Source organism: Dermochelys coriacea, chromosome 11 (genome assembly GCF_009764565.3).
Source record: "Dermochelys coriacea isolate rDerCor1 chromosome 11, rDerCor1.pri.v4, whole genome shotgun sequence".
NCBI classification, from domain to species: Eukaryota; Metazoa; Chordata; order Testudines; family Dermochelyidae; genus Dermochelys; species Dermochelys coriacea.
The window spans coordinates 17169181-18177236 of NC_050078.2; the positions used below are offsets into that span (position 1 = coordinate 17169181).

General features: G+C 41.2%; 3 protein-coding genes and 5 long non-coding RNA genes across 13 annotated transcripts; 4 read left to right on the top strand and 4 right to left on the bottom strand.

Moving 5' to 3' along the window:
* Positions 1-2507: 2507 nt before the first annotated feature.
* Positions 2508-28110, bottom strand: LOC122458066. The gene is made up of 3 exons (XR_006277896.1): positions 27332-28110; positions 25972-26059; positions 2508-2861 (listed from the first exon to the last, which is right to left on the bottom strand). It is a non-coding gene; the product is annotated as an uncharacterized LOC122458066 (long non-coding RNA).
* Positions 28111-30161: 2051 nt separating this feature from the next.
* Positions 30162-45088, top strand: LOC122458067. Its single transcript, XR_006277897.1, has 3 exons — positions 30162-30172; positions 31891-31893; positions 44864-45088. It is a non-coding gene; the product is annotated as an uncharacterized LOC122458067 (long non-coding RNA).
* Positions 32910-43448, top strand: LOC122458068. The gene is made up of 3 exons (XR_006277898.1): positions 32910-32983; positions 39565-39648; positions 43401-43448. It is a non-coding gene; the product is annotated as an uncharacterized LOC122458068 (long non-coding RNA).
* A 3662-nt stretch (positions 45089-48750) lies between the features above and the next one.
* GPR39 (G protein-coupled receptor 39) lies at positions 48751-183293 on the top strand. 2 transcript variants are annotated; one of them, XM_038422625.2, is made up of 3 exons: positions 48788-49442; positions 49624-50364; positions 182538-183293. In XM_038422625.2, the coding sequence occupies exons 2-3, from the start codon at positions 49707-49709 to the stop codon at positions 183053-183055; spliced, it is 1176 nt and encodes a 391-aa protein (XP_038278553.1). In that variant the 5' UTR covers positions 48788-49442; positions 49624-49706; the 3' UTR covers positions 183056-183293. The 2 variants fall into 2 exon arrangements, with proteins under 2 accessions (XP_038278552.1, XP_038278553.1); XM_038422624.2 differs by having other exon boundaries at positions 48751-50364.
* LOC122458069 lies at positions 141823-142254 on the bottom strand. Its single transcript, XR_006277899.1, has 2 exons — positions 142155-142254; positions 141823-141876 (listed from the first exon to the last, which is right to left on the bottom strand). It is a non-coding gene; the product is annotated as an uncharacterized LOC122458069 (long non-coding RNA).
* Positions 181044-209849, bottom strand: LYPD1 (LY6/PLAUR domain containing 1). The gene is made up of 3 exons (XM_038422628.2): positions 209099-209849; positions 207645-207782; positions 181044-183665 (listed from the first exon to the last, which is right to left on the bottom strand). The coding sequence occupies exons 1-3, from the start codon at positions 209148-209150 to the stop codon at positions 183427-183429; spliced, it is 429 nt and encodes a 142-aa protein (XP_038278556.1). The 5' UTR covers positions 209151-209849; the 3' UTR covers positions 181044-183426.
* Positions 209850-212253: 2404 nt separating this feature from the next.
* Positions 212254-856334, bottom strand: NCKAP5 (NCK associated protein 5). Of its 5 annotated transcripts, XM_043505027.1 has the most exons (20): positions 856194-856334; positions 779844-779972; positions 602498-602571; positions 538846-538909; positions 502118-502251; positions 413356-413446; positions 386904-387053; positions 347626-347694; positions 340521-340559; positions 333582-333701; positions 299957-300061; positions 296569-296760; positions 288232-292079; positions 287164-287284; positions 282113-282191; positions 254637-254951; positions 251086-251225; positions 248935-249064; positions 245771-245958; positions 212254-213907 (listed from the first exon to the last, which is right to left on the bottom strand). In XM_043505027.1, the coding sequence occupies exons 2-20, from the start codon at positions 779910-779912 to the stop codon at positions 213626-213628; spliced, it is 6210 nt and encodes a 2069-aa protein (XP_043360962.1). In that variant the 5' UTR covers positions 779913-779972; positions 856194-856334; the 3' UTR covers positions 212254-213625. The 5 variants fall into 5 exon arrangements, with proteins under 5 accessions (XP_043360962.1, XP_043360963.1, XP_043360959.1 ...); XM_043505028.1 differs by lacking the exons at positions 779844-779972; positions 856194-856334 and adding an exon at positions 769425-769509 and having other exon boundaries at positions 287164-287341; XM_043505024.1 differs by lacking the exons at positions 779844-779972; positions 856194-856334 and adding an exon at positions 707206-707321 and having other exon boundaries at positions 287164-287341.
* Positions 578193-613436, top strand: LOC122458070. The gene is made up of 3 exons (XR_006277900.1): positions 578193-578230; positions 587529-587607; positions 613402-613436. It is a non-coding gene; the product is annotated as an uncharacterized LOC122458070 (long non-coding RNA).
* Positions 856335-1008056: the final 151722 nt, after the last annotated feature.

Here is a 1008056-nt window from a genome sequence, read left to right on the forward strand (position 1 = left end):
AAGTAAGTTACCAAGCAAAATAAAACAAAATATGCAAGTCTAAGCCTAATACATCAAGAAACTGATTACAGAAATCTCGCCCTCAGAGATGTTCCAAATAAGCTTCTTTCACAGACTAGACTCCTTCCTAGTCTGGGCCCAATCCTTTCCCCTGGTACAGTTCTTGTTTGTTCCAGCTCAGGTGGTAAGTAGGGGATTTCTCACGACTGGCAGCCTCCTTTGTTCTGCTCCACCCCCTTTATAGCTCTGGCACAAGGTAGGAATCTTTTCTCTCTGGGTCCCCCCTAAATGGAAAAGCACCAGGTTTAAGATGGATTCCAGTTCAGGTGACATGATCACATGTCACTTTAAGAGCTTCATTACCTAGTAGCTGGAAGACATGTACCCAGGAAAGCTTGGTTTCAGAGTAGCAGCCATGTTAATCTGTATTCGCAAAAAAAAAATGTGGCTGGGAGCTGGGGAACTATTAAAATAAGAGAATAATAGTCAAATACCATAGACAAATCAATTGTGGTGAGAAAGCTGCTATCTTATGTCAAAACTGTCTTGTAACACCATACAATACTTTAAAGAGGTATGAGACCGCTTAAATTGTCACCTTTCCACAACAAGTTAAATCTGTTGCCAAAGAGGTGAAACTAGAGTCCTCAGGTGATGCCCCTATGGATACTCTGCTCTAGGTGTGCTTGCCCTTTCTGTGTCTTTGTTCTGAGATTTCTCACAGCAATGTCTGTTCAGCCTGTGCATGTGTGTTATCAGTCTCGTGCTCTGTGCTGTTGTGATATAGCACTGTGTAGGTGAATTGCCCTCAGTTCCTTCTCAACCACCTCAGCCCAAGACAGAGCCTTGGCAGTTGTCATTACCGAGTTTTATCTTAGCTATGTCCCCTTAGCTCTTTTATTGCATAATTATAGTTATTCTAAGTACTAGTTTCAGCTGTAGTAGCTTAAAAAAATCAGTACGAGCAAGTGCAAGCTTTCTTAATACCTTTTAGATTGTTTCTCCTGTTCTGGGAATTTTACTCTACTATGAGGGCATGCCCAGTTCTTCTGGGTTTCAAACATAGCCAGCAGGCAAACCCATTGAGTGATGAACACTCCTGTGCATCCATTGCCTCGGGGAATCTAATATTTCCCAAAAGTGCAACTTCTGTCCGTAATTAAAGTCTAGAGCCAGAAAAAACAGGGAAATCAAACTGATTTCTTATGAAGGAGAGCTTTTTTGCCTAGCCTCTGACCTTGGGTAGGGGACCTCTCCCACCATATACCCAATAAGTCTGCTGCCGCCATTGTCTCCAAATGTCACTCTTCAAGGGCAGCTTAGAGAAAGACCCAAGATTCCTCTCATAAGACTCCCAAAGAGTTCTCCAGGTGAAGAAATCAACCACAAAGTAGTCCCAGTCTCTGATGACTCCGACCACTTCGGCACCCACTGCTCTCTGACCTTGTACCCATGAGGCTACTGGTTCCTCAGGTATTGAGGGCACTGTCAAACCTAAAGACTGTAAAGTCTCAGGTTCTGAGAGGTCATCAGTACCATCAATGGAGTGAGGCAGCAAGAAGATCACTACTTCTGACTCAGTACTGAAGAAACCCCTTCTGGCTCCATCTAGACTCCCCTTGGAGTGGTTGAGATTCTGTTAACTCCCTCAGCAACTATGCAGGTCATGGAAACGGTACCGACAACACACTTGGCACTGCAGGAGTTTTGCTTTCCCCGAGACCTTGCTGTGTCCAAGACACCCAACTCACCATTGCTCACCCACGGCAAATTTGTGGCCCTACCCAACATATTCAACACAATCCAGATCAGCCCTCAAACCCCAATCAAGAACTGTCTTCAGCTGTTGAGGCATATGGCAGCTTGGTCTTTCTTATAGACCAAGCAAGACTGCAAATACATTACCTTCTAGAGTGGCTCAGGACTGTTCTGTTCATCTAACCGACACAGTCTAACTACTATTTTCCATGCCCATCTTCGTAAAGGAATCTCTCAGGTGGCAGAAATACTCTCACAAGGTTTGTGCAAGAGTCTCTTTTGCCTGCCTTCTCCCAATGTCATAATGACAGCTGCATTCCTGTAGGAGTGGGGAGCACATCTAGACACCCACATAGCCCAGGACAGGTGGACGCCTCAAGAAACCATTCTGTACATCAACTTCCTGGAACTCAGGGCAGTCAGATACACCTGTCTCTCATTTCTAACACTAATTGGGAGCAAATACATAAAGGTTCTGATGGACATGTCATGCTTGTTCTATATCAACCAGCAAGGAGGGGCAAGATTCCCCTCCCTCTGCACTGAAACTGTCAAGCTTTGGAATTGGTGCATACTTGATCAAATTGTCATTACAGCTGCATACTTCCAGGAGTTCAGAATGTGACCATGGACATATTCAGGAGGCACTTCTTTCAAGACCACAAGTGGGAGATAGATTCCATCATATTTTACCACATATTCCAACAATGGGGCACCCCTCGAATGGACCTGTTTGTCACGGTGATAAAAAAGAAATGCACCCAGTTCTGCTCCAGAGGTGGTCAGGGTCTCACTGATCTGTGGAAGATGCCTTTCACTTTCAGTGGTTGTCAGATATACTGTGCGCTTTCCCCCAGACTTCTCTAATATATCCAAAGTTCTACTCAAAATATAAAGGGACAAAGCCAGAGTTCTTCTAATAGTTCTCACCTGGCCCGGACAAACATGGTTTCCTTACCTGATACAGCTGGCCATTTACTCACCAGTCACTCTTCAGACTGCTCCTCATCTCTCTTTGGAAGGTGGGAAGATCCTTCACCCAAATCTCAAAGTTCTTCCCATCAAAGCATGGCTGGTTGATGGTTCACAGGATTAGAAATGACCTGTTCAGAGGAAGTAAAAACAGTGCCATTACACATCAGAAAAAGTCTAGACTCTATAATTACTTACAAAAATGGACAAGATTTGCCTGCTGATGTGACCTAAAACACATTCCACCAACCTCATTGCTATCAGATATGCTGGACTGCATTTTAAAACTAAAAAAAATTCTGGGCTGTCGCTGAGCTCCATTAGAATCCACCTGGCAGTTATCACACCTTTCCTTGCTCCAGTAAAAGGTTATTTCATATTCAACCATCCATTGACAATGAGATTCCTCAAGCAGCTCAGAAATCTTTCTACCACTCAAATGTCCTACTCTCGTTTTGGAACCTCACTCTAGTTCTTAAATACCTTAGCCATTGGTGCAAATGGAGATGTTGTATCTGCTCACTCCTCCATTTATTGATGAACACAGCATTTCTGGTAGCCATCACGTTGGCTCAAGTAGTTGGGGAAATAGTGGCCCTTATGGCATATCTCCTCTTCACAATGTTTTTTTCAAATGTTTTTCAAAAACAAGGTCATACTACAACCACTCCCCAAGTTTTTACCAAAGATATTTTTCACTATTTCCATTGTCCTCTTGTGAAATCACTTGTAGTTGTCCGCACCCTAGGGTTTACCATAGTAAACATATATGTTTAAAGAGACAAGGTGGGTGAGGTAACAGCTTTTATTGAGCCAACTTATGCTGGTGAAAGAGACAGACTTTCAAGCTACATGTTTAGACACATTTTAAAAGTTTATCTCCAGCTTGTTGATTCTTACAAGATGTGTATAAAAACTAGCAACTGGTTACCCAGACCTGCGTCTCTTTCTCTGAGGCACCTTCTATCTCCCTGTTGGAATGAGGAGGGTGTTCTCATCTTTTCACTTATCCTCTACCTCTGTGAACCATATTTCATCCCTGACACTACTTCATTTGCAAGAGCCAAATGGCCTTTGTTCATAGGTGAAGTTTTCTCAGAAACTTTAAAACCTTTAAAAAAAAAATATATATATATATATAATATTTATTTATTTATATAGGGGTTCTGGAAGAGAAAATATGTATAGAAAACATTCTTGTCAATTTTTAGCTATATTTATAACCCAATAATATCACATTATATTGATTAAAAAACTTGGCAACTCTTAACATTTCTGAAATAACTGGTTTATTTATTAGAAGCTTCTACTTAAAGTAAAAATCTAGAGCTCTGTTTAAAATTAATTTAGAATTTCTTTTTTGTAATTTTATCTAGTACACTATAATTTTGCTGACATGAAGATGGTTATACCATAAACATTAGTTAATTACTTAAATTGGCTATACTTTGTGGGAAATGTGATGCATCATTTGCTGGGATTATTTGGCTTAATTACTAGAATTATACTGTTAATGGTGATGAGTAAACTCCATTATTAAACTGTGCAACTGTAATGTGTTTGTTTACACAAATGCAAGGGGAGCATTGTTTACTTCATAATATGCTAAAAAGTACTCTTCCTCCCTGTAACGTTCAGCTTTCCGACCCAGAAGGCCTCCAGAACTCAGGTATAAGTCTACGAGTAGAGTTCTTTTGTTTAATGTATCTTTCAAACAAAGACCTTCACTCTGATCTGCTGGAGCTGTGTGTGGAGCTAGCTTGTGTGACTGTGATGGGGATTCAAGTGTGTGTGTGTGTGTGTGTGTGTGTGTGTGTGTGTGAGAGAGAGAGAGAGACTCACACAATGTAGGTCCTGATCTCTTACTCACTTGAGTAAAAGCTGCAGGATCAACTCCTGTAGAGTGTGGACTGATGTGGAAGGGAGGAGGAGGAAGTGATTTATCAAGGGAAATCAGTAAATGGATCCTCTTGTGGTATACCCTAGCCTCTCAACAGGCTCTCCTGGCCTCATGTACACTTCCCTACCCTCAATTAACCCATCCAAAAGGAATGTACAGTAAAGCATCCACACCCCTCTATTCTCCATCTACAGCATTGGAGCGGGGGAGGGACCCTTAGGGCTTTTGCCCTGTGGTGGGGCTAGGGTCTTCTGCCAGAGATGACTGGTGCCTGGTGAGAGTGGAGAGGCACAATTTAAAGATTTACGCCCCCCCCCCCCAACAGCTTGAGGCACGCTCCCCCCTTATCCTCAGCAGTCCCTCTTTGCAGCTTCCAGCTGTTTGCTGCTGCCTCTCCTGCAGCTCCCAGCTTGCTGGCTACAGCAGCTGCCGCGCAGGGAGGGGGCCTGGCGGTACCAAGCAGAGCCAGCAAACCCTGACAAAAAACACTTCTCGTGCCCCTCCACATGTCTTGTGTGGCTTCTTCCCAGCGGTGAGGTAAGTCTCGGGGTTTCAGCCCCACAGGCACACCTGCCAGGGCTCGGAGCTTTAGCAGGAGCAGGGCTGAAGCCCCACCCCCCTTTCTGCTGCAGGGCTGAAGCCCCGAGCCCCAGCAGGCGCTTCCCACAGGGCTAAAGCCCCAAGACCCCCCTCCCTGCAGAGCAGAAGCTCCTAGACCCACCACCTTGCCACAGGGCTCAAGCCCTGAGTTCCGGCAGGCATCTCCCACAGAGCTGAAGCCCTGAGATCCCCCTCCTGGCAGGGCTGAAGCCTCAAGTGCTGGCAGGAGCGCCCCAGCTCTCAAACTGCTGAAGATTTTCCTATGTGCCTGGCAGGGTCAGTATGTTAGGCCATCCCGGCCTATGGGGAACATGCAAATATGTCATTCCAAGAAATGAGAAATTCCTGCCCTCTGCAGGAACCAGCCTGTTAGTGAGACTTAGATTGTTCCTATTAGTAGGGGACACAAAGGAAATGATGCACAACCATTAAGATCCATTCATTCATTTGTCATGCTGGAAAGTGTGAAATGAAATGTCTCCAACTACAGAAAGGTCTGAATGGCCAAGCTTAAAGCAATTGCTAGAGAGAGAGTGGAAAGAGACATTGTCCACTATACGAGTTTTTTCATGAAGTTGATAGATTTCCACTCCGTACGGCTAAATTCAGTGCCCTGCATAATGACAGGTTTCAGAGTAGCAGCCGTGTTAGTCTGTATTCGCAAAAAAGAACAGGAGGACTTGTGGTATCTTAGAGACTAACGCATTTATTTGAGCATAAGCTTTCGTGAGCTACAGCTCACTTCATCGGCTGTAGCTCCACTATAGCTGCACTATAGTCACCTTTTCTAAGGGAAAGGGTCTGAGAGGAACACTTACTTCGTTTTGGCTGGGAAAATATGATGAAGTGACTGAGGTCGGACACACACCAAAGATAGGATAAGGTGGATGAATCCCTCAGGTAGCTTGCCCAAGCTGCTATCACCCTGTCTAGAGTAAGGGAGGAATAGCTCTTCAAAAACATAAGAGAGAGAAAACCAGTTTTCAGAAGCCAAAGCATGACAGGGAACCTGAGCTGTTTGGGGAAGAGGCAGCCCAGGCTCAAGATGGATCCAGCGTTGCCGCCTGTCATGATATTTGGTGATTGTCTTGAAGCCCCAGCTCCTGGGCTGAGATGGTTCTGAGAGAATCTTCACTTCCATTTAAAAAAAAAAAATCTAATCCTCATAGTTGCAGAGCAAAATGTGGAAATGTGACTCTTAAAGGCTCAAATGCCAGAAGGCAAATAAAAAGAACCTCGGTCATTGGTTTTAAAAAAATTATTTTTACACCTAGATCAAGATTTGGGGGGAGGGGAGGGGCTGGCTCATTATTTTGAATGTTTTGGGTTAGTGATCCTGAGATTCTTTCTGCATGAAGCAGTGTCAGCAGTGGCAGTCTCTCTGCCAGGTTAACTCCTAGAGATGGTCACTTGATGCCTTCAGTATTTCCTTCTTCATATCTTGCAGGTGCTTTATAAAAATGTCTCATCTCCTTTTATAAACTTTTTTATTTTTGTTTTTCTGCTCAGTGTAGATGATATTGTTTCAGTTCTGATTATGTGCTAATGCTAAGCACCGTACAAGTTCACAGATACAGCTAGCCCGTTCTCCAAAGAGCTTACAATCTGAAATACAAAAAGAAAAGGAGGACTTGTGGCACCTTTGAGACTAACAAATTTATTTGAGCATAAGCTTTCGGAAGTCAGTCTCAAAGGTGTTTAGTCTCAAAGGTGCCACAAGTCCTCCTTTTCTTTTTGTGGATACAGACAAACACGGCTGCTACTCTGAAACCAATCTGAAATACAGACACACATAAGACAAACACTGGGAGACCTCGAGAAAGGGATTCATTTTGAATATTTCTCTCATCCCTGCATGCAGTTTTGGGGTAGGGGGGCAGTTAACTTATTTGGGTTGGTGTTTGGGCTTTCAGAAGTGAATCTTTAAGAAAGCTTTTAAAAAGGAGACAGATCCCTCTTGTTTTCATGATCTGGCTGAAACTGTGCTGCTCTATATAAAACTGGAGACCCAAAGTACTAGTCTTGCCTAGCTCTAGTTCCAGAGTTGGAAAATAAGGGCTGCTATGTGGCTGCTTGGAAGAGAAAAAGGACTCTGGGGCCAAAATAGTCTTAGAGCAAATATTCTGGTGTTGCCAGTGAAAAGGACACAGACCAAAGGCCAGATACTGAAACATTTTCATACTGACGTTGCTGATGCCCCTTACCTGCACAGTGTCAATGGGCAAGTCACTTCCACCTTTGTGTGCCTCGGTTTCTCTAGCTGTACAATGAGGATAATGATCACGTTCCTTTGTAAAGTGCATTCAGCTCTGAAGAGGAAAAATACTATAGAAAAACTAATTACTATGACTTGCTAGTAGAAGGACCACTGTATATGAAGCATTTGGGACAGTTTTCAGCCCACAATGCCATAACCCATGCTGATCTCTTGTTGTCTTGTTTCCTGGATTTCTCTCCTGCATCCTGCTATTCCTCTTCTCCAATCCCACCTGCATTTCTTGGGCAATCAGCCCAGTTCCGAAAGTTCTTAATGAGTCCTGACTGGAGATGCCAACAGTAATACATCTCTGCTGTAGCTGCTCTGACTGCTCAGCCAGGCCCTTTAATATTAATGTCTCTCTGGTGGCAGCAATGAAGATTAACTACCATTTGTTACTTTTAAAAAGTAAGCTTTCTAGCTATGTTGAGGCAGAGTGGCATTGTTCCAAATAGCTAAATGACTTGTTTTTTTTAATATAACAAAGGGGCAGTTTATCTTCATTGGTGCCACCACAGTACCATGTCAGTATCAAAGGGCCTGGCCCAGCAGCAGAGAGGTGTTTAGGGCTAGGCCTCAAAGTGCTTGGGGAATTGGGCTGTTTGCCCAAAAAATACACATGGAAGAGACCAGAACGAGAAGAGGATAGAGCAATAGCAAAGGCAGAGAGAGTATAGTGCTGAGCAGGAGGTGGTCAGGGCTGACCGTGGACACAATTAAAAAGTTGAGGCCGGCCCCACCCACCCTCCACCCTGGTCTTGCTTCTCAGGGAAAGGCAGTAGTGGCACAGCAGTCCTGGAATTTAAGAAAAGATGAACAAATGTCTACTTGCTTTAAACGTACAGCTGTTCAATTTAAAATACAGCAGCACCTAGCCGAATCTACCAGCTGAGGACCACTTTGCCGCTCGTGGTCTGTGTACAAAGATGGTCCTTAAGCAAGTCACTGCCCATTTGGGGAGAGGGGGTGTTTGACCATGCTCTAATATACAGCACTTGCCTATTGCCCTAAGAAGCCAATCAAGCACCTGGGGATGTTAACTTGCAAAGAAATATTAATCTCAGACCTTTTTCTCCAGTCATGTCCCAAATGCCAGTGACCTAGAACCTGTAAGGGCAGTTCCCCGACAGTGAGACTGCATGGTGATCCCTTAAATGTCTGGATCTGCCAACCTCTGAGTAGCAGTGCAAAGCTGTCCTAGCATACAATAGAACTGGACCCAGCCCTCACACAAAATGCTTGCATCATCCATTCCTTCTAAAAAATTAACCATTTCTTTTAAAAATTCAATTTTTTTAAAACTTCAATGGCACCCTCATCTGCTGCATTCAGCACACTCAATTTTGTCGATGTGTTTTTCTGACTTATAAATGCATCCACCTTAAATCCTTGGTGCACATACTGTAAAACCTAGATAGGTACAAACCAACCCCTAACAATTACAACATTCCATCACCCTCCCAATCTACCAAGGCCAGCAATTTCTCCTCCCACTTAGCCACCTGTACCTTCCTAAACACATCCATGTGCTTCTCAGAAAACCTTGTAGCACTGGCCTAGCAGTTATCAAACTCAGGGATTGGTCCAACAGAGTCTCTATCAGTAAATGTCACCCACTTCTGTATTATTTAAATCACATGGTGCCTGTTACAATTTCTTTCCATTCCTCCTCCTCCCCCGCCCCACACACATACCCTCCCCTCTCCCTTAGAGAGAGATCCATGGGGCTTTCTCTTTCTGGTCCTCAAGAGTTGAGAGTCTGCTGGGATGCATGTCTCCTGAGAAGAGATAATTACTTCCTTGTAATTGCTGTTCTCTGAAGATAGGCATCTCAAGGGATTATCTCTTGCCCACCCCCTCACCTCCCTACCGAGCTGAGATTTTTGTAAATCGTGTGTGTGTGTGTGTTAATGGTTTTATTCTTTTAATTTGAGGTGATATAGGGAGGATTTTCATCTTCCACTACAAAAGGAATGGATGCTTGGAGAGTAGAGGACAGCTGAAATCTCTCAGCAGCTGTGGCATTAAATGACTCCTGCTATGAACAATGGCATACAACTTTGAGATGAGAGAGGTCCCACTGAAACTGTTTGCAGGTGCACAAATCCCTACTCCTTCCAAGAATGGTACAGACCAGATTGTCATCTGATATAAACAGTCATAGTTCCGTTTGCTGTAATGGAGCTATAACAATTTTCATCAGTTGAGAATCTGGCCCTATGGGTAATCTTCAGTTAAACACAATTACAGGTAAGTAATTTCCTCTAGTATTGCCTTTTTTATTTCCTATCAATTTCATCTCAACAATTTATTGGGTTTTTGCTCAGCACATAGGAAGGTGTTTGGGCATTCTGATCAGTCCAAAAGTTAAGTAAATCAGCAAGGAGCATGTGGACTGTGGTTTTTGGTGCATCAACAATTTTTACATCCAGTTTAGCTTCTTTATCCATGAAAAAGACACTCATATTGAAAATTATACCTTTTAAATCTCTGTATATTTTAATTAGTATCTCAACTCTGTTGTGTTTTGTATTTGGAATCTTCTCTTTCAATACTTATGTAAGAAAACTGTTTGTTTGTCAACAATTTTCTTTAAATGTAGTAACTAAATTATACTGTTCCTTGTTCTTAGGAATACTGTAGTCTATATAAAAAGAAAAGGAGTACTTGTGGCACCTTAGAGACTAACACATTTATTTGAGCATAAGCTTTCATGAGCTACAGCTCACAAAAGCTTATGCTCATATAAATGTGTTAGTCTCTAAGGTGCCACAAGTACTCCTTTTCTTTTTGCGAATACGGACTAACACGGCTGCTACTCTGAAACCTGTAGTCTATATACTTGTTATAAATTTCAAGATGCAGCTTAGTAAAATATACCAGGAGAGCAAAAGGGCAGATTACACTTCACCTCTATTAGTATCATTCAGTTTTCCCTGTAGGGGCTTATACTTAAAAGCCATCCTCTTTATCCCTTTGTAAAATAAGTGGACATGTGCTGCTATTTTTGACTTTCCTATCAGCACAACTTTCTTTGAGGAAAATTTACTCAGAATCAGAAAATTCTATTTGAAACAGTGTTTACTCGTAATTAAATGTGCTAACTTAGTCAGGGCTATTACTAATAATCCCTTTCTTGATAGTCTACTCTTTAAATTCAAATCCAAGGTTGGCTGGATTTCTTTGCCTGTGGTTATTTGAGACAAAGGTATATAATTAATTGGTCCCCATGGCTGTAGTCAGTGACCTATAAATTTTCTATCTTACTCAAACACAGCAGTATAGGATTTTCTGCTGCTAATAGCCTTGTCCAATACTTAGATTCTATTTTTATTCAATCGACTCATTTACTGGTTTCAGAGTAGCAGCCGTGTTAGTCTGTATTCTCAAAAAGAAAAGGAGTACTTGTGGCACCTTAAAGACTAACAAATTTATTTGAGCATAAGCTTTCGTAAGCTTTCGTGAATGCATCCGATGAAGTGAGCTGTAGCTCACGAAAGTTTATGCTCAAATAAATTTTAGTCTCTAAGGTGCCACAAGTACTTCTTCTTTTTTTTTAATTCATTTACCGTTTGTCTTTAAATGCAGGAAAGGTGAAGGCATCACCTTGTAAGAAATTATGCCACAAGATTAAGAATGCTGATGTATTGGGTATTAAATTACAGTTAATTTGACTCTTTCACAGTCTGACATTTCAGGTTTAGTGTATAGATTTCATCCAGAGATTATATGATCAAGCATATAATGATCAAGCATACACTATTTGGGCCCGATATATTTAAACAGTAATTAGTATGTGCAGTATGCACTAATATTAAAATGTTTGATAACCACACAAAAGCTCCATTGTCCTTCTGGACTTTTTACAATAGAGAGTATGATCCTCTCTTAACACAGAGAGAAGTTGCATACATTATGTTAACCTAATTTGTCATACTGAAGTACAGTTGATAAATAAACTGTTTATAGAGATTCATGTAATGGTATATTGGCAGAATAAATATTTTCCTAATGGCATATGATATCGGTCAGTGCTGTAGGATTAAATGGTTTAAGGTATAACTAGGGCTCTGTGATTTCTACAGTGACCAGTATGGCTGACCCGAGGGCTCCCAAGCAGCTGGCTATGGGGCCAGCTGCTCAGGTGGCCGCTGGGACAGCCACACTAGCCGCTGCTGGAGCAGCTCTGCAGCCAGACGCTCGGGTGGCCCCACAGCTAGCTGCACCAGCCAGGGGACCACCCGAGCAGCGGCCAGTGTAGCTGGACCTGGGGACCGCTAGGAAGGGTCCCAGGGGCAGCCAGAGCAGCAGTCCCGGGGCAGCCAGTGCAGCCACTGCTCAGAGGCCGCCAGCAGCGGTCCTCTGGAGCAGCTGTTGCTCAATGGCCCCCAACAGCTGAAGCCACTGCCCCACCCCAGCAGCGGCCCCCCTCCTCCACCCCCAAGACTTAGTCAGGGAGTATTTATAGTATAAATCCATGGACAGGTCACAAGCCATGAATTTTTGTTCGTTGTCTGTGACCTGTCCATGACTTTTACTAAAAATATCTGTGACTAAATTGTAGCCTTAGGTATAACACGTGATTGTGCTGTGTTAAATGTGCTATGGCAAGTTCAAAAATATCTTTCCTATTGTTAGGGTATGTAAACATCTTCCCTCCAGAAACACACTCCTATTATATTCCTTTCAACAGCCATGTTGTCCTATGACCCTGCAATCACAGATGTGTATCCGCAACATGCTTTGCCATATTTGCCTATCACCTTGACATCCTAAAATGGTTCCCAATGACTTGCCAAGACATCAGTTTCCTTTGACCTTGCAATCATAATCTTATTAACATAAGTGCATAATGATACCGTTTCATTTTGATCCACTATGTGGTCTCCACAGACCTGCTTTGACATTGAATTGCCCTCATTTGGACATTGTAATATAGGCTCTTAATGAAATTATTTTACCATTAACTTGAGTGTAGTGCCAGCAATGTACAACAGGCACCATAAAATCATTTTTGATAATCCATAGTCCCATGCAAACAAATGGGAACCAGCCTGGCTGGAGAAGTATTATAAAATGATTTGTTCCATTTACTGTGCATCTCTTTTTATAGGTAAGGAGCTATACTCCATCCACACACTTGGCAGTGAATGGTTTTGATCAGTGGGGAATGTGTCGACTGTCCATGCCTTGCCAAGAACTCTCATGACCTAACTGTAAGTGGGATCTTTAGCATCTATTCCCAGTGTGTCTCTGGCACATCACTTCTTGACCATTGTGCAATTTGTTTAATTATTTAAATGTTATTAGGCTAGGAGCTGCTGAAGGAGATCAGTCTGGCATTGTGCTCCAAAGGTTTTTAAGCCTCAGCCTGATCAGAGGGAGCATTCAGCCACTGAGAATGCCTCATCCTCAAGCCCCACGAGTCTGAATCTGGACTTGGTTGGTCAAAGCATAGCTATTAAATTAAGCTTCTATTGTGGCATAGGAAAAGGCAGTCCCTGAGGTAAGTAGCTGAGGTAAGCACAACTGCAATTGGATTATTAGGGTGTCCTCTGTTTACCCTGCCTAGTAGTTAGGTGGCTACTTGATGAGTCATTTGTAGTTGCCAGATGACTGCATTAAAAAAATAGGATGGGCGGGACGTTGTTTATTTACTTATTTTTACAAATTTTTGTTGGAATGTCAAAAGCTGAAAATTTTACTTTGCAAGTTGGAGGGAAAACAGAAGGAAACATAATTGAAAAGGCAAAACCTTCAGCCAGCTCTACTTCTGGGTCACTTAGTATGTCGCAGCAGTCTAGCCCTGAGGTGAGCAAAGCAGGTGGTCAGTCAACGTCAGAGAGAGAGAGAGAGAGGCTAAGGGTAAAATCCCAGATCCACTCAAGTCAAAGGCAAAACTCCCATTTACAAAAATGGGCCAGGAGTTCACATCAGGTTTCCTGACAAGGTGGAGATGAAAGAAGGAATTGCTGAGCATCCATGAGTAGAAATGAGTCCATAAGTCTCTGTGGTTGTTCATCTCCTTGACAACTGAGAAACCCCTGCAATGGAACGTGAACACAATTTTTGCTAGTTCCTTGGAGGACTTCCCCTTTGCAACTTACATTAAAGTGCCTGTTACGTGATTTTGGAATGGAATTAATCATCATACTCTTTAGAAATTCTGTACTGTTTTGTAAAGGGACCCATGTTTAGCTGACCTTTTAAAACTATATATTATACGATTAGCCCAGCCTAATGTGTAGGTTAGTCTTTTTTACACCAGTTGTTCTGGCGGTGACTAACCACCTTACACTTAACAGTTGCTGTGGTTTTCATACAAAGCAATGAGCATGCACATTTCATTATCATACAGCATGAGCACAGCTTTCCTTATTTACAAGACCTTTACTAAGTGCCATAATTGTTTTTGTAATTATTCAGTCCTTCACTATGTACCATTTAAACAAAAGAACCACAGAAGGGTGGAATCAGAAGCACATTTGCTAAACACTGAGCATGGAAATGTGCTCCTAAGCTGTTTTAATGTCAATTTTGATCCCCTTCTTTAGTGCTTAGGCTTTAAACATCACAACCAAGAAAAGAAAGAAGGAACACAATTAGAAAATGTACAGGAACCATGGAGATGAAATTGTGAATTGGCATTTAATCATGGAAAGGGATTCTGTAACAGGGCCTTTTTGTTTTTTTTTAAATTGGTGTGAGTCAATGAGCTTTTATGGTAGCAAAATTGCACAGTAGGCTTTAATTGTGCATAATTATTGCACTGCATGCTGCACAGTGATATATTCAACTGTATTCCATTAAGTATTTGATTGAACTCCAGAAAGACATGTACCTGACAGTGTTTGGAATACACTTGTTTAATCTGCAGGTCCTTCCTTGTCTTAGAAAAAAGAAAATAAATTTATAAAAAAGGGTGGTTTTTTTTCCATTTCTCCAATCTCTATATGATAAATAGTCTCCATGGGCTGCCACTTTATCCTCCTGAAATTAATTTGAGTTTTGCTTCTGACATCAACCAGAGCACAAGCAGATACTACACAAATTATAATATAACTCTTACATGGCTAGGAGCTGGTTTAGGTGTGTAACTTTTAAGTTCCCAGGTTTGAAAATTTGACAAATGGCTCATCCAAGGTCACACAATGGGTCAATTGCAGAAATGGGACTAGACTTCCAGTCACCCAAATACTAGTAAGTAGGCCAGAGACCTAAACAATGTTTACAATTATTTGAATATATAATAAAGATGTTCTTCTATACATTTCAGCTTAAAATGGTGGAGTGCATCTCTGAAGCTTGGTGACATAATGCTCTTTAGGGGTCTTCCACAACCTTCTCACTTGATTGAATAACAGCCCTTTCCAACTTGTGCTGCATGATTAATTCCTGCTGATTCAATCACTTTATCTTGTAGTCAATACTGTAGAAACACCCAGCTTCTGATCCAAGACTAAGAGAACTTGACTTCTTCCGCTGTAATTATGTAAAGAATGTACATCATTGTAGCCTTAGCATTTGAAGCACCCCAGTGTTCTGTTGTTTGTTTGGTGTGTTCAGTTCTTTCTTTCTTCCTTCCTTTCTTTCTTCAGACAAAGCCTACTGCTATGCTTTCAAGTCTTCAAGAATGATCTGATTGTTTCCCATCTTTTCACCAGTAAAGGAGCTAATGCCTATTGATCTCCTGTTCAGTATCCCAGCTCTCATTCATCATGAAGCCCAATTATGATGATTGTGGGATGTGACATTTCCATAGAAAAACAGCTTTGGGTGTGGGGTATTTTTTGTGTGGGGGGGGGTGTGAATTAATTGAGGCTGAAATTATTGTAATTACTTTTCCACAGCATTCTGTAGCCCTTTCACTCTCCCAGAGATGAAAGTACAGTGTAACAAACAATAGCTCTAGCAAAGCTTTTTCCTGTTTGTTCTGATGACCTTGCCATCATTATAATGTAGACAGCAAACCTTACATTCATCCTCTTTTTCTCAGCATTTTCCAACATGTAAGCATCTGTATGTAACCTCAAAGCACACACTAAAGGAAGAATGAGTTTTGATTACTCCAGAGCAAGGGGTTTTTTGGTGTGTTGTTGTAACCATACAGCAGCAGGAAGAATAAGCAGAGAGAGAGTCTGTGTTGTTCCAAGATGCTCAGAAAATGGTAGCTGAAGTTAGGCCAGGCAGGATATTTTTATCTCTTCACCCAGTACAGAACCAGCAATACTTTTATTCACAGGGAGCAGACAATAATTCTGTCATTACTTTGCAGTTTTTCCCACGGACATTTGAACCATTGTATTCTGCCACTAAGAAAACCAGTCTCTTTAGGTATGGTGATTTTTGCTCTGCTACTTATAGCTATGGGAAGTAACTGTAGAGACACAGTCCTATCTAAAGCCTCACTTTCTTGAGATTTCAGAGGATAATGCAGACAGAATAGGAGAATCCTTATAAGGGAAATAACTACATTATAAACTTAAAAACAGGAATTGTGACGGGGAAAAAATTAAACACAATATAGATGCTCTTGTTGACTGGCATTTGACTGAACAATTTGGGGCTGATTCTGACTTACAGTAAGGCCCCTTTACACAGGGTTGTGAAGAAGCTTTACTACAGGCACTTTCTTGCACTTCTAGCGTGGTGTGAAGGGGCCTTACTGTAAGTGAGAATCAGGCCATTTCACTGTATGCTACAAAATTAAATCAACTGTGAATCTTTTGAGTATAAAAATGTGAAAAATAAATTACATGTTTCTTCTTGTTTTAGGTTTTTAATAGATCACTGCTACCAGCACAATCAGAAGAAAAAAACCCACACACAAAACCCCCCTCCATTGAGTGCCTCACTTTTTTAGAATCTGGATATGTTCCCAGATTATACATCTGCCCCTCAATTTCTGTCTGAAATAATGTAAATACCAAATCGGACAAAATACCAAAGCTGTGTGCCAGATAGTTACAGTGGCATGCCCGTGTGCTACTTCTGCTGGTGCATTTGCAGAAACCAGCATGAGCTTGCTCCTCTACTACTTAGCTTGGCAAGGGATGCCCATTCGCAAGAACAGGCTCCAAGCATAATTAAGGAAGCATGTGCTTTTTCCTTTCTTGAGATTTTTAACTCCTCTAGTTCCTGGCTTTATTTTTTCTCATTCACATTGTAGCAGCAGTGGTGAAAAGGCTATGTCACAACCAGTCAAGTTATAATTTGGTGCTATGTGGGTAGCAGGTAATTAATACTGGCAAATATCCATTCCAGACCCCTCTTCTTAACCATTTATTTTTCTCCCTTTTAGTGTTTCTTTTAAGATAGTGGTAAGAAGCTAAGTTGATTTGAATAGAGGTAATGCAGAAATGCTCTCAGGTGTGACATTTCTTTCATAAAGCTTTGGGTCTCTGGCCAAGTAGATCCTTAATAGGACGTGACATCTTTCACCTTGAGAGGTATGTCTACACTGCAGGGTAGCCCAGGGTTAGTGGGACTTGAGTCAGCAGACCCTGGGATAGAGGACCCAGGGCTTGAGCTTCTATACTGATTATAAACCCTAGGCTGGGAATTTTCTAATCCAGGCTTGAACCCCGGGGCTCCGGTGTCCACGCTACAGCATGTAGACCTGAGTCCAACCAACTCGATCTCAGACTTTCTAGTGCCCTTCAAAATGTGGTTGCTCTAACCCTTTGACTGTGGTGCAGTGTGGGAAATCTTGACTTTTCCACCCTGCATGTTACAGGCAGTTTGAACAGCCCACCAACACAGCCTGCCAAGCACACATTTTGGTCTGTGTGTTCCTAGCAACCAGACCTAGCAACACAGAGGAGGTGCTTTTTGAAGAACTTCTCTTGCTTGTGCTTTCATACCTGTAACAGGAAATTGGCAAAGCTTCTGTGAGACGCTGGTGGTGTTTTCTGACCTACCGAAGGCACCTGACAGAGCTAATGGCCAGGACCAGGAGGAGGAGGACGACACAGACATGGCCAACTTGAACTGGTTGCTCATGACACTTTGTATAGCTGTTGATACCCCCTACATAGAGTGGCACTTCAGGAGCAGGGCCAAAAGCACAGACTGATGGGATCATGCAGGCCTGGGATGACCGGCAGTGGGTCCAGAACTTCTGCATGAAGAAAGCTACATTTCTGGAGCTTTGTGAGCAGCTTGCCCCCAAACTCCGGTGCAAAGACACATGCATGAAGGTGGCTGGTACAGAAGCAGTTGCTATAGTCATCTGGAAGCTGGCTACCCTTGACTGCTACAGGTCCACTGCCAACCAGTATTGGAAAGTTGACTGTGGCTAAAGTGGAGGTGGAGTTTGCTGAGGCAGCCAGGCATGTGGTTTACCTCAAGGTGGCAGACATAAAAGATATTCCTGAAGTAAATGCTGGCTTTGAGAGAATGGAGTTGCCAAACTGTGCCGGGGTCATTGATGGAACTCATATGTCCATAGTTTTCCCTCCTCAGGGAGCATATAGGTACTGCAAAGGGTAGTGCCCCGTTGTTATGCAGGTCCTTGTGAACCACAAAGGCCAATCTATGAATGTCAGTGAGGGTGCCCTGGACAGGTTCATGACTCCAGGGTTTTTCACCAATCAGAAGTCTACATTCATGGACAGGCTTGGACACTATTCCCACCAAATGCCATTGTTATAAATGGAGTTACTGTCCCCACTGTTATTCTGGGAGGGCGCAGGTATCCCCTTTTATGTTGGTTTATGAAACCATACTCTGATTTCAGAAGCCCTGGCAAAAGTCAGTCCTCAGCAGGTGTAGGACAGTGGTTAAATATGCTTTTGTCAGATTGAAATCCTGTTGGAAAGTTTACAGATCCATTTGAATTCCTGTGTTATCAATGGCTATTAGCCAGGATGGGCAGAGATGGTGTCCCTAGCCTCTGTTTGCCAGAAGCTGGGAATGGACGACGGGATGGATCAATTGATGATTACCTGTTCTGTTCATTCCCTCTGGGGCAGGGCACCTGGCATTGGCCACTGTCGGAAGACAGGATACTGGGCTAGATGGACCTTTTGTCTGATTCAGTACGGCCGTTCTTATGTTATCAAGGCTGTCTGCACTATTGTGACTTGTTGTGCTCTTCACAATCTTTGTGAAGCCAGAAGTACATCATTTCCCCCTGAATGGACCTATGACAGCGAGGGGCCACTGAATTGGTACATTCAATCTGCCTACCACTGATGGAGCTTGATACATCTGGGCAACATAAGTCAGGGATTCTGTGTGCTCCCACACTATGGACTTGCATGGCCCAATGTAAGAGGGAGGAATAATACCTTTCTGAATGCGCTTGTGGGTGGGTGGGTAGAGCTGATAATTTGTGGGGAATTTGTCGGAGGGATGCAGGGGTTGATTGCGATGCAGTATACTTAAGAATGACCTGACCGCTTATCAGACTGGGGAGAGGAGTTGATTCACAATATGGATTGATGTAAGGAAGTGATTGATGTAGTTAACTGTAATGAGGAATAGTGTTTGCATACAAATTCCCCATTGTCCCTGATCATGTGTTTACCTTTAGTATTTGAAATACACATTGTGTGATAGGAATCAGTGATTATAAATAAACTTTCTTTTATCCAGAAAGTTGATTGCTGACACTTATTAGAAAACTACAACATTAACCCATTTCCAGACAGGCCAGCAGCCATTACCATAAGAAAACCTTAAAAAAAAAAAAAAAAAAAAACCCCAAAGGGCATGAAGAAGTGCCAATAGTGAAACTATGTACAAGACAGATACTCCCTATCGTTGCATGTCCCTAGGCTCCCCATTCTCCTTTCCCTTTTTTCCATGTTTGCTGAGCATTTGGTACTGGGGCACGGGGACGGAGGCATCCGTGTGGGAAACTGTCAATATGGAAGACTGCATGGGGCAAAGTTGCCTTACCCAGCTGCTCATGTGCCTGATTGCATGGGCCACCCAGCCATGGAGTTAGGCTGTGAAGTGGGTTCATCAAGAGTCGGTACTCTTGTGGCGAGTAGAGGTAGCAGCTGCTCAAACAGTTCTTTCTGCTGAGCTCTGTGCTCCTGCCTTAGCTGCTGTTCCTGTTCAGGAACTGCGAAGCAAGTGCCTGCTCCAACGCTGAAACTTTGTCCTCATGCTGTGCAGCCAGTTGGAGCCTTTCCTCTTTCTTTCCTCTAGCCATAAGTCCATCTGTCTTTGGTACTGGACCTGCTGGTTGGCTCTGTCCAGAACTTCAACCATAAGTTCATCACAGAAATGTTTCCTCTTGGAATGGTCTGTTTGCCCAGGATTCTACCACAGTGTGGGTGAGCTGTGAAGGTACTGCAACCCTTAGAGCACAAGGGGCCTGGAACAGGACAAGACACAGGGTTAGTCTCTCAAATAGCTCAGTGCAAAGTACAAAAAAAAATCTTTGTGGAATTTGAAGGACATCAAATTTTACTTTTCCAAACTGAACTTGTATTGAAAGCAATGTTTCAGACTCCAGAAGCTCCCTGGACATAGCAGGATTAACTGCAGTAAAAGAAGTGCAGAGACAATGGTAAGTTTAAAAAAAAAAAAAAACAAAACCACAGCTACTTTTCCCCCCTCCCACTAAAATTTGCAGAAGTTCGGTTTGGAGGGGCAGTAGATAGCTGTGCTACAAAAGGTTTCTCTGTCATTTCAGGCCTTTCACATCTTGGACATAACCATTCCTGGGGTGACTGATTGGCAAGGGGAAATGTTATTCCAAGCTGTTCATGGGAAACCTGCAGTGTATGCAACTGAAGTATTCAAACATATAGTGACTGAACAGCACATCTGTGAATGGAGTGAGCTGGTCAGCTATCATGGTGGCCTTGGAAAATATGCCCATCCTTGAAATGTGACTCCTATCTGGAATTCCTGCTACAGGGAAAATTTGAAGCTATCAGGTTGGGTCAGAATTCATGAGGGAAGTAACAGGATGCTGCTCTAGTATCCCATAGTTTAGCCTGTTATGACTGTCTGCAAACACCCAAAACACCACCGCTATTCTCTTTACATGGACTCCAGCACATTGCTGGACAAAATTTCAAACCCCAGTTATATTTTATTACCTATGGGCTATGAGTAAGTCTGCCTGTCTGTCACGTAAGTCATGGATTCCATGACTTTCCGTGACTTCTGCAATGGCTAGCAGCAGCAGTTTGGTGTGTGTGTGGGGGGGGGGGGGCTCAGGGCTAGGGCAGGGGTTGGGGTGTGGGATGGGGTGGCACTTACCTTGGGGTGGGGGATTCCCTGGCTCCCACCGGCATGTCCCTGCAGGTCCTAGGAGGAAGGCCCAGGGGGTTCCACTCGCTGCCCATGCCTGCAGGCCCCACCCCTGCAGCTCCCATTAGCTGCAGTTCCCAGCCAATGGGAGCTGCAGAGCTGGCGCTTGTGGCCCCCCCAGCTGCCCCTCCCCCTAGGAGCTGCAGGGATATGTGGAACTGGGTAGGGAGCCTGCCAGCCCTGCCAACTCTTCCACCCCCCAGCATCAGCAGGTGTCCCGGGCCATGTGCCACCTGCCTCCCCTGCAACACCAGCGGGGTTCCAGGTCATCCCCACAGCACCTGCATTGTCCCTGGACCACCCTCCCACCAAGAGCATCTGCAGCCCTCTGCCCAAGTTTTAGTTAGGGGTATATAGTAAAAGTCATGCAGTGAATTTTTGTTTACTGCCCCGACCTGTCCATGACATTTTTTTTTTTTACTAAAAATATCTGTGACTAAAACATAGCCTTAACTACAAGTGACTGAAATGGACTAGATGTGTAAATGGAGCGTATTTTCACCTGCTCACTCACTCCCTAGTTCAATGTTTCCAGATGGCTTATTACACTGCTGCGTGGTGAAAACAGCAGAGTACTTACAGCGATGGCAATGGAAGGTTATTATTTTTAAGTAGCAGGAATGTCCTAAAAAAATCGGCACCTTTCCCATAAATATTTGCTTTTCAAGGAGCTTTTTTACTGTCTGCATTTCCTGGTTGCCATTTTGAACTTCACTCCACATGCATGGGAGGGTGGAGGGATGGGAAGGGGAGGAGCAGGATGTCAAGGTGCTGGCATACAATCTGCCATTAGTGAATGCATACTGCTAGCCAGGGCCTCTAATAACTTTGGCATTGATTCATAGAATGGAAATCCCCCCCATTCCTATATTAATGAACATTAAAATGGATCCAGAAACTTACCAGTCTCTAGGGCACTTCTGTGCTTTCCGTTTCTGCTGCCAGTTCCATGGTGGGCTGTTCGGGGGCGGGAGGGGGACATCAAAAAGCTCCTTCAAGTATGCCCCACGATGTGCTTCTGCTGCTCCGGCTCCAAAACCGCCTCTGGGACTAGTGTCTTCTGTCAGATCTCAACTGGACTCTGGGGCCAGCAGGTTCCATTTCAGCTGACCAGATCATCATGCACCATCGTTGGCCACATGCTCAGTGCAGTACCCAGCACCCGGTCAAACTCCTCATAAAATGGGCATGATACTGGCTAGTTGCTTGAGGTGAGGTTCAGGTCCCTGGTTTTCCTGTACTCGGTCTTGAGCTGCTTAAGCCACTCCCTACACTGGTCACCAGTCTGGTAAATTTCCAGGGCTGCCATCTTCTTCCCTATTTGCTGGAATGCATGGTCATTCCTGATCCTCTTACTAAAATCCACAGTTTTGCTGGCATTGCACCAGACATTAACCAAAATCTGGCTGTGCTTCTGTGTCCATGAAGCAATGCTCTTTGTAAAGGACTTCTTCTGGTACGTCTCCACTAGAAATGCAGAAGGTTCTCCAAAGATGAATTTGCAGCTCACCGGTCAGAAAACAATGGAAGGGTTAAACTCTCATTCGCTGCATTGCTGGGCTACAAGGGCAGTTAATTCCATTCTCCTGGAGTCGATTAGTGATTCACGGGATAGAGAGGACAAAAGAAGTTGACCCATGGGATAGTTTTGGTGGAATCCCAGGACCCAAGTCTGGGTGGGGCTGCGTCTACACTGCAAAATAATAGGGCTTGAACCCTGGGTCCCAGCTTGACCTGGGCTCGAGCAATGGGAAGTAACCACACAAACACAAGGTCCTACTTAAAGCCTTACTTCCTGTGGTACAGTTGTCAAAATTCAGTGGCTGTTTCGTGATCTTTAGAAAATTATTTGGTGGTCTCAAGCCCATTGTTATGGGATGAGTACATATCACCACAATTAGCAGATAGGAGGCCTGAACTACTATGGTCATTGAACTGCTATGGCGGTTTTCACTGCAAAGATAACTCATGGTATAGCTCAGTTGATCCTGTTGACATGACCCGGGAACATAAATCATCAGCTGCTAACCTGACCACATTGTAGGTTGGACAAAGACTAGTAACGTTCAAGTACCGCTAGGTCTCCAATGCCATCCACAATTCCCCCTAGGCTGTCTCATCTTGTCATCTACCAGTTTCCTGCTTGCTGGACTGGAAGTCCTCTAGCAATTCATATAGGCCAGTTTGGCATTTGAACCTAATGTTTACACTCAACTTCTGAGACCAGCAACAACATTCTCCAACTCTGCCACAGAGCTCTGTTTGAGAAGAGAGACCAGGAAAAGACATCTCAGCATACTGTCACCTGGCCCAAGGCTGACACCAAAGTTCTGACAGGTCTCTGGTGTGTGGCCATCAGGGACCATGATTTTGGGACCAAGTCCTGCAATGCCAACTTTTATGCTGATCACTCCAGAGCAGGGTTGAGTCACGTAGGTGAGGTATGAAATAGAGAAGCTTGCACTGTCACTGCCTATTCCGTCTTCACTTTTCCAGAATTGGCAGGCTAGCTTCTCTACTACTTTTAATAAGCACTGAATTCACTGAAGGAAGAGAGAAAATATTGTTAGTTCCGTTAAAGAGAAGTGAAGCTCCCGAGCAATTAGTGTGAGTTGACAGGATTGAGAGAATGTTTGTTACCATTTTAATTATATATAGATTTTACTAACTTTTCTGACTACAGAAAAATTCCAGAGGGGAAAAGCCATTTATATTCAACAGATCATTCAACAAATAATCTCTGTTATAATGGAGCGAGAACACTGTGGAAGACATTCAATAGGTTCATCCTTTTCCAAAACAGTTCATTTATAGGTTGCCAGGTAACCAGAAGTCTTTGACTTTAAATAATTACTTTCATTGGGATACAAAAAACAGATTTCTCAGGAGTGGAAATGGCAGGAGCTATCTAAAATGAACAGCAGTCTTGCCAAATGCCCCCTGAGTTGATCGTCAGTATACTCCCCACAAAAGTGAAAGAAGGGATTTGATAAAATCTTCATTGGCCATATGAACCCAATTTCAGATACATATAGGAAGTATTTTGCTAGCAGATTATTACATTGAATCTGCATATTCTCACACAAGTCACCCTGTCACTCAACAAGTAAATCATATTCCTGAGCTGCTTCAGGAAAAACAAGTGTACAGGGGAAGCGCTACAAAGGAAAACTGTAAATAGAAACTATTATCTGCTACTGAATCTTCTCTTTCTGGTTAATAATTAACTCTGCTGCATGAATTGTCCTTTTAATATTCAAAGGTGGGAAAAAGAAAAGGAGTACTTGTGGCACCTTAGAGACTAACAAATTTATTAGAGCATAAGCTTTTGTGAGCTACAGCTCACTTCATCGGATGCATTTGGTGGAAAATCCACCAAATTGGTGGAAAATCGGTGCATCCGATGAAGTGAGCTGTAGCTCACGAAAGCTTATTCTCTAATAAATGTTAGTCTCTAAGGTGCCACAAGTACTCCTTTTCTTTTTGCGAATACAGACTAACATGGCTGCTACTCTGAAAGGTGGGAAAGTGTCATTGGGCCATGGTATTTCCCTAAGTAGTGCAACTCTTGCGGGCTGGAGATGCTCTGTTTTACAGTACCTGATTCTCTTCTCACTTTTACATAAGTATATCCCCATGGGCTTCACTGAAGTTACTGCTGAACAGACTGTTTAAATGCAACCAGTCTTGGATCCAGAGGACTAGATTCATAAGGGGATTTAGCTGGCTCACTGTTAGGCACTTAACTCCAACATTCAGATGCCACTGGCAGACTGTTGACCTGCTTGACACATAACTCATGTTTAAACTCCAGGAGGATTCACAAAATAGGCGTGCTCAGATTATGCCAACTCTCTGTGGAAGACAATTGAGGAGGAACTGATAATGATGGCGATGCCCTTCTTAAACACAAATAGCTCAGTGGTTTGCACACTTACTTAGGTGTAGTAAGTTCTCTGATCACAGGACAGGGATAGCATGGGCAGGGTCAGGGCAAACTTCTAGGTCGGCTGGTGTGCCTTTAATCTTGACTCTCGGGGACCAATCTAAGGGAGTGATAGTAGCTCAGTCGTCTTGTCCATTCAATTCTTGTCCCCTCCTGCCATTTACCAACTAGGGTATCCATTGCAAAGCAGAGCCCTGTCAACTAGGGACTGGGCTGAGATCCTCCACAGCAGTCCTCAGTGGGAGCAACTTTCAATCACTACTGGACTAGGTTTGTGTTTTTATTGCAGACCTGTCCTACCACAGTCATAGTTTTAAATGTTCTCTTCATTTGAACAATATTTTTGCTGCCATGACTTTTCCAGCATCACTATCTGCCTTTTCTAGCCAAAATGCTCAAACACAATCAGCTTTGTTTCCAGAATTTTGTCACATCACCTTAGCACTGTGTTATACTCAATAACACTTTAATAAAAAAGTCAATACCAATGTCCAAAGTTCACAGTAATCTGACAGTTTGCAACAGTGTCTATCGGAAAAGTCCTATCTACAACTCTGCACTGAAAGATGATCATAGTAAAAAGTATACTGTTTGGAATTCTGCTACACAATTTGAAATCCCATTTTGTTATTGTTTTGGAATTTGCATTAACAACTTCATTAGCATCAATATGAGAGACTCTTGTTTGTCATACTACGGGCATTACAGTTCCAGTGGTTCAAGATCAATATTGATACGGAATACACAAGGTCTTGCCTACTACCAAGACAACATTAATGATTATAGTAAAATGATAGGATGGCAAATGGAAGTGATTCAGTTCTTGGAGGTACCAGCTCCCTACTTGGAATTACCTGCAAAAATATGGATCAGATGTCTGCTTATTGGAGTGATTTATTGTCTTTAATTAATCACTTTAGAAGAGTGGTGAAAGTAGGGAGGGTAGGAGCATCTGAAAAAGCTCCTCAGGATAATCTGTAATTCAATGGGGGGGTCAGATCCAAAGCCCAGTGAAGACTATGGAAAGATTCTCATTGACTTCAATGACTGTTGATGAAACTCATACTATACACAATTTCTACAGCGATGGAGAAAAAGGAACATAGAAATCTAACACTGATCTATTTGATAGCAATTAATTTTCCAGTTGAAGCATGAACTAAAGCTTACAGATCTTTTTCAAGCATTAGGTCCATTACTAGGGAGATGGTAAAATTCTTAATAATAATGCAGAAAAGTCAGAAGTGTTTGATGCATACTTACATTTTGTATTTGGAAAGAATCAGGATGCTGTACTCTTTTCACAGGAAGATGGTGAAGTACTTTCCAGTCCCACTAGCACCTGAGGAAACTGTTAGACAATATCTATTAGGGATAAATATTTTTAAATCAGTAGATCTACCATTCCATAGGAAATGACCCTTGAGGTTTTTTTTAAGTGATTTTTTTTTAAGTGGGAAAACGTTAGATAACAAAAAAATTCCAAAAAGTGCTGAGGAGCTCCCTGGTCTGTTAATGTTGTGCCAATATTCAAAAAAGGCACGTGTATTCCTCCAGGTAACTACTGGCTGTTTAACCTGACATCAGTCCCAGGCAAAATAATGGAAAAGCTGATATGGAATTCAGCTGACACAGACAGGGATGTAATTGATACTAGTCAACATGGTTTTATGGGAAATAGGTCTTGTCAGACACACCTGATTTCATTCTTTGATGAGATTAGAAGTGTGGCTGATAAAGGTAACTGCATACATGTAACATGCTTAACTTTTATGAAACATTGGATTTAGTATCACAATATTTTAATTTAAAAACCTAGCACTATACAATATCAAAAGATTTTTGAGTCAAAGTGGACAAGCAACTGAACTTCCAGGGTGATGCTGTGTCAAAAAGGGCCACTGTGATTCCTGATTATATAAAGAAAGGAGTATGAGTAAGGAGCAGATTTTACCTCTGTGTACGGCACTGGTGAGATACCAATACTAGAATGCTGCACCTATTTCTGGGGTCAACATTTTAAAAAAGGCTGTTGAAAAATTGGGAGAATTCATGAAGAGCTACAAAAAATGACTGGAGGACATGCCTTACAGTGAGAGGCTTAAAGAGCTCAATTTGTTTATTTTATTGAAAAGAAGAATGGGAGGTTAGTTGATTACAATGTATAAATACCTTCAGGGTGGGGAAAGGTATAACTAGAATCAAATGTTGAAAACTGAAGGCAAACAAATTAAAAGCGTACACCTAAATTTTAATGTGAACAATGAGGGTGATTAACTATTAGAACAAACTACTAAGGGAAGCTGTGGATTCTTCCTTTCTTAATGTTTTCAAATCAAGACTGTTTTAGATGTAACGGTCCCTTCTAGCCTTAAATCCTATGAATGAAAATGTAAAACACCCTTTGAAAACAGTTTAGGTACAACTTGAGTGAGATCTGCAGTATTTGGCCCTGTGTATGTAACAGGATATATATTGTTCTTGCTTTCTGATACAAATCCTGCCCTCAGGTGTTGCTGTGTACATGCATCATATAATTCGCAAGTTATTTAATCTTTATTAGTGCAGTATTTCACATTATCAAACCACAATATGGAAGAAAAAGAGAGAGAATTAGACAAACCTTTATGAGAAGAATCTTATGGAATCTAATAGGCAATTACATTCATACTATAGAACGTCAATACAACATGTGGAATTCTGTGGCAGGTGTATATGTCTCTGTTAAATTCCATCGGTTTAAAATTTTACAAAAGGATTTCAATCTCTATTTTCTGCAATAAGGTTTTAGAGTAATTTCCATGGAAATGCATGTCATTTCTAATCCTGGAGTATTGGTTTCATCCATTTATGTTCCACAGGGACAATTTTTGAGAATCATTGAGCTATTCAGCACTCACTGTATGCGGGAAAGAATTTCTTCTCTCCTCACCAGAGTGTCACCTGCAACATTAAATCTTTATTAGAGTATAAAATAGTAAACACTGAAGATAGATCTGGTGCTCCAAAAGCTTTTGATTTAATCAAGAGAAGGGCAATTTTGTGAAAAGAATCCCATTTGTAGAAGTGAGCAGTAATTTCCAACGATTGAATTTTTTCCACAGGAAATGACCCTCGATTTTTTTTTTTTAAAGAGGGACAATGTTAGCTAACAAAAAGCACTAGCACATGGGGCCCTTCTTGTACAGGGACTCCTTTGAGGTGCAATCCTGCTCTTATGGAAGTCCTTAGCAAAGCTCCTATTGCCTTCAATTGGGGCAGGAGTATGCTACCTAAAGCAGACACAGGGAAGGTGACTGCTTGTTAGTTCCAGCTTGGGCACTCTGGTTTTACAGCTTAGAACAGAGGTGGGCAAACTATGGCCCGCAGGCCACATCCGGCCCGCGGGACCCTCCTATCCAGCTCCTGGCCTGGGATGCTAGCCCCCAGCCCCTCCCCTCCCCTGCTGTTCCTAGCGGGGGGCAGTCAGGAATAAGAGGAGGGATTAGATGGGGCTACGGGCGGGGGCAGTCAGGGGACGGGAGGGGTGGATGGGGCAGGGGTCCTGGGGGGGCCGTCAGGGGGGTGAGAAGTAGGGTGGGGTCAGGCCACGCCTGGCTGTTTGGGGAGGCACAGCCTCCCCTAACCGCCCTCCATACAATTTCGGAAACCCGATGTGGCACTCAGGCCGAAAGTTTGCATGCCCCTGGCTTAGAACAAAGGCTCAATGTTGTAGAGGACAGCAAGCTCATGAGCACTGCAGCAATCAAAAGACAAATGAAACAATGCTGCTTTGCACGTTGTGGTAATGGAGAAGGGTAGAGTCACAACACTGTATTCTGAAGAGTTTCCATGTGGGAGGCATGTTACCTCAGTCACAGCAAAGTGAGCAAGTGAAACCTTCATAATTTCACTTTGCAAGAGGAATTGGCTGCTCTGATCACATTCAATCACTGTTCACAATCCTCCACTGGCTTTTTACTGTGGTGTTTTTCTCCATAAGGCATGAAGAGCTTATGTTTAACACTTAAAATTTATTTTTACTTAAACGTTGCATAATGCTGACACGGCAACCACAGCTTGATGTTAATTGCAGCCTGTAGCTCCCTGCTGTCTTGAGTCCCCCCCCCTGCCAAATTGGAGGATGACTGTTGGTCTTTGCAGCCATATCCAAGGATCTACCCAATCTCATTCCTACCTCTTCTTACATTCCACTTCCCCTTCTACCTATTTTGCTTTGCCCAAGCTGCATGAGTCACTGCCCCCATGCTAGTGTACTTCTCCATTGTACCACGTATGTGTTACAGCCTTGCTGACATCCAACCTGGAAATACTCTGGTTCCCCTTAGTTGCAGCCAGCTCATAGTTCTAGGGTGCTTTCATTTGAATGGAAGCCCATCCAGGTTAATCACACTTAATTGTTCCCATTGTTAGTCCCTTGCTATGTGCAAGGATTCCTCCTAATACCTCTTGGGTGTTACAGCTCAAAATGGAGGCTACAGTGCCAGCGAGAAGGCACAGTACACTTGTACAGTCAAAATGGTGTTCACAAAACACCTTGGAATATGTAGACTGCTATCCATATATAGGCATACATTACTCTATCACATGCACCTTTTCCCAGATACCTATGATTCCTCCCTAGCTTTTTAACTTGTCAGTGGAAATGACAAGATGTCAGAGACCACTTTCCAAGCAATAAAACATGTTACAAACAAAACGTGGTGCTTATGAGACATGGTCAAATGAACAGCTCTTCAGCTCATCCTCTCTGTGTTTTTAGCTCATGCATATTTAGATGATGTTGACTTTCAATAGAATTATTATTATTATTAGTGTTGTCACTTCTCACGATTTTCTTGTAACTGAATTTTGGCTGGGCTAGAGCCAGTCTTATGATGATGCAAGAAGCTCTCCCCGCATAGGAATCTGAGCCCTGTTAGGGGCAGAACTCCCTCTGTTTGGCTGCTTGTCCCACAAGCCTACCATCCAGGGCTGAGCAACCCATCCGAGCTGCTGTCTGAAGAGCTCTCGCCCTCTTCCTCTCCCCTCAGCAACCTGAAGCCACTCTTACAGGACGGGAGGGGAGAGGAGAGGAGGGAGCAGCATAGGTGGCAGGTATAATAGGCCAGGGGAGACTAAGCCTCCCCTGGAGCAGCTGCCACCGACAGACACCTGGGCCGTGGTGGCCCTGTCTGCACTCTGCCTCTTCCTGTCCCTGGTCTTCTCCTTCCCGAAACCTCCACCGCCTGCCGCTGCCTGGCTGAGTCCCTCCTCTCCTCCACTCCACCCCCCTCCCATTTTTGGAGGTCCTCGCTGCTCACCGCTTACCTCCTCTCCTCCACCCCCTGCCCCAGGAGGCCCCTCCCACCCACTGCTCACTCTGTCCCTGTGGGCAGTGGGGGTGTCATGGGTGGAGCGGGGGAGGAGAGTGCAGAAGCGGCGGGTGCCTTGGGGGAAGGGGTGTGTGGTGGAGAGGAGGGACGTGGGGAGTGGCGGGCAGTGGGGGCATTGCAGGGGAAGGGAAGAGTAGAGGAGGGATGCGGGGTGTGGCAGCGGCAGGGGGGGCGAGCAGGGAGGGGGCCAAACGGGAGTAGGGGTGGGACCTGGGGTGGAGCAAGGGTGAAGTATGGGCAGGGCCGTGGGCAGAAGAGGCAGGACAGGGTGCTAGCATCCCCTAGGAGAATTTTCACCTGCCACCCCTGGCAGGAAGAACCCAGCAGCTCCGGGAGGCTCCATTTCCCCTGCCCTCCCATCCTATGAGCAATGGGGACAGCTCCTCTACTCCTCTCCCTCCCTTCCTGCAGCACTTAATTTGGGAAGTGGGAGAGGGGGCTCAGCCCCCCTGCAGGCTTGGGTGTGGTGAAGAACACAAGGAGAAGCAGAGGTGAGGCTGGAGGGGCTGGGGCTGAGCCTGAACTGGTAGGGGGTCAAATTGATGTGGGAACTGAAGGGACAGGATAGATTTGGAGAGTTGGGGGTGGAATTCATTGCTGGAGAGGGGATGGGCAGATGTGGAGGTGAGAACTCCTTCAACAGGGGCCAAAATCACCTGATCCAATACATTCGGGAGACTGGACAACACGAATTCTCTCTCTCTTGCGTGCGCACACATACACGCAATGGGCAGGGGGAGGTCAAACATTAAAAAGACAGGCAATGCCCTCCCTCTATAGTGTTTTTAAAACATCTCATGATTTTTAGGATCTGACTCATGATTTTTTATCTCTTATTATATATATTGCTATTGTTGTAGCACCTAGAAGCCCCAGTCATGAACCAGGACCCCTTTGTGCTAGGCGCTGTACAAACACAGAATAAAAAGACAGTTCCTGCCCCAAAGCCTTAACCTACTTAAGTGCTTGTGGAAATCCCATTCGGCACTTATCTGCATCTTTAAGCACGTAAATGCCTTTGTAAATCTCACCATAAATTCCTGGGAGCAGTGACCTTGTCCTTATAGCTGTCTAAAGCATATAGTATACTGTTGGATTGTCACTATACAAACAATAAATAACAAAGACAGAAACAATTGAGAGAAAGCAAGAGGCGCAGAGAGCAGAAAGTGAGAACAGAGATAACATAGAGCATTTCCACATGAACCCTGTGCAATTTATCCTACAGAAGTTATACAGTCCTAATGGTTTTGCTACAGCTGGTGACAGTTTCTGTATCATTCCTACATATGGTAAAAGAGCTCCACTTCCATGGTACGTGAAGTTACTACACCCTGCCAATCCCAGCTCCAACAGCAAGAGAGTGCAATTTTTATTACAATAACCCTAGAACTACCAGGCCTGGAAATGGTATCAAATATAAGTATGTATAAAAGCAATGTAGGATTACATACCCAGTCACTGTTTGTGTGGGGCTTCAGCTTATTCAAGGGTCAGTTTAGTAGGTTAGTACAGTAACCAGCTTACTGAATCAACATTTAAGGGGAGATTTGCAAAGGCATAAATGCCTGTTAGCCACCTAAGGTCTCTGCAGGCAGAGAAAGTGTGATTAACCACCAGTCAGAAGCAGAGGCTTTCCAGGGATATATGACATAACTACACCAAATATCTTAAGTGCCAGCTCCTACATAATGAAGGCACTCAGTGCTCTGAGTATAGACTGGCTTACTTACATGTCTGCCTGCTATTAATTTACCTGTACTGACTTGACTCCAATTACCAGTGTAACTGGTAATTAGGAGTCAAGCCTGTCACTTTCCATTAATAACATTTGCTTCTACAACTACATGTATAGTCCATGTTAATGTTTGCATCATTTACCTGAATAACCTTAAATATTGGCTATGTACTCAACTGCATTCTTAATTGTGGACCTTCCTACAACTATAGTATAACTATAATTTTACAACACACATAAATAGTGGGATTTTTTTTTAAAAAGCTGCTTATGATGGGGCCAAGGACCATTCCCCTTTTTGTACTATGATTCTCACAAGCTATTCAGGCTTCTCTGAGAAGAGTAAATGGAACACTTCAGTGTTGCAAGGAAGGAAAGGGCACTACTCTTGTTACGCCAGAACTGAACCAATGTCCCAGTATGGCATCTTCAATGCAGAGTTGAGTCAGGTTCTTACTCAGGTGTTACCCCTTACTCCCCTCCCATCCACACATAAAAAATCTGTCACCCAAGTTTAGTGATGCTTTCAGACCAGGGTATCTGGCTTGTCTGGAACGGTGTGTCTAATAGGCAGCAGGTTTAAAACAAAAGGAAGTATTTTTTTCACACAACACACAGTCAACCTGTGGAACTCCTTGCCTGAGGATGTTGTGAAGCCCAAGACAATAACTGGGTTCAGAAAAGAACTAGATAAGTTCATGGAGGATAGATCCATCAATGGCTTTTAGCCAGGATGGGCAGGGATGGTGTCCCTAGCCTCTGTTTGCTAGAAGTTGGGAATGAGCAACAGGGGATGGATCACTTGACAATTACCTGTTCTGTTCATTCCCTCTGGGGCATTGGCTATTGTCAGAAGACAGGATACTGGGCTAGATGGACCTTTGGTCTGACACAGTATGGCCTTTCTTATGTTATAGACTAGAGCTTGGGTACAGCTTTCATTCAGGCTGGGCACCCTCCTTGCCCCACTTTGCATAGAGGACACAGCCTAAACCATTTGAGCACTGATAGTCCTCCAGTGTCTTCCCACAATTCCCCGTGTTCTCAAAAGGACAGACAAGTTCCCCCACAATTCACTGGGAAAGAATCATAGTGTGGCTCAACTTATAGCAGCACAATGAGCCATGGGTTATGTTTTCAGAAGTTCTAGCAACATATGTGGGTGAGTATAGCATCAGTAAGGATACAGTAAGTAGGGCGAGGGTTTCCAATATGGTTGTTAACACCCAGGCTAAGCTAACCTGAGTGCTCAGACCTGTGTGATGAGCACCAGGATTAAGTCTACAGTGAAGATTTTGTTTTTGGACTAAGACATCATTGTGCTTTTTACAAGAAGGGTTGAACCTTCTTTGTTCTGGCCAAATTTCAACTCAGATATTTACATTCTCCTACTTAGATTTCCCCAACAGTTCGGTTGGATATAGTATCCTCTACATGTGTAGAATTGCTGAGTTAAACAGCTGCTGTACTATACCCCAAAAGTGGCTGCATTATTTCTGTAGCAGGTGAAGCAGTCCTTATATATCCCTTACTTATTTCATGGGAGAATTTAATGTTTGAGTTAGTTAATGGTTGTTAAACCTCTTGAAAGGAAAGATGCTATAAAACTGTAAAGTATTTCATTTAAATGACTGGCAGAATATTTTGAGTGTAGAGATCTGATATTTATTGTAAATGTTTTGAGTGTAGAGATCTGACATTTATTTGTAAATGAGAAACAGGTAAGAGGAAATGTCCCTGTTAAAGTGACACAGCTGACATGGTTTGCTTTCAAGTGGACTAAAGAGCATCCTTCAGAATAAACCTTATCAGCTGAGTATTGAAATGTATGCAAAATGGCTGTATAACTACTCAGCTGGGCACATGAATTCAAGTACTGAAGATGACAAGAGGACAAATATGAGATGGGCATTAGCAAGGATTTCATTGCTTCCTGTGGCAGGAAGCCAACTTAACACTGCAGTAATTATTTTCCCCCAAAAAAGCAGAGATCAAAGTGGACAATTTCCAGAAGTTGCACAGTCATTTAAAAAAAACAGAACCAATGGCTTGTATGAATTGGAACATTTTGGCAACATGGCTGGGATGCTTGTATCCATGGATCTTCCAAGGAATTGGAACATTAATCCTGCAGTTTCATAAATGCAAGCCGTGGAGATGCTACGTCCTGCAATGATGCATTTTCGCAATGGTTCTATTATGTCTTGTAAACTGAAGCCAGTCAGAGGAAAAAAATTCTGAAGTCCTGCATAGAGCTATAGTGCTATATACAAAAGGATGAAACTCTGTTATAAACACTGGCCCAAACCAGTATTTTAATGCAAGACCTGCCGCATGCTCAGATAGGGGATGTTATGGGCACAGCTAACTGGGATGGGTTAAAAAACTGACAAAAAGCCATGGCTTGAGTAGGTGGTTTGACGTGTATTTGAAAGCCATTAACTATTCGTCTTGACAGACAGTTCAGAAAACAGGCAGGTGATAAATGTGTCCTGCATGGGTGTGCCTAAGCTTGTGTTCCAAGGCTAAAGGTGGTAATTTTCCAAACTCTTATGACACTTGGGATTCCATACAGATGATTTCAGAACAAACACTCTCTGTGCGGCCAGCTCACAGTTATATGAGACTAGTGGGCATATTGTTTTTAAGTTATAAATATTTCCTTTATCTAGAGGAAGGATATAAACAAACATGGTCCCTTGATTTTAGGGGATAAAAAGTCCTCTCTAGTCCAATAGAGACTGCTTCTTGCCTGTCTCAACCACCAAACCCAACCCATCTTGTTTCAGGTTTTCTCTTTAATAAGTCATAGCTGAATGCCCTTCCTTCCATACATAGCAACTACTGCAATCTCTGCGAGTCTCTTTCCTTGCTCCAGTGAAGGAGCTTAACCCATTTACACACCGATGAGGGGAAGGCACACAACCTGTCACAATGATGCCAACTCACTCCTCTTGTCAGAGATAAATACATTGGGTGTGCCCCGGGCAACACTGACTATGAAAAAGAAGGCTGTGTATAGAACAAGAATATTTAATGTTATCACATGTGGTCAGAGAACAGGATTTGCTTTTTTAAAAACATAATTCCAGACAGATATAAGCCAGAGTAAAATTTAGCCAGAGTAAAATATGAATGTGTTTTGCAGCCATAATTGTATTTCAACTATTATTAATTAATAAAAATATAACAGTCAAGGCAACTTCTGTGGAGGGGTGAGCTTGTTGTTCTTGAGTTTGTAAAGCTACAGGTTATTCTGTTGCTTTCAGGTTTCAGAGTAGCAGCCGTGTTAGTCTGTATTCGCAAAAAGAAAAGGAGTACTTGTGGCACCTTAGAGACTAACAAATTTATTAGAGCATAAGCTTTCGTGAGCTACAGCTCACTTCATCGGATGCATTTGGTGGAAAAAACAGAGGAGAGATTTATATACACACACACAGAGAACATGAAACAATGGGTTTATCATACACACTGTAAGGAGAGTGATCACTTAAGATAAGCCATCACCAACAGCAGGGGGGGGAAGGAGGAAAACCTTTCATGGTGACAAGCAGGTAGGCTAATTCCAGCAGTTAACAAGAATATCAGAGGAACAGTGGGGGGTGGGGTGGGAGGGAGAAATACCATGGGGAAATAGTTTTACTTTGTGTAATGACTCATCCATTCCCAGTCTCTATTCAAGCCTAAGTTAATTGTATCCAGTTTGCAAATTAATTCCAATTCAGCAGTCTCTCGTTGGAGTCTGTTTTTGAAGCTTTTGTTGAAGTATAGCCACTCTTAGGTCTGTGATCGAGTGACCAGAGAGATTGAAGTGTTCTCCAACTGGTTTTTGAATGTTATAATTCTTGACGTCTGATTTGTGTCCATTCATTCTTTTACGTAGAGACTGTCCAGTTTGGCCAATGTACATGGCAGAGGGGCATTGCTGGCACATGATGGCATATATCACATTGGTAGATGCACAGGTGAACGAGCCTTGATGGTGTGGCTGATGTGATTAGGCCCTATGATGGTATCCCCTGAATAGATATGTGGACAGAGTTGGCAACGGGCTTTGTTGCAAGGATAGGTTCATGGGTTAGTGGTTCTGTTGTGTGGTGTGTGGTTGCTGGTGAGTATTTGCTTCAGATTGGGGGGCTGTCTGTAAGCAAGGACTGGTCTGTCTCCCAAGATCTGAGAGAGCGATGGCTCGTCCTTCAGGATAGGTTGTAGATCCTTGATGATGCGTTGGAGGGGTTTTAGTTGGGGGCTGAAGGTGATGGCTAGTGGCGTTCTGTTGTTTTCTTTGTTGGGCCTGTCCTGTAGTAGGTGACTGGGTACTCTTCTGGCTCTGTCAATCTGTTTCTTCACTTCAGCAGGTGGGTACTGTAGTTGTAGGAATGCATGATAGAGATCTTGTAGGTGTTTGTCTCTGTCTGAGGGGTTGGAGCAAATGCGGTTATATCGTAGCGCTTGCTGAAGTGAAGAAACAGATTGACAGAGCCAGAAGAGTACCCAGAAGTCACCTACTACAGGACAGGCCCAACAAAGAAAACAACAGAACGCCACTAGCCATCACCTTCAGCCCCAACTAAAACCCCTCCAACGCATCATCAAGGATCTACAACCTATCCTGAAGGACGAGCCATCGCTCTCTCAGATCTTGGGAGACAGACCAGTCCTTGCTTACAGACAGCCCCCCAATCTGAAGCAAATACTCACCAGCAACCACACCACACAACAGAACCACTAACCCAGGAACCTATCCTTGCAACAAAGCCCGTTGCCAACTCTGTCCACATATCTATTCAGGGGATACCATCATAGGGCCTAATCACATCAGCCACACCATCAGAGGCTCGTTCACCTGTGCATCTACCAATGTGATATATGCCATCATGTGCCAGCAATGCCCCTTGCCATGTACATTGGCCAAACTGGACAGTCTCTACGTAAAAGAATGAATGGACACAAATCAGACGTCAAGAATTATAACATTCAAAAACCAGTTGGAGAACACTTCAATCTCTCTGGTCACTCGATCACAGACCTAAGAGTGGCTATACTTCAACAAAAAGCTTCAAAAACAGACTCCAACGAGAGACTGCTGAATTGGAATTAATTTGCAAACTGGATACAATTAACTTAGGCTTGAATAGAGACTGGGAATGGATGAGTCATTACACAAAGTAAAACTATTTCCCCATGGTATTTCCCTCCCACCCCACCCCCCACTGTTCCTCTGATATTCTTGTTAACTGCTGGAATTAGCCTACCTGCTTGTCACCATGAAAGGTTTTCCTCCTTCCCCCCCTGCTGTTGGTGATGGCTTATCTTAAGTGATCACTCCTTACAGTGTGTATGATAAACCCATTGTTTCATGTTCTCGTGTGTGTGTATATAAATCTCTCCTCTGTTTTTTCCACCAAATGCATCCGATGAAGTGAGCTGTAGCTCACGAAAGCTTATGCTCTAATAAATTTGTTAGTCTCTAAGGTGCCACAAGTACTCCTTTCTGTTGCTAATGTGAGAGTAGGAGAAAAAATAATCTTATAGGACAGGAAGCTGGCTGGAACTCAGAAGATCTGTGTTCAGTTCTCAGGTCTTCCATAGATTTCCTATGTGACCTTGTGTAAATCTATTACTGCCCTATCTATAAAACAGTTTGGAAGAAAAGAAGTATCGTTATTCCCTTGTCTGTCTTGTCTATTTAGACTAAGTAATTTGGGGCAGCTGCTGTCTTTTATTATGCAACATACAATCTTGAATGGGGTTTCCTGATAAGAAAAAAATAAAATAATAATTATAATAAGGCATTCACAAGATTGATATTATTGCATGTGATACTCTGACCTGATGACACCACCCCAGAAAACGCTGAGTAAATTGGTTATATTATGCTTCCCAGGTCTAGCCTATTTCCAGAAAGGAAATCATCTAGTAGTCAATGGCAGAGCAGTTGTAATATATTATTGAAGACCTAGCCAAAAGGGTATTTAAAAAGCAAACATACAGTTTTAATTTTTTGGGGTGAGGGGAGGAATCTTTTTGATTTATTAAATATCTATTTTCTATTATTTACTATAACTTTTTTTTTATTGACACAATAACATTAAGGAGGACTAAATAAACTGAGGTCAAAACCAGTAAGGAATGAGATTGTTAGATCTGAGAAAACTGGAAGCCCCCTCCAGTTACTGAGTAAAATTTTTATTAGATATTTGAATTGTTAATGAAAAATAACTACAAAAGCCAACATGAATTGTTGAAATCAATTTGATTTTTAAAAATGTTTAAAAGCCTTTTGGTCTTTCCCCCATTTTCTTTGCCATTATTTCTTTATTCCCCCTGAACCCACTGTGGTTTTCCGTGATCACTCAGTGCTTTATATTCTTGCAAAAGCTCTGCTTTATACTATGTCTGATTCCAGCTGGCTGTGCAGAACATCAAGAGCTTCACAGCGCTCCATTATTTTGCTCCAGGGGAGCAATTTTTCCTGTGCCACCAACAGGGCTCTTTCACTTGTTTTGGCCTGTATGTTTCTCATTTGCAACAAGCATTAATAGCTTCTTCAGTGTCACTGTTCATTTTATACCAGTGTAAAATACTGCTGGTCCATCTCTTAGATTTTTCAACCCCTAAACATCTTCCTGTATTCTTTGTTACATATTTTTGTGTAGCGGCTTAGGAAACATCATCTTGGTGCCTTTCATCTAGGACTTGAGAACTCCCTCTTCTATTGATTGTACTGTAAACGGGGAATATGCCATCCGAGCGGCACTGTGCTAACAGTCTTAATTATTTTCTGCAGGGTCTCCTCTTGGGCAGTAACTCTCAGAATCACTGTCCAAATTTTCTCTGAGACCAGAGAGGTCTCCGTTTTTTTGTTTTTTAAATCAGACTGATATGTACAACATCTAATTCTGGACTTTGCTCCACTACACTTTGGTCAAACGCTCTAGACTGTGTATCTACGACCACTAACATAGGTGCTGAAACTAGGGATGCTGGAGGGCGTTGCTGCACCCCCTTGGCTTGAAGTGGTTTCCATCATATACAGGGTTTACAGTTTGGTTCAATAGCTCTCAGCATCCCCACTGTAAAAATTGTTCCAGCATCCCAGACCACCAAATCTCTCCCAGGTTGTGTTCAATTTTCAGGTAATACATATCCTCTGTATTGTTAGGGGGCAGGTGAGTGAGGGGAGCTTTCTTATGACAATGACAATAAGTGGCTTATGGTCAGTGGCAGTTAACACACAAATCTCATAAATGAAGACATGACACTTTTGACATCCCTAGATTAAGACCAAAGCCTCTTTCTCAGTGTATTGGCACTCGGTTTTTGTTAGCTGCTGGTCTCCAGTTTTGACCATATTGCTTTAAGAGGACTGCGCCAATACCCTCCTGGGTGCATTGTGAACAACTTAGTTTTGCACTTATTGCCATAGTACTTGGGCTCTTTCATTAACTACTTCAGTTTCTCAAGCTCCTGATTAAGATTTCCATCCCATGACCATTAGGCATCTTTGCACAGTAGCACTCTCACCTTGCTGGTTTGGGAAGCTAGACAGGGTGGAAATTTCCTTACGTAATTCACCATGCCAAGGAATCTTTGTACCCATTCCTTGTCTGCTGGGGCAGGAATGTTGCCAGTGGCCTCAATCTTACTGTGCTCTACCTGTACGCATTGCAGTGTTAAGTTCTCTCCCAAGTATGTTATTTCCATTACACAGCATTTACATTTGTGTTTGTTTTGCTTTAGCCCAGCAGCTCTGCTTCTTTCCAAAGCTGCAGGGAGCCTCTGGTCGTGTTCTTCTACTGTTTTTCCACTAAATCAAAACATTATGTATGTAAAACCTTAGTGCTCCCTGTGCCATCAAAAAATGTTGTATTTTGAATATACACAGATGTGTGCTCTATTTTCCTAAGGGCACCTGTCAGAACTCCAATGATGTATCAGCCATTTCCCCCAAAATTGCTCCCTTTGTAGATCATGGGAAATGTTCCCTTTTTACATATGTGTATACAAAAAAGGAATTAAATAAGCAAAGAGTTCTATTCTCCCCTGGTCCTGTACAATGACCAACAAGGATACCCCCTCTGTTGGTCTTTCAACTTGCCCTATGATTCCCTGAGCAGCAGGCCTATCCAGCTCAATCTTTTAACCTCTGCCTTAGGGCACAGAGGAACTTTCCTAGAGGCATGAATAGGGGTGTGGTTTGTCTCTTTCACCTCTATTCTGTACTCTGAGAGTTTCTCTATTCCCTGGAAGACACCCTGAAATTCTTCCTTGACTGATTTGATTCCCCATTCCCTCCAATGAATGCACCACCTTGATAAAATCAAGGGCTTGACACACTTTTAACTCAATAATGGTTGTTTTTTCCCCTGGTACGATTACAAATTGTATCTTTTCCAATTTATTACCTATACATTCTGTTCACATACTCTTTTAGTGAGGATACACTCACCTCTATAAGCCCTGAGTTTTATCCATTTACCTTCTTTTACCCATGGCATTTCTTTTAGTGTTACTAACAGCGTTTCTGGCAGCACATTGACTTGTGCACTGGTGTACAATCTAAAATCAATAAATGTCCCATTTGCTTTCAGATTAATAGTCCAATCATCCTCTATTGCCATGTTGTCCACTGCTCCTAAGAAGAATTATTCTGGGGTAGTGGTGCTGTAGTGGTCCTCTTTGTCCATGCTGTGCACACTCCGCTGGTATGTGCAAACTCTTGCGGAGTGATGTAATCTATTGCACTTTCTTTAGGGCTGTTGATTAATCACAGTTAATTCACGCGGTTAACTCAAAAAATTAATTGCCATTAAAAAAATTAATCGCAGTTTTAATCGCACTGTTAAACAATAAAATACCAATTTAAAATTATGAAATATTTGGGATGTTTTTCTACATTTTCATATATATTGTATTCAAATTGTAATGGAAATCAAAGTACATATTATTTTTTATTATAAATATTTGCACTATAAAAATGATAAACAAAAGAAATAGTATTTTTCAATTCACCTCATACGTACTGTAGTGCAATCTCTTTGTCATGAAAGTGCAACTTACAAAGATAGATTTTTTTTTATTACATAACTGCAATCAAAAACAAAACAATGTAAAACTTCAGAGCCTACAAGTCCACTCAGTCCTACTTCTTGTTCAGCCAATCCCTAAGACAAACAAGTTTGTTTACTTTATGGGAGATAAGGCTGTCCACTTCTTATTTACAATGTTACCATGAAAGTGAGAACAGGCATTGCATGGCACTTTTGTAGCCGCACTGCAAAGTATTTACATGCCAAATATAATCAACATTCGTACGCCCCTTCGTGCTTCGACCACCATTCCTCCAGGTTGATGATGCTCGTTAACAAAATAACGTGTTAATTAAATTTGTGACTAAACTCCTGAGAGAGATTGTACGTCCCCTGCTCTGTTGTACCCGCATTGACATATATTTCATGTTATAGCCGTCTCAGATGAGACCCAGGAGATTTGTTCATTTTAAGAACACTTTCACGCAGATTCACAAAACACAAAAAGGTACCAATGGGAGATTTCTAAAGACAGCTACAGCACTCGACCCAGGGTTTAGAATCTAAAGTGCCTCCAAAATCTGAGAGGGACGAGTGTTGGAGCATGCTATCAGAACTCTTAAGAAACAAACGCTTTGATGTGGAAACTACAGAATCCAAACCACCAAAAAGAAAATCAACCTTCTGCTGGTGGCATCTGATTCAGATAATGAAAATGAACATGCATCATCTGCACTTCTTTGGAATTGTTATCTAGCCAGAAACCCATCATCAGCGCATGAATGCATGTCCTCTGGATGGTTTTGAAGCATAAAAGGACATATGAATCTTTAGCGCATCTAGACATACAGTGCTATGCGAACTCCTGCTTCTCCCTTTCAGGTGCCATTATAAACAAGAAGCGGGCAGCTTTCGTTGCAAATGTAAACAAACTTGTTTGTCTGGGATTAGCTGAACAAGAAAGTACTGAGTGGACTTGCAGCGCTAAAATTTACATTGTTTTATTTTAATGCAGATTTTTGTACATATTCTACATTGTAAGTTCAACTTTCATGATAAAGAGATGCACTACAGCACTGTATTAGGTGAAAAATACTATTTCTTTGTTTTTTACAGTGCAATCAAAAATAAATATAAAACGATCACTGTAACTTTGTATTCATTGCTGTAATGAAATCAATATATTGAAAATGTAGAAAACATCCACAAATATTGAAATAAATGGTATTCTATTATTGTTTAAAAGCATGATCATTTTTTTAATCAAGTGATTAATCACGACATCATTTTTTAATCGCTGACAGCCCTACTTTTCTTGCAGTTTTTCTCATGTGCTGGGAAGAACTTTGGGCTTGTATGGGTTGCCACAGTGGCGCAGGTCCTGTACTGTTTTGCTGGACTCTGAGGTTTAAGCTCTGCATACCTTTCTGCCTCACATCTCTTCTGTAGTATTTTGGATTCTCAATCATGGGCTCCCGTGTCAGAGCACTGTCCACCGTTCAGAGTTTATTTTAGGACTGGATGGCTTTTGTTGGCAAATTATAAATGCTTTGCTAAGGTTAATTCTGTGTCTTCTCGTAGTCTCCCTCTAAATTTGCTTTTTGTTCTAGAATCTGGTCATGAGCTAGTCTTTATCAGGACTGAGTTACACCCTGCCTCCCCCCATTGCAAGATGTTTTTTCACCCCCAGATCAGTCACATGCTGGCTATAGTTTCACTTCCTGTGGTACCCTGAGATTAAAATTATATGTCTCATTTTTCAATACACCTCACATTTCTGGTACTAACAGGTCCATCCCCGCCTGAATTAACTGATAACTATTTAAACACAATAAATGCTTCAGAACCAGTCACTGTCAATAATAACTCCCTTCTGAATGTTCCTTTTTCTAGCACCTGTGGTTTGCAGATACAGAGTGAAGTGCGGTTGAACTTTCTCCAATTGTCTTCCCACATGTCCTGAGAGTTTCAGCTCTGTGGGAGCTTTAAACTGCCAATTTTTCCACTCGAGTATGCTCTTAATTCTTTACTCCTGGTACCATGGAGGCAGTAATTACTCAGCGCTTAAGTTATTGCAGAGATGATTTAGATTCTGTGTCTGGCTCCAACGGCTGTGCATGACAACAAGAGCTTATAGCACCCATCCAGACTCTTTCTGGGAACCTTAGCGTTAAAGGCAAAGTCCCTAAAAACCACACCCCCATTTCCTGCCTAGACAAGCCACTAAGACCTGGTCTACCTTAAAACTTAGGTCAACATAGCTAGTGCTCATGGGTATAAAAAATCCACGCACTTGAGAGTTAGTTAGCTGTAGTTAAGGAAAGCCAGTCTAACCCCCCAGTGTAGATGCAGCTAGGTCAATGGAAGAATGTTTCTGTCAACCTAGCTATCATTGTTCAGGGAGGTGCTGTTCCTACAGTGACAGAAAAACTCCTTCCTTCAGTGTAGGCTGCATCTACACTATGCTATAGTCCTCTTAATGTAGACATGGCCTTTGACTTGCCTTCAGATTAACTCTAGTATCAGTTTGTTTACCTTCTGTTTCAGAGGTGAACTGGGGAAGGCTGAGATTCTGCCTCTGCAAACAAACGAGAGACAAATGCATGACTATTATACTGGAGGACAAGAGGCCTGCTGTGATGTGGAGAGAAAACATGTGGTGGGAGAGGGACATGAGTCAGAAATATTTCTAACTTAAATAAACAAAAAGCCTTTTACATCCTCGTTTTCTTTGCTTTTGAGCTTTCATTCAAGTTTTGGAGTTTTTCAGCCAGACAAAGTGAGAAGATGAGGTGTTTCTGTCAAGCACCTTGAACATGGGAACCAATCATAGCAGAGTTATTAGAGTCAATTAGGGCAGATTTGCATATTCACAACATGGCTATTGAGAAAAATTCTACAGAGAGATTGCAAATCTAATAATGGCTGTCAGCCATTCAGAACACAGTGATTAGCATAGTGTATGGTAATTGAGAAATAACCATATAATTCATATGCAAATTGGGCACCTATAACCAATCAGTGTGCCTGGAATTGCACAGCTGGGAAAAAATGTACTTATGAGTCAGTAACTATATGGTATCCCTGCACACTGAAAGAGGTTAATCTACAAATAATTTACATAAAATGTGATGGCATCTGTCAGATGAGTTTGTTGTTCCTAGATCAGTTCCCATTTACAATTTTTACCAACTACCACACTCAGAGGTCTGATCCTGTGAACACTTTGTAGTACTGGCCCATTAACAAGAGAGCAGATTGGCCAAGAACTGAATGGCAAGGAAACTGCTCTGTCATTTCACCTCTTAGATGCGTTGCCAAGGCAGCATGTGGGAAAGGTTGCACTGCAACTACCTGTGCAATACCTGTTATGTGGGAGAGAAGACTTTGCTTACCGAACTATCAATCAAGCAACTTTCTCCAGAACTACGCCCTGCTCTACACGACAGTTAGGCTGATGTCAAGCAGTTTATGTTGATATAACTCATTAAATGTCTACACTCGAATGTAGCTCCCATTGATGTAACTCACCCACTGTGACACCGCATCCCATATTCTTCATAGAGATATGATTGATATGCATAACTATGATGTATTTTATACAAGATAGGTCATGTGAGATATCATTAAAAAGATTATGATCTACTGAATATGATTATCATCTTTGTTTGCATGTAGCATTTTGGTATCTGAAGTTAGGAATATTGTCTGTGCATCTATTACAGATGTGCTTACACTTGAGGAATGCCCTCTAGGTAGAATTCAATCAGTCTAGATGGCTGGCTGGTAGGGACCATTAGAGAAAACAATAGGCCTTCAAAGAAGTTTATCTGCCACTGGGGAGCCTTCCTGAGGATGCTACAAACAGCCTCCGAGTCATGGCTGCTATAATACTACAGGGGCATGTGACCAGATCACCTGGTACTGGACTCCATCTTGGAACACAAGTGTTTTTCCACTAAAAGGTGTGGGAACCCTTGGAGACAAAGGGTTCCCGCCATATGCAATAGCTATTTAAGGCAGGGGAGTGACATCATTGAGGTTCTTCACTGACTCCCCACCCAAAGGAGACTCTTGGAAACACACGAGGAACAAGGAGTGAACTGGGGGGAAGTGCTAGACCCAGGGTAGAGGGGTTTCTAGCCTGTGAGAGGAATACCTGGGGTTTTTAAGCTGCAAGCAAGGGCAGTTGGCCCCTTTAGAATCTCTGCAACCTGCTTAAATCATCATTTAGGGTGAGAAGATGCTACTCATATCCAATCTCTTTAGTATATTAAGCTTAGATTGTATTTTGTTTATTTGCTAGGTAATCTGTTTTGATCTGGTTGCTATTCCTTATAATCACTTAAAATCTATCTTTTGTAATTAATAAATGTGTTTTTACTTTATTACAACTGAGTGTGTGGGAGTTATAACTTGGGGCAGAAAGCTGTTGTATATTCCTCTTCACATTGAGGGAGGGGGCGAATTTCATGAGCTTATGCTGTTCAGTTTCCTGTGCAGCGCAAGGGGGTATAATTTTGGGTTTACACTCCCGAGGGGGGTGAGTGTCTAAGTGGCTGGGAAGTTCCTTAGCTGAAGCCTTTCCATGCAGAGCTGATCACAGCGTATGTATGTTTCTGCAGCTGGATGTGTCCCTACCTGTATGTGTGCTGATGAAGGTGCAGACTGGAGCCTGGGAGAGGGCGTGGCAGGCTGGTCATAGCAGTACAGTGTAAAGGGAGCCCAGGCTGGTGGGTCAGGCGGGCACAGTGGTACCCCAGTTCCAGCTAGCACCCTGGGGGGAACCCATCACACCAACTTGATAATTACACCTCTGCAAGAGGTGTAGCCTTGATGTAGTTAGGTCGATGCAGTGTCAGCGTGGACATTGTGTTGCTTACATTGACTGTTGCTGCCTTTTAGAAGCTATCCCACAATGCCCCACACTGACTGTTAAATTAGTGCAAGCGCTCCTGGTGAAGAGTGCACCACCAATGCAAGGAGCATAGTGTGGATTTGCAAAAAGATGTAATTATTGGGGTGGTGGTACATTGATGTAACCTAGGTTGACTTAATTTTGTAGTGTAGACTTGCCCTAAAGTCACACAGAAATTAAAGCAGAAATCTAACCATAGAAGAACTATTTACATAAGCATTACTCCAGCCACAATAATCTGTATTACCTATCTATGTATTTGTATGCCCCCTCCCCTGCCCATTACTCATAGTATCTTATAAAAAAAATGCATAATAGATGACTTGTGCCTCCCCATAGTTGGGGGAGGCACAATCTAAAGGGGAGAACATGTGATCACCCCATGTGTCTTCCCTGCCCAGTGACACCCCCTCCTCCGCTCCCAGCCTGGGGCTACCACTCTGTCCCTGCCCCACATTGCCTGGGGGTGGGGGAAGCAGGACTCTGTCCTTCTTTCCCTACAGCTCCCCCAAGTGTCTCCTCTGAACACTGCAGGAGTTAATGTTATCTGGCCAATGGAGAGAGCAGGCTGCAGGTAGAATGTCAGATCTGCATCTACCTTGCCTGCACTTAATCATTTTTTTTTTTTTTTAGCTTCCTGCATTACCATCATTGTCTGGTTGATAAAGTGCTGACTGCAGCCTGCCAGCACTGCTGTGTGCTAACAGTGGAAAGAAATGCTATCTTACATATGTGGGCTTCTCCACAACACTGATGACTGGCCACCAGTATTATCAAACTCAAGATATCATAAATCATGAGTAAGACCCTCAAAAATAATCAGATTAGCCCAAAAAATCATGACTTAAAAAAATCAAATATTTGTAGTCTGTCTTTTGACTTTGTAACTCCCCTCTATTCATTTGCCAAAGCATGCATTATAATTTCAGATTGAAAAGTCAACCTTATTGAAAACAGTGGGAGGTGGCAGACAATTTCTTTATTAAGGGCAGCCTCACTTCTCCTTGCAGATAGACTGTAAGGAAATGGTGACCATCTTGCTGGCTTCAGTCCCCTTGATAGTAATAGGAGATTGTGGCCATTTTGGGTAAGGGAAGATTCATGAGTTGCAGCCTTTCATCATGTTTTCATTAGACAGGTTAAAAAAAACAACCCAACTCCCCTACCCCAAAAGCATAAGAGTTGTAATAAAATTGCAAGAGTTGGTGAACTCCTGGTGACCAACCCAATGAGCAGTACATAGATCAACTGGGTGCTGTAAAGAACCATTTCTTCTTATACAAGAACAAGGGTCCATCCATGGAAATTAATTTAAAAATAATAGAAAATTTGGAATACAATAAAAAATTGACTGGTGGAACTCATTGCCACAAGATATTTGTAAGGCAAAGAGCTTAATAAGATCCTCCAAAAGATTAGACATTCATGTGAATAATAATATATAATCTAGTGCTACACTAATTAGGATAAAAATATATGAGAGCCTTCATACTGCAGTCAACCATTAACTATCTGTGGTTAGGAAGAATCTTCCCATATAGGTATATTATTGCATAATTACCCACGATAGATATTTCAGACTTTCCTGAGAGGATCCTGGACTAGATGGACAATTGTTCTGATCTGATATGGCAGTTCCTATGTACCTTCTTTTTTATGGTCTCAGTTTATGGGCACTGAAATATTCTCTTTCCACTCTTATTCCCTCTGTGGTACTAAACTCTAATAAAGGGAGTTAATAAACATTGTGTATATTCGAAAGATAATATTGAAAACTGCAAAATTGCATATGCATTTTATAATTGGTGTGGAAAAAGGGGGGAGATCTAATCCTATTGGACCCCCCCTCTTTCTTCCCTTTGATGGCAAGCAGCAAATTTTAATTAGCTTCATTTCCATGATTCAGTCATGCATATGTAATCTTTGTTCACACTTTTATAAAGTAAAATTAAGTGAAAGAAATTGGGTAGTAATAGAAAGCTTGTCTGAGCAGAACAAATTTGAATTATCAAACATAAGGAAAGATGACTGGGGCTACAGGGCTTGAAGTTCTGCGAGGTTTGAGGTGGTTTCTCTGAAACAGGACTGCATAAATAATCCATTGAAATAGGTGCTGATTATCCAGTTGTGGCATCCTTTGTTCATTATGTACTTGGGCTGCCTAGGTGTAGAGATAACCACTGAATATGAGGAGGCTGCTTAATAATATTTTTCTAATGCTCCTCTTATCTTGAGATAAAATGTGACCTGAACTTGTCTAGTTAATAAAAATTACTGTTTGAACTCACTTTTCTTGGATTTAGTATTAGAACAGCTCATCATACAGGACCTGGCATGATTACAGCTGCTAAAGTTATTCTGCTATTTGGGGAAAAAAAAACTTGCATTGTACTGTGAAGTTCTCCTAACCCATACAACCCCCCTAAATCAATGGGCCCAGGAATTACTTCAGGAGCCTTTAGTGTCCTGGTGTGAAACTAAAACTAAAGAGTGTATTAAATTCAGTCCCTCGGGGATGAGGCAGGGAAGAGGGAAACACAGTCTAATCCCTGCCAGTCATGATTATTGGAAGGAATGAGCGTGATTAGGATTGCTATCTGCATTATTTTTATCTAGCAGGGGAAAAAAAGGGAAATGTAAAGAGATACTCTTAATCTGTTTATGCTCAGAGTTTGATTTACTTTAAAACTTGTTAGAACGACCTTTACATTCTAAATATGTATTTTATATATCCATCAGCTCATCACCAATAATTTATTTATTTACATTAAGAAACCTATTTGTCTATATAGGGCTGCAACCAAAATATTGGACTGGCTCCTCAGCTAGCGTAAATCAAGCCAACCCCCTTGAAGTCAATCAAATTATATCTGAAGCAAGGCTTAGGCCCACTTTATTTTGCTCTGCTGCATCACAACCATGCCTGAGGAATGTGCTGATTAAAGGGAGTATAAAAACAGAGCAACAAAGGAGGTTAAAGTCAGCATAGAGCAAAAGCCTGAATCCTGGAGCTCAAAGGGAAGCTCCTGAATGAATCATCTCTCTTCAGTATCTACCTCCCACACCAACCCCACCTTTGTTTGTCTCCTGGCTGTCAGGTTCAGGGTAAAGACCTCTTACTGCAGCAGGTATCTGATTACAGGAAGTGGAGGCTGTTTGTTTAGAAAGGCTGTTGCATTTTTTTTCCCTGCCCACCTGACTGCTGGTCAGTGACCACGTCCTGTCTCTGCCTCAGCCAATTAATATTTAACGAGAGCAGCTGCACAAACTCTTGTCTCATCCCCAAGTTTGCGGAAGTGAAAGCTGGGGTGTAAGGTGTGCTCTACAAAGCTGTAGATAGCAGCAGTAAATGAAAGAGGTACTGCTCTGCAGTTAATTGCCTGGAGTGTTTGAGAAAACAGAACTGATTTCAGCAGAGAAGAAACAAGAAAAGAAATTTGTTTCATCTATCATAAGAAAAGGGGAACGTATGCTGAGAACTACCCTATCTTCTTCCTACCATGCCTGTGCTGAATTATGGACATGCTTTCTGAGCAACAAACCAGCTTTGATTCAGATCAAGTGAGGCTTGTAGAGTCCCTTTCACTGCAGCCTGCTTGTATGAGCTTGTGAATGTGAAGGGAGGAAGAGGGATCTATTTACTGCTTTACTTAGAATATTGGAGGTAGTTGGTAAGCAGAGTCATCTTTTTTTTTTCCCTCCCTTGTTTTTCCATGGACTTGGTCATGGCTCAGCAAAGTGGCCAGGCAAATTGCTCTCATGTGATTGATCACAGTCATGTCCCAGAGTTCGAGGTTGCGCTGTGGATCAAGATCACTCTTGCCTTCGTCTACATCTTTATCTTTGTTGCAGGGATCCTGGGCAACAGTATCACCATCCAGACCACCAAAGTGCTGCAGAGGAAGGGCTATCTGCAGAAGGAGGTCACTGACCATATGGTGAGCTTGGCCTGTTCCGACCTGCTGGTCATCCTGCTGGGGATGCCTGTGGAGTTCTACAGCATTATCTGGAACCCCTTCTCCACCCCAAATGGCAACATGGCCTGCAAGCTGTACTGCTTTGTCTTCGAAGCCTCCAGCTATGCCACCATACTGCACGTGGCCACCCTCAGCTTCGAGAGGTACATTGCCATCTGCCACCCTTTCAAGTTCAAGGCTGCCTCTGGACCCCATAAGGCCAAGATACTCATTGCCTTCGTCTGGGTCATCTCCATCCTGGTGGCCCTGCCCCTGCTCTTTGCAATGGGCACTGAATACCCCCTAGAAGTTGTCCAGGGTCACCAAGGAGTGACCCCCTGCATCATGCCTACCTCCAGACACCACTGGCCTAACCTGATGAGCAATGTCACTATATGTACAAATCTTTCTTCCAAGTGGATTGTCTTCCAGTCCAGCATCTTCAGCGCCTTCATAGTGTACATTGTGGTGCTGACATCAGTGGCCTTCATGTGCCGCAGCATGATGAAAACTCTGATGATCCTCAAGAAAGGGACTGTGATGGTTCCGGGGGTACAAAGTCACCAGGAGCAGTATCTAAGGAAAAATCAGAACATGGAGGGCAAGAACTCCAGGAAACAGACCATCATCTTCCTAGGTAAGGGAATGTTTTATTTGTAGGGGGTCGGGAAGAAACTTAGAGGTATCTCTCTCACCCTGCCCAGGCCCATGTATTGCAGTATGGGATGCAGGTCCAAAATGAGGGAGGCCCTGGAATTTAAGAAAATTATTCATACAGCTAAATAAATCACTCTTTCCTCACTTTTGTGGTTCTTCATTCTTGATGACAATAACTTTTTAACAAAGTGATGGGACCCCAAGCTGGTGTGGAATATGGGACTGAAAATGAATAGCGTCTCTCAAATGGCACAGCTGAGGGCCACGCCCAGAGGAACTGTTCTTATACCATCTGCATCCTTTGGCTTTCTACACAAAGGCCAAGGCTGGGTTGTTTGTTTGTTTTTTGTTTTTCATTCCAGTTTCATTCCAGTCCCCTCCCCCCCCATTTTTTAAAAGGACCTTTTTCAATTTTAAAAAATATATTTTAAAAAACCTGATTCCCTGAGCTGTGTCTTATTAACATTCTACCATGTTAAAGCAATGGGGAAGGAGGTCACTAAGTAAAATCCAGTTTACTTTGTTGTTTTATGCTGCCTGGTTACACTCTGTGTTTCTTTCCCTGTAGACAAATGAAGCTGGCCTCACTGTGGCATACAGTGTTGGTCTGGTAGGCAGGGCAGAGAGATAGTGACTTGGTGTCAAACTGTTCCTGCTGGCATTTTTTCCCTTAAATTCCTGAATATGTGGCAGTTGCAAAAATTTGTCTCAGAAGATCTAAATCTCAGCCAGTTCTGATGCATGTCCTATTCAGAATGTTACCTAGCAAGTGTCCTGTGCTGAACTTTGTCAGTTGTTGCTATATTTAAGTCGAATGATTGATTGAAACTGGGCTGGAGAGTTCATTTGGTCTCACAGGTTGCTGTTGCCCATGTTTGTTTGTTTTTTCCTCTGGTCTTATTTGAAGGCCCATAACCTTGGAATTATGTCTGATTCTGATCTCTATCGCCACATTTGTCAAACTAAAACTAATCAAGTTGTCATTTCACCAACTCGGAATCTTTCCAGGCTGTGATCCATGTAGCCTCCACCTCCAGTTGAGGGTCTTAGAGGTGCTCTTAATCATGTCTTGCTTGAATTACAGCAAATCCTTGTTTTGCTGGCTTGCTTAATACAATAGTGGCTACGATAAATGAACAAGCTAGTGGATGAATGCATAGACAAAGTAGGATTTCAGTGCATCTTTTTGGCACTCTGATACCTCAGGGAAGGGATTGACACAAATAGGCTCTTCCATTTAGAAAACCTTGCAGAGATTAACACTGACTGTCCCATATTCTCCTAACTAGTCATATTCTTACTATTATCGGCAACCCACCAAACCTTTTCTAGAGGCCTATGGAATAGGGGGAAAGAAATGGATTCCTGAACCAGGAATTCTAGCTATAGTGAAAAGAGACCCGATCTCTCTCTGGCCCCTTCTTCATTATGTCTGGGTCAGAATTGCGGACCCAGCTAAAAGATACCATGTGGACAAGATCTAACCTTACTCCTGTAATTATGTCTCAGTAACCGGATTAAAAGTGTTGGATAACAGATGTGGCCAAATACATGCATAAAGAGTTCTGCAGGATTCAAAGGTGAGAGCTGAAGGTTCAGGCCATATGCTTTACTCTGTCAAAATACTTGTCTGGTCCTTGTGTCTAAAGTGCATTTTTTGAGAAGAAACACTCTGGTTACTGTGGTTCTCTAATGATACTGCAAACCATTTTGAGATCATTTGGAATGAAAGGCACTGTATAAATATGATAAACAATTTACATTTCAGTGGTACTGTATCTGAATTGCCTTCTCGGATGGAAGGCAATGACTACTGCACACTGCACAGAGCAAGGGAGAGAGACGGTTTTGCTGTTTAAGGTCTTTGCTACAGTGGGATCTTTCAGATATCTGTGTAACTTGCTCCCCTCACAAATTGTTCACATCTACATTCAAATCCAGTTTAAGGCCCCAATCATGCAATGCACTCTACGTGGGTGCAGAGGGAAAACTACATTACTGTGGCTTTTCTTCCCATTTATCCCATCACTCTGGCTGGAGTGGCTTACAACTTTGAGTGCCAACCTCAGGGCAGACTGTCAAGAATGCAGGGTAGACACCCCCAAATGGGTGGTATGTTCTATTATTGGATTTCACCAACTCAGTAACAAGTATGTCCTCTTAAAGCGCCATAACAGCCTTACTATGGAGTCAGACAGTCCCATTGGACACTCCAGTCTATCTTGCCATCCAGGCAAGCTGGACTTAGCAGTGGTTCGTTGGTGTACGCCAAAGGTCACACAATATTCAGGTTGCTGTCAGTCCCAAGAGATGAGTCACTCACCCCTATGTCAAATTGTACCTCTGATCTCACACCAAAGACAACACATGGAGCCAATCCTATAGTAAACTAGCTAAGGATTAAGAAAAGAAATGAGAACTTTATTCCAGGTTAAAGTAGGCAAACATATATACACAAAATGAATTAGTCTATAGTGCCAAAAGATGACTGAGTTGTAGTAATCTGTCAGCACGGAATGTCTTTTCAGGCTAACCGAGGTCGACTCTGGGGGTTTCTGTTTCATAGCTCTAGCCCTCTGAGAGTCTCAACAGCAAAAGAGAGATGATAAATTTCCTTGTCAGCTATTTTTATTTCCTTCTTTCAGAATTCAAACTGCTGGGATGAGCTCTTTTGTATATAGCCTCTTTGTGGTTGTGAAGGGGCAATTAACAAAGTCTTTGTATTGTAATATCCCAAAATGGCCCATTTAGTTTTGGTAGCCTTGATGAACAGGAGACAATCTCTCCTGACAGGGTTCACGGTTTCATAGCAAATACTTGTTTTACAGTTATGAAGCAAAAACTTAAATATTGCCTTTATAGCAGGTGATACAGCTATTAGTGAGATTAATGCATGCAGCAATTTACAAGCATTTCATAAAGTCTAAACACTAAACCCATGGTTATAAGTTCAATGCCCATCTTAATCATGCTGATAGACAACTGAAACAAACAGTATTCCAGCAATGAATTTGTCAGTGCTTGGCCAAGGCCTAAAGCCTTGGTAAGAGCTAGCACCTCTTTTGCCAGCCTCACAGTCCATATCTCCCACTTCTTAATTTTTCCTTTGACTGCCCAATTGGAAGTGGGTCAGGACCAATGCTAAAAGCTAAATGAAAGCAATTGTCTGGTGCTTAATATTAAAGGAATTTTCCACTGATATCTAACATTTTCTGTGTGCGACCAGCTTGCTGACAGTGTTGGAAAATGCTTTCATGAATTTCCTGAAACGATTTTTACAATGTATTTCAAATGGCTCTTAAAAATATGAGTCTCACTAATTAACTTGGGTTAGGAAATAAATTAATGAACTGAAGAGGAAAAAATCATGGCCTGCATCCATGAGAATACTACAATGAAATTTAATATGCGGATTTTATAAGAATTATGCTTGAAGGCAATTTTAACCAAGAAGAAACAAACATATAAATTGTTTACAAATTGCTTAATTTAAATATGTTGATTTAGCAGCCCTCTTTGTATTTCATTTAACAGATGGGTCAAATTAAAACAAATATTTGCTTATTTCCAACATATTTCACATTAAATGTGAAATGTAAATGACGGCGTATAGCAAGATGTCTTTGAGCATCTAACAGCAATAAAACAATCTAGCATTTTCTTCCTCTAGTTGTTAACAGAAATTCATAAATCTACCAAAGATGAGAAGAACATACGTAGAAAAACACAGAAGTAGAAATGGATGTTTTTTGTTTAGTGCCTTTATTATTGTGCCATGTTTGGGAATAATGAAAACAAATTGGGAAAGCTGACAGGTGAGAAGATATTTCCTGTATCACTTCAGAATCTAGTAGATAGTTTGCGGGAAGTAATCAAGATGCAGATGGGAATGGACAATCATAGCCTAAAGAGAGCATGTGTTTGAGGGAGAATACAAAGGTAGATACTACTGAAATGTGTACAGAACCAAATTCTTCTGTTAACATAACTGAGAGCAGAAATTTGGTTCATATTGTCAGGATGCTCGTCTGATTTCCAGTCTGATAGTCTATAATATACTAATGTAAGGGACCAGATTCTGGACTGTGACTGAGGAACACTTGATGCAGCTCTTGGGGGGGTGGTGGTGTGGTGTGGGGGGATAGATGGTATAAAGGTGGATTTAAACCACTTCTGCCTTCCCCAGTTCTTATGGTCCTGGTCTAGCCACTAGCTGGGCTAGTCTGAACCCCAGGCCTTCAGACAGCTTTAATTTACTCTAAGATCCAAAGGGGCTGCTCAGGCATTTGGAAATTGAAATTGCTCAGGCATTTGGAAATCTGGCCACACTGTTCTTCCTCCAGACCCAAGAACTATGCTGGAAGCCTGGAGGGGAGAGGTGTGGGAACTACAACAGCAATTCTGGACCCATAGTGCTGGTGGAATCCTTCAATATCTGGGCAATCCGGATTTACGGTAGCTCTACACCAGTGGAGCTGTGCAAAGTTGCCCCAGTGTATTGGGAGATTGACTTGTAACTGCCAAGTATAATGCCCTTCTAAGTAGCACAGTGCTGTTCCTTTCGTATGTTACGGTGGATATAAGCGCTGTTGTACCTCATTGCTTACACAGCTCAAATGAAGTGTCTTGCACTTCTGATAGACACGCTTTGGGGGTTTTGCAAGCAACTTTTCTTGTCCTTGCCTCTGTGTGTGTTTATCACTTGGAAACTGAACCTGCTCTCCTTAGTCATATGGGAAACTGCATTCCCTACAATGGGACTACTTGTGTGAGTAAAGCAAATAGAATTTGGTTTGATATGGTGTGGCATTTGCTTAAAAGACTCATAATTGACTGTGCTGTGCTGAACATAATTGATTGTTCATTGCAAACATCATTCTATGGGGGGGGGAGGGATAGCTCAGTGGTTTGAGCATTGGCCCCCTCAAGGATTGAACTCACAACCCTGGGGTTAGCAGGCCATTTAGGGATCTGGGGAAAAAATTAGGGATTGGTCACGCTTTGAGTGGGAGGTTAGACTAGATGACCTCCTGAGATTCCTTCCAACCCTGATATTCTGTGATAAAATGTATATTGGGGCTGTTATCTCAGGCTGGTGTTATGAGCAGTAAGGCAAATCTAGCTATTGCCTGTCAGTGTCATTTTGTATGATTCACGCTTGTGCAGTGTTTTATGTTTAAACTTCTTGCTTCATCTACAGCAGCAGAAGTTAGTGAAGTGTTACATTTTCAGACCTGTGCCCAGGAAAAGTGCTGGACTGGTAGAACTTAAATAAATGGAGGACAAACTTGGGCAACAGCAGTGCAAGCTTCCCCACAATACTCGGTCCTTCTGTGATCAGATGGGATTGACCCTGAAGGTGGGGATGTAGCTTGTTCAGCTCCTGGCCTTTCTGCCAAAAGCTAAAAGGGTGATAAAAGACCCAGCTAGATGCCAAGGGTGGTTTTGCACTGTGTGGATTTGTGGGCATTTATTGTACACTTGTCAGTGTACGATGAAGTGAGCTGTAGCTCATGAAAGCTTATGCTCAAATAAAATTTAGTCTCTAAGGTGCCACAAGTACTCCTTTTCTTTTTGTAAGTATATACTCTCTTTCTTTGTCCTGAAAATGTTGAGATCTGTGGTCATCCTAACCTCTTATCTGCTGTGGAAAGGAGTATTGAAGTGATGGGCCAGCTGCTGATTTGAAGCATGAATCAGCTATGTAGCTTCTCAGAGTATGTCTACACTGCAGTTAGTTGGCATGGGCCAGCAGCAGGTGTCTGACTCAGGCATGCCAGGTTCGGGCTAAGGGGCTGTTTGTTTACAGTGTAGATATTCGCAAAAAGAAAAGGAGTACTTGTGGCACCTTAGCTACTAATAAATTTATTAGAGCATAAGCTTTCGTGAGCTACAGCTCACTTCATCGGATGCATTGGTGGAAAATACAGAGGGGAGATTGATATACACACACACACAGAGAACATGAAACAATGGGTTTTATCATACACACTGTAAGGAGAGTGATCACTTCAGATAAGCCAGCAGCGGGGGGGAGAAAGGAGGAAAACCTTTCATGGTGACAAGCAAGGTAGGCTATTTCCAGCAGTTAACAAGAATATCTGAGGAACAGTGGGGGGTGGGGTGGGGGGGGGGAGAGAAATAACATGGGGAAATAGTTTTACTTTGTGTAATGACTCATCTATTCCCAGTCTCTATTCAAGCCTAAGTTAATTGTATCCAGTTTGCAAATTAATTTCAATTCAGCAGTCTCTCGTTGGAGTCTGTTTTTGAAGCTTTTTTTGTTGAAGGATAGCCACCCTCAGGTCTGTAATCGAGTGACCAGAGAGATTGAAGTGTTCTCCAACTGGTTTTTGAATGTTATAATTCTTGACGTCTGATTTGTGTCCGTTCATTCTTTTACGTAGAGACTGTCCAGTTTGACCAATGTACATGGCAGAGGGGCATTGCTGGCACATGATGGCATATATCACATTGGTAGATGCACACGTGAACGAGCCTCTGATAGTGTGGCTGATGTGATTAGGCCCTATGATGGTGTCCCCTGAATAGATATGTGGACAGAGTTGGCAACTGGCTTTGTTGCAAGGATAGGTTCCTGGGTTAGTGGTTCTGTTGTGTGGTGTGTGGTTGCTGGTGAGTATTTGCTTCAGATTGGGGGGCTGTCTGTAAGCAAGGACTGGCCTGTCTCCCAAGATCTGTGAGAGTGATGGGTCGTCCTTCAGGATAGGTTGTAGATCCTTGATGATGCGTTGGAGAGGTTTTAGTTGGGGGCTGAAGGTGATGGCTAGTGGCGTTCTGTTATTTTCTTTGTTGGGCCTGTCCTGTAGTAGGTGACTTCTGGTACTCTTCTGGCTCTGCCAATCTGTTTCTTCACTTCAGCAGGTGGGTCTTGTAGTTGTAGGAATGCATGATAGAGATCTTGTAGGTGTTTGTCTCTGAGGGGTTGGAGCAAATGCGGTTATACCATAGAGCTTGGCTGTAGACAATGGATCGTGTGGTATGATCTGGATGAAAGCTAGAGGCATGTAGGTAGGAATGGCGGTCAGTAGGTTTCCGATATAGGGTGGTGTTTATGTGACCATCGCTTATTAGCACCGTAGTGTCCAGGAAGTGGATCTCTTGTGTGGACTGGTCCAGGCTGAGGTTGATGGTGGGATGGAAATTGTTGAAATCATGGTGGAATTCCTCAAGAGCTTCTTTTCCTGGGTCCAGATGATGAAGATGTCATCAATGTAGCGCAAGTAGAGTAGGGGCATTAGGGGACGAGAGCTGAGGAAGCGTTGTTCTAAGTCAGCCATAAAAATGTTCGCAAAAAGAAAAGGAGTACTTGTGGCACCTTAGAGACTAACAAATTTATTAGAGCATAAGCTTTCATGAGCTACAGCTCACTTCATCGGATGCATTTGGTGGAAAAAACAGAGGAGAGATTTATATACAAATAAATTTGTTAGTCTCTAAGGTGCCACAAGTACTCCTTTTCTTTTTGCGAATACAGACTAACACAGCTGCTACTCTGAAACCATAAAAATGTTGGCATACTGTGGGGCCATGCGGGTACCCATCGCAGTGCTGCTGATTTGAAGGTATACATTGTCCCCAAATGTGAAATAGTTATGGGTGAGGACAAAGTCACAAAGTTCAGCCACCAGATTAGCCAGGACATTATCGGGGATAGTGTTCCTGACGGCTTGTAGTCCATCTTTATGTGGAATGTTGGTGTAGAGGGCTTCTACATCCATAGTGGCTAGGATGGTGTTTTTAGGAAGATCACCAATGGACTGTAGTTTCCTCAGGAAGTCAGTGATGTCTTGAAGATAGCTGGGAGTGCTGGTAACGTAGGGCCTGAGGAGGGAGTCCACATAGCCAGACAATCCTGCTGTCAGGGTGCCAATGCCTGAGATGATGGGGCATCCAGGATTTCCAGGTTTATGGATCTTGGGTAGCAGATAGAATACCCCAGGTCGGGGTTCTAGGTGTGTGTCTGTGTGGATTTGTTCTTGTGCTTTTTCAGGGAGTTTCTTGAGCAAATGCTGTAGTTTCTTTTGGTAACTCTCAGTGGATCAGAGGGTAATGGCTTGTAGAAAGTGGTGTTGGAGAACTGCCTAGTAGCCTCTTGTTCATACTCTGACCTATTCATGATGACGACAGCACCTCCTTTGTCAGCCTTTTTGATTATGATGTCAGAGTTGTTTCTGAGGCTGTGGATGGCACTGTGTTCTGCATGGCTGAGGTTATGGGGCAAGCGATGCTGCTTTTCCACAATTTCAGCTCGTGCACGTTGGCGGAAGCACTCTATATAGAAGTCCAGGCTGCTGTTTCGACCTTCAGGAGGAGTCCACCCAGAATCCTTCTTTTTGTAGTATTGGTAGGAAGGTCTCTGTGGGTTAATATGTTGGTCAGAGTTCAGGTTCCACCTGGAGCCTGAGCTCTAGGATCCTGTCAGATAGGAGGGTCACAGAGCCCCAGCTTCAACCCATGCCTGGATATCTACACTGCATTTTAACAGTCCTGCAGACTGAACCCTGTGAGCCCAAGTCAGCTGGCATAGCCGATCACCAGGTGTCTAACTGCAGTGTAGACATACCCTCGGTAGCTGCTGCTCCCAGTTGTTTGGCAGGAGTAGGAGCAGCTCTCCCTCCTTGACTGTAAAAGGATCTGTGTAAACACAGATCTACTGCCCCTGCCCCTCTCCCAACCCAACAGAGCCAGGTCTGCTGTATGCACAGGATACAGTGCCCCTGGCATGCTGACACCTCGGCTGTCTCCCGCTTTGGCAGAAGAACCATAGTGTCAAATAAGCAGGAATAGGAACTTTTCATACAAGCTTTGTGTAGCTTCTCCATTAGAAGCAGTTACAAATTTGGTGGTGGTTTTTAGAGTTAATTTGGCATAGTGCTTACATTAAGTGCATTAGACAAATATGGAGAGGTCTCTCTACTAAGGACTTTACAATGTACCAGATTTAGTGTTCTGCCACAAGATAGAGTTCACTTTGATCTTATTTGTATTCCAGTAGCACCAAGATTGTGCTGTATAGGAAGAGACAGTCCCTTCCCCAAAGAGCTCACAGTCCATATACAGAAGACAGGGGTAGGGGTGGGAGAAGAAACAGGCACTGAGAGCAGAGGCAACTTCCCAAACGTCACCCAAATCAGTGGCAGAGCCAAGAATTAATTGAACACAAGTCTCTTGTGGCACCTTAGAGACTAACAAATTTATTAGAGCATAAGCTTTCGTGAGCTACCGCTCACTTTCACAAAAGCTTATGCTCTAATAAATTTGTTGGTCTCTAAGGTGCCACAAGTACTCCTTTTCTTTTTGCGAATACAGACTAACATGGCTGCTACTCTGAAACAAGTCTCTTGAATATCACAGCACTGTCTTATCCCCTGGAAAACACTGCCTCTTTGATACCTATTGTGTCCGCACTTAGTATTGAGTTTTACAATAGATGCCTAGCCCCACTATGCTAATTGAAATAATCACAAAACATACTGCTGCCCATGTTCATTACTCATTAGATTGGCAGTTGTTAATCTTTTAATTCACCAGTTTTAAACAAACAGGCGTGTGAGCTGATCTAAACAGCCAATTAAAGCTAAATATAACTAATGACCAATGCTAGCACTTCTTTTTAAATCAGAAATTAAAAAATGCCCCAAAAAACTGGAGAAGGGCACCTGATTCCCTTCCCCCCATTCTGAAACATCTAGTGTTGGCAGATTAATGTGTAGCTCAAAATAAAGATATTGTGTATAGAAATAGCCTTTCATAAGATCACCAAGGAAATATATTTTGTAAGGCACTTGGCAAATGGATTTTCAGGAGAACAGATTACTTCAAGTACTCTGCTAAAAATATGTGGTTGTCATCTAGAGATGACTCGGGTGCTGCAAAACTTGACAATGGTAGGACTTCTGTTACAAGACAATTAGACATTTCCTCATAGGCTGGAAATTCTGTCTGCTTCTTTTCCTTACAGAAAAAGGTACAGCTTGGAGACTGAACAAAAATTGAAAAACAACTTGGTTGATTAGGTTATAGTCCCCATAGACTTTATTTCAGAGTAGCAGCCGTGTTAGTCTGCATTCGCAAAAAGAAAAGGAGTACTTGTGGCACCTTAGAGACTAACAAATTTATTAGAGCATAAGCTTTCGTGAGCTACAGCTCACTTCATCGGATGCATTTGGTGGAAAAAACAGAGGAGAGATTGATATATACTCACACAGAGAACATGAAACAATAACCCACTGTTTCATGTTCTCTGTGTGCGTATATAAATCTCCCCTCTGTTTTTTCCACCAAATGCATCCGATGAAGTGAGCTGTAGCTCACGAAAGCTTATGCTCTAATAAATTTGTTAGTCTCTAAGGTGCCACAAGTACTCCTTTTCTATAGACTTTATTGGACATATATGCCTAAAGATGAATATGTTGTAGATTGGTTATTTTCATCTATGCATGTTATATAGTTCCCCTTAACCATATATTTCCTGATGGGGCCTTCTTTGGAGAGGGACTCTGATTACACTAGTCAATAAACTATATGTATCAATATCACCTGGGGCTTAAATATTGTCAGATCTCATAAATTTAGCAGGGGCAGCTGGATGAGTGTTTGGCTGGAGAATTTAAGGGAACAGCTGGATAATCCAGGAAATTGTGCTGGTGGCATCCATGTTGAGTCAGTATTGAATCAATGCCACAGCACTGTATTGGTGCTGTCTTTTGAATAAGACATAAAAGCAAACGTTTTGCCTGCTTGTTGTCCCTAAAAATGCCTTCTTTATTCATTCCACAAGAGTAGGGGGTGTTAACCTGGTGTCCTGCCCAAATCTGGGTAATTGCGTTCTGATTATTGAAAACTCCCCCATGTGTTCAGATGAATATGGTTCCTTCACTTCTGTCCTAAATGGTTCTGTAGCATTGCCATGTTCTGTCACACAGATATTGGATTTCCCCCAGAGGTAGCTGCATCTCATTGGAGGCTGATTGACTCCTAAACAGTTCCTGAGACACTGTGGTCATTTTAGGTGAAAGTCTTTAGATAAAATATTAAAGGAACAATCAATCACCCTCCACTGAAATACAGCTACCTCTTGGTTGGAATGTGTCATCCTTTCTGTATCATCAGAGCTCCACATTAATGATGGGAAGTGATTTAACATCTCCAAACAAAACTACAGCATGAACTCTTGCTGAATAGAATGTATTTTCCCAGGGTTGAATTTGGGTTTGCAGGGGGTGGGAGAATCAGGGTTAAAATATTCACAGTGCTGCTAAATATACGGACCTGGATGTGTTTACTGGCCATGAGTAGTCAAAGCCTTTTAAAAAATAAAACCTCAACAACAACAAAACAAAGGAGCATTTCCAGCAGTGCAGTGCTGCGCACAACACTAGCCAAAAGGGATGATTACACCTTTTTATATGAGCCTTCTATTGTTACGGTGCTAGATGTAATAATTTTACTGCACAAACCTCAACAAATGGGAATTTAATAATATAGTGTTTAGGAGAGAGAAAGTTAGATCTGTGGTGATAACACACAAATGGGAACAAACTTTGGAATCTTAACCATACAGGGGGAAACTATAGCCACCCACAGCAACACATTGGAAATCAGGAATGCAAATACCTCTTAATATTGATCAGGACCCCAAATGGGTCGCAAGTTTGTTTTAACGGTTGCCAAGACTGGCATTAGAGCAGACCCCTGCCCATTTCCTTGTCCCCCGGACTCCCTACCCAGGACAGATGGAGGGTCAGTGACTCCCCACAGCTGCCTGCGTGGCTCTTATCATGGCTTGGCTGTGGCTTTGAGGGCCCTCCTCTCTTCCTCCCCCCCACCCCGCAACTAGAGCCAGGTTGGGGACAGAGCTGGCATGGAGTCGTGGACCCTCGAACTCCACCTGCCCTGGGCTGGGTGGGGATATAGGCTGGGCACTGCTCTCAGCCCCCACACACTGCAGGCAGATGGAGAGTCCGTGCGGCTCCCCGACCGGGCTCCTGGCTGGAGGATGGGGCCTTGATTGGGAGCAGGGGGAGAGGAGGGGAAGGAAGTGGGGTCCAGCCTGGCAAAAAGTGGACGGGCCTGTCCCATCCACTTTCAAAAAGTGGGAGGACCATGGCTCCCCCAACCCCCCCCCCCCCCAGTTCTAGCACCATTGTACTGGGGCTCAGGGCAGTAAACTGAAGCCCGAGCCCTGCCATGAGGGGCTGAAGCTGAAGCCCAAGGATTTCATCCCCACGGGGCTTGGGCTTTCTGCCATTGGCCACAGTGAGTCTAATGCCAGCCTTGCCGAAGCCTGAGCCCCACCATGTGGGGCTGAAGCCCAAGGTCAAGCAACTCACCTTCTTGGGGACCCCTGTGGTGTGAGGTCATGTAGTAATTTTTGTTGTGAGAAGGGGGTCGCAGTGCAATGACAGTTTTCAGTTGGAGATTAGAGTGGGGCTGGTGACTGAAAGATCTGTGCAGAAACTGCCTCTTAAAACTCTAGAAAAGGTAGAATAAAGTGTCCTAGGACAGCAGCAGATGGGAATTTTATTCCCAACATGGGCCAAGCAGATGTGCCTGGGAGATAATTGTTGGGATGTTCAGAAATGCATCTTGTCTGAGATGTATCAGCGTTCATGTGGCAGCCTGTAAACTCTTTCATGCTACTACAGCTTGGTTTTGGGATATGATTAATTTTTCTTAATCTATAATATATATTCTGAGTAATCTTTCCTTTTATAACCAACAAGTGCACATTTTGTGTGGGAGAGAGAATACTGTGTATATATGAAATCCTGAATAAGTACTATATAATAATAATTAATAAAAAAAAAAATTAACTCACCTCCTTTAAAAATTCATGCGGACAACGTGAATGAGAACGGCTTTAATAATAAAAAAGGGGTGAGGGAAAAATGTCAAACATGGGGCCAGAGAGAGCATTCTAAAACCCAACTTTGGGGGGAGCGAAAAAGTTGGCCCATAGATTTCACGTTCAGAAATAATGCTAAATCTATTCTTTTTCTCAGTTCCTCCTTCCTTTGTAAATAGTTTCTTACTTGTATAAATAACCATCAGCAGGCAGGTTTAGTCTAATAGTCAGTTGACCTTGATGATATGTTACTCTTGCGTCTGATTTAAAGGATCAGAAAGATTATCTCTTTCCCTCTTGGTAACCATTCAAATGAAGTCTAGCAGTGTAAATTACTTGGGTTACCCTTGAGGAAAGTCTGAAGGGACATGTTAGAACTGTTTTTGCCTAGAAGGACATGGCTGTGGCACAGTTACGTATTGAAATCTTAACTGGTGATCTGCAGTGGAGAATATTTTTTTGAAATTTCTCCTGACTAGTTCTGCAATGGTATTAGCTACCCAGTAAAACTGCAAGTCTAGGAATCCACTTGTCATAATGGAAGAAGAAGAAAATAAGCTTTAGCCTGCTGGTTGTTGCTGTGCAGTTAGTGCTGAGATTCTAATAGCTGCCTTTAGGAAGTCAAAGAGTTTTATGTACGATCAAATTGAAAGCTCCAAATGACTAATAAATTCTCCGATATTAGAGATCTTTCATTAAAATTCACAGACTAGCAATTATTGTTTAAAGATAACGGTCTTGACATCAGCTAGAAAACAAAAGATTTAATTTTGTGAAATGTGGTATAATCGGAATTCAAAACAATAGAAGAATAGATAATGCATTTAATTTTCACAGGTGAAGACTTTAATAAATCATCTGTGAACTTGCCACAAATGAGTCTTAACTATTGAAACTGGGAGAGGTATGTGAGCAATCTATACATGACTTGGAGTTGGCTCAGGGGGTGACAGTGAGAAAACATTGCCAGAAGGGAATACTAACGCCTGGGATCCTTGTATTTTGTCCAGAGAAAGAGAATGGTATTCCAAAATTCTAGAGGTTGTCTTACTTAATCTGAGTGCACCAGGTTATTACTGGAGGCACTCTGTTTTATTATTAACCCTCCAACTCCACACACACACCCACGCACACCCACACCCATATTAACCCTAAGTTACCAGCTCGTTGGAAGAAGTCCTGAGGCCTTTTTCCCCTGCTCTCAGGAGCTATCCTTGGAGAGAATGACACAAGATTGGAAGATTTCTGACTACCCACAACACTTGAGCAGGGGTAAGCTTCAGAGATGGATGTTGGGTGGGCTCTTTCTCTCCTCCTCTCAGTTAAAGAACATACTGAGGGAAAAGTTCTGGGTACCAGCAGGCACACTGACCTCTCAGCTAAAGGGAGATGGAGAGGAGGGTAATGAGACAGCCTTGTTGCTATTTTTTTTTTCTCCTATGTAAGAGTGGGGAATAAGAGGCTGAGGTTTTCAGGCCAGTGCTAAGAGTATTCTTAATGCTACTGGCATTCTGAGGGGCTTTGGATTGGGAGAGAGCCAGAGTACTAAAGAAATCTCTGTAGTGCAACTGAGGGCTTCCTCGTGATGTTAGTGCTAGAGCATGGAGGGGAAGAGGTGGGCATATCCTAGAGCTGTTTTTCTGGGTGGGAGAAAGGGTCAGGCTGATACAGGTGTCCTCAACATGTACTCTTTCTTCTGGTGTAACTGCAGTTTTCTTTTGTGTATCAATTGAAGGGCAATTGTGTCTGGAGTCTCCCTAAACAGAGGACAGGTGCAATGAACAGAGGATAAAGTGTTCTTTAGAAATTCACAGATTCCAAGGCCAGAAGGGACCATTGTGATTATCTAGTCTTATCTCCTGTGTAATGCAGGTCAGAGAATTGCCCCACAATAATTCCTAGATCATACTGTTTTAGAACATCCAAATTCTTATGAGCCCTATTAGTGTATGTACATAAAGACAAAAATAGTTTCACAATCATCACATTTTGAGCTGACGCCACTTCATTGGGATGGCAGAAGATGTAAATTAGTGATGACTCTAGCTTTCTGGCTAAATATTTTTGGGGTTACATTACTTTTAATACCCTGAACTTTTCATTTGAAACAACTTTAAGCACTCTATTGCAGTGTAATTACATTTTGCTTGTTTTAATGAAAAAGTAATAATCCCTTTAACACTTTGGTGACCTTTGGTTTCCTTTAGACTCTAATCTAACATTCCTGTTTTCTGGGTTCCACTTTTCCATTCCCAGTGTAGGAAAAGCCAGCCTAATTATGCTAAAAGTAAAACCTTCCATCACTTGAGGCCAATTAAAAGTGACAGTATCTGCAACAGTTGGTAAACTGCTTGTTGTACAACAGGGAAAAAATTACACTGGATTCTGCTTATTTCAGCTTTAAATTATAATGTGGAAAGCCTAAAAACCCCATAACAATGTAAACCATCTAATCTCTAGCAAGTACTCGTGTGTGTGTGTGTGTGTGTGTGTGTGTGTGTGTGTGTGTGTGTGTGTAAATATATATATATATATATATATATATATTCAACAAGAGTCCAACTAACTTTTTCTGAGGGTTTTAAATGATCATCCATAAAAGGTAAATAATTGCATCATATTTTGCATCCTCAATACATAGCCTTTCCTCTCACCTCTATTAAATGGTGGATATAATTCCTATGTTGTTAGCATTGTGGTGTTGGTCAAATTCTAAACCGTAGCTCAGCCAAAGACATTGGATGGTATACAAACATGGGTAAGCATTTTCAGAAGTGAAAAGCTGGTTGGCACTTTTCAGTTATTATTTATTTTTAATTTGAAATAGTGGTGTGTGGTTTTTTTTTTGTTTTAAAGGCATGTTTTTGTCAAAATGGAATTTTCCATGGGTAATGTGATTTTTCTCAATTAATTCTAGATTTTTGTCCCTCTCACTCCTCCCACCAAAAACTGAAACCAGAAAAATTTGGGCCAAAATAAAATAAAATAAAAACCTTTTGGGGGGGAAAAAATAGAGAAAACAAAATTCACTGTCATCAAATATTTTTGCTATGAATTTTATTATTTCATCAAAAATCTTAATCTGAGATAATTTAAAATAGTGAGAATGTTTATAAAATTCTTCCTTTGCCCCATTCTGTGAATGGGTCCAAACCACATAATGCTAGCTTAGTACTAGGCTACGTTGTTCATATATCAGAGCAGGTTGACTGTGGCTTCTACTATGCCAAATAGGAACCAAATCCTTGGTGGTTTGTCAAGGATAAATATAAGTCAAGAGCAAGTGCAGTTGCCCAGCCAAATTGATTAGATTAGGCTTTAGACTCTGAAATAGCATCAAAAGGTCTTGAGACTTTTTTACAACACAGCTTTTTTTTTTTTTTTTTTTTTTTTTGGTCCAACGAGACCTCTAAAATAGTTTTAGGGCAGATTTTTCAGAAACACAAAGGGTATTTAGGTACCCATATTCTATTGAAAGACTGGGAGTTGGTGCTTAGCTCCTATTTGTGTAGCTAATAGAATTCTTATTTGGTCATAATTACTGTGGGTTAGATTATGAGTCACTTTTACTTGCATTGGTGAGCAGTTAAACAAAGGAGTTCTCACGGTGCCAGATTTTCAAAGGTATTTAGGTACCTAAAAATGCAGATGGTGTCTAGTAGAATTTTCAGAATTTTCTGCCTGCATCTTTAGATGCCTAAATACCCTTTTTTAAAAAAATCTGTGTAATGGCTCACCAGTGTGAATAACCCAGCCCTATGCAATTGAGTTGTTTATATTGAAAACCCAAGCTACTTGTTCAGGTTTCTTAAACTACACCATTTCTATCTGACAATAGATGTTTCACAAAGCAACAGAAGCTCAGGGCTTAAAGGCACTCGGATACCATTATGATGAGTATGGTATGAAAACTTAGAAGCTGCCTCAAGAAGGATTGGAGTTTATTGCTCTTTGATTATGGGATTTTGTAAGTTTTTTATGGCTGACCCAGCAATGAGGTTGTTTCCTCTGACTGGGGAGGGTGTGTGCAGTGTGGGTGTTTTTTATACTAGCAGAAACAGTTGACTATTAAGGTGAACTGGCTTGTATATGTCATTTTATGAGCATTATGAGATTGCATGAGCCCCTGCAGCGGGAGAGTGCTGGAGCCAGTGAAGGTGCAGCAAACTCTCTCAAGTGATACTACCTGGCAGGCAAATAGCTCAAGTTTTTCAGAAGTCAGGATAGGAAACCCATGAGATCTATTTCCAGCTGAAATACTCGCACAAATGGTTCTCTGCCTATGAGCTGCTTCCCATACAAGTAGCCTAGAGATAGAAAACCTATCTCTTAGGTAAGTAATTATAACTTCCTTTAACTGTTTTCTCAATGTTGCAACCCCTGGGTGGGGGGAAGAGAGTTACTGGGCCAGATTCTCAAGCCTGGCTACAACCTCTCTGTACAACACAAGTAGTGTAAAGGGGCAATTTCCACTCTCAACTCTAGTACAAAAATTCCACAGAGTAGGGGTCCTCCATGTTGGTGCATCCATGCCATTGCCCTTCGGGTGTAGGGATGTGTCAGGACATGGCAAAGCTTCACCATACTAGTCTTCCACTGGTCCATTGAGGTTCCCTCTCAGAAAGGCAAGTTAGAGGTATCTGGTGATAGCTCTAAGTGGTGGTGTGGCTGGACTTCAGAATCAGGAACCACAGCCAAGTGCCTGGTCTTCTCCTCATTCCCTGCACTAAGCAGAGCTCTGGTGCTGGAGTGAATGCTCTCCACTTTCTCCCCATTGTCGGACAAATCCTCATGTGTGCGTGCGAGCGAATGTGTGGTGGTGTTTTTTGTTTTATATCCAAACGTGCCATCTCTGTATCAAAGCTTTGGATTTCATTCTCTCCCCTTCAAATATGTTTTCATTTCCATTTTCTTATATTGGGGTAACCTGACCTCTTACCCGTTTCTGCTTCTCAGAAACACTCCCCTGAGCTTCATCAAAACCAGAGCGCACTCTACATTCTAATGGAGAGCTGATCCTCTATTTTTTAATATCTATATCTTTTGCTAGAGCTGAGTCAAAACACTTATTTCACTTTTCTGCCGTTCTAGAACACAAAGCATTCATGGTGAGGGTTTCTTTCTTCAGGTCACTAATGAATTTAAGAAGTGCTCTCTGCCTCTATTTCCTGCCAGCTTCCCTGCCAAAAGAAAGTCACAACTTTTTTTTGAAGAGAACTCTCGAGTTGGGAATGTTGGGGTTTGACCTCTGGAAATGAAGGTGTCTATTATTGATTGTATAAAGTGGCTTTTTTTTAAATAAAAAAAGCATAAATTTCTTGGCATTTCCCCTGCAAGACATTATGCTTTCCTTACTGTCCCCATTTCAATATCCGTTGTTGGCTACCTTTTACTAACCTGCTCAAAGAAGGCTTCCAGTTCAGCAATATGGCTCTCAATTGCTGTCAATGAAGCAGCTCTAAGAAACAACTTGCTCACTTAAGGTTAAATCCTGTATTTCCCCTTCTCGCTCTTGAGTCTTCTATTCCCTGTAGATATGGAAGTATCTAATTGGAAGGTCTCAGACCAGGCTCTGAAGGCACTATAAAGGAAGATTTTTATACCTCTGCTTGCTGTGAGCTTTTCAATGGCAGTGGAAAAAGATGGTTGTGAGTGTGGGAACATTATCCACAGAGGCAGAGACACTGATCCTAATGCCCATTTATGGACAGGAGGTCACACGGTAGCTGCTTGGTACTCTGTGCCTTGATGGAGGATTCTATCTCCTTGCAATAAGAAAAGGAGTACTTGTGGCACCTTGGAGACTAACAAATTTATTTGAGCATAAGCTTTCGTGAGCTACAGCTCACTTCATTGGATGCATCCGATGAAGTGAGCTGTAGCTCACAAAAGCTTATGCTCAAATAAATTTGTTAGTCTCCAAGGTGCCACAAGTACTCCTTTTCTTTTTGCGAATACAGACTAACACGGCTGCTATTCTGAAACCATCTCCTTGCAGAGATCATCTGGGTAGGGATGCAGAATTTGACCTATAGATATGCATAAGCTACATCATAGACATATTTGAATGAATTATGATACCCTTTGCTACCTTGAAAAATTTGTGTAGTCAACTTAGACTTACAATAAATGCCAAGAAGACAAAGTAGTTGCATCTTGAAAAGGGACAATGGATAAAGTATTGAAATGAAGCAGTGGGGAAGTCCAAGAACAAGTAAAATCTTGGGTGTTACCGAGGAAGTTTGACTGTGCCAATGGGTCCGTCAAGAATAAGATTAAAAGAAGACGTGCTTTAGCTATATGTGCTGCATAGAAGATGGTGACAATATGGATAGATTAAAAACATTGTTTGGTACCAAAGTGAAAATTTGTCTAACCAGTGTACTAACAGAATTACAATCTGGTCTGGAAGAAGCTGCCTTAAATGAAACAGACATCCGAAGGCTGGAGGAATTAGAGATAAGAGTTCCTTGGAAGATGACAAGTGAGAAGTGGAATGATTTAAAGACAAATGGTGTTAGGAGAATAGAATGTGAAATCAGGGTACAGGATTGGCTGCAGTTAAAAAAGATTATGATGATGTGGACACTGTAGAAGACAAACAGCTGATAGGATGCCAAAGATGAGAATGTAAATGCAGCCAAGATCAGTCAGACCCTAGAAGCCAACCACTGACAAGATGGTGGGACATCAGACACAGGGAGGTGACTAGGCTGGGCTTCATGGAGGAGCAAGTCATGGATAGGAATGAATGGCAATACTATGCTCCCCATGTCTGTTAAGATGCTTTGGGATGCAGAGAAGGTGTGTGTGTGTGTGTGTGGTAAATTAATCTGGGGGCAAATCTTCTATCATTCTAACTGGTGTCCTGAGCATTGTTCCACAGACTGCAATACAGAAAAGCATGTTAAGAGACACTTTCCTGAATTGGGGCCATTCTTCCTCCTTCTCCTTCTTTCTCTTCTTATGTATCGACTCCACCATCCTCAAATCAAAAGAGGAAGAGATGAAATTCCCTTAATGGTACTGGTTAGTTAGCAGTAACCGCTTTGCTGAGTAATGTAACTACTCCTAACTCATCTGTGGGAGGGTGAGCACTTTATGCTGCACTCCAATTCCTGTTGCTTTAGGAACTGAGAGTCTGGTCACATGGCAGCTCAGAGCCCTATAAGAAGGCAACGTGTTGCATTTTGCCTCATGAGTACCAGTTCATTTATCCAAAAGTGTCACAGTTCAGGGCAACGGCACCTATATTTTCCCCCTTTATAGTCCAGCAAGGGCACCTGCTCTAGATTTCTGGTTCCCCAGCCATCACCTTTCTTGGGTGGAGAGACATGTGTCTCTCCCTCCTGACTGGGTATTTACAGGATGCCCAGCTCCCTGCCTAACACTCTGAAGTCCCCAGCAAAATCAGAGTGCCTAAACGGGACTGCTCTGCTTTTCAACTGAAAGGCTATAAAGAGCGTAACTGCCCACAGTTATAAAGAGCTGCGTGGTAACTCATAAGCAAGCACAGTTAATTTTAAGGGCAAAGCGCTACAAAGAAAAAATGAATTTTGAACAAGGAAAGAATGAATGCCTAATAATAAGCTTATCAGAGATCAACCCTCCCCTCTACTCTGTAAAGCCTCTGTTTGGTGTCAGTCCTTCTAATTCTTCCCTAAGGATTGGGGCTCTCCCTTTGGAAGAATGTCTTGGCTCTTGCGGGATCAGAACAAAGACCCTGAGTCAGTTTTAATTCAAGCTATTTAACAAAAAGTTTGTTTGTTGGCCGTTGAGAATCCAGTTTGAATCAGTATGTGTGAGTGGTACTCTCCAGAACTATTACAGCCTGAGTGAATTAGCCTAACTGCCCCCGCCCCCCGTCCCTCCCACACACTGTTTAGGTCCAGGAAGGCTGTTGTCCCCCTTCTCCCACAGAATTGCATAAATATAATTCAATAAAGTTTGTCCAGGAATTTGCCCTGTTACAAGGAGACCACCATGTCTTCATGTTCCTGGAAATATGTGTTTGCTGAACCTGCTTGAGGATTCAAAGGTGACTCAGCTCTGACCCTCTAGCAATGGCAGCTTCATTCAATGAAGGTACCAAGAATGAAACAGGTCCGGAGAGTGAATCAAGGTGCAAAGGTGGCACTTATAGTGGATAACTTATTATAATGCCCACTAGGAAGTGGAATTAGTTCTTCAGCGTGTTTGAACAGCAATTAAATCATAATGACTCTCAAGCCATCCGGGGTCAGAAATAATTGAAATAGGCTCCATGTCCTTTTATCTATCCCTGAGAAATCCAGTCTCCCGGAGCTGCAAATGCTCTTTACTAACTACTTGGCTTGGTTTTCTTATTTTTAATAAAGTACTTTCCGATCACTTTTGTCCAATCTATTTTTTATGAAAATTAAGAAGAGCCAGGAGGAAAAAGTCTTTTGTTTTCAAATGAAAGTTGATGGGTTTTGATCTGAGGGCTGATGTTCTACAGGAATAGTTGAAACAATAATCTCACAATAACCCCTATGGTAGCTTAAAATAGAAAAGCTCCCTAGTTAATGAATATAAATGAATTTACATTCACTTCCATTTTTATGAGGTTACTAAAGCTGATTAACGTTAGGTACCACAAATTTATTTAAAGAAGTTGAATAATTGTTCTCATTCCTATCCTGAGAACATGCAATTTATTTATTATTCTGATTTTTTTGAATGTCCTTGAAATCAGTGAGTCCGTGGGTTTGTCTTTGTCAGAGTTTTACAAGAAGTAGTTTTATCACAGAAGGATAGAGGCAAACATGAGTAACATTATACAAATTAAGAAATTGTGGTGAATTTTTTGGCTTCGAGGTAAGAATTAGAACTGCTCTTGAGTGAATTCGGGTATCTACAATCTTGCTTATCATAAATGGAATTCTATATCCAGGACACATTAAATTAGACAAACTGGTATAGTTTCATCACAACAGAACAATAACTCTTCCATTAGAATATTTAAAATAAGTTAACTTGCTCCATTTTTATTGTGATTCTTTCTGGTTTAGGGCCAGATTGACTTCAGTGAGACTACCTGTGGTTTAAGATACTTGCTATAAGAGGATTGCCCTTAATTTTTAAATGTTGAGGGTCAAGACTAATTTTTTTTTGTCTCAAATTTTTTAGTAATTAAGTGAGGTGGTTTGTGTGTGTGTGTGTGTGTGTGTGTGTGTGTGTGTATTAAGGCTCCAAACTTGATGCTCTATAAACAGTTTATAACTTGCTTAAAGGAATTCCCTGGATTTGAAATATCTAACTTTCTACCCAGTGATGTAGCCATGTTTTAACTGGTGAATGAAAATTGGCCTCTCGGGAGGCCATCAGAAGCTTTTTGTCTCCCACCACAATTGTGCTCCTATCGGAGTTCTGCTGCTCTTCTTAAATTTATGCTTTGTGTATCAGGAGATGTTTAGCAGACGTTGATCTGAATTGCCCTCTATGGCACCATGAATGGTTTTCCCCCCTCCACCAGCCTACAAAATTTGCCTTTTAAACTTATCTACAATTTTACCCATAGATCTTCATGATTTAAGATATCCTTATTAGTGGTTGGCGTATTGCAGCATTACCCACTGGAGTCTGTTTATGTATTTGGAATGCTTTAATTCCCTTTGCCTATTGTTTCCATGTGAAACTGTATATGATGTCAGAATTGTAGTAATACTAAAAATTCTTAAACACTTAACATAATTTAGATGTAAAGAGACAGTTTTAACGCCCAATTGCATATGAAAATATTTAAGGACAAAATGGTAAGTGATACGCCTCTCTAGCCAGTATAAATGAAACTATCAGCATGATTTCAAGTAGACCAGAGAGTTTCTGTATTAGGACTGTCCTTCCATTGGAGCATATATATAACATTCATTAATATTTTGAGTTCTCTGTGCACGGTAATGGGCGAACATATGCTATTTAAAAACAAGTTGGGGAAAATCAAAAAGCTCTTGCATTTGAAATTTCCCCCTTCAAGCAATTTAACTTATTATGGGCCAGAAAAAAGTTATGCATCTGATGAACTTTATGGCAAAGTTACTTTTCACAATCAGTGCAGCTATAAAAAGACACTTTAAAAAATCCCTTGCACTCTGAAAGTCCTGCGACAATTCATGACACTCACAGAATCAAATTCTGAAACTTATTTTATGGCTGTATTAATAGAAAAATATCCAACATGTATGCATACTGCTCAGTTAGGATTACGAACTTCTACTGAGGGTCTCACAATTGAAAAGACCATTGGGTGGTTGGACATACCAGATGCTGGACTGTGAATTCACAGGCCAAAATATTACTGTATTTCAGTAGAGCCTTGGATCCTGAAATCAGGACCTTGTTGTGTTATGCACTGTATATACACATGAGTTGTTTACACCAACATTTGGTTTACAGTAAGTTGGGGTGTGAATCTAACTCTCACTAGCCTCCCCTGTTCTAACTGTCCGTCTTAACCCTGCTGACACAGATTAATATTCATTAGTGCGCTTTGATCTAGTCCTGTTTCAAAGAGGATAAGAGACAGTCCCTGCCCTAAAGAACTTACCATCTAAATCAACAAGACAAGCAAAGAAAGGGAAGAATGAAGTATTATCATTTTCCAGATGGGGAAACTGATCTTCTCTTAGTTTTAATAAGACAGCTATTGCGTATTAAAATAACTGTCTATGTAAGAAATGTCCTCGTTTATTGAAGTATAGTGGGTTAACTTCATCTGAGAAGTATATAACGTTTTACCTAACAGATTATGAAATATTGTGTATTTTTTTTAAATGCATATTTCAAAATTTTCTTTTAAATGACTGACTTTTCTTTGGGAGTTCATCTATCCCTGTTTCCTAGCAAGAGCTCCTTAACTGTGGTTCCCCCCCCCCCCCATTTTCAGTGCAGATTAGTAGTGGAAAATGAAGTGCGTTCAATTGGTGGCTCCCCTCCCCCCCTTTCTCATCTAAGTAGAAATATTGCTTGCCGACTCGAATTGTGAGACGCACATTCAGTTAATAATAGAAACTGAAGTGGATATTTAAATGTGTTAGTAGCTGCTCAGAGGGAAATGTACCTCTTCCTACTTGTAAAATAAACTAGGATCAGGCTGTGGAAAGCTGTTTAACTTAGACTGCTTTTCAGTATTTATTTTCCCCTTGACAGCATTTAAATATCGTAACTCCCTGGTCTATCTTTTGAAACCTTGTTGAATTCTTTTTATATTTAGTTCTGTCAGTTGCTCTTTGGTTAAGATTCTATGCTGCTTTTCATTCTCTCTCCGTCTCAACCTTCTTCCCTTTCCACAGCTTCATTTAAACACATTTTTCATCTTGGGAGACTGTTGCTGCTGCTAGTCTAACCGGTTTGCTTTGATGCAATGTTTTCTTTTATCATTCATGTGTAGCTGTATCTCCAAATAGACTGAATAAAACTTCCCTATGGGGAAGAAGGATGTATGAGTTTTTTGCTTGTTGTTTGATTTATTTTAGTGCATTGGAACAAAAGCCTGTAGTGGTTTCTTTGTAGCCCTGAGCATTCAGACACAGCTGGTGCATCAGTGCCTGCACTTCATGCATTCAGGATGGCAGGTTTCCGGTGATATGTATGCCGAAGGTTTATAATTTCTAATGAATCTGCAATATCCTGGGCAAAAGAATTATATGGAGTATGGAAAGAGAGAGCAATGAAGCTGTACAATTTAATTCAGGCACAGCTCAGTCCACAAGAATAATCATCCATCTGAGTGACAGAAGTGTCATTTTTAATGCCTACTGAACACACAAACAAGCAAACATTTGGGACATTTTCAAAGACCAATAGCTAATGCTGATAATGGGACACAATTTTGCAGACTTTTCTGAAGTCACTGATATCAAGATAGATTTTCATTACTTGCATCAGGGAGGAAATTGTAAGAATGAGGAAGTGGAAGTTGTGCTTTTTTAAAAAAGCACATAAATTACTCAGCCCTTTCAGTCTGTGCAGCCTGAAGTCCTCTGATATGTGTCTGGCTTGAGAGAGCATGCTGCAAAGTTCAATCCAGATCCAAATTTCAGGGCTGCTCCAATCTGGGGCTCTGGTTTGGATCCATCTGATAAATAAGGCCAAAATTTCCAAAAGTCTTGCTATGTGTGGGTGTTAATTTCAAAGGGCAGGCAGAGGATAAAATATATGTAGGGTTTTTAACATGGGTTTCTTTTTCCCTTGCATGTCCTCAAGACTTTACTTAGTCCAGAGGGAATTGTGAGTATCCTCATTGTTTTACCCTCTTAAGACCATAACAGTTATAGTGCTCTTTCGTAACTTATTTACATCGATAAGCCTGAAGTGCTTGTTTGTCTGATGTTCACACAATCTGCATCACTTCCTTGTACCCTAGCCATAATGGGCTCAGTTAGGGAGGATAATTTCCTCGTAGGCCAGCAGCAAATTTATCGCCAGGAGGCACTTGAATAGCGTAATTAAGGACCAACTCATGTTATCTACTGTTTTACTTAGGAGATTAGCCTAGTGCAGTGGTTCCAAACTTTAACAGCCCGCAAACCCCTTTCACTAAATTGTGAAATCTCATGAACCCCCTCCTAAAATTGAATATTTCCAAGGATTTAAGTTTAAATTTTCTCCACACTCCGTGGGGCTCCTGCTGCTGGACCCCATTGACTGCTCTGGTCAACTGAGCTCCACTGACCTCAGGCTGCCGGGTCCTGCTGACCGCTGGAGCTCGGGCTGTCTGCCCCCCCCCCCCAATCACGGGGGCGGGGCTCGGGCTGTCTGCCCTGCAACCAGGTCCCACCTATTGCCTCCTATGCCCGGGGTCCTCTGGCCGCCATGAGTGAAATTTTTCTGGCAAATCCCCTGTAATTTTCTGCACACCCCCAGAGGTTCACAAACCCTAGTTTGGGAACCACTGGCCTAGTGAGAGAACTTTAAGCTCCCCGGCTCCAGGAGGAGCTGGCAGCATCAGAAAGATGCATTACTTGAATAATGTTGTGTATGAACATGAGCTGCAAAATAACTACTGATGCCAAAAAGACATTAGGGTGGTGTGGAGGAACTATGTAGAAAGTTGCCTTTTCAGAATTAGTTCATGATTAGTGGTGGGATCTTTTTTTCTTTTTTGGTAGCTGTCTTGTATTTACTAGCTATGACACCCCTGAATTTTATAATGTGATTTTAAACTCTGCTTAACTTTCTGTCTAGCTGTTCATCCAAGTTTCTTTTGTGGTCAGTCAGTTCTGCTTTCAGTTGTGTAAATTCTTTTCCTCGCTTTAGATTAAACGCACACAGATTAAGATTTTCAAAAAGTAGCCTGCAGCTAGGTTCCTAAATAAATGAACCAGTGGGTGGGCTTGGGTGTTTTAAAAAGTACTGAGCAACCAGTTCAGTTGCAATAGCTCAACGTTTTGTGAAAACCAGCCACCTGCTTTTTTTGAAAAATTTGGCTTCAGTTTGCCTGCAGTTCAATGGCATAATTATAGTGACTTTGTGTAACAAGATTGATTCCTTAAAAAGAAAAGGAGTACTTGTGGCACCTTAGAGACTAACAAATTTATTTGAGCATAAGCTTTTGTGAGCTACAGCTCACTTCATCGGATGCATTTGGTGGAATGCATCCGATGAAGTGAGCTGTAGCTCACGAAAGCTTATGCTCAAATAAATTTGTTAGTCTCTAAGGTGCCACAAGTACTCCTTTTCTTTTTGCGAATACAGACTAACACGGCTGCTACTCTGAAGATTGATTCCTTGTATCTCTTGAAATGTTTGCTTGTCGTGGCAAAGCTGCAACCTGCTTTGTGAGTAGCTGAAAGAATTTTTCCTCTGTTGATACAGTAAAAAATACACAGACTTCAGGCTGGAGGGGAAAAGCAATTGCAGGAGGCAGCAGTGACAGCCCTTAACACAATAGGCCCTACTCCATGACCAGGGCTCCTACGTGCTATCAAAATATAAATTAATAATATGTTCATTTGTAAGTTTAAAAAATAAATTACAAGTTCTACTGATATTGTCGGCAGATGAAATTTAATGTTGATAAATGCAAAGAAATGCACATTGGAAGGCATAATCCCAACTATATGTATAAAATGATGGGGTCTAAATTAGCTGTTACCACTCAGAGATCTTGGTGTCATTGTGGATAGTTCTCTGAAAACATCCACTCAATGTGCAGTGGCAGTCAAAAAAGCGAACAGAATATTGGGAATCATTAAGAATGGGTTAGGCAACAGGATATTTTCTGTCCTATTATCTTTCTATAAATCCATGGTACACCCACAACTTGAATTCTGTGTGTAGATGTGGTTTCCCCATCTCAAAAAAGATATATTGGAAAAGGGCAACAAAAGTGACTAGGGGTATGGAACGGCTTCCATATGAGGAGAGATTAATGAGACACTGACTTTTCATCTTGGAAAAGAGACGACCAAGGGGAGATATGATTTGAGGTCTATAAACTCATGACTGGTGTAGAGAAAGTAGATAAGGAAATGTTACTTACTCCTCATAACACAAGAACTAGGGGTCACCAAATAAAATTAGTAGGCAGAAGGTTTAAAACAAATAAAAGTATTTCATCACATAATGCACAGTCAACCTGTGGAATTCCTTGCCAGAGGATGTTGTGAAGACCAAGACCATAACAGGATTCAAAAAGGAACTAGATAAATTCATGGAGGATAGCTCCATCAATGGCTTTTAGCCAAGATAGACAGGAATGGTGTTCCTAGCCTCTGTTTACCAGAAGCTGGGAATGGGCGACAGGGGATGGATTACTTGATTACGTGTTCTGTTCATTCCCTCTGGGGCACCTGGCACTGGCCACTGGGCTAGATGGACCTTTGATCTGACCCAGTAGGGCCATTCTTATTTTCTTTTGATGATGTGCAGGAAGCTTCTTTCAGAAGCATTAGTTTTTCAAAGCAGCAACAGTACAGATGCCATTAAAACAATAAATACTTTAAGATGTACATTTCAAAATTACTATAAAATGTTTTTTGACTTCTTTTATAATAGGTTTTAAGAGACAAATTTGTGTGAGCAGGCCTATCTATCCGTGCTGCTGCACAGATAGATTGATTTATATGCTTGAGTAATAGAAATCTATAGGTAAATGCATTAAAAAGCAATGACACTTCTGTAAAGCAACATTTCTCATGGAAAATATTCTTCGTTAATGATCGCTATCAAGTCGACTATCTTTAATAGATTAGGTCTGAGTTCATTTTATTGCTCCATTGAAAGAGGACATGTTATTTAAGAGGTTCTTTCATTTTGGAGCAAACTTGGAAAGACAGCACTTAAACCTAAAGCAATTTACTGGGCTAGTCACTTTCTATATTCCCTTTGCTAATAAGGCATGGAAAAGACCTACTGAATCATGCAGGGCATCTCCCTTCCGATGCAAGGTTATTCTCTGACATGTTGTCTAGTCTGGTTTTATGAGCCTCATCCTGGAATGAAGTCAATGGGAAATGAGGATATTTGGCATTCATAAGCACAAAAATGAGGGGATGCTCGGCTCTAGAGCTTGTTTGAAAAATAACTTTTTTTTTTTTTTGGGTGGGGAAGAAAAATCAAAATCTTTCTTTTTTTAATTAAAAAAACCAAAATCTTGAATATTTCCCCCTTTTCATTTCTTTTTTCCATTTTGGGCCATAAGGAGAGATGGGAGGGGTGGACAAATAAACTGAAAAAGCAATTTTTTTTCATTTGTGGTTTTAAAACTGAAACACTTTCCATTTTTCCTCAAAAATCAGAAAGTCCAAAAATGAACTATGCTCCCAAAAAATCACTTTTCATTGAAAGCATTTGGGAATGAAAAGTGACCACCTCTACTCTGCACTTTGCAAGATCAAGCCTTAAATGTCTCAGGATGATGGGACTTCTGCTCCCATCTGTCGATTTCACAACCTGCGAGATCTCACCCAGGGAGAGATCCTGACTTCTTTACTCACTCTGAATGGTATTCTGGCTCAGAAGTAATTCCATTGGTTAAGGTTAATCAGTAGGATTGGCTAGAAAACAAGAATTCAGTTTTGTAAATAATTTCAAGGTCTTGAAATTTTAGGTTTTGTTCCACATCAGAACTTTTTAGGGGAGAGACATCCAGCCAGCCCAGAATAGCTGGTCAATGCAGAGACCCAGTTTGAAGTCCCTGCTCTGCCTGGTTCTTGTCTCCCACATCCCAGCTGAGTGCACGCTCATGAAAACTAATGGGGTGTTACATGCATTGTTTTCATTTACCTGTATTCCATTATAACATAGTAGCAAACATTTACATTGTACATACCACTACAACTAAATAACCCTAATCAAATGAGAAAGAAGCCTTGTGTAATGCAAATGACTCCTGGCAGAGTTCTGCACCAAATTAATTAAAAATTATGTGCAAAATATTTTTAAAATCTGCAAAATTCTGCATAATCACACCAATTCCAATTATTTAGTGCTTTTATTTCAAAATACCTGTCAGCAGGTATGTCTGGAGCAATACGGACAACAGAAAGAGTCAGGAAATGTTTTTTGATACATAGATTCCTCACTAGGCATATTAAGAGAGTGCAAGAAGGGAGAGCTCCTGCCTCATACTGAGAAAGCGGGACAATCAGCGAGTTATCTTAAGTGTCTATACACAAATGCAAGAAGCCTGGGAAACAAGCAGGGAGAACTGGAAGTCCTGGCATAGTCAAGGAATGATGATGTGACTGGAATAACAGAGACTTGGTGGGATTACTTGCATGACTGGACTACTGTCATGGATGGATATAAACTGTTCAGGAAGGACAGGCAGGGCAGAAAAGGTGGGGGAGTTGCATTGTATGTAAGAGAGCAGTATGACTGCTCAGAGCTCCGGTATGAAACTGCAGAGAAACCTGAGTGTCTCTGGATTAAGTTTAGAAGTGTGAGCAACAAGGGTGATGTCATGGTGGGAATCTGCTATAGAGCACCGGATCAGGGGGTGAAGTGGACGAGGCTTTCTTCCGGCAACTAACGGAAGTTACTAGATCGCAGGCCCTGGTTCTCGTGGGAGACTTCAATCACCCTGATATCTTCTGGGAGAGCAATACAGCAGTGCACAGACAATTCAAGAAGTTTTTGGAAAGTATAGGGGACAATTTCCTGGTGCAAGTACTGGAGGAACTACCTAGGGGCAGAGCTCCTCTTGACCTGCTGCTCACAAACTGGGAAGAATTAGTAGGGGAAACAAAAGTGGATGGGAACCTGGAGGGCAGTGACCATGAGATGGTCAAGTTCAGGATTCTGATACAAGGAAGAAAAGAGAGCAGCAAAATACAGACCCTGGACTTCAGAAGGGCAGACTTTGACTCCTTCAGGGAACTGATGGGCAGGATCTCCTGGGAGAATAACATGATGGGAAAAGGAGTCCAGGAGAGCTGGCTGTATTTTAAAGAATCCTTATTGAGATTACAGGAACAAACCATCCCGATGTGTAGGAAGAATAGTAAATATGGCAGGCGACCAGCTTGGCTTACAGGGAAATCCTTGCTGATCTTAAATGCAAAAAAGAAGCTTACAAGAAGTGGAAGATTGGACAAATGACCAGGGAGGAGTATAAAAATATTGTTCAGGCATGCAGGAGAGAAATCAGAAAGGCCAAATCACACCTGGAGTTGCAGCTATCAAGAGATGTTAAGAGTAACAAGAATGGTTTATTCAGGTATGTTAGCAACAAGAAGAAAGTCAAGGAAAGTGTGGACTCCTTACTGAATGAGGGAGGCAACCTAGTGACAGAGGATGTGGAAAAAGCTAATGTACTCAATGCTTTTTTTGCCTCTCTCTTCACGAACAAGGTCAGCTCCCAGACTACTGCACTGGGCAACATTAGCATGGGAGGAGGTGACTGGTCCTCTGTGGAGAAAGAAGTGGTTCGGGACTATTTAGAAAAGCTGGACGAGCACAACTCCCTGGGGCCAGAGGCACTGCACCCGAGGGTGCTAAAGGAGTTGGCGGATGTGATTGCAGAGCCATTGGTCATTATCTTCGAAAACTCATGGCGATCGAGGGAGTTCCCGGATGACTGGCAAAAGCCTAATGTAGAACCCATCTTTAAAAAAGGGAAAGAGGAGGATCTGGGGAACTACAGGCCGGTCAGCCTCACCTCACCTCTGGAAAAATCATGGAGCAGGTCCTCAAGGAATCAATTCTGAAGCACTTAGAGGAGAGGAAAGTGATCAGGAACAGTCAGCATGGATTCACCAAGGCAAGTCATGCCTGACTAATCTAATTGCCTTCTATGACGAGATAACTGACTCTGTGGAAGAGGGGAAAGCAGTGGATGTATTGTTCCTTGACTTTAGCAAAGCTTTTGATTTGGTCTCCCACAATATTCTTGCCAGCAAGTTAAAGTAGTATGGGCTGGATGAATGGACTATAAGGTGGATAGAAAGCTGGCTAGATCGTTGGGCTCAACGGGTAGTGATCAATGGCTCCATGTCTAGTTGGCAGTCGGTATCAAGCGGAGTGCCCCAAGGGTCAGTCCTGGGGCCGGTTTTGTTCAATACCTTCATTAATGATCTGGAGGATAGCGTGGATTGCACCCTCAGCAAGTTTGCAGATGACACTAAACTGAGAGGAGCGGTGGATAGGGCACAGAGGGACCTAGACAAATGTAGAGGATTGGGCCAAAAGAAATCTGATGAGGTTCAACAAAGACAAGTGCAGAGTCCTGCACTTAGGACGGAAGAATCCCATGCACCGCTACAGACTAGGGACTGAATGGCTAGGCAGCAGTTCTGCAGAAAAGGACCTGGGGGTTACAGTGGATGAGAAGCTGGATATGAGTCAACAGTGTGTCCTTGTCGCCAAGAAGGCGAACGGCATTTTGGGCTATGTAAGTCGGGGCATTGCCAGTAAATCGAGGGATGTGATCATTCCCCTCTCTTCGACATTGGTGAGGCCTCATCTGGAGTTCTGTGTCCAGTTTTGGGCCCCACACTACAAGAAGGATGTGGAAAAATTGGAAAGCGTCCAGCAGAAGCAACAAAAATGATTAGGGGACTGGAACACATGACTTATGAGGAGAGGCTGAGGGAACTGGGATTGTTTAGTCTGCAGAAGAAAAAAATGAGGGGGGATTTGATAGCTGCTTTCAACTACCTGAAAGGGGGTTCCAAAGAGGATGGATCTAGATGGTACTCAGTGGTATCAGATGACAGAACAAGGAGTAATGGTCTCAAGTTGCAGTGGGGGAGGTTTAGGTTGGATATTAGGAAAAACTTTTTCACTAGGAGGGTGGTGAAGAACTGGAATGTGTTACCTAGGGAGGTTGTTGAATCTCCTTCCTTAGAAGTTTTTAAGGTCAGGTTTGACAAAGCCCTGACTGGGATGATTTAGTTGGAGATTGGTCCTGCTTTGAGCAGGGGGTTGGACTAGATGACCTCCTGAGGTCCTTTCCAACCTTGATAGTCTATGAATACAGAACTTTGAGTAATAATTCATTCAAATTACAATACAGATGCATATTTCCTGCATCCTCCAGAAGCAATGCAAAGGCTTTTGGGGGGGGGGGAGTCGGGTAATGGAGGAGCTGAGGGAGAGGGAACTAATTGCTGGGATGGATACTGGGAGTAAATTTGGTTTTTTTGGGGTGAGGGTGGGAGAAGTATGGAATAAGGGTTTGTTTTTTTTTCTGGGGTGGGGGGAGGGATTGTTAGGGAGCCTCCCACATGCAGATCCTGGCTGACCCCTAGCTTCCCTTTCTTTCAGTCAGGGAGCTCTTCCCCTGTTCCCATGTGTCCCTATACCATCCCCATGTGGCCATGCACTCCCACTGAGTCATCCTGCTAACCCAAAGCGTCCCTGCACCCCCACTGCCATTCAGCCCCCACTCCAGTCTGTCCCCCCCACTAGCCCATCTGAACCCTAGTCGTAGAAGAAGCCTCATGTGCCTCACGCTGTTCCCCACTCCCTCCCCATATCCTGTGCCTCCTGACCTCGTCCCACAGGCAGGGCACTGTGAGGAATGCCGCCTGCTTTTCCCTATCCGCAGCTGGGGCTGTTCTGGCACCATAGTGACCTTTCGTGGGTGAAAGAGGTAACTGCAGCACTTCTTGACAATGTATTTTCTGTTGAGGAAAAAAAATGTGCATGGCATATGAATTCTGCATGTGTGCAGTGGTGCAGAATTCACCCAGAAGTTTAGCAGGAAAGTGCTAATTCATGTGGATTGGAAGGCAAGTGGGCATTGTGTGAGATTATCAGAGATCCAAGACTCTAAATGCTCTCCTTTCTATCCACCAGTCACAAAAAGAGCCCACGTGGGTGATGCCCCATCAGCTTGTTTTCTGTGAGAAGCTCTAAGTATGGACTCATGGAAAGCTGCTGTATCTCTGGACTGTTTGGATTTTTACAGACCAGCGTGACATATCCGATTGGCTCTTCAGGGCTGCGTGTCCCCCTCTCTTTCTCTAAAAAGCCACTCCCAGCTCTGGAGCCACCTTGCTTTGGCCCAGATAGCCTATCAAGACACTAATTCCTTTTCTAATGAGCACCTCCCAGTCCCATCCCTGGAGACTGTTTAGAGCAGTGGAGGGTGAGCAGGGCACCATTGGGTGCACTCCTCTATCTGTCCAGCTCAGCTGAAGTCTACCAGGTTCTTGTCCTGCTGGTCAGGCTGGGCCTGCTTTATAACTGTAAAAAATGCTTGCTCTGAACTTGTGAACCCAGGCAGCAGGAGTAGTTCCCCTGCCCATCAAGAAGGACGAGCAAAATGAAGTGGGCCATTGTGAAACATCACGATACAAAGACTGAGTTAATGGCCGTTGCACACCCATGAAGATGCTACATGCAAGGAAGCTCTTTCCTTCAACTTGAATTCTGGAAGAAGGTAATAAAGATAGCTGACATGAAAATTCTTCATTCCTTTGCTGTTTGGACTCTCGCAGGGCTGGAGCTATGAAACAAAAGCAGAGATCCTCAGGATAAACTGGGTTTGCACTAAAAGACAGTCAGTGCTGACAGATTACCACATCAGTCACCATTTGGAACCATAGACTGTAACTCATTTGTGCACACGGGCTGCCTGCTTTAACCTGTAAATAGGTGTCTCATTTTTTTTCCCCCTAGTTAATAAATCCTTTGTTAGTTTTATTATACGATTATCTACAAGTGTTGCCTTCAATGTGAGATCTGAGGTACACATTTGACAAGGGTGAGTGACTGACTAGTCTTTTGGGACTGGAAGCAACCTGAATTTTTTTGTGATCTTTGGTGTAAGTGACCGTTTATCACAAAGTCCAGATTGCCTGAGTGGCAAGATAGTCTGTGACTTCCCTGGTATGACTGTTACATTGCTTCAGAAGTTTGCATTTGTTACTGGGTTGGTAAAATCTGCTGGTATGTTCCTGTTAGTTTGGGGGGTCTGCCCTGCTTTTTGACAGTCTGCCTTGAGGTTGACACTCACAGTTGAACCGCTCCAGACAGGTCTGACCCCGATGGGGTTGCCATGCTATTTCTCTATTTATTAACACAGCTGAAAGCCCATGTGGGTGGGAAGCAGCAAATGACATGTTTAATGATGAGATCTGTTAAGACAGCTAGGGAACCATATAACAAAGTATTGTTTACACTCCCTCTCTTTCAATCTTCCTCATCCTCCCCTTCTTCCCCCAATTCCTTCCTGGGCCTAAAATATATTTCCATGAAAGCGTCTGGTTGCGATGAATCCATATTATCCAATGGCAAAAACACTCTGGGATTTCTACACAGCACAGAAAAACCCACGGCTAGCCTGTACCAACTGACTCGGGCTAACGGGGCTTGAGCTGAGGGGTGGTTTCATTGCTGTGTAGACTTCTAGACTCAGGCTGGAGCCTGAGCTCTAGGATGCTGTGAGGTGGGAGGGTCCTAGAGCCCAGGCTCCAGCCTGAGTCTAGAAGTCTACACAGTAATGAAACAGCCCCGCAGCCCAAGTTGGCTGGCACGGCCCAGTTGCAGGTTTTTCTTTGCTGTGTAGATGTACTCTCTCTGAATAATTCCTGACCAGCTGTATTATTTAGTACTAGACCTATCTGACATGTAAACTGAATTGCAAGAGGCTAAATGGCTTGCCCATGGTCTTACCTAAATTGTTTTTAGCCACCATTGTATCCACCTTATTTCAGACACAATTTTTCCACAAGTGCTGCAAATCCTGTACTGTGCCGGTTACCTTCATTTCCAGACAGACAGAGTGGAACAAAGGTAATCTGATTTCTCCTCTTGCCCCTTAATTACACACCATCAAAATCCTCTTTCTATGAGGACCATCACAATAGCATCTTAGTGCTTTGCTCTATGAAGACTTTTTAATTATGGATGTTAAGTGACGTACTTAAGCTTGGACTACACGTAAGTTTTACAGGCCATTGTTATGGCAGCAAGTGTGAATCTTTTTTTTTTTTTTTTTTTTACCAACACAGCTAGGTTGGTTCCCGTATAAGCACTCTGACACTGATATAACTGTGTCTACGCTGGGCTTTTTGCCACTTGAACTATGAAACTTTAACTGTAGATAAGACCATAATTTTTTCTGCCTTTGCCAGCTTATTATCCTGAGGTAGTGTGGCCCAGTGGATAGGGCATTAGACTGGGATTGAGGAGACCTGGTTTCTGTCCCTAGTTCTGCCACTGGTCTGCTGTGAGACCTTGGGTAAGTCACTTTGCCTCACTGTGTGCCTCTACTTCCACACCTGCAGAGAGGGGATTTCTGTCTCCTTTGTAAAGCGCTAAGCATTTATTTGATACAATGGAGTGACTTATTGCGAACTGCAAGTGTGGCAATACAGCAGGGCGCACTTGAGTGCACACACGGGCGTTAGCATGGATTTCCTTGCTTCTCTTTGAAGTCGTGCCCTTAGGAGTAAATTTTTCAAAGTGGTGTGTGAGATTTTTAGCTGCAAAATGCCTATGGAAAATCAGCCCCTTGACAGTTTGATGAAAAATATCCTGCTTAAACTGAGATTAGTGTCGGGGGGTTTTTGTCCTTCATTTCCATGGGATTCTAATGGCAGTCTGAAAAAGAAAGAGACTCTCTCCCCTGAGAATGTGTAGCATTTTGGGTTTCGCATCAGTGTAATCCAATTACCCAAGCGTAGGCCATGCAGAACTATTTTGTCTGAGGTATACATCAATCCAGTACTAGTACAATATACTGAAGAGAGGGAGAAGCCAGATCTGGCATGCTTCTTAACAGCATAACCCAATGCATTTGCCAAAGGAAAGGCATATGTTTCTCTTCTGTATTAAATAGTGTTTGATCTGAGTAATTTGGAGAGAGGGGTACAAAGCCCTTGCATGGGGGTTCAGAGGTATCCTCCTGAGGGAACAGTTTTATAAGACACATGCCGACTGCTGCATTCAAATGCAAAAAAGGTTTGCTCTTCAGAAGTTGGATCTAGGGATAGAAGTCCATCCCTGCCAGAGTTGGCTTAATGGTATCCAGATGGGAAGGATGATGATTTTCATCCTAGGCAGTGAAATTCACCCCCGCGCTTAGCCTCCAATTGAAACATCAAATAGACTGATCTGACTGTAGTTGGTAGCTTCTTTAATGAAAGTTTTTCTGAAGTCCTCTCATGTTGAGCAGCATGCTTTGAGCTGTTTCATTACTGTTCTTTCTGGTTTGCTTCCAGGCATCTCCATTTTACAGAACGGTCAGAAGAGGGGTAAACAGTAAGTGGTGGTTACTGTCTCCTAAGCAAGGCCCACTAGGGAGACCAAAATTCAGATCATCATCATCATCATCATATGACTGTCGTCTTTTTCTTGCATGCTTTGATCATCAGTTAAATGCCTACTGATGGCATTAAAATTGTGGTTAGGTTTCAGAGCTGACACCCCTCAATATGAATTGGTGCAGATCACACTGAGCTATTAGTTCAGACTCTTTACAGACTCAGGTGTTTAATTCGCATTCTGAAGGTTATCTTTGCAATTGAAAGGGCTCGAAACAAAGGCAACATTTTTTATTAAGGGTACACCTATAATTAGCTTATAAAGGACTTTTATAAATGGTTAAGCTTTAATCTAACAAGTCAGCAGGCTGCTTCCAACCATCTGTAATACCACCCATTGGTGTGCTTACGTGGCAGTCACCATATTGGCCAACACCAGGGATCTCCACACCTAAATGCACAAAGTGTATAGCTTGAGCTACAGAGACAGAATTGGAGGCTAGAGAGGTTTAACACACTCTTATCTTCTGTGGATTGGTAACACATAACACACACACACTAGTAGGTTACACTTTTATAGCAATTTGTAACTGTATCCTACTACTCGCATCTGATGGCTCGCTGAAATCAGTTTTGAAAGTGGAGATCTTGGCTTGATTCACACTGGGGATTAGCCCTGTCTTCCTGTAGAAGTTTTGCTCTATCCAGGCATAGCAAGATCATATAGCACACACTCCCTCTTCTTACTGTGTGTTTATGGAAATTCCTCTCCATTGGTTGGTGGTTGTTGTTAGGATTCACAAAGTGCGTCGTCTTTTAATTAGTCATTTTGTCTTTAGTTTTTCAATTTACACCTCTGCTTGACATAGATGGGACATATGAACAGCTGGAGATGACTGAAGGCAGTAAAGCTGCCTTTGAAATACAGCTTTTCTGGTGTAAGAGGGAACAGGCTAATTTTAACTTACTCAGAATGTACATTGTGCAGACTTTTTTCTTGTTCTAGCAAAAACACAATGGTTAAAACAGGGACCTGCTAAGTCTCATCTTCCTGCATGCAGTGTGTCTGTAAAAGCACCTGTTACAACAAATCTATATGTGAAAACTATTTATACTATTACTATTGTGTCTCCATGTTTATGGATAGGCATAGCATGGCACAGAATGAAATGTGGATGCCCGAAAGACTTTAGAATGCCAGGCATTTAATGCATGGCCTGGTGGAGCTGTGACATGCTATGTTCATAACCCTGCAAGTTTACAACATCCAGAATGAAGCTACCAGGCATCTCCATGATACTCTTCTGTAACTCGCTAAATGTTTGAGTCCTATATCCAGATCACCCCCTCTTGAGGTGCCACTTCAATTCCATGCGCCTTTATTGGCTGCTTATCAGCCTGACTTCTATTCATTTTTGTTTTCTTGGGGTGAAATTCTCTCTCCACTGAAGTCAATGGGAGTTTTGCCATTAACTTCAATGGGGCAAGAATTTCGTCTTTGGTGAGCATGTCCCACCTACTTCACAGTCCCTCTTGCTCTGAGCTCCCAGTCTTGCCTGTCACTGTTCCTCCCTTTGATCATAGCTCTTTTAGCCTTTTCCCCAATCTAACTTGAATTCTTTCTCTTCCTCTTTCCTGATGTATCATTTTCTCACCTGAAAAGTCCTCCTGGCTTCTCACTGATGATGGAATTTCTCTAAATATTTTTTTGTTGATGGTTTGTATTGAGAGAAGATATAAATCTGTATTGTATTTCTTGATCTCCTTACTGTAATAATTATCAGACATCAGTCCTACTCTGGAGGAAGGATTAAGATTGAATAATCCAGTTGCGAGGAACTGGAGTTGCGAGAAGGGGAGAGTAAATAATGAACCCTCTACATCCTTCTTCATAGATGGCTATTATAAATAATCCACTACAAACTAAAATAAAAGGCTTCAGATTCATTATGCTTGCCTGCCTGTTCCCCTGCCACTTAGTCTCTCTCTTCTCCTGTTTTGTTTTTCCTTTTGTTTATGGAGAGCTCCAGAGATATATAAAGCATGGAGCATGTGCATCGATGCTTAAGTGAATGTAATTTGTATGTTAAAGTTAAAATTCCTTTTGTGCTCTCCCATTCATCTTCATGTCCACTGAACATCGATCTTGGTGTTTGGGACAAATATAGCAGAAGATTTTTTTTTTAGTGTGTGTGAATGTAAATTAGGCCAAAGAACCATGGTTGCGACCTGATTTTAGACATTGTATGTGTTAGGTAGACTGAAACTGTATGGAAAATAAACTATGAATTGGGATTGCTCTTCGTCTACTTACTTTCTTCAAGCTCCTTTCTACCCACTCTTGTAATAAATGCAACTCAAAAGTTCTCCGGCCCAGCAGAAAAGGATTCCAGGTGGAGGCCAGCACATATTACAAAATGAGTTGTACTGAATATTTCAGTTGTGCCACAAAAATGTTTTGCCATTAAGGCAAAATGCCAGAGTATCATCAGCTGCCATAAACCCCCTATATATAATAATACAGGATTGGTTAGAGCAGTTAACGGTAATTAGTCACATTGAACAAGGAACGTGTGTTTTGCTGTCATCTTGAATAAGGAGGCTGGAGAGATTCTTGCTCTGTACAACCTGGCTGATAGATGGTGAGATGGCAAAGGGGAGAAGTGGCAATGGAAACTGTTGCTCAGAAGAAACGTACTGAACTGTCTGCATTAAAAGCCAGGGTACTAACGCTATATGATTTAGCGCTGAGAAACAACCTGTAGTGATTTCCCAGTCTAACAGAGCCAGGTTTGCACATGGGCCTGTGATTCACCAGTATCATGACACTCCAATCTGCTTTCCATCATCCTGCAAATAGCACTACCAGAAGTCATTGACCTGTTGCTGGCAATGACTGGAAAACGAGTGCTGCCTGGTGCTTTGACCTAGATTCCAGTCTGTGATGATCCTGGGTTTCTTTCTCGTTCCTCCCTCTCTCCTTGGAACCAAATATTTGAGACAGCCCAGACACTTCAAATGTGCTGTAATTGAATTGAAGCTTTTAGTTTGTTCTGCTTAAATCTGTGGTTCAAGTGTGCTGCAGTTAAATATTGCTCTATGCTCAGTTTTGGTTCTGCACATGTAAACTCTGCTGGAGCTTATTCAGCTATAAGTAAATCTAACACGTACGGATCATAAGAGGAAGTACTGAGACATTTACTTGTAGGATGGGTATAGATTAACCGTGGATGGACCAGTGCACTTTTACCACATGTCATCAATTGAAAGAAGGAAGGATTTCTGGGGTGGAGGGAAGGTGGTATTAAAAAGGCTAAAAACCGGGCAATAGAGAAATTCTTGGGAGGTGGGTTTCTGATCCTGTGTGGAAATCTCCTCAGTGAGAAAAGGAGTACTTGTGGCACCTTAAAGACTAACATTTATTTGATCATAAGCTTTCGTGAGCTACAGCTCACTTAATCGGAGCGGTAGCTCACGAAAGCTTATGCTCAAATAAATTTTAGTCTTTAAGGTGCCACAAGTACTCCTTTTCTTTCTGCAAATACAGACTAACACGACTGCTACTCTGAAACATGTCCTCAATGGAAATTCATGTTTCTGTCTTGCTTAAACCTGGCTCCTAACTTTTTTATTGAAAGTTTGTGAAGTACAGAATGCAGAAGAAAAGGCGGGGGTTGGCTTGGTGTGCCAGTCTGTAGTGTTTAGTGGGAGGAGGACCATGTCCTAGTTCCCCAAGTAATTGCATCTCTCACCCATGTATGGCCTCCTTCAGAGCACCCGACTTAGCTAGAGGCCTGAGACCGATCATCTTTCTTATGGTGTTCTGCAACTCTCCTTCTAAACTGGGGATTTAGGTTGCAATTCTGACTGCAGTTCACTGTGGTTAGTCCAGCAGGTCTAAGATTTTTAGTTCGGCACCTGAGATGATGTTGCCTCAGAGGCAATGATGACAGGATTAGCCAGTGCCTAGCGAGCCTTCGTAAAGCATTGTAATGTCATCCTTTATTAAGAACAAAAACATTACAGAGAAAACATTTCTTGAAAACAATACACAGTTTACATGCAGGTCTTAGCTTATCAGGTAGTCATTGATCTTCTACATGGAGACCCTGAGACAGGGAGAGAAGTCCTTCAACTCCTTCCCACCAGGTCTATCCCTCTTGATCTCGGTGTCATGACAGTTCTTGGATCATGTGAGAGTGACCTCCTATCCTTTGTCAGCCTGGCCACTTCATTCAGTGCTGTGTTTAGTAGCCTTTTTTCACCAGGTCAAACAAATATATGCAAGCTTCTCCAGGCTAGTTACCAACCTAGGGATTTGCATTAATCATCTTCCCCACTGATGATAGTTCCTGCGGGCAACTTGGGTAATGCTCCCCCATAGAGCCAGAATACAATCCCTTGCCCATTCAGACCCATGTAGCATTTATAAAATGGATTCAATAGTTTGGATATTCCAGCGGTCCATATTATCTGTAAAAGACTTCCTTAGGAATCAACCTATCACTTCTCTGACCATTGAGGGCATCAGTTGTTTTCCAGCCAGCCCTAAGCATAAGATTTTCAGATTTTGTGTTTTAAAAAACAAAAAGAATTGGACATCAGAACAAAAATGAGACTTTTTCAAATTTTTTTTGCAGGATTCGGAGCAGGGCCTTGAAACTTGGTTTCTTATATCCCAGGCAAGTGCCCTAACCAAGAGGCTATTGGCTATTTTGGTGGGTGGGGGAAGGTCGGGGGTCTCTCTCGTTTTGCACAGAGATACCATCTTGTATCTAAGACACTTGCCCAACAAAAGTTTAACGGAAACTGATACAGTTCAGTGAAAAGTTTTTGGTTTTGTTGAAAAATTCTCATCACTCCCAGTTGTACTACAGTGATTAATGCAGCCTTGGTTCTAGGCAGGGGAGAGCAGTGAGATCTGCATGCTACGGAAGTGCCTCCCACTGGTCAGTCTATGGAGACTGCTTTGAAGGCAGTTTTTTGTCCCTTCTCCTGTTAGGAAGGATGGAGTGGATTCATGGCAATTTGCAGTACCCTTAATCACTGCTTCCAGGAAAAGCAGTAAATTTGCCTCTGAAACTTCATCTGCACCCAGATCAAGGACTTGTTCAAATGAAGTGTTGAACACTCTGAGTTCCAATATGCCAGGAGGGAATGCTACAAAGCAGAAGTAATTCCAAGAGTGAGAATGTACCTTTTTCCCCCCCAATAGACTGCCAGTATTTCAGCAATAATTTCTACTTCACACATCAATGTAAATTATCTTGCTGCATCTGTCAACAGGCACCTAAAGCAAAAATAAAGGCAGAATAGTGCCTCATAAATATCCAATATCCTAATTATCAGAGCTTGACTTAACCAATGGCAGTGTAATAAAATAAGATTTAAAAAAATCTTTTGCCATGAAAAATGCATGCTTCATTCGTTGAAGGCTGACTGCAGTGTCACAACTTTTGTGGCAAACAGTGCATGAAGCATATGGTTAGGGAATATGAAGCCACTAAATATTTTATCTTGCTGGCAAGGTACTTGGAGAAAAAGTATAAACCTTAAATCTATCAGATTCCTCCTCCCAAACTGTTTCTATAATATAGAAATCTGAGTTCTCGAGAGAAATGCAACACATCCATTTTCCAATGTGCTTAGATGTAGTGAATCGCATAAATTACGGAGTTTAAAATGTCATTGCTCTCTATTTCTAAGAATTGTTTGGCAATCTTGCTTTGCAGACTTTCATTTCTTTTAACAACAAATCATTCTAGCCAAGATAGGTCAGAACCTGGGATCAAAACCAATTTGAATTAGTGGGGTGTTACAATTTGAATCCTCGCCCTCTAATCTTGAGCCTAGTGTTCTGGTTCTGGATTGAATTCAAACCTGGGGAGGGAACCTTGGAATATTTCAATGTCTTCTAATATGAGCCAAAGCATTAAATCTAATGTGGATGTGAACAGCACTTCATTGGCTCATTTCTGTATTAAACAACACATATTTTCAGTTCATTATAATATTCCTTAAAAAGTGAAAATTACACTGAGGTTATGCACACAAAGCTCCAGTTTTGTTTTTGTTTTTTTGTTGTTTTTGTGGGGGGGGGGCAAGATTTTATGTGTATTATGGTAGGCGGCTCAGTCGGTAGTGGGAACTCGCTGAGCTAGGTACTGTAGAAACTTGTATTAAGAGTCAGTCCGTGCAATCGAACTAGAAAAATGAGAGGAAATACTTTTACAGATGGTGGAATTGAAGCACAGGGTGGATCAAGGGAGTTCCCCAATGTGAAACAAGAAGTTTGGGGCAGGGCTGGGAATTGAACCCACATTTGCTGTATCCAACTCCATTGCCTCAACCAATGGTGCAATGAGTGTGAATGGCTCATTAAAGAAAAGATAGAGTGAGTCTGCAGCATGAGATCAGCTGGCTGTTTTGGCGAGTGACGCATATAATGGATGGTGGTTTTGTACAAATCTTTTTTTTAGGTATGGTCCTGTTTAATTGTAGACTGAGATTTGTGCAAGTAATTCAGGAGAGGGGCCATAAAATGGAATTCTGCCCCATCTCCTAGGGCTCTATTTCTCCACAGCTGCTGCTCCAACCCCTGGGTAAGAAGAATGGCATGGGGGGCAGCAGGTGACAGCAGCTGCTTTTATTGGATGGTGACTCTTCTCATCTGCATGAAGTCTGCACAGATTTTTTTTCTCTCTGGCACACGGGGGTGGCGGGGACTGGAGATCCAACCCCATGTGGTGACTTCCTTAGTCTCCTCCCTTGCTACTTAAGTTCAACATTTTTAAATCAGCAGGCCTGGATAAATTGCATCCAAGAGTTTTTAAAGAGCTGGCTGAGGAGCTTGCTAGACTGTTAAAGTTGATTTTCAATAAGTTTCAGAATACCAGGCAAGTTTAGGATGACTGGAAGAAAATGTTGTGCCAATAGTTAAAGGGTAAATGGGATGACCTGAAAAATTCTAGGCCTGTCAGTTTGACATTGATCCTGGGCAAGATTACGGAGTGGCTGATACAGGACTCAATTATTAAAGAATTAATGGAGGGTAACTAATGCCAATCAATGTGGGTTTATGGAAAACAGACCCTGTCAAACCAACTTGATAGTTTTCATGAGATTACAAATTTGGTTGATAATGGTAATAGTTTTGATAAAATATACTTGGACTTCTGTAAGGCATTTGATTTAGTATTGCATTACACTTTGATTAAAAAACCAGAATGATATATTATTAACATGGCACATATTAAATGATCTCAAAAAGTAATTGTAAATGGGGAATCATCAAGCAGGTGTGTTTTTAGTGGGTTCCCACAGGAATCTCTTCTTGGCCCTGGTGCTATTTAACAATTTTTATTAATGACCTGGAAGAAAACCATAAAATCCTCACTGATGAAGTTTGCTAGTGACACAAACTGTGGGGGTGGTAAATAATGAAGAGGACAAGTTGTAGATACAGAGCTGTCTGGATTGCTTGGTAAACTGAGCTGAAGCAAACAATATGCATTTGAATATGGTTAAATCCAATGTATACATTTATGAACAAAGAATGTAGGTCATACTTTCAAGCTACGGAACTCTATCCTGGAAAGCAGGGATGCTGAAAAAGATTTGGGGGGTCATGATGGATAATCAGCTGAACAAGATTTCCCAGTACAATGCTGTGACAAAAAGGCTAATGCAATTCCTGGGTGCGTAAACGGAGTAGGCAAAGAGAAGTTAATTTACCATTGTATTTGTTACTGGTATGACCACTTTGGAAATACTGTGTCCAGTTCCAGTGTCAACAATTGAAGAAGGATTCTGATAAATTGGAGAGGGCTAAAAAGAGCCATGAGAATGATTAAAGGATCAGAAAATATGCCTTATCATGATTGAGATCCTTGGGTCTATCTAGTTTAACCTAGGGTTGCCAGGTTTTCGACCGGATCGCCCAGTTGAAAAGGGACCGTAGGGGCTCCGGTCAGCACCGCCGACTGAGATGTAAAAAGTCCGGTCGGTGGTGCTGCAAGGCTAAGGCAGGCTAGTTCCTACCTGTCCTGGTGCTGAGCTGCACCCCGGAAGCGGACAGAGGTCTGTCTCCTAGGCGTGGGAAGCCACGGGCTATCCTTACTCCGATCATCAGCTCTGTACTCCCATTGGTCAGGAACTGCGGCCAATGGGAGTTGGGGGGGTGAGCGTGGCGTCTGTGGGCAAAAGCAGCATGTGGAGCCTCCTGGCCCCCGTGCCTAGGAGCCGGACCTGCTGGCCACTTCTAGGGCACAGCGTGGAGCCAGGACATGCAGGGAGCTTGCCTTAGCCCTGGTGCACTGCTGACCAGGAGCTACCTGAGGTAAGCCCATGCCCTAACCCGTAGCCCATCTGACACCCCAAACCCCTCATCCCCCACACCAGATCCCTGTCCCCCGCCACACCCTAACCCACTTCCTCAACACGCAGCCTACTCCTGCACTCCAAATCCCTCCTGCACTCCCCACCCCAGAGCCCACACCCCCAGCCGGAGCCGTCACCCCCTTCTGCACCCCAACTCCCAGCCTCAGCCCATCCAATGGGAGTTGTAGTCAGCTTCTGGGCGGGACAGTGCGCAGAGACACCCTTGCCCCCACTCAAGGGCCACAGGGACGTGCGGTCCGTTTCCAGGAGCAGCACAGAGACAGGGCAGGCAGGAAGCCTGCCTTAACCCTGCTGCACTTCCAGAGGGGGAGGAGTTGATCAGAGGGGCCCATGGACCCCCCAGAGTACCCTTGGGGACCCCTGGGGCCAGCAGATCCCAGTTTGTGAAACGCTCCTCTTGGAATAATTTGGGGAAAATTCTATGGTCTGTTCTATACAGGTCAGACTAGATGATCACAATGGTCCCTCCAGTCCTTCGAATCTATGAATCTGGGTTTTTGGCTTCATGCTTGCCTTTGTGCTTGTATCCACAAGACACTTGCAGGCAGCAATTGGTATTCTGCTCCATAACTCTTACATACGGTAAGCCTAAATAAGGCTACCACTGTTTATTTTGCACACTAGATTATGGAAATCAGAAGCTTATGGGATCTATAGTTCCACTAGGGTAGAAAGAATCACCTGCTAGTTAGGGCACTAGATTGGGACTTCAGAGACCTGGGTTCAAGTCATAACTCAGCTACAGATCTCCTATGTGACTTTAGGCAGGCTACTTAAGCTCCTTTGTGCTTCCATTACTGATCAGTAAAATGGACATATTAGTACTTCTCTGCTTCACAAGGGTGTCCTTATCCTAGATAAAATCTACTCATGAGTGAGGCGCTCGGATATATGGCCCTCATCACTGGAATAAGTATTTGGATAGACCTTTGCTCTTTCCCTATATATGCCAACATGTGAATACACTGACCACAACGAATGTTCCTCATTAGGTGCTGTGTGAGTTGAGGGGAGGGTTGAATTGGGGTAGGTAGGAGGGCATGAAACACTATAAGTAGACTGAGTGGACTTTTGGTTGGCTGTCTCTGCTAGTGTCCTCCATCTTTATGAAGGTCTCTACAACAAAAACACTCCCTCTGTCACTCTCTGTGACCAACATCATAACAATCAAAAGTTCTCAAGGGAAGAGGCAATCAGTAGGGAGAAATGGTAAAGGTACCCCTCTCCCTTGAGGTCTGCATTTTTCTATGTGCTGAATGAAGTACAGTCCCTTCATTCCAAGTACAGCTGTAGCAAACAAGAAGCCTGGGGCTGAATCCTCTTTCATGCCAAGGCAGTACTTTGGAAGTGTAAACAAGTGACTTGAAAAGAAAAGGAGTACTTTTGGCACCTTAAGCTCAAATAAATGTTAGTTTCTAAGCTTTTGTTAGCTACAGCTCACTTCATAGGATCCATGCAGTGGAAAATAAAAATAACATGGCTGCTACTCTGAAAAGTGACTATTAGAGGCTTCCAATGTAGACAAAGGAGTGATAACTCACTAACTGATGTATGGAAGCTGGTAGAAAACTGTTAATTTATTATTTTTCAAAATAAATAGTAGGAACTGAAAGCTAGTGGAGAGAGAGAGAGAGAGCTCTCTGTGCACTGGTATGATGGAACAATTGAACACGGCTCAGTGAGATGGTGGAAAGACAGTGTTAAAAAACAGGAAATTTCTGAAGGTTGCTGTGGACAACTGGTAGGATAAACTAAGACAGCAAATGATTTAAAACACAGTTATCTGCTAATCCTTCAGTGCTGTGGTTTTTGGAGACCAGGGGGCCACATTTAAATTTATTAAAATATTTGAGCTGAATAGTATAATCATGATACTATTTTATGCTTTTGTGGCAAAGCTCTTGAGGAACTTTACAAATTGCTAAGCCTTGACTCACTCCATGAAGGAGGTAAGTACTATTATTCCTGTTCTAACAGATCAGGAAAGTGAGGCACAAAGTTGACATAATAGAATTGTCTTCTACAATGGGGATCTGCATAATGTTGGGGAAGGAAGAGGGATACGTATATGCAGAAGGAAAACATTCAGAGGCTCATTCATACAGCTATGTATTTTATACTCTTTTTGTCCCAGAGATTGGATTTTCATATCCTCAATGCAGGAAACATGATTTCGGGGGAGAAATCAATTACAGGAGTTTTTAAATCTTTTTCTCTGTTTCCTTGAAGGTGCCAGTTTCAAAGGTTTTATATCTTAGCTTTGGATAAACTAGTAGCATTTATCAGCGAGAAGTCTAAGCAGATATAATTGGACTGTTGACTTGCTTTCCACATAGACTGAAATAGAGTAATTTTTAGTCCTATTCAGATCACAGTCAAGGTGGAAATTTTTGAGAACATTTCAAGTGCCAGAGTCTTAGGCTAGATGGACTTCTCTGAGAGACCTGGAAGTACACAGGCTTTACATGTGTGTGGTGTTGGCTAACTTATCTTTTGATGTAGGATCCTTGATTAATCTATCCTATGGTGATAGCATAGAAATATTATCTCCATTAATTTCCATGCTGTTTTGAATAAACAAGGACTGAACATGTAGTAAATATTTGGCTGTGTAGTGCTTTCTGGGGCAGTTCATAGCAGGGAGGCACTGCTGTCTTTTTTGATGATAAAAAGCTTACAGATTGATGTGAAAAATTGGTCTATGGTTATGCACAACTCACAAATTTCTAAAACTTCTTTTGGTAACGTTATTGAAGTGTTGAATGTGTGTGAGTTTCTCTATTCAAAAGGATATAAATGTGCAACCCCCAGCATGTGAAGCTGAGTTTACATCCTTTTAGAAAGGGTAGTCTGTCATCTTGTTTCCTGCTTTGTACTCCCTGTTGAACAAAATCTGCCAACATGACACTGGATACTGATTAGCAATTTGTATGGTTATAAAAATATTGGCAGAATTCCATTGTTTTGCTATTTAATTCTTAATTTACATTTTTAATGTCCTGTGTCCTCATTCACATTTATTGGTTTTACTCCTCTGTGTACATGTATAATAGAATGGAATTTTTTTCCTAAAAAATTATGAATACTAAAAAGTGTGTGTGTTTTTTAAATCAAGGAATGTCTCAACCTATTCTCTCTTAGGATAGGTTTCCTGCTATTATGTATTTACCAAAAGGATTTTTTAAAACAACCTGTTTAAAAATTAACACCCCAAGTGTTTTGGTTACCACAAGAAAATCTGTTCATTTTCCATTATTATATGTTTTTTGCCATTGTATAACTAAATGATAGAAACCTGAGAACCAGCCTTCCTGAAATGTCTCAATTGTTTTTTAAACCATGAAAAATGTGTGTGTCACTGCTAAGTAAATAGAAGATTAACAATGCTGTGACCAAGCAGCATTTTTAAATGATTGTGCCCAGTCAGACTTTTTTATAACCAGATCTCTGGCTCCATCAGCACTAGAGAAAGGAACAGGTGGGACTTCACTGGGATAGACCCCAACAGTGCAGTTTATCTGCAGCAGCTATCCTATGTTGAATATATTTCCATTCTGCATCGGCACATGGCACCCTCATACTCAGGCAAACAGAGAGCATAGTTCAATTATAACGCTTAGACTATCTCACAAACCTTCATAACCACTCCTTGAATAAGTGGCCTGTGGGAGATTTGGAAAGGACTTCTTGGATCTTGAAGGGAGACAAACTCCGGGGAAGCTCCGCTATTTCTTAGACATACTTGCAAAACTGAGACTAGAAGTATTGTTGGGAGTTTACCCTTTGCTCAAACACTTTCTACTGGAGTTCCTGAAAACTAATCATCAAGCCTCTCAGAGGTGTTGAAGGAGGTACCAGCAATATCTGTGCAGAGCTAGAGAAAGAGACCTGCAGGTTGTGGAAATCATGCTTCAAGGCTTGGGTTCTCCCCTCCACCACCTTCTCAATTCCTGAAGTAGCCAGCTACTTCAAATGGAAATTCATCACATGAAGTGCTGCTTTTGAATCAGCCTACAGCTGCAGGCTGCTGGGAGGAGGCGGGGAAGGTTTCCAAAGGAAGAAGCATATGTGACCTGCAATAGGCAGCATTAAATTGTAGCATGCTCTTCCATTAAAAATATTTGTTGTTTTTCTAGGGTGACATTCAGCTCCGTAGCAGTGAAATGGCAATTGTACTGATAGTAAATTAATTACGCTTTGTGGATTAATAACAGAGAAATGTGGTAAATTAACTTTAATAAGTACACAAACTTGTAAGCCAGATGCTACAAGTAACCAGTACAAAATATGGAAAAATAAGTCTCTCTTCCCCTCCCTCCCCACCGTGGTAACTGGGTATTGCTGTTTGTTCTACACGGTTCTGTACAAAATAGCATTTACATCTGTATACAAGTCTTTATACAGAATAAACCACCTGAAGAGAACAGTGTCTTTCAGCAGGAGCCATCCTGGCCTCCTCCATGAAGGCGTGAAAAGAGAATGAAACTGTTAAGTTCCTGGAGAGCCTGAGTGCAGGCCGACCACATCAGCGGCCAGTCTCCAGGGACCCTCAGCCACAGAAGGATACTGAAGGCGCAGTAACCCCTCCAGGTGGGAATGAGCTTATACATCGGCTAGAAACTGCTCTGAGCATGTAAGGCAGGGGTTCACACTTAGGTGTGGGAGGTATCTGACTGGATCCCCAGTTTAAAGTTTAAAGCTGCCATGCATCTTGCAATGCAGAGTACTAGTGAGCATCATACTTCCTGAGTTGTAGACAGAGACAATGGAATACAGCTAGGTCAGACTGCAGCAGCAACAGTACTGGGTTTGGCTAGACCCTTCCTCAGTAATCACTGAAATTATGCAGTACTATAAGGTTGTGAAGGAAGGATGGGTGGAGCCTGTCCTACATGGGACTCTCACTGAAAAGAGCATGCATTAATACTGTAGGAGACTTGGGGCACCCAGTAAGAGGTGCTAGTGTTGTGGACCATGTTACTGAAAGCAGAATGCAAAATTAGCTGGGAAATATGAGTGTGTGCACGTACATGTTTTCATCAGGTCAAGTTAAACTGTGTTGGGGATAAATGGAAAGCATATTTTTTGTTCAAAGCAAGAAATGCAATGCTGAATTGATTTTGGACATGCAATGGCCATTTCAGAAGATTGTCGTGATCTCCTTGAGAGTGCTGCTGGGTAAACCCTCTCATGGGTGAGACTGGAGAGGTAGATCAAAGTACCCTGGAAAATATATCTGAGGGCACTCTGGGGAAGTGGGAGGAGAGCTACCCAAGAAACTAGAGACTGTGTCTCTAATGCAGTGGTGGGCAACCTGCATCCCGTTAGGGTAATCCGCTGGTGGGCCACGAGACAGTTTGTTTACATTGACCGTCTGCAACTCCCAGTGGCCGCACCGGGAATGGTGAACTGCGGCTGCTGGGAGCTGCGGGCAGCCGTGCTTGTGGATGGTCAGTGTAAACAAACTGTCTCATAGCCTGCCAGTGGATTACCCTGATGGGCTGCGTGTGGGCCGCAGGTTGCCCACCACTGCTCTAATGTGTTGCCAAAGGGGCAGAGAGACTAAAGGGACAAGCTGGGGGAAACAGAAAGTGCTCTCTAGAGTGGAATACCTTTTTTGTTTCTTTACTGCACCTACTCCAAATTTTATGTACCTGTCTGAGCTCTTGCAGAGTTTCAGGCTATATTTTTATCCTTCCTTTTTTGTCTTGATTTTGATTTACTTTCTCTTCTTCTTCTTTTTTTTTTTTTTTTTTTTTTTTTAAATGTCATCTGAGTGTTTAAGCAGTTTGAGAATTTTGTGCAGACTGTCTGGAGACGGAATAAGCTTCAGCCTCTAAGATAAAGTCCCAAATGAAGGGCATCGGGAGCATGCCCCTAGTGAGTCTGTCAAGAGTGTGCAGTAAGGAGTCCTCTCCCACAAGGGTGTTGGGCTTGTGTAAGCCAGGCCTGCTTGGAGTGGCACTCTGTCCCCGTCTTGTGGCGGCTAGACTAGCTAGCGATTGATGAACCTACTACTGCCTTGGCTAAGAGACGCATGCATTTTCGCTCATGCAGTAGAGGCTCATGCGTTAAGCTCCAGAGGTCCCAGGTTTGATCTCAGCTTCTGCTGACTGGAGTTTGTTGGCATTACGCTTGCTGGGCCTTGATCCACTGCATGCATGGAAAATGCATAATCACCGATGAGAACTGATTTTAAGACGCTTATGGTGACAGTATGACTTGGGTGAAAGTGTATTAGGAAGAGACCGCAAACACTGAAAAGCTGACCTGGGATACGAACCAACCCCAACCCCTTGCAGGATTGAATCTGATTTTTTTATAAAGTCAGAACAGGAAGTCCTGAATGCCAGACTGATGGGAAGGGAAGTTGGAAGGTAACTAGAGGTGTATACAGGTAGGTGAGTAAGAGAGAAGGAATGTACACTTGACTCAAAACTGGCAATTCTTCTTGTTACTACTGGTATGGTGCATTCGGGGAAGATCATCCACTTTTATTTGAAGTGTTATAATGACTAATGTTGAGTCAGTCAGGCTCCTGTAATGCAAACTTAAAATAGCATGACTAACTTTGCAGACCTCTGATAACTTTGTACTGTCACTGAACTCCAAACATCTAGTCAAACCTGGCTTAGGACAGAGTGGAATTGTAAGGCAGTGTCCTCACCATGCGTAGCACCTCCTCAGGTTAGGGTGAGGTGCTGCCTGGGGGTCCTCCTCTCCAGCACCTCCTGTTGGCCCTCTGCCACTCACTGGGTTTTCCGTGCCTTGGTCCTCCTGGCCAAGTCAAAGTTCAGTCCCCTTTTATAATAATAATGTCCCAACTCAAAGGAACAAAACTTATCCTTCTCAGAACCAATCCTCCGCATGTTGTTTGCCCCACTCCCAGGCTCTCCCAGGTCAGTTCCTTCTCACTCTATCATGGAGGGCCTGGCTGCCTTGTGCCGCGGACCTTCAGGGCTTCTTCTCTGGAGCCTCTGTTCTCCCGGGCTTGCTTTAGGAGTCTTTCTCCCCAGTCACCCTCTCCCTTCAGGGATAGTCTCAGGGAAGTCCTCATCCAGCCCTGCCCTTCTCTGAGCCCACTGCCCATGGACGTTCCATTCCCTGCAGCAGCCCCAGCCTTCTCCTAGTCAGAGTAAACCATGGGATTCTGGCCATTCTCCCTCTCCCCTCTGCCCTGGGTTTCCTCCTCACCACTTCTCTAGTCCCAGAGTATGACCGCAGACTGTCTTCTTGCCAGCCCCTTTTTTCTCCTTCATATGCTTTATGGTGCAGCAGACTCAACCACAGAGTCTGTAACCATCACTTACTATGTTCCTCGTACATTCATGCCACTCCTCTCTCTCTCACCCTGCTCTGCATCCTAAATAGTAGAGGGTTTTTTTTAATGTTACCCTGGTTTCCTGATGCCCACTAACCCTCTCACTGTGTACCTGAAAGTGTCTAAATTCTTCATAAAAATCTGTTTTTCCAAAGAGCACTCCCTGTATCCCTGTATCAGGTGATCAACTGTCTCTTTAGCCTCACGTATGTTACATAACCCAGCTTTGGCTAGTCACTAAATACAAATTATTATTTTCAAACCACAGAGGCCAGTTAACAATCTAAATATGATCCACTTCACTGATCCTTCCATAAATTTGGGCTAGCACCTTGTCCTCTATTTTGGCAGCCCCTTTCTGCTACAGACTTTATACTAACTAACCAGCTTAGGTCCAACGGGGCTAGCCTGGCTCTTCCTCCAGGTGCAGCCTGGTATGTTAATTGTCCTCTCATGCCCACATTAACTGATTCAGAGCCAGTGGCCAGGGTACATACCCCATCACAGGAATGCACGGTTGAACAGTTAAAACGAGATTTAAAAAAAGCACCATGGAAACCTTACCATTACATACGTTAGGACTAGTTTTTGTAGTCAACATAATGCACCTGCACATTTTACTACCCACTGTGCATTAAGCCATCATCAAAGTTTTACTGTGATGTCAAGGTAGAAAAATTTCTGTCAGCTCACACCATGTTTAAATGCAATTTTCCATGCCCGTCTAATAACACATGTTGTAAGGGAGGGTAGTGTATAGACTTCTGTTTTATTAGACTTCCCCAAAACATGCTACATTTTAGAGAATGTTGCTGTAAAAGCAAACCACTTTTTGATTAAGTGGCAATGTTATTAAATATTGAGTGTGTGTGTGTGTGTGTGTGTGTGTGTGTGTGTGTGAATTGTAATGGAGAGTGCTTTAAAATGGTGTAGATAGGGGGGAAAAAACCCCTGACTTTTGTCACCTAAGATGATAAAGAGCAGCCTAAAGATCATTTATTGCACAGGTTCCTATGCAAATTACTCCTGGCAAAACATATAATAATGGAAGAATAAAATGGTGTGTGTGTGTGTGTGTGTGTGTGTGTATGTATATGTGTATATATATATATATATATATTAAAAAATTCATTCAACCGTATACTTGTGTGGGGACGTACTGCACATATGAAACAGGAACCAGTGGCTGGAAGTTGAAGCTATGCAAATTTTAGACTAGAAATAAGACAAACATTTTTGAACACTGAGGTTAATTAACCATTGGAACAATTTACCAAGGGTTGTGGTAATTCTCCACCACTGGAAACTTTAAAATTGGCTGTTTTTCTGAAAGATATGCCCTAGCTCAAATACAGTTATTAACTTGAAGCAGGGATCAATACAGGGAAACCTTATGGTCTGTATTTCTGCAGGATATCAAAGTAGATGATCACACTGGTCCCTTCTGGCCTTTAAAATCTATTGAGTATAGTACATCCATTCCTAATGGCATACCTCTGGTTCCAGTAGTGTTGCCACAAGACTGTACAAGACACAAGAACTAAAAATCCTATTTAAAGGAACTAAAAGATGATTCCTAAGTAGAGCTATACAAAACTCAATGGCTTCATTACATTGATTTTGGTTGGTGTGTTTGTGCCACTTCACCCCCAAATTCCTGTATTTTTTGGGTCTTTGGTTAGAACAAATTCTAAAATTAATAGAAATCACTCATCTGGATTCCTATTGGAAACCACTAAGGCCAGATCTTTGCCATCTGGCATAGTTCTGGCTCCTCAGAGTACTCCCATTGACTCTCTTGTACCAAGCACTAGGTATGGTGCTAGGCATTTTGTAGCATGAAGACCTTATTTGCAAGCTCTTTGAAACAGGGATGTGCCATCTGTTGATGTGCTCCGTTTACTTAAGGGGATTGTAAAAACTTAATGAAGCTACTCTGAGTTTTTGAGTTGGTGACACAATCTGAAACCAGGAGAACTGTGCCTGTTTCTACAGGGCTTTGTTGGACTTGCATAGCGTGGGTCCTAAACACTGATTTAAAATACCTGTAACCAACCACTTGATGTTTTACTTCCCTTCCTATTTTCAGTGTTGTCACTTGTTTGTTTGTGACTCTGTTTGCTGTCTGTCACTTTATTTGCTGTTTTTTGTGTATGAAGTATTAATCAAATTAAGAGTTGCCATCCCATAGAAATTGTAGAAGCCTGAGTGAATGCCGTTTTTTAACTCTCCTTTTCAGTATCAGAAAATACTGTATTAATATTTGCAACAAGAGCATGACTATTTCTAGTTGACTCATAGATTTGTTTAGCATCTTTAAAGCTGAGCTGTGTGTGCAGGTAATATGCATGCAAGAGAAATAGTTTTGTGAACTACAAAAGTCCGTAGCGTGCTAGTGTTTTGGCAGATGCTTCATTTTTCGAGAGCAGCTTTCCCTGAAGATTTAGCGGTCTATGGTAGGAGTAGGTTATTAAATTGGGCCTCTGGTGCATATTTTTATGCTTTCACTTAATGGCCATGACTTTGTTTTATTTCTATAGCTGTTTTCAGTATGAACGCACCAAAATGTGGCGCTAGCTTGAGAGTTGTTAGAAAGGATGATAAAATACATGTACTCCAAGGGATACTTAGTCGGCTCCTCTTGTAAGATAGCATGAACTATAACTGTGGCGGGGTGGGATATAATTTAGAATGAGAGGGACTGAAGTTTATTTCTAGAATCTTTTGAAGGTTAGAAATCCCTTCAAACAGAAGGGGGCAGCAATGTACAAAAGTAGCACGGTTCTTGCAAAACATACATTTAGAGAAGGCAAAGAAATATCCAGGGTAGGCTAGGAAGATTTTATAATCTTTACCTGGGACTTCTCAAAGGAAATGTATTGGAAATGCCACTTACTGTTCCCTGCATGCATACTTTCTTCAGCATCCTAAATGCTACCACGGATATAATAAATTATTGCTGTTGAGGTATACTGAGTTCTTTAATCTCTCTATTGCTTTGTGTAACTTGTAAATTACACAGCCCTGCAGAAAATTACATATAAACCAGGATTATGATCCTCATTATGAAAACTGGCTTTTGACGGCAGACTATTTTTAATTGTCTTTTGGTTAGTTTTCCTTTCACTTAAGTTTTTTAATAAAATTAGTTGGGCTTTTTATTACTTAAATCTAGGCAGATATTGTAACATCTTGCACATTGTGAATTCATTTGCAAGTTCATCTGCAAAACAAAATACCAAGGAATACATGTATAGACATAACCATATTAATCAGAGATCATGAAAACCCTACTAGGTCATCTGTTGTTTGTATTGCAATTGGGGCTGGGCCATCTAGACTCTCTCTGCTAGACACTATACGTGCACACATCCTTGCTCCACAAATTATGATTTCTGTATAAGGTGACAGGTTTCAGAGTAGCAGCCGTGTTAGTCTGTATTTGCAAAAAGAAAAGGAGTACTTGTGGCACCTTAGAGACTAACAAATTTATTAGAGCATAAGCTTTCGTGAGCTACAGCTCACTTCCGATGAAGTGAGCTGTAGCTCACGAAAGCTTATGCTCTAATAAATTTGTTAGTCTCTAAGGTGCCACAAGTACTCCTTTTCTTTTTGTATAAGGTGAGACGCTACAGGTGGATAGGACAAACGGCAGTAGGAGTGCCAGATTATTAAAATAAAACGATTGTAAGAGTCATAAACAATGGTCACAAGACCATCAGCCTACCCATTGTCATGTGACTTCAAAGCACTGGGGAGAGATTTTAAGGCAAGATAAGGTTAGGAGGAGGGTAATGGACTGGTCTTACAGACTCTCATGGAGAGCTCCTCCAGTAAGTAGGAGTTGGGAAAAGAGAGAGTGTGTTGATGCTGTCAAGTTTTCCATTCACTGCCCAGGGGTCAACTGCTTTATACCATCTAAGCTTATTTGGGTCCTTTCCAAAGTTCCTTGTAATCTATTTTCATCATTTTGTTCAGCCCAGACTTAAATAAATAAATTTTTAAAAAAGTGGGGGGAACGTTCTGCTTTAACTTCCTGCTTAAAACCCTTTCCAGTTGCTTTTTCTGTGCCTCATCTTTGTTGGTTAAACTTTCCTCGTAGCCATTTCCTGGTTGCTAGGAGAGTAGAAGGCTGAGGGCTGAGTGCTAAGTGAGTAGGAAGGGAATTGGGGATGGGGGGAGAGAAGGAAGGAGGGAGGAATTTATGAAGATGAAGGTCTAGAGCAGATGTGGGAAAACTACAGCCCGCGGACCACATCCGGCCCACGGGACTATCCTGCCCGGCTCCTGAGATCCTGGCCCAGGAGGCTAGCCCCCGGCCCCTCCCCCACTGTTCCCTCTCCCCTGCTGCCGTGCACTCTGGACGGCGGGGCTGCAGAGCCCGGTCTGACCCGGTGCTCTGTGCTGCGTGGTGTGGCTGCCTGTCCTCTAAGGGGAGCGGTTGGATAGAGGGCAGGGGAGTTTGGGGTGGTGGTCAGGGGATGGGGGAGTGGATAGCAGTTGGGGCAGTCAGAGGGCAGGGAATGGGGGTTGAATGGGGGCAGGGGTCCAGGGGGGTCAGGAAGAAAAGAAGGGGTTGGATGGGGTAGCGGGGGGCAGTTAGGGGCGGGAGATCGGGGGGCGGTCAGGGGACCGAGAGCAGGGGGGATGAATGGGGTCATCAGGGAAAAGGAGAGGTTGGATTGGGCAGGAGTCGAGGGGGGCTGTCAGTGGGTGAGAAGAGGGGGGGTCAGGCCATGCCTGGCTGTTTGGGGAGGCACAGCCTCCCCTAACCGGCCCTCCATACAATTTCAGGTTTCAGAGTAGCAATTTCAGAAACCCGATGCGGCCATCAGGCCAAAAAGTTTGCCTGCCCCTGGTCTAGAGGGAAAGGGAAGCAAGATTGGAAGAACATAGGTGAAGTAGGAGGAGAGCATAAAGGAGAAAAAGAAATAGAATGAGGAAGTATTCCCATTTCCTCTCCCATTTCCAACTAACTAATTGTTACAGAACGTACCCCATCATTCTAAGATAGGGCAGAATGTGCCCCTTCAACTCCCATTGGAGTCATCAGAAACTTTTACATTGACTTTGAGTCTTGGATTAATTCCTAAATAAAGACCATGTTAAAATAGTGTATATGGATAATATCCACTGGTAGTGGAGGCTCTGGTTAAGGCTGAGAGAGGGTTTCCATTCTAATTTTTTCCTAGTTGCTCATGTATTTCTCATTCATTGTGGGCTGTAGTTCCCCATGCCTGGTTGGTCAGTCAGTCGGGGTCTCTCTTTAATCTTAAACAAAATTGGTTTGACTGTTTTTGACTTATGCAAGCATGAGGAAAATACAATTCTCCCATATCTTCAGAGTCAAAATTTGAACACACATAACTCAAAGCTGGCTGAAGCTAGCTATGTCAAATTAGCTTGTTTATAGTCCTCACTGGGGAGTTCCAAGTTTGGGAAAAAAAATAGATTCAGTGTGTTAAGTTCTGAATGTTTAGAAAGTCAATATTTTCATGCATGCATACTAGAATTATTTTTCCAGTTTTTAACCTAGATCAGCTTAGAGGATTTAAGGATGCATTGACTGAGAAGCCTTTCTTTCAGTTGAGGTTGCTCTGCTAAAGTACTTTGATCATACATAGATGAATCTTAAGTACGAAACAGCATTTTTTCCCTTTATTTCTTTTAAACAAACACATGATAATATACAGCAAATACAAAATACAGCAGGGAATCTTAAATAATGCAAGACTAGTATGTAATGCAATGTTAAGATTGGGAAATCAAATACTTAATTTTTAGAATTATGGCTCTTAGATTCCTAACACAACATTAGGACAATTCAGCTGCATGTCATGATATGTATATATACTATTTTTTACTCCAGTATCCTTATATAATACCAGCCTTTATAATGGATGAAGGCTTCCTTTACCAAGTATCAGAAAATACAGAATAGCTGCAGCATGGCCAGGTTGCTCCAGAAACCTTAATTTCTGGGTTTCTTTTGTTTGTTGGTTGTTTCTTTTGAACTTGAATTGTGCAATTTTATCATTCTGTCAGTATGATTTTGTACTCAATTTACCTAGTGTTGCCAATGCTCAGTATTTTAACCAGACTCTCATGATTCTTAAAGACCAGCTCCTGGATGTATGTGATTAAGTGAGAATCTCTGCTTTCATTTTTTTTTAAAGTATGTTTCTAGCACTCATGAGTGCAGTAGAAAGCTTACAACCTGACATAAGTGCACCCTAATGACTCAGAAGGCAAAGAACCCAAATTCATTTTTAATCTAATGGATTTTTTTTAACCCAATCATGATGATATGGGCCTAAGTCATGATTTTTCAATGCTTGGGCGTACCAAAACTGCTTATTAGTTTTTTATTTTTAGAGCTAGGGCAGGGAAAATAAGGAGAGTGAGGGGAAGAAAGCAAATAAACCCCTCCAACACACATGGCACTTCTTGGAGGACCAAGTTTAATTTTTATGTATGTTGTGTGCATGCCTTTGTTTGACTACTATGCATGCAAAGTCCATACATTCCTGCTTTAGTATCAATTGGATATAGAATTCTTCACTTGTCATCCCTAAGCTTCTGTGCACTGTGAAACAGTTGCACTGTTCGGCCCTGCAGGTTGCTGCATTTGAGTGGTTAGTGACATGGTCTCTCTAAATTTTGCCTTTTACACTAGATTGTGTTTATATCAATATAGCATGTAAGACCAATAGCTTTAGAACTCTTTTAAGTTGCACAGTTTTATTAATGCAGGGTATATTAGTCCTTTAGCATACCCTTCTTCTATGCAAATGTATCCAAAGTCCCATTCCATGGTACATTAATCATCATTAACTAAATTACTTACACTTAATCATCTTAACCTTGATTTTCCCCTAGATAACAGACCCATGATATATCTGTAAAGGAATAACTAAACAATTGATACAGTTGAAAAGATAGGAATAGTTTGTTTTTCTCAGATTTACAATTAGCATGCCACAGCATGAAGCTCTCTGTATATGCTGTGTTGTAGGTTGCTTATGTTCCATAATACAAATAATTAAGCCCCTACCCCCATCACATTCACATATGAGCACTAGGCATTATTTTAAATAAAAGTTAATGATACGTGCTTCCAGGTGGGTGCCCTGAATGCCTCCTGGCAGATTCCAGGGGTTGTTTCTTGATCGTTAAGCTTGAAGGGTTCCAAAAATTTTGTTTCAATACTAAATATATGTTTTCTGTTGAACAATTAAAAAAGGGAGCTGAACAGCAGCAGCTGCTTGGTTTCTTGTCCCTGTTGTGATGCCTCATAGAAGAGCAGAATGTCCTGGGAGTTTGCGCTCATGAGTTATCTTGTGAAGATGTTTAGCTGTGATTATTACATAGAGTATGGAAGTATATGAGTTATGTAGAATGAGAAACAAAAATGGTCTGATGGCTCTTTGAGACAAGGAGGGGTGAGATAATATCTTTCACTAGACCAGCTTCTGTTGGTGAGAGAGACAGAGTTGTGTGTAAGCTTGAAAGCTTGTCTCTCTCATCAACAGAAGCTGGTCCAGTGAAAGATATTAACTCGCCCACCTTGTCTCGCTAATATCCTGGGACTGACATGGCTACAAGGTAGATTTATTTTTTTGGAATGCCAGATACCTACTCAACCTAGACCCTGAAGAATCTTATTAAGAATTGTACATGCTTCCTTCCTTTTCAAAAGCTACAGCAAAGTCTCTCTTATCTGGCCAGTAGAACAGTGTACTACAATCTAAAGAATATGTAGACACAGGGATGAAAGCTCTGCTCTTTGTACTATTGTGCTGGGTATTCTTAAGGCTAAGCAAGCTTCAGAAAGAAAATTTTGGCCTGTTAAAATTAATTTCAAATCTGCCAGCCAATGACCATCAATCTTGACCTGGACAAATTAAGCTACTTTGGGATAGGCATATGCAGTACATTCTTGTGCTGCGGAAAAGACTGGATAGCTGAGAAAGAAAAGGGTGAAGAGTTAGAGTTTAATGGTAGTTTGACATGTGAAACTGTTGCCAAAGTATAAACGTGACAAATACTTCAACTCTTTGTCAGAGGTAGGGACAGTCTACCCAGGATGGGGTTTTAGCGTGTGTGAAGTTTTACCCAATATGCCCGTATGTCATTGTCTTCCATTCCTGAGCTAATTGCTGGCTACTAAATAGTATGATCCCATATCTGACCTTTCTCATAGGATTAGGCACAGTTTTTCCTCTTTCTCCTTCTCTCTTAAACCATTTAAAAAAAAAGTGTGTTCTCATTCCTGATATTTGGGAAAATATTTCTTGGCCTTTCATGGATTTTTGGACATTTTTGGAGTAGGAAGTGCATGTCTATCTCCATCTTGCCTTCTCTTCTAGATCATGTTGGTTACATGGTCACTTCTCTCTGGATTAGACCTTGCTTTTTACCTTCCACATTCCACTTTTACTCTATGATCATTGACTCTGTCTCTTTGGTGAGAGTCTCACTTAATCTTGCACGCTTCACTACTGTGAACTAGATGGGTGAATCTATCCTAGTGGCTTTATATGGTATAGAAGATTCTTAGCTTTTTCTTGTAGTGTTTTAATAGCTGTCCTGAAGCTCCCAGATTGTCATCTTGTGAACCCAAGGATGGTTGTGTGCTCAGTTTCCATGTTACCATACTACAGTGTTAATCTGTGTTGGGTTTTGCCTTTGAGATACCATTTTTAATTTGGCTCTAGGCTAATCTTTACAGCACTAGATTTCTAGCAGGTATCAGTGGTTTGAGCATTGGCCTGCTAAACCCAGGGTTGTGAATTCAATCCTTGAAGGGGCCATTTGGGATCTGGGGCAAAAATTGGGGATTGGTCCTGCTTTGAGCAGGGGGTTAGACTAGATGACCTCCTGAGGTCCCTTCCAACCCTGGTATTCTACGATAAGACGAATTGTCTTATGCCCAGACCATCAGCGTATGTGTAGGTATCTTGTCTGAGTTGTTCACTGGTAATCTGGGATCCTAGCATCAGTCTGAGGTGACACCCCTCTTGTACTCTTTTTCCTTGCTGAAAGGATGCTTTCCAGGTGTTGAGTTTTGGTCCTATATTTGAATGATTGGCACAAACATGTAGTAATGTCCTCTTTTCTATGCTTCTTACCAATTTCACCTGTTGCAACTTAAGTTTGATTCTAGGGTGGCAATTGAGTCAAATTCTGTAATATGAGCCAGGCAAATATTTCTTATTTATCCTCCTTCCCCCCCGACAACATGCTTCTTTCCAGGATAAAATGTGATTAATTCCATGTAGTTGGATTATATTACAGTCAGTCAGTTATTGCAGTACTTTTATTGAGGACATAATAGACTAGTTTGCTGATATTGCTGCTGACACTGCTATCTCCACAGTTGATAGGGGTGAGCCTTTTGCATACGGAGATAATTGGGTCATCTGATGATATCTTAAGGAAGTGCCTGTGTAATTTTAAGTATTTTTGGCTGAAGCCAATGAAATAAGAAAAAGAAAAGGGGACAGTTGGGGAGGGAAGATCTTTTGATCTAAAACATGCTGCACTGCTTGTACTCTGCTCAATGGTGAGACATTGGTAGCTTTCTAAATTCCCTAGGGAACAGAGACTCGGGTATAAGGTTTGAAATAGTGAGTGGAATCTGGATCCATTGGAGTACATGCCATTAGTTTCAATGAAGCCAGTGTTTTTGATTTCCCTAGATATTAATGAGAAGTAATTCTTCCACTCTGATTAGGCCTCACTAGAGTATTGTGTTCAGTTCTGGTCACCACATTTCAGGAAGGAGGTAGGCAAATTGGAGAGAGTCCAGAGAAGAGCAACACAAATAATTAAAGGTCTAGAAAACATGACCTATGAGGGAAGACTGAAAAAATTGAGTTTGTTTAGTCTAGAAAAGAGAGGACTGAGAGGGGACATAACAGTTTTCAAGAATGTAAAATGTTGTTATAAGGAGGAGGAAGAAAAATTGTTTTTCATAACCTCTGAGGATAGGACAAGAAGCAATGGGCTTAAATTGCAGGAAGGGTGGTTTAGGTTGGACATTAGGAAAAACTTCCTAACTGTCAAGGTGGTTAAGCATTGGAATAAATTGTCTAGGGAGGTTGTGGAATCTCCATCATTGGAGATTTTTAAGAGCAGGTAAGACAAACGCCTGTCAGGAATGGTCTAGATAATTAGTCCTGCCACGAGTGCAGGGGACTGGATTTGATGACCTCTCGAGGTCCCTTCCAGTTCTATGATGTATGGAAAGCTACTTGCCTGGTGTCTGGGGGGGATGGATAATCCAGTCTCTCTTCCTCCTCCTTGTCCTTCTTCCATGAAGACCACCTGAGTGTATGTTTTTAGGGAAAGAATGGCTGTTTTTTGTTTGGTTTTTTTCCAATTGTGGATGTTGTATTGTTGTTTTCCAATGACCTGTTAGATACAGAGTCTATTTAGACAAGTCAAGAGGTTTCTCAAAGCCTTTATCAGGCATTGAGCAGCTTCTTAAAGCTTGTTCTTTTGGACTGGAAAGTATAACACGTGGGGAAACAAACAAAAATCCTATCCACCTGTCTCACTTGTACAAGGATTTGGGTTTATCACACAAATGAACAACAAAATTTGGCTCAAATCTTTTCTTCTGGCTTGGATGCTCCTAGGGTTCCTCCCTCAAGACTCTAGATTATTTTGTGTAAGCCGCTCCCACGTGTGTCATACATGGGTGGGATAATAAGCCACCTTCCTCACTGGTGAGGCGAATGCACTTGATCCTTTCTCAGCTGAAACACCACCTGCTAACAGGGTGGGGTATTTTAGGTAAGGGGCACCTTATATTATGGAACATGTAAAGGAACCTATTTTGGTGTGAAACTTGAAACAGAAATGCATCATTCCCACTGGATGAAGGGAACAGCCCCTCCTCCCAATAGCAGTTCATAAATGAGCAGGAAATATAAACTCAGGATTTACACTGCTAACAGTAACTTGAAATGGAGTTCATTATCATGTTGATCCTTGAAATAAAGAAGGGGTAGAGAAATTGCCACAGGCACTGACCCATACATTTATTATAATTGAGTCCATTAGCCTTAATTTTATAATTTGTAAATTAACTTTTCACATTTACAAATGGCTTTAATTGCTTGATGGAGGGAATTAGGATTTAAAAATGGGGGGAAAAAACCAAACAAAAAAAACCAAACCCCAAATCTGGCCATTTATATCAATGGGTTCATTTGTACAACAGTGCTGACAATTTAGATCTAGCAAGAGTTGCAATTGTTTTTGTTGAGCCATCAAAGGCATTTTAGGCCAATTAGGGGTATTTAAAAAAAAAAGTGCTTGCACATTAGCACTTCTGTATGTGACGAACGCTTTGTGTGTGTGTGTGTGTGTGTGTGTGTGTGTGTGCGCACGTGCACGCTGGAGGGGATGAGAGCTCCGGTTAGGGGTGTGGGCTCTGATGTGGAGCTGGGGATGAGTGATTTGGGGTGCAGGAGGGGACTAAGCTGGGGCAGGGGTTGGGGTGTGGGGATGTGTGAGGGCTCTGGCTGGGGGTGCAGACTCTGGGGTGGGGCTGGGGGGTTTGGAGTGCAGGAGGGTGCTCTGGACTGGTACTGAGGGGTTTGGAGTGTCGGACAGGGTGTGGAGCGTGGGTTGGGGTGCAGGCTCCAGGTGGCACTACCTCAAGCAGTTCCCAGAAGCAGCAGCATGTCCCCGCTCCGGCTCCTATGCGGAGCTGCAGCCAGGGGGCTCTGCACACAGCCCAGTCTGCAGGCACCACCCCTGCAGCTCCCATTGGCTGTGGTTCCTGGCCAATGGAAGCTGCAGAGCTGGTGCTTAGGGCAGGGGCAGCATGCAGAGTCCCCTGGCTGCCCCTACGTGTAGGAGCCAGAGAGGGGACATGCCACTGCTTCTGGGAGGTGTGCGAAGCCACGGCAGGCAGGGAGCCTGCCTTAGCTCCGCTGCGACGCCAACTGGATTTTTAATGGCCCAGTCAGCAGTGCTGACCGGAGCTGCCAGGGTCCCTTTTCGACTGGGTATTCCAGTAGAAAACCGGACACCTGGCAACCCTAGGTCAGGGTGTGAAATACTTTCTGTTCTGGTTTCAGAACCTAGTTGGGGGGTGGAATCTGGGCATGAGTTGCTGAAACTGTAGACATATATCGAAGAACTTAGTAGACAAAGCTTTGAAGAGAATGGACCACAAAGTAATCACGTATCTTGTTTGTGCTGGGGTAGCAAAGCTAGGGACAGTGCAAGGTTCCTCACCCTTGCTCCAATCTCCCAAACCACATAAGCATGTACAATTAAGCATGTGAGTAGTTCCATTATTCCAATGTCCAATACTAGGTATATAATTTAAGTGCTTTGCTGATCAAGGCCTCTGTGAGGACTTGATTGAGCCACCTTTAGGGGAAGACCAGTGATAATGTAAGAGAAGGAGCCAGCTTTCAACTTTTTTTTTAATCTGTGTCTAGTATTAAAATCTACATGTGGAATTGCAGCTAATGTGGATTCTTCAACAGCTTTAAACTCTTCAGAAGAGCATTTCACTTATTGTATGATACGGCCAACATTCTGATTTAAGTTCAGACCCAGTTTAACAACTTTTGCTGTTGTGAAAATGGATGGCTTGTTGGCTTTTATTTGGAGATGTTTAGAACAGTCTCCTAAATACCTAGAAATAACACTGATTAATAAAAATATTTCTCTCTGTCTTAATGACCACAATATGGACATGTCTAAGGGTTTGCCCCCAAAACTTGCACCAGCTGCAGTTCTGGTGCTTAACTCGCCTCCCTTGCATTGCAAAGTGCAAGCTGACTGACTGGAGAATCTGCATAGCATGGAGGAAGGGGGCACATAAAATTAATGCTGGAATTGAGCCTCTGTAACAAAATATGTTAAAAGTGACATTTGTTGCCCATCAAACAAAAATATTCTAAAAATCAGGGTAAGAATTAGATGCTAAGGTTCTTTGCAAATGATACAAGAGATTTCAGTGACGTGGAGAGCAAAACAGAATGCAAGGGCAGTGCATTACTTTATTCAAAAGCAAAGAGAATGCTATGGTTGGGTTATTAGTATTCAGAGGCAACAGCTAACCTCAGGAAGAGAGAGAGATGATCATTCCAAGTAGAAGACCTCTGCAGACGGGTCTAGCTTGCTGTGTGGCAGCATGATATATCTGATGTCAATAAAACCATAGTGAGTGATATCTGATTAGCACAGACAAGACCTGCTTACACATGCTTTATTTTAAATCCACCAAATGTTCTTGTAGCTTAGAAAACGAAAGATCTAAAGAGCATAAATGTATGCAATGCTGAGGAGAATCTTCATTACAAGACAGCGTTGGCTGGGAGACCAAGTCACAATGTTGGATTCTCTTGTGCTCTGATCCCATTGAGACGCCCTGAGTCGTGTCTCAAAGTGGACAAAAGGACTCTGCCACCAACCGTTGTGTTGCTTTTTTTAGCAATCAGATCAGTGCTGTGTTCGCCCAATTACAAATCTCTGAAATACCACTGGGTGTTTTTTTTTAAAGGAACAAGTGTATGACGAATCGACTATTTTAGAAATATATACAAAGTATAATGGAATATGTTGCAGGCTAACAGCAGCAGGTGACTTCCATGCAGCCTTTTATCCTCTCACCTTCTGAGCTTCTCCCCTGCTTCCTGTTTCTCCCAGTTGTCTCATTAGCCCAGCAATTGCCACCTGTGTCAGTAATCCTCAGCAGAGGCTGATAAATTGACTTCAGGTTTCAGAGTAGCAGCCATGTTAGTCTGGAGCGGCAAAAAGAAAGAGTACTTGTGGCACCTTAGAGACTAACAAATTTATTAGAGCATAAGCTTTCGTGAGCTACAGCTCACTTCATCAGATGTATGCTGTGGAAAATACAGTGGGGAGATTTATATACACAGAGAACATGAAACAATGGGTATTACCATACACACTGTAACAAGAGTGATCAGGTAAGGTGAGCTATTACAGCAGGAAAGCAGGGGTGGGGGAAGACTTTTATAGTGATGATCAAGGTGGTGGTGATCATTTCCAGCAGTTGACAAGAACATGTGAGGAACAGTAGCGGGGGGGGGGAGGGAATAAACATGGGGAAATAGTTTACTTTGGGATTGGATGGGTCATTACACAGTCTTTATTCACGCCTAAGTTAATTGTATCCAGTTTGCAAATTAATTCCAATTTAACAGTCTCTTGTTGGAGTCTGTTTTTGAAGTTTTTTTTTTTTGTTGAAGAATTGCCACTTCTAAGTCTGTAATCGAGTGACCAAAGAGATTGAAGTGTTCTCTGACTGGTTTTTGAATGGTTTCAGAATAGCAGCCATGTTAGTCTGTATTCGCAAAACGAAAAGGAGTACTTGTGGCACCTTAGAGACTAACAAATTTATTTGAGCATAAGCTTTCGTGAGCTACAGCTCACTTCATCGGATGCATTCAGTGGAAAATACAGTGGGGAGATTTATAATGTTATAATTCTTGACGTCTGATTTGTGTCCATTTATTCTTTTACGTAGAGACTGTCCAGTTTGGCCAATGTACATGGCAGAGGGGCATTGCCCCATGAGCCCAAGTCAACTGGCATGGGCCAGACGTGGCTGTCTAGGGTTGCCAGGTGTCTGGTTTTCAACCGGAACGCCAGGTCGAAAAGTGACCCTGAGGGCTCCGGTCAGCTCTGCTGACCAGGCTGCTAAAAGTCTGGTTGGCAGTGCAGTGGGGCTAAGGCAGGCTCCCTGCCTGCCCTGGTTCCATGTGGCTCCCAGAAGCAGCTGGTATGTCTGGTTCCTATGCACAGGGGCTCTTTGTGCTGCCCTGCTCCGAGCACCGGCTCCACAGCTCCCATTGGCTGCAGCTGCGGGGGCAGCACCTACAGGCATGGGCAGTGTGCAGAGCCACCTGGCCACTCCTGCGTCTAGGAGTCGGACATGCCGGCTGCTTCCGAGAGCCGCGTGAGGTAAGCGCCACCCAACTGGAGCACATACCCCAAGCCGCCTCCCGCACCCCAGACCTGAGCCCCCTCTTGTACCCCAAGCCGCCTCCCGCACCCCAGACCTGAGCCCCCTCTTGTACCCCAAGCCCTCTCCCGCACCCCAGACCTGAGCCCGCACCCCAGCCAAAGCCTGCACCCAAACCCATTGGCCGCAGCCCGGAACCCACTCTTGCACCCCAAATCCCTCATACCCAGCCCCAACCGGAGCCCTCACCTCCTCCCACAGCCCAACCTCCTGCCTCAGCCCAGAGCCCCCTCCGCACCCTGAACCACTCATTTCTGGCCCCATCCTGGAGCCTGCACCTCCAGCCAGAGCCCTCACTCTGTCCCACACACCAATACCCTGCCCCAGCTTGGAGCCCCCTCTTGCACCCTGAATTTCTGCCCCTGCCCCAGCCCGTTGAAATTGAGTGAGGGTGGGGGAGAACAAGCGACAGAGGGAGAGGTGATGGAATGAGCGGGGGGGAGGGCAAGTGCGTTCAGTATTGTGCAATTAGAAAGTTGGCCACCCTACTGTCTAATTGCAGTGTAGATGGCCTCAGTGATGGGGGGTGTTGCTAATAGTGCCCTGTCATGGGGTGATTTAAATTTTCCTGACAGATAAAGGGAGGAGAAGCTTAAATGCAGGAAAGATGAAGAAAAGGAAACATAGTCTGCAGAGCTGGGCAAAATAGGACTCCTTGTCCAGGCACTTTTCATGGAGCTGTATAACTAATAATATAAGTAACCAGCAGAAGTGAGAAAGAGAGTTGAGGGTATTAAGGAATTTTTTATGCCAGCAGGTGGCTCTGCTATCGAGGTATAGAGTTGTATAGATGACCCTTGGTCAGCAATACATGCTATGGTCAGTCCAAGTAGAGTATAGCCAAGATTTCCCAGTGTGCAAAGTTGACTTCTTGAACCCATAAAGCCATTCAGTCAGTCTCTTTTATTACAGTATCTGGTAGCGAGACTGTAGTCAGGGTTTTTGTTAAGTCTAGTGCCAGGCTCCTAAACTATCACTATCTGGAGGAGGAGAAGAGTGATTCTAAACTGTGTATTATCCTTCTGTCTTGATTGGTCTTATTTGACCGAGGCCTTGCTCTGCTGTTTCTGAATATAAAGGTTAAGGGGTTAGAAAAGTAGGAAACTGACAAGATGCTAAAGGTTTTGTAGATCTGTGCAGTATAGAGAGTCAGTTTTCTTCCTATATTATCTCTGCTTTGAAGCAATTGGGCAATAAAAGTACAAAGTTAAATTTCTCAAAAGTTTTTTTGTCCTCATCCTTTTGTATCAGGACATGTGAGAGTTATGCTTTTTGGACTTTCTGAATAAGAACTAGGAAAAAGGAGAGAACCCTTTTAGATTTCACTGATATTTTTGTTTTTTTTTGTTTTGTTTTGTTTTTTTTTGTCAGGAAGCCTGCAATCTGTTCCATTTGGGATATTTAGCTTGGTTTTCAATGTGTTCTGTTTATCACTGATTAACACTTTGAATGCCTTGAAGTACTATGAGGAGAGAGAGAGATACCAATTTTTAAGTCATATTTCAAACAGCATGTCCGATCTTAGGCAGACTTCAATGAGGCCAGTTTAGTGCTAGTCACCCTCTTATTTTAACATACTTTAACTCATTTAGCCCTAAGATTTTTTTTTTGTCTCCAAGATGACTTGTACTAACACATCACTTAGTCCCCCACCCCCACTTTAATCTTTTGTTTCTAGACACAATTTGAAATGTTAGGGGGTGTTGGAATATTCAAGACAGCTGTATGATTAAAGACAGCACATTATACATAGTGGGTATGCTGGCTAGCATACCCTTACCCACAAAGTGACAAGAAGCTAATCATTGCTGGTTCCCACTTCCCATAGTGGTAGACACTTGAAGCAGTAGAGAAAGCAATTTCTTACCTATAAATTGTTTTTCTCTTTTCCTTTGAACATCTAGACCCGTCAGTCTAAGGTCCTTCCTTTCTTATTGATTGATTGACAGTTTCAATGGAAAAAGCAGTTGACTGCTAAAGAAACACTCCAGTTTTATACCTGAGAATGTGAGCTTTGTAAAAGAAATTCTGTGAGACTAATTGAAAACGATTGGCATCTGCCACCGATACAGTGAAAAGAGGAAAAGACCGACATTCTGAACTGGTGGATATCAGATGCTTAGAGAAAACCAATATCTGGTAAAAAGCTACTTCTTTCTCCTTCATTCATCATCTTTTAGAGTGCACAGCAATAGTCAGATAATGGCAAACAAGGTCTGATTCTCTTGGCCATTTGAAAATCTAAAAAGCACATAAGGAATGCATTCTTTCAAAGTTGAGAGCGCTCAGGAAATTTAAATCAGTTATAAACCTAATGAAACCTAGACTTCCTAGTGGTCACTATAGGTTTGTCTACACTGCAATTAAACCCCCCACTGCTGGCACATGCCAGCTGATTCTCTCACTCATGGGCTCAGGCTAAGGAGCTGTTTAACTGTGATGTGGGAGTTTGGGTTCGGGATGCAGCCTGAGCTCTGTGATGCTCCCACCGTACAGGGTCCCAGAGCCTGGGCTAAAGTCCCAGCCTGACCATCTACACCACAATTAAACAGCCTTAGCCCGAGCCCTGCAAGCCTGAGTCAGCTGGCACGGGCCAGCAGTGGGTGAATAATTGCAGTGTAGCCATACACTATGCAAATTCTGAGACGTATTCTTCCTTCATTCAATTTAAATAAAGCAACAGCAGTAAATGAAGTTGCATGAATGTAAAAGAGGACAGAATCTGATCTGTGCCTGCTTGGCCTCAATACTATTTTATTTTATTTTATTTTATTTCCAAGGTGTTTTAATCAAGAGGGCACATTTAAATGAAAAAGCATATTGAGTGGAGTGGAGGGAGGAGAGGGAAATGTTTGAATAAATAAATAAAACAGAACTTTGAAAGTGTCTGCAGAAATGAAATGTGTGTTAACATGGAGCAGGTTCATATTAATGGTGTTTCGCAAGACTGAATGTGATGAGTTTTTCTATATCTTGAGCACTAGATTCTGTATTTTGAATTATTCAAATTAGCATACAGGAAAGAAGCTGAGTCTAGTGGCTAAAGGAGGGGGCTGGGAGCCAGGATATCTTTGTGGTATTCTTGACTCCTCACCCTTAACTCAGGTGACATTGGGCAAGCCACTTAACCTTTATTTGTTTCCACATCTGAAATGAAGATAACACATTAATCATGTGGTTAAGTCTGTAGAGGTTTAATTCATCAGTGTTTCTACAGTACTTTGCACTTGTGTAAACTGCCTTCCATCTGATGATCTCCAAGTACTTTTTGCTATCTACTGTTTGTGGTTTCATATTTTTTTTTATCCATAGTCAGGAGGACTAGGGAAGAGTATTTCTAGTTCTCCTGGCTGTGGAGAAAAAATGGAATTCTGATCCCAGTGTACCTGAAAAGCTCCAAATCCAGAAGGCAAATAAACCCTCAAAATGCATATTTCTCTTAAATCCCAGGATTTTTAAGCCAATCTCATGATTTTTTTTGGAGCCCAACTCATGATTTTTGATTTGGGTTGGCAATGCTGGTAATGGACTCTCAAATTCTTTAATATCTACTTTGTGCTCTGTGAAGCCTCACAGTCACCGCTTGATGATAGTAAGCTGGCATTGTAAAAGGATCCTGCAGAGGAATTCTGATGCAAGAGAATGCTCCAAGGTGGATGATGATCTCCAAAAAAATTATCTTTTACATTGTATTGGATTTTCCCTTCCCCACAATCTGGATTGTAGATAAGTGCAATTAGAGAGAGAGAGAGAGAGAGAGAGAGAGAGAGACGGGGGATTTGACAGTGTTCTGGCATGTGGTGCAGCTGGCGTAGTCAGCTCTAGGGAAAAATGGTACTGGTGGGGGTGGCTTTGACTGCAGGAAAAGTGTGTTGTGGTCTTACCTTGTTAATATTGCCACCCAAGTGCTCAAAAACCATGAATCAGGACCCCCAAAATCATGAGATTTAAAAAAATAATAATTTGGGGGTTTTATTGGCCTCCTGGTTTCTGCCACTTTACTGTTCACTCAGTTCATGGTCTCAAGATTTTCCACACAACCACAAGGGCTAGAAACTTTCTCCCTTTAGGGAAGGGAAGCTGAGATTCTCACCTAGTCACATGCTTCCAGAAGCTAGGGCTTTAACAAAAGCACCAAATATCCTGAGGTTTATGGGAATTGGGAGAGTGCCTTGTTCATTCAGATAATCTTGTTGCTATAGTATTAACTAATTTAACGTTGACCTTCCAGAAAGCAGCATAAATATGCTTCATATCTGGTTGGTCCCAGCCAGGATAAGATGATCACTTATTTGTTTTTTAGGGTATGTCTACACTCTGATAAAAGACCTGTCGTATGGCCGGGGCTGGCCCAAGTCAGCTGCTGTGGGCTCTGGCTGCAGGGTTATATAATTGCAGTGTCGGGTTCAGGGTGGAGCCCTGGTTCTAAAGTCTATACTGCAATTTTATACCCTCAGCCCCCAGCCAAAGTCCTCTGAGCCTCAGTCAGCTGACCTAGGCTCTGAGACTTGGTGCCATGGGTTTTTTTTTTTGGTTTTTTTTTTTTTTACCGCATAGTATTCATATCCTTGGTAGCCCCAGAAGGCCAAATCAGGATACACTGATGCCATGTTGGCCTGTCTACACAAATAAAATTGGGAAGGAACTTTTTTATTATGATAAGAGGCAGACAAATGGGAAGAGGACAAGGTAGCTATGCAGCATTCATGTTTTGTGTAATATTCAGCTGCTACAATTCTGTGTAAATTCAACAGGCAAATATCTAAGAGGCCTAATCTGTTCAATGGGTGGAACAAAAGTACGTAAACCAACATGTTCTCAAGTCTGTGCCTTCATGTTGACTGGATACTGATCGTGGGTGTTTGTTTTTTTTTAATTCTGTCTCTCTGAGAACCCTTCTTACAGTGAGAGTCACAATGCTCCAATTCATATGATGGAAGGAATTCGAAGAAATATTCACTGCCCTGTTGGTGTGCAGAAATTCCGCAAGCAATGGGACTGACTGGTGGCTGGGTTTCCCTGGCGAGAGAGGATTTCATTTTGTTCGCATGAAGTTTCCCCAAGGCCAATAACAGCCTGCATTGTGCAAACTCCATTTACTTCATGCCTTTTTTTTTCTTTTATACAGTTGTGATAAATTACTCAAAAATGATTAAACCAGCTTAATGCAGATGGCCTCCTGGCCAGAAGGCAGTTGGGTGCTTTCCTTTGCAGAATGCATGCATCTGGCAGCAGCCTTGATGGTGGTGTTCCCTGAGCCAGTGGTGATAAAGTAACAGGTGTATTATGGATGTGACAATCCTGAAATCTTAAGGGCATAATGGATGCTGGTTAAATCACTCTCTTCTTTTGGTCTTTCTGCAGCAAGGAGAGCTGCTTTAGGGCTTAAATGTTGGTGCAGACCCCAAACCATTTATGATCATGGGGGGACAGGGGGAGAGGGTGGAGAATAATGGAGTTGAATGGATATAAGATATTATCCTTTGTCTTTCACTGAGATTGAATGGTGGCACTTCCTGCTACAGACTAAATGTGGAGTACTGGAGACTGAGAAAAGTAAGTGGAGGCTGAGGATGAATTCCTAGACCAAGCTCTTGGACCGCCACACAGTTCAGAAGTGATAGGTGCTCTCTCCAATAGTTGCTTTTCCTGCCAGAGACTGCGGGTGGGATCCACAAAGCAAGTTACCCTCCTAAGTCCCTATGCGTGGCACCACTGCAATCCCTGAAATGCCATTTGGCTGCTTCCTAACCTTGCATGTGCCTAAACTCACTTGGCCCCAAGTTTCCTCTGTAAGTGTCTCCTGGGCACCTAAATTTTAGACCCTAGGGTATGTGCACTCCTGCCTCCCGCTAGGCATCCAGATGCCTATCCCCTGCTTCAGCCCCAGGGCAATTCACGAACTGGTGAAAGAGGGTGTGCATCAGCCAATGTTGCATGCAAGGGTCAGGTGGCCTGTGAGCTGGCCTACTGGACTGGACCCTATTCAAATCCATTGCTACAGAATCACACTCTCTCTCCACCTCCCTGCCCCCACCCCATCCCCTCCAACCATATGACTATTTAGGTATTTACCCACTGTGGAACAATTATTGGGCCAGAGGAAGTGTAAGGATGTATCCTGGTGTTCAGGGCACCTGCCAGAGAGGTGGGAGAGCAGTCGTCCAATCCCCTTGCTCCAGTCACTCTTTCGTTATGTATCCACAGCAGCACAGCTCAACAGGAGAGACTGAGGGAGCCCCCCACCAGAATCTCCCATAGCTTAGTGGTTAGAGCCCTCTCCTAAGAGGTGGCAGACCCCTGTTCAGATCCTTTCTCTTGTGAAGCAGGTGGGGAGATGAACCTGGGTGTCCCATATCTTAGGCAAATGTTCTAACCACTGGACTAAAAGTTATGACCAGCAACTTTGTGTAGAATGAGGCAGGCACTTAATTTATCCCTTTTAAGAAACTAGTTGGGTGCCAAACCCACCTGACTCCAGGAGATAGGTTTCCATTCATGGATTGCTAGCACAGATAGGGGCATATGTCTGGGCTGCAGGGAGTGTCCAATGTACAAGAGAGAGGGCTGGGGATTACCAGATACTCCTCTCATGGGCATCTCCCATTGACTAGTGTAGGCAGCTCTTTGACTAGCATGCTGGCTTTTGTGAATTACATTCATAGGCGCCTATCTCTCCCCATTCATTGTATAAGAAGCTTAGGTGTCTAACTTGGCTTCGTGGATCACGGTGGTGTTCTTGTGTTTTGGTTTTGGTTTTTTTTTTGGTGGCGGTGTTTAAAAGTTAGCGCTGCAATGCCTAAGTCCTTTTATGCATCCCACTCAGAGGGAAAGTCAGTCCTACAAAATTGAATCGACCTAAATTATGTCAATTTGCAGCCACTACCGTAATTAACTTGTTTTTGCACGTCCACACTACGCTTCTTGTGTCAGCAGTGCGTGTCCTCACCAGGCTCACTTGCACGGATTTAACTGTCAGCGTGGGGCATTGTAAAGCGGCTTTTGAAAGGCAGCAACAGTCAATGTAAGCAATGCAGTGCCTATGTTTTATGCTGTGTTGACCCAACTGTATCAACCTAAGCACTACGCCCTCACAGAAGTGGAGTTAAGTCAGGGTAGTGGGTGAGTTACTTTGGTGGGAGCTACACTTCAGCATAGATGCTTACAGAGTTAGGTCGACATAAGGTAGCTTACGTCAACCTAAATCTCTCTCTAATGTAGACCCAGGCTAAATGTCTCGGCCTCATGTAAGTTCCTCTTTAAAGCAACAGATCTCCCTGGTACTTCAACTCTAAGCAGATCATCTGTTACAAGCTGAGATATATAGAATCATAGGACTGGAAGGGACATTGAGAGGCCATCTAGTCCAGTCCCCTGCACTCATGGCAGGACTAAGTATTATCTAGACCATCCGTGACAGGTGTTTGTCCAACCTGCTCTTAAAAATCCCCAATGATGGAGATTCCACCACCTCCCTAGGCAATTTATTCCAGTGCTTAATCACCCTGACAGTTAGTTAGGAAGTTTTTCCTAATGTCCAACCTAAATTGCCCTTGCTGCAATTTAAGCCCATTGCTGCTGCTTCTATCCTCAGAGGTTAAGAACAACAATTTTTCTCCCTTTTCCTTGTAACAACCTTTTCAGAGCTATTTCTTAGAAGCGAACCAGGCCTAGAAACCCAGATGTCTACATGCAAACCATCCTGCCAGAGAAAAACAGGAAATAAAATATTGATTAAGGTTCTCCCTCTGCCCCTATTCTTTTATTCTAACATGCTCATTTGGATTGACTGCAAGGCGCTGGTCCCTCCAGAGGTCGGTCTCCCTTGCTGCTGCCACAGTTTCATCCCGTATATGAACCCATGTAATCAGGCTGAAGTGCAGTACTGACTAAGTGCTGCCAAACTAACTCTACACCATTTGGTTTCCCAGGGAGAGACGGGAGAAATAACTGTGAAAAGCAATGACTTCTCTGTTGGACGACACTGCATCGAGGAATGGGGGGAAACCTGTGTTTATTAACCTGAGGGCTGCAATGCTGAAAGCCTGCAGGGTTTTTCTATTAGTGGGCTTCTATAGTGATGCTAGCTATCCTATTTATTTGATATTTTGATTGATTTTTTTTTTTGGAGTGTGTATGTGTGATACCACTTATTACATATGTTTTCAAAACACAAATGAAGCTATAACTAGGTTGGTTTCCAAGACTCCATGTGGGTTCATATTTCGAGTTTGTGTTTGAGTTCTGTGGAAAAAAATGCCTGCTGCAACCAGAGGTATTTTTTTAAATGACTTTCCCTCTTCATCCCCAGTCAGTTTGCTTTATATATACATCTATATATATTCTCCCCTGCACCAAAAGAGACAGCATTTGATTTATGAAATTTAGTTTAATTAAATTGCAGAAACAGAATCTTGTCTCTGGTACTAACAGAGAGAGACTACATTATTAAAGTAATAAAAGGGGAAGAAACAATTTATTGAGGACAAACTCAGGAAAGCAAGAGCAGACAGTTAATGAAAGGCGAGCAAGGGCTTGACAGCACTTTACAGGGCAGAGTGGAGCTGGCAAAAGTCCAGCTGGAATATGTTTCCTAATTAACTCTAATTCTCTGCTTTTGGATTCAGACTAGACAGCTGTGTTATTTCTCCGTCCTGGGCATTCCTCTTGCTGAATCCTCCTTCTGAGTAGGAATTTACGCTGAGCAGTGAGCGAGTAAATAAATAAATAAATAAAAATCAACAGCTATGAACCATTTTAGTTTTCAAGGGTAGAGGAATATGCTTTTAATGCCGGTCTCCAAGCTACATATTCCGCTGCAGGAACTTCATTAACACACTCATTAGTGTTATCTGATTCACTGATGTAGCCTCTCCTTGGGAGTTTGGAACAGCAGCTGGAAGAGCAAATCAGCTTGAGCTAATGCATATGTTAATAATGCTAATGTTGTAGCATTTGGTGTTGCTAACAGAGAAACAGTAAAATATCTATGCTGTCCCCTACACTTAAAAAGAAAAAAAGACCAGTGCAGTATAAAATAAAGCTATCCGCTAGGAACATTTATAGTCCGCATTTATAGATTAGTGCAGTATGTTAGATATTCCGACAGTAAAATACCCACACAAAGACCCATGCAATGAATTATTCAGCAAGATCTATTGTAAACTGGTCTACTGACAAGGAAAACAAATGTTTCAGTAAGTTGAAATGAGTCTGCCACCTATGACCCTCCACCTTGCATAGTCGATAGACCTCTGCCAGCATAAACTTAGTACTCCATCTGCTTTATGTTCATCGTTTTTATTGGCACACAGAATGCTCCACTGTCTCAAGTTACACTGTGGGGTTTTAGTGGAAGTCTTGAGTATGATTAAACAAATTAGCAACTTCACTTGGTTGCTTCAAGTGTAGAGATTAGTCAGTTCACTCTACACAAGGTGTAGTTGAATTAGGTAAAATGAGCAACCTGGTCCATATTTCAGCAGCACTGCAGTACTCCTCCAGCTACTAATTAGACATTTCAAGATATCTAATTTGTGCCTTTTTAGGTCCTGTGTGCCATGAACTTCATATTTCTAACATGAGTGATGCTGAAAGGGTCAAAGTGAAAGCAAAAGCAAAGGTGACTGTGTTCTCTGATTAGCATTCATGTGCCATGCCTTTTGATTTGCATCCCTTGTCTATGCTCTTGAAAATGTCATAGAAGAGTCTACATCTTTGGTGTCAGGGACTGCTGCTGGTATCTTCATTTTTGGCTTTCTCTTAGTAAAACATTAGCTATAAGTTAGCTATAAGACGTCGATACTATGTTAAAGTACTATGTATGCAATTGTATAGTATTAAAGAGGACTGTCAATAGTGATACAGACGCTGATAGGGACTTCTTATGAAAGGTACTGGATCAACAGGGATGGAAAAGTAGATTCAGTCCAGGCATCTACCACACACTGTCCTACTAATGTACCTTAGTCCTGATGTGGAAGATCATCTCTAGTGAGATAGGCGGGCCTCAGTGTGTGATCTCTGCAAAATCCACCACAGCTGGAACCTTATTAATGTGAAACTTCCCAAAGAGGAGCTGAGACGACAAAATAATTCCTCATGGGCTACTTAAAGCCAAAGTAAAGGTTTTTCACTACTCCTAGCCTGTTTCAAATGCCAAGTGTTGCCATAATCTAGTCTGGTCCCCCCACCTCTGCCATCTGTTTCCCCTTCTGATCCTGGTGACACCCAGGAGCCCAATTCTCTCCTCCTTATTCACACTGAGTAATACCTTCCTAGGTAAGTAGTCTCATTGAGTCAATTTCCATTTGATGTGAATAAGGATGGCAAATCGTGTCCTTAGTGTATCGTTGGATTTGTGAGATTGTCACATTTTATATCTGAATTTTGTTTTCCTGTACTTAATAACTGCTAAGTGGTGATGCAATTTCAATTACTTTTTTTAAAATCTTATACAGGTTGCAGCTAATCACTTAAGCTAATAAGCAATTTTCCTTCCCTCTAAACTGTATTTCAAAACTTTTATCTGGAGTCCACAGCTTCATTGGGCACTCTACATTCTGCACATCAATAGAAGTTCTATACATTGAACTAGTGCAGAACATGCTATTGCAACTCATATTTGCAAATTTCAAAAAATAAAAACTGGTGGCTCTAAGCCCAACGGCAGCCCCGGTGGGGGAGGGATGAGACAGCAAAGGATAACAAGTCTCAAGATGAGGGAGAGTCACAGTTCCGTGCAGAGACCCCGTACCTTACCTTCATCCTAGTTATTACAGCAACTTGACTCTATTGATTTATACATTTTAAAAAAAAAAAGCTCTCTTGTAAAGTCTGTTCTGAGGTTACTCCAAATACTTAAACACTATTCAAACTTGAGCCTTTGATAACTTTTAACATTCATTTATTCTGCCTCCAAAGGAGAGAGGCAGGCGGAGTGTTAGAGTAACATTTTCGTAGTATAACTGATATTCTTCATTATTGGAAAAAGTAGAAAAGACAATTCTGTTTAGTGTCAACATTTTACATACTAAGATATTTGGAGTTACTACTTCAAATAATATTAACCTTTTCAGTAGGATTTTGCATATATCACAAGAGGAAAGGCTATAAAGGAGATCATTGTCTGCAGACAGTAATATACAAGTAAAAGCCATAATGAGAACCAACAAAAGGAGCAAACCTTGGCTGTAATGGGGGGAAAATAATTGTTTTGAGGTTCCCCCCACCACTTTCCTGCCACAGGATAACAAGTGGAAAGATGATAAACCCATTCTGTATGCTGTAAATATTTTACAGTACGAATATGTTCTGGTTTTAATCTTTATGGAGAAAGTGTCGTCTTCTCCAATTAAGTCAATGGGAAAGCGCCCATTGTTTTGAATGTTATGGAATCTGGTGATAATGGGTTACTCCTAGTTGATAAACAATTTCCATTCAGTGGTAACGTGGATAATTAATAACTAGAACCTGAAGTAGTATAAATCAAGCAATTCTAAATGTCTGTATCAACATGTTAGACTACTGGGTACAACTTTCAAAAGTGACTATGACCCCCAAGTCCCAAATGAAGCCCCACTGGGACTCTCTGGGTCATTGAGTCCAGTCCCCTGTTATTGCAGGCACTGCTGTGATATAATCCCTTGGGTGCTTTAGAAAATGCTACCCAGTATCTCTAAGTGGCATTCTTCCTCCTCAGACTTATTCTGACATCTTCCCACTGTGCCTTAATTGGAAGCTTGGTAACAGTATTTACATGCCAGTTCTGCCTTTTTTTATAAATGTTCACATTTGGCTGGATAGAAAATCACTGCATTGGTACTTTCTCTTAAAATCGTTGATTTTGTTTCCTTTCTCTGGCTCTAAGTCAAGAATAGATAACCAGCTAAAAGATGATTCAGGCCCATCCACACTCTGCATGATAGATTAACAATATTGGAGACACCAGCATTGTAAACACATTCATGACATTGTGGTTTGTACAGTGTACATTGGCCCTTGTGTTTAGGGGTTCTGGACCTGTACATCATGTCAAAACTACAAAAACTGGGAACAATAGTTCCGGTTCCTGTTAGAATCTTAACATTATACAGTACCCACTACTAAGTATTATAGATGCCAAATGCATTAATTTTTTTTCTGAATCAGGTTCTTAATGTGTATACTCTTGGTTGAATTGTTAATAAAATCAACAGCAATTGTACAAATATTATGAATTGCCTAGCGTTGGTTTGAAGTCAAAGCTATTTTTGACTTTTACGGAGTTATTACATGGAAAATATCAGTGCAGAGTGAAAATTTACAGTTGAGTCAAACCCCTTAGAAACCAGTTTCTAATGAAAATTATAATGAAACTTTTAATTATAACCGTGCTAGTCGAGTCCCTAAGTATACATGTCCCATTAGATCTTTTCCACCGAGATAGTGACATCTTTTACTCCCTCTTCCAGGAGTAAAAAATCAAAACAAAATGCAACCTGGGTTTCACATGTGACCAAAACTGTTACAATAGCTTCTATTTTATAGGTTCATCAAAACCGCATTAGCACTAATTGGAGATGTGGCCAGAGAAGAATAAATAGGCCTTCAATTTATAAAGAGGAAAGAAGGATTTGGACAAAACAAGAGCACTTTTGCTTTTTTCCATATAAGAGGGGACAGGTTTGTTTAATGTAAAATGTTGTATCCACTTTCAAGTTGCCACACTATGTTAGAGCTTTTATAAACCACTAGTCAGATAATACACAGTGTATTGAATGAGCTCTGCTCTTGTGCTATACATGGAGTTCTCTGATTCCTGGGGCAACAACTGCAGTGCTCTTTCCTCCCTCCCCCTTTGTTTGCGTAGTCTCTTAGTCCCTGATCCTGCAACTGCTTACTCGCATGCTTATTTTTAAGCAAATGAGTTATTACATTAGGCCTGGTCTGCACTAACATTGTAAGTCGATCGAAGTTATGCTAGTTCAGTTACATAACAGTTGACAAAAAGAAAAGGAGTACTTGTGGCACCTTAGAGACTAACAAATTTATTAGAGCATAAGCTTTCGTGAGCTACAGCTCACTTCATCGGATGCATTTGGCACAATGCATCCGATGAAGTGAGCTGTAGCTCACGAAAGCTTATGCTCTAATAAATTTGTTAGTCTCTAAGGTGCCACAAGTACTCCTTTTCTTTTTGCGAATACAGACTAACACGGCTGCTACTCTGATAACAGTTGACGTAACTTAGGTTGACTTACAGGGGTATCTACACCGCGGTATGTCAACAGGAGACGGTCTCCCATCAGCATAGCTTCTGCCTCTCGGGGAGGTGGAATACAGATGTCGATGGAAGAGCGCTGTCCCATCGACTTAGCGTATCTTCACCCAACTGCTAAACTGAGACCACTGCATTAATCGCAGCAGTGCCAGTTTATCCAGTGGTGTAGACATGGCCTTAGCTTCCATTACAGTACCTCTAGGTGAGGCTATGCCTTAAGTCAATCCAGAAATGTAAGATGGTACAGAATGTGTCAGCCTGCTTATCGATCAGTTCTTTTTTTATGGTAGCCCTCCACATCTGTTCGCCATGCTTGAGACTGGCTGCTGATTGGTTTCTGGATTAAATCTAAGGTGTTGGCTTTTGACATCATGCCCTCAGTAGGAAGGTCCCAAGTAACTTGAGACCTATGCCCTCTTCATGCCGTAGTGCCACACTGTGGTCAGCAGAGGCACTCAAGTTGCGTATCTCTCAATGTAAAAGAGGCAGCTGGCAAAATAGTGTTTTTTCTGTGTGAGCGAGAGGGGGAGGGCTCAGTTCTGGAACTAATTCCCCACACTGGAATTCTGAAAGACGTTTATTTGCACAGGGTGCTGCAGCGGTGCAGGTGAGGAGGAGGAGGGGTGTGTGTGTGTGTGTGTGTGTATAGCTTTGTAGAGGGTCCAGTGCTGTTGATGTGAAAGCTGTTGGTTTTAGTTTTTATCTGTGTAACTGGTGCTGGGGACGCTTAAGAACTTTTGGACAGGTGCCCCTTTTTATTACTGTAGAAATCCAAATAAACCATTCAGAGGCTTCGATGTTATATAAATGAGAACAATTCTGTTCAGAAAAGCACTCTCTTGAATGCCATGCTTTAGAATTGAAGTCTGTGTTCCTCAATATGTAACTTCGGTAAAATTTGAAAGGCAGCCCAAACTTCCTGAGACTGCTGGCTAATGGGGAGGTGAGAGGCCTCCCCATTACTGTAGCACCAAAAAGTTGGTAGACATTTTTCACAATTGACTTTAAAAGATAGCTCCTGTGTAGGAGGCCTAACAAAGGCCCATGTTCTTACTTTAAAATAGCCCCAAAAAGCAATTACTGTTCTTGAAAGTGGAAAGTATAGGATTCCTGGGTACTACTTAAGCCTGTCCTGCAGGTACAACATGCCTTTAAATTTAACCTGAACTCAGACACCTCCTGGGAGCTTGGTTTTTCTCTCCTTAGCTTTATTGGTGTAAGTCCAGTTTCTCTGGACATACAACACCAGGCTGCAGTAAAGAAAAGTCAACTTTACAAATTGGACTAAGGCCTCATTCCCCTTTGTGACATAAAGGGCGTGTTTGTAAGAGGCAAGGAACTCTTCCAGTGATACTCCAGAGTCAAAAGATAATCTAAGGACTTCCAAGAACTTGGAATTCCAGTGATATAAACTCAAACTATGAGGGCTGAGGCGAAAACCCTTTTCACTTCTGGAATTCCAGTAACAAGATGGTGAAAGGCATTGGAGTGCTATGCTCCTTTTGACATGATCAGCATAAATTTGGCTGTCCAACAGCTCATAGCTTCTTTGATTCCCAGAATATCTTGGAAGAAAATTTGGCTGTTACTTTGACCGTGGTTTTTTTAGGGGACTGGGACAGGGGGCGGAGTGGGAGGGCAAGAGAGGGAAATGTGGTTAATGCATTCTGAATACCTTGCTGTGAAATAAGCATAGTGTAAGCTAGAAACTTTAAGCAGCACACAGATTCTTTATTCTCAACTACCCAACTAATAAGATTTTCAGTTGAGCACCATGACAGAGTTGGGGTGTGAGTTTGGATGGACTACACAAAGTACAGGGCAATGGAGACTTGAGCCCAAGGAAAGGAAGCTGGGTCACAAATGCAGGCAGTAGGCGGAAATAAGACAGAGCTTTTCTGACTGCAAAAATGGCCACTTATCTCAAACCAGCACTGATAGCAGTGAATGGATGAAATGTGACTCCGAGATTTGAGAACATATTTCTATAACTGATGGCCACGCTAAATTCCGAACAAAGAATCATAGAATCATAGAATATCAGGGTTGGAAGGGACCCCAGAAGGTCATCTAGTCCAACCCCCTGCTCAAAGCAGGACCAAGTCCCAGTTAAATCATCCCAGCCAGGGCTTTGTCAAGCCTGACGTTAAAAACCTCTAAGGAAGGAGATTCTACCACCTCCCTAGGTAACGCATTCCAGTGTTTCACCACCCTCTTAGTGAAAAAGTTTTTCCTAATATCCAATCTAAACCTCCCCCATTGCAACTTGAGACCATTACTCCTCGTTCTGTCATCTGCTACCATTGAGAACAGTCTAGAGCCATCCTCTTTGAAACCCCCTTTCAGGTAGTTGAAAGCAGCTATCAAATCCCCCCTCATTCTTCTCTTCTGCAGACTAAACAATCCCAGCTCCCTCAGCTTCTCCTCATAAGTCATGTGCTCTAGACCCCTAATCATTTTTGTTGCCCTTCGCTGTACTCTTTCCAATTTATCCACATCCTTCCTGTAGTGTGGGGCCCAAAACTGGACACAGTACTCCAGATGAGGCCTCACCAGTGTCGAATAGAGGGGAACGATCACGTCCCTCGATCTGCTCGCTATGCCCCTACTTATACATCCCAAAATGCCATTGGCCTTCTTGGCAACAAGGGCACACTGCTGACTCATATCCAGCTTCTCGTCCACTGTCACCCCTAGGTCCTTTTCCGCAGAACTGCTGCCGAGCCATTCGGTCCCTAGTCTGTAGCGGTGCATTGGATTCTTCCATCCTAAGTGCAGGACCCTGCATTTATCCTTATTGAACCTCATTAGATTTCTTTTGGCCCAATCCTCCAATTTGTCTAGGTCCTTCTGTATCCTATCCCTCCCCTCCAGCGTATCTACCACTCCTCCCAGTTTAGTATCATCCGCAAATTTGCTGAGAGTGCAATCCACACCATCCTCCAGGTCATTTATGAAGATATTGAACAAAACGGGCCCCAGGACCGACCCCTGGGGCACTCCACTTGACACCGGCTGCCAACTAGACATGGAGCCATTGATCACTACCCGTTGAGCCCGACAATCTAGCCAGCTTTCTACCCACCTTATAGTGCATTCATCCAGCCCATACTTCCTTAACTTGCTGACAAGAATGCTGTGGGAGACCGTGTCAAAAGCTTTGCTAAAGTCAAGAAACAATACATCCACTGCTTTCCCTTCATCCACAGAACCAGTAATCTCATCATAAAAGGCGATTAGATTAGTCAGGCATGACCTTCCCTTGGTGAATCCATGCTGACTGTTCCTGATCACTTTCCTCTCCTCTAAGTGCTTCAGGATTGATTCTTTGAGGACCTGCTCCATGATTTTTCCAGGGACTGAGGTGAGGCTGACCGGCCTGTAGTTCCCAGGATCCTCCTTCTTCCCTTTTTTAAAGATGGGCACTACATTAGCCTTTTTCCAGTCATCCGGGACTTCCCCCGTTCGCCACGAGTTTTCAAAGATAATGGCCAAGGGCTCTGCAATCACAGCCGCCAATTCCTTCAGCACTCTCGGATGCAATTCGTCCGGCCCCATGGACTTGTGCACGTCCAGCTTTTCTAAATAGTCCCTAACCACCTCTATCTCTACAGAGGGCTGGCCATCTCTTCCCCATTTTGTGTTGCCCAGCACAGCAGTCTGGGAGCTGACCTTGTTAGTGAAAACAGAGGCAAAAAAAGCATTGAGTACATTAGCTTTTTCCACATCCTCTGTCACTAGCTTGCCTCCCTCATTCAGTAAGGGGCCCACACCTTCCTTGGCTTTCTTCTTGTTGCCAACATACCTGAAGAAACCCTTCTTGTTACTCTTGACATCTCTTGCTAGCTGCAGCTCCAGGTGCGATTTGGCCCTCCTGATATCTTTCCTACATGCCCGAGCAATATTTTTATACTCTTCCCTGGTCATATGTCCAACCTTCCACTTATTGTAAGCTTCTTTTTTATGTTTAAGATCCGCTAGGATTTCACCATTAAGCCAAGCTGGTCGCCTGCCATATTTACTATTCTTTCGACTCATCGGGATGGTTTGTCCCTGTAACCTCAACAGGGATTCCTTGAAATACAGCCAGCTCTCCTGGACTCCCTTCCCTTTCATGTTAGTCCCCCAGGGGATCCTGGCCATCTGTTCCCTGAGGGAGTCAAAGTCTGCTTTCCTGAAGTCCAGGGTCCGTATCCTGCTGCTTACCTTTCTTCCCTGCGTCAGGATCCTGAACTCAACCAACTCATGGTCACTGCCTCCCAGATTCCCATCCACTTTTGCTTCCCCCACTAATTCTACCCGGTTTGTGAGCAGCAGGTCAAGAAAAGCGCTCCCCCTAGTTGGCTCCCCTAGCACTTGCACCAGGAAATTGTCCCCTACGCTTTCCAAAAACTTCCTGGATTGTCTATGCACCGCTGTATTGCTCTCCCAGCAGATATCAGGAAAATTAAAGTCACCCATGAGAATCAGGGCATGCGATCTAGTAGCTTCCGTGAGTTGCCGGAAGAAAGCCTCATCCACCTCATCCCCCTGGTCCGGTGGTCTATAGCAGACTCCCACCATGACATCACTCTTGTTGCACACACTTCTAAACTTAATCCAGAGACACTCAGGTTTTTCCACAGTTTCGTACCGGAGCTCTGAGCAGTCATACTGCTCCCTTACATACAGTGCTACTCCCCCACCTTTTCTGCCCTGCCTGTCCTTCCTGAACAGTTTATAACCATCCATGACTGTACTCCAGTCATGTGAGTTATCCCACCAAGTCTCTGTTATTCCAATCACGTCATAATTCCTTGACATCACCAGGACCTCCAGTTCTCCCTGCTTGTTTCCAAGGCTTTGTGCATTTGTATATAAGCACTTGAGATAACCTGTTGATCGCCCCTCATTCCCAGTATGAGGCAGGAGCCCTCCCCTCACAGACCTTCCTGCCTGTGCTTCCTCCTGGTATCCCGCTTTCCCACTTACCTCAGGGCTTTGGTCTCCTTCCCCCGGTGAACCTAGTTTAAAGCCCTCCTCACTAGGTTAGCCAGCCTGCTGGCAAAGATGTTCTTCCCTCTCTTCGTAAGATGGAGCCCGTCTCTGCCCAGCACTCCTCCTTCATGGAACACCATCCCATGGTCAAAGAATCCAAAGCCTTCTCTCCGACACCACCTGCGTAGCCATTCGTTGACCTCCACGATTCGACGGTCCCTACCCAGGCCTTTTCCTTCCACGGGGAGGATGGACGAGAACACCACTTGCGCCTCCAACTCCTTTATCCTTCTTCCCAGAGCCACGTAGTCCGCATTGATCCGCTCAAGGTCATTCTTGGCAGTATCATTGGTGCCCACGTGGAGAAGCAGGAAGGGGTAGCGATCCGAGGGCTTGATGAGTCTCGGCAGTCTCTCCGTCACATCACGAATCTTAGCCCCTGGCAAGCAGCAGACTTCTCGGTTTTCCCGGTCAGGGCGGCAGATAGATGACTCAGTCCCCCGGAGGAGAGAGTCCCCGACCACCACCACCCGCCTTCTCCTCTTGAGAGTGGTGGTCGTGGAATCCCCAACCTCAGGACATCGCATCTCATGCCTCCCAACCAGCGGAGTCTCCTTCCGCTTTCTCCCCCCAGACATATCATCTGGTCCACTCTCCGCAATGGTACCTGTGGAGAGAACATGAAAGCGGTTAGTTACCTGTGTCTGTGTTACTGGAACCCGGACATTCCGCTTACCTCTTCTGGAGGTCACATGTTGCCAAGCTTCTTCACTGGCCTCTTGGCTCCTCTGTGCAACCTGCTCTACATCTTTAGAGCTTTGTGCCCCTAGAAGGCTATCCTGAGTTTGGTCCAGAAAATCCTCAGTGTCTCGTATACAACGCAGGGTCGTTACCTGTTGCTCCAGACCTTCAATCTTCTCTTCCAATATGGAGACCAGCTTGCACTTTGTACAGACAAAGTCGCTTCTGTCCTGTGGAAGAAAGACAAACATGGCACATCCAGTGCAGGTCACAACAGCTGAATCCCCCCCTTCCATATCACCTACCTACTACGGAGCTTCCTCAGAGACGTTGGCAAGATGTAAGCCTCACTGGGCTCACTCCAGGCGAACTCCCAGGCAAACTCCTGCTGTGAGCTGCTCTGCTGTCCCCGCTGCTCAGCTGGTTCGCGAGGCTCCGGCTATTTTTAAACAGCCAGGCTTCCCTGACGCAAACACACAGACACCCTAATGCCCGCCCCCTGCAGGCTAGCAGCCAATCAGACACTCACTCAGGCTCCCTCCCAGCAAACACACGCTCGGATACTTCCTCAGCAAGCAAACACACACACTCGGATACTTACCAGTCCCAGGCAAACTCCTGCTGTGAGCTGCTCTGCTGTCCCCGCTGCTCCGCTGGTTCGCTGCCGCTCAGAAGAAGGGTGCTGTGTATAACCCAGGCTGAAGAGGACAAGGGGAACCCTTTTTTGTGGCGGTTCCTAGAGCCCTGTGAATGGCAAAATCCTGTTTGTAAATCTTTCTAAATAAAGAACTGACTGGCTCCCCCCCCCCCACCACAGCTCACATCTGCTCCGCCTGCTTCCCTGAACACGCCACTGCTTCGCTTCGCTTCCCCCCCCCCCCAGGATAGGGAGAGGCAGCGCGTTCAGGGGAGCAGGTGGAGCGGAGGCGAGTGGGGGTGGGGAGCAGCGCACAGGAAGTAACGGGGGGGGTAGAGGAACAGCTCCCCACCCCAGCTCCACCAACGCCTCCCCCGAGCGCGCCACCACTTGGCTTCTCCCTCCCCCCCCCCCCAGCTGTTTCGTGTGTGTGTCAAGCCTGGTAGGGAGGGGGGAGAAGTGGAGCGGCGGCGCGGGCTTAGGGGAGTGGGCGGAGGTGGAGCGGAGGCGAGCTGGGGCGGCGGGGGGCACATTTCTAGGGGTGGCATGGCCAGTGCCGGAATGCCGCCCCTAGAAATGTGCCGCTCCAAGCGCCTGCTTGTTTTGCTTGTGCCTAGTGCTGGCTCGGAGGGCATCCACACATGCCAACTTCCCCTCTTTCCCCGGGGTGCTCGACCTCCCCCGGCCCCACCCCTTCCATGGGGCCCTGCCCCCATTTCAACCCCTTCCCCAAAGTTCCCACCCCAACTCTGCCCTTATTTCAACTCCTTCCCCAAATACCTGCCACGTTCCCGCTCCTCCCCATCCTCCCAGAGCATGCTTGAGGGGAGCTTGGCTGCCTGTGGGGGCAGAGCACCCACTAATTTTTTCCCATGGGTGCTCCAGCCCCGGAGCACCCCCGGAGTCAGCACCTATGAGGGCACCCTTAAAACGTGATTAAAGGGGAAAAATGGGGGACTAAACTAATTTTAAACATGATCTGCAAAGGGAAATAGTTTTGTAGCTCACCTTTATAAACACAAGAGATTTGTGTTGTGTAACTATAGTTCTTTCTCTAAACTGTTTTTGACCAACTGGATTACAGCATTTCTTTAACCTCATAGTGGGAAGATTTGAAGCACTGCGATCTAGTCCCTTTCCCCACACCAGTGGACATTTGATCACAGCCTACAACAGTCATCCCTTTTGGGGGAGACTTCACCGTGGGTGGAGGCAGCAGGTCAGGATCGACTGCAAAGACTCTAACCTGTGTTGTCAGGACCTCACTCTCTTACACAAGAACTGACCATACTAAAACTTCATCCAGTTTCCAAAATTAAACCATAAAAGAACAGAATAAAGAAGGCTGTGCATTGGGAGGTTAGGGGGTAAAGGAGAAAGCTGAGGCTCTGGATGTGCATTATAGAATGGAACAGGTTAATGGATCAGAAAAACCCTTGGCTAGAAGGATCGTGACAGTCTATAAAAGCAAAATGCAAGATGCATGGGAGTCTTCATGCCAATTAGTGAGCGGCTGGCTGGAAGAGATGGTTTTGGCTTCCTAGTTGTAGGGCAAGTGTACCTCTTTGGGTAGAGCAGGTAAAGCTGTAATATTGGAAGGGATATAGGAATAAATGAGAAGGCATTGGGGGGGGGCAAAGGGGGGTAGGATTAAATGGAATGAAAATGCATTTATAAAATCTCCTGCTTGAACTGGTAACTCTTCCTCTCTTTGCTGCATCCTCGAGTGGGTGGGATGAGAGAATCTACAGCAAGCTGACCAGGGGCTCTCACCTGCTGGAAAGAAGCAGAGAGATTAAAGGGGGAAGGACACGGAGGCATGGAGTGTAAATCCTACTCTCAGCTGGCTTTTGTGTTTCAAAGGAAAGCATTTCAAATGCTGAGAGAGATGGTGCTGTTAGCTGGTGATGCAATTACATGGCTGTGAGCTATAGAAACTTTTTCTATGTGGCACATATTAAACCTTTGAGAGGTAGCGCTTTGATTTTTAATGTTATGCTTTTGGCAGGCAATCAGGGTCTTTAATAGTATGGGGGCCAGAGGGAAAATGTTTCAAAACAGTGAGGATCTTATCATAGAGTGCAATTAATGAATAATTATTAAAAAACAGAAGTAACTGGAAGAGCAGGCATGAGCTGGCAATGCAATTCTCTGGTTTCATGCCCATAATGAAATCTCAAGAGAAGAGAAATGTGATGTGCAGTTTCATGCAATTGAATCTGGGTTTCCCCCCCTTCTCCCAGTTGAAAGATAATAGATCTTGGAGGTGGGGGGGAACTGTCACTTCGTTTTATTTTAAGTCACTTGTGAGCTGTAGCTCATGAAAGCTTATGCTCTAAAAAATTTGTTAGCCTCTAAGGTGCCACAAGTACTCCTTTTTCTTTTTAATTGTTGTTATGGGGCTTATTCCTTCACCCACTTACTTCCCTGGTCCTTCTCGCATGAACAGAAAGCAACAATACCCGAAGTCCAAAGGTCCAAACAATTCGATGTTTATTGGGGTGAACTGCCAGCAAGGATGATTCCAGTTTCCTTTCGTAGTGTCCCCCTTCCCAGCTCTGACAACACAGAGGCTTACCTGTGTCCCTGTTCCCATTCCCCCCTTTAGCAAAACACGATTCCAGTTTCCCCACCCCCATTCCCTGTTCCCATACCCCCCCCCCCACTATCCATTTCCTGATTGACTGCAGACTATATAGTAAAACTTGAGTTCTGCTTCGCTATACTTTAACCAATCATTTTCCTGAAATTTAACTAACCAATCCTAACATATTGTAACTTGATTATGTAACCAATTATATCCCACCACCTTAATTAGTTTACACCCAGCAAAATTAATTATACGGCAGACAGAAACAATCACAGAACCAGACAGAGACCATGCAAATAAACAATAGCAAAGTGGAAACTATAATGACAAAACAATACAGAAGTGAGGATTTCACATCCCAGCTATTGATAAGTGAGTTCTTGCCGGACAGGATGCTATCAAACTAAGTTTCCTTTTAGAGTAGCTGCCGTAGTAGTCTGTATTCGCAAAAAGAAAAGGAGTACTTGTGGCACCTTAGAGACTAACGCATTTATTTGAGCATAAGCTTTCGTGAGCTTTTACATCTTCTAGGCACTTCCCTTTCTCTGGAGGTGATAGGCACTATCAGGACAGGATTGTATTCCTAACAGCCCAATAGCACCTTATTTCAATGTGACTAGTTTGGAATGTGAGGATCTGACCATTCGCTTCCCAGCTTATGGCTGCCCTGCTGCTAAGCCAAACATCTTAGCCTAAGCACCGGGCCTCTGACTGTCATAGTAAGAGAAGGCCCTTACACCGGCATACAGTGATTTTGATTCTTTCTTTTATACCTCTATAACTAGCTAAGTGATGAGATTACACCTAAATTCTTAGAGTCTAGGCCTTTACAGACAGGCCTGAATATCTATATCCTAACAATTGTCATGGTGAAGCATTTAGCCTCTTTAACTAGCAAAGTGATATTCTTCAATATTTTGAAACAGTATTTTGAATTGTTGAACTACTTTTAAAAATATTGGTGTGAATTTAGGTAAGAGTGTCTGAAAGCCTTGGAGACTGTAAGTCACCACCTTCTTCATGTGGTTGCAAATGTGTTTTCCACATAGGTGCGCAGGTGCTCAGCACACCAAAGCCACAGAGCTTTGGCTAGCAGTATACGTAGGTGTGTCAGCTTCTTAGCCCTCTGGCCCCTCCCCTGGCTGTTTAAGGGCAGTGCTGCCCTGACCCCCCTCAGTTCCTCCTGGCCTCCTGTAGCAAGAGTCAGAGCTCTGTGTGGTATTTTTACCTTATAGTTCTCTCTTTTTTCTGGGATTTTACTATATAATGAAGTTTAGTATTACCCAGAGGTTTAGTTTATAGTAGTTAGTTAAGATATGTAGTTATCCGGGGTTTAAACCTCGGAGGTGGAGGGAGGGGCTATCCCCAGCATTGACCCCCACGCACAGTGGCAAATTATTCAGGAAAAGAACTCAGGTGGCAAGGGACTTGCGTTTTGAAGCAGCCGCTTCTGGGGCAGACCATGAGGCTAACTTGTTTAGGAAGAAAATTTATTCTACCTCATCCTAACAAATGCACATTGCCAGTGAGCAGGTGCTTTTACCAACGTATGACTTTCTAAATTGGGAAACAATAGTAATATTTACGGATCGGTTGTCCACATCCTCCAGAGTAGAGTTTGACTTTCATTGTGGAAGGCGATCTAGTGCAGGGGCGCTCTCAACAATTTTTTTGGTGGCTTCAGAGTGCGGCCACCAACTCTTGCTGGTGGCTGCTCTAACAGTTTTTCCTAAAATACTTAACTTTAGGAAAAACAAACCAAAAAAAATGCACATATATAGGTCCAAATCATTGTAATTTATTAATTAGGGTTTTTTTTTTTTTCAGACTCAATTAAAAAAAACAAACAGTTGTCTCTATTCTTTACTGGACCTAAATAGAATACAAACACACAGAAGGCGCTTTGCATGTTTTTGTCTTTTTTGTTGTTTTTGTGTTTTGGATGCTTTTTTTAGACTTGCTAGCTAGTAAGTCTCCTGCTGTGAAAAGTGATACTTGTTTAAGTTTCAGAGTAGCAGCCATGTTAATCTGTATTCGCAAAAAGAAAAGGAGTACTTGTGGCACCTTAGCGACTAATAAATTTATTTGAGCATAAGCTTTCGTAAGCTACAGCTCACATCCAATGAAGTGAGCTGTAGCTCACGAAAGTTTATGCTCAAATAAATTTTAGTCTCTAAGGTGCCACAAGTACTCCTTTTCTTTTTGTTTGTTAAGATCACTTATCATTGCCTCCAGACTAGCTACTAAGTTTACTGTGAAAAGTGACGTGAACAAACATACAAATATCACTTTTCACAGCAGACTTACTCAGCCCCTGCAAGCCTGGGGACAAATTCAGCCCTTGATGGGGAAGTGGGTAGGAAGGCAGTGGGAACCAGGGGAGATGGGAGAATTGATAGGGGGCCAAGGGAGGCAGCGGGGGCTAGGGGCGATGGGAGCTGGATCCTGGGGCAGGAGCCCGGGGAATGAAGCCCAGGGCTGGAGGAGGTAGCAGGGGTCAGGAGTAATGAGGAGAGGGGGTGAGCCTGCGGACAGAGCCACCACCATGCAGCGGAGGGGACGGAGCACAAAGTCCCACAACTGGCATCTACCACCCCAGAAGTGAAACCTGACCCTACCGCCCTTGGGAAGGTAAGGAATTCACTGGTTGCCTGCTCCTCCAGCATTTGTGTCTCCAGAGGGGGACAGGGCCCAACCCCTGCTGGCAGCCCTGGGGAGGGGCCACTGCTTTGCTCTCTTCCTCCTCCCACCCCCCCAAAAATACCACTCAGGAGGCTGTGGCCTCAAGAAAAGGTGATGGCCACATGCAGTCATGGTGGCCGCATTTGAGAGAGACAGGCCTAGTAGCAAAAAGTCACTGCAGTGAACTTAGGACATGGCTGACACTTCCTCTAGAGTTATGTCTGCTGCTGTAACAATGAAAAGGGGTTCATGGGTGCAGAACTCTGGTCTAGCTCCTGAGAACCAACAGACAATTGAGGCCCTATCCTTTGACAGTCAGTTTGTGTTTTCAGAGAAAACCTGCAAAATCTTACATTCCTTTAAAGACTCATACTATATTGCATTTGGAGATTTTTACCCTGGTGATAAAGGGGCAGGGGGATGACGAGCAGCAATATTGCCCTCAGCACTGGTTTCATTTGAATTATCCCGCTAGACAGCAGAACTTCTCTAGAAAGGGGTACAAGTCTCAGAAGTCTTCTGGTCCCAGTTTCAACCTGTCAGCCAATCCTTCATCAGCTTTGGGCAAGCATCCAATTTGATTCTCTCTGAGTTTGGCATTCATGTCATCTCACTTCAAGCCATTTCTCCTCCATTCTGGGACAGGCTATTCCACTTCTACAGGTCTTGGGAGTCAACAACGATAGACAAGTGGGTCCTAAGCACTATGGGACAGGGTTATGCCATCAATTACTGTCCATTTTCCCCCTTCCCAACCTCCTACTCTGTTCCTTTCCAGGGACCCCTCTGTTGGGTCTATGCTACTTCAGCAGGTGCAGACTCTCTGGGCTTCTGTGATAGAGAGGTTCCTATTCAGAATTGGGGAAAGGGATTCCATTCATGGTACTTCCTGATTCTCAAGACCAAGGAAAAGATGAAACCTATCCTTAATCTCTACATTCTCAACAAGTTCATCAAATACATGAGATTCCACATGGTTACACTAGTGACTATTCTGCCTGCTTTGAATCACAATGACTGGTTTGCTCTCCTCAGTCTTCAGGATGCTTGCTTTCATGTGGTGATTTCTCCCAGGAAGTCTCTGAAATTTGTAGTGGCAGGTCAGCATTATCAGTACACTGTGCTTCCCTTTGGCCTGCCCTGCGCTCTGTGGGTATTTACCAAACATAACTAATAGCAGCATATTTCAGAAAAAGAGGAATTAATGTCTTCCAATATCTGGACATTTGGTTAGCAAGAAGCAAGTCCTCTGTTATGTCCAATTCACATTACGTCTCTTCAATCATCTAGGCCTGATTTTGAAAAAAAAAGTTGACATTAATACCAAGTAAAAAAACAGTGTTCAAGGATGTTTCTGCTGAACAAATTATTTCATGCAATTAATCACCTCTGTCTGGCATTACAATCTCAACTTTCAGCTATGGTCCTTGTATGCATGAAGTTATTAGGCCATATGGCTGCATGCACTTTTTGTAGTCCAGCATGTGAGATTGTGCCTTCATTATCTTAAAGCATGGGGTTGAAGTTGGTCAATCACCCAAGTTGTCAATCATTAGGCAGGTTTGTCTGAGTGTCTCTAGCGATCCTGGACTCCCTATAGTGACGGGCAGTTCAGATAAATATATTCCCGGGTTTTCCCTTTGCTCATCCTTCTCTGATCACAACTATAGTCACCGATGCTGACTCAATAGGTTGGGGAACACTGAAAATTTAGGGCTTGTTGTCAGAACAAGTGGCTTCTTTTCATATCAGTGTTCTGGAACTTTGAGCCACTTTCAAAGCCTGACAAGCCTTTTGGGATCACGAGTGGTGCAGTAGTTCGTATACTTACTGACAATACCATCTCCATGTATTGTGAATAAGCAGGGAGGTGCCCACTCCAACCAGCTTTGTCAAGAGGCAACACAATTTTGGCAGTTCTCCATTAAGGACAGCATGGTTCCCACAGCTGCTCATTTACCTGGGGTCCAAAATCACTTGACCAATCATCTCTTCGGACCATGAGTGGTCTTTCAAGACCCAAGTCCTAAGGTCCATCTTACAGAATGGGGCATCCTGACAACAGACATTGTTTTGTAATGAGAGATGACAAGAAGTTCCATCGGTTTTGCTCTCAAGTAGGTCTCAGTCAGGCTCTTGAACCAACACCTTCCATCTGAATTGGAGATTGGTGATCCAGCTTCCCTCTGATCCTGATCAACCCACAGGCCATCCTCACATTGAAGTTGGATCATGCCAAACTGATTCTTGTCACTCAGTGTGGCCAACACAATGTTTGTTCTCTGACCTACTCAGGCTATCAGTTCGAACACCCATATCTCTTCCTCTCTATCTTGATGTACTGACTCGGCACGATGTTGAATTTTGCATCCAGTGCTCAGCACTCTGGCATGGATGCTGCATGGCTAGCCGAGGAGAAGGAGGAGGAAAGCTATTTGGAAGCTGTTAGGCAAATACCACTCAATAACTAACAGCTACCTATTCAGCCAAGTGGAAGCAGCTTTTGATTTGGTCACTAGTCTGGTGACTTCAACCCAGGCTAGCCTGCATTCAAAAAACTTTGGAGTACTTGCTACAGTTTCAATCCTTTTGTCTGTCTCTCAGCTCGTTCAGGGTCCACTTAGTGGTGATGATGGAGTTTCATCCTCTAATCCAAAGAAAGTAAATTTTTCTCAAACTCTATTATAGCAAGATTTCTAAGAGGATTACTCATCTTCACTCACCTGTGAAAGAGCTGGTTCCCTTGTGTGACCTTAATACTGTTAGCTTCCCTTATGGGGCCTGTGTCCGAGCCCCTGGCAACCTGTTCTCTCTCTCTCTCTCTCTCTCTCTCTCTCTCTCCTGGGTCAGAAGACACAGTTGCAGACTTCCTTGTTTCTATAACATCTGCAAGGAGAGCAAGTGCTGTAGGCCTTAATGGCCGAGCCCCAGTATATTCACTTTTTTCCAAAGACAAAGTGGTTTACAACCTCATTCAAAACTCTTGTCGAAATTGATTTCCCAATGTCGCCTGAACCAAGTAATATACTTATCAGTGTTCTTTCATAAACTGCAGTCAAATGCAGATGAATGGCCACTTCACTCATTTGGATGTGAGATGCTGCTCGGTGTTTTACTTGGGGAGGACTAAGCCTTTCTGTTCATCGCTTCGCCTTTGTTTCCTGTGCAAATTGAATGATGGGTCAGGCAGTCTCTGCACGCATGATTTCCAGGTGGATAACTTCCTGCATTATGACAGCATATGAAGAAGCTCAGCCCTCGCCTCTGCAGAGATTACAGGCTCATTTGACAAGGGCCCAAACGATGCTGATGTTTTGATGTTGGACATTTGCAGGGCTGCTATCTGGTTTTCTATACATACTTTTACCAAGCACTATGCTGCTACCACGATGCTGCATCTAGGTCAGATGTAAACTTTAGGAAGGCAGTTCTGTAGCCTGTTAAGTAGGCTATGAGTCCCACCTCCTTTGAGGACTGCTTCAGAGCCACCTGAGAGGAATACTCATCTGCAACCACTCGAAGAAAAAATGGTTACATACCTATACTGTAACTGTTGTTCTTTGAGAGGTGCATCCAGATGTGTATTCCATGATCCACCCTCTGTTCCCTCTGCATCCGTCTCTACTCTTAACATCTGGTGCAAAGGAACTGAGGGTGCTGCCCTTAAATAGCCAGGAGAGAGGCTAAGGGCCAGAGGGTGCGAGTGCTTCCCCACAGGTACTGCTAGGAAAAGTTCTCCAGCTTTGATGCTCTGGGAGTGCACACAGGGAGTGGCATACACGCTGGCACCCACATTTCAAAGAACAACAATTACAGTACAGGTAGGTAAGTTTTTTAACTACAGAGCAGGCACAGCTTGGGCAATGATAGCCCAGTCTTCCCCACACCAACCCGCCAACGTGCTTGAACTCTGAGCTGAAGGACAACTTCTAGGTGGGGGAAAAGGGTAACTGAGGAGACCTGGATATAATTCTCTGCTCTGCCACACACTTTGTTTGACTTTGGACAAGTCACTTTAGTATAGCTAGTGCTTCAGTTCCCTATCTGTAAATGGAGACCATAATGCTCCCCTTTTCTGTCTTTTTTAATTACAGGGTAAGCGCTTCAGGCTATGTGTGTGTGCACGCACACGTGTTGTCTGATCTCAGTTGATGTACTTAGGCATAATATAACTAATGATAATTTCCCCTTGGTGCCTCTGCCAAAGGTTCTAATTGTGGCAGTGGTTTTTGTAATGTGGGACTGGGCAGAGACAACCAAACTCATTTTGCACAGGGCGTATAAACAGTTATCTATTTGGTGCCACTTCCAAAGACTAACAACAGGGACTGGGTTTGAACTAGCAACCGAGAACTGGAGAAACGGAACAATACCCAAGGCCTCTACCTTGAAATAATTGAATTACATTTTTAACCAACTTTGTACAATAAACCACATTAGCCCTGGCATAACTCACATTCCTTTATGGATCTAGGACCAGTTTATGCTAAAACAGAATTGCATACCTCATCATATAGTGTTTAAATGTGTCAGGAGTGGCAGTGACTTTTCTATTTCAGGCTATGTAACAGTTTTCATTCTAAATCCCAGTTAGTCAAACCTTCCATGCTGATTCCCACCCCGCTTTGAGGCTTCTTTTCCAATGTAAAGAAAATGTTTTTTTGTTTAGTTTTGGCAATTCAACATACCATTCAATTACACAACTTCACATTGTTCTGTTTCAAATCTAAGTGAGTTCAGGCTTATTTAAAAAAATGTAAAAAGGTGTATACTTCTCTGAACGTTGCTAAATGGAGAAAATAGTCTTGTGTCTTGGAAAGCTTTCTAGCTGGAAAAGACCTTTTAATCTATTTATTTTTTAGACATTTTGATTTCTACGGAGCACTGCAGCTCAGAAGGACTTCAGAAGCTGGAAAGCCTTTAAAAAAACAATTGGATTTCCCAGTCACATTACTTTGAAAAACAATGGCACATAGTGAAAACACTTGGCCAAATTGACTTGGGGAGGGGGGGCAAGGAGATTAAATTGACATATGCTAGATGTGGCATTTTCCTGGAATCATTACTAGAAGACAGAGCTCAATCTTTGCTACTTTGACTACTTACCCTGTGGTGGCTTTCAAATTTTAACAATCTTCCACAGCCTCTGGCTCTGATTCCCTTCTGCTCCACAGAGCAGGGGAAAGGGTTTAAAGCAATTTCATGCTTAAGGAAGAGAGTAGCAGACCCATACAATCACCTTTCCATTCTTGCATCTGCAACCCCCTGCCCCCCATACCCATGAACACCATACAGTGTAGGATTAGCTTCAGATGGGGAGCAGCTCTTCTGAATAGCATGTTCTCCTGTGAAACAGGTGGTATTTCTGCTGGGCTTTTAGGCAGAAGCTAATAATGCCACAAGCAGCACTAACTTCAAGTGCAAGGTTGGAGAGCCATCATGCTAGGGAAGAGAAGGAGATGGTGACAGGGAGTGTATTAATCAATTTGGAGATCTTACCTCCTCCATTAGGAGACAAGCTCCCTTCTCCCCTTTCCCTCCCGCCCTGCATCCCTCCGTCCCAGAGGACATGCAACAGAAAATGTACAACGTTCACCTGAAGTATCTGCAGTCCTCTCCCTCTCTTCCCCACCCCCGCCAATGGCTCTTACCACAGGAATGTCCAGCATGATATTTTGGTGACTTACATGAATTGTATTTGAAGCAGCTTTAAATGCCTTTTTTATTCAAAAAGATGCTTGGAACTTGGAGCTTTGTTTTAGAACCTGTATGGAAGCTGAAATGTGCGATGCCAAGTCTGATGATATGCACCCACCATGCTGGCAAACCTGTCTTGTACTCTTTGACAAAAGTGAGAGGGGCAATAAGCTGCAGGGGAAGAATGCAGAGTCTTTTCCTAACACTTGCTTCCTCACCTTACTTCCAGGAGGACGTGGTTCAGGCCTGGGGCTATCCATGTCAAAACAGTGCCTCAAAAGCAATAAAAAGGAGAAACGTTGCATGCAGACTTGTGCTTTGTCAGTTCTGTATTCAGAGTGGTCTATTCTGTGCTTGTCTCTAATTGCTGAGGATGATCTGTGTCCAGTTCTGGGCACCACACTTCAGAAAAGATTTGGACAAATTGGAGTATGTCTAGTCAAGAGCAACAAAAATTAATTAGAGGTCTAGAAAACATGACTTTCAAGGACAGATTTGGTTTGTTAGTCTGGGGAAGAGAAGACTGAGGGGGACATAACAGTTCTCAAGTACATAAAAGGCTGCTATAAAGAGGAGGGTGATAAATTATTCTCCTTCACCACTGAGGACTGGATAAGAAGTAGTATGGGCTTAAATTGCAGCAAGGAAAAACTTTCTAACCATCAGGGTAGTTAAGCACTGGAACAAATTACCTAGGGAAGTTGTAGAATCTCAGTCACTGGAGATTTTTAAGAGCGGGTTAGACAAACCGCTGCCAGGGGAGGTCTAGATAATACTCAGTCCTGCCTCAGTGCTAGGGACTGGAGTAGATGACCTATCAAGGCGCCTTCCAGTCCTACATTTCTAAGATCTCTGTGGTTCCTCAGCTTTATGTCTTGCCTTTAAAATGCACTAAAGTGAATGATTGACTGTGGATCTAAATTGTCTTTTTCAGTTTTTTGACAGCTGTCCTTTCCATTGCATGTCCTTAGAAGAAGTCTTCTCTCTGGTGATTGGAGGCATACAAAGCTCAAATCTTCTCAGCTGGCTTCAGTGTCAAGAACAATGTGTTATGTTCATTTTGCAGTCTTAGTTAAGCTGTTAAGAGCAAGGTTGTTGTCCCATTGTGAATTCTTTTGTCATTTAGCACAGCCATGTGGCTCTCCATCTCTAAAGAGGCTTCTCTTTATGCAAGATGTGCTCAGTGCCCCAGTAAAACTTGATGCCACCGTTAAGCCGTTACAGTGTTACCAACTAAACCCATTGTTTTTTTTTTCTTCTTTAAAAGTTTATGGTCTCGGTGCTTAGGCCAACAAAATTTGGCAAAATGTCTTGCCCAGCTTTCGTCACTGTCATTAATTCATAATCTTGCCTGATCTGCTATAATTTAGTGCCAGCTTAGCAAGCTGAAATTAATTCTTTTGTGTAATCACTTGATCCCTTAATTTCTCTTATTTCTATGTGTGGAACTAAATGTAAACTGTCATTGTAAATCACTAATTCAAGTAATAGGAGAAGAGTGCACAATTTATATATTTCAATACCACTCAATTAAAAAAAATTCCCATGTAAATATACTATGCCAAATCCTTCTCCTGAATGCTTCAGACCTTATGGGTAAAATGTCCTTTTGGTCCCATGTGTCTTGTGCTACTATTATTCTGGCCTTTAAATTAATAAAATATTTAGTTTAAGATTTCTGGCCTTGGAAGCAAAATTAAGTCCTCTCGGATCCCAGACTAACTTGTTCCTCATAGAAGTCTGTCTGTATATCTGCCTATTGCCCCCGTCCATCAGAACATACAGTTGCAAAAATGCATTTTTAATTTGACCCTGCCCTGCTAATATTTCTATTGCAATCGCTTAGCATGTCTACTACTGCAGTTATCTCTTCTCTGTTCAATCACAGTAGCTGAGGTGGCAGTCTGGGTATGCTTCTGCTCCAACTAGTACCCAATTAGTTGTCTGCCCCTGAACTTTCTTCAAGTCTAGGATTGCTTTCATGTGCCCAGTTTTCCTACCTCCAGCTCTCTACTTAACCCCCCTCCAATCCGATATCTACCCTCTCCAGTCCACTGAAACTGTCTGGACCAACTTCACTAATGGCCTTCTCCTAGTTAAATGGAAAAGAATTCAGGTTGAAGCATCTGTTACCTTGAACACTGCCGTTCATTCTTACTCTTCCACTTTTGCTCCTGGTTCTCCTAATCTAGCTGACTGCACCTTCATCATTTTGCATTAATGGCTGCTCCTCTGGTACCCTTTGGAACCCTATTTCCTGTCTCCGTCTCAGTCTCCCTCTCCCTCATGGTGACCTAAAGTTCTCCCATAGTTTCATAATTTTGAACTGAAATCTTTTTGCTACATTAGCATATCAAGGTAACTAAACTTGCTCCAGAGCAATAATACAGGCAACATCCACTCAAGTTCTGGCCCTCCAGCATCTTTGGAGCACATAATGCTTCCTATGTTGCTACTTATGCCAAGGTGTGAAATGGAAGTGTTCAGTAGAAAATGAATGGTAATGAATTCTTTTTAAAGGAATATTATTTATTTATTTATTTATTATTTATTTACTTTAAATTCTGCATTTTTATCAGTTGCTCTTCCATAGATTCCAGGACCAGAAGGGACCATTGTGATCATCTAGTCTAACCTCCTGTGTAACACAGGCCAGAAACTCCCCCAAAATAATTACTAGATCATATCTCTTAAAAACACATTCAATCTTGGTTTAAAAATTGTCATTTTTTGTTTAAATCAAAACCCAAAATCTGTATATGTATTTAGTATAATGAAAATGAAGTTTTCTGCCTTAAAAGGACAAACACAATTAAGTCTACCTTTTTGTTTTATTGTTGAGTTGTTTTTATTGAATTGATCTGTTACAAGGTTCTCCACTGTGGCTAAAATATTACATGGTACATAACGTTTTCCTGTTTTAGCTCAACTTGCTCAATTTTCATTTAGTTTCAAGGTGGTTCATTCTGTTGAAGCCCTGTTTTGTTCAGACTAGCAGCTCAAGAGGCTTCCTGTAGCTGAGATTGTTTTTGAATTGATACATTATTCAGTTATGAATTTCTTCTTTACTGTAGGAGTGAGTGTGTGTCTTATCACAAATATGAGTTTGAGTTCAAAACTACTGCTATTTTGACCAAATATAAAAAATGTAAAATTAACTGTGACATTCAATAATATGTTGTGTGATGCCCCTGTGTACTGCATGGATTTAAAAGAGAAAGTCCTTTGGGAAAGAACCTCCTATGGTGTGTAGTAATAGGATTTACTGCATTTAGAATAATACACAATATGTTGCAGAAATACAGGTATTAGTGAGGAATGAAACTATATTTCATACCATCAAGAAATGTAATCAGAAACATGTTTGGTCTTGTTGATCAGCCACTAATTAAGTAAATCTTTTTAATAGCATTCAAAATCTGACTCTGGTATAATGTTCTAAATTAATTTATTATGAGATTATTATATTAACTAAGGGAAACAGAAAGCAGCAATTTTAATATTACACTAAACAGCATTTTTGAAAATAGTTCCTTCAATTTGTTACTGCCTGTTGTACAGTACAAGATGTTTTCCACTTTAGGTGGATTACTGCCTTATATGTTCCACTTAAAAGTTTTCTGTCATATAAAGTTAACTTGTATAAATGTAAGACAGTAGGGGGGAAAATAGTCTAAGCTTTCCATATACACTGTCTCTGAACTTGTAAGATATTCTGAAGAGAAAAAAACAAACAAACCCTGGGGACCATTGCAAACCCTGGGGACCATTGTGACAAAGGGGAGGAAGATACTTGCCTAGTACATAACCAGTGGCAGGTTAATGATTTTGCCACCCCTAGGCCCTGAAATAATTGCCGCCTCCCCACCCTGTATGAACTTGTTTTAGTTTTTTTACAAATTCATTTGAACTAAAATGAATCCAAATATCATTAAAATAATTGAACATTTACAAGTTTTATTATAAATAAAATTACAAGTACAGCGGGGCCTCGCTTGAACACGCGTCTGTATAGCACGATTTCGCTTACAGTGCGGGACCACGCATGGATCCAAAATCCCACGTTCAAGCGGGGGGTCTGGTGTATATCAAATATTTTATGTAGATACAATAAAAGAAATAAAAGTATGTGAGTAGTAAGTAATTGCATTTGTTTACACCTACATCTTTGAGCAGCAAACTTATTTATTAATTCTGTATAATCCAGAGAAGTTGTTAGATTCTTTTCAATTATCAGGAGAGAAAGGGAGTTTACTTTTTCTTCACTAAGATTAGCCCTCAAATAATTTTTCACCCTTTTTAATACCAAAAATGATGGTTCCGCTGAACAGTTTGTAGCAGGTGTGCAAACGAACATTCAGAAGGCAATATCAATATTTGGATATACTGAATGAATGTTTCGATTTCGAAGAAGGCTGCAATATCTTAAAATTGACTTTTTTTCATTTTCAGGTATTTCGACACCTTCCAAATACGATTGAAAATGTAGACACTCATTCACAAATGATTCTTCTAAATCTCCTTGGTAGCATAACTGTAATTTTTTAGCGTGAACTGTTATATCTGTTGTTGAAGTATTGGTAATGTTAGAGAGAAACTGAAATCTGCCATAAATTTCTTGATACGCATTACTTCTGCATTTTAATTCGGAGCATACAAGGTCTAGTATTGTTAAAAAGGTATCTACTTTAAATTTATCTCTACCACACGGTTCCACTTCAACTTCGCGTGTCTCATCAGATTGACGTTTACGCTTTCTTTTTCACCTTGTGTCAAATTTGTAGTCTTCAATTTCAGATTTTTCTTTGGCTGTCTCTTCGTACATATCAAACAAGTCCCGTGTAGAGTTAATGTATCCTATTAGTGAGTTGTAGAGTTCTACAACTGTCTGCATATCAATATAAACATTTTGCAGTTTTTGGCTAGTTATATGAAATCTTTCCAAGAGTGAGCTCCAAAATACAGCCATAAAAGCTGCCTCAAGTCAATAAAGTTTTCGCTGCAGGCCTGCAGCTTCATTATGTGCAACAGGTTTCTCAGTAGCCTCCTCCTTTATTGCATTTAAGGCTTTAATTATAGTATTCCAGTTTTCACTCAAATTATGATAAGCTTCCACACGAGATGACCATCGAGTCTCAGAAAGTCTTTTTATTACTTTACTGCCTGGCTTCAAATTAGATATTAAAATCTCCCACCGGTGAGTAGAGGCAGAAAAAAATGAATAAAGATGTTGGACAGTTGAGAAAAATGAACATGCTTCTTGACAACTTTCTGCTGCACATACTCCAACCAGATTTAAAGAATGTGCAGAGCAAGGCACATACACAGCATAAGGATTTATATTCTTGCTTGCAACCCGCTATGTACACCAGACATGTTAGTGGCATTGTCGTAAGACTGGCTATGGCAGTTTGCGATATCTAATCTGTAACAATTCAAAGTTGAAAGTACAGCATCAGCTAACTGTTCTGATTTGTGGCCAGTATTTGGTTAAAAAAAAAAAACAAAACAAAACAAAGAAACCTCTCTACTGGTATGCCGTCATCATTTACATTTCTCAGTATAAAAGCCAATTGATCAACATGAGATATGTTGGGAGTTGAGCCAATGCTTATCGAGAAATATTTGGCTTCTTTTACTTTAATAATTTGAGATCACATTTGAAGTAATCAATTTTATAAATTCATTACCTATATAGGATGAAAGATAAGATACATTATCTTGACCTTCATTTCCATAATGTACAATGTAATTTGCTAAAACTGGATCGAATTTTGCGACAAGCTCAAGGGCCATCATGTAATTGCCGTTATAAGGTGCTCCAAATTTTTCCACTTTGCCTCTAAGTGCAAGTCCTCTGCTTGAAAGTTTCTTTACCACTGCTACAATCCTCTTCAACACATTTCTCCAATAAATGTCATCTTCCATTTAAAATTTTAAATTCGTATCAATTCTTCCGGATATCTCTCCCCTCTTCACCATTGTCAGTATACATGTTTTATGTTCACTCGAATTTTCATGTTCACGTAGTTGAGCTGATATGTTTTTTCTTCATGGTATCCACTCGTCGCCAGACTAGGGAACCCTCTGAATAATTGACATGGGGCACAATACACGGCTCCTTTGCTCTCCAAATATACAAGATATTGCCATGGCTTTACTTCACCATTTAAAAGATGTCATTCAAACACATTTTTGTTAGAACATGCATTTTATCAGTATATTTTCTTTTTGAGTTAGTAAAATCACTATCAATATTTTGTTTAATACCATGCATTGTTAAATACTCAATTGTAGTATCATTCAATATCCATTGGGCCGGGTCGTCACTTATGGTAGATATTTCACTGTCTGATTGAATTTCTATTGACATGATTCCCAAATCTCTGCAGTATTGTCAAAGATATCCAGATCAACGTGATTCCCGGTAGTCTCTGATATGCTAGTATTTGGAGCATTTTCTTCAACATTAACTGCAACTGGAATTTCTTCATTAGTTTCAATATGTACTTTTATTTACATCAATATTTTCAATACCAACACCAGCCTTTTCACTTTTACTTCACTACTACTTTCAACTATTTTTTTCTGTCTCACTGTTGGCACTAATTGATGCAACAAAGGAATCAATTTTGCGCATTTTTGCTATTGTTTCATTTTCCCTTTCTTTTGTATAGCATTTTTTTAAAACTGAGAACTGCTTAATTTCTTTCTTCCGGTCATATTATTAATGCTTAGGATTGTCGCATGTTCTTTACCAAATGGTGTCACGCCGTCATGGGTGGTTTCAATACGTGCTATGATTTGTAGAATCGCAGCATGCGTCACTGATGCCGCAATTACAAAAATGCTGCTATTATAAATTTACCGCCCCTGCAAATTTGTCGGCCTAGGTGATAATACATCGCTGTACATAACATAGCCAAATTATGGACCCCTGGCTTCCATTTGCTTTCCTAATGTAAGATTTGTAACATGTTAAGAAGGGATCACTTTCCTTCTTGGGTTGGAGCAGTGCTGCAATCACTGAAGTGGAGGCTCCACTGACTCTCACAATACACCACCTTTGGAGGCTAGATTTAATTATGAACTAAGAGGTCTCTTGCAGCCCACATACCAAAAGCAAAACAATTCTGCATGCTGATAAAAGGCTGGCTTAATATTGCTATTGTGTTATCCTTCTGAAGAAATGTCTGCCGTATAACTTTCGGTGTCCAGAGATTGGCTATGGTAGATTTCCAGGGGCATGTGCAGGAATTTAAATTTGACCCCTTTTTTGGGGGGCACAGAAGCTCACTCTTCCCCCTTCCCATCCCCAGTCCCATGAGTAGCTCGCTGCTTCCCCTCCCCACCCCAGGAAGGAGCTTGCTGCACCCCCTCCCTCTCCCCTGCAGCTCCCGGGGTGAGAGGACTCCCACAGTTCCGGGGCTGGAGCTCTCTCCCCGCCGTAGCCCTAGGGCTGGGGGAGTACTGTGTCATGGGGGGGGGGACCCATGCCCCTGCTTGCCCTCCTTGCACATGCCCCTGTAGACCATGAGCCATTTCACCCTGTTCAATAGATGGGAGTGTGTGTGGGATTAGAGACTGTAGAAACTCTGACAAGGCATATGGAGGCATGGGAAGGCTAAAGTGAAAAATTGGTGCAAAGGTCCTTGCTTTTTATTATTTTCTTTATTGGCGGGAGTAACTGGCTGATGCAAGAAAAGGACCCTAGTCTTTTAAAATGAAAGATCTGCCTTTTTAATTTTGAAAATAGGAATGATTGTTCTTCCTTGGAAAATTGAGCATTGTCTTTATTCCTGCCTAATCTACATGTGGCACAATTGTGAGGGTGGAAGGGAATTTAAAAAATCAGCAGGCAGAAGCAGGAAAGTGCTCAGGAAAAGGGACCAGGAGTGAAATTCTAGTGTGGATAGCTACCTGTTGATTAGAAGAGAGAGAGAGAATCTTGAGCAAAAGAGCAGATAATTACATAAATAATATATTAATTTACCATCTATAATTGCATTATTTCTGTTGCGGTAGTGCCCAAATCATACAAGGGCCCCATTGTGCTAGGTGCTGTACAAACACAATGGAGGCACAGTTCCTGCCTAAGAAACTTGATGATTAAAGAGAGAAAAGGAATAAGCAAAAAGGTGAGTTTTGAAAAAAGGGTGCAGCGTTCTTCAGATGTCTCTAATTTGTAAAAGCTTTTTATTAAGGCAAAATTACAATTAAATGTGAGCATACTGCTTTATTACATTACTATTCAGGATCAGCTTAATGTTCAAAGAACCTGGCTAAAGATTCTGGCTTGTTGACTAGTGAACTCTCCTCCTCTGAGTATGCTAGATACGGTGACCAAATTTTTAAATACCTATCCTTGAGCCAATAAAAATAGTATCTCACTCACCTTGTCTCTTTTTAAAAAAAAAAAAAAAAAAAATTCTGTTGGTGAGAGAGACAAGCTTTTGAGCTTACACAGAGCTCTTCTTCATATCTGAGAAATGTACTCTGTGCCACCTCTACATTCAAGGTGGAACAGATTGTTTAGCATAAGGAGCTACCATGGAAGAGACCATTCAAGGTGAAGAGGGTCTCCCATTGAGTATTGGTTGTAACTGTTTAATGATATCCCATATGGTTTCTAGTGCAACGTGGTAGGTGACAAAGAGGGGTATGTGGTCAGACATGTGGTTTGTTCGGGTTTTTTTCCTGTATTGATGCAGGTTCTCCTGGGGTATTTGGTTCCATGATACGACCTACTTCTCTGGTAGAGTGTCCTTGGTTGGTGGCGGCAGCTTTAAGTGTGCTTAAGGTGGTGTGTATCCCAGATTTTTTTCTTGCAGCACAGTCTGTGGTACCTGAGTGCCTGGCTGTAGATAACGGATTTATCGGGATGTTTGGTGTGGTTACTGGATCTGTGAAGGCATGTGTGTGGTGATACAGGGGTTGTCTGTAGAGTTTGATTGCTGAAGCTGATTGTGGTGTCCAGGAAGCTCATCTGGTGTGGGAGCATTCTAGAGAGAGTTCCCTGGATGGATGGTGGTTTAACTGGTGGTGCAAATCTACGACTGAGTTTAGGTCATCTGTCCAGAGCAGGGGCAGGCAAACTTTTTGGCCTGAGGCCCACATCGGGTTTGCTCGGGCATGTAGGAAAGATATCAGGAGGGCCAAATCGCACCTGGAGCTGCAGCTAGCAAGAGATGTCAAGAGTAACAAGAAGGGTTTCTTCAGGTATGTTGGCAACAAGAAGAAAGCCAAGGAAAGTGTGGGCCCCTTACTGAATGAGGGAGGCAAGCTAGTGACAGAGGATGTGGAAAAAGCTAATGTACTCAATGCTTTTTTTGCCTCTGTTTTCACTAACCAGGTCAGCTCCCAGACTGCTGTGCTGGGCATCACAAAATGGGGAAGAGATGGCCAGCCCTCTGTAGAGATAGAGGTGGTTAGGGACTATTTAGAAAAGCTGGACGTGCACAAGTCCATGGGGCCGGACGAATTGCATCCGAGAGTGCTGAGGGAATTGGCGGCTGTGATTGCAGAGCCCTTGGCCATTATCTTTGAAAACTCGTGGCGAACGGGGGAAGTCCCGGATGACTGGAAAAAGGCTAATGTAGTGCCCATCTTTAAAAAAAGGGAAGAAGGAGGATCCTGGGAACTACAGGCCGGTCAGCCTCACCTCAGTCCCTGGAAAAATCATGGAGCAGGTCCTCAAAGAATCAATCCTGAAGCACTTAGAGGAGAGGAAAGTGATCAGGAACAGTCAGCATGGATTCACCAAGGGAAGGTCATGCCTGACTAATCTAATCGCCTTTTATGATGAGATTACTGGTTCTGTGGATGAAGGGAAAGCAGTGGATGTATTGTTTCTTGACTTTAGCAAAGCTTTTGACACGGTCTCCCACAGCATTCTTGTCAGCAAGTTAAGGAAGTATGGGCTGGATGAATGCACTATAAGGTGGGTAGAAAGCTGGCTAGATTGTCGGGCTCAACGGGTAGTGATCAATGGCTCCATGTCTAGTTGGCAGCCGGTGTCAAGTGGAGTGCCCCAGGGGTCGGTCCTGGGGCCCGTTTTGTTCAATATCTTCATAAATGATCTGGAGGATGGTGTGGATTGCACTCTCAGCAAATTTGCGGATGATACTAAACTGGGAGGAGTGGTAGATACGCTGGAGGGGAGGGATAGGATACAGAAGGACCTAGACAAATTGGAGGATTGGGCCAAAAGAAATCTAATGAGGTTCAATAAGGATAAGTGCAGGGTCCTGCACTTAGGATGGAAGAATCCAATGCACCGCTACAGACTAGGGACCGAATGGCTCGGCAGCAGTTCTGCGGAAAAGGACCTAGGGGTGACAGTGGACGAGAAGCTGGATATGAGTCAGCAGTGTGCCCTTGTTGCCAAGAAGGCCAATGGCATTTTGGGATGTATAAGTAGGGGCATAGCGAGCAGATCGAGGGACGTGATCGTTCCCCTCTATTCGACACTGGTGAGGCCTCATCTGGAGTACTGTGTCCAGTTTTGGGCCCCACACTACAAGAAGGATGTGGATAAATTGGAAAGAGTACAGCGAAGGGCAACAAAAATGATTAGGGGTCTAGAGCACATGACTTACGAGGAGAGGCTGAGGGAGCTGGGATTGTTTAGTCTGCAGAAGAGAAGAATGAGGGGGGATTTGATAGCTGCTTTCAACTACCTGAAAGGGGGTTTCAAAGAGGATGGCTCTAGACTGTTCTCAATGGTAGCAGATGACAGAACGAGGAGTAATGGTCTCAAGTTGCAATGGGGGAGGTTTAGATTGGATATTAGGAAAAACTTTTTCACTAAGAGGGTGGTGAAACACTGGAATGCGTTACCTAGGGAGGTGGTAGAATCTCCTTCCTTAGAGGTTTTTAAGGTCAGGCTTGACAAAGCCCTGGCTAGGATGATTTAACTGGGACTTGGTCCTGCTTTGAGCAGGGGGTTGGACTAGATGACCTTCTGGGGTCCCTTCCAACCCTGATATTCTATGATTCTATGATTCAGAAACTGTATGGAGAGCTGGTTAGGGGAGGCTGTGCCTCTGACCCCTATCCGCGCGCCCCCCGGATCCCTCCCCCATTCAGCCCCCCTCCCGTTCCCTGTCCCTTGACTGTCCCCCACCACCCCATCCAACCACCCCTCCTTCCTGACTGCCCCCCGGGACCCCTGCCCCCATTAACCTCCCCTGCTCCCTGCCCCCTTACCACGCAGCACAGAGTACCGGTGGCTGGCAGAACTACAGCCGCGCCGCCCAGAGCATTGCCCAGCCGCCCAGAGCGTTGCGCTGGTGTAGTGTAGTAAATTGCTCTCCGTAACTGCTACCAGTAGCACATTCCTACGCAGAGCAGTTTAATACATTACACCAGCAGCATGGCATGCTGAGGATGTGGGGGAGGGGGGGCTAGCAGGGGAGGGGTTGGGGGTGAGCCTTCCAGGCCAGGAGCTCAGGGGCTGGGCAGGAGGGTCCTGTGGGCCGGATGTGGCCTGCGGGCCGTAGTTTGCCCACCTCTGGTCCAGAGGATGAAAATATCAGTGATGTATCACAGGTGTAAAATATTGATTTCATAGTGCATCCTTCTTGTGGAGCTTCTCTTGTGTACGTAGTTGCTGTGAAAGCTTTTCCATTACAAGAACAGTCCATATTTTATTATATCACAATTCCATAGGCGTCGTCATCACATTTTCCCAATAGTATGTAATACAGACTCTAGCTGCTAACAATAAAAAAATAATAATTGGTTTTTCTGTTTAAAATGCAGATCCTTTACTGAAGTGATAAAGAAGTCAGAGATTCTCTAGGAAGCCAGAGTTTTGTCATAAGATGAATCCCTTTAATAATTTCCTCCCAAAGCCACCAGATGTGGAAGTATAATTTCCTCCTGGACAAAACCACCCCATGTGGAAGTATCTTCCCCTTTCCCTGCAATCCCTCCAACAGAATGCCTATATAGTAGCAAAAACATGATGGATCTTAACTGGAGTCAAATGCAATAATTGATTCAAAAAATGTATTTGAGCTACGCAAATTGCAGATGTGTATATACTCTTTCCCATATGGAGACCCACTCATCCAGGTCAATTTCTTTGTCCAGTTTCCTCTCCCATCTTTTTATCTGTCTAATTTTAAGTTGCTGGTTATGCGTGTTGTAGATTTAGAACATAGATCCATAACCAAAAAATTCAACAAGCCATCCTATTAGGTTATGCATAAAGTGTGTTTCTTATGCTTGGCTATGATTACTATTATGATGGTGATTTGGGGGAGAAGATGTGGTGGTGGTCTTCACCCTCCCTAATCTGTAGTATCTTGTGCACCAAGTTTGGGCCGGGGGCTGCACCCACCTATGAGAGAAGACATGTTTAGGAAAGTAGCATCATTTACAGTGATTCAGAATGAAGAGAATCTGGAGAAGGTAGGTGATCTTGTTTAGATGTCAGACGTCATGCGTGACCTCCCTGTGCTCCCCACTCCCCCCCCTCAAAAAAAAATCCTGCCAGACACTGGATTCCTGATTTTCCACTTAAGAATTGTAATATGTTAGCATAATTAGATCAGATGCACTATCATATAATTAGAATCATTCCTGATCTTCTCTTGCTCATTAATATAATTTTTGTTCTGAACATCGCTGTCTGGTTCCTGTCTTTCTTAGCCTGGAATTAGTTACACTGAGTGGAGAAATGTAGCAGATAGTGGGGGCTCTGGTTTAATTACTTTTCTCAAGTTTCCATTATCATCTCATTGCACCTAAATTCATCAGAAAGGTGCTACAAAAGATAGAGAAAACTGCATGGTCCAGCTCCACCTGGAATACTGTAGTTAGTTTTGGTCTCTACTCAAGGGTATAACTGAGAATCAGAAGGCTAACAAATGTTTGAACCTGGTGAGATTGCATAGAAAGGAATGAAATTGTTTCAATTTGTTTAATCTGTGAAACAGTAAAATGGATTTGATTGACTCTTTTAAAAACAAATTATGAAGGAAATTGTCAAACTGATCAGACTCTTCCCTTTAGAGCCTAATCTGATGGTATAAGGTTGATACTTGATGGCAAGAGAAAATGCTCATTTATGAGATGTATATTCAATCTGTAGATATTGCTGCACACTGGGTAGCTGAGATTTATAAGGGACCTAATATCTTGTTATCTCATTGCTGAAAGTATGTAATATGGAGAAGCAAAAGACTTTAGAGCAAATGGTATTTACTCTCTCTCTTCTCTCTTGAATTAGAAGGGAGAGTGCATCCATAATAAAGTCTCTTTAGGGTACTGTTTTTCCAAAGCACTCTGTATTGGCCTAATGGTCACACTTTTGTCTATTATCAGACTCCTATTAACATCAATGGGAGCAGAGTTAGACCAGTGCCCAGGGCTTTTGAAAATCCTATCCTTATTTGCAGGACTCCTTAGGAAAGGCTTGAAAAAAGAGGCATTTCTGTGGCAAGTCCATCTCTGAAACATTGATTAAGAAGGATACAGGATGTTAAGAGAGGATGGGTTCTGTTGGAGTTCAGATGTCACCACTTTCTCAGTGACCTTGCCCAGGAAAGGGAGGCTGGAAACTGGGGAGTGATTAGCTAGATGGTTCTTGTTTAAATATGCATATGGTAGCTTGACTGCTTTGAAGAAGACTTTTTTTCATCTGAGTTGTGTCAGGGGTCAGCACATCTTTAGTGGAATACATCAGGCGTGAAGGGCAGGGGACGTTGTTACAGGTGGTGGGCAGTCAATCTTCAGTCAGGATGGTGTCCGTTCCTGATTCTGGGGTAGCTCCTATGTATAGGTGTCGACTTCCCCTCTTTCCCGTGGGTGCTCGACTCCCCACTCTTCCCCTGGCCCTGCCCCCGCTCCATCCCTTCCATGAGGCCCCGCCCCTACCCTGCCTTGTCCTATCCCTGCCCTGCCCCCATTCCAATCCCTTCCCCAAAGTCCCCACCCTGGCCCCGCCTCCTCCCCTGAGTGTGCCATGTTCCCGCTCCTCCCCCTCCCTCCCGGAACATGCTAATGCTGCCAAACAGCTGTTTAGTGGCAGGTGGGCAGGGGGCGGAGGAGTGGGGATGTGGAACGCTCGGGGGAGGAGGAGGCAGTGGGGCAGTGGGAGGAGGGGGGACCTTGGCTGCTGGTGGGTGCAGAGTACCCACTAACTTTTCCCCATAGGTGCTCCAGCCACAGAGCACCCACGGAGTCTGCACCTATGGCTCTGTGTCTCAGCAAACCCCACTCTGATTTTGTTGAATTCCTCGTCAAATAACAAAGACGCATCTGCCTCTGTATAAGTGGAAACTGTTAGTGATTGCCAATAAAGTCTACAGCTGCTGTGTGCAAGCAGATAATGTTACCACACTATTCCTGGTTAAATATACATTAAGGATTATGGGATTAAATTTTCAAAAACACCGAAGTCCCACTTTCAAAAATGATTTAGGCATTTTGGAGCCTAAATGATTTTGAAAATTTTACCCACTGAATATTGTGGTAACATTAATTAGGTAAAACTGTAATTGAAGTGAAAATTAAAGGTATGGCAAAAGGGTATTCAAACCTCATGCTTCAGTAAATCACTTGCAGTGGTTGCACAGGAAATTTAATTCCATGTATACATGTATGGCATGCATATATCTCGTAAACTAGCTAGGTGTGTTAAAGGATCTCTTCACCTTCTTCTAAAGCACTTGGTATTAGCCCCTGCCAGAAGAAGAAAATTGGATCAATGGTCTGTTTTTAATGAGGCAGTTTGGGTATTCTGTATCTCTTCTACCTTCCCCTACACAAACACACTTTAAAGTAATCCTTTTCAAGGAGGTTTTAGAGTGGATTTGAGTCTGTATTCTCATGTAATTTTCTGGGTTCATTACTTTAACAAACTCTATTAGAGGTCACTGAAATGAAGATTCTACCCTTCTTTGTGGAAGGAGGCAGCTGCAATGTGAAATATTTCACTTTCTTTATCTTGACCGATTATGATTGGTTATGGTATTTCCAAGCAAGCACTCTTTCTTCTGAAAACTCCCAGACGGGTTATAAACTTTTGGATCTTAAATTAGTCCTGGAGGAAAAATCTGAAACATCTGGCTTTATAATTTTTTTTCACACTTTTTTGGCCACATTATTTCCCTTCCCCTCATAGTGACTAATCTAACAGAAGAATATCCACTCTCTTCAGGCCAAAGTGCTAAGGAAGCTGGCTCAGTATCAGGCTAACGTTTCCAGGAGAACTTAGATACATTGTGGAATCCATAATACGCAAACCCCTCTCTTCTATGCAGCTCTAAAACTCCTTCTGTCAGAGGTGGAAAATTCTTGCTACTGTATATTCTCTGGACAAGTACACTTTCCATATGGGGCTGCACATCTGGTGAGTTATTGTAGCTCTCCGGCTGCAAGAAGTCACAGGAACTTTTCCACCTGACCCATGTGGGAGCATTTCTAGACTGTACAGAGGAGAAGAACTCAATGGAGATGAGTTGAATTTAGCCATCTCTATTGAATCTTTCCTTCCCTTCCCTACAGGTTCTCAGTGGGTGAAAAATGATGTTTGGGCTGCATGGACTGTCTTTCAAAACTTTTCTGTAGTTGACTGACTTGGTTAACCAAATGGGGAGGAGCCCATTCCTGCATTAAGGTGTTGAGAAGGATGAGTCCCTTCTGCATGAGCCTAACTGCGAAGGTATATTGGACTTCATCTCCTATCAAGAGAATAGGAGATGCCCTGGTTCCTTTCTCACTAGAGGGGTTATTAATTCTTCTGTCTCGTTTTACGCACATTATCACTCTAATTGTGGACACCACACAATGAGAGCAGGAGCAGCCACGTGATTTTTGTGTTTGCAGTATTAATTTATGAAAACAAGACAGTTCATTTCTCCCTTAACTTGCTGCTATAGTATTGCATTTCTTCTCATAAACTTTGCAATAAGGGGAGATCTCAGCAACTGAGTGTGACTTATTTCTTCCTTGAGCTAAATAGTTTTGAATTTTGCACTTGGTATTTAATCTCATTTTCGTTTAGTCTCCAAGCACTTCACACATTACTGAATTAAACCTCATAGTATTCCTTGTTGATATTGTGAATGACTTTCCTAAAGTCACAGTGGGTCAGTGATGGAGCTGGGACTAGAACTAAAGTCAGACTTCTAGTTCTACACATAAGCAACCAAATTGTCCACTTTTTTCCACCAAATTTGTGAATGGCATATTGAATTTCTGTTCTTTTCTCCTCTTTGTTTGGACATTGTTACATCTGTGCACTTGGATGCAAGACTTAAATGGCTGCACACCACTTTTTTAATGGAGCTTGCTCTGGTTTCTCTTCTCACAGAGTCTGTTGCACATAAACTCTACTTGCCTCTGAAAATCAGCTGGCACTCATGTTTTTTGCTATAATTTAATTTTCAACTTGTTAGCTACAGAGCAGTAGGTTTTCTTCGCTGATGGTTTTGAATGCAAAAGCCATCTTAGGAGCCTGATCATATCTTTCCAGTTTGGGAGAGCTTTGCTGATTCCCACTATGACAATTGGTTCTGTATAAAATATAGTTCAGGCTTCTCTTTCTGGCAGAGCTCTTCAGTATCTCTCATATCTGCTGATCTAATATTTTGCCTCCCTGGATTTATATTCAGCTGTTAACTGTTCAATGAATTCAGCAGCTGGCTTGTGCTAGATGAGACTCCTGGTATAGGTGTCTAAAGTTGCAATGGTTAATTCTGTAATTTTTTGAAAAATCTAAATTCCAAATTGCGTTTGCTGGTTGCAGCGTTGAATTTAAATGAGAGTTATATGGAAACTGCATTTTTCAGCGGCTCTCTAACACATAAAGAAAACAAGTCTTCATTCTTTGTAAAAGGAAATCAAAGGGAACCATTCCAGAGAAATTGTTCTGAAAGGGAGAAATATTAATAAAAGATTAGATTTTTTTTCTTTTACTACCCTTCCTCCCAAGTTTGTTTACACTCCAGCGTTTAAACTACTTTTTAAATGAAGACTTTTTTTGTGTGATATGTACATTATAAAATATTATATTATTTGACAGCTGTTTTATTTTATAATTTTATTTTATAATAAAATAAATCTGAAATGAGACTACTGTGGAAAATCTAATTAATAAATTTTAGACCATTCCTCTTTCATATTAGCTGAATATAGAAGTGCAGTGGGTTTTTTTTTTGTTTTTTTTTAAAGTAGTCTTGAATTACAATTTGATTAGTATATATTATCAGCACTTTTTGTACTGATTGGGAGTGGACAACTCTGAAAACTGATGATCAATTATAGAATATTAGGGTTGGAAGAGACCTTAGGAGGTCATCTAGTCCAATCCAATTTATAGCATTTCATCTCTAGGCTAAATACAGTAGTATGTGAACCTAAAAAAACCTGTCAATCCCTGGTTCAAATGAGATTCATGTCCGTACTATATGTCATTACTATCTAATAATGATCTCACTACATAGTAAGTGGTGTGGGGATCATTGTCTGGCTTGTAGGAAAAGGTGTGTGGCTCTTTTAAGGCCTAGAGAGCCAGAGTGACTTGCTGTGACAGGTTCAGATCAAGTGAGAATGGAGATGCCATAGGGAAGGGATACAGTGATCAGATAAAATTGATTGGGAAAGCATTTAAAGGAAGTATTTTTTTTAAAGGAGCAGAAATGGGAGGGTTGGAGCTTCTATGACTTGTAGGCCTGGAAGCCAACTCCCCATTTTTTTACAGCTCCCCCTTAACTCTCATTGGAAAGTGCGGGAGAGGGGACGGTGAATCCCAGCAGCAGGTTGTCTGGGAACTAGGCTAAGTAAAGGGGCAGGGCTGACAGCAGCTCCCCCCAGCCCTGCCCTGGTGTATGTAAATGATTAGGGAATTACTTGCACTGTAAACTTTTATCTGCCTATTACTCCGACACCTAGGAATGAAGCTGTAGCCTAATTAAACCACATCCAGTGTCTCCTGTCCTTCATCCAGCATAGCCAGACAATGACTGTTTACTAGCTTATATGAAATGAGACGGGTGTAGGTCCAGTATCAGACTGGACAAGCATACACTTCAAATGCCCCATTAATTCTCACCCTTCCTACCAATTTTCCTGAGACTGCCAAGGGTGGAATGGTCATGGAGAATGAACTACAGTCTCATCCAGAGAGGCGTGATCCCTTCCAGAGAGGTGTTGAGGCAAGTTGGCATAGCATTGTGGGAAGGCTGAACTGCTGCATGTTTTGTGGAAAACAAGATATCAGTCTAGTGCTACTAACCTGATTCTAGATTGCCACAACTACATAATTCTCTTTCACACTCTGTATCTCAAAGCAGCACTCTGGAACCCCCATATTCACCCCGTCATAGAATTGATATATTTCATACAAAGCATGCCCTGTAAGATATCATATGAAAGGTCATGATCTGCTGAAACCCATTATTCTTTCCAAATATGTATATCATTAGTGTGTGTGAAGTTGAGATTTTGCTGTATGGTTGTTATTGAAATATGTTGTAAGTTTGAGAATCTCTGCTAATTCCCCAGTGACAACAAAGGTGGAGATCCACTCCCAGGAGGGTGTCAAGAACCATTAATCAGCAAGGGAGTTGTGAACAAGGGATTCTGTACAATCCTGTAAGAGGGCTGCATAAGCGTGTCACAGTGGGGAATTGCTAAACTCTGTGACTCTGCAAAGCCCACCAGGATGTGTCTAGGCTAGTATTTTCCAAGCACGTGGACTGAGGGCATAAAATACGGGACACTGATATCATGCCTTTGCCTTTCTCCTCCACAACCTATACTGGAAGTTATAGGAATGCTGGGAAGACAAAGACTTGAACTGAGGAGACTGGTCCCAGGCTTAAAGGAGAAGCCTGTGTATAATTAACTATAACCTACCTGCAACATCCAGTGGGGTGAGAAACTGCTTGATCCAAATACTGCCTAATGTAAGAGAGTTTAGGATTTGGACTGTGGATTTACCGTGGGTGGTGGGCTTTTTTTTTTTTTTTTGGTAATTATCTCTGACCCTTTATGCCTACCACTTATAATCACTTAAAATCTAACTTTCTGTAGTTTAATAATCTGTTTTTGTATTTTATATTTTATCTAAAATGGTGCGTTTTGGTTGAAGTGTGTCTCAGCTCAGGTTGTAAAGGCTAGTGTGTGTCCTTTCCAAATCATAGGAGGGGTGAATGGGTGATGAACTTACACTGGTCAGCCTTCTGACCAGGGCAAGACAGTATAGTCTGGGGGTGCAAAGCTAGGGGCTTGGGAGATTTGCTGGTGCCTTTCTCTGTGTGATTCATGAGTGGCTCAGGGATCATTCATGCAACCTAGCTGGGTATGGGGCTCCACAGGCTGTTGTACTGAGCGATAACAGCACCTGGAAGGAGTTGCTACTTGTCACTAGCAAAGCATTGTGAGAGACAGCCCAAGCTGGAGAGTTAAGGGGCACAGCCGTACCCTAGTTCCAGGTTGCAACCTCAGAATCCCATCACCGGAGTAAAAATAAAACCTCAAGGATTAAGCAGTCATTTCTTTCCTCCTCTAGGCCCTGTAGTTATGGCCTGGTTCACAAAGTATTCATGCATCCTTCATATGGAAAAAAAATTGATATGTGCACAGTTAAAATTAATATGGTTGAATGATGAGAATCATGAATAAGTTTGCAGACAGTGGCAGTGAATCTAAGACATTAAAGTAGAATCACTTGTACTAGATAGATAAGTAACGTTCTATGTGTATCTGAATTGGAAAAAGTGAAGAGTAATTTCTTTTTTAAACTTTTAGAATGAATTATATAGGAGAAATTTTGGGAAGATTTTCAAAGACCAAATGGGAGTTAAGTGCCAACTTGTGCCTTTTGAAAATATTCCTCAGAGTTGTTTCTAAAAGTGAGACATTTAAAAAATGTTAGATTATAAGCACTTCTCTCCACTGGTGAGATATGAATGGGATTTGTTATACAATATGTAGTTTTTCATTTAGAAGCTGACCACCACTTGTTTGTTGAAAAAAGGTTGCTCTTGTTGAATAACTATACTTTTACTGTGCATCTTTCTTGTATAAGCCACAGGTAGAAGAAATTGCAATATATAGTATCCAAGGGATTCTAAACAAAGTTTTATGCAATGCTTGTATGGCAAATTAATGGAATTTTGTAGCAGCACTTTCATGCCAGTAAGGGAGATGCACCGCATGCAATACAGCAGACACGGGAAAGCAGCAGAACCATCAATCTTTTCAATAAGGGAGGAGGGAACTGGACTCACCTGCACTCTGTTACCTTGCATCATTGGTTTAATCCAAACTTGTCAAACCCCTGATCACCATATCGCTACAAATGACCACCTGGGAGCAAAAAAGAAGAGAAGGTGGCCTTGTGTGTGTGGGGCCAGTCATTCAAACTCTTCCAATCCTTCTGTGGTCAGAACTAGAAGTGCATTGGCAGCGAGATATGTAGAATCTTGTACATAGGCCTGGTGCTCACTGATGCCATTTATCTCTCTCACTGCCATTGAAATCACCCACGATCCTTTTTTAAAGGGGTAAACATAAATCCAAGTTTGCCAGTAATTCCAACTAGACGTACTTCAGCTTTGAGAGAGAAACTGCTGGAAGCACTAAATGTGTAATTTGTAAGCAGACTGCACTAACTCCATTAACATCTGTGATTTACTTAAGACAGTAATAGCTTCTCTGATGGAGAAAAAGGCAAATTGTTCTAGAACAGTGTATTCGGGTATTTAGTTATTAAAACTTTGTAGTTGTCTCCCATTTCCTGTGCTCAGTGACAGAACAGTTAGGCGTACCTGACAGCTTTATAATACACAACATCTCTTGCTTTCTGTACACCTGACCGTGAAGAAGGTTTTGATTCACCTATAAACTGTTAGAGCTCTTCAGATTGACATCACAGGTGAATTTAGTGATTGCCTAAAATGCTTGATAACACTTCAGTTGCATAGTAAGGCACACAGCTGTGTGTGTGTGTGTGTGTGTGTGTGTGTGTGTGTTTGTAATTCATCTCATAAGCATGCGCAATGCGCACACGCGCACACACACCCTATTTAGCTGTTAAATATAACAGTAAGCTCTCTGGAGCAAGAACCCTGCTTAAAGCTTTCCTTGTAACTAGCCCACTGGGTCCATGATCCTGACTCAGCTGCTGCTATGCAATATCATTACTGCACTCCTTGTCCGGAACTGTGATCCCTTTGCTGAGGCCATATTTATTTTGCTTTGAACATCAAACAGTGAAATGTCAAATGGCTACATTCTACCACTACATACATGAGAGAAATCCTAATTCATGATTAGCCCAAGACAGTCATATGGGACACTAGCCTATGAAGTGCTAAATGTACCTAATTCCCAGTGACAGCTTTGGGAGTTAACGGTGCTCAGTACTTCACAAGAGGCTGCCTCACATGTGCCTGATCCCACCAACAATAGTAAAAAAGAAAAGGAGTACTTGTGGCACCTTAGAGACTAACAAATGTATTTGAGCATAAGCTTTCGTGAGCTACAGCTCATCCGATGAAATGAGCTGTAGCTCACAAAAGCTTATGCTCAAATACATTTGTTAGTCTCTAAGGTGCCACAAGTACTCCTTTTCTTTTTTGCAAATACAGACTAACACGGCTGCTACTCTGAAACCAACAACAGTTATTGTTTACCCAACATTAACCATGTGGCCTGAAAAAATGTTAACCAATTAGACTGCATATGAAAATAACTGATTGACTTAAGTTTTGCTCTGAACTGCTGTGTAAAAAAGGACAGTTTCTTGTTCAGCAGGGCAGCTCCCTGTGTGTATTCAGACTTGTCTGCCTGCATTAGTACTAAAAATATGCTTTTGCTACCTTTTTATTCCTATTAGCCCCGCAGAGCCAGCACAGCTAAGAGAGGGAGCTGGATTCTATTCGCCCTTGCCTGTGATCAGCAGACTTGTTTGTTCCATTCCAATTATAATGTTACATGTGTGCAAACCCACTGATGGCAATGGTGACAAATAACTGGGCTGCGCAGATGGGGAGGATCTGGCTCGCGGAATCTGTTTACTGGAGATGGTGCACAGTTAGCAGCCAGCCTAATCTGATTTTCCGTTCCCATGTTGAGTTTGCACAACTGGTTGGTGTGAATGGAGCACATTTTGATATGGAAATCATTAGCACCGTCACCCCACCCCAACTACGTCACTTTACAAGTCAGTGCCAAGATTACATGATTCAGAATGGTAGCCGTGTTAGTCTGTATCAGCCAAAACAAAACAAGGAGTCCTTGTGGCATCTTAGAGACTAACAAATTTATTCTAGAACATGAGAGTTATTTTGTGGCTGCTGCTGTTTTAAGGGGAAAGAGTGCTTCTGAACCTTGAGGCTTGGAAGAGATTTGCCTAAAAACTGGATGAGCTCATTCAAACTGTATGTATAGACTTTATAGAGCCCTGCCCAGATACAAAATGTATATCTACGGATGCGAATATCCATGGATATAAAGTGGATATCTGCGGATTTGTAGGGCTCTAGCAACAATGAGCGAGACCAGCAGGGCCACAGCCAGCAACCACACTAGGAACGGCAGTGGCAAAAGCAGCAGTATGTCTGTCCACCGCTTGCAAGAGCCAGTGGTCAGCCTCGGCACCTCCTCCAGTGTAGCTGTACCACCTCCAGCCCTGCCCACTAGGGTGGACAGCAGGCTCACTAGCAGCTGTCCCTGGTCACACTAGTATGTGCAAGCGGCTCATGTGCTCCCGGACAGGAGATGAACACCGCTGCCTGGTCACTGGCCAGGGCCCTGATGGTCTCGCTCTTTGTCGCTAGAGCCTGCAAATCCACGGGAAATCCATTTTATGTTCTCAGATATAAATGTTGTTTCCATGCAGGGGTCTATATATGTAGCAATGCATATATTTACATGTTTCAGTGAACATCAAAATGTATTGTCCTCTGAACTAAATATTGACACAGCCAAGGCAGAGATCAATATATTATCTTTTGGATTAACAAGCTTTTATTTTCACCTCAACAGACGTCAATATCTGCTTATTATTATCTATTATGGTGTTTGTCCTTCTGATAAAAAAGCTTACATGTGGGGGAGGGAATGGGAGAGATGATTTCTGTGCTCCCCATGCTTTGATTTCACTCGATACTTTGTTGTACCTGGAGCATAATCGTACAGTCCTTATTCAACAAAACTCTTATTGATGTCTATGATACTTTCTGTACTAAGTAATTCAGGGTTGGGCAATTGATTATTGGGAAATATAAAGTTAATTACCACTAGCAAAAAGGGCCATAGTATCCATCTTTTCCATTGTGCAGACTACAGTTGCCTTCTGATTTATGGTAAAAGGTGTTTGTTTGACAGTATACTGAAGCTTAGACACAGAGCTGACTACAGAATGCAAATTCAGAGAGGACTTTGATTCTCCGATCAGGCTGTGACTCACGATCATGGAATGCAAAAAGAACGAGGAGGACTTGTGGCACCTTAGAGACTAACAAATTTATTTGAGCATAAGCTTTCGTGGGCTAAAACCATTTCATCGGATGCATGCAGTGGAAAATACAGTAGGAAGATAGAGATAGAGATATATAATCTATCACACAGAGGACATGAAAAAATGGGTGTTGCCATACCCACTATAACAAGAGTGATCAGTTAAGGTGAGCTATTATCAGTGGGAGGGGAAAAAACCCCAACCTTTTGTAGTGATAATCAGGATGGCCCATTTCCAACAGTTGACAAGAAGGTATGAGTAACAGTAGGGGAAAAACAAACATGGGGAAATAGTTTTACTTTTTGTAATGACCCATCCACTCCCAGTCTTTATTCAAGCCTAACTTAATGGTGTCCAGTTTGCAAATTAATTCCAATTCAGCAGTTTCTCGTTGGAGCCCCTAATGGCGTGGCTGATGTGATTAGGTCCTATGATGGTGTCACTTGAATAAATATGTGGACAGAGTTGGCATCGGGCTTTGTTGCAAGGATAGGTTCCTGGGTTAGCGTTTTTGTTGTGTGATGTGTGGTTGCTGGAGAGTATTTGCTTCAAGTTGGGGGGCTGTCTGTAAGTGAGGACTGGTCTGTCTCCCAAGATCTGTGAGAGTGAGGGATCATTTTTCTATGAGGATAGATTGTAGATCTTTGATGATACGCTGGAGAGGTTTTAGTTGGGAGCTGAAGGTGACAGTTAGTGGTGTTCTGTTATTTTCTTTGTTGGGCCTGTCCTGTAGTAGGTGACTTCTGGGTACTCTTCTGGCTCTGTCAATCTGTTTTTTCACTTCAGCAGGTGGGTATTGTAGTTTTAAGAATGCTTGATAGAGAACTTGTAGGTGTTTGTCTCTGTCTGAGGGGTTGGAGCAAATGTGGTTGTATCTTAGAGCTTGGCTGTAGACAATGAATCATGTGGTGTGTCCTGGATGGAAATTGGAGGCATATAGGCGAATATAGTGGTCAGTAGGTTTCTGGTATAGGGTGGTGTTTATGTGCTTATTAGCACAATAGTGTCCAGGAAATGGACCGCTTGTGTGGATTGGTCCAGGCTGAGGTTGATGGTGGGATGGTTGTATCTTGCATTTGCTCCAACCCCTCAGACAGAGACAAACACCTACAAGATCTCTATCAAGCATTCTTACAATACAGTACCCACTTGCTGAAGTGAAGAAACAAATTGACAGAGCCAGAAGAATACCTACTACAGGACAGGCCCAACAAAAAAAGTAACAGAACGCCACTAGCAGTCACCTTCAGCCCCCAACTAAAACTTCTCCAGCGCATCATCAAGGATCTACAACCTATCCTGAAGGACGATCCCTCACTCTCACGGATCTTGGGAGACAGGCCAGTTCTCGCTTACAGACAGGCCCCCAACCTGAAGCAAATACTCACCAGCAACCACACAACAAAAACACTAACCCAGGAATCTATCCTTGCAACAAAGCCCATTGCCAACTCTGCCCACATATCTATTCAGGGGACACCATCATAGGACCTAATCACATTAGCCATGCCATCAGGGGCTCGTTCACCTGCACATCTACCAATGTGATATATACCATCATATGCCAGCAAGGACCTTCTGCCATGTACATTGGTCAAACTGGACAGTCTCTATGTAAAAGAATAAATGGACACATCAGATGTCAAGAATTATAACATTCAAAAACCAGTCGGAGAGCACTTCAGTCTCCTTGGTCACTTGATTACAGATCTAAACGTCGTAATACTACAACAAAAAACCTTCAAAAACAGACTCCAATGAGAAACTGCTGAATTGGAATTAATTTGCAAACTGGACACCATTAAATTAGGCTTGAATAGAGATTGGGAGTGGATGGGTCATTACACAAGTAGAACTATTTCTCAATGTTTGTTTTTTCCCCTACTGTTACTCACACCTTCTTATCAACTGTTGGAAATGGGCCATCCTGATTATCACTACAAAAGGTTGGCTTTTTTTTTTCCTCCTGTTAACAGTTCACCTTAACTGATCACTCTTGTTATAGTGGGCATGGCAACACCCATTTTTTCATGTTCCCTGGCTGTCTTCCTACTGTATTTTCCACTGCATGCATCCAATGAAGTGGGGTTTAGCCCACGAAAACTTATGCTCAAATAAATTTGTTAGTCTCTAAGGTGCCACCAATACTCCTCGTTCTTTTTGCTGATACAGACTAACACGGCTACCACTCTGAAACCTGTGATCATGGAATGGTTACTCTTGACATCCAACAGAGTCATGTTTGCCCACTTGTCAGAACCCTGATGTTGTTGCCTCATGCGTAAGTCTCTTTTACTCCAGTTGCGCATCTGCTCTCGCATGCTCTCCCTCTCTCATATTCTGATGCCTGTCATTGCCTGGAATTAGTGTTTCTATGGCAATGGTCCTAAACTCTGCAGCTCACTATTGTGATAAGAGTAGAGGATCCTTCTTCTTTTTCCTTAGGCAGAATCTGGCAGCTCCTACACCATTTCTGTTTGCTCAGTGTTTTCCATGTTGTCTCACAAAGTGGTGGACATTCCACTACTTAAAGAGGAGCATTAATCAGCCATGAACATGATGCACTGATTTGAGACATTTAGTCTGTCTCTAAGGACAAAAGACTGCAATTCTTCCCTCTCCCTCCCGCCCTGAAGGATGGGGAAAGAATATGCAAAAGTAGCAGGTAGTTCTGCATAGAGCTAGATAATTACCTTTAATCACTGCCCCAACCTGTGCCTCAGGGAAAGAGATGTTCTTACCATTCACTATTTAACTTGCATGGAAGCAAAGTTTTGCTGTGGAACATCTTAGTATTGTTTTTTGCTGTATCTAGACTTTACCATGAAGCCTCATCATCATGCATGTTCGTCACCCCTTATTTCCACACACACCATTTTTAGCTACATTCCTCTTAGAGAAAAAGCTAATTGGGAGGGGAACATTGCCACTTGGTGAACTAGTGAGCAAAGGACCATTCTTTAGGATACCCAGATGATGATCCTTTCCCTAAAGCATGACTGGAGCAAGGCAACTCTGGTTCTCTGCTCAGTGGAGCATGGTGGGCTGGATCTAAAGATATATTGGCATAGCTGGCCAGCTAGGTTTGTCACAACTAATAGCTATGTTTGTGGTAGACTCCTAGTAGCTTTTAAAGAAAAGCCTGCAACTTTTGACTTTTTGCTTAAACCAAGGTCTTGGAAAATGTATTAGACACTTGCTAGCCAGAAGACTAAACCTCTACATCTACTGTCCAGAAGGAGATATGAAAGATTAGGGGCCAGAGAAAGGGAGTAACAGGGGCAATGCAACCATCCATTCTCCCATGGCTGCTGACAAAGGAAGAGTGACAAAATTTTGACTAGCGTGATGTCTTTGGACTCTTCTTGTCGCTGTCTCTTTTTGTATGAGTCTCTGGTTAGTTAGGTATTGTCTGTAGTTGAAGTGCCACTCCCTATAGCTACTGGAACAGAGGAACTTTCTGCTTCTTCTCCGAAGTCTCCTGGGTCCCACAAGGGGAAAAAAAGGGTCTCCCTCAACCTTATAACACTGTCCCTCCCTTAGTTTCCTGCCTTCCGCAAGGGGACTGTGCTACTCTACCCTTCTTCCAGCCTCCTTTGGGAGGAGGTGGTCTCCTTCTCATAAATAGCTCCATTGTCTGCCTATTCTGATGCTTGTAGCTTTTCCAAGCAGATACATTCTTGTTAATTTCACTTCTCCTCACAAGACTCTGAATAACAGCAGTGAAAATGACCATAGTCTAATTATTTTTACTCTGTTGGTTGCTATCAAAGTAATGGGCAGCAGAGGAGACACAGGAGCTGCCTGCAGATTCTGGGAGACAGCACTGCATTAACCTTCCAAACATTGGTCATCGTGGCAATCGTAAGGGTGAGAAAGCAATATTTTGTTTTCTTAATAAAACCTTAAACTCTGCAAACTGGTGGCTTAGATTCCCAGAAAACAAGTAGGTTTTCAAGACCATATTAAAACAATTTAAAAACAAAAACTGAAGGTGGCATTGTATGAAGTTACTGCTACGTATGTGGTTTTGAAAATGTGAGATTTTTTTTCGCAAGGGTTAATTGTGAAAGGTTTTACAACCAGTTAGCATTAACTTGGGCAGTTAACTTGACTCCTCTACCAAAAAAGTAGGATTAGTGGGGACAAAAGTGGCAAAGATATATATTAATATATATTTTTTTTAACCAAGGCAAAGTATGATCTGCAAGACTATGGGCCCATGGCAGTGAATTTAGCATTTGTAAGATACAGGTTTTACTGAATATTTTCCTCTTCTAAGATCTGATGTAGCTAGCTTTACAAAAAGGTGATTTAAATCTGGTGGGTTGTGGGGAAGGTCTGCATCTCGGTACAAAGTAGGGCACTAATGTCACATTATACCCTGAATTGGAGTATAAAACCAGGTCTAGTGTGAAAATATAAAATATAGAAAGCTAAGAATGTCCAAGTGCATTTCTGTCTGCACTTGACTCATAACTCACCTAACCATATGTTTATAGTCTACTGACAATTGCCATTTAAATGTCAGTTTACAAGCAGATGTTGAGAACCCTCTTTTGTACTATTAATTTAATCACAGAAAAATAAAGTTTAGGTTTTAACCCCGCTGCTGCCAACTGTGAGTAAGCCTTGGAGCAGATTCCTGTACACTATTAATCATCAGGGCAAACAGTATAATTGCAATGGACAAGGAGAATGTACTTGATGTGACAATGACCACGGAAGTGGTTAAGAGAATATGGCATCAAAATAAAAATATGCATTGGAGCATCCTACTGACTGTGGTTTATAATTTCATTAGATAACTCCAGGTTCTGTGGATTGGGCTGGCAGAGCCTAGTTGTAGAGTGGAAATAACATACTTTGACAACAAAGAAAAGGGGGAAGAAGCCATCAGGCACATTCTGGTCTGTTCAACATTGGAACAAGCAAAACCTGTAGAAAATCCCTGTGTGCTCCCCCAGACTTTTGATCCTGCTAGCTGGAATGTATTTAAAATCACCCAGTAAAGATGGTAATGAATTTAATTTAGCATTCTATAGCTCAGGGGAATGTTTTGAGTCATAAAAAGTATAGTTAAGAGAAATGACTGCCAAACTCATTATATTCTGTGCCAATGATGCATATTTATGTCATTAGCTCTTAGGCATTAGGTTTGCTTTATTACAAAGACCATCCTTTATCACTTATGAAGATTAGATATTGTAGCTTCCTGAAAGAAGCTTTATAATAATTCTTTTAATTTAAACTAGCAACCATTTATCAAGATTCGTATAATGAAATGCACAATTTTTAAAAAGGAGGGTTACATTTTAAAACTAAATATCTAGCAGAATGGGCCACTTTTGGTTGGGGCAAAGTGTTGCGTAGTTTGCTTAATGTTTAAATTTGTTTGCCTTTCATCCAAGGATCTCAAAGTACTTGTTACATGAGTTTTGTTAAGTTTGCTGAAATAACTGAGTCTAATGTTAAATGAATTGCAAGTGCACACAGTTACTCTTACTTAAAAGCTGGCATGTATTCACTAGTATGCATTCATCCGGCTAGTGCTAAGCCTCCAAACCTCTGATTGCATGGTTTAATGCATTTTTTTGAATATTAAATCATGCATAATGATTCTAATGTTGTTGGAAATTTCAAGCATCAAGTGCTACAGTTTGTTGGACATCTGCTTTACTTTGTTTTTAAACAATACTGAGAGGATAAATCTGTATCCTGTATGCTTTTGTCATTTTAGTACAGTAATCAAGAGGAAAAAATGACTTTTGGGGGGGTTGCAGATCAGGTGAAATATGTAAGGTTATAATAGACAGCAGGTGACTGATCTGTGTGCGTAGAAGTCACAGGGAAAAGATGCATCAGTTCTGGTATAAAATACAATTTGTTTTACATGTGAGTTAATTTCACTGATCTTCATTTAAAGTTGATACACAAATGTATGTGCATTCTGCACATTACATATCAAATACTATCCCCTCCTTCACTCCGAGCTTGTATACAAGTTCAGATCTTGTATACAAGATGCAGTAGTAACTCAGTCAACATATTTAACACATTATATTAAGGCCTGAATGAGAATGTAAAGCTTTTTCTTGGAGGTATGAAGTAACTCTAAGTGTATCTGAACAAAATGCGAACAGCTAGAATAAAACACGATTTTTTGTCAGCATATTTATTCGCATGGTGCTTCTCTGCTAGAACAATGACCGTTTTTTTAAGTGTAAAAATGAATAATTACTTGTCCTTCTAAAATTGACACAGTTTACAGAGAAATTACTCCCCTCCCCCTAAAAAGACTAACCTACGTGGCACTGCAGAAGGGCACAAACAGCTCATTTTTCACTTGCTGTACACATGCCCAAATAGTCAATTCCCCCAGAACAGACATGACTGAAGAATATAGGGAGGAATCTTACACACTTAGCAGTTTAGACTCAAAATAAAGGTCAATGTCAAAGGATGCAAGATAAAAATGTGAACACTCGGGGCATTATGTTAGAGCTTTAAAAATGGAACTAAAACACTGGTTTTAAAAGATTAGATCTTCACAGTAGAATTTCCGTCCTTGGTCTTTATATAATCTGGCAAGATAAAATAAATTGTAATTTAAAAAAATCAAACACAAATTGATTTACTCTATAGTGTGATAAGAATTTGGATGCAGATACTGTGTGTAAGGGGACTGTTGCCCCCTTACTAACATTCAGTGGGGGTGTTTTAGTTGCTAACTCCCAGTACTAAAAGGGGGAAGGGTCGATGGGGAAATCGGGACCCTGAGACTGACAGTCCCTAGGAACAATGGGGAGAGGCCAATACTCCAGGTCAGCCTGAATGACAGGGTGGGCAGGCTAATCAGGGAGTCAGGTGGCCAAGGAGGTCCCCTCCTCCGTGTGAGCTGGAATTGCCTGGGTCAGACAGAGTGGGACCAAGTTAAGGAGAAAGCAGGGGCCCAAGCTGAGCTGGGGAGCAGAGCTGTGCCACATCCAGAGGGACCAGAAAAGCAGCCCAGAGAGAGCAGACCCTGTCCTGGGAGCAGAGCTGCAGCCCCAAAACTAGAGGCACAGCCGAGAGAGCAGACTTGCCCTGGGAGCAGAGCTGCAGCAACCAGAGCCAGAGGGGCCAGAAAAGCAGCCCAGGAAGCAGGTCAATGCTGGGAGCAGAGTCACAGAAGCAGCCTGCAGAGCAGACCTGTCCTGGGAGCGGAGCTGGAGCAACCAGAGCCAGAGAGGCCAGAGAAGCAGCCCAGGGAGCTGGAGGCAGAGCAGCAGCCATGCTGTGGCAGAGTGGAGCTGGAGTTGGAGCTGGGGCTGGAGCAGTCTGGAGGCAGGTGTCATGAGCAGCTGGGGAGAGCGAGGGGGGACCCTGGGCAACGGGCCCAGCACAGGGAGATGCCTCAGCCAGGAGGTTCTGCAGGCCAGAGTCGGAGGGGGATTGATAACCCTGACAGGGCAGGGGCGAGACTGGGAAGAAGGGTCCTGCCACTAAGAGCCTGAGAGCGTGTGGGCACCACCAGAGCGAGTGTCCAACACACAGCATCCCTGCAGCCAGAGCCCGAGAAGGCGGCCTGGGACTTACAAGGAACAGACTGAACTGCCCTGACGTTCAGAGACACTATTTGTGATGTTCCCTGCCACAGAGCGGGGTGATGAGTTTCCTTTAACCTTTCCCATTTTTCCTTATTCTTTTTAAAATTAATTGTTGATTTAAATAACTTTAATTTGTATGTAATGGTCAGTGGGTCAGAGAAGTGCCCAGTGCAGAGAGAGTACCCCGGAGTGGGGACATCCTAGCCCTTGTCCTAGGTGACCACAGCAGGGTTGGGGGTTGAGCCCCCCAGGAATCCTGGGTCCAGCCTTGTTGGAGTTACGAGCAGTGATGAGCTGCCAAAATCTTAACAACCGGTTCCCTCCTCATCCCACGAGGGGGTCGTGGCCCGACCCCGTGCCCCAGGACTCCTGCCCCATCCAACCCCCCACGTTCTTTGATGCCCCCTCTTCCCCATCCACCCCCCTCCCCTGACTGCCCCTGGAACTGGTCAGGAGGGTCTCGTGGGCCATCGTAGTGGGTGCCCACCCCTAAGAGCCAGAGGGACCTGCCGGGGAGTGAGGTGGGGAGTCCCGGCGGTGCTTACCTGGGGTGGCTCCCGGGAAGCATCTGGCAGGTCGCTCTGGCTCCTAGAGTAGTGGAGTAGTGTAGCTGGGGGGGAGCGGCCGCTCCCCCCACTGATCACATCAAAAGTGCGCCTGAGGCACTGACTCTGTGGGTGCTCCGGGGCTGGAGCACACCCACGGGGAGAATTTGGTGGGTGCAGAGCACGCACCAGCAGCTCCGCACCCCGCGCCCAGCCCCAGGTCACCTCTGCTCCGCCTCCTCCCCTGAACGAGCCATCCCACTGTGCTTCTCCGCCCCCACCACTCACCCCCCCCCCCCCGGCTTCCTGTGAATCAGCTGTTCGCGCAGGAAGCCTGGGAGGGCTGAGAAGCAGGCGGCGGCTTCCTGCTCAGGCCGAGGGTGGCGGAGGTGAGCTGGGGCAGGGAGCGGTTCCCCTCCGTGCCCCCTGGGTTACCTGCTGCGGCGCGGGTGGTCCTCCTCACGCTCCCCCCGCCCCAGCTCACCTCCACTCCGCCTCCCTAGGCCTGAGCGCGAAGCTGCCACTTGATTCTCATCCCTCCCAGGCTTCCCATGTGAACAGCTGATTCGTGGGAAGCCAGGGGGATGGAGAAGCAGAACAGGGCGGAGCGTAACTCGGGGTCCAAGGTGGAGCCGAGGTGAGCTGGGGCTGGGGCTGGGGCCGGGGAAAGAAAACCATTAAAGTCTGGAGCTCTGCACAAAGCTCATGTCATGGCACAGAAATGCAACACAAATAGTGAAACTCCCTAAAAATGTGAGGTGAGGGACATGCAGTACAAAAATGTTGAAGGACATCTACAGGGAGACTGGTGGTGGAGGGGCGAGGTATTGAGATAGCAGAGAACAGAATGAAAGGTGATGTGCAGAGAAACAAAAGATGAGGCCCACTGTCTCCTCTGGTCACTTATCTGATCAAGCAAGTTCCTACTTCTCCTTTTCCCAGCCTCTATAAATACAGTAATGTTGATATCTGAGATACCAACCCCTCCCTCCCCCCCGCCCGCCCGCCATCCTTCAGGGCAGCAGTATCCTCGAAATTTAAATTTCATTAAAATGTTCTGGGGGGAAAAATTCTCAGAAAAGAGGGTATTTCAATTGATCTGTATGGGTCAATGAGAGAAGAAATTTGTACAGTCCTTGTATAACAGAAGGGAAACTGGTCTCCCATTAAGAAAATGAATCTCTTTATTAAAGAATCTGGAAAAAATAAAATTAAAATGTGAAAACTATGGTTCTTAGAACATGGAATAGACACACTGCTTGTTTTTGAGTCCTGGCACTTCCAAAGTGGTGAAAACCTCGTATCTTTTTCTTTACATTCATAATTTTGACTCCAGTAAAATACTGGTTTTCAAGCCAACAAATGTTATCTAATGCACTGTTTTAGAATTCCATGTCTCCCTAAAGTGATCTCATCCTTTCCATTCAGTTATTCTCTTGTGCTTTCTATGTTTTAGAATTTACAAGATGTGGGGTGTAGTTATGAATCCAAATTTACTGAAAGGCAGCAGCAGAATTCTTGTTTCTGTTGAGAAGCAGGTTGGATTTCAGAACTATAAAATCAAAGGTAGAAAAAATCTGGTAAAATGTGCTGCCTTGCACTACAGAGACTATTCTAACTGTAGGGGAGGCAGACTGCTGCTACCATTGTGTTTTAATTCAAGGCACCTTTGATGAAAAGGGAAAAATGTAGTGGAAACTGTAAAGTTTTCAATTTTTAGTACATTTTCTTGGAGTATTTATATTTGTTTCATCATCAAATGAGAAGTTAGGATTTCCAGCATTTGTTTCCCTATTAGCTAGAGGTTGGTTAGTTTCAAAACTCAGACTGCATTCCCTTCCTTGCCTCCATATCCTTGTGCTACCACTGTGTGAAAAGTACTCTGATGTGTTCTAATGCTACTGTCACAAGAGAGACTCCATTATTGCTGTTTCTCTATTGAAAGCTTCTCCATAAAGACAGAATCCTCAGATGTCTATTTAGATAATGTTTCCTTTTAAAAAAATGTTGATAAGGTAGAGTGATGCAGCGACACAGTATATGTAAATATAGAATGATCAGATACCACATGTTGGAACACATTTTGTATTATCTCAAACTGCTTACGTTTGTCTTTCCTGTGCCATTTACATTCATGAATTTAATTCCCAACATATATCTTTTTAATTACCCTAAAAAGATCCATACATACTTTACTTAAAAAATATCTTCTGTAAGAGGAAAGTTACCAAAAATAATGCCTAATATATTATTATGCATTCTTTTTTTTTTTTTTGTAAAATACAAACAGTCTGATCTCTCTTCTGGGCATTGCCTGCACTAATATGGCTATACTTTTTTTAAAAAGGAAGAAAAGGGAAAACACAAATGTAGGGACAAAAAAATCCCATTCTTTCTAAAGATACAAATATCAATGAGAGAACATCTGAAAATTAACAAGTGCCAACTGGTAGAAATAAATACAATCTTACACAATCTTTATCCAATCATATACAGCAATGACTTTGAACCTGTTAAAATATTTGCTACTGGCAGAAAAAGCTGTCGAGCAAAACACTGAAAAATCAGTATAATTTCCTACCCAGTAAGTGCAAAACTGAGAGACTAAATATTGTATGATTTGTTTCACATGTTTTCTCTTTCTCCCCCTTTGCTCACAGGACTGATTGTTGCCACTCTGGCAATATGTTGGGTGCCAAATCAGATTCGACGGATCATGGCTGCTGCTAAACCTAAGCAGGACTGGACTGTGCCCTACTTCAGAGCGTATATGATCCTTCTTCCCATTGCAGACACCTTCTTTTACTTCAGTTCTGTGGTAAACCCACTCCTGTACACCATCTCTTCTCAGCAGTTCCGAACTGTATTTCGACAGGTCCTCCGTTGCCATCTGACGATAGAACATGCCAATAAACAGAAGCTTCTGCGAGCCAATTTGAATTCTCGAACCAGCAGTGGCCATTTTATGCGTCCATTGATCTTCCTTTCATCTAAGCGCAATTCTTCTAGAAAGAGCCCTGTTTTTTTAAGTACTTTTCAGAATGAGACCAAACCTGACTACAGTCCACAGAAATTGAATCTAGAATCACCGGAGACCAACTTGGAAATAATGCCACTGGAGACTAATTTAGAGTCCAGTCCAGCTGCACAGAATGGCCTTCATGAACATGAAATGTGACTCTGTGTAAGGCAAAGTTAGATGATTAGCAATAAACATAACATGGAAATTTAAAATAACTGAGGATCTAGAGACTGAACAATCAACTATGTCTTCTTTAAGTGCTGTTTCTGATAGACTTGTTTCCAATTACACAAATGGAGCATGAGTTTTTGTGTGCCATTCGTTTTTTAAAGTGCACGCTAGAAATTCAATCAGACAACTGAATTTATTCCTTGCTGAACAAAAGAAATAAAAACAGGGAGAGGAAGATAGTTCTTGGACCAAACTCTTCTTTAGCAGGGTGGCAGCAAAAGAACAGCCGTGTCTTTTGAAGAAACTGGGATATGGAACAAATAATGCCAGGACCAAAAAAAAAAATGCTTTTAAGTTTAGCAATGCACTGATGATAAAAGAGCCAATTTTAAGAGCAAAATAGTAGTTAATGTGCCTGCCTTGGGCACTGTGCCAGAATTCCCCCTCTTCTTGGGCCGGGGTCCATTGCAGAGTGGAGTATTGCAGCAGCTGATACAGACAGAGTTCATTTTCCCTGGGGAGCAGAAAGACTGGTATCCAGCAGAGGCTATGAGACAGGCTGCCGAGGATGCGCAGGACTTGCGATAGAGGGTTCCTGTGACATAGAACAAAAGTTACTTAGCTTAATACGAACATGCTTTTGCTGTACGTTAGAATCCTGGTTTGAAGATTCGGGCAGACAGTTGGGAATACTGGTTAAAATTTTCAAACCAATATTGGGGATTTAGTCTCATCACTTCCATAGGTTAGAATAACAGATGTGACTCAAATCCCTGCATTGCTGTGAAAATCTCAGCCATTGTTTTAGGTTTGTTTTAATGTTGTAAAATATACAATGTGCATTTTAAAGCCATACATTTTACAACCAAAAATGTACTCTGATGGAGTGCCTGTTAAAAGGTTTGAAACGGAAATCTAGTCAATTTCAAAAGGCACTCGAGTTTTTTTTTTTTCTAATGTTTTAAAAATGTTGCTTTTGCTTGTTGCTTTGTGGGGGGGAAAAAGGTACAAAGATGGGTAAGTGATTGACTTTGGGAGGGGAAAATGACTAACCACAAAGCACTGTTCAATGCACAAGGAAAACCAACAAACAGATTGCTCTAATTTTGTTCAGTTCAAGTTGTTATATTAGGAGAGGGTAAAAACAATTTGAAGAGAGATTCTTTTTTGAAAGTTGAAGGTGTTCCTTTAAAAGCTAATATCTCGAACTGTTTTTAACTGAATAAAACACAGTACACTCTGCATTCTAATGCACACAATCCTGTATTTTAAAAATTTTATAGGATGTAAAATAAACAGCTATTGCCACTCAGTACTTCAAGGGTCTTTCCTTTGTGATATGACAGAAATTTGGATAGGGTACATAGTACAGCTGTGAATCCTTGGGTTTTTTTTTTTTTTGGCCCAATTTATCTGGGGGAAGGTTAGGGAGAGGAAGGGGTGGAAGTATAGTAAATGTTATATGCATTCAAGATTAATGAAAACCTCATTCCTCTATAGATACACAAGTAGGATTTTAAAAAGTGCTCATGTTAGTAGGAACAAAGTGAGGCCACTGATGAGTGCTTTTTAAAATCCCACCCATAACCTTTTGATTTTTATGTTCAAGCTAATAGGCAAAGACTGCCTGTCTGAGAAGAAAGGGGATGCCCTAGCCAAAGAAGAAAATGCCCCGAACGCGCATTCAACCGCTTACCTCTTAGTTTCTTTACTCTGAAATAACATGCCCACCAGTATAGTGTGTTGGCTTCTAAGTAGGGCTGTTGATTGATAACAGTTAACTTATGTGATTAACTCAAAAAAATTAATTGCAATTAATCGCAGTTTTAATTGCACTGTTAAACAATAAAATACCAACTGAAATTTATTAAATATTTTGGATGTTTTTCAACATTTTCATATATATTATATTCTGTGTTGTAATTGAAATCAAGGTAAATATTATTTTTTATTACAAATATTGCACTGTAAAAATAAGATAGTATTTTTCCTCATACAAGTACTGTAGTGCAATCTCTTTGTCGTGCAAGTGCAACTTACAAATATAGATTTTTTTTTTGTTACATAGCTGCACTCAAAAACAAAACAATGTAAAACTTCAGAGCCTACAAGTCCACTCAGTCCTGCTTCTTGTTCAGCCAATCGCTAAGACAAACAAGTTTGTTTCCATTTACAGGAGATAATGCTGCCCACTTCTTATTTACAGTGTCACCAGAAAGTGAGAAAAGACATTTGCATTACACTTCGTAGCTGGCATTGCAAGGTCTTTCTGTGCCAGATATGTTAAACATCCATATGCCCCTTCATGCTGCGGCCACCATTCCAGAGGACATGCTTCCATACTGATGACACTCATAAAAAAAAAATGCATTAAATAAATTTGTAACTGAACTCCTTGGGGGAGAATTGTATGTCCCCAGCTCGGTTTTACCCACATTCTGCCATATATTTCATGTTATAATAGTCTCTGATGATGACCCAGTACATGTTGTTCATTTTAAGAACACGTTCACTGCAGATTTGACAAAATGCAAAGAAGGTACCAATGTGAGATTTCTAAAGATAGCTACAGCACTGGACCCAAGGTTTAAGCATCTGAAGTGCCTTCCAAAATCTGAGAGGGACAAGGTGTGGAGCATGCTTTCAGAAGTCTTAAAAGACCAATACTTCAATGCAGAAACTACAGAACCCGAATCACCAAAAAAGAAAATCAACCTTTTGCTGGTGGCATCTGACTCAGATAATGAAAACGAACTTGCGTTGGTCTGCACTGCTTTGGATTGTTATCGAGCAGAACCCATCATCAGCATGTACGCATGTCCCCTGGAATGGGGGTTGAAGCATGAAGGGACGTATGAGTCTTTAGCGCATCTGGCATGTAAATATCTTGCGATGCCAGCTACAACAGTGCCATGCAAATGCCTGTTCTCCCTTTCAGGTGACATAAATAAGAAGTGGGCAGCATTATCTCCTGCAAATGTAAACAAACTTGTTTGTCTTAGGATACGTCTTCACTACTGACCGGATCGGTGGGTAGTGATCGATCTATCAGGGATCGATTTAGCGTGTCTTGTCTAGAGGCGATAAATCGACCCCCAAATCGATGCCTGTACTCCACATCCACAGGAGGAGTAAGCGGAGTCGACTGGAGAGCCGCCGCCATTGACTCGCCGCTGTGAGTACAGCCAGGTAAGTTGAACTAAAGATACTTCAACTTCAACTATGTGAATAATGTAGCTAAACTTGCATATCTTTGTTCAAACCCAGTGTAGCCCAGGCCTTAGCAATTGGCTGAACAAGAAGTAGGACTGATTGGACTTGCAGGCTCTAAAATTTTACTTTGTTTTGTTTTTGAATGCAGTCTTTTTGTACATAATTCTATATTTGTAGGTTCAACTTTCATGACAAAGATTGCAATACAGTACTTGTATTAGGTGAATTGAAAAATACTATTTTTTTTTTACAGTGCAAATACTTGTAATCAAAAATAAATATAAAGTGAGCACTGTACAATTTATATTCTGTGTTGTAATTCAATATATTTGAAAATGTAGAAAACATTCAAAAATTTATATAAATGGTATTCTATTGTTTAACAGTGCGATTAATCGCAATTAATTTTTTTAATCACTTGACCTCCCTACTTCTAAGAGGTTTTTTTTTAAATATTATGCATTAATCAGTAAAACTCAAAGCACTTTATAAAGGCAAGTATGTATCAGCATCCCCACTTTCCAGACGATGCATAGAAAGGTGAAGTGACCTGCTAAGGTTCACAGAGCAGGTCAGTGACAGTCGAGGTTAAAATTCAGGTCTCCTATGGAGTTGATCATGCTGCTTCCCAGCACAGAAACTGAAGATGTCAAAGCTGTGTCTCTGGGTTGTTGCTTAGCCTTGCCTACCCAAGGCCCCCTCAGTAATACTATAATAGAATGCTCAATATTAAGCATTTGTGCTAACCATAATGTACAGTTCTGAAGCATAAACGTTTATGTATAACCAAATTAACTGACAGGAAAGCACTTAAGTGATACTTAAAGTTAAGTACATACTTAACTTCCACTGACTTGAAAGGAATTAAGCATAGTTTTAAAATGACATGCCTACATCTTTAACCCTCTCTAAATCCCGGCCCCTGTGGGTGGGTCACTAATAGTTGTGGGTAAGTTCCTTTTTAGGTGAGCTGAGTTAAGGATATGAGGATTCACTGGAAGAACTGTGTGTCCACGTACACCATGAATCACAGCCCAATAAGGGCTCCTTGAGGCCGAGCACTAGGAGAGCAGAAGCTTGGGGAGGAGGCCAAAGAGGTGGGAGTGTGGCTTGTGGATAGCCAGCTATGATATGTAGGTCCACTGGCTAAATCCCATTTGAACGGGGGGGAGAAGGGAGAGAGCAGTGCACTAGTTCTACAGTCTAGTAGAGACTTTAAGCAGTAATAGCTACTGCAGAACAAAGCCATCTTCCCCCCACTTGCTGTGAACCTCCCCCCAGTGCACAGTCGATTTGGTTTGTGCCCCGGGGGAAATTATTTTCTACGCTCAGCAATATTGCTTAGAGAGGAAAAGCAGCTATTGGTCTTATTTTAATCAATTCCCTGCATGTTGCCCCAAAACTGGTACTGTTCTAGTGTAATGGAACTTTCAGAATCGATGCCAATATAAAGTTATCTACAGAAAATTCTTATCTTCTTCTTCTGATCTTAATTAAATCAATGACCTGCTTGGAGCCAAGATTTCACCCACTATGTTGGTTTCATCTTTGACTATTGATGCTGCCATGGAATCTTGCCTTAAGGACAGACTTTATTTTGGGTAAACTTTGTTTACAAGGGCTTTTTTTCCTTTCACAAACTCATGTCAAGGTTTGCATGCGGGTGACCCAGGAAATAGATTATTCCTCTCCAGGAGCTCTAAGAGTGTTATCCCATGTAGGTTTGTTATGCTGGCACCCCAATCTTTTTAAAAAAAAATAAAAATGTCTGAGTTGCTTTGTCCAAATTTATTCTCCAGCATTTGAAGGGCAAAAGCCCGGTCCCAGCCTTGCTACTTGCATGGCCATTGCTAGAGCTAATTTTCTCTAGTTCTTGAGAAATCACTGCTTTTGTATCAGTGTTAAATGAGAACAACCATGCTGAGTGTTTCCCATTTCTATTCCAGAAGATCAGACCTTGGTGATGAGTCCTCTTCCTCCTCGGCAGGCTTCTGGCTCATCCAATCATCTATATTTAGAACATGCCAAGAACATTGAAGCTGGATTTTTCCCTGCCTAACTATTAAGCTTCTAGAATGTTAGTAACAGAGGTGCATGATTTGGTTCTGTTTATATATAGTTTTTCTTCTGCTGCTGAGCATTTTTCTTTGACTGAGATGGTTCTCTCCATTTCACATGACTTGCATCCACAAGTGATTTATGGTTTAGGTATCTGATGTGATGGAGCCTCCAAGTCGTGTTGCTTTGACTGAAGGACTAGGTTCATTACTGTGAACAGTTTGTTCATGGCCTCAAATGGAAGCATCCTAATTTTCACCAGGGAACTCTGAAGACCTCAATCATGAAGATCATATACACCTACAGCCTTAATTTCAACTGCCATCAATGGCTTTCTTATCTCCAGCATGAATTCAGTTGAACAATAGAGTTCCTGTAAAAACAAACCCTAAATTCCTGCAGGGCAGGTGGAATTTTAAACTCTAGTACTGTAGTTTCATGCACAGATGGAACACATTCATGCTTAAGTAGAACGAATAATCTGACTGGCCATAAAGCCTCATTGTAACATTCATCTCTTGTAGCGTCTTCATGATTGTTTCTTCCAATAGAGAATTCCATTCCCCAATGAGTGTTTGTTTATTCCCACTTCCAGCTGCAGTAGCAGTAATCTGAATTAGACTCAGATTCTTCTTTAGATAATTAAAACTGTGCAGCATTGTTATAGTTGTGTTTGTGGCAGTTCTTTGGCTTTTTTAGATCTCTCCACATCCCAGGTATCTTTTTATAAACAAAAAAGTACAGATGGATCTGTGTTCAAAGGAGCTGTTACATAGAAATTATCTGCATTTTCAAGATGACTCTAGGAGTTGTCAGGTAGCAACTCAACTTGTATGGAAAAAGGTTTTTTCTGTGCTTGGCATACCGTAATCCTTCTTCACAAGATACAATAAAGATAAGCAAGTAGGCTGAAAAATAGGAAAAATTGCTGCCAATCGAGGCGATTTACTTTCTTCTTGCTCAACTTCTAATTAAATACGACTCTTATTTCCCCATACCTTTTTGGTTCAAGTTGGGGCAAAAGCTATGAAGCCCTGAATCACAGAAATCTTAGAGATGGTTATTATAGAAGACTAGCTCATACCTCTTTGGTCCTGGTTTCTTGAGGTAGTAGAATGAATATGAATATAGAATGAATATATGAATTTTTCTATATTCTATATCCAAACTTTGATTCAAGGAAAAATAATAACCCTCCTCCAGAAAGGTTAGTTGGCTAGCTGATCTCTGTTTCTAAAAAGTAACTGTTATGCATTAGAGGCTAGATAACTGTAATCCTTTTTGGATTTTCCACCTCTAGAAGCCTTATTGCTTGTATACCTCAAAGCAGTCTTTCCTCTGACTTCACTTTTTAGGTGGTGAAGATGGAAATCCTCTTTTGTCCTCCTTCACCCCTTCTGAAATGACTGTTGGAAATATCTTTCCTGAACAATTTCCCCCCCCCCCACCCGCTAATGGAGCTGAAGACAATACTGTCTTCTACCATCACAGATTTCACTGCTCAGTAATGGATACCATTGGTTCAGCTACAAATACATCATCAATTTAATGCACCACCTTTAAAGGGAGTTGCCACATCTGTGTGGGGCTTATTCTTTAAAATTACTACAGTGGGTAAGCAGACTGCTGCCCCATGATTTTTTTCCCCCCCTTGCAAAGGAGATATGTTAGCAGCTTGAGTTTAGAGGTCCCGGACAATTCTGGTGGTCAACTAATATTTTTACAATGTAAACAATGTTTCGATAGAAATTTAGACCATGCCAGGTGGTCTAAAACAATACCCACCCCACCACTCACTGAGAAGAGATATACCTTCCCCACCCTCCCCTGCTCCTTCCTCTAAGGCTCTGTTATATATTATACAAAAATGACATTAAAAGAACTTTATGAAGGTTGCAAAGTCAAGCACTCAAACTGGGCCATGACAAATTTAAGGCTGCCTTAATTCATTCTCCTTGTGCCTATGCGGTATGATATAGTCTCTAATACCATGATCATATATTATTTTTTCCCCCACAGGATCCCTGCCTCTTTTGGTGCACAGAACAAACAAGGTTCACTTAATGAGCTCAGTTCCAGTATCCACATCTGAGTATCAATAACATATATACAAAGTCAATCCTATCTCTCACATGGCTTATCACGTCTGGATTTGCTTTGAGTTTTTACCAAAAATAAAGGAATGTAAACTCTGCCCTCTGATTTACAAAACCATACAGCTCCTGATAGGCTTTTTAATAAACAAAGCTTAGAGTAGCAGGTCCAGGCTGACAAGTGTACTGCATTGGTGTACATTAGGTTGACCAACCGGGCTTGGAAGAGTGGAGTACTTAGTGCTATACATCTTGTATCCTATGAAATATATCAAACCTAGACTGGAAGGAATGCAGCATTATTGAAGTTTAATAATGTGTATAAAAGTGATTTCCTAAGATCCTAATCAATAGTCCATGTGTAACAAGCCCAGCCACATTTATAAGAAGTCGGAATAAATTCCGAATAAATTTTCAATAAGTACCCTCACTCTTGCCCTAAAAAACCCCCCACTTTTGAACACTCATCTGCTTTCTGAAAAGGTAGATGTGGAAGGCACCCCTGCCTCTTTGTACATTCTTGTATATTACCCATCTTTTAGGCCTAAAGCCACATAGGGTTTTAGCCATTGCAACACTTAGCATTTGAAAATCACATGATCCACAAAGCCTGTGTTAGGTGCCTAGATGCCCAATACAGTACATAGGGAGAGACAGGCACCTGAAAATGGGATCCGCAGAAGCCAGCATACTAGGTGGAAAGCTGCTTAAGGTAGCCACTATAAATACAAATGAGAGTGTGTGGCCTAAGCTGCCATCTTCTCACAGTGCTAGACATCTCCCAGACTTGCACGCTTGCTTATATGCTCTGCTTGCAAGCCAAAGCTGGGATTCCTACAGGGTTCGGTGGCAGTTGAATAGGGAGAGCACAGTGGTACCTAAAAATGGGAATGAGAGTCAAGGGCCTTTCATGGCGCTGGCCCTCAGGGTCTGTCTTTATGTCTAAAACAGTGTCAGGGGACCTGGGTTCAAAACTGTTTAGGGATGGTAGTATTGCATGTCTCTGGCTTTACTTTAGGATTATACTTGGGCCCTTAAACTATAAGCTCTTTGAGACAGGAAATCTTATTTGTTCTACTCTATACAGTACTGCATACAGCTAAGGGCTGGTCTATACTAGGAACTTGCATTGGTATGGCAACCTAACCAGCGGTGTACGCAGTGCTAGGTTCATGGACGAACTCTTCTGTCAGCCCAGCTACCACCTCTCAGGGAGGTGGATTACCTACACCAACAGGAGCATCCCTCTCATCAGCATAGGTAGCATCTACACTCAAGCACTACAGTGATACAGCTGCAGCAGTTGTAGTGTAGACATACTTGGCCAGTAGACAAGTCATTTAGCGTTTTCCAGGTCCAACAACACAATAAAATGTAGAGGGGAAAACCCATTCAAACAAACCTTTGCATACATCAGTGTTGCATGTACCATTCATAGACTGTGAACTAGTTGGAGGTTTTGGCAATCATGGAGCGCCATATGTGGTAATGCAATCTTCTTCTGGTCTCTAAAGCATGGTGTTCCTGTCGTCCTTCCATACAGCAATGGGAATTTCCACAGGGAGGCTATTTCATGCCCTATACACATCTTAGCCTGTACAACTATATTGCATAAATTGGACTTGTGGCACCTTAGAGACTAACAAATTTATTTGAGTGCCACAAGTACTCCTTTTCTTTTTGCGAATACAGACTAACATGGCTGCTACTCTGAAACCTGTCCATAAATTGGACTGTCTCCCCTATCACTGAAATAAATGAATGCCTATTGTACCAAGTAGCTGCACAATCACATTTTATGACTATGAGTAAAGATGCTACTATTCTTGCCACAAAATAAGGTAAACAACGCATTTCTACCCTATGGACTTCATATGCTGCATATGAAGCACACAGTGAGCAACATAGAGCAAAAAATGCAGTATATTCCAGCTCTGTGGAGGCGTTTTTTTAGTACCTCTATTATATTAAAAATAAACTATCAAAAACAAGCCAGCATAACAAAAAGTACTTTGCATCTGCAGGAGCACAGAAGGAAGCTTTCTATGTCTTGTTCTTTGCTGTATCACTAGTTTCTGTGGGCCTTTAATGTACCTTTCTTATATTTACTTGTCTGGCACTGCCCAGAATATGCTAGTGCTTTTGATTCATAATAGAAGGTAAGGCCACTGCCTAAAGAGCCTATGGCAGAACAGCTCAGCCACAGCATAAAGAAAAGCTCATACACAATAACAGAAAGTAGCAACAGGACAACCAAAAATTGGGAACCATTCAAGTATAGAAAAGACCAGTTATAACATTGAATTTAAAACAATCCAGTATTCTACCAACACACACCATTCTGAGAGCACTATTGGGCACAAACGTGTGTTCATATTAGCCTACTGAATAGCAATGATTGAGAACGGTTTCAAGAAACAAAGTGTTAGATTCACAAAGGGGATTAAGCAACGCAATTCCTAACTTTCAGATGTGCTGATACCAGTATAATTCACAAACCCTGAGTTAGGGGCCCACGTGCCCTCTACACGGTGTGGGGAGAATTAGACACCTCTAAATGGGATCCACAAAACACAGTATGCTGAGCTAGGAGTTGCCTAAACTAGCCAATAGAGTGATAGAGCCCAGTAGCAAATGCCAAGGAGAGGGGTGTGTCATGAGCCCTGCCCCTCAAAGGGAATTAGATGCCTAAATCTGGGCTGGAAGTTCATTAGCCAAGTGATTAGGACACTCATATGAGATAAGATGTTAAGAGTAACAAGAAGGGTTTCTTCAGGTATGTTAGCAACAAGAAGAAAGTCAAGGAAGGTGTGGGCCCCTTACTGAATGAGGGAGGCAACCTAGTGACAGAGGATGTGGAAAAAGCTAATGTATTCAATGCTTTTTTTGCCTCTTCCTTCACGAACAAGGTCAGCTCTCAGACTACTGCACTGGTCAGCACAGCATGGGGAGGAAGTGACCAGTCCTCTGTGGAGAAAGAAGTGGTTCGGGACTATTTAGAAAAGCTGGACGAGCACAAGTCCATGGGACCGGATGCACTGCATTCAAGAGTGCTAAAAGAGTTGGCAGATGTGATTGCAGCGCCATTGGCCATTATCTTTGAAAACTCATGGAGATTGGGGGAAGTCCTGGATGACTGGGAAAAGGCTAATGTAGTGCCCATCTTTAAAAAAGGGAAGGAGGAGGATCCTGGGAACTACAGGCCAGTCAGCCTCACCTCAGTCCCTGGAAAAATCATGGAGCAGATCCTCAAGGAATCAATTCTGAAGCACTTAGAGGAAAGTGATCAGGAACAGTCAGCATGGATTCACTAAGGGCAAGTCATGCCTGACTAATCTAATTGCCTTCTATGACAAGATAACTGGCTCTGTGGATGAGGGGAAAGCAGTGGACGTGTTGTTTCTTGACTTTAGCAAAGCTTTTGACACGGTCTCCGACAATATTAAAGAAGTACGGGCTGGATGAATGGACTATAAGGTGGATAGAAAGTTGGCTAGATTGTCGGGCTCAACGGGTAGTGATCAATGGCTCCATGTCTAGTTGGCAACCACTATCAAGTGGAGTGCCCCAAGGGTCGGTCCTGGGGCCGGTTTTGTTCAATATCTTCATAAATGATCTGGAGGATGGTGTGGATTGCACCCTCAGCAAGTTTGCAGATGACACTAAACTGGGAGGAGAGGTAGATACGCTGGAGGGTAGGGATAGGACACAGAGGGACCTAGACAAATTAGAGGATTGGGCCAAAAGAAATCTGATGAGGTTCAACAAGGACAAGTGCAGAGTCCTGCACTTAGGACAGGAGAATCCCATGCACCGCTACAGACTAGGGACCGAATGGCTAGGCAGCAGTTCTGCAGAAAGGGACCTAGGGGTTACAGTGGACGAGAAGCTGGATATGAGTCAACAGTGTGCCCTTGTTGCCAAGAAGGCCAATGGCATTTTGGGATGTATAAGTAGGGGAATTGCCAGCAGATCGAGGGCAATCGAGGTGATCGTTCCCCTCTGTTCGATATTGGTGAGGCCTCATCCAGGGTACTGTGTCCAGTTTTGGGCCCCACACTACAAGAAGGATGTGGAAAAATTGGAAAATGTCCAGCGGAGGGCAACAACAATGATTAGGGGACTGGAAAACATGACTTATGAGGAGAGGTTGAGGGAACTGGGATTGTTTAGTCTGCAGAAGAGAAGAATGAGGGGGGATTTGATAGCTGCTTTCAACTACCTGAAAGGGGGTTCCAAAGAGGATGGATCAAGACTGTTCTCGGTGGTAGCAGATGACAGAACAAGGAGTAATGGTCTCAAGTTGCAGTGGGGGAGGTTTAGGTTGGATATTAGGAAAAACTTTTTCACTAGGAGGGTGGTGAAACACTGGCATGCGTTACCTAGGGAGGTGGTGGAATCTCCTTCCTTAGAAGTTGTTAAGGTCAGGCTTCACAAAGCTCTGGCTGGGATGATTTAGTTAGGGATTGGTCCTGCTTTGAGCAGGGGGTTGGACTAGATGACCTCCTGAGATCCCTTCCAATCCTGATATTCTATGATTCTATGTAAGAGACCCTGATTCAATTTCTCTTTCTGCCTGATGAGAAGGGGCATCCATCAGGTGAGTGCCCTAACCATTGGACTAATCTGATGTGGAGCTGTCATTGGGCCAGAGAGGGGAAGTGTGAAATAACTATAGTCCAGTGGTTAGAGCACCCATGTTTAAATCCCGGCTCATTAGACAGAAGAAAGACTTAAACTGGGGTTTCCCAGATGAATGCTGTAACCACTGGGCTGATGGGTATCAGGAGCTGCTCTTCCCCTCCTTCCCCAGCAAGAAGGCTGTTCTATGCAGAGTTAGGCAGGCACTGAGCACACCTACCTGATCAGGTGCTACATGGTAATGCCTAATTTGAGAATCCTGCAGGGGCTTAGGCAATAGTTAGATATGCAGGCACCTGCTTAAGATGCAGTGTGCATGGCCAGTGGCTGGAATCTAGGCACCTAAGGCACTTTTACAGGAAACATTTTTGGTATTTAGAGAATTTTTGCAGAAACTGATACATCCAGACTTAGATGGCAGCTGAGTGAGGGGTTTGTAAATGCCAGTGGTGACTAAACACTGGTCTTAAGCACCTGAAGTGGGAGTTTGTGGCCTTAAATGCCTTTGGGAATCTGGCCTAAAAACAAAATTAAATAAAGATGAAATGGCCCTAGATTAAATTAAATATGTCCTAAAATAGACATTTCTGTAATTCCAATTCATGTTTTGCATTATAATGTTTCTAATTGCTGGGCTATCAAATAGTATAGTATAAGAACTTCTCCATGGTCCTAGATAACTATTCCTCCGATAGGGTTTTGTAAAGAAGAGGAGACACAAGGAAGCAACACATGGAAAGTTTCTGCCATATTCTTGCATTTGGTGCTTACCAAAAAGGTTGCAAATTATTTATTGCTTCAGTCAAGCTCATCTGAATCTGCTGCACGTGCACACACTGTGTGAAACAGGTAATAATAATTAGCCTCACTTTAATGATACACGTTCATGATTAATTAAGTCTGTCTTAGATGTTATTGCATTTGTTCATAAAGACAAGATTTAACACAGTGTATATAAGCTGATAAAGCATTTTTATGTCACCTTTGTTATACCAGTCTCCTAAATGGCCTCACCTCTTGTACCTCTGAATTTTTTAATTTTGGGGGTCTTGGGAAATCTGTACGGTCATGCTTTTTTGAAGCACTCAGACTTGATGTCTTGTCTTTCTACCTACACTTTCTCTGCAGTTTCAACTGTATATATGGTATTCTTTAGTTCTTGCCCTAAATTGTGTGAGTCCTGCATTTCAGCCCAGTGTCTGCTGCATTTCTGAGTATACAATACTTGAGTAATTATTGCCTTAAATATTGGTTTTCCGTAGCCTAGCTAAGTATCCTAACCGCTGGGCTATGGAGTCTCTGTCCCACTCTGACCTAATGACCATTTAAGTAATGTATGTAAAGTGAAACAACTTCCACAGGCAAGACCCTGCCCACACTAGCCATAGCACTCACTAGGAGCCTGTCTTCAGGTCCCTGCTCTGCTCAGGTAGAATGCAGATTTGCACTAGGTATTAGGGGAGCCCATCACCATATCCTACCTGCAGGCCTAATGGGTGCTTGGAGTGGTTCTTGAAAAAGGGCTGACCTGGCTTAGGCCCTGAATGCCAGGAGACAGTTCAGGACTGTGACTTTCGAGTGGGGGGAGTTAGGCATCCAAGTTCCTTTGAGGGCTGGGTTTTGGCAGCTCCCTGCTCAGTGTGCTGACTTCTGTGAATCTCTTTTTTTTACACACCTAACTCTCCCCATGCATTGTATAGGGACCCTGGGCACCTAAGTCAGGGTTGTGAATTCCACTCGATGGCAGGGAACCTAAAAGATAGGCATAGCAACACTCAGCCTATGCACCCCTTCCTTGTGAATCCCACCCTTCTTGTAATGCCAGAATTAAATAAATATCATCTTTGATGTATATCATTTAATTAAATATGATTTTTGATTTATTTGAAATATAGGACTTGAGTTCAGATTTTTTGATACATCCACAGATGGTCAAAAACAGACTGCAAAGGCACAAAAGGATTAGGGTATAGGATTATCCTGTTCTAGCGGAGGATCTGGTACAGATTAACTAGGACAGCCTTTGTAACAGACTAAGTGGCTTTGATATGCGCCTTTTCCTCCACTCACTAGTTTGTAAAGCTAAGTGTAACACTGACAAACCCTGGTCTTCAGCGGAAGCGATAGAACCTGGGATCTCTGAAGCTTAGTGCATGAGTCTCTGCTGCATGAGCTAAAAGCCACATGCCACTTAGTCAAGGTTGTAGCAGACTCATTACTCTCTAGGTGGTTTAAGTGCCACTGGAAGAGGACAGAACACCCCACGCAGCAGGCATCGGTCACATAAGCATCCCTGTTTATCTAGTATTTGTTCACAGGATTCATTATACAGTGATTTGATGCCACACGTCTGTTTAGGATTTTGCTCTCCAATTTATAGAAAAAGTCTTTATGAATATTTGATCCAATAAGGTTCTACACGTATTAGAATGTGACACATCTTACAGGTGGAAAAGGAATGTTTCCTTGCATTATGCTTTGAAAAGAAATCATGTATTCAAAACTTGCTTATGTGCAACTAGACTAATATTCAAGAAGCTGAAGTTGTTACAATAACTTCATATAAAAGACTCAAACCTGTGCTCTTGCTTTGTTTCTAAGAAAGAATAACTTGCTTGGAAGAGATGAAAACTGGGCAGGCTTTTAATTTTACACACAGGCTCTTTAAATTGTGCTGTTTCATTTTAGACTAATTTTGCTGTCCCTACTCTCTCAAAACTCACACTGAAGTTAATTAGGTTTTAATAACAATTGTACTTATGTACTACCTTCCATGAGAGAATCTCAAAGTGATTTAATAAACATCTAATTAATCTTCACTATATTTAATTGTGATCCTCAATTTATAAGGAGGCACCTGAGGCATGAGGTTAAATGATCTGAAGTCTGCAGCACCACCAGAGACAGAACTCAGCTCTTCTATCTCCAAGACCTATGCTTTAGAACCAAGGCCCTGCATACCCCCTTCCATTACACTAGTAAGGATTCCAGAATTGGACCCTATAAATGTATTAAGGAGCAAGTATATCCACAATTAGATTCTGAGATAGCGTAGTATAGTTATGAAAACTACATCCATTATCTTAGTGTTTTCTTCCTAAGGGCTTGCATGACTTGAGTGTTAATTTGGATTAAGGCAGGGTCTGAATTTAAAGTGCAATAGCTATTTCTGAATAACTCCAAGTGTGGACACTCATTCCAGACTTATTCTTGACTGTGTCCTGAATAACTCCTGGTGTAGACAAGTAGTAAATAGTTCTTCATATACAATTTCAATTTATGCTTAGAATGATTGCAGCAAGTATTTTAAAAATTTTGTTTTATTCACGGCGTTGTTTTTTTAAATCCTTTGTGCAAATACAGTAATAGGTGGTTTTGAACAACACATGTCTTTTTTAAAAAAGATGCTTGATTACATGCTTTCTGACCTCTCTGCCATGACCATGTCATGTAGAACTGAAAATGTTCTTAGATGAAAACAGGATAATTGCTGGCTACAGTGAACAAGGGACTGGATTACTGTGATTTATTTTACAATATTGAAGAGAACATGGCATCAAATCATACCTTCCAATTATGGCACTGGAAGTCTAAAGCAAAACAGGCTTGTTAATATTGTTTTAAATAATGACCCAGGGAAATCCATCCTATTGCTTGCAGCTTCACAAAGCACAAGTGAGTCATTAAACTACTAAAATATGCATTGATTAGCAAAGTCTAAGAGCAGCACCTGGTTTTTCTGTATTACCAGACAGATTTTTTTTTTAAGTAAATGCCAAGTATGGATTAAAAACAATTGCATTCCAGTCAAACCTCAGCTTTCATTTTCCAATCTTAACCTTTTATTTTCTGCTGTTGTATCTGTTTCATCTTTACAATTTAGTGTGCACTAGCAGTAAAGTAGTAAATTGTACAACTTTTCAAGTACAGTTGGCTTGTGCAGTCGTCAGCTGTCTTTTCTTTCTACATGGTAGGGAAGTGTCATAGATATTGAGATCAAAATGTATTCCAGTTTCCAGTATTGGAAATTTACTCAGGCTTCTGACCTTTCAGGATCAGAGTTTAGTATTTTACTTGAACGTATTGATTATAGTAGTAATTCCCTGAAATGAATTAAAATAGCATAAGGACTATGGCTCCCTGAATGTTAAATGGCCCCAATCCTGCAAACATTTACACACATAAATAACTTTAAGCATGTGAATAGTCCATATATTTTTCGAGAGCCTTATTGAGTTCAGTGTATCTATTTGCATGCGTACAGTTATTTGCCAGTATACATATTTGCAGGACTGGGGCTGACGTTGTCAGCTCTTGAAGTTTAACACAGAAACCTACATTCAGGTCTTGATGGATTAAAGAAGGACCTAATTTATGAGTATATTGTTGTTTAAAGTATGTATTTATGGTTTAAATCTAAATATATATTCTGCTATTGATTTTGGATATTTAACATTTTAGGATCCAATCCTGCTGTCCTTGACTTCAATGTTAGCAGGATGAGGCCATTGGTTTGGGGGTTTTAAAATGATTTTTAGTTCAAATTGAAAGTGTCACTGGTAATACCATCATTAGAACGCCACGTACTATGGATGCAGCATTTGTGATTACTCTGTTTTGCCAATGGATGTCCCTGCTATAAAATGAAAATAACTACATTGTTGTCATTAAATATACCTGCTTGTGTTTAGCTCCCTGGGAGTTAGAGAAAAATCTGGGCAGGTCACTGGAAATTGTTTTTGAAATTCAGATTCATTTATATGTGAAATGTGAGGCACGATATGGTACTCTGAAGGGACAGAGTTCAGAGATACCAGCCTATGGGCACCATATCCTATCCTTGTACATATTTTTCAGACAAGCTCAGAAATAGAAAAACATAAAAAGCTATTGTCCATGTCCTATGAGAAATGAAATTTATTGGACCAGATATCACAACTTCCTTAAAATAATACAACACTTCATCACTTTTGCAATTGGATCCTTTTCATGGTTTTCAAGTCAAACTACTTGAAGTCCACAATTAGCTCCATCATTACTTTACTGTATTTAAAACACACACACACACACACACCCACACACACACACACAACTCTCTATGGTTTCACCTTATCTAATATACTTAATTCAGTTTATCTCCTGCTTATTTTGTAGTGTTATAGGCAACCGAAAGATAGAAAGCAATTTATTAATAAGAGAACATGCCCTTCAGCTTTGGCATCTGAAAAGAGTTTCTGAATGGTAATATATCCACGATATATACACAATATATCTCGAAGTTTACAGCATATAGTGAAAGTTAATGACATACACTATAATTCTTTTATTCATATGCAAGCTTTTATTCACACCCCAACAAAAAGAATCTAGGTGTTGTGGATATTGGTTACTATGCTTTGATTCTGTTCAGCATCTAACTGTGCAGAACAAGATGCTATTTGCTAACCATGTCATGCACTAAGTTGCTTTATACATTTGAAAAATACTAATAAAATATATTGTCTTAAGTGTTATATTAGTTTTGAAAATCAAAATAGATATGTGCATCTCTTCATTCCCCTCCTTATTCCCAACTCCATTGAGTTATTAAAACAAAAAGACTTATCACTTTTTAATCTCCCCTCTGTATTTTCCACCAAATGAAGTGAGCTGTAGCTCACGAAAGCTTATGCTCAAATAAATTTGTTAGTCTCTAAGGTGCCACAAGTACTCCTTTTCTTTTTGCGAATACTAACACGGCTGCTACTCTGAAACTTAATCACTTTTGACATTGTTCTAAAAAAAAAAAAAAACCCCAAAAAAACACCCCCCCCAAAAAAAAAAAAACCACTGCAGGAATTGGTACATATTCCTTTCTGTAAATTTTTAAGTGATAAAGATGAAGTTAAAGAAGATTTATAGCCATTACCTATAAAACCGTAATGTCTAGAGAGATTCTGAAGGTGTTTAAACTTTGTTGGCTATAGTAATCTTTTGTCAATAAATGTACGCAGGACACACTCTCCCCTTTGATAACAATGTGTAACTGCTGCTTGAGTCAATGGGAGTTATGCGGTAACAGAAATCTGTCAGTCTGCCTGAGGCGTCAGGTGATCAGGCTGAGGCCACAGGATCATTAAGGGAGGAGATGACGTAACACACCAAGTGTCTAAATTTTAAAGCTTTATTGATAAAATAATAAAACAACAGCGGAGAGTGATGGGTGCTTCCCATGTTACTCAGAGGAAGGAAGAAAGTGTTAGTGCCTCAAGCCCTAACCCACTTTCATACTCACACACGCTCTACCAAGGCTGGCCAAGCCTGGGTGTAACGTAAGCAGAAGAGGAGGAAGGGTGGACGGGAGTTATGTCCTGGGCCCAGGTTGTCCCGGGGTCTGCTGTGATCTCCAAATTACTCCAGCTCTCAGGAGGGTTTTAAGACCTGGGTTCCTTTGCGGGTGTTCCATTCCGTGACCTCTGTTTCTGGTGCTCTTTGCGCCAGTACAAACTGGCTTTCTGTGGTCTTCTTCGCTTTACTAAAACACAACAGCTCCAGGGACGCGAAGCTCTGCTCCCCCTGTCATTGTCTCACCTGTATTTTCCATCTCTGCAGCCCTGGTCCAGTGTACTTTTTCTTTTCTCATGGCTGGCAGTGGCTGGGTGAGATAATATTTCATCTAGCACCATGACCTTGGACTGGGGCCAGCTCTTATCATCCGACTGAGTTTGCTAGCTGCAATGTTGAGTTAACCCGTTCTCTGCTTTCTTTCTCCTTCCCCCTTTGGCCTCTTGCAGCCTGAAAAAGAATCTTTTACTCCCCACGCACACTTTTGACCCTCCCCAAAATGCTTTGCGATGCTAGCAACAGTGTTAGCAACATGCAGTGCTGATCTGCCTTCCCCAGGGGAACCCCTGAGGTCGTGACAGTTATGCATGTGCAGGAGAGGAGTATATACTTGATTATCCCTTAAGAACCACATATGGTGCAACTTGAATTTGGCAGCAAAGAAACCAGAGGTGAAGGTGTTAACGTAGGACTAGTTGTGGTAGAACTTTATCAGCTTCCCTCTACTTGATGAAAGGAGGGACTTGGAAATCAGTATCATGAAGATCCTTAGAAACAGCAATTAAAATTCACCAGTGAAATGATTTATCATGTTCCTAGGCACTACTTTAAGTGTACAATTACAGTAATTGCTTTAATTATACTGCAGTGTTCTATACAAGTGCATGCATGGGAAATGCCAATGTAAATTAAAGAAAAAGAAAAAGAAAAAAGAGAACCTTTTTTTGCAGGTGTATTGAATTGATGAGGTGACTTCATTTACAGGGAAACTTTATAAATAACCTAAATTTCTCTAGATAGCAAGATGGGTTTTTAGAAACTTATTTTGTAATGCCTATTGCAAAACTCTTTTTGCCTTTTTCCAAGCGGCATTTCTAATGCAGATAATAGGTGAATGGTGTAACAGAGACAGTGAAAAAAAGATCTACATAACAGATGTAGCAAGAGCATGAAGCCTTGTTTTAAAAATTCAGTAGCCTGTTATAGCTACTGAGCATTGAGATGGTCTAAGGATTTTACATTTTCCAATTCTCTCCTTTGATTTTTCTCCCCTCACACTTTGTTTCCTTCTACTCCGTTCATTTTCTGGGTTTATTCTATTTTTAAAAACACCATTATTTATAGTGATAGGAAATTGCCTTGTACCACATTTTGATGATGGTTGTACTGTTTTCTCCATTTGGAGACAGATTGGGTTCTGTATTTGCTGCATTTCTGCATCTTTTTGCATACTACGGGCCTGATCCAAAGCCCATCAAAGTCAGTGGAAAGACCAACTCCCCTTGCCTTCAGTGGGTTTTGCATTAAGTCCCAAGTGGTCAGGTCGCTCGTCACCAGTAGAAGAAAAGTTGTATTTCTTAGAATTTGTTTTATTTAAATATAATAAACACACGAATAGCCGAAACATTTCATTCTGTCCAAAAAAGAGAAGTGTGCATTTAGGTTTCTTTGTTCTTGTATTCACCTTCACTTTGAAAAGCAGCAGCTTTGTAGATTCAGTGCTCAAAATCAGTAAAAAAAAAAATAAATAAATAAAACAAATCAGTTACCAATGTTTTCCTGAAATAGTTGCAAATTGAATTAATATAATGAAGAACGCTTCTCATTCATCAAACATTTCATCTATGTAATCTGCTTGCAAACATCAGCTGCTTCTTCAACTAGAAGGCTAACCTTAAAAACCTATCCCTGATGTTAGTTTCTGTGGCATCAAAAGTATTTGATATGGGCTTCAGCGCCTCCTCCAGAGCTCACAGTTCTTCCCTATAAAGAAGAGAAGTATTGATGCTTTTTAAAGACTAGGTTAAGTAATTAGTCGGCAAAGTGCATTCCCTGTAGTAAAATATGGCTCTTTTGCATCTCCCATTGGAAGACATCTTCCATTACTACCTAAAACTTAGTCTTGCAAAATGCATAAATAATGGTACTGAAACTTGGAACATTTTTGTCATTTACTTCATGAGGTCTCCAATTCTGTACATTTTGAATGGGTTATCTAGGTTCTATTAACAAATTTATTTGAGCATAAGCTTTCGTGAGCTACAGCTCACTTCATCGGATGCATAAGCTTTCGTAAGCTGTAGCTCACGCAAGCTTATGCTCAAATAAATTTGTTAGTCTCTAAGGTGCCACGGGTACTCCTTTTCTTTTTGCGAATACAGACTAACACGGCTGCTACTCTGAAACCTAGGTTCTATTGCAATACAAACTGATATAGTAAGAGACCGTGTGTGTTGGGGGAGGGTGGGAGAAGAGGGTATATTCGCTCAGTATAGTCACCCATCTAGGTACATGCTTAACTGCTTTCCCCACCCAAATACTTCCCACTTTTATTATTGTTTTAATTAGGAAATAGACCTAATTTGTGACATTAATGGAAACATCTGATTGGTACTGCTTAAGTTGATCTGATTTAAATATGAATGATTTCAATATCTGGATTCATCACTATTTTGAAAATCCAAGATATTCAAAAGCGTGCTTTTTTAACTTGGATTTTTGTAACATTTCATATTTTACATAGGATTGTTAGAATGTCTTGTGTAGGGATGAAATACATTTCATAAAACTGGTTCTAGACCCAAATTCTGAGAATGCTTTGACTGAGTAGAGTAAGGTTTTAAACATAGCTTAAGCCTCACTTTACCTTAACTAAACAGGAGTGGTTTGTCTTGACTAAAGTAAGGCTTAAGAAGTATTTACAATATAAATGAATACAATACAAAGCTTAGAATTGCAGTTCTCCTTTGTATTATTGAGGAGAGAGCTTAGTATAGAAATTAAGTTTAATAACAACAATTCAGTGGTTCAATTTTATGACCACTAACAAATATGTAAGAAAATAGCCATTGCCTACAAGCTCATAAGTATAATGTATACAAGCATGTAAATCAGTGACCCCCTTGACTGCAAAATAGACAACTAGATTAATGTATGTTGCAAAGGATGGGCGATGAGGTTCATTAGGTTACTGATTCAGACCATGAACTTTATCTCAATATACTGCATTTAACTTTTAAATAAGGTTTAGGAGAACATGCAACATTTTGCTTACTGACAGAGCTATATTTTAATAGAGGCAGAATTTGGCTAGTCTATAAAAATTAAATTATACTCCTTTTACTGTATCTAGTCAAGAGGAAAAAACTAATTACAAGATCACACTGACAAGTAAATGCAAATGCATATTCTTTATATACCGGGTTAAAAATTCAAACTCAAATATTATTAAAAATATTTCAAATATTGATTTTCATTTTATCAGTTTTCAATGATAAGCACATAAAACAGTTTTAAAATAGCCTGATAAAATAAATGTTGAATTATTAAATGACATTTTTGAGAATGAGACATTTTATTTTACACACATTTAAACAGCAAGAAAAAACCCAATAAGAGATGATTAACTGAATCCTCCTTGCTTTACTACCAATCTTTTCTAGAACTGACTGAGGAGATAGGAAAGAAGCTTAACCTGTACAGCAAATCTCACTCAATTTGGAGTAGTTAAGTTAAAAATAAAATCTACTTCTTTACAGGAACTTGTAACTCTCTAACTTAAAACTAATAAGAACTGCATTTACAGAACAAAGCCAAATAAGAATGAACTGTAGTCTGCTATTCACTACACGACAGGTATCTATGGGAAAATTCAAACGTCAGTCCAGAGACTTTCATTATAGGCAATGTAATATTGCCCAGGTAAAAGAATAGAAAGCACATTTCATTAAAAATGTTTCTCTACCTTTATTTAGTCTATTGCAAACCAGTTTCTTTGTAGTGGTGAAGACAAGTTTATGCAGCCATATATTTTTAATACCTAATCGCAATCATTCATATTTTCAATATAACATAATCACAAAAGCTTAATCAGCCAGTTTGCAAACTCAGTTGTTAATCTGATTTTTTTAATCTGAACAAATCAGTTGTACATGCATGCTATGTGAGTAGCTTCCACTTAAATCTTTTGGATACCTATACACTTAAGTAAACCATTCCTTGTGTAAGGAGGTCTGACTGCAAACACTTCTTTGTCTAACATTCACCTGAAGACAAGATTACAGATGTTTCTTTGAAGGCTGTTATCATTTGAAATTGCAGATTGGAATAAAAATATTGTGGAAAGGGAAGGAGATAAAAGTGGAAAGAAAGTGTTTTACTGGGAGGGATCTGATTTGACTATATAGGATTTTTATAGTACTTCAAACTCCTCCACATCATTCATTCAAACCTATTTAAAAGCTTATAGAATATTTGGGGTGCATGTGGCAAAGCCTTCAAACTGCATTTCAAATATTTGTCTAAAATTATGCATAGGTTCAAAGCACCTCACAACCCATAACTGTCTCAAACCTCCACCACCTTCTCTGAGTAAATACTCCTTTCTTGAAAGAAGATACTATGTTTGAAGTAAAGAGAAAAACGTGTGTTTATCCAAAATATGTTCACATTTTAAAGTTGAGTTCTCTTACTGAATGGCGACTAATCTTCCCTTAACTATATATCTTTTTCTTTCTGTTCAGAACAAATCCCCAATACTTTACAAAGTAGCTATAAGTGCAGTACTGTGTTATGGTGTTATCTGTATTGAGGACAAATGACAACAATGCATTCTCTATTTACTAAAGAGGCAATTTTACCACTTTCTCATGATTTGCAGGGCATTAATCTATGGCTAGCTGCAAGATCAGGGTTGCTGATAAATACCTTGGTAAATATCATTTAGGTCTGTAGAAGATTTTAATATTATTAATCACCTTTGTTTATGTGGAAACTATTTTATATTTCAAGTCCTGTAGCTATACCTATATTGTTGGAAGGAGACAGGCTGTGGCTTTATTTATATAAACACCAAAACAGTCCCATATACCATCCTTGGTCAACATGTATAAATTGTTGCCCTCAACTGTGAGCCACTATATCCATCCAAGATCCTTTCCCTCCAAGGCAATGGTACTACATACTCCCATCTATGTACATCTTCTGGATTCCTGCCCTTTGTAGATGAGTTTTTCAATTGGAACCACCACTCATGAGTGTGCAGATGATATCTAATTTGAGGAACTCCTGAGAGCCAGTACTATCCTAGCTCCTTCTGCCCCTGCAAATCTCACAGGTGGAGGCTATGATACAAGCAGGAGGCTATGTGAAATAGCAAACAGCCAAACACGTTTCCTCTATCACAGAGCCCAACCCAAAAGTCTCGGATAAAGCTGGAACGTTTTATCCAGTTAGATGACGATGATGGGTCCTGAAGTTTACCATACAAAACACCTGCCCCCACAATCTCTAAAAATATCTCGAAGTATTTGATGTAATGGATTGATTTACAGCCCAGCCCAGAGATGATTTAGGGAGAGAAGAACAAACATGGCTGGCTTTCTCTTGACAATATTAGTGATCTTTGAATAAAAAAACTAAAAGCAGTGCACTGTATTCTAAAATTAATTAGAGAAGTGACAGAGCCCCTAAAGAATTTTCAGAGATAACATCCATATACCCAATACATTCTTTCAGCCATGCCCACTTGAATTCCAATATGTCCTAATCTATTGTTGGCTTATCTTTCCCTGCTCACTGTCTTCTGGATGAAATCCCATAGCTCAGCTTCCTATCCCATGCGATCAACCTTTACTCTATGTGAATTGCTGGAGTAAATAAAGAAAAGAAGGAATTACTAATTTAATGCACTTTTCCTCCATCTCTTGGGAGAGGCCCATGTAATTAACTATAATGAGATGAAACTAATTTATTAATTTTCCAATGCTGTGAAGCTAAATTTGACCATAAGACCATATTTTGACATCTTTATTAACATTTGTCTAGTAAGTTTCAATATTTTCCATTTTAAAGGAAATTAACCTAAAATATCTGAGAAATACAATAAATTTGAGATAAAGTCCCTTTAGTAATAACATAATATGCCTTATGCTAAAAATTCATACTAGAGAAAAATGAACAAATGCAGCTAAGAGCACCAAACAATACCAGATAAACCTGGAAGAGTGTAATTATTAAATTCTTACCAGAACTTTTTTCCATTACTTCTTTCTGGCACATGTCTTGAACATTCACTGTGCAGTTCACAATGAACTCTGGAGCAGAGCAGTCGTTATTTAGCTGGAATTCTTCACACTGGTAACACTGTATTTGCAGACCAATTCCTGGAATAGACGGAGTTTTGCTCAGAGTAGATCTGCATATGCCAAAAATGCTATTTATTTTTTCTTCACTCTGCTGTTCCTATCTATTTAGCAGCAAAGCAAAAATATGGGTTTTGTCAAAAGATTTGTCTACAACTCTGGCCCATTTAGCTGAAGCTATTCCTCATAATACCCAGATTCTTATAATCAGCTAACTATGTACAAACGGGGAGTCTACATGAGCGAAGCAATCCCTAGCCATCCACTCAACTTTTTTGAATGATCCGAACTCCCTGGGGACCAAGAGCAAACGCTGCAGCCAGCAGGGGGCAGAGTACAAAGAACAGGATTGAAACAAAATTGATACCAATTACCCACCGACCCGGCACTCTCAGCTCCCACTCTACCCGCTGGAGTCCCCTTAAAGCAGGGGGATAAGAACTATCCGTGCTTGGGGGACAGTAACCGGGCTAACAGACGCGCTTCAGCTCTTATCTGTGCCGTCGGGTTTACTTAACTACCAATTAATTACAAATGATTTAATTACTATTTTGCCATGCACAATTACAGATGCAAAGCAGTCTTCGCTTCCCTCTTTTATCAATCATGTAAATTAGGTCCTTCTCCAACACGAAGTGCAGGAAACCATGCTGGGGAGGGACTGCTCGAGGTGAGCCGCTTCTCCACTAGGTCGTCACCCAGAGGAGCTCTCCCCGGGCATGTCAGGGAACTGGGCGCGGCACGAAGAGAGCCCGGCAGTTCCCTGTGCATCTCGCTAGGGACCCCTGGCAGAGCCGGTCCCTTGTGCATCTCACAGGGAGCAGCAAAATGCCAGAGGGGACCCCGAGCCTGGCTGACGACGCCGATTCAGTTCACACCGGCGCTGCGCCCAGGACGGAGGCTGGTAGAAGGGACCCCGAACTGAGCTGTTCCCAGCGGAGCGATGCTGTTCTCCAGGCAATCGCCCGCAGAAGCTGGCCTCAGCCAGTGCTAGGACCGCGGGGACAGGGAGGCGAGCGCTGCGCAGGGAGCTGGCTCAGGGCTGGAGACTGCGATCAGCGAGCGATGACCCACAGCGGAGCTGATCCTCGCGCCCCCGCCGGCGAGAGGAGCCGGGCTGGTGCATGGGCCGGGGGAGGGCGGCCAGCGGGGCACGGGCTGGGCAGAGGCTCCCCTCGGGAGCGCTGGGCGCAGGGCCGGGGGAAGGGGCCGCCCTGCCGGCAGCGGTTGAACTTTGCAGAGTGGCGGGGAGCGGGCGGCCGGGAGAGCGGCGCGGGAAGCGGCAGGTGCGAGAGCCGGGCGCGGCCCGCAGGGGCGCGCTGCCCCGCGTCTCCTACCTGGAGCCAGGACCAATCCCCAGAAAGTTGCCGCGCCGAAGAGGAGCCACATCCTCGTGGAGCCGGGGCCCCGGGCTGCGCGGCGCCTCAGAAGCAGCCGGGCAGCCGAGGCGCGGTGCCGCCGAGCCTCTTCCCCGCACCGCTGCGGAGAGCAGCTCCGGGAGCCCGCATCGCCCGCCCGGCTCCGCGCTGCCTCCAGGAGTTGGGAGCGGAGACTGGCCGGCGCTGGGGGAGAGTCGGCGAGAGAAAAGTCTCCCTCTGCCCCCCCCTCCCCCGCACCATGTGACGGGGAGGGGAGAGGGACCCCTCGCGGCACACTCGGGGAGGGGGAAGGGAGAAAGTTCGTGGGGGTGGGGGAGGGAGAAGATCCCCCCCCCCCCGGCCAGGCAGTAACGCTGGGCGGGCTCCCCAAGTTAACCCACCCGCCCCTCTCCTGGGGCTCCCTCTCCTGCTGCGGGGGGGGGGGGCTAGTTATCCGAGCCCCTCCCCACGGCGCTGGGGGCTCAGGCGCTGAGCTACTGCTACACAGTGGCCGCTGAGTCGGGCTCTGCCCCTAACCCCATCCCCGGCGGCGGGGCTTTGTCCGTGCGCGGCAGCCCCACGCGGTCCGGGAAGGGAAGGGAAGGGAGAGCCCGCCCCCGCGGTGTGTGTCTGCAGGCTGGGCCCTGTCCTTAACCGGCACACACCGCCCGGGCCGGCAGCGGCCGAAGGGCCCCCACCCAGCAGGGACCCGTGGGGACAGACGGGCGGGCCCTGAGCCCCGACCCTGCCCGGGCGGAGCGGTCACGAACCTTCAGCTTCTCGCCCGCAACTCCTCCCCCAGCACGGGGGAGGTTACCTGTGTGTGGGGGGGTCTCGGTCCCTAATTTACCTAGGGGTGTGTGTGTGTGTATGGGCCGGGGGGGGTCTGACTGTAACCCCCCAGTGTATGTGTGTGTGTGTGTGTGTGTGGGGGGGGCTCTGACCTTATCCACCCACCTGTGTGTCTTGGGTGGGGTCTGATCCTCCCCCCCTCCCCCGAGTATATGTGCATGGGGGGGGGTCTCTGACCTTAACCACCTGTGTGTGTTGGGGGGGTCTGACCCTAACCCCCCCCCGAGTATATGTGCATGGGGGGGTCTCTGACCTGAACCACCTGTGTGTGTTGGGGGGGGGTCTGACCCTAACCCCCCCCGAGTATATGTGCATGGGGGGGGTCTCTGACCTTAACCACCTGTGTGTGTTGGGGGGGTCTGACCCTAACCCCCCCCGAGTATATGTGCATGGGGGGTCTCTGACCTTAACCACCTGTGTGTGTTGGGGGGGTCTGACCCTAACCCCCCCCCCAGTATATGTGCATGGGGGGGGTCTCTGACCTGAACCACCTGTGTGTGTTGGGGGGGGGTCTGACCCTAACCCCCCCCGAGTATATGTGCATGGGGGGGTCTCTGACCTTAACCACCTGTGTGTGTTGGGGGGGTCTGACCCTAACCCCCCCCCCCAGTATATGTGCATGGGGGGGGTCTCTGACCTGAACCACCTGTGTGTGTTGGGGGGGGGTCTGACCCTAACCCCCCCCGAGTATATGTGCATGGGGGGGTCTCTGACCTTAACCACCTGTGTGTGTTGGGGGGGTCTGACCCTAACCCCCCCCCGAGTATATGTGCATGGGGGGGTCTCTGACCTTAACCACCTGTGTGTGTTGGGGGGGTCTGACCCTAACCCCCCCCCGGGTATATGTGCATGGGGGGTCTCTGACCTTAACCACCTGTGTGTGTTGGGGGGGTCTGACCCTAACCCCCCCCCCGAGTATATGTGCATGGGGGGGGTCTCTGACCTTAACCACCTGTGTGTGTTGGGGGGGGGGTCTGACCCTAAGCCCCTCCCGAGTATATGTGCATGGGGGGGGCCTCTGACCTTAACCACCTGTGTGGGGGGGGGGTCTGACCCTAACCCCCCCCCCCGAGTATATGTATGTGCATGGGGGGGGTCTCTGACCTTAACCACCTGTGTGTGTTGGGGGGGGTCTGACCCTAACCCCCCCCCCGAGCATATGTATGTGCATGGGGGGGTCTCTGACCTTAACCACCTGTGTGTGTTGGGGGGGCTGACCCTAACCCCCCAGTGTGTGTGTGGGGGGGTAACTCTAACCTCCCCTGGTGTATATTGGGGGAAGGGGCAGTAGAAGGCGCTGCCCTTATCCCCCCCCCTGTGTTTTAGCGGAGGGGGCGGGGCGCTGCCCTTAACCCATCCACGTGTGTGCGCGTTGGCGGGGCGGGGCGCTGACCCTGACCCATCCAGCGGCCGCTGAGCTGTTCGCAGGGACACGCGCCCCCCAAAGGGCTTTGCTCCGGGTCACTCCCGCCCTCGCCAATGGCCGGGGGGTGGCAGGCCCCGGGCGAGGCGGGGGCGCGCTCACTGGCGGCTGGCGGAGCTGTGACCCAGCGCGCGGCTCGCTCTCCGCCCGGCGCGGTGCCCCCCTGCAGCGGTTCCCGATGGGCGCGTGTCGACTCCCTGGGAGGCGCAGCCGGGGGCAGGGCCCCTTCCCTGCAGCACCCCCCAAAGGCGCCGCCACACGGGCCGCAGCGCGGAGCGTTTCTGTGGCTGTCCCCTCCCTGCGCGGCCTGGCTCTCGGCTGGCAGAGCGTGGAAGCGAGTGGAGGCTCCCGGGGCCACCCCACGTCGCGGTGCTTTTCATTCCTACACTGCGCTGCGGCCTTCGTTCGTGAGATGAAGAACTAGCTGAAGGAAAATGATGGTTTTCATTGTACTGCCCCTTCCAGCTCCTTCCCCAGCCTCCTCTTTCGGCAAGCCGCAGGCTTCCCTTTGATCAGTCACAATCTCGTCTGCCAGCGGAGGGGTTTGAATTAAGCTTAAATTACTTTTTAGTTGCCATGTCGAGAATTCATTTGCATGACTGAATTCCATCTGCACATTTATTATTTCTGGGGCACCGAGGGCTAGTTGATTGGAGAAGGGAAATGGTTTGCACAATGGTTTGCATGCATCTGGTAGCATAGAGGTGGTTCTTTAAAATAGTTTGACGTCATTTGATTTGCTTCCCATCTCTTCTTTGATATTTTCCTGGACAATTAATTCGTAAATCCATCTCATTAAACCCATTAACTCCAACAGGGATGACTTGTCCTTAGGAAAATATATATCTTTAACCATTCCTATAAATGTGATATGAACTTTATTTAGAAATAAGTTTCAAAAAGACAATGCAAGTTTAAATCTGACATCATTACTTAAAATAACAACATTAAAATGCAACAAATTGCACAAAGTATTAACAAAATAACACTGATCATACAATATCATAAAGATTAACAGGTATTTGCTAAAGAAACAGTAGACCCTAGAAATATCCCAAATATACCTAGTTTACAGATAGATTGCTGTACAAAAGCAGTTATAAATACTTCACAACTAGAAAAAATACACATAACCTTTGAAATAACTTCCCCTTACATATAGTCTTTATAAGAAAAAGATATGTTGAATTAAGAGTTAGCACCAAAACCATTTTTTAGTTTAAAAAAAGTTTATCACAAATATGAATTTTATTTCAGTTTTCCAGGATTCCTAGATGGAGTTAAAACTAAGGTGGTCTGAAGGGGAAAAATCAACATACCACATTCAGAAATTCATATTAAATGGTTACAGAGGAAGGAGAAGTAGGTAAACTATAAAAGTAAATACTGCAGCGAGCAATAAAGGCCAGATCCTGCAATTCTTGACTCAGGCAAAACTCCCATTGAAGTCAAATGGCAAATCACTTTGACCCTGATCTTCCAAACACTTATGCACATGCTTTATGCTTCATGCTTTATGAACTCAGTGGGGCTGCTCAGATGCACAAGTAGTAGTAGGATCTGGGTATTTGATTCCAACCATTCTCATACTGGCTCAAACATCAAAATCCTCTGTGAAGTATCAACAGATACATGTTAAGGAATTACACCAACTAAAATGCACATATCCCTAGAGAATCGTAAGTGAAATTGCACTAAAATTAAAAAAAAATTACAAAGTGTACGTTGTAAAATGTGGTCCAAGAAGGTTTATTACAGACAATTTGGCAGGCTCAAGTTTATGTTAAAGCAGTGTTTCTACATACAGTTTTAAGACTAGTACAATTATAAATCTTTCTTTAAAAAAATCTACTAACTCTGCTTGTTAATATTAACATCAACTTTTAAAAGTTAGTAATCTGTCATTTCAGGAGCATGGCACCATTTAATATTTATTGCTTTTTTTTTTCTACAAATATATTTTTTCAAAATTTTTTACAACTTCTGTACAAGTATTCATAAAAGTGCAAAATTAAGACATTTTGTATAACAGCTTTTGTGTTCAATTTTCAGTCTCATGCATCACAATAAATGCAGTCTTGTCTTTCCTTATTGCTGTGTCATGAAAATAAGTCAGGAAATACCCTGCTGTGAATCCAACAATTTAGGATGAAGTTTTTCAACAGTTGTTCCTTTCTTTTTTTCCCCTCAGTTCGTTAAGTGCTCCATTCACAACCCACTGGAAAGTCTCTTTATACATCATTAGAGCCTTGGCTGGCACAGGATGAGAAGCTATCATATAAAGAATCACTCAAGGATTCTAAATTGTCTACAACATGACTATCAGAGCTATTTAAAGAAGCTTCTTCATTCTTTCCATTTTCTTCCTTTTGTCCTTCAACCTTGTTCAGACAATTCTTCTCTTTCTCTAATAAAATGACATTATTGCTGTTAAATTTATTGAGTGACTCCAGGGAAATTTTAGATAATCTATTCTCAGAATCTTCCCTTGTTTTTTCAGCTTGTTTCAATTTCTGTAATAAGTAAGGAAAATATTAGAAACATATTTCTTACAAAAATAAAGCTATCCTACGTACATAGTCAATTATTTGTTTGTCCAATATTCACAGTGTTAAAGGAATAAATTGTTAGAGGCTTGTACCTAAATCCTCCAGTATAATTAAATGGAATAATAAAGCCCATTTTTGGGTTAAATCATAGCTTTAATGATTCTGCTGAGACAAATAGGATTCAATTTGCAAAACAGTTAAGTCCCATTTACATTTTAAGTGGCAGATTCTGGAATTTGTATGTGTAAAATATCTTCAGCCTCTTCATAGTAATTTAAATTTTCCCTCCTCACTATTTATTTATTTTATTTACTTATTGTAAGGGTAAATGAATATTTGTCTATGAGTTGACTTTGGAGTCTGCCAAATAACTAACATGCAGTGCACATATTCTGAGGGGAAAAACATATTTTCTGTATGATACAGGCACAAATGAAACTTACTAAAAAATAACCTAACATTTTGCATGTGTAAGGTTATCGATTTCCAGGAACCAAAAGCCTCCCTAATAGTAATGAAAGCAACAAGAGAGGAAATTACACTGAACTGATCCAATCCCCACAGACCAGAATCAATCAGATATTGGCTAGATCTACTTTGGGGAAGTGTTGTAATTCTTTTGAAACTGCACCAAATGAAACACTGGACAATGTATTAGCACATTATATTAGAAAAAATCACAGTAGTATTATACAAGTGTAATTGCATCCCTTTGTTGGCTACAGGTATTTTCAAAGATCTTTTCAAGACCGGTTTATCAGCTATTTAGGGAGAAGTTCAATAAAAATGACCTGTCTTTCACATACAGTCTTTTTTAAATCATGTTACCAACTCATGTTACAGATAATATTATCAAAAAAATAACATTCCACATTTGATGGGCATGGAGACCTAGGGAGCCAAGTTTTTTAAATACATATTGTTAAATGAGGTGTGCTATCCCAGTTAGGGTCATTCCTTATTTTTAGTAATAGTATTAAGCAGCAATGACTGGATCAATATACTATTGACAATCCAAGAACAAACTGTGTTATTTGGTTTAGATGGATAGTTTAGGCCCACCCAAGAGTACAGCTCAACCAGAACCAGGAGCTCCTGAGTGATTAAACACACAATTTTAACTAGTCATCAGGGTTTGTGGAAAATATTAAGGTTAAAAATATATCAGGCTTTCTTTCTGCCATGTTTATTTAACCCTAGAGATCTTGGGCAATGGGAAGACAGATTAGATAAAGGAGGGTGCTTATTTTTTAAGGCTAAATATGTAAAAAAGGGGGGTCATGAAGCTGTGCCACCTTAGATTGTGAACTTGTTAGATCTTACAGGCTTAATGTGGCTGCCCAGGTTAGAACTTGGATGAGACCTTTCAAAAAACTTTAAATGACACTAGAAGTAATGTTGGTGACATAGTAGGTGGGACTCTTCTCTTTGGTCCAATAGTGAACCCACACCCCGACATATTTCAAGGGGGAATTGTATTATTGCAAGTGCCATTTTTCTGGATGAGACAAAACTGGTCCTTATCACTGATCTCAGTACTTTCTGAAAGAGGAGGGATTTAATCCCCAGTATTCCAGACAAATTCAAATTTTGGAAGCTACAGTTGACAGTCCACCCACTTAAAATTCCCTGTAATTTCAGTTTTCAAAGTTCTTCCCTTCCCTTAAACAATGCTGTATAGTGTATACTGACACAGAACAGGAGTTTGTGGCACCTTAGAGACTAACAAATGTATTTGGAGCATAAGCTTTCATGAGCTACTTCCGATTAAGTGAGTTGTAGCTCACGAAAGCTTATGCTCCAAATACATTTGTTAGTCTCTAAGGTGCCACAAGTCCTCCTTTTCTTTTTGCGAATACAGACTAACACAGCTGCTACTCTGAAACCTGACACAGAACAGATGCAATATTTCAGTGTAGGCTGAATGAAATGATCCGTATGCGTAACATCTTTAAAACGCTTACATAGTGCCTTTTATCCTACAGACTAGCAAAATCTTAAATATTTTATTAAATGAACTATTGATTTTTAATTTGAGTCACATGGCTTTTCTTTGGGTTTTTTTTTCTTCCAACTTTCATCTTTGCTTTGGATAAATTAAATGGAGATGTTTGGGCATAGACATGGAAGGATAAACATGGGTTTTGGGTGAAATCCTGGATCTGTTATGTAAATGGCAAAACTTCCATTGGTTTTAATGGGGGATTTCATCCTTTATTTCCTGGCAAGAGCTAGAATGTATGTATGGACTGACTGCACAGGGCTATTTCTGATAGTGTACTCCTTTTCTTTTAATCATAAGTCAGACTCCAAAAATCATGAGACTGGCTTAAAAAAAGCCCCCCCCCCCTCCCCATTTTAAACAATAATACATTTTGTGTTATTTTAATTTGTCACTGGATTTTGTGCTATTAGGGTTCATGTTTACAAGCCTCACTCTGGTAAACATGAGGGCTAGAAACATTTTTAGAAAAGAAAGAGTAGAGATTCTCATGTCATACCATTGCTCCAGGAGCTGGAGCTTTAAAGAAAAACACCAGGTATCCCCAGTCTCCTAAGACAATCTTCAGATAACAGCAAGTATATAAAGGAAATGTAAATTAGGAGGTTTAGGAGTGGGAGTAGGAACAATTAAGGGAATCATACTAATATATTAGACAAATTCATTAAGAACTTCCCCCCACAGTTTAATTTGCAAGAGAATTGTGTTTGCATATCATATTATTACATTATGCTGACCTTGGAATAAGAAGTCATGTAATATAATTCTTAATACATGTGGGCAAAAAGTTACAGTATGATATTTCCTTAATTATAATTCTGAAGTAAATTCAATTACATCCAAAACTCCTCCACACAGAAAAGGTTTAAGCACAGTAATTTCTGTGAGGATCTCTATAGACAATGCACTGTTCCTGTCTCATGATAATGAAATAACTTACATATCCACTTTGTAAAGGCTAACATGCATTATTTTATTATCAAGAAAGAATCCCCTTTGTTCTTTAACAACCTATTCAGTAGTTACGGAAGGTGAATACCAGTAGGATACAAAATATAGACTATTTGGATACAGAATACATTATATTTCTTGGTTTTCATGGCAGTTTACAAAAGCTGCTGTATGAAACAAAAGGAAATCACAAAATAATAAATATTAGGATATGTTGATAAATTATAGACATAGTTGGTCAAATTCTGTTCTCAGTTACATGCATTTAGATCTATTACTGACTTCAGTGGAGTAGCACAGGTGTAACAAGGAACAGACTTTGCCTCAAAGATGTTAGCTTTACTCATGTTTAAGTCATTAATTTACTAACGCACTTTTAGTGTCAATTCTCACATGAAAGAATCAGTATCTTCTCCTGATGATAAGGGCCCTTCAGTGGGATATATATACAGTATATTGGGAAATTGGATGGCTCAGGGATTTGGTAATGGTATATTAGTTCATTAGTTCAAATCAAATCTGATCCAGGTCAGTAGGGACTGAAAGTCATTACTATCAGAAACATGTCAACCTAACTGTGTCAGCCTGTCAGGGAACAAGCATTCCTATCACCACAGTTGGCAATAAGAGCAGAGGAATGGAAATGGAAACTGAACTGCATTCTCCCTTAAAACATGGTTCCTTGTTGAGGGCCAAGGCACAAGGCAGGTTCAGTGGGGAGAACTGCTGCTGACCATGCCATACCTATTCTGAGGTAGACGGACTGGTCTATCCTTCAAGGTGGTCAACTCAGCACCTTTTCACAAGCATTAAATTCACCCAGATGAAAATACAATAGATACAGGCACAGACTGTGTCCTGAGCCAAGATACAGTCAATACAGAAGGTGTCATCAGAGAGCAATTTAAGCCTTCTTGATTCTTATGGTACCTTTGCAGCATCAAGGCTCAAGGCTCCTCTAATTAATGCCAACTGGCTATGAACTCAATGGGACCATATTACAATTGTGAATTGGTGTTGTGCAGGCATGCTGTGCTCCACTACCGGAACACCCCATATTAGTGTGTGTATGTGTGTAGGGGGGCAATTGCCACAGGAGCTGGCTTTTCCACTTTACATTAGCTGAGCGCTCCCCTAGTCCATAGGAATCCTCAGCCAGCCACCACCTGAGAGTGGTGTACAGTTGCCAGAGGAGGAGGAGGAGAGAATCTAGTCCAGATACTACACACGTTAATTAGGAATCAATTTACATTGATTGCAATTTACATTGATCCTCTGCAGCATGGAGCATGGGTCACTTGTGGGTTTTAAGTAGCGTAAATGGTGGATTCTCTGTAACTAGAAGTCTTTAAATCATGATTGAGGACTTCAGTAACTCAGCCAGAGGCTAGGGGTCTATTACAGGAGTGAGTGGGTGGGTGAGGTTCTGTGGCCTGAGAGGTCTGATTAGATGACCATGATGCTCCCTTCTGACCTTAAAGTCTATGAGTCTACATAGAGATATACTGCAGTCATAAATCAGAATACTTTTTCATTTTGGCAACATTCTAATGAGTTTAGTTAAGACCAGAACTAATGTAATAAAATACCATAGTACAACACATTCAGAAAACAAAGCTAACCTATATGCACATTTAAGAATTGGACATACACATTGAATATTTCTACTTTACTAACAAAGAATTTATGATTCACTTTCTAATTAAAAAGTCATAGGGCCAGATTATGGGTGGGCAATGGTGCAAGGAGCCTCTTCTCCTTGTGCCCGAGATGCTCAGGGACAAGCCACAATTGCAGTCCTAGTGCTAACCTGAACAGCACCAGGACTAGGGCTAGCAAACAGGGACCGGGAAAGGTGGGATGACAGCAGAGCTATGGCTGCTGAGGAGAACTCATGCTGAACCCCCTTAAGGAATGTAGCCGCATGTCCACTCCTACCATATACTGGTGGAGCTACCATTGTGTAATGTAGCGAGACACTGCCTACTAGCCAGACTGAGCCTGTAAGGTACACCTGAGCCCCAAATTAGCAAAGAAAATACTGTAGTGTAAATGCATTTTGCATTCTTCTACGTTTAGTTAAACAGTAGTTTAAGGGGCTCAGAGTCAATTACACACTAGAATAAAATAAACCTTACTTTTGTCTCGCATGCACTGAGCAATTTAGTGTTTAGATTATCACAAAAGTAAAAGGAACATTGCTCCAAGTGAAGTATAGCTGCAAAACACTCCTGTGTAAAAACAACTAAATTGCTATGAGAATTAAATATAGATCAACAAAATCAATACTTAATTGTATAACTCAAGGTCTTTCATTTCAGATCTAATCCCTAATAGGAGATATCAAGTATGCTTGCTTTTGATTTTTTTTAAATTATTATTTAAAACTACACCACAAGGCAAAACAATTTTCTAGCTTTTTACATTTTTTTAATTCCATAAGTTACTTCGCCTGTGTGTATCCAAGGTCATATTGATCTCTCAGTCTGTAACTGTTTTATCATTTTAAATTCAGCGTTTTATCAATCTAGATGTCCCATAGTTGTTACAATAACTGCTTTGCATTTATTACACACTAGGATTAAGCAGTAAAACACACAGATGCACTACTGTATTTGTTACAAACTACCATATTGCATGCTCAGTAGGACGCTTTAATATATATGCAGCGTCCTCTTATAAAAAAGGTGTTTTGCAGACACAGGGCTGGATTCTGATCAAAGTTACACTGATGTAAATCAGAAGTAACTCCACTGACGTCGATGGGGTCACACTACTGTAACACCATGGTAAGTGAAGTTCAGGGCCATAGCATTTTGTGTTGCATAGCCAAGTGTGGTATGAAAAGGTTCAGTATAGCTTTGAGCTGAGGTACAGTAGTTTTCCATTAGACAGACAGAAAGGGACAGAATGCAGTGGTAGTTTCTCAATAGAAAGTGAACAGTCTCCAGATCTCATTTAGCCAAATGGATGAGAACATTAGGTGGACAGGTAAAGCTCTACGGTGAAAATAGTGGTACAATCACATCCAGGAAACTACAAAGGTGAAAGTTGTAACTGCATGACCTCTGTTATATTACAGCAGAGCTAAAAATGTAATGTTTGAACTTTTTTCTCTTTAAAGCGTAACCTTAAATAATAAGTTAAGCCTTGTTCTCCCTTATATACTGTCAGAGGCTTTCATCTATTTTCTAGACTGATGGTAAAATAATTTTTGAAATAATGAATCATTTTTCTTTTTCCTGCTTGAACAGAAATCCCATGATTATTTTGCTGTAGCAGACAATGACCTTCTCAAAGGAACCCCATCAGACTTTCAAGATAAATAATAAAGAAGCCCTCTATTTCCTGCCTCCAGGAAAAATTGCTTTGACATGGAGTATTTGTGAAATTATTGATCTGTTCATCATTTTATGAGAAAACTATATACACTTAGGTGAAAGTAATCTACATATGGTATTATGTGTAGCTTGATGATACTGTCAACAGAACCAGAAACTTGCATGCCATTTCTAGGACAGGGGAGTAATGTTCTACAAAAATATTCAATTTTTTGTGACAAGGAGAATATTTTTAGCCCTTCTAAATTGTAAATAAATTACCTAAGGGGAAATAAAGCTCATTAGCATGAGCTCTGCATGGCTCGCATCTGCAGACCTGGACAAAATGGCTATTGATGAATAAATAGCTTGCTGTGGAGCTGAGAGCTGTATTATCGGTGGTTTGAATTCTTGTATGATGTGGAAAGTAAAAGACTGCCTAGTGAATAGAGCTTTATGTGTCTAAAATCACAATTTTCCTAATATGTCTGGATATATATCTGCTTGTAAGAAGGGATTAAGTGGATTCAGTTACTCAAAATGAATACTGTGCCCAGTATGATGTTGCATCTAGAAATATAGGCATTACAACAGCAATAATTATATACCAGTATTACCCCTCATAGTTTAGCACGCAATATTATCCCTTTGGTGATACAGCAGACTGTTTACATATACACTAGATTAGATATTCTCAACCTTTCATTCTCACCTCAAAGTTTTGCATATTTTTAGTACCCAAGATTTTCAAATTCTGAAATGTTTCTGATCAGGTAAGAAACTGGGTGTGGCAAAGTATTATAAGGATGGCTATTTTTCCATGGCACCATATGATGACTGAGAGGGGATGTGATAACAGTTTTCAAGTTCAGAAAAGGTTGTTACAAGGAGGAGGGAGAAATATTGTTCTCCTTAACCTCCGAGGATAGTACAATAAGCAATGGTATTAAATTGCAGCAAGGGCGGTTTAGGTTGGATATTAGGAAAAACTTCCTAACTGTCAGGGTAGTTAAGTACTGGAATAAATTGCCTAGGGAGGTTGTGGAATCTCCATCACTGGAGATTTTTAAGAGCAGGGTAGACAAACACCTGTCAGGACTGGTTTAGATAATACTTAGTCCTGCCATGAGTGCAGGGGACTCGACTAGATGACCTCTTGAAGTCCCTTCCAATTCTATGATGGCTATTGGATGCATGAACTGTACATGAACGAAGTGTGTTTGACAGTGGTCGAGGAGAGAATAATTTGAGTGGAATTTAGTAGAAAAAGATGGCAGCAACAACGTAACAACAACCAGACAACTGTGACCAGAGAAGTTAAAAAAGCTAAACACTGCAGCTTTCTCCAGAGAGTAAGCAAGGCCACAAATTGTCAGCAGACATGGAATCACCAATTCTGCTTCTCATGGAGGAAATCCAGTAGACAATTGCAATGCTAACTTCAATCACAGACTCATCACCAGAATTAAAGAACCAATATTTATGATGGAAAAGGAGGCTGAAACTTTAGATTTTAGCGTTTGAGAGAGTGACAATTAATACGAGACACACAGGGTAAACTTTGCATTTCAGAAATTTCAGAAATTTACTGTTGTTACTCATGGGGAGAGTTAAGTAATAAAATTATTCTGATTTTCTAGTAAAGGAAAAATTACAGTAAAACATTTCAGACTGAAAGGCCAAACTAAGTTGCTGACAGTTATCTTATTCTACAAAACCATATAAAGTTCAATACTGCCTCTAAACAGAATTAGCATTAGTCTTATGTTGCCAATAATAACCCATTGAACACCATTTTAGTGAAAACCATGGACACTTAAGCTAAATGCTTTTACTCTTTACCTTCTTAATCAGTTTTTTATTCAATGTACAGTATTTAAATATCCAGGGTTCTGTTCTATAGAGGTGCATATGCCATGAAAGTCTGTTTGTTTGTTTGGTAGTTTAAACAGGGAAGGGATAAAATGGGAATATCCTGGCTATTTAATCCAAAATTAGCATTTGTTAAAATTGATTTCTTTTTAAAACTAGGACACCGGTTAGAACTGAATGAGGAATGAAACTGTAAAAACTAGTACAAACAACCAAGTTATTTTGACAAGATAATTCACAATGAGGCTCTTAGGGAGCCTGATTCTGCCACATAGACACCAATGGCAAAACTCCCATGGAATCCAATGGAGGCAGGATCAGGCACATACAACATACAATCTTTAATGACTCTCACCATGAGAGTAGCCATCATTCCATAAGGCTGACCTGTTCTCAAATGATTTTTCATAAGCATTAGTCACACACTTGCCTGTCTTCATGTTCCACCTTTGACTTTCTATTTATTTTGGTAATTACAAAGAAATTTCTCCCCTCACTCTCCAGTTATGTCCGAGTCCTTTACTGTCTCAGAGTTAGTAACGCAGTGTACTGATGGAAAATGGGATTCCATTGCACAATGTCTCCTTCAAGACTCAGTAGTGGAGAGTAACTGGGGGTAGATAATGATTTTCTGCTCTAGTAACCCTCCCTATTGGGCATCTGAACTAGATTCTCTTCATGTTAGTCTGTCAACATCCAGAGTGCACCACCTGTCCCAATGGGAAAGGGGCAGAAGCAGCAGAGGTAGAAATAGCCATTTTCAAGTGGCAGCATCAGTAGCAGTCAGCCCAATGAAGAAACTGTGCAGATAAAATCCTCTTCTCCCTGCTATGAAAAGCAGCAGGGTTTATACACACAGGGTTTATTCCCCACCCCAGTACCCAACACAAGTAGCTTGACTATGTTGGGAGATTTGTAAAGGGAAGAAAGAGAGCATCCTTCCTCATATGGCTGTAGAGACGGTTCGCAGGAGATACTCCATTTAAATTGCTGGAATAGCTAGGATTGCCAACTTTCTAATTGCAGAAAACCGAACACCGTTGCCCTGCCCCCGGCCCCAAGGCCCCACCCCTTCTCTAAGGCCCCGCCTCTGCTCACTCCATCTCTTGCTCTTCCCCACCCTTGCTCACTTTCACTGGGTTGGGGCAGAGGTTTGGGTGCAGGACAGGGTGAGGGTGCACTTGGGGGTGTGGTGTCTGGGGTGGGGCTGGGGATGAGGGGCTTGGAGTGCAGAAGGGGGCTCCCAGCTGGAGTGAGGGGTTCAGAGTGTGAGGCTCAAGGCTGGGGCAGGGAGTTGGGGTGTGTGAGGGGGGTACAGGCTCTAGGAAGGGGGGTGCGGGATCCTGGGTGGGACCAGAAATGTGGGATTCAGGGTGTGGAAGGGGACTCTGGGATGGGATTTGAAAGGGGGTGCGGGGTGTGTGCTCCAGAAGGGAGTTTGGGTGCAGGAGGATGCTCAGGGCTGGACAGGAGGTTGGGGTGTGGGAGGAGGTGTGAGCTCCTAGTAGGGGTTCAGGGCTGGGACAGGAAGCTGGAGTACAGGAGGGGGTTCAGGCTCTGGGTGGAATTTACCTAAGGTGACTCTCGGGAAGTGGCCACATGTCTCTCTGGCTCCTAGGTGGAGGCGCAACCAGGGGGCTCTGTGCACCCGCAGGCACTGACCCTGCAGCTCTCATTGGCTGCAGTTCCCGGCCAATGGGAACTGTGGAGCCAGTGCTCGGGATGGAGGCAGCACAAGAAGCCTCCTTGGCCACACCTCCACCTAGGAGCCGGAGGAACATGCTGGCTGCTTCCCAGGAGCTGGGGACGGAGCCTGCCAGTGCTGCCAACAGGACTTTTAACGGCCCAGTCAGCAGTGCTGACCAGAGCTGCCAGGGTCCCTTTTTGACTGGGTGTTCCGGTTGAAAACCATACACTTGGCAACCCTAGAAACAGCCTCTCTGGCCCTTGCATGCTCTCTGGGTAAGGGGAGTGGGGAGGGAACACAGGGTCTGTTCATATCCACCAGTTCACCCTACTTCATTTCCAAACACCTTCTTGTGTACTGCTGCACAGGAAGTCTCTGCAGAATGAGACTTCATGTCATACAGGCAGTACGTATATACAGCACGGCTTCCCTAACAAATCCTACCTTCCTTGGGCAGCAGAATTACCCTGGTTTCACTACCAGCAGGCCCTTCACACCTGCACTTGTGGAAGCAGGGTTTGCCAGTAAGGACTACCAAGTCAAAATTAAGAGGCTTTTTGTGGGGGTGTTCATAGGAGCAAGAATCTCCTCACTTCCTCTCCACCTCAGGTCTTAAAGTTACAATGTGCAGGTAAAGTCTGCATACTCATGGTTCCATTGGCCAGGTTCCCATATCTCCCCCAACTGGCTAAACCAAAACCTCAATGGAGGTGTATCCTCCCAGCATATGCACTCTCTTTATAACTTGTCCTGATCTGTGCAATGGAAAGGAAACTTGGAGGAGAGATTAGTAGAACTGGGACTTTTCAGCTTGGAAAAGAGACGACTACGGGAGGATATGTTAGAGGTCTATAAAATCATGACGGGTGTGGAGAAAGTGTTATTTACTCCTCATAACACAAGAACTAGGGGCCAACAAATGAAATTGCTAGGTAGCAGGTTTAAAACAAACTAAAGGAAGTATTCTTTTCATGCAATGCACAGTCAACCTGTGGAACTCCTTGCCAGAGGATGTTGTGAAGGCCAAGACTATAACAGGGTTCAAAAATGACAAACTCTAGTTCTTGTTATCCAGAGTGCACCACCTGACCAAATGGAGGAAAGAGGCAGAAGCAACAGAGGAAGAAATAGCAGTTTTCAAGTGGCAGCATTGAGGATAAATTCATTGAGGATAGGTCCATCAATGGCTATTAGCCAGGATGGGCAGGGATGGGGTCCCTAGTCTCTGCCAGAAGCTGGGAATAGGCAACAGGGGATGGATCACTTAATGTTTACCTGGTTCTGTTCATTCCCTCTGAGGCATCTGGCATTGGCCAGTGTCAGTAGACACAATACAGGACTAGATGGACCTTTGGTTTGACCCAGTATGGGCGTTCTTATGTTCATCCACAATGGGTTAGGGAAAGACTGAGACCTAAATAGTGATGTTGGTTCAGTGGCTCTTCTTGCCACTTCAGCTGGCATTAAGATCAGATCATTTTTTAGAAATGATTGGAACCAAACAAAAACAGGAATCAATCTGTCCATATTGAAACTTATGCTTCATCCATAAGCAGTCAAACCCTGTATATAAGTATATTTCACATACACTTTTTTAAATTCCATGCAACCAATTTACTTGTTCTTTAGCCCAGAAATTTTGTGGGAAGGGAGGGGCAGAAGCCACAGAGGCACACACACAAAAAACAGAACAGCACACATACAAAAATCAGAACAGTCAAGGCTGGGAAAAAATACTCAGATTTAAGTAAGGGGAGAATTACTCTTGCAATTTTTAAAGTATATTTCAGTCTAGTTGGTTGTGTCAATGAAGAGCTCATAGTATAAGCCAGCTAGAAAATAAATGCTATGAAGGATGTTCCATTTTATGTGGTTTGAATTTGATTAGTGATTAGTCTTGGTGGTTTAAGACACATGGGAACAATAATCAAGGTTTCTCTACTGCAGCTCTGTAACAACTGGAAAACACTCTGTTGGCTCATGTCCCATACTCTGATGGGATATTAACCTAAAATCTAATTAATCTATGAATGAATTACGGCTCTAGAAATACACTGCATTATAATCAATTTTAAGTGAGATACTAACAGAAGATAAGATGAAGAAAAAGCTGTAAAATTAACAGAGGTTGATAAATTCTGTTTACTATGTCTGATGATTTTTAGGGGGATAATTTTACAATCCATCAAACTTTTGTCAGTTCAAAAGTCACACTGCCAAATGTAGGTAGTAAATTAATTTTTAAATTTACATATTTATTACATATCTTATTGAAAACAGCATGAAGTAAGTCCGGGTTGAATAATAAAATAACTTGTTATTCTAGCAAACAGGAAACAAACAAAAAACCCACAACCCTCCTATTGAAAAAGACTTTATACTCAGGCAATAATCATATAAATGTCTATCTGAACTAGTTAAGTGAAACAATGTATTATTAAGTCACTCACCAAAATTTACATTAAGAATTATGGCACTGATGAAAAACAATCAAGCCAAGAAAATTCATAATTTAAATGCCAAGAAATTCATGGTTAAGGTTGAAATTTGCCATAAGCGTGTGTTTCTCATTTTGGGCCTGGGCTCCATTAGTGGTGCCAGACAAGTCTGGGAGTGGGTGTGGGAAACTGCACCCACTCTGACTTGGCACCATGGGGAGCTCCTTGGAACCCATCTTCACTCCCTGCACCTGCAGTAACCCTGAATGCCATTGCCACAGAAGCAGCTTAAGTGTATAGTGGTACCAGCTCAGGAAGTAGCTCACCTACCCAAGGTTTGTTTCTGCACTCACAACACCAGAGAGCTCAGCTGCCAAAGGATGTGTTCCAGCCCCATTCTGGACACCTCCCACCAGAAGAAGAATGAGAACTATGTAACTTGATGAAGAATGAGGAAAGGAGCACAGGGATCAATCAGGTGAGGGGAATGGAAAAAAGGAAAGAGGAAAAAAAATTGTTGAAATCAAAATTAAAAAAAAAGAGAAATAATCAGGTGGGGGATGAGGTGGCTAAGAATGTACTGGGGGGGGAGAGAGAGAGAGGAGAGAGCAACAATTAGAAACCCTGCTACTGTGGTCGGGCATGGCACAAGAGGTTACAAAAGAGGAGGGTAACAACACACCAACCAGTCACAAACTGGCAAAGAGGGAAACTCCAAAAAGGTGGATGGGGAACCATTCTGATATGTTTTCCTAGGCACACTGGAAACATCAGAGACCAGTCAAGGAGAGTTCCTGGCAGGAGCCACATTTCAGCCTTATCTATAAATCACTGCTGCTTTAATGATTTTCTTTTATAACTTTGACATGTCCTGGACTCCCACTGCTGTTTCTCCTGTGTTAGGTCTCACTGATATGTTGCTGAAATCAATGGAACATCAGTAATGCCTGTTCTAATGTTCTCTTGATTTTCTTTTCTCAATATCATCTCCATGCCTTTTCTCACGCAACAAAAACCCTTTCCAAACCTGGTCCACCAAGTCATTACCTTCTACTCATTCCAATCTCCCCCAAACAATCATTTCTTCTAGGCCCTCTACAACAGGTGATTTGATCTAAACAGACAAAACCAAGTTTTACTTTAGAGGAACCATCCATGTGTGCATGCATGGTAACCACGTCACCATAACCCTTGTGGTTCCTTCCCCAATCCCTGCTCTCATTATCAGCTCTCACTCACAGTATCATCTCCAATATTAGAATGCAAAATGCTTGGGTCAGGGACCATGTCTCTTCATTTAATCTGTACAGTATCTAGCACATGTCTGGATGCTAAGGCATACTTTATGCATGGTGCAGAAGAGAAGCAATGTGTTTCTGGACTCCTTGCGCATAGTAGTCCAGTAGAAAAATGGAGTGTATTTGTGGTGGTGTTGGTTAGGGTAGTAACAAGGTAAAATAAGACTGAGTAGTGTAGTCTGTGGCCTAAAATATGTCTGGGCATACACAAATATAGATCATAGACTAATCTAATATTTGCCAGGAAACTCAAGGATCCAGTCCTGTGATGTGTGACTCATCTGACTTACTCCATAAGGAAATGACAGAGACAAGAAGAGACATGCAGGAAAGAGGTGAGTCACGTCAGACACAAAACCAAATGGCAGAGGACACCCTTCACCTCCTGCTGTAGAGAATCATCATAAAGAAACATCAGTAGGAATAAGCAGAGTACGTTGGCACCGAGAAGTGGACAGCAGGTTACACAGCTAGAAAGCTACCATACCTAAAATAGCTGTTAGATGTTGAATGTGACAGATTTCACTGACGGGAACCTTGTGAAGTTTCTTGTCCTCCCTGTGGGTTTTCTCCAGTGACAGAATGATGCAACTCATAGTGTGTGTATTTAATGATGTGTAATTGGTGGAGTGACCCGACACTGCAGTGAACGTGTAGGAGAAATATGTTTAAGATTTTTTGTCTTGTTTTATGTATTATAGAAATGTTACTGCATTATTAATTCTGTCAACTGTTCTGAGATGTGTTATATGCCTCATATTCCTGTATATAAAATAAAGGTTACATTATTGTTATTATAAAAAGCCACTAGGAGGACTAAAATACAACTGGAATACGTGCACATATACTGTAGCCTATTTGTCAATGTGCATCAATTTTTTTGAGTGATCAGATACTGTGCCAGATGATGCACAACAACGAACCCATTGGGAAATAATAAAAATCAGTAACTAAGTTATATTAGGAAATTAACAGTTTGAAAAGTTTTGTTGAAAAATAAAACAAATCTATGTTTGATATATATTGGAGCCTAAGTAAATCTTTAAAATATTAACAGGTTCCATGTTTTGAACCAATCAAATGGTTATGAGGATTTAATTAAAATTGCTCCAGTGCACAGACACTGCAATGAGATCAACACAGCAGGATTCCCAAGCTGGCATGACGCCCCACTGAAGTATGTAGGGCTCTGTGGATGCTACTATAAAATTAACTAATAATAATTAATGATTATTTACTTAGCACTGCTATAGCAACTTTTCATAAATTAAACCCCAAATACACCAGGGAGGTATTATTTTTATCCTTAGTTTCACTGATGGGGAAAGTGAGGCAACAAGAGATTAAGTGATTTGTCCGATATGTCACCCAAAAAGCCAGCAGCAGAACTGAGAGTAAAATCCTACTCTCTTGATTGCATAGTGCTGTGCTTTAACTACTAGCCCATGTAGAAATATTAGAGAATTTTTCTCCTTCAGCCAGGAAATTCTCTATACAGACATTAAGGACTGGATTGTACTCCTCATTAGAAGAGATCCTGAAATGCAATGTCAGAACAGCAGACCTACAATCTGATCCAAAATCGATTGAAGCTAATGGCATAGTTTCCATTGACTTCGGTGAACTTTGGATCAGGACCTTAGTGTGTTAGAGATATAAATAGGTTAATTTACCCAACTCCTCTAGAAACAAAATTCTGAGCGGCAAACAAAAGCTAAAAACCACCAAATGGGATGCTATCTGCTGCAATGAAGAGAACATGACCAGTTCCCAAATGCTTGAGATTCTTTCAAAATAAAGTTTGAAATGGTTTTTGTTACACTCCCGACTGCTTCACAAAAGTTGACTTAACTCAGGTTAGCAAATGCTGGCATCACCAGCAACTGTAAGCCAGACTCTGATATATCATTTGGAGCTGTCCAACATTTTAATCTTATGGGTTTGCCCTGTGTAAAGGTTTGGTCATTTTCTACACACACTCTATGTACTGGGAGCTGTGGAGCCAATTACTGTCCCTGAGCATATATGGCTGTCGGTTATCTAGTAATGATCCAAGTCCTCCCATTTGGCACACAGCTCAGATTCCTTTCCCCTTTCCCCCTCAGGATGGGAAGCCATTTCAGGATCACTACTGTAGCCCTGACTGAGCCTGCAGCATTCTCTCCAGCCTGCCTTAAGGCACCCCAGTTGGAAGACAGTTGGAAGACAGTGTTGGAAGACATGTGGACATCCGCTCCACACACAATGGCACAAAAGCCCTACAGAGCTGAGGTGTGAGCCACCCAAGGTGCCTGCACCACTGCATGGTTCCACCAAAGCACCAATTCTGCCCCCTTTCTGCCCCACAGAGGAAGGAACATAATTTTCACCATGGAGCAAAAGAGTAGACTATAAGTTATGCCTTCATATTTTAAGTTTCTCCCTAACCAGACACCACTACCACCAGCCCTGCCCCAAATGACAGAAGTAATCATTAACAACTAACAGAGTTTCGGTCCTTATCAGACAGCTGGAACAGACCATCATCCTCCCTGTTACTCAGCTATTTTGGATGGTTACTACTGCTCTTTGACTTACTACCCTGCCTCAGTGTTCCTTCTGGTTCACTATTGTGCTACTAAAACCCAGTATATGCTGGCACAGTACAGATTCCCTTTTTGTACCCAACGTTCATAGGAGTACTTGACTGGTAACACTGGAGTCTTTAGTGCCACTGTTTGGTGTGGCAGGTTTTCAGTGTCACAAAAAAAAAAAGGAAATTTAATATAAAAAAAACTGTAAATGACAGATCTGGTTCTGGCCTTTGCTGGTTGCCAGTGTTATAATGGTAATGGAAAAGGCTATAAAAATTAGCTTCAAATTAACAGGAGTTTTATTATGATACAACCTTTTGTGTAGAATCATAGGTTCTCATTCAAAACCACAGTATTTAGTCTTCCTTTTGGTGGAAACCATAGAAAAATGCCTTTTGAAGCTTCTGTGATGTCACTCACACTACCCCAGTACAAGAGTTAGACATTATAGGTTAAATTATAGGTTAAATTCACCCAAAGGTAAGTACATAAATCCATATTTGGACACTTAAATAAGAGACATGATTTTCAGAGGAGCTGAATATGTAGAACTCTCTTGGATGTCTCTAAAAGCTGCAAGCTTTCAGCACCTCTGAAAATCAAGGCATTTGTTTAAATACCTAAACATGAGTTTAGGTGCCTAACATTAAGAACCCAAGCTTGAAAAAACTGGCCAGTGTTTTTATCGATGAGGGCCCATGAACAGGACACTATGGTTAGGCTTCTCAGTGTAAAATAACTCTTGCAAAAATGACCATGAACAAAGTATGTTATGCTTATTTGGTTCTATTCATCAGTGTCAGGCAGCCTAATAAACGTTCCTGTTGCATTTCAAATCCATTTTGTAGCTTTGTGCATGTGTAACTTCCCCCTCTCTGACCGGCACACCCACTAACTTTGCAGCAGATACAGTGTCTCAGTGAAGTTTAAACACTCCTGCCATAAAAAGTCATGTACTATTAATGCAGGGTTAACATTTTAATTTTAAAATATTCTGCAGTATAATTTATTCATATTTAATTTCCTCATTACCACCCACCTGTGTTTTATTCGACATCCACTGAAATTCATTTGAGGCCTTGTTTTACAGTATGCCTAATAGTGTATTTAATTTTACAGACAAGATAAGTTCATGTTTAACAGGATATCAGAGGGATCACTTTTAAATGCATAGCAATTATTCAAATAATTCTTCAAATAACCACCTGGTTTCTGGTTTACTAAGAATAACAGAGTATTTAAAAAAAATCTCTGAGGCTATAGGCATTTTATAATTAGAGAAGTTTTAGCAACCTCTGTTAATGATCAAGCAAAGAATGAAGTAAACCACAGAAGAAGGCAGTGCTTGGAGCTCAGCTGTCAGGATGCCTCTCAGTGACAAATGGAGGGCAGTTCAGGCTGGGAGGACTCAGATATGTGCCACTAAAGTTTACATCACTCTTCTGAGCTTTTGTGAAAGGTTATTAAATACATTTAAATTACTCAAGTGTATCTTACAAACTTCTCATATAATCTTTGTCGCTCATTGCTATTAAGTCTGTTGATTTATCATACTAGATACAACTATTGCTTTTCATGAGTGCTGTATGGGGACTGAAATACAAATGCCAAGGTCTTAAAAAATTCGTTAGAAGACAAATATTTTATTTTGGGGCCAGCGCCAATCAAAAATTAACAGGATGAGTGCACAAAAACTCCTTATTTCCAATTCCCTAATTAAAACCAGTGTACTTACAGTGGCATTTTCTCCTACCTCCACCCACAGGCCATAATCAGACTTTTTGTCATGTTGCAGATAAATTTTCATTTAAATAAAAGTTGAAACTTCTGGGAGATGAAACACAGCAGACTTAGTAAATGGCTAGACTGGAGCAGACTATAAGATAAAAAACAGTCTTCAAAAAGATTTTAACATGTAATTTTAAAAAGATATTTGCAAGAACTTTCTGTCTCTTAAAAATAAAAAAAATAAAAAAAAGGTGATGGAGCATTTCTTCCTGTCTACATATAAAGGAAAAGAAAGAAGCAGGCTACAGGGCCCTACCAAAAAAAGAAATGGCTTGGCAGTACATTTTGTATGCAGTGCATAGCTCCTATTAATGTGAGCTACGAAACTTATTCCTCATGCATCGTGCTGAGAACATAACTCTGATATTAAAATATCAGTCATTTCCTGCTCCTCCCTTCATGATATTCAACTGCTTTTTATACAAAGCATATCACTGTTATAGATGGTGGAGGCAAATTTCAGCTGGAAAAACAATTTGCAAAAATGTTGTCCTATTATTCATCTCATTTTCCAGACTCACAAAACAAACAGCTCTTTTGAACACCTCTCTGCTCCTATTCCTCTTATTGTGAATTGAGTCAACTCAGTGTTTATTGTATTCAATTTATTTTTTATCTGTTTCTTTTATTACTAATAACATTTCCACCATTATAACAATTACACGATCTTACAAACTTCCTAATAATATTTGTCATTTGTTGCTGTTATTGTCTACTGAATTTCATGTTGGATTATTGTATTAGATTATAATATTCCAATTCATGGCAACAATATGAAAGCAAAGGGAAATAAAACCAAAAGCTTCATTCCAAAGTTGCAAGATTGAAGAGTGTAAGATGACAAATGGCAGAAACATTATTGCACTTTGAGTCATGGTGCAAATCGCAATGGCTACATCTGTCAAGTTTTTTGACAAACGGCTTAGAATGTTCTCCAATTAAGGGAATTAGCTAGCAAATTATGTTTTTATTGTGCGTGCTCTTGGTTCTAGCTATCTGTTGACTGAAGGATCTATCTGCTTATGCCTATTCACCATGGAATCTATTTAATTTTTAAATATCTTCAGTTATATAGGGAAATAAACATTTACTATCACTAAAAGACATGTGCTGTATCTCTAAGGATTCCAAAATGATATGAGCGCCAAGACATTTTATATTTGGACCAATGAAAGATACAGTTATATAACTTGTATACACCAAAAGTACAGTGGTTGTGTGATTCAAATCGTTTAAAAATGCTCCTTGGGTGGGCAAATAATGTAAATTAAGACCAGTAAGGGTCTGGGCTGCATTAGACAAAATAGGGAATGCTTCTGCTCCAGTTGGTAAGTTTTCCTTAGTCAAAAAGGACCAGATTCTTTCACCCTGACAGAGAGGAAAGGCTAAGAGCTCAGTGAGTAATCCCATTGCAATCAATGGGGCAACTTATGGAGCAAGACATTGCTCAGTGTGAGTAAGGGTGGCAGAATGTGGCTTACAGGAAAGAGAGGGCCTGAGTCTCCTCTCAGTTACACCAGCATAGGACAGGAGTAACTACTGCAATCCATGGGCTACAGCAGTGTAAAATGGATGTAAAGTGAGAGGGTAATCAAGCCCAGGATATTTTTCAACCATTCAGCCAGTCCTGTCAAATTCTAGCCCCTTACACACACCTACATCCCACTTGTCTTCAGCCTTCCCATAAACACTCCGTCACCTGCTTTCCTTTGTTAGACCTTCCCCCCACCCCTCTACACTCCCATTTCCTGTCCTTACCCTTCCGTCAACAGGGCAACAAAGACAATTCTTATTAAGGAACACATATGAAGAAATATCAAAGGGAGTAGAAAAAAAGAAGGGTGACATCCTCAGCCCTAGTCCTTTTATGCCATGTACAAGGGTTGGAGTGGTGTAAAATTAAAAGCCTCTTATTTGGACTGGGTAAAATTCCTCAAGTGCAGGAGTTGAGGAGAGAATCTAAGGCTGATCCCCAGGATCCTCTTGCAAGCCCTGACAGAAGGACTGTGCCCTGGGTGGGGCCACAGCATACAGTGCTGAAGCTCAGGGCAGCCCAAAGAAATGGCCATAATTTAGGCAGGCCCCCACACTGCACAGGCACAGAAAACAATCTCACCCTAATGGTTAAAGCCCATTCCAGCTCTGGTGGTATGAACTGTTTGGAGATTTGCTCTGAGTAGGATTAGCTGGCACCCTGGCAAAAATGCCTGAGTTCCATCTATACCACGGTCTCCACCTGTGGAAAACCACAGGTTCCAGTTTTCCTAATTTAGACAGAGCCTTTCGTTTCCTCTGCCTCTTCTCTCAGTTAACATAGAAATTAAGTTCTCAGTTGTCTAACCTTGCTCTGTTATTTCACTCACCACAATTAAGCAGGGAGCTATCTCCCTGCCTGCTGGTCACACCCCCTTCCCATAATCCAAACCTCCTCTTACCCCTCACCAACTCCTCAAACGTTTCTGAGCAATCTAGCAAACCTTGGATGAAAAACATTTGGTTTGCTCAAAGTAACACGCCACCTACCACTCCAACTTTATATGGGGACAGGTACATTGGAGCAAATATAAAATAAAGAGAACATTTATACAGCATGGAGGGCCAGTCAAAGCAGTGACATGCTAGTGAAAATGCCAGAGTTCTGTCTACACTACAGCCTCCATTATGGCTGCCACTGCTGTGGAGGATTACAGGTCTCAGTCTTCCCCATGTAGAGAAGGTCTCTGGACATGGAACTTTACACTAGCTGCTAGAGAACTAGGTTGTAGCATCAGTTTTTTTTTCTGTTGGACCCTATGTTTGTGAAAAATCTTTTATTTCTTTCCTATTATAACTGGTCCCCTCTAAGATCTTAATTAAGTCTTGGAGAAAAAGCTTGTTTGGTGATGGATTTTTGTTTTTGTTGCTGTACTTTTTCTGTCTATCTGGATCATGATAGAAAATCCACCATGACTCTTGGCAAATTATTCCAATGGTTAATTACCCTCATGGTTAAAAATTTACAACTAATTTATAGTCTGATTTTATCTGATTTCAAGGCAGAAGAGCCTATTATTAAATAGTTATTACCCATTTAGGTTTATGCAAAACTGTAATCAAGTCACCTCTTTACTTTTCTTTGTTAAGCTAAATAGATTGAGCTCCTCAAGTCTATTACTATAAGGCATGTTTTATAATCCTTTAATCATTCTTATGGCTCTTCTCTGAACTTCTTCATTGTATTTAAGATTCCTGTTTATGCATCAAAGGATCACATTAGCCCTTTTGGCCATAGCGTCTCACTGTGAGCTCATGTTCAGCTGATTATACAGCATAACTCCCAAATCTTTTTCAGGGTCACTGCTTCCAGGACAGAGTCCCCCATTCTATAATTATGCACTACATTCTTTGACTACATTTACATTTAGCTATATTAAAACACATGTTGTTTACTTGTGCTCTGCTTACCAAGAAGTCCATATTGCTCTGTATCAGTGACCTGTCCTCTTAATTATTTACCACTCTCCCAATTTCTGGGTCATCTGTCATCTTTATCATTGATGATTTTATGTTTTCTTCCAGCTCATTAATAAAAATATTAAATGGCATAGGGCCAAAAACTGATCAATGACAACCTGCATTAGAAATACACCCATTTAGTGATGATTCCCCATTTACAATTGAATCATAGAATATCAGGGTTGGAAGGGACCTCAGGAGGTCATCTAGTCCAACCCCCTGCTCAAAGCAGGACCAATCCACAACTAAATCCTCCCAGCGAGATGGGAAGCCTGACCTTAAAAACTTCAAAGGAAGGAGATTTCACCACCTCCCTAGGTAACACACTCCAGTGCTTCACCACCCTCCTAATGAAAAAGTTTTTCCTAATATCCAACCTAAACCTCCCCCCTGCAACTTGAGACCATTACTCCTTGTTCTATCTAGATCCATCCTCTTTGGAATCCCCTTTAAGGTAGTTGAAAGCAGCTATCAAATCCCCGCTCATTCCTCTCTTCTGCAGGACTAAACAATCCCAGTTCCCTCAGCCTCTCCTCATAAGTCATGTGCTCCAGTCCCCTAATCATTGTTGTTGCCCTCCGCTGGATGTTTTCCAATTTTTTCACATCCTTCTTGTAGTGTGGGGCCCAAAATTGGACACAGTACTCCAGATGACGCCTCACCAATGTCGAATAAAAGGGAATGATCATGTCCCTTGATCTGCTGGCAATGCCCCTACTTATACATCCCAAAATGCCATTGGCCTTCTTGGCAACAAGGGCACACTGTTGACTCATATCCAGCTTCTCGTCCACTGTAATCCCTATGCCCTTTTCTGCAGAACTGCTGCCTAGCCATTCGGTCCCTAGTCTGTAGCAGTGCGTAAGATTCTTCCGTCCTAAGTGTGGGACTCTGCACTTGTCTTTGTTGAATCTCATCAGATTTCTTTTGGCTCAATCCTCTAATTTGTCTAGGTCCCTCTGTATCCTATCCCTACCCTCCAGTGTATCTACCTCCCCTCCCAGTTTAGTGTCATCTGCAAACTTGCTGAGGGTGCAATTCACGCCATCCTCCAGATCATTAATGAAGATATTAAACAAAACCGGCCCCAGGACCGACCCTTGGGGCACTCTACTTGATATCAGCTGCCAACTATACATGGAGCCATTGATCACTACTTGTTGAGCCCAACAATCTAGCCAGCTTTCTATCCACCTTATAGTCCATTCATCCAGCCCACACTTCTTTAACTTGCTGGCAAGAATACTGTGGGAGACCGTGTCAAAAGCTTTGCTAAAGTCAAGGAACAACATGTTCACTGCTTTCCCCTCATCCACAGAGCCAGTTATCTCATCATAGAAGGCAATTAGATTAGTCAGGCATGACTTGCCCTTGGTGAATCCATGCTGACTGTTCCTGATCACTTTCCTCTCCTCTAAGTGCTTCAGAATTGAGACCTATGAGTTAGCCAGTTTTTACTCCATTTCATGTGTGCACGATTAATTTTATATCTTTCTAGTTTTTAATCAAAATGTCACATAGCACCAAGTCAAATGCCTTACCAAAACTATTACCTTTATCAACCTAATTAGTAATTTCATCAAAAAAAGATATCGAGTTAGCTTCATAGGATCTATTTTCCATAAACATGTCGATTTGCCTTAATTATATTACCTTCCTTTCATTATTTATTAATCAAGTACCATATCAGGTGCTCCATTATTTTATCCAGGATCAAGGACAGGCTGACAGGCTTATAAGTATCCAGGTAATTGAATTTGCCCTTTTCAAATATTGGGTCAACGTTCACTTTCTTCCAGCCTTCTGGAACTTCTTCAAGGCTCCAAGAGTTATTGAAAATCAACATTAATGGTCCAGTTTGCTCTCAGCCAGCTCTTATATCTTGGATGTAAGATTATCTAGTGCTGCTGATTTCAAAATGTTTAACTTTAGTAGCTGCTGTTTAACATTCTCCTGAGATACTAGTGGAATGGAAAGAGTGTTATCATATGATATGATTACATCATCTGTTTTTCCCAAATATAGTATAAATATTTATTCAAAATGTCTGCCTTTTCTGCATTATTATAGATAGTTCTACCATTTCAATATAGTAATGGACCAGTGTAATTGTTAATACACTTAAAAAGCCTCTTTCTTATAGTCCTTACTTGTGCTGACCATAATTTCTCCTTCTGTCCTTTTGCTTCCCTTATCACTTGTCTACAATTCCTACCTTCTGACTTATACTCATTACAATCAACTTCCCCTTTCTTCTATTTATTTATATTATTGTTTTATAGCTGTGTTCACTTCCCCTCTAAACCACATTTTTTTGTAACCAATATGTCTTTCCTTCTCAATTGTGGCCTTTGGGTATCTGGTAAAGTGTTCTTAAACAATTTCCATATTTTAAGTGGTTTCTGGATCTGATTAGGGATAACCATAGGAGGGATACTGAAATGGGAACTCACCCTATGAAACATGTGAGATATCAAATTTGTTGATGTCCAGAGACCTCGTAATTTATTTCTAATTTAATGTTTCTTCATTCTCAAACAAATTAAATTTGAGGCTAGATGATACATTTTTAAATTCTGCAGTACTTCCATGGATGGTACAATAAAGTCCATTATCTTACTGGATCATGCTCCTGTGGTTTTTTTCATTGAAGTTGTCACTCTTATGAGACTCCCAGGAGAGTAGACTGGACATTAAATTGTGTAATTATCCAGACTCTATTGTTCCTTGATGGAACAAATATTACATTATTCATCTGAGATTCTCAACACACTCGTTAAACACAAATTACACCTCACACTCTCCAGTGAGGTAAGTAACTGAAATTATACCCATTTTATTAAGTAGAAGCACATATAGATCAAGTTATCTGACTAAGATAACACAGGTGTGACAATGGCAAAGACAATGATAAAATTATCAGACAAGCACCAAGACTGAAATTAAGCTACATTTTTGTAAGCCTACTTTTGGCTGTGATGACCCAGACTACCATTATAAGACATGACAGGCCTGATGTTCTCCATGGGTTCCAGAGAAGGAACTCGGGCTGTGAACTGCCAGAGAAGTAAAGTCTGCCTGGGCAGGGCCAGCACTAGCTGCACAAGCTGCCTGCAAATACAGCTCCAAAGGTCAGTCTGGAGGCAGTTGGGGCTGCTAAGAAAGTGAACAGGCCTAGATGCCAGGGGACCTGGGAAATGTGATGATTCAGTGCAGTATCCACCAATTAGACTTGGATGGATCCCTGGCTAGAACTTAAAGCTGCTACCTCTGGAAGGCTGCTAGGGAAGGGAACCATGGTACCCCATTTGCCTCCCCCCCCCCACTTTCTTAGTAATGAATATCTCTAGTGGCACAGCTATCACTCAGGTTTGCAGAAGTGCAAATTGTACCTCCATGTGCCTGCAGGGCTGAACTGAGCCCTATCTTAAAATTTTTACCGTATTAAGGAACAGCAAATTGCTGCACACCGAATTGTACAGCAAGCACTTTCTATTTCCACAGGCATTATGAAGTATTTCCTAACTAAAGTTACCTTTAAAAGACACTAATATAAAACAATGAGAAAAGGAGGGAAGACAGGCTGGATGGTTCAGGAGATTGTTAAGAGGATACAACTACTAGGTTGCTGGTTCAAATCCAGTTCAAGTCAGTAATGAGCAGTGGATGCTTTGTCCCAGGACTGTTTAGAGGACTACTTGAACTGGTGGTGAGAGTCAGTTCCTAAATATCCATGTGAGAACACCACCACCATGATTGCCAGTCTCAGGAGATAGGATAGGGATTGAATGGCCATGGAAAATGAATTATGCTCTCTTTCCTAGAAATGACAAGACTGGGACGGGACAGGGTGGGGGGAAGTTGGTACTACCACTACCCACGCTGTACCATTCTGTGGATAGGTAATGAGCCTCCAGAGTCAACCCAGTTCCTTTCACAAGCACTGAATATTTTAAAATAAATACATTCATTAAAAAAGATAGATGAAGTTGATATCTTATCATCAAGGCTGCCAGAAGGGATAGCTTATTGATCTAATTGGTGTGAAATAGCTAGGCTCTCTAGAACCACAGATTCCAGTCCCATCAGGATCAGTTCAAGCTTGCATCCTCCTGAGCCAGAGAAATTGAGTTTAATGAAGTTTACTGTGTTTGTCTCTTTTGGATCTTAAAAACTGAAGTCATGTCGTAGATGTGAAAGATCTAATGACACTTAATAATAGGAGGCATTTGCCTCCGAGTCCTTGGACAAACTTTCCTCTCCCTCTACTTTTATGCAGTATGCTTTGCAGTGGTTTCCCACCTACATGCTGGATCGCACTACCAGGTACGACTGCAATTAAAAGGCACTGGATTAGCTTATGCATTGCTCGTAAAATGCTATTGGCTCTTTGAGGATGGCAGGCATTGTATAATTACTAATTATCATCATTTTGTAAGTCCTTGTTTGGATACTCCATTGTGCTAATATGATACTTTAGAAGAGTCACGAGTACAATGAGGCATACATTAATTCCCAATCAACTCGCTCACTTGTAAAAATTCTTGAGTTTATCTGGGAATGTCACCATGTTGATTCTCTTCATAAACATAGCCAAAACATCACTGGTTTCTCTGTTGATATATTTGTTTTTCCTCTGCTCATATTTGTCAGCTAGCTCTAAAACCTATCGGAATGGCAAGACACGGTGATTTGAGCATCATATCTCCTTCATGAATCAGCTGTACAATACACAGGCACTCTGCTGCATAGAAAAAAAGAGTATAACTTCACTTATGCACAAATAAGCCTCTTTAGTTAATTGGGTCTATAATTAAATCATTGATGTAGTAAACACTGTAATGTGAGGTGAAAAGTCAGTGTTTACTTGTAAATCATTGTAATTGAGGAAAAACAGTTTTCCAAGCTTGCAATGGATACAAACATTTCATCACTCTTCTTCTACAAAGGAGCCTATCCTTTCTGCCCTCACCAAGTCATACCTTGAAATATAAGCAAGAAAAAAATCTTGAGGATTCTAACTGAACTACATATAGGAAGGAAAGGAAAGAAGAATGACTTTATTAAATAAAAACATGTGACTCCATTAGATAGAGACAGAGAGGACCATATATTTTTCATGAAGCTTTGGGGTCATAAGGATGATAAACTAACTGGCATGCTTTTCTGCAGCCAGAAAGAAGGCAGTAAAAATAATTCATTATTAGATGTATTGCCATAGCACCTGAGGACCACCTTGTGCTAGGTGCTGTACAAACAACAGGGGAAAGTGATGAACAGATGTCTTGTTTTCTGAGTTCTTTAAAACATGCTGTGATTTATTAATTTTTATTAAAAACCCACTGAGATAATGCAAATTGTGAAATAATATTTCCATCTCTGACTTGTCATGATTCAGATTTCTGTGTAACTGGAGCACAGATCATGATGTCAGCAAGGGCATTATCAGTTATTGCCACAGGCAATAGAAGCAATATTCTGTATACTATGGGCCTGATCTAAAGTTTGCAAAATCAATGGGTGTTTTTCTATTGACTTTGATGGTCTTTGGTACAGGCCCGGTAGGAGTTCATTAAATTAGATCAGTTATTGTGTAATTAAAAATCAAATTTAACTGCTGCAGATAAAAATAATTGTGTTCCCACTTTTAAAATACTGCAATCATGTTAGAAAAATATATTAATCCTATTAATTTAGACGATGGTTTTATCCTTCAGTTTACTTCAATAATCTTCTATTTGAAATCATGGGTTTTTTTGTATAAAAATGGAAACTTACTGAAGAATCTGAGTATTTCAGAATTTCCTGGCATGCCTACATTTTCCTAGTTGATTTAAAACGATCTCTTACTGGTGAGCAGAAATTTGAGATATTAAAAATAGTTTCCAAAACAGAAAGTTTAGGATATCTCATATCAAAGACGGGATCGAGCAACATTAAATATTTATTTTACATCCTCAAAAACAATGTATAATTTCTCAAACATTCTATTTACTTTCCCCTCTATAAGAAAGGTATTTTGTCTATTCTGAAGCTTTGCTTTGAAGCCTTTTGGTGACTGAATGTATTTGTGGGTGTGTATTTTGGTGGTAGCACTGGTGAATATGTACTGGGGGAGGAGAGACAAATCAAACTACAATAGTGCCAGATTAGCAGAGCTTCCTTCCAAAATGTCTCATTACAGCACTGAGCCTGTAACCACCATCTTACTAGTGGTGCCTTACAGTACAATTTAATTGAGCTAAGGTACTGCCACAGCAAACTGCTCTATTGACAAGCATGGTAAACTCATTCTGTCCAACATGACACTTTAAAAAAACAACTTGACATACATCATTCAAGAATTAAATTCAAGGCACGTACCATCTTCTTTTTAGAAGGCCACATTATAGATCACAGTTCCTTTCCAAAATTTGCCTGATTTTTCAGAATCGTTGACACAGGTTCTTGTTGCCAGGATTCCCTATTTTTTGTGAGTAATGTTCCAAGCCACACAAGTCTAATTTAAACAGACTATGGATCTTCCTGTGGCGGACAAATTACAGCTGAGAAAAAAATTGCTATGCTGGTTCAAACAAGGACTTCAGGGGCAACCTGCTTTTCATGGTCACTGCTCCTCATTTGTCATTCTGAAAAGTTTAATACTAATAGGCAAATCCCTTGTGTTTTATTGAGCTTTCACTGTTCACCAAGAGGCAACACTGATTTTGAGCACTGTTTCAAATCTTCAAAAAGCAATCTTAAAAGCCCCCCAATTTAATGCATGATAAATGCTGGTGCTGAGATACACCTGCTGTTTTCTAGTTTAATGATGCAGTTTTACAAGGTTCTTAAGGCCATGTCAATGAGTTTTGTTTACTTTTAACCCAATGCTGATTTTGCACATTATTTAAACATGAAAAAACTGTAATATACCAGTAAAAATTAATTAAGTGCAAATGCTACCTTTTTTAGCCCATTTAATTAATACAACCAAATCTGATTGCTCTATTAATAGCAAAAGACCTTGGCCTTGGCAAAGGCAGAAGTGCAATATTTGTTTTGGACAATTCATTATCTCTACATAATTCAGTTGTGAATTTCTAAATGTTTAAGGTGAGGAATTAAATGGTTGTTTCCCTTCATTTATTCTTTTTAGTATAGTTCTAGTGTCATTTTCTTTTCCTCGTGTTTTTCTAATTGTAAAGCCAGAGCATAATCTAGTCATTAAATAAATGTTGCTAGATGGTGAAACAAAGTAGGTACATGTCAGGATTTTTCTTTCTAAGTTTGTGAGTGAATGTAGTGTTCAGTAAAGTGCAGGTTTCCGAGCACTGCCTTGAAGGCACAGTGTAAGTAAGAGCTGTGAAAGCTTCTTCCATGTCATTCTTCCATGTGCTATTTAACAGATATTGCCAAGTCTGTGGAATTGTATAGTGATTTTCTTAAATGCACAAGTGGGGTCAAGATGAAAAATGCATTTTTTCTCTTGTGATCTAACCCACTGTGCCACACACAACAGCCCTTGCATTATCATCTATTATTATCCTCCTGTATATTTACAATATCGTGCTCAAAATGTGCTAAGTGCTGTACAGTGACAGAGTAGAATGCAGCCCCTGCTGAGAAGAGCTTACAATCAAAAAGAGAATGGCTGCAGGGAAGAGATTCAATATGCAAAATGAACAGAGCGATGACATGGGACAGATTTGTTAGTTCAGTTTTTTTTAAAATGAGTATGTTCACTTAATTTCTGCTACGATCATTTAGTTTTAACTGTTTTTTCAATGGGGCAGTCAGGGTTGAAGTGAGGGAGAGGAATGGTCAGAAGGAATTGTAGGACTGAGAAGAGGAGGAGGAGGAGAGTAAGGGGAGAGAAGCACAATGGGATGTGAATGAGGAATTTGGCAGATGAAGGGTGGCAGAGATAAGGGCAATGGGGGAAGAAGATGGACCAACCACCAATGACAATTCAACTAATGAGAAGATAATATGTCCAAGTCCAGATCTCAGAGCTGAGTGAACACAATGATGTCAAGTGGCTCCGAGCCCCATGGAGGGAAGCAATTGGATAGATAGCAAAGAGGAGGCATGCAAGCTGGAGGCTAATCTTCTGCAGCACCAGCTAAAGCTGAACCTGGATGCTTGCCAAAGTCTGACCCCTGCAAGTGCTTCTTGGCTATTGCTGCTCCTCATTTGAAGGCCACTAGGACCAGTGTCCCAGGAGGGTATGGTTGAGATTAAGGGGCACTGGGCCTGAAGGACCCTGATTTGCACCCTGTGCCCTCAGCTGTAGCTGGTGCTGGCTTCTTTAGAGAAGGAGCCCTGAGGGTTGAGAAATTTTCCTAAGCATGTCCCTTCCCAACTCCTTGAGGCTGCTATTGCTCAAGTGGAATTTCTGGGCCTGGTTGCTGTGGGTCTGGTAGGCAGGGTGGAAGCAAGGCTGGAAGTCCTAGACTTGACAGCTGGTGCTGTCTGCTTTGGGATCATTAGCTCCAGGTTCTAGCCATTGATTCTCTGTTAACAACCTACTTTTATTTGTGATTCACTGCACTTCTGAAATAGAGGTAAAAAAGCCCCAGCTGGAGAAGAGTTTGGAGAATGAAAGCACATGCTCATCAGTAGTATTTTAAGGGACAATGGGCAGGGTTTAGCAAAAAATACTTCACCTCTTCACACACAAAATCCAAGTAATTCACCTTTCTGCAAGGAACTTTACAGGGATGGTGGGGGAGGTGGTATGAAACAGGTTGTGGGTAGCACTGTAGGTCCACTACAGGTACTATTCCAAGACTATAGTCTGAAATATCTGGCAGTTTACCTGTGCATCCATAGGCAGAGATTTGGAGGAACTAGATCCATGTAATCATGGATCCAATAGTCCATTCTTTAAGCAGCCACCAATGGCCTCTCTATACCACCTACTTCAGGGCTAGCATGGACCCTCCTGTACACTCTCTCTGCACTTCTCAGAGATATGGTATCTTAGCTATTAAGTGGTAGAAAAGTCCATCATTTATGGATGATATAAATTAGCAAACAGGTTTACATCTACTACAGGGAAAATGCAATTTTCTGTCCATAAAGCATTGAGGTTCAGAGATGAGAGTTGTGTGGGACCTTGATCAGTGTGTTTGAAGCTATCATTTGCTGCATCCCCAGAGCACAAATGACATATACTCCAGCAGCCTTGGATACAAGTCACCTCTCAGTTTCTTCCTTAAATCTAATTCTAGGTTCTTTTAATAAAATGTATACTTACAGAAACAGATTTGGTTTTTTTTAAGTTTACACATAAGAAAAGATTCTCTGTAAAACAGGCATTAAAAATGTATTGCACCTGTGACTGCTTGCCATAGAATGTATTTTCCCTTTTAATACTTGGAATTGTGTACCTCACTGAGAAAGAGAAAGAGAGAATATTGGTGGTGGTGGGGGAAGGGGGAATGGACAGAAAACAAGAATATGTGTGTGGGAGGGAGAGAAAGCAAGAAAATGTGGTAGAGTACATTATTTCAGAGGTACTGTGTGTTCAAGGTGGTAGAGACTCCCATAGTAAGGGTCATACTCTGCTACTAATCTCTTTGTGGAACTCTTGATTAAGTCAAATGAAGTTTGCACAGAAATTGATGGTAGGACAGACCTAGTCTTAACAGAACTTTGTCTGACTGTATGATGGTATTTTGGGGAGCGCACAAAACAGTTGGTAACCACAGCAGACTTCCACTTGAATTGTTTTTTAAATACCATATAATAGGCCTATGCTGCACTAAAGAAAATATAACCTCTTGTAAGCTGACTCAGCATGGAGCAGCAGCCACAAGTGTTATGTCTACACTGCAGCTTGGCGCGTGGGTAGACAGACTTGTCTCTGCTCAAGCTAGCATGTTAAAAACAGCAGTGTGGATGTTGCAGCGGGGAGGCAGCTTGGGCTCGATGCCCAAGTCTAAGCCTGCCTGACTCCCTGGGGGTCTGAGCGTAGGTGACTAGCCTAACCCATTGCTTGTGCCTCGATGTCCACCCTGCTATTTTTAGAGCACTGGCTCGAGCAGCGCTGGCCTGTGTCTGTCTACCTGGGCTGGGAGACACTCCCCGCTGCAGCGCAGGCATTTCCAAAAAGATATCATGGGTTTTACTGCTATCCTTAAACAGAAGTTTGCCATGCATCTTAGGGCTCCAGATTGTCTCCAATGGTTTGGAAGTCTGTTGTAAGCTAGAGCTGACGACAAGATCACCACACTTATGCAACCTCCTTGAAAAAGATGCTTAGTTTGCTTTACTCCCCCTAGCAACTCATGCCATATTTTTAGGTGTCTTTTTGGTTTCTGTAAATGCTAATAATGAATGCAGAAAACAAATATAAATGAGACAGATATATTCCTGGGTTAAGTAAGAGGAATAGCATAAAAAGCAAGATAACTCACACTAGGGCTCTCTTTGCTCTTGCCTTCTTTACTGGAAGCTCCACTCAGTTGCTCAATAAAACTGTAATGTGTTAATTGTTCAGGCCCATCCTCTCCATAATGGCCATAGAGACTGTGTTGATATAAATCCAAGATTGACATAGGGCTCCCCATAAAGGACTTTCTCACAGTGTTTTCTTCTTGCTCAGCTATGGAAAGATTTTTAAAAACATTGCACATTTATTTGAAAGAAAGTTCATGTTCAGCTTAAATGGATGACAGTGTAATTTTTAATAGCAATACAGATACTTTAAGACAACTGGAAAGGTCAGTGGTTGGTAATAAAAGCATAACAAAAACTATGTAAAAGTTAAGGAAATGATTTAAAACTACTGAAAAAGGACATTCAAAGTTAATACTTAAAATTCAGGATGACTTTCCATCCTTAAAGATACAATCGTCTGAGATAAACAGAGGGGCAAATCCCAGATTTTTAATTTCCTTTCTTTTGTGATTTTAGATGAGATTGTTAATTTGACTTCAGTGTAGAATTTTTTTTTTTAAATATTTTTGGTTTAAGTTTTTATCTTCAGCTGTTAATAGCCTTCAAGCCCGAAATTCCTTGGGCACATGCCTATCTTTTGGTTGGCTTGCTTCTGAACATATTTTTTCTTTTATCTACTTTTTCATTTGTTTTATAAATCTTAAATCCTTAACTGACTGGCTGGCAATGAATACAGTGGTGTAGAACCTATGTTTGTGAGATCAGAATCAGGCTCTATTAACTTGTTAAAGATCATACAAGGAAGTGGCAGTATTAGGAATAGACCCCAGGACTCCCTACTCCTAGGCCTGAAACTCATGTTAAAAAAAAAAAAAAAGCAAAGAAACGCTCTGTAACATTGTGAGACAGCACAAGGGAAGGATGTTCTAGATTGGGCATTTGTTTCTCTACTGGCTCTTGCTGTTATACACATTTGAACGCTACCTGACAGAAGTACTGTATATCCAGTACCTTTGGAAAAAACACTGTCTCCACTGCCTTCAACAGAGTTACACTGATGTAAAATCCAGTTGAGATCAAAATTAGGGTGGTCTGGTAGTTGAGGCATGGGGCAAAGGCTCAGAAAACCTGGGTTTAATTCCTAGTGTGCCACAGACTTCCTATGTGACTAGACAACTCATTAATAGGCTGATCCAAAGCCCATTGAATTAATTAGCCATTCCATTGACATCAGTGGGCTTTGCACCGGACCTTTAGTCTTCTTGTGCTTCAGTTCCTTGCCTGTACAATGGGAATTAAAATACTCCCCTACCTCATGGAGTGTAGTGAGGATAAATTCATTAATGTTTGTGAGGCTCTGAGGCAATACAGTAATGGGGCCATATAAGTCTCTAGATCATCTCTGTGCCTCAGTTTGCTCATTTGTAAAATGGGGATAATACCTCACCCCCACACAGGTATTGTGAGGCTAAATCAGTTAATGTCAGTAAGGTGTGTCGAACTCTTTGGATGCAAGTTGCAATAGAAGCATAGTGTTATTACTTACCGGATCTGGGCAACTGTATTTAAAGTGACCAAGGCTGAAATGTTGATCCATAGGAGAAAAAACAACCACTTGCTATACCAATATTTTAGGATTTTTTGTTTGTTTGCCTCAATCGCAGACCAGAATTTTTGCATCCATTTTGGTTCTATTTGTCCCAACCCCAATGAGCCAGCTATGTAAAATTAATGGCTCACTAGTAAAGTCGTGGTTTTAATTCACAGTAGATGTCACAAAATTTGAAGGCTGCTGTCATTTAATGTGCTTACACATGATAAAATCCTTTAAAACATTTGTTATGGATAAAGAAATCATTGCACATATGGCAACACCTATTTAAGAAAATACGATTCTCTCCTGTTACAATATCATTTTAAAAAAATATCAAATGTCTCTTTGATTTAATCACTTGCAACATTTCACATATAACCAAAGATTATAAAATCGGAGTATGCCCTAAATAAAATAATCAACCTCCCACACTCTCGCTTTGGGTTGCCAACTCTCTGGCATTGTCCTGGAGTCTCCAGGAATTAAAGATTAATCTTTAATTAAAGATTATATCATGTGATGAAAACTCCAGGAATATGTCCAACCAAAATTGGCAACCCTACTCTTGCTGCTGAAAAACACCCAAATGGATTATCCTTGAAAATGCTAAACATTCAGTCTAGCTCCTGGTAGACACTAATGGCACCTGGGTATCTATCTGCAGTATCTATCTGCCTGTGGCATTTTTAGGCACTTATCACTGTAGTTTCTACGGTATGTGCTGGGTCAAGTTCACCCACTGTGCAAAGGGCTGGCATAAAGTCTATGCATCACTGAAGTCTCCCTTAAATTCTCAGGAAATGCACAGGTCCTCAGGGCTTGAGTGGGTTCATTGGTGCACAGCTCTTGTGCTGGCCCTATACACTCCTTTGAATCATTCGTAGCAGGGAAGCCGAGGATGGAATTGGCCTGGACTTTCCCACTGCAGAGAGTCTTCTCCATAACACAGCTAACATACATTGCAGGATGGTTTTCACTGTTGCTGCTGCTCATGAATTACCTATTTTGGTGTTCGAATGCGGACAGCAATCTTCTGGACCACCAATCCAGCAGTCAGTTACCTCAAAATTTAGAAAAATTACCCCAAGGAATTCACTGTTGAGCTTTCATACTAGATTTCAATTCAGAGTTGATTCTTGTGACCTAATTTGATCCTCAGAAAAGTGGCAATATACACTGGGAAGGCTGACAGACCCTTAACTGTAGCCGTGTGAACAGTACCACTGTCATAAGACAGTTAGAAAGCTATGGCCATGGCTCATTGGGTTATTTTAACCTACTACTATACTATGTAATTAAAAAAAAGTTATCTTTATAATCACCTTTTTATTGCTGCAATAATGCAGCTAAAGACTTTTTAGTTCACCATGGGGATTTATGAATAAAAGCCTTAGAGTTATGCCCATGGTGGCAAGAACGGTGTAACAGAAAACAATGATGCGGATATATAATAAAAGATACATAATGGAAAATTATATCTGAAGAAAGAGTTAAAAAGTGAAAATAATCCCACAATGAAAGACACAATCAGCTGTTGTCAGGATGGAGATGGGAACTATACATTACCATGTATACATTTTCAATTACCTTGTTTGTTCTTTGTTAGATCTACTAACTTTTCCCCTGCAGTTCCAAAGTCATTTGTTTCATACTCTGGCTCCGTCTCAGTATCACTACTGCTGCTAGCAGAATAAGTGCACACTCGCAGTGCCTTGTCCTGCACCAGTAATAATAGCACAATGAGAATGACTCATACACTAGGGCAGAATATTTTATTAGGGTATAAAACATTTTGCATTCATCAAAGAAAACCTCGGATTTACTAATTGAACTACAGCAATTATCATTCAGCATCTAATCATAAGTTTGATAGTATGGGAAATAGCCACTATTTATTGTCCAGATATGTCCCAAGACTTAGTCCTGCTTATACTGGGCCAGATTCTGCAACTTTATTCACATTGAGTAGTACCATACTCCTCACTTAGTCCCATTGGTTTAAACAGGACTCCGTGAGTGAGTAACGCTTAACATTAGTAAGAGTGGAAGAATCGAGCCTCTTTCCCTCTGTAAAACTGCTTTAAGGTTGCACACTTTCCTCAGGTAATATTTATTTATTTTTTTGCATTTATAAAGAACCCATCATATACAATTTTAAAACCTCTCAACTATTTCTAAGATAGCATGTAGGGCATTCACACAACAAATGATATGTAGGGCTGTGCAAAGGTTTTATCGACACTTGGTTGGAATGACTAGCATAAAACACTCATGGCTTTACCACCTGGGAGCAATTCAGCCATTTTAATGTCATGCCCCCCTTCCCATCTTTTGGCAGAGTGGTAGGGGAAGCAATAAACTCCACAATTGGCTCCTTCTCCTCTGGACTCCATGGGGAGAGGCACAGATAAATTCATCCCTTCCTCTGGAAGTGAAGATCCCTAGTAAAGAGGAGCCCTGGTCCTGATACCCCACTCCATGGAAGCGCTGAAGATTTAGGAGTTCAGTGGCAGCAGAAAGGAGAGGGGAGGAAGTAACATCTGATATTCAGAATAGGGTGTTATTTGTACCTGGTGTTCTGATTATCAACCAGATAGCAAGGTCCACAAATACAATTATCACCTGGACCCACTTTTAAACTTTTTTTAATATGAGAACTTCTTACAGCAGTTTTGGAGATGCTGATTTTTCCCTTGTATTCCTCAATTCATCAGAGATTTAAAATGGCAGCTACTTATTGGATAAGAGGCATATTCTAACAACAGGAGTATGGGAGTGAGAGGCAGCAGTACTCTAATCAGGATCTGCCACAGACTTGCCAATGTGACATTATCTGTGTGCACCATGGAGAACAAGAGTCTGGGCCAACTTTATAAGGGACAGCCCTGGACCAGTTTAAAAAAAAGCATAAAACAAAAAGATTAGCATAAATTACAGCATAAGCAACATAAAGATTTTAGCTCACAATAGTGTGAGGCTTATGTGCTAGCTGTAGATCAGTTTCCTTGTTAAACCACCCCCTTTCTTGAGGAGGTTATTTTTTTTTTAATCACCCTATGTATCCTATATCTCAAGGGTTCCCATTTGCTAACCTGCTGCACCTGTTCTTCCAGCAGGGCTTGATTCATCTGGCACTTCTAATCATTCATAGCCCTCCAACCATCAACAGTAGCTTTTACACAGGTGTATGCATTTGCCTATTTGTCCTTTTCATTGTTTTCACGGAAGTATTGAAAGAGAGACAGATCATTGTAGGGATTAACAAAATGACACAAACTAAAAGAAGATTATTTTACCTTTTACACTAAAATTATATCACATCCACTCACACATACCACACCAACAGCAAAACCTAGATCAGGAAAGAACTGTATCTCCAAAGGGAAAAAACAACAAAAATCCCAAATCTCTTGTAAAGAAAGACCATCAGGTAACCGCAACTCAATTTCCTTATCTATAAAATGCCTGGAGATAATAATATTTAAGTAATTAATGTCTGGAAAGCATGAGACAAAGTACCAAGCATACCTGTGGGCACTGTATTATTAATAAATAATAACGTACCTTTTGTCAACGAATGTTATCCAGTAATCACAAATAATTATGTATTAGATTGTTAATTATTCTTTTCATTAAAGTTAGGACATTTAGCAATTTTGACTCTTTACAGTTAAGTATGGTCTTTAGACTAAATATACATGCTAGTTACATCACCAGCATTTTTCTTTCAATTTATACCTTTGTTTTTTTAGTGGCTTTCTTGCTGCTCCAGTCTGGAAGAATCTTCTTGTTTTCCACATTTTTTTCAGTATGCTCTAATGAAACAGAAGTCACCAGAATTTGTTCATGTCTACTTTGCTTTGGAGGGTTAATTATTCCTGAATTCAGAAAGAGATTATGCAATTTATGGATCTCATCATCATTACACTAACAACAGAGTTTGATTGTGTTTAGGAGTAATCCCGTGTTCAATTATGGGTTGATTCTGATACTTCTTTTCATGTCAAAGAATCCCATTCTTCAATGGAACTACTTGTATAGTAAGGTGCTGTTCAACATAAGGGTAGCAGAATCTTGCCCAAAGCACTTCCCAGTTATCAGGAGGAGAGAAGCCAAGGCACAATTTAAAATCAGTCTTTGACTCTTAAAATGTAAACCCTTTGCAAATGAGAAACAAAATGTTAAAAATGATTTTTAGGAAGCAGTTAGAAGAGCTGTACTGTTATTTTATATTCTGGTGGAGAGAAACATAGCAAACTCAGTTTGTTGACAAAGACATAAATAGGAAATTATATATATCTTACTCCAGAAATGTTTTAGATCAAATAGTTCTATTTATTCACTACATGTATGTTATGTAAAACCAAAATCTAAGAAAACAAACAGAGCTTTGTTGAATAAAATGAAAATTGTGTTTTTGGTGAAGTAGGGTAAAGAAGAAGGGTCAGATGAAAATATTCCAGGAAAGAATGAGTTGACCTCACAATCTGATGTATTCTACTTTTTTTGCATCTCTTCATGACAATTTAATTAAGATACAAACCTTACAAGATTGGTGCAGTGAATATTAGGATTAAAATCAGCGCAATCTTACTGCTACCAACTTCTTATGAAGCAATTCAATGCTTGCAGTTTCTATTCAATTTATTATAATGACAGTGTTTAATCATGGAGTCTACTCTATAGCACACTGCTGAATTGAGGTCACACATGTGGCTATTCAAGCATGTAGCATATAATCTATAACTAAGATTTCTCTTCTGAATCTCTTAGCTGTGCCATTAATTAACAATACATTTCTTTTGAAAATAATATTTATTAAAATATATTTTATTTAGCTTTGATTCAAAACCTGCAGGGGAGTTTGCAATAAAGGCCACGATATGTTTTTGCACTCTAATATACTGCACTGGGAATATGGCTAAATCAACCACATTCCAATATGTTTAATTAAAAACCTTCTCATATACATTCTGATGAAACACCAGTCTTAGGTTCAATTTAAATAACAGCAATTTAGCAAAACATACTTTGGTGGTCTTACCCTAAATTTAAACCTGATATCTAGCCCTACATGATCATTACATGGGATTTCTTGTATGAGGGCAATGTGGAACAGAGTCATGCAAGTTAAATAAATCAGTGTCATTTTTTTAGCTGCAATAAATACTCTACCTTGACAAAGTGTTAGCAAAAAAGTTTTAGCCTGTAGATTTTTTGCTGGTTTTTTAATAGTTCTCTTTTTAGAATGTAAACTCTTTGGGGCAGGGACTGTCTCTTAGTATGTGTTTATATGTGTTAATCTAAGGCTAGATCCACAAAGGGATTTAAACATTTAATTGTCACTTTGGGCACCTAAACCCAAAATGTAGATCCCTCAATGCTGTTGCTCAAATGCTACCTAATCATGTAGAAGCCCATATTTCCACTGGAAAGTCCTCATGGCACCTACACTTCTGCTGGTGAGCATGCACAAAGCTACCTAAATCCTGACACCTTCACCTAGCTCCTACCTAAACTGCAGTGGGCTCCTCAAACTAGATGTTCCCCGGCCTAGCTCACCTGCAGAGACCGATCAAGTGGGCATTCTCAAAGGATACCTACTAACACAGAAGAAAGTGGTAGTGTAGCCCAGTCGCTAAAGCACTTACCTGGAATGTGGTCATTGGAATAGGGGCTTGGACCAGACTCTCCCACATCCCAAGTGAGTGCACTAACCACTGGGCTACAAAGTCACTCTCTCACACTCACTCTCTCTGGCCCAATGAATGTTTAAAAATTTCATACAAAGTGGAACAGCTTCAAGAGGAGAGATTTAAAGCTGCACCCAGAATACTATGTAGCCCCGTGGTTAGGATAGTCACATAAGAAGTGGGAGACCTGGATTCAAGTCCTTTCTCCAAATTGGGCAGGACGGATTTGAAGCTGCACCTCCCATTGGGCTATAGGCTATACAAGGGGTGGAATAGCTGCCCCCATCTTTTTGAGAGAAAGGGCTGAGCTGATTTAGGTGCCAGAAGAGGTTTCATGGCTGTGAATCCCAAGTGGAGGGAGGTGCCTGACTCCGTTGGAGAGGTGGAGCTCAGGTCACACCCCTGTCCTCGGCACTAGCTTAGGCAGTTCCCTGCTCAGTGACTCCCATTCTTAGGCACCTAACTCTACTCATGCACTGTATAGTGAGCCTGGGTCTCTAACTCGGGGCTGTGGATTCCACTGTGCATCAAGGAGCCTAAACATTAGATGTCTATCTTCCCTTTGTGGATCTAAGCGCACAGTTTTTAACAGCAAAGACCACCAATCCCAATAGTGTCTTTGGGGCATTCCCATAATACAAAGAATACATAATACTGAAGTAGGAACAATTAAAATTTGTACACCACCCAAAGCAGTTTAATTTATTGTGTTATTTGCAATATTTCCCATTTTAAGTACAGAAATTACTCCATGATAAAGATAAATGCTATGGTGTAATTAACATCCATTTTTTTTACTGGCACTTGTACTTTTAGGCCACAAGCCTGCAAACATGCATACACACACATACCTTTACACACTGGCAGTCCCATTGAACTCAGTGGGACTATATTCAATTCAGTTTGTATATATAAAGATACTCATGTGTATGTTTGCTGGATTGGGGCCTTAGCATACGTCTTTCATTCCTTTCTGAGCTCTTGTTTTATATGTGATAGTTAATGCACATTCTGCTGATCCATCAAAATAAGTGTTTTTTACTACTGTCTATAAATACATTTGTACAGTGCAGTAACATATCAAAAGACTTATGTTTATAGTTGAGGCAAAATATTCATTGGTATAGAATTTATGCACAGAGTCCAAATTACTTTGTATTCCAAGTTCAGTTCTGAAAGCAAGTGTTTATGAATATGTCATTTTAACCTTTAATATCACAATAAGGCCACTGATAGCAAATTGAGAGCCTGATCCTGAAAGTTGCTGAGCACATGCAACTCTTATTCAAATCAATGGGAATCAACAGTGTTCAGCATTTCTCAGGGTTGACCCTACTTTTCTCTCATACTGTTTCTTGAGGAATGGATTTAATATTTTGCACAATTTTCTTTGAGATACAGATATGCATTATGAACAACCAAATTTCCATTTGACTCATGTCACCAACTTGATAACCTTATATATTCACATAAGGAATCTTTTCTGCTATGTGCTTAGCGTTCTCGTTATCTAACATCATTATGACAGGGCTTCTGTTAATGGAAACAGACATAAGGGCAGAAAGAATCTAATTTCCAGTGTAATTGGCACTTTACCTGAGGAGACAGGTTTTGGAAGGCGACTTTGAAAATGTCGTACAACTTTGGCAGTCATGGTAGGATCAGATGTTGAATGACTAATCATGCTTTCCACAGATTCTGGGCTCTTAGCTGTTGAAGGCACTTCTCGCTCAAGAGTTTTGGCTTTTATTGAAGGAGCTGAAGGAAGAGCTTGCTCAGGAGACATGAAGTCTTCAGTTTCTAAAGTTGATTCTTGCTTAGAAACATATCGTCCAGTTGACCGGTTTCCTGAGTCTGGGAGAGGGAAGGTTCCTATTCCACTGTCCAATGTTCTCATCTGGCAGCAAGACTCTAAGATACAGGAAGATTGTGTGATGGGAGTGGAGCTAAAGGAATCACTAGTATTTAAAGACAGTGAAAGGGGCTATGGGGAAAGAGGGTATCTTGAAAGGAAGGTTTTAAGGAAAGAAAAACATTTCACATTTAGCAAGTGTCAATTGCAGTTGCAACTTCTAATATTTCACGTGAAATACCTTTTTCATTAAACACAACAAAACATCACATTCAAATACAATTAAACCACAACAAAAAGATAAAAGACAAGACATTCTAAGTGGCATGACTTAAATTTTTGTTATGACAATGGCTAAAGGCATGTACTAGAAACTAATTACTGCTCTTAATGGTTGGTACGAATTTCTTTGAGCTACATTATATTTTAACAGTTTGCAGAGAATTCAGAGAAGACCATTAACATGATTAAGGGCAGGGGATAGGCTTACAGGAAAAAGTAAAAGAATTAAGAGTGCAGTGCTCTCCTTCCCGTGTGCAACATGTACAATAGGAGCTCATTCCTCTGCTAGGAAGGAAAGGGGTGCTAATGTGCCACTGCCAGAAGTCATACCACCAATTCTTGCAGATGACCAAAATCGACAGGATTACCTGGAGATATCAGCCTCTGAGGGTTCCCCCCACAGGCCTCCCATAGCAATGGCAAGACAGCTCACATCCCTGCCTTCTTACACTTTGGCTCAGCTGATGTTATCTAGTCACACATGCCCTATGCACTGTTTACTCAAATTGCAGAGGAGCAGTTACTGCTGATCAGGGAAGCAAGTGTTTTAGTTGGTAAATTCCTGACAGGGGGACATGACTCAAAGCATCACACCAAATTCCTCCCCCTGCGTCTTCTCAAATGGGTGGTGTTCGGCTCCACCATAGCAGCCATGGAGTGGAGATAGGGATGCAACTGTGGCTCCCCTACGTGGTGGATGGGATGCAGCTGCATAATCCTATCCCCTCCCTCTCTATTCACTCACGTAGTCTTCCCCTCTGACATAGCTAGCTTGGCCAAACAATCCTGAGAGGGTATTATGGCAATTGACCTATATTTTAAGAGTGTAAATACCAAGCAGGAAGCTTTAGGACTAATGGCTTGAAACTAAGCAAAATTTAGGTTAAATATCTGGAAACATATCCTGACAGCAAGATCTATCAGGCTGTTGCAGATACTCCCCAAAGAAGTGGTGGAAGTCCCATTGCTTGAGCAATTTAAAACCAGACTGGAAAAGGGACTTGAGAGTATATGGTAGCAAGCAATTGTGCCCTGATAGGACATGCAGAATATGACCTAATAGATCTTCTTCATCTCTGTTTTCTATGCTCCTATGTACTGATCTTTTTATGATATTCCTATTTGCTATTTAACACCATCATAGTTAGCAGTGCTCTGTCAAGTCATGTTCTCAAAAAGAAAAGGAGTACCCGTGGCACCTTAGAGACTAGCAAATTTATTAGAGCATAAGCTTTCGTGAGCTACAGCTCACTTCATCGGATGCATTTGGTGGAAAGCTTTTTCCACCAAATGCATCCGATGAAGTGAGCTGTAGCTCACGAAAGCTTATGCTCTAATAAATTTGTTAGTCTCTAAGGTGCCACGGGTACTCCTTTTCTTTTTGCGAATACAGACTAACACGGCTGCTACTCTGAAGTCATGTTCTGTTATTTTTCCTCTGCAGCATTTCTAATGTTCTTAGAGGTTTGAAAATATTTCTCCCTTACACATTTTGCCTGTCTGCTTCTGAAATAATGGCTGTTTTCACTTAATATTTTTATCTTAACTTGATATTGGTATAAGAACTTATCTCCGCCACCCCCACCCCCCAAAAAATTGTTAGGTGGCTATTTATTTTTTCAGTTTCTTGTCAGAGGAGTAGTAGTTTTATCTATCTATCTCAGGTACTTATATGCCCGCTAATTACTGTAGTATATGAGTGCATCACAGTCTTGAATGCATTTATCCTCAGAACACTACTGTGAAGAACAGAAGTATCATTATCCCCACTTTACTGATAGGGATCTGAGGCAGAGAGAGAGACTTAGGACTTGTCTACTCTTAAAATGCTGCAGCAGAGTAGCTACACCTCTGTAGTGCTTCAGTGAAGATGCTATCTATGCAGACTGAAGGGGTTTTCCCATTGGTGTAGGTGCTCCACTCCTCTGAAAGGAGGTAGCTAGGTTGAAGCAAGAATTATCCTGTCGACCTAGCACTGTCAACACCAGGGTTAGGTCATTTTAACTGCATTGTTCATGGGTGTGGATCTTTCACACCCCTCTGCGATGTAGTTATACTGACCTCTTTTCCTAGTGCAGACCAGGCCTTAGTGACTTGCCCAAAATCAAACAGGAAGCCTATGACAAGGCAGGCAAGAGCCTTAACCATTGATCCATCCTTCCTCTTTGTTAGTTTTAATTGCTCTGTTTTTTTTTTAAAGCCACAATAACATAGCTACTGAGAATTCTGTGGACTCTTCCTATCAGATTGTAACAGTGTTCAGGTAAGTTACGTTCAATGAGTTAGTCCTGGTAACATGCTACATGGACTAGCAGGGGTTAGAAACCCCATGGATAATAAGCAGACATCATTTATTGACAGGTCTCCTACCAACTAAAGAAAAACAGGAGTGAAGAAGCGATTTCCATTAATTTCTATTTAGCTGGAAGGATGGTGACTGATGTGAGGATCTTAGTTAGAGAGGTATAGATCAGATAACAATGGAAAGAATTCCAGGGCTTCAGCAAAGACATGGGATAAACTAGGAGGGATAAAAAGAAGACCATATTTTGGACCCTAAATATCTTAACAGCATGCCTTTTATGGTCTGCAGTGTTATTATAGGGCCTGATCCTGCATTCCAATTTCATTGGGAATTCTGGAAAAGAAGAGCTTGTAAGATCAAGCACACATCTTGTAACCTCTTTCCATTTATAGCCATTCTTTTCCATCACATTGTTTTAAAAACATTCTATATTAGAAACAACAGTCAGTCCTTCCTAATTACAGCACACCAGTACTAGACTCAAATCAAACAACAGATGCTGATCGTGCAAGAAAGTAGCAGTGGCCTTCAATACAGGAAAATTGGAAGTGAAAGACCATCAACTCTTTTTGGAATAGCTTCAAGAAAGAACACATCTCGTGCCAGAGAATCCCTCTTCCTCGTGACTCATCTTTATAAATCCTAGGAAACCTAACATCCATGAAAGATAGAGCTCATAATCAAGATAAATGACTAGTCAGGACTGTGCTGATGGCCAAAAAATGATTCTTGAAAAGTGGAAGTCCCCAAATGTTCCTAAAATAATTGATTAGATGAGAGAGTGACCTGGGAGCACAAAGTAAGTCTCATTTAATAAACATAAATACTTCTAACCAAAATAAAATCTTCTGTAGAATGCTGTACCTGGCTAACCATCTTTGTAAAAGGAAAAGACGCCATGTTGTAAAACGTATTTTCAAAGGAGGTTTGCCAGGTTTTTAGTGCAGAGCACCCACCACAGGATCTTGGTTTTCAAAAGGGCTCAGTATTCAGAAGCTCCCACTGTGACACTGGTGGCGAGATTTTCCAAAAAGATGTGAACCCAACAAGCTACAATCTGTCCCTAGATCTAAACACCATGAACATCACAACTTTCTATGTAGTGTGCTAACTTTTCAATGTGCATTACTGCTTTATACTGAAAGCTTATTTTCTTAATACAAATAAACTATTGTTCATAGGTGTGTGGGTTTTTTCCCGAAGAATGATTTGCATTATTAAGTGAATGAGTATTAAGTATTCCTGTGTGCTGGATTTTAACTTCTATGAGGCAACTGCCAAATCAAAGTATGTGGAACACTCATCAGGGATGGCTCCCAAGCCAAACTGCTTAAGCCCAAATATGACTCCTTTAGGTTCTCTTAGCCCTGTACTGGGGTTTCAGTTGGAATACTTGCATTACTAAGTGCTAATCAGTATGCGTAAAGTTGCATAATCAAACTCAAAGATATAAAATGACTCAGCAGAACATTAATGTGCCAAAAGGAGTCATATTTGAGCTTAATTACTATGTTTAGGGAGTCTTCCCTGGCAAGTATGCCAAATTCTTTGGAGGGGAAGCGGTGGTGGTTTGTTTTATTTGTATTTTTTGCCTCAGGGAAGAGAGGCATGACTTTGTTATAGTGATCACAGACTTCCCATCTGCCATACTACTGACCAAATAGTCAAGAATCAGTCTCTGAAATACAGAAAGAATTTTTCCTTTGCCTAGATTTGATTCTTCCTACAAAACAAAATCCCTATAACTCCTGTGCAGATGCATTCTTCCAAACTGAAAGTAGAAATAGGCCCATGACTTTGGGACATTTACAGGAGATCACAAACCTCCTCACTCCATGGGGCCCTTCTGACACCTTGTGACAGGCAGCAAACAATACTATCTCCATATTTCCCTATGGATGGCACAACTTGAGGAATAGCTCTGGGTTTAGCGAGGCTTCCTCCCACAAGCTGTTACTTCTACATAAGGCATTGGTCATTATGCTCTCTGATCTAAGAATTGACTGAACAGTGTAGGAATGCATGTGTAGGAATTTCAGTCTAACTTCCACATGTTCATAGATAAGATGATCATCAGTCTGATCTGGATTCCTCTAGTCTGGTAAGGTAGACATCATGGTACTGTAGTCTGACAAACCTTGGACTTTAGTGACCTGTGGTAACAGCATTGAGACCTCTCCAGACAAAAAGCAACTGCATATTTTATAGTCTGAAATAGGTCTATGAAAACTTAGCAAGATTTAAAGAAGGACTGGATAACTATATTGATAAACAAGAATATCTAGAGTTCTGATGTTAATGTTAATAGAAAAAATTTGTAAGGGACATAAAACATGCTTCAGGATTTACACCAATCTCTAGCTATTAAAATGAGACCTTCATGGGGGCAAATTATCCCACATCTACCTTCTATGGAGTCTTTCACCTTCCTCTGAAGCATCTGGTGCTGGCCACTGTCAGAGACAAGTTACTGAAATAGACGGATGTCGGGTTGGAGCCAGTCTGACAAGTCCTGTGTTCCTATGGTATGCCCCGAACACTGCTTACTTAAAAATCAGACGGTAGAATCCATGCATCTCCCTAAGTAAGGATTAGTCAGGGTAGGTTGGCAACCACGGACAAATATTTCATCTTGTTAGACCACCTCATCCTGGTATAGAAATGAGGCCTGGTGTAGCATACATTAAAATGATTAGATTTTTTTTCTCTTTAAAATACCAGCAACACATTCACAGAACTCATCACTGGCCAAATTCCTGGGTTGTTTTAAAATAATCAGATTACATAAAAGAATGATTCTTACATAAGACACCTCTTGTTTCCGGTTTCAGATAATATGCAATTTGGGAAATCATTTGAAAAAAGAAGATAAGGTGAACAGCACAACAAGAACCCCAGAGGGCCTGATGCTTCTGTCCTTTCTCAGGTTAAAATTCCACATTGATGTAAATAGGGGAATTTAGCCCAAATAAGGACTTCTAAATGAAAAAAAATAAAGCATGTACATGGAGGAGCCTCTTCACAGGGCTTGGCTTTGTCACTCTTATCCATACTGAATAGTACCTTACTCTGCAAGTACTGATTTCAATGAGGCTGTCTGCAAGTAAAGCACTATTTAATGTGAGTAATGAGGCAAAATCAGGGCCCACATAACTTTGAGATTAGGTACAAAGAAGCATTCTTGGGTTGACTTTCCACAAACCAGAGTTCAACCTGGAGAAATTTTTAGAGAGAGCCTGAATCTCTGAAAATAGGATTTTATAATGGAAGTGATGACATAGCCTTTCAGTACAGCTTCTTAGATGCACTGCTCCAGTAATTTACAAAAATATTCTTATTCAGAAAAAAAAGGCATTTGCAATGTATTCTCTTCTTCTGGATACTTGGTAGAGATTTCCAAAACATCTGATCTGTGAAAATGGTGAATCAAAGACTCACATTCCACTCATAAATTCTTACCAGATGTTTGGTTTATTGAGGAGTTAGCCAATAATCTGAACAGATCTCAATTATTCCTTAAATAGGAGTCTAATTCCAATTACTTAAAAATATTTGTAGGGTTTTTAAAATATAAAGCAGTGTAAGTTCTAAATATTGCCAAGTTTGGGGATGCATTTACATGCATGCATATATAATAATGATTAAATAATCCTTAGAGTCACTTACATTTGAAATAACATGAATGAGCCCCTGATCAGCAAAGCAATTAAGTACATAGCCATATTCAAAATAATGGGACTATTTATGTGCTTGAGGGTAAGTGTGTGTCTGTGTGCTTGCTGGATAAACAAAATATATGTTTCTGGACATGTGTGCAGACAAGGAGTTATACCTCTCTATATCTCTCTAGTTTTAGTTTCCAGCATGCCCTAATCAAAGCATTGTCTTGTATTGACCTGTGCTAAGATTGACAGAGGATGGTTAAAAGTCAATCCCCCTTGGCTAAAAGGTGTCAGGATTTCTGGAAACTTCGCTCTGAATCACAACAGCTCTGAATCAGATGGCATCACAAGGTTAACACAAACATTTTTGCTGGTTACCTTAATGTAAACAAACAACATTACTTCTACTTCAAAGCACTGAATTCCTTTAACAGTTATAATTGTAGTAGAACTAGGAAAAGTGTATACAATACTGGCTACCAGAGCTAATTCTAATGGCAAGTCATGTAGATTGTCACATTGGCTATCTAAACTTAAAAAATAACAAAATGTTTTTAGGGACATAGAGCATCTGTGCTCAAACAGTATATAGGTAGCTCTCATTAAACCTGGCTTCCTGGGTAGTGTAACTACAACTACCATAGCCCACAGGGTCTTAATTTCTTTCATATTAATGGTTCGCTTTATGTAAAAAAGGTTACATTTACCCTTGAGTAGAGGGCACACATCACTAGAACTTAGTGGGAAAAAAATCACACAGTCATTTTTGAATTTTTGGCCAAAAACCCAAAAGTGTTTGGTGGAAATCCTTTGGTTTTTGGCTGAAACGTTTTGACAAGAAAGCCAAAATTTTTCACAGAAAGCAGACACTTTTCACAATCAAATTCATTTAGTCAAAAACCTAAATCACCACTGAAAAACAGTTTATGGAAAATTCTTGACACATCCTGCTCACCACTTAGCCCTCAAAATAGTGTTTAAAGTGATACATAAGTCTTGTGTGGGTTGTCTGCACAGGGGTGAATGACTGCACTGAAAATGAAGGAGACATATTCAAACCACTAAAATGAAGCCTCCCAAAATATTCTGACAAGTGCTCTTTCTTTGAATGAGAAATTCATCCTGTCTCTAAAAGTTACACTGGCATATGCAGCAGATGATATGATGTGGATTTTGAGCCAGATATGGAGCACAGCTAATTTTTTCGGTATTTTGAAACATGCCAGATTATTAATTATCACTCTTTCTTCTTTCATAATAATATCTCCAGTGTAAATAGATCTCTGCAAAACTGCTTTACGAGTTAATAAACATCTTTAAACTACATGTGGTATTGGCAAGAAGAATTTAAACTACAGATGGCAGAACAGATCTCTTTATTTGCACATCCTTCTCTTCATCTGCAGTGCTAACGTAACTACAAGAAAAATGTACATACTTCTGCCAAACTGATGTCAGTTTTCAAGCAGATTATTCCTTTTGGGCTTATACTACCATTTGATATAATTAGTCAAAGATGAATGCATCAGTTGTTTACTGTTTGGATTAGAAGCATGACCAATATGCACACCTGAAGAAGCTAAGCCTGCTGTAGGTAAAAATCAGAGGAGAATTAGAGGTAACAATTTATATGAACATGATTCTCTTCTCACTTACAGTAGTTTTACACTGATGTAATCCTATTAACTGCAATGGAATTATTCCTAATTTATACCAGGAGACATGAGACGAATCAGGCCCTATATCTTCAAACTGATTAATTTAAATATGAGCTTTGCCCAAACTTAGGGTTGCTCAAATCCGGGTTGCAGTTCAGATCCAATTATAATTAAAATTTTTCTATAAAACTATGTTGTGGTCCTTATTTGTCCTTCCCCACTTATCCAACCAGGCCTCTTATTGTCTCATCCCTTCTCCTGCCTTTCTGCATTCCATCCAACTTCAATACCCTGATTGCACAATTCTCCCACAAATATCTGCATGCTCTTTCCCATAACATCCCTATCCATGGAACTTCCTGTCTGAGTGGAAATACCAGACCACTACCCTCTCTTCGTTCACCCACGTCTCCAAAGACACACTTCTGCCTACAAGAATAAGTCAGACACATTTATTTGTAATATTGATAGCAAGTAATAATAATAATCTTCTGCTCTACCATATTGTATGCTGACTTTTACCATATACTGTTATTCCTGTCCATCTTCCCTCTCCCATTTTGTTATCCCTCTTCTTGCATTATGACAAGACAGATTGTAAGCTTTTTGGGGCAGGGAACATGGGTGAAATCCTTGTCCCTATTCAAATCAACAGAAGTTTTGTTAGGATTTCATCACATGTATTCTCATTTGTGATTTACCTAGGGCATTTTTGGGCAATATCAATTATTTTTAAGAACAAGAGTTGTAAAAACAAAATTATTTATGGACACTTGCACTCATTCCTTATCTTTCCCAAAACATTAGTTGTTCCTCCAATTTGTTATAATTATTTACAGGGAAAAGATTTACATTTTATCCAAGAAAATTAGACATTAGGATAACAAGTTTGATATACCTTAACAGGAACAGTAGGACCTTTAATTGATGTAAGGTGAAAATTCTAGCTCTGTGTGTAAGACTCATTGTGAATTTTTAACAAAATTGAATTACACCTACAAGATGTGAACAGGATCAGGGTAGAAATGGGTTTGTTTTGGAAGGGAGCAGACTCCTTCTTTTTGACTATACAATACTTTGGTTGTACATTCTCGCCTGCCAATCAGCATTAATGATTTGCAAGTGTGCTAAGGAACTCCCAACTGATGAATAATAGATGAAGAGAAGGTGAAATCCTCAAATCAAATGTACACGATGAATCCAAGTTAAGCAAAAGAAATGATAAATTATTGCTGTTGCAATGCAGAAGTGTGGCTATTCCTGATGCTTCCATAGTTCAAACGTGTAGTACCACAGCCTGAGAAAGGATAGTCAGTGTACGTAGGTACTAAACTGGGACTCAGGAGATTGGGGCTCAGCCACAGGCTTTGTATGTGACCTCGAGCTAGTCTCTTAGGCCAGGAATTTTAAGGGATTTAGTCACTTAAAGATGCATATAGGCGCCTAGTGGGACTTTCAAAAGCACCTGGGCCTCTAACTTCCATTGAAATCAATGTGACATGGGCACTAGGTGCTTTTGAAAATCCACTAGACACCTAACTGTATATTTAGGTGCCTAAATACTTTTAAAAATCTGTCCTATAAAGAGCCTGAGACTTAGGAGTCTAAGTCACTTTTGAAAATGACACTTACGCATGGCAACGCCAAGTGGAGCAATGCCTCAATACCTTTACAATCTGGGACTTAATTTCTCTGGCTCCGATTTCTAAAGCTATTTAGGCCCCTAACTCTCATTGAGTTCTGTGCCATTGGTTTCAATGGGAGTTAGGCCCCTAAACACCTTAAAAAAAATCTTGCCCTTTGTGCCTAAGTTTTCCATCTTAAAAATGGGACTAACGATACGCCCCTACTTCCCAAGAGAGTTGTCAGAATAAAGCCATTCATGTTTAGCACTCAGATACAATAGTGATGGGGCCATACCAGTATCTACACAGATAAATGGAGCGCCACAGACATAGAGGCTATGAACTGAATCCTAGCAAATGTTTTCTGGTTTTACTCACATTTCAGTTATGACCAGTTCAAACCTCAGTCTCAACCCTAGCACCACTGAGAGTGGAAGCCAGAGTTCACTGACTGGTATTGCTGAAGTCTTAGTCTAGGATAAACCAGGAAACTTGACTGAAAAGATTGGGAGCAACTGATAACATGCTCTTACAGGAACCTCATGTAAAAAATCGAGCGTAGTCTCATTCACGGTAGTAGTGCCTGCTTCGCTTTTCTGCTTGTTAATAGACAAGAGCAGTGACAGAGCTCTGAGTCCATAAATTTTGTCTCAGGCACTATGATGTCATTTATAAAAGATGTGCACAAGAAGCTCTGCACCTTGCAAAAGAGAATGTACTATATTTATTTTAGTAACATCACCGATTTGTTTTTAATAGCACAAAACAGTGCTAAAATAAAAGCTATATAAATATTAAATGAGGCTTTAAATAATTTATTAGTTATACCCAGAGGGTGATTTTACTTAAGCGTAAGGGTAATAACTACTTATATATATATACACATACACACGTGCAACTAAATGGCTTTATTTCCCAATTAATGTAGTGAAAACCTGTTAACAGACTTTTCTGAGTGACTTTAAGTTGAACTATAATCTTTCTTATTTCAGCACACAAGTTCAGCTCCTCCAGACCAGATGATATTCTAATCACTGTATCTGAAAGCTAACTGTGTGTAAACAGAAAGCAGCAGTTGGTGACAAATTGTCATGATCTAAAGCCAGAACAATGAATACTGATTTCTTTCAGAAAGTGTTTTCCCCATAACAAATGTCTGTAATATAAATGCTAGGTGGTGTTTCAAAAACATCATTAGCATGAGTGGTTGGGAACAGCATACTGTACCACTCTGCCTGCTAGAGGCTGGAGAGAGACAAATAATTAATGAAAAATAAATTTGATTTTTTCTGTTTATGAATGGTCCTCAGATTGTAAAATTCTCAGATATATTCAATATTCAAAGTGATGCATGAATTTCTTCAGCGAATATTTCATGCTCATGGAGATTACATTACAAATAGTTGAAAATGTGCTATGCTTATTAAAGTCAATGAAAAGACAGCTATTGATTACAATAGGCTTTGGATAGGCTTGAATGAGTCATGTAACTAATTGGTAAGAATGTGAATTTTGAATTACATATTAAAATAAAAATTTGAAATTCACTTTTTGCACTTCAAGCATATTTCAGCATTCAAGATTAAAATCTGTTTTTCATGAACATTCATGTTCCTAAAACCCATTCCACCATTTCTGCAAACAGAACAGAAAATCAGTGTGTGCACAAGTGAAGTGAATTGGAAAAAAACCTGAAAAAACATCCATAGAAAATGTTTTGCAATATTCCCTTTGCTCCACTACAGACATATGAAGTAGTGTTAATGGGAAATGCATGACCAAAGCTCCACACAGAGAGACTAAGATGTGTCCACAAGTGGTTTTAACCAAAATATGTACTAACCCCAAAGCAATAATCTATAAAGTAAAAAGTCTAAAATATAAGGAAATCATATATATATGGAGACTAACGGCTTATACTACCCCAACTAATTGGGATAAGTACTGTATTGTCTATATGCATGATATAAAGTAGGATAAATCGGGCCAGATCTTAAGCTGATGTAAATCAATATAGCTCCAGTGACTTCTGAACTGTGGCTCTGGGCCAATGTGTTTAAATGGTATTTTAAATCCTGAAGAATAGTAGATTTTAAGTATCCAGAATACTAATCAGAGTATTACCTGCATATAACTGTAGGAAACATCAGGTTTTCTATCATTCCAATTACATAATTTAGTACTTCCAGGTGGATAAATGTAATGACAAAAAATAAAATGAACAGCAAATCATTGTGACTAACACGGAAATGTTGATCCAAGATATTAATATTCTCCACAGAAAGGAGAGCTAAACGGTATACCATAGCATTGCTGCAGGAGACTTGGCAATTATGAACTGCTATGTGTATTATCCGTTTGAAGTAGAAATAAATTATTTGTCTTTGCCAGACTGTAAAGAAGGTAAGTTGACATAAATTAGGAGATACAAATTCATTCTAGTTTCTTATTCACAATAAAGGATTCTCCACCATCTTCAAATGTACACATAAAATTACATTCCATTATTGCAGACTCCTTCATACCATCACTTCAGAAATACTTTTCAGAAGACACTCAATAACCAAACAATAGTTAATGGCCTAGGCAGCACACAGTATCTGCACGCACGATTTCTAGAGGCTCTGCAAATTGCATGTGGATCCCAAGGATGGGAACACTCACATGGGCAGGGGAGTCATGGATAGGCAGAGATCCCTTGTACACTGGTCACATGCATGACAGAGAGGGAGATAAAGGAGATTTTGGAGACAGGAAGAAAGGGGGAAATATAGGGGGTGAGGGCATGAAGAGCAACAGGCACTCAGATAATATTAAACCTGTTCTGGGTAGAACTGAGAGGGAGGAAAAAAACTACAGAGAGACCACTGGAATCCACCAACTGTCTGCACTCCCATCCCTTTTACGTGGCATATTTTGCACTGCTGCTTGGCACATAATTAGCATATGTTATTATTAGCATATGGAACATGACAGCTCCCCACCTGTCTACATGGCCAAGAAGTCCTGTGCCTGTAGACTGAGTGGCACAGAGATTTTGAAAAGCCCTCTCATGGGGGAACACAGAGCTACAGTGCAAAGGAATTGGCAGGGACAGTAAGTGCTTTTGTAGGATAGTAGCAGGTGAAGGTACTAGTCTGAATGGCTTCTTCCTGTAATTAGTTCTGTCCTGTCTGTAAATCTGTGCATGAGTCCATAGGGGCTACCCTTTCGTACTATGCCAAATGACTGAGAAAGCACAAGGCACCCTGCCACATCATCTAGAACATATGTAGGTCTGGTAGGCTTTGATGTTGCAAGAGGTAAATAGTTTATTTTTAACATTTATTAATATTCAAACTGCTGAGGTACAGAGGCCGAGTAGGCTGCAAATGTAACTGATAAGATGTAGCCCGATTACAAAGTCTCAGTTCAGCAAGCACTCACATTAAAATCTATGTACAAATTCACAATGGCTGGGTTCTTGTAAGGCTTAATTGTCAACCTGTGTGTGCCCTAGGGCTTTTGAAAACAGGTTTCATTCTGGGCGTGCAAATAAGTACATGACTACAGGTACCACTGTTCACATATAAATGACTCATTGAACATGTGACCCCTTACCATTTCTCACATCAAACATAACACTTTCAGAGTACAGATTCCAAATACATCAGAAACAGATTGAAAATTGAGTACTTGTGGCACCTTAGAGACTAACAAATTTATTTGAGCATAAGCTTTCGTGAGCTACAGCTCACTTCATCGGATGCACGATGAAGTGAGCTGTAGCTCACGAAAGCTTATGCTCAAATAAATTTGTTAGTCTCTAAGGTGCCACAAGTACTCCTTTTCTTTTTGCGAATACAGACTAACATGGCTGCTACTCTGAAACCTGTCAGATTGGAAATTGATTCAGTGCTACCAGTGTTGTTACAGCCAGTAACCTAGCACTCTCATCTGTAGAGACTTTTAGGTATTCTATCGCCTTACTTGAGTGCTGAAGGGGAAGATAAAGCAAATATCATTTCTTTATCTGATCATGTGTAAAATGAATCAACTAACCACTGTCTGTGATAAGATGATTTCTAAATGATTCTTCTCAACTTCTATCAATGGACTGATGAAAAAAATTAAGACTGACATTGATAAGTTACTTTCTCAGGCATGGAAGTTTCATGACAAGAAAGGATTTCTTTAGACCCCAACACGCACCTTATCAGAGGAGTCCCAGGATCTTCCCCAAATTTGAACAACTTCTGAATGACTGTACCTATTCCTAACCACATTTTAATTTCAATCACCTTTCTTTACTAAATGGACAGCCTCAATTTGTTCTGTCATTTGTTTTGTTATGTGATTTCATTTTATCTTGATAATTCATTATTGTCCTCACCTAATCTGCCCACAGTTTTTCAGGACTCTCTAAAGTAAATGTATTTACTCAAATATGTCAGGCGTAATGGGCATATTACAGGATGACATGTGTCAGACTTAATACATAGACCACATTAATCAAGTTTGTTTCCATCATGTCTATCTTCATATTCTCAGAATGGAAAAACATGAAACCAGACAGTTACAACTTACTTAATATCAACATAACAAACTACCCAGCTGCAGCATTTTATAAAAATGGTGAGTGTTGTAATGTTAATTAATCATTTGCTTGGTAGAAAAAGAGAATAGTGGGATAATTTCATGCATATTTACTAATTATGACAGAGAGACCTTGATAGTACCATTAGGTATGAGGATGGAATAACACTAGAAAGGAAAGCATATCTCCCAGTACCTACCTACAAAATGATTCATATTTGGTTCTGGGAATTTGCCTAACTGCTGAAGGCACTTAAAGACCTACAAGCCACGAAAAAGCAGCCTCCAGTGACTTAAAGGGCTCAGTTGGGAAAATGGGCTGAGCAGGAGCTATTCTTGGGAACCTGCTCAGTATATATTAGGTTTCAGGGCAATGTGAGCAGGAAACCAACTAGGTTCACTGATGCAGGGAGCTGATGAGAAATGATCTGAGAACTTAAGCTTCTTTTGCTGGATAAGAAGAATCCGTGAGAGGAGCAGTTCTGAACAGAGGCTTTACAGAGATGCAATTGGAATGTCAAGAGACTGAATTGGAGAGTAAGACTGTTTGTTTTTAAAGGCCTAGTTTCCAGAAGGAAACCTAGCATCTGGAACAAAATGCACATTGACAAGAAGCAGCAGAAACAGTATCTATGGAGCCACATAAAATGTATGCTCAAACCCATGGTCTGATCAAGAATAAAGAGCAGGTTTGGGGTTCTTTTGATGAGATTGAAGGTGGGATTTGACAGACAATTTGGGGCAGGGAAGATGATGGGAGGAATAGGGAGGGAGAAAATTGATCCCTCCTACCGCCCACATCTGGTTATTACATAAAAACATAACGGCTATACTGGGTCAGACCAAAGTCCATCTAGCCCAGGATCCTGTCTTCCAACAGTGGCCAATGCCAGATGCTTCAGAAGGAATGAACAGAACAGGTAATCATCAAGTGATCCATCTCCTGTCACCCAGTCCCAGCTTCTGGCAAATCTCTAGAGTCTGCCAGTTAACATTGGATGAATTTATCTAGAGAAACTGACCTGAGCCTTTCGCCAAAACTTTTATCTTACTAATTTTGCACTTAATAACTTCAGATCAAATACTCAACATAAACAATAAGGGCCACTGCTGTAGTAGGATGATGTCTCCCCAAGAGCTGTGACTGTTATCTCTGTGGCACTTCAAACCCCTGCTCCCCTGGGGAAATTAAGCCCTGAGCACAAATATCAAACCCATACATCCCACCTGGTAGTATCTTGTGCTTTCAACAGACCAGCTAAACGTCTAACTCCAACAGTAAATCCTGAAACATTTTGGATCACTATCCTAATCCCTGTCCTATCAATAATTTGCTTAGCATGCCATCCACAGTGCTGAAACTAATTACAGTGCAGTTAATAATGAACTGATTTTTAATTCATTTTACCAGCATTTCTTGAGCCCAAACTCTGCACACAGTGCTTTCACTGATTTCAAGTCACTGTATGCTTTCATTTGACAGCAGCCTTTGTCCCGCAATGATTTAGCCCAACCAACGGCATACTGGAAATAAAACACAGAAACAATTACATTATGCAGGTTTGTGAGGTGCTGTGCTTTAGTTAAAATAAGAGAAGGCGCAAGAACTCCTAGTTAGAGAAGGGGATTGAGCGCTAAGAGTTCTGGATTCTATTCTGTGCTCTGTTAATCAGTAGCAGACTGACCGTAGCTTTATTATATTTTATGCCTGTCTTGCAAATTACCCTATTAATAAAATAGGTATAATAATACTTATCTACCCAAAAGAAGTGTTAAGAGTCTTAATTAATGTATGTAAAGCACTGAATGGTCCTTGGATGTAGGTGCAATATAAAGAAAAAATGTTCTAACTTTCTCCTCTTTTTTGTCTAACCCAAAGAGTCTATAATATCTTTAAATCTATTTAGATCAAATGCTTAATAATAAAAAAGATTAGCAACTGATAGTTTACATGTTATTTGTTTAACAGGTTCAGGAGGACGTAATTATTGGAAAATGATGAATCAGAGTTGTCTTACATGGTGCCAAGTTTGAAGGCTACAAATATTATCTGACTTGCATATTAGCTAATTGTGCAGAACTGATACCAATTTAGGCATTTTACATTGACAACTATAGTAAAGAATGTCTTTTTTCTTCAACTCATTCAGTTCTGTTTTGTAAGATTTTAGTTCCTTCAGTTAAGAACACAGAAGAAAAATGACAGTATGCCAGGTTCATTATAATGTAGTTATACAACAACTCACCATAATAAACTTTAAATTATGGTTTTGAAATGACTGCTGAGAAAGTCAGAAATAGAATGTATTTAACGCAGACCAGCTGGAGTCTGGTGTCCATAGAGAGTCATGCTGAGCGCTGGCAGCAAAAATACCAACATGGGAACAGACTAGCGTAAGAGGAGCATAAAACACAGCAAAGCCTGATTCAGGTAAAAGCATCTCTGTTCAGGAAGGATGTTTGAACATGTCTTTCAGGAAAGAAGAAAACATGCTACGTTTCATTTACTTCGTAGGAATTAAGCCCAACTGAATTGGGCCAGCTTGCTAACACTAAAAAACAAAAACATTGCTTAGGGCCCTTCTATGTACTCCATCTTTTATGTAACAATGACACCTATAGAGTGCACTGCCGTGCATCTTCCAAGACCTCTATGACATTAAGTGATGAAGCCTCACAACAAACCCTGAAAGAAAGGTCTGTACATTTTAACAACAGGGAACAGATAGAGGGTGGATTCTGTGCCAGAACTCTCAGCCCAAGGGGAGGAGATGCTAAAGTGGCTTTAAGCCACCTTTGCATTCCTGGATCCTCAGCTGTGTCAGGAGCCTCATTTACGACAGATTCCCGGGGGTGCTCTATGAAATGCAGGACTGGCTTGGAATCACTGCAGTGCTGCCTGGAATCTTCACAGCACCACATACAGACAAGCCCTCTGTCACTCTTGGCATACCCCCTATACCAGAGCCTATGAAGAGGTCCTCAGAAGGCTGCCTTACTGTTGACCATCACAGTGCCTGTATTGGGAAAATCCTCCCCTTGGGCAGATCTGGGTTTTTTAGAGCCCCTTTATGCTGCTCTGGTGCTTTTACCCAGCACTGAAGGACCAGAGCAGGGGTGCCGACGTCACCCAGATAATTTAAGTGGCTTACTCATGGCTATACCATGAAACTGAGGCAGAGCCAGGCTTCCCATTCAGGAGTGCCTTGAGACTGAGTCCCATGCTGCCTATATACCGTCAGCAGCTTATTTACATATAAGGTGTATCTTCGCTGCAACTGGGAAGTTTGATTTCCGGCACGGGTAGACGGATACATGCTACATCTACTCAAGCTAGCTTGTTAAAAATAGCAGTATAGCCATAGTGGCACAGTGGCAGCCTCTAGGTTACAGACTTGGTGGCTAGCGTGAGCTGCTGTAGCCGCACAGCTAGTTTTAGCTCACTTGCTCAAATAGAGCGAGCTTGTATCTCTCCCTGCATTGGGAATAACACTTCCCAGTTGCAGTGCAGACATAACCTTCAGTTTATATGGAAAAAAAATAAAACAAATTCTCAGACTCATAGAAAAGTAGGGCCAGAAGGGATCTCAAGAGGTCATCATCAAGTGTAGCTCTCTGTGCTGAGGTAGGACCAAGTAAACATAGGCCATCCCTGACAGGTGTTTGTTTCAATCTGTTCTTATAAACCGCCAATGACAAGGATTCCACAAACTCCCTTAGAAGCCTAGTCCAGAACTTAACTACCCTTATCAGGAAAAAACTTTCTACCTATATCACACCTAAATCTCTCCTGCTGCAGTTTAAGCCCATTAGTTCTTGTTCTTATCTTCTATGGGCACAGTGAACAATTGATCACCATCCTCTTTGTAACAGCCATTAGCATATTGGAAGACTGTTAACTGGTCTTCCTTGTCATTACCATCTCATAAGCAGCCAGCCCTAGTAGTCTGAGCCAGAGTCCACAGTTATGAGACAGGAGTCAAGAGTCAGCATACCAGGAGGTCAGAGGCAGGAGAATACTGGAGATCAACATCACAAGACAGATGCCAGGAGTCACACGGAATTGGGATGCCAGGAAACCAAGCCAGGGGAGCAACAGCAGGAAGCACAAGGCACACACAGTCCAGAGAAGCATAGAGGCCAGTGGTTCAAACACTTTCCTGTTCTTGCTGCTGGCTTAAATAGGGCCAGCTGGCTAATCTGCTGATCTGGGACTCTGCCAGTTGGACCTCATTGGTGGAGCCTCACACTGGGTCTGGGTGTCATTGGTCCCAGGTAAGCAATTGTCAACAGTCTTCCTGGTGGAGGGTTGGAGCATGACTGCTCCCATAAGCCTCATTGGCTCAGGTTTGAAACCTGTGGGGTATGACATAACCCCCTTCCCTACAGGTGTGGTCCAGGTTTCTCAGGGTATCTCCTATGACAGGGGTGGCAAACTATGGCCCACCAGCTGATTTAATCTGGCCCTCGAGGTCCTGCTGGGGAGCGGGGTCTGGGTCTTGCCCTGCTCCCACGCTCCAGCTGGGGAGCAGAGTCAGAAGCTGCTCCACATAGAATCATAGAATCATAGAATATCAGGGTTGGAAGGGACCCCAGAAGGTCATCTAGTCCAACCCCCTGCTCAAAGCAGGACCAAGTCCCAGTTAAATCATCCTAGCCAGGGCTTTGTCAAGCCTGACCTTAAAAACCTCCAAGGAAGGAGATTCTACCACCTCCCTAGGCAACGCATTCCAGTGTTTCACCACCCTCTTAGTGAAAAAGTTTTTCCTAATATCCAATCTAAACCTCCCCCATTGCAACTTGACCTAATATCCAATCTAAACCTCCCCCATTGCAACTTGAAGCCTTGCTCCACACGGCTCCCAGAAGCAGCGGCATGTCTCCCTCCGGCTCCTATGTTTAGGGGCAACCAGGGAGCTCCATGTGCTGCCCCCGCAGCTCTCATTGGTGGGAACTGAGGCAAATGGGAACTGCAGGGGCCAGCAGGCGCCTGCGGATGGGGCAGGATGCAGAGCTGCCTGGTTGTGCCTCTGTGTAGGAGCCACAGGGGACAAGCTGTTACTTCCAGGAGCTGCTTGAGGTAAGCTCTGCCCAGAGCCTGCACCCCTGAGCCCCTCCCACCCTCCAAACCCCTTGATCCCAGCCCTGAGCACCCTCCTTCACCCCAAACTCCTCATCCCCAGCACCACCCCAGAGCCTGTACCCCCAGCTGGAGCCTCACCCCCCCACACACCTCAAGCTCCTACCCCAGCCTGGAGCCCCCTCCTGCACCCTGAATTCCTCATTTCTAGCTCCATCCCAGAGCCCGCACCCCCAGCCAGATCCTCACCCCCCCCATTCCCCAACTCCCTGCCCCAGCCCTGATCCCCCTCTCACCCTCTGAATCCCTCGGTACCAGGGTGGAGCACCCTCCTATATCCCAAATCCCTCATCGTTTCTCCACATGTCTTTTGTAGTCCTCCTTTGCCTTCTCAAGGTGTCCCTTCACGTCCTCTTGGATGTGATGGATACATTGTATTAGGTCTGAGGCAGATGAGTTGGGTGAGGATGTAGGTAGTTGTGGGTGGTACCCATGGTTGATAAAGAAAGGGTTGTGGCCTGTGGATGCATGGTCTTCATTATTGTACAAGAACTCTGCATATGGTAGCGGTAACCCTAGTGATGGCTGATGAAGCATCTTAAGTATTGTTTGGCTGAGGATGGTAAGCAAAGGACAGCTGCATGTGTACTCCTAACAACACAGAGCCTTATGCCAGAAGCAGGCAGTAAATTGTGTCCTCCCAGTTGGAGATGATATGATCTGGGAGGCCATGAAGATGGACTATGTTGTTTATCCAGAGCTGGGTGGTTTCCTCTGAGGAGGGTAAACCTGTGCAGGGAATGAAGTGAGCCATCTTAGAAATGCGATCTACCACTGTCAGGATGATTGTGAAACCACTGGATTCTGGTAATCCAAGGAAATGGCCTCCCAGGGCTGAGATGGGGTGTCCAGACGTTGGAGGAGACCGTAGAGTTTCTGATGAGGGATGCTGATGCGGGGAAACACCTACAAAAGTCTTTATTGTGGGGTGCATTTGGGGCCACCAGAAGAAATGGGACATTAATCGTTTGATTTTGTATTGCCCTAAGTGTCCTGCCAAGGTGGAGTTATGGCACAGTTGAAGAACCGCCACTCTTGCTGATCCTTGGGGAACATAGATGGGGTCCCTCAGAAACAAAATCCCCTCCTGGTGTCATGTGGGTCTCAGTTGATAATGGCCAGCTGGTTGGGTGGAATTCCATAGACAGAGGCAGAGTGGATGACCTCAAGCAGGTCTTGGTGGCTAGCTGCATGAAGGAAATCATGGGTCTTGAGAATATGGGCTGATTCCAGCCTGGGGCCTTCTGAGTCAGAAGCATATCTTTGGGTCAAGACATCAGCCTTGCTGTTTCTGGTTCAAGGCCAGTAGGTCAAGGTAAAGTTGAACTGGGAGAAGAATAGGACCCCTGGAGTTGTTGATAGTTCAGGGCCTTAGCCTTGCACAAGTATTCCAGGTTCTTGTGATCAGTAAACACTTGGACCAGATGACAGGTACCTTCCACGAAGTGTCACTACTTTTCAAAGGCAGTCTTAACTGTCAGGAGCAGCTTGTCCAAGATCTCATATTTTCACTCCACAGCTGTAAGCTTCCTTGAATAATGCAGTATTTGCTCAGGTCCCTGCCTTTGGGACAGGACTGCCCCAATTGACGTACTAGAGGCATCAACTTCAACAACAAAAGCTTGCATCTTGTCAGGATGGGCCAATATTGGAGCAGTGGTGAAGGCAAGCTTCAGCTCCTCAAATGTGTACTGGATCTTGTGCAACCAATAGAACTTGGAATTTTTCTGGAGTGAGGGGATTTGCTTGTTTGAAAAATTTGAAATGAACTTTTGGTAGATGTTTGCAAGGCCTAAAAAACATCATAAGCCATGCTCTCTGGCTGTGCCCCACTCCGCTGTCTCCCCTGCTTTTGAGGGAACTGGTAGTTTATAGTCCAGTCACTCGCCTCAGTGGCCTGCTGCAGTCACCAGTCTAGTCCCTTGCTCCAGGGGTAAAATTCAGTCTGTGTTGGCCACTTCCTTCAGGGCAAATGGGGGCAGTGCTAGCATCTTATCTGCCCTTCCTCCAGGGCCTCAGTCTGGCAGCAGTCAACCAGATGCTCCTTCTGCTCTGCTACTCTGCCCAGCACTTCTCTAGCCCGGGTGCTCCTAGGCAGCCAGTCCTTCTCCCTAGCAGGCCAGGGAGAGACTGCCCTCTGCTTTGTTGAGCAGCCCTTTATATATGGCCCCTGCTGACCCTGATGGGCTGCTGCAACAGGGCACCTCCAATTGGCTCGCTTAGTGAGCCCTCCTCTAATTAGAAGGTTCTATGCAGGCTCCCTCTGGCCTGCTTTAACCCTTCCTCTTCCTGATGTGGGGTAACCACCCCACTACACATAGGTTTGGGCACACATCAGAAACGGAAGGCAGCTTTGGCTCATGCAACCCCAGAACCACCGGTGGTTCCCATTGAACCATTCAGGCAAGGGTATTCCAGGTCCATGTTCAGGGTAAGACACTGCAGGCCATCTTCGCAGCACAGTGTTCTCAGTTATGAGCTGCCTCACTTGCTCCTGCAGCCATTGATTGTCCAAGGTCAGCTGCACAACTTGGGCCTGCAAGACTTGACTATCCACCTGGAGGTGGAGGGCTCATTTGGGTGAGTTTGATGCTTCTGGTGGTCACAGTAGTGTTGCTGGGTCCATCCTTCTCACATCAGGCTCAGTCTTGCAGGACTACTATGGTCCAAACAAGCTCTCACAGCCAGGTTGTGGGCAGCCAGACCTAGCAGTCAGAGCCAGGGTCTGCAGTCGTGAGACAGGAGTCAAAAGTCGACTGGGTTGGGATACCGAGAGGTCAGAAGCAGGAGACAAATGAGATCAACACCATGAGTCAGGTGCTTGGAGTCTTGCCAGGTTGGGATGCCAGGAAATCTAGCGAGAGGAGCGGGGGGGGGGGATGGGGGCAGGCACAGGAAGTACAAGGCACACAGTCCAGAGCAGGATGCATCCCAGTTGTTTGAACAGCTTCCTGTTCCTGCTGGTGGCTTATGTATAGCTAGGAGGCTCTGGGCATCTGCCAATTTGATCTCAGGGGGCAAAGCCTCATATTGGGGCTGGGCTCCATGGGTCACAGGTAGGCAGTTGTCAGCAGACTTACAGGTGGAATGTTGGAGCGTGGGCACTACAATGAACCATTTGAGACCTGTGGGCCAGTCTTTTCTTAAGATTAAACATGGCTAGTTTTTTAAATCTTTCCTCAGAAGGAAGGCTTTTTAAACCGTTTATCATTTTTGTTGTTTCCCTCTGGAGTTTTTCAATTTGTCCACTTGCTTTCTAAAGTTTGGCACCCAGAACTGGATACAGTAGCCCAATTAAAGCCTCACCAGTGCCAAGTAGAGCAGGACAGTTACCTCCATGTCTTACATACGATGCTCCTGTTAATACACCCCAGAATGACATTAGTCTTTTTTCACAACTGCATCACACTGTTGATGCGTAATCAATTTGTAATTCACTATAACCCCCCAGATCCTTTTCAGTAATCCTACTGTCTAGCTAGTTATTTCCCATTTTCATAGAATCATAGAATATTAGGATTTGAAAGAGACCTCAGGAGGTCATCTAGTCCAATCCCCTGCTCAAAGCAGGACCAACACGAACTAAATCATCCCAGCCAGGGCTTTTAAAAACCTCTAAGGATGGAGATTCCACCACCTCCCTAGGTAACCCATTCCAGTGCTTCACCACCCTCCTAGTGAAATAGTGTTTCCTAATATCCAACCTAGACCTCCCCCACTGCAACTTGAGACCATTGCTCCTTGTTCTGTCATCTGACACCACTGAGAACAGCCGAGCTCCATCCTCTTTGGAACTCCCCTTCAGTAGTTGAAGGCTCCTATCAAATCCCCCCTCACTCTTCTCTTCTGCAGACTAAATAACCCCAGGTCCCTGAGCCTCTCCTCGTAAGTCATGTACCCCAGCCCGCAAATCATTTTCATTGCCCTCCGCTGGACTCTCTCCAATTTGTCCACATCCCTTATGTAGTGGGTGGACCAAAACTGGACACAATACTCCAGGTGTGGCCTCACCAGTGCAGAATAGAGGGGAATAATCTCTTCCCTCAATCTGCTGGCAATGCTCCTACTAATACAGCCCAATATGCCATTGCCCTTCTTGGCAACAAGGGTACACTGCTGACTCATACCCAGCTTCTCATCCACTGTAATCCCCAGGTCCTTTTCTGCAGAACTGCTGCTTAGCCAGTCGGTCCCCAGCCAGTAGTGGTCTATGGGATTTTTCCTTCCTAAGTGCAGGACTCTGCACTCGTCCTTATTGAACCTCATCAGATTTCTTTTGTCTAGGTCACTCTGGATCCTATCCCTACCCTCCAGCATATCTACCTCGTCCCCCAGCTTAGTGTCATCTGTGAACTTGCTGAGGGTGCAATTCATCCCATCATCCAGATAAATCATTAATAAAGATGTTCAACAAAACTGGACCCAGGACTGATCCCCGGGGCACTCTGCTTGATACCGGCTGCCAACTTGGCATCGAGCCATTGATCACTACCCACTGAGCCTGACAATCTAGCCAGCTTTCTATCCACCTTATAGTCCAGAAAGACTATAACAATCTAATCTAACTTTTATGGCCACTTTGTATAACAAAACACCCAGAAAGAGATAAAGCCTACTTTATAGGACTCCCACACATGAATGTTCAAAACCGGGGAGTAATCAAGGCAGAGGCACTATAGGCCCACACCTAGGCCTTGGAGTCACTTGGTGAATGCATGATTTCACCTTTCATAACAAATAGAAATAGATTTCTAGTGCACATAGTTGTGAGAAAAAAGCTTGAAAATGTGATCCATATGTAAATGATGCAAGGACATCTGCCAAAGTCTGCAGGTAGCTTGAAAAAAATAGCTCAAAGGTGTGAACATCCCCATGTATCTCTATGAGGTGTTAATTAACTTCTCTGGGAGCCTCCACCCACAGCACCTTAACAGAGAATTGTGCATATGGCAGGAAAGTTGAGCAGCAGGCCCAGCCAATACATATAAGAGTTAAAAAAAGTAATATAACTAGGAGCTGGAGTAAACATAGGGGTGCCCCCTGCTGCCACACCTGCCTCTTCCAGGATGCTGAGGGACCCCTGCTACCACCCTTGTGTGGAACCAGCTTCTCTGAAAGGGAAAGGAGCCTCCCCTCCCCCAACACTATCACTCCATGGAGTGGGGATGAGAACCACTGGGCAGGGGGAGCTGGGGCCTGATGGGTGAAGTCATAGGGGACAGGTTGTGGTGTGCCTAAAACCCCAGGTTGCCTTAATCTGTCCCTGCCTATGGGCCAAATGCAGTTGATTAAAGTCTGATCTCAAGAGTTATTAGAATTTTGTTTAGTAACCAACAAGCTCACAGCCTTGCAAACAAGTAGAGAGTCACAATATTTAATCCTGTAAACCTAGCAGCATGAATTATCATTAGAATCCACTTATCATTAGAATCCACATATCATAGTGATGATAAAACAAAACATTTTTAAAGAAACCACAACCAATGGGTCCTCAGCCATTAATGGTTGTAATCTACACCTGCAACAGCCAAAGGAGCCTTGGAGTCTCTTAAGTATTAGTCATTGGGCCAAACTGTGTTACAATCAGGGCCAAATAAGGGCTGGCCCCGCAGGCATGCATTAGAGAGGTCAGAGTTTAAAGAGCCCCTTCTGCCCACCCCAACACAACTGCACAGAAGACAGACAGTTTAGAATTAGAGTTACAGCATGGCATGATCTGATGACTGTCTCCCCCCAGGCTCTAAACTTTGTGGGGAATGGGAGTTGTGACATTGGCGGACCAGGTGCCAGCTCATGCCAAGGCCCCTAGGTGTCAGCTGAACACTGACTAATACATAACTGGAACCAATCTGGCTCACCTGTGTGTTGGTGTGGTTACAAGTATTAGAGTTATACAAATGTGTTTAGTGTTCAGAATTCATGAAATGCTTGTAAATTGCTGCATGCATTAATCTCACTTACAGTGTCCCATGTTATAAAGTAATATTTAAATGTTTGGTCTGTCACTGTAAATCACCCAACAGGAGAGAAGTATTAGGCAAATGTGAAATACTAGTTTCCCACAGGAGGCATTATCTCATGCCCAACAAAAGAAGGTCCACCAACACCAGACAAATTGTTGTGGAACATGAGGACAAAAGACTATTGATTGCTTCCCCCTTCGCCCCCACAAAGAGGAGATGTGCAACTGAATTCCTCTCAGCAGCTGAACTTGCAACTCAAAGCAGAGGGGAAGGAATAAAAAGCTCTAACAAAGAGAAACTGTATCTGTTATGCTGTTTAAACTCTGAGGGGCAAGGATTACTAAGGATAAGCAAAAGCTCCCCAGTGCTTGGCCTGGGTTAGCCCTAAAGGACATATAGAGCTTGCTTATTATAGAAGCTTCTATTACGTTTTGAAAGTTAAGACTAGAACTCATTTTTGTGTATATACGTTTACCTGCTTTAACCTTGTAAATAATGTTCTTATTTCCTTTTCTTAGTTAATAAATCTTTAGATAGTTTATTACAGGATTGGCTACAAGTGTTGTCTTTCGTGTGACATCTCAAGTGCAATTAACCTGCAGTACGTGATTGATCCTTTGGGACTGGGAGTGAACTGAATATTGTGGTGATTTTTGGTGTAAGGGGCCATTTATTACAAAGGCAGGCTTGCCTAGGTGACAAGATTGATTGGAATGCCTCAGGGGACTGTCTGTGACTCCATGTTAAGGCTGTTGTAGTGCTTGGGGAGTCTGCACGTGATCCTTGGTTGGTGAAATCTAACTATAGAACTCACAGACAAATTGGGGTTTGTGTCCCGCTTCTTCACAGTCTGCCTTGAGGCTGGTCCTCATGCTCTTGAGCTACTGCAGGAAGAGCTTGATAGGCCAACTTGAAAGTGCTTCTTCCTGGCATAATCCCTAACAGTATCCTGGAAAGACTAAGACAGATTCTACTCTATGCTGTGATCTCTGGCAACACAGGGGGTTGAAATGGACACTGCATAATCCTCCTGTCCCATATAAAGCGAACATAATGGCTCTTTGACATCCCCTTTCACAGGGCCATATTTTGTCCCTTATTGCGTCAGAGCTTATGGGAACAAACAGTTTAAGAAATGTTGACCATGTATTTCAAATTAAAAAGTAGTGCATGATAATAAAATAGCAAGCAGGAGGAATTGTGCTAGTCCACTGAAGAACACACAGTGGAGGTAATTCTTTTCTTATTTATTTAGTAAAACCTTTTAGTACCTTTCCTTAAATAGGGGCTGTATCTGGCTCAGTCTGTGCTAGATTGTCACAGCTATTACTCTGCCGCACAGAGTAGGACTTTGCTACTCTGGCTGTGGTGAGAAGAGCAGAGTCTACTCATCTGATAATCCCTGCTGTGAGCAAATGGTTAGGGAGGAAGGAAAGTGGAGCAGAGTGGGAGGAGCCATGGATTTGCTACTTCTACCCACTGGCCAGAATAGATAGCTGGGTGCTGAGATGGGAGTAAGCTGCTCCACAAAAAGAGGTGCACTAATTTTCTCTACCAGAGCAAGGGAGGAGTAGATGAGGAACTGTGACCCTGAGTCATAACTCGATCCTTGCTCTGCTCCTGAGGTGATATAGCTATCCGCCATCCCTTATTCAAGGCAGAGAGTATAGTTACAGATTGTACATTGGTTGAATTCCTGCGAAAAGCAAGGACAGTTTTGCATGAACAACTACTACACGACCAGGACATAGTACATGGAATACTCTAGTTGTAACTTCTGGGCTAGTTTGTAACACCCTTACTCACATCGAATAGCACCTTGCTCCACAATTGGTGTCAGCATGGTACAGCACGGTGTCAGTATCTGTGCCTCTGGACTGGCAAACCAATGCAGAAAAAGTCCTTTTTTAAAAAGGACAATTTAGTAGCTAGGTTAGCTACTGAGATTAAACATTGTTTTACCAGGGGAAAAAAGCATCATTAATACCCATATAAAATATAGTTTTGTACCTATTACGTGACTCTGACATGTAGTGCTTGTGATGGTGTCCTCTTCATCTTCTTGCTGACTTTCTGTGACCACTTTAGTCTGCACATAGTACAACAAAAATCAAAGTAAAGAAAATATTCTTCACATGTCTGCTTTTGGTAGCATAGACCAAAATGGTGTGAAACCATAGCACTTTTGTTTTATTGTTTTAGCTGATTATTTACTTTAATTATCCTAATATCCTTTCAGAAATGTTTAGCTGCTCATGTATCAAAAGTAGGAATATATAGTACGTCTTATTCCATGAAAGATGTCTAAAGATAACAGCTTTGATTCTAAATCTCCTAATAAAAGCCATGATATGTGGCTGTCAAGAAAAATTAAAACCTGGGGAGATGTAATTCCTCACGAGGAAATTACTTCTGCTACTATTCATTTTAATAAGAATACAGAAATACACTCAAGTCTCATGACCCTGTATTTGTTTCTCTCCAGGAATATCATGTGTCATTCTTTATGTTAAGGAAAATATGAGGTGAACTTAAAGTGTGACCCGGTATCTCCTCATTCGATTTGCAATCATTTAACACTGGTGTCTTCTTTTCCACCTGTTAAAAGGCTAGCTAGAAAGCCAATCATAATTTTTAAAAATGCATCATGCACCAAGATCCCTATACTGATCTTTTCTATAGCACTGTAATTAAAATGTGTGATTCTAGCCTCATGGATTTTCTAGGTGATGCTTGAGAGGACTGCATAATTCACACTTTTTCTTCTCTCCTATTCCCAAAAATGGGTGCACAAATAGTTAAGCTTTTTCCTAGCATGCATTCTGTCATCCTGCTTCTTACATGTACAGAGAAAAACCTCTTCAGTGTGCACCATGTGTGGCTATAATTCAGATCTAAGGGCATATGTTTTTTCTTACACCATGCTAATATGTATAAGTCAAACCGAAAGGAAAATACTTTCTCAGGCTGTCCTGAAAGAGAACAAGCCCTGAAGAAAAATTCACTCTTTAACTGCTTAATGCTCGTGCTCTTATTAATACTTGTTAATTGACCTCTGCTGGCCAAAGCCACTTCCAGATCTATTGCATTTTATATACATTCAAAGAAGTATTAAATATGCTTCCCAATCTAAAATCTTAGGATTTATTATTGTTTGCAAAACTATTAATTTTTTTAAAAAAATCATCATAGGACAGATTCTGCTTGTCTTACTCACACAGGTAGTTCCACTGACTTCTCATAACTACCATTAGTAAGTCAAGGATTTGGCTCTATAAATTTGCAAAAGTCACATATTCTTTGAAGTGGAAAGATTTTATATGGACCTTTTTCTTGGGGAACAGAACTCTTTAGGGCATGTGGAATAAGAGAAGAATATGTGCATGGTTTGACTTAACTGACTGATAAAGTAATCTTTCCACATTTAGGGATTGTGTCACAGCCAGGACATGGGCAGCCTGACACAGCAATCTGAGCCAGATTCCACAGTGATGAGACAGAAGTCAGCTGGGGCAGGATATTAGGAGATGAGAAGCAGAAGATAAACTGGAGATCAGCACCACAAGTTAGGAATCAGAATCAGGCTGGGTCAGAATAACAGGAGATCATAGGCAGAAAACAAACTGGAGGTCTGGACCCACAACTTGGATGCCAGGAAATAAAGGAGCAGAGAGGGGGCAGGAGTGGAGCACAGCTGTTTCAACAGCTTCCTGTTCCTGCTACTGGCTTATGTAGGGCCAGTGGATCAATCAGCCACCCTGGGGCTCCAACAATTGGACCTCAGAGGCGGAGCCTGACACTGTGACTGGGCTTCATGGGTCCCAGGTAGGTCCTTGTCAACAAGCTGGGTTCAAGACCCATAGGTCATGAGAGATTGTATGCGTCCTGCTAATTTTATTAAACGTCATGATAGAAGTCTACGTCCTTGGGTATTCCAAAATGCACAGAGTGCAATTCAGGGAGCTGTATGCAAAGCTGACTCAAATTTCTCTCTTGCATTGCCCTGATTCTAGTGCTACACTGTCCACTTCTCCCCCCACACTGTTGCACCTCACCTGAAATAATGGCCAATGGTCTAAATAAGTTGAGGTCTGTGTCAGAAGAGAACATCTGGGGTGTTATTCTTTTGTGCCGATGGGAGTACGTGTGTGAGTGAGCAGCATTTGGCCCAAAAGGTACCTCTTTTGATTAACTTAATTATAATGCATTTGGTGGCTGTGTATCCCTCCCAAAGGTGTATGCCTAAGCTTGCTGTTAATGAGATGCTAGTTTTATATCTTTTAAATATGAGAGCCAAGTAATGATACTCTCTAGTATAAGTTGCACAAAAATCAGGGATAAGTGCTGCATAAGGGATGGCATAAGAGGCCCCCATGCCTTTAATTAGAACTTGGAAAGCGAAAAGATTTAATTCTATGAAGTATAAGAAAAAAGACTTGAAAAAAACACTTTCTAGATGTTAATGTTTAAAAGAGCCTCATGTTACTTTCAGGTTTTAAAAAAGCCATACATACGATATGAGGTTTGAAGTACAAGTGTCAATTTCAGTGTTGACCCTCATTACTGAATGTACTTTACATTGTTAAGAAAAGAATAATCCTCTTAGTTTAAGGTTTTTTAAAAGATTTATTCTGTTTTCTCAAAAAGCATTTATTTTTCCTTTTTATAAAAAATACACAATGGTCTATGCTCCCACATGCTAGTGTTTTCAATCATAGATATCTCTCTAAACAGAATCCGTTGCAATCTTCTTCAAAGAAAGCAGGCACCAAAGAATAATGGAAAGAGCTAGAAATAAGATGCCTGAACTCTGAATTTAAAGAGTGTCAATTGTTTCTCTTATATGAATTTGGAGGACAAGCTGAAATTCCACTTAATTTATAAATCCTATTTAACACCATATTTCTTTCAAAAACTAGATTTAGGAGCACAAAGTATGTGCTTTCATTCTCTTTATTCTAAATGTTCTCAACATGTTGGCACTAGTTATTTCATTTAGGAATTAAACTCAACAAAATTCATAATAAGGAATTCACAGCTGAAGAAACTTGAATCTTCAAAAACAATATAGTTACAATACTTTGATTTCCAGCTTAACAAAAGGAATGTATGGTATAAGATAGGTAATGCCTTTTCACCATGACTAATTTGTCCTTAGAAGTTAAATAGATAATTAGCATTTCTCCATTATTTATGTATATTAAGGACAATCTTTGTACTTCACTGATAAAATGAAGTGTGTTTCTTGAAGATATACTTAAAGTCCTAAATGACTGTTATTGTTGCATTTAAAAAGACTTTACAAAATGAGAGACAAAAATCATAGCAAATTATTGCAGCATTAGAAAATAATAAGAAAGCAAAAAAGAAATTGTAGAAGCAACAGTTCAGACCTTTTTTGTACTTCTGTACAGTGACGATATACTCTATGCTGTCAGGACCATATTAAATGGGACATAGTTAAATTGAGTGGCTCTGATAAGGGGCTCCGCTTTGCTATCAAAGTTCTAGATCAGTTGGATTGAATTTCCTGCATATTGCACATTTCCAGACTTTCATTCTCTCTCTTTCCTTTCAGTGACATTACAAGGGCAACCTTAGATACGCTTATAATTTGTGGTTTTATAATGCAGGGGACCTCTACATTTTCAAAGAAGTCATGATACCACAGAAGCCAGGAGCAAAAAGTTTTCCAAAGTATTCGTTCTGCCAATGCTTTCTGAGAGAGTTTACAAAATGACCTTGCATATCCTTTTAGTAAAGACATTATTTGCATGAAAATAAAAATACACATTTGCCTGGACTTGAAAGTGTGTCTGTGATAACTGTAACCTTAAGCACTCTAACATCAATAGTAAACTAAGAGGTTTTCCAATTTCCTTATGAAGCCTTTTGAAACTTGCTTTACCCTTCAAACACATCCCAGAGAAATATTTAATTACTTCATATTTCAAATTTTCTCATACAAAATGGTAGCATGTGCTGTATTTTAATAATACATTTTGTCAGAACAAAAATGGTATGCTTAAATTAATGCTGTATAGTGTACACATTTGGTGCAAATGTTCAAATTATTTTTGCAAAAAGGGAAAATAATATAGTTAACACAACTATGGAGAGTGTAGACAGTTTTTATGATACAAAATTAAATGCTGTCAGAGTTCAAACATCTGTATGCCACTGGTATTTGAACTTTATAACATCATGGGAGAAGCCCACTCCAAAGGAGAAATCACTCTCAGCTGAGTTCTAAGATTAATTATTAAAAACTTCACAATTAAGGGTATCTTTAGAGTAAGATCTTAGGTCACAATTCTACAAAGATTTACACATTCTTAGCTTTATTCATTTGCTGCACAGCAAGCACTACTCACAATGTGTAAAGCTAAGCACATACACGCATTACCTTTGCACTTCAGGGCCTAAGTGCTGACAGTGCTTAAAACAATTTTCCTTAGGAATTGTAATGCTTCTTCTCTCTGGATAAATTAAAGTATCAGATCCAGTTAAAAGTGTAGAGAAGCACAAAATTCACTCCAATGGGGAAATTTTCAAAAGGTATCTAAGGGGCTTAATTCCCATGGAAAGTCAAGTATCCAATTCCCACTTGTGCGTTTGATAGTGACAAACAGCCCTAAATGTGGTTCAGTGCTTTGCTTTTTTTTTTCCATTGAGTTTTACACTTTTTACTTTTTAATGGTTTCAATCATATCAGAAGAATATTTGACACAAGTGTATAATTTTAAGGGGAAAGTAAAAAAGAAAAGAAAATGGTCTCATTATTTCATTGTGCTGCACTGTGATTATGGCATCATTGTGCAAATATATTTACAGAAATTCAGTTGCCAGTAAAAGCAGTATGATCTTCATGAATAGTCATACAATCTGGCCCATAATCAAACTGTCAGATTTGGCATGAATTCATAGTTCTCTAGTTACAAAATTCTTTCTACTATATATAAACAATTATTGTCTCGTTTGTCTGTAATGACAATAAGGAACAAAGCACATGCAGACATTAATAAAATGGAAATAATGTTTTTGCGCACTAAAGAACTTACCAGTGTCTCATGCTGCATTTCCATATCAGCTTTTGTTTTGATGTTTTTCTTGTGGCTTCCTTGAGTGCTGATAGAGTTGCTGGGAAAACAGGAGCCCTGGGAGCTGCCCTTCGACACACTCCTGTAGGAAACATTATTTGATCCACTTTCTCTCTGCTGAGCTGCTTTCTTATCAACTCTGCAGGTAGAAAGTGATTCTTCTAATAAATTACATTGCCCTTCTTCAATCACTCTACTTTTCCCATCCTTTAATGTTTAAAGTAACCTCTCTGTATCTTTCTGTCTTCAGACCTTTGAGTGATAAATGTTTCTAACTAGTCTTGATCAAATCTGTCACTTGCAATTTCAGGTAGTATATCAATTTAGTCTTTCACATACAAGGATTTATTTTATATTTGAAATTGCTGTGGGGCAAATTGGGAATCACTGTACAATGATTGTTGAGCGTCTTTGTGGCCTAAGGTTATGGTAGCTGTAAATGTAATTAATTCTGGCTAGTTACCAAATGCACATTTGCTGGTTACAATCACTGAGAATGGCAGAAATAAAAAACATGTACATAATTTTCCTCTGTGTCACACCAGATGCCTACATTCCTGGTTTCTGGAATAGTTTGAATTCTTGTAATCTTTGATCAAATTTACCATTCTTTAATTTCAAAGACGATTGGTTTGGTTAACAAACTAACATGAACCAGATTATTGTTTTATTGCTAACATTTTCCCCCAGAGATTAAAATCTTGATATGTACAAAACAAACGCTGCTATTGTAACACTGACAGACCCCGGTCGTCATAAGGCAGGATCGAACCTGCGACCTCAAGCTTAGTGCATGAGCTTGTACCGCATGAGCTAAAAGACTATTGAGCAGACTCATAATCTCTCTCTCTCTTTCTCTCTCTAAGTGAGAGCTACTACATGGGACAGAACACACCCAAGAGATGCGTGGGTTACACTATGCATTCCTATCTAGAAGAAACATGCTTGCATTCTGTTTAATACTGAGAATGCACATAAAGCCACAGAGAAAAAAAAACAACTGCACATCCCAAATTATATCATAATTACCTGTTTAAAAGTTCTTTCATAAAACTGTCTTTTGCTGAATATGTGATGGTGGAGGAACCACTCTTTTGATAACACCTAATCTGGCCAGGGATGTCTTGTGAAGCTTTTGTATTCTTTTTGCCTTTCAAAACATCATCTAAAATGTCACCATTTTCATTTTTCTTATTAAATTCATTTTCTGCTTCACAGTGTTGGTCAGTTTTCTTTTTATCTTTTTTTTTCTCTGACTTTGCCTGCTTATTTCCAAAACCTGAACATTTTGCTTCTTTCTTTTCTACCTTTGTTTTAGGAACATCAGTTTTTCTACCATTCAGGGCTGGGAGTTTACTCTTACGAAAACCAAACCAGCTAGCTATAGAGGGACCAGTCTTTTGTTTCATCTCAGCAGTGGGAGACTTGTTTTGCCCTTGACCCTTCTGCACATTTTCCTGGATACACAACATGACTTTTTCTTCTATTGTAGGTTGTACAACAGATGAACTCAAAGCACTGGTAACCTCAGAGTTTTCTGATATCTTTAAAGAGGTTTCTTGTCTTTGTGACTTGCTTGCTTCAAGTTTACGAGGATATTGTATTCCATCCAAGTTTTGAAATGATGAAATTTGTTCTGTTGAAATAGTAGGTGATGACTCCAATTCCAATTCTGCTTGCATAATACTTTTTTTGTTTAGTGGATGCTGTTTAGAATTCTCACTGCTTTTTTCATCGTGGACAAATATACTTGGTGTATCTTTCTGAGAAGGTGATTTGTTTCCCTCACATTTTGAAATGCTGTGAAACAAGTCCACTTTTGGAGATGTTCTGAATGGTAGTCTGCTTGGGCTACCATGCTGACTATTGGAACTACTCATGCTTCCATCAGAAACTTGTCTAGAATATAAATTTTCTGGGACTTTTGAAGTATCTGAAAAGATCTCTGATGCCATTGCTAACCCAGGAATGGCCTTGATTTGGAATCCTTCCATGGTAGAGTTCTGTCTTGTTAAGGAATTTCCTCTTTCAGAAGTGTTAGTAATAATCTGAGTCCGTACTTTTCCTAGCCCTTCTGTCACAGGGATAGCTGGCTTTTCCCCTGTATGAATGCTGAAACTTTGACTACGGGCCTTTGCTCCATTCATTCCCAGAGCCGGTTTTAAGTATGTTTTGTTACTAGAAGAAACAGATCTCTTAACTAATTTATTTTCTAATACATCTCCTCGGTCAACCATAATGCTGTAGTTTTCAGGTGAGTGAGGAGATGCTGTATCCATAGTAAGTCCCATGGAAAAATTATCTTTTATTTCAGTATCGGCCTTAGTGATTCTTAATTCCGTACCCATTGTTTCCATGGTGGTTAGACACATGGATTCATTCTGCTTGTACTTACATGAACTCACATTGCTTTTGGAAGCTGCATTTATACTGTCTTTTTCTTGTTTTCCTGGTACAGTAGAACTCTTCCTGAGGAGTTGGGGAGATTTTACAAGTAGTTTCAGTCCTACAGGGAGACGGGTTTTCAGTCCTTTCTCATGAGAGTTTTGGACAGCATTTGTCATGTCACTGCCATGAAACGATAGTGGCAATGAGGAACGGTTAACATGAGATAGAAGAGGCTCGCTACTACTTGCTGTGTGACATTGTGGAGATGTGGGCAGACTGTTTGGCATTTTTTGTGGCTGAGGCACTCCACTGCCATTGGATAGTCCTTTTTTGCCTGAATATGTGCTTTGTGAGGAAACCGTTTCCAGTGACACACAAGCGAGAGAGAAAGTCTTAGCTGTCCGTAATCCTGGGTTAGAAAATTCCTGATTGCTACAGAATACTGACTGATTAGAGGTTTTTGGGCAAGCTCTTTTTGTGAAAACTTTGGAAGGCCCTTGAGAGTTTCCAGGGGAGCTGTGAGACTTTTGAAGCATGTTTTGTGTGCTCATTTCTCCATTCTCTTGAAGGTGAACTAATTCAATTTTGGCCATGAGAGGTGTATTTTTTGTTAGCATTTCACGATTAGATTGATTATGAAAAGCAATAGGGTTTGCAGTTCCTTTTAAGGGTGATGATTTAAGAATATTTCTTGCTGTTTCATTGGGAACAGTTGCTCCTGGCTTTATGGATAAAGGTGGAGAATGTTCATAATTTGGTTTTATCAACAGTGAAGTTGACCGGCCTGGAGGAGGGGGTGGTGATGGGGATTGGGTTTCTACAGTTGCTAAATCACAATGAATATCTCTAGTTGGGGGCTCTCCATAGTCACTGGGTTCTATAAGGTGCCGAGGCAATAATGGTGATCCTGGAACTTGACTCTTTGGATTCTTTCTCCAATCACTTCTGCCTGGACTTTTAGAATTTTGAGGAAGATGGTGCTTTGGAATTTGTATGTCTATTTTTGAATCCAAATTATGAGTTGGACTTTGTGTCTTTTTGAATCTTGACAGTTTCATAGGCGGCAAAGCTGGTGATTTTTCTAGGGTTGTTGGGCCACATGATGAGGCTGCAGCAGACTCACTATCTGTCATCTTAATTTTCTGTGGTGAGAACTTATTTCTGCTGGGTATTTTAGTCAAGTTTTGCTTTTGATTGATACCTGCATGAACAGTGGAGCTGGAATTGGCCTTATATGATACATTGTACACTGGCTTCACTAGCTTTTGTCGTAGAGTATTTTGCAACAATGCTCTTCCAAAGTGTAAAGATTCACTGCATGTCATGGGGACAACTGTATTTTCATTCCCTACATTGTTCTGAAGAGTCTTTTTCTCTATTTCATCTTCAGGTGTTTCTAAAACAGTGTAGTTTCTAGCATCAGTTCCTGTTTGTGAATTAGTTATTCCCTGGGGTTTAAATTCAGTGTATTCTGCATTGGGCCCACTTTGTGGTCGGTTGATGGAAAGTTCATTTCTAGTCACAGTGACTACTCCAGTTTGATGTGAACTGAATTCAATAGGCTCACCATCCTCAGCATCAAATATTACAGTAGTGCATTCTTCAGAAGAAGTCTTTTTAATAACCTTTTGTTGTTTAATAAAATTACATGTCTTTGGCCCAATATCTGACTGAGTGGATACTTGTTTTTCCTCTCCATCAGTAGATACAAACTGAGAATTCACCATCCCTGCAAGCATGTCAGAGCTCTTTGTATGCTTGTCAGTAAAGGGAGTTAATAACAACTCCGATGAACTTTTTTCATCACTGCTTTCTATATGTAATTCATCCATGACTTCATTGTCATCAGTATCTGAAAACTGTAAATTAAGGTCCTTCCAACCCAGATTAGCAGTGCTTGGATCTAGCTGTAGTACAGGCAGTTTAACATTTGTGCATGATTTTACCTCTGACTGCAAATCATTGACAAAACTAGTTAGTTTTTCAGGTCTTTCCTTTGAATTAAAATATGAGCCTTTTTCTGGTAAATGTTTCCCATTAGGCTCCCAACCAAATACACCGTCAGAAATACTGTGGGTTAATTTATTACAATAGAGCCTGCAACCTTTGCTTGGTACTTCCTGCAGCAATGCTAAAGATGAAGATTCATCATCTGCATCATGTGAATCTGAATCATACGTGAAAGTTTTGTTGTGCTCGATGCAAACGCTCCCTATTTCCATTGGCTTACAATGAGTTTGTTCTTCATGGCTGCCACATTTAATTCCAGGGGAATATATTCCTTCATTGGAGTTCATGCAATCTTTGTAACCCCATTTTGATATTACTGAAGATGGTTCAAATAATATTTTTCGTTTCTGTAACTTCTTCAGCCCTTCCAAAATGTGGTTTTCCTTGATACGAGTTGGAGGTAGATCGTCTGTAGGACTAGAGAGGTTGCTCGGTAGCGAAGAACCAATGCTTATTCTTTTATCCCAGCTTATAGATGACTGTTAAAAAATAAGAATATGCTGGTAAGAAAAAAAGTAACACCTTTTATTTAATTGGTTATAAATTGCATATGGTATTAAATCTCATCTAGACAAACTGCTGTCTTTGGAATTGATGCCAATATTCTTTCTTAATACAGTATTTCATTGTAGTGTGAAACGGGGAGTGTGATTGGCGTGTGTAAGAGAGAATGTAGATGAGATGGGTAAGACAGAAAGAGAGCAGAAGAAATTTGAGTGTGAAAGAGAAAGGGAATGTCTGAATGAGAGAGAGATTGGGAAAGCAGAGGGAGAGAATGAGGATAGTTGGCTTGATTTAGGGGAAAGAGGAAACAGGGAATCAATGAGGTGAGTGAGTAAAGAGTGAGAACAGAGGATAGTGAAGGGGCTGCACTCATGCATGCAAACTTATGGTCAGCTGATCTGCCATTTCACATATGAGGGAAAAAAATAAAGGGAAGATTACACAGTATATATAATAAATACTGCATATTTACATGAACTCCAGCACCACTATGACATGCTGGGCCCTGGGAGAAAACTCCACGAACCCTACTTCTACATTAAAGTCTGTGAGGTAATGGGGCCCTATATAGTACCTAAGATAGAGGTTTTTTACTATTGTTAGTAGTAGTAGTATTGAAGAAGTGGGGTTGTTTGGCAAGTGCGCTTTGTATCCTGCAGTTAAGAACTGTATTACTGTATAACTCTTGCCTGGATGTGACTCAGGCAGCTTAGAGACCCACCAAGCAGCCCAGAAGACAGCTAGGAAAGGTGATTCTTCTGCATTATGGACCATTTATGGGTCTTTTCTTATAACTGATGCTTGGATTTGAGATAGGAGAAGTCTTTAGTAGGTCTTATGTTTATTGTTTGATTTAATATGCTAACAACCAAAAATAAATATAGCAACCCAGAAAGAGATTTTATTTTTATTAACCAGAGAGTTTGGTGTCTATTACTGAGAGAAACCCCTGAGCTCCCAAACAGTCCTGAATACATGGAAATCTCCTCTTTTTGCCTTTTTCAACTTACCCTTTTGAAAAGGTAGGAAGCACAATACAACAGAAAATGATTGAGTATGAACAGCAAACAAAAATGCAAATTGAGCAAAATGTGATTTGCAAAGAAGAGCTAGAGATAGGCATAGCTAGAAAAGAAAAGGCAACTTTCTTACGATGAGATAGAGTGTGACTGTGGTACTTTACTAAATTACAGCAAATGTATCTGTACCTTAAATATTACAGACATTTCCTACCCTTTTGATTACTTAGACTGTACTCCCTGCGTCAAAGCCACATTTCTAAAATATCATTGGAAAAATTATTGAAAAATATATTTTAAGGAAACATCTTCCTCCAGCAAGTTGATGGACTAGTTGTGACTTCACAAGAGTCTATGGATTCTACGATTCTAAATATAAACCATATTCACAGTGAAGGCCAAACCTTGATGTGATTTGCAAAACTTGCTTGGAATAGTTTTTGTTAAAATGCTTTGCATGGTTTTAAATGACTGTGATGCTTGTGAAAAGTGCTGGAGTGAATGTCCTGAGAAAATAAAACAATCCATTTAACAATGGTAGAGGCAGTGGCAATGTGAGCATCTTTGTGCCTCAAGGCCACATTAAGAAGGACCATCTCAAAGAACGAGCAGGAAATTCTCGGCCTGGTTCTCTTCTGTGTCCAGCTTCTCTGCCTGGCCCCAACCCAGGGCACAGTTTAGAGCAGTGTTGCTCTAAGATCTATCAGTGGGAAATGATTTGCCAGCGGAGGATAGCCAAAATGTAGAGTGGTCCAGCCATACCTCTGCCCCACCAACACATCCTTTCCAACCTCCCCAAGTAGGAGGCTGCAGGAAGGGGAGCATAGGAGCCAGCTATGCTGTTTTTGTTGGCATTGAGGAGCCTTCAGCAAAGGTAAATCTCTAGCTAGGGTGATGCTCCTTTTGTGCTGCTTGAGTAGCATCAAATTAGCAGAGCAGGACTGAGAATCTACCTCGCAGTCTTTGAACTCTAGAATGTTAAGTGTGTTGGTGGTTTTTCTGAGATGATCAACTCTCTACTGGGTACTTTACTCACACCACAAACTTCTTCCACTGAACATATGTCAGATGGTAACTTTCAGTCACTATTTACCAGGGTTATATCTAGGATCCTACCAAATTCACGGTCCATTTTGGTCAATTTCATGGTCAGAGGATTTTAAAAATTGTAAATTTCATGATTTTAGATCTTTAAATCTGAAATTTTACAGTGTTGTAATTGTAGGGGTTCTGACCCAAAAAGGAATTGTGGGGGGGGGGGGGGCGGGTCGCAAGGTTGTTGTAGAGGGGGTTGCAGTACTGCTACCCTTACTTCTGTGCTGCTGCTGACGGCGGCGCTGTCATCAGAGATGGGCGGCCGGAGAGCGGCAGCTGCTGACCGGGAGCCCAGCTCTGAATGCAGAGCTGCCACTAGCAGCAATGCATAAGTAAGGATGGCATGGTATGGTATTGCCACCCTTACTTCAGAGCTGGGCGGCCGGAGGGTGGTGGCTGCTGGCCAGGAGCCCAGCTCTAAAGGCAGAGCCGCTGCCAGTAGCAACACAGAAGTAAGGATGTCATGGTACTGTCATCCTGACTTCAGAATTGGGCCCTTGACAGAAGTGAAAATAAGCCAGTCCAGTCCGGTATGGTGTACCGGTAAGAAAACTGCTGATAATGGCAGGGGGCAAAAGGGGAAGCTACCCCGGGGCTCCAGCAGTGATTTAAAGGGCCTGGGGCTCCCGGCTGCCACCGCTTCTGTCGCTGGAGCCCCGGGCCCTTTAAATTGCTGCATAAGCACCGGGCAATGGAGGTGGGGCAGCGCTGAAGGTCTGGCTGGGGGATTTTGGCCCCAGCCCCGCCCCTTCCGCCAGAGGCCCTGCCCCTCCCGGGGCCCAGAGCTGCCCCCCGCCCCACCTTGCCCAGGACCCCAGCCACCCTGTGTACCAGTAAGTCATTTAAGTTACTTTCACCCCTGTTCCTTCGTCAGCAGCTGCCACTCTCTGGCCACCCAGCTCTGAAGGCAGCAGTGCAGAAGTAAGGGTGCCCTGGTATGGTATTGCCACCCTTACTTCTGTGCTGCTGCTGGCAGGGCGCTGTCTTCAGAGCTGGGAGCCTGGCCAACAGCCACAGCTCTCCGGCTTCCCAGCTCTGAAGGCAGTGCAGAAGTAAGGGTGGCAATACTGCGACACACCTAAAATAACTTTGCAGCCCCCCCACCTGGAACTCCCTTTTGGGTCAGGACCCCCAAGCTGAGAAATGCTGGTCTCCCCTGTGAAAACTGTATAGTATAGGGTAAAAGCACACAAAAGACCAGATTTCATGGGGGAAGACTAGATTTCACAGTCCATGATGCATTTTTCATGACCGTGAATTTGGTAGGGCCCTAGTTATATCTGAACCTAAGAGTTGAAAGTTTCCATTTCCCAAAACCTTCACCCCTTTACCTCCCTATTCTAGCGCCGCTCAAAAAGCCTACTTTGAAGTTAGCATGCTTAGAAAAGGAAACTAAATGAAACATTCTTTCTGAGAAAAAACCTGGAGAAAATCCAAAACTGCCAAGAAGTTGCTGTTCAGAGAAGAAGCCTACCATTCAATATGCTAGGTTAATACAGAGACAGGGAGAATAGAAAATGATTAAAAACAATATGAGCTCAACTTGCTTAACCCTTTGGCACTGGTGGTGGTGATGTTCCCAGTGTTGTGTGCTAAATCATCATGCATTAGGACTTTGCATTGAGGTAATTCAACAATTAGGGTCAAGGGGCTAAACTTCCCTAAATGATTCAAGCTGAAATCTCTCCAACTCTTCTATTTAAGGCCATTAGATCACATGAGACCTCCTTTCTGATGTATTTTTTTCCTATGCATTGCGGAAGCAAACACTTTCAGTTCATATGCTTCTGCCTCCTAAACCATAACAACATTTTTTTTAAAATCTGCTAAATCTACCAAATTTTACCCTTGATTAAACCAAGGCAACCCAAATGAAGCCACTGTGGCACAGCTTGGCCTCATGTGTAAATGCATAGACTGGTTTTGCATGTTGCATTCTGTAGGCCCCTGTGCCAGATAGCTTAAAGAGTTAAGGAGGCCTGAAATTTGTTTGGACCTCTCACATCCGCACATTTGCCCCCACCAAACGCTAGCAAGTTTGATAATCATTTAAAGGGATGGGGGGAGAAGCTCAGTGGTTTGAGCGTTGGCCTGCTAAACCCAGGGTAGTGAGTTCAGTCCTAGAGGGGGCTGTTTAGGGATATGAGGCAAAAATCAGTTGGATGATTTAATTGGGGATTGGTCCTGCTTTGAGCAGGGGGTTGAACTAGATGATCTCCTGAGGTCCCTTTCAACCCTGATATTCTATGATTCTAAGAGGAAGAAAGGCAAATAGTTCAGAAATTTCTGACTGCTCCATATTGTTTCAGATGAATTGGGCTAATAAATGAAACAAATCAATTTGCTTTACCCTTTTACTGCACGTCTTTCCATCATTCCAAGTGTAGGAGGAGCCACTGGAATATTCACTGCAAGCACTTGATAGAGAGAGTTCACTGCTACTGCAACTGCTCCGGGGATATAGGCGACTGGGCCCTGTCATATTTATTTGACTCTGGCATTTCAAGGCAGGTATACTGGATTTCACATTCTGCTGGCATTCCTAAAACACAAGAAGAAATGCAACAATCTTATGGGTAAAAACAGATCACTTTCTCTTCTACCTGATTGATTTAGTTAACAGGGCAAAATGCAAGTGTGCCATTTATACTTGCATAATATTCCATTAGGATCTGATAATATTAATGAATAGATATACAATAAAAAAAACAATTTCATGTTTAGCTTTATTAGAACAGAAAAAAATCTCAATCCCTCCAGTATTTTTATTTACTTACTGTGGCTTCAGCATTCTGCTGGTCTTTCTGCAAGAGTATTTTGAGTCTGTGTGAATTATGCTGTAGATATTAGAGGCATGCTCCAGTAAGATATCACAAACTAAGTTATAAGAGTACAAGTACATCTTGACAACTGCATTATAGCCCCACAATGTAACAGATGAGGCTCTACCAACTGGACAAGGTAAATTAATTTAGTGTCCCAAACAGAATGTCCATTGAGAATGGAATCTCTCCATTACAGTCTAATTCTGGTTTCCTATCTAGTCCAAAGCTTTGTCTAAGAAACTCTCAGATGCAGGACAATCCATCTTTGTGTCACTCTCAGACAGCTGAAGCCTCTTACTTATGCAATTTATTGACACTTTATGGCTGCCTTTAGTACTTGGGTAGTTATCGCCCCTCTCCAAATGCAATTTCAGCTGACTGTGACTAAATGCCAGCTTTGAGGAAGAGAGTAATGAAGAGTAGATAGCACGTTAGGTAAAATATTAAACCTTTATAGGAGTATCTAGGATGTGTGTAATTTATATTCAAACTAGTTCTCTTGTGTCTAACAATGTTAGACTTCCTTTAACATTAAGTGCCTGCACTGTTATGATGATATCCTCGTCTGCCATATAGAATCAGAAACTTTTTTAATTACCAGGAATACCAAAGAGCAACACTACTACATTTTTCTGAAAGTTGGCTTAGAATTTCATTAAAACTAGAAAATAAGCTCACAACCAAGCCTTAAGCAATATTTATTGATTTCCATTCTTGTTTATAGCCTGATGTAGTTTTGCTTAGATAGGTGTTTTCACATTTATATCCCAATAGGACACAAACAAATCTAAGGTTATATAATACATGAGCAGCTGGCAAAACTGTCAAATAGATTCAATGGATGTATAAAATGTTTCATGAAAATCTTTGGAAAATATTCAATTTAGAGACCATTCTCCATATACTCTGTTCCATGCTGGGTTGCTTTTTGTGTGTGTGATTTCCCCACATTTATTACTACAAAGGCTGTTTGGCTGAGAACAGGATTTTTATTGCTGAGGAGTTCCTCAGCTACTGCTGCTCACTCCTCAAGTGACATCATAATACTCTGTCGGTAACAAACCTAATTACAGGACAAATCATCGCTCCCTGTCATGGACAAAACCCCTGAATCAGAAAAATCAGTCATCAGTAGCAGCGGAGAGTTTCACCTTATGTCCCGCTAAGCAGTGAAAGGGGTGTAGAAGGACTGGTCTCCAAACCCTCCAGAGGGCCAGGTAATACCCAGAGCACAGGCTTCAGCATTTCTGCAATAGAGTCCTTTGGCTTTCACCACTGGCATCATTCACTCCCTCTGCTGTCACTAGTTCCCCCTGCTATGTCTGGGTCCTCCCATGCAGGTAGAAGGCATGGAGGCCAACAGTAGCACTGACTTCTGCTTATTATGGTATTTCAGCTGTGGTTCTAAATAAACATACAATGTTTGGTGACAGGTTTCAGAGTAGCAGCCATGTTAGTCTGTATTCGCAAAAAAGAAAAGGAGTACTTGTGGCACCTTAGGAACTAACTAAAGGTGCCACAAGTACTCCTTTTCTTTTTTGTGAATGTTTGGTGACTGCACTCTGGGGTCCACCCTATATAACAGGACAGGCATGTCCAAAGTGCCTAGTGCCTGCCTGGAAGGACTGCTATAGATTCTGGGGAAGGGGAGCACATAGCATGGTGCAGAGCCCTCACTCCCCTCCCCGCACCTTCTGCTGCTTTGGGAGCCTTCCCATCCCATCCCCTTTTCCCCTTTGTGCCTTAAGGAGGAGAGGGACATCAGGTCCTATGATTTTAGAATAAGAAGCAAATGGACATCTAAGCAAAAAGTATTTTCATGTAAAGACCCTTAATATTTACAGCAAGTAAGAAAACATGGAAAATATAGTGTGCACCACTAGAGTTCTCTCTAAATAGAATGTTCTCTCAACTTCCTAAATTTTAAAAGGAGGCTGGGTTTTTCTTCTATGAGTTGTATAATTTTTTTTTAAAATTATGTTTAAAAAACCTTTAAAGATTATATTTATGATGCATTAATTATATATAGTTAACTTGCACACTGGTTAATTAATTTGAATTGCATAATCTGAGTTTTTTCCCCTAATCATGACTTCCAAACCATCGCTTTTAATGAAATTAGAGTACAAAAGCTGTCTGTATGAGTATAATTTAAACATGTAATTGTTGTTAGAAAGAAAAGACAACTGAATGAATCAAACAATTGCAGAGAGAAAACTGCATACTTAGAAAAATCTAACCTGAAAGCTAAATTACAGATTGTATAGAGGGTCATTAACATCTTTTTGAACCTTTGAAACAATGGCTTTCCACTAAAATATGTATTATTATAAAGCAGATTACATTTCTGATAACGCTTTTATACTTTAAGAGGAAAGGCATAGAAAGGCTCAGTTTTCTGTTCTCATCCACTTTATTTCTCTCTATCTTTATGTGACTTTTGTTTTTAAAGCTATTTTTCTCTCCGTCAATGAAACATGAAAGCCCTACTGGTTAAAGTTTTGCCAAATAAGCACAAAGCTAACCCCATCTTTATTTTAAAAAAATAAATAAAAAAAACCTGCAGCGACCATGAATTTTTAAAAGTTCATACATAATATATCATAAAAGTAGGATGAATAATATGGTGCATGGGCTTTAATAAAAAGCTCCTTGACCATTTCTCAGAGATTTTGAGATGTAATCAATACCCAAAAAGGTATATTGGGGACATTGTCAAGATTTATGCTTTTTTTGCACAGAGTGACACTTTCTGTGTACTATATCAACCAGAGACATGATATTGAATTTCAGGGAACAGAAGAAAGGAAAGTATTGTTATCTGTCTCAACAATGGCTCACCCATGACATCGCACTTCACAGACAAAAATGAGAACTCCAAATGAGGCACTCAATGACTGCACAAAGACTCACATGAATCTGAACACCAGTAGTTCGTGATTGTATCAAACTTCTGTTCCTTTCTACATCTGAAAGCAAATCCCCAGACGAGAGATCTAAGATGCGTGAATGCAGTTTCTGGCAGAAGAGAATGACCAAAGCATAAACATTTGACAAATATGCAACAGATCAGCATTTTAAAAATTCCAGACCTTGCAGTTAAATTTCAAAGGTGACTAAAACTCTGTGGTAAAAGAGCACTTGTCCTCATTTGAAAGTTTTCCATTTTACTGCTTACTGAGTACAGGACTTGATGCATGAATATTTTTCATCCAAAGAAAACTGCGACTCCCTGCGACTGTTTCACAACTTATCATGATTTCACATGCAATAATGACAAAGTAATAGGACCCCAATCATATTTATACATAGAGTTTGGCAAGTTTGAATTAAAGAAGTATAAAAATGAATGATGAAATTAACATTTATAAAGCAATCAACACATTAACCTTGTTTTATTTAGCAGTTGCTACAGCTTGAGTGAATGATTATAAAAGTGACCCTATTTCTAAATGGCATTGATCTTGTGAAGCCCTGCCTTGCACACATTCTAACTCAAAGTCATTAATGTCATCTGTTAGGAACAATTAATATGAATACAAAATAATTGCATCAGGGAGCAAGGGACTCAGAGGATTTTGTGCATTAATATTCACATGCTGTTCAATTACACACTCAGTCCCTTATTTCAGTTTTGCTTGGAAGACCTGCTAACCTGATGCCATTTACCCCATATTAATCTGTACACTAATTACCAAGGCTTTCTGTATAGAATAAGTCTGACCTATTTTAATTTCAAACATATGATTTATTTGAATGTTGTTTCTTGACCAATGACTTCAAAAGAAAAAATAGCTATAACTGCTCTCCAGCTGGTCATGTGAGCTAAGCTTTTTGATTATAGATATTTGGGATCTGATCTGCAGTCCACTGAAATATGTGAAAAGGTTCCTGTTGACTTCAATGAGCTTTGGGTCAGGCCCTCTGGTAAGATCCTGCCCACCCTCCCTGCACCCACAGAAGAATCAAGACACTGGAACTGCTAAGTTCATGTTGTGCATGGCTGTGGGTGTTGGAAAGGGGTGAAGGGGAAGGAGAGGCTGCAGCAAACCTGCCAAGGAAACTTGGTACCCTGGGTTACACTGTGCAGGACACACCCTTTGGGAATGTGGAAACGATGCAGTGGGGCAAAGCAGTGGGCCCGGAAACTGTTTATCCATGGGTCCACAAATATTAGTGTAAGGGGGACGCAATAGCTTGCAACCGCTAATCTTACCAATATCCAGCTAGAGTATTGGCAGAGCAGCTCTACACAGGCTTCTGCAAGCTGGGACTGAGGCTTCAGCTCAGCACCACATGCAGTGCTCAGCCTGCTTACCAGGCACTCACCTCTACAGTTTCTTCCTCTGGAGAATGAATCATCCAGAAATAGACATCTCTTCTTCCAGCCTTTGCTGGTCACATCCAGAATTGCAGACTGACTTCTCTTCCAGGCAATTTAGTACTTTTAACCACTAATTTTTAATTGGGGAATAATTTTGCAGGAGTTACATATTCATCTAGTTTTCATTCAGTGTTTTGTTTTAACCTGTGCTATCCTGTTTCAGTAAGATTATGGAAAACTGTTTGAATGATGAATGCTCTGTATAATCATATTTCCTATACACAATGTTGAATAGATGCCACAAACACTTTGCATTCAGTATAGTTTTCATTATAAATATTTACTACACCGAGTGTACATGTCTTAACACAGTGTCAGTTATATCTATTCTCCAGTTATTGAATGTGAACCATTTAAAATATTGTTATTGTAATTGCAGGCTTTGCCCAAAATTTAAATACTGCCTAATTACACCTTTTCAAGCTCACAGGTTTACAATGAACTCAAAGTTAGCCTTTAATTGAAAGTCTCCCAACTGTATAGTTGAGCCACCAGAAAATTCAAATTAATTCAAACAGAGGAATCTTTGATGCTATGCAAAGGTGTTGTTAGGAAGGGCCCTTTGAAAAGGACCGTCTTTCCTCCAAAAAGAATAACTTCCTGGTCTCTCCTTCCAGAGGATTTTTAGTGCAAGTTTCTGTACTTAAGCCATGCATTAGACTGGAAAATTAGGGAAGTGTGAAGGGAATAGACACTAACATTTATTTCCCAAGAAAACATACTGGAAATACTACTTCAGGAGTTTTACATCTTGAAGACTTGCTTCAGAGTTTGCCAGTCCCTAAAAATGTTTTGAAAATAAATATTTTATTGTACATGAGTTAGCAATACACATGGCCATAAATAATGAAGTGAACAATATAATTTGTTATAACAATAACAGTTACATGAAACTAAGTACACTGCTATATCATCCTTGTGAAACATAATGCCAGCTCACTCAGCATACTGAGTCAGCAAGAAGAAAATAAAATCAGGAAGGAGAAAGAAATAATCTCCCAAATAACAACCTAAAATTAATTACAAATAGTAAATTGTTAAAAGTTATAAATTTTTGGGCTAAATACAGGGGTAAATGGGTGACATTTAATGGCCTGTGATATACAGGAGGTCAGACTAGGTGATCTAGTGAATCCTTCTGGCCTTAAACTCTATGAGCCTATAAATAATAAAAGTAAATCAGCAAAATATAATAAGAATAATAGAGAAGAAAGGAAGGACAGTGGGTTCTCAAGATCTATAATGCCACTACATATCTGTATCAAATAGACCAATTAAGTAATCATCATATTGGAAACGTTCACCATCATACAAATCACAAAAGGATCTGGGGGTTATAATGGATCACAAATTGAATATGAGTCAACAATGTGATTGAGTAGTAAAAAATATCATACTGGAGGGTACTAACAGGAATGTTGTATGTAAGACACAGTGGGTAATTGTCTCACTCTTCTCAGCTGGAGTATGTTTCCAGTTCAGGGCGCCACACTTTAAGACGGATGAAGACAAATTGAGAGAGTCAGAGGAGAGCAACAAAAATGATACAAGTTTTACAAAACCTGACTTGTGAAGAAAGGTTAAAAAACTGGGTACATTTAGTTTTGAGAAAAGAAGACTGAGGGGGTAACAATCTACATATATGCTAAGAAATGTTATAAAGAGGATGGTAATCAATTGTTCTCCATATCCATTGAAGGTAGGACAAGAAGTAATGGGCTTAATCTGCAGCAAGGGAGTTATAGGTTAGATATTAGGAAAAGCTTTCTAACTATCAGGCTAGTTAAGCACTGGAGTAGGTTTCCAAGGGAGTTGTGAAATCCCCCTCATTGGAGGTTTGAAAAACCAATTAGACAAATGCCTGTCAGGGATGGTCTAATATACACAGCCCTGCCTCAGTGTAGGAAGCTGGACTAGGCGACCTCTTGAGGGCCCTTCCAGTCCTACATTTGTAGGATTCTATGAAATCAGCTGTAACAGATACATATCCAGCAGAATGATCTACATTAACAAAGTTTAAAGAAACAGAACAAAGTTTGGATTAAGATAATTAAGGAAATAGAGCCACACAGCAATGAAACAGTAATTATAAAGTAAAAATGACAGGAAAATAATTTCCCCCCACATTCATTTCTTTTCTCTAAGTGATAAAGTAAAAAAATAAAGAAGTATACTTTTGCTTATTAAAAATGTCAATACATTTACAAAATGAAAAAAATATTCTACAAAATGTGACCCCCTCTCCCCCACTGATGACCTTATCTCACATAAACTCCAATGACATGATATAAACTATACTGTATTGATCACGGACATTCTCACATGACACACTTGTTTACATCACAGCATCTGTGCAACGATACCTCTGTGCTGAAAATAATTTGGTTTTTAAAATATTGTTGATGCTCTTGGGGTTCAGCAGAGCAAAATAGAGTACAAAAAAGATTACTCTTCTTGAAGTCTGTGTAAGGTGGAGAACTTCCATGCATGAACTTCCCTTGCCTGAATAGAAGAGGCGATCAAGTGCACACATGGCATCGCCCTTGAACTGCTGTGGATTGAGGCACGCATGCATAAGAATGGAGCAGTCCTGAGCTGGGAAAATACATGTCATCCTCTCACCAGCCCCCATGCAGAACATTCAGGAAAGTTAATACAGCATAGGATGTATCATTTTTTCAGAAGTTTTTCTCTTTTTGGTTCCAAAAAGCCTATAGAAATAATACACTGTGAAACAGTTCTATTGCCCCATTCCAGATAATGTGACAACCCCACCGCCAAAACCCCTCACAATAAACACTATGATTTGGTATATAGTTTATTTAATAGGAGTTTCTAAAGATAATGTCTCCATTATGGAATTGGATCCTGCTGTCATAGAATCATAGAATCATAGAATCATAGAATATCAGGGTTGGAAGGGACCCCAGAAGGTCATCTAGTCCAACCCCCTGCTCAAAGCAGGACCAAGTCCCAGTTAAATCATCCCAGCTAGGGCTTTGTCAAGCCTGACCTTAAAAACCTCTAAGGAAGGAGATTCTACCACCTCCCTAGGTAACGCATTCCAGTGTTTCACCACCCTCTTAGTGAAAAAGTTTTTCCTAATATCCAATCTAAACCTCCCCCATTGCAACTTGAGACCATTACTCCTCGTTCTGTCATCTGCTAAATGTCTTCAATGTCTTCTGGGCATTGAACAGAATGCACAGAAAATCTTACACCTGTTCCTTGCAAAATTGGTGAGAGTTCTAATTCAAGCTAAATACTACACAACCAAAACATTAAGCATGTATTCTTCATATGCTTAATTCTCAGAACAAAGGGGCAAATTATGTGTATGGAAACACTGAAAATAAAAAATGTAAAATGGATTTCAGCTTTACACAAATTAGACATATGGTGAAGATTGCCTTCCAAAGAGACCAGCAAAATTGGTCATGTATTGGAAGTGGGCTTTAACTAAAGAGGAAAGAAAGTGTACTGAAAACCTCAAAGATGCTTTAAAGTGTTTTCTTACGAAGTGATGTTATTGGAAATGGTTCTTACTGCAGATCTCACTGTACTTAATTATAAAATGTTGGAACATTTCTGAGAACTGTACTCTTTTTGATCTACAAAAATGTATGAATTGATGATTATGTATAATTGTTAGCTATACTTACTTATTTCAGATCTTGGAAGTTATAAATCTAATGGAACACTGAGAATTAAACTCCTGCTTTTCTACTAATTAATTACTGGACTATAGACAGAACTTTATATCCATTGCAAAATATTGTTTAATCTAACTTTTCAGTACACAAACAAGAATATTTATTTATTTTCTATTTTCATAGTTTATAATGGCAATAATGACCGCCATGCATTTCCCCCTAGTTACCCAGGTGGGTTAAGGATTTGCATTCACCTCCTCTCACTGTTTATGAATTGCCAGGAAATGCAGTGTCACAGTAATGCTGTTTCAGAGTAGCAGCCGGGTTAGTCTGTATTCGCAAAAAGAAAAGGAGTCCTTGTGGCACCTTAGAGACTAACACATTTATTAGAGCATAAGCTTTCGTGAGCTACAGCTCACTTCATCGGATGCATTTGGTGGAAAAAACAGAGGAGAGATTTATATACACACACACACAGAGAACATGAAACAATGGGTTTATCATACACACTGTAAGGAGAGGTTTCAGAGTAGCAGCCGTGTTAGTCTGTATTCGCAAAAAGAAAAGGAGTACTTGTGGCACCTTAGAGACTAACACATTTATTAGAGCATAAGCTTTCATGAGCTACAGCTCACTTCATCGGATGCATTTGGTGGAAAAAACAGAGGAGAGATTTATATACACACACACAGAGAACATGAAACAATGGGTTTATCATACACACTGTAAGGAGAGTGATCACTTAAGATAAGCCATCACCAACAGCAGGGGGGGGAAAGGAGGAAAACCTTCCATGGTGACAAGCAGGTAGGCTAATTCCAGCAGTTAACAAGAATATCAGAGGAACAGTGGGGGGTGGGGTGGAGGGAGAAATACCATGGGGAAATAGTTTTACTTTGTGTAATGACTCATCCATTCCCAGTCTCTATTCAAGCCTAAGTTAATTGTATCCAGTTTGCAAATTAATTCCAATTCAGCAGTCTCTCCTTGGAGTCTGTTTTTGAAGCTTTTTTGTTGAAGTATAGCCACTCTTAGGTATGTGATCGAGTGACCAGAGAGATTGAAGTGTTCTCCAACTGGTTTTTGAATATTATAATTCTTGACGTCTGATTTGTGTCATTCTTTTACGTAGAGACTGTCCAGTTTGGCCAATGTACATGGCAGAGGGGCATTGCTGGCACATATCACATTGGTAGATGCGCAGGTGAACGAGCCTCTGATAGTGTGGCTGATGTGATTAGGCCCTATGATGGTATCCCCTGAATAGATATGTGGACAGAGTTGGCAACGGGTTTTGTTGCAAGGATAGGTTCCTGGGTTAGTGGTTCTGTTGTGTGGTGTGTGGTTGCTGGTGAGTATTTGCTTCAGATTGGGGGGCTGTCTGTAAGCAAGTACTGGTCTGTCTCCCAAGATCTGTGAGAGTGATGGGTCATCCTTCAGGATAGGTTGTAGATCCTTGATGATGCGTTGGAGAGGTTTTAGTTGGGGGCTGAAGGTGATGGCTAGTGGCGTTTTGTTGTTTTCTTTGTTGGGCCTGTCCTGTAGTAGGTGATTTCTGGGTACTCTTCTGGCTCTGTCAATCTGTTTCTTCACTTCAGCAGGTGGGTATTGTAGTTGTAGGAATGCATGATAGAGATCTTGTAGGTGTTTGTCTCTGTCTGAGGGGTTGGAGCAAATGCGGTTATATCGTAGCGCTTGGCTGTAGACAATGGATCGAGTGGTATGATCTGGATGAAAGCTAGAGGTATGTAGGTAGGAATAGCGGTCAGTAGGTTTCCGATAATGGGTGGTGTTTATGTGACCATCGCTTATTAGCACCGTAGTGTCCAGGAAGTGGATCTCTTGTGTGGACTGGTCCAGGCTGAGGTTGATGGTGGGATGGAAATTGTTGAAATCATGGTGGAATTCCTCAAGAGCTTCTTTTCCATGGGTCCAGATGATGAAGATGTCATCAATGTAGCGCAAGTAGAGTAGGGGCATTAGGGGACGAGAGCTGAGGAAGCGTTGTTCTAAGTCAGCCATAAAAATGTTGGCATACTGTGGGGTTATGCGGGTACCCATCGCAGTGCCGCTGATTTGAAGGTATATATTGTCCCCAAATGTGAAATAGTTATGGGTGAGGACAAAGTCACAAAGTTCAGCCACCAGGTTAGCCGTGACGGTATCGGGGATACTGTTCCTGACGGCTTGTAGTCCATCTTTGTGTGGAATGTTGGTGTAGAGGGCTTCTACATCCATAGTGGCTAGGATGGTGTTTTTAGGAAGATCACCAATGGACTGTAGTTTCCTCAGGAAGTCAGTGGTGTCTCGAAGATAGCTGGGAGTGCTGGTAACGAAGGGCCTGAGGAGGGAGTCTACATAGCCAGACAATCCTGACATCATAATCAAAAAGGCTGACAAAGGAGGTGCTGTCGTCATCATGAATAGGTCAGAGTATGAACAAGAGGCTACTAGGCAGCTCTCCAACACCACTTTCTACAAGCCATTACCCTCTGATCCCACTGAGAGTTACCAAAAGAAACTACAGCATTTGCTCAAGAAACTCACTGAAAAAGCACAAGAACAAATCCGCAGAGACACACCCCTAGAACCCCGACCTGGGGTATTCTATCTGCTACCCAAGATCCATAAACCTGGAAATCCTGGACGCCCCATCATCTCAGGCATTGGCACCCTGACAGCAGGATTGTCTGGCTATGTAGACTCCCTCCTCAGGCCCTTCGTTACCAGCACTCCCAGCTATCTTCGAGACACCACTGACTTCCTGAGGAAACTACAGTCCATTGGTGATCTTCCTAAAAACACCATCCTAGCCACTATGGATGTAGAAGCCCTCTACACCAACATTCCACACAAAGATGGACTACAAGTCGTCAGGAACAGTATCCCCGATACCGTCACGGCTAACCTGGTGGCTGAACTTTGTGACTTTGTCCTCACCCATAACTATTTCACATTTGGGGACAATGTATACCTTCAAATCAGCGGCACTGCGATGGGTACCCGCATAACCCCACAGTATGCCAACATTTTTATGGCTGACTTAGAACAACGCTTCCTCAGCTCTCGTCCCCTAATGCCCCTACTCTACTTGCGCTACATTGATGACATCTTCATCATCTAGACCCATGGAAAAGAAGCTCTTGAGGAATTCCACCATGATTTCAACAATTTCCATCCACCATCAACCTCAGCCTGGACCAGTCCACACAAGAGATCCACTTCCTGGACACTATGGTGCTAATAAGCGATGGTCACATAAACATCACCCTATATCGGAAACCTACTGACCGCTATTCCTACCTACATACCTCTAGCTTTCATCCAGATCATACCACTCGATCCATTGTCTACAGCCAAGCGCTACGATATAACCGCATTTGCTCCAACCCCTCAGACAGAGACAAACACCTACAAGATCTCTATCATGCATTCCTACAACTACAATACCCACCTGCTGAAGTGAAGAAACAGATTGACAGAGCCAAAAGAGTACCCAGAAGTCACCTACTACAGGACAGGCCCAACAAGGAAAACAACAAAACGCCACTAGCCATCACCTTCAGCCCCCAACTAAAACCTCTCCAACGCATCATCAAGGATCTACAACCTATCCTGAAGGACGACCCATCACTCTCACAGATCTTGGGAGACAGACCAGTCCTTGCTTACAGACAGCCCCCCAATCTGAAGCAAATACTCACCAGCAACCACACACCACACAACAGAACCACTAACCCAGGAACCTATCCTTGCAACAAAGCCCGTTGCCAACTCTGTCCACATATCTATTCAGGGGATACCATCATAGGGCCTAATCACATCAGCCACACTATCAGAGGCTCGTTCACCTGCGCATCTACCAATGTGATATATGCCATCATGTGCCAGCAATGCCCCTCTGCCATGTACATTGGCCAAACTGGACAGTCTCTACGTAAAAGAATGAATGGACACAAATCAGACGTCAAGAATTATAACATTCAAAAACCGGTTGGAGAACACTTCAATCTCTCTGGTCACTCGATCACAGACCTAAGAGTGGCTATACTTCAACAAAAAAGCTTCAAAAACAGACTCCAACGAGAGACTGCTGAATTGGAATTAATTTGCAAACTGGATACAATTAACTTAGGCTTGAATAGAGACTGGGAATGGATGAGTCATTACACAAAGTAAAACTATTTCCCCATGGTATTTCTCCCTCCCACCCCACCCCCCACTGTTCCTCTGATATTCTTGTTAACTGCTGGAATTAGCCTACCTTGCTTGTCACCATGAAAGGTTTTCCTCCTTCCTCCCCCTGCTGTTGGTGATGGCTTATCTTAAGTGATCACTCTCCTTACAGTGTGTATGATAAACCCATTGTTTCATGTTCTCTGTGTGTGTGTATATAAATCTCTCCTCTGTTTTTTCCACCAAATGCATCTGATGAAGTGAGCTGTAGCTCATGAAAGCTTATGCTCTAATAAATTTGTTAGTCTCTAAGGTGCCACAAGTACTCCTTTTCTTTTTAGTAATGGTGTTATGTTTGCATATGCCTTTTCACAATTCTTTTCATACCGACTACTGATATTACCTAGTTTCAGAGTAACAGCCATGTTATTCTGTATTCGCAAAAAAGAAAAGGAGGACTTGTGGCACCTTAGAGACTAACAAATTTATTTGAGCATAAGCTTTTGTGACCTACAGCTCACTTCATCGGATGCATTCGGTGGAAAACCGACTTGCCACCGAATGCATCCGATGAAGTCGACCAGCTTGGCTTAATGGTGAAATCCTAGCGGATCTTAAACATAAAAAAGAAGCTTACAAGAAGTGGAAGGTTGGACATATGACCAGGGAAGAGTATAAAAATATTGCTCGGGCATGTAGGAAAGATATCAGGAGGGCCAAATCGCACCTGGAGCTGCAGCTAGCAAGAGATGTCAAGAGTAACAAGAAGGGTTTCTTCAGGTATGTTGGCAACAAGAAGAAAGCCAAGGAAAGTGTGGGCCCCTTACTGAATGAGGGAGGCAAGCTAGTGACAGAGGATGTGGAAAAAGCTAATGTACTCAATGCTTTTTTTTGCCTCTGTTTTCACTAACAAGGTCAGCTCCCAGACTGCTGTCCTGGGCATCACAAAATGGGGAAGAGATGGCCAGCCCTCTGTAGAGATAGAGGTGGTTAGGGACTATTTAGAAAAGCTGGACGTGCTCAAGTCCATGGGGCCGGACGAATTGCATCCGAGAGTGCTGAGGGAATTGGCGGCTGTGATTGCAGAGCCCTTGGCCATTATCTTTGAAAACTCGTGGCGAACGGGGGAAGTCCCAGATGACTGGAAAAAGGCTAATGTAGTGCCCATCTTTAAAAAAGGGAAGAAGGAGGATCCTGGGAACTACAGGCCGGTCAGCCTCACCTCAGTCCCTGGAAAAATCATGGAACAGGTCCTCAAAGAATCAATCCTGAAGCACTTAGAGGAGAGGAAAGTGATCAGGAACAGTCAGCATGGATTCACCAAGGGAAGGTCATGCCTGACTAATCTAATCGCCTTTTATGATGAGATTACTGGTTCTGTGGATGAAGGGAAAGCAGTGGATGTATTGTTTCTTGACTTTAGCAAAGCTTTTGACACGGTCTCCCACAGCACTCTTGTCAGCAAGTTAAGGAAGTATGGGCTGGATGAATGCACTATAAGGTGGGTAGAAAGCTGGCTAGATTGTCGGGCTCAACGGGTAGTGATCAATGGCTCCATGTCTAGTTGGCAGCCGGTGTCAAGTGGAGTGCCCCAGGGGTCGGTCCTGGGGCCCGTTTTGTTCAATATCTTCATAAATGATCTGGAGGATGGTGTGGATTGCACTCTCAGCAAATTTGCGGATGATACTAAACTGGGAGGAGTGGTAGATACGCTGGAGGGGAGGGATAGGATACAGAAGGACCTAGACAAATTGGAAGATTGGGCCAAAAGAAATCTAATGAGGTTCAATAAGGATAAGTGCAGGGTCCTGCACTTAGGATGGAAGAATCCAATGCACCGCTACAGACTAGGGACCGAATGGCTCGGCAGCAGTTCTGCGGAAAAGGACCTAGGGGTGACAGTGGACGAGAAGCTGGATATGAGTCAGCAGTGTGCCCTTGTTGCCAAGAAGGCCAATGGCATTTTGGGATGTATAAGTAGGGGCATAGCGAGCAGATCGAGGGACGTGATCGTTCCCCTCTATTCGACACTGGTGAGGCCTCATCTGGAGTACTGTGTCCAGTTTTGGGCCCCACACTACAAGAAGGATGTGGATAAATTGGAAAGAGTACAGCGAAGGGCAACAAAAATGATTAGGGGTCTAGAGCACATGACTTATGAGGAGAGGCTGAGGGAGCTGGGATTGTTTAGTCTGCAGAAGAGAAGAATGAGGGGGGATTTGATAGCTGCTTTCAACTACCTGAAAGGGGGTTTCAAAGAGGATGGCTCTAGACTGTTCTCAATGGTAGCAGATGACAGAACGAGGAGTAATGGTCTCAAGTTGCAATGGGGGAGGTTTAGATTGGATATTAGGAAAAACTTTTTCACTAAGAGGGTGGTGAAACACTGGAATGCGTTACCTAGGGAGGTGGTAGAATCTCCTTCCTTAGAGGTTTTTAAGGTCAGGCTTGACAAAGCCCTGGCTAGGATGATTTAACTGGGACTTGGTCCTGCTTTGAGCAGGGGGTTGGACTAGATGACCTTCTGGGGTCCCTTCCAACCCTGATATTCTATGATTCTATGATTCTAAGTGAGCTGTGGCTCAGGAAAGCTTATGCTCAAATAAATTTGTTAGTCTCTAAGGTGCCACAGGTCCTCCTTTTCTTTTTTTATATTACCTAGTGTCATTTCAAGGGCAACGCTTGGACCAAATTTTCAAAGTTCTTTTCCTTCCAATTCCCTAACAACTTCCTTATTGTTTGTCTTGACAATCTACCCTTACCTCCAACATATGGCATTCCTCTTAATGATTTGGATCTGTAAAGGGTCCAGCTTTGTAGAGGCCCTTTTCCAGATGCCAGAGTGTCCACTGTCCTCTTTACCACTTTTCAGAAATCTCTCTACAAGAGCTGAAGTTCCCCAAAGAGTATTAATGGCACATGCACGTCTATTTCATAAGATGCCTCATCTGCTCTTGCTCCAAAGTGGAGATTGAAGTAATGCGACTTTCCATACCAGTAGTTCCAATTTCTGGGGAATAAAATTAGGTCCTATCTTGTAGGTTGCACAGAAAAGGTCCAAAGGTATATCTCCCTCGTTTCTGTGTAAAGAGACCATCAGTAGAGGATGAGGAAATAACAGCATGGCTCTCAGTAGCAGGAAAAGAAGTTCAGTTAAAAAAAAAAGAAAAAGCATTTTCAGGAGAATGAACATGAATACTGGAAACTATCATTTCTCCTGATCTTCTCTGTTAGGTGCCTGTAGCATTCTGAGTAAGTGTCCACATTTAGGATAGTTTACAGCCCATATTTACTGGAAGTAATCCATGAACCTCTGCATTCTGCATACCTGGAGTTAGATCTTTGTTTTTAAATGTTGGCTGGCTGGGTGGAATATTGTCTACAGACACCCTTCAAATGGCATAGAATACTTTGTAACAAACATTTGGACACACACAGCTCCTCGGTCCTGAGGACACACAAGATAGAGCCGGATGCCAACCAGTCAATCTGTACCTGCAGAAGTCTCCCTGTCCATCCCCATCCTTGACATTTCCCCATCTTGCACCATCAATTGCCAGAGGAAAAAAGAGGGTGGGGCTTGTAGATAGTGGCCATGGCCAGAGAAGTGCTGAACCAAACCCTATCCTGGCCCCCTTATTTGGGTGCAGAACAATCATGGGGCTGAAAAAGAATGACAAGTTACTTACCTGGGGCAGCTGACAGAACATATGATAGGTAGTAGATCCACCAGGGGCTCAAGTGGATGACTTCTTCAGCTCACACGTGCATAGCAGGCCCAGGTTTAAGCAAGTACAGTAAAAACCAGAGTAGGAACCTTGCGCTATCTTAAAACAATTCTAATATTTGCTTGAGACTGTTTAACGTAACACCTTATAATATTTCTAAGGCTCACTAAACCTTTTGATCATTAAAAGCCATTAATAAACCTTTACTCTGAGTCCCCATTTTTGGACATGCAAACATTCATAATCTTGTATGACTCTAAGGCACCATAAAACTGATCATAAAGGGGAATGCAAAATGCAAGAAAAAATTGATGAAAATTAGCTCCATAATGTACAGTCTTTTGCTTTTTGCTGCTCTGAGTATTGGTTCCAACAGGACAAGTAACTAATGACAATATTTGGCGATACTTGTAAAGGTCTATTACATGGAATCTGTGTCTTGAAAATGCAATGAATGTCTGTAGTCTTACCTCCCATGATATTTAATACTAACATCCACCTTATCAGTGATTCAGGTTTATTACTTTATTCTTCTCTATAGCCTAATTGGTAGATTTAATAAAATTAGGTTGCCTTACAGTTGTATCTGCAGAATTGCATCCTTATTTTCCTGTAGCTTCATCCTTATAGTTGCTCTTTTGTTTTCTATCCTATAGTAAGTGAACCCCAGGATATGAAATGCCCCATAGTGATATAAGCAAGCAGTTGGGGATTTTTATTTATTGGTCTTACAAATAGCTGTTCGAAATGCAAGGAACAAAATTACAAGCTTACAATATTGCTCAGTATTAACAGTGGGAAAAGTTATACACAAAATAAATATTAAAGGATTAACTCTAAAACATAGTTCAGTAAGCCAAATAATTTCTTAGTATAAAAAAGAGCTTCTAGCTATTACAGAGAATTCATCAAGTCAAGTAGATTTTATTTTGATTTTCTATTAATCTAGCAAAAGTATTTCCCTGTTCAAGTTTTAATATGTTTATTTCTGATTTTTTCCCCCTCCTGTCAGGATGAAGCCATTAAAAACTAAGTCAGGAGATATAAGAGATGTCAGACTTTAAATTCAAACCCACCCTTAATAGTGGCTTGTCAGCTTTGCTGGCAAATCCTCCAGGCGAGTTTACTGAGACTTAACTGACAACATTCAAGACAAAGTACAAGGATGTGATATTACAAACATCTGTATGGAAGATTAGGGAGTTACAGCTACGTCAGAAAATCTTGTTAACAAAGCAAATCCACCACAAAATATTAAAACAATAGTTTTGTGTCTGCTTCAGATTCTACAGGCTTGTTACACTTTGTTGTAATCAAGCCTTTCAAAAATAGGCAGAAGCAGTGAATTAGATTCCAAAAGTACTGAGAAAGTTGAAAGCAAAAATTCCTAAATGTCCACGAGTGTAAATTGTGAGGTGTTAAGCACATATTTGATGCATAAACAAAAATAGCATCATCTCTCTGTATTCTTCAGTTGCCTGTGTTACTATAAGCCTTAAATTATTCCTCTTTCAAATCCTCCTAGTTTTATTAATTTTTATAAACTGCTTTAAATAAAAGCTACACTGACCGATTTAATATAACCCTCTCTGATCCTTGCTTTCATTTTATAACTATATCAGTGTTTTCAAGTCTTGAGAATTCCAAAATATTAGTTCTTATTTTAATAGCATTAAGTTAGGAGTGTGTAAATACAGCAGCAACGATAAAATCAACTAATTTGTTTTTTTGGGGAAAATATGTATAAAGTTCCCTATGGTTAATAATTATTGTAGAGTCAACATTTTACACCAATAACCTGGTAATCAGCTAGCCAGAAGGTAAATGATTAAAGCAATTCATTATTTCATTGAGCTCACTGAAGACTCCTTGAGTATTTCATGACACCATTTTTCCTGCAAAATGCATTCTGAGGTGTTCAACCCTCCTATTAAATATCAATCTTCACTTTCTGTGCTCATTTGTTTCACATAAAAAGCAGTAAATACTTTTCATCAATACTTTTCTATTGATCTAAAATGAATGAAGTAAATTTTCCTCTCACTTTACTATGTGATGGCCAAAATCACACAGATACAGCAAGTTATGTGTATATGAAAAATTGTAACATAGAATTCTGCAAGTTATGACACCTTATCTTTTTTGATTAGTCGGTTTCAAAGACTTTTCATTTACATTTCAGGGTGGTCAGAATCACTCCAGAATACCATTTTATACTTCTAACTTTTATGACAAGGAAAATCTATACCATTTATCTTTTATGACCTGCCTTACAAAAGATATTTGTACTTTAACACAAAAAGGCAGGCCTGCCTTTTATTCTGTCAGGGTGCCCAACTGCAATACTTTAACATATGAATGTCAAGGGCTATACTATTGTTTAGGTTCCATCTATAAAATATGCACTGTATAATATAGAAGTTATTTGATTATATACTATTAAGTAATTTCATCATGTGATTAGGTAGCTTATATCAGGATAGCCAGCGATATATCATTTATAGTATAATGTAGTGTTGTAATGTTGTAGTTGTCTTTGTGATTCTTATTGTTTTAAACTTCTTTTCACATTCACTTCCTGACTCTGTCACGAGAACCAAAAATCATCTAAAGGAATTAGGCAGACCTCAATACGATCTTATTATTGACATTTATGTTGATGGATGTTGGCTCTTACAGAATTGGAATCTGCAGATCAATTCCCTTATTAGATTCTTTCTCACTGCTGCCGTGATCATTTTATCACACAAGCTGCTGCTATCAAATGCTGTTTTATCACTTTATAATGGCATAAGCTAAAGCTTTCCTCCAGCCTAGAGTTAGAAATGAAAACTGTCTTGAATCTCAAGATCACTTACTCAAGTATTCAGAAATATCCTTAGTCATTGTGTAGATTTTAAAAGTTAATTTAAACTAAATTCACATAACCACCACAAAATTACTTCCCATGCTAAAATTCCAACTTATTTCCTGGGGCAACATGTTAAATATTAAGGGCCAGAGACTGGCATGAATCTCCCACCTCCTCTTCTGTATTTTGAGTCAGGGCAGTAAATGAGCCTAGAAAGGAAAGGATTTTCAGTAGAGATAATATCAGGAACAAAACCTCTGATGTCTGGAATGAAAAGAAGCACATAACTCTCTTTCTCTCTCTCTCACACACACACACACAAACAGAGCACAGGACAAAATGTATATACAAAGATTATTGCAGTTTTACGTCTTTAAAATTTGTAAGGATAATTATACAAAATGCACATGTGGCTCTGCAGGAATGGCATTCCAGCTCCTGTTAAGAGAGGAGTTCCTCACATTAATTTAAATATCTGATAAAATAAATTAGCTTTTTTATTGTAAGGTTGAACTATGAGACTATGATTGTTATGTATTACTTCAGTCCAGGCCTTAATGGTATTTTAGTGGGCAAACAGAAAGTATTTCAAGCCTTCCAAAGGCTATTAAAACATGTGCAGATGTCTGGAAAATTAATACGATTATCTAACTCTAACCTTTTGCCTGTAGGAGGAAAAGGAGAGACCAGGCTCAAGGAAGATATTTTAGATCAATACATGGCAAGAGAGGAAGGTAAGCACTGCTTTGCTAGGAATTTCAGAGGCAACATGCTGGTGTCTCAAATAAGCATTATATTACATATTTTCAATAGATTCCTTCTTGCATAGTTTTAGCTGAAATAATTCATTTATTCTGTAAAAAAATCAGAAGAGATAAGCATCATTTTCTATAATCTTCTTTCACTGCAGTTTCTCAAAGTCCAGCCTGTTAGACACTGAAAAGTTTCATTTATTTACATGACAAGAACATGAATTTGTCAACATTAATGTTGAACAAGCCATGTTTTCCTTTCCCAAAATGTTGTGTATTTTGAAAGATGTTTTTGTGTATCTTATAGAAATGTTACAGATGGTGGGGCAGGTTGGGGGTGGAAGGCAGAGTAGTAGCAGGATTTACACAAGATGTCCTCATTCCTACTTCCAAGACTTTCATAACTTTTTAATAAAAGTTCTTTCTCCACCACTGATCAAAATGCAATGTTTTCTGTTCTGGAAAAACAATTCCAAACTTTGAACTTTTATAAAGGTTCTGTTAAAAAGCCTTAGAGGTCTGGACGGAAGGTGTTTTATTGAACACTTTTTCTTTAAATCGTCTTTTGGAGGATGGGCAAACTGGTTTGGAAATAATCAAGGGCAGTCACCCAGCTGGTGTAAATTGTCAGCTTCACTGCTCCAAGGGCTCTCTGAATCTTTTTGTCTGTTCTATAAATGAAGATTCTGAAGTGTTCAATTAACTCTTTTTTTCCCAACTTTTTGTTAATGTCTTCGAAGTCCCAACATAGAGTGAGAAAACCTAATCTTGTGGAATTTCCAGTCCAAGGCTAACTACCTCATGAAAACACTTATGCACTTTCCCAAAATTACAGAACAATAAACATATGCAGGATTGAGCCACAACTTTGCAAACCCAAAGCCTTGAATAAGCATCCCAATTTTGGCTGTTTATCTGAGCCAGACCCAAATTCAGCATCTTTAAGATTTAATTGTCCTATTCCAGTGATTCTAATGAGATATTTATTCTACAGATTACTGGATTAAGCAAAGAACTGGGACTCAGGAATTCTTGATATTTAGCCTACACTTGTTTCAGGCTGCTGTATGGACATGAGTATGTCACTTAACTCTCTGCTTCCCCATCTGTAAAACAAATATAGTGATACTTATCACAAAGGAGTGCTGTAAGTAGAACTGGGAAAATAGTGGAAAAAATCAATTCTCTAACTTGTTCCCTAAATCTGATTCAACCAAGCAAGGTGTCTTTTTAAAATTCCCTTTTCCATGAACATTCAAATAGCTGGTTTTTTTCCCCCTCAGCTTAACGATGGAGTTTCTGTTCGTGTCACAAGTGTATTCAGATGCAGATATGCACGTTCACACCAGAAGTCTTTGCTTGATGACCTCATGTATAAAAACTGGCATTGAGGTTTTGGGAATGAGGGTATTAGAAGGAAGAGACTGGGGGTTATGTCTACATTTAGAATGCTGCAGCAGTGCAGCTATAGTGTTTCAGTGGAGACACTACCTATGCTGACAGGAGGGCTTCTCCAGTTGGTGTAGGTAATCTACCTGCCCGAGAGGTGCTCATGAGGTTGATGGAAGAATTCTTCCTTTGACCTAGCACTATTTACAACAAGGGCTAGTTTGGTATAGCTTCCTCCTGCAGGGGTGGGGATTTTTCACACCCCTGAGAGATGTAGCAATACCGATGTAAGTTACTAATGTAGACCAGGCCTGGGAGAGTGAGAAAGCCAAACCCGTCACTTTTAATAAAGAGTGTGATCACCCAGCAAAAGGAGAAGGACGCAGAAAAGCATAAAGGGGCATAATCTAATCAGAAGGTTTGTTTTTTGTTTTCTGAAATCTTATTCCCTTCTCGGCTGCTCTCTTTAAACTTGCCTGGAGGTTCTGAACATGTTTCAGACCCTGGAACAGAGATTGTGCAATGTGACTAGCTACTGAGGTGGAACAATTATTCTAAGGAACTGCAACCGTACAAAGCATAAGATCTTGTATATTTTACTGGAGTCATATGGAAGCTCCTTGGCTTGATTGGGTAGGTCTGCTGACCAAGAAACGGCTATCCAGCCCCACTCCTGCTCTCAGGAGGGAATGGGGGACCAGCAAGCAGGGGTGCCACTTGGTGTAGAAGGGAAAGCCAAAGATTAGCCACCGCAATTACTCGGTATGATTGTGACAAGAGAATACTGAATCTAAAATCTGCTGAACGGCCCATACATCTGACTTGTCTTCCCCATCTTCACCCAGGAAAGATTCTAGATATTTTTAAATCTGGGTCCATGTAAGCAGACAAAAACAATCATCTCTCTTTTGTAAAGAAAAAAGGAAAATATTTAAACAAGATATATTTATTTTCTGCTATGCTTTTCTCACTAAAAAACACTCTCCACTCCCTTCTTGAAAGACTCAGCACCCTCAAGTTATTTGTCCAGGTTCTTATTTATGGATGACTAGGTCATTCAATCAGAGAACAGACGGCATACCATAGTTGGCCAATCACACAGACTGAACACAAACCCCCATATATCAAATACTCAAGGGACCACTGACATGGAAGAGTTCACAAAAAAAAAACCCACAGGGCAAAATAGGTTCCTTAAAAATTATTTACAAAACAATTCTGAATTATGAATAGTACAAATCAAAACCTGTTCCCTGACAACTCCTGGAGAGGAAAAGGCACCAAATCAGACAATGAATTGATCATAATAGTGTGACCAGATCTATTGGGAGGATTAACTAAATGGTTTTTCATGGTGATTTGAAGACAAGTGCTAAGCACTGTTATTGAGTCAAACTGTGGTCTTGCAGCAGAATGGCAATCAGCTGCACAGACATGGAACTTCTCATTCCTGAGAACAGCCAGGCCAGGTGTGTAAGGGAAAGGGGAAGACAGTCTCTCTGCCTACGTGCTGGTTTGCACCTGTGCTCACCACCCACAGTGAGGAGCCTTGTGCTGTTCCTGTCTCCCCTGTCTCTTTGTGCTGGGCTTGCAGAAGTCAATGCAGTACTAAAGTTTCAGATCTGCCATGGACTTGGCTTGGGAATAGACAGAAGGACCAGGATTAGTTCCGAAAACTGATACCTTGGCATAGAAAGAGGATAGTGTTACAGGAGTCAGGCGTTTTCCCTTTCTCCCTCACACTGTGCTTCTAGATGACTGATCCCATTTTGGAGCTGTTGTGAGATAACCATCTCTAGGTATGTGGCCTATTCAATTTCACAGCGTTTTGACAGCTGGGGCAGCAGAGAAGCAGTGTCCCTCCACGGCCACCTTAGGGCTTAAGGGAGTCACAAACCTGCCTATGGTTGTGGAGCCTTATAAATCTATCCCTGAATGGGAGGAGAAAGTGCCAGGTTTTGCTTAGGATTCTGTGGCCTTGTACCTCTAGCTAGCTCTTCTCTGTAGAGAAAAGCAGGGCCAAGATTTGATCTATGAAATAATATTATGTTGACTAGATTTTCAGAAAAGATCAGTTCCCATTTTGGGACCAAATAAGTGTCCAGAATTCCAAAGGTGCTCAGCATATTGACTGGTCCTACATGCTATTATATGGAAGACCAAAATTAAAGGTTATTTCTATTAGTTATTCCCTCATGTGCTGCGAATGACAGGTAACATTGCAGAGGCAACCCTCTGTCCCTTAAGGAAGGCCATATGTCAGGTTACTGTTAAGTAACTCCCAAGGACTGGTTTACAGAATAGCATTTAAGGCGTCCTTTAAAAAAACAAGGTTATATTCTTTCTCAAGTTCATATACAATATCTGAAGTCCATAGACAAATGTACAGTATGCACAAGTCTTATGTACACTGGAGGTGGACATATAAGGAAGAATTTTAGTCAACAGAACATAAAAAGGAAACCTGAAAAGAGTATCAGAGTAGCAGCCGTGTTAGTCTTTATTCGCAAAAAGAAAAGCAGTACTTGTGGCACCTTAGAGACTAACACATTTATTAGAGCATAAGCTTTCGAGCTGCATCCGATGAAGTGAGCTGCAGCTCACGAAAGATTATGCTCTAATAAATTTGTTAGTCTCTAAGGTGCCACAAGTACTGCTTTTCTTTTTGTGAAAAGAGTATGTATCAGTTTTTAAAACAATAGAATATTAAAGTTTAAAATTCAAACTCTACAAAATGGGTGTAGAATAAAAACGATTCACATCAATGACTTTGTAGTTGAGAAAGACTAAAGAGTGGGCATCTCTTCGAGATTTCTAAAGTACTGTTATTAATTCAAGATGTCATTATCCTGATATGCTGGTTTCCATACTTCAAATGCAGTCAGCGAGAGTTTAATTCATAACGTTCAAGATGCCCTTGTATTCCACACAGGATACAGACAAATCACCACTCTTCCCAGTATCCTGAAAAAGGTGAGTGACTAATGAAATATGGCTTGCTCACGTTTAGAGACAAATTAATTTTAATACCATCTAAAATGCACAAGAATTAGAGTTAAGTCTAGCAATATGCTGCAAAATGTTTAACAACAAAGGTAACTTTTCCCTTCAGCCTGCTCTTATCAAGAAAGAAGACAGATGGTAATTTAAGAGTTAAAGCACTAATGGACTCTTCAGTTTCATTGAGCATCTATGTGCTGATTTTATCTTGAAATACAGTATTTCACATCTTCAGCAAAGTCAATAGAGATTTAGTCAATAGTGTCACAGCCTTTGGATGAGGATCTAAATTTTACCAGTATCAAACCATCATTACAGAAGATAGGTCATATGGGAAAGAAAGGAGCACATTAGTAAAATTCAATACAAAAAGATTGGGTTGTTTGACTAGCTGTTTCATGACTCATTATGGATCACATTTCACTTTAACTACTACCCCATCTCTTCTTACTACTGTGCAATATATATAATAGTATACAAAGTATACAGAATATATGCCAGGGAAATGATTTGTTTTGTAATAGATGGCAGCACAAAATCTTATAGAATAATCTTGTTTGTTAGAATCACTTAATATAACTTTAGTTGGATTCATCTGGTGAGAGTCCATGAAGTTTAATTTAAAATCACTAGCAAATCACACTGACTTGATAAAATTTTAAGAATCTTACAGTGTAATCAAGTATAACCTTTACTGGCATAGACAGTTTTAGATAATAGAGCCATAGGTTTGATTTTGTTTCACAACCCAAAGTTCTATCACCATGCTATATAAAGTAGTAATGGGAAAAAAGAGATAATAAAATAAGTGAAATTTTCAGGGAGTTTCACATATTCATTTTAGTGAGGCTACAGGTAAATTAATCCTCTATTTTTATTACATCAGCCATTAATTTCATATAGATACATATACACACATATTACACACTATTTTTTGAGCAGTAGGCCTTTGTCTAAATTTCAAAGTCTTTTAAGATAACCAAAATAAATACTTCATATTTAGCAACTTTAATAATAACGATTATTCTTCTATACCGTTTTAGAATTTCAGTACATTTCTCTTTTACGATAAAGAACAGAAACCCTCTAAATCTTTGAATCATTTAATCTTATGCGTTCTGTTGGAATTTCATTTGGGAGTTATGGAGTGTGAAATATTCACCGTGATGAGAAAACAATTATCTAGCATACTTGTTGCTTATGCACGTTGTGTTTAAGACAGTCCTGCAATGGCTATTATTTTATTCCACTGCATAATTTCAATGAGGAGGCTTTAAAAGTTGATCTGATGACATGAAATTACACTTTTATATGTAACACATGGCTAGTGCTTTGCCCATTGTGATAACACTAGAATGATGTCTGTTTTCCAAGTCAAACTTAATTGTCCAGTCTGCACTCCAATGAGAAAGATTTCTCAGTTTTAATGGGAAATTGAAGGAGTCTTGGCCTAAATATAGAAGTTATATAACAAACAGGATAATATACACTGAACACAGAAATGCATCAACTGCAATATATTTACATCTATTGAATCTTTGATACTGTCCCTGTCATAAAATGGATGGTGATAAATCTTTGTCTCATCTAGGCTGCATTCATTAAAAAAATTCCCCACACTGTTCATGTGCACTTTATGTAATCTTAAAAAAAAAAAAAGTAAACAAGTAAATGCCACTGCTTTCTATTTAATTAAAACCTATCCCACCCCACCCTACTCCAAACAAAGAACTAATTCAGTACCACATCCCCAAAGAGTAAATAAATGGTCTGGAACTGGTCATAAAAAATACAAACAGAGCTCACAGAATTTTCACACAGTTCAGAACCTAGAATAAAGGCTACCTATAAACAGCTCTCACTTATACTTTGACCATTTACCCAGGGATTTACATGACAAGCTGACATCTTATATTTATGTCCAGTAAATACAGCAGGTTGAAAAACCAAGGTGCCCTGAGTCAAGTGGTTGCTTCTCTTTAAGGAAGGTGTGATTATGAGGAACAAAATACAACAGTGGAGAACAAAGAAAAGTGTATCTTTTTAATGCTTTTATAAGAAATTTAAAGTGTAGGGCTCCTCTGAAAAGAAACTGTAAAAATGGTAGCATAGGCTTCCATGTTTCTTGCCTTTCACTGATTCCTACATTTAAAGCGTTCAGTTTACAAGTACAATGATATTTTTTTCCCAATGATTATCTCTGCATACTCACCTTGATCTACAAAAGCAAAATTGGATTTTTTCTATTGCGCACATCCCCATCAGTAATAAAGGTCCTTACACCCAGGCAACCCCATTGTCTATATGCTATGGCCTCAGTGTATCCTCACTGACAACAATTTGCCCCCATGGACCTTAGTGAACAATTCTGGTGATGATGATGATGATGCATAAGATGGAACGGAACCTACAGCTCACTCCGTCTCAGCTGTATGTATTTTTATTTTTGTCACTAAGAGCCTGGTGTAAGTGTTCTCTCGATCCATACTTCCCCGAGTAACATCCATCTTCATTCATCAGGACGATGCCCACATATATCTTTCAATTGTTATAATAGATTGTATTCCTATTTCAAAATAATTTATAAATATTACACTAAAGACCATTTATATTTTGCCTCAAAACCATTTACTCAATTTACTGTTGGTAGTCTTTCCCTGGGAATTTATTGTCAGTTGAGCAGAGGACAAATCTTGCTTTCAGAGGTTGGATGTGAAAAGTACCTCCATAAAATATCACAGAACCTCATGTTTGTATAGACATGGAAAAGCCTTTTAATGCTTTTATTTGGCAGTCCTAAAGGCTAATAATCTGTGTTACAAGGACTTGAGAAGTGCTGGCTGCTGAGGGTTATTTTCACTTAAAAGATTTGTCATGTTCACCAGGATTATATGCTTGGTAAGCTTTATTCATTTTGTGGGGGTGGGAGGGAGAGATCAGAAAGACTCCAGATGCAGAAACCAGGCATGACAAGTAGGAGATCATAAAAACACATACTTTAGAGATGGAACTGATCTATTAGGTCAGTTAGTCCATCATACTGCTGATGAAAGATTGTTCACCATTGTGCAATATCCAGTTTAGTTTTCAATGTCCCAAATGATGAGGCTTCCATCTCTTCCCAGGGGAAACTATTTCACAGTGTAACACAACTCATTATCAGGAAGGTTTTCCTAATACTGAGAATATGCCTATATCAATGTGACTATGACTCTGATCCAGCAAAGCACTTAACCAAGTACTTAATTTTAAGCTGTGAGGAAGATTCACTGGGTTCAAATGCCCAGAAGTGTGACTAGTAATAGTCAGTGAGTGGGCAAGATACCGCTGCTGGAGAAGTTGGTCATTGACTCTCTAATCTGTTCCTTTTTATCTGAGCAATCTCTCAGGATTGAATTGGTCAGTTGTTCATCTGATTAGTGGGCTGTATTGCAAGGAGGATGAAAGTCTCAAGGCAGGAGACCATCAAGCTGGAGCAGAGGGAATCAATCCTGTAGTTGGGACCCACCTTCCAGATGAAGTCATGATATCCTCTTGCTTTGAGGATATCCCTCCAGCCATGGGGACTCCAGTTATTATGAAGGAATGGGCAATAGTAGTAGGGGATTTGATTATTAGAAACATAGACAGCTGGATATGTGAGAACTGTGAGAATGGCATGGTGAGCTGACTGCCAGGTGCAAAGGTAGCAGATCTCACAAGAGATCTAGACCAGTGGTTCTCAAAGCCAGTCTGCCTCTTGTTCAGGGAAAGCACCGGTGGGCTGGACTGGTTTGTTTACCTGCCGTGTCCGCCGGTTCAGCCGATCGCGGCTCCCACTGGCTGCAGTTCACTGCTCCAGGCCAATGGAGGCTGTGGGAAGGGCAGCCTGCACGTACCACTGATCTAGACAGCTTTATAGGCAGTGATGGGGAAGAAATGGTACTAGGTAAGAGATTAAAGTCCAGAATCTCCATGGTAACATTCTTTGAAATGCTTCCTGTTCCATGTGCAGGGACACCAAGAGAGACAGCACTTCAAGGTCTAAATGTAAGGATGAGGGCATGGTATAGGGAGGAAGGATTTAGGTTTATAAGGAACTGAGGAACTTTTGGGGGAAGCAGTAGCCAATACAGGAGGGATGGGCTTCAACTATCCAAAATGGAACCACCAGACTGCATGCACATAAAATAAAAAAGATTACTGAGGATTAGAGTTTATGGGAGCTGGAGGGAAATTGACAGGTGATGGACCACCTGCTTTGGGCACAGACATCCCTTGGGATGAATTTATTAAAAGGGGAGAACACAATATAGAGAAGGTAGGAAAGAAATAGGTAAAGTACAGGTAAGAGCTAATAAGGAACAATCACGTTAAATCCCAGTTAAGCATAACACATGAAGGCAAGCAACTAAATATGGACAAAATGCACAAGTGCTTACATATAAATGCAAGACATCTAAATACAAAGAGGGCGAACTAGAGACCTTAGCATTAAATGAGGATTTTGATATAACAGTCATTGCTGAAGCTTGGTGGAATAAGGATACTCTAAGGGACACGGTAATTCTTGGGCACAAAATATATAGGACTGACATAGTAGGTATTGTTGGTGGGGGAGTGGCATTATAGGTTTTAAAAAAGCATAGTCAAATAAGGTGAAAATCTTAAATGAATCAAACTATATCACAAATCTCCAGGGATAGAAATTCTATGCTTCAATAATAAGAGTATAGCAGCAGGAATATACTACCAACCACCTGCCCAGGATGCTGATGGTGACTGTGAAATGCTGAGGGAGGTAAGAGAGGCTACAGAACCAGAAAACACAATAATAAAGGGTGATTTCAACTAACCTTATATTTACTGGGTAAATGTCATCTAAGGGCATGATGCAGAGATAAAATTTACAGACACCATGAATGATTTATTCTTGGAGAAGCTTGTCCTGGAACCCACAAGAGAACAGAAATTCTTAATTTAGTCCTAAGTATAGCACAGGACCTGGTCTAAGAGGTAACTATAGTTGAACCACTCGGTAATAGTGACCATAAAGTAATTAAATTTAGCATCCTTGTAGAGGGAAAATACCAGCTCAACTCACCACAGTAACATTTAACTTTAAAAAGGGTAACTGTACAAGAATGAAGATGCTAGTTATACAGAAATTAAAAAGAGCAGTCACAAGGGTAAAATGCTGCAAGCAGCATGGAGAGCACTGAAAAACACTATAATAGGGACTCAGACTAAATGTATACCCCAAATCAAAAAAGACAGTGGGAGGACTACAAGAATTCCACCATGGTTAAACAAAATAATGCAAAATAATGGAGGCTGCTAGTGGCAAAAAGGCATCCTTCAAAAATTGGAAGTCAAATCCTAGTGAGGAAAATAGGATGGAGCACAAACTCTGGCAAGTGAAATGTAGAAGTATATTAAGGAAAGTCAAAAACGAATTTAAGAAGCAACTTGGTAAAGATGCAAAAACTAGCAGTAATTCTTTTTAAGTACATCAGAAGCAGGAAGTCTGCTAAACAGGTAGTGGGGCCACTAGACTATAAATGTGTTAAAGGTGCACTCAAGAAAAACAAGGCCAATACAGAGAAGCTAAATGAATTCTTTGCATCAGTCTTCACTGCAGGTGAAGTGGGGGAGATACCAACATCAGAGTGATTCTTTCTGGGTGACAAAATTGAAGTGCTCGCCCAAACTGATGTGTCAATAGAAGAGATTTTAGGAAAAAAAAATATAAACTAAACAGTAAAAAGTCACCAGGACCAGATGATCAAGGTGATAAAGTGTACTTGGATTTTCAAAAAGCCTTAACGAGGTCCTTCGGCAAAGATTTCTAAGGAAACCAAGTAGCCATGAGAGAAGAGGCCTTACCGATCTATTAGAATTCTTTGAGGAGGTCAACAAACATGGTGGACAAGGGTGATCCAGTGGATGTAGTGTATTTGGACTTTTAGAAAGCCTTTGATTAAGTCCCACACCAAAGCCTCTTAAGCAAAGTAAGCAGTCATGGATAACAGGGAAGTTCCTCTCACGGATCAGTAAATAGGTGAAAGACAGGAAACAAAGGGAAGGAATAAATGGTTGGTTTTTACAGTAGAGAGAGGTGAACAGCGGGGTTATACTGCAGGAATTTCAGAGCCTTGAAATGGTTGAAACTTAAAGTTACTGATCTTGTTCCTAAATATGCCTTTAGAGTGCAGATATGCATGAGGTGGGGTCTAGACAGTTGGCATGCTATCCAGTCTGCAGCTTTCAGCACATATTGGTACAGTTATTTAAATGAATGGTTAACTGTTGACATCCTTTTCTACCAATATAAGATGATCTTTGGGTTTATTTTCTCCTCCTCAGTTGCTTACTTTTTGAAATACCTACAAATTCTGCATATTCAACTGGTAGAAGCCACTGTAATGTCTCTTTTAACCATCTGTATTCAGAACATCATGATGTCTCAAGATGTCTGAATGTAAGGTCAGATTCTGGACCATTCATTTCATCCACTTCTGTCAGGGCTTAAACAATTAATTGTCCTGTCCTTCTTCACATATATAATAATGTTGTTGGAGCAAATTTACCCCTTTCTGCTAGGTTGATAACTATTTCCATCTAAGTAAGTGTATTTCCCTTCAAATACATATTTTAGAGCATACTCTTCAAATAGTTATAGAAGTCAATATAAAAACAGTTAATACCTACATTAAGATGAGAATTTAGCAATCTGGACACAGCAGCATGGACAAATTTTAGGTACACAATTAAGCAATACTGGAGATCCGTGGAAAAAAAATAATACTAATCCAGCCAAATGTACACAAGGCATAATTAGATGTTTTAAAAGTCTTCCTGCTTTGTTCTAGAGTTGCTAAAGTGATATTTGTAGAGATAGAGATAAAATGACAATTAAAAGAGAGTTTGGGAACAGAGATGCCCTCGGTCTTATGGTTAGTAATATTATTTTATACTTCCCATACTCTATGCAAATTTCACTATGTAGTTAATGAAATAAATCAAATCAATGAACAATACTATTACCACTTTGCACTTATTTAACACCTTTCACCAAGGATCTCCAAGTGCTTTAATTACATCAATGATAGTAACTCTGTTTAGGAAGAGATAGAACAACATTCTTGAGAGAATTCAGCTAACAAATGTATATATATGTAAAATTGTTATTTATTTGACAGGCCAAATCCTGCCCTCAGTTACATTTGTGCAATTGTATGAGTGTTACTGAGGGCAAAATTTGGCACTATATCGTCTATAAAGAATTTTTCAATGGACTGGATTTTTCTCTCATGTACAATGGGTTAAATCAGGAATAACTCCAATGAAATTAGTGGAGTTATTGTGAGGTAAAAGAGTGTACAATATGAAATCAGAATCAAGCCCAGTGTCTGTAATTCCATTTTCACCTGTAAGGGGGGAAAAGGGCAATGACTGGAAGAGAAAGCCCTGAACTCATTTCTCTGTTTCAAGAGGAAAAAAATCAGTCTGATCTGACAAAGTCAAAGGTGTGTGTTGGGGAGCAGCAGCTGAAGGATGGAGAAACAATGTTCATTTTTAGGCAATTTTAGAAATAAAATGTTTCCTTTAGCAACAGAATGTATACTAATTCAGAAAGACAAATAATAAGGCAGAGAGAAATACTGTAACATCAGGAATTAAAATTTTGTTCCTATATTACAGATATCCTGTGTCACCTTGGGCAATTCAGCAGGCTTTCTTCTTAGTCTTCACCCTCTGCACTCTATCTCTATCTCATACATTCACGTGTCTTCAGCCACCATCTTTATACCAAACACTCACGTATCTGCCTCTCCACTCATTTAGTTTCTCAGCACTGGCTTTGTTTTCCTTGAGTGCTCCTTTTCATCCAAGCTCAAATCTCATCCTGTCTAACATTCCCTCCTGGTGTGTGGCTCACTGATAGAATATATGTAACATGGCTAGCTAAAACTGAGCTCCTGATCTTTCTTTCTATACTCGTCCCAAAAGGGCAGGTACATTATTTTTCCTCCACTCCCACCCTCCCGCAGGGGTCAACTGGACAGCAACTCCTTTAGTGCCACAGATCCTGGCCTGGGCTGTTGCTGCTTTTCAGGTGGTATTGAGTTGAAGGCACCTCTAAAAGGTGAGATCTCCTCCACAAAACTGTCCCAGTGGGTCAAGGAGAAGGATGGTTAGATAACAGCAAAAATTAGGTGCCTTAGGCATTTGCTTATTTAGCCTACACCTAATGTCAACTCTATACATGACTTCCAGCAACAAGAAAACATGTCTCCAGAGAATCTCAAAACAAACTCACCTCCAATACAAATTGGTGATGGAGCAGAGACTGAATTACCTCCGGCTCCCGGAAACTCTGGTCTCTTATGTCAGGGTTTGGGTTACTTAATCTTTTCAAGATAGGAATGAGATTTCCCCTGTGTGACATATACTGCCAGCAATGGACGCACCGAAATTTCAAGTGCCAAAGAATTAATGTAGCAATCTGCACAATCAAATACCCCAGATAAACACAGTAATTTCTTGTTCAGTACTATCAGTCCCTTGGATTTAATGGATACTTATATTTATCCAAAATTCATGAAAATGTAATACTTAATAACTGTTTTACAGTGAAGGCTTCTTAAAGTTGTCTTTTAAACCTCCCTTGCATGAAATTTGCTAAATCTGGAGTAATCAGTTTTTCTTTTTGATCTGTGTGTGAAACATGAGGAAAAACAGCACAATGCATTCAGTAGTGTATAAGGAACATGTTCTGCACTCAAATTTAAATCACATCCTTAAATGATCATAGTGAGTTATGTTCTCCTCTTGTTTATAAACCAGATTGTGAAGGCTTTGTTTAAAGTCAAATGCACTAAAATCACCTATGATACTGGTGATTCATTATTCTGAAAAGTATTTAAGCTCACTGAGGCAAGATTTCAACACCACTGAAATGGAAGAAATCCATACTTTAATACAAATTTGGTATGTCAAGAAATTCATATATAGTTTTTAAAGTACATTTAAATTTAGGTAAAAGAATTTACTAATATCTGGTTGCAGAATAATCTGCTGGTAACATGCAATCAAGTCACTGGTGATAATGGTATACATGATAACTACAGAAGAAAACAACTAAGATTAACTCAATTTTCTTCTTCCTCTGCACTCACTTATTTAAAATTTGTAACTATTTAATAGTACACAGAATTTTAGGATGAGATTTGTATGAAAATAACATTGTACTGCATTGTATAAATCAACAATAAATAAATAAATGATATTTTCACTCATGTTTAAGTAAATGAGTAGCACAAGTACAACTGACTTTGAATAGGGCTTGTGAGCCTCGGCTGCAATTTTAAAAATTCTCAGAGTTAGTCTCCTTTGAAAATCCCATCCCTAAATTATAGGACTCATGTTCCTAAGTCATTTAGCTGCTTTTCAGAATTTATAAATGAGTACACAACATGTAAAGCAAAGACAGTTATTGATTATATAATTTCTCTAACCTCAACTATATCTTCAGAGAATAAGAATAATTCAACTGGGGAATAGTGCTTAGTAAATGAAGGTGGATCTGGGACTCGATTCTAAAACACACAGATCACACACCCTGCCTTAGAACAGTGTCCCCCAAAGGGTGAGTCTTGACCTACCAGTGGGTCATGCGAAGGTTCCAAATGGGTCACAGGTGGCAGATCACTCTCCACCATCCCCTAGCTATCCTCCAAGGGTCTCCCCTCCGCATTGGGCCAGGATTAGGGTTGCGGTGTCAGGGTGGAGGGTGCATGTACATTATGGTGGGTCACAAAAAAACAAAAAATGCAGTTGGTAGGTTGCCTTAGTAAAATGTTTTGAAATGTTGACCAATATATGCTGGCTAGCATATACATATATCATATTAGTCGTATGTATATTATCCACCTCATAGATACATATTACTATGCATTAAGCACAAATAGCATTAAGCACAAATATTATAGCAGTTATACAGACTAAACTAGCCTAGACCTTTACTATAATCCTGCCTATTCACTTATGCTGGTATCCCATAACATTGTGCATTAGTTGAAGTAAGCTTTGGCTTAAGTAGATAGGAAAGTTGTTAGGATAAGGACATATGTGTATTTTACCCTAGCAAGAGATAGGGAGTTATTCCCATAGGCCAGTACTGGAATATCCCAAAGGAAGATGACAAGATATGATTGTTCTGACCTGGTACAAACCTAGAAGGTACCTTCAAACACCAGTACCTGGAATGCTAGTATCCAAAAACGAAGATAAGGAAAGGAACAGAACAACAAGTTAATGAACTGGGACAAACTGATTGGTTGAATTTTAGTAACGTAAATAAATGTGTAACTTGTAAAATCATCTGATAAATACTACCAGCTGAAATGCATCCGATGAAGTGAGCTGTAGCTCACGAAAGCTTATGCTCTAATAAATTTGTTAGTCTCTAAGGTGCCACAAGTACTCCTTTTCTTTTTGCGAATACAGACTAACATGGCTGCTACTCTGAAAGCTGAAATGTGTAACTCTGGGAGCACACCATCCGTGTAAGGTGAATGTGACAACGCCGCATAAAACAGCTTTCCAGAGACTGGTATCGTATAAAAACTATTTCCTGTACTATATTATTATTGGCTATAGCAATAAACCTGATTGACATTGGTTATTTGGTCTATTGAGTATATTTCATAATGAACCAAAATGTGGTCAAAGAATTAATTATACAATTTAGCAACAGAAACCACTGCCTCAGAAGGTCCATGTGCAGCTAAATGTGCAGAGATTCCACTTGGAAGCTGCGAAGTGTCAACTCCACAGGTTTTGAGAGAGTTGTGGTCTCCTGGTTGCCAGTGTATGTAGAAGGGACCATCAGAACATTTAAGCAACCACCCTTTCAAATAATTATGGTGTTTGGCCCCAACTCAAGAAAGCATTGTGATTCAGGCATGTATTTAAGTACACACTTGAGTATATTCCTGAAAGGGAGAACTTAAGCAAGTGCTTAAGAGCTTTTCTGAATCTGGGTTTAAGAGTATAATCCAAAGTGTCCATTAATGTGGCAACCGCGATGGCAGACATATTATTAGTTGCCTAATCTAGCAGCATTCAGTAATATCATTTGGAAATATCTTTTTGAAAATCTTAAAGTCTCAGATGATGAATTAGATTCCACTGGGAAAATTAATTTAGAAAATGAGTTAAATTTTGGTAATTCTCAAATTTACTGTTCTCTTTTTCTGCAAAAAAAATAATATTTGACATTGATCATCTTTATCAGAAGTCCTTCATTGTCAGAAATACAGTGACACTCTTCCTTTGATTTTTCACAAGGGCTCAAAATATGTTGATGACCTAGTTCAGTTGCACATCAGCAGTACATTTTGCTGTCAGATTGGCAACATGGAGTTTAGGAATAACAGTGGTGCCCCTTCTCACTTGGCTAATAAAGACTAAGCAAGTGAAGTCAGAAAAATTCTGCAGATATGAAGAGCCTTCCTGCCAAACCATGGAGAGGCAACAAGGATAAATGTTACAAATTCATACAAGCTAGAAATAAAAAGACTTACTAGATTGACTCCTTCCTGCTACCAATGCAGGTTCATTCTCTTCAGTATATTCCATAGCTCTTGGTGCAGTCCAGTTTCAAATAACTTTAATCATAGGACTGACACCATTTCCTTTGAGAAGATATATGACATAATAAGGGCCAAATTTCACCATCATATACATGTGTGGAACACCTGGTGATTTCCATAAGAGTTTCATTCATGCTCTTACATAGGCCAAATTCTGTACTCTCATGTATCTTTCTTTGATCTCAGTGGGAATTGTATACACACAAAGGGCAGAATTTGGACCATCTTTAAGCAGCTTCTCAATCTCAACCTAAAGTTACCTTCATTTAATTTCATCCCAGCTCATGGACAGATTTTCTGGCTAGCGCAGAGGTGCTGCTAGGCACTTCTGATGGGAAGGGGAACAAAAAATAATAGGGAAGATAAAAATAAATTCATATTAAGGGAAATGCCACATCAAAAGAAAATCTGAAGCCTTCCTGATTTTTCCAAAATAACAAGGAAGAATGGGAGTCAAGTCACTCTACATCCAAGTTCTTGACTGTCTTGTCCCAGAAAAAGTAAAAAAAAAAAAAATATATTGCTCTGGGTCTATGTAATATATTGAGTCACTACAACAAACATGGAGAAAGCTAAATAGACTGATTTCCTTCTCATAGAAAATTATGCTTTGTTTACCATCAAATGGAATATTATGGAATTATGTATCCACAATTTTTGCCCCCCAAGAGGAATAATGAACCCATATGTGATCCCATTTATCATCCTGAGGAGGCACCTCAAAAAGTAACTTATTCCTCAGATATACTTCTCTCTCCACATCTGCACATAATGCGCAGCTAAAGTTTGGTGGTGTACACTTTCAATTTCAATGTTATCAGATGATACATAACAGATTTTCTTCTAATATATTATGTCTATCAGTTGTCACTTCTTGCTTGCTAACATTTTCTTAAGAAGATTAATATTATGTAAATGTACTGAATCTAAATTTAGCAGATTCCAGAGGCAAAGGTTTTTTCCTACCTGGAGAAGGAGGTCGGAAGCTGGTTTGACCCTTTGTTGGAAAAGCACACTTAGCATTCGATTCTGTTGTTCCAAATCAAAAACTCTTGTTTTCAGCTTTACACATTCTTCCCTCAGATCCTACAGCACAGGAGAAAATAGGAGGATTGAGGAAAAATGCAATGAAACTCTTGAAAATGCTTTATGGAATCGGAGATTTCAGAAGAGAAAAATGAGCAAAATTTTCAAAATAGCATAAATAAATCAGAAAAAAGATACTATGCCATTTCCCTGATTATTTGATCATCAAAAGATAATATTTAAAATGTATGAAATCAGAAATATTAGTTACAGTACATATACTTTTGGAGTGCGATGTCATTTAAACCTTAGCAGCAGTGTGTTTTATTGTATCGATATGGTCATAAAATCAATCAGAAAACATAATAATAATTATGTTTTCATAGAGCTGGACTGTGTCTTTAAGCACAGCCCTAAAATACCATGCAGTGCTTTGTAAGCTACACCATTATAGGAGTAGACCAAGGAGACATTATGCCTTGGAGATGCTCCTTTAAAATCCCCTTCCCTCTCTATTTCTGCTTGCTCTGGAGTAGTACCAAAAGCAAAGTATACCACCACGCATGCTGGCTCAGCTGTGCTGGCTGTTGCATCAGGAAGGGGGGGGAAGTGCCAAGGCTCTTCACTTTCCATTCCTCTTCCTGTCCACGAGCTCTGGACTAGCTACTCTAGAGGTGGCTTGGCTACAGACAGAGGTTGATGAGCCTGCTACAGCCTTGGCTGAGGAAGCTCATCCCAAGTTTTAAAGGTTTACCTAGTTCAGTTGCCAATAAGGGCTACCACTTGTAACCTGATGACCCTGGATGGGTTGTCTGTAGCTGAGATTGTATTTGGGATCTCTGGTTCTTAAAGCATGAAGCCCTTCTGTCCAGGTCAATTAGCCAATGGTTGCAGGTTCATTAACCTTTACCTTTTGCCCAGTCACCTGTAGAAGGGGTCAGAGTGCCAATTTGTGGGGCTATACCCACTCCCAAGGGCTTGCACAGGGTTGTAAAAATGATTCTCATTCCCCTTATCCCCTTAGGTGGTCACGAAGTCCAAATCACAGTTCAGAACAGAGTGAACAGAGGTCTGATAAACTATGAAGTCAAGAATGGGGTTTTTTTTAATATACCCAGCATGATTCCATACCATACACTATTTCAGCTATCAAATTTGATGATGCAGTTTTGTAACAGAAGGGACCTAAGATAACTTTTTAAAAATAAGCTGCTGTGTAATTTAGCCCAATAATTTTATCTACTTTACAACTGTTATAGTCTAATGGGAATTGTTATAGTCTTAAGATTTTTAGAAAATGTCTATCACCTCAGCATCTAAGACCCAGAAAAGCACTTCAAGCATTGCTTAAGTTTAAATACTTAAACTTAAATACCTGAGAAGGCCTACTGAAATTAAGCATGTGCTTAAGTGCTTTGCTGGACTCAGGCCTAAGTGGAGATCCTAAAAGTTTGTTCTTTTAGCAGTCACCATTCTGCTAGCAAAATATTAATCAAAATAAAGCACTTAACAATACCAAGTGTTTATATAAGAACTGTTTTATACTCTGCTTCTGCAGCAAAGCCTGCTACCCAGATAGCTGAAGGAACATAACCTAACAAGTGCTTTATTCTCAGAGCTGCAGTGGCGTCTTTGATGCTGGTAGTACACAATCCATGAAATAAACATTAGCCATCTTGGTGGTTATTCCACCACAATTACAAGGGGCAGTGGGAATCAATGCTTGTCCAATTAAAAATGAAAAAAGTAATATGCAAATACATTTTAATAACAATTGTCTAAGTGGGTATTGCAAACAATAGCAAATGAAAAAAACAAACAAACAATGATATTTTAAGGAATGGCTTTCCATCAGTGTCTGTAACCCTTTCATTGCTCAACTGTTCTGCAATTTCTGTGCTGTAGCAGAATGTGGTGACTTTTCGTTACACCATTGATATTCCAATGGAACTTTGAACCTTAAAGTATTTGGTACATGGAACAAAATCTGGCACATATTCTGAACCACACGAATATACCTAACAATTGGTATATTTAGCAGCACATAAGTATGCTGAATATAATATATTGAATCCATTTTTCGTACTGACCTCCCTCCAGTAGCAGAACTGAAGTGTTTGTTGAGTACATAGTATTTTGGACAAAGAATCTCCCAAACGTAAGGCCGTAAATTGGCCTCATGGTACAGCTTGGCTGAAAGTACATTTGAATATCAATTTCAGATATTGGCATAGGACTTCCTTTTGTTGGCCATTTAAGGGAACACGGGATTCTGCCACAAAGTGGACTTCAGTAGGGTTCAGGCAGACTTTGACTCAAAATCTCTTCAAAGTTATACAATACAGGTGGCAGTCTACTTTGAAGGACATGAGATCTCTATGTTATAGTCAGTATAAACTTCAAAAATCAGAAAGGATTGCAATTCTAGTGGCCCTTGTGCGAACAAATAAACTGCAGGCACATTTATTCCCACAGAAAGCAAAACAACTCTTCTCAGTTTTTTTAAATTTAGAACAGCTGCTACCCACTGGCACTGCCAAACTGGTGGAGATACAGGCCTCTTGCTTCCAATATGCTTTGTCCATCACTAGCATTAACAACGCATTGACCTGCAAAGGTGCATGAACCTGATGAAGTAGTACCTCAGAGTGGGAAATTATAGTCAGAAGTAACCAAAGTGCCTGTCTACATCAGTGCCAGTTCTTATCTAGAGTGTACTGCAGCCAGCACAGACAATACAAAGGAGGTCACCACAAAATGAAAAAATCTTGCCCCAAGACCATTGGAAACATGCTGAAATATCTTTGGTTACAGAGGTATCACTGGATGAATTATGAAGTTATTTTCCCTGGATACATTACCAGGATAGTGCTTATTTTAAGTGGTTCTAAAGCTGTCCAAGTTCTATATGTGGTGCCTTCTAAAATGACGAAGCAATGATATCTATTTGAGGTGTAGTGAAATCCTAAAGCTTTAATTCTCTGAGCGAAAACCCCTGCTAAAAACTCTCATCTATTACCTTCTATGGGATAGTGTTTCTCGTCAGGGGAAGCACAAACACCAAAGCCCCTCTTTACATGGCTTTCACAAATAATCAAAGAAATTAAAACTGAGCCCTAGCTGCTATAATGAAGTTTAAATACTGAGTTCACTGAAGAGGAAAAATGCTTCATGGGAACTGACAATTTAAAACAACATTGCAGACATAGCTATATTGCCTCTCAAACCTTTCCTTTTAAGAGCTAAACATTGGAATTTTATATCCCTCCAACTTCAGACTTTTTGCTCAAGAGCAAGAGTAAAATTCTAGCATGTTACCAACCAAGATGCAGTAAACTGTTCCAACACTAATGCCATTCACAGAAAAGTGAAAAAAAGCACTAACAGGAAATTAACATAAGAATATTTATGTAAAGTAGCAATGCCTAGTTATATTAAATCAAAATAGTAAAATGATCAGTAGGCATGTTGTGTAATAATTAACAAAACCTGAAATATCTCATTATGCACATTCCTGATGGTAGAACTAATGGGTATTAAAAAAGCGATACCACAAATATCTATCTCAGTACTGTAGCATCTGAGTGCCTCACAATCTTTATGGTGTTTATCCTTACAACACCCCCTGCACTATTCTTCCCCCAGCTGGGAAATGATGCCTTTCCTTCAAATTCTGGAAACCCACTGCCTCTCCTTTGAATCCATTTCCTCTGTTGTAATGCTCAGTTCTTGTCCACACATTCACCATACACAGCACTGAAGGTCACCTGTAGCACCAGATAACAGGTGGCAAGATTTTAAAAATCAGAAAGGGAAAAATTAAATGATCACATGGATCCTAGAGTAGAGAATGTGGGTCAGCACTTGTCTGAAAGGACTCAAGTGTAGCAGGGTGACAAGCAAAGGTCAGATCTATGGATCAACCAGCAATTCCATTATGCACTATAACTCCGATGTTACAATGTTGATCCAGATCTTAAGGAAAACTTAGACCCAAGCACGCAGCCGCACTTTCTCAACTGGGCACTACGGATCTCTGGAGAGGGGATGGAAACCTCACACGGCTGCAGAGATATTCCATGCAGTTTATTCCAGCCTTTTGTCTGGAGCCTGCTTCTAGGGTGTTAGCACAACCAATTGAAGGGAAACGCTCGCTAGCAGCAGTTCTCCACTGCCTACCTTTTTCCCAGGCCCCTTCCCACGTGTTGTCACAGAGGAAACCCCAGCAGTGGTAGGTTACAAACAGTGCAGGAGATGTCACCTCCTGTGTGGAGCTTCAAAATACTGCCTCCCTCTTTGCCCAGGGAAATTACCCAGGTTTAATTCTGCCACATAGAGTTAAGCCCTCCATGGACACATGAAGAATGATGATTGATTATCTGCACAGAAATCAATGGGACTGTGCAACGCACCCAACAACAAACACACAAAACATATTTTGTGGGTTTGTCTCAAAATCATTTGCTGATTAACTGACTTCTCAGATTTTCCAGAGGTAAAACCTGTTATTTGTAAGTGGGGAGAAAAACGCAAACAAATTTTCTGCATAAAAAGATGAAATTTTGCTCTGGGGCTAATTCAGGAAAATTCCCAATTTCACATATTTTCTGCAAGCGCCTGGTAAAAAGCTGGCCATATCAGAATAATTCAATATGTATTATAACAAATCATATGCTCCAAAAGTGCACATTTAAGACTGTAATTCCATCTCAAGGTTTCAGTGACATTGATAAATCACTCAAGCTTTGCTCTCTCAGTTTATCTCATCAGAATTCCTCAGTGGAATCAGTGTCTTCTCATATACTACTGGGTGTACAGTACTTTATCCCTTACATTACAGCATGTACTTAATTTAAACAAAAATTAGCCCTTGCTGAGCAATTTCAAATTCACAATAAAACATACCCAATATAGGTTACTGTGCAATATTACTCTTCTTGAATCTTTGAAAGCTCTCAGCTTGTCTTCATGCCTCACTATGCCCCAGAGGTGTGTTATCTCACTGTGGCATGACTTGATGTGTCTTGCTGCTTAGCTGCAGTATGGTAGATTTATCTGTTTACTAGTTATTACCTGGATTCGTATAACTGCTACCTTTTGTGATTGACCTGAAGAGTCCAATTTCCTTCACTATTGTTTTCCTCTGTTTTCTTATAAATAATCTCAGTATGAACAGAGGTAGGAGTACTATAACAGTTAACAGAGTAGCAGCCGTGTTAGTCTGTATTCGCAAAAAGAAAAGGAGTACTTGTGGCACCTTAGAGACTAACAAATTTATTAGAGCATAAGCTTTCGTGAGCTACAGCTCACTTCATCGGATGCATTTGGTGGAAAAAACAGAGAGGAGATTGATATACACACACAGAGAACAATGTGTGTGTATATCTCTGTGTGTGTATATATCAATCTCCCCTCTGTTTTTTCCACCAAATGCATCCGATGAAGTGAGATGTAGCTCACGAAAGCTTATGCTCTAATAAATTTGTTAGTCTCTAAGGTGCCACAAGTACTCCTTTTCTTTTTATAACAGTTAACATTCATTAGCATTTAGAAGAGTACCCTCTCCATTCCATGGACGTTAAATTACCTGGTATTACTCAGCAGTTGGTAAGCAGCTGTTAAATCCCATCAATACTCAGCAAATTACTTTATTAAATGTATTTAAATCCATTTTTATTATACCTGTACAAACTCCACAGTTCCTACAAGTTTGAGTGGGTCCATTACTGGGAAAGTATATTGTCATAAAAAAATCTGACTCTCAGTGCAAAAGGATTCAGAGAGCTTCGCTCTGCTTTTGGAAAACAATCACAACATTTCCCGAATTATAGCCTAAAATATGGAGACTGAAACTCTAGCAAATATGTCACCATTATAAGATGTGAATTTGCTTTATGTACTCAAGGATCAGTTCTCTGATTATATGTAGAATAGATATAGCAAGAACAGCAACAGTGCAAGCTTCCCCACACTGCTTTGCCTCATGTCTGACCTGCATGGACCACCACTAGACTTGAGTGTGTCATGTCATTTCCAAACCTATGCAGGGTGGAATTGTGGGTACAGAGACAAAGATATTGTTCTGAAGACATGGAGGTGAGGAATGGAATATTCATCCCCAACTGACAGTGGCATCTATGGAGCCATTTTGTAGCCACAATTACTGAGCGTAGGGCTTTAGAAAACATTAATTGCCCCCTCTATATGCTCCCTCCACAGATCTTCACAGTTTGTGAATGTGGTGGCTACACTCCAGGATATTCCTGCATTGCCTACCTACAAATCCCTCTCTACACAGCTGTCATATGGCAGAGAGGTGCTAAAGAGCACAGTTCCATAGCATGGGGCTGAAGCGTCTCCTTTACATCATCTTCACTACCCAGCCTTAGAATATCCATTCCTCCACTGTGTATATGGGAGCCTTCCATTGCCACTCAGGGAGGCACAGGCTTTCACCTATAACCCTTATATTCTGCTGAGAGCCAACAAGAGTGCCAAGTGTGACGGTGTCTTTCCGATGTCCAGCAGAAAACGGATTGGGAGACAGAACTAACTAATTTTGGATAGGACATAAAAAAGCCAAGAGATGGGATGGACTGTGAGGCATTATTTACCTTAGCCAGGCCTACCCTAAGTATCAAATGGGATGAGGCTATATATTCCATTACCAATCCTCTGAGGTGCCCAGTCCCAGAAATTATTTTTCATTTTTGTTATTGGTAAAACACTCCTCATATTTTGACATTTTGTGGTTGTGTTAGTGAAATGTGTGCACAGCATTTGAAAAATGTATCCCACATAAAAACATACATTTTCTAATTCAATGGTTTGCATTTATAGCCTTTAAAAACATGCCAAAAATCAGAGAAACAATCTTACCTTTTGAGTAAGTAGAGCTTGAACAACCTGGTTGGCTACCTGTAAGAAATAAATAATAAAATAATATAACTGAGCAGTGTATTATATTGATTTTTTTGGCAGAGGAGATCCTTTTCTGAGGGATCTCACTATAAGCTACTTCCCCCTTGGAGTAACTTCCCGAACCCATTCCCTAAATCAGATAGTGACATTACGAGCGTATGTAAAATCTATATTCTAACTTTTGACTGGTTCTCCATTTCATACCAAACATATACACCCTAATAACTTTAGCATGACATTACAAATCTTTGTTTTGGTCTTCTAGTCTAATACAGTCAAACAGAATGCAATGAAAGGGTCAGCTCTCTCGCTGATTTAAATCACTATAGTTGAACTGACTTCAATACTGCTACACTGCTGAGAACGTGATCCTGATTGTTTTGATGAAGCTTAATTGTTTCTTGATTCAATGTTGGCAAATGGTACATCTATCATGACAGGCAGGCAACAATAAAGTGCCACAGAAAATTAAAATACCTATAGTCATCAAAATATGGTTGGAAGCATTCACACCATAATGTGTAATTAACTTGAATCAGATTACACACCATTGATTAGTGGAACTGTATACGTGGGAGGGAATTTTTAAATTTATTTTATACAATTGTCCTCTCATTATTTAAATTTTTGACATGGGGGAAAAATAAGTATTTTCTACTGGTGATACTTCTGAATGTTTTTGATAAATGTTTCATGAAAAAATGTCTTACCATAATCAAATGTCATTTTTGAAACTATACATGAACAGTCACATTTTCAATGCGTTTGTCCTGATTCCATTCTGTATAAATAACATAATCTTAGGCTTAATTCTCTGTACATAGAGTCTAGTTATGAATTTGAATTCATTTTAGCTTTCTAAAAGTTAAACAATACATGAGGCTGTCATTTGGAAGTACAAATCTGCCTTGCCTCTTTTTATTGTTAGTGAATTTAAAATAAAAATAAAAAAATAGAGCATTCAAGTGAACTAAGTCATGAGCAAAGAGCTGAAGCTAAGTCATTTCGGTAAATAATTCAAGTCTCTAAAACCCAAAACTTTGATTTGATTCATATTCTCATAAAATTTCCTAGTATCTATTTTTCCCCCCAAACTGGTCCCTAATTTAAGGCAGCCTGTGGAACAATGGTCACATAAAATAGCTCTATACATGATTTAACAGAAGACAGACTAATACTGGAACTGTAATAACCCACAGGAGTAAATATGTTATATTTCTGAAATCCATGTGTTGCCCTACAGGCTTTTAGAATCTACATCTGACAGTGTTCCTTCTGGCATGTACTTTTAACGTCTGTTTGCTCTACCTGAAAATTGAACAAATCACATCTAATACATTATTTCTTTACTTCCTGACATATAGTTACTTTACCAAGGACTAAAGGGTTCTTTGCAATGTGTACAAAGCACTTGCAAAAGCATTACCTGTAAAATTATTCTTACAGCTTTATAGACTGTACAAAGAAGTGTAAATGGAATAATCTGCCAATTGAGATTCGGGGTACGGGAGGTGGGGGAAGAACTTGCTGATGCACACTGGAAAAATTTTTCTAACTTGGGTGCATGAAGATAGGTACCTAAGGGTTTGTCTGCACAGGGACATCTAGGAAAGTTAATCTGAATTATTTAAAGGTGTGAATTTGAAGTGAAGTGGTTTAGTTAAATTACATGAAAAGCCTGTGTGAACATCTTCATTCAGAATCAAAGTGGCCTTAATTCAGTTTAGTTCATTCACTTCCAAAGTGATTTAAACTATATCAAAATAAAGCCACTTTAATTTTGAACATCATCATCCATATAGGCATTTATTGTGGTTTAATTAATCCACTTCAAATTCACACATTTAGTTAATTTGGATTAATTTTCTTGGATGTCCCAGCATAGACAAGCCCTAAATGAATGCTGCTTGATTTTCACAGATGCTAATGACCAAAGCTCCCATTGACCCCAGTAGTTTTAGGCACCCAAGTCTGAAAATTATGTCTACTGTCCTGAGATTTTCAAATCCAGTCCCTTGACTGGCATGTCCAGAGAAAACTGAGAATTCAGACTGAGCAGGAAGCCTGCAGGATAGTATTTGGAGTAACGGTGGTTAATTTAGGCTTCACACAGAAGGGCATCACCAAATGGAGTCATATCCAGACCCCCTCAGCTTAAAGGTGGTCATCATTATGGGAAATTCATTCCTGTGGTTAACATTCATGTTCCTGTTTGTGGGAAAGTGAAGTAACTGCTAACTAAGACTACTCTACACCTATACCATGCCACTCACCTGAGGATGTCAAAAGGCTTTCAGATATTAAGCCACACAACATTCCTGTGCGGTAGGCATTGTCTGTGGTGTATTGAAAACTGTGTTAAAATTGCAAGCTGAACACTTTATATTGTAAGGGCTTTCCTGGTTCGGCTTACAGGTTGAGGGCAAGGACAACACAGATGTTTTTTGGGGACCAGAAAAAAATCTGAAGGTGAGGCCTCTCATCACCCTTCTAAAAAATTATCACGGAGACAAAAGAGTTTAAGAAGAGGAAAAGAATTGGAGGAGGTCAGAGAGGGCCAGGTCTTTGGGGTCACTGCCCGCCTTGTGTTGCCTGGGGGGCTAGAGAGGGAATGGGGAAGACAGTGAGGGCCCAGGTGGAAGGAGTCACTGCCTTCCCTGTGGGGCTAGGGAGGCTCTGCCCCGCATACAGCTGGAAGGCCACTCCTGGTCATGCCTCTCCCTGAGTTCCAGGAATGCTAGTGGTGGGAGAATTTTCCCTGATTCTGCTCCTAACTCCAGGTTCTCAGCCTGGTGGGTCACCTCAGGCCCAGTGCAATGATGCCTGCAGCAGCCACTCTGAAATCTGAGTCACTCCCTACACTATTAATGTGGGAGGGGGGTGTTATCAAACCTGAGTGGTGCTGGATATCCTGAACCAGACTGCAATGCCTCTCACTAAAATTTGGCCTAGCTACTTGATTCCTGCATGTGAAATATTTTTTTACAGAACTGTATCTTTAACATATGGCTTTGTGTAGCATTAGGATTTTCTAATTAATTAAACAGAAGCTCTTAGAGAGATTTTTGTTTCATTTTTTTAAAAAGTAAAATGCATATTGAAGAAGCCTTTATATGTTGGGGGTGCTAATTGGAAATGTATTATAGTAATATTAAGATGCAATCATTTTAAGATTTCATCTATCACTGAAGCAGTCATTTGTACGTTTTCCTCTATATCAGTACAGTCAAGCTTGACAGAAATCTTAGCTGGCACAATAACGTGAATAAACATTATACTACTTCTTGCCAATAAACTGACAGTCAAATTCCTGAAAAGGAAACTAGGATTAAGCATGTAACCTCAAGCCCATAAGGTACTGGAAGATAATCCTGTTTCTTGCATTATGTTTTCTAGGTTTACAGTATATTTCTGAATTTTAAATAAATGAGCTCTTTTTCTGGTTTGTGTAGTACTGGGCAGTTCAGTGCTATTTACTTCCAAATATTATTCCAGAAATGTTCATATGTCAACTTCAGATAAAATAATAGAGACGGGCAATTAATTTTAAAAATCTGTGAATATATTAATAGAGTTCATAAAGGATTTTGCTTCAGTCATGTTCATATCCCTTGTGTGTTTTCTGTCTATGAATATTTGAGTTTGATTGAGTTTTACTGGTGAAAATGATTGGAGAACATGACATTTTAAGTCAGAGGTACAGTATTCACCCTTGAATAGTGACGGATGGGCATGGAATGAATGAGGAAGAAGGAAGTACAAGGAATGATGGAATGAAGAAGGAGACAAAGAAAGGAGGAGGAAATGGAAGTGAGAGAAGCTGCACCCATAGGTGTCAAACATGAGCTCAAACAGCTATTTGCTCCTCAAAGAAAGGAAATAAGAGGGAACTTTGATACCTTCACCTCTTTAGTTTGTGCATGTTGCGAGGTGGGGGTGAGGGGTGAGATGTTGTTGCCAACCCATCATGGCTAGGCTGGGATGATGCTGGGACTTCTTCCCCAGGTAGTAGCCCCACACACCATGGAAGTTTTGCTGAGGTGGCATGTATAGCCAAGCACAGACTCCACTGATGGGGTGGCAGGTTTACCCTCTGCTTGGGACAGACCCTGGTCTTACTAGACAGGGAGCCACGGTTTGGGAAGGAGGGCCCACAGGACAGTGGCAGATTCCCTCAACCCTACAACCATCACTACCCCAACTAGGGGCAGGGTGGCGTCACAGGAGCACAGGGCCCCAGGAATTATGAACTGCCTTGAATCCAGCTCTTGGGTGTACAAGACATGAAAAGAATGAAATACACCCTTGGTTGATAGCATTCCCCTTAACTGACAGAGGTCAGAACCTGATGTGACTGTGCATAATATTCATCATCTCTGGCTGATGCTGTGGCCTTGTATGGCTTCCTCTGCAGTCTGACAGGGATGGGATGCCCACGTTTTTTGTGGGGTCCAAAGATCATGATTCATGATTGATTTGATTGCTGGTAGGAAATTAAAAATTATTGTAATGGACCCTGAAACTCTCTTTTAGAGGGCTGATCTACTGCAACTCAGGGACTGATCAGAGCCTGCTGTTTTGAGGGACAACTGAGTCCCTTCCCCTCAGCCAACCAGGTCATTCTGGTAGCAGAAGTGAACATGTGAGACATCCTAGAAGGAAAGAAAATGAGGCAGCTGATCTCTGGTCCTGAGGATTGCAGAGGAAGCTCCTAGAATCTAGACCAAACAAGAAAAGGACCAGGAAAGGAGCTCCTGCCTGGGAGAAGTGGAGCTTGTACCTTGGGCCTAGAGCTTAAAGAACAAAAGTTTTCTAACCAAAAAATGGACAATTTTTCATAATTTTTTAAAATGTTTTTATTTTTTGACCAGCTCTGCTGAGAATCCCTGGTTAGGAATAACTTTATATCAGGGTATGATTGCTCCAGAGGGGTCCATGCGATTCAAGGCAATTGGAGCCATTGGGTCCCAAGGGCATTAATGGATTATTTCTTAATTGTGTTTATGTCAGATCATTAATTCTGTTTATTGTTTCTTTACTGAATTCACTGAGATTATCTCAGCAGAGTGGAAATAAAGGGCCCTGTTTATTTTGTGAACCCTTCTTGTGAGTGCCATTCCTGTGTGAGCCCACTCAGTGTTAGATGCCCATGTGGCTGTCATAGTTGGGACTCACAGTGCTTGTCTCCGGGTTTGTGGTGAGGTTGTCATGGCTGCTGAAACCAATTTATGTGCATCACTGCTCACATAGGTCCAGGCCTATTTTGGCTGAGATAGGGCAGGTTACAATATCACTAGGAAGAGAGAGGTCAAGGCATTGGAAGTGGGGAAAGAGATGAGAAATATAGTGGGTAACAGGTGAGGCAAAGAAGAAGAGAGGTGATTAGAAATAACAGAGATATAAGAAAAAAAGAAGGGAACACAGAAAAAAACGAGAGGCAAGACACAAGATAATGTACCTTACTGGAAAAAGCAGCCCTTGTCACTTACAGACAAGAAACATTGCCTCAAGGAGAGTGTTCACAGAATGGGAAGGAACAGATATGCCAGCGAAAACCTGAATCACCTGACTTAAGCACTGAGAAAATAAAATCTGGAGCACAGTTTTAAAATGACTATTATTTGTATTGCAGTAGCAGGTAGAAGCCACAATCATGGACTAGGACCCCTTTGTGCTAGGCACTGTACAAATACACATCAAAAAGAGGGTTCCTTCCCCCAAATGCTTACAGTCTAAATATGTGGACCCCTTTTATTTTCTCAATGGTGGGTAACTGTCTCACTTAACCCAGTGCTGAAATGATTTCTGTGGCCACATCATATCCAAGAAAAGCAGATAATAAAAAACAAAGAACTTCACAATTTCGCATTAAATTTAATACATTCTTACATTCTATCATAACTAGGTTCTTACACCACCATAGTATCTGAGCACCTTCCCCCAGTGCGTTAAGTGATGTGACTAGTATCTGTCATATGCAATTTGTTCTTTCTGTCTCGTCCTTTCTCCAAGGGGAGAATTATGTGTGTAGTGTAATGTTTTGATTTTTTAAATGCACAGGCTGCTCTGTGTTGCTATGCTGCAAGGTGTAAAGGCTGCCGTTTATCTGAGTTTTAGACAATCACAGATCTGGTTAAAGCCAAACTAGACAGAGCATGTGATGGCGAGTGCAGACAGCCACAGAATCCACTACAACCTTTGGGTGGGCGATATTTTATGTATTTGTTTGTTTGTGTGTTTGTTTCAAAAAGGCTACATACCCTTCCATAGGGTAAATAACCAGTAACACCAGCTCTTACATGAGTTAGGCAGCGGCAATAGCCTGAGCATGCTTTGCTTCCAAGTAAAAAGATCCCAGCGCAGCTAGCCCATGCCATCCACTACAGGAGCAACAGAGCACTCTCACAGCAGCAGTGGCAGCAGCAGCATGCCTTCTATGGCCAGCAGCAGGTCACAGCACTGCAGTGAGATCAGGAATTTGGGGAGGGCATCCTCCCTTTCAGAATGAGGATTAATGTAGTGGGCAAAATAAAACGCTGACAGGCCAGTTATCCATCCCTTTTATTTTTTTTCCCCACAGTGGTCACCAGCCCTTCTCCCCTTTCCCTCCAGCCCTCTCGAGATGGGGGCCCTGTGCAAGGGCCCAGAGTGCACATTGGTTAAGCTGGGCCTGGTGCTAAGCACCCTTCTTTCATGCTAAATGGAAGGAGCAGTTAAGTCCCTTTATGTAATGAAATCGCTGAAAACCATAGAAGCCATCAGCCAAGGCAATGGGCTGCATGGCGAGGCCTGAGCAGATGCTAAACTAAGCATGTGAGCTGAGGGCTCCCTGATTGTAAACAAAGCACTAAAGGATTGTTTGGCAAGCCGAACAATGTGTGCTAGAGGAGGGAAAGCTAGCAGACAGTGAGAGACACAGTCATGAGGGTGGCCCTGAGAGCAGAAGAACAGAGCTTCTAGAGCTGGGAACCTACTGGAAAGGCAGGCTTGGGGAAACTGCCTGTTTGTTGTTCATTACAGTCAGAGAAACTCAGTCACAGAACCTTTCTTAAATCTACATTACCTCGTCGAGGCACCTTTCATATTGTTCTCTTTGATTTTCATTTTCCAGAGCCAATGCTGAATTCTCTGCCTGCAGTAAGATGCAAATATATAATGCCAATGAATCATTGGATATTTTGTGCTACATGACAACTTATTCAATGAATTTACTGCACATACCTTCTCAGGATCCAAAATAATCTCTTAAAAATACACAAAGCATATTTGCTTTAAGTTAGTGTTATAAACAAAACTGAAAGGTCATCAGTTTTATGAAGTTATCCACAAAATACATTACAATTTAGAGAAATACAACCATTGACATTTAAGTATATCTGTAACCTAGTCTTGTCAGATGCAAAGATAGTCTTTAGTAAAACACTGCAAATGATAGTTTGCATGTCAATTTTATTCCTGGTACTGTACATTGAAACTGACACCCAACCTGCATAGAGAAAGCATCTGGTGGAAACGGAATCTATCCCAAGTTAAAAGCAACAATAAGCCATTTCAGGGCACTGGAATTGAGTAACTGCGGATATAGTGGCCACACAATAATTGATGGGTACATTACACTCTAACCATAAAAAGTAATTTTCTTAATCCACCACATTAAAAACACATGCCAAAGTCTATCATTTCAAGAGTGAAAAGGAATTATATTTTACAACATCTAAATAAAATCTTAAAGTCAAACAGTAAATTTCATTCTAACAAATGTCAGTTTAAAAATTAATATTTTCCTGTATACTAATGGCTTTAATCTGTCCTTAATTATCCACTGTTCTGAGATTTTTGCATAATGCACATGAAAAAAATAGCACAACCTGGCATTAAAATTTAAATTGTGTTAAATCACTGTACTTTTCTATATAATTTTGCCTTTGCCTTGGGAAGCTCCTTTGTTGCAGAAATTCCCCAAAATATAACAGAAACAAATACATCATTTTCAAATAAGAGCAAGTTTCAACTATATTCCTCTCAAAGATTAAAAAATAAAACAAAATATAAAAATATGCAAATTAAAGGTGGCCTTGGGAATCTATGTGTTGTCCCTGCTCCCCACTCAGACCCTTCACATCACGCAACCATAACATCACAATCAATACACTCAAAGATAATTACAACCATTAAAAAGTTTACATTACTCACCTCCCTTTTACTGTACTGTCAATCCATACAAGCTTAATAAATAAGGTCTTTTAACCACAATTATTTTTTGGGACAATGGTCACATGTATGGTTAATGTTTGCAATTCCAGACCGAAAAGTTTATTGATGTAATCAAACACATCTTAAAGGAAGATTTTGCCTGAAGAGAGCAACAGTTATCTCTTTATAGTTTAAAAAAAAAAACCTGAGCAAAATTGCAATTAGTTAATTCACCGACCTTTATTTCAAATTCAAGATTAACCTAAAAATAATGTGTTGGGAGTATAAAGGGAAATATGCCCATAATTAGCCAGTATTTAAGAAGTATAGAGACAAGCCAAAGGGTGAGGAGAGCAACATATGGAGATTACTTACCTTTCTAAACAAAAAGTTTTATAAAGTCAGCAGTACACTCCAGAGATATCTATCAGCAAATGTTATGAATTTCTCTGCATCAGAACTGCGCCATACAGCACACCCATAGATTCAACATTTGGTTACAAGAGAGTTTCTAAGTGTCCCAGCAAAGTGGCAGAACATACTGCAGGAAAAGGTAAAGGTGCAGTAGTAAATTCAAAGCAGAAGCAAAGATAGAAGCAGAAGTCAGAACAACAAAAGCAGCAGTAAGAGTTTGGGAGCTGGATGCTCAAATATCCAGAGGACATCATACATGCATACCGGAGCTAAAACAGAAGTAGGAGCACATAAACTATCTGTAACCCAAGGAAAGTGCCAGTCCACTCAGGAAACAGACACTTGTTATCAGTTTGGAAAAGCGTTCCATGCTCCTTGTGATTGCTGATTTAAAGATGCACATTGCAGAAGCTGTAATAAAAAAGGTCATATCCAAACAGTTTGCCACGCTATAAGAAATAAGGAAGAGATCAAATTAGGATATAGAAAAAGGTATATCAAGGTACACTCTGTAGACAGAGGCAATGGTGACACAGATTGTGAGAGTGGATAGCCAGTTGTGGATATAGTGTAAGCCAAAATCACAAATCAGCAATCGGGTTGACACCCCAGGTGGAGGGAAAAATACTTGAAATGGAAGTGGACACTGGCTCCATAGTATCATGTTCGGAATATATGAAAATTTAAAAAATAACTAACTGAGGGAGACACTGATGTTACTAAAACATATACGGGAGAAAAGCACCAACTAGAATAAAGCAAGTGAATGTGGAGCATAACAATAAGCAATGTTTATTAGACTCTCATATCATTGAGAAGGGGGGCCAAGCCCTGTGGGGTGATGAATGGTTATACAATGTTCCTCTGGATTGGAAATCTATAAAGATCTCTAAAGTCACTTTCAGTATACTCCACTAAAACAGCTGAACAGCAGCTGGAAGGGACACTATGTCAGGCATTGGGAATAATCAAGGGGGGCAAAGGAACTCTAAACCACATGAAGGCTAAAATAATCCTAGCCGAGAAGGTACAACCCAAGCTTCACAAAACTCAACCTGTACTTTACAGTATTCGCTCAAAGGTAGGTGCTGAATTGGAATATCCAGAAAGAGAGGGCATGCTTTCAAAAGTGGCCTGGAGCAAGTGGGGAACTCCCATCAGCCCAGCTATAAGGAAATATGGTGCAGCAAGGGTCTGTGGGTATTTTAAGGTCACCATAAACCCTGTACTGAAAACACTTACACATGGAAGTTCACGAAGAGTCTAAAGCAAACCTCACAATCAACACACAAAAGGCTCTCTACCAATACAGCAGGCTAGTGTGTAGTATTGCTTCAGCTCCTGCTATATGGCAATGGACCAAGTTTTGCAAGGTATTCTGAGAACACAGTGGTATCTGGATGACATGACTGTGACCAGTAGAGGAACATCTGGAATCCCTGAAGAGGACAGTAAAGTTTCTAAAAGAATATGGGTTACAAGCCAATTGCATAAAATGTGAACTTTTCAAGGGCTCAATAGCTTATTGTATGCACGTTACTGATGTACACAGCCTACATAAATCTCAGGAGAAGATTAAAACAGTGCTGGAAGCTCCTCTGACAAAGAATGTGTCATAATATAGATCATTTCTAGGATTTATTATCTACTGTAGCCGATTTGACCACATCTAGGAACTGTATTACATCTGCTGAACTGTTTGCTGCAGACTTTTGCCCCAAAAGTGGGTATAGTCATGTGAGTGTCAAAAAGCTTTCCTGGAAGCAAAACAATTGGTCATATCAGAAAGTGCGCTAATGCGCTTTAACCCACCGTTGCCTGTCAAGTGAGCATGTGATGCTTCTTTACATTGAATTGGGGCAGTTATATTGCACACAATGCCAGATGGCAGTGAGAGAGCTATAGCATTTGCCTCCAGTCTCTCGCAGTGCCAGTATGTAACTATGCACAAATAGACAAAGAGGCTTTAAGTCTGGTATTGGGTGCAAATAAATTCAACAAATACTTATATGGGTGGAAATTCACATTTGTCATAGAGCACCAAGCCCTAGTATCAATCTTTCATCTGAGGAAGTGAGTTCCTGTTACAACTGCAGCATGTATGCAATGCTTGGCCCTCTTCTTGGCAGGTTATATCTATAGCATTGAATTCAAAGAACAGATGCTCACACAAACCCAGATGGGCTCACTTGTGGGCAACCTGTAACAAAAACAAAATCTAATCTATCATATTTGTAAACTTGTTACAAACTGAGTGTGCCCCAGTGACTTGTAGTTTGTTCAAGCAAGAAACCAAGAGGTTTATGAAGCCACTCTGAAGGGCTGGAAATATACTGAGCGCCCTAATCTGGCACCCTTTTACACTGGCAAAGTTGAATTTATGGTACATCCAGCAATTCATGTTATTATACCTAGCAAACTTCATACAAGAGTCTTAGAAAAAATCCATGTAAGTCACCTAGGAGTACTAAAAATGAAGGCATTTGCCAGAAATTTTGTATGGTGGCCAGGCATTGACTAACAAATAGAGCCACTTGCTAAGGAATGTTTAGGATGCCAACAGGTACCAGACATGCCTAAACCAGCACCATTACACCCCTGAGAATGGCCCTCAGCACCCTGGCAGTGTCTGCATATTGATTTTGCAGAACTGTTTTGGGGAATAATGTACCTAGTAGAGGTGGATGCCCATTTCAAATGGTTGCATATTTTTTGCATGAAAACCACCACAGCTGCACAGATGGTAGAAAAATCTTTGAATTTTATTTGCAAGAACTGGGCAGCAGGAACAAGCTGCGAGTGACAACATCTTTCAGCTAAGTTCAGAAGGGTTTCAGTCGTTCATGAAGAAAAAATGGTGTTAGACATGTCACCTCAGCACTATGTCACAGAGCCACAAATCGCTTGGTTGAAAGACTTGTACAAACTTCTATACAAGCTCTGTGATCCATAACAGATGAGAAGGGGTCATTATAGCAGTAGTTCAAAATGCATAACATGCCATGACAAACCAAACGTCTGAAATTCCGTTTATGGTCTGAAATCTCAGGTCATGCTTGGACTTATTAAAGTAAGATCTATGTCTACAAGTTATAAATAGTCAAATAAGTTAAGCTATGGAGAGAGAGCACCTTGTAAGTTACAAATGGATCAAACAGCAATTGTTGGCACACAAATGGGTACTTTGTCCTATAAAGTGAGACAGGCTAAAAGTCAAGTTGAGTTAGACCTTGAAAAGGAAATTAAAACCAATAGTAAAAGATTCTATAGCCATATAAATAAGAAGAAAACAAAGAAAGAAGAAATGGGACCGCTAAACACTGAGGATGGAGTGGAGATTAAGGATAATCTAGGCATGGCCCAATATCTAAACAAATACTTTGCCTCAGTCTTTAATAAGGCTAATGAGGATCTTAGGGATAATGGTAGCATGTCAAATGGGAATAAGGATATGGAGGTAGATATTACCATACCTGAGATAGAAGCAAAACTTGAAATCTTAATGGGACTAAATCGGGGGGGCCAGATAATCTTCATCCAAGAATATTAAAGAAATTGGCACATGAAATTGCAAGCCCATTAGCAAGAATTTTTAATGAATCTGAAAACTCAGGGGTTGTACCGTATGATTGGAGAATTGCTAACATAGTTCCTATTTTTAAGGGGAAAAAAAAGTGATCCGGGTAATGACAAGCCTGTTAGTTTGACATCTTAGTATGCAAGGTTTGGGAAAAAAAATTTGAAGAAGAAAGTAGTTAAGGACATTGAGGTCAATGGTAACGGGACAAAATACAACATGGTTTTACAAAAGGTAGATCGTGCCAAACCAACCTGATCTCCTTCTTTGAGAAAGTAACAGATTTTTTAGACAAAGGAAATGCAGTGGATCTAACCTATCTAGATTTCAGTAAGGCATTTGATACTGTGCCACATGGGGAATTATTAGTTAAATTGGAAAAGATGGGGATTGATATAAAAATGGAAAGGTGGATAAGGAATTGGTTAACAGGGAGACTACAGCGGGTCATACTGAAAGGTGAACTGTCAGGCCGGAGGGAGGTTACCAGTAGAGTTCCTCAGAGATTGGTTTTGGGACCAATCTGATTTAATCTTTTTATTACTGACCTCGGCACAAAAAGTGGGAGTGTGCTAATAAAGTTTGCAGATGATACAAAGCTGGGAGGTATTGCCAATTTCGAGAGAGACCGGGATATCATATGGGAAGATCTGGATGACCTTGTAAACTGGAGTAATAGTAATAGGATGAAATTTAATAGTGAAAAGTGCAAGGTCATGCATTTAGGGATTAATAACAAGAAATTTAGTTATAAACCGGGGACGCATCAATTAGAAGTAATGGAGGAGGAGAAGGACCTTGGAGTATTGGTTGATCACAGGATGACTATGAGCCGCCAATGTGATATGGCCGTGAAAAAAGCTAATGCGGTCTTGGGATGCATCATGCGAGGTATTTCCAGTAGAGATAAGGAGGTTTTAGTGCCGTTATACAAGGCACTAGTGAGACCTTACCTGGAATACTGTGTGCAGTTCTGGTCTCCCATGTTTAAGAAGGATGAATTCAAACTGGAACAGGTACAGAGAAGGGCTACTAGGATGATCCAAGGAATGGAAAACCTGTCTTATAAAAGGAGACTCAAGGAACTTGGCTTGTTTAGCCTAACCAAAAGAAGGTTGAGGGGAGATATGATTGCTCTCTATAAATATATCAGAGGGATAAATATCCGAGACGGAGGGGAATTATTTAAGCTCAGTACCAATGTGGACACAAGAACAAATGGATATAAACTGGTCATCGAGAAGTTTAGACTTGAAATTAGATGAAGGTTTCTAACCATCAGAGGAGTGAAGTTTTGGAATAGCCTTCCAAGGGAAGCAGTGGGGGCAAAAGACCTATCTGGCTTTAAGATTAAACTCTTAAAGGAGTTGGTATGATGGGATAATATGATTTTGACAATTAATTGATCTTTAAATATTCATGGTAAATAGGCCCAATGGCCTGTGATGGGACGTTAGATGGGGTGGGATCTGAGCTATTACAGAGAATTCTTTCCGGGGTATCTGGCTGTTGAATCTTGTCCTTATGCTCAGGGTTCAGCTGATCACTATATTTGGGGTTGGGAAGGAATTTTCCTCCAAGGCAGATTGGAAGAGGCCCTGGAGGTTTTTCACCTTCCTCTGTAGCATGGGGCAGGGGTCACTTACTGGAGGATTCTCTGCTCCTTGAAGTCTTGATGATTTGAGAACCATGATTTGAGGACTTCAATAGCTCAGACATAGGTGAGAGGTTTTTTGCAGGAATGGGTGGGTGAGATTCTGTGGCCTGCATTGTGCAGGAGGTCAGAATCGATGATCATAATGGTCCCTTCTGACCTTAATATCTATGAATCTATGAATGTGCTTTTTCTCTTTGGAAGACCAGAATGGTAAAGAATTGTGGAAGTCTTTCACCACTCTTATCACCCAGACTTTTTACCTCATTGTGTTGTTCTCTGTTGGGAATCCTAATGATCCTTCTTTCCTCTAGCCCCAAGAATTCAGATTCCAGCCATCTTCCGATCGGAAAACTCTTGTGGGATTCACATGGAGTTAAAAAGCATCACTCCTTATAATTATTTGAAAAGGTGGCTGTTAAGCAAAATAGGTACTCTGAGAAACTGAGGACAGTATACTCCAGGCTGCATCATGTTTACTGACCCTCAGAGGCATAATAGAGAAATAGAAGTTACACACCTGACATAACCTAGGAGGTGAGTACATAAATCAAAAGGAAGAAAGCTGGAAGATTATTCATGATGACACTTTCTTAAATATCAACTGTCTGGTTTCTGCAGTCATTCTGGTATTAGATACAGTTTTACTTTTATTCTAATGGATCTGTGCACATCTTTTTTCTTCTGTGTTTTCTTATATCCCAATATACACACGGAATGTAAAAAACTAAACAAAACAACCTAAAAGCCAAAGCAGTCTAAGCATGGTAAACAGTCCCGGGGACCATGGATATCTATGGTCTGTCACTAGGTTTCAACAGCTCAGATTGTGGGTAAGTGTTTCTCTGCTGGGGTCAACACCATCGCCAAGATACAGTCATTACTGGATACTTATTTGTTTCTTAGTTTGATCCACTTTTCAGGGTGGAAAAGGCAGATTATATCTCCAGCAAAGCTATAAATATTTTCAGGACATGTCAGAGCTGGGATAACAATCTTTCTCACTCCCACACCGACAAGGGTCTTGTGAAACATAATGAATTAGTTCATGATAAGTACTTTGAGATCTTTAGAAGAAAAGTGTGATACAGTATACTGATTGGAGAAAGTCTTCAACACTTTTATAAATACAATGGAAGAAAAAAAAACCCACTGAATTTTCCCCCAAAAGACTGATTTTCTTTCAAGAACCAATTATTGCAGAGTCAAGATATGAAACAAAGGGATATGGAGGGCAGGATAGCAGACATGTATTTGGCACTAAGGCAAAAGGAAATGAGAGTTTAAAGGTCGTATGTCAAGTTAGCAACTCAAAATTCTTTGAAGGTATCATTGATAAAGGTCAAGGGGAACAGAATTATGACAGTGAACTTTAAAGACACTGACAGAATGCTAGAACACTGGTTACTCTGTGCATTTCCTTGTTATTCAAACTAAACCAGTAGTCCATTTATAGAAAAGTTTATTGATTTACAGACACTCATTTGTCATACCCTGTATAGTACATTAAGAGTTGTCCAAGTACTTCAAATGCACTCAGCAATTTTTTTCATATTTTTAATCTATGATTTCATACATTTTGTGCTCAGAGCTGTAGATTCCACCATTTATAGCTATTCAGAAAGGGCTGGTTTGAACCTAAGAAGTTTGTAGACTGTGTAGATGTAGAAAGAAAAGGAGTACCCGAGGCACCTTAGAGACTAACAAATTTCTTAGAGCATAAGCTTTCGTGAGCTACAGCTCACTTCATCGGATGTAGCTCACGAAAGCTTATGCTCTAAGAAATTTGTTAGTCTCTAAGGTGCCACGGGTACTCCTTTTCTTTTTGCGAATACAGACTAACACGGCTGCTACTCTGAAACCTGTGTAGATGTAGGTAATGGTTCCTGGATCCCTTATGGCCTTTGGGATTTTTTCCAAGCTACTGCTCTAGAAGGAGCCTGCCACCTCCATGCCTTTGACCCTGATGAACTGTTTACCTCCATCTTTTTCTGCATGTATTGATGAGACAGAGACAACATACCTTTTGAAAGTAAGTAATTACATAAAAGTTTTACTGACATAGTTACGTTGGTTAAGGGGTGTGATATTTTTAATGAAAAAACTATTCTAGTAAAAGCCCTAGTGTAGACATAGTTACATCACTGTAAAACTGTTTATACTGGTATTACTTTTGCTGGTTCCATGTTTCCTTTTATATTGATATAAATGCTTCAATAGCAGGAGTTATACTGCTATAACTGCATCTCCAGAGTGTCATTCACCATACAATTCTTTCTCTTTCTTCAATTCCAGCCACATTCACCACGCAGCTTCTGACTTCTGCAACAAATGAGGCAGGGGTCCTACATTCAGCAGGTTCATTCACTACACAGCCTTGATTCATTCCATAAACACTGTTCATCCTATGCCTTGAATGAGGCAGGAGTCCGGCAGAAACAACAGTATGCATCCATGTAATTAAAAACTAGTATAATATATACACACAAGGAGATCACTTGTGCATATGTATTTTACAGAGGGGAGGGAGGCAGGGATAGCTCAGTGGTTTGAGCATTGGCTTGCTAAACCCAGCATTGTGAGTTCAATCCTTGAGGGAGCCATTTAGGGATCTGGGGCAAAAATTGGGGATTGGTCCTGCTTTGAGCAGGGGGTTGGACTAGATGACCTCCTGAGGTCCCTTCTAAACCTGATATTCTATGATAAAACAGAGGCTGCAAAGACAATATTAACACTGGTATTTCCTTACTTTTTAGTGCTTGACTGTGCAAACTTAACATTCTTTTACTGTCTCTTGTCCTTCCCCCCCACAGCCCATCTCCTTCCTTAGAGGTTTTTAAGGTCAGGCTTGACAAAGCCCTGGCTGGGATGATTCAGTTCGGGTTTGGTCCTGCTTTGAAGAGGGGGTTGGACTAGATAACCTCCTGAGGTCCCTTACAATACTGATATTCTATGATTCTAAATTGCATATGTGCACATTATTTGTATATGAACTTAAACTTTAGCTTTAAAAATTGTGTGGATTTAGTGCTGGAGAAAGACTGGAGTAAGGAAGTACTCCATTTATCCACAATCCAGCAAGAGAACAGGGGAAGTTGTTACGCTCATGCATTGCCCTGCCAATATGCCTCCACTAATCTATAGTGGACTGCCCCTAGGTGCCAACAAAGGTAGCATAATTTTCATGGTCCATGTATTTCTAACTCTCTCTACTGAGTCACAGTCTCTGATTGCTACCGAGAATAACTAATGATGTTTGACTTAAATGATGAAGTCAAGTTATCCCACTCATTCACCTGTTAGCAAAAAATCAGGCATAACTCAGACTTCAACTGGGCTTCTCAAAATGCCCAAGGACAATTAGATACATTTTTTATTTTCTGGTTAAAGTCTGAGTTCTGCCTTGTTTTGTCATTATTCATTTCTTTTTGCAAACTGGTGAATGAGTGGGATAATTTGACTTTTAACCTTCAAATCTACTTATGTTGGATAAAAAATTGACTTTCACAAGGCTAAGACAAACAAACCCAAACTATCTGAGGTTCAGATATTTTACTAGAGATGAGGCTGCTTCTTAAATATAAAATATAAATCCAATTTTTCCGGGGCTTTGCAAACTATCTTTGCTATGTTTTCTTAGGATTTTTCCAGAGAAGCTATGGCCCGATATTTTTAACTGGCCCAAGAGTCACAATATTCCTCTTTCTTATTTCTGTTGACTATATGGTAGTTAAGAACAACAAGCCTTTAAAACCTTCAACATTTTCCCTCCTGATACCATAGAAATGTCTGGAGCTCACATTTTAAAAGAAGCTTAGGAATAGGCTCTAACACAATAGAATGCACTATAACACAAGACTTATCTTCCAGCAAATAAATACCCAGGCTATAAACAGATATATCAGTAATAGCCATTTTTTAGCAAATTCTGGTGAACAGAAAATTTCAGCATCTCTGACATATACTGTTCGTATATAGAAAAGGAGTACTTGTGGCACCTTAGAGACTAACAAATTTATTAGAGCATAAGCTTTCGTGAGCTACAGCTCACTTCATCGGATGCATTTGGTGGAAATGCATCCGATGAAGTGAGCTGTAGCTCACAAAAGCTTATGCTCTAATAAATTTGTTAGTCTCTAAGGTGCCACAAGTACTCCTTTTCTTTTTGCGAATACAGACTAACACGGCTGCTACTCTGAAACCTGTTCGTATATATATACACACACACACACACACACACACACACACACACACACACACACAGAGTATAATGTACTTACAATATAATCACACATAGAAGCATATGTAGGATACAATTATACATCTCTATATACAGATGTAAAGGTCTCTATTCCATCATTTTTTGACATGGTCAGACAGTATACTTTTGGAGAAGAGGAGAACAGTGACAATAAATTGGACAAACTGACAGGGATGTAAATCATATGTGTTGTCTCTGGGGTCACAGATCTAACAAAATCTCAAAGCTCTGACATTGCCTAAAGAAAGGGGCCACTGCTAGTGAGGGAAAGTGATGTAGCCAAATCTGAGAGAATGTTTTCCCACTGACTTCAGAGCCACCAACACATGGTATAACCACATATGCTTCTTGTTCTATTCCGGACATGATGCTACAAGCAGTCGTGCCAAAACAGAAATGCAGGGCAGAAGTCTGAATGCTCTTGCAAGGGAACATTTATGCATGTCACCCCAAAAAGGCAATCATAATTACTGGTGTATCTTTGCTTTCTTGTATTCAAAAACTTGGGTTTGGCAATCCAACTCTTTGGAAATTGTGAAGCATCTCCCCAGTCTCTGCTATGTTTCATCTCCTTGTCCAATCCTGTAAATGAGCTGATGCCATAATGACACTCTCTCCAATTGGTATTCCACAGAGCATCTCATCTTGGTGTATTTATTTTGCTTCTCCTACCTAGTATTAACAAATATTTGCATCTTTCTCAAAGAAATAAAAATTAATCACTCCAGCAGTTCTGAAATTGTTATTATTATGAACTAATGAAACGCCATAAATAAGAAATGCAACCCTAATGCCAACTAGATACATCTTTAAGAACATTTTCTCCTCCTCCCCACCCACGGCACACACTTGCATATTATATTAAATATACATAAACACACTCACTTATAAACACACAAAGGATTCACTTCACTCACCACTGAAATGGATTTTTTTTGTCATTTTGGTTTACAGACTTCTTTATTTGTTTGGCTAGCTGCATTTGCTTTAATTCTAATTCTCTGCTTCAAGCAACAAAATCTCCAGAGAAAATGCCTGAGACCAGTTTTTCTGGAATTCAATAAAGTGTTCATTATGAGTGTTAGGCAGCTTTGTACCAATATGTACAGTGATAATTAGAGCTGGTTGAAATTTTTTCTGTGGAACACTTTTCTGTCAGAAAATGCAGTTTTGTCAAAATCAAAACACTCATGGGAATGTGTAAATGTAGATGAAAATTTCAGAATGGTTCTAATCAAAATGGAGTATTTCATTCTGACTTCCTTGTTTCAATTTGACAATTTTTAAATGTGTATTTTCTTATACATATTATTGAATATATTTTAATGTTTCAACTTTATGAAAATAAAACATTTTGACATCTAAAAATGTTTTGATAAGGTCATTCAGATGTTTCAGAAACTAAGTATTTTGGAATCTTCAGCCAATTTTAAATTTCAAATTTTCACCTTTTCATCCCAATCAGGATGAAAAGAAATTTTTAAATGTCTGAATTTCCTCAGGATGAAAATTCCATTTTCTAATGAACTCTAACCATCCCATTATGACTTAGAACCTGATGCGAAGTCCAGTGAGGTCAGCTGGAAGTGCTCCTATGACTTCAGTGGGCTTGGGATCTGGTACTTAAGAGCTTTTTGAAAATGATGTGTGTGATGAATCAGCAATTTTGTTTTTTGAAAGTAGCATATTGTAGGATTTTTTAAAAATTCATAACATGAGATAAACTACTCATATGCTTAAAGTTAAGCATGCATGCAAGTTTTTGTAAGGTGGGAGGAATCTCAAGTTGAAATCAAGTTATGACACCCTTTCCCTCAAACTTCTGTAGTGATGAGCACCTCGGGGAGGGAGAAGACTTTATCTCGAATATTAGCCCGATTCTACTGGCCAGGTGTGCATCATAAGATAAGAGAATACTGTTCCTCCTGTCCAAAATGTCAGCTAGCCAGCAGCAAAGGGGCCCCTAAGGCACCCTTGATCCCTCTGCCTTTGATCAAGATGGCCTTCAAGAGAATTAGTATGGACATGGTCGGAACCCTAGCGAAAACTACCTCAGGGCATCAGTGCATATTAGAGATTGTTGACTATGCAACCAGGTACCCAGAGGCTGCTCCACAAAAGCTACGGCAATAGCTCCAGAGTTCTTGAAGCTCTTTTCATGCATGGGATTTCCCCCAGGAAATACTATCAAATCAAGGAACTAACTTCACCTCCCAGCTGATTAGTAAACTATTCTACCTTCTAAAGGTTATGTTCCTAAAAACCTTGGTGGAACAACCATAGACTGATGGCCTAATAGAGTGATTTAATAAGATACTGAAAGGAATGTTGAAATGCTTTGCCAGTGACTACTCCAAACAGTGGGACCAGCTACGCCCATCACTCTTGTTTGCCATGAGAAGTACTGCAAGATTCTTCAGGGTTATCTCTATTGGAATTGCTTTATGGTCATCAACCATGGGGAATTTTGTATTTGCTCTGTGAAGGGTGGGAGGAACAAGATGTAGGTAGGGCCTTAAGCATGACCCAATACATCTCACAACTATGGCAGTGGTGGGCAAACTATGCTGACCATGTCCTACTGTCCTAATTCTAGTCTATAACGTATCATTTAAATCAGCTTCTGAACCAAATGACCGGAGGGTAGCCAACATGATGCCAATTTTTAAAAAGGGCTCCAGAGGAGATCCCAGCAATTACAGGCCAGTAAGCCTGACTTCAGTACCAGGTAAACTGGTTGAAACTATAGTAAAGAACAAAATTGTCAGACACATAGATGAACATAGTTTGTTGGGGACGTGTCAACATGGTTTTTGTAAAAGGAAATCATGCCTCACCCATCTACCAGAATTCTTTGAGAGGGTTAACAAGCATGTGGACAAGGGGAATCTAGTGGATACAGTGTACTTAGATTTTCAGAAAGCCTTTGACAAGGTCCCTCACCAATTGCTCTTTAAGCTGTCACAGGATAAGAGGGAAGGTCCTCTCATGGACGGCTAACTGGTTAAAAGATAGGAAACAAAGGGTAGGAATAAACAGTCAGTTTTCAGAATGGAGAGAGGTAAATAGTGGTGTTGCCTAGGGGTCTGTACTAGGACCAGTTCTATTCAACACATTCATAAATGATCTGGAAAAAGGGATAAACAGCAAAGTGGCAAAATTTTCAGATGATACAAAACTACTTAAGATAGTTAAGTCCCAGGCAGACTGTGGAGAGCTAAAAAAGGATCTCACAAAACTGGCAACAAAATGGCAGATGAAATTAAATGTTGATAAATGAAAAGTAATGCGCATTGAAAAACATAATCCCAACTATATCTATCAAATGATGGGGTCTAAATGAGCTGTTAGCACTCAAGAAAGAGATCTTAGAGTCATTGTGTATCGTTCTCTAAAAACATCCACTCAATGTGCAGCGGCCGTCAGAAAAGGAAACAGAATGTTGGGAATCATCAAGAAAGGGATAGATAATAAGACAGAAAATATCATATTGCCTTTATACCAATCTATGGTGCACCCACATCTTGAATACCGCGTGCAGATGTGGTCACCCCCTCTCAAAAAAGCTATATTGGAATTGGAAAAGGTTCAGAAAAGGGCAACAAAATGATGAGGGGTATAGAACAGCTTCCATATGAGGAGAGATTAATAAGACTGGGACTTTACAGTGGTGAGGCAGGGTTGGGCTAATGGATTGTGAGAAAAAACTGCCAGGGAGGAGAAAGGAAATCAAGATCTATCACATGAATCTTCTCAAAACCTTGGAAGACATGGGAGGCCCTGATAATAACTCCCCATCTTCCGTAACCTGAATTAGGACCCCAACTACTCGGCAGCCAAGAACTGACAACAGTATGGGGGGGGGTGAGGGCTCTCCACGGGGCAAAGAAAGCACCTCCACCAATTGGTCAAGAACTTTGCAATTGTATTCTCCATCCACCCAGGGAGAATGCAGTTGGTTCAACACCATCTGGAGACCAAGCCGGGCCAGCTGGTCAGGAAGAATGCTAGGCCATTGCCATAGATGATGTGGGATATAGTCTGAGGGGAAGTACGGGTGATGTGGATATGGGGGTAATTGTCCCATCCAAAAGTGAATGTACAAGCCCCATAATTCTCATTCCCAAACTGGACAGTTCAGTTCTGCACTGACTTTAGAAAGGTTAATGCCATCTCGAAATTCAACACTTACCCAATACCAAGTGTAGATGTGTTACTGGAGCAGCTGAGACCAGAGAAACACCTGAGCACTACTGACTTAACAAAACGATACTGGGAGATTCCTCCCCTTCTTTGCAAGAGAAAACAGCTTTCTACACCCCTTTTGGACACTTCCAGTTCAAGACTATGCCTTTCGATCTCCTTGGAGCTGCCATGACTTTCCGAAACCTTACGAATAGGATCCTCAGGCCCCACCATCAGTATGCTGTGGTCTACATAGACAACATCATTGTCTATAGTCCTACCTGGGAAGACCACCTACTGCACTCAAAGGAGATGCGAAAAGCCCTATGGGATGCGGGACTTACAGCCAACCCAGTAAAATGTAAATTAGCCGTAAATGATGTAGCCTATTTGGATACTGCATAAGAAGTGGTCTGATGAAATCAGTGGTCAACAAGATACAGGCCCTAACAGTGTGTTCTATTCCCGAGACAGGTAGGCACGCAAGGTGTTTTCTCGGTCTGGTCAGTTATTACTTGAGGTTTATATCTGGTTTTGCCTCAATTGCGGCCGCCCTTACAGACTTAAAAGGGAACAACAAAAAAAGATCCAATGGGATGAGAAATGCAAAGTCAGTTTTAATGAGCTGGAAACACGACTGTGCCAGGCACACCCATGCTCTTCAACCTTGATTTCTCCTGGGAGTTCATGCTGCGCATGGGAAGCCTCGGATATCAAGCTCAGCACTATATGTTAGATCATATTAAAGAAGTTCTGTATTAAAATCACAAATGAGTTTGATTCCCCATAGTTTAAATTCCAGGGTATTACTGATTAAGAGGTCTCTTGGTTTTTGGTACTGTTTCTCTCCCTCTATGTGGAAACTTGCAAGCTGCTAATTCTGTTAGTACATTCTAAGGCTGAGTCTGTTCTGAAAGCAGTTCTTTGTAACAACAACTACTCACACAGAGAGAGACTCAAAGCAATACTCTGTAACAACAGAAACAGCACCCAGAGACTCCACACCCTTTTGTTGTATTCATCTCGCTTTGTTAACAATTGTGATTAAAATAGAGATAGAGGATGTATGTGGATGGATGCTTGGTGTGGATAATAACTGAATGATCAGGGAGGTGCCTGCCTAAGAATACAGTGTCCATCGGCTGAAGAAGGCGTCAAGTGGAAATAACCAGAGGACCCCCACAGGGCAGACTGGAATCCACCCAACAGCCTCAAGAATGGGAGAACCAAAGAACAAGATAACATCTGGCAGCACGGAACCGTCAAGAATGTGCCATCTGCTGATTGATTCAGCAACAGCATGATGAAGCAATTCCCATAGACTGGCATAGGAAGAAATTCCTATAAAAATGGACTCTAGAAAGTGAGAACTTTGGGGTCTGATTCTGCAAACCAACTTCCAGGAGCATCAGATGAGCATCTGACAAGGCCCTGCTCCCTCCTCATGTCCAGGCCACCTGGCCAGTGGCTTTGCATGAGCAACTCTAAGGCTGGTAACTATGATAAAAACCTTGCAGAACCTCTGTGTGTGTGTGAGAGAGTGTGTGTGTGTGTGTGTGTGTGCGTGTGAATAAATATGAAATTGAATGGAATGTTATAGCTATAACTGCCTGCTTACTATGATTTTTTCTGTATTCATAATAAATGTGGCACTTTGCCTTTTCCCCTTTAATAAGATCCTGCTGGGTTTATTTTATTGGTATAACATATACTCTTGCAAAACTTTGAAGGAGAAGAACACCCAGTCCTATTCCTGAATAGGAAGATCTTTCCCAGAGAAAAGGCTTACTTCATTATTGAAAAGGAGGCATTGGCGATTAAGTGGACCATGTTTTCCTCTGGGTATTGTCTGAGAGAGTAATCCCTCTCTCTGGTCACAGAACATGCTCCCCTACATTGGATTCACACCATGAAAGACAAAAACCCCACATATAATGAGATGGTAACTTGTGCTACAACCCTACAGTTTCAGAGTACAGCACTAGGTGGGAAGGGACCATAACACCGATTTCTTTTCATGGGAGAGCGGGGATGGCAACAAACTGCCCCAGTATGGCTTTTCCAGGTTGAGAGGTGAGGTACGTAAAGGGGTACAGCCTCACACTGAAACTGAGGACACTATTGAGCACTTATGGGCCTGTCCAGCACTAATAAGGCTTGTTAGTAAGGTGCATCTGCAAGGCTTGTTCTGCCTGGAGAGCGGGGAGCTTAAAAGGGAAAACCTATCACAGGAAGGGGCAGTGAACAGGGAGAAGGCTGCCCTGCCTCAGACACAAATCAGACGTCAAGAATTATAACATTCAAAAACCAGTTGGAGAACACTTCAATCTCTCTGGTCACTCGATCACAGACCTAAGAGTGGCTATACTTCAACAAAAAAGCTTCAAAAACAGACTCCAACGAGAGACTGTTGAATTGGAATTAATTTGCAAACTGGATACAATTAACTTAGGCTTGAATAGAGACTGGGAATGGATGAGTCATTACACAAAGTAAAACTATTTCCCCATGGTATTTCTCCCCCCCACCCCACCCCCCACTGTTCCTCTGATATTCTTGTTAACTGCTGGAATTAGCCTACCTGCTTGTCACCATGGAAGGTTTTCCTCCTTTCCCCCCCCTGCTGTGGGTGATGGCTTATCTTAAGTGATCACTCTCCTTACAGTGTGTATGATAAACCCATTGTTTCATGTTCTCTGTGTGTGTGTATATAAATCTCTCCTCTGTTTTTTCCACCAAATGCATCCGATGAAGTGAGCTGTAGCTCACGAAAGCTTATGCTCTAATAAATTTGTTAGTCTCTAAGGTGCCACAAGTACTCCTTTTCTTTCTGCCTCAGACAGTGAGACAGGCCCACGGAGAAGAAGACAGCAACAAGCCGCACTGCTCCCAAAGCTGCACAACCCAGCCTCAGAGCAACACGCCTGATGAGGAGTGGCTGGAGGTGAACCTTGTGTAGATTAAGCCCAAAGAGCTGACCAGAAAGACTGCCTGAGTTGTTTTGCCTTGCGTCTGTTTGATTTCCCATGTGCTCCCCTCTCCCACAGGAGAGGAAAGAGGGGGAGAGGACTTTTCTTTTGTTTGCTCCAAGAACCTCTTGGGCATCTGCTGGAGAGGGGGAGAGTACAAGAACCTGCAGTGGGGTCTAGAGGGGACTTGTAGGGACCCTTTCCCCCCACGACTCCCCAAAACACAAAAACAAACAAAAACAGATAATACTTTTGTTTAGGCTATAAAGCTTGATATTTCACCTTGTCACTCCCAAATTTATTTTTCCCTGTCTGTCTTTTAGCTTAGAAATATGGTCAAGTCTTCCCCTCTCCGGTTTTGCTGGCTGTGTCACTGGAAGGCCAGAGAACTGGAATAGATGCTTTCTCTATCCTTAATTGAAGAAGCAGGGTGTTGAATCTTTAACAGTGATCTTTCCCCCCAACCATTTATCCAGTGTTTGGAATTAATAGGTGTTTTAAAAAACAAACAAAAAATAAAAAGTCTTTAACACACAAACAGCCTGACCAAATATTCCTTAATTTTCTTAATTGCTCAAATTTCACATCCTTGGTATGTCTGATGTAACAATCCTCATAATTTTACAGCCATCCATGGAGTTTAGTTGGTGAAAGATGATGCACTACACTGGAATGTACAGGTAAATATAAGCAGGAACTTTTCATCTCCCCAAAATGTTCAGGCCTTTTTTAAACATCTTAAAGAAACAAATAGGACACAACTTCCCTCCCCTCTCCCCCCCACACTTTTTAAAAAAAATTGCAAATTTCCTTTTTAGTTTATTGTCCTTTTGTGTTTGTATATGTGAAAAGGGAATCATCTCTTTTGCTTTGCTATTTGGAAACAATAGAAATATTTTAAGTATAGTATGGTGACATAATATTATATTTTAAATTGTACCACAAAATATTAATTTTTTCATGAAAGCTAAAATCTATTTACCTTCCTTCCCCTACAGTGTATAAACTTTGTTTTATTTCACCCTTTGAAATTATTGACTTTCATCTCAATTTAAGCTATTAATGGCAACTGTTTCACAATTCCTAAAAGAAACTTTAACGTGTTTCTCTATATTTAGCCACACAGAGGTTCCTGAAAGGCAGTGTTAGCTGCAATTTCATTTTATTCAATTCCATAGAAGTGCATCCGTAAGTCAACTGTCCCCAGGGATTTCAAAATGACCTTCTTCTCAAGGATTTCATTTGCTTCCCTCTCCTCTGTGGTGAGGAGTTAAAAAAACACCACCACAACTCACAACCAAGCACGGCAGGTATTTGGTCCATTGTGCACTAGACATGACACAATGCCAAATAATGCGATGAAGTTTTTTCATAGCCAATAGCTAACTTCTCATAAGTGAACCAGCAAAGTATTGTTTACTTGCTGCCAAATGAAATAAAACTCCAGTGACGAACATCTTTCTTTCCCTTTTGAATTTCATCTATTTTTCTTCTTACAGGCACAATACGCAGCAAATAACATCCTGTAAGTCACTCCGTTTACATCATGATACACAATAGGTTAAATTAAAAATGAAGTTGCTTTTTCAGTGCAATTTTACTTCACCCATAACAGAACAAAAGCATCTGGAATTTAGTATCTTTTACAATCTGAAGCTGCCTTTTCCCAAGTTGTGCTACCTTCAGAAGGGATGGATGCCCTTTGCTAGGCGATGGTGGCCTTAGAAGCTGTCTATCATGGCAGCAGCATATTGTAGTTATTCTAAACCATCCCTGAGGGATGCCTGACGCAGCTGCAACCAGTAGTCTGAAGGTTCTTACTTACCAGGGGCTTGCCCCTATGGAGTCATCACCTACGTCAAGGAAACTTCCCATAAACCCAAACTGAAAGATAGGACAAATGGGATAGAAAGCCTTGTTTAAAACACAGAATGGCATTCTTCTGTATAGCTTAGAACCAATCCAGAGGCCTTCTGTGACAAATGATTAAAAAGAGAATTTTCAAAAGCTTTTACAGGGTAAATGTTGTGAATTTACATTTAATGGAAAACAGAAAATGTGCAACAATATCACAAAAAGTGCATAAAAGGAAACTAGCTGTATGTGAAAAGTATATGTTTATTTGACATAGTCATTTTTTGGAATCAGTATAGCACCACAATAAGTATCTTTATTTATTTAGAATGCCCCGTGTTGAAGGACACAATATAAATTTTGGATTGCACATGTAACAGAAACATCCCCAGTTCATGCTGAGATTGTTAGTTACACGTGTCAGGGATGCAACTACGAAACAAAACGATACACTTGATATCTTGTATCTAACCAACCTAGTGAGATTCCACATTCTAAAAATTAGCAACAAAGCTTTGGCAAACAATAATTGCTGAAGGATTTTATGACTAATTTCAAAGAAAGAGAATGTTCATAGATTTCTCAAACTATCTGTGACTAAATCAAAAACAGAATAAAGAAAATGAAGTGTTTTGAATTATGTGCCTAGCTCTAATCACATATGATAGGCTAAATTCAGTGAGATACCTTGGTGCTATTTACATTGATTTCACATGAGATGCACCTGTGAAAAGGAAAGCAGAATGCATCCTGTTATCTGATTTATATAAGTAACCGCAAAAAATGGGAAAAATTCAGACTAGTGGTATGTGCAACTCCACTGCAGTCAGTGGAATTACACCCACTTATACCAAGTCCGAATTGATTCCAGGGAAGTCAAATATACAAAACATTACTATTGACCATGAGGACATGTTGCTGTTATCTTAATCCCAACTGCTACTCAAGAGCAATATCAATGATTAATTGATTGGCCTGGGGGGAAATGTGTACAAGAGAACACAAATAAATCAATGTGTGAAATACTATGCAATGGAATATATACCTGGGATCGATCATATTACTGCTCACTCAGATAGGCCTGCAACTGAGAAACAGTCCTGCTCACAAGAGGTCACCAGCAGGGCAAATTGGTTGCTTAACAAAAGAAATTTTCATCGTTTTATGCGTACCCTATTTCTCTGGGTAGGGCAAAAGAGATGGGTGAGAGACAGAAAGAATCACTAAAATGAAAAGAAAAATAGTTTTGATAAATAAAGCGTAAGTGAAAGAAAGACATGGTCTGTTTCATAAGCAATAAGTGATGCAGCAAAGAGGCTAAGTTGTAGGAAAGACATGATTTAATGATCATGCACAGAGGCTACGTTACACTGGCCTCTCTGTCTGGCAGGAACATGGCCCCGGATTGAATTCTCAAGATCTTTGTGTAACAGCAAAGTATGTCCTTTCTGAAACCTGACCCCCCTTTCTCCAGTTCCTCTCATCACACTACAGAGTCAGTGGGTATTTAAGTCAAGTTATTGAAATCAGGGAAGTTATCTCAAAACAGTGTTATTTTGGCAAAATATTCAGCATTATTTTAATGTCTGTCTGATAAATTTATTGGTTGATCTTAAAATAAATGGGCAATTACATTTTAAAAATGAAAACAGGATTGATTAAAGAATATGGCAGTGTCCCTAGAGCTTGGATTTATTTTATAGAAATGTAGAGACATAGCAAAATAATTACTATTGTGATGATGTAGGTTGGATTTAAGGAAGAATTGGCATTGTTTTTTTTAAGAAAATGAAGAATATAACTTCCATTGTTCCTATCAGAGATGGTAGTGATTAAAATGTTGTGAAATAAAGTATGTCTTCACTAGCAACGTTAAAGCGCTGCCATGTGGCTGTGTAGTCACAGCACCACACAGTTGTGGCTGTAAAAAAAACCACTCCCACAAGGGGAGTAGCTCCCAACGCTGGTGCACTATCTACACTGGCACTTTACAGCGCTGAAACTTGCAGCATTCAGGGGGGTGTTTTTTCATACCCGAGTGAGAAAGTTGCAGCTCTGTAAAGTGGCAGTGTAGACAAGGCTATAAAATGAAATGACAAAACCCTTCATAATAGTGCTAAGCAACAGGCAATGGACTTTTGCTGAGAGGAGGAGTTTACTGAGTTTGTGCACAAAAATTGAAAGAAATCTGGATATTGCTGGGGAGGGAAAACACTGCATGCAGCAGAATGGAGAGCAAACACGTAGGCATGTTTGAACTCCAGAACAGAAAAATTCCATGAGAATTAAAACAGCTTTTGGTGAACCTCTAGAGCAGGGATTCTCAACCTTTTTCTTTCTGAGCCCCCCCCCCCATGCTATAAAAATTCCATGGCCCACCTGTGCCACAACAGCTTTTCTGCATATCCAGTAAAAGCCAGGGCTGTCATTTGAGGGTAGCAAGCAAGGCAATTGCCTGGGGCCCCACAAAACTAAGTTGCTTGGTCTTTGGCTTCAGCCCCGGGTGGCAGGGCTCGGGCTTTAACTTCATCCACAGGCAGCAGGGCTCTGGCTTCAGCTTTCTGCCCTGGGCCCCAGAGAGTTGAACGCCAACCCTGCTCTCTGGTTTATTTTGGCAGCTCTCCTGAAATCTGCCCATAGCCTCTCAGGGGTCCACGTACCTCTGGTTGAGAGCCGCTACTCTAGAGAAAAGGCAGGGAGACATTTTTTGCACTCCAACCAGGTCAGTTTTTCAGGGAAAACCTCTTCCAACTGATTTCCAGATTGCCACAGACTGTTAAGAGAAATGCTAACTGTGCATTTCAAATAGAAGTGCCACAAATGAGCAAGACTCTACTGCTTAAGGAGGTATTAGGGTGACAAGAGGTGTTTTGGGAGTTGAATTTCAGGGATGAGTTCAATATAAGGCCAGGATGAAAGATTAGATTAGACTGTTGAATAAACTGAGAGAGTATAAAGTCAGGCAGAGTCCTCAGAGGTTTAACCTAGGCATGAAGAAGACAACAATTTCAAGGATATGAGGGTAGAGTTAGATTAAGTGGGGGATTCTAGAGGTACAGAGGTGCTTTGAGAGAAACTGTGAGGATGACTGTCATTGAGCACTTGGAAATGAGAGAGGCAGGCTTGACTGAGAAGACAGGGGACTCATGTATTTGCCTGATTAAGAAGCATGATGATATTATATTTTGTGTGCTCTTTAATTTTTGGACATGATGCTCAACTGTCAGACTCAGTTTTTCAGCTGACCCTAACCTGCTGTTGGAATAACCTCATCAGAGAATTTTACATAGCAAAACAACTAACTTGTAAGACCCCTTCTTTTTCAGCAGATTGCAGCAAAGTGGAGTAAAAAAACTAAAAGCTCTTATCATTAGTCTTTCCGGAAAAGAATCTTGTCTCACATTAAAATTTCAGATGAAGTAAATGAGTGTTAAAGTCAGCAAAGACTATTTTGGAAGCACTGACTGAGGGCTTGACTGGGGATAACAAGGAGTTTACATATTAATTAAATAGGGAGAGTGGTCACTCTCAATAAATGGGCATTTCCATCTTCTTTTCTGAAATGGTTTTCCAGTTTAGGCCTTGCATGCAGTGTGTATTAATAAGGACAGGAATATGGAGATATTGAATTGCAAAAGTGTATAAGCACCATTACGATATACAATGGAAAGGGTGTGTTATCTCATGCAGAAAAGGAAGGGACTATGCCCTCTAGATGGCATTATGAACCTGCATATTTCAGATTTTAATGGGTCAGAATGTCAGGCACACTATTTACCCTTCCACCTATGTAGGAAATCTGTGCACATAAGTCAAAAAGATCAGATGGCTGCTTTTGGTCTCTATGGGATGGAGACAGCTGCTCACTGTTAAAATGCAGAAAGGTTGCTTTCCTGGGAGAAAATCACTTTCCTGGCCATTGTGCAATGAGGTGAAGAAAGGATGCTCCAAAATCTCAGGACAAAAATGACTGAGGATCTCCAAGACACCATCTGGGCAGATTCATTAAGGGTAACCAGACTTGATAGCGTGCCAAGGATGGATGAGATGAGATATCAAAGCACAAGAACAAACACAAATATAACAAATCTCAGGCATTAGGAAAAATGGGGGGAAATGTCTGCAAAAATAGTTGTCTTTTTCTGTAAAATCAAACTCTTCTTTCTACATGCTGTTTAATACCATTGCAAATCTTAATCAGGCAAATATACACTGACATAAAATATAAAATATACATATATTTTATGTGGCTTTTTTTGGTTTTACTGTTCCATTGAAAGCAGGTGTTGTTGCATAATACATGCTTGATTTATTCATTCTATTTATATTTTTACACAAATTGTTGAAATTATAACTAATCTTAAAGTCTGCAAGTACCACACTGACATGTTAAACTGACTTTTAAAAATTAGAATAAATATTTAGGTTTTAATTGCTGTGGACCAACAAAGAACTTTAAAAAACAAGGATACTGAAACGATCTTCTGATTATGCAAATATGTGCGTGTGTATGTATATATATATATATGTGTGTACTCCCCCCTACCCCCAATACTGGGGTCAAGAACCTCAGTTGACCTAAGTCAGCTTAGGATCTGGGCCAGCTGGACCAGCTCTGGGATGTGGGTGTTTAATTTGTGGTGTTCTGCAAGTTTAACAAAAAGAAAATCATTATCATTTTTTAAAGTTGTGTTACTCTCCTAACCCCATTCATGTTTCATCATCTTCCAAAGCCCATAAAAGAAAATGAATTGAGAGAAATTATTTTTGCTATGTGAGAATCAAATACCTTGCAACTCTAACTGCTGAAGTAAATTAATGGGATTTCCTCTGCAGCCAACAAAGAATGCTGATGGCATATGGGATTTTCCTATTTAGATCAATTTGACATGAATTCCAGCTACTTATTATTTTAAGTCTATGAACTATTTATTATTGGAGACTTGCTTTGTTGGATCACAAAAAACATTGCATTAGTATGTAAATTAGAAATATAGGGCCTGATCCTGCAAAACCTCTCTCAGACAAAAAGCCTTTGCTCCATGAGAAGTCCCTTGCAGTCTCACTTAACCAATGGGTTGCAGAATCAATCTCAGAATTTATCTAATAGAAATTACATATACATAAAAATAAATTATTACAACTTACTATTTTAAAATTACAAATAAGAGAGTGGTAAACTAAGTGAATGCACAGAGAGCTTTGTTTGACAAAATTTTGTTTCATTTGAATAGGATACTGCATTTTCAATTTTTTTGCATTTTTCATTGTTAAGAAGCTAAGTTACATTACTTACTGATGATATGCAGTGAGGTATTCTACACAGAGTGATCCAATGATACTTAAAGTGATTAACAATGGAATTATAAAAGTCTTTTAAACACTTAAGCAAAAGTACTTGAGATTCAAAATATGAGATTAATTACAACCCAGCAAGGATTCACTACAGAATGGGGTGGAATATAAAATAGTTGTTATGGAAGGTCTGCAAAATGCAAGCCTTTATATTTAGTTATAAACTACTATATTTAGTTGTGTTGCAGACAATACAGAAAATGTTAATCTCTGTTCTCCAAGTTTTTCTGTAAATTCAGTAACTCAGTACATTGTTTAGGAGATCCTCAAGTTTAAATACAGTTTCCATTGTTTGTATACATTATAACAGGCTAAAACATTAGTAGAAAAATAAAAATAATATTTTTAAAGAGGACATTTAGTGCACATAAAAGAAGCTGAATTGACAGCATTGAAAAATCAAACCCCATGTCAATCTACCTTGAGTAGACATAAATAGGTAACAGCATAGGTTATCTGCCTTATCAGTGAGCCCTTAACCTGACCTGGACAGTGTTATGTTTGTTGTAAGAGCATGCAAGAATCTGAAACCAAACCAGAAAGCGAACGAAAACTTCTATTAAAAACTATATTAATTGCATGAGTAGGTTGAACAAGGAGAATTCTGGCTTATGCCAAAATGATCTCCCATCTTGGTGAAGGAAGGGAGTGCAGTCACAGGCCGCAGTGCATAATGGGATGTGAAGTCAACCTGGAGAGCCCGACCTATAGTGGAGAGTGGGAGCTTGAGTCACATGAACTACAACTACCCTGAGAAACTATGGCAGCATTTTGGAATTTAAATATTTTGGAATTTTAAAATTTGGCATTCAATTTATCTATCAAAATTTTCATTTAGTCAAAACCCCTCCAATTTTTCATCAAAAACAGTTTCAGCAAAAATTTTCTACCAGCCCTCAAGAGCATACCTAAGGCAGTAGTATGTGTTACATGCCAATTCAATCCTTGACTTCTTTTCTGAGTGTAGCAATAAAGGAGCTATTTAGTACTAATTGTGCTTGATAAAGCCATTTGTGGATATGAAAGTTTCTTTACCAGAAGCCAGAATGATACACTTAACTGACTGTTCAACAGTCAATCGATAACATTCAGCTGTTCAGCACAGACTGCATTCAGCAGTGACCTAGACCTATTACTATTATTAACCTATTATATCCCCCAAACTCCCAACATCCCAGCTGAAAATAATTTCACTCAATTTAAAACTGTAAGAAAAATAAATTGAGATACTGTATACAGCGTTACTTTTTCCAGACATCAAGAAATCTGGAGATCATGAAAATGCCACTAAGTATGGACCTGGTTTTCATTAAATTTCTTATGCTCTTCAGGGGAGCAAACTAACTTTAATCTGATTAAAATGTCAGTTCTTTCTAAAACAATTTTAAGGTGTAAATATTTAGGACATAGATGCATGTTTAGTCCAAACTCATTATAAGGAGTCTGCCAGGAGAAAGGAAGTGTTTTCAATGGTGTGCATATTTGGTGGTGTGCAGTTTCATTTTAACAGCACTTGGAAAATATATTACCCTTAAATGTGGTTTTATGACAGCTTTGTATTGTTAAGTACATTTTCAATGCCATATGGGGCATTTCCATCATTCATTTCTTATTCCCTCCACTTTTTAATATTTAAAACTTTTCAAAAAGCTCTTGTAACAGGAAAGGGGTTTAATTTAAAAATCTGAAGCAAAAAAAATACATAGACAGATGTATGTTCCCACATCACCTTCCACCAGGTGATGGCTATTTATGCATATATATATATATTAAGACATTGTTCCATTTGGGGGGGAAAGGTTGTGCGGTGTACTGTGCACCACCAGCCAGTCCAAAGACGAGCACAATGGTTTCAGCAGTGATAGGGGAGTGGAAACCCAAGTAGTTCCTTGCTTCTCTGCAGGACTGCAAAAAGGGAAGATGCTGGATAGAAAAGATCTTGGACCTTCTCCATGTCATTTTCTAGCCTTATATATTGAAATATACTTTATTAACTTTGAATGTAGCCAATATGTTCATGTCACAGGTTCACCAGAGCCAATGGACTCACAAGGAAGAACCCTATAATTTTACAGCAGTCAACTGATGTCCAGCTCAAGTTGGACACCTCAGTTTTATATTCCACAACATAAAACAATCTTTCATTGACTCAATCAGAAACATGCAGAGTTAGCCAATGACCAGACTGGGCTTTGGGGTTAAGAGAGGTGTAGATCCGTCCCCTCCTAACTTTACCTAGAACTGCCCCTGGGAGGAAGCATCCAACCCTTTTTACATCACCTGTTGGGCTCTGATTGGCTTTTTGTCTGCTCCCAACCTTTCTAGCCACCAAAGAACTATTCTCATTGGTACTGCCTGCAGCTGATCCTGAGTGACCTCTCTATGCAGCTCTTGGAGATCTAAACTCACTTCTTTTTTCTCCAAAAGGAAATCTTCCTTGGACAAGGTGCATCAAGGCGGTGGGACATCCAGTAAGGGGCAGTAAACCTTGGTATACCCCATCACAGTCCAACAGATATTTTCAGTAGTCCAGGTTCTTTCAAGTGAATATATAACCTCTATTCACATTCTATTTACATTTTCATACTTTTAGTAAGAAAATAATAATACTTTTAATACTTAGATTTCAGTAACTAAAATATCTGACATGTAGTTCTTGTAATGGTTATGTAATCTAGCAGTTTTAGCCATTAATTAATTAGGTGTGTGTGAGGGTGGGGGAATAGATTTTGAAATGGATTAGCCATAATGGTATCAATTACAGTAGATTTTTTATTTGAAAACTTGCTTAAATCCTGAGAAATAAAAGTTTATCATCATTATTACAAGTAAACATTGTAGTTTGGAGAGAGCATGCTGTCTTCAATCTAAGTGCAACAAACTGGAGAGTTTGTGAAATCCATGGTATGTGAAAATGTTGGTTAATTATCAGGCATTGGTCCACATTATGGAATTTGGACTCATTCAGCCCCCCCATCCCCCCATGACTGTAAGGGTTTTGGTTCTTCCACATGGTTCAGAATTGAATGGTAAAATCTCCCTGGGAGAAGAAGGTTTGACAGTAAAGGGGTCAGATAATTTGGATTAACTAGCTTGACCTACGGTGACTAATTAGATAATAAATCTGGTCATGTGAGTGAGAAAAATGCATTGAACAAAACATGAATCTGTTCAGTGTTTTCATCGATCTGACAAAAGCATTTGATACAGTCAATAGAGAAGGATTATGGATGATCCTCAGCAAACTTGGTTGCCCACCAAAACTGGTAAAGATAATTTGTTTATTTCATGAGGGGATGCAAGTCAGACACTTTTTAATGGAGATCTCATTGACTCCTTTCCCATTTCAAATGGAGTCAAACAAGGCTGTGTCCTTGTCCCTGTACTGTTCAACCTCTTCTTCACCCAAGTTCTCAACCATGCTACAGATGGGCTCAACAGAGGCATATACATCAGACACAGACACGACAGCTCAGTCTTCAATCTTATAAGGCTTAAAGCGAAAACAAAAGTAACAGAACTACTAATAAGAGAAGCACTCTTTGCGGATGATTGTGCCCTCCTAGCACACATAGAGGGAGATCTCCAGTGCATCATAGATTGCTTTGTTGAAGAATCAAAATTGTTTGGCGTCTCAATCAACCTGGAGAAAACTGTGGTGTTGCACCAATCATCTTCACTGCTCCGTGCCATATCCCCATGCATCTCTATTAGTTGAAACCAACTAAAGCAAGTTGACAGTTTTACCTATCTCAGCAGCAATATCTCCCATGATGAATCTCTTTACAAAGAGATCACAAACAGGATACAGAAAGCTTCTCAGTCATTAGGAAAGTTACATAACAAAGTCCTGAAATTCCATAACAATAACCCTCTCAACAAAAATAAAACTTTCTAATGCTCTTGTGCTCACATCTTTCCTCTATGGCTGTGAGACCTGGACACCATACAAATGGCATATCAAACAGCTAGAGGCCTTCCATATGTGGTATCTGCATACCATTATGGGGATCCGCTGGCAGGACAAAATTACCAACCTGGAGGTTCTCCAAAAGTCAAATGCCATAAGCATTGAGGCCATGCTGAGAAAAGCCCAACTACGCTGGACTGAACACATCGTTGAGATGCCTGAACATCGACTCCTCAGAAAAATTTTCTATGGAGAATTGGCACAAGGACACTGGAACCAAGGCCACCCCAGAAAGTGCTACAAGGACAGCATCAAGGACAGCACACACTTTGGTGCAATAAAACCAGATGATCTTGAGAAAGCTGCATTAAATAGATCAGCATGGCAACACACAACACTCAGAGCTTTCCAAGCCTTTGAAGAGGACAGCAATAATCAATTGTTAGCTGCAAGGGAAAAGCGTCATACTACTGCTATAGCTACAAGATGCTCACCAATGACTTTCTCTGCCCGATCTGCTCATGAGCGTGTGTGTTATGCTTTGGACTTCAGAGTCACTCCAGAATCCACAAAAAGAGGGATAGCATGAAAATGTCATCGTTGAACTCATGTACTACACACACATGTAAATGGCCAGGGAATTGGGGAGAGAGGCTGTTTATGGATGAATCAAATTAAATGTGGTGACTGAAGGAGGACTATTTGCGGTAGATTATTTTTAGGCAATTTAGTGTTTATGTTGCAATTTTAAGTAATGGAATTAAACTTTTTTGTAGGCAACCACTGCAGGTGAAGCAGTTCACTTCTAGTAAGTAACAAGTTTCTTCTCCTTGTTACCAAAGGGATTTTAGACTCCTTGATGCTTGACACTTTCTTTGGTGAAAAAATAGTCTATATTCTAACAAACTAAACAACAAACAAAAAATTTATTCAATATACATCATAATCCATATGGAAATACCTGTTTAAAAAAAAGAAAGCCCAGAATCTATAAAGTGCAACATTAAAGATTAAAATGAAGTTGCTTTCTCTTTGAAATTTCAGTTCACCCAAAGGAAATAAGTGTCTTTATAAACACTGTCTCTCTCAGCTATTTGGTCATCAAATAGTCTCCCTCCATAGAGTAATAAAAGCATAATATAGAAAGTATTTGACATACTTCCTCATTTGTTTAATGGTGATGATATGGGGGAAATTACCCTTTTAATACACTGGAACATTTAGCTTATGATCCTAAGTGAACCTTCTCCCATAAGCTCAATTTATTAAAACAAAATACATTTTCCCATGATAAATTGCAAAGAGTGAGAGTGAAAAACACTATAATTAGAATCAAGGGAAAGGCTTTTTGTGACTCTTCTCAAGTAGAAACTAGGTCTACTATAGTTCAGTTTACTGAAACTTTCATTGAGTTTCACTCACCCACAAGCAATGAGATTTTTCACACATGAATTAGGCCTTTCATTGGAAAACTTCAAGATCACAGTTTTATGCTACCTCAGTGGCTTGCTGTTTTGGTGCAAGAAAGCAAGGCTGACAGCAGCCTACAGTCACCAATTTCCTCAGCTCGTGGAACTGATGCAAACTGCAGAATTTAGGTGATTGACGCAAGAGGGCCTTCTTTAAAAAAAAAAAAAAAAAAAGACAGAACACTTAATACCATCAGACCTAATTATTTCATACTGAATTCTCCACAATGTGTAAATGTCTGTGTATCAGACAGATTTTAATAAGCCTTCAAAAGCTGACACAGTATTTATCACTGATTTGTTAATTTAATTTTTTTTAAATCAAAATGACTATTGCTTTTAGGGCTAGATTGGGGACCGAGCCCTGTGTAGCGTAGTGAAGTGCTGCACCATTCCTGGAGGACCACCAAAGAGATTGTACTTTGGACAGATAGGAACACTCCCTCCCAGGTGATCCCTGTATGCATAGGAAGAGTGAAAACTGCTTTATGCACATATCACCCACCCCACCCCTCCCCACTCCACCCACAGGCTGGTATAGAGTGGACAGAGCTATGAACTAGACTGTCCCCTGCCTCTTTTGGGGGGACTTTCTCTTTGGTCAGGGGAGGTTGTGAGAAGCAAGCAGTTCTAGGGTTCCCCAGAGCACAGGAATTGCTACTGTAGGAAGCCTTTCCTTGCTGCATAGTTGGAACAGAAACTTTTTGCTTGATGGACAGGCCAAGCTCTCACAAGACTAAGATCTTTTTTGGTATTCCTGCATGGCCAGGGAGGATAAACTTGCTAAATAAAGCCTCAAAGGACTTAAACTGAACACAAAAGTGAAATTCACAAGTAATCCAAGTGATTCAGTAGTAATACAATAGGAGAATCCTTTGCTGATCTTTAGCATTTTACTTGGGGTTGTTAGCACTGTCTATTATTAAGGTTGCCTGAGACTTCAATGATAAGACCTAGTTTTCAGTTGCTCTTCACTTTGCCAAACTTTAACTTTCTGGTCTGAAGTGTGCTTTTTGTCATCCCTGTAAAATTTCACCCAAATCTGGTAAAGTTAGAAGCCCTTTTAAAATTGCAGTTTACACACGCTCAGTAGAGACTTGATATTACTTTGCAGCTAAATTCCCCCAAATTCCATCCACACTGGGCAGGGTCCATGCTTGGGGCTATGCAGGACTTTCCCGGCAATTGCAATTTAGGGATGCTGCAAGCCAGGGCCAGGCACCAGAACTGACAGCAGGAAGCCTCTCTCCCCTGTGCTTTCAGTTACCCTTCACTAGGCCCAGGAAACATGGAGAAGGAAGCTGCTTTATTTGAATGGGGAGAGGACAATAGCTGGATGCGAGGAGAGTGGGGCAAATAGATTGGGGCAAGGAGCCAGAGAGGGTGTGGGACTGAAGACTGGTGGTAGGGAGAGGGAAACTGGGCCTCGGAGTTAGAGTTAGAGTAGGGGGGAGACTGGGACTGGCTGGGCAAGGAGACTGGAACTGGGAGTTAGGGAGGCTAACAGGGTGCCTACATATGGGATTGCCTACATAAAGAAGTTCAGATTTAGAATCAGTGAGGCAGTGGAGAAGTAGTCAGGGGTTCTGTTGAAATAAACAGTATGTGATCATGTAATTAAAGACTGTATCTTAATGCATACACACAAGGGAGTCAAATTAAAGTTGCAAAGGCAACCTTAATTCTGGCATTTCCTAACTTCTGAGTGTTTGACTTTTCAGACTTTTTCACATAGTGTGTGTAATATGTAGCTATATTGGGGGTTGATACATTTTCAAAACATACTATGTTGTGTAGGTTTTCCTGACTGACTTTAAAAATATCTATCTCCAATCACTCTTGTTCTGAAAGCAGACTAGAAAATGAAAACCAACCAAAGAGTTGCACTATTCTCCTTACATCATTAATCTTTTATCTTTTTCAGAAGTCCACATACACAATGAGTTTACCAGTGGAATTACTTTTGCTTCGTAAGAGTTATAAGGTGTTTTATCATAACTGCTGGAGTAAATTAAGTGGATTTCATGAGCAGATAACTAAGAATGCTGATGCCACAAGGGAGTTTTGATATCCAAGAGATCACAATTTGATATCAATTCCTATGACATAGAGTGGGGTATAATGGATTTTGAACCATTTGTTATTTGTCATCTGTTTCATTTGATTACAAATGTGTGGTATTTATAGGCTTGGAAGGATTCAAGTTAAATCATGACTTGTCAGTAAATGTCAATTTCACCTGACACACAAAGCAAGGGAAAAAAATGTCCACCGAAAGCAGTCAGTGAGCGCAGCCTCCTCAACACTTAGCGCCTTCAAGGATCTGGTATCACAGGACCTCAGCCATGCAGGATACCCCTGTTTCCCTGCGGTCATGGCCCTGCTGACTCATTCACTGGCCAAGAATGGGAGGGTTACCATGGGCTGGAGCTGTTCAGCAGTGAGGTGGCTTCCCCCTGTCCTTGTCATGTGCCTGATCGCAGCCTCCCACACACAAAAAGGCCTGAGATCTTTTTTTGTTTGAGCTTCAACCTCCTATCTGTGAGAACTGAAGACTTCATGGGTAAAATTCTGTAATTTACACTTTTGAATTAGGCTTGTACAAATAAATAAAACTTTAACTTTTTTAATCTCAATATCTACTGCCATTAAATAATTATTGCCTGCCACCTGCCCCCTTCAGGAACCTGAGAAAATTAAATAATTAAAAATAAAAACATGCTTAAAATTCATATTAACCATCACAATTAGAAAATAATAAAAATTGAATTCTGCCATGCCTAAGAGTATTTATCAGTAAGTAGGCTGGAAAAAGAATTGCTATGACTGAAAAAGGATGTAAAAAGATCATCATTAAAAGGGCAAATGAGGGAATACTAAACTTTGTCAAAGGGCACAGAACACCTCACCTGAGGAAAAAAAAACTTTTCGGTAGGCCGACAGTAAAAACACTTTATTAAATTGCTCTTCGTTGTTCATTGAGAAACCATCTATACTAAGATGCAGTGTGGTGGTTTATTTGGCAAAGTACTCAACAGTTAATGAGAAAAATAGTGCTAAAAACAACTGCACTGTTAAAGTCATTTTCTCCCTTTTAACAACGTATTACTTGAGAATAAAATGTATAACTGTATTTACTCTAGAATGGATACTGTGCAACATTCAGTTCAGCATCAGTTTGTACTAGCTTCATCATATTTGCCATTTTTGCACCAGACTATTCGTGCAAAAATCTATTACTTGCCTCCCAGTTAATGTGGTGATGTTCAGTATTCCAAATACTATTAGCATCCAAAGAATTCTCTTCCTGTTATGGAATTAGAACGTAAGATTATTTTTTCCTATATGGGTAGCATAAAAATATAAGCTGAATAACCCATTTGTACGCTTCTTTGAGGCTAGGGTGTTGATAGTGGGTAACTCCTCTGCTTTAGTATGGTGTTCCTCAAAGACGTTAGTATATAGCAAAACCTTTTTTTCCTACTAGTTCAAATTATTCCCTAGATTAATGATAAATATATTACTGTCTTTAGTGCAGGGAGAGCTCACTCCAGCAATAGGATGATGAGGAAGGGCTGGGAAGAGAAAGGAAGGACTCTGTGTACCCTGGGAATCTCCTCAGTGTTGAAATTGTATATTTGGCTAAATATGTGAAAACTTTCTTGACGCAAATGATCTCTTCTCTTAAAATATGTGCTGAATTCATGAGTCAGTGTCAAATATTCGTAGAAAGAACATGTGTGTGTGTGGGGGAAGCGTGATGAGTATAAATCCCACACTAGAATGGAAAGGGGTAAAGAGCAGTTCTGAGCCCCAGTCACTCTGCACCCCCTCTTTTCCCAAAACCTGCAGAGCATGCTCCAGCTGGAGGAAGGACTTTAAAGGGAGCCGACAACTCTGATGGGGGAACAGGGCAGATCTACCCTGAGTGATCCAGTCCAAAGCTGGCACAAAAGCCTCTACTGGGGAGGAAAAGACTACCAGCTGACTCCAGCCAGGCTGAAGGTTCAGTTACCCCTTTTTCTCCCCTTTGCTCTATTAAGTTGGACTTTGAGACTGTAGAAGGGGGTGGATAGGAGGAAGTGGTTGAAGGAGGCAGTCTTGAGGCACACCCTGGTGCCTGACTTTTTGTTTTCCTCTCATAGGGCCCAGAGTAAGAGCTCAGTGGAGTGGAAGGGTCCAGGCTCCTTTATCAAATGCCCTTGTCACACCGTCACTTCCAACACCACCACACACACCCCCGGTAAGAAGAAGATGGAGATGCTGAAAGCCTCATGGGAAGGACCATCCATCTGCAGGGGCTAGGAGATAAACTGAGGATCCTCTCCTGTCAGAAGGACATGGAACCCTCTACAGTTTTTTGAATGCTGCTGCCACGAAAGGGGGGACGAGCTAAATTGGTGACCCAGCTAGAGGACTGAGTTGATACACACCAAAAGGCAAGTCAGCCCAGTTCTGGAGGAGTTGCCGACAGGAAGCACCAGAGACAGGGAGCGGGAAATTGAGGGCCCAATGACCTAACTACTAGATGATGCCACCGGTAAGCCCAGCTCCCGGCAGTACATACATACATGCGTACATACATATTTACACAGACATAAATAGCAATATTTGTGAAAATATTTATATATTGAAAATATTTTTAAATCACATACATATGCTATATTTCTGCCAACTTTTTAAATCAAATTTCGACTTGGGGCCAACAATTTTGAATAGGATTTTTAAGAGGTGGTGTTATGACTAGGGTGGCTTCCAAAGGAAGTAATAGAGTTGGGAACACACACAAGGCTTGAAAAGACATTACAAGTCTGTGATACAAAATTATTTATAATCAGATGCTTTATTTCAGCTTTTATTAGTTTGATGAGACTAGGTGCATCTTGCAAATTCCCATCTCAAACTGTGTCCAAAATTAGCTACTCTTATTTTACTGCCTGGTATACATATACATATGTATACATATACATATCCCTAAGTAAAAGGATAAATGGACACAAATCAGATATTAGAAATGGCAATATACAAAAACCTGTAGGAGAACACTTCAACTTCCCTGGACACACAATAGCAGATTTAGGTAGCCATCCTGCAGCAAAAAAACTTCAGGACCAGACTTCAAAGAGAAACTGCTGAGCTTCAATTCATTTGCAAATTTGACACCCTCAGCTCAGGATTAAACAGACAGTGAATAGCTAGCCAACTACAAAAGCAGTTCTCCTCCCTTGGTGTTCACACCTCAACTGCTAGAAGAGGGCCTCATCCTCCCTGATTGAACTAGCCTCGTTATCCCTAGCCTGATTCTTGTTTGCATATTTACACTTGCCTCTGGAAATTTCCACTACATGCATCCGACGAAGTGAGTATTTACCCACGAAAGCTTATGCTCCAATACGTCTGTTAGTCTATAAGGTGCCAGAGAACTTTTTGCCGCTTTTACAGATCCAGACTAACACGGCGACGCCTCTGATACATATACTTAGTATTTCTATCTATTGTATTAATCTATAATGCTATTTTAAAGTACCAGTTCTATTTGAAATGAGTGTTGAGGGCCTTTATGTTCCTTATATTTGGGAATGCATCCCTATTCAGGAAAGTCCTTGAGCAGAGCCAGTGGAACTTAACCACTTAAGCAAGTGCTTTCCTGAATTGAGTCCTTAGTCCTAATTTTCTACTATAAGTAACAAGCAGTTTGTTTAGAACAATGTATCCTGCTGACAAAGGAAGAAGGAAATGATATTACTTCCACACAACCCAAACAATATACTTTACTAACAGAAATGTTATACATGCAATTCATTTAATCAAAAGTAAGTATTAAGACTTGGAAAGAGAAATAACTGAGAAAAAAATTAAGAGAGTTTTGGATAGTTTGTGAATGGAAATACTCTCTAGCATATAAATAGTATGCTTACTACTCATGGCAGTGTTTACACTTAGGGGTTTACCATGGTTTTTAAATCACTGACTGAATGTGATGTGTCACATTGTGCTGGGGTTCATTGCATGATATGCTATGTCACATCTAACTATATATTACATTATTTCTTGGTGCCTTCTTCTGATATTAATGTATGCTAATACCAGCAATCCACTGCTTGTAGAGATAAATATATAATGAAAATATTTTCTTGTAACAAATTTCCCCCCCCAAAAAATACTACTGGTAAAAACATGCACTGGGCCAACAAATAATTTTTAAAAAGGAATCAGCTCCTCCAAATGGTCTTCCATTGATCAAAGGCTGGTCAAAACATTTCCAACAAAACTGTCTCAGTGAAAAATTGAGTTTCCAATGAAATAACATTTTTCATTAAGAGTCTGCTTTCTGCAGAAAATTTTGAATTTTCATCTTAAACACTTTGGCCAAAATTGCAAACTTTTTAGCCAAAAACATTTGGGTTTTGGTTGGCTGAAAATTTTCCAGTTCCAGTTTTTCCAAATCTTTTCACAGGGGAAAAAAATTTCCAAAGAGCTCGGCATTGGTCACCATACAGTGGGCCAAATCCTGCTGTTAGTTACCTCCATGCAAATGCTAATGATAGCACAATGTAGTCCCGAGACAGGTAATATTCATGAGTTTTGCTTAAAGGCATAATCGTAATGCGTAACACTGCACAGATGGATGGACAAACTTTCCTATGTGCTTTATTAGACTTGTTAATTTTATGAATCATGTCTGATAATTGTAATAATTTGAATACTCAAGATGAAGGAACCTGCTAATTGCTTTACTGTGGATGTAATGTCAAATACCCATTTTCTGTTTTTTTAAATACATTAATGAAAGATTAAGTTTAATTACTCTCAGAATACAAAAGGATGAGAACTGCTAATTGCAAGTAACCGAGAAAATGTATGTCTCTTGATTAATAAACCAAAGAGCTTTCACCCTTTGACATAAAAATTTATACCCTCCAAGAAAAAACAAGGGCAAGGATATATACCATTAAACCAACACACAATTAACAACACTTTGTTTTAATTATCTTTGCACACAATTAATGTTGGCCCTGCAGTTCATTTTTCTTCTTTGACTGCTCATTAGACTATTTATGTAGATTAATTCTTGAAGTATTGGCATTTGCTAATACATGGTTTTTTACAAGCTACTGCACAAAGCTGACATCAGTGAGGAAACCTATTGACTGACCTCCCAGAGACAGAGCCTGTCTGTCCATAATGTTATGTTTTCTTCCTTCTAAGCAGTTTGCCATAATTGATAAAAGGTTATGACTTTATTGAATGACCTCTTATCAGCTGAAAGGACATAAAGGACTGAAACAGTCATGTAGATTGACTGAAAACAAGGCCAAGGGAGCTCAAATTATGCATATTTGGAAAAAAATTTACAAGGAACCTCAACTCACTCAACATCAATGATAAAATTAAGACTGAATAAGAGCTTTTGTTTATTTCAAGTTCTACAGACCTAGGTAAAATGCTTACACATTATGAAGCAATTGTTCTATGTAGGATTAGTGAGAATTAACATTTAATATGTTTATTTTAGTGATATTTGTGTGGGTCTCAAAGGAAAATATATTTATAGACAATTATAAAGATCTTGTATAATTTTAGGTGAGGCCTGTGCTTTGTATTTAGATCTTAACACACCTACCACTTTTTGTTTTATTTTTGTTTTACAAAATCTTCCAGGATACTAATATTGAACTTGATTTTTAATTGAATTGGAGTACAAATCAAGTGATTATGAAGCAGAAGGAGTGTGGATTATGAAGCGGAAGGAGATATTCCTGTTTGCTTAAACCAGAAATCTATAGCCCTAGTGACTGAATCTTTATTCCTTGTTTTTCTCAATCTTTACTCAGGCAAAACTCCTGCTGAGATCACTAGAAAGCATTTTTATACTGTACTGCTGAACCACTGTATAAGAAACAGACTACAATGAACTGAGCACCGAATAAGAACTTCAGAATTTGATTCTATGTTCGTCCAGACTTTGGTTCTGATCCTTGAGGTTATTACGGCATGCTTAAGTACATACACGTTGAACTCAGTGCAGTTACTCAGGTGCATTCTCCCTTGGGGTCTGTTAAGGACTGTGAGATTTTCCACAATAAGTACACCAAATATTGAAACTTCAGCAGTAAACACCAGAGTGAAGTAATGCCATTTTTATGACAGTTATTAATAAATCATGTATGCTACACACGATTTAAAAAATTAACACTTGAAACAAAGTCAGAATGACACAAGTTTTCTTACCGGATAGTGTCAATGGGTGTGATTGAGCCAATAGCTTGAACTGAATTAAAATTATTTATGAAGTACTTTTTAAGGATAAATGATCCTTGACATTAAAGAGAGTTGTTCCAAGATGGAACTTTTTGCTCATCCTTGATAAATTAATCATGATAAAAATACTGTTACATGAGTCTTAGTGAACTGAGAAAGACAGGATTTATACCACACTGATTCAGTACCACTACAAGAAGTGGTATACTTTTATGTGTAAAGTTATTTTATTTCTTACCTCCAGAGCTTTCAATCGTTCTAATAGCAATTTTGTCTTTTCTTTTTCCTCTTCAGTACTGCTACTTTCACTTCTTGAATCTTCATCTACTGCCATATGAATGTGTTCCATAGTTTCTTTGCATTTTCTGTCCTCTTCTGACAGTTTTTCCTAAAAAAATTAAGAATTTTTTTCATTACACACAAGAGTTGATGAAATTAACTACGTAAGAATAAATGTCTAGGAATCTCCTTTGATAGAGAATGTGGGTGAAGTAATATCTTTTATTGGACCAACTTCTGTTGGTGAAAGAGACAAGCTTGCGACCTACACAGAGCTCTTCTTCAGGTCTTCTCAAAAGCTACCTCTTTCAAGGAAGACCTGAAGAAGAGCTTTATGTAGCTCAAAAGCTTGTATCTTTCACCAAAAGAACATGGTTCAATAAAATATATTAGCTCACCTACCTTGTCTCTCTAATATCCTGGAACCAACACGGCTACAACAGCATTGCAAACAACATAGGAATCTCCTTTGCACGTGCAAAAAAGAGAATGTGTACCTTGTTTGTGATCACAGTACTCATGAAGATTCTGCTGAACATATTATGGCCTCAGTCCCACAAAAGGGTGTGCATGGGTGAACCTTTATATCCTACCTGAATTCCCAGTGAATTTAATGGGACTCTGTGCAGGTGTAAGAGTCTGTCTTTTGCAGGTTAGAGACCTGGATTATCATTAACAAAACAACTTTTGCATTTTCTTTAAAAGTTGTTGCAACAAAAACTTGGCTTCCAATAGAAGTGCTCTGCCACTGACATACAAAGACAGTTTACCTAGGGACAACCAACATAGAGACTTATACTTAATATATGGCACCCTTCTTCATCTAGCACTTATTCATGAACTATCATTTAGTAGGCTCAGAACCTATTATGTGACTACTACTTGGATATTGATTTCAGTGCAGGATATAAACTAATGTATAATTAGAGATAACCAAAGTAACAAGAAGTTTTCAAAAGTGTCTTTTGAAAATAAATGAGGCTTAGGCTCCGAAGTGACATAGGAGCTTTTTAAAATTTTGTTCATAATCCAGAAATTTTGCATTCAATTAACTTAACTTGATACATGTGTTTTGGGGTTATAGCTTTTGATAGGCAGACTCATTTTTGCTTAATTTCAAGCCCCGCTGAATGGCATCATCATTATTTAGGGCTAGATTGCCTATTACTTCTAGCCTAGAGAAAAGGATAGCATGTAGTTGAGCTGCCCTAGGAGCAATGTAGGGAAGGAACTGTGCTTCAGTTCCTCTCCTGCTCTTCCACTCTGTTCCCAGGAAGTAGTAACTGGATACCAATCTTTACCATTCGCAGATTGCTACTCCCTTCATACTAGGTCAGCTGTGCTGGTTGACACATTTAGATACAGAGCCAAGGCTCCACCCATTCCATAACCCTATCAACTTCATCTGCCCAACGGCATGGTGGAGGAAGGCAGATGTAAGAAAATACCAGGCATGTGGCCCTGCTTCTCCAAATACATGTAGCAGAAATGTGGACAAGCCATGGAGGAGTATGGGGAGGAGGGAACTTTTCTCACCATCAGGCCCCTGTGCAGTCATGTAGGCAAGACCACAATTGGCACTAATTGCTTGTTGACAGTAAACAGTGTACTCTATGATGTAAAGAAGAAACAGAGGACAAGGATTATCACCTCAAGAAATTTAAAATCTAAGGCCCCCAAAGACTTCTCCACATGTATAACTTTACACACAAAGGCAACCCCATTGAGATTACTGGGATTGTTCACATGTGTTAAATATGTGTGTGACACCAACAGACCCTGGTTGTCAGCGAGCGGGATCAAACCTGGGACCTCTGGAGCTTAGTGCATGAGCCTCTTACTGCATGAGCTAAAAGCCATATGACTGTTAGCTAAGGTTGTAGAGCAGACTCATTAATTTCACTTTCTAAGTGGTCTCAGTGCCATTAGAGGGGACAGAACACCACACCCAGGAGGAATGTGGGTTACATATGCATATGCAGAAGGGTTTTGAGAATTAGCACCTAAATAGATAAATAAAATGATGCACACATACATTTTACTGAGAGTGGAAGTGGCTGACTCAGAAATTTTATTTTATTTAAATGTTGTTTTTGTTAAGTGATTAAGGTTGGTGAGTTTCACAAGAGACCTGTAGAAAACATGAGTTTGAATGTTGAACAGTACTAACTCAGTAAATTATGGATCTCATTCTACAATTAGAGACAAAGAGGGTGGCAAAAATAAACTGAGAGCAACAATCCAAAGGAAAATTATACTGAATGTGTGATATTGTGCAAAAGGAGAAAAGGAATAAGGAAAAACAGACACACACACGCACACAAACAATGTTATTATTCATAAGACACTCACGGTGGACTCCACAAATCAATGTAGGCTCCTAACTTCTACTGAAATCAGTCACTGAAATCAATGGAAGTTAAGGTCCTAACCTCTATCTAGGCACCTAAGTTGCTTTGTAGATTCCACCCTCAACACAGACAATAAAATATACACTGTCCCTACCCTGAAGAGCTTGCAATTTAATTGTGAAAATGATACCAAGGGTGAAAGTAACTATGGTATCCATAGGAATGGGAAATTGAAAGAAAGGAAGGACAACAACTATAAAAAGATAACCTGGGGATGGGTGACTTTACAAAAATCTAGACAGATATATAAAATCACTTGGATATGTAATGTGCACTTCATGATAGTTCTGATATACAATTGCATATATGTGCACACTTACAGGTATTTTGTACCAGCCTATATTTTGAGAGGTACTTTGTTATTTCTAATATATAGCACATGCTCTGTAATGATTTAATGGCTTGAACAATACATTCAAACCATTTTCCCTTTTCAAGTTGTCCAATCAGGAAATCCATGTAAAACTTTATCAACCAATTCAGAGAACAGTTTGTTATAATGACTCATCTTTGATGCAATGCCAGCATGAATGACTCTTTTAAAGACAAAAATACAACACAAATGAAGTCAGTCTAGTAATGGAAGGACATCTTAAACGCATACAAGGGCATCCTAACTGCCAACTTCATTAGCTTGTTAAAGGAAATTATATAGGAAAGCATGACTCCAGACACTTCACCACAGAGGTGGGAACAATGTGATTCCTCTCAAAGTAAATTGCAGAAATCAATGACTTTATCTAATACAATGCTGAGAACAAAGAAACAACTTCTCACTCCTCTGAATTACAAAATTTGAAGTCCTTGGGAGACAAGATCGCATTACTGAAAATTCACACTGTCAACTAAAATAGAAATACATATTTGAGCATTGTTTGCTCAAAAATGAAACCTCAAACAAAGATGCTTAATAATGTTATCCTGTAACAATATATACATGCTAAACAGAATACAGTCAAAGATCAAATCCCATTATAAAGAAACTAGGTCTCCTACTCCCACTGAAGTCAATGGGAATTTAGCAAGATTGGCCCACTGTATCAGATTCTCAAACTGGTGTAAATTGATGTAGCTCCACTGCAGTCAATGAGGCTATACAGATTTAAAATAGTTAATGATCTGGCCTACTATCTCTACATATACAGTATGTTCTATAAATAAAGACATAAGTAGTACACTGATGATGCATCTTTTGGTCTATTACCTCAATTCCTATTGCCAATAGAGCCAACAGCTGAAGATAGACCCAGTGCAGCCTCAAAATGGTATGAGCTCTCGAGTTAATGTGAAGATATAAATCACTGAAGATGCCGTTCTCTGAAACTTCACAATGCAACAACCTCATTGAGATTTGTCTGAAAGCTGGATTTCAAAAAGATGAACTAAGAGGGAGCAATTCAATTTCCCCTCCCCACCAATACATTTAGATGAAAATGACAAACTGACATGGGATGAAATCTTGCTGAAATTCCATTATTTTCATTATGGTGAAAAACCGCTGTCTTCCCTAGCATCTCCTGTGAGAATATTCTCATTAACAAAGAGGCATTCACAATCATAATTATAAATAAAACAACAGTAACAATACCTAGAGATGGAAACATGAGGGACATTTTCAAAAGATCATACTTCCCTTTTGGTATGGCACTGGAAAAGACCACATCTAGGAATTATACAATTTCATGAAAAACATTTGGAAAATAATCAAGTTACTATTAAAATATTTCATTTAACTACAAAGACATTTCAAAACATTAAACAAAAAGAATGAATGGTTAGAAGACAGATAGTAGCAAATTCAGTTAAGAACATCCCCGAGAGGCTCTGAAGTAGCCACAGGTGACAGGTTTCTTCCAGTAGTATGCAGCTCCTCTGAAGCCTGAGAAGAAACATGCCCAGATTGAAAAAGAATGCCTGGCAAGGAAACAAATGCTTGATTTCTCGCTGTTATTATTTATATTACACTAGTGCCTAATAGAACTGGGGCTCCACTGTACCACGTGGTGTACAAACATATAGGGTGATCAGATGTCTTGATTTTATAGGGACAGCCCTGATATTCAGAGCTTTGTCTTACATAGGTGCCTATTACTCCCGACCCTGTCACGATTTTTCATATTTGCTATCTGGTCACCCTACAAATATATGCCATGAAATGGTCCCTACTCCATGGAATTTAAAGGTCCAATTTGGGATCTTCTGACCTAATTTGGCAGTTTACAACCTAAGTGTCACTTGCACTGACTGGGAATCTTTTTGTCTGTTAACAGAACACAATCCATTAGTGTCACTGCTCAGCTGTCAGGCATTAATAAATAGAGCACTTGCGTGTCTTAACATTAAGCCGCATGAAACGTATGAAGAACCATTAACATCATAGTACATTCCAGGATAAGAGCTGTTAGGAGTAACCTACATTCTATCAGAGCGTCTTGTGACAGAGGCCTGTCTGAAATAGAAAAGTGACTTAAAGGGTTTGTGTAACTGGAATAGCTGGTTTCTTTATTAGCAATTGCTGGTGATATGACCCACTCTTGGCCCTCACTGCACTAAAAACAAAAAGTACCTGTTTTATAGCTACCCCAGTGCTAGCAATGCTGTAAGTGCTAAAACAGACAGCCTTGGGTGTTTTAAACACTCAATCATGCACATCTGCTTAAGTGGTAAAAATGCCAGAGCCCTGTCTATAGTTGCTGCACCATTGTTGGCGACTGCTGTTTGTAATACAAGTACTAATTTTGCTAGCATTCATGCTGGGGAAAACCAGCTTACAAGATAGATGTCTCACCTCCTTCCACCAGGTAAAATTAAGAAACACATAAAGAAAAAGTAATAGTCCATTTCTGGTATTTATTGTTCTGGCTACTAATAAGGAATCATTAGAAAAATTACCCCCTCACTCAATGAAATTGGAGCTTATCTCCATGATTATCATAGCCAGATTGTGCTTAATATGCATTTATGTGGAAAACCAAACCAGTTTCATTTTCAGATATAGTGAGGGTTCTGCAGATGCAGACCATGCCCTTATATCAGCTTCAGCTTCATGGACTATAAAATGTCAGCTTCTCCTTTTTTGGTTATAGTCTCTTTAATTTTTAGGTCATTAGACTTTGTTAAAAATAGTAGATTGATCACTGATGTAAACTCATACTAAGCAGAGATCTGATGTGGGAATACTGTTTTAGAAACACATCTAACCCAGGAATGAAACAGACAAAAAGCACATGGCATGGGATAACTTCAACATTATTTGTGAGGCAGAAAAGTACTTCTGCCATGATATAATCATTCATACACACAGCTCCAATTAAAAAACAGAAAAACGAACAGACCTCCATGACGTATTTATCAAAACATAGTCAGCAATGGTGTGTATATTGTAAAGTAACATTAATACTAGCTTCTAGTGGGTATCTGCCCCCAATTAGTTAAACTGCAAACTTCTTCTCTGGAAGCTATCAAAATGCACTGATATGCCTCTGAGGTTTCCATAAGTTCAACTCTCCTTGAGCCTTCTCTGCTATTCTAAATGCATAAACTTGACCTCAGTATTCTCTACATTTCAGTTTACAAAACAATATACAAGATAACTGATGCAATAATAAATTCTGAAAGTTGTTTCTTGCAACGTCGCTATACAGTCTTGATATATTCCTATACAAAGTACATTAAATGCTATTTTCTCTGCAGACCTCCTAGTGTTCAGCACTATCCCTCACCATGAGTGTGTGACATGAAAGAAGAATGTTCACGCTGTAGATATGGATAGTGAATGTACATGGAGTTTCTTCACGAGAAGTCTTCGTGCTGGCATGACACAGACAGGCAGGGCTGTGCACAACTCACTCAAGTAATTTGACTAGACAAGTAGAAAAAAAGGCAGCAAATGCTCCCAATGATATTTGCTTAGAAATTCCAACAAGCTTGAGGATTCAACAATCTCATCTCATTCTCAGTGGCATCCAATTTTTCTCCAGGGCCTTATTGTCCTAATCATAGGATGAGATTATTTCATCCTAGCTTGCTACAACACTTTCTAGCTCAGTCACTCTTAAATGTGCCTTTTGAATTTTAATAGCAACCTCATGTATTTTTTGGAACCTATTATACCCAACAGAACTTGAAGTGCATCAAAGCATTTATATACTAAGTCCAACCCTCGGACAGTGAGGATCTGGTGAATTAAAGACGTACCTCCACGGAGATGGCTTTTTAGAGGGGCAGAAGATGAGGTCCTAGTGACATCAACTTTTTTGCTCTCTAAGTGGAATTTTTTTAAACTCTCTTTTAAAATGAAAAGATGAAATTTAATAGTGAGAAGTGTAAGGTTATGAATTTAGGGATTAATAACAAGAATTTTAGTTAGAAATTGGGGACGCATCAATTAGAAGTAACGGAAGAGGAGAAGGATCTTGGAGTATTGGTTGATTATAGGATGACTATGAGCTGCCAATGTGATATGGCTGTGAAAAAAGCTAATGCGGTTTTGGGATGCATCAGGAGAGGCATTTCCAGTAGGGATAAGGAGGTTTTAGTACCGTTATACAAGGCACTGGTGAGACCTCACCTAGAATACTGTGTGCAGTTCTGGTTTCCCATGTTTAAAAAGGATGAATTCAAGCTGGAGCAGGTACAGAGAAGGGCTACTAGGATGATCCGAGGAATGGAAAACTTGTCTTATGAAAGGAGACTTAAGGAGCTTGGCTTGTTTAGCCTAACTAAAAGAAGGTTGAGGGGAGATATGATTGCTCTCTATAAATATATCAGAGGGATAAATACAGGAGAGGGAGAGGAATTATTTCAGCTCAGCACCAATGTGGACACAAGAACAAATGGGTATAAACTGGCCACCAGGAAGTTTAGACTTGAAATCAGACGTAGGTTTTTAACCATCAGAGGAGTGAAGTTTTGGAATAGCCTTCCAAGGGAAGCAGTGGGGGCAAAAGATCTATCTGGTTTTAAGATTCTACTTGATAAGTTTATGGAGGAGATGGTGTGATGGGATAATGGGATTTTGGTAAATAATTGATCTTTAAATATTCAAGGTAAATAGCCAAATCCCCTGAGATGGGATATTAGATGGATGGGATCTGAGTTACCCAGGAAAGAATTTTCTGTAGGATCTGGCTGGTGAATCTTGCCCATATGCTCAGGGTTTAGCTGATTGCCATATTTGGGGTCGGGAAGGAATTTTCCTCCAGGGCAGATTGGAGAGGCCCTGGAGGTTTTTCGCCTTCCTCTGTAGCATGGGACATGGTTGACTTGAGGGAGGCTTCTCTGCTCCTTGAAGTCTTTAAACCATGATTTAAGGACTTCAATAGCTCAGACATGGGTGAGGTTTTTCATAGGAGTGGGTGGGTGAGATTCTGTGGCTTGCACTGTGCAGGAGGTCAGACTAGATGATCAGAATGGTCCCTTCTGACCTTAGTATCTATGAATCTATGGAATTTTTTTAAACTCTTTATTTGTTAATGGGAATCTTTTCAGGCTATTAAGCTCTGTGACCCAGGTCTAGACAGTTTACTGTACTAAGCAAAAGTAACTAAGCAATCAATGTAGAATGCAAAAAAGTATAACAAGAGAAAACGAGAGGTTCAGTATAAATTAGCTATCAGCTTTGAAACTAACACATGCCTCCTATAGGTTTCAGAGTGGTAGCCGTGTTAGTCTGTATTAGCAAAAACAAAGAGGAGTCCTTGTGGCACCTTAGAGACTAACACATTTATTTGGGCATAAGCATTATTTATTTGGACATTATTTGGGTGGAAGGGGCACTATAAAAACTAATTTCCCTCTGCTGATACTCACACCTTCTTATCAACTGTTTGAAATGGGCCACCTTGATTGCAATGGCCTCATTAGCATTACAAAAGTGATTTTCTCTTGGTATTCACCCCTTCTTGTCAACTCTTGAGAATAGGCCACTTCCACCTTAATTGAATTGGTTCGTTAGCACTGACCCCCATTCCCCCACTTGGTAAGGCAACTCCCATCTTTTCATGTGCTGTGTATTTGTACCTGCCTACTGTATTTTCCACTCCATGCATCTGATAGTGAATTCTAGCCCACAAAAGCTTATGCCCAAATAAATTTGTTAGTCTCTAAGGTGCCACATGGACTCCTATAGTATTTTCTTGATTTGAAATATATTTATTCACTTGTTTTATTTTCTGGTGGCAGTGGGGTGGAGTAGAATATATCATTGCTTTAGACAGCACATTAACAAATGCAATAATACTGTTTTCTTGTATAGCTAACATTTTTTATTCAGTACAAGCTGACCAAATTTGAAGGAAAAGAAAAGGATTCACATAAATCAGAAGCAGAAACATCCCAAATTGTTCATAGTTTAACATTACTGCTGTCAGGGAAAACATATAAAATTCCTCTTTTTCATCTCTGGATTTGACTTACAAAGCGAACAGAGTGAGCAGTAAAATCCCCTAGATTAAATGTGTATGATGGATAAGAGAACAAAGTGTTTTCTTTATGTCTCTAATATGAGCCCACGACCACTCACATATCAATCTAAATCTACTTCACATTATTCTTCACTCAAAATACTCCTAAATGTTGCAAGCTATCATCCTTATTGAACAGTTCTGCAGAGTTACATTAATAAATTTTCTGATGATGCTTTTATTGCCTGTTCCATCTATCAGCAAACATTTATTTCTTTTGAAAAAGTTCTGATTTAGAAGGCATGTAAAGTAAAAGGAAACTGCCTAGTGAAATGAAAAATGGAGAAAAACTTAAGACTAATCCTAATTAAATGGCTAAAGTGGAGGAAATAGCTTATTAGATGGATAATGGAATATGGAGTCTTTTGCCACTAGATCAGCAGTTGAAATGTAGTCTGTAATGACCAACAAGTAGAATAGCTGTCCGGTGACACATATGAAATGAGTTGCCATTGGTCTCACCCAGTCCATAGTAAACAGATATCTACATTGGAAACACCGCCACTGTATCTAGGACTTTTGTTGTCTGCATTGATATCAAAGACTGCATAGACAAGGGAACTGAATGACCCTGTCAGCTTTGAAGGTAGGTGACCCTTTCAAATCAGGACTGAGACATGCTGGCAGGGCAGGAAGGGAGTAGCTTGCGGCATCTGGTAATACAGTGATGTGCGTAGTGTGTTGATAAAATGGAAAATTTCAAATTCATTCTGTGGCTATGGAATTTGCACAGTAAAATGATACTAAGGGGCAAATTGCATTCTGTGGTTCCTATTGATGTTGCATGCATGTATATGTGGGCAAAATATCCACTGCATTTTCTCATATACATTGTAATCTAATATGAAATGGTTCATTACAGTATTGAAAAATTAAAACATTTTTTCTTTTCTCACAAGGAAACCTATCTTAACCTAAAAGGGAACACAGCATTTAATGTGGCTATAGGAATTTGAGAGTATTAAAATATCTACAGTGAACTGAAGCAAGATAAGCCAAATTTTGCTCGGATTTAAATTTGGGGTAAATTTGAAGAAACTGCAGTTTAGTCAGTGCAATTACTCCAGATTTACTTTGGCAGAATTTGGCCCTATTTTAAAAAAATATTCTCACTGTATTCTCACTGTCCAGATAAAGGATGTGAAAATGCTTATTTTGATCAATTAAAGAACTTTAAGGTAAAAAGTTTCCCTGCCATGAATCTCATTGTTGGTGTTCAGAAACACCAATGTATTAAAGGTCCTTACTCAAGCTTCACAGAGCTATGCTACTCAATTTATTCTGCCTGTTCTTCCCTTTCTAGGGATTACTACAAAGAAGCTACAAAGAAGATAGCTCAAGAAAGGCATTAACTAGTATTTTGGAATGCCAGCATATTAGCCGATTAGCTCTCATGGGAGACAATGTCAGTGCAGGTACAGAGACCAGAGCCAACTATGCCTCATGTGGAATTTAGCTACAAAGTAAGTATAGTACTGTAACTGAGGTTCTCTTTGGCAGATGCCATGAAATATTTAGTTGGCTGTAGAACCAACCAGAGATACAAGCATCAAATGTATTTTTTGGATGGGATTCTTAACTGTCAACACCATTCCATGGATGGAATCTATCAGTGATATGGCTTCAGAGATTTGCTACACTAGCTAGATCTAAGCATTCCATTTGTCTTAACCAAGAGATGCAGGAACTAGAGGTTGCTTTGTTGGCTTTGCTAGGCTGCAGGGGTAGATGGCTATTAGGAGAAAGTGGTTGTAGATTTCATACATAGAAATCTAACTAACACAATAAGAATTTGTCTAGGAGTGATAAGAGGATAGGATTTTTTACATTTCCTGCATTTAGTTACTTACTTTTACTAACTACAAGTTACTTACTTTTCCTGCATATAGAAATGTTGTTTATCATAATTTTGGTTAGCGATGAGCCTGAAACAAACTCTGGATCTCACTCTGAAGTATACAGCTCTATAAAGGGCATAACCTAAATCTGAACATTCTCAAATTTGGGAATTCAGTATCCTGATTGGGACCTTCCCAATTAGAGTGATAAGTATGAGCTGAGACTTCAGATCCAAATCTGTGATTCTAATCTGGGATGTTGATAATTACCTTAGAAAGCTTGGTTATGTTTTTATGGCTGTATTGTAGATATCTGACTCACAATACTGTCTCACTTGTAAATAAATCTTTGTTCTTCCCTTATCTCTTGGCTGCTGTTTTATCTCAGAAGCAGTAACTAAGAAAGGGGGGCAATCTAAATCTAATTTGGCTGCTTCAGAAATATAATTGAGAACTGTAGATGAAAATCAGAATGACAACAGTGAGCCTTGAGACAGGTCTTTAAGAAATATGTGGATTAATTTTATGGCAGTGGTTCTAGTTCATATTACAGCCTTTATTTTAAAATAAAATCCTGCAAATTCCCTTGTCTTGAACAATAGATCTGTAATGCAAATGGCAGCAAATTATTTTCAGAACAAACAATATAAGCATAGGGATGTTCAGCCTGTAAAATGATAATATGCCAAATAAAAAAATTTGATGTATATATCGCTTCTTGCTATTTTGCTAAACAAAAAATGTATAGCGTAGCTTTGTAAACTTGTTAAAATATTATATAAATACTATATATATACTTTATATTTACAAATAATAATATTTTATACTTCAATAGCACCTTCCATCCAAGGATCTCCAAGTGCTTTACAAACCTCAATAAATCATACCTCAGAAACATAGAAAGGGTAGAATCATTTAGTTGATGGTACAAATGGAGAAACTTATGAACAGAGAGGTTAAGTGACTTGACCATAAAGGAAACCCATATTAAGAATCCATACCTAGGAACAGAACCCAGGTTCTATCAGATTCCCACTCTCATGCTTTGGCAATAAGACAATCCATCCTTCACAGCTTAGAAGTGCTTCAGGAACATCGTTGCTTTTTCAGCTAGGGTGGAAACAACGGATGTAAGAGGCAGATGTTGAATGATATATGGGAACAAGATTGCAGCCTAGGAAAGGCAGACAGCTGATTACCATATCTGGACTTGATTTATCACCAGCATTTGGGGACATGACCCTCACTCTAGAGTCTGTAGGCTATCCCTGCACACAGGAAGAATATCTGCAGGCATTAGGGCAGCATGAATTACCCTAGGCAGACTGTGAATCTGGCTGTAGAATTTTTCAAAGCTCTTGTGTCTACATCTCTGTGTTATGGCTGCATGATATTCATAGGCACCAAGAAACATGAATAGGCTACCCTTTTTTTTTTTGAATGATTCCACAGAAAAGATACAGAAAGACGGTATGACTGAAAGGAAATATCAAGATGGTTTAGAAGAAAAGTAGATGTGGGAACCAGATCTGTCCAATATAGTGCTACAACAACATGTTACTTGGAATGTGTAGATGGAATGTTTTGGGAATAAGAGAATAATTTATTTTCTAAGAAACAGGCACATAAACTGCATATTTTTAATACAGAGATAGGCGTATGCTGTTAGACTTCACTGTAATATGTAACTCTACATGGTTGTTGCTCTATGATACTGATGATAAGCAGACAAGAGCAATGAAACTGGAATGCTTGTGCAGGTATGTTCTTTGATATGAAAATTTAGTTTTGAATTAGCATCATCATCCTCCTTTTTAGATACAGGAAACTAACCTCTAGGTATGTAAATGTAGGGACAGATTACACAAAGCCAGAAGCTAGAACAGAAACTGATAAAGGGCTCCCGGTAGCAGAAACTACCCCAAGGGATATTTGTGGCAGAGGAAGACACAGGTTTCTATTCTGCTTAGTGGAGTCAGGGTAGCTCAAAAAGTGGACAGAGCTAGCCAGGGCAACCAGGGATCTCCTGTGGAGCTGCCAGCAGAATATAAAGTTGCTCTCCCCATCCTCCTCAGGAAGGAGGTGGCAGGAAAAACACCAATAGGCCTCCCCTACTGTGAATCTGTTCTGTGGAACAGCTGGTCAGGTTGGTGCAGCTCCTCACTGCATCAGGAGTAATTCTGGGACTTTATCTTTCTCTATCATCTGATATAGACCCTATAGCACGCCTTATCCCAGTCCAAACATGTGAAAAGAGCCAGGATGAAATAAAAAGAAGTCTCTGACACCTCATGCTATCTTGATCTTATAAATGAAACCAGTTTAAATATGTGCATATTCCTTTAATATATGAAAGTTACAGTGCTGTACCATTGTCTCAGTTGTGTTTCCAGGAAGAAGTCAAAACCAGGTGCTTTCTTCAGTGCCTTTAAAGCCCTCAGTATCTGCGTTGCCCTACCAGCAATCCATTATTAATCATAGCTTCCCTTTGAAATCAAAGCATTTCAGGAGTTCTGTTAATGAAACATTACAATTTGATGTCACGCCATAATTTTATATAGATATGACACTATACAAAAAAGGATGGAGACAAGTTTATTTTTTGATCAATTGGATGACCTGACCTCTAGCTGGGGTGAATGCCTTTGAATCAGAGGCAGGTCAGACCAAAGTTACTGCATTAAAAAAAATCCTGTTTTATTCCGGAGCAGGTTTAGACTTTTAAATTTAACTAGAAGTCTTTTTTTCAACATCATACTCTATTTCAACAGCTGCTTTCACCCAAGTCGAAGACAATGACCCTCCATCTCTTCCTCAGCTTCTCCAGGGTCCAGGTCTTCTGCTAGGCAGCACGTTTAACACCAGTTCCAAGAGTCCAATATAACCACCCTAGGATTATAAGCACTTCTATCCAGTTCCAGTTCCTTCCTACATTCCCCCCCATTCCCCGTGCTTTTTAGGGAATCTTCTCAAAAGATACTGTTGAAATAAGAGGTTCACTTCCTCGTATAACTCACAGCAGTAGAAAATGTCCCTTTAGAGTTCAGGGGAAGGGAGGCTTATTCCCATTATCTTCTCATTCCAAAGCAGAAATGTCCCATGTTGATGTCCCATTATGGATCTTTGACATCTCAAAAAATTCATCTACCGTTTCAAGTCCAGGCTGGTGATTCTGGCTTTCATAACTCCCTCATTAGCATCTCAAGACTGTTTCACAGATATTGACCTACATGATACCTATTTCCATGCATTTATTAATCCAACCCACAAGATTCCTAGTGGGTACAGCATTTGGTCTTCCCACAACAATGAAGGTATTCACCAAGTGCTTGGTATTCGTGGTAGCTCAAATGACACAGAGAATCCAGGTCTATCCATAACTTGATAGCTGGCTAATGCAGGGAGGATCACCCCAACAGGTGACCAACTCAATTCATATAACCTTAAAACTCTTTGTCACTCTGAGCCTCAACATCAACAGAGAGAAATCCACACTGATTCTGTCTCAGAGCACAGAGTTCATAGGAACAGTGAGATTCCAGATAAGCAAACGCTTACTTTCCACAAGAAGGGTTACAAATTATATTGAACCCTCTCAATCAACTTCAAGCCCAACCAAAGAAATCAGTTAAAATACACCTCACAGACTCTTGGGACACATGGTCTCATGCACCTATGTGACGCACTTTACCAGACTTCACCTACACTCATGAAAGAGTGGTTGAAATTAGTGTATTTACCCACCAGACACCACATGGGTATAATGGTCACAGTCCCACAAATAGTCCTCATTAAACTGGTGGAAAGGCCTTCTGCAGGTGTGCAATGGAGTATCTATCTCTGCCCCTCTACCTACCAAGACACTAGTGACAGACACCTCCTCTCAGGGATGACAGGCTCATCTACATCACCTTCCATTTCAGGGCTTATGGTTCTCTCAGGAAGTCTGTCTCCACATAAATGTTCTAGAGCTCAAAGCCATCCACCTGGCCTGCAAGGAATTTCTGCCACTTTTCTAGGGATCCATAATCCAAGTATTCACAGACAACATCACAGCCAAGCATGATGTCACAGACCGAAGGAGCAAGATCATCTCTGCTCTGCCAGGAGGCCTTGTGGCTCTGGAATTGGTAAATTCTGAATCAAATCATGCCTGTGTCTCTGCACCTTCCTGGCCTTCTAAACACCTTGGCAGATCAGCTCAGCAGACAGTTCCCAGACAATCATGAGTGGGCTATCAAAGACTGAGTCCTACAGAATATTTTTTTTTGCAAGTGGGGATTCCCAGATTCAACCTGTTTGACTAGAACAACAACTGCCAGACATTCTACGCCAGTGGGTCTCCAGCCCAGGCTTCCTGACAGATGCCTTCCTCTTCCTCAAAAGTGATGCATGCCTTTCCGCTGATCCCCATGATACCAACGCTTCTGAGGAAACCAAGGCAAGATGCAGAACTGATGATTATGATCGTCCCAGCATGGGCCAGGCAGTTCTGTTATCTCTCACCACAGCCCCCCCCCCACACCGCCTTACTTGCCCTCAACTAACTGTGTTACATCTGACAGTCTAAATGCTGTCTGGATGATGTCCACTGAAAGAAACCATTCAGCTGAAGTTAAGAACATTCTGCTCCAACCAGAAAAACCCCACACAGACAGATTTTTAAAGCTAAATGGAAGAGGTTTGCTATTTGGGCATCTCAGCACCAGCTGTCTCCATCTTGACAGTACCCATTTCAGCAATACTGAACTGTCTGCTAATCCACAAGCAATCTGGATTTTCTATCGGCTCCACAGGGGCCCATCTAACAGCAATATCTGCACACCACTCTCCTATTCAGGCCCACAGTCTATTTTTCCCTCTCTACCATGGCTAGATTCCTTAAGGGCCTTATTTATATTTTCCCACAATTTGGGAGCCCCACCCAGCTTGGAACATCAATATAGTATTGGCAGAGTTGATGGGTCCTCCCTTTGAGCCCTTTGCAAACTGTTCTCTATACTACTGATCCATGAAGGCTGCCTTTTTAATGGCCATTACATCACCTTGAAGGGTAGGGAGATTCAGGCCCTCATGGTTGGCTCTCCCTACATAGTGCTTCAGAAGGACAGGGTCACTGTCAGGCCTCATCCCAAGTTCCTGCCTACAGCTGTTCCATGTAAACCAATTCATTCATCTCCCCATTTTCTTCCCCAAACCCCACCCAATCTTGAGGGAAGATAAACTTCACACACGGGACATAGTAAGGGCACTGTCCTTTTACACTGACAGGAAAAACATATTCAGGAACAGACCTAAACTGTGGCCTTTGCCATGAGGGCTAAGGGTCTGGCAATGACCTCGCAGAGACAATTTAAGTGGGTCTCCAACTGTATAAGGACATGTTATGAATTGACCAGGTTAGATCCACCTAGCCACATCGAGCTCATTCCACTCAAGTTCAGGCAACTTCTACTGCCTGTTTGGAGAATGTCCCTATTTCTGAAATCCATAGGTCAGCTGCATGGAGCTCAGTCCACTCACTCATAACATCCTACTCTTTGATAGAAGCTTCAGATTGGATGCCTGCTTTGGTAAAGTGGTCCTGCAGTCAATGGTTAAGTAGAATTTATACTCCTACTATCCACTTCCAAGAAAACAGACAGCCACTTTATTAGTCACCATGAGTGGAATTTATGCAGAATGTCACTCTAAGAAGAAAGAACACTTACCTTACAGTAACTGTGGTTCTTCGAGATGTGTTGTCCACGTGCGTTCCATTACCTTTTCTCCCACTCCATTACTATACCATTCTAGTCATCTCAGATTCTGTGTTGGCAAAGGAATGGAGGGACAATTGGGACTGCACTGCCTTTTATTCAAGAGGAAGGGGCAAAGACATCTAGGACTTAGGCATAGTCCCAGTGGACGCTGCTAGCAAAAGAATCTCATCTCGCACACATGGGGTGCTTGTGAACCAACAGTAGGATCCATGTAGACCTCACATCTCAAAGAACCACAGAAACTGGCACAGGAGGTAATTTCCCCATTCTTTATATATGAAAGAATAGCTTTTGCTTGAAAACTGTCCCATTTTCACTTGAAATTTGGTCCTATTTTTTAAAAATTGTATATTTAGCAAACTCTTTTGTGAAAATGAGCCAATTTTCTAGTTCATAAAGAAATGTGAAAAGCCTTGTATTCTTCATGTCTACATTGCAGTTGACATCATGCTTTTCAGAATGGGTAAACAGACTCCTGCTAGCTTCAGCAGAGTTAGTGTGCTAAAAATAACAATGTATCCGAGGTACACAGGTAGCACAGATGATGCTTAAGCAGACCTACTACGTGTTTGTCTATCTGCACTGGGAAGCATGCTCCCAGATGCAGTGTAGACATAACCTATCTCAGTACTTTTATGGCTCCCATCACTGTGTTTTCTGAGCAGCTCACAAGCACTGAGGAGTTTATCTTTAATGTGAATGTGAGGTAGGGAAGTAGTATTATCCTCATTTTACAGATGAAAAACCTGAAACAAATTAAGTGACTTGCCCAAGGTCACACAGGAAGTCTGTGGCAGAGACAGGAACTGAACTCTGGTCTTCTCAGTCCTACTGCCTTAAACACAAAATAATCCTTCCTCTCTGATAACCTACGTAATGTATACAAACAAGTTTATGTTTGTCTGTACTGCACTTCAGAGTATTTGTCTGGCAAATTCTGAACTGCGATCAACTAGGATTTTGCAGCAAACTCTTTGTCTTCCTTATCTATTCTGATTGCCAAACTGGCAGATAAAGTCAAAATAAGTTTAAAGGAAACCTGAAAGACTATTTGCCTGTGTGATCTTTAATCAGATTATACTCTCCCTGTGGCATATATGCAGTACAAGGATCAAGCGAATAGAAAGAATCTATTTGCAGATTTGTGGATCACAGGAATAAACATATGGAAAATGGCTTGCAGAGTCCTTGCTTTTACAAACTGGATCATCCATTTCTCCTGATTATTCACAGTGACCATTTCCCATCTCCCATAAAGGATTTGCATCTTGAATAGGCAAGCTTTGTTTGGCCTTTAATAAATTTAGGCTTAAGTGGCTCATAACCCCAATAAACTTCAGATAAGCTTCAGAATTCTGCAGTCTTTAACTAAACTTAACTTCCAGATCTTTTGAGTGCCACCCCTCATCACTTAAAACACACATTCTTTATTATGGTCTCAATTTATGTGAATATTCATGCTCATAGCCTCAGTTATTATTATGCAAAAACCATGCACTATAATTGAACATAATTTTATTTGCATTCCGGCATCTAAATTCAGTTACACTGTAGAAGGTACTTAAGCCCAATTTACTGAATTCCCCCAAGGCAGTTCCCTCTACTATAAGGGTGCAGAACCTTCATTTCAAGTGAGAATTTTGACAAAGCCTAACACAGTTTAATAATAATAATGCAAGCTGTAAGCTGTACCTTATTACTATTCCACCAAAACGACCAGGTATGACCCGAACCGATCACCAGCTACAGGACTCAGAGTGAGGGTGAAGGAGTCAGGGGTGCAAGTTGGGTCCTTGTCCATCCTCCCAGTTGAGGGTAAGGGCCAAGGCAGGGATACGTGCATCCTGTAGATTAATGCATGGCTGGACAGATGGTGTCAATGAGAGGGTTTTGGTTTCCTCAATCATGGGATGCTATTCTGGGAAGGAGGTCTACTGGGAAGAGATGGGGTTCACCTAACCAAGAAACGGAGGAGTCACCAGCCTATTGAGCCTTTAAACTATGTTCAAAAGGGGCAGGTGAAATAAAAAAAGTGACCTTAACAAAGGACTAGATGTTGGGGAGGACATGGAAAATTACAGTGGGGCCACAGAAGCAACAAGAGGGAAAGCAATAAGGGAATCTGCTCAACCTCTGAGATATCTGTATATAAATGCAAGGAGTATGGGAATAAACTGGAAGATTACAGTGTACTGTATTAGTACATAAGATAAATTATGACATTTGGCATCACAGATACTTGGTGGAATTAATCTTATGATTGGAATACTGGTATTCCTGCCAGGAAGGACAGGAAGGAGTAGGTGCTGCATTATACATCAAATTACATTACACACTTCTATTGAGGTCCAGAAGGAGATGAAAGGCAGACCAGTTGTGAGTCACTAAAAGTAAGGGGAAAAACCAGGAGTGACACCATGGTAGAGATCTACTATAGATCACCAAATTAGGAGGACTAGGTAAATGAGCCATTTCTAGAACAAACAACAGAAATATCCAAAACATAACCCCCAGAAGCAGTGGGGGGACTTTACCCAGGCATTTGTTGGAAAAGTAATATGGCAAAACACAAAATGTCCAATAAGTTATTGGAATGTATTGGTGCCAACTTTTTGTTTCAGAAAGTGGAGCAAGTAACCAGGGGACAGCCATTTGAGACTAGATTCTGACCAACACGGTGGAACTGCTTGTGAATCTAAAGGTGGAAGGCAATTTGGGTGAAACTGAACATGAAATGATAGATTTCATGATTCTAAGGAAAGGAAGGAATGAGAGCAGCAGAATAAGGACAATGGACTTCAAAAAAATCAGGCTTTAAAACACTCTGAGAACTGGTATGTAAAGTCCCAAGGCAGAAAATTTAAGAGCTAAAGGAGTTCAGGAGAACTGGAAGACTCTCAGGGTAGGGTTGCCAACCCTCCAGGATTGTCCTGGGGTCTTGTAGCAGGGCACGGCAGGGCCCCCTTGGTTCCTGCCTCTGCTAGGTCCACAAAGTCACTCTGAGACACTGGGGTTAGTAACCACTGGTAAGTTTATTCATAGGCTTGGTCTCACCACCATTTTACCATGTACATTTGGCCCGTCACCATCTGCAGGCAGGCGGGAGGAAGAAGTTACCTCCCTGCTTCCACTCCCTACTTTTTCCACTTTCTTTCAACTCCTCCCTTAGCTTTCTTCCCCTTTTATACAGCCCTAGGCTAATTGGGTGGCAACTGTCTCTTTTCCCCCTATTAGGGCCAGGTTATCTCTGGCCAGCTCTAATGTATTCCCCTAAATGGGAGCTGGCATGACAGAGGGCTGAATCAGCAAGTCTTTGCCCAGAACCCTGTCATACGACTCCAGGAATTAAAGATTAATCTTTAATTAAAGATTATTTTGTGTGACAAAACCTGCCGGAATACCTCCAACCAAAATTGGAAACCCTATCTCAAGAAGACAATATTAAAGGCACAACTGCATACTATCCCAATGTGAAGGAAATACAGAAAGAACAGTAAGAAGCCAATATGTTGCCATCATTAATGACCTGGAAATCAAAAAGGAAATGTGGAAATATGGACACATTGCTAAGGAGGAGTACAAAAGAATAGCATAAGCATATAGAGACAAAATCAGAAAGGCTAAGGCACAAAGTGAGTTACACCAAACAATGGATAGAAGGCCATAAGAATGGGATCTATTAATATATTAGAAGCAAGAGAAAGATGAAAGAAAATGTAGGTTCCCTCCTTAGCAGGGAAGGAGAGCCAATAACTGATGACGTCAAGAAGACAGAGGTCTTTACTGCCTATTTTGCTTCTGTCTTCACTAAAATAGTTAATGGTGACCAGATACTCAACAACATTAATATTAACATCGAGGGGGAATGAATGTAAGACAAAATAGGCAAAGAACAAGTTAAAGAATATTTAGACAAGTTAGGTCTATTCAAGTCAGCAGAGTTTGATGAAATTCATCTTAGGATACATAAGGAACTAGCTGAAGCAATCTCAGAACCGTTAGCAATTATCTTTGAGAACTCTTGGAGGATGGGTGACGTCCCAGAGGACTGGAGAAGGGCAAACAATGTCCCTATATTTAAAAAGGGGAATGAATAGGACCTGGGGAATTATAGACCAGTCAGCCTAATTTTGATCCTGGAAAGATACTGGAACAAATTATTAAAACTATCAGTTTGTAAGCAACTAGAAGATAATGGGGTTATAAGGAATAGTCAGCATGGATTTGTCCAGAACAAATCATGCCAAACCAAATTTATTTTGTTCTCTGACAGGGTAAGTGGCCTAGTGGATAGGGGGGAGCAGTAGATGTGATTAATCTTTATGTTAGTAAGTTTTTTGATGCTATCCTACATGACATTTTCATGCTCAAACTAGGAAAATGTGGTTGAGATACAATTACTATGAGGTGGGTTCACAACTGTACTTAAAGAGTAGTTATCAATGGTTCACTGTCAAACTGGGAGGGTATATCTAGTGGCGTCCCACAGGGGTCAGTCCTGGGTCATGTACTGTTCAATGTTTTCAGTAACGACTTAGATAATGGAGTGGAGACTATTCTTATAACATCTGCAGATTACTCCAAGATGGGAGGGCTTTGGAGGATGGGATTAGAATTCAAAATGACTTTGCAAAATTAGAGAATTGGTCTGAAATTGACAAAATGAAATTCAATAAAAACAAGTGCAATGTACTGCATTTAGAAAGGAAAAGTCAAATGCACAACTACAAAATGGGGAATAGTTGGCACTGCTTAAAAGGATCTGGGGTTATAATGGATTACAAACTGAGTATGAATCAACAGTGTGATGCAGCTGCAAACAAGGCTAATATCATTCTGGGGTGTAATGACAGGGCAGTCTGCTCTTCAAGGGTTGCCCTGGATACTCATCAGTCCACCCCATCACCTGACATGACTCTTTTGAGTTGAAATGTCCGAATATAGATACAAGATACTTGGGAGTTATCAGGAGAGAGAAGCAGTTCCAGGAGTAAGTAGGATTTGGGAGGAAACCCTGGTACTGCTCTTTAAGGGACCGAAGCTCAGAGAAGTTGGGGCAAAGCTTTCTTCTCTATCAAGAAGGGAACCAGCATAAATGCAGTCTCCTCCCTCATAGCTGGGAAGATGCCTGTAGACACCAAAGGGAGTATGACAGCTCCTGAAGGGCCCTGTGTCAGCAGGAAGAAGACAGCAGCTGGGGAAGGTCTGCCTGCTGAACTCTCCTAGGCTGAACCCCCACAACCAGCTGAAGGACTGATCGTGAAAAGGGCCAGCTGCAGGAGAAGCTGCCTCAGGCTCTACAGCTCTAAAGTGTAACTCCAGCTCCAAGGAAGAGAAATAGAGAGCTCCTGTCCTAAGGAGAGGGACAGAGGGATTGTCCAAAGTACAACCCAGCTCTGGAAGAAGGTCTGGGACTGGGGAGAAAACTGACCAGGACTCTTACATGGATCCAGAGTGGGCATGAACTTGTACAGCTAAATAAGTGAGTTACCTTCTGTAGAATAAATAAACTGCAAGTCCAGATACTGCAAAGAGGCATTGGACTAACCTGGTCTGGGTGATTGTCTGAAAAGACCCAAAGGACACTAAGTGCAGCATGCCTGTAGGGCCACAATGGGACACAAGGGGTGTGTTCGAGAGAGATGCCCTATGACAGCTATTCTAACAGGAGTGTTTCATGTAAGTCATGGGAAGTAATTGTCCTGCTCTACTCGGCACTGGTGAGGCCTCAGCTGGAGTACTGTGTCCAATTCTGGGTGCCACACTTTAGGAAAGATGTGAATAAATCGGAGAGTCCAGAGGAGAGCAACAAAAATGCTAAAAGGTTTAGAAAACCTGACCTGTCTTAAGAAAGGAAGATTGGGGGGGGGGGGCTTATCTCCAAATATGTTAAGGGCTGTTATAAAGAGGACTGTTCAATTGTTCTCCACAACCACTGAAAGTAGGACAAAAAGTAATGGGCTTAATCTACAGCAAGGCAGATATTCTGATAATCTGCAGCAAGATATTAGGAAAAACATTCCAGCTAAAAGGGTAGCTTCTGGAATAGGTTTCAAGGAAGGCTGTGGAATCCCCATCATTAGGGGATTTTTTAAGATGTTTTTAAGAACCCATTGGACAAACACCTGTCATGGATGCTGTAGAGTTACTGGGTCCTGCCTCAGCTCAGGGAGCTGGATTTGATGACTTCTCCAAGTCCCTTTCATCCCTACATTTCCATGATTCTATGATATGAACTTAATTAACAGCAATATTTATTCTGGAGTCAGGCATATTGGTATTGTAATAAATACTCAGTTTTATATGTCCCAGAACAATCATTGGGTTTGTAAAAAACAAATGTGTCCAATAGTCAATAGATCAAAAGTCTTTAGTGCACAGTGTTTTATGACTACTCAAATATTAATTTGAACAGGCTGCACATAGTGAAACTAACTTACCATACGTGTCAGGGAATATGGGACACAGTATCAACAATTCATGTTAAAGAGCCACTCTACAGATCTCCTTCTATATTTTCTGATTTGTTCCAAAATATTGGATTTTATTGTGCCAAAAAATTTCTGGATAACTGATAATTAAACTCACAGGTGTGTTCTGCTTTAGAAAAATAGTACCAACTGTACTTATACATTTGAAAATTGCACTCAATAAAGCATTAGGAATGAGAGTTATGTGACTAAATGAATTTTCAGCCTACTAGCAATTCCAAAAAATGGGTGCAAAAATGTTTTCAGGTTGAACAAATTGGTTTGTTCAACCCAAAATGAAATATTTCAATTAAATTTTGAGCTCTTTTTACATTTTAAAAAATAAAATTGAAGGAAACTTCAAAATGAAAAGTCATTTCAAATTTTAGAAATTGAAACTTTTCTTCATAAATGTCTAAATGAAATGTTGCAACTTATTTGGAATTTTGGGTTTCCCCCCCCCCTTCAACTTAAACAATTTGGCAAAACTGACACAAACTCATGAAACATTTCGGTATCACTACATTTTCATTATTTGCCAAAGCATGTTTCAAACTAACACTTTCCCCCAGTTTATTTGGAATGTACAGTAAGTGTGACACTGGCAGACTAAGTGTCAGCTCATGCCAAAGCCCCAAGCCAATTCACTTGTGCATTAGGATAGTTGAAAGTGAGTGTTAAATGTATCAGAGTGTATTTGGTGTTTAAAGTTAATGAAAACTAATGGAATGTTACTTGCATTGTTTTACTTATATGTATCCTCTTATAATGTAATAGCAAACATTTACATGGTAATTAAATAACCCATCAAAGGAGAAAGAAGCTTGTAGGATGCAATGAAGAACTCTAACAGAAAAGAGCTAATTGCAAAGCAAATGGTCCATAGTGAGTGATGATTGGAGGTCAAAGACTCAAAATGAATTCCTCGCTCTCTGTCATCAAAAGCCTATGTAGGTATTGACACTGTCAGCTTGTTTTCTGTGAGAAGCTGTAAATATGGATTCAAGGAAAGATCCTTTGTCTCTGGACTGTTTGGACTCTTATAGGGAAGTATGCCAGATGCAAATCGGAGATCTCCAGAAACAATCTAGGTATCCTGAAAAGACTTTTGGGAAACTGACAGTTTATTACATCACTGCTACCATTTAAATTTACAAACTGTGACTCACCTGTGCATATATTTTACCTGTTTTAAGGTTTCAATAACTCTCATTTCCTTTTCTTAGCTAATAAAGCTTTAGTAGTTTACTATATCCCCCCAAGCAGTTGCCTTAGCAATGTGAGCACAAACCAAATCTGAGGGGTGAAGAATTTGTTGTTGTTCTCTTTGGTTGTTCCCTCTCTGGACAGAGGGAGAAGCCAAGCAGGTACAAAATCTCCTGAAAATATACCTGGAATAATCCATCTAAAACTACAGAAATTGTAAGTAGGGCAAGGAAATGCGTTAGGTTATTTTTTGTTTTGGCTTGTGAATTTTCCTATGCTACAGAGTTAGTTTTATTCCTGTTTTTGTAACTGTGAAGCTGAGCCCAAAGGGGAATCCTCTGTGTTTTAAATCTCTTTATTACCTTGTAAAGTTACCTACCATCCTGATTTTTCAGGTGTGATTCGTTTACTTTTTTCTTTATAAATAAAGTTCTTTTTTTAAAAAAAAGAACCTGATTGATTTCAGTGTCCTGAAGACAAAGGGTCTGGTCTGTGCTCACATTGCTAAGACAACTGCTTGGGGGGATATTTTGGGGGGGATAGGGATTCCAAGTGACCCTTCCCTGAATTTTTGTGTAAACCACTTGGTGGTGGCAGCAATACCATTGAAGGACAAGGAAAGGAATTTGTGCCTTCGGGAAGTTTTAACCTAAGCTGGTAGAATATAAGCTTAAGGGTCTTTTGTGTGGGTCCCGACAGCTGTACCCCAGAGTTCAGAGTGGGGGGGGGACCCTGACAACATGGCTGAACTGAAAAGCAATTCAGAATAAGTAAAATGTTCAAGAACAATTTTCCTCATTTTTCACTCCCTCTGTTCATCACTGTCATATGATGCAGTAGGCTGGCCATTCTTTCAGTAAAGAAGAAACTGCTTTTAGCACATTTTTTATATAATAAATAAACTGAACAATTAAATGCATGTTGTAATTATACAGGACTTCCCATATAAGAATCCCAGTGTTAAATTATTTAAGTAGCAGAATAGCACTGTGTGAGGTTAGCTACTATTAGTATCCCCAGTTTACACACAGGAAAACTAGAGCCCAGACAGGTTAACAGGGACAATAAGTGGCTTGTCCAAGATCAGACATGATAGCAGCAGATCTAAAAAATAGAATCCATGACAGCTGTGAATCTTAGTCATGTACCTTAACAACCAAATCACACAATGAATCACCTTTACATTTATTTCCATGTCAGTTACTTGAACATATACATAACCTTAGATTAAGTCTTAACTGCCTATGATTCTGAAGCTCTGATCAGGTATAACTGTTGTTTGGCTTTGCATTTTAGTCTATCCTCATGCTCTGGTTGTAAGAAGGGACATGAAAGTATTTATACACTGTTTTTCACAAGTGTCTCATTATCTGGAGAACTGCAAAGTAGGTCATGTTTCAATATTTTATTTCTTGTAGGATTGTTAGTAAAGGTATGAATACGCACTGAGGCCTTCTCTGTCTGACGAAGGAAATGCAACTTTTAGAATCATTGGGACTGTCTTTATTAAATATTTAAATAAGTGAATTTTCAGAATGTCAGTGTAAATGGGCAGAATATATCTCAACATCCTCAACAGAATGTAAAGGCCCTCGGTTAGCTCAAATCTCATGCTCTTCTTGGGTGAAGTAAAATTCTAATAAATCATAAACCACAATATAAGCTTCCTCCGTCAACTTGGTTCTCCCTCAGTTTTTCTCTCCAGAACCAACTCTGTTCTAGACCCTTAGTACTCTGTGTTCAATGGGACGCTCACCTTCCCTGTATCACAGGTTCAAGTGACAAAGCACACCTACCACACAAGTAAGACAAATTTTTGAAGCTTTCTACAGGGTTCTATCACCTCTGAAAATATGGGTTGACAGAACATTGCTGTGACAGTCTTCTGATAAAATCTTGTGACTTAGGCACTTTGGAATATTTTATTATAAATTTCATGTTCTTTAATAAGGCTTAACATTTGGTTCACGTTTCCCTTCTGAAAGGTACATGCAACAATCAAAATAATAAAGCGAAGAGTTTCTTGGGAAGGAGCAAGAAGATAAAAATGTAATTATGGAAATAGAAAACCTTAAGCAGTAGGGGGAGAATACATGGAGAAAAGAAGGAGGAACCAGATATGTTGAATTATTTAATAATAATAGATGACCAGCATTCATAATTCAAAGACAGAACAAAAATACTTGGACATGGATGTCAGAAATATAGAGCACTGGTTAGATTTTTTTAAATATGTAAACAATAGAAAAGCTACCAATACCTGATACACCTTCATGATATTAACTGTTCCCTCTCCATTCTGGTCTGGGGATCCTTCATTCTGCAGAAGATTTCTCACCGTCTCCTCCATCCTGGAGAATGAAAATACAAAAACATTTTAAAGATCAGAAATCTCTGCATGTGGATAAGACATTTAGTCTTAGGGTCATTTAAAGGACAAAATACATAATTCTACTGGCTACTAGCAAATTAATATTCTTAGGACATTCTGGGCTTGGAACTTTCTTCGCTTCTATACATAAGCCCATGATTAACACATTTAAAGAGCTTCTTTACCTTTTACACGTGTAAGGTAGTGAGAGCTTCCTTTTTATCCACGCTACAAAGAGAGTTTAATAAACATCATACAACATTTGCAGCTAGCAGGCATCTTCTTGATGTCAGTGTTGTAGCAGCAGCAAAATGATAAAATTAATGTCATTTAAAAAAACATTCATAATTTTCCAGAAAAATGTAATACCACAACTTCTTTTGAGTACCATTGCATTTCTAATCAGTTGTGTATAATGTGGACAGTTCATCCCCAAAGAAAATTTCTGGCTTGATTCCTTTATTCCCCAGGTATGTTCCAAGATAATTTAAATAAAATGTCTTATAATTTTCCCACTCCATGTATGTTTGGTTTGTATTAAAAGAAAACATCACAACTAGAATTCTGTGAAAATGCGTCAATAAAATTTACAACTGTGATGATGACTCGCCTTCTGAAGGATTGAGAAAGTGGGCATACCTTATTGCTGTTTTTCCCCCTCTTCACTTCAGTCCAGTATAATCTGTGGCCACCAAATTAAAAGGTGAATGTTAATGCAGTAGCAGTGGGAGCAATATCCTTTACGGTCCTACTGCAAAAAGGGGTTGAGGTGAGCTGTCACTCATAAAATACCACCAATGTAATGAAGAGATCAAGATGTAGGAGTGTGGAGCAAACTAGTTGACCTTGAAGGCTTTTGAGGTGTTTGGAATGAAGTAAAAGCCAATTTGATTTCCAGCTTGACTTCCTCCTGGCACTGAGGGTCGAGGATGGGCTGCGCTGCAGCAGGAGTGCCTGAAGAAGTTCTAGCCAACTCAACCAGAATGTGGAGAGGCTAATTCAGACACAGTTCTGTGAATGGGTCCAGTATGTGCTCCCTCCTAGCACAGCAACGCTAGCTACTGTGGAGGGAGGTAGAGTGCAAAGACTGGGATCATGGCTCATTCTGCTCTAGAGGCACAAGTGCACTGCCTGGTAAGCTTTTCCCCACTTACATCCCATGCACATACATCCCACAGTCTGGCACTATAACATCATGAGAGTTTAGTCAATCTCAGCTCAGACATTAAAAAAAGAAAGAATGTTTGTGCTATTATGCTGGTAGGTATTAACGGCTGCCATCAAGCATGCCTTTGATCGATCTGCAATCACAGAGCTTGTTAAAGCTGATGGGCACGCTAGCTACTCTTAATTCAGGCTGAATGAAAGAAGCAATTTGGCTCCTTTATTGAGTAAGATAGCTTTAGATAATGGAAGCCACTGTCCAAGGCACCAGGCCACATGTAGGGCTAATCAAAAATCAAGCCATATGGATAAATGGGTTCCATGGGGACTGATTGCTAGTGCAGGGGTTAGGGCTTTGATTGGTTGGAGTTGTGTTTGTCCAGGTGTGTCAGAAGCAGAAACAACTAGAGAGCCAGAGAAGCTGTCATGAGAGTGACCTTGATAGGGAGTAGACAGAGCTCATTGGAGTACAAGACTGGCTAGAAAAACAGGCTTGGAGATTGTGAGTAAGGAAACTACCTGCTACTGTTTGTTCCTACTAAGTTCACAGAAACAGGACGTTGTGAACCTTCTTTGTAAATAAAGAGGACTGCACCAAAGAAATACCTGACTCTCTTAATCAATTTTTTCTCCTAATGGAAACAACCCAGTAAGGCCCCAAATGTTAGCTACCCACACCGGACAAGGGGCAACGGTACCGTCCTTACATAACTTTTGTGCACCTGGTTGTCAATTGAGTCTTTCAGTCTGATCAAAAAGAAAAGGAGTACTTGTGGCACCTTAGAGACTAACAAATTTATTAGAGCATAAGCTTTCGTGAGCTACAGCTCACTTCATCGGATGCATTTGGTGGAAAAAAACAAAACAAAACAAAAAAACAAAAAAAAACTGATCAGTCTGATCAGAATCAGTAGTTACTAATCTAATGACAACATTCCTGCTTGCTTAGTTCCCTCTTTTATAGTCAGCCAGCAACATCCTACTTCCTGAGAAGCAGGCATTGTGAGGCATTCATCCTAGTCAGATGCCCAGTGACATTTCCCTTTTTTTTATTATATTTTTTTAGTTGATGTGCATGTTTTTGCATTACCAGAATACACATGGAATAGTTAGACCATCTGTTGACCAAATGTGAATAAGAATAAGCCAGCTCTAATCTCCAGTGCAGACAGTGGTATATAGTTTTTCAGTAGCAGACTGGAACCATTTCTGCTCATCGGCTGACCTTAATCAGAGCCTTTTTACTCAGGAGGCCAAATCCTTTTGATTCAGAATATAATCCATAAAAGATGATGTATATTTTAATCCCTAAAATGTGAACCCCTAATTTTTAAAGTTATTAATATAGCAGGTTTCAGAGTAGCAGCCGTGTTAGTCTGTATTCGCAAAAAGAAAAGGAGTACTTGTGGCACCTTAGAGACTAACAAATTTATTTGAGCATAAGCTTTTGTGAGCTACAGCTCACTTCATCGGATGCACTCAGTGGAAAATACAGTGGGGAGATTTATGTACACAGAGAATATGAAACAATGGGTGTCACCATACACACTGTAAGGAGAGTGATCACTTAAGATGAGCTATTACCAGCAGGAGAGCGGGGGGCGGGGGAAGAAGAAAACCTTTTGTGGTGATAATCAAGGTAGGCCATTTCCAGCAGTTGACAAGAATGTCTGAGGAACAGTGGGGGTTGGGGGGGGGGGGAATAACATGGGGAAATAGTTTTATTTTGTGTAATGACATATCCATTCCCAGTCTCTATTCAAGCCTAAATTAATTGTATCCAGTTTGCAAATTAATTCCAATTCAGCAGTCTCTCGTTGGAGTCTGTTTTTGAAGTTTTTTTGTTGAAGAATAGCCACTCTTAGGTCTGTAATCGAGTGACCAGAGAGATTGAAGTGTTCTCTGACTGGTTTTTGAATGTTATAATTCTTGACAGCTGATTTATGCCCATTTATTCTTTTACGTAGAGACTGTCCAATTTGGCCAATGTACATGGCAGAGGGGCATTGCTGGCACATGATGGCATATATCACATTGGTAGATGTGCAGGTGAACGAGCCTCTGACAGTGTGGCTGATGTGATTAGGCCCTATAATGGTGTCTCCTGAATAGATATGTAAACATAGTTGGCAACAGGCTTTGTTGCAAGGATAGGTTCCTGAGTTAGTGGTTCTGTTGTGTGGTGTGTGGTTGCTGGTGAGTATTTGCTTCAGGTTGGGGGGCTGTCTGTAAGCAAGGACTGGCCTGTCTCCCAAGATCTGTGAGACTAATGGGTCGTCTTCAGGATAGGTTGTAGATCCTTGATGATGCGTTGGACAGGTTTTAGTTGGGGGCTGAAGGTGATGGCTAGTGGCGTTCTGTTATTTTCTTTGTTGGGCCTATTCTGTAGTAGGTGACTTCTGGGTACTCTTCTAGCTCTGTCAATCTGTTTCTTCACTTCAGCAAGTGGGTATTGTAGTTGTAAGAATGCTTGATAGAGATCTTGTAGGTGTTTGTCTCTGTCTGAGGGGTTGGAGCAAATGCGGTTGTATCGTAGAGCTTGGCTGTAGACAATGGATCGTGTGGTGTGATCTGGGTGAAAGCCGGAGGCATGTAGGTAGGAATACCGGTCAGTAGGTTTCCAGTATTGTGGTGTTTATGTGACCATTGCTTATTAGCACCGTAGTGTCCAGGAAGTGGATCTCATGTGTGGACTGGTCCAGGCTGAGGTTGATGGTGGGATAGAAATTGTTGAAATCATGGTGGAATTCCTCAAGGGCTTCTTTTCCATGGGTCCAGATGATGAAGATGTCATCAATGTAGCGCAAGTAGAGTAGGGGCATTAGGGGACGAGAACGGAGGAAGCATTGTTCTAAGTCAGCCATAAAAATGTTGGCATACTGTGGGGTCATGCGGGTACCCATCGCAGTGCCGCTGATTTGAAGGTATACGTTGTCCCAAATGTGAAATAGTTACAGGTGGGGACAAAGTCACAAAGTTCAGCCACCAGGTTAACTGTGACATTATTGGGGATACTGTTCCTGATGGCTTATGGTCCATCTTTGTGTGGAATGTTGGTGTAGAGGGCTTCTACATCCATAATGGCCAGGATGGTGTTTTCAGGAAGATCACCGATGGATTGTAGTTTCCTCAGGAAGTCAGTGGTGTCTCAAAGATAGCTGGGAATGCTGGTAGCGTAGAGCCTGAGGATGGAGTCTCTTTCTACTGATATATATCTATAATATTATGAAAAGCCCATGTAAATGAATAAACATACTTAAATCAGGAAAGAAAACGAGGAACAGATCCACCTCTCACTGAAGTTAATGGGAGTTTTGTCATTGAATTCTGTGTTAGCAGGATCAAGGACAATAATATGAATGAAAAACAATGTAGGTGCAAAAAATCAAACCACCTATGAAAACAAATTGTGAAAAGCCCTATAATAGAGGTCATTTATTGCATGATAGCTTCTCTTAGCCTATTTTCTGTGCACAGTTAGGTTGACTGTCCTAGATTGCGTGCGTGCGTGCATGCGAAGCAGAAACTCATTTTGTCTAAGAACTTTGTAGGGATTGATTGTACACTTTTCTATGTGGAGTATAGTGATCAGATACTCTTTCTAGCAAAACTCCAGTTTACACTAGCAGAACAAAATACAGAATGTGACAAACTCACCCAGACGACAGGCAGAGTTGTTCTAACTGGAGGTTAAATATATTTTTGTTTGTTTGTTGATATTAAAGAAATGTATAAAGACAAGCTGATTCAGCATGTACAATGAAATTTACTTTAGATTTCCAAAGGTCCTGATTTCCCTTTAATCAGGTATCAGTGGAAGAGTACAACAAGGAGAAAGAATAAATAGACATCTGCCAAAAAGGCAAGTCAAATGCCCTTAGATTCAGCTTTAGCAAAGTTTGTCAGGCACTGCCATTGTGGTTTACCGACTGCTATTGCTAGCATTCCTTTTTTATTTGAATTCCGGTCTTCCATTTTAGAAGGAACTGCTTAACCAAACATGCTGTACCACAATAATTTAATCTATTTCCTCATTAAATCAGCATTCAGTGCTTCTAATTTATGAGAGCATTAATAAAAGTTAATTGTTATATTATAATCTACATTAGTCTGCACAATTAAAGTATATACCAGTAAAATGTAATACACTATTTTAAAGTTTGGCCAGGCCCTCCCCCAATCCAGTTTGAGAAATAGCCTCTTGCCCCCAGGAATTAGTCCTCTAGTGAGGCCTTCCCCTCCTGGCAGACTTTATCTGGGAAATAGCATATAAATTTTGAACCACAGTGACATTGATGAACTATATAGTAGTCAGTCGTGTCTGATGATGACATCATGGCATCTTGTGTGTGCTCTTGTGGTTGCACAGTCCGATCTGCAAGGAGCAAGGTCATGGTAGGCATCACACAGAAATGTCTCCCATTGAAAACATGGCATGATGCTTGACCCTTTTTTCAACCAGTTTTTCTTTCTCAAAGTGTTCACAAACATTTGCTCTCCAAATTAATTGCTCTCCATTCAAGTCTGCCTGTGGCTGTGTCTTCTAAGTGATCGATATTTATGCTGCATGAGTTGAGATTCTGCTTAAGGAGTCTTTGAATTGTTTATGTTAGCCACTCAGTCCAAGTACGCTTACACCAAAGATTTTCATTTTTCTGATGAAAGCATTAACCTGCCCTACCCTTGTATTTTCCTGTAAGTTTCATTTTCTTTTCAGAGCACTATGCTGCTAAAAATATGTGCATTACAGCACCATATGGGAAAAAGTCTACATATACACAAACCCATTCAACATTTCAGGAAATAAATCTCATAAAGAGAGAGAAAGCACGTGTGCGCACAGATACAAAATGTCTTCTATTCGGTTCATCGGTACTAATGCTTGCCAACTGGGAAATGCCAGGTCAGAGTTTGCTGCTTCACCACTCAGAAAATTCCATATCAGGCTCTGAGCAGATAATTCAGCCCTGCAGCATTCCTCAAAAAATAAAATAGACCTTAGTATCCATTCTGGTCTAGCACTTAAAACTTCTTTTGCATCACCCTAACCAACACTATCCCCCGCCCCCCAGTAAAGAAGTAATAGGAGGATGCATTCATTTATTATTTGTATTATAGTAGTACCTAGATGTCCAAACTGAGATTAAGGTTCTATCATGCTAGGCATTGCACTATACATATATATATATATATATATATAGTGCAATGAAGTAGACAAAACAGCAAAGGATTAGACAGGAAGCAGAGGAACAGCAATGTAAAGTAACTTGCCCAAGATCCCAGGTAATGCTGGGAGTAGAACTCAGGGGCGAAATTCTGGCCCCACTGAAGTTAATGGCAAAACACTCTACTGACTCAGCTCCAGTCTAATGCCTTGTATATTGGAAGGAGCTATTTTCCCTCCATTAATGTGTTACGGATTTTAAAAAAATGTACAATCTCATTTTTTATAAATAAATGTACTCTCTCATTTTTTATAAATAAATACAAATACACATGTAAAGAAATCTTGTCCTCAGGTCAGATTTAGTTTATGGTCTTAAGTTTTATCTGTACTTCTACCCCATGCATCACATAAAATTACACAGTACGTCAGATATCTCAAAACATCAAGAACACTGAAACAAACTATACATCCTTGCTGTAAAAGTAGATTTCTAATTTTTAAACACAGATTGTGTGTAGGTGTGCACGCATATCTATACACACACAATATATTATATAGTCTTTACTTTGGTAAAACTACTTTAAAAAAAAGCACTTTGGCAGAGAGAGAGAGAGAGAGAGAGAGAGAGAGAGACTGACTGCAGGTTTTAATTCACTCGTGGGTATGTTATGACATTTAAAACCAACCAAAAGCGTTAGTCTCATTTTGAATGAAGCTTCATAGCCATTCCAAGAACATCTGTATGTGTGGACACAGAAATATCTATGCGTTTATTATTAATAGTGATGGTGCTGTGTGGAAGACAACAACTTTTGAAAGGATGAAGTGAATACAGAGAAGTGCAAGGTGAAAACTAGGTCTGTCATCGATGACTATTTGTGGAAATCCCCTGAACGTTAAACAGTTCTCATGTGTTTTCACACCACACTGCATGCATCATGAAATTTTCAGGCTCATACTATATAGTTTTCTAGTAGACACACAAGAGTGCTATCCGCAGAACTGATGGCAGATGGAGGAAGGCAAAGAAGAAGAAGGGTATTTTATTCTATGAGGAATTACCATTATCTGTTTTCAGTTTACAAGTTTCCTGCAGAGTTTTCTGAGTCTATCAAAAGGTTTCTCATCTCATAACAGAGATTGCATCACCTACATTTGTTTGATTCCTGATGATTATGTACTCAAGAATTATTCTTTATCTGGAACCATCTCTATTCCAGTAATAACTTTCTCTTATCATGGCATCAACACTTCCAAAAGTCCTGTGATTTTTGAGGTAGTTTTAAGGGCTTTAGAAATTCCCTAGATCCCTTTGAAGTTGGCTTTATATAGTTTTCTTGAGTAGGACAGACTTCAAGAACTGGCCAATAATTCATAGTATTACTAATAGTATTTTTCTACAGTGCCTTTCATCCAGGGATTTCAAAGTGCTTTACAGTCATTAAAGACTAAATTCTCCCAGGTTATACTCATGTAACAGAGGACAGTAGGCGTTGCCTGTGTATCTGATGACAGATTCGCCCTCAGTTAATCACAACATCCCTTTGATTACTATTATACCAGAACTTTTGTAATTCACACAAATGACTGTGAGACCCGCTGCAAATTACTGAATTTTGCAAATTAGTATGTGAATAAAAAAAGAAGCGGAGATGAAGATTATGCACCACAAAATATACTTTGTTCATTCAAATGCAGTGTATCAATAACTATAATAATTCATTGTATACTAGGAAATACGATGTATAGTTTATAAACACCAGCAAGTGATATGTATGTAAGCAAGCATGCATTAAAATTTTTGCTAAGAAGTGATCAGAGAATGATAGGGTTTTGTGCATGCAATTATGATTGGGGAGGTTAGTATAATTTTACTGTATACTCATTTTATATTTGAGTATGAAGTAAGTGACTTGACAAAGGAATAGAAGCTGGCAGTCACGAATCCTTGGTCTAAGCAATACATGACAAGACATATTCTCTGTTTCTATTTTATATCATTTCATTACTGTGACTGAGCAAAACTAATGCTGTTTCCATGAGTTATCTGACTAAGTTGCATACAGTAATACATATCTAAATAACTTCAAATGTACTGGCAGCTCTCCGGTCTCTGTATTGTTATGATACTATGATGTACATTTCATATCAATAGCATATGATCCTGCTCACATAATTTTAAACAGACAATTTGATCTTGAATGAAGAATGGTATTGAAGATCTTTGTTCTGTCTTTTAACTAGTTTGGACGATTTAGTACTCATACTATGGACTCAGAGTTTAAAAAGATACCTGGCAAATGTATGTGGGGCTAAAAAGAAAAAAAATATTTCCACATTTTATATTTATTTTGCAATACAAAAGTAATAGTTAAAATACAGAATTATTTTAAGTGGCTACTATGCACATTATTAATATTTAATGGAAGTTTTATTACATTAAAGTCTACATAAAATACCCTAACTCCTCCAGAACTAAAAAGTATTACATTTCATTGTTTTTAACTTTAATTTTTACTTGTGATTTTAATGTCCATAAAAGTAAGGTGCTAATTGTGCTAACTAGCTATTTAGTGAATAAGGACCTCAGGATTTGGTCCCATAAAAGAAGTTTTTTGTTAAAAATATAATTCTCAATAAAGGGCTGTGATACCCCAGAGCCATGTACTGTAGGCATACCCCTAAGGCCAAACCTCTGCAGTGCACTACACATAAGGCCTGTCATACAGTCTGTACAAATGGGAGTGTGGGGTGGAAGTTTCCCCCACACTGATCTTGTCTCCCCACAAAACCCAAGAAAAGGGCACGCTATAGGCCCTCTGTAACATGCACAAACCTGGGAGTCCAAAAATCCTGACTCAGGACCCAAAACATTGCACAATATCATGAGTTTGGCTTAAAATAAGTTTTAAAATAATAAAGTGGGGGATTTGTATTTTATGATTTTTGATCCTTTAAGGTTCACCTTTCCAGCTTTTCTCTGAAAATATGAGGGTTAAGATTTTTTTTAAATGAGAACTGAGATTCTCATGTAATCACATGACTCCAGGAGCTAGGGGCTTTCAGAAAAACATCAAATATCCTGAGACACACAAAGTCTCATGAGCCAGCAACACTGCATGAATAATGAATGAATATTCCAAATGAGTTCTACAGTAGCGAAGGTGTAAACCACAAGATCTTACAGCCTGATGATAATCCCTATCCACATATTACATGTATAAAATTCAGGCTTCTGCCAGGTACAGTCTGGTTTTAAATGTTGGGCCAGAATTTGGTTTTTGTTTTCTCCCCTCTAACATAATCTGATTGGAGATTTTCAAGTAGCTAAACCTAAATAGAGAGGGCTAGGTTTTGCCTGGCTGCTGTGCAGTGAGTAAGAAGCCTTCCTCTCCTTGCCTTCTCTTTGCTTCAGCAGGGCCCAGCCTCACCAGAGCACAGGGATTGATGACTTGTAGTACCCCATGAACAACAAAACACAGTGAGGAGAGGAATGTATTTGCTTTTCCAACCTCCACTGACCAGCAAAGCTGAATGGGGGCAGAGAGAGGAGTATGCTGCATCAAGTTAAGTCCTCTCATGTGCATGGAAATTCCCTGAGGGGCAGTACTCTCTGATCCCACACATGCTCCAGGATGTATGAGAGCTCTGCCTCAAAGATACAATTGAGACTAGAGGTGAGGAATAACTAGTGACATAAACAGCAGTTCTCTTCTAAAAAGTACCTTCCTTATTCTAAAAAGTTTTACTAATATGGATGATGGATATAATAATTTGTCTATATAATAGTCGCAAAGAAATCTAAATTTCAGGTATTAAATTTCAGGTAGTTAAAAAACAAACAAGGAAACAAGTTGTTCCAGAGACTTATAAGAAGGAAAGGACTTAATTTTAATGTTCTTAATCTTCACCAAATTTGAGCAATATAGCAAAATGGTTGAGCAAGTAATAAGTAATTAGAATAATGGTCTCCAAGGGCTTAATTATTTGTAACATGTTAGGCAGCAATAGTCTCCCTAAAAATGATATTGACAGCTCTTCTACAACCAAAGAATTAATAATGAGGCAGTAAAAATACAGCGTCTATACATCATGACTGAGCATGCCCTAAAGATGGCTGAAAAAGCCTTAAATAACTCATACAGGTCTGGACGTTGATGTACAGTAGGTGCAGAATTTCACAGTTTGTGAAATTGACTACAAAAGAATTTTGTAGACAATATTTTGTCATTAACAGTTTTAATGCTGCACATTCCAATCACTCAGACCAGGAAAAATTATGTTATACATTGTTGCTCACATCTTCCTAATTGTGCTGCTGTACTACAGCCATTATCCTATTTTATCAGGCAACAATGGAAAAAAGAAAACCCACATTAGGCTTTAAGGGCCAAATTCATCCAGATGGTAATCCCATTGGCTTCAATGACATTTCCCTGGGGAACAATTGGACTCAGTGCTTTAAAAATATTTACCATTATAATTAAAAAGCAATTGCTCTTTAGTATAATATTTTCTACAAGTGTGCGGCGTGTTTGATTGAGACACTTGAAAAATTAATGACTAATATCTAGTAATTGGTAATGATGGGCCAGATGTTATTGCTCGTACAATGAATAGTGCCTTACTCTGGGAGTAGCCCTATATATTACAGGGCTTATAATGGTTAAAATACAGAAAGAGGGGAAACCAGACTATGTGGTGTTCTTCACAAGACTTGAATTGAGATGCTATAGAAAGGATGCATAATCACAGGTTTCAGAGTAGCAGCCGTGTTAGTCTGTATTCGCAAAAAGAAAAGGAGTACTTGTGGCACCTTAGAGACTAACAAATTTTCCACTCTATACGGCTAAATTCAGTGCCTTGCATAATCACAGGTTTCAGAGTAGCAGCCGTGTTAGTCTGTATTCGCAAAAAGAAAAGGAGTACTTGTGGCACCTTAGAGACTAACAAATTTTCCACTCTATACGGCTAAATTCAGTGCCTTGCATAATCACAGGTTTCAGAGTAGCAGCCGTGTTAGTCTGTATTCGCAAAAAGAAAAGGAGTACTTGTGGCACCTTAGAGACTAACAAATTTTAATTTTAATAAATTTTAATAAATTTAACGACTTGGAGTCCAGGGAAGAGAACAGAAAAGGGAGAGAAAAGAGAAGGAAAGTGGAAATGAGATGGGAGAACTGAAAGAAGAGAGTATGATGGTACAAATGAGATGCAAGGAAAGAAAAGGAATGGAAAGAGAATTAAAACAAGGAAGTAAGAAATTAAGAGAGAGAGAAAACAGGAGAACATTCAGACACCTTTATGGTTTTTTATTTATTTTCAGCATGTTTTATTATATTTCCTTTGTAGGAAAGGGAGAATCATGAGGCTGGGGACTCCACTCCAAAGGAAAATCATTTAGGTGGAAGAGGATTTTTGGCCTGATTGAAGAGTGAAAGCCATTCCATCACTTACTCCCCCCTTTTCAAGCACTTACTCTTTAAGCATCTACCTTCAGCACAGCACGAGGTACATTTTCAAACTGCTGTGTGGGTTTTTAGCCATGCAGCTCCCATTGAGTTTAATGGGAGTCCTATGGATGAGCCCTCATTTGAGGCTTTCAAATTGTACTCCAAAATGTCTAAATAACGTACTATTTGAACATTAAACTTGTTACCTTTTCATATGACATGAGTGAAGTAAAACAAGGACAGAAGGATTTTTAAAGCTATATCATTCTGTTTTGCAATATGTATTGGGAAGCTCACCAGGGTTTAGTCAAAAGGGGATCTTTCTCCATATAAATATTTAGCACAAACTTATCCACCTCTAGGATTTAGTTTTCATAATGATTAAAATAAATTACACGTATGTGTTTTTAAATGGGAAACATAAATCAACCCATGCTGCATGTCTCCCACAGAGGAAAGATGGTCCAGTGGTTAAGGCACTAGTCTAGGACTTGGGAGACCTCTGCTCAAGTCTCTGCTCTGCCACAGACTTCCTCTGTGACCTTGGGAAGTTATTTAGGCTTCATTTGCCTCAGTTTCCCATCTGTAAAATGTAGGTGGTCATAGCTGCCTACCTCCTAGGCGTATTGTGAGGATAAATAAATTTAATATTTGAGGTACTCAGATACTAAGGTAATGAAGGCCATAGATATACCTGAGGTAAATTTATTCAGATATGGCAAGAATGCAGGGGCATTCACTTCCCAAGCAAAATGCTTTCATTTTCTTCCCTCTGTAGGAGGGGGTCTTCCTCATGCCTGGGACTGAAAAAACATATGTGAGGTAGTCCTGGATAATTTAAACCACCACTACCCATGTTCTTCCTGTTCTACAAACAGGAGACAGTCTCTAATACAGTCATCTTTCAGGAATACTAGAAGATTATTCAAAATAAATCTAAACAGGTACAATTTTTTCTGATGTTTACATGTCCATGTAGTTGATGATCATATTCTGATACTCTTATTCATGTTGAGCAGTAACTTACTCCATTACTTGTGAATTAAGGTACTATTCAGCACCAGTAAGCATTATTAGAGTGTGTCCCCCAATTAGTATGCCAATGAAGAAAATGAGTGAAATGGCATGCATGTGGGGCCAGATCCTCTATTGCAGGCAATGGGGCTATGCCAATTTACACCAGCTAAGAGTCCAGCCTATGAATGTCTGGGGAAAAAAGGAAATTGGCTTACATTGGAGCCATTTCACTAGACTGCTGGAAGACAATGGGCTTGATACAACTATCTCAGTGAGTTCCCCACATACTTATGTAGTTCATATCTTACTTATGTAACTTATGCTATCATGAAAATATGGGAATACCTTTGGACATGTCTAGATTTATGCCAATACCTGTGCTTAGATGACTATGAAAATTAGGCTTAGCAAGCAAAACCCTTAAACCATTACTTGTTTTGGTTTTTAAAGCTTTAACAAACCACTATTTGGGTATTACTGTATTCATCTATTGTTGTACAGTAGATACAATATTTCAAAAGATTCTGAATCTATGCAAATGGGAAATAGAAAGACTAAAAAAGCTACATAGCCACCTGCGTTGGGCCTCAATCCTGCAAACTCTTCCACATATGAGTAACTTAGTGCAAAGTAGTACCACTGACTTCAATAGGACTATCCACATCTTAAAATGTCTGCAGAATCAGGGCCTTGGTAAGTTACTTAGTGAACAGATAGCATGCATTTTACCCAAATCTGGTGGAAACAAAGCCTCAGATGAGCCTCCTAACCCAGGGGTGACCAACCTGAGATAAGAAGGAGCCAGAATTTACCAATGTACATTGCCAAAGAGCCATAGTAATATGTCAGCAGTCCCCCATCAGCTCCCCCCTCCTGTTCCCAGCACCTCACACCCACCGGCAGCTCCACCGATCAGCGCCTCCCTCTCCTTCCCCGCACCTCCTAATCAGCTGTTTCGTGGCGTTGCAGGAGGCTCTCGAGGGGAGGAGAAAGGTTGGGCACAGCAGGCTGTGGAGTGGGGCAGGGTCTGTGGCAGAGCCAGGGGCTGAGCAGTGAGCACCCCTCAGCACATTGGAAAGTTGGCACCTGTAACTCCAGCCCCAGAGTTGGTGCCTCGACAAGGAGCTGCATATTAACTTCTGAAGAGCTGCACGTAGCTCCGGAACTACAGGTTGGGCACCCCTGTCCTAACCTAATAAATAATTTAGCAGGAACTCAGTTTGTTGTTCTGTAAGCAAGTATCAACACAAAGAAAGTGATCCTTTAAAAACCTTAATTAAATATTACAAAAGCTGAAAAGAAGCAATCATTGCCCGATACTACTTCATTACAATGCAAAGCCCCGAATTCTGAAGAACCCAAATTTAGATATCAATGTCCAGCAAGGAAGAAGGGCAACAACAACAAAAAACTCCCTGAAAGAGTACCTGTATATAACAGATGCTTTTATATCTAAGAATAACCACTGAACAGCAGTAACCCACAGTTCTGGAATATCAAAAATTCTACCTGTTCTGCAGGAAGGGAGTATGCTTTGTCTTCAACAGAAACTCAGTGTTATACGCTGGAATTAGCTCGCAGGCCAGGTGAACCCATGCAGGGCAGATGGAGTTCTAAGACCTGGTCTACACACCATTTTTATATTCATATATCTATATTGGTTAGAGGTTTGATTTTTAACTGGTATACTTATACTGGTATACCCCTAGGGTGGATGTGTTTATACTGGTGTTAAAGATGCCTTATACCAGTGTAGCTTATTATCCTTACCATATGGGAATAAGTTATACAAGCACCTTTATACCAGTATAATTATGTCCACATTAGGGGTGATTACATCTGTAACTAGACCAGTATAGTTAAAGTAATACAAGCCCTAAGACTCCCTGTCTATTTATCTTTCTGTATAATCAATTTAAGCTAGGTTTGCAAATTGTGGAATATGTTTAATCAGGTCTCAGTGTTGTCTGTGGGGGTCGGGGAAATCAAGCTCATTACTGAGGCAGATAGAGGCTAGGTATAGACTACAAACTTTTGGCAGAATAGCTGTCAGTGAGGAGATGCCATTTGTGACTGAAATAGCTGTACCACCAAAAGCCCCCAGTATGGATGTAGTTATACCAGCAAAATTGTGCTTTTGCCAGTTATGCATCCAAACACAAGTATAGTTCGATCAGCAAAGCACTCTTAGTTTAGACCTGGCCAGAATGTTTGTAGACTTCAAGAAAATTAAAAGCACTCTGGATACACTCTGGATATATAAAATCTCCCCATAATATTTTCCACTTTATGCATCCGATGAAGTGAGCTGTAGTTCATGAAAGCTTATGCTCTAACAAATTGGTTAGTCTCTAAGGTGCCACAAGTCCTCCGTTTCTTTTTATTGGATACACATATGAATTGTGCCATCTTGCGAATAAAGTCTGATATTGTGACTAATTGTAATATCAAAAGACAAATACAAGAAAATGCATTATTTTATCATTCAAATTTAAAGTTCATATCTGCTCCAAATTATCGCCACTGCTTTATTAGCTTTCTTCCATATAGCAAGCATATTTTTGTACTTATGATAACATTTCAATACCAACATAAAATGAAGCTGTTTGCAGTATTTTTATTAACAAAGTACTAGCATAATACGCTTGTACCTATGTTAAGCTGTCTGTTAGTGTCTCATTTCAAAAGCAATTTCTTCCCTCCTATCAGTTTACTGAGTACAACTGTAATACATTTTCTTAATCCTAGCTATCCTAAACCTTTTTATACATTCCTCTCTGCATTCCTCTAGCATATCATGTGCTTGGAGAAATCCCTTGGCATGTAGACTGAGTTTCTAATCCTATTCAACAAAATAAACTGTCATTGTTTTGGAAATGTAAGATTTTTGCATTTTAAAATATACCACTGTGCAGTCTGAGATTGCTGGAGGTTTGTGGGTAATTCATTTTTCAATTAGGGCTATGTACCCTTGTGTCATAAATATAAAGGGAAGGGTAAACACTATTAAATCCCTCCTGGCCAGAGGAAAAACCCTTTCACCTGTAAAGGGTTAAGAAACTAGGATAACCTCACTGGCACCTGACCAAAATGACCAATGAGGAGACAAAATACTTTCAAAGCTGGAGGGGAAAAACAAAGGTTCTCTCTGTCTGTGTGTTGCCTTTGCCGGGACCAGAGCAGGAATGCAGGTCAGAACTCCTGTAAAGGGCTAATAAGCAATCTAGTTAGATATGTGTTAGATTCTGTTTTGCTTAAATGGCTGATAAAATAAGTTGTGCTGAATGGAATGTATATTCCTGTTTTTGTGTCTTTTTGTAACTTAAGGTTTTGCCTAGAGGGATTTTCTATGTTTTGAATCTGATTACCCTGTAAGGTATTTACCATCCTGTTTACAGAGGTGATTCTTTTACTTTTCTTTAGTTAAAATTCTTCTTTTAAGAACCTGATTGCTTTTTCATTGTTCTTAAGATCCAAGGGTTTGGGTCTGTGTTCACCTATGCAAATTGGTGAGGATTTTTATCAAGCCTTCCCCAGGAAAGGGGGGTGTATGGTTTGGGAGGATTTTTTTTTGGGGGGGGGGGGGGGAAGACATTTCCAAGCAGGCTCTTTCCCTGTTGTATATTTGTTAGACACTTGGTGGTGGCAGCAATAAAGTCCAGGGACAAAAGGTAAAATAGTTTGTACCTTGGGGAAGTTTTAACCTAGGCTGGTAAAAATAAGCTGAGGGGTTTTTTCATGCAGGTCCCCACATCTGTACCCTAGAGTTCAGAGTGAGGAAGGAACCTTGATACCTCGTAAGATGAAACACGAGTATCATTTACTAAATCAAGAGGTGTCCAATTGGAAATGAATCCATTAGCAGGAGAGATATCTGTATCTAATGTGCTGAATGTTCATTTTCAATTGTGACTCTTAAAACTATTTGCCAATAATTTAAATCTTTCTAAATTTGAATAAATACCTATAGGTTTAATCTTGCAGATATATCCATAGGCCTTTGGGCAAATGGAATGCTCCTGGATTTAGTTTTTTTAACTCCCTCGGGGCAAGTATTTCAAACTGCAACTAATGAGGAATTACAGAGGATTTGGAGAAAAAAGCTTATTGTTAAATATAAAATATAAGCAATTGCCTACTACTAATTTTTCTCTAGGTTTAAGATTGCTGTTTAATCAACGATATGAGTGAGATGTTTTAAGTATCTTCTTTACACATAATGAAAAGGTGAGTACAACGTGGAGGGGTAGGTATATTAATGAGCAAGTCATCGTGCCTGCAATTCTGAATACAAAAACACACTTACTACTTTGTATTTTTTTTAAATCTGATGATCCTTAATGCACACAAATGAAATCTCTAACTTAAGTGTGCAGCTAGAAAGCCAAACCACCTATTTTCTGTTGGTCTAGGAGCCAATATATAGTGACAAGCATTTGCATTTATACTGCACCTTCCACCCACTTTAACTTACACACATTAGCCAAAATTGTCAGAAGTGACTAGTAATTTTAGGTGCCTTAATTTTTTGAGCATCTACATGAGACATCTGCATGAGACACTTCAAGAGAGCCTGGTTTTCACAAAGTGATGTACTCCCACCTTCTGAACATAGCTTGCTTTAACATATCTCATATTAGACACTCAAAAACAGAGACAACCACAATCACTAGTCATTTTGAAAAATCTTGGCCACTAAACCCCAAACACCCCCGTTTGACAGGTTATCCATTTTAAAAATAGGTAAACTGAGGCGTGGAAAAGTTAAATGACTTATCCAGGGTCACACAGTGAAAGCCCACAATTGCTTCAATTACTTCAGTGGAGCAGGAACTGGTTGGTTAACTGATAAAGCCACAGACAAAACCCAGCTGTCCTGCCTTATTCACCTGCTCTAACCACAACATCGCACCAACTACTTCTGTCATTTTTGTGCATCATTTAGCATTCTATTGCCCCCAGTTGTTGACTTAAAATGCATTCCTTAAGAATTTAGACCTAAATACTGACAGTTTTTAATTGCTGTTTTACTGTAATTCTAAAATTGAAGGAACAATACTATTTTATACATTTGGGGGTAAATGTTAAATGTTTCTCCTATAGCTTTTCTAAATGTCTGAAGAGCATATTTTTGTGCCCTGGCAAGAGTCAGAAAGAATAACCAAAAGTAGAGTGTATCTTTTTGGCTCCTATTTGATATGCCTTGTTACTAAGCTAAACATACAATCACAATAGAAAGAAAAAAATTATGTAAATTATAATGACATAGGAACCAGTTAACACAAAAATATTCTACTTCTAAAGATTCATTTTTTCAATTATATTCACAAACAAGTGTGATAATCCACGGAAATATTAATAAAAAGAAAAGGAGTACTTGTGGCACCTTAGAGACTAACAAATTTTATGAAGTTGACAGATTTCCACTCTATACGGCTAAATTCAGTGCCTTGCATAATGACGGGTTTCAGAGTAGTAGCCGTGTTAGTCTGTATTCGCAAAGTCTCTAAGGTGCCACAAGTACTCCTTTTCTTTTTGCGAATACAGACTAACACGGCTGCTACTCTGAAACCTGCTATATTAATAGTCTTTTTTACACGCATGAATCTGGCTAGTTACTCCTCCAACTAAAGCTTGCCTCAGTGTGAGTATGCAGCTCAAATCCTACCTCTCCTTGTCTTTATATTGCATAGTACTGTAGAATTCCTATTACACAGAGGAAGAGAAACTACAGCTCGATGTGAGGTCTGGCTGCAGCTTTAATTGCCTGATTTATTTGCAAACCTGGTATCTCTGTTATATTTAGTATTAAAAATACATCCAGAATAGTAAACCTAGCAACTTCACTAATGATTTTATGTGGAAGGCAATGATGGGTGGCCATATAAAACTGTAGAAATAAGCCAAAATATACAACTGTATCACACAGTGCCAGACATCACCCCCATGGCCAGAATGAAAGAGGCAGAATTCCATGCCAGTCCTTGTGCTCCTGGATGAATCTGGTGCCACTCCTAGAAACACTGCTATAGAAAGGCAAAAGTTAGGATCATGAGCCCAGTCTTCCTTCCAACTGAGCCAATTCACTGGTATGGACCAGAGGAAGAGGAAAGGGAATATACTGCAGCCCTACAAAGACAGTAGCAATTAGAGATGGTTGAAATTTTTTACAACAGAACTATCAGGCTTCAAAGGATTTGGGCGCCTGGAATCTCTGATAGACCCAGCTCCGTGCCAAGCAGGCTGCCAAAGAGCCGGAGAGACCTATCTCAGAAGCCAAGGTGCCAGGATCCTGGGAACCCTGGAGCGGGGTGTGGGCAAACTGACAGGATAACAGGCAGGTTTGCAGGTTTTCATTGGGAACCTACCTGGCTACCATCAGAATTTCAAAGAAATAGACACATTCTTGTGGAACATTTCAATTCTGTCAAATCAGCATTTTCCTATGGGAACCTGTTCAGTAGGAAAACTTCTGATCAGCTCTATCCAGAAGGCTTCCAGTTCCATCTCCAACAGATAAACATACCCTCATTTCATCACACTTGCACTCTAATACAAAACCTTAACATAGGATGTATATATGCTTTTAAATCAACAGATCAGAACACAAGAACTTCTAAGCAGTTAGGAAGTTATTTTGCCTTGACACTGCTGAAGTCAGTGCTAAGGTTTCACATTACAGTACTAATTTCCTAGGGGTTTACATAACTTTTTTGTTCTTCACTATATTGCACTCCAGAGTCAGGGAAGACGAGAATCTGCACCTGCCTGGGAATCATACAGAGCAACTGGGATGTGGAAACTTCTCCTGAATATGTCAATCCTGCTGAAAAGTGTGAGAAGCTGTGATGTGCTTCTCTAAACAGGACGCGCTTCGTGTAACATTTTATCCCTATCTAAAACATACTTTCAGTACATACAGCAACAGTAAACCCTCTATGTTTACCAGTGATGACCTGTCAGCTAGACAGAACTTCTCAGAAAGAGTTCAAAACTCTCGATAGTCTCTCATGAGCCTCCAGAAACTGGACACAGTAACAAGCAGCTGCCATAGCAGGGTGAGCCTGTGTTACACAAGTGGATTTGCCTACTGCTTCTCCTTCTCTGTCATTATGAACTGGACTGTTCCATGTCAATGTGAGACATCTGCAAGTGCGAAGGCCACCACCTTGGCCAACATCAATGACCTCTAGCACTAAAAGAATGAGTCTTTAGAGTTTGTGCTAAAGAGCCAGACTCTCAAGCGAAGAATTGTCACAGACACTTTGAGGCATCCTCTGCAGATTGGTCACAGAATATAGCCCATAACACAGATTATGACCAGTGATTACACAAGCAAAATATGAAAAATGACTGAAATGTGAAGCATGCATATTTTCATGGTTCACTCCATAATTTACAGATTTTCATAGTTTTAAGGGGGAGAACCAAGTTTAAAGAGGTCTTTTAACTAACTATAAAAATATTTACCTTTGAATCAACAGTGTATAAAATAGCTACACAAAGGAAGTAAGATTTCTACTAATGCAATTTGAGAAAGGCAACAAATTGCAAAGGTATTGTTTACTTTTAACTAATCCTTGTAGAATGACTTGATATAATTTACATTATATTTTGAGGAATGGTATGAAAATGTTTTATTTATGTGTCTATATTCAGTATTCAATATGTATTCAGTGTCACATAACAGAATTGGAATCATGTTGATAATTTGCTTGAAAATTATGTAAAAAAGTGTAGTATTGGATATAATTTCCAATGTATAAAAGATATATCTCTTTCTTCAAATAAAAAAAATTACTACAATCCTTTACAAGTAAAAAAAATTCTTTATATGCAGTAACTGGTATGTAATAAACTTGTATTCTTCTTTATTTTAAATAGTTATAGTTTTCTGAGCACTGAAAACAGATGTGCATGAGTAATTAACATGATTTACTACATCTAACTGGTTCTGAAATATGTAAGTGAGTGTGTGTGTGTGTGTGTGTGTCTGTTTCTGACTTGAACACATTAAGGATTCTCTTTTGTCTCAAGCTGCCTATTTTTCTCTCTTCATGATGAACTTTTCATGAGTACGAATCCTCATAATTTATAAAGATAACATTATGATCATTTTCCCTGTTTTCGGATATCATTCCATACAGATGTTTAGTATTGTTTGTGGATCCATGAATCATAATACAAGACAGATCAAGCATACATCTTCTTAAAGTGATAACATTATTTGACTACATTTCACATAAAAATGATTATGGGGTCTGAAAAACAGCTAAGTCTTGTTTTAGTCTAGTTTTCTTTAATACATATCTTTCTGGGAGTTTTTCAGTTTCTATATCACCCTAATGATAAATGCCCCCTTTTTCTTTGTATGTAATAATATTGTTTCATAGTTTATCTTTGTAGTGATAAAAATCAGGTGAAATTTAAAAAAACATCATTTAAATCATATAGGGACAGATTGACTTCTTACCAGCCAGTGTCTGCTTTCCAATGTGAGTAAGGAGTTCACAGTCTAGCTGCCAGTAACTAGGGGAAGGTAATTAAATCTCTGGAGCCAAATCCTGGGCTCCACTAAACACATATACTATGGCTAGATTGTCCTTTTAACTTTTGCCCTGATTAAAGGGAGGTGCTTAAGTGTGTTACCACAGCATACCCCAGAGAAAGAAGTGGGTCTTGCACCACATGAAAGGCAGATGTAGGGACACTTACGTTCTACAGAGATTGGTGCTGGAGATTCACAATGTCAATTCCCTTCTTTCTGTCAGTTCCTTTCAAAACCCTCCCCTTACGCCTAACTCTGAACCAAAACCCAGCATGACATTAGGAGGCTCCATTTTTGGTAAGACATAAAAGAAGGTTTTCACTCCATGTTATTACAGTTATAAAGGCTTCCATATAATCTGTTACTGGGTAATTATTTTATATTTTCAGTTTCAATTGGTGATGATATTTTTCACTACCTAATCTAACTTGTTGAATGTTGCTAAGAGCTGATAAACAGCTTCTGTATTTTATTCAGGGGTTGCTGCATTTATTTGGTAAATGGAATGATCCCTGTGTATGAACAGAATGATCAGTTGATGTCAGTAAATTGATTTGGTGTCCTCTAGAATGAAAATTATATAAAATGTATAATCACATTAAACTGCAACAAATGTATAACTTCACTAAACTGTGATTCACTAATTTCCCATGCCATGTAATATGCACACAAAAATAATAGTCTTTCTTCTCAGCTAAGATTTCAGCAGTGAGGTCTAATATTCTCAAAAATTCATTATTTTTACAATATATTTTAGATTAGATTAATTAGTATATTATGAAGCTTTCTCCTAAATAATTAAAACTAAAAATGTATTTTATGATGCATTCTTATTCTGTTTTCTCACTTATAAATTCACAATGTGCGGTAACAGGCTATGGGTCTCCCAGTCATTAGCGCAAACTAGCACAGGGTAATTGTATTATTGTAAATAAAGCATTAGAAAAAGAGTGGAGGCCCAAAATTTGAGAACTATATTCTGTGAAATGGCTTTGTTCATAAATGAGCCTTATAAACCTGACAAATTTTTAACTAGTGGCACACAGAACATTTTTTTCACTTATTTTTTGGAAGGGAAAATATTAATGGATAGAATTCTTAAACCCATTTGAAAATTAAACCAACAAGCACTCATCTACACTCTTATATTATTCACAACTGGGATCCATATTCAAAACAAGAATAAAACTGCCTAAAGTCCTGTCTGTGTGACATATAGAAAACTGCAGAAAAGTATTGAGCCAGCAATTGTATGGAAAGTTCTACTGGATGACCCTCATCTGGATGAAATACTAAAAGATCAAGAACATATAATTTCCAGAGTCATGAATTACTAATAGTAGAAGAACTTGGTTTTTGTTGTTGTTGTTTTAAATGATTTATAAGGGGAAAAAAGAGAAAGAGAGAGAAGAGATTTAGTGCAGGACATGCTATTTTAGAGGACATGCTACTGCACAAAACAAAAAAGAGAAGGTGGTTACCATTATTGTTCCTTATGGAATTATTTTAAGAATAAGATCAAAGGGACAATTCAAGGGACATTAAAAATTCATAAGAAGAAAACTTTGGACACAAGGCAGATCATCAGATGTAGTTTTCATTCCATAAATTCTTACTAAATCATTCGTACATTTCCTTATTCTTAAAACACTAATCCACTTGGAAAGAGTTATATGACATAAGGATGGCTCATTGACAGAGACTCAGTATGTCCTCTCATTAAAAAACCACAATGCAGAGGAGTATAAAAAATGTATATCTGAATCGTTAACATTCTAACTTTTGTAGGAATGATTAGCATCTTCTGCAAGTGAAGCAGGAACGTCTCATCCAAAAAGTGCTAAGCATAGCTGCTTTGTAAAGCGATTTAAAGAAATATAGTGAGTAATTAATAATTGTTTTGATCCCTTCACACTGGGTGGCAGCAAGAGTTGTCTTCATCTTCATTGTCACTCTTGCCAACTGTCCCTTGGGCTATTCTAACACTTTGGGAATATACAGTACATCTACTGAATGCCAAACAAGAATCAAAGTACTGGTTTCTGTATTTCTTCTGACACTTCAGAATTAATTAGAAAATATACTGGATTTTCTTTCTGTTCATTTCTATGGTTTCCAGATCTAGAGTTTGTACAGTGTATTCAATATGAGTTAACACCACACCAAATCTGTAGAGGAAAAAAGAGCTAACGAAGGAGTTCTAAGAAGTTACGGTACTTCCCAACTGTAGTATATATCATCCCCTTCACATGTTAAAAGGATAGTGGGGAGGACAAATATGCAGTTTCTAGGTCACAGAAACTTACATGCATCATACTCTTCTAGAAGTGGACCAGGCTGCAGAATGCATCATGATCAGTGGAAGTCAGAGGCATCATCATACAGAAGTCAGAGGGCCCATATTCCCTGGAGGGACTGTTATTGACCGAATACCATGGAAAAAGGGAAATTACACTAGAAAAAAAAAATCAGCCAAAGCAGTACACAGGGTTTAATGAAGTTCCACTTGTTCAATTTCACCTGCATTCAGCTTCACTCTTTGCAAGTGATGGGGGCTGCCTGTTCCGCGCTGGGGGGGGTGGGGGTGGGGGGGCAGCCACTCTGGCTTCTCAGCTTCCTGAGTGGGGAGTGAGGAGCCCGGCCAGTTGGCTCTAGCTGCCCAGGTTTCTTGTCAATTTCACAGCTCCAGCAGGGAGCCCTGAAAATTGACAAGACAGCCAACCGCCCATGTAAGTAACAGTGTTACACAGATACTGCCTCATCCTAACTACAGTGACATAAACCCTATGCATCTCATGGAGGTGGAGTTACTAAGTTGGTGAAGAAAGGCATTTACATCGGTGAGACAAGGCTGTAGTGTAGACACTGACATTAGCTGCCTTACATCGACCTGTGTAGTGAAGACCAGGGCTTAGTTTTGCAATGGAAATGAGAACACCGTTTTTATGTTGTTCTGCCAATGGCCTATCATCAGACAGTGGTCTGCCTACACCCTGTTGATGTTGCAGAAAAGCCATGGAGTGTCAGGTTGGTGCTGCTCAGAGTTGCAGTACCATAGTGTCAAATTGAAAACATACTTATTTGCTGGGAGAAGACAGTCCACTACATTATAATTCATTTTCATGGGAATCAAATGTAAACATTTTCTCAGTTATTATGAAATATTCATTCATGGCTTTAAAACACAGTTCTAATATCATTTGGCCATGCTTTCAATGGCTGGTGAAAGCATGTTAGAAATCTGTTTCACTGCATTGGTGTTTAAAGCAGTTCCTTAACTTTGTCATTGTTTATGAAGCAGTATAGCAATCTAAGGTTGGGCCAAACAGTACCAGTAGTTGACCTGGGATCACTTGCTTTGATACTAATCGGCTTGGATAAAAGTCTCAGCTGATTTCCAACTTGATTCCACAGCACTCCATACCTTAAAAGGCACAAAAACCATCTTTGGAAATGATACAACATTGTTTCAATTAATCAAGTCTAAAGAGGATTTTGAGGACCTTCAGAAGGAACTCGCAAACAAAGCTACTAGGTCACCCACTGCCACATAAAAGTCAGTGTATTGTGCTGCAATGCACAAAAGAACAGAACAATGTGAACTGCTCATACATATAAATCAAATCTACATATTAATTTATAATTATCAACCATGGCCTCTCAGAAAAAAAGATGTCCTTGTAAACAGCTCATTGAAAAAATCTGATCAAAAGTTTGGTGGTAAATGAAGCAAACAAGGTATTAGGCTATATTAAGAAAAGACTAGAGAAAAAAAATACAGAAATTATAATAATTCCATTACAGAAATCAATGGTAGGACCTCAAGTTGAATACCGAGTTCAGTTTTTTTACCTCATCTCAAAAACTTTATAAGGGAAATCAACTTTCAAGCTTTTGGACATAAATTAATTACTAGGGGCTTAATCCAAAACCCAATGAAGTTAATGGAAAGACAGATTAAGGACAGGGTAAATAGCAAGATACCCTTGCAGTTAACACACACACACACACACACACACACACACACACACACACACACACACACACACACACACACACTTGAAATGCAGAAGTCAAACTGATTCAAATTAAAATCAGTTGCATTAAAATTTACCTTAAAATCAGGTACACAATCATCATTAGTACATTATACATACATGGCAAAATATAGAAGAGTTTTGTAATTATCCATGACAATGAAAATCCAGTATGAAATGCTAATAAAACACTAATTTTGCTGAAACTGATTTGAAAATCTTTTCAACCATTCTGAGGTTAATCAGTTTGAACTGAAGCCTTGCAGAAGAATACAGTGTGCCAGCTATTCATTATTTTTAATACAGTATGGAAGAAATGTTATAGATATTTTTGTTTTAATTTTACTGTTAACTTTTGAATATCCATATTTTCCTGAGATCTTCATTTGAATCACATACTCTATAAACTGCAGAAATAGAACTGAATTACAACACTAATACTTCATTTAAATAATCAAATGCACACCACACACTAAGGCAAAGGCATGTTGTACAAAATGTACATATTTGGGACTACACTTTGCATACATTTACAATGAATTCTTTTCATGCTGTATATGCAATGTAATGATAGCTATAGATATGTGAACAACAAAAACAAGGTCAGCAGCGCTTTACTTATATAAAAATAAACTCAAAACTTGGGAAGTGTTGCAAATTGCAACTAACTAGCAAGCATCAGCTGGAGAATCCGAGCTACATATTGTTAAAAGCCTAGCAATTTGCTCCTTTCTGGACTTCCTCAAGGGCTCCTGGAGGCATTATGTCTTATAGAGGCCTAATGCTTCTTTCCTCTACTGCTGGAGCACTAAAGTAACACTCCAGTATACTCAAAATAGTCGCAAAGCCATTGTTTGGCCCAAAGAGGTGGAGGGAGTTGTTTTTTTTATCATTTACTGTAAACAGACACTTTTTCATATGATCTCTCTGAAAAAATTAATCTGATGAAGACCACAATTTTAACTAAGCACAACAATGCATAACACCATGGAAGGGTATTCTTTTCTTTAACCATCAAATAATGCTGTTTGCTGTGTACTGTAGTTAAATATTAAAATGACAGAGCTGTGATATTCTGAAAATTAAACATGTTTCTTATTATTGATAATCTAATATGTCAATATAAATAGAAATAGCTGAGCATTTAGTGTAATACATTTTAATGTTGTTGGTTTTTTTAAATGTGCATCTCTTTGTACTCCGGAATATACTATAATGGTAGAGAAATTACTTATTCTCTTGTCCCTGTTTTTACAGGAGTTTGAATTACAAATTAGATAGGGCAGATGTCTTTTATACATCTACACTTTGGAGGTGTTCAGATGTGGACCCAAATTTTCTAAAAAGGGACCCTCACTATATTTGTTAGTGCTAGCGACAGGATCATCTCACGAAGAAATAAATGATACAGGGATTGTCACTGTAAAGGTAGCACTTACCAAGAGTTATCAAAACACAGTCTCAGTTGTACCTCAGATACCTCCTCTATTTTGAATCTGAAGAAAAACTGCTGTGGCTCAAATACCGTGGTTTGGTGACTATTGGCAGATGCTGACACACTAAATGGCAGTCATTTTATCCATCCATATTTTACTTAGAGTTTTACTGCCTTTTTGACTGAAAATTATTTATATCATTACACTTGTGTTTTATGGAGTTTGCTCTGGAGCTCTCTTCTTAGTACTATCGTTTTCAGTTTTGCTGAAAACTTAATCCCAATATTTGACTGCAATGTTTTTTTGTTGCTGTTGTTATGGGCAGGATATTCAGATTTATTTTAGTCATATCCTTAATGCCTTGAATTTGAAAATGAACACAATGTTTAGCTGAAGGAATAAGTGACAAAGAAGAAATATTTTATGTTCCACCAGAAATGGAAACATATATAGTTTGATGGATAATTTCCTTTAAATATTTTGTTTGCTTCTATTTTTTTAGTTAAGAAAATGTACATCATCCTGGAATTAGGAACATGTAACTGTTTTTTTCCTTATCTAAGGAACATTTCTGAAGTGTGTCTTTAAAGACTAAATTTGAGGACTTAAATGTGTGCTGTTGTAACTTTTAGTCTAGATAATAGAAATTCATTCTATTTAAGCACACCCAATAAAAGTCTATTTGTAAGATTCAACTAACACAAAATTCTCCCAGCAATGTCCAGTCAGCCTATTCTGCACTATCCTAGAGATTTATTTTGATTACTAGTGTGTTGAGTAGTGCATCATGACAGGTCTAATCCTTCAAACACTGAACTCTAAAGCAAAATTCCCATTGGCTACCCAATAGCAGCACGCTCAGACGAATTGATTTTCCCAATAATTTACTACATTTTACGGCATACATAGCACCGTTTTCCTTATACGGTTGACTTTTTCACCTCCATAAGTTCCATTATAGATAGATGCACTCAAATCGTATGGTGATGAACACCTCCAAAATGACTTCAAATAAATAAGTAAGATGCTAAGGATTGTCACACACACAACTTCCACATTCATTAGAAACACAGATTTGCTGATTTTAAGATAAAATAAAAACTCTTTTCCTACTGGCTTTAAGCTTAAATGATGCTGGATCTTCAAAGCTCTTTGTGACTTCATATAAAATACTGATAATTTGCATGAACAAATCTATATAAATTTAGCACAGTGCATTGTGTTATTAAACAAGGAAACAGGAAACAATAAAATCCCACAGATATGGATCCATCCCAGTCCTATCACATGGGGTGGAAACCAACCTTCCCCAAAATATCCTACTTTTCTCTCCCAACCAGCCAATCCTTAGGGCCCTTCCCGTGAACATCGGAGCAAAGAGAGGGTAAAGCTAAGCTGGAGTTAACTGGGTATTGGTGAACACTGTAACAGAGGTGAATGTCAACACTCTGGTACCTCTCATGTCATGAACTCTTGCAAAGAGACCATTCATAGAGATGTACAGTCTGAGATTAAAAACCCCACAATATTTAAAAATAACTGAACTTCCTTCTCCCCCCGCCTTGCAAGGATAACTGTGTAATTTCAGTTGTAATTACAGTGGACTCTGATTGAATTTAATTTTAATTTTAATTTAAAATTTGTACACACTCCAGAAAAACCTCATTAAGCTGGATCAGCCAGTTTGTTTTCAAGTGGGACCTGAGAGTCAACATTTACAATCATCCATTACAATATTCATTCATTCACTCTAATGGTTCTGATTAATCAGTGATTACATTCAATTCAAGCAAGTAAGTAATGGTGGAAAAATCATTTTATAGTTGCACAAGGGAGATGTGATTCAAATAACTGAAAACTTCAGGCTGTTGGTACATAAACACAGCTGACCTATCTTTATTCTAATAAAACAAACTTTCAGTTTACAACAAGCATTTCTCTCAATATAAAGAATGATCACTTGGTGGTTTACTGAAACACCACAGATTGTAAGTACTTTGGACCACTACCAAAAGTGCAGCAATGTAATGAAGTAGTAACAGGATGCTGTTAAATTAATTTTAATGGCAATAAATCTATCTTAGCATATTGCACATCAGGCAACGGTGATATTCTTACCTAACTGAACCCAAAGCAAATATATCAGCAAATGCAGTTTAATAGTTTCTTCGGGTAAGAATCAGTTGTGCCTGGCCACATAAAAGAGTATCCACACTCTTTAGAGTCCATTTGCAAAGACCGAGCACAATTTTATTAAGGATCCCACACACTCATTCTGGGATCTAGCTACCCAAAAAAGGAGTGCACAGAGGGTAGTATCCACTAAATTTTCAGAAAGGTTTCTTCTGTAATATGTACAGACCCTACTGTAAGAGGTGCAAGTTTTAATCCTAGGATGAGTGAGCTTGTTTGGCTGTTTGTTTTTTTCCTCTTTCTTTCAGGTTACTTGAAGTTACAGCATCAGCTGGGATTGTGCAGTTGGAGACTGTTTGAGCCTTTGTTCCCTTGATCATCTTTGATAAGCCTCAATCAGCATTGAGATCAGCCTCCCATGTTTCATTAATGGGGGATAGAGCTGATTTAGGAGAGAAGGGTTTAAAAGCCAGAGGCTAAGCAACCATGAGGAGCTACCAAATAGGGGACAGCAAACAGGGGAGTTTGAGATGGTGTTTATGGGAGGGAGATGTCATCTTTGCACAGCAGTCCTTATTCCCAGAACAGCATCCTGTGGTCAAGGAAGCCGAAGCCCTTCTGGAGACACCATCCATACAGCCATGCATTCCCCTTGAGGATGCATCTATCTCTGCCTGGACCCTTGATGGGAAGGATTAAAGAGAACATAACCTGTGCTCTCAGCTCCTTCACCCTTACTCCCAGAGCCCATTACTCACTTCTGATCTGCTCAGGGTCATAGCTTGCAATGTCATTAGTGCCCAAATGGATGAGAAGCATTAGTGCCCACATGGATGAGAAGTAGTCAGAGGGCTGGATGATCCTCGACAATTCCCTCTGTAACATCTTGGATATGGACTGCCCAGCAGGCAGCACACCTCCTGCGATTCCATGTCAGGCTGACAGATTGGTGCTTCCGTCCCCTTCAGAAGGGAATCATCAACCACCACTATGCTATATTTCCTCTTGGGAGTGGTGGCTGCAATCCTCCCAGCCTTGGAAGCACATGGCTTCTCCTCCTCCACCTTTGGGGGAGATTCCCCATCCCTTGTTGCCAAGGCAGCATAATAATTCTTCATCACTATCACCAGTGAGTTGGGACCAGAGGTGGAGCACTGCCTATCACCCTGTGACAGAGCCATATCCTCCTCCTCCTGGTGGTTTGACAACTGTCCTCTAGCTAGATAATTTCCTCAGCCTTGGAGGTTACAATATGAATACTCCGGATGAATTCCTTATGTGCATGGATGCTCCTCAGCCTAGCCACCTCCTCCTTGTGGCTCTCTTACTGGCTTCCTGAGAGATTCGGCCAGCAGATCCCTTTCACATTGGACAGTCTCCCCAGTGTGGCTTTCTGTGGAAGGGAAATGCAGGCCACAGACTCTGCAAATTCACACCAGGATGTGAGACAGGATGTGAGGATGTCCATGGTTAGGTTCTCTGTCTGGATGGAGAGGCTTTGTAGATTTGATTTTGACAAATATGGATGAACTGGTTAAGAATTTGAAAGTGTAAGGCAGTGAAAGGTGAAAGTGATCATGAAATGACAGAGTTCATGATTCTAAGAACAGTACGAGGGAAAAAAATAGAATAAAGATAATGGATTTCAAGAAGGCAGACTTTAGCAAACTCAGGGAGTTGGTAGGTAAGATCTCATGAGAATCAAGTCTAAGAGGAAAAACAGTTAAAGAGAGTTGCAAGTTTTTCAAAGAGACGTTATTAAGACCACTGCATAGGAAAGATAGGAATTATGGCAAAAAGACCACCCTGGCTTTACCAGGAGATCTTCAATGAACTGAAAATCAAAAAGGTCCTACAAAAAGTGGAAACTAGGTCAAATTATAAAATGAGATTAAACTAGTGAGCGAGAGAAAGGGTAACAAAAAAACATTCTACAAATACATTAGAAGCAAGAGGAAGACCAAAGACAGCTTTCAATACTATTTTACATGACCTTCTCATAAACAAACTAGGAAAATATAGCCTAGATGGAGCTACTATAAGGTGGGTGTATAATAGGTTGGAACAAAATTCCCAGAGAGTAGTTATCTGTGGTTCACAGTCAAGCTGGAAGGCATATTGAGTGAGGTTTCACAGGGTTTGGTCCTAGGCCAGTTCTGTTCAATATCTTTATCCAATGATTTAGGTAATGCATAGAGAGTACACTTATGAAGTTTGCAGATGATACCAAGCTGGGAGGGGTTGCAAGTGCTTTGGAGGATAGGCTTAAAATTCAAAATGATCTGCAGAAACTGGAGAAATGGTCTGACGTAAATAGGATGGAATTAAATAAGGACAGATGCAAAGAACTCCACGTAGGAAGGAAAAATCAGTTACACACATACAAAATGGGAATTGACTGCCTATGAAGGAGTACTGCAGAAAGGGATCTGGTGGTCATAGTGGATCACAAGCTAAATATGAGTCAATAATTTAACACTTGCAAAAAAAAAATAGCAAACAACATTCTGGGATATATCAGCAGAAGTGTTGTAAGCAAGGGTATGTCTACACTAGAAACGTAAACTGACCTATATTAGGCTGACTTCAGCCACCACAGTAATTACTGAGGAGCTTCATGTCCACACTACCCAAATTGGGTCAGTGGTGCTCATCCTCACCAGGAGCACTTCCACTGACATAAGAGAGGCACTGTGGGAAGCTGAGAGCCTGGTCTCTCAACTCCGCTGGCAGCTCCCTACTGGGACACCGGCTGCCCCACAGGCTGCCTCCCACTCCCCTCGCTCCACATTCCCCACCGGGAGCTAGGTGGATGGGACTTCTCACATCCCCAACCACCACCATGAGCCGGGGGAAGCCACCTGGGGCTTCTCACCTCCCTGTTCCCCACTGTGAACAGGGGGTGGAAGCCGCCTGGGACTTCTTCCCTCCCTGTTCCCCGCTGGGAGAGGGAAAAAGGAAGCCACGAGAGATTTCTCGGCCCTCCCCACCAGGAGCTGGGCAGCCTTGTCAATTTCACAGCTCAGAGCCATAGGATACAACTATCCAGGTTTCTCACCCCAGCTCCCAGCCTGGAGAGGGTCCATTCTCATTCTGGCACCCAGCTATCCAGGGAAGCAAGATGCAGCTGAGCTCTAGCCACCCAGCTTTCTTATTAATTTCATAGCTCCTGCTGTGAAATTGACAAGACAGTCAATAGGTGATGTAAGTAAGACAGTGTCTACACAGACACTGCGCTGCCCTAACTACACTGACATAAGCCTTACACCTCTCGTGGAGGTAGAGTTATGATGTTGGTGTAGGAGAGCGCTTACATGGGCCAGAGAAAGGCTGTACCATAGACACGGACATAATTAGGTCGATGTAAACTGCCTTATGTTGACCTAACTGTGTAGTATGGACCAGTCCCAAGATACTAAAAAGAAAAGGAGTACCGGTGGCACCTTAGAGACTAACAAATTTATTAGAGCATAAGCTTTCGTGAGCTACAGCTCACTTCATCGGATGCATTTGGTGGAAAAAACAGAGGAGAGATTTATATACACACACACAGAGAACATGAAACAATGGGTTTATCATACATACTGTTAGGAGAGTGATCACTTAAGATAAGCCATCACCAGCAGCGGGGGGGGGGGGGGGGGGGGGGGGGGGGGAAGGAGGAAAACCTTTCATGGTGACAAGCAAGGTAGGCTAATTCCAGCAGTTAACAAGAATATCAGAGAAACAGTGGGGGGTGGGGTGGGAGGGAGAAATACCAGGGGGAAATAGTTTTACTTTGTGTAATGACTCATCCATTCCCAGTCTCTATTCAAGCCTAAGTTAATTGTATCCAGTTTGCAAATTAATTCCAATTCAGCAGTCTCTCGTTGGAGTCTGTTTTTGAAGCTTTTTTGTTGAAGTATAGCCACTCTTAGGTCTGTGATCGAGTGACCAGAGAGATTGAAGTGTTCTCCAACTGGTTTTTGAATGTTATAATTCTTGACGTCTGATTTGTGTCCATTCATTCTTTTACGTAGAGACTGTCCAGTTTGGCCAATGTACATGGCAGAGGGGCATTGCTGGCACATGATGGCATATATCACATTGGTAGATGCGCAGGTGAACGAGCCTCTGATAGTGTGGCTGATGTGATTAGGCCCTATGATGGTATCCCCTGAATAGATATGTGGACAGAGTGCAGAACACAGTGCCATCCACAGCCTCAGAAACAACTCTGACATCATAATCAAAAAGGCTGACAAAGGAGGTGCTGTCGTCATCATGAATAGGTCGGAGTATGACAAAGAGGCTACTAGGCAGCTCTCCAACACCACTTTCTACAAGCCATTACCCTCTGATCCCACTGAGAGTTACCAAAAGAAACTACAGCATTTGCTCAAGAAACTCCCTGAAAAAGCACAAGAACAAATCCGCACACACAAACCCCTGGAGCCCCGACCTGGGGTATTCTATCTGCTACCCAAGATCCATAAACCTGGAAATCCTGGACGCCCCATCATCTCAGGCATTGGCACCCTGACAGCAGGATTGTCTGGCTATGTAGACTCCCTCCTCAGGCCCTTCGTTACCAGCACTCCCAGCTATCTTCGAGACACCACCGATTTCCTGAGGAAACTACAGTCCATTGGTGATCTTCCTAAAAACACCATCCTAGCCACTATGGATGTAGAAGCCCTCTACACCAACATTCCACACAAAGATGGACTACGAGCCGTCAGGAACAGTATCCCCGATACTGTCACGGCTAACCTGGTGGCTGAACTTTGTGACTTTGTCCTGACCCATAACTATTTCACATTTGGTGACAATGTATACCTTCAAATCAGCGGCACTGCGATGGGTACCCGCATGGCCCCACAGTATGCCAACATTTTTATGGCTGACTTAGAACAACGCTTCCTCAGCTCTCGTCCCCTAATGCCCCTACTCTACTTGCGCTACATTGATGACATCTTCATCATTTGGACCCATGGAAAAGAAGCTCTTGAGGAATTCCACCATGATTTCAACAATTTCCATCCCACCATCAACCTCAGCCTGGACCAGTCCACACAAGAGATCCACTTCCTGGACACTACGGTGCTAATAAGCGATGGTCACATAACCACCACCCTATATCGGAAACCTACTGACCGCTATTCCTACCTACATGCCTCTAGCTTTCATCCAGATCATACCACTCGATCCATTGTCTACAGCCAAGCGCTACGATATAACCGCATTTGCTCCAACCCCTCAGACAGAGACAAACACCTACAAGATCTCTATCATGCATTCCTACAACTACAATACCCACCTGCTGAAGTGAAGAAACAGACTGACAGAGCCAGAAGAGTACCCAGAAGTCACCTACTACAGGACAGGCCCAACAAAGAAAACAACAGAACGCCACTAGCCATCACCTTCAGCCCCCAACTAAAACCTCTCCAACGCATCATCAAGGATCTACAACCTATCCTGAAGGACGACCCATCACTCTCACAGATCTTGGGAGACAGACCAATCCTTGCTTACAGACAGCCCCCCAATCTGAAGCAAATACTCACCAGCAACCACACACCACACAACAGAACCACTAACCCAGGAACCTATCCTTGCAACAAAGCCCGTTGCCAACTCTGTCCACATATCTATTCAGGGGATACCATCATAGGGCCTAATCACATCAGCCACACTATCAGAGGCTCGTTCACCTGCGCATCTACCAATGTGATATATGCCATCATGTGCCAGCAATGCCCCTCTGCCATGTACATTGGCCAAACTGGACAGTCTCTACGTAAAAGAATGAATGGACATAAATCAGACGTCAAGAATTATAACATTCAAAAACCAGTTGGAGAACACTTCAATCTCTCTGGTCACTCGATCACAGACCTAAGAGTGGCTATACTTCAACAAAAAAGCTTCAAAAACAGACTCCAACGAGAGACTGCTGAATTGGAATTAATTTGCAAACTGGATACAATTAACTTAGGCTTGAATAGAGACTGGGAATGGATGAGTCATTACACAAAGTAAAACTATTTCCCCCTGGTATTTCTCCCTCCCACCCCACCCCCCACTGTTCCTCTGATATTCTTGTTAATTGCTGGAATTAGCCTACCTTGCTTGTCACCATGAAAGGGTTTCCTCCTTTCCCCCCCCTGCTGCTGGTGATGGCTTATCTTAAGTGATCACTCTCCTTACAGTATGTATGATAAACCCATTGTTTCATGTTCTCTGTGTGTGTGTATATAAATCTCTCCTCTGTTTTTTCCACCAAATGCGATGAAGTGAGTGATGAAGTGAAGTGTAGCTCACGAAAGCTTATGCTCTAATAAATTTGTTAGTCTCTAAGGTGCCACCGGTACTCCTTTTCTTTTTGCGAATACAGACTAACACGGCTGCTACTCTGAAAGATACTAAAAGTAATTTTTCTACTGAACTCTGAGCTGATAAGGCCTCATCTGCAATACTGTGCCCAGTTCTATGTATCACATTTCAGGAAAGAGGTGGACAAACTGAAAAAGTCCAGAGGGCAGCAATGAAAATTATTAAAAATCTAGACAACATGACCTATGAAAAAAGATTGAAAAAATTGGATTTATTTAGTCTGGAGAAGAGAACACTGGGAGTTGTGGGGGGAAGGGGAAGGTCTGAGAACAGTTTTCAAGTACATAAAAGGTTGTGACAAAGACGAGGGTGAAAAACTGTTCTCCTTAACCTCTGAGGCTAGGACAAGAAGGACAGTGGGCTCAAATTGCAACAAGGCAGATTTAGGTTGGACATTAGAAAAAACTTCCTAACTGACAGGGTAGTTAAACTCTGGAACAAACTGCCCAGGGAGGTTGTTGAATCTCCATCATTGGAGGTTTTTAACAGGACAGACAAACACCTATCAGGTATGATCAAGTTATTACTTAGTCCTGCCTTGAGTGCAGAGCACTAGACTTGATGATGTATCAAGGTCCTTCCAGTCCTACCTGTCTATGATTCAATCCCGAAAAGAAATATTACTCACTAAACAAGAATTCTATCTACAGGCTCCCAGTACATCATGGATACTCTACACCACCCAACAGGCCACAAATGCCCATACTTAAAGATCATAATCAAGCCCATACTGTACTGTATAAACATCTGAATAATCAATAACATAGTAATTTTCTATTCGAGTTTTCCTAAAGAAGTCCTCCTAAATCCGAGGTCCTTACATGAGGTTACTACGAGTTTGGACAGAGCAATTTTAAAAAAAATTTAAAACAAGTTTTAAAAAAGTCAACAAAATGGTAAAATACCACATTCAATGTCCATTCTTCTCTGACTTCATCCTACTGCAACATTTTATAAAGCTCTTCTGAATTGTTTCTTTTTTTGTTCTCTTTCCATTTCTCCCCACCTCAAAATTCTCTTTCTTGTCTCTTTATTCCCATTTATAACAGGTTTCACTAGGCCATTCTTACAATATTGCAAGACAGAAGTGAACTACAAGATCTGTTGTAAACATGTTTCCATAGAGTAAATGGCAGGTTTTAGTGACTTTCTGTAATTGTGGTTACTTAGTTTGAGCAGTAAAATCAGTTTTCTAACCTTGTCATCTGGGGAGGCAAAAAGTACCTCCTGTCCCATTACCTAAGAATGTGTATTGGACCCAAAATCATCAGCATATTAGAGTCAGCAGGATTTAAAGCAACAGGAGTGATAACAATTGGAGCATCAGTAGGAACATATTATACTGAAGTTCTTATGTGAAGCCAACCCATGCCAAATTCTGAGTTCGTAGGTCAGTATACAGTATTCCAGTCCATATGAAGACAGACAGACAGACAGATTTACTTTTGTTTGAAATCCTTACTTAAATGTGTGGTTGACCCAGCCAAACCTAAATATGTTAATGTGAACTCAGTTATTGTCATGGGGTACATTCACCTTAAAACCACATATATAACTCACCTCATTGTAGAATAAACCTACCTTCATACAGAAAGTCTGAAATAAGACTCTTTCTTATTTATATTAAAATATAATTCAGAACATCTGATTATTGGCCACACTCACTTCCTAAAACATTATTTAGAACATATTTCTTTAATTTTAATGAAATTGTACTGAAATCTCAAACTATATGTTATGGAGCACTACTAAAGTGAAGCTATTGATATGGATTTTGGTGCTACAGCATACCATTGGCATCTCCAACTCATTAGCTGTATAAGCATACAAAAACTTAATGAGCCAGAAATAGTGAAATCCAACCCCGGATCTCATTTTGGCAAGTTCCTGCTTGAAAACACTCCAGCTCATTTTCATGTTCTCAATATTCATCTTTTATTAATAGATTCATTGTCTAGAAGTAATTTTTGAAGTCCATTTTTGCCACTCATCCTAAGCTATATGTCAGAGAGTTTATTTCATGTCTGTGAAAATAGCTGTCCAGAAAGCAAGACTGATACTGCTGATATCAGCTGAAGAAAATGTACAGTATATGACTGAGCTCTGTGGGAAAGGATTGGGAGTGGGCAAAAAAGAAATTTTCAGTGGCATATATATTTATTCAAACAAGTTTCTGGCAATATTGTGAGAAGAGGAGAGAAAAAAGAAGTATGAGGTTACCTCTATATTGCCTGTATTATAATACTGCAATACAATTTTCTAGAAAGTCATCATATTTACTTGAAGCTTTCCAATTGCAATACATTATGAATTCAAATATCAAATGCTGCACCTTAGCCAGATATCCTAGATAACCCAAAAAAGGATGTAGAAAATATTCCCATGTCTGTATACATACAAACTGTTAAATCTGAACATTTTTAGTAGTTTTAGAAACAATGTATTTTTAATAGAACACAAGAGCAGAACACCTTTAATTTTGTTCCATAATATCTAAGCATGTTCAAAGAGTATTTTATGAAGCATTAGTAAAATCATTACTGGAAAATAAATATTAACCATATACTTGAACTAAATAGACTAACATTCACAGTCAATCAGGTTCAACGGTTAAGCAAGACTCACTTATCTTTTCACTGCACCAATCTTCACTTGTTACTATTCCCATCATTACTTAGCTCTAACTTGATTAAATTTCTTTTCATAGAGGAACATTATAACCTGGAAGGCATTTGAAACAGGTCTGATAAAACAAAAGGTTAATTGTACATTTTGTCAGGATCACATGGCATCATGCATGACCATCATTTGACTGGTAAGTCTTATCTCAGTTTCCCTTATTATTTAAACTCTCCTTGGCTGAACAGTATTTCATTTTTGCTATATAAGCTGCCTACAGGGTAAGATTTCAAAGTAAAGTTCCAGTTTCAAAGTCCCTCACTTATGCTTTGGTTTTAGTTACTAGGGAAACTCATTTTTTCATTGCTCAGTATAATCTTTTAATTCCCTTTCTCCTAATTCTTAAATAATCCATTTAAGCTACAAAAGCAAACAATATGAGACGTGTTCACTAAGTACCTAAGTGACAACTGAATGAATAACTGCATAACATAAACTTAGCAATTTGTATGCCTTCCCATCAGAAATTAAGTTACAAGGGGTTTCCTTGTATAATACAGTATGGAGAGATAAAGAAAGGTGAAATATTTATGTCAGCAATAACTTTTGACTCATGGGGCCAGTAGTGGGAGTATGTCAGGAATAAATTTTCCAATTATCAGAATTCAATGGCATGGAAACAAGACTTTCTATTTACATTTTTGGATATTTACAACACTTTATATAAGCTTGCAATCAGATCTACTCGTGTGGAATTTGAAATAATAATACTCATTTATACAAACAAAAAAAATAGTGAACTGGCATAATATTCACATTAAGAACAACACTTTTTCCAGTTATCCACACTATATTCCATACAGTGTATCAGATCAGAAAAGGTGAAACTAGGTCCAAATGCTCTTTAAAGTAAGTCAATGAACACTTACATACTGCCCTTATCTTTTGTTTATACAGTAGCAACCAGACAAGGGCATTAATATTATTAGAGTGTTCTGGTAATAGATGGTAAGTTCATTATTCTCTCCCAACTATGATAAAATGTCACCTTTTACAGTTTGTGAAATACTAATGGGAATGAAATTGGTGCAAGACTTTGACAGTGACATTGTATCAAGTCTGAAGCTCCTTCAGACCTAATACCAAGCTTGTATGATGCCATTAAAAGTCACCATATATCAAATGTATTAGAAACATCTAGCAAAACTTTAGAAAGCATACAGCTGAATAAAGCAGTTCAATTACATCACGTTATTAATGTCAATTATGGCAACAAACATATTAATACAAGTAGTTACTAGCGAGTCCAAACAAACTTTTCAGATGTAAGTATAAAATCTGTCTTAGCAGTTAGTTTTTCCTCCCAAATAAAGGCATATATTCTGACACTTAATGATCAGTCAACTCCCTTCCATTGCTGTTTCAGAGGTAGCTAGAGCTATCAAACAGGGCCAACCAAAGAACAAAAACTCATCTCTCAACTCACTCTCCAGAAGAAATTCTTCCCTATATAAAATTACTAACGAATACATTAACAAGAGAAATATATAACATGACTGAGTGCCCTGAACTATATACATAATATTTCTTGAGGATACTTTCCAGAAGGTTTCTCACTCAACCAACCTATTCCTTGTATAGAACAAAGAGGATTGGTGGATATACCCATTTGATAGGGCAAGAAAAAGAATTAGATAATAGAGACATTTGTCCTGATTGCTTTTCTTCAGTGAACCATGCTTAAAACACTATTTGCTAAAGAGATACTAGGCATCGACGGAACCTTTTGAAATTGGCATGTCTTTGTTAGAATGAAAGGAAGCGTCTGAAACTAAAAAAAACTTACTGTTATGGGACTGATCTATAAATGAAAACCATGGACACAATCAAGACTGTTAGGCCCAAAATGTGACCTTATATTTTTCTTCCTATCCGTATATCGGCTTGAAAAATACATGTATTAATCCATATCCTCAAGTGGATTTACACCAGCCAAGAATCTGGATTATATTTTTTCAAAGCTATCAGTTGCCCTGTGCACATGAGCAGCCTAGCAGTGAACATGCACAATGGAGGAAAATTTAGTAAAGAAGCAGAATTCTGCCTTATGCTTTCAAGGAGTTATTATAAAACAACAGCAAGTAAAATAATGAGTTTAAAAATTATAGATAATATCTCAGCAATATCCTTTCAAGTATTTTTATTAGAAATAAAGGCATATGTAGGTTGACCATATGTATGCAAAGTTGAAGCCATATGTAATTTAAAGCAGTTGAATTATCAATCCTTGAAAACTGTGGAATTTAATGGAAAAACTGAACGATCCTTAAAGAATCATTGCTACTGATTTCTGTAGTATTGGTGCTAATGCTTGCAAACCAATGAGATTATTAATGTGAGTAAAGCAAAGTCTGCGCATAAGTGTTTGCTGAATTGGGGCTGTTACCGATACATCAACTTGTTCCTCTCACTTATTTCCTTCAATCCAGGGTTTGACATTCCCTGCTTGAAAATGACTGTAATATCAAAAACACTGAAGCAAGGCATCACTGAACAAATCTGGCTAATTGGAAAAGAGCTTTTATTTAGACACTAACACTTTGAAAATCCTCAGTGATGCATTAGATCAATGAGGTGTTGGAAAATATTTACTTGATCAATAAAGTAAAGGCAGTTTGGGTAAAATAAATTTAAGTAGCTCTACCTGCAGTGTCATAAACACTAAAATTAAGATAAGCCAAAGAAATAAAGTACATCAAAGAAATCTGAAACTATTACTCAGGGAAAAAAAAACCTCATTCAAGTCAATAGGAGGTTTTCCTGAGTAGAGTAAGAATGGAGTAGAAACTGAGTGAGGCTATCAGAATCTGGACTATTGTAAGAATATAGAAATGATTCTTCAGAAATGATTTTTTCTTGCATATTGTAAAGCTTTTGTGTAGGAACATTAACTGGGCGGACACCAGATAGCTAATTAAATGTCAGCTGTTTATATAGCAACACTTACTCCAACCCTAGTCTACTCATTAGCCCAGAGTAGGATGGACGTGTATTTTCCCCGCCTACTGTTTCCTCCCCTTAGTCATAGCAACACAGATTATTATAATCCATACTCATGCATTTTTTTTTAGTATACAGACAGGATTCTAAAGTATCATGCAGGATTTTATTTAATGGGATTGATTTTGGATGCACTTCTAACCATTCTGTAAGCTCTCAGGAAAGCCTCTAATGCATATCCATAAACATATCATACAGTATTGACTGCCTATCCATGTACATATCTGTGTCTGCATTTGTTTTCCAACAGTGTAGTCTCGTGGCCAGGGGCTTAAGTCAGAACTCCTGGGTTCCAGCTCTGGCTTACTTTCTGACTGTAGGAAAATAATTGTAGTCTCTGGTTTCCATATATCCATTGGTAGAACAGATGTAATATCTTTACCCTGTCTCGTGGTGGGGGCTGTGAAATGTAATTAATTAATGTTTATAATGCACTCTGAAAATCAAACACCAAATATTAAAGTTGCTATATAAATGTGAAGTTGTATTATTTGTGCTTACTGCTTAATTGCCTTGGTTTAAGAATTGCTATGGAATTCTTAAACAGTCTTTCATATAAATATTGTCCTGCATCTGACTTTTTTTGCACATTTATTGAGTGTTCTTTTTGTTCTCATCAGTTCCATTATTTCCCCTTCCTGGAGATTTATGAGTCCAGACTCTATCTGTCTTTGGCTGAGATTATAATCATACATGAAATCCAAATTCCTTAGAACCTTGCTAATTCACACAGTGCTAAACCTAACAGTCCATAATTTGCACACATTTAGAAATGGTGTATGCGCAGTTCTGAGCAAAGATTTAATTGCAGAGTGCCATGTGATGTTTTAATGTTGAGACTTCATTACATTTACAAATATATTACAAAACATTATGCATTATCACTTAGCATAAATAACTGAAACTAAACTGTCAGTTATATAAACAAAAGATATTCTGGTTATGCCTTTTTTTTATTTTTTAATTTGCATAATTCAAATTGCAATAGGTCTCTAGATCATTGGGGCAAATTAGCAAGGTTTTGCTACATGGAATAGCCCTCTGACATGGATGTGAGGACTTCCTTTTCTTGTGCAAGTTTTCCCATACAATTAACATACCTCCTGAAATGTCTCCAACACCTGGTTACACATACTATATATGTGCACTTAGGCAGATTTCTAAATCAGTCAGCAAAGTATTTATACAAGTAACTTTGATTAGCAGTAATGGAGATTACCTGCATAGAACTCCCCTTGTATCAATGGGTTGGAAGACCAACAGTTTGGAATTAGCTGTAAAGTCAACAGCCAACCTCCTACATTTGTAGTGGTAGCGTAACATCTTAACATCAGGCAACTGTGCCTTTAAGAATGAAATTCATCAACTGCACTTCGAAATTAGTAACTCTATAAGTGCTGGGGAATTCTACAAATGATAAGGTTCAGTCAGACAAATGAGTTCCTTTGACTGAAATGTTAAATTATGATTCAGAGAACACTCGCAAGCTGTGAAATTTAAACTCAACAACTCAAGCACAGGAAATTCATGTGATACTTTAGAATGTGGGGGGGATATCCAAAGGCTGTATTATTTATGATTCTTTGAGTTGTAAATAAGGATAAGTTATTTTTCTTCAGACCTGCAATTCCTGCATACAAAGGCTGAGTACATGAAGAATACTCAGTCTGAAGAAAACAAGCCTACATGGCAAATCCTGTCAGGAAGCATTAATTTCACACAGAAAAAAAACAACCCATTGTTGTAGCTGAAATAGTCTCAGAAAATGTAATTCACCAGTACTCAGGAAGGGTTACACACTTATGTGATTTTTCTGCAAGGCTTTCTTGCAAAGCTGAGATATGTAGAAAGCAGCCAGGTCAGAACTGTGTGTTTACAAATGAAGGCTCCAATCTTGCAAGTGTATCCATCCACATGGGAGGATGTTTATGCCTGAGTGAGGAAGCACTATTGGAGCCAATGCCCCTCTGCATGACTAGATATCTGCTGCTGGGGTTCAGCTACAGGATCAGGACCTAAAAGTATTGATGAAGAGGAACACCTATTTGAGAAACAGACTCTATTATCATTATTTTTTGTATCATGGTAGCAGCTAAGAGCACCAGCTAGGGCTCAGGGCCCCATTGTGCTAGGCACAGTACAAACACAGTGCCCCAAAGAGCTTACAATCTAAATAAATCTATGATCAAATGATCACTATTAAATTTATATGAGACAAGAGGGCTGCCAACATTATACAACAGAACTCTGGAGAGTACTTCAGAACACTTGGCATGAAATGTACTATATCCCTCGCCACACTTTCATTACATACGGTTGAGTTTGTTCTGTTAACTTTTATTCATAAAGAAAACTGTCATAACTAGATCAAAAAAATAAAAACAAAACCAATGCATGGTAACTGCTCGCTTCAAAGGCAACAGCTAGGTGTAGAGCTCAAATCTTTTTGTTCCCATCAGAGTTCTAATGGGAGGAGGAGATATCAACAAGGAGCCATATTCTGCACCAGTCTGCACGTGTGACTCCCAATGAAGTCAACACAATGGGAAAATAGATGCATCCATCCAAAGCAGAATTTAGCTTTAAGAATGCAAATCTAATCTTCAAATAATTTTCATCTATGCAAGGACCACTATAATCAGGTAAATCTACACCAAGTACTAAGAAATATTAGACTGGCCTCAAAATTAATTACACTCAGCCAGAATGACTTGATTCGTCCAGATTAGTTGCTAAAATGCCTCTAGGGAATAGAACATAATCATTTTATTCCTCAAGAATGAAATAAAGATGTGATTCCAAATGTCGTAATTTGGGCATATAATCAATATTTCCATTGTCCAAACATCCACAATAAATGTCTTCACAGATATGAATGCTGTCCATTGTAATTTCTGTAGGTTCACCTAAACCTATATAGAAAATTACACTAGAACATATACCTATTGGTTGTTCTCTCTTAGTAGAAGTAGGGTGACCAGATGTCCCAATTTTATATGGTCATTCCCAATTTTTGGGTCTTTTTCTTATATAGGCTCCTATTACCCCCCACCCCATTCCGATTTTTCACATTTGCTGTCTGGTCACCCTAAGTAGAAGTTATATACCATACAAAGTGCCTCAAAACACCAGAAGACTTGCAAAGGATTTTTATTATCTGCAAATGAGCACCCTATAAAGCATACATCATTGTGGCTTTTAGACGCAAACTAAAACTAAGTCTTTCAAGATTCCTAAAACTACTTGCACAATAATAACATGACTTCTAATGCAATTTGCTGTGCAATTAGCTAATAACCATTTTCACCACTCACATCATACCTCTTAGACCCTTTAGAAACTCTGCCACTGATCTGGTCATGCATCCATGCGCAAACAAAAAAAAGATGAGCAAAATGCATGCCATCTTCTGAGTCTCTGGCCCTGGTTATGATTTCAATTGTTCATGAAACTTAAGGCCTATAACATGAGGGGATGTTAGAGGTTGATGATTTTTTTTAAGCTGCTGACACTTTAGTATAAAGAAAAAACTTTCAAGATCTACAATCTGACAAATTTTCAGCAGTTCTTTTCTGCCTACTGGATACACTGTACAGTGCAGTATATACAAACTTATACTCTGGAAAACTCTTCCATGCTTCACAAACCTTTGTAGTGTCTGTTCTTTGCCAACAAGGCTCTTTCTAAATATACAAGCTTAATAGCAAAGACTTATTCTTCCATTTTTCTTTTATAGCTTTTGACGACTTACTAAACTGAGCAACTTCAGACAGTAAATGGAAGGAATTAAAGAAAAGATGCCTACTCTTTCTAACTGTATACAACTCTAATTTTCTTTTATCACAGCTCTGACTGCTAGTCCCCAAAAGAAAAAAAAGTTATCAAGAAACAAATATGTGCAATGTAAAAATTAACCATGCGAGTACAAGAAGTTGAAACTTTAGAAATGCTTTAATGCCTGACTAATTTTGCCTATGAAAAGCAACACTTAAAGAAATAAAAGAGCTACAGGCAGTCAAAGATGCAAGAGAAACTGAATGGCTTTTATGTATAGACAGTTCCTCTCAGTGGTCACGTGCAGGACAGTTATATGAAAAGTGGAAAAAAAATTGTGGAGTGAAAGAAAAAGAGCCTGCAGAACTGAAATGAATTTCTAAAATGATAATGCCATTTTCACAACTGTAAAAATAGATTAAGAAAGACTATTAAACACTTTTACTGCAAGAGAACTAGCTCAAATACCTTATGAATACACAAAACTGCTGCAAACATAACAAAAACTTCTCAACTGGTAAATAAGGACACTTACAATTGTGGCTTGCATAATTCACACATTGTTGCAGTGCACACATTTATATGGTGGTATAAGGAACAATTAGATTTTACATAAAACATTGAAAGAAAGAACACAATTCCTCAGATCAAAATTTAAATAGCTTTAGAAGGACTGTGTGCTACTGCTTCAAATATCTTCAAATTGATCCTCAAAAAGCTAAAGCTAATAAACTATTAGGTACATAGTCTTCTTTAAATATGTTATACTATCGTTCATATTTAATTCTTCCAGACATAAGTTAGGCAATAGGAAAACTTTCTCCAAAAGGACTTAGTACCTGCAAAAAGCCTCTCTTAGCATCAGATTAAATTCAGGGTCTTCTGAGTAGGATCTCAGAGTGATACTCCTCTTGTGTGTGTTCTGGGACATTGTCAGTTATAGTTTCTCTTTCTGACTAGGATAAATGACTTCTCTCAAAAGGCTACGCAGGAACTGGGCTGCCTCTTAAAAAAGCATTAACTTGGCCCCACACTGTGTTGTCAAAGGCTCTTCTGCATGAACCCTTCATTACTCATACATTTCAAATCTGTTGCACAGTACATGGGATATCATATTATCATTTTGTCCAGTCCTCTAAAGTCCTTACAGTTACACTTTCCAAATACTACTGGGAAGAGCGACTTTTCTTTCTCGCCACATGTTGCTGGTATCTGACCTACATCACAAAGATGACTGAATCTCCTACTAATCCACACCATAATAGCCAGACTTTCAACTCTTAAAACCACAAACAGGAAAGCCAGTTACATGACAAGCAGCATTTTTCTTTTTTTTTTTTTTTTAATGTTAATTGTTCTCCCTGCAAAGTTATTTCACCATGTGAAAGAATTCTTTGAATTTATAATAATCCAACAGATGCATAATTTACAAATTTAAACATGGGTTCATCTCGGGAATATAGTTTGATGAAAGATACTATCTTTTTTAATTTATATATACATATATATACACACACACACATATACATACACATATATATACACACATACACACACACTATAAACCTTTATAATCAGCTTTGATAAAGCTGAATTATAAGGTGCTTAGAATGAATAATGTATTATACTGTACATACAATTTGTGTTATTCATTAATAATATATTAGTTTAATTTACACAATTTCAACTGCTGAAAAACACTATTGAAAAATGGATTTTTTTTTCTTCCACCAATGTTTTAATGGGTTAAGCTAATTGGGAATCCACAGACTGTTAAATGACAGGTAGCCAGGGTTTTCATGTATTGAAGTAGTGGGAGAACAATGTTTGACTACAATTGTGATTCACATTAAAATATTCGCAAAAACGAACCGGAGTACTTGTGGCACCTTAGAAACTAACAAATTTATTTGAGCATAAGCTTTCGTGAGCTACAGCTCACTTCATCGGATGCATGTATCCTGTAGCTCACGAAAGCTTATGCTCAAATAAATGCGTTAGTCTCTAAGGTGCCACAAGTACTCCTGTTCTTTTTCCGAATACAGACTAACACAGCTGCTATTCTGAAACCTATTAAAATATTTATCAGTTAAGGCATATATATTTTTCCTTTCTGTAAAAAAAAGGATTTCTAATTATTTTAATAGAGGCAACATATTGATGGTTAGACCAAATAGCTTGGAAATACAGAGTAAAGTCAAAAAGAAAAGCAGTACTTGTGGCACCTTAGAGACTAACAAATTTATTAGAGCATAAGCTTTCGTGAGCTACAGCTCACTTCATCAGATGCATTTGGTGGGGCCGCTTAACACTGAGGATGGAGTGGAGGTTAAAGATAATCTAGGCATGGCCCAATATCTAAACAAATACTTTGCCTCAGTCTTTAATAAGGCTAAAGAGGATCTTGGGGATAATGGTAGCATGACAAAAGGGAAGGAGGATATAGAAGTAGATATTACCATATCAGAGGTAGAAGCGAAACTGAAACAGCTTAATGGGACTAAATCAGGGGGCCCAGATAATCTTCATCCAAGAATATTAAAGGAATTGGAACCTGAAATTGCAAGCCCATTAGCAAGAATTTTTAATGTATCTGTAAACTCAGGAATAGTACCGAATGATTGGAGAATTGCTAATATAGTTCCTATTTTTAAGAAAGGAAAAAAAAGTGATCCGGGTAACTACAGGCCAGTTAGTTTGACATCTGTAGTATGCAAGGTCCTGGAAAAAATTTTGAAGGAGAAATTAGTTAAGGACATTGAAGTCAATGGTAAATGGGACAAAATACAACATGGTTTTACAAAAGGTAGATCGTGCCAAACCAACCTAATCTCCTTTTTTGAAAAAGTAACAGATTTTTTAAGATAAAGGAAATGCAGTGGATCTAATTTACCTAGATTTCAGTAAGGCATTTGATACCGTGCCACATGGGGAATTATTAGTTAAATTGGAGAAGATGGGGATCAATATGAACATCAAAAGGTGGATAAGGAATTGGTTAAAGGGGAGACTGCAACGGGTCCTACTGAAAGGCGAACTGTCAGGTTGGAGGGAGGTTACCAGTGGAGTTCCTCAGGGATCGGTTTTGGGACCAATCTTATTTAATCTTTTTGTTACTGACCTTGGCACAAAAAGTGGGAGTGTGCTAATAAAGTTTGCAGATGATACAAAGCTGGGAGGTATTGCCAGCCAATTCGGAGAAGGATCGGGATATTATACAGGAGGATCTGGATGACCTTGTAAACTGGAGTAATAGTAATAGGATGAAATTTAATAGTGAGAAGTGTAAGGTTATGCATTTAGGGATTAATAACAAGAATTTTAGCTATAAGTTGAGGACGCATCTATTAGAAGTAACGGAAGAGGAGAAGGACCTTGGAGTATTGGTTGATCATAGGATGACTATGAGCTGCCAATGTGATATGGCTTGTAAAAAAGCTAATGCGGTTTTGGGATGCATCAGGAGAGGCATTTCCAGTAGGGATAAGGAGGTTTTAGTACCGTTATACAAGGCACTGGTGAGACCTCACCTAGAATACTGTGTGCAGTTCTGGTCTCCCATGTTTGAAAAGGATGAATTCAAACTGGAGCAGGTACAGAGAAGGGCTACTAGGATGATCCGAGGAATGGAAAACTTGTCTTATGAAAGGAGACTTAAAGAGCTTGGCTTGTTTAGCCCAACTAAAAGAAGGTTGAGGGGAGATATGATTGCTCTCTATAAATATATCAGAGGGATAAATACAGGAGAGGGAGAGGAATTATTTAACCTCAGCACCAATGTGGACACAAGAACAAATGGGTATAAACTGGCCACCAGGAAGTTTAGACTTGAAATCAGACGAAGCTTTTTAACCATCAGAGGAGTGAAGTTTTGGAATAGCCTTCCAAGGGAAGCAGTGGGGGCAAAAGATCTATCTGGCTTTAAGATTCTACTCGATAAGTTTATGGAGGAGATGGTATGATGGGATAATGGGATTTTGGTAAGTAATTGATCTTTAAATATTCAGGGTAAATAGGCCAAATCCCCTGAGATGGGATATTAGATGGATGGGATCTGAGTTACTATAGAAAATTCTTTCCTGGGTATCTGGCTGGTGAATCTTGCCCATATGCTCAGGGTTTAGCTGATTGCCATATTTGGGGTCGGGAAGGAATTTTCCTCCAGGGCAGATTGGAGAGGCCCTGGAGGTTTTTCGCCTTCCTCTGTAGCATGGGGCATGGTTGACTTGAGGGAGGCTTCTCTGCTCCTTGAAGTCTTTGAACCATGAATTAAGGACTTCAATAGCTCAGACATGGGTGAGGTTTTTCATAGGAGTGGGTGGGTGAGATTCTGTGGCCTGCGCTGTGCAGGAGGTCGGACTAGATGATCAGAATGGTCCCTTCTGACCTTAGTATCTATGAATCTATGGTGGAAAAAACAGAGGAGCGATTTATATACACACACAGAGAACAAGAAACAATGGGTTTATCAGACACACTGTAAGGAGAGTGATCACTTAAGATAAGCCATCACCAGCAGCAGGGGGGGGGGAAAGGAGGAAAACCTTTCATGGTGACAAGCAAGGTAGGCTAATTCCAGCAGTTAACAAGAATATCAGAGGAACAGTGGGGGGTGGGGTGGGGGGGAGAAATAACATGGGGAAATAGTTTTACTTTGTGTAATGACTCATCCATTCCCAGTCTCTATTCAAGCCTAAGTTAATTGTATCCAGTTTGCAAATTAATTCCAATTCAGCAGTCTCTCGTTGGAGTCTGTTTTTGAAGTTTTTTTTGTTGAAGGATAGCCACCCTCAGGTCTGTAATCGAGTGACCAGAGAGATTGAAGTGTTTTCCAACTGGTTTTTGAATGTTATAATTCTTGACGTCTGATTTGTGTCCATTCATTCTTTTACGTAGAGACTGTCCAGTTTGGCCAAAGTACATGGCAGAGGGGCATTGCTGGCACATGATGGCATATATCGCATTGGTAGATGCGCAGGTGAACGAGCCTCTGATAGTGTGGCTGATGTGATTAGGCCCTATGATGGTGTCCCCTGAATAGATATGTGGACAGAGTTGGCAACGGGCTTTGTTGCTAGGATAGGTTCCTGGGTTAGTGGTTCTGTTGTGTGATGTGTGATTGCTGGTGAGTATTTGCTTCAGATTGGGGGGCTGTCTGTAAGCAAGGACTGGCCTGTCTCCCAAGATCTGTGAGAGTGATGGGTCGTCCTTCAGGATAGGTTGTAGATCCTTGATGATGCACTGGAGAGGTTTTAGTTGGGGGCTGAAGGTGATGGCTAGTGGCGTTCTGTTGTTTTCTTTGTTGGGCCTGTCCTGTAGTAGGTGACTTCTGGGTACTCTTCTGGCTCTGTCAGTCTGTTTCTTCACTTCAGCAGGTGGGTATTGTAGTTGTAGGAATGCATGATAGAGATGTTGTAGGTGTTTGTCTCTGTCTGAGGGGTTGCAGCAAATGCGGTTATATCGTAGCGCTTGGCTGTAGACAATGGATCGAGTGGTATGATCTGGATGAAAGCTAGAGGCATGTAGGTAGGAATAACGGTCAGTAGGTTTCCGATATAGGGTGGTGTTTATGTGACCATCGCTTATTAGCACCGTAGTGTCCAGGAAGTGGATCTCTTGTGTGGACTGGTCCAGGCTGAGGTTGATGGTGGGATGGAAATTGTTGAAATCCTGGTGGAATTCCTCAAGGGCTTCTTTTCCATGGGTCCAGATGATGAAGATGTCATCAATGTAGCGCAAGTAGAGTAGGGGCATTAGGAGACGAGAGCTGAGGAACCGTTGTTCTAAGTCAGCCATAAAAATGTTGGCATACTGTGGGGCCATGCGGGTACCCATCGCAGTGCCTCTGATTTGAAGGTATACATTGTCCCCAAATGTGAAATAGTTATGGGTGAAGACAAAGTCACAAAGTTCAGCCACCAGGTTAGCCGTGACAGTATCGGGGATACTGTTCCTGACGGCTTGTAGTCCATCTTTGTGTGGAATGTTGGTGTAGAGGGCTTCTACATCCATAGTTTCTAGGATGGTGTTTTTAGGAAGATCACCAATGGATTGTAGTTTCCTCAGGAAGTCAGTGGTGTCTCGAAGATAGCTGGGAGTGCTGGTAACGAAGGGCCTGAGGAGGGAGTCTACATAGCCAGACAATCCTGCTGTCAGGGTGCCAATGACTGAGATGATGGGGCGTCCAGGATTTCCAGGTTTATGGATCTTGGGTAGCAGATAGAATACCCCAGGTCGGGGTTCTAGGGGTGTGTCTGTGCGGATTTGTTCTTGTGCTTTTTCAGGGAGTTTCTTGAGCAAATGCTGTAGTTTCTTTTGGTAACTCTCAGTGGGATCAGAGGGTAATGGCTTGTAGAAAGTGGTGTTGGAGAGCTGCCTAGTAGCCTCTTGTTCATACTCCGACCTATTCATGATGACGACAGCACCTCCTTTGTCAGCCTTTTTGATTATGATGTCAGAGTTGTTTCTGAGGCTGTGGATGGCATTGTGTTCTGCATGGCTGAGGTTATGGGGTAAGCGATGCTGCTTTTCCACAATTTCAGCTCGTGCACGTCGGCGGAAACGTAAAGAGTAAAGAGGCGGAAGAGTAAAGTCAACAATTCCTTGATATTTAGAAATATTGCTCTCTTCCCCACCACCACTTTCATGTATATTTGTCATCTCTATTCCTACAACTATAATGATTTTTGTTGTTGTTGTTTCTTCATCTTCTTTGTCACTTTGGGGTCTGTTTTTCTTGCTCTATTCTTTTAAAGTTCACATATTTCCTTGAATTAAATCAAAAAGGCATCTCTCTCTCTCTCCCCTCCCAAAAAGTAAAGCATGTAGAAGATGCTTGGAGAACATAAAGTGTGGTTCAGTGTACAAATAATATACACATTATAACATATTTCAGTGATAACATCAAACTATTTTTTTAATCTGTGTATGTTTCGTAGGGTTCGTACTGGTTCCAATCACTACAGCATCTGAATGCCTCTGTCATCAACATTATGCGTGATGTGTACACATTAATCCCACTAGTGGCAATGCAAGTTACACACATGTGTACCCAAGGAAGACCTAAGCAACCTAAAAGTATATTGTATTATAACACAGCAAGATTTACCTGCTATTTTGTGGTTTGCTAAGGAGACTTTGATCTCTTCGGTGTCTTGAGTAACAGCAATAATGAGAGCTATATACATGTATCGAACAGACCTCCACAAAAGTGTTTAACAGTTTAGTGTCTGTCCAAGTAACATTCAGCAAATTAAATTGAAAGGACAACTAAGTAAGAATCTGGGATTGAACCACACAATCTAAATCAGAAGTTTTAAAATCATGAATTACAAAATAGGATACTCCTATTTTTACTCTGCTTACTGTGTTGGCTATTACATGTTAATGATGATGATGTACAGCAAAGTGAGCAGAGAAAAAAATTATTAAAGCTAATGTTAAAAATTATATAGTACACAGGTTAAGAAAAGAGCATCTGTACATCTGGGTATAGTACTTAGATTATCCACAAATACCAAGTTTGTTTCTAAAGTTATAAGATATATATAGTGCACAATCAGCAATCACCCCAATACTGGTGAATAAATTCAAGAATACAGTTTAGATATTTGCATCCAAGTATTAAGATACATCACTCATGAAAAGTTATATAGAGAGTTGGTTGTGGAAAGCAAATATAACAATGAGTGAAGATTGTCCCCTACTAATTGATTTACTAAACCAATATTGCTGTGAAATATGCAGCACCACAAAACACAATTGCAAAAATACAACTGTTCCCATTCCCATCCACTGGAAGATGGCTCTACAAATCAGAAGGCCAAACTGGATCCTCGTAATTCAGAAGTTCTTACACAGTAAGAATGTAGTCAGAGCATCTGTATTTTCCCCCACTGGCACTTGTAGGTAACTCACATTCAGGTTAACAGGAGTTATGTATGCCTGACCCCATTCACTTTACCAGGTGCTTGCATGTACAGCAATGAGAGATTAGACTCTGAGAACTAGCAAGAAAACATGCATATTCTTGTATGTTATGTATACCTTGACATAAGTTCCCCCATGGTTCTATAGCAGAAATAAGAATAATTAGCCATTACTATAACAATAATATGTAGGTAGCACTTTTCAAATATCTAATTAAGCTCAATGTGGCAGAGATAAATTTATGCTAGTGACTGGAAAATGGGAATAAAGCTGGAGGCAAGGCAAGATGATCAGAATAAAATAAATTCTTATTTACTATATTTATAGGATCACAAAAACATTGGACAACTGGAATTTAAACAAGATGAGATGAATTTGCGTTCTCAAAGGAATTAGTTAAAAACAGTCCTAATCCTTCATCTTCTAAATCCAACTCTACCTTTGATGCAGTAGATTGTTTAATCTGAAGAATAAACAGAACTGTCATCCAGTTCTCTCAACTCCATGAAAGCTCACTCTTGCAACATGAAAAAGTAAGATGCAGATTGAAGATTCAAAGCAATTAGGACCTGTAACGGGGTCCCTACAGGGCCCTCCTTGCTCCTGCCCCTGATGGGCTGAGAAAGTCTCACAGAGACCTTGATGCAGTGTTCACCTGGTGCTTTTATTTACAGGTTGTGTTCCCACTACCTTTCTACCATGCACATAGTCTCCTTCTTATAGTCCACCAGCAGGGAAGAGAGAGAGCGCGCGCGGGCAGGCGGGCAAGCTCGCTCTCGCTCTCTCTCTGCTTCCCCTCACTGCCTTTCCTCTAGTGCAGCTTACAGCCTGTCCGGCTCCCACCCCGGCTTCCTTCCCCTGGGGCTTTTATCCAGCCCCAGCCTGATGAGGCAGCAGCTGTTCCAGTTTCCCCAATCAGGGCCAGGTGATCTACCCAGCTCCAATTCACCTCCCTTAATTGGAGCTGGAGTGACAGAGGGTTGGCTAAGCAGTTTTCTGCTTAGCATCCTGTCACACTCCTCCCCCCCCTTTTCTGAACCACCCGGTTCAACTGTACAGGTCCCTTCTTCCCCCTTCTAACGGGTGAGGTCCTACTGGGGAGACCTTCATCTTTTGGGTGACTTGCTGGGGCTTCCTTGAAGGGTTCAGCCATCCACCATCTGCAGCAAGTACATTACGTTGGGGGTAGGCCACCCCATAGCGCTGCTTCCGCCCGGAGGTCATCACACCAGTCTCACCCCTGGGTGCGCTCCCCTTTCTCTTCCTCCTTCACCTCTGACATGACAGGGATTCAGGATTGGCCCCAGCTTCCTGCTGGGCACCTAGGACTTCAGATTCCCAAGACCCCTCAAGCAGGATTTGGGCTTCATCTGCCTACAGAGAGCTCTGTTGGGCCCACTGGCTCTGCTGAGAGCCCTGGGGCGGATACTCCCTCCCTATCTTCTTTCTCCTTTTCCTTCTCCCGTCCTTCTTGACTCAGGCTCTGGTGTCCAGGGTTTTCTACCTTTTCCATTTCCTATCCTTCCTGACTCGGGCTCCCTTCTCTCACCTTGGGCCTCCTCGCCCAATCTTCTTTCCCTCTGGACCAGGGGTCCCAGTCAGTGCCCACCACTACTGGGTACGGCAGGCCCTCTACCACCCCGACCCATTTCCAACAGAATTGGCCCCAAACCTCAAGGGGTACCTGGGCCACTGCCTCTCATCCTCATGGATGCCTCCCAGATTTATTTTGGCCCCAGGAATTATCCACTGCGGCTTCACCAGCCCCCTCCTTACTAGAGGGCAGGCCCAGGCAGAGTCCACCAGACCCCACTGGGGTCTCCTCCCCACCTTCACAGGAATGGTGGACAGTTTCTGCCCCTTCCTCCACCCTCCAGAGTTGATCCACCCACAAAATTCCATGAAGCCGCAGTCCATATCTGTGCAGTCCTGCTTTTTATGTCCCTCTCGCCCGTACTGCCAGCAGACGAGTTGCCTGATCCCAGTGGAAGCTCCCCGATTGGTCTCCCGCTTTTTCTCTGGACCCTTCTCATTCAGGGTTTCCCTGGATTTTCTTCCACGGTCCTCGTCCTTATAGAGGCGCCCCTCCTTCCTGGGGGAGTCTGCCTCCACATACTCCTCTGTCAGCTTTACCACGGCCTCCACCATGCCCAGCTGGTGCTGTCTCACCCATACCCTTGTACTCTCGGGGAGGCTTTGTAAAAACTGTTCCAGGACGAGCACATCCATGATCTCCTCTATGGTCTGGGCACCAGCTCTCAACCATCAGGTGGCCTAGTTCATTAATTTCTGGGTGAAGTCCCAGGGCCTCAAACCCCCTGTCCACTTCACTACGTGGAAGTGCTGGCGATATTTTTTCAGCCGACAGTCCTACCTGGTCTAGGAAAGCTGCTTTTACTGTGTCGTAGCTCCTGGCCTGTTTCTCACTCAGGGCCATAAAGAGCGCTTGGGCTTCACCAGCCAGGCAGGGAGCCACATGGAATGTCCAGATTGTCCTGTCCCATCCTGCCCCCATAGCTACCCACTCAAAAGTGCCTAGGAAGGCATCAGGGTCATCTGCCGGCCCCATTTTACATAGTCCCAAGCCCAGTGCCCTCATGCCATCCCCCACCAGGGGACTCCCTGCCCTCTGGAGGAGCTATGTTGAACAGTGGTCTGCTCCCGAATAAAGTCTCACAGGCTCCGCTGTTGCTCAGGCCTGAAGGATGGAGAGTAGCCTGTAGCACTCCACTGCAGAATTCTATGTCCGTGGAGTAGGACATACTGCTATTTTTTCTTTAAGGCCTCCAGAACTGTTGATCTGTTCATACCTGGACTGTGATGGTGGAGAAGAGCATGGAAGAGAGATAGATCCTGGGAGTGCAGGAAGTCACTGGAGCCTTTTATAAGTGGCTGTGGGAGATGGGTCTTTCCTGAGCCTACGTCCTTCTCCGCACCTTCTGTCAGCTTGTTTCACCCAGCCCATTAGCATCTTTCCCACAGTTAATATCACTGAGTACATACTAGAGTGCCAGAGTAAAAACGTAGTAATACCTGCTTCCATTTAAGTAGAGAACAGAGAGAATACCGTGTGACTTAAGCGACCGGTCGCACAGTTCAAAGAGTGAATCATGAATACAAAACACTCACAGTGAATACACATGGGGAGCTGTTTGCAAGCAATCCACAATTTCAAATTTTTTGAGCACAACACAGATGTCAAACAAATACAAAAAGCAAACCAAAATAAAGAATCTAAAATCACTGACAGTAGTATGTATTACAAATTGTTTGCCCACTACACACACATATGAATCTTTGTATTGTAAAAACACACATATCATATACATTTTATTGTGTCAGATCACTATAATTTTTTCAAATTTAAAAACTACATATTTTAGTTATAAAATTGTTAACTTTTCAGTATCTTTCATTGTTATTTTGCTATACACCTTCAGATAGATTAAAAAAAATAAAGTATTGAGTTTTTCTATTCCTGTGCATAATATTTCTCTTCATTAGAATTTTGCCAATGCCAACATTGTTCCAGTAACATGCTAACCTAATGACGAAAGGTTGTTCCACATCTTTATGTCCTCCAGATGGCGATGGTTCAGAAAGAATCTCTTTCCTTAGTTCAGCAGGATTAGGAAACCTCTTACAACAACCTCAATTGACATTTCTCATTCCGCCAATGCTGCAAGGGATCATGATGTGTGTGATCTACATACTAGTTGCCAGTATAATTGTCCCATTACAAGATCACTGATTGAGAAATATTGAAATAAACACTAAATATGTCAGGAAATATGCAACTTGATGTTCAAAATGAACAGTGGGCAGGTCTGGAATTAGAAAATATGGCTCATTATTTTACTGTACCATAAATTGCAGCAATTCAAGAGTTGAACAAAAGGCTGAATATTTCATGTAATTTTTAATAAGAATGCTCTCTAGTTAAAATATAAACCAAAAAGATTTTCCTTTTTTGTATCCTTTAGCATTACCTCAAATAAATATTCCAAAAATTTAAACAAAAGAGCTGCAATCAAACATACACATTTTAAGTAGACATAGTATCTATAAAGTAATTTTTAGAAATATTATGGGGATGGGGCCATTCAGACCAAGCACTATAATGTATTCCGCATGGTCCGTACTCACAGAGTATTAAATTGGCCTTGGGCAAATGTAGCTTTTCTTTTTCTCTCAGAGGGTTTTAGATCAAGATATAATCATTGAATCTGGTGGCACTAGTAAGAAACAGCAGTGTCACAGTACCATATGCCACTCTGCTAGTTAATGCCCACTGTTTTCCAACAGAGAATCAAATGTTGGCATTAATCTCTACTGTCTATAAAATTTTGATGAGCAAAAAAACACCCAGGAGTAATATTGTTAAATCAATTGTTAACATTTTTAGGAGCAACAGATGGGATTAGAGGAGATTATTTATCAGATGACCAGTTCATTCCAAAAGTCCCTTAAGGCTAATATAGGATTTTGTTAGGAAAAAGTCTTAATTGAACAAAGCTCGCTAGAGCTAATTGAAAAGCAATCTTATCACTAGCATATCCCAGATAACACTTTAGGGCTATTTAGAAATAAATCATCAGGACAGCAAACTAAGACTTCTACAACCACTTCAAATATTGTAAGGACCCATTATACGTGGATATTGCATTACTATATATTGTCCTTTATCAAGTAGTTCTTGAACAGTAGGTGATCTTATGCATTTTATCAAGCTATTAATCTAACTTAAAGTAACATGAAGAGTTTCTTACACTTTACAAAACAGGAAGAAATTCAGATTATGTTTCTGATTCTACTCTCTTTATTCAGGCAAAACCCGCACTGACGTCAGTAGGTGTTTTGCCCAAGTAAACAGCAGGATCGTGCCCATGAGGTTGAAAATCCATAACCCAGCAACCCCATCTTAGATTTTCACCCTTAACTCTGCATCGCTTAACAATTTCTTGGAATTGATTTCATTCACTGGATAATTTTCTAACAGTCTGCCCCGAATAGCACATATCACAAAACACACGTTACAGCACATTGTATTGAAAGACCTGGCAATTCATAGAATATCGGGCACTTAAAGAATGTACCTCCTATATACTACACCATAGGTGTAAAGGTAGAGTGCTGCTGTTAAGTAAATTGCCAGCATATCAGATAAAACAGAGAGGAGATATACCAGCCAGAATACAGGGGCAAACCCTAACTCTTATGAAAAATGCTGAGAAATCTTTAATAGTGACACAGCAAAAAGGAGCTTGATTGTTAGCTTCTTATCTGTGAATATGAGTATATTTCAAGAGTTCCTGTGCAATATATTGACTACGAAATATTTTGCTGGTCTTAAGTAGAAAGTGTTTATTCTTGAACTACATAATAATGTGACTGACAAGCAAGTCAGGGATCCATACCATTATTTAACACAGCTCCACTTAGATTTATTGTAACTCTGACTTTAATTATTAAGTCTGAATCGATACTCTGCTTCCATAGCTGGTGTTTTACCTCACTCTGTTTTGGCTGGTCTGCTGGAGAGAGTGCAAGTGCTCAAAGCTTGCCAGTTGTATGCTAATTTTTAGCTAGTCCAGTAGAAATGATCGTGCACATGTTGTTATTGTTACTGTTGTAGCAACCAGGCAAGGTACTAACAAACTTCAACACGACTTTATTTTTTAAAGTGGAAACCTCTTTACTAAGCTGCTGCTGCACCCTCAGTAGCTCTCACTCCGCCTCCTCAACTCCCCCGCTTCCTGTTTCCTGTCCTTTCAGACTCCCAACAGCCAGTGCTCCCTGTTCTAATAATTACAAGCAGCATCTAAACACCACAGTTACTTAGTTTGTCTACCACACGACCATGATTAGCACTTGTATATTTAATAGGTGTAAAGCAAAAGACTGCTGAAAGAGTCTGCAAATTAGCTGACAAGTAAACTGAAGATAAAAGGCACGCGCACACATGCACAAAACCAGCCACTTCTGCCTTTTCAGTCTTCATGATTAAGGATGAAACCCCCTGATAGAAACAGAAAAGTAACCCTCTTTCAGAGTGAGATGGTATATCAGCATTCACCATCCTCATTCAATTAATAGACTGCTGCAAACATTGATAAATTGACAAAATGTGCTACTCCTTAATGATCTAATCTGTATTCTCAGAGAATGCAGACTGAGCTACACACAAAGAGCTCACTTGGATTTCCCAGACAATGATGCTTCAGAATGTTTCAACGGTTTATTTTGCTAGCATGGCAAGATGAAGACCTCTGATGCTAAATCTAACATGCAGTACCACTCAGAAATACTATGCAAACATAAATGAATACTACTGGTGTCTAAATTAATATGAGCTACATTAACAGAAGATGATTGAAAACACTTTCTCAGGAAGGTATATGAGACACAGCAGAAATATTAGTTGCCTTGTATCCACCAGGCTTAACCATCTTCTGCCTCCACCCAACTAACTTCCCTACCATTAGACTCTACTCTGTGCTCATTGCCGTGTTGTGTTCTGGTGATGGAATGGAGGGACACCGCTACTTCTCTTACCTGGCTTTCCCTTCACTGGGAGGCTAGAGAGATCATTCAAGTGCAGAGGGACCCAACTTCTTTGCTTATTCATCTGCCTTTCTAAGTTGTATTGGAACCCTGAATGTTATGTCCCACTGTGTCCTGCATTCTACGCAATCTCTGATCATGCAATATTTTTTTTCCATTCTTGAGATTAGTGGTTCTGACTGGCTTGCTGCCAAACACCCTAATGAAGTCACCATTCTTCTGATGGTTTAGATAATATTCAACATGATGCCTAGCTATGTGGCTCAATACCCTATGTCTGAAGTGAAGGGTTCTTCACTTTCTTTCCCCCTTCCTACTCAAAAATAAATGGTTACAAATATGGCAACTTACTGCTCAGCACTGTAAACCAACAACTGATGCAAGCAATGAATTGAGGACTTTGCTGGGTTCCTCAGAGGCACAGATCAAAGGGCCAAATACATCACATTCCAAGATTTAATGCAGTATGTATCTCTTATCTTTAAAATGATTAAATTACAATTTAGATATTTGTTTATCATGAAATGAAAATAAACCACAGATAATCTCTTTTGCAGCACATGCAAACTAAGTATTTATCTGGCAACTCATATAATCAACACTCTCTGTGGGTTAAATGTAGTTTCTTTTACATCCATTTGCAGCATACACTTTGGTGTCGTATTCTTCCAGGACAAGCTCCAAGACTTCGGGCAAAGCAACATACTCCTGACATCTTTAAGGATATATTTGCAGTATGCAATAGTTACTATACTGCATGCTTGATGGATAACCTAAGTTTTACTAAACAATTTAATGTTTAATTAATGCTATTTAATGCAACATTATAATAGCGAATAACATGCCCTCATTTGTATTGTTTGTGACTACAGAAAGAGCACCACAAGTGGTACAAATGAAATTGTTTCCCGTGTAATATGGTTTTAATCACTCACATCAATCTACATTTTTTGCAACATCTGCAAACTGGAATACACTGTATTGTGTGACCAAAACTAATCACATTCATGTTTTTTTGCAACACTTTATAATAAGTGAACAGTAATTGTTGCTAAATTTCAGCGGAATCTCTATGGAATTAGATATTACATCCATATTAGGATCAAGTGACTTCAGGATGGTTAATGACACTGCAACAAATATCAAGGGCATTTAAATGATTAGCCACTTAGGGCTAGATGTTGTACTCTTTATTTGGGTAATATTCTCATTTAAGTCCATTGGTCAAAGCTTACGACACTTATTCAGGGCCTGATCCCCCAAACCTTCACTCCAAGGAATCCCAGAAGGGTTCCAAGAATGCTCAACACTCATTAACTTAACTGGTCATTGAGAATATTCACCATTTTTCAAGGGATGCTCAGAACCTTGCAGGATCTGTCCATGGTTAGTCCTTACACATACAAGTAGTTCCATTCACATCAGCTTACTTAAATTGTAAAGCAGGATGGGATCCTTAATTTTTTGCTCCGCCCTTATGGATAGAAACTCCCATTGGCTTTAGTAGGAACTTATCTGAGCTAGGATTGTGTAAAAACTGAATAAGAACCTTGGGAGTTGTCATTACTTCTATGGATTGGCTAAAAATTGTGCTCCATCATCCTGTTATTTTTGTTACCCCATCTTCCCTGCTCTCCCATCCATTTGTCTGTTTTGTGTATCTTTTATGTCTTGTCCTCTCACTTGGGAGCAGAGATTCATGTTCTATATGTCTGAACAGTCTCTAGTATAATGGGACCTCAGCTTGACTGAGGCCTCTGGGTTCTACCACAATATAAATGAGAAAGAAGAAGAAGAACTTGGCCCAAGGGTAGTGCTGCCTGAGTGAGTAGGGAAGATGCCATCCTTTTGCTTTACTCTGTTTTACAATTACTCTATATGCAAAATTTTTAATGAACCTCCCTGCTGATGGCCTCCAAGCTTTATATATGTGCATTGCAACTTTTAATTAAAAATATATTTAAAATATTCCTGTAAGAAAAAAATCCAAAACATTTTGCTATGAGAAAAAAGGTTATCTAAACTTTCTAAATTGCACTGTCCAATTTTGAGCAGAAACAACAAATGAACTGCTGTGTAGTCCATTACATTAAAACAATAGTATGGAATAATTGCAAGTTCCTAGATAATATTAAAATTACCATAATAATTATTCTGGGAAACAATCTGATCTATGCAGTGTACAAATTGCTACTAGGTTGAAAAAATATATATATTATGACCTCAGGTTAAGCAGAAATATTATTCAATTTCCATTAGTTATTGTAATTATTTAAGAGGTTATGCAGACTAAAATGATAAACAAATTATATTTACAACTTATGTATTGTTACATTTAGGGACCAGCTCTTTTATTTGCCCTCTGGTATCAGAAAGCAAACAAGGCAAAAATGTGACCAAAGACCAACTTTTATAATAGCTTCTAACTGATTTTTAAAAGAAAAATACATCCAAAGGAGGGTACTGTGGGCTGGAAAAAGTTGCACTGCCACAGTCCTCTATGGGATGGCTGGAACTCCAGAGGGCATGAGCAGGTAGCAGATCTTAGAACTGGAAACCCAGTTTCCCCAGGTTGATTGGCATTTGTGCAGCAAGGAGCATGGAGGGATTCCTTGGCCCTCCCTGATCCTACACACCCACATGGTCCTATGTGGTTTGGCCATGGTTGTACAAGGCAGTAATGCAAGTGGGAATATAACTCAGGAGTCCTAACTTCCAGCTCATCTTCCATTCGCTAGAAAACACTCCTTTCATTGTTGAACCTTGCATCAGTCATGTCTATTGGGTCAAACCCCAAGGTCCACTTGTTATTTTGGCATCTGCCATCACCAGAGCTAAACAAAATTTTTCAGCTGAAATTTTTCAAGAGAAAAAACAGCGGATTCAGACTCAAACTTTTCAAAGTTTTTAAAAAACTAAAAAATTTCTGAAAAAAGGAAACAGTACATTTCAACTGTTTTCAAATGAAACATTTTGATTTTTTGATTTGCAATGATTTAGTTTCAAGGTGTCCTATAATTTTCTTTTTGAAAATTCAAAAATGTTTAAAAAGTGGTCAAAATGAAAAAGGAACAGTTCAATTTTGTCAAACAAAATGTTTCATTAAATCCAAAATGAACATTTCTTGGTCCAACCCAGAACGTGTATATATAAAGACACCAGCAAGTCTGGCCCAACTGCTAGCTGTGTGCATACTGTACTTTCCCCTATTCTTTCACTAACTGGTGAGCAGGTGAAAGCAGGATATGAGAATCCTAACCTCTGAGATTTTGCTCTTGAAAGGATGACGACAGAGAGGAGGATCAGCAATATGGGCAAGTGTGAAATAAATTACATTCCCTGGGTTTGTTGTAGAAATGACACCTAACAGAGAAAAACCATATTTCTCTTAAATTTGTTGCCTTTATTTTATTATAGATTTTTGTAGGATGATATAATTTCACTGGATAAAAGCATGTGTCCCCAGGCCTAAATTATGCCTCGAATACCTTATAGAGTATTATCTCATTACTACATGGACCCTGACACCAGTCCAGGCAAATAGTTGGATAAATGGGAGGCAGCGCTCTATCAACTGGGAATTTAAAAGGTGATGGATAAACAAGTCACACACTTCATATTCCTCTTCCTTTTGGAGAGAATATCAGAGCTCCTTATCAGGAAATGAGAGCATTGCTACAGTAATAAGTACAGTAAATCTATGTTCATGCATAAGCTGTTTATTGTCATATTATCCTTTTCCCTCACTTTTGCATTTGTTTAATGTTAAATTCTATGGAAAAAAAACTGGGAGAAAACCTGCAAAGAGCTAGATAAAGCGCTGTGCACACCTACAATCATACTGTGGCAGCCAACACTCAGGATTATATGGTTTTTATTCCTTGTGAGATGTATCTGTACTCTTTATGGGCTCAGTCTTGCAAGGTGCTGAGCACCCTCAAATCCTACTGATTTTAATGGAAGTAGAGGGCACTCAGTCACCTCAAAAGGGGGTCAGCACTTCAGTGGAACATATTTATATTCCCTTGCAATTAAAAGTGTTTTTTTTAAAAGTAGTATTTTAAAAGTATGCAAAATTTAGGACCAGTCAATCTTATCAGTATCCCTTCAAGATTATGATCACAGCTCATAAAAGAAAAGCAACTTTGTGTCCCAAACTAAATAGGTTTAGTTTTGTAATGTCACTTTTTTAATCATATTTCCTTATGATTTACTTTAATCTATACCTATAAAGTCAATCTGAATATATAGTAGTGTTTTTAATGATACCTTTACAGTTGTAATAAAAAGTATACAGTATATGGGAATTATTAATATGAACTTCAGCACACTACTACAACCACTATACAGAAAAATTGTGTCTTTACAAACAGAAAAATTCCTGATCCTAAACTCAAATATTCATATCCATACTACATAGAAAAGTGAAATAAATCTATACATCTGAGGGTTTCACAGAAGCCTTTGTCAGCTACAGTTGGTCTTCAACATTTACCTTTACCTGACAAAAGGAGTCACAAGTATAGCATAATCCAAAAAGTAAACAGGGAGGCAAATCCACAAAGCATCTTGCAAAGGAAACTGCATTCACAACTTTTGCGCAATTACAAGACCAGTATTAACAGATTACTACATAGTGTTGGACTTTGTATTTTATTCGTTTGTACTGTATCTCAAATATGTAATATTAGGAAAACAAAGCACTGCTGAAGTAGAAGGACTGGCATGGAGCATAGCCACCTTTGAAAGGTTTATACACAGTGGGGGGGATCTCATTTTTTCTGCCATTTTCAGTAATATTCCTCCTCTATATAAGAGGGAATTCCATTGGAAAGATAAAATCTTTCAAATTGGAACAAAATTTTAAAGGTGACCACTGTGCAGGATTACTAGTGGGATGGAAGACTTAAAAAAAAGTTATCTGGTCCCCTTAATGGTCTGGGAAACAACCACTGTTGTATCTTAAACCAATTGTACATGGGGGGGGGGAAGTGGGAGCATTATCTCAGTGGTCTGTGGGCAGATCTTTAAGTTACATCTGTTTTCTCCTATCTTCTTTCCTGTTCTCCCAATCTTATTTCTGTTTCTCTAAGCATTTTAGTGTGACATCACTTCCATTTAGACAGACCCCTTTGTATTTTTGGATTCAGAGATATAGTTGACAAGGCTGTCTAAAAGGTGATTCTCTGTAATGTGTTTCACTGTAAAGATTCAAGATCTTTAATCACCACATTGTCTTCGTCTCCTAGGTGTTCCTTCTAGGTTCCCCCGCCCCCTTTTTTTTTGGTCATTTGTTTTACAGCTATCATATATCAAAGACAATCTTTTAAAATAACAGAGGTACATATTTAAATCTGAAGAGACTTGTGCCATATTCACAAGCTCTGGTAGAGGGATGAATCTGGCTCTGAAGTGATAAATAGAGTAAGCTTTCAAAAAAATCCACATCACTGTGGACTCTAAAGAAATTTAAAGGAAAAGGAAACTATTTCCACCACTTTATTTTCAATGTTGAACAAAGGCTGGAATGAGGGAGTAGTTTTTAACATTTTTTTTTCAAAAATAGGCAATGACATGAATAGTAACAATCTTTTCTGGAAGCCAAGAATTTTCAGAATGATAGAGTAACAGTTAAATATAAAGATTCCCTGATTTATGTGAGAGTCAGAGGCCATTAGCGAGACAACAGATGGTAAAAATAGTTGGAAAAGAGCTATCAAATCTTATAAATTAAACTTCCAGTTTTAAGAGTCTTTTTAAAAGTCTGTGAATATTTAACATGTGTTTGTATATGTTAAATTGGTTTTAAAACAGTACAATTACACTCTAAACACAAGAATGTTATATTTAAATAAATTGTCTTAATTTCTGCAAGACATTTACCGTAAAATTCGTATAATAAACTGTGTTGGAAGGAGCCACTAGTGGGTCAAATAAGGCATAAGCTTCTTCAAGCCTCAGGGAATAAACAAGCCTCTAACTGCATGGGGTTTTGTTTCATTTGAATAGGAACAGTATTAAACTAAACCAAAATAACCCACTCAAACCAAATAAAATTGTTCACAAAGCCTTTTGCACCAGTTTACTTATATCGATGCAAAACAATAATGTAAGTTACTCATGCAGACAAGCCCTTTAATCTCTCCATGCTTCATTCCCCACCCCTCCCATCTGTAAAATAATAGTAATAACACTTCCCTCAGAGAGGTGTCCTGAGGCTAATTCAGTAAGAATAAAATTCACTCCTGTGCAGCTAACCAGCCAAAAGCCTAAGCACCATTTAAATCCTACTATAAATAATTGTGTGCAGTATATATATATTGGATGCAGTGTTGGTTGCACCATTTCAAAAACGATATATTAGAAATGGAAAAGGTACAGAGAAGGACAACAAAATTGATTAAGGGTATGGAACAGCTTCCGTCTGAAGAAAGATTAAAAAGAATGGGACTGTTCATTTTAGAAAGATGACTAAAGGGAGATATGATAGAGGTCTACAAAATTATGAATGGTGAGGAGAAAGTGAATAAGGAAATGTTATTTATCCCTTCTCATAATACAAGAACCAGGGATCATCCAATTAAATTAATAGGTAGCAAGTTTAAAACAAATAAAAGGAAGTACTTCTTCACACAATGCACAGTCAACCTGTGGAACTCATTGTCAGGGGATGTTGTGATGGCCAAAAGTATAACTGGGTTAAAAAAAGAAATAGATAAATTCATGGAGGACAGGTCCATCAATGGCTATTAGCCAAGATGGTCAGGGATGCAACTCCATGCTCTGGGTGTCCCTAAGCCTGTGACTGCCAGATTCTGGGACTGGATGACAGAGGATGGATCACTTAATAATTGCCCGGTTGTTTTCATTCCCTTTGAAGTATCTGGCACTAGCCACTGTTGGAAGACAGGATACTGGGCTAGATGGACCACTGGTCGGACCCAGCATTGCCGTTCTTACTTTCTACTTAGGTTGTCAAAACAGAGCTCAACTGATACCTAAGTAGTTCAAAAGTCTAGTACTATCTCTCTGCATTGGGATGATTTCACCCCACGTCTCTGCAAAGTACTCTGAGACCCTCAGATTGAAGGTGTTACATAGTCAATTTATTATAACACCTCCATTGATGGTAATTGCACAGTCTCCCTTGTAATTACTCTCATTTGTTTAACAGTCCTTTTACATTTCATCTCTGTATTTAAACCTAAATTAACCCTGCTGCAGTTTATGTCCATTACTTATTCTGTTAGCAGTTACTGAGTGTCAGATTAATCAACCAGGCTAAGATAATGTGTCTTGCTCTGTCCCTGAGAATCACTGTCCCACCTATAACTTCCCCTCCTGTACATTTTTGTTTGTAATTATGGCTTTTCTCAGTCATCTTCAGTGCAGACTAAACGTTCCCCATCCTCTTAACTTTTCGTCCTATATCATATTTTTTCAGATTTTGGATTATTTTTGCTTCTGGTCTGTGGACTCTCCCCATTCTATGGCCCTCTCAAATCAAACATCTCTTATATGGGAAAGCCTTATCACGTTTCTTCTGAAATTTTCTCTATGAGGAGTCAGAGTAGGCAAGAGGTTAAAGCCCCCAAACCAGAAGGATTTCCCAAAGATCTATGCTGACACCTGAGATCTATTGGAGGCCAGGGCCATGTGAGCAGATGCCATGTACCTCCACATTGCTCATGAGTTTCCCTGGAACCCCATTCTATGGACAACTCATGCCATTGTCCCTACATCACCAGATGAGAGGGGTTTTTCCTCACAGTGCACAGGGGGAAGCATAAAATGATAGTGCCACAGAAGTACACTTTAAAAGGGAGCAGGGCTAGTGCATCTGTGACTTGTCAGCTGATCTCAGCTGAGCTTTCAAAGATGGCACCTGGGCTTACACAGAAAGAGACTTGCTGAGGGGGAGCCGGGATGAGTCAGGCTGAGAGCCATTCATTAGAGGGGGAGAGAGAGTGGACATGGGGCTTTCACTGCCTGCTCCTTGGGAACAGGGAGCCCTGTAGAGCTAGGACCGCCAAAGTCCCCTGGGAGGGGAGGCAGTTGGACCCTGAGAAATAAAGGGGTAAAAAACTTCCTGGGAGTTGTAGCCCAAGGTAGGGTGACCAAATGTCCCAATTTTATAGGGACAGTCCTGGTTTTTGGGTCTTTTCTTATATGGCTCCTATTACCCCGCACCTCCTGTCCCAATTGTTCACAGTTGCTGTCTGGTCACCCTAGTCCAAGGTGAGTTGAGGCACTGTGCTTTTGCTGATCTGCCCTACATGTGGACAGATACACTGCCTGGAAAAGAGACTGTGGTTGTGGCAGTGAGTCTTTAGCAAGCTGGGGAGAAGCCCTCCCTTGTTACAAACCGTTAATATTCACTCAGTGGGGGAGATGATGGATGCAAGCAAGTAACCTTGATTCTGGCCCACTCGCAATGCTCTCAAGGGAAGGGCCAATGGCAGCACACTCCCCATTTCAATGTCTCCTGACTGGGAATCCATAGAAGCCGGAGGGAACAGTTTGGGTTTATGTGTCTTTTCTAATCTGTAACACTCAAGGGTCTGAAACCTATCCAGAGCTAAGCAGAGCAAAAACATTATTTCCTATGTGAACCACTTGACACTGGCTTTCACTGCATCATACATGATCGATTTTACCCCATTTATGAAGAACATACTGTTTCTGACCCTCCAAAACTCTGGAGTGTTTGCATTCCCTTCCAGATCTGCATCACCTGCAGATTTGATAGGATTATTCTTCACCCTCCTTTCACCTGCCTTTATGAAATGTACTCTACAGAAATGGCTGAAGTGTCTACAGCGTATCTACTTTTGCAGTAGTTTCAACATATTCACATTTCCCTGTTTCCCCATGAGAATGTAAACTGGAACTGTATCAAATTCATTAATAAAGCACGATATCCTAAATCCATCACATTTCCTTTATCCATTAAGCTTGTTATCCTATCAAAGCAATTAAGTTGGTTTGGCATGATTTGTTTTTGACAAATCCATATTGCCTCTTACTATTCATCTCATTTTCCTCTAGGTAATTGCAAATCAACTGTTTTATCAACTTTTAACAATTTACCATGTACTGAAGTTAGACTTACTGGTCTGTAAATCTTCTGAGTCTCATTTCTCAGCCTTCTAAAAACAGGTATCATATTTGCCATTTTCCACTTCTCTGGGACCTCACTCATCCTCCATGTAGCCTGCACACAAAATTGCCAGTGGTTCTGCTACTACTTCAGCTAGCCATTTTGAGTACTTCAGCCTTCGTGATTTGAATCTCGTTCTTGGTATTTGTTAACCTATTCCTTCCAGATTCTGCCTTATGACCTCATCCTTTCCTTGTTAATTATTATTGCATTAAGCATCCTATTACAATCATCCTTTTAGGGAAGATTGAAGCAAAGTAGCAATTAAGCATTTCAGCCTTCTGATCTGTTGGGTGGTCCCTTGGCCTGGTAAATCACAAACCTACTTTATCCTTCTCTTCCTTTTTTTACCTGCTTAAAAGATTCTTTTCCCTTATTGCATTTTACACCCTTTGCTAGTAATCATAACACAGCTCTTATATAACACTTTTCATCACCAGATCTCAAAGCACTTTACAAATGAGGTCAGAACCCATTTTTTATTGATGTGGAAACTGAGGCACATAGCAGTGATTTGCCCAAGGTCACCCAGCAGTCAGTGGCAGATCCAGAACAGAACCCAGATGTCCTGAGTCACAGTCCAGTGCTCAAACCCTAGGCCACACTGCTTCTCTCCCAGCAGAACATCTATTTGTGCCTTTGCATTTTTGCCTTTGCTCCTACCCCATGTCTTACTCTTATTACTATCGAGAGAAAAGGTGAGCGAAGTAATATCTTTTACTGAACCAACTTCTGTGGGTGAGAGAGACACAAGCTTTCAAACACATAGAGCTCTTCTTCCTGGGACTCTCATGGCTACAACACTCTTATTAGTATCATCATTTTATTACTATTATCCACTCAGTTTTTCATCCTTTTTTTCCTGTATTTTTTTTTCATGTAAATATCACTACAATCCTGTGATGTAACCTCATTGCTGACCTCAATTCAGCAAAGTCCTTGGGCACAGGGCCAGTCTTAGGGACAATGGCACCCTGGATGAACTTGCATTTTGGTGCCCCAGCCCCCGTGGGTGTGGCACACTCCCCCATAGTGCCTGGCACCCATGGGCTCCCCACCTTCCCTTGACCCCTAACCTCTGCACTGTGCCCTGTTCACCTAATCCCTGCACCCCCTTCACTCCTACACCTTGCACCTCCCTCCTGCACCCAATCCCCTGCACGGTGCCCCTTCATTCTAACCCCTTACCCCTCCTGTGCCCCAACCCTTGCGCCCCAACCCTGGCACTCCCCTCCTGCACCCTAACCCCTGCACTGTGCTCTCTTCACCCCAGCTCCTGCCCCCCTCCTGTGCCCCTAACCTCTACATCCCCCTCCTGCACCCACATGCTAAAACTGACTTGGATGCAGACAGAGCAGCTGGCATTGCTGCTCACTCCCACCACCCCCGAAATGCTGTAACCCTGTCAATTTCAGACCCGTACATTTCCTATCTGTAAAGTGGAGAAACCAAAGAAACCAAACTATGACAAATTCCACAGGAAAGAAATATTGTTAGTATTTCTTTTATTTTTCACATTACAAATACCATTTTTAAAAAATATATCTATGAGACTGGTACACCAATAATAAGTAACAGAAATGTATCCTTATGACTGAAGGACATACTTCCTGTAAAAGTATCTCAAAATGAAGGATTGTAAAATGTCAAGGCAGGTGTGTGTTTTTTCAAAGGAACAGAACAGAACAGAACAGAACAGAACAGAATATCAGGGTTGGAAGGGACCTCAGGAGGTCATCTAGTCCAACCCCCTGCTCAACGCAGGACCAAACCCCAACTAAATCATCCCAGCCAAGGCTTTGTCAAGCCTGACCTTAAAAACTTCTAAGGAAGGAGATTCCACCACCTCCCTAGGTAATGCATTCCAGTGTTTCACCCCCTCCTAGTGAAAATTTTTTTCCTAATATCCAACCTAAACCTCCCCCATTGCAACTTGAGACCATTCCTCCTTGTTCTGTCATTGGCTACCACTGAGAACAGTCTAGATCCATCCTCTTTGGAACCCCCTTTCAGGTAGTTGAAAGCAGCTATCAATTCCCCCTCATTCTTCTCTTCTGCAGACTAAAATCCCAGTTCCTCTCCTCATAAGTCATGTGTTTCAGTCCCCTAATCATTTTTGTTGCCCTCCACTGGACTTTTCCAGTTTTTCCACATCCTTCTTGTAGTGTAGGGCCAAAAACTGGACACAATACTCCAGAAGAGGCCTCACCAATGTCGAATAGAGGGGAATGATCATGTCCCTCCATCTGCTGGCAATGCCCCTACTTATACAGCCCAAAATGCCATTGGCCTTCTTGGCAACAACGGCACACTGTTGACTCATATCCAGCTTCTTGTCCTCTGTAACCCCTAGGTCCTTTTCTGCAGAATGGCTGCCGAGTCATTCAGCCCCTGGTCTGTAGCAGTGCATGGGATTCTTCCGTCCTAAGTGCAGGACTCTGCACTTGTCCTTGTTGAACCTCATCAGATTTCTTTTGGCCCAATTCTCTAATTTGTCTAGGGCCCTCTGTATCCTATCCTTACCCTCCAACGTATCTACCTCTCCTCCCAGTTTAGTGTCATCTGCAAACTTGCTGAGGGTGCAATCCACACCATCCTCCAGATCATTTATGAAAATATTGAACAAAACCAGCCTGAGGAACGACCTTTGGGGCACTCCACTTGATACCGGCTGCCAACTAGACATGGAGCCGTTGATCACTCCCGTTGAGCCCGACAATCTAGCCAGCTTTCTATGCACCTTATTGTCCATTCATCCAGCCCATACTTCTTTAACTTACTGGCAAGAGTACTGTGGGAGACCGTGTCAAAAGCTTTGCTAAAGTCAAGGAACAACATGTCCACTGCTTTCCCCTCATCCACAGAGCCAGTTATCTTGTCATAGAAGGCAATTAGATTAGTCAGGCATGACTTGCCCTTGGTGAATCCATGCTGACTGTTCCTGATCACTTTCCTCTCCTCTAAGTGCTTCAGAATTGATTCCTTGAGGACCTGCTCCATGATTTTTCCAGGGACTGAGGTGAGGCTGACTGGCCTGTAGTTCCCAGGATCTTCCTTCTTCCCTTTTTTAAAGATGGGCACTACATTAGCCTTTTTCCAGTCATTCGGGACCTCCCACGATCGCCATGAATTTTCAAAGATAATGGCCAATGGCTCTGCAATCACATCCACCAACTCCTTTAGCACTCTCAGATGCAGCGCAGTGATCGTCCAGCTTTTCTAAATAGTCCCGAACTACTTCTTTCTTCACAGAGGACTGGTCACCTCCTCCCCATGCTGTGCTGCCCAGTGCGGCAGTCTGGGAGCTGACCTTGTTCGTGAAGACAAAGGCAAAAAAAGCATTGAGTACATTAGCTTTTTCCACATCCTCTGTCACTAAGTTGTCTCCCTCATTCAGTAAGGGGCCCACACTTTCCTTGGCTTTCTTCTTGTTGCTAACATATCTGAAGAAACCCTTCTTGTTACTCTTAACATCTCTTACTAGCTGCCACTCCAAGTTGATTTGGCCTTCCTGATTTCACTCCAGCATGCCCGAGCAATATTTTTATACTCTTCCCTGGTCATTTGTCCAGTCTTCCACTTCTTGTAAGCTTCTTTTTTGTGTTTAAGATAAGCAAGTATTTCACTGTTAAGCCAAGCTGGTCGCCTGCCATATTTACTATTCTTTCTACACATTGGGATGGTTTGTCCCTGTAACCTCAATAAGGATTCTTTAAAATACAGCCAGCATCTCCCTCTACTCACAGATAAGTAACAGTGAAGCTAGTGTCTAACAAATATGTGGGTGGCAATGCCAATGTTTGAAAATTGTACAGTAGGTCGAAAAATAAAGATAAGGCATCCATTTTTTAGTAGCCTTATCTACAAGAAAGGAACAAGATGTGTTTATATAATATTGTGTCCATTGTTACGTTCTTTCTTTGACTTATTTTTGTGAAGAGTTCATAGGTCTTGTTGACTACTTTGGAATGAGGGCCTGCTATTGCACAGGTGCCCAAAGTATTGGTTATAGATGCGGAGATAAAGGAAGAAGGAAGCATGCCTCGGGGCCCTATTTTACCCCGGTGTGTTCGCTACTTCCCACCACCCAACACAGATGTAATGAGGTTAAGTGGTGTCCGTATAAAATAAGTAAGAACTACTAATTATTCCTCAAGAAAGTCCTTTTATGATTTTTGACTATAATAACAGCATAAACAAAACAAGAAAAGGAAAATCAAAGACTAGCACTGAATAAGAATTAATACAAAAGGTAGATTATATTGAAGACAAGCGCAAGTACATGTAATATTGTGGACCATTTGCAAGTTTCTGAACAGTGACTCTACATATACTGGTCCTGGCAGGTCATAATAAAAGCCCCAAAGACAAGCATAAGTAAAGCTATTATTCACCAGCTCTATATTCCTGGTGACAAACTATTTCAAAGGCAACATAAAGCTGATGAACGACAGCATCACATGCATCCACTCAGACTACTTAAAAGACAAGCACAAATACATGCAAAACTATTATGCAGCAGCCACCTATTATTGATTTTATACTACAGTACCAATACAACTATGATCAATTCGGCTCGAGCAACCAGACTTCTTTACTCCATAGACTTACCCTGCATTCATCTGAAAATACGTTACCCTTCACGGCCATTTTCCGCACTGGCCAGGTACAGACAGTTGAGAAGTGCACGTCCCTTCAGTTCAGGGGGTGTGAGTCAGGTTTACCAAAAACACACACACAGAGTCCCATGCCTTCATTCTTTTTATCTGATCTGATGGCCGTGTTTTACAACAGACCAACCAATCAGGGTGGGCCACATTGTTTATGTGGTTGCCCTAGTTATATAATGGATGCATATTTAATTTTTATGTCCAATTGTTAGCTGTTCGTATAATTAAGGCCTATTTATTTTCAGTAGCCAATTATATTTTGAATGTGGATAATTTGGGGTTGATAAGTACATAGGAGTCAGCATAAATTGTTATCTGGTTGCAGTGCATCTTGACCACAAGCTTAAGCTTTGTTTTTGCAAGGCTTACATTTTAAAATATACGGAAGTTTGAAGCCTAACATTTGCAATATTTCTATTTCATTCAAGCTTGACAAGACAGTTGCTCAATTTATTCACAATAGAGTCCTAAAAATTAGCCTACAGCTGCCCTTCAGAGTGAAGACAAAGTGGATTCACTGCAGGTGTATTAATGCTGGTGAAGCCAACAAAGCAATTTCTGTAAGGAACCAAATTTTAAAAGTACAACCACATTTTATGGTTGGAAACATTTATATTTGATTTGAAAATAATGATTTCCTATCTAATCTGGAAAGCCAAGAAAGATAAAGTTTTTCTAATATGTAAATATAGATTCAAATTAGTTGTGGATCCAAGCTCCTGGCCATTAGTCTTTCTGTCCAATAGTGTGGACACCTTTGTATTAGTAGTAGTGTAACTATTTTGTGATGAAGCTTCTTGGCATCTGACTGTGGGCTGCCTCCTGCCATATCTAGCCTGACCAATCTGTTCCTGGTTCAAAAACCCTTGGGTTGTAAACAACCAACCATTATTTCCCCTGTAGTCTCCTCATCAACCTGTCATCTATAAGACAACTCCCATTAATGGACTTTCACTGCCCCTCCCCTTCCCTTCTGCTTCTCCTAGGAGACTATGCACCTTATTTCTGGAATCCTCTGGAGCTCAAGTGGTTTGGAAAAGAGTCTTCTTTTTGCCCTAAACTAAGTCTCCCATGTGGCCCCCAGACTGACCAGCTCCTTCACTTTTTGCCTCTCAGTAGAAAACTAATGGTCAGGACTTTTAAAGTGAGGCAAGAGAATGGAGACACTGAGAATGGAAACCAGACACCAGTTTATATATCATTATACTATACACAGTTAAAGTAAAATGTCAAAATCCACTGGAGTACATTTAATGTCAGTTATGAAGCACAAAGTAGTTATTTCTACTTTTCAAAGTGTTTAAAAATCTATTTGGGTAAGTTAATGGTGAACTACAATCTGATAAACTGTGAACATCCTTAAATAATCTCAACCAAGCTGTTTCCAAACTAGAGCAGTGCCAAATTCACATGAAATATTTTTCATAGCTTTGAGCTCTTTCCAATTTCTGTCTTTTTTTACATTTTTTGACCAATTGATGATTTTTGTCATTTAAAACTTTAGCAAATTCATTTCCTCTTAGGTCAGATGAGCTATTGTTTCATTTAGAAACAGGCAAAATTTTGTTCAACATTTTCAGATTCAGTATGTTACCAAAAAATTGGACACATTTTTGAGTTCATTAAAAACAAAAACATTTTCAGTAGTTTTTCATTTTCTTAGAAATATTTTCCACACCTCTGTTTCAAATATTGTACTTATTAGTCCCTCAGGACCTGATCCAACTCCTATTAATGTCAATAGAAAGACTGGCATTGACTTCAGTGGGAGTTCGCTGAATCCCTAAAATACTGTTGCATTTTGTATGACTTGTATGACATTTTTTAAAAAGCCTACTCTGATTAGTATTACACTGGCTTGGGCCCATTCTTGGTTATTTGATTATTCCATAATGATAGTTTCTCATCCATGCCTACCAAAATAAAAATAACAAATATGAAGCACAAACAGACAATTTTACAGTCCAGTTGGCAGACCCACTAAAAGATTCTGTTATGAGCATCAAAAATATCCATGTACATCAGTGATTAAGTAGATCAAAGATGTTTATTGGAGACAAGTGTCTTGAGCAGCAGTATAGGCAGAACCATGAGCTAGCAAATACCTAATACAGGATCTAAAAGGATGTTGTCAAGTCTTTCCTGAAGAGCAGCAAATGTGTGAAAGTATAGCTCCTCTGTTACTGGCTTTAAATAATATTTTATCACAGCCCTAGTGCTAGACTATACTTAGTTTTGCTTGAATTTTTCTTAATTTTTCTTAAACTGTGACTGATTTCTAAGTTTTCCTGTAATTTGGTGGAAAACTGTACATTTTGCATTAAAAAGTAAAATAGAGAGCACATTGTTCTGCATCACAACTTGATGACTGTAATGCAAAAACCTTTTACATTTTATGAAGTGTAAAGGTCAGTTTGTTGTTTTTACCATCTTTAGAAGATCCCAGTGATAAAACTAGAGTGTGTTGCACATGAATCTGATGCCAGGGAACTGGCTGTTACCTTTTTGAGTAACTGTACCAGTTTGCCACACAAAGACGTAGGCATATGAACTAGCAATCTCCCATTTTTTTTCCAGCTAGTCACCACTTCCAGTTCCTACATTATAATGATAAAACTGTGATCCATCTTCTGTGCTGAGCCCAGGTATGTTGCTTCTGTCCACCTCCCATTCTCGTGTACACAATAGTGGTGCACTGCTTATTTGCAGCTCTTCAAATTTGTAACATGATATCTCCTTTTAAATCTTTTACCCTTCTAGTGTTTTCTACTTTCTGATAGACTCTCCTTAAAAGGGACTGTAGGTTCAGTTTAGCATCCAAAATAGCAAGAATATAATTAACAATAATAAAAATAATACTTTTATACAGTGAAACTCAGATTCTAATCTAAACCTTTATGTAAATCTTTTAGGTCTCCCATTCCGCAAACACTTTTGTGTATGGTTTAACTTTAAGCAAGTGAGTGATTAAATTGAATTCAATAGACAGTTTGTTCTTAAAGTTGAGCATGTGCATAAGTATTTGCAGGATGAGTGCCTATGTCTACAAAAATAGCTGTAAATTCTCATGAAAGGAGGTTTTGGAGTTTGTCATTCAAATACATCCTGTTTCTATTTGGCCTGGGAATCCAACAAGAACAGCCTTCTCTTACAGCATTTTGGTGTTTTTGGTCAATGTAGAATCAGGTTGTGCCGAATGTGGCAAAAATGAATAGTGATCACATTTTAAAACTTTTTTAAAAACCAACACATTTTCTGGCCCTTAATTGGCTCATTTGCCTTTGGGTTGGTTAGATTTGGGGCAAAGGCTCAGGTCCTGTAAGTCTTGCCTGCACTAACACTAATACGATATAATAACATCAAGGGATCCATAATACTTAGTTCTTCTGTTAGCATTTTTCTGTCCCTGATTTTCAAGGTACTTTACAAAGAAGGGTGAAGAAAAGTTGATTTGTGGTTAGGGAAAGTAAATGATATTAGCTCTGACAGTGTGCCTATTTTAGAGTGCAAAATAAATTGCAAAATGCCTTGAATTTTGATTGTTACATGTCGTAGTAGTGTATACTGTCACATTCAGTACAAGGGCCCCAGTCTCCTTTGCTAGGAATAACACAGATAGGGCTGTGGAGGGACTGCAAATTCCAGCTCATGGAGTTTTTTTCACTGTTCTGTGGCAGTGATGAAGAATTCCACCCTCTCCACTGCTTGTGCATGGAGAACTTGTGTCCACAATGCCACCTGACCCCTGGAGAGCAGCTCTTATTGCTTGCCTCCCTGCACTGTAGAACTCCTGCTGTCTGGAGTTTCCCTGACATCATCTGGAACCCAATTTGGGGAAGGAAATGCACCAAACTACAGATGGAGGAGAAACGTAAGTAGCTCACAGTCTAGTGTAAATTGAAACAGTTTGCTCCCAAGATCTGTTATGTGCGTGTAGGATTCATTGTAGACTAGCCATAACTACTTTCCCATCCCCACCCTCTCCTGACTGACAGAAGCCAAACACTGTGGAGCCTTTCTGGAAGAGATAACTTCCCCATACTATGTCCCCTAAACAGGAGTATGCTCTGGGCATATACCCAAAGGACAGTACGGGAACCTAAGCTGGTATTTGTCTGTACTTTTGATGTACTCAGAACCTGTAAGTAACTTAAGTACCATTTTGTATGTGCTCAAAGAAAGCGCAGCCAAAATGAGCATAGACTAACTCTAAGGTTATTGAATTATATTAAACAAAGGAAAAGAACCACCACATTGTAATGTTAGCCAAGAGACTTGAGAGAGCTCTGTGCTGGTTAGTGTTCTGATACAAAGATGATGGGCATGTTATAGATTGAGCCTGCCAGAAATGCACGTATGTGGTCGAGGCATATATAGAATTACAAAATAGCCAATACATACACACAAAGTAAAACTGTGAGCATCAGAATAAATAAATTAGTCTGATTTTGCCATGGCAGACACAAATACTCATTTCCTGGACCCCTTAAAAGAAGTATTCACAGCAAATAAGACATTCAACAGAACAGCATTATTTACTAGTATGTCAGGATATTGAGACAGGTTTGACTATTACTGCAGCTTTAGTGCCTCAACAGACTACAGGTGTTCAGGAAAGCGATTCATCCTTAATAATGCCTGGGGCTAGTCAATTCAGTGTTCTCTACAAGTGTTACATAAACCAACAGGTGTCATACGAATATAGCCAATTATAACTTCTGTTCACTGAATAATTTCTGACACTGTTTTGGAGTGTACACTGATTCTGTAGTCACTTTAAGCAGCAACAACAGTGAGGTATATTTTGATAATGACAATATGCGATTTCTCTTTTCACCAATGCCGATGAATCCTCTACACCATAACAGAAAAAAGACCATGGTGAGAAAGTCTGGTGAGAAAGAAAACCCACATTTAAGGTATTTAGGCATGAGTACTCTCTAATACAAAGAAATTATTTCTAAACTACAAAAGAAACAATTTATGCAAACCACATTCACATCTGGAATGGAAAAACTGATAAATTTAAGCCAGATATAAAGAGGCCATCTTTCTCTATTTTTTCCTTATTAGAATATAGCTCAGAGCCTAGAAGCCTGGTCCAGACTAGCACATGAATTGAGAGAAATAATATTGTCAAATCAAAATTCCACCTTGTGGAACTTCCTTCTAGGAGTCTGGACCACAGTTACTTAAGAAAAAATTCCTCTGTCCTGCCAGATAAGACTCCAAGAGTAGGGCATGGAGCTGTACAAAATAGAACCTGTTTGGTCTTCCTTAACATGAGGGTGGAGCGGAGGTTAAAGATAATCTAGGCATGGCCCAATATCTAAACAAATACTTTGCCTCAGTCTTTAATAAGGCTAAAGAGGATCTTGGGGATAATGGTAGCATGACAAATGGGAAGGAGGATATAGAGGTAGATATTACCATATCAGAGGTAGAAGCGAAACTGAAACAGCTTAATGGGACTAAATCGGGGGGCCCAGATAATCTTCATCCAAGAAGATTAAAGGAATTGGCACCTGAAATTGCAAGCCCATTAGCAAGAATTTTTAATGAATCTGTAAACTCAGGAATAGTACCGGATGATTGGAGAATTGCTAATATAGTTCCTATTTTTAAGAAAGGAAAAAAAAGTGATCCAGGTAACTACAGGCCAGTTAGTTTGACATCTGTAGTATGCAAGGTCCTGGAAAAAATTTTGAAGGAGAAATTAGTTAAGGACATTGAAGTCAATGGTAAATGGGACAAAATACAACATGGTTTTACAAAAGGTAGATCGTGCCAAACCAACCTAATCTCCTTTTTTGAAAAAGTAACAGATTTTTTAGATAAAGGAAATGCAGTGGATCTAATTTACCTAGATTTCAGTAAGGCATTTGATACCGTGCCACATGGGGAATTATTAGTTAAATTGGAGAAGATGGGGATCAATATGAACATCAGAAGGTGGATAAGGAATTGGTTAAAGGGGAGACTGCAACGGGTCCTACTGAAAGGCGAACTGTCAGGTTGGAGGGAGGTTACCAGTGGAGTTCCTCAGGGATCGGTTTTGGGACCAATCTTATTTAATCTTTTTATTACTGACCTTGGCACAAAAAGTGGGAGTGTGCTAATAAAGTTTGCAGATGATACAAAGCTGGGAGGTATTGCCAATTCGGAGAAGGATCGGGATATTATACAGGAGGATCTGGATGACCTTGTAAACTGAAGTAATAGTAATAGGATGAAATTTAATAGTGAGAAGTGTAAGGTTATGCATTTAGGGATTAATAACAAGAATTTTAGTTATAAGCTGGGGACGCATCAATTAGAAGTAACGGAAGAGGAGAAGGACCTTGGAGTATTGGTTGATCATAGGATGACTATGAGCTGCCAATGTGATATGGCTGTGAAAAAAGCTAATGCGGTTTTGGGATGCATCAGGAGAGGCATTTCCAGTAGGGATAAGGAGGTTTTAGTACCATTATACAAGGCACTGGTGAGACCTCACCTAGAATACTGTGTGCAGTTCTGGTCTCCCATGTTTAAAAAGGATGAATTCAAACTGGAGCAGGTACAGAGAAGGGCTACTAGGATGATCCGAGGAATGGAAAACTTGTCTTATGAAAGGAGACTTAAGGAGCTTGGCTTGTTTAGCCTAACTAAAAGAAGGTTGAGGGAAGATATGATTGATCTCTATAAATATATCAGAGGGATAAATACAGGAGAGGGAGAGGAATTATTTCAGCTCAGCACCAATGTGGACACAAGAACAAATGGGTATAAACTGGCCACCAGGAAGTTTAGACTTGAAATCAGACGAAGGTTTTTAACCATCAGAGGAGTGAAGTTTTGGAATAACCTTCCAAGGGAAGCAGTGGGGGCAAAAGATCTATCTGGTTTTAAGATTCTACTCGATAAGTTTATGGAGGAGATGGTATGATGGGGATAATGGGATTTTGGTAAGTAACTGATCTTTAAATATTCAGGGTAAATAGGCCAAATCCCCTGAGATGGGATATTAGATGGATGGGATCTGAGTTACTATAGAAAATTCTTTCCTGGGTATCTGGCTGGTGAATCTTGCCCATATGCTCAGGGTTTAGCTGATTGCCATATTTGGGGTTGGGAAGGAATTTTCCTCCAGGGCAGATTGGAGAGGCCCTGGAGGTTTTTCGCCTTCCTCTGTAGCATGGGGCATGGTTGACTGGAGGGAGGCTTCTCTGCTCCTTGAAGTTTTGAACCATGATTTGAGGACTTCAATAGCTCAGACATGGGTGAGGTTTTTCATAGGAGTGGTGGGTGACATTCTGTGGCCTGCGCTGTGCAGGAGGTCGGACTAGATGATCAGAGTGGTCCCTTCTGACCTTAGTATCTATGAATCTATGAATCTATGAACATACTATCTGCCATTTCAGTTTCACCTTTATTTATTTAGGTAAGTCACAGTAGTGGTGGTGCCCAATTATATTTGCACGTCCTCCTCCTGACTTTTATCTATTTATTTCTTTCTTTATTTATTTAATAGGCAGCAAGTTTTAAACAAATATAAGGAAGTACTTCTTCACACAATGCACAGTCAACCTGTGGAACTCATCGCCAGTGGATGTTGTGAAGGTCAAAAGTATAACTGAAACAAAGAATTACATAAGTTCATGGAGGATAGATCCATTAATGGCTATTAGCCAAGGTGGTCAGAGAAGCAACCCCATACTCTGGGTGCTCCTAAACCTCTGCCTTCTAGAAGCTGGGACTGGATGATAGGGGATGGATCACTCAATAATTTTCCTATTCTGTTCATTTTCTTTGACACATCTGACACTGGCCACTGTTGGAAGACAGGATACTGGGCTAGATGGACCACTGGTCCGAACCAGTGTGGCCGTTTTATGTTGTGTTATTTAAATATGCCAATCACATTGTCCATGTGCACGTGTACGTAAATAAATAAGAACAATACTATGTTCAACTGACCACTGTAAACTAAAACTAAAACAAATCTCATCTCTCCACTGTCAGCTCTAAGCAAACAGACACCCACCCCCCCCATTCAGGCCAAAGACCCAATAAGCAGATGGGCTTCACACTGTGCCCTGAAGCTCAGAAACTTGACTCCTGTCAGACCAATGGGAAAAGTAGGTTCTGAAACCGTTCACTGAAAACACTGCCCCCAGGACCCAAATAGCCAAATTAAGTGCTATGAGCTTTTGCCCATCAGCTGGCCCCCAATGTCTCTCAGGTAGTTAGGACTCAAACCATTTAGGGCTTTGAAGATCAAAATCAACATTTCAGATTGTAGCTGGAAGCAAAGAAGAAGCCAGTGCAGTCTTTAGCACACAAGCACTATGTGCACCATTCAGTCAGCATTTCTAAGTAAACGGGCTGTTGCATTCTGCACCAGGTCTGTGACTTCTAATGGTGTTAGCCCCAAGTAATTAAATCTGGAGGTAACTCAACCATGGATACGTGTTTCAAGGTCAGCTTCAGATACAAGATACAAGTTCTCTCCATTCTTACAACAAGCTGCCACCCACAGGGACCTCACATGCAGGTTGAACACAAAGGGTGTTAGGATGGGTCCCTGAAGATCTGTGCAAAAGACAACCCTTGAGGAGAAAGGAAAAATCATAAACAGACACCATCTGAAATCTCTCTGAAAGGCAGGAATACATGCAGTTTTGTCTCCATTAGGGTCTGCAGTAGTGTCAACAAAGTTATATTGTCAATTATATGAGAGGTTGCTGACAGACATAGCTGATTTTTTTGCTCTATCACTAGGAAGAAATAATCTGCAAATGAATCTGGTGAAGTCTCTACACCTGAACCAGCCAAATCATAGAGTCATAGAAATGTAAGTCTGGATGAGACCTCGAGAAGACATCAAGTCCAGCTCCTTGCACTGCAGCAGCACGAAGTAAACCTAGACCATCCCTGACAGATGTTTGTCCAACCTGTTTTTAAAAACCTCCAGTGATGGGGATTCCACAACCTCTGTTGGAAGCCTGATCCAGAGTTTAACTACCATTATAGATAGAAAGTTTTTCCTAATATCTAACTTAAATCTCCCTTGCTGCAGATTAAACTGTTACTTCTTTTCCTACCTTCAGTGGATATGGAGAACAATAGATCACTAGCCTCCTTATAACAGCCCTTAATATATTTGCAGACTGTTATTAGGTTCCCCATCAGTCTTCTTTTTTCAAGACTAAACATGCCCAATTTTTTTTAACCTTTTTTCATTTTTGTTGCTCTGCTCTGGACTGTCTCCATTTTATCCACACCTTTCCTAAAGAGTGGACACAATACTGGAGCTGAGGCCTCACCAGTGCCGAACAGAGTGGAATAATTACCCCTCATGTCTTACATATGGGACTCCTGTGAATACACTCCAGAATGATATTAGCTTTTTTCACAGCTGCATCACACTGTTGATTCATATTCAAATTGTGATCCACAACAATCGCCAGATCTTTTTCAGCAGTACTGTCAGCTAGCCAGTTATTCCCCATTTTGTAGTTATGCATTTGATTTTACCTTCGTAAGGACTTTGCACTTGTCTTTACTGAATTTCATCTTGTTGAATTCAGACCAATTCTCCAATTTGTCAAGGTCATTTTGAATTCTAATCCTCTCCTCCAAAGTGCTTGCAACCCTTCCCAGCTTGGTGTCATCTGCAAACTTTATAAGTGTACTCTCCTTTTTGTTATTCAAGTCATTAAATGAAAATATTGACTAGTATCAGACCCAGAACTGACCCTTTCGGGACTCCACCAGATATGTCCTCACACTTTCACAGTGAACCATTAATAACTACTCTTTGAATATGGTTTTTCAAGCAGTTGTGCAGTCACCTTATAGTAATTTCATCTAGACCACATTTGCCTAGTTTGCTTATGGGAATAATCATGTGAGACTGTGTCAAAAGCCTGACTAAAATCAAGATGTATTATATCTACTGTTTCCCCCACCTACTAAGCCAGTAACCCAGTTGAAAAGAATGAAGTAAGTAATGATGCCAATTTTTCCCACCTCCCACCTTCTCAACAATCCTGGCCCAAAAGGGCAGTTTGATCACCATGGACTCTCCCTTCCTCTGTTTCCTTTTTGTGGATTTGGAGGTTTAGGTATGTTCACTATGTTTCCATTTGGCCTGGAAAGGCTAGGGCCCTCTGAAAACAAGAACTGCCACATCCTCTCCAAAGGTGGGGAAATTGTCTGAGCTTTGGAGGAGTCATATTTATTATCTAGCTAGTCCCTTAAACAGGGGAAGTGCCCTTTGTTTCCACAGTGGGTGAAGAAAGAAAAATCTATTGTTACTCCAGAGAACTAAAATGGTAATGGAGCTACAACGCAGAGTCCTACAGAGTCTTTGGACTGTTTATATATCCTAGAAAGATATTTACAGCAGTGCGAAAAACACCTTTTAGGCTTTGACCATTGCTCATGAAATAGCTACTGATTTTTCATTATGCTCATTTTACTTCATGCATGTTTGAACTTACTAAACATCTTATTTTTCCATTCAGTAATTGAAGAGAAGGAATTCTAAATTGCTGAGTACACAGAAAACATCTTAGCAGGCTTGCAACTTAAATCTAAAAGTGGTTCTGACACAAAGAGTGCCTGATCCTAAAAAAGGTTCGAAGACTGACTGACTTGATCAGATTAATCATGTTAGTTTTGAAAAGGGTAAAACCTTTACAAGTACTCCTTTATGATAGTACTGCTCCTTCCTAAAGAGGCAAGGAAGCCATGGAGGTTCCATTCAAACATATGGAAGGAGAGGAGATTGCAGTAACTCAGAAATCTGATGGCTTAAGCTCAGAGGAAAAGCCCTTCCCCTTATTGTTATTATGTTCATATGGCTCCATCAGAGATGTATACTTAAAACAGTTTTAGCTATTTGGTAATCTGTTGACCAAGAGATTCTAACCTCAGATTAATGATAAATGGAGAAGGGGAGGCAAATTTACAACCTCTTCACCATGAGCAGAAGAATGTATCTACATTTTAACATCCAAAAGATGATTTTGAAATAAGATTAATAGTCTGACTGGTGTTAAATGGACATTAGACAAAATGACCCCACCACTTTAGGCTATACAGGTGTCCCAAGGCTTATAAATCTCCAAGCCATTCTACCCAACATTCAGTCTGTGCCATAATGGATTGTTGTGCACTGCAATAAAGCTTCTCTGGGGAGTAAGCATGTTGCAATCTCTAGATCAGTTTGACATGATTAAATTCTGACAGAAGTGCAAAATATCCCTTCTCCCCAGTGGTAGGCAATCAGTTATCAATTCTGGTCTGATCTTCTGACAACACATCACCAACATCACCAAATAGAATACAGCAGGAGGAATCAAAAACACCAGGAGCAAGCTAAAGAATACATGTTTGTACCCACTAGAGAGACATACTGTCATCTTATGCAAAGTGTTATTGGATTGGTAATGGTCATGTTCCACCTGTTAGACATGACAGATATAACCCTATGGTCAATATTAGCATGAGGGGAATACTGAAACAATGCAATGAGAATTATAAGACATCTAATTTGTCAGATTCCTACAGCCCCAACCTGGATACATTTTCTACTTTTCCAGCAGCACGTGTTCTTAAAAGTCAGCGTCAGTTTTGCAGCAACAGATGTAGACATCTGTAACCAAGGCCATTTTAAGGTGAAATATGTTGTGCAATGTAAATAAAGTAATTTTAAAGAACTGACTCTTGCAGCTTCAATTACTCTTAACAGATTCACTACACAATTATGTGTTTTATTAAATTTGTTTTCTGTAGACTTAAACAGTAATCAAAATAGCTTAAGACAGATCTACTTCTATTACTGCTTCAACATTTAATCCCAGCATGGATTCCTATGTACTGCATGCACTCAAGCAACATTTGGTACAATATGATGATGTATAGAAGACAATGCGATCAATTTATATTCTGTATACTACTTAATGTACCTTCTGGAATGATACTATAAATCACACCTACTGTTTTGGTTCTTCTTGGGATCACTGTACATATTGCTACAAGAAGTTAATGAAACTATCAGACATAAAGCACACTCCAAGCTCAGAGCAGCCAAGAAGAGACTGCACTTTCTACTCCAATGTCCAAAATACAAAGAAATACATAAAAGAAATCTCAAATTGTAAGCAATCATAAAAGTCATTTAAGCAAAAAGGAGTAATGAAAAACTGTATCTAACTCTGGAAGAAAGGAAAGACAGCAGAGATGGGTTCACACTATGTAGCAATCTGCCAGCGGATCAGGAATGTCCATTGCTAAAAAATGGAAACAGGAAATAAATCCTAAACACGTTTACTCATATGCTGGATGGATATTACCCAACTGATAGATACCTGAAGGCTCAGTCCCTTTTATGCACTCTAGTAACACTTGTATGGTTAATCATGCCAATAAAGTCTCGTGGAATTTAATTGTTACGAACAAGCAACAGACTTCAATGGAGTTGAAGGTGAAGTACAGATGTTATGCTTTCTAAAACAACACAAGAATCACTGTACACAACTCCAATGTAAAGATTTTGGATTTAAGACTAAAGTGTTTTTCTGTGGCACTCTGAATACTTTAAACACATACTACATCTAGTATCTGCACCTATCTGCACAGTACACTATATAATCCAGGTACAGAACATACGTTTTGTTAAAAATCTTTTCCTTCTTCCACAGTAACTGTCATTTACATTAAAACTGTAGCCACTGTGTCATTTTAAGGGTCTAGATTTTTACAGATGTTAAAAAGGAGGACTTCGATTTGGGCAGGAATCTCAGCCAGAAATACTGATGACTGAGTAGGTGTTAGGACTTAATCAATACAAAAGAAAGCCTGCTTCTGAAGTCTCGCACAAAGGACTGTGCACTCAAAATTGAATGCTTATAAGGTAGGTTAAAGTTTTCACGTAATTTAAGATATGAGCAGAGCTTTTTGACTCCGATTACAAAAGGTCAGTATACAGTGTCATGTTACATTCTTCTAAAGATGAGGAGAAAATATTTTTATGAGAGGGAGGAGACAGATTGAGCACCTGCTCCAAATCTCTGATTAAGTTACTGTATTGCATGGAGTGCATAGGCATGAATATATACACTGACTCAGTGACAGAGATATGCAGACTTGCAAAGCTATGATGTGTTACCTGCTTTTCTCTCAGATTTTCTGTTTTCTTTTGAAAGCCAGAAGATTTGGGTGCAGAAAATCCTTTCCCAGTTAGCATGTATTTACAGATAAAAGTGCTTTCATTTTCCCCTTAACTTTCCGCCCCCTCACCACACACTTTTTTTTGGTCCAGTGTAATTTTTTTCCCCTTTCCTTCAATTCTTCAACTGACACAGTATCACTGTGGAACAGTGGTGTAGTTAGGAAAAAAAAAGAAATGGGTAAACTAACCTAAACTGAACTTCATATTCCTCAAATGAGAAGTAGATAATCTCCATTTACCTGAGTTTCCCCTCCACTATACTACTGCCCTGGGGCACAGGATTTTACCAGCATCAGTCTTATTATTTGTTAACATGGGGCTGGAAAAATTCACTTGTCCAGAGATAAATCTATATGATGTGAGTACCATAACCTGTGAGCACCATAATCTTCTGCGGCATGAAAACTTTCATTAAAAAAGAGGGAAGTTTTTAGCCCTCATAGTTACAAAGGTGACATTCCAAACAGAAATGGAGTTTAAAACAATGTAGTGCTGTCTTCCAAAGACCTGGTCTACATACAAGTGATAAAATCCTGGCCACTGAAATCAGTGGGAGTTTTGCTGTTGACTAAAACGGGGCAAGGGATTTCACCCAAATTTATACTAGTTTAACAAAAGGTGTGTTTTAGTTAAACTGGTACAAGACTATGTGTTGATGCTCTTAAAACAGTTTCTAAGTCTCTAAGGTGCCACAAATACTCCTTTTCTTTTTGCGAATACAGACTAACACGGCTGCTACTCTGAAACTTAAAACAGTTTAATACAGGTTTATATTGGTTTAGCTTGCATTGGAAAATGAATAGGTGCAAAGCAAATTTAACCACGTTTAAATCAATATAAATGTGTCCACACAAAGGTTTGCACCAGTTTAACTAAATCAGTTTTAAGACAGCTACACTGTGATGAAGAGGACATTGTGAAAAGAAATGGGAAGGAAAGAAATGGATTAATTTGCCATACAAACATGGATTTTCATTAACAGCAAATGTAGTCATTTTGTTGAGCTATTGGAGATTTAGTCAAATGTTTTTACAGGAATGGTAAAGAGATCTGTGCATGAAACACTGGAAAATTTCAGTCACAACATCCAGTTACAAATTTATAGCAAAAAGACACAATACAAGCTAGCAGTACTGCATCAGTTTAAATAATTCAGGAAGATTAAATTCAACAAAACTATTGTTTTATAATCAGGAGTTTAAGCACTTTTTCCAGAAACTAAGATTAAAATGTAACAGGAAAAAAAAATCCCAACCAACTACGTTCAGTGGATGGATTTAAATTATTGTGAATCATTCAATGGGACTCATCTAAAGAGATCACGCTGGAACCTCAAAAAAGGTGTGACGTGTTTTCAATATCTTTAATGAAAAGTTGTCATCAACTTTTGACAAAAACAGAAATTTATTTTCCGAGCATTTCCAAAATATTGGCCATCTATAATTGTATTATTTATTTGTATTGCCTCAGTCATGAACCAGGACTCCATTCTGCTAGGTGCTGTACAAAAGACAGCTCACTTTCATTGTAAGAACAAAATGGAACTTTGCGAGAGAAATAGTTAATACTCAGACACAGTCTCATTGGACGCCATACAATGTGAAACTCCGTTTTCAGTTCTGATTCTGCTTGCTCTTCTCCATGTGAACAGAAGCCACTCAGAATTGCAGTAAAAGACATCATTGTGCATTATAAAAACCACACAGCACTCTATTCCATGTCTCAGCCATTTCAATTATGTGTTTGACTATGGAAATAATTTAAGGACCCAATCCTGTAATGACATCCATATGGGTGGACTCCTACCCAAGCACCATATTCCATTAAAGTCAATGCAGAAACAGTCCTAAAGCATGCACCCTTTAGGATATTATATATTTGACAATGGATCATAAATAATTAGCACATTTTATTAAATTATTAAAAAAGAATTATTTTCAATTGGTGATGAAGGTATGGTGTTTCATCATCATATCGAAGAATAAAGAAAATATAACCTTGATTTGGCCACAGCATGCATTTCTTGAGAAATGTGAAGCCCTGTGATCTTCCAGAAAAATAGTAGGGAAATATAACAGATAGTAATTGCATTTCCACAGATTTTGTTTACACCATCCTATGGAATTCTACAACAAAGTATAATCCTCTTAAATTCTATAGGCTGTATAAATCATTTATCCAGAAGCATAATGGGTTTTCCCAATTATTTATATGAGAAGTTTTCCTCCTTTCATGCTGACCATGCTGTCAGAGGGTTTCTGGCACTTTTGTATCAAAGTGTTCTTTCTATATTGTGAATAAAGTTTACAAACACAACATACCTTGAAAACTGCTCCTGCAATCCACGCATTTGAGCTCTGCTCCGCTCCGACTCCAATGTCACCTCCCGTAATCTTTTTTCACTCTCAAGTCTCAAATGTCTTTCTTCCTCCAACTCATGTATCAGCTTCTCACGCTGAAAAATATATCACCAGTGGTTATATATTAGTTGTATGTGTCCACATTTAAAAAATAAAGGTGCTTCCTTTTGAAGATAAAGATAGCAAAACTTATGAAATGCCATAAGAAAAAAGTCAAGTGTGTTTGATTCTGATATTTAATCAAACCAATACGACAATTAGAATAATATAAATTAGAGATGGAAAAGACCTAACACAGTAAGTTATCTAGTCCAGTTCCCTTCTAGTAAAGGGATATTCCCTATAATATGGTTTCTAAGTTTCTATTTGTGTGTTAAACTTCTCAAGCAATAAGAACTTTTACTTTTCCACTGTTCCACATTCCACATCCAATATCCTACACTGAATGCACATACACACACAAAAGGATAAAAGAAAAAAATAATCTAATTTTTCCACATGTTCAGTGTTCAGTTTGTTAATGCAAATTACTATAGAGACAGCAGATTTTAGGATTTGGTAGGGTCACAAATCTGTATAAGACTGCTGTAAAGTATCCCTATCTCAGCTGCTCTATTTTGGCTCATAGACTCATTGAAATCAACAAAACAGGCCTTTAAAATTAAAAGTCTCTCTCCCCCTCTCCATTTGAAGACCTCCCCTTTACATCAGTGCAGAAAAGTTTATTTTATTTTTATAAAATACAATAGTAAGAATCTAGCTTTAAAAATCTAGGTACCCAGCCAAAAAGAAAGAGAGAGAGGTTTCAGAAATTTAATAAGAACACCCTCCCCTATAAAGATATATTTAGGTAAAGAGTTTTGGAAACACAGACTAAAAACAGAGCACCTCCAGCATACTGTACCTATTGTACATGTCAATTATGACATGAAAAGGAGTACTTGTGGCACCTTAGAGACTAACAAATTTATTTGAGCATAAGCTTTCATGAGCTACAGCTCACTTCATCGGATGCATTGAAGTGAGCTGTAGCTCATGAAAGCTTATGCTCAAATACATTTGTTAGTCTCTAAGGTACCACAAGTACTCCTTTTCTTTTTGAGAATACAGACTAACACGGCTGCCACTCTGAAACCAGTAATTATGACATGCTAATTCTTATTAGCCTCTTAACCTCAGCTCCAAAAATTAGTGAATTCAAAAGCCTGTTTCAAACAAAAGGTTACACATGACTTGCAAAAAAAAAAAAAAGCAGCTTCAAAATCCACTGTTTGAACCATAAAATACATACGCTATCCATGAGATCCTACAAACACAGAAATTAAATTCTAATTGTATTTGATTATACTACAAGCATCTAAATGAGACAGCATCAAACAGGTCAATAAGAAACTGATCAATTGATCAATGTTCTACTAGACAGAGAAAGAGCTCAGGCATTAGTTGACTATGAAAAGGCTAAACCATCATAAAATTACATTACGTACACCATTTATATACTTTGAAAATCACTGTAAACATGATGTGGTGCAATTTGGGGCCTGTCAAAGATTTTGATGTAGGTCTGCTACTGACCTAATTTTTTTGACATACCTGCAAAAAATGTATCAAGAAATTATACATATGGTTTCATTACAAAATAACAAAGGTTTCTTACTGTTAAGTCATTAAACAGAGGAGATTATTTATACAAGTCTCACAGCTATAAATCTTACTGGATAATAATTTATAATAGCAGTAACCAAGGGACCAAAAATATGAGCATTACCAAGTGGATAAGGGATCTTAAAGACAGTGATAAATAAGCAGATGCCACAAAGGAAGGCTGGCAAGGAATTAAATGAAATATGTATATACTTGTGGGAAAATATGGGGAATTGTGCAGAGAATACAGAGCTTCTGTCTAGCTAGCTATACCTAGTATCTCAAAGATGGAAATTTTCAAAATAGGAAATAAATTATTGGAAAATAAATTATTGTTCTAATTAAATTATCCAATTAATGTTCTGCCACAGACCCCAATTCTCCAAGATGCTGAATGGTACCATACTCTCATCTGACTTCATTGGGAGTTGAGAGTGCCCAACATCCGGTAGAAGGTGCTCAGCACCTCACACTACAAGAATCCTGAATATAGGAGAACATGGAGGAGTAATTCATGCTTAAAAATACTGAGTGGGATTTTCAAAAGTGCTCAGTATTTGCCTAACTGTTCAGGCTGAAGTCAATGGGGAAATGTCCAATGATTCCAATAAGAGAAGAGCTTGGCCAATGCTGAATGCTTTTGACGATAGTCTGAATTATAGATGTAGCTCCCTTGCCATATGGGGGGCTTAAGAGAGGCAATTCCAGGAGCCAGAAGGCAGCTGTGAAAATGAAATGAAAGAGAAATGTCTGGCTGCTTAATCTGCATGCTTACAACCCAAATACCCAGTGGGGGCTCATCCAGAGAAAAGGAGAAATTATTCAGTGAAGAGCTGAACTGTCATGCCCGTACAAGGCAAGCACATTCAACCCAAGCAAGCACATGGTTCAGGCAAAGTTAAGGGAGTTAACTCCAGCAGATTGGGGTGCATTTCATGTATTGCATGCAGGGTAATATTGTAACATAAAAGGATTCCATGTTTCTAAAATTAAACTGGTTCTTTATTAGGAAAACTATTTACAGAAATGCTGCAACTGCAGCTAGAATTCTAGCCATGTGCACATCTACTGACTATCTGACTACCTCCTCCAAACTCTTCCCCCCTGAAATCTGTGCTCCTCCCTCCAAGTTGCAAGCAGCATCTTTTCTTTTAACAATTTTATTGTGTATCACGTGCAAGCATTTGCTCACTTGGTGGGGCCAGAGGTGACTAGTATATAGCTCACCACAGAGACATGGCCTTTGCCACCAACCATAGTCCTGGTGTTCTATTCCTCTAACAAGTCTCCCACTTCGTTTGTGTTATCACTGTTGGTGTGGGACTTGCTTCCATTCCATTGCTGCCTTCATTCTGATGGGTGGCATCCTGTTGTCCCTGTGTTGTCCATATACCTTGTTTCTTCTGACTTCTACAACAGGACAGCTGAGGCCCTCTCTGAGTCTTCCTGGTCTTGACCTTGGCCCTGTTTGTCTGGGTGTATCAGCCGTCTGCTGCTACTCTGCAGCGGTCTTCGGTTTTGTCTCCACTGCTGTCCTGAGTACATAGCCACATCACGTGACCTGTGACCCACTGCAATTTGCACAGCTGCTTTTGCAATTACTTTGTGTGGCTATTTGAAGGTTGGAATCAGACCTGATCACTTCTGTACAATGGACACGGGTCTTGACTCCACTGTAGGAGCAAGTTGTAAGCTTATCTTGGCATTCTCTTAACTGCATCTGTGTCTTGTCCATTATTCCTTTGTATGTCCCCACAGTCTGCTGCAACAGACTACCCCTCATGCGAAGCAGAGTCTTGGTTCTCTGGTCCCATACCCATCAGTCCCCGTGCTAGGCTTATACCTAGTGCCTAGAAGGGTGCATCGCGATGGTCCAACATTGTCAGCAATTTCTGTCTGTTAAGTCAGTCTGTTCAGTCTCTTGGCTAACTTTACTACTGACTCTGCCTTCCCATTGCTTTTTGGTTACCCAGAGGAAGATATCTTGTGTTAAAATTCCAATTTGATGCTGAATTATTCTAATTCTGATGCAGAGTACTGTGGCTCATTGTCTGAATATAGCATGTTGGGTATACCATATCTTACAAAATGCCCCATCAATTTCCAGATCACAGTTCTTGCCTGAGTGTCCTCCATACAGTCCTTCTCCCAGAAAATGGAGTAGTAACTTACTGTAACCATGTAATTCCTGCTAGTAACAGTGAATGGATCTGTAATCCAGCCTTTTTCCAGGATCAGGCTCAGATTTCATGATGCTGTAGAGTCTCCTTCTGTGGCTGATCCCTGCACTCTTTTCTCCCCTCGCCCTGTTCCATGTCACTCTCAACTGGGCATTTATGCCTACCCTACATGTAGACACCCTTTACTAGAGGGGCCACTGAACATCAGGTGCCCAGGCACACAGGTGAGTGTTGCCTGCTCCTGAGTAACCCAGGAAGGAAAGGGGGGGCTACAAAACAGGTACACTCTCTGGTTCATATCATGCACACTTCTATCCCCAGGTGTGAAGTGTGTATCTATCTCAGGATGTCAATTCTTAAATCTGGTCGGATTACTGCTCAGTTCCTTTTAAACAAAATCCCCATCTTGTGCACACAGCTCATCTCTGATCTGGTAACATAGGGCCATCTCCTGTGGGATCTCCTCCTTGAGATCTGCCCAGCTCTTCAGTATGAATGTTTTTCTGCCTGTAGCATCCCAGCCTGGGTGTTGCTGTTTTTGCATTGCCTGGAGCCTCCCCTCAGAGATATGACGATAGTTTATCAACCTACTCCACAGATCCATCTGTGTTGTGCTTCGGAAGGTAGCCCTGATCACTGTATTTTCCACCAGTCATGACTTTCCTGGGCAGTACCTTATCCTCACCTCATAGCACTGATCCAGTAATATGCATTGGTGTCACTTCGGTGTATTCAGGAGTGGTTCATGCTGCTTTCTAGAGGCTGGCGGTCTGCCTGCACATCTACCTTGTGCCCAAGGGTGAACTGATAGAATTGTTCCATTCCAAAGACAACAGCCAGCAGCTCCTTTTCTATCTGAGCACATGAATGGGCTGCTGGCTTTGCATCAGTGTTGCTTTCCACAGTATTTACACTGAATCATGTCATCTGCATTCATGATCGGTCTGATTCCTGGTTCCTGGGTTCCTTTAGCCTCTAAACTTATTTTCAACAAGTGGCTGTTATTGTTTTGATCCTTTGCTTGGATGATTTAGCTGTCCTTGCTATTTGGAGTCCTTTGCCGTCAGATCTGTTACTCTCAACAATCTCTCTTGTAAGCTGGAATCACATTTCCCACAAAGGCTCCTGTCTCTAATTAAGGAATCTTTAATGTCTCCAAAGTTGCATGTGGATGTCAGAATTCCCAGGTCTGTAAAGTTAGTACATTCCTACTTCTACATCTTGGAAGTGGGTTAAAAAAAATCCAGTATCTCCCTACTGTCTCATTCCATCTGGGGTCACAGTACTCACCAAAACACTCAACAGCTGTTCCAGTGTTTTGTTGACTACCTCTCATCCTTTTCCCAACTTCCCTCTCCCCAATGAGACAGTAAAAAAGCTTTACCTTCATCTTCTCATCTTTATTCCCCACATTAAGCTCTGAATATAGATTCAATTCTGGTCTTCCATGTTTGTGCAAGGTTTTCTGTCTGGAAATCCAGCTTTCCTGGTGGTCTGAGCCCCTCCCTCCTGATCAGCATCAATAATTCTGTGCACTTTAAAGCTCTTATTATTGAGCAAAACCACATACTTCTTCATTAGGTAGGAGACAAGTAAGTATCATTCCCTCCATTTTACAGATTTGATAATTGATAGATTCTACAAGGTCACTTCAGGCAAACCAAAGAATATAACCCAGGTTTCAGCTACTCAGCCACACTGTTTTACAGAATGATTGTGTCAGGTCCATATATGTGGCCATGCTTCCACTAATCACCAAATCACACTCCCCCTTCCACAGCAAAGAATAGAGCCCAAGATTCCTGATTGCAAGCATTCCTCTACTGTCCAATGAAGAGTTCTGTAAGCCACTGGCAACATGCGTGTCATGTCCCCCACAAGTGGCTGGGACTCATACAGGATAACAGTCTATTACTGCTACAGGTTACTCCTTTAACTTATGTAGTAGAAGTATGTATTATGGAACTAAAGGTTCATATCCTGCTGATGACCAATACCAGAGGATCAGTATGGCTCGGCATGACAGAATTTCTGTTTTGTCAGCATGCTTTTTTTTTTTTTTTAATTTTTTTTAAACTCTGAAAGTACCTTAAAAATTACATTAAAAGAACAATAAGGTTGCAATGAAAATGCACAAAGTTAGGAACTATCATACTGAAGATTTCCAGAGCAAACTTAATTTAGCTCCATTGTGAGTATACATTATGATATAGTTTTTAATTACATGATTACAAACTATTAGTTGTGCAAGACACATACTTACTTCAGTGCACATGATGGACCGTGAATGAGGCAGAGGAATACAAGCACAGAAAGGATATTCGTTTGTATGCAAAGCACTGGACTGGGATCCAAAACTGCCGAGTTCTTTTCCTGACTTTACCACAGATCCTATAGGATGTTGGACAAGACTTTATAAATGCATATATGCAAGCGGGCTGAACTAAGGTTGCACTACCAACCTTAATTCCAGCATTTCCTAAATTATGAGTGCTTGACTTTGCAATCTTAGTGTTATTTTATTGGGGCGGGGGGTGCGTGCACGTGTGTGTGTTCATGCGCACATGTGTGTAGTTTATCCAAAATTAGAGATGCAAAGGACTCTGGAGACAAAAATAAGAGTATGAATATGAAACTCCCACAGCTAAGGAGTCTGCAGGATATAAATCACTTATGTGCAGTATACAGCAATACTAATCTCACTTACAAAAATAAGGACAATATTTTCATTCTAACCAAAAAGACAACAAATGGTGAGACAGAAGAAGCAAACCCAGCCCACAGAAAGGCTAGGACAAGATAAAGAGGTTTGTTTGTGATGAAAATAGAGTCAGCATTCCTGAATCACCTACAAATTCTGTGGGTTTGTAGCTCTCTTTTTAAAGTTTACTATTAAGCAAAGTGATTGGGTGTGAACAGAAAAGCTTTAGCCAGTTGCATGTTTCAGGTTCCATAGTGGGTATAAACTTAATGAAGGGGAATACGTGAGTGCAAAAGGTTTGAAGGGAAGTTAAGAAAAATGATAATAGAAACAAAAGTCATATTTTTTCTTAAACACCAGGCAACCACGGTTATCTTGTCAATGAAGTTATTTGCACAAACTCTTGCCACATTTTTCTCTAGTTGTAGCTTTCCTGCCTTCTCTTCTTACTATTTTCCTCATCATCGGGGGTTCCTCTTCCCTGCACTGAGGAATGCTGCTATCACCCCCTCTTTAAAAATAATCTTCACTTCACCTACTTGCTTTCTAATGTCTATTCCATCTCCAGCTTCCCTGTCATCAGCAAGCTTCTGAAGAAAGTGTTCTGACTCATCTTTGATCACTTCTTCTTGCAAAATCTCCTCCATGGATTTCAGTCTGGTTTTGGACCCAAAAAGAAGTTGCTCTTTTTCATGTGTTTAGAGACTAGTTGATCAAATAACACAACTATTTCCCAACTATGAGTCAGAATTTTAAAGTGAATTTATTTTGCACATGATCTTGGCACTGTTCGTATTCACGCTCTGTGAATGTTTCAGTGATCTAGTTTTACGGGCTAGATGTTGTGAACAAAACTGAAGAGCTACATGCATAAATATTTGCAAAAAATCCTATTTTAAATGTGCATGTGTAAACATTCTTGCCAGAAGTGCTTCTGTTCTTTTTCAGTCCAGGAATAGAAACAATCCTATGTGACCAATCACATCTAAGCAACATAATTCCAATCTGGAATATTCATGATCAATACAAAATTTGAAAAAATATCTATTGACTACATTCAAATGGTGAATACATTTGCAGATATTCTGACCTCCACTTTGATATCCCACAAAGAGAAAGACAGGCTAAATTTGTTGTGTAAATTATTGGCTGATTATTATGTTCTCAATTGTATTAATGACCAAAGACCCAATCCAGTGATATGATGGGGTGTCTCCCAAAAAGTGCTCAACTTCTCAAATCCCACTGAGCTCAATGGGAGTTAAGACAATAAATTCTTCTCTATGGTTTCCTTACCTGTCATACTGCTTCTACTACTACCCCACCTTGTCTAAATCTACTATTTTAATCTTTTTCCCATGTACACTAAGGCTCTGTTGGACATCTCTATTTAAACGTAAAGGGGCTTTAAAGTGGGCATAAATGTAATTTACACTATTAGCGTAGGGAAAGAGGGGCTCAGTATATATGAAAATTCAGTCATTTGTTTTCCTGTGTTTATTTCTTTTCTGAATATGTGTAACCTGAAGGAGAAATTAGACAGTGGATTAGCTATGGTAACTATTAATTCTCCTAAAATACAAGAATAATTATGTCAGCAATAGCCTGCAAAGTATTAAAACACAAGGTTGTTTGATAAGGCTACTAACCCTAATAAATTAATATTAATTGTTAACATGTTTTTAAGCATTTTGAAAACAAGGCCACAATTTCTTTGCAAGTAATACTGATTTCTAGCAAAAGCTTTTCTAGAGGTTTTAAACTAAGGCAAGAAGATAATTGTCTCTCAAAACTATTTGTCTATGTATAAAAAAGGTTTTTTTAAGTCATTGCAATTCCAAATTAAAAATTGTTTATAGTAGTGTATATTCAGTGTGTACGTATGTTAAAGAACTTCTGAAGTTATGCATTTAACAATTCTCCATAATAACCATGCCATAATAAAAACATTGCCTGAAGTAGTTGTTAAGAGCATAATAGCCTACCAACCAGAAGATTCACATTGAAGAGTGAATATTAGATTCTTGCTTTTAGTAAACTCCAGGAGCACTTTCGAACGTCCTGGGTCAAATTTTAAAATAGACCTCAACCAGATTGCCATTTGTGTACACATACAAAAATGCACATTCAAATCACTGGACATACTTCTTTGTGCAATATCACTTGTGCACACAAATGATAAAATGCACATACACAAAAACAGCTTGCAGTCAATTGTGCTAGATTTGCATGGGGAACGTTTGTCTAAATTCTGTGCTTTATATGCAAAAGTGGTAGAATTACTCAAATACATAGCAAGAAATTTGCAAACAAATTTGTGTATGTACAAATGTAGATTTTGTTTGGACAATTTAGACCACAGAATGTATGGGAAGGGGGTTGCAAGGAGGTTTGTTTATACTGGAGAAAATACAAGAGCTACATTAAAAATTAGATTAGAAGCAGATATTAGTTATGAAGGCAGCCAAGAATGATTGAACAGGAGATCTTTACCTACACCTGTCCTACACATTCTATAGCGCATAATGGTTATGGGATTCACCTGGGAAGAGAGCCGCCGCCCCCCCTCCCCACCGGTTCCAGTCCCTGCTCCAATGACTATTAAAGTATTTTACACAAACTGGAACAGCTTTCACAGAAGAGATTGAGAGAGATTTACCCCGAATAGTGGCTAGGACAATCACCCACAATGTGATAGACCCAAATCAGGCAGAGTGAGAAGTTGAAGATGAGTTTCCCATATCCCAGTTGAGTGCTTCAATGACAGAGCAGTAGAGTATAAATTGAATTTACCGACAAGTGATTAATATGCCTTTGTTCTTTATTACTGTTTTAAACTGTACTACTAATGTTGGTAGTATTTTTGAAGCTTTTCCAGTGATGAAGTTATGATATATTTATATCAGTGTGAAGCTGTAGGATAGAGACAGTAACAACCAAGTTCTTCAGGAATTTAGTCTTGGAAATCGGGGGAGTAACACGTTATATAGTGTTACTCTGTCATTCTGTGGTCTAAATTGTCCAAACAAAATCTACATTTGTACATACACAAATTTGTTTGCAAATTTCTTGCTATGTATTTGAGTAATTCTACCACTTTTGCATATAAAGCACAGAATTTAGACAAACGTTCCCCATGCAAATCTAGCACGTTATATAGTGCTATATATCTTTAAAAATGAGACTTTTTAATTTTGTATGGTTGCTTTGCAATCAAAGTGAAGTAGGCCTTTATCTGATACAGATGTACCGTACTAAGGCTCAAGAAGAGAGTTCCCTCCTTCATTCTAGCTTTTTTCTTAACTTTTAACATTATTTCTTAAAGTGATAATCTCTCCGAAAATCTATTCCCCTTAAGGCTCCAGAACAGCAGGATCTATAACTACAGCACAGACAGCAGAACATGAGAATATAAACAAGATTACCAGTGGCTGAAGCCTTCTATCTCACCCTAATCCCTTTATTCCAAAAGGGGAAAGTTCTAAAGAACAATCTTCTGGCTCCTCAATGTATACCGGGAAAACCTAGAACGTCCTAAACCATTTGAATGGTCAAAAAGTATTTTCCAGTACTGCCCTATTATGACCTGAGGACTAGGGTGCATAATTGTCACAGGGATCCCCTGGATCTGGTATTTACATTCTAGCTCAACAAAAAGTGTCCTTTAAGGTTTCTCTGAAAGCCTGTATCACACTGATCATCATAATCTTTGTGAAACGTATGTGTGGATAATATGTAAGGAGATATGTAGACATATATATTGGACACTGTGTTCCTAATGTAAGCGGGCTCTTGGCCCCTTACTGAAACATAGTGGGTTTTTTGGTTGGCCCTCAATTCCATGAGAAAGGGGAAGGGTTTAAGAGGAGTCAGGATCCTGGGACCCCAGAGCTGAGCCAGTGTGGGAGAGTGCAGCAGCCCAGAGGCAGAGAAGCCAGAGCAGCAGTCCAGAGCCAGGGAGCTGAGCAGCGGAGAGCAACCATGCTGACGGTGAGCCAGGAGCGAGCTTCAGTGGGGAGCCGCAGAACCAGAACTGGGAGAGTGGATGGTCTACCATGCCTCAGGTAAACTGAAGCTGAGAGCTGTAAGTGGATAGAGAGAACAAGGTGGGGATCCTGAGCAAAGGGGGCCCCAACAGAGGGAGACTTCACCAGACAAGGCTAGACTCGGAGGGGGAGATGCAAACCCAACAAGAGGGCCAATACTGTGGAGAAGGGACCCTCCATGTTGAGTCTGAGCGCGTGTAGCCACCACCAGAATAGGTATCTTACCCATGGTATCACCACTGCACATCCAGGTGCTGGGAAGGAGGCCTGGGACTTGTGAGGAATAGTCTGAGTTCCAGAGACCACTGTTTATGGTGTTCCTCATGTCCACAGTGCAGGGTTCCATGATCTTTCAATCTTTTCAGTTTTTCCCTTATTTGTTTACAGTTGCTGTTTAATAAATACTATGCAGTTTAAACTTCATGTAGTGACCATTGAGTCAGGGAAATGGCCAGTGATATGAGAGAGTGCCATGGAGTGGGGACACCCTAGTCCTCATCCTGAGTGGCTCATAATGAGACTTGGGGTTGAGCTCCCCAGGGATCCTACACCCAGCCTTATCAGAGTTATGAGGATTCTGCTGCATGGAAGAGAGAAAGAGGAGTCCTTGAGGTCAGGAAGGCATCCAGGTAAAGAGAGCTGGAGCAGGGACTTGGATCTTTTCATGATCTGATTCCAGTGGGGATAGAAAAGAAAGCAGGAAAATTTCCCACAATAGCGGAACCATTCCTCTGCTTACACTAAAGGCAGGTCATCCAGTCATAGCATGCCTCATGTCAGGTTTCACCAGACAGGATATGGGAGACATTTATCTCCCTGGCTGCCCATTGCATATTGTGTGTCTTACAATGGAAATCTATTTGCACACTGAGTTAAATACTAATGAAGGGATTGTGGGAACTTCAGAAGGAAAATTAATAGGAAGAGGTAAACAAAGGGGGGAGTTTGAGGAGAGACTTTTTTAGACTTTTTTTTTTTTTTTTAAGAGATGAAGAACAAACGACTGGTTTAGTGTATCTAAGGGTGAAGAAGGACACTGTGCCTTTCTTCAACTGGGGAAACAAATTGCCAGCAGGCTTGATCTCATGAAAGGAGGGTCTCCAAAGTCTTAGCTGAATAAGACTGTGAAAAGGACTTTGGGGTACAAAGAACCTTATTAGACAAGAGGGTATACTGTGAGTTAAGTTGAGGCTCTAGAACGCATTATTTTATTCTATATGTAAGCCTTTATTTCCAATAGTTCTGTTTACTATCATTTGAATCTCTGCTCTTTATTAAATAAACATATACTTGTTTTCTCTATAAACAAATCTAAGTGCTAGGTGTTAAGTGGAGCTGTGTTCTGAGGTGTACCTAGTGAGCTGTGGTGTACTGTTCCTTTGGGAACAGAGGATCTGGTAACTCTGTGAATGTCCAGTAGATAAGGAGCTGGACCCCTCAGAGGGGTGATCACAGCACATGGGAGTTAGATTGTGTCTATTCCTAGCCTGCATGAGGGCCAGCGAAGCATGCACAGGCTGAGAGGGGAAAAGTGCTTGCATTGCCTGTGGCTGGGAGAATCAGGGAGCTGACCCCTGATAGGCACAGATAAGGCTCCCTCATGCTAAGAGCAGATGGTAGCAAGGTGCTTTACAACCCTGGGTATCCCCAGGGAGTGTCACGCCTACAAATGACTAATAAATCAGAACAAATGGTTTCAATTCTTTTGTTTTAAATTTGGATAAGCTAAAACATATCTCCATCTTCTGTTTATTAGCAAACACCAAATACATTTGTTCAGTGACTAGCAGTTACAAACAAAGTAAAACTATTTCCCCATGTTATTTTCCCCCACGCCCCACTCTTCCTCAGACTTTGTCAACTGCTAGAAATGGCCCACCTTGATTATCACTACAAAAGGTTCCCCCCCCCCCCCCGCTGCTGGTAATAGCTCATCTTAAGTGATCACTCTCCTTACAGTGTGTATGAACACCCATTGTTTCATGTTCTCTGTGTATATAAATCATCTCCCCACTGGATTTTTCACTGAATGCGTCCGATGAAGTAAGCTGTAGCTCATGAAAGCTTATGCTCAAATAAATTTGTTAGTCTCTAAGATGCCACAAGCACTCCTTTTCTTTTTGCGAATACAGACTAACACAGCTGCTACTCTGAAACTAAGCTTTGAATAGTGAGAGAGGAATGTAGAACTTTTATTATTACTGGCTGATATTTTAGTGACATTAGACTATAGATTGCATGGTTTATATTCTTACAAAATGGCATTATTACAAACCAATTCAAGTAAATTTAAAGGGTTTTCTTGCTACAGTTACTACTTCTGTATAAAACAGCATACTAGTTCTCACTAGGCAATAGCTCAAAATTGCCACCAAGTGGCAGGACAGCAACTTAATTTAGCTGTATTTATACAGCACTGATACAAATAAAATTATATCTCTGCAACAAAATAACTGCTTTCTGAAGCTCCTTTTTCATTATAATTGTACAATTAATCTGTATTTAGAAATTTAGAAGACTGCTACATATGCAGTACTGTATATACAGTTGGGCTTGTGGCAGCAATTGTTTTAAAAGTGAAAAATATTTTAAATAATTAAAAACAAACTTTCAGGAAAGAGCTAGGCAGTTAACACTATTGTCTTCCTGTCTCTCTCTACAACTGTGGTATACAGCCAACACTCAGGTTGGTGGCGGAGGAAAGGGGATAGCTCTTACTGCCAAATAGTCATTTAATAATGTGAAACAGGCAATCCAGGTCACATAAAATTGGAGTCACCACTGAAACCACTCAGTTTTCCAAAGACTAATAAACTGGAAGTTATTATGTGGACTTCTTTTACAATCTTTCTTGGAGACACTGCTCTAGACATACTAGTGGTAATATATAATCCACTACAGAAATATAAACCATTTACAGGTATGCAATATGTACACAAAACAAAACATCAGAATCCCTGGTAGCCATCCTCTCATTTTCACTTGCTGAACTTTTCAAAATCTGTCTAAATATTGTATTTTCAAGACTGAATGAAGGGAAACAATAAATATATTTGTCAGCCCTTTCTCTTTATGGAAATATTTATTGTTCAGTGTAGCTCAGAGCAAAGTTTTAAGTCTTGAATTGATCTTCAGTTTCTAGCATAATTAATTTTGCATTCAGAGCAGTATATTCTTTCCTTGATGTGTGAATACCATTGGGGGAGGGTGGGGGGGACTTCTTAGTGAAGAAGAAAGTCCCATATAGTCATATCGTGGGATTTTTATCTTAAAACCATAAAGCTTTTCAAAAACGAATTTGAAAATGTAATTGAGCTTCTAATAGCTTCTACAGAGAGTAATAAAGGAAATCTCATTTCCTTAAATTAAACATAATGAAATGTTTTTGAGATCAAATAAAAACTTAGGAATGATATTAGGGCAGAGATAATTTGTATGAAAATCTAGTATTCAAAAGTTGTTCAGAATAAGCCTAAATCAATAGCAAAATGAGTAACTGTAATAAGTAACGCGTAAACCCTTTTTCCCTGCATCATGTTAACTTTTATTTGCTGATGATTACTCTAATCGCTTCACCACACATCATGATTGGGAGGTGACTTGTTTCACATTAAGACAGCTAAGCAAGCACAACAATTCCTTAAAACTAATCACTTACCCCTTTTTCAATTTAAAAAAGTGAGTTTTCATTTAACTAACATAACCTGTTTCCATGGCAGGTTTATGAATTCTGAATTCATGTGCAAAAATCCATTCAGTGTTAAAAAGTTTTTTTATTTGCCATTTGTCTGATTTTAGAGAATTTACAATGAGAACAAAGGAATTGCGACATACTGGCATTTAATCAACAACTCATGACTCAGTACAGCCCAGCAAATCACTATCTTAAGAGCCAAACTGTGGTGAACCAGCACAGCACCAATAACTTGGTGGTTGAACCACTCCTTGGGCGGACAAATGTTATTGGGTGATACACAGAATTCTTCTATACCTCAGATAATGAGTTGCAGATCTGGTATAAAACAAACACTAAGATTTCCCAAAGGGATGGTTTGACCAAGATGGAGCATTGATGTGTTTCATTTACCACTTGCTAGGTAATAACTTAAAAGGATTCCATGTTTCCAGTGTCATCAGCTACCTGCCTGGGAGTCCTTCTAGTTTCTGCTAACACTGGAACATCTCTCATATCGGGCTGATGCCCACAAAAAGGTAAATGTGGCAGACGTACTTTTCCCTTTACTGACAGTAATGCAGCAATCCACAAAACTCTGTAATATCTGCTGTATTCCTCTCTCGGTCTAGTTTCAGAGTAGCAGCCATGTTAGTCTGTATTCGCAAAAAGAAAAGGAGTACTTGTGGCACCTTAGAGACTAACAAATTTATTTGAGCATAAGCTTTCGTGAGCTACAGCTCACTTCATCGGATGCATCCAATGAAGTGAGCTGTAGCTCACGAAAGCTAAGCTCAAATAAATTTGTTAGTCTCTAAGGTGCCACAAGTACTCCGTTGCTTCTCTCGGTCTAGACATTTAAGCCAGGCTCAACACCATAGTTATCCAAGTACAACAAACCTAACCTCTTGTTCATAGCAAATCTGATGTGTCCAAGGGGTCAGCTGAGGAATTACAGGATCTCTGGACTTTTTGAGATAGGTGCATCATTTGCAACATAAATTGTCTGGAATAATCCACCATGAACAAGGATTGAAAAGTAAAAGGACTCTTCCATCCACTAATGCAATACATTCTTTGGCAAGTGAGCCAATGCTAGTGGCAAAAGAATGAATCAAACTTAAGATGTTTCTTTGCTGCTGCCTCCTTTTCTCACCCGATTTTTGAGAGTTTCACTGTGCTGCTCAGGAACACCATAATGTAGCAGCTGCAGCAGCAGAAACTCAGTCTTCCCTTCTGGAGATGAAGAAATCCCAGCCACGTCCGCTACCCCTATTGCTGCACACAGTGCCCCTGAGAAGCCCAGTAAAGCTTGTAAGAATCCGGTTGGCGTCATTGTTGCTCAGAGCAGTAGGTGCCAGCAATTAAAGCGATCTGATTTTTTACAGTTTCACTCTGCTTCTGAAGAGGGAAGCAGCGTACAGAACAAAGGGATGATGAGATCAAGGGAGTGATATAGCCTCACCCAATATGGGATGGAGGGCAAGAGGGGTGAAGGGTGCCCCTCTATGCTAAGAGAGGGCGACTAATTAGCTATTTACACTACTACTGACTATGACTAATAAAACTAAGCTGAATAGAAAGCCACTGAATAATGCCTTGCAGAAGCAAGAGGAGATGTTTGAGCGCGTCAAGGGCGGTAAGAAAGAATTGAGAGGGTGCAGGGCGGCAGTGCACCTTATATCAATGCATAAGCACGCGGCACAAAAGGGTGCTAGAGATGGCCCAACGGACACCACTGAGGGAAAAATCTCAGGCAACAGTGCACGTGGCATGTTCACACCTAACGTGGAACAGACATGAGCAAGCACTCTAACAAGAAGATGCATTTAGCTTGACTGAGCCTTTGGAAGCTACCACAACATGAATATTAAATGCAGCATAGGCTGCTGGCCTGTCCCCTCAAGCCCAAGAAGGACTAACACCATGCCCAAGTCATTTTCAGGTCCCTCCCTCCCTCGGGCCATGGTTTATTAATTCAAAAAAAATGCCAAGGAAGACAAAACAAACCTATTCCCCTGACGAACATAGGCTGAAGAGGACCAGAAGCCTTAGCCTGCCACAGGGCCAGTCACAGAAGCCAGCTTTCCTTCCACAGCTCCCCCTCCAACTGAGCTTTCCCAGCCCTTTATAGAAATCACCTGACCCCCTTCCCAGCTGGGTCTGATAATCCACTAGGGCTGTCTGGCACCAGGCCCTCTGGCCCTTAAAGGGGCACACCACTCTGTTACAAACACCACCTGGAATAAACAGTAAACATGAGCCCCTTCAAGGTGCATCATGCAAGACAGTGTATCCCCCCCCTAAGTATACACAGTATTTTCACCTCATGTCCTTTGACGTATGCAACAAACGAACATGTTCTCCTACCATGATGGCATAAAGTGAATGATTTTGCCATAACCAGTTGGCATATCTCTTAGATCAGATAACTGTATTTGGGCTGAACCGTTGCAGAGTAAAATGCAAGAGATCTCCAAAATGAGCACTCCCCTTCAAATTGCTTTACTACCTTGTCTCAGCTGCAGCTTACAGGTCATATATAGGACAATACTGCAGGCATGCCTTCTTGCTGGTACAAGATGCTGTAGATAAACCAAAATAGTTCCATGTCCTGAACAATCCTATGATTATTTCCTCATTCCATTTGCACTCAGTACAAACACAAGTAACCCTTATATGATGTTGATTACATAAATGAGGTTGTAGTTGGTACAGATCCCTTTATTCTTGGTATCTGTATAGGTGAGATGGGAGCTGGCAACACACTGTGTGTGGCATGCACACAATGGGAACGACATCAGGAATATATAAGGATTCTAACTGATTTAAAAGGGTGGACGTGTAGAATTCTGCATCATTCTGACAGGGAGATTGATGAATAGAGATTCTTACAGAGTAAAAGCAGCATACGTTTTTGCTGCCCTGACGTCACACAGAAATAGATGTAATGCAATTTTTAGAGTTATTTCCTTTTAATATAAACACATGCAAATCCTGCCAATAGAGACACTACCAAGCAGATAGAAAAGGAGTACTTGTGGCACCTTAGAGACTAACAAATTTATTAGAGCATAAGCTTTCGTGAGCTACAGCTCACTTCATCGGATGCATGAGCTGTAGCTCACGAAAGCTTATGCTCTAATAAATTTGTTAGTCTCTAAGGTGCCACAAGTACTCCTTTTCTTTTTGCGAATACAGACTAACACGGCTGCTACTCTGATACCAAGCAGATAACTGAGCTATAACGCTATGCAAGCATCAAGCAGTTCTGAGGTTATTGTGCCAATCACAAGAAAAAAAAAACAACCTAAAATGATTTGCAATGCTATCAGAGATTAAAGATTTTGAGGTAGTCTAATAACACAGATTTCACATTTACATTTCTATGCATCATACTCAGATGATATATTACACAATAGTTTGCTACCAGACACCTCCTCAAATAGCCTCTTACCAGGCTCTTTATGGTACTGCTCATGAACCTGTCAGTTTATTAATTTTTTCCTATGTTCATTTGTACAGTAGTTTTATGCTTAAAAAAGTAATTGTAAAAAAATGGCACCATATTTACTCAACTAATCCATTTATGGATTCAACAGTCCTATCTACTTAATTTTCTGGGAAAACCCCCCACCATTTTACAGTTTTTCACTCCTGTGAGCACTGGAGAGCCATAACAGCTATGGACAATAGGGAAATGTGAAAGATTATTTTCTTGTGCATCTTCAACAGGATTTTTTTTTAACAGAGTTCCTATTGCTGAAGATGCATGCATCAGAAAGAACAGAGCATGACTTTCAGATTGCAGGCTGAGTTTGCAGGTCTGGTACATGGGAGAAAAGAGCATCTTTTTATTTGTAATCTGGGCAAATTGGATGTGGAAATTAAGAGACAATACAACTGCAGACACATGATGCTATTTTGCAGAATCACTTTTCAGAGCATAATTACACTTCAAGTTCTACTGATACTGTCAGCATTTCCTGAGCCAAATTATGTTCTAAGTTATACTTTTGCTGTCTCATTAGCCCTCAGTTCTCTACTCCTCCAGGCCCACCTCCTGTTTCATAGATTCATAGATACTAAGGTCAGAAGGGACCATTCTGATCATCTAGTCCGACCTCCTGCACAACACAGGCCACAGAATCTCACCCACCCACTCCTACGAAAAACCTCACCTATGTCTGAGCTATTGAAGTTTGGTTTCCTTGGGAGCTGAAATAGCAGCAGGAGTTAAACTAATTGTTTTTTCAGACAGTCCCTTTTCTTTGTTAGAGCAGCTGAGCTAGATTCACTGATATGATAGAGGTCTCCTATCTGTGTAGGAATTCTATCCCTTAGTTCTTGTTTTGCCATTTCCATGTCTATTGATTGCCATATATGTGTATTTTGTTTAATCATATCAAATGATGGTTTATTCTGACCCATTACTTAGTCTTACACAAATCTGTAGACATTGACTGGATACAAAGCAAGATAACTATTTTGACATCTACTCCATCTTAAGAGTCAGCTAAGAGCATTTTAACCATGCACAAATTTTTAAGTGTGAAATTGCTTCGCACAGTGTCCCAGTTGCATCACTTTTCACAGGTATTGTCTTACATACCTACAGCAGGTTTTACAGTGCTGTCATTTAGAAATGGTACTACAGCTACTTGCTTGAACAAAAGTTATCAGTTATTACTGTTGCTGCAAAATAAATGAGATCATCACTGAAATACTAATTAACTTTACTGGCCTCATAATTCTTGCATCGTAGTATTCTCAACATGGATGGCCTAGTGCAGGGGTCACTTTAATTTAAGGTTTCACATGCTGGTAATAGCTTTTAATGTTTTTTAGAAGGTCTCTCTCTCTATAAAAGTCTATATATTATATAACTAAACTATTGTACTGTAAAATAAAGAAGGTTTTCAAAATGTTTAAGAAGCTTCATTTAAAATTAAATTAAAATGTTGATCTTATGCCGCTGGCCCGCTCAGCCCGCTACTGGTCTGGGGTTCCATTCACCTAGGCCAGCAGTGGGCTGAGGGGCCTGCGGCTGGGACCCCGGCTGACAAGGGGCCAGCAGAACCCCAGACCCCCAGACCAGTAGCCAGGACCCCAGACCGGCAGTGGGCTGAGCGGCTCAGCCCGCTGCCGCTCAGGGGTTCCATCCACTGGCTCCTACCAGTTGGGATCCTGACTGCTGGACCTGCTCAACCCGCTGCCGGTCTGGGGTCCCAGCCCTGCCCATATACAGTGGGTACCAACCTTCTCCCTGGTTTTCTGGCCCATTCTCTTCCTCTCTCTCTCTACACTGAGCTGAGGGTGGGAGTACACTGAGCACAGGGCTGAGGGTGAAGTAGCAGGCTGAGGGTTTCGGGTGTAGGATCTGGCCGGGAGCTAGAATGAGGGAGGGGGCTCAGGGTTGGGGCAGGAGGTTTGGATGTGGAGAGCTTACCTGGGCAGCTCCAATTTGATGGGAGGGGTGCAGGAACTCCCATTTGGTGCTCAGGAAGGCGGTGGGGATGTGGGGGGTGCAAGAGTCAGGAGGTGGGGGGTGCATGGGGTGGGGGGACATATGTGGAAGGGGTGCAAGAATCAGTGCGGAGGATTGGGTATGTGTGGGGAGTGCAGATGTCAGGCCATGAGGGGTGGGGGGCCTGGGTATGTGTGGGGGTGTCAGAGTCAGGGCTGGAGGTCATGGGGGGCGGTGAAGGAGTCAAGCAGAAGGCTGGGTGTGTGTGAGGAGAGGTCAGGGTAGAGGGCTGGGGTCGTGGGGTGCTCACAGCAGGGGACTGGAGAGGATATTCCCTGCTTCCATCCCCCCCTTCTCCAAGGCCCTGCCCCTGCTTCTTCTCTGCCTCCACCAGGAGCAGCGAGCACGCTGACCCCGCTCCTCCCCCACCCCCTCGCAAGGGCCATCAGCTGATTGGCCAGCAGTAGGAGGAGGGGCAGGAACCCAGCACACTGCGGGAAGAGGCAGAGGAGCCAGCAGGACCAAGCTTCTGCCCCTTGCCCCCTGCCCTGCAAGAGGAGGTGGAGAAGAGTGGGCCGGGACTGGCAGGCAGCAGTGTGCCATTAAAAATGGGCTCGCGTGCCAGTGCCATAGGTTGCCAACCCCTGGCCTAGTGATTAAAACATAGGCATGGGTTTCAGGAGATCTGGGTTCCATTACTGGCTCTGCCACAGATTTCCTGTATAACCTTGGGCAAGTCACTGCATCTGTCTTTATTTGAATTGTAAGCTCTTTGGGGCAGGGAATATCTCTTACTGTGTGTCTATACATTGCCTAGCACAATGGGGGTTTGAACTCAGCTGCTGTAATACATAACAAGAATGTGTTATCAGTCAACCCAGATCTCAGGTCTGATATCAAATCCCTATAGTGAGAAGATAACTGAAATATTAAATAGATTTTTCTTAAGACAATAACTTAACAGAAATTTTGTCAAATTCTTCCCTGTATCAATCCTAGCAAAAAGTCAAGTCAACCGGGAAATACCAGATATATGTCCAGGAAGCATTTAGCCCATTTATTTAAATCTTTGAAAAATCAAGGACCAAAAAGTATGCTCATTTCCAGTCATCTAATATGTTCACTGGGGCTAAGAAAACTCTGCTTTCTTGCTGTATTGGCCTCTGGACTGCACCTCCTCCCCTATCTCAGGAGACTATGATATAGTCATGATTTTTCTGGAGGTTCATTTTGACTAAGTTTTTCTGTACCTTTTGAAGAGACAGATTGCATCCAAATGGTAGGTATTATCCAAAAAAAAACTGTCCTACAGCAAGAGCTTTATTCCCACTCCTACATATTACTTAATGTGAACACTTCTTTTTCTTGTAGTCTAATATGTTACATCCAGTATGTGAAAGAAATTAATTTAAAATACCTGCAAGATTCAAGATCTAGTTTTAGTATCAGAGACTCTTCAGCTTTTGAGTTAAGACATATATCCCCCCACCCCCCATGAAATCTCTGGCAGTAAACTGCACATATTTTCTCTTTTGCTGTGGTTTATTATCAACAGCATAAGGAACCTTACTTAACACTACATTTCCAGAGACAATCACACAATTAGGTCCGGCTCTCATTGTGAAGTCAAGAACACAGTTGCTTAAATGGAAAACTAGGCCAGTCACTGGTCCAGGGCTGAGGGTAATAGGTGCCAAACTTAGAATGCTCCCAAAGGAGGATAACTTCTCTCCTACCTTGAGGAATAGCTCTAAATAGGTAGGATCACACTGGAATGCAACTCACAAACCCAGAGTATAAACAGCCATTACAAACCTGTTCTTATGAATGTTATGCATATTGAGTCATACCCACTCTGCAATGCCCAATCTTAGTAACTGGGTTACAACCATCTATATTACAGTAGCACCTAATGGCCCGAAATGAAATTAAGCTCAGTTGTACTAGGCACTATATGAAAGCCTAGCAAGAGACAATTTTTGCCTCAGAAAGCTTATAGTCTAAACAGACAAGACATACAAATGGTGGGAGAAAGGGAGTATCATTATCCCTGGCTTACAGAGGGGGGAGCTGAGGCATGAAGATTAAATGATTTGCCAAGATCCCTCAGGAAATCTGTGGCAGAGTTGAAAGCTGAACCCAGAACTCCTGAACGAGGTGCAAACAAGCAACAAACTGGGAAGAAGGGAGAGGGAAGAATCTTTTCCTCAGGCTGCGGACTTTCTTCCCAACCCTGCCAAATGCTCAGCATCCCCACCTCACATGACAGCATGCCAAGGGATAATTGTGCAGCATGTGTGCTCCCACCTAGTGGTATTCCCAAGCCCTCTGCACCCCAAAGGGGTGGTGAAACTATACCCCATTGTGACTTTTTGATAACAAGAGTACTAAAAAGACTACTATTTAAAAAACATTTTTGGTAGATGTCTAACCATGTTAAGACATATACTATTATATTGTACACACAAAGCATTGCTTGTCACTACGATTTGAAATGAGGGAGGAAATCACTGTGGTGGCAGATTACAGCCGGGTAAAGCACTGGGAATTTGACGTATGTAACATGGTACTTTACTTTTTATTAGAGTTCAGAAGAATTACAAAATCACAGTGCATCTCACCAAGCGATATGGACATAATACAATTCAAACATCAGAGAGTCATTCCCACAGTCTAAACATAGTTAATCTCATCCCACAGGGCACACCAGAATACCTCTGTCCCAGTTCCAGACTTGGAAACTATGTGATGAAATCTTCATTGTAACATATTCAGTGGAATACCAAAGGATGCATTATCACAATTACTGGAGAGGCCAAGATTTAATGGGCCATGGAGCATGAACTACCCTCTCTCAGTACAGAGAGCTGCAGAGCTGAGCCTTGGACATGGCAGTGTGATAAAGCTTTTATTTCCACTGTTTATTTTATTTCCAGTGTTTGTGCTTCACTTGTTCTTGGGAAAACACAGACTTTCTGTTAATCTGGCACTTTTCAACAATGCTCCATTCATTTAAAGATATAGATTTGCATTTGTACATTTAATTGAACCAACAAGGTGTGTCAATGCCAAGACTGAATAATCTTCTTCCTCTAACCTTTGTTCTTCCACACCCCACTTCCTCCGTACTGTTCAATATCTTCTCTTTTTGGGTCACATTTATAAGACTAAAGGTTACCTCTTTGGGAGAGTGAGCATGTCTCTTAGGTTTGCAAGCACATATTAAATAAATAGTCAGCAAAACAAGTTTGGTTCACCTTTAGCTGGCAGGTATGGAAAGGAAACAAAAGATCTTGTTCCCTATACTGGAGCAAATCCTGCTCACCTAACCAGATTTCAATGTGACCTCTTGTTTAGTTAGTAGAGTAGGATTTATTCCATTGTCCCCTTCTCTGTTGTTCTTGTCGTGCATTATATGATAAATCAGTAACCAATTCAACTCACTATGAAGTAGTACTGATAAAAAAAACACAAATATGACAAGTGTTGGTACATATATTATTGTGATAATCAAAAGGTCTTGCATTCGCTGAGATAGAAGGCTACCAGGACATTAAGGGCCAGATCTTCAGCTGATGTAAATCAGGGTATCTTCACTGATTTACAGAGCTTTAAGTCAACAGAGCTACACAGATTTACACCAGCATCTATTTAGCTCAAAGAGTGTGTGAAGGCTAAAAATCAAGAAATTAAGAATACCTGTAAAAAGGTTTGTTTTAAAATAAATAAAATGAATGAACCCTTAGCTAAAAATATAAATTTAACTGATTTTCTGTGTTCTCAGCATTAAAACAGTGAACACATTATTTTGATTAAAGCAATGCTACTGTATTAATATAAATGCTATAGAAATATTCTGTCAATTAACCAAGAGAACAAACTGGTTAATTTATCACATTAAAGAATCTTCCTAGAATATCTAAAAAAAATGTAATCCCAAATATGCCATAGCAATTTCACTATTTATCAGTAGATTTCTCTTTATATTTTGCATCAAATTCAAATTGTTATGCAACTTATACATTATTTTTTTAAGAATTTCAAGAAATCTTCTGATCAATAGAGTCCCATTAGCAGCACAATACCCTGGTAGTATATCAAAACATGCTTATACATTTACTTTTTCCTTAGATTTCAAAATAGTGGCTATTTTCAGGTCATCCTTTGTAAAAATATTAACCCAATAATGCTGATGTGCCCCATCGCCAATCCATTGCGTTGCCTGAGGGGGCTCCAGATTGCAGAGCTTAACCTTTAAAATATTAAAGTGGCCACAGTTCACTATTATTAGTGTGTATTAGCCAGTGAGGTATTGCCTAGAGCAGCATATATCTGTTTCTAGCCATAAAATGGGATTTGCTCCATGCTAAAGGCAACTTCTACTCCGATATTAAACAAACCCAATGGATAGCGTGAGACTTCCTGCACTTTTGACGCACTGCCTGGATTGGCTCCTGCATGGGTTATCTAATGCGTAAATGCCAGTTTCCACCCAAGAGCAATTTACTTTACAAATTGACTGTTTTCCATTCAGGCCTTATACAACATGATCTTTTATACCAAAGCTTGTTTTTCCTTTTTCAGTACTATACTTTGAATAATCCTATTGCCTACCACCTCAGTTTCCCTAACCAAGACTGAAAATGAGGATAGTGTCTTATGCTCTACAATTGTGAATGTTGAAAACAGATCTTTAAATATTGGGACTTTGATCTGCTAACAATACAAGGTCAAATCTAAGTCCCATTGAAGTCAAATGGGACTAGGATTTGTCCCACGGTGTTCTGAACTGCAATGTCACTACAATACTCAACCTTGAATATGCTGAAGAAGATTTGTAGTTTAAACTGAGCTTTGGTTATGGATGTTATTTTAAATGAATATAGCTCCCTCTTCTGGTTGAAAGCCAGAATCAGTAACTGTAGGAACTGAAAAAAAACATCAGGGATATTTTCCTTCCCATATGTGCTCACATAATTCCTATTACACTTAAAACAATAATAGAATGAAAGTAAATTCATTTATAATCAGCATGTTCCTCGCATTCTTATAGAAGAATTTGATGAATAAACCAAATTCTGAAGTTAATTAACTAGGAAAAACTAAAATTGGCTTTGAAGAGCAGAAGAGCTCAGAGACTACACAATTATCAAATGTCCAATAGGTTAGTGTCAGGAAAACTCAGTAAACTGTGGCTATTTTATGTTGTTGTCAAATGAGTGCTGAAATGCCAGAAACATTCTGTTTTAAATTTGAAGAATATTCCTCTTAAGAAACTACCAGTAATAACAAAATGTCTGCTTCAAATATTCAGATGTACAAATAAAAAGGAACATATTTAACATGAAGAATTAAGGGGCCAAATCCTTCTCTCAGTAAACATATTGAAACGCCACTAACGACAATAAGGTGGCAAAATTGCAAATTAGGACATTTGGCCCACTGAAGGATAGAATTTAATGAGGTCCAGTGCATTAGGTTAAACTTCTAAAGAAACTGGTCAGTCATTATCAGTTATAATAACTATCATTAAAGTCTCTGATTTTCTAAATGCATGAGGACTATATGACGTAGTTCTAATGAGGAGGTAGGAAGTAGTGTAAATAGACCATCTAACAGAAAAAAGAGCAAGATGGATGGATGATCAGGTTTCATCTTGTTTTTAGGGTGTTTAATGTTCAAAGGGATACATTTAAATATGCAGCTATTCCGTGACAAAATACAACATGCTGAAACCTGAAAGAATAAATGAAAAGTGAATATAGATCAATTTCAAGTCAGGGAATTTCAACAGAAATAGTGAGTCTGCCTCATTATGTGCTACTTTTTAATTAAAGCACAGATAGCTGGGTTACTGGATGCAAGGACATAAATGTTGGTATTGCAAAAAGATAATTTAGCCTCTTTTAGCTCATCTTTTAACACTTCATTTACTGCTAAACAACATCTATTTTTGAATGACCTCAATGCTTCTGCATCAACAGACTTTCCAGTTGCTCAAGGCTATTGCACAGATTTATCACTTCTTTGATAGAAAAGTATTTCCAAGCTGGAGGCAACACATTATGCTGCCATGTGTAAAAGACCCAAGTTCAAGTGCAAACTCAGGACTCCCACTCCTTGGTAAGGACCAGGCACATTGCAGATGTTACATGCTGGCTATCTGGAAATGCTGACCACACAGGTTTTAGAAGCGTTACCTGCTAGTTGATTAATGGAGCAGCATTAATATCAGCCTTGGTGAAGGCCACATATTCAGTTCCCTAGCTGGAGACAGAGTTCCAGTATAGTGATAACAGCTGGAGAGATGCACAGGCAGCAGGGAGAGGAAGGAGGAGGAGTAAAAACAGGAGCCTCCATAATGATGGAGTGAGGTTAGTCCATACTGTAATGTCTTGGAGCAATAAGTGTCTTTCTATAGATAGGGAACAAGAAATGCCGAATTTTAAAAAATGTTTACGAGGGACCTTTTCTGGAATTTATTTTAAATTTCCAGTTTTATTCCCTGCTACTGTTATTGGTCCTGAACAAACCTAAAAAAAGTCTACAGCACCATCTGTTTTGTTTTGAATTTTCAAATGAACACCAAGTTTGAACACAGATCTGAGCTAAGAGGGACACAACCAAGCTCTCCCTGAAATTTGAGGGAGTTCAAACTATGGAGACATCCCACTGATTTCAGTAGGCTTTGGATCATAACCGCTCTCTGTACTTCAGCACTTCTGCCTCCAAACGGAACAGACAAGTTCAGAGTCACATGAAGTCACATGACAAAGATTTCACAGAAAGAGTTAGTCAAACTTTTTCAAACTTGAATAAATAAATAAAAGACTGGGTTTGAGTTTTAGGCAAAGATCCAATTTGTTTTATATTTTATCCTTCTTCTCTCATCCGTGACTCTTGTGTATACAAAAAGAACTAATGCAAGGAAGTTGTAACAAGAAAGATAAAATTCAACTCAGTTTATGATAACAAATGAATTGTTTTCTGGTAGTTCACCCCCCCCTTTTTTTAAAAAACATACAGTGTCTACTAGTTTATGCTAAAAATTCATTGTAAAGCAATAATAACGTGGATCACACAAAAACTCATTAATATAACTTGTTTTCCCATTATTAGCACCATCTGAGCCTGTTGAAAGTCTTAACCAGGGCTTTAATTTCTCCACAGAGGGCTTTAAATTAATTAGTGGTTTACACGCTAACAAAGAATCTGATACATTCATAAATCAATCTAATGCAGGCGGATTACAGAAGAGTGGAAACCTATTCAGTGGGGACCTCATATTCAGTTAACATGATGTGTTTCTAACAAAAGGGTGCAGGTGTGAAATAGATGGATACAAGGAAGAAGCCATGATAATCACTTCGCATTACTTAAATCCACAGCAGGAAACATGGTAAACCAGAGCCTAAGGCCCACCCTAAGTGATACCCATGTAGACATAAAAGACAATATCGTACCACTTTAACTTTCATAAATAAATTGTTTGAGTACTAGGATTTATTCTGTGTGGGTTACTGATCAATGAACTAAAGAAAAGTTGGTTAGAATTACAGTACTTAGATGCAGGAAACTAATAAAAATGACTAGTAAACAAATATATTATAGTGCATGTATATACAAACAGATGCAAAAGAGTTTGAAGTTTTACTTGTCTTTGAATATGAACATGAGTCAGACTGTGGTGCATTTTGTATAGTTTTAGTACATTCTAGGTTTTCAATTCCAAAACAACTGTTTTACATTTAAAACATTGCTGCAGTGATACACACAGCTGAGAAGGCATTGTCATTGTAAATTCCTGATTCAGGAACTCAGTGTTCAAGAAATTTAGTCTTGTGCTGAGCCCAAATAGATGTTTTCTTATTTTTGGTGTTTGATGAAAGTTTGGTAAAATATTATTTGGTTATTTTTAAGTTACATGAGTCTGAGGAAACAACTTCTTTTATTATTTCAGATGTTTCTATATACTTCTGTGTTCTGGAATAAACTCTTACTTGGATCTGCCATCACAGATATTTACACATTTCTCATTGGCTTCAATGAGAGATGCACATAATTGAGTGTATAATGTAGCTTTTAGTTTTCGGTGAAGGAAAATGCCTTTGATATCCTAATTTTTTAACTCAAGACTTCAAATGTGCATGGTTAAAAATTATGCAGTAAGGGCCAAAGTGCAGCCTGGATATATATTCATGGTTTCAATTTCTAGATACATTTCTAGGGCCCTTTCTAGAGGCTCTCTGGACATTCAGACAACTTTCCACAGCTCTGCCTGGATTTCTCTGCCCAATGCTGACTGGCTGTTTGTTTCAACTCTCTTGCTCCCCATCCCTCAGTCTTTTCATCTTAGCTTCACACCACACCTGTCCCACTTCTCCCTTGCCTGGTCCTCCTCACTCCTTCCCTTTCCATTTAGTTTATCCCCTTAAGTAAACCCACCTACCTCAAACAAACCAACATATGGAATTAATGTTTGCTACCATCAAGTAGTTCACTCTGCTTCTGCGTTGCACCCTTTCCCCTACCCTAACCTGCGTCTGACTTGTCTGTTTAAACTGTAAGCTCTTCTAGGCTGGGACCATCCACTATACTGTTTGTACAGTGCTTAGCACAATGGGGCCTCCTTTCTTGGTTGTCCCTGAGGCATTATTGTAATAAACATAATTAATAATAAAGTCTCTGTGCAATTTGACAATTCTACAAATCAGAAATTATTTGTGAAGATGGTCCAGTAAAAAACTGTGAATAATAAATAAATCTAAGCAAATCAAACTGTTCACAGATAAGTTTAGCCTATTTTTCCATTTCATATGTATCAAATAATTTATTCCCTACATTCACTGAACTCCAGTTGTGACACACCAGTTTTTATAAAATTATTGTTTAAAAACGTATTTGTTATATCAGTTAAATGTATTTTTTGGTAGAGACAATTTATCTTGAGAGAACAAAAAATCTTCATTTTAATCCTTTCACCTCAGCATTTCCTGGTATATCTACTGCCAGGAATAAATTGAACACTGAGATAGAGATAGAGTAGCACTGTATGTAAGGGAGCAGTATGACTGCTCAGAGCTCCGGTACGAAACTGTGGAAAAACCTGAGTGTCTCTGGATTAAGTTTAGAAGTGTGTGCAACAAGAGTGATGTCATGGTGGGAGTCTGCTATAGACCACCGGACCAGGGGGATGAGGTGGATGAGGCTTTCTTCCGGCAACTCACGGAAGCTACTAGATCGCATGCCCTGATTCTCATGGGTGACTTTAATTTTCCTGATATCTGCTGGGAGAGCAATACAGCGGTGCATAGACAATCCAGGAAGTTTTTGGAAAGCGTAGGGGACAATTTCCTGGTGCAAGTGCTAGGGGAGCCAACTAGGGGGAGCGCTTTTCTTGACCTGCTGCTCACAAACCGGGTAGAATTAGTGGGGGAAGCAAAAGTGGATGGGAATCTGGGAGGCAGTGACCATGAGTTGGTTGAGTTCAGGATCCTGACGCAGGGAAGAAAGGTAAGCAGCAGGATACGGACCCTGGACTTCAGGAAAGCAGACTTTGACTCCCTCAGGGAACAGATGGCCAGGATCCCCTGGGGGACTAACATGAAAGGGAAGGGAGTCCAGGAGAGCTGGCTGTATTTCAAGGAATCCCTGTTGAGGTTACAGGGACAAACCATCCCGATGAGTCGAAAGAATAGTAAATATGGCAGGCGACCAGCTTGGCTTAATGGTGAAATCTTAGCGGATCTTAAACATAAAAAAGAAGCTTACAAGAAGTGGAAGGTTGGACATATGACCAGGGAAGAGTATAAAAATATTGCTCGGGCATGTAGGAAAGATATCAGGAGGGCCAAATCGCACCTGGAGCTGCAGCTAGCAAGAGATGTCAAGAGTAACAAGAAGGGTTTCTTCAGGTATGTTGGCAACAAGAAGAAAGCCAAGGAAAGTGTGGGCCCCTTACTGAATGAGGGAGGCAAGCTAGTGACAGAGGATGTGGAAAAAGCTAATGTACTCAATGCTTTTTTTGCCTCTGTTTTCACTAACAAGGTCAGCTCCCAGACTGCTGTGCTGGGCATCACAAAATGGGGAAGAGATGGCCAGCCCTCTGTAGAGATAGAGGTGGTTAGGGACTATTTAGAAAAGCTGGACGTGCACAAGTCCATGGGGCCGGACGAATTGCATCCGAGAGTGCTGAGGGAATTGGCGGCTGTGATTGCAGAGCCCTTGGCCATTATCTTTGAAAACTCGTGGCGAACGGGGGAAGTCCCGGATGACTGGAAAAAGGCTAATGTAGTGCCCATCTTTAAAAAAGGGAAGAAGGAGGATCCTGGGAACTACAGGCCGGTCAGCCTCACCTCAGTCCCTGGAAAAATCATGGAGCAGGTCCTCAAAGAATCAATCCTGAAGCACTTAGAGGAGAGGAAAGTGATCAGGAACAGTCAGCATGGATTCACCAAGGACAAGTCATGCCTGACTGATCTAATTGCCTTCTATGATGAGATAACTTGCTCTGTGAATGAGGGGAAAGCAGTGGACATGTTGTTCCTTGACTTTAGCAAAGCTTTTGACACGGTCTCCCACAGCATTCTTGTCAGCAAGTTAAGGAAGTATGGGCTGGATGAATGCACTATAAGGTGGGTAGAAAGCTGGCTAGATTGTCGGGCTCAACGGGTAGTGATCAATGGCTCCATGTCTAGTTGGCAGCCGGTGTCAAGTGGAGTGCCCCAGGGGTCGGTCCTGGGGCCCGTTTTGTTCAATATCTTCATAAATGATCTGGAGGATGGTGTGGATTGCACTCTCAGCAAATTTGCGGATGATACTAAACTGGGAGGAGTGGTAGATACGCTGGAGGGGAGGGATAGGATACAGAAGGACCTAGACAAATTGGAAGATTGGGCCAAAAGAAATCTAATGAGGTTCAATAAGGATAAGTGCAGGACCCTGCACTTAGGATGGAAGAATCCAATGCACCGCTACAGACTAGGGACCGAATGGCTCGGCAGCAGTTCTGCGGAAAAGGACCTAGGGGTGACAGTGGACGAGAAGCTGGATATGAGTCAGCAGTGTGCCCTTGTTGCCAAGAAGGCCAATGGCATTTTGGGATGTATAAGTAGGGGCATAGCGAGCAGATCGAGGGACGTGATCGTTCCCCTCTATTCGACACTGGTGAGGCCTCATCTGGAGTACTGTGTCCAGTTTTGGGCCCCACACTACAAGAAGGATGTGGATAAATTGGAAAGAGTACAGCGAAGGGCAACAAAAATGATTAGGGGTCTAGAGCACATGACTTATGAGGAGAGGCTGAGGGAGCTGGGATTGTTTAGTCTGCAGAAGAGAAGAATGAGGGGGATTTGATAGCTGCTTTCAACTACCTGAAAGGGGGTTTCAAAGAGGATGGCTCTAGACTGTTCTCAATGGTAGCAGATGACAGAACGAGGAGTAATGGTCTCAAGTTGCAATGGGGGAGGTTTAGATTGGATATTAGGAAAAACTTTTTCACTAAGAGGGTGGTGAAACACTGGAATGCGTTACCTAGGGAGGTGGTAGAATCTCCTTCCTTAGAGGTTTTTAAGGTCAGGCTTGACAAAGCCCTGGCTAGGATGATTTAACTGGGACTTGGTCCTGCTTTGAGCAGGGGGTTGGACTAGATGACCTTCTGGGGTCCCTTCCAACCCTGATATTCTATGATTCTATGATTCTATGATAGTGTAACTCTGGGAGCCAAGGACTTACAAAAAATGCATTTCCTATGTGGGTCTGATAGCTTGATATCATATACTGTTTCCTCCTGATCTCTTCTCTCGCAAAAAGATGGGATACCTCACTGTGAGTGGCACTCAACATTCTCTCCTCGTAAAGATGCATTTCATTATTGTTTACCACATGTGTTATTTATACAGATGTGTATAACTCATATATTGAGAAAAGATATCACAGCTTAAATCGGATCTAAAACACATGCTTAATGTTTACTTTTAATTATTGCTCTGTCTGAAAAATCCCCACTGCAGCGATTCCTGTAACGGTGGGTGGACGAGCACAACTTTCCTGTCTATAATTCCTTGGCCGTACATAGGAGACAACAGCTGGTCATAAGTTATGGCTGCAATTAACTAGCAGCCCCCTGTGTAGGGAAGCAAATCCTAAATAGTGTAGATTTTTCTACCTGATGTAGGATAGGCATGCTCTGGAATCACATGTACTCAAAAGCTATGTATGTCTAGAACTGGGGCGGGCAAACTTTTTGGCCTGTGGGCTGCATCGGGTTTCTGAAATTGTATGGAGGGCCAGTTAGGGGAGGCTGTGCCTCCCCAAACAGCCAGGCATGGTCCAGCCCCCGCCCCCTATCCAACCTCCCCACTAATTGCCCCCTGAAAGCCTGCACAGGACTCCTGCCCAATCCAAACCCCCTGTTCCCTGACGGCCCTCCCGGGGACCCCTGCCCCATCCACCCCCCGCTCTCGGTCCCCTAACTGCCCCCGGCCGCCCCATCCAACCCCCTCTCCTTCCTGACTGCCCCCCGGTACCCATGCCCCATCCAACCAGCCCTTCTCCCTGACCGCCCCCAGACTCCTTTCCCCTAACTGCCCCCTGCCCCTAACTGCCCTCCACCACCCAATCCAACCCCTCCTCTCCTTCCTGACTGCCCCCCCAAGACCCCTGCCCCCATTCAACCCCCGTTCCCCGCCCTCTGACCACCCCAACCCCTATCCACACCCCCACCACCCCCTGACCACCACCACCGCGAACTTCCCTGCCCTCTATCCAACTCTGCTCCACTCTCTGCCCCCTTACCGCGCTGCCTGGAGCACCGGTGGCGGAGAACACAGCTGCACCAGGACACGCAGCCGCACCATGCCGCACAGCACAGAGCACTGGGTCAGGCCGGGCTCTGCAGCCCCGCCACCCAGAGCATTGTGCCCCACGGTGGCGTGGCTGCAGGGGAAGGGGGAAAGCAGGGGAGGGGCTGGGGGCTAGCCTCCTGGGCCAGGAGCTCAGGGGCCGGGCAGTATGGTCCCACGGTCCGGATGTGGCCCGTGGGCTGTAGTTTGCCCACCTCTGGTCTAGAAGGTTAATATTATTTATTTAAAGAGCCTTGAATTATCCCACAAGAAGGACTTCACACAGAAACTGTATTAGTTCTATGCCTACAAGAAAAACTAATTCATAAAATTAAAGGAAACATTTCAATCAAGGTAACAGCACTTTGTACTTTTTTAAAATTATTTATACTGAAAACTAATACACACAGTGGCAAACCTGAGGCCTGATCTTTGCCATCTTTCCTCAGAAAAAACTCTCTCTGAAGCCAATGAGAGTTTTGTCTGAGTTACAGACTCCTAGATTAACATTTAACACTGGAAAGTATTTTTTTCCTCACCTTGTATATATGCTCTGCTCCAATACATACAGTAAAGTCATCATTTATAAGGCCAGAAGGGACCATTGTGACTATCTAATCTGACTGTCTGCATAACACAGGACACTGGAATTCCATGAATTAATTCCTGTTTGGATGTTTTTTTCTAAACAATATGATCTAGCCCAATCTTGATCTACAAATTGCCAGTGATGGAGAATCCACCACAACAATCTGGTAAGTTTTTTCAGTGGTTAATTGCAGTGTCAGTTACACTGTTAAAAATTTGCTCCTTGTTTCCAGTTAGAATTTGTCTAGCTTCAGCTTCCATTAAAAGCTGTAGCTTCAGAATCAAACTCATCTTTATCTGCATGCTGCCAATTATGCCTTCCAAATCTCTCATTTTATTATACTAGTCATTAAACGTCATTTAAAAGGGAACTGTTGAAATTTTAAGGTTTTCAAGACTTTGCATCTCAAGACTAATGGAGTTTTTACATGTCCACATGCACTCCTCATATGATCACTATTTCAGACTCCCTCCACTTAGTTTAACAAACTATGGGCCAAATTCTGCCTTCAGATCCAAATAGATGACTCCATTTTAGTCAATGGCAGCCTCATGCATATGTCTATGGGAACTGGGTTTGTTTTAGTAATTCTGAACATATCTGCTTTATCCCTTGGGTCCCCCAGACTTTTCAGGTGAAGATAGTGATAAATAGAATCCTTCTCAGATGGGAAAAGTCCTCTGGATTTCAAATAAATAAGGCAGTGTTAATAAATGGTTGGGGCAAAAATAATGTTGTTTTAGTGTGATAATGTAACGCCGACAGACCTTGGTTGTCGGCAGATGGGATCGAACCTGGGACCTCTGGAGCTTAGTGCATGAGCCTCTACCGCATGAGTTAAAAGCCATATGGCTCTTTGCTAAGGCTGTAGAGCAGACTTGTTAATCTCTCTCTCTCTCTCTCTCTCTCTCACAATGGTCTCAGTGCCACTAGATGGGACAGAACACAACACCCAGAAGGTGTGTGGGTTACAATAAGGCATGCTATCAATTGGAAGTTACAGTTAACTAAAACCAGCCATGCCAGTTTTTAACTCACAATCTTCATCCCACAAGCTTGATACATGGAAAACAGACAACCAATGGAAAGCAAAAAATAAATTAAGAGCTTAAAATGTATACAGTTATCAAACTGGTCTTCTTTTCTTTCTTTCTAAAGTAAGCTTCCTTACTTTAATTTTTTCATTTTTCACAACTTGGGAGGGGCAACTTTTGACTAAACAAACCTAATTTTAAAGAATCCTTATTGAGGTTACAGGGACAATATGTGTAGAAAGAATAGTAAATATGGCAGGCAACCAGCTTGGCTTAACAGGGAAATCCTTGCTGATCTTAAACACAAAAAAGAAGCTTACAAGAAGTGGAAGATTGGACCAATGACCAGGGAAGAGTATAAAAATATTGCTCGGGCATGCAGGAGTGAAATCAGGAAGGCCAAATCACACCTGGAGGTGCAGCTAGCAAGAGATGTTAAGAGTAACAAGAAGGGTTTCTTCAGGTATGTTAGCAATAAGAAGAAAGTCAAGGAAAGTGTGGGCCCCTTACTGAATGAGGGAGGCAACCTAGTGACAGAGGATGTGGAAAAAGCTAATGTACTCAATGCTTTTTTTGCCTCTCTCTTCACGAACAAGGTCAGCTCCCAGACTACTGCACTGGGCAGCACAGCATGGGGAGGAGGTGACCAGCCCTCTGTGAAGAAAGAAGTGGTTCGGGACTATTTAGAAAAGCTGGACGATCACTGCGCTGCATCTGAGAGTGCTAAAGGAGTTGGCAGATGTGATTGCAGAGCCATTGGCCATTATCTTTGAAAACTCATGGTGATCAGGGTAGGTCCTGAATGACTGGAAAAAGTGTAGTGCCCATCTTTAAAAAAGGGAAGAAGGAGGATCCTGGGAACTACAGGCCAGTCAGCCTCAACTCAGTCCCTGGAAAAATCATGGAGTAGGTCCTCAAGGAATCAATTCGAAGCACTTAGAGGAGAGGAAGGTGATCAGGAACAGTCAGCATGGATTCACCAAGGACAAGTCATGCCTGACTGATCTAATTGCCTTCTATGATGAGATAACTTGCTCTGTGAATGAGGGGAAAGCAGTGGACATGTTGTTCCTTGACTTTAGCAAAGCTTTTGACAAGGTCTCCCACAGTATTCTTGCCAGTAAGTTAAAGAAGTATGGGCTGGATGAATGGACTATAAGGTGGATAGAGAGCTGGCTAGATTGTCGGGCTCAACGTGTAGTGATCAATGGCTCCATATCTAGTTGGCAGCCGGTATCAAGTGGAGTGCCCCAAAGGTCATTTTGTTTAATATCTTCATTAATGATCTGGAAAATGGTGTGGATTGCACCCTCAGCAAGTTTGCAGATGACACTAAACTGGGAGGAGAGGTAGATACGCTGGAGGTTAGGGATAGGATACAGAGGGCCCTACACAAATTAGAGGATTGGGCCAAAAGAAATCTGATGAGGTTCAACAAGGACAAGTGCAGAGTCCTGCACTTAGGACAGGAGAATCCCATGCACCGCTACAGACTAGGGACCGACTGGCTAGGCAGCAGTTCTGCAGAAAAGGACCTAGGGGTTACAGTGGACAAGAAGCTGGATAAGAGTCAGCAGTGTGCCCTTGTTGCCAAGAAGGCCAACGGCACTTTGGGATGTATAAGTAGATGCATTGCCAGCAGATCAAGGGATGTGATCGTTCCCCTCTATTCAACATTGGTGAGGCCTCATCTGGAGTACTGTGTCCAGTTTTGAGCCCCACACTACAAGAAAGATGTGGAAAAATTGGAAAACGTCCAGTGGAGGGCAACAAAAATGATTAGGGGACTGGAAGACATGACTTATGAGGAGAGGCTGAGGGAACTGGGATTGTTTAGTCTGTGGAAGAGAAGAATGAGGGGGGATTTGATAGTTGCTTTCAACTACCTGAAAAGGAGTTCCAAAGAGGATGGATCTAGACTGTTCTCAGTGGTAGCAGATGACAGAACGAGGAGTAATGGTCTCAAGTTGCAGTGAGGGAGGTTTAGGTTGGATATTAGGAAAAACTTTTTCACTAGTAGGGTGGTGAAATACTGGAATGCCTTACCTAGGGAGGTGGTGGAATCTCCTTCCTTAGAAGTTTTTAAGGTCAGGCTTGACAAAGCCGTGGCTGGGATGATTTATTTGTGGATTGGTCCTGCTCTGAGCAGGGGGTTGGACTAGATGACCTCCTGAGGTCTGATCCAACCCTGATATTCTATGATTCTAATATCTCAATCTGATATTGCCTATTTTGGTTCAGAGTGATGCTTGCCTGAGTTTCAGGGTGAATTTCCAGCAGAGCCCATCACCAAGGAAAAGGAGACTATTTCTCTGCCTAACCACAAGTATTTCCAAGACAATGGTGTTTCTGGTATAACTGAGTTTTTCCAAAATAATCACTGGCAAAAACATCATTAAGCCTAATGCAAGACTAATATTTCAGTGGCCACCCTCTGGAAGGTGAAATGTGTCTGAGGCCTGAATAGAAAGGGTACAACTGGAATTGCAAAACAGATATTAGCCAACACTTACCATTGTCCCTTCACTCTCACTTCGCGCAACTTCCCGCTGCAGCTGAGCCACAGACAACTTCTCCCTATGGAAAGAGAAGCACATGAAAAGCAGATCATTTTTCACTAGTTGGGAGAATGTTCTGCTCGCATGTCAATGCAGCATTCTTCGACATTGCCGTGGTAACCGTCTTGGCAGAGCTCTTTCTCTCTCTCTGCCATATTTCCTAAAATGTTTAAAGTAGTTGAGCTTTATTGTTGCATTTCATGACAGCCCGACACCGTGTCAGTGAATCAAATCAACCTATGCATCAATTGTCCCATTGAAACAAGTAGCAAAGTAGCCCATGATCTTAGCTTTATGGGAAAGCTTCACCTAAATTACATTGTTCATCATTTTTCTGTAACCTTGCACATCAACTTTATTCCACTATATGGCAGCTCTCGTTAGAAGGTTGGAATATTTAAAAACATTTGTTACTATATTTGAACTTTATAAATAGACTAACAACAGAAGAGCTGAGAACGCATTACCAACTGTATTCATAAACACATTCTGTAGCATTTTGTAATTCAGTATTACTTACAATTTTAGACCCCAAACCTGAAACCCTTAGTCACATGAAATCCTCATTCAGATCCTTAGCTTGACTTCATGTAGGCTTATTTGTTTTATTAAAGGGGCGGGGGGGGAGGGTAAATCAAGCTCTTATTGTGTATAGTAAACAACAACAGAGAGAGTTTCTCTCTGAGAGTTATAAGCAAGGGATAAAATATATGGTTTTAGTAGATCTGAAGAGAAATTGGGCAGCAGATTGTCAGTTGGTGTACTCTGGTGTAGCACCACTGACTTCAGCTGGAGCAATGCCAGTTTACACCAGCTGAGGATGTTGTCCTAAAAGATCATGGAGTAGAAAGATCCTGGAAGGCCCTGGAGTGGAGAGACATAGTATGCAGGAGGTACAGAAGAGAAGGCTCTTACTCCAATAGTGTAAAGGGAAACAAAAGACACCAGTGCTAGTTAAGTAGAGTGAGCAGGGAGAGGAATAAAGTGACAGGAAATAACCTTTTAAAATTATTTTAAGAAAGGGAAGATGGGCATTTTTCAATTGGGTCCAATAATTACTGGGGAATATTCATGATGCACCACATTAAAACAAAATAATGTGTGGAGAGAAGAACATACTATTCTTATATCCACCCTGAGGGGCAACATCAAAAGGATAGTAAAACTTTAGGAGAGGGGAAGCATATGACTCCCTTGCACTTAATGCTTAAACCTATGAGGAACAGAACTTCAAGAAGCCTAGATTGTCACAAAATATTCCATGCAAATGGTGAGAAAACAATAACACGCATCATACACCCCACAACAACATTCTCACTTAGAGAGTTCTATTCACTTAATTTATTCACTTCCATTCAGCAAATGCAATCTAGACCTAAAAATACATACAGTGATAATCCTTAGGAGGAAGTAGTAGTTAATGTAATTCCCTGACCTCAGTTTCAGTTCACACATCAGTCCAAGAACTTTATCTTCAATTAAATAAATGGCACCAACAATAGACACACCATAGTAATTCCACAGTATTTCCATAGTAATTCCATAGTAATTCCACAGCAGATATCACGTGTCCCCCTTTCTTGATCTGCTTTACAATACGTGAGCAGTTTTGAGCAAGTAAAGCCATCATGATAGATAACTAGCTTGCTGAAAGATGCCTCACTTCCTTTGCTTAAGTAAAAAACATTTATCAATGATTCAACTCCAACACCTCTCCCACCTCCTTTGCACACCTGAAGCACTGTGTTGCACAGCATAATACAAACTGTTTAAAATATGCTTTTTAAAAATCACAAAAATAAAAGTTTACTTTTTAAAAATTTAACAAATTAAATCAGTCAAGGGGTGAAAAAAGGGTAAAAGGCAGTAAGAGTAGGCAAATATGAAAACTAATAATGCTCAATTCATATGTGTGTCTGTACACAAATACACATGTGTGTGAATACACACGTTGTATGAAACAAATTTTTTTTTTTAGAGGTTGAGTTTCAGCATGGGCAGAGACAGATCAAGATGAATTTAGAAAAGAGGGAGTGTGAAATAATTCAGTACCCATGAGCCCATCACAGTAAAGTCCCAATCTCCTACCAATTTAAGAAGCAATGGAGGATTCGTTAAAACAGTAATCAGTGCAAGTGCATAGACCAAGGCTCATAGAAGAAGCCGGAAACAGACAGATACTTCAACTCTCCATCCTCATCAATGACTGGCTGCCCTGAAAAACATGTTTTCCAACTCCAGAACAAAGGCTGAAACTCAGACTTCAACATTTCACGTGGTCAATCGCCAGCCTAAAAGGGAGGACAAGATTGACTGGTAAAAGCTTGAGGGTGGAGGCAGGTGAGAAAGGAGATGAGAGAAATCTAAGAGGAAGTATTCTCTATTTACCTATACCTGTGGAATCTCTGTCCTGTCAAGGCTCTCACAGATAAGAAGGGAGACAGAAATGCTCTCTCTAGCCCAGAGGAATTCTTTCTGCAGAAAACAATGCTGACAGTCAGCATCAACTCCCTGGAGAACCTACTCCATGCCATTGAGAAGGGCTGGCCCAGACACAAATGAGAAGACTGTGGCAGCAAAGTTATTTTCAGAACAATTCTGCCAGGACCAGGAGATGCTTCAGAGTGGCCCAGCATAGATGTGTGAGTATCTGTAGGATTCCACAAGAGTTGATGGCACTGGCTTGGATGGCCCCAAACCACACACATATCTTGGGCTGGAAAACTAGCTCCCTCTCCTCTCAATGATGGGATAATTAGTCGAGAAACTTAAGTTGAGATGGAGTTTTCTGCTTAAATCTGCCCAGACACAGATAGTGCCATGGCAAAGCATAACCTGACCTATATAGCTTTTAAAATCCCTAATATTATATGAAAGTTGAAAATTGTCTGTTCTTATATCCCTGTGTGTTTGTGTGTGCACGTCTGTAGACAGAAGCTACTTTCATATCATATTGTGTTACGTTCCATCTCAAGTTACTTTGTACTGTAGGCCCACGGAACAATGAGGTCATATTTTCTGTACTGGCGTCTGTTGATGCATAATGAAAGTCATATCCGAGAAGTACATTTAAAATAATGTTAAACAGAAGAATGGTCTAAAAGATAGGATGGTGAATTGGGAGTCAGGAGACGTGCATTTGGTTCCTGGCTTGTTACAGACTCCCTATGGAATGCTGGGCAAGTCTCAGTCTACCATGTGCCTCAGTTCCCAACCAGTAAAATGGGTATGATACCTTCCTGTTTCACACGTATTGTGGATAAAATCCACTAATGCTTGTGAGATGCTCAGATACTACAGTGAGCAGAGCTAGAACTTAGATAAACAGGATTTGTTCAAAGGGAAAGTTAAATTGGGAGGTGTATTTCCAAATTGGGCCACTAAGGTAACTCATTGTGGCTCTCATCTAGCAGACCAAGGGTCTCAAACTCCCGGCCTGTGGGCCATCTGCAGCCCGAGAACCTCCCCAATGTGGCCCACAGGGCTCCAGCAATTTTGGGGCCAGGTCTCTCCCTTGGCCCCGCCTGCTGCCTCTGGGCGCTCCCCTACCCTACGCGTTCCCCCAGGCGATTTACAATGGCCCAGGGTCCTGCCCACCACCGGCAGCACAGAGGAGCTGAGCGGCTTCTGCCTGCTCGCTCCCTCCACATGTCTACCGGCCCCAGGGCAGGGCAGGGCAGGGCTGTACTGCCGCACACTGCCCCCACCCCGACTGCCCCTGTGGCCAATGGGAAGCTGCGGGGGCGGTGTCTGGGGGCAGCAGTGTGTGGAGGCCCCCGGCCCACCCCACCTTGGAGCCCCAGGTAAGCACTGCACCTCCTGACCCCCTCCCAGAACCTGCACCCCCACACCCCCTCCCATCCCCAAACTCCCTCCCAGAGCCTGCACCCCTCCCCTAGCCCCAGCCCAGAGCCTGCACCCCGCACCCAAACTCCATCCCAGATCCCACATCCCAGACCCTCTCCCCTACCCAGACTCCCTCGCAGACCCCAACCGCTCACCCTTCTGCACCCAAACTCCCTCCCAGAGCCTGCACCCCAACCCCCAACCGCAGACCTCCTCCCCCATCCAAATTCCCTCCCAGAGCCTTAGGCAGGTGGGGTGCGGAGTTTTGGGGGCAGGTTCTGAGCGGCATGAGTGACATTACTGGCCCGCTGATAGGATTTGAGGACTGGCACTGGCCCTAAGGTAAATTGAGTTTGAGACCCCTGTAGTAGACCAATGCCACCACTTTGGGAAGTACAGTATATGAGAGGAAAAGCTGGCTCAGAAAGAAATAAAATTAAAAGGACTAAGCAAGAGAGTACAGATGTGAATGGGCCCCTTCATCTTGACTGGGGGACTCCTCTCTTTTCGTGGGTAAGTTGTTGTGGAGTCAGAGAAGCAAAACACAAAGGGGAATCAGGGCAAATCAAGGTTTGGAGTAGAACCGATCAGAAAAAACCTCCGCAGAACAGATTTTCATTGGAAAGTGCAGTTTCATCAAAATCGAAACTCTGAACAAAACTGTTTCTCAACATTCTGTTTCTACATTTTCAGATAATGTTTTAATTTTTCCTCCAAAACAACTTTTATTTGATCGTTTTATTTTGAGTTATAATATAATTTAAATTTTTTAAAAAGTCAAAATTGAAATGAAATATTTCAAACAATCCCAATAATTTTTTAGGAATATTTTTTCAGAAAATTTCAAAACTTTCAGGTTTTATTGTGGATTGGAATAAAAACAGTTTCTAAATCTTGAAATCCTGTGTGAAACAGAATTTCCATTATTTACATAGCACTAATTTTCAAGAACTCTGTACAGAAAGTGACTCCTACCAGAGAAGTTACAGGATTACCTCTAACCTATTGCAATCCAGCTTTTACATAAGCATTTATAATCATAGGCATTTTTGCCATGTTCCTAAACTATTTACCATTCACAAATTTAATCAGTTTAACCTCACTGGAACAATTTCTATTTGTCATGGTACCTACTTATCAAATAACTTAAGGTATTACTAATCAAGCATTCATGTTTTAGAGTCCTTTCATACAGCTAATATTAGCAAAACCTAAGTAAAGTATATCAAAACAATTTGGATCTTGCATTTAATCTAATCAAGTTTTTGTTTGTTTTATTTGTTTTTGTTTTCCAACTTGACTATCAGAGCTCTAAACATCTATTGAAAATGCACAGGTAGGACAAATACACTAATAGCACCTTTCGTGCAAATATGTAGCTTTTAAACACAGCCCTTTTTTTAAGGCCCTCTGCGTAGATGCTACTGTAACACCGACAGACCCCTGTCGTTGGCGGGCAGGATCCTACCATAATCAAATTACAAAATTGGTTAATCCTGTTTTAAGGATTTAGCTCATCCACTGGAAATAGTCAGTTGCTTTTTTTCACTGCTTCACTGCTTTAATATGCTTTAGTGGAAAAGCTAACATATGCTTTGAGGGGTTTTGACTTTTTAATTGCAAAACAAATGCCTAAGGATATTTCATGAGCAAAGCACATAAGAGCTGTTTATCCATATTTACAGTCTGCTAGAAAAATCAACATTAAAATACACACAATGAAACAATATGGGGCCCCTCTGTATCTACTTCAGCTGTCTGCAAAAAAAAAAAAAGAAATTATTTTCTCTCCCTATTCAATCTTACATCTGAATGCAGAACAAGCTATAAGTTCCTGGAGACCTTGAGAACCCAAAAATCCCATCTATGCTTTCACTAATAAAAAGATTTCTCTTTCTGGTACATGAATCTTCTGAGTACTACCAGCAAGAGTCTTGGAGAAATATTAGAAAGAGAGCTTCCTTGAGGGATTTCCTAAGGAAACAAAGCCAGGATGGTCACCCTTAGAGAATCTTAGCATGATGCAAGATAAAAGATGTAATATTGGAAAAATTCTGCAGTGAAAACAGAACACAAAAACAAAAAGTAGCTTGTTATGTATGACAAAAAAAGGTTAAGAGCACTGCACAGCCATTTGTTGCATGGGTGTCTAAAACAAAGTTTATCTGGAGGCAACCCAAGTTTATGTTTCTGTTTTAAATAGCCCCCCTCCTAGAAATGAAGAAATTGTGTACTTTACTCCAAGCAGATTGTTACCTTCACTTACTAGGACACATCAGTGAGGCACAGCAGTGCCCCTGGACCAAATCAGTCCAGGGTGTAATTTCATGGCATTCCATCAGGGATTAATTTGACCCAGTGGGCATGGTAATACTTTGTATGCACTTTGCAATCATTTTGCTGGTGTATATGATTACGTGTGGTGCAAAACAAAGTGCTACCATTCTGAGTTGGTAGCATTTTGCACACAGTTTGAATTATTGTAAATTATTATACAAGCTGTATAGCAAGGGAGAATGAGGTCCATTGTGTTTAACTGTGCCCAAATAAGACTATCCATTAAAAGCCACTTCTGAGGAAGTTAATCATTCACAAGTCTGATTAAGATATAACCTATAACAGTTCTCAGCCCAGATTTTTTTTTTTAAACATATCAACACAAAAAGAAAAGGAGTACTTGTGGCACCTTAGAGACTAACAAATTTATTAGAGCATAAGCTTTCGATGAAGTAGCTCACGAAAGCTTATGCTCTAATAAATTTGTTAGTCTCTAAGGTGCCACAAGTACTCCTTTTCTTTTTGCGAATACAGACTAACACGGCTGCCACTCTGAAACATATCAACACAGTGTCAGTTGGATAAGCATTTTTATTATGACTGAGCTGGAGAATATAATAGGTTTTCAGCTGCTTTAGCCTTTCAGATGTTTTAAATGTGTAAGAATATTGTGATGAGCCTTCAAAGTTAATTTTTTGTTTTAATATTTTTAATAGGAAATATGCTTAGCTTTGCTGTGAAGTTACACAGTTTTACTAATTTTTAAATCAAGTATATTTTATCCCTATAGTTACTACAGCAGACCTGAACCAGACAAAAAAAAATTCTGCAAGGACTGGACAAAATATTAAAATAAATTCACTTCAGATGTACTTGTTGGCACTTTTGGAAAAAACATCAAATGATAAGAGGTTTACAAAATGCTGTTAGACAGCATATTTTGTGCTTCTGAAATTGATTTGCACGGTAAGTGGTATATGTTGTAGAAGATGGGTCACAGGCCGTAAATACAACAGGGAACAGTGTTCCCAAAATGCCTAGCCAGAGACCCTTTATAGAGGTAACTGAGGGAGCCTGATAAAGATCTGATCATATACCCTTGGCAGACAGGACCAAATATACACATGCAATTGCTTTGTGTGAATGCTATGAGAGGAAAATACATTTAAAACTCTTCCCACCACTAATATGTCTCACAATAGTCTACCTTTCTGTGTAATGATAGGATGGGAAAGTAAGGCATATTTGACCCACAAAGGAAAAGGTTTATGATGTTCTAAATAATCCTGCCTACATTCTAATGTCTCCCTACCTACTACTACTCCTTCAAGCCATCTTCCTTATGAGTTAGACCAAAAAGAAACTATGCCATGTGACCAGTCACAACTAACTGACAGAGCTCGGATTTTCAATATCAAACACTAACTTTTCAAAATTCAGAGAGACAAAATTAACTGGATTTTTTTTTAAATAAAAAACACCACAACTTTGAACAAGAATGTTAGTGTATGTCATGGTCTGCTCACAGACATTCCAGACACACAAAAAAGATGCTACATTTGTTGTGTAAATTATTCACTTAAAAATCCAAGTACATATTTCCTAATCCTATGTCCTAATCTTAAACAGTCATAGCTCCAAACTCTCTCTATAATGGGCCAAACCCTAACACTGAACCTGAACCTCCCAAACTTCATGTTAAGATTCTGATCCATATTTTGAAACCTCAAATTCTGGAGCTTTTAGATACAGAATCTTGGTTCAGCCTCCTACATAGGTGAAATGATGACATACCTTTCCAGAATAAGAATTCAGGCTAGGGTTGCCAACCCTCCTGGATTGTCCTGGAGTCTCCAGGAATTAAAGATTAATCTTTAATTAAAGATTATATCATGTGATGAAACCTTCAGGAATATGTTCAACCAAAATTGTCTCAGATGGAATCTCATCCTAATTTTCAAAGAAGGTTTAGGCATGCACAGGTAGATTAGGACACAGTTACAGTGCTAAGAAACAATTTAAAAAAAAAGTTTTGTAATAAAAATGTACTTTGACATCAATCAAAACTCAAGGAGAATTGAAATTTCTGGGTACTGCACCTAAAACCTGATGTAATGCTTCACTGAATCCAGTTGCCCAGGTTCCATAAAGAACACAATACCCATAAAAAAACTGGACAAAGCCCTTTTTTCCCAGTCTTAATCACACACCAGTACACCTACCATGTGTGTGCAGAATGTGTGTCTTACATTCTTAACACTTAAGCAGGTTCCAGAGTTTCCCTTTCATACTGTAAATGATCATTTTCGATACATCTGTACCTCGTCTTTATTTAATTCTTCTTAGAGTCTGTGCTCATGTTATCCAGACATTAGTTTTTCTATATACAAATCTTAACCCAAGAACAACAAAAAAGACTGTTTTTCATGTATGTTTCACACTTAGCTTTGTAACTTTCACACTGTGTTGAACTTGCACAGTTCTGCACAAAAGAAGTATTACTTAAAAATCTAGTATTTTCCTTCATGTAGCGAACCATTTGTAACACTGAGCTCTTGTCTTCCTGTAAAAATACAAGAGATGACTTGGCAGATTGAAAACCATGCTTTGTAAAAAATTATTTCAAACAAACAGTTAGACCACACCACACTAGCCAAACTATATGTTAGCAATCAATGTTTTATTATCATATGGGTGTATCAGTCCATACAAATGCAGATACCTTTGCCACAGGAAAATAAAAACATCTTGACAGCAACATTACACAGTAGAAAAACAGGAAGTGAAGAGTACCCAACTGAAAAGGCCGTAAACATTTAAGCAGGCGGGATATGAAATCTGAATTTCAAAAGCGCAAATGTATCATTAACTCTTTCAAAACACTTACCCTCACTTTCCAGAAAAGCTGTGGGACGTTAAATAGGACCTTGTTCTTCCAATGATCCAGAAAATCAGTCTCTAAAATCCACTAAAGCAATGTTCCAGCATGGTGCCAATACTGACTTATGGCGAGGCATACTATGTGCAGAATTACAAGCACCACTTCCTTCAACACCTTTGTTTTCCATGGAGGTTTCCCATCCAAGTACTAACCAGGCTTGACCCCATTTAGTTTATGCGATCTGACAAGAGCACAGACCCAAGGTGATATGACTGTAGTGAATTAATTTAACTCAGTTTTAACTGGTGTTGTGATCACTGTGGTTAGCAGTGCAGAATACTTGCTTTCTATTGTAGGAGATTATGTATACTGGATTTGATACTATCAAAATGGCATTTCCAAACTGAATTTTTGAATAGTTATTTTGGAATCATGATCATTTTAATTGGATGTGGCAATGGAGAAATTTATCTTGCATGGAAAAACTAAATGAAAATATAAATATGATGACTAGACACAGTAGAAGAAGCTTTATTTAAAGGAATACTTTAATTTACATCGTCTGCAGTCATTTTTGGTGTATTACCCCTGTTAAAAAACCATCAGAATAATTCATATATAGAAAATGGCACCAGTAATGCATAGTTTTCTATTTATTTGTAATTGTGAATATTTGTCTATATTATAATTGAATAGAATTTACATAACAGAAGTAAGTATAACTGAGATCAGGGCCTTATTGTGTTAGGCACTCCCCAGACACACCGAAAGAGAGTCCATGCCCTGACGAGTTCACAATCTAAAAAGACAAGACAAACAAAAGGGTTGGAGAAAGGATGGATATCAGCAGTCCCCACTGACTCTCTACCTAGCAATCAGTTGGCAATTTCCCACAGATGTCAACTACGAAAGTCCTTAGGAAAAATTTGAAACAGGACAGGGTAACAGCTGTACAGAATAGTTCGGACAAGATACAGAAGGAATGGGGGAGGAGGGTGAAGGGGAGAGAGCATCAAAGGTCATTGTGAATGACAAATGAGTGTTTGAGGCAAGCATCGTTGGTGTAGTAGAGGAGACATGAAATACCCCCCAAAAGATATGTATGGTGAGGCAGAATCATGAAGGGTATCAAAGGTGAGGACAAAAGGGTTGAATCTGATGCAGAGAAGGAGGGAGAGCCCATAAAAAGGTTGAAAGAGAAAGGGTAGCATGGTAAGGACTATAGAACAGATTATGAGAGGATAATTTTTCTGGAAGACAATTATTCACCTGAGCTGCTGTCATGGCAGCTGAGACCAACTGGGGGAATTCAGCTAAAAGCCCCTTGATTTAAACATCTGGGAGCTAGCAGTATATTTTCAGATGTGGTCTCTTGACTCAAATTCACTATCCCTATGAGTTCAATAGGGTCTATACGGGTCCTTTGAGCAATTCTCAGTGCAGGATTCAGACCTTAATGACCTGCTCTTGTTTTAGTTTACAGACAACTTTTATACCTTTTGTCATTTAGGGGAAAAACTGCTTTAAACTTGGGTTGACTCCGTAGCACTAAGAAAAACAGCATCTGTACGCTCATGCCAAAAAATTTATCTCAAATCATAACCTATTGAAAGTTGGTCACAAAGTTTCAATTTTGAGCTCTGATTTTATCACATGATTTCAGGATAGCTAGGTCAAGCGTCAGTGCTTTTTAAACTGTTGACCTTTAAACAATTTTCATCAGCAATAGCCAATAGTCAGCAGGATACCAAAAAGGATGACATACACAGCCTGCTGCTCTCATGAAGTGTACCTGTACTTTTTATTCCATTGATTAAGTTGAGATAAAGGGAGTAGCAAGCAGTATTCTGTAAGAGCCATCATGTTCCAAAATGCATAAAATTATTGATGATGCTGCTTTTTTCAAGAAAGTTAGTGACATTGTGCCATCAGCTTTTCACAGCTAGTGCTGTCTCTCCATCAGGAAAAAAGATACGGATTCTTCATCACCAAGCTTGCCTTCAACTGTAACATAAGGAAAATCTTGTATGGCATAATGCTGAATCATCAGGATTGAGCAAGGATTTACAAACCTGTGACAGGTTTCAGAGGAGCAGCTATGTTAGTCTGTATCCGCAAAAAGAAAAGGAGGACTCGTGACACCTTAGAGACTAACGAATTTATTTGAGCATAAGCTTTCATGAGCTACAGCTCACTTTATCGGATGCATTCAGTGGAAAATACAGTGGGGAGATTTATATACACAGAGAACATGAAACAATGGGCGTTACCATACACACTGTAATCAGAGTGATCAGGTAAGGTGAGCTATTACCAGCAGGAGAACGAGGGGGAAAAAATCTTTTGTAGCGATAATCAAGGTGGGCCATTTCCAGCAGTTATAACACACACTTTGCTTCTCTACAAAAAAAAAAAAAAAAAGACACTAAACTATTTAAACTACTATATGCCACAAGGGGCCACAACAGTGGTTCCCTTAACCCATCCAGCAATATTGTTAATCTATCCAATTATACCCCTAGCCCAGCAGAAGAATCTGTCCTATCTTGGGGCCTCTCTTCTGCCCTCCACCCCACGAACATGATACAGTTTTGTGGTGACCTAGAGTCCTATTTTCGATGTCTCCAACTCAAGGAATATTTCCAACACCCCTCTGAACAACATACTTACCCACAGAGACCTTCCTACAAAGACTACAAAAAGAAGGATTCTGGGTGGACTCTTCCTGAAGGTCAAAACAGACTGGACTTCTACATAGAGTGCTTCCGCCGATGTGCACGGGCTGAAATTGTGGAAAAGCAGCATCACTTGCCCCATAACCTCAGCCGTGCAGAACACAATGCCATGCACAGAGAAACAACTCTGACATCATAATCAAAAAGGTTGACAAAGGAGGTGCTGTCGTCATCATGAATAGGTTGGAATATGAACAAGAGGCTGCTAGGCAACTCTCCAACACCACTTTCTACAAGCCATTACCCTCTGATCCCACTGAGAGATACCAAAAGAAACTACAGCATTTGCTCAAGAAACTCCCTGAAAAAGCACAAGAACAAATCCGCACAGATACACCCCTAGAACCCCAACCTGGGGTATTCTATCTGCTACCCAAGATCCATAAACCTGGAAATCCTGAACACCCCATCATCTCAGGCATTGGCATCCTGACAGCAGGATTGTCTGGCTATGTAGACTCCCTCCTCAGGCCCTACGTACCAGCACTCCCAGCTATCTTCAAGACACCACTGACTTCCTGAGGAAACTACAATCCATCAGTGATCTTCCTGAAACCATCATCCTGGCCACTATGGATGTAGAAGCCCTCTACACCAACATTCCACACAAAGATGGACTACAAGCCGTCAAGAACACTATCCCCGATAATGTCACGGCAAACCTGGTGGATGAACTTTGTGACTTTGTCCTCACCCATAACTATTTCACATTTGGGGACAATGTATACCTTCAAATCAGCGGCACTGCGATGGGTACCCGCATGGTCCCACAGTATGCCAACATTTTTATGGCTGACTTAGAACAACGCTTCCTCAGCTCTCGTCCCCTAATGCCCCTTCTCTATTTGCACTACATTAATGACATCTTCATCATCTGGACCCATGGAAAAGAAGCCCTTGAGGAATTCCACCAGGATTTCAACAATTTCCATCCCACCATCAACCTCAGCCTGGACCAGTCCACACAAGAGATCCACTTCCTGGACACTACGGTGCTAATAAGCGATGGTCACATAAACACCACCCTATATCGGAAACCTACTGACCGCTATTCCTACCTACATGCCTCTAGCTTTCATCCAGACAACACCACACGATCCATTGTCTACAGCCAAGCTCTACGATACAACCGCATTTGCTCCAACTCCTCAGACAGAGACAAACACCTACAAGATCTCTATCAAGCATTCTTAAAACTACAATACCCACCTGCTGACATGAAGAAACAGATTGACAGAGCCAGAAGAGTACCCAGAAGTTACCTACCACAGGACAGGCCCAACAAAGAAAATAACAGAATGCCACTAGCCATCGCCTTCAGCTCCAAACTAAAACCTCTCCAACACATCATCAAGGATCTACAACCTATCCTGAAGGACGACCCATCACTCTCACAGAGCTTGGTCTGTCAGTCCTTGCTTACAGACAGCCCCCCAACCTGAAGCAAATACTCACCAGCAACCACACACCACATAACAGAACCACTAATCCAGGAACCTATCCTTGCAACAAAGCCCGTTGCCAACTCTGTCCACATATCTATGCAGGGGACACCATCATAGGGCCTAATCACATCAGCCACACTATCAGAGGCTCGTTCATCTGCACATCTACCAATGTGATATATGCCATCATGTGCCAGCAATGCCCCTCTGCCATGTACATTGGCCAAACTGGACGTCTCTACATAAAAGAATAAATGGACACAAGTCAGATGTCAAGAATTATAACATTCAAAAACCAGTCGGAGAACACTTCAGTCTCTCTGGTCACTAGACTATAGACCTAAAAGTGGCAATTCTTCAACAAAAAAAACCTAAAAAAAGGACTCCAACGAGAGACTGCTGAATTGGAATTAATTTGCAAACAGGATACAATTAACTTAGGCTTGAATAAAGACTGGGAGTGGATGGGTCATTACACAAAGTAAAACTATTTCCCCATGTTTATTCCTTCCCCGCCCCCCACTGTTCCTCAGACGTTATTGTCAACTGCTGGATATGGCCCACCTTGATTATCACTACAAAAGTTTCCCGCCCCCCCGCTCTCCGGTTGGTAATAGTTCACCTTACCTGATCACTCTTGTTACAGTGTGTATGGTAACACTCATTGTTTCATGTTCTCTGTGTATATAAATCTCCCCACTGTATTTTCCACTGAATGCATCCGATGAAGTGAGCTTTAGCTCATGAAAGCTTATGCTCAAATAAATTTGTTAGTCTCTAAGGTGCCACAAGTCCTCCTTTTCTTTTTACAAACCTGTGACAACTTCTCTATTATGGCCACTAATCAAGAGCAATGGTCTTCAGTTGCCAGTGGTTCTTTAAACCCAATATGACAGGGGGGAAAAGAATCTGGAATAGTAATAAGTAGGCTCAGACCAGCTATCTTAACAAAATGACTGTTTTGATACAGGTATTAACATTTCTATTAGAACTAATAGATCTAGCAGATCAGGTAAGATGAAAAGGTAAGTCAAGTGGAGCAGTATAAGGTCATATAATTACAGTGATTATTTTATCTAGAGTTGAAAAATCAGGAAAACTCTAAGGCTGGAAAAAAGTTTAATTCATGATCATGAAAAGTTTGGTTAATACTATACAAAGTGTTCTTGCTATACTAGCCTAAGACAAGACCCAACCCAAAAACCAGGGTAACAAACAATAAGGTTTGACATCTATGGAGCGAATGGATGTCTGTCTAAAATCAAAGTTTTCAACCCCTTTATTCAGCATGATCTACTTTCACAATAGGTCATTTTGCTCAATATTCAAATGTATTTTTAGCATTCAACATAAGTAAATGCTGAAGTTAAGATTGAGATGCAGTTTCCATTCTACTTTCCCCCTCTCCTCCATGCTATTTTCAGTTGCTCATAATTCTCTCAAATACATGCCTTTTGTGCTTATTTTTAGACCAAAAATAATACATGGGGGAGTGGAGAAAGAAAAGAGGAATTGTTCAGCAAAAGCAAAAGTAAATGAATAGTTTTTTGAGTTATAAAAGTGTTAGAAACATAAACCACACCCATTCTCATCGTCCCCTTCCTGGTCCCCCAGGTGCATGCGTACATATAAATTATGTATTATGTATATATATATTCTACATAAGTGTTTGTGCCTACATAACAAACAGCAAACCTAGACATTTCCAGCTTGGCTGTTTGATAGTTGTAATTGAGGAAATATAAACAATCAAGTCTAAAGAAAGTATTTTTAAAGTTTTCAGTGCCAAATCTTGATCCCACGTAAGTCACTTAAGGTGTTTTGCTATTATGTTTCAAAACCAGAATATGCCATGTCAATTTTTTAGGTCACTGTTCTCTCACATGCAATTTACAACACAAGTTCGAGTGTTTTTCATTGTAGGTCCTGATTGATGAAAGTACTAGAGCACGTGTCTAACTTTTAACATGAGTACTCTCATTGACTTCAATGGACAACTAATGTGCTTAAAGTCAAGCATGTCTTGAGTACCTTCCTGAATCAGGGCACTGGAGTAGTTTAGAATATTGATTAAGGTCACCCTAGTTAAAGCTGTGTTGCTGAAGTGACCTATGAGCACTATGGTAGCTCTAAAAACTTTACCAATACTGAATCATTTCTAAAGTACATTATGTGGCACCACAGCATCTTTAAGGAGGCTTACTTTAAAAAATAAAACACAACAAAGCACTACTCCTCACAGCGAAATCACATCCAAGTACTCACATTAATACAATGTCAAGTGCGAGAATTCAAGTACTTAAATGTCAGGAAATATCAAGGGTTCTACAGTAGTACCAAACTCTGACAAATCGTGCCTACATATGAAATGTTACGAACCTTAAGTAAGCTCTACATTTAATGAGGACTCAATATGGTTGAGTTAACATTTTAGTAGAAACCTTGGGCCAAATTCTTAGCTAATGTACACCCTGCTTAGCCCCCATAGTACTGAAGCACAAAGAGTATAAATCAGCATGGAATTTAGGCCATCAGTTTTACTGCAATATTAAGACATCTATATTGCCCACATGTTGTATTTTCAGTTCCTCTGCCCTTGTTAAATGTAAAGCTTAATGCTTCTGTTGTGCAATGTATACCATAAAATATACAGGAAGAGCAATTTGGCAGAGTTCAACATTGCATCAGGAACTTTCAGAATTTCCTGACTTAGGTGATTGATTTATCTTTCTCGATGTTGTATTAACATTAATATTTGCATTTAATATTGTATTATATCTGCCAATAAGTTGCAATCCAAAAAGCATCTGGAAGGAATTTATATGATGAGGCAAGCTGCCAAATGTTCAAAGACTCTATTATCATCATCATCACCATCATCATGGGAAACCTCAACGTTAAAATGAACAAGAAAAAAAGAACTGAAGGACTAAGAGAAGTCATTTTGGAATACTAACTAAACACAGGAAGTTTTAGATAACAATGAGGCAGGGGGTCCATGTAAATCCAGCACCTTCTCTTTGTGGATGGTTGTTCACTCTTCCTTTCATCACTTATTGGATACTAACTCAAAATGTTCGACAACATCTCACCTAATTAGGACTTTGAGTTTTCTTATTCTACACGAAGGTCCCTAATGAGGGCCAGATCCTATGAATGGATCCACCTGACCACACCCCTGCACCTGTTAGAGGCCTCACTGACTTCAATGGTCTCTGAATAGGCACAGGGATGGTTTGGGGCAGATCTATTTGCAGGATCTAGCCCATAAGATCCAAACCTGCAAACACACACACATACCCCTCAGTGAAACTACTCACTGTACTGTAAAATTAATCAGATTCACAAACCTTTGGAAGGTTAGGACCATCGCCAACAATGCTGCAAGAAGCTGAGCACCCTCAAGATCCATTGAAGTCAATAGGAGTTGAAAGTTCACAGCACCTTGCAGTATAAGCCTCTTAATTTAAAAAACAAAACAAATCCTAGGTTCTCTAAACTTTTTGACCAACAAAAGGCTCAGAGCCCGTGTATCAATCTCATGACCTTCCTGTGTTCTGCACTTTCCCCATTGAGTGCCAATATAAAATTTGCTTTCCAGACCATTACCCTTCTCTTCCAGTCCCCAGAAACCCATCTGCTCTTTCAGTAGCAGTTCACAGTCCAACAACTTGATCTCTTTTATGAAATATCATTTGGGCTGTTAAAGTCTCTGTTTAGATTTTACACAGAAAGCAGGTTAAAAGTGGAGGAAAGGATCACAAACAGCTGCTAAAGCGGCAATGTGGCCCTTACAGGGAGGGGACATTTTAAGTTGTCACTTTTTATCTCCAACCTTCATTTTCCACCATATGCAATTGCATCTCATTGCTGCATATCAGCACAGAATGCTTATGGGGCCCACTCCTCAACCATTTTCCCACTCTTTCTCACAGAGTGCAATGTGGATACTTATGAGGTCCCACCTATGCACCACAGGGATACGACTGTGACATTGCTAAAGCCCTCATGTCAGTTTTAGGACACACAGAGTAAGGTTCTGATCTCACCTACTCCTGGTTAAATCCAAAGTAACTCAAGTGAAGTGAATAGAGCTACTCTGGATTGATAATCAGCGTAAGAAATCAAAATCTCTTCTTTTCTGATTAGTTTTTTATACTCAGTCCTTAGGAATTTTCCTTCCAGTTACTGTTTGCTCCTGTAATTTGCAGTGGGAGTGTTTATATTTTTCATATGGTGTAATTTCAGCATATTGTCACATCCAGCAATTCTACTTTACTCTGTACTTAGCGCAAGAGGCCATATTTGCAGGCTTAGTATTGCTATCATTACGTGGGTGATTGTAGATGTTTCTCCTTGGTTTAGTAGGAGACTGCTCTTAACAGTTTCTTTCATCTAACAAATGTAATTCAGCTTCTGACCTCTTATCTGGTGTGTGTGTTTATTTCTAAGCTTGACTGAGCAGTTCTCCATACAAAATGGGTTCAGCTTCTTTAATGATGTTCCTATCTCTGATTATCTGTTTCTTTAGTGAAGCTTTAAAGTATCACATCTGTGTTGTGTAAAGGTTTATTGTAACTTTTTTTCCTACTGATTCCTATTTCTTCCCTTAGATTTAAACACAAGAAAAGTTTGAAAGCCAAAAGATCACAGAAAACACATGAGGACTTTTGAAGATTCTGATCAAGATAGTACAAGCTGTCTATCTGGGATAATTCAGCCATTAGCCAGTAGTAGTGAATTCTTTTTCTTCACAGTCTAGTCACTGGAAGACAATTTTGAGACAAGCTGTGAAGAAATGTTGAGAATTTCTCTTAAAAAAACAGCTGCAGTTGAAAGTTCAGTTAATAAACCCCTCGACTAATGATAGTTTATATGTATTTTCTCTGGAGATTTGTTATATCGACAAGATATTTTGTGGAAAATCTTTTGAAAAACTCTTTTGCATTTCCTTAAAGAATTATTAATGAGAATTTAGTGCTCCTGAAAGATTCAAGATTGACAGCACTGGAATCTCCAGTCCTCTCTTTATTAATATAAAGTGCAGCATGGTTAGCAGCAGTGTAACTTTCCCAAGTAGTGTGTTTCAATCCAAGCTCAAAAGACAATACAGACTCGGCCAATGTAGTACTCTCTACTGAGGCTGCCTGCACAGGTGCTAATTAAAATTTGTAATATTGTCCTCTACAAAATAGAATCAGACCACTAATTTCAGAGATCTGTGAACTATGACTTTGCCACAGTTGAAATCAGTCAGATATAAGCTACCGGTGAAAGGCAATGACAGGCTGCCTGTAGCATTCATTATCTCTTATGGTAACCTCTGATCGATATCTGATCTTTTGCTTAGTTATAATCCATTTTTTAGATCAGTCAGCTCTTTAGCTCCTCAGTTAAAATTTAGGTTTGATGCTGATCAGTGTGTAATTCCATATGTTTCCAATATGTCATCAGGTTTTGAAACTTTTGTCCTCCTCATAATATTTGCAGAGAATCACCGAGATTAAAGATCAACTGAAGCTACCAAAAATTTTGGTCGCTAAACCCATTCATGTATTTCCAGGGTATATGGGGGAGGGCAAAGTGGGCGGTCAAGACCTTGCAAAATTTGGAGGTTTTTTTGGAAACACCAGGCCCTAAATCCACTCCCATATTTCTAAGGGAATGGAGTGGCAAAATTTGTAGGCCTCTTTGGAAAGAAGACCCCAAACATACTTGCAAATTTCTAGGAGAGTAGCGGAAGAAAGGAAAGTAGGGTTTAAAAAGCAGAATAAATTAGGTGCTTTGGAGAGAGAGCCCAATCTCAGCCAAACTGTTATATCCAGCCTTCATGGACCAAGGGCTCTTTGCGTCTTATTTTGCTTCTATTTTGAGTTTACAAAAGGTATATTCATCTCCCTGTTTGTTTTCTGTTTCTAATACCCCTGAAACCAACTAGTGTTTTCAGGACTGCTTAGACATACTACTGCAGATTTTTGCTAACTCTATATACTGTATCTGCTGTGTTGTTAGTGTCCAAAGAAAATAGCTGCTCATTTCATTACTAATTGACCTTTTCATTTCCTTAAACTCCTATTTTCCTTGAGAATATCCTGGATCATTACAACATGTTTTTGATACTCTTTGCAATCTTTATTTTCAGCATCTCACACAATGAAATGTATTTTCATCCACCTATAAACTCTCCAGCATCAAGACCTTTGTCTTTCTTATCGAGTCTTGCCTGCCAAACATCATGCCTTTTTCCTTCTGAAGTTTCAGATATTGTGTGCATTGTTGCCTTCTGGCTGTCATTCATGTCTTGTTTTAATTGAACACTACAATGCCTTCAAAAAAATTTCATTTTTTTTCTTTGTAGAGGTGGACAGGGGACAGAGTGAATAGATGGTTTCACTCTTTGTTCACTCTCTCGACATCTGCGTCCACTTTCCAAACTATTTTTTCTTGTACAAAGTGTTCATGACTTATACACTATGCTAGCAATTTGTAGCAATCTGCACTCTCTCTTCAATCAGTGAAGAGAAAGGATATAGAAGAGAAATGAAAAGTGTTCAGCAATATTTAGCTGCTTATAGCTGAGTGACATCTAGCAACACACATGTACACACTAATATTAAAGGCTGGTGTTGCTAGAAGATGAAAAGTTGTTCAATCACAAGAAAGAAAAGGTGCAAACTCACAAATATCAGGTGCAAAGAAGACCCAAGGACCAAATCTAGCCATTGCTGAACAAACTACTACTACCATAGGCGCAGACTCTGTGGGAGCTCCGGGGTTGGAACACCATGGGAAAAAAAAATAGTGGGTGCTCAGCACCTACCAACCACCCACTGATCAGCGGTTCGGTGGTGGCAGGAGGTGCTGGGTGGAGGGAGCAGGCGGAACAAGGATGGGGCCTTGGCAGAAGGGGTGGAGTGGGGGCACAGCTTCAGGGTACAGAGGGAGTGGAGCACCCACCAAGAACAATGAAGGTCAGCGCCTGTGACTTCGACTGGGACTCCCACTAGAAATGAGCCATCCAAATCATTTTTATTTCAGAAATGTATTTATTTTAGATGTACTTTTAATAAAATTTATAAATATGAAAATAACATTCAACCATGCTGTGTGCATGCCATTGCTGAGCACGGGCCTGATCTTAAAGCCCATTGAAGTCAATGGGAGTCTTTCCAATTGGATTTGGCCTAGGCCTTAAGAGTGTTATTTTCATTGTAGGGTTGCCAACTTTCTAATTGCAGAAAACTGAACACCCTTGCCCCGCCCTCTTTCTCACCCCTTTCCGAGGCCTTGCCCCGCCCTGCCCTGCCCTGCCCCTTAATTGAAGCCCCGTCCCATACTCACTCCATCGCTCACTGTCCCCCACCCTAAATCACTCCCTCATTTTCACTGGGCTGGGGCAGAGAGTTGGGGTGCGGGAGAGAGTGAGCTCCAGCTGGGGGTTCGGGCTCTGGGGTGGGGCCAGGGATGAGGGGTTTGGAGTGCAGGAGGGTGTTCTGGCTTGGGGAAGAGGAATTTGGATTGTGGGAGGGGGCTCCAGGCTGGGGCAAGGGCGGGACCAGAAATGAGGGGTTCAGAGTGCGGGAGTGGGCTCAAAGTCAGGACAGGGGGTTGGGGTGCAGGAGGGTGTGCAGACTCCGGGAGGGAATATGAGTGTGGGAGGGGGTTCTGAGCTGGGGCTGGGGCGTGGAAAGGGGTTCAGGGTGTGGGCTGTGGGTGGCGCTGATGCAGGTGGCTTCTGGGAAGCAGCAACCTGACCCTCCAGCTCCGAGGTGGAAGGGTGGCCAGGGGGCTCCGCGTGCTGCCCCCATCCACAGGCGCTGCCATGCAGCTCCTGTTGGCCATAGTTCCCAGCCAATGGGAGCTACAGAGCCGATGCTTGGGGCAATGCCTGTGGGCGGGGGCAGCGCGCAGAGCCCCCTTGCCACCCCTATGCCTAGGAGCCGGAGGAACATGCCGGCCACTTCTCAGGAGCCACGCAGACTTTTAACTGCTTGGTCAGCAGTGCTGACCAGAGCTGCTGGGGTCCCTTTTCAACCAGGCATTCTAGTTGAAAACCGGATTCCTGGCAACCCTATCTTATTGCCATGACCCCTGTTTTTCTTAATCCTAAACTTGTTCAGCTGAGGCTTTTCTTTTTTTGCCTCTTTGTTGTGTCATGTGTGAAATTAAAAAATAACCTGTGGCAGAGATCAAGTGTAATCTATCTGTACTGAGCACACTTTTGAGCACTGTAAAATAGTAATCGCGTAACTCCATTGACTTCAGTGGGATTTACCTACATATATCAAGGCTTAATTATGTGGTATTAAGATGATACAATGGAAATTCTGAGCGCTGAGAGAGTGCACACACAAGTGAGAAAACAGGATTTAGAACTAAGTAGATGGATTCATAACAGGTTAAGACAAATAGAACTCTTTTTCAAATACATATTGAAGAAATAATCAATGGGAAAGACAGAACACTGCTATCGTGAGATAGTCGGCCACATTAAGGGGTGTTTGGGCCCAGGCTACCAGTGACAAGCTGATTTAAGTACATCTAGGCATTAATTGAATAATGAGCACTAGGCCTGATTAAATGACAACAGGGCTCAGTTGCAGGGTGGTGCTCACAGAAAGAAAAGCTTGCTTAACAGAGAGGAACTCCTAGAGACTGCAGTTTTCAAGGTGGAGAGCTGTGTAACCCCTAAATCACAAAATAAAAGTAATTTTCTATGGGCTGAGTTCTGCACCATTCACAATAGGAGTTTTTTCAATGACATGAATGAGGGCATGATCAAGCCCTGTATGCCTATAGTATTTATTATTAAACAAAAAGGGTCTGATCCTGCATTTATTACTTCAATGGGAGTAACTGAAAGAGGCTAATTCTATACTTTCTATAAATCACTATAAATAGCGTACATATTGTATCATATAAGAAGCCAAGTTTAAAAGGCAGTGAACACAGGGTCAGGGTTCTGAAAGGAGACATTTTAACTGAGCTTTAGGAAAATTCATCAGCAGTTAGAATTTTCTTCCATGGGTTTGAGACCATGCTACATGATGCCTCAAACAAAATATCGTGTTCTAAACTACATAAGGGATTTGAGGGGAAAAAACTGAAATACTGACTGCTGGGGCTCACTCTGAAGTGTCCCTCTGTCACCTAGCTGGCAAATTCATATTCATACAGCCTTAAAGCATTAAAATCAATTACATTTTAATGACAATTGTTTCTCCCATCACTCTAGCTATAAAGGCAGACCAGCTGAAGTCAAAGCCAGTGGCCTCTGGCTGATTATATGTTTTGACAAATTAGATGATTACTAGAACCATCAAGCTCAAGACCACTGTGTCTCTACAGACCTAAGACAGAGGAGAGGGAAAGGATTGCTTTTAAATGGACATATGTCCAGAGTGGGCTTCCAGAGGATAAGCTGACAGACCACATGGTCTAAGCTCTCCGGACAAGGTTCTAGAAGATCTGTAACCCAACAGTGTGCCTACGGACTTCAAGACAGGGACAATGTCTGGGCTCTGTTCAGGCTGAGACTGACTCTGTTCAGGATATGGAGACTTAAAACAGGATCCAGCAGCTGGGTCCCCTCACAGCAATCTGCTAAGCTTTGAGCAGGGGGCACTGAACCAGATCTGTTACACAGCCATGCCTTTAAATTCACTGAGGTCAAAATTGGAGCCAGAAAATACACACTTCAAGCCATTTAGGAGATTTACTGCTTAATCCAAAATACTCATGTTTACTCTTGCACGGGTTCTCAAACTTCATTGCTCCACGATCCCCTTCTGACAACAGAAATTACTACATGACCCGAGGAGGGGAGACGAAAGCCTGAGCTCACCTGACCCCTACTATCCTGGGTTGGGGGGCCAAAGCCCAAGCCCCACTGCCCCAGGCTGGGGGGCCAAAGCTGAAGCCCAAGGGCTTCAGTCCCAAGTGGCAGGGCCTGTAACCTGAGGCCAGCTACCCAGGGCTGAAGGCTTCGGCTTTGGCCCCGGGCCCCAGCAAGTCTAACACCAACCCTGGCGACCCCATTAAAATGAGGTCGCGGTCCACTTTGGGGTCCCAACCCACAGTTTGAGAACCATTGCCTAGACTCAAAGGATCTCAATAAGGCCTTTAATAATCACCAACTTAAATAAATTACCAACCAAACTATCTTTAAGCCAAACACCACCAATAAATAACAATTTCCTAGAAGGAAACTGGACATAAGTGTAATTTACTGTACATCCATAGTCCATTACCAACAAAAGCTGCATCAGTAGGTGACATACTGTTTTAAAGGAATGCAAAAGAAACTATTCAGTACTTTGGTATTAATTTAGTAACATGTATTAATTCTGGCTTTAAATGTCATGAAGTCATTATATAGTAACTTGGAACTTTTCCAAACTGAGAAAGAAAAATACCTAAGGGATGTTCATATCTGGTTTCCCTTTTGAAAAGCCTGATGGCAGATTTCTTTTTCTTTCTTTCTTTTTTTTCCCCCCCATGGAAGAGGGGAGGAAGGGGGTGTTGATCTGTGCTCAATAGCTTTCATTATGTTGCAAAAACAATCTATATTTTGATACACTGAAATATATGAATGTTGACACATTTTTCTAAATCCCCTTTGCCAACAGAGTAAGACAGATCACCTTGCAATAACCAACAAACCTAAAAGACTTCTATTAAAGACTAAAATTTGATTGTAAAATAAAAAAAAATACTTTCAGATCGTATTTGCCCTTTTCATTACAGCAAATACTATAAAACAAGTTTTCACAGTTCAGAATGAAAGCTATTATTATCTAATTTCATGTGAAATGAGATGTTTTTATCCACTCAGGAGTACAAAATATGCCCTTCATGAATATGGTAGATGAATGCATGACCAGAATGCAAAAATTCTTTTTCTGCACTATTGGCTAACAAGCATATTGTTAACTTAGAGCTTTATAAACTAGTTCTCTTTACTGTGTACTATACATTAACTTTTAAAATTATTTCATTTCAAACAACTTTTAGCTGTATTTCTAGTTAATATATTTTGTGTTGTAATCCATTTTTGGATGCAAGACCATTAAAAAGGAAAAGCTTCCATTATGTTCTTAAAATTACAGTTCCATTTTGACCATTTTCAGACTGTTTTGCTCTTTTCCCTTCTCCCAAAATATCATCCTGGAAATATAGCATTTTTCATCCTTTATCATAGAAAATTAGGGTTGGAAGCGACCTCAGGAGATTATGTAGTCCAAACTCCTGCAAAGCAGGACCAGCACCATCTAAATCATCCCAGCCAAACCTCTAAGGATGGAGATTCCACCACCTCCCTAGGTAACCCATTCCAATGCTTCACTACTCTCCTACTGAAATAGTGTTTCCTAATATCCAACCTAGACCTCCCCCACGGCAACTTGAGACCATTGCTCCTTTTTCTGTCATGTGCCACCACTGAAAACAGCCTAGCTCCATCCTCTTTGGAACCGCCCTTCAGGTAATTGAAGACTGCTATCAAATCCCCCCTCACTCTTCTCTTCTGCAGACTAAACAAGCCCAGTTCCCTCAGCCTCTCCTCATAAGTCATGTTTCCCAGTCCCCTAATCATTTTCGTTGCCCTCTGCTGAACTCTCTCCAATTTGCCCACTTCCTTTCTGTAGAAGGGTGCCCAAAGCTGGACACAATACTCCAGATATGGCCTCACCAGTGCTGAATAGAGAGGAATAATCGCTTCCCTTGACAATGCTCCTACTAATGCAGCCCAATATGCTGTTAGCCTTCTTGGTAACAAGGGCAAACTGTTGACTCAGATCCAGCTTCTCGTCCAATGTAATCCCCAGGTCCTTTTCTGCAGAACTGCCTCTTAGCCAGTCGGTCCCCAGTCTGTAGCAGTGCACAGGATTCTTCCGTTCTAAGTTCAGGACTCTGTCCTTGTTGAACCTCATCAGATTTCTTTGGACCCTATCCCTACCCTCCAACATATCTACAGCTGCCCACAGCTTAGTGTCATCCGCAAACTTGCTGAGGGTGCAATCCATCCCAGCATCCAGATCATTAATGAAGATGTTGAACAAAACTGGCCCCAGGACCAGGCTCCTGGGGCACTCGGCTTGATACCAGGTGCCAACTAGACATTGAGCCGCTGATCACTAACCATTAAGCCCAACGATCTAGCCAGCTTTCTATCTACTTTACAGTTTTCATCCAATCCATACTTCTTTAACTTGCTGGCAAGAATACTGTGGGAGACCATATCAAAAGCTTTGCTAAAGTCAAGATATATCACGCCCACCACTTTCCCCATATCCATAGAGCCAGTTATCTCATCACAGAAGGCAATCAGGTTGGTCAGGCATGACTTGCCATTGCTGAATCCATCTTGACTGTTCCTGATCACCTTCCTCTCCTCCGATAGTTGTTTATAAGCAGTGATTTCTACTTTATACATCTCTAAGAACTGCAATTTTATGCAAGTGTCCCAGGGCATGTCATGCAGGAAGAACAAACAGTAAGATGGGAAAAAAGAAATGCTCAAAAACAGTGTCAAAGCCATCTATCATTTTAAATAGAAGGCCAGATCTTCAGCTGGTATAAGTCAACATAGCTCCATTTTAAATCAATTTAATCAATCAATTTACACCAGCCAAAGATCTAGCCCAAAATCTTAAAAGGGAAAGTTTCACAAAATTAAATTATATCATTGGAGATCAATGACTTCAGAAATCACTTAACATTATCAATCACCAACATTTGGCCTAAGACTTTGGGCCCACTACTGCAGAGTGGGTGAGTAGGGCAATCTGAGCACATGCCCTTGAGCTATTAGATTCCTCCAGCTAAATCTTGATTACTACTAGTATCTGTTGGTTGCTAATGGCCTCTGTCCATTTCACCATTAGCAATAGTAACATCATAAATCCTTTGCTTGCTCCTAAACCTAGATAGCCAGCTGCAACCGGCTGAACATTTGCAACTAGAATTTTCACTAGAAGGTGAAGGAAAGGAAAGGAAACTCTGTCACAGTTATGGGGCAAACTGCATCTCTATGTACAGTATTCAAGGGTAAATGTACAGTATTCAAGGGAAATTCACAATAGTGTGAAGACCTCCACATTACTGCTGCCTCAGTAGTTTATGGAACACCTGTTCATTTCCCCCTAATGAAGAGTTGCGTACTGCATGCTGTACTGAAAACTTTTTTTAAGTGAACAATATACTGCAGTATTGTCATTTTTTTATTTACTCCTAGATACAAGTTTCAAGTCCCATGCTTTGAGAAGCACGAAAAGAAGTTTTTGGAAAGTTTTGAACTAGTGAAAGCAAGTTTAAAAAAAAACACACCTTAAAACCTAAGCTATAGTATTCAACATGTACCAACACTGAAATCCATTGTCAGATTTGCTTATTCTTTGGGAAAAAGTTAGAGGAAACCTCAAATTTTAGAAACTTATCTTTTTAGCACAGATTGTATTCTGGTTCAGTACAGATGGCTGCAGGGAAAAGATTAATAAATTTGAAATACATTGATGTGTTTTGAGGAAAGAGAAATTTTCTATTTTATATTTAATTTTTAAAAAAATCAGTTTAAAGCATTTCTCACAGTTTTGTGCCCACCCATGCTGCCTGCTTTCAACAACCTAATAACTAATAAATCTGATGAAAATTAATTGTCTTGACAGCTAGCATAAAAATTGTAAAGGTACAAAGGAAAAATGCTGTGGCAGCATTTTCTGTCTGAGCAGGACAGTAGCTATGGAAACAATCTTTAGAGGCCAACTGGCCTTCATCCCAGCACAACATATAAAATAAAAATGCTACTTACACTCAGAGTCAGTGGCAGCAGCCTTAATTTTCAACTGTTCCAAACTTGCTAAACATTAGTTGAAATTAAATCTTCAAAGATTTAATTAGAATTATAATCTGCCATAATAGATATCTTACATATTTAAACAACATAAAACATACATGAAGATGCTTTCATGTTTCTATTTATTATAAATGACCTGATATCAGGGAGTACATGAGAGATTATAAAACCATAAGATACAATCTAAAAAATAATCAGTATATAGATTCTTAACTGAAAGTGTATTTTACTAATTACTAAATAATCTAAATGTTTTCATCTTATCCTGAGTGCTGATACTTTCAACCAATGAAAACAAAAAATCCAATCTCACTTAATTCTCTACTTGTCACATTTGTTTTATAAATGAATATACTTCCACTGATCCTGTAAGAACAGTTTTTCTGCTATAATCCCATCAGAACCCAACCTGCTGCAAAAATGCTGTAATATCAATTACTAGTCTGACAGAACCATAGCTTTTCCAAATGATGATGGCCTACCTTTGGAAAATTAGACATAAAATAAAACACAGATAATCTGTACCAGAGATCTATTGAGGCAAATGTATCTGTGAACCCCAATTTGCCACACAAAACAGTTATTGTAGGACAGTAATTGTAAACAATTAATGATCCACTTAAACTTTTGAAGAAAGATGTTTTCCTTGTAGAATGGTATTTTGAAAGTAATGAAAGATTTCATTCATTAAGAAGCCTAGCAACCTGGAAGTAGGTAGGAGTGGAATGCTTCAAGTATACATATGTTTCCTCCTTTGAATTTCACTAAACTGTACTGTCTTCCGACATTGTGGTATTCAAATACTATTTTCCATCTCAGACACTCTGTGCAACACTTGCTACGTGTTTTTTGTTTTTTGTATTTTTAATGTTTTGGCCCAATCCTGCAAACCTTGCTTTGCCTCCACTGCAATCCACAAAACACCCACAAAATTCTATAGATGCCTAAGTTTCTGCCTAAGCACATGTAATGCTACCTCCCTCTATGTGTCCCAATACCTATATCCTGCTTAAGCCCCAAAACAAATCACAAACTAGAGAAAGATAAAGAGTACTTGTGGCACCTTAGAGACTAACAAATTTATTAGAGCATAAGCTTTCGTGAGCTACAGCTCACTTCATCGGATGCTGTAGCTCACGAAAGCTTATGCTCTAATAAATTTGTTAGTCTCTAAGGTGCCACAAGTACTCCTTTTCTTTTTGCGAATACAGACTAACACGGCTGCTACTCTGAAACCTAGAGAAAGATAGGCATTCAGCCATAGAATCATAGAATATTAGGGTTGGAAGGGACCTCAGGAGGTCATCTAATCCAATCCCCTGCTCAAAGCAGGACCAACCCCAAACAAATCATCCCAGCCAGGGCTTTGTCAAGCCGGGCCTTAAAAACCTCTAAGGATGGAGATTCCACCACCACCTTAGGTAACCCATTCCAGTGCTTCACGACCCTCCTACTGAAATAGTGTTACCTAATATCCAACCTAGACCTCCCCCACTGCAACAAGACCATTGCTTCTTGTTCTGTCATCTGCCACCACTGAGAACAGCCTAGCTCCATCCTCCCTGGATTTATTATAATTATAATTTATTATAATAAGCCACTTATCTCAAGAGGAGCAGCTTCAACAGGAGAGACTGAGGGAGCCCCATATCAGAATATTCCATAGCTTAGTGATCAAAGGACGGAGAAACCTGTTCAAATCCTCTCCCCACCTCTGTCAGAGATGCAGGAATTGAACCTGGGTCTCTCACATCCCAGGTGAGTGCTCTAACTTTATAACTAATTCCCCCAGACTTAGGCACCTATCTCTGGGAGAGGGGCGGCTTAACACATATCCTTCTCCTTAGCATCTTCCATTGGCTAGTTTACGTGGCTCCCTGCAAACATCCTGGCTTTTGTAGATCATGTTCTTAGGCACCTCTCTCTGCCCGCATTCATCGTATAGGGAGCCGAGGCACCTAACTCAGCTTTGACTGCAGACCTATTCCTGTGACTTTCTATGCTCTGTGATACTGAACATTGCAAGGCCTAAGCCATCCTAAGTGGCTTCACTGGGACTACTCATCTAAGACAGACTTGCATGATCAAGGTCCCAGTCCTACCAGCTGCTAAATGACCTATGGTAGGTGTTGTGTGCAATCAACCCCCAGTGAGTTCAGTGGCATTCAGCACTTTACAGGATTGGACTCTCAATCATTAGCACTTTTTAAGAGGACTAAAAACACAGCATGAAGGCTGAGAGTTGATAAAGATTTATAGGTATGTTAATTCTGTGTGCCAATGAGGCTGCATATCAATAACTGTAAATAACTGATTAATTATATTTCTGTTAAGGTACCCAAGCACAGTTGAGGATTCATGTACCCAAGCACAGTTGAGGATTTATGTCCAAAAAACATTTGTCTGTTTGGCAGACCAAAATTGACAAGTAAGCTGTGTGCTCAAAACAAAACACTTTCCAGGCCAATCCTGGAGGGTTGGTAACTCTGTGTGTCTCCAGGATTTAAAGATCATATCATGTGATTACATCTCCAGGAATACATCCAACCAAAATTGGCAACCCTATACGTACATTTGGTGTGTATGGACTGCTAAAGCTGACTCTAGCCCAGGGACTGGGATCACAGCGTGCGTCCTTTACCCTAACATGCTGGTTTCATAGAAAACTGCACATCATATCCTTCTGTTACTTCAAGATAAACTGTAGTAAAAGCATATGGGCTAGTTTCTCAGCTGCCATAAATTGGTGTAGCTCCATTTTGATCAATGCAGTTATGCTGATTTGCACACACTTGAGAATCTGGACTAATTTTAAACAGTTTAAACGGTGTGTCCTAAGTCTATAGGAATTCTGCCATTAACTTAAATGAGTGTTAGATCAGGCCCTTAGCCTGCCATATTTTTTCTTTTGCCTCAGAAGCAAATGAGCAAATTACTACTTTTGTATATTCCAGGTCTGGAAGTTAAACCCATCCCCTTCCTGTGAATAAAGACAGCTGCTAGGAAACTTGTTGATTGGAGTGCCTCTGTATTGATTCCCAGCTGCTGTCACATAGCAGCTATTGAGACCACAATAAAGTCCTGTAGCAGTGTGTGGTGTTTACATGTTGCCTGTAACTATTAGAATTGGGAGCACTGGCTGTTGGGAGTCTGAAAGGACAGGAAACAGGAAGGGGGGGGAGGAGTTGAAGAGGCTGAGGGAAAGCTACTGAGCGTGCAGCAGCAGCTTTGAAAAAGAGGTTTCCACTTTAAAAAATAAAGTCCTGTTGAAGTTTGTTAGTACCTTGCCTGGCTACTACAACACAGTGTCCAGCCACACCAGCCTGCCTTTTTACAATCTTATCCGTGACCTTCAATGAACTTCCAGGTGGACTTCCCATAATACATCATTTCCCCCAACTAAAACGTCCCTGGGAAGCCTCCTTCTCAATACAAAAGGGAGAGTTTCGAGCTAAATTTACTAATGGTTCTAATACTGAATAAATTTCTTTATTTATTTATAAATTAGCACCTTGATTCAAGTAACTTTCTCTGTCAAAATATTTGATGCAATTTCTCAGAAACATGTACTTAGTTGCAGCACATATTAAAACTGATGAATGATTTAAGATCTTAACAAATAATTTGCTTTTTAAAATCAGAAATGTTTCACAGGTTTCCTAGTCACACTGACCTCTAAAACATGTTAATGATCAAAACTAGTGGGCCAAATCCAGCTCACCTTGCTTGGATGAACAGCCCTGTTACTATTTACATGAGCAGGACAGTAGGATCTGACTCCAGGGTGATGTACATTTATATCTATCCTGGAATAACTGTGGATGTGGCAAGTCTTTTAAAGACATTAAAACAGACATATCAGTTTCATTATATAGCTTATATATCAAAAGCTCATATCTCTTCCCAGTTAATATATTTCACAGTATAATTTGAAAGTCACACCAGTGTGAGTGGGACGTTCTTCAAAATGGCATCCACTGTCATGCAAGTCATGCTATTGGGGGTGGTGCAGCACACTTTTCAAAAAGGTATCCTCCATGCGGCATGACCTCGCACACATGGTGCACATGAGGTCATGCTGGCAGAGGTACGTTCATGCTGTTCCCGGAAGTACCAGAATGTCCAGTATTCTGGGAATCTGGGTAGCAGCCGTGTTAAGTCTGTATACGCAAAAAGAAAAGGAGTACTTATGGCACCTTAGAGACTAACAAATTTATTTGAGCATAAGCTTTCGTGAGCTACAGCTCACTTCATCGGATGCATTTACGATCTGATGCATCCGATGAAGTGAGCTGTAGCTTATGCTCAAATAAATTTGTTAGTCTCTAAGGTGCCACAAGTACTCCTTTTCTATTCTGGGAGTGGCCACCCACTCCTCACCAGGCCAGGATTAGGGTTGCAGTACAGGTGCCCCCTTGACACCAGCGGTGCAGGCTGAGGGATGTGCTGGCCATTACTTCCTACTGCCCCCATTGGCCTGTCACGGTGAACCGCGGCTACGATAGTGGGAGCTACGATTGGCCAAACCTGCGGATGCTGCAGGTAAACAAACCGTCCCAGCCCACCAGCAGATTTCGCTGGCGGGCCATCTGCCAGAAGTTGCTGATCCCTGGTATAGTGCATCCATTGAATTGGAAGGCAACATCCACATTGCTTCTGGGACAATGCAGATCACAAAGCCCAAATGCAGGACCATGAGAGCTGGAGTCAAAGCGTTCTTCGTCAAGGGGATGTGGTTATGGAATGACCTTCCAGAAGAGATCGAGCAAACCCAATTTCTGAGCACCTTTAGGTAACATTGTGAATCCTCTCTCTTAGAAAAAGTCTTTCCACCATAGTAATAACAACAATCACAACAATGACATCCATCTACCCAAATAACATTCCCACCCACAAAAAATAAAAATAAAAATGTCTAACAAGCCATCAACCAAAAAGAGAAAAACTGAAAATTACCCCACACAGATTTTTTACCCCACAAAGGGAGAAGAGCACAATACTCCATGAAGTCCATATGGGATCTCATTCTTGCTATTGATTGTAGCATATGAGCTTTCTGCACATGAAGTGATGGATTGCAGTATGATAGATAGTAAATTTAAAAAATTCTGAACACGAAAATGATGAAGAGTTTGACCATTTGTTTAACATATATGACTTCACTCACATAAATAATCCTTGGAAAAAATGTTCTGGCCACCCATTGTATGCAATAAGTCAAGAAGAGCTTGTTTTTCCTTATTATATATTAGGAAGTACACAATATATAGTAATTTCAGAAGTTTTACAGGAAAATACCAATAAAAGTGAGAATCTGTTTGTTTTGACAAGTGTAAAGCTTGACATAAATATAGTAGTGTGTGATATGTGAGCATGATAAAAATTCAGTTTTCTTTTGGCAGCTACTACTTTACTCATCAATAACCACTGAGTATTAAATTGTTACATCTCACTCTTTAACCATCTACAAAAGACTATCCATGGCAACACTTGCAAAGCCAATATCACATGAAAGAGAACTGGCTAGTCAAGCGTACACTATGAAATAAAACTAAGAGCTCTGCTTCATAAGCTACATATGCTGCATTTAAGCAACCAAGATCAGAGGCAATCCTAACATTCCCATGTACACATGCTATTTATATTTTTTAAGTATACAATCTTTTTATATACATTCATCTGTGAGTATGCTGGCATGAAAAATCCCATTATCATCAATGGGCATGATTCTGATCTTACGTTCAATAGAAATCAGGAATTGCTGCAGTGGAGTTCTACTGGTGTGACATAAAAGTCAGGCACAGTGTGTTTTGACTATGGCTCAGCTGATAGGTGTGGCTTTGATAAAATGTCAACGGGAAAGAGTCACTTACTCCTCAGGGCTTTGGGTCAGCCCTACATGTAGGAAGTTGTATGTATTATTATATACTTACACATGACACTAGAATTGGGCTAATAAAGTTTTTTTTTCCTTCAGTTTGCTGGCAGTTCGGGGGGGGGGGAAATTGGTTCAATCTGAATCTGAAAATTCAGAAAAATTTCAGTAAATTGAAAAAGTTAACAAAAAGTTCTTTGAATGGTTGAATGAACTGTTTCATTTCAATTCATTTCCAGGCACTTCTTAAACATAAAAGCAAAGGAAACGAAGGGCTAGATTCACAAAATAGGGAGAGAGAGAGAGGAGGAGGAGGAGGTCGTGATGCCCATTTTATAAGCTTTTAGCTTAGTGGTTAGGGCACCCAGCCACTTTAATTCTCTCCTCTGCTTGATGTGAAGAAGGGATTTGTACTTTACATCTGGGAGAATTCTGCGCCACTGCACATGTGCAGAATTTATTTCCCCCACAGATTTCTTTGCTTCCCCGCAGAAAAATAAATTTCTGACAGGGAAGCAAAGAGAAGCCACAAGAGCGGTCATGCGATCCTCCCCAGCAGTATGTTTCAGGTGCCCAGGGCAGCTGGCAGAGAGGTAAATCACTGTGGGGCAGAAGGTGGGACTGAGGAAGACCCAGCTAGTGGCTTCTACCCTGTACCGGGCTCAGCTGCTAGTCCAGCTGGGCTGGGAAGGATGGGAATTCCCCTTTCCCTGCATGGCATCTGGGACCATGACAGGCCCATCCCCTCAGATTTCTCTCCCAGCTGTAGGAATATCTGAAAACACTCTTGCCCGCCACCTGCTTCCTGCACCCACTGCTCCTCAGCTACAGGGGGAGGGATCCCTGTAGAGGGAGCTGCTCCCCCATCTGTCCAACTCCCATGCATCCAGACCCCCTCATACCCAGACCCTCCTGCTGAGCCTCACCCCCCCACACACACACACACTCAGAACCCCCCCCAAATGATCCCTATTCCCCCTGCACCTGGACTACCCCAACTAGCCATGCACACTTGGATCCCCACCCCACTGAGCCCCACTCCCCCAGACCTCTCTGCCGAGCTCTATCCTCCCACACCCGTCCGCTGAGCCCCAACCACCTTCACCTGAACCCCTGTGCAGAGTTCCATTACCATTGCACCCAGAACCCCCCCAGATCCCCCACTGAGCTGCCCACACAGAACTCTCTCAACCCAACCTGGATTTCCCACCCCCACCCCACAAATCCCACGCACATGCCTTGCTGAGCCTGCCTGCCCACACCTGATGCACCTGGCATGGAGAGGTAGGGCCCTGGGGTGTTTCTGGGGCAGGTCTTGTCCTTGCGCTGTGTCAGGGTTGGGTGCAGCCTCACCACTGAGTCCATGTCCATGATCTCCCACCTCTGTTAAGCCAGTGGCCACTGCACCCCATTGCCATGCCTGAGCCGCCACATTTATTTGACAAATAAAATTTTCAGAATTTTAAAATATTGTGTACAGAATTTTTAATTTTTTGGTGCAGTATGCCCTCAGGAGTAGTACTTGGATCTCCCAGAGTGCAGGACAGCACCCTTGCCACCAGATTGGGCTTTCTCAGTCTTTCCTGTTGAAGCTGTTCCACCTTCTCTTAGGCTATGTCTACACCACCACAGTAAGTCTACCTACGCTATGCAACTCCAGCTACATGAATAACGTAGCTGGAGTCAACATACCTTAGGTCGAGTTACCACGGGGTCTACACCACGGGGTTTCGACGGGAGAAAATCTCCCGTCAACTTACCTTACTCTTCTCATCAGTGGTGGAGTACAGGGGTTAACTGGAGAGCAATCTGTTTTCTATTTGGCAGGTCTTTACCGGACCCGCTAAATCGACAGCCGGTGGATCAATCTCAGAAAGTTGATGCCCGCTGTAGCGTAGACCTGCCCTCGGAGTTGCCAACCCTCCAGGATTGTCCTGGAGTCTCCAGAATATGAATCTTTAATTAAAGATTATGTCACATGATGAAACCTCCAGGAATATGTCCCAATCAAAATTGGCAACTCTACATTCTATACAATACTTTAATAGTCGTTTCCAGGCACTTCTTAAACATAAAAGCAAAGGAAACGAAGGGCTAGATTCACAAAATAGGGAGAGAGAGAGGATAAAAACATCCTGAATTGTAATGAGACTTCTGGTATTTGCAATGTTACATTCCAGGATGCCTTCAGTGAAGCAAGATGTACCAAGCGGAAAAGAAAACATACATGCATGGAACCCTATTGAAGTCAGTGTGGCCCACACTTGTTTAACAAAGCACAATTTGGCTTTTAATTCTGAGCCTGGCTAACGTACGTAGGCATTTCAACTGGGCATAAGCAAAAGGTCATTGTATATGGCAGCAGCTGAAACAGAGACACAAATAGTAGGAAAGATCAGTGGATGCTGCTTTTCAATTGGTTTGATGATTATGACCTGGAGCAAAGCTGTGCCTACATTTACTATATTTGCTGATGACAGCAAAGCTAGAATTGTTATTCAAGCCTTAAAGGACATAGCTCATCTTCAAAAAAAAAAAAAAAAAGTACACTACAGAAGTGGCATATATAATGGCTGGTAGGGTTTCACCTTAGCAAATGTATAGTGATTTCATTTTATTTATTTATTTATTTAATTTATTTCTTTATCATGTGTGTTTCAATAGCCTAGAACAACAATATACATTACTTAATAAAATCCTGGAATGCACTGCCATTGAAAGGGTTTTAGGGATTCAAGTTTGCATATTGAAGAAATGTAGGTACTGTCCAATTAGAACAAGAAAGGCCAGCAGGATCTGAGAGTCCATCAAAAGGGATATTATAAACAATACAAGAAAAATTATTATAAGACTGAACAAAGACAAGTAGGGAAAACAATTGGCAGGCATTTAATTTGGTTGGAATAGTCAGGGAGTGCACAAATTTAAAAGGTGACCTAAAACAGAGAGGAAGAAGAGGAGTTTATACCCTTTTTTGCTTCTTTATGATGTACAAAGAAGTCTTGGAAGTGCTTTGCTGAATCAGGATCGTTGAACTCATGAGTCTAGTCAAGTGAATGAGTACTACAATAGTCTATTTCAGTAGGGGCTGCAGAGCCAATCCCACAGCAAGCGAAGTGCACCACTTTACTAAGGCACGTCTGAAAATCTGACAACCCACAAACAAATTCTGGAACTGCTTTAAAATCTTGAGGCTTCCAAGTTCATGGGACATTTCATAAAGTGCTGGATATGCTGGACGATGGCTTTCATGCACTTACAATCTGTAGTGCATGCAAAATAGTTACCTTTTAAAAGAAAAGTGTATCTCTGGGGCAGATGATGACCTCAGTTCCATCACAGACAATCCAGAGAAACCTCAATGGAGGCAAAGGAAGTAAAACTCCAGTAGAGTTACTCCAGATTTACATTGATAGTAAATCCAATGAAGTGAGCGGTAGCTCACGAAAGCTTATGCTCAAATAAATTTGTTAGTCTCTAAGGTGCCACAAGTACTCCTTTTCTTTTTGCGAATACAGACTAACACGGCCGCTACTCTGAAACTTGATAGAACTGAGATCAGATTCTAGCTCAATGACTAGATTAGAAGTTCTGTGCCCTTGATCCAAAAGCTAATAGTAGGAAATTTATTTAATTTCTGTCATTTGTTTCCTCAATTAAGCAAGGAAAATAAGGACAGCAGTCTAGATACTCAAGTCAGAAGAAATGTTTTGATTTCATTGTTACATAATTATCACCTGTATTAAAATTTCTACAAAAATAATCCTACAAATTTTGAATATTAGATGGTATATTCCCAGCTACATTTAAAAACAGAACTTGTCAGCTCTGACATCTCAAAGTAAATTTTATTGACCTACTAACCTGTAACTCTGGGAAGCCTGGAACGAAAAATGCAATAATGGCTAGCAAACACGAGTCTCCAAACAAAGTGTAATAACCTTAAGTAAACTACTGCCAAGCAAAAGTCCTGCAGATCAAACAGTTCCCACGATGCCTTGTTATATTAACTTGTGAAAAGGTCCCATGATATCTCCACAGTCATGCAGAATAACAGATCACTGCACTTTTGTTTACTTACATAGCTTATCTGCAATCCAGAAATGTATACAGTCAATCCCTCAGATGTAAATCACTTGCCTATGAAATGTTACCTCGCTTGTTAAAAACTTAGCAAATTTTCCAATGATAAACAATGGTTTTATCTTGAATATCATTTTTTTTTAAAGCACAAGTCTACAATGACTAGGCTTTAAACCATTTCAACAATTAGGCCATAAGTATTACATACAGTTATGAGAACAAAAGGATTACCTAATATACATGCTGAAAGTAGAATATGAAGTTAGCAACAATGTGTCAACTGTGAGGCCTCCTTCAGAAAGTTATTATAAACTATGTTTGATTCAAGTGGATGATTCTTAAATCAAGCTGCAAGGTCAATTTCTTACTTTATGTACTTTAAGTTTTCAGGAAAACTTTCACTTCAGGAGCAACTCACATATTGGACGATGGGTCTAATACAACTGAAAGGTTTTTTGGAATACGATGAACAGCAATTCATAATTTCACACTTGATTTTTCAGTTTATTTTACATTCTCCTGTCCTTGTGTATTTGAATATGAACTAAGTGTACCTCTACTTCATTTCCTTCTGAATTAGTTTCTTTCCATCAATATATGATGTGATTACTTATGCAAGTTTTGTGTCTGTTTGTTTTTTAAACCTCTTCACTTCAACATGAACAAACACTTATTAGGGCGCTTCTTAATGAATCAAAATATAAAAAGAGAGAAAACCTGGCTCCCCTGAAGCAACAGGGTTGAAATGTTTACTCTAATGAAGCATTAAACATTAAAAGCATACAGCATAAAAAGAAAACATCATATTGTTTATCATATTGCTGCTCAAGACAAAATGCTAAGCATATTACGTTCATTAGACTTCCTACCGCCATCCCTCAAAAATGCACAGCCTCTTATAATTCATATAATCAAGATTCAGATGATTTTTTCCCTAAGGAAACATAATGTTTATAGACTTTATGTAAAATATTTGTAAACACTTTACAAGGAAGAAAAGAACTGCTCAGCACAAATTAGCATAAACATTAAACTAAATATTTGATTAGTCCAGGTTTCTCACCCAGAGCATTGAAAGTGATTCCAATCTCAGCCAACCAGACAATATTTGGATCATTAGGTAAAACAGTTTTTGTTCATATTAAGCGCACAGCCACACACAGAAAATACAGAGCATTCTTCCCTTTTAGTTTACCTGTACTGTACTCCTCTGCTTAGGAAGATGTAAGAGAGTGACCAGCTTTTATAGAAGGGAAGGGGGGGGGAGGAATGGAAGAAGGGAAAACAGATATTTCTATTCTCCGCACCGAATTGATTTCTTTAACAAATTGTTTCCGGAGAGCTTTCAAGAATCATTCTGGGTCAGTAGGACAGGTCTATTTCAATGATCAGGCACAGAAGTAAAATTACATGAAAAGCTTCGTTTATCTGAATCAACAGAAGCATACATAATGAAGGGTAGAAATGAAAGCTCCGCAGCAGTCACAGAAAAGCCTAGATAAACCAGCCAGATCACAAGAAGGAAGGCACCAGGATTAATTTTAAAGATTAAAAATTCTAATCATTCTACCATGCACACGCACACACATATCTATGTCTACACACACATACAGGGTGCATAGGAAGCTTTGGTTTCTCACTCTCACTGGTCATCTTTACAATATCATATTTCTGGGCCATCAATCAGAATTAAGCTGCTTATGGATGCGTAGCAATTCGGTACATGTAGTTGCCAGTAGCAACAGGGCACACAATTGTGCAGCTTTCCTCCCTCACAGAGGAGCAACAGCAGCAGCCGCCGAGGGAGGAGCAGCGGCAGGAGAGGGAGCTGGGAGGAGAGGGGGCAGGAGCAGAAGCAGCTGGGACAGCAGAGTAGGGGCAGGGTCAAGACGGGCGAAGGAGCCAAGGGCCGGGGCCAGGAGAGCAGCAGGGGAAGAGGCCGCGGCAGCGTCAGAAGGGACGGAGAGCCTGGGGCTGCGGGGAATTGGCAGCAAGAGAGACAGGGGAAGAAGGGGGCAGCAGAAGCGGAAGCAAGACCTGTCACGGTGGCAGCCGCGGAGACAAGAGAGGAGCAGGTGTCCCCTTCACGGCACAAACACGCCTCCCCAGCCGGACCCAAGCCCCCCCGCAGGCCTCTTGACCCCTCCCCCTCCCTCTCGCAGCCCGCGAGGCGGCGGCGGCGGCGGCGGCGGCAGCAGCTGCCCGCCCGCCCGCCCTCCCCTGCCCCGCGCGGGGGACCCGGGCTGCTCCGCCGCGCGCCGCTGCTGCTCCCGTCCCTGCGCCTGGCCCCCGGGGCGCGCACGGGCCGCCCGCAGAGCCGGGCGCGGGGCCAGGGGAGGGGAGCAGGTGAGGCGGCGGCGGCGGCGGCGGCGGGGTTGGGGGACTCGGCTCCTTACCTGGCCTGCGGCGGCACATGCTGGAGCAGGGCGCGGGGCGGGGACGCTACCCCCCTACAGGGGCGAGGAGGCGGCCGGGGTCCCCCGAGCCGATCAACTTTCCATGGCCCGCCCGCGCGGCCCCGAGCCGCTCTCCCCCGCCGCTGCCGGGGAGCCCCGCGCCTCGCCCGCTCGGTTGCGCTCCAGCGGCTCCTTCCCTGCTGGCTCCCCGGCGGGGCGGCGGGAGGCGCCGCATGTGCGCGGGCCGGGGCGGGGGGAGGGGGGGCGCGAGGCTCCGCGGGGCGAGCGGCGCGCGCGCGCGCGCGCGGCCGGGGCGCCGGGTGCGTTCCCGCGGCGCGGCCGGGGCCTGCTAATTCCCCCGGCCCCTGCGAAACTGCTTCGGAGGGGGGCTGTCACATCCAGCCCATCTGCTGCAATCATCATCAGTCTCAACTGAATGGCTCTGACAAATCCGCGCCTGCAGCAGGGGTTAGGCGAGCCCGGCGAGGGGAGGGAGGCAGGGAAGAGTGCGGGCTTCTATTGTCTGCTGCGAACTGGGTGCCTGAAAGGCAAGACACTTGGACAGGCAGGCTCCGGGAAAGCTTTGAGCCCTGCCCAGCCCCCAGCGCACGACAAGGGAGCCCACCCTTGCCCCTGATCCCCCTGGCCAAACGCTTCCTGCTCATAAACTAAACACACAGTTACCTTACCCTGGTTATCAGTTCGCCCGGAACCAGCAGACCAGCCTCCGATGTGCCATCCCCTCCCTCCCCTCGGAGAAAACAAAAAGTGCTGTAAGTGGCAAGTTACACATTAAAACTGTCAACAGATCTGTGACACTCACAACTAGCTTCAAGTCAGTGCACTTTTTTTTTTTTTTTTTAAATCAATGTGTTTTGTTTGGGTGGTCAATGCTTTAATAGGTGACTTTGGCTAAAGTTTCAGAGTAGCCGCCGTGTGAGTCTGTATTCGCAAAAAGGAAAGGAGGACTTGTGGCACCTTAGAGACTAACAAATTTATTTGAGCATAAGCTTTCGTGAGCCACAGCTCACTTGGTCGGATGCATTCGGTGGAAAATACAGTGGGGAGATTTATATAGATTTATATAGATTTATATTTATGGTGTGTATATAAATCTCCCCACTGTATTTTCCACCGAATGCATCCGAGCAAGTGAGCTGTAGCTCACGAAAGCTTATGCTCAAATAAATTTGTTAGTCTCTAAGGTGCCACAAGTCCTCCTTTTCTTTTAGTGTTAAAGTTGGGGAAGATGTAATTTCTTTGAAGAAGCACTTTAGTATATTAACACTACTACACTCAAAATACACTGGCAAAGCCAATATTTTCTTAATAAAGACTATAAAACAAGTTCAGTATCTTCAGGTTTAAAGGGGGAAATCAATGGTGCAAACTATTGTGCTTCTGTATTTCTTAAACAAGAGAGCTAAACAGTTTGTCAGTTTGGTTGTTTTGTTAAACTACTTTGTGACTATACAAGTGCAAAGAATAAAAAATGTACTCTTAAATATTCAGAAATATATAATGAATAAATAGATGCCTTTCAAAATATCCTGAAAAGTTGGCAAACACTCACCCAGGTAGAAAGTTCTTGGCCCATTGTGCTGGAATTATTTATCAGAAAAGTGATAAGTGGTTACAATTATGCCAAATGGGATCTGTGCCAGTCACACTACTGGATGGATGAGTTACTCCCTTACAAAATTTAGACAACAAAAAAACTTTAGACTATTGTATTACGCATACAACTACAGTATATGTTTAAAACTCCAACCTTTATGAATAAATTCTAAGTTATTTTAGGTAGATGTAGTATATCATAGAACAAAAGGCACAATGGTCAAATTTCAGGGAGAAAGACTGATTGTAGGGAAAGCAGGAGAAGTGGGTTAGATTTTCAACAGTTTAATTAGCAAAAGTGTTAGGTGTCACAAACAGGGAGAACTGATGGAGCTTGAGATATAATCAGAAAACAACTAGAGAGGCAAAAAGAACAGTACTTGTGGCACCTTAGAGACTAACAAATTTATTAGAGCATAAGCTTTTGTGGGCTACATAGAATGGAATGCATAGAATGGAACATATAGTAAGAAGATTATATATATATATATATATATATATATATATATATACACACACACACATACATAGATTCATAGATACTAAGGTCAGAAGGGACCATTCTGATCATCTAGTCCCGACCTCCTGCACAGCGCAGGCCACAGAATCTCACCCACCCATTCCTATGAAAAACCTCACCCATGTCTGAGCTATTGAAGTCCTTAAATCATGGTTCAAAGACTTCAAGGAGCAGAGAAGCCTCCCTCAAGTCAACCATGCCCCATGCTACAGAGGAAGGCGAAAAAGCTCCAGGGCCTCTCCAATCTGCCCTGGAGGAAAATTCCTTCCCAACCCCAAATATGGCAATCAGCTAAACCCTGAGCATATGGGCAAGATTCACCAGCCAGATACCCAGGAAAGAATTTTCTATAGTAACTCAGATCCCATCCATCTAATATCCCATCTCAGGGGATTTGGCCTATTTACCCTGAATATTTAAAGATCAATTACTTACCAAAATCCCATTATCCCATCATACCATCTCCTCCATAAACTTATCGAGTAGAATCTTAAAGCCAGATAGATCTTTTGCCCCCACTGCTTCCCTTGGAAGGCTATTCCAAAACTTCACTCCTCTGATGGTTAAAAACATTCGTCTGATTTCAAGTCTAAACTTCCTGGTGGCCAGTTTATACCCATTTGTTCTTGTGTCCACATTGGTGCTGAGCTGAAATAATTCCTCTCCCTCTCCTGTATTTATCCCTCTGATATATTTATAGAGAGCAATCATATCTCCCCTCAACCTTCTTTTAGTTAGGCTAAACAAGCCAAGCTCTTTAAGTCTCCTTTCATAAGACAAGTTTTCCATTCCTCGGATCATCCTAGTAGCCCTTCTCTGTACCTGCTCCAGTTTGAATTCATCCTTTTCAAACATGGGAAACCAGAACTGCACACAGTATTCTAGGTGAGGTCTCACCAGTGCCTTGTATAACGGTACTAAAACCTCCTTATCCCTACTGGAAATGCCTCTCCTGATGCATCCCAAAACCGCATTAGCTTTTTTCACAGCCATATCACATTGGCAGCTCATAGTCATCCTATGATCAACCAATACTCCAAGGTCCTTCTCCTCTTCCGTTACTTCTAATTGATGCGTCCCCAACTTATAGCTAAAATTCTTGTTATTAATCCCTAAATGCATAACCTTACACTTCTCACTATTAAATTTCATCCTATTACTATTACTCCAGTTTACAAGGTCATCCAGATCCTCCTGTATAATATCCCGATCCTTCTCCGAATTGGCAATACCTCCCAGCTTTGTATCATCTGCAAACTTTATTAGCACACTCCCACTTTTTGTGCCAAGGTCAGTAATAAAAAGATTAAATAAGATTGGTCCCAAAACCGATCCCTGAGGAACTCCACTGGTAACCTCCCTCCAACCTGACAGTTCGCCTTTCAGTAGGACCCGTTGCAGTCTCCCCTTTAACCAATTCCTTATCCACCTTTTGATGTTCATATTGATCCCCATCTTCTCCAATTTAACTAATAATTCCCCATGTGGCACGGTATCAAATGCCTTACTGAAATCTAGGTAATACAGAGAAGGTGGAAGTTGCCATACAAACTGTAAGAGGCTAATTAATTAAGATGATCAAACACAATGAGACAGGGAAGCTTTTCTAGCCAAACCCCTGGTTTGGTGAGCTTTAGCTGTCAGTATCTCATATATCATCACAGTGGAACTCACAGTTTTGGCATTTTGGTAAAGCCTGCTTTCCTTACAAATTAGAAAGATATCCTTTTTTTTGGATATACTAAGATGAAGAAAGCTATGATACAAGCAAAAGTTAATGAAGCAGTAACAGAATGTGAGGAAAGGGCTAGCAGAATGAAGGGGACAGGAATGTAGGTATAAACTGAACAGAAATAATCCCAAATTTGAAGTCAGAAAGGAAATGGCAAAGGACCATTAGAAAGATAAGGAAGCAAGTTCTGATTTACTACATTCTAATTGGTTTAGAGACATACCTGCTGTATGTGTTTGCTAGTCTGTAATGTCCCAGACAGCTACTATTCAGCAGAACATGTAAGCATATACATAATTGTAAGCTCATAAGTAGTCCCATTGAAGTCAAGACCTAAGTACCCACACGGAAGTCATGCAGTTGCTTAATTGCTAGTGGAATCACAGTGAACAACTTTCCCTGTATTCAGTCAGTAGCCATCAATTTTAATGACTGAACATAAAGTACCTTAAGCTTCTGATATAATAGAAATAACATCACTGCAATAAAATGCTATCACAGGTACCAATATCCCTTGCTTGAAAATAAGCATTTTAGTTTCACCTTGACATTTTACTTGCCACATATAGTTTCATCTCAGCATGTAAGTGACAGCAGAAGACCATATACTCATCTTGGTAGCATTCAATTTTTACATTTTATATATAATTTTAGCAAATAAGATCAATGTTTATTTTAAAGCATTTTTAATATTTATTTAAATTTTCACAGGTCTAGGAAATTATCAGGGGCTTAAACAATAACAGGAGAAATTCAGATTTAAAAAATTAAAGCTCTATAAATGTTAACACACAAATTGTCAACATCACATCAAAATATACAAAGTAAACATCCTTCACTCAAACTCAACAGGTAGTCGAGCAGCATTTTTCTTACTTTGCCTATCTGTAAATTTTGATTATTATCAATGCAAATATTTTTCCATCACTTTGTGTGTGTGTGTGTGTGTGTGTGTGGTGAAGTAGACTTTTGTTGTCATTTACGGATAAAAATCTAATCCTTTGAAGCCCCTATATACTTTTTATAATATTCTAAACTAGTGGTATGCAAACTGTAGTATGCAGAGCACTGATAGTACACAGCTCACAGTCAGGTGGCTAGCATATGTGTTCATTTAAACTATAGTATCAGCAAAAGATTCCTGTATAACTGCATTGATTAAAATTACCAAGCCCAATTACTTTTGAGGTTTAGATGTGTATGCAAGATGTGTGTGAGAGAACTGTTGTACTAGTCCATTGACTTTATCTCTAAATTATGGATTGTTAAATACAGTGTCATAGAGCATGGAACTTTCTTAGTTTGCATTTCTTTCCATTTCTGCCTACATTTGCCCAATCCTGCTTTTCCAAAATTCCAATGAATCTTCTGTATACTGGTAATTCATACCAGTATTTGGATAATCTTACAGTATTGCCATCCACAATAAAAATGTGGTTAGTTAATACTACCCAATCTAAAAAAATCTTTGCTAAGTGTTTAACTATTTAGAGCCCAATCCTGCATCCGCTGAAGTCAATAGAGGAGGAGTGGGCTGTTAATCTATGACCACAACATTTCATAACTAAAAACAGAACTACATTATTTTTCTACAACTTACAATAACTCAAAAATATTTTTCTGCAAATTAAACTACTTTGCTCCTGATCACTGAGTTGCTGTTCTTCCTTGTCTGCCTCTTCTATTTGCAAGACTAATAGTTTATCTGAGTTTCATGTGTATATGAGTTTGTGACTCTAGGGTGTATAGGTGCATATACCACATCTTGAATTGGTTCTTGCCCCTGAATCAATTTTTATCTAACATAAATGTTTAATAGATCATAGAGCATACTTTTAAGAACATTCATGGCAAAGCTCATATTTCAGAACCCTTTAGACTAAATGTAAAACCAAGTAACTCTAGTTTAACATATAAGGAATAAGAAAGATTTTACATGGAAAGACCCAACTGTTGGTAAGGATATATTCAATAATTGTCCAGTTTGGGATTTTTGTTCCTTCCTCTGAAGCACCAGGTCACCACTGAAGACAGGACATTGGACTTAGATGGACCATGGGTCAGTTCCAGTGTGGCCCACCACTATGTTCCTAAATTTCCCCAGTGTGAAATCAGTGTCAGTGAGCTTGGAATCAGGCCTGGTGTTTTTAAATTCAGCTAACTATCATCCACAACTGATTCCATACCTCTTTCAAAGTAGAAATACTTTGAAAATAAATCTGATAGGCAGCCAGATCAGGAATGATGTAGCTCAGTTGTAATTAATAATATCACTATGACTATTTAATCATAAAGAAAGGTTGCACTGGGGGAGTGGGCGGGGGGAAAGCTGAAACATGATACTTCTAATAAAAGTCTGAAAAAACTAACAAACAGTTACTAAATTTAACACACTTCTTATCCTTTTTAACAATGATTTATATACTCTTCTTACACAGGAGTGAAACAGAATTTTCGTTTACTGGACTTTCAGGTATTATGCCCACAGGTTACTAACAGTTAATTCCTAGAACTCCAAAAATTAATTATATAGGAGTAGATTAGAAATCTCATATAGTGAAGTCATTGTGGAAATAAATTATTTTCACTCTGAGTCTGAACCTGAGATATATAGGAAGTCCTTAACACTCATTCAGTGGGAACTTGGAGAACAGAGCACTCTGTTGGTTCAGACCTCATATGCACAGGTTCACTATGGACTTGTCTACACAGGGGAATTTACCAGCATACCTATTGCAGAATGAGCTATTCTATAATAGCTATTTTGGAATAGGTCCCACTGTGGAGACTCTGTTCTGGAATAAAAGTCACTTTTATAAAGTGTCCATAGGGGGAGCTATGTATAAATACTGTGGAATACCTTATTCTGCTATAGCTATGGAGGTCAATTTCCCAGTGTAGACAAGGCCTATAAGTAGAATTGCAATGATTTGAAATTTTCCTATTGATTTCAGTGGACATTGGATCAAGCCAATAGGCACTATCCTGCTCCCATTTAAGTCAGTGGGAGTTTTGCTATTGATTTTATTGGGAGTTGGAGTAGACCCTACAAGTGGGTTCCAATTGTATTTTCAAAAAATGTCTCAGTAATGGCCCAAATCCTGCCAAGATCCACATTCAGAGAACATAAGTGAAGGGAAATTCTGCATGTCCATGTCTACTAGAATAGAAGCATTTGGCCAAAAACTCAGGCATTTTAACAAAGTATTCTTTGCGGAAAGGAAAGGACAGTTTCAAAGTGCTTGAAACTTTGTTAATGGATCTGGTTCTCAGACTACATCTGAACCTGGGGAGCAATTTGCAGTTCATGTAGACATACCCATGCTAGCTTGTAAAAATAGCAGTGAGGACCCAACAATGCTGGCTTTGGCACAAACTTTACAAGCATGCCTCGCCTCCTGGGTATGTATTTGCATTGCCTGGTATGTGCCGCATGCCTCCACATCCTCACTGCTATTTTTAGTGAGCAGGCATGGTCGATATTTCTACACAAGCTTCAAATTACATCCCCATTTGCAGTGTAGATATAGCCTCAGAGGGCATGTGTTGGGAGATCTGCACTACCTTTGCATACAATCTCCCCTCCCTAGCCACCCAGAGTGGAGTCCATCAAGTCTATGCGGGACCTCAATACACAGATTTAATTTACCTTAGAAGCACTTAGAACAATCTTACATTGCATGATCAGGGACTTATTAGGATATGTCTGCATTGCAGCTGGGAGGTGTGATTTCTGGTCCTGGTAGATAGACTTGTGCTGGCTCAGCTTGAGCTAACATGCTAAAAATAGCAATGTGAATATTATGGCACTGGCAGCAGCTCAGGCTAGCCACCTGAGCTTGGACCCAAGTGGCTGGATGGACTTGGACTCAGGAACTGCAATGTCCACACTGCTATTTTTAGCACGCTAGCTGGAGCTGAGCTAGCATGAGTCTGTGGTTTCCGCTATATATAGGGTTTACAGTTTGGTTCAATGGCTTTCAGCACCCCCACTATAAAAATTGATCCAGCACCCCTGTTCACATGAGCAAAGGTTTGCAAATTCAGGACCAAGGTGAATCAAACAGAAGAAAAAAATTGCTCATGTTGTTAACACTCTGATGAATACGGCTTTATAATTGAAACCTTGCCCCTTGTGGGATCAATTTCAAAAATGTTTACACAGGTTTGCACTATCAGTTCATGAATTTTTCCCCCTGAAGCAGAATCTGTTGGAATTTATTCCTGATTTTAAAAATTTGACTAGCAAATGGACCATATACCCTGATATGAGTTGCCACATGCATGACAACACCATTTTAATATTAAGCACAGTCATGACAAATATCATTCCTTAACATAAAAAGGTCTCATACAACACACACAACTTATAGAAAATGTACTTTGGGTCTAAATATTTAACGTGGAGGCAGGAAGTCAGCCAAATTCTTCAGAATTAAAGGAAACTTGTATCCAGAATAGGATAATGATCTTAAATCATCCTGAGCCAAGTTCTCCTATCCCCAAATTCTCCTATCCCCCATTACACCTAGTAGTGGAGCTAAACAAGACACCAGATGAGTGACCTGGATGAAACTAGCAACAGATCAGAGGGTATGTCTACACTTTAATTAAACACTCACAGCTGGCCCTTGTCAGCTGGCTTGGGCTACAGAGCTCCAAAATTGCAATGTAGACATTCAGGCAGAGCCTGGGCTCTGGGATTCTGCCCCCTCTCAGAGTCCCAGAGCTTGGGCTCACGCCTGAGCCCAAACATCTAAATCAAAATTTTACAGCCTCATAGCCTCAGCACTACAAGCTCAGCTGACATGTGCCAGCCGCAGGTGTTCAATTGCAGTGTAGACATACCTTGGGGTTTTAAAACCTGTTGCAGAGAGTCTCAGAATCCAGGTTACAGATTCAGGCTAGCAGTGTTTCCCCCAGGAATTGAAATTAGTGGGAGAGTTCGAATTTACAGAGGGGTTGAGGGCCAAGGGGGTGAGACTGTGTGGGTGAAGGTAGGTTGTATGGCTCCACAGCAAAAACTGAAAAATGTTTTACGACCATTTTATTAGATTTAACTTACGTTTTTAACTCATCACACAAATTAAAGTTGGCTACTCAAGCCTACTATGAAGTACATTGGTACACTACATCCTTCGTGGTTTCTTGTTATAATTTTGCACAACTCTGTTAATGAATTTCTTGAATGCAGTGCATTCATATTTGGTGGCTTCTTGTGTATCTGTTACTTCCAGTCCTTCATGGTATGCTCATGATCAGGCAGAAGGTGACTTCTTTCAGAGCACAAAATTCTATTCAATGAGGAAAAAGAACGCTCAACTGTAGCTGCTGTGACTGGGGGTAGCAATAGATAAATTCCTATTTCTTTCATCCTAGGAAACCACAGAACAAAGATTGGGTCAAACCACTAGTGATGATAAAGAAGAAGTTGAAGTTAAATCTTCATTTGTTCGTGGTAGGATATTCCACTCTGTATTCAAAATTCTCTATTCTGTCCTGATCACATAGCAGCTCCATTGCTGGTAGTGCCTCACTCTACTCAACTGTAGGTGTTTTATAAGACGCAGTGGTTGAGTAGAATCCAGAAATCGCTATTATAGATTTATAAGAATCAAGTCTGTGTATTTTTTCAGCTGGCTTAACAAACACTTCTTGTCCTCTTCACTTAAGGATTCAATATAAGTGCCTTCATTTGTTGACCTCTGGGCTGAAGTCTTTGCTTCTTTCAGTACGTTTTCAATGAATATCTCTCTGATTGATCGAAGGGTAGCTTCTATTGGTGGACAAAGATCTTCTACTGTTATAGCAGATTTTTGGATGGTATTGTTTAATGACCCAAGTGGTTTTAACAGTAGACTTACAAGAGAGAGAACGGCAATAGTCTTCTCTGAACTTAGTAGCAAAAGTAGTCAACCAACTGCACTACTTAGATCTGTCCTATCTCTGTAGATACTTTCTAAAGCCAGTAATAATGGTGCAGTAATTTTAAGACAACAGCCAAGGATCACTCATGAGAAAGCCAGCAAGTTTTCCCAGGTTGGACTAATTTGAACTTCAGTCCCAGTGTATCTTCTATTTGTTTCCAAGACATTCAGTCCTTTTGGACTCTTGCTGAAAAAAGAGTATAACAAAGCCATTAAATTTATGGGTTTTTAAATGTCTTTTGAAGATTCTGCAGCTCATATTAGTGCTAGTTGGAGTAGATGGTCTCTGCAGTGTGTTTAGGAGAGATAAGGTTACACTTTTCTCTAAGGAAAGCTTGTACTCTACTATGTCTTCCAGAGAAGTTTGCAGCTCCATCAAATGCACAAGTGGCCATCTGTTTGGGGTTCAATTTTCAATCATTTAACTCTTCTAAGATATCACAGATGCATCTGATGTGTCCTCTATAACCTGAACATCTAGACTGCTGGCCTACCACAGACATTTACTGGCCTACCACGGACATCAAAATAACATACTCAGTGACTTAATACTTGATGTCTGTTTGCAATGGTACATTCATCAGCCATGCATGCACATTTTTTGAATGTGGTGAGAGAGTTCTTTGCTTTTTCAACTGCGGAGTCTTTCACTGTTGCGGCACATGCTTCTAACCAGTTAGCTGAGTTTCTTGCAGAAAGATAGTGAGCATTTGCCAGTCTTGTTTGGAACCAGTGTCCAACTTCAGGATTAACAAGTGACAATGCACTTAACATTGGCCTCCAGTTTGTAGTGTGTGGTATCTCTTGCTTAAACAGAAAGTATGATGCGACAGCCATGTTGATTCACATAAACTGAGTTATATCTCCAGCATTCTTAACAGCCTCATTAAGTAACTTCTAAAATTTGCTTTGACAGTGACTGGCTTATAAGACTTTCTGCATGTTGATGCTGTCCAGAGGCATGGTATTTTGAAGCCTTTTCATGTAGGTTGTCAGTATTGGCTTGGCTGATCAGTCTGGCAAATCAAACTCCTCCACTTTTACTATATAAATCCATGATATGCCCACATCTTGAATACTGTGTTCAGTTCTGGTCACCGACCTCAAAAAAGATATATTGGAATTGGAAAAGGTATAGAGAAGGGCAACAACAATGATTAGGGGTAGGGATTAAAAAGACTGGGACTTTTCAGCTTGGAAAAGAGACGACTAAGAGGAGAGATAAGATAGAGACCTATAAAATCTTGACTGATGTGGAGAAAGTGAATAGGGAAGTCTTATTTACCCCTTCACTTAACACAAGAACCAGGGGTCACCCAATGACATTAATAGGCAGCATGTTTAAAATAAATAAAAGGAAGTACTTCTTCACACAATGTACAGTCAACCTGTGGAAATTTTTGCCAGGGATGTTGTGCAGGCCAAAATTATAACAGGGTTCAAAAAAGAACTAGATAAATTCATGGAGGATAGGTCCATCAATGGCTATTAGGATGAGTAGGGATGCAACACCATGCTCTGTTCGCTAGAAGCTGGGAATGGGCGACAGGGGATGGATCACTCAATGATTGCCTGTTATGTTCATTTCCTCTGGAGCACCTGACATTTACCACATTCAGAAGACAGGATACTGGGGTAGATGGACCACTGGTCTAACCCAATATGGCTGTTCTTACATAAAAATGAATTATAATAATAAAAAAGTTTAGTACAGAAACTCCCCAAGATAACAACCTCTTGAGTTAGTGGCAATGTGAGATAACAACACTGGCAAATAATGCATTTTTAAAATATTAGCCTCCTAGGAAACGTACATTTATATAAGTTTCCCAACCACAAATCTAGCATTCTGGAGCAAAGTCACTAAAATATAATCCAACAAACAAATGCTCCTTTAACGTGTCCCTCCCTTCTCCCTCCACCACACGGTACTCATAGTTGGGAGCTGCGGGGGTGGAGGGGGAGAGAAGAAGGCATCTTGCTCGTTCCTCCAACCACTCACCACTCACTCTGGCTGCTCACCACTTGCTCTGGCTGCTCACTCTGGCCGATGTTGTTTGTCGTGCCACCATTCACTCCACCGCTCTGTCCCCAATGGCCCTGCACCATCACCTTCTGCTGCCACCTGCCACTGTGACCTCTGCAAGTTGGTCTCTTGAGGTTCCACCCAGCTCTCAGTGAGGAACCTCACTGCTACTGCAGGCTGGGCAGTTTCTTCCACAGAAACACTGTCCCACAGCAGGTCTCAGTACTTAGACCTGATTATCAGTGAGTTCAGCTCTAGTGGTTACTTATACCAGAAGACTCCCTATGGAGCCTAATCAGCTCATCTTTAAACAGGGGAGAGAGGCAGATCAAATAGTACCTGTGACTCTTAGGCAGGGCCCACACCACCAAGCAAAACACCTGTGCCCCACCCTCTCTCCGCACTGGGATCTGGCATCCAACCCCCCCTGCCTAGTGAGGTGAGTTCAGTTGAGGGTGACCATTGCTTATTTTGTAATGAAAGAGGTGCAGGAACTCAAGCAAATTTGTTACTTTCATAACTGATGTGGCAAGCCCAGAGGTCCCAGGGCTCAGCTCTGGCAAGTCCTAGCACAAATTAAGCACTGAGGGAGACCGCCCCCTCCACATCCCGCCTCATTCAGGCAGGCTAAGCACAGTTCTGAAATAAGGATAACATTTGATTACCCCAGCATTCAATACTAAAATGATCTGTAACCTAGCACTAGCCCAAACTGATCACTTGGACAACACAGCTCTGTCTGCCGGATACCTAGGAAGAGTAGGTGTGTTCATGTAAATACAGGCAGGTCCTGAAGCCTTTCCATCTACCCCCTGGCTCATCACTAGCTATCAGGGGAGAGCTCGTTCAGACCTTGCTTACAAATCGTAATTAGAAATTATTAGGTTGGACAATATAGCTGAAACAAATGCACTGACATTGTCGTAAACAACAGCTGTATGAGAAAGCTAGTCTTTGTTCATACTTTTCAAACACATTATGCTTTCTCGGGTACAAGTATTTTATCATATGCTGTATATCAGTGGTGGATGCAGCTCATTAGGCTAATCCACTGGCGGGCCATGAGACAGTTTGTTTACATTGACCATCCGCAGGCACAGCCACCCGCAGCTCCCAGTGGCCACGGTTCACCATTCCCAGACAATGGGAGCTGTAGGAAACAGTGGCCAGCCCGTGCCGCTTCCCACAGCTTCCACTGGCTGGAAATGGCAAACCGTGGCCACTGGGAGCTCTGGGCGGCCATAATGCAGACCGTCAATGTAAACAAAATGTCTTGTGGCCCGCCACTGGATTACCCTGATGGGCCACGTGCAGCCCACAAGTTGCCCACCACTGCTGTATATGCTTTCAAAGTGTGTATTAATGTTTCAATTTCTATTCAAATTTCGAACCACAATACTGTATGCAACTGGTTGATCACTGGGTGTGGGGGGTGTTGGGAAATCCCTGCAGGCTAGCACTACGGCACTAAAAATAGCAGTGTAGACATTCAGGCTTGAGCTGGAGCTCAGGCTCTGAAGCCTGAGCACAGAGTAGTCTTCAGAACCCATGACCCAGCTCAAGGTGCAATGTCTACATACACCACTGTACATACACACTGTAGTGTGAGCCCTAGTCTGTAGATCTGGGCTCTGAGACTTCCTGCTGTGAGTTGTAAAATGCAGTATAAACATACCCTTAGGCCTAGAAAATTTAAAAGTGCTACATATTATCAGTGTAGCTGATAACTAACCACATCCTCTAAGATGAGGCAGACAGGGCAAAACACTGTGACTTGATGGAAGGGATGTTCTTGAGGTTAAAGCACTGGACTGAAACCTAGGAGTTCTGAGTTCAATTCTTGATTTAGCCACAGACTTTCTGTATGAATTTGGTCACCTATTCTCCTTATATGACTTAGTTGCTCATCTGTAAAATAGGCATACTAGTATTCCCTTCCTCCTGCCCTTTGCCTATCTATCTTGTGAGATCTTTGGGGCCAGGGGACATACACTGTCTCTCTCTGTAAGTAGGTACATGGCCTAGCACAATGGGACCCTGATCTCAGCTGCGATCTCTAGGTTCTACTTTAATGTAAATGATAATCAATAATAATGATGGAGCAAACTTTATCAATGCTGGTGCAATATAAAATCAAACAGATATGCTAAGCTAGGTTATTGAACTTATCTTCTATAAATGAAGCCAGTTTGCAGGGAAAGATGGGTAGATCCAAGTCCTATTTACCCAATGACTTGGTAACAGCAGTGCTAGCTTCCCCACATAGCTCAGAGAGTGTGATTCAATATAGGCTTGGAAGGGCTTTCTGGGTCCTTCTCCTCCTAGAGGTGATTGAATTATTTTCCCTTCATGCTCGTTCAGTCATTGGCCTCCTTCTGAAATGGTGAAAAAGGGTGCCATGAGGCGGTGCAAAATTTGATGGTGACCAGAAAGGTGGCCTTATAGAGCCTATTGAATTAGTGTTAATGACTTATGGCTTACAGAAGGAAAACTGGGCTGCACTGGGCTCTCCAACTTATTTCATAAGTTTCTTGAGTAAAATCATAGAATCATAGAATCATAGAATGACTAATTTAGGATATTTCCTCAAAGAATTCCAAAGAAAACAACACATCTAAGATCATGATAGACAATACACATGCTTTTCTGCAATCCTGTTCTAACTTTTATGTATTCTCTCCCCACATAACAAGAAAGGGAAAAAAAACACTTGAGATAAATCTGTCACTCAAGTTTCCACACACTTAGCCTATCTGCCACACATATTTCTATACTATACTACAATATAATAGGTTGTTTATATTAGATCCAGATTCTGATTCTTTTACACTTATAAATCTAGGGTAACTCCACTGGGTTTAATGGAATTATTCAGATTTACACCAGCGTAACTGAGACCAGAATCCATCCCACATGCTTTATATGTAAGAGAGAGTACGTACGTTTAAAGATACACTTGTTTTATCTGAGGCTCAGACTACATAATTATTCAAGATCTTGGGTCAGGTCCTGTCACTCACTGTTCCTTGATCAATGGGACTATTTGAGGAGTAAAGTACAATTCAGCATAAAAAAGTATGGCAGAAGATAGCCAATAGTGAGAATGGAGAAACAAACATTTCTATGTGCTATTTTGTGTTTAATTTCTGCTTGCCTTGAAATAAGTTTGGAGAGCATTTTATTTTTTAAAAAAGAGCTTGGTAACCTGACAGAAGCTTCACAAGCTCAACTTGTAATGCAGCATTTACATGTATTGTAAATTGTCGTTAATGACCTGATTCAGTACCAGAACCCAAAACTGAGACAGGTTTTCAGATTAGCATGTGCGCCAATATTTTCCAAAGGGTACATTCCTCTTTGTAGACCTACATTTCACCCATGCAGTGATACAATTGTATATATATACATGCTGTGCCTAGTGCCCTCCAACTGAACCACGGTGCATAGTTCAGGAAACCCAGACAATAACCATCTGCCTTAAACAGATGGGATCAGGTAAAATGAATTCCTAAATTCTTCTAACCCTAATACCAACTAAAGAAAGAAGCCCATCTGAATACACAAAAAGTTCATTTTTATAAAAATGTAAAATAAATAGTGAACCATTCCAAGATTATACATTTCATTTCTCAGGATATAAATGGGGAGCATTCACTCTGGGCTGTTCATACATTTTACATTTAACAAACATCCATATGTCAAGTAGACCTTCCACACTCTTCCCTGCTGGAGTTTTCTTCTTTCAACTGAGTAGGGAACATTTATGATCTTTATTCCACCAAATAAATCTAAGGAATATATTTTGCTCAAGGCTTCTATTTTTTAATTTCAGAAACGAATCAATTCATGGTTCAGGCAGTCTTGTTATTAAGACAGCCGCACATCTGTGCAAAGAAAACCCAACCTAATTCATTATACATTTTTCTTAAAATATTTTTAAATTAAGCACTGGCTAATTTCTTTAGTTTTATAATTGTGAACATATGGAACAATTACATAGTGTTCTTAAGATCTTTCTGTCAAATTTAAAATTTTAAACTGGGATTGTATAGTATACATATAGAGCAATTTGATGATATGGAAAATATTTTATATAGAGAAAGCTCAAAATCCCTTTCCTAATGACTTAAATACTTCACTCCTTATTCAGGCAAAACTCAAATTGACACTGCCATCAGCCTTCCCTGAGTGAGGAGTGCTGGGCAAGATCTACAGTCTTTTAGAAATTAATATTCACTTTGCATGTATTGTGTAATGATCATAGCCACTGCCTCATATTTCTTATGTACTACAGAACATCAAGCTTTGCTTTGTTAAAATAAGTCAAATTAATTTAGAAAATGCTCCATCAAAACAAGTATAATTTACTGTAACAATTTCTTGTTGGTTTAAAGAGAGATATTAATTTCTTAATCTGATACAGTAGTTGCACTTAAGTAAATAACTAACCAGTAGCAATTTTTTATCAGTTTGTGAGATATTTCCTCTATATACAGTACACGAAGGAACACTGATACAATAGTAACATCTTTTGAATAGGTGCTAACTTTTCAAAAGGTATCCACTGTAATGTTGTTAGTTTAAATGTGATTTAAGCAGTACTTTGAGACAAATAATATTAATATTAAACAAGCACTGAGCTGTTTTTCCTTACCCCCTTTCGCCAATACGTAAGCATTCTAGTCTTCTCCATCAGACTAATGTTGTTTAAAGAGTTCATGTTTATGTACTGTATAGGATCTGTGTAGTTTGGTACATTTCTAATCTTTAACCCATTACCTATTTAGTGCAGTCACTGAATTTATTTTTACAGTCTCCTGTTGTGTGTCTTGCTTTTCAGAGAGCTGTCCCCTTTAATGTATATCTCTGTAGGAGAATGGATTATCTCACTGCATTCTGTGATCTCTTAGGTCATACAATAAGATGCAGCCAATAAAATGCCTCCTTTTTCCATCTGCCAGTTATCCACAATACCGACCTAACTAGTTTAAAATCATGGAGAAGACCCTTTTTAAAATTGTGGTATGACACAGGGCTTTGTACCAGAGATTGAAAGGAAGAACGCCTGTTTAATTCACAGATAATGCAATAGTAGTGCTTTTTAGTGACCTAGTGGCTACATATTCCCTGTTCATTGAACCATCCAAATTTACTCTGATCTAGAGAAATACACATTTGATCAAATATTAGATATGTTCTCAATAGATTTTCCCTCTCAAGCCCACATTTCAAATGCTGGTTCATAGAAGAAATGAGTTCACATAATAAATAAAGCATATGGTGTATTTTAGGACTGAGGCATTATCAGCTGTGTTGGAAAAAACTGCAAGATTTGTCTGCTCTGTAAATTTCATTCAATCAAGTTCTGTTAGTTCATTACTATAAAGAATAACAGACACCACACAAAATGTAAATAGAAAAAAATGTTATTTAATTATTTTAATTGGCAGCTACCCAGATAATGCAAATGAATACCAAGAGCCAAATTCTGGCCTCAGTTACAGTCTCACACCTCACTGCAAGATTGTAAAGGTTTCCCTTAAAAAAAAAAAAAGGAAAGTGTCAGTGTTTGTACCACATGATCTTCAGATTTACAAATCTAATGCTTTCTCAGATTTAGCACTGTCCTGGATACAAAGGAACATGGCTATTAAATAATTTGACAAAAACAAGCAACTTAGGTATATGTGCCCTGGCACCTTAAAATTGCATTTTATTCTGTCTTTATCCACTGGCAGGTGTTGGAAGCATGAGTAGGTAGAATACTGAGCCACTAACACATAAGAACAAAAATGGCCATACTGCGTCAGACCAATGGTCCATCTAGCTCAGTATCTTCCAACAATGGCCAATGCCCAGGTGCTTCATAGGGAATGAACAAAACAGAGCTATTTATCGAATGATCCATCCCCTATTGTCCAGTCCCAGCTTCTAACAGTCAGAGGTTTAGGAACACACCAAGCATGGTGTTGTGTCCCTGACTATCTTGGCTAATAGCCATTAATGGACCTATCTTCCATGAACTTATCTAATTCTTTTTGAACCCAGTTATACTTTTGGCCTTCTCAACATCCCCGGCAATGAGTTTCACAGGTTGACTGTGTGTTTTGTGAAGTACTTACTTACGTTTGTTTTAAAGCTGCTGCCTATTAATTTCATTGGGTGACTCCTAGGGCCAGATTAACTTTCCTGTGGGCCCGGGGCTAATAGATTTTGTGAGGCCTCTGAGAGTTTGAAGTGGGGGAGTGGGCTCAGGGCTGGGGCAGGGGATTGGGGTGCAGGAAGGGGCACAGCTCCAGCTGGAGGGGGCCTCTGGGGTTGGGACAGGGATGGGACAGGGGGTTGGGGTGCAGAAGGAGGTTCGGGGTGCGGGCTCTGGGTGGGAGTTTGGGTACAGGAGGGGCTCAGGGCTGGGACAGGGGTTGGGGTGCAGATGGGGGTGTGAAGTCTGGGAGGAAGTTTGGGTGCAGGAGGGGGCTACAGGCTAGGTAGGGGGTTGGGATGCAGGAGGGTGTGCGGGGTGCAGGCTCTGGCTGGGAGGCGCTTACCTCGGGTGGCTCCTGGTCGGCGGCACAGGATCCCTGCCTACCCTGGCTCCACGTTGCTCTGCTCCCCAGTGTGGTCAGCATGTCTAGCCCCTAGGCAGAGGTACCTGGCCAATAGGAGTTGTGAAGCTGGTGCCGGGAGTGTGGACAGCGCACAGAGATTCCCTGAATGTCCCTCACCTAGGGGCCACAGGAGCACATTGGCGAGCTGGCACTCACGGCTCCAGCCCCCCGGGGGGTGGGGCTCTGAGGATAAGGGACCAGTGTCCGGCCCATGGCAGGGATAAAAAGAAGCAGCGGGCCTCATTCCCAGCCCCCTTAGCCCACTGCCCTGGGCTGCAGCCCCTAAAACCCCTGCATTAATCAAGCCCTGGTGACTCCTAGCTCTTGTGTTAAATGAAGAGGTAAAAAACACTTCCTTATTCAATTTCTCCTCACAATTCATGATGTTGTAGACCTCTATCATATCCCCCCTTAGTCATCTTTTTACTAAGGTGAACAATCCCAGTCTTTTTAATCTCTCCTCATATGGAGACAGCGGAGAGGAGAGCTTTGCATTTCTTTGCGAAGATCTCTGCAGATGACCAAGGGGCAACAATGATGGATTCCAAAGGAAATCCCATTCAACATCACTGGCTGGAAGATATAGCTATCATTTGGAAATCTTACAGGAAGAGTTAAAGTGGGATTAAAATGATGAAGATCCCCAAGATTCTGTCTGCTTTAATGTTAGTTCTACTCAGCCAAGCTACAGGGAGACCCCACAGGAAAAGAAATGTGTGCAGAGTATGCCTTTATTCCGTTGGTACAGCATTAGATATTTTTGTCAAAGCCTGCCCTGCCTTAACATCAGACAGTACACAGGGTTTTCCATTTGTTTGCCATGCATCATATTCCCAAAAGATTAGTCCTTTTCTAGTCAAGCAGTTTAAAACTAATCACGGTTGTTATTTTAATCTGTGTTCACCATTAAGAATTCTTGCAGAGCAATTTTACTTGTTACCAATTAAGATCTCCCAGTGGAAGTTTATGATTACAGCAAAAGCAACCTGATGAATACTTGACACCTCCTTAGTTTACCAGCATTCAACCCATGAGCATAGAGACGTGCTAATACTTTAGATGAAAGCATAGCAAAATTATTTAAGAAAGCCTCTTTTTTAAAACTTGTACTTAGAAAAATGTCATGGAGTCCATATGCTGTCTCTCTCTCTCCATCTGTCAGGGTTTTACATCACTGTAGTATATATGTTTGGCTTTTGTTTTGTTTCCTGATTGTACTCTCTGTGAAGTCTAGAACATCCCAACCCTACCAAAAATTCTGGGACCAAGGTCCAATCCTGGTTCCGTTGAAGTCAATAATAAAATTCTCCTGGACATTAGTGGGAACAGGAGCAGACCCTTTTATACCTGGAAAAGCATAATGTGCTTCAATATCAATTCTTTTTTCTGTTAAGGGAAAAAGTGAATTACAATGTCAATAATTTAAAATTAAGATCTACTGTTGCAATCATTACATTAATGTTACTGAGGCAAACCTCCCCACTGAGGTCACTGAGCAAAGACTGCAGGAGCAATCCCTTACTTTTCCAATTATTTCTTCATATTATTCTGCCCTTAAAATTATATAGAGTAAATAAAATTTAGCCAAATATGAAACAGCACTGGTTGACTACGTGAGAAAATAACAGTGCAGAGAAAAAAATATTTTCTGTCCACACTTTTGATACTATTTATAGACCCATGATGGAATGGGAGGGGGGAATAAACCCTAAAATAATCCCAAATGTTCCAGTGCACATTTATCTACTGAGACACATTCATTACTGTGTAACCACTAAAATAGCTTCAATGGAGTTACATCAGCGTTGAATTTGCTCTACTGTCCCAAATAAGCCAGAGAAAAGCAAAAACAAAACAAAAAAACATAAAGTTTAAAAAAAAAAAAAAGAACCCCCCACCTCAAAATATAAGATTCCAGGATTGTTCCTGTGTGTGTCACTCTGAAGACTATGATGTCTGTAGCATCACTGTGAAGCCATGGAATCAGCGATAAGCATGGTGGAGGGCTCTTTTTGTTCAGCATACCACCAGACTGAATCATCAGCAGGCTTTGCAATCTGTTACCATCCAATTTTTAAGTTCTCAGCCCTTCTGATTTATGAATTACACCTATGCAGTTGATGTAGACCCGTTTCAGACAGGACTGTGTTTACGCACTCTTAAGTACCTTTAGAGCATGCCAACAGGGCCTACAGGGGGCAGTTAGTGCACAGCTCTTTAGAGGACTCTACTCGTCCCACCCTTTCAGTCCAGGCTCAGAGTTCAGGGACCAGCGCAACTGCCCCCGACTCCAGGGCCCAGGTAGATTACTCAGATGACCAGGCTTTTTCTATTTTTTTCCCCCTTCTAGGGCCCACTTGCCCCAAAGTTCACCCGCTACCACTGCAAGCAGCACACACTATAACCCCATACATACATAGCTCCTCTCCACAGCATATACTGCTCATTCAGCACCTGCACAAATCAACACAATTCTCCCAGCACAACAACACAATCAGCACACACAATAACCTCAAGCATCACACTGAAGAATGTCTGAGTCAGTGTGAAGAACTGGAAACAGCTACAAGGATGATGTTTAGAATATCACCAGATTCAATCATCACTTGGATTCACAGTCTGTTACTGTGGAATTTTTAAGTTCCCAGATATTTTTTGTCTTTTTTTATACACGTGACTTTACAAATTACACCTGTGTGACAGCGGGGGCTTTAAGCTACTAGTGTGTGAGTGTGTGTATGTATCTTGTTTCAGATAGTGAATTTCTACCTTTATTGCTGTCTTAATTCTTCATATAACAATAAACCGTCTAAGGTTCTTAGCGTAAGAAAATGGTGGTGGTCAAAAACAGCTGTACTTTCAGACACTGCTGAGGTAGCTGTGCTGATGCTTCTGAAGTTCTTTAGAAACTGAAAATCTGGAGGTCTATTATAGTAGCATGCTATGAAACGACCTAAACATAACCGGTCCTCTTGGGAGTGTGATTACAGCAATAAATGTCTTATGTTCCACAACAGATGGCTATGCCACATGAAGAAAGTAAAATATATCAAGCTCTGTAAAATGAGAAGAAAAAGAAATTTCTGCTCCCACATCTAATTAAGTGCCTTTTAGTTTGCTGTTGTACATGTGGTACCGTAGGCATTCTATATGAGCACCGTGATATCAGTTTTAGTCTCTTCTGTCTCAGACTGGTTGCTATAAATCAGCCCAGGCTGTAAGTAATGTTGAAGGAGCCAAATGTTCTGAATTTGTATCTGTCTTTTTTATTAGCTAGCCTAGAGTAAACTGGGGGCTATTGTTCAATGTCAGGTTCAATGCCCAATGACCCAATAGGTTAAAATTGTGGCAGCCACAAATCAAGGGCATAATGAAGTCTAAGAAGTGGTCTGTGCTGATTTATTAGGGCATCTGTCTGACTCTAGACAATCTAGTACTGCTCTTGTATAGCATGAGCTATTCCCATGATCCTTAGCATATTATAGATTTCTCTCTTTTAAAACTATAATAAAGCTTTCAAGATAGTCTATCGAAACCAGAGAGGATTTTTTGATAGTATTCATTGTCATTCTTAAGTTTTTATCCCAATGTTACTCTGTAAATAATAATAAAAAGAAAGTGCTGACTTTAACTCTGCAAAGAACATTCAGTTTTCAGTACTAGCTGAATGTCAATTTCAAATTCAATAAAGTCCTTATATATTTGCTGGTTTTCAAGGAGTTTTTCCATTTTCTTTATTCTACTATTCATTTCCATTTATTCACCATATTATTATTATTCAGATATAATGCTACTATTAATGTTCATTCTTAATCAAATGCATTTTACTGAATTCTGTAATTTTAAATGAAAACCCTTGTTTCTTCTGGTATAATAATTCAATTTTAAAAGAAAATGGGAACTTAATGTCCATAAAATTTTGTAGTCTAGCTTTAAATGAGGCTAAACCCATGTCAAAAATGTTATTTTAATCCAATTTTATATCCCAGAGGACAGGAATGTTCATCAGAGCTATATCAAGCAATGTGAAAATCCATCTTTTTTGAGTGTACAGGGTTTTCAACTGAAAAATCATAAGAACTTAATTATTCCTCTCCTGAGATCAGATCTGAGGTGCATTGGTTTAACTTATTTGAGAAAATTAAATTATACTTATCTGCAAACTTAATGGAGGACTTCTCAGAATCATGAACCTTCTATATGCAGCAAGAAAAAATAATCAAATATTGCATACAAAAATATATGGATGGTAAATATTCCATCAGTTTCATCCCTGGTATAATTCCAGTGGCTTCCCAGTAGAGTTACTTCAGATATTAAATTTGGCCCCTGTCCCTGTAAAATGTGAGATAATGGATGCTCAAAAACTGTACAGTGAACTGCGAAGTGTTTTCCTATAGCTACTTAGTTATCACATGTAATGTGTAACAACTGCAAAGCTACATAAATAAAAAAACTGGTGTAATTTCACAGACTAATAAAAATCTGATCAAATAAGTTATCCACTTATAGAGGGAATGAGTCATCTAAAGTTAAATAGGATTTGTTGAGACCAAAAAAAAAAAAAACCAGAGAAAAAGCCTTTTGGTTGTTTGTACCATTTCTTACCAGGGCAGCCCTGGGACAACCTGCAGAGCACAATTCTTCAGAAACAACAATACAGCCCCAGAACCATTCATGTTGCAAGTTGTCACTTTTATGAATGACATTTCCATAACTTTAGAGAGATGCAAAAAATGCACAGTAGTATGGCTTACATAATGGGGATGGGCCATGGAATCTGGCATCATTGGGAACGCTTCAGTAAAACCATCCAAGTAAAGCTATCCAATCAAGTTGCAGGCACACATAGGGAAAATGTATTTAGAATTGAATAGCTACTTTTTGCAGCAAAACTAGGTGAACTGATAACTTATGAGTAGATTACATTTTCTAAGGCAAACACATGCAAGGGAATTTTCAAAGCTCTGCATCCAACTTGCCTAAGCACACAGAATTCAATGGGATTTTCAAGTGCTCATGTACATTTCTCAGTTGATCAAGGTGGAGCAAAAATCCCCACTAGGTATATATTAGCATATGTAAATCATCACTTTATAGATATGCAGATTGGGTCTGGACATCCAGTGGTAATGATGTGAAAGCAAGAGATATGGAAAATACTTACCAGAGCATCAAGACTGCCTCTTTTTCATAGAAGAGATAAGGTGGGTGAGGTATTATCTTCTATAGGACCAACTGCTGTTGGTGAGAGAGACAACCTTTCATTCCAGCAGGCTTATTAACCATTGCTAGTTTGGGTTTTAAAACTCTGAATGTCCTATGTTGCCATGCTATCACCACTTCATGGTCACTTATGTTTCTTCCTTTCACATTCCATTTGAAAGAGACCCCTATATTCAAGGAGACCAAACTGTCTAGTTCACCCACTCCAGTGAAACTGACAATAATTCTAAGCAGGGATAAGCAAAGCAAATGCTTGGAAAACAGAGTATTTCCACACACAGGGATACCTGCAGACATATTTAACAATCTTGACAGGCCATGGCTATGATTCCACTCCTAGAGTGATGACTTTCTTTGTGGTGCACTGTTGAGTTATTTCATCTGTGGTTAAAACTCATGTGAGAGTTTAATATTTGTGAATGGGTATTTTTGGGTTACATCTCAACAGAAGTGCAGATTTGGAAGTTCAACACCTGTCCATCTTATCTAAAGTCAGCAGCAAAAGCTATGGAATATTGTATCTCTTTCCAAAACAAATATATGCATATAAATTGCACTTGCCTCCATAGGTTCCAGCGTTGCTCTTCTAGCTGTGTTACTAAATGCTCTATGTATTTATTTGAGTCCATATATTCCTAAAAAGAAAAGGATCAAAATATTTTTTTCATATACATATATATATATATAACTATAACATTTGTAAAATGTTGATTAACTAACAGAGATATTATGTGAAGGTAAGGACCAAATGGAAACCTACAACACATAAAACTTACATTGACATAAAAAAGCAACATTAATGGAGGCTTATATCAGAGCCAGAAGAACCCTTTATAAAGCCAATTGTTATATACAGAAATTATTGGGGAAGATGCATAGGTGTCATGGTAGGCCATGGTATGTATATGCATGCACCTGCACGCTATGTCCAGAATTCTCCTCCAAGTCTCTTGGTGGTAGGTTTTTGGTCAGAGTTGGGGTGGATAATGTTTTCTCTTCAGGTCTTGTGGTTTCTGGCATAAATCTATGTCTGCTGGGCAACCATGATTTGACCCAAATGTTTATTTTGTTGCTTGCATCACAGTTTGGAAAAATATTACCTCAAAAACTGAATTTGAATATCAAACCAATTCAGCTCCAGGATCCTTTTTCAGTTCAACTTTTTCAGGTGCGATAACAGTATGATATTATCAGCCACACTAAAGCTACTGTACTTTTCATCAGGTGAAATTTCAGATACAGAACAAAAATCACTGATCAATTATTTTTCTATTGCTGAAAGACTCTTGTCTGTTCTTTAAAGAAATAATTTATTTCTCTAGAGAAACACTTACTTCAGCAATAGAAAAATAACTTTCCAGGATGAAAGTAACTCTAGAATGATACTTACATAAAATATTTCAGAAAGATCCCACAGAATAACATATAGCATAATTTGCTGTGTTATTACGGCAGTGGCTTCAGTACAGCCATAGTACTTTTAATTTGACAGACTATCAACAATATCAGAGGTGTAGCCATGTTAGTCTGTATCCACAAAAACAACGAGGAGTCCGGTGGCACCTTAAAGACTAAGAGATTTACTTGGGCATAAGTTTTTGTGGGTAAAAAAACACTTCTTCAGAGGCATGGAGTGATTTGGTATCTGTAATTTTCACTCCACACCTCTGAACAAGTGGTTTTTTACCCACGGAAGCTTATGCCCTAATAAATCTGTTAGTCTTTAAGGTGCCACCGGACTCCTTATTGTTTTTATCAACAATATGATTCACGGGCAACATCTAATGAAAATTCCAACTTGGGTTTCTGGAGACAAAGGTTCTTCTTTTTATGGACTCACTGGCAAGCCCCATCATAGACTATATCCTTGTGTACTATGGTTGCTTGTCTAGTATTATTTGCTTGTGTATGTCTGTTGCCTAATGGCTAGTCTTTGTTCAGCCATTTATCTTAATAATTCAGGAATGGAAGGTGGTATTACAACAGGGACAGTACATTATCCCATCTCTCCACAAGGTGACAATAAATGTCACAAGAATTCAACCATCATATTTTATGTATCTAATGTAGATTTTATTTTCCAGGACCGAAATTGTTCTAAGCAATTGTGTAACATTATAGGGCTTAGCGTTGGGTGAGAATAGACGGTTCTCAGGAATACAGCTAAGCTTTTAATAATTTATGGATTTAAATAACAACAAAAGAAATAAATTAAGCTAAAAACAACTTAATATACAATTACAGCTATGTAAGTATAGCAATCATTATCCACAAACACCTATTTCTGCTTGTGAAAAAGGGAGTAGCATACAATCAAAAAGATAATCATGTGATTACCAAAATAAATTTTGCACACACTACTGTACATTTTTAACTGCAATTATGTCTACAGTAAAGGAGGTTTCTTCAATTGCACCTCTGGTAACACTACAACATAGAGGTGGCCTGATGGTTAAGTCAATTGGAATAGTATTATTGGCAGGATTTCTACAGTGAGGATATGATGAAATGTTCTAGCATATGTTTCTGCCCATGGTAATTATTTTGTTGTTCTAATAAAAAGCTACATTCACTCTTCAGAGGTTACATTGGTTGATGAAACCACAAAAATTCCTTATAGAAATTCTCTGAAGTAGGTAGCAGTGGACACCTATTCCATGCAAATGGAAATAATCTCAGTAATATTTTGTTGAAAGTTGGCATTGTTTGTAAGGAACTGAATATTATAAAGCTTTCCAATAGTTTCCTTATCTTTCCCAAACCCCAAAACTCTATCCCCAATAGTAGATTCCAAATATAAGGACAGATTATGCAGTCTTTTACTTAACCAAACTTCCCGTGAACCAGATTTTGTGCTTTGTTACAATAATATAAAACTGGAGAAACTCCATCAACTTCAGTGACATTAATCTGGGTTTTACATCACTGCCATGGAAATCAGAATCTGACCCATTGGCATTATCTTGGGTCCGTAAAGTGTCTATTTTAATAGATTGAGTTAAATTTTACATGTACAGTCATCATGCAAATTAGATAGTGAGCTTTTCTGAAGCTAAACTGAGAAAAATCATTGTACAGAATGGGTATGTTATGGCTTAGAAAAGCTACACTATGCAATTGCATAATGATGATTACTTGTGGTACCAAGTTGTTTAAAACAAACTTCCTTGTAATGAATTGCTTTTACTATATCACATATAGCAGAAATTAGTATTAATAACCCCTTTATATCTTATTTTACTGTAATATGAATCACTCCTAGTTCATACTTGAGTGCACTTTGCCCTGCAGCCAAGAGAATCAATAGTTTTATTACACACAATTCTACTGCAATAATGTGAACAGTTAATTTTGTAGCTATTTTTGTGAAAAATATGGTCAAGTGCACAAAGTCAATTGGGAAAAAGAAAATATATATTTATTTTGTATATTTTCTGCCTTAATGTCAAGTTCTTCCCATGGCAAACCTGACAAATGATTCAATTTCTACTTAGAGGTCTGCAAGCCAGCAGCAGATGATTTGTCAGTATGGCGTGAAGATCAAGCACAACTCAAAAATAAATTTTGTGGTTTGCAAAAATATCTTATCTGTGCTGTGACTAAAAGGTACAATACAATGATTTGCTGTTACAAAAGCTCAAGTACTGTACTTCCAAACCTAGGTTTGCCCACTTTCCTATCTGCACATGTGAAAGCAGCTGGATTTGGTCCCTATCTAGTACTAATCCATCTAACCCCTCTAAACTGCTCTGGGATAGCAGTAGGAGTCAGCCTTTAAAAAGGTTTTACTTGAAAGGGAATCATTTCCAAATGCCATAATCTATTTATGCAGTGTAATTGTAGCTGTTTTGGACCCAGGACATTAGAGAGACAAGGTGGGTGAGGTAATATCTTTTATTAGACCAACTTCTGTTGGTGAGAGAGAAAAGCTTTTGAGCCGCAAAGAGCTCTTCTTCTTCAGGTCTGGGAAAGGTACTCCAAGTATCACAGTGAAATGAAAGGTGGAACAGATTGTTTAGCATAAGTAGTCAGCACACAGGTATAAATAATGGTGTGCATAGCACCTTCAAAAGATGAGCCTGGAAGCTTAAATTCATAACTCTGCTAGACACTAAAAATCATGGATTGAACAGAGACACTGGATTTATGGTTTATTACAACGATATGTAACGCTAACCCTTTCTTTTTTGTTCTGTGACTACAGATGTGTTAACGGGCCACTCTACCTTGAATAGTCCTTTAGTATATGTGTGTTAACTACTTATGCTAAACAATCTGTTCCACCTTGCATTTAGCAGTGCCGCTTGAAGTACCTTTCCCAGACTTGAAGAAGAGCTCTGTGTGGCTTGAAGGCTTGTCTCTCTCACAAACAGAAATTGGTCCAATGAAAGGTATTACCTCACCCACCTTGTCTCTCTAGTGCTCTAGTCACGACATGCCCAACAACTGTTTAATTGTGATCATAATAGATCAAATTCTGCAGTCCTCAAGAAAAAGCCCATATGAACTTAAGTGGAAATTTTGCCAGAGAGAGAACTATAACAGGACATGGTTTCAGTAATAAAAGTACAAATAGACAAGGTAAGACTATTGTGGGAAGAACAAAACCTGATCAACCAGAAGGAGACCAATAATATTTACTGAGTCTTTGAGATATTAATACAGTACCTGCCTTCTAATTAGAGACACTTGAACAAGAGAAGCTTGAAGTAATTGATAATTCATTGTCCATAAAAGCCTTATCCAAAGCCCATTGAAGTCAATGGAAAGATGCCCATTGATTTCAGTGGGTTTTGGATCAGGTGTGATGCTGGAAGGCCAGCTCTTTCCCAGGTTGCAGGCATTAGCTAAGAACCAACAAACTTGTAACTGGAGACCAGACCAATTCACCTCCATGTTAGTTTTGCTCAAAATAGGTATTAGTTTTATAAGAATGTATTTAGTGTTTAGACTTTATGAAATGCTTGTAGGTTGCTGAATGCATTAAACTCACTTGCAATGTCTGTAGTCCATTGTATAAGAAAATATATGTTTTGCTTTACAACTTTGAAAACGTTTGCTCCAAACTTGTGAAATCAGGCATGGGAATAGTTCCCACTGACCCATCCCCACCAATCCAGGACTATCAACATCAGATGGGCCATCAAGGAACATCGCAATATGAAGGATAGGTTAATGGACCCATTTGCACCTGCAAAGTGCTATGTGCAAGAAAGCTGAGTCCTGTGGGCTTGAAGGCTGAATGAAGGAAATAAAACAAAGCCACAGGAAAATTTCCCATTTTTTTAGTTGTTTGAACTCTGAGGATATGTCTACACTGTAATAGAAGCCCAGGGTTAGTGGGACCTGTGTTAGGGAACCCTGGGCTTGAGCGACTTCATTGTATTTTAACCCTAGAATTTTCTGACTCATGCTCTAACCTAGGCGCTAGGGACTCTGAAATATGGTTGCTTTGACTTGTGTCTGTGCACTGCAGCGTGGATGCCAGAGCCCCACTCCTGAAACGTGGCCACTCTAGCCCTAGGATCGTGGTGCACTCTGAAAAAACTTTACTGCCCATCCCGTACATTACCAGGAATCAGCTTGCTTTGCAAAAGGCTTGATCAGCTCGCTCTTTATTGCGAGAGGGTCTCTGATAGTGTGCTTGCAGATTGGTGCTCAGAACAGAAGGGGTTAACACTGACCTGAGCTGCTGCCATTTGCAAAGGGGACATAGCTTCCATTTTCAATAGAGTGGATAGCAAATTGTTGGGATAGAGAGGACTAAGAAAGTTATTCCACGGAATTGTGGTATACTTCCAGATGAGTCCCAGGACCTGAGTCAAGTGGGGCTGCGTCTACACTGCAAAGCAATAAGGCTCAGACCCTGCGAAAAATATCCTTCCCATAAACACTAGAGAGGGAACATCCAGTTACTGAGTAGTGACAAGAACCATTTAGATTAACATTACTGATACAAATACTATTGATAATCATCTGGAATAGATAGTAAAGAATGGCCTGTGACACTTTGATTTAATTTTTAAAAAGAGGGCTACCAAACTGCATTTCAGAGATGCTAAGCACCTCAACTTTAAACTGAGTCAATGGGATCAGTAGCTGCTCAATACTTCTGAAATTCAGTTATTAGCTGTCTAAAGCTGGGAACCTATAATTAGAGTCTACTTTTTAAAATCTAGTAGTGTTATATCACAACTTTGTTGGAAGGAAATTTTTGCTTATTTGAAGCATGATAGAGCCAGGATTTCACCCATTGAGTAAACTCTCATATGATGGCACAAAATCACTTCATTGTAAGACTTTCACTAATTGTGTAAAAATAATAGAAAATCATAATAAAACTTTCCATTATCTAGTCTAGATTATGTTGGTAATTGGGAGAAGGGGGTGTAGAAAATGCACAGCCACCCACAGTGATGCCTTGTGGTCAGGCAGGAATCAGCAGGTCATCTTCTCATTGGAAACTGGATCCTGCCCTTCAGCACCACTGACCCCAAAGATTTCCAGTCCTTCCCTTCTGCACAGGGTCCTAGAGCAGTCAAAGTCTATTCCAGCAGACCTCTCAGCTTAGATGAAGGCCCATAGTATTGTAATGTCCTCTGGGAGAGGGTAGGGGAGCCCCAGGCCTGCCCTCTCCACCAGGCTCCGGACCAGGGCCCAATGGTGGGCAGCTACCCTTGACACATTAGGGTGCTAAGATGGCACCCTCCCTGGATCACTTCCTACTCATGTCCTTTAGTTTCAGAGACTAAACTACTTCTACCCACTCTATGACCTGCACGCTCATTCACTTGACTTCTCTCTCCTTTGTAGATTTTCACTGGTCTCTGAAGTCAGGCAGGTAGCTCCTGGGCAGTACATCCCTCTGAGAGCTCAGAGTAGCTGTCTGCTCCCTTTCATTGCCTTCCTTTGAGCTTCTCTCCTCTCCTTTTTAAAGCCCTGCAGGTGTGGCTGGGTGGGGCTGCCTGCACCCAGAGCTGCTCCTTAACCCCATGCTCTCATTGTGGTTTTTGTAAACTCATCAAAGGGAAGTATACCAAACTCATATGGGCACTAATGCACAGTTCTGTAAAAGCCTGTAATTTTGTTGTGTTGCAGCATAAGCCTATAAATAAATCTAAGCTTGTTTGTTCACAGAACAAAATATGAAAATTCCCACTGTGTAGCTGTTTTCCTGTAAAAATTATAGTTAAATGGTTGTTAGAGAGCAAAGCCATCTAAAACATTCCTTTTTTAAGAAAATAGAAATTAGTATCTCACATGTGAACTCGGATCCACCATCCAGTGTTTTGATATACCAGATGTGTATTTGCTCTGACATAGCCATGCTGTTGTGCTAGCTAGGACATAAACAAAACAAAAAACATCAGGAACACAGGACACTGTGAATACTTTCCCACTTATTGTAATGCAGCAAATGTAGGACATCCTGGTCCCAGAATACAAGGAGTGAAAGCTGGAGGTAAGAAAATAAAATTGGCAAAATGAAATATATTCTATGGATCATTTAATAAGTTTGTAGAAGTCACAGTAAAATTTATTAATGATCTTTGCAAAATTGAGAAAAGGATTAAGATTATAGGTCCTGATCAAGCAAATCACTAATTACATGCTTAGCTTTAAATCAACGGTGTCAATAATCAGGCCTACTGGTTGGAGTGTAAGTCACAATGAGGCAGAGGGTTAGGCCGGGGCCACGGGTGATGCTGGAATCAAGAACCAGGACAGGCTTGGGTCAAAACCTAAGTCAGAGTCTGAAAACAAACCAGAATCAGAAATGTGGCCAGAGGTCATAGCTGGATGGTCACAGTCCAAAGACAAGACAAGTCGATACTCAAGCTGGAGTCCAGATACAGGCCAAAGGTCAAAGCTGGGTAGTCAGAGTCCAAGGTTTTGGGAAGGATCAGGAAGCAGAGATGAGGCTGGAGCGGGTCAGTGATGAGGTTGGAGTAGGGCAAGGACAATACTGGGTCTTGGGTAGGGGTAGGGGTAGGGGTAGGGGTAGGGGTAGGGGTAGGGGTAGGGGTAGGCTGGAAGTCTCTGGAGTCTGGTGCGTGGCCAGGCAGCAGGATAGTTCCTGGCCAGATAGTGCTGTTGCTCAGACTGATGGACAGCTCTGGTGGGATTGTGGAAGTAGCTGAGCCTAGCATCATGTGACTCAGGCTCTGCTTAATGATAGGTTGCTGTTGCATGCCAGAAGGCTGAGTCACTGCAGACTCTGTTGAAGTGGTAAATCAGTGCTGCTGGGTCGTTGCTGCCTGAGAGCTGACTCACCGCAACAGCACCTATTGAGAGTCTGGGGATGGGCGGGCACAGGCCCTCAGCCTAGGAGCTACTGGGCCCAGGTCTCAAATAAATATGGGGGACAACAAAAGATAAAACAGGAATGGGAATGAGGGTCATAGGGTCAAAAGCAGGGAGTCAGAGCGGGACAATGAGCAAAGCTCTCTGGACAGTGCCCACTGCTCCTCAAAGGCCTCCAAGGAGCCAGTGGACCATGGGAAGTGGGTATAATAGGCCAGGGTAGGCTAAGTCTCCCCTGGTGCTGCCACGGCCGCTGGACTCCCACTTGTGGGATTTTGGGGTGAAGTTTTTGATTTCTTATGCTCCATGCAGGTTCTGGGGCAGCTGAGGAGGCAGTATGTGCTATTCAGTTTCCCAGGTTCATCAGTAATCTCCCCGGAGTCCAGGGAAATTACTGAGAACCCAGGAAGCTGCGTAACACATACCACCTCCTCAGCCATCCCGGAACCTGCATGGTGCATATCAAAAGCTCAGGTTCTTCTCCCAGAAGAGAAGAAACAAGAGCTTTTCCTGTGGCGCGGCTGGCGAGAGGCCTCCGGCTGCCTGGGGGCTCCTCTGGCTAAGGGGGGGCAGGCTTGAGGCTCCTCTGGGCAGGGGTGGGGTCTCGGGGCTCCAGCCACAGGGCAGAGGTGGTAAGGGGAGGTTAGGGCTCTGGCCATGGGAGGGACGGGGGACAGAGGTGGAAGGGGCAGAGCCGGAGGCTAGACTCCCAGAAGAGGGGATCTGCCCACCATTCAAGCAGTAGACATGGCCCAGAGGAACTCTGCCCCGGAGACATGGTCTCACCGCAGCAGCTGAGTGAGGAGCCCTGGGTTGGCTGTGAGTTTGCCTCACAAATGGAACTACTCATGTGCTAAAAGTTAAGCTCATGCTTAAGTGCTTTGCTAGAGTAGGGCCAGGGGGCTCTGACCAATGTGTCAGTTGGAGTCGAGCCATCCCACTCCATCAGGAACTCTGCCATCCAGAGGCAATCTGGCCCAGCTACACTCTTTAAGGTAGTGCAGTGTGTACTTCAGCTGTGGCAGGCCACAGCTGTGCTCACCAGTGAAGGTGGGGACAAGGATATAACTCCGTCTTCTCCACACTTCCTAAACCATTTGTTGTGACTAATCTCATGCCATTTATTTCCCTGTGCATCCACCTGAGCACAAGGACTCAAAACTGTGATTGTCCCCTGTGGGGTTTCAGGCATGGCCCCATCACTGCCCTCCAGAGCAGCCCTAAGCTGGGACAGAATGGCCCCTTCAACATAGCTGCTCCACCAATAACTCCACCAGAAGCATAAGTAGTGCAGAGGGCCTTGTGTTGGTACTCTGCAGCAGGATGAATTTCACCCAGTAACATTGCCTTTTAAACCAACTAGGATAACTTCACAGTCGATCCAGACCTTCATGCCTCAGGGTATAAGATGTTTGTCGCCTGGGTGTGGGAAAGTTACATAATCAACAATTGTCCAGAAGCCTGGTGGCTTCATTTTCCTCTGAACTGTCAGGCAATTGTCCATTATCAAAGACATGGTCCCACACTAGACACACTAGCGGCCTATTCCAACATGGCAAGTCCTAAAAGTCCTATTTTCTTACCCCTGGTCTACACTAGGAGTTGAGGTCGAATTTAGCAGCATTAAATCGATTTAACTCTGCACCCATCCACACGACGAAGCCCTTTTTTTTTACTTAAAGGGCTCTTAAAATCAATTTCTTTACTCCACCCCGACAAGGGGATTAGTGCTGAAATCGGCCTTGCTGGGTTGAATTTGGGGTACTGTGGACACAATTAGATGGTATTGGCCTCCGGGAGCTATTCCAGAGTGCTCCATTGTGACTGCTCTGGACAGCACTCTCAACTCAGATGCAATGGCCAGGTAGACAGGAAAAGCGAACTTTTGAATTTTATTTCCTGTTTGGCCAGCGTGGCAAGCTGCAGGTGAGTGCAGAGCTCATCAGCAGAGGTGACCATGATGGAGTCCCAGAATCGCAAAAGAGCTCCAGCATGGACCGAACAAGAGGTACGGGATCTGATCGCTGTATGGGGAGAGGAATCCATGCTATCAGAACTCCATTCCAGTTTTTGAAATGCCAAAACATTTGTGAAAATCTCCGAAGGCATGAAGGACAGAAGTCATAACAGGGACCCAAAGCAATGCCACGTGAAACTTAAGGAGCTGAGGCAAGCCTACCAGAAAACCAGAGAGGCGAACGGCCGCTCCGGGTCAGAGCCCCAAGCATGCCGCATCTTTGATGAGCTGCATGCTGTTTTAGGGGGGTTCAGCCACCACTACCCCAACCCTGTACTTTGACTCTTTCAATGGAGAGGGAGGCAACACGGAAGCAGGTTTGGGGAATGAGGAAGATGATGATGATGAGGTTGTAGATAGCTCACAGCAAGCAAGCGGAGAACCGGTTTTCCTGACAGCCAGGAACTGTTTCTCACCCTGGACTTGGAACCAGTACCCCCAGAACCCACCCAAGGCTGCCTCCCAGACCCGCCAGGTGGAGAAGGGACCTCTGGTGAGTGTATCTTTTTAAATAGTATACATGGTTTAAAACAAGCGTGTTTAATGATTAATTTGCCCTGGCATTCGCAGCCAGTACAGCTACTGGAAAAGTCTGTTAACGTGTCTGGGGATGGAGCAGAAATCCTCCAGGGACATCTCCATAAAGCTCTCCTGGATGTACTCCCAAAGCCTTTGCAAAAGGTTTCTGGGGAGGGCAGCCTTATTCCGTCCATGGTAGGACACTTTACCACACCAGGCCAGTAGCAGGTAGTCGGGAATCATTGCAGAACAAAGCATTGCAGCGTATGTTTGCTGGCATTCAAACAACATCCATTCTTTATCTCTCTGTGTTATCCTCAGGAGAGTGATATCATTCATGGTCACCTAGTTGAAATAGGGTGCTTTTCTTAAGGGGACATTCAGAAGTGCCCATTCCTGCTGGGCTGTTTGCCTGTGGCTGAACAGAAATGTTCCCTGCTGTTAGCCATGGGGAGAGGGAAGAGGTTAGCCACGTGGTGGGGGAGAGGCAAAATGCAACCTTGTAATGAAAGCACATGTGCTATGTATGTAATGTTAACAGCAAGGTTTACTGTGAAAGAGTGTACCCATTGTTCTATAAAATGTGTCTTTTTAAATATCACTGTCCCTTTTTTTTCTCCACCAGCTGCATGTGTTTCAAGGATCACAGGATCTTCTCCTTCCCAGAGGCTAGCGAAGATTAGAACGTGAAAGAAACACACTCGCGATGAAATGTTCTCTGAGCTCATGCTGTCCTCCCACACTGACAGAGCACAGACGAATGCGTGGAGGCAGACAATGTCAAAGTTCAGGAAAGCACAAAATGACCGGGAGGAGAGCTGCCGGGCTGAAGAGAGTAAGTGGTGGGCTGAAGAGAGGGCTGAAGCTGATAGGTGGCGGCAGCGTGATGAGAGGAGGCAGGATTCAATGCTGAGGCTGTTGGAGGATCAAACTAATATGCTGCACCATATTGTTGAGCTGCAGGAAAGGCAGCTGGAGCACGGACCGCCACTTCAGCCCCTGTGTAACCATCCGCCCTCCTCCCCAATTCCATAGCCTCCTCACCCAGATGCCCAAGAACGCAGTGGGGGGGCCTCCGGCCACTCAGCCACTCCACCCCAAAGGATTGCCCAAACAACAGAAGGCTGGCATTCAATAAGTTTTAAAGTTTTAAACTTTTAAAGTGCTGTGTGGCCTTGTCCTTCCCTCCTCCACCACCCCTCCTGGTGCTTCCCGCCTCCACCACCTTTCCCGGTGCTTCCTTCCTCCACCGTCCCTCCTGGGCTATCTTGGCAGTTATCTCCCTATTTGTGTATAAAGAAATAAATAAAGAATAAAGAAATAAATAAATAAAGAATGCATGAATGTGAAGCAACAATGACTTTATTGCCTCTGCAAGCGGTGATCGAAGGGGGAGGGAAGGGTGGTTAGCTTACAGGGAAGTAGCGTGAACCAAGGGGGGTGGGATTCATCAAGGAGAAACAAACAGAACTTTCACACCGTAGCCTGGCCAGTCATGAAACTGGTTTTCAAAGCTTCTCTGATGCGCACCGCGCCCTCCTGTGCTCTTCTAACCGCCCTGGTGTCTGGCTGCACGTAACCAGCGGCCAGGCGATTTGCCTCCTCCTCTCACCCTGCCATAAACATCTCCCCCTTACTCTCACAGATATTGTGGCACGCACAGCAAGCAGTAATAACAATGGGAATATTGGTTTTGCTGAGGTCTAACTGAGTCAGTAAACTGCACCAGCGTGCTTTTAAACATCCAAATGCACATTCTACACCATTCTGCACTTGCTCAGCCTGTAGTTGACCAGCTACTGACTACTGTTCAGGCTGCCTGTGTATGGCTTCATGAGCCATGGCATTAAGGGGTAGGCTGGGTCCTCAAGGATAACTATGGGCATTTCAACATCCCCAACGGTTATTTTCTGGTCTGGGAAGAAAGTCCCTTCCTGCAGCTTTTGAAACAGACCAGAGTTCCTGAAGATGCAAGCGTCATGTACCTTTCCCGGCCATCCCACGTTGATGTTGGTGAAGTGTCTCTTGTGATCCACCAGTGCTTGCAGTACTATTGAAAAGTACCCCTTGCGGTTTATGTACTCGCCGGCTTGGTGCTCCGGTGCCATGATAGGGATATGGGTTTCATCTATGGCCCCACCACAGTTAGGGAATCCCATTGCAGCAAAGCCATCCACTATGACCTGCACATTTCCCAGGGTCACTACCCTTGATATCGGCAGATCTTTGATTGTGTTGGCTACTTGCATCACAGCAGCCCCCACAGTAGATGTGCCGACTCCAAATTGATTCCCAACTGTCCAGTAGCTGTCTGGCATTGCAAGCTTCCACAGGACTATTGCCACTCGCTTCTCAACTGTGAGGGCTGCTCTCATCTTGGTATTCTTGCGCCTCAGGGCAGGGGAAAGCAAGTCATAAAGTTCCATGAAAGTGCCCTTACGCATGGGAAAGTTTCGCAGCCACTGGGAATCATCCCAGACCTGCAACACTATGCGGTCCCACCAGTTTGTGCTTGTTTCCTGGGTGCAGAATCAGCGTTCCATGGCCTGAATCTGCCCCATTAGCACCATGATGCCCACATTACCAGGGCCCGTGCTTTGAGAGAAGTCTGTGTCCATGTCCTCATCACTCTTGTCACCGCGCTGACGTCGCCTACTTGCCCAGTTTCGCTTTGCCAGGTTCTGGTGCTGCATATACTGCTGGATAATGCGCGTAGTGTTTAATGTGCTCGTAATTGCCAAAGTGATCTGAGCGGGCTCCATGCTTGCCGTGGTATGGCGTCTGCACAGAAAAAAGGTGCGGAACGATTGTCTGCCGTTGCTCTGATGGAGGGAGGGGCGACTGATGACATGGCTTACAGGGAATTAAAATCAAAGGGGGTGGCTTTACATCAAGGAGACACAAAAATAACTGTCATACAGAATGGCCCCCTCAAGGATTGAGCTCAAAACCCTGGGTTTAGCAGACCAATGCTCAACCCACTGAGCTATCCCTCACCCCAGTATTTCAGGCAGGACTGAATCTCCATTAAACTTTTCAAGGTGCCCGTGACAGACCTCACTGAAACAATTATCAGCCGTTGATTTCACAGAGGGAGGGAGGAAGGGAAGGGGGGAGCAAATGAATACAAAAACAATCTGGTCTATTTCTTGTTTTGATCCACTCCATCTATTTTTTACATCTTTGGCTGGCAGCAGACGGTGCAATAGGACTGCTAGCCATCCTCATCTCCTGTCTGCTCGGCAGAAGATGGTGCAATAGGACTACTAGCCATCCTCATCTCCTGGCTGCTTGCCAGAAGATGGTGCAATAGGACTGTTGGCAGGACTAAAGAGAATGACCTGGTCGAGTCACTCCTATTTCAGTCCCTGTGCCCATATCTGCCCAGGCACTCCTGACAGACCTTACCGAGGTGGCCAGGAGCACCTCGGACATGATGACAATGGTTTTCAGGCCTATTGCACTGTCTGCTGCCACAAGGCAATGAGCTGCTGCTGTGTAGCAACGCAGTACCGCATCTGCCAGCACCCAGGAGACATAGGGTGACACTGAGCTGAGCGGGCTCCATGCTTGCCATGGTATGGCGTCTGCACAGGTAACTCAGGAAAAAAAGGCGCGAAACGATTGTCTGCCGTTGCTTTCACAGAGGGCGGGAGGAGGACATGTACCCAGAACCACCCGCGACAATGTTTTTGCCCCATTAGGCATTGGGATCTCAACCCAGAATTCCAATGGGTGGCGGAGACTGTGGGAACTGTGGGATAGCTACCCACAGTGCAACATTCCGGAAGTCGACACTAGCCTCAGTACTGTGGAAGCACTCCACCAAGTTAATGCACTTAATACATTTAAAGCATTTTGTGTGGGGATACACACAATTGACTATATAAAAACGATTTCTAAAAAACGACTTCTATAAATTTGACCTAATTTCGTAATGTAGACATACCCTTAGGGAAATATTTAAAAAATAATAATAATAAAGTTAGTTAGTAGACTCTGTTGAAACTAGCAAGCTATAATAGCAGAAACCAGAAGTAGCTAGTGACGCTGACCAAAGAGATGAAGACCTAAGCTATGATCCCATGTGGGGAGGCACTAGTTTATCTTTGAAGGACTTTGGAAAGCTGCCCTGGGGTTAAGCTTTAGTTCTGGGGAGAGTTCCTCTGGAGAATATTATAATGTTTAAAAAATATTTATTTTTCATTATCATCCTGCTACATAAACTTCTGATGGAATAGGCTTTTTTCCAACAGCCCCTGGGGAGATTTTATATATATATATATATATATATATATATATATAGTACATAGCCCTGTCTGAACTGTGTATTTTACATGTGTCCAAGTGTGAGGAGAATTGGGGATTTAAGTGAGCTATCTGTTATACAATATTATTCAGCAATGCACTAAAAATAAAACACATGGAAAAAATATAAAAGCTCCTTGTATTAGGTATTTCTGTCACTTCCTTCAGCACTGCATCTGGTGCCAGACTGCCCACTTTTAGAGTTAAATAACTGCTATTGCTAAACTGTGCAAGCCAATGAAAAGAAGTTCTTTTAAAACAGCTCTTTTCACAAATTTACTATTTTCTTACATGATTTCAACATGGTAGTTTCATTGTTAATTTTATTAGCAATTAAAACCAAACTGCACATTTAAAAACTCTTTTAATGGAGCAAAAAACTGGCAAGAGCCTTCTTCGCATGCTGTGTGCATTATGAACATTCTGGTGGAAACAGTAATGATGGCTTTAACAAATATGTTGAGCAGATTTCTTAATTGTTCAAAATTACTTAAGCCTGAGTGAACAGTTCATATTAAATCTCAGCTGAAGTGATTAAAGCTGATTTATCAACTCTTCTGAAGCCAGTTATTTTCATAAAAATCAGCTGGGTCTCATTTCTGCTGCTGCCTTGTTTTGGCTTTGCACCCATTCAAATGTCACTATCCACATATATGAGAGTAGAGTTTAAAAAAGCTTGAAACAGCACAAGACAGTTAAAGAGACTGATCCTGCAGCCCTCAGTCTTGATTAGTAGATACAGTGAACTCACCGGAACTTCTCACGGAACTACAACTCAACATGAATTAGGGTTGCAAGACAGGGGCCAGACTCTCAGCTGGGGTAAAACAGTTCTGTGGATTTATGCCACTCTACATCAGCTAATGGTAACAAATTGGGCATCTAGCAAGGCAGGAAGCTCAAGCCTGGACTCTTGCTTGCAGGGCTGGTGGAGACTGGACATTTTCTAGAGGCACTTTGTCCTCATGTGCAGAAGTAATGAGGAAGGTGAGCAGCATATGACTATGCACTGGCTAATCTAAGAGTGATCAGGACGAATTCTATCCAACTCTTTCACGTGGAGGAAAGTTGTTGGAGAATGAACATGCTTTTTTTATTAAGGGACACTGCCAGGGTTTTTTTCTCTCTCCCTCACAGGTTTCACCTCTAGATATTATGTCTCTGAGATGGGCCTTGTCATGAAAGAAAAACCACAGGAGGTAGCTGGATAGCACTGGTGTAGGAGTAAGTTGATCTGAAAATGGAGGAGGAGAAGGTAGCCAAAAAGGTAACATAATTTACCAATTTATTCTGCTCACATTCACCAAATTAATTTCAACTTGATGCTTTACCCTACAAATCCCTTCTTGCTCTCATTCTAATCATCAAAAGTGTGATTAAAAAAAAACTCATAAAAAGCATTTACGCAGGACACAGAACAGAGTTTCCCTACTGGCGCTACCGTGTGAAAGGGAGAAGCTAAAGAGGCAGGAATAGAAACATTTCAGCATTCCCAGGGGAATCCTGTTGCCATGGCTCATCCAGATGAAAAACAGAGGGCCAGCTCTTCAGCTGTACTAAATAAGCATATCTCCCTTGACTTCAAGTCATAACTATTTTAATTGTTATTTATTGAGTGCTATAAGTTTGCATGGTGCTGCACAAACATAGAATAATAAAATGAACATGTTGCCTCTAAGAACTTCCCTGTAAGAGCTGACCAAGACATTGTTCACGCCTTCCATTGAAGTGTTACAGCCCTATTTAAAGTTCTGGTTTTTTATTCCTCACTAAATCTGGAGGACCAGGTAGTGGCCACACTGATCCATGCATGTGTCATCCCCATGCTGGATTGCTGCAACTCATGGTATCTGAAGCTGAATGTGAAGACAATGCACTAGCTCCAACTGGTACAGCCTTCTTCTCTCTGGCTTAAGCTGATGTGAGCATCACCTGTTGTGCTCAGATCCCTCCACTGGCTCCTCGTCAGCGTTGGATGCCAGTATAATGCCTTGATCTTAATTTTCAAAGCAACTAATGGATCAATTCCCCACTACATCAAAGACCAAATTTCAATCTATGAACCATTGTGACAGTTGCACTCCTCTGGAACATACAGATCACAAAGCTCACAATGAAGCACCTGAGAGCTGGGGACAAAGCATCCTTGGTCAAGGACTGTGGAACCATTTCACATAGGAGATAAGGTGAATTCAGTCTGTCCATCTTTAGGAAATGTTGCAAAACCTTCCTCTTTGAGAAAGCTTTTCCTCCATAAGTGATACTCACAATGCAACATCTCTTCTATTCCCAAACCACTACCAGCTGCCCCCTCCTCAAAAAACAAACAAAGAGCAGAGTTTTGACCCCAAGCAGGAAACAGACTCCATAGAGTCCACTAGGGACTTTGCTCTTGCTATTGATTTAGGTGGAAGGTGCTCAGATACTATGGTGGTGGGTGGCAGTATAAAATCCCAAAATGACTGAGTTGGACAGACAGAACAATTTTAGAAACAAGACACTGGGGTGGGGGCAATATGCCCGTAGTCCATTTAAAAATGTACATAACTATTTTAATCTGTTTATCTGATGGATTATTAGTGGAAAGTTTTGCAGAAGAAGTGGACAGATAGAGGGGATATGAATGAAAGAAGAAGGGGGGGGTCAATTACAAATGGAAGGGATAACAAAGAGTGGGGAGGAAAACAGGAATGAAAAAGCTAAATGAATGTGTCTAGAACTTAGTTTTCTTGCTGGCACAAGCATCTAAAAAAGTTAGCAGTCAGCACTCCTTCTGGGCCACAAATCTCCCTGGTGGTGGTTGCTTCTGGGAGTGGTATCTCTTCCTCTTAAATCTTGAGCAAGCTATTCTGTTTGGCTGCATGAATAAAAAAATGAAGTAAATGCATTTTCTCTTGAAATGACATACCAACTGTATTTAATTCAAGACACAGAGTGGCTTGCTTGCTTGCTTTTCTTGCAGATGAAATAAATCAGGGAGAGTAGGGCTAATAAGAATAATAGAGTACTTTAAGCCTTTACTGGAATTAGCCTGAGATGGGAAAGAATGATCGATATAATGCCAGAAAGTTTGAATTTTGAATTCTAAATGAGTTAGTTGCTGAGTATTAGTAGCCCAATTTAGGAGAAGAGTGTATCAGATATATATGCTGTCAATATGATTATCAAAACTAGACCATATGAAGATAAGTAGTATTGATAGCATCATAATCATGTCTCCTTTATAGAAGTGGATATCCATTTTTCATTATTTCCTTATTTGGGCTGATCCCTGGTATAAGTAAAAGTAGTAGTTCTAGGGCTCTTCTAATCTGCATTGGGTGACGAGACAGCAAATGTGAAAAATCGGGACGGGGTGGGGGGGGTAATAGGAGCCTATATAAGAAAAAGACCCCAAAATCAGGACTGTCCCTTTAAAATCGGGACATCTCATCACCCTAAATCTGCACCAACTGCCAATGATCCCAAAGGCCATTACAGCAGCCACAGATAGCTGGGTGAGGAAAGTTCTGAACATGCTTTTAGTGCCAGCCAAAGGAATGGCAATAGGTGCTGGTCTAGGAACTACTATGCTGTCTCTTTGTCACCAGAGGGTTCCCTTACAGCAAGGTGGTTCAGTCATGCCAGGTTGGCTTTTTCGTGCTGAGATGTGGTGTAAAAGGGTCAGACAGAGAAGAGAACCTGGTCCTTTGTACGAGATCTCTACATAACAATACAGTCCAACTGAATCTGGCAACATTTATTTTTGTTGAATGATCTAAGTTTTAGGAGCTAAGGAAACATTCAGATATTTCTAAATTGTTAATGACTAAGTGTAATTTTAGAAGGGGAGAAACTATCTGACCGAAACCTTTGTATCTTAAAGATGTCATGGGTGAAAAGGTAGCCACTGAAACCGAAAGAAGTTTACTAGATAGCAAAAGCAGACAGTCAAGTAAATAAAGCTGTAAAATAAATACTGTGCAACATGTTTATGAATTTATCTTACACAATATATACATTTTAAATGAAATAATTAGCTATAATCTTGTTTGTCAAATCCAATTTACATTAACAAACATCACACAGTATAAGTACTGATGCCATATGTCCAGAAATGTTAACAATCAGAGAAATGCAACATAAAAATTGAAGCCTTTAATTAATCAACTTCTGACTTTCTCAGGTAATTACGATTTCTGAATAATTTTTCATTGTTTTTATGAGTATAAATCAACCAGAACACACTGAAAGTAGGTATTGGTTGGAAGCATCAGACTTGTTTATACATATGGTACTTGCATGTGACTCATGGAAGTGATGGATTGAAGGAGACAGGGAGCTATAACATGGATGGAAAAGCATTTATAGAATCCATTTGAAGGTTTTGGGAAATCCAGTGAAGAGTTTCTGTGGCTGTCACAGATGTGGAGTGTTCATTTGCAAAGACTACTCTGGTTGCATACATATAGAGGGCTACTTAACCTGTGTATTCACTCAAAATAACCGCAGTGTATAGTTTAAAATTGTCATCCATGTGAGCAACATGTAAATCCCAAACTGAATATTTTTGTCCCCTTTCCTTCCTCTCACTATCATGACCATCCTCTCATACACATTGCAATTTCTGGCAGAGTGCTACATTATAGAAATATATTAAAAATACTTTATAGTGCCTTCAATGTGAAGTTTACAAAATGCTTTAGAAATGCTACATATGCATAATCATAACAGCCCTGTGAAGGAGATAAGTACCATTGTGTTATCCATAATAACTGAGGCACCAAGATTTTAAGTGTAATACCCAAGGTTACCCAGAGTGGCAAAGCATGAAAAACCAGCCAGGATCCCCAGCTTTCAGCCACTCAGCTCTAATCACTAGGTTCGTCTGTTATCTAGCAAAAGCAATACTGATAAAAAACAGCTGCAAAGCCATATACAGTAGCTACTGGATGTTTTGGCCTGTCATAAAAACAGAGAAGTGGAAGACTAGCAATGAAAGGGCAATGGAAGTGCAGTGGTGAGGTTTCCTTGACTCCAGACATCCTCCCCCCTTGCCTCCCTTTTGCTGAGACTGCTGAAAGGAATCTTCCTTTCATTGTTTCTTGCCGTCACTCTGTCTTTCTTTCGCCTGTCTGACAGGACGCTTTACTCTAGCCACAAACTTTTTGATTGGAGAACTGAACTTGTTAAGGCAGGTTTTTGAAGTAACATCTGCTTAACTGTGGCCAGCTCGGCTGGAATGGCTTGCACATGCATAATGGCACTCCAGTTATTTTAAAAATATTGACTTCAGCACAACTACATCAATTTGCATCAGCAGAAAATTTGCCCTCCTCTCTTCCCCCCGGTGTAACCTACTATATATTCCACTGTACATATATTAGATACAGTATACACACACACAGAGAAATAAATAAAGAGTAAAAAAGCAATATAATCTGAAGGGAGTGTCCTAAAAAACCATTACACATTACAATTTATTAAAAATAGAACAATAAAATCCTAATAAGGAAAAAAAAGTCAAATTTCTCCTAGAATTTATTTTATTTATTTACATACACACACACACACAAACACATCATGACTTTGGTTCTGCTCCTAATAGGGTCCATTGAAAACCCCTAATTTAAATGGGAGCAGGATTCAGCTCTAAAGCAAAGGGCCATATTAAATCCAGTTGCCCCGAGGCTGCTCAAGTTGAAGGAAGTCATGTAAGAAACACCTCACCCTGTGTCCCTGCATTCTAGCCACACCTTGGAGAGCAGGAATGCTCCCCACTAGCACCCTGGCAGTGGAAGTACTTTAATAGCCGGGTGGGGAGTTGTTAGGTGAAGGTGGAGACATGTCCTCTATTCTTTCCTGGCCAGCTGAGCTGGTTGGAGACGCAAAGGAATGCAGTAATGTGTATTTACCCTGCCTTCAAGGAGCGCTGAGAGGTATCTTTCTTCCACAGGAAGATTAAGCCTTGGTCTACACTACAGAGTTAGGTCAACATAAGGCAATTTACATTGACCTAGTTATGTCAGTGTACCACTACAGCCTTGCTCCTGCCCGTGTAAGTGCCCTACTACACCAATATAATAACAACACCTCCACAAGAGGCATAGGGCTTATGTTGGTTTAGTTAGAGCGACACAGTGTCTGTGTAAACACTGCGGGTTACTTACATCGGCTATTGGCTATCCTTGGTGTCAGCTGCCCCTCCTCCCCCGACTCCTGGCTCCCCATTGGGCTGCTGCATACTACCTAGGCTCCCCCCTCCCAACTTCGAGCCAGGCTGCCCCCTAGGCTCCTGTTTCTCCACTCCCAACCAGGCAAATGCCCCGGCTTCCCACTCAGAGACGAACTGCCTTCAGGGTCCCGACTCTCCACTCCCAGTTGGGCTACTGCTCCTTGTGCCTGGTTTCTGGCTCCCAGCTCCCAGCCTGGCTGCCCTCCAGGCTCCCAGCTCCCCATACGCAGCTGGGCTGCCCCACAGGCTCCTCGCTCCCAGCAGGGAGCCTCCTGGGCTTTGGGCACAGAGTTCCCTGTTGAGAGCCTGGGCAGCAGCCATGCTCCCAGCAGGGAGCGTGGAGCTGGGAACCTGGGTGGCTGCTGTACTCCCCACAGGGAGCCGGGAACCCAGAGGGGCAGCCAGGCTCCTGGTGGGGAGCGGGGAGCTGAAAGCGGGGGTGGGAGCCACGCTCCTGGTGGAGAGCTGCATGGAACTGACAGCCCGGGCTCTCAGAACCCCATACTGCCCTGCTACAGAAGGTGGAAGCAGCAGTCCTAGTGAGGATGTGCGCCAAAGACAGAAGAAGGATAGTGTGGAAATGAACCAATGCGGTGGCTGTAAATTGACCTAAGTTTTTAGTGTAGACCTTACTCCCAAATGTCACCCAGGAGTGCTGGAATTCTTCAGTGCACTCAACACAGACTAGTGACTATGGGATATGACTAAGCCTAAAGAAAGCATCAGTGCTAAAATGTGGGCCAAATCACACACTTCCTTATTAATTCAGAATTCCCATTAACTTCAGTGATAGTTTTAAATGAATAAAACCCAGTAAAGATCACAGGATTGGTCCCTGTTTTATTTGTTTCCCACAAATTGAATAAAATCATAGAATCATAGAATATCAGGGTTGGAAGGGACCCCAGAAGTCATCTAGTCCAACCCCCTGCTCAAAGCAGGACCAAGTCCCAGTTAAATCATCCCAGCTAGGGCTTTGTCAAGCCTGACCTTAAAAACCTCTAAGGAAGGAGATTCTACCACCTCCCTAGGTAACGCATTCCAGTGTTTCACCACCCTCTTAGTGAAAAAGTTTTTCCTAATATCCAATCTAAACCTCCCCCATTGCAACTTGAGACCATTACTCCTCGTTCTGTCATCTGCTACCATTGAGAACAGTCTAGAGCCATCCTCTTTGAAACCCCCTTTCAGGTAGTTGAAAGCAGCTATCAAATCCCCCCTCATTCTTCTCTTCTCCAGACTAAACAATCCCAGCTCCCTCAGCCTCTCCTCATAAGTCATGTGCTCTAGACCCCTAATCATTTTCGTTGCCCTTCGTTGTACTCTTTCCAATTTATCCACATCCTTCCTGTAGTGTGGGGCCCAAAACTGGACACAGTACTCCAGATGAGGCCTCACCAGTGTCGAATAGAGGGGAACGATCACGTCCCTCGATCTGCTCGCTATGCCCCTACTTATACAACCCAAAATGCCATTGGCCTTCTTGGCAACAAGGGCACACTGCTGACTCATATCCAGCTTCTCGTCCACTGTCACCCCTAGGTCCTTTTCCGCAGAACTGCTGCCGAGCCATTCGGTCCCTAGTCTGTAGCGGTGCATTGGATTCTTCCATCCTAAGTGCAGGACCCTGCATTTATCCTTATTGAACCTCATTAGATTTCTTTTGGCCCAATCCTCCAATTTGTCTAGGTCCTTCTGTATCCTATCCCTCCCCTCCAGCGTATCTACCACTCCTCCCAGTTTAGTATCATCCGCAAATTTGCTGAGAGTGCAATCCACACCATCCTCCAGATCATTTATGAAGATATTGAACAAAACGGGCCCCAGGACCGACCCCTGGGGCACTCCACTTGACACCGGCTGCCAACTAGACATGGAGCCATTGATCACTACCCGTTGAGCCCGACAATCTAGCCAGCTTTCTACCCACCTTATAGTGCATTCATCCAGCCCATACTTCCTTAACTTGCTGACAAGAATGCTGTGGGAGACCGTGTCAAAAGCTTTGCTAAAGTCAAGAAACAATACATCCACTGCTTTCCCTTCATCCACAGAACCAGTAATCTCATCATAAAAGGCGATTAGATTAGTCAGGCATGACCTTCCCTTGGTGAATCCATGCTGACTGTTCCTGATCACTTTCCTCTCCTCTAAGTGCTTCAGGATTGATTCTTTGAGGACCTGCTCCATGATTTTTCCAGGGACTGAGGTGAGGCTGACCGGCCTGTAGTTCCCAGGATCCTCCTTCTTCCCTTTTTTAAAGATGGGCACTACATTAGCCTTTTTCCAGTCATCCGGGACTTCCCCCGTTCGCCACGAGTTTTCAAAGATAATGGCTAAGGGCTCTGCAATCACAGCCGCCAATTCCTTCAGCACTCTCGGATGCAATTCGTCCGGCCCCATGGACTTGTGCACGTCCAGCTTTTCTAAATAGTCCCTAACCACCTCTATCTCTACAGAGGGCTGGCCATCTCTTCCCCATTTTGTGTTGCCCAGCACAGCAGTCTGGGAGCTGACCTTGTTAGTGAAAACAGAGGCAAAAAAAGCATTGAGTACATTAGCTTTTTCCACATCCTCTGTCACTAGCTTGCCTCCCTCATTCAGTAAGGGGCCCACACTTTCCTTGGCTTTCTTCTTGTTGCCAACATACCTGAAGAAACCCTTCTTGTTACTCTTGACATCTCTTGCTAGCTGCAGCTCCAGGTGCGATTTGGCCCTCCTGATATCTTTCCTACATGCCCGAGCAATATTTTTATACTCTTCCCTGGTCATATGTCCAAGCTTCCACTTCTTGTAAGCTTCTTTTTTATGTTTAAGATCCGCTAGGATTTCACCATTAAGCCAAGCTGGTCGCCTGCCATATTTACTATTCTTTCGACTCAAATCCTGCAATCTAAAATGCACTTTCTTATAGACAGCAACTAAATTATGAATCTGGGTGAGGAAACAAATTTTAACACTTGTTGCAGAACAGGTTTACAAATCACATATCTGATAACCAGCTCTAATAGCAACTCACTGCAGTATAGCCAATAAACTAACCCTGGACTCCACGTTATAAAGAAAGAGTTTACATTTCCTGTATCAGACAATAGCATGTACCAGTGTAATCTAACCCTCTCTATTCATGGAATTAATCATCTGAAGTCTGGCATTTCCTAAAGATTGTATAGGCTATATATGTGGCCTTGGCTGATTTAGGACAGATTTAGCAAAAAGAATATGCCAAATTTTAATGTCAAGCTATAATAAGAAAATTCAACAAAATTCCAGACAGGTCTGAAATTAAAACTGAAATATTTGTGCCTATGTGCCTATTAAACACTTGGGGTCAAACTGTGCTCTTTGTTACACTGATTCAGTCCCACTGAACTCAATGGGTATAAACAGCAGGCTCTGGGATGTGTCACTGGGATACAATTCACCCCATTGCATGCGTCTTACACCAGACACTCTGTGCTGATACAACACTCCAGCAGCTCTGAATAAGGGATAGATGTGTTGCAAGGAGCAATGCCGGGACGTATTTCTGTGTGCTGGTGAGTTGACTATGCACCACTTCATGATAGGAATTGTGAAAGGTTGCTTTGATGGTAAACCAGGAGAGGGACAGTTGGATCCATGCTTATGATTAAAATAGATCAGTGGCTTGGAACGTAGAGAGGTGCAGAGGGGCAGCAGACACTATTATCAGCCTATAGTCAAAAGTAATGGATGAAGAGGAGCTACACTGCAGCTCCACATCCTCCCCTCTGGTAGGATGGGGTAAAGATGAATTTTGATAGATCTCCCCTAGAACGCTTCCAAAAAGCCAGCTTAATCGGGTTTTACATGTCATTGTAGAAAAAGTGGAAATGAGTAATTTTTCTCTCTGGTTGATAGTTAAATAAATCACATAGTTCCCCCCTCACTGCTTGCAGATGAGGGTTGTATTATTAATCATTATCGTCATGTAATTTTATACAGAAAAGGACCAATGCATTACTTATCCCCAGTGCAGCCTTGCAGCTTCTACAGATAGTTTTCATTACACATATTGTGGATACTGAACAAGTAATAAAAAGTAATAATGTTACACAAGTTAAATTAATTTTGTTTCCTCTATGAAAAATCTTAAACTGAAAACTTTAATGTAGCTCAGCATTTTTTGTATCCACAGATGCAGTAAGGTATAGAACTAGTACACAGTAAGAGGATACCTTCTCAGCTGAAATCATGACATTCTAGCTGTTCATCTCTTAGTAATACTAATGAAAATTGTGTAGTTAAATCCCTGCATACTGAGTTGAAAACACACCCCTAAAAGCTACATGCCTAAAAATATTCTTTAAGAAGGTATTGCAAAATATTCTGTTTATTCTAATAAGAGTGAACCATACATAAAACTGTAGAAAAGAAGGCTCAAAATATTCAGAAATATAGGCTTAGATGAGTATTTGTGAACTGACTGCAATTCAGGATATATGGTGACAATTCAGATTATCCTTACATGTTAGCTTTTCATTTTTATAATACATATTGCAAGTGAACGTTCCAAAAATATATCTTTACAATAAGTATCCCTTCTACATTATGTCTAAAATACATCAATATAATACTTACTGTCCATTTGTCTTAAATATGATCCTTTCAGTCTGCAGGAGATTTAATTCTGACTTAACGTGATTTATTTAAACAGTGAGCGAGCAAGCATTAGCCTTTAGGCTTCCACTAGACTTGTTCTCATCATTGGATCTGACTCACTGGAAAAAATGCTTGTATAATATTTACCTGAATTACAGCACAAACATTTTAAAGATCTTTATCATGATCAACTGGAAAATCTAGGGCTATAGGTTATGAGTCATGTTACTGAACTGGAGGCTCTATTATAGACTTTGAGAAGTTTTAGCCACTGGAATTGTTCTAGTGTGGGAATACCATCGGACTTTTCTGCAGCAGCTGTGGTTCTCACTGTTCAGAGACGGAGAGGAAAAAAAGGGACAATTAAAAAACAACAACCCTGAAACTGTTTTAGAATATATTAACCATGTGCCCCAAAGCCCCTTTTTCCACATCAAAGTGATGCCATATGCGGAGTGTGGGCAAGAAAATTACTACTCAGCTTCACCTTGAAGTCATTTTACTCTTCAACAAATTACTCAGATATCACTCCAACATGAGGAAAGACTTCTGTGGTATCTGAAATTGCCAATTTCCTTCTGTAGTTTTAATGGCAGAACTTTATAGTAAATATTGATTTTAAATTATTTTTACTGTACTATTTATTGTACGTAACCATTCTTTGGATAGTGGTCCATTAGAAGCATCTAGCATTTGTAAAGCTACTCTTGGGCTTTTGAGTGCTCAAAAATAATGGTAACTAACAAATTGTCTATGTGAGGTCAATGAAATGTATTTGATCCACACATATATCCCATGCCTGGATCATGGGCAATATACCGTATGGTCCTCAAAAGGTTTGAAGATCAGATGCATCTGCAAATTACATGAACGTTCTGAGGCTTAAATTAGCTTTAGTGAGAAACTCCAAAGTGAAACATACTTTTTTCCAAATATTTCAGAAATTTCCAAAAAGATTCCATCCTAGAAACTGGTGGAGATTTATACCTCCCCTTACCCTCAAAAAACTTGCTACTATGCATTGTATATTTCTATAGAAAGGGCTGGCTTGTATCTTACAGGCTCTGCCCTGCATTGTGGCTGGAAGAGTACCTCAGTGCCCTAGCAGGTGCTCCATTAGCCATTGTGTACAATGGCATTCCCTGGCACACAAGGAGAATGTGGTCTGTACCAGGCCATAGGGAGTATGGTCCTCTCTGCAGATTCCCTTTTGGGATGGCCCACACCACAAGCTATGTATAGTTCTGGCACTCAGGTAGATGAAAACACTACAATTGCAGGGCAGAGATAAGAGGAGACAGAAGGATCCTTTTACCACCTCCCTCCCCCCCCCCCCAATATACACTGTGCACCATGGATAGGATTCTACTCCCACCAAAGGGAGTTATTTATCCAATTCCCACTAAAAGCCACAGGGAGGTTAGCCCTTTATCAAAGTCTCACCTCTTACCTATAAAGCAAAAGCTTACTGCACAAGAAAGTATGAAATGTAAAGTGTTACAGACCTGTGGGTAACTATACAAGTGAAGCCATTGCACTTGCCCAGGCATGTCCATGGAATCTTATACGGCTTGATTCTGCAAAGTGCTAAACATCTATCTGCAAATTCCACTGAGCTCTTACAATTAAGCCCAGTTGGGAAAAGAAGCCATTTTTAAACATTAAATATAATACTTAATCATTTGTTTAAAAAGCACTTCCATTGTCATCAGATTGACAGTATTTAAATGAAAAGATACTGAAAAATCACTGCTTGTTTTCAAGCAGGAAATGTTTTTAAAGATTGGCATTTCTCATGTATAGAAAAATTTACAGTAATCATGTCCTGATGACAACCCTAAGAGAGGACTTTTATCTAACTGGAATGATCTAATTTATCTTTCATACAATAATACCCAGTGGCTATTTTCAACATTTCATTATCATGGAAATTAAAGACAACACAGGAAATTAATGTTTTAAGAGAACTGGGTATGGTCCACTTAACTCTTCCTTTGACTGGCCACAGAATGTAATAAGATAATTTTCTTCCTTTGTATATATGTCTGAGTAATGAAATAATACTTTTTCATAAATTACATGCAGAAGCTTTAAGAGAAAATCCAGGCTAGTCAGTATAAAGACTTTCTAATTATTTCATATTTCTATATAAATGCATGTCATGCATTTTTCAGAGTCTGCCTCAATAACTCCCCTCCAAAACAATGCATCGGTTTCGGGATGTAATATGCTCATGACCCATAGTGCCAACTCCTGCTCTTATTGGAGTCAAAGGGATTTTTGTCAATGGGAGCAAGATTTGGACCTTTAAATGGAGTCAGCAGTCAACTATGAAGTCAAAGTCCTTCCTTAGAAAGCAAATGGGCCACAATGTTCTCTAGGGCCTGAGCCCTAAAAAAGAATTGCAGTTGAGCAGTCACTTGTCTTTGTCTCTCCCTACTTTCTTCCAAACATTATGGCCTTGTCTCTCACTTATCCTAAGAATATTTTACACAGCTCTAGTCGTGGAACGGGACCTTAAGGAGGGTACAAAAATAACTGACGCACACGTTAAGGCCTCTTTATACTGCCAGAGTAGTGCTAAAATGGCCTTAGTCTAAATGAGAATCAGGCTCTAAGTCTCTGTAACAATAAGCTCTCTGACAGTTATTGCTCCTACTATGCTTGACTCTGCATTTCTTACTTAGGCAAGTCTCCCATAAAGGTCGCCATGGAGTGAGACTATGAACACAGGTTCCCTTGCTAGGCATCCCTACGTCAAGGAGGAACCAAAAGAACAGAGGGCCAAATTTTTAAAAGTATTTAGGTGCCTATTTGTATCTTTAGGCACCTAAACACCTTTAAAAATCTGGCCCATTGCTACTTCTTGTGTGTCAGACACTTTTTCTTTGATTTCAAGGATTGGAGGGGAATAGAGGAGGGCAACATGCAAATTCTTTTTCTTTGATATTTATATTTCTATCTTGTATGGTAAAACAAAACATCCTAAGCACATATTTGAAAATCATGATCATTTATGTGGATGATTGAATTCTACCCCCATGTTAGCATTCACTCATGCATCAGATGTCTGGGGCTAGAAAGGCATGCTGAATATGCAGATGTATGTCTAGCCACAGAGAAAATATGGAGGAAGAAGAGGATAAAAAAGAAGGCAAATGGAATCCTCAAACTATCCGTGAAGAATGCACACCCTAGCTTTACAAAACTTCACAAATGCTTATTGATAAGATCTTCTGTGACACCATAAAAAGAAAAGGAGGATTTGTGGCACTTTAGAGACTAACAAATTTATTTGAGCATAAGCTTTCGTGAGCTAGGGATGCTGCATCTGATGAAGTGAGCTGTAGCTCACGAAAGCTTATGCTCAAATAAATTTGTTAGTCTCTATGGTGTCACAAGTATTCCTTTTCTTTTTGCGGATACAGACTAACACGGCTGCAACTCTGAAACCTCTGACAGCATCGTTTCCAAGCACCTCAGAAAGACAAATTATGTTATCCTTACAAATGGGAAAGCACAGAGAGACTAAGTAACTTGGCTGAGATCACCCAGGAAGACTTAGGCAAAGCGAATACTAGAACCCCAGATCTCCTGAAACTTGGTCCAGTGCCTTAACTACAGCACCATTCTTCCCCTTAAACAGGTATCCAAAAAACAGATATATTTGTGTAATATTATAGAGAACATAAACCAATGAAAATAATTCAGAAAGCACTTGTTTATCTTTAATGTTCACCTTAGTAGCAAAATTATATTCAGGGGAGCCAGAATGATCCTTCCTCTACAACACAGAGCTACATAGCCAGCTTAGTTTACACAGGTTTCAGATACTAATGAGTTTTCTGTCAATTATTAGTTTACTGACAGATCTAAATTCTTTTTGTGGCTTCAGTATTTTTTACATATGGGTGCCTAGATTCTCCAGATTGTCCCCTATCAGGCTCTTTTGATTGAAGCTACTTCTTTCAGATCTGTGCCAAGCTATTAATCAAGGCTGAGATTTCTGCTTTCAACAGTAAAGTAATTAGTCTCTTAACTAAGATCAGTGCTACATGGTGAGAACACTGTTTAAGAAAGTCAGCATTCAGACCTGAACTGATACAGTACATCCTAAACTTAATTTGGGAGTTGGAGTAATGCTGAGATGTACTATTTTGTTGAGAGTTGAGAGAATCTATTGCCAATATTGACACCCCATAATGGCTTTATGTGAAAAATAGCCTTTGGTTACATGCACCAATGTTTCAGTACACATTCCAATAATCACCTAAAAGAAACCCTCCTAGCACTCACATTCTTACAAAACACAAAGGGAATTTATGGACATGTAATCTTTAGAGAAGGACTAACTAGTGCTATGATTATTATTTGCATTCTGGTAAAGTTTTTGGAAAGTTCATAACATATATAATCTTCCAAAAGTCAACACTGTAATTCCAGTGAAATGGTAACATTGTGATGCATTATTCTTACTCATGTAATAGTCTCAGAAGATCAGACTTCATCGAGAATTAACCTATTTGTACCATCCATATACATCATTATTAAATATTTATATTATACTAATTTCCAGAAGCCTGATTAGATTTGGGGTCCCATTGTGCTAGGCACTGTACAAACACATATAGTATGATGGCATAGTCCTTGCTCTTATGAGCTTACAAGGCCCTGATTCTGCAGTCAGATCACCTACATCCATGAAAAGCCCCATTAACATAATCAAAACCCCATATGAGTTCAAAAGTCTGATTACAAGATCAGGGGCTTAGACAGCAAGAGTTGAGGGTCATACAAATGTTCTATATACATTTGCAATTTTCTGTCATTACTATTAACAGTGTATGCACATGTGAATATATTAATTAGGAGAAATTATTCAACTGTATTAAAATTACAGAATAGCACATATGCTCGTTGTCCCTGCAGAATGTAATTGACGTTAATACTGTAACTGATGCATTTATGCTGTATGGATTAGTCCCTCAAAGCTGTTATAAGTATTCATAATTTCAACCTTTTCACTCCCAACTGTAGGTACAGCTGCCAGGGAACAGACATGAGAAGACAGAACAGTGAACAGTTGTTTCCACTTTCTGTACTTTGAAAATTTTGAATTCATGATTAAACATCATCTGATGACTTTCTTGGCAGCTTGACTAAATCCATGAATTAACAGTTTCATTTTACTTATAGAGCTTCATGGTATTGAAAATGGAATTCCAAATACCTAGCTCTGTGACATTTCCTGTTTCCTCATGTTTTTTTCCCCTGTTGCTCCTACTATGACTTAAAGCAGCAGGATTAAATTTTCCTCAGTGGGAAATGCATCACCTGCTGTTAAAAGGAAAGCAATTATTGTGTTCTCACTAAATCTTGGCCCTATTTCTGTACGCTTTACCACTTAAATATATAAACATCATGCTCTGTGCCAGTTTTAAGAGGTTAAACAGGTGGAAACACCAGCTGGGATACCAGTGGATGTCACCTTAGGTGCCTATTAAGAGTAGGGAGAGATGCCAAACTTGCACACCCTTCCAGTAACTATGACTAATCAATCAAAAGTAAACATGAATGATGTGCACTCAGCTTCTGCATATCTGACTTCGTGCTCTAAAAAATTAGATTCCTCCTCTTTCTCCTCCAATCAGATTGTATTTTTTACTCTTACTCAAGCAAGATTTGTGTCTGCCCTGATTTTGTTTGTTTCTTGCTTTTATGTGTGTTTTTTCTATGACTGTAAACCTGGCTGACAGAAGAACTGGTATTTTATTTGCATATTGTCAGATATTATTACTCAATGGAATCTACTATTGTCAAACAAAAGAACTCTTATAATCAAAGTGGGACTTAAAACAACATGAAAGTTTACATTTGCTGGTAGTGGCAAGATCCCTCAGGCAGCAAGAAGCAATAAAAGAACCAAAGGCATATTTAAATGTGTGGATTGGCATGCACACAAATGAAAAGGTATATGGATATATGTATAAAGGAAGTCAGATTTCAGTACATTCATATGTCACAATGCACTTTAACAACAGAGTAGTATGCAAATAAAAGTATGAATTTGCATATTTATGCACATAAGAGGACACACATGAATACAGCACAGGTAAATAAAAAAAGATAGAATGTATGAATATGAGAAAGATCACCTCTAGGCTATCCATGAAAGGACATTTATAACATTAAACAGCATTCATCTTCAAAAGGCCTTTTGGAGCTCAGGAGAAAAAATACCTACCCTTTCTATAAAATGACCTAAAAATACCCCTATTGACAGAAAAGAGGTACTTGTCCCAATCTCAACTAAAAAAATTTTAAAGTTTAAAACAGTACAATCTATTACAAATGGTAACCTACAAATATACCTAGAACACTTTGCCTGAGACACGGTAGGATACTACAAATAAGCACTCTCTACTAACACACACACACACACACACACTCTCAACACAGCACCAAGGACAATACCAACAATAAAAATGTGAATAGATAATCATAAATAGTGCTGTTTTGAAGTGGTGCTGGAACAATTTTTATGGTAGGGGTGCTGAGAGCCAGTGAACCAAACTGTAAACCCTGTATATGATGGAAACCACTTCAACCAGGGGGTGCGGCAGCATCGCCAGCACCCCTAGTTCCAGCACCTCATTTGTAATATATAAAGTAATGGTAAATACAAGGTGTGTATATTTTATAGAGAACTATCTATTTAGAGGCATTTCTAAAGCATTTCCCTGTGGTATCTATGTACTGATGTTGGGTGGACTGCAAAATTCTTTATGTAGAATGTATCCATCATATGGATATTTTCATAGTCTTCAGTAAATAAGTTATTTAAAAATCAGCATCAGAGGAATATAGGAACTGTCATACTGGATCAAACCAGAGGTCCATTTAATCCTATATCCTGTCTCTGACAGTAGCCAAAACCAGCTGCTTCAGAGAAATGTACAAGAACCCCAAAACTGGATAATTATAGAATTATCTGCTCACAGAGAAGTTTTCTTTTGGCTTATGCCTAAAGAATGAGAGTCTATGTTTAGTCTTCAAATTTTTTTATCCTACCTAATGTAATTGTAGATGTACTTACTATCTATATAAATATCTAAATCATATAAAGTTCCTGGCCTCAGTGATATTTTGTGGCAATTAATTCAACAGGCTAATTACAGTATTTTAAGAAAGCATTATAACATTTTTAGAATGATTTTCGACCCCATTCTTTATAGAGCCTATCTAGGACTGGTTGAAAAATGTCCGTCAAAACTGTTTTTCAATGAATAATTAAGCTTTCAATGTTTTTTGACAAAAAGTCTAAATTTTCCACAATTTTTTCCCAACGAGCTTTAATCCTAATTTTTTTCACTATTTTTTGTGAATGCTTTGCTTACACAGTAAGCAAAGATTTTCATTAAGCTCTCCACAATGATGCCTCTTTCTTTTTTCTCAGAATTATAATGAATTCAGACCCCCAGATGAATCAGCGATGCTTATCATTAGAAAATATGTCGGAAACATTATTTTAATAATTTAGCAACTTTCTGAGATACATCCTTGCATAAAGAGAAATTCTTCCTGGCAAAAACAAGTATCTGTGCTGCAATGCATTTTATTTTCTGTGGAGCTGTTTGGACAGAAGGTTGGCATATTGCCATGTTGAAGAGCAACCTCATGTTCTTCAATACATTTGTCTCTCTTCTGTTTCAGTAATCATCATCTAGTTTCCTAAAAAATTACTGTTCAGGCAGCCTGAAACAGATCAGTAGAAACAGAGGTCTATATACCTAACACACATCATTTTTTCACATGATCTGCTAGAGAAAAGGGCTTTTAGCATTCTGCCAATTTCAACCATTCTGGCATGTGCATTGGTAGCTGTCCAAGACTGCAGCCTATGAACTAAAGCACTATTCTGCAGCTTGATCCATAAAATCTTTTCCTTTCTTAAACCATGACTTTGGAAATAAGTAGAACATATGGTCTTAGTTGAGACATACCAAAAGGTTCAGTGGTAATACAAACATGACCAGTTTGGGCACTTCTCCCCCTTCATTTTGTAACAAGAGTAGCCAATTTATTGTTTTGCTTTTTCTTTCATTTCTTTCATTTGCTTTTTCTTTCATTAAAATGCTCTGGATAAATAAGTTTTTCATTCAATATTCATTATAGCTTTACCTGCTCTGAAATGAGAATTCTAGGCACTTTGGTAATTGGATTGAAAAATTCACTATTTTCACAATAACTCTTACAAATACCCCTGTACCTTTTGCGTTGTAATCTCTTAGAGGCATACCTCAAAACAAATCAGAACAGATATCACCATAATACCCACAACAATTGTGTATTGGGAGACTATAGAAAGAAATTATTGTATTTCGCTTCTTTTCCTAGCAGTGGATGAAAAATGGCATCAGGCCACTAGCCCTTTCTGTAGTGATACCATTAGTCTAACCTCGGGTGGCTGCCTTTCTCATATACTTGCTCCCAGATGAAATGAAGAATTTCTATAGACATGTAATTTTGGCCTCTAGTCATTTAAAATCAAAAGTGTAAGTAAGAGGAATCCTATTATACTTTCAGTTGAACAGCTGATTATTTATGAATAACAATGCTAAGTACTTATACAGCTCTTCACATTTTTAAATTGCTTTATAAACCTCACGCCACCATCAAGCCATTGATTTCTAAGCAGAACTCCCTCATTGGAAACAACGTCTGGTTTAAAAAAATAAAAAATCACTGGCACAATATGGCTCAACAACTAATTAATCCTCATAAGTAATATTATCCCTAATTTATAGGTGAGGAAACTAAGACAGAGAACAGTTAAATGATTTGCCCAATGACCCAAAGTGAGTCAGTGTCAGAACCAGGGCAAGAATCTAGGAGCTTCTGGTTCTCAGTCTAATATGCTAACATATAGTGCATGCCTCTCCCTAATGACACCATCAAGAAGCAAAAATCAGGATTTATATGGGATGTACATCACCTATTGCAGTTTTCTGAATTTCAGCTCCATAAATTGAGACTCATTCCTTTGGGCATCGAGGTGTATAATTTGTACCTTCCCTGCCTTGTGTGTGGAGGAGCAGCTGGGGCATAGATTGGAGTTACCACTGAGAAGGTATCGCTGCTGCCCTCCTCTCAGGATTCCACTAGAGCTCCTCCTGGACAGGAACTACAAGGCCCTCTAGTGAAGATTGCCCAGCAGAGACACTGAATTAGTGCATCTTGCACCAGCCTGCCTGGCCCCCACTAAGGATGGCTCAACATACTTTTGGGAGTTGCATCAACCAAAGACCTCCAATAGGAATGGGACATGGGCAACTTGGACTGCTGTACCCTCTCTACATACAGACTTACTGCTGCCAGGGATCTGCAGCCTGGCATTTGCTGGCTTATGCTAATAGAACTCAGGGTTAAATTAAGTCTATAACTGTAAAAATAGAAAAGGTTCACTTCCTTAGGCTACATAGCTCAGACCCCTTTCCCTCTGTGCAGGACTTCTAGACTCACCTAATACACACAATGGCCATGAGTAATGATGTCAGATTAACTCAACTGAGATTGCTCAAATAAATTCACCCACATCAACTGAATGTAAAAGTCTGAAATCAGAGACATACTAGTAAAGGCTTTGATCATGAAGAGAAGCACTAAAGTCCATATAATACTGTAATGCAATGCGAATGTTATCAGCTGGATTCAGGCATCCAGCTGGCAATCTGCATCTGGAGGGAGTGGATTTAGAGATGGATTAATTTTCGGCTGATAAAACTGTATCGTGCTGCTGCTGAGGGATAGCTTTTGTCACTCCTGAATCAGCCATTAGTTTTGGAAGAGAGAGGGAAAGTCACTGACATGAAATCTATATGACTGCAATACATTTCGCAGGAGGTGGAAAACATGGAATTTGCCCAACACAGTTACAGCCTGCTGAACAGGCTTCTATATGAGGCCACTTTCTCCACTCCATGCAGAACAAAAGTATATGGCAACTGTAAATTCTATATATTCTGAATGGCATGTTTTATATATTGGACTTGTACAATAACACTCAGAACCAAACTACTATGTAAGTGGCCCCTTTTATATACGGCAGTCCACAGAAATATGTAACATCTATAACAGTCCTTTGCATAGGGAAATAAACATGTCTCATGCCAAAAGCACAGCGAGAGGGTCCAATGCCTTCCAGGGCTACTGGCCCACAAAAATTCCCTGAGTAGACCTTGTTAGGAATTTTTGACAAAATGGTTTTGGTTTTTTTTCTGAAAATCCTCATTCATCAAAAAAAACTTTTCACAGGAAAACATCAGTTTCAGTTACACATTTCTCAGAGTCCTGGACAGAATTTCTGAGAGAGAGGGTGCCCTACCCAGAACAGCCAATAGCAGACACCTCGGTTCAAGTTCTGTTTAGCCCAAGCCAGAGCAGGGACTTGAACCTCACTCTCTCATAACACAGGTAAGTGCCCTGACTACCCCACTAGTGGGTGGGCAGGCCTCTCTCACACATTTTTTATGAAAATTTTTGAAAGATGTCAGCTTTGTCCCTCTGCAGAATGGGGCAAAAATTTGAAATTCATTCCCCACCTGGCTCTGTCCCTGAGCTTGCTTAGTTACACAGTCATAAGGGCTATGCCCTATTTTGATGAAACACAGTAGCAGGACTACCCCTTGGTAATCGTCATATTATGTTTGTTCAGACTGCAGCCATCTTGTAAGTCTATATGCCAGAAAAAACCTGATTGTTTAAATATGTCTTCGATTGAACTCAGATTAATAAAGATATTCAGGTATCTAAGCATTTGCCAGGCTGAAATCTAAATTGATACAAATAATATTTTGCTTATTTCTATTATTTATGTAACCAATGTTTTACCAGTCATCAAAATTATTGAAAACTCTAAGACCTTCTTTGCTAAGTTTAGTAATTATAAGAAATATTTCTAGTTCAATGACAATAATGGCTCCTGGGGGTTGTGAAAAACAGGATAGAAATCTGTTTAAAAAATAAATGGGATGCTCAACTTCAAATTCTTTGTTTAATGTTGTGTGTTATTCAACACATGTTGCTAGACTGTATATGCATTGTCACAAGAGTATAATTTCTGTCATTTTCATTATGGGTTTGGAAGAAGCTTTCAATGGAATAAGGAGAAATGTAACCTTATGCTAGTAAGTGTAACTAAATCTCTTCAAAGATCTATTACTGCACATGGCTGCAGTTGAAGGACTTTATTTATCCTTTGGAGCCACTCAATCTGGCTAAAATTTGAATTAAATGCAGATGCCATAGTGTCAGCATACCATGGTTTTCACCTACTGTGACAAGTATAGGGATAATCTGTTATTACTAAAGGTTAAAAGGCAAATTGGAGGAATAAACACAAAGATCCTTCCTTATACTGACATCCTTCAGAGAGTGTTTCTTTTTAGTCTGTGTGGAACCTGGTTTTCTTTGAAACCCATTGACAAGTGCTGTGCAAAAATACAAAAACAAAGTGTTTTGCAGGAAGGTTTGTATTTTCTGTAGATTTTCTTTCTGTTGTATTCTGCAAGTGTCCATACGATCATTTTACTATGCAAACGTCTGCAACCTACCAAACATCACATTTTCAAACCAAACCAGCAAAATTTGCCTATGTACCCAACTCTGTGCAGAGAATCCTTGCACTTGAATAAGTAAACAAATATTTTAATTCATTAATGAGGGATTTGTATGTGCAATCATGCATATCTGCTTGTGAAAATGCAGGTTTTGTTTGACCAAGTTACAGTAGTGATTTTCAGAAGTGACTGGGGATTTTGATGTCTCCATTTTTGGGTGCTCAGCTTGGTACACCTTAATTGCACCTGATTTTTAGATGATGGGTTATCAGCACTTTATGAAAATCATGAAGGTGTCTCAATTTGGGCATCCAAAATGACTAGTCACTTTTTAGATTCTTGGCCCTGGTCACTGCCCTGAGGAATGCGCAACCTCAGTTCATAGAGCCAGGTAGGTAGAGGATGGAAGAGATAGGGGAGACGTGGAGGGTTACAATAATATGGTTTATTCACAAATTTACCCCCTGATCCTCAAAATGAATCCATGCAGATGGATCCTTGTGTGACGTCCCACTAAAGTCAATGGAGTCTGCACAGATACAGGAGACCATCCATGGGCATCCAATTGTAGGATGGGTGCAAATTTAGAGGCCCCTTGGAAAATTTTCCTGAAGACTTAAATGTTTTCAAACAATTTGGATATACTGCTGATTTCCCTCTTTTTAAACACATTTTGTGACAATAAACATTAAATATATGAAAGTGGTAATGTGGGTTATAAAGCCTATCAACCAAAAGTGAAGGAAAACTAAATTCATTTTACCATGGTGGTTTCTTGTGCTATGTTAAATATGTTAAATAAAGACTAAGTACAAATGTTTTAAGCAAAACTACACAGAAAAGTAGTAATGATATAATTAATAGTAAGAAATCAAGGGTCTATGTTTTACATGTTGTTGATAGAAAATCTGGTCATTAACTTCCAGTACAGTAAGAGTCGTTCCACACCATGGCTGAAGTAGCAAGCACAGTAGCAACAGTTTCAGTATCCATCTGTGCCATAAATATTTCAAAAATCTACTGTGCAAAGAGAAAACCCTTGATTAATGAAAAGTAGTTTCATTTTTTTTTAAAGTAACCACACAATTCATCATTATTATAGTTCAAGTGAGTGTATGAGATCACTGATGAGAGAAGGTTGGATAAAAGTGAATTAACAGGCTACCTTTAACTCATTTGACATGTTTAATAAATACCATCAATAGTGCAACATAGGAGACAGTACAGAAATGATAGATATTTTGGCTCCTGTGCATTTTTTAGGTTTTGTTTTAAAACTGATCTAACGAGCTTTCGAGTAATAAAAAAAAATGAATATACTGCTCTCCTTGTAAGTTATAAATAAGACCAGGGCTGGCATAGGAGTTCTGGATTCTGAAGCTAATGAAAAATGTCCATGACTTTTGACATTTTGGAATTTTTCTGCATGACTGCATGGAGATGGATGGGCGGGTTGGTGTGATTGCAAACAGTTGAATAAATTTCACTGTGAGCCTTGGGAGCATCATAGGAAGGTGATAAAGGGCAAGCACTTGGTAAAAACACTAAAAGCAGATCAGCCAAGATCTCAGGGAGAACTTTTAACGATTATCCAGGAGAGGTGGATGCACCCTTCAGGCTTTGTTTCTCTGAGCAGCCCTTAATGCCAGGGTGCCCCAAAATTTTAATTTATTTTCTTTTGGGGGAGTAACCTGACAATCTTTCTGATCAGCATGGTTACACTGACTCTAGGGCACACAGAGAGACTCATAAGTCTTAGTACTGTAGCTAGGGAAACCCCTAGGGTCCTTTAGCAACCACACGCTAGCAGGTATGGCATGTAATTCCTAACACACAACTGCTAAGAACCCCGCGAAGTTCCCTAGCTACTTCACCAAGTCTTATGGAGCACCTAGTCCTTGCAGGCAGTGTAGCAACTACATTACAAGGAATTATTCTCAGTTCCTGCTGCTTTATGGGGGAAGAGGTCAGACTGTTTTCTCTCACCAAATTCCTATGTGGATTTCAGAGTCATTGGCCCTTAGTTTTCTGGAGCCCCAAGAAGCTAAAGGACATGGACAGCAGTCCAAGTTCTACCTGATGGGGACAGTTAGTTTCAGGAGGGAATGATTTGGGATCAGGCCATAGTTCCACCTCACAAGAAAACAACTAAGGAAAGTTTGGGAGGATCCTGGAATGAGAGGGCACTTTTAGCAAAGGATGGGAGTGGGGGCCTACATCTGAGCCAGCTGTATTGGACAAAATTTGGATCTGATTTTTCCCAGGTAGCATGGAATCTGGACCCACCCTGATTTCAGCTGGCATCAGGAACCTAGCCAAATACTTCATACTGACTTATTCATGATGAGTCATTCATATACACAAAGTAATGGGGTGGACCATCACCAGGGATAAGACCCTCAAAATGCCCTATCCTGTAATCTGGGCAGGAGTCATTCCCCAGAGATAGAATCATGTTATTATATATTAATTTTTTTTAATAAGGAACCTGAACCAGGCCACAAGTGGGCATGTCTCATCTTCCATAGGGCTGTAGTATCTGCCGCTGGTTACACAGCTGTGGTGGGAGGGAGAAATAGGGCCGACAATGAGCAGAAGGCTCATTTAAATGAGATGCCTACCCCACAGGCAGGTTTTCAGTTTTTGATCATGGAGTGGAGTTGCTTGGGATTTTTTCTTCCTTTGGTTTTCTTCCTTTCCTTTTCCTTGTCTGTAAATAGGTAGCTGAACCACTGGCATACATTGCTTGTGGTGGCTGTGTGTGATTGAGAACCCTTCATATATTTCAGAGACCGTAGGACCTTTTGTAAGAAATAAATAAAAAAAAGAGTAGAAGTCCTTGGAACAGTATTTGCTACCTTCAAATCTTTCTCTTCCCTGAAGATCACCTAAATAATGTGCTGTTAGTTCCAGAAACAAAGTCCATGATTATAGCTCTACTGCTATCTTGAAAGAGTTCTCTGCCATTTGAATGGAGAAGTTCTTATTACCTGCCTGGGATATCGATAAGTTTGCACTTAACAGAAGCAGCTTTCTGGTCACAATTGCCAAGTCATTGATTTTTCCCAGTGACCATTAGGCCACTGCTGCTCCTGTCATACTGCAGACAGAAAGACTCCTTCTGAGACAGCATCATCAGTACAACAAATTTGACTTTTGCTGGAACTTCCACTTTGTGAATTTCCACTGAGATGAAGAGATGGGGCTAACAGAAAACTCAGTTACTTTCCACCCTGTGGTCTTCTAATAGCTTCCACCACTGCATTCCAGCTATGTCCCAAATATGTGCAGGACCTGTGGAATAGGCAGGTAAAATGTTGCTCTACCAGAATAGAGAACTAAAGAAGCTGTAATGAGCTTTAATCTTCATACCAGAATAGTAGAATCAAGAGCTATATCATGGCTGCAAACCTGTTGTTCAACCATGCATGATGAATATTTATCACTCCACCCTCTTTTGAGGTATACATACAGTCCTAGGACAAACTTCTTTAGAGCTGCAAGAGCCTGAAAATCTCACAGGGTAAACACAATTACATTTTTAAAAAAAGCTTTTATAACTTGAGAACTTGAAACCAATATCCAATGTAAATACACAATCAAGGTGCTCCTTTCCTTTTGTTTTAGTATCAAAAGTTCTTTCCCTGCTGCTGTAAAGTCTGATAAAATAAAACACTTTTTCAAAGACAACCGATCCACCCATCAGACACATGGATTTAAAAAGTGCAGTCTCATTCCAACCTTTTTCTCCCCTAACTCTTCTCCTCTCTCTTTGTGAAATCCCCTCTTTCACTGATCAGAAGCCTGACCACTACATAACAAATCACAAAAAAAAATGCCCCATTATTTGTATATGGTAAATACATGTTCCCATCACACACTCGGACACCAACCCCTCTACACACTCACATAGGCACACAACCATTCCTTCCTCTCTGTCTCTCAAGCTTTAACTGAGCCCTGATTTCCCCAAAGCCGAAGTGCATTGATAATGAGAGCATGACAAATTGATCTTCTTCTTCAGCAAGTCCTTTGACTCCTGCACTTGGAACAGTTTGAATATTCAGGCAGCATGAGATTAAAACCACTTTGATCCTAAGTTTAGATATCCGAATTTGAAACTCTGATGAACAGCTTTCTGTAGCTGTAACATCCACATGATTTTCATTTTTGAATGGAAAACTGACAATAAGAAAAATATATGCATTTATTTTCTTCAGCTACTTACAGAAATAAACACTAATTAAAAAGTAAGATACTCTTTTTGTCTCTCTCTCTCTCTTCCATTTGTCTTACTATGAAAGATTTGCATAATAATGCAGACTGGTGATTTCCCATTGTTTTTTAAATGTTACCTTTGAAATCAGTATTGGTCTATGTCTTTTTTAATACACAATATGTCATCATATCATAGTACAAACATCATCATAGTACAAAAGCATGTTCAAAGTCATTGTGCTTGCTGGAGCTCTGGCATTTCTTAAATTGCTATTTTCCCCTTTGACCACTTTCATTTAAAGTACTGTGGAATTAAGAATAAAAATTGAAATATTTATATAGTACTTTTTAAATATAACATTGACGAAACTAACAATTACCTATGGCCAGATTGTGCCATCATAAATATCACTTATTGAATTTTATGGGAATTGAGTGAAGGGTAGTTTGCCCCCTAGTTTCTAAGTGAAAACAGAATTCTAAGGCCAAACAAGGGATAAAATGACATTATTGTCATTAATGTCAACATTAAGCACATGCTTAAATCCCTCCCTATTCAACAAACTACTTTAAGCCCATGCTTAAGTACTTTGCTCTACTGGGGCCTTTGTGAGTCAATAGTACTACCTCTATTATCTTCCAAGTCAAAATATTACCGAATTGCCAAGATATGTGTATGCATAAATTGAATTGCATATGATTGCCCTGCTATAATATTTGTCTTTACTCAGCCTGTCCCCTGCCTTCCATGGTCATCAAGTTGTAAACTCTTCAGCACAGGGACCGAGTCTTTTGGGAAGTGTCTGATGCAAATTTGAGTGCTTAATAACACCACCACCACAAAGAAATAATTAACAAAGATCAGCTCAGGACAGTCTAATGCAGGCTTTCCAAAGATCATACATTTTGTTGCAGTGGCCATGCATTGTATTTCATTGCGGGAGACCTGAGTTCAAGACACATGCATTGGATTCTTGTTCTTATGATTGATAGAAAGTGAAAGCAGAACAGGAAGGATGTGCTCTATCACCATTTGGAGAGATAGCAGCCTTGTGGATTAAAGAGCAAGTTGGCTGACCTTCAGAGAACTGCATGACCCTCAGAGCCTTTCAGTCTTCTTTCCTTTCCTACCGGAAGTTAAATTACTGGTTGTAGATCAAGGTGCTGGGGATTAGGTAAAGGGTCAGAAGTTAAAATCAGGGCTCAGAATAAAGCACCCCTCCTCTTAGCAAACATGGAAAATGTGATATTGAGACAATCAATCAAATTCAGATCTCATTTATGCTGGTATATATCTGGAGCAATTCATCTAAAAATCAATGGAGTTCATCAAGACTGTGTAAGTGCAATCAGTATCCGGCCCACAAGCATCACATGTTATGATGTATCTGCTAAGGAAGAAAGGAAAATCCCACACCACACAAGAAGAGGTTAAGGCATTACAATGGGTCAAATTCTATCCTTAATTACACATTGCCCAATCCAATTAACTTCATTGTTTCTTCTCCCTCTTTCACCCTGGGATCACATATTAAAATTCTGAAAAATATTGAGATAGTAAAACTTTACAAGAAACAGTGTTATAAAAAAATAAAACATCATGAAAATGCCTTAGGAACATGCTACGTATTTGGTCAGACCTACTAAAAGTCCTTTAGAAACATTAGAATAATTAATTAGCTTTATTATAAACAGTTTCTATATAATGCAGTCATTATATTTGAAAAATATAGCAATTTCTCTGTGGTTCACACAGTATATGACATAATATTATCACAAACATAATATACGTATCCTTAAAACATAGAACCGTGATGCATAGTCGGGCATAAAAAGGTAGCGAGCACACTGACCTTTATTAACATGATTTCTAAAATGGTTGATACAGAAAAGATGAGCCTGGGAGTTTATATTCATAACTTTACTAAACAGTAAAAATCATGGACTGAATAAAGACACTGGATTTATGGCTTATTACAACAATCTATAACCCACTACCCCTCGTCCCCCAGCTTTCCCCTCCCCCCTTTTCCTCCCTCAGTGCTAGAAATGTGTTAACTGGTCATTTCACCTAGAGTGGTCCCTTGAAATATGTGTTTACTACTTATGCTAAACAATCTGTTCCACCTTGTATTTAGCTGTGACACTCTGAGTACATTTCCCAGACCTGTATAACCTCAAAAGCTTGTCTCTCTCACCAACAGAAGCTGGTCCAATAAAATATACATCATCCATTTTGTCATACAAGGAAAATATAGACCTTTCATTAAAATAAAATCATAAATTTTTTGCAACTTAAGTATTTCCTGGCTCAATTTTGTAATATTAAGATAATTTACGTGAATGATTATGAAGCTTGCCCACTGCCCCAAAGAAAATGTTTATAACCGGAGTAGAATAATTATATTCTCCTATTAAATATTGCTCCTTCAGGGCTAGTTATTTTGGAGCATAAATGTGCCACTTTATATGCAAATAAAATATTCTGAGAGTTGAATAAAAAGTTCAGCATATATCTACTGACAAATCATCTTATTATGTTCTATATTAGCAGAGAGAACATCTCGTGGTATGAAATGTTAATAGAGTTCAACAGGATGCAATACTTGCTTCCTTGTTTCTATGAAATCTTAGTCATAGCTTCAGTTCTTTTATTTTCCTTAACTACATTTGTTTTATAATGTAGTTCAATCTATTACATTTCATACATGAAAATATGTAGATTTTGCAATTATGTATTAATAATGTCCGATATTTATAAACATTTTGAATGATGATCATTATCTGAACAAAAAAAATAAGAGTATACTAAAATAATGCTGAGACTTTTATGAAAGATAATTCAAAATCATTAGTGCATTTTAGGACAAGTTCTCAGAATCAAAAGCCATTATATCTCAGGAGAAGATTGAATTGTGGTTCACATAATTCATTATGATATGTCAGAGGATATCCCACATTATTTAGCACAATACACATTGGTCATCAACTGTATTTAAATTCATGAAGGAAGTACGAAATCCAGGCTTAAGCTTTGTCCTCAATATTACTTATTGTGCCTACGCATTGGCTAATGTGTGATATAATGGATCTGATGATAGCCACAAGGTAATAAACTAAGGATATTTGAAATCGTTCAAATGAAATAAGAAACCACCTAATCCTTCACTCAGAATTGAACATGAACTCTACCCACTCCTTTTATGACAGACTAGAAAGTTTGTTCATTTGTTTGTTTTGTTTTCACACAATTCACCCCTCTCTGGTTTTGGCAGGCACTGGTAGCAAAAGTAACTGAAATACAGTGAGAAAGTGGACTCTTTCTGACTCATCTGGAACCAAGACTACTATGGACCTGACCCACTTTATCCATATAAATCAGGAGTGACCCCAAAGAAGTCAATGGAATTATACTGGTGTAAAGCTAATGAAAGGAGGTAAGAGATAGGGTCCTAGAAACTTCTTTTTGCTATTTTCCAGGGGACATCAAGGAGTCTCACTGAAATAGTCTACTAAGGCATCCTCTTTCCTGCCCCATTCCTACTCAAAAAGGGTGGAGTCCTGGGCAGGTTACCAGTCCCCAAGAATATGCTGTGGTGTTTGCAGCGTAGTGATCCTCCTTTCTGATGCCTACAATGCAGCAGATGTAGGAATAGGCCAACTGTCTGCCATCAGATGTAGGAAGAGATGAGAGAGGAGTTTTCAGGTTTACAAACCCCTTGAAACAGTAAGAGGTAAAGAATGGGGAGAGTTCTAAGGCCTGTTGGAGAAAAGGAAGAGCCAGAGAACCTATAGGGGAGAAAGGAAGGTTCCAGGTAGGCTTTGAGATGGGGAGGAAGGAGTAATTTGCCAGTTTCTTGATGAAACTGGTGATTCTCATCAAGTTTGCTTGAAGTTTCACATAGGCCTGGTCTACACTGGAGCAGGGGGGGTATCGATCTAAGATACGCAACTTCAGCTACAAGAATAGCGTAGCTGAAGTCGATGTATCTTAGATCGACTTAGAATTACTTACTTCGCATCCTCGCGGTGCGGGATCGATGGCGGCCGCTCCCCCGTCGACTCCGCTTCCACCTCTCGCCATGGTGGAGTTCCGGAGTCAAAGGCAGAGCGATCAGGGATCGAGCACTACCCACCGATCCGGCGGGTAGTGTAGACATGGCCATAGAGTCTTTGGGTTCATAGTGTATGAACAAGTAACTTAAAGAAAACCAAAATGGCTAAGTATGCTGGTAAATTGCTACTTTTTGTTCACCTGTGGACCAAAATGGAGGTGTTTCGATAACCCAGCTTAATGTCCCTTTCTGTCAATGGGTGCCTCACATACAAAAACAGAGCCCACAATGCGAGAATAGCACACTTACCTGCCTCACACCCCCACCTTAACACATGGTCACAATTAATAAAATTATAGATGGAAAGGAAATTGAAACATGGCATAAATGTGTGTATCTACACTGGAATTTATGCAGTTTTATCCACTTCCATTAGGACTTAAATTTTGCTGGATTCTTTACCCCTGAATTTTCTTGCATTCTTGAGTTTAAATCAAGTATGCAGCATTAGCTGAAAGTAGTTTTTATGCATTAGTTTATTTTGTCATTTTAACTTTTTTTAAAACAACACCACCAAAATGTTAATTGGAGTTAATTGCAACATTCTGATAGGGTTTGACCCAGAGGCCGCTGAAGCCCCATTGGAGAATTAGTCTGAAATCAACAAGATGAAATTCAATAAAGACAGGTACAAGGTACTACACTTAGAAAGAAAAAGTAGAATGCACAAATACAAAACATGGAATAACTGACTAGGCAGTACTATTTCTGAAAAAGATCTGGGAGTTATAATGGATCACAAATTGAATATGAGCTAACCATGTGATACAGTTGCAAAAAAGGCAAACATCAAGTTGGAGTATATTAATAGGAGTATCATGTGTAAGACACTGAAAGTAAGTGTCCAACTTTATTCAGCACTGGTGAGGCCTTAGCAGGAGAACTGTGTCCAATTTTGGGTGCCACAATTTCGGAAAGATGTGGACAGATTGGACCAGAGGAGAACAACAAAAGTGCTACAAGATTTAGAAATCCTGACGTATGAGGTTACCTAGGAGGAAAGGTTATAAAAACTGGTTATGTTTAGTTTAGAGAAAAGAAGACTGAGAGGGGATCTGATCTTTCAATATGTTAAGGCTGTTATAACGAGGATGGTGATCAGTTGTTCTCCAAGGCCACTGAAGGTAGGACAAGAAGTAATGGGTTTAATCTGCAGGAAGGGCGATTTAGGTTAAATATCAGGAAAAATTTCTAACTATAAGGATACTTAAGTACTGAAATAAATTACTAAAAGGGATTGTGGAACCCTATCATTTCAGATTTTTAAAGACACGTGAGACAAATACCTGTCAGGGATGGTTGTATACTCGGTCCTGCCTCAGTGCAGGAGCTGGATTAAATGACTTCTACAGGTCCCTTCCAGCTCTACATTTTAAGTCAATGCCAAAGCTCGTACTGTCTTCAGTTTAGAACTCAACCAGATTGCCAGATTAGACACTGAATTTTGGATCAGACCTATCATAATTAAATCTTTGAGACGATAGATAATTTTTACATCATAGCAATGTATTAATATAGGAGCATTAGCCTTTTGAGTGCCAGTTTGATCCTCAAAACTACTGAAAATACTCAACTGCTATAGAAGTAAATGAAAGTTGAGAGGGCTTAGCACCTCACAAGAGACATTTAGTACCCTCAAGGATTTGTTCCTATATTGGGGTCACTGTGTCATGAGTATTGGAACCTGCAAGCATATGCTATGTAATCTATGTTTTTATCTGTATTGCTAATGCACAACACCTACATACACTAACCGCGCCCCATGTGAGGACTAGATATTAATACATGGCCCTGGGCAATGAAATCCCACTTGCATGCTTTGAAGTATTACTGTACATTTTGTGAATGAAGAGTAGTTACTTTTAACCTTTAAATATGTAACTTTTTTGTGCATGCTGGGTTTGGAGGAGAGAGAGTAGGTTCTAGTCTTCTTTTTGAGCTACCACTCTGCACAAAGTACATGTTTTAGTTACAAACAGTCTTTGAATTCTGAAGTCTTTTAAAAAAAAGACAACAAAATTATACATATTATTTTTGCATTTCCATTAGTCAAAGATGTCCAAACAGATTGAAACAAGATTTGAAAATATAAAACTGCTGCTGTGTTTAGGTCTTGGATGCCAAGTTACAACCTGGAGAAAATTTTTATAGCATCATAACACCATGAAAGTAGGATTTATAATAAAAGGCTGGTGCCATTGCACTAACTATTGTGGCACTAGCAGGAACCTCTGTATTACTAGTAGGTATTTCAGCCCTTGGTATCCAATTCCCAGATAATGTACTGACTTAATGACACCACTCTCGAAAACACAAAGCAGGCAATCTTTTTTGTCTTTTGTTCATTTTCAATCTTAGAACAGTCGCTTTTCAATCCTTCTATACACCATCTACCCCCACATCTGTCTCACCCTATATAGCTATTCTTTACAATTCCTGTCATGCATATTTTTGTTACTACAATGAAATCTTATGCATAATTATGTGGGGTTGCTATGGAGATTATGTGTGATTTGTCATGAGGAAAATCTATTGTGTTTGAGATAATTCTGCACACTAATGACCTTAGAATCTTTTTTCTTTCTCCCTTAGGGATTATAAGAAACTACCTGCATAGATAGATAGATAGCAACAAAATGAATTTTATAAACAGCAAAGTTATTGTTATTGTCTTCAGCTCAGAGGCCAAGAACTTCCCTTCATTTTAAACAGATGGGATGTGAACTTGTACAAGATAATTATTATACTACATAATAATTATGCAAAATTTAGACACCAGCATCTCATATTAACCATAACAAGTGTCTACACAATTCATTATTTTCCCTGACTGAAATGTCTTCAAATAATGCCCATGATCTGACATTATCTATTTTTTAAAAATATATTTTTGATGAAGGGATAGATCAAACTAGACACACTTTATTGAAGAGCACTTGAAAAATATCTAATCAGCAGTGCTCTGAAACAACTTGCTTGTCTTCTTCGCTACTTGTGTATCTTTTTCTAGCAGGAAAAGCATGTGATTGATTACTGAATGTCAGTCACAAGCAATTCAGGCTATTCAGTTCTGTCTGTACAATAGCTGTAGGTTTAGCTTTAACTCCCAGCAAGGTCATGGGTTTATTCCTTCTTCACCCCACCTAACAACTTCCTGCCTTCCTCGGATTCAGGACAATCCAAGGGAGCATGCATATTTACACAGAAAGCGTCCATGAGAACACAAAAAGAAAAGGAGTACTTGTGGCACCTTAGAGACTAACAAATTTATTAGAGCATAAGCTTTCGTGAGCTACAGCTCACTTCATCGGATACATTCATCGGATGAGAACACAGAATCAAACTTTTCCACCATGGAAGATCTGACTAAAGAATTCAACAGAGATTATTTTTGGGAGGTGGAGGGGAACCCAATGCTCATGTCAAGTGGAGGAGATAGAATGAAAGCGTGAGAATTCCTGGGAATGAAAAAATTAGGTAGGAGGAAATGTGTGTCCATAAGGTTAATTTAGTTCAGAAAGCTCAATCTCAGTCAGAATCCTATGTGATAGCTCCAAAGTCAACTACAAAGTTATAAAGCTCTGGAAAGATATAATCTGTAGCATGGTTCATGGATTATGTGGCTAGTATCAGAGATAATGCAGAGGTGCTATCCTTAGCATCCACATATTACTAGTGGGAAAGGCAGGAAAGAAGTGCAGGTTCAGAAGAACAATGAGATCATCTTTAAAGATTCCAGCTCCATTTCTGTATCTTACATCACCTCTTTTATTCCTCATGTAAGCATGCCTCATCACTTTATTATGCTACTTCAGAGCACTTTTACCATTTATATTTTTAGGGATCCTTGCTTTGCTTAAATATCCTGAAACCACCATTAAAAGTAAAAGAATCATACAGTGTAACAGATGGACAGGTGCACCTTGGGGTGAATAGTATAGATAGAGATATGTCATCGCAACACACAGAGTCATATGTTCACCTTCGGGTCAATATTCTTGATATAGATCTGTAGCCTTTAAACAGCACACTTGGTTGAATTTATGGGAGTCTCCTTGATAGTTGATGGAAGATGTTACTATACACAGACCCTCAGCTCCATCCCTTTCCAGTCAGCTACTCCACAAAAACTAACAAAGAGAACACCAATCACATAGTGTCTGTAGACTCTGAATTATGCTTCCATAGTTTCCATTTCCACCATACTAAGCAATTACCATCCAGGTTAGCTGACATTTGAATTGCTTTGACTCTCTTCCTCCTCACCCCCAACCCCCCTCCTACCTCCTGCTACACACTGGAAAGGATGATCTGCCCCTAAGGCTATATAATTTGATTGTGTGGCTTTGGGGACATTGAGTTTGCTCTCATGGTTTATAATATTGCCAGAACCCTTGATGGAATTTACAACCCCATTATGCATAGCTGGAGATGCATTATTCTTTATATTGCTAATGTTAAATTTGTACTGAGAACTAGAGCTTTATAGTGTTTGTAAGCACCTCTAAGGTCCTTCTGAAGGTAGTTGATGAAATATGGTCAGATGAAGCCAACTATTGCCCTCAACAGGATTATTGTATTACACTATGAAGTTTTAAAACTTTTTTGCAATATGAATTTAGCACTTGTAAAAGCCTTTGTTTTAATAAGTGAAGGGGAAAGAATGGTTGCCAAACACTGAGGTACATAGGGGAATCAAGGGAACTCATACATAGAGCTTCTGTGATTTTTTGTCTAAGAAAACCTGGGAAATTGCACTCTGTCCCTGATTTATGCCAAAGACGTTCTCCAAACATAAAGGGTGAGTGGAGGTGATGTGAAAAGGGCTTTTAATCTGTGTGATAAATTGTCAAATTCTATTATGTTTAATGAGTCTCATTAATACATAGCTAGAATAGCAAAAATATAATAAGTATCCTATCAAATACTCATATAAACAAATTGAAGGAATTAATAATAAGAATGCTATTAATGTCTACATAATTTAGAGAAGTTAATGAAATCAATTTTAAGTTTTACTAATGTATACTTAGTAGTAAAAAGAAAAACCAACCCAAAAACCCCTGATGTCTTAAACAGATCTTAATGTTCCTTTCCCCTCTTCATTTCCCCCGGCATTCTATTTAAAGAATGAAACTACTATAAAAAATTCTATAGAATGTAATGGACTATGATATTCTTTCTAATCCTATAGAATTTAATATGAATTCTACAGAGTTTCATAAATATCCTATTAACGGGATATAATTCTTTATTACATTCTGTAAGATCTGAGAGTAATTTCAATAAAATTTTATTAAGTTTGTATACATGAGGAAAACTTTCATAGTAGCAGCCGTGTTAGTCTGTATTCGCAAAAAGAAAAGGAGTACTTGTGGCACCTTAGAGACTAACAAATTTATTAGAGCATAAGCTTTCGTGAGCTACAGCTCACTTCATCGGATGCATTTGGTGGAAAAAACAGAGGGGAGATTTATATACACACACAGAGAACATGAAACAATGGGTTTATCGTACACACTGTAAGGAGAGTGATCACTTGAGATAAGCCATCACCAACAGCGGGGGGAGGGGGAAGGAGGAAAACCTTTCATGGTGACAAGCAAGGTAGGCTAATTCCAGCAGTTAACAAGAATATCTGAGGAACAGTGGGGGATGGGGTGGGGGGAGAAATAACATGGGGAAATAGTTTTACTTTGTGTAATGACTCATCCATTCCCAGTCTCTATTCAAGCCTAAATTAATTGTATCCAGTTTGCAAATTAATTCCAATTCAGCAGTCTCTCGTTGGAGTCCGTTTTTGAAATTTTTTTGTTGAAGGATAGCCACTCTTAGGTCTGTAATCGAGTGACCAGAGAGATTGAAGTGTTCTCCAACTGGTTTTTGAATGTTATAATTCTTGACGTCTGATTTGTGTCCATTCATTCTTTTACATAGAGACTGTCCAGTTTGGCCAATGTACATGGCAAAGGGGCATTGCTGGCACATGATGGCATATATCGCATTGGTAGATGCGCAGGTGAACGAGCCTCTGATAGTGTGGCTGATGTGATTAGGCCCTATGATGGTATCCCCTGAATAGATATGTGGACAGAGTTGGCAACGGGCTTTGTTGCAAGGATAGGTTCCTGGGTTAGTGGTTCTGTTGTGTGGTGTGTGATTGCTGGTGAGTATTTGCTTCAGATTGGGGGGCTGTCTGTAAGCAAGGACTGGCCTGTCTCCCAAGATCTGTGAGAGTGATGGGTCGTCCTTCAGGATAGGTTGTAGATCCTTGATGATGCGTTGGAGAGGTTTTAATTGGGGGCTGAAGGTGATGGCTAGAGGCGTTCTGTTATTTTCTTTGTTGGGCCTGTCCTGTAGTAGGTGACTTCTGGGTACTCTTCTGGCTCTGTCAGTCTGTTTCTTCACTTCAGCAGGTGGGTATTGTAGTTGTAGGAATGCATGATAGAGATCTTGTAGGTGTTTGTCTCTGTCTGAGGGGTTGGAGCAAATGCGGTTATATCGTAGAGCTTGGCTGTAGACAATGGATCGAGTGGTATGATCTGGATGAAAGCTAGAGGCATGTAGGTAGGAATAGCGGTCAGTAGGTTTCCGATATAGGGTGGTGTTTATGTGACCATCGCTTATTAGCACCGTAGTGTCCAGGAAGTGGATCTCTTGTGTGGACTGGTCCAGGCTGAGGTTGATAGTGGGATGGAAATTGTTGAAATCATGGTGGAATTCCTCAAGGGCTTCTTTTCCATGGGTCCAGATGATGAAGATGTCATCAATGTAGCGCAAGTAGAGTAGGGGCATTAGGGGACGAGAGCTGAGGAAGCGTTGTTCTAAGTCAGCCATAAAAATGTTGGCATACTGTGGGGTCATGCGGGTACCCATCGCAGTGCCGCTGATTTGAAGGTATACATTGTCCCTAAATGTGAAATAGTTATGGGTCAGGACAAAGTCACAAAGTTCAGCCACCAGGTTAGCCGTGACAGTATCGGGGATACTGTTTCTGACGGCTTGTAGTCCATCTTTGTGTGGAATGTTGGTTTAGAGGGCTTCTACATCCATAGTGGCTAGGATGGTGTTTTTAGGAAGATCACCAGTGGATTGTAGTTTCCTCAGGAAGTCAGTGGTGTCTCGAAGATAGCTGGGAGTGCTGGTAACGTAGGGCCTAAGGAGGGAGTCTACATAGCCAGACAATCCTGCTGTCAGGGTGCCAATGCCTGAAATCATAGAATCATAGAATATCAGGGTTGGAAGGGACCCCAGAAGGTCATCTAGTCCAACCCCCTGCTCAAAGCAGGACCAAGTCCCAGTTAAATCATCCCAGCCAGGGCTTTGTCAAGCCTGACCTTAAAAACCTCTAAGGAAGGAGATTCTACCACCTCCCTAGGTAACGCATTCCAGTGTTTCACCACCCTCTTAGTGAAAAAGTTTTTCCTAATATCCAATCTAAACCTCCCCCATTGCAACTTGAGACCATTACTCCTCGTTCTGTCATCTGCTACCATTGAGAACAGTCTAGAGCCATCCTCTTTGAAACCCCCTTTCAGGTAGTTGAAAGCAGCTATCAAATCCCCCCTCATTCTTCTCTTCTGCAGACTAAACAATCCCAGCTCCCTCAGCCTCTCCTCATAAGTCATGTGCTCTAGACCCCTAATCATTTTCGTTGCCCTTCGTTGTACTCTTTCCAATTTATCCATATCCTTCCTGTAGTGTGGGGCCCAAAACTGGACACAGTACTCCAGATGAGGCCTCACCAGTGTCGAATAGAGGGGAACGATCACGTCCCTCGATCTGCTCGCTATGCCCCTACTTATACATCCCAAAATGCCATTGGCCTTCTTGGCAACAAGGGCACACTGCTGACTCATATCCAGCTTCTCGTCCACTGTCACCCCTAGGTCCTTTTCCGCAGAGCTGCTGCCGAGCCATTCGGTCCCTAGTCTGTAGCGGTGCATTGGATTCTTCCATCCTAAGTGCAGGACCCTGCACTTATCCTTATTGAACCTCATTAGATTTCTTTTGGCCCAATCCTCCAATTTGTCTAGGTCCTTCTGTATCCTATCCCTCCCCTCCAGCGTATCTACCACTCCTCCCAGTTTAGTATCATCCGCAAATTTGCTGAGAGTGCAATCCACACCATCCTCCAGATCATTTATGAAGATATTGAACAAAACGGGCCCCAGGACCGACCCCTGGGGCACTCCACTTGACACCGGCTGCCAACTAGACATGGAGCCATTGATCACTACCCGTTGAGCCCGACAATCTAGCCAGCTTTCTACCCACCTTATAGTGCATTCATCCAGCCCATACTTCCTTAACTTGCTGACAAGAATGCTGTGGGAGACCGTGTCAAAAGCTTTGCTAAAGTCAAGAAACAATACATCCACTGCTTTCCCTTCATCCACAGAACCAGTAATCTCATCATAAAAGGCGATTAGATTAGTCAGGCATGACCTTCCCTTGGTGAATCCATGCTGACTGTTCCTGATCACTTTCCTCTCCTCTAAGTGCTTCAGGATTGATTCTTTGAGGACCTGCTCCATGATTTTTCCAGGGACTGAGGTGAGGCTGACTGGCCTGTAGTTCCCAGGATCCTCCTTCTTCCCTTTTTTAAAGATGGGCACTACATTAGCCTTTTTCCAGTCATCCGGGACTTCCCCCGTTCGCCACGAGTTTTCAAAGATAATGGCCAAGGGCTCTGCAATCACAGCCGCCAATTCCTTCAGCACTCTCGGATGCAATTCGTCCGGCCCCATGGACTTGTGCATGTCCAGCTTTTCTAAATAGTCCCTAACCACCTCTATCTCTACAGAGGGCTGGCCATCTCTTCCCCATTTTGTGTTGCCCAGCACAGCAGTCTGGGAGCTGACCTTGTTAGTGAAAACAGAGGCAAAAAAAGCATTGAGTACATTAGCTTTTTCCACATCCTCTGTCACTAGCTTGCCTCCCTCATTCAGTAAGGGGCCCACACTTTCCTTGGCTTTCTTCTTGTTGCCAACATACCTGAAGAAACCCTTCTTGTTACTCTTGACATCTCTTGCTAGCTGCAGCTCCAGGTGCGATTTGGCCCTCCTGATATCTTTCCTACATGCCCGAGCAATATTTTTATACTCTTCCCTGGTCATATGTCCAACCTTCCACTTCTTGTAAGCTTCTTTTTTATGTTTAAGATCCGCTAGGATTTCACCATTAAGCCAAGCTGGTCGCCTGCCATATTTACTATTCTTTCGACTCATCGGGATGGTTTGTCCCTGTAACCTCAACAGGGATTCCTTGAAATACAGCCAGCTCTCCTGGACTCCCTTCCCTTTCATGTTAGTCCCCCAGGGGATCCTGGCCATCTGTTCCCTGAGGGAGTCAAAGTCTGCTTTCCTGAAGTCCAGGGTCCGTATCCTGCTGCTTACCTTTCTTCCCTGCGTCAGGATCCTGAACTCAACCAACTCATGGTCACTGCCTCCCAGATTCCCATCCACTTTTGCTTCCCCCACTAATTCTACCCGGTTTGTGAGCAGCAGGTCAAGAAAAGCGCTCCCCCTAGTTGGCTCCCCTAGCACTTGCACCAGGAAATTGTCCCCTACGCTTTCCAAAAACTTCCTGGATTGTCTATGCACCGCTGTATTGCTCTCCCAGCAGATATCAGGAAAATTAAAGTCACCCATGAGAATCAGGGCATGCGATCTAGTAGCTTCCGTGAGTTGCCGGAAGAAAGCCTCATCCACCTCATCCCCCTGGTCCGGTGGTCTATAGCAGACTCCCACCATGACATCACTCTTGTTGCACACACTTCTAAACTTAATCCAGAGACACTCAGGTTTTTCCACAGTTTCGTACCGGAGCTCTGAGCAGTCATACTGCTCCCTTACATACAGTGCTACTCCCCCACCTTTTCTGCCCTGCCTGTCCTTCCTGAACAGTTTATAACCATCCATGACTGTACTCCAGTCATGTGAGTTATCCCATCAAGTCTCTGTTATTCCAATCACGTCATAATTCCTTGACATCATCAGGACCTCCAGTTCTCCCTGCTTGTTTCCAAGGCTTTGTGCATTTGTATATAAGCACTTGAGATAACCTGTTGATCGAAATGATGGGGCGTCCAGGATTTCCAGGTTTATGGATCTTGGGTAGCAGATAGAATACCCCAGGTCGGGGTTCTAGGGGTGTGTCTGTGCGGATTTGTTCTTGTGCTTTTTCAGGGAGTTTCTTGAGCAAATGCTGTAGTTTCTTTTGGTATCTCTCAGTGGGATCAGAGGGTAATGGCTTGTAGAAAGTGGTGTTGGAGAGCTGCCTGGTAGCCTCTTGTTCATACTCCGACCTATTCATGATGACGACAGCACCTCCTTTGTCAGCCTTTTTGATTATGATGTCAGAGTTGTTTCTGAGGCTGTGGATGGCACTGTGTTCTGCATGGCTGAGGTTATGGGGTAAGCGATGCTGCTTTTCCACAATTTCAGCTCGTGCACGTCGGCGGAAGCACTCTATGTAGAAGTCCAGGCTGCTGTTTCGACCTTCAGGAGGAGTCCACCCAGAATCCTTCTTTTTGTAGTGTTGGTAGGAAGGTCTCTGTGGGTTAATATGTTGATCAGAGGTGCGTTGGAACTATTCCTTGAGTCGGAGACGTCGAAATTAGGAATCTAGGTCACCACAGAACTGTATCATGTTCGTGGGGGTGGAGGGGCAAAAGGAGAGGCCCCGAGATAGGACAGATTCTACTGACCGCTATTCCTACCTACATGCCTCTAGCTTTCATCCAGATCATACCACTCGATCCATTGTCTACAGCCAAGCTCTACGATATAACCGCATTTGCTCCAACCCCTCAGACAGAGACAAACACCTACAAGATCTCTATCATGCATTCCTATAACTACAATACCCACCTGCTGAAGTGAAGAAACAGACTGACAGAGCCAGAAGAGTACCCAGAAGTCACCTACTACAGGACAGGCCCAACAAAGAAAATAACAGAACGCCACTAGCCATCACCTTCAGCCCCCAATTAAAACCTCTCCAACGCATCATCAAGGATCTACAACCTATCCTGAAGGACGACCCATCACTCTCACAGATCTTGGGAGACAGGCCAGTCCTTGCTTACAGACAGCCCCCCAATCTGAAGCAAATACTCACCAGCAATCACACACCACACAACAGAACCACTAACCCAGGAACCTATCCTTGCAACAAAGCCCGTTGCCAACTCTGTCCACATATCTATTCAGGGGATACCATCATAGGGCCTAATCACATCAGCCACACTATCAGAGGCTCGTTCACCTGCGCATCTACCAATGTGATATATGCCATCATGTGCCAGCAATGCCCCTCTGCCATGTACATTGGCCAAACTGGACACTCTCTACGTAAAAGAATGAATGGACACAAATCAGACGTCAAGAATTATAACATTCAAAAACCAGTTGGAAAACACTTCAATCTCTCTGGTCATTCGATTACAGACCTAAGAGTGGCTATCCTTCAACAAAAAAGCTTCAAAAACAGACTCCAACGAGAGACTGCTGAATTGGAATTAATTTGCAAACTGGATACAATTAACTTAGGCTTGAATAGAGACTGGGAATGGATGAGTCATTACACAAAGTAAAACTATTTCCCCATGTTATTTCTCCCCCACACCCCATCCCCCACTGTTCCTCAGATATTCTTGTTAACTGCTGGAAATAGCCTACCTTGCTTGTCACCATGAAAGGTTTTCCTCCTTCCCCCCCAACCCCCCCCCCACTGCTGGTGATGGCTTAACTTAAGTGATCACTCTCCTTACAGTGTGTATGATAAACCCATTGTTTCATGTTCTCTGTGTGTGTATATAAATCTCCCCTCTGTTTTTTCCACCAAATGCATCCGATGAAGTGAGCTGTAGCTCACGAAAGCTTATGCTCTAATAAATTTGTTAGTCTCTAAGGTGCCACAAGTACTCCTTTTCTTTATGAGGAAAACTGTCATATTTGGTCAAGTATGTACATAAAGGATCACATTTTTAAATCATAATATATATTCCAAAGAAAACACTGTTACAAATTAGTAGCTGAATGTATAAAATCAGATCTTTGTTGACCTGAAATGAACAAATGAGATTGTAAATTAAATTCTATTCTATTACATCCTTGTAAAAGTGAATAGTAATTGTGAGGCCATGAGAGACAATCAGTCTTCAGCCAGTTTATGGTTAAAATCATGAGTCTTCTGTTTTATAACAACAATAAGAAGTGATCAAGGAATTAAAGACATTACTAAGAAACATCTACAAATTTTTGGAAGCAAAGATGTTCAAATCCCCTTGACTAAATCTACTGTACTCTAATGAGAAGAATCTGCTGTATTCAATCAATCTTTCGGCAGAACATACTATTAGTAATGTATTAAAAACAATCTAAATTACTTTCCATACACTGGTTGTGGAAAAGGTATGTTTGTCCAAATTCCAAAGAGTACCAGGGAGTCACCACTCATAGTTCCATGACCATTATGAACTATTGAGAGCCACCCTGCTGTTCAAAAGCAAAGGATATATCTCAGGGTGAAATCCTGACTCCTGTGAAATCAGTGGCAAAACTCCCATTAACTTCAATGGATATGACTACACCACAGTTGGCAGCATGCCTCCCAGCCCAGGTAGATAGACTCAAACTAGCATACAAAAATCACTGTGTGGATGTTGTGGCACAGGCAATGGCTGGGGCTGGCCACCTGAGGATGGACCCAGAAAGCCGGGTGGCTAAGCACACTAGTTTAAGCAGAACTAATGTGAGCCTGTCTGCCCTGGTTGGGAGGCACGGGGCCAGATGCAGTGTAGACATGCCCAAATGAGACCAGGATTTCACTCCAACATTTTAAGGGCTCCTGCCAATCAGGTGGCTCAACTTGCTGACCATTCCAAGGCCTCTTTTTATAATGTCACTTTCATTCAATAGAGCACCCAGCAGATTGGGTATGCTGCAGGGGAGTGATCACTGCGAACGGCTGCACTGCTGATGGGAGTGTGCATATGCTATATTTTATTGTATATCCTCACCAAACCCAGCTTGCAGAATGAAGGGCATGGCACCCCAGGTGAGGACCATCTCCAGTGCCCTCCCTACATTTGTTAAATTTTTGAATACCTTATTTTTATGGCATTTGTAGCCCATTTCACTACTTTGATGCACAATATGCATGCATGATTTATCCCTGTCATGTAAAATGATAAATCTGCATGCTAGGATCTGTAAATCTGTATTTATTCATGCCATATATAAGCAAATGAAAAAATTATTTCCTCTAAGCTTATAGAAACTTTTTAATTTTAAGAAAAACTGAAATGTACTAACATCAAGAAATTAAACTGTGCACCAACCCTGGGTGGACCAGTATTAAATAGCATTACAGTAGGTGACAGTCTTAGAATGTTAATTCTAGTCCTTTGGGTCATTTTTCTTGACTTTGCTCTTGCAAACTGAAGCACAACATCAGAGAGATCCAAAGAGTGGCCAATGGCATTTTCAAGCAATAAAATAACAAGTAATGTCAGTCTCTTGTCAATTGAAGAGATGTTTTAATGAGCCCGAGTTTTGAAAAGCTGCGCTCACCACTTGGGACTATGACCAGCAGCGTAAGCACAATCCTCAAAGCTATTCACACATTAGGAAAAGTGTCCTTAAGCTATGCATCATGAATGAGTTGGAGAACTTAGAGTGGAGAGTGCTTCCCATGTTGAAAAATGTGACAGATGAAGTCCAATTTGACATAGAGGTCTTTATCATTGATATTTGAACATTCCCCATGTGTCAGCATCCGATGAAGGTCTGTACAATTGTTCAAGAGTGTTTTTCTGTCTGCCAGGTCGTACACCCCATGCTCCAGGTTTTTTTTTGTGATACTTCATTTGTCCACACCTTTGTTTGATGGACACTCGAGCAGTGTCAATGAGCAAGCAAAAAAACTCCCTCTTGAATTTTTTCTTCCGAGCTTCCCATCACCTCATCTTTACCCTCACAACCAAACTGTCTCATCTTCCAATGAATATGAGTTTTCTTTAACTAAGTTTTCTGCCATTTCTTTGGCAGTAGTGATGGCATCTTCAAATCCATTGTCTCTGTAGGCACCAATGAAATCAAGTCAGCTTCTCATCAAAGTAGTAGATGTCTCTATTTCCACTGATTGAATTTGTAAAGCCTCACTTATCATGTTTACTTGGAACAGAATATCATGCCAAACCACAACTGAGACCAGAAATTTGAAGTCAGTGATCTGCTTTGCCAGGCTTTGTGCCTTCTGTCAGATTCTGGCTTCGGTTTTACTTGGCTGTGTCAGTTTCATCAGGGCATGGTAAATCTCAGTCACTTGGTACCTCACTGGACCCAACCAGTCAGTGCGGCTCTCCCAGCAAGTGTCATTTAGTGGCTTCACGGTCCGATTTGTAACATTGTCCGGGAGGATCTTCCACCTGAGAGCTGATGCTGAAAACAGGATGTATCTCATTTGCAATACTCCAAAGAGAGATATTGAATCTAAAGCAGATGACGCTGCATCTGACATAAAGAGGTTGAGGGAATGGCAGCCACAAGGCATGAAGAAAGCTCTTGTATTCAGTGCAAGAATCCTTGCCTGGACGCCACTGTTTCTTCCCTTCATGTTTGCACTGTTGTTGTAGCCTTGGCTGTGGCAGTCCTGAAGCTTTATTTTATTTTCATTCAAAATATTCACAGACAGTTCTGTTAGGCCTTTCCTAGGAGAGTCATTCACAGACCAGAAATAGATAAAGTGTTCTTTTACTTGGATGTAGCCATCCTCATCAACAAAAAAAAATCTTACTGTAAATGACATCTTTTCACACTGTGACTAATGTTGGGAGTGCAGTTCATTATTACAGCGTAGTGCTTCACTTTGCTGAGGCACATCAATATGTTATCAAGCACCTTCCTTGCCACAAGGTCAATCAATTTGTTTTGAGTTGTTTTGCTGCAGTAATGGTCCATAGCTTCTTTACGAACTATCCGACATAGGTGCTCACGCATGACATTGTCTTATTTCCCAAGAAGCTGTACCAAAGCTGAGGAAATTACCATTATGTTCAGTGAACAATTTATCTGACAAGCCCCAGAAAGCCAAATTATTCTTTGCAAGTCAAAAGAAGTAACAGTATTTCTTTTATATTGTTACGTAGATAGGGGTCAATAGATCTTTGGCATCTCATTAAATATGTCCTTTATTAGTTGCTACTTACACACTTCAAGTCTTAAAACACTTTCATAATTACACAATAAAACAAGGCTCACAATATCGCAGCTGGGCTCTCACTTCATTCTTATATCTCACTGACTGGCTGGCCATGCTTAGGCATGGCTGACAACATTCTAGGAGGTTCAAGGAAAATGTAGTTTTTAGAAAGTCTGAAAGGTTCCATGAGATTCTACAAAGGTCCGGAACATTCTAGGAGTTAGTGAAAAATGAATCCACATACAGAATACCTGAAACATTTTACTTCAAACATTCTATTTTCCCTTTTGTTGCTAACAACAAAAACAGCCCCCAGAGCCTGGTGCTCCCCAAGCCCAGCACTCCAGGCAGTTGCCTGGGTCACCTGCCCCTAAATCTGGCCCTGGCTCTGTCCAGACAATAGTCCTTATCTTTGCCCGGTCCCTCAAGGCAAGATTGAGGATAGCCAGTGTTGAGACAGTTCATGCACTATCATCTAGGTATTTATACTATGCTCATAAGCTCAGTGTTTACCTCTTCTCTGAACAAGGAAGTTCAATCTTCAGAGCAGTCCGTCTGGCAACTTTCAAGAGCACTAAATTCAACAAAGTTTTTTTTTTTTAAGCAAAGTAATTTTGGGTACTTGTGCCTAAGAAATTTATTGTGTGTGATATGTATATCTTTTACTTACCATTCTATAAGTGTGTATGGTTTGAATAAGGAACTCAGATTTGAACTGCCTAAGATTTCCAAGAGCTAAACTGGAAGAATGGCTGTGGTGAATGAAGAAAGCAGCATTTTATTTTGTGATTCACTAGGCTTCATGAAATGACAGTAGTAAAAAAAAAAAAAGACATTTGAAAGCTGCTAATGAAGTCTGTTTACTTTAAAAGTTACAGTGCAGTTGGCAGTGATGTTAACAGCTGATATCAATCATAAATTTAAATTCTAATGGCTGAAGGATTCACAGATACAGCTCCTTTTGAAACTATATACCAATGGAACTATAGACCTGATTTTTTTTCAAGTATCAGTAATAACTAGTACTTGGAAATGTTTATGTTCCACTTCAGTAATGTATCAGATCCTTTCCATTTGGCTAATAAAGACCATCTCATAAAGGACAATTAAAATAAATACAGAATAGTACGAGCATCTGCTGATTAGAGTAGGCCATCTATTGGGGAGGGTTTGTAAACTTACATTTACAATTTCAGCAAAAATACTACTATAGAAACAATTAATTAAAAATGAGGTAGAAAATGCTTTGGAAATACTGTGTGAGAATCTGACTTTCCAGAACACATTGTCCAAACACCTAGAACCAACCTAGAATCATATGATTTGGAAATACAGTATGCTAAAATAGAATGGAAAGTGTTGGAAGGGTGGAGTTGTTTAGCAAACCTGTAGAGCAATATAAATCTTCAATAAGTTATTGGAATGTATCAGGGACAACTTTTTTTTCCAGGAAGTAACCAGGGGGACAGCCATTTTAGACTTGATTCTGACCAACAGGGAGGAATTGGTAGGGAATCTGAAGGTGAAAGGTGATTTGGATGAAAGTGATCATTCAATGATAAATTTCATGATTCTAAGGGAAGGAAGGAATGAGAGCAGCAGAATAAGGATAATGGACTTCAAAAAAGTGGACTTTAACAAACTCAGAACTGGTAGGTAAGATCCCTTGGGAAGAAAATATAAGGGAAAAAGGAGTTCAGGAGAGCGGGCAGTTCCTTAAGGAGACAAGATTAAAGGTATCACTGCAAACTATTCCAATGCAAAGGAAAGATACAAAGAATAGTAAGAAGCTAAATGTGATTCCACCAAGAGTTCTTTAATAACCTGAAAATAAAAAAGGAATCCTACAAAGAGTGGAAACACAGTCAAATTGATAAGGAGGAGTACAGAAAAACAGCACAAGTATATAGGGGCAAAATCAGAAAGGCTAAGGCACAAAATGAGTTACACCTGAGACAAAGAAAATAAGAAGCAGTTCTTTTAATATATTAGAAACAAGAGAAAGATGAAGAGAAGCGTAGGTCCTTTATTTAAAGGGGAAGGGAGCTAATAACTGATAACATCAAGAAAATTGAGGTGCTTAATGCTGATTTTGCTTCAGTCTTCACTGAAAATGTTAATGATGACCAGATATTCAACACAATTAATACTGACAGCCAGGGGGAAGGAATACAAGCCATCACAAGGAAAGAAAATTTAAAGAATATTTAGATAAGTTAGTTGTATTCAAGTCAGCAGGCCTGATGAAATTCATGTTAGGATATTAAAGGAACTAGCTGAAGCAATTTCAGAGCCATTAGCAATTATTACTCAGGAATCACAGAATATCAGGGTTGGAAGGGACCTCAGGAGGTCATCTACTCCCACCCCCTGCTCAAAGTAGGACCAATCTCCAATTTTTGCCCCAGATCCCTAAATGGCCCCCTCAAGGATTGAACTCACAACCCTGGGTTTAGCGGGCCAATGCTCAAACCACTGTGCTATCCCTCCCCCCCTCAAAATTATCTTTGAGAACTCCTGGAGGATGAGAGGAAGACTGGAGAAGGGCAAACATAGTACCTATCTTTAAAAAGGAGAACAAGGAGGACCCAGGAATTGTAGACCAGTCAGCCTAACTTCAATACCTGGAAAGACACTCACGCAATTATTAAACAATCCATCTGTAAGCACCTGGAGGATAATAGGGTTATAAGGAATAGCCAATATGGATTTGTCAAGAACAAATCATGTCAAACAAACTTTATTTCCTTCTTTGGTAGGATTACTGACTTAGTGAATTGGAAGGAAATATTAGATGTGATGTACTTTGATTTTAGTAAGGCTTTTGACACAGTTTTGCATGACATTCTCACAAGCACAGTCAATCTGTGGAACTCTTTGCCAGAGTATGTTGTGAAGGCCAAGACTATAACAAGGTTCAAAAAAGAACTAGATAAATTCATGGAGGATAGTTCCATCAATGGCTATTAGCCAGGATGGGCAGGGATGGTGTTCCTAGCCTGTTTGTCAGAGGCTGGGAGTTGGTGGGAGGGGATGGATCACTTGGTGATTGCCTGTTCTGTTCATTCCCCTTGGGGCACCTCGCATTGGCCACTGTTGGAAGACAGGATTCTAAGCTGGGTGGACCTTTGGTTTGATCCAGTATAGCTGTTCTTATGTTCTTAAGCAAACTGGGGAAATGTGGTCTAGATGAAACTACTATAAGGTGGGTGCACAACTGGTTGAAAGACCATACTCAGCTGGCTGAAAGAGTAGCTATTAATTGTTTGCTGTCAAATTGGGAGGGCATATCTAGTGGGGTACTGAAGGGGTTAGTCCTGGGTCTGTACTATTCAACATTTTCATTAAATGACTAGGATTATGGAGTAGATAATATGGTTATAAAATCTGCAGATAACATCAAACTGAAATGGGTTGCAAGCACTTTGGAGGACAGGTTTAAAATTCAAAATGACCTTGACAAATTGGAGAATTAGTCTGAATTGAACAAGATGAAATTCAGTAAAGAGGAGTGCAAAGTACTTTACTTAGGAAGGAAAAATCAAACGCACAACTTCAGAATGGAGAATAACTGTCTAAATGGTAGCACTGCTGAAAAGCATCTGGGGATTATATTGGACCACAAACTGAATATGAATCATCCATGTGATGCAGATGCAAAAGAGGCTAATATGATTCTGCTGTGTTTTAACAGAAGTGTTGTATGTAAGACACTGGAGGTAACTGTCCCTCTCTCTCTCTCTACTCAGCACTGGCGAGGCCTCAGCTGGAGGACTGTGTCCAATTCAGGGCACCACAATTTAGGAAAGATGTGGACAAATTTGAAGAGTCTAGAGGACAGCAACAAAAATGCTAAAAGGTTTAGAAACCTGATCTCTGAGGAAAGGTTAAAAAATGGGCATGTTTAGTCTTAAGAAAAGAAGACCAAGGCGGGACCAGGTTATAGTCTTCAAATATGTGAATGGCTGTTATAAAGAGGACAGTGATCCATTGTTCTCATGTCCACTGAAGGTAGGACAAGATGTAATGGGCTTAATCTGCAGTAAGGGTAGTTAAACTCCAGAATAGGCTTCCAAGGGAGGTCATGGAGTCCCCGTCACTGGAAGCTTTGAAAAACAAGTTGGATATGCATGTGTCTGAAATGGTCTAAGTTTACTTGATTTTGCCACAGTGCAGAGGACAGGACTTGACTTCTCAAGGTCTCTTCCAGCCCAACATTTCTATTATTCTATGAAAAGCTCAATTAATTTCCACTGGAAACTTGTCAAGTATCAGGGGATAGCCATGTTAGTCTGTATCCACAAAAAGGATACATCTGAAGAAGTGATGCGTCTGAAGAAGTGGGTTTTTTACCCACAAAACCTTATGCCCAAATAAATCTGTTCGTCTTTAAGGTACCACCAGACTCCTTGTTGTTTCCATTTGAAACTTGTATCTAAAAAGATTCTTAAAGTATTTAGGTTCCTTTGCTTTCCTGTATGTGTGAGGAGCAGGGATGGGCAGTACTGAAAAAAGTAAGATCTCCTGTACATAATGGAAAATATTGAGAATGTTGTTTGTATGAATGGATAGGTTTTTTTTCTCCCCTTTCCTAACTCTACAGTTGCTCTTGTAAATGGACTCTTGATAAGCTTGGCTGAGATGATTTTCTGATCTGTTGGTGGGCTTTTGGGAGCAAAGAATAGAACTTCTCAGAAAAGAGGGTCAGGGCTTCATTTTTCTCTGATGTCTACTGTCCTTGACACTCCTAGGTGGATGAGAAGATGGGAATGGAATTTAAGGATGCTCATTTCCCATTCACTTCAGTTATGAATTTGATGGGTTCTTTGGTTGAACCTGTCAGGGAGAGATTCTTGAAAAATAAAGTTTTATTTCCATGAACATTTTCAATTAAAACAATTTTGTTCAAAAATTTGGGGGGACATTTTCAATGTTTTTTAACCAAACATCACACAAACATTTTCATTTCCTTTAAAATATGAATTTTCATTTTATTTTGCTTTTTGAAAACCCAAACAAAATTTCAAACTAAACATTTTCATTTTGCTTTTTTTCATTAAAAATTGAAAATTCTGTAATAAAACTGAACTATATTCATGAAACACATTGATTTCAAAGAAAAACACACTTCCAGTAAAATTTTGGCTGAATAATCATGGCCAGCTGTTAGGTCAATGAGGAGAAAGCTTTAAAATGTAACATTGGTCTAAGACAGTATAATAATTGGTTAAGACAGCAAGGTCCTGCTCTCAACTTGATGGCATTTCTCTGTTCATGGTGGAGAGAAATAGGGAAATGCTTGGGAATGGAGGACACACAGAGCCCTTGGAATGGTAGGGGAGAGAGTGGAAAACTCTGGTATGGAGAAAAGGGAGAATGCAGGAACAGAGAACTCCTGGTCAGGGGGGAAATAGGGGAGCCTGATATGATGGAGAAAAGAGGGAATCGGTGACATAAAAAATCACTGGCAAGGGAGGAGAGGACATGGGGCACACACAGAGCCTCTAGTATGTGATGGAGGGGGAATTATGCGGGCACTGAGAGTCCCTGATATAGGGGAGAGAATGGAGGATGATGGTATGGGGGAGCAGACTCGGAACAAACATAGAGCCCCAGCATGAAGGGCGGGTGGGAAATGGTGAATGAAGAGACACACAGAGGCCCTGGCCTGGGGGGAAGGGTGAATGGGCATAAAGGAGGATGGGGGCGGGAGGAGGATTGCAGACAGTCCCTGAAATAGAGAGTGATGGGAGAGTGACATACAGGGAGCTTATTGAGGGGAACTGGAGGGATGCAAAGATCTGTGGTGTGTGCAATGAACTTGGCCTATGGACATTATGAAGTGTGTGACCCCCCTTGTCTAGGTCAGAGAGTCTTTACCACCTATTGAAATTGCCAGATAGACAGAATTCACCTGTGCTATGTGGAACAGGAACTTTTCTAAATAAGATATTCCTGTGTGGATTTGCACCAACCATATTAGATCATTATACATATCTTTGCTCAAAAAGAACCCAATCCTACAGACTGTCCACTTTAGTGCCTGTGGCTCTCTACCTTCAGAAGTGGAGCTCTGACCCCTGAAGAAAAAGTAAGAGACTGGTCACCAATTATTGAAATGGCTGGGCAGCCATAGGAATAACCATGGATGATCCTACCATTACAATGTGTTTCTGCTGCATCCCTATTCCTAGAGACAGTAACATGGCTTGCAAAGATGCTGCATTGCAACTAGTTAGTCCCTAGTACATTGCATTGTCATACCATAGGCCATGAAAGAGGTCAGCAACTTTCCTGAGACACTCAACTCCTTGCACGTCTGGGCCCACAATGTCTAGCAAGGTTTTCTCTACTGAGTATTTTTTTAGGTCTTTGTAACAAATGTTGTTTCTGTCAGTCTCTGCTCAACCCAGTTTAGAAGACACTTGCTGAATATCCCTTGGCAAAGGATTGGAGCACAGGCTAAATTGTTGCTTTGTTCAGTTGTGAACTTGATATTACAGTGGCCGAAATGTCCTATACTACGGAAGTTACTTCAAAGAATGAAACACCATCATTCAGTATCATGCCAATATGCAAAGAAAACCTTCATTTCAGACATATTTTCTCTGTCAGTTGCCTCTGAAAGCTATGGTAGTTAAGCTCATTATGTGCTGTCAACATTCATCAGAAAATTATCGTGTATTAATTTTAAAAACCATTTCTTCTTCATGATAAAGTTTTTCAGGATAGAGAGCTGGAATGACATTAGCGTGGCAATTTGTAAAGGAGATTAGTTTGGCAAAGTGGGTCTGAGCAATTTGTTTCTAATTATTTCAATAAATGAGCTTTGCAGGAAATTCCGATAATCAAGCAACTTATGCCAAAATGGAAAAAAAAGTAAGTTATAGTATTCTCCAGTTCCAGATACTGTCATTATGCTATTAAGACCTATGGTACCTTGTGAATAACACAGAGCACTTGAGTAATGATGAGCATTTATTTCATTATGTAATTTATAATGTACACCCATCATACAGTTGCTATTTGCATTCTATGCATATTGTATCTTATTCTGAAAAATACTTTTGTCACTTTATCTGGATTGTGTTATGCGTCTGGGATCAGCCTTTAAATATTATTTCACATGAGTGTTTTGCACAAAAAAGGAGGAACTTGCAGGCTTTACTGTCATTTCAACTGTGTGTTCATATTGCACTGGTAAGTAATACATTGTCTGAATCATACTATGCAACTTTTGAATTACTTAGATTACAGTAGAGAAGGGAAATCACTTTGGGATGCAACTTCTTCCCCCAACATCTGTACTTCAGATATCTCTCAATGGACAAAAGTGGGCACAAAAAAGTTTCAGTATATGTGCAGAAATGGGGACAACCTGTATCACACAAACATCTTCCCCTCAAACCTGAGGCATGTCCAAAATCTGAACTCATGTCTGAATTCTGCAAATGGCTCCTCTCCTTGCAACCCAGTTCTGAACACCTCTGAAATTTGCAGTGCTTGATATGCATACCCAAATTTTGATTCTTGTGCCTCTCTCACTTATCCGGATATCTCCATTCTATGGAAAGCTCTCTTAATCCATTTAACACTTAACTCTCCCTCTCCAATCTCTCCTCTTCCCCCCCCCCCCAACATGAGGGCTAGCAGGCAGACTTCTCCAAAGCCCAGGTCCATGATGGAGTGGAGGTTCATGTGTGGTATTAAGTGCCTAGAACCATTTTTCACTCATAATATCTGGCACCATCATCCAGGAAATAACAGACCTGCTGCCTGCTTTATAGATTCCTAGACCAGAAGTATTCAGGATACTGAACATATAATATCTCATTGAGGATATCTATATTAAACATGCTCTAAATGACTGTGAGGGGTTTAGGTTTTTTTGCTGCTCAGCCCCATGGAGTGTCTGTTTATTGATCACAGGTTTCAGAGTAGCAGCCGTGTTAGTCTGTATTCGCAAAAAGAAAAGGAGTACTGGTGGCACCTTAGAGACTTAGAGCTCAGCTGTAGCTCACGAAAGCTTATGCTCTAATAAATTTGTTAGTCTCTAAGGTGCCACCAGTACTCCTTTTCTTTCTGTTTATTGAGTATTCTAAGCTGAATGCCACCAGGAATAAAATACTGTCATTCCTTATTTCTGTCTGTCAGAACAACTGGTAATATTCAGTGACTATATCTATTAAGGGATTTTCTCATTCATTTGTAAAGCTTAGTGTTTCTATCTTTGACTCAAGTGTTTCTGTCTTTGACTCAGTGATGCAACCAAGACAGGTTAAAATGAAAAAGAAAATGACTGCACAGTTGAGCATCATTAGCAATGTCCCACCCTTCCTATTCACGTATATGTACCTACACAGACACACTTTGACAAATGAACAATGGGGGAGTGGGAGGGCTTGCCAAACCATAATACTTTAGTAGTTTTCAAATTACCTCCTTAGCTGTACTTCAAGGTATTTATATGACCCCCCTCCACTGTAGTAACTGAGCATTTCCCAAGTTTTTAAAAATAGAAGCAATACATGTCTCTCTTTCTTTTCTTCCCAGCCCATAGGAAAAACAGCCTCATTCATTCATACTTTTCTGATTTGCTTATGTTTGTGTAGGTGATGAGTGAAAAGAAATTACTGAGAGAAAACTATTATAAAAGACAGGTTTCAGAGTAGCAGCCGTGTTAGTCTGTATTCATAAAAAGGAAGACTTGTGGCACCTTAGAGACTAAAAAATGTATTTGAGCATAAGCTTTCGTGAGATACAGCTCACTTCATCGGATGCATTCCAGTAGAAATGGACTCACGAAAGCTTATGCTCAAATAAATTTGTGAGTCTCTAAGGTGCCACGAGTTTTCTTATTATAAGAAAATGAGTTTTGCTTTTCATTCTGAGAAGAGATAGTTTTGGGGTCATCCTTATATCTTTTAGGAGTGAGCTCCATAGTCTAAATTTGGCTTCTGCAATAAGTCTGTATCCTGCACTCAAGAACCTGCTATATTCATAGGCAGTTTTATTGCTTTGTTGCAATGTAGCTGTTGCAGACAACCAGGATTATTATAGAAGGCGAGGTGATCTCCCAGGTAGCAAGGACTTTGATTATGAGGACAGAGAGCTTGAACTAAACTCTGTATTCAATGAGGAGTCAATGCAGAGAACAGAGCACAAGGATGATGTGTTTACAGTGATGTGTTACCAGACTGAAGCTACCAATTGGAGCTAATTAGGGCATGTGGCTTCATTCCTAGGTATAATGGATTAATCAAGGCTGGCCATGCTGAATGTGTTGCTCCCTAAGGCCAACTCCATCTCCAGAAATCTGGGGTGGAATGTTCTGGCCAGTTGCCATTGAAGTTTTTTGCTGTCATTCACAGGGCACTTCCAGTTGATGCACAGAGCTGCTTCCATTAAAGTGAAGAAGCATGTGCAATTGAAGTAAGTAGCAGTCATACTGTCCTAGAAAGTATCAATTATGCATTGATCAGTCTACAGGCAGAATCCTGCCAGAGCTTCCTTGTATACTTCTGCCTATTTGGATTGCTGCATGGAACTTAAGTCTGCTAACAAGTATTTCTTTATCAGGTGTATAAATTCAACCACAATCAAATTTGCTGACACCACCAAAGTTGAAGGGTTCGTAAATACACAGGAGAAGGGAACAAAACTGCAATGTTACAGGCAGTGATTAGAGCACTGTGGACATCAGATAATGCAGGAAGCTTTCCTATTAATAAATGTAGAGCCTTACACTCAGGCGAGTAAATTAACAGATACAAAATTGGTGGGGGAATGTTAACTAAGGAATCATAATCCAATGCATGACAATGAGTTTAACTGTATCCTATCTTTGTTATATTGTCCAAATATTACCTATTTTTACATAGCCAAGCACTACAATAGCTGCAGAAAAGGTGTGGAATTGGGATATTGCATGGGGTATCCATGAAAAGACTGGCATTAAAAAGTGGCCCACAATATTAAAAAGGTGCAAGAACCATTGCAGTAGATGTCAGCTTCAGTAGTCAGAATCCGGAAGTAACCACTGTCACTGAAGGAAAAACTGAATATATTTATTCATTTATTTTAATAATTTATAGTGCACGCATTACCATGGCCTTTAAGCACAACACATACAAACCCTCAAATCTTTTAATAAACAGAAAGGAGCTAAAGAATGCAGACTAGCACTATATTCAGAATCCCTGAGAATAGACATTTTATCAGAAGATGAAGAACTAGAAAAACTTCATTTTCTTTAGTTCAGAGAGATTTGATTATTACTGTGGAGCTCTTTTGTAATAAATTCAATCTCACAAATGTCTGAAGGATGTTAAATCTTGGTTTTCAGCAGGATTTCTAGGACCAGCTACTGACTGCTTATTATAATTATTTGACCTTCAGTTGAAAACCCAGGAAGCTCCAGCCACCAAAAATGTGCTTACGCAGGCACACAGTTTACAGATTTTCTGTGTGCGCATCTAGCACATAGTGGCACAGATGTTGGAAATAGTCAGAAAGAGTGAGGTGATTTTAGGATTGATCCAATTATTTTTTTGCAATTTCAGTATGAAGAGAGGACCAACATTCTCTTTGCCCTTCATATAGTGAATATAGACTTCTTAAGAGTTTTGACAGCCTGTCCACATTTTGTTACTTTCTTCCTTAACTCTGAGGAAATATGTATTTTATCTCAGTGCAAGTGAACTGTAGATTATGACTGCTTGAAACTTATATAATCAAAAACTCAAAACCAGACTCAATGCCAGCTCACTGAAGTTCACAAATTTTTTTGCGAGCACTGCCTAAGCTTCATTAAAAACTATGTTGGATTCCAAAGAAATCTGGACTGAGTTACAGTATGGTTATGTGAATATTGGTGGCTTTAAATAATTTCAGCCAATCCTAAACCAGGGAAAACTTTGTGGGCTTGGCTGAGCTTTGCAATGTTATTGGACTTGCCCAAACCCGAAAAGCAAAGTGAAACACTTAAGAAACAAGGAAAAAGTTCACAAGAATCTCTACTAATCAAATCCACCTCATTTAACACAGTTGTAATGTAGATTTAGGACCCTTTGCCTTTCTGAGAGCAAATTTCAGTGATTAAAATATAACAAAATATCTTTGTTTATAAGGCATATTACATCTTTTCTGAATTAGTAATGTAGTATGACTGTGAGCAGAATATGTAAACAGGAGTTTAAATCTATTCACTAAATACGCAATTTGTCTTTAGTTAAAGTGGACTCAAATATAACTTTGTAAATCTAATGCAATGTGCATCTGATTGTCAAACTCTAATGTAGGTTATGGCAGACTTCTGGGGCTATTCATCATAACATTTGGCTTAGATTGTACCCGTACAGCCTCAGAATGACATTTCAGTTACAGAGCACCTTAATCTAGTCTATTTATTCTAGAGATAGTCTACAATGGTTGACCCAGTAACACAGATTACAGCCATTTACATATGTTTGGAAGATTGCACATAAAGGTAAAGAGATAGAAATAACCTTGTATATTGACCATGTTCTCTCCTATTATTAATTGTATTACATAACTTTTTTTGACCAAAGAATCCACAAGTGCTCAAAGGCAGTTAACAAACATCCATTCTTGGACCAGATCAGGAAGGATTTCAAACATTCCCCCATTCAGCTGATCCTTCCTTCTGGCCACTAAGGCCTACATGCTGTTACTTTTCAAGTCCATCAATGCCACTCCTGGGCTGACACAATAAAGGACTATTCAATGACACAAGTTGCTTTTTGTCTTGGAGTTGAGCATGCTGCTCCTGGCCCCTGCTTTGTGTCAGACTGTTATTTTGTAATTATCCTCAAGTTTTAAAGTTCACAGAGATTTGATTTTTATTTACTCATTGTTGGTATTACAGTAGCACATGGAGACTCCAGTTGAGGATGAGGGCCCCATTGTGTGTGATGCCCTACACATATATGTTGGAAACTGTGGTCCCTGCACAGTCTAAATATGAGACAAAAGTCAAAGGGTGGATACAACAAATAGATGGTGGGGGCAGAAGCACAAGATAACATGGACCAAGTGGAATTAGTGTAAAATACAGCAGTTAAAGTAATACATACAAGTCAGCAATGTTCTATGGTTGGTAATAAAAAAGAAAATAAAGGGACCAAGCTGAAGAAGTCAGTGGAAAAACTTTGGATTGTGTCCAAAACATCCGATGCTGTTCAGTAATGTACACTTATGGGAACTTCTGCAGTAAACAGTTATTTATAATAAGGGCCCAGTTCTGTAGCCTCTCTGTGTCTGTGTCCAAACATAACAATATACTGTATAAGTGTGCCAAAGAATCCAGAAATATGTATATTTACCTCAAATTTCTGAACTAAAGAAGAAAATCTTGCAAGCAAAATCTGCTTCCTATGCACCCTCAGATATACTGTTAGGCCTCAGGCTCCTGCTTGAAAGAAGAGAAATTTAATAGCTTTACAGATGCTACTGTTCACTTGCTAGCTGTTTCTGATAGTGGGTGCATCAAGGTGTAGTTTTCATAGTTTGAAGTTGAAGCACTCCTGACTATAATATTAAAAATGCCATAATGGATTAACATAATATTCATTTGAATCCAAGTTGCAGGAGAATTTGTCCTGTAATAGAGTTCTTTCACCATTGCTTAAAATATTAAATATCCAAACAAATGAAAATCTTAAAGTTTTATTTGAATTCCAAAGTGAATATTATTCATTATTTTGGCTTCATGGCACATGGTATTGTATTTCTTCAAATATAATACCATGTAAAGCGGTCAGTAGATTTCCGGTATAGGATGGTGTTTATGTGACCATTGTTCATTTGCACTGTAGTAAAATGGTTGTGGGTGAGGACAAAGTCACAAAGTTCAGCCACCAGGTTTGCCATGACATTATCGGGGACACTGTTCCTGATGGCTTGTAGTCTATCTTTGTGTGGAATGTTGGTGTAGGAGGCTTCTACATCCATAGTGGCTAGGATGGTGTTTTCAGGAAGATCACCAATGGATTGTAGTTTCCTCAGGAAGTCAGTGGTGTCTCGAAGACAGCTGGGAGTGCTGGTAGCATAGGGCCTGAGGAGGGAGTCTACATAGCCAGACAATCCTGCTGTTAGGGTGCCAATGCCTGAGATGATGGGGCATCCATGATTCCCAGGTTTATGATCTTGGGTAGCAGATAGAATACCTCTGGTCAGGGCTCTAGGAATGCGTCTGTGTAGATTTGTTCCTGTGCTTCTTCACCAACCTGAGCAGATGGTGTAGTTTCTTTTGGTAAACTTCAGTGGTATCAGAGGATAATGGCCTATAGAATGTGGTGTCAGAAAGTTGCCTAGCAGCCTCTCGTTCATACTCCTACCTATTCATGATTACTACAGCATCTCTTTTGTCAGCCGTTTTGATTATAATATCAGAGTTGTTTCTGAGGCTGTGGATGGCATTGTGTTCTGCACAGATGAGGTTATGGGGCAAGTGATGCTGCTTTTCCACAATTTCAGCCCATGCATGTTGGCGGAAGCACTCTATGTAGAAGTCCAGTCTGTTGTTTTGACCTTCTTCAACAAAAAAACTTCAAAACCAGGCTTCAACAAGAAACTGCTGAACTGGAATTAATTTGCAAACTGGACACCATCAAATTAGGCCTGAATAAAGACTCGGAGTGTCTGGATCACTACAAAAAGTAATTTTTCCTCTGTTGATACTCACACCTTCTTGTCAATTGTTGGGAATGGGCGACGTCCACCTTGATTGAACTGGCCTCGTTAGCACTGACACTCCACTTGGTAAGGTAGCTCCCGTCTTTTCATGTGCTGTAACATACATATAATGCTTACTGTATTTGTCACTCCATGTATCTGATGAAGTGGGTTTTAGCCCACAAAAGCTTATGCCCAAATAAATTTGTTAGTCTCTAAGATGCCACAAGGACTCCTCGTTGTTTTTACCAAAGAAAATGTTTGGTAATGTTTTTACCAAAGAAAGTGTTTGGTAATGTTTTTACCAAAGAAAATGTCTGGTAATGTTTTTACCAAAGAAAATGTCACACCACTATTATGGATCCAAGTGCTTCTGTAACGTCAGTGCAAGCTAGAGTTCTTTTCTACGAGCTCTACTTGGGCTTCTCGAGGGAGAGGTCAAGCAAAAGAACTACTCCTGAAGAATGTCACAGGTTTCAGAGTAGCAGCCGTGTTAGTCTGTATTCGCAAAAAGAAAAGGAGTACTTGTGGCACCTTAGAGACTAACAAATTTATTAGAGCATAAGCTTTCGTGAGCTACAGCTCACTTCATCGGATGCATTTGGTGGAAAAAACAGAGGAGAGATTTATATACACACACACACAGAACATGAAACAATGGGTTTATCATACACACTGTAAGGAGAGTGATCACTTAAGATAAGCCATCACCAACAGCAGGGGGGGGAAGGAGGAAAACCTTTCATGGTGACAAGCAGGTAGGCTAATTCCAGCAGTTAACAAGAATATCAGAGGAACAGTGGGGGGTGGGGTGGGAGGGAGAAATACCATGGGGAAATAGTTTTACTTTGTGTAATGACTCATCCATTCCCAGTCTCTATTCAAGCCTAAGTTAATTGTATCCAGTTTGCAAATTAATTCCAATTCAGTAGTCTCTCGTTGGAGTCTGTTTTTGAAGCTTTTTTGTTGAAGTATAGCCACTCTTAGGTCTGTGATCGAGTGACCAGAGAGATTGAAGTGTTCTCCAACTGGTTTTTGAATGTTATAATTCTTGACGTCTGATTTGTGTCCATTCATTCTTTTACGTAGAGACTGTCCAGTTTGGCCAATGTACATGGCAGAGGGTCATTGCTGGCACATGATGGCATATATCATAGAATCATAGAATCATAGAATATCAGGGTTGGAAGGGACCCCAGAAGGTCATCTAGTCCAACCCCCTGCTCAAAGCAGGACCAAGTCCCAGTTAAATCATCCCAGCCAGGGCTTTGTCAAGCCTGACCTTAAAAACCTCTAAGGAAGGAGATTCTACCACCTCCCTAGGTAACGCATTCCAGTGTTTCACCACCCTCTTAGTGAAAAAGTTTTTCCTAATATCCAATCTAAACCTCCCCCATTGCAACTTGAGACCATTACTCCTCGTTCTGTCATCTGCTACCATTGAGAACAGTCTAGAGCCATCCTCTTTGAAACCCCCTTTCAGGTAGTTGAAAGCAGCTATCAAATCCCCCCTCATTCTTCTCTTCTGCAGACTAAACAATCCCAGCTCCCTCAGCCTCTCCTCATAAGTCATGTGCTCTAGACCCCTAATCATTTTCGTTGCCCTTCGTTGTACTCTTTCCAATTTATCCACATCCTTCCTGTAGTGTGGGGCCCAAAACTGGACACAGTACTCCAGATGAGGCCTCACCAGTGTCGAATAGAGGGGAACGATCACGTCCCTCGATCTGCTCGCTATGCCCCTACTTATACATCCCAAAATGCCATTGGCCTTCTTGGCAACAAGGGCACACTGCTGACTCATATCCAGCTTCTCGTCCACTGTCACCCCTAGGTCCTTTTCCGCAGAACTGCTGCCGAGCCATTCGGTCCCTAGTCTGTAGCGGTGCATTGGATTCTTCCATCCTAAGTGCAGGACCCTGCACTTATCCTTATTGAACCTCATTAGATTTCTTTTGGCCCAATCCTCCAATTTGTCTAGGTCCTTCTGTATCCTATCCCTCCCCTCCAGCGTATCTACCACTCCTCCCAGTTTAGTATCATCCGCAAATTTGCTGAGAGTGCAATCCACACCATCCTCCAGATCATTTATGAAGATATTGAACAAAACGGGCCCCAGGACCGACCCCTGGGGCACTCCACTTGACACCGGCTGCCAACTAGACATGGAGCCATTGATCACTACCCGTAGAGCCCGACAATCTAGCCAGCTTTCTACCCACCTTATAGTGCATTCATCCAGCCCATACTTCCTTAACTTGCTGACAAGAATGCTGTGGGAGACCGTGTCAAAAGCTTTGCTAAAGTCAAGAAACAATACATCCACTGCTTTCCCTTCATCCACAGAACCAGTAATCTCATCATAAAAGGCGATTAGATTAGTCAGGCATGACCTTCCCTTGGTGAATCCATGCTGACTGTTCCTGATCACTTTCCTCTCCTCTAAGTGCTTCAGGATTGATTCTTTGAGGACCTGCTCCATGATTTTTCCAGGGACTGAGGTGAGGCTGACCTGCCTGTAGTTCCCAGGATCCTCCTTCTTCCCTTTTTTAAAGATGGGCACTACATTAGCCTTTTTCCAGTCATCCGGGACTTCCCCCGTTCGCCACGAGTTTTCAAAGATAATGGCCAAGGGCTCTGCAATCACAGCCGCCAATTCCTTCAGCACTCTCGGATGCAATTCGTCCGGCCCCATGGACTTGTGCACGTCCAGCTTTTCTAAATAGTCCCTAACCACCTCTATCTCTACAGAGGGCTGGCCACCTCTTCCCCATTTTGTGTTGCCCAGCACAGCAGTCTGGGAGCTGACCTTGTTAGTGAAAACAGAGGCAAAAAAAGCATTGAGTACATTAGCTTTTTCCACATCCTCTGTCACTAGCTTGCCTCCCTCATTCAGTAAGGGGCCCACACTTTCCTTGGCTTTCTTCTTGTTGCCAACATACCTGAAGAAACCCTTCTTGTTACTCTTGACATCTCTTGCTAGCTGCAGCTCCAGGTGCGATTTGGCCCTCCTGATATCTTTCCTACATGCCCGAGCAATATTTTTATACTCTTCCCTGGTCATATGTCCAACCTTCCACTTCTTGTAAGCTTCTTTTTTATGTTTAAGATCCGCTAGGATTTCACCATTAAGCCAAGCTGGTCGCCTGCCATATTTACTATTCTTTCGACTCATCGGGATGGTTTGTCCCTGTAACCTCAACAGGGATTCCTTGAAATACAGCCAGCTCTCCTGGACTCCCTTCCCTTTCATGTTAGTCCCCCAGGGGATCCTGGCCATCTGTTCCCTGAGGGAGTCAAAGTCTGCTTTCCTGAAGTCCAGGGTCCGTATCCTGCTGCTTACCTTTCTTCCCTGCGTCAGGATCCTGAACTCAACCAACTCATGGTCACTGCCTCCCAGATTCCCATCCACTTTTGCTTCCCCCACTAATTCTACCCGGTTTGTGAGCAGCAGGTCAAGAAAAGCGCTCCCCCTAGTTGGCTCCCCTAGCACTTGCACCAGGAAATTGTCCCCTACGCTTTCCAAAAACTTCCTGGATTGTCTATGCACCGCTGTATTGCTCTCCCAGCAGATATCAGGAAAATTAAAGTCACCCATGAGAATCAGGGCATGCGATCTAGTAGCTTCCGTGAGTTGCCGGAAGAAAGCCTCATCCACCTCATCCCCCTGGTCCGGTGGTCTATAGCAGACTCCCACCATGACATCACTCTTGTTGCACACACTTCTAAACTTAATCCAGAGACACTCAGGTTTTTACCAATATCACATTGGTAGATGCGCAGGTGAACGAGCCTCTGATAGTGTGGCTGATGTGATTAGGCCCTATGATGGTATCCCCTGAATAGATATGTGGACAGAGTTGGCAACGGGCTTTGTTGCAAGGATAGGTTCCTGGGTTAGTGGTTCTGTTGTGTGGTGTGTGGTTGCTGGTGAGTATTTGCTTCAGATTGGGGGGCTGTCTGTAAGCAAGGACTGGTCTGTCTCCCAAGATCTGAGAGAGCGATGGCTCGTCCTTCAGGATAGGTTGTAGATCCTTGATGATGCGTTGGAGGGGTTTTAGTTGGGGGCTGAAGGTGATGGCTAGTGGCGTTCTGTTGTTTTCTTTGTTGGGCCTGTCCTGTAGTAGGTGACTTCTGGGTACTCTTCTGGCTCTGTCAATCTGTTTCTTCACTTCAGCAGGTGGGTACTGTAGTTGTAGGAATGCATGATAGAGATCTTGTAGGTGTTTGTCTCTGTCTGAGGGGTTGGAGCAAATGCGGTTATATCGTAGCGCTTGGCTGTAGACAATGGATCGAGTGGTATGATCTGGATGAAAGCTAGAGGCATGTAGATAGGAATAGCGGTCAGTAGGTTTCCGATATAGGGTGGTGTTTATGTGACCATCGCTTATTAGCACCGTAGTGTCCAGGAAGTGGATCTCTTGTGTGGACTGGTCCAGGCTGAGGTTGATGGTGGGATGGAAATTGTTGAAATCATGGTGGAATTCCTCAAGAGCTTCTTTTCCATGGGTCCAGATGATGAAGATGTCATCAATGTAGCGCAAGTAGAGTAGGGGCATTAGGGGACGAGAGCTGAGGAAGCGTTGTTCTAAGTCAGCCATAAAAATGTTGGCATACTGTGGGGCCATGCGGGTACCCATCGCAGTGCCGCTGATTTGAAGGTATACATTGTCACCAAATGTGAAATAGTTATGGGTCAGGACAAAGTCACAAAGTTCTGCCACCAGGTTAGCCGTGACAGTATCGGGGATACTGTTCCTGACGGCTTGTAGTCCATCTTTGTGTGGAATGTTGGTGTAGAGGGCTTCTACATCCATAGTGGCTAGGATGGTGTTTTTAGGAAGATCACCAATGGACTGTAGTTTCCTCAGGAAATCGGTGGTGTCTCGAAGATAGCTGGGAGTGCTGGTAACGAAGGGCCTGAGGAGGGAGTCTACATAGCCAGACAATCCTGCTGTCAGGGTGCCAATGCCTGAGATGATGGGGCGTCCAGGATTTCCAGGTTTATGGATCTTGGGTAGCAGATAGAATACCCCAGGTCCTGGCTCCAGGGGTGTGTCTGTGCGGATTTGTTCTTGTGCTTTTTCAGGGAGTTTCTTGAGCAAATGCTGTAGTTTCTTTTGGTAACTCTCAGTGGGATCAGAGGGTAATGGCTTGTAGAAAGTGGTGTTGGAGAGCTGCCTAGTAGCCTCTTGTTCATACTCTGACCTATTCATGATGACGACAGCACCTCCTTTGTCAGCCTTTTTGATTATGATGTCAGAGTTGTTTCTGAGGCTGTGGATGGCACTGTGTTCTGCATGGCTGAGGTTATGGGGTAAGCGATGCTGCTTTTCCACAATTTCAGCTTCAATCTCTCTGGTCACTCGATCACAGACCTAAGAGTGGCTATACTTCAACAAAAAAGCTTCAAAAACAGACTCCAACGAGAGACTGCTGAATTGGAATTAATTTGCAAACTGGATACAATTAACTTAGGCTTGAATAGAGACTGGGAATGGATGAGTCATTACACAAAGTAAAACTATTTCCCCATGGTATTTCTCCCTCCCACCCCACCCCCCACTGTTCCTCTGATATTCTTGTTAACTGCTGGAATTAGCCTACCTGCTTGTCACCATGAAAGGTTTTCCTCCTTCCCCCCCCTGCTGTTGGTGATGGCTTATCTTAAGTGATCACTCTCCTTACAGTGTGTATGATAAATCCATTGTTTCATGTTCTCTGTGTGTGTGTATATAAATCTCTCCTCTGTTTTTTCCACCAAATGCATCCGATGAAGTGAGCTGTAGCTCACGAAAGCTTATGCTCTAATAAATTTGTTAGTCTCTAAGGTGCCACAAGTACTCCTTTTCTTTTTGAAGAATGTCAGAAATGTGGTAACAAAAGTCCTTACAAGCAATCATTTGGGGACAAATTTCCAAAATTACACAGCACCCAGAAACTCAAAGTGAGAATGTGTGGGGAAGGAGGAAGCATTGCTTTAGAGGGAGAATTCCAACCCAACCCTCACCCCATCACCCTTTTTGCATGAGAGCACGTGTCCTTTAACATGCTATTTTGGCCTGGCCATGGATCTCCTTTTTGCACCTTACTTGCTAATGCTTTCATTTCCTCTTAGCTTGCTGTGCTGGTTATACTGTTTTTACTATTTTGCTTGTGTTTTAACTTCCTCTTCATTACAATTTACTGGACACATGTAAATTTGCACTGAAGCGTAATTCTACTGGGTGAACAGCACTAAGGTAGAAAGCTTTGAAGGACTTACTGACCAGAGGGGCAAACAATTGAGGGCAGCTCCCTTAAACTATATTTGTTAGCTATCCACAAGATAATATCAAACTCTGACTTAAATGGATCAAGATGAAAAATCCAGAGTCCTTCATTAGAGGTGCTTGCCCTGTTCTTCCTGAAGCCAGCGTACAAGAGACAAAAATTTCAGAGCTAATGAATGGAATCTCAAAGAGCAACCCCTTCGTGGATAGCTTTACTGGAGTTCTATCATGAAAATAAAGTCTGTGCATTCTGAATCCTGGATAAACAGAGCTTCTACCTGCTGGAAACCCTATCCAAAATTTTAATAAGATTTGCCATCAAATTTATTTACCGATACTTCAGAGTTTATTCTGAAAGTGCATATGCTTGTAAAGGCCTAATTACATTGTTGCGGGCGGGGGGGGAAAGAAAATTTGAAGCGCCGTGATTATTTTAAATAATTAAAGCGGAACTGAGGAAACTATTAATAATGTTTAAAACACATGTATTATTAACAATACTCCTTGCATTAAAACAGGCAATATCTTCAACACTGCACAGCACTTGAAGATATTGAGACGTGAAGCTGCTCTATAAATGGTTCAAAACAATTTATGGATTCATTTTGCCAGCAAGATGTTCCATAACCAGTCTGCATTCTGCTTCTTAAATATACAAGATTTGTCTCATTTGATCTCAAAATTCAAGCACACAAAAATAATTGAGAAACTAACAACAGCAAACCTATGGAAAGTATAAATTAATGCCGGCCAAGAATGGAAAAGTCCCAGTGATATTAACCAGAATTTCTGTTCCTATTAAATCTCTATTCAAGAATATGACACCATTGTACAACACATCTACAAATACACAGTTTTGCCAAACAAAAGATTTGCACTTAAAATCTCTTCACTCTTCCTTCTTACAACAATTACATCTGTCCTATAAAGCATGATTTTATAATGGATAGTTCAATAAATGCTTTGTATTTGCTTTAGTTTTGTGCTCCCTTATCCTTTTTTGAAATCCCCTTTCTTTCTACTCCACAATGATTCCTATTATAAGGGACCCGACTCTGTCTTACACAAGCTGCTCTCCCACTGAAGTCAATGGGCAATTTGCCTTCATAGAAACTACAAGATAGAGGCACAGACTGTAGTGCTTTAGTGGGAGCTGCAGCTGTATAACTGGGATAAGAATTTAGTGCATAATGCATGTCTCCATTCACTGCATTCTAGGTGATGCCATTCATTAATCTGCCAGTGCATTGTAGCTTAATGAAGCAAGGTTACTGGCAAAACAAATCTGTCAGTTATTTTTGTCCATTTATGCAGCAACTAGATCTAGAACTCACTGCTAAATCTTTAGCTGTGTGTTACAAGAAATTATTCAACTCAGTTGGCAATGAAGGTGGAAATGATTCCTCTTGTAGCAAAGACTTGTTGCATGATCGGGTTGTATTGCCGAACACCATACTGCAGAAACATCTTGAAACTGGTTAAAGTTAATATCACAGTACAATGGGTTATACTCTCCCCTTAAGATTATACTGTCCCCTTAGGCCAGTGCCAGTCTGGTTCTTCAGACTGCCCTGAAGCTTGACACACAGTCATTCCAGGAATAGGGGGACACAAGATGGCTTAAACTGACCTCCAGACTTCCCCAGCTAAAGCATAAGCTCCTATAATCTGAGCTAAAGGATATAGAGCAAGATTTTTACAGATATTTAGGCACCCGCATCTGTAGATAGGTGCCTAATGGGATTATCCAAAAGCAGCTAGATATCTAACTCCGATTGAAGTCAATGAGGTTGAAATCAGAAGGAGCTGGGCATACTTCTGAATATCCCACTAGGTGTTAGATTTCAGAGTAGCAGCCATGTTAGTCTGTATCCGCAAAAAGAACAGGAGCACCTGTGGCACCTTTGAGACTAACAAATTTATTAGAGCATAAGCTTTTAGAGCTACAGCCCACTTCATCAGATACATAGAATGGAACATATAGTAAGAAGATATAGATAGATAGATAGATAGACAGATAGATAGATATACACACACACACACACACACATACAGAGAAGGTGGAAGTTGCCATGCAAACTGAAAGAGGCTAATTAATTAAGATGAGCTATTATCAGCAGGAGAAAAAAACTTTTGTAGTGATAATCAAGATGCACCATTTAGACAGTTGACAAGAAGGTGTGAGAATACTTAACATGGGGAAATAGATTCAATATGTGTAATGACCCAGCCACTCCCAGTCTCTATTCAAACCCAAGTTAATGGTATCTAGTTGGCATATTAATTCAAGCTCAGCAGTTTCTGGTTGGAGTCTGTTTTGAAGCTTTTCTCTTGCAAAATTGCCACCCTTAAGTCTTTTACTGAGTGGCCAGAGCAGTTGAAGTGTTCTCCTACCAGTTTTTGAATGTTATGATTCCTGATGTCAGATTTGTATCCATTTATTCTTTTGGGTACTGTGACGGGGCAAGGCCAGATGGCTATAGAAAAGTAGTCTTATTGGGATCCGGGAAGTGGGCGGGCGAAGCCCGTCCGCTGCTAAAGGATCCCCCCCAGCCTAAAAGGGGGATCCACAGGACCTAGATACCCAAAAAAATTCTGGGGGACAACTAATGAAATAACAGGGACAGGAGTGCGGTCAAAGGGTCAAACGAAGGGAACTGGACGGGGTCACCAAGCAGAGAACCCCGGACAGCGCCCACTGCTCCTCAAAGGCGTCAAGGGAGTCAGAGGACGCCTGGATACGTGAACGGACCGAGGATCGGAAATAGGCCCCACAGTCACAGGAGACTCCATCGGCCAACCTCCTCGCTCTGGTTTTATAGATGGCCATTTTAGCTAGGGCCAGGAGGAGGTTGACCAGGAGATCCCGTGACTTTGTGGAGCCATGGATAGGGAGTGCATAAATGAGAAGGTGAGGGGAGAAGTGCAACCCAAAACATAATAAAATAGTGGTGAGGAGCCGGAATAGGGGCTGCAGCCTGGCACACTCCAAGTATACATGTGCCAGGGTATCCCTCACACCGCAAAAGGGGCAGGTGTCTGGGATTGAAGTGAACCGCGCCAAGTACACGCCCGTGCTCACGGCTCCGTGAAGGAGCTGCCAAGTGACATCCCCGGCGGGCCTTGGGACTAAGGTGGAATATAGGCTGGCCTTCCGGGGCTCCTCACCCTCCAAAGGTGGCAGGAGGTCCTGCCATTTTGTATTGGGGCGGTACACGAGGGTGAGGGCGTGAATGGTGTGGAGCACGAGCGTGTATAGATGTTTTCTTGGCGCGGTTTGAAAGCAGATTGGCTGCATCTCGTGCAGCCAGCTTCTAGTGAAGGGGTGAAGGGGTTGGTTGGGTCCACGGGGCAGGGGTCCAATTAAAAGGTCCGGCGGCCCTGGGGTAGTGGGTGGGCAGGTCGTGCCCTCGTGCAGGACCTGGTCGAGATGAACCCGAGCAGCGGGCGGCAAAGCGGCCTTCACCTCCTGAAGTATGCACCGGGGAGTACAAGGTCTGGAAAGCCCCATGCGCTGAGCGAGTGTCAGGGGATCCAGCCAGTCTCCCCGGTCATAGTCCAGGAGGTCTCCGACTCTTGTGACCTCTGCCAGGATCAACCTCTGGCGCACCGAGCGAGACTCCACCACCTGCACACGGAACTGGGGGTTGTGTAGCAGGGGCTCCGCGAGGAGATCTGCCCCCTCGGTGGCCACCACGGACCTGGTTGTTGAAAAGAGTTTCCAGGTCTGGAGGAGGTCCTGGTAGAAGACTGGCAGCCCAGAGAGGTCTCGCAGAAGACATCTCGGATGGAGATAAAGGAGCTGCCGGTCGTATCGGAGCCCTCGGAAGCGGCACAGGAAGGCGTGCGCCAGTATGCTCCACTCCGGACTACCTGCACCATAAAGGAGCCTCTGCAGGGTCTGGAGGCGGAAGACATGGACCTGAGTAAGCAGACATTTTAGGCCCTGCCCTCCCTCCTCCAGAGGTAGATGGAGAACCCCTGCAGGGACCCAGTGCAGTCCTGACCAAAAGAACTCCAGAATCGATGTCCGGAGGTTGGCCAGGAAACCCGGGGCCGGGACCAGGGTGTTGAGCTGGTACCAGAGCATAGACAGGACTAGCTGATTAAGCACCAGTGCTCTCCCTCGAAGGGAGAGGCACCGGAGTAGTCCTGTCCATTTCCGGAGCCGCTCTATCACCCCGCCCTCTAAATTCTGCCAGTTCTCCGGTGGAGAGGGATGCGTGGCAGAAAGGTAAATGCCCAGATAGAGCAGCGGACCTGTTGTCCACCGGATGGCCTGAAGCACGGGTGGGAGGGAGCTCGCCTGCCGCCAGTCCCCTACCACCAAGCCAGAGCTCTTGACCCAGTTGACCCGCGTGGAGGAGGCTGCCGAATAGATGGCCTGGCAAGCTCCACCCGCGCCAAGTCGCCCGGGTCCTGGACCACGAGGAGCACGTCATCAGCATACGCCGACAGGACGAGCCGCAGCTCTGGCTCCCGCAGCACCAACCCTGTCAACCTCCTTCGGAGGAGACAGAGGAAGGGCTCGATCGCCAGAGCGTACAGCTGGCCCGAGAGGGGGCACCCCTGCCGTACTCCTCACCCGAAGCTGACCGGTTCGGTCAGGGTCCAGTTGAGCCTGACCAAACACTCTGCAGAGGCGTACAGCACCCGGAGAAAACCCACAAACTGGGGTTCGAAGCCAAATGCTTCCAGAGTGCTCAGGAGATACCCATGATCCACCCCGTCGAACGCCTTCTCCTGATCTAAGGACAGGAGGGCGAACGACAGACCATCCCTACACCCGAGTTCCAAAAGGTCCCGGACCAGATATAGGTTGTCGAAGATGCTGCGGCCCGGGACGGTGTAGGTCTGGTCTGGGTGGACCATGTCCGCCAGCACGGACCTTAGCCGCAGCAAGATTACTTTTGCCACGACTTTGTAGTCCGTGCTGAGGAGCGAGACGGGACACCAATTCCGTAAATCGCGGAGGTCCCCCTTCTTCGGCAATAAGGCGAGCACGGCTCGCCTGCACGAAAGAGGGAAGACCCCGCTCTGCAAAGACTCAGCCCAGACGGTGACTAGGTCTGGGCCCAGGACGTCCCAGAACACGCGGTAGAACTCCACGGTCAGCCCGTCCATGCCCGGAGATTTATTGGTGGGCATGCGACGGAGGGCTTCCTAGAACTTGGCCAGAGTGAGAGGCAGCTCTAGCTGGTCTTGGTCGCCCGTGCTGACCATCGGGAGCTCCTCACAGAGCACTCTGCAAGCGTTAGGATTGGTCGGATCTGGGGAGAAAAGGCTTGCATAGAAGGCTCTCGCCCTCCCGCACATTCCACCGGATCCGTGAGGGGGGTGCCATCTTCTGCCAGTAGGCAGATGACATGTTTTTTAGCCCCCCTCTTTTTCTCCAGGGCATAGAAGAAGCGGGAGCTGCGATCCATCTCCCGAAGGAGACGGATGCGGGATCGAACAAAGGCACCCCGGGCCCGATGGTCCTCGAGGGTCCGGAGCTCCTCCCGCTTCTCCCGGCACACTCCGCAGAGGGGTGGATCCTTGGGGCTGGCAGCCAGACGCCTCTCCAGCTCTAAGACCTCCCGTTCCAACTGCTCTATCGCCACATCCCTCCGTCAGCTGGCGCCCCGGGTGTAGTCATGGCAGAAGAGCCGGGTGTGCACCTTCCCTAGGTCCCACCACCGCCGCTGCCCTCACCAGGGAAAGGCACTCCGCTGCCCTCGCCAGGCCAGCCAGAACTCCCAGAAGGATGCCACAAAGCCCGCGTCCTCCAGCAAGCTGTTGTTAAAATGCCAATAGGCCGGCCCCGGCCTCTCCGCGCAGAGGGAGGCTGTCACGGTGACTATATGATGGTCAGAAAATGGGGCCGGCCGGATGTTGGAGGAGTGGGCTCGTGAAAGATGAAAGCGTGATAAATAAATGCGGTCCAACCGGGAGTGGCGCAACCGATGGGCCTCCACCCGGACAAAGGTGAACATGGAAGTGTCATCCAAGTGGTGGTCGCACCAGACGTCCACCAGGGAGTGGTGTTCGACTATCTCCTGGAGGACAGCAGCGGCGGCCGGGCTCTGCTCGGTCCCCGAGCGGTCCCGCTCCTCAAGGGTGATGTTAAAGTCCCCTCCCAGGACCAGGCACTCATGAGGATCCAAGGTGCCGAGGAAGGCGGATGCCTGCTGATGGAATTGCAGCCGCTCCGGGCTCGCTGCCGGGGCATAGATGTTGACGAGGTTGACTACGAGCCCCTCCATGCGGACCTGGAGGTGCAGCAGGCAGCCTATCACAGCCTCGGCGACCCCCAGCACCTCGGGCGGTAGGTCGGGGGAGAACAGGGTCGCCACTCCAGCCGTACGAACTGTGAGGTGGCTAAAGTAGACCCTGTCCCCCCAATCCAGCCGCCAGCTGTCTTCGGCAGTCGGATCCGTATGGGTCTCCTGCAGGAAAACCACAGAGTACCTCCCCTCCCGAAGGAAGGAGAGCACCTGGGACCTGCGCAGACCCATCCTATAGCCGCGGGTGTTCAATGTTACGATGGTAAAGGTTCCCATGAGGAGGGCTGGGGGGGATCCTCACCGGCAGGGACGCTCGCGGCTCCCGACGGGCCGCGCAGCAGTCCGTGACCCACCCACTAGGTGAGTAAGGAGTCACGGAAGAGGCGGACCCGCTGGTAGGCTGCGGCGCCCTGCCTCCCGGTCCTTTTACCTCCCCCATGAGGGCCCTTGCGGCCCGGAGGATTTGATTAAAGTCCCCCCATCGCTGGAGAGGAAGCTGTACTTTGTTGCGGGAGCCACGGATGTCTTCTAGAAACTCCTGCAACTCCTCTCGCAGCACATGGGGGGCTGGGGTTACAGTCTGGTTACTCCCCGATGGGGCCCTTGGTACAGCCCCGTGGCCCACCGAGACGGGCAGACAGGGTGCGGACCCCCGACGGGGCTCCTGATGGGTTGACCTGAATGCTGGGGCGATAGGGGGTGGCGGAGAGAGGATAGCAGCCCCTGGTGGGTCGGGATGGGTAAACACAAAGGCCGCTCCCTGGGAGTCATCTGTTGGAAAAGGAAAGGAGACAGCCCCAGGGGCGGCAATAACATCTCGGGAGGTGGACGGGATAGGGGCAGGGGCAGGGTTAGAGGTGAGAGTCTGGGCAGGGAGAGGGCTCTCAGTGATGCCGGGCGCAAGCTCTATGGTGGATTTGGCAGCCACAGCATCAGTAGGTGGACTCTCTTCTGTAGGGCCCTCTCCCGGGAAGGAGGTCGAATGCTCCTCGCCAACGAGGGGTGCCCCTGGTGGCTCAGGTCCTGGCTGCGTGGCACTGGCCGTCGCCTCAACAGGCTCAGCGGCTCTCAGCGGGGTGCCCTCTGCAGGCGGGTTGATGGAGGAGTCCAGGGGCTTTTCAGAGGTGGGAGCGGAAGCAACGGTTAGGGGGAGGGAACATGGGGAAAGGGGGGCTGTAGTGAAATCGTCCAGATCGAGGCCCACTGGCATAGAGTCATCCTCCCCCTGGGTAACCGGGGTCAGACCCAGGGCTTCGATCTCTTTGTATATGGACGGGAAATCCTTTTCCGCCACCCCGGAATGCTCCCCACTGGCACCTGACGTGACGATTGCTTCGGGGCACACTCGAGTTTCAGATGGCACCTTGGGGGTCTTGGAGGGGAGGGACTCCCATGGAGGGAAGATACTGCCTTCCAGTGCTGCTATGTCATCTCCAGCCGGCTCTGATGGATGGAACACACCCGTGGGTAGAGCGGAAGGCTTGGCTTCGGTGCCCCCCTTCCTGGTCTTACAGGGGGCCTCCGCATCAGATGGAAGAAGTGGAGCTTGAGCCTTCTGCTTGCCCCGCTTCCCCTGGACTAAGGCCCAGCCCTCCATGGCATCATCCGGGGGCTGGCTAGCAGGGGTTGTGTCAGGGGGCAGAGGCGATGGCTCAGGGACTCGAGGGGATAATGGTGGGGCAGCACAAGGGAGGGAAGATTCCCCTTGGGGCGGGCCCTCTCCCATGCCCAGTGGTGTCCCTGCTGCACCCTCCTCCACAGGCCCCGCCAGATTGCAAGCAGCAGGGGCGGGGCTCTCCCGCTCATCTGGGCATAGTTGGGGAGGTGCCCCTTGGGCCCGAGCGGGAGCAATGGTGGACTGGAAAGGAGGAGGGGTGGTTTCGGGCACCGGGCAGCCAGGGGCGCAGGCGATGACAGGGCCGGTGCCCTGCCGGGGCTCGGGGGTCCCGGATGCCCCTCTTTGCCGGGCCAAAGGGCAGTCCCTCCGGACGTGCCCCATTGCCCGGCAGAGGTAGCACCGGGCCTCCCCCATGGAATAATGCACCCGGTAATGGGTCCCCTGGTAGGGGACTAGGAAAGACCCCTCCAGCGCCTCTCCGTCATGCACCGCCGGTGGCAGTTGAAGCTGCACTTGCCGGCGGAACAAGAGGACTGATGGAGGGCGGGGTCTTTGCAGCCCAATGGGAGAAGGCTGATGACAGAGATGGGCTTCCCCAAGGTAGAGAGGGCGGGTAACAGGGCGGCATTGGGGAGAAAGGGAGGGACGGAGGTCAAGACCAGGCGGACGCACAGGTCCTCTAGCGGCTCTAAAGGAACAAACACGCCCCCTACTGCCAGGCCCTTCTCCACCACCTCCTGGGCGGCAGCCTCTGATGTTAAGAAGAAGATGACCTTGCCAAACATTTTGGAGGCTGCCACAATGGCCGTGGGCCCCACCACCCTCCCCAACGCCCGACCATAGGTCTCCACGTGGGGCGAGGCGGGCACCAGGAGGCAATGGACGCCGTGCTTCCTGGTCATGGTGGGAAAGGGGCCCCAGCCGCTATAGATGGTAGTGGAGGTGGCGGGCAGGAGAGATGACATAGCTGCAGGCGGGGGGGCTGCCGCCACCTGGGCGTACGCCCTGGGGGCCGGGGGAGGGACACCCGCAAAGCTGGTGGAGGGAACAGTGGGGAGGGATGCCCCGGCCTGTGGTGGGGCCTGGGCATTGGGGGCAGCCCCTGCCATGGAGGGCCTGGTCTTTTTAGCGGGGCCCTTCCCCTTCTTCTTCCCCTGGCCCTTCCCGCCGGCTGGGGGGACTTCCCCCAAATCTGAGGGGGTGAGAGACGTGGCAGCAGTGGAGGTCACCCCGGTGCCTGTCACTGCTGGTGCCCCAGGGGGGGTGATGGCAGATGGTTCAGCAGCGGAGGTAGAAGCTTGGGGGGGTGACGGAGGGGCAGGTGTGGGAGGGGCAGCTCGGGCTGCTGGAGGGGCCCCACCTGTCTCATCCCCCGCCATCATGAGCAGGGAGGGAAGGAGGGACACCAGAAGGAGGAGGGGAGAGAGGAAGCAGGTCGACCACTCCTCCCCGCTAGGCTGCAGGCAGGGGAGGAGGGCGCCAAAAGGGGTGGGCTGGACGGGGGGCAATCAGGGGTTGGGGTTAGTCACTGACACAAGGTGGAATTCTGGCCCCTCTTGGTGCACTAGGGGAGCGGGGGATACAACAACATTCGGGGTGCAGTGAAAAAGGTTGAAACTAAAATGGGGAATTGCACAAGCGCATGGGAGGGGGCATGGGCACACGGAGCAAGGGGCTAAGCGGTCTGGAGGTAGAACAGGGAAACCAAGGGGATAGCTTCAGAGGCTGGGGTGGGGCAAACAAAGGCTGCAGAAGGAAATGGGCGGGGCAGGCAAACAAACTGAAGCTAGTAAGGGGGGCTGGGACAAAAGGGGGGGCAAAGCTACAAGTGGCAAATGGGGCAGGTAGTAAAGGGCAAAGCTGGGGGTAGGCAGTCCGGGGGGGTCACGTGCACCCCCGTGCGCTTGCACAAGTCTTTTTAGGCTGGCTGCTGCTTCTGGCCCAAAGGGTGGAAATAGGGCATGGCAAGCCAAGCAAGCAGCTGAGTCCAGAGGCAGGAGCTGAGGCAGATGGTATACAGCCAGTGGGAGTGGTGGAGGGGGCAGCAGTGGTGGTATTAGTGGTGGGGGTTGGGGGGGACAAACAGATGGATCGGGGGGCAGTTCCACACCGCACCCCCTGTGCCCCTACAAACACAGTCAAGACCCCCACCACAAGAGCACAGTTTGAAAATTACTCAGTCTTAGGGCCCCCTCCACGGTGGTCTGTAAAGTCTCTAGGTGCTCCCCCACTGGTAGATGGTCCTCTTCTTCTCCTCCTCGTACTTCAGCAGCTCCAGGCAGCAGACTCCACAGCAGCAGCAGCAGCAGCAGCGGCTCCAGGAACTCCAGGTGGTGATCCAGGCAGGCAGAAAGGACCCCTCTCAGGTGGTGGTGGTGGTGATGGTGTCCACAACAGCAGTGGCTGGGGTCCCTCACTCCTCCTCTCTGGGGAGTGGGCTAGCAGCCCCCCCCCCCCCCAGGGCTGCAGTTGCAGCAGTAGCAGCACCCGAGAGTGGGTGGGTCCAGCAACCAGGTAGCAGAGAATGGGGGGGTGGGTGTCTGGCCCAGCCAGGGAAGCAGCTGGAGCAGCAGGGAGAGCTTAGGTCCTAGTAGCAGCAGGAGTAGCAGCTTCCCACCTCCCTCCACGCTAGAAGGCTGGGGGGAGGGGGAGGGGGGGGAGAGAGAGAGAGAGATTCGCTCCAGGCTAAACAAATCTCTGGTAACTGGATAAGTGAAATGGCAGCTGCTCCAGCTCAATTAAGACACCTGGGGCCAATTAAGAACTTTCCAGAAGGCAGGGAGAATGCTGTGTTGATTGGGACACCTGAAGCCAATCAGGGACTGGCTGAAACTAGTTAAAGCCTCCCAGTCAGTCAGGTGCGGGTGCATGTCAGGAGCTGTGGGAGGAAGTTGCGCTGTTGGAGAGGCTGAGTTGTACACACCATATCAGGCACAAGGAAGGAGGCCCTGAGGTAAGGGTGAAGTGGAGCTTGAGGAAGTGAGGGCTGCTGTGGGGGAAGTAGCCCAGGGAATTGTACATGCCATGTTTCTAAAAGGTCAGCTACCATAGCTGATACTATTAGAATCCCTGGGCTGGAGCCGGGAGTGGAGGATGGGCCCGGGCTCCCCCCCCGCAACAGCTTTGCCCCCTGTTTAATCACTGAGACTGGGAGACAACAGAGACTGTGCAAGGAAGGATAACTTCTCCTTACCTCCCTCACTAGCTTATGACGAAAATGGCTCAGTAGACTGTGACCCTTGTCTCTAGAGAAAGAAGAGTTACATAGAGGATCACAGTGAGCCTCTGAGGCTAGCAAAATCCGCCAGGAAACATGGGACCCATGGAGGCAAGGACAGAGCTTTGTCACAGTACAGACTGTTCGGTTTGGCCAATGTACATGGCAGAGAGGCATTGCTGGCACATGATGGCATATATCACATTGGTAGATGTGCAGGTGAGCGAGCCCCTGATGGCGTGGCTAATGTGATTAGGTCCTATGATGGTGTCACTTGAATAAATATGTGGACAGAGTTGGCATCGGGCTTTGTTGCAAGGATTCCTGAGTTAGTGTTTTTGTTGTGTGGTTGCTGGAGAGTACTTGCTTCAGGTTGGGGGGCTGTTTGTAAGCAAAGACTGGTCTGTCTCCCAAGATCTATGAGAGTAAGGGATCATTTTTCAGGATAGGTTGTAGATCTTTGATGATGAGCTAGAGAGGTTTTAGTTGGGGGCTGAAGGTGATGGCTAGTGGCGTTCTGTTATTTTCTTTGTTGGGCCTGCCCTGTAGTAGGTGACTTCTGGGTACTCTTCTGGCTCTGTCAACCTGTTTTTTTCACTTCAGTAGGTGGGTATTGTAGTTTTAAGAATGCTTAATAGAGAACGTGTAGGTGTTTGTCTCTGTCTGAGGGTGTTGCAATACTTTTCAAAGTTGATCTAAATTCCCTAGCTACAAGTTGTAAAAGAGTCACAAGCCATGAGTTACATACTTCCCCTGGGATGCTCACCCTACATGTCAGACCCACAATAATTCTAATCCTAAAGAAGCCACCACTTTCATAACTATCATCATTGCAGCTACCACCAAGGATCAAACCAGAGACCTCCATGACTAAAAAGCACAATTCTCTATTACTTGAGCTAAGTCCCTTACCTAGGAGCTGTAGCAGAGCCATATCCTTTGAGGACAAGGCACAAAAGAGGCTGTGTAACACACACTGCATGGTGGTGGCATTATAAAGGCACAGCTCTAAGTAAGGATGTAAATTAGTATTGCCCCAGCAGAAACATTGGGAGGCACGGTGCTTAACCTGTTTTTCCTTGGACTGTATGTTATAGACTTGAGAGTTTGGAGAACTTAGAGTTTACTCTCCCCACATCCTCTCCCGCAAAATATCCTAGTTCAATTATCAAGTAGATTTTCTCAAGTTAATCAAATTCTAATTAGGACACTTGATTAAAAAGAAATAATTACAAGTATTAATTAATCTGAAGTCTGCATCTATCACTAAGAATCTCTCAATATAAAAATCACACAATTAAGTATAAACAGTAATTAGTTGTCTGTTTACCTTAGTCAGCTGAAAGAGTACAGATGGTCATTACTAAAATGCCATTGCATAAATTCATCATTCAGACAGACAATACAATCGCCAGACCTTACTAGATTTACTAGGTTTTGCAATTCCTCTTTGGAGAAGGAAATGGTGTATAATTACTAGAACAAGGCATGCAGCAAGACAAGTTGTGCACAAACATTTTGGTGACTTCTAAATAGAAGCTGACTTCAAGCCATAATTGAACCCTATATTATTAATTATTAATTATTATTATTATAATACAGTAGTAGTAGCTGAAAGCCAGTGCTGTCGCATGGGCATAATTTGTAAAGTCATCTGTGTAAAAAAGCTGAAAATGGGAGCTCTTGTTTCCATGTGTCATTCTGTAATGAGAACTGCTCCTGTTTGTATTTGTTCCTCAAAATTTGTGCACACCATTGTCCCTTGATTGGAAGCACAACCAATTTTGTTAGCCCCCACAGCCATTACTTCCACTTCTCTGATCAACTGTCATATTCCAGTCTCCCCAGAATCTGTGGACTCCGGCATTCCATCGGGTTTTCTCAAGGCCCAGTGATCACTGAATCTGGTGATACTTCAAACAAAAAAGAGCTTGTATCTTTCCATCCCTTTCAAACTAACTCAACAGACAGAACACTAGTGAGCAACCTGCAGTCCATCGGGTAATCTGCTGGTGGGCAGCAAAGCAGTGTTTACATTGATCATCCTCAGGCATGACCCCCAGTGGCCGTGGTTCGCTTTTCCCATGAAGGATTTATGCTTGTATGTCAGTACCAGAACTGGAGACAGGGAAGGAGAGATTGCCCTGTCTGCAATGGACGTTATCCCCATGCTGTGTGTTGCACAATAATATTTGTCAGCAAGAACTTTTATTCCTAGCTCATAATAAACATATTTATTGGGGATATTTTGGAATACAGCCACTCGCATCAAGTGATAGGTGTTTCCAAAGCAATTTCTAAGACTTCTGAACAGGAGATTTGTTTCTCATCACTCCCCTTCGACTTGCAAATTACATGGGTCCAAATTCTGTGGTTCTTAGTCAAGCAACTCTTCCACTGATGTCATCAACAACATTTGGTCCTCTGTGTTTTCTAGGTTATTCAAAATATATTTTCTGCACTGCTTCTACCCACAGTCTGGGTTCTCTGGGGGAAAATGAGCAGCTGTTCCCATGAGATTTTTACCAGTTTGATCCGTAATCTCTCAAAAAATCCTGATCTCACATTTGACCACACTGAAGCTGGACCTGAAAAATAGAATCCTCCCAGCCTCGGCTCTGACTACTACCAAAACCTAAACTACCATTACTTATTATTCATATCCCTAAAAGTGTGCTAAAAACTTTACAGACATGTGAGAAGACAAGTCCCTTCTTCAAGTAACTCAGACTTTTCTAGACAACAGAAAAACAACAAGCAAAAGGCAAGTGAGAGAAATACAGCATTTTCATTTTTAATTCAATCTATTTTTTGTACTTTTTAAATTCTTAGGTTAAAGGTCACTTTGTTCTCTGTATTGTCAGTTTTCCTGTATATAGATCTTTAACCTTTACCAATATTCCTCTCTGTTTCAGGATACCATGTGATAAAACCCAACTACTCAGACTGAAACTGAAAAATAGAGCAACAAAACTGCAGTGACTTTTGTACAGATATCCAGAAAATAAAAATCACGCCTTGTCCAAATTTGTCTAAATTTTCACTAATTCAAAAGTGATGTAGGAAATGCTACACAAACACATACAAGCAAATTTTGAGAGCATTCAGTTTTGAGTAAAGGATAATACAGAGCTCAAACATAGATGCACTTACGTATAAACACTAGGCCCAATTCTGGTATCACTTATAGTAGTATAATTCCATTAGACTTCCTCTGAGTTACTCTTGATTTTTTCACTGGAGTTAGGCCTCAATCCAACAATTCACTTAAATTCAGCTGGACTGTTCAAATGGTTAATGGAAAAACATGCTTGCAGTTGCACACATTACTTAAGCGCTTTACTTAAGCATACTTTTCTGTTAACTAATCAGTTTTCAGTATTGGCACTGCCTAATAAATATTTAGCCAAACAGATGTTTATCTAGTTTATAATTATATGAAAATATGGTGATTTCTGTGCTTGCATTCTGTACTCTGTAAACCATTTCTGTTTTTGTATGTAAAATAATAGATGTGCAGTATTAAGAGATAAGGATAGTAAATTCCTATATTGATGAATTTGCAGATTGTCAAAAGCAAACTTGAGGCAAAGAACACTGAAACAGTTTTCAGCCCTTTTGAACCAACTGGACACCACTGCAGTGGATCTAATGACTCTAGCTGGCCTGTCATTGTGTGCCTGATTCTCAGTATTTCTCTCCCATATGTCTGGCAGCCAGCTGGTAGACCAGATGGAGTCACAGCAAACTATGATAGCCAAATGGCCATTGCTATCTTGGATGATACATTGAAAGGTCAAAGGAGCTTTGGCTACTATTTACAAGAAGAGAATTTTACCTGCAGGGGGCTCTTTGATTGTTTGCAATAAAACATGCAAATAATTTACAGATCCATTGTTTACCTTTTCGTTGAACACAAAAGAGCAGAACCCTCAAACAATAAATTTGATTTATTCACCACCAAAATCATTTGTTCAAATCTTCCATTCTTCTTTATTGTCGTGCAGTAAATTTCCTTTACTAACCTCTTGCCCTCAAAGAACAAAGACACTTTCCAGGGCTTATTTTTTCTTGTCAAAACATTCAATATTTTCTATCTAATATACTTCTAAAAAAAACCCCCCAACTTTTAAAGTTATAATTCTATGTGCAAGATGGAAGGGTGATATTAGCTGAAATGGACATAATAAATGGCTTGAATTTTTAAAAAGGATCAGTGCTCATTTCAAAATTAAAATCCCCAAATTGGAATTAGAACCCACAGCCTTTGGGGAGAATTGTATCTGGGATAATAGTCTGTCCTTAAGATAGGTCCAAGGGGAGTATTTCAGATCCAAATCTGATTCCCAATCCAAATAAGCCTAAAGGATTTGCAAGTAAAAGTGGAATTTGATTCAGGTCTAATTGTGAAGGTTAATTTTGCAAAAATTAATAGTGTTCGTTTGAAATGTTATATAACCGATGAACATTCTGATTACATAAAGAAAATTCTACAGTGTTACTGGAATATCAAGATTCATATTTAGATACATGGAGCTGCAGGTGGTCAGTATCCCTGAAAGTCAGGTCAATATTGTATTCCAATGGCAGAATGCGCAACATTAATATGTGTGCATTGAAAGGAGACTAGTTCTAATCTGTATGAGAATAGCACACTTTATTAATGACCAAAGGGTCAAATTCTGCAGTTCTTTATTCAGCAAAATCCTCATTGATTTTTATGGGATTTTTACTGGATTAAGAAACACATAATTTGATCCGAAATTGCAAAAGATTCTTTTCTGTAACTCACTGAGGAGAGATGGGTGAAACTTCTTGCACGTGGGCAAAATTTGATTATGTTATTTTGCCTGGTTTGGTGAATGGTTGTTAACAATCAATCATTTTTCAAGTCATCTTTGTGGATTTGGCCCAAAAATCTGTTTTTATAACATTTTAAGTGTTCTAATTTGGCCTGTGTTTATGACAAAATCTTGAGAATAATCACCAGGGATGTTTTTGTGTGCTTTTATCAAATCCACACCCAAAAAGCCAGAAGTTACCAGCTCTGTTTTATATTGCAAACTGTACTTTTCATCCATTTAATCATGAAGTAAAACACTGTTCAACACAAGCTTCCGTTTCCAAAGTTAAACAAAACCAGACTCAAAAAGGAACATCTTTTAATTTTGAAAACTCTACTTCTCTGCCAAACATTTGGTTTAGATAAATCAGATGGAATAGCTCCAGGGTTTTCCTTTACAGAAAGGAACAGGAATATGATACTCAGTGACAAGTGACTAGAAAATACATTTTAAATTTGATTATTTAAAGTTATTTTTCCCACTGAACCACAATACTTTCTTACTAGTTTAAGAGATGTATATTAAATATATTTCTTTATTTGTTCAAAATATTTCATGTGCTATGTAAGCAAGTATTTTCTGTGACTAGAGTGAAGCAAACAGAAGGACTGACTCGATTCCATTTAATTTATTTTGTTTTACAACTTCAGGGCCAAATGTAACAAAAGCTCTGGATGATTATGTTCCACAGTAGTCTATACAAGGTTACACTGGATAGACAGAGGTTTTATATAATTTAGCACCAAATGATTTGTGAACAACAAACGGTAATTTCCTTTAAACTCCTGCTTACCATGACCCTGCATAGCAGGGTGACACTTCAAACAGATATGTTCATAAAGGTGTCAAAAGGATAGTGATCCATTCAGAATTTAGTAGCAAAAAAGGGCTAGGAATGAAGATGGGATGAAGGATGCAATATTGGGATCTGGATTAGATTTAGGATAGGGTTAGGTTCAAAGCCAAACTAGGGTTAAATTTAGGATACAGGCAGCACCAAATCTTACAATGCTGTTACTGCAAGATTTCAGCCCCAAAGGACACAAGTCTCTTGATGTTTCTGAAAAAAGAAAAGGAGTACTTGTGGCATCTTAGAGACTAACAAATTTATTTGAGCATAAGCTTTCGTGAGCTACAGCTCACTTCATCGGATGCATTTGGTGGAAAATACAGTGGGGAGATTTATATATACAAACACACAGAGAACATGAAACAATGGGTTTTATCATACACACTGTAAGGAGAGTGATCACTTAAGATGAGCCATCACCAGCAGCGGGGGGGGGGGGGGGGGGGGAGGAGGAAAACCTTGCATGGTGACAAGTAAGGTAGGCTATTTCCAGCAGTTAAGAAGAACATCTTAAGAACAGTGGGGGGTGGGAGAAATAACATGGGGAAATAGTTTTACTTTGTGTAATGACTCATCCATTCCCAGTCTCTATTCAAGCCTAAGTTAATTGTATCCAGTTTGCAAATTAATTCCAATTCAGCAGTCTGTCATTGGAGTCTGTTTTTGAAGTTTTTTTGTTGAAGGATAGCCACCCTCAGGTGTGTAATCGAGTGACCGGAGAGACTGAAGTGTTCTCCGACTGGTTTTTGAATGTTATAATTCTTGACGTCTGATTTGTGTCCATTTATTCTTTTACGTAGAGACTGTCCAGTTTGACCAATGTACATGGCAGAGGGGCATTGCTGGCACATGATGGCATATATCACATTGGTAAAGCCTCTGATAGTGTGGCTGATGTGATTAGGCCCTATGATGGTGTCCCCTAAATAGATATGTGGACAGAGTTGGCAACGGGCTTTGTTGCAAACAGGGAAAGATTAAGAATGAGCTCTCAAAACTGGATACTCTCATAAAGAACCAACCTTCCACACAAACTTCCTCGTGGCTGAACTTTACAAAAACTAGACAAGCCATTTACAACACACACTTTGCTTCTCTACAAAAGAAAAAGGACACTTAGCTATCTAAACTACTATATGCCACTAGAGGCCACAACAGTGGTTCCCGTAACCCACCCAGCAATATTGTTAATCTATCCAACTGTACTCTTAACCCAGCAGAAGAATCTGTCCTATCTCGGGGCCTCTCCTTTTGCCCTTCCACCCCCACAAACATGATATAGGTCTGTGGTGGACTAGAATCCTATTTTCGACGACTCCGACTCAAGGAATATTTCTAACACACCTCTGACCAACATATTAACCCACAGAGACCTTCCTACCAAGACTACAAAAAGAAGGATTCTGGGTGGACTCCTCCTGAAGGTCGAAACAGCAGACTGGACTTCTACATAGAGTGCTTCCGCCGACGTGCACGGGCTGAAATTGTGGAAAAGCAGCATCACTTGCCCCATAATCTCAGCCATGCAGAACACAATGCCATCCACAGCCTCAGAAACAACTCTGACATCATAATCAAAAAGGCTGACAAAGGAGGTGCTGTCGTCATCATGAATAGGTCAGAGTATGAAGAAGAGGCTACTAGGCAGCTCTCCAACACCACTTTCTACAAGCCATTACCCTCTGATCCCACTGAGAGTTACCAAAAGAAACTACAGCATTTGCTCAAGAAACTCCCTGAAAAAGCACATGAACAAATCCGCACAGACACACCCCTAGAACCCCGACCTGGGGTATTCTATCTGCTACCTAAGATCCATAAACCTGGAAATTCTGGATGCCCCATCATCTCAGGCATTGGCACCCTGACAGCAGGATTGTCTGGCTATGTAGACTCCTTCCTCAGGCCCTTCGTTACCAGCACTCCCAGCTATCTACGAGACACCACTGACTTCCTGAGGAAACTACAATCCATTGGTGATCTTCCTAAAAACACCATCCTAGCCACTATGGATGTAGAAGCCCTCTACACCAACATTCCACACAAAGATGGACTACAAGCCGTCAGGAACAGTATCCCCGATACTGTCACGGCTAACCTGGTGGCTGAACTTTGTGACTTTGTCCTCACCCATAACTATTTCACATTTGGGGACAATGTATACCTTCAAATCAGCAGCACTGTGATGGGTACCCGCATGGCCCCACAGTATGCCAACATTTTTATGGCTGACTTAGAACAACGCTTCCTCAGCTCTCGTCTCCTAATGCCCCTACTCTACTTGCGCTACATTGATGACATCTTCATCATCTGTACCCATGGAAAAGAAGCCCTTGAGGAATTCCACCAGGATTTCAACAATTTCCATCCCACCATCAACCTCAGCCTGGACCAGTCCACACAAGAGATCCACTTCCTGGACACTATGGTGCTAATACGTGATGGTCATATAAATATCACTCTATATCGGAAACCTACTGACCGCTATTCCTACCTACATGCCTCTAGCTTTCATCCAGATCATACCACACGATCCATTGACTACAGCCAAGCTCTACGATATAACCGCATTTGCTCCAACCCCTCAGACAGAGACAAACACCTACAAGATCTTTATCATGAATTCTTACAACTACAATACCCACCTGCTGAAGTGAAGAAACAGATTGACAGAGCCAGAAGAGTACTCAGAAGTCACCTACTACAGGACAGGCCCAACAAAGAAAATAACAGAATGCCACTAGCCATCGCCTTCAGCCCCCAACTAAAACCTCTCCAACGCATCATCAAGGATCTACAACCTATCCTGAAGGACGACCCATCACTCTCACAGATCTTGGGAGACAGGCCAGTCCTTGCTTACAGACAGCCCCCCAACCTGAAGCAAATACTCACCAGCAACCACACAACAGAACCACTAACCCAGGAACCTATCCTTGCAACAAAGCCCGTTGCCAACTCTGTCCACATATCTATTCAGGGGATACCATCATAGGGCCTAATCACATCAGCCACACTATCAGAGGCTCCTTCACCTGCGCATCTACCAATGTGATATATGCCATCATGTGCCAGCAATGCCCCTCTGCCATGTACATTGGTCAAACTGGACAGTCTCTACGTAAAAGAATAAATGGACACAAATTAGACGTCAAGAATTATAACATTCAAAAACCATTCGGAGAACACTTCAATCTCTCCGGTCACTCGATTACAGACCTGAGGGTGGCTATCCTTCAACAAAAAAACTTCAAAAACAAAAGAGAGACTGCTGAATTGGAATTAATTTGCAAACTGGATACAATTAACTTAGGCTTGAATAGAGACTGGGAATGGATGAGTCATTACACAAAGTAAAACTATTTCCCCATGTTATTTCTCCCACCCCGCACTGTTCCTCAGATGTTCTTGTTAACTGCTGGAAATAGCCTACCTTGCTTGTCACCGTGAAAGGTTTTCCTCCTCCGCCCCCCCCCCCTGCTGCTGGTGATGGCTCATCTTAAGTGATCACTCTCCTTACAGTCTGTATGATAAAACCCATTGTTTCATGTTCTCTGTGTGTGTATATAAATCTCCCCACTGTATTTTCCACCAAATGCATCCGATTAAGTGAGCTGTAGCTCACGAAAGCTTATGCTCAAATAAATTTGTTAGTCTCTAAGGTGCCACAAGTACTCCTTTTCTTTTTGCGAATACAGACTAACACGACTGCTACTCTGAAACTTGATGTTTCTGCTTGGTTTTGGCCAATGTCTTGCTGGCAGTGTTCTTGTGAGATTTTTGACTTTTTCTAGTTTTGGATTCAGGGATTCTAATCCTAATCCTGCATTTTCCAAGGTAGTTTGGATTTGATGTTCTATTTTCATTTTGTATCTAATAGGATTGAGCAGTATTTGGGTGGGAGAACTCCAGGGAAAATAGATGCCATAGAAAGTGGTATTTGTGAATCAGTAGATATCACTTTCCTTCTGAGTTAATCATGAAATAAGGAGCTAGTGTGGTGTTAAGGGGCATCATGCTGCTAGAGATGCTGTCTTTAGATGAGAAGTAAATCATCCACTGTGATGATTAAAAATATGTAAGCCCTTGGTTAAATCTGGTCTCCTGGCCAAATGCCAACCTAAGTCGTTACAGGCCAAGGTCTATATACAATTCCCCCTGCATTTTCATCTAATCACAGTATAATTCAACTGTTGTGTGGTGCTACTGTGTTACGTTGGATATGTTACATCCCTGGGTTGGGTTCTACTGGGGAGAGAAACAATCTCTCCCACAGATTCATCACAACTTCTGCTCATAGGCTGGGCTGGGAAAACTCCAGTGCAAGCGGGCCTCAAGGACTCAAAACTGGGTATAGGGCTTAGTTGCACAAGAATACCCACTAGAGGCCCTATCTCTCTATGTTAGAATTCTACCAGTACCTCACTCCTCAGCACTAGTAGAAGAGTTTAGCAGCCGTACGATCATTAACTGTCTCACTCTGCACTGGGACTGTAGCAATAGGGAGTCTCAGAGCACATAATTCTACTTCAGCCTGCACCTGCAGATTTTCTGCTGAACGTCCCGCCCTCCAGAAGTTTAGACGTGGGAACCTGAGGATATTCCTAAATTTCTTTCCCCAGCTTGACCCACAGGAAGCTTCTGCACAAGGGAAAGTGACATCCAAACGAAAAACTGGGAGAGCAGATAGAGCCTGTGTGTTGTTCCACAAAGTCATTGTCCCTATTAACATTCTCAAGTGTGATCTTCATAGTTTTATTGCCCTCTGTCTGAGCATTACACAAAGTGGGAGCATATGGGCCATTATCATTAACTTCATCTAAAGTGTGGACAAGACCCAGTGGACATTTGGCCCAGAGGGATCAAATTCAATCTGAGTCTTAATTTTGAACAGAATTTTTACAACTCAATTAGCATGAAAATGTCTTTAGATTCCCCTTGATATGCAGTGGTTTGGCTAAGATTTACATACCGTCTTCTTGAAATCTTTTCTTTATGCACAGCAGAAAATTACAGGTCTTCTCAACAGTAAAATTAAAATCCTCTCTCTAATGTAGCTTGGGATAAGTTTACAACTTTGCTTTTTCTCATTATAAGATACCTTGAGATGATTTCCACTTTATAAATAAGATTTTATATACTTAGTTGTTCTTTGCAGTGGGTTTTGTATGGCGAGCATGAATTGCATCACAGATTTTTCAGTGTAACAGATACAATTCCCTTCCCTACCATATAAGATGATGTGTGTGCTAGCTAACCTCATTTCCTTTTATTGCGCTGGATCCCTGCCCTCATATTTCCTTTCTTAAATTGTATGTCCAATTTTGCAGCCTTTCCTTGTGCAGACTTCCCACAGAACCAAGAGGGCCTGATTCAACTGTATGTAACTTTCTTTTAAGCTGGTGTAACTCCATTGATATAAATTGAGTTTCATCATCATGAAACTGGAGTGACAGTGATGAAACATACCCAGCAAATTCTGCATGTGGATAAATTCCAGGCAGGGTCCAAACAATAATTAGTGACAATTTTTCATTATTCACAAAGTGATACCGGTTTAATTAGAACACGTTTCATAACATCAAGGAAAACTTTTAAAGAAATTTACAAACACCTTCACAAACAAACAAAAAGCTCAGTATGTTGTGTCCTTAGTGATGTACATTTCCAAGACCTAAAACTAATCATAAGAGTAAGGTAATCAAACTAGCCTACAGCAAGACTGTAATTTGGGAACAGAGCTAGCTTCATGCCATTATCAACTAAAAATATTTAGCCAGCTTTGTATATAATCCCTTTTCTTCTGCTAGTTGGTTAGTTTATTCTCCAATTAATCTTGCATATTTTACACCACATAAATTACATATTTTTTCCAAGAATATAGCTTTGGTAATTCATCAACTGCTTCTGTATCAAATGAAGGTACAGCATATCACTACCAAAGCAGGATATACGATATATGTTTTTATTATCATACATTGCACACCTTAGAGTAGTTATTGTGGGCAAAATCCTGAGTCTTACTCAGTCCTTACCCCAAAAAAATAAGAGATTTTGTTGAGAAAATTGCCTAAACAAGAACTAAGAACTTTAGGGGTCGGCCATGCATAAAACGCTGCCATATCTCAGTCAGGATGGACAATGTTCCAAGTGGCTAAAAAACTGTTACCTCTAAACAACTTAGAGCATCACATTCTATAAAGGAGGATTGTTAGCCAAAAAGGACTCAGGGAAACTGCTGGCTCTAAAACATATAGAGACATCAAATTTAATATGCATTTCACAATTCTCTATAAAGCTTTTGCAAATGAGCCAACAAGCTACTGTCCATGAGCTTTACATTCATGTTTCCATATTTCAATAAGGCTTGAAAAAAAAGAATGTTTTCCAAGAAGCGCATGGTATGTATAGGCCATATGACACATTGGAATTACACAACACAGTGCTTTCTGGAAAGGAACATATAACCAACAATGCATTATATGAACTTCATATTTTAAGAGGATGCTTCCCAAGAATACTCCTGTTAAAATAAACTATGAGGATTTTATTGCTCACTCTAATATTTTCTTCCTATTCTTTTTTATCTCTCCTTTTTCTTTTCTTTTAAAAAATAATTTATGAAGAATAATCCAGAAGATTGAATTTTTTCTGTACTATTCTGGGAATAAGACAGAAGGTGACTTGCCATTGTTATTTAGTTTTAAAAGGTAGTGTGTAAATTCCAGCTGCTGATTATTTAATCACCTATTCTGAAATGCAAACATGAGAGTTTCCTGTGTCTCTTCTATGTTTTCTAATTTCCAAATGTGGAACTACCAAAACCTAAAGCAGTTAATATGTCAGTTTTTATTTATGCAGCTCTTCAGTTATGCTTTTGGGACAACTTCTCTACCCAGCCTGCCAGCTTATAAAAGGATCAGGTGCAATAATAGAATGCCACACCATTTTTTAAAAAAAGCAACACACTGTATCCTTTGACTACCTCTGTGCACTATTTTAAATGAAATAATAATCTCATAATACTCTTTACATACATGTCTCTCCATTAGTAAATAGCCCTTTTTAGATGCAGTCTTATGGACATACTATCAACAAGATAAACATTTTTAAATGAACACAAAAAATCATCATTGCAAAAGGTTAATTTACAAGCTATAAAAAATTCAATTTTTTGTGTCACTAAAGGACTTTGCTTATTTTTCATTCATTAAATTTTTAACAGTATAAGCCTGTATGTAACTGCGCAATCAACAATAAAAATATCTCCCTGAAGTTAAACCATCTTCGAGGCATCTGCACAATTTACTGCTAATGTGCTGTACCAACCAGAATAATTTCTTCTGAGCAAACAGACCTACCTTTAACAACTGAAGAAAAGGTAAACTATGCAGAAGACTATACCCAGGTGAATCATTAGGACCACTCCAGCTGTTCATTTTGGTCTGAAAATCCTGGATATGTTGAATCACAAATGATAGACCTTACTTTTCTCCTTCAGCCTGAGTGCTGCTGCTCTTCTGCTTCTTGTCAATATTTAACTAGTTTGTCAAGTTAGATTAGCTCACCTGTTCTAAATCTTACTCTTGTAGCTCCAGCTTGGGTGTGCTTCTTAGGCAAATATTAAAATCCTATCGAAACATTACCAGGACTCACAATATTTGTTTGACCTAAAAGGAACAGAGATTTCTTCCTGCGCACATGATCACATGCAGAATATATCTTATATTTTGTGAACCATTTGAGGGGAGAAAAGCAAACAGTGTGTAAATTAACCACAATGCTTATTTATGTTCCATGGCAACATGCAAGTAAAATCTGTAGTTAGATGGTGTTCTGACCCCCCCTTGTAAATATAATTACTTATTATAGCATTTAATAAATATAAAGATATCGTTAAAAGGATGAAAATAGCACCAATAACTAGAAATTTTAAAATGAGCATGCTCTTCTACAGATTATGTTTAAAGTAACATTATAACAAGGTTTTACATAGTTTGGGTTTAAAGAAGGTTAAAGAAAACACAGTTTAAGGGCCAACCATAGCCATCTGAAAGTCTTAGAATTTGGCCTATGGATGCCCTTTCCTTGTAAATACATGGCAATGACAAAGCTGATCAATTGCTGACCTTTATTTCTGGGGATTGCAAACAAGCAATTTCCATTTGACCCTCAATGAAGATGCAAGTGTAAGCTACTGTTAGGCTTGTGTGAATTTATCTTTTGATACATTTTATGTACATTTATATGCAAAGTATGTGTGTCCCTCAGGCTCCAGGCAATTTGCCAATGCAGCCCTCAAAGGTGCAAAGTTTTCACTGCAGGTTTAAATGGACAAATGATTTCAGCTAGCAAAAATTATTATGCTAAACCCATACAGTATTTCAAAGGTCAGCTGTTACCATTAAAAAGTCAACTGTTACCAACCAGCTGTATCTGAGAGACTGTAATATTTCCTTACAATAGATAACAACATTTTTATGGAAATATAACAGTGTCTCAGATACCACCTGGAGGGAACTCTCATTAAAAGTTGATCTGTTAATAATAAACACTGTGTGTTCCCACACAGAGGATGGGATGTGTAGGGGGGGGGGGGGGAAATCCAGAATGCTTTGGGGAAAACTCTACAAGTACCTTCTCAGCCCAGTCTGTCTGGGCTGCTGGGCATTTTCATAGAGGATGATGCTTAAAGTCAGTTATATCAGTCAGGCCACATGTTGGAAGTGTTGGAAGTCTCATTGCTTAGGGACATTTAAAACTAAACCCCACAAAGTGTTGAAGGCAAGGAGACAGACTGAATGACATCATGATATTTCCCATTTCTAATTTCATTGAGTTTATGACCATTGGGCAAGCCTCATGTCTGGGCATATAAAAGGGACAATATATATATTTTTAGATAACTCTGAAGTTAGAATATTTAGGACCAAATCCCGCCTGCCTTTCACTTCAGCAGGACTTCCCATGTACAAGAGATCAGGAGTATTTAGCTCTTAACAGAACTCTGTGTGTGTGTGTGTGTGTGTGTGTGTGTGTGTGTGTGTGTGTGTAAGTAATTTTGATTGTGATAGGAGCTCAACTCAAAACACTGGAGACCTCTATATGGGCTCTATATGGTCCCTGCAAATTTTTCTATTGACTATACTGAACTTTGTGTTCTGGTAAAAGAGGGCCTGCTCCATACAAACCCAGTTGCAGTGCTAACTTACCATACCTCTAACCTCAATGGGCCAACCACAGATTTGTGGTGGCGGTTTTCCAGGTGTGGGCCCTTTTATCCATCATGAACTAATCTGATATCACCAAATTTATCTCGTATATGCCAACAAATGGCCATTACCATAAGATCACTGTCAAGGTTGTCAGGTCAATGAAAATCTGGGTGGGATACAAATGGATATTCCAGATATAAAGGGCTTTACAGCCTACTTGCAATCCTTTGAGTCATCCAGTTCCCTCCATCTGCATTTTTGCTGCTTTCTGAGGTTCTGAGACTCTGCAGAAATAAATGTTAACTTTTGACTATTTAAGGGCTATTTTGTAACATGCTTCACACAGTGTTTCTCTAGCTGAGACCAGTGGGCAAATATTAGTCTTTTACAAGAAGATATTTTTGTCTTTGATAAATGTTAACTGACATGCCATAGTAAAACAGCTGACTCATATTTCACAACTATTGAAAGTCTGAAACAAGGGAGGTTTCTTTGACACTGTCACGAAAAACAGAACACTTAGTTGCTATAAGCTGGATCCCTAAGCAAGGCTTGATTTCTGATTGTTGGATACAAGTTTACTACATGTGGAATGTTTCAGAGTAGCAGCCGTGTTAGTCTGTATTTGCAAAAAGGAAAGGAGTTCTTGTGGCACCTTAGAGACTAACAAATTTATTTGAGCATAAGCTTTCGTGAGCTACAGCGTCCGATGAAGTGAGCTGTAGCTCACGAAAGCTTATGCTCAAATAAATTTGTTGGTCTCTAAGGTGCCACAAGAACTCCTTTCCTTTCTACATGTGGAATGAATACAATGAAATGGAACAGAGAACAGGTGGCAGGAATATTTTAATTTTTTTTTCATTCTTTGTTAAAGAGACAGGAATTCCCACTAATAACCTATTTAATAACATATTTTTGATTGGGGTAAATGAGTGGTCTCATCACTAATGATATAGAACTGCTACTATTAATCACAAAATGGCAGCGGATTTTTTGTCCAATTATGAAGAATATTGTGTTGTTGATATAATCTATCCATTAGGATTACAAGATGCCACATGTCACTTTGTCAACCAGGCATTTTTTTAGTGAATTTCAGTTGATACTTTCAAATTCCATCAGTGAATATAACACTGGTAATGATAATCTAAGATCCGATTCCTAACAATTCACTGATGAAGTCTGTAACCATCATTATTAATGGGGATGCGGGGAGGCTCATAGGCAAGCAGTGACACAAATACAAGACTTGTGCTAGACAATAATCCTAGAATATCAGGGTTGGTAGGGACCTCAGGAGGTCATCTAGTCCAACCCCCTGCTCAAAGCAGGACCAATCCCCAATTTTTGCCCCAGATCCCTAAATGCCCCCCTCAAGTATTGAACTCACAACCCTGGGGTTTAGCAGGCCAATGGTCAAATCACTAAGCTACCCCTCCCACTCCACTGAGCAATCCCTCCCCCTAATATGCAAATGATAAACATAAAAAACAAACAAAATATTTAAAAAAATCCTTAGAAGGAAGAACAGATCTGAGCCTAAAGGGCACATTTCAAGTAGGGATGTCCCAAAGCCAGGAGAATGCTTCATGGTTAGTTATTTCAAATTTTGTTTTTTGATACTACAGAATGTGATTCACAATTTGCACACAAAGGGAAAAAAATATGAGACAAGTCTCTCGTACACAGGAATATTGCCTAATATTTTAACATATGCAAAATACCATAAGCCTTAGAATGACATACTACAAGGTCTGGTCCAAAAACCCTGAGTGCACTTAATGTAATTCTCTCTCTCTCCCTCAATCTCTATCTCTTTTTCCCCTGACCCCCGTATGTAACCCAAACAGCTTGGCTGGGGAAACTAACTTGAATAGCTTTCCACAGCTGCTGCCAATTAATGTATCCCCAATGGTGATCAGAGCTGATTACCAAAGTTTCAGATAGTGAGAAGTAGCTCTTCAGCTAAGTGTGCAGACTGATTTCAGTCTTCTGAAAAAGAAACAAACAAAAAACCAAAAACCTGTTGGTATGGCTTTGTGGGGTTAGTTTCCAAAGTCTGCATTGTTTCTAAACTTTCATGAAATATGGAGGACCTCAATAACAGATCACATGTTTATTACAGCATCCAGGCCAAGGGAGTATAGCTAACAGTTTTCAGCACTGCAATTATAAATCTCTTTTTTAAAAAGTATATTTTAAATATTTAACTGAAAGGTGAACCATAAAGGCTGTTTTTGTGTCAGCTGGAGTTCCACACAGGTAGAAAAAAACATACCACCACAACTGAGTACAATCCAGTCAATATGAGAGGAGAATTTTGACCTTTTTCTTATATACACATACCCATTCTTTCACATGCACATAATGGCCGTCAGTCTCTCAGTACATAACACTCCCAAATTTTACTCTCAGCTGCACTTTTTGCTCTCACTGATTTCAATTTTCTCTGCTGAGCTATTTGCTAGATATAATGGGCCTAATCCCGACTTCCTTACACAGGTCAAACGTCTATTGTTATCAATGGGAGCTTGGCCTGAAAGAGAGAGGCTTGAATCAGGTCTTGTGTCACAGTGTAGGAAGGAAAATGAATGGTGCTGATGGTACTCATTTGTGGGCCAGAAAACATTGGGTTGGATTTTCAAAAACATTCAGAGTTGGCCAAACTCTGCTCCCACTGAAGTCAATCAGAGATAAGACTTTGATTGTCTTCAGAGGGATCAAAGTTAAGCTAGTGTTCAGCACTTTGAAAAATACAATCCCTTAGATTCAAATCCCTAAAACAGGCTGCACAATCTTTATTTGTTAGACTACAAAGTACAAACCTTCCCTTGCATCATTCTGAACGACAAATCTATTGCACTAAGTTCCTGTGCAGTAAGTGGATATCAAAAGATGCTGAATATATGCAATTGGTTTTGGTACTCATTTTTAATAATTGCCTATAATGCCATGGGCTAAGTAAGGAAAGCCAACTTGTGTTGCACTCACAAAGCTGTCCTTCATCTTAGTGTGTGCTCATTAAACTTTGAATACTATACATCACACAATATCTAGTATAATTGCAAGATTATTTACATTATGCAACAAACTGAACAGCATTACTTTTTCATGAGAAACAATAAAAAATGTTAATCAATTATTAAAATTCTCTTTTCAGCATATAAGGCTGAAAAATGCATAAATGACAAGGAAATGCCTCACCTACATATATACTAAATAATTTCTTACAGTAGACTCAGCTATAGTAATATGATGTATTGTTTAATGCATTGATAGGTATGCATGTTTTACTTTGTTTAGGCACATTGTTCAGGATATTAAGAACACACATTGCTGTCGTCGGATGTTTGGCTGTGTGTGTGTTCTGCCATGCGTTCTACTGTGTGCTGTCCCAGCTCTGCTCAGACAGCTGGCACAGCAGACCTTGAGTGAACCACCCAATAAATCCACAGACTTGGCTCAGAGTGAAGGCACTTGGTCAGGTTTATTGCCGACGAAGCACGGCGCTAATGCCCTGGCTCAATGGTTACAGGTACACTAACACATGTATGCTCATGACAATGGACCATCTCAGTTAGTGGCAGAACTTTCCGCTATCCCCTAGGCCAGACAAAGACACTCCCTCTGAGCAATACCTTTATACAGCAATACAAACAAGTTACGTGTCATCCTTGATGTATCAGGGTGCCACCCTCTAAGTATTAGGGCGCCACCCATTGCCTTGTACCTGCAGGTGTGATCAAAACATCTCTATTCATCATCCTTTCATCCTGACTTTATCCTTAAGATGGGTCAGCATGTTCCTGTTATCTTTGGGGAATGTGTTTATCGGGGTGCTCTGGTACCACCCTTCTGGAATGTGCTTGCATGGGTATTTTGTGCCTAGCACCTCTTCGGAATATTATTTTGCAATATCAACCTTATGCTTGCCAAATTAGGTGAGCAGGGCCTGCCATTTGCTCACAATCTGACCTTGCTTCGTATCAGCAAGGTTTTAACTACTTTAGCCCCTCTGATACATGGGCTTATGTTTCAGGCCCTCTTCCTACTACATTTGCTATCAAACTTGTAATTAAGTCCACTTCACAGGCTTAAAGAAAAGGAGTACTTGTGGCACCTTAGAGACTAACAAATTTATTAGAGCATAAGCTTTCGTGAGCTACAGCTCACTTCATCGGATGCATTTGGCTGTAGCTCACGAAAGCTTATGCTCTAATAAATTTGTTAGTCTCTAAGGTGCCACAAGTACTCCTTTTCTTTTTGCGAATACAGACTAACACGGCTGCTACTCTGAAACCTGTCATTGTTCACAGGCTTAAGAAACTAGAACAGTGCTTAACATCTTGAGGAATAAAGAGGAAATTCCTCCTCTATCATTCATCCCCTCACAGAAATTAATACAGTGCGTAGCATCTCTAGGACTAAAGAGGAAACTCCTCCTCTGTCATTCCTCCTTTTCAAAGACAAGGTGGGTGAGGTAATATCTTTTATTGGATCAGCTTCTGTTGGTGAGAGACTCAAGCTTTCAAGCTACACGGAGCTCTTCTCTGGGAAAGGTACTCATGGCATGTCTACACTACAAAATTAAGTTGACAACTTACAGCAGCATTCAGCTGCCACAGTATTTACATCGCTAGTGTGTTTCTATACTTTGCGCCTTGTGTGAGTGGTGTGTATCCTCATCAGGAGCACTTGTACTGATTATACTGTCAGTGTTGGGCATTGTGGGATGGCTTCTGAAAGCCAGTAACAGTTGACGTAAGCAACAAAGTGTCGGCACTGACACTGCCTTGTTCTAACTACATCAACACTGACTCTACACAGTGGCGGATTTAGAATTAGTGGGGCCCTGTGCACAGCTTCATTCCCCCCCCCTGCCCCCGCCAGGGACCCAGCCAAGAAAGAGAAAGCTAGATTCCTGTTCACCCCAGGAGTGGGTCCAGACCTGGGCGTGGGCTATGGGGCAGCAGCCAGGACCATAGGTGCGGGAACTAGGGTGTGGGCTGGGCTGCTGACTGAATTGCCAGGCCCCTGGGCAAGGTGGGGAGGTCAGCTCTGGGCCCCCAGTAGGGGAAGGGCCTCGGGCAGAAGGGGTGGGGGTGGGGCTGGGGGCTAGCATCCCCCAGCCAGCTCTTCAGCGCTGCCTGAGCCACGGCGCCCATGGCTCCAGTGGTGATTTAAGCCTGAGGTTCCAGCTGCTGATGCTGTTGCTGTAGCAGCAGCCACAGCCGGGAGCCCTGGGCCCTGTTAAATTGCCAGGCCCTGGGGCAGCTGCCCCTTTTGCTCCTCCTCCTGTGAGCGGTCCTGGGTGCAGGGGGTGCTTCAGCACCCCCAAGTTTAATGCAGGGCTCTGCTGCCGCCCCGTGCCACTTATGTTAGAACATATCATTAGGAACACAGAACCGCCTGGGCTCCTGAAGAGACAGGGAGGTACCCGAGCCTGGCCATGGGGGCTGCAGCACGGCCGCAGTGGCTAAGGGGGATCGCAAGGACCCAGCAGCTAGGGGAGGCAAGCAAAGATCAGTGCGTGGAGGCAGCTGGGCACTCAGGTGGCTGCCGATGGAGCCGTTCCCCCCCACCACCTTCAGGTGGGCGTTCAGCCCACACGGGTCTCTGCCCACTTCTCGGGGCCAGCCAGTGGGGCAGCAGTGGAGCCTGTAGAGCTCAGGGCATGGGGTGGCAGCCGGGATCCCAGGTGCCGTGGAGGCGGCACACAAGTGGAGCTGCCATGGGGCTGGAGAAGGAGACAGGAGACAACAAGATCTTCATGGCCAAGAAAAGCTTTGGATGCCCTTAATGCGATACTGCTTTACCCCTACACATTCCACGCTTTCCTTAAAGGGCTTATTCTGATCTCCTCTGAGAGATGGCACCTTAAAATGGCACAGGGCCCTCATGCACTATTCTGGGGAGTTTGTTCAGAACTGATCAAAAGGAAGAGTGCCACCTAATGAATTACAAACAACAATTTTTACAGCAGTGGGGATTTCCTTGGAGAGCTCACATTCAAATACTGGACAAACCCAAATTTTGCTTTGTTTATGGGAGCAAATGAGATCACAGCCCAAGGAAGTATGGCTGCAGGCTATAAATGTTAATGGCTGTGGGATCAACAATGTTATGCCCATAAAATTGAAACCAAACTTTGGGGACTGTTAAAGGTCATTCACCCCAACCGTTCTCTTTTATCCAGTACACAAAGACCAAATATCAATCACTGGGGGGTCACAGAGACTAGGAAAGAACATAATGATGCTTTTTAAAATAAAAGGTTATTATTGCAAAACTAAGCTAAGAGATAAAGTAAGTCCAAAATGCTATGTTGGGTGTAGCTTGTGCAGGCAAAGCAGTAACAATTCATAAATTTCCAGGCAAAATCACCAATCAACTAAACAAACAAATAAGCCTTTGTTAATCTTAAATAAAGATTATTAATACCTATCATTCACACCTTTAAAGGAACACTAAAAACATCAATGTTACAAAAGCCTACACTTCTGTCTTTGCTGTGGATGGTTTGCTAACTCTTACAAGTATGGTTAGGAAAAAAAAAGTGAATGTGCATACTGTCAAATGAGTGCACTATGGAGGCAGTCTATTCACTGCAGATAATTACTTTTTACCAGCAATATCAGGGGACTCAAGTGATGCTGTTTGAATGATACTGTAAAGCAAAACTCCTCAAAGCAGCATTAAAGGCTTGGCATAGCTAAACGGTTTTATGATAAACTCTGCAATACACCATGCCACTATTATGCAAAATAGCTTTAGATTGCACCGTATTTTCAGATTCTTGATGACATTTCTACTGTAGTTGCCAACAGTGTTGATGTCATCCACAGGCATAAGGCTAGATTTTTTCATCTCATCTCTATTGTTTTATTGAATCCAGTGGAGTTATTCTGGATTTACACCATTTGAAGAATCTGACTCTTAATCTTGGGCAGAAATGCTAATGGAGTGATGTCTTCTGTGTCTATATTAAATCATTTCATGACATCGTAAACTAAATGGATGTTTTAACCAACCAGTACATTTAAGAAATGCAAAAATATTTAAATTGGTTTCAGCATGGTAAATTTGTAATCTGAGTTGCATGATCAACAAAATGGCTATGGGAAATGAAACTCTGATGAATATTCAAATAGCTGGAAGGCAAGCTGACTTGTTTGGATGGTGTCTGATCTTATGACTATTTGTCATTTGAATACTTTGATTTGTGCAAAGTTAGAGGACCCATTTACTCTAAAGCAATAACCACGGATAGTATCAATAGGAATCTAGAACTGACAGATGAGAGGCTGTTTTACTGCTGATCCAGGCATATTACTGCAAAACATATGAAAGAGATCAAGTAAAACTGAAACCTTACACTAAAATTATAAAATTCAGTATATTCATGTAAAAATTATTTTTTTAAAAACTTGTTTAACTTCATAATGAAAATAAATTATGATTAAATTACCCCTCTTTGGTTTCTTATCAAATGGGGCTAAAATCACATTCTGCTTCCTCTACTTTTGCTTTTCAGATCTTGACAAGATTTATCCATTTATTATCAAATAGAAATCTTCTGCAGGTATAAAGTATTTGTGGTGTCACACACACCAATTTCTTATTAGATCAAATCCAAGTCTCTTCAGACAGCAGATAACACAAAAAAGAAACAGTGAGATTAACTAGCACTAGAATTAGAAGGAAGGAGTTAAAGTTAAAGGGTTTGAGGGAAAATATCCATTATGATACACTTCAGATTCCCCATTAGACTGCCCTTGGGAGGGAGAGAATCAAGAGGCTGTGTAAACAACTGTATGAAATTTGCTTCTGGGGACATGGAGTCAGTACTCTGTAGCCTTACATTACATAGAGTTTTTGAAGAGTTTCCAAGTTAGGATATTCTGTATCTAAAAATAAAAACAATTCTAGCTGACAGGCTAGCACAATGTAATGAAAGACCTCTTGGAAGACTTAACAGGCTTTGTATCCAACGCATTTTCCAAAGAATGCTAAGCACACAGTTCAGATACGTTATTATTCTTAGTCTGAAAGTGAATTAACTGAGGTAAGCATGCTGCCTGCCAGCATGTCCACACAATAGATCTGTGTGGTGGAGACAAGATAGATAGGAAAAATTCATTAAAAAAGAAAGGTTTGATAGCCCTACTCATACTTCAGCAGTCTCACTATTGATGCATACTCTATTCCTGCAATCACAGTGCTACATCATATTCACTATTATGCTAAATCTTTCTCTTCACATTGCTGCTAACTCTCACTGTTGCACTGAGAGTCTCATAATATTTGGTGTTTTCCTTAAAGCCCTACCTCTTGGATTACTGGGTTTAGGTGAGAATCTCAGTTTTCAATATTTTTTAAAAATGTAAATTTCTAGACCTCAGGATTGAGTAGAAAAACTTGAGAATGTTACCCAAGGAAGACCTATAAAATATCTAAAATCAGAATGCAAAACATATCAAACCACAAATGTCTTTTTTAATCTCATAATTTTTAAACCAATCTCCACATTTTCTGGGCCTGACTCATGATGCTTGAACATTTGGAACTGGGAATGCTGCTTTAGCTAATTTTGTGTAACACTGAACCACATAAAGGAAGGAAATCTAACTTTTGATTGTAGAAAAATCAATGCTTTATCTCCTCTAGGAAAGAGGTTTCATAGTGACATAGAAGAGGCAGGGAACACAGCCTTCTAGTTTCAAAGGGTTTGAGGAAATTTCAGGGAATACACCCCTGATATATTGGAACTTAGGATAAGCATGCATAGCTATCCCAGATATTGTCCTTGGCTGCCCCGCTCAGTGGCTGCAGACCCTGCTCAGTGGCCTTACAACATTGGTTCCTCAGTCCATGGCTTCACACTTCTACCCTCTCCACGGGAGTGGATTGAAGCTGTATGTTAGAATTAATATTGAAGGGATGAGGATAAACTTGCACAAGGAATTCAGCCTCAGTCATGCCAATTCTGTTTGAGAGCCTATTGCCTGTGTGCTAGTTAAAGCTACCAAACACCTACACAAAATATCACTCCAAAGTGCATAAATGCTGACAATCCATTGTGGGTAAAGGGCTTCATTGAATGGGGTAGGAGAGAGACAGCACAGAGCTGCAAGCAGATAGAGTGGACTTAGGACCCACTAAGCCTCTGTGATAGGATGAGGTTGTGAAGCCTACTCTAAATCATGGCAGGTGGTTACCCAGAGCCACTCACGGGTTCTACCCTCCTAGCTAGTTCAGGATCCTGGCACATCTGAGGAGGACACGATTAGGCATCAGAAGAAGTGGGGTTTTTTATCCACAAAAGTTTATGCCCAAATAAATCTGTTAGTCTTTAAGGTGCCACTGGACTCCTTGTTGTTTCTGTCGATACAGACTAACATGGCTACCCCTCTGATATGATCAGACAGTCTGTCTGGCCTGACAGGAGTCTCTCTTTTCTTCATCTCTGAAGACCACATAACTGGTATACAGCAGTTTAGAACCCTTGTACCAGAAGCAGGGATAGACACTTGCAGATGCAAAGCTGAGATCTCTGGCTGGGCCTTCCAGCCCCTCAGAGCAACCCATCCAATTCCCCAAACTTCAGTGCTGCTTCTCTTAGAATCAATCATAGAATCATAGAATATCAGGGTTGGAAGGGACCCCAGAAGGTCATCTAGTCCAACCCCCTGCTCAAAGCAGGACCAAGTCCCAGTTAAATCATCCTAGCCAGGGCTTTGTCAAGCCTGACCTTAAAAACCTCTAAGGAAGGAGATTCTACCACCTCCCTAGGTAACGCATTCCAGTGTTTCACCACCCTCTTAGTGAAAAAGTTTTTCCTAATATCCAATCTAAACCTCCCCCATTGCAACTTGAGACCATTACTCCTCGTTCTGTCATCTGCTACCATTGAGAACAGTCTAGAGCCATCCTCTTTGAAACCCCCTTTCAGGTAGTTGAAAGCAGCTATCAAATCCCCCCTCATTCTTCTCTTCTGCAGACTAAACAATCCCAGCTCCCTCAGCCTCTCCTCATAAGTCATGTGCTCTAGACCCCTAATCATTTTTGTTGCCCTTCGCTGTACTCTTTCCAATTTATCCACATCCTTCTTGTAGTGTGGGGCCCAAAACTGGACACAGTACTCCAGATGAGGCCTCACCAGTGTCGAATAGAGGGGAACGATCACGTCCCTCGATCTGCTCGCTATGCCCCTACTTGTACATCCCAAAATGCCATTGGCCTTCTTGGCAACAAGGGCACACTGCTGACTCATATCCAGCTTCTCGTCCACTGTCACCCCTAGGTCCTTTTCCGCAGAACTGCTGCCGAGCCATTCGGTCCCTAGTCTGTAGCGGTGCATTGGATTCTTCCATCCTAAGTGCAGGACCCTGCACTTATCCTTATTGAACCTCATTAGATTTCTTTTGGCCCAATCCTCCAATTTGTCTAGGTCCTTCTGTATCCTATCCCTCCCCTCCAGCGTATCTACCACTCCTCCCAGTTTAGTATCATCCGCAAATTTGCTGAGAGTGCAATCCACACCATCCTCCAGATCATTTATGACTCTCTTCATTTATGACTTCTCTTCTCTTCAGCCTGTTAATACCACCCCCTCCCCAACTTCCACACACACACCCTGTCACTTGAAAACTTCTGACTTTTGATTCATTCCAGTGGCTCTGGTGACCTTTCCCTGTTTCCCTGTGACTACTTTGTAAAGAGGTATTAGGATATGTATACTGTTTCTTTACATCTGGAAAAGGAAGACAGGCTAAAGTCAGGGAGACGAAGGCTGGTTCCAGGGAGAGAGAGGCAGAGAAGCTTTGGGGCTATTAATTTTTGCCTTATTCTAATAAAGTTCCTTGTTCAATGTTAAAGGAAAGAGTCATTATTCTTTCAGTGCCCCATTACCATTATGTCACAGAAGAGTTTTATAGCTATGCCAAGTGGACACAAAGCCAGTGCCTTGGGCACAATTTTTCTCCTTGGGTCAGTGTTGAAAGTGGGGCTGTATTCTCATGAGCCCTCTGGCTCTGCATGGAGAGCCTGGCAGAGAGGACAAATACTTTACACTGAAAATCAGTTCTTTACTATTATTATATTGACAATTACTTACTACGTACCATGGTATCTGGGTGCCTTGAATAGATTTAAATTGGGGAATGTAGTGATCTTACTCAGAGCAATCTATTTTACCATGTTTATGCTCATCCTTATATAGATTTGCATCTGCTGATATCTATTTGTTTCAGCCTAAGCTGGTTTAATCAGAAACCACATTCTCATCCCCCAAATATGTTTAAACTGGGGGGAATGTTACATGCATCATACAATTTAAACAGAAGAAAATTTCAAAGTCAGGCCACCTGAGGTGATACTATATATTTCCCTGGGCGTCTATCTAACTAATCACAGGTTTCAGAGTAGCAGCCGTGTTAGTCTGTATTCGCAAAAAGAAAAGGAGTACTGGTGGCACCTTAGAGACTAACAAATTTATTAGAGCATAAGCTTTCGTGAGCTACAGCTCACTTCATCGGATGCATTTGGTGGTGTTTTTTTCCACCAAATGCATCCGATGAAGTGAGCTGTAGCTCACGAAAGCTTATGCTCTAATAAATTTGTTAGTCTCTAAGGTGCCACCAGTACTCCTTTTCTTTTATCTAACTAATGAGAACATATAAAACAGGACACAATGCCTTAAACCTGCTTGAAGATAGGTGTTGACTGTTGTGGTACCCTGTTTTCAGGCAGATATTAAATAGAGTTGCGCTATATGCTGGAGACCTTTTATGCCAGCCAACATGGCAGTGGCATGGATGATGCAGTATGTCTGTACTCTTTAAATGTACCATTTCTTAGTAGAAGTTGCACCTTTTTTTCTCACACAGCTTCAGACCTCCAACATCTATGAAATGGAGTGGATGGGTAACGAGTTTAGTAACAAATTTCAAGAGCAAGATGGTACAAAGATGCACTGACTTGGCCACCTCAGAGACCTGAGTTGTACAAATCACAGCTTCAAGAGCTGCCATTGGGTTAAGGCCGATCATTTTGCTAGACTTCCATATAGTCAAGGCATTGGCACAAGGGTTCAAGTAGGAGAGAGTGTTTTGTTTGTGAGTAAAAGAAAATATTTATTCTCCTCCCAGTGCTGCAGCTGCTCCAAGGTTCATGAAAACTGCCTCTTGGCAGCTTCAATTGCCAAAACTTGCTCCAAAATAAATGGACAACGGGGCATTTTTTACTCAAAGCAAGTCTGTGTGTAGTGAGTCATGATCTGTTAACTGAGTGTCCTGCAGAACTGAATTGGAAAACAGTCATCTGAGACAGAAAGAAAATAAGAGGAGCATGCATCAGAGACTGTCAATCCCCACAGAAACAGACAGCTCAAAAAGGAAACCACTGTATGATTTAGATAAACAAAGAGTTTATTTCACTCCCTCTGACTAATATTCCAAGTCAGAGTCTCCGCTGGTAAAAATCAAAATAGCTCCAAGCGCCAAAGTCAGAGTTTAAGGCTAGAAGGACTCACCAGATCACCTAGTTTGACCTGTATATCACAGGACTCCAATACCACCGAGCACCCGTACACTAAACCCAACAACCAAAATTAGACTAAAGAATTACACAGTATATTATTGACAGTGCTCCCCCCCCCCAGAAAAACAGTAAGAGGACCAAAACACTGCCACCTAGCTAAACAGTAGAGAAGAAGAGGCAGCTAGAGGCAAAAAAGACATCCTTTAAAATTTAAAGTCAAAACCTATGAGGAAAAGAGAAAGGAGCATAAACTCTGGGAAGTGAAGTGTAAGACTGTATTGAGACAGACCAAAAAAGAATTTGAAGAGCAACTAGCAAAAGACACAAAAATTAACAGCAAAAAATGTTTAGGTATAGCAGAAGAAGGAAGCCTGGCAATCAATCGGTGGGACTACTGGATGATCAAGGTGCTAAAAGACCACTCATGAAAGACAAAGCTATTGTGGAGAAACTAAATTAAGTCTTTACTATGCACAGGACATGAGGGAGATTCCCACACCTGGTGACAAATCTGAGGAACTATCCTAGACTGAGTAGTCAATAAAAAAAGTTTTGGAACAAATTCATAAATTAAACAGCAAAAAGGTCACCAGGACCAGATGGTATTCTCTCAAGAGTTCTGAAGGAACTCAGATATGAAACTGTGGAACTACTAACTGTGATATGTAACCTATCATTTGAATCAGCCTCTGTAATAGATGACTGGAGGATAGCTAATGTAACATTGATTTTTAAAAAGGCTCCAGGGGCAGTTCTGGCAATTACAGGCTGATAGTCTAACTTCAGCACCAGGCAAACTCATTGAAACTGTAGTAAAGAATAGAATTATCAGACACATAGAGGAACACAATATGTTGAAGAAGATCAACACGGCTTTTGTAAAGGGAAATCATGCCTCACCAATCTATTAGAATTCATTGAGAAGGTCAATAAACATGTGGAGAAGGATGACCCAGTTGGCAGAATGAGCTTGGACTTTTAGAGAACATTTGACAGAGTCCCAAACCAAAGCTCTTGAGGACAATAAGCAGTCATGGATAACAGGAATTTCCTCTCATCGATCAGTAACTGATTAAATATAGGAAACAAAAAGTAAGAATAAATGGTCAGTTTTCACAGAGGAGAGAGATTAATAGTGGTGTGCGCCAAGGATCTGTACTGAAACCAGTGCTGTTCAACACATTCATAAATGATCTTGAAAAGGGGGTAAACAATGAGGTAGTAAAGTTTGCAGATGATACTAAATTACTCAAGGTAGTTAAGTCCAAAGCGAACTGCAAAGAGTTACAAAGGGAGCTCACAAAATTGGATAACTAGGCAACAAAATGACAGATGAAATAAAATGTTGATAAATCCAAAGTAATGTACATTGGAAAACATAATCCCAACTATACATACAAAATGGTGCAGTTTAAATTAGCTGTTATTATTCAAGAAAGAGATGTTGGAGTCATTGTAGATAATTTTCTGAAAACAACTGCTCAGTGTGCAGCAGCAGTCAAAGAAGCTAACAGAACATTATTAAGAAGTACAAAGGGATAGATAAGAAGACATAAAATATAATAATGCCACTATATAAATCCATGGTACTGCATCTCAAAAAAGATATATTAGAACTGGAAAAATTATGCAGGAGGGCAACAAAAATGAGTATGGGTATGGAACATCTTCCATAACAGGAGAGATTAAAAAGACTGGGACTGTTCAACTTTAAAAAAGTGATGATTTAGGGGGGATATGATAGAGGTTTATACAATTATGAATTGTGTGGAGACAGTGAATAAGAGTGTTATTTACACCTTCATATAACACAAGAACCAGGGTTCACCCAATTAACTTAATAGGGAGCAGGTTTAAAACAAATAAAAGGAAGCACTTCTTCACACAATGCATAGTCAACCTGTGGAATGCATTGCCAGGAGATGTTGTGAAGGCCAAAAAGTATAACTTGTTCAAAAAGAATTAGATATGTTCATGGAGGACAGGTCCATCATGGCTGTTAGCCAAGATTGTCAAGGACACAACCCCACGCTCTGGGTGCCCCTGAACCTCCAACTGCCGGAAGTTGGGACTGGATGACAGGGGATATATCATTTGACAATGATATATGATAAATGATAAACCTGTTCTGTTTGTTCTCTCTGAAGTATCTGACATTGGCCACTGTTGGAAGACAGGATACTGGCTAAAGATGGACCATTGGTTGGACCCACTATGGCCATTCTTATGTTCTTATGTGCCACAGGCAGACAATATGAGGGACCAAGGTGCACCAATACCTGAGGACCACGAAATGGCAAGGAAATGATTAAATGAGATATACCTGAATAATCCTGGCAAGTGACCTGCACACACACTGCAGACAAAGGTGAAAACTCCCCACAGCCACTGCCAATCTGACCTGGGGAAAATTCTTTTCCAACCCCATATATGGTGATCATTTAGATCCTGAGCATGTGAGTAAGAACCAGCTAGACAACCACCAGAGAGAGACAAACCTCAGTGCCACCTCAGAGCCATGGCCCACCCTGTCCAATGTTCCATCTCCAGCCATGGCCATCCATGATACTTCAGAGGAAGGAGATTAAAAAAATCCCAGACCCAGAATACATTGTGTGGTGAGAGGTTGGGAGGGATTGGGGGTGGAATCCCTTCCTGACCCCTGCAGGTGCCTTGCTGAAACCTTGAAGCATGAGCTTTTAGGAACATAAGACATAAACCAGAAGTGAGCCCTGTCCCCTACTACCACAAGCAATCCTGTCATACAATCATATTAAAACATTGTCCAACTCTCTCTCTAAAACTAATTAAGTTGTTTGCCTCCACAACTCCTGATGGGAGGCTGTTCCAGAACCTCACTCCTCTGATGTTTAGAAACGTTCTTCTAATTTCTAGTCTGAATTTGTACATGCCCACGTTATATCCATTTGTTCTTGTGCCAACACTGCACTTTAGCTTAAATAGCTCTTCATCCTTCCTGGAATTTACCTCCCTGATGTATTTATCCAGAGCAATCATATTCCTTCCCTGCCTTTTTTTGCTAGGCTAAACAAGCCAAGCTCTTCCAGTCTCGTCTCATAAGATAGGCCCTCTGATCATCCTAGCTGTTCTTCTCTGTACCTGTTTCAGTTTATATCATTTTTCTTTAACACAGATAACAGAACTGTAGACAGTATTCTGAATGCAGTCTTATCAGTGTCTTGTACAATGGCATTAATATTTCTCTCTTTCTACTGGAAATGCCTCGCCTAATACATCCTAGGAGCGCATTTGCCTTTTTCACAGTCGCATCACACTGGTGGCTCAGTCATCCTGTGATCTTCCCATAAATCCAGATCTCTATCCTTCTCTGTTGTGTCCAACTCATGAGCAGAAATTCTTATTACTAGACCCTAAGTGCATGATCTTGCACTTTGTACGACTGAATTTCATCCCATTTCTCTCACAACTGTCTTCAAGGTCATCTAGATTATTCTATATAATATTCCAATCCTCTGGATTGTGATGTCTCCCAATATCAAAGGAGCTACACTGATTTACACTAGCTGAGGATCTGGCCCTCACTCTAAATATTGGTCAGGAGTGGTTTGAAAGAAACCTGCACTGAACACATTCTGGCAGTGGGGTCCTCAATCCAACTGAGTTTCAATGGTTTGCGACTCATGGCTGTGCTTGGGTCTCATGATGCAGAAACCTGAAAGACTTTTTAGATTGACTCAGGCCTTCAACACAGTGTAAATATTCTCACCTGGTAGAAGACATTTTAATTAATTTATTTGTTTGTGGTTGCATCAACAATACACTGGGTGCTATCCATGCATTCCAGAAGGAACAGTCCCTGCCCTATGGATGTCAGAGTCTTAGGATGCTCAAAATAAATGTTTCATGATTTTAGGAGCGGGGAAAAAGTTACACTTTGATGGGTGATTTTCTGAAAGGATTTAGGAAAAGGAAAGGTGGGTTTTTCAGTCTTGAAAATCAGCCTTCACCCGTGGAAAGTGGCAGCTGAGGATTGCCCTTTCACCCTAATAAGGGCAAACATTTTGCTACATCGCACCAGAATCTCATTATCCACTGCCCTATGCTTGATTAGCAACATTTTGTAGGGTTTTTCTGACCAGATAAAAGCTGTCTACAGATTACAAGCATTACAAGACTCACATTTTTCCAAGTAGACACAAAAAGCTCACAAGGTTTGTACTTGAAAATTGTTAAATTCCTATTTGTAATCAAGGCAGAAAAGGCCAAATTCTGCTTTCTTTATATCTGGCTGCAGAATTTAGCTCATTGTGTCAGATCCTGATTTACATTAAGGCCTGGTCTCTTTACACTGAAGAGTGGTGTAGAGAGAGATTAGTGTAAGTGAGATCTGGATCCCTGAATTTACTTTTCATGTGAACAGCTGCTGGAAATGTGGGTTACTTTCTTTGCATGTCTTCACTTTGGGCCAGAGTCTGCATTCCTGGCACACAGATTGCAGTGGGAGTTTTGGATACTGAAAGGATGCAGAATTCAGCCCTTAATGAATGAAGCGCTGTAATACTGTCCTAAACTGCAGTACTCATGTGATCATGTGCTCTTCTACAATGCCATTTTGATTGGCCCTTGATTTATTTAAGATACTTTTCTATGTTGGACTCTGCTCCTATAAAGGATCTCTCACTCCTCTGCTAAAAGGCTTTTGTACTGCAGCATATCCCATCCAAGTGTCACCTCCTGTCTACATCTTTCTTGTTGTCTTTCATCTGTTTTGAAAGTCTCTTGAAGATTTTGACAAAGGACAATAAATGTATTGCTTCAAATATCTATCTCAAAATGCCTGGAATTACCATTTTGGGGAATTATAGCGCTATTTACGGTTGTTGCTCTTCCCTGTGGCAATAGTTCTAGTGTTTTGCAGGTGGAATTTACCCTTGTTGGGTCTTCATTTGAATGACAGCCACTATTCTGCTATACCCTAGTATGCAGACGTGCCAACCTTCGTGGACTGAAGTAGCTCTGCCAGCACCCTGCCATCAGATCCCTCTTAGTTCTTTACTGTCATTTATACTCAGACCAGAATACTTAAAATAAGTTTCCCCCTCCCACTGCCTTTCTATGGTTTTATTTAGTCCTCTCCCAAATATAGGTCTGTAGCAGTGTGGCTGGAGCAGCACCCCCTTCTGGCACCCTGAGGCAGCCACGGTCTCTCAGGTAGGGGAGGGAAGAAGTCTCTTTTTCCTGTGTTCACTGAGGCAGGACTCTCACCTACTGATTAATTTTCCCATCAGTTTTATCCCCTTCTGGGTGGGTTTGAGGGGCTCTGCCCCAAATGTTCTACAACAAAAAGCAAACATAACTCAATATTAGGCTATCCCCAGTCTTCTGAAGTGGGACATTCCTGTCCTTTCCTTTGGGTTTGGTTCCCAAACAGTCTCTGACTATAGCACTGTTCACTCCTTGGGGTTTAGTTGTTCCCCCACTGGCTGTTCCAGCTAGCAGGCCTGTCTCTGCAACTCTACAAGAGACGCTCTCTTCAGGCAGAGAGCCAGAGCCACATTCTCCTTCCCAGACAGTAAGCCTTGACCTGAGTCAGGTTCTCTCCTTTTATTCCCCCTCCAGGCTTGGCATTGGCTGCATGTATAGTGGGGTGGGGCTCAATGGCTCTCCTTAACCCCTCCTTTGCTGGTATGGTGCTTCTCTGCCTTGCCACAGAGTTTTTTGGTACCTCAGAGCAAACCCTTCTCCCTAGTTCAGGAGTCTCCAAACTCTCCTTCCGGGAGTTGTGTGGCAATTCAAACAGGTGTCCTCTTCTCAGCCCAGGGTTCCAGGGCTCTTTTGGTTCAGTCTAGCTGCAGCCCTAAATTGGTTTCTCCCAGGTGGCTCGTTTTTATTTAGACCTTTTCCTCCCTGGTAGGAGAGAGAGCAGTAGTCCTTCCCTGCTGGTGTCTCCTCTGTTATGAGGGAAGAGGCAGAATATACACTGCCTTCTTTCCCAGAGCTTGCTCTGATTGGCTGGATGAGAGAGGAGCCATGACCCATCCTATACTACATGACTCCTATTCCTGGGATCTTAAAGATAGTAGCCTTGGTTTTCACCACACATTGACTATGCCCTAGGACCCACTTCCTCTTTTCCAGTACCTGCCTCTGCTGTTCCCTAGGTCTGTGTCCGCTCCTGAAGTCCAGGAGCCTTAAAGCCAGAGGTTATGGGCCTATTACAGGAGTGAGTAGGCAAAGTTCTGTGGCCTGCGACATACAGGAGATCAGACTAGACGATCATGGTGGTTCCTTCTGACTTTACAGTCTGAGTCTATAGAGACATGACCTAGAACAGGGATTGCCTGACTTTGTCCATGCTACCCTAAAATGGGACAGCTTCCTAGGGACACCCAGGAAATACTGGGACAAAGAAAATGGTCACATCATACACTGTCCAAGTATTCACCTTCCCACCTTGCACACAAGTTTTCTCTCAGAAAAATATTAACTTTGAGCACGTCCTGGATTTTTTTACTGTAGTGTATAGGAATAGGTCGGTATGTCTTTAAATAGTTTGTGAGCTCTCCAGTGCGGCTCATTGTGTTCTATGTTGTTGTGCTGCCAGAAACCAATCAGAGCAGCAGAATCTATAAAGCCAAGCCTTGCGTGTTACTGTATAGTTAGTAAAAAGGATTACTTGGAACGTAACTGTGCCCATGTGATTTCTTTGGATTATTATTGTTGTATAATGAGCAACAGACATAATATTTGTTCTTTTTGTATCTTCTAATGGAACTGTGCAAAGCAGAGCTACTAGTTGTTTATCAGGGATTCAGATGCTTCCCGTAATAACCTTTGATGGCATCAAGTCCACCATGGGAGGAAGGTGCAGCACTAGAGAGAGGCTGCTATCTCCCTAGTGGGTGGAGATTCATAAGGGACAATTGTGCCACTAAAAGTGAACAGAAGGGGTGCAGCCAGGGTGGCTGAGAAGTGCATTAATTTAATGTCTTCCTTCAGCAGTTCCTACCTGCAGAACTGCTGTTGAGCTCCAGCCTGAGTTAGAGACTTCTTCCAAGGCTCCATGAGAGAATGGCAGTAGCCAGCACCTGCCTGCCCTCCATTTGAATCCAATTGGGCGCAAGGAGCGTCAGTGGTGCACAGAGATGTGATTTACACTTCCTTGCACCAACTTTAGTGAGACTGGCCCATTCATTTCATGGAGCATTTCATTATAGTGTTGTCTATGCAATCCCACAGTTTGGAATACGGGGGTTTGATGAGCAGTACACACCAAAATGATGTGCTATAATTCCCCCATGTGGATGCCGCAGGTGCCAACTAAAAGGTTCCTTGTGCTGGTTAATGTGGTGCTGTTTGAAGGTGACTACGTTAACACAAACTAGGAACCCTTTAGTTTGCTGCCCTGGAGTCACTATAGGGAAGTTACAGTGCAGCACTCTGGGGCATACTGCTATTCACAGCCCCATAGTCTGAACTGTGGAGCCGTGTAGACATAGCCTAAGTGTCATTTCCAAAAGTGACTTTAGAGTCTGTCCCATTGGAAATTAATGGGATGTAAGCACTTTTGAAAATTTTGCCCAACAGTTAAAAGAATGAGCAGCAAAATCTAAGGAAAAATGTTAACCTTTTAAAAATATGCCATTTTTCTTTAAACCACTGCCAATGTTTCAGCCTTCTCTTGACAAGGGCATATTTGCTGAAGTTATGTGTTTTGATTTCCAAAGAGCTGTGGAATAAGTAGCATGTATGATAGGACATGCTTTAGGAGTTAGTAAAGTCAGCCATTGCAAAACATTTTAAATCGGTGAGGCCACAAGTTAAGATACGTTCCCCAAACAATCGTATGTTTTGTACCATCTTAAACTGTACATAATCTATATTAATGGAAAGTCATAACCTTTTCCCATAACATTTACAGAGTATTAAAAAAGAATTCATTAGAAGGCATATGAGGGGAGAAGGCAGAATGTATATTGATACAGTCCTTCTCATCGGAGGATCTGTCAGTGCTTCAAAAACATTAAGCCTTTATCTGTGAGGCAGGTAAATGCGGTTAGCCCCTTTCTCCCAGACCTATAAAGTGAGGCTCATAAATGACATGTGGTTCACAAGAGCAGTGGAAGAGCAAGACAAGAACCTATGGAGGCCTGACAACCAGCCCCCTGCTCTAACAAATAGAATTCATTCACTCCGATAGAAAGTTAATCCTATGCTCTGGTAGTAAAGGGCTAGATTCTGTCCCCACTTCCAGCAGGAGTGCAAGCAGGGTTGGTGCCCGCCAGTATGTAGTACCAGCAAGAGATTTTTAGTGAGTACGGGGTACCGGAAAGACTTGGGGCTAGCCCCCTCCCTCCCCGGAGGGGGTTTGGGCCTGCACTCTGCTCCTTAATGGAGCAAAACACGGCTAGGGAGAGCATTCATTTTTTAAATGGCTTTAACAGCACAATACATGTGCTAACAAACTTAAACAAAGGCTTTGTTTAAATTTGTTAGCACATGTATTGTGCTGTTTGGTCAGGAGTCCTCAAGAGGGGAGGGGTAGTGGGGATGGAAGGTGTTTAAACAGTGTTTTTGATTCTGTTTCTCCACATTGGTTTGAATTATCCATGACATTCATACTGCATCACATCAAGTCCAAATCATTAGAGGAATGCCTCTGCTTGCATTGACCAGAGACTGTTTGGATTTTGACATCAGGCCAGTTCTACAGCCTTACAGGAATCAGATTGTGTCCCCAGTGTACATAGAATTATTCTTTGAAGCCAAACTAGTCTAACATGCATTTTGTTACCTGGAACTGGAACAGCAAAACAAAGAAAACAAATATCTCATTTTGCTGCTTTGTCGGTGAGAGAACTATAAATGTAGATTATAATGCCAGACACTGATGGCCTTAAACCAGCTGCCTCAGGAATCTGCCAAGAACTTTGCTGAAAATATGTTCCTCATTTTAGCACTTTTAAATATGTTCCTCATCTGCCCACCTTTATTCGAATGAAGCTCCTTCTGATCTGACAGCTCAGAGATTGTCAGTTTCATCCAGAACAATTTACAAACTTGAAACCTAATCCTGTAAACCATTAATCATTTGATCAATCCAATTGAAGACAATGGGACTATTTGCATGACTATGGATCATTTTTGTGGACTAGTAAGAGTTTCAGGAGTCTGTTCCTATAAAGGAAGTTGAATCTCCCATTGAAATGCAATGTTTGGGTACAATATCATAAAGCGGTTTAGGATACAGTTCTACTTAAAATTTCTCTTTTAATAAGTCAAACATATGCTGAACTGGCTCGTCTCCCAACTGCCATATTCCATATAAACAGACTGAATACTACATATGTGGAGGGAAAGTGAGTAGTTACGCATGTTGATGTTTGGATATACAAAGGGGGGTGTTGGAGGAGATGGGGAGAGCGTGGGGGCCCCAGGCTGGAGGCAGCACTGGGAGGAATCATATGGAGGGTCATGTGGGGAGATGATGTGCTCCCCCCCTTGCATCCCTCTCATAAGTGCAGTACTGGCAAGAAATGATTTCTACTTGCACCAATGCCTACCAGCGATAGCAGAGCCTCTAAAATATTCACATAACTAGAAATGCTACACTATACATTTTCTTTCCAACCTGTTCTAGCTCAGAATTCCATCTATGTATACAGTCTCTTGACATCCCTGGGTTCAGCCATTTATACTTGCAGCTATTTCTTCCCTTCCTTCCTGCTTCTTTTCCTTTTTCCCTTTGCCATCCAACCCCTCCATTCATGTTCTTTGGCTCCTGTTATTCTGAGAAGGCTTCTGCAGAAAACTGGGCTCTGAAAACGGTCAGATTAGAGCTCGCAGTAGGGTGAAAGTCACCTCTATGCAGAAAGCCAGTTGGAGGCCTGTGCACTACTTAAATTCCACTTAATCCATTAAAACTGGGTATTAGTGGAATTTAAGTGGTTCACAGGCCTGCACTGGCCCTCTCAATGGGTCAAATTTCAGATGGTGCAGAACATCATATACTCTAGTCAGCTAATCTACATTTTGTAGGCTGAGGCTCTTTTAGATATACCACAATATATTTCTGCAAATTCTCAAACACAGCTCCGTAACTCATAAATAATAGGTACTGTATCATAAATGACATGATGCTAAATATTCCTAATATGTACTATCATGTAATAAACACTCAAAATGGACATTAGCAAAAGAAAAAAAGCAAAATATACAGAGCTACTGTAGAGTACATGCTCAATTATAATATATTTGTAAACTGTCTGGAACAGGGGGCTTTTTTTGTTCTATGTTTGTTCAGTGCCTAGCAAAATGGGATCTTGGTCCATGACTAGGGCTCCTAGGTGCAGCGGTAATACATATTTTATATAAATAAAAGATTGTTCTTTCTGTAACTTATCAAAGTTAGCCAGAAATTCAGTAACTACAAAAATAATTTAAATAATCCCAACTGCTGAATTTACTAGCAAGTTGCCCAAGATACCAGTTTATACTAGATGTGTGGTTATACTCAGAAACAGGACACTACAAGGTGCCACCTTCTTATTCAGTGTATCTACTCATCCAGTATTTTAAAGGTCAGATCTGCTTTCTTCACTGACAAAAACAATTTTTTTTAACTACAGTTAATTCTGTGGACTCAAGAACACTATGGTAGAGCAAGCTGCTTCCTACGGTGCCTTGCACATTATTAACTAATGTGTCAGCTAAATTCTAATTGCAGACTCCTGGTGGTGATGCAAGGAATAGAAAGATAATTACATTTTTGATTTTTAGCTACCAGGTTTTTTCGTTGCTGGTTGTTAGAAGAATCAAAGGAAAAAAGAGTGAGTGACAGAATAAATATGGAACCTGACATTTTTACAGATTGCTTTTCTGAGTGTAATGTACTGTAGGCTCTAGCAAGCACCAAAGTATTGTGGTCAGAACCCAACTAATTGGATCAGCAACTTTCCCATTCACTTCTAAACATAGAAAACCGAATTCTACACTCAGATATATAGCTTCCATTAAAGTCCATAGGAATTCCAGGTTTTTATTTGAGGGCAAAACGTAGTACAAGGTGGATAAAGTCATCTCTTATTGAGTGGATAAAACCCCATCATCGCTAATGAAGTAGAAGACTTAACGGCAAAGAAAAGACCCCCATTTAGTTCTCTTGAAAGCAGGTGATCAGACTAAATAGTCTCTTGAGCTGGAATGACTTACTTAACTCCATAGCATTAATATTTAACTGCATCAGCTTCAGAGGAAAATATGTTAGCCAAAAATAACAAGGGTTTGGCTTGACATCAAGGTCGGAAACCTGCAACCTATTAAATGACAGCTATTCGTCTTGAAATGCTTCCTGTTTTCATAAATACAACCTGTAATTCAAGTGTTCTCATGTTTCCAGTACAATATGACATTTGAAAAACAAAGCCGTGAAATACAGCAAACCAGAAAACTGGGAGCTTAGAAAGAAAAAAAGCCTATTCATTCCATACATTGTACAATGGCAATTTTCTGAATGTGCACATTAGACAAAGGGGAAGATTGCATTTAGATTGTGCATGGGTGGGAGAGGGGGGAATAATAATTTCCAAAACTCTGAAGCATCCATAGATTTGCAAGGATGGAAATCCCAGTTCCAAACTACAAATTGTTGTATAAATTAGGGTTCAGATTATTCAAATAAATCATATTTTGGGATCTGAACAGTGCATTGAATCTTATTGGGGAATGTTTCTGTATAATGTTGACCATACCTAAAATATGTTATTAATTGCTAGTGGGGCATTATATAGTGTTATGCAGATTTTTATAATATTGATTCAACATTATACCTCCACTAGAGTTTGGTTTTTGTATTTACCTTTGTTTGGAAAACATTTCTATTTTGGTTCTAAATATACATGCGTATGTTTGATTACAAAGATGTTTAATGAGAGCAAAGAACTCAACATCAGAACACCTGAGTTGTATTCTCAGCACTGCAACCTACTTGATGTGCAACTTTAAAGGACACTTAACCTCTCTTTCACTTTACCAATCTGTAAAATGAATCTCCTAACAATGTTGGCTTAATTCCACAGTGCGTTGTGAAAATTAATTAAAGCACTTTGAGAGCCTCAGATGAAAGGAGTTGGAGGAGTGTCAAATATTATGGTAACATTACTTTTTCCAGTGCTTAAATGTAATTGCAGATGGACACATCTAAATGAGTTATTCCTTTATTAAGCCTTTACGTTTATAGGATTCTAAGTCTGTGCCTTCACTGACAAAAAATTAAACATGTTTTTAACCATGTGTTTTACCAGAGAAGCTTTAGCAATTCTGCTGAAAAAAAATATAGTGGAGACAAGGCACTGTAGTTTTTCCATGAAGTAAACTAGGCACGGTCTAGCATGAGTGGGGGAGTATAGTGCTTACCTATATCATGGCTAACACTAGAAATGACTTGTCTCCACTTGGGATTTCACAGTGAGATAGCAATTGGCATGTTCTTTTCACAATAAAAAAAAACTTTGGGTCAGTGAAGTCAAAGCCTAAAAGGTTAAGAGTAATCCATTGTCCATGGTCTCACTGAGCACCAATTTCTTGCAATCACTGTATCTTTGTGTTATCAAATCATAGAACCCTGGGGTTAGAAAGCACCACAGGAGTCATCTAGTATAACTCCCTGCCAAGAGGCAGGACTTGTTGTGTCTAAACCATCCAAGACAGATGGCTATCCAGTCTCTCCTTGAAAACCTCCAGTGAAGGAGCTTCCATGACTTCCTTAGGCAGTCTGTTCCACAGTCCTATTGTTCTTACAGTTAAATTTTTTCCTGAGATTTAATCCAAATCTGCTATGCTGTTGTACTGCCCTCTGCGGCAAGAGAGAACAACTTTTCTCCATCTTTTTTATGGCAGCCTTTCAAGTATTTGAAAACTGTTATCATGTCCCTCCTTAATCTCCTCTTTTCCAAACTAAACACACCCAGTTCCATATGTCTTTGTTCATATGGCTTGCATTCCATCCCTTTGATCATCTACATTGCTCTGGAACCTTTCCACTTTCTCTACATCCTTTCTATATAGTGGTGACCAAAACTGGACATAGTACTCCAGTTGAGGCCTAACCAGCACAAAGTAGAGCAGTACTATCATCGCTGTATAGAAAGGATGGTTTGTTTGCAACAGCATCACGTTGTTGATTCATGTTGAGGTTGTGATTCACCACAACTCCCAGATCCTTCTTTGCAGTGCAGCTGCCAAGCTAGTTATCCCCCATTGTGCATTTGTTTTTTCTTCCCTAAGTGTAGCACCTTATATTTCCCTTCGTCAAATTGCATTTTGTTGTCTAAAGCCCACTTCTCCAATTTGTCAAGATCCCTTTGAATTTTAACTCTACCTCCAAAGTGTTTGCAATCCCTCCCCTCTTCTCCCCCCCACTTTGTGTCATCTGCAAATTTGACCAGTATGCTCTCTATTCCTACATCCAGGTCATTAAAAAAGAAGATGTTAAACAACACCGAACCCAAAACAGATCCCTGTGGAACCCTACCTGAGACCTCCATCTAATCTGATATCATTCCATTAATAGTTACTCTGTGTTTGCAGTTGTTTGACCAATTATGTATCCACTTAAGCCCACATTTCTCCAGTTTACTTATGAAAATGTCAAGTAGGACTGTGTCAAAAGCCTTGCTGAAGTCCAGGTATATTATGTCCTCCTATCCACCAAACTAGTTACCTTTTCAAAGAAGGAAATCAAGCTGGTTTGGCATGATTTGTTCTTAGTAAATCCATGTTGGCTGCTAGTGATCACCACTTCATCCTCCAGGTATTTTGAATGTTTTACATATTATGTCATGTGTCATACTAGCAATGCTTGCTATTCCAACACGAGCATCAAAGTTTCTGAATAGATTAAATGACACCAACAGTTAAAGTATTTGGAACAATCCCATAGGTTTCATCCTATATGATCTTACTATCAGAGCTCAGTTTGATAAAAGTATAGTAGCATTTGGTCACATCCTGCAGCTTTGCTGAAACCTGCTAGCATGCAGGGAAGAAATCAGCTGGCTAAAGTGGAAGAATGGGTCTTGTGGTTAAGGCACTCAGTAGATTTTCGTTCAGTTTTCTGCTTTGCCCCAGACTTCATTTATGACATTGTATAAATCACTTAAATTTCTCATTACCTCACCATAATCTGAACATAATAATACATCCTTTGACTATTTAGGGTGTAATCTCTTTGGGGAAGAGACTTACTATGTGACCGTAGAGAGCTTAGCACAATGAGATTTCTAGGCCTTGTTATACACATAAATAATAACCGCATTAAATCACTAGGTCTGTGGTGGGTGGGAATACCTATACACACCAAAAGCAAAACCCCATATTTCCAAGACACCGCCACCAATTTCAAGACTTATTGGCCAGATCTTGAATGCTATGAAAAAATGCGACTATTTTTATTCAAACCCCAGATATTGTTGCACTGTGAAAACTGAAACTGCCTTCAGTAAAATCCCCCTACATTCTCTTGGTCATATTCCCAAGCCTAAAATAGTTCTTTCAACTCTAATGGATGGCTAATAAATTACCAAAGAGAAAAGTATGGCACTGACCCCTGTTGACTTGAACTATATCCTTCAGTAAATTTAAAGAAAAAAAAAGTTGTCGCAGTCAAGTTTATCTACTTTACTCTTTCTTGTTCAGGATTATAGACGGTTGGTAACAGTCTACCATGATATCTGATCCTTGTGGACCAATAAAAATCCTTATGACTTCCAAATGAGACTACTACTGTTTAAAAGTCAATTCACAGATTGCTAACAAATTAGCATGCTGAGAATAACTTCTGGGGGTAAATTGCATGGCATTTCAGCACAAGCCTAAGCATTAGAGCACATAGCGTAAATAGTTTGAAATGCTTTAGCAAACTTGCAGCAATGTATTAAATCCCAAATTATTGAATTAAATGATTAAATTAACCATATTATTTATTAGCAGGCTTCTATCCATTTCTAAACATTCTGGCATCAGTTAACCTTTGATTTAAATCATACACCTAGCACTAGCAACTCCCTCTCTCCCCGCTCTTCCCTGATGTATACATGAAGGCTGGCAAAGGTGCTTTAAAGGATAACAGTACCATCGGTATCTATATGTTCTCAGAAGAATTGTCATGTTTGAGCTTGTTCTTCCTGTTTGCCCAGAGAAAGAGTCAGAGGAGCTCATCCCACACTTGGACACAGGCACATGTAAGCTGTACATTTTCTGTTGCCGCATTTTGTTTTTAATGCTTTTCAATAGCCTATGGCTCCATTTGCTGTAAAGCCTTTTTCTCTTTGTCTTGCAGAAATGTATGTTTCAACAGAGATGCCCCAATCAGTGAACACCTACTGTGAGACACAGCATTTTAATGACAGGGGTTACTTACAATACCACTCCTACAGCAAACACAAACAAAAGAACTAAAAAAGTGGGTATGTGGAGCAAAGATATTAATAAAGCAGAAGTATCCTAATTGACAGTCTATTGGCCAAATTAGGTGAAAATTCTATTGTTTATTCAAATGTCTGAAAAGACATAAAATGAAATAGCACACTGAATAGAAATGCAAGAGTAACATAACCTTCACTATGAGCTACATTCACAAAAGTACTTAGGCACCTAAACCCCAGATTTAGATACCTAACTTAGCTACCTAAATCCCAGTTTTAGGCTCCAATGCAATTCACATAACTCCTGCTGAACACTGTAGGCATCTAAGTTTCTGCCTCTGGGCATGCACAATGCTACTACAAAAGTTTTTTTTTCTCCTGCTGATAACAGCTCATCTTAACTAATTAGCCTCTCACAGTTTGTATGGTAACTTCCAACTTATCTGTATGTGTATGTGTGTGTGTATATATATATATATATATATATATATATATATATATCTTACTATATGTTCCATTCTATGCATCCGTGAAGTGCACTGTAGCCCATGGAAACTTATGCTCTAATAAATTTGTTAGTCTCTAAGGTGCCACAAGTACTCCTGTTCTTTTTGCGGATACAGACTAACACAGCTGCTACTCTGAAACCTTTCTCATTGGCATTTCCCACTGTTTAGGCAGCTCACTGCCTAACATGCTGGCTTTTGTGAAGCCCTGTCTCTCTCTCGCCATTCATTCACTCAATCGATCGTAGTGATTTTCTAGGTTTCAGAGTAGCAGAGTAGTAGGTGCCTATTTTCTAGGCACCTAAAAGTTAGGCGCTGTGACTCTCAACATCACAACACCTAACCCCTTTTGTGCCTGTATCGTTGCCATGCCTATATCGTTATTTGGTCTCTTAATCTGAGTTTGATCATTTCTGCATTAAATGATCTTAATTTCATACTACTTTATACCTAGTCAAGCGCCAGCTATCTACTTGGCACTGGTGAAATGCATCACTGTTAGGAAGAACTTTTGTCACTGTGTCCCAGTTCAGCAATGTTGTTCATCCACTAGCACTATGCTAAACTGTGATAATTATTAACAACAACACATAATAGCACCTAGAGGACAACCAAACTGGGTTCCCATTGTGGTAGGTGCTGTACAATCCTAAATTTGTTCATGGGAAATCTCTCAGTAAAGTGGTCCTCTCAATTAAGTGGCATATATTATAGTAAATGTATAATTCTTTTTAAAAAATCATGATTTAAAATTGCTGGCTAGACAATTCAGTCTTTTCAGACACATTATATTACTCTTTTTCACAACTGTCTCAGTTGAATCCAATCCTTAAATATAGATTTTAATGTTTTGAACATTTACCCAAAAAAGTAACAAAAATGCAATTTTCACACCTAGGAAATTTTATCTGTTGGGATACCAAGGTTCTCTCTTTAATTAGGTAAATCACTATTTAGTTTTCTTGTAAATCAATATTTTCTCTCTGTTTCATATAAAGCTGAGGCAAACAGCAAGGGTCCAGTTATGAGAAATACATCCAACCCAGTATTCTACCTTTGGCTGTGAAGTGTTACATTCTTCTGTAAGTCACAGTGAGCAAGTTTATTTATGGTTCATTAACCCCAAACTCAATTTCTCATCCCCTATACCCAATGGGCTTACATCAAGTCATCTGTCATAAACCTTGAATGATTTCCCTAAATCATATTTTTTATGTAGGCATACACGTGTATACTTGTTCCCTGGCATTTGTAAATAGAAATACAGCCTATTATAATGAATCATTTCAAAAGTTAGTTTTAAAGAGAAATAAACTGGGATTATCAAATCTCTTCCCTGAGGATAGCGACATTCTGCTTAATCACAGGTTTCAGAGTAGCAGCCGTGTTAGTCTGTATTCGCAAAAAGAAAAGGAGTACTTGTGGCACCTTAGAGACTAACAAATTTATTAGAGCATAAGCTTTCGTGAGCTACAGCTCACTTCATCAAGTGAGCTGTAGCTCACGAAAGCTTATGCTCTAATAAATTTGTTAGTCTCTAAGGTGCCACAAGTACTCCTTTTCATTCTGCTTAATCGTTTCACAAAGTTCCTTTTTGGATATTTTTTTACAGAAACTGCTCCTGCTGTTTGCCCTCTGCTTATTGGTTTCACCTGTAAATAGTTCACTGCCACTGCTGACTCCACTAAACATCTTCTTTGTACTTCAATCTGCATTTTATGTGAACTCTGGAGCTATTAGCCACTAATATCAACAGCATTGCACAGTCTAGGAACATTTATTGCTCCCCTGCTTAGTTTAATGTTCCTGACTTAGTACAATAATATTATTAATAGTCACAGAGTACAATAAAAGAAAATTAAGTGTTTAGTTTGTTTAGGCTTTAGCCACTTTACCTGCAGCCTTTTTCCATTACATTTGCACATAAATGAGCATATGCTACATGTTTTTAGATGCAAATCAGGCTTTAACTCCCCTAATTATATTGTTCTTTTTCCAGTCATCTTCCAGTCCACTATATTTGTTATTGCAAATGCATGTATATTATGGTAAATTAAAAAAATGTGCATGAGATAGCTATTCACCTCTCTAATACACTTAATTTACATATTTTCCTTTTAAAGACAATTATTTTCCAAAAAGTCAGGCTGTAATATATGCATTCAATAGACTGCAAAACATCTTCATGTTACATAAACACCACTACAGCCTGTTTGCATCTTACAGTGTGGGTGTGGTTTTTTTCCCTTACATTATGCTTCTGGGTTTTTTCCTAACTTGCTAGATACATTTACACAAAAAACAAGTAAGTTCTGATTTAAAGTTGATTTTGAACAGATTTGAATGATACCTGAACACAGTTGTCTCTAAATATACCAATACAATCTGAAATGTCCATTTACTAAAGAAACATCAGCCCTCAATTGTTCATGTGCAACTAATGAATAAACCAAACACTGGCTGTCCCCTAGGAAATGGACTAATGTATCTTGCAAGGAACACACGAATGTACTGCGGAACAGCTTTAAGTACATTCTCACCAAAGACCAGCCCCACTGCACAACATAGTCAGTGTATGAACTTGAACATGCTAATTACACACCTGGCGCCCAAACCACCATCTATAATTCCTCTTTTAGGCTCTTGTCATGTATCAGTCTCTCTTTGACATTATGCTGGAGCAAACCAAGACAGTCCCCTTACACCATATGGTCATGTTGCTTGCAATCCTATTGTTTTCTGTCATATCTTACTCTTTTCTTTTGTTTGAATTCTTTTACCCAAAATACATTATGTCACAAGGATTGGGTTTGAGACTAATTTAAATCCTCTCTCCTTCTTCCATGTGAGAAAGTGTGCAAGAGCAGGAGAACTAGGGCCAAACCCTTGCCTTGTGAAATCAGTGGGAGTTCTGCCTTGGACTTCAGTGGGACCCAGATTTCAACCTAGACTTTAGCAGTCATGCTGTAAGGTTCCAACAAAGAACTAAGATATAAAGTAACACTTTCTTGGGACCACATTAAAATTCAGCATGGTCCCTGACCCACCCATGAGAGACAAACTAGTCATTAATCCTCGTGCCAGCCATTTGGCCATCTGTGTGTCCATTTTAGCACTATACAACCTATGGTGAGTGATATTTCCCCACAGGATTAATCCAAACACAATAAAGTTTTTGTTGAGATAAAAAAAAGCCCAATGAGGCCTTATGGGCTTCTAAAATTGCAGATGCAATTCTATGTTCCCAAGTTTTTCAGGACCAACTCTTGGGATACTCAAGTCATGTAGTTTACTTGACCGGCTTGCTCTTCTCTGAGTTCCCTCCAGTGCATCCCTTTTTTTCTCATATCGAAGTTTCCAGACCTGAATAAAGTATTCCTGGAGCAGTCTTACTATAGCCATATGAAGAAGCCATATCATACCTTATTCTTTGACTTGATGCATCTGGGTTTACAGCCCCAAATTCCCACATTTAGATGCAGTATAAATAGCAATGCTTTGGAGTCTATGCATTTGTTTGGAAATATTCTTGGTTTACTCCAATACAATTTGGATTATATTGACAGATCTGAGAACAGGGAAGGAAAAGAGATACATAGCAATTCATTACTGTGACTAAGATAATTAGCATTTTCTTGTCACAAATTCCAGGTAATCTTGTTTTCTTTTGTGTCAGTGTAATTAATCACCATGTTTAGCATTCAGAGATAACAACACCCTGTATATGTTTTGATTAAATAGACACAAATATATTTTGCAAAATACTTTGAATCCAGACCCATCAACTGTTGTATTCATATTTGGCCCTTTCTGCTACTGGAATTGACTCAATGAAATTTAAACACTTGCCTGTCAACATGAATACTTTGACATTCATCTATCCATAAACTAATGATGGTATACAAAGCTATTCATTACAGCCAAATTATTTCTTTATTTGCAGTTATGTAATTCCATTGTAATCAATGGGATGATATGGGATGTAAATGAGGGCATAATTCTGCTTATTATAATGAGTGGTTGAAGAAGTGAAAATGCTTTCAAATTTGCCCCTTACTTCACTGATTGTCTAAAAAACAACCCTCTTCACTGGATGGAAGGCAAATTGATACTGTACTTTGATCTTTGAGTAATAAAATAAAATTTAAGAAACCTTTTATCAGTTAATTGAGATTCTCTTCAATTATATAATACAACTTACTAACCTGTACAGCTTTTCATTAACAAAGGTTCATCAATTGTAATCATTTGGCACCCAAATACTCCAGCTAGGCTAGCCAATATAATTGAAGTTGACAATTTTGCTGACAGATTTCTTAAGTTACAAGAGCAGTTGTCAATGTTAGATACTAATTTGGTATCGCACTGATTTCTCAGATACAGTACTATCACATTAATGCCTTAACTGGCTTTACTGGAGAAATTAATTTTCAAATATGTACTCATTCTTTACGCTTTTTGGCTAGACTAGGAAGTTCACAGTCATGCGTGGTATGTTATCATAGTGAATAATACATACAAGATTCCTAGGAGAATTAATAATCCTCTTTAATCAAGCCTTTTAATAATTAAGATTTTAATTTTCAAGGGTAATTTGTCTGACCCCTCAAAACACATTCCTTATTACTCTACCATATGGATTTTGTGTTTTGGATAGGTGGAGACTCAATGATACTAGTTCAATAATTTGTTCAGAAGATCCTTCTCCTGAAGAAATTCCAAAGTATTAAATTGATAATATGCCGGCTAAAGATTTCAACTTGTAGAACAGGAAATCCGGCATGATTAATTCATTTATCTACTCTCCACTTTACACTTTACACAAATAAAATAAAATAGTATATGTTGTACAGGTATAGCACCTTTTCCCAGAATAGTCACAAAGCATTTTACAAACTCTGGCTAAGATCATGCAAACACTTAAGCATGTGCCTAACTTTATGCACAGGAATTGTCTTATTGAGTTCAATGGGTGTACGCATGTGAGTAAAGTATTCACATGTCTAAGTGTTTGCAGAACTGGGGGGAAGGGGCTTGGAAACCCATTCAAAACTCCTCATTCGTGCAAAACTCCTACTTGATCTAAAGAATCATGCACCTAGCTCAGGTGTGAAGGGAAACACATATGACACACTGGTCAACAATGGTAGGAAAGGGAAATTTTTGCTGAAGATACCACGTTCTGTCCCTACTCTTTCTAAAATTGTCATGGTATCCTTAGGAGTAAATTTTTAGACATTTTAGTGGGTCAGGTGCTAGCATTTTTGTACTGATTTAAATGAGTTGCAGGAGCAAATCTTAGTACATGTGATTAGAACAATTTAGAATATCTGATTACTGTCCAAAATGTTATTAGAAAAGACAACTAGATTTCCAAATAAATACTGCCTGTCGAATATCCATGTCAAATTGGCAGTCCACATAACAAAAACAAAGTGAAAAAATTAACGGAGTGTATCTGAATAACAAATACCTTTGAGGAACGCTCAATTTGCTTGCAGACATTCCATAAGCAGAAAAGAGGCAAAATTAATCGGATAGAACACTGTTGAAAATTATTCTCTCAGTTTTAGTAAATATTAATTCAGAGCCAAATCCTGCTGTCCTTAGTCAGTCCCCACCTGCCATCAGTGCAAGTCTGTGTTGGAATACGAATGGCAGGATTTAGCCCTATTTTAATTTATATAACAAATATATAATTGTATATAATTTTTTCAACAATTAATTGTTAAAGGATGGTCAAACCCCTACTGAAAGCCTCTGTTTGGATTATTTAAGGCCTATTTGGTAGATACATGGAGAAAAAAAGATGCTGTAGAGTCATTTTTCCCCCTTGGAGGTTAGGAAGTGATTCATAAAGTTCTCTTTGACCCAGGGCCAAATCCTGCTCTCAGTTACACCTGTACAACTGCACTGAAGTCAGTGAGGCCTTGATCTTGCAAAGATAATGTAATGGGACTACACACATTATGTAACATTATGTATATACACAAATATTTTCCGGATCGGGGCCTACAGGAGTGTCGTTCAACTCAAGCAGGTTCTCCATATTTGCTGGAATATATATTTCCAAGTATAGTTCAGCGATGATTGGTTCCTTGTAAACCATGATGTCCAAACAGAAATTATAAGATCCACCGCAGTAATTTGCCAGAAGTCCAAGGTGCCACAACTGACTTGCATTTTATCATGATTAATTATTTGCATTACAGTAGAGCCAGATGTTCCCATCCAAGATCAGGCCCTATTGTACTGAGCCTTGTACACACAACTACTGAGAACAGTCCCTGTCTTGAAGATCTTACAAGCTAAATAGACAAGACAGATGAAGAAAAAAAGTAGTATTATCCCCATTTTACAGGTGGGGAACTGAGGCACTGACTGAGACATTGAAATGAGCAAACCAAGCTTATGACAGTCAGAAAAAGAATGCAAATCTGTAGTCCTACTCTAGTGCTTAATTTCTTCTTGTCAATTTAACATACATTTTAAATAGGAAATGAACACAAAATATCTATTTGCTTAAAATTTTCCTCATCCTCAACTGGTTCTTAGAAATTACATGATAATCGAATTCACTAGCACTGAAAACAAAATATCAGGGTATTTGAGAGCAAAATAGGGTAAGGTCACTATGTGCTCTGACTTGCTCTCTTGAAGTAAACTTAAAATTAGATTTTAATTAGTCTTGTTCAGTTCCCGTTATATTAATTGTCAATATCTATGCTTTGGTATTATACATTTTACAGCATGATCATAGTCAGACAAAATATTTTTCTAATGACTAAAGGGAGGAGGAAATTGCAGTGAGTCCAAGAATTATATTATCCATCTGATTTGTTATCTTTTAAATGATAAAACACAATGCTTTTTAAAGGCTTTGATTTGAAAATGTGGTAAATGACAGGAGAGTATTTCCCTCGGTTTTGCTGCAATTAGTTCTAAGGTTGTGTTCTTGCAGTTGTAACACCCACTGAAGTCTTAAGAGTTCTCAGAAGTGATCTAATAGTCTCTGAAGCATTCAAAAAAGTTTAAAGGGCTATGGAGAATCTAAAAATCTCTATTTGCTAGTTGAAAGCTGAAATTTTAAAATAAGTGCATTTGTATTAATGGTTGGTAGACGTGCGCACTTGGAGACAGATTTTGATAATCTTGAGTGGCAATTTATGCCACAATAAATCCCATTAAAATCAATATTTCTAGATTCTAAGGGCTAGATTGTGGTTCCCTTTAATCATGTTAGAATGTACATTATTCCTCAACTACTCCTGCTGATTTCAATGAGAACACTTGAGAAGTAGAGTACTACTTTACGTGAGTAAGGGCATCAAAATCCAGCCCTAACTGAAATATCTGATCGAGGGCAAAGTGCTAACACTCTTGTTAAACAAAGTGATTCGCTGCAGTGCTGATCTTCTTATTTTAACTTTGCCTGTTTTTTTAAATTAGCAGGATTTTTTTAACAATTTACATATGTTTACATTCACATGGAAAATGTCATATTTAGCACTCAGCTTTTGATTTTAGCTTATCAGCCTCTGAGTAAATAATCCTGAGATGAACCATCATGATTTAACAAAGGATACTTGGGAGAATAACATGTCAAATCTTCTGGTCTTCTCAAGATAGTTAAGTCCCAAGCAAAAAAGAAAAGGAGTACTTGTGGCACCTTAGAGACTAACAAATTTATTTGAGCATAAGCTTTCGTGAGCTGTAGCTGTAGCTCACGAAAGCTTATGCTCAAATAAATTTGTTAGTCTCTAAGGTGCCACAAGTATTCCTTTTCTTTTTTGCGAATACAGACTAACACGGCTGCTACTCTGAAATCCCAAGCAGACTGTAAAGATCTAGAAAAGGATCTCGCAAAACTGGGTGACTGGGCAAGAAAATAGCAGATGAAATTCAATGTTGATAAATGCAAATATATAGTTCTTTGAAAACATCCACTCAATGTGCAGCAGCTGTCAAAAAAAGCGAACAGAATGTTGGGTATCATTAAGAAAGGGATAGATAAAAAGACAGAAAATATCATACTGCCTCTATATAAATCCATGGTACGCCCACATCTTGAATACTGCATGCAGATGTGGTCTCCCTATCTCAAAAAATATATACTGGAATTGGAAAAGGTTCAGAAGAGGGCAACAAAATATATTACAAGTATGGAACGGCTTCCGTATGAGGAGAGATTAATAAGAGTGGGACTTTTTAGCTTGGAAAAGAGACAATTAAGGGGGGATCTGACAGAGGTCTATAAAATCATGACTGGTGTAGAGAAAGTAAATAAGGAAGTGTTATTTATTCCTTCTCATAACACAAGAACTAGGGGTCACCAAATGAAATTAATAGGCAGCAGATTTAAAACAAACAACCAAAGAAAGTATTTTTTCACACAATGCACAGTCAACTTGTGGAACTTCTTACCAGAGGATGTTGTGAAGGCCAAGACTATAACAGGATTCAAAAAAGAACTAGATAAGTTCATGGAATATAGGTCCATCAATGGCTATTCGCCAGGATGGGCAGGAATGGTGTCCCTAGCCAGAATCTGGGAATGGGTGACAGGGCATGGATCATTTGATAATTACCTATTCCGTTCATTCTCTCTGGGGTACCTGGCATTGGCCACTGTCAGAGTACAGGATACTAGCTTAGACAGACCTTTGGTCTGACCCAGAATGGCTGTTCTTATGGTATGTTGTAGCAGAGCTGTTTCTTGGTCTTAGAGAACTTACAGTCTCAAATTCCAATTGTAGCTTGAATTTTCCAAATTAATTTTTCAAGTTGCACATCAATCTTCCCCCTTCCTCTGGCGTGCTGTATATATTTATAGAGAAAACAATGCATGTGGTAGTACTGTACAGGGCACCTGATTTAAAGTACAGTGGCAGCTGAGCACACATACACTTGTAGAACCAGAACTGGAGAACTTACAGTATAAAACAGACAGAACACAGGGATGTTAACTAAAGGATCATTCAGAGATGCTTTACAGAAATACTGAACTTATAGTCCCTTCACTGAGAAAATGGGGCACCAGAAACAAACCCTATTGCTGGGGACCCTTAGGAAACACACCATAGGGAACAATCCTGCAATGGCAGGCCAATGAACTGGATGATCCAAATAGGCCTTTTGGTATCTAACATCTATAATTCTAGGTTTCTTGAATAAGAAATATGCAGTGAATATTTTTCATTTTCATTTCTTGCAAACAGGTTCTGAAATTACTTGTCTGAGACTCTGCGTTTGTTATATTCAATTAGACCAACGGTCATTTGCCACAATGAATAGAAGTTTTCGTGAATTTTAAGGAGAGATATTGCACTAATTCCTTTGAAAGTCATTACCTATATTTCATAATTACAGAGGGCCAGACTCCCATCCTGAATCTCAAGATAAAATAAGTGGTGGAAAAGACAAAAAGTCCTATCTGAGCGTCACTACATCTGCAGAAACATGACTTTTTAGAGAGCTCCTCTACTCTTAGTGGCAGACCAAACCAATGCTACACATTATATGGAGGCTTGGAGCCATAACTCTGCATTGAACTAACACACTCATGAAGAAATTATTATACCCAATATCACTACGCTTGAGTGCAGAAACTTGTCTGTCCTCATAACCTATAAATCACTGTCACTTTCTAGGCCTGTAGCCAAAATCAGTGCTTAGGAGGCTATCCAGTGAAATCTCTCTTTTGTGACAACTCAAGGGATCAACAAAATTTTTTGTCTAGACATTAAATACAGATGTAAAAAATAGTACTGGGAACCTTTGGGACAAATGTGTTGCTTAAAAAAGGGAGTTGCTTCCTGGATAGCAGACCAGATTGTATGTTTCACTGTATATGCTAGCAGTTTTCAGAGGATTAATCACTATATTCTTCTGTAAAAATGAAAGTATATGATGGGTACTCCAGGAATCACTAATAGATTCATAATTAATTTAATAGGATGTGAGTTATGTAACAGTGTACAAGAAAAGAACATCATTAAGAGATGGTTTGTGTTTATTCAATACATTTATGAAATCTCAAGCTTGACTGGAAAGCCTTTCCTCTGGGCTATAAAAATCCATGTAGAAAACAAAACCTTGTCCTCTCATGGTTTTGCTTATCAATGCCATTGAGAAATCTATGCACTACAGAGGCCAAGTCCTGAAATCCATGAGAGATTTCCTGAGAAAGGACTGAGTGAGAATGCAGTAAGGACCTCAGAATTTTTCTCCATATTTTGAAGTAAACAAACAAATCAGAGAAAGTTGCCAAGGGATGTTAACTCTTCTGCCAACTAGGAACATCTTTCTAATCAAAAAGCTTTATGTCAGAGGCTCATGGAATGTTAGGGCAATAACTGGCTTTATCCACCCACATTTTGTGTTGGAAATTAAAATGGTACATTTATTGCATTTAGCTTACACCATGGTGGCAAGAGTAGGGGACAGAGGGGGCAAAGACAACACATTTTAAAAAATTATGTGTACCTGATATAGAAAAGTTTTCCATCAAGAGGGTTAAACTTAAACCAATAGTAAACCAGTCATATTCAGGAGTACTCACAGGCACTTCAATGAAGAGTTTAGACCAAGTTTACCTCCCTAATATTCACAGCACAGATTGCCTCCGAAATGCTGAGACTTAGAATGGGACCCTTCAGCTCTGCAGATTGCTCCATTTCCCCTAACAAGAAAAACTTAGAAACACTGGCAGCAAATCAGGGGTGGCTGATCGACCTGTTGACCACCTGGCTGGTGGAGGGGAGTTTTGTCTTGTTGGAGTCAATAGGAGTTGTACTCTGCACTGTGCAGAATGTAAACAAATGTAGACAGTGAGTAAAATTTTCAAAAGGGTCTGAAGTCCCATGGGAAATGAGCGAACCTAAGATATGTCATCATAGGGTAAGATAAAGTGTGTCCACTCATTTCATTCCCAGCAAGCAAATCACCCACTCCTGGAGTCCAATCTTTCTTAACCAGTTGGAAGACATGACACCAACTGTGAAGTGGAGGGTACCTAAGGGCTAGATTTACCCAAGTACAAAATATCCATGTGTAACACTGACGGACCCCAGTCATTGGTGAGCAGGATCAAACTTGGGGCCTCTGGAGCTTAGTGCATGAGCTTTTACTGCATGAGCTAAAAACCATCTGGCCCTTAGCTAAGGCTGTAGAGCAAACTCATTAATTTCCCTAAGAGGTCTCGGTGCCACTAGATGGGACAGAACACTACACCCAGAAGGTGTGTGGGTTACACATGCCAGGCCTTCTGCATCTCTTAAGCTTTGAAGATGAACAGCCTGATATAAGTTATAGTCATGGAGGGAGTCATTACAAACTCAGATAGCAAACTTCAATTATTGTATCAATATCCTCCCAAGCCTTCTCACGTCCTCTAAGTGTTTGACCCAGTTTTAGACACTCAGGGAGCTGGCAGTACAGAGCACCACCTGTCACCTGTGCAGCCTGAGGAATGTAGTCTAAACACTTGTGCCTCTTCAGTGCCTTTTGACACCCTTTACTTTCCATGCAATGGCTGCTGGATCCTTACTAGATTAAAGATCATTAGAGAACCATAGAGAACCCAAGTGGTACCTTATGCTCTGTGTATTATAAAGAATGCATAACAAATATGGTATGTGGATTTAGGCTTGATCCAAAGCCCACAGTCAATGGGAGGCTTTTTACTGACTTTAATGGACTTAGGACCTGGTCCTTAGCACTTTAGACATGACTGTAACTGAAGCATAAAGATAACAATAAGATAGTATAATTTTAATTGATATAATGATAAAAATAAAAGTGATATTAAAGCAATGCTAAGGGTACAGATAAACACATGCACTCCTATGCTCCCTTGCTGGACCATGGTGGGGGAAATCCATGTGGACTGAATCTCACATGAGAAAACAGGATTAGTTAATGCTGAAGCAGCACTCAGACTCCTGTCAGCTGCCATCTCAGACTCTCAGCCTGAAGCTCTGCAACTGAAAGGCAGCACAGCTAGAGATAAGCATGCTGTCAGAATTTGGATAGGGGTGAGGTCAGTGGTATAGTGGTAGAAATAGAAATGGGTGAACTAAACTAAACTAAACTCCATATTTCCTAAATGAGAAGTGGATAAACTCCATTTACCTGCGTTCTTCATCAACTGCACTATCCGGTCTGGGCAAGAAGTAACACAGAAGGGTTTCCCTCTGTGTTCATGACCAAGGATCTGCAAGACTGGAGCCAGGATTTCACACAGAGCCCTGACATTCCCTAGGTTTGCTTTACTCTACTGTCACCATATTCCCAACAGTCCCTTGTACAGAGAGGTACGGAACCCATTGGCCACACATCAAAACCCACATGGGTTTGGTATCAGTGTGTCGCCCTCTGCACATTCTTATCCTGAAAGACAACATAGAGGACATAAAAACCAAGAAATTTCTCAGTTAAAACTGCTATAATCTCTTTGAAACCTCCTTTTATCTATATATTTTAGAGCAGGGGTTCTCAAACTGGGGATTGTGACCTCTTGGGGGGTAACAAGGTTATTATATGGGGGTCATGAGCTGTCAGCCTCTACCCCCAAACCCTGCTTTGCCTCCAGCATTTGTAATAGTGTTAAATACACAAAAAGTGTTTTTAGTTTATAAGGGGGCGTGGGGCTCGCACTCATAGGTTTGCTGTGTGAAAGGGGTCACCAATAGAAAAGTTTGAGAAACACTATTTTAGACCATGCTGCATAAGAGATGCTGGACAATTTTCAGTAACATTAGGGAGAATCCGTATGGTAATTTCCCAATATGCAAGATATGACTATATCGTTAAAGATACCTGTAGTTGTATATGTTTATATTTATCTAACCAGATAGGTAGGTTTGCACTATGTGCCATCCCTTAGATTGTTCAACACGGCCCAGTGTTATAGAACGGTCTGTTAGGTAAACTATGTGAGCAACAATCTCTTGTCACACAGACCCAAGGTAAGGATTTGGTGGCAGAATTTCCTTGCTTTTGTGCATTAAAGTAAAATCTTTTAATACACACTTTTGTATATAAATGTCACATTCAAGCTCCTGAACCGAAATACATACATCTCCCTTTGGCTTCTGGTTTGTCAACGCCTTTTGCTTTGTCAACAGTGTGCAATCTGACTGGTGAGTGAAGGATAATCTAAACTATGATTTTAAATTTCTAAGCCTTCAGCTTTCCTAATTTGATACAGTCACTTCAGTCACGTCTCATTTAAGGATGCAAGAATGTAAATGTCTATGTTCTGCCAGAGGGGGAAAAAATACACTGTTTACAAAATGTTATAGCCATTAGTTTCACAGACATACTGTACCTAACTCGCAGCCAAATTCTGCCATCAGATAATGCTGTGTCATCTATAATTATGTGGGTGTAACTGAAGCGATAATTTAGTCCTTCAGTATTAAAAAGGGTGTGTGAATGTGTGTGTTTGTTTTCAAATGTTACAATAAGTGTTGTCAACAAAGTTGGTTGAAAAACAGAATGATTTTTTTGTGAAAATTTTGTTCCTTTTTTCCCCCTCAAACATTTTTTACGCAATTTTTTTTTGTCAACCAGCTCTAGCTGCCAAAAACAAATGAAATAAAGTAGTCAGCAAGGAGATTTGGACCCATTTTTAGCTAATTTCAGATCACAGATAATTTATCACTTCAAAAATTCTAAAAGAAACCTAGAACAATAATAAAACATAACAATCATTTTGCAGAGCAAATTTTCATTCCAAAATGATTTTCAAATTCTGGTGGAGTAAGTAGCATTATTCCCATTTTACTCAAAGGAAAAATGAGACAGCAAACCCAAAGCGACAAAGGACTCAATGTCAGACTGCGGTTAGGCCTGGTTCCCATTTCTGTGCTTAGAAGAACACAGGGCTATAATCTATATTTGTATAAATTTCCCAATTCAGAATGCAATCACATGATTCATATCCATATTTTGTCATCGTACAACAGCTCCATTCCAGTTAAAAACTCTTTTCCATCCCATCTCACATCAGTGACACAAGTTAAAATCTTACAACGGATGCAGGTGTTGACTGTACTGCTGGGAGGAAAATAGCTCTCATGCCCTGTCATAAATATAAATGGAAGGGTAAACACCTTTAAATCCCTCCTGGCCAGAGGAAAAACCCTTTCACCTGTAAAGGGTTAAGAAGCTAAGACAACCTCGCTGGCACCTAACCAAAATGACCAATGAGGAGACAAGATACTTTCAAAGCTGGAGGGGGCGGGAAACAAAGGGTTCTCTCTCTGTCTGTGTGTTGCTTTTTCCAGGACCAGAGCAGGAATGCAGGTCAGAACTCCTGTAAAGAGTAAATAAGCAATCTAGTTAGATATGCGTTAGATTCTGTTTTGTTTAAATGGCTGATAAAATAAGTTGTGCTGAATGGAATGTATATTCCTGTTTTTGTGTCTTTTTGTTACTTAAGGTTTACCCTAGAGGGATTCTCTATGTAGGGCTTGGGGGGAAAGACGTTTCCAAATGGGCTCTTTCCCTGTTATATTTGTTAGATGCTTGGTGGTGGCAGCAATAAGGTCCAGGGACAAAAGGTAAAAGAGTTTGTACCTTGGGGAAGTTTTAACCTAGGCTGGTAAAAATAAGCTTAGGGGGTTTTTCATGCAGGTCTCCACATCTGAGCGGCAGCGAACCAGCGGAGCAGCGGGGACAGCAGAGCAGCTCACAGCAGGAGTTTGCCTGGGACTGGTAAGTATCCGAGTGTGTGTGTTTGCTTGCTGAGGAAGTATTGGTGTGTGTGTTTGCTTGCTGAGGAAGTATCCGAGCGTGAGTTTGCTGGGAGGGCAGGGAGAGAGCCTGAGTGAGTGTCTGATTGGCTGCTAGCCTGCAGGGGGCGGGCATTAGGGTGTCTGTGTGTTTGCGTCAGGGAAGCCTGGCTGTTTGAAAATAGCCAGAGCCTCGCGAACCAGCTGAGCGGCAGCGAACCAGCGGAGCAGCGGGGACAGCAGAGCAGCTCACAGCAGGAGTTTGCCTGGGACTGGTAAGTATCCGAGTGTGTGTGTTTGCTTGCTGAGGAAGTATCCGAGCGTGTGTTTGCTGGGAGGGCAGGGAGAGAGCCTGAGTGAGTGTCTGATTGGCTGCTAGCCTGCAGGGGGCGGGCATTAGGGTGTCTGTGTGTTTGCGTCAGGGAAGCCTGGCTGTTTGAAAATAGCCAGAGCCTCGCGAACCAGCTGAGCAGCGGGGACAGCAGAGCAGCTCACAGCATGAGTTTGCCTGGGAGTTCGCCTGGAGTGAGCCCAGTGAGGCTTACATCTTGCCAACGTCTCTGAGGAAGCTCATAGTAGGTAGGTGATATGGAAGGGGGGGGTTCAGCTGTTGTGACCTGCACTGGATGTGCCATGTTTGTCTTTCTTCCACAGGACAGAAGCGACTTTGTCTGTACAAAGTGCAAGCTGGTCTCCATATTGGAAGAGAAGATTGAAGGTCTGGAGCAACAGGTAACGACCCTGCGTTGTATACGAGAGACTGAGGATTTTCTGGACCAAACTCAGGATAGCCTTCTAGGGGCACAAAGCTCTAAAGATATAGAGCAGGTTGCACAGAGGAGCCAAGAGGCCAGTGAAGAAGCTTGGCAACATGTGACCTCCAGAAGAGGTAAGCGGAATGTCCGGGTTCCAGTAACACAGACACAGGTAACTAACCGCTTTCATGTTCTCTCCACAGGTACCAATGCAGAGAGTGGACCAGATGATATGTCTGGGGGGAGAAAGCAGAAGGAGACCCCGCTGGTTGGGAGGCATGAGATGCGATGTCCTGAGGTTGGGGGTTCCACGACCACCACTCCCAAGAGGAGAAGGCGGGTGGTGGTGGTCGGGGACTCTCTCCTCCGGGGGACTGAGTCATCTATCTGCCGCCCTGACCGGGAAAACCGAGAAGTCTGCTGCTTGCCAGGGGCTAAGATTCGTGATGTGACGGAGAGACTGCCGAGACTCATCAAGCCCTCGGATCGCTACCCCTTCCTGCTTCTCCACGTGGGCACCAATGACACTGCCAAGAATGACCTTGAGCGGATCACTGCGGACTACGTGGCTCTGGGAAGAAGGATAAAGGAGTTGGAGGCGCAAGTGGTGTTCTCGTCCATCCTCCCCGTGGAAGGAAAAGGCCTGGGTAGGGACCGTCGAATCGTGGAGGTCAACGAATGGCTACGCAGGTGGTGTCGGAGAGAAGGCTTTGGATTCTTTGACCATGGGATGGTGTTCCATGAAGGAGGAGTGCTGGGCAGAGACGGGCTCCATCTTACGAAGAGAGGGAAGAACATCTTTGCCAGCAGGCTGGCTAACCTAGTGAGGAGGGCTTTAAACTAGGTTCACCGGGGGAAGGAGACCAAAGCCCTGAGGTAAGTGGGAAAGCGGGATACCGGGAGGAAGCACAGGCAGGAATGTCTGAGAGGGGAGGGCTCCTGCCTCATACTGGGAATGAGGGGCGATCAACAGGTTATCTCAAGTGCTTATATACAAATGCACAAAGCCTTGGAAACAAGCAGGGAGAACTGGAGGTCCTGGTGATGTCAAGGAATTATGACGTGATTGGAATAACAGAGACTTGGTGGGATAACTCACATGACTGGAGTACAGTCATGGATGGTTATAAACTGTTCAGGAAGGACAGGCAGGGCAGAAAAGGTGGGGGAGTAGCACTGTATGTAAGGGAGCAGTATGACTGCTCAGAGCTCCGGTACGAAACTGTGGAAAAACCTGAGTGTCTCTGGATTAAGTTTAGAAGTGTGTGCAACAAGAGTGATGTCATGGTGGGAGTCTGCTATAGACCACCGGACCAGGGGGATGAGGTGGATGAGGCTTTCTTCCGGCAACTCACGGAAGCTACTAGATCGCATGCCCTGATTCTCATGGGTGACTTTAATTTTCCTGATATCTGCTGGGAGAGCAATACAGCGGTGCATAGACAATCCAGGAAGTTTTTGGAAAGCATAGGGGACAATTTCCTGGTGCAAGTGCTAGGGGAGCCAACTAGGGGAAGCGCTTTTCTTGACCTGCTGCTCACAAACCGGGTAGAATTAGTGGGGGAAGCAAAAGTGGATGGGAATCTGGGAGGCAGTGACCATGAGTTGGTTGAGTTCAGGATCCTGACGCAGGGAAGAAAGGTAAGCAGCAGGATACGGACCCTGGACTTCAGGAAAGCAGACTTTGACTCCCTCAGGGAACAGATGGCCAGGATCCCCTGGGGGACTAACATGAAAGGGAAGGGAGTCCAGGAGAGCTGGCTGTATTTCAAGGAATCCCTGTTGAGGTTACAGGGACAAACCATCCCGATGAGTCGAAAGAATAGTAAATATGGCAGGCGACCAGCTTGGCTTAATGGTGAAATCCTAGCGGATCTTAAACATAAAAAAGAAGCTTACAAGAAGTGGAAGGTTGGACATATGACCAGGGAAGAGTATAAAAATATTGCTCGGGCATGTAGGAAAGATATCAGGAGGGCCAAATCGCACCTGGAGCTGCAGCTAGCAAGAGATGTCAAGAGTAACAAGAAGGGTTTCTTCAGGTATGTTGGCAACAAGAAGAAAGCCAAGGAAAGTGTGGGCCCCTTACTGAATGAGGGAGGCAAGCTAGTGACAGAGGATGTGGAAAAAGCTAATGTACTCAATGCTTTTTTTGCCTCTGTTTTCACTAACAAGGTCAGCTCCCAGACTGCTGTGCTGGGCAACACAAAATGGGGAAGAGATGGCCAGCCCTCTGTAGAGATAGAGGTGGTTAGGGACTATTTAGAAAAGCTGGACGAGCACAAGTCCATGGGGCCGGACGAATTGCATCCGAGAGTGCTGAAGGAATTGGCGGCTGTGATTGCAGAGCCCTTGGCCATTATCTTTGAAAACTCGTGGCGAACGGGGGAAGTCCCGGATGACTGGAAAAAGGCTAATGTAGTGCCCATCTTTAAAAAAGGGAAGAAGGAGGATCCTGGGAACTACAGGCCGGTCAGCCTCACCTCAGTCCCTGGAAAAATCATGGAGCAGGTCCTCAAAGAATCAATCCTGAAGCACTTAGAGGAGAGGAAAGTGATCAGGAACAGTCAGCATGGATTCACCAAGGGAAGGTCATGCCTGACTAATCTAATCGCCTTTTATGATGAGATTACTGGTTCTGTGGATGAAGGGAAAGCAGTGGATGTATTGTTTCTTGACTTTAGCAAAGCTTTTGACACGGTCTCCCACAGCATTCTTGTCAGCAAGTTAAGGAAGTATGGGCTGGATGAATGCACTATAAGGTGGGTAGAAAGCTGGCTAGATTGTCGGGCTCAACGGGTAGTGATCAATGGCTCCATGTCTAGTTGGCAGCCGGTGTCAAGTGGAGTGCCCCAGGGGTCGGTCCTGGGGCCCGTTTTGTTCAATATCTTCATAAATGATCTGGAGGATGGTGTGGATTGCACTCTCAGCAAATTTGCGGATGATACTAAACTGGGAGGAGTGGTAGATACGCTGGAGGGGAGGGATAGGATACAGAAGGACCTAGACAAATTGGAGGATTGGGCCAAAAGAAATCTAATGAGGTTCAATAAGGATAAGTGCAGGGTCCTGCACTTAGGATGGAAGAATCCAATGCACCGCTACAGACTAGGGACCGAATGGCTCGGCAGCAGTTCTGCGGAAAAGGACCTAGGGGTGACAGTGGACGAGAAGCTGGATATGAGTCAGCAGTGTGCCCTTGTTGCCAAGAAGGCCAATGGCATTTTGGGATGTATAAGTAGGGGCATAGCGAGCAGATCGAGGGACGTGATCGTTCCCCTCTATTCGACACTGGTGAGGCCTCATCTGGAGTACTGTGTCCAGTTTTGGGCCCCACACTACAGGAAGGATGTGGATAAATTGGAAAGAGTACAACGAAGGGCAACGAAAATGATTAGGGGTCTAGAGCACATGACTTATGAGGAGAGGCTGAGGGAGCTGGGATTGTTTAGTCTGCAGAAGAGAAGAATGAGGGGGGATTTGATAGCTGCTTTCAACTACCTGAAAGGGGGTTTCAAAGAGGATGGCTCTAGACTGTTCTCAATGGTAGCAGATGACAGAACGAGGAGTAATGGTCTCAAGTTGCAATGGGGGAGGTTTAGATTGGATATTAGGAAAAACTTTTTCACTAAGAGGGTGGTGAAACACTGGAATGCGTTACCTAGGGAGGTGGTAGAATCTCCTTCCTTAGAGGTTTTTAAGGTCAGGCTTGACAAAGCCCTGGCTGGGATGATTTAACTGGGACTTGGTCCTGCTTTGAGCAGGGGGTTGGACTAGATGACCTTCTGGGGTCCCTTCCAACCCTGATATTCTATGATTCTATGATCTGTACCCTAGAGTTCAGAGCGGAGAAGGAACCTTGACATGCTCCATGAAAATTTTCAAGATTTCAACAACTTTTCCCATTATGCATTAGCACTAAACCAAGACTTTTCAAAATGTTTCATACAAACCAGACAGAACACACATCACTCCAGAATAGGCAATAGCCCAATAGTTAGGGAACTCACCTGGGATATGGGAGACTGAGTTTAAATCCCTATTTTGCCTTACTCAGAGCAGAGACTTGAACCTGGGTCCCCCACAACTTAGGAAAGCACCATAAATGCTGGGCTTTTGAATACTCTGGGGTTATGTGTGTTCTCTTTCTCCACTTGTTTTGACAAGAAATTCCATCCTGAACATGAGAAATCTTCTTGATAAATCTCCCTGCAAAAAGTTTATGTTTTGACAAATTGGCATGTTTCTACAAAAAAAATTTCAGCAAAAAATTCCCAACCTAGCTCTAATTGCCAGCTATTGTTTCCATTGGAATTTATGCTCTTGGCTACTTTAAAGGATGATATACTGGTCCCTACTACTAAATTCTTTGACAGGACTGTATATTGAAAAAGCAAATTAAAAAAAATCAATAGAGTAAGGGAGATCCAGGCCTAGACACACATCAAATAGCAAAACCAAAGTTAATAACATGGCTCTAGCAAATGCTACAGGATCAGCATAGTCATGATCAAGTGGTGAACAGAAAGACACACATTCCTAAAGATTTCATTAGGTCAGTCCTACACTAAGAGCATGAAAGAAGCAAGACAAGTCACCTTAAGTTACCTCGTTTAGCATAATCCAACACTATTAATGCAAGCAGACATGACAAGTCACAACCTGATGTCTTGGCACAGAGAAAATAGGAAGAGACATCTTTCTGCAAAACCAGTCTAACACAGCTTCATTTTCTGAAAAGGTCCCCTTACTCAGAAAATATTTCGCTAGCTGGCTGCTATTTATACTTTCTTAGATAATTCTTGGTGTTAAATTACTTTATAAAATTGAGCCGTTTCCTTGAGCCAAAGGGTCAGAAGAATTCTAAATCTAGCATGTTTCTATTTAAAGCAGAGGCGCTCTCTCATCTGCTGTTCTCAAAACGTCAGTGACAGAAGAAAAGCACAAGGCAATTGGCCGCTGGAAGCACTGAGCATTAGAAGATGGCAAATCACCTCTGCCATTGCCATGTCTCTACCCTTGCTGTTCCTCTTCACGTGCCTCTCCCAGTGGAGCTGATGAGAGGTTACCCTGGTATTAAATTACCAGACTGCTAGTCAGGTCTGCCCAGAAGATAGATGTGAGATAACATAATAATACTTTGTCCTTAGAAAGCCCTGATTATCTCACTCAAGATTGCAAAGCATTTTAGGAAAATGGTGAAACTGAGGATATGTCTGTGCTGCAGCTGAATGTGTGCTTCTCAGCATGGGTAGACCAACACACACAAGCTCTGCTTGAGCCAGGACACTAATAATAGCAGTATAGCTGGGGTAGCATGAGCAGCCACTTGGGCTAGCTGCCCAATTACATTCCTGGGGGTCCGGGTGGATTTCTACGCAGGTGGCTATCCCAAGGTGCTGTCCATGCTATGCTTAGCTCCCCTTCCCTCCCCCCTGCTATTTTTAGCATGCTAGCTGAAACAAAGCTAGCACATGTCTGTATACTCTCATCAGTAAGCGTCCTTCCAGCTGCAGTGTAGACATACCCTGAAAAACAGAGATGAAGCTGCTTGTCCAGGGTTTTGTTTTAGCCTTGCATACTGATGAGGACCATTCTGGAGCCTTTGAAATTCTGGGTACTGAACAGTCCCATCTCTAATGTAAAGATGTAAATCAAGTTCATAGTGGCATCTCCCTCTCTAACTGCTGGAGGAAAGCGTGTATCCTACCAACCCTACTGCACCTGCTCTAGTGATTACTTTTAGCCCTGCTTTATAAAGGATCATTCAACAGCGTAATGGCAGAATAAGAAAATAAGATACTACTACTGGCATCAAATTTATAAGAGGCAAGAAGCAGAAGTCACAGAGAACAATTAATAGATTCCAAAGCTGAAAGGGATCACTGTGATCACTTAGTTTGACCTCCTGAATAACACAGGCCATAGAACTTCCTGAAATAATTTGTTTGAATTAGATGTCTTTTAGAACATCCAATATTAATTTAAAATTTGCCAAGGATGGAGAATCCACCACAAGCCATGTTACACTGTTCCAGTGGTTAATTACTGTTACTCTTAAAATGCCACAGTTTCATTTCCTTTCATTAGGCAAGTGTGTATGCAGAAGCACATACATCCCTATACATCCCAAAATCTGATCAGTCCTAATGACTGTTCATACTTATCTCTTGCTCCCATAAATAAATTAAGCTCATCCCCCTGCCACATTGGATTGTATGTGAGAGAAACCTCCCATAGCAGGCAGGAAAATTCTGCTAATTTCCACTTTGGAATTTCCTCTGAATCACTTCCTGGTGGGAAGGGCTTGTAGGATTTGCTTTTATTGGAGTGGAAGGGGATTCCATCTCCTAACCTGTGGATAACCAACATCTACAAAGATCTTGGGACCCCTGCATTCAGCAGAGCATCCTCTTGGAAGCCAAATACCTCCATACAGCACCCTTGATTCCTCTTCCCCTCACAGTATAAAGGCTCCCAGAGAAGCTGTGCTTTCTTGCAGCACCACCTTCCATTGACTACATCAAACCTCTCTACCACCCCCACCTTCTCAAAGTACCATACAAGGAATATACTGCACACCTGACATCCAGATGTGTTTTCAACTGGAAATCCATACATGTCTGAAGGAATATGCCACAGAAAGTAGCTGCTCCATGTTTGTTTTCTACTCCCAAAGTTGCAGAACCCTGACCCCAAAGAAAGGCCTCCATGATGGCTGGTCATTAGTCATGCTCACCTCCACCTCTCAGACCTCCTGATCTGACAGATATATTGCTACCTCCCATTGTACAGTCACATGTACCTAGTCATTCATTGACTATGTAGCAGAGCTGTTACCCTGAAATGTACATGTCCCAAAAATTACAACACCGAGATACTACAGTTATTCCCTGATCACAGTGTAGGGAACTGTTGTGATATCATAAATACCACTGAGCAATGACTTTACTTTGGATGCACCTGGAAGGTGGTGTAGGTTGAAGAGCAGGGATATACTACATCTGGTGATGCTGGTGTCCATTTGGCATTGTTCAGTCCGATTCAATGATCCATTTAGTCATCTGTTTGTTTTTTTAAAATAACATTATATTTTTTCCCTGACAATTTACACATGTGGGAACACAAAGCTGGCAGGGACATGCTGAATTATAAAATGAAGATGGGACAAAGCTAAGTTCCTGTCTGGCCACTCCACCAATGTGTTTTTACATAATTGGTTGCTTTGGTACTATTGCTTGCACCTCTTTCATCTCTGTTATTTCCTCTAGTATGCAATGCAAAATAGTGCATGCTTTAAAGTGCCAAATCTTCACCCATTCACATCGTTTCCCTTTCAGAATCAGGCAAAGGCCTTTTTTGAACAAACTACTTAACTTGGAACTTAAAAGTTTTATAAAATATCAAGAAAACGAGCAAATATTGCAAGGCAAGAACTTTTTCCTTGTGAAATTTATAAATTTTAATGGAATGTTACATGAATGTGCATTACTTCCCTCTACTGGATGGATGCAGACATACAAGATTTATTATTATTAAATTATCATTATTATTATTCTCTTGCCCTCTAGTGGCTGAGGTACATAGAGATTACAAGTCCCGTTACTGACAACATGAGAAGAACTCCTTTAAATCAAGTGTTATAGGCTTTAGTTATAAGCCTTTTAAATCCAAAGTTCACAAATTCTATTTTCCATACAGAATTAAATTGTTTTAACTGGAAGTTTGAGTACTTGTGCATTTGTGAAGAATTTTTCTTTTTCTCAACCAAGTTTAAAATTTAACTTGGGCATTGATTTGATCTTCAGAGACAAAAAACTATTTTAAAAGTAAGCAGTATTTTTCTTAAATATATTTTGCCAAAAACATACATTTCAAAGACAGCTGCTCACGGAGTCATATGTTCGGTGTAATTCTTCCTTTTGCTATTTCATCTTTTGTGAAGTTTGAGCTATAGCTTTTGCATCAAGTATGATTACATTTTTGAAAAACCAGAATTCAGGCAATGACAGCTTTGTTACTTGTTTGTCTCAGAAATATTTGCTACAAAGGACAAGACTGCACCAAAGAAAATTGCAAGGGAACCAGAACATTCAATATGTTTTTGATTGCTTTATGGAATACTACATCTGGAGTGAGCATTTGATAAAACAACATTCTGAAGTCATGCTCCCCAGAAGAATGCTTCAGTTCACTAACAAACGCTGGATCTTATCTATTTCTGCCAGAGTTTGAGGCTGTCTAAAGAAAGGCTTGAATCTTCTTGACTCCATCATTTCATTGTATCCCAACAATTGCACAGAACTCAACAATACTCTTTGCTTTGACAGTCAATATTGTTAATTGAAAGTTTAAAGAAGCGAGGATTATATTGTAAATTTGGCAACACTGAAGGATAAAGAAATGCTGCATTCAGACATATCCCTCAAAGTGCTCTCTCAAAACAGCAGGATTAGGGAACAAGGTCAAGTTGCTGACATCCATAGTCAGGTTGTTCAGATCATTTAGGGAAAAAGCAGCTGTGAGACTTATTATACTCATCATCATTCAACATTGTAATGGAATGTTATGTTGAAAAGATAAGACCGGTTCCAGAGAGGAAAATGAATTTAATGGGAAATATTATATATGGTATGTGGCAAGATTTCAACCTTTAGACTCTGCATATTCAAAGAGCTAAAAGCTAATTGCTGGCCTTTACCTGAATACTGATGCACCATGCAATATGAAAATAGTTTCTCTTTGTGGCATCTCTTGCCCACACTAAAGTAGGGGAAAAAAATAGAAAATTTAAACAGCCAGGAGATTCTACATGGATGCAGAGAAGTTAATTATCTATTAGAAACTGAATTTCTTTGCCTGGCTCTGGAGGAGAACAGAGAAGAGGCCCAGAAGCATCCAAATTAAACTTGAATGAATTGTTCTTGTAATTTAATTCACTTATTTATTGATGAATGATAACTTCCCCAAAACACACACTGACCTCCTTGGGAACAGGATCAGTGCTATGGGTTCCCAACAGAGCTAACCAGAGCAGAATTGAAGCTTCTGATTGAAAATTAAATATTTGACGACTCTCCTTGATCCCTCCTTCCTTGACCTCTAATGTCCTATATAGGATGAGCCTCAATGGACATAGTCACCTTGCTACAACAACAAACATTCAAAACTCCCTGCACAATCAGCTGTATTTATTTGTTACTTACAACTGACCAAACAGTACCATAGACTCTCTATGGACAAAAAATTCAAGCTTGATTAATAAAAGGATAGCAGTAGGAATATACTACCGACCACCTGACCAGGACAGTGATTGTGAAATGCTCAGGGAAATCAGAGAGACTATAAAAATAGACAACTTAATAATCATGGGGGATTTCAACTATCCCCAAATTGACTGGATCCATGTCACCTCAGGACATGATACAGAAATAAAGTTTCTAGACATAGAAATCATAGAGTCATAGAAGATTAGGGTTGGCAGAGACCTCACAAGGTCATCTAGTCCAATCCCCGTGCAAAGCAGGACCAACCCCAACTAAATCATCCCAGCCAGGCTTTGTCGAGCGAGGCCTTAAAAACCTCTAAGGGTGGAGATTCCACCATCTTCCTAGGTAATCCATTCCAGTGCTTCACCACCCTCCTAGAGAAATTTTTTCCCCTAATATTTAAAAAAACCTATTTCACTAGGAGGGTGGTGAAGCACTGGAAGCACTAGACATTAATGTCTGCTTTTTGAAGCAGCTAGTCCTAGAAACCAGAAGTGGAGCACAGGATCTGGCCCAAGAGGTGATTATAGCTGAACTGCTTGTTAATACAGACCATAACATAATTAAATATAAGATCCTTGTCGGGGGTGGGAGGGGATACCAAAGAAGCATACTACAGTAGCATTTAACTTCAGAAAGGGGAGCTACACAAAAATAATAAGGCTAGTTAAAAGGAAATTGAAAGGAACAGTCATAAGATTGAAATGCCTGCAAGCTGCATGGAAACATTTTAAAAACACCACAAAAAGAGGCTGAAATTAAATGTATACCTGCAAATTAAAAAGAACAGTAAAGGGAACAAAAAAATGCCACCATGGCTAAACAGAGTAAAAGAAGCGGTTAGAGGCAAAAAAGGATCCTTTAAAAATTGGAAGTCAAATCCTACTGAGGAAAATAGACAGAAGCATAAACTATAGCAAACTCTAGCAAGTTAAGTGTAAAAGTATAATTAGGTAGGCATAAAAGGACTTGAAAAGCAACTAGCAAAAGACTCAAACACTAACAGCAAAAAAATGTCTAAGTACATCAGAAGTAGGAAACCTGCCAAACAATCACTGGGGCCAATGGACAATTGAGGTGCTAAAGGAGCATTCACAGAAGATACGGCCATTGTGGAGAAGCTAAATACTTCTTTGCATTGGTCTTCACAGCACAGGATGTAAGAGTGATTTCCAGAACTGAGTCATTCTTTTTAGGTGCAAGATGTGAGGACCTATCTCAGATTGAGGTGGCAGTAGAGGTGGTTTGGAAGCAAATTGACAAACGAAACAGTAATAAGTCATCGGGACCAGATGGTATTCACCCAAGAGTTCTGAAGAAACTCAGATATGAAACAGCAGAACTAACTGTGGTATGTAACCTAACGTTTAAAGCAGTCTCTATACCAGATGACTGGAAGATAGCTAATGTGACACCAGTTTTTAAACAAGCCCTCAGAGGTGAGTACAGGCTAGTAAGCCTGAATTCAGTACCAGGCAAATTGGTTGGAACTATAGTAAAGAATAAAATTATCAGATACATAGATGAATATAATGTGTTGGGGAAGAGTCAACACGGCTTTTGTAAAGGGAAATCATGCCTCATCAATCTATTAGAATTATTTCAGGGGATCAAGAAATATGTGAAGAAGGGTGATCCAGTGGATATAGTGTACTTGAACTTTCAGAATGCCTTTGATAAGGTACCTCAGCAAGACTCTTATGCAAAGTAAGTAGTCATGGGATAACAGGGAAGGTCCGATTATGGATCAGTAACTGGTTAAAAGACAGCAGAAAAAGGGTAGGAATAAATGGTCGGTTTTGAGAATGGAGAGAAGTAAACAGCCGTATCCCACAGGGATCTGTACTGGGACCAGTGTTGTTCAGCCTACTCATAAGTGATCTGGAAAAAGGGGGAAAACAGTGAGATTGCAAAGTTTGCAGATAAAACAAAATTATTCGGGATAGTCAAAGCCAAAGCAGACTGTGAAGAGTTACAAAAGGATCTCACAGAACCGGGTGACTTGGTAAGAAAATGGCAGCTGAAATTCAGTGTTGACAAATGCAAAGTAAAGGATATTGGAAAATGTAATCCCAACTATACATACAAAATGATGGGGTCTAAATGAGCTGTTACCACTCAAGAAAGAATCTTGGAGTCATTGTGGATCGTTCTCTGAAAACATCTGCTCCATGTGCAGTGGCAATCAAAAAAGCTAACAAAATGTTAGGAATCATTAGGAAAGAGATAGATAATAAGACAGTAAATATTACAATGCCATTAGATAAACCTATGGTATGTCCACACTTTGCCTACTGTGTGAAGTTTTGGTGACCCCATCCCGAAAAAGATAGATCAGAAATGGAAAAGGTAGAGAGAAAGGCAACCAAAATGATTCAGGCCATGAAACAGCTTCCATCTGAGGAGAGATTAAAAAGACTGGGACTGTTCATCTTAGAAAGGAGATGACTAAAGGGGGGGGATATGATAGAGGTCTATAAAATCATGACTGGAGTGGAAAAAGTGACTAAGGAAGTGTTATTTACCCCTTCACATAACAAAAGAATCAGGGGTCACCCAATGAAATTAACAGGAAGTGGGTTTAAAACAAACAAAAGGAAGTACTTCACACAATGCACAGTCAACATGTGGAACTCGTTGCCAGGGATGTTGTGAAGGTCAAATTTATAAATGGATTAAAAAAAGAACTAGATAAATTCATGGAGGACAAGTCCATCAATGATATTAGCCAAGATGGTCAGGGATGCAACCCCATGCTCTGGGTGTCCCTGAGCCTCTGACTGCCACATGCTGGAACTGGATGACAGGGGATGGATTACTTGATGATTGCCCTGTTTTATTTATTCCCTTTGAAGCAACTGGCATTGGCCACTGTTGGGAGAGAGGATAATGGGTTAGATGGATCTGATCCAGTATGGCCATTAGGTTCTCCTCCTACCCAAAGGTACCCCCAGGCAACCCAGTAGGATTTCAGTGGGGTTGCACGTGTATACATGGGCACAGAATGTGGCCTTACAGTTTGACCCAGTCTGCAGCAGTTCTGCATGTTACGCTTCCAGTGAAGTCACTGGGAGTTGTACACATGAAACAGCTGCAGCATCAGCAGCATTGGGAGCCTATAGCAGGCAAATTTCAGAGTAGCAGCCGTGTTAGTCTGTATTCGCAAAAAGAAAAGAAGTACTTGTGGCACCTTAGAGACTAACAAATTTATTAGAGCATAAGCTTTCGTGAGCTACAGCTCACTTCATCGGATGCATTTGGTGGAAAAAACAGAGGGGAGATGATGGCTTATCTTAAGTGATCACTCTCCTTACAGTGTGTATGATAAACCCATTGTTTCATGTTCTCTGTGTGTGTATATCAATCTCCCCTCTGTTTTTTCCACCAAATGCATCCGATGAAGTGAGCTGTAGCTCACGAAAGCTTATGCTCTAATAAATTGGTTAGTCTCTAAGGTGCCACAAGTACTCCTTTTCTTATAGCCGGCAAAGAGTTCCAAGGGAGCAGCTAAAGGCAATACACAGATATTGAGGAGGAAGGTCTCAGGTGGGAAAAGTTAATGAACTTAGTTCAAAGTCACATCGAGAAATAACAGTACCTGACTTGTAAGGAAATGCTTTTTCATTTTTTTTCTGGAACTTGTAGCAACCTGACATTTCTTAAAGGTATAAAATGCAAAGTGAATTTAGTGTAAAAATGTACATTTAAATAATCCAAGACAATAAAATAAGACAGCTGCCGCTAGGAAATTCAAATTAACAGTCACATCTCCAACCTTAATAAACTGTTGGCGTGGTTTTCTTTGCCAACAATGGTGCAAGGTGAAGCTGGAGGCATTTGTTCTTCTCTCAGTAATTGCATGCACGTAGCTCTCACCTACACATCTTCTTCTCCTTGACACAAAACTAACTTCTGAAGGCCCACCTGTTCCACAAAGCATTCCAGCTAGAAAGGCCACCCATCACTCTGTTTATTCACTGTATCATATTCAGGCTCTTATGTCTGTAAGATCCTTAGGGCAGTGATTAGTTTTTTATTTAGCACATTTTACATTATATAATGTGTAGCGTATGCTTATGATGCTCTATCTATTATAGCAGATTTGTATCTGGTGGACCCAGCCGTGTAGAATCATAGAATCATAGAATATCAGGGTTGGAAGGGACCCCAGAAGGTCATCTAGTCCAACCCCCTGCTCAAAGCAGGACCAAGTCCCAGTTAAATCATCCTAGCCAGGGCTTTGTCAAGCCTGACCTTAAAAAACCTCTAAGGAAGGAGATTCTACCACCTCCCTAGGTAACGCATTCCAGTGTTTCACCACCCTCTTAGTGAAAAAGTTTTTCCTAATATCCAATCTAAACCTCCCCCATTGCAACTTGAGACCATTACTCCTCGTTCTGTCATCTGCTACCATTGAGAACAGTCTAGAGCCATCCTCTTTGAAACCCCCTTTCAGGTAGTTGAAAGCAGCTATCAAATCCCCCCTCATTCTTCTCTTCTGCAGACTAAACAATCCCAGCTCCCTCAGCCTCTCCTCATAAGTCATGTGCTCTAGACCCCTAATCATTTTTGTTGCCCTTCGCTGTACTCTTTCCAATTTATCCACATCCTTCTTGTAGTGTGGGGCCCAAAACTGGACACAGTACTCCAGATGAGGCCTCACCAGTGTCGAATAGAGGGGAATGATCACGTCCCTCGATCTGCTCGCTATGCCCCTACTTATACATCCCAAAATGCCATTGGCCTTCTTGGCAACAAGGGCACACTGCTGACTCATATCCAGCTTCTCGTCCACTGTCACCCCTAGGTCCTTTTCCGCAGAAACCTTTTCCGTGTACTGCTCTTTGTTGTTTCTATCGCATGCTGAACATTATTTCAACATAATGAGCCAAATGTAGGAGCCATACTGTGTAAGTATGTGCACTCCCCAAGAAAATCTCTGGGTTAAATTCATTGGTGATGTAAGCTACATGTTAGGCGTGACTGGGTTTGAAAACTACTGTATGTGGCAAAGTAATGTAACTTGCACTGCCTTGACATTTCTTGAGTATGCAAAATAAGTGCAGTTTGCTGTTAATCTCATTCACCAAGACTTTTCCCACTACTTGCCTTTGACATGGACATTTCGCAAACCTATCTGCATGTTTAACACCCACAGTTTAACAGTAGATCTGTGCTAGTTATATTACTTTAATACTTATACCCGCCAAATAAAATTGAACCATGTCACTGCTGAATTTGGTCCTGTCATTGGTGTTATTTCTTTCTCTCTCTCTCTTTTAAAAAGAAACACATTATGGGAAGTGCAAAGACACATATTACTCCTCTAAGAACTATAAAGCAGCTCCTCTCCCATGTAAACAGGGGATGAAATCTATATTTTACAAAAAACAGGTCATAATGTCTGTTTAGGTCCCCACTGCTTCCATTTGAGCCAGAGTCTCCCTCTGCATGGAACAGGAATATGGAGGCAGAGCCCTCTCCCGCAACACACACACACACAATCCAGTGGAAAGTCATGGAGGCAGCACCACAGCTTTCTTTCCCCGTCATTAGGAGTCTGAGGAAGTCCCGCTGTGCAAATAGGGCTCTGTCAGTTCCAGTCTGAAGGGGAAGGGGGCATGCTATAGGGATATGCCCCTCCAAATTTCAAGCTGGAACCCATTTTAGTGAATGCTGTCTCCATCTCTGCATCTTCTGCTCCCAACAGTCAGGAGTTACAGAAGGTTGGAATCACCTGCATTTTCATGATGGAACTTCTGGCACTGTGGGGTTTGAATATTGCACAAGATAAAAAACCCTTTTCCTCCAAGACACTGCAACAGTAAATCCACCAGCGTTTTTCTACAGGAGAGGAATAATTTCCCATAACAAATACTATAACCTGCACCTGTACTTTCAATCCCTATGGTAAGTAGAGGCATATATAAGCTGAAGACATTTTTAAAAAAAGCTACTCAACAAGCACAGTAACCAGTTTTCAAAAGCTAGTATTAAATGCTCAAGCCTTTATTTATTTATCTTATAAGGATAAAATAACCACAGACAGAGGGACACTGCCAAGATTTCACCTCAAGAAGAAAGTGGCATTATTGGGCTACAAGGCCAAGACTCTCCTCTGATTTACATCAGTGTAAGCCTGGAGTAACTTCACTGGAGTTAACATGCAGTTTAAAGACAGGTTCAGCATCATGTTTCTGTGTGTCTAGTCTGTGGACCTGAATCTAATCTTACCTGACTTTTGCATCATGGTAATTCCAATTTATCCCATCAACTTCAGTTATTCCTGATTTACACTGGTGCAAGTGAGAGCAGAGTCAGGCCTTGTGTCTTCTCTATGTCGAAATTCAAGCTGAAGTAATTATTCCCATCATGAGGTATATACGAAACATTGCAAGATTAAGGCATTCTAAAGGAAGTGGTCACAGAAAAGTGCCACTATAATATACAGTTTAGTGAGGCAGAAAATGAGCAGTAAATAGCATTCAACTGGGCTAACTGGATCCCATTCCTTAGACTTGTCTTAATCCACCATATAATTTAACCTACTCTAAATAAATAAGAACCGGTTCAGACAGCATATTTTCCTCTTACAGTTGCTTCTGGGTGTTCAATAATCACATTAAAATGGTTTAAATTTTAAAAGAAATAATCTTGCCTCTAGGGATTTCTACTTTCCAGAAATGTTACATATTATTATATATATGAAAGAAAATAAGACAGAGTTCAAAGCTAAGCTGACTGGGCTACTATATACATTGGACTTTCTATTTTAACTAGTGTGACAAGCCATGATAGGTGGCTTTATCAGTAAACATTTCCAGTGGAATAAAGGGGCAGAAATCTCAAACCTAAACACTCAAAACAAGGTAAACAGGAGTTAGAAGATATTTTCTCTCCGTTTTCAATGCAGATTCCATTTCTTCCATTGTTTTGATATTTGAAACATCCATCAAGGCTTCAGTCAAAAAAAAATCTCCTCTCAAGACAGAGCTGTATGGTTATTATCCTTAATATTGAAAATAGCAACTAAGGGATAGGATAGAATAGAATAGTATTATAAATTCAAGTAATTCTATTTTAAATACTAAACCCAGACATCCCCAAACTCTTCTCGAACCCTTGCTTCTGTATTCATTCCATACCAACATACCGTATGATTTGCCAAACCAGATCAGACTATTGGTCCTTTTAGTCAGCTGGCAATCCTCTCTCTGGTAATGGACAGCACCTCATCAGAGAAAGGCAGGCACTTTCCTATCCTGCCCAACCAACTGTGTAATGCATCTGGGGAGGGTATGAAGTCTGTCCTTGCTCTACAGGTGATTACTTTACCCCCTGAAGCAAGAGATCAGATTACACTAATCATTAATTTAGCTTGCAAAGCTACAAACATTAGAGGTCATAAAATTACCCAGCCCTTTTACAAAGCCAGACACAGTATTTATCACAATGACCTTGTGCAATCCTGATTTCCACTGGCTGACAATACACTGTGTCTTCATTATTGCTTCTTATTAAAGATGGGCCCCAAGCCAAAACACTGAGGAATGTTCGGATCCAGGGTTCTGGGTTGGTCAGTCTCTATTTCTTATTAGTTCTTTAGCTTTAACAACTGTCTACCCATTTTGTTTTCATAACACTAAAACACATGCTTAAAGTTGTGTGTAGTGCCATTAACTTCAACTGATTATACCTACTGCCTCAGGACTGCAGAAGATCTTTGAGAATTTATGGAGACTGGCTCTGTAAATTTTACTGTGTCTAGTACTTGCAGCTCTGCAAGCTAAATTTAGGGCTCTGGTGGGAATTTCAAAAGCACCTCTGTGAGTTAAGAGCACCAATCCCATTGATTGCATTGGTTCAGTATTGACTGAGAGAGAAGCTGACCATTTACTTTATCACCAACACACTTTCCGCAAAACTTATGTGTTGCTTAGAGATCTCCCATACCACAACTGACATAGCAGCATGGCTACTAATACTCATACAAACAGATGTATTAAATTCCTAGGCACAAAAAAACACCTTAACTTTGCCTTGCAATGATACCATGCATAAATCATATGTTTATGGTTAGCAATAAACCATCTGTAGCCCCAGGTTAAAAAGCCACATTTGATATTTATTTTCCATTTCCCCCCCTCATCATGTCCCTATAGGTCAGGACATTGTGCTGTCAGGGGCCACCATCTTCTTTGAAGGCAGCTTTGCTTCATTCCTATATTCCCAATAGAATGCAGTGGCCATTTTGAAAGAGGGCATCTTAATCAAAGGCACCTGTGGTCTCAGTCCTATTAAAACAATTGGAAATGGCAGAGATTTTAAAAGGGGGAGGTCCTTTGTAGACTTTTCTAATAATGTCCTTCTATAATCAGTCTCTGCTGAAGAAGAAACTTTCCACTATGTAGAAAAAAGGGAAAAAAATACCATTAATCCTACCAAAAAATTTTAAGTAATCAGATATTTTAGTTAATTTAAGTATAAGGAAAGTTTGAAGAGTTTGCATTATTTCAGTATTAAGATCATTCAGGACAAAGAAATAGCCGCACACATGGTGCTAAATTTCTTAAAAGACTAATTTTAAAATTAATTTTAACTCAAATTAATTAACTAATATACTTGGCAAATTTGCAGAGATTCATTCTGTACTCAAAGAGTGAGTTCTGTAGTTTTGGTGCAAGATACACTGTATTCTTGATACATAATCCAGTGGGTGAATCTCTGCTGTCAATGCGAAAACTCAAGTAACCCCTAACTATGAACCACAAGTAGCACTACCTTAATATTTGTTTTTCTTGATCAAAATATAGATCTGAAATTCAACAATGGCACGGTAAGTATGGCTTGTCTTTCTGCAGTGTTCAATTCACAGTTTTGAATACATCCTTGAAATGAATGGAATGACACCAGGGATGAAGTTGGCAAATGGCCAAGATTTGCAAAGTCAACAGTGATTCTGGATGCCTTAATCTTTGAATTAAGTCTCAATTTAAGACTCCTTAAAGGGGCTTGGTTTTCAGAAGAACTTTCAACACATTTGGAAATGAGGTCCTACTCGGATGCCCAAAGTTGGGCACCCTAAAAATGAGCCACTCAGAATCCACAAACACTTGAAAATCTTGGCTTGTGGGTTTTAAAGATGGGATATAAATAGGTTTGTAAGGATTAGATTTTTATCTGTAAATGTCAGTAAGTACTGATTATACTCTACACACACAAGCCAATCAAAACATTTCCAGTGATAATAATCAAGATAATAATCAGAGTTAGGAAACATAAGAAAAATGCTGCTAAGAACTTAGAGTTTGATTTAAGGATATTTACTTCGTATATGTTGATATGTGATGTTGACGATTTGTGCTTTAATGGTTACAAACCTTTAACTTTTTGAATCTCAAAGTCCACTGTCATTAAATGGGTCCCCCTATAATTTCCCATAACTGTGAACATTTAAATTGATAAAATCTAAAATGTGCTTAAATAAACATCGATATTATCCATCAAAATTATAAAAATAAATGAACTCTGCCAAGCTTAGACATAAAAAAATCAGTGTAAAGTATATTAATCACTTCATCAGTTTTTGGTTACATAGTGTCCTTAATGAAGCAATATTTCAATAATAACTTATTGATATAAGTTAACTTGAAATTATATATAAATATCAATTTTCTATTATTGAAGGAAGATGAGACCAAGGAACTCCTATGGTGTCAGATTCCCTACCTTTCAAGGGCAAGTGGTGAATACAGATCACAACCTAACAAAGACACACACCCTTGAACAATATATGTTGTAAGCATACAAGCAGTGGGACAGTCCTAAACATGAGTAACTGATACTTCATGAAGATGTGGAGAAACAAGCAAATTCAGAGCTTTATAGGTTTAAGTGTGATAAAATGAATATCATATTTGAAAGGAATTCAGCATATAATTCCTAGTACAGGTGTGGTATGTTGATTGCTGGAAACATTGAGCTGTGTGTCCTCTAGTTGCTGAATTTCACACAAGCTGGAGAAGTAACAGCCACTTTGGGAGGTCCGTGAACCAGATATAGCAATAATTCAACCGTGCTGTTATCCAGGCATAAATCAAAACCTCTGCAGCTTGCTGAGGCAGCAGTGGCCTGAGCTTTGCTAAATTCCTGTGCTGATAATAAAGTCTTGACAATGTGGTTGATGTGGCACTCAAAGGAAAGCTTCGAGTCACAGATGAAACCAAGATTACAAGCTGGTTAGAAAGCAAATAACAGTCCCATCAAATGGAACCATAAATGAAAAAAATGCTTCTCAGCCAGTGATGGGAACCAACTATAATTCAAAATGATTCAAAATTCAGCCAAAGAGTCAGTATCACAGTGCAACCCAGATTACAAAACAGAACATGTGTGAAGAATTATACTCAACCCTGAGCATGTATAACAGTAGGAGGAAAAGGAGGACTTGTGGCACCTTAGAGACTAACAAATTTATTTGAGCACAAGCTTTTGTGAGCTACAGCTCACTTCATCGGATGCATTCAGTTACCAACAAATACCTGTTCCTCCTACTGTTTCAGAGTAGCAGCTGTTAGTCTGTATTCTCAAAAAGAAAAGGAGTACTTGTGGCACCTTAGAGACTAACAAATTTATTTGAGCATAAGCTTTCGTGAGCTACAGCTCACTTCATTGGAATGAATGAATGCATCTGATGAAGTGAGCTGTAGCTCACGAAAGTTTATGCTCAAATAAATTTGTTAGTCTCTAAGGTGCCACAAGTACTCCTTTTCTTTTTGCGAATACAGACTAACACGACGGCTACTCTGAAAACTGTCATTAATTAACATGGACATTTCAACCTTCCAATAACGCAGTACAATTTGTTCACAGAACAACTTCGCTAAGGGCCAAATCTTGCTCAACTTACTTACAGAAGTCATCCCACTGAATTCAGTCCACAATGAATAAAACTGGCAAGATTTGTCCTAGTAAGAGGAGAATATTTACAACTGGAACTGCAGTTTGCATGATGCAAGCCTTTGCAAAAAATTGGGACTGTCTTATTATTTCAGTATAAACAATACTACATTGTATTACCACTGCCTGGAAGGACAGAATGGAAGGATTTCTCTTGGTGTATATATATATGTCACTGACATAGGAGTGGAATGAACAGTTATGAGTTGGTTTTGGATTCAGTCAGAAAAGCCATTAACCTTGAAATGTGATCACATTGTCAGTTATCTTTGCCAAACTAGAGTTTCAAATTAGGAAAAAATATATTGTTTGCTCATAAACAGTAAGAGGTAGTTTTCCCTCAGCCCTACCAAAGATTTTCACTTTTAAGAAACTCTCTAAGGTATGATAGTGAAAACAAGCTCTTTGGAAAACAACTTGGAAACTGTCTCAGGCCAAATTACCCTGCACTGTTTCTACACCAGGGAAAACATTCATTGGTGTCATAAAGACTGCCTGGATTTATAAAGACAGTTGCCCAGAAAGCCAATTGCTGTTGCTACTGAGGAATCTGAATGCTTCACAATTATCCTGATTCATTTCTTATCTGGGTCAAATGGACCCCTAAAAGGAGCATGGATGAGGAATTATTTAAGATCAGTACCAATGTGGACACAAGAACAAATGGGTATAAACTGGCCACCAGGAAGTTTAGACTTGAAATTAGACGAAGGTTTCTAACCATCAGAGGAGTGAAGTTTTGGAATAGCCTTCCAAGGGAAGCAGTGGGACAAAAGATCTATCTGGCTTTAAGATTAAACTCGATAAGTTTATGGAGGAGATGGTATGATGGGATAATGTGATTTTGATAATTAATTGATCTTTAAATATTCATGGTAAATAGGCCTAATCTCCTGAGATGGGATATTAGATGGGTGGGATCTGAGTTACCCAGGAAAGAATTTTCTGTAGTATCTGGCTGGTGAATCTTGCCCATATGCTCAGGGTTTATCTAATCGCCATATTTGGGGTCGGGAAGGAATTTTGCTCCAGGGCAGATTGGAAGATGCCCTGGAGGTTTTTCGCCTTCCTCTATAGCATGGGGCACGGGTCACTTGAGGGAGGATTCTCTGCTCCTTGAAGTCTTTAAACCACGATTTGAGGACTTCAATAGCTCAGACATAGGTGAGAGGTTTTTCATAGGAGTGGGTGGGTGAGATTCTGTGGCCTGCATTGTGCAGGTCAGACTAGATAATCAGAATGGTCCCTTCTGACCTTGGTATCTATGAATCTATGACCAGCTTGTGAGGGTCAGAGAGAAGGCAACTGTCAGTTACTCAAAGTAGATGAGCCTTGATAAGCATTTTAAGGAAACCTACAAAAGCAATCTGTCTGGTATCCCCAAAGATCCCTGGCTCACATGAGTCCTAGTCAATAAGTATGTTCCATGTAAGCTGTATACTTTTGACTAGGACTGCTAACAGCATAAGGCAGATTACAGCAGAGTTGGTTGAAAGTTTTCCAATTTTTAAATCTCAGAATTTCTCACAGGATGGAAATTCTATTTTTAACCAGCTCTAAAATACAGTTTGTGATACCAGATGCTACTTTCATTTTGAGTCTCAAGTTAGAATAAATAAAGTCAAAAACTCTAAAGGAAGCTTTTCTTTCAACCCCAGCTATTTATGAAATGAATCTTTCTGGTTGTGCCTATCTAGAACTTTTCCACAGGTATTTTCTCATTTGTGTGTGTGCACAAACACACACTCAAAATAGAATCTGCATCCACCACTGAAATATACACTGGTCTGTGATGCAACACTACCCAACATATTAGGACAGGAAATTTGAAAGAATACCATATTCAGCTGGACTGCAGTATGGAGATTCATAGCAACACAATGTAGCAACCCAAATTGGATTATGTTGCCCTTTATCTGCTAAATTACAAGTGAAAAGTGGCATGATCCTTAAACTTCACAAGTTTTCAACTGGTTGTACATATCAGGTAAAAGATAATACTTTGAACAATACAATGCTAACAGCGTGGGACATTGGTTGCATTCTCACACAGAAGGAAGAATCCCCTTCCAGATTCACCAACCCTGCTTTCTGTGGGGGGTTTTATAATACTTTGTATATGACACCTTTCATCAAAGGTCTCAAAGCACTTTTCAAGCACACACTAGAAACTCAAGGCTCACAACATTTGGTGACATAGGGAAATATTATCTCCATTTTACTGTGAGAAAATTGAGGAATAGAATTTGAGAGAGATTTGATCAAGGACACAGCACCAGGATTTGAACCCAGAACATCTGACTCTGAGTCCTGTGCTCTAATCATTAGAAAACACAATGTTCCTTCCCAGTAGGTCTCCTAACCAACCACTGACTAGACTGGCCTTTACCTAGTGTTTGACTGTAATACAGCCTGAAGAGGGGTGGATATAGCCATTACTCCCATTGTAAAGTGCAATTAATTATATTATAGTGCTACCCTCATTACAGTGTAGTGGTATCATTGAAGTTAATCCAATTGAGAATCACAGCAGTGTATACTAGGCTGAAAGTATCAGCACACAGTTCATGAGCCACCAAATAAACTATTTACTGCAGTTTGCTCTTAAAAGTAAAAGCCTCATTTTTAAAGTAAGTGAAAAACTTATTTTGTAAATGCTGGCTTGCTTGAAAAGAAACTATTCTCAAACTTCCTGCTCAGCTAAATGCCATCGCAGCTGCAAATGCTAACCAAGTGCACAGTCAGCTTGGGAATTATTCACATAAATAAAGAGCACAGCTTGTAACATTGACTTTTTTTGATCAAAAAGTGTCCTGGGGACAACTGAACAGTTTGGATCAGGCAAAGGCTAGACTTCTGGTGGGCCTTTTATTATTTTCACAGAGTATTAGACCTCGTGAATACACAACTAGTTGTACTCAAAGTGATAATGACACATTCTAATAGTCTCTCTATCCCACAGATGCTTCTTGAAAAGTTGTTTTATTTACTTACTTTGGGAAGAAGTTCTTTTAGGACAACTTGAAATACAATCAATCCTTTCATTAGCTGTTTTAATAGCATCCTCAGGGCCAACATCCCTCACCACTAACAAAATAAGTCAGAGGTGCTGGAACAATTTGTATGGTGGGGGTGCTGAGAGTCATTGAACCAAACTGCAAACCCTGTATATGATGAAAACCACTTCAAGCCAGGGGTTGCGGCAGTACTCTTAGCTCCAGCACCTATGAAATAAATTGGTAATTATTATTGGATAAAAGGGATCTCGCCAGGTTAAAAATACCCTATTAAAAAGTACACTGATGCTAATAATATCTTTACCTTATTCCAAACTGAAAGAATTATTTAAAATCTAATGTATTCTTCATAGTCTGCTCTTTATTTCTGTTTTGCATTCTAACTCAGATTGGAAAAAGTACAGAATAGCAAGTTTTCCTTTTATTTTTTTCTCCTTGCATTTTTCATTTGCTGGTTGTCATTCATCAATACAATGTTTTGGTTCCAAATGTCAGAAGGAGCAAAAAGCTATTTGAAAAAACTAAAAATCATGAAACATTTCTAATATTAGATTTGTAAAACTTAACAGAACTTAAATTTAAGGCCTAAGCTACTTGACTTTCATTTTATATTGAATCAATCTTACAAAGTTTATTGTAGAAAACTACAAACTGCAGACCAACAAACAGGCTTCTACAAAGCTTGAGGTCCCAGTTCTGTCTCCTTTGTTTACCTGGGATCATATCCTGCCTGGAAAACTGTACAACACAGAGAAATAACAAATGGCTGAATAATATATCACAAATAATCTTATTCCATTGACATTATTTCTTTTGCATTTTATTTTAGTTCTAAATTGAAGTACCTTCAGTAATCACAGCATAACCCTGATGTGACTGTGGCCTCCATCCTACGAAGCAATTCACAGTGATGTAAGAGCCCAGTAAACATATTTTTGTTATAATTTTTTTTGTGAATTTCATGTTATTTTATTTTATTCATTTTATCCACAAGTGTTGTGTCCTTCCCACAACATGTGAAAGAGTCTCTGGGTGATGGAGTTTGCAGAGTGAGCCTGCCCCTCACTAACCATGCAGCAGTGGTTTCTGACCTGTGAGGCTGACTCCAGCTCTCCATTCCAGGCACCTGGAACCCAGGTTTGCAATACCGATCCTCTTTGGCCCATCTGCCCCTTCGTCATCATGAATTTGTGAAAAATATAGGGCTCTAGTTCCACGTAGGTGGATGGACTTTGTCTGAGAGAGTTTGTGTTGTTTCCATCTATTGGCTGGCCCACAAACAGGATAGAGGACCCCTATTAATAAGTCATCTAAAGGAGCTTTCCTTTATCTGAAGTGACAGAGGCCTGTTTTTTTTTAAGATGAAAATCAAGAGTTCTAATCCTAGCTCCCCACATGTGTCTCTGATTTAAATAATAATCATGTCTTGTCTGTAACATATAAACACAGATTTTCATAATAGAAATCTTCCCAAGAGCTTAATAGGGATGAAACCAATACAGGATATAGAAATTATTCTAAATTCCTATACAAAAACTATATCCTTATTACAGGTGGGTGGGGAAGGTCAACCATCAGACAGAACACTAAAAAGGGTGGTATTATTCTGAAGTCGTATAGGGATTTCTATAAGGGTTATTACATTGAGTTAAATATTTTGTCATTCCTTTCACCTGAACATGGAACTATAAATGTCATTGTCATTGCTCTAAAGGTTTGACTGCTTTGTCTATAAATATTAATTAATAGCCTGTGCATTGAAATTCCAGTTGTTGGCAATAGTGGAGACCCTCCATTGATTACAATAATAGCATAATCATATGACCATTTAAACTCAAAGTGATCCATTTCCCTTGAGATCAATGGTAAGACTTCTCTTGAGCTAACAAGAGTTGAACAGGGTCTTCAGTGGATATTTGCTGTTACTAAGGGCAAGAGATTCTTAGTCTTTGCAGAAATAAATGGATTAAAATATATTAGCTTTTGGTAAAGTATTCAGAGAAATATTCATTTGAACTTTTAATTAGTAGAAAATTGCTTCACAGTATAAATCATCCTCATATTTGTGTCTACATTTTTCTTTGAGAAAAGCTTATCTGGCCTCATTTTCAAGCTCTTTCCCTAAGGTTTTTCAGCTGTGCTAAAGGTTATGTCATGGAGGTGGAAAGCAGGTAGCACCACGATCCCCCACTTTCCTTCACCCACCTCCTCTAGCCATTTTGTGACTGCCAAAACTATTGGTGAAATCCATACATAGTTTCAGGTTGACCTGAAACTGCATTTTTTGTCAATTAAACTATTTGTCTGAAAAAATTTGCCCAGCTCTAGCGGGGCTTAAATACATTTGATTTTTTCCCCTCATTCAGGGGATCCAAGAAGAAGCGACTCTGTACTGTGCTATGAGGAAGAGTGTTATGTGCATGTGTCATTTGTCACTACTTCATTGTTTGTAGATTCCAAATTTAGACAAAAATTGGCCCTGAGTCAAAACCCCCAGATGAAAGCTGAAATGTTGTCCCAGTTTGGAGTTTGGACCACTCTCTGAAATGGGCTAAATCCAAACATACCAAACTCTGGTAAAGCTCAGATTCAGTTCTGAAAAGCCCAAATTTATACCCAGAATGGCTTGAGCCCATTTCTAGTTTTAGAAATTGCTTTCTCTTTCTCTTTTTCTCACTTTCTCTCTTCCTCTGAGCCAATACATTCTGACTCCAAGAGGAAGATGCAGGCAGAGATAATCCACTGCTATTAAAAATCTCCAAGCAATACTTAGGTTTAGTAAATTTTAAAAAATACAGATAGCGAGATCTACATTGTGCATTACTTCATGGAAGAAGTGTTTGTTTCCACAAGGAGATGGCATAGTAAAGCAGTACAGATCAATAACATAACACACTATTATGTGTGTTAACATTATCTCCTGTTCATACTTGTGTTGACTCTCCGATTTATTTTATAAGGCACAAAGGCAGATTTACAGAATCATCTCATCTCCCTATTTTCCGTTTCAGAGCCCAGGAAAGTGGTAGCTGCTCCCACAGTCATGTCCCCTTCCTACATTTGTTTCCCTGGCCTGCTGACATTACCAGTCAAGCAAGACCCATCCTCTCCTGCATTTATACAATAGAGGAGACTCACTAAGCATGCCAGCCACCTCCCCAAGCATCATTCCCAGGAGTCTCATTACTCTGAGAAGGCAGCAGATCTGCGATCACCTCCAAGGAAAACTTTCCCTTCTCAGAATAAGGAGTAGCCTCGGCAAAAGTCACAGAGGTGAATGTGGGCAGGGTGACACCTCTCAGTTTATTCAGTTTCAGCATACTAGTTGTAAATACATATTTCAAGTATTTTCCAATCTGGGCATCCATGATATGTCTGTAAAAGAATTCTTTGTTTATTCGAGTCAGTAGCTAAAACATTACTTTTTGAAGGCAGATTTGGGGCCAAGATCATACTCTCATTAAATTCAGGATCAGGTCCTTGGTATATCAATAATAATCCATCCAGAGCATGTGCCAGATGATGCTTCCTTAAATTAAAGAGCAATACTTTTAATGCCAAAACATACAACAGTAAATGAATATTTTAGTCCTTACCACAAGACTGCTGTCCAGAGAAAGTCTTTTCCCAAATTCCCCTTTCTGTAGTTGTTTTTTTCTCTCCATGGCTTTGGTGGTTTGTTTTCCTTGCAATCTACTAGAAATATCAGGCTGTTTCCAGTGTCACTGAAAAAAATAAATGCACGTTTCAACATTTGAGTTAACAGTTTCTGTCTTTCATCACTAACTTTCTAATAATCCAGCAGTTAATGACTTTGTGAATCGAGTAGGCTGTGTTCCAGGAACAAGTTTTCTGTGCCAAAAAAGTTGATCTGTCCAGAGAGAAATGTGAACTGAACATATTGGGGTGTTATATGTTAAAAATAAAAAATAAACCACCACCACCCAGCTGTTGATACTGTGCTTGGTTGGCTTTATCAGGGCCCCCTGTGTTTGTATAGTCTTTTACTAACAGATCTGGGAAATGGGTTTGCAGAGCTAGTAAGCTGTCTGAAAAAATAAACAGTTCACTTTGCTCACACTCCCCAATAAACCATGTTTACAGGCATAACTCCTTGTGTTATATTTATGAGGCACAAATATTGAGCCCAATCCTGCAAGGTTCTGGGAGTTGAAAACCCTGAACACCTTTCATAGATTTTTAAGGCCAGATGGTACCACTATGATCATCCAGTCTGACCTCCTGCATAATACAGGCCATAGAATTTCATCCTGTGAAATTCTGGTACTTCTGCAGTGGAGGAAATTAGTGGTGTCATTGTTGGTGACCTTTACTATTAATTCTAAGACATAACTTGCATCACGTAACAAAAAAATTTCAAAGTGTCCAGGATAACAAAAAGTGTCTTAAAAGGTTCAAATTTCTAAGAGAGGTATATTGTGCATGCAATGGTTTGTCTAGTGTGCTTTGGAAATGTAGGTCAGATTTTTCTCTTAGCTGCACTCGTGTAAATCTGAAATAACGTCTTTGATGTTAATGAGGATGTTCTGGATTTATAACTATGTAACTGTGATCAAAATCTGACCCAAATAGAGGCAAATAAGTATGCACATAAATGTAGAGCCAAGTATAAGAAACTTCTACTGCAACCAACATTGAGTGCATCTGTAAATGTCAAAGGGCAATGTCTGCAGCTCTTACTCTGGGCTAACTTCCAGCAAGGCCAAAAGGAGCTTTCCCTGAACAAAGATTGGAGGGTTTGGTCCAAAATCTTTAGTCAAGACCAGTTGTAGAAAGAGAAGAATAAAAAAAAATGGTTTCAGCAAGGCTGCAATCCTCCTAGTTTCACTCATTGCCAAATCCATTCTATTTAGTGGAAAACCAGACTAAAATAGAGCAGAATCTGACTCTACATATATAAGAACCAGTTTCTAACTCCTTTTACTTATTTTGAATAGTACCTTGAACCACAAGTAGCCCTACGACTTCAGTGGGATTACTATTGTAAGAAGCTATTCGAGGTGACTAAGGGGAATCAGAATCGGTCCTGGTAGCAATATATCCAGTGTCAAGTTTCACATTCTACCCAACTTCAAACCCATCTGACCTCACTTATACTGGCTTTGTTCTGGTTTGAGATCAAAATTCAGCCAGTTTTCTATATAATACCTGTAAATTAATCTGTAGAGAGATTAATTGCTATAAATGAGCTCAGTGAGAGAATATTTAAATGTGTGTGGCAATTAATCAGTGAAGAAATCTCAATTATTGCTCCAATCACTTTCTTTTACCATTTTGTGCAGTGCTCTTTACAGTAAACCTCTGCTTGCTTGCTTTGCTACCATTTAAAATGTGTTATTCACTTGAGATAATGAGGGAGCACAATGGTGAGTTACTACGTAGTTACCACTGTTTCCAGATGAATTTCCACAGTTCATGTGAAATACCACAATGGATATTATTAAAGGTGCAACGGCAACTCAATACAATGCTGTTCTCCTCTTTATAAAACGCCAGACGTGAGAAAGAAAGGGTTAACTTTTGTCATCTTTGCATAGTATCTCTATCCATTCATCATCATACCAGCCAAGCATAACCTTCCCTAAAATACATTTCTATTGACCAATAGGCTCACCTTGGCGTGAGCTAGAGGTAGTCATAGTTTGGAGGCAACCATCCCACAGGAAGGGCAAGATTTAATTTGAGTAAGTGCTTTGATTATCCTTTCTGCAGACACTTAGCAGAAAGCATTCCCAAATCCACTACACAAATAATGAATGTAGGACTATCTACCAATTATTTGTACAGTACCAATACTGAGCTACTATGGACATTTTACACATATATGTGAAGACAAGGCTCCCAAAAAGTTTATAGTTTAGATTTATCAACAGTTACAAATCTAGGTCTAGCCCTACCCTTTTCCAACCAGAAAATAATAGCCCATGACACATGGGTTGAGTTTTCAAAAGTGATTAGTGATTGTGGGTACCTCAGCTCTTGGGTATCGAACTCATGACCCCTTAAAGAAGCCTGATTTCCAGAAAGCAAGTACCCACATTCTTAATATCACTTCCCTTTATTTTGCCTCCAGCTGGGCACCCTTAACTGAGGCACCTACAATTACTAGTCATTTTTGAAAATCTTGCCCATGAATTAGAACAAACAAAAATATTCTAATTCAGACAAGCCAAAGGCCAGTTTGAGCCTCAAAATCAGACTCTCTCTTCAAACTAAAGATAAAAACATTGGCTAAAATGTTGAAAAACAAGCTCTTATCTCGGAACAGATATTTCTGTGCAACATATTTCCTGTCCCAAAGAAAGAGCTTTATCTGGTAGGCTTCTATCTCCTCGTGATCAACCTACAGGCCAGCTAAGAGACCTACAGTAATTCAAACGGGAAGAAATGCACCTCCTGAAAGATTCCACCTTCTGGGAGAGTGGCTGTCTAGCAGAAATAGACCTTAAGTGTTGTACCACTCACTAACAGTTTGCCCATGTCATGAGGAATACTGTACCTACATATCAGGATAAAACAATTTACCAGCCTTCTCTTTTTAGTTTATCATCCGCTGCCTGATGCTCTTGAGGGGGTTTTTTCATTGCAGAATTAACTCAGGTGATCAGCACCAAGGTTGACCTAGGCCAGGTGTGAGCAGCCACATTGCAAAACCATACCGAACTACATGTGTCCTCACTGGTGCTGCACTACTGGTGACACTGGGACTTCTGAGGAAGGGCCCAGGATTCTTTGTGCTGCAGTAAGTTGAGCTGCTCTATGATTCTTTACCAATGAATAAGGCTAAGATTTTGTCATGGATATTTTTAGGAAAAGTCACGGGCAGGTCACAGGCAATAAAGAAAAATTCACGGAAGCCCATGACCTGTCAATGACTTTTACTAAAAATATCCATGATAAAATGGGAGGGGACTGGGCAGCTGTGGGGTGGCTGGGAGCTCCAGGTCCCCACCCCCCTGGGGGTTCAGAGCTCCAGGGTCCCCAAGCTGCCAGGCTGGTGGGGAGCTGCAGGGTCCCTATGCCCCCTGCCCCGCGGTGGCTGCAGGGAGCTGCTGGGGTCCCCCTGCCCTCCCATGGTGTGGGTGGGAAGCTGCCAGGAGTCCCCCGCCCTCCCGTGGCAGCAGCCAGGGAACTGCGGGGTACACCCCCTGCCTGCAGTGGCTGGGAGCTGGGGGGGACCTCTGCTGCTTATGTCGGCTGAGAGCTTTGGGGCCCGCTACCTCAGGCAGCAGGGGTATGATACAGCTCCCTACCGCCGCAGGAGGCAGCAGGACCCTGCAGCTCCCAGCTGCCAGGGCTGAAGTCACGGAGGTCTTTAGAAGTCATGGATTCTGTGACTTCCGCGACCTCCGTGATAAAACCATAGCCTTACCAATGAATTATGGAAGTGTTTGTTTGTTTTTTGGGGCACAACAGGGCAATTGTGGGAAAGCACTGTAGAACTATCAGCACTTGAGTGGTTTAGCCCCTATCCCCACTGCAAAGTCAGTAGGTTACCAGACTGAGTAACTACAGAACCTGTATTTTAGCTGGCAGTCCAAAGCAGACCAGTTAACTTTGGCTGAAAGTACCACTAAACTTGGGAGAGAGGGTTGTGTGTGTGGATAGAGGTGGGTATGGTGCAACACCCATGAAAGAGCCTGGATTAACTGCGCAATAAAGCCATACCTTTGGATTTAGGAATCTTCAGTCCAGAGGTATTACACATTTTGAAAATATACTCATTTTATAATGGGAAGAAATGTTCAGTACACTGGGAGATGGACCTAATAATTTGCATCCAGGAGGTCCAAGGTATTGTTATTAACATACAGAAATTCCACCTGTAATCCACATATGACTTTTCCTGGTTCATATCGTCTCCTTCAGATAGAAGCTTATACTTTGATGTATATATCATGGCTGCTGGAAAAGTGTAAGATTATTTTACCAAGATAAACATCCAAGATCTCTTCCTACAGTTTAAGGGTACAGGGTCAGAGTTCAATAGAGATGTGCCAATTTATGCTAACCAAGGATTTGGCCCAGAATCATATCTTTTGGAAACGTGAAACTGATTATATTTGATTTTTTAAAAATCTATATGAACATAGCAACTGTGATAAGAGTCAGATTGACAATTCTAGAGACTGAAGTCTTCCTGTTTATCGTCAGAACAGGTACAATTCAAACATTCCCCACCCACACATACTTCAGTACCGACAGGGCAAGCATCCCTGGGGCAATAGGATAGTTCAGTCTCCATAGCTCATTCAGTCTTTGGCCTCCTCTACTGAGATTGTCAACAAGATTGCTAATTATGGGGATTTTTTTGTGATAGGATCATGAGCCTACTAGAGACTAGAATAAAATTGCCAAAGATTATATATTGGTCACATTTTAAAAGTTTCTTCCATCTAGAAAAATTCAGCCAGTTTGAGAGCTATCCTTTATACCTGAAATGGAGAACACAGCTGGAACTGGTAATATCTCTGAAAATTGGGGGGGAAATATTTTAAGTGCTGTCACTAGAATAGGACATTAAAAAGCCATCAGATAGGAAAAACTTTCAGTCAGTGCAGACGTTGACTAGAATTAAACAGGTGACCTAGAGGTGAAAGTCTCTCTGTCTCATTGTGAATCCTTTGAGTCACTCAATCCCCCTGGAATTAGTTTTCTAACTGAAATTTTATCTTCCAATTTATCATACACACTAGTCTCTATAGTACAGTAGGGTTGCTTTTGCAGACTGTGCTGGTGACACTGAAGTTTATGGGTTGGCTTTGCATGTAGGTTTCTCTAAGACAAACGAACACAGAAGCATTTCAAATGTAAGTATTATGAAGAATTGCATGAGCCTTTGCAAAACAGACATGAGGTGGAAAAAAGAAAGCATTTAAAATCATAGAGCTTATTACTATGAATATTCAATATAGTGAAGAATATTCATTACACACCAAACAGTGCTGTTATATTCCTAGGTCTGCATCAATCAAAAACCCTTACACTGATTCTGTGTCCTTTTTCTGTCCTTCCAAACACTTCAGACTGGGACCACCACAAAACCCCACCTCTGCAAAGCATTAAAAATGTTTCCATTATGATTAAAAGCAGGTCATTAAAATGGTTTCATTAACACACCCTCCTGCTTCCCTCCAATGGTATTCAGCAGGCTGATATTGAGGATTTAAATACTGACAAGGAAAAATCATTCTGGAATTCTCTTCTGAGCGGACATATCAGACAGCTGTCTTCAATACTAGTGATTAGGGAAACAGAAAACTGCATGGCACCTGTGTTTATGCATCATGAAATTACACACTTTCTGTTTCACCTGCAATATGCTCCACAGCAATGCTATGAGCACAGATCAGCCAGATAAAGCTCAACACACCCGAGTATTTGAGTAGATTGGTCATTATTTTGCTAGCACGAGGGTACACACTGTGCACACACACACACTGGATTAGGAGACTATTTGGATAAGCAAGCTGCATTTTTGCAGAGAGAAAGAGAAGAATCTTAGCCTGTGTCACGTGCTAATACGAGTGAGTTAATTAAATTAGAGAAAGTCTAGGTCAGACACTAAAACACCTAGCTAAGTTGAATGCTATGGGAATGAAAACAGAGCAAACACGGCACTATTCCATGCATGCTGCCCCTACGTCTAATTTTTTTCTGATTGGCTCTGGAAAATTACATCAAAACAAAAAATCCAATTTCGAGCAAGTCAGTCAGGAAACTACTGACAAAAAAGGATCCTGAGTCCGATCTCCCTTACACCAGACTTTCAGCAGCAAAACTCGTTTTGCCAGATTCTGACTCAGTTTATAACCCCCTACTGCTGCTCCTGGGGCATGTAGGAGTAGTGGTGGGTGTGCAGCAGCCCCAAGGGCCACCTCTGAGTTGCTCTGCAGCCTGGAGCATCCCCGTCTACATTCCTAATCTGTCCCAGCAAGTCCCCTGGCTTGTGAGGTGACCAATTTAGAGTCTAGAACAGCCCTATGCAGCACCTGCCTTGGAGAAATTATCCTAGCGGCATTGAAGAGTTTGGTTCAGGCAGGCAGACTCCTATGCAATGTATCCCAGAGAGAGAATGAAACAAATCTGCACAGTTACTGAACTTTCACCCTGTCTGCATCACAATTTTGCCATCTACCTTTAAACTTTCTTCACACAAGGCGTTCTCCCCCTGCTTGTCAAACCAAACATCTAGAAACCCGCCTTTTACAAGACCACTTCTAAGAGCCAAGCAAGTAAGGGTTGGGGGATTAAAGCAAACAAACCTACCAATGTGCTCAAAATAATACAAGGAATTCAATAAACCATAAAATACGGAATATGGCATTAAAGATGTTTCAGTAATGACAGATGTCAAGATGAAACAGATGAGAAAAGTTTAAAAGATTTGCATCTCAATATCTTATCAGGTTAATTACATGGATAACTGGATGCATTTAAAGAGAAAAGAGTTGGTTGCAATGACATAAATGAGAGGCCACAAGATTACAGTGTTAATGTGTTAAGGAGAATGGGTTATGTTTATATCATTTCCCTATTCCATAACAACTGTTATTCATCTGATGCCATTTTCTGTTCTTGTTAAAATCTTTCCTGGTAAAAATACTCTGAACAGTTAATAGACTTACAACCAATCCAAAAGCTGTAACCTTTCCAGCATTTCATATTTGGACTGTCTGTCCATTTTTATTGTGGTTATAAGGGCCATGCGCTAGGGAGGAAGTGAGCAGTCAGTAAATCACATCAAAGAATACTGAAAAGGTCAAAGGATTACACTTTGTTGTTTGCTTTTATGGAATATATGAGGCATTTAAACTGTGAAACTAAAATTATTTGGACAAAGATGATAACAGGTAAAAAGTAGGAAAGCATGAATGGGTTGTTGAGACAATGACTGATGAGGGTAGTGAGAGGGATCTGTTGCAGTGTTCTGATCCTCAGAAGACTGATCCTGCAAGACGATGTTGCATGAGCATTGTTAGCTCCTCCACAGAAGTCAAAAGGGATTTGAAGACAGTTGGTATTAGAGCTTGTCAGGATTTTTTGATGAAGTATTTTCTCTCTGGAAAATACCAGTTTCTCAAACCCAAAACTTTTCTCAGGAACACCTGGGTTTAAACATGGATTTCTGTTGGGAAAGTATCTCAGGTCCAGGATGGAATTTCAGGTCAAAATTAGAGATACCCATCCCAAATTATCCAGTATTATTATTATCCAAATTATCCAGTGATTACAGAAACAGACCTGCATGTGTCAGACCCAGAGATCAAGTCTCTACTTGGCCTAATTCAAAGGCTTTATCAGAAAGAGACATCTTTCTTAGACGATAGCAGGCCAAATCCAAAGGAGCTGTGTAATGTGATGCAATTCACAGATAAGTGAATGTGAGTAGGTCTGAAAGTGTGCAAGTTGGTGAAACTTGTTTTGGCAAAAGGAAGAAGTGTACAATAAACTAATCAAGAGTTCTTCATAACCACCAAGTCTGGATCTTTCGGCCCGACTCTCATCTTTCTTGCATCAGCATAAATCAGGAGTATATTTATGAAAGTCAATGAAGTATGAAACCAGTGAAAGATAAGAGTCAGGTTTGACTCTCCATAGTAAGCAAAATGTGATTGGTCAATGGACTGTACCAATTAAAATTTTTGAAGACTGAATTTAGTGCTTGTGAAAGATACCACATAGACGATCCTAATCACTGAAGACCTGTGTTTTTCCCTAGAATAGACATAACACAGGCAGCATCCTCTCTGCCTCCCTGCCAATCCTCTTCCAGAGAGATTGCCAAAAGGCATTAATTCTCCATGAATCTTCAACCTTTTCTAGCTCTGCTATGGCAGCCAACAAAAATAACGGCTAGTGTTTGTTACAGTGTTGGCTTTGTAATCTCAGTCTAGTTCCTGATGGTCCTATAACAATTTTAGGTCACTATCACCCAGACAGAAATACCTCATTGCCAAACCCCTGAGCAATTCAGTCTTCTGACAAATTTTATCTTTACATCAATTTGGCAAAAATTGACCATTTTAAAGGCACAGTTTTTGCCCACTTCTTTCTAGAGCAGAGGTGGGCTAGCTATGGCCCGTGGGAATGTCCTGCCCGGCCCCAGAGCTCCTGGCCCTGGAGACTCGCCCCCGGTCCCTCCCCCACTGTTCCCCCTCCCCTGTAGCCACGCCACCATGTGGGCAGTGGGGCTGCAAGCTCCTGCCGCTCTGAGTGGCATGGTAAGGGGGTGGCAATGGTGCTCACACCCATGCAGCAGTGAGGGAGTTGGGTAGGTAGGGGGTGCCGGGGGCAGTCAGGGAGCAGGGGGCGGTTAGGGGCAGGGGGTCCCAGGGGTACTCAGGGGACAGGGAGCAGGGTGTGGTGGGATGGGGTGGAGGTTCTGGGGCAGTGAGGGGTCGGGGAACAGTAGGGGTTGGATAGGGCATGGGAGTCCTGAAGGGCCTGTCAGGGGACGGGGGTGTGGATAGGTCAGGGCAGTCAGGGGACAGGAGCAGGGGGTTGGATGGGTCAGGAGTTCTGAGGGGGACAGTCTGGAGAAGGGAAGTGGGAGGGGGCGAATAGGGGGCGGGGGCTTGACTGTTTGGGGGCACAGCCTTCCCTACCCGGCCCTCCAAGTTTCACACCCCATTGTGGCCCTCTGGCCAAAAAGTTTGCCCAGCCATGTTCTAGAGACACAAAAAGAAACATGTTGCTATGCAAATTTTTTATGACAAAAATTTAGTTAATCCAAGCAAGGTTTTGCTAGATGAAGTGCCATATTAGAATCATAGAATATCAGAGTTAGAAGGGACCTCATGAGGTCATCTAGTCCAACCCCCTCCCTCCCCTAAAGAAGGATCAATACCCAATTTTTGCCCCAGATCCTTAAATGGACCCCTCAAGGATTGAACTCACAACCCTTTGAGGCCAATGCTCAAACCACTGAGCTATCCCTCCCCCCATATGACCTGTAAGAGCACAAATTGATTTGGTTTTATCAAGAGCAGAGCCCAGGAGAGTGAATGATTATTTACTGGTGAATTCTAACTCATGGACATAAGAAATTATAACCCAGTCTTAATTTATTCATAGTTTTTGAACATCTGATTTCATTCTATGAAGCATGCTGGGACGTTATAAATATTTTGTGGCCTAAAGGAAAATTTTCAAGATAAAAGTCATATCTTGAAAAATCTTTTCCTCTGTTAACTAATAACACTGTAAGGGACAAACCTCACATTGCCTGCTTAGACAAAGTAACAATCCGCTGACTTCAATGAGAATTTTCCATTTTCCTGAGTAAGGACAGCACAATTTGTTCCTAAATTACTCAAACAAATTCTATGGCCACAGAGGATGTCATGGTCACCTGCATTTTGCACAGCTGTTACTTTCTCATTTTGACCCCCATAATAGACTAGACTGAAACTTTACAGTAAGTGGCCTCAGGAAATTGTTCCACCCACGAAGCACGCTGTGATGGGTTCGGTCACAGAGACCCCCTTGGGACTATCACCTGATTTGTTAAGACTACCTCTAAGCCCATTTTCTCTGCCAGTTTGGGCCTCTAGAACCCTGCCTTGTTAAGCCAGACATGCGAATCTGCTCCAACACAGACCAAGGGTCTGAAGCACGTGCCCCAAAGCTGCACACTTAACTGAAAACAGCTTAACAAGTGTTCCTGTCTCCAGCACCCAGACACCCAGCTCCCAATGGGATCCAAGCCACAAATAAATCCATTTTACTCTGTATAAAGCTTATACAGGGTAAACTCATAAATTGTCTGCCTTCTGTGACACTGATAGAGAAATATGCACAGCTGTTTACTCCCCCAGGTATTAATTACTTACTCTGGGTTAATTAATAAGCAACAGTGATTTTATCAAGCATAAAAAGTAGGATTTAAGTGGTTCCAAGTAATAACAGACAAAACAAAGTAAATCACCAAGCAAAATAAAACAAAGCACACAAGTCTAAGCCTAATACATTAAGAAACTGATTACAGATTAAATCTCACCCTCAGAGATGTTCCAATAAGCTTCTTTCAAAGACTGGACTTCTTCCTAGTCTGGGCCCAATCCTTTCTTGTTAGCTCCAGCTCAGAGGGTAACTAGGGGATTTCTCATGACTGGAACCTCCTTTTTCTGTTCCACCCCCTTATATAGCTTTGGCACAAGGTGGGAATCTTTTGTCTCTCTGGGTCCCCACCCCTCCTTCTAAATGGAAAAGCACCAGGTTTAAGATGGATTCCAATACCAGGTGACATGGTCACATTCCTGTGAGACCCCAAGCCTTCATTCTTCCTGGCCTGACTCACAGGAGGGTTTGCAAGTAAACAGCCATTTACAACAAATTGTCCTAGTTGATGGGAGCCATCAAGATTCCAAACCACCATTAATGGCCCACACGTTACATAATTACAATATTCAGAGTAGCAGCCGTGTTAGTCTGTATTCGCAAAAAGAAAAGGAGTACTTGTGGCACCTTAGAGACTAACAAATTTATTAGAGCATAAGCTTTCATGAGCTACAGCTCACTTTTTTCCACCAAATGCATCCGATGAAGTGAGCTGTAGCTCATGAAAGCTTATGCTCTAATAAATTTGTTAGTCTCTAAGGTGCCACAAGTACTCCTTTTCTTTATAATTACAATAGGCCCTCAGAGTTATATTTCATATTTCTAGTTTCAGATACAAGAATGATACATTTATACAACTAGGATGACCACACTCAATAAATTACAAGCTTTGTAATGATACCCTACAAGATACCTTCTGCATGAAGCATATTCCAGTTACATTATATTCATATTCATTAGCATATTTTCATAAAATCATATGGAATGCAATGTCACACATGCATCTAACAACCTGTGATTATGAGTCATAATCCCCAGACTCTGAGGAAGATGATAGCTGCTTTGCCCCTTTTTGTGGAGAAGCTTATTCTCCACTGTGTACCTAGCCAGCAAGTAAGAAGAGGCAGAACAAGGGCTTCCTTCCTTCCAGGCACTTCCTGCCTACCTCCCACCTACTTGCTCACAATGCAGAGAGTTGAGTGAATAGCCCCTATTGAAACTCCATAGCTAAAGTCACAATTTGAACAGGGCTGAGAAGGGGAGAAAGGTCTGGGTAATCTCATCCAGTGGCACCAGAGAAAGAACTCAGCTTCTCCAGCTTCAAAGGACAAGCCCCTACCACTTTTAGGCTGCTACACCCTACAGCCTGTAACACACAGTTGAATAGTTCTCATTCCAACCCCTAGACGGCATTGGATACTTTATTACAGGCCAGATTCTGCCATCCTTACTCACATTTCATAGTAATTTACTCCACAAGTACGTTCATTCATTTCAGTGGGACCACTTGAGGGGTAAATTATCACTCAGTTGCCCCATTCTCCATTATTTCCAATATGTGCTCAGTCATAGCCAACAGTGGCAGCCACAGGGAGTCAGCTGTGACTCCTTGATTCTGACTATTTGGCCCTGGCAGAAGTTAGAGCAGAAGAGGTCCAATCTTGCTTTTGCCAAGCTTATACCACCAAGGAATCAGTCAGAGTAGAACCAGTCTCCACCACCCACACCTCTGGCACTCTTTGGTGGTAGGAAGATAGAAAGCTAGCATAGGAGGCAGCTAACCGATCTTCTCCAGCTATATACCAGCAGGGATTCCCTCTAAACAGCGAAAATTCTCCAGGGGCATTCTTCAGCTGCTTTAAAAATTTACGTTGTGCTTCTTAGGCAGTGTAAATTGAATTTAGTTGACTGGAAAATCTGGCCCCATGTAAACAAGAGTGGCACAACCTGGTTCGTCCTTATTAAAGATGAAAAAATGTTAAAAATTGATGGGTGTGATTTTGACACACAGTTGTTTGTATCAATTTTTGTAATATATGCTTACATGATAGAATGACAGGGACAATCAATAAAACTAGGGAAAAATTCTTTTCACATTCGTCCAAATTCAATTTAGCTTATGGTCAAGAAAACTGCAGTGAAGAAATTAAGGGGTAGATTGTGTCTTGGACTACGCACACACAGACAAGAGAGGGAAGGGGGCCAGGAAGAATACCCCATTTCCCAAAATGACAATATTTTAAAAGTAAATGCAGGAAGATTAGAAAATAGAGTTGTTCATCTTTGTGGTTCAGGAGAGGATGGGATAATCTTATGATGGAAAAACTCATGAATGATCTGAGATGCAGATTTGGTCTCTATATGGTAGTTTTACAAGTCTAGATATCATTTCTAGAATATGAAAAAGATAAGAGAAACAGACATCTGGACTATAAAGAAGTTTTACTTTATTATAAAATATTGATATGTTTAGCCACTCTTCAAGCAATATATGGAATTAATAAGAATTGTTAAGTTTCTGCTCCTGTATCAGCTTTTATTTAAAAAAAAATCATACCTCTGCAATATAGTTTGCAGCAATTATTATTCCCTTGTAACTGCTTGAAGTCTGCAACATTAAAACAAAAACAGAAACCCAACCATATCAGGGTCAGTGCCTCTAGAGCACCACCTCATAGCCTGGAGATATCTTGCAGTATCCCTGCCACAGTTTCCTTCTCTTTAGGGTTTCTTGGGAATTTCACAAAGATTTCTTGGCAGCCAACAACGCTCCTATTTGGGCTGGTTTATTATCATAAACAGTATTCAATATTCCAAAAAATTCCTTAAAATCAGCAGCACTGCGATGGGTACCCGCATGGCCCCACAGTATGCCAACATTTTTATGGCTGACTTAGAACAACGCTTCCTCAGCTCTCGTCCCCTAATGCCCCTACTCTACTTGGGCTACATTGATGACATCTTCATCATCTGGACCCATGGAAAAGAAGCCCTTGAGGAATTCCACCAGGATTTCAACAATTTCCATCCCACCATCAACCTCAGCCTGGACCAGTCCACACAAGAGATCCACTTCCTGGACACTACGGTGCTAATAAGCGATGGTCACATAAACACCACCCTATATCGGAAACCTACTGACCACTATTCCTACCTACATGCCTCTAGCTTTCATCCAGATCATACCACTCGATCCATTGTCTACAGCCAAGCGCTACGATATAACCGCATTTGCTCCAACCCCTCAGACAGAGACAAACACCTACAAGATCTCTATCATGCATTCCTACAACTACAATACCCACCTGCTGAAGTGAAGAAACAGATTGACAGAGCCAGAAGCGTACCCAGAAGTCACCTACTACAGGACAGGCCCAACAAAGAAAACAACAGAACGCCACTAGCCATCACCTTCAGCCCCCAACTAAAACCTCTCCAACGCATCATCAAGGATCTACAACCTATCCTGAAGGACGACCCATCACTCTCACAGATCTTGGGAGACAGACCAGTCCTTGCTTACAGACAGCCCCCCAATCTGAAGCAAATACTCACCAGCAACCACACACCACACAACAGAACCACTAACCCAGGAACCTATCCTTGCAACAAAGCCCGTTGCCAACTCTGTCCACATATCTATTCAGGGGATACCATCATAGGGCCTAATCACATCAGCCACACTATCAGAGGCTCGTTCACCTGCGCATCTACCAATGTGATATATGCCATCATGTGCCAGCAATGCCCCTCTGCCATGTACATTGGCCAAACTGGACAGTCTCTATGTAAAAGAATGAATGGACACAAATCAGACGTCAAGAATTATAACATTCAAAAACCAGTTGGAGAACACTTCAATCTCTCTGGTCACTCGCTCACAGACCTAAGAGTGGCTATACTTCAACAAAAAAGCTTCAAAAACAGACTCCAACGAGAGACTGCTGAATTGGAATTAATTTGCAAACTGGATACAATTAACTTAGGCTTGAATAGAGACTGGGAATGGATGAGTCATTCCACAAAGTAAAACTATTTCCCCATGGTATTTCTCCCTCCCACCCCACTCCCCACTGTTCCTCAGATATTCTTGTTAACTGCTGGAAATAGCCTACCTTGCTTGTCACCATGAAAGGTTTTCCTCCTTCCCCCCCCTGCTGTTGGTGATGGCTTATCTTAAGTGATCACTCTCCTTACAGTGTGTATGATAAACCCATTGTTTCATGTTCTCTGTGTGTGTATATCAATCTCCCCTCTGTATTTTCCACCAAATGCATCTGATGAAGTGAGCTATAGCTCATGAAAGCTTATGCTCAAATAAATTTGTTAGTCTCTAAGGTGCCACAAGTACTCCTTTTCTTTTTGCAAATACAGACTAACACAGCTGCTACTCTGAAACCAGTTCCAAAATAAAGTCCTTCAAGTTCAAAATTCAGGTATTAATCCTTCATTTAGCCCTGCTCAGACTCACCTTGAAAGTCTTTCAAGCCTCTCCCATGTCCTCCTCACCAGAGCCCTTCGCTGCTTTAGCAGGCCACTCCTAGCCCTACCTAGTTGGAGTCTGTGACAGGTTGGGTCACAGAAACCCCCTTGGGACTGCCACCTGATGTGCTAAGACTATCTCTGAGCCTGTTTTCCCTGGCTGCTTGGGACTTCAGTACCCTGCCTTGGTGAGCCAGACACAATAGCCTGCTGCAAGCAAAGATCCAGGTCTGAACCATCCGATGAAGTGAGCTGTAGCTCACGAAAGCTTATCCTCTAATAAATTTGTTAGTCTCTAAGGTGCCACAAGTACTCCTTTTCTTTTTGCGAATACAGACTAACACGGCTGCTACTCTGAATCCCCCAAAAGGTGCAGGCTTAACTTAAAATTGCTTAGAAAGTACTCCTGTCTCTAGCATCCAGATACCCAGTTCCCAATGGGGTCCAAACCCCAAGTAAATCCGTTTTACTCTGTATAAAGCTTATAAACTCATAAATTGTTCACCCTCTATAACACTGATAGAGAGATATGCACAGCTGTTTCCTCCCCCAGGAATTAATTACTTGCTCTGGGTTAATTAATAAGTAAAAAGTGATTTTATTAAATATAAAATGTAGGATTTAAGTGGTTCCAAATAATAACAGAACAAAGTAAGTTGCTAAGCAAAATAAAACAAAAACACACAAGACTAAGCCTAATGCAGTGGAAATTAAATGCAGACAAATCTCACCCTCAGAGATGTTCCAATAAGCTTCTTTCAATACTAGACTCCTTCCTAATCTGGGTCCAGCAATCACTCACACCCCCATAGTTACTGTCCTTTGTTCCAGTTTCTTTCAGACATCTCTTTGGGGTGGAGAGGCTATCTTTTAAGCCAGCTAAAGACAAAATGGATGGGTTTCCAGGGCCTTTTATATCTCTCTTTTGTGGGTGGAAACCCCTTTGTTCTCCTATGCAAAATCACAGTAACAAGATGGAGTCTGTAGCCACCTGGACAAGTCACATGTCTATGAATGATTCAGCTTTTTGTAGGCCGACGCCATTGTTTACATGTTAGTTTGAATGTTCCCAGGAAAGCTCAGATGTGGATTGGCATCTCCCCCATTGCTAGTTAAGCACTCCCAATCATTTGAATAACCCCTTCACACTATGTTGACCAAATCTGCCTTATGTGCTTCCTACAGCAAACACTTTAAATACAAGCATAGAGCCAACGCTCATAACTTCAGATATAAAAATGATAATGCATACAAATAGGATGAATATATTCAGTAGATCATAACCTTTCCAAAGATATGTTATATGGCATATCTAGCATAAAACATATTCCAGTTATATCATATTTACACTCATAAGCATATTTCTATAAAGCATTATGGGGTGCAACGTCACAGAGTCTTTTCTCCCCTGAGTTCCACAGTTTCCTGCAGGCTCTCCAATATCTCTTTCAGCAGCCTTCTTACCCTCTGCAGCCCCCATCCTCTGCCAGTTGAAGTCTCCATTTCACTAACCATGCCTCTCCTTTATCTATCTCAGAGTAACATGACTCTAATTTTCCCCACCTAGGGAGGAGGGTTGGCTGGCTGGCTGTGAAACTGAGACCCAGCTCTCCTTAAAGGGCCAGTCACCCTGCCCTTTATACTACCAATTAATCTTTTAGATGAGACATGTGGGCACTAGCCCAGGGAACCCATGAAGTGACTCAGATCCACCTACTTTTGATACAAATCTGAAACGCACAATAGTTTCAAAAGCAAATGTACACTCCAATGTATTTATAACATTTATCTATTAATCAAATTAAAAGCTTTGAGAGGCTGGAGTAGAGGAAGAAGGGAATCATCATGTCTTACATTATGCAATAATTCCTCTGAATTTAGGATGGAATCCTGGCCCAATCAACATCAAGGTCAAAACTCTCATCAACAGGGCCAGGATGTTATCCTTAAAAACCAAAATACTGCTGATTGTGTTCACTGGGCTTTTGTACAGCAATAAAAATGATTAAGGCACTGGCTTATGTGGAGAAAGGTTAACAAAGCTGTACATCATTGTTTTAAACAATTACGAGAGGAGGACAGGATGGGAGAGCATAACTATCTACACATATTTGAGAGAGGTATACAAACATCAAAAACAATGAGGAATTGATTAGTGTTCGTACACTGAGAGTAAACAGAAGAAAAAGGGGGGAAAGACACGGAGTAGTTGGAGAAAACTACCTATAGTGAAATCCAGTATAGACTGTGGTATCATCTTCCAAGGAAATTGGTCAAATACTTGTGATACTAAAAATGAGACAGGATAAGGGACAATTAAATATACTATTGGGAACAATGTTACACTGACAGGGTGGATGACAGAGCCTAATAGAATTTTTCCATCTCTTTCTTCTATGATTCTCCTTTTCTACGTTGTAGTGGCTGATCTATATTAGAGTGAGAGCTTAGCTTTGGAAAAATATAAATAACAGCCCCTCTCTTTCCCTCCAGCAGTCAGCTGCTGCCAGTACCTTACTTCAACTTCTCTGTGAGAGCACTGGCTGTCACAGACTGACTTCCATTCTTGCCATCTGCCAGAAACTTAATAAAAATGTAAATTTTAAAACGCTCATGAAACTCCTAGTTAGAGGTTGATAACTCTTCCGTTTTTATGTCATCCTACTGATCCCTTTAACTAGTCGGCACTCAGTTATTTCAAATGACACAAAACAGACATGTAGACTATATGGCAGACTACCATTAACAATAACACTAAGGTAATGGAGAGAGAGGGAACAGAGGTAAACAGAGATTAAGTTTTTATTTATTTTAAATTTCAAAGGTCACTCACCCATTGATGTTTGAGGAACATTTGTATGTCTTGTGGTGGTGGGCATATTAGCATGAGATAATGCAGTCTCTCTTTAATGTGGAAGCAATGGCTGCCAGTCTGATGTGACTGTTTTCCAAGGTGATTTTTCAGGGGTAGAACTACACCCTACAACACACGATCAGGAAAACAACAACATACACACATCTACGTGGAGCATAATGGCATTCTTCTGTTTCTTAGGAAGGTGGAAAGGGAAAAGTGTAGTATCAGCATGAAAGTCTTTTAAAAACTCCTTGGACTTGATCACACTAGCTGTTGAAGCCACACGCATGTAACTGACAAGATGATCAGGACCCCAAGTTCTTATCCCAACTCTGACAAACTAAGTGTGTTACCTAGGTCAAGTCACTTATTTTCCCTGCCTCAGTTTCCTTTGCAGTAATGTGAGGATAATAATACATCTCATATAGGGTTTAAGGATTAGTTCATTTTTGTCAGTGGCTTTGATGAAATATGCTCTCTAGTAAATGCTGTTACTACATCATAGATTCCAAGGCCAGAAGTGACTTTTTGTGATCATCTATTCTGACCTCCGATTTAACACAGGCCATAGAACTTCCACAAAATATAGTATTGTTATTCTTATCTAGCCACCATTTGGCTTCCCCACTGTCTTTTTTCCCAGCTATAGGTATGATTCTGCCTCCAGATTTCATACAAAGTAGACAGCAGGCCAAACTCAACCCTAATTTATACCTATGCCATTCCACTGAAGTAAATGAGGTTGCATGGATGTAACTGGGAACAGAAATTGGCCCAATACATTGTGTACATAAAGACTCTTCTAGATTTTCCACTCAAGGAAAATTTCACATACAAACAATATGGCACAATAAAGAGCACTTGCTCATCATTATTTTAAATGGTAGGGTGTAGGATCTCTCAGTAACAAAAGATACTACCAAATGGTTAGATTATGACTTGGACAACACAGCCATGCAAGGGAGCAAGAATCCTCCCATGTCCCATATGTAGGCAACTTAGACCTTGAGTCTGAGCACACAAAAATAAGCAGAGCTACTTGCCTGCTTACTCCCCTCCCAAAGCAGGTGGGTGGAGCATGGGGCACGATCTTGGCTCCACACTATTCACTGGCCAGAGTAGCTGAGCCAGTAGGGGCCAGAGAGACTGTTGTAACTTACTGGTAGTACGGGACCAGCTGTAAAATTCCTTTTCCTCCCCTCTCCCCCACACACACCCAAGAGAGCAAGTAGGAAGCTAGGAAGGAATTGTGACCCAAAGGTGTGTCTGAGTCACAATGCTTCCCATGGCTACCCCTGGAGCAGTGCAGCTTATGCACTATACCTTGCCGAGGGCTGTGCCTAAAGTCAAAATCTAGCCCATAAATTTTCAGTACTGGCTGGTTAAAGCTGGGGGTTTTGTGACAATGGAGAAGAAACACAATTCACTTGATTAAAGACCGGTAAATGGAACTGAGGAAATTGTTTCCCATAAACATCATGATGTTAGATACACAACCAATAAAAACATGACAGAATTTGAGCTTTGGGGGAACTAATCAGTCTTGTATTAGTTTAATACAAGAGAACTGTAAGGATTCTTGAGTGGAATGACAAGCAGAATTGCCAGCCTGAGACTTTCCATGGTGTTCTATTATTGTTTTTCCTTGTCCAGTCCATTTTGCAGTTTCCTTTGCTTGTGTAGTTTTAGGACATAGTTATGGAACATCTTGGAACAGAATGATTCCAAACATTCAAAACGATGACATAAGGGAGTTAGTGATTTAAGCTGATCTTTTAATATGTCATAATTTATAAATGTTCCACAGATATGAAATTTAGGACTTCTAGCACCAGAGTAATATGGGGAATTGGAAGGCTCGGAGTATTGGTAATTGAAATTTTAGCCTTTCACCTCTGGATCATGGTTTCAAATTCACACCAGGATGATAGTGAATGAAAGTGATGACCATCATCTGGCTGCTCAGTGACCTATATGAAACACTATAAGTTGGTAGTGGACAGGTGTCTGGATAATTAAAATACTCTGCACAAGCACAGTTGGCACTCTGCAATTTTTTTTAACTCATCGAAACCTCCAGTTTATAAATGGAAAGTATTCAGAAGTAATGAGATTTCAGATGTAAGAACTGGAAGGATACAGTACTCTTTGTAAATCCATAAACAACATACCCCGGTTTGTAAAGCACTTTGAGATTCCCCAGACAAATGGTATTGTACATTGCCAAGGCAAAGTATTATACTGCAGACCAATACAAATATGTTCAGAGCAGTATTTGATAAAACCTACATTGATGTGGGCCATATTAGGTGAGTTCAGTGTCAAGATTACAGCAAATGTTATGAACTAGACTCCATTGATACTGTAAAATATTCCAGAATAATAGGAGGTGTCTCACTAGACTAAAGTTGCAGGAACAATACAAAACTGGCATTATAAAGTCTAAATTTCCAGACGGGCTAGGACTAGTGACCATGAATGGGGGAGGCAACCTAGTGACAAATGATGTAGAAAAACCTGAAGTACTCAATGCTTTTTTTTGCCTCGGTCTTCACAGACAAGGTCCCAGACCGCTGCACTGGACAGCACTGTATGGAGCAGAGGCAAGCAGCCCTCAGTGGTGAAAGAACATGTTAAGGACTATTTAGAAAAGCTGGACATACACAAGTCCATGGGGCAGGATGCAACGTATCTGAGGGTGGTGAGGGAGTTGGCTGATGTGATTGCAGAGCCATTGACCATTATCTTTGAAAACTCATGGTGATCGGGGGAAGGTCCTGGATGATTGGAAAAAGGCAATTATAGTGCCCATCTTTAAAAAAGGGAAGAAGGAGAATCCAGGGAACTACAGATTGGTCAGCCTCATCTCAGTCCCCAGAAAAATCGTGGAGCAGGTCCTCAAGGAATCCATTTTGAAGCACTTAGTGGAGAGGAAGGTGATCACGAACAGTCAGCATGGATTCACCAAAGGCAAGTCATGCCTGACCAACCTGATTGCTTTCGGCTTTATGGATATGGGGAAAGTGGAAGACATCATATACCTTGACTTTAGCAAAGCTTTTGATATGGTCTCCCACAGTATTTTTGCCAGCAAGTTAAAGAAGTATGAATTGGATGAATAGACTATAAGGTGGATAGAAAGCTGGCTAGATCGTCGGGCTCAACAGGTAGTGATCAACGGCTCAATGTCTAGTTGGCAGCTGGTATCAAGCGGAATGCCCCAAGGGTCTGTCCTGGGGCTGGCTTTGTTCAATGATCTGGATGATGGGATGGCTTGCACCCTCAGCAAGTTCGCAGATGACACTAAGCTGGGGGGAGAGGTAGATACACTGGAGGGTAGGGATAGGATACAGAAGGACCTAGACAAATTGGATGATTGGGCCAAAAGAAAGCTGATGAGGTTCAACAAGGACAAGTGCAGAGTCCTGCACTTAGGACGGAAGAATCCCATGCACAGCTACAGGTTGGGGACCTACTGGCTAAGCAGCAGTTCTGCATAGAAGGAACTGGGGATTACAGTGGACAAGAAGCTGGATATGAGTCAACAATGTGCCCTTGTTGCCAAGAAGGCTAACGGCATATTGGGCTGTGTTAGTAGGATTGTTGCCAGCAGATCGAGGGAAGTGATTATTCCCCTCTATTTGTCACTGGTAAGGCCACATCTGGAGTATTGCATAAAATAGTATGTACTGTTCATGGTACTGCTATAGCATGAGGGAAGCCCCAGGTGGTGGAATTAATGCTGGACACTGGCTCAACAGTTTCAATACTACCTGAATCGATTTATTTGCAATACTTTGGACATGTGCCACATGTTGAACCAAGCTTATGTTTAGTGTGGAACTTGATGAACCACATTCCTGTACTCTTTTGATACATACTCTGTACCAGTGAAATTTGATATCATCCATAGGGGTACTCCTATTGTAGGCAGATTTGTTTGCCGCACTAAATGTGCATGGGTAGTCAATGGGCATTGCTTCTGCCCCACCTGACACCACTAAAACTACAAACTCCAGTCTCTGCTCTTAACAAGGATAGTGCAGAGGAGGCCCTTGGCTGTACATTTGAATTTGTTCACAAAATTACATTTCGACCTAATGTGACACCTGTGCAACAGAAGTTGTACCATCTACCATTCTCAGCCAGGGATGCTGTATCACAAGAGCTTAAAAAATTAGTACTAGATGACCTCCTGAGGTCTCCTCCAACTCTAATCTTCTATGATTCTATGAATAGTTCTAACTGTTAATGGTGACAAAGGAAAAGGCTGGAAGTATTCATCTTTGTGTAGACTTAAGGGATCCTAGTAAAGCCATTGTGACTGACAGCCATCCGCTCTCACACACAGAAGTGTTAGTGCAACTTAATGGCACAAAGATCTTTTCTACTTTTGATCTACAGAGTGCATATCACCAAGTTATACGACAGGAGGACAGCAGAGATCTCACAACATTTAATTCTATATGCTGGATTATTCTGCTTTACACCTTTACCATACTGACTTGTATCAGCACCCAGCACTTTCCAAAGAATGTTTTCAGTGATTCTAAAGAACCAGCCTGGAGTCCACAGTTATTTAGATGATATTATTGTATTCAGGAAGACTCCTGAGGAACATGAAAAATATCTCCTGAATCAGCAGGGCTGAAACAGAATTTGGCCAAATGCCACTTCAGAAAGGCAGACTTGTTATTTCTGGGGCATATAATTTTGCAAACTGGACTGAAATCTGACCTGAACCACGTCATGGCAGTTACAAAAGCGCCATCTCAGAGAGACTCATAGAGCTCATGTGCTCTCCTAGGTCTTATGACATGGTATGTCAAATTTATTCAAAACTATGCTTCAGTCAAAGAACTGTTACAAATACTACTCCAGGGAACCTCAAGTTAGTTTAAAAGCAGTGAAGATTTGATTAAATAGCCCAGAACTTGCATGGTTACCCACAATTGTGATGATGGATGCCTCAGACTGTGGACTCGGGACAATTCTTACATAAATCCATGATGACAACATCAAGAAGACAGTTGCATTTCCTTTGAGAACACTTACGGAAGCTGAGAGAAAGTATTCAGCTGTTGAAAAGGAGGCATTTACTTGCATATGCGCTACAGAAAAATGGAGAACTTACCTTTGGAGCCGTACTTTCAAATTGCCTACAGATCACATCCCTTTGATGACACTATTAACACCTAAAGGATGTAAATGAGCAGGAAGCTGAATTGCTAGATGGTCAGTAAGACTACTGTCTTTCACATATGACAGACTGGTTGGGAATTAAAAATGTGATGGCTGATTGCTTGTGCCACATGCCCTTGCCTTCATCTGACATCCAGACTGGGGACGATGAAGAAGTAGTTGCACCTATAACTGGTACTCTCACAGCCATAACAATTCAAATCTACTTGCTTAGCATGCCCAATTCAACAAAAATTGCAGGAACTGCTGATGACAAAATGGTCACAAAATTCCAAATGCCTTGATCCAGCTTTGCTATCTTGCTTTAGAGCATGCAACAAACTTTCTCTACAAGATGGATGCATGATACAAGGTACTTACCAGCTGGTTGTGCCAGATGAACTGCAGCCAAAATTCATACACCTGGCACACGACACATCATCTTTAATCCAGTAAAACAGCACCTACATATTTGTGTCTGAGAATGGATGCTCAAGCTGAAGCACCTACAAAAACATTCAGAACAAAACAAAACAAAACAAAACAAACATGGCCCCACAGCATGCCAACATTTTTATGGCTGACTTAGAACAACGCTTCCTCAGCTCTCGTCTCCTAATGCCCCTACTCTACTTGCGCTACATTGATGACATCTTCATAATCTGCACCCATGGAAAAGAAGCCCTTGAGGAATTCCACCAAGATTTCAACAATTTCCATCCCACCATCAACCTCAGCCTGGACCAGTCCACACAAGAGATCCACTTCCTGGACACTACGGTGCTAATAAGCGATGGTCACATAAACATCACCCTATATCGGAAACCTACTGACCGCTATGCCTACCTACATGCCTCTAGCTTTCATCCAGATCATACCACACAATCCATTGTCTACAGCCAAGCTCTACGAAAGAATCGCATTTGCTCCAACCCCTCAGACAGAGACAAACACCTACAAGATCTCTATCATGCATTCCTACAACTACAATACCCACCTGCTGAAGTGAAGAAACAGATTGACAGAGCCAGAAGAGTACCCAGAAGTCACCTACTACAGGACAGGCCCAACAAAGAAAATAACAGAACGCCACTAGCCATCACCTTCAGCTCCCAACTAAAACCTCTCCAACGCATCATCAAGGATCTACAACCTATCCTGAAGGACGACCCATCACTCTCACAGATCTTGGGAGACAGGCCAGTCCTTGCTTTCAGACAGCCCCCCAATCTGAAGTAAATACTCACCAGCAACCACACACCACACAACAGAACCACTAACCCAGGAACCTATCCTTGCAACAAAGCCGGTTGCCAACTCTGCCCACATATCTATTCAGGGGACACCATCATAGGGCCTAATCACATCAGCCACACTATCAGAGGCTCGTTCACCTGCGCATCTACCAATGTGATATATGCCATCATGTGCCAGCAATGCCCCTCTGCCATGTACATTGGTCAAACTGGACAGTCTCTACGTAAAAGAATAAATGGACACAAATCAGATGTCAAGAATTATAACATTCAAAAACCAGTCGGAGAACACTTCAATCTCTCCGGCCACTCGATAACAGACCAGAGGGTGGCTATCCTTCAACAAAAAAGCTTCAAAAACAGACACCAACGAGAGACTGCGGAATTGGAATTAATTTGCAAACTGGATACAATTAACTTAGGCTTGAATAGAGACTGGGAATGGATGAGTCATTACACAAAGTAAAACTATTTCCCCATGTTATTTCTCCAGCCCACCCCACCCCACCCCACCCCCCACTGTTCCTCAGATATTTTTGTTAACTGCTGGAAATAGCCTACCTTGTTTGTCACCATGAAAGTGCCACAAGTACTCCTTTTTTTTTAGTCACTTTTGTGGCAGAGGTGCATCCGATGAAATGAGCTGTAGCTTACAAAAGCTTATGCTCAAATAAATTTGTTAGTCTCTAAGGTGCCACAAGTACTCCTTTTCTTTTTCTGGCAGAGAGACATATTAGACATAGAAGATCATCCATGTATTACCCTCAAACAAACGGAGACACTGAACAATTCAACAGATGTTTGAAAGACAGTCTGCAAACAGCTTATGTTGGCAAGAAAAGCACGGATGACCTTCACTACAGATTTCTTACAAGTCTATAGGGCTATGCACCATGCCACAACACAAAGGTCATCTGCTGAATTATTGCATCGATTATAGGGACCTACATCTGATATAGCTGTGTTGCTGGATAGAAGAGAAACAGCAAATATATAAATATATACAGAAACATTGTGGGGCCCAGGAACCGAAAATTTAATTTGGTTCATTTGTAAGAGTATGAAAACCTGAATCTTATGAAAAGGAGAACCCAGGGTCATGTTTCCACTGAAAATTGTTGCGGGTGTGGAGGGGGAGGGGTGGAGGGGAGAAAAGGACTCTACACTTACAAATTGTCAGATGGTCAGGTATGAAATGCTGTTTATTCATCTTGCACCTGTACGAAGAGCAAAGCAAAGATGTTTCAGACCATCTAACTGGGTCTGATGATTCTACTTTGCCACAGACAGTACAGGATAACAGACAGAAGATTGGGCCTGACAGACGTGCTATCAGAGTCAGACAGCTATGTGCATGGACTAAAGACTATGTTATGTAATTACTAATGAAAAAGGAGATTAGTACTCAGTTATAATTAGAAGATTAATTAAAGTTACCTAACCATGTATTCTTAGCTATTGTTTATTTATTTGCTAATTAGTGAATTGGTGTTTATTAATGTAGTAAAAAGCTATTGCACTATTACTGTTGTTGTAAGATAGGGTTAGTTCTTAAGATGGGGGAAATGTGGTATTGATAGATTCAGTATTGCATGCTGGGAGTTATAGTCTTTGAGTTATTTTTTTCTTAACAGGAAGCAAGAAGTATAAGTGTGTGAGTGTGTGTCATGGCTGGAGTCAGGGACTACTACTGCAGCTGCTTCTGGAGCTGCCTGCTGGTTGTCTAAATAAAACCTTGTTGGATTTCACCCTTTCGGTCTCAACAAAGATTTTCATTGTCTTGGCTTCCTACATACTACTCATGGACTTCATCAAGCCCTATTTGTGGTTGTACATTGGTTTCATAAACGGGGGTGGGAGGGAAGCAAAGCATTTTTTCTCCTTATTACCTGTTTTCAAAATGTATGTTGGTCAGAAACCCCTCCAAGAAGTCCACATGTGGGCTGGATATATGGGTCTACCATGTAGGGGTGAGGGGGTAGAGGCTAGAGAGACACCTGACAGGGTGAGGGAGCAAAAAAGGCTGGGCACCCCCTCTGTGCCAGCAAGAAGAAGGAAGGATCGGGGTAGACTGGATGAGAGACCAGAGGGTTTGCAATTACAGCATCTACCGACCCAATCCCCAACTGCAGATGCCACTACAGTTGCTGGCTAGTGAATAAATTCCACCCTCTCCATACCCACTGTGAAATACATAAGCATAAAATGAATGTTATGCAAATTTATTTCATGATCATCAAAGAGCCATAGATGATCATTCCTTTTGGTGATTCCAGAGCTCTATCATCTTTAATCCAGTAAAGCAGGATGAGAAATTCATTCAGTGCCCCCATGAGTGAAAATTGCTCCAGAAGGAATGAGAAAAGGTGGGATCATGATCACTTCCCCCCGCACATTAGTCCATGATGCTGACTGGGCATGCCATGAAAGAAGAACCGGTCCCAGCATCTCATGGTTTACCAGGAGTGCTCTTCTGCAAGCCGGGGATCTGGGTGAAAATGTGTCCTTTCCAAGACATAATCCTTCCTGAAGCTCACCCTGACATCACACCACTGTCAGTGTAGACCTGTGTCTATTGGGCCCAATGCAGCCCTAAGAATACAACCAAAATTGTTCAATCCCCCCTGAAGAAACCAGTAAAATTTGCAAGACAGAGGACAAAAATCACACAGATAAAATCAGATGGGAATTTAACTGAACTATTTTTCTCAACTTGTAATTTCTTTTGCACTCATGGCACATGATATGTGGTAATGCACATGCTGTTGAATAACCTCAGTTATTGTGCATTAGAAGCAGTAGAATCTAAGTGCAAGAGGAAAATTCATTCAAGCGTACATTTTCTAATCACAGTGTTTTTGTTACTTTTTCTTGGCCCAGCAGTACATAAAAATGTGTTAAGTATTAACAGTAAAAACAAAAAACACAAATTTGTAAAAAAAAAAAAAAACCCCTACCACTGCCAACAAACTGAAGACACACGTGAATTGTCCAGAAACTGGGGAGGGGTTTCTAAGCAAATCATGCAGAAACTATTAAATCAAAGAGTAAAGACAATTATAACATCTGCTAAGCTTTTGTGTAGATTATAATTAGATGCTGTGGAGGAGTAGCCTTTAAAGGGGGATCCTTTAACATCTGCTGTAAGGACAGACAACACTGCACAATGAATGACCCTATAAATGCAATCAGCAAAACATGAGCTGTGCAGAGTTCACATAAGCTGCATATAAAAGATTGAGGACAAAGTATTTTGCCAAGAGTCGATTCCTGCTCCATTTATTCAGGCAATATTCCCATTGGGGCATCCTGGAGTTTTGCCTATATCATGACTGCAAGCTTTGGACCCCAAATCAAATAAAAGCATGATTGTACCTCTGAAAAACAATATTTTTCTCATTTGTATCATTGTCTTTAAAGCACATGCTATTGCTGTATATCACCGCCACTTAATGACTTATTGAAGCTGTATCTATAAACTTAGAACAGTCTCAAATACATTTTATCCACATGTTTATTTTAAAAATCAGGGAAGAATTTCAGTCTAATTAGTCCCATATATAACTGCATTGTGCTGTTAAAGGGAAGTGAGTCTTATTTTAAAAAATTAATCATTCAGTAGCTTCCAAAATAAACCCCAAATTTTGCCCTTGAAAATGTCCATATGTTTTAAGCAGCATTATTCAGTGAAAATGTCAGTCCAGCAAGGAATTATTTAATTCAGTTTAACAAGGCCCTCTGCTGGCAAAAACACCCCCCACAAATTTATCAGTGTGAACCTTTTTGTAAGATTCCAGGAACTGAGTATTTATTATAAGTACGTTATAGCCAAGTTATTTCATATCTTAAGAAGATACACCTGGGAGCTCTGGAAACTAGCAAAAAGAAAATAATGAAGGAGAAGAAATTGGGTCATTATTTTATCCCATCCACAAGTTGCTTTGCCAGGAATACTACTTTCTTTACTCTGCAAATACAATTCTGGATATCAGTTCTGCACTGAAGATAAAGACTAACTGAATAGAACAATTCGTCAAGGGCCAGATTGTGAGACCCTTATTCATTTTGAGAAGTATCTTACTCCACAAGTAGTCCCATTGATTTCAGTGAGACTGTTTGTGGAGTATAGTATTACTTAGCATGGGTAGGAATATCATAATCTGTCCCTAAGTGTGAGAAAGGCAAAGTATGAATGCTAATTACTAATAACAATCAGCTAAGCAGAACTGTTTCTACCTCTCTCCTTTCCTGAATATCCACACTCTCAGTTCAGTGCTGCGGCAATCAAAATAAGGCAAGCAATAAAATTTGCCTCTATTGTTGCATGCAGTAATTAAGTCTTCCTATTTGTATTATGTGTGAGTGACAAAGACAGAAAAAGACACAGTGAACTGTTGTATTTAACAATTTAGATAAGGATGAATTATTATAATCAATTAGTGTGATCAAAGAAAATAATGGGTGATGTATTTGATGCTGCACAAACCTATTGTATGTGCACACCATCCAAAAGTAGGCTGACTCTGGAAAAACAAACAGTATCATTTCGTGGCAAGCCTATCAAACATGCAGTTCAACGACAGCATTTGTTCTCTCGGAGTCTCAATGCTAATAGCCCATCTTTCAGCAACATAATGTTTATCCACTGTTTTAGTATCCAAGCTGCTTTTCACAGAGTTCACATCATCCATAGCCTATAGACAATTTTACTGACAACTTTTAGCACCTTCTGCTGCGATACAAACAATATTAGCATGACTCACCTGAATGCCAGTCAAAGAAATCGCAGTGAGATTTCTAGGTAATTTTCAGATTATAGCGACCCCGTTCCTCACCCTGAAAATACCTTGATTAATTTACGCAACCATCAGGAAATATCTAAAGTAATCAAGGTTTCTGCATACCACACATCATTAGACACGTGTGGATCAGGGTACTGTAGGCATTATGACTAATGTCCTATTTCTATTGTACATATCTTTTATGGTATGTAATAAAGTCAGTAGAGCTTACAATAAAACTGCATTTTAGAAGCTCAACACTTCCACAGCCAGATTAGCATTTTTGTTTTACTGTGGTCCTAATCCAGCAAGGTGTAGAACTCCCTGAACTCCCACTGAAATCAGTGGGAGCTGTGGAACATCTTGCAGCATCAGTCCCTGTAATGAAGGTGCTTAAGTCTTTAGCTAATTCTGCTGCTCCCTTTGCACAACTGTACAGTGTTTTTGTCCAAAATTAGTCTACCTGTCAGTTTGACTGGCTGAAGTCTGCACTTATTCCATTTCTTTTCAAATTGAAAAAGAGCCTGAAGAATAGAAATGTTGCTGGCAATTGTCCACTTTAACACCATACTAAAATGATAGATGATTATGCATATGGCATCCCCAGGCACATTTTCAGGGGCCAACCCTACAATCCTTACCAAGGCAAAAGTCCAACTAAAGTTGTATCTACAGGATTGGGACGCTCTTGTGTATCCTAATTTGGTTTAATGAAATATAAAATAGGATCGTATATTATGTTGCCAACCTAAGGTAAGGAAAATGAAAGAAAAATGGCCCCAAATTCTCAAGGCTTTTACGGTCTGATCCCGCTCCTATTGAAATCAGTTAAAGAGTTCTGCAATTGACTACAATGGAAGTAGGATTGGACTTTGTGTCTCTCATAAGTGTTGATGAGTCTCAGTCTCTGCTCATTTAACCCCCCCAATCCTCTAAACACTAGCACATAGGAGTGATTTTATGTGGGTGAGTAGCCCCATAGAAATCAATGGGGCTTTTCATGTGCACTTATGCATAAACCTACACAAAAAAGCCAGAGGAAGAGGGGGCTGGTAGTACCCCTTTGTAGCTTTTAGCCCAATGTTTAGAGAACAGTGTTTCTCAACCTCTTTGATACCAGGGAACAGCTTGCTGACTTCCTAAACAGTGTAAAGGAGATCTCAGTGACCATGGACTGGTCGTTGAGAAACACTGGGTTAGAGCACCTGTCCCAAAGTACTCCAAAATTGAGCAGTTAGGGCACTCTCCAGTGGGGGCGGGGGGGCATATTAAAATCTCTTCTCCACATCAGGCAGAGGGAGGAATTTAAACTGGTTCTCCCGCATCCTGAGTGAGTACTGTAATCACTGGGCTAACCATTATAAAGGGAGGGGAAGTTACTACTTGCTTCTTCAAGTGGTCTGTTTGTTTGTTTTTAATAAACATAAGGAAGTGCTTAGGTGCTAATCTGCAGGAGAGGATCCATGGCTGTGAATCATGACTGCAGATAGGTACCTCCCTCCAAATCAGATGTAGATGCCTAACTCTTTCTGAGGGTTGTGGTGTAGGCCATACCCCTCTCCTCCATATTTCCTAGTGGCTAGTTTAGGTGGCTTCCTTCTAAATGTGCTAAGGAGCCTGGATGTCTAAATTAGGGCTATACATTCCAGTAGGTGGCAAAGCACCACAAAACTTAGGTCCTGCAGTGCTTAGTGTTGCAATGCCTATAGCCTCTTTTAAGTCTAGCCCTGAGCATCCTAAACCAATCTTGAGCATGGATCCACCTAGCACGGGTGAAAGTAAGCTGGTATGGGTCAGTACGGCATACCAGTACAGTGTACCAGTACAGACCAGGGCCACCGACCAGTGGGAGGTGGGGGGACAAAAGGGGCAGCGATGTTAAAGCACTGCCACGGCAGCGCTTTAATGTCATTGCCTCTTTTGCCGCCAAACCCTGGCCACCAAACGGGGGCGGGCAGGCAAAAAGAGCAGTTGCCCCAGGGCAAGCAATTTAAAAGGGCCGGGGGCTCTGGCCGCCGCTGCTGCTACCATATGTGGTATATGTGGATTTACCCTCAGATGTTTAACAGCAGGAGCTTCCTTCCACCTCCTCCTGCAGGAAGAGTGCTTTGTTTTCCCAACAGAGATACATCAAAGTAGAGGAAAGTAGTAATAAAAAAAAGATGTCTCAAGCTTTTTATGGCCAGTATCGTGATCAAGTGGCTTTTCTGGAGAATAGACAGTATATCTGAAATTACATTAAATAGGGTGGTCTTCTGGTTAAGGCAGGGGACAGGGAACTTGAACATCTGGGATTTGTTCCAAGCCTTTCAACAGAATGCCTGTGCAGTCTTTGGTAGGTCACCTCTGTGCATCAGTCTCTCCTCTATAAAATGGGGACAATGCAATTCCCAACTCACAGGGTTGTTTGAAGCTGAGTTCAGTAGTGATTGTAAAGCACATTCTGATCCTTGGATGGAAGGCACTAAAGAAATATAAAGTATTATTAATAGCACTTATTAGGGCAGCCCCTTTCAGTAGTGGTTCAGCAGTGGTTCAGTTACTTATCATTCATTGTTTACAGCTAACAGAAATAAATAAAATAAAAATGCTACTGTTCCTGTTGTAGTAGAATACATCTCATTTTACATGAATGGTTTCAACTGATGATTTACAAACTTTTAAACTTTCTATGCTTCCAGAGCCAGTACAGAGATTAAAAGTAAAACCATACTAATTTTGCCCTAAACGTAAGTATAGATCAGCAGGAAGTACAACTTCATAAGGAAACTATGTTAACTATTTGAATAAATTTTGATTGTCCTAAAATGACACTAACTTAGGAACCACCATAAAAACTTCGTCAGCCAGCTGATGAAAAATATTTATGATTTTTCTTGTTTTATAATTGGAGTATAATTTTGCAGTTACACTGAAAAAGGTCAAGTTAGCATAACCATCACATGCAAACATAAAATTTAGAATCAAAGTTGTGATTTTTCTATTATCCTTGCTGTACGGAACTATTAGCCACACTTGAAACAGATTCAGATATCTGACTATAATTATTGCTATTAACTGGGTACTTGTTGCTGTTATAATTAAACCTTAACCACAACTAGTAATACTGAAACATAATGCAATATTTTTTAAAAGAAAAGAAGCTTTGCAGATATGATAAAACACTAAAACAGCAAAAGCCTTACTTGCAGTTGTTCAATTAAAACATGCCACAGTCCTAGAGAAATCAGAACCATAAGAAGTCTTTGCAGTCCAGAAATTCTCTTGAGTTTATCCAGTGGTTATTTACCAAGCTTTAAAACTCTGTGGTCAGAAGAACAGCGTTAGCTTTCTAGACCATCCACAAAGTCCTACAGTAACTGCAGACATGAAGTTTGCTGGTAATTGGCTTTTCTGCTGTTATGTAGTTGCTCAGTACTTGTAAATACAAGCTCTGTGGACAAATGACATCACTGGCAGCTGCTTATTGTTGAGTCTTTATTAACTGACTGTCAAAAAAGAAAAGAGAAGGGGAGGGAAAAGAGCACAACTATCTTCTGTGCAGCACAATTTGCCTCTTAGTAGGAGCTTCAGTTCTACATAAGTAAATACTTCTAGTTACCCAAATTATGATTTCTTATGACCAATAGTCAGTGTGTGCACAAAAAACAGAAAACTAAGTACATCCTAATCAACTTGCACAATGGAAAGAGAGAGATTTAAATGACAGCAGTACTTTATCAGGATTTATCCCTGAATACTTCTAGTATGTGTGTGCATATATAATTACATACAGGCACATATATAAAAGGAAACCTAGAGTCGATGTCAGTATTGGACTGAAATTGAATATTCAGCTAAACTCTCATTGTAGAAAAATAACTTTCATAGTCAGCCCTGATGTTTTCCTTTATTTATCACTTATTTTGATCACACCATGACTTACAAGATAGTTTCATTTTTAATTTCATTGACTTTTTTAAAGACTTTATAAAATCCTATTTAATCCCTCACTTTTAAAAGATGAAAATATAAGGAGCAAGGAAAATGAATAGCAAAGGCAGCTAGTCTGTCAATGCTAGGTGGTAAGGACATAAAGTACTAACCTTTCTCTCCTGGGACTGTGGTTTGGAACAAAATGATGTTTTAAAAGTGAAATGAGTATGACAGATACTATTCAGTCCCCACCAATCTGTAGAACACACATCACAAAACAGGACTGGCATGAAGTTTGGACCTGAACTGCTGTTTCTCAGAAGTTGATCTTTTCAAGTCAGAACTTGGCACACAGGGAGGGCACCGTGTAAGAACTGCAACTGTCTACACTATATCTGCAATCTGTTTATGTTTCAACAGGGAGGAACTTCAATATTGGGAAATATACCTTGATTCATCTTCAGAAAACAAAAATGCAGATTCAACCACAGACTGAAAGATTGAAGAACTGTTTAGAACCAAATTAAAGTAGTATTTTTGTTTGCAAATTTCTCAGCCACGATTAGTAAAGCAATCATCCTACACTCCTGCATCTCTTCAGAGACTAAAACTTGGGTCAGATCCTCAGCTGGTGGCAGTCGGTATAACTATATCAATTTACACTGGCTAAGAGAAGATGTGCCAATTTACACCAGCTAAAGATCTGGCCCCTGGCCTGTCTTAATGATGAAAGGGCTCTCTCTTGCTAATATTTACCCCTGGGTTTAGTGATTACACAACAGCAGTGTATCTTGCTATCTTGAGTAGATGTCAAAGGGGCTGCTCACAGCAGTAAGGTCTACACCTGGTAAGCTCTGTTTTTCTGTTCTAATGCACCGTTTACCTAGGACAGAAGATCTGGAACAAGAAGACAGGGTGGTCTCCTCCTGAAAATGGAGATGATTGATGTAAAGTCTCCCTAGAATTTCTCCATGTGTGTCTGTACAGCTCCTAACCCATTCAAGGCACTAGTAGTTCTACTACTATGGTATTACTTACTGCCTACCTCACAATGGTGTCATTGCAAGCCTGCTTCCATTAAAGTCAGGGAGCAAAATTCCCATTGACTTTATGGAAGGAGGGTGAGTCCCAATTTGAAATAGTGGGCAGGGAGTTATACGAGTAGTCCCACTGAAGCCAATGGAACAATTTGCAAGTGCTCACCAGTGCGAAGCCCACAATCTGACTCATAATATTTGCAAAGCACTTTGAAGATGAATGTGCTTCAATGAGAAGTATTACAACACAACATAATTAAAGTACATGGATTTCAACTCCTAAGACAACTTTACACCCCAGCCCTGCATGCAGGTGGTATAGCAAAGAATTCCACTGAAGCAAATGTTAATAGGACTCTATATGGCTGCACGGGTCTGTTAATCAAGGTCTTATATTGTTCTAACAGGAACAAACACATCCGTAATCTGGAGAGGTTAGATTTAGTATAAAAGTGATGCTAATTTACAATGTGATTTTCTCAGTTACTTGACCCTTCCGTTGCAAAGATTTATATGCATTAATAAAATTGTAAAACACATGTTAAATTCCAATACATTTGAAAACAAAATCAGTTTGTAAACTGACACAAAGGGGGACCCATAGAAAAAAGAGGGAATCAGCATTTCATAAATGGAGAAGACTAATAATTTTCAAATGCTTATTCATCTAAATGAAATGATCAAAAACTTATATTTTCATAAAAAGAAAAGGAGTACTTTGTGGCACCTTAGAGACTAACGGATACAGACTAACACGGATGCTACTCTGAAACCTGTCATTATATTTTCACGATACAGTTACAGTCTCATGAAACAAGCAAAAAACCACACACACACACACAAACACACACACATATATGACAGCACTTACAGAACAAGACTCTGTTCCCAATGAATATTTGTGTTGCTCAACCTAGTTCTGGTACATTGTACCGTATGGAAATTTGAAACTCACTAGGAAACTTTAGAGCATTTCTAAGTCAGATGACTAGATCACTTCCCTAACTAGAGCAGTGCAGAGGATCCATTGGTCAGATCCCCCCCTTCCACAGGAATAGATTGGCCCTGGCAGAACAGGACCCCAAATTTTTTAGACCCTCTACCTCAACATTTTTCACAACTAGACCCTACTTGACTTGTCCAAGATAAAAGCCTACAGCAGAGGTGAAGTCTGAACATAGATTTCTTTATTCCTGTGCTCAGCTACCAGATTATCCTTTCTAAATAGACCAGGAAGAGATTTTCCATGTAAGTTAGGGTTGTGCATGTTTCTGCTCCAAGAGAGACAAGCTAGACCTTTTTCTAGAGGAGTAACCATTAGAAATCATTTTGCACTGTCACAGCATTTATCAATTTAATTTCTGTTCTATGACACCACAGGACACAGCCACCTAAGCTTGTTTTGTTTGTTAGAGAACAAGATTCATAGATTCAAATTCAATCACTAACTAAACATTGGCTACCAGAAGATGAAATACTTAAGGTCGTTAAAAAATAGTGGTCCCTAATGGAACCAATACACTGTAGGCAGACTCTATCCACACATCTAAGAAGTAAATTTATTATAGCTTGCTTTGTAGGGAGGCAGTGGAAATGAGGGATTTATGTTCAAAGAACTGATGAGACAACAAAATTATTCAATTCACACAGGTATTAGGCACTCCTCATCAATTACGTTTCCCTATCACAGTATACTCAGCTTCTGTTACAACCCGTGTGTGTTCTGATAAGCCATTATATCTCACTGACTGTGTTAGTTTTAAATTCAGGAAGCCCTTTATGAAGCCAAAATAAAGCAAAATCTGGTCTTCACATTGTATTGCCACCATTCAGGGACTGGAATATCATGAGAAGAGCAGATCAAGTTGTTTTAGTACCACAAAAAGCTCCTGGGGCATTATAAAAGGTCCATGTAACCACATATACAGATAAAAGGCCCAAATATCCAACTCATCAGTACTAAATTCCATACATACACCCATTTTCTACCAACACATCACCCTAAATGGTTAGTTAGGTGTCCATCTTTTCTCCCAGTGCAGTACCCTGACAGCTGAGATTCCCTGGTGGTCAAACCACTAGTAAGAAGACTGGAAGGAGAGCATATTCAGTGAGGTATCCTCAACCATGGCACATGCATCCTGCTTCGGTTCATTAAAGCCTGAATTTGTTGACCTTTAGGTCATACTGTGAATCTTAGGGCTTGTCTACACTACCACCTAAGTCCAAGTAAGTTACATCACTCAGGAGTGTGAAAAAACCACCCCATGAGTGGCGTAACTTACATCAACTTAAAGCGGTGTCTATGTCATGCTATGTGGGTGGGAGACGCTCTCCCATCAACATAGCACATCTTCACCAGACACGCTAAATTGACACAGCTGCATTGATGCAGCAGTGCTGATTCAGTGTGGTAGTAAAGACAAGCCCTTATTTGTTCTCCCAGGCTATTCCTGGGGGTGAGGCAGGAGAAGCAGATCAGTGGATGCAGTAGCAGCAGTTATGTTTTAGAGGCTACGCTGCTGGACATTATTCCTAACAGGCTGCATTTTTATACAAAATGTACATTCACCGAGACCACTGAACGGGTGGTGCTTCTTTCTTAATTGACAAAAGGATTCTCCTGAATATGTCAAATTCAGCTCTCTCATACATCGGTGGAAACCTGGAGTGCCTCCTGGAAATCAAAGAACTTTCCCCAGATTTACATGGTGGCATCTGAGGCCAGAATTTGGTCCTACATTTTAAAACCTTTTGAACACTCACTTTAGCCAACATAAATAAGTCCTGAACAGCATGACAATACAAATGCCTAAACATACCTTGGTTCCTAGCACATTCACACAGTAAATATTTTTGGAGCCTACTAGCTGGGGTGTAGCAAGTAGACAGACAAACAAGGGAGCTGAATGAAAATATGTAAAAAAGGTACATGGGAGTAGGATATGCATCTCCTTAAATTCTCATTGTTAACACCCAATCTTCACTTGAAACAGTTTGATCAGCTTTGGAAGCTTTTGATCACCAGGACAGTTTTGTGGTTTTCCCTGCTAGGTGATTTTTCAAAGCTCACTCTACCTCTCTTGCATGCCAAGGAAAGTGAAGAGGTAAGAGAAGTCTTTAGCAAGGCAATGCTTTCTTGCTGTAACAAATAATAGATTTCTCCTCAGACTGCAGAGAAAGCCGCTAACAATATTTAATAACAGTAAACTGCCCTCTGATTGGCTATTCCACAATCTAATGGAGTCATAGTGCAGTATAAATCTAGTTTGTCTGTGGTAAGTGGTCTCAAAGTGAAGTTGGGGGATAAGTACATGCACTTAGAATGGCATCTCCAGTCTTTCCAATATTTGATTGACAGCTTTATGGGATGACCTGTGCATTCCCCAGATCTTTATTAACCTCTCTAGTACCTTAGAAGGTGATTCAGCATAAAGTGCATCATGCAAAGGTGCATTTGTGCAAGAATATCTCCTCCAACTCAATTCTTGCACCATCCAAAATCTTATCCTTAATTACAAAGATGAAGCCTTGAAAGCAGATACTGACGTGAAACATAAAGGGCTAATATGAAAGATTTCCTCCAATATTTTTAGCCATTAGGGAGCCTAAAATGAACCTATCAGTTCTGCCAGTTACAACAGTGATATATGACCAATTTCTAACACTTCTGTGAGGCTCCCTCACCCCTGCTACCATAGTATTGTGCTGAAAGCCTTCCTGTTTGTGACAGGGATCGTCTGGCTCAGAATATCATGACCATTACCCTTAAAGAACATTTCCTTTCACAATAAGATTTTTTGTGAAGCTGCCTCATTGTAAACTCACAACAAGAATACGCAAGTTTTAAGCCAAGCTTGAGAGTTCTATGTGTGTCATGGTTCGTGACAGTGGCAGTGAGTGGAACTTTCAATTCCCCCCTCCACACCCAACAGCAATCAAAAAGGGTTTTTTTTTTTTCATTTTAATGTTTAATTAAATGCTGGTAACATACAAAACTGGTTTGGGGTAATTTAAAGGTTTAAACCACTCTTCTTTGCCTTCCCCCCCCCCCCCCATTGTCCCTGGAACTATTACAATTATTCAAACACCAAGGGCCTGATCCACAGCTCATTGAAGTCAGTGGCAATGACTCCATTAGGTTTTGGGTCAGGCCCAAAGAAAGAACATTCCAAGGCCCCCAAATCCTGCAAAGGTTTATGCGCATGCGCAAAGTTAAGCACACGTGTAAGTCTTTGAAGGTTCAGGACCCTGGCTCCAGTCCTGAAATGAGTTAGGCAGAGCTTGACGTCTGTCAGACACAGGAGCAGCCCCAGTGGGGCTGTTGTAACTGGTCTCTAGTAAGCAATGAGCCTTAGAATGGTACCCCCACAGTCTGTTTCCAAAGGGAGTGCTGAGATGCCTACAGCTCAGCAGGTGTCTAACTGACAGCACGACTGAGGCCTTAATGAGAACACTGACTGATCTGAGCTCACACTCCTCCCTTCTGGACATATCGCTCTCTGTCAAAAAGCATAGGTGTTACTGTGCAATACACACATTCCTTCAGATGCAGGCATCTGGCTTCTTGGCAACCCGGTTGTGACAGGTTCCACAGCAGCTGTGATGGCTCTCTGGTCTTTCAGGTGACTAAATGATCTTGCTGTCTGGACTACCCTGTATTCCTAGATGAGAGCCCATTTACCTTTTTACTCAATGAACTGGACATTGGAATGGAGTTAATCAGCTGCATTTCTCTATGTGTCTGAGAGCAGATTCTTACACATGGTCCTCCCACCCCACATCCCTACACATCAAACTCATTGTTTAACATGCTCAGCCCAATCCTGACACCCTTACGTAGGCAAAGCTCACAGACCCCAACAATCGCCTGGAGTGTGGGAAGGGCCATCCACCCAAACTGGGAACATTTCCTATAACATCTTTTAGTGTCCGTCCATTGCAAACTTCACTGCTCCTTCATTATTAAAAGAGACAGTGATTACAGCCGCTCACAGCAAACAAGGAATTTATTTTATTCAGACAGCTTTATGCACAGTGTCTTCCCACACACACACACCAAATGGAGATAAGCATCAGGGTGGAAAATGCAGCCTTACAATGGTTTCAGAGACATAATTCCATATCAACTCATTAAAAAAATATTTCTCCAGAGGAAAGTGGATTATGCTAATAAGAATTAATTTTGCTTAGATTGGTTTATTTTATGTATGTATTTACATAATATTTAAAAGCACTGATTCCTTCCCCAAACCATCCACATACATACACTGGCGTAGCACAGTGGAAGAATGAGCCTCTCATAGAAGACTAAAGAAAAGATAAAGCCATCAGTGTTACTAAACTCCCATCTCCATCCACCTGTGAGCCCATCTCTTCCAATATTCTTCCCTTCACTGCTGGGAGGAAGAATGGTTTCTACCCTCTTCCTCCCTCCCTCTTTTCTCATCCATCATAAGGGGAGGAGGTCTCTCTCGCTCTCTGTGCGGGAGGGGGAAACCGTTGTTGCCAACTATACATGTTTAATTTCTCCCTTGCTGGACTTGTACTCTATTTGGCTCCTTCACAAACCTCATAGCCTGCCTATTTCACCATGCAGCATCTTCCCTAGAGAAGGAGCCAGTGACTTTTGCATCTCCAGGCCCATTTGTTCAGTGCTTCCTGTTCTGCCCACTCGTGTTCCAGCCACAATGTGGATTTCCTAACACAATCACTCCACCATGGTCCTGACCAAGGACAATCTGCCACGGTACTTGTTCTCATTAGCTTCGGTGTTTGTACAATCAGGTTACTATTTGATCAGTCACACTACACAGGCAGTCTCATTAATGCACGAGCACACACACACACACACACACACACTCAATCAAGATCCAGCAGCAGCTATGACATTTTGCAGCATTGTGGCTGCTGACTGCAGTAGTCCCAGAGAAGAACCACTGCATCCACTGGAAATTGTCACTACAGCTACTCATTCCTGCAGCAGTCAAGAAGCATTGGGCCTGATTCAGATCATTATACATGACAAAAGTAAATGATTACATTAGCAATCAAAAATCAGAGCCATCCTTTCCCAAGGCTCTACAAATAGGGCACATTGAACAGCCCTAAAGCCATTTACAGAGACTAAAGTCACTCGTGTTCCTCCTCATATCTCCCAGCTTTCTCCTACCTTCACCAAGTTTAGTGAAGAGCCAATACCTGTGAAACATCTACCACAGTGCTGACACTATTTAAGTGATCAAAAATAATAATATTCATCATTTTAGGAATATCCAGAGCCACTCTTCCATAATGTATTCTTGTTTCAGTCAAAGCTTCCCATTTTACTTCATGCCCACTTATAAAGCACCCTATAACACCTTTGAGAGCCGCTCAAGGTACTTCACAGACATGAATATGTTATTCTCATAATAGCCCTAAGATATAGGGATGACTTTGCTCCATGCTACAAATCTAAGACACATAGAGGTTAAGTTACCTGCCCAAGGCCAGAGAAGCAATCAGTGGTAGATTAAAGACCAGGAATTCCTACTCCCAGTCTCAACAACTGGGAAACACCATTTTCTCAAGTGCTTAAAAAAAACCAGGCACTTCAGAGCAAGTCTCCAGGTATCCACCCTGCTGTCCTCTTGGAAAGTGTCACAGTGTCATGGAAATGCAGTGATAAATTTTGCACACAACCACTGACAGTCCACTTCCCTGGGAGGTGCTTGACCCCCCCCACTCCGCCCCAGGCCCTGCCCCACTCCACCCATTCCCCCAAGGCCTCACCCTGCCTCTTCCCATCCCCATTCTGCCACCTTCCATAGTGCGCCCTGCTCTCACTCTCCCCCTTCCCCAGTGGCTCCTGCATGCTGCTGAACAGCTGGTTGCAGTGGGAAGGAGGAAGGGGGAGGTGCTGATCAGCTGGGCTGCCGGTGGGTGCTGAGCATCCACTATTTTTTTCCCGTGGGTGCTCCAGCCCCAGAGCACCCACAGAGTCAGCGTCTATGCACACAACAGAATTTCAACCATATGGCCTAATTATTTTGTATCTGATTGATTATATATATATAAACACTCCTCACAGCAGCTGGTTAGAGATTCCTCACTGAAGAGGAAAAATTGACCTGTACCTTTGAAACAATGTTAAAACAGCTCTGAAATTATTATTTTTGTGAAGAGAAAACTTCCCTAGTCATCCTACTTCAAAAGGTTCAAAGAATCTCCCCTCCTCTTGGTAGAAAGTGCCCAGTGAAGAGATGGTCTGTTCTGGCCTATCACACTGTTCTCTGCTATATTTCTTGAAGATTTTACTGAACACTATAAAGAAAGAGAAACTCCTTGTGCAGCGATATAAATGCACTGAGCAACATGGAATAAACATCAAACGCCTTTGCAAATTTCAGTGATAATCTCAGCCCTGAATGTACAATTTCAAACAGTATGATAAAGATTTCAGTTACATTAGAACCATCAAACACAAACTAACATTCAAAACAAACCATGCAGTCTCAGTGTAGATTTTTTTTACAATACTTTTTCTGAATTGGCAGATTTCCCTCCTGGCTGTTCAGCTGTCTCTTCCCCACAGGTAAAGTGAGTCAATCTGCTTGAGAGGACAATTTGCCACCCTGCTTACATAAAGTCGTACATTAAAAAACACCACTGAACAATTCTGCTGCCAGAATGTTCTTGGTTTTTGTTTTGTTTCTTTAATCCATGAATAGACATTAAACAAACAAACAAAAAAGAGAAAAATATATTTAGATGTAGTTGGCTCCACAATAATTTATTAGATCAAAATAAAATTACTGACCAAACTTTTGCTCTGATGTATGCACATATTTTCCACCAAAGTCCTCCCCTGAAATTATCCCACTGCAGCCAATGGCAGTTATGTGCATGTCTTTCAGAGAACACTTTTAGCCCACGGTTCAAATTTTGCTTGGTTATTCTAGGGCAAATACAATATAACTTAACTGACATCAAAGGCATTATATTAGATGTACATCCCTGTAACAGAGACCAGAATAATATCCTGTGGCACTGATTCTGCACTGCCCTGCACTTACACATGTGTAAAATGGGTATAAACTGCTACCAAATCAGAATGGTAACATTTTACAGCCACTTAACATGGGTTAAATTGATTACTCAGAGTGCAAGACATTGCTTGGAGAAAGAGGAAGGAAGAGAATGCTTTATCTTCATATTGTAAGGGAAAAGCAGAACAAGCTGGCAAAATCATATGGATGAAAGCCTAATATAACCCACTCAATTCAAGATAAACAAAATCCTTAACACACATTATAAATAAAAAGAAGTTACCGGTATATTACCTAGCATCTCCCATTAGGAGAAATCAAGGAAGACGGGAGAGACTCCAGAAGACTGGAAAAGGGCAAATAGAGTGCCCATCTATAAAAATGGAAATAAGGACAACCCAGGGAATTATAGACCAGTCAGCTTAACTTCTGTACTCAGAAAGATAATGGAGCAAATAATTAAGCAATCAATTTGCAAACATATAGAAGATAATAAGGTGATAGGTAACTGCCACATAGATTTGTCAAAAACAAATCGCGTCAAACCAACCTGATAGCTTTCTTTGACAGGGTAACAAGTCTTGTAGATGGGAGGAAGCAATAGACGTGGTATATCTTGACTTTAGTAAAGCTTTTGATATTGTATCGCATGATCTTCTCATAAACAAACTAGGGAAATGCAACCTAGATGGAGCTACTATAAGTTGGGTGCAAAACTGGTTGGAAAACCGTTCCCAGAGAGTAGTTATCAGTGTTCACAGTCATGCTGGAAGGGCATAACAAGTGAGGTCCCACAGGGATCAGTTCTAGGTCTGGTTCTGTTCAATATCTTCATCAATAATTTAGATAATGGCATAGAGAGTACACTTATAAAGATTGTGGATGATACCAAGACGGGAGGGGTTGCAAGTGCTTTGGAGGATAGGATTAAAATTCAAAATGATCTTGACAACTTGGAGAAATGGTCTGAAGTAAATAGGATGAAATTGAATAAGGACAAATGCAAAGTACTCCATTTCAGAAGGAGTAATCAGTTGCACACACACACAAAATGGGAAATGACTGCCTAGGAAGGAGTACTGTGGAAAGGGATCTGGGAGTCATAGTGGATCACAAGCTAAATATGAGTCAACAGCGTAACGCTGTTGCAAAAAAAGTGAACATCATTCTGGGATGTATTAGCAGGAGTGTTGTAAGCAAGATATGAGAAGTAATTCTTCTGCTCTATTCCGCACTGATTAGGCCTCAACTGGAATATTGTGTCCAGTTCTGGGCATCATATTTCAGGAAGGATGTGGACAAATTGGAGAGAGTCCAGAGAAGAGCAACAAAAATTATTACAGGTCTAGAAAACATGACCTATGAGGGAAGATTGAATAAATTGGATTTGTTTAGTCTGGACATGATAACAGTTTTCATGTATGTAAAAGGTTGTTACAAGGAGGAGGAAGAAAAATTGTTTTTCTTAACCTCTGAGGATAGGACAAGAAGCAATGGACTTAATTTGCAGCAAGGCATATTTAGCTTGGACATTAGGAAAAACTTCCTAAGTGTCAGGGTGGTTAAGCACTGGAATAAATTGTCTATGGAGGTTGTGGAATCTCCATCATTGGAGACTTTTAAGAGCAGGTTAGACAAATACCTGTCAGGAATGGTCTAGAGATAATTAGTCCTGTCATGAGTGTAGGTTAATGGACTAGATGACCTCTTGAGGTCCCTTCCAATTCTATGATTCTATGATCACTGAATGTGTTTGAAACATTGAATGATAACATGCTTTGTGATTAACTGAAGATTTATGTCTCAGGCTAGTTAACTGACTGTTGTTATATCTGCTAAATATCAAAAACCTTTAAGTACATACTGAGCAGTGCCACCCATTCCACTTTCCTTTGATCTTAAAAAGTCACATGAATGTTCATTGTGCTACTTCCACCTTGGTTCAACCAATGGGATTTTTTTCTTCTTCACACTCTTTAAACACACATGCACACACTCTCCCCTTTGTATTACATGTAGATGCTCATGAAAGTAGGGATTGGATATCATTCACTAGAACCAAGTATAGCCCACTGGTCAGTGTTTTTTACACATCCTGATCCACAGAGAATGTGAGTCTATTAAAGGCCCCAGATTCAGAGCGAGCCTGGTTCTTTAATTCAAGCTGTAGATTTGATGCTTTTAGCTCTGGAATGCCTTGCGCTCAATCCCTGGTTGACTAAAATAACCCAAGCATGCTGCAATCTTTCCAGCACACCTCTGCAAATGTCCCTCTGACCTCTGCACTGCACCTTTTCCGCTTTGCTAGCACTAGGATACTTCAGAGAAGAGAATTTCCATCATGTTGAAATGTTTTGTATTATGTACGATGTGAATTATTAATTCATGTTATATTTATATGGTGCCATAGGTGTATGAATGCCCTCTAGGGATCTGAATGAGGCCAAACAAATTTGTTTTTTGCTTGGAGTAGTATTGTATGAATCATGTCTCTAGACGTGCAAGGTATTAAGTCTCTACCACCTCTTCCAACCATCCCAACAATTTGAAAGTAGTTTATTTCTCCAGTGTCCCTGACTTTGGCATGTGTAATAAAACAAATGCAATTTACTGTTTTACAGCCTTAGGATATCTAAATAACTCAAGAGCTCTTGTTTCTTCTGCAATGACATCCAATTAATAGCAGAGTTTTTCTGCCACTGAAAGTTTTTTAAAATATCGGGACTGGAGCCAGAAACATGGTGTTGATTTGCTCATGTACAACCTAATCTGAATATAACTGTATACTGAATGTAACATAATCTATCAAAAAATACATTAAGTGAGCCATTCTGGTGTATTGAATAAGGGTCTCGGGTTTTTGTAGTGTATTAAAATCTCATGTATTCCTATAACCTGTTTTACCTTACATGTTCAGTGACAACACCAAGACCCCCATGTTTTTCAAACCAGCGTAATGTTCCTGCACTAGCAGCCTCATTTTTTGCAGCCTCATTTTTTGAAGGTGGCTTTTATTTTAGAGTAACATTTTATTTATTTTTTATGAAGCAACATCAGTCAAGCTCAGACTACTCAGATATCCCATTAATTCAATATGGCTACTCATGTGAAAATGGAAGAAAGATAACATCTCAAACCACCTAAAGCAGATCCACTCCATTAAGTGCTTTAGGTGTTTGTGATAATTCTTGGACTGTGACTTATTCATGAATTGTTTGTAGAAAATATTTGATATTTTAAAACCAAGTGATTTTGAGAGGGCAGGTGGTGACCTGAGATTTCCTCCAAAAGAGTCCCACCATGTTTATCTATTTAGTCTCTCGATTGCAACCTGTCTGACTGTTGGACTGTTGGACTGTTTGGAGCAGGGACCATCCTCTGTGATTTTTCTGAATAGTGCCTGGCACAATGAGACCCAATCCTTGATTTTATTATGGGAGCACCTACGAACCACAAACAGTAATTTACAAGAGAAAATCAGATCTCTGCAGACTTAAGAAATATATTTTAATTTCCTTGAAAACATATTAATGTTAAGGCTACAGATGTATTGAGTTAAGAATTTCTTGACAATGGCAATATAGGGAAGGTTATAGAGGTTTCTTTAATACTTGTTTTTTAAATTTTTAAAGAAATAAAAGATAGGAGATATGTGGTCAATGAGATAATGGTAATTAGGGGCCAGGACCTGAATACTCTGCTTCCAGCAGTAAAGATTTGGGAACCAATCTACAACATTTAACATCATGATTAAATATTTGATTCTACCCTTGTGTAACTGAGTTCAGAATCAGGCCCCAAATTTCACTTGTAGTCATTCTAATAAGTATCTGTCGAAACACAGATAACAGAATAGAAATATTTTCCAAACAGGAATAAGCTGAGTCAGTAGCTATTAATGTATGGTAAAGACAACACTGGTGAACTGTAAGCAAGCAAGCTCCTTATTTGCTTTCTTTAAAAAGATTCAATGGTTCACAGTAGCTGGCAAGATAAAAAATAATTATAACTGTAATTTGATGTGGATTATCTACACAGAAAGCAGAAGTGGTCTATATCGTGCCAGATGTTGGTTTATAGTTAAATATTATACCTTTTTTTAAAGATAATGCAATATCTGACAATAATAATTAAATAAAAGAGAGAGTGGGAAGTTGAATTTTGTTGGGGTTTTTTTTGGAATGACAGATAACTCCAAGAATGTATTCACTAGCAACTGTTTGCATTAGGGTCTGAAACTTCTCTCAGCACATAAAGAACTGCCATTGCATTAATGGGAGTTGTACAAATGTATCAAGGGCAGAACAGACACCAAAGGCTGTAAATACTAGAAAATCAAAATTAAATGTAATTGCATGCAAGTACACCTAGCAGGGGCGCCATTTCAGATTTTGGTTGGGGGGGCAATTTTAATCGTGATTCCAGGGGCTACTTAGGCACCTGAAAACTCTAGGGTTTTTTTGCAGATAATAACTCAGATAGGAGCATTGTATCTAATTCCTATATTAAAAAAAGAGAATTAAATAAATGTTAGACCCACTCAGCTCTAATACTAACATGTTCTCACATCTTGTGTCAAGTCACTTAAGGGATACTGGTTAGATTTAAAATTTTAATATATGTTCTTACTTTGTTACTAACTCTTGAATACCACAATTGAAATACTTGTAGAAAAATCTCGATTACTTTCTATCACTTTTTTGTAGTTCACCAAGCTTGGAATAGATCATTTAACTTTTGGAAACATCCTAATAGGGCAAGGTCCCAGGAGTTTATACTGAACCTGTCTGGGACTGTAGGGGTGTTACCCCACTACAAATAATAGACTAGAAACTGACATTAAACAGGAGTGAAAGTGACACTTTCAAGTCACTTTCACAGTATTGCCAATCCCAAATGTTCAAAAACCATGAATCAGGCTCACCAAAAATCATGAGATTGGCTTTAAACTCATGAGATTATGTAAAAATAATTGATTTGGTGATCTTTTTATTTGCATTCTGCTTTTTGAGCCTTTAGGGTATACTGGGGCCACATTTTGAAGTTTTCTCCACAACCACGAGGGCTAGAAACTTCATTTTTCTTTAAGAATGAAGGCTGAAATCATCATGTATCCAGTTGACTCCAGGAGCTGGGGCTTTAAGGAAAACAATAATCATCATGAAACACATGACAAAATCTTGAGAGTTGGCAACATTGCTTTTAGTTCTATTTAAAGGCTAGTTACTTTCCAGAAAGCTCCTAAACACAACACTACAGCAATTGAGTTGCAGTTCTCACAGGAAAATATTTAAAACCAAACATCAAGAAAATTCCACATTTTAAAGCTGAGGAAAAACCTGAGACTTCTGAGGTATATCAGGGCCACTGCAGGCAGGAAAGGAAAATAAACAGGCACAGGAGCTCTGAGCAGTTCTTCCTCTTGAAAGAGAGTTGGAGGGTCAAATCTTCTAGTCCTTAATTAAATAAAACTTCTATCGCCATCAGTGATACAATTAACATCACAGTGAACATGTGATAACATGTGTGGTCAATAACTATACACTTCATACTTAAATATCTGAGCCATCCTATCCAGGGCTACACATTTTATACACATTGGCCCAGGGACTACATTTTCTGCCATATTCTGAACAGTGCTGAGCACACAGATGGTGCCCAGTGAATAATACATATAACGTCAGTAATCGTTGACTCTATGGACTTGGTGGATGCAATTTCTGTTCTTTGTTCTGGAATTGGCCTGGATACAGATGAATTCCTGAGAATCTGAGGCATAAACACATCTGATACTCATATGACACTTTCCCGTTCCTTCCTTTTCTCGAACTCAGAACAAAAATGACGACAAAATGGTTTTCAGTTAAAATGTAAAATTGCACAGCAGCTATTGCTGTACAACCCAGCATGGGCAGAACCTGCCACCCCTAGGGAATTAAGTGATCTCCTTTCATCTGACTCTCATTCTCCATGCTTCCTGACTTCTGTGCTGCTTTTCCTACAGTCAACCATGGCATGCATCCCAACTTCCTGGGACTGTTTGCTGGCATCTCAGAGACCTAGCCACCTGGGTTTTCTCCCATCTATCACAATCCTCTTCCCCCCACCCCCCACCCCCTGCCCAGCATGCAGCAGAGAGAGAAGCTGGTCTGCTGGATAGGAAGCTAGCCATGAGAGACCTGTGTTCTACTCACTCCCCCCTCCCCGCCCCCCCTGGACTTCCTGTCTGACCTCAGGCCAATGCCTTATGGACAGAATTTCAAAATCTTTTAGGCACCCAAAGATGCAGCTAGGCATCTAATGGGATTTACAAAGCATCTAACCTTCTTGGCACTTTTGAAAATCCCACTAGGTGCCTAAATACCTTTGAAAATCTGGCCTTTAGTCTGTGTGTGCCTCAATGCCCCCTCTGTACAGGGTGGATAACAGTCCTGCTCTACCTCAGTGAGGGGCTGTCAGGAGAAATCGTTTGGACCCGGGGTCGGCACCTTTCAGCAGTGGTGTGCCGAGTCTTCATTTATTCACTCTAATTTAAGGTTTCGCATGCCAGTAATACATTTTAATGTTTTTAGAAGGTCTCTTTCTGTAAGTCTTTAATATATAATTAAACTATTGTTCTATGTAAAGTAAATAAGGTTTTTAAAATGTTTAAGAAGCTTCATTTAAAATTAAATTAAAATGCAGAGCCCCCTGGACTGGTGGCCAGGACCGGGCAGTGTGAGTGCCACTGAAAATCACCTCGCATGCCGCCTTTGGCATGCGTGCCATAGGTTGCCTACCCCTGGTTTAGACCTTGTGAGGTGCACAGATACTATGGTGATGGGGCCACATAAGTACCACAGGTAGAGTGGGAACTTCTCTGTACCACTGCTATCCCTCCCTGGGTTTTGACCCCTTCTTTTCACCTTTGCCCCCAAGCCTCCCCCTTTTCTGAATGTAACCTTGGCTCACAGGGCTTGGCTGTATTTTTTGAGTCCCCTGTGTTCTCTCTAAAATAACCCCACCCCCCACGCTACCCCTCAGGGATTCCTGTTTTACAGTCTAGACTTCCAGATACTTAATTTAATCACCAACCCTTTCTTATCTTAATCACCCTGCCTCTGTTTGTAAACAAAATACTGATTCCCGCCCCAGGGGCACATCTTCTCTGCAGAACTTACATTTCACACTAATGCTGGGCTGTAGTTAAGAGCTCTACCTCTAAGAGCTTGCACACCTCCTGTACAAAATTCATGGGGATAGGGGGAGGCCTCCCACCCTTCCTGCTCTCCCCCCCACAAACACACAGCACCCCTGACTGGTGTTATAGGCAAACTGCTCTTTCTTCCTGCCAAAAAGGCCTCTCTAATCTACACTTAGTGAAAATATTCTCATTCCTCCAATATTTCCCCTGCAGTGACAGCAACCTTATACCCACAGGCCCTTCCCTACAGTCCTGACTCAGACTAAACTCTCACTAAAGTCAGAAGAGTAGGATCAGACCTTACAAATGCAGGCAAACTTTTAAAATTACTTCTCCAAAGACCTGGGACAAGCTGCCTGTTCCACTGAAGCAGGCACCTACATTCTTGGTTTGGTTTTAAGAAATGCTCAAAAAATGAACTGAATCTGACTAGTTTCAGAGTAGCAGCCATGTTAGTCTGTATTCGTAAAAAGAAAAGGAGTACTTGTGGCACCTTAGAGACTAACAAATTTATTAGAGCATAAGCTTTCGTGAGCTACAGCTCACTAGTCATTATTCTTGTCCACTGAGTTAGAGTCAACACCCAACTTGCGTTATGTTATTTGTATTGTACATAGGTATGCTGGGATATGGTTGTATGATTGCCATCCACATGAGACCATCATATAAGGGAGATGTGTGTGTGTCCTAAAGTTATTCCAGTCGGTACAGTTTTAAAATTACACAAAATAAAAGTCATGCATCATGCACAAACATGAGTGTATTTCCAGTGGTGCTCAAGTGTTCCTCAAAGGTTTCTTCTCCCTTAGGCAAAACCAGGCATTATGGGGATGCTTATGCAAATCAACCCAGCTGCAGTTGTGAAGCTGACTCACTTTCCATCAGCAATAGCACAAATAGGCCATAAGCCCAATTTGTCCAAGTCACTTTGTATCTGTTCTATGTGGGCAAAAATTGGAGAATATTTGTCTTGTAGGGAACTGGCTGGGAAGTCTTTGTGTGGGCAAAGCAAAGCATGTTTAAGGAATAGGAGAAGGTCAGAGAGGCTATCAGGGAATAAATATGAGTCTAACATGGATTTTCTACCTTATTGAAATGATAGCATAAGCCACAGAGAAGCCTAATGGGTCACTCACGTGTGCATTAGTTTGATGGTCACTTCATAAACTGGGCCTCTTATACTCTGGAATTGCACAACTGTTGAATGTCCACCCCTTGTTACAGAGCTGTGCTCCTCAAATTAAGCTTACATTAAAAAACAAAACAAACAAAAAATACATTTCTAGCTGTTATGCTTGAGAAGAAAATTTGCCTAACATTGAACAGAGAGTATTAGCCAATGAAATGTTTTCTTCTTGAATCTGCACAAAACCTGAGAAAATAGCTCTGAGACAAAGCTCTGTGGGGATGCTCCTATTCTTCTCAATGGGATGTTAACTCTGAAATTTAATAATTAAATTTTGGAATGCCAACATTCCTACTATTAGTGCTGGCCAGCAACTCTGAAAATGAATGTATGTATTCTCAATACAAAATTCTGAGAGATTTTGAAAATTTAACATGTAGTGACAACATAAAATAAATGCAATGTAATATAAATTTATAGGATGAGTTTTTCAGAAATCATGGAAACAGGAGAGAGGAGCACAGATTGCAGGCGGGAAGAGTTTGGAGGAGGTATCAGGAAGTCAATCTGTGTGCACACGGCTAGAATGCTGGCTGCAGTTGCGGCATCTCTGTAAATTGTTCTCTTAATAAAGAGAACAGTTTAAATTTACAAGCCTGGAGTTCTTTTCATTATTATTATTATCATTACCTAGCATGTGGTACATGAAACAGCTTTCTTACTTTATCATTCTTAATGGTATTTATTTTTATATCTAAATAAATTTTTAAAAATGAAGGTTTTCAATAATCTGAAGTTGCCATAGAATAGCCAAACTGCTGTACTGGAGTACCACAAAATGCAAGAGCTTTGCCACAGAACTGAAATCAAGCTTCAGAGAAGTACACAGACCTGTTTATCAATGTGTGACATCATAATTATTCAGAAACTAGCATTTATCCATATATTCCAGGTCCAGATTCAGGGCCTACTCCAAAGATCATTAATGTCAATGAGAATCTTTCTAATGACTTTAGTAGACTTTGGATAAGGCCAGAAGTGGGGTCCTTTGTGCTGAAAGTTTCCAAGAGAGAGTTCCTACATCAAGTATCCAAAACCAAGACCAAAAACCACAAGGACCAGTTCTTCTTGCTGGTGGCTGATCCATTGCATGCAGCTGTGCCTCAGAGAGCAAGCCTCTCAGCCTCTGCAGAAAAGCAGACAAACATTTTAGTGATGGCATATTGTAGAACACACACAAAATCCGTTTTGTCTCAGGACAAAACCACAAAACCAATGAACTGTGGCAGTGCTTATTCAAATCGTCAGTCACTCATGGAGCTGACTGAGTTTCAGCTTGGGGATGCCAACTGTTGCCCATAAAATGATGCAAAATGAAATTCCAGTCTACATCATTCTCTTAGAAGGGACAGAGATACATTTGTGAATAGGAACTATCTAGTTTTAATTCCTCTTCCATACTGTAAGCTACAAGAAAAATATAATTATCTTCTTTTTTGACTCCAAAATAATTATATGTACTTATATTTTATACATGGAATCAAATTCATCCCTGGTTTAACTCCACTGAAGTCAAGAGAGTTACATTAGGCATGTATTTTGCACATTCTGGCTTATAAACTTGGACACTTCTTACATCTGCTGTCACAAATCCACCCAGCCTCCCTTTACTACTCTCCAATGCTCTTAAATCACACAAAAGCCCCGAGAGAATACATTGATTTACAGAAAGGACTGCAGATACATGCAGGAAACACTGTATTTAATCCCATCTATGCTTCTCCCAGGTCAACCAGATTCTGATGATTAACCTTATTTTTCTTCTTTCTTTCATCCTCCTCAAGGTGGTACATCCCTCCAACAGAGAAAGGTTGGAAGGGACTTCTAGCAGACAGCAAGATTACTCCTTTAACAGACTGGCTGCCAGACAATTATATGAAACACACCCTGCTCTCCAGGGCTAAGGATGAGCTTTTAGCACGCCCAGCTCCTAATGGCACTGGAACAAGGAACCAAGCTTGACTCTCAGACTACACATGAGGGTGAATAACATTGACAGTACACCCAAAAATCTACAAATCCCATCAATTTTGTAGTAAATAAATCTTCAAAAACACCCTTTAAAATGGGTATGTGTTGTACGGATGTGTGGGTGAGCATGCATGCATATGTCATACATACATAAGCACTGTCATAGATACTGGACAAGGAGTTAGAATAAACCTATGTTTAACACAGAATGGCTGTCACCTAAATTTGCAAAACATGAGGGCAAATCACAGCTGCAGCTGTGGGATTTGGTATGTTTACTCTAGGTTTACTACTCAACAGAGGATTGAGAAAGATTTTACATTATCCCCTTCTGTAACACAACTGGCTGCGTGCTGCCCGAGGCACACCTTTCTAAGAAAAAACAGGCCCAATACACAGTGAGTGTCAGGACACATTATATATATACATTGCTTGCAGCCAGCCCCCCAACCTGAAGCAAATACTCACCAGCAACCACACACCACACAACAGAACCACTAACCCAGGAACCCATCCCTGCAACAAAGCCCGTTGCCAACTCTGTCCACATATCTATTCAGGGGACACCATCATAGGGCCTAATCACATCAGCCACACTATCAGAGGCTCGTTCACCTGCGCATCTACCAATGTGATATATGCCATCATGTGCCAGCAATGCCCCTCTGCCATGTACATTGGTCAAACTGGACAGTCTCTATGTAAAAGAATAAATGGACACAAATCAGACGTCAAGAATTATAACATTCAAAAACCAGTCGGAGAACACTTCAATCTCTCCGGTCACTCGATTACAGACCTAAGAGTGGCTATCCTTCAACAAAAAAACTTCAAAAACAGACTCCAGTGAGAGACTGCTGAATTGGAATTAATTTGCAAACTGGATACAATTAACTTAGGCTTGAATAGAGACTGGGAATGGATGAGTCATTACACAAAGTAAAACTATTTCCCCATGTTATTTCTCCCCCCCACCCCACCATTCCTCAGACGTTCTTGTTAACTGCTGGAAATGGCCTACCTTGCTTGTCACCATGAAAGGTTTTCCAAAGTAAAACTATTTCTCCATGTTATTTCTCCCCCCCCCCATTGTTCCTCAGATGTTCTTGTTAACTGCTGGAAATGGCCCAACTTGCTTGTCACCTGAAAGGTTTTCCTCCTTCCCCCCAGCCCCCGCTGGTGATGGCTCATCTTAAGTGATCACTCTCCTTACAGTGTGTATGATAAAACCCATTGTTTCATGTTCTCTGTGTGTGTGTATATAAATCTCCCCACTGTATTTTCCACTGAATGCATCCGATGAAGTGATCTGTAGCTCACGAAAGCTAATGCTCAAATAAATTTGTTAGTCTCTAAGGTGCCACAAGTACTCCTTTTCTTTTTGCAAATACAGACTAACACGGCTGCTACTCTGAAACAGGACACATTATAGAGATACATTAACACCCCTTTCCAAGATGTCCTGCTGTGAGCATCAAACATCCAGGGGACTAAGGAGTTATTAAAGATCTTAAAAAAAAAAAAAAGCATAATAATATAAAATATAACCTGTCATTCAGGTATTGGAAATGGACTATGAAGATGCCAGTCTAAGTGCATTTACTTATACCCTGAGACCACTAGAGGCCACTTAGAAAAGACAAGCATGATTTATACTACACTGTGGCAGTCACACACACCATTTCTGATGTTCAAGAGCCTATCCAGGCTGTCACTTGAAGAAATTTCTAGTTATTTGCTATTTTGTAGCTCTGTAAATCACATAAATGCTCATATTAGTACCATGTGCGCCAACGTTTTGCATCAACAGATCATCTCAGAAGAATTAGGATGATGAATTATTGATAATGCCTCACATATCTGGCAAACATTTATTTTAAATTCAGGCTCTTGTGATATGGAACATGTTTCTTTCAATCTCCAAATCGAACCTAATGTAACTACAGCAAGCACCAAATTAAAAAATATATAGATCCTAGTCCTCGATTCATTTTCTTATTTCATGATTCCCATGAAGATTGTTTATTATTGATGTGAAATGCTGGAACTGAAATATCCTGTAGCTGCAAGTTGGAAATCTTTATAATTGAGTCAGTGTCTCTCTGTTGGCTTCTTCTCAATGTGTTTTATTCCTTCTACTGAATAAACAAACAGTCCCATTCTCTAATAACAAACCAAGCCCAAGGATTTTCCTGCATTGTTTAGACAGATGCTGTCAGGGACTGATTACAGAAACGTATATACTTAGCTCTAGCAGATATGTATTTTTTATGATTTTCCATAATGCAATAGAACAATACACAGATTAAACTGATGTTATGGGAAGCTGTGCTAATGAGAAGCCTCTAGATATGAAAATTAAGCTGCCATTTAACTTTCCCAGATGCTGTGACATCCAGTTATAAAGAAACCGAAGAACATTCATGTTATGTTGCACTTAGGGCACACAACAGACTAGATGGGACATGAAGAGCCAGGTTTTTCAAAAAAATCTCATCATTCAGCAGCTCCTATTGAGAACAGCCTGATAAACCTTTTGGTTAGATGGTACTCAGCAAACTGAATCCCCTGTCTCCGGTATTAACTAGAGATTGTTGTGTATTAACACTTATTGGATAGTCAACCAGTTCTATAGCTAGTCAGATAATATTCAGCAAATATATTTGTGATGCTAGTGGACCACGGGCCAGCTCATGCCAAGGCCTGTAGGCCTCAACTGAACACTGACAAATACATAGCTGGAAACCAGTCTGGCTCACCTGTGTGTTGGTATTGTTAAAATAGATATTAGGTTTATGAAACTTTGAAACTGTAACCCTCCCCCGCCCAGCGTGAAGTAAGTGTGAAATAATAGTTTACCACAGGGCGTGTTCTCTCCTGCCCGGCAAAAGAAGGCCCATAGACACCAGACAAACCATTGTGGAACATCAGAGGACAAAAGATTTTATTGATTGTTCCCCCGCACACATGATGAGGAGATCTTCATGGAGACTTGTCTCATCTGTTTGAACTCTGGGGGAAGGGAATAAAATTCCCTGACAGGAAGAAACAGCATCTTTATGCTGCTTGGACTCTGAGGGGCAAGAATTATTAATCATAAACAGAAGGTCCCTTTGTTTGGCTTCGGTTACCCCTAAAGGACATGTAGAGCTTGCTTATTATAGAAACTTCCATTACCTTTAGGAACCTAAGACCGTGACTCATTTGTGTGTGTGTGTATGTTTACCTGCTTTATCCTTGTAAATAATTCTTATTTCTTTTTCTTAGTTAATAAATCTTTAGTTCACTTATTACAGGACTGGCTACAAGCATTGTCTTTGGTGTAGGATCTAAGGTGCAATGGGTAAATGACTGGTCTTTTGGGACTGGAAGTAATTGTGATTTTTGATGGAAGGGACTATCTATCACAAAGCCAAACTTGCCTGGGTTGCAAAGTAGATCACAGTATCCAAAGGGAAAGGAGTACTTGTGGCACCTTAGAGACTAACAAATTTATTAGAGCATAAGCTTTCGTGAGCTACAGCTCACTTCATCGGATGCATTTGGTAGAAAAAACAGAGGAGAGATTTATATACACACACACACAGAGAACATGAAACAATGGGTTTATCATACACACTGTAAGGAGAGTGATCACTTAAGATAAGCCATCACCAACAGCAGGGGGGGGAAGGAGGAAAACCTTTCATGGTGACAAGCAGGTAGGCTAATTCCAGCAGTTAACAAGAATATCAGAGGAACAGTGGGGGGTGGGGTGGGAGGGAGAAATACCATGGGGAAATAGTTTTACTTTGTGTAATGACTCATCCATTCCCAGTCTCTATTCAAGCCTAAGTTAATTGTATCCAGTTTGCAAATTAATTCCAATTCAGCAGTCTCTCGTTGGAGTCTGTTTTTGAAGCTTTTTTGTTGAAGTATAGCCACTCTTAGGTCTGTGATCGAGTGACCAGAGAGATTGAAGTGTTCTCCAACTGGTTTTTGAATGTTATAATTCTTGACGTCTGATTTGTGTCCATTCATTCTTTTACGTAGAGACTGTCCAGTTTGGCCAATGTACATGGCAGAGGGGCATTGCTGGCACATGATGGCATATATCACATTGGTAGATGCGCAGGTGAACGAGCCTCTGATAGTGTGGCTGATGTGATTAGGCCCTATGATGGTATCCCCTGAATAGATATGTGGACAGAGTTGGCAACGGGCTTTGTTGCAAGGATAGGTTCCTGGGTTAGTGGTTCTGTTGTGTGGTGTGTGGTTGCTGGTGAGTATTTGCTTCAGATTGGGGGGCTGTCTGTAAGCAAGGACTGGTCTGTCTCCCAAGATCTGAGAGAGCGATGGCTCGTCCTTCAGGATAGGTTGTAGATCCTTGATGATGCGTTGGAGGGGTTTTAGTTGGGGGCTGAAGGTGATGGCTAGTGGCGTTCTGTTGTTTTCTTTCTTGTGCTTTTTCACTGAACAAATCCGCACAGACACACCCCTGGAGCCAGGACCTGGGGTATTCTATCTGCTACCCAAGATCCATAAACCTGGAAATCCTGGACGCCCCATCATCTCAGGCATTGGCACCCTGACAGCAGGATTGTCTGGCTATGTAGACTCCCTCCTCAGGCCCTTCGTTACCAGCACTCCCAGCTATCTTCGAGACACCACCGATTTCCTGAGGAAACTACAGTCCATTGGTGATCTTCCTAAAAACACCATCCTAGCCACTATGGATGTAGAAGCCCTCTACACCAACATTCCACACAAAGATGGACTACAAGCCGTCAGGAACAGTATCCCCGATACTGTCACGGCTAACCTGGTGGCAGAACTTTGTGACTTTGTCCTGACCCATAACTATTTCACATTTGGTGACAATGTATACCTTCAAATCAGCGGCACTGCGATGGGTACCCGCATGGCCCCACAGTATGCCAACATTTTTATGGCTGACTTAGAACAACGCTTCCTCAGCTCTCGTTCCCTAATGCCCCTACTCTACTTGCGCTACATTGATGACATCTTCATCATCTGGACCCATGGAAAAGAAGCTCTTGAGGAATTCCACCATGATTTCAACAATTTCCATCCCACCATCAACCTCAGCCTGGACCAGTCCACACAAGAGATCCACTTCCTGGACACTACGGTGCTAATAAGCGATGGTCACATAAACACCACCCTATATCGGAAACCTACTGACCGCTATTCCTACCTACATGCCTCTAGCTTTCATCCAGATCATACCACTCGATCCATTGTCTACAGCCAAGCGCTACGATATAACCGCATTTGCTCCAACCCCTCAGACAGAGACAAACACCTACAAGATCTCTATCATGCATTCCTACAACTACAGTACCCACCTGCTGAAGTGAAGAAACAGATTGACAGAGCCAGAAGAGTACCCAGAAGTCACCTACTACAGGACAGGCCCAACAAAGAAAACAACAGAACGCCACTAGCCATCACCTTCAGCCCCCAACTAAAACCCCTCCAACGCATCATCAAGGATCTACAACCTATCCTGAAGGACGAGCCATCGCTCTCTCAGATCTTGGGAGACAGACCAGTCCTTGCTTACAGACAGCCCCCCAATCTGAAGCAAATACTCACCAGCAACCACACACCACACAACAGAACCACTAACCCAGGAACCTATCCTTGCAACAAAGCCCGTTGCCAACTCTGTCCACATATCTATTCAGGGGATACCATCATAGGGCCTAATCACATCAGCCACACTATCAGAGGCTCGTTCACCTGCGCATCTACCAATGTGATATATGCCATCATGTGCCAGCAATGCCCCTCTGCCATGTACATTGGCCAAACTGGACAGTCTCTACGTAAAAGAATGAATGGACACAAATCAGACGTCAAGAATTATAACATTCAAAAACCAGTTGGAGAACACTTCAATCTCTCTGGTCACTCGATCACAGACCTAAGAGTGGCTATACTTCAACAAAAAAGCTTCAAAAACAGACTCCAACGAGAGACTGCTGAATTGGAATTAATTTGCAAACTGGATACAATTAACTTAGGCTTGAATAGAGACTGGGAATGGATGAGTCATTACACAAAGTAAAACTATTTCCCCATGGTATTTCTCCCTCCCACCCCACCCCCCACTGTTCCTCTGATATTCTTGTTAACTGCTGGAATTAGCCTACCTGCTTGTCACCATGAAAGGTTTTCCTCCTTCCCCCCCCTGCTGTTGGTGATGGCTTATCTTAAGTGATCACTCTCCTTACAGTGTGTATGATAAACCCATTGTTTCATGTTCTCTGTGTGTGTGTATATAAATCTCTCCTCTGTTTTTTCCACCAAATGCATCCGATGAAGTGAGCTGTAGCTCACGAAAGCTTATGCTCTAATAAATTTGTTAGTCTCTAAGGTGCCACAAGGACTCCTTTTCTTTTTGCGAATACAGACTAACACGGCTGCTACTCTGAAACCTGTGAGTATCCAAAGGGACTCTGTGACTCCATGTTACGGCTGTTTTAGTACCTAAGGAGTTCAGACTTGATACTTGGTTGGTGAAATCTAACTATAGAACTCACAACCAATTTGGGTGTATGCCCTGTTTCTTGACAGTCTTCCCTGAACTTGGTAGTCACAGTCCTGAACCACTCTAGACAGCTTGACAGAGAACATAGCATATTAACACTTATTTTATAGTCACTCAGTTCTACAGCCAGTCAGATCTTATTCAGCACATATATTATTAGATTGCTACTGGTGGAATTCATCAATTACATTAAATGACTATTTTTTCTGCTATTTTACTGGCCCTAGTAGTAAATTATCTTACAAGAAACAGATTGACAATACATTACAATTATATACAGCACACAACTATCATATTCTTTGAAAAGCAGAGGCCATGGCCTCAGAGGAAATAGGGTCCAGCCTTTGTGAGGAAAAATAGGCCGAAGATATTTCCCTGGCTAGTAGCTTGGGCCTACAGGAGATGGCAGATTTTTTTTCAAGCCCTGGTGACCAATCTCCCTAAAAATAAATATGTGCATTTTATATAACATGTAATAAAAAAAATTCATAGTATCATTTTAGCAGTGCAGTACAAAGTAATGTACAACACATATAGATATGTGTATTTAAATGTAGAATAGCACTTATCCAGGGCTCTCAATGCTGCAAGACTATTATAAATCAGTAGAGAGAGATCCTGGATTGAAAAGATAAAGCTCAGAGATAAAAGGAAAACAGGTAAGTTGACAGCTACACAGCTGGCCCCATGGGTCATTGGATGCAATAAGAACATCAGAATGGGAGACGCACCAAAACAATCCCCAAAGTTCAGTTTCAATGCTTAAAATCATACACCTCCCTCTGAAAGGCAAGGAACTATGGTGAATGAGGGGTTAATGTTTTTTCATGTCCTTAAATACAAATTGTTTAGAGGAAAAAATGAGCTACAGCTTAGGATCCCCAAAGATTTCAATGGGAGTTAGGTTTCTCAATACCTTTGAAGATTTGGGCCTACGTATTTTTAACTCAGGTAGTAAGGGCCCAATCCAAAGCCAAATTAAATCAATGGGGATCCTTCTATTGCATTCAATCGGCTTGTGATCAGTGCCCTAACTGAATCTAAGTCCTCAAACATGCTGAGTAATTTCTTAGCCTTTTTTATTCTGGCGCCTTTTTTTTCCTGAAGACAGTTGTCTCTTTTAATCTGAAAAGTCACATCTCTTATTACATGCAATACCACCAAATGAAAACAATGCACCTTCCTGTTTTTCTAAGCTCTTCCACCACTGGGCGCTAATAAGCTGCATTGATTTTAGCAGGACAAACTCATGCCTGTTCCCATGTTGCGAGAAGTATTGTAGGTCATTCCTCTCCCCATCAATATCATGAGAAGTTACAGTACATGATGTTTTCCGTGCAGGATATTAGAGTGGGCTCCTACCTGGTACAGTTGTGATTTCTTCTATGGACAATAACCTTCCTTGCTGACTTCCTAGTAGTCTGAGAGTGGTAAAGTGAGAAGAATTAGATGTTCATAGGAGTATTATTGAACATCTTCTACTTCTAGCAAGGGCTCAAGCTGACATTCTGACATTTACTGGAATTACCTACCCTCTGTTTTGCTTCCACTAGATTCTAAAGGGGTTATGTACTGAATGGGAATTCACTGGGATCTGGACATTTTACTCTCTTAGGTACGTTTGAAAATCCCAACCTAATGTAATGTATTTTCAGGGCAGAGGGAGAGAATTTTGCTTCAAGGGTCTTACTGATGTCAGTGGAAAGACTCCCATTGATTTCAATGGACTTTGGATCAGACCCTAAGGACCACATGTTCTGTTGAAGTAAATGGAAAACTTCAATTCAATTAAATCAAACTTTGAGCCTAAAAGAGAAAAGGCAAGTTCTTTGGGGGACCATATTACATTGCTACGGAACTAACTCATAAAGCAAAAGCAAAAGAAGCTATAAATTGCATTTGATGATAAAGAATTTCATTCAAAACACTTGAAATAATGCTTTCATCCTCTGATAATATCAAAATCAGTCATGCTTCCAGCCAAAAGTGCTGTAAGTATAAGTGATAGGTGATAATACTCATGGTACTTCTAGCTAAAGATTGTATGAGACATTTGGAAAAATAAGAATTAAACTAACTCAGAAATCTGGTTTACTCTTGTCTATTTGAACTTTAATTACACAGCAGTTGTAGGATGGCAATGAATTGAGACCCTTGAATCAATATTTTAATCATACTTGAAGCCTCACACGATTCTTATCAGTAAAAGAGGCTTTTAAATTTTTTTTCCTTACTCTTAACTTCTTCCCCTGCTCTTACACTGGATGCCCTTGGCAAGTATACAATACCTTTTAAAATCATCACCTTAATACATGCAACTCTCTGTGATCTCAGTGCTTGCTGATCACTTAATGTCATAAACTTTAAGGCCAAAAGGAACCACTGGATCATTTAGGTCTTGTCTACACTACAGACCTATAGCGGTTTAACTACGTCACTCAGAGGTGTGAAAAATGCAGGCTGAGCAACTTAGTTATACTGACCTAACCTCTTGTGTAGACAGCACTTCTCTTGCCAACATAGCTACTACCTCTCGAGGAGCTAGATTAACTACACCAATGGGAGAGCTCTGTCCTGTCGGCATAGAGTGTCTTCATTAAAGTGCTGCAGCAGCGCTGATGCAGTATTTTAAGTGTAGACTCAGGTCCATCCCTACCCATACGCAAAGTACACAGCTGCATAGGGCACCAGGAAATTCAGGGCACCTGCACAGCTGCGTGCTGCTCCAGCTCCTGCCTCTTCCCCAGGGCCCCTGGTCCGCCTCCACCCCGCCTCTTCCTACCCCTGCTCCGCCTCCACCTCGCCTCTTCCCACCCCTGTTCTGCCCCAGCCCTGCCCCCACTCCACCCCTTCCCCAAAGCCCCCATCCTGCTCCGCCTCTGCCCAGACCCTACTGTGCCCTAGACCCGCCTCTTTCCGCCCCTGAGGACTGCAGCAGGGCCGGGCCTGCACTCACCGGCAGCGGGAAGTGCAGTGACCCGACCTCACCTGTGCCGCTGGTGAGTGCTGGGGGATGGTTCCCCCCTGCCCCCCAAGCCAGCCCCCCACAGCGGAGGCCTGGGGCCAGCCCCTCCCCGTCCTGCAGAGGCCTGCACCCCCAACTCCCATGGAGGGGCTGCGGAGGGCCCCAGAATTGCTAGGGACAGCCCTGTATAGACTTGTGCTTAGTCTGACCTCCTGTATAGCAAAGGCCAATAACCCCCCCTACACACACACCCACATCCACACACTAAACCCATCAAAATGAAAACAAAGTATTAAAGCCCACCGGAGATTAGACTATTATGTGCCACAGACAGTGACTAAAAGGAACCAAGATGCACCAGTGCTTGAGGCCCCCCTCAGTGACTGTGAAATAATTAAGTGAGATATACCCAGATGATCCTGGTAAGTGACTCGCATTGAAATGCTGCACAGGAAGGTAGGTCTTGTCCGTCCCCCCCACCCACCAAGGTCACTGCCAATCTGGCCTGGGGGAAAATTCCTTCCTGACCCCTGGCGATCAATTAGACCCTGAGCATGTGAGGAAGAACCAGCCAGCCAAGCACCTGAGAGAGAGAATGCCTGGTGCCACCAAAGAGCACTGGCCCACCCCTGCAATGTATTATCTCCAGCCATGGCCATCTCCTGGTGCTTCAGAGGCTGAAAATCCCTCCCTGACCCCTGCCAGTGGCCAGCTGAAACCTTGAAGCATGCACTTTAGGACATAAACCTGAAATGAGCTCCAGGGCTGTTGCGGCCCGCTGCCTAGCATCACAAACAATTCTGTCATACACTTGCACTCATGATATTTGTCCAGCTCTCTTAAAACCATTTAAGTTATTTGCCCCCTATGACTCCTATTGTGAGACTGTTCCAGAACGTCACCCTTCTGGTTGTTAGAAATCTTCTTCTAATGTCCAGCCTGAATTTGTTCATGGCCAGTTTATATCCATTTGTTCTTGTGCCAACATTGTCCTGTAGGTTAAATCGCTCTTCACTCTCCCAGGTATTTAACCTCGGATATATTTATAGAGAGCAATCGTATCTCCTCTCCGCTTCCTTTTTGCTAGACTAAGGAAGCCAAGCTCTTCCAATCTCGTGCTATAAGATAGTCCCTCCTTTCCGCTCATCATCCTAATAGCTCTTCTCTGCACCTGTTCCAGTTTAAATTCATCTTTCCTGAACAAAGATGACCAGAATTGTACACCGTACTCCAAATAAGCTTTTACCAGTGCCTTGTACAATAACATTAATACACCTCCATCCCTACTGGAAATACCTCACCTAAAACAGCATAGGTTCACATTTGTCTTCTTCACAGTCGCATCACATTGGTGGTTCATAGTGACTGACCCACACCCAGGTCTCTCGCCTCTTCTGTTACTACGACTGGGCCTAGGGCTGATTCCCAAGGAACTTCACTAATAACCTCCCTCCATTCTGATAATTCACCCATCAGCATGACCTGCTGCCTTCTCCCCTTTAGCCAATTCCTTATCCACTGTATAATCCTTGTATTGATCCCCATCTTTCCTAATTTACCTAATAATTTCCCATTTGGCACTATGTCGAAGGTTTTACTGAAGTCCAAAAATATTACATCTACTGCATTTCTCTTGTCTAAAAAAATCTGTTCTCAAAGAAGGAAATCAGTCTGGCACGTTCTACCTTTTGTAAACCAATGTTGCATTGCCTCCCCCTCTGAATTTAATTGTTCTTTCCTTCACAATTTGTTCTAAAACCTTGCATACTAGTGAGATCAGACTAATTCCCACTTTCTTAAATATAGGTACGGCATTAACTATTCTCCATTCATATGGTATTACCCCTGAATAAATAGATTTATTAAAAATCCTTGCTTCCAGACTAGAAGTCTCATGAGCCAGGTCTTTCAGTATTCTGGGGTGGAAGTGATCTGATCCCCCTGATCTGAGCACATTAAGCCCTTTATGTTTTTCTTCCAGTTCAGATGTGGTCATTTCCATTTCTAGATACACATTACCATCAACCATACTGTATCTACATAGACTATTTCTGCTGTCCTTCTCTAATATCAAAAGCCAAGATTTCCAAAGCTGGATATGTAAAGTTGAGCTGAGTGGCCAGATTCAGAGGTGCTGAACACTCCCACTCTGCCATTGGCTTCAATGGGAGTTGCATTTGCACAGCACTGCTGCAAAAAAAAAAAAAAAAAAAAAGGTCAGGCTACTAAATCCATACTTAGGCAACTAAACAGAAGTGGTTTGATTTTCAGAGCAACTGAGCATTGTCTTGTCTTTCTCTTCCTCCTCCACCCCCCACATTGATTTTAACACAATGATATACATCACCATTATATGGTAGAGAAGATAATTAAAAATAAACCACGCAGCTTGAACTGCATTGATCACCTTCAGCATTCATTACTTGCTGTCAGTAACAAGAAGAGTACACTCTGCAGCCATGGAGCAAAGGCAAGACACCAGGGGAACAAAATAAATCAGAAAAAGGAAAGAAAAAATATCCAGCTGAGCAAGACACATCCATGCACTTTTTCTTGAGAGAGAGAGAGAGAGATGGCCAGCTTAGGAGATGCATTGCGTTGTGATCAATCTGCCTGTGGTGCCTCTGACTGCATGTAGGTATGGTTGAAGAGGAGAGAATAGAGCATTACTCACCAAGCCAGTCATTGGGTTAAACAAACAAGGGCTGGCACAGCTGACTGCAAATAGGTCTATCAGTGGCAATTAGCAGAGCAGACACACACAAACCAAAAATGAGTGTGTTTAGCTGGAAGGTTGAATGGCTGTGCAAGAGTAGAGTCCATCTGACTCAGAGCTGTCACTCACATGCCAACGTTTCTAATCTTTTTATTTTATCACGTAAGCTTAACACTCACAGTGTGCACCACTGTTCATTCACAGTCATCTCAGTGAGTTATGGCTTTTTACTTCCTGTAGTCTGAAAGGGATTTCCAGAATCTTGCATGTAAGCTCCATGGAAGCAGACTCTTCTTGGACACTACAGCAGTAAAGCTGATCTCATCAGCAAAGAAGAGCTTATGGTCCGAACCACTGCAATCATGTCAGTCTGAATAATACATACTTGTAAAGGTTGGATTGCTATCTGAACCTAGAAAGGGTTCTTCTCGTTCAGTCCATTAAAAGCCTCCCTCACTTTATAAACAGAGCTCTTAGAATTCATAGATATGAAGCTGTATGCTACTCATATAAAGCTGTCAAGCAAGACTATTTTCAGCATAATAGTTACAGAATAAATAATGAGAAGTTTACTGCTGGGGGATTCCACTTTGGGTTGCCAAAAGAACTCAGTTTAGTTGTTTATAGTAGTAAATAAATGTTATCAAAGTTCATGGAGAAAGTATTATCTACATTTCTAAACAAAAAACAAAACAAAAAGGCCTCCATTATATTCCAGGAATGCATTTCTGGCACAGAAAATAAAAGTTTGTACACAATGTCTTTTTATAGATTGGTCAGGGAGAAAAGCACTGCATTGACTGGCTGCAAACTGTAGCAATTTTTGCAGAAGAATTAGAATTGACATCAATTTTCGTGACATCTGAGAAGAACAGAATTTATTTTGTTGAAAGAATTCCATCTTTTTTCACTCTGGTTAGTTTGGTTATGGAGACAAACTTTCCCGTTGTTTATTGTCTGGCAAGTTGTATAACTGATAGCTATATTTAAAAATATATATGAAAGAGCATCTCAAAAATCTCAGATATTTTTTCTGAATAATTATTGAACTGTTGTCTCTCTAAAGCAGGAGTATGCAAACTTAGCTTTGTTGTTAGCATTTGCAAAGGACTTGAAGCCTGCACATAAAGCAGCTTCTGGAAACAAGTCAAAATATGTAATATTCTGTCTCAGCAGTTCTCAGATTGTAGTCCAACAACGGTCCAAAGATCCCTTCTTGGTGGCCAACAGAACTGTCTTTTTTAAGTAACAAGTATTGGGGCATTGAAGGATGAGAATCATCTATGAGGATCTGTCTAATGAAGTGGCTTGCAGAACACAAAGTGTATAGAATCTCTGATCCAAAAAGCCAATATGCTTGGACAAAAATGGAATATTCTAAATTGGATCCTGTAGGAGACTCCATTGGTTCTCATCTTCCATGTTATTAAATAAGGTCAGCTTTGGACTGCACTGGTAGAACTTCTGGGGAATATACCTGCTCAGTGGGATGCTGAAGCTATGCCAAATATTTAGAAAAACACTCTTCACTCAGTAACAAGAATTTATATTCAGCTCTTACTAATATCAATGGAATTTATGCAGATAAAACCTCATGCCACAATCTGGATTTTTGTGTATAGTGGTTTGTCAATACAGCATTTTCTTAATTAATCTAAGTGAATCAAAAGTGGGGTTCCAGGAAGTTTTGCCGGGGGGAACAGGAACAAAACCACATTATGAAGCTGTGAGCTAATACAAACTGATGTCACATTGTCAGTAAGATACCATATAGTGACATGGATCCGAAAACCTATGATTTGGGCCCACTCCTGAAAGCCCTTCCTTATATGAGTCGATCCATTGACTTCACTAGGACTACTTGTATGGGTAAAGACCCAATCCTGCAAGACCACTGTAACATTCCAAACAAATAATTGCTTCAAAAGCATTATATTTTACAGATCAGACAGTCCTGTGTGCCATACATAATTCTCTGACAGGAATACCAAGCTAAAAGAAATTACATTTTAAAATGAGTCAGAAATATTATCACAGAAGATTTCTCCAGTATTTTTCAATGAAAAGATTTGCTTTAAAAAGTCACATAATATTATACATCTAATCCAGAAGAGTGGCTCATTTCTTTACAAGATAGGTTTCCTTTTTATAATAAAGAATGTTAAGAAAAATCAGCACTTCTCCATATGCACTTCGATGGAGTGATGGCAAGTTACACCAACTGAGGACCTAGCCCTTACTTTTAAACCTTATCCAAATATTCAGTTCTAATAATATTAATAATTTTTCTGTCAATTTTTCTATACTGGTAGCACAGTAGGTTCTGTGTTTATACAACTCTACTATATTTACAGAAGAGTTTGGGCTTTATACACGTTTCGTCATAATAAAGCATACCAAAATGGCACTGTCTATTGATCTATGTAGGTAATTATATGGCCTTATCACCATAGTATCTTAGCACCTTTGCTTTGCAAAAAGATACTAGGTGATAGTAGTGCAGGGAGTGTCCAACAACCTTGTATTCTCAGCAATAGATCTCACAGAGTTTTGTTCTCAAAACTCATTTTGTTGACAGAGTGATCTTCAGCCAAGTGCTATGGAGCATTTTGTTTCTTCAGTAAGTATCCACTCAGATTGGCATTAGTTTTGCATCTGCGGTGAAATCCTGGCCACACTGAAGTCAAAGGGAATAACACACCCCTGGTCCTGAAAGTTCTGATCATTTCCCTCCAAAATTGAAAGCATAAATCTCTTCTCAAAGGTGAAATTAACCCCAAATTACTTAATCACTTACCAGGGGGCGTTATTAGGAATTCCATGGTGCAAAATAAGTTATATGGGCTGTTTGCACTGTGGCAAATGCCAGACTGAATGAACATTTTTTTCTTTAAAGAAGTGCTTGACAGAGCACATTAATGGTCCTGGTTATTTAAACTTCATGGTCCACTACTTTTAGCTTGATTGGTTTAATCAGAGGCATACAAATATACCCAGCATGCAACCAGCATTCCCTTCTTGAAATTCTTATTTTGGAAAGCAAAGGTCTTTACAGAGCAATTTCCATGAATCTTATCTAAAAGAAAAAAAAATCTGCCCAACTGTCAAAAGACAAGATCATGCTCATCTTTTTAAAAAGATCCAGGACAACATCTGTCACCTTGATGGAAAAGATTAGTTAAGAGCCTTCACAACCAGAGGAAGGATTGTTCTGTGGTTATTAAGACACTGGACTAGAGCTCAGAAGATCTGGGTTGGTATCTGGCTCTGCCACTGCTTCCCTGTGACACCTTGGGCAAATCACTTGTCTGCATTTCCATTCACCATCTGTTAATTGCAAAAATGTTCCTTTTCTGAGGACTCTTTGCCCATTTTGTCTATTTCAACTGTAAGTTCTTTGGGACAGGGATTATCTATAACTATGGGTCAGATTCCAATTCCCTTCCACCAGGTATAGTGGTGCTATTGGAATTAACAGGACTATTTGAGGATTGAGGTACTCATTGAGGAAGAATATCAGAATGGGTCCTATGTGTCTGTATAGGACCTACTGAATGGGGCACTGAACTTGGTGCTACCATAATACCCCCCTCCCCGCCCGCCCAAAAAAAGGAACAACAATCTCTGTGGCTTGAGTCAGACACCTTAATATTAACTGAGTAGTACTTTATTTCTCAGATAGTCCCATTAAAAACAGAGGGGCAGATCCTCAGATTATGAAAATTGTCATAGTTCCACTGAAGTTCAATAATTGATTTTAATAGAGTGATGACAATTTACACCACCTGAGGATCTGCCCTAGTGAGTCTATTTGAAGATGAAAGCACTACTCAAAGTGAGTAAGGTGAGCACTAAATTAAAAGTATAAAAATGGCAAATATTGTGGGAGGCTCACATTTGTTCTATGTGATATTTTTTAAATGGGTGCATAAGGAAGCTGTTTTGAACAATCACAAGTGGAAAGTCATGTTCAACAGATTATTCTACTGCTGAAGGGTAGGGCCAGCATCACTCTCAGTAGGCCCCAGTTTTACCAATAAAGAAACTGTTCCTTCAGTCTGGGTACAAATATGTAAAACTCTCACAAGGCAGAGGAAAGGGTTGCCTCCCATTAACAATTTCCTGTAGGCAGATGGAAATGGTATCTTGAAGAATGAGGCTGGAAGGAAATTATAGCCCCTCAGTTTGATGTGTTCTTGGAGAACTTTTAGTGGACACCTGTAATGGTGGGTACTTCTACCAAGATCCTTTTCTAGTACACGAGACCCCTGCACAATCCTTGTGTTACACAAAACCATGACATGTCAGATCTAGCCTACAGATTTTTTCCCCCTGTCTCCTTTTAATAAACAAAGAACACATTTACAGACACTTAGTTTCAAAATTACTCACATATGGCTCTTGTTCGTGCTTTCCTCAACAGCCAAGTAGGGTGCAGGGCAATTTGCCACTTTCTGCTCTCTTATTGTTTATGGTTCAGAGCTACAGCTAATAAAATAGCCACTCAATTGTTACTATTAATTGTGATACCTTATGTCTGCATTGCACATTTCTTGCCAGAGGATCACAAAGCACTTTAAAACACATACTTTATATACAGCTGTATATACATGCCCCCATATACCACATTGAGTTGAAGGGAAAAGTGTCTCACCCTGAATCGCAAACACCATTACTCTTAGCATCCTAGGTAATCCTTGGAACCTCCCATTACAGACCACACCCACCCCAATTTAGCTTGTGAGATCAGGTATGATAACAACACAAAACAATATTGCTACAAGCTTTTTTAAACCATGAAATCCCATGCTTTGGACTTAAAAATACCTGTGCTGTAGATACACATTCAAAACCAGAACCCAGCCCTTATTTAAAAGCCATTGTACATTGTTTTCTATATACAAATGATAAAATTAGCAGAATACAGAAGAGACTAAACAGTGCTGGTGCATTTCACCATAGCACTAACACGTGAATAACTCTTTTTAAAAGACAATGATCCCACACTTTCACAGGCCTTGGGAGGCAGGCCAGTCCTCGCACACAGACAACCCACCAACCTGAAGCATATTCTCACCAGCAACTACACACCGCACCATAGTAACTCTAACTCAGGAACCAATCCATGCAACAAACCTCAATGTCAACTCTGCCCACATATCTACACCAGCAACACCATCACAGAACCTAACCAGATCAGCCACATCATCACCGGTTCATTCATCTACACATCCACCAATGTAATATACGCCATCATGTGCCAGCAATGCCCCGCTGCTATGTACATCAGCCAAACTGGACAGCCTCTATGTAAAAGGATAAATGGACACAAATCAGATATTAGGAATGGCAATATACAAAAAGCTGTAGGAGAACACTTCAACTTCCCTGGACAAACAATAGCAGATTTAAAGGTAGCCGTCCTGCAGCAAAAAAACTTCAGGACCAGACTTCAAAGAGAAACTGCTGAGCTTTAAGAAAAGGAGTACTTGTGGCACCTTAGAGATTAAAATTTATTTGAGCATAAGCTTTCATGAGCTACAGCTCACTTCATCGGATGCATGCAGTGGAAAATACAGTTGGGGATTTTATATACACAGAGAACATGAAACAATGGGTGTTACCATACACACTGTAACCAGAGTGATCAGGTCAGGTGAGCTATTACCAGCAGGAGAGAAAAACAAACAAACAAACAAACAAACAAACAAAAAACCTTTTGTAGTAATAATCAAGGTGGGCCATTTCCAGCAGTTGACAAGAACAGTAGGGGGGAAAAATAAACATGGGGAAATAGTTTTACTCCAGTTGGTAATAGCTCAATTTACCTAATCACTCTGGTTACAGTGGGTATGGTAACACCCATTGTTTCATGTTCTCTGTGTATATAAAATCTCCCTACTGTATTTTCCACTGCATGCATCCGATGAAGTGAGCTGTAGCTCACGAAAGCTTACGCTCAAATAAATTTGTTAGTCTCTAAGGTGCCACAAGTACTCCTTTTCTTTTTGTGGATACAGACTAACACGGCTGCTACTCTGAATGCTAAGCTTCAGTTCATTTGAAAATTTGACACCATCAGCTCAGGATTAAACAAAGACTGTGAATGGCTAGCCAACTACAAAAGCAGTTTCTCTTCCCTTGGTGTTCACACTGCAACTGCTAGAAGAGGGCCTCATCCCCCTGATTGAACTAACTTTGGGCTGCTCATTACCCCTAGCCTGATTCTTGCTTGCATATTTATACCTGCCTCTGGAAATTTCCACTACATCCATCCGACAAAGTGGGTATTCACCCACGAAAGCTTATGCTCCAATATATCTGTTAGTCTATAAGGTGCCACAGGACTCTTTGCCGCTTTTACAGATCCAGACTAACACGGTGACCCCTCTAATTCTTAAAAGCTAGTCTGCATAAACCAAGGCTACATCTATACTTGGAGCTGGCGATGTGATTCCCAGCTTGAGTAGACAGAACATTAGCTCTTTGAGTTGAAAGGCTAAAAAAATAGTAGCACAGCTATAGTAGCACAGGCAGTGGCAAGCAGTGGCATGGCCTACCCACCTGCCCAGCCCCTGTAGTTATGTTCTCAGAGCAATTAGCCTATGTTGCCACTTGCCGCTACCCATGCTACTGTGGCTACACTACTATTTTAGCACACTAGCTCAAGCACACCTACTCCGGCTGGGAATCACACCCTCAGCTCCAAATGCAGATGCAGCCCAAAGTTAACAGCGGCTGCTCCTTATACTTTGCCATGACATAAAGTGGTCACACAGGTTAAGAGCATTGTTATTGGAAGAGCACACAATGTTGACAACACATTTTGTTCCTTGTTCCAACAACCAAGTATTCCTATTTGCAATGGGTCAACTTGTGGCCTGGCCTTACATAGCCTTACAAAGGCAAAAGAGTGGTAAGACTCTACGTACACACACTTCTCATGCATCCGATGAAGTGAGCTGTAGCTCACGAAAGCTTATGCTCTAATAAATTTGTTAGTCTCTAAGGTGCCACAAGTACTCCTTTTCTTTTTGCGAATACAGACTAACACGGCTGCTACTCTGAAATCTGTTCCCTGCATTGTGTTCCCATATCTCAGCTACTGATATGTGGGGGGAAAGCAGAGGTGGCACAGCTGGTATCCCCTCCCATGAAGGTGGGAAGATAATGAGCAACAAACAGGTGGATCTTTGCCTCTTCCTCCTTTACAAACTGGCTAGCATAGCTGGGCCAGCATGGGTGAGAGGATGGAGAGAAAATAATCTGGTAAGGGCCAGTAGCAGATTACTTCCCCATTGAGAACATGGGGCAGGGGGTACCAGTTCTTTGCTGTGGCTCCTTCTGGGGTAATGCAGTTACAGACATGACTTAGATCAGGGGTGGCCAAACTTACTGACTCTCTGAGCAAGACACACACAACATGCCCTGTGTTGCAGTGCCTGCTGGGGCACGGGGCTAAAGCTTGAGGGAAACAAAGCTCATAGTAATGTGGCCAGTTGCAAGATCGAGTGTGGATTTACTTGGGATAAAGTGACAAACCCAACATTCATGGTGTGTTACCACGGAAGTAGTCATTTTAAAAAGATTCTGTATCCCTATTTTGTGGTTCCCACCACAGAAAAAAGAAAAACTTTTTGGTTTTGGGTAGGAAAATAACTATGGCAGTGTGGGCAGGGCACACAGAGTAAAAACAGTAATTTCATTAAACCATGAATATCGTTTAGCAAACCACAGTAATGTGCACTGATTGCCAAAGCCTTTCACATTCCTTTAATTGATATGCCCTCTCATACATCAGTGTTTGTTACTGCTACTGAAAAATATTGAAATTTCAGTACACCTGTATTGTTTAAACCGCAAGATTTTCTAGTGTCGACAAACCTTTTGTATCTCACAGTGATTCCATACACAATTTGCTCCATTTAAAAGCAAAAATATATTTTTCCAAACTTCTGGAAAAACCATCCTGGTTATGAAAAGCAAGCCAGGTTCTTTCCTTATTCCTCAGAACTACCAGTAGTAAAGGTTCTATAGGTCAAATGATGCTGCCATTCACACCTAGGCTGTGTGAAATGTAATTGATTATGTGTGAACAGGAACATAGTTTTATCTCACATAGTTATATTGGCTCCTTAGTGATAATATACGTGTTACTAGTCAGAATTTTGGACTCAGTACCACACGGGGAATGGGCCTAGACAAAGGAGGCGACATTTCATATAGCCATTTTTCGGAGTAAAACTACATTTCAAATTGTTTGTATTTCCATAGGAGGCCATGTGCTCATTGGTTCCCTGAATTTAAAATGGTGACTGCCTTGCCTTTATAACTTCTACCACAACCTTAGCCACAGTGTCCTAACAGAACAATTTGAAAAATATGGGAGGATCTGAAGCAGCTACCAAAGATTCAGTAGAGAGCAGGATTGTCAGGGGACCAAGAGGTACTCAAAACTAAAATGCTCAGTTTAAAAGAAATATGTTGGATACATCAATGTGTCGATTATTGGTTAATACTATGCGTAACTAAGGCGATCTATGCACATAACCTATCTTTACGAAATGCTGTATCCTAGCGGTGCTATAAGTGAAATCACATCCAAAAGTTTTTCTAGCGATCTATCACTCTAGAATGTACAATTCAGCAGTTGCACTTTGTTTCAATTCTGAGTTTCCAGAAGTATCGAATTCTCATGGAGTAAGCCTTTGTTATAAAGTATAATTTTGCCATCTTTCACCAAACACCACAGATTTTCACACCTTTACTTTAGAAAAAAATATAGCAAAACCTGGCCAGTTATGGTGGGAAATTTTACTCTAACAATAGCTTTTCTGCTCTCAACACCATCCTCTTTCCTGGTAAAAAACAGAATCCTAAGCACTAAAGAAAGTAAACAAAAGTCCATTAAAAAATCCCAAAATGTATTCCAAGTTAATATCATCTTCTGGGTCTCCCATTTCATCTCAGTTTATTTGTTTCTGGCTTTGAGCCTATAAGTGTATGGACCTTCAGCATGAGTCATCTGCAGGGTTTTGAACCTGGGACATTCAACACTAAAAGCCTCAATCACTAGAGCTAAAGGCCTCAATCACTAGAGCTAAAGAAGCAACTCCATTATCAACTAGCAGTTAAGGTGAAATCCTCCCTCACCAAAGTTAATGGGTGTTTTGCCATTGACTTCAGATGGGTCATGTTTTCACCCTTATCCTCTAACATGGACCAGCCATTAGAAGGGGATATGACACCCACAGTGCATTGTTTTACATAAGATCTTTGGTGCAGGGTCTGTTTATCTGTGTGCTGTACAATACCAAGAATATTGTCAGCACTGAAATACTAAACAGATGATAAAATAAAATAATAACTTTTGATTCTGAATAATGTTTTCCTTTTCATAATTATGAAAAGCAGTGCATCTGTCCTGCTGCATCGTGACCATTTTTTCATAGCTCTAATTTTTTGATAAAGGAAAGGAGGATATGTTCACATATGAGGGCTTTCATGTTTGGTCTGTCAAAGACATGAAGAAGTAGTGGATAAGCTCCAGAAAGGAGTCAGATCACATCTGCTTGCTATTATAAACATAAGATCTGATTCCACAGTCCAAATTCCTATTGGAGTCAGACCAAGTCTGAGGTGCAGGATCAATACTAGCATCTACCAACCTCTGCTTCTCTGTACCGCTCCATGCCTCTGCTTCTCCTCCTGCTCTGTGTCTGTCTTGTGTATAAAGATGGTGCCAGTCATGACTCCATAATTAAGGATGAGCTGTGTTTTGCTTGTAAAGCAGGGATTCAGCACCTTAGTTATGCACAAAGTTACACTTTGTCCCCCTCAAAATTACAACATGCACTCTGAGTTCAGAATGAGTTTAGACTGTAAGAGCAGGGACTGGCTTGCACTTTGTATTTGTACAGTACATAGTACAATGGGGCTCTGATCTCTGATACTAATACCATGGCCAATGGCTAGTATAATATGAAGATAGAGCAGGGAATGTAGAAGTAGCGATAGATCTCTCTTACCTGTTTGTCTCTACACTGTCTAACCAACTCTTTCTGTTTTCCCCTTGAAGGAACAAATATAGTATACAGAATCAAAGCCAGAGACACCTATCACTTCATGTGTGTAAGGGAAGTTTACAGAAAAGTCCAGGACAAGAAAAACATTTATATAGAAAGGGCTAAATTCAGTTCTTGGTTTACGCTAACTGGATCAAGCCTCTTTTTTTGGGACATATTCTCAGTTTGAAACTAGTCTTTTCTGAGACTCCTAGTAAAGAGAATAATGACAATCCAAGTGTCAGAGGAATTAACCCATTTTTCAGGTATCCATGTACTAGCTTCTCAGCATCTTTCCTAACTATCCTTCATAACCCCCCTAAAAAGTTGCTTTTTCAATTTGTCCTTTAACAATAACCATAATTATATTTAGCATCTCAGTGGACTCTAAGAAGGTGGGTAAATATGGAAGATGGCAGCATGTAGTGGCTTTTGCTGTGATATTAGAGATTTGGGTATGTTGGTGCTACCAGAGGTGGGTTTTTGTTTTGTTTTGTTTTTTTAAAAATGAGCTGCTGACCCATTCCCCCACCGACCCTTCCATCTTTCTCAAGGCTTTTCAATTGCATTTTATCTTCAAAAAGACTTTCACTCAATCCTGCAAAGACTTGCCTAAAGTTAAACATGTGCACCAATCTTTGCAGGATGTGGGGCCTTGTGAGGTTTTTTAAAAGTATATATTTCTGCATTGCACCATAGCCCATAATAAATATTATTTACATACAGTCTTTGAACCCCAATTCTGTAGTAGTTATTAATGATGTGTTGTACCTAGCCAAATAAATAGTTCCATCCACTTCAATAGGACTAGTTTCATGAGTAAAGCTTGCAAAATCAAGGCCCTTAATGTAGGAAATTTTAATATGTATATCTTGAATGTACTTGATTTTTACTTCACCAGATTTATTTTCATGTGATAGCTGAACTCATACATTGAAGTTTGTTGCAAAATAAATTTAAACTATTATTCCATAGACTAACAAGCATTTATTTTGTCAGTAGGCACATGAAGCTTTTCTTAAAGTCTCAGCTTGGCATATGCTCAGCGCTACTTGCACATTAACAATTAACAAGGCACATTTAACGAATCCCTATTGCTGAAATATGATTCCATACCATGAAATGTGCAAGATTCTTTGCTCATAGTTAGCAACAATGAAGCCAAAGAGTACTGACCATAATGTGTTGAAATAGGAATCATCAATCTGGAATTTCAGATGATTTAAAGTGCTGAGATGAAATGATGGGTATAAACCAATACTGTCTGCAGGGACTTGAAGACATTCATATTTACAATACATCAGAATGTAATCAATGAAATTAGATATGATACATTATGATTTACACATCTTAAATTGTGTAATATACACTTTTCATTAATGCAACTTCAGCTGTTTCTTTTAAAATACCAGAAAAGATGAAGACGATATTCTCAGATAAAACAACTCATTAAAGTTAAAAGAAAGAGCAGGTGACACATTTTTAGAAGTCCTTGGTTTGCATTTGAAAACTAGAATGACAACGATCAGTTAGATAGCAGAGAGAATAACTTTTCAAAAGTACGGTACATGCAGCAAATTCTGAAATCCCCCTATTAATACAACTAGAGAGAATGCAGCTGGGAACTTGTCAGGAAAGTACCAGACATTAAACTATAAATGTATATAAAGATGTCTGTAAAGATTCAAGCACCTATAAGACACTGGAACAGTACCGAGAAAAAGGTAACATGAATGCTGACGGTACGAAGTTACTGGGTAACATCTTCTATTTACACATACTGTCTCAAAGCTTCCTCCCAAATCACAGGATTAAATCAAGAGTGCTAACAGCACCTTTCACTGTGCTAACTGTAAACTTTTTTTTATAATAAGATTTAAAACAAAGAAAAATCTGTCCTTACCTACGAGGCAAAGCAGAAATGGAAGGTCAATATTTTCAATTTACCAAACTCAGTATTTTGTCTTTCATTCTGTAAATGTTATAACGATATTGAGGACAAAAAATGTCTGAGGTTCTCAGATCTTCCTTCAGAGTTTTAATCACTCGCTTCTCAAGAACGGGTTTAACAAATACCACTGTGTTCTGTCAATATTTGTATGCAGTACCACATAGGGCAAGCTGCCAAACTTACATGGTTTAAAGAGCCACGAGTAGAAAACTGACACCCTAACAAACACACTCTCTGCTTTGTCTCTTTTAAGGTAGCGCTAAAAGTGTCATCTTTGCTTCTGACTGGAGCTTAGGAGAGCTCTTTGTTTGGTTTCTCCACTTCTACAAAAATGCATTATTTAATAATCTTGTTAACCAAACTTGGGGATTTTATCTCAGTGCCCTAAAGTTTCTTGCACAATTGTAGGTCTTTTGCTTTCCACCAGCTGCACTTTAAATGTATTTTAATTGGCTGGAATTTAGAAAGAATGCATTTGGCAGTAATTTGCATTTGAAGCACGCCTATAGCAGCTGAAACAGGCCTCAGAAGCAGCGCGATTACTTCATCAAAAGATGTCGTTTGAATACCATTGACTCCTACATTACTACAGTGAACTCTATTATATAGATGTGATGATGTAATTAATAATTTTCTGTTAAAGGTCTTAATTAATTTGGAAGCAAAAAAAAATCCTCATCTGGAAACGAATTTACTGAAAGGGCTGTAGCTTTACACTTCTTGTTTTCAAAGACAATTTGATTTTTGGAGATTTCAAGAGGTGCTATGATGAGGTGCTTAGAAACTGATTGTCTCCTCATTTTTAAATTCTTTTGTGAGTCACTTGTGAGATTCTGTGCATATTTATGGTCAAACAAGACTTATCTATTTGAATTTTGGTATGATATACTCAGTACCTAGTGTGTGAGATACTATAGAATACAAGTCTATATTAAAAAACAAAAGTTTGAGTCTCCATTAGTGTTGTTAACATTTGCTCATTTTTCTCCTTTTCTTTATGTTTTGTTACTTAAGGGTATGTCTACACTATGAAATTAGGTCGATTTTATAGAAGTCGATTTTTAGAAACCAATTTTATACAGTTGATTGCGTATGTCCACACTAAGCGCATTAAGTCGGCAGAGTGCATCCTCACTACCATGGCTAGCATCGATTTACAGAGCGGTGCACTGTGGGTAGCTATCCCACAGTTCCTACAGTCTTCATTGCCCATTGGAATTCTGGGTTAAGCTCTCAATGCCTGATGGGACAAACACATTGTTGCGGGTGGTTTTGAGTATATGTCATCAGGCCCCCCTCTCTCCCTCCTTCCCTCCCTGAAAGTAATGGCAGACGGTTGTTTAGCACCTTTTTTCCTGGGTTATCCATGCAGATGCCATACCACTGCAAGCATGGAGCCCGCTTAGCTCACCGTCACAGTACGTCTCCTGGGTGCTGCTGGCAGATGTGGTACTGCATTGCTACACAGCAGCAGCTCCTTGCCTTCACTGCAGATGGTGCAATAGGACTAATAGCCATCGTACATCTCCTGGGTGCTCCTGGCAGACTTCAGTGAGGTCCATCGGGGTGCCTGGACAGACATGGCTATTCTCCTCTTAGAGCCCAGAATGGGAGCCAGAGACTCTAGGTCATTCTCTTCTTTAAGTTTCATCTCATGGAGATTCAGTCCTGCCTGGAATATCATGTGAGCTGGAGGCTTCTCCCTAAGGCTGCTCTCCCAGCCGGCAGCACCGCGCATCACACCTACCCCAGCCTATCCCTTGCTCCCATGCTCTCATGAAGCCTGGACAGTAGTAAGGAGAAGTTCAACTATAGGTTGAGCAAGTGATAGCATCTGCCTTTGGATGTTTAAAAGCTCGCTGGCGCTGTTTGCTAACTAGGTCAGACCTCAGTGAAACCAACATTCCCATTTCAGAGTAGCAGCCGTGTTAGTCTGTATTCGCAAAAAGAAAAGGAGTACTTGTGGCACCTTAGAGGTGAACAAATTTATTTGAGCATAAGCTTTCATGAGCTACAGCTCACTTCATTGGATGCATTTGGTGGAAAATACAGTGGGGAGATTTATATACACACACAGAGAACATGAAACAATGGGTTTTATCATACACACTGTAAGGAGAGTGATCACTTAAGATGAGCCATCACCAGCAGGAAGGAGGAAAACTTTTCATGGTGACAAGCAAGGTGGGCCATTTCCAGCAGTTAACAAGAATATCTGAGGAACAATGGGGGGTGGGGTGGGGGGGGGAGAAATAGATTATAGACCTGAGAGTGGCTATCCTTCAACAAAAAAACTTCAAAAACAGACTCCAGCGAGAGACTGCTGAATTTGAATTAATTTGCAAACTGGATACAATTAACTTAGGCTTGAATAGAGACCGGGAGTGGATGAGTCATTATACAAAGTAAAACTATTTCCCCATGTTATTTCTCCCCCCCCCCATCCCCCACTGTTCCTCAGACATTCTTGTTAACTGCTGGAAATGGCCCACCTTGCTTGTCACCATGAACAGTTTTCCAAAGTAAAACTATTTCCCCATGTTATTTCTCCCCGCCACCCCACCCCCCACTGTTCCTCAGATGTTCTTGTTAACTGCTGGAAATGGCCCACCTTGCTTGTCACCATGAACGGTTTTCCTCCTTCTCCCCCACCCCCGCTGGTGATGGCTCATCTTAAGTGATCACTCTCCTTGCAGTGTGTATGATAAAACCCATTGTTTCATGTTCTCTGTGTGTGTATATAAATCTCCCCACTGTATTTTCCACCGAATGCATCCGATGAAGTGATCTGTAGCTCACGAAAGCTTATGCTCAAATAAATGTGTTAGTCTCTAAGGTACCACAAGTACTCCTTTTCTTTTTGCAACATTCCCATTGTTATTGCTGCTTGCTGTGTGCTCCATAATATCTGTGAGAGTAAGGGGGAGACGTTTAAGGCGGGGTGGAAAGTTGAGGCAAATCACCTAGCATCCGATTTTGTGCAGCCAGACACCAGGGCGATTAGAAGAACACAGCAAGGTGCAAGGCGCATCAGAGAGGCTTTAAAAACCAGTTTCATTACTGGCCAGGCTTTGGTGTGACAGTTGTGTGTGTTTCTCCTTGATGTAAACTCACCCTGTTTGTTGATTTTAATTCCCTGTAAGCCAACCACCCTCCCCCCTTCAAAATAAAGTAACTATTATTTTAAAACCATGCATTCTTTTCTATTAATTAAAAAAAATATGAGATAACGGACAAGGTAGCCCAGGTGGGGTGGGGGAGGAGGGAAGGACAAGGCCACATTGCTTATTGTAGCCACACTAAAAATCAAACTGTTTGAATGACAGCCTTCTGTTGCTTAGGCCATCCTCTGGAGTGGAGTGGCTGGGTGCCCGGAGCCTCCCACTCCGCGTTCTTGGGTGTCTGGGTGAGGAGGCTATGGAACATGGGGAGGAGGAGAGGCGGTTATACAGTGGATGCAGTGGGGGTCTGTGCTCTTGTTGGCTTTCCTGCAGATCGAACAGATGCTTCATCATGTCCGTTTGCTCCCTCATTAGCCTCAGCTCTACAATTCTGGGGGGACTGCATGGTCACCTGCGCTGCTGAGTTCGCCATACTGACCAAACAGGAAATGAAATTCAAAAGTTCCCGGGGTTTTTCCTGTGTACTTGGCTAGTGCATCGGAGTTCAAAGTGCTGTCCAGCGTGGTCATAATAGAGCACTCTGGGATAGCTCCTGGAGGCCAATACCATTGATTTGCATCTGCACTACCCCAAATTCAACCCAGAATGGTCGATTTTAGCACTACTCCCCTCATCGGGGAGGAGTACAGAAGTCAATTTTAAGAGCCCTTTAGGTCGACGGAACAGGGTTGGTTGTGTGGACACAGTCATTTTTAAATCGACCTAACGCGGCTAAATTCAACCTAACCCCATAGTGTAGACCAGGCCTAAGAGGTTAAATGTGTACATAATAAGTGGACTCTGCAATTTTATTTAAATAAGTAAGTTCATCCCATAGCTAATTGTGCAGCGTGTATTTTCTAATTCTGTAATATAGAGGTTTAAGGGCTCACAGCAGCATGGAAAAATGGGAAGACATTAAAAACCCACAAGAATTCACACAGTAAAATACAATATTTAGACTTAATGTAGAAACATTAACAAGTCAGGTTTAAAAGCACCGAGACACTTCCAAACTGTGTCTGACTGAACACATGGCATCTGAGAAACCCAGTGTTCTGCAACCTAGGAAAGCGCCTATGAAATTGTAACTGCTAAACAGTTTGCTTATCACCAATGTATCAGTAAGGATGATGGAGCAAAAGAAAAGGGGATTATTCTGGAGCAGGAGTATAATGAAGACTGTTTAAAGGTGAATAGTTCTCAGAGGAATGATGATAATAATTGCCACCTACAGAGAAAAAATTAGCATTTCAAGAGCACCATCTGAAAAGGAGAAGGACTAATTATACCAATCATGAGTTACATGGTTTCATAATTTGACTCCATGCAACATTTTGGAAATGTGCACCTACGTACCCTAAATCTGTAAGGACAGAGGGCCTTGGCCTGCCAGCCTTCAATGCCCTGAACTTGTATGGAATTCAGTGGAAGTACCTCATTCAGAGGGAATGTAGATTTGAGCCCTTAATGATACTCCAAATATTGTGGCCAATTTTTTGTTCCACTTCAGCCCCTTCTGTCCTCCAGAGGTGTAAAGGGATCCAAAAGGGATAGAAACTGCCCCTGAGGTTTACTCCTATCAAGGGACCTTCCCTGAACAGTAGAGAGCTGCCAACACAGCTCTACCCTGGCTCCCTCTTAGTCCGCACAAAAAGAGGTATACATTAGGGAGGCCTAGCCAAGTAAGCTGCAGCCCATCTATCCTGGGCTGGTTGACAAACCCTATCTAGGTGCGTATACAGCGCTCATCATCATAGTATCTGAGTGCATCACTATCACTCATGTATTTACCCTCACAGCACGTCTGTGAACAGGGAAATTGTTTATTGTTTGTTTTGTTTTCATAAAACCAAAAGGAAGCTGAGCTACTTGCTTAAAGAGGGTGTCTGTGACCAACCTGGGACTTGAAACCAGACCTTCCTAAGTCCCAGTGTAACCCACACATCTCCTGGGTGTGGTGTTCTGTCCCAGCTAGTGGCACTGAGACCACTTAGAGAGAGATTAATGAATCTGCTCTACAGCCTTAACTAAGAGCCAGTTGGCTCATGCACTTAGTTCCAGAGGCCCCAGATTTGATCTCGCCTGCCCGACGACTGAGGTCTGTCAGCATTACAAGTGGGGTCTCGTCAGGGATTTCAACTGGGAAGTCTCTGAAGCTCAGGATGTGCTTCCTCAGTTAAGGGAAGTATGTAACCCACACACCTTCCAGATGTTGTGTTCTGTCCCATCTTGTGTCACCAAGACCACTTAGAAAGCAAGAGAGAGAGATTGAATCTGCTCTACAGCCTTAGCTAATATGCAGGTGGCTTTTAGCTCATGCGGCAGAGGCTCATGCAGTAAGGTCCAAAGATCCCAGGTTTGATCCTGCCCACCGACAACTGGGATCTGTCGGCATTACACCAGTACATTACTCTATCCATCACACTAAGCCACTGTTGCTACCAGAACATCACTTAGAGCAGTTCTGAGACTTGTCTCACTGATGATTGACTAGGGCTAGGCAAGATCATTCAACATCCTGAAAACACAGGCAGCAGAAAAGATTACATAAAGCAACATTTGTCCCACCCGCTGTCCCTACACTGCATCCTACTGAAATGCATGACAAAATTCCTGAGGCCTTCAATGTCATCCATTCTCCTACTGAAATGCATGACAAAACTCCTAAGGCCTTTAATGGGTCATCTCATGAGTGGTATACGTAAGAGAGAGCAGCATAGCTTTTTGTGGCATCCATACTGTAAGTGAGAGGATATTCCTAGACCATCACAAGTACCCTGGATGCATTGTGAATATCATTATTCACACCAAGCTTTGTAGTTTGTTTGTGGCATTTTTTTTGTAAAATGGGAAAACTCCCTAGTGGAACTGTTGCACTGTAACCTTCTACTGGGGAAAAGCTAATCTTATCAGCAAAATATGAAGTGGGTGGCTGGGTGAGAAGGCTTGGGGGAGGGGGGTTGAAGATAGCTAATGGCAGGTTGCACAGCACCCCAGTTCAGCCCTACCTTTAGCTCAAGTGGTCAAGGCCTGTGCTTTAGTAGAAGGAAGATCAGAGTTCAAATGCCTGCTGCTCTTGGGATCACGGTGTGCAGTGTCATGAATGATAACCTGAAGTCCTAAGTAACCTCTGATTTGTTACAGGACATTGAGGACAATCAGCCTTTATTTCCATTCAATATTTGCCTTTAAAATGAATTATATTTAAGGCACTGGCTAAAATTACCAAAGGAACAGTAAGACCAAACTTTCACAGAAGGGTCCGGTTTATTCACAAGCCTTATGGGAGATTCAAGTCACAGCCCCAATAAGCCTCAAAAAAGCTCTGCGCTAACTGATTTTCTGATAGCTATTACACAAGAAGAATCTTTGCACTGACAAAATGTAAGCATTTGAAACACTTCCTATTAAGCCAGTTAATAGCCCTGAGCACAGTGAGAAGGAAAAGCATTACTTCAAAAACAGAGAGAAAGAAATATGGGCATTATCAAAGAAAAGATAATCAATCTTTCAAAAGCAACAACAGCAACAAGCAAAGAATACTTCACCTGACTCTAATGAGAATTCTTCACTGCCTTCCTGCTGTTGGCAGGAGACAGACAGATAGACACAGATGCACAGAATAGACGATAGCCCAGTAGTTAAGGCACTCAAATGACACATGGGAAAGTTGGGTTCAAGTCCGCACTCTGCTAGTCTGGGGTGGATGAATTGGTCTCTCTCAAACTTCCCAACAAAATGATCATCAAAACAGATGTTTCTGCAAAACATTTTGATTTCAGGACCCCCAATTTGAGAAATCCTAGTATCCCTCGTGAAATCTGCCAGATTTCAGGATCTTTGACGCATTTTTCTTGGCTATGAATTTGGTAAGGCCCTACTTATAGAAGTTTGCCTCTGCACCCCCTCCCCGTGCTGTGGCTACACACAGCAATCTAGCCCTAAGCAAGGTTGCCAAGCATGGTAGCTATCATTTGATAAACACTCATTTGTGGGAAGCACAAGGGCTTGTATGCAATAATATGCAGAAACAAGATGTCTGAATCTAATAGAATGATTCATAATTTACAGTTACACTGAACAATGGTGGGATTGCCAAGAAAGACTCTAGCCTTCCTTAGACAGTGGAGCTGGGCCTGAGAAGTATTTCCCAAATACCCCATTTTATCTAATGTCTCATGTTGCTCCCTTCTAGAAGCTCCAAACCTCTGACAAGAAACAGCACCTGAGAAATATGTCACGATGTCAGTCAATTCCATTGAGAGTTCAAATATCACCCCCTGAAGTATCGCTTTCCTGGACCTAACTTCCTGGAGCAATGTCTCTGAATACAGGGCTGCCGCATAGGGCATGTTACTGAAATACCAAAACCGATAGACGTTCTTTGACTTGTTGTACCATTATATATCACATACCTTCCTGTTCTTCTGGTATTTGCAGTGGCATATGATTCTTTATGAATAGGCCACACAACACTAACATCTTTATGGAGGAGTAAACTTTTCAAAAATGAATGAGTATAGTCTGAGTTTAAGGCCAAATTCATGCCCTGAGCAGAGTTAGCTCAGGCATGAGAGCACATTAATCTGCATTAACATCAATTTGCAAGTTCACTGGAGTATAATGCCCTCGGACTTATTAATATCAGTTTGCAATTTCTCTCATCAGATATTATGTCCATAAATTTGCACTGGCATTGCTTTTCCTTTTCCTCAAATCAGATCAAAAAGGGGAAAAGCAGTTTTAAATAGGGATCTGCATTCAGATTGGCTGCAACCTCAAGTACTCTCTCCTATGCCGATTATTTCTGCCAGGGTCAATAGTAATCTGCCTGCCTAAGTGGAATGGCCAGGACACATGCCATATGTCCCTATTATCAGCAACATTATCCTTCCACAGCTGTATAGTAACTCCTGGCCAAGCCTGAGGAATGGTCCTTAGAAGTACCTTCTGCGTGACCACATAATGCCAATTGGGCTCCACACATCCATGAATGCACTAGTTCTACTCCTGGATTTTTACACTAAAGACCCTGATTCATACCATTCATGCTTTTCCACCCTGGTGGGTGTATAATTTGCAGAGGGAGTCTCGCTTCAGTCACGCTCTGCTGGAATAACTGCATCAGGCTGCACCAAGATGGAAGAAAATAGCTTACCAATTGTTTTGCTTTGCTGAGCTAACAAATGAGGAGGGTAGAAATTTACATAAATGAGGATCAAGTTTTCAGGGCAGAAGATGAAGGATTAGTAAGCATGCAGAGGGCACTGAAGATTACAGGAGAATGAATCAGCTAGGGAACCCATCCAGACAACATAAAAACAAGAAATCAAGGGTGGAATCAAAATAATCTAAAATCATCTACCTGCACAAGATAAACATCACCCCTCATGTGACTCGGAACTTACTACCCTGAGGTTATGTTTTCAGCTTCAAATGAGCACTTAGATGCACCAGGACAAATATGTCATTTTCACTTGCTACATACTTATGGCCAGTCTGATGAGATGACATATAACTGGACAGAACATGATTTGTGTGTCGTGTGGTAACAATCCTAAAGCATGCATTCTTTTAAAAAAAAAAAAAAAAAAGGAGATAAAAACGTGATGTTGTGCCAGTCTTTTCCAGAACATGTAGCTAAGGTATGGTATCTTCATATAGCAATTTTAAAATATTTCATACCACTCATACAGTCTTGCTTATCTGGGAGAGAGTGGAAGTAAAATAAATAAATAATCTGTTAAGGGAACTCAGTGTGAGCTTTTCAGATTCTATAGCTTTGTTTTGTAGCTGTTAAGGTTTCAGCTGTGCATGCATGGGTAACAAGGATTGGATCAAGCAAGGAAACCAGGGATACCAGTGGAGCCAGAGCCTTGGGGTCTGTGATAAAGCTGAGTATTTTATTTATTCAGATTCCATTCAGTCTATTGGGCAGCCAGAGCCTGTAAGAAAGCCCTCCTGGGAAGTCACTGCAAGGACAGCATTACTAATTATAACGTATAACCGTGGAATCACCATTCATTTAATGAAACTCATGACAACTCTCACGCACTTGGTTTTCAGTAACCTATTAGATTGTCACTATACTGTGACATATAACAACATTACCCATGAGACAATGCAGATTAAAGTTTGATTTTTGCTAACAATAGTATAATGATACAAGTGGCCAGATCCCGCCACAGAGCACCACTTATGTCAGTGGAATTCTATGTGGACACAGGGGTTCAATTTTCAGGATGGGGCTTAAATTCTGCCTGTGTACACTATCCTTCTTTTAATGATAATTGCTTAGCAATTATTATTATAATGTATATATTAAAAATTTTGTTTCACATTTTCTTTTAATAATGGTACTCAAAATTCCATACAGACATTAGCAGATCCAGCCTCTAACTCCTCCCATAAGGTAGGTAAGCATGATAAGTAAGAAATGTTATCATCTCATCATGCATTTTGTGGTACAGTGTGCATGGGACATAATTAAACTGAGAGGTAAATTAAAGCTTTTCTTCTACAGAGATAGACAGGCAAAACATAACTTACTGTACACGTAAGCCTGAGTACAAAGGAGTCTAAAATTGTCTTTACTTTAAGATTGCACAACTTAATATCACTGTATGGGAGAAGAGAGAAAAGGAAATACTTTTAGTAAGGTCTTTCAAAAGACTAATATCTATTATTACTCTAACTAGAAAGAGTACATTTCAATTAGCACATGTGGGGCCAAATTCTGCATTTACATGACTATGAATCCAGCTATTTGCATTCATTTAAGCTGAGTTAGTCAGGATTTACTCTGGTGTAACCAAGAGCAAATCATGGCCTGTTGGTTAGATCAGAGGACTGGGAGTCAAGAATCCCATTTTTCTCCAGAAACATCAGCCCTAATCCTACAATCAGATTAGCATGGACAGATCCATGAGCCCACGCAGATCTATGTTGACTATAATGCAGTTTTGCATAGACACAACGATCCATCTGCACAGCACCAACAGCGGGATCATGTGACCTTGGCCCAGTCACTTAACTTCTCTCAGTCACAGTCTGCTTACTTGTAAAAGGGATATAACAACACCCACTGCCTAACATCTGTATGATTTAGAATGTGGGCTCTTGAGTCAGAGACTGTGTCTGACTCTGTTTTGTACACTGATAAGCAAATTTACAGGATGGGCGGGGGAACAACCCTGTACTTTGTTTTTTTCATATGTCAACTAAAAATAAAGAATTCAGGGAGAGGAGCTACCAACTAGTGTTTTCAGCACTGGTAATAAGTCAATAATAGATACCTAATCAAACAGTCTAGAGAAAATGTACAGCCTATGCTATTCAGAATCTCAAACTTACCTCAGAGGCGCTGAACAGCTGCTGCCATTAGAAAGGTCCCTCTGTTGGCCACAACACTCCCTGTCCCAGTTTTACCACAGCAAAGAGCTCTGCTACCCTCAGGCAGAGGCACAACGACAGGTTCAGGCCACCAGAGGTAGATTGAAGAATGAGCTGCTTGTCCCAGAAAGCTCTAGTTTTAAGGATTAAATTTCCAAGAATCAGATCACAACTATCTCTAATTATTCTCCAGAAGTAGGGAAAATCACTTACTCCCATTTGTGCATTAGTTTTGCAGTCTGTAAAATGGGTATCATGCCACCTACCTTACAGGGTTACAGTACATAGTACTGAAGCTTAATTAATATTAATAATGAGCTTTGAGATGCCAGAGATGGATGACACTATAGAACTGATATTAAATGTCATTATGAAAACATGTACTAAGGGCACTAAATATACTACATTTTATTGAACTTAAGTAATGTTTCAACAGTATTGTCTTTGTTTGTAATGTATGTGGAGATATGAAAGGGACCAAGGGTTACAGTGTTATTGGTGAAGCAAGTTAGAGTTGCTCTAAGGTCATGAAGATAAAGCAGGGCACAGCCAGACATAAGCTGCAGGATCTTCCAATTGATCCGCTCTTTTGCCAGAAGCCTGTAAAGCTCTTTCAGTACAGAAGACAGTGATATGGTCAATTATCCTGCATCAAGTGAATAATTATGTGGCTGAATTTTGTACAAGCTGAGAGCATAGCTAGGATGCAGCAGAACAGAGGTAGTTACAGTTATGCAAGCAAGTGATAATGAACACGTGTATGGATTAGGGCTTGGGAAAAGTAGGGCAAGCCACTCAGAATAAGGGAATTTTGGTCACCTTAGAACTGAACAAGGAAGAGAGGGTGGGGGAGAAAAATGTTGCAAGCAAGAAGAAAAGTTTGAAAAAGTTTGAGTTTGGGGGGAGGTGGAATGGTTTGTGTTTCAGCATTACAGACTCAAGTGGAATGATAGTAGTGTGGTAATCCCCGGGTTCTGAGAAATTTTTTATTTCTGAGCACCTTTCTGTGTTTTCTGGGTCTCTTAACTGATACAACAGAGCATAAAATACAGCCTCAGAATTCTGTATTTCCACAATGGTAATAGAAGCTTGCCAGCTTGGGTGAATTTTTGCATCAATGTTTACTAATGGATCAGAAGGCAACGTCTTCTTGTGACACTCAAGGGAACAGACCACAAATAAAATCTCACATATGGGTTTCATCTAAATTCTAAACATCCCAGTGGATTATTTAGAACATCTCTTGAGGACTAGGCAATTTTAAGCATATTCATGAATTAACAGTTATGGGCCAGTTACCTTGGGCTAGTTCCAGAATGCACAATGAGAAGTGGCAGATGGGTTTCTGCAGGGATGGGTAGGGTTTTAATTTATAGCTTGGATTTCCAAAGGAGTCCCACTAGCAGAAAACGGTGTGGAGATTCTCTGAACAAGTGTGTCCTCCACTTACCCTAGCCAGGACCCCTTCCTGGTCAGTACCATCCATTTTTTGCACAGGGCTGGCCATTTAAATCATTTCCCCCATTGCAATAGAGTTTGAGAGTGCTGTGTACGGCTGCAAACTATTGCATCAGCAGACTTTCTAGTGGAGGAGTCTTATGCTGGCACAGACTTGCAGTGAATATCGCCCTATATATTTTCATAGACCATTGTACTATCACCATCATTTAGCATTTGAAATGTACTCTCCTACTAGGTCTTATTCAAATTAAATGAACTTCATATTTGAGGCAAAGAACCCACCTGTGTAACACATTCAGTGTTCCAACACTGTGTTGTTTTTCTGACCTCTAAATAAATCTCTCCCACTCTTGTTTGGCCTAAAGTCTTGCTGTAAAACTTTAACAACAGGAATGATGATTCATGACAATTATGGCGATACATGTGCAGTAACTTTGCATGGATGCTTGAATGCTCAACACACCCAATGATGTCCTTGAAAAACAATCCATAAGAATTTATATTTGCAAAGGGATCAAGCACAAACTAACTAGGATGAAGGAATGCCTGGGAATTAGTTGGTTAAGAACAAACATTTCCACACTGAACAATTATAATCACAATGAAAATTCTCTCTCTACCATTCAGTAAATGATTCTCATAAAGAAATAGCAAACAATCATCCTGTTAGCTCTTAAAACACTGAGTATAGTCCTAACAATCACTATCAGTCAACGGAAAATGTCAAAAGAGCCCAGAATCAGGCTTGCCTCGAATCACTCATGACGATTGATTGTTCCACAGCAACTGCAATAACTAGCATTTCAATCATGCATTAGGCCTCACTAGAAGGTAACTTTAAAAAAGCAACAATAGAGACACTACTGCTGATACGAAAACAACAACGTGATCCCTCTGGGCCTCCCTGATGCTAGATGGATTGTTCTTGATGGATTGATTCATCTAATGCCACAGAAGTACATGGGGGGCATGTCATTGTCCTTTTGCTGCTGACTCTTTTCTTTGGACCTGTACACCATGCACACCTGCATGTAGTGTGGATGGTATTGAAGAAGTTGCTGAAAGTTGGGTAAAAAGAAAAGGAGTACTTGTGGCACCTTAGAGACTAACAAATTTATTTGAGCATAAGCTTTCATGAGGTACAGCTCACTTCATCGGATGCAGTGAGCTGTAGCTCATGAAAGCTTATGCTCAAATAAATTTGTTAGTCTGTAAGGTGCAACAAGTACTCCTTTTCTTTTTGTGAATACAGACTAACACGGCTGCTACTTTGAAACCTGAAAGTTGGGTGTTTATCTCCTAAAAATAGGATGCTTAATTTCTGAACTTCCAAAAATTAGGTTAATGCTCTGATGTCATTTTTGTAAGGAATAGCAAAAGACCCCAAAACAATAACAAAACCCTACCACATTTCATCACACAGAGAATGATTAAAAACAAAGCTCTTGGCTACCAGCCCAAAGACTACTAGCAAGTTTGAAATACTTGGTGTCCTATTGTGATTTTAGTGCCATGCTGTGACTTGTCAATGAAATAATAAGAAAGACTTTTCCCCAGTTAAAAATCTCCACATGAGCACTGAGAGGAAGTCCTGATACAACCCTCTGAACTCCAAAGGGAAAACTATACTAAAATGTAGAGGGAAACCACCTTGGTAATGTCAGTAAATCAGACTGTTGAAGGCAAAGGAGGTTTCTCCTACAGTGGGGAAGGGGCTACAGAAGGCCCTCAGTATAGCAGAGCTCTGAACAGCTGCACAGTGTGAATGCAGGATTCAGCAACCCTTGTGTGTGGAGAAGCTATGTTCCATATAAGCTCTATATAGGACAGACACTGTTTGGAAGTGGGATCTTGCCACTGGGTCCATGCTTATGGAGATCTAGGGGCTACAAACCACCAAGTACGTAGTGCAGATCTTGCATCTCTATTGCAGATAGAGCTGGAATATTGGCCAGGGAGGATCTATGGACTGTCTTCATGCTTCTCACGTTAGGGGGATGGATTCCATCCACCATGTAGTTTCCCACATGATATCTGTTTATTCAGACTGTGCAGAATGGAAGAAAAGGAGGTGAATTTCACCCAAAGTGTTTATTCATGTCATGAAACTAATTATATTGTCATTTTATAGAAGAACAAGAGGCAGAAAAGCTGTTCAGGATTTAGAAATCAGAAATGTGAGTTTAAAAAAAGCAAGATTCATACAATAAACATGGTGAAAGTGGCAAAACTTTAGAGTCTACTGGCTTTCCATTCAGATGGCTCTCCATTCAGACTGTGCAGGCCTTGGCTGCTGAGTGGAGGGCACTTGAGCTGGAACCTGGAGTAGAGAGTGGACCTAGGTTCCCCTACCAGTCACTGTAGACATGGCATAGATCAGGTAAAGGACAGTGGATTGCCTGGGACTTTTTGTTCCATGGAGACCTTGGTACCCCTCCCCCACTCCTGGAAGGGGAAACCATGCAGTGACCTGGCCAGAGGGCTGAGTCACAAAGAGGAGGCTGCAGAACAAAAGGGGTCTGCAGGCCAAGAGGATAATGGGAGAGAAACTGCCAGAGAAGAGCACGTCTGGCCAGAGCTTATCCCCAAAGTGACCAGGAGGAAGTGCCGTCAGAGGTGAATGGGCCATGTGACACCCACCAACAAAATGAAGTAAGCTGTGGTCTGAGAAGAAACTCGCCAGTGTTAGATGGGTTGGGAAGGAACATAAGCTCTTTAACAGTGGCTTCATGATGAAGTGACTGGCTTCATATACTGGTCCATTCCCACTCACTTCCCAGTGCAGGCCATGAAGTTTATGTGGGTCACTTCAGATTTGTTGACAGATGTGGTTTAATAATTAGAACTGAAGTCTAAGTATTCATTTGCAACCAGAACATTTACCATCTGTTACGTTTCAGGTGAAGTTTACTCATCTTTCCTCAATGCAGCAGATCCACCTACCCCGCTGGCAAGAAAATGAAAGAAGAAAGAAATCAAGAATGAACTTGCACCAGTGGAGGGGAAATATGCTGCATATTTAGGCTCAGGCACTGAAAAACTGCTAGAGGGGGGCCAAAACCAAAAGCTTTTATCTTCTCTCCTCCTTCTAAACACCTGCAGTTTTGGTGTTTGGATAAAATAGGGCCCTGATTTGCAAAAACCCACAGCATCTCGAGTTGGGCTCATTTCCAAAACCTGTGTGAAATCTCACAAGTAAAGCCAGGATGTTTTTCAACGTGTATGTTTTTGTTGTTAGTTTTTGCCATGTTTCATAAAAGGGTAGAAACGTCACTTTTTAGGGCAACCTTTCAGCTTTCCCTGTCTCATGTTGAATAGCAAGTTGTCACCTCAAACTCCACATGACCAAAGCTGAACTAAAAATCCTACCTCCCAAACCTTCTCCTTAATCTCCAGTCTCTGTTATAGTCAGTTATGACATCTTCATCCATGTCACGTAGGCCTATAACCTGGGGGTCATCTCTGACTCTTCCCTCTCCTTCTACTCCCACTTGCAACCCATGACCAAGAGTGGTCACTTCTACCTACAAAAATACTTCTAATATCTGTGTCCCAATGACTAAATTGTTCATCATAGGGTCATAGTTTTTTTTTAAGCCCAGAGAGACCATTGTGATTGTCTACTCTGACTTCCCTGTATGAATCTCCTGTATCATCTTTCTTGACTACTGCAATATCCTCTTCTTTATGCTGCCTAACCCTCCTCCAATCCCTCCAAAATAACAGTTATTACTGCAGCAGTCAGACCCTTCACTGAGTCACTTCACTGATTCCCCATTGTGCCATGGATCGAATTTAACCATATTATCTTTGCCTTCAAGCCAATACATCAGCCATTGTCTACTTCACTAAACTATTTTCCTTTCATATTCCCTCTCATCTTCTCCACTTTGTAAATGATGCAGCCTTGATACTATGTAGGTTTCCTCTGACAGGTGTCTCCATGCCCTTTCTATGATCCTCCTGGGATTGGAACATTTTCCCCAAACGCATTTGTCAAGACACCTCCCTCACCTGATTCAAATCCCTTCCTCAAACTCACTTTTGCCATGTGAAAAGAGAGGAGGAAGAAAGCTGGCTTAAAACAAAACAACAGAAACTTCAAGATGTCTGTGACTTACTAGGTGAGTTAATTATGCCACCCTTGTACTTCCTTTCCTCTTCCCCTCTACCTTCTGGTTGTCTTGTGTCAAAATTAGACTATCCTCTTCACAGCAAGGATTTTGTTGTCACTTGTTTTGGGAGACACTTACCACAATTGCGGGAACTTGCCATAACAAAGTAAGGAAACAAAGAATTTTCACTAGTGAACAATGGAGTTACTCACATGTGAATGAGATCAGAATCTGGTCCAAGACTCCAATACCTTGCTGCAGGTATAGTGAGACTGAAAATTACCAAGAATGCTTCCATATGAGCTTCACATATGTAAAGGAAATCCAAATAAATGGAATGATGCTATTGGAAACTTTTTCCACCCCTTCAAGTGCCTGAAAGTGGAGAAGATAAGAGAGACAGACACAGTGATAGCTTAGAGGAAGGAGGAAAAAAGGAAAGGGAGAGGAGATAATTATTAAATAGAGCCACAGAGACTAAATAAGCATAGCAGAATGTCATGATATTGCATTGTGAATAGAGATGATCAAAAATCAGAATTTCCATCTTGTGGGAAATTCCTATATTTAGACATTTGTTTGCATCCTGAATTGGGACAAAAAGTTAGAATATCATCATTTTTCATCAAATGAAAGTGTCCAAACATTTAATTCAGAAATGTCTAAATATTTATTTTCAGCTATTTTTATTTAAATGGTGTTTTTGACTTTCCAAATGGAAATGTTTCATTTGTTTGTCATGCTAAATCAAAATACTTAGTTTCACCTCAGTTTAATATTAATCTCTGCTTCTGCTTGAGCCACCATATTGCCTCATGAGAGTTGCAGTTTGGTTGCCTCACATCCACCATTTTCCTATGATGCACTTGTGATGCCAGCAAACCAAGTGCCATCTTATGCAAAGGCCCCTAGATCTCAAGTGAACACTGACAAATACATAGAAGGAACCAGTCGGGCTCATCTATGTGTTGGTATTGTTAAAATAGGTATTAGAATTATAAGAATGTGTTTAGTGTTTATGAAATGCTTGAAAGTTGCTGCATGTATTTATCTCATTTAAAATATCTGTATCCCATATTATACAGTAGTAATTAAGTGTTTGCTCTGTAAATCACCACACAGAGAAGCATTCGCAAGTTTGAAATACTAATTTCTAACAGGTGTTATCTCATGCCCAACAAAGGAGGCCCTCAACACCAGACAAAATATTGTGGAACATTAGGGGACACAAGAGTGTAGATTACTCTGCCCTGGACATGAAGAGGAAACAAGTGAATTCCTCCCCACAGCTGAATTTGCAACTGAAAGCTAAAGGAGGGAAGGAATTAAAAGCCCTAACTGTATCTTGTATGCTGCTTGAACTCTGAGGGGCAAGGATTACTAAGCATAAGCAAAAGATTCACAGTTCTTGGCTTGGGTTAGTCCTAAAGGACATAGAGATGTTGCTTATTATAGAAACTTATTACTTTTTGAAACTTAAGATTGGAACTTATTTGTGTGTATATATGTTTACCTGCCTTAATTTTGTAAATAATGCTCTTATGCCCTTTTCCTAGTTAATAAATCTTTAGATAGATTATTATAGGATAGGCTATAACCAATGTCTTTAGTATGACATCTTATCTTATCTAGGTGTCAAGATAGATTGAAGGACCTGTGAGGACTGTCTGTGACTCCATGTAAATGCATCCGATGAAGTGAGCTGTAGCTCACGAAAGCTTATGCTCTAATAAATTTGTTAGTCTCTAAGGTGCCACAAGTACTCCTTTTCTTTTTGCGAATACAGACTAACACGGCTGCTACTCTGAAACATGTTAAGGCTGTTACAGTGTTGGAAAAGTTGACACTTGGTTGGTGAAATAAGTCTAGAATCCACAACCAATGTGAAATCTGTGCCCTGTTTCTTAACAGTCTGCCCTAAGATTCGTGTAGGACAACTTGACAGCACTGTAATTATAGAACTCCCATCATACACTACAGTGGATCAGCAACCAAGGAGACGGCAATACATAGACTAAATCTTTTAAGTAGGGAGTCTAGCCATTGGGAAGAATGGGAGAATGAGGCATCCAAGGGCGTGGACAAGGGGGTGGAAGCAGGGGCAGGGCACCCTCCCACACACAATAAATCATCAGGGGGCACAGAACTCCTCCAGCTGCAGGGGCAGGAGGAGAGCAAGCTCCTCCCAGCCCTGGAGCCACAGAGGAGGGAGTGAGCTCCTGCTGGGCCAGGGTGGGGGAAGGAAGTGCGAGCTCCTGCTGAAGCCAGGGTGCAGGGGAGAAGGAGGGTAGAGAGAATTCCTACTGGGCGATGGGGAGGAGGGAAGAGCAAGCTCCTCCTAGGGCCAGGGCGGACACAGAACATGCTCCCCCAACCCCAAAGGGGTCAATGTTAAATTTCTGCATACACCCCTGGAGGCATCTGAACTACAATTCCTCTGAGACACTGTGGCAGCTCAGGCAGACACTGATTAGTGTCAGAAGGACTTGAAACAAAAACACATTTAATGCAATTCAGCAAAACAAAATGTTTCAATTCAAGTTGATCTGACCTAAAACAAAATATTTCATTTTTATTTTCCCAACAGAAAAGCAAAAACTTTTTGAAAAACCTAAGTTTTCCCATGGAAAATTTTAATTCTGTGGAAACAAAATTTTCATTAAAAATATTTTGACATAAAATTCCCAACCAGCTTAAATAATGAAGTTTGCACTACTACGGGCAGGATGTTGTTGTCAAGGTCACTCTCTGCTGTTATTTTGTGGGTCTCTACAAGGTGGTCTAATTACAAAGTGAGTGTCCAGGTCTCCTAGATTCCACTGAGGGACACTACATAACAGGAATAATCTAATAGTATGGAGACCACAGGACAGCAAAAGTAGTCTGACATTTATTCCTCTGAAATCAGCATAGCTTGTCATACTTGACTTCTCATAATACTATCTAATACTACTCTAATAGTATCCAGCATCCATCAGGTAAAAAGAGGGTCTATGCAAGTAAGAAATATATGTTGATTCAAAATAAACGATCATGGAATTATTTCTTTTAGCCATTATTAAAAACTTTTTAAAATACATGGATCTGAACAAAAACATTTTCCCTTTCAATATGTGAGTTACAAAAAGGAAAAACAACAATGATTTAGGTGTGCAGTCAAACAACAAACCGTACTTTTATATATATTACAGGCCAGAGGTCTTCACATTTCAGAAAACAAAACGAAGTATGATGTTAAGTGATTTAAACCATAATAAAGGTTATAGATCTAACTCTACAACCAGCTGTGAAAAGAGCCAGACTGTGAATGAAATGGACTGTAACATATTTATAAAAGAAAGCAAAGAACACAACCTTTGACTTTCCCCTAGGCCTCATAACAAGATGCAGTGGTGATTTAAGAGACCTGAAACATGAAGCCATCAGAGTGCATATCATATTCATTTGGTTATAGAAATACTATAGTTGTTTAAATGTCAGTATATAGCTTATTTATAATCATGGAGTGTGTGGGGGTGGGGGGAGAAAGTACCACAACCGCTTACCATAAATGGCACTTCTCATGAATACCAAGCCCATGCAAACAATTTGTAAAGAGGAAATCATAGAATCATAGAATCATAGAATATCAGGGTTGGAAGGGACCCCAGAAGGTCATCTAGTCCAACCCCCTGCTCAAAGCAGGACCAAGTCCCAGTTAAATCATCCTAGCCAGGGCTTTGTCAAGCCTGACCTTAAAAACCTCTAAGGAAGGAGATTCTACCACCTCCCTAGGTAACGCATTCCAGTGTTTCACCACCCTCTTAGTGAAAAAGTTTTTCCTAATATCCAATCTAAACCTCCCCCATTGCAACTTGAGACCATTACTCCTCGTTCTGTCATCTGCTACCCTTGAGAACAGTCTAGAGCCATCCTCTTTGAAACCCCCTTTCAGGTAGTTGAAAGCAGCTATCAAATCCCCCCTCATTCTTCTCTTCTGCAGACTAAACAATCCCAGCTCCCTCAGCCTCTCCTCATAAGTCATGTGCTCTAGACCCCTAATCATTTTTGTTGCCCTTCGCTGTACTCTTTCCAATTTATCCACATCCTTCTTGTAGTGTGGGGCCCAAAACTGGACACAGTACTCCAGATGAGGCCTCACCAGTGTCGAATAGAGGGGAACGATCACGTCCCTCGATCTGCTCGCTATGCCCCTACTTATACATCCCAAAATGCCATTGGCCTTCTTGGCAACAAGGGCACACTGCTGACTCATATCCAGCTTCTCGTCCACTGTCACCCCTAGGTCCTTTTCCGCAGAACTGCTGCCGAGCCATTCGGTCCCTAGTCTGTAGCGGTGCATTGGATTCTTCCATCCTAAGTGCAGGACCCTGCACTTATCCTTATTGAACCTCATTAGATTTCTTTTGGCCCAATCTTCCAATTTGTCTAGGTCCTTCTGTATCCTATCCCTCCCCTCCAGCGTATCTACCACTCCTCCCAGTTTAGTATCATCCGCAAATTTGCTGAGAGTGCAATCCACACCATCCTCCAGATCATTTATGAAGATATTGAACAAAACGGGCCCCAGGACCGACCCCTGGGGCACTCCACTTGACACCGGCTGCCAACTAGACATGGAGCCATTGATCACTACCCGTTGAGCCCGACAATCTAGCCAGCTTTCTACCCACCTTATAGTGCATTCATCCAGCCCATACTTCCTTAACTTGCTGACAAGAATGCTGTGGGAGACCGTGTCAAAAGCTTTGCTAAAGTCAAGAAACAATACATCCACTGCTTTCCCTTCATCCACAGAACCAGTAATCTCATCATAAAAGGCGATTAGATTAGTCAGGCATGACCTTCCCTTGGTGAATCCATGCTGACTGTTCCTGATCACTTTCCTCTCCTCTAAGTGCTTCAGGATTGATTCTTTGAGGACCTGCTCCATGATTTTTCCAGGGACTGAGGTGAGGCTGACCGGCCTGTAGTTCCCAGGATCCTCCTTCTTCCCTTTTTTAAAGATGGGCACTACATTAGCCTACATTAGCCTTTTTCCAGTCATCCGGGACTTCCCCCGTTCGCCACGAGTTTTCAAAGATAATGGCCAAGGGCTCTGCAATCACAGCCGCCAATTCCCTCAGCACTCTCGGATGCAATTCGTCCGGCCCCATGGACTTGTGCACGTCCAGCTTTTCTAAATAGTCCCTAACCACCTCTATCTCTACAGAGGGCTGGCCATCTCTTCCCCATTTTGTGATGACCAGCACAGCAGTCTGGGAGCTGACCTTATAAATAAAAATCAGCCTACATGTCATACATTTTTTGTTTATTTTTATAAACAATATTCTTATAAATAAAAATCAGCCTACATGTCATACATTTTTTGTTTATTTTTATATCTTTACCCTGAATAGTCCTGAAAGTTATAGCAATTAATGGCAGGTCTTGCTCACCTTTACATCTTTTAGTGCCCAATTCCACTCTCATTGTCCTTCAATGGGAGTCTTTCCATTGACTTTCAATGGGAGTAGGATCACATATCTAGTTGTTCCCCAACCAAAATGTTTTTCAGACTGATTAAAAACTAGCATGTAGTCACCATGGCAATTTTTACAATTTTTGCCTATTTCCTTATTACAATGGAATTTATAGTATTCTCTGTCCTAATAAAGAAATAATGAGGTAATATAAATGACTAACAATTGCTGGAGGCTAGAATATACAGTGATTCTAGCCTTCAGGAATGGGATGGGCAGGCTGTGGTCATGCACAGGCCAGAGGAGGTAAGCCAGGGAAACTGGCAGGCTGCATTGTTTAAGGCTATGTCTTCACTGCAGAGTTAACCTGAGTTATCTACATTCTAGTTACTTCTCTGAGTTAGCCTAGCTTGAGTGAGAGCAGCCACACTGCAAATGAATTCTAATTACTACATCCACATTGGTGCTACACTCATGTAGGTGGCACTAACACCTTTGGGGGCATATCCACGCCCTTTTCCTGTACTGAGTGCCTAAGTTCAGTCGATTAAGAAGTTTACATTTAGCAGTGGTTCTCAAACTTTTGTGTTGATGTCCCCTTTCACACAGCAAGCCTCTGAGTGTGACCACGCTTCTAAATTAAAAACATTTTTAAAAAATATTTAACACCATTATAAATGCTGGAGGCAAACTGGGGTTTGTAGGTGGAGGCTGACAGCTTGCAACCTCCCATGTAATAACTTCACAACCCACAGTTGGAGAACCCCCAAATTAAGGAATAGGGACAGTGCATTTGAGTGTAGACATTCTACCCTGAAACAAGGGCTGAAGGGATTAATGATCTGCCCTGGAGATGGGCTAAAAGTACATTCACCAGCAATAAAAGGCCTGGAGAGAAGGCCCTTGTGCTGGAGAAAGTGAAAAAGGAGAAGCAGACTTCCCAGCTATGCTGCCCCGATAGAGACATATTATGTCTGACGTAGAGAAGACCTTGCATGGAGGGCTGAACTAGAAACCCTGGGAGCAGCCAAACTGAAGGAGAACTTTTAGGCTGGACCATATGTTGTCTTATTTGTTCATGAATAAATTCAAACCCCAAGGAAGGGGGTGAGTTTTCAGCCCTTCACAGGGTTTGCAGACAGAGTTTTAGAGCAGGTAGGAAAGTTATCATCTCACATCAGGAAAAGACACAGCAGGATAGTGGAAATAAACAGAATCGATTCCCTATATGGTGGTGTTTGGTTCTACTGATTATTGTCTGTAGTTATCAGTGGACGATGTGTATATAATCTTACTTTCCTACACCAGTTTTCATTTGTGCCCAAATGTTTGCTCGTAACTTATTCTGCAGCAATCAGATTAGAAGTGATTTTATTGCTGCTTTGGTTTTTCAAAAACAAGGGACAATTTTGCTCTGCATAATGTGAGTGCTACCAAGCTGCAGGTAAGCAGTAACAGTGTGAGGCCATGTCTACACTACAGACTTAAGTCAACTCAAGTTATGTCATCATACAGTTAGTATATTGCTTGTGTGCATGCATACTTGGCTTCTTGTGTCAGCAATGTGCATATGCACCGTGATTGCTTGTATCGATGCAAGGTGTGGTGCACCACGAGTAGATATCCCACTGCCCAACTCACCACTGTCAGGTGCACTGTCTTTTGGGAAGTTTTTGAAATGCATGATGGGGCCAAAACAAGGCACAAAGGGGTGACTGGGAGCATGGGGTCAACTTCCTAGTTTGCAACTATCTGTATCCTATAATCTTCATGCCTTTTTTCTCCAAATCCCACAAATGCGTGCAGCCCTTCTCGCTATCTGCCATCTTCACAGAATCATAGAATCATAGAATCATAGAATATCAGGGTTGGAAGGGACCCCAGAAGGTCATCTAGTCCAACCCCCTGCTCAAAGCAGGACCAAGTCCCAGTTAAATCATCCCAGCCAGGGCTTTGTCAAGCCTGACCTTAAAAACCTCTAAGGAAGGAGATTCTACCACCTCCCTAGGTAACGCATTCCAGTGTTTCACCACCCTCTTAGTGAAAAAGTTTTTCCTAATATCCAATCTAAACCTCCCCCATTGCAACTTGAGACCATTACTCCTCGTTCTGTCATCTGCTACCATTGAGAACAGTCTAGAGCCATCCTCTTTGAAACCCCCTTTCAGGTAGTTGAAAGCAGCTATCAAATCCCCCCTCATTCTTCTCTTCTGCAGACTAAGCATGGAGCCTGCACAGTTCTGCACTAATATGAGAATTGCAAGCACAGGACGCATGATCCTGGAGTATTTGCAGAGCTACAAGCAGCACCTAATGAGTGGGAAGCATAATGATTCCTTGGAGGATAGATTGCTGTGGGAAATAGTGAGAATCAATGCAAGGATATTAGTGGCATTCACAGAACAGCTCCAGATGATGGAGTGCTACTTCTGGGTCTGAGAAACAAGCACTGACTGTTGGGATCACATCATAATGCTGGTTTGGGATGACGAGCAGTGGCTGCAGAACTTTCAGATTTGCAAGGCCATGTTCCTGGATCCATGCACTCAGCTCACCCCAGGCCTCCAGCACAGGGACACCAAAATGAGCACTGCACTGACCATAGGGAAGCAAGTGGCGATCGTACTATGGAAACTTGCAACACCAGATTGCTACCGGTGAGAAGGGGAATCAATTTGGAGTCTAGAAATCCACCATGGGGGCCAATGTCACGCAAGTATGCAGGGTCATTAATCACCTCCTGCTATGCAGGATTGTGACTCTGAGCAATGTGCAGGACATAGTGCATCAATTTGCAGCAATGAGGTTCCCAAATAGCATGCATATCCCTATTTTGGCACCAGATCTCCTGCTGGTGCAAACATCAACAGAAAGGCTACTTTTCTATGGTTATGCAAGCACTGGTGGATTACTGGGGGCACTTCCCTGCCATCAACATGGGCTAGTCAAGGAAGGGCATGACACTCACATCTTTAAGAACACAGGACTGTTCCGAGAGCTACAAGGAGGGACTTTATTTCCCAACTGCTGATTACCATTGGGAATGTTGAAATGCCAGTAGTTATCCTGGGGGGACCCAGCCTATCCCTTGCTCCTCTGGCTCATGAAGTTGTACATCAGCCACCACAACAGTACCAAGAAATGATTCAACTACCAGCTCAGAGGTGCAGAATGACAGTTGAATATGCTTTTGGTCATCGGAAGGGTCACTTGCTTTGTTTACTCACAAGATTAGACCTCAGTGAGAAAAAGATCCCAATGGCTATAGCTGCCTGCTGTGTCCTGCATAATATCTGTGAAACAATGGGGGGGAAGTTTCCACCAGGGTGGAGGGCAGAGTTGCAGAGGCTGTCTGCTAAATTTGACAAGCCAGATACAAGGGCTATTTGAAGAGCTCATTGTAGACTATATGGCTAAGGGCGACTTTGAAAGACAATTTTAACAGAGAGCCAGAGTATTGTGTGTGTTGTTGTAGAGTGCTCTACCTGCCCTTGCTCTTTAGTGGTCTGGAAGGAATCGTGTGGTGGTTGCGGTTCATGTAGGAATAGAACATTGTCAATGCATTTGCTAATTTTATTAGTGAAAGATCCTATGAGCTGTATGACATTGTGCAGTAATTGGTTGCTTTCAGAACTGCTGAGTACTCAGCAGCATATGTTGTGAACTAATAAAGATGAATTATGTTCCATAATAGAATTTTATTCTGTAACAAAATCAGTGTACAAAAAAAATCCATGCAATTTAAAACAAATACATTAAAAACTTAATTCATTAAGAGAACAGAACTTATGCAAAAGAACATTCATGTCTATTTCTACTACACATACTCCAACCGTGGCTCTCAGAGGTCAGCGTATGTGAAGCTGTGATTGTCTTTAATGTTCCCTGGAGTGAAATGGCAGGGGTAGTGCAAATACTCCTGATGCCCTGTGGAATGTTGTGGGGGAAGGTATAAGGAGTCCCCATATTGAGCTCTCAATGGCTGCAGAAGGAGGGGAGCCTGGGATTGTTGAACTTGCAGAGGTCTGCCAGAGTCTGCAGCATCTGTGTTTGTTGCCTGAGAAGCCCCATTATGTCATGGTGCATCTTCCTCTCCTTTTCCTTCTGGGACTTTTTCCTCTCCTCTCTTCTCGAGGCTGTCTGCAACATTCACCCTCCGGGCCCTGTGCTCACAGTCTGACGCAGCACTGGCTTGCAGGATCTCACTGAACATGCCATTCCAAGTCCTCCTCTTTGTCCTCCTTATCAGGCTCAGGCATTCCACAGGTGTGGAGGAGGAGACCCTGAAGGCTGCAAAGGCAGCCTCTGAAGATAAAATACACTGTGGTACCCCTGTCGGCGCATTCACTACAGAAAGCAAAACAAGATGCTGAACTCACTCCCCTTGCTCCCCTAAAGTTTTAAGCACTACAGTCTCACTTCTGCTTGGGATTGCTTGTGCACTGCCGTCACAGCACTGGCCAAGGGGAGCATGACCTGTGGGGAAAATGAGGAGGGAATTGCTTGGTTGCATGGATTCGAGTAGTACAGAGCAATGGGACTGAATACTGGCACCGTTTTCCACAGGTGGTAGTGATTTCAGGGGATCTCACTCCTGAGGGTAACAGAGGCAGAGAGCACAGCTGCTGCTGGTGTCCTGACACCACCCGGGCCCATATGCTGTTAGTTTGTATACTGCAATGATGCCTGCTAAAGTTATCGCTGAGTTGCATGGGAAAGTGACCCACTGCGGAAGAAGAACTAAGACATCCCTGTATACATAAACAAAGTGCTCCACAGGATCCCTACCCCCTGCCTAGCTCTAGAGGGGAATGAAAAGCAGATAGAAACGCTCTGTCTTCTGATTGTACCATTATCTTTTCTAGTGTGAGTAAATTAATGAAAAGTCACAAGATATGGCCTGCTACTTTGGGGGTGCCATTCTGTAACTGAAAATCTATCCGTGGTAGAGTCAAAAACAGGTCCTGGCTCACTGCACTGCTGGATCCCCCGGTTGCCAGTCCCCCATCCACCACCTTCTCCTCTCACTGTTCATGCTGGTATCCCTTTTCCTGTATCTCCTGAGCAATCTGCCCATAGATTTCAATGTTTCTAAAGCGGTTTTGGAGCTGTACCTGCACAGCCTCTTCTCTCCACAGTCCCAGGAGATCCAGTATCTCTTGTCTACTCCTAGCAGAAGCACGTCTGGCATGGTCAGCTGGGCAGTTGCACTCAACAATGGAGAGCTGCTAGGTGTGCTCGTTAAGTATGGGCAAAGGAAAAGGAATTTCAAAAATTCAGAGGGCTTTAAAGGGGAGGGGGACACTGTTCCCTCTATGCTGTGTGTGGTGTGCACCCGCACACAGATCCTAAACCCCGCGCTCACGGTGAAACACCACGCGCACAAAAATTTGCACAAAGAAATTTTTTGTGCACACAACCGGTCAAAAATTAGAGGGAACATTGGAGGGGGGCTTCCAGTCTCAGTGACCTGGGCAGTGGAGTTCACAATGATGACCAGAGTGATCAGTAGGGGGCATTGTGGGACAGCTGCTGGAGGACAATTAGGGTTAGTAATGCAGTGTCTACACTCACACTGCATTGCTCTAACTTTGTAATGTATACTAGCCCAGAACAATTAAAACTACAGGCTTCAAACTCTACCAAGTCTTCAAAATCTGTCAAACACAACACATTCTGTCCTTGTGAAAATGAGGATGTTGCTTCCATGCAGATGTCTAGACCAGAGAGATTTGCTTTCTTATAGAGCTCAATGTAATGGTCACTTGAATGCAGTGATTAAAAGAAGGTTTCCCCATAACTGATCCTCATTAGAAAATGCCCCTAGTTCACTCAGAGTCAGAATGTCACTGTGCTAATAATATTTGCAAACCTCAACCAAAAGAGGGGATATAAAGCTGAAATGAATACAACAGAATGTCATCCATGGCATATGTTTTCCCTCACAGATATATCTTGAACTGAAAGTCCTAAGAACTCTGCAGATGTTCCATTTGGATTCCTGACAGAAGATGAACATCTGTTGGGGGCTGATTATGAAGCAAGGAGGTAAACATCTCAGGCTGAAAAAATCCAGAGATTCCAGATGTCTTCAGCCCCTATCTGGACACTCTGGACCTTGAGAAGATTATACCAAGTGTACATTGTAAGTTTAAGCTATTTAGTAGACCTGCAATTTGAGACATACCCTATTCTTTTAAATTGGTAGCTCCCCCAGACAGCTGATCTTCTGCTTGTTTTTCAAGACTGGAGTAGCATATCAAAATATGACACGTTACTTTTCCTTATGAGCTTGCCCTTTTAAAGATTTCCAACAGACTATGCAGGAAGCCATCTAGAGACTAATGAGATCACTATACATAGCCTTTGAATGTTGCCGCAGTTGTAATCCCAACAAGCCATAGCACATGCTGTATATTGTACTTTAATGGCATCTGTCTCTAAGAAGGACAATCTCAGGTTTCAGAGTAGCAGCCATGTTAGTCTGTATTCGCAAAAAGAAAAGGAGGACTTTTGGCACCTTAGAGACTAACCAATTTATTTGAGCATAAGCTTTCATGAGCTTCATCCGATGAAGTGAGCTGTAGCTCACGAAAGCTTATGTTCAAATAAATTGGTTGGTCTCTAAGGTGCCACAAGTACTCCTTTTCTTTTTGCGAATCTCACTCAGCAGCACCTATACACTGGAGACCCGATCCTATCTGTTGTATGAAGGAGAAAAAGAAGACTATTCATAGAGCTCAGTGACAGATTGAATGACACAGCAGGCCACATTGTACTGTCTCATGCAGAGCTGATGTATCATAATTAGTGGACCAGCTCATAAGCAAGTATTTTCCAGAAAACTATTATCAACTATAAATAATAAATGGTTAAAACTGAGTAGGAGGTTTACAAACCTTTCAAATGTCAGCGTTGTTACCCACAAGCTGTCCTACATTTTCCAGATTGCTTTGCAGATACAATGCCAGCTGGGTCCTGTGCCAAGCATATACAATGTACTGTGTAATACTTGTTATCTGGCAAGCATATATTTGATGATTTATCCATGGTTACAAATCACACCATTATGCTGTGCTACTTTTATAAATGTTTCTAGGCCTGTTCTTAATAAGGGTGATGATCTCCAAAAGTGAACAGTCGACAATCCTCCAATATGAACCAGAGATATCAAAAGTGCAACTTTGACTTCCTCCATGTGTGAAAGTTTTGCTGACAAGATGAATGAATTCAAATTAGCTGGAAACCATTGATTCCAAGAAAGGTGACATAAGACAGATGTTAGTCCCATCTCCCTAGTATCTTTTCATAAGACATGCAAATATAAAGTCAAAGATTACCTCAGCAGTGCAGTAATACAAGCATTCCCACTTCCCCTGCTCTGAAAAAATAGCTATTTATGTGCACATATAACATACAAAATATACAAAGAAGTTGCCGTACAGTTGGCATAGGTAACTATAACAACATTTTAAAAGATGGTTCAATTAACAGGCTTTCACCCACTTACCCCTGCATTGAGCTCAGTAACTTGTGTTTGACTAAAACGTATCATCCAAAAAGGCATTCACTCTTGATCTGAAGACGTCAAGAGAGAGAGAATGTATTGCTCCACTTAGTAGTGTTCTACCACCAGGCCCTTCTCTTTTATCTGTCTAGAAAGATTAGGCTGTAGAGCACAATAAAGACTACTCTGAAAAGACCAATCCATATTCTGGTGCTAATAAGTGTGTCTTTCTGTACTGTCACAACACCTCTTCCTAACTTGGGACTGTTTGCCGTAAGTAGGATGTGTTTGCAATTTAGGTGCCAACGGTGGTGTTCATTATGCAAGGTATATTTTTAAACTTAGGGAGAGATCCGCAGCTGGTATAAATTGTAATAGCTCCACAGTATACAGCTAAGAATCTGATCCCAGATGCCCATATTGAGTTGAATTTGTAATTAGGCACAGTGTCACCCAGTTAGATTTTGGGATGCAATTCAGACTAGTGAGAGCTTGCATCACTGTTCATCCTGTAACACTGGATATCTTAAAATGCTCTGCTGCTATACCTCCCTGTGTCAATGCTCCCAGACAGCATCCAAGAATGCACTGAGTGTTTTATGTGTTGAGCAGCCCTGTTTCAACAACTCTGATACCAGCAGCCTGCTTGTTATACTATAGTCACACTCTGGTCTCCACAAGCCTAGGTTATTACTAGCCAAAGGACCCAAACAAACTCCCAGTCCTGAATTTCCCCAAAACCATCTGCCCTGAAATGTCCAGTCCTCTCCCGGAACATTCAAAGGTGCAATCAAGTCCATTGCTCCTTTAAAGGGACAACAGCTGGTTGCTTTAAAGTCACAACAGCAAGTTGCTTTAACTGGAGTTAATCACTTCAATTCAAATATAGCACTAAGTTGTTTTAGATTAAAAGTAAAAAGTTTTTAACAAAAAGAAATCAGTTTTAAGTGAGTTCAAGTACAAGGGATAAAGACCAAATGGCTACAACCAAATAAAAGTAAAATACACTTTTTAGTGGCTAAGACTTAACTCAACAAGCTACAGCCTTGGTTTAAGGTGGATTTCTTACCAATCTTTTTCTTTCCAGGCATGGCCAAATTTCTCTGAGTCAGGACATTTCACAGAAGTGCAAGGTGCTGGTTTCCCTTGTCTTCCTAGGTAAAAGATTATTGCCTAAACAGATTTTTCACTTATATTCACTTCCCAAAGACTTTAACCACTTTGCCTGAAGGGCCCATCTTTCTCAGTTGCAAAATCTCTGGCCCCTTGTGTCTGTCCAGTGTTAGACGCTAAGACAGCATCTTCTCTCCCTTTATATCTTCCCAAACTCACTGTTTTGTCCCCAGTGTCAGGATGACCTCATGCTGTTCTTCCCCTCTTCTGGACTTCCCAACCCCCTGCTCATTCATATGTAAATGGGTCTTCCATTGTTTTTGTTCACACTTTGCTTAAGGTCATTGGAGAAAGGAAGATAACTCTCTTCCATCCTTTCTGGGGGAAAAGCTGTCTAAGGCAGACTGGGCTTATTTATTGCTTGCCAAGTACATTTTAACAACATAATTTAGCACATATCCATAACTCTATGTACTTGCCCTGTACATACATCATGCAATAATATTAATGATCGGTGAGCTATTAGTTTTCCAGTGATGTATTACATGTCACCTTTTGAGTATATATCATGACAACTGTGTGTTAGGAGAATATTAGGCCTGACAAGAATTGCTGACACAGAGCAGTGAACCACAAAAGTGTGTCTATATCACATACCCTAACATATGAATCCAGGGGCCAGATCCTCCTTCAATGAGCTATGTTATTTCACACCAAATTATCAATTGACATAATTTCAGTTAAGTATTTGGATGTTGATTCCCATCCTAAGCTATTAATATTAGATATTAGATGGATGGGATCTGAGATACCCAGGAAAGAATTTTCTGTAGTATCTGGCTGGTGAATCTTGCCCATATGCTCAGGGTTTAGCTGATCGCCATATTTGGGATCGGGAAGGAATTTTCCTCCAGGGCAGATTGGAGAGGCCCTGGAGGTTTTTCGCCTTCCTCTGTAGCATGGGGCACGGGTCACTTGAGGGAGGCTTCTCTGCTCCTTGAAGTCTTTAAGCCATGATTTGAGGACTTCAATAGCTCAGACATAGGTGAGGTTTTTCGTAGGAGTGAGTGAGTGAGATTCTGTGGCCTGCGCTGTGCAGGAGGTCAGAGTAGATGATCAGAATGGTCCCTTCTGACCTTAGTATCTATGAATCTATATGTCAGTCTGTGCAGAATTTATGCACTGTGCATTTTGGTGTACACAACATCCATGGCATCTTTCTTGAGTGTGATCATTCTAAAGTACTCAGAAAAATATTTTAAAATGCAAGGGAGAAAAAGGTTAAGAAAACATTTTGGCTGTGTTTTATTTATCAAACTATAGAACATTTTAAATTTATAATCAATTCTCATTTTAATTTATCTATTCTGTAGTTGTGACAAAGGCATAATATTTTAAAAGAGCATTTATGTTAATGTCTTACATATTTTACATGATACCACATTACCAAAGGGTTTACTATCAGTTCACATGTATATCTTGTGACATGATTTTTGTCTACCCTCAGTTGCTGGAGCATTAATAATCCCACTTTTGGGAAGAATTCCAGATTGGAGTTATTTGTCCATGAGGTAGTTTAGATCTCTATACATCAGCACATGATTATTTTGGCTATGGGTTTGCATAACTATGTTGGTTTCCTGTAGTATAAATAAGAGGACAATTTAGAATGCTCAGGCTTTTGCCTCTCTGAGGGAAAAGTTTAATAATGACAAGGAATTACACCCACTGCAATATCTAGTGAAAAATGGATTCAGCCAAAGCAAACAAGATAAGCAACAAGTTAATTAGAGATGGGCTTAAGCCATGAAGCTTTGGATCCAGATCCAAACTCCTCCACTGTTCAGGGACATGGTGTTTAGATTTGGTCCCATTTTCTAAATGCTGCCAATTAGTCTTAAAATTAAAGTCAGTGCTTAGTATGGTCTGATCCTGTCCCAATGGTCCCAATGAGAGTTTTGCCATTGACTTCAACGGAGCACAATCCAATCCTTTTAGGTTGTGTCCAACAGTACTAAGGGCCTGATCCTGCAAACACTTCCTATCAATTGGAATTAATATTCACAGAAGTCACACTATGCTTCATAGTAAGTGGTTGCAGGATCGGGCCCGTAAGTACTTTCATATGTTGAAATTATGTACATATCTGTGTTATGTAATATCATATTGTATCTACTGTAATTGTTCATGCCAGAAAAAGTACAAGAACACCAGAATAAATCTTCCTGAAGTTGCATTGTTGCCTGAAGAATAGGGGTGACACGTGGTGATATTATGTTGCCTGTGTACATAGTTAATTCTAAAAATTCCATATTAAACAAAAATTATTAGTATTTTGACCTTCTATTGCACTGTTCACCCAAGGATATCAAAACACTTTGCAAACATTGACTCTTAATAACATGAGCAAATAAATTCAGGCTCAAAAAATCCTTCTGAGGTAGGTAAGGGATATATACAAAGATTGTTTGTCCATCATTGATATATGCAGGCTTTTCTGAGGAGACAGAAAGCAGCTTTTCAACTGTACCCAGCAGTTCCCCTATCTCTCTGCATAGCATCACCATGGACTTCCTTTTGATGCAGAAGGCTCTGTGAGGCCCAGTGCAATAGGCTGGGTTTTAATTAATTTTTATTTATTTACTTTTTCTTCTAGAAGTGGCTCTGTTTTCACTGAAGTCACACTACTGCATAATTAGAAAAAAAATCTGCAACTGTGTTTTCAGGCACAATCCCATTGAGACATGTCCTTTAGATTTTAGATAAGGTGCATGTCTGCATATCTCCAGTAAGAAGAGAGTCCAATCTCTTCCAGTAATTTCAAGTGAATACAGTGGGCCAGAACCTCAGTCTGAAGGCCATTAAATTGTCCTAAGGCCCTGGTTCAGAAAAGCTATTTAGAAGGCCATATAAACACACTTAAGAACTTTACTGAATCTCTGAGAATTCCTATGGCATGAGTCTGCTCTATCTGGGGGCCTATTCAGTCTCAAGAATCAGAAAACTACCCAGCTGGTAGACCCTATTCAGGTCCTTCTGGGCCTAGTCAGTCTAGTTCTAAATTTAAGGCTGCCTGGGGGAGATGGAGGCAGTTTGCCCCGACCCCCTTTTGAGATGGTCCACCAAAGCAAGTGGTGCTGTGACCCAACCACTTAAATTTGGCCTGGCAGTTCTGTCATGACAGAGGGGCAGCTGGGCTATACTTGAGTGGCACTGTGACCCCACATGCCATGTCATAATGTCTGGAGCAGGGAGCTGGGTACAGTCCTTCGGAATAGAAGTTGAGGAAATACTGTGGGGAGAGTGTGGTGCAGGTTCACTCTCCAACACCTGCTTTCTCCAGGCCTTCCCTCAGTGGTAATTTTTTTGGAAGGTCGGGGGGCATCAGTTTCAGATTTGGCCTTGGATCCCCTCAAAACCTCTGTGCAGCCTGGTCTAAATTATGTGCCAGCCAGGAAGAAAACAGGTGAATACTCCACCTGGGCAAAGCTGTTGAGAGACACTGTGGTTTCTCTAACGATTCTAAAAGATTGTTCCTGTACCTATTCTATAAACAGAACTCTGTATTGATATTTCATTGTTTTATGCATCAGACAATAATTTAAGCCTCTCTGCCTTCCACTGAGAGCAACTGCAAGATGAAAAGAGAGTTAATATATTTTCTATTCTATATAAATTCTTATACCATGATCATACCTGCAATATCTGCGCACCTTCCTGTAGCGTATTAAGGAACTTGACTATACAACTGTCAGGTGTTGTTTGTTCTTTCATCCTGTGTATAGTGAGAGAAGCATGTGCAGTCAAGTGTATTGTGTTGGTAGAATATAGGGTTGTTATTTTTTTTTAAATATACTTATTTCTATATGTCGATGTTAGAGAACTCCAGGTCAAAAAACCATGCCTGGCACTTGGAGCAGAAAGTGGTGAGATTTGTGATAGTCCTTAGTTCATTCCATGGTCTCAGACCGGCCCCTAGAGAAAGTGTCATTTCCATCACAGACAAATTTTACTCTTATTGTAGAGAGTGCCATATTGCCAGAGGAGCAAAGTTGTCAACCATGGTCTTCATCCCAGAGCTTCAGACAATCTTTTAGATATCTTGGGCCCAGGCCATGGATAGCTTTGAAGATAAGAACTGAGACTGAGTAATCAAGGGCTTGTTGTTCTCATGCTATCTCAATATTTATTTTCTTCTATATGGGCATCCAGGAAATTACTGTAGGACAGAGGAATATTATCAATTCAAAGAAGGCTTAGCAGCCCACTAGGTCCAAAGCTGCTACAGCAACTAACTAATGAATGGGTGGTTTATTTATGTGCACAATCAAGTACCTGTCCAGTTCTCTTTGAACATGACTGTGAAGTTGTTTCTACTGTTGTGCTTGTTAACCTTATGCATAAGTTTCCTTTGCAATGCTAGGTCAAATGCCTTTTAGAGAGCATTAGATTTCGTCCACTGCCTCATTCCCCTCTGCATTATCTCCTTTAAAAATCTATCAGCTTTGTCATACAAGATTTAGCCTTTACAATCCAAGATGGATAGTTTTTGTAAGCTCATATTTCTCCAGATGTTTTGTGATCTCATCCATTATTAATGTCTAGAACGTTGCCTACCATAAAGGTTAGGCTCACTGGTCTATAATTTTTTGTCTCTTGCCCCTCTGAATGGCTCCCCAGCTGACTAACAGGCCCCTATCAGCAAGTTCAGCCAGAGAGAATCACACACCCACACCCACAGAGAGAGAGAGCGCAAGCATCTAGTTGCTCACAAGTAATATTCAGTGCTGTTTGATTCATTTAGTATCCAAGATATTTGAAATCATTTATACCGAATAAAAGTGTTTTATTGGGCAAGTTCCACAGAGTCAATTGTGAAGTATAGTTGGAGAGGAGCTCATAAAATGGTTATTTACAAAACAGAATGTAAATCTTTCCCACAGCTACCCTTTGAGATCTCATCATTAGGAGGAAATATTTCTTCTCTCACACAAATGCACTTCCATGTCCAGTGTAATTTGAGTTGCAATTAGTTTTCTGGTTATGTCCTGCTCTCTCTCAGTGCAATGAACTAGAAATTCTGGAAAGAGTAAGATGTGACAAGAGAGCTGGCAGCACTCCAAAAGGTACAATTTGCCCAGTATAGAGTTGGGACAGCCTTGATGTGAGTATAATCTATTAGGGCTTCTGGACACAGATCTTAAACATTCAAGTCCTGTCAGTGACGTGTGGGTGTTAAGGATCTCATATCCCTTTTCATAATAGCAGTATCCTTGGCATACCATCTTTTGCTCCATGGGAGATGGCTGCATTTCAGTGATGACAAGTATGCAGTTTGTTCCGCTTTTATATCCTTTGGACTGAAAGATGCAATGTAAGTGTACATTATATATATCAACAGGAGAAAGATTGAGGGTAAATTATCCCCTGAAAAAATATATTCCTGAAACCAGATACAACTGGAGATTTTAGACTAACTAGCTCTGCTGTTATTAGCAAACGTTTACGTTTCACATGGTTCTTTTTAAACAACTTGGATCAGACAATGAATGAAAGCAAGTCCCCATTCAGTACACAGAAGGGACCTGTCAGTCACAGCTCAACTGTTTTGGGCAGCTCTAGAAAACCATTTTTGTTACCCTCCTCCTTCCACGTATAGACAGTTTCTGTCCACCATGGTACCACCACTACACAAAAGGAAAGCCAAAAGGTTTGGGGATAATAAGCACGTTCCTGTCAATTCCAGAGATCCATTTGCATAAATTTACATATGCAAGGCCATTTGCACAAGGACTAGAAACCTACTTTATTTAAAGAAACAGAAATTGGGTAAAATTTTCAAAATCAGGTAAGTGATTTAGGAGCCAAAAATCCCTAAGGTGCTTCAGTGGTAATTTTAATGGGCCTTCAACTGATTTTTAAAGATATTTTGGTGCCTAACTCCAATTGAAACCAATGGCAGATGAGACATAATTTTAAATGGTAGTCAGGCACCTAGGCACTTTTGAATATGTATCCATTCTCCTTTAGATTTAAAGTACCTCTCTAACCAGTCAAGCCTATATATGCAAAGGCCCATAGTCCAGCTGCTGTCAGGTAGTTTTGGAAACCCAAAGAGAGAACTCGTGGAGCATGATGAATACACCTAGAACTTGTATAGCCCCCATTACTAGTATCAGAGCACATCCTGAGTGACACCCTCTGATGAATGGCACTGAGCTTTAATGTATTACATATGGCAAGTAGGGTGGATATATGAATATTTTGTGCACTATAGAATTTAATCATTTGCCATGTCTGTCAATATTATTTTTTGGTGGTAAGTTTAAGGGAGACTAAGTTGGCTTAATATATATCTTCTTGCTCCTCAGCACTCAAGCTACACCAACCTTTATGCCTCACTATACCTGCTTAACAGCATATAACTCAGGGCACTGATACATCCTCTCTGTGTTTGGCCCAATGGTCTCAGAGAACAGGAAATTTATCAGTAGGAACCTTTGGGAGAAGGGGAGTATAAAGGTATTTGCTATTCATCACACCAAACTACTTGAAAAAATTTTTACCTAGGAGAGGCCAAGATTCTCAAATACACTATAGAATTTACATGATTTGTGAAAGTTTGGCAATATGCACTTATGGATACAATTACCCATCTCCAATACTTACCAGCTAATGTCTGAAGCTAATAAATGGTCAGATGAGAACGTAACAGGTGTTGTGCATATACCTTCTATGATATATATATATTTTTAACTTCACACAACACATGCAATTATTCTTTTAATAATAGTTCTTTCAGTGAGATTCCTGTGCACTGTACAGGGAGTGTACGTGGGAGAGTCAGGGTTTAATAGTTCTGGTTTTGTTCTGCTGCATACTTTGAGATTTTACTAGCAAATCAAAACATATTAAATGTGTTCATAGGAGCCACAATCAGAGTTGACGTCCTTGAGGGAAAGAAAACTGAGGTATGAATAGAGAGAAAGAGAGAGATTGAGCCAAGACAACTGCAACCTGATAAGGAGGGTTCCCTTTCCACCCAAAAAGAAAATGCCAACATACCAACTAGGAAAGGGTAGCAGGAACAAGGAATAAACATCACAAGCCCCCATTCAATACTAAGCATGTTCTTTCTCTAGGTTTCCAAAAACAAAGAAAGGCAGAGTGGCTGGAAGCCCTGTCTATTAGCTTCTAGTTATTTAGAAAATGTGGCGATCATATCATCAATATTTCTCTTACAAATTTTAGGCCCAAATACTTTTTGCCTTACTCCTACAAGTAGTTTAATTGGACCAGATTGTGATCTCAGTTATATCAATTTAAATCCAGAGTAGCTACACCAAAGTAAGGAAAGGTTTCAGAGTAGCAGCCGTGTTAGTCTGTATTCGCAAAAAGAAAAGGAGTACTTGTGGTACCTTAGAGACTAACAAATTTATTAGAGCATAAGCTTTCGTGAGCTACAGCTCACTTCATCGGATGCATGGAAGTTACTCTGGAATTACAGTGGTGTAAGTGAGATCAGAATCCATCTTGTTATTGGCTTTAATGGAACTATTTGCATGAACAAGTTAAATAGATTGAATTCATACATTCATTAGATTAAGCCCAAAAAAGAAAAATCAAGCAAACACTGAGTTTACTGAGAGGGAGTGTGATCTAATGTGAAATCCTAGATCCATTGAAGTCATTGGCAAAGTTTCCATTAACATCAATGGAGCTAGGATTTTACCCATAGATAGTAAGGTCACAAAGGACCATTATGATCATTTAGTCTGGTGTCCTGCATAACAAAGACCATTTAATTTCACTCAGTAACTCCCACATCAAGCCCAATTGCTTGTGATCAAGTATATCTTTTAGTAAGACATCCAATCTTGATTTAAAGACTTCATGTGATAGAGAATCCCCCACATCCCTTGGTAAACTGTTCCAGTGGTTAATTACCCTCACTGTTAAAAGTTTTCTCCTTCTTTCCAGTTTGAAATGGTCTAGTTCTTATTTGTTTTACTAAAAATATAAAATATAATATAAATATAATATAATATAATAGTTTCATTTATTTATAAACATCCTGGTGGCAAATGTTCTGGTTTATTTTGTTACTTACAAATTTGTAATTATTCACTCTTTAAACTTTACACCAGGTGAACTAAAACATTCCCCCACCCCACCCCCATTGATTCAGAGCTGATATATGCAGGAAGTGGTCTTGGCTAATTCAAGCCATTCTTGAAATAATAATATCAAGCCAAAATGTGATCCTACAAATGTTTGCAAAATATTTTTAAAATGAGAGATGGTTTCTGGTCTGGGTTCATCAATATACAATATTAAACAACGCAGATAAAGGTCACCATGACAGGAATGTTTGCTTAAAAGGAGGAAATTCCATTTTAAAGCTACATGACTCACAGTTAACTCCAATCATAGGGTCAGTAATTAGCCCAAACCTTTATGTGACAGGCATCAGATGCAAAGTGCTATGTGTACAGTTTGTGAAGTATGATTAGCATTCTATAGTCATATCTCTGACTTTATGGTAATCAAGGCAAGAGTTATCCACAGAGTCTCATTAGCACTCGGGTTCTTTGCCCAACTAGTCAAAGATCAGGTTGTTTCTGATTGATACAATGTGTGTGTGGGAGAACCCCCCAGAACCATGGACAGTCTTTGGTGTATCGGCACCTTAGCTGAAATCAGGATTTGACGCCAGCTCCTCCTACATGATATTCCTCATACCTTCTCCCTCCTTCATGGTCATAATATTCCCTCTCCCTTTTCCCTTCTTCTCACCCAACACATAATCCAGCCAGTCCCTTGACTGCATATTTTCCTTCTTCATAAGGGTGGTCCTGTTTCTGCTCATTGGTGTGCAATAAGAAGGAAACTCAAGGTTAGGTCCGGTTAAAAGTGGCTAGATTTTATCTGTAGTCGAGGCAAGTGTTATGCAAACTTCCCCATACAGCTCTGCCTTAGTCTAGTTCTTACCCATATCAAACAAGCTAGTGTAGCTGTAAGTTCTAATGAGATTGAATCCGATGATTATTGTATGTACAGGTTTCAGAGTAGCAACCATGTTAGTCTGTATTCGCAAAAAGGAGTACTTGTGGCACCTTAGAGACTCCTTTTCTTTTTATTGTATGTACAGACAGCATTGTCTCTGACATGTGATTAAAAAGGTCTTTCAACTAAGTTATTAATTAAACCTAATTTATTAAATAGAAGTCTCGATATGCAGAAGACTAGAATGAGTTAATCTACTATCACCTTCTGAATGTCTGCACTTTGTTAGTCACATATATTCTTCCACAGTTAAATATAAATTGTGTAAATACTTATCACATATGCAGCTATTCCATTTTCATTATTTATGTTACTAATGTCTTGGCATCTGTTTTACAGTGTGAATCAGCCAATATATAAAAATTATTGGCAAAAGGAAATATAAGATTTATGCACACTAGTCACACAGCCTAACTGCACAAGACGTTCTCTAAGCCATTTAAGATACATCTACTTTCTCATCCCAAAGTTTTTAAAATATAGCACTAGACATTAAAAACCTATTCACATTAATCTTCAGAGACTACATCTAAAATCCTCAGCTAATTTATATTAAATATAAAAATAAAGCATGCTTCAAATAGTCAAATGCAAACTTTACTCATTTTCATGCATTAGGATTCAAAAAATATAGACAGAAATTGTCCAATCAAGGATATTCATCTCATACCGGCACCTCAAATTCTTCATCATCCATTACATGTTCCAAACTGCTGGGATGATCTATTGTTGATATTATAGAGATGTAAACACTTTCAGAACTGCATTTGGACTTGTAAGTGAAGTCTGTAAATGTATAAGATAAATCCATCCCCATCTACCACTGAGTTATAGTAGGATATGGTCTAGTCTAATAAAATCTGATTTGTTAGTATGAAAGCTGGTCAAAAAAAAAGGGGGGGGGGGACATTTTCATGAAAAACCTTGAAATATCAAAGCTACTTTCATTTTGAAGTGTTCAGAATGAAAAGCACATTTTTTCAGGGGTTCATCAATATACCAAAAAAACAACAAAAACATTTTGGTTTTGGGGGGTTTTTTGTTGTTGTTTTTTAAAAAAACACAGTTGTGGCAGATTTTCCCCCCAGTATTTTATTGAAAAGGCTAACAAAAGAAGAAAAAGAAAAAAAAACTATCAAAATCAAGAACATTTTAAATAAATGAAATATTTCTATAACATTTTCAATAATGTTTTGGTGTTTTTGAAAAATAAAAAAACATTTTTTGCAAAATGAATCATCAGCAATTTTTCACCAAAACATTTGTTTTTGAAAAGTGATTTCAGTGAAAACATGTTTTCCCCATTTGAAAAATTTAAAGCAACTCTAGTTACCAGCAACTGAATGGAACTGCATTGCAACTTTATGCAAGATATTTCAATACTACTCATGATTTAAAACACAAGTGTAAGAGGTTAAGAAAAAGAAGGGTAAAGCTCTCCCCTTAGTCCTGTGGCTTAACTGTATTAAGGGTGGGATTCACTGCACCAATATAAAGCCCTTGTAATTGGAAGAAGGATGCAGGAGTCGGGAGAGTAGAATGCAACCCAACCTTTGGCCATGCAGCTCATCATCAGCTACTATTCCAGTTTATGACTGAGAATACCAGCCATTGCCCCTCCATGTCATTTGCTCAAAGTGCTGGAATATGGATACACAATCATAAATCCTTTGGTTCTTTTTCTGGATCCCCTTCAGCCCAGCCACCCATCAAAACTGCCACCTTTTCCTTGGCCTATAGGGGGACATCCCCTCATTGTTTCACATGAACTGCGGAGGGTTCCCAGCATGCACTGCTCTAATCTCCACACACAACTCAGTACTGGGTTTAGGAGGTGCCTATAGCCGAGTAGAATTCTCTCTTAGGGTGATTTCAAACTCCTGTCCCCTTGTAAATGTAAAGTTATTTTTCATAAGGCGGCATTGATGTCTTATGGCCCTGATCAGTCCTTTGATTTTTCATGAGGGAAACAACATAAGAATGATAAACTGTCTAATAATTCCTCTGCTAGAAATCCAGAGACAGAAGAGAATGAAGAATTTGAAACTTGGAGATGCGGTTTAGTGGGGAAATGATTTTGTTTTGGAAAAGGGTGAGAATGTTACCATTGGCTGCTTTCCTTTTTAAATGGGACACTTAAGTGAAGAATATTTGTTCAATTTGATCATGAGATATGAAACCGATTCTACGAATTTTGGTGGACTTTCCTTTCCTTTATCTGAATGTGGAATGTTAGTGAGAGCAGGGATCACAGCCTTATAGGCTGATTTGTAGAAATTTTGTAATGATTATTTCATATTTCTTGTCATTGTCCCATGAATATCCGTTGTTTCCTCTGCCACTAGTTAAGAACATTCAGACAGATCCTCATGCAGGTGCCCAAAAAGGGCACAGCACAAAGAGCCTTATCTTTTATGCTCTCATACAGGGCAAGGTATAATTGTGGTCCCTGGGTACCCCAAGAACAATCTATAAAACAGGTGAAGTATTTCTATACAAACTCAATTGTATACATATAGTGGTGCACCTTCTTACCCCACATCTGAATTTGTTTAACTGACAAGACTAGTAAAATGCTGTAAAACACTGTGCGTGCACTGTGCGTGCCCACTCAAGTCAGTGGCAAAAACTCCCATTTGACTTCAATAGAGCCATCATGAATCTTTCATTGAGACAGTGACCGAAAGCCAAGCAAGGTTTTAATTTTTTTTGATCTACAGTATTTAAACTGAAGGTGATTTTCACCTGGAGTGTATCAGACACAAAACACAAAAGATGAAATCAAAATATCCAATCCAGGCAAGAAACCGATACCATGGAGGCTTCAGAGAGTGTGAACAATTCACAGTGAAGTGTCCTTTCTTTCCTGTCTCATTGCTTAACCTTCTTAAGCCCAATTTGTCACCTCAATTACAAAAAAAACATTTTTCATATTGAAATGCCTTCTTTTGTAACCAAGATGAAATGTATTCCAGAACCAAGTATTCTGTATGACTAGACTTACTGCAGACAAAAGGGAAATAATGAAGAGAAGTATTTTAAAATTGCTTAATTTATTTCAACTGCATAGGTATTAAATTAAGCCCATGTCATTTGTTTGGTAGTACTCATTAGCACACACACACACACACACACAAAAATTGGATTCAGAGACATTGTTTATCCATGTAGCAATACATACTTCGGGAGAAAGGATTGAGAAAATTATTGTCGGTTCATCAGAAGAATTAATACAGACCCCATTCTTCCTCCTAAGGAACTGAATCATTTTACTCCTCATTTTCTAATCATTTTAAGATTCTTGGACAGTACAGAAGAGGTTTGAATTCTGCCTTCACAAGTCATTTCTCCCAGAATACTGAATGGTTCCGTGGTACATCACATTATTTTAACCTAAACCATTATTGGGTTTTTTTTTAAAAAAAAGTCTTTCAGGCAGAGATTTCCAAAGGCAGGAATGGAATTTAGGCACCTCACTGCCCTTTGGGCTTTTGAAAACCACCCATTTAATCTTAGGCTACTTCTATGCTTGGAGACGGGGGTGTGATTCCCAGTTCGAGTGGACACCCTTGTGCTAGCTTTTATCAAGCTAGTGTACTAAAAATAGTAGGGTAGCCACAGTACAATGGGCAATGGTGAGTGGTAGTACAGGCAATCCTCCCTGAGTACAAAGTCTTCTGGACCACTTGGGTACATATTCAGGGTGGCTAGCCGACACCACTATTGTTAGCATACTAACTCCATGAGAGCTAGCATGAGTAGGTCTACGCGAGCTGCTAGTCACACCACTAGCTCCATGTGCAGACATTTCTATAAATAAGGTGCTCAATCCTGCAAACTCTCCATGCATACTTTTCAACTGCCCCCCTGATTCAGGGACATCACACAGTTAAGTTGCAAAGGAAACTATGAGCCTCAAAAATTTGGTGTTCCTCCTCTTTTATTGTTGAGAATTATTTGCATCTGAAATAAAGAATTATGCAACTCAAGTTACAGGCAGTTATTTACTCTAACGGAGAGAATCCTGCATCATTTTATGTTTCCTGCAAGAATACTTGTGTGTCCTTTATTATGGGTCAGTCTCACACATCTGATCCTGACTAGTGTCACGTGACCTTTTGTAACTCTGACACATGCAGGTCACTGGGGCCAAGAAAGAGAGAGTTCAGCCACACTTAACTGGCATGCCTGTGTGTCACACTTTTGTTATACGTATGGCTGGCAACGGTGAATCAGGCCCTATCCATCCAGTTTTTAAATAATGTGTGTATTTTAAAAGTAAAAACTTGAGCTGTGCTGCTGGAGGGATGAGAACGATGGTCTGTGCATTCAAGCTGTTAATGGTTATTAAAAAAAAACCAAAAAACACCCCACCACACACTGGACTAGGTATACCTATTAAATGACAGGTATCAGAAATACCATGCTAAGCACCATAGTCAGATGTACTTCCCCTTTCTTTGGCTGTCCATTGTCAGGTGATGTTTCAGTGCACAGTGGCAATATCAGTTACGACTGAAAAGCTCTATGTTGGGATTTTAAAAGATAGCCGAGGTTGTAAAAATTTTGAAAACTCTGGGAAATTTGGGAACAAATTGATTTTGAACAAGTGCCTATTCAGGCACTAAGTGTAATGCACTGACTGACAGCTGGTACAGAACCTGGCATATATCATAGAAAGAAGAAGAAAAGAAAAAACTTAGTCTGTGATAAGCTTTATGGGCCAGTAAAACCTTAATTGAGGCATGCTGAACCATACAAATAAGTTTGTAATATATGATAGGGGCTTAAATGAATAGGCATAGCCAGAAAAAGATGAAAGAAACCTTCCTTAATGACTGATTTGCTGAATTTTTAGAGTATTATTTTCTTAATCCTTCAATTTGCTGATTTCTTACATATTCTTGTAATTTAATTTTGTGCATGAGTGGATATAGTCCCATACTGTCATCTATATTTTAGCTATTTTGGCTAACTTTAGCACTGCTCAGGATTAATTTTCTTTTGAAAAAAAATTCAAAGCATTGTCTTAAAATTGGCACCACCGAAACTGTATTTACAATATTTTCATTCAATTCCAGCACAAATCTAACATATGTGTGGGGAGAGAATAATGGTAAAAGCTAACTTTTTTGCAACCTCACTATAGACGTGGTGTGGTAGTGCAATATTTTTTGTAAATGTTATATGTTAGCTATTGCTATAAGGCTAAATAAACAATAGATTTCAGGCCAAACTGGACCCTCAGATGCACATGCAGCCCAAACTTACTGCAGAAATTATTAGTGTTAGTAAAGAAAATAAAACTAATAAATACATAGCTGAAGGCAGAATTGGATCCTATTTAATTTCTCGAAACACACATGCCTAGGAAGCTTTATGAGAGAATCTTGAAGAACATGGGCCAAATGTGGCTGTCATTTGATCCCCATTGACTTTTACCTGAGGAAGGGCCACAGGATTTGGCCCACACATGAGGCAGTGTGAGATGTGTTTGCTTAAAAAAATTGATACTCATAAGTATTTGAAAATGGAGAGAAAAGGAGTCCCAAAGTCCTTTCTCATACACAAATAAGAGATTAGGGAGCTGTGGTCCTTCAAAAGCCAGGAGCATTCCCAGTCAGTTATGAGATGGGGCAAATATACCAGTCACATCAAGCATCCTATTCAGTTTCCCATAGCATGCAATTATTCATTTTGTAGCTATTCTATGCATTTATAAGGCACTGAAGCAAGATGGGTGCCATTTACATAATTAAAAAATATTCTTCCCCTCCCCTTCAAACATGGTGGGTTATGTACTCTGGGGAGTTTCAAGTCTTAAGCATGCTTTTAAAGGTCACCAACTCAATGTATTCCATTTGCAGGATAACAGTTTTCATCAGCAAAGAGCCTAGGCCCTTCACAACAAGAAGGATGAATCTATCCCACAGGGTATAAAACTTTAATAAAATGTATATAGCACTTGGAAAGTGCTTTAAAAAGGATGGATTTTATAACAGGGAAGTTGGTATTATCTCCATTTTACAGATGACGAAAGTAGACAGAGAGGTTAAGCAACCTGCACACTAAGTCAGTAGCAAAGCTAATATTAGAATTCGGGTCTCCTGGCTCCCAGTTCGTGGGCTCCAAACACTGGACTACATCACTTTGGTTGAGCAGACCTCTGTAAGCATGAAACTGGATTAAATTCAGTCAAGAAGAGTGGTGACATAATATATATATCCTCAAGTCATGCGTTTAGTGTTTGGCGAATTATTTGAAAATTATGTTGATATAGCAATTCAGTCAGTACTGGATCAATATAAAACAAATAGCTTTTAGAATACCATGATTTCACTTTCTACCACAACTGCTGCTGCCTGATCAGTCATTACAAGAGAAGGATATTGCTCCTCCTGAGAGGATCGAATATTGAACTGATAACAGTCATTTTCTGTTCTGTCACCTTGACTACAGCTCCTTTCTGTCAAATAGTCTTAAAAGTTAGCAGTTCACTTTGCTAACATATAATCCCTACCTTTTCCTGATGTGTCACTGTATAGCTCTCCGACATCGATGAAAGTTCACCTGCAAGATAAAAGATCATATGAACACAATCTTTCTTGATTCTTTCATTTTAGCTCCAGCCTATTTCCTCATTGAAATCTGAGCTGTAATAATGCGACAGGACGCTTCCCCTTCAATGAGTTTTGCAATCTATTATTTCTTTGATGTCTTAAATTATATACCCATGTTTCTGATATATTTTCAATTCAGTGAGTGACCTTCATACTTCAGTGCCATAATGGAGAGGGTGTATACATGCAGGCACTTCACTACTGTATGAGCTAGAACTTTTGATGAAATCTTCAAAGGAAAAAAAGACTCTTGGTAAATTAAATCATTAATACATCCCATCAGTTCTTCGTTTGCACAAACCAATAACACTATCTGGGGACAATAATAAGGTGAAAAAGATGCGTCTGTCATGGCTGAAAAGAGTCCATTGTTTTGGAAACCTGTGCATCACAAATGCAGTTTTGAACTTGAAGCAGTTTTATATTTAATTTTGGGGAGGAAAAAAGATGAACATTCAGGGCTAGATCCTCTCCTGCTGCGAACCAGCATAAGCTCCCTTGACTTCAGAGCTACTCCACTTTACAGGATAAAGCCATCAGTCTTTAATAATTAAGGTTTTATTCCTATTTCAGCAATGCCAAGATTTTAAAAAGACAGATGCTGTCTAGGAGAAATAATGAGGAAGAGGAAGGACAGTATAAAATTGTTGCCATGGTAACATTTCAGATAACGGTAATAGTCTACCTAGCCTAGAGGTAGAGGTAAATGAGACTAAAATATATGCATAAACTAAACACTTTCAAGGACCTTTTTCACTTTAAGTACATAAATTTAAATTAGGTAGTGCCTGAATATCACAGATATTATGAATTGTAAGTCCAATTTATAAAATAAAAGCACATCTATCTTACACTGTGGAAACCTATTCAGAGCACTGTTTGAGAAATACCTAGTATGGTTACATGGAAAAAACTTGCAAGAAATTGCTATACATTTCCTTCTTAAGTTACTCAGACTGTGTGTGATCATTTAAAAAGAATACCTGGCAACCTTACCAATGCAGAGAGTAAGGATAGCATTTTGCCTTCTGTTTTCTTACCTAATATTGACTTACAGGACTAACCGGCTATTTTTTCTACTGCTACTGAAAGAACTGCGCCTGGCCCCACCACAGTGCATAGGGTGACCAGATGTCCTGATTTTATAGGGACAGCCCCGATATTTAGGACTTTTTTTTTTAATATTGGCTCCTATTACCCCCCCCCCCAACCCCTGTCCTGATTTTTCACACTTGCTATCTGGTCACCCTAACTAGACAGGAGAAGAGCACTAGGAAAAAGATAAGATAAGATGAGATGAGGTCACAGGAAGAGAGAGAGAGAACACGATGCTTTGAGGATTCTGAGCAGCATATGACTTGATGAACAAGATGCTCATTTTGACCTACAGACTCTTTCAGAATCATGATCCAACTTAGTTCTCTGCCTCTGCCATACCCTTTTGGCAAACTAACTCCCACCTGACATTTGATAGCAGCCTACAAGTCTGATGGAACCTTAACATGCTCCACTGGAAGGTCAGTGCTTAAGCTACAGAATATAGTTCCTTCTATACAGAAGCCATTGCCAAAAGACATCAAGAATGCCCCATTTCTTCCTCTTTAAAGATGAACAGATTTTAGATGAACAAAACAATATAATGCAAAACTGGCTCAATACCCTGGGAGTTTTGATCATTCTCATACTAATATATATTTATTCAACTCTGACAAATTAAGAACTACACAGTGAAGACTCTGAGAGCATTTAGATTTTAAGTTCTTCAGGACAAAGACTGTCTTCTTTTTGTGCCTTGCCCAGCACAAATTGTTCTGTGAATAAGAAATAGTCATTGTTAGTAAAAGAATTACAGCTGAAGTGTAGTATTTACCATTCTATGCCCAGACACCAGCCTCAAAATGAACAAAAAGCATAGTCTGATATTTACATTGGAAAAGAACAATAGAGTACCAACTGTAAAGAAGTATGAATAGACTTAGAGATATGCCAGGAGTGTTGTTTAAATGGACTAGAGGTGCCATTTATCCATTAAGTCACTTAACTGATGCAACACACCATATCTGTTTCCATGGCAATGCAGCAGCAGCTATGGAAATACAGGCAATTTGTTCTTGTACTGTCCATGTAAGAAGACAAGCATAAACCTCCTCTCCATTTGAGGGAACAAAAGCATAAATATTTTAGAATGCAAACATGGATGCCCACATCTCTTCCCTGTCCTGACTACGTAAAAATATTGAACAAACAGACAAGCCTTAAGAATATAAGAATGGCCATACTGGGTCAGGCCAATGGTCCATCTAACCCAGTATCCTGTCTTCTGATAGTGGCCAGCGCCAGCTGCTTCAGAGGGAATGAACAGAAAAGGCAATTGTTGAGAGATCCATCCTCTGTCATCCACTCCCAGACTGCTTTGGACTTAACTATCTGCAAAATTTTGCCACCTCACTGTTTACCCCTTTGTTCAGACCATGTAAGAATATGTTGAACAGACCGCTGAAGCCACCACTATTTACCTCTCTCCATTCTGAAAATGGATAATTTGTTCCTACTCTTTATTTCCTATCTTGTAACCAGTTACTGATCCACAAGTCAACCTTTGTTATCCCATGACTGCTTACTTTGCTTAAGAGCCTTTGGTGAGGGACCTTGTTAAAGGCTTTCTCAAAAATCTAAGTCTACAATATTCACTGGATATCTAAGTATACAATATCCCTTGCTCACATATTTGTTGACCCCTTGAAAACAAAGGTCAACAAACATGGATTTTGGTTGGTCAGACCAACAAGGAGTTAGGATTATTTCATTGAGAACATCCTGCTCCCTGTGCCTGGCCCTACCTCTCCTCCTTCCTGAGTTCAAATCAAAGGCCTGTTAGCAGAGAAGTCACAGATGTTCTGTTGAGATGGTAAGAGGAGAGAGACCTCCCCTAAGGTAGCCAGAATTCTAATGCTACAGGCTTTACAAACTCAGTACTTAGAATTTTACTTGGAAACAAAAAAGAAAGCTAGGGCAGAATGTACCATGCAAAAGTTACCTTCAGGATCACCTCCAATTTTGAGGTCAAAAAAATCAAGGATAACTGACATGATATACATTCAAGATAAAAGTTTGCAACTTCCTAACCAGACACAGACAGAAAACAGGACTCCTAACTACTCCTGCTACCTGGGAAACCAGAAATAACCAAGGACATAAAGGTCCCCAAACTTTATACCTCATAACCCCCTTACCTCTATCCGGGCCCTCCCTCTGCAGAGCTGAAGCCAGGAGTGGGGCCGTGGCTCTGGGAGGGGTGGATGTGGACAGGAATAAGGAGGCTGAGGCTAGGGTCATAGCTCAGGGTGTAACGGAGCCTCAGCTGGGACCAGCAGTCAGAGTCAGGGCTAGGAGTGGAGCTGGGTGGCTCTCCCTCCCCACCCCAGGAGCTGGCCCAGGCCCCGGCCCAGGCCCCATCTTGCCTCCCTGAATGGCCCTCTGCACCCTCCTAGGGTGGCAGTCCTGACCAAAAGAACTCCAGAATCAATGTTCGGAGGTTGGCCAGGAAAGCCGGGGCCGGGACCAGGGTGTTGAGCCGGTACCAGAGCATGGACAGGACTAGTTGATTAAGCACTAGCACTCTCCCTCAAAGGGAGAGGCACCGGAGTAGTCCTGTCCATTTCCGGAGCCACTTTATCACCCCACCCTCTAAATTCTGCCAGTTCTCCGGTGGAGCGGGATGCGTGGCAGAAAGGTAAACGCCGAGATAGAGCAGCGGACCCGTGCTCCACCGGATGGCCTGAAGCGCGGGTGGGAGGGAGCTCGCCTGCCGCCAGTCCCCTACCACCAAGCCAGAGCTCTTGACCCAGTTGACCCGCGCGGAGGAGGCTGCCGAATAGATGGCCTGGCAAGCCTCCACCCGCACCAAGTTGCCCGGGTCCTGGACCACGAGGAGCACGTCATCAGCGTACGCCGACAGCACCAGCCACAGCTCCGGCTCCCGCAGCACCAACCCTGTCAACCTCCTTCGGTTGCAGAGTGCTCAGGAGATACCCGTGATCCACCCTGTCGAATGCCTTCTCCTGATCTAAGGACAGGAGGGCGAACGACAGACCATCCCTACACCCAAGTTCCAATAGGTCCCGGACCAGATATAGGTTGTCGAAGATGCTGCGGCCCGGGACGGTGTAGGTCTGGTCTGGGTGGACCACATCCACCAGCACGGACCCTAGCCGCAGCGAGATAGCTTTTGCCACAACTTTGTAGTCCGTGCTGAGGAGCGAGACGGGACGCCAATTTTGTAAATCGCCGAGGTTCCCCTTCTTCGGCAATAAGGCGAGCACGGCTTGTCTGCACGAAAGAGGGAGGACCCCACTCTGCAAAGACTCGGCCCAGACGGTGACTAGGTCTGGGCCCAGGACGTCCCAGAACACGCGGTAGAACTCCACGGTCAGCCCGTCCATGCCCGGAGATTTATTGGTGGGCATGCAACGCAGGGTTTCCGAGAACTCGGCCAGAGTGAGAGGCAGCTCTAACCGGTCTCGGTCGCCCATGCTGACTGTCGTGAGCTCCTCCCAAAGCACTCTGCAAGCGTTAGGATCGGTCGGATCCGGGGAGAAAAGGCTTGCGTAGAAGGCTCTCGCCCTCCCGCACATCTCCACCGGATCCATGAGGGGGATCTTCTGCCCCTTCTTCTGCCATCTTCTGCCAGTAGGCAGATGATATGTTTCTTAGCCCCCCTCTTTTTCTCCAGGGCGTAGAAGAAGCGGGAGCCGCAATCCATCTCCCGAAGGAGACGGATGCGGGATCGAACAAAGGCACCCCATGCCCGATGGTCCTCGAGGGTCCGGAGCTCCTCCCACTTCTCCCGGCATGCTCCGCAGAGGTGTGGATCCTCGGGGCTGGCGGTCAGACGCCTCTCCAGCTCTAAGACCTTCCGTTCCAACTGCTCTATCGCCGCATCCCTCTGTCAGCTGGCGCCCCGGGTGTAGTCACGGCAGAAGAGCCGGGCGCGCACCTTCCCTAGGTCCCACCACCGCCGCGCCGAGGGAAAGGCACGCCACTGCCCTCGCCAGGCCAGCCAGAACTCCCGGAAGGACGCCACGAAGCCCGCATCCTCCAGCAAGCTGTTGTTAAAATGCCAATAGGCTGGCCCCGGCCTCTCCGTGCAGAGGGAGGCTGTCACGGTGGCTATATGATGGTCAGAAAATGGGGCCGGCCGGATGCTGGAGGAGTGGGCTCGTGAAAGATGAAAGCGTGATAAATAAATGCGGTCCAACCGGGAGTGGCACGACCGATGGGCCTCCACCCGGACAAAGGTGAACGTGGAAGTGTCATCCGGGTGGTGGTCGCGCCAGATGTCCACCAGGGAGTGGTTTTTGACTATCTCCTGGAGGACGGCGACGGCGGCCGGGCTCTGCTCGGTCCCCGAGCGGTCCCACTCCTCGAGGGTGATGTTAAAGTCCCCTCCCAGGACCAGTCACTCATGAGGATCCAAGGTGCCGAGGAAGGTGGATGCCTGCTGATGGAATTGCAGCTGCTCCGGGCTCGCTGCCAGGGCATAGATGTTGACGAGGTTGACTACAAGCCACTCCATGCAGACCTGGAGGTGCAGCAGGCGGCCTGGCACAGCCTAGGCACCTCGGGCCGTAGGTCGGGGGAGAACAGGGTCGCCACTCCAGCCGTACGAACTGTGAGGTGGCTAAAGTAGACCCTGTCTCCCCAATCCAGCCGCCAGCTGTCTTCGGCGGTCAGATCCGTATGGGTCTCCTGCAGGAAAACCACAGAGTACCTCCCCTCCCGAAGGAAGGAGAGCACCTGGGACCTGCGCAGACCCATCCTACAGCCGCGGGTGTTCAATGTTGCAATGGTAAAGGGTGCCATGAGGAGGGCTGGGGGGCATCCTCGCCGGCAGGGACGCTCGTGGCTCCTGGCGGGCCGCGCAGCAGTCCGTGACCCATCCCGTAGGTGAGTAAGGAGTCACGGAAGAGGCGGACCCACTGGTAGGCTGCGGCGCCCTGCCTCCCGGTCCTTTTACCCTCCCCCATGAGGGCCCTTGCGGCCCGGAGGATTTGATTAAAGTCCCCCCATCGCTGGAGGACAAGCTGGACTTTGTTGTGGGAGCCACGGACGTCTTCTAGAAACTCCCGCAACGCCTCTCGCAGCGCATGGGGGGCTGGGGTTACGGTCTGGTTACTCCCCGACGGGGCCCTTGCTACAGCCCCGTGGCCCACCGAGACGGGCAGACAGGGTGCGGACCCCCGACGGGGCTCCTGATGGGTTGACCTGAATGCTGGGGCGATAGGGGGCGGCGGAGGGAGGATAGCAGCCCCTGGTGGGTCGGGACAGGTAAACACAAAGGCCGCTCCCTGGGAGTCATCTGTTGGAAAGGGGAAGGAGACAGTCCCAGGGGCGGCAATAACATCTCAGGAGGTGGACGGGATAAGGGCAGGGGCAGGGGTAGAGGTGAGAGTCTGGGTGGGGAGAGGGCTCTCAGTGATGCCGGGCACAAGGTCTCTGGTGGATTTGGCAGCCACAGCATCAGGAGGTGGACTCTCTTCTGTAGGGCCCTCTCCCGGGAAGGAGGTTGAATGCTCCTCACCAGCGAGGGGTGCCCCTGGTGGCTCAGGTTCCAGCCGCGTGGCACTGGCCGTCGCCTCAACAGGCTCGGCGGCTCTCAGCGGGGTGCCCTCTGCAGCCGGTTTGATGGAGGAGTCCAGGGGCTCCTCGAAGGTGGGAGCAGAAGCAACGGTTAGGTGGAGGGAACATGGGAAAAGGGGGGCTGGAGTGAAGTCGCCCAGATCGAGGCCCGCTGGTATAGGATCGTCCTCCCCCTGGGTAACCGGGGTCAGATCCAGGGCCTCGATCTCCTCATATATAGACGGGAAATTGTTTTCCGCTACCCCGGGATTCTCCCCGCAGGCACCTGACGCGACGATTGCTTCGGGGCACACTGGGGTTTCAGATGGTGCCTCGGGGGTCTTAGAGTGGAGGGACTCCCATGGAGGGGAGATACTGCCTTCCAGTGCTGCCACGTCTTCCCCAGCCGGCTCTGGTGGATGGAACACACCCGTGGGTAGAGCGGAAGGCTCGGCATCGGTGCCCCCCTTCCTGGTCTTCCGGGGGGCCTCCGCGTCAGATGGGAGGAGCGGAGCTCGAGCCTTCCGCTTGCTCCACTTCCCCTGGACTAGGGCCCAGCCCTTCATGGCATCATCTGGGGGCTGGCTAGCAGGGGTTATGTCAGGGGGCAGAAGCGATGGCTCAGGGACTCGAGGGGGTAACGTTGGGGCAGCACAAGGGAGGGAAGATTCCCCTTGGGGCGGGCCCTCTCCCATGCCCGGCAGTGTCCCTGCCGAACCCTCCGCCACAGGCCTCACCAGATTGCAAGCAGCGGGGCGGGGCTCTCCCGTTCGTCTGGGCATAGTTGGGGAGGTGCCCCTTGGGCCCGGGCGGGAGCAATGGTGGACTGGGAAGGAGGAGGGGTGGTTTCAGGCGCCGGGCAGCCAGGGGCACCGGCGATGACGGGGCCGGTGCCCTGCCGGGGATCCCGGATGCCCCTCCTTGCCGGGCCAAGGGGTAGTCCCTCCGGACGTGCCCCATCGCTCGGCAGAGGTAGCACCGGGCCTCCCCCATGGAATAATGCACCCAGTAATGGGCCCCCTGGTAGGGGACTAGGAAGGACCCCCCCAGCACCTCTCCGTCACGCGCCGTCGGCGGCAGTTGAAGCTGCACTTGCCGGCGGAACGAGAGGACGTGACGGAGAGCAGGGTTTTGCAGCCCAACGGGAGAGGGCTGATAACAGAGATGGGCTTCCCCAAGGTAGAAAGGGCGGGTAACAGGGCGGCATTGGGGAGAAAGGTAGGGATGGAGGTCAGGCGGACACCCAGGTCCTCTAGCGGCTCTAAGGGGACGAACACGCCCCCAACTGCCAGGCCCTTCTCCACCGCCTCCTGGGCGGCGGCCTCCGATGTTAAGAAGAAGACGACCTTGCCATACATTTTGGAGGCCGCCACAATGGCCCGTGGGCCCCACCACCCTCGCCAACGCCCGCACATAGGTCTCCACGTGGGGCGAGGCGGGCACCAGGAGGTAACGGACGCCGTGCTTCCTGGTCATGGTGGGAAAGGGGCCCCGGCCGCTATAGATGGTAGCAGAGGCGGTGGGCTGGAGAAATGACGTAGCGGCAGGCGGGGGCGCTGCCGCCACCTGGGTGTATGCTCTGGGGGCCGGGGGAGGGACACCTGCAGAGCTGGTGGAGGGAACAGTGGGGAGGGGCGCCCCAGCTGGAGATGGGACAGGGGCTTTGGGGGCAGCCCCTGCCATGAAGGGCCTGGTCTTTTTAGCGGGGCCCTTCCCCTTCTTCTTCCCCTGGCTCTTCCCGCCGGCTGGGGGGACTCCCCCCGAATCTGAGGGGGTGAGAGACGTGGCAGCAGTGGGGGTCACCCCGGTGCCCGTCGCTGCTGGTGCCCCAGCGGGGCCAGTGGCAGATGATTCGGCAGCGGAGGTAGAATCTTGGGGGGGTGACGGAGGGGTAGGTGGGGGAGGGGGAACTCGGGCTGCTGGAGGGGTCCCACCCGTCTCATCCCCCACCATCATGAGCAAGGAGGAAAGGGGGAACACCAAAAGGAGGAGGGGAGAGGGGAAGCAGGTCGACCACTCCTCCCTGCTAGGCTGCAGGCAGGGGAGGAGGGCACCAAAAGGGGTGGGCTGGACGGGGGGCAATCAGGGGTTAGGGGTCAGTCACCGACACAAGGTGGAATTCCGGCTCCTCTTGGTGCACTAGGGGAGGGGGGATACAACAATATTGGGGGTGCAGTGAAGAGGGTTGTAACTGAAATGGGGAATTGCACAAGCGCATGGGAGAGGGCATGGGCACACGGAGCAAGGGGCTAAGCGGTCTGGAGTTAGGGCAGGGAAACCAAGGGGCTAGCTTCAGAGGCTGGGGCGGGGCAAACAAACAAAGGCTGCAGAAGGAAATGGGCGGGGCAGGCAAACAAACTGAAGCTAGTAAGGGGGTCTGGGACAAAAGGGAGGGCAAAGCTACAAGTGGCAAATGGGGCAGGTAGTAAAGGGCAAAGCTGGGGGGTAGGCAGTCCGGGGGGGGCACATGCGCCCACGTGCACTTGCACAAGTCTTTTTAAGCTGGCTGCTGCTTCTGGCCCAAAGGGTGGAAATAGGGTGTGGCAAGCCAAGCAAGCAGCTGAGTCCAGAGGCAGGAGCTGAGGCAGATGGTATACAGCCAGTGGGGGTGGTGGAGGGGGCAGTAGTGGTGGTAGTAGTGGTGGGGGTTGGGGGGACACACAGATGGATTGGGGGGCAGCTCCACGCCACACCCCCTGTGTCCCTGGAAACACAGTCAAGACCCCCACCACAAGAGCACAGTTTGAAAATTACTCAGTCTTAGGCCCCCTCCACGGTGGTCTGCAAAGTCTCTAGGTGTTCCCCCACTGGTAGATGAACCTCTTCTTCTCCTCCTTGGGCTTCAGCAGCTCCAGGCAGCAGACTCCACAGCAGCAGCAGCTCCAGGAACTCCAGGTGGTGGTCCAGGCAGGCAGAAAGGACCCCTCTCAGGTGGTGGTGGTGGTGGTATCCACAACAGCAGTGGCTGGGGTCCCTCACTCCTCCTCTCTGGGGAGTGGGCTAGCAGCCCCCCGTCCTGGGGCTGCAGTTGCAGCAGTAGTAGCACCCAAGAGTGGGGGGTCCAGCAACCAGGTAGCAGAGAATGGGGGGTGTCTGGCCCAGCCAGGGAAGCACCTGGAGTAGCAGGGAGAGCTTAGGTCCTAGTAGCAGCAGGAGTAGCAGCTTCCTACCTCCCTCCAAGCTAGAAGGCTATGGAAGAGTAGTGGGAGAGAAAGAGAGAGATTCGCTCCAGGCTAAACAAATCCCTGGTACCAGGTTAAGTGAAATGGAAGCTTCTCCAGGTCAATTAAGACAGCTGGGGCCAATTAAGAACTTTCCAGAAGGCAGGGAGAATGCTATGTTGATTGGGACACCTGAAGCCAATCGGGGCTGGCTGAAACTAGTTAAAAGCTTCCCAGTACGTCAGGTGGGGATGCATGTCAGGAGCTGTGGGAAGAAGTTGCGTGGTTGGAGAGGCTGAGTAGTACACACCATATCAGACACAAGGAAGGAGGCCCTGAGGTAAGGGTGAAGTGGAGCTTGAGGAAGTGAGGGCTGCTGTGGGGGGAAGTAGCCCAGGGAATTGTACATGTAATGTTTCTAAAAGGTCAGCTACCATAGCTGATAGTATTAGGGTCCCTGGGCTGAAGCCTGGAGTAGAGGATGGGCCCGGGCTCCCCCCCCCCCACCTTTGCCCCCTGTTTAATCACTGAGACTGGGAGACAATAGACACTGTGCAAGGAAGGATAACTTCTCCTCACCTCTCTTGCTGGCTTGTGATGAAAATGGCTGAGTAGATTGTGACCCTTGTCTCTAGAGAAAGAAGGGTTATGTGGAGGGTCACAGTGAGCCTCTAAGGCTAGCGAAATCCACCAGGAAATGCAGGACCCATGGAGGCAAGGACAGAGCTTTTTCACAACTGGTGTTAAAATTGGGATTTCGTTCACAGCATGGTGGAAGAATGAGGTTTAAAAAAAAAAGTGCACTGGGGTTTTGGATTTTTTTTTGTTTTGGTTTTTGTTTGTTTGCTTTATACCACAATGGAGGAGGTGGTAAGAGCCCTGGTACAAGCCATGGCAGCCCAGCAGGAGGCCACCTCGGTTCAGGCAATGGCACAACAGGAGTCTATGCGGCTACAGCAGGAAACCAATCAATTATTGATGAGCCAGGTGACCCAAGATCGTGCCCTCTTGAGAGAGGTGGTGGACCAGCTGAAGATCTTCACCACCCAGGCCCGGGGGTCCGACGGTACGCGAACCCTGAGGGCCACTGGTTGTCTGCCAAAGATGATGTCAGGAGATGACGTAGAGGCATATCTCCTCTCATTCGAAAGGACTGCTCAGCTTGAGGCGTGGCCCCAGGAGCAGTGGGCCAGCATTCTCGCCCCTTTTTTGTGTGGAGAGACCCATAAGGCCTACTTTGACTTGCCTGCCACGGATGCCACTGATTATACCCGTCTGAAGGCAGAGATCCTAGCACGATCGGGGTAACAGCAGCGGTAAGGGCCCAGAGGTTCTATGAGTGGAAATACCAGGAGAACAAACCCCCAAGGTCCCAGCTATTTGACCTCATACACCTCGCACAGAAGTGGTTACAGCCCAAGGTGTGCAGGCTGGAGGAGATTTTGGAGACCCTGGTCATAGACCATTACATGCGGGGACTGCTGCCAGATCTCCGCAAATGGGTAGGCCAGAACAATCCATCCATGTACAACGAGATGATCACACTGGTAGAAAGATGGATGACAGCCAGGGAACTGACCCAACTACCCAAGGAAGGCCCCTTTCAAAGCAAGCACCTGACCCCAACTCTGGAAGGTTGGGCAGCCAAACCCCCGGGGAATCCTAGGTGGAAGAAGGGGGGGGGGCGAAAACCAGTGGGGACCCCAGAAGGAAGGGATTGGCTTGAGGGGAGGGAACCCCAGGACTAAACCCCCTAACCCCCGGGATAGGGGAGTGATTAAAAGCAATTATAGATGTTATGCATGTGGGGAGTGGGGACACATAGCAGCACAGTGTCCCAGCACGAGGAGCCTATGCAATGTAACTTGGGAGATTGGGAGGTCCCATGCTCCCTTATCCACCTCGCGGGGGTCACATTAGCCCCGCATAATTACACCAGGCAAGTGAGGATAAATGGAGCAGAGACTACAGCACTTGTGGTCTCTGGGAGTGCTATCACCCTCATATCGGGTAAGCTGGTAAAAAATAGTCAGCAGCTAAAAGCCAAACGCGTAGCTGTGACGTGCATGCATGGGGCCGTGAACCATTACCCCACTATCCCAGTGGAGAAAGAGGTTTAGGGAAACCCCACTGAGGTGACCATGGGTGTAGTTCCTAAACTCCCATATCCTGTAGTCATTGGGAGGGACTATCCAGGGTTTGATAATTTACTCCCCCTGGAGAGGCTGAAGGGAGGTGGGGACCCTGAGGACAGTGACTCATCACTGGGGGAATGTCAACCCCCGATGTTCGCTGAGATTTCTCAGGATCTGTTCTCAGCCCCCCAAAAGACCCAGAAGACAAAAAAAGAGAGGAAGGCCGCGAAGGCCTTGGGAACCCGGATCCTGATCCAGAGCCAGAAGACCTCCCTACTAGGCACTTGGACGCGAGCAGCCAACAGAGAAACTTCCACCACAGAAGGTGAGCCAGAAGCTGCCCCCAGCCATGACGGCGGTGAGCTGTTGGAAGAAGCAGAAGCCGGCCCCTGGGAGCTTGGGCAGGTTAGTCCTGGGAGAGAGACTTTTGGGCGGGACCAGGCGGAGGACCCCAGATATGATAATGCCAGGAAAGACGTGGCTGAGATCAATGGGATACCCGTGGATGGGAAGGTCTGGGGCCCGGACCTTACTTTATAGTGAAGAAAGATCTCCTGTACCACGTGGTGCAAATGCAGGAGCAAGAGATACAACAACTTCTGGTGCCACGAAAACATCAAAAAGCCATATTGAGTCTCACCCACAGTCACCTGTTTGGAGGACACCTAGGGGTAGAGAAAACCCAAGCACAGATCCTGCGAAGGTTCTTCTGGCCAGGAGTACATGAAGATGTCCGGCGATACTGCACCTCTTGTCCGGAGTGTCAGTTACATAGCCCTCGCCCGCACTTGCGGGCTTCTTTGATACCTCTTCCAATAATAGAGTTCCTTTTGAACAAATAGCCATGGATCTGGTAGGGCCCCTAGAGAAGACAGCTCGGGGCCACCAATATGTGCTTGTTGTACTGGACTATGCAACCTGGTACCCAGAAGCTATTCCCCTGCACAACACAGCTTCCAAGACAATAGCTAAGGAGCTAGTACAGATCTTTGCCTGGGTTGGGCTACCCAAGGAGATATTGACTGATCAAGGGACACCTTTCATGTCCAAGTTGATGAAAGATCTCTGTTCATTGCTCCATGTACAAGCCCTACGGACCTCTGTATACCACCTGCAAACAGACGGCCTTATGGAAAGTTTCAATAGGACCCTCAAGGCCATGATCAGGAAAGTGGTGAGCCGGGATGGGAAAGATTGGGATACCCTATTGCCTTATCTCATGTTCGCCATCCGGGAGGTTCTGCAAGCCTCCACAGGTTTCTCTCCATTCGAACTATTATATGGGCACCACCCTCGGGGCATATTGGATATAGCCAGAGAAGCCTGGGAAGAGGAGCCAAATCCTGGAAGGATCACAGTTGAGCATGCACTGCAGATGAGAGATCAGATAGCCCGAGTTACGCCCATTGTACGGGAACACTTGGAGAGAGCACAGGAGACCCAACGAACCCATTATAACCATCAAGCGAAGCTTCGATGGTTCCAACCAGGGGATTGGGTGATGGTACTGGTGCCCAAAGCAGAAAGTAAACTGTCGGCCCAGTGGCAGGGACCCTACGAAATAATCGAAGCCGTGGGAAAGGTGAACTATAAGGTGCGGCAGCCAGGCCGCCAGAAATCGGAGCAAATTTACCATATCAATCTTCTAAAACCTTGGCACGATCGAGAGGCATGCTTAGTCATGCAGGAGACCCTTCCCCAAGAGGATAACTTACACGAGCAAGTGAGGATATCATCCAACTTGACGCCGGTCCAAAAGATCAAGGCAGTCAACATGATTAATCGCAACAGAGATGTGTTATCTACAAAACCAGGGCAGATGACTGAGACCTATCACCATATCCGCATGATCCCCGGAACCAAGGTAACATTGAGACCCTGCCGAATCCCAGCAGCCGAAAGAGAGGAAATCAAGGCTGAAGTAAAGAAAATGTTAGAATTAGGAGTTATTGAAGAATCTTACAGTCAGTGGTCCAGTCCAATTGTTCTAGTGCCTAAACCTGACGGTACCATGAGTTTCTGTAATGACTTTTGCTGACTGAATAAAATATCCCAGTTTGATGCATACCCCATACCACGCATCGATGAACTGGTTGACCGACTGAGTAGTGCCCGATTCTTGACTACACTGGATCTGACAAAAGGGTACTGGCAGATTCCTCTGACCAAAGAAGCTAAAGAAAAGACAGCATTCTCCACCCCAGATGGACTATTCCAGTACACCGTCCTCTCTTTTGGGCTACATGGGGCCCCACCCACATTCCAGAGCCTAATGGATAAGCTGCTGCGCCCCCATATTAGTTAAGCAGCTGCATACCTAGATGATGTCATCATCCATATGCCAGACTGGGGAACCCACTTGGAGAAAGTTGAGGCAGTATTGCGCACCTTAAGGCGGGCTGGCCTCACTGCTAATCCGCTAAATGTGCCATAGGGATAGCAGAGGCTAGGTACCTGGGATATATTGTGGGAAGGGGCATAGTGAAGCCCCAAACGAATAAGCTAGAGGCAATTCAAAACTGGCCCCGGCCGACCCGAAAGAAGCAGGTCCGTGCATTCCTAGGCATGGTAGGCTACTACCGACAGTTTATTCCCCACTTCGCCACTAGGGCAAGTTCCCTAACAGACCTGGTGAAGGCCCAAGGTCCAGACATGGTAAAGTGAACCGACGCAGCAGACGGGGCATTTACAGACCTTCGGACGGCCCTCTGTAATGACCCCATACTCATAGCCCCAGACTTTAACAGGGAATTTATTTTACAAACAGATGCTTCCGAGGTGGGGTTGGGAGCAATTCTGTTGCAAATGGTGGGAGAAGAGGAACACCCGATCCTCTACCTAAGCAGAAAGCTTCTCCCAAGAGAACAGAAATACACAGTAGTCGAGAGAGAATGCCTTGCTGTCAAATGGGCTATGGAGACACTGCGTTATTACCTCTTAGGCCGGCGATTTACTCTTGTGATGGACCATGCACCCCTCCAGTGGATGCAGCGGAATAAGGAAAAGAATGCAAGGGCCACCAGGTGGTTCTTATCCTTCCAACCATTCCAGTTCCGCATACGGCACAGGGCTGGATACCACCATGGCAACGCTGATGGTCTGTCACGAGCATACTGCCTGGCATCCCAAGTTGCCCAATTCTATGGTGTTGAGCAGGTGCAGGGGGATATGTGACGGGGCAAGGCCAGATGCTATAGAAAAGTAGTGGGAGATAGATTAGCTTCAGGCTAAACAAATCCCTGGTACCAGGTTAAGTGAAATGGAAGCTGCTCCAGGTCAATTAAGACACCTGGGGCCAATTAAGAACTTTCCAGAAGGTAGGGAGAATGCTATGTTGATTGGGACACCTGAAGCCAATCAGGGGCTGGCTGAAACTAGATAAAAGCCTCCCAGTCAGTCAGATGCGGGTGCATGTCAGGAGCTGTGGGAAGAAGTTGTGCTGTTGGAGAGGCTGAGTAGTACACACCATATCAGGCACAAGGAAGGAGGCCCTGAGGTAAGGGTGAAGTGGAGCTTGAGGAAGTGAGGGCTGCTCTGGGGGAAGTAGCCCAGGGAATTGTACATGTCATGTTTCTAAAAATCTACCATAGCTGATACTATTAGGGTCCCTGGGCTGGAGCCCGGAGTAGAGGGTGGTCCCGGGCTCCCCCACACACTCACTTTGCCCCCTGTTTAATCACTGAGACTGGGAGACAACAGAGACTGTGCAAGGAAGGATAACTTCTCCTCACCTTCCTTGCTGACTTGCGATGAAAATGGCTGAGTAGACTGTGGCCCTTGTCTCTAGAGAAAGAAGGGTTACGTGGAGGGTCACAGTGAGCCTCTGAGGCTAGTGAAATCCGCCAGGAAACGCAGGACCCATGGAGGTAAGGACAGAGCTTTGTCACAATACATATTCAGATAAGTTGGAAGTTACCATACAAACTGTGAGAGGCTAATTAGTTAAGATGAACTATTATCAGCAGGAGAAAAAAACTTGTACTGATAATCAAGATGGCCCATTTAGACAGTTGACAAGAAGGTGTGAGAATACTTAACATGGGGAAATAGATTCAATATGTGTAATGACCCAGCCACTCCTGGTCTCTATTCAAACCCAAGTTAATGATATCTAGTTTGCATATTAATTCAAGCTCAGCAGTTTCTGGTTGGAGTCTGTTTTTGAAGCTTTTCTGTTGCAAAATTGCCACCTGTAAGTCTTTTACTAAGTGGTCAGAGAAGTTGAAGTGTTCTCCTACCGGTTTTTGAATGTTATGATTCCTGATGTCAGATTTGTGTCCATTTATTCTTTTGCGTAGAGACTGTCCGGTTTGGCCAATGTACATGGCAGAGGGGCATTGCTGGCACATGATGGCATATCACATTGGTAGATGTGCAGGTGAATGAGCACCCGATGGTGTGGCTAATGTGATTAGGTCCTATGATGGTGTCACTTGAATAAATATGTGGACAGAGTTGGCATCGGGCTTTGTTGCAAGGACAGGTTCCTGGGTTAGTGTTTTTGTTGTGTGGTTGCTGGTGAGTATTTGCTTCAGGTTGGGGGGCTGACTGTAAGTGAGGACTGTTCTGTCTCCCAATATCTGTAAGAGTGAGGGATCATTTTTCAGGATAGGTTGTCCAATCTTTGATGATACGTTGGAGAGGTTTTAGTTGAGGGCTGAAGGTGACAGCTAGTGGCATTCTGTTATTTTCTTTGTTAGGCCTGTCCTGTAGTACGGAATGGTAGAGCTGAGTGTCCCCAACATATACATGGCAGTGCAGCCCAGGTATCTCAGTATCTCCTATGGCCTATTATTGCTATTTGCATTACAATACCACCTAAAAGCTCCAATCAGGAATTGGGGTCCCATTCTGCTGTGCACTTTACACCATATCCTCATCCCAGTGAAAGTTGGTCATTGTCCCAAACAGCTGGCCTTCACATTGAAGAGAAGGGGGAACAGAAGAGAATATTCAACTGCCTATGTTGAAACACCTGTAAAACTAATTAAAGGTTGCTATACTAAGGTGTTCCTGGTGGTGGTGCGAACTTTACAGACAACCTGCATATGCAGGTCCTGTTTATTGGTTCTATTCACTAGACCTTGTTAGGACTCCTGATTTCTTATGAAACCTTATTTCAGAAGATAGACACTTCTTATTTTTGCCCCTTGTGAAGGGAGGGAGATAGTAAGAATAAATATAAGCATGATGTCTCCTTATCTCTACATAGTGCAATATTTATATACTGTACTTTTATCACTAGTGAAAGGATCTAGGGCCAGTTTCCACACTCAGTCATATCACTGTAAACCCTGAATAACTTCATTCAAGTCAAAAAGAATTACTTTGAGTTTACATGATTATCGCCAAAAGCGGACGTTAGCCCCGTGACAGAGTGTTCCACTAAATGCTAGGATGGTGCCTCCTCCTGGTCACTCTGGGGAATAGCTCAATACCCCTTCCCACAGTTGCAAGCCATTTCTCCTCTTCTCTCTCTCCACAAGCTGCAGCCTTCTCTTCATGACTCAGCCTTCCAGCCAGGTGACTCACCATGTACCCTCCTGCCAGTGTACCAAAGACCTTCCACATAACTGGTCTAAGGCAGTCTTTTCTGGCAGTGCCCTGATAGTACCACTTCCCCAGTGGCCAGTAGGGGAACCTGGGCCCACCCACTACTCCAGATTCTAGTTCAGGAACTCTATACCTGGCAATTGCGGCTTTTGCTCTTTCCTACAGCTCCCTGTTCCACCCCTGCATGTACCAGCTCAAACTTCCTCCTCACAGGGGATAACTGAACCCTATAGCCTCAAACACCCCTCCCAACTCACAGGGACTTAATACAGCCTACTTCCCTGTAGCTCCTCTCTGATGCCAGCTTCCTGGCATGATAAGCCCAGCACAACTCCTCTCCTAGTTGGACTTCATCACCAAATTAGGCCTTGGCACTCCCTGGTTTTCCTCCAGGTGCAGCCTATAGGTTAATTGGCCTAATTCACCCCTTCAGGCCTCATGTAGGGTAGATACCCTATTACAAGCCTCTAATGTGGTCTTTAGCACATCATTTAACACACCCTGAGAAGATCTAGAGTAGGGGTGGGCAAACTATGGCCCGTGGGCCGGATCTGGCCTGGCCAGTCATTTAAATCTGGCCCTCGAACTTCTGCTGGGGAGCAGGTTCTGGGGCTTGCCCCACTCCAGTAGGGAAGCAGGGTTAGGGGCCAATCCACGTGGCTCCCAGAAGCAGCGGCATGGACCCCCCTGTGGCTTCTATGCGTAGGGACAGCCAGGGGGCTCCACTCCACACACTGCCCCTGCCCCAAGCACCGCCCCTGCAGCTCCCATTGGCCGGGAACCACAGACAATGGGAGTTGCAGGGGCAGTGCCTGCAGATAGGGCAGCGTGCAGAGTCGCCTGGCCACACCTCCATGTAGGAGACGGAGAAGGGACATGGTGCTGCTTCCAGGAGCCACTTGAGGTAAGCGCCACCACACTGGGAGCCTGCACCCCTGAGCCTCTCCACATGCCCCAACCCCCTGCCCCGATCTCCCTCCCACCCTCTGAACTCCTCGATCGCAGTCGAGGAGCAAACCCCTCATACGTAGCCCCACCTAAGAGCCAGCTCCCCCAACCAGAGTCTGCACCCCTTCCCACACCCCAACCCCCTGCCCCAGCCCTGATCCCCCTCCCACCCTCCGAACCCCTTGATCCAAGCCCAGAGCACCATCCTGCACCCCAAACCCCTCATCCCCAGCCCCACCCCAGAACCAGCACCCCCAGCCCTCCCCCACCTTGCACTCCACTTCCCCGCCCCAGCCCAGAACCCCCTCCCGCACCCTGAATTCCTCATTTCTGGCCCTACCCTGGGGCCTGCACCCCTAGCCAGAGTCCTCACTCCCTCCCAGACCCCAACCCCAATTTCATGAGCATTCATGGCCCGCCATACAATTTCTATTCCCAGATGTGGCCCTCGGGCCAAAAAGTTTGCCCACCCCGATCTAGAGGATGGCACAGAGGGAGCCAAATCTGTACCAGTGCTTAGTTCCTACCTTTGTGTAAATCTAGAAAAGGAGAGCTTTGTAGGTTATTACCCTCCTTCTCTGAGATGAAAAATCTTTGAAAGCGGCCCTCCAATACTGATGGAATTATTGGTAGTATTGTCTGTCCATCTCATCTAAAAGTCCTTTGTCTGCCTTCTCTCCTTTCCTCTCTTGAGCAGAGCTAATAAAGCAACAATAGGCAATAGTATGCTTTCTTACAAGGAATGTACAGTGGTGCAATTGTGCCCTAAAACACAGGATAACGTTTGTGTGGATTTTTCTGCCGAACTCACACCCCATGATATAGTGCCAGACACTAAAAAGTGAAGGTCCCCATAGAGATGATGCGGGTTTCCCACTACTCTGCCATTTAGTTTAATAATAAATGGGATTAAACACAATTTAATTAATTCCATGGGAAACTTGCACCCACTCCATGGGAGTGCCTACTTGCTAGCAGTTAGCACTGTATGCATGTCTCTTTTTATTAATAAATGCTTCTCTGTCTCAGACACTGTATAAATGGTCTGTTTCCCTCTCACTCTCTGCATGTGACTTTTCTAATCTCTTGCTTCTAAACCCTCAGAATCCATTGTGTATTTATTCTAGAAGGATTAGTGCTGGATGTCTACGCACATGTAAATTGCTATATATTCAACATTCACAATATGTTCTCCAATTTAACCTTAAGAATGTGATGGGTAGTTTTTGTTATGATCAGTGAGACTTTGGGGATTTTTTACAGGGCATCTAGGCTGCTTCATTTTACTATGTTACAAACAGCCATGGCATTCTGTGCTCCTTGGATGCAGTAAAATATTCTTTGTATCCAATGTGAATCCTGAGCAAGGAGAATTCAGTGCACAGTGTATTGCTCACTTTTGTAATTATATTGAGATGAACATGGAGTTGATACAGTTTACCTGGTGTATTAAAAAGAAATGATACAGGGAGCCAAATTCATCCCTGATGTAATACCACCCCACAGTCAGTGGATTTAATCTGGCCACATGTGCTGCAGTGGCTATTTTGATCATTACAGAGTCATAAAATCATATTTACTTTGATGTGCCTTGCTAGGATTTCCAGGTGAATGTGGAAGCTGTGACTTTGCTAGTCTGGGCTAGAAGGAAATGTCTCCTGTGTCTTCTCTGTCAAGCCACCTTGTGTGTCAGGGAAGGATCACAATCTCAGCTGCTAATGCAGGGAGAATCCCAATCCTCCAATGGACAAAGGATGGGGAAGACAGGTTTGCACCAGTTGGCTTCTGGGTGGGGTCCTGAGTACTAAAAGAGAAGGAAGGGGGAGGGTGGTCATTGGCACTCTGGTTGCCACTTGCTTCTCCCAAGCAACACAACACGGGGGGCCAGGGGGATGAAGCTTTTGGACTGCAGTTAATGAGAGCATTCAGAGATGCACAATGTCCTTGATCCACATACACAGGTCCCACTGGTGTAGATAGACTCTGCTATCCCTGTTAGCCCCTGATCAGAGATGATACCATATATGTACTTGTACACCTTTGACCTGTGTAATGCAGGAGGGCAGACTTGATAATCATAGTGGCCCCTTCTAGCCTTAAAATCCATGTCCCTCACTGAATCGCTCATAAAATATCAGATACTGGGCTCAATCCCACCAAAGGCAACAAAACTTCTGTTAACTTTGGTGGGAGAATGATAAGGCATACTCTTGTCTAATCAGAACTAAAAAAAATTTTATTGGGAGCTCCACAGCAAACTGTGTCACAGCCTTGGCATGGGTAGTCGGGCCTAGTAGGGGAGGCTGAAGCCAGGCCTAGCGGGTGGAGCCAGAGATCAGGAACTCAGGGTCAGAGCTAAACTCAGATCAGAACAAGGAAAAGAAGTAGAGTCCATCATAGCAGCCAGCTGAGTATCCACCTCATTACACAGACAACTCCCAGGTGTTCCCTCCAGGTTTAAGTAGTGTTCCTGGACCAATCAGGGGTCTAGGAGCACTGACATCAGGCCCTCTGTGGGTAGCACAACCTGTGCTCAGGCCCACAAAGCTCACAGCCTGTCAATCACTGGTCTACTAGATCAGTCAAAGGGCAGGATGGATGTGGCATTCACTCAAGAACCAGTAGACTTAAGTTCTATACCTCTGGATCGTCCCACTCTGGTAGGTTGCTTACCAACATTAAGGGTTAATATTATGTGTTCTATGGTCTTCTGTACATGGAAGAGCAACATTTGCCCACTCCTATCAAGAGCCGTAAGGGAGTGAATGCTTCCTGATGCTCAAAGCAACCAGCCTACATTGCTATGGAAACTGTATCTTTGCATGTAAAATGTCAATCACATCACTGCTATTTTTCCCTATACAAAATGGTCCTGCAGAGCAATAGGTGCATTAAAAATATTTTATTAGACATGCTAAATTCCTGATGTGGTGTATCTTCAAATCCCATTGACTCCACTGACTAAGTGAGGAGTACTTGGCACTTCGTAGGAGTTGCTCAACTCCTTGCAGGCTCTGACCCTTATCTAGATTGTCCTGTTACAACAGGCTTGTTTTCCCCAGGTGCATAATGGATGCCAAGATGATAATTCATAAGAATGGCCATACTGGGTCAGACCAAAGGTCCATCTAGCCCAGTATCCTGTCTTCCAACTGTGGCCAATGCCAGGTGCTTCAGAGGGAGTGAACAGAACAGGTAATCAAGTGATCCACCCTCTATCACTCATTCCCAGTTTCCGGCAACCAGAAGCAAAAATTCCTTAACAATGATCATTTTACATACAACTTCTGTACAGATCATCAGTTCTACCATACATAATGCTGAAAACATTTTTGGTTGTTGATATGGCTGTCTTTGTGGACAAAGCCCAAAGCAGTTAATTTTAGAATGATAGACTGCCATTTCTGCCACGTCCTGTGGTTTATATACAGTAGACTATGAGCACACAGCATGCAAGTGGGCTGCTTCTTCATATTGTCACACACATTTTGATACAGCTTCAGAAAATTTCTAAACTGGATCAAAATATTCAGACTGTATTTGAAGTATTATGTGAGGTTCTGTGGCCTGCAATGTGCAGGAAGACAGACTAGCTGGTCATGGTGGTCCCTTCTGGCCTTATAGATAAGTCAGTGGCTATGTCTACACTACTACTTATGTCAGTATAACTTACAGTGCCCTGGGGTGTGAATAAGCCACCCTCTTGAGTGACATAAATTACACAGACCTAAGCACGGAGTGGACAGCGCTATGTTGGTAGAGAGAAGTGGCATAGCTACCACCGCTTATTGGGGGTGGATAATTAAGTTGACAGGACAGCTCTCTCCTGTCTGCTTAGAGCCGCTACACTAGAGAGCTCACAGTTGTATAAGTGCAGCTGCAGTGCATAGACTAAGGGGGTAAAATTGTGCTTTAATCAACCAAGCAGATTTATAAACTGCCACCCCATACTCTTAGTTGGCAAAAAGTACCCTAAAGAATTATCACCACATCAGCATCCACAAGACACCTGCTGCTTATCAATAACCTTAACTAAAGCAAATTCTTCAAAGAGATACTTTGGTGATCCTCAGATCTAAACAAAAACTCCCTCATCATTCACTCCCTTGTAAGTCAGCTACCCTGTAAATGAATACAATCAGACAACTTGCATTTTGGAGAGGTCATGTTTCTAGTTGTATAACTTCGTCCACTTTTTTGACCTAAAAATTTCTGGCCATAGGGAACTGAACCAGTCCATCAGACTGATATAGCCCCCTTACCCACTCTGGGCAGAATTCCTCTATCTTCTGACAGTTTATTAATGTAAGTTTCTTGTGCAATTTATTTAAAATTAAGAAAATGTAACCAATTATTATGTCGAGTCCATTAGAGGAAAGGAACCATTGTCTGTTTAAAGCTCAGAACTGGGGCTTCAGAAAACTAGGTTCTGTTTGTGGCTCTGTCACAGAAATAGTATGTGAACAAGTTACATAAGGCCAGACTATTTCACTGCTATACAGGAGGAGTTATACTTTACTCCATGAACAGCCCCACTGAAGAAAGTGGGGCTACTCATGTACTACAGCACTGCACCATTGCATAAGCAAGTCATCCTGTCTCACTCTCAGGATCCTCAGCTGTCCTATTCATGACTCCGCTGTCCAGCCAGGTCCCCATTATGGTTTCACCTTCTTTGGGGGAGGGAGGGAAGGGAATAGAAGGGAAGTACATCAAAATTCCTGTTCTCCAGCACTCCCAGGCAGTCTTCTGCTTCACTGTGTCACTGCTGCACAGGCTGGTAGGGAACCCAGGCCCACCCTCTACTCCAGCTTCTGGATCAGGGACTCTCTACACAACAGCCAAGAGGCATTCCCTGTACTCTGCTGCTTTTCCCTGAGCCGCTTCCATACCTCCTGGCCTGCCCCACGCGTCTGAGTTTGCCAGTCTCTTCTCTCCCTCCTTCCAGGGAGTAACTTTAGGCAACTTGTCTCTGCAGCCTTCAAATATGCCTCCCTCTTCCCAGAGAGCACCTATAGCCTTTCCCAGCAGCAGCCCTTCCTGTTGCCAGCTACCTGGCTTTATAGGCACTCGCCCCCGCTCCCGCCTTCCTGCCCAACTGATCCTGATTTCAATTAGCTCCTTGCTACCAGGCTTCTTCTTCAGGTGCAGCCTGTGGAGTTAATTGCCTACCTGGCCATCTTAACCCTTGTCAGTCCTGTGTGGGGTGAACACCTTATCACAAGACTTCAGTTCTCCACCTGTGAAATGGGATTAACAATGTTTACCTATCTCTGAGGGTGCTGTGATTTTACCTCAAATGATTTGAAAGCACCAGAAGGGCCTGGAGTACTGCAAAGCATTAATATTGGGCCAAATTCTGAGTCCTCATGGAGTATTAAATAGTATTCTCAGGTAAAACAGACCTAGGGGTCTCTGAGTAGCTGTCGCAGGCAGCAAAATAGGAGACGCATGTATATCAGGACCCTGACCCACTTTGCTAAGCAATCTGTGCAGCAGCATTTAAACCCCAAGGGAAAAAGGGAAAAGTATCATATTCCTATCATTGATGTGCATTTTCTAGGAGATGTGAGAGTGGGAAACACAAAAGGAAAGGAGTCAATGTGAGAACAGCAGCAGGAGAGCAGGAGGTGCTGTGGAATCACAAAGCCTGGATTAGCAGCAAATACCTTTGCAAAGAAGAGTGTCTACAAACTTTCAGAGTAAAATGCAGAATCTCATACATCTAGGCCTCCTATTTTGTTGTCTGCTATAGCTACACAGGGACCCCTAGCTGCTACTTCGCCTAGCCCTTATTTGCCTGAGAGTACAATTTAATATCATTATAAAGCAACAGTGACAGATTTAGTAGTTAGTGACCATTACAGTAAGTTGCAAAATTGTAAAATGAAATCGCCTACAAAAAGTCCCCTGCAATTTACCACAAATGTCAACATTATGACATGACCACAGCAATTCTGTATACAATTTTCCACTGGTCCCTTCTGCCAGAGATGGGCAGCTAGAATTTATTTTATTCCTCAGTTGAATGGCCAGAACAAATCTGTCTCTGGATGATTATAGAGCCAATCTTGTGAAATGTTGGGTGCCCTAAACCTCTTCTTGGCATCAGTGTCAATCAGTCCCAGATTAAAGATTTTGGTGCCTGTGCAATATAGAAATTGTGGAGATCCTCATCTTTGAACCAGACAGAGCTTGTAATATACAAGAAAATTATCACCAGAGGCAAAACTGCAGTATGTCCCCTCCCCTATCGAGAACAGAGGTTCTCAACCTGGGGTGGAGAGGGAAATGTTGGACTTTCTGGAAGGTTGTGGACAGCCTTCTGATAGTTTGGTGGTTATGGTAAAAGCAGGGGAAGTGGCAAGCTCCAGGTAACAGTGTCAATCACCCAGGCTTGGCTTGGTTGCCCCTCTGTCATAACACAGCCAAGACTCCACCCACTCACCTGCATAGGAAGCGGAGTAGCTGTCCAGTGGTGTCCCTCACATAGACTGATGTGAACAATTCACAAAGGATTATAAATTGTAAGCTCTTTGGGACAGGGACCATCTTTTTGGTCCGTGTTTGTACAATGCCTAACACAATTGGGTCCTGGTCCATGGCCAGAGCTCATAGGAGCTATGGTAATACAAATAAGAAATAATAGAGAGGTCAGGGGGTGTTTGCCCTTATTCACAATTGAGCCCTAATAAAGCACTTACCCCTGCAGAAGTTGCATGTGCCAGCCTGGGCTCCCCGTACCAGAAGATAGAGTTAAGATTGCTTGGCACTTTCATACCCTAAGTGCCTTAAGCAAGGGAACCACTTGAACTGGCCATCTCACTTACATTGTAACTGGAATGGATGTTAGACAGAAGCTTGCACATGGGAATCTTCATGAGGTCAATGCAAAGGGAAAAAATAGAAACAAGATGAAGACAGATTATGGGAAAAATAGGAAGAACTTGCCCCTACAGCTCTGTTATAATCAGCCTTCTTCCCAAGGTCTTAAAGCTATTAGAGGTTTAAAATTGAAACCAAAGAAAAAATTTAAGTTGTGAATCCATTAATTCTCGTCTATTGTCAAAAATCTCTTTAGGAAAAGATCAGCTGCAGGATCCAATGAAGCATGAAATTCCTGTTTAAATACAAATATCTCCAGTGATTAGTAAACTTGATAAAAATCCTGAAAAATATGAGTGAGGTGAATGGGCTAGACAACTGGACTGACTTGGGAGACTTGGGTTGTATTCCAATCTCTGCTGGTGACCTTGGGCAACTCACTTTCCTCTCTGTGATTTGTCCTTCCATCTGTAAAGTGGGGAAGATATTGATCTTCCTTTATTAAAGCACTTAAAGATTTATGGATGAAAAATCACTAGATCAGAGCCAGATCTTATTATTACTCTTGAACGTTTCCCCAGCTGGAAAGTCACTCATTAAGTACGACAATTGTGCACAACATGAAAGGCGCAAAATTGGACTCCAAGGCATAAACACAGTGCTTGATTCATACATCTAACTCCAGACCAGGGCATTCTATAGTCCCAAGTAGAGCTGTTGGTTAATTTTTTGGTTAAGTGGATGAACTTCAAAATAACTTATTTTTTTTTAATTGTTTCAGTTTCAAAACCCAAAACAATTTTTAGAACAGATTTTTGGCAAACTGAAAAAATTGAAAAAAGTTCATTTCGGGAAAAACAAAATGTTTCTGTTGAGGTTGGGGTTTTTTTAAATCTTTTTAGAAAAATGTAATGAAGTTGAACTAACTACCATTTATGTCAACAGGGAGAGGATTAGTGTCTAAATCCTAGTATCTAAAGCAGAAAAATGGGAGGTGGGATTCCTGTATTCTATTACCAGCTCTTTCACTGGCATAAGTAATTTCTCTCTCCTTACCCATCTGTAAAATGAATACAACTTCATAGGAGTGTGATTCTTAATTAATGTATGTTTGTAAAGTGCCTTGATATCCTTGAATGAAAATTGGTACAGTACATAAGTGGATATGCATTGTGTATTGGTTATCACTCATGTCCACTAATATGACTAATTGCTGTGAATGTTGTGGAAACTTTTAGAATGCTAGCTGCAGAGTAATAACTTTTTTTGATTATTTGTATTACTTATTTCTGAAAGTCACTATGGCCTGTTGGTTAAAAAATTGCATATTTGTAAATACATGCTCACCCTGTAGGCTAGAACAGCTCTTACAAGGCCATTTCTCAATTGCATTCTAACTTGAAAACACAAATATACTCACAATTGCTCCAGAGAAGCACCTGTCAATTTGACTGACTGTGTTGCTAGCTAGCTATGTAATTTTTTAAAAGGTTCAGTATAAATTTACACAGGTACTGGAACAGCTGTGGGAGAGCAGGTTTGCGCCCGGGGTAAATAGTGAGCAGTTTCTAATTTTCCATGAATGGATTTCCTCTTTAAAGTGGAAATTAAATACATAAACTATATATAAATACACTACCATTAAGGTTTGGACAGAGGCTGACAATAGCCAAGAATCTCATGGCAAAGGTGATATCATTACCCTCCTTTGCACAGTTGTACCTTGAGTTTTACAACCAAGTGAGTTTTTGACACAAGGTGAGCATTTGCCATTCTATCTTTTTCTTGCTTTGGGTCACAAAAAACCTCAATGTTATTTTAATACGGTGAGAAGGGACCTGCATTTCATTAAATATGATGGAAAGGGGGGGATTAAACAGCCACCTTGTGACCTTTTAAGTAAGAGCTTCCAGTATTTGAAATAGCATTAAGAAGGATACTAGGCTGATTTTAAAGATCACTGTGTGGCTTCTCTTTTATGACTTGAACAGATGAACCCTAACGTAGTAGTGAAGTCATTCCATAGGTTTAACTCATTGCAGCTGTGTTGGTAGGTTATTAAATGTACTTTATTCCATTGCAATTATTCAGTACCAGTTGATCCAGCTCCTTCTCCTTGTCAAGCAGCAAGAACCTGTTTGGATTACTATAGAATAGTTCCTGTATAGAAAGTTTGTATAACTTAAACTTATAATATAAAACACAGGGTTACCACACTGCACAACCTATTTTCTTTGTTCCCAACACCCACAAATCTTGTAATACTCCACTTGCATTTAAAGCAGAAATAAAAATATTATCACTGAATACATGTAGAGATAGATATTCATGTATTTTAAAATGTGAAGTATATGATAAATACTTTCGAATCTGTGTTTTAATAAGACTGGTATCATCTCCATCACATTTATGTTGTTCTGTGTCTTAACAGTGAATATGTCTACCTCCTACTGCTGCTGTTCAGAGGCCATGTACTGCCATCTGGTGGAAAATAATGATCATGACACAATTTTGATATTTCCTTAAACACTAAATGTTCGGCTTTTCAGGAGGGCCTGTTTCCCTCTTGATAAGTATGTTTTACTTCCATCAATAGAAGTTACACATGTTCAGGGAGAAGAGAATACATTGAAACCCTAACTAAATAATTTATAATACAATGTTAGAAATACATCCATGTTAATAAGGCTCCTTAGTAAATACAGAGTCTATTGTGATATACAGTAATTAGACTTCCACAAAAAGAAAAGGAGTACTTGTGGCACCTTAGAGACTAACAAATTTATTAGAGCATAAGCTTTCGTGAGCTACAGCTCACTTCATCGGATGCATTTGGTGGAAAAAACAGAGGAGAGATTTATATACACACACACAGAGAACATGAAACAATGGGTTTATCATACACACTGTAAGGAGAGTGATCACTTAAGATAAGCCATCACCAACAGCAGGGGGGGGGAAGGAGGAAAACCTTTCATGGTGACAAGCAGGTAGGCTAATTCCAGCAGTTAACAAGAATATCAGAGGAACAGTGGGGGGTGGGGTGGGAGGGAGAAATACCATGGGGAAATAGTTTTACTTTGTGTAATGACTCATCCATTCCCAGTCTCTATTCAAGCCTAAGTTAATTGTATCCAGTTTGCAAATTAATTCCAATTCAGCAGTCTCTCGTTGGAGTCTGTTTTTGAAGCTTTTTTGTTGAAGTATAGCCACTCTTAGGTCTGTGATCGAGTGACCAGAGAGATTGAAGTGTTCTCCAACTGGTTTTTGAATGTTATAATTCTTGACGTCTGATTTGTGTCCATTCATTCTTTTACGTAGAGACTGTCCAGTTTGGCCAATGTACATGGCAGAGGGGCATTGCTGGCACATGATGGCATATATCACATTGGTAGATGCGCAGGTGAACGAGCCTCTGATAGTGTGGTGATTGTTCTCTGTGTGTGTGTATATAAATCTCTCCTCTGTTTTTTCCACCAAATGCATCCGATGAAGTGAGCTGTAGCTCACGAAAGCTTATGTTCTAATAAATTTGTTAGTCTCTAAGGTGCCACAAGTACTCCTTTTCTTTTTGCGAATACAGACTAACACGGCTGCTACTCTGAAACCTAGACTTCCACAGTTTGGGCAAGCAAGATTCACACAGGGTTTTTATACATGCAGCTGCCATTAAGTCTAGTCTTGATTGTTTGTTCATTTTTTCTGAACTGCTCCTATGTTACTTTAAGTGCAAGGCTGGGAAACCCCCAACCCAACTAGTACAAAGCCACACCACAGTTGTGTGGTGCATCTTGATGATATCAGATGCTTTCCTGAAAGAGAAAGTGCTATCAAATTGTGGGCTGTCAGAGGCAGACTGACATCACCACCAGATCTGAAGAGCTTGGAAGCAAAAGAAGATGGGGCTTAATGTATCCCAAGTCATTCCAGTGGAGTTACATTAGGGTTGAATTTAGCTCAGAGTCTTTGATTAGATCTTATGGTTCTTTGTATCTGTTGAATTACACAGTGGACAGTAACTATTAGCTATTTTCCACTTACAAACCCTCCTTTTCATATACACAAATTGGTAAGAATAGAATTCTACCACTTTTTTCATTTCAAGGCAGCAACAGCAATTTCTACATCCCTCACACTTCACCGGTCTATAGTATGGATCTCTGTTTTAAATTTTCTTTTCTTGTATGTATGGTACATACAATGTAACTAGCTAATTTTACTTTCAGTCTCTTTCCTGATCCTCAATGAAAAATGCCAGGAGTTTACTAAGAGGCTTTTACATGTTCACCATAATTGCTTCACACATGAATAAATTGGCCCAGTGAGTTACTAACTACCATCTGACTGACTTGCAGTCAGAGGGCTTGACTGTGCTCTCATTAACCCTGGGTAAATCAGGAGTAGCGCTGACAAAGTAAAGGGAATTACACTATTTAATGAGAGCAGAATGATGATCAGGGTTCTGTGTTCTGTTTCTCTGTTCCCTTTGGCTATACCACACATAACACAATCAGGGTGCATCCCTAAGCATCAAAAAATGGGCAAAATCCTTTAAAATTATCTATTTTGGGTAATCTAGAAGTGTTAATTTTGAGTAAATTTCGTGCAAATGAAAGGCAATGAATAAATCTGCCCCATTCCAGCAAAAATTCAGCTGATCAAGAATTTTCCATTGGAGTGATTATCCAATGGAAAATCCAATTTCCACAAAATTCAAAATTTTCTGTGAAAACATAAAAAAAACTGATTTCCCCAAATCTCATTTTGGGTCAGTTTGACCCAAACTGGACTATTTTGATTTTTGAAATGATCTTGAAATATTTAATGACATTTAGTTTTGAATCAGAACAACAAAACATTAAACTGCACTTTCCTATGACATTGTCTTATGGGAGCTGTAGTTCTGACCCCAATTCTCTCCCGTGAGCCAGGCTCCCTGAAGTACTACATCTCTCATAAGGCAATGTACTGATTATCCTCTGAGTTGTGTGGTGTATCATGGAAATTACATGACTCTGTGTGCATCAGATCTGAACGAACAAACCTGGCCCATAGGGAAGACTGGGGGCATCAGGATCCCCAACTTCAACATCCGTATGGCAATGAGCGATGATAGAAAAATGCAGTTTCATGTGGAAATGACTTGAAACCAAGAGTTTCAAATCATTTCAACAACTGTTTGTTTCAAGAATGTCTCAGTCTTTGAAAGCATTGAAACAAAATGTTTTGACATTTCCAAATGGATTTCTTTTTTTAATTTCCATTCAATGGTATTTTGAAATATCAACTTTTCATCCCCTTTCAGGGCAAAAACCAATGTTAAAATGTTGGAATTTCCTATGAGACAGATATTTCAAATTTTGCTCAGCTCTATGCACAAGTAGTCTCATTGAAATCAGTGGGACTACTCAGATGCCTGAAGTTAAACACCTGCTTGAGTATTTTGCTGGATCGGAGACAAGAGTGCTCTGTATCTTGCAGGTTCAACTTCCTTTACAGGTTCATAGATTTCAAGACCAGAAGAGACCATTGTGAACATCTAGTCTAACCTTCTGTATAGCACAGGCCACAGAACTTCCCCCCAAAAATTCCTAGAGCATATCTTTTACAAAAACATCTCATCTTGATTTAAAAATTGCCTGGAATAGAGAATCCACCATGACCTTTAGTAAGTTCTTCCAATGATTAATTTCTCTCACAGTTCAAAATGAATACTTTATTTCCAGTCAATTTGTCTAGCTTCAACTTCCAGCCATTTAATGGTGTTACACCTTTTTCTGCTGGATTGAAGAGCCCAATATTAAATATTTATTCCCCATGTAGTTACTTTTAGGCTGTAATCAAGTCACCCCTTAACCTTCTCTTTGTTAAGATAAACAGACTGAGCAATTCGAGTCTATCACTATAAGACAGGTATCAGAGTAGCAGCCGTGTTAGTCTGTATTCGCAAAAAGAAAAGGAGTACTTGTGGCACCTTAGAGACTAACAAATTTATTTGAGCATAAGCTTTCGTGAGCTACAGCTCATGGATGCATCCGATGAAGTGAGCTGTAGCTCACGAAAGCTTATGCTCAAATAAATTTGTTAGTCTCTAAGGTGCCACAAGTACTCCTTTTCTTTTCACTATAAGACAGGTTTTCTAATCCCTTAATCATTCCCGAGGCTTTTTCTTGGAACCCTCTAATGTATCAACATCTTTCTTAAACTATGGACATATAACCAGGTCATAGTATTCCAGCAGTAGTTGTACCAGTGCCCAATACAGAGATACCGTAAGCTCTCTCCTCCTCCTTGAGACTCCCTTATTTATGCATCCATGGATTGCATTAATCCTTTTGGCCATAGTCTCACACTGGAAGCTCATGTTGATTTGATCATCTGCCATAATCCTCAAATCTTTGCCAGAGTCACTGCCTCCTCAAATATAGTCCCTGATCCTGTTCCTAGATGTAGTTTTAAAATGCCAATTGTTTTCTTCCTCCCATCTTACCAAGCAATCCAGATCACTCTGTATATCAGTAACAGATCCCTCTTCATTAATTAGCTCTCCCCAATTTCAGGTCATCTGCAAACTTTATCAGTGATGATTTTATGTTTTCTTCCAAATCATTGATAAGTGTAAAATAGCATAGGGCCAAGAACCAATCCGTGCGAGATTCCACTAGAAACACACCTGTTCAATGATGACTCCTCATTTACAAATTGAGACCAATCAGTTAACCAGCTTTTAATCCATTTAATGTGTGCCATGCTCATTTATATCTTTCTCGTTTCTTAATCAAACTGTCATGTGGTACTAAGTCAAATGCCTTACAGACATCTAAGTATATTAGATCAACACTATTACCTTTATTAAACAAACCTGCAATATCATCAAAAAAGATATCAAGTTAGATCCTGTCAAACTATTTCCCATGAACTTATGTTGGTTGGCATTAATTATATTACCCTCCTTTTAACTCTTTAATAATCAAGTCCCATATCAGTGGCTCCATTATCTTGCCTGGGATCAACGTCAGACTGACAGGCCTACAATTTCCTACATCATCCCATTTACCCTTTTTTTTTAAATATTGGCATATTAGCTTTCTTCCAGTCTTCTGGAACTTCCCCAGTGCTCCAAGACTTATTGAAAATCAACATTAATGGTCCAACATTAATGAGCTCTTCAGCCAGCTCTTTTAAAACTCATAGATGCAAATTATTTGGACCTGCTGATTTTAAAACATCTGACTTCAGTAACTGCTATTTAACATCCTACACAGATACTAGTGGAATGGAAAGAATGTTATCATCAACAATCATTATCTGTTTTTCCCTCAAATACAGAACAGAAATATGTATTGAAAACTTCTGCCTTTTCTGAATTATTATAATAATTTTACCATTTCCATCTAGTAATGAACCAATACCATTGTCAGGATATTTTTCCTATATACTTAAAGTCCTTATTTTCTTTAATTCTGCTGTCTATAGATGTCTCCTTGCATCTCTGCTTCCCTTGACAATTTTCTACAGTTCCTAACATCTAAATTATATTCTTCATCATCAGCTTCCCCTTTCTTCCATTTGCTATACCTCTTTTTCATTTTTATGGCTTCCTTCACTTCCCCTCTAAACAAGGTCAATTTTTTTAACCCATATGGCCTTCTTCCTTTGTGGCTTTTGAGGAATCTAGTAAAGTATTCTAAACAATTCCCAATTATCATTCACCGTTTTCTGATTAAATTCTTTCTCCCAGCTGATTTGGTTCATAACTGTTTTCAGGTTTGTGAAATTGTTCCTTTTAAGGCACCAAGTATACATATTACTGGTCTGGACTTTATAAATGTGATAAAGTCATGACCACTTGTACCTAAGCTGTTGCTGCTAGCAGGCTGGCTTACAGGACAACTGAAACAGTTGCTGGTAAAAAGCACTTTATTTCCCTTCCCACAGCCATATATATACAGCACTTGTTTATTCCTTTTCTGTTGTTTATCACCCAATGTTCTCATCATTCTTATCTTTGGGTTCCATTATCTTGTGGTGGTAAAGACTCTCAGGTGCTGCTTATATCATTAGTCCTTAGTTCAGCCAAAGTTTAGTCCTCAGTCCAGCCAAAATCTTCTGGCCTTGTCCTTCAACTTGTTACCCGCAGCCCCGCCTCTTGTACTGTTCTTTTCCATTACTTGGTACACATTTCTAAAACATCTGATACTCAGCATTTCCCACACTAAGCTACCATTAACTTTCAGTTCTGTGATCAGTTTCTCTTTATCTGAGAAGACTAGGTCTAACAGACTTCCCCCCTGGTTACTTGATACATGTTTTGAGTTAGGAAATTGTCATCTATAAAATTTAGAAATTCCAAGGATGTTTTAATACTGGCAGTATGAGATCTCCAGCATATGTCACTCAAATTGAAGTCCCCCATGATCACACAGCTTTTTCTCCTATACTTTATCGATAGATGCATAAAGAGGCTGTCATCCCGTGCCCTAGTGGGATTTGATGGTCTGTAGCAGATACCAACTAGTGCCCCATCTTATGCTTTATCTGTTAGGACATTGATCTGTAAGCATTCAAGATAATTTTTTCCAAGTTCTCAGTGACTCAGAAACAGATTATGCCATTTTTGACAGACTGCCACTCCCCCTCCCTTTTTGTCCATTCAATCTTTCCTAAATAGGTTGATTTTAACATTCAAGTTGTACAAATCATCCCACCAGGCTTCATAAATGAACAATTCCAATTCCCCTTCTTTTTTACCCAGTCTCCTAGCATTGGTGTATAGGCTATTAAAGAATTAACTTTGAAAAGTATTTCTCAATCCAGATCACACCATTTTTTGTTCTCACTTTTTGAGACTGCTGGTGATGGTGCCATTTATGAAGGTGATTTTGTAATGTGGTCATCTGTTCAGTAGGAATTGGACTTAAACCACAAAACCCATTTTATATTGGTACCAAATATTGTAGCATTTAAATGGATTTATGGTTTATTTCAGTATGTGCCAGACATAGCCGATTTATCCAGAAGTGAAAGGTTGCGCATCTCACTGCCAGTCCCCTAAGCCAAATGTTCAACTTGTATTTTGAGATCTGCTTCATTCACTCTGTGGTATGGTTTGTCACCTGCAGCCAGAATCAACCCTGTGGTTTCCTGTACCCTGTATTCTCCCTAACCATGATTTTCTAAGGCATCTGCTGCAGGACAATTTGTTTTGTTAAACAACCTCCTTAACCAAAATACTTAATGGAAAGCTAGTCAAAAAATTCCACCTGTTTCTTTTGCAAGAAATTTTGAAGGATTTTAGTTTTTTAAGAAACTAAAGTTTCTTTTTTTCCCCCTTAAAAACAAAAGCATTTCACATTAAACAAATTTTCCATAGAAGTTTTTATTTTGAAAAAAAAGGCCATTTTCCACTAAAAAAGGTTTTGACTGAACTTGTTTGACCAGCTCTACCTTCAGTTGTTCCTGATGAATACATTTAGAAATCACCAAGTGCAAGGATGCAAGTAGCTATAACATTGGAATGTTGGAACAAAGTCATAGAATCATAGAATCATAGAATATCAGGGTTGGAAGGGACCCCAGAAGGTCATCTAGTCCAACCCCCTGCTCAAAGCAGGACCAAGTCCCAGTTAAATCATCCCAGCTAGGGCTTTGTCAAGCCTGACCTTAAAAACCTCTAAGGAAGGAGATTCTACCACCTCCCTAGGTAACGCATTCCAGTGTTTCACCACCCTCTTAGTGAAAAAGTTTTTCCTAATATCCAATCTAAACCTCCCCCATTGCAACTTGAGACCATTACTCCTCATTCTGTCATCTGCTACCATTGAGAACAGTCTAGAGCTATCCTCTTTGAAACCCCCTTTCAGGTAGTTGAAAGCAGCTATCAAATCCCCCCTCATTCTTCTCTTCTGCAGACTAAACAATCCCAGCTCCCTCAGCCTCTCCTCATAAGTCATGTGCTCTAGACCCCTAATCATTTTCGTTGCCCTTCGTTGTACTCTTTCCAATTTATCCACATCCTTCCTGTAGTGTGGGGCCCAAAACTGGACACAGTACTCCAGATGAGGCCTCACCAGTGTCGAATAGAGGGGAACGATCACGTCCCTCGATCTGCTCGCTATGCCCCTACTTATACAACCCAAAATGCCATTGGCCTTCTTGGCAACAAGGGCACACTGCTGACTCATATCCAGCTTCTCGTCCACTGTCACCCCTTGGTCCTTTTCCGCAGAACTGCTGCCGAGCCATTCGGTCCCTAGTCTGTAGCGGTGCATTGGATTCTTCCATCCTAAGTGCAGGACCCTGCATTTATCCTTATTGAACCTCATTAGATTTCTTTTGGCCCAATCCTCCAATTTGTCTAGGTCCTTCTGTATCCTATCCCTCCCCTCCAGCGTATCTACCACTCCTCCCAGTTTAGTATCATCCGCAAATTTGCTGAGAGTGCAATCCACACCATCCTCCAGATCATTTATGAAGATATTGAACAAAACGGGCCCCAGGACCGACCCCTGGGGCACTCCACTTGACACCGGCTGCCAACTAGACATGGAGCCATTGATCACTACCCGTTGAGCCCGACAATCTAGCCAGCTTTCTACCCACCTTATAGTGCATTCATCCAGCCCATACTTCCTTAACTTGCTGACAAGAATGCTGTGGGAGACCGTGTCAAAAGCTTTGCTAAAGTCAAGAAACAATACATCCACTGCTTTCCCTTCATCCACAGAACCAGTAATCTCATCATAAAAGGCGATTAGATTAGTCAGGCATGACCTTCCCTTGGTGAATCCATGCTGACTGTTCCTGATCACTTTCCTCTCCTCTAAGTGCTTCAGGATTGATTCTTTGAGGACCTGCTCCATGATTTTTCCAGGGACTGAGGTGAGGCTGACCGGCCTGTAGTTCCCAGGATCCTCCTTCTTCCCTTTTTTAAAGATGGGCACTACATTAGCCTTTTTCCAGTCATCCGGGACTTCCCCCGTTCGCCACGAGTTTTCAAAGATAAGTCAGGACTCACTATTTGATGAAGTGAGCTGTAGCTCACGGAAGCTTATGCTCAAATAAATTTGTTAGTCTCTAAGGTGCCACAAGTCCTCCTTTTCTTTTTGCGGATACAGACTAACATGGCTGCTACTCTGAAATCTGTAGGAGAAATGGCACCTACAGTGTTTTACAAGTATCCTGTCTAAACCCATTACTTCTTGGCACTTCTGCTCTAGGGTAAATATCCAACCAATTGGGAAGCTGGCACCATATCATTGCACCTGATGGGCATGACTGAACTCATGCAACAGACTACAGATATGCCTTCACTGAGATTCCCAGCTAAGAGGTCTAAACAGCTGTCTTTTGCTGAGCTTCTATGGCTTTAGCCAAATGAGTGACAGGAAAAAGTCAGGGTGGTAGAGAGAGTCCCATTGTAAAAGTCTGCGTTTGCTCTGGCTCTGAGTTTTTAAAGTCCAGCCAAATGCATCAAGCTAGTTAAGCTGGTCATGCCTTTCTTTTTATGCCCAAAGTTACCTATGCTGGACATGAATTTGTTGCCCTTCCTTCCTTTTTACCGTTGAAGATTATTTACATCAGAAATAAAGTCAAGAAAGGGAGGTGCCAGAAAGACTGAGTTACAGCAAGAGGTTACATCCCACAGCATTTTAAGTTTCCTGCATTAAAATGTTGTGATCTTCCTTTTGGGTCTGTATTACACATTTGTGTCTTTGCAGCAGCTGAATGCTGTTTTACTTCCTGCTTTCTGCCGGCTTTCATGCCAGAGTATGTAACTCTCTCTGTGAATGCAGTACAAAAGAATGGAATAGCTCAATTTCCAATAGGTATGTCAGAGTAAACTACTAAAAGGTAATTTCTGAAACATAAAATAAGAGGAATAATTAGATTTAAGGCAAGCCACGTCAACAGAAACCAGTTATTTCAGAAGAAGAGGTGGGGTGGCTAGACCTACCAGTTGGTCAGGTATATTTTTATCCTCACTAAATAGAAGGAGCACTCTTTTTCTTTCTTGCTTTCCCCGCTTCCACTCTCATTTTGGTGCCACCCTCCACATTGCCCTTTAAAACTGGGAATACTGTTTCCTTCTTATGAGCCAAACAAATTCCATCTCCTTATTCAGATCACTCTTCAGAACTGTTTTCTATATTTTCCTAGGTTTCTTCCACCAAAAAAGCCTTTCCATATCTATCACCACAGATTTCTCAAACTCATAGAAGCAGAAGGTGTTGTACTATATGTGCCTGGACTATTTTGTTTATGCCTGTGCATCATTCACCTACATTTTCCATTTGTCTTCTTCCCCAATTCATGGTTCTATGCAGCTCCCTGCCCCCGTAATACCTTTCCTTTTATAATCATGCATTCTTCCTCTCCTTCGTTATATCCATTCTCAAAACTTGCTTTTTCTGGCTGGATTTCCACTGTTTGAGTACTTCCTAATGACACTCCCATGTTTGTCCATGATTAACAGACCTATATTTACAGGTAGGGAGAGGAGGGCAAATTCAGCACAAGACAATAATTCAATGACAAGCTTTTAGTGATAAAGGGAAATAAAGTAAAATGACGTCTGTGACCCTAAGAACCCCTCAACGCCAATTGGCAAATGATTCACTGTTCTGTATCAGCAAAAAGAAAAGGAGTACTTGTGGCACCTTAGAGACTAACAAATTTATTCGAGCATAAGCTTTTGTGAGCTACAGCTCACTTAATCAGATGCATTCAGTGGAAAATACAGTGGGGAGATTTATATACATAGAGAACATGAAACAGTGAGTGTTACCATACACACTGTAACCAGAGTGATCACTTAAGGTGAGCTATTACTAGCAGGAGAGCGGGGGGGGGGGGAGGGGAGGGAACCTTTTGTAGTGATAATCAAGGTGGGCCATTTCCAGCAGTTGACAAGAATGTCTGAGGAACAGTGGGGCTCTCCTGCTGAATGCATCTGATGAAGTGAGCTGTAGCTCACAAAAGCTTATGCTCAAATAAATTTGTTAGTCTCTAAGGTGTCACAAGTCCTCCTTTTCTCTTTGCGGATACAGACTAACATGGCTGCTACTCTGAAACCTGTTCTGTATCAGTAACTCCTGACATGCCAGACAAATTCATGACACCCAACGCATTGCTTTCATAGTATTTATCCAAAGAGGGTCTCTCTCTCTCATGTGCATCGCATATAGTGATCCAAAAAGGGTCAAGTGACATAGCTAATAAAAGGTTATGTCATATTGATTCTCATAATCATTGCAAATTGTACGTACGGATTATATTTAAGAAGTTGTGTATAAGTACTAAAAATATGTTTTAAAATCTGTGTCTCAGAAAGAGCTGACAAACATCTTAAGGGGCAGACAGAAGATGTTGATTCACCTGTCTCTCCCTATTTGCATATGATTCAACACAGTGCTTAATTTGTAATGAAAGAGGTGTTGGGACTCATACAATACTTTCATAACTGACACGGCAAGCCCAAAGCTGCCGGGGCTATGAACTGCTAAGTCTAGAGGTGTCAGGGTTCAGCCCTGACAGCACAAATTAACCACTGATTCAACAGGTGGTTGGGAAGTCAGCAGGAAAGAAGACACCAGATGATAAACCCTAGGGGGGTAATCCTGACTCTGGGGACAAAACAATGAACTTTGGGGATATAATAAGGCAAAAAGTGCACCATTTCATCCTGCACTGAAGAAGCAAAAAGGACAGCACTTTCTGTATTAATGAAAGGAGGATCCCAGCCATGTTGGTTGGAAATGATTGCTTTAGGTGAGATAAGCTGCTTTAGACAAAGGGTTTTAGCCTGTTAAAGCTAAGTTTAGATTCTGAGAAGTGTGTTATACTTCTTGTTTTATATGTAACCATTTCTATTTCCATCATTATCCTTAATCGCCATCTCTTAAATCTTAGCCTTGGATAATAAACCTATATCTCAGTGCTGTGATGTTATGTTGGAGCTGATCCTAGATTAAATCAATCAAGCTGGTGTGTGCACTGTTTCTTTGGGAGCAGCTTACATGGTAATTTCTCTGTGTGCCCAGTAGTTAAGAGCTAGACACTCAGAGAGCACCCCGAGGACCAGAGGTTAATGTGTGCATATCAATAGCCTGCAGAGGGACAGCAAGGTCTTCAGACACCTGGAAGTACTTGTGTGACCAGAGGCTGTTGGTTTCAGGAATCTGAGTTACTAGTCTGGAAGCCCAATGTAGTAAAATCTCATTCTATGGGCAAGTTAGTGATAGAAAGGTAAGGGATGTGTGATCTGATTACAGAACCGTAATTTCCATGCTGTCACCCTCTGCAGCACGCAACAGGGGACTCGCTGAGTGTCTCCCCATCCCCAAGCACCCAGCTCCAGGCCCTCCAGTTGGTAGAATTTTAATACATCCAGATGGGTCAAGTTGGGTATCACTCAAAAGCCCCTTCTCCCACAAATACAAAGGTACTAAGCATAGCAAACCTAGAATAATTATGTAGATAGATGTTGGAGAAAGTTTTAAAAAAATATTTTTTTTGAATTATACTTTAAAACACACGAATGCATTGCTCACATTGAAAAAAGCCATTGGTCTTTGAAATCCTAGGAAAGTTAGCCTTGACACATAGGCCTGAAAACATGTATTCATCAAAGTCCTCATCAGTGTCATCTCAGTCTAGAGTACCATTGCTAGACACATTGTCATACTGATCCTTGTACAAGTTGCACTCGCACATATCTGTACAAGGCAGGCTGCTGGCAAAACATGTGCAGGGTGGCAAGCATCTGCACTTGGCACTCCCAAATCAATCCTTCAGCTAATCAAATACTTGTGTGCTTAGTATTTCACACATAAATGGTGTGATAAGTCCATTCTCCAAGATCCATCATGCCTGACAGGAGAGGATAGTTTTGAATGCACTCAGTCATCCTGAAACCATTCCATTGCTTGCTCATTTGCCCTCTTGATAGCAGGAATAAATGCACCCCTTGTTGGTGGCAATTTTTCTCCATGTATCTGCTTCTTGGAAAAGATCCACAAACATAGTTCTGTGAGTGTCATAATGTTAATCTTCAAGTGGTAAAATTAGCATATGAATGCCTCTAGCACATGTATTACCTCATCAGTGACTGTCTCAGCCATTCCAAGCACCTTCAACATCAGGAAAGCCTCTTCGGCGGCTGAAGCAATTGCCTTCCAGTAAGATATTTGGTCTTTCCAGCCAACCTTCCAATAACATCACACACAACACTGCTTCCCACTTAGGGCAGATAATGGGGAGGTGCTTCACAACCCTGAGTACCATAGGGTATCCCGTCTCTCCTCCTATTTTTGCCATTCTGTGGTTCCTGCATCCCAACAATTGGCCTAATTTAGTTTGGCACAGCTCTGAGGAGAGGGTTATAGAACTGTGCCATGCCAGGAGTGGTTAGGAAGGGACAAGCTTCCTGGGGCACAGGGCCATGGGGCTGCACAGGCTGTCCCATCCATTAAAATGGGAGCTAGTATGGAGAAGGCAAGGCCATTGTCCTCCCTCCTCTCTGCCCCCTTAGGAGGCAACATGCATCATCTCTGGTGTACATAAGGCATGGGTGTGATGTGACTAGCCCTTGCATGGAGTTTGCAAAGAGGGAGGGACTTGTCTTTATGCCCTGTCCCCTGCCAACCTGTGTAAGGGCCAATTACACTCTAGTCCTTAGATTATAAACTCCTTGGGGTAGAGATCTTGGATGAAATCCTGGGCCCATGGAATTCAGTAGGAGTTTTGCCATTGACTTCAATCGGGCCAGGATATTGCCTTTTGTCTTTTCGTGTTTGTAACAACCCAAGAACCATGTACATCTATGGACCAATTTAACTAGTTGATAAATAAATAAATAATAATAAGAGATGTAAAACTCCTTGAGGCCAGGGCTGTAATCTTTTACTTACTCTTTGTTTGAGCAAACTGTTAGTATTACATAAATAATAAACTAACTGTTTTTCATCACTCTGCACCCTACAGCAGAAGATATCAATTAACTGCTGCTGCTGCCATCTTTGGAAGCTGCTGCTTCTGGTACTGATATCAAAGAATGGTGGCCCTTCCTGTTTGGAACAATTGCCAGCAGGTAAATGGGGCTGACTCCCCACCTGTTGCAACGTCCGGCTACTGAGTATTGGTATCAGTGCTCTCCGTTGGGTGGCCTGAGACTTGCCTAGTTGCGTGCGATCCTGCCTGCTTAAGTGAGTGACATACAAAAAGGATGAGAGCCTTGCTATGTCAATTAGTTGGGACTCATTTAGTAAGAGCAACAGAAACGTATGTACACTTGGAGCAGAAGAACACGAGTTCCATATCCAAAAGCCACTGGAGAGTGGTTTAACAGATGTCTCCATGCAACGTAGTGTGCAATGGATTTATTACATGTTGTATTTCTTTGGGCACTGGGTTATTGACAGTAGTATTATCTCAGCACCTATTTAATGACAAGAGTGGGGGGGAAACAGCTAGTCACTGTTTTAGAAAGTACATTTCTTTTGCCAAAAAAGAACATTTCCATGAAGATGGGAGAAAAGAAAAACCAGACAAGATGGAGAAAGGAACATGTTGGGATGAAACAAATAAACCCTAGAAATTCACTTGCTGGTGCCTCACATAACTCAGTTCAGGCCAGACCAGGGCCATCCATATTTGTTGGGCTAAAGTAAAGAAGTCCAAGCCAAGAAGAGCCTTGGTTCTCACCTAGCCCAAATCTATGCTTGAAAGAAAGGGAGCCACTTACCCTCCATTGACCTCTTTCCAACCAGCTAGAAAACTGGTGGAAAGAAGTTCTAACCTCTCCAACAGCTTTGGTTAATCTGTGCCGAGTTTCCCAAGACTAGAGAAATACAGGCCCCAAAACACAAAGCAGTCATCTGAGGCAAAATATATCCCTTGTCATTGATAGAGTTATACTAGGGATTAATTTGACCCCTGTTATTATTTGTACTGCAGCCATATCTAGCGGCCCTGTCAAATATTGGTCCCCATTGGACAAGGCATTCAACACATCTCAGAATATTCATACAGTAAGTATATGATGAGAGACATCAGGTGGGCCCAAACAAATGCAGGAAAAAACTGATGTCATAGCGCCATGGTTAGTGCATTCGTCTGGGATGTAGGTGACCCAGGTTTAAGTCGCTGCTCTACCTGAGTCAGTTTGAGCTGTTTGGTTTTGTATAAGTAATTAAATATTCACTGGGCCAGAAGAAAGAGAGAGGGAAAAAACAGGCAGGTCAAGGACATGAACCTGGATCTCCCACATCCCAGATGAGTGCCCTAACCAGCAGTCTATGGGCTTTTTTGTGTGAGGGGGAGGGGTGCCTTATTTTGTTCCCCACCACAAAAAACAAAACAAAACAAAAAACAACAACAACTCTGAAAGGTCTCAGTTTCATTCTGATGGAGCACAAAAACAAAATGCAAAATATCAAGTTACTTTGCAAACTGAAATTCTTGTTTCCAGACAACCCTAATTACCGTCAGTGTAACAAAGAGCAATTACAGTGTACCAGCTGCCTAGATACAGTCAAGTGCTTTGTAGACATTTGATGACAGAGGTATGTTTTAAAAAGGATAACATAGTGGTTTTGTGGAATTGTATGGGGAGCTACTTCGATGCATTAGGGATGTCAGCTCTCACTGTAAAACAATTAGAAAACTCCCTGGAAAACATCTAGAGCCTAGGTGCTGAGAAACTGCTGTGAGGGTGTTTGCACTGCACCTGCTTGTGCCATGTCTGGCTCTAGCAAGGGGTTTTGATTTGTAATATTTACTAGCAAATTCATGATTTTTTTTGTGCACTTGCTACATGTCCCTGCTGTTGGGGCAGCACAGCTCCCAGACCAGTAGGCACTATTCTACATGAGTTGTTCTCCACACCCAGCCAGAGTGCTAGCTGGATGTCCATAAGCCAGGGCTGTCCCACTTTCCTGCTGCCTTTCAAGTAGATTGTGCCTCTGAGGTCAGTAGGAGGGAGTAGCTCCTGTGCTTTCCTAAGCAAAGGGACTGAGTGTGCCTTGCCTTTGATGCCACACACATTTACACATTCCCACAAAAGGAGCAGGCACAATGTAGCCCATGATATACACAAAATGCATGTTACAGCATCAGCCAGCCAAGCTGACAGGTGACTGAGTGTTTGTACTTTTCTGCTATGTCCTGACACCCAGACAACTAGCTAGACATTGACATAGGAGTAGACAGATAATTAAATAGACTGATACATCTCAGAGAACGACAATATCAGCAAAGACATTAACTCAGAGAGATTGGATTCCATGGGCACGTCTTAAAAGTAATAGTGAACCTGAAGTTTCCTTCTGAAATTATGTGTGAAGCTTGGTATGAGAAGGAGCTGGATCTAAACTAGTGTCAAAGTTGAAATCTCTTGGAAACTGGATGGAGGGAATGACAGGATTGATACAGCTTTCAGCTACTTAACTGGAACAATGTCAGCCTATCCTGAGACATTTAAATGAAGAACTTGGCCTGAATTTAGCAAGTCACTAAATATTCCATTTGGGGTTAAAAAGGTGCAAATTGAATATTTTGTTGCAAAACAAACTTGACAACCTACATCTCTCAAAATTAGAGATGTCACAAAAAATGTCTCAGCATTCTGATACCACAGCAGCTTTACCGGGATTGATCTCTACAGAGAGAAGAGATATAGCTAAGGTGAAGCCAAGATTCTCTGTGGCAGCAATCCCAGCTGACTGATTATTTCATCACACAGATAACAGCGATAGACAGAGCAGGTTGAAAAGTGGAATTTCCATCCCATAGGAAATTCTAAGACTTCAAAATTCGGTGTCATCCTGAATCAGGATGAAATTTCATTTTGCCCTTGTTGATACATTTTGTTTCAACAAGGTTAAAACATTTTGTTAAAACTTTATCATTTCCACTTTTATAATTACATTAGACATTATCGTGCTTCAAACCTCATTGAAATATTTTGATTTAATCAGACCAGGATTCTCCAGCAGAACAATGTTCCATCCGAAATGTTTCAACCAGCTCTAGTAGTAGCCAGGTAGCTCTTAGCAATTACCCCTGATGCAAAGTGAAGATGAAGTCTCCACTTCCAGTGAATATACTGAGAGAGATTACCACTTTTATGTCCCTGACATCATCCTACAGCAATTTAAGAGAGCACAACCAGATTGTATACATGCAAACTTTATATTTTCCATTTACTTTGATTCAACAGGAACATTACCCACTCCTGTGTAACCCCCTTTACTTTTTCTTATTTTGTGGTGTTTAGACTAGGGTGACTATACATCCCATTTTGGCCAGGAGAGTCCCTTTAAGGCCTATCCAGGATGTCCGACCTTTTTAACAAAAATGGGCATTCCTTTTGTAAAAAAAAGTGGGGTGCAGAGGAATATCTTGGGGGGGAGGTGAGCTATGATGCCAGCCCTGCGCATGGGAGGCAGGTAGTGCTTGAACAAGCAGCAATGGCCGCTCAGTCTCGCATGTGGGGGCAAGTAGGCCTCGGGCAAGCAATGATGCCAGTTCCAGCCCCATGTCAGCGGCGGGGGAGGAGACTCGGGCTAGCCCCACACAGCATCCCATTTGCCCTTTGGGAAATATAGTCACCCTAGTTTAGCCACAAACACATTTTGCTATAATTACAGCTGCTGTTTCTATTTACTCTGGGAGTTGATATGGAAACAGTTCCAGACAAGATGGCAGTATAGAATCTTGAGTGACTGCAAAGAAGTAGTTGCTAATCCTGCACTCTCTATAGTATGCTGAAAGCTGTTAGCCATGCTCAGTAGCTGTGAGAAAGGCTACACTAAGGGAAGACATTCCTGCATGGAAAGACTTCCCCCTCCCTTCCCCTTAGTTAGAAGCTGGAAGCTCCTGGCCAACCAGTAGTGAGATCTGTCGGGGTACAAACTAACAGCCATGTTTAGCACTAGATCCAGCCCAATCTTGTAGGGAGAAGACAAAGAAATCAGTGGGATTGAGACTGGGAAAACACCATCAAACGAAGATTCGCAGACTAGAGGCTAAATACCTTCGGCAGGTATATTACACCATTGACCCAAAAGATACTGTGTGAGCTAAACAGCTACAGTCACTGTCAACTTTTGGGGTTTTTTTAAAATCTTATTTGAAGTTGGGTAGGTGCTTAATAGTGTAGATGCTGAAACAATTGGGTATGTTATACAACTAAGTGTTTTATTTAATTGTTAATATAACACCCAGGGTGCGCCTATGTGAAAACAGAAGTTCTCCCATTGTCAAAAGCCCCAATCCCTGTATCTATTTTGTAAGGTAATATATATATTTTGGTGTCTAGGCCCTGTGTTATATTCTTCATTTTAAAGGGAAATATATTTCTAGTTAGTGATGATAGTCTAGTTAGGGTCCATTGTAACTGCTGTGCTGTAAGGGGGGGGAGGGTTGAGTGTTATTCATATAAAGGAATTTCAAATTATTAACTGTGTGTACACGTAACTGTCTTTGGTTAAACCCTGGTATTAGATTCCTAAAGAGAGGAAGAAAATGAATCCTATTATAATTTCCACTTTTAGTGTTTAGAGGGTTCCTATAGAAAATCCAGCTGTAGTCTCTTGCAAGGATAGGAATTCATGGTTTGTGCAAATACTTTAAGTCAGATAGAGGAATTCAGTAACACAGAATTGCTAAATAAATTGACTTACCTCCACTCTGCAGAGGTTACACCAGCACCACAGATCCCATAATATTTCAATAGAAAACAATGTCACAGGGTGAAGGCACAGACTCGGCATGTTGCAGAGTAGCTCACAGTGAAAACTGCATGCAAATGTAATTGCAGCTAATCTCATACTCACTGTACTCTTCAGCCCTTTGTTACTGGGGAAAAGGAGAGATGGGTATATCTGTAGATATACACTACTGTCCTATACACTACCACAGGCAAGATCAGCAGAGGCCTTGTTGCGGAGTAAGTACACCCTGTCATGGGGTGTCGGGACGGCATCAAGGTGGCTACCCTTTTGGTGCTGGGCAGCGTGGCCTAGCGGCCTGAGTCAATAGAGCATGGCAGGCAGCCCACATCATCTAGGATCCCACAGTCTCCTGGCTGCGGAACATCAGCTGGGGAACACTCGAACCTTGTGGCTCAAAGGGAAGCAGGCTGCCATCCAGTGTTGGGTTTGGTGACCAGGGGTAGAAGGACCCAGATCCTCCCTACTCCATCAGGTCCCAGTCCAGAGGGCTATCAGTGGCGAGTGGTGCTGGGTCAGCGGGAATCCCACAAAAACACGCTCACTCCATTCTCGGTACCACAACCGTATCAATGTCTGATTCCCCCAGGCTACTTCCTACCCTGGTCTCTCCACTCCATAGTTTGCAGGTCCGACAACTCCTTGTGGGACTCAGCAAGTGTGGTTTCCGGCAACTCCTTCCCACCATGGGCCTCAGCAGACAGCCTGGTACTTGCCGGGGTCTTGACTTGGCTGGTCTCTGCAGCCTGGAGTTCTGACAGCTTCTGGGTGTGAGCCTCCAACACACATCCGCTGTCCTCCCCAGTTAGCCCTGACTTGAGCTGGGAAACTCTCTTTATAGTCTGCCTCCAGTTAGAGCATGTCCACCAAGGGGGAGAGTCATGGTCTCCTCAGACCACAGGGTGTGGTTAACTCCTGCAGGGCCAGTGTGTGGTAAGTACACCCCATCACAGATCCTCAAGTTGGAACTACCTCAGCATCAACAAGAGATAGCTGCTGGCAGGGCATTCTCTGTATAAGGTCCTCAGTTTTGGAAATCACTCCTCACGTTGATTCACCACATCTGTTAGTTTTCAGGCATTTTGCAAAGTGCATCTTTTTTCTCAAAGACTGTAGAGGATGTTTATGGACAGTCCTCTGCTGATGATCTTTTTTCCAGAAAGGATGATCCATGGGTTGGGACATTAGCCTAGAGTTTTGCAAAAAACCTGGGTTCAGTTCCTTGATCAACCACAGACTTCCTGCATGACCTTGGGCAAGTCACAGACAGAGCAGCCCTAGCAGTTTCACCAGCCAAGGCAGGGAAAAGAAAAAGCTGGCTAATCACCACCAAAAAGCTGAGCGGTACAGCATGCCCTAGCCTAAGTCCCCTGACTTAGGAACCTAGGTCTCATTTTCAAAAGTGACATATGCACTTTGGCTCCAAAATCCCTAAATACCTTTCAAAATTTAGGCCTTAGCCTCTTTGTGACTCAGTGGTCTCATCTGTAAAATGGAGACAATCCTACTTCAGAAGGGTATTAAAGATTGTGTGATACTCTGCTACAATTGTAATGGGATCCATAGATGTGATTTTTCATTGATGAGCATGGCATCCAAGGCATGGGCTGGGCATCTCTAGTTATAATTTATAAATTTGAAGAGAAAAATAAGTATACTTCCCTACATATCCTCCTGCTATTTTCTGAGATTTTACAGTCAATAAAGCTATTAGTTTGTATTTTTAATCTTTAAATACCAGAAGTATTGTTCACTTGTCATTATATCCTATTCTAAGATCATGACCCTGAACTGAATACAGTAAGTAGCTCATATACCTGTCAGTGGGGAAGTCAACACAATGCTGTCTTGATTGTTTCTCACACTGGCAAGTATAATATGTTTCAAACTAAAACAATTGTCTTGGCCAACTTGTGAATGTGTTACTATAATGTGTTTTAGCAAAGTAATAGGCAAGAGTGCATTTCACAAATAGAATGCAGCCATGCGTTGTCATCTGATCATTGTTGTCATATAACTAGAGGATAAACTGAAGAGACTGTTTGGCCTTGTTCTAACCAGTGCCTTCTCTCTGTGTCATGTGTTAACACTAGCCTCATTCAAGCATGCTTCATACAATTCCTATTTGACATTAGCCTACCCAATTATCTATATATATACATCACCTCCAGTCAGGTGATGTATATATATCAGCCAGTGGTTTGCAGTAAAACCACTAAACTGTAAGTGATGGAATGCTAGAACAACTCTCCCTGGCTGAATTTCCCTTTGGTATAAGCTTGCACTCATGTTATGATTACAGCAATTCCTGAGAACGAAGACATCTATCACAACACAGGACATTACTCCAACACTAACTATGCATACTGGATGTGACGTGCTGATTATCATGATGAAAGCTATTGTCACCAAGTCGCCAGATTTGGGACAGAATACCTGTGTCCTGGGGTGTCCTTCTGTTTCAGCATGACCTAATGCAATCAGCGTTACCTAATGCATTAGTTATTGGAGATCATAATGGGGCGTTGTCACTGAGCACACCCTCTTGTGGCACTGCAGGTACATTCCTCACAGCACCCACTCTGGATCTTTCATTCAACTATCCAGACTATATTAGTTCAAAATGTAACTTTAGCACCCTCATGGCCAAGATGGAGTCTGCTCTGCAGGCAGCTCTGGCCAAGAGAAGGCGCGCCCAGGAACACAGCGGTGAAACACACACCTGTTTCAAGCCCCCCTAGAGTGAACGAGAACACACACACACACACACACACACACACACGCACAGAGGAAGAATACAATTAATATAGGAAAGGGAAATATTTATTCACAGAGTGATGAATGGAGAAAAACAACAGGGGGGAAGATAGTGGGAGCAGTAAAACAGGGTTACATTCAACACAAGGCCCCACCACAGGCATAGTGGTACCAGTCTAAAAGGGCAGACAATGAGCAATGTCTCTGCACAGAGTTCAGAAGTCCTGGGCAAAGTTCTAGTCCAATGGTGATTCTTGGGTGCTCCTGGTCATCTTCGGGACCAGTAAATTTTCCCCAACAAACCCCTCCAGTGCCCTCTTCTGCCGCTCTCTGCAAAGCCACACACAGCGACAATCTCCCCACTTAAATAGCTGCAGCCTCCCTCCTTATTCCCAAAACAAAAAGTCACAAGCTCCGGTACTCGCAGCCCCGTGCAGCTCTGGGCCGCAGTGATACTGAGTCCAGCTCCAGTTTCCATTCCATCACTTACAGTTTAGTGGTTTTACTGCAGAGTGACTGGAGGTGATGTATGTATATAGATAATTGGGTAGGCTAATGTCAAACAGTTTTTACTGCTCCTCCTGGCTTCTGTCCTGGGATGTCCCCAGTCAGCTGCTCTGTCCCTCTCTGGCTTCAGGCAGGTTCTTGGTTGCTTCACTTTGTGAGGACCTGCTTACTATAGCCTTTCTGTCTGGAGCTCCACACGCACCTTGTTCTCTCACCTGTCTCTCTGCTTCCCTCCCCCCAACAGCACTTCCTCCACCCTTAGAGCTTTTAAGGCCTGGCTTGACAAAGCCCTGGCTGGGATGATTTAGTTGGTATTGATCTTGCTTTGAGCAGGGGATTGGACTAGATGACCTCCTGAGGTCTCTTCCAACCCTAATATTCTATGATTCTCCTTCTGGAACAATCAGCACTTCCCCCCTCAGGAAAAAGATTTAAAGGGGCCATGCTCTCTAACCCCCAAAGGGGTTACAAAAACATATATCACCTTCACAGGGTCTGGTTTATTAACTGTTTCTACAGAGTAAACTTACTTTCTTTAGCTGCTCAAGTTAATGCCCACTCTGGGTCCCTATATGAATCCAGGTAGCTTTTCCTTGCTCCTGTTCAGGGGGCCCAGCCCTCCTGTAAGAGCTGGATTGTACTTCCCACAGTTCCTTTGTCTCTCCTTACAACAGGAGTCTCCAGCTGTCCTGCTTGTCCTCCAGCTGGAGTTATAATTTAAGCCCAAAGCAGAGCCTCAGCCAACTTCCCATCTAACGGTGCCTTTCCTGCAATTAGTCCTTTCACCCTCCAGCTAGGAGGGTGCAGCAGTTAGTCCTTTTCCTGCTAGTGTTTTATTGCTCTGAAGGAGAAGGCAGTATACGTGCTGGTCCCCTTCCCAAAGCTCACCGCAATTGGTTGGGTGAGAAGGGAGCCTTGCCCCACCCATTCTACAAGGCTTCTGGTCCCAGGGCCCTTAAAGAACCAGTGATGGGATTTTCTCCCAAACACCACTTGTTCCTAGGACCACTTCCTCTCACCAATATTTCCTAGGTTCTTGCATATATCAGACCTTTCAAAATCTTAAAGGGCCACACCATATGGTAGGGGGGATTGACCCTTAGGCCCTCCTACCCTTAAGGGGCAGACTACCCAATTACAGAGCTCTTGATGGGTCATCTGAAGTCTGGTTCAAGCAGGCAGTACTTTCAATTACCAGCAGGGTGGCACATTCCTAGAATCATTGTATTTAAGGCCCCAGTCAGACTAACACACATGCTTAAATTTTGAATAGTCCCATTGATTTTAACATATCTCTATAAGTATCTGCAGAAATGGGGGCCTAAGTGCTAATAATCTACCCTTTTACTTTGTGTTTTCCCTTTTAAGTATGTTCCTCTGCAGGTACAGATGTGATTTAGCTAGTAACTGTGTTAGTTTTCTACAACACATGGTTTCATTACAGTCTCCTCTAACAATATATAAAGTTAAAGAATCATTGTTTTATAAAAGTTAAATCAACTTCATTGAAAAGTCAAGGACAAGAAAAAATACTGCTTGCTAAATAGTTACAATGAAAATTGCCAGGGGAAAATGCTGTAGTTTGGAGAAATATTATAAAAAATGTTCATGTTCTTTAGTAAATATCTCATAGCTAGTCTTTAAAGTCACTAGTTCTATAACCAATGGTCAGAAGATTCATAAACTGATATAGTATTGCAAAAAGTCTCTGATCAGTTGCCTCCATTCTTAATTATTTTGAAAGGTCAATATCTGTCAAAACCTGCAGTGCATTACCCTAATTTGTATTAGGCCTGAGGATTTTCAGTGAAGCAAATCTGATGAAGCTTGAATAGTTGTCTAGATTATATTTCCTGCTATTTTTTTCTACATTTGCTTTATATTTCATACATCTCTGTCCACAGAGACATGATTGAACATGCTGCCTATTGCACAAATGGATGAGCCCCTCAATGGTACCACCGATACGATTGGATAGTCATTTTAAAACATATTCTAATAAATAAATGACTACATAGCTTAAATAAGACCAAAAAAAGGTAGCTGGTTGGCAGACTTACCATTTACAGGGTTCCCTGTGTAACCTTTGGGTGGGCTAGAGTTTACTTCATTGCCCTTCTCCAGTGCCTAAAAAAAGCCCAACTCCCATAGAAAAGTCAAACTTCATTGTATTATCCATCAAGAAAACCTGTGTGCTAAAATTTCTAATACAGAGCTTAATAATGTGATGAATACAGTGATGCAAATTGTGAATTTCCTTGTTGCTTGATCTGCTTTGACTCACAGACAGTTTCAAGCACTGTTAAACGAGATGGACAGTACTTATAATGACATTCCACTTCACAGCAACATTGGGTGGCTAAGTTGTGGCAAGGTTTTGGTGCGCTTTTTAAACTGTTTTGATGTAATCAAGGCCTTTTTGTCGGAAAAAGGACAAAACTACGCCAAACTGGATGATGACAAATGGATGTGTCAGCTCATGTTTCTAACGGACATCACCGCTCACTTAAATGAACTCAACCTCTGTCTCCAGGGCAAATGGTTCTGGATCTTTATGAAGCCTAGAAGGCATTTATTGTAAAACTAGCAGTTTTTTCTTGGGATAGTTGAACTTTGACTTTCCGCTACTTCCAACACATAAAAGAGCTATCGACACATTGCACTGTCAGTGTTGATGAGATTGGAATGTACATGCAAGAACTGGAATCAGAATTTTCTGACATATTTCAAGATTTCCAGCGATTTGGCCCTATGCTTTATTTTCTAATTAAACCTGAAAAGTTCAATGAAAGTTACTTGGATTTGTCTGTATTTCAGTGGATGGGTGTTGAAGATTTCAAATTGCAGCTCATTCTATTAAAAAGCTCAGAATTGTGGGCATCAAAATTTGGAGATCTGTGGCATGCATTTGAAGCTACCGAGAGAGATCTATTCTTACCTGCTGAACGTCCCTGCCAGTGAAATTTAACTGTTTGAAGAAAATTGCATTTGCAATGCTTTCAACATTTGGATCCACATACCTGTGTGAACAGATATTTTCACACATGAAATCTGTCCTCTGTCCCTCTCGGAGCTGGTTAACAACTGATCACTCAAAAGTCTATGTGCAGCTTAAAGTGCATGCTAGACATTGAAAAACTCAGCAAGGAAAAGCAAGCGCAAGGATCACACTAAACTGATAAGATCTGCATGTTAATTTAATTTTAAATGAAGCTTCTTAAACATTTTTAAAACCTTATTTACTTTACATAGGACAATAGTTTAGTTGTATAATATAGACTTAGAGAGAGAGACCTTCTAAAAACATTAAAATGTATCACTGGCACACGAAACCTTAAATTACAGTGAATAAATGAAGACTTGGCACAGCACTTCTGAAAGGTTGCTGACCACTGCCTTCATATAGTCATTACGCTGGGCTCTATCCTGCTTCCAGTGAAGTCACTGGGAGTTTTATTCTTATTAAAGACTGTTGAATTTGGCCTAGCATCTTCAGTGTGGCAGATATAATTACAGCCCAGGATATCTGATATCTAAAGACAAAACATACCCGTTCTGCTTAGCACCCTAATCTCAAAACAGAACAAAGCAGAGTTAGTTCCAGTTAAAACTTGGATGGGGAAACTTCAAGGAAATTCCAGAATGACTCTTGGTGATTCAGTAGGTGGCGGTCTTTTCTCTGCATCAGTTCTGATCCAGTAGAGATTCCAGCTGCCAGGAGCAGAAGCGGCCAAAGCAGGGACTGTGGCATTGGAGGGGAAGGGGTAAAATGGGGTCAGGCGATGGCCACCTCTCCCTCCAGCACCACCTGGACATAGAAATGTGAGAAAGACTCCAACACTCTGTGGGCACTAGAACCCAGATGGAACCTCAAATGTGGCTTTGAGAAAAAACTGCAGAGAAAAGCCAGAGAGACAGCAACCCGTAGGAGTAGATGCAGCCAAAGCAGGGATACAGTTGGATTGGCCTTGGGTCTCCTGGAATCGGCATCGATCTCCTGGTGACTATTGACTATTGCAGTCCGGGAAATTTTAATAGGATATTTAAAGAAAATAACATTCGTCATGTTGGGGGGGAAAATCTCCCGGAATAGCTTCAGTCAGAGTTGGCAACCCTAAGCAGTTTTACCTGGACTTTGTCTGCCCTGTGCTGTTTGGCTGTTTGCTCCAAAACCTCTCTCTTCCCCTCCCTCAAGTCTCTTCACCTCAACTTCACTCTGCACCTGCTCCTCCTCCCCTGTCCTGTTTGCTTCACCCCCTTCTCTTCCCTTTCCATTCAGCCAATTCTCTTCTAACTAAACCCATCCAAAAAATAAATCATGGAAGTAACATAACGTTTGCCAACATCACAGTTTACTCAGCTTGTATGTTCTACTCCTTTCTTCATCCTGTGTCTGCTGTATCTGTTTAGATTATGAGCTCTTATTTACAGGGACAGTCCACTTCTCTGTGTTTGTGCTAGGCACTGTACAATGGGGGGGGCCCATTCTTGACTGGCCCTTAGGCAATACCTGGTGTTAAGGGACTCAGTGCTGCTAGTGCAGTCTTCCGGATCATCAGTAGAACTGCATACTTCACAGCTTGCAGTCATTTAAGATCTCATGAAATCACACTTCATGTTGATCCTAGAGTCCTGGGCAAAGCATGATACCGGGAATTACATTCTGTCTCATTAAATTCTCCACTGGATACAGTGTTGACTGGTTGTTTTTGCATGGAGCTGGCAGTCAGCAGGAAGTCCCAAGTTCTAAATCCTGGCTCTACAGAACTGACGTTGTCTGTGGCCTCAGGGGAATGGCAGCCTCTCTGCCTAAGGCCATGTCTACACTTAAGAGCTTACCTGGGCACAGCTGTACCAATGCAGCTGTGCTACTGTCAGATCTCCTGGGTAGCTGCTGTATGCCAACAGGAGAGAGCTTTCCCATCAACATAATTAAACCACCCCCAACAAACAGTGGTAGCTATGTTGGTGGCAGATGCTCTCCTGCTGACATAGCGCTATCCACACCAGCGCTTTTGTTGGCGTAACTTATGTCACTCAGGCCTAAGAGAACTTCTATATATCTCATATACACAGATACAACTTGCCTGCTTACTCAGTCCCAAAATAAAGAATAAAGGTATAAAGGTCCTATAAAGGTAGCCAGCCAGTCAGGCAGCGGCACAGACAGCTGCAGCGGCACAGGAGCTAGCAAACAGAGCTGTAAACAGGGGAGTTTGAGTGGGAGTTCGACAGGGGAGTTTGTATTGAGGTGCTTGTTTGGGGTTTGCTTTTGCTGGGGGGGGTGGTCTTTTTGGTGTGGCTTGTGTTTCCCAGATTAACAGGACTTAGGTGGGAAGGCGATGACAGATATGGAGGCAGCTGTGGGAGTGACTCCTGTAGTGGAAGACACAATGAGGATGACTGGATGTGGAAGCTGTGGTATGTACATGATCCACGAGGGGGGACCTGGTAAGAGTTTTTTCTGCATGAAACGCCGTCTGATAAAGCTGATGGAGGAAAAGATCCGAGGTTTGGAGATGCAGGTGGAAAGTCTGGTTGAGTTTAGGAAGGGGTTTGAGCATATGATGGAGCAAAGATATGAGGTATCTGAAGGGAAAAGCTCAGACTTACAGATGGAAGCAGGACTGGGAAATTTTGAGGGGAGACTGGGTGAGGAAAGTGGTCAGTGGAAGCATGTGACTAAAAGAACCAGGCAGAGGAAAAGACGGGCTAGTGAAGGAGAAATAGAGCTTAGGAACAGGTTTGCAGAGTTGGAAAATGAAGAAGGGGCTCGGCAGGTAGTTGCTGAAGGTGGAAGGGTAAGGAAGAAGAGAAGAGAGGCTAGTCCTATAGGAAAAGGGGAAGAGTCAAGGGAGACTACACCAAATATGAGCCCCAGGAGGATACAGGATGAGTTGAAGAGGATTATAAGGGAAAATAGGAATGGAAAGAACTTGCAGCCAGAGGGAACAGGGGAGAGACCGGAGAATAGCACTGTCACCAGGAAAAGGCAGGTCTATGTGATAGGGGACTCTTTATTGAGAAGAATAGACAGGCCTGTAACTAGAGCTGATCCAGAGAATAGAAGGGTGTGCTGTCTTCCGGGTGCTAAGATACGGGATGTAGACCTGAGGTGGAAAAGGATCCTAAAGGGAGCGGGAAAGAATCCCCTAATTATCCTTCATGTGGGAACAAATGATACGGCTAGATTCTTGCTGGAAAGTATTAAGGGAGATTATGCTAGGCTGGGGAAGACGCTTAAGGAAATTGAGGCTCAGGTCATCTTTAGTGGGATCCTGCCTGTTCCTAGAGAAGGGCAACAAAGGTGTGACAAGATTATGACTGTGAACAGATGGCTTAGGCAGTGGTGCTATAAGGAGGGCTTTGGGATGTATGGCCACTGGGAGGCATTCATGGACAGAGGACAGTTCTCTCGGGATGGACTTCATCTGAGTAAGGAAGGAAATAGACTTCTAGGATCAAGGCTGGCACAACTGATAAAGAGAGCTTTAAACTAGGAATTTGGGGGAGATGGATGGGAGATGTCCAGAAAATCTCCACGCCAGATTTTAGCATTGAGAGGGAAGAAGATGAAGTAAGAAAGGATACAGCCGTGGGTAGGAGAATGTATATAAGGAGCGAGGGCAGTGTGGATACTAGTCTAATAGGTTATACTGGCTATAGAATGACTGTGCCTAATAGGGTACAAAATGTGAGCAAGGCCAAACAGCAAAAATTAAGATGTTTGTACACCAATGCAAGGAGCCTAGGTAACAAAATGGAGGAACTAGGGCTACTGGTGCAGGAAGTGAAACCAGATATTATAGGGATAACAAAAACATGGTGGAATAGTAGTCATGACTGGACTACAGGTATTGAAGGGTATGTGCTGTTTAGGAAAGACAGAAATAAAGGTAAAGGGGGTGGAGTAGCATTGTATATCAATGATGAGGTAGAATGTAAAGAAATAAGAAGCGATGCAATGGATAAGACAGAGTCCGTCTGGGCAAAAATTACATTGGGGAAGATAACTAGTAAAGCCTCTCCTACGATAGTGCTTGGGGTGTGCTATAGACCTCCGGGATCTAATTTGGATATGGATAGAGCCCTTTTTAATGTTTTTAATAAAGTAAATACTAATGGAAACTGAGTGATCATGGGAGACTTTAACTTCCCAGATAGACTGGAGGACCAGTGCTAGTAATAATAATAGGGCTCAGATTTTCCTAGATGCGATAGCTGATGGATTCCTTCATCAAGTAGTTGCTAAACCGACTAGAGGGGATGCCATTTTAGATTTAATTTTGGTGAGTAGCGAGGACCTCATAGAAGAAATGGTTGTAGGGGGTAATCTTGGCTCAAGTGATCATGAGCTAATTCAGTTCAAACTGAACGGAAGGATTAACAAAAATAAATCTGCAACTAGAGTTTTTGATTTCAAAAGGGCTGACTTTCAAAAATTAAGGAAATTAGTTAGGGAAGTGGATTGGACTGAAGAATTTATGGATCTAAAGGTAGAGGAGGCCTGGGATTACTTTAAATCAAAGCTGCAGAAGCTATCGGAAGCCTGTATCCCAAGAAAGGGGAAAAAATTCATAGGAAGGAGTTGTAGACCAAGCTGGATGAGCAAGCATCTTAGAGAGGTGATTAAGAAGAAGCAGAAAGCATATAGGGAGTGGAAGATGGGAGGGATCAGCAAGGAAAGCTACCTTATTGAGGTCAGAACATGTAGGGATAAAGTGAGACAGGCTAAAAGTCGAGTAGAGCTGGACTTTGCAAAGGGAATTAAAACCAATAGTAAAAGGTTCTATAGCCATATAAATAAGAAGAAAACTAAGAAAGAAGAAGTGGGGCCGCTAAACACTGAGGATGGAGTGGAGGTTAAAGATAATCTAGGCATGGCCCAATATCTAAACAAATACTTTGCCTCAGTCTTTAATAAGGCTAAAGAGGATCTTAGGGATAATGGTAGCATGACAAATGGGAATGAGGATATGGAGGTAGATATTACCATATCTGAGGTAGAAGCGAAACTCAAACAGCTTAATGGGACTAAATCGGGGGGCCCAGATAATCTTCATCCAAGAATATTAAAGGAATTGTCACCTGAAATTGCAAGCCCATTAGCAAGAATTTTTAATGAATCTGTAAACTCAGGAGTAGTACCGAATGATTGGAGAATTGCTAATATAGTTCCTATTTTTAAGAAAGGAAAAAAAAGGGATCCAGGTAGCTACAGGCCAGTTAGTTTGACATCTGTATTATGCAAGGTCCTGGAAAAAATTTGAAGGAGAAATTAGTTAAGGATATTGAAGTCAATGATAAATGGGACAAAATACAACATGGTTTTACAAAAGGTAGATCGTGCCAAACCAACCTAATCTCCTTTTTTGAAAAAGTAACAGATTTTTTAGATAAAGGAAATGCAGTGGATCTAATTTACCTAGATTTCAGTAAGGCATTTGATACCATGCCACATGGGGAATTATTAGTTAAATTGGAGAAGATGGGGATCAATATGAACATCAAAAGGTGGATAAGGAATTGGTTAAAGGGGAGACTGCAACGGGTTCTACTGAAAGGTGAACTGTCAGGTTGGAGGGAGGTTACCAGTGGAGTTCCTCAGGGATCGGTTTTGGGACCAATCTTATTTAATCTTTTTATTACTGACCTTGGCACAAAAAGTGGGAGTGTGCTCATACAGTTTGCAGATGATACAAAGCTGGGAGGTATTGCCAATTCAGAGAAGGATCGGGATATTATACAGGAGGATCTGGATGACCTTGTAAACTGGAGTAATACTAATAGGATGAAATTTAATAGTGAGAAGTGTAAGGTTATGTATTTAGGGATTAATAACAAGAATTTTAGTTATAAGTTGGGGACGCATCAATTAGAAGTAACGGAAGAGGAGAAGGACCTTGGAGTATTGGTTGATCATAGGATGACTATGAGCTGCCAATGTGATATGGCTGTGAAAAAAGCTAATGCGGTTTTGGGATACATCAGGAGAGGCATTTCCAGTAGGGATAAGGAGGTTTTAGTACCATTATACAAGGCACTGGTGAGACCTCACCTGGAATACTGTGTGCAGTTCTGGTCTCCCATGTTTAAAAAGGATGAATTCAAATTGGAGCAGGTACAGAGAAGGGCTACTAGGATGATCCGAGGAATGGAAAACTTGTCCTATGAAAGGAGACTTAAGGAGCTTGGCTTGTTTAGCCTAACAAAAAGAAGGTTGAGGGGAGATATGATTACTCTCTATAAATATATCAGAGGGATAAATACAGGAGAGGGAGAGGAATTATTTAAGCTCAGCACCAATGTGGACAGAAGAACAAATGGGTATAAACTGGCCACCAGAAAGTTTAGACTTGAAATTAGACGAAGGTTTCTAACCATCAGAGGAGTGAAGTTTTGGAATAGCCTTCCAAGGGAAGCAGTGGGGGCAAAAGATCTATCTGGTTTTAAGATTCTACTCGATAAGTTTATGGAGGAGATGGTATGATGGGATAATGTGATTTTGGTAAGTAATTGATCTTTAAATATTCAGGGTAAATAGGACTAATCCCCTGAAATGGGATATTAGATGGATGGGATCTGAGTTACCCAGGAAAGAATTTTCTGTAGTATCTGGCTGGTGAATCTTGCCCGTATGCTCAGGGTTTAGCTAATCGGCATATTTGGGGTCAGGAAGGAATTTTCCTCCAGGGCAGATTGGAGAGGCCCTGGAGGTTTTTCGCCTTCCTCTGTAGCATGGGGCACGGGTCACTTGAGGGAGGCTTCTCTGCTCCTTGAAGTCTTTAAACCATGATTTGAGGGCTTCAATAGCTCAGACATAGGTGAGGTTTTTCGTAGGAGTGGATGGGTGAGATTCTGTGGCCTGCGCTGTGCAGGAGGTCGGACTAGATGATCAGAATGGTCCCTTCTGACCTTAGTATCTATGAATCTATGAATCTATGAATACTATAGAAGGAATGTTAACGTGGTATGGGATCAATTTCTTAAGCACTTATGACAACTCCTATCACCTCAAACCAAAATTTTTTAACTTGGGTTCGTAGATACGGCTCTAGGATTGCCAACTTTCTAATCACACAAAACCCTACACCCATGCCCCACTCCCTGCCCCACCCCACCCTTTCTCTCAGGCCCCGCCCCTGCTTGCTCCATCTTCCCTCCCTACATCACTCACTCTCCCCAACCCTCATTACTTTCACCAGGCTGGGACAGGTGGTTGAGGTGCAGTAGGGGGGTGAAGCATCTGGCTGGGGGTACGGGCTCTGGGGTGGGGCTGGGGATAAGGGGTTTGGGGTGCAGGAGAGGGCTCTGGGTTGCGGCAAGAGATTTTGGTGTGGGGGTATGGGCTCTGGGCTGAGGGTGCAGGCTCCAGGTAGGGCCAGAAATTAGGGGTTCAGGGTGCAGGAGAGGACTCTGGGCGGGGGCAGGGGATTAGGATGAAGGGGGGAGGGGGGAAGGCTCCGGCTGAGGGTGTGGTGTTTGGCTGTTGGGGGGGGCATTTGGGTGCAGGAGGAGACTTGGGGTTGGGGCAGGGGTGCGGGAGAGGGTTCAGGGTCCCAGCAGCGCTTACCGCAGCTCCCAGGTAGCAGCCATCAGGTCCCTGCAATCCCTAAACAATGTGGGCATCCAGGGAGGCTCCATGCGCTGTCCTTGGGCACTGTCCCACAGCTCCCATTGGTCACAGTTCCTGGCCAATGGGAGTTGCAGAGGCGGTCCTTGGGGCGGGAGCAGCGTACGGAGCCTCCAAGGCCACCCATGCGTCGAGGGGCTGCAGGGACCTGGCGGCCGCTTCTGAGAGCTGCGTGGAGCTAGGGCAGGCAGGAAGCCTGCCTCAGCCCCGGTTGCCCACTGCGCCACTGACTGGACTTTTAACGGCCCGGTCGGTAGTGCCAACCAGAGCCACCAGGGTCCCTTTCGACTGGACATTCCACTAAAAAAACAGATGCCTGGCAACCCTACTCTAGATATGGACCCAATTTTGAAACTGTTGACTTTGGTTTCTTGTTTCCTGAGTCTATATGTGAAGTATAGAATTTATAACAATAACTAAAACCAACTCATCTGTTCTGTGTGTGACGGAGGTCATTTAAGTCCAAATGAGTGACAGAAATTGAGGTACGAGCAGAAGGGAATATATTTCCAATACACATTTGTGATTAACCCAACTAACCACTAGATGTCATTGTAAAATGTGTCATAAAAAAGAGAAAAGAGCATTTATTTGCCAATAAATATGGACACAACCACTCAGAGCTCCAAACTATAAGCTGTAATACATTCAATATTTAGTACTAGGCATTGAGAAATTTCAAGTCTTATACAGCAGGATAAACAACCTAAAAAACCCCCAATCTCTTAGGTAGCTTGATTAGCAAGTCTCCTTCATGTTGACTACAAATAGCAAACTAGCCAGTGTTTTAAAAGTGCGGGTGCCAGACATCCAGGCTAAAATGTACAAGAGCTGCTGTAATATTGCCGACAGAGATATTGATCACAGATTTTTTGCCAACAACAGACAGCCCTTTTCTTCCCAGGTGTATTTCATCTTATTCTAAACACCATAAAAGCCTTTGTTGAAACTGGGAGTTCTTAAATGATTGACCTGCCTCTTAGCAAGAGCATGTGGTTTCATCTGTAAATATACTGTAATTACCATAATGTGCATATCATGGAGTTATTAAATGAAAAATATTTTTCATCTCATGGGACAAAAAAAATTCTTTTGCTGTGAGTGAAAAATATTTTCAAACAGCTTTTAGAGAGGATTCCTGAGATATCAGGATGTGAGAGAATATTTTATCATGGTTAGAAAAGTGAAGTATTTTTACTGGTTTAAGATTGATGCTACTCAGCATTGTTTTTAACCTCATCTGAGAAGCTGGAAAGTACAGTTCCCCTCTCCCTCAATATTTCCATTGCCCATCTAGCAAACATCTGATTTTTTTTAATTGCCCTGAAATACACTTTTTAGTGAACTTGAAGTTTATTGACAAAAGAAAATAAAACTTGGGGTTTTTTTAAGCAAATCAATTTATTTTTCTGCTTTTTCAATTTATTTATTTGCACATTAGAAATAAAAAGCCTTAGCATCTATGTTTTTGCTGGAAGATTCCTTGGCGGACAGGTGTAACTATGGCATCATAAGCAACGGAAATGTGAGCCACTCAGGGCCTGTTCTTATGTCCATTCAAGTCAATGGGAGTCTTTCCAGCAGGTTCAGGAAACTGGATTGTTAGTCACTGTCTAAAACTCCAGGGCTGTTGTTTTAAACACCTATGCAGCTCACACTCCCACCACACACTTGGGATAAAAGCTTTCTTCGTAAGAGTTTATACACACACCTACCTCTTAAATTGAGGGCCCACAAAGGTCCCACTTTAGTTTTTAAGACTGTCAACACAAGTAGAGAACTCAAACCTAGATATTCTGGATAAATCAAAGGTAAAAACAAAGATGAGGAAAAAACATCTGAGAAAAAAATCCAAAAGGCCTTCTTTGTACAGTACACAGAAGCAAGAAAGAACCCTACTTCTCTCTCCATATGCCAATTTTCACTCTATCACAGGGGCTAGTCCTTTAAGGGCAGTGAGGGACAAGCCTACCTGTAAGGAAGAATGAGCCAACTCAGACACACCTGGAAATAATTAAATTCCTAGGTGACTGGTGGCAGGTAATTAGCTAAGGAGCCTGATTAAGGGTTACCAGCACTTACATGTGGAGGAGAAGGGGGAGAGCCTAAAGCCAGGAAGCTCATTAGAGCAAGGAGCCTAGAAGGTGTGTTCCTGGAGAGAAGAACTCCCCTAAGAGAGTGGAACTCCAAGAAATGACAGAAGCCTGGGGAACTACAGCTGGCTGGAGAAAGTGGTTGCAGAGAATATAAGTAAAGACCGAACTGAGCCCCAGCTCTGGGAGGGAGGTCTGAGGATTCCTAACTCAGGGGCAGGGTTAGTGAGGAGCTTGAGTGACAGCCAGAAGCTGAGCAGTGAGAAGGAAGAGACTATTTTAGACTATTTAAGAGAAGGAAAGCACCTATATTGGGTTTATTTAATTAATCCACCCCCCAACGAGCGGCAGCAACTATGTCACTGTCCATACCGGCGCTTAGGTTTGGTGTAACTTATGTTGCTTGGGGAGTGGCTTATTCACACATCTGAGCGACATAAGTGGTAGTGTAGACATAGCCTCAAAAAGGAAGTGGAATGAATTTGCTGAGGGTACAGCTAATGATGAGATTTTACAGAGAGTAATTAAGGCTATTAGCACCAAGTGGCTGGAACATTATATACCAAGTCCATGTTTCCAGCACAAAGAAGAGCTGTCTGTTTTTGATGATATGTTGTTTAGATGAAACAGGATAGTAGTGCCTATGATGGTACAAGCTGACATGCGGACAAATGTAAACAGAGATACTGTATTAGCCAGAAAAGAAGAATGAGAGAGAAAACTTAAAATGTGATAAAAGTCAAAAATACCAACCTAAACAGGAAAAAAAAAGAGCATATGTTGATAAACAATGGACAGTTAAGGGAATGATCTAAAGTTGGTATGGATTTGTTTACACATGCAGGTAAAGACAATGTTTTGATTTTAGATTATTATTCATATTACCCAGAGGTTGTTTTATTAAAATACCACATCAACACATGTAATGTGCATGAAAGCCATGTTTTTCAGGCATGGAATCCCTGAAGTTATGTGTGATAATGGTCTGCAGTTTGATGGACATGAATTTAAAACATTCTTAGAGTGTATGGGTTTAATCATATATCTTCTCGTCTCGAGTATCTGAAGTCCAATGGTCTTGTAGAGAATGATGTGAAGATTAAGACTTTTGAAAGAGGCTAATGACTCATTATAAATCCATGTTTGACTATGCTGAACAATAGAGGAGCACCAGTGAATCATGGATTGTTACCTGCAGAGAGATTTTTTGGCAGTAAGTGGAGACAAGACGTCCTAACTTAGTAGTAAGCCCTACTGGCAACACTGTCTGGGATGCCACCTGATGTACTGGAATTTCACTGAGCCCACGTGCTCCACTAACTGGGGGTTACCTGTCCCTGTTCCCCCTTTCCCTCTGTCTTGCTGAATCAGGCTCTCTAGCCTCTTGCAGCATAAATACACACACACACAGGTAGGGAGCACCAGCTTTAGAATCACAGAGTCTGCAAACAACTCTCTATGGGAAATTGCCCAGCACTCAAGTGCCCCTCCCTCTGGAGAGTACACCCAAGATAATATCGTCTTGTACTGTATAGAAAGATCTGCACAGTGCAAGCTCATAAAATTTCACCCTCTCCCTCAGCGTGGACAAAGATATGCACAGCTTCTTCCCCTCCCCCACAGATATGAATTGTACAAACTTGGCTATGTTACAAACAAGACATAAGTTTATTAACTATAAAAGGTAAATTTTAAATGATGTAAAGGGATAACAAACAGAACAAAGCAGATTACTAAGCAAATAAACAAAACACACATACTAAGCTTAAGATCCTAAAGAGACTGGCTTCAAGAAGTAATTTCTCACCCTAAATGTTGATTTGGGGCAGGTTGCAGAAATTCTTGAAGCTTAGCTACCCTACTTGCAGCTTAAATCTTCAGGTATCTTATTCACAGACCAGATCACTTTTCCAGCTAGGTTCAGTAAGCCTCCCCCTTTCCCTTTGTCCTTGTTCCTTAGGTGTTTCCATCAGTCATCCTGGGTGGGATTCAGTGAAGAGTGAACCAAGAGCAACTTACTCCCCAGCCTTAAATAAGATTTACATAAGGGGGGAATCTTTTGTTTCCTAGTCTTGACCTCCCACTTTTTAGTGGAAAATTACTAGAAGTCCAAGATGGTGTTTAGGACCAGGTGACATGACCACCTGACCTAACAGTGTCACCGCAACGTCCCAGGACGCCTCTGAGGAAGGAGAGAGATTAGTATCTTCAAAATCTTCTTGTTTCTTCTTAATGGCCCATCAAGGCTGATGGCCAGTTGTCAGGTGGATGTTTCCCAAGTACACACCCAATTGTAATTGTTACATAGTCAATATTCCTAACTTTAGATACAGAAATGATACATGCATATGAATTGGATAATCACATCCAGTAAATTATAACCTTTCCAATGATACTTTACAAGACCCATCTTGCTTAAAATATATCTCAATTATGCCATATCCATATCATAAGCATATTTCCGTAAAGAATATGGGGTGTAACGTCACAGTTACATCCTAAACCACCCATCATCCTCAGACCCTCCAGCAAAATCAACTTCTACCCTAGAATGATCTATGAGCTTCCAGTTTCCCTCCCAACTTTTCCCCCTTGATATGCACTCTCATGCAGCCCCTCTCCACCCATGACATGTGGTCATAAGAACATAAAAATGGCCATACTTGGTCAGACCAATGGTCCATCTATACCTGTATCCTGTCTTTCAACAGAATGTCTTTTTGACATCATTTTTGTTGCTCTTCTCTGTACCTTTTCCATTTCTAATATCTTTTTTGAGATGGGGAGACCAGAACTACACACAGTATTCAAGGTCTGGGTGTAACTTGGATTTATGTAGTAGCATTACCATATTTTCTGTCTTATCTACCCCTTTCCTAGTGGTTCCTAATATTCTGTTATCTTTTTTGACTGCCACAGCACATTAATCAGATGTTTTCAGAGAAATATCCACACTAAATCCACCATCTCTTTCTTGAGAGAACAGCTAATTTAGAACCCATAATTTTGTTTGTATAGTTGGGATTATGTTTTCTAATGTGTATTGATTTGCATTTATCAACAATGTCCCTCACTTCCTCTGCAGTGAAGGCCAATGCAAAGAATTTATTTAGCTTCTCTGCAAGGACCTTGTCTTCCTTGAGTGCTGCTTTAGCACCCAATCATCCAGGGTCCCCATTGATTGTTTGGCAGGCTTCCTGCTTCTGATGTACTTAATTTTGCTGTTACTTTGTGTCTTCTGTTAGTTGCTCTTCAGATTCTTTTTTGGCCTGCTTAATTATACTGTTATACTTGACTTGCCAGAGTTTATAGTCCTTTCTATTTTCCTCAGTAGGATTTGACTTCCAATTTTTAAAGGATGCCTTTTTGCCTCTAACCGCCTTTTACTCTGTTTAGCAACGGTGGCATCTTTTTTTCATTGTACTACTATTTTTTTAAATATGGAGGTAAACATTTAATTTGAGTCACTATTGTGGTGGGTTTTTTAAAAAAAAAAGTTTCCACACAGTTTGCAGGTATTTCACTCTTGTGACTGATCCCAACCATCCTTCAGGACCCTCAGGGCCTGATGTTTCTCTCACCATGTTATAAATCAGGAATTAATGCATTAGAGTCAATGGGTGAAATCCTAGCCCCATTGAAGTAAACAGCAAAATTTCCATTGACTTCAACAAAGCTAGGATTTCACCCACTGTCATTTTACTGGCATGACAAGAGAAGCGGATCCTCAATTTCTAGGGTCATCCACCTTACTCTAGAGTAGAAGAATTTTAAGGTAGGAAAGATTAGGAGCCCAACTATTTAATAGTGTCCCTTCAAACAATTTATAGCAATCAGTTGTGATTTATCTATTGATTCATACTGGATTTAATGAGTAGTCTTGTGATTCCAGCTACATTTTCCTGCTCACTGAAATCCTGTATTAGCACCTCTGACAGGTCTCACCAAGGTCACACAAACCACACTGGCTCTATTTATTCCAATTATGGGAGAACATCAATCTCTCCAGACATTTTTTACATTCCTTTTTTTCTAATCTTTCCTCAAACAATCACTTCAAAGTGTCGTTAAGCTCCCACAGACTTGCAGTCAGCATCAAGCATGAATGCCTCCTTCTTTCCCCTTTTCTTCTGAAAACCATGGGCTTAAAATGATATGGTATACCCTTATAGCCATAGCAAATTTGAATAGCACTGAAAATTCTTGATCCCATAGAAGTTGATGTGAGTTTTGCTGTAAGGGATTCAGGATTAGACACACAATAAGAAATAATTGTGAATACCTTAAGTTTCCATTTCACACTTACACCATTTAAAACATTGGGTTCCAATTTCCCATTAAAAAGGACATCATGTATAAATCAGTTTCTCATTTTATAGACTTCTCTGTGGCACTCATTAGCATGATATCTGAGCAGATCACAAACCTTAAATGAATATATTCTCATAATATGCATATGAGGTACAGAAATGTATTAAGCCCTATTTCAGGGATGGGGAACTGAGGTACAGAGACTAAGGCCCAGATTTTTAAGGTATTTAAGTATTGCTGTGCTCTGTGTCACAACGCTTAACTGACTTACAGCCTAAATTTCATTTTCAAATCGGATTTGGGAACTAAGGAGCCTAAATCCTGTTGACCATCAGGATCCTAAATTCTTTGAGCATTGCAAGACTGAGTGCAGCAATGTTTAAACACCTTTAAAAAAAATAGGCCTACGTGATTTACCCAAGATCTCACAGAGAGTGACTGGGAATATTTCTGCTGAGTCTGAGGCCACTGTCTTAGGAAGGATGGTCTTGTGCCTATCATTGGAGAACATCTTCACTATTGTATAGAGGACCTACAAAAGACAGATCAGATTGTGCCTGCTGCTATACAGATGCACAAGAAAGAAGGAAAGGGCCCAGAAAGAGCTGTGCACAGTTGCTGACCTTATGTTCCCTTAAGCACAGGGACTATGCCAGGTTAGCACCTGCAGCAGCACTGTATTCTCCAGAGAGGAAAAGATTATGTTCCCTACATCAGTCCCACCCCACTGCAGCCTCTAAAAGGGTGAATGCAGAGGACATATTCCCCCAACCTTTTTGGAAGCATCATGTTCAAGTTAGTCATGATGGTTGCTGGATCTCTAGCTGGGGTGGGACGCTCCTGCAGTGCTCCCAACACGGGTCATTGGAAAAAGACTGGCTGAGGTCAATCTCATATCACTGGAGAATCTGAGAAGATAATGGCAAATCCAATCACTGGGACACTGACACCTAGCAACCAACCACCCAGAGGGAAATGGATTTCCGCACCTCTCAGAAGGGAAGCTGAGCAATATTTCCCAGCTCATGAACAGAGGACTGGGAAGGCATGAGGTCGGGGGGATAAGAGTTGGCTGTTGGAAGGATTCAGGACTCTCACCCAGGATCTGACAAAGAAGATCAGACTGAAATACAGACAGAGCTTGAACAATGGGGTTTACCACAGCTTGGCTGGGCTCTGGGCTTACCAGAATGTTCTATGCTTTAACCTTCCTATTGCTATGCTAACCTAAGAACTTCCTATGCTGTGTTCCAATTGTCTAATAAACACTATTGTTTGGGCAATGCTTTTTGAGTGTCACTGCAAATGCCTGATGAGGTGCATTAATACCTGAGGAGTGTACAGGTCTCTAGTAGGAGTATATCTCAGTTGGATTAGGTGAACAGAGCTCATAGTATGAAAAAGGAGTGCTGGAGCCCAGAGGTTCAGCCTAAGGAGGCAGTGAGGCCACATGGCCTAGCTTTTGCAGGAAGAATCAAACCTCTTGCAGGTCTGGCACCTTTCTTCCTAGAGACTGTTCCAAAGCTGGGGGCACTGATCCTGTGGATCCATGACAATTTGAATACTGAGCAAACCAAATATGAAATTATTGAAGGAAAAACATGAAACCACACAATACCACTTTCAGATGGAAAAGGAGTACTTGTGGCACCTTAGAGACTAACAAATTTATTTGAGCATAAGCGTTTGTGAACTACAGCTCACTTCATCGGATGCATTTCGGTCACTGTTCTGAGTTTAACTCTGCTTTTATGGAATAGATAGGTTAAATATAGGCATTCTATCTTCTACTCATTGAAAAGTGCATTAAGGTCTTTATATAAAAGTCATAGGGAAGAAATCCATGCCATGTCTGATATATAATTGTTTTAGTGCCAAAAGATTAGAGAGATTTAAGTAGTACTGCAGTAGTTTCCTCTCCAAATCTAGCTAGAAGGAAGAGATAAGTGACAATACTGAAGAACTAAACCATATGTTATATATAGTATCATTGCCCCTTTTTGACCTGAGCAGCCAGTGAAAGGGGATTTCCAGACTGGAGTAGAAATTGATGTTGGTCAGCGTGACGGTGCCCCCCATTAGGCTTTATGGAAATATACTTATGAATGTATATATGACATAACTAGAATGTGTTTTATGCTACATATGCCATGTAACATATCTCTGTAAAGGTTATGATCTACTGAATCTATTAATCCTATTTTTGTATTCAAAGTTATGAATATTGGCTGCATACTTGTTTGATTCTAAGTAGGTTTTAGTGAAGCAGTTGGTCAGCTTCCTGAGAAAAGACTATTCTCAGTAAGTGCCCAGTCAAGAAGCCCTTAAGCCAACAATGAACTTGTAAATGCCAATCCACATCTGGGCTTTCCCAGGAATGTGGCTTGGCTGGTAAGGAACTCAGTCATGCATGGACATGTGACTTACCCAGGTGACTCCAAAACTCCATTTTGTACGTGGACTTTGCATAGGAGAGAGGAGGGGGTCTCCACCCACAAGAGAAAGTCTATTTAAGCCCGTGGGAGACCCCTCCATTTTGTCTTCAGCTGGCTAAAGAAAAACCTCTCCACCCCCCCAAGGAAACCTGAAAGAAACTAGAACAAAGGACAGTAACTACAGGGGGTGTCAGTGATTGCTGGACCCAGACTAGAAGGAGACTAGTAAAAGGAAGCTTACTGGGTGAGGATTTTATCTGTATTCAGTTTTATTACTGTACTAGACTTAAACTTGCCTGTTTTAATTTATTTTGCTTGGTAATTCACTTTGTTCTGTCTGTCACTACTTGGAACCACTTAAATCCTACTTTCTATATTTAATAAAATCACTTTTTACTTATAAATTAACCCAGGGTATATATTAATACCGGGGGTGGGGGGACTGTTGTTCATATCTCTCTATTGGTGTTATAGAGAGTGAACAATTTATGAATTTACCTTGTATACTCTTTATACATGGTAAAATGGATTTATTTGGGGTTTTGACCCCATTAGGAGTCGGGCGTCTGAGTGTTAAAGACAGGAACACTTCTGTAAGCTGCTTTCAGTCAAGTCTGCAGCTTTGGGGCAAGTGGTTTCAGACCCTGGGTCTGTGTTGGAGCAGGCTGGCATGTTTGGCTCAGCAAGACAGGGTGCTGGAGTCCCAAGCTGGCATGGAAGGCAGGGCAGAAGTAGTCTTGGCACATTAATTGGCAGCCCCAAGGGGGTTTCTATGATCCACCCCATCACAGTCAGGTATTTCTCTGATGGGGTTTTATTTACAAGGAATGTATGAAGCCCTGCTTCTCTGAGCATAGGAGGAACCAGGAACAAAAGGAGCAGTTTCTTAGTTTACAGTCCCAAGTCTCTTTGGCCAACAGACCCAAAAACTTTGTCCCTAGCTTTTTACAGGGTCATACTGTGCTCATCAGCTACTACTTGGCTTTATTGCTTTATGTCTCTGCCTCTCTCAAGTCTCTCTATTCTTGACTGTTTGTAGTTACTATGTGTATGGCTTCCCGCACAGACACCTGGTCATAATACTCACTGGAATCCCCTGTACACATGATGCTAGTTTCTTGGCAGATTCTATTAGGCCTTGGTTTGCATGTGGCCTTTTAAGTGTTTCTTAATACTCTCTTAAATGAAGGCTGTGTTCACACATCAATGTTTAAGGAGGTTTTAACTCAACTCATAACAAAGTTTCACCCAATTCATCAACAGTATTAGTGCACAAGATAATAAATGCCATAAAACCAATAGGTTCCAGTTCAGCAAGATATTTAAGTGTGTGGGTAATTTTAAGCATATTGAAGTTGTAGGACTGCTCTCGTGCTTAGACTTAGCTGATCTAGAGTCTGAATGCGGAACAATATTATTTATTGTAATTTTTAAATATTATAAATTTTCTTTTGCACATATGGACAAAGGCCTCTGGGTATCTTTCAATTCAAAAACAATGTGACATGCTCTAGTCTGGTGTATCTTCAGTGTGGGAGGAATCAATATATCCCTCAACACACCCAATACTGATTTTTGATGCAAAATTCATGCAATTGGTCTTCTTTTAAAAGAAGTACTGTCTCTTTAAAATCTTATTGCTATTATATAATGATTCTTGGGAAATGTTAGGAAAAAGCTTTTAGAGCTGTTGCATGAAGAGATTAGTTCTGAGTAAAAGACCCAAGTTACTGGTTATCATTTTCTTGTTTTAAATGCACAACACAGATAAGCTTTTAAGAAATACTCCTCCCAGTAGCAATTTTGAAGGGGGTTGCTATAGGGGCAGTTGCTGCTCTTTTATTCATAAAGTTAACAGAAATTATTGTTAAATTACATAAAACTCAATAGTGCAATCTATTACTGTATTAAAAATACTGAATAAAGGTAGGGGCTGACCCTGTAGTCCTTACTCAGACTTTTTAGTGGAGCCAATGAATGACAGGATTGAGTCCTCGGGAAGATGAGAAAAAATCTTCTGTGTAAAAATCATCATGAAATAATCAAGCCTCCCTAGCAGTTTCAGTTTAGACACAAAAAAGTTACAAAGCAAAAGATCCAAAGTTTTGCCAAGCCCCATTGTCTTTAATGGGGGGGAGGAGGAGAAAGGCTCAAACATTAAGCTAAAACATTAAGCTCTAAAACAATAGTTTTAATTACACCTAAGAACTTTGATGTGCTTTGTATATTATTTTAAAATGTGCAGGAAAAAGCACTTTCATTTTTATCTCTCTTAGGCTTTATCACTATAATTGATCATTAATGTATGGGTTTGTTTTTCCAGACTCATGTACTTTGTTCCTGGTTTTTATGGGTTCATGTTGTCCTGATTTCTAGAGCAGGGAGATCTGAGGGCAAAAAGTACTGATATTTGAACTCCACTGTTGATTTGAATCTTGAGTTGAAGGGGGGAGGAAAAGAAAGGGGGGATACTGAAAAGATTATTTTAGTTCCCAGTCATGTTGCTCGAAAGATCAATTCTCGCAGATCTTTAAAAATGCAATGGATAATACTCCATAAAAACATAGCACAGTTACTAAATAGCACAGCACAGCACTGTGGGTTTAATCCTGCTCTGATTAAAGTCAACAGACTTGACCTGATACACAGTATTGAAGCCAATAAACTAGCCATTGATACCAGCGGGAGTAGGATCGTTTGTGTAAATTGAAAGTAGATGTGGTCTAAACTTTGCAGCTCTCAGTCTGACCACACCCAGAATTTGCAGGTCTGCAGATGCACAGCTTTGGGTATAGCCCTATGTCATAATTAGGGCCCCACCAAATTCATGGCCGTGAAAAACACATCACAGACCGTGAAATCTAGTCTCCGCTATGAAATCTGTTTTCTTGTCTATTTTTACCTTATCCTTCAAAGCTGGAGGGCTGGAGAGCAGCAGCTTCTGGATAGCACCTCAGATACTGCTGCCACTATACTATGACACCCTTACTTCTGCACTGCTGCTGCTGTGGGTGCTGCCTTCAGAGCTGGGCACCTGGCCAGCAGCCACTACTTTCCAGCCACCCCATTCTGAAGGCAGTGCAGAAGAGTGACAATACTACAGCCCCCCTACAATAGCTTTGCAACCCCTTTTTGAGTCAGGACCCCAGCTTGAGAAATGCTGAGTCTTAAGTGCTTTACATGTTTATATATTGCTGTTTTTAAATACATATTCATGGTTTGTTACAACACTGTGAAATTTAAGATTTAAATATGTGAAACCATAAAATTGAAGACTTTAAAATGCTATCACTGTGAAATTTACAAAAATGGACCACGAATTTGGTAGAGCCCTACTCATAATGTATTTTGATCAGACAAGTAGAGGGACTGACATATTTGATGGGTAAAAGTCTAGCAAAAAAGAGTGTTAGTTGTTTGGTACTGATTTATGTATAAAGGGGGAACCAAGGAAATGTCCTGTTCAGTAATTTTAATTTCCCAGCCAGGGAATATATGTTCTCCTCCTCTATTGATATTGGTCTGTAATGACATTTGCTAAAAATAGTATGCTACATTATTTACTTTAATCCATAGACTCAGGACTGCTGCGTGGCTTCCCCCATATTATCTTAGGAAACTCACAATGAATAGGTTTCAGAGTAGTAGCCGTGTTAGTCTGTATTCGCAAAAAGAAGAGGAGGACTTGTGGCACCTTAATAAATTTGTTAGTCTCTAAGGTGCCATAAGTCCTCCTTTTCTTTTCACAATGACTAGTCAGACTTGTTCCTCAGCATAAATTCCTCTAGTGGCAGTAATGGCTTAGCATTCAGCAACTGCAGCAGAAGCAGAATGGAAAATAGTAAAAGGATCCCAAAGGCATAGAGAGGCAATAAAAATAGAGAAAACCTCATGATTATTGTGGCCTCTCCCTCACACATGCTCTCTCAGTGGACAATCCTCACAGCGCATCCATGGTAAATAAACCAAATTGGCATGTGAAGCTGATCATGTGGGGCAAATCCTACTTGCCTTACTCACTCCTATTGATGTCACACAGGTTATTTACATAAGGACAGATTCTGATGCCTGTTCTCACCTTCCTCTGAGAGTATACCCCATGAAATGAAATTTAAGTTAATTCAAGCCTTTCTCCTTGAGCTGTGATTTCAAAAACACTAAGCAGAGTTGGGCCTGTTTAGTAGTTGAATGGGACACTTCCACAGAACCATCATGTGTTGTAAGGAAGTAGCATAAAAAATGGGAGAGAGGGAATACATTATACCTTGTTGCACAGTCCCAGTTGCGTGTGTCAGGAGGCACTGTACCTCCCCCAAGTGCACACACTGCACCATCCCGTCAGATATATAGACTGCTCTCCCAAGTTTGTCCACGCCAGGGGCTTTTCAAAGCCAGGAAGAGGGACCATGACCAGGACAATTTGCAGTCACAGAAGTGTTCTGAGGGAACAGTCCCCGCTGCAATTGTCACTGACCCTAGTGCTGGTTCCAGGGAGAATGTATGTAAAGGAAGCTGTAGCCCAGATCCTAGTGGTTTAGTTTGGAAGGATGGTATGTATCACTGTGGTGGGGTCTATCTCTGCCACCTGGTGGAGGCATCAGAGCCCTGATGCCTCCGGTTAAGGGAAACCCATTTAGACCAGGTTATCAACAAAACAGTTCACCAGTGGCCTAAAAGGGCCAAGAGGACTTACTGACCAATCAAGAGCCAGCAGGCCAGTTAAGAAGGCTTGCCTGCTTCTTTGCTAGTTAGTGCTGGGTAAGACTGAGAAAAAAATTCTGTGTGGCACATGAATTCTGCACTTTTGCAGTGGTGCAGAATTCACCCAGGAGTATCATTATAGATAAACACTTTTTCCATAGATTCCAAGGCCAGAAGGGACTATTGTGATCATCTAGTCTGACTTCCTATATAAATAGGCCATAGAATTTTCCTGAAAAAATTCCTAGAGCAGATCTTTTAGGAAAACATCCTACCTTGATTTAAAAATTGCTTGTGATGGAGAACCCATAACAACCCTTGGTAAATTGTTCCATTAGTTAATTACTCTCATTGTTATAAATTTATACCTTATTTCCAGTCTGAATTTGTCTACCTTCAACTTCCAGCCACTGGAACATCTTTTACCTTTCTGTGCTAGATTGAAGAACCCATTATCAAATATTTATTTCCCAACTTAATTCCTAATTATACCATAATTAAGAACTTACAAACTCAGAGCTGGAGCCCTGACCAGTTCACCTGTATGTTAGTTTTGCTCAAACTAGGTATTAGTCTTATAAGACTGTAATCAGTGTTTAGACTATGACATGCTTTTAAGTTGTTGCATTCATTGCAATGTCTATATTCCATGCCATAAGAAAATATGTAAGTTTTGCTTTATAACTTTGAAAATGTTTGCTCTGAACTTGTGAAGTTGGGCATGGAAATTGTTGCCCCTGCCCACCCAAAAGGACTATCAAAATCAGCTGGGTCATCAAGGATCATCACAATACAAAGGATTGGTTAATGGCCCTATTGCACCTGGGAAATGCTACATGCAAGGAAGTGCATCCCATGGGCTTGGAAGCTGAATTAAAGAAGTAAAACAAAGCCACAGGAAATGTTTCCATCTTTTTGGCTGTTTGACCTCTGAAGGGCCAGAGACTCTAAACTGAAGCCAGAGATCCCCAGGGGCTTCCTTCTGGGTCCACCCTGAAAGACACTTTGAATTGACAGATAACTCTTAGGATTTAGATGGTAACTCATTAGTGTTTACTTTATATGATTGCTTGCTTTAACCTGTAAATAACTTTCTTATTCCTTTTTCCTAGTTAATAAACCTTTAATAGTTTATTACAGGATTGGCTAAAAACGTTGTCTTTGGTGTAAAATCTAAGGTGCCAATTGATCGGGATAAGTGACTCGTTTCTTGGGACTGGAAGCAACCTGAATGTGGTGTGATTTTTGGTGTAAGTGGCCATTTATCACCAAGTCCAGTTTGTCTGGGTGGCAAGATAGATTGGAAAGTCTAAAGAGACTGTTTGTGACTCCAGGGTAAGACTGTTATAGTGATCCAGGAGTTGACCTTTATCACTGGCTTGATGAAATCTAATTATAGGACATATCACTAGTTTGGGGTGTCTGCCTTGTTTGACAATCTGCCCTGAGGTAGGCACTCACCTAAGGCACTGAGGTAGGTCATCAGCCACTCTAGACAGCATGACATACTGTAACAAGGTATACTTGCCCCACACTGGAGAAGAAGTGGTTAACCCCATATTGAGGGCAGAGGAAGCCATGCCCCCTTGCCACTGTTGGGAATGCTTGAACTGGAGCCTCAGTATAAAAGGGAGCAGCCCAGCTCAGTAGGGGCTGACAGCAGAGAAGAGATGACACACATTGCAGGCTCCCTCCCAGGAGCTGCTGGACTATGGAGCCCAAACATGCTGAGACCTAGATAGATACCCAGCCACCCGTGGAAGCACAAAAGGGGATGGAGCTGTCGGGAGATTTGCAGGCTGACGACCCTGGAGGCCCAAAAAACTTGTGGATATCGACAGTGGAAATCAGGGAAAGAAATAACCCAGGGGAGCTAAATATTGGTCCAGTTGTGGAACCAGAACAAAGGCACCATGTTTTAGACAGATCCCCACTGACCTAGTGGCAAGGGAGGGCTGCCATTTTGACTCCAGCCACTAGGCCGTGTGGCCCTGCCAGAGAGGGTTTCCATATTGACTCCTGCCATTAAGCAGCGTGGCCCTGTGAGGGAGAGCTGCTTTATTGACTCTGGCCATTAGACCTTACTACCCTGAGGCTAAGGGTGATCATTTGGACTCAACCACAGGGTTATGCCCCTTTCCCCCCATCCCAAAGGATGATGGGTTGTACTTGCCCCATGACATATACCTAATTCCTTCTTGGAAACAATGGACCTTGTTGATATTTGTGGCTGTGATTTCCACTGGTTAATTATGCAATGGTTAAATATTTTTTTCTTTTTGTTGGTTTTAAATTTGTTGCCTTTCAAATTCATTGGTTATCCCCTTGTTCCTATATTGTGAGAGGATATATATGTGCTCTTGATTTACAATCTCTATATCATTCGTTGTTTTTTATCATTCTCCTTATTCATCTCCTTTCTAAATTGAACCATACTATGCTTTTCAATCTTTTCTTATATGAAAGTCTTATACACTATTGTCCTTGTCTTAATTCACTACTGCTTTAAAGGCACTTTGACAACACTGAATGGCAGGTGCCACAGAAAGCAAATTGTTATAAATTTGAAATTATTAAGATGCACCATTCTAATAGTTAATATTCTAGTCTCTCCAGGAGACCGTGATAGTCTGCTATTCAGGGTCATCCATACACACCATTAATAAGTATGATAATTTAGTACAGTGAGCTGCATAGCCACAAACACAAAGCAAGGCAACACAATGGTGAAATGTAAACTCTTCATTAGCAGTTGGCCTCATCATTGTACCTACATTCTTCAGTCCAAAGTCTGCCCTGTCAGACACATGCATTGCTTCTACTGAAGTGAATGGGAGCTGGAAATGTTCATGAGGACAAAATCTGGCCCTAAGTCTCCAGCCCTGGTGTAGCAATACGCCATCTTCCCTCATACATCCTTAGCCCCTCCACATCTCCTGCTGCAGCTAGTCAACCTGTCACCTTTGGTCCTGTGCTAACCTGACACTGCTGACAACTTCATTGGCTTCAGCAAACATAATTGTTTATTCTCCTGCTGTAAAAAAGTACAGTTGGAGACAAAAAGGGTTGGAGTTGGCTAGTTTAGGAAGTTATCCTTATCAAACAAGAGATTATCAGCTTCTTGTTTCAAGGAAGTTGGCACTTGCCCTTCCTTTGGGAGTCTTTATTATATCTCAAACCATGGACGCAGTACTTCCTTGATTGCTTTTTAATCACCAAGAAGGGCATGGGTCCTGCTTAAGGCCACAGCCATAGTGTAGGCTCATAATTTCCAGGACCAGATTGGTACTTTTGTAACCTTTAACAAGGAGTGGCCACTGGAATGAAGGGCTCCTGTTGAGTGTTCTCCATCAAATAAACTGTCTGTGGCTAGGGGAAAGGAGGTGGGTCAGAGAAAAGAAGTTGGTGATAGTCAGGCCCTCTCAGAGGTCCAGAGAGGCCCAGGCCACTTCCAGCTTTTGAGGCCCCTAGCCATAATAAAAATAAAAAATGATGACACATGAAAACAAAATAAGTTATAAAAAAAAATGATGTCTTTTACCAAATCACATCTCTTATTTGCTTAAATTTGCAGCTCTAAGCTGAGAGATTGTATCACATTTTGGTCCAATATGGATGTGCACAAAAACAAGTTGTGAAACTTATCAAATGCCAAAAAATTAGCAAGTGTCTAAATTTAAGGCCTCCTTTGAGCTTGAGGACCAGGCCAAATGGCCCTCCTGGCGCACCTCTGATTGGCTCTGGTGTTAGCAGAAGAAGAATGGGTGGAGAGAGGAAGAGTAACAGAGTGGTACCTGGATGAGTGGAAAAGAGGGAGGGTGGCAGCGCAGGTGGAGAAGAGAAAGAAGAAAGACATAAAAAAGTAGCCTAACTAATCTTCAATATAATTAATGGGTCAAGCCCTGGCTACATTAAAGACCAGATTTCGTTATATGAACCACTGAGACACCTGTGCTTCTCTGGGACAATGCATATCAAAAAATCAAGAGAAAGCAAATGACACCTGGAGATAAAGCATTCTCAGTTAAGGGGTTCCAACTATGGAACAAACTTTTAAAGCAGATCAGATGAATGTAAAATCTTGCCATCCTTAGAAACATGGCAAAACCTTTCTTTTCAACAACAACAAAAATGCCTTTCCATCATAAGAATGATACTCACAACAGTGACACCCTGCTACCTCTTAACCCCAATTCGGACAATCGTTCTATAGGACAAATCTCAGCCAAGAAGGAAAAAACTAAACAACCAAAACCTTGAAATAAATTAACCTCAAACAAAAACATACAATCAAAAACACAAACCCCAACCCACGCAGAGTTTTGACCCCGAAATGGAGAAGTTCCCGTGACTCCGTGAAGTCCGCTAGGACTTCAGGATTGCTATCTAATTTCCACAGAAGGCATTCAGATACTGTTGTGATTAGGTAGCAATATAAAACCATGGCAGGTGCTAAGCATTCTCAAGTTGCACTGACTTCAATGAAAGCTGAGGGCGCTCACCCATTTTCTTGTATGCAAGAGTTGTAAAACTGACTGATAAAGTGTTTTGGACTGTAGCTTTCTAGTAATTAGTTGTACAGGCTTGCTAATTTACAGTGTTGCTCTGACATACTGTACTGCCATTGACTGTCTTTGAAGAGTGAATAAATCTGTTCAAAGTAGGGCTGTCAACGGACTCAAAAAATTAATCATGATTAATCGTGATTAATCACACTGTTAATAATAGAATACCATTTATTTAAATATTTTGGATGTTTTCTATTTTTTCAAATATAGTGATTGCAATTACAGCACAATACAAAGTGTACAGTGCTCACTTTATATTTATATTTGATTACAAGTATTTTCACTGTAAAATAAAGAAATAGGATTTTTAATTCACCTAATACAAGTACTGTAGTGCATTCTCTTTATCATGAAAGTTGAACTTACAAATGTAGAATAATGTACAAAAAAACCTGCGTTAAAAATAATACCATGTAAAATTTTAGAACCTGCAAGTCCACTCTATCTTACTTCTTGTTCAGCCAATCGCTCAGACAAACAAGTTTGTTTACATTTTCAGGAGCTAATGCTGTCTGCTTCTTCTTTACAATGTCACCTGAAAGTAAGAACAGGCATTGGCATGGCACCGTTGTAGCTGGAGTTGCAAGATATTTATGTTCCAGATGGACTAAAGATTCATATGTCCCTTCATGCTTCAACCACCATTCCAGAAGACATGCGTCCATGCTGATGACGGGTTCTGCTCAATAATGATCCAAAGCAGAGCGGACCGACACATATTAATTTTCATCATCTGAGTCAGATGTCACCAGCAGAAGGTTAATTTTCTTTTTTGGTGGTTCGGATTCTGTAGTTTCTCTTTTAAGACTTGCTCTTTTAAGACTTCTGAAAGCATGCTCCACACATCTCGTCCCGATCAGATTTTGGAAGGCACTTCAGAGTCTTAAACCTTGGAATGAGTGCTGTAGCTATCTTTAGAAATTCTCACTTTGGTACCTTCTTTGTGTTTTATCAAATCTGCGGTGAAAGTGTTCTTAAAATGAACAATGTGCTGGGTCATCATCCAAGACTGCTATAACATGAAATATATGGCAGAATGCAGGTAAAACAGGGATGGTGACATCCAATTCTCCCCCAAAGAGTTCAGTCACAAATTTAATTAACACGTTATTTTTTTAACAAGTGTCATCAGCATTGAAGCTTGTCCTCTGGAATTGTGGTGAAAGCATGAAGGGGCATATGAATGTTTAGCATATCTGGCACGTAAATACTTTGCAATACCGGCTACAAAAGTGCCATGCAAATGCCGTTCTCACTTTCTGGTGACATTGTAAATATGAAGAGGGCAGCATTATCTCCTGTAAATGTAAACAAACTTGTTTGTCTTAGCGATTGGCTGAACAAAAAGTAGGACTGAGTGGACTTGTAGGCTCTGAAGTTTTACATTCTTTGGGTTCTGAGTGCAGTTATGTAACAAAAAAAAATCTACATTTGTAAGTTGCACTTTAGCGACAAAGAGATTGCACTACACTACCTGTATGAGGTGAACTGAAAAATACTATTTTTCATTTTTACAGTGCAAATATTTGTAATCAAAAATAATATACGCTTTTATTTCAATTACAATACAGAATACAATATATATGAAAGTATAGAAAAACATCCAAAATATTTAATAAATTTCAATTGGTATTTCTTTGTTTAACAATGTGATTAAAACTGCGATTAATTGCAATTAATATTTTTGAATTAATTGCATAAATTAATGGTAATTAATTGACAGCCCTAGTTCAAAGCTTTAAAAAGACTGGTAGCAAATTACTGAAGGAGTCATAAAACTCTTTCTTTGATTCCTTTTCTGGTCAAAAGAAAAGGAGTACTTCTGGCACCTTATTTGTTAGTCTCTAAGGTGCCACAAGTACTCCTTTTCTTTTTGCGAATACAGACTAACACGGCTGCTACTCTGAAACTTTTCCGGTCAGTGTTCTGAAAATGCATGTCATGCATCTTTACAGTGATATATCCTATGGGTTTTGAACGGAAGAATTTTTCCTTCCCCCCACTGCACTGTAAGTTATAGTACTGTGATATTATCGAAGTTCTCATTGCTGCTTTTTAGTCTACAGAATTATATAACTTGTTTCAGGTCTCTTAGCAATATTGTCTGACATCTAGCCCATAGAATGTATAATTGTTCTCCAAGGCTTCTCTGTCGAGTGAACGTTGCAAATGATTTCTGTGTAGTGCTGTAGTCATTGTAGCACAGTAAGCACAAGCACACACATTTTTACAGATATAGGTTGTGTGTGTTTTCCTTCCCCTCCTTGCTCCTGTTGACTATGTACACTAGCTTCCTATCGAATTAGTCCATTCTTCTTCATTTCCCAAGGTGTGAGTATGCTGTGAATCTTTGATACTTCTGTGTGAAGAATGTCTTCTCTAATCATGTTGCACCATTTTGACTTACACTTCCACCAACCCATTAACTCAAAATAAACTACTGTGCTTTCAAAGGACAGGGTATTTGTAAAGTGACATTTACTATGAGTATAATAGGCAAGAAATATTGACTGGAGACTTAGAGTCCAGAATAGCTACTACGTAATATTGCTTTTCTTTTAATCTGTCTCATGCCTATGTCCTTTTCTAGATGCAACTAAAATGACCACCAGCAGTGATTCATTATATATGCTTAAAGCAAAAGACAGGTATTATAACCCTCTTCAAATGCCAAAAAAGGGAAATTTAAACATCCCTCTTATCCCAACAGGAACTGGTAATAGCTCAGCATATACTAACATTAAGTGCATTTCTGAAAACAACAGATGGCCTCACTATAGTTACAGCACAAAACCTGGAAAGTGTACTAGGGTATTTTTTTTGTTTGTTTGTTTGTTTTTATTTTAATTGGAATTCATTTTTATAAAGATTGGGTTCAAAACACCTGATTCTCTTATACAACTGAAAACAACTTCTGCAGACATATGCAGGCATAAGTAATATCTGTTTCCAAATGAGAAATAATCAGAGAACATCTGAACCTAGCAATTCACTACCTTTCACCTAGCCAATCAGATATAGCTGCCAACACACACACAGGCCAGAGATTCTTTGTTAAGTCAAACAATTCACTGCATTGTGTGAGCCACTGGCATTATGAACCAGACTGCTTGGGGACATGTGCCTACGTCTGCTGCTAAGATGGAAGGGGAAAAACATGACCTGTCCTGTACCACACAAAAAAATTAAACTGTGTTTCATGATGCAATTGGAAAAAAAGTTTATAGTGCACAGTACAAACAAACAATATGAAGACTGATTTCACACGTCATTTGACATAAAAATGCATTTCTGCACAATATGCCGCAGTAAGTATGAGCATACTAAGAATTTAGGCTGGAATTTTGGAAGGTGCCTACATGAGAAATTGCCAACTCGATTGTGCAATATGCTTATAAACTAAATACATTTAGTAAACTATTTCAATCAAGATATGCATTCAGGGCATACTTTTCAAATGTGCCTAAGTTCCATTTTCAAAAGTGATTAAAGTACTTAGACGTGTTTGAAAAGTTTACCTGATATTCTTTTCTCAAGATCCACCATTTCTCATTTCTTTCCAATATACTCTGTGGAAAATACTATTACAAAAGTCATTTTTCTTTCCCTTCCTTTCCCTTCAACCAGATCAACTACTTTCTGTAATTCCTTCACTGTTTTTTATGTCATGCTCTCTGCCCCCCCTTCAAGGCCCTATGAAATATTTTCTTTATCTACAGCTCTGTTCTCATTTTCTTGCGCTCCCCTTCTCACACACTGTGCTCCTCTCAGTCCTCTCTTTTTACAACTCATTTAATCCCCAGTCTTTCTCTTACACTTGGTTTTGTGCTTTCTTGCAGGTCACTCTTCTACCCCACAATTAGAGCAATCTCACACTTCTTTTCTGCCATGTGATCTCTTTCTCCTCCTTAATATCCATTTAAGATAGCTTCTTCAAACTCATTTTTGTCAAGGCTCTTTCCTAAATTAAGCTCCTCCTTTATGGTCTTTGTATTCCATTCCTTACCTGTCTATAATACTGTAATTTGTCTTGTCAGCATTGTAAAATCATAAATGCCTCAAGGCAGGGCTCTATATTTACTAATTAGCATGGACATTTATGGTATAAATGCCTGATAATGCGTTCAATATTTTTATACTGTGGTAGGTCAGGATTTTCCCTTTGAACCAGTGATAACTATTGTAATTGTTTAGACATCTAAAGCTAAAGCTTATGAAGTGTGCTAATATATATCTGCAGGCACCACAAAACATCCTATCCTATCACTGTGTAAATTAGACTGTTTTTATAAGGAACTGAGACATAACCTAGAATGTGTTCAAAAGTCCCAAGGGCTCAGAATAGCTGAAAGCAAAGCATGTTTTAGAGAGCTTGGAGGAAAACACAGGTTCATGAGCTGGATACCATGGGTCATCCCATGTCTGAACTGAAGCATAGTAAGATGTAAACACTATTACATACAAGAATAGTATCCTCAGTTGTGCTAGGATAAAGTTACTAGGACATCAGGGCATGAAATTATGAACACCAAGTGAGGGCAGGAGGACATTTCCCTCCATGATATATTTAGTATAGCATAATGAGATTCATTAAAGGGTTTTCAGGTCTTCTTCTAAAGCACCTAGCATTGGTCACTCCCAAAGGCAGATTACCAGGCTACCTGGACCACTGGTCTAGTGGTTTTTAACCTGTGGTCTGCAGACCTCTGGGGGTCCACAGACTATGTCTAAGATTTCCAAAGGGGTCCATGCCTCCATTTGAAGCCTTGTAGGGGTTCGCAAATGAAAAAATATTGAAAACTACTGGTCTAGACCATTCCAGTGTAGCCTAACAATGCTACAGCCTGGAAATGGTATAATGGCAAGGGAGCCAACTGTTAGTTGTTAAGATCCTGCATCAAAACACAGCCTGGTACCAATGTGAGTGATCTGCTAACCAGTTTGAACTTAGGTGAGCTCAGGATTACTCAGAGTTCCTCTATACAAATGTGCAGAGTTCTAAAGCAGTAAAATTTTGGGTTTAGATAGTGAATCTTGAACATTTGTGTTAATTATCCTTCAGCTCTGTGCTGAAAAACTAACTTTGTCTTTGTTTTCCCAATCTCCATGTATAACCAACACAAACAAACAGGCTAGCTGATACTTAAGTGATCAGTGTCAGCACTGCTTCCTACACTGGTCACATTCTTGAATAGCCACGTCCTTCTGACAGTTGCCAATTCAGCTGTGCACAGTAATTCCTAACAATTGTCTTCTTGGCATGGATAAGGAATAGATAGGCGTACTGAATAGCCATCCAGTATTTCACTCAGTCTCTCTTTCCCTCCTCACCCTCCATTTGCTGAGGACAGTACCATCCACAACAACAACATAAATAAGTCTTTAGGGATTTGCTTATGTCTGTATTTCCAGGATTCTGATTAATATTTTCTAGTGTAATAAAGGCCCAAGAGAGATTCTGCGTGCAGTAGTACATGGAGGATTTTGTTTTCCTATCTAGGTAATCCATGCACTCAGAGCCATTCAAGGGCAGGAACATTAATGCCATATTGTATTGTGCACCATATATTTTCTTTCACAAAGGAGGGAGTGTATTTCCGTTCTAAATCTCTTTACCTATTCAGGTATGTCCCATTAATCTATAGCAATGCAAGCTTCACTTCAGTCTCCAGCCTGAACTGTTTGTGCAGATAGCATTGTTTCTGTGCTTTATTTGATTTAATCATTTCAAATCATGCTCAAGTTGCTATCTATTAAAGTCCATTCTAGAAGGAAACAATGAGTTGAGAGATTATGTTTTTGTCTTGTCTAGGATTGGAAAAATCCAGGGCAAAATAGAGACAACAGAATTAAGTTCTTTGTATTTTTCCTCTGATTAATGATTACGTGACAAGATTAGGTGATGCATTACATTTATCATTTGCATTCTCTGTCTTTCCATCCACCTTGTATGTCTGCTGAAAAGGAGAGATTTCAGAATTCCATGTTGAAGCTCTGTAGACTGGATATCCAGGTATTTACAACAGCAACTGAAAGCAATAAAAAACAAACAGAGCTTTCATGTCTATTTTCCCCTGTCCTTTCAACATCCAACAAGCCACAAAATGAACTATAAGAATTGACCTCTTTGGCTGCCAGACCTCAGTGGCAATTCTTAAGAGAACATCCATGCAACCTAGTAAGAGATGAGGACACAAGGACCCTAGCAAACATGTTAAATATCCAGATAAATGAAGCAGATAGACATGAAGTTTTATCATTTAATAAATCAGACCTAAAAACAACAACAAAAGTTCTATGAATGCCTGCACCTTAAAACTTCTCCCATCTTGCATGAGACAACTGGTCCTTCAGGATATATTCCAATGAATCACATTGAATTCCTGTAAGGCAAAGACACCTTCCACCAACAGGACAAGTGGAATTTTAAGGTTCTGGAACTGTAAATGTTCTAAACTGAACAATTTTGTCTTTAAAAGTCTAAATCTATAAACTTGAGGCTCTCACTGTTACCTTGTGCTCCCTTTGTCTCGTTGTTGTATTCATTTGTTGTCTCTCATCTTATACTTAGATTGCAAGCTATTGGGGAATGGCCCATTTTGTTTGTACAGTACCTAGTACATTTTTAAATTGGGAGGCCCAGATAACTTGCATCAAAGAGTTTTAAAAGAGCTGACTGAGAAACTCACTGGACCATTAATGTTAATTTTCAACAAGTCTTGGAACACTGGGCAACTTCCAGAAAACGGGAAGAAAGCTCAAGTTGTGCCAATATTTAAAAAGGGTAAATGGGATGACCTGGATAATCATAGGTCTGTCAGTCTGACATCAATCCCAGCCATGATAATGGAGCAGCTGATATGCAACTGTAATGTGTTTACAGACCCCATACTGAACATGGACAGAAGGGAGAGGAGAGTCTTCCTTGCTCACAGCCAAACAGGCTGATAACATCCCTGCACAGCTTCTAGAACTGCCAATCATGGAGGCAAGCACCCACAGCTATGACCATTAAAGAAAACAAGCCCAGCTATAAAGGAGGGAAAACAGAGAGGAAAAGGAAGGCAGAAGGACCTGAGGTAGCAGAAGTGCAACAGCCCTGTGTCAGGCTTCTCTCTTAAGAAACTGACAAGGAGACAAAAGAAGACTGCAAGACCTGGAGATTAAGGGCTGAAACTCAATTTAGGTTAAGAATTTATGGACTAGTCTAAATGTAGGTGAATTGAAGGGGACCAGTTAGGAGAAAGCTGGGACACCTAGAGAGATTGCGCCAAGAGCAGTTGGCAGGGACTCAAAGAATAAAAGGAGGTAATACAATAAATGCTAATCAAAATAGATCCTGTCAAACTAACCTGATGTCTTTTTTGATGAGATTTTTGGTTTAGTTAATAAAGATAATAGTGTTGGTGTGATAAACTTAGACTTCTGTAAGGCATCTGACTTGGTACCACACAACATTTTGATTAAAAAAACAGAATGATATAAAATTAACATAGCACACATTAAATGTAATAAAAGCTGGCTACCTGATAGGTCTCAAAATGTAATTGTAAATGAGAAGTCATCATTAAGTGGGTGTGTTTCTAGTGGGGTCCTGCAGAGATCAGGTCTTGGCTCTACAATATTTAACATTTTTTATCAGTGACCTGGAGGAGAACATAAAATTATTACGGATAAGTTTATAGACAACACAAAGATTGGGGAAGTGGTAAATAATTAAGAGAACAGGTCACTGATTCAGAGCGCTCTGGATTGCTTGGTAAGATGAGTGCAAACAACCAATATATGTTTTAATATGGCTAAATGTAAATATATATGTCTAGGAAATAGAATGTTGGCCATACTTTCAGGATGGGGGACTCTGTCCTGGGAAGCAGTGACTCTGAAGAAGATTTGAGAATGGTGGATAATTTGCTGAACATGAGCTCCCATTGTGACAAAAGGGTTAATGCAATCCATGTATACATAAACAGGAGAACCTCAAGTAGGAAGAGAGTGGTTACTTTGCCTCTGTATTTGGCATTGGTATGACCATTACTGGAATAGTGTGGCCAGTTCTGTGTCCACAGTTCAAGAAAGATGTTGAAAAATTAGAGGGTTTGGAGAAGAGTCACTGTAAGGATCAGCAGAACTTGAACCTGCATCAACAGAGCCACCAGGCCATAGACATCACCACTTGGCATCATCTATAAATAGGCTGCTCCCTGCAAACCACTGCAGACATACACTATGGGATGTTCCACTCAAAAGATGCAATTGGCAGCCACCCTGGAGGTTCCCAATTGGCCCCCGTGACGGGTTGGGTCACAGAGACCCCCTTGGGACTGCCACCTGATGTGCTGGGACTACCTGTGAGCCATTCTTCCCTGCCAGCTGGGGACTTCAGTACCCTGCCTTGTTGAGCCAGACATGCTAGCCTGCTACAAACAGAGGCCCAGGTCCGTACCACATCCCCCATAAGCTGCAGGCTTAACTGAAAACAGCTTAAGAAGTGCTCCTGTCTCTAGCACCCAGATACCCAGTTCCCAATGGGATCCAAACCCCAAATAAATCAGTTTTACTTGTATAAAGCTTATACAGGGTAAACTCATAAATTGTTCACCCTCTATAACACTGATAGAGAGATATGCACACCTATTTGCTCCCCTAAGAATTAATTACTTGCTCTGGGTTAATTAATAAGTAAAAAGTGATTTTATTAAATATAAAAAGTAGGATTAAAGTGGTTCCAAGTAATAGCAGACAGAACAGAGTAAATTACTAAGCAAAATAAAACAAAACCATGCAAGTCTAAGCCCAGTACAGCAGGAAACTAAATGCAGGTAAATCTCACCCTCGGAGATGTTCCAATAAGCTTCTTTGACAGACTAAACTCCTTCCTAGTCTGGGTCCAACAATCACTCATACCCCTGTAGTTACTGTCACTTGTTCCAGTTTCTTTGGGGCATCTCTTTGAGGCAGAGAGGCTATCTCTGGAGCCAGCTGAAGACAAAAAAGAGGGGTTTCCAGGGCCTTATATAGTCTTTCTCTTGTGGGTGAATCCCCTCAACAAGATGGAGTTTGCAGTCACCTGGTTTGCAAGTCACATGTCTATGAATGATTCAGCTTTTCCAGGCTGATGCCATTGTTTATATGTTAGTTTGAACATTCCCAGGAAGGCTCAGATGTGGATTGGCATCTCCCAAAGTCCATTGTCAGTTAAGTGTTTCTTGATTGGGCACTTACTGAGAATAGTCCTTTCTCAAGAACCTTTCTCAAATGCTTCACTGAGGCTACTTAGAATCAAACAAGGACATAGCCAATATTCATAACTTCAGATATTAAAATGATACATGCATACAAATAGGATGCATATATTCAATAGATCATACCCTTTGCAAAGATATGTTATATGATATATCTAGCATAAAACATATTCCAGTTATGTCATATTTACACTCATAAGCATATTTCTATAAAGTATTATGGGTGCAACGTCACAGCCCCTTGACCTCATATAAAGCCAAGAGGCATACCAGGCAGATTTCAGGCAATTATGTAGATCCCCAGTGAGCTACCATGACTGATTCTGCTTCCTACTCCTGAACTCCCGGCATTGACTTTGGTTCTCTGATTTGGAGTCTGACCCTCACTCAGACCTGACCTGGAAATCTGACTTTGAGCCACTTGAGCACCAACACCAAACAGCCATGAGAATGCTTATAGGATTTAAAAACATGCCTTATAGTAATGGACCCTCGGAGCTCAATCTATTTAGCTTAACAAAGAGAAGGTTAAGGGGTGATTTGATCGCAGTCTGTAAGTGCCTACGTGGATAATAAGTACATAATAATGGGCTCTTCAATCTGGCAGAGAAAGGCATAACATGATCCAATAGCTGGAAGTTGAAGCTAGACAAATTCAAAGTAGAAACAAGGTGTAAGTTTTTAACAGTGAGAGTAATTACCCTCTGGAACAATTTACCATGCATCATGGTGGAGTCTCTTTGGCAATTTTTAAATCAAGATTGGATGTTTTTCTAAAAGCTCTGCCCTAGGAATTATTTTGGGAAAGTTCTATGGCCTTTGTTATACAGGAGGTCAGACTAGATGATCATATGGTCCATCCTGGGTTTGGAGTCTCTGAATGGGTCCTAATCTCTGACTGGGACCTCAAAGCTCTATTACAATACAATAATAAATAATTTGAGATGTGGCCTCCCAATGACATGCAGCTGCCACTCTTCCTCTTGTGAGTGATGATGGTGCATATGTTTCATCCACTGATAACACAAGTATCCCTCCAGGATCTATCAGCATAACAGATGATAATATTTAAAGATACTCCATATTCCACTTGACCTAGTATTTATCAACAGCTGTGCTGTCTGTTCTGGAATTCACTCTTTCAGATTGAAGATGTCCATAACAGGCTATTTTCTACAAGGCACTCAACAGAAGTGACCTAGCACAGTATGTAGATATAGATATAGCACAGTACCAAGATACAGATATAGCACATTGGTCTGTCTATCCATCTTAGCTCTTAGATTTTTTTTTATTTATTAATACTCATCTCTATAGTGTTCAGATGACAGTGATACTAGGCACAGTAGTATCTGATGGTATGAAGAGCTCTGCTACAGTAGAGACAGACATCAAAGTCAGGTTCTTCACACATTTGGTACCTATTTTGTATTTCCTGGGAGGGGTTGCACCTATCCATGATATGTGGGAAATAAAAGAAACTTGAACAGAAAATTGCAAGAAAAAGCTGCCTCTATCCTCTCATATATATATATTGCATGTCCTCTGGTGAGCCATAGAAGGCAATGAAAAATGTCTTCATTGGGGCTATTTCCCAGGCTGCCAGAAGAAATGGGCAGGCCAAAATTTTAAAAATTCTGAAGATGCTTCCCACCAGGGACAAATTCAGAATTGCCTTATGACAAAGTTTAAAATTACAATTGCCATTTTTAAGCCTGCAACTGTGCTGAGCTGTATCATCTGGGTAACACTGGCAGTAGGACAGCTCTCTGTGAGAGCATTAGCTGTTGCCATGCTGCTAAGCCAGTGTGCTTATCTGCCTATGACATGCAGGAGAAACCAATCAATCTCTCCTTATTATCAGGCCTCTTCCTTATTATCAGGCCTCTCCTTATTATTACTATTTAACATTTGTATTACTGTAGTGTCTAAAGGCCACAATAAGCCAGGGCAACATTGTGCTGGCTGCTGTACAATGAATGACATTCCCTGCCCCAAAGAGTTACAGACAAAACATAAACAGGTGGATGAGATGAACAAGCAGGCTGGGGTGGAGTGGGAAAAGGGTTACATATAAATATATATCTGCCCCTATTTTCCAGTAGGGCTTTGCCAGGAACCAGGACTGCAAAAATGGTTGCAGAGAGAGATGATAATTCCCACAATGCTGCTCTCCTGGGTCTAAAAAAGAATGGCTATGAACCAACCTGAGCCAGAACTTTTCCCTCAATATTGAGGAGAAAGAAGAGTTCCAGCCCATTCTGCCCATGGAGCTCCAGCTTTGGGCCCTAAAACCAGAATCAAGAGTACTTTGCATCCACCAGATTGATTCCTGGAGATTACCTCCTCCCCGCTCAGTGACCACGTATTCTGACCCACAGTTTTTGTTTTTTCCACGAACAGGGTAAGATTGGTCCAAAAGCCTTCCCCTCATAAACCTTGAAGGTCTGCCACATGCCATAATAAAGCCCTTTTTGTGAATACTCAGTACTTCAGTCAGAACTGCCTGAAGCTTTCCTACAGTAAGTTATCTGATTAGATATCCTCTGTAGAACTCCACTCTATAAATGAAACTTAAAATAAAAGTGACCATATGCCAGGCAAAAGCTAGACTCTTGGAGTGAGGAGTTCCCTCCCTCCCTTTTTATTTTCTAGAAGCAATAGCCAAAATTTTCAAACAACTAGGCATACAAATCCACATTGAGTCACCTAACTACAGGCTTTTCAGAGATGAAAAGGTTCTCATTTATATGTTGTTCATGATGCTTTCAAGGACAGTAGGATGACTTCTCTATGTCAATGCTGCCAACGTGTGAAGGAGAGAATTAAAGTTTGTCAGAGTTTAATTAATTAAGGGATCTGTATCAACCAAAACTGCATTTTGAAAGATTCACAATGATTAGGATTAGCAGCACCAGCATAGCATGGGAAGGAAAAAGAGCTGTGGCTGGCCAAGTATAAAAGGTTCATGTTTTAAGGAATGTAAGATTTGGTGCTGGTTTGCTATGTTCCCTATTCAGTTGTTTGTTTGTTTTTTAAATGTTGGTGCTGGATTTTTTTCCCCCAAAGTATTTCCTTCTGTAAGCAAGAAGGAATACATGAAGAGAAGAAACAAAGTGTGAAGTCATTTGAGTTGCTTTTCTTTAGGGTACACAACATGTGGGCTTTAATTCAATGAAGCACTAAGCTAGCCCATGGAACTAAATTAGGATCTCATCGTGAAAGGTGAAAGGCACCATCAGTGACCTTATGATCAATGGGAATCGAAGTGGACCCTTCAAAAACACTTTCATATACAAATATACAGACAAATATTGTAATCCTTTCTCAGTCCTTATGAAAATACCCCAGGTCTGCAGGACTTGACCCACAATGACTAGGTAACATTTAGGGACCTTCAGGAAGAGAGTTTGATGTAAGTTGTGTCCCCATTTTGGTTGTTGGTTATACAAGGGACATTTTAACCAGACGTCTCTGGTTTTATTCTTGAGTTTTCCGACACAGCAAAAGAAATCCAGATATGTCAATATCAAAATAAAATAGATAGCTATATGGCGGGTCAGTGCCTGGGTTATGTGGGTGCACTGAAAGGTGAGTGAGTCAATTTTGGGCACCCGTGCAACAACAGAGGAATCAGGAACTCAAGAGAGAGCTAGGAGGGAGCCCTGCGACCACACCCACCAACGCATCATAACTTCTAAATCTATTGGCCTGGAGTGTGGTCTTTTCACTTATTCTTTTTTAAGGAACAGCAGAGTGAACCCTCTCATGCATTCCTCCCTGAACACTTCTACTCACACTGCCCCACCTGGTAGGCAGAGCCAGATTAACCTTTTGTGGGCCCAGCACCAAACATATTTGTGGGCCCCCCCGGGGGCTATGGGGCATGGTGCAGATGGGGGGGGGTTAGTCCCCAGAGCCAGGGGCCGGCTGGAGGTAATGGGGCATGGTGTGAAGGCCCCGCTCTGCCCAGCCCAGCCCAGCTCAAGGGCACTGTTTACAAACCGGCAGCTGCCAGACGCACACTGGCCCATCCGGCCCTGTGCTGCCAGCATGCCCCTTCCCCTAACGGGTAGACCCATGCCACGTGCCGCACCACACCACCCAGTGCACCCCCAACTCCTTTGCCCGGAGCCCTCCCCACCCATGCATCCCCCCTACAGGCCCCCCACCACAACTGCACAGTGCCTCCCTGCTAAGCCCCCACAGACCCCTATGTCCAGCACCCCCCGGACCCACTATGCCCAGTGCACCCCCTCCTAGAGACCCCACAACCACAGGCCCTCCACCACAACTGCACAGTGTCCTGCACACCATCACCCCCGCCAAGTGCCCCCCATCCACATAACCCTCCCCTGCCCAGCTCCCCCACACACAGACACCCACTGCCCAGCACCCCAACCCACATGGACCTCCCCAATCCCCCACTGCCCAGTGGCCCCCACAGACCTCTCCCATAGACTCACTCCTCCATGCCCTGCCCCCAGGTTGCACTCAATGGCACCACTGGAAGGTGACTGTGTCCGCCAGGCTGAGCTGGCAGTGTGGCCGGGGCTGGCACCAAGGCGGGGATCTCTCCAGCCCCTTGGGAGTGGCATGATAAACCAGGTCAGAGCAGGATCAGGGCCTTCCTGACCTGGGCTCCCTCAGGACCCACTTGCATGGTGGGGCCTATCTGAGCTCCCCCCTGCCCCCGCTTCCCCTCTTACACTGGCTGAGATTGGTCTGACATCTGCACCAGTCCCAGGTGGCTTGGCCCCTGGAAGGTGGGCGGGGCCTCACAGGTGCCAGGCAGCAGAGACTTCTTGGAGTCGAAGCTGCATTTGGGAGCAGGGCAGATCCCTGGGACGTGACCCCCGAGGGCTCACCTGCCCTGGCAGCGCCCTCCAGCACCGTGGCCAACAGCCCTGCCCAGCTCATATGGCAGAGCCTAGCTGCTGGGCAGCGAGCCCCCTAAAGGTGAGCAGGACTGCTGGCTTGGAGCCTCTCACACACCAAAGCCTGGGCGCTGGACTGCCCCAGGAGAGGGGCCAGACCTAGCTGTGTGGATGGGTTAGACAGGTCTGTAATGGGCCCCTTCCCAGTGTGGGTCCGGCACCACAGCACCATTGTAAACTTGGTACTGCTGGTAGGATGATTCTGAAAATGACTGCACCATTGACACTACCCTTCTTCTCCATCTCCAGCTTCAGCTTTAGCAGGCAAGAGCAAGTTTAGACCTGCTGAAAGCAGGTTGTTGATATTTTATCTTACTGTGTGATTTGACATATTTATGTAACTCAATACTCACTACTTTGAGGACAATGACTAATGTTAAATCATATGCACAATATTCTCTTTTCTGGCACCATCCAACGTTGGTGTGATCTAATGCCCTGTTCTACCAACACTGACAAAAAAAATAATCACAATGCTCTAAGCTCTGACTCTTCTGACCGGAAGTTTGCCCTTTCTGCTTGTCATTGATTCTGGTCCCCAATGACACTTTAAAGGACCAATTCAGTAAGCCACAAATCTACACCATATTTAACAAAGAAGCAATTGGTCTACTTAAATTTCTGTCTTATGCTGCATAGCTTGCTTATTGCTGAATTACTTAAATAGCCTGGAGAAAGGCTCTTTAATGTCATGACAAACCATGACTAAGTTAATAGTAATCTATTGCTATATACAAAAGGCTGGATTCTGCAGTCTGCTTGGTCCATTAAGCAATTTTCTACTTGTACATTCTAAGTGTGATGCTTTGGGGTTCACTCAGACCAGTGAGGGGTTGTGTCACCACCTGCTCTGTAACCGTAGGTGCTTCTGTGTTGTGTAGCATTAGCTGAGGATATGTCTACACTGCAATTATACACCCACAGCAGGCTTATGCCAACTGACTAGGGCTTGGGGGGCTCAGGATAAAGGGCTGCTTAATTGTTGTGTAGACGTTCAGACTCAGGCTTTGATACCCTCCCACCTTGCATATTTTTTTCACCCAAAATGCCAAGGACTCAAAGCTTCCAAGTCTTCCATTGCTAGATGGATTGGGCTATGCATTGTGACTGCATCCAAGGCATCACTGACTCCAGTCCCCGAGGGACTCACCCTATACTGCACATGATCCCTAGAAGTGTCATGGGCACAAAAAAGCAAGTAAATTTGCAAGGCAGCCACTTGGTCAACAGCTACTACGTTTATCAAGCACTATGAGAACATGAGGACATAAGAATGGCCATACTGTATAGAACCAAAGGTCCAACTAGCCCAGTTTCCTGTCTTCCAACAGTGGCCAATGCCAGAGGGAATGAACAGAACAGGTAATCATCAAGTGATCCATCCCCTGTTGCCCATTCTCAATTTCTGGCAAACAGAGGCTAGGGACACCGTCCCTGCCCATCCTGCCTTATAGCCATTGATGGACCTATTCTCCATGAACTTATCTAGTTCCTTTTTTACCCTGTTATAGTCTTGGTCTTCACAGGTGGCCTCTCTGTCAGGCTTTCTTTGGCAGCAAGGTGCTGCAGGCGGTCGCCCAAAAATAATTTTGCCTTTTGAGCAAATCCTATAAACAGGGAGGGACAACATCTTTTTTCTCTCTTCTTTCTGACCTTTTCTATAACCCTCCCTCCCTATATCTGTTCACTGCTTGTTACTTCCCAGACAGCCAGAATGTGAGAGACATTGGGAGGCAGAACAGAAAATTTCTTACCTATAATTTCCTTTCTGCTAGCAGAGTCTTCCACAACTGTACCCACCCTGAATGGCCCAAGGGTCAGATGATGAGTGGGATCTTTACCATGTGATTTGGGGGGGGGGCTAGGAGGAGGTCCACCATACATAGTTGGTCTGGAGAATGTTACTAACATTGTTATACAAGTTTTACAGCTGTCATCTGACAACAAGAGGGAGGAGAGGAGGTGTGGTCACAGTGTGTGGTGCCAAAACTTTGATCCACCTCCATGAGCTGCAAAGAGGAGGGGAGTAGCCTGGATTTCCAGAACTGAGGGAGACAATGCTAGCAGAAAGAAAAGCCAGACATACTGAAGGCTGAACTCAACTTCCGCTTTAATTGAGTGACACTGCCACATTGGAGCTGGATTTAGAGATGACACCAAGAGTGTGCTACATCAGTCATTGCTGATCCATCATATGACAATGGCAAAGAGCAAGATAAAATAAAGTTATAGCTTTTTTAAAAAATTCTTACCCTCACCTTTGTTTTCTACAATCCATAGACTACAATATGTGAATTTCATGCACAAATAATATATGGTCAGTCTCCTACTAGCCTTTTCTTGTGTGAAATAATGTCCATTAAACTGAGCAGGCTGCCTTGAGCATATAACATGACCTACACTGGCTGCCAGTTCCCTTTGGATTCAATTCAAGGTAGTTATTTATCACATATAAAGCCTTGAATGACCAGGGATCTAGTTATCTTAGAGCTCATCCTTGTCCTGTGAGCTCTATCACAGAATCTGCCATTGAGTTGAATGTTTTTTCTATCTGTTCACAGTGCTGCATTTCTTCCAGAAGGTGGCGGGGAGGGGGAGGGAGGATTCTCTGCAAAAGGTCTTCAGATATGCAATTAACTCCCTCTTGTGATCCAGCATAGTCAGAGTTTAGCAGCCCTTAGGATACAATGCAAGATTAATATAATGATTTTTGCTTTTGCCTTTAAATTCTATGTCTAGAAGCGTACTTATTGTCAGTAGGCAAGAGTGAGGTTGGATGGTAGTAGAGACAGGTCATCTACAGCCCATTTGATGAAAATTGTTTTAGTTTTTTGAAGATTTGTAAGTGGTAGGCATTTCTAAGTAAATAATACATCACCCAGGGCTCCAGTTAGAGCTATGTTTATCTATCGGGGAGTGCAGAATAGAGATTTCCTTATACTATCAAATATGATAAACCATTTTCCTTTATAATGACAGGTTTCAGAGTAGCAGCCGTGTTAGTCTGTATTCGCAAAAAGAAAAGGAGTACTTGTGGCACCTTAGAGACTAACAAATTTATTAGAGCATAAGCTTTCGTGAGCTACAGCTCACGATGAAGTGAGCTGTAGCTCATGAAAGCTTATGCTCTAATAAATTTGTTAGTCTCTAAGGTGCCACAAGTACTCCTTTTCATTTTCCTTTACTAAGAGGAAGCTCATGCAATGCCAATGGTGGCTTTTTGTTGTTGCTGTTGTTTTATTTTGTTTTGTCTGAGCACCCACTGCAATACATTGTCAGCAGCTATAAATGCCTTTGCTCCTGGTGTTTCTCTTTGCACCTCTATTTGGGTTTGGCAGGTAACTACCAATGCATAAGGCCAAGTGTTTTGTTGAGTGCACAATAGCAACTTTATTTGGTAACAAAGTTACTGCCTTACCAGTGTGTAGCTTATTGTTTTAGGTTGCCTTGACTATTGACCTGTATTTAACTGTGACACCCTGTGTACCTTTCCCAGGCCTGAAAAAAGCTCTGTGTAAACTCAAAAGCTTATTGCTTTCACCAACAGAAGCTGATCCAATAAAAATTATTACCTCCCCTATCTTCTCTCTCTCATATTTGAGATGTCATTCAGGGTAAACTAGAAAGATGATTGTAAGGCATAAACTCCACAGTTGCCTGTATGTTGGTATCATTTCCACCCAATTCTCAACAGTGCAAACATATGTCAGATATTGTCCAAACTTATTCCCATCCTGGTGTTTTCCTTTATTATTAAATTAAATAACAACAAACTTAATCCTCATCCTGATCTTAATTTTCCTAGGGATTCTCAATCTTGTCTACTTCTGTCTTGGAGATAATGGGACCCATCTGGTCTGCTTGCAGAGTGAGTCAAATGAACAGCTCTGCACTTCTATGCAGGGTCCTAGAGCCAGATACCTTGTCACTGTGTACCACCTTATAATCAACAGACATAGATTTATTATCTCCCATACTCCCATTCAAGAATTGCAGACATGGAGTTAGATTATAAACAGAGATGGACCCAAACCAAAATCTCAGAATAAATACCTCCTTCTTTTGGAAGTGTTAAGATCCTCTGATCCAAAACTTGCAACTTCTGCTCATCTTCAGCCATAACAGGAGCCCACTCCTGCTCCCAGTGAAGCTCTTGTTTTGCCATTGATTACAGTTGAAAGCATCAGTTCCTTTATGAGAAGTTCTGGGATCTGTCCTTTTTAGCTTAAAAAGTAGTCTCTGGTGCTATAAATCAAATGCCTCCATTTTAAAACTTTAATTATCAAAATAGTAACAGCAGTTCCTTTTTAAGGAGGCTTAAAGTAAAACAAATCAGTGTTTAAACCCGGAGCCTAATGCCTGCTATAAGTCATAGGTCACTTGGCTATTCTGAAGAAGAGAACATGTCAATTGCAATTATTCAAAATATGACATCTTTTCTTAACCTTTTATTGCTGGCAATGCATTTAGCATGAGTGAAAGTTGCTCCTACCTGTCTTACATTTCCTAGAGTCTACACTGTAAATTCATCAAATAGATAAAAAAAAAAGAAGCAGCAGCTTAATAATAATTATAGATGGGCACAACTTTCACATTCAGATTTTGAACCCCATCAAAGTTCAGGGGATTAATAGGCGGTTGGATTTTGGTTTGGCCAAGTATAGCAATAGGGACTGGTTTCAGAGTAGCAGCCGTGTTAGTCTGTATTCTCAAAAAGAAAAGGAGTACTTGTGGCACCTTAGAGACTAACAAATTTATTAGAGCATAAGCTTTCGTGAGCTACAGCTCACTTCATCGGATGCATTTGGTGGAAAAAACAGAGTAGAGATTTATATACACACACACAGAGAACATGAAACAATGGGTTTATCATACACACTGTAAGGAGAGTGATCACTTAAGATAAGCCATCACCAACAGCAGGGGGGGGAAGGAGGAAAACCTTTCATGGTGACAAGCAGGTAGGCTAATTCCAGCAGTTAACAAGAATATCAGAGGAACAGTGGGGGGTGGGGTGGGAGGGAGAAATACCATGGGGAAATAGTTTTACTTTGTGTAATGACTCATCCATTCCCAGTCTCTATTCAAGCCTAAGTTAATTGTATCCAGTTTGCAAATTAATTCCAATTCAGCAGTCTCTCGTTGGAGTCTGTTTTTGAAGCTTTTTTGTTGAAGTATAGCCACTCTTAGGTCTGTGATCGAGTGACCAGAGAGATTGAAGTGTTCTCCAACTGGTTTTTGAATGTTATAATTCTTGACGTCTGATTTGTGTCCATTCATTCTTTTACGTAGAGACTGTCCAGTTTGGCCAATGTACATGGCAGAGGGGCATTGCTGGCACATGATGGCATATATCACATTGGTAGATGCGCAGGTGAAGGAGCCTCTGATAGTGTGGCTGATGTGATTAGGCCCTATGATGGTATCCCCTGAATAGATATGTGGACAGAGTTGGCAACGGGCTTTGTTGCAAGGATAGGTTCCTGGGTTAGTGGTTCTGTTGTGTGGTGTGTGGTTGCTGGTGAGTATTTGCTTCAGATTGGGGGGCTGTCTGTAAGCAAGGACTGGTCTATCTCCCAAGATCTGAGAGAGCGATGGCTCGTCCTTCAGGATAGGTTGTAGATCCTTGATGATGCGTTGGAGGGGTTTTAGTTGGGGGCTGAAGGTGATGGCTAGTGGCGTTCTGTTGTTTTCTTTGTTGGGCCTGTCCTGTAGTAGGTGACTTCTGGGTACTCTTCTGGCTCTGTCAATCTGTTTCTTCACTTCAGCAGGTGGGTACTGTAGTTGTAGGAATGCATGATAGAGATCTTGTAGGTGTTTGTCTCTGTCTGAGGGGTTGGAGCAAAACCCAGAAGTCACCTACTACAGGACAGGCCCAACAAAGAAAACAACAGAACGCCACTAGCCATCACCTTCAGCCCCCAACTAAAACCCCTCCAACGCATCATCAAGGATCTACAACCTATCCTGAAGGACGACCCATCGCTCTCTCAGATCTTGGGAGATAGACCAGTCCTTGCTTACAGACAGCCCCCCAATCTGAAGCAAATACTCACCAGCAACCACACACCACACAACAGAACCACTAACCCAGGAACCTATCCTTGCAACAAAGCCCGTTGCCAACTCTGTCCACATATCTATTCAGGGGATACCATCATAGGGCCTAATCACATCAGCCACACTATCAGAGGCTCCTTCACCTGCGCATCTACCAATGTGATATATGCCATCATGTGCCAGCAATGCCCCTCTGCCATGTACATTGGCCAAACTGGACAGTCTCTACGTAAAAGAATGAATGGACACAAATCAGACGTCAAGAATTATAACATTCAAAAACCAGTTGGAGAACACTTCAATCTCTCTGGTCACTCGATCACAGACCTAAGAGTGGCTATACTTCAACAAAAAAGCTTCAAAAACAGACTCCAACGAGAGACTGCTGAATTGGAATTAATTTGCAAACTGGATACAATTAACTTAGGCTTGAATAGAGACTGGGAATGGATGAGTCATTACACAAAGTAAAACTATTTCCCCATGGTATTTCTCCCTCCCACCCCACCCCCCACTGTTCCTCTGATATTCTTGTTAACTGCTGGAATTAGCCTACCTGCTTGTCACCATGAAAGGTTTTCCTCCTTCCCCCCCCTGCTGTTGGTGATGGCTTATCTTAAGTGATCACTCTCCTTACAGTGTGTATGATAAACCCATTGTTTCATGTTCTCTGTGTGTGTGTATATAAATCTCTACTCTGTTTTTTCCACCAAATGCATCCGATGAAGTGAGCTGTAGCTCACGAAAGCTTATGCTCTAATAAATTTGTTAGTCTCTAAGGTGCCACAAGTACTCCTTTTCTTCTTTAATAGGGACTGGCTGGCCCTAAAATTTAGATCTGCTCCCAAATTCAGAATCCAGCATCCACTCCAGCATTCAGGGTTTTGTGCACTCAAAGAAGATTAGGAGTACAGAGTTTTACTGAGTAGACCATAGTATTCAAGACTGTCTTTTTTATTTCCCAAACTTGCTTTAGAAAAGAGCATGTTATTGATTAGAGCATCAGGCTAGAGACCTTTGATGTACTGGTAATATTGTCACAGAGCTTTAATTAGACACCCTGGGCTAAATTCTGCTCTCTGTTACACTGGTACAACACCACTGACATCAGTGAGCTTGCACAGTAGTAAATAAAAGTGGAATTTGATTCCCGAGTCAGGCTTTTCCAGCACATCTACGAGATGTGCTGTGATTACTGCTGTGATTTTCATTGAGGTTAAATGAGTATTTAATACCATTTCACAAGCTTAACATCATTTATTGTTCTTTTTTGTATAGCATCATAGATGTTCATGGAATTCTACAGCAAAAGAGAAAGATAAGGCCTTCCCCTTAGAGCTTACACTCTAAAGTTAGACCAACAACATGAGAAATGGACAACAGACATGGGGAGGACAAAACTATAGAAAATGAGGGAGTTACTGCATAAGGGGACTGTGTCCCTCAGATGCTGAGGTAAAATCCTAGAGTATTCATAGTACTTGTTAGAAGTCAGTGTGCAGGAGCTTTGTCAATTCTGTACAGCAGGACCAGTGCGCAAGGTAGAAGCTCACACTCTTTGTTTTTAAATAAGCAGATGATAAGTTCCAGAATGGTTGAACCAATGAGAACACTAAGAGCTGCAGAGTTAAACCCTGAGCTGCATCGGAGGCTGTGAAAGAACGGAAAGGATAGGATCCAGGAGCAACCTTCACCATTTTGCCAACCAGAGTGGAAAATGTGTACCCGCTCCTAAGCTCAGACTTGCACATTCACAGGGCCTCATCTCCAATTCTCACTGTAGTAAATGGGAGTCTTTCCATTGTCTTCAATGCAAGCTGAGTCATGACTTCAGTGAGGCCTAATTCCTCCTGGGCCAAAGAGATTTTTTTTAAAAAGAAACCCAAATAAAACAACACAAGCTGTAAAGAACTTGTGCAGTCTGTGTAGGTCATGTGATTAAATGAATATAGCTTAACCCTATTGGTCACTGCTCACCAGAGACAGCCCATGCCAGCTATATATGAACCAAGAAAGTAATGGTCATTGTCTGCTCATTGCTATGGGTGCCTGACTCCTTATCTGCTAGGTTCTGTGTTGTGTTCCTGGACTAAAACCTGCCATTGCTTCAGCTGAACCTGAATCTGTTGTTTCAGAGTAGCAGCCGTGTTAGTCTGTATTCGCAAAAAGAAAAGGAGTACTTGTGGCACCTTAGAGACTAACAAATTTATTAGAGCATAAGCTTTCGTGAGCTACAGCTCACTTCATCGGATGCATTTGGTGGAAAAAACAGAGGGGAGATTTATATACACACACACAGAGAACATGAAACAATGGTTTTATGATACACACTGTAAGGAGAATGGTCACTTAAGATAAGCCATCACCAGCAGCGGGGGGGGAAAGGAGGAAAACCTTTCATGGTGACAAGCAAGGTAGGCTAATTCCAGCAGTTAACAAGAATATCAGAGGAACAGTGGGGGGTGGGGTGGGGGGGAGAAATACCATGGGGAAATAGTTTTACTTTGTGTAATGACTCATCCATTCCCAGTCCTCACCCATAACTATTTCACATTTGGTGACAATATATACCTTCAAATCAGCGGCACTGCGATGGGTACCCGCATGGCCCCACAGTATGCCAACATTTTTATGGCTGACTTAGAACAACGCTTCCTGAGCTCTCGTCCCCTAATGCCCCTACTCTACTTGCACTACATCTTCATTGATGACATCTTCATCATCTGGACCCATGGAAAAGAAGCTCTTGAGGAATTCCACCATGATTTCAACAATTTCCATCCACCATCAACCTCAGCCTGGACCAGTCCACACAAGAGATCCACTTCCTGGACACTACGGTGCTAATAAGCGATGGTCACATAAACACCACCCTATATCGGAAACCTACTGACCGCTATTCCTACCTACATGCCTCTAGCTTTCATCCAGATCATACCACTCGATCCATTGTCTACAGCCAAGCTCTACGATATAACCGCATTTGCTCCAACCCCTCAGACAGAGACAAACACCTCCAAGATCTCTATCATGCATTCCTACAACTACAATACCCACCTGCTGAAGTGAAGAAACAGATTGACAGAGCCAGAAGAGTACCCAGAAGTCACCTACTACAGGACAGGCCCAACAAAGAAAACAACAGAACGCCACTAGCCATCACCTTCAGCCCCCAACTAAAACCTCTCCAACACATCATCAAGGATCTACAACCTATCCTGAAGGACGACCCATCACTCTCACAGATCTTGGGAGACAGACCAGTCCTTGCTTACAGACAGCCCCCCAATCTGAAGCAAATACTCACCAGCAACCACACACCACACAACAGAACCACTAACCCAGGAACCTATCCTTGCAACAAAGCCCGTTGCCAACTCTGTCCACATATCTATTCAGGGGATACCATCATAGGGCCTAATCACATCAGCCACACTATCAGAGGCTCGTTCACCTGCGCATCTACCAATGTGATATATGCCATCATGTGCCAGCAATGCCCCTCTGCCATGTACATTGGCCAAACTGGACAGTCTCTACGTAAAAGAATGAATGGACACAAATCAGACGTCAAGAATTATAACATTCAAAAACCAGTTGGAGAACACTTCAATCTCTCTGGTCACTCGATTACAGACCTAAGAGTGGCTATCCTTCAACAAAAAAAGCTTCAAAAACAGACTCCAACGAGAGACTGCTGAATTGGAATTAATTTGCAAACTGGATACAATTAACTTAGGCTTGAATAGAGACTGGGAATGGATGAGTCATTACACAAAGTAAAACTATTTCCCCATGGTATTTCTCCCCCCCACCCCAGCCCCCACTGTTCCTCTGATATTCTTGTTAACTGCTGGAATTAGCCTACCTTGCTTGTCACCATGAAAGGTTTTCCTCCCTCCCCCCCCCCCCCCCCCCCCCCCGCTGGTGGTGATGGCTTATCTTAAGTGATCACTCTCCTTACAGTGTGTATGATAAACCCATTGTTTCATGTTCTCTATGTGTGTATATAAATCTCTCCTCTGTTTTTTCCACCAAATGCATCCGATGAAGTGAGCTGTAGCTCACGAAAGCTTATGCTCTAATAAATTTGTTAGTCCGAATCTGTTGTGAATGTTATCTTGTTTCATGATAAAAATGCAATTTTAGTTTGTACTCAAATTTAAAAATACACTGTGCCTTGTGCAAACTTGTACTTGCCTTGTGTAAACCATTCTGATTAGTTAATGATTACAAAAGACGAAATGGAGAATCAAGCCACTTAGATTTGAAAAGCTGATGAAGGCCCATTCTATTTAACAACCCAGGGTTGTGAGTTCAATCCTTGAGGGGGCCATTTAGGGTTCTATGGCAAAAATTGGGGGACTGGTCCTGCTTTGAGCAGGGGGTTGGACTAGATGATCTCCTGAGGTCCCTTCCAACCCTGATATTCTATGCAAGTATCTCATTGTAACCATAGAGAGTCCATATCTGCTCCAGCATCTACTCTTAGCCCACAGATGTGCAAGTACTTGTCCTTTATGCTAAGTGAGCCAGAACTTCATCACCATAAGCCCATGCAGGTTAATGAAGATGTGACACTGTTATCCTGTCTGCTTGTCTCCACCACAAACCTGAGGCTGACCTTGGCAAAGAAATGCCATCCCTTGATGACATGACACAGAGGACTTTTTATGATCCATCAATGACATGACTGTATCTGCAACTTCAGGGGAGCAGAAAAATAATCAACCAGAAAAACAGCACCAGTTTATGGAACCTTTTAATGTGTGACTATGCCACTACATAAGATTCTTGTTGCTTGCATTTACTGGGCCAGATCCTCAGCTGGTGTAAACTGAGGTAATTCCATTGAAGTTATATGTTTCCATTTCCTCAGTCTTAGATTTATGTGTAGGTTTTTACATTGTTTTTAAATTATTACAATGTAAAGAAATGACAAATTGTATCTGAAATTATTTGATTCAGAAATTTATTTAAATTTCAGAAAGCTCCCAGCAATAGAACAGGAAAGAATATGCCAAAGAAACTCAAGGGAACAAGAGAACAAAGGTTAAGAAATGCTTGGAAATTACTGAATGTAGCACCATAAAAAATCTATATTTGAATGTTTGTTATACATGCAAATAAAAAATAAACAAATAAAAGGGGAAGCTTGCCCTGCAACATTCCCCATCCTTAACCCTCCTCATCCTTTAACTCCCTCTTTGACTCTAACTTTCTACCTTCATCTTCTCTCTTCCCTTCTCACTCTCTCCAGTTTTCCCCTATTTTGGTAATGACTGAGCAACCCACCCAGCTCTCATCTGCCTAGTTAATTCTCTGTTATTACTTTATTCTTTTATTTAGCTTTGTAAAACATTTTGAAATATATACACTCTACAGTATGAAGTTGTATTGTAATGTATTTTCTACTGATGGATGATAAAGCTGGTTCATAAATTGTATTGTATAAACAAGGGGCCACTGGATCTTCCCTTCCCCTCTGTAACAGGTTTACTGGGAGTTTTGTTTTAAGCAGCTATGGGCAGTTTGATGAAATGGTATTTTAATATCTGACAGGTTTCAGAGTAGCAGCTATGTTAGTCTGTATTTGCAAAAAGAAAAGGAGTACTTGTGGCACCTTAGAGACTAACAAATTTATTTGAGCATAAGCTTTTGTAAGCTACAGCTCACTTCATCGGATGCACCTCTGCCACAAAAGTGACTAATCTGGGGTCAGCCAGTTTATGTGATCTTCCTAATTTACTAGCATAACAAATGAAAGAAAATCAAAGGGTTTTAGATATCATTTTATCTATTTTGTTTCTTTGTCATGAGAGCCTCAGTGCAAATCATTGTGGAACTTTTCAGAAGCCTATTCATCTTTTGCACAGGAAGAAGTCTAGGGCTTTGATCACTGAATGCCTAGGAAAATTTCAAATCCCAAACCTCTCATTAAATCTCAGTGAGATTTTCCAACTGGCAACACATGATCGCAGAATAATACTCAATAAAATGTAAAACTCCATGTCGGACAGCATCATTGTTGATGATGGCTCTGATGCTTGTGATTATAAACAAGTGCCCTTCAGCATGCATTGTGTGAACAACAATTTTCTATCTCTTGGAAAAAATATTGGATAATATTAAATATTAGCAAAGACTTTTTGTATTGTAATCAAAAAGACATCCATTTACATGTGATTTAATTTTGTTTAATTTCTGTGGTTAGTTTCTGATAGTTCATAATACATGAAGACCTCTACACAAGAGTATGAAATTTAGTGTGCAGAACTTACTATAAACTGTACACATTCTTCTTTTAATCTTATGTTAGCTTGTACAGTTATTAACCAGAATTAGAAACTTTACATTAGACTCCTTATTAAAGGGCATAGGATTCCTATGAACCATTTGAGTGATATTGGCCACCAGATGTCACTCATTTTCTATTTGCTTTCCCTTAAGACAGTGCATGCAGATTGGGAAAACATACACTCCTCTAATGGCTGCATTAAATAGAGTCTGTCAAGCCACGCACAATTTATTCATTTCCTCCCTTATAAAAATATACTACAGCATTTTTCACTAATGGCCACAAACACTGCAGCTTAGACTAGGCACTTTAGTAATTTTAAAACAGTATTTTATAAACAACTTAATAAATGAAAAATCAGACAAATATACTGTGTTGTAAATATTTCTTCACTGTGTAATGTTTAGAAAAAGTTAGCTGATGTAATTAATCCACATCCTGCAAACAAAAGACACGATTACTATCACAGGCAAAATCTTGTCCCAACCACTATCACACACATTTTGGGAGACATCTCCAGCTCCAAACACAAATGAATTTAAAGTGATACCTTTAGCAGATAGTGGTTGTAAGTCTTTATCTGCCAACTATCCCTCCCCCAGTGTGACAGTCAAAAATTTGCCCTGCTATCATGCACCCTAGCTGAAATATAACTCATAACTCATGGCTGTAGCAAGGGAACAAGGTACTCATGTAGGTTCTTCTAACAAACACTAGGGGATACTGCTTCCATCCTGTGCAGGCAGAAAGGATCAAGGGCTGGCCAAAAAAGAAGAAAATGGTGGAGAAAATAAAGAAGAGGGGAGAGACTGGCAAGGAGAGGAGAAAAGGAAGACAGAAAAAGGGGGCAAGGAGGGGCTTGTGGCTATTCCAAGATATTGGGAGAGCAAACACCAATTCAGCGTATGAACTTGAGCAAGTCATGTCACATCTTTGCACCTCATCTGTAAAAGGGAGAATGTAATCTTTACATCTCAGGAAAGTGTAAGTGCCTTAAAATTCTAAGATGGAAGGTGGCTTGAGTGAATTTGGGAGTTGCCAAGACACAAATACATTGCAAGAGATGCTTCAGCTAATGAAAGGCTGGGGAGCCTCCGAAGGATGGGAAACATGGTAGCAGTAGAGTGCCCTGAGCCAACCCTCTCCCCGGCTTCAGTGGATTACACCAGTTGAGGAATTGGCCTCCAATTATCCCAGTGGGCCAAACCTACTCATGTATGCATCCCCAGAGCCAACATGTGTTATGGGGAGCATTTGAGGCAAGGTAAGGTGAGAAGTGAATTTGCAGATGGGTCCTAGTTGCACCCTTTTTGGACACAGTCCTTTATTGATCTGGGAATTGATAGACCATGTCTAGTTGGACTAGGTTATTGTACATGACCTCTGGGCAGCCTGATA

Bases quoted from the DNA above. Each gene is read 5' to 3' on its own strand.
- GPR39 (XM_038422624.2), top strand. From the start codon at position 49,485: ATGGACTTGGTCATGGCTCAGCAAAGTGGCCAGGCAAATTGCTCTCAT. The intron at 50,365-182,537 runs GTAAGGGAATGT...CTTTGCTCACAG, and splicing joins ACAGACCATCATCTTCCTAG to GACTGATTGTTGCCACTCTG.
- LYPD1 (XM_038422628.2), bottom strand. From the start codon at position 209,150: ATGTGGCTCCTCTTCGGCGCGGCAACTTTCTGGGGATTGGTCCTGGCT. The intron at 207,783-209,098 runs GTAGGAGACGCG...CGTCTATTCCAG, and splicing joins GGGATTGGTCCTGGCTCCAG to GAATTGGTCTGCAAATACAG. The intron at 183,666-207,644 runs GTAAGAATTTAA...TCTATGTCACAG, and splicing joins AGTAATGGAAAAAAGTTCTG to GAACCCTCTATCGCAAGTCC.
- NCKAP5 (XM_043505024.1), bottom strand. From the start codon at position 707,283: ATGAACAGCTGGAGTGGTCCTAATGATTCACCTGGGTATAGTCTTCTG. The intron at 300,062-333,581 runs GTAGGAAAAAAC...CTCTTCTGCCAG, and splicing joins CTTCCGACCTCCTTCTCCAG to AAACTGCATTCACGCATCTT. The intron at 249,065-251,085 runs GTATAAATTGAA...TTACTGGTGCAG, and splicing joins AAGCCACTAAAAAAACAAAG to GACAAGGCACTGCGAGTGTG.